The sequence below is a fragment of the Ammospiza nelsoni genome, chromosome 15 (assembly GCF_027579445.1).
Source record: "Ammospiza nelsoni isolate bAmmNel1 chromosome 15, bAmmNel1.pri, whole genome shotgun sequence".
NCBI lineage: Eukaryota > Metazoa > Chordata > Aves > Passeriformes > Passerellidae > Ammospiza > Ammospiza nelsoni.
The window spans coordinates 7,857,029-8,890,882 of NC_080647.1; the positions used below are offsets into that span (position 1 = coordinate 7,857,029).

The window sequence follows — 1,033,854 nt, forward strand, 5'->3', positions numbered from 1 at the left end:
ATAATTATATCTATATAAATATATAATATAAAATATATATATCTATAATATATATTATAGATAAAATAATATATAATATAGATAATTCTGTACTCTATATACTCTATCTCTATATAAAATATATATAATATATATTTTTATATATCTATAATATATATTATATATAAAAATAATATATAATACATATAATATATATAATTCTGTACTCTATATACTCTATATACTCTATATATATATACACTCTATATATATATAAAATACAGAATATTTTTCCAAAAACCAGGTGATGCCTTCATTGTTCTAAGTGCATAAAACTAAAGAGAGAGTACATCAAGATAGAGATGTCAGTGTTGCTTTTGATTATAATCTGTTCATCTTGAAAGCAGCAAGGATGAGCAGGTCCTGCCATGGCAAGATGTTCTACAGTCTGGCACTGTAGAAATGCCCATGGCTACCTGGGGACACACATGCTTGGAGATGCCCCAGAACCTGGGCACTGATCCCTGCTGCAGCCACTTTGTCCCACAGAAATCCTGCTGGTGCCATCCTCATGCACCCTCTGGTAATCTCTGGGGAGGAAAGCTGATTTATCACAAGTGATTTCAGCCTGACTGACATACAGAGGTCTCAGGCTGGCAGTGCTGAAATGCCCTGAAAATATTTGATAATTATAGATGGCAATCTCCTAACTCAAAAAGCAATGGATTTGGCACAGGAGAAATCTGTATTTGACCTTCTCCTGATAGGGACAGATATGTTTCTAAGAACTGAAAATGAGTTATTTTCCTGGGTATAATTAATTCTGGCTGTACTACAAGACCATCTACATTTGTCTTTGTAATGGAGGGCAGCTTGGTGGCAGCCAGTGCTGCAGGGCAGTAGATGAAATAAAATAAAATTTGGTGGAAACTGAAGCTACTCCACACTGAAAAAGTAGTTCTTTTTCTGGGGAAAAGGAAATTAACTCTGGGACCAATTTGCAGAGCAGTCATGGTCAAGTCATTATAACTGGAAATTTTCCCAAAGATAGCCAGATTTGTCTCTCTGAAATCTGTGCTCTGGATCCCACAGCTACAGGACTTGTGGCAGAACCTTCTTTAGACAAAAATTATGTTAAAGGAGAAGCAAGAGCTGTAACAAAGTGGGGAGTGTTTTTCTGATGCTCTTTGGCAGTCTAGCAGTCCCTGAGAGGAGATCCTTTCTTGGTCCTGGGTTTATTAGGAGTGACAGGTTTTCATTACAGCTTTGTCCTTATGGATGTTGGGGACCTCAGAGCCCTGCCTTGTGATGGTTGGGTGTAATGTGGCAGTGCCCAGAGGCCAAGCTGACCCATGCCCCCTCTTTTTGGGCCCTCAGAGCCAAGGGAAATCCGTTTAGGCTCCAGGTTTGGCAGCTGGGATTGCAGTGTGTGCCTGGAGCAGGCACAGCACCTGGGACAGACAGTCTGGCTTCAGGACTTCATTTCTAAAGTAACTTCTCAGAGTTATTTTACAGAGCTCAGGGGGAAAGTGCAGCTTTTCCAGCCCTTTTCTTAGGGACAGTCTGTGGAGTGAGATTTCAGCTTTATGTGTTTGAGGACACTGGGGGTCAGAGCAGCTAATCAATGTTTAATTAGATCCAAATGTTCCAGTTTCAGTGGCATCTCATTTAGTTGCAGCAGCAGAATTTTGACCCCTAATTTAGAGGCAAATGGGAGAATTTTTGTATTCAAGATTACTTGGCAAATACACCAGAATCAGACAGTGAGGCATATTGTTATGTATTTGCTTGTGCTTTAATTATTGCTATTCATTACCCTGCACACCATTTAACAGTAGCACTCTCCAGTTCATCCCTGCTGTCTTGGAGAAGCAGCACCAGTTAGTGCTTTACTGGTCACTGCTGCCCCAAAAAGGAACTCTTTGGGGTACCCAGACTTGATCTTTTCAGTGTGTTCAGCAGGAAACTGTGCCACAGAAAATGCAAGGAGAAAAAGCCATGGAGCCAGGGATTGGGCTCTGGTGGAAGTAGATATGGGAAATGGGTTTTCAAATGGTTCTCAGGCTGCTCCATGCCCTTAGAGGAGTTAGCAGGGGATGGTGGCACACACACTGTGCTGGTAGGGAGGGATGGAGAGAACATTACTTTGCTCTGGAAACCCATTGTCAGGTAAATCAGTGAGGTGATGCTCCCAGAATGGCAGGATGGAGAGAGAGCTCCTCCACCAAGGAGAAACAGCAGGATCCTGGCTTGCCCCAGCTGAGTGAGGTAAGTCACCCTGTGAAAGGTGTCAGGCTGTGCCTTACTCAGGTCCAGGAAAAGCACCAACAGCTCTTCTGAAGCCAGAGGCAGCAAAACCACAGAATTATCACACACTTGGTCACAGCCACAGTCCTGCTGCACACTGAGCCATCTGCAAGAACACTGCCTGGCCAGTCTGCATGGAGAGAAGGAGGGCTGTAGATGTGCCTCCCTCCATGCAAATAGTCACCAGCAAACACTGGGGTTTTTTCAAGAATGGATTGCAGTCTATTCACATTCTGCTGCATTAAATTAACATGACAGATTAGCTCACAGCTATGGCTCATTGTGGGGGAAGATGTCTGGAATATCTCACTGGGAGCAAAGTTCTCTGAAAGTCCTGCCAAAGGCCATCTTTGACTGGTTTTTAGTGCGGTCCTCTTTGTCCATGACATTTTAGCCTAAAAACATCACCCATTGTCAAATCTCCTCCTCCATGCTCCATTCTGGAAGTCTCATGGTGACAGAAGAGATGCAAATCAACTCCCACCTTCCCTGCAATGCATCACATGCTTATCCCTCTTCCTGCTAAGCCCTGAGTAGTCTGGAAATGCTGTTTGTGAAGGAAGGGACACTTCTGAGATGTGGCTGTGCTGGTTTCAGGGCAGGGCTGTGCACAGAGATGATTCCCAGTGATGCAGCAGCCATGGAGAATTATCTGCAAGGCAGTAGATTTAGCACCTGATGGAAGCTGTGATTAAGAACAGCACCTGCATGTAGAGGCTGCTGGGAAAGACTCCTGAAAATACCTTCCAGCAAAGGTTTTTCCACCAATGAGGCAGGAATTGTCTCCTGTACTTCCCTTTAGACTGAGGCTGGCTCTGAGCTGAGGTGAGCACAGAGGGACTGAGGGAGCAGAGGGCCCAGCACTGGTGACTTCACACCCTCTTTGCATGGGGCAGTGCTGGGATTCATCCTCCTGGTGTCTTTTTTTCTGTTCTGTCTTAACAGCTGCAGCAAGTGAGGAGCTCTGCCTCCATCCCAGTGGAAAAGAGGAGGGTGGAGAGCACTGCTGTGATTGCAGCCCTGTCCACTTCTCCAGACCTCTGGAAATGGATCTTTATTAACACTATTGTCAGCTATAATGGATTCCTTCTCATCCCCATCACTAAAACAATTCTGGTGCCTGATCAGTCACATTATTGCCACTTATATTTAGAGCTAATTGATTCCCTGTGTTTATTTTCTCAGGCACAGAAAGAGCATCACTCATTGCTGAGCAGCAGCTGCCTCCACCCTCAGCCCTGCTCTTTCTCCACCTGGATGTGGTCTCTCCTCTCTTTTCCTCATCACTCGGGCAGATGAAGACATCCACCTCAAGAGTGATTAAACCCTGTCCTCTGCACACCCCTGAGGGGCTGGAAGAAGAGACATGGGGAGGTGACATTCTTTCTGTTCTGACACCAGGGTCCTCCAAGGGCTGTCAGTAGCAGCTCAAAGAACACAGGAGGAGCAGAAATCCACCCTGGTTTGTGAGCAAGCATTAATTAGCCCATAGCAGATGCACTGACACTTTCTGTCCCTTGCTTCAAAAGTCATCATTTCCAAATGCAGGAGGAAACTGAAGACAGGTCAGAGAGGTTGCCCCCAGGCAGCCAACCTTGCAAACAGTGGGTTTTTTTAGCAGGGAAAAGAAGGAAGAATGGATTTTACTCTTGGATGTCTCTGTTTAAGAAGAGGATTTGATTTCCTTATATCTCTCCCTTATGTGTCTGGATTTTAAAAACACTTAAAAAAGAATAGATATCTAGAATAATAACAAAAAAAGTGCCTTTCCTATAAAAACAGGATTAGGATTCAGTGTCTTCTTTCAGCTGAAAGAGTCAAAAAGCCAGTGCCATGCCACAGCCTCAGAGGGAAAAATGCTGGAATCATATCCAAGTGTTTAATATTTATCAGATGATGGTTTCTTTTCTCCTTTGTTTCAAAGAATAGGACACAAATAAAAGGAAAGGCACATTTCTTTTAAAATTTAAAGGACAAGATGTTGAATTTTACATTTCTGTAGTAACATATGCATTGGTAATGTGCACACATGGAGCTTCAAAACAATTATAGCATTCCAATATTAGAGATCAGAAATAAAACAAAGTAGGGGATTCAAGCATGTAATTTGTTCATTGTTCATTTATCAGCTTTAACATGAATATTTTTGTATCTGAGACCTAGACTTGGGGCTGAGTTACACCATGCAGTCATGGAGCCTTCCTTTGAAAAGGGCTGTTTACATTTAAAAAACAAACAATAACAACAGCAGCATTCCTCTAACTGATCACAGCTGAAGCAAAGCAGTTTTATTTCCAGCTAAAGAAATTTGTTAAGAGAATTAGTGGCTGGCTGAGGCATCAAGCTGTGTGTGATAATGAGATGAGTTATAAATAGTGTCATTAATTCACATGTCCTTCTAACACATGCCACTCCAGTTAGTGTTCAAATCCCAAATCCCTCAATGCAAGATGCACTGACCTCCTCATTAAAGCATCTGATGGAGAAGCCTGGTTTGCATGAGCTGCTGCCTGGTGCTCTGCATCAGGAATAATTACAGGGCAGTGTTTTGCTTCTCAGCTAACAGGCAGAAGTATTTCTGTCACCAGAAAATAAGGCTTTCCTCATGTCTCCTGCTGCCTTTTCCAAGTGTTGGGATGTTTTATGGGGCAGCACATCTCCCTGGGCCCTGCAAGGAGAGGCTGCCCGTACATCAGTGCTGGGATGCTCCTGCATCCTCTGAAACCTCTGCTTGTCTTGCAGCATCCCTTGAAATCTTGCTGTGAGGGCCCTAGAGTTAAATACACCTTCTTTAATGCTCTGCTTACACTAGCAGCAACTTTTTTGTCCAGGGAAGAGTCTGTGCTGATGGCAGCTGGCAGCTGAGGTCCTGCAGAACAGGGGCGCTGCAGACAGTTCCTGCACACCGGCCCCTGCCCTTGCAGGCAGCCTCTGAGGTTTGTCTCTTGTTGGAAAAGAAACTCTTTATGTGGAGCAGAGATGGGCTGCTTGCTGTTCCTGGGGCTCTACATTATAAATCTTGCTAAGTCTGCACCATTATCAGTGAACAGCCTTATACTAGCAGGACAGGCAAAACAGACCAGCTCAGTACCAGCTCAAGAACACGGGAATGTTTTGTTCCTTTTTCACCATTTTTCTAACATTGTTTTTTCCTTTTTCACCATTTTTCTAATGGGCCTCTGAAGAATGAACATCCTTCTGGAAAGTGTCTGGAGAGAGCAGTTATCTTCAACAGGTGTGGAGCTTCCAGTGAATCCATTCTGCTTCACCTCTGGGACACTCTGGGATGTCAATGCCATGTACAGCTGCCAAGGGAAACTGCTGTGGCAACCCACAAACTGCACTTTTGTTCTCTGCCAGCATCACATGCAGCCTGAGTAATATTTGTGCTGTTTCCATTTTGAGATTGAATGTGTTGGGTGTTTCCAGCAGGCGGGCAAACCACGTCTCTGCAGTGTCATGGCTTTTGTTGGTGACAGTTTCCATGGTGTTGGTGTTCCCTCAGCCTCAGAGTTAGCACAGTTTCATTATCTCCAAAGATGGTGTTTAAATTGCCCATCTCATTAATAAATTAGACCTTGGTAATTATGGGCTTTTCTGAATAATCTAATAAGGATTCTTCTGCTTTGATGAGGAAAGTTCAACTGTGAAAGAAAGATTTATAATGTGCTCACAGGAACTGGGATCAACAGGGATGCCTTGTCTGGAGACTGAAGGTTCTCTCTGCCCTGTGCAGTTAAAGCCCAACTTCTAGATGGGCAAAGGAGCTACTGCTTTAAATGCATTAAAGCCACCAGGTCTCTGAAACACATCAGCATTTGTTTGTGCAGAGACAGAAGGATCAAACCTGTGCTGGAAGAGCTCCCTCCCAAGGTTTGTAGGGGATAATTCTGCTCTGAGTCTGCTTGCCAAGCCAAAATGCAGTGATGGTATCGTGATATTGACTTACAAATAATGAGCTATGTAGAAAGTAATACAACCAGTGGTTTGTTTGGGTTTTGGGTTTTATTTTTTTTTCCTTTTAGGATTTAAGTGTTCAAAGTGCACGTGCTTAGGCTTTATTCTGAGCCTTTTGGAGAAGCAAAGGAGATGCTGAGATTCTCTCTGTAATCACCTGCCTCTGGGATCTGCAGCTCCATAAATGAGGTATCCAGGTATCAGCAGAGCTTTGAAACCACAGAGGTTCTGAGCTGGCTTATCCCTGTGCAGCAGGCAAAGTGTTCCATGTGGTGACAGGGAAATGCTACTGGTGATGGGCAAGGATATTCTGGGTAATTCCCAGTGCCTGTATTCAAAAAAAGAAGCCATAAATCCATGACAGGAATGTGGAGAGAAGGGATCCAAGTGACCTCCAGGACTAGGAAGGACTCAGGGCAAATGGAGTGAAGAAGGAACTGGGCTGTGATTTTTTGGGTATTGGAGCCAAAAGTCAACTCAAGGCTCCAAAACCAGCTTTAAATTGCAAATAATCAATGTATGAAACATCTACAGATGCCCCATTGTGTGAAATTATGCTCTCCCTAATCTATGGAAAAACAGCCTGGTTCTGCAACAAGATTCTGCTGGCTGGCCAGGGCTGGCTTCAGTATCTGTGATGGGTTCTGGCTGGGTTTCTGCAGGGCTGGGACTAAGATGCCTCTGTGTGTTGATGATTTTATTTCTGGTCTGACCTCAGAAGTTCTTCCATAGATTAGGTCAGACGTTTATCTTCCAAGTGTTTATACCCTTGATGCCTTAAGTCTTAGCTTTCATATTTTCCAAATTTTGTACTGCATTACTCTATAACTCTGAGCTTAATATAAAGTGTTAGAAAGTTTTCTTCACAGTTTAGTTAGACAAAATCATCCTTCTCCAGCCTGAGAACCAAGAACAGCACTGCAGATCCAGGCCCAAAAAGTGTAAACAGCAAATTGAAGAGAGCAATCTGGGAGGGTGGGACTTCATAACCTGGAGCTGTAATTGGACAATTAACACCAATATGTAAATGGACCAAAACCTATAAAAGTGTGAACATTTGTGGCCAGCTGTCCATCTTGAGTCCATCTTGGGTAGAGCCATGGCCAGTCTCTTGTACTGCCCAAGGTTTATCCTTTAAAGACCTTTCAATAAATCCCTACTTCATTCCTCTAACACTGTCTGGCCTCTGTTCCAGGTGGCCTCCCAAGGCATCACCCTGGTCCTCAGGATAGTGCACCTTGCCTTGATGAGAGCCTCAGGCCCCCTTCACCCTTCACATTGCTGTGAGAGTCCTGGAAGGGGCATAAAACATGTACAGCTATTTCTGGAAGAAATTAAAACTGGCTGTTTTATATTAGTAGATGTCACACACCGACCGGCTTAGAAATATAATATTAATGCCTTAAAAAAGTGATTATCACCTTTATACTTGCTTAATAGCATAGTTTTAAAGGGAATTACCAATATCATATATTACATTCTTCCCCTACAGTAAATAGTCTGTCCCTGGTGTATTTTATTATTTACTGTAAATTCATTCAAGCAGTATATTTTGCTTTCAGTAAGGTACCCTCAGTTACTTTTTCTGTCCAGGATAAATTGAGATAAATTTTGTCTGAGCCTGGATTTTGCTCCTGGCATCCATCTTTGCCCATGAAAAGTTGCAGTTGGAGTTGAACAGGAGTTGAGAAATGATAATATTGTGCTGCAGAAAGTCACAGCTCACCAGTCTGCAGCCAAGCTGCATACAGAGGCCACACTGAAGCAGCCAGGAGTTTAATAGGAATTGAGGAACACAAAGGAATGTGATGTATTCTCTAATGTTTATTCTGATAAAACAATAAGAACATTACAAGAAAATGACAGTAGTTATTTACCATGACATGGTGAGATTACTCAGTAGCAGATCATCACCCCAGGCACCATGGCTTGTCACTATTTTCCATGTTTGCCCTTGGAGGGTTAAGAATTTATTGCCAGAGTTATTAAAAATGTTGCTAGAGTCGTAGAAATGTTACTAGAGTTATAGAATACTTTTTGGAGGGGGTGGAAGAGAAGGTTTCAAATAAAAGATATCTCCATCCCTTTGTTGACAATTCCATGTTCCCAAAGCTTAGCAAATCTCATAGCTATGACCACTGTGTTGTCAAATTGGATAAAAGCCTCCAGGCTGGCATGGATTGCCTTCCTGCAGAAGTTGTGGAGTCCCTGTGAAAACTGCATGATTGAAAGCTCTGGTTCCACAGCCCTCACAGAGGGAATAAGTCATGGCCTTGAGGTTGGTTGTGCTTTGCAGTGGCTCTGGGGAGAGCTGCCTGGGCTAATAAAAACTCCTTATTTCCATGCCTTTTGAGAAATCCTGCTAGCTGCCCCCCAAGTGCAACATTTTTATGGATCCATCTGGACTCTGGTTTGCACTCCCAGCTCTGGAAACCCCAGGATCAGCCCATGGCACAGCCCAGTGTCTCTGTTGGGGTGGATTTTGGCAGATACCCCATCGTGCAATGTCTTTTGTGGCAAATAAGAACCATAGCTCAAACATAAAATACATATAGGTGGAAAAATGATATCAATTTTTTGTGTCCCCCAGGTTATGGGGCTGCCTGTGGTCATGGAATGGGTCATCAGCACTCAACATCCCAGACACTTTTCCTGCAGCAGTGGAAGCAGGAACAGAACTGTTCTCTCCTGCTCCCCTCTGAAGAGTCATCATCTGCTCCTCACTGACATCAAGTGTTTTATTTAAAAGTGTTTAAATATGCAAAACTCATTTCAGATTTGTATTATTAGAATTTTTAAGTGGACAAGGATGCAATATTCTCATTACAAGGGAGAAATGTCACATTTTAGCTCAAAGAGTGTTGTCAATGCCGGGTTGCAAAACACAGGTAATGAAATATGCAGACTATAAAAAAGGGCAGTGAAAGGAAGCCCTGCAGTGCTGCATGATTCAGAGAAGCAAACCTCTTTGTCAGCTCAAATGCACGTGGCAAGGGAAAGGAAACCTCTGGGATGAGCTTTGGCTCATCCTGTGGCAGAGAGGTTTAAAACACATCTTTGGGGATACCTCTGGGCATTGCTGGAAATCCCATTCAAAGCTGACCCTTTGAAGCCAAGCAATGTGTTAAAACCTACTGAGTTTCCAATTCCCCCTGTTAGACCTTTCAATATGTTTTGCTCTGTAAATTTCCCTGATTTTCTTATGCTGCTGATGAAAGGGCAGGTGTGTGCCAGAGGGGATGGAGCACTTGTGGAGGTGTCTGGACTCTGCTGAGCTCTCTCCCTTGGCTCACCCTTGTAAAGCTGATTCTGAAGCTGATTCTGCCTGCATATGTTGCTGAGAAGAGAGGAGCAATTCCTCTCAAGATTTTAGCATTCTGTAAGTAAAATAGAATGATTTTTGCATCATGAGGCTGAGACTTGAAAGCCAGTTGGGATGGATTTTGTTTAACTTCCCTATTTAAATAGCTCAGCTGTTTGAATACTTATACTTGTCTTTATTATTATCCCACCCATGTTAGTGGTATGCCTATATTTTGTGTCTTTGACATAAAATAAGAAGGGGGCATGTAGGGATGCAAATAGGAATTAATCCATGTCTGATGTAGAGAGGGTTGATGTTACAGCCTGCTAGCCCAAGTAGGGCATAAAATCTCAGGTGCCACTGGGGCACTTTTCCATTCTTGCTGCCCTTCCCATTCTGATTTTTCCTGTGTTTAAATATGCAAAACTCATTTCAGATTTGTGTTATTGGAGTTTTTAAGTGGACAAGGATGCACACATACAGGTTGTGGTTGGTGTTTTTTGGGCTGTCAAGAGCACTGAGCTCACCACTGCACTGTTGTTACCTTGCAATAACCCTGCACACACTGTAAGAGCTGTGAAGGGCAACGCCACCTCTGATACACACAAAGCCAATTAGGGCTTACAGAGCACTAAACTCAAATTTCTTCAAGCCATTTAATTTTATTGATCAAACACATTTTTATTTCCAGATTGCTTGCTCTTGGGACCCATCCAGGTTTCTCAGTGTGAAGGACTGTGTAAAATGTAAGGATTCAGCACTCCCAGTGCGCCTGTCTGTGGATTTTGTTAACCTTTAAGCTACATTTAGGATGCAAGGCAGGACTTGAAGAGCGCCATCATATATCTGATGCTCATCTGAAAGAGTTCTCCAATTTTCCCTCATATCTTCCTTAAATGAAAAGACATCTCTCACCTCTCTGTGTTGAATCCTAGGGTTTTCCTGGAAGGGAGATTCCCAGCATGTGAAAGAGTCCAGCAATTCAGCCTGTGCATGGAATGATACTTAACCAACTCTTCTGCCAAAAATTTCTGTCCAGGATGGTGAGTTTGCCCTAGTGGCTAATGAGTCTCAGAACTGACAGGCAACACTTCAGGTGAGAGACTGGAACTCACCCTCACTTCAGAAATGCTACACAGCTAAATACTCTTACTGCTTCTTCAGCAGGGTTGGGAGTGCTGGCTCCAGGCACACACAGATCATTCTTGGAGTCTCTAGCACACAAATTTAGTGCCAATTTAATGCCCTTTTGCACAGGAAAAATGTATTATTTTTGCCTCAACTGAATGAGAGATTTAAAGTCCCAAGAAAGGAAATACAGTCATTCTAGATCAAGAGAGAGACATATACAGTAAACATTTTAGTATGTTGTGCAATAAAAAGAGCCCTATATCTTATAAATACAGACACCTAACTTATCATGTACTTGAATCATAAGTACATACACACAGTTCTTCATTATCCACACGCTGTTGAAGGGCACAGAGTTGAGCTGGCCTGTAGCACTGAAACTGTGTTTTTATGTGTTTCTCTTTTTGGTGATATAAATTGGACTCAGCTGTGGAAAGAGCCCTTGCCATTGGCCTGGAGCAGGGCATACTGGGGGATGAGGGCAGAGAAACCAGTGCTGGTCCTGTGCAGGTCTGGCTTATGTTTAAAACCAGGAGCAGCCACTCTCATCACTCTGAGCAAATCAGAAATCTCTTACTCTGCTGATGACGCACAGGTTGCCAGGATATGTGGAATAGCAACAAAGATCTGTGACTGCAGAGTGACAGTTGGAGCATCTTCATGTGAGGGATCTCCAGAAATATCTGCAGAGCTGAGCTGGTTTGTTATCCCAAGCAAGCCAGCTGTGCCTTGGGGGCCAGGCAGTCCCAGAGCTCCATGGAATTCAGCTGATGGAAATCCCTGCTGCCACTCTGCATTAGAGGATGGCCATGGACAGGCATGGGGAGAAGTTAGGCTGGGTGTGAATGCCTCATTTCCTTGGGAAATCAGACAGAAATGTCCCCAGCACACTCAGGCTGGGTGTGAGCAGCTCTGGGTGTGTGGGAGGAGAACAGAGCCTGCTGAGCCCAACGGGAGCAGAACTGAGAGCTGCTGGGATCCAGAGCCTCTCCTTCCTCAGCAGCAGCCCAGCCTGAGTCCTGGGGATTTCCAGGGATTTCCTTTTAATTCTTCAGTCGTCATCTCCTCCTTTGAGGCAGTTATGGCTGCTCAGCTCCCTGTGCCCAGCCCATGTGGGTTCATCCCAGAGAAGCACTAAGGCAGGAGGCTGCACAGGTGCTCCCAGGGCTGCCAGAGGCCATCTGCAGGGCCATGGGCCACCTCTCCTCTAGAAAATGTGCCACCAGTGCCTTGAAATTGATGTGAGATTTCTGTATATCACAGGAACTGGATATTTAATTGTGTGGCAAACTTCATAGGACCACACTTGCCAAGTATTATTCTCCTTGGCTTATAGTCCAAACTGAATCCAAACAGATTTCTCCCTTCACTCACCTAAGGCTCTCATTCCTCTTTTCAAATGTCTTTCAAGAAACAATGCCTCTAAATAAGGAAGTAGAGAATATATAATGACATATAGGAATATTTCTGTGGAGTCCATCATAATCTCATGTTCCCAATTCACCTCTTTACCTCAGATTCCCTTTGTTCCCCCTCCATCCTCCCACCAGCCTCCCTGTTTGTTCTTTTTCCTTTTGACTGCCCACTTTCATATTCATTTTAGCTTTCCTTCAGTCTTTTAATGCAGTATCTATTCCTTGAATTTACTACAGTTTGACATGCTGTTTCATGAGTCACTGCTGCAGATAGAGTTTGAAGCAGATTAAATCACACAAACTAGTTCTAACAGCTCCATAAATATAATTTGATTTTATGCTCTTTTTTGATAAATCTTTGTAGATTCTTTCATCCACACACTCCCCCTGAAAAATAATGAAGTAAATACATGTATTTTTTGAACACACATGGTGATGACTGTGTGCTGGGGATGGAGGGGACCCACAACTTCCTCCCTGTTCTCTGTGACAGCTGCTGAGATAACCCACCACAGAAAACCTGAATCATGTCTTCTTCCTCAGAACTCTTCTCTAACCCTTTTCTCCTCCAATTAATTTAACTTTATGACCCAAGGGGAGGAAATTCAGAGGTAAAAAATTGAGTCTGCATCCCTATTTGCATCTTTTTACTAGAGAAATATTCTTGGCAGCAACATTGATTCCCCAGCATTTTGGTGGCCAAAAATCACTTTTCCCCAGCTTTTTCTCCATTATGCTTTATTGGACTTGTTTGCTTTAATACAGTGGGAATCATGCTAGTGCTTAGAAGAATCCATTGTCTCCAAGCAAGAACTAAATTTTCCATACAGTTCCACTTTGCTTTGGTGTTTAATCATCTTCAGAAATTGTTCCTAAACTTGTATGTGCTACTAAGGACATTAGTCTTTAAATAACGTTGTGCTGTGGTGGTATGAGATGATTAGATTGGCAAGGATTTCTGTTGTGGTGTCATCATAATTTTCATTAGTATAGTGAATTATAACAGCTTGTTCTCTGCTCAAATTGATGTGATTACTACTCTGAAACCCTGGCACATTTCACTAACACCTGACATCTGGAAGAGAAAGGTGGGAGGCAAGGCAAGCTCTCAGAGCTGCTGTGTGATGCACACTGAAGGTCTCTTCATTTGTTCCAGCAGCTTCTGCAGCCAAGGGTAATGGCCTTTGTTGGTCAGCAGAGTTAATGCAATTCTTGTGATGATAAACCAAATAGCTCTTGTGATTAGTGATGGAAAATACCACCCAGCAATATGTTGTGCTGAATAGGCAGCAACAGCAAAGAGCAGCACATCCTTATTTGAACAAAGGTAAGGTGTCAGAAGCAGGTGGATGAGTTGGAAAATTATTTTTAAAATAAGAGAAAGCATGCATGGAGTGTACAAGTGTACATCAAACTGAAGGCCCGTATCAAAACAGAAATTATTGTTACAGCTTGTTAAATAGAAGATTGTTCTACCAGCAAAACTGTAAAAAAAAAGCATTTCTAGCTCATCTAACAAGGGATGGCCTTCCTTGATGGTGATCCCTGGCTGTCTGGTACTGGACTGGTGACATTGATTCTGCAGGAGCTGCACAGATCACACACCTGGTTTATGCCCAGCTGAAAAGGGGGGCACAGATGTACCTGCTCTTCTCTGGTGGGTGTGATCTGAATGGGAACAGCCACCACTTCACCCTGTTCTCCCTTTAGTGGAGGCCAGTGACATTGTCAGATCAGTTTTCTCTGCATCACCAGAGAAATTCCTTTCCTGCAGCATTAGGCCTCTCACCAGCAGCTCAAAATGCAGACCCTTGGCAGTGAGTTTTGGTGCAGACATATATATTCCAGCACTCAAAAGTGGTGATGATTCTCTGCACAGTGATCTCGCTCCCTGCAAAGTCAGCAAGTCCCACGCGCTGCCAGCTCTATGAGTGTCCAACAGGAAAATCTGATTTGTACTTCCACCATTAAGATTCTATTTCCAGCCCAGGAAATTATGCTGGGTGACAAGAGGCAGCCCAGCTCTGTAAAACAGTGTAGACAAGAGTGCCACATTGCTGCCCTGGCAGAATAATCTGCTCTGACACTGAGGAAATCTCTGCACGGGCACAGCCCAGCCCTGACCCAGCTGGGGACATGCAGGGCTGTGAAACACCAGAGCTGCCACCACAACAGCCCTGGGTGTGCCACAGGTGCCATCATGGCTGGGGATTGCCCAGCACCAGGAATCTCCAGCCAAAGTGCCTTCACTGACATCTGTCAGGCTCTGGTACAGACCCAGCAGGGCTGCAAAGGGCCCTGGCACTGCTTCTGCTACCAGCAAAATCCACAGGAACAGCAGTAGCTCTGCATCCAACTTTTCTTACAACAGAGTGAGGACTTGTGGCTGCCATTATCACAGATATTTTCTCTACAGCTGCATATTAAACTTTTAAGAAAATATAACCAAAAGCCATTAATCACCAGCATATTTCTCACTACTGTGGTGGCCAAGGATTACTTCAATACTTATTTTAATGGATTTCTCAGCTATGAACGATTTTAAGGTTAAAGGTCTTGCAAGACTCTTTTTATAAGCTTTCTTAAATCTAATCCATCACTAATTTCCATATGTCTTGCACAGCACTAGGATAATGTAATGCATCACCACTTAAATCCCTCTCTGATAAAATTATCCCAGGTATTACAAAAATTCAAAGCATTGTTCTTAGCTATGTGAGCCTTTTTCACATGTCTCACTAGTTAAGACATAAACCTAACATGTTCAATTTTTTTTCCTTTGGGACAGTTGGAATAGGAGGTTTCAGATGATACCTTGGCAGCTTAGATTTTCCACATCAGCAAATGTCACAGGCACAACTTGCTTTTTTAATGACAGCTCTTAATAGAGAACAGCTAACTTCCTAATCTTGTGTCTTATTTTTTGGCCCCAGTTCCAGTGTCTTTAATCCCACAAACCAACACTTTTCCGCTCATGTCATATAAAACACTGATGTGATTCTTTTGCTCTTTCACCATTGATTTCCTCAAATAATTTTGGTATTCCCTGCTATACAAGAAGCACAACCATCAGTCTAAGCATCAACAGCACTCTGCTTCTGACAGTGGTCTTGTTGGTTATCCAGCCATGATTTTCACAGGGAGACAGAGGTGGAATTATCCAATAATCAACTGCACACTCAGCTAAGACCAGACAGCTCTTTGCCTTCTCTACCCTGTTAAGAAATCTGTGGTAAATGGTGAGAGAAGGTTAACACAAAAACCAAGCCAGGTCTACCACAGTATATGTTACAGGGAAAGTTTATGTTCACAGTCTAGGAGAAGCAGGCAAAAATGTGAGTTTTCCAAGAAGTCTAAGAAAAACTTGAAAATACAAGCCTGTTAACACATCACAAAGTCAATATAACACCTGAAAAAGCACAGAACAGGAGATAAACTGGAAAGGAGGCATTGCTAGTGCATTGGGAAAAACGTGGTAATGGAAGTCTTATATGTGAAGTCAAATGTAATAGCTGTGGCAAGAGAAACCATTCCATCAAAGCCTGCAGAGAAAAAAAAAGGACAGGAAAAATAGCACAGGAAGTGAGCAGTGATGCAGACAAGGTGACTGTACAAGGTCTTGACAATATCTCAGCAACAGCAGGAATAAATTGTGTACATTCAGCTGTCCTCTGATGCAAGAACCTGCCCATGCAGCCCCTGGGGAGGAGCTGCAGGAGGTCACCCAGGGAGGTGAGTACCTGAGGGTGAGTTTATTTATTGGGTGCTCTGTAATGCAGCTGTGCCACATCTGGGCTGTGCCAAGGCTGATTGTCAAGCCAAGCTGAGCCAGCAGCTCAGAATTAGTGGCAGCTGCTGAAAGCAAAGGCAGACATGAAATTACAGAGAAACCAAAGTTTCTGAAGCTGTCTCTGAGGAGATTTGTTGTTTTAACCTAATGTACCTGACACCTTAAAGCCCTTGAATGCCATCACCAGTACAGCTGCACTGTACATGAAAGGAATGAAAAATTCACCCTTGGCTGGGTATGTATCACCTGTCCAAGGCTGCTCTGTGCTTCTAGGTGCTAAAGAATTGCAAGTATTTCTGAAACTATGAGATGTTCAGGTAGTTCAGCAGCAGCAGAGCTGGTTACTTGCTGAAAACAAGCTTTGTTGGGGCTTGCAATAGGGAGGACTCAGTCCACTGGGTTATTCAGTGCAAGTTCCTTAAGAGCCTTCACATTGCAAGCTTCTAGGCAGCTTTCTGAAACCAATATGTTTCCAATAAGTGCTTGCTTTATTTTCAGGTTGCCATTAAAGTGAAGATTTGCATCACATTATTAAAATAACGTTGCTGAGAATGATGTGACCTCTATTCATGCCTCATGGCCATAAATGATTTATGCTGAGCCCACCTCAATCCTTCCCCCTGTACTGCCTCATCTGTGCTGACATTTCCTTGTGAATATTTAAGGTGATGTCTGCTCTCATCTCTTGTTCAGAATCAAAAACAAGGGGAAGTGGATATGCAGCACACAGGTGGTGAAGGGACACAGAACTGGGCAGTCTGTAAAAAGGCAATACTGAAAATGCTGCTTTGGGCTGTGGCTTGAATTGGACTCTAATTAATAATCCTTTGGAACTTGCCTAAAATGTGATGCAAATATTGTAGTCCTATTCAGCCTCTCCTTACTTCAGTGCAGGAATGTTGGCTGGGGCAGGAGCTAAGTGTGGTGATGGCACCAAGTATGAGGGGCAGGGGGATGGCTCAGCCTCTGGTGGGAGATTCACCACCCCACAGCAACAGCTGGACCTTGCAGAGACCTTCCCTCAGTGCCAGGGAGGGCAGCTCTGCAGCTGGGACAGTGGCACAGCCGTGTCTGTCTGTCTATCTGTCTGTCTGTCTGCATGTTAGCCAAGTCAGAGCTGGTTCCTTCCCCTGTGCACTCACCTGGTGTGACAGCACTGGTAGCAAAAGACATTTCAAGGCACTTCTGAATGGGGACACCATCCAGGTAATTTGTTTGTTTGCTGAAATGACACCACACTGCCTGCAGAGCCATGTGTTAAACCTTCTCAAGCGATATATATATTAAAAGATAGAGAGTGTATATGTATATTATTTATTTGTTTGTTTGTTTGTTTGTTTGTTTGTTTGTTTGTACATAAAGCAAATTTGATGCTTCATTTATGTATTCTTCTCATTACAACCTCTTGGACATACTCCTGGCCTATGATCCCACTGTCAAAGAAACAAAACACAGTAATCTGCCCCTAGTGCCTGTGGGGATTGTGCTGCAGAGATGCTGGAATATGCAGCTGATGCAGGGAGGACAGGGACACTGGGGTTATCAGTAGCACCTTTGCCACGTGGCTGAGCACTGCCATGCAAAAGCAATCCCTGCCTAATTCTGCACACCCTGGATGAGGTGCTGAAAATAATTCAGGCTGCAAAGTAAGGACAGGGTGGAGGGAATGGGACTGTCACATTTGCAGGGCACTGTGTCCTGCCACATCCTCCCTCCACCCACTCCACCTGTGGGACTGCCCTGGGCTGGGCATGGCTCTGCTCCCTCCTTGGTCTGGGGACTCTGCCATGAGAATGTCACTGCCCCAGGGTGCTGCCAAGAGCAGCAAGAAGGATGCTGAACACCCTCCAGCTCCCCTCTGAAGGTCACATCTGCTTTGTCCCCCTTCTCCATCCTGCAGACTCCTCCTGGCTCTGGGCTGAGCTTTCAGCTCCCCTTCCCTGCATTGGATGTGAAAGCCAAAGGTTTCTCCCATCTTCCCAAGGCCCTTGCACCTTTCAGTTACTACAGGGAAATACCAGGACTTAGCCAAAGCCCTCAGCAGGTGAATTTTCCCATCTACATTTTCTCACAATACTCTCAAAGTCAGGTGGGAGTTCCTCTCCTTTCTCCTGGCTTGCTTTTTGCTCCCTGGGAGCAGAAACTGGGGTGTCACAGGGCCATTTGTGACAGATGATCCTCTCCATCTCCCTGTGCTTCCTTGGGTCTTTTGTTGCAGTGGCTCTTGCCTGGGGAATGTTCTCTGTGTTTGAAAAGCTCTCCATGCTTACAACCTCTGGAAATCACACTGTGAGTAGCTTTGCCTGTTACAAAAATTTCACCAAAACATTGCAATATTTGGAGGTTTTTGTCACCTCTGGCAACATCATGACAGCCTCATGTGTGGGAAAAATAACCCAGGGCCACCTTTGGCCATGTTGGGATGGATTTGAGTCATGCAGATGACAACCATGCAGAGACTGGGGACATCTTTTGGTTCACTGCTACCAGAGGCTTCATTTACAACATTACTGTCTGTTCAAAACACCCCCTAAGCAAAATCCTGGGTATTGTTCATAATTTTTACATCTGGGTACTCTTCTGGGAAGCCTCTCACTATGCTTTTGGAATTAAAGTATTACTGTAAGTGCTTTTAAGATTACTCATAATACAAACATTTCAGTTGTGCAAACCCATGAATATTCATTCACATGAAGTTGAGCTTTTGGTAGATTTAGCTCCTGATTAAGGTGTTAGACAAAAGATATTCTTTAGGATACTTTGCATGTGTACTCAGGGGCTAAACAATTACTTGCGTTGTTGCTGTAGTTGCAAATATTAATTTCAATGCATATGGGAAATTGTTTTCTTCAAAAGAAAACCAGAAGTGATTAGGATTTTGTGGTTATATGTTTGTAATATGCTGGTAGAAAGAGCTGGAAAATGTTTTGGTGGTTGATCATTTCCTGTGTCCCTTTAAGGGGAAACAGTGGAGAACATGTAGTCCAGTCTGAACCTGCAGAGCATCTAATGGGATTATGGTGCTGTACAGCAGAGTGTGTTCTGTTTAACTTAATAAAAATGCTCCTTGCAAGCAGAGATATTGTGAACCTACCAGACAAGAAGGAGACTCCTTTACCCAGGTGTTGCTCAGGCATTAGAACAGGCAACATCTTCAGCTTCAACATGCATTACTCCCAGCCCAGCCTGCACATCCTCTGTGCTGGCCTGAAAAGCACCCAGCCATGAAGAGCTCTGGGGGATCCTGAGGGGAGTTTGAGCTTTTGGGGCCTCTCCCACTGCTCCCCAGTGCCTGGGCAGCAGCAAACTGGGCACTGCAGCCTGGCTCTGCTCCAGCTCTGCCCTGGAGTGCCACACAGGAGGGAGGGCTGGCTCCAAAGTGAATGATTGGCGCAATTTGCTGGCAGGGATCACAGCAGAGGTGTGGAAAAACATCCCTCTCCTTGTGCACCAGGGTGCTGACAACAAAGAAGGGAATTTAGGGGAGCATCCCAAGGGAAATAAGGGCAGGCTAAGTGTTATTTTTATTACAGACACATTAGAGTGATTAGAAAAGGTGGTCACAGTGCAAGAGGCATTTTCTGTCTTCTCTCAATTCTCTATTACTAAGGGCATTAATCCAAAACCAAAACAACCCCTCCTTACCAAAGTCTTACTTATGTTGTTCATTCTCCTTCCCTGCTGCAGTCTGTGATCCTTCAGCTGGCTGGCATGCTTCAGTTGATATTTAAAACATCATCAGATGGTAGCTGGGGATAGTTAATACCCACAGATGTATTTTTAAAGCATCATCATCAGATGGTATTCACAGAGAGTTAACACCCATGGATATATTTTCTGTGCATAGGTTTCCCAGCCCAGGGACTGCCTTCCTTATTACACATCACCTAAATACAGAAATCTTCACCTGTAAAAGGATCCCATGGTATTGTGAAGTCAGAGCTTCTGAGCACTCTCCTGTGCAGTCATGCACCATGTTTAACATCCCTAAAATTTCTGGGAAATAGGCAGAGGGTCCCCCCCATTCAAAAAAGGGATAAAAATCCTTTTAATGCTGAAAAACAGAAAGATAAGCAGTGGGCAAGGACAAATGGTGCCCAGGGAAATAATCACCCAAACTCAGGAAGCAAGAAGCTTGAAGGAAACAGAAAATTGAGCTTGGACAATTTTCCAACTCATTAACTGTTGAAATGGAGCAAATTCTACATCTGGACCTGCCTTCATTAAATTGCAGGGTTGAGTCACATTGACATCTTACTGCCTAAGCCCATGGCTGTCTAACCAGAACAGGAAGCCAGTCCCTCAGCAGGCAGTGTCCAGCAGAGCTGTCCCATCCACACAGACCCCTCAAACAGCTTCAGGTTTCCCATCCAAGATTTGTCACCCTCTCTGCTGCTCAAAGGCACAGCAGCCCACGTTACCTCCTTCCCTGAAATCCTGGAGGTAACACAAACCTCTAAGAGACCCTGGAATTGCTGCTGCTCCTGCTCTTTGATCCCACCAAGATGCCCTGGAAATGCTGCACTGTGGCAGTGCAGGGCGATGAGGAGCATCTCCCACAGGACAGCTTGAGCACTGAGCAGCACATTCTGTGATTCTGACAGCTCAAAAACTTTGTGGCCCGGAGGGCCCAACAAAAAACATTGAAAAATAGATAACACACATTTAGTCCCCCTCAGTACATTTTTAGGCTCCTGCTTTCCAGCTGGGACAGACAGGATTTGAGCTGCAAGGAGCTGAGATCAAGCTTAGCAGGATGCCCACACATTTCAGCATCCCACACACTTAATACCCATGATTGTTACAACAGAGCAACTAGTCTGTAATTAGAACAGACATTGCCAGAACTCCTTTGTATTACTTATGAGTCATGCTGCTAAAATATTCTTTATTCATTATCCAAGACCTTTTCATTTCAGTGCCAGCCATTACCATGTTTCAGGCTGCACAAGACTCTGCCAGACTTGTCAAAGCCAAGTGCATTCTGATAGGGATCTTCATATTTAATCTGACAAAGAGGTACTTTACAAAAGAGAGAGATCAAAAAGGTTCAAGTCTGCCCAAAAAAACAAACAAACAAAACAAAACCAAACCAAAACAATCCAAAACAACAACAACCAAAAAAAATCAGAGAAAAAGAAACAAAACAACCAACCTAACAACATCAACAACAACAAAAAAACCAACAAAAAACCCCAAAAAACCATCTCTCAAAGTAAGGGATTTTCTCCTTTTTGCTTCTCCAGGCACACATCACAGCTAGAAGAACCATTTTAAAACTTGTCTTAAATTGTTCTGTCAGTTAATTACATATTTGTATTTTAATGTCTTTCTAGTCAACCAGAGAGGAAAAAGGCTCATGAAGAACTCAAACTGAATAGAAAACCTTTTTTTCTTCTTTAATATAGTGTATGGAACAGAAAGGGACAAATAGAGCTGAAATGTATTAAGACAAGGAAATAAAAATAATATCAGAAAATTCCTTTGGGCAGATTCTGTTCCAGTATTTACCAAGATTCATTTTTTTATTCCCTGTGTTATTAAATCACTGGGTTGGAAAGTCCTTGAGTCATTTTAAACCACTGTCTCATTGATTTCTTATTCCTAGAGCATCCTTAATACAGGAGCATCATTAGAGCTGATGACAACCATCCCTCCATTTCCCTCAGCAGTGGGATAATTGTCTAAATGTTCTTTCTGCTGAAGAAGAACACTGGCAGATTAATTCAGGCCCCAAGAACAGGTTTGTAAATAAATGGTTAGGTTAAAAAAAAATATTAATTTGACAACAAAAAAGTTTCTATAAAAAAGCCACAGCAGGAAATTAGTCCCTCATCTTCTCTCCTTTCATGCAGCCACACAGATGCAGGTAGCAAGCAGGGATGCAGCATGGCAGGAGAACATCCCACTGCACAGCTGGGGCCTTGGGTGTTCAACTGCTGCTGCTTTAGAAATCCTATTTTTGGTATTTTAGATTGCACCTGTTATCCTTCCTGCTGGGACACAGGCTGCAGACAGAGGTGCCTCCCCTGAGTCTCAAGGGAATGATGTTTCTCTATTCAATTAATATCACAATGCCCTGTTCTGCATTTCTAAAATATTTTAAAGTTTTCTTGAATTCTTTTCAGATTTATCTCTTTAGTTTAAAGACTTAGTATTATCAAGAAGTGGAATTCATTGCTTTATATTTTGGAAAGCACACTCTCAAATGTTCCTCCTTCTTAAGTGGAAAGAGTGGCTTCAATCTGAAGTTCCCTGAATTGTATTTCAATGAGCATTCAACCTTTGCCCTGCACAGAAAATCAGAAATCTCTGCACCTCCCTGCTTGGTATTTCTTGGCTAATGTACTTTAACATTTTTCTTCTGCTTCTGTTTTCTATTCCTAATTTACTTAGTATTTCTCTTTAGCCATTGGAAAACTGCTGTATCTACATTTCAAAGAGCAGCTTCTTTCCCTCCCAGGTCTGCACATGAGCTGGAGCATTTTGCCTGAGCCATGCAAGCATCAGGAAAAGGGGAAGGAAAAGGAAAAGGAAAAGGAAAAGGAAAAGGAAAAGGAAAAGGGGAAGGAAAAGGAAAAGGAAAAGGAAAAGGAAAAGGAAAAGGAAAAGGAAAAGGAAAAGGAAAAGGAAAAGGAAAAGGAAAAGGAAAAGGAACAGGAAAAGGAAAAGGCCAGCCCTGGTATCTGGTGCTGCAATGCTGAGATGTGTAACAGGTGACTGATCCTAGTGGTGCCTGAGACAGACCTGTCAGGTGTTTTGTGTCACAGGAAATCAAACTGGAGTCAAACATTTTTATTGAACTATTCAGTTTAGCCATCTAATTATTTCCCAGTTAGGAAGGACATGACAGAAGTAAAGTAGATAATGTTATCAAGAAGGTATCAAGAAAGAAAACTTCCAAATCATTAAACTAGAAATAAAACAAAAATTGTATTTTTAGGCTGAAGCAATTTTTTTTCCCCCTGTGACATCCATATCCTTCCTTTCAATAAAATCCCTGGGTACACCCATTTCTGAAAGCACAGAGAATGTATTTACTGCCTTCCAGGAGGAACCATGGAGGAGCCATGTTCCAGGAGAAACCATGTTCCAGGAGGAGCTTTGTGGCAGCATTTCCTGCAAGAATTACAGGCCTGGAAAAACACACCCACATCTCTGTGGGGAATGGCACCAGCTCCTTCTCCCAGCCCAAACCCAGCAGCATTTCTCACCTGATGCCATGCTGGGAGCACACAGAGGGGGATTCTTCACTTTTGGGAATGTGGTGCATTGGCACAGCAGGGAGGGACAGGACCAAAACACCTGGGATGAACCCCCAGACAGGCAGAACAAGATATGCTGGCTTTACTCAGCCTTTTTTCCTCTCCCTTGTCCTAATATTTTTGGTAGGACTAAAAGCACATGGCTGAAGACCCAGTGGTCAGTTTAGGGCTTGAGCAAATAAAGGTAGGTAACTAAAAAGTAAATCTATAGGAATGAGCACTGCTGCTGTTTCCAAGTCATGGCTGAAGGAGTTTAAAATAATGGAAACTAACACAAACCTGCGTCTGAGAGTCAGTATAAGCACTAACAGGCACTAAATTGTAAATTTCTTCATTAACTCATCTTTCTACTGAAGAAATGAGGTTTCAGAGGGAATTCAGGAATCATTTCTTCCACATGAAAAATTTGTGCACTTAATTTGTTGCAGTAAACTGCTGCTCTGAATGCTGAGGAAGTCTGTGTTAGGCAGATGATGAAACAACATCTGCCTTAACTGTTTTTTTCCCCCATTTAACTAGTAAAATATTTCCATTTCAGTCATGAGATAAAAAGCACAGTGGAGAAAATCACAGGAGAAAAAAAATTCCCAGTTTTCTAAGCAGGGCTTTAGAGGGAAATAGCTGATATCACCAGACTCAGCACAAAAGAAAATAATGGAGTATTCTTTTACAAAAGGTTTACAATGAACAAAGAGAGTTAAAGCATTTTGGAGGGGCCTGCAGCACACAAGTGGGACTTGTAGATAGAGAGATACATCTCTTTCATTATCAGAACTCTTAGACTTTGATCTAAAAACAAACAATGACAATGGAAGGATTTACAGAGTCTGAAATCTGAGTCTGGTTTCCATAGATTTCCAGTTACTCAGGAGAAGGTAATTGGAATCTACAGCCCCATAGCTGAGCCTGACACTGGCTCTGTGTCATCTGTAGATTATCTGTGTCATCTGTAGATTATCTGTATATCTGTGTCATCTGTAGATGACCTGTACATCTGTACCATCTGTAGATGTTCTGTATATCTGTACCACCCTTAGATGGTAACATCTACCCCACTGACACTCCCTCCAGGGACACACCAGCAAGAAGCAGCACAGATGTGACAGCGTCACTGCAGGACAGTGGGAGCTCACTCATTTCACTGCTGGTTCAGCTCTGGAAGTGTTAAAGACCTTGACCTTTTCTTCTTTAAACAGTATCCTGGATACTGGGTTTTAACGCAGCTTACTTCATGTAAAATATGCCCTTTTAAAAAAACAAATTCTGACTAAAATATTATTAAAAGCTTTTTCCAAATGCTTGTTCTTTTTCACTCCCTCCAAGCATTCAGTTCTCATATATTACAGCCAACACCTTACTGCATATAAAATTCCATCATTGAATTTGAAGTGAAATCAGAAGAGCATAAATTGCTCAGAGCCTTCAGAGGCCCCAGCCCCATCTAGAGCAGAAATGCATTCAAAGATTCAGCCTCTGGATTAATCCCACAGCTCAGCAGAAGGATCTAAGCTTCAAACTGAAGAGGTTTGTAATAGCCAGGTCAGTGAGCCCAGAAATCCTTGTGGTCAGCAGTGGGATCTCCTCACAGGGTTTTTGCTGCAGGGTTTTTGCTGCAGTCCCCTTCCCTGCAGTAGGTGCAGTGTCCAGTGTGTAGCTGTCCCACTGCAGACCAAAATTACCAGAATGACTGAATTACTGGGCCAACACTTTTAGAGCTGAGAAAATGGATGACTGCAAATCTGATTTCTTTTCTTGCAGTATTTTGGCAGAGCTCTTAGCACAGAAAAAGCATCATTCCCAAAAGTGATCAGAAGGAGCAATTGCTATCCATCACTTGTCCTTCATGGTTAGCACAATATTTTTGGGCTTCATCACAGAGTGGCAACCTCTCTTGACTCTGCAGATGTTGTTTAGATCTTCTCCCTGGTGCCTGTAACACATGGAACTGGAGAACCAGCACTTCCAAATGTTCACATATTAGAGATGTAATACAGAGGAACAGCAAATGTTAATGTGAGGGAGCCCTGAGTGGGTCTCCTGTTCTTTTGGGGAGTTTCCAGAGCCTTTCTCTACCCTTCAGTGTTTTTCCTTGCTGGGTGATGATGTCTCAGCTTTGTGCTGTTCTCTAGAAGAAGGAAGGAGACATTGACATCAGACAAAGCAGGGGACAGGTTTGTAGCTTCATCTGCTTTAGCAGCTCCAAATATCACCAGGAGGAAACACGAAGGGAGAAGTCTGTAAGCCTATAAATGGTCAAACAAAGCAGGGAGCTGCCATTTGTAAGAATTTTTTGCTGCAAGTAGAAAAATGCTGTTAATAACTGAACACACCCATCTGATCACTATTTATAATTTCAAGACACCATCCTGGTTATACCCTGCACAATCTGCTCAGCAGACATCTCAAAGCAGCCAGGAGAAATTGGAACTTGCCAATTCATTTACCAGGCGACTACAACCTTTGCTGTGTCCAAATTGAATCCACCCATCAGAGTTGCTGGAGTTACAGGAAGCACAAGATAGTGTCAGGGAAGAAATTATATCCCTAGGAAAAAGTTACAGGAGTGATCTTGCTGGAAACAGCTGAGCAGCATGGATAATAAGAGTTCTAGCCCATGAAATGTCAGCAGGTTTAGCAGGGACTCTTGGACCAATGCTGGGACACCTCAGCCCCCTCTTGCCATTTAAATATTATCACAATAATTCCTGGAAGTTTCTAAATTGAAAAAAAATAATTAGCAGTGCATAGACATTAATCATAGGCTTGTACTGGGAAAGCAGCTAGCCAAAATAAAAAGGACCTTTAAGGTTTCACATTTTTGAGACAGTACTGACTAGTAGGAAGTATTTATGTTTGTCTGCTCTGCCCCCAGCCTAATCAGACTAACACCACTTATAAAGCATATTTATCCTGGCTTTGAGCTGGAAAATGTGTGTGCAGCTCAAGTCAGAGCACAAAGAAGAAAACAACAGCCCTCACTCTGATCTTCACAGGTTTCGGGACAGGGATGGTACCAAGTTTTAGGAAATCTCCAATCCTGTGCTGAGGATTCCAATAACAGAGCTGAGCAAGGCAGCAGCTGTGCCACTGCCCCAGCTGAGGTTTGGATCTGTGTCTCCTGAGTCCTTTAATCCTCATATTCCTGCCCCTGTGAGCTCTGAGTTCAGCCTGTCACCAGGCTGGGTTACCCAGAACAACCTCAGCTTCCCCACCAAGGACCGAGGAGGGTGAAGAACAGAGAGGTTCCTGCCATGCTCCAACAGTGAAAATATTCCTGGTTTCCTGTTGGCAGCCCTGAGACAGTTACCTTTTGCTCTGTGTTGGGCTGGAAGCCAGTTTATATGACTACAAGGACCAGCTTACTGCAGAAAAACAGGTATTGTGATGATTTTATTTAAGTGTTCCTAAGTGGCATTTCATACAAAATATAAATTACCTTGCCCACTGCTTCCCTGACAAATACCTTTTCTAGCTCTTTTATTGAACAGCATAAACATATCACTTGGTATTGTATGTGTTAAGTGTGCCTAGAGATATTTCTTCCAGCAGTATTTCATCTTGCAAAAAGCAGAGTATTGACAAAATATGTAGTCTTTGAGGTAAAATGTGATGGCCAGCTGGGTTGAACCCATCATTTATAGGAGCAGCAGTCCCATAGAAATGTGGGTGTTTCAGAATGATCATGCTGCCTTGGCTCAGTTTTCAAGAATACCTGGCTGCCCATGGTGTTTATTGAGCCTGAGGTTTGCAGTGTGATGGACACCAAGGTTATTTATAGATTGTTTTATGGCAGAGTGTCATGGTGCAACCCCCATGGCCTCTGGCTCACTGCCTTCCCTGGAATGGGGAGAGAATGGGAAGGGTAAAACTCAGAAAGCTTGTGGGTTGAGATACAGACAATTTAAATGGTAAAGCAAAAGTTGCACATGCAGCAAAAGGAAAGCAGGGAATTCATCTTTCCCCAGGGCAGGCTGGTGGGTGTGCAGCCATCCCCAGGACAGCAGGGCTCTGGCACATGTAGCAGTGATTTGGGCAGGCAAACACCATCCTCTGGACATCCCCATTTCCTCCTTCTTCCCCAGCTCCATGCCAGGAACTTGATTCCACATAGTCTGGGAATCCCTCAGGTCAGCTCTGTGCTCTCCCAGCTCCTTGTGCACCCCCTTGCAGCCTTGGGGCTGCTGAGGAGCAGAGCAGGCCTTGATTCACCCAGCAGTACCAAAACTATCCCTGAATTATAAACACTGTTTCCAGCATGAGTCCAAACCCCAGCTCTGTACCAGCTACTGTGGAGAAAATTAACTCTACACCAGCCAAAACCAGCGCACAGTGACAAAAATGAAACACAATAAATACTGTGCTGGTGAGCTCTGGCATGTAGACTCATTGGAGTCAAATCTGTAAAAGGATCTCAGCAGGTCACACCACGTCTTTGGAGTCTGGCCTAGTGAGGATTTCTGCCCCAAGAGCTTTGGAGTTTGGCCTAGTGAGGATTTCTGCCCCAAGAGCTTTGGAGTTTGGCCTAGTGAGGATTTCTGCTCCAAGAGCTTTGGAGTCTGGCCTAGTGAGGATTTCTGCCCCAAGAGCTTTGGAGGTTGGCCTAGTGAGGATTTCTGCCCCAAGAGCTTTGGAGTTTGGCCTAGTGAGGATTTCTGCCCCAAGAGCTGCCCCCTGCACCCTCCCTGACAGGGCCACCTTCCCTCATTTCTCAGCAGCCACACAGTGCCCCTAAACACCTGGAAAGGATTTTCTCACAGACAAACTCAAACACAGAACCTCCAATTGAAGCTGTGCTCAGAGGAGTCCCCGGATGCAGGACACTTGCTGTGATCAAAGCACCAGCAGGATACAAACTCCATTTCCCTTCAGATTTGGCTACTGCTCTGTCACTTGGGATCTCCCAAACACAGCTCTGGGATGTGGTTCCTGTGCATGTCCCACCTCTTCATACACTTGCTGGCCTGGAAAAGCCAGATTTAAAATACAGATTCATTGATCTAAACCACCAGACACCAACCTCAGCAGACTCCTGAATACAGGGGGGAATCACAAAGGACATGAGGGGATTTCGTGTCCTTCGTCACCACTTCTGAAGATGAAGCTAAGTTACCTTTTTAGATGAATAATATTATGGGGTGGCACACAGTGTATAACCCATGGTAGCCACCCCCTAAAAATGTCACATTCATGAAGTCAAAGATTATTTTGCCTTTTGTGTTATCTTACACTCGTGCTAAGCCCAGGAAGAAGAAGAATGCCTGTTTTGCACATCACTCCCTGTTAGGCTGTGTCTGCTTACATCCCATCAGCTGACATAATGTTACCCAATGCAAGCAGATCAGATGTGACACAAATGTCATGTTGAATCAGATTTTAATGGAGTTGGCAGCTTTTACATCATGGATGAAAAATACCAAGTTAACCACCATACCTGTAGGTACTCAGGATAAAGCAATGCTAGTCACTAACTCCAAGCCACATTTTCATATTCTAACTTATAAAATGGCCATTTTTACTCTCTGTTATGTTCCTATTCCTTCCCAAAAGTCATAAAAAACATGATGAGGACTAACCAGGACAAAGCATGCATCAGCAGGGAATTCATCTACTGAAAAATTGATAGAACTTGGAGTCTGTCTCAAAAAACCCATCAAAATCAATAACAACCTTTCTATTGATTCAAACAGGAAATGGATCAAGTGTCCATGCCTCAATAAATACTTTTACTGTACAACTAATTTCCCATGAGAAGGAAATTACAGGGTTTTTCTGTAGGCCAGGGGGAAAAAAGCAGAGCAAATTTTATGTAACAGAGCAGGATTACAAAGGGCAAGCAGCACCTAGGTGATTTATCAAGTGATAATAACATGTTGGATTTTTCAATGTTTTTTCATTTTCTACTCATACAGAAATTTTACACTGAGGAAGGAGCAAGGCTGATGTTTGCGCCATGACTTGTGTCCATGCTCCTCCAAGCTACAGGTGGCAGAGAAAAACATGGCATTGGGATATCAGAGAGCCCACTAGGCCCTTGCTCCTCCTTACCCAGCTTCTGGAGCAGAAAACAGCCCCAGGACCTTTGGAGCTCCTGTACCTATGGCTTCTAAACCAGTCTTGCAAGGGCCACATTGTGCAGGAGATGCAGGGAATCCTGGCAGTCCTCTGCAGGGATCCTCCTTAGCCACAGCTGCAGCTCATATCAATTACTTTCAGCATCCTGAGGGTGTTTATCATGCAGTGCCTCAGTGGGATTCTGCCTTTACAGCAGATTATTGTCAGGAGACTGGAAACTCTTGTGCCACACTAATAAGGTAATGCTCTGATAACACAGTTGGTTAATAACTTCTATTGCAAAGAGGAGACAAGTCAAAACTACAGAATTGCAGCCTGAAGGGAAGAAAAGAGAAAATGTCCAGCATCATGACTGCCTGCAGCTCTCACACATCACCTGCTCAGCAGCACACTGCCTGCACACTGCAGCAATCATCTGCAGCAGCATGGGGAGGGCATCAGCTGGCACAGGGATTCTGCTCCCCAAAATACACCACCTAGATAGTTTTCTCACATGCTGATTTTCCTTCTCTCACCATATCATTTACCCATCAGAAAAAATTCTGCATGTCTTCCAGTGAAAGGAAAAGGACAGATATCCCTGCAGGGACTGGGATGCTGAGCAGTGAGCTGAAAGTGTCTGTCAGGGGTAGCAGGAATTAAAAGGACACTGTCCAGACCATGGATATAAACTTTCATAACTTCCTCCTTGGTTTTGTATCCATCACACATCCATGTGTTAGAAGAGGAATTGTGTTTAGCACCCTTTGCATACCAGATCCTGCTGTGCTCTGCTGCTCCTTTTGCTGTGAATCTTCTCTTTCTATTGGATGAGAGCAGAGGTTCCTCTCCTGCTTATTTTTTTTTTCTAAAAGCTCTAATAGCTCCACTCCTCAGCCCAGTTCTGGGGGAAGAGAGCACACACAGAGACATGCTGGGGGCAGATGTGCCAGCTGTTAATTGTTGAAGTAATGCTCCACCAAGGTTTTCAGTGTATTACACAAGGTACCTGTGCTCTTCTCCAGGCTTCCCACAGTAGCTGCTGTCAAGGCCAGGTGCCACTGAACAGAGACCCTCTTGTGTAGGCCAGAACTGCCCACTGAGGGTTTGCCTTTCATATATGGGAACTCTGATAAAGAGCACTTGAACAAATCAGACATTTTCTCTGAAGTGAAAACATTTCCAGCTTACCCTCTTGATCCTTCAGATTGCTATTCATTGCATACACTAGAGGAGTACCAAGCAAACTATTAATTCAGTGATGAATCCTGCAGTTTACCAGTAGTCTAAGACTCAAATTGCAAAACAATTCATCTTCAGCCTCGTTCATAAGTGAGGAACAGGTATCTGGAGGCTGGTAACCTTTTAGAAACACCACGGTGACAGATTCTGCCTGACAGCTCTGATATGAATTTTGCCTGCTGCATAAATATTGATGGCCTTAATGCTCAGCATAGCAGACTTAATCTTCTTAGCAGGTATGTTTCCAGATTTGGAGCTGTGCTGGCTGCAGGGTCCCCTCCTTCCCCAGCACGGCAGCGATGAGCTCAAGGTGCTATTTAGAGTCATTAGCCCTTGAAAGGGAAAGTTAATTGACAAGCTTTCAGGAAGGAATGGTGTGTACTTGACCATCTCAGAGGAATGGCTCTCAACCAAGTGGATTCGAGATCCTGAAGAGCCTCTGACACATCCGAGAAGGGATGGGGAAGGCACACAAGGGAACAGGGAGAACAAGGAGTCTGTGATGGAAATGCTCTTGTCTTGTGGTGGGGGAAACAAGCCAGCCTAGCACTGCCACTTCATTTCCACATTTCCTGCAGGAAGATTTCCCACAGGAAATCTCTGTGATTGAGATGAGAAGGAAGCAAAGATAAACAGGATTTCAATGTGAGTGTTTGTTTTTAGACCTTGATCTTCCAACCAGGTCTCAGAGTCCATGGGGGCTCAGAACCCATCCACCAGCCAGATGTGTAATTTATAACTCCCTTTCTTCAATGTCAAAGCCAACGACATAAAGGACATACAATATTGAGAAAGACCTAACTTACTGACACTATGAAATATTAAGGAAGCAAGATAGAAAAAGAATATTAAAAAAACATACATCAGTTTGCTAGGTTTTGTCTTCTGCACACCTCCCATTTGTTTATTCCAACTGTATATCTCAGTCTAACTTTAAGTAACTTGGCTGCTTTTATTCTCACTTTATTCTCACTTTTAAAATAAAGAAAGTTTTAATCTAATTGTTTAAATTAATGAGCTGCTCTGCAAATTTTCTATTTTCAACAGAGCCACTCTCAGTCGGCCCTGCCAAACCAAATTCTTTGACCCAATTTCTAAGAATAAATTTCCTCCTGAAAGCTGAAAACAGCCACACCAATCTGTATTGTCCAGCCTGCTGAAACCGGGACTTTATAATGGAAATATGCAGAGCCCTCAGCAACAGTGATGCAAATTACTGTGGTTTTTATTTTTTTGCAAAGGCTATTCTGAGATTCTGAGGTCAGTACTTACATGGCTTGATGACAAGGGAATTAACTGCACAAAGATCAGGTGATATTAGAATTTAAAAAAAACCTCCCTGGGAAAAAATAGAAACTATTCAATATTGTATGAAGCCTAGATGTGCCATTGGTTAAAGAGTAGGAATTATATATTTTTTACTTTTACACTGACAAATGGATAAAAAGGAAAGGAAAGGATTTCGTGCTATTAACCAATATTCTTTTCAAAAAATCATAATCCGATCTCTGTGACGAAACCTTTAAATATGTATTCTATAGAGCGAAGTCTGGGTATCATAAATTAACTGCCAGTTACCTGCAACCATGCAGATCCTTTCCCCTTGCCTCTCCTTGCTCTTTAGGCTGCACACCCATGCCAGGGATTGTATCTCACTGTCACCTCTTGCCTGCACCATAAATCAGAGGCAGTTTTGCTGCTGAGCTGCTGTGCTTAAATCAAGCCCTGTGTGTATTAATAAATATAAATTGCATAGCAGCTGAGTGCTGTAATCCTGATGGGGGTCTGAGGAGGCTGCCATCAGTAACCTGGCAGCAATTGTACCCTGGCACCCAGGATTTGTATTTCTGCTCTTGCACTGGCGAGAGCACAACTTCTGTTTGCTGCAGCTAATGCAGATTGTGCCCCTTTGATCTCTCCTGGTGGTGTTATCAGACACTGATTTCCGGGGGGTGTCATGATGGAGGGAGAATACACAGCCAGGGGTTCTACAAGGGATTAATCTGCAAACTCCTCACTCAGTGAGGCCCTGGGGCACAGCAAGCCCTGGCTGCACCAAGGCAGCAGGAGCATCTCAGGGAGGAGCTGTTTGGGGCCACATCCCCAAATCTCTGTGAGCAGGATGGGAGGTGGCAGCAGCACCAGCCCAGGCTGCCAAAGAGCAGCAATCTCTGCTCTCCCAGCCCAGCATTTGCTTCAGACACAGCAATAAATGCAGGGCCCAGGTCTGCAAGGATGCTGGACTAATGAGGAATTTAACACCAGGGGATTTGACCCACAGAGAGAGGAATGGCAGCAGCACCTCAAATACTTGTTGCAGACTCCAGGTTTTCCTGAGAGCCATTTGCCTCTTTCTGAAGTGGTAAAAACACAAAGCAAATTTTGTTAATGTGAACATCTCATGAGCACAGACAAAGCACCCTCTGCAGCACATCTTCCCACCCACACATGCTGGGATGTGGCAGGATGAGGTGCAGGCAGTGCTCCAGCTACCCTGAGAGCTGCCAAGGAGCCCAGCACAGTCACCCAAAAATACCACCCAGAATAATTTACAGTGTACTTGTGTTCTGCCTTGTTTCTCAGAGGTGTTTTATTCTTCTGGAAGCATACAAATTTATTTCGTAAAAGTGATGTATCTTAAGACTAGAAATTCTGCCACTCCATCATTTCTGTTTGTTCCAGAGAGAGGACCTGTCTCTGATTCAGGGCAAAGCAGGGATTTTATTCCCTTTGATTCAGAAACAGAGATCTGTACATTTCAAAGAGAAATATTTAACCATAGTCAGATAGGCTAAAACAGTGCTAGAAGGTCTTGTTTAGATTTAGCATTATTAGCAAAAATAGTTAAAAGCTCTTCCTTAGTAAAGCCAACAAAGTAAGACAAATTTGAAGAAAAAATAGAACCATGATTCTATACAGACAGCAGCAAGGATATACTCATCATTTGAAAGAAAGAGAATACCTAATCTATTTGCAGTCTTTCTTTTAAGGGAGAAAAACGTTTTTGCCTCCAGCTGTAGAGAACTATTTCCAGTCCCTCAAAGAGAGAAACACAGTACAGACCTCACCAGCCATGCCATCAATAGCAGCACCAGTGCTCGATGGAGGACCTCAGCAGCAGTCCTGAGGATCTGCTTTTCCCTCAATCACCATTTCCCAGGCAGGATAAAGCTCTCCTGGGCACGTGGGACTGGCATGATGCTACAGCTGAAGCACTGCAGGTGCAGCAGAAGGTCCTGCCAAATCAATATTTTGCTTTCATACAAAGTCTGAGGACACAGTCTGACCCCTGCCATCTCCATGGCTTCTCCTTTCTCTTTTGGGAAGAGCAGCACTGGTACACAGCCCTGTGTCATCTCAACCTTGGGAAATACAAATGTGTTTGTGCAGAATGGGCTTATTAGCTAAACCTCTGCTGCAGGGCACAGCTCAGGTGATCCATTGAATTTTATCTGCATCCTCTCAAAAGCCTCTGGGAAGCCTCAGGAAGCTTAAATAATGTAAGGGCACCAAGCACTGAACCCAGTCCCTTGATGCTTGGAGTTCAACCACTTTGCTTTTAGCTTCATCACCAGTGAAGAGGAGGGAAGTGGGGCTGGCAAAGTTTGCCTTGCAGAGAGGCAGGGGAGGGGTGCAGGGGAACCTCCAATGCCTGAACTCTCCTCAGCAACATCCCTGTTGTTCTTCTGGCTCCTCAGGAGCCCTGCCAGGTCTGCCAGTGAGGTAAGATTTGTACAGAACCCTGCAGAGAGCAAGAGCTCTGTCAGGGCAAACCCCAGGAGAGAGCCATGAGAGGAGAGGATTTGGGGCACCCGGGGGATCTGGGATGTGGCTTTGCTTCCCTACCCTTGCTAGAGTAAAGATACAGTAAACTGTGAGTATCAGTGGAGAAGAAAACCATGGCAACAGAAACTTAGCTCCTGTGTTAATTTATTGCCATCGAGATATTTGCCAAGTGCCAGCTCCCTGGGAAAAATGCATTTTTCATCAGTACTGCACAGAAATTAGCATCAGAAGAATTAATGCACTTAATAACTGACAAAGAGCACTGGGAAATGTGCATGAGATATGAAGACAACTGTATTTATGTGTCCCTTCAACCTATAGCAAACACCAGCTAACTGGATAAATGTCACTGCAAGTTTGAATCATGACTTGGTGTCATTTTAAATTCAAGTGAAGCAACGATTTTCTTTATTTAGCTAACACTGGAAGTGACATAATGAATAAAGGGCACAAGCTCCTTGTTTGTGTTGCAAATCTTTCAGCCTTTAACCTAGAAAAAGGTGAAGGCATTTCCAAAACAGGTCAGGCCATAGGCTAATGTGCTGGTTTGTACCCAGAGGAGGTGTGCAGTAGACATGGGACCTCTCAGACCTTTGAGGCCATGGGGGCTTAGGCCATCTCCTCCTCCTCCTCCTCCTCACTTTTCCTGCCCCATCTAAGCCAGGAGAGTCTGCAGCCCCTGGCCTTGCTGTGCCAGAGCCCCTGGAGCACATTCAGCCAGATCCCTGCTGTTCCACAGAGCAGCAGCACAGAAAATCTGTGCCTGCCTCCAGGAAATCCAGGGGTTTGTGTGCTGGGCTGAGTGTTCCAAGCCCACCCCATCACTCTGATCCTTGGCTTGTCTCCAAGGTTATCTCCTGCTACCCACACTCCCAACAGCACACCTTCTCCACCAGGCTTTGGTACTTCCCCTCCTTCCATGTCACAGCCTGCTGATCTGAATGCCAGGCAACAAGCAGCCAGCTTGCCAGAGCATCTCTGGGTTTGCATCAAGACAGTCCACTTCTTGGCTTTGGCCCACAGAAAAAGAACCTTTTTCCCCAGCACTAATTCATTAAATACACAACACACAGGCTACAATTACGATGACTGCAAATAGCATCATTACATTTCTATGAATATTTTTGAAGTAGTATCAATCTCCGCATTGTTTTGTTGTTTTTCTTTTTAATATACTCCACCAACAGACAGGACTGTGTACTGTCAGATATGCACTGCAGCACTAAATCCTGGGCTTGCTTTCAGGACCTACAGAGACTTTAGGAAACTTGGGTGGTGATGGGCTTGGTTTTCTATCTGAAGCAACTGCTCATTCACGTGTTTCTAGAAGATGATTTTTGCAGACCTGCCCCCAGACTTTCCCTTCCAAATGATGAAGCACTGTTTGTTCGCACTGAAGGCAGTGTAGCTGCTGTGCATTCTGTCTCTCAGCCTGTAACCTTGTAACAAACTGACCACTTTATTCAGCCTCTCGATTTTAACAGGGAACATTATTTCGTACCACACACAAATTGGCATCTTAACTGTGAGAAAAATAGAGACTGATTCATTGTTCAGCTGATGGGAGGAATTACCTCCATCACTGTGTGATTCATCTTGATTCATCCCACACCAGGAATCACGAAGGAATAATTTAAAGCCAACTCAATATATTGTAAGCTCTAAGTGGGAAAGCCTGTGCTTAGCACACATTGCTGATGGACAAAAGCAAACTGTGGGGCTATCCTGTTGCAGGGCAGAAATTCTGCAAAGATGGAAGCACAGTTACAGAAATAGATTATTTTTCCCCCACCCTTGGTTCACTGTGGAAAGCTGACTCTCACAGGACAAGGTGGAAAAAGAAACAAGATAGAGAAAAGGCATAAAAAATTTATTGTAGGCAAAGTAAGATCTGTGCAGGGAAAGAGTGACAAAAATTGAACTGCTACATGTTCTGATGAGACAAATAGGACAGGACATGGAAGAGCATCCTAAACCAGTGCAAAGCCTGGTGCTTGCCTGCTTGCACATGAGACAAACAGAGAACACGTGAAAAAAAGGGAAAGTACACAAACTGGAAGAAAATGTGGGGGAAGAGGAGTTAGAAAAGCAGCAACACAAAGCAGGGACTCCAGGACTCAGAACACTAAAAGATAGGGATAATGAGAAACACAGCCAGGAAAATAACCCAAAAACCAGAAGGATTCAGGTTCCCTGATGGGGTGGGGTAGTAGGGGTGACCTTGTAGACAAATTGCAGAGTATTTACCTGCCACAAAACACTGTTTCTTTCAGGATCCTGCTATGGCCTAGACAAAGGGCTGCATGGGACAAAAAGACAGTGGATATTGTTCCCATGGCACAGCTTTAGCATGTCCAGAAGCAGGATGGTTTGTAACCCTGAGCTGGCACAGAGTAGAAAGCCCTGCTGTGGTTAGGGGAGCACAGGCAGGGCAGCCCTGAAGAGCAGGACCAGGTTATGGATTTGCTAAGTGAACACTCTGAAACACTGTAATTGCCATCTGGGCTCCATTATTGCAATATGGGGGTTTTAATGGAGAATTAAGAGCAGTGCTGACCTTTAAATACCCTAAGTATTTTAAAACTGTACTAGAAGATTTTACACCAATTATTTATTAGCATTATAAGTAAATGAGTTATTATCATTCATGGATTCTGTAACAGTCAATTTGTTTCTCTGCCCAGAGCCTTGAAGTGCCTATTTCACAATTTCTTAGAGATGTAACCATAGGAACTAAGTGGTTGCCAACATAAACCCTCACAATTAATGACAATAAGCTTTCACCCTATTGAGTGATAGTGAAATGTATACAGAGCTGATGAAATGAACCTCAAGGGCCATGGGACCCTGAAGGCAGAGGCACATCCACAGCCTCAGTGAGTGTATTGGCTCAGCTGTGCCTTTTTGAAACTCTCACACACATAATCCTGCTGTGAAATGGGAGACCAAGAAGGCAGATTTTCTGCCCTGGAAAGCAGAGATCCCTCTGAGCTGTAGTAGAGAGCAAGGAGAGTGCCCTTGACCCACTCCCTGAGCATCACAGAGGGATGGGGAATGGCAATGGAGAGGAGCCACAGCTCCCCAGGACAGCAGGAGAGCTGCAGCACAACTCTGCTCCTGCAGTTTGAGCAGCCCCCAGAGCTCCCTGCACTGCAGCACCCACCTGGCATCAGGGGTTCAGCTGTGGTGCCTCCTGCACTTAAACCTCTTCTGTGAGATCCTCCCTGTCCCTTTCACATTGGGATGAGCATTTTGCCTGTGTTCCCCTCTGAAGAGGTGGGTTTGTTTTGTTCCCTAAGCATCTACTGCTGGAGGACAGACAGCTCCACTGCAGATGATCATCCTGCTGTGGGTGTGTGATTTCCAAGCAATAACATGGCTTTTCCCAAGAAAGGTTCACAAATACTCCATCTCTGGAGCTGATCATTTTATATGCTTAAATACCAGCCCAAGGACGAATTCTTTGCTCTTGCTTGCCTGTGACCAGGAAGGCACAAGACCTTCTTGCAAGGGAAAATGTTCAGTAACACCTGAAAGCAAACTGCTTTCTTGTCAGGGAGGGGAAATTCATCAGGAGTTTGTGACATTTATGGTAACAGGCTCAGAGGACATCTTGAAAGACATCTCCATTTACTGCTTCAAGAGAAATATCCAGATGACTCTTCCCACAGCATGTTATGGCAGAAATTAGAATATGGAAATTAGAGGCATCCTTGCTAATGGTTTGGGGCTTCATGAGGTGGCTCTATCAGAAAGACTTTCCTGATTCTGAGCTTCTTCCCAAAGTGATGCTGAAGAGGAAGACTGAGTGGGCTTCAGCTCCAGAGAGGGAAACAGTTCTTTGCCCACAAGGTGGTGGAGAACACCAGAACATCACCTGGGGCCTGAGCAGAAGGGAACAGAGCCTTTTGGCTGCCAGGGGGATGTTTGAGGAGAGGGGAAATGTGAGCAGCACATGGGGGGCTGCAGGCACATCTCCAGTCTGCAGCATACAGGGACTGAGGGGCTGCCAGAGCCCCTGGGATCAACCCTGCAAAGGATCAGAACTCAGTTTGTCACTGAAAACTTCATGAATGAAAACACTGAAAAGGGGCACAGCAACAGCTCCTTTTTCCCTTGGGCAGCACTGCTAGAGAAAAGTGAAGTGCTTCAAGAGGGGTAGCACAGGCAGGGCGAAGTTCTGCACACACACATCCAGTTCTGTCTGAGCTCTCTGCACACAAATCCTTGCATTAAGTGATGCTGTACTGATTTTTGCCTTTTTTTCCTTTTATATATTCTCTGTATTCTTTACACAAATATTTGTAGCTCTGTAGCCTATTATTGCAGTCAGAGCTACTTTTCCCAGTACTTTTCCCTGCCCTGAGGGGCAGAAAGACAAAGCATATTCCAAAGCCCCTATCCTGGCTCTCCCTAGGACTCAAGACCAAAAAACAGCTCTTAGAGACACATTTTCATCAACAGGTTCAGTTTCCATCTGAGGGGGGAGGATTTAGCAGGGGCTTGAACTGGAGGGGAATTGCAACACCATCTGTGCTCCCAGTTGGTGATTTTTGTCAATTATGCTAATTCAATAAACTTATAAAACTGTATGCACCCCCATGGGGGGTGGGCTTTTGTGGACATTTTCTATATTTGCCCCTGGAGGCCTCAAATAAAGATCAGGCTTTATATTACCAACTATACTAGTATTATCTTGAAAGTGTGTATTGTTTCATTTCTAGGTTTCTTAAGGCATCATAAGAAGCCCCATTTGGCTTCTGCGGTGCAATAATCCTACCAATAAAGAAGCCCATTTGAATATTTGATGCCATTAAGGAAACTGTACTGAACCCTTAGACAGGTTTTTGGTTATCTCAGCCATCAGAAACACTCAGAATTCTGTGTTTAAATGTATCTGTCTTCAGCTGGGTACAGATACACAGTTCCTGGCAGATAACACTGTCACACCAGATAATAAGCTCCTGCTGCTAGATAAAGCACTTGGAGGAAGATGCACATTTGAATTTCTATTCCCTTGGCTTTAATGAGATGCCATCAGCTCAAGTTTGGCCCCATATTTAAATGTCATTAAGAGAAGTTCTGTGCAATCATAACAAGAAAAAAATTTTAGCACGATTTCTACTGGAAATGGGATTTTCTTGCAAACCCCCATTTCTTTGCAGTCTTCATGCAGAATTGTGTTGGCAGATAAGAAATCCCACCCAGTGAGGATGGGACTGAGAGCTCTCACAGGGTGACCCAGGAGGGTCCCCAGGTGTCCCCCCAGGCAGGGATGTGACACCTGGCAGCTTGTGGCACATGTCCCCACCCAAAGCCCTGCTGCCACCATGGCACAACACATGCAGTTTAATTTGACACTGACACTGGTGTGGCCACAGCCACCCAGGCAGAGGAGTTTGGAGACTGAGGCTCCATTTCCAGAGGTTTGAGCTCCTCCATGCCCAGCACACAGCCACCACCCATTGCCCCCAACAGCATCTTCTCCCACAGAGGCAAAAGGCCCAGACCCATCAGATTTGGAGTTTTTCCCTCTCTTTCTCTGCTTCATTTGCTGCTGACTTCCGGTGTGCCACATCCTAATCTTGATGAAAATCTTGGTGACCTCTGAGGGTTTTAAGATCTCAAAAACTCATTTTCTCCTTCATATTCCAGCAGGAATAGCTTGGAAAATAATCATTTGGCTATATATATATATATATATATATATATATATATATTTATTTCCCATCATATTATATTCCAAACAACTGCCTTGGGGTAGGAGAAAGCACATTAAAATGCATGCAAACCGAGTTAACAAATGTCAGCCAGAGGTCCCAAATAGAAAGTGTGCTTCTCAGACCCCAGGCTAAAAGTCTGAATAAACAGATGTTCTTTGCTCTGTGCCCTGAAGGTTAAACTTAACCTTTGTTAGACAAACAAGGGACACTGATACTCTTTGTTAAATAAGAAAGGTCGATGGCATGTATAATCAATAATATTAGACCATTTGACATATTTTAGGTTAGGCGTTTTAGCAGAGGAAGAGAAGTTTTAATATTTCTAGGAGAGGAGAAGCAAACAGACTGTGCACAATAAATCGAAATATTAAGAGTTCAGAGGCACCCACAGAGAGGCAGCAGCTCTCCCCTTGTTTCCACACCTGCTTTATTTGCAGCTTGGGCTCCACCCCAGATGGAGGGATGGTCTCCATGCCACCCCAAGGAATGGCTCCTCTCTGACACCCTGGTCTGGCAGGTTTTCAGCTGCACTCACAACAACACCCAGGTTTTACTCCTTCTTACCAGTGAGTTAGGAATTGAGATCTGGATGTGAGTAATTCCACCAGAGATAAATTTTGTCAGAAGCACTCTTATCCATAACTCCATATCCATGCTCACAAAGAGACTTAAGCAAAAAGTCCAGAAAAACCTGTAAGAAAAACTGTGAAACAAATTCCCGTGATCATAAAAACAGAAGAGAAAGTTAGGGAAAATCCTGGTCACTGTGTTGTTTTTTGCCTGGAAACAGAAAAACTAAATACACCAAAAAACCCTTTGCTTCCTCATGGGTTGGTCAGCAGGGTTTTTACTTTTTCTTGTGCTCCTTTTGGGCTTTGCAGTATGAAATCAAGGCACGTGCTCCTCTTTGCTTTTTTTTGCAATCTCCATTGATTTATATTCCTCTAGGCTGTGCTGCTTTTTCCTGCCTGTGCTTCTATTCTGCTCTAACCTACCCTGTGTGCCTTAATCTGTGGAATTTTTCATGATCTCCTAACTCATGTAGATATCCATCTTTCTAGCTCAGCAAAAACTAACCAGAATATGAATGGTCTGTATTCCACTCTATGCTGTGTGTGGCAGGAGCTGCCTCCCACATCTGATTGTTTTAATTTATCCATCTGATTTCTCTTCACATAACCAAGTGAATCCTTTCTCTACCCAGGCCATGCTTGCTGACCATGGAGATTATTTTTAATGTGGCTCCCATCCCACAGGAGCAAGGACTGCCAGGGTAATGTTCCTTCCTGCTCTGCTGAGTTGCACATCACTAACTAATCCAGAATGACTCTCAAAGACCACTGTTACTCAACAGAGCACAATCAACAGAATTGCTTCATGTTTTGTCATGTTGTTTCAGGAATAATGGGTTCAGATGAGGTGACAATGCCTTATAAACTGTCTGCAATGAGATATGTTTTATTAGGAAAGTACAGAACTACAACTGCTGATCATCTAATTAAATTTCAGGCTAAGTTTGCTGCAATTTGATTTACTCATGTGCTCTGAGTGAGTCACAAACATTTTGAAATACGGGGCTGGTATGACAACTGTGCACAATGATATAGAAAATAAAGGCCTTTTCCATGCCAATTGGAAATAAACCCACATTTATTTAAATAAAGATATGAATTATTTATGCCACTTCTGTAATACAAAGATGCTGATGCAGATACTATCATAACAGAGGATATAAAAGCAGAAACTAAACATGTGTCTTACCTGCCAATAATCCTGCAAGACATCTAAAGAAATAGAACCTTGTTTACTGCAGTGGGCTGTTCCTCCCAACACACAGTGGATGTGAGTTTTCCCATATTTCATCTCAAAGACAACTAGAATACCTTATACACTCATGCTAAATACTTTCACTCCAAAGCTGATCTTTATTATTGTTATTTTACAGAGAAAATATATTTTGATTACATCCAGACAGATATGCCCATCTCCATCATAAGCTTTACAACAGTTTCATTGCCTCTCACTGAAAAGTCAGCATTTTGCAAGATTTGAAGGAAAAAAAAAAGATAAAAAAGAAGTTGAAAACAATTAAACAACACAAGTTTCATAGCCATTTTCCATGGGAACAAAATCTTCTATAGTCAGGGCAATTATTCCTTTTAAAGTATAGATTCCAATGCTCTGTTGTGAGTTGCATTTAAATAGGGAATGAACTCATCATCTGATAGTTTAACCATCTGTAAATAGCCTAAACACAGGACATTAGATCTGGATAAGAAATCTCTGCAAAAATGTTCATGGGTATTTAGTGCAAATTAGAGCAAACTCCATTTTGTAGAGGACACCAGAACTCTTTGTCCCTCACGAATTATCTGCAAGAGTTGATATTTCTGGTGGCATGGTGCCAAATGGTGGCATTTTGGCTGCCTTGAGTGAAAGTTGAGGGAGCATGGGTGAGGAAGAGAGTACTTAAAATCTGGCTAAATCAGCATCTAGGCCATGGTAGATTGAAACCAGAATCCATGGGAAAGGCTGTGAACCTCCCAGCCCTGCCTCAGACCCACTGCTAGGGTTGTATCATCTCAATTATAACCTGCCTAGCAGCCATGAATAAAATAAATAAAATTATATCCTAGAGATGTGGCACTTGCCGCATTTATAGCATTAATGATGATTTCATCCCATCTTATCCCATCTGTAGCAGGGCATAATTTCACTAATCCCCTTTTAAAACACAACTAGACTCTATTTCAAGGGAGGGAATCAGCCCACTGGTGCCCACACGAAGGCAGAGCTGTGGTTCAGGAGCACAGCAGCCAAACACCATTTCCAGAGGAGCCTGTAATTTACTGCATTTGTGAAAGATGCATCAAAATGTCCCAAAATGAGCACATTGTCACTTTTATAATTTGCTGACAGTTTGCCCCCAGGTAAACCTCCAGCACACTAATAGTTTTTCTTGGCCAGCACAACTAATATAGACTTAATATCTCTCTTTGCTAAATAAGAGGAACATTTACAATAGCTGCTGGGTAGAAAATTAACCAAGTGAACTCTTCAATTTGTCTGTCCCTGTCTGTCTCTCTCATTAATTTTTTATGGAAATCAAAGACTAATTCTGTCTCTCTGCTTGTAATCACATTCAAAACATGCTCATGACTCAGTAATCTGCTTATGAACGTTGCTGTTCTCTGCAGTAACTCTGCAGACACCCACATTTGGGGCGGTCTGAATGTTCACACAGCTTGCAGTTGCCAACACAATTTCTATTCCTTGCTGTTTTTGTCATTTTAGAATCTCCCTTCCATTTTGAAAGCTATCAGGGTGAACAGGAAACTCATCAAGCCAAAGTCAGAAGTCACAAGAAGCTATTCACCACACTGCAAACCCCTGGTAAGCAATTTCTGATGGCTTTAAAAAAAAAAAAAAAAGGAAAAATAATTTACTGATGATGCTTTTTTAAAAACAAGTCCATCCTGAAAGACCAGATGTGAAATCCCACACTTATTATCCCAATACAAGGGAAGTCTGATCCAAATTTGTTATTTTGGCTTGAGCCAACACTATTTGCTCAGCTCCTCTGCATACAGAACATAATGGGAGCGAGGTTTTATTTCAAATTTCAACTAGTTGCCAAGATGTTAACTTTCCTAGCTGTGTACAGCATCATAATTACCTGCTTCTACCAGTAATTGGTTGCCTTCATACAGCAGCAACAATCCAGTTATTATTCCTCATTCTGCTCCAGTCAAAAAGGCCCTGGGGAGGAGCAGTGAGCAGGTATCCATGTCACCTGCCCAGCAGCTGCTGGAATGAAAAGTGGCCAAGGAGAATTTCCATGGAATGGCAATACCATAATTGATGTGCTCCTGGATGAGGAGAGACAAAAGGCAGTGATGAGGGCAGGAGCAGGAGCAGCTCTGTGGGAGCACGAGGGGCACAGCTGGGCTCATCATTGTTTTCCTCTCAGCTGCATTTTGATGGCTTAGCAACACAGCTAATTTTACCTAAGAGGGAAATGGTGAAGCAAAGTGATAATACTTCTTTATTAAGCAAATGCACTCTTATTTATAGCCAGATTTTGGATCGCAAAAATAAAAGAGATGAACACAGAGCTTCCTTACTATTTTGTGTGTGTGTATGCATAATTAGTACAAATGTTTTTTCCACATTCAAATCATGCACCAAAATCAACTATCTTCCAGCATGTAAATGTTTTTCTGACTGTATGGGCAACACAAATACAATGTCAGGAGAGTTTGTAACAAAATGGTTTGAACACTTCTACTTAAAACCCTGTACTATAAAAAAAAAAAAAAAAAACACATGTATGTATTGCAGAGATCTGGTGATGTATTCAAATGTTCTCTCATGTTTCCTGTGATCAGTCCCCAGAGCATAATATTTTGGAAGAAGCTAATTTGTTACATAATCTAAAGAAAACAATCACAGGCTTCCCAGCTCTGCTCACACAACAAATATAAAACCAAAAAGGATTTCTTTATTCTTAAAGAATGAGCCATGAGTTGCCTAAAAATAAGCTTTCATAAGCACATAAAAATAAACACCATAAATATGAGTGAGAGAGAATTCTAAATGAGACATTTATTAGACTTGGGATGGCAAAAGAATAATGAAGTAATGTGTGAAAACTAATTCTCTTTGATTTGACATGTTGATTTTTGTGTGTTTACAGCTAGGCAGGGATTTGCTGAAGAGAGGTGTCGATGAGGACATGCATGTGGGTCAGAATGACAAGTTTCTTCAAGCTGAATTGCACCATTTTTTAAAAATTACCTTCTGGAGAAAGTCTAAGGACAAAAACACACCTCTGCTAGCTAAGTAAAACTCTCCTAAAAGTTCTTGTGCAGAATAAACTCTACATCTGATTATTTACCATTTATTTGTTTTATTTTGCCAACCACAGTATTTCCATATCAATCTAGAGCATGCTCATTTTAGGCCTTAAAACTGGGTCATCACACCCTGGAAATTCACACCAAAATGCAGTTCCTGAGCACAGATAGGCAGAGTTGTCAAAATATTCTCATCACTGAGTAAATTTGTGCTTAGAGCAAAACCAACAGCCTGGAAAACACAAGTGCCCTGCAAGCTATCAATTAAGCCTTACATCAGGATAAACTTGTGTCAAGAGGAAATTATTTCCATTTTACCTGGAGAGATCCAGCTCTGCTCTGACATACAGACAAGGACAGCTCAGGGAAGAGTCCACTTGCCTAAAGAAAGGGCAAATCCTTGCTGTGCTGTTTGATAAGGTGCTACAGGGAGCTCCTGTACCCTCAGTGGGGTATGATTTAACCTGAGCATTTTCTGAGATTTCAAAGCATTCCCATTCCTCATCAAAATGAAAAAAAATGCTTTCAGGACGTGCTTTAGCAAAAGCCACAAAGAATCCCCAGAGGAACCCAGCACTTCATGACTGGGGCAGGAATTTGGTGGCTGGACTCTGCACACAAAGCCCTGGTGTCAGTGGGGAGATGAAGCAGCTCCCTACAAAATTCACCTCCTTTCAAATCCTCTGGGGAGCCCCCTTTTCCCCCAGCTGGTCTCTCCTTGCTTGCAGCTTTCTGGGCCCATGAACCCTTTAACTCAGAATAACAAGATGAACCAAAAATACTGAAATAGAAGTAAAACTGCAGGAAGAATGCAACATATTTTAAATTTTTGAAGTTTCTTTCATTTGCTGTGGCTCAAATTGGACCCTGTGTATTTTTAAAGCTTCTCTTACTGCCTCTAATTAAAGAATTCATTTTGTTTGACTAATAGCTGTAGAAACATATTTCATCAAATAGTACCTGAACCACAGTTTTTCATTGACTTTATCAAAATTAACATCTGGTAGTTTTTTTCTGACCTTCTGAACAGATTTAAGACAAGAAAACCTTTAGAGCCCTCTTATCCCAGGTCATGCTTACCAACCACTCTTCCTAGCTCCATTTCAAACACAGAGGCAGGTGGGAAAATCAGGTGGGTTTTCTCTCCCTGTGGATATTCACACAGGCCTGAATGGGTGGGAATTATATCTGCTTGGAGGATTCTGAGAGTGGGTGGTTCAGAGGCCAAGATTAAACCTTTGAGCTAAAGGGAAGGTAGAAACATATTAAAGACTATTTCACCCCCTCTGGTTCTGGGAGTTGTGTTACTACTCACTGCAAGTTGTGCTCAGATGGAGAAAAGCATCTTGCTCAAGATTTAAAACATGGCGCCACCAGCTAAAAGGTGGAAGTGTTGGCTCCATAGAATCCAACAAAAAATTCCCATAAACTTGGGAGATGCCAGATCTTCCTCCTGAAACATTGGCCACATCTCTGCCTTCCTGCACTGGCGTTTTCCTGCTCTTGTATCACTTTCGTCTGCTTTTACATGCCATCCTCCTAACTTCATCCTTCCTCCATTTAAGATGTGTTTTATGAGGTTGATTTTCAAGGCACCACATTGCTCCACCTTTATCTGCTGCCCTTTCCTTTCACTTCCCCTTTTGCATCTTTTTCAAAGAAACTGAAGAAAATGTAACCTTTACTGTGCAGCATCTTGCCAGCCAAATGAGCAGGAGAAATCAAGATCTACCTACTTTTTCCCATGCAAGTACCTCGTGCATGTTTTGGTCCTAAGAGGAGTCTGAACTAACAGACATGAAATTTGCTCAAATGTATTTTTCCCAGACTGGTCCTAATTCAATGTTACATGGCCTCCACTCCCCAAACAGCCCTGCTACACATTTCTGGTTGAAACTCACACTGCTCTGTCTTAGACTCCAGGGGAATTTAATGAACAGGGAAATATCCCTTTAGAAACACCCCATGGCTCTCAGGCTACTGAATGGGGTAAATGTAAATTGAACCTGAAGATTATATGATTTTTAAAAAAACACAATAGATGAACCTAATTTCCAACCAGATTTTCTAATAGGACACACCTTTCCCTTCCTGTTCTGGTACTGCCAATATTGTGCAGTATGGCAGCACACAGAGTGGATGGGTCACAAGAGTTCAGTCTTGAATTTGTAGGAAAAATTATGCTGTACATATTTTGCAGCTCTTGTCTGTGCTAAACTCTCCATCTTGAGATATGCAACATTTACCAGCTTACACATTTTACATTTCCCTCTTTGAATGCCCATTCACCTTCTGCTTTGAACTGTTTCAGGGTCTGTTAACAAGGGAAGATAGAGCTGCTCAGAAAAATAAATTACTTTTTAAAAAATATCTCAGTAGTGCAGGAATGTTTCTGAGTAACTGGGTTGACAACTGCAAATCATGTACTTAAAAGTACCTGGACAAATTGACTTTGCATTACAAATTTGGCCTGTGCTATTCAAAGGCATCAATTTGTATTGTGTTAGTAGTCAATTCAACTAGTAGTTAATAATATTCCATTACAGTTAGTAATTAATTCAATAACAAAATTAAACAAATATTAAATATTGTACATAAATATTATTTTAAATTATTATTATTTAACACAAATATTAAATAACCAAATTCAATAATAGTTAATGGTTCATTCAAATCACCTATTTAATGTCTGAAGGACCTATGTAAAGAGAACTTACTTTCAAGGCTGCAGTATCAATGAGCTATTGTAGCATCATTTTTTAGCTGCCCAAAGAGTGATTTCAAAAGTTAAAACTAAATTTCTGACCTTACACTGTTACCCAGAGGCAACCTTCTGTTGCCCACTAATCTGATTTCCAGGAAACATTCAGCTTTAATTCCTCTTGTCATCAGCACAGGAAATGCGCTGGCCCCTGCTCTGCCTTTACAGCTGTTAGTGATGAGGCTGGCAGGATAATTCACGCTGAGTCCTCTGTCCCCAAACCCCAGAGCAGCCTGGTGTGTCTGTGCTCCAGAATCCCTGCCCTAACCTGCAGGGCTGTCTCAGGTCATGGGTGACCCTTCCCCACCTCCTCTCCAAATTCCTGTCAAGTGAAACCCACCTTTCTCCTTGCCCCAAGTGCTCACCAGGCTCCTGTCTCTTGTACATGGCTCTGCAGCAAACAAACAGAGAGACAGAAGCTGCCTCCTGCCAAAGGGAAAAATTGCAAGAAGGAGGAGATTAATGTAGAACAGCTGTGCTGTGGATTTTTTGAATAATTTGCTGAAAATAAACTTTAATGGCAATTAAGAACAGAGATTAGCTCTGCAGTTCTGTGTTCTCAGAGGGCAACTTGCTTGCACAAAAGCAAAGCCAGAGCTTGGCACCAGGAGCAGCTCAGCTGGCAGTGCCTGCCCAGAGCCAGGCAGGGATGGGAGGGATGGGAACTGCTCCCCAAAACCTGCCCAGCCCTGGGCTGCTCCTCTCACCCTGCCCAGCCCTGGGCTGCTCCCCAAAACCTGCCCAGCCCTGGGCTGCTCCTCACACCCTGCCCAGTCCTGGGCTGCTCCTGCTTTTGGGAGCTCCAATTTTTAGCTCACTCAGGAGGAAGAGGAGGTGATGGCCCAGCGGATCAGCCTGGCTGCTGCTGTCCCCTGTGCCTGGCTCTGAGAGGTGACACCAGAGGTTCTGGGCAGGGTTGAACACCATTGTCCATGGCAGGGAAGTCACAGCCTCTGCCAGCTCAGGCTTCTCTCTCCTGGCTGTGTCTGTTTGTCAGCAGTTCAGAGGCCCAGATGAACCAAACCCAGACCTTTCAGGACTCTCCACAAGTGCTGGTTCCCACCACAGGAGCTGACAACAAGCAGGCAGCCTGCACCCCCCTGGCCTATTTGAATGTGCTTTCGGAGCTCACCAAGAACTCAAGTCCTTCAGTTTGCATCTCCCAAATTCTCACTCTCCACTCCTAGGGCAGCCCTCACCCCCTCTCCCAGCAGCAGCAAGGGCAGCTCAGAGGTGTGACAGCCCCTTCCAAGCAGTGATGGGACACAAGGCAAGGCACACTCTGGAATGTCTGCTGCCTCCAGCAGGGTCTATTTCTAGGACCATACCTGGTTCAGCTTGCCCAAAACCACCTTCCTTGTGGAGTCCCCAGTCCTGAGCACAGATCTGTCAATGCAGAGTGTGCGAGCTCCCCTCCTGCTCCCCCTGAGTGCTGGAGTGGTGCCTGCTTGGGTTCCTGGCTGGGAGGCACAGGGAGGCTCCTCCTGAGGGAGATGGGAGGGACCTTTCCCTGCTGCATCCTCTGATCTGTGAATTAAACACCCTGGCTCCATCATCAGTTTCTCCTGTAATGACTGGGCACTGACAGAGAGGGATGAAAACACCAAGTCATTCCTCCTGCTCTGAAAGGATAAAGGCCAATAAAAGATGGATGTTGGCAGGCTGGCATGAATTACCACGCAGGCTGATGCTCTGAAAAGTCCCAGCTCTGCCAGCATGCCTGACTGCTCCATGGACATTGAGTTACATGACCCCAAACATGACAGAAACTACTTGTGTCTGCAGAAGTGATGTCAATTCATTTTGAAGTTAATTCATCCAGCTCTGATCACAGCTTTTGCTGCAGCTGAGAAAAGACATTAATCTGTTTAATTTCTCCCTCTGTGTTTCAGATCAGACAATCCATTTACTGAATGTGATTGATAAATGAATTAACTGTGCAACATTCATTCCTTTCACTAGTTCAGAACACACAAACTGAAAATAAGTCACTACAAACCTCTATATATGAAAGATAAACTACAGATCTTTCAGGATATTGTAGAGTTCAGTACCAGAGGAGGATTGAAAGATTGCTTAACCTTGTCCAGTCCAATTCTTCCTCACCTTGCACCCTCAGCAGTCATAAAAGATCACCAGCATTGCATGGTCAAGCACAAAGGTCTGTTTGGATGCATATATTGCATCTGGCAGGAGAATTTTCCCTGCATGCATTTCTGATTTGTTCTCTAACTGCAACAAGCACAATTCAATTTTTTAAAATATTTTTGACACAACCATATCCTACCAGAATGTAAAATAAAGCATTTTTGGTACTAAATCTTTTTCAGTTTCAGTGTTTGCTTGCTTGCTGAAAGAGAAAATGTGGAGAATTGCACATGTGCAATTGTGAGAGAAGAGACTATGACTTGAAGGGGGCAGTGGTGGAAGGCTCCCAGCAGCAGACCCAGGCTCACAAAAAGTGGCTCTTGCTCCTTTTCCTACCCACACAGACATGTGGGGCAGGTTGCAGCTGAGATACACCCTGATTAATGGAAAATTGTTTCTTAACACTGATGAACCACTCATCAGGAAACACAAAGCACATCCAGTTCCTTCCAAACGTGAAGACATTTACTATCTGCTCTATGAGCTTTATTACAGTATTTCCTACAAGTTTTATGCATGCAATCAAAGCATCTACATCAAGTTCTGCACATTTTAAACACCTCCATAAAGCAGAGTAATGACCTTCCCCCCCCCTAAAAAAAAGTTAATAAACCAATAATATTCAAGTTTTACATCAGTGAAGCACAAATATTAAGTACATGCAAATTGCACTGATAAATCTGGAATGAGCATGTAGCATCCAGCACTTTGCATAGTCACTGGAGGTTCTGGGACAACAGACAGCATCAGGAGAGACTGATGGCCAGTCCTGCCAGACAAGACCTCTTGAGTGAGGAAACCAATGCAAACATGTTCATAGTCTTGGAAATGAAAGGGGTAAAGCAGTAATTCAAATGCCACCTAATCTTTGCTAGTTCAACAGCAAAACAAAAGTCTTTTTCCAGGGCTGGTTAAAACCCCTCTAATATCACATCATTGGGAGAGGCACTTAATCAGTGCCAGCCCTGCCTGCCTGGGGCTGGCTGGCACCTCTGTGCAGGTCCCTGCCAGCTGGAAGCCGCGAGAGCCAGGGGATACAGAAGGGAAACCAGGGAGAGGAGAGGAGAGCCTGGCACATCCAGCAGGGCTGCCTCTGGCAGCCCCTTGCAGGTCCCTGCCAGCTGAGAGCCACGAACAGCCAGGGGATACAGAAGGGACACAATGGAGAGGAGGGCATGGCACATCCAGCAGAGCTGCCTCTGGCTCTCTGCACGCTCCCACTGCCAGCCCAAGCCATCTGCCAAGGGTGGGAAAGCCACCAAAGTGCTCCTTTTGTAACTGAGTGATCATATAAAGATGTACAGGTAATCCCACAGCTCCCTGCCAACAGAAAGGTTTGATATGTGACTGTATTTGCTGTCTGCCTGCCACTACCCAGCAAAGGGCCTGATGCTCCTGTCTCCATGGGTTTAATGCACTGTGCATCTCACAGCAAATGCTGGCTGCTTTTCTTTGCATTGCACTGCAAGCTCATCAACAGAGCAACAAGGTCAGCTTCTTTGTAAGTACAGAGAGAGCAAAATGGAGAAAACAGTCATTGCATTATTATCCCCTTGTTCATCCCTGCTCCTGCTCCCTTCTCCAAGGACACACAACCTCAGGGGTTACCCATGCTGCCAGTCTGGCCCAATAATTACATTTCAAAATAAAGTTACCTGTCAAGATGAAGTCTGCTTTCCTGATGATGCTGATCTTCTCTTCTTTTTGTACTGCAAAATAATACAAATAGAATGAGAGCATGTTTGGTGGGGGTTTTTTTCCCATTTTTTTTCTCTTTTAGCCTGTATAATTTTAACCTCCAAACTAGGCCAGCTCAGAGAAGGAGCATTTAATCTGTTACAGTGACTAACAAAACTGTTATATTGTTAAAGATTACATGTGAAGTGTTTACCAAAATGCCATCCACTTTGTGCAAATGCTTCCTAGATGGTGCTAAGGAAATGCAGAATGCAGAGAAAGACCAAAGAAAAGAGCCTGACTGAAACCCACCAGTCTGGAGCTCTGACATTTTGGGCAGCCCCACTTCCTGGGATATGAAATTATGTTACCCATCCTTTAAGAAAGTCAGCACATTCCACAGCACACATGGATCTGTGATGAGTCAAGGGTGAGGAAAGCCTTGCAGACTCCAAGATTAAACACAGCAAGTCTCATACCTTCTGTTGCTAACTCATATCTTTTCAAAATTAATCAGGAAATGGAGCATACAGCCCTTTAGCATAAATAAAATGGGGAGCAAAGGTCTCTTCTCCCTCCATCTCCTCCTGGCATTTGTGCTGCCAGAAGACACAACCCTCATGGTGAGTTTTGGGGGTGTTTGTGAACAAGTCCTGGCACCTTTAGTTTTCCTATAGCCTCAAGCCTTCTCCACTGGTTGGAGGCATTTAAGCAGGCTTGGGGTCCTGGTTTCTCACCAGGAGAGTCCCACCCATCACTGTAATTTCCCTTTGGTATCCCTTCATTTTCATTTGACAGCTCTGTGGGCTTTCATACCTTTTTTTAAAAATTTTTAAGGACACTCCCTGTCCCAGCTGTGTTTCTGAAGGGGCAGGCACAGCCCCAGACATTGGCTGTGAGCCCTTCCTGCAATTCTGCCCCACCCAGACTCTGCAGCCCAGGGAGCTGCCCTGGACCAGGGCACACAGCTGTGGGCTGCCTCCTTGATGGAGCTATTGTGGTGGGGAAACATTTAATTATTGGTTTATCACCTTTGTTAGGAGGCTCAGCAAGGGAGGTGAACACTCCTATGAAAACCCTGCTGTTGTGTCCAAATCAGGCAAACACTTGGTTCAGTAGAACCCCACCAGCCCAAGCAGCAGTGTTTGCTGCCTTGTCTCATTTGCTCTTCTGGCTCTCCTCTTTGCTTCAGCACAGCTGATATGCTGGAATAAAAAATAAAAGCATGCTGGGGAAAGCCTGGACCTCAGCCTGGCTTCCTGTGAAACACACAATGCCACGGGAGAAGGAGCTGACCTTTCAATCTTGTGTTGCATTGGGCTTGGAATAACTCAGAGCTCTTTCTGTATGAAGATTTTCAAGAACATTGGTAATATACAACAATTCATGGAGGCTCTGTGTTAGTTCACTGCTTTCTTATTTCCCCAACCCCCAGCAAATGACCTCTGCCACATCTGGTGGTGTCTGGAGTGCAGGTGCTCTTCAGGTGCTGTGCTCATGTCTTGCCAGGGACTGGGGGATACTTTACACCTTTCATTGAGGGACTTTGTTACCTTCGTAGAGATGTTCTGCAAAAGCTTCAGCTCCTTTTAGGACTAAAATTAAGCCTCTCTCACTGTGTGTTTAATTAACTTTTATTTGCTTGACATTTCATTTTTTATTATTTTTAAGCAGCCCGAGGTTCTTGGCATTAACATCACATGTAAACTAATTCAACTGATAGATTGTCTTCGCAAAAGACATTTTTTTTTCTACCATCACACCACTAGGAATATTTTTCTGAGGAAAGAAAGTGGCTGCAAAAATTCCCCTTGATTACCTGAGTACAATGGATGCTTTGCAAGGCAATAACAAGGGGAGAAAGTATCTGCTGAGAACATGTTAACACTAAATCAGGCACTTTATGCTTCTGGTTGAGCTCCTCCGGGTACCAGTAAAGGGGAGGAGGGGCTGCAGAATATTTATTTTATTGGGAAAAAATGCATTTATTTCCTCAGTGGTTTAAAGCCTTATTTTAACCAGACTGAAGAAGAAAATAATCCCTGCACTCCTCCACCTGTTACTGCCAGGCTTCTCCTCCCTTCCCTTCTATTTTGGGCATATTTTGGAAAGGCTCTGGTGTCTCTGAGATGTGAAGAATCTTCTGCCTGAGTGGCCATCAGAGGCCACAGAGGACCAGGGACAGGAGCAATGTAATCAACATGAGGAGTGAAACCAAAGGGAGCACAAAATCCTCTGCTTTGGATAATAATTTTATGTATACACAGACACACAAACATACCTAAAAGCAGATGAAGATTTTAGGAGAAATGTGCCTATCCCTCCCCCACCAAAAATGGAATCAATTAATATACTGAGCATTACCAAGACACCAGCTTGATGAAGTGCCCTCAGGAGAGGCAAGAAAAAAATTCTATTTTTGCATTTACAGAACATCTCAACCCACAATGTTCCACCTATCCTTTTCAAAGCACTCATAATTCACCAAAGAGAAAACCTGGCACTTACTGCATATGAGATATGTTTACAGTGGCACAGTTGGTATATTGATTACATTACTTCCTTTTAAATATTTTAACACAGTCCTTGGCTAATGGAGTATTTAATTAAAGAGAAATAAACATTAGTTTTCAATTTATGGGAAAGGAATGCCCTTACAGTATGGGCTGCAGGATATGATCCTCCCTGTCTTTGCAGATTTATCTTTTTCTCCAGACACGGAGGATATAAATAACATCAGCCTTAGACTGGTGGTTCTCAGTAACTCTTCAACACTTCATAATATTCTGCTGAAAAATCAGTGTTCTCTGAAATTCTAGTCCTGAATTGCCAGCAATGTCTTCTCAGCAGCAATCAAAAATTGTTGGGAGATATGAAATGGGGGTACAGTAGTCAATACTAGGCTTACAGACACTATAATCTGTTTGGCTGATAATAAAGTCAACATGCTGGTTTTGAGAATAGAAAATAATGTTAAATAAGCATCATGTTTGCAAACACCCATTCTATTCCTTTTTAAAATTAAATTTTTGTTTCCATTTCCTACAATCTGATGGATTCAAAGTAAAAAAAAATAATTTTGCTAATTTTACCCCATTACTGAAAAAATGGTATTTCAATCTGCGTGGATGTGGAAAAGAACAATTCAAAGAGTTTCCTGCAGAAAATTGGGCTCTCTGGAGGTTTTTTAGCCAACATCTCCCTAATTTGTTCCTAATATCTGATCTAAACCTATCATCCTTGAGCTTGAAGCCATTGGCCCCTGTCCTGTCACTACATGCCCTGGTGGCAGTCCCTGTGGTCATTCACCAAATGGCAGCAGCACATTTATCCCCCCCAAGGCCCCCTTAAACTTTGGGCCTCCTCTTTAGCCGTGCCACAGTAACATTTTGAAGGCTGTCACCTGTCCCATGATTTGCAATGTGACATTTCTGCTTCTGCATTTTGTGACATGGCTTTTACCCAGCCTGCAAATACCCTGGAGCTCTGTGCTCACTGTTCTCCTCCTTGAGCAGCACCTTGCAATGGTCACCACTGATTTTCAAAGCTTCCAGGGCAGCATTAACCAGGAGCTGCTCTTTCTAAGGGTTTTCTGCTGGCTGTTTTTCTCCTCCTTCCCTTTATTTTTCTCCCCTCAGACAAGTCTTTGGGAAAGAGTGCCTCAGCACAGAATTACTTTGTTTGGGTGCCAAATCCTCCTCGCAGTGGGGTGTAGTCAGGAGGCTTGCATCCCTCTGCCAGAAAAACTCTGCTTTTCAGTGGCTCTCAACCTCCAGCATCCCTCTGGCAGCCAAGGCAGAAAAGAACAACCTTATTCCCAACCCAAAGCATTTATTTTTTTCTCCCTCCCCTGCAGGCTTCATTTCCACTAGCCACAGCCGCGCTCTGGTCCACGTCTCTCCCCACACTGTCCTCACACAACTGGCCTCCAATTTGCTGCCCTGGATCCAAATGGAGCTTTTAAAATCAAAAGGAAAGCCAAGCATGGAGGGGGAAGGAGCAAGCCAGCTCTCAATAAGAGCTAGCCCAGCCAGCCTGCCCAGTGCTGGGCTCCAAACCCACAGACAGGGCTCCCCCACCCTGCTGGCTCACAGCCTGCTTCAGAGCAGAGCAGGAGTCCAGAAACAGGAGAGACTTTTTATTTGCTGCTTCTCTGGAGACCTCTTGAGCTGCTCTCTGAGCAGCTCTCATTTAAGAGCTGGCATGGCAGCCCATTTGATTTCTTTTTAAGCACTTGGTGGTGGAAGAATTTTAGAAAAGGAGTATAATTCTTGTAAGAGCAACTTCTGCCTGGGCAAATGCTGCTGTCAGCAGTGGCACAAATGAAAATGGGAAAAGAAAATTCTGCCTCTTGGTGGGATGGGAAGAGCAAAGGCTGCTCCAGGGCTTTGATGTCCCAGGGACCACAGCCCTGCTGTCAGGGCCAGTGAGCTCCCCTGGGCCATGGAGGTGGCATCTCACCCCACAAACCCCACTGAATGCCCCACAAGTCTTTCCTATCTCATAAAGCAAATTATTTGCCTTTCTTTTCAGCCTTCCTTTCTTGACATTTCTTCCCTGATTCTGTTCCTTCCTCAGATTCATCCCTATCCCATCACCACTTGACAGCCTCTAGTTATTTCTCATTTCAGCAGGTAGAAAGGGGACAGACATCTCCCTCCTCAGTCCAAGAGCCTGACTTTTAAAAACATGTGCAATGAGATGAATAAACCTCAACACATCACATACCTGATCTGGGCTGTGGTGGAAGAAACTTCTGCCCAATGCACTTAAGAGACTTTTGTAATGGTGCATTTTCAGGAAAAATCTATCAAGCCCCAGGAAAGAACTAAAACTGCCTAAGTGGCTGAATCTCAAACACCCACATTTACAAGGTCAATAGCTGTGAGGAACAGAGCATGCTGCACCACAGAGCTGAAAGAAATTCCCCACTCATGAAGCCCAACAAGGAAAACCAGTATGCAATTTCCCTTTTCCAAAGGGATTTGGACATCACACTCTGCAGAAAGATAGGGAAAAAAAAAATTAAGAGCCTTTCTTTCCCCTTGAAATGTATGGCTCTGGGAATCTGATGGCACCTGGGCCCATCCAGCAACAGCAGCAATGTGAACCCAAAGAGACACAGGCAGTGATGGGCTCTGGACTCTCTTTTGGCATGTTTTGCTTGTGGAGATCTTCCCCCCATCCCCAGGCCCCTGAATTTAGCAGATATACTCCTAAAACCACACTGGAGAATTGGAGTTTGCATTATATTTCCTCTCCCAGATGCCTCTGGGGACAAGGAGTCCTTTGGGAGAGGTTTTGCCTCTGCTTAGTGCCCACATTCAGCTTATCAGGGAGCCCAGGAAAGATTTGGTGTTTGCTCCAATCCCTCCCTCCATGCCTGGAGCCATGGGGTTGGCAACTTGCGCCAGGCTCTGCCAAGCTCTACTCGTGGTGGAATTTAAAAAAAAAAATACACTTGCTTCTATCTGCCACATTTCTCTACTGGCAAAATACAATAGCAGAGATACACAGTGCCAGCATGAATTCCATTTGCTAACTGAGCCTATTCTGCTCACTGAAACAGCTTTGGAACTGTGTTTGTGTTGTGCTGCAGTGGCCAAATTTCTCAGCACAGACAAAGCTGAATTCCCAGCACTGCCAGGAATGGGCTCTGCCCCTGGAGCAGCCTGGGAGCCTCTCCCTCTCCCTGTCCTGTCTCTGGCACGGTTCCTTTGTTCCCTGGCTTTCCAGAGGGGAGAACTGACCTCAGATGGGTCAATTCAAGAGAGGACTTTTCACACCAAAGACTTCATCTTGCACTTTGTATCAGCTAAGTGCTGCCTTTCTTGCAATTTTGCAATTTAAAATATTACCCAGCAAAACCCAAACATGACTCTCTGTTTAGTACAACCTGGATGCATTATCTTTTTAAGGAAGGCTGCAAAGTGAAGGTGTATTTTAGTTAGAGCAGCAAGGACAGGTTTAATCAATGTTGAACAGCTGAGTTTCTCCCCTAGCCCTTGATTAATGAGCATGAAAAACAATCTACCTTATAACTACTCCCAAACACTCAAGTTTGTTAAACAGACTTTTGATTCTCTCCAGCTTCTTGAGTGTGTGTGAAGATGCAGCTGAATCCAATTTGTACCATCAGCTACAGGAGTCATTCTTTATTCTGCATTTGTCACAGGCCCTACATTTGGCATTACACTTCTCCAGCCACAATGAGGTGGCACTGAGTGATAGAACTCTTTTTATTGTGTTAACACTGTGATCATCCAGGTGTTTGGAATCTGTAGGGACCTTGAGCTACATGTCTGCCAGGACAAAAAGGTAAGAGTATTTCCAAGGAATTTTGACTGGGCAAATTGAATCACAATTGAAGCCAGAAGTGGCTCTCCTGCATCTCCCCTGCAGTGTGTCCTTTGAGGGACTTGTTAAAACATCTCAATTAAATCTCATTTATCAGTGGGAGCAAGACAGGAAAGCAGCTTTTGTCCAGAGGCACCCAGGCCTAGCAGAGCCATGCACTCTGAGGGTGGCTGAACACACTTTCCTGTCAAACTGAGGATCCTGGGGCTTCCTGAAGCTGTGGGGTGAACCTTGCTAAACCCCACAGAGGGATGCCCTGACCAAAACAGCAGCTGCAGGACAGAGGCAGAATGAAACACTGAACAGAGATGAACATCTGCATGAAAATCTGCATGAACCACCAGCACAGCACGTGATGCCTATCAAAGGTGGAAGGGACAATTTTTAAAATTTCTGCCACAAAGGGAATCTGTGCTGTCCTCCTGCTGAGAGGAGAATATTCATGATAAAGCCTGATCTGAAAGAACTACTAAATATTTTAACCTGCTCAGTCCTCCTATGGAAAAGAAGTAATTTTCCCCTCTCAGGGCTGCATGGATGGGTGCACACTTGCTGCCTGATGGAGCAGTGATCATTTATTTAGGCTGCTTTAGCTTAACAGCTAAAATTCAGCTCTTTGACTTTCTGTGCTTAGGAAAGAAATTGATATACATTTTTTAAACCTTGAAATAGACAGAAGCCAGTAAAAGCCAAAAAGAGGGGAGGAAAAAGGGAGCATTCAGAACAAATCAGCCTAGAGTAACCAGAACAAGTTTAAGCATGTTTTCCCTCACATTGCCTATTTCCTTCTGGACAGTTTTTACTGTCTTTTTGAGCACCTTTCACCCTGTGGAATTTTTATATCTCCAGTATTCCCCTGCCTACAGGGTCAAATACCAACCTCTTCCACAGTCCTTAACTCACAGCAACTCAGGGAATGCTGCTCCTTGCCACACCAGGTATTTTCCCCTATAAATAAAAACACTGGAGCTGCTTCTCTGGTTTTTACAACTCTTATTCAGCTTTCTATAATCTGTGCATGTATTTTCTAATAATTACCATGTGCACACAGTGTCAGCTCCCCTTTAAAAGCTTTAATCTTTCTGCTAATCTAACTTGAGGTTTTTGGTTCTCATCTGCCTTTCTATTCCCCATCCATTGCCAAGCAGGAACCTGCCACCCATTAATTAATCTGGACAGCAGAGCACCTGAAAACAGTCAGTCCAAATGCAAACTACAGGACACATCATTTTCATCATCTTTCAGGATTGATTCTTAATGGTAAATCTTTAATATTAAATCTATAAAACTAGCTCAGCAATAAATGAATGAGGGAAAGCAGAGGTAAGAGGGGGAGAGATATAATCTCAGATGGTAAACATAAAAAGACAGAAAATATTCCCAACTTTGGGCTGCTTTCAGAGGTTACGTGTATGGTGAAGCCATTTCAGCCCAGCTACTGCCCTGCTGCCCCACTAACTCCAGTGACACCCAACAATATTACAATAATATAGCTGGCACCAGTATTCCCCAGTTCAAGGCTCTGATTTACTGGCTGTTCACCAGTGGGAACACGGAAAATTAGCTGTTTATTTCAGGAGAGGGCTCCCTTTCATCCCAAAGACCCACATCAGACTTTGCATTGTACTTGGGAGATCCCTGTGCTGGCTCTGGGGGGTTCCATGGGGCCCAGGTTGGCTCAGGGTCCCTGTGCTGGCTCTGAGGGTTCAGGCAGCAGTCCATGAGGGGCTGCTCAGTCCGTGGGGCTGAGCACACTGAGCAAAAAGCTCAAGGGCTGTGTCTGTAACTGGAGGTTTCCCTGGCAACATGGAGAACTTGGTACATCTCATGATTTGCAGCGTGCACAGCCTTCCTCACCAGAGCTGCAGCCCAGGGAGAGCAGGGCTGGAAGCAGGAAAGCCTCCAGCTGCCCAAACATCCAAATCCTCCATCCCAGCCCAGGGAGTGCAGGGCTGGAAGCAGGAAAGGCTCCAGCTGCCCAAACATCCAAATCCTCCAGCCCAGCCCAGCCCAAGGCTCATTGCTGTGCACTGAGCAGCTTTTGGGGGACACAGCCTCCTCTGATGGGTTGTGTCCCAGAGAATGGCCACACAAAACCCATTGGACTTGTAATGCCCTTCATCCCAGCACACAGCAATGCCATAAAATGAAGAAAACCTAGCTTGAAGCATTGCTTAAATTCATTTCTTCTTTAAAAAATTGTACATAGCTTTACTTCAAGGATTTTGAAACCACCTAGCAACTTGTAAGTTACTAGAGCAAAGCCTGTGAGAAACACAGATCCCAAATCCTAAAACTATATAAATAGAAAACTCAGGCATATTATCACTAGCAAATTAGTCCCAATTCCCATAGCACAACGGGAAGTGAAACAACAACTCCTGATCAAGGCAAATTACACAGAGGCCTTGACCTCTGATAATGAGTCCTGGCTCCCCAAGCTATCGTGTCAGGCAGTGGTGGTAAATGTGTGTTTGGAGTCAGTGTTTGTAGAGGAAAATTCACATCATGCAACCCAAGTAATCAGAAAATACAGGAACTGACACCATGATAGGCAAGAAATGAACAAGAAGGAATCCAAGCTCATCTCCTTTGCTGCTTCCCACTGAAGGTGTTTTAGCATATTGTTCTCCAATACAATTCAAACTATCAGCTGATAGAACAATTATCTAACTAAAAGATTTAACCATGATTAAAGTCTAAACAAGCTGCTGAACAAACACCTACTCAGCCTCTCTTGAGCTTCATTTCAATTCCCTGCACATTGAGTGCTTCAGCTGCTGATTTTTCATTTACTGATGATCGGGCTGGCAGGGTTCAGGGTTCAGGCTGGTTTTCATTTACTGATGATCAGGCTGGCAGGGCTCTAGGCAGCATCTCTTACCTGCTCACCCACCATTTATAGCCCAACCCCGCTACCAAGGCAGGGTCACCTGGAGGGGTGACACAGAAATATTTCCAGGTGGGTTTGGAAGGTTTCCATGGAGGGAGACTGCATGACCTTCCTGTTCCAGGGCTCTGACACCTTCAATATAAAGTTCTTTGTTGTGTTGAGGTAAAATTTCTTATGTTTTAGTTTATGGGCATTGCTCCTTGTCCAGTCACTGGACATCACTGTAAAGAGTCTGTCACCAACCTCTGGTACCCACCTTTGAGACATTTATGTGCATTAATGAGATCCTCAATCAATCTTCTCTTCTCCAGATTAAATCCTGTGCTAAGGGGCTGTCAGAATGGTATTTCCAGCAGTCTGAGGGAAATCTGGAACCCATCTCAAAGCTCCCATTGTAATCCACACACCTGAGCCAGATCCAGGTAGTCAGTGGTACCTGGGCACCAGCAGGTCCCACAGAGCCCCTGTGCAGGTGTCCCCATGTGCCATTTCCAGCCCAGTGTCTGACCTTAGACACCACATTCCTATTTTCAGTTTGAAATCTCTGGAATTATAAAGCAGAACAGGACACCAGCACAGGTAAGTGCAGGGACACCCAGGCATTTCCAGTTGCAGCTGGGAAGAAACCCTGCCTTCAGGTGGGTGCTGTGAAACAAGTCTTTCTTCAAATGCCTTTCCACAATATCAAATGAAGAGTTTTACAGCAGGGAAATGGCAAAATGCCAGCGGGCACTGGTGGGTTTCTGTGTCACCAGAGACCATCTCCACATCCAGGAAATGTCCCTGTCCTGTGGCATGAGCCACAGGGGTTATTTAGGGACCACAGCCACTCTCATCATTACCTGACACCACGCACGGCTCAGCCAGGAAACACCAGCAAGGAGCAGGAGCATCCACTCCTGAGGGCAGCAAGAAACACAAACACAGCCTGGGCTTACAACACCTCCTGGGCTAACTCTGGAGCATTTGGGAAAATGCTCAAGTGCTCATATCAACACAGTATGGTGCCATGGGTGCATCAGCTGAGAACAGAGGAGATTAAACTGACAGTCTGTATCCTGATTTATGACATAAAAATGGCAGGATCTTTACTCATTGGGCTTGAAAAATAGTTATGCTGCTTGGCTTTTTAATTAAATTGTGAAGACTATTTATTATATGACCACAAATTGTTTGTATAAATACTTATGGTTTTGAGGGATCTCAGTGCAAAGGACAAATATAATAAAAGCTAATAAAAATGTATTTTTTACCATTAAATCAATAGTAATTTAGGCATGCCAAGGGTCACAATTCTATTTGAGAAAGATTGATCATCCCACAGGAAGAATTTTTTAACTATTTGGCTGGTTCCTTGCACTTTCCTTGAATCAGCTTCTCTTGGGAAACCAACAGCAAAATGTTAAAACCCGTTGATTTTAGATGGCTGAGATTTTAAAAATCACCCACATTTGCACTTCTCAGGCAAGTGGTGAATAATAGATATCTAAACAAAACTGCCCACAAGCTTGCTGAGAAGAGTGGAACACACCACAGTGGCAATAAAAGTAATCTGTAATACCTATTTCCGCATATCTGAATTCCTTAACGGGTATTAAAAATGAATGCATCATAGAAGAGGATCTACAGGCACAATTACAGATCTGAATTCATACCACTGGTATTAAAAAAAAATCTGTTAACTTAAAATAATGTTAAGGTACTTTCAATACCATTTGGATGACAGAAAACTGTAAGGAAAAACTACAGCTGAAAGAAGCTAATTATGGAAAATCCTGTACAAAATATTGCTGAACACAGAAGTGAGTACAGCTTCCACTCTTTTCTGCATTGCAGATGTACAGATTGGTTTAGGTAAATATCCCTGAACAGTAAAGAGAAATTTGAGCATAAAAATAATAAATTTTGGTAGAGAGAATAAGAAGCAGCAAGTTAACATTGGTTGGGAATTCCTCCCTTTCCTTCAGTGCATTTTCACACACACACAGAGGGATCCTCCCCACAAGGACCATGTCTTGGCAGATACTACAGGTTCAATATAATTCCTTATTTATGGGCACAAGTAAATAGAAAGGGCTGGAGAAAACTCCACCTTTTACAAAATATTAGATATGCAAGTCTAGGGAGTGGAGCTTGCAGGGTGTCAGCTCATTTAGTCCCTAGCAGGAACACAGGAATCATTACCCACATCATGCCCTGGAAGCTGTTATTTATGGGCTCTGTGTTTGAAAGCAAACCAGCCCAGGGCACTCACCTTTCCCTGGAACCCATTTCTGGGGTTTGTCTAATACTTCCTATTAGAAATTATGCCTGTCACCTATTTTTGAGAAGGTCTCACCCCTCTGCCACTTGCTGCCAGACTCTGAAATTTAGTGGGGAGAGGAGCCCCCAGCTAAACAAGCTCTTTTTCTTCAGCTCATTCTGTTTGGGGCTGCTCATGTTCCTTCTGCTCCTGGTGCCAGCAGCAATATGTTTTTGCAGCCTGTCAAAACAGTGATTAAATCCAGGACTGCAATCTCAAGCAGCCCCAGCAGCCCCAGAGAGCTGCAGCAGAGGCAGATCCTGCTGTGCCAAAGGTTCCACTGGCACCTTGCATGGGAGGGATGAGGGGATGGAGACCAGGGGCACATCCCAGCCTTGGGTGGATCATCCTGCAGCAGTAACAAATCCACCTGAGGGTCTCACTTCTGCATAAACACTGAGCCAGCAACCTTTGCACCTCAGCCTCACTCTGCTGCACCTCTGCATGGATTCCTGCCTGATCCAAATGCAGCAGGGGAGCCCCAGCCATGCTCAGGCAGAGATTTCCCAGCCATGCACAGGCAGAGATTCCCCAGCCATGCACAGGCAGAGATTTCCAACCATGCACAGGCAGAGATTTCCCAGCCATGCGCAGGCAGATATTTCCCAGCCATGCACAGGCAGAGATTCCCAACCATGCACAGGCAGAGATTCCCCAGCCATGCACAGGCAGAGATTTCCAACCATGCACAGGCAGAGATTCCCCAGCCATGCACAGGCAGAGATTTCCAACCATGCACAGGCAGAGATTTCCCAGCCATGCGCAGGCAGAGATTTCCCAGCTATGCACAGGCAGAGATTTCCCAGCCATGCACAGGCAGATTTCCCAGCTCACCCTCTGCAGGAAGGTGTCTGAGATGTGAAGAGGGGTGGCTGCAAATGCAGCATCCCCAAGGGAATGAGGGAAGGAATACATCTGCCAGATAAAACTTTTTCAGACAGAGAAGATGATGCTAGCTTGGGGGGCCTGCACAACAAGACGGCACAGGGGGAGAAGTTCTCAGAGAAAAGCTGATTTACCAGGAGGCAAAACCTGCTACTACAGAGCGTTGATTACCTCTGTATGAACAGGAGGATCTGGAGCTTGTAAATCCTAGAGCACACCTCAGCAGCCTCTCAGGACATGCCATTCATGGCAGATTATTTGCCAAGAGTCCCAGTGCCTGTTGCAGCCCATCCCTGGGTGCTGAGCACCCCCTGAACCCTTTGGGCTTGTGCATGAGCTGTGCACTGATGCTCTTGGGCCAAGATCCATTTGAAAACAAATCACCTGAAGCAGGTCCCTTTCTAGGCTGCAACACTCAAACACCCAGGTGCACTCACTATCTCTCCAAGGTGCCATCTCATTTAAAAAATTAAGCATTAGTATAGAAAATATTACTGTAGATACAATTATGTTAATACAAACAGAAAGATAATATATATTAAAATACATTAAAACATCATAAATGGATTTCTGCAAAGTTGAAAAGCATAAAAGGATGCTGTGACTTCCTGAACTTTGCTAATGCTTGTAATTCCTCTTGCAGTACCTGGTGAGAAAGCAAAGATTTTGCATTATGCAAGTCACATTCTTTCACTAATATTTCTATTCAGAGGCAAATTGATGCACTTCTAAATATCATGAAGCTATCTCTATATTCATACTTGTTTTATGGTGTATATTTCTCCTCCTTAAAAAACTTAATAATGGCAATTAAATTTAAAAAGCTGTGTAGGCTGGGTTGGTGAGGCTTAAAAATGTTTTGGCTGATTAAGTTTGGAAAGATGCCTTGATTTGAAAACATCTTCTTTGTCCCTGTGCCTAGAGCCAAAGGTGACTCCACTTTGCAGCATATTCCAGCTGAACTCCAGAGAATGGCCGACAGCACAACAGGAGCTCCTGGAGAACGCACACATCCAGCCATCCTTTATCTCCCCTCCCTTCCAGCCCCCACTTTGCATTCCTTACACTGCCTAAGTCATATTTGTCTATGCACAAAGGCCCACGGGGGAAATGTTCAGCACCAGGTTTACAGAATTTGCCCTTCACCACCTCCTACAGATATCTAAAAGGATACATGCAAGCCAGGGCTCCAAGGGAAGTGGGTGTAGAAACCCAGGGCTCTCAGCATCATGACAACTGGAATAGCAATAAGGAAGTCACATGTCTTGGCCAAAGTTCTGTGAAACCTTTCATTTTCAATGAATTGCTATTTTTCAAAGGGGGAAATGCATCATTGCAGTATTTCTCTTCAGAACTCATACAAAGATACACCACAATAATTTCCTTTGCAACAAATCCCTCCATAAAAAGTGCTGAGCTTGCAGAGCTGTCTGCCTGAGAGGTTATATGGAAGATTTGTAGGAGCACAATCAAAGATGAAATGACATGTTAACTTCTGGATTATAACTAATCCCCCTGGAAATAATAATTTATCCAATCAACAAAATAAAATCAGTTCCATTAACCTTGAAAGATCTACTAACAGCTACTCTCCAAGCTTCACATACACAGATTATGATGTTTAGCACTGACAGTCCCCACTATCTGATTTTTCACTCTATTTTTGTCATAAAACAGTGAAAGATATCCTCAGGCCTTTTTACTGTTGTACTCACAGAGAATGAAATTATATGGAAGGTATTTTTCTTCTCACATGCCCCAGCCTCTCTAACTGGGCCAGCAGCATTTCCATCTCCAGAGCCATCAGAGATTGGCTCTGTTGGACATTGTGGAATCTTCCAACAGCTCCTCACAGAAACCACCTCTGTGGCTTCCCCCCCACTACCAAAACCAGGCTGTGCCAAACCAGTCCAGCCTGTCATGCATGATTTCATTGCACCATCCATCCAGCCTGGTGTATTTTAGTCTCAAAACCAGCTCTGGCTGGAGAAACTTCCCATGGCAAATGTCCCTCTGTGGTGTCCTCTGATTCCTGGTGTGTTGCTGCTCAGTGCAGGTGATGCTGAGCCTTCCACACTGCACCAAACACCTGCAGAATGAGAGGATTTACAGCAATCCCCAGCTCAGCATGGCCATTCCGGAGTGCAGCCATCCCCAGCACTGCAGCACTCCACAGGCCTGAAGGGATGAGCTCTGAGACCTTGGATCCAGCCCAGCTTCACAGGAGCTGCACACACAGCTCTGGGAGCCAGGCAGAGCAAAAGGCAGGAGCATCCCCCAGGCATCTCCTGATTCTGGATTTTTTTATTTCTCAGAAGGGAAATTCAGAACAAATGAAACAGAAAAGGTGATTCAGATGCACTGGCAGGCAAACAAACTACAGGAAAACCTCAGCTTCTTGCAAAGTCAGGTCTGTCACTGCTAGAGCTTCAGGAGTCCTCCAGAGGAACAGACTGAACAGAAGGTGCTGAGGAAAGGATGGTTCTGGAAGAATCAACAGCTGAAAGGAGGCGCGAGGGTGGGTGTGCTGCAGTCAGCCTTGGGCCACACTCACAAACTGCAGCACTGCTCAGTTTGCACTGCTCAGCACTGCTGAAAAGCTGTGCCATTCAGAGGCCCCAGGATGGCAATTTTCTGGAATTACCTGGGGAATGGTCACCAAAGCCCAGAGCCACAGCAGGATTTGGGTGCAGACTGCAGTACAAGCTGACACCTGGGCAGAGCAGGTGGCCACAGGATGGTTTCTACAGCAGCTGAGTGGTTACACACAGGGGCTGCCTGCAAGAACCTGAAAGAAAAGCTGACATCTCCTGTTAGCCAAGACTTGGCCACAGCATTCACACGTCCAGGTGGAAACTGTAAATATTGAAAAATGTTGAATCTCCAGCCCCTGGAGACAGGCAGCAGCCTGAGCAGGGGCTGGATGTCAGCACTGAATCCCAAGCCCAAAGGCTCAGTCCTGGATGCTCAATCCTGCTCTGACTGAAGCCAAAAGGAAATCTGCAATGCACTAAAAAAAGCCAAGTTTACTGGTGTTTATGTTTATAAATATATAATTAATGTTTGTGAAAAATTCATTCTGGGAGCCATGGAGAGCGGCAACATCAGAGGAAAGCAGGCTTGAAAAGAGAAGGGAGAGGTTGAGTCAACAACAGAGCATCTTTATGATCCATATATTTAACAACTGCACCTTTCTGTGCTGTTTTTAAAAATCACCCTCATTTGTTATCTGTGCACCCTCATTTGTGCAACACCTTTACCCTGCAATCCCCCAGGAAAATTATTAAATTTAATAGAATCCACCCACGTTTTAAAGCTGAGATGGAAAGTACTCATATTTAATAAAAAGTACATTTTCTAAATGGTTATGGTATTTAATTTGTATTCTCTTTGCCATTTTAACTGCAGCTTTATTGTTGGCTGCAGTGTTTATTTTTCACCACCATTGTCATGATAAGAAAAACATGGAAAGCAGATGAAAAACAGGGAAAAAATAATAAAAACACAGCATGAGCAGAGTGAGCTGAAATGTGTGTTTTGGGGAAAAAAATCTCAGATCTCTGCAAAGCTCAAATCCCCAATCACCATCCCTGCGAGCTTCCAGGAAGAGAAAAGAAGATGTAGGATGTTGCTGGCTTATTTCCATACCAATTAAACTTCCTTTTGCTTTGGCAGAGAGGCACAGAGTCAGCAGGTGAAAACTCAGCCCTGCAGCCAGCTGTGCCCATTGGCACTGGTGAGGAGACCTCTCCCAGCCTCTGATTCCTCTGATGGTGGGCACAGAGCTCCCTTTCCTTCTGCTGTCTCCCTCTCAGGACACACTGAGCTCTGTGGGGAGGGTCTGGTGCCAGATGTCTGTGTGTGCCCAGGTCAAATCCCCAAGCAGGAGATTAGACACGTCTGCACTGAGAGGATCATCCCCAGCCTCTGGTAATGAAATCACAGAGATCAGGAGGAGAGGCTGTGATGCTGGCCCTGGAGAGATGGGACATGAACTGGCAGCAAGGAAAACAGGGAATGGGGTGGGTGACACAGAAAATGGGGTGGGTGACACAGGGAATGGGGTGGGTGACACAGAAAATGGGGTGGGTGACACAGGGAATGGGATGGGTGAGGCAGCTCTGTGTGGGTGCCCAAAGCCCTCCTGTGTGTTGGTGTTCACAGGGGTCCCAGGATGAGGGAAGAGATGAGAATCTTGAGTCCACGTTTCAGAAGGCTGTTTTATTATTTTATTATATATATTAAAAGAAAATTATATACTAAAACTAAAAGAATAGAAGAAAGGATTTCATCGCAAGGCTAGCAAGGAATGGAAAGGAATGATAATAAAATCTTGTGGCTGCTCACAGCCTCGACACAGGTGGCTGTCATTGGTCATCAAGTAAAAACAATTTCACATGCTGGGTAAACAATTCTCCAAATCACATTCCAAAGCAGCAAAACATGGAGAAGATGAAGCTTCTCAGCTTCTCAGGAGAAAAGATCCTGGCAAAAGGATTTTTCATAAAATGTCTGAGGCACTCCTGAATCCACAGCCCTGCTCCAGCCCCTCCAGCCTCAGCCACAGGGATCATCAGGAGTCAGAGGGCAATTGCAGATGGAGAAAGGTGAGTAGAAACAGCAGTTTGATCACAGCCCCAGTAATCACTTTCTGAGCTGGAATCAAGAGGATTTTCACCACTGGGGAGGTAAATAATCATGTGGCTGAAAATGATGCAGTGGAACAGGGCTGCAGGCTCAGCATCCACGTTCCCCACTGTCCCAGCTCAGTACCACCCCACAGACCCCATTTAGAGAGCCCCGCCTGCTCCCAGCCTGTTTTCCTCCCCAGTTGCAGATGCAGCTGTGCCTGCTCCTGCAGCACAGCCCCAGCCCTGTGCAATGCCTGTGGAGCTGCCAGGGAAGCAACAGGGATCAATCACCTTCCCAGAAACCAGCACAACTCAGGCCTGAGTTGTAACCGATTTTATTTTGTTGTTTGAATAAATGATTATTTCCAGAGGGATTAGTTATAATCCAGAAGTTAACATGTTATTTCACCTTTGATTGTACTCCTCCTGATGGATTTCAGGAAGGGCCATCACTGCTCAGCATCCTCCCAGCCTGAACCAGGCAGAGAGCAAGGAATGAGCTCAAAGAGGGGAGATGGAGAGGGTCCAGAAGAGCACAGCACAAGGCACTGGGAGCACTGAGCCAGAGCCCCCCAATGGCACTGGCAGCTCAGTCATGCAGGACCATCCATGGGCAGGCAACCAAAAATGGTCCCTGTCCCAAACCCCAGCAAAAGAGTCTAGTTAAAAAAGCAGGGAGACAAGAGGAAGCATTCTGGAATTATCAAATCTTTCAATCTGAAGGAAATGTGATGCTCCACAATGAAAAAAACTCATATAAGAGACTATATCTCTGCTAATTCTGAAAAATCATACATTAAATTCTCCTTTGACTTTGTCCATGATAGGGATTTGCTTGGATTCATCACTTTTGTTGCTTGGTGGATGGAACAAGGAGCAGCAACTCACCTTTCTATAGATGTCACTGAGTTTATGGCACCATGTGCTAAGAAGGCAAGGCACACAAAGGAAGTGTTATACCTTCATTTGTTAAGAAATCAGATTCACACTACAATGTAGTAAAAGTATTATGATTTGTTTACTGGTTCCTTTTTTAATAGAAAAAAAGAAGTTACTTTAGTGAACTATTTAAGCTAGCTTTGATGTATAACAGAGTTTTTGGGAGAATAGTGTGTGCACTGATTGGATTTTGAGATAAAGGACATGGGTTTTTATGTTAACTGGCCCTTTGCTCACTGCTGTCATGAGTTTTGGCAGATCCCCACCAAAAATCAAACTTTGATCTAAAGTAACACTTACCAAACATGCAGCAGAGCCAAGAATGCCTGCAATTACAGGGCAGTACTATTCATCTGTCCTGGGGTTCCTGTGCTGCAATACACACAAAACACTTCAGATGGAGTAATTCAGATAATATTTCAGATAGAATAGCTAATAACAATTGTTTTAATTAGCCCATCACAAAACAAAGCCCTGTAACACCAAGACTGGTGCAGATGTTTTAAGATTTGCTCAAACAGGTTCAATCAACAGCTTTGTCCTGGCAGGAAATTCAAAGAGGAGAGGATAACTAGAACATTTATGCAGAGACATGTGAGCTTGCAGCTATTAAACACAAACCTACCAAAGAACTTACTCAAAGGGGCACCACAGATTCATACCAGAACTATTGTCAACTAAAAACAGCTCCTCAATGGTTTCTCTGTGCCTACTGAATGTCTGTCTTCAGCCCTTCTCTAAATATATTCCATGTCATCCTGGGAGAAATACTAGAAAGGCAAAAAGATCTTCAGTACTTGTTCTCTTTCTTGTGAAAGGGCTGCTACCACCTCCAGCCTCCCTTTTAGATCTGCTACACAAAGTGGCCCTGCTGAGGGGGTTTGCATGGCAAAACTTCTTTAGATGATGATGCCAGAGCATGAGTGCAGTGGGCTCACCCCTGGCCTTTGCTTGGCAGCAAGAGAAAACAAGGTGCCTTCAGCTTTTGAAGTCTCCTTTTAAGCAGGTTGGTTCATCTGATCAGAGGCAGGCTGGCTACTCAGGAGTAGATTTTACAGGCAATTAAAATGGCAGAGAAATAAAATGTGAGTACCACATTTAAGTTTAATTAATTGATTTGCAATTATGCAGGGTGTTTCATGCACAGGATGGCACAGAGGGTGCCTTGGCAAACCAGGGACAGACTTGTGTGACCTCAGGAGTGCCCACACCAACCCAGTCAGCCCCAGAGACTCAGCTGGGACCCAGTCCTGAGGAACACAAATCTCAAAATGCAGAAGGCTTCAAATCCTCATTGTGGCTCCTTCCCATTTCAGTTTTGACCACAGGCTGCTCACCAGGGCTGTGCTGGGCAGGTTGGGTCCTGCAGTCAGCTCTGGCTTCAAGCAATGCACAAAATCCCTGCCCTGGCACTGATGGCTGGGTCAGCTCAGGGGTGAAGGAGATGCCTGGAAGGGACCTTGGATCCACCAGAGGTGCTGCAGTGCAAAAAGACCCCAATGGGTGCAAAAAGACCCCATTCCATTGCACACCATTGCACCTGTGAAGGTGGTGCCTGGAAGGCACCTTGGATCCACCAGACCCCATTCCATTGCACACCACTGCCCCAGTCCTGGGGACCATGGCTGCACCCACCTGGCTCCTCTGTCCTTTCCCTTTGTGCTCCCTTCAAGGTGAGCTCTCCCTTCAGGTCTAATTGGATGTGTCGGTGTGTTTCTGTGCTCATGTTAAAGTGGAGCTAATTTTACATGGCAATATGCCAGTTCAGGAAACCAATACGCAAATTCATAATTATTCATGCATAATTCAGGGATTATTTGCATACAGTAAACAGGCCATCATCCTGATGAAGTGTCAAATGATATAAAGTGCTAATGAAAGAAAAGAGAATAGACAAGAAGAGATCATGAGATCAAGAGAAAGTGGGAGTGGAATATATCCTCTAATGAACTTTCAGAAGTTTCCCTAAAGTGTTGTGCATGACAAGAGGCACTAAAACACCTTTAAGCACAGCCCCATGAGCCTTTTTCTCTCCCACGTTTCAGTCCAAAATCTTCCATCAAGCAAAGACACATTTTCAGTCTGGCCCAGGGTTTATCTGGGTGTAAATCAGATCATTCCAATCAAACCAGGAATCAGTTCTCCCAAGACCCAGTAATGCAAAAAGCCCATCATTGTCAGAGGCGCAATGTTTCATTATTAAAGGGCTCCTTGGCTGTCCCTGGAGGGTACCTATACTTTCATTATGTATTATGTATGGTGAGATTATTTTAATAATTTCAACACAAGAACAAACATTTCCCAGCCTCATTCAAGTCTCTCTCTCATTCTTATCCTGGGGTCTGTGAGGGAGACAGAGTCCTCACCTCCAGCCACTGCAAAACCACTCCACATTACTAAGAATACTCTACATTACTGAGAATGGTTGTCAGCAACAGGATATTCCCTGAGGAAGAAAGGGAGAAATGGATTCACATGCTGATACTCCAACACTGGATTCATTCCATCATTTTACAGTGAGGGTCGCATCCACTGGAGAGACACAACTCTTACTGAAAGCATCCTCTTTGCAAGGAAAAACAATCAAAGGTGTTTGCTGAGAGAAAATTCTTTCTTTTTAAATATGCAGGCTTCATTACTATTACCTTGAGCTTTAAAATGTAAATATTTCAGAAAAGGGTTTCTAACTTTCATGATTCACAACAAATGTGGTTTTAATGTGTTATATGTAAATAATATTTCTACCAAACCACAGGTGTTAGTAGTTGCTATATACGTATTAAAAAACCTCTGAGAAAAATTACAAAAACTGTTGTAAAAATATGCTTTTAAAAGTTTTTTCAACATTTGATTTTAAAAACTTGACTTAACTGCTAATGAAAAATTTGAGCATGGAATAGTGCAAACACAAATGAGAAAGCATACTTCCCATCCTGATTTACAGTGTATTAACCTGTTGCTTTGCGCACACAACAATTGGCATAAAATGAAATAAAGTGATGATGGTACACTCCTGATAGTAACTCCTGCTAGACTGAAGCCCAGCCAGGCTGGTCTAGGCTCCTGGGGGCTATTGGAGCTTCTGGTCCTTTTTGCACACATGTTTTTGTGTGGTTTGCCATTGATTAGGTCATAAAAGCCCTGACTTTGATACCTGCATCCACTGAAGGGGAAATCAGTGGGATCTCCCCAGTCTTGCTATGGATTTATCATACTTTCACTGAACTGCAACCACACCTACTGTTCATGGAGGGGCAGTCACATTCTCACTAAATACAAGCACCAAAACATTCATTATTTTGATTATTCTGTGGTTTTCTCATTTCTGCCGTCACACCAAGAGCAGCAAGGTGGCTCTCAGAGGACAAAGGGAGACACAGGCTTTCTTTGTGTGCATTCCTGTTTGTTTGCTTGCTTCTTAAGCAGATAATATTGCCTCTCCACAAAATCTATTTATAATCAAGGCCTCAGTCTTGCTTTCCTCTTGGGTTTTTTTGGGAGGTGGGGGTTGCTGGGTTTTTTCCCCATGAATGGACTGCCATGGGGAGCTGAGCCTGGCAGATAAATATATCAGCTGCAGGAACTCTTGAGCAGAGCTGAGGCTTGGCACAGTGCTCTCTTTCACGCTGCTGTATGCATGATAAAAAGGTTTTGTTTTTTTTTTTTTTTCTGGTGAAGATGCTTTGAGAGAAAATGTTCTAAGCATGGTGCAGAGTGGAGAGAAAGAGAGGGAGACAAAGTCTGGGAGAGAAGGCAGGAGCACTTTGCGCCGTAAGAAAAGATTTAAGCTTGTCAGAATGAAAGACAAGCATTTTCAAAGCGCATAATATCCTGAGAATTACATGGGATGTGGGTGGCTTCAAGGCTACAGCTCCTGCTCTGCCACATATAGGTTTCAAGGTCAGAGTCTAATTTTATCCTGTGATATAACAGCCTGTGCTGAAGCTGCCAAGACGAGTCTGAGCCCCAAGCGATTCGTGCTCGCTTTCCTTGTTCCTCTGAAGCTGAGGATGGTGAGAATGGGGCAATTTGGGATCACTCCATGACTTCCACATCCACAAGTGACACAGGGGCAGCCACAAACACTGCTCCCAGCCACTGCACAGCTTCCACTGCCAGCTTTTAAGGTGAGCTGAAGGTGCTGGAGGGGAGGAATGAAAGCAGAAACTCCTGCAGTGGGCACCAGCTGTGGAAGATGCTGGTTTCTTTCTCCAGTTATCCCACAGAAGCCTCAGCTTGAAAATTAAAGACTTCAGGGCAGGAACCAGAGGTGCAAGGCAAGGAGGGAACATGGCAAGGCAAGGCAAGGCAGCAGTGGTTCTGTGCTTGTGAATTCAAGAGTTCATCTCAGATGAGCTTGGCAGGAGCCCTAGAGAAGCTCTGGGATGAAATCTGACTTCAAGCAAACAACCAAAAAAAGGAAAGGGTCGAAAATGGAAATTAAAAGTCAGTGAGACAGACCTTGAGAAACCTGATAAGGATTAACACTTCTGATACCTGTTCCTCATAGAGGAAAGGAGAGTTTGGCAGCATCACAGGGCTAGATAGTTGTGACCTCTGGGAATTGGTCCATCAGAGCTCCTGGGATGGGCTGCTGAGATGAGGGCAGACAGAAATCTACGCCTAAGTGGTTCCTGCCTTGGAGCCAGCACAGGGCAAAATGACTTTGTGCATTATCTGCCAGTGCTGCTATTCAATCATTTCACAAATTCTCCCTAATGCATCTATTGGCATCTGCAATGCATCCCAAAGAGGGAGGGAGGGAGGGAGGGAAGGAAAGCAGCAAGGAAGGAAGGAAGGCTTCTTCCTTTGTTACTTTTCCTATAAACAACAGAGCCACCTGCCAAAAATGAATACAATTTTTGTGGGTTTGGGGTTTTCCCCCCACAAATCACAGAAAATGTTGGAGAGCCAAACACATCTCTACAGCCAAGGGCCACTGCTCTGCCATTATCACACAGAAAATGTCAGCTTTTGCTGTCACCACAATGTTCCAGGGCTGGCTCAGATAAATCATGGATGAAGACAAAGGCAAATTCTGGGCAGTGGCCATTTAATGAAGACAAAGGGAAATTCTGGCCATTGGTCCCTTCCCAGTGAGGTGCAGCCCCTCAGAGAGATCTGCACTGAGCCCCCACAGCTGCTGCTCAGTCTCCTGCTTGCAGCCCCAAATTCACACAGGGATTTTCATGCAGTGAAAATCTCTCCTGTGAGAATTTCTCTCCTGTGAGCTCACCTGTAGCTCTGTTTAAGCTGCCTCCTAATGACAGCCTCAGAGACAGATTTTTCCTTGCCTAAGCAAGAGCTCTGCCAATTCCACCCATTAGAAATATTGACTGCCACAGGGTGATGTGTGGAGCAGTGAGAACACAGAGCTGCAAATTGTAAACGACAAATCAAGTCCCCACTGACAGTTCTGAGCACCACCACGAAGAGAGCTGTTCCTGCCAGCAGAAGGATTTTTAGGACTTTGCTAGATAGAAAACAAAAACAACACATGGTGACAGTGACCTTTGGGCTGAGGAAGAGCCAAGGATGAAGTTCTTGCATCTGTAAGGGCCAGAGGAGGTGCAGGATGGTGCTGGGGGAGCACCAGGAGCTGTTCAGCCACCTCTCACTTCTGCAGCACAGATGACAGAGAACAGTTCAGTTTTTTGGCTCTCACTGAGCAGACACCGGACCCCAAGTCAGACACCCAGGGCCATTGCAAACACTAAAGCATCTGGTAACTGTAAATCATAAATTTTCCTCTGAAGCATTCTATTAAAGCAACAAATTCCCTATCTTCCCACACAGCCTACATTTATTTTGCCTTGTACCTTGCCTTGTATTTAGCTGCATTAAAATCAGCTTATTCTACACCAGTCCAGTGCTGACTACAAAGTATACTGCTGGTGATTATAAATTCTTCATGATGTTATTTTCAAAGTAGGAAGGACCTGCAAGGCTGGGAGAGACTCTCCTTCAATCCTTTTACCTTAATCAATCACGTTTGCTATAAACCTGTTATAAACTTGTTATGAAGTAAACAATCAGAAAACCAGCATCAAATTTGTCTGACAAGGTCATCTTGCCCTCCTTTAATACTTTATCTGTTATGAGGTAGGATTTAAAATAATGATGCCCTCAAGGTGCCTTCACCCCTGGCAGATGGCAGAAGTCACAAGGCAAGAGCTATAATTAGGAAATCAGTGGTGGTCTCATCATCTACATCAGTGCTGGAGAGAAAAAGAGGGGGGTCTGTTTGTTGGTGCTGAGGGTACCCATTTTCCATTTTCCATTTCCCATTTTCCAGTCTGATGCTCTTGTCCCTGGCCTCCAGAGGATGTTAACATCCCACTTGAGTTGTTTTGGAAGTCTCCAAAGTGCTCAGTTGTTTCCAGGACCAAGGAAAGGGGAAATGTGTCACTTTGCCTGCTAAGAACTCCTCAGTTGCTTTTCTTTAGTGCCTTTGGAGCTAATTCCTGCAGATTGGCAGGGAAGGGGCACTAAGAGTGGGATTGTGCCTTTTGCAGATCCCTGATGAGTTACCAGCCCAGAATTTCCCCAACACCAAGAGGAGTGTATGCAGGGACCCTGCACTCCAGCAAATGCTCTGTGTGCATATGGGTCACACCAATTTTAATTACACAATATTTTTTTTCTCTCAGGTTCCCACACTTATGCAGGACATGCTGCAGAGCTGGCTCATGACTTACACACTTAGAAGGAGCTCTAGTCATAAATCATCAGGTTTATGCTCCAGGCCTGCTTCCTAGAGTACCCAATCTTTAGCAGCAACACAGAAAGCCCAGGAATGAGCAGCACCTTGCCAAGCTTTTCAGCCAGGGCTGAGAGCAGCTGGCCTGGCTCACAAAGGGTGCAGAAGTACCAGAGCAGCAGCTGCCCCCAGCCACAGGCTCAGCATCTCCAGTTTTTGCAGCTGTGGCAGGACCTCAGTGCCCTGAGTGCTGCAGGGGTGAGAAACCAGCCCAGAAAAGGGGCACCAGTAGCAAAGGGAGCATCCTGTATGTAACAGGGCAAATAGTGCAGGGGTACAGGCAGCATTCATCCAGGAGCAACTCTGGAAACATCCCACAGAGCAGATAATGCCAGGGAAAAGCATTTTCCTTTAATGGCCCCTTCATTTCTCTTTTATTGCATCTGAAGTATGCAGTAAAAGGAAAAACATTTGAAGCCATAAACAGCCACAAAGGAACAGCCTGGCATCTCCTGAAACACACTGCAGGACTGAACACAGGCAGTTTTAGGAGGGAGCAGGGTGGTGGCACAGGGGAAGAGCATTGATGATCTCATGCTGGGGGAAATCTCATCCTCCTGAGGGGTGTCAGAATGAAACACCCTCACTGCACTCCCCAACGCTTGTTCTGCTCTGGGAAACTTTCCTGCTGGCTCCATCAGGCCCCAGGGATCCTGGTGTCCCTGGGGGAGACAGGGGTGGTGGCAGACACAGGGACAGTCCTGCAGCAGCACCTCGTGTTGCAGGTCCCAGAGATGTGCTGAGGAGATGAGCCAAGACTGGGCTTGTGCCACTGCACTGCAGCACGAGGGATCCAACCAGCAGAATTCCACCCCATGGACAGCAACAATGCAGAAATATCAGAGTATCTCCAACTGAGCTGCTCCTCACTGCCAAAATGTTGGCCCTATATATGAAATACCAAGGAAAATTAACTTTTTTGAGGAACTAATAAGGTACCAAAGCCCCACAGAGTGCAGGATGATACAGAGCCTATCTAGTGAGCAGATCTCACTCATGGTAGAAGACAGAACCCCATGGTGGTGAAGAAGAAAGAAACTGGAACACAGTGGTGGTGGCAGTGAATTCCCTCACAGCCTGTCTCCCATCCCCTCAATAATGAGAGAGATAAGAACTGAACCCAGCCCCTTCCCCAGCCAATTATTGAGGTATCTCTGCCCCACCAAGAGAAACCCCTCAGTGAGAGCAGCCAGGTGCACCCTTCCCTGAACCACTGCACCTTCTTGGGTCTCTCTCAAGCCCCAGTCATTATGGTCTCTTAGCAAAAGATGCGAGAAAATTCCCTGAGAGAAAGGAGGAAAGGAGCAATCCTGACCTCCAGGACAGCAAACAATGCTGCTTTCCTATAAAGTTTGTAGAAATTTATTAAAGTTTGTAGAATTTGTTAAATAACACCGAATGCTGATTTTAATTTAGCTGGATGCTGTAAAATAACACCAAAATAGGAAAAAAAAACCCCACAAAATCCCAAACAATCCAAAGTACCTATTTCCAATGCCCAAGAGTCAGTAAGCAAGGACATGAAACAGGTTAATTACAACATTCAGTGTAGATATGCATTACATCCCTGGTTGTCCAGCCAGCAACTCCTAATTGAACACAAATTATTCACTCTGCATATCTAATTACAAGGCACAGTCTCAAGGCTGTGATGCAATCAGTCACTCTGCATTAGGCTTTGATGTGAGACACAGCTGAGGACACTCACTTGTGCAGGGCATGGAGGAAATGCCAGTGCTGGACCCTCAGCTCTGATTTGCAGCAGATATTACTGTTTATGATGGCCTTGATCTTTTTTGTTGTATATTTACAGACCCTACTGCTGTGCACAGACATCCCACACTAAATCTATCAGAAAACATTACCCACTACAGCTCTTGGCAGCACCAACTCTGCTGTGTCAACCAGCCAAAACAGGGCTCTAAATGAGGAGAACAACTCAGATCATATGTTTTGCTAATTATGCAGAAGAAGAAGATGTAAACAAGCTCCATTAAGATTATTATGCATGTGTTCCTGTTTTTGCACAATTCACAAATTACCTATAACTGCTTTTCTCAGATAAATAAGGTTGGAACGACTCAGCTGACATTTTTTGCCAAAGTCTATGACTTCACTGCAGCTTTCAGAGAAATTACTCTGAGATTTACAGTCTTATTAACCCATGACCCTGATATTGTCTGATGAGACTTGATCATCATCCCAGTCTGGTGGCTGAAAGAGTCCTTTTCTAGATCCAGAAGAGTCAGAGCAGAAGCAATGTGCCTCTGAACTGAATCTGAGCCTGAAAGAAGCTGTCCCAGCTGTGTGTGAGCAGGGATAGCCCTGCTCTGCCTAGGAGGAAAGCTGGGTCAATAGGAGGAACACGTAGGATGTCTTTATTTTCTGATTCAAGTCAGTCAGTTACTGGAAGGCATTGACACATAATTCCCTGATCACACAAGTTCATGATGCTCCTGCAGGGAGATGCATGGAGAGTTTGAGGGATCAGGACAAAAAAATTGGGTTTCCTGCAGGCATCAGGATCTCCACGTCCTGAACAAACACAGCTCCCAATGCATGAAGCCATGGCCTCTCCCTGGGTCTCAGATCACAATGAACATATTGCTTGGCAATACCATTCCCTGCTTAATGCTCTCCATTCCCCAGCACTTCTGGCTTCCCTCCTAACTCATACCCACTTGGGATTTCCCGTTGAAAAATGCTGGGAATCAACTGCACTCGATTTCTCAGTCCCTTTTTACTGTTTAACATAATAATCAGATCAGGGCAGACTTGTGACTTTTTAAATTAACCATATTATTGTGATGATACTATTTTCTTCTGGATCATTAGACAACAGGAATGCCTTTCTAGCCCCATGTTACTCTGCTAATTGTACTGCTAATTGTTACTCTGCTTCAGTTGTACCTGCTGAGCACTGTCCAACACTGGAAAGAACAGATGGGTTATGAAGAGATTGTCTCTTTTTCCATAGTATCTCCTGGCAGAGATAGAATGAAAACACCTCCCTGAGATGAGAGGAAGGTGGGACAAGCCCATGGTTTCAGCCAGTGCTGCAGACAGCTCTGCTGGAGGAAAGCAGGGATCAGCCTCTCCCCGTGACCAGGCTGTACACAAGCAGGAAGCCTTACCTAACATTTCTGAGATTTATAAATCCCTGAATGACCTTCATGGATCTCTTTAAAATAGTTTTGAAGCACTGCCAGGTTTACTAACCTTGCAGCATTTCCAAAAGGATGCTGAGAGCCTTTGCTTAAACTGGCAGTGGGGTAAGAGCACCTTGTCCCTTCACACCTGGAGGGCTTAAAAAAGGTAATTTAAGGATTTCTGCAGAAATCTCATCTCATCCATCTTCCAAAAGTGGCTGCTATGAAGGACACAATTCCTGTAACACTGAGAGCCCAGGGGACTGCAGGGCAGAGCAAAAGCCTAGAGGAACCCAACAAGACCTGGTTTTAACCCAAAATTAACCCACATGTCCATGAGCTGCTGCTACCATTGAGTCAGAACAGACATGTGCTTTCCTGGGGATGTGTTCAGGCATTCAGCTTCCAAATCCAGCTTGCTCAGGGGCTCCTGCTTGTGCAAAACTGTGCCCAGACCACAAATTAAGGTTTGCCAGCGGCACTGTGTTCTCCTTGACTGACATTCATAGCTTTAACTACAGGTATTTAGAATTATATTAATGTCTCCTATATTATGTAAGGAAGATTAGAGTTCTGTTCCATTTAATCTTGCTCATCCATCATTTATTTAACTTTGCATATTGTCATTCAAGGCAAGTATTTTGAAATCAAAGCTCCATTAAACCTATTCAATTATCTGTTGTTCTGGGTAACTGTTATCACTGGGTGCAATAGCTTTTATTAACTGAAATAGAACATTAAGAAAATGAAAAATATGTGATTGTTAACCTTGGAGCATCCCCAGGTCCTCATTTTAAAGCAGCTCAGGCATTAATCCTACAACTTATAAATAAATGATTATTAAAAACAGACTAGGAAAAGTTGTAGAAACAGACAACTAAGCAATGTCTTCCATCACTGATTCTGCTTTTTTAAGCAGGTAGATCTTTCTTTCCATGCAGCAACAGAAAGGCTTTGATGTTTTATGTAATGCTGTTGCTCACTGAAAGGCAACTTGAAGTTCAGTATAAAATTCAGACTGCACAAAAAGCCCAACCCCACAGCTCTTGCTCTCCTATTTGTGAAATGCTTTATATTTAAGAGTATTTATAGTGCTTCAAAACCACGTTCAGAAAAGACATATTGTGGTGAGTCTGTCTTAATCACTTTGTAATTAGATGTACATTTAGTAACTTCAAAGTAAGAGGAAATATTGGTCTATTTCTGTACTATTCTTACTCTATGTCATGCTTGTAAAAACTTCAAAGTGTCTAAAGAGCCAGTCTGATTTCATGCATAATTAGGTGTGGAACTGATACTTCCAAACAGCAGCCCAAGACAATGGCAGCCCACATTCCAGCCCTTGGCAAGAAACAAATTGAGACAGAGGCAACAGCAAGAAGGGCTGATACCTGAAATCACCTCCCTGCTTTCTGGAGTGAGAAAAGCTTGGGATCAGACAAGCCATGTGGTCTGTGGATCATCAAACTTCTCACTTGTGCCAGGAAGTTATCTAGGAAATCTTACAGACTGAAATGCATGAATTGGTCAGAGAGGAGTGGCTAGATCCAGAAACATGCTTGAAACAGGGAGCTGCAGAAAAGTAACAGGCACTAAGGGAAGGTGCCCAAAGATTCCTGACACAGGATCACATAAAGCAGCCAGTCACAAAGCAAAATGGCACTGTGAAATTCCCCTATGCTCAGGTACAGCTGTTAGCTTTGTCCTGGGGGAAGTTTAATCCAGGTTTCCTTGTAACCTTTTCCTGTTGCTGACCAACACCACCTCCCCAAACAGCCCAAACCACTCCTCGTGGGCAGCAGTGCCTGCACAGCACAGCCTGCCATCCCCCCAGCAGTTCTCTGGTGCAGGAATCAATGCAAACTCCTATCAAGACATAACTTTTTCTGTTGTTCCTCTGCCACGGTGCAGAGAACCAAAAAAATACCTTGCAGAGATGCACATATGAGATGAGATGACTTACAGCCAGCATGAACAGCAGATGTATGTGGGTATTGACTACCTTTCTTGCTGCAAGTAATTACTGCAGGCTGCAGTGATGAAGCTGCAATCTCCCAAACACCTTCAGTCACATCTCATTGGTCTCCAGCCAGATCATCCCACAAGAATCTTTTCAATCACACAATCCTATAAAAACCAATTTGGTTTCATGACGGTGATGAATCTGTCCCCTGACTAACCTTATTATTTGCTTGCTTGCTTTGCGAAGAGCCAGATCAGACAGCTTCAGATAGATCCATACATTTTCAGTGTTTTGTTAATCACCCTATTGCTTTATTGATGTTCCCATATTGGACAATCCCCTTCATTTGAAGAACACTTGCTAATTGTCAATACTGGGGAGGCTGGACATTTGTGATAAGTCTGGTTAGCAGAACAGCATTTTTGCTGTTCTGTCAGAATGTAATGATCAGCTGTAAAACAATAAGATAAAAACAAGTGGGAAACAAAATAAAATGCTATTTGTTTTCATCCATGGGAAATCATGCCTGACCAATAGCACATAATTCCTTATAAGAGAGCTTCATTTTTGGAGTGGGGAAACACACTTGTGCTCACCTGTCCAGAGAGTGGCACTCACTGAAATCCCCTTAAGTGAGTTATTGCTTGAAGATGGAGCAGCTGGGAATTAAGAGCAGGAACCAGCTCCATTGGGATTACCAGCAGGCTGTGCTGAAATGAGGCATCTCAGAGCAAGGGCATTATCAGTGCTGACAATCCAGCCCATGGTTACCATCAGGGATCCTGGCCCATGAAGCAGCTCAAGGAACATGCCAGGCTCATGTTCGAGGCAGGAGCTGCCTTACAGAGGGAGACAGAACATCACACTCTGTAAAACTGCCCTGTATTACCAGGCTTTTCTTCTCCTAAAACCTTGAAATGGTCAGAGGCTGAGAGTCAGAGAAAAGGTGACATCAGAGGGACTGGTACAGATGAAACAGAGAATGCCTTGCAAAGAGGCACAGCTTGACTCAGCTCTGCTCTACACCGAGCAGGTGATCACTGACACAGGTCCATGGGAAGGAAGAATAAAAAAATGTACTTCAGTTCCTGAAGGCTCAAGATCTGGGGAAAAAGAAAAGCAATCAACAGCGCAATTTGTTTCTAATTCCCAAACATTTGAAGTCTGCTGCAGCGAAATAGTTCATAATGAAGCAATTTCTGCCACCATGCTGAAAAGGAGAGATGGATGGGCCAGGAACAAATCAAAAGCCACTCTACCAGAACCATCACTCTTGAAGAGCCATCAGAATTGCTGCTGAAGCATCTCAGTGCATGTGGCAGCATTCAATCCCTGCCCAGGCTGATGTGGGTCTGTAACCAGCTCTGTACAGGTCAGTGTTGCTGCTGTTGGAGCCCAGGTGACTTTTGAGCTTCCCTGTGCAGGACAAGGAGTATGAGACACTCTCATTTGCCTCCCAGAAGCACTTCACCTCTAAATTATCAAGCAGTGGAGGAAAAGGGGGTTTTATAATGCCAGATGCTGCAGCTTGTGTCTTCAAGGCTGTCTCTCACAGGGTGCACCAAAAAGGCTCAGATGGTACAAAGGGTTTGATCCACACAGGGTTGACAAGCCAGGATGTCCTGCAGGGACCTGCCTGTGGTCACCAAACCCTTGGAAGTTTGCAGGATCTCCTCAGCTCAGCTGGGACAGGGTGAGCAGGAGCAGCAGCACAGCCGGGACAGGCAGCTGGGACTGAGGCAGCTCCTGAGGGAGCTCAGTCAGGGCAGCTTCTGGACCAGAGCACCACAGTCAGACAAGCTCAGCACTCACCCCAAAGAGCTACAGGAACAAACCCTGTTAATTTTAATGCTGTCCCATTTATGCTGGAGTCACTGTGCTCCCACACCCCCTTCCCCTGGCAGTGCCCACTGGGACAAGGAGCAGCTCATTCCTGAAGCAGCAGCACCTCTGTACCCTGAGCCTGGGCTGGGGACCAAAGCTCAGACATGAGCTCCCAGATGCAGTGTGGGGCATGCAGACACCCTGCTCACTGCCACTGCAGGACTGCCCCAGAGCAGGATTAGTGCCTGGTTGAGGGGAGGTTTTGCCTCCAAAACCATCCCAATCCCTCTGCAACTCCGAGGTGAGCTGAGAGACTTCAGCAGGATCCCAAACTGCAGCAATCCAGGACACAGAGACTCCTGAGCTCAAAAAAATTACAAGACAGGGCATAAACAGAAATTAATGTAAGTATTTCCACAGGATTTTTTAAGCATGAAAACCTTTTTATAAGTATCTATGGAAAGATTACTGCTATTTTGGATCAGTTGTGGAGTCAGCATCAAGCGACAGATTTTGCTGAGCATCCGCTCCTCTGGAAACATTTCCCAGGATAGGAACCAAAACACCCAGAACTTCTCAGCACACTCAATTTGCTAATTTTGTCCAAGGAAATCTGCCCTCCAAACTGATCCCTTCATTAGACAGAGCAGTCCCAAGGAAGAGCAGCAGCACTGCAGACATTTTGGTCACCATCAGCCCTTTGTACAACACACTGCACACACAACCCAGAGCCTTTCCCTTGCCAAATACACATTTTTATCCATTTTAATGCTGATCCTCCCTGCAGTAATGAGTGGCGGAAACCCAGGCAGGGAGACAGCAACAAAGCCACTCTTACGGTGTTGGGGAGGACTGAACCTCCCTGAGGGCACTGGTGGGACTGAAATCCTCCCTGGAACAAGAGTGGAGACAAATTCAGGGAACTTTTCCTGCTGCCCAGGTGCGCTCAGCATAGCAGGCAGCTGTGCTGAACTGGGGATTGCCTGAAAGAAAATCCATCAGACAGCGTGGAGAACACTGGAGAGAGGGTGGAAGAAAATATATAGCCATGGATGCTGACTAATGAACACAGATTCATTATCTTACTAATGTCCAACAGTGTTAAAGCACAGAGTGATACTCTGGTATCACTTAAAAACTCAACTGATTAAGGCTTATACAAGCATCTTTTTATTTTTTGTATTTTTGCCAAAATTAACTCTATAAACTGTCAATGCTACACCAAAGCTCTGTAAATCAGGGTATTTGTAAGGCTGTTTTAAAGATTTTAAAAACTGGGAAAGTGAGTTTAAAAAGAGAGCTTCAGATGAAAATTTGAAAGCCAGTTTGCCAGCTAAATAGTACAAGGAGAAAAAGAAAAATTAAAAATAAAGTTATCAGTCTTCTAATAATACATTTACCAGACAAGCTAAATATAGCAGCGTTAGACTAAAGAATAGTCTTTTGCAGGCTTAAGTTTCAACAATTCCTTTGCTGATTAGCATCAACATGAATCACTCAGCACCTTGATTTTTGGAAAAAAAAAGACAAATAGTGAATTTTTACCTGTTTAAAGAAACCCAAATCAGAGTGGGCTAAACATAGCAAAGGAGAGCGATAACGGAGAATGATGTAAAACCTAATTAAAGACCTCTGGCTGCCGCAGAATTGAAAACCAATTAAAAACCTCTTTTTGCCCAGGAAGGTCCCAGAAGAAATTCCTAAATCTTAATTTGCTGCTGTCCTTATCTGCTCTGTGTCAGGTCTCTGAGGGCTCCCAGGCAGACAAAGGACAGAGCAGAGGCACCGGGGCTCTGCCTCCCCCTCCCCAGCACAGCCATTGGGACTGAGATCTGTAATTACAGAGCACATCGGGGGCTCCTGTACAGAAAGGGCTTTAAAAGCCCCGTTTGGAACTTTACAGCCAGCCTCAATACCTCACAGCCCTGGAGGAGGGTGGAGGATGATGCTCAGCCCAGGCCATGCTGTGAGAACCCAGGAAATTCCTCTGGCTGCCCTGGAGGGCTCCAGCCCCTGCCCAGGGGGCTCAGAGACCTTGGCACAGAGCCCAGGACCCCTGGGCCTTTGATTTGGCCCTTGGAATAAACAATTACCAACCTTGTATGAAGAATTACAAGCCACGGAAGTTTAAGTAGAATGATAGGGAATTTATCACAGGGTAAAAAATAGATGTTTTGGGGGTTTTTAGCATGGGGGTTCAGGGGGCAAGATGAAGGAATCTGGGCATGTCCAGCCTTTCTCCTTCTTCTTCTTGGCCTCAATCTTCTGCTGTGATGTTGGCACTTTTAGACTGGTTTAGAGTAGAAGCTCACTGTCTGACATAGGTGATAGGTATTGGAAAGTAATTGTAAATATTGTACATGTAGGTTTTAGTATAAAAAGATAACACTGCCTCTGAGGCGGGCAGAGTGCTTCTGTCCAACCTGCTGAACAGACCACAACAGGTCAGGAGAAAGAATTTTATAGATAAAATACAATAAACAACCTTGAGATTGGGAATTGAAGAGTTCTGACTTTTTCTCTGACCACTGGGAAAAGAGACTTTCTGATGTATCTCGGGGTCACTGTGACCAGCAGAGACCCCCAGACCATTCCTTGAGCCCTCCCACTCCTGCCAGCCCTCCCAGTGCTCCCAGCTTGGGCTGTCTCCTGTCCTGCTGCATGGGGACAGTGCCTTGACACTTTGGCAGACACTTGATACCCTTTTGTTTAATTGCTGTAGGGAATTATCAATGACAGAAGCTGGGAACACTCAGAAAGACTTTTTACCGATTTATAGTTAATTTAAAAATCTAATTTAAATCCCTAGTAGCCTTTCCTTTTTATAAAATTAACACTTAATTCCTTCCTTGCTGCTTTAATGAATTCACATCTGTGGTCAGCCAGAGCAGATGAAATTGGCAATTGCAATTCTGGGGTGTCATACTGCATATGAGTAATTAGAACCATGGGTTTTGACATTGATTTATTTTCTTTACTACCACTTTCTGTTGCCTGTGTCAATATTCCTGTGACCTGGGGTTTGAGGTTCACACCCATGGCAAGTGCAGAGACCAGAGGGAAGCAGAGGGAGCCAGAGGGAAGCAGAGGGATCAGCTCTGCTCCCAGTCCCAGCACTGGGAAGGTGCAGTCTGCCCACTGAGTGCCCACAGTGAATATCCTCCCTAGAGGAGAACACAACACAGATCAGCAATCCCGGACACTGAGGCTCAGCACGGCATGATTTGGGAGCTGGTCCATGCCTCAGGGCATGCTGCCTGGTGCGTCCATCACCTGAGACATTCTTGGAAAGATATCAAAGAACCTTCTCTCCTGCACATATTTCCCTTTTGTTGGATGCTCCCTTTATCCTGTTACTGCTCTCCTTTTCCCTTCACTTATTTAGATTTCTAACATATTTTTTCCTTCCCCCCAAGGCAGACTCAGTCTTGCCTCCCCCTGCAGGGCTGGGGGTGACCCTGCTCACACCATCCCTCTCACAAGCTCTGCTCTTCTCACCTGAAGGAGGAGAATTAGAATTATCATAGCAAAACCCTGCACAGTGATGGATGACTGATCATGGCTTTTTCCCCCCAGAGCTCCCACAGGCATTGCTTGAGCTGGCAGCTTGCTGGGGTTTTTGTGATTTAATGTTTACCCATGAGCTACCTGAAGAGCAGCTTGGGCAGTGCAGGCCCTTTCATCATTTTTCCTGCTGATCTCCCAGGCTCCATCCAAGCCATCATCTGCAGAGGAGCAGCCTATGCCTGTGCAGACACAAAAAATATCACAGTACTGATATTTACCAATTAATTAGCAATGACAAGTGCATCCACCTTAAACAAAAGGACCACTGAGCCCCAGAGCAATCACATAAAGGAAACTCTCACCTTGAGAACATGTTGACATTATTTGAAACTCATGCTCCCAGTGAGTTTGCTCCCTTTGTTTGTGTCCCTCTTGATGGCAGCAGTGGTGGATTGCTGCCTTGAGGGCTGCCATGCCTGTGATCCTCACATTCCACTGTCTGGCCAGGGCTGGGGCTTGCTCTCCATGGACAGGATGGGTGCTTTAATTGCAGCCTCTGCCCCCAGGACTGCTGGGATCCTGAGGCCTCACCCTCTGGAATGCCAGGCCATGGAGCCCCAGGGCTCTGTGGTCCTGCTGCTGCAGGCTGATGCTCTCACCACTGCTGAGCACTTGCAGCCAGCCCCCAAGGATCATTCCCATGACCGAGGGCCATTGATCACCAGATCAGCTTGCTCACCACACCAGCCAGTTCTGCTGCTGCAGTCCCTGCATGAAAAAAGGCAGCTTTAATTTGGGGGAGGCAGCTTTAATCCTGTTGGAGGAGAAAAGCCAAGGGAAGTTCATTGGGGGCAGTTTGGTGGGAGCTCTGTGTGTTTCCTCTCACGCCATCAGACACTGAGTGAAAAGCAACTCCAATTGGGAATTAACCCATTTTGCAGTCACTGCTAAACCTCTGGGTTTAATTATTTTTAAGAAAGTATTTTAATCCCCATTCCTAGGGTTTTTCCCCAGAGATCTCTATACCTTAAAGCAGGTTCATTTGTACAATGGCAGCTTCAGAACCTTGTCTGAGACAGGCTGGATCCTGGCTCAGGGGGCTCCAGGCCATCAGACACATCCAGGTATTCCAAAACCATCAGCTCAAGGGCTCTTCTACACACAAAAATAGCCTTTAAATCTGCCCCTCCCTCCTGCACTGGTACAGCTAAATTTTATTTTCCTTTATGCCAAGCCTTTATCCTGCACAACAGACTGCCCAGAGGAGGATCAAGAGGAGCTGTCCAGAGGTTTGTGCATTGTAAGGTCACAGCAGGCCTTTCCTGACGTCAGCCACTAATAGCATGGCTAGACACACTAAATGGCATAAGAATCAAGAGTGGACAATTAAATATAATTTCAAAGTGATAGTTATCCTACTTGGGAAGGCCACTGGATTTACAATGTCTAATCCTTTGCAAAATGTCTGTATATTAAATGGAAATAGTTAATTCAACCATGTATCCTCTCTGTGACCTCATTAGTCTATCCTCTTGCTAAAAATACTCTTGGTTTGTCCCTGGGAATACAGTGATTCTCATTAGCAAATCATGGTTTCTCTTACTCAGTACAACAGCACAGACTGCTATACATGAAAAATACATCAAAGAAACTAAACAATGTCTTTCTGCCTTTCTGAGGGGTAAAACCAGTCAGAACAATCAGTTATTTTCTTGTGAGAATACAAAAGAACCACCAGACCACTGCATGCAGAACCCAGCAATAACCTTGTGCAGGTATACATCAGCCCCTACCCCTCCCTGTGCTCAGGCCATGCATTGTACCCACAGCTCCACTCTTTTATTCCCTTTGTGGCACATCCTGGAGTCCTTGGCAGGAGCTGCCCTGGCCTGTCAGGGCTGTGCCACCTGCACACCTGCCACCTGTGCCAGCTCAGCTCTTGTGCAAGTCACAGCTTCCCAAAAGATGCTGGCCCTGAGTTACAGGCAGTGCCTTGTTGAATTTTTCCATGCTGTCACATCACTCCTGCCTGTGAGATGCAGCACGAGCCCTGCATTGCCCTTGCAGACAGAAGTTAAATTTGCTAAAAAAATGTTTACAGAAGTGTTAAAGCAAACGACTGGAAATTCTTAAGACTGTACAAGCATTTCCTGTGAGCATGCTGGTCTCAGAGCTGGTCAGGATCTCCCTTTCTCCCTCTGTATCCATCACCCAACCCAAAAGCAGAGCCCGGTGAGATAACACCAGAGGCAACCCCAAAGTGGTGAATCCAGCCCTGCCACAGCTGGAAGCAGAGCCTACAGGTGAAGATGCTCCCCTGCCTGGAGGCAGCTGTGCCCAGAGGGGGATGCAGCTCTCAGGTACCAGAGCTTTGCCAAAGGGCATTTAAAGACCTGAGAGCTTCCCTGGCCTTCACCATCCTTAAGCAGCAAACCCTAAGATACTTCCAAACAGTATTTTTCCTAATACTTCTTCAAAAATCACTGTGGCTTTCATAGAACTCATTTTACCTGTAATTTTATCAAATTGTTTTGGTGAAAATTGTTCACTCCCTACTTGGTGATGGCCACAACCAAAACTTGTTCACATGCCTATAGTAATACTGGGAACATGCTCCAGATTTGCTTTCTAAGCCTAAAATTATTTGAAATAACTTTACATCAAGACCTATAAATCAGATCTGTGACCCATACACAAAACATTTCACTCAGTTCCACATCATTCACTGGACCTTAACTGAACATAAACCATAGCATCAGAGTATTTACCACTGCATCTTCAAAACAGCTCCTCTGTTACATCCTTCCTGTTCATCACTTTTTTTCAGCTGAGAACACACAATGATTGGTAATATAAATTCTAAGAAGTAAATAAAATTAGTTCTAATTAGTAACCAAAGTACTTTTACTGAATAAACAAACTGTAAATATTTCCTCTATGCCTACAGGACATATTCTCTCTTAAATTATCTGAGATCATATTACCAGAGTCCTGCTACTGGGCAAACCTGGTGAATGAAGCACAGAAGTATCAGACATTCTGCAAGGTGTGAGCAGGGCAAATGCTGCTGCTGGTGGTTGGTGGGGTTGTACTCTTTGCAAGAAAAAGTTGCTGCAAAACTGCTGCAGCCATTTCCAGTGTCTTAATGGTGGAAAAATGGTAAAGCACCTGCTACAGGCCATGAGAGGGAGAAGGGATGAAACTGCTTTAGATTTGCCACTGTGGTGCACATCTTTACAACCAAATGTTCATGTATAAACCATCATCCATTAGCTATGACAAAACATGCACTAAAAATGATTTTAAAAGGAACATTCAGCAGCTATTTACCCATTATTTTTTTGCTATTCAAGATGGTTTGAGTTTTTTGTCCCTTTTTGAAAACAATTCATCCCACTCCACCTTGACATCTTGTTTACAATTTGTTTCTAGGCACAGAGAGCTGACAGATGTGATGTGATTAGCAAGACAAGACAGCCTAAATACAGAGCAGACAGCAGAGCAGACAACACGCGAGGGGCCTGCAGCTCCTCTGCCGCTCCATCATCCCCACCAGCCCTGGGAGCTTCCATCTCACACTGGGATGGGCATTAACCCCTGCAGGTCCACACAAGGCTGCACTTAGGAGCAAACACAGTTTCTGTTGAATTATAGAGAAAAAAGTGTCTTTCTGCAGCCCAGCCCTTTCAGACAGGAACATTTCCAGCTCAGTTCCACTGTCACTAGCAGAGTTACTAAAGTTATTTCTGAAGATCAGCTTGTGTGCTGTGACCTTGTCCTTGGAGCCACCTCAGCAGTGCTGAGGGAGCAGGAGCAGAGCCCCACAGCTGCTCTGGGCTGTAGGAAAAGAACTGCTCATGGGGAACCTTCCCCTCAGTATTCAATGCTGTCACACACGGAGTCATCTGGGTGTTTTCCAAAAGCGGTCAGGGCAAAGAGAAACTGAGGAAGTGTCTGACAAACCCAAATGAGCATTTCTGGTGTTGGCAGATTCAAATACTTGGAGTCTTTCTTGCCAGGGTCTTTACATTACAATGCTTTGGCTTCTCAAACTCCCCCCCAGCTCAAGCAACAGGTAACACATCCAGAGAAGAAGCTTTGATAGGGGCTTTCCAAAATATCACTGCCCTGTTTTGAAAGGCACCTGAGGCCATCCAATACCACCCCTCAGTACCACACATCTGGGAATGTGCTGCCCAGGATCTGCAGACCATGGGGTCACAAGCCTCAGCACATGGCTTTACTTACTGCTCTGCTGAAGTTTTCATTGCAGGCTGTCAAACCACGTGGATAAGGTCCACAGTAAGAGAGTAGAAATGAGAAGCTGAACAAGGGGCATGGCATCCCACCTTCAGCAAGAACTTCACACATTGGTTCAGGGGCTGATGGTTCCCATCCCAGCAGCCATGCACAGCATTTTGCAGAGGCATTAACCAAGAGTTCTCTCTGTATTAGATACTTGATCAGCAGACTTTCACTCACTTACTCAGTTACTTGTGGCAATTCGAGAGCTGTTTTCATAAAGTAACCAGTGGTCATGAGGTTCTCCTGCGCCTTCTGTGGGTGGCCAATACAGATATGTGACAGCACAGCCTTTGCTGTTGACATCAAAAATGTCCCCTGACCCCCCCCACCCCATCCTCCTTCAGGTAGATCACACAATGTTACAGTTTTTGAGAAAAAACAAAAAGTAACACGAATAAACAGTTGGAGAAAACAAGTCTTTCAAAGCTTAGCTGATAACCAGCTTCAGAAGAGTGTAATAAATTATTTGTTCCTATTTTATGAGTAAGGGAATACTGGCTTCCCAGATGGCTTAGAAAAGAACCAAGAAAGAGCAAGGTCTTCCTCCATCAAATGGAACTAGGAAAATAAGGACGGATCACACCCTCTGACCAAGACCCAGCCCCAGGGCAGGCCAGGCCAGGCCAAGGGTTTCCCTCTCAGATCCAGGCCCTGCTCTGCCCTCATCCCCATCCAGAGCCTGGACAAATAGCAGTGCTGGGAAGTTACTGGAAGTTCCTGGGAAGCAGAGGAGCCACCCTGCTGGACATGAGCTCTCCCTGGAGGTTCATGGCACTCCTCTCCCAGGGCTCTGGTTTTGCCCACCACCTCCAGGCCTTCCTCAGCAGGGCCCTCCCTCCACTCCAGCACTGAGCCCATGAGATTTGGCAACACAGATGTTTCACTTGCCTCTTAGCCTTCACATTTGCATCACACACACTGAGATTCTTCTGCTTAATCCTGCCCCATTTCCAGTGGCCAAGCAGTGGCAATGAGCACAGGGTGCAATGGTTTGATGCTGCACAGTCAGCTCCATATGGGGTGTAGGGAGAGGGCTCAGAGCAGAGGCTTCTGTAAAAAGAAACTCCAGTAATTTTTAGTTTGTTTGCTAATTAACAAGCTGATTTTAGACTGCATGAAAGACTAATTGCTATTCCTTTCAGCCAGTGAACTGTTAATGAAGCTGGAATTTGTCCTAAAGACCATATGGCACATGTCATCTCTATCAAGTTATCTAAATTCCAGAAAGTCCACATTTATAAGCATATAAATATGGAAGAGGAAAATTAAATGTGATTCTGTAAGAAGCATAGTTTCTGCTGTAACCCTGAGTTCCAAGCTGCAGCTGTTTATTGAATGGCATTGGTCCCTCATGCCACATGATGTCAAGACAAAAAAAATCATCTTAATTTCTAAAATACAGCAAAAATGAAGAGTGAGATGAAGAATGTGAGGCATTTTTTAAAATCCCCAATCTGATGTTTGGTCTGATGAAAATGCTGGTTTACAATGGGGATGGGCTCTCTTTGGGGAGCAAGTAAGGACAGGGAGAACAAACAAGGTCACAGCTTTTTTCCTATCAGCATCCCTAAGTACAGGACACATGCTTGGTGACATGAAGAGGTTTCAGTCATGTCCCTAATACTTAAACCTCTGCATGGCCCAGCCTGCCTGGAATTAGACCTGCAAAATGTCTGAGAAATATTTAGGGCTTTGGCAGAAAACTGGGCATGGGAGAAATCCCCACTCTATTTCCAAAATCAGTGGCTGATGAGTGTAAAAACCAGATGAGATCATTCAGACATGCTCTTAGTGACCTCCATGTGCAATGATTGCAGCTCAGATTTGTCCTGTGCTTTGGAGAGCCAAGATTCAAAGCATTCTGATGAACAATCAAAGATAAAATCCTTCCTCCATGCATGGATGAAGGTATTTTCCTGGCTCTGCTGCCCACAGCAGAGCCCTGCTAGTCCCTGCTCAGAGGCCACAGCAGCCCCTGCCTTCCCAAAGCCTCTCTCCATCCCTTCAGCCTCCAGGGCCATGGGATGGAGCCCAGCTGGGGCAGGGGCTGCCACTGATGTCCCCTGGCTCTGGCACAGCAGGGACTGTGTGATCCCAGCCCTGACAGGAGCAGGGATGGGATCTGGGGCTGCAGTGCCTCGGTGCAGGTGAGTTCCCATTGTTACTCCATGGGGTAAGACACAAGGCACAGAGCAGGGAATAATGCAAAGATGTTTGGTTTTTCATTTCCCAGCACTGCAGGCCAAATGGAAACTTCCTGGGTTGTTACACAAGATAAATTTGACAGAACTGTAAATCATAAAATTGTCCCAAATGGCAGAGCTGCTGACAGCAGACACTCTCATTCAGTTGCACCTTATGTTTCCTTTTCTTTGTCTCTTCTTGCCATTCCCTCCTTAGAACTATAAAGTGAAAAGGAGAAGCAGAATCTCCAAAAAGACCTGAATTAACCAAAACCTGACATTTCATATTTCCTGGGTTTGAATAAATGCAGTAACGCTGAAATAATGAGATACATTAAATCTCTTTTTAAAAGGCTTAGGAAATAAAACCAGAAAAGTGTATCCTCTAATATTCTATGTAATTTTAAAACATTATTCAGAATTGACTAGATAGAAAACACTGTGACTAATGGGAACTAGGGCATCACTTATGTGATATGAGCACTTGAGACATCCCATATACACACAAAGTCAAATATTAATAGTGTGGTATATCAACAGAAGCAATCTCTCTGTTTTGGGGACAGATGTAGGGATTTATTTTATTGTCTTCATTTACAGCAACAATCCTTTCATTGCTAATATCCTCAACTCCTGACAACACATGCCTAAGGGACAGCAGCTTGCTCTCCCCTTTGTGGAAACTTGGGCTGTGCTTTAACTGCAATTAGGAAACATTCTATAGACAGTGCCCTGTAAGCACCCAATGCAATTACTCAAAGAGACAAATATTCAAAACTAAAGTTAACAAGCACAGGCCGAAACAATCTGCATTTAAACAGGGCAGGCCTGTTCTTCAAAGCAATTTTTTCCCCAGAAGTGATTAAGAAAAGAGATGACCCCTCTTTATCCCAATTAACAATGCAGCACCCATCAACAGGAATTTTATGGCTCTGTGATGGTATTTACTGACAGCTGTCACACATTTGGGTAAAAATGTGGAAAGATAAACTGGCACTGAGTAAGAAACATGGGGAGGGGACTCAGGTGATCAGTGGTGTGTTTATTTTGGTGCATAAAACATGTAAGGAAAATTATTTTCACATTTCTAAGAAAAGGTTACAAGCAATGAAAAACAAATGGAAAAGAAACCAAGCAATTTTTTACAGTAACATTGAACAAGGGAGGTAAAGGCAAAGTTGTTAATTCAACAGAAGCCAAGTATTTTGGAACAATCCTGGTTATGAGGAACACAGGTTAAAACAGACTAATTTTTCCTTTATTAATGAATACTGTTCTGTGAAACAATGTTTAAAATCTGAAATGTTCCTACAGTGTTCCTGCAGTGTTGTGCAGACAGAGGAGAATAAACAAACTTGCTCTCTCCTGAGAGCTGGAAGTGTGACCAACCCTGACCTGCCCTCCCATCCCATCATCTCCACCTGAGCACAGAAGAAAGAGCAGAATCCAAGGCCAATAAAAAGTTTGGTTACCCAAGGAGCTCCTGTGCCTGCCCCTCCCAGAGCCCTCAGCAGCTCAAGTGCAAACTCTCCTTGCAGAGGGGACAAGGACGCTCTGGTGCTCTTTAGGCACCCAGGTTACTGAAATTTTCAGCCTGAGAGATTTGCCTTGTGCACACAGATTTTAGCTGGGTTTGAGACCTTGCAAAGCAGTGAGGGGCTGGTGGGGAATTAAATGTCAAAGCCATGGTCCTCAATCCACAGCTCCACATGGTCTTTAGCTCCACAGGTGCTTTGGATGTAAGAACCCAAGCTCAGATTGATTTTGGAACTCAATCAAAGGCAGCAGGGAGGACAGGAGGTGCTCTTACACAGGGAAACAGATGCCAGACAGCACAGAATGCTGAGGGAGAATACAGCAACAGGGCAGCCAGGAGTGCAAACAGGTACAAATAACTGAGTTTGACTCACTTAAACCAACTATAAGTTATTAAAAAAAAAAAATATATATATATATATATATATATCTATATCACTCCCCATTCAGTCTGTGAGAGCTGAAAGTCCAAACTAACCTCTAAACCATGACAAAAAAAATCTAAAATAATATGCATTTACGTTCCAGTCCCAAACATGTTTTCATCTGAGATCTTTTCACATTGCAAAATGATTTCTCCTAAACACTTAAGAAGCAGAGCTCCAAATAGGAAAGGTTTAATAACCATGTGGACAGACTGACAGCATGCAGCTCTGAAAGAGCCACCTGAACCTTTTGCTCCCACTGCAGACTCACAGAGGCATTACTCATTTCATGAATAAAAAGTTAAAAACTCAAACAGCAGCAATAAATACTCCCAAAGATGGGGAAAAAACCAGCACTCGAGCCAAAGTAATACTTATAGTAGGAGAGCATCCCCTCAGGAATGTCAGCCACTTGTGGCTCCTGCTGTAGCACCACTCCCAGGTTCCCTGGGCTGCATTTCTACACAAATTACCGGGTCATTAAAGAGCAAACACATCCAGGTCCAACAGAGCTGGACACCAAATTTGGAACCTTCTGACAGAGAAAAACTTCACTTAATGACCTGTGAAAGACTGGCAACGAGAACCAGGTGTGACCTGGTGAAAGGCAGGAAAGCCCTCGGGATTTCCCAGCTGCCTCTCAAACTGCAATCACCCTCTCACAGCTGAACGGGTCCAGCAATACTCAGGGGACTAAAATCTTTATTAATTAAGCAAAGTATAACTCTGCCCTTTAAGACTTTTTTTTTCTGACCACACTTGCACACAAAGAATCATTATTCACATTTAAAATATAAAAGAAATAATACTTGATAAGCTACATATGGTGTGCAAGGAAAGAACACTTTCACAGAGCATGGAGAGCATAAAGTGCCACATGAGAGCTTGAGTCCCTCCAGATCTCTGGGTCACCACTCCACACCACAAAGGGTGCAAGCCAGGAGGAAAGGGGCACACGTTACTCCTGCACCATGCACATACCTTTCACTAGCTTAAACCTGCTTTTATATTTCCAAGATGCACAAGCTGAATTACAAATTCATTTATCAACGGTGGGCTATTTTCTCTCTTGATGTAAGTGCCACTAAAAAAGCTTCTGCTTGATCTGTTCTGATCAGCAGCAGAGGAAGTAAACAGAGATGTCAGCTACGAAACCAAGGATTATAAAAACAGTGACCAGCAGAGTCAGACACCAGTGTAAAGGTGAGGCAATCACCAGCTGGAGGGCAAATTAACAAGGAACAACAATTCTGGTAGGCAGAATGAACTTTGCAAAGAAAAGTGCTGTGATCTTTTCTGATCAGATCATCCTCAACTTCATCCTCAACTCTTTGGTTAGAAACTTCTCCAGATATTTGTACTGCACTTGCTGCTGTGGTATGAAATTATTTTTTGATGTCCAACCAGCCCATCAGATTAAGAGTGTAAGCCTTTAGGTAGAACTTTATCTGCATGCAAACTGCTCTAAATCCATGATTGCCATTATTCCACTAAAGGACCAGACTACTGGTTTGAGCTTCTGTCACTAAAACGCCGCTCCTTAGAGATCCCACAGAAACAGAATGGGCAATTTAAAAATAGCATTGTTTATAAGAAAGCAGCTCACTTTTGTCCTGAGAGCAGGTAAAGTGATTCTTCCACCCAAGGGGCCTGTAGAGCCACAGCCAGGCTGTCAGCCACGCTCATCCCTTCAGCACAACTCCTTTATCCCAAGAAGCCACAAGACTGGCTGGATCCTTGCAGGAATTGCTTTCCCTGGACAAGGTTCTTGGACTTTACAACTTTCTAAGGGGAGGGGAATCACAGAAAAATGGGTACCTGCAGATGATGAACTCTCTGATGTTAACAAGGCAAAGAAATTTTACATAACCTGGATTTTCCCAGGTCATCTTCCCCATTGTTCTTGTCCTATCTCAACACAGAACAAGGGAAATGCTATCTCAGATGTCTGGAGTCAGAGTGCTGGGGTCAGCAGGGACATCAGATGGGCCTTTGGGCAGACTCTGTATGGAAGTGAGCCCTTTTGGCATTTGCTGCTAATTGGGCACCACAAAGCCAAGTCTGAATGAATTTTGCAGAGTGTGTCTGCAGCACTGGGAGAGGGCAGACAGCTCCTGTGGCTCTTCCAGCTGGCACACCATGCCACCTTAATTTCATTCAAATCAAATAGCTATAATTGCTTTTTATCCAAATGCTTTTCTGATTCAGGTACTACAACTGCAACATGAGAGAAGTCAAGATTGATGAAGAGGCAGCCTGACTGGAAATGGAAATTTGGTGTATCCATGTGTGTTCCTACAGCTGTGGGTTCAGAGATGGAAAGGGGCTCTTATGCTATGGTTAAGAAAGACTCAATGAGCATCAAATCATTCTATACTACATTACAGAAGAAAAGAGTTTGCAGTTTTGGGCAAGTCTTTGATGTTTGCTTTTCAATCCTAGTGAGTAAATGTTAACTAATGTAATTATAAACACTTTAATCCAGAGGGAGATTTTAAAAAAGCAAACAAACAAAAAACCCCAAAGATTAATTTGATTGAAGCACTACATTTAATCCACTGATGACAAAACGTTCAAAAAATAATTCTTCCATTTTACGTATAACAAATAATGAATCAAAAAAGATCAAAACAAAAAATAAAACAAAAACAAAACAAAATAAACCCCACAAACAAAAAAAATCTCAACATTGTGGCCATATACCAGCTCCTGGCTATACAAGGCTCAGACACAAAACTGACATCCTGGCTTTAAACCACCTCAGAATGATCAGAACCCATGTTAAGCTTCTTCCAACAGAGAACACCAGTGAAGATACCCACTTTTAAACACTGTGTCCCTCATCCCCAGCATACAAAGAGCAGGACATATTTACATTATCCTAAAGGAATTGCAACTCCTTCAAGTACTTTTCAGTTTAATTAATAAAAGAGCCACTGAATATGGATTTCAGGGGATTTAAACTCAAGCAGGATCTAAAATCTGGTCTTTGAGCTGGAAAAAAAAAATTAGTAGCATGTGACACTTAAATGATTGAAAAATCCTTAAACAACAGAGCAACATCTTTCTATCCAGTGCTTTGCACAGCATAAGAAGAGTATTCTTAGGGTGATGAATCAATTTTTCTTCAGTGGCCAGTTTCCAGGAATATCCACTGGTGCCACTACTCCACCTGCAACAACCTTACACAGCCACATGGAATTGAGACTTCAGTGTTTTTAAAGAGGAAGAATTGATTTTGACCAAAACAATTATGAAACCTAAAGCTTACATGTAGATTTTGGTAGTGACCATTACTAGTAAACTGCACAAAGAATAAATATCAGTACTTCCAAATCTGACACCACAGTAATACTGCTGCTTGATTGCATCAAGCAGGGACAAAACACAAATAGCAAAATCCCAACAAAAGTCGATTAAGCTTTACTTGGTTATTATTGATAGGTAACACAATAAGCTGGTTTAAACAGTTTTCCCCAGAGGATGCCCCTGTGACTGTGTTCATTAGCAAAATGACTTGTAACATGACGGGAAGTTCAGAACAATCACAATGGCATAATCAGAGCTGCAGTTTGTCAGCAGGGCACTGCATTTTGGAGCAGGTAAAGATTCCTGTGAATTTGCAGGGCTACACACATAAGCAGCTCTCCAAGGAAAAGAACATTAAGACTGGTTTTTCATCAGTCCCTAACAATAAAATGAACACATCAGACCAAAATAGTTTCTTAAAAGTAGGTCAAAAAATACCCATTCATGATCACTTGTGCATTGGTTTCCTGCAGGTTCACCTACCCACGTGGTTATACGTCACACGTATCCTGGAGACAGTGAGGCAGAGGAAAAAACCAAATCCATTAATGAGGTAGCTTAGACTGGGTAACTGCAGTTAAAAGTTTTATTGAACAAAAGAAGGTAAAATGTGGTAGTCCAGGTTCACTGAGCAAAAGCAGCTCTCTCACTGAAGCTGCACTTTGTGCTAAATAACCTTATTAACTGAGACTATACAGAGGACACATTATGCAAGTTATCTCAACAGCAAAGGAGAAAAGGTAGATTAAATTTGATCTGATGGAACCATTTGGTCAAATTCAGTGGCTTAAGTTACTGATTCTAGCCCTTAACTACCCATATTCAGTACAGCCATAGCAAAGGATACACAACTGCACTGAATTCCCATTTGTTAATAGTGTGTGCTCCCATGCAAGAGGAAGCCAATTCCTGAAAAAAAAACAAATTAAAAAACACAAATATATTTAGGATATTTTGTTTGAAGCATCATTCAACTGACTCAGGAAAAACACTCGATATATGTTATAAAAAACTCCCGGCCTCTACAAGGTCCGCTCCTGTACAGTGCTAATATTTTAAAATTATTTTATTTCTTCCCTCTGCCTAAGAAACTTCATATGCTCTGAAAGCACCCACAAAGTCAGGTGGGTAAACAGATATGTCAAAAATACTCTGTGTAAAGAGGGAGGTAGCTCAGGCCCCTTGGCAACCTTCAGAGAGTTCACATTGATGTGGTCTACCTACCCTTGTGATCTGCAGTCAAAAATGAAAGGAAAAAGGATTTCAACATGAAATTCAGTGACATGTTCAATACAAATATGACTCACTGGGCTCCCAAATGTAAGCTACAAGGTACCTCACACCCAACATACAACATTAATAACGTACCTAGTTCATACATTTTATAGACAATACCCTCTCATCTGTTAAACATTTGGCTCGGGCGAGTACATCTTTTTTCGTCAACCACTTCAGAGACATTCTAGGCCAAACAAACAGCACAAATAATGTCAAAGTCCTTTTTTTTTTTTCCAGTAATTGTATGAAATGCTGTAGGCTAGGCCTAACAGAAACTACTGAAGAAAAATGACAGACCCATGATGCAGTGCAGAGGTGTTACTACAATGGCGAGCCAAGGGATGGGTCTAAGGTGCTGACAGAGGAGACTCCCTGGACGGTGACCCCGTGTTGTCCTCCGGAGGGAAAACTGTCAGAGTGCAGGCTCGAATGCCACCAAGGGATTCTGGAAGGTCAAACACTTTATGCCACTCATCTTTTTCTGGATCATACTTCTGAACTATTTCCACCATGCACCGGTTATTCCAAGAATATCCTCCAACAACATAGATTTTATTTTCAAAGACAGCAACCCCGACATCGCTTTGCCCACGTAACATGGCAGCAATTGGAGTCCACTGGTCTAGAGTTGGTGAGTAATATTCACAGCTTAGAACATCATCATAATCACTTGTTCCTCTAAAGTGATTGCCACCAATAACATACAGCTTGTCTCCTACAGTACACATGCAATGCAGACCTCTGACTGTCGTCATGGGAGCTTTCTGAGTCCATTTGTCTGTGTCAGGGTCAAAGCACATGAGTTCCTTTTGGAAAGTATCGTGGGTGATTCCCCCTAAAGAAACAAGACACATGTTAGAGGAGTGCTCACCCTAATAAGCATTGAATAACAAAAAATACATTTAACTGAAAGAATTCCATCTTCCTTAAAAGTTCTTCACTCTAGCTTAGATTCCTATCACAGAAGTACTCAATTTCAAATGAAATTTGTTCCTTTAAATGGGAATATGGACAGAAGCCATGTCTCACACTGTGCCTCATTACACAATTGATACTGGCAGATTAAAAGAACAAAAAATTGTTACCTATGCTTCTACTCTGCAAATTTATTTCTTTGCTTGTGTTCATTCAGTTTGCTGGTCATGTTTCTCACCATCAAGAATCCATTTCCCTTTCAAATTTTGATACTATGCCACTGTGTTTTAAGTATCACATAGTAGAATTTTCATCAAAACGTTTTTTTCATCAACTTCAAGTGAATAGAGAGAGGACACACATTTCAAATATTCTTCAGTTAATAGTTACCTAGGGTTCCTCTACATTTACCTTCTCCATAGCTCCCTGCAAAAGCATTTGGAGAGGCTCCAGGACAAAAGGAAAAGAAAAATCTGTGGGATCTACATGAAAAAACCACAGCAGACAGCATATGTATGTGCCACCTGCAGCAAAACAAGCAAAACGGGCAAAACACAACTGACAGGAGCGCAGCAATTAGGAGCTCAATGGACTTGCTCACATCAAAATAAGCACCTGTACCTCACAGTAAATTCTAAAGCAAATTCCTCCTAGCTTACTGGCACAAGAGCCCCTAAATTAAGCTGCTCCAGCACATCCTTCACCAGTTCTTGTCAGATAAGCAACTTTGTCCCACCTCCTGCCCTGAATTTCAGCTTAGTTCTCAAGAGGACATCTTTTAAAATTTCAGCATGAGGATACAGGGCTGTGATCCCTGTAATGACCACTGACAGACAGATTGAATCTTCTTAAAAAATTAAGCTAATAGCAGATTTTCAGACAACCCATTTGGAAAAAAAAAATGTAATGAAACTACAACTTCAGTGACACACAGAACAAGCATATTTCAAATAAAAAACAGTGAAAGTACAGCTATCACTTATATGCTATGATTAACATGAGGACTTAGCCCTTTCCATTACCTCAATGAAGGCAAACGTTGTTCAAAGTTATAAAATTTCCAATGCAGTCCAAAGTTTACAGGGAGGCTGTGTTTAATTGCTATATTATATCACAATACATGTTATAATTATTTAATACTGTTATACACAATTATAATTATATATTATAACAATATTTTGTTTAATTATATTGCTATATATAATATATAAATTATATATTATAATTTTTATATGTGGCTACAGAAAACTTTATTCTGATTAGACTGCTTTGGAATTCAGAGCTATTCAATTACTGAGCACAATATTATCTACAATAATTTTGTCAGAGCCAGAAGTGCATGTGCTGTTTGACTGGCTTCAAAGGAAACTGCATCATTACTGATACCATGGCAATCCTACTGCAACCACAGCCTAATCTGTACTGTCTGCTGCTGAAACAGAGAAAGTTAGAGAAGGAATTGTTTCACAGAGATGATGTCACAGGCATGATTTATTTACCTGAAATGTACATTAACCCCCCATAGACGGTTCCAGCATGACCATAGTGGGGCTCATTCATTTTTGCCACGTAGCTCCACTCGTTCATTCTGGGGTTGTAACATTCCACAGTGGCTGTGGGAGACAAAGAGAGCACAGAAGTGGTGAAAGCAGCAGGGCAGTTTGGTGCTGCTGAAACACCCACAGAGGAAGTGCCAACAAGTAACACTGTTCAGCTGAGGGAGTCTCAAGGGAATTATTGAAATTATTATCACAGAAACACAGAGCAGATGGGGTTGGAAAGGCCTCTGGAAATCATCTACTCCACCTCATCCAACTCTTCTGCTAAAGCAGGGTCACCAAGAACAGGCTGCATAGGATTGTGTCCATGTGGGTTGTACCATCAGCAAACTTGCTCAGAGAACGTTCTGTGTTCTTATTTTCTGTGTGCTAATTTTCTATTGTATTGCAGTGTTTTATCAAGGATTTGCACAGCAACATACAGCACAGCATATGCAAGTCACTACATCAATTTACAGAAGCCAAGCTTGAAAGAAAAAAGATGAAACATCCCTGAATTTGACAAGGAGATACGCAGTGCCTGTGTTGATGCACAACTCCGTTTGTGCAGGTTTCTCTGAGTTGGAATGTTGGAATGATCAAGGGTTTTATCAATCAGAAATCACAGAGGACAGCACCCAGCAGCACCCAGGAGTGCAGAATGGATTCCTGAGAGGATCCTGGATCCTCTCTCCAGTGTAAGATGGGAGAGAGGCAGGCTGCAGGAAAAGGGCTGCAACAAGCACAGGGAATACACATAGAAGGCAAATTCAATAATGGAGCAAGTTCTAGGTCTGGCACCTTGATACTACAGGAGATCAGAGGGGCACAAGGACTCAAAACCCCCATAATATAGTGACTTTATGATGCACAGAGAAATTGTCAATAATTAAGTTATCTTAAAGACAAATTAAATCTCATTTTGAGTAATTCAAGGCTGCTTAATCTTTGTTGGATGTTTATGAACGATACAAAGAAAAATTGAATCTGTCTTTAAAAGTGACATTTTACCTGCTCTAGAACAAGGTTTTTATTGAATCAAGAGTAGAAAATCTGAGTCGGCTCTATGGAATCAGTGATGGTGACTTAACAGTGCAGGGTTACACATCAACCAAGAGAGAAAATACCCTTAGAATCTGAGAAACTTGTTATTATAAGGCAGAATTCAGTTTTAGTTTAAGCCTAATTACAGAATTACAAAGCAGGCCAGTAAAGAACATCAGACAGTAACACATAGTGAATATAAAGCACCTCATCCCAACTCCAAAGCTGTTTTAAAAAAATCCTCGGGATCATTATAAAAGAGTTTAGCTATGGTCTCAGACTACAAAAAAAAAAAACCCTAGTCATGAAAAAATTAGTATAGAGCACATTAGAGTGACCTTCTGAATTCTCTTTTAGTTGCTGCCTAACCTCTTTATTGTTGCAAAACGGGATGATCATACATAATTCCATGCAATTAGTGTCTCAAGTACATGCATTGAAAATAGAAGCCTCTAGTTCCAATGTCAGAAATACTGTTTGACAGCCAGTTCAGCATCATCTAAGGCTAGAAGTGAAAAATAAAAAATCCATATTGCACATAAGAATTGTTAAATTGTTACAGCACACAGGATTTGCTTCAGCTTTTCCCCACCCAGGAGCTGAACTTTAAATTTATGAAATGCAGAAAAGTGCCAGTCCAGAACATCAAGTTCATGATACAAGGCAAACACACTAAATTTCTGCTTTTTTTCTAAACAAATTATATATGTTGATTTGCATATATAAAATTATTAATTTCATATTCTTGAAAATGTTTCAAAATAGTAATGAAATCTTGAAATGCATCTGGTTCTGTGCGAGTGGCTTGCACAAGGACTCCCAGTTCTGCCAGCTCAGGGATGTGTAAGATGGATAAAAAAATAACAAACCAATACAAAGGAACTGAAGTCAGGTGTGCCTGCAGTACTGCTGATGTACCAAATTTTTGATTTAAAAAATGTGCCCAATATATGGGCAAGTTCCCAAATTTCATCTAAGAGATCTGCCTTAGTTGTTTGGGTTTTCTTAATAAAGACAGAGATCTCCTTTTTAAAAAAAAATTGTATTATTTTCCACTTGATATGCTGCAGGCCTTCTGTATCCCGTCACAGACTTAGCCACAAATCCAAGGAATGCTGGAGACACTCTCTTGCCCAAAGAAAGGTACAGGCACAAAGAACTGATTCCACAAATGACACCTAAAATTAAATCTGTGAGGTGTGTTTCTCTGCAGTGCCACCTTAACATCACCTGCAGTTTTTGCCCAATCCCCAAATAAACCCAACGCTCTTGTAAACATATTCATCCATTCAATTATTCTTTTTTTAAAAGGAAAGCTCCTTTCCACTCTGCTCTATTTAGCAATCAGAAGCAAAGATGTGCAGAAATTTCAAAACCAGAGGGAAACAGATTTGATGTGCAAGTAATTACAGCTGCCCCAGTTCCACCCCCAGGGCAGCCCCTTCCAACCCTTGTTTGTGCTCCTCTGTGCTGAAACATCTTCCTGCTGCTTCCAAACTGCATCCCTCCCCAAAGTGCTCCCACTCTGCACCAAGGTGAGGAACTCATGTTTCTAACACACTCCAAGGACAGGGAGAGCAGAGGATGTGCAAAGCAAGAGCAGAGGATGTGAAAAGGAGGAGCAGAGGATGTGCAAAGGAGGAGCAGAGGATGTGCAAAGGAGGAGCAGAGGAGCAGCACACAGATGAATGTGACAGTTCTAGCTCACTCTGCACTACAAATTGCATTTAAGAGAGAAGCATAGCCAAAATATCCCTTTAGCTAGAGAAGACAAAACATGCAGAATTGGTACTCATTACCACCATGTTGTAAAGACATTATTTATCTGAGAAAGGATGCTGCTGAGTCCAAGGCCCATCACTTTCTGATGCGGCTTCAAAATTGTCTCTAACATTCCTAGCACAGCCAAAATACTGTCTGACACTATTTCAGACAAACTATTCCTACCCAAATCTCACATCCACTGTGCTCCAAAACAAAGTTAATCCCTTCCCAGATGAAAACCCTACTCTTCTGTTTGATCTGTGTAATTGTTTCCCTGTTACATTGCAAGGTCATTCAACTTCTCTCTTTTAGCAAGATATTTCTCTGCACTGAAAAGAAAAAAATATTCAAAATTCCAGCTATTAAAGGCGCCCATAAATTAAGAGAGACAAATTCTTCTTTAGAAAACCTCCAGACAGAGCAGAGTTCACAAAACACTCTAAAACTGCTACTTTAATGCACCTAAGTGAGAGTGATGGATTCATTCTTCCAACACCATGAATGATTCAGACCAGGCTTTATTTATGTTTAACAGTAGAACTTCTGATGTGTTCATTACCATAATCCAGGGAAGACAGGCCTCATTTTAAGAGAATTAAGCAATCTCAAAAAGACAAAGTTTTGGCAGTCCCAAGGGATGTTCAGCCTGCACTCATTTTATAGTGCCATCTGTGATGCTATTTGAGGAGGATACAGATATTTAACACTTCTCTGTCAGTAGCTTCTAAAGTGTCTTGAGGTCTGTTACAGCAGCACTTAGCAACTCTGTGATGTCCCAAAACCCAGGCTCTTAATTTTGTTATACTATTTCTGTAATACAGCTTATTAATGTACAATTCTAAACTGACTTGATTAAACAGTCCTGACTAATTTTGTCCTAGCATAGCAAGGAGCCACTCCAAAATAAGCCTCTGCATAAGAGGTCCTCTAGTTCACACTCTGGTCTGATATTCACAATACTACTCTGACAGTGAAGAGCCCAGCTGGGTACTAGTGCATATCAATCAATAACATTTAAAATATATTAGCTGTATCTTGACATACATATATATGTACACAGAAACACACACAGGGGAAGTTTGTACATAAACAAGGAGTGTTCAACATCATAGAGGGCATTTGGAAAATAAATATCTTCCAACTTGATGGGCAGAGGGTCAAAAGAACAGGTAACTGGCCTGGCAGTTTTCTCTTTCTGTCTTTACTGCAGCGTGATGAATGAATCTGTAGTTTAGTCACAACCCAACTTCCCACAAAGTGTGAGGAAAAGCCCATATATAAAATCTCAAAACTCTACTCAAGGCTTTCAACAGCAGAGTCTGAAGTATCTGGGCAATACCTAATGCATAAGTTTTCTAGAACTTACACACACAGCTTCTGCCATCATCCAGCACAACTGAACTCTTACAATGAGCTACAAAAATCTTCTTGTCAGAAGAGAAAACAGTCTCCAGTGTTCAGCTGGAATCTGCCAGTGTACTGTTCTTCACAAGTATCTTTGTGGGCCACACCTGCTTTTCCCTTTGTCTCTTTTTATGAAAACTCTTTTTTTGCCCACCTGCCCTCTCCAGGCTGGGCTCCTCCATGCCCAAGGGCTGCTCTCCTGCCTTCTGGGAATACCTCTGGCAGGTGCCTGCCTTGACATTTAAAGGGAACTAACCAGAATTATCTACAATCCTTCCAGGTGTGGTGCTTAATTCTGCACAGCCCTAAGCTGTCACAGGGTTGAAAAAAATCTCAATTTTAATGTCATAATTCAGGACATTTAAAGGATACATTCACCACATTCCAACACGTGTACCATATACATGGAAATTCACTCATTCTGTCCAGTGAACATAACTTTTTCAGTAGCATGCACTGGTAAAACAGCAGCTGATTATTCCACTAAAGCAAGTATTACAAATGTAGAAAGTGGCATTTACAAAGTTCTCAGAAGAAGAAACATCTGAAAACTGTTTTCAGAATGTTTGATAGAAAGCCTAAAAGAGTATAATTTTTATTCCCATGAATGTCAGGGGAAAAAAAAAATTAGTAACTTTAATCCTTTGGCCCTTTTCCATAAGAGCCCATTTTCCAGAAAGCTCAATTCAGGTTTTGGGAATTTTTCCTCTCTAACAACAGACTGAAATTAGTTTGAACCCAAGGGCAACTTCTTTAATATCTGTCCAACACAGATTTGACCTTCTCTCTTTGAAAAGCCTTAGAGCTTTTCTCTTCTGAACAGAATGGGAAGTTTAAGCTGGATTGCATCTTCCAGTTGTCAAGGTTTATGAAAGAAATATGCAAATGAAAAGTGACTCACCTCACAATTAACAAGGAAAGAACCTGAAGCTCCAAATCAAAGCATCAGACAGCTACAATATTTAGCATTTAGAGTGCTCTTCCCACAGAATGACCCGGTGGCATTTTTCAGGTCTATGTGGAAATTGCTACACCATTTTAATGATATCTTTACAAAAGAATTTTAGATAGGTGATAAATTTTGTATTTTAATTAAAGAAAGCAGAAGAGTTGAGGTCAGCAGAATGATACCACTGGTTTAATTTAAGGTAACTCCTTCACACACAGGTTGCAGTGGCTTCGTGGCAATATTATTTCACATTGATTTTGTCAGACTTGCAACTTTTTCACTGACATTTTTATAACCCTCCTCCGTTCAGATTGTACAGTGCACAAGGTCAGCAATCTAATTATCTGCTATTAATTCATACTGTTAAAAATAGCTCACTGAAGCTATATATCAGTTTTCTGATGCTTAAAGATCAATACATGTTCTTTTGTACATTTAGTCTTCCAGAGGATATTGAGATTGTTTAGGATGTATTTTCAGGTAAATAGTGACAATAGTAAAAAATTCTGAAATCCTCAGGATCTGCATCAGAAAATGGCTGTCTAGGGAAAATAGGTTATTGCTAAGCAGTTTCCCATCTTTTTGGAACAGGAGGCATTTTTGCACGTCCCATTTCATCAAACACTGGAATGGAATTAAAATTTCTAGCAAAGCCAGGCCACTTTTTTCTGGTGGAAGCTGTGTACTGTATGTTTCCTATGAAAATTTGCAATGTGACAATGAGTTAAACCTGTGTATGTGAATAACCAAGATGCAATAATTTTAAGAAGCCACAGATCCTGCAGTAGAAATCAAGTTTTGCATGGTTTCAATTAAATATGTTTCTCACTGCACTTACAGATATCTGTGCATTTCTGAAAAGTAAATCTTGGTACCAAGAGGTAGAAGCCACAAAGGGACATGGGACAGTTGAGTGTTGGGCTGAAAGCAGAAAACTAAATAATGAGATGTTAGATCTGGTTTAGATATAATATTATGCTAAACTTCCAAGCTGAATCTCTCTAACATTTCAATTTTAAAGCACAGACAAATTTACAGTTGTCTCCTATCCCAGACTTGACTAAATGTTAACCACTATGGCTTTGCACAATGCAGTGGATTAATAGGGTCATCCTCTGCATATTTTTGTTAAATTTAAACTTACATGTATTTATTATTTGTTTCTATCTTGTTCTCTGGAAACTGATATGGGCTTTTTCCTTCTGTTTTTGTTTGCTTCCTTCTTTATTGGAGTTTTTATTTTTGTTTTGTGTGTTTGGGTTGGGGTTGTTTGTGGGTTTTTTTGGTCAAACCAAATTAAATATCATTTGCAAGGGGGGAAAAGAAGAGAGACCAGGATCAAGTCATTCAGTCATTTGTACAGATAAGATCATAGGTGAAATATAACATTTTTAACAATTAAAAAGTCCAGAACATCAGAATACCTGAATCTCACTAATCTGTGAGTGAAACAAATCAGTCCTAAGACTAAAACAAAAAAAACCCCCAAACAAACAAAAAAACCCACCAAAAAAAAAAAGAAAAAGAAAAAATCAAAAAAACCCTTGGCATTTCAAATACTATTCCAGAAAAGTTTTTGTCTTTTAAAACATAATGTTCATTCAAGAGTGAGTTTCAGCTAGAGCCATGTATCCTTTAGGAATGGATTTTGTTTCTCAGCTGAAGAAATGATGAATTTTTTCTTTTTAAAACTGCATTTATATTCCCTACACTTACACAGGCAGACACAGATGCTCACTTCATGTTTCCTGGTAAAGGCCAAGACACTGGATAATACACATCAGTACACATGACATTGGAATGGTTTTCTATTGTTTGGTATTGTTTTGTGGGATTCCTTCTAAAATTAACTTCTAAGAGTATCCAGAAAAAATTCTGCATTTGCAGTACTCCCAGAAAGCAGCAGCTCTCCAACGACCTCAGCTTGTTTCTCTCCACCCACTCCCTGGGCAGAGGGCATTTCCATGCCCAGCACAAGGCAAGGCTCCAGCAGGACTCACCTAACTCGCCCGCTGCGTTCCGACCTCCGACTGCATACAAATGTCCTTTGAGGGCACTTAGGTGGAAGAAGGTCCGTTTCTCGTTTAGAGATGCCACTTGCATCCACTTGTTGTAGCGCGGATCAAACCTGAAGACCGTGTCCACCGCCGTCTTGCCCTTGGTGTCGTAGTTGCTCTGGCCGCCCACCACGTAGAGGAAGTTGCCGATGACGGCGATGCCGTGCTGGTAACGCGGCGCGTCCATGGGTGCCAGGGACTTCCACTCGTGGGCCTTCTCGTCGTACATGCGCAGCTCCTTGCTGACCACCAGCTGCTGCCTCAGCACCCCGCCCAGCGTCACCAGGTGCGTGCTGTCCGAGCGGATCGCCGTCCGCTCCGACTGCATCACCGGCTGCATGTACGGCATCATCTGGTAGTTGCTGGCCTCCAGCAGCAAGTTGACGCAGGTGTTGTCAGTCCTCATGAAGTCCACTGTCTGAACGTAGTTGATAAGATCCTGGGGTGTCATCAGGGGAAACCTGATGTTCTTCATGAGCTTGGCGGCGTACTCCATGCGAGGCTCCTCGTAGCGCAGCCAGCGACACGCCGCCTTGAAGAGCTCCAGTTCAGTGCAGTGCTTAAGGCTATTACTTGAAAGCACGAAGGCAAGACGTTCAAAGGGGAGTTTCACAAATTCACCAGTACTTAATAACGCAGGGAAGTTCTTCAGGATGAAATTATTAACATATTTATCCACTTCTGTGAGGTTGTATGTGTTGGCAATTCGCCCAACCTCAACACAGTTTTCCAATGAAACCTATTAAGTAAACAGAAAAAGGGATCAAAATGCTTTCTTAATTTGGTGTCTAAATGATAACATAAAATTTATGAATAATGTAGAATCAGAAATATTTCAGCATTTTGCAGCGCTCAAGGTGATTTACACATGAGCAAATATTCAATGCAGTGTATATATTCCTGACTGCAAAGGGAGACCCAATTTATTCCTTCTTTTGAAGAAAGAACTGAGACAAGTAACAAGCAGATGGCATATATTATGTCAAACACCTTATACAATGATGAGGCATAGCAGTTATATAGCACTTCATCTTTGAAAAGCTCTGAAAACATCTTTGTAAGAAAGACATGTGGAAAATAAAGTGAAGGGACAGGTGATCAGCCCAAGGTTATAGAGAGCAAAACAAAAGTCTCACCATTAGACATTTTCTGACACTATTAAAATTGTATTGGCATAATAAAACCACAGAGAACGGCACAGCTAACCCCTGCATGCCACATATTTTGGCATATTTACAGTGTTCAATCTCATGAATACATTCTTTCTAAACAAAAATGGATCTTTAATAAATCAAGGCAGTGTTCTTACCGACTCTGTTCAAAACTAAATATATGTGTCTTAAAAATAAGACAAAGGTGGTGATTTTAGATCAAACATACTTTTTTAAAAAGAATGAACCTAGAAGGATTTCCCATAAAAATACCCAGCTCATTAAATGCTTTAGCAGTATGGATCACACCCTAATTTAACTCAGTACTTGAGCGACTTGGTAATCATCTGTTTTACATTGTAGCTGCATCTATCTTTCTATATCTTTGGCTGCTGAATTTCTAAGGTCCCTTGGAATCCAAGGCACAGGAAGGAAGAAACATGCCAGGAACGGGGCAAACTTGTAGTGGGTTTTCAGTGAACCCAGCCAGTTCCTTTCAGGAAGCTCTCTGGTACATGTGCCCAGCAAGTCAATCAAATGCTTCTTGCTAAGAATTGCAGCTTTTTTGCATTCAAACCTTATTCCAGACCAAGCTTCATTTACACATGTTCTAGTCTCTGTGCATGTCAGTCCTACTCAGTGTCAACCATTTCCACAAGTTTGTGATTCTCATTACATTCCTAATGCCAGAAGAATTTAAGCTTACAAATCTCACAGTTATTTAAAAAAAAAGATTATAAAGATTGAGGACTGGACCTGACTGGAGCCTAAGAATTCAAAAACCTTCAAATGACTTCTGGTCATGACAGAGATTAGAAGATTTTAATGCTGTATAACTCAATCTGATCATTGTCCTTTAATACCAGACAATTCAAATGTCTAAGAGTACAGGAATAGGAGATTTTCTTAATTCACTAGAAACTGATCTAACTTGCCCTAGAGTTAAGATCTACAGTCATCCAAAGTCTTCATTCACGCATCTTGAAACATCTACTAATCCTCTAATCAGGTCCTATCTATAAAATGAATGTGCAGGAGACTGTCAGGAGTTCTAGTACGAAAATATTTGTACTTTATATACATGGAAATAATTTTTGTATTACATGACAGACCACATAGATTATATAAAAATATAATCACACCAACTAGCAACAGCCTGTAAAATATTCTCTGACTGGTTCTGAGGATCAGCATTGATTGCCCAGAGAAGCTGTGGCTGCTCCATTGCTGAAGTGTCCAAGGCCAGGCTGGATGGAGTTCTGAGCGGCCTGGTCTGGTGGAATTTCTCCCAAAATTTCTTCCAAGTTGTATTACAAAATAAAGCAATGAAAAAATCACCCCTTAACAAACAGCTGACTTGCAGCATGCCACAAAATCTTAACTCTTGCTATATAGTTACTCTATTTTAAAATCGCTTTGGAATACATTGTCTGGCACCAAACTAGAGAGATGCAGCACTTCCTTCACATCAAAGTAGGCAGGCAGAAATTATTGCATACAGGAAAGGCTCACTTGAACTTAAAAGATCAACGCAAAACCTGCACAGGTTCTGTACCACTGGCACATGCCCAGGATGCAATGAAGAATTTGGAGCTATTGCTGGCTGCCACTTATCCAGTGCCCAGAGTGCATTGAGTTCTGTATTACCATAATTATGTTACACTCCAGGCAGCTGAGCATATTCCTGGACTTCTTACATTTGGAAAATTTATTGACACATTACACACTGTTAAGGACTGATGAACATGACATCAGCAGCTTCCAGTCAAGCCCTGATTCTCGGAAAATTTACTTTATACTGCCTTTATTAATCCACTGGGACTGTACTGCACTCAGGGTTGTTTTTTTCATATATGATTGTAAGTACTTCCCATTATGCTTTTGAAATTGTGCACTATGTTTGACTCACCAAAATTACTGTTACCCTCTTTTCTGTACTCTGACAATCAATGTACCAGCGTAAATTATATTGCAAAGACTTAAAAGTCATAAAAATATATATTCTAGGTTCTTAAATCCTGAGCCAAAAAATAATCCTTCAACAGAAAGAAATGCTATAGCTACTTCTACTTGAATATTCAAAACAGGACGGAGTTCAGCACAATAATGTTATTTAAATAAATATAAAACATTGGGGGTTTCTGTTTTTTTTAGAAGTTTGACTTATGCTATGGTTCTGTGTGGAAATCAGTCAACCAGGAACTCTTCAATGAAGAGAAGGAATGCCTACTCTGGAAATCCCACTGAAGTGAACAGGAGGAATGGAAATATCAGGTGAAAATACATACACTGTACAGTCTATCCAATAACAAGTAAAAATACAAGGAAAGAGTTAAAAGCCATAGACATTCAAACAGCTAAGCAGCTCCACAAGGAGTTGAGAATTCCAGTTAAATAAATCCTATTTTATATGGACTTTGACTACTGAGCAGAGCTGCTCACTCACATTACTCATTGTAATTGCTCATTACAAAACAGAAGTTGTAGGAAATACTAAAAAGCTTTTCAAAAAAGAAAGGTCAAGCACAGCACCATGTTACAAAAGCCAAAGTACTTTCTTGAGAAAGCAGTTCACTTAATTCTTTGAAATTTTGGTAGCAACCACTTCCCAAGCTCTCATAAAAACCTAACTGACTATAAAATACTACAAAACTGGACACAGCCAAATGATTGCAAGTATGAGAACCTTGGAGAACAGCTCAGGAAAAGCAGCATGCACAAAAAAATCCAGCCCTCAAACCCAGCAGCACAAAACAATCAGGTGTCTGACTTTGTTTTGTGTCAGTGGCTGTCAGACACTGAAGCACTTAATGCAGTGCTTCAAAGGGTCAAAGTTTAAAAGAGCAAACAAACCCCTGAAACCCTCAATTTTCCTATGAGCTCCCATTGACAGAAGCCCAGAAAAAACAGCACAGAAATTTGACCAGCTCAGAAAACAGAATCCATTTTACCCCTACAGTACAAAGTCAAATTTCTGGTGGCTGTCAGAGCTGGTCCCAGGGTTAAATCCCACACTCCCACAAAACAGATTAGCTTGCTCCATCCTCAGATAACAAATTTTTTTTTGACAAAACACAACTTCCAAGTATTAAGCCTTCAATATTTGATTTTTTCCTAGTAGTTACAAAAGTGTAAAGCACCAAATTATAGATAGAATAAATTTTTTTTGCAGGTACATCCAAGACATTAATTTTCAATGTTTGGGAATGTTTTCTTTAATTACAGTGTAACAACCCTTTCCCCATTACCCTGTAATTTTCCTAAGTGCTGTAATTCACTTAGGCAAGTTTCTCATCTTCCTCCATTTTGTACATTGCTGCTACTTTTGCAAAATCAGTGTTGTGTCTAGAACTCAGTATCCTGAAAACATTTCCACAGCATTTTAATGAATTTTATTTACATTACAGCTCAGTTAGATGTCAATGTGAGAGTAGTCGTCTATTGCACAGCTATAATTATTGAAAACCAATAGTAACAGTAAAACTGAAAACATCCTGGGAAGTATTCCACTGTTTTCTCTGAGAGTTTGTCTGGTTGCAGAGCAAAGATAATCAGCGCAATGGGATACTTGACAGGAGGGGTGTAAATTCAGAGCAAATAAAAAAAAAAACCACTTTCAAGTCAGCTACAACAGATATTGTTCTTTGAAGGTCTCATTATTTTTGTTACGTAAATTAAGCTCTTACCTTAAGCTTTGGTTTTTCTTTGTAAATATTTCCAATACCCTCTTACAAAGTACACAATTACATTATGCCTTACATAAACTGACTTCTATAATCTCTCTAATAATGGACTCCCCTGATAATTGAAAGACAATTAGGCATTTGTCTGGGAATGGTTACCTCAGCTGTCAAGCCAGCTAACTTCAGTAGAAATAAGCTCAATACTTGCTCAGAATATTCATTTAAATTACAGAAATGCTCCTTCAAAAAGAAGCTCATTTGCTCAACAACTCTTGTTTCCATAATTTTAGAAGTAAGGTCATTCAAAAATTCTTTACATAAAGATGCTAAGAACATAACTAGGCTAACAGAACAACCTCAGTTTTGTACTTCCTCTACAGCTATACCATGAATGAGATTATGTTCCCTCAGACATCAGTCTAAATGAAAGTATTCCCCAAAAAAATCCCAATAAAATTAAGAGAATTAACAAAGTCTTCCTCATTCTTTGGAAATGAAATGCAGTATCAAACAAGATATTTCTTATTTGAACAAAAACAGTGACTGAGTCAACATCACAAGTGAACATACTTTCAGAGAATGAGCATTTTAAACAATAACATGATTCAATATGAAAAAAGTTCTTTCCTTCACACAGCAAAATAAACAAGGAGCTGCTCTACCCAGAAAGGGGAAAGGCCACCACAGTGTCCCCAGGGCTCAGCTCCCATCAGAAGGAGCCCTTTTCAAATACCTGATTCAAAACACCACCAAGACCTTTTCCCAAGCTGGTATTTATAGTAATGTCAAACCTGGAGAGGCATCATTTTGGAGGTAAAAAAACCACTGAGCAAGATATAATAGATGGGGTAGGATTGAAGAGTATTAAGCATAATGGAATATTATCACAACATTTTCAGACAGGTCACTTATAAAATGTCTCCAAATTAAAAGCGAAATGGCATTATCAAGCCTGAATATCTCTAACACATCATAGGAAACAAATTGCTGTTATTACTAGCTTAGAATCCTCTGGTTTGCATAAATCCTGGTACATATTTTCAGTTAGGGAGGCCACATTTCTGAGCCTGTACTCTGCAGAGCAACAGGAATACCTGCTTCTTTATTTCTCATTACAGAATCAAAAAGCTGATTTCCAAATAATTCTGTAATTTGTGCGGAATACACCTGTTAAAGTCAGAGTTCTAGTGAGATATATAAGCATTTAACATCAACACTAGAAAACCTCCAGTGAGCATTAAAAATAACAGCAGAATGTCTCTCCAGGCAGAAATGCTCTTGCAGCACTGCTGTTCTACAGCCCCACAGAGCAGGAGCTCCTCACTGCTGGCAGGGCAGGGGAGGTACTGAGGGATCCTCTCTGGATATTGCTTTCATTCTTGTTAGAGTCAGAAAACAGCTAACTGCACCCCATGGAGATGGAGGGGCTGTAAATACAGGAATAAAGTGACAGTAACTGAAGCACACCTAATGAATGCAGCAAGCAGATAATATCAGAGTGACTGCAGTCATGCAGGGAGACCCTGAAACATCTCAAATCAGACATGTAAGGGAAGAATTTCAATGTGGTAAAACATTTGTATCAAACTCATGCTGAATGCAATACTCAGAAGAAAACCAAGTTTTTCAAGGAAACTATAAAGCAAATTTCTTCTCTGTGAATAATGGCAAGTTTTAGACATAACTTTGATTTTTACATAAGTCAGTGGCATTAGAGAAGAAAAAACAAAACTACATATCAAGGCCTTAAAGACTGTAAATGGGAAACAAATAGTCTTACCCCAGAGATAAGAAATACTTTACAGAAGTCCAAAACAGGTAAAATCTGCAAAAAACTGGCAGCTTCCAGTGTGTCCTGAAGGTTGTCCATATTAAGGGAAAGTTTTGCAGTATAGATGAAATCAATGATCTTCTTTAGGCCTATTTTGTTCACACCATGAAGCTTAATGCACATTAAATCTTGTTCCTTCATTCCTCCTGAAACAGACATGCAGGTAAATGTTAATGACCATTTTGATGGGGTTGAAACTATTTCATAAATTTAGAGATAACTAAAATATAATTTTAAAATTTAATTTAAAACCTCATATGCAATAGTAGAGAGAGATGTTTAGTCCACAGTGTTGTTTGCAGTCCTGGACTGATTCACAAAAAAATCAGTGAACTCAACACTGAACTTGTGTCTGAGTGTCTGAATTAGAGCAATTTGGAGCAGCAAATTGGAGACAGACATGGCTTTAATAAAAACACCACCTGTGAACATGGCCTTGAAGTAATCACTTGCAGAAGCCATCATTGCTCTGTGCACAGGGAACACCTCATCACCATCTCCAGGAACGAGCGTCACGTCACAGAGCAAACCTTCCACCCGCAGCTGGTCAAAGCCCTGCAGGAAAAGCACAATGCAAAGCATCCCTTGGATTTGGGAGGACAGCAGGAATCCCTTATTTCCCTTATGTAAATATTTATTTAATTTCATGTACATGTGAGGTATAGGTCCAAAAAAGTGACAAAGAAATAATTTGTCATCTTAAAACCATTATCTGTAATATGTTCAATGATTTGTATTCATTGAAGACAAGCAGAATCATCATTTTCCAGATACAGCTGATGAATGCCAAGTACACCAGGCCCTGGAAAGTAGTTTTATTCAAATAATTAAGTTATTTTCAGGAAGGAGTTTATTTTGTAAGCTTTCACTATAGCAGTTGTTTCACGGAGGGACTGCTACCTGTTTTGGACCTACCCCTTCTGGTCACATATGCATTCTAGATATAATTCTGTTCCACAGCAATTTAAGGGGTTTATTGTCTCTATGGATGTTCTACCACACAGTAGTGCCATAGTCAGACCCAGCACAGGGCATTACACCAAACCTGGCAGGGCTCTGCCTCTTAGCGACATGCTTAATGTAATTAAATAATGATATTTAAGTGAGCTTGTTTCATACAGCTGTCACATCAGAGTTTAAATGTTGTTACCTCTAAGAACTTGAGAGTGGACTGGGATATGACCCCAGGAGGAGGCCAGGTTTGTTTTGCAAGCTGCTGCTGAAAGTTGAGCCTCTATCTCACAGGAAAGCAAGTCCCAAGCCATGTTTGCTTGTGGGCATTGACAGCCCAAGAACATGAGAGTTTTTGAGGCTCTACAGGAATTACTAGACTAATGAAATCTATTGAGTGGACACATTGTTTAGAGCAGCCAAAAATCTCAGTACAGCTCAATACAGGATGAGAATATTTCATTACCTGTAACACCACAGAACTGTGAGTATTGCTGGTGAAAAACCTGGTGGTTCCTGTCTTCGAAGACTGCAGGTGGGCAGAGACGCCCATATCGCTGCTGCCAAGAGACACTTTCATATGAGGATCCTCCTCTTCCACCAGGGATCTAGGGGAATTGGAACAGAGAAACCTCAACACCAAAGCCAGTTTCATTCAGTGATCTTCTGTTTTAAACCCACAGGCTTCTGGAATGAAATGTAACAGCACGGGGGCTACAGGAAAAAAAATCAGCAGGCAACAGTCCTTAGTGGTTCCCTTCAGCTAATTCAAGAAAGTGAAGGGTTAACAGTCTCTAACAGTCCCTAAAAAGGCATAACTGCTTTTTTGATTGTAAGTTTTTCCTTTTCCTTCCATCCCCAGCTCCCTGATTTAGACACTTGAACACTGCTATTTCTACAATCCAGTGTTGTAGGATGTTTATAGAGGTTTCATCTGGTTTCCAAAATTAAGCATCTTCGCTTTTCCTTGCCAAACTGGTGAAACATTGAAACTCTAAGTATAATATTAAAAAAAAGTATTTTCATTCTTGCAGCTTGCATTACCTCATCCATGCATGACTATTCATAAAAGAAAATATACATCATGGAGTTTTTAACCTGCTTTTAGAAACACACAATTAGAACTCCTTCCGGATATGATATCCAGTATTCTGCTACTGTCCAGGCAAACATGTCATAATTTTAATTTAAGATGTGATTCCAAGCAATTACTGTCCAAATCTAGACAGGACAAGCTAATTTTAGGTAGAATTGTTAAAGAATTACTGCAGTGTTATTAGCCTACTATTTTAGTCTTCAGATATAAATTAGATTACATCTGAGAGCCTAACTAGGCTAACCTGTAATTATTATACAATGTTAATAAAATTCTTCTACAGAAATATTAACAACTAGTTTCTGTAATTTCTGTGATTTAATGTTCTACCTATGAGCCTGTATAGAGGTCTAATGAATATGTACACAATTTTAATTAGCAAACAAAAGCTATAAATCTACAGAAGAGGGCATTTCCATTTTTAATCAAGTATTTCCATATCTCAAAAAAGATTTATAGCTCTTTGACATAATTACTGCAAATTTCAGATACAGAAAGTATTCCAAATTTTAAACATGCAGGTTAAAACATTGGCCTTCAAACCAGTTTCAGAAATTACTTTAAGTAACTAGAATGTGCTTAAATCCCCCTCCTTGTCCCCAGTTTGGTTATGATCACATAGTCAAAAGGAAAAATCTGGAATTTGTGGAAGAAAAATAATTTTCATAATTTCCTTTTTTTAAAAAAACATTTACCCCCACCTTCTTTGGGTACAAAGACCACGTAGAGCACTTTCTGAAACTCACATATTACTCTCATAGCATTGAAGCGCCTTGTTCAAAGCCATGAGTACAAAAGGTCAGCTACAAAAACATATTCAAAACAAATTCACCATTCAACAGAGTACATGGGTTTGAAACAGTGAGATTTTATGCACACAGACATAACATTGTAGGAACAAGGGTACATCAGAGCAGCTGTGACTTCTAATGTACTCAGCTGAATAAACTAATGTGGATGAACTGCAGCATGCAAGATTTGTGCTATTTTTGAAACACAATTATCTCTATTTTATAAAACAAATCCAGAGTCATTTAATAAAGTTTACAGGGTATACCTTCAAAAGAGCTCTCCAAACTATCTCTGCATCCAACAAACACAACTATGCAACAGAGCAGCAAGCAGTTGCTGGCTCACAACCCAAAATATTTTTGTTCACTCAGTTCTAGGGTGTTTTGGGTTTGCTGATTTCTGTTTATTTCAGTTTTCATACAATCGCATGGAGGCAAGAGTCTCACATAATTTCAAAGGACATCCACTCTCTAAATTTGTACTTGTCTTCCTGGGAAGAAATACAAAATAATGTGGGGAGACTTGCAAGCATGGGCATGAAGAACAACAGATTCAACAAGCATGAATCTGATTCTTTGCTCTTGAAGCATCTTCCCAAAATGTCAGATCAGATAAAAGTTACATGAAGGAGTATTTAAAATACTTTCTCTGAACTCAGAAGAAAATAGAAAGTGAACACATCGTTTAAAATCATTATGAAAAGAAACAGACAAGTAAACCAACCTCCTTGGCTGTTTGGAGTGGGCTTTTTACCATGTTTGCCACATCACTGCTTGACTTCCTGACAGACAGCATAATTCATAAGTTTTACAAATGAAGGCAAAACCTTGAGCATGATTCATTTATTCCAAGGACAGCTGGAATAAGGGAAGCATTTTTCTGAACATGACACACAACTTCCCATAGCTCGGTTCTCTACAGGTTATCCTCCATAGAACACAATGCCTTGTTAAAACTGCACAGTCAACACAGAGGATAAAATAAATATTAAAATACTTGCAATACCTAAAAGTAGACATTTGACATGCCTTGTGTGGCCATAAGCAGTTCTCTACCTGATTTTCAATATATAATGAGCAGTTCTCTCTCACACACAAGCTCAGCAGTTCACCACCTGAAGCTCTTCTGCAGAAAAGATTTTCACTATTTCTCTTCTACATTTGCTGTTATGTATGGACAGAAACTTGCACACATGAATGAAGCATTAAAAACTGCAAATTCCACCCTGTGAAAATTCACCAGAGTATAACTTTTATAATTCTAGTCCTAAAAATTAACTTGGCTGATTCCGTGTGAATAAAGACAAGTAGATTATATTAATCCTAATAGAGTTTGGCTTGTATCTAAACAACTATGACAAAAAAAAAAAAAAAATTGTGAGGTGGGGTTTTTGCTTCTTTGTGGGACTTTGAGGATTTTTGTTTGATTTGTTGTTGTTAAATACACCACTACAGCTTAACAGTTCTGGAGGGCTGAGCACCCTCTCCTTTCTGCAGAAAGTGACATTCAGGAGCTGGGTTTGGCAGAAGTTCCAAAGCAAGTCAGCAATAACACCTGGCAATAAGGCACTGATGCCCTGAATTCCAGCCCTGTGACATTCACCAAGAGGGAAAGATCACTCCCAGAGCAACCACAAATTCTGACTTTGTCACTGGCTTGGTAGCAGCTCACCATTTATCTCCATGCACCACCAAGAACTTGGCTTTGTTAGACAAAGTGAAACTACAACAGTGCTTTAGCTCTGTGTAAACTGCAATACACAAAAAGCAAAACCCAAGCATTGCATCACATACCCTGCAACAAAATCTTGAAGTATTCAGAATGTAGCTTCTGTTGCAGGGGCTGTAACATTAAGATTCAGAAATAACTCTGCCATTCACACCCAGAACAGATGGGAAGTGAGCTGAATGTCCAACTGACTTCCCAACAAAACCACAGTAAGTACATCTGTCTTGTTTGGACACTTACCAAAGGCATTATTTACATTTATCAACATAGGTCTACTAAGCACTATCATTAACTCAATAGTAATGAAGATAAACATATTGATTTTTTTTTACTTTAAGTACAGTATATCACAATTAAGCATACTACCAAAGGAGAAAGTTAATTCACTTTCTAATTAATTCTATTGTTTTGATCAATAGAAATCATTAAACAAGTACAGCAGTACTATTTTTAACCAGAGTTTTAAAGAGTTAGGAAACAAAAGTTAAAAGAAGTTAAAACTACAGTCGCATGTAGTGAGAATTCACCACAAGCTGCTCTAAATGTAGATGTTAAAATCACCTTCAACACACTTGGTCTGGAGAGGGTTGAACATTACAATAGTTAGCCAAGAGAATGTTGGAGTTGAATGTGAAATGAATATTGACACTGCAAGAGGAAGGCACAGGAGCTGCCTGACTCTCTGCAACCTCTGGGAAGCAGCGGCTTGCAGCTCAGAGAGAGGTGTCAGAGGTTAATTAGTTGCTATCACAAGCTAGGTTGAATCAGAATTTTCTTTCTAAGCGCATGTTGATTCTTTCAAGTACAGCACAGTTTTTTCCTAGAGGCTACAACCAAATGTGCTTTTCTCATGACTCCAAGTTAATACTCCAAGTACTTCCAACAGATATTTTTGGAGTGATGAAATACAGAGTGTTCATTATATGGATATTAACATGCTTTAACTTTCCAGCAAATACTGACAGATTTCACTGGCTGGAGTTACAATATGATTCACAGAGGCAAATTGCTTTCTAAACCACTTAGCAAGTATTAACCTGTTAAAATAGTTCAGAGGCATCCAGGTGATGATAAGCAAAGATCCTTGAAAATTACGATAGATTTTATTCTCAAACAGAATATTCAAATCATGCAGTTCCATTTTGTAGAGCTTAGTGGGACAAATGAAATAAACCAATATTCTGACATTTTCTTCAGAAGTAGTTGAGTTTATTCTGATGCAACAGGAACAAGGCAACTAAGAATATTATTGGGATTTTTTCATTTCCATCAGTAATCCATTCATCTATTTCTCAGACTATTGTAGAAACTCTTTGAAAACAAAGTAAGGAGATCAGCCTACAGCTACAGATATTTTAGAGTGCATGTTCTCCAATTTATTTAAAACCCAGTCTTTACATAACTCAGTAAAAGCTTTGCCAAAGCCAGATCGGCCAGAGAGTGAGTTCTTAATTTGGTGAAGCTCAATAGCTCATTTTTGAAAGGACTACAACCTTATTTTCTCTGTCAAATTACTGTTCAATGAACCATGACCACAAGTGTTCTGGTCACTGGTAAAATGGCTTCTGCTGCAATCACCCCTGGCATGTGCCAGGACTCTGGTATTTATCAGGAAACAAGGACAGAGATTTCAATTTCATATTAGGTTATTCTTATTGCAGGCCAAATCTTTATGATTTTATGACCTATCAAAACAAAACAAAAAAACAAAAAAAAAAAAAAAAAAAAAAAAAAACAAAAAATAAAACCCTGGTACATCCCAGGGCTATCCTACACATGCACATATGCATGTAATTCATTAATGAGCCTATTAATTAAAAGGCCAGAAAAATACAAGTAATTTTTTACTTTGTATGCATAATCTGCTAAAGAGTATTTAAGTAAGCTTAGTCTCCAAAAAACCCAAAAATTATTGTCTATATTGCTGTCTTCTCATTATGAACAGGTGTTCCAACTTCCTGAGTAATGAATTTAGGAATTCCTTAACAAAGTACCTGGCCACTTTGGAGCTCAGTAAGCAGAACTGATAGGGAAGCATTGTATTAAAGAAAATCTCATAATATTTTTTAAGAAATTCAAATATTAGCATAATGTAGATGAAAAAATTATGCAATCATGGTATTTCACATTTCCATTCCATATCTTCTACTCATACAATTTCAAAAAACCCTTTATTCAGGCAAAGAAGTTACTTTTATACTTGTCCTCACCTAAAATAACATCATTTCCTTTTATTACTACTTTTTATCAAGAATTTCTAATTTAATTCTTTTATGGTATCAGGAACCCAGTAAAACTAACCAGCTTTTATCAACTGCTAATGGTTTCTTATTACAAAAAAGTTTCTATAGGAAATGCAAGTTCACATTTTAAAACAGATACACGACTCCAGCTAGGAGAGAAAAGGAAGAGAAAAGGTCATTTTCGTGCCAGTGAGTTGACATAGCAAGTTAACTCCTGTCCACAGACCAAGGAGCAGGTTCAGACTCCAGCTCTGGCTTTGGGGCACACAGGAGCTGCCACTGCTGCTGCTCAAGAGCCAAATGGAGCATGAACACAAGAACAACACTGGAAGGCAGGACCTAAATTGCTCTGCATGGATCACCTCTGTGACACACACACTGCATTAGGAGTGGGAATCATGCCTTTCTTTCCTTTATCACTTTCACCAGTTGTCCTACACTACTGGATTCAGATGTCACTGTTTTTACTGGACAGTTTAAAGACCAAATTTTTATTAGATGAACTTGAGGCTGCTGCTGAAACTAAAAACACCTTGTATTTGTCAGGCTACTGACTTTCTTTGAAATGCTATTTAATTAGGTTCACTTGAAAGGAGCCACCACAATCAGAAGTTTACAGATCTTTTGCCTCAAGTGAATTATCATTGCACTGTAACTGCTGCGAATGCAATCTCCTAAAACAGTAAATTGCAGCTAGTGCCAAATACTGTTCACTTTGGACAATGCTCTGATGTTTATATTTTAATATTCCACTTTTTACACCTCATCTTTTTCATACATTAGATGGGCAGCAGTAACAGCTGAACATTTAAAAATATTTGCTTAGTAACTTCATACTGAGCTCTTTTAAATCTCCACTCCAGGAGAAAGCCACAAAGTAAAACATACTATTTCTTAAATTAAAAAGCAAATAGATGTCCCATTTTCCACCTTTCCTCTAAAGTGAGGGTGCTCTGTAAAAGAGAACATAAAAACAGGCTCTATACAATAGACCAAAGCAGTGAGAAGTGGGGTTTTTACTTTGACAAGGCTCTGGCTAAGGGAAGCAGGAGATGAGGATACAGCTCTTGCAAACCCCCCAAATCCAGCAGAAAGGAAGAAGGTCATTTGTGGGCACACAGTGATGGGCAGAGGCAGGCAGGGCTCCAGCCTCACCTGCTGCTCTGACACTCACAGCACAGGATGCTCACTGCAGTGACCAGCTGAAGAAGGTGAAGGCAAAGTCAGCACAGGAGCAGCAGAGCCTGAGCAGCTCTGCCAGCACCATCAGCAGAGGCAGCAAGGCTACACAGGGAACAACAACCACAACCTCACCTGAGGGACAGGGACAATGACATGTGCTTAACACAGTCAGGCGCCAGGTGAAGCTATTTCTAGAAGCAAAGTTTTGGAGATTAGTACTTAAATGTCAAGGCTTAACCTTTCCTTCCTTTTTTTTTCTTTTTTTTTTTTTTTTTTTTTTTTTTAGTACAGTCAAGTCTCTTAGGACTTCAACATAAAATCACCATATTGTGTCCAAGCCCACAAGCCCACATCAACAGAAATTATGAGAGCTACCACAAACACTCAGGTGATTGAAGACAGGCTCATTGTTTCCAGCACCAGTGGATCTCAATGGCAAGTAGGAGAACACAGAAACAAAGAAACTCCCAACATCACTTAAACCTTTTTGTATCATTTTCCAGTAAGACCACACTGTGACCACGGCCAGCAGAAAATCAGCTGCCACAAAGCCAGCAGAAGAGGACTGAGCAACATCAACTGTTTAGGTATGATTGCCCAAGAATTTGCACACAGAAAATATTCTCTTCAAAACTCCTTCTTAAACAACCAAACAATCGCAGGTCTCAAGCTGTTTGCAGCATAATTACAGCCCGCTGGTTAATTCAAATTTGTTTTCCACAGAAACAAAGCAATATTTGGCTCAGTCACTGCTATAAAGCTTTTGTTCCTAACAGCATTTAATCACTCTGGGAGCCTTAGCATCACATCCACATTTATCTGTTTGACAAAGGGTTTGCATTCATTGAGCCATTCGTAGCTTAAATCTGCAGACTTGCATTGTTTAATGATGCTAAATTAGAAACAGTTCACTAATGACTTTTTGCCAAAGTTGGAGTTTGTCTGTTGATTCCTGCTATTAGAAACAGAAAAAGCAAGGAAATACACATTTTGTGGCTTTTCTACATAGGGAGAACTATTTTATTCCCTTAATGTTAAAAAAGGTAAAATAGAAGAGTCAGAGGTTTCCCAGTTCAGGCTGGACTAACACTGCATGTATTATCTGCTCTTTATGTTTGGTCTTAAGTACACAACAGTTAAATAAGAAGTTTGACCAGGCAGCTTAATATATCCTGTGTATTACAAAACACAAAACCCATTCTGCATGCACCAGCAGATTACAGTTGTACCTCGTGTGTCCTTATTTTCCACACACAGAAATTAGTAAATTAACACAATGGCTCCTTAGAGACAAATTTAAGGCTAAGGAGGCACCTGCACATTCAATATTTGGTCAAAGACCACATATGCCACTGTATTCCTGTAACCAAATTAGGAACTACTCCTCTCAAGAGTGTTAGAGGTTTTTTCCCTATATACTGGTCAGAATAATTCTGAAACCTTAAAAGTCAGTAAGATTCTGATTTAGGGTTTGGGTCCTTATCTATCATTCCTCTTGCTCTGTCACTTCTCACAGATGTTTCAGCATTCCTTTATTGCAGTCTGTCTGTAGAGGGGCATTAATTACTTTCAATTGTCAAATATTTTTCCCCTATGTGATAAAGCATTTAGATCTATGCATGCCAGACAAGAGGGGCATGTGACTTGTTCATCCCATGAAAAACCACAATTGCAATTTAGACATTGATACAATCTTTGTCACCACTGGACAACAGCAATATAGATGCACACTTCCACTTTAGTGTGATAGCTACACATTATTACACTACAATTCCCATTATTACCATTTAGAACAAGCAACTACTATTTTAAAACCCAAATATTCACCAATCGTTTTTTTTTAAATCCACAGGTAGCCCCATCCAAATGTCAACAGAAAATACCACTTAACACTAGAAAACTCAATGAGTAGAATGTGACTGGACAACAAGATTTTTTGCCTTGACAAAGAAATAATGGCAAAAATAACAAAACTGGAAGAACTGACATGCTGGCAGAACAGGCTAAGTAACATATTCTAGATAATTCAATAAAAATGCTTTACCATGTCACAACACAATGTCAATATTGCAACATCCTGCTGTATAAGGAGAAGTGTGTAATTTTGGGGACCTGTAGGCCACATCATCCCCTATAAAGTCTCCCCAGAAAAAACAGTAGCCCCGGGAGACTTCATGATAAACAAGTTGGAGGTTTTTTCTCATTTTTCTCAGTTTATTACAGCAATGAAATTTCACATTTCAAACTTAGAATAATCTATTGAAATACCTATTATATAAAGAGCAGAAGAAATACCCACAGGCACAAAGGAGAACTCCACACACAAAATTTCTGGGATTAAAAGCAGTCTCCTACTAGCATGATGCAAGACCCTTCTACTCCCTACTCATCCAATTCATCTTTTTGCATGTATTGTCAGATCAGTTTAAAACATATCTGAGGTGAGCTGCATATTGACTTCCAACATGTTGAAATTTGAAATGTCTAGGAAGCAATGTCATAAAATGGAAATGTTGCCAAAGACAGGAGCATGTGAATATTGTGTAGCCTGTCAAATGCTCAGGAGCCCAGCAAAAGGGTTCATTTCCTAAAAATGACCACTGAAGGCAGAAGACATATATAAGGTGGTCCCACCAAAGAGAACTAATACAAGTGGTCGATGAATTACACACACACACCTTTTCCCATTTAAGTATATATCACTGTATAGGATAAATTCAAAGAGCTCATTGTAGAGCAAAGCAGATTGGTGCAAGAAGACACAAAAGCATTAACCTGTATAACCAATATAAGCAGCTAACACTAATGCTGCATACGCCAGAGTATTAAGAATTTATTCTACCTTTCTGCAAAGCAACTGATTTCCATTAGAGCAAAGCATTTCCTATTAGACAAATTTCATAACCACATGACTCAGGATTGACCGTGTAGCAAACCCTTTGATAACAATACATTTGGAATACCACATCTGTTTATTTCTAATATTAGTCAGTAATTTATGAAAACACATGCAAAGGGTAGTCTCCATTTAATACTATTCCATGTGAAAGGATAGAAGGCACTAAGATTACAAGTGGATTATTCTGAAATAAGAATGCTTTTATTTTACTTATCTTTAAAACTGGCATGCAGGTGACTAAAATCACTTAATTGAACATTTAAATTTCTAAAAACCAGCTAAGAATATTCTTGCATGACATAACCTTAGCAGAACAATCCTCTGTAAAATATTTTTGCATTATTGAATTCTTTATAGATGTTCATCATAGCACTTTAATCTCCTGAGTTTCCAAAAACATCTCTTCCATTTGTATTAATGGAAGATGTGCACAATTTAAAAAAAAAATACATTAGCGGCGTGAATAAGAAAGAATTCTCTTAGTTCTTAATGCATGAGATACCGGGCACCATGAACAAGAAGTGGGACCCATGTTCCTTCATGCCTCAAAGCTGTTAAATATAATTCAGGACTACTCCTCACCTCACTGTAGTAGTGCTTTAATTCTTAACCTCTGCTTATGTCAGGCACTGTTGCTTTTTGTTTTTAAACATTTGGCAGTCATGTTAAATAACAGCCATGATGCCATGGGACATCACTTTTTCAAGTGTTATTCACTCTCTGTGCTATTAACTTTGTCCTTTCCTCTTATTCCTTTGCTGAAACTGTCCACCTAATATATGAAGTCACGTAGGTCTCTCTCCACACAGTCAACACAACCACAAATATGAATATGATTTGACTAGTGGTGCATAAACTTGCTGTAACAGCTTTCACAATGTTTGACAAACAGCATCTATATTCTAAACCCCAGCAAAATAAGTGCCACAAAAGAAAATGCAGCCTGACAAAGGCGTGTGCACGTACCCACAGCTGCATTCCTAACTCATGCACTCAGCCAGCTGCACTACACCTACAGATATTGGCACATGCCAGTCTTCCAAGTCTAATAGTGCTTGATTTTCCCTAAGCAATGTCACTGGATCTCTCCAGCCTGGGGAAAGTTCAAGCTACTCTGAATCAGTTTCAGCAGCAGTAAGGGAAGGTATGCCTTCCTTATCCCTTCACCCTCTGTATAATGTGAAGAGTTACCTCTTTGCAGTCAGGATGTCCTGAAAATATCCCTAATAAATAACTGGTGGTATAGAAATCCCCCAGCCAAGAGGCAGCAAGCCCCTGCTGCTCCTCCCCATTGCCAGCTCCTGCAAACCAGCTCCTGCAAACCAAGCAGAATTCCCAGTGACAGAAGTACATCCTCATCTACAAACTGATCCCACCTCAGCTTCTGCAGGTCCTTCATGTCAGCTTCTACCCAGCCACAAGTTCCCCAAAGCACAGAACTCTGTGAGACAATCTCTTCACACTCATCTTCCCCCATCAGCAGCTACCACCAACTTCCCAAGCAGACACTGATTAGCACAGCTGCAGGACAGCCAACACTTTGCAGTGGCACTTTGTACACTGGTGCTTCAGCCAAGAAGCCAAACCTGCTCACAACCACCAGTCTCAGCATTTTGAGACAGGGAAACTGAGGCAGACTTCAGCTATCGGGCACACAGACCAAAAAAACTCTAATAAAATCTATACATCCTGATCATCAGTTTAATCTCTAGATATGTCGCCTGTAAATCATAAGCAGGATGAAGTTTTTAAAGCTAAGGTCAACTTCATTAGAAGAACCTGAAAAACTGGAATTTCATTTTAAATACAAGAGAAAAAAAGCCAAACAAAACACTTTTAAGACCTTCCTACTTTGCATTCCAACCTACACTAAACCCCTTATTTTGTAAGATTTAGATGTCAAGTATCAAAGGGATTAAAAGCTCAACCATACCTTTGTATACCCTAGATCCAAAATATGAACAAAGTGTTCATCTGTGAATTATAGAGCTTTATGGCCATTTATTTTACATCAATACATGTTCCATTTCACACACCACTTATTCCTCAACCCTTTACTCAAAACATAAGCTCTTTGCCAGTGTGCAGAGTACTATTTACAACAGAAGTTATAAATATGAATATGAAAAGCATCAGATTATATAAAACAGTATCAAATTTACTGTTATCTCTACAATGAAAGTAATTAATCTGATCACCTACTTTACTGGCCAACCCAAGATTTTTTAATTAGTTGATTATATTGCCTAATAAAGTAAGTGCCATTTTGTAATGTTTCTCATTCTTTATAATAAAATATATGAATAATTTTAGTGTTAAATACACAAATCCTCCTAATACCAGGTCTGTGTGCCAATAAAGAAATGTCTCCATAAACATTGAGATACATTGACTCATTATCAAGAGATGATTAAGGCTGCTGATCACATATTTCTCATGCTCCACATAAGCTCAGCATCATATAGTTTAAACATGATCACTAAACCTGCTCCTACTTTCAACACACTGAGATAATCAGCCACACGATCCCCATCACAAAGGCTGGAGCATTCTCAGAGCTAAGATTAGCACTTTAAAGGCAACGCACAAAAGAAATGCTCCCTCTCAGCAGCAGAGACATCAGACTGGGCTAGTTCTGATTTTTCTTGCATTTAAGACCACTACAGTTTAAAAACAACAGCATAAGATAAAACACTGATGACACTGTATCCCTGAAATAGGTTCAAATGTCTCACAACTCTTATCATCTTGATACTTTCCTTATATTTAAATCATATTTTTTAACAACTCAGAATAGGTAGCAATTTATAGGAAACAGCTTCCCTTTTGGTAGCCTTAAGTATATTTGATGCTTCCCATAAAAACCCTGGAGCACATCCACACCTTGCCATAGATGAATTAATCTCAAAAGCAGAGGTTTTGTACAGGCAGGTTTGTTCCCTACCTTTCTGTTCCTGAGAACAATAGTGACCCTGCACATGGCGCTGCATCCTTTCAGCCCCACCATAACAATGCCACGCTCAGCAACAATTAAAAATACATTTAGAGGACCTGTGCACCTCTCTCTTAGAGCTTGTACCTACTGTAGCTGTAGCAAAAGCCTATCTGTAAGCAGACAATACAAGCTTAAAAGTACTAATATCATAGGTATTAGGCTGGAATTCTATTGGAAAGTAGTAGCCTTTACAGCAATTTCCAGATAGAAAAGTCACCTACACTGCTACCTGGGCATTTTAAAGCAACTCTTCCTCCTTTTGGAAGAGCTGCTTCCTTAAATAAAGGCAGAAGGAATTCAGTACCCTGAGCTTAGTTTCATTTCAGAGAAAGAAAAAAAGCCACCTGTATATGCTAACACAGAACTCACAGCAACAAAAGGTGAACAAAAGCTGCATCAGGATTTGGCAAGACAAAGGCACATTGTGAAGCTACTTTATACTGACAACCTGTATAACTACATAAGTATTCAGATATGAATTATTCAAATTTATTTTATAAGCTTTTATTGTAACTTTTTATGAAGACATTCAATTTGTATTAAGGCTAAGACTTTAAAGAATAAAACAAGACCAAAGCAGGATGATTTCACCTCTACAAGAACTCACACGAACAAAAGTGCAATACAATACAGCAGGTGATTTCAAGCTCAATTTCCAAATGAAATAGTCAGGAGAAGAAAATGTTCACATATACACTATATAGAAAGCCTGCCAGCCTCAAAGCTTGTAATTTCAAGATCAGCTCTACAAATTAACACCACCACAAACTTTTCAAATGAACATACACAGTATCATTATGAATAGAGCTTAATCTGCACAATTTCTCTACGTTTCAACAAAAAGGGAAAGACTTGACACGACATCCATCATGAAACATCCAGGATAAAATCGGGAGGGGGGGTCTACATAGCAAACAAGATAAAATTCTGAGTGCCAATGTCATTTAATATGTATCAGGGTATTTTGCCACAGGGTAGTCTCACAAAAAGAATTCCCACCTTATTATCCTCATTTCTCTCACTTACATGTATGCTGGAGAAAGTGGCGATGACCTGGATGTTTTAAGCACAGGAACTGGGAATTTCCAGATAGCAGGAGAGCTCGTTTTCCATTTCAATGGCATGTTGTCACCACGGTACTACAATAACAGTAAACAGCGTTTCCATAACAGACTACCAACTAGGACTTCCATTCCACACACTACTGACACAGCAGTAGCTGCTGCTAAGAACAAGGAAATGATTCTGCCAATGCCCTTAAACCGATGCTTCCAATCTGTAAAACAGGGCTGTAAGGCATCTCCTTTTAAATCCTGCTGTCCCCTAAAGCAATATGATGATTCTATCCTTCTAACTCAACAATAGTGCCACCTCGTTAGGGAAGCACTGACTGCAGTATACGTTAAGAAAAAAAAGAAAAGACTGCACTCTGCACACCAGCATAATGCAGCTTTATTTAATAAAAGCAGCTAATTTTTAAAGTACTGTTTCTGATGCTATTGTTCTACTTAACAGGGACACTGCAGCACTGTGCTATATTCTCTTCCTATTAACCTCATTTCTGACCAATGGAAGCAGAAAAAAAAAATGGGTTTCATATGAAAATGAAACAACATACCTACTCAGAATACACTTGTCATCCTCTGAACATTCTTCTTTTGAGCTGCAACAATACAAATGGGATATAAATCTCAGCATAGCCTTAGGCCACGGCTAATAGAGATCAGTGACTAAATTCAGCAGCCTGTTTTCCTCCTGTGCAATCTCTGACCAAACAATACAAGAATGCCATTGTGGAAAAAGCCCATTGCAAAAATCAGTCCTTCTAATCCATAGCTAGGAAGACAAAATAAAGCAGAAATCGCTGCAGGTTTCTGCATGCTCTTCTAATAGCTTCTGCTTCAGGATGCTCTCATTTTCCTATTCTCATTTCCAAGGAGGAAGAGCAAAATCTCATGCATTTTACAACATGATATGGGAACACAAATATCACTCTGTCTTCTGCAGTAGAGAAGCAGAGACTAGCAGGCTGTTAATAGCAGTCTTTGTAGGAACGCTATCAACAATCTAATTCTCAACGCCCCCCAGCAGCTCCCAAATTGCCTCCAGAGCTGACGAAGCAGATGGGGCCACGCCGGTCCCCAGCAGGGACAGCTCCGCAGCCCAGGGCTCTGCCTGGTGACCTCCCGGGGCTGACGACAGCAGGCAGCAGGGAAGGAAAGCTATTAAAAAGGGACTGGGGAATTTAACAGCATCTTATGCAGAAGCAGAGCATGTTTCTAGGGAAGAGAAGGCAGAGATTCTGCTATACTGATTACCTTACAGGGAAAAAAATACATCACCTCGAATGTAATCGCCCAAGCAGACCAAATCAACATTAAGATATTTAGTCTGCAGATTTCAGAATAGTCTCTGTGCAGCATGACAATTTTTCTATTCATCAGGACAGCTTAATCCTCTCATTAAAAAGCCAACACCCTGTCACGCTACTTAGCAATAAAGAATTGAACCAGGAGCTATTTCTATAAATGTCTATAAATTTATTCATTCTAGTGACATTTAACAACACTCTGATAGGGTTCTGTAATGGTGAAACATTTTAAGTTTCACTGTTACAAAGTGTTTTTCACAATGTAAATTCAATTTGGGGATGAAATCACCAGGGAATAATTGCTGCTCCTGATCATCATTATTGAAAATAGTTTTGGGCAAGCTGTTACCAAATCCAAAGGCAAGGAATTAAAACAACACAGGACAACCTCACTTAAAACCAGATGCACCCTTTGGACAAACAATTGAGGGCCTCTTACCCACTTCTCTGAAGTTCTAAATTATAAATGAGCAGCATTAACCCAGGCAACTAATTTCACAGGAACTGGGATCCTGAAGAGACACCACTGGGTATGACAATAGTGTTTATATGGTGTGACTATTAAGAAACAAAGCCCTGCAAAAACATCAATGCAGTTTTATCACAGTCATACTTTTAGCAAAAGAATTCAAGTATTTACATGCCAACAGGCAGGCCTGGCTATACACTTGGTCAATACTGTGTCCAGTCTCACAAACACACACAACACCAGACAACTACATCGTGCCAGCTCTGCACTCAAAGTCTAGAAATCAGGTTGAAAGATGTTAGATAGCAGCTTTTATAATCACAAAGTAAAATAAAAATCGTTAATTTCCATTCACACACTCAGCTTTGCTTTTGCATTCACCATTATACAGAAAGTGTTTTAAAATACAGAAAGCAAACACAGTTACTCCCTTCCTCCCACTGAGTGCAGCCAACTGGTAACTGCTTGTAAAGCCTCTGCCTCCACTGCTCCACCACCCTCAAGGAGATCTTCACATGTTTTATTTATTAAGAGCAGCATGACTAATTTAAAAAAAAGAATGAGGTTAAAGACAATCAATGGACCCCTTTTTCAGAAGTAACTCCTGAAATACTCTTTTGATCAGTAAAATAAAATCCAACTCAAGCCATAAAGTCATTCCCAAGCATTGACTGACATTGAAGTCAATCCAGACAGGCACAGAAATCAGAGTTACTTGTCACTTTTGACCCCAACAAGATCATTCACCCTAGAGGGCAACATGAGTCCTCAAATAACTGCTCTCCTTTGCATCCCACTTACTTTTCCACTTACTCTACAAACAACATAAATAAAATCTTAGCAGAAAAAACAAATAAACAATTATTTTAAAGTACAGGAAATCCAAGCACTACCAACCAAATCCCCTCCCAAAGTCCAGCATAAACTACACCATCTAAGAGCCCATGTACAAAATCCAGAATTTAAGAAAGCAGCAGTTGCAGGTACTCTAAAAATAGGGAAATACTTGTCACTTGCTTAAGAACAACCATGTGAGAAATGAATCACCTATCCACACATAAGGGGGAAAAAAATAAATCAAATCCCATTTTATTCCTGACAGTCACAGATTGGTTGCATATTCACAAGGAAAATACTATTATTATGTATTTTATGCTTTGCATCAACTATTCCTAAGTCAACAGAACATCTCAGTATATAATTCTGATATTTTAATTAAGACTTCAAAATAACATTTTAGCTGCACATTTAAATATATGGGAAAAGTAATCTGATCTCCTGGAGTGTGTTATACCACTGAATACACATTTTTCTGTTCTCATATTACATAAATTTGCCACTCATCCTCAAATGAAGGATTCTGAGGGCCAAAAGCAGCATTACACCTCTGTGCAGAATACTCCTTGCTGAGAAAATATTTCCCAGTGAAGTGCTCTGAAAACATATCAACTTGGCACACAAATTGAAGATGTGCTTTAAATTTAAAACTCCTAAGAGCTGAAAATCCCATGATAACTGCACAGATTAAATGTAATTTTGGGACCATTCGAAGGGCCTTTCTGTAATTTTCCACAAGCATGTTCACATTCAAAATTAAAAGCATCTACTTGAATATAACTTGCTTGAAGTTACATTCTACTTATTATCCAAGTCTGCCACACATCCTTAATTCTCTGTACAAAAAATGAGAAAGTGTTTGGGGTTTAAGCAACTATTTCCATTTTCATTTTTCCAAAGCTGCACTGAGCACAGACAAGTAACTGAGAGAGTATCATGAATTTCTGCACAAAACTCAGCCATAAAGGAAAGGAACAGGTGGCATAAGAAGAATAAAAGTAAATAATGGCACCAAAGGCAAGATCCCAAGGTGACACTTTACAGAGCTGAGACATTAGGAGAGGCCAGAAGCTCCTGGCTGGGGCTGAACAGCAGTGCAGCTCTGATCCCACAGGGAGAAGACTGAAAAGTGCTTGAGATTAGAGAGGAAAGCATTTCCTCACCCTCTCCCTCCATCCCTGCACCTACATCCTGCTTCACTATTGACCAACAAGCAAAACTGGGCCCCAAATGAGAAGAGCAGGCACAGAGCATCACTCAGCAAGCACATGACCAAATCACACACAGAGTTCCCCTGCCAGGGCACTGATCACAGCATCTTTTCTTCTGAAAGCTCTCCCTGGTTTTCAGAGCAGGAACACAGCTAAAAACCACATCCCTTGTGACTCTCCTCCTTTTCTGGGGATATCCTCTTCCTTCCTTTGAATGCTAAGCTGCTGCCTCGTTGTGTCACACACAGCAACTGTCAACACATTGTCCTCTTACAGCCCACTGTGTTCACAGTTTTGGGGCATCTGTGCATCCAACAAAACTTTAAAACCATCTCTGCATTTCCCATAAGACTTCCCTTCACAGTTGTTCAAAAAGAAGAAAAAAGCACAGGCAGAAATCTGTAGCAGAGCCCAGGCAATAGAAAACCGTCCTAGTCTGAAAGTATTTATTCTGAGCCTTTGAATGCCACCTGAATTTTTGTATGAAAACCAAGCAGAATAAAAGTCAAATTCTAGAGATGTTGCTGGATTTTCATAAGTTTACACAAATAATGAGTTTAGCCTTTTTTCCTCAGTTCTCTAACTGTTAAAAACAAAACTGAAAAAAATACTTGCTCAGTCAAGTGATTTGCTGTGGTTAAAAAATTGCTGTTCCACTTTAACAGGCTATTTACCTGTCTCCTTTTATTCATCTCTTAGGTGTCAGAGGAGCTGAAAGCACTAGGTGAAAAGTAGGGTTATGCTACATCACAACTTTCTCAAGTCTTCCAAACCCTTCCTAGCATGACCTGAAAAGTCTTCTCACTTCCAGAACCTCAGGCTTCCTAAGCTTTCCAGAAAGAAAACCAGCCAAAGCTACAGTGACAGTGTGATGTACATCTCCCATTTTCAGCTAGAAATGTAGACAACAGAAAAGTCTTAATATTTGTGTCATAAACTATTTCCTACTGATAGAGTGTTTATGTAAGAGAAGATGCCACACTCAGCAACAAGAAAAATACTTTAAAATGGTACTGGTTAGACCAGTAAACATATTCCAACTTCTGAGATTCTTTTCCCCCACACCTGTGTTCTAAAAATTCATCAATACAAAAGCATGTTTCCATTTTAAAATGCATATTTGTTATGTGATAAAATCCCTGGTTTATAATATTAGCAGCAGCAGAGCTCACTCCAAACTGAAGGCAGAAAATCAGTTTCACATAGGGAAAAATTGTTCTCATTTTTTCTATATCTTCAGACCACCAGCCTGCTGAGCTGATGCATCCTACACCACACAAGAGTATTTTGATGCAGAAAAAAACAAAGCAGAATCCCCAAAATCCAGCAAAATATTCCCAAAGGCATGGAGCTCAAATGCAGTAATCATTTCAATATCCAAATCATTTCAGCAATATAAATATGGCTGCAAAGGCACGATCTAGAAACTGAAGAAGAACAAATAAGGATTTGTAACATTTCTCTACAGGTTCCCAAAAATCTGTGTGATAATTTAATGGGCTTCCTTACTCAGCTCTTTCCACTTCACATGGGTGCTTCTCATGCCTCTACCTCTGGCTTTTCAGTCTATTAAACTGCAGCTGTTCCAATTACTGGAAGAGAATAATTAAAAGATGGTGTTGACAGTACTGCCCTATACATGAGTCAGTTAATTAATACAATTTCTTTCACCATATATCTCAAAACATTCATACCAAAATTGATAGGAAGGGAAAACAAATCTTTGCCTAAGGAGGAATCCAAAGGAAACCACTGCAGTCACATCTGCAGTCCTCTCACAGCAGCACTGAAACATCCCCCAAATAATGAAGTACAGAAGAAGATTGGCAATATGCACCTGGCAATGCGTTTACTGACATGGCAACATTTCTAGAAACATCAAAAGTCTTACAAAGAAATCTTACTAAACCTTACAAAGAAACAGTCTTTGAATTAATTTTTTTTAAATTTCATTTAAAAATTAGCTTTAAAACTGCTAAAGAAAGTTCTGACAATAACGCCTGTACTTTGACTTGCTACCTGCTATACTGTCTCAATTTTTTTTTCCCACAATTGGGATAAAAAGGCCCTCAGACATCAGATATAAATTACAGCAGCTTTCAGAAGCAGTTGTACTGTAGACATCAAGGTGCATGTGATGGATAATAAATGGATCCATCCATAATCTCATCTCATAAATGGATCAGAGATGCTTACAAAGTAGTTACTACCAAATAAATTTAATTCTTTTAAACTGGGATGACTGCTCATGGAACAAGGAGCAATCATAAAGAAGTGAGATAAACTGGGTTTGCAGCCAACCCCTCCTGCTGTCAAAATGCTGTAAGTAGTGCAGGTTCCTGTCTCTATGGCAATATGTGGGGCCCTTTCTCAAATAGGAAAAAAAAATCCCCAAATCTTTAAATATTAAGTTAAGCAGTCAGGGCATCTCCTATGTGTTTAACAAGAAGTCCTGCAGTTTTCTATCCCCTCACTCAGCATTTTTTCCTGTATAAATGAAGAAATTGCTGCAGTAATATTTTAGGATGCATCAATTCAGTGAAAATTATTATACATAAATATACATATGCATACTATATATATGGGATTGTTTATATAGCATGTGTGTGCATATATATATATATATATATATATATACATACACAGACACAATATATAGACATATATTATTTATATACATATTTGACAAATACACATTAGCCTGCATCTGACACAGCCACTTCCCCTTCCCTTCCACACACCTCAGATAGGAGAGATTCAAATTCTCATTTTTTTTTCAGACTATCAAAGTTCTTCAGCAAACCCAAGATGCTGAGAAGGAATCATGTTGAGAAATTAGTTTCTCCATTTCACACATTCTTCAAATGTCCATAACCCCGGTCTTTGCATCATTCATAAATGAAAAAAAAAAATCTTATAGTCCAAGTTCGAAATGTCTGAAATTATTCAGCAACAGCAAACATTCAAAAAAACTCATGCCATTTCCTATAAGGTCACAATCCACTATTTTTAAAACTATTTAAGTAAAATAATTTTGCTCAAATCTTAAGTCAGGTTCCCAAAAACTTGCAGGAAAAGGAAGACAAGAAATGCAGAAATTCAGTCCCTGTAATTCACATTTTAAATATTTGGAAGCATTCAGTTATTAAAATATTAAAGCCTATCTCAGGTATATTTGGTAACTATACAAAGTTTCAGAAATATTTCTAATATTCTGAAATGTGCGTTTCTTACAATGAAAGTGGGTTTTATTTTATGCCACTTATAGATGTCTTGCATTTTCTTGTGTGTATTCTTGAAGAGAGATTTTTCTAAATTGAGGTAAGATTTGTCAAGATGCACTGTTAACTTAATTACAAGACACAGGTTATAATATTTAAAAAAAAACATCTTTACTTGGGTAAACTACTGTTATGTAAAATTTATTAGGTAAAATAAGGTCTTGAAACACTTAGTAGGAGGTAAAACCAAAGTGAGCTAATGAAGGTTTCCAATTTTTGATCTAAGTCCTTGTACTCTACTGACAGCACACCACTAAGAAGAAATGCTCTTGAATTAGCACCAATTTATTCAGAGAAGTTGGCTCATCTTCCCCAGGTGATTATATTTGATAAACCAACAGAGAAAACTGAATGCACAGTCACAGCACCAGACTGACCCTGCTGAAGATAATTGTCTGAAGCAACAATTATTTCTATTAGGTCAAACTGTGAACTACAAAGAATTTATTTCTAAACAACTTCTCCACAGCTGTTATAGTCTGCTGGCTGCTCAATTTATTTCAGTAAAGTATGCCTAAACACATTTACACATCAGACTCAAATGCTGCAAATATATTAAACAATTTAGTAATGGAACAGAAGCCAGGACTGAGCACCAGCCATGAACAACTTCAGTATTTCCTGCACCACAGACAGCGAACTGCAAACTGCAGGTGGCATGTGTTGGGTAATGTTTTTTGGAAATATTCTTAGAGTGGAAGTTTGTGGGTTTTTTCTTTCATTCTTGCATTATTTATGTATTTATGTGGAATCTGTTAGTCCTCTTGCATTCTCTAAATCCTACCCTCTTTATCCACTGGAGTGTGTTTTTGTGGTCCTGCACACCCACAGAAAGTATCCCTGAGGAAAAGAGAAGAACAGGTGTGGGTAGGCAAGAACAGAGCCTTGATCACTGCTCTTTGTGTGCTTCTGTAAGGATTCAGTTTCATTAAAAGCCAAAAATTCAAACTTTTCCTGAAAAGAGGAATTCCCACTGCACTGTCACCTCTGATGTCCCCACTGTGGACACTCCTGACACCACCAAGGACAGAATCGCTCAGGAAGACTGACAGAGAATTGAAGAGGTTTCAAGAAAGATGCTGATGCTTCAAGTGCAGGTTGTCAGAAATCACCGTGCACAGCCTGGGAGCCATAAAAACTGCAGCATGCATCTTCCAGGATGCCATGGCCACTGCACTGCAGCTGGCTGGATCCCTTCAAGAAGCCACAAAAGGTGCAATCAATTCAATTACCTGCCTTCAGATACTCTGAAGAACATTAGATACAAATTTTTACTGAATAGCAGTTTGGTCTTAAAGTTCAGCTTGCCTTCACACAGGAACATGTGAAAGTCTTAGCAGCAAAAAGTTCAATTTCAAATTTGTCACCAATGTTAATTGTTTATGGCTAGTGTTAATTTCTCACATTCAGTGAGAGAAAAAATAGTGTAACTTCTCTACACTAGAAAAGGAGTTTCAGAACCACAGATAATTTCAAATAAATGCCATGTGAACAGGTGAAATTAGTACCAAAACCAGAACAGCTCACAGGCAGTGTGGGAAAAAGAGAGTTTTGTACTAAATTTTCATTGTACAATCAATGAGTGTATTTATGACACAAAATTAGCCCCATCCTAGGGGTCATCAACATTTAAAAAACACTTGCAACTTTCAAAATGCATACCTTGCTTACATTTAGATTTTTCCAGAAGACAAAAAAACATGATCACAAAAACAATTCTTCATATGAACTTGTTCCATTTCTCTGAAATGCACCACTATGTTCTACTTCTAAATCACTAAATGTCAAAACTCCTGTGTAATAAATTATAGACAGAAAATTACAAACTGCTTTCATCTTTAGCAGCTCTGAGAACATACATTTAAGGAAAATTCCATCTTTCCTAGTCAAAGTTTTGAAAAATGCCAGTTACTTGTTTCAAATATATTATGGTGGGCAAACACACAAGCCATTAATTCATTTCCAAAAACAGATTTAAAGTTTTAAAATATTCATTTAGCAGACTGGAAGAACTCTGCAATTGCAATACCCCTATTTAGTGGCAATCTGGATAATTTAGGATCAAATGAGGACACGCTGCTTTGCATAAAATAATTGTACATAGCAAGAAAAGTACAAGCTGATTTTAGAAAGGCCCATGGAAGAATGGCAATCTTACTTGTATTTTTAAAAGCTATGAACTATTTAAATTAAATACTTCAAAGTCTTATGATTATAAACCTTTTTTTTCATAAAACTTCAGACATCTGACTCCTATTCAAAAGTGCAGTGCAGTGCTTTCACCGATGTCCATGTAGCAGTTTCCACAGGTCATTTTACCAGCACTTCACACATTCCTGACAGTTTCCTACATCTTTATTGAGAAATGTGACCACATCCCTGTATTTAGCAAAGCCTCCTTCAGAAACACAGAACAGAAAATAAATCAGTGAAGCTCAGAGGAGGAGAAGACTGCAGAGAGGTGGGTGGGAGGCTCAGCCCAGTGAAAGCCACCACCAGCACAGCTGCACCACTTCATCCCACCCACATCATATGGTCAGGAAAAAAAGGGTCTAAATTCTGCAAATAACTCCAGGCTCCTATGCAAAACAGTCACATCCTTCTCATCTGTGCTGCTCTAGTGAATCACAGCAGGCTCAGGAGAGATCACATTGGAGGGAAAAAAAAAAAAATCAATAGAAGTGCATGGTGTAGAGGTCCTTGGGGTGAAATAGCATTGCACAGCTGTGATGCATGAAGACAGTGCAAGAGTCAGCTAAACCAAGAAATGTCTGTATTTCAGCACCTTCTGCAGCTGCAGTAGTGTACTTTTCTACAGCTGAAGATATCTTTTTGAAGCATACATAGAGAACACCAAGCAACCACGATAACTTTGAGCTGGGACAAGCCCTTCACTGAAATAGTTTTAAGTAAGGCAGTTGTAATTCGGGCCTTTGTCTGCCAGAGGGAGCTGCAGGAAAGTGAAAAATCCCATGCATCTCATTCCTTCAAAAATTCAGGGTTGTCCTAGATTAAGGGTTGTTCTACAATTAAGGATTCTGACAAAAAGGGGGCTTATTGTAAAATTCACCCCAGCTGTGTCTGCACAGGGCACCCCTGCACTGACCCCACTACCAAAACCCTGCCCAGCGCCCTCACTCTGGGAGTGAGTCTCTCTACAACTCTGAATGGAAACAATATCTCCATTTAAAGTTTATTTAATTACTTTTTAATTAACACCATAGTGGAGATGACTGCTCCAGAGACAGACAAACAAGGAAAGCATCAAATGAGATGGTATCTAACACCATCTTACACCAGCTTGTCAATAAATGCAGGGCAGCACTGCACAAAGACCAAGCTTCCAGTTAGAACAAGACACATTATCTTAAAATAGATTATCATTAAAAGGCTCATTGTTTTGGGGTTTTTTTGCACTCTTCACATACTGCTTCTAACACCTAATGGTGGTACACCTAAAAATCTGCCTGTGGTTAGAGGTGCTACCACACAAAACTATCATTTATATGTTACCATACCAATAACTTTTTTTTATAGCACTTGCTTAAAAGCTTAAAATAAACAGGAATTGGTCTCATTTCACAAATTGATAAAGCAAGCTATTCAAACAATGTGCTCATGGAAACTGGGATTCTGTAAAACAGTTCAGGGAAGAATTTCACTACACACATACTGGATAGCACCTTTCTTCCCCCCTGCATTTTCAGGTAAACTACTTCCACCTTCAAAAACTTGACCAATAAAAACCTGTACACAAGGGTTTCCCAATTTGAAAAATAAAATAAAAAAAAAAAAAAGCAGATGGGTATACCTTTAAATAAATCTTTTAAATGCTAAGGTCTAAGCTGATGCAGCTATCCTTAGACCAAAATTTCACCAACTTTAAAATCAGTGCAATAGCACTGTGTGCTTTTCTTGCAATCAGAATGCTTTTAGGAAAACCAGTCGTGCCACCTTCTGGAATTCATAAGAACTACACACCAAATATTTTAATACATTCCCATTTTAAATGGGAAAAAAAACCCAGTACAAACAGAAAACTCACTTTATCTACGAAAACAATGAAAAATACTACTTTTTTTATGCTTTAGTTGAGCTGTGCAACATCATAGCTAGGACTAGCTAGATTGGACTAGTTTGTACCCAGCCTTGAAGTCCTAAGGCTGTGAGATGGATTTGATGGTCCTTAGGGGTCACTTCCAAATGAGGACATTCGGTGACACCTGCTGACAAACACAGCACCCTTCCCACATTTCACCTGGTCTGAGACATGAGTTATTCTGCTCTTTGTCCCATCTTACCAGCTGCAGCAAAGAACTGGGAAAGGCAGAGAGTAAAAAGGATGAGAAAACCTGTGGAATGCCTTCTGTACAAGACTTAGCATGGAAAATAGAGAGGAAAGAAGAAATACATTCAGAGTATATAGTGTCACAAAAAGCATGGGAAATGTGGGGTCCTGATTCACCTGCTCTCCAACACAATAAAGAAAAAGCTTTACATGAAACTAGCAGATGTTTGGTATGGAAAGAAAATGAAACAGAGGAAATGTCTTCAAGAAACATACTGCAGCTATCCCACCAGCAGCAGCTCTTCAATAACTGTTTATTACAACACAGATTCACTGAGGCAAAGTGAGAAAAACAGTTCAAAACAGAAGTGGTTGTACCTAGTGCCCCATAGGTGACTCCAGCACTCACATACAAGGCCAGCTATCAAACTTCTCCACCTTACCTCCCACTACCAAAGCATCCCTAATTCTGCAGGGGAACACACACATGATTATGTAAAAACAACTGTAAATCCCCTTCCTCCTATATTACACCTGGATCTATGCAATTAACTCTGTACTGGTAAAAAACACAAGGGAAGATGAGTTTAAGCTATGACTTCAAGATATTTTTGATCATTTCCAATCTATGCCTTCAATGCAAAACTGTTTCTAGATGTCAAATTCCCACCAACAGGTTCTGGAGCAGAAAAGGCTTCAGTGAAGAAAGAATGAAGGCACAGAATTAGGTATGAAATAACATTAACAAATTAAGCGAACAACTGACTCCAAAGTGTGTCAACTGCTACCTCACAACCCCTCCAAGACAAACATTTAGTGATTTTCCCATCTTAGACAATCTCTGACACAGCAAGTAGGTATTTCTGACTGCAATTTTCTGCTGTAACTGGGAACTACAAAATTTACCTATATGAATTTAAAATAGAATTTGGAAGTTTGGTGTAGGAACCAAACCCAAGACCATGCTAAGTCACTGTACCAACAGCAGAAACAAGGTAAGACAGCTGAAACACAAGGACATCTATTTGCATGCTGACAAACTTCTGTAAACCTCTGCATATTCTTTCAGCCATGTTTACTCAGCTCTCTGCAGTATGTGTCCCATGGTATAATCATTTTCTGCATCTCTAAACAAAGCAAAACTTATATTAATCAAAGCTTTGCTTTGACATGTTCTTCCTAGTGCAGGATATTTTACTCCTTCTGAAGTTTGGCATTTTCATTTTCTGGAGATGCTGAAATTACAATTTTGCCCACACAAGACAGAATGATAATACACAGGAGGGTATACAACACCATGAGAAATACAAAACATGATTTTCATCATAAGCACCACCATAAATCATGCTGCAAATAATATTTTACTTGCCTGAAAGATTTTACAAGAACCTCTGAGATAACTAATATAAGAGCAGAGTTGCCCAATACTTCAGGAGAATCATGAGAGACACTCAGACCAGGCAGGATGTGACTGCAACCCCCTGAACAAAGTCTTGCTGCATATTGCACAAAGTGTTGCCAGGAAAATGCAATGCCATAATCCCACATAACTAACTGTTAAAATACTTTTTTTTAAAAAAACCATGCACTAACCTCAGCCATGTATGAGCTTCTCCTGCCTCTCTGTGTATCTACAGATATTTAGAACTGGAACTGAGTAGATTCCTGCAATTTACTAAAGCACTTCTTCACTCACTTGGAACAATGATTCTAAATTTCAAACCCTGAATATACTGAATATTGAAAGCAGCATTGGTGTCTAGAGATCCAAAGGCAATCTCAAAGGAGCTCAGTACTTTCATAACAGTAAAATCCTTGAGAGCTGAAGCTTTGAAGGCCTTTGAACAGCCCATACTGAAAACATGAAAAGAAGGGAAGATTAATTCTGGGGACACGTGGGAAATCTCTGCTGAGACAAACATACATTACTGCAAAAGCACAGGATACAGTGGTCAGATTAGGAAGGGAGGAAGGCAGGAAGGGAGAGTAGTAAACCAGATATTTATTCAGTAGGGTCAGTACTGAATTCAAAGCAAAATGCAGTTGGTAGCTTAAGATAAGATGAACATTTGCCACAAGAGTTTCTGTAAACACTGAAATCAAAACTGTTCAGTGAATAATAAACCTCTGCAGGGAAACCAAGAGTTACAGCAACTATGAACCCGGGAGTTTTACATAAACACTGCTACAGAAGACTGTTCTTTCTTTAGTGCTTCTCATCAGATTTCTGTGAACTTGTGTTCTGGCTCATATCCTGAATCAAGCAACAACATGCACAAACATACCTTCTTCTGTTTGAGTCTTTCACTAAAGTAGAAACATAAGCAAACTACTGACACCTTGCTGTCCAAAAAGCAGCTGCTGGGGAGAAGTTTCTAAAACATGACAAAGTTTTTCTGGATCTTGAAATAAATGTCCATTCAAGGACATTTTTTTTTGCTGTGGGAAAGGGGATGTGCAGATGGCACTAATCAAAGACCGATTTATTTAAAAGAAAAGGCCTATTTGAAGACTACCAAGTATTTTAAATAATTACATTCAATAAATAGTTAAGAAGATTTTCAGTCATTCTATCAGGCACCTGTGTGTAAATAACTAAATACAGGATTTGTAGATAAGCAGCCTATTTAAAATTGTCTTTTATCAACACCCTAGAACAACTCACAAGGCCCAGTGTGACTAAGCTTTTACTTCAGGGCTCTAATCTGATGAAAGTCTACAAAATCCAAAGGGCAAACTAAAATTAACTAAAATTATTGAGCCTTAGCCTTCTGCTGTTGAATGTACAAATTCTTTTTCACAGCAAATTCCAGCAATGTGATTCAGTTCATTTACCCTGCTCCCGAGTTCTGCATCAGTGTCTAACCCAGTTCACTGGCTGGAGAACAAGGCCATTGCTGTTCTCCAGAGCTGCTCATTACTCCTGCAGCATGAGCAGCAGAGGGATGGCTGCTCCCACTGCACAGTCAGCCAGCAGCATCACATAATTACTCCTCATAGCCCAAGCCTCTGCCACACCCCAGTGCAGAGCAGCAATGAAAAGGATTTCCTGCTGCCAATGACAGACCAGGGATGTCCTGGCCAGGGCCCTGAGCAAAGCCCAACACAGACAACTTGTACTTTGCTGGATGGGCCAAGCTCTAATTATCTGAAAACAGAACTGAGCAGAGTCACATTGGTGCTCTAATTACCGGGAGACAGAACAAGAGAGGAGAAAACCTGGCTGTGGGAGCACAGAGGAACCCAGACAAAGGCAAAGATGCTGCTCCAGCCAGGAGAGAGCAGCTTGACAAAGCCTGCAAACTCCTCTGCTGCAGCTCTGGTGTTCTGCTGCACTCCCACATTGCTCTGACTCACTCCAGGCACAACAATTTCAGCAACAGCAAACAGGGCTTTGCTCCTTGTCCAGCTGGGCTTCCAGGGACTTGCTGACTTGTTGATACATGACCTCTGTGCTCTTTGGGACAACAGAAGCAAAATGAGATTTAACACATTCTCCTTAAATTAAGTTCCCTCCTGGATCCTTTGTTGATCCACCTCCACCTACCTGGCTGTCAGCTTAGATTCAGCCACCCTGTAACAGGTGAGCTGGAGCAGAAGAATGAAAGCAGAATTCAGGAATTTGGAACAGGGTGGCTGCATGCTGGAAATGTTTGGAATCCAGCATGATGGAGCTGGATGTGAAAACATAGCTTGGGAAAATGGAAGGAGATTAGCAAGATGCTCAAGTTTCAGCAATGCCATAGGAAGGTCAGGCATAAATAGATACAGAATATTGTGACAAGGCAGAAGAGCAGTAGTTATAGCTGGAGGTTTTCTGAGACAGACATGGACATTTAAACAGTGCACTGTTATGTTCCATTGTTAAATTTGCCATTATCTGCAGGAATCATACTGATGTCTGGATTTCAGAGTGTTTATTTATGGGATGGAAGTCACCAGGCTGTAGAACACACTGTTTTAAAAACTGAGCTGTTTCCCTGAACAGCCTTCACTGGTCCTGCAGGATACCTGTATAATACCTCTGAAGATAAAAAAACTTAGTAGTTGCTTCAACTTTCATTCTCCAGGACTGAACATTAATGCAAATATAACCCAACACTTCTCATTATTACAAGATGTCCTTAACAACATTAGCAAGCTTAAGGTGCAGCTCATTAAAACAGATCAGTTTCAGATGCAAAACTGATCTCCCCATACAACGAGCACAAGCAAGACTGTTTTTCCAGCAGAGTCTCCACCACTGTGTGATTATTTTCCAAGATATGACTGATTTTGCATCCAAGTGAACTGCAACCTGAATCAGAGACATCCCAGATGTCCAATGGCAATGGAATAATGGGAAATGTATTACCAAGCTGCACACAGGAATATACACGGGCAGAACATCTCTAGCATAAAAAAAGAGTAGAAAGACTAATTTTTGAAACAACAGGAGTAATTTTTGAACGTTTTGTACATTATCAATTTCAGAACTATGCCAGTCTGTACCCAAAAGTGATACACACAGTTTAAATATAAGGTCACAATCAATAAATTACATGCAAACAAACAAATATCATAGTCTCTCTCAAAGGGACAATGCCATACACACTATGGGAGTAGATTATTTTAGATTTAGGACTTTAAAGCACCTTATCATAAGCACAAAGTTGCTTTGGCTAAAGCCCTTCTTTTTAACTTGATGCATTCAAATAAACAGCAAACAGAGCAGGGAAACAATTACTCATAACTTACAACCACCACTCATCAGGAGAACAACTAAAACCAGCAGACACCCACCCACCCAAGAGACTGAAGACAGAGAGAGGAAACAAAAGGGAAAGTGACATTCAGCATGAGATTACACCACACTGCTAACAGGTGCCATCAGATGGAGAACTTTCCAAAGTCAGCTTTCCAGAAAAAACCTGCTTACAGTATGCTGAACATCCTACAAGCCAGCCAGACCTTCCAAGCAGTCAGGGCAGCTTGCAAGCTCACCTGTCCCAGGAAAAGCAGCAGCTGACCTCCTTTGAATGAAATATGAACTATTTTAGATCCACACCTCTCTGCCTCCCACATGAAGTTCAAGTTGCAAACAGTTCCTGTGCAAAAGGCACTGGCTCACAAACCACACACTAAAGCTGCCTTTGGACAGATGGCAGGACCCACAGAATGTCTGGAGGAAACTGAACTGCATTTAACCCAGAAACATACCCAAACCAAAACCCAGCTTCTAAATATGAAAGAGAAGGTTTCTGCTTTGAACCACTGTTCTTTCTTCATGAAAAAAAGAAAAAAACAGGAATACACTTGTGTCATGTTTCAATAAATTCATTAAGCCTGGATGTTAATTTCTAGTCACAGAAGAGGAACTTGGGCGTTTTTATCAAATATTCCATCACAAAGAAAACATTACTTTTACCTAGCCAATCTTGAAAACGATTACAGATACTTTCTTTTAATGCAAGTTAACACTAAAGCTGCAAGTATTCACCCTACCAATTCCTAGGTCATTTTAGTGGTTGGTTGAAAATAAAGATTATTTGGAGAGCTAAAAGCATTTACAGGAGAAAAACTTTTTACTGAAGGGGTTGATTCTTCCACTGAGATTAAGAAACCTTTACCCCTTAACAAGCATAAACACTGTCACACACACCATAGTGAGACCAGATGTAACAAATCCAGTGTTACCAATAAATATGGTAAGAAGTTTGTCATTCCCTTAAAAAATCCACTGAATTTTTTTCTAGTTCTTTATCTTCTAATTTTAATTCTTACACAAATATATTAAAAAAGGCTTCACATCACAATGCCAACATTCACATTTTGAATGGCAATGGACTTCTAAAGTATTCAAGTGCATATGCCTGGGAACAAAGGACAAAATCATGAACCTAGTGAGGACTGAAAGCACTTAAAACATCACTGCTATGAACACAGAGATGTGTTCATCTGCTAAATAAAATGAAGTACAAAAGAGTAACTTGAAGGAAATAGGACTGAGTAGGTACTGGTTGGGATTACTAGACTGGAAGTTTGCAGAGATGGAGAGAACACATACATAAGAACTCTGGTCTAAGGAAAGCTTTTATAACTTTTTTTCTTCAGAGTTTCACAGAATTATTCATTAAAGAGCCATTTTCCACACTAAGCAGAAACGTGACTGACCAAAACACTGCTAAGGGGTTGTGTGCACTCAGAGTGCAAGTCTGAAAAGTGAAACTTGAGACTGAATATGCTCAAATCACCATAAATGCATCCAGCAGACAAAAGGCACTTGTGTGCCTCTTTTGGGGGAGAAAAAAAAAGCCAGAAAATATATTGGTTCTAATCCAAGATCAAACCTATAAGGAAAATCCCCCCGGAAGCAGCGAGCAGCATACCAATGAGTTTGGTCATTCTTCAAGGCTGATTCAGCTGCTGCCAAAACATAACTTTAGTAATTTCAACTCTTGTCCTATGAATTATCTATTTAGACTGAGACAAAAGTACACTAAATCAGTCAATGAAACTACAGAATCTATTAAGATTTCTTCACTCCAAACTTGCTAAAAGAAGGTTGCCTAATGTCAATGCATGCCTTGGAACAGAAATAATTGAGCATTTATTCTTAAGATGAATGCTCAAAACAGTTTTATTAATCTAGTTAAATGAAAGGTTTAAAATGCCATTAGCAATCCAAAGGAAAAAAGTGGAAGTCTTAAATGGCATTAACAGAAAATCCCAGTCATGAATGATGCCTCTTGCTGCAGCAATAGTTTCAATCACCTTTAATGGAAAATAAATCCCACCAACACACTGAAACACTCAAAGCCAGGCTGTTACATTTCATACAGTGGTGAGGAAAGGCACATGATGGATCCCTGTCACTTTCTCAGATAAACACTAAATCAAAAGTATCATTCCTGACAGGATGTCAGGATGTAAAGATCCTTTACAAAGTAGTGTCAGAAACTGTTGTGCCAGCAGCACATTTCATCATAAACTTATGACCCCTAATCTTACCTTTTCCATGTAAGTATGATGTTCCTATTCAATTGCAAAATGCATGAAAACTAATAAAGTTGTTTATATTTGAGCATGCAGCTCAAAAATTGCATACAAAAACATACTTCACTACAAAAATATTTATTTGTCTTGTTTCTTTGAAAGATTGAACCCAGTTATCCCAGCATAAATTAACCACATCAGTCAAACTACCATTATGGGTGTGCAAAGTACAGCACAAGATAATAGAAACAATGCTATAGCTTCTATGTTCATATTATAAAGGAACAATTATGTTTTAAGTGAAGATTTCATTTCTAGAAAGAACACTGAAATAAGGTTGCTGGAATTTCTGTTGGGTTAAGGCAATCAATTCTGCGTTAAATGACTGCTGAAGATCTGTGGAGTCCAGCTCCTGTTTACGATAAGAAATTAGGACTTGTGGTTTCAAAAAAGCATCAAAGAAAGCCACAAAACAGAGGAGACATTCTAAACATAGAATCACAGCAAATCACAACTTTCCAATACCTAAAATGTAAAGATGGGAACTGTTCCCTTCACAAGGATACACTTGTCTAATTTTTCCATCAAAAATCTCTCTTGAAAACATGTTAAGAACCAAATTATTATCCAATTAAAATCAATATTAATTCATTTTTGTCACCACAAAGCATTCCAGACATTGAAAATATTCTGTATTACAAAAAAGGGGAAAAAACCTACTGAACTTTACTCATTTTTCTCTTTGCCAACAAAGCATCAACAATTGAAATTCAAAAGCTGAACCAGGTTTTCAGACATTTTAATATTATAAAGCCTTGGGTGGAAGTGACAGTGTTTATATCAAAATAATCTTCTCATTTCTTCTCTTCTGCCCACATGCTACCTCGAGTTTTGGGCAGACCTTTATTTATGCCTTTTATCTTGCCTGCAGCAGTACATCACTGGGGACGTGCAGTTTTGCCTGACTGGTAATTTGTGTGCTGGGAGCACTAAAGAAAGAGGGTTTTGTTTGCAGGATCCTGTCCCTTGGCATGAAAGTGAAGACATAGGAAATATGAAGGGTGCTGTTTCTCATTCAGAACAGCAAGGGCCTTAAATAAATGCAGTTATATTGCAAAATTATTTTTACCAATTTATATCATCAATTAGGAGAAGACATCTTCTAGAAGTGTATGCTGCAGGTATAAAGAGTTACTGGCAAATAGACAACCATTTTTGAAAACTTCTTCTACAATATCTTCAAGATGCAGCCTTTTCTGCCTTGTTATCTAGTCAGGTAAAATCCATCTTTCACAAAATTAAATTGTTCTGGCTTCTGACAAGCCCCACATTTCCTAATCCTTGAAACTACTCAAGTGTCTTCCTGCCTTGTCTCTTCAGCCACATTAATTTACTACAGCACATCCATCCACAACTTCTGCTTCTCTCACTACATCCAGCATGAAAAACTGCTTTTTGATGCCCTACAGGGCTCAGCTTTGCTGGTTTTGCAGCAATTTTTCCTCTCAATTAGATCAACCTTTGGCAATGCAGCCAACAAACACTTCTGTGCTCTCTTCCATGGGACCCCTAACACACAAAAGCACCAGAAAAGAAGAAGCAACAATAATTTCTCCTTCAAAACACCAAGCTGGCAATGGCACTCAGCAGTCAGAGTGATGATATATGGCAGCTATCACTTCTTAGATGTAGATTTTGCACAGATCCCAGACAATCCACAAGCTCTTACAGCAAGAATTGGGAGCTCCAGTTTGGCACAGCACAGGCACAGCTTTACAAGTGCAATTAAGCAGCAATTGTTAAGGTAACATTTTGCATCTTGCAATCCCAAAAACTTGGTAATTTCTGATCAAAATCCACCAAAACTAACCATGAAGAGGGGTGCAAGCTGACTGCAGAGCACTCTGCTAGCACAGCAACAGCAGAGATTCAGCCTTCCCATCAGAGGATATTCTGATGCAGCTGCAAACACCCACATGCAACATCTGTTGAGTCAGCTGCTTTAGGAGCAAGGGTTAAAGAGGGCATCAGACAACATTTCAAAAAATACTCCCCATGGATTTTTCTCTTTAACTGAAAATACTATGACATTGTTCTTTATTAGAAGAAGAAGAAAAAATATCAACAACTATTCAGATTGGCTCCTTGAAGCAAAAGCAATTTTTAGTAAGTTGTGCAAAACTGTCCAAAGACTAAATTTTAAGGAAGCTTTGTTAACAAAAAAAACCCAACACACTTTGTATTGCACTGAAGAGTTCATCAAAATTCAGCTGTAGGCAAAGTCAGCATGTGTTGGATCAGTTCAGACTTCCTGAAATGCCATTTACAAGCAGTGAATTTCAGGTAAGCCACATACACTAAAAAGGAAGTGAGACTAATGGAACAGGATTCACTACAATGAACTCCATAATACAAAACCATATTTAAAATCACTGCAAGTAATTCTTGTTTTATGTAAACCATTCTACTGCAAAATTAGCTTGTACAGCACACAGAACACTGCTAAAGCAGCATAAACACCTGGCTTGTGAAAAATACACCCTGGCAAGCAGGAGGCAACTCAGCAAAGGACACATCACCAATGTGCAGAGAGTAAAGCTCCAAAAGATCTGTTGCTTTGCCTACACCATCCTAAAACACTTGCCAAAACAGCTCAGGACACCTGTACCAAATCAGAATACAAACTGCTTTACTGCACAGCCAGTGCAACCTTTAATAAGACATTGTACAGCAGCAAAATAAACCTCTTGTGCTGTTACTCTGAGAAAGGAAAACCCTTCTACAGCCTTAATTAAATCTAATCTATAATCTCAAAACCATTGAGCAATTTCAATCCCCGCATAACATTTGCAGGAACACAACTGTGCTTCTGTGCTCCCAAGCTGCACAGGATTATTTCACTGCCTAAGTACACTGGCATCTTGGCTCTCAAGTCAATCCCTGTCTTGGCAGATAGGGGCTAATTCCTACATTGAGCTCCAAGAGGGAGAAATCTGACAACACCAGAGTCATTGTAAAATTTCAGCACAAACAGGGTTGCATTTTACAGAGATTTAGGACAAAGCATAGCTGGAACATATTTTACAGAAATTTTGATCCACTATCTCATGTCTGCCACAAGTCATCTGAGACCCCTCCTCTCTTTGTACATCACTTCTAAAGATTATCTGCTCCAAATGAGCTTTTCTGTCCACTTCCATGGCCTAGAAGATGACACTGCTTCCACCCTCTGCCCTGTATCTAAAGGAACGGCTCAGCCTGCTGCAGCCTCAGAGCAGGGTCAGAAACTCTTCCCACCAACACCTACCCTCAAATAGGGCAGGCACAGAAACCCCCATTCCTACAGGCAGCACATGAGCTCAGTCAGGGCTCCCTGCAAGGACAGCCCTAAACCACTGCACTGAACAGAAAGCAGCAGAAAACAGAATTTTTACAATGCTGAGGTATGTATATTAAAATAGTGTTTTAAATGAAAAATTCTTCTGAATTTAAAGTCTGATGATCAACTTTTTCATGCCTGGATTTGCAAAATGAACCAAATTTAAACTCACATATCTATGTCGTAATTAATCAAATTATTATTAGTTGGCCCAAAAGCATCTAATTAATTTATAAGTGCTCTTAAAATGTGAACTTGGAGATTTCCCATCTCTTCAGTATTTCAGATGAAAGGACTTTCATCTGCACTTTCCAACCCTCATAAAGCATTTCCCTGATATAAGTCACCTGTGGCTACAACTTATTAAAGCTCATTCATCATCACCTACACTTAATAAACCCACAGTGATGAAATAAACTCTGCTGACAAAAGGTTGATTAGATAAGCATTGCATGTAAGAAAAAAACTGTACAGAAGAAATCCAGCAAAGTGGATTTGGTTGTGAATTCTCTCTACAAAGACAACAGGACCATGACATTTGGATCCCACTTTTCCTCACTACCAAGTGAAAAAAATCCTGCTATGAAACCAGCTGCTGACTGTCAATTATTTTAAGAGCATAAAGCTTTATGTGGTTACAGAGAGGAAAGGCCAACAGAACACATTAGTCAAACCATTCATGAGGAAACTGAATAGTTTGGATACAGCATGTCCCTTCAGTGCCCAGCTTGTCACATACAGTCCCTGCTCTACTCACTACCAAGGGCACAGCTCAGGCACCTTCTACTATTACCCAAACTACACTCACTCAGACATAGGCAGGAGTCGAGCAGAACAAGGCACCCTCATTCAGCCTGTCCAGAAATAATCAGCATTGGGAATCCTGTGCATCTCTGCATTTTGGTTGAACTCCATGTTAAATATGATCCACTTAAGAATTCCCACTCAAAATTTGATATTTCTGAAGTTTATTAATTTAAAAATCAATATTACATAGAAAATGAAAAAGCTTTTATTGGACATTTGTTCTTCATTAGCTAAGTTACATTTTAACTTAATGGACTAAGTTGCAGTGTATATTTCAAGTCCTTTAAAACCTTTGAGCATTCAAAAGGTGAAATGTTCTTCAATTTTTCACCAGAAATTCCTTATATCAAGTACACAGTAATAACCACAAAAAGAACAATGGCAACAGGAAAAAAACAATTTCCGCTATATAGTCCACAATACTTCTCAAGATATTACAGCATAAAGGTTAAAGCTAAGGTTATGATCATGCAGAACTGGCAAAGGAACCAGTTCCTTCAGCTCCCTCCTGCACCAAAAATTAAATTAAATTCTCAACTTATCCCATTATATTTTACACAGATTCACCCTTGCAATAGTGCCATAAGACCTAACGGAACTGTCCACAAAGATATTACCTGTTACTGCAGCTACTAATGCTGACACAGAGGAATATTAATGCAGGGAAATCCCAAAACACTCTTCATGGTGGTGCCATTGGCTGTGAGCCTCATCCACTCAAGCATCAGAGCACAGCCTGACCCAGCCCAGTGCTGAAGACCATGAAAAGCTGACTGCTGTGCAACTGAAAGGTCCTTAAAAGCAACCACCTGTACAAATTAAATGCTAGCCCCACAAAATAACTGCTGCCTATTTCACAGAAACTCTTTTCTGAAAATATAGTCAATATCTGTAAATAAGCCCCAGGAAAAATTTATGTATTATCAAATTACTGTAGCATCACCATAAGAATACTTCAAGGTATAAAGACTGATACTTGAAACAGTTCCAATTTTATTAAACATATAATATTAAAGAGACCATTATTTTTAAAAATAATGAAGTAATGAAGAATATTGCATATTATCATTGCTACTCAGCCAACTGCAGCTAAAACTTCACAGACTTTGTCCACAAGAGATCTCAACAGAGTAAATCAAATCAACACTATCTCCTGGGCAAGTCAGCTGGATCAGGACAAGGATTTCTCCTGCTGCTTCATAAAGAATCCAGCATCTGGCCAGGAGATTGTTACAAAAAAATCCTCACACAGCCTTCCTGAACCAGCAAGCAGAGCCTGGAAGAAGCCAAGGGAAAGATGAGTACAAGCCAACTTTATCTTTAAGCTGATTTTCTCTTGAGTGAAAGCAAGACAGGCTTTGAAATCAGGCACTATTTGCAGATGCCAAACCAGAATGAGGACATTAAGCAATAGTGACTTTTTTTAATTAGTTACTTAACAAATCACAAAACCATATCTAAGAAAATATCCAAAAGTCTCCAGGAAGAGGGAAGTCTAAAAATCATTTAACCTTTCTCTTAGATCCAGGTAACAAGAAAGGCAAGTCATGTGTAGGAACCCAAACTGGTTCCTACCTAGGAGTTCAAGTAATTACAAGTCTGTTGTAATAAAAGGATTTTTCTTCAAGAAAAGAACAAAGAAAAAAATTCACTGTGTAGCTTTAATGATATAAACATAGGAAAACTTAGAAATCAAGGAGCCTGAGGTAAGAGCAGTTCTTCTAACTTGAGCTCTTCCTTGCCAAGAAAAGCATTGAAGTTGTCCACAAAGGCACTATTCTCCTAGATAATTATCATTATAACGAAGCAGCAGCTCCAGACTATCAAAGTTTATGGTTTAAAAGAAAGCACTCAAGAACACATTACTCATATTATACTTACACACAAAAAAAAGAAGCACAAAGACTATCACGGAAAATCCTAAAATAACGTGCTGCTTTAATTCACAACTGTTACTGGAAATCTGGCAAAAAAAAGGAAACACTGGGACTAATTACTCCAAAGGAATGCTGGCTGACGAGCCTATAGCACTAAAAGCACAGCATTTTTATGGAATTCATCTGAAAAATAAGACATTGCATCACCTAATTGTGCTCTCTAAAAACGACCTTGTCTCCACAAAAGCAAATCCTTTAAGTACTTATTTAGGTACAGTTATACTCCATCACGGAGGTTCTTTCTTTCCTGTAATACTTTAGCAGTGTGGTTTAGCTGCTTGATCCCAGAATATTGTTGTTTATTCCAGCAGAAAAGAACTGAAAACTTTCAGGAAAGCTTCTAGTGACTGCTATTATTCCCATCATCTTTACAGCAGATATAGCAGACATACAACCCAAAACTGGACAAGAACAATAAAATGTCAAGAACCTGACATGCAGAATAAACTTCATTAAGAAACAAGGTAAACCTGCTATAGGTTCCCCATGCCCACCATGTCAGGGGTTTTACTGCAGCCTAGAACACTTTCAGCAGCCAACAGTAAAAGCCTTTGGTAGACTGATCCCTGCAGACAAGTGAAGCATTGTGGTTAATCCCTTATGAAACCATACATGGCTCTGTCTTCCAGCTCCTTCCTTCAACAATGAGCTTTGCCTGTGGCTCCCTTGAAGGGTTCTCACTCACAGCTTCCCAGACCCAAAGGAAACTTTTAGACAAATGGCACAGTTATTCTAAGTTAGAGAATTAAAGAAAAGTAAAAATAATTCCCACATTAGCATTTTGGGCTTTTTAGAAAACACACATCAGTTACTCACAAAGAGTCTCTCCACATCATCTCTGACAAGCGGAAATATCTCCTCTGCTCTTCATGCACCTGTAGTCAAACAGAAAAGAACTGAAGCAGAGTCACACACAGACATCCCCAAATAGCACCTGGCTCTCTGATCCCGTGGATTTTCACAAAATTAACCAAGATTGGTTCCAAACATTCATGCACAATCTGTTTCCCCATTTCACTTACTTTCTCTGGTAAAATTACAGAGATGAAGGAGCACAAAAGCAAGAAAAGTGCTTCCTGTTTGCATGCATTAGGCTGCTCTTTGCTGTGGAAACAAGGATGAATTATGAAAAGTAATCAAGTGAACAGAGAGCACATGCCCTAGATTTTTCAAATAATCTCTTGGTTTAACCCAGTTGTTCCTGAGCCTGCCTATCCCATGAACAATTTACTAAAATGGAAGCTGTGACTCATTAAAGCCACCTTTTAAGGGAGAGAGAAACAGCTCAAATTATTTATAAGCAAGACGTAATCACATTAATTTGTACAGAAGAGGCCAAAATCTTAATGACTTCCATTTCTAAGATCTAATACAGCTGATAAACAAACTCCTAGTTCTTTTTTTTTTAATGTCTCAGGAGTATGGTATCTTGCAGCCTTTAACCAAAATGAAAGACTACAGAATATATTGTGGCTTGTGAAATCATACCTCCACTTGAAGGGACAGTGAAAAAGTTGTGACATTTCTATTTGTTGACATTTATTTATTAGCAAACATTGCAAAATATAAACTAGGCATACCCCTGAAAAGAGCCACACTTCAGATTTTCAGTCTTTTACGTATTTTACATTTATAAACATAACTGAATGATAAAAACTTAGTAGCTGTATGCACTGGGTATTTCTTTAAAGCAATTTGCTATTAATTCATAGCCCAAAGAATAAATTTCTTTTTCGTAGTCAATACTTGAAAAATACAGAAGCAGATTTTTAGATAAGGTCACAGTGGCAGCTAATATATAACAGAAAATAAAAGCTTCTGCAAATCATCCTCTCCCCTTCAAGTGCTCTGCACCATGACAAATAAAATTTTGACTTCAGAGAGCAGACACAAGCTCTCCTAATTTAAGAGCCTGTCTAAAATCTTATTTTGCTAAAGCAGACTGAGACATTTAGTGGAAGGAAATAGTACACAGTATTTGTAAGCATGAATTATAAATTCAGTGTATGCTTTGCAATACTTTAAACATGCTACAACTGAGACAGCATCAAACAGAATTGTTTAATAGCAGCTAAGTTGCCCACTCCCTCCCACTGACACTACAGCAGCTGGCAGAATAAACTGGTTCTTAACTCTTGATGTTGTTACACCTCAGGACATCCTCTTGTTTCAAACAAACTTTAGCTTCTTCTCTTTTAAAGAAGTCTGCTGAGTGAATGGGATGGATTTTATCCATCCTCCATCACAAAACTAGCACTCAGAAAGTGCCACATCACCTGAGCTGCTCTGCTACCATCATGACTCCATTATTTGTGAAGTCCTGTGTGATGTGTAGTGTGGTTGCTGCAATTGGGATAGGTGCTTAAGTCTCAGTCCTTGTTTTACCAACCTGTGGACACTACACAGGCTTCTCTAATGAGACCAATACATTACACAACAGTCTGAAGGGATCAAAAAAATTCCATTTTGAAATAGAATTTTTCATAGTCAGAAAAATTTCAGTTAACTTTCATCTTTAGCAATAGATCTTCTATCATCCTCAGTGTTGATTCTACATTCCCAGCATATAAATATCAGAAATTCACACCTCTGCTTATACCTCTGTCACAGAAAGGACAAATCTGATCACCAGCCCAAACTTGCATGCCCCTGCCAGGAGCTGAATTTCTCACTAGTGTGCAAGGTCCTGAGGTCTCTGATTCCTAGGGTTTGCACTTGTAGCTGCTGTTATATTTTGCCATCATTCTTTCAGAAACGCCAAAAGAAGAACTGAATAAGGATTAATTTCCTATATAAACCATTACATTTGTTCTAACCATTTTCAGCCTAAATACAGGAATACAAGAATACAATTTAAAAGAGGTGTGGTTGAGACCCATGTAAAATTGTTGAGCATTCCTGAGAAGTTAAACTACTTCTACTTCCAACTCCATAAAACAAACACACTACATGCATTGTCATATGCCACTGAATGCAACTCAGGTGGTGGGTACCCTGTGAAACTTTTTTTTTTTTCTGTAATTCATCTGTCAGGAAGCTCTAGATTATTAATGGTTGATAGTGCACACTGCTTATGTAGGTTACTTGTATCAGTTACAGCCAGCTCTCCAGAAACAACAGATGAGTGACACAAGGCATGCCAAGGAGTGACAAAGTGTGCAGGGCACAGCCTAGGAAGCCACTGAATGCACAAGCCCACACATCCTCAGGGGCAAATGTGAGCATCCAGGGAATGTGAGAAACACCTGTCAGGTCAGAGGCCAGACCTCAGCAAACATCACTCCTACAGCAGACAAGTTGGCTTTCAATGAGTCTCAAAAATCACACAGCAGATGCTGGGACTGAGCCTGACCCACAGTGGTAACACAGCAGACAACCTGAATCAAAGCTAACAAAACACAGAATCAAAGCTAACAAAACACTCTGAAAAGCAGAGTGCTGGTGAAATGCACGGGAGCAAGAGGTTGAATTCTCCCTTGGGAGCTCCACTGAGGGCCACAGCCCCATGGTGCTTGGTTTCACCCAACCAGCCCTTGCCTACCTTGTGACCCAGCTGCACAAGCCCCCAGCAAACAGCTGTGAGGGACAAGCAGAGCCAGCCCAGCCAGTGCTGTCCCAGCAGAGGGACAGGGAGATGATGCTCTCCAGGGCAGCCACAAATCCCTAGCCCCCACTGGGCAAAGAGAGAAGGAAGCAGCACTGTCCCTTCCAGCAGCAACTGACTAAATCTGACACTGAACTGTGCTCCTTAAATAATGGCTTTAATCTCTATATAAGTAATAATAAGAGAATCTCTCTCTAAATACAGAGAATATATGCCTAAAAAAGCATTATCATCTTAGAAGTCAGATGCAGACTATCCTGATGTAGGCAGTTTCCAGCATGGACTTCGTACACGTTTCTGGAGAACAGCACAGCCTCCCAGTTTTTATAACAGGCATCAGAGTAGCATTACTCAAGAGCAGCATTACCCTATATCAACTATCACCTGATAATCATTACCAAGTAGAATAATTTACTGACTTCCACCCATAAACCAGAAGTATATAAGTACTTAAACATTTTCTATAAAAATCCAGTCCAGACACAAAAGTAACCCCATACTATAGACTGTAGAAAATATAACTGAAGCTACCAATTAGCTTCAGTCAGACAAAATGCTGCATTTTGAAAAACCCAGTGTCATAAAGGAAGCCAACAGTCAAAATACAACTGTAGGTAGCAGAACAGATCTTATCCTAATGGAAATTCTGCAATTTTGAAGGAGTCTTACCGACCAAAAGCACTGCTACCATGCTTGTCAACTGCAGTTACAGAATGGCCTTCATTAATGTACTTTAAAAATATGCTTGATAAAAAATTTATTCAACATATTCTAGAAACACAAAATAAAACAAGTTTCAGCATGCTCACACAAGCTTAGAAGTCTTCAGTAGTTCTTAAAGTATTAAAAACCCCAAGCTTCTTGGTATAGTATTTCACTCACACAGAAAGAGAAAACAGTTCCCTGAAGCAGATCCAGTCATTAATATACCACATATAAATCACACCTAAGTTAAACACCTGCAGTTTAAAATGGCACCAAAGGCAAGAAGAAAACACTGTGTTGTATTGAATAGCTGTGCTAAGCCTGACAGACCTAGGTTGGATGCCCTTATATTATACTCTCAACACTGGGAGCTTCAGCAATTACAGCACAGCCTAATCCAGTCCTAGGGAATGAATGGACTTCTCTCCATTCCCTTGAGCCCTAAGTAGATCATCTTCCCACACAGCAATCCCAGCCTGGGAGAGGGGGACAAGGAACAGGCTGCAGATGACACACTGCAGTGACAGTGAGTCTAAGACAAGGATGCAGCAGGGACCCCAAAACACAAGAAAGCAAGAGTGAGACAAGCCAGCTCCTGCAAGAGCCACAATGACCTGACAGGTTAGTGACTCACCCGGGCTCAGCTCTGCTCCTGGACAGCAGCACTGCTCTGTCTCTTCTGCCCTCAAACATCTGCACCCTCTTGTCATCCCCAGCTGCAGGTCCAAGCATTGTTCAGAGCTGTGCACAGCACCCAGATGGTCTGTCAGTGGCAGCTGCCCAAAATGCTGATGTCCTCCCACTGCTGCTCCTACAGCCACAACACAGAGCAGATCCCTACCAGTGGCAATGCCCACAACTCCTGCTGTTTGTCCAGACAACAAAGCAGCTTCCATGCCAGCCCTCTCCTAAAGGTAATGTGAGCTTCTGCCTCCATGCTTATGACTGGAGGTAGGTTTTCAACCATTATCTCCCCAAAGTGCTGACAGTACAAAGTTAGGAGTCTTACCCTGCATGGATTGCTTCCATTCTCCAGGAGCTCCATTCTGGACAGTCTGTGTCACAGATTTAGAGGCACCAACTACTCTGGAAGCATTAATGAAAAGGCCAGTTCACGTCAGATTGGAAACAAGTGATAAAAGCAGGAAGTAAAAGCCTGTGAAGTTTCCTGGTAAAACAATGCACACACACTTCAGCAGACTGAAATCTTCCAGCCTTCACAATTGACTCCCAGATAGCCAGTATACATTACCTGGCAATAAAAGCAAAAAAAGCTCAGAATATTAAAGCCCATTTTCCCATTTTCTGCTGTAAACTTTTTGGCACCCTCTCCTACATCACATACCAGAGTGTCAGAACCACCTGCATCACTGAGAAATTGAATCCTTGTTATTTCTTTATTGCTACCATTCCAGTATCCTTATGGCAAGGCACCTTGGAATCACTTCCCACTGAACTCCAAGCCTTCCCTCCTGCTGTCACTTCCATCAACAATGTCCTTTACCTGGAGCCTTCTCCTAATCTACATATGTAAATAAAGGCCTCAGAAAAACACTCCTAGATGAAGTTAGTCAGTATGATGTCCAACAGCAATACTGTCAGCAAGCTTCCTAATTGTGCAGTGCTGTTATGGGCAAAGGTGGAAGCTGATAACTGAGAGGCATCAGTGCTCCTTTATTGTCTTTGTAAAACTGTTTTGAGCAGAGCTTGAAATGGCACAAACACTGAACTGACTCATGCACATCTGCTCACACTCTTGCACACTACTCACACTCGCTCACACCTTTGCACACTACTCACACTCACTCCCTTGCACACCTGCTCACACTCCTGCACACTCACTGCCGTATCCCAAGCCTCACAAATGACATGAGAGCTGAGTAAGCTGCACTTCACATGTTGGTCATTCAGCTTCAGTTAGTGGCACATGGATGTTTTCTAACACAATAGCTTTAAAAGCAAAATGAGATTTGGATTTCTGATGATACTTGTGCCAGAAGTGGACATTAAGAACTTCCCAAACACAAGGATCTTAAACACCAGTACAACAACAGTCCAGCTTTTTTGGCTCAAATAACCACCTTGAAGGAAAGACCAGAAGAGAAGCCACACAACCTTTAGATAACTGATTAGCAGGTAACAAAAAACCCCAGGATCATTCTAGATATCCCAACCTCTCAAACAGTAAATTTGCTAAATATGACAGTTCAAAATGAAGCCATGCTTTACCTCTGTGCAGCACAGCTTAAATTGTTTGCTCAGTCAATCTACAATCAGCAAAAGTAAACTGAAGCTTTAGCTGCATTCTGGAAAAATTTCAAAGCTATTTAATATTCTACAAATATATACATTTATCCTTTTCAGGTAAGCTGAACAAACTTCTCAGAAAGCCAAAAGTAATCAGTCTTAGCAGAATCTGCTTGGAGTGACATACCCTACTTTGTATAAAGCACTAAGCTTCCTGTGTCTTTATCAGCTCTACTAATAAAGAACATAAAGGCTCTGTAATTTGATCTACAAGAATTTAACAATTATAGTTTGTTTATCAAATGAGTCCTGATATTTTCAAGACATTCACAGTACCTAACATCTCAAGGATATAACCCAGCTTTTGAAAACCCTTGGAAAAAACTGCTCCCATGGAAGAATTAAACATGACATGGTCAGAGTCCTACAAAAGAAAATAAAATATTTTTTCATTTTAACATTTGCATGCTAAGTATTTACAGTACTATGAAGAGTTTAGATTACAGGAGTTTTCAAGACAGGTACATTTTCAATGGACTAGATCCAAATTATTATATGTAACAATACAATAGCCTTCTAATTTCTGTCCCAGTGAAGGCTGACAAATAGTGTAGGTTTTCTGCAGACACTGTTGATACTTTACAAATATATTACTCACCCACACAGTCTCTCAAGTAATCTATTTTGTACCAAGAAAATTAATTAGAATAATTTTCAATTAGTTAATTTAAGGATGTCTACTGCAACATCTGGAAAAGGCTATGTAAAGAATACAGAGCATGTACATACATGAATATTTACACATCCTTCAAGCTAGGAAGTCTCAGGATACCAACAACACAAAAATATCTGAATATTTTGATCAACACTCAAGAATATCTTCAAAGCTAACTTGCTTTCTTGGCTACATGAACTGTTTAATCAACCTCTGTTACACACTAAGTTTCATATAAGAAAAGCACCACACAAAAGTGGGACAGGAAAGCTCAGACTGGAGACCTAATCAGCCAGGCTACCTGTCCACCAGCAGTCAGTTCAGGAGCAGTGGCAGTGAAAGGACGCTTCTCTCTGTCAGGGTTTTAGGGACTTCCTCCCACAAACTGCAGCTGGAATTCAGCCTTGAGCGCTTCAAAACTCACTTTTTTTCCTTCCACTAATTAATCTAATCACATTTCAATCTAATTTGCACTCAAGGTATCCCATTACAATGGAGTCTTGATATAATTATACACTGGGTAACAATGGAGTCTCACAATGTAATTACACATTAGTGGAAAGCATCCTTCATCTAATTCCTCAATAATTTCTTAATGCACCACCCCTAGCAGCTTCCCACCTCCAATGCCATACTGACTGCAGAGATTTCCCCACTTGATGATACTTTTTTAGGCATATATTCTCTGTATTTACAGTAATAATGCACAGCTTCCCAAAGAATGCTCCCCTGCTGGTCCACCCCTCTGACACTCTCTGCTGCCTCTTTACTGCCTGGAAAGCTGGGAGCACTCCACACCAGCTGCACAGTGTGTGCCTGGTTGTGTTAACTGAACAGGAATGGTTTCACTGGGGTTTAGTCACTAAAAGAAAATTATTTGCATACACAAAGTATCTCAGCTTTCTTACTGTTCATGGCAGGATCCCAGGGCTATGTTTCGCCATTCCCAAGCAGTCCAGGTTAATTTTGACATCTAGAACAAGGTTTGGGAAGAGAAAAAAATTGTCACACACGTTTGCACACTATTATCCACTGTAGATGTTATTTTAAAGAACTGCAGGGTAGAGCATCTCCAACAGAGTTAACTATTGGCTTCTGCAGCCCTTTGAGCTCGGTCTCTAGTGTGAGTGGAAAATTGGATAACCCTGCTTCTTGCCTGAAGGGAAAGTTCACATAACTCACTAAAAATCTGTGGCATCCTGCTCTTTTCCATGTGTATGGAATATTTCATACAGAATCCCACAAGATCACAGCTCAACATAAAAATCTATTTCAACAGTAGCACAGAAGAAAAAAAAGTCAGATCTAATTTTTGCTTTGAAGCTCCTCAGACAGACACTGTTTCAGAATCACAGCCACCACTTCATGTCAATCACAAAGTGCACACAAGCCACAGGAAGTAAAGAAATCCTAACAGAAGTAATACCTTGCACCATGATCCCAAGCCAAGCCCCTTCTCACAAATTCCCCCCAGCAGCTGCTACCACAGCAGGAAGCTGTGCTGGGCTTGCACAGAGAGCACCAGTCACAGCAGAGCTGAAATAGCACAAAGTTACAGTGAAAAGTCATCTTACAGCCATGAACAATGGGATACAGGGATTTAGGAGGAGACACTGCACTTCTTTTAATGCTGAAAATACAGCCCAACCAACTTGAAAAGAAAACAGTAGGCAGTTAATCCAAAACACAAGGAGCAATCAGCAGTGCTGTTACTTGCACTGGCATTAATTATTTTTTTTTAATTAATTCTAACGAAAAGGAGAGTGAAGAATTGTTGGCAATAATGCTGCTGGGTTTCATTTCCTCTCAGAAAAGAAAAAAACAAAAACATTGCACTTGGCAACCCATATTCTCACACCCTTAGCACCAGAAAGTGAGGGTCACTTCTGTAATTCAATGAATGAACAGTATTTTTTTTTCAATTACAAGCCCTTGCCAATCAAATTATTTACCCAGTTAAAACAATAAAGCAATGCTAACAACAACATCACAAGGAAAGTGCAAGTTAACCAATAATAATGGATCAGAAGCACTATGGGACATTTAAACCTCTTAACCAAAACAAAGGGTTTACCTGAAGATAAGGGGCTGTGGCAGTCTTATTTTATGAAGCTCTTGATACTCCTCCTTCAAATGTGTCAAATTATATTGCTTTCATATATGCACAGCTATGGATGGCAGCAATCAGAATGACTCAAGTTCCAGAACTAAAATACCATTGTGTCAGAAATGGCACTCACAATTCACCAGGAAGCCTCTCACACAGTTTGTTTTGGTGAAGAAGGCCAGAAAGACACGAAGTTACAAAGTAGTTTTTGGTGGTTTCTTACTCCCTTTAAAACCAGGAGTAAGATGCAGCTCCTCCCATGCCCTATGAGCACATTTTGCCCAACCTGCAGGGTGGCAGAGCCGTGTCAGGCTGCCCCAGAGACACACACAGGCATTACACTGCAGGGCCTTGTGAAAGGCTCTTAGTAATGAAAAACTCAGACAATGTCAGACTTGTTAGACACATCTGGGATGGCACTGAAACAATAAAGTCAATACAAAGACAGCATTTTCTCCTCTGACCCATTCATTTTTTCCTCCTCCCATTTGTTTTTCTGCCATTATTTATTCCTGACTCCTTGTTTAGGACCGTGAACTGTTGTCATGCAACCTCCTACCTTGCACATTCATGTTTTCCAGCCCACGTCCCTCCTACCATTAATTTTACTAATGAATAAACAATCTGGACTAGTAGTGGGAGCTGCTTACAACCAAAACATGGATCTTCTGTACACAGGTGGGGAAGGCAAGGCTCTGCTGCACAGCAGCCCCACACCACATGCCCTGGCACCAGGCAGCACCACCACAAGGGTGCCAGCACTGCCATGCCCTGCTCCCACATGAAATATGCCTAAATTTAATCACTTTTTTCACTCCACACCAGCAGATCATTACAGCCTAACCAGAAAACACAGACATTCCCCATGAGGATGATGAAGTGGAATTTTCTCATTTCAGCTGTAATCACAGGGTTATTTGCAGGGACAAACCACATTTCTGCCTCCAAGCAGCCCTTCAGCTTGTGAACCTCTGCCCTAGGTTTGGATCTCCCCCTCTAGGAACAGCTGTGCCAAGGAAGAGCTCAGCACCCTTGGCTGCCTGTCCCTGCTCTCTGCCATAAGGCTCCAGCTGAGCTGCTCTTAAGTACTTTCTAACCTATTTACTCAGGATCAACCAATACAAAGAGTGATTATTTAGGCTGTTAAAACCACTCCAGCTTATTTTGGTTGACATTCTGCAGAAGAGCTCACATAAATGTCTAAGCAGCTAGAGTTAAGATTTACAACCCCCTTACTGAAATATTTTCTGCTCCTACAAACCAGGAATGATGTCCAACAGCAAGAGAAAGCCAGCAGCAGACAAGAAATCCCTCTGTCATTCCAAAAGAAGCCAGGGCATTTGGCACACTCATCATTACTGAAGAAATCAATTTTAAGAGCAGGACAAGTCCAGTGTACCTCTGCTCAGCCCTTTCTCTCAGAAAAGACATAACTTGGAGCTCCATGAGCCAGGAGAGCCATGCAGGCACCTACAGTAACAACAATTAACACAAACCCTTAGAAGAAGGCAAAAGGGCTGGTACAAGTCCAACACATCACCTTAAGGCTACAAGAAAGAGAAAACTGTTACCACCACAGGCTGGACTACTTGCTTATCAAGATGTTACCAACAGTTGTAACAGTTCCTTTATACAGTCATCCCCAACCCCACCCAGTGCCACCAAACACCAGAAGAATAATCAGTGGAAGAAAGACTACATCAGCATAGCAAGATTTGGGAAGGAACAGAAACTGCCTTTTTGTTCTGCACATGGGAGGTGCTATCATAACAAGGTCTTGGTGCATCACTTATTTATTATCAGGCTCTTAATTATCATCAGGTAGTGACACCAGCTAGAACACCATGAAAAAAAAAAATAAGGAATTGCAGTAGGAACAAAATCTCAGAGTCCCTACCTTCTTGCTAAAGGGAAGTGCTAGGGGAGTTGTACCATGGTTCATTTAGAGCCTCACAGCAAACTCCTCCACATACCAAATTTTACATTAAGACAAGGTACTAAACCATTCCTGAAAAAGTTTTGCAAAAGTACAGGACAGGCTATCTTGTAGCAAGTGGTATCACCAATATCACTGAGATAAAAGATGAGTTAACAACACTTCTACCAACCCCAAGACAGGTGATAACATGATCATCTCATTACTCTTATCCTTTAAATAACAGAACTCTGAACATTAAGGACAAAATTCTCAGACTCAGGTAAAATATGGTACCAAGCCTCACTTGGATCACAAAACTCCCCAAAACAGTCCTTTTATCATTAAAGAAGTCAGTGTTTAGTACTAATAAGGAACAGAGACAGTGAATGTTGGCACATTTACTTCCCCATGACAAAGGTGAGCAACCACAAGAGACTGGTCAGATTTTCACAGCCACCAAGGGAGCAGTGTAAGGCAGCTCAAGCAACCTGGTAAATTCAACATGGCTGACTTATCTAGATTTATCCTCCAATTCCTTTGTAGTTCAAGTGTTTAATTCCTAATTTCCAGCTTCAATGTGTAAGCTTGCAATCTTTTGCTTGTATGTCTCATAGGACATACACTCTGGTGGAAATACCTCAATTCCACTGTATAAAAACAAGCTTTCCTTAGAACAGCAAACACAAGAGCCCAGAATAAATTTCTGACCATAAAATCATTGCTATATTATAAGTTTAACATTGAAGAGAGCAAAACTCATAACACTGTTCCTGTTAAAATCTTCCAACATAAAAAAGCAATAAAATATAATAATTAATAAGTGTCAGCAATACAACCTCACGTGTATTTTGTAACTTGTAGTTGCTACTATTTAAAAAGTTACTAACAGTGAGATGAAAGATGTTGGGGAGGTGGTAGGCATAAAATATTAACATAAGTCTTCTACAATTCTGGCACCATGGTGGATAATCAGCTTCTAAAAAAAATAAATATACATATACAGAACACATGCCCACGTCTGTAGGATTCCAGTGCTGCTTGCAGCTTTCTTTAAATAACAGATGTGCTACTCACTTCCTCAATTCTATTCACAAACTGTGGGCAGCCATAAACTTGCCCAGAACCACGTGTTTTGTAACACTGAAACTGGTTGAGTGTCAGGCACTGAGAAGCCAAGAAAAAATTTCCCCCTTCCTTAATGTAGTGTAGAATTCCTGCTTTGATATAAATATTTACCTGAACCCATGAATTTAAGTGTTATATGGATCATTCAGCTTCCTCACAGATGGAAAGCTAATTGGAGAACAGCAATCCCAGGAAGGGTTCTTTAATGGCATCTGGAAACATGACAAGTTTGAAGTGGGAGCAGTGCCCTGGTCCTGCTGAGCTGAGTTTGATGCTCCATCCCCAGCAGCTGCTGGGAGAAGCTGTGCTGCCTTCCCTCCACTCACCTCCTGACACGATTCCTGCCTCCACCTGCAGGGTGTAGCCACAGCGTGAGTTAGCAAACTGATAAAACATTACTGAGTGGGGAAGTTTCCCATGAGCTAAGCAGCATGAAAGAAATCATCCTGCAACCACTGAAGCATGAGCTCTGCCAATAGAGCTGCCCCAGGAGATCAGGGCACAAGGCAGGACCACCCAGAGGCACATTTGATGAATTACCTGCAGCACCAAACTGTCTCCAGCGTCAGATTTTGCTGTCTGAGTATGAATCTTCTCCTTAATTTTCAATCCTAACAAGTCTATGAAGAAGTTTGAAATCTGAAATATTTTGCATTGTTTTCTTACAGAATTATTTTAAAATATAAAAAACATACTGTAATCATCTAAGACAGAAGCAGAGCTTCAACTTCAGAAATCCAATGCAGTAAAAATGTGCTGGGTATTTCAGATCATCATCTTAACATTCTGCTGGATACCTCCATTAGCATTATCTGATAAAGTCAGTTATTCAAAGGAATCAAAGTTCTCACAATACTGAATTAAAGGCATGTGGAACACCTACTTAAACTAGAACACACCACTCACATGGAGATCCCAAAAAACATCCAGGAAAAAGGAATTGGGTTGAAATTCACATTTATCCTTGCTTTTTTCAGCCTATAAGATTCTCTCTAATATTTAATCATAATCATTCACAGTCATTCTGCTGAATTTTTTCATCACATGATACCTCACCTTCCTCATAACAATTTGCACTTGACCAGATGGTTATGGTGTGAATTAAGCTCATTTCCCATGCACCATGGTTTTCACTTGTCATGATGCTAAATCCTGGTCTGTGATTTCTGAATAACAGACTGATAAAATGAGCTTATTTTCACCACCAAGAAAAAAGGAACAAAGTTCTTCCCCCGCTGTCCTGCAAAGATGGAAATTAACATTCATAACAGGACTCACATGATGAGTAGCTGAGCACTGCAGTATTTGTTAGAACTCATACTTTTAAGTCCTCTGAGCAAGGACAGGCACTCAAACCACCCCATCCTTAGTTTTAACCATGAGATCCATGCACCACATTCCCATAAGCTTTGTGCCAACTGTTTCTCTTCTTGCAAGGTGGAACAGCTTAGACAGGACCTCTGTCCTAAAGCAGCTTACACCTCCCACTTCAGGCAAATAAAGAGACTTCTGAGAGGCAGGACAAACTAGTCCATGTGCCAGGAGGCAGGAGCCAAAGCAAGTGTCTGACATCACAGGTAAATAGCCCGGCTGCTTTGCCTACTGACAAGCAGCTCTGCTCTGGTGCCATCCACACCAGCACAGAGAGCAGCAGCGGTTTTGCTCTTCGGTTGCCTTCCATGGGCATCACTGTCTGGGCACCCTCCAGAGAAGGAGGTCTTGAAAAGGGAAAGCAAAATGTGCAATGTGACAATTCAAGCAGGCATGGGGCACCTGGTAAGATAGATGCCCTTTAACAGGGAAATACAGAAAGGTCTGAAGATTTCCCCAAAATTTAAGCAGCTATAAGTCAGGGCAAAAGCTCTAAGAGCTTACTTAAAAGCAAAACTTCTGTTCACAAACCATTTTCATTTGTACTTTCTCCTATACGTAAGTTTGTTCATATTTGAAATATTTCACATTAAAGAAACCAAGCAGAATAGCTGGCATTGCCAAACAAATCTCACAACTACAAAACACACCATCAAGCAGCTGCATCAGTCACAAAGAGGTAAAACAAAAGCCCCAAGGAATCATATGACCATTGTCATTAGTATTAACAAAGCACTGTTTCCATAAAAAGAAATTGAATTACGTATTTCCTACAGCAAGTTTAAAGCAAAAACCTCAATAATACAAATCAGTAGCTGGGGCATTCTTCAAAAAGTAGTACAGCCAACTCACTTGAAACCAGCTTCTCGGAAAGGACATCGAAGACCTCAAATTCATTACAGGACACTGAACATGGAAAATCACCCAAATTTTCTTAATCTTCTGAAATACACAAGTCAATTAAAGGAGTCAAATTTAATTTTGTCACAGGTTGCAAGCTCCTCCTGGGTTCAAACAGGTCCCTTTCTACCTCAAAATCCAAGAGATATCTTCAGGAAATCCACTTCTGACACGCTTCTGTCAGCAGTACCAAGTCACACACTCCAGCTCCCTGTATCTCCACCCCAATGCACTCACAGCCTGGTCAGAACCTCCTGCACAGGATATTGGGATATTGGCTGCCTGCACTGCATGGCACAGGCACACCTTCACCCCAAAACACCTCCTACTCTGTCAAGTCCTGGGAGACAAAGCTTTATGAAAATAATTCATAATATTTCATAATCATAAATAATTTCATAATCATAATTCAGATAAAGCTGCAAAAATTTTCATTTCTGCTGAGTGCCCACGGACAGCGTGCCTGTGCATCACAGGCTACAATTTAACATTGGTTAATTACTTTGTAGCTTTTCAAAGACACAGCTTAAGGAGAGCCAATACGCTGACAAAAGTTTCTTCCACAGCAGTGTTTCTAATTTATCCACAAAGCTCTAATCTCAGAATTTTAATAAACCTGTTGCATCACAAATAGTTAAAAAGAAAACCATAAAAATGCTTCCAGTCAGTACTCTGACAATGCAATACAGCTGTGAGAATGAAAAAGACCTGAAAGCAGAGAACCTTGAAAGGAAAGCAGAACATATGTTGCCCCATCTATTTAAGCTTTTACCTCCCACTCACACTGACACCCATAAACACTATGCCAGATCTGTGATAAAAGCACCCATCCCTGAGAACCCAGCCCCAGGCTGTCAAAATCAACTCTGATAAGCTATTAAGAGTCATTAGAAAAGTTTTCCACTATTGGTACAGTGAAACAGCCAAACACTGAAATGTTCTGAGGCTGCTTTGCTTAAAACACTCCATAATTGTTCAATTTGTGCCATAGTGCTGTTTTACAGAAAGTTTTGCCAGCACAGATATATCATCTAAAATAGCAAAGGGAAAAAAAAAGAAAAGCCATATACTAGGAATCACAACTATTTCAGCAACCTAACAACCATGAAAAGCACGAGCATTTCTGACAGCTTTGCTCGTGGTGTTTGTGGAGGTGATGGAGTAGTGCTAGCAGAAACACTCCCAGCAGAACACACTGCTGATTCCTTTGGAATTGCTACCAACACTTTCTTTGTAGTGTTGATTAATGATCCCTTTCTAACAGCTAGACCCACCAAGAACAGAGAGTCCTGGAGGCAACTTCAATGATGCCTTTAGATCCAGACAACCTGGGCTCGATCACCATTGTCAAAGAAACCACAGAAGTACTGAATTACACTGAGATATATTCAGCATTAGACAGCTTGTTGATTTTTTTGTTCAAGTACTCCAGCATTTTTCTCAGCCTGCTGGAAAACAAAACAAAGGGGGAAATCACACTGGTGACTAGAATTCATAGAACAATTTGGGTTGGTAGAGACCTCAAGGATCACCTTGAGGGGTTGGTAGTTCGAACATCCCTGCCATGGGCAGGGACATCTCCCACTGCACCAGGTTTCTCAATGCCCCATCCAACCCGGCCTGGAATTCAGGGGGAAAAGGCAAGGCCTTCCTTTGTATGCCCAACCCCACCGTGCCTCTAGACAGGTCATGTGCCAGCAGAACCCTTCCTGCAGAGCTACATCTCACTTCCCCTCTGAGCCTCCCTTACTTGTGAAAGTGCTCCCTTCCCTGCTTGTCCCCGCAGCTGCCTGAGACATCCCAGTGCTCAGCACTGCTCCATGGAAATGCCCTGCTGGAATCTGGGGGTCTCCACTGCAAACCAGACCAGGCAATCTGGGCCCTTCTCTTCTGGCTGGGTACATTTGCTGATCTGCTTCACACATCACCAGAAGTTGTGCCAATGATACCACGAATTGCAGAAATCTCCAAGCCACAGTCACTGCTACAGATCAGGAATGGCTAAACTACAGCCTCAGATGGCATTCAGCTCTGTGAATCTTTTACAGAAGAGCAGAAGAAATTATTTAAAGAAATGATAATAAAAAAAGCTGGCTGGGGCAAAGTCACTTTAATTCATTTTTGACACCTAGAGTCACTGGCTCACTAGAAGCAGTCTTGCTTCTTTGAAGCAGAGCAGCATGCTAATTTGTGCTGGCACCTCACTACAATTTTTTGAACTTTAGAAGTGAAGGAAAATGTTTAGAAGCACAATTTTGAAAATCACAGAATCAAAGAGATCACAAGCAGTGCATTCAGGATAGCATTTAATCCAAGTTACTACACCGATTTTTTTTTACTATCAACACTCTGCATCATATTCTAGTATTAAACAGGACTGCAGAACAAGCTCTACCATGAAATCAGAGAAGTGGGAAGAGTGCCCTGAAGGTTATTCATTAGCATTATCTCTATGTGTAGCTCACTGGGGAAAGAATAAGGAAAACTCCTCTGTGGCATTCTATTCAAATGTATGAGGCATATTTAAATGAGCGAGGGAAGTATTTCTGATGCAGATTTCACAGCAGGTCTAAGACAGCATCAGTTTCATTAACACTCAGAACATCCAAGCCGAAGCGCCCTTTGCCATACAAAACTGACAAAGATGTGCACCTTGCGTCTCCTGAATCACACAAAGGAGCCGAGCCAAGACTCCTAGAGTTCTTAAGTTAACATCGCACTTTTCATACGGAGGCGAAAAGTCCTGAACAGAACCTACTAAAAACAGAGCTTGGCCTAAATTTTATGAGAACAGGGAAAAGATGAAACTGACAAGTTAATTACAACCTACAGCTACGTCCCCATTTTAATGGCTGCATCCCAGAACTAATCCCCAAAACTCCTTCCTGCACCCAGACCTGCTCCAGCCCATTTAAGGACCAGGGAACAATAAACACTGACGAGCAGAACGGGCCGGGGGAAGGAAGAGAGCGATTACAATGGCTGCACAACAAAGCCCGCACAAGGAGAGTTAAAGACACATTCTGCGAGCGGCACCCGCTCCGCAGCCCGCTCCGCACACGCCGCCAGCCGCGACCCCGGCCGGGACGCTCCCGCTGTGTCCCCAGCAGTGACCCCCGTGCTGCCGGACCCCGTCCCTGCCCCGCCGGGCACGGCGCGCCCCGGCTGTGCCCCGCACCGAGCAGCCCTCGCTGGGTCCCGATGGAACGGGGGGACCCGGGGGTACCGCACTGCCCCGCACCGTCCCCGGCACGGGGCTGACCGCCCGCCGCCCCCCAGAGCGCAGCCGGGACAGCCCGGTGCCGTCCCGCCCGCAGGGAGCCCCCGCCGCCAGCAGCGCTGCCCCGCGGCCTCCGAGCGGCCCCGGCGAGCGGAGACCCCCGGGCAGCCCCTCCGGTGCGGGGCAGCCCCTCCGGAGCGGGACAGCCCCCCCGCGCCGCCCACCGAGCGCGGCCCCGCTCCCCCCGCGGCCGCAGAGGCCCCGCAGGACGCGGCGGCCCCCGAGCCCGCCGGGCCCACGAGCGGGACAGGACTGAGCCGGGTGCCCGCGCCTCGCCCTCACCTGCGGCTGCGGCCGCCCGGCCCGGCCGCGGTCCCGCTCCGGAGCGGCCCCGAAGTGCCGAGCGCGGCCCCGCTCCCCGCGCGCGCCCGGCCCGTCCCGCCCTGCCCCGCGTCACCGCCGGGCCGCGCGCACTGCGCCTGCGCAGGGCGGGGCAACAGGGGAGGGGGCGGGGACATGGGGAAGGGGCGGGGCCTCCGTGAGGGGAGGGACGGACGGACGGACGGCGAGACAGACAGAGGGAAGGATTGAAAGAGAGAGGGAGGGGTGGAGAGAAGGAGGGAGGAAAAGAGGGTAGAGGCCACGGTGCACAGCGGTCGCAGGTCTGCCAGCACGGCTTGTCTCCAACAGCTTGGTGCATCCGGAGAGCTGCGGGAACAGCAGGGAGGACAGCAAGAGGCAGCAACACTCATAAAGTCACAGAATGGTTTGGGTTGGAAGGGACCTCAAAGACCATCCTGTTCTAACCCCCTTGCCATGGGCAGGGACACCTTCCACTAGACCAGGTTGCTCCAAGCCCCATCCAGCCTGGCCTTGGAAATTTCCGGGAATAGGGCATCCACAGCATCTCTGTGGCAGTGCCTCAATCAAACCTCAAAGTAGATAATTTCTTTCGAATATCTAATGTAAACCTACTCTCTTGCAATTTGAAGCCATTTCTCCCTGTCCTGTCACTACACTTCCCTATGAAGTGCCCCTTTCCATTTTCCTTGTCGCCCCCTCTACATTTTCCTTGTAGTCTCCTCTCAGGCACTCACCAAGTCCTTGGTGGCCTAGGGAATGCGAGTGACAGATACACAAAAACATCTCCTTGTGTTCTCCAGGGGATTCATTGGGGGTCAGCAACATTACCAGGTGAAAGGCAAGCCACAAGCTGCTCTCCCAACCAGAGTGTTGGCTCCTGGAAAGCTCAGAATTGCTTCACCTGCTCCCAAAACACTGGAGGATGCCAACCCTGAATTTTCCTCACACTCCTCTCCTCTTTTTCATGTGGCCACATCTTTGATTTGGGAGCTGCTGTTCTTCTGCTGTTCTGCCTGTATTGTTTCCTGTAAACACACCTTTAATTACTGAACCCCCAACATTCAGCAAATTTTTGACTGCAGGTAATATTAGGCCAAATAATGCCTTCGTTAAACCCAGCCAACCCTAATGAAGTTATAGGAATTTTAGCAATGCAATTGAGGGCAGAACTTGAAGCAAAACTAATTATGAAACCATAGGTAACCTTCCAGCCAAGACTACAACCAACTCCTCATTCTTTTAACCCTGGAGGAAAAGCTGAACAGCCTATGAGACCACAACACACCATTTCAGAGTTGTGTATGTCTGACAGCTCTTGCTTTTGAAGCTGTTTTTTATCCAAACATTTTTTGCATTGGCTAATCAAAGCCAGCGCAGCATCAATCTCAGAGTAAAAGCTATCCTGGTTGAGTAACTCTCTAACAGATTTTGCTGTGGGCTGTTTCAGTGAGAGCAACTGAAGCAAATTCAGGCACAAGGAACCAATTCACCTCTGCTCTGAAGCTGACAAGAAAATCAGTATCTCAGCTGCAGAAAAAAGCATTTTTTGTGTATATATTTTGTGTATATTTTTCTAACTCCTGTCCTTGAAAATGACCTCTTGCATGAGCCAGCACTCTCTTTGTAAAGATAAGTTTCGGCTTATCTTTACAAACCTTTAGGAAGAATTCACCTCTGCTGAGAAGAGGCATGGACAGAGTGACACACTGGATATCACACAAATGTTCCCAAATAGAATAACTCTGGTATAGGAATGTGCTCAGTCATGATATTTTACAAAAGGAGGTTGCAACAGTGAGTTCTTCACCTTTTTGCTTCGTTCTTTCCATTAGAGAAGAAAAGGAAATTTGCCATTCAGATGGACACTAGCTATAAAACACATCCCACTCCAGATATTGCTTTTTTCCCCTACTGCTCTTTTTTATCCCAAGGTAAGGTAATGTCTCCAATGCACATGAAACACAGGCTCTTGCCCAAGTTCAAGCCCACACTTCCAACAGCACAGAAACTTTCTGATTTTCTGATCCTCTTTGCTCATTTACCTGGCAAAAGGTGGTTTTTTACACCCCAGGTTCCAACTCATTCCAACTCATTTCACAATTGAATATTCCTTTTTTTCCTCTCTTTTTTTTTTTTTTTTTTTTTTTTTTTTTTTTTTTTTTTTTTTTAACTAAGGACTTGGCAAATTAATCGAGTGCTCATACTGCTCCAGTGCTCTTCCAACAGTTCCACCTTGAAAACCAAGTGAGTTTTCCTGGTCTTTACCTGGGACCTCTCAGCACCAAATTCCAGCATGCCTCTGGAAGCCCCCAGGAGCCCAGCTGGGCAGGGGTGGGCTGCAAAGCTCTGTTCAGCAGACCTAGGCCTTGTCACTAAGGAGTTCTTCTTGAAAATACATGTACTAGGGTTGCTTAGATATTATATTGTCATTAAAAATCTTGTTCTAAGTGTCCTTTTCTACAAAGTTTTGATGCCTGTAATGTATTTCTCTGCAAGAAATCCACCTGAAATTTGCTGTAGACTCTCTGTCAGGCATCTCAAAGTATAAACACAAGACAAATACACAAAATTACTAATACAAAGCAATTTACATAATAAGTTTTATACGTGATTATAATATATATTACATATTATATTGCAGCAAAACTGTATTCACAAACATTTCCTGTGTTAAGTCTGCTTTACCGAATAGTTCTTTTCAATACAGCATTCTCAGTATTTATGCTGACAAATCTGATACAATTTGATAATTATACTGATCATAATTTGGTGTGATAATACATGCTTTCAGCATCTAAGAACAGTATAAAAATGAACAGCTACCAGTTCAGGCAGAGCAGGTTATATCTACCTCACAATCACTTTTCATTGATATTACAGATTAGAGAGAGCAATATCCGTTAAGCAAGAGCATTTCCTGTTCAGAAATTATACAGCTCGATTTTATCTCAAAAGAAACACGTACCCAGCACCACCCGAGCTCGAAACAATTCTGAGCTTTTGCCATAAATTGTAACAGAGTCTGTTACAAAGCAGAACACGGAACTTGGGGAGAGGAGAAATATGCTCTATTAAGTTTCAATTGCTTGTGGCAACATTGATTCACTGTTTGCAGTTCTGCAGGTAGTTACTGTCAGACTGGATCTGGGCATGTGAGGAGCTGCAGCTCACATGTAGTGAGTACCCACACGTGTTTAAGGCAGCATTTCTGCAGGTCTTTCAGGCAGCATTGTCTGCCAAAGTGAACTGTAGCACCCCTGACCCCTTCTCCAAGGGCAGGGCTGCAGTGGAGATACATCTATGTGCTTCCAGCTGTGAAGTGAGCTCCTGTGCTGCAGGAATGCTTTTTAGTTCCTCTTACTTTCTTTATTCTGCTATTTAGAAAAGTTACTTTCAGGATTTATACCTTTCCTATAATGAAAATGTTCTGTGTAGGACAGATCTGCATATTCATGCCACAATAACAGCCTCACAAAATTAAAATCATTCTAAAACGAGCGGTGAGGTGCATATTTGTCAAGCAGTAAACACTGGAAATGTTTTGTGGTAAAAAATCATTCATTTTAAGTGTTTTTAAAGCTGGCTTTCCCCCCAAGACAGCTTGATTCCAGCCACGCACGTTGCATTTCCAAAGTTCACTGACAGCTCTGGCTCCTGCTAATGCACAAGAAATCCTGCAGAGCTGGAGCAGAAAGGAACATCTGCTGAGTGCAGGCAGTGCTGAGATTCCAGCTGTTCCTGCAGGCTGCCATCCCATTCCTCTCCATCCCATCCCATCCCATCCCAAAGGGATGCACAGACCAATGGAAAGGGTTCTGTGAGCACAGCCTCCATCAGAAAGAGAGATCTCAGCAGCAATCCCCCACCTTTGCTGAGGCTGGTGAAGCCTCATAAAAAGTCTTCATTCAGACTGGAGTGTAGCTACACCCTGTCCTTGGTGTTTCACCAAGGTGTGAGCTGGGAATTTCTCCCAGAAGGTTATAAAAATGAAAACCCTGGAGGGCAGAGCAGTGCTCTACAACTCTTTGTCCTACTCCATCTCCACTTCCATCAGCACCCAGGAGACACCAGCCACTTTCCAGGAACACCAGCAAGGAAAGCCTCCTTTCTTTTCTAACTATTTCTCAGATATTTCCTGTAAGAAAGACAGCCTGGCAGCCTCTCTCCCTGTCCTGAGATGCAAACATGAGATACTTTTGGTGCCCAGCATGAGAAATGGAAATTTCACCTTCCAGCCTCATGCTTTAGGGCACAGAAATGGGTATCAGCTTCCTCACCACCCAAGCACTGGTCAGATCAGAGCCAGCTGAGGTGCACAGAGACACAGCCATGCCTCCCCAGACAGCTGCAGGCAGCCCTCAAAAGCTAATAACATTAAAATATATATTAAAGCTTTATCAAAAAGATATTTGAAATGTCTCTCCTTGCACAGTCAGTGCCTTTACATTACAAAAGTACCAGATATTAGAGTAGTTCCCACTGCTTGGAAGAGGAAATAGCTGCCTGGTATGTGCTGGCACACAAAAGCATTCTAAATTAAATTATAATACCGATAAATCCTGCATACTCAAGCCTGATTTTCAAGCTCTTTTTACCATCCACAGCAATTTTCACAAATCTAAAAATGGGGGCTAAACAAAAACCTAAAGATTAATTTTTTCTGGTATCACTTTGAATGCCTCATCTCTCTTTGCCCTCACTGTTTTGTCTCTCTTTGCCCTCCACACCGTCAGCCACCACTGAAATGGCAATTACTGGGGCAGCAGAGAATCACAGGCAGCTTGGACAGCCTGCCCTTCTCTGCCAGGCAACAGGGAAGAAATCAGCATAAACAGTATTGCTACTCTCAGAGAAACATTTCCAATGTAAATGGAGCATCTCACTGGAGAGGCATATTTAAAATATTAAAATATGTAGGAAGGGGGAGTTACTTTGGCCACCGAGCATTAAAATTCATCATGTGGAAGAAAAAGAAGACAGAAAACATTTAGGTTAAAATTGATCCAAATCTGAGGAGTTTTGGAAGGCAAAGGAAATGTGGAGGGAGTGGAAGGCAGGATGGGGAAATCAGAGAAGATGACTGCAGGGAGAACAGTCTGTGACTGGCATTCAGGCAGAAAAGAGGCCATCCCGGGCAGACAGGGATTTCAATGCCTCAAGGATTCAGAGCAGCTCTAAAATTTAACCCAACAACTACAAAGAGAGAATCTGACCTAAATACACCACTGACATCCTTACATTGTCCACTGCAGCAATAACCTCTGTAGTTTGAGGCCATGAAGGACTGATATAAAAGCAATACTGACATTTTAATGCTATTTTTAAAGCATGCTAAGGTTGCTGATTGACTTATACTTTTCAAGACATACCAGTAGATTTTACATTCCATATCACACCAGCTTTGCATAAAAGGGTGAAGTGGGCATCAGACAGTCAGAGATCCATTGGCCAGGGTATGGCTTCTTGTGGCAGATACACAAAATGTTTTACCCACTTTGTCGTGCAGGGTGTGATTGCAACATTTCCATTTGTAGCAAGGACTGCCTCATATTCAGTTGACTAAATTGTTTTGGAAGCCTTCCTTGGGAACATAAGCACTGACAAATAACAATCTTTACCAGCTGCAGTCTGCCAGTCCCAGCCCCAAGTCTTCCCTTACCTCCAAGGATTTCACTCCAAAAATAAAGAGCAGTGGAAGTTGTCATGTCATTTTCTCCAGAGTAATTTTGGAGTTTATCATGTTTTTCCTCCAGCAAAAATCAGCAAAGCAGAATTTCAGATTTAGAGGAATAGCTATTTTTGAAATAGATTTCTTCATGCTATAATATATTATAGTAAAATATCACTATCAAAAGATCAGGGAGTGCTTTTCCTTAGCTGAGGTAGAGAGCCATTTGGGAGCCAGGGCAGGCTGCAGGTTGTGCCTGAACTTGGTGAAGAACTCAGTCAAGACATTTCTTTGGTAATTCAGGTATTCCTCCACAACAGCTTTCATTTTTAATACAGGAATTTTCCTGTAAAATCTTTCCTTGCTTGCTGTCTTTGAGATTCAAATTTATAAAGAAGAGTGAAGCAACTCAATATTTTAGTTGTATTATTTCTCTATATTGCTTTTATCTTGATTTCCTGTACACATTTTGAGGCAGCCCAGAGAGGGGTAGAAATCTGAAGTTTGAGTTATAGATTATCAGAAAGTCCAAAGTCTCAATTGTCTGGGTTTTTGTAATGTCAGATTTGTGTCTTCATTGTGTCTTTTCTAAAGTTTAGCTTGTTTTATAGCTTTTAAAGTCATGGGGAAAAAATAGCCAGATGTAATTCTTTCTCACTCTAAGGCAAAAAGTGAAGTAGTGCAAGTCAGGAAGTGCTTCCAACAAATGTCTGAGGAAAAAAAGCAAAATACAATACCTTCTTTCAACCCTATACATTTCCAAAATGCACTACAATAAGGTGTTTGTTATCATTCCCATCAATCTCTCTTTTTTTTTTTTTAATGTCTGTGCAGCAGCATTGAGCTTTGAAGTGCCAGCATGGGGATATTTTATGATTCATGAAATAATTATGTTTGCATTCAGCTTCTACAAGTTCCAACAGCCAACAGAAGTGCTGGGTTAATCAATGTCTTCTGCAAATTCTCACTGCTCTTCTGGCTTAGGCAGCAACTGGAACAACACTTTTTGCACAGAATTACAAATCACCACAGACAGCTACTTCCAGCCCTGCAGACTGTGTATTCTCCAAGCTAAACAATTTGTCATTGCACCCTTATGCTTTTGTTCCCTGCTGGCAAATGTTTCTAACTCCTTTCATATGACTGCAGGGCAGCTTTCAGAACATGACAGGAATTTTAAAACACTAATAATAATTCTCAATTTGAGTAAAATCAGCTTATTTTTAACTCATAAAACTGGTGTTACAGGTCTTTCTTATCACCAAGAGGAAATGGGAGTTCAACACTGCCAGGAATGCAGATAAATAACATCACTTTCATCTTCCTTTCCTTTCCCACAGGTGGGGATGAACAGGAACAAGTGCCAGCAGAGGAAACTGCTTCAGCCAACACAGTTCAGCCAGGATGCAGGAGAAGTGGCCTGTGCCAGATGGAGGGATCATATTTATAATTTCCCCTGGAGCAACAGGGAGAGCAGTGGCTCCTGATGAAGCAGTGGAGCCTTGCAGTGCAGCACTGCACTCCTCTGCTCTCTGCACATGCCATAATCCATGCACTGGTTGTTTGATACCTGGGAATTTCTTCCCATGTGAAGAAAGCAATGCACCTTATTTTCTTTATAATTAGCAGTAAGGATAGAAAATGTGGAATTCTAGAAACCCCTGTATAAGTTATCATTTATCACTGCAATATCAAAACAAGATATGAACTTCTGTTGTGTGTTATTTTTCCTGTCACAAAAAGAAAGGTAATAAAGGCTGTATTTTGCTTGCCTCTTGCAAACACTCGTGCTGATCTCTAGAGCCTTGCTCATTTGAAAGTTGTAGGATCTGATCAAAGTTGGGTGTGACACAACCTGACCATGTGCTGGCAGAAGAGCTGCCTCTGATCACCCCTTAACATCACAAAAGCAATGAAAACAAGTGTGTGCTCTCATTCTCCACAAAGTGAGCTGCTAAATGGGCTTTCTGCAGCAGTCAATAGTTCTTATATCAAAGCAATCTGTCTTTAGGGTTCGCTCCCAATTAGAGATCATAATGAATATAAATTAAATTATTGATTGCTGTCAGGAAATACATTAACAAATCCATCTCCAAGCAAGAGCAGCTCAATGGTTCTAAGTGGAGCAAATTTAGTGACTGGCAGTAGTGTGGAATGACTCCATTCATCAGCTGATACTAAAGCATCTCAGTAAACGTTCTGAGCCATGCCAAAATATGGACAGGAGAACAACAAACAACACAGGACTACCCAGTGGCCATTTCCCAAAACAATGCTTAAAAAAAAGTTTCACATTGCCACAGGATAAAACATAGTGCCTCATCATGATACTCCCAAAGGCAAGGGAACCTGCCCTGAGGCAGATTCAGGCACCTCTAGAAAGGCTGATCAGCACTGCAGCAACAGCAGTGAAGGGTTTATTTCTACAGAGATAAACAAATTGTGCTTGCACCACTGAGATGCTGCAGCGTGCACAGCATCAGCAGAACCCAGCGACACCAGCTAGCTCATTACAGGGTATTTTATGCAGTAGTTGCATGGATATAAATCCTAAGTTTTGAGCCATGACTGCAGTGCAAGTCTGTGTCTTTATTTTTCTGTGCAGCACAAGGATAATCACTGCAGAGAGAAAACAAAGATGTTCAGTCCAATACTTTATCTACAGGGGAACATTTCAGCTACTGCATCCTGAATAGGAAACACCAAGATCTGTTACAGCAAGAGGGCAGAGACAACTGATCCTGAATTCCTATGCCTAAAGGAAACTGGTCCTGAGTTCCTATGCCTTTCCTTATGGCATAAGGAAAGTAAAATTCAGAAACAAAAATGCAACACAACATGTATTGGAAAAGAAACAGGCTGAGCTCCTTGACAGGTTCACAGCCTAGCTCCTGAACAGGCTGTGCAAGGTCTGCCCAGGAATGTCTGCACTGACCACAGAGATTTACTCTCTGCAGGAGCTTTCTAAGGTGAACTTCGTTTAGAGAGGGATATTTAATCAGAAACAACAACAATCTGAGTGTAGGATCATGGCTTCAGTACTTCTAGTCCATACTCTTTACAGCATAATGCCAGGAAGAAGCTCATGAATCTGCCTGCATATGTGTGTTCTGTATCACTCGAAAGGTTACTCAAAATTTTGTGTATGAGAGAGAGCAAAGAGTATCAGTACTGACAGAAACCTGGATCACCATCAGCTCTCCTGGCTGTGCCTCAACACTAATAAAACTCTGCTGGTTGTTGTGGGGGCAGTAGGGACATACTATTTTAATATCAAACTTGACTCTCTGTGCTATGGCAGAAGTTCTCAGCCATGTGTCTCCCTTCAGGGAGACCAAATGAATTAGCATAAAGTGGGGGCTGTAAATAACAGGTCAGCAGTATTGGCAGGGAAATTATAGGTGTTTGGCAGCAGGATAAACAGTGGAGGTGAGCCCAGCCAATTGCTTTTGGAACTCCTTATTTACTGCTGGTCCCAGCTGCAGGCTCTGGTGGCTGTAAACATTGCTCTTGAAGAATGGGATGGAGATCCCACAGAGCATCTGTCTATAGGGTGTAGTAGCAAAACCTTACACCAAGCAATAACATATGGAAACACAATATCAAGACCAATACAATAAAGTGGGGTGTCTGTGCCAGTGAAGTTGTGCTTCATTTGGCTCAACACATCATTGAAAACTATTTCCATGAAACTATATAGAAAGTGTTTTCAAAATATCCTTGAAAGGCTCCTGGAAATAGTTGTGAATGTCTGACAAGCAAGCACAGTCAGTCCTCCTCTTTGTGCCAGTAAAACCAGAGGCACAGGAGCGAGTCCTGAGTGTTTTTCTCGGGGGTTTTGTTGTCTGGGCTCTGTGACAGTGGTTTTATGTGATGACTGGAGCTTGCACAGGTAGGAATTTGTGGAGCTTTATGAGGCTGGTACTCCATTTTTTTTCAAGTGCCCCAGATATTGGCTCTCTAGCAATCCCTTCAGTGCCAGGGAGAGAAATCCTTAGGGAAGCTCTAATCCAGATGGTCGGGCAGAAAGGGGAAAGAAAACTGGTTCTTCATTCTTCATTTCCCTTCAGGAGCAGAGGTTGCAGTGCACACAATCCACAGGCTGTGCCTTGCAGGCTGTCCTGTCTAGTCCATGGTTAAGGATGGAGTTTATGGTCTTTTCCACATCTAAGAAGGATCACTTGATCCCTCAGGAAGGTCCTTCCTGAGGATGTTGGACACTGTTGTGTCTGGGTGTGTGGTATCACACCCATTTAACACACTCTGCCTCCCTTCCCTGCCTTGGCACATTTGCCACTGTCTGGCACAGGGGCTCTTGCTGTTTCTTTCCACTCACATGTCCTGGACACACCAGCTACAGTCAGTTTTCCTCATGTGGGCAGATGTGAAGCTGGGGGAAACAGCCACTGCAGTGCAGCTTCCATCCTGCTGGGGTGCTCAGAGCTGTCCTGGGCATGCAGGGATGCCCAATAAATTTGGGGGTTGGTTTGGTTTTGCTGGTTTCTTTTTTTTTTTTTTTAATTCAGGGAGGAATTTAGTGCATATCTCAAAATTATTTTTAGTATACATGTAATATTTTTAATATTCAACTTCATTTCCTGGCCAGTCCATGTGTCCCAGTGGGGGTTTGTGCCTTCTCTGTGACTCCTCCTGGCAGAGAGCCAGTTTATTAAAAAATGGAATGAGAATTCTCATTAAATGAGAAAAATCATATCCACCCTCAGAGCCTCTCTGTCTCAAAGCAGAGCTGCTTAACCCTTTCTTTAGTCTCCTTGCAGGAACTCTTTGTGTGTGATATCCTAGAAGGAATTCCCAAATACCATGGGCTCTTCGGGAGAAAAAAGACATTGAGGTACTTCCCATGGCTATTTTTTTCATCAGCAGACTTAGCATTAAAAATGCACATTTCGGACAGCAGCAATTTGTACTGTTCCTACCACATTATTGCCCAGGATGTCTGAAATAAAAAATTACTGCTTCTGCCTCACCACATCTTTCCTAGCTGCTTGTGGTGCTGCTGATGCCTGGGAATGCAGCAGGTATGCTGGATGCTGCCTGCTTTTCACTATGCAGGTCCTGAGGGGTAGTGAGGAATTGCACTTCAATACAGTGCATCTGAATTTTAATTGAATTGTAGCCTACAGCAAAGTGGAAAGACATGAAAATGAAATTTCAGTGTTTCACTCTAAAGTTGATGTTCTACCATATCTCTGCAATAACTGATCAGCTCTCTCCCTGTCTCTGTCCTCACCCATGGCTCTGGGAGACCCTGCCAGGATCTGCTACAGCTTCCCAGGCACATCACAGAGATGTGGACCTTGTCCCAGGACAGTGTTCAAAGCATTACCTGATGCTGGCAGTGCTGGCCATGTCCATTTCCTACATTTTTATGAGGATAACCTAAGGACAGGTTTTCCAGGTGAGCCCTGAGTCTAACAAAGGATTCTGGCAGTGTAACCCGAATCTACAACAAAGTCTGAGTTTGGCAATGCCACTCCATGCTGGTGCTGCCAAATACAACATAAATGTCAGAAACAAATGGGTAATTGATTCATCCATCCTTTTGCCTTTGGGGTTTTGGGGCATGCACACCCCAGAGAAAAGAGCAGCGAGGATGCCTTGTGGTGCCTCCTGACATCTTGCTGATAAGTGAGAGGTTCTGGTGACTGTGGGAGCCAGTGGAGGACCTGGTCCCCTCAAACAGCAATTTAGTGCAAACTTCTGCTACAGCAACTGCATCCACTGCTCCAGCAGTGATTTAGCTCCCACCATGAGCACTGTTGTTCTCAGTTACTCTGTGTAACACAAACATGGAAAATGTGTAGAGGAGGGTTGTAAAAGTTGCTGTTTTAGCTGGAACAACATAAGAATGGAAGAAAACACAATCAGAAACATGAAGCAGCTATAAATAAATGGGCACACCCTTGCAAGAGTGGAGATTCAATAAATATTTGAATATATTGACCCTTGAAATAAAAATGTTAAAAATAGTCTCTTGCTTTTGTTTTTCACAAAGGAGAGTATCCCAATGCCAGAAGATTCCTGTGGTATTTGAGAGGAGAGGTCACTGTCACACCTACCAGCTGATGTGAACCTGCTGCTCACAAGGGGCAACAGGGGATATTTGGGCTTTGCAGAAGCTGCTTCCACAAAGTGTAATTTCAGTCTCCACATCTGTCCCTGCTCCATCCCTGTCCCCTCAACCTGCAGCAGGAGGAGAGGGTCCCTCTCCTGCACCCCCAGACAAGTGTGACAGCAGGTGAGGAGGAGGAGGAGGAGGAGGAAGGGCTCTGGTAGCTGTGCCATGAGGAACAGTCACATTTCCCTGTGGAAAAAGTAAAGGGTTTTCCCAAAGCTCTGAGACCATCTGCAGAGCAAGGATGTGGCCCTCTGACCAGGCTTTGTTTGCATTCCTTGTCCATGTGAAATTGTGAGTGTAGGTGCCACACAGCTGCCCTGTCACATCCCCTGCCACACAGGGCTGCTGCTCTGTGGGGTCTGACCTCTCTTTTTCCAGACAGTTCCACTGCCCAGCACCATCAGCTGGCCCAGCACAGTTCTCCTCCATTTGCATTTGAAAACTATATCTGCTATTTTAGACTTGAAGTGTGGGTTATCTGTGCAAAGTGTGTTGGTTCTTCCAGCTCTATCAATGTCACAGAAGAAGCTGTGTCTTCCTGAAACTTGTCCCACTTTCATTCTCAAAACACCACAGGTCCAGCAGTGCTACTGCTAAACATTTTCTAGCCATTTTTATGTTTTTCCTGGATTTTCCTGTTTTCCAATTTCCTGGTTTAAAGAAGATCAGAACAGTATAAAAATAAACTTTATAATAAAGAGCAAAACTTGCTCAGTATGTCTTGCTTCACTGTTGGAACAGGAACCATTTTTCCAGGTGCTGGCTAATCATCAAGAAAGTTCACAGACTATGCTGAGGCCTTCACCAGGGACATTGCTAATTCTTGCTACTGCTTCTTCAAAGCCTCAGCCTGTAGTATGACATTTAAAAAATTGTTTCTACAAAACTTTTAGTTTCTATGCCACAGCTTCAGCTTTTGGGGCTATGCTCTCAAATAGGAATTCCTTGCAGTTTTTAAAAGAAAATGGAGTTAAAAGTGCACAGTCCAACATTAAGGACAGATGTAGCCAGCAGAAGTAGGGAGAGGGCTTGGAGGAAAATGCAGGATGTAAGAAACAGGATGTTGTGGGTCAGCCTTGAGATTCTGACATGGAATATGCTGTGATCTCTGCTCTCTCTGTCCTGTTAATGTCAGGCATGGCCAAGTCAATGGCCACAGGCACCAACATGCTCCTGCCCTGCAGCCATCCACCAGCACTGACCTCCATCCACACTGGAGGGTTGTAATAATTTGAAATGTTTCGAGTTGCTCTCATATTTCCACATCTCTGTTCCAAGCATTTGCCTCACTTTGAGGAGAATGGAGCATTCCAGTGGATGGGCTCTGCTGCTTTGGGCATCTGCACAGGGCTCACAGGGACTTCAGGGAAGATTGGTCCCTTCTCATCCTCATCCTCATCCTCATCAGCTTTAGACTGAGATTCATTTGAAAGTAGAGGAACCATCACAGAATGTAATTGTGTTTACAGGCATGAACAAAACTCATCAGTTTTGATTATTATTTCAAGTGGTTTGGTTTTTGCTTACTGAATGTTCCATAACTATGGTCTCTGCCACTGAAGAGACAAAGGTGTTGCTCTGCTCTCAGCCACAGCTATTTATATCCTGTAATAACACTCCTCAGGATACAAGAAACCAACAGTGTAAAATTAGGACAAAGACACAACGTTTGAGGCCTTTCTGCTCAAAAGCTGTCACTAACATTATCACTTCACCTTTGTTTTCTCTGCTGGATTGCTCCCCTGCAATCCCTCAGCCAGATGGTCTTTAATTCTGTTTATTTGAGCTTAATTCAAAGCAAAAGGAGTCCATGTCTTTGGGGACACCCGTCCCACTTTCAGCACTTGACGTGCTGACACCTCTGAGAGCCCAGTGATAACAAAACCCTTTAAGAGCCTTTAAACGTGGGGGAAGCAGAGCCAGCAGTGGTCAGGTCTCACCCAGCTCTGCCTTTTTTGCAGCTCTCCCTGTGTGTGGCCACCGTGGGTTGGACATTTCCCAGCCTCCTGCTGGGTGTGAACCCCTTCCCTGCGGAGGGAGCCCCAAGGGAGCAAAGGGAGAGGAGGCTGGTGGAAATCCAGACACATCTGAGTGCTTGGCAGGTACTCACTGTGCCTTTTGAAATGTTCCTTCTAACTCTGAAATCGCAGCTTGTCTTTTCAGGAGTTTGTTGAGATACTGTTTTGCTGCCCCTTGCATGTTTTTCCCCTTAACGATTCCCTAGGGAGAATTGGCTAACAAAAATAAGTACTTAGTAATTCTTTGGAAATCAGATGTAGATGCAATTCCCTTAAATCTCCACTGCCAAAATACATGCATTTGTAACATATATAGAGCTTCTTGTACCCACTTGTATTCAGATGATTTTCTAATTGTTTTCTTTGCTATCAGCCTGTCTGCAAAGGATTCACAAACATTAAAGGTCCCACTCCTTCAAAACAAAGTCTGTCCTAAAAGTGACTCGTAACCAGATGTGCCACAGTATATTACACACATACTGTGCTATTTTTATCCCTCCCTGTTTTCATCAGTGACTAAAGTTTTTATGATGTAACCCAGCACTTTGAAAGGGCTTCTGCTGCTTCACACCGCAGCTCAGTGCTCCATCCCACGGTAATCTCTCCCTGATTGCAGGGAGATGCTGCTCCAGACACTTTGTTTTGAGACGTGTCTCCTCTGGATAGGAGTGAGCTGTCTGAGGTGGTCTTCAGGGTCTGTCTGGGCCCGAAGAAAGACAGTTCAGGCCAGGAGACACAGGGGGATGTTCCCAGCCTGCCCTTGCCAGTTGTGCCCCAACTTCACTTACTGGCCAAAGAGCTCTGCAGATGCTGGGAGAGTGAACCTCAAATCTGCCCCTTCCTCTTTTTCCTACTTTACTCCCTTCAGAATATACGCAAAGGTTGATTGAAATTGTACATGGTTTAAAAAAATAATTACATTACCTGATAAATTTATCAGAAAAACGTGAATTTAAACTCCCACAGTACTGTGTAGGATTTTTAGAAAAACACATTTAAAAGAACCCAAACCAGCTGTCCATATTTCAATCCCCAGTGCCTGCGACCAGGATCAGGGAGCTGAGCTGTGTCTGTGTGTCCTGGTGGCCACAAGCAGTGCCCCGGAGCTGGCGAGCCACTCCTGGACACACCTGCACCTCTCCAGCCCTCCTGGACACACCTGAGCCCCCCTGGCCCTCCTGGACACACCTGCACCTCCCCGGCCCTCCTGGACACACCTGAGCCTCCCTGGCCCTCCTGGACACACCTGCACCTCCTTGGCTCTCTTGGACACACCTGCACCTCCCTGGCCCTCCTGGACACACCTGAGCCCCCCTGGCCCTCCTGGACACACCTGAACCCCCCTGGCTTCTCCCTGGCCCGGAGCTGCTGCCTCAGCACCTGCAGCAGGAGGGAGCACACCGGTTCTAGATAATGAATACGCCTCGTTCGACAAACATTTGGCGAGAAATGCAGACAGAGTAATCAAGATACTCATCTGCTTCAGAAAAGGCTTCTGAGAGTTGTTACGCCCTTGCTACGTCATATAACCAATTATAATTCAGCTGCCTCCCCCTGGGAATTAGTATAGAAGCTCATCACTATGTAAACTGCAGAATGTGTGGGAAATTGTCTTTTATCAGCTCTGGTGCTACCCCTGGGAATGGGAGGGGTCAGGCAGCAGTGTGCTCCCTGCAGCAATTCCGTCTGCTGCTCCTGGATGCTGCTGGTGTTTGGGGCTTTTCCATGTCCCAAGCCCCGTGGGTGGACACCAAATTCCCCTGACATGGCTGTGGTCTAAGGCCAGCTCTGCTCCTCGCTGTGGGTGGGGAAAAAATGATGCCAGAGCTGGTGGTACCTTGCAGAGAGTGACACAGGGATGTACAAGGAACCAAACTGGGAGGAAAGCTCCAGCCAGCAGAGCTGACCTGCTCCTGCAGGTGCACTTTGGGGCACACACACACACGCATGCGCACACACACACACACACACACACACCCCACCTCCCACCCAGAAGGGCAGATCAATTCCACCTGAGCGTCACCCCGTGATCCACGCCAACAGCCAGGGCAAGCTGTTGCTCTGCAAATAAAGACAAATCATTTCCCTCCAGAGCAGCAGCTTCCGAGCTACCAGACAGGTTTAATTTTGTTTTAGCATGTTGAGTTTTTTACTTGCTTTTAAAAGGTGCAATTGCAAGAGTACAAAACAAATCTACATGTATGTGAGAAGATGGTGCAACTTCGTTTTCAGCAAGCCCTGGGAAGTCACTATTTCTGTCCCAGAGCAGTGCTGAAAATCTTTGCCATTTCCCAGTTTACTCTTCCTTTCTCTTTAATTTGACATTTAACTAAGGCACAACACATGCCCAAAGACCTGTGCCCATCACTGCTGAGCAAAGAGCTGCCCAAGCTTCATGCCCTGAGAGAGCTCACCGCTCCCATGAGGCTGTTTAGGCTGAACCTACAAACTGAGGTTTGAGCTTTGCTGGTGGACAGTGAGGCCCAGAGTATGGTGGCATTGGGGATGGATGGGTGTCAGCACACCTGGATATTTGGAAGGACATTTGGAAGAGGGCATGGGTGCCTTTGCCACATTACAGAAAATGTAATGTCATATTCCATGATTCCTGTAGTCACCCTGCAGAGCTGCCTTTGTCTTTCTACAGCCAGGTATAATTTGTGGGTTCTTGTTGCTAGTATTGTCCCATAGCAAACAAGCACCAAAAGCCCCATTGGCATTTTCCCACAAGAGCCTCCTTGGAGCCAGGACTGTGGTGTTATCTGTATTGGGGCAGCAGATAACACCACAGTCCCTGAGCCAGAGCCCTGGTGCTCCCCTTGTCAGGGCCATGGTGCTGTACCATGGTTCTGCCCAGCACTGCTCACCTTGGGCTGAGCAGCCAGCACAGCTCCATCCAGAGCACCTCACATTAGGGCTCAAAGCAAACATTGCCATCATTTCACATTCCTGACTGACTTTGTGTCAGAGCACATCAGCATAAAGAAGTGGATGAGCCCTCAGGTTGAAGCAAGGTGGTTGTTATTTAGATCTAATGAACTGCAATAGGCAGAAATACATAAATCATTCCTGGCCGAGGAGTAAATCAAATGCAAGTGGCTGAGATGACAGTGGAGCCTGAATTTCAATCTGCTGAGGGCCAGATGCATCCAACAAGAGTATGAATTCTGTGTTTCCTGCTTTTCCCAGCACCTGAAATAAATGCTTTAAAACACTGACTGACCTACCCTTTCTGTTGAGACCACAGCTCTGGTACAGCTACCTCCTGTAGAAATCTCTGACTTGGCCATCACCTATACAGAGATGAGCAATCGTTTCTGTAATGTGGACAGTTTTCCATGCTCTGCAAGGTTTTGCATGGGCTTTCAGCCTCACTGAGCTTCCTTTGTTCAGTTTTAACTAATGGGGAGTAATTTGAACACGGGTGTAACCCCTGGATTCAGCAGAACTGCTGACACAGACAGGGCTGGATCTGGCCTGACCCTCATTAGCAGGAAAAAGGGACACATTGTCACAATTGCCATCAGAAGTCCCCACCTGGCCTTGCCCCTGCACCCCAAAGGTTTCCATTAGAGATAAATAATAAATGCAAAAGCCAGCCTCTCATCTTCCCCTTGAAGACTGGACAAAGCTGTGTTCAAACTAATTAAATCTGCTTGCTCTCTTTTGGTGATGAACTCGAGGCTGATGAAAGTGACCTATTTTTAGTGCTAGCTGGAGGCACAAGTGAATGGCTGGCAAAGCATGGAGTGCACTTCCCTGCCCTGCCAGTGCATCCAGCCAGGACTGCACCACCCAGGCACAAAGCATGCCAGGAGCCTTGATGCCATGCTCCACCTTGCCCCCTTAGATTCAGAGTGTGCTCTGCAATTCCTGTGTCACAAGGAGAGGCTCCTTCCAGCTCAGACCCCCCTAGGTAGGTGAGGGTGAGTGCCTGCCTTCCTCAGGCAGTGTCAGGGGATGCATTGCTGTGTCCAGCATGGGGGCCTGCCTTGGTTCTGCTCCTGAGGGAACCCTGCTTCTCTGCCAGGAGCAGCTCAGTGGGAAATGCCCAGGTGCAGCTGTGAGAAAACACTGGGACAGCACTGCCATGGGCTGGAGAAGGGGGAGGAATCTTCTACCTTTGGTTCAGGGCTGCCAATAGTAGCACAAACATCTAAATTGGCTTCTGCTGCATGTCCTGCACCTTGCACCAGGGCGAGGAGGGGATGAGCTTCTATTTCCTCCAAGTGCTCTGAGGGCTGCTGCTGATTTCAGATTTGCTTACTGTAATGTGTCCTTTGCTGTGGTAATTTGTCTTGTTCTTTTAAGGCTATGGTCTGACATTTGTTCTTTACTGGATTTCACATTGCAGGTGAGCATAAAGGTCCTGTCTGCTTAAATAAAGTTTTACCCAAGGTGCTATTTACGAGTTTCTCCAAAATGACAATATTTGCTTTCCTGTAAGCTAGCAAGGTGCATCACACTTCCTGCTGGACAGCACTGCAAACTGCAGGTGCTCAGTGTCCAGACAGTGTTTCTGAGCCTCAGAGAGTCTTTCTGGGGGCTGATGTCCTGGGCAGCTGCCCCCTGCACATCCAGCTGTGGCTCCTCCTATAAGGATCTGGCTGCTTTTTTTCAAAGTTTATACTAGCAGTTAATCATTGGGCTTTTTATACACAGATATCTCTTAAAATGTTTTCTTCTGTTCCTTGTCATATTTGTTTGTGCTGCATGCATGGAGTTTTTCAGTCTGGGATGCATACTTGAAGCAGAACAGGCAAGTCTTCCTTTATGGCCTTGGTAGAGTCAGCCGCTCATTTGGCTGTTGTAAAAACAAATGAGGAGTTTAAATCTGCAAGACAGGAAGATCCTGTCTGTGTTTGCAAGCAGTGAGTGAGCAGGACCCTGCTGGAGGTGGTGTCCCAAATGGCCAGAGGGAGCTGTGAGTGTGACACAGGGTCCCTGCCTGCAGCAGCTGCAGATCCAGCACAGGCAGGTTTATCTGCCCAGCAGGACAGCTGAACACTGCTCCATGGGCTGCAGCAGTGCCCAGGCTCTGGTGCCAGCATTGCCCTGCAAGCACTGTGCCAGGGAGGGACAGGTCTCCATGGCTTTGCAAACTGCCTTCCAAACCAGGTATTCAGAGAAAGCTCCAGCAGCCTGTGTGCCAAATGCTCGGGGGCCTTGTGCCGCTTTGGCTGAGGAGGCAGAAGGACTGCAGGGCTTCAGCTGCAGCCATCCCCCTGCTGGCAGAGGGACCCCTGCATTCTCACATGCTCTGTCCCCTGCAGCAGTGCCATGTGCCGTGGAGACCCCCAAACTCCATCTGTGGAGACACCCACAGATGAGCTGTGGGTGCCATCCTCAGCACAGCGCCCAGCACCAGACATCTCCTGCCCTGCTGCCCAGGCTCTGCTCTGCCCCAGCCCCAAGGAAGGGGATCTGTTTCCATTGCACCTATTTCCCCACAGCATTATGCTCATCCAAAGCATTCCCCCAGAAGCAAAAGTGCTTTTCTGTTCTATCAGACTGCCCTTCCACTGCTGCCTGAGCAAGGGGGCAGTGAAATGTTGTTTGCTTTGCTTCAAGGCACAGTGAGGGGAGATAAGCACCAGGCAGCAACCTAAGCAACACAGAAAGCTCTTTCCAAGAGACACTGGCCTGCACTAATCTCTGCTTTGCGTGATGAATGAGTGTCCTTCCAGAGATATAAAACAAGATTTCCTTAATTCCATGGTATTCAGGATACAGAGCTAAACTTGCAGGACTTAATCTATTTAAATTGTCCTGTGATATATATTCAGGAAAACAGAGGTACACTCATAAGAGTTAATCCATTTAAAATTGATTTCGCCTCTCAGCCTTTGTGAAATATCTGTACAGGAGAGCCTGGGGGCTTTCTGCATTTTTCAATTAGGAAAGAGACCAGCCAAGTCAACCAGGCACAGGGCAGATCTCAGCTTGCTTTACTGCAGACATGCTATATCCAGTCTTTCAACTAGTACCCAAAAACCAAACTGTTGGAAAGGAGCTGGGGAAAGCCACCAGTCATTTATTGCAGAGATGATCAAAACAACCCCTGAGAACTGCTGCAAAGATAAGCAAGTGGAAAGGTCCCAAGGGAGTGAGCATGATTAAGCTCAGCTCCCATGCAGAGGCAAATAAATGGCTTTAAATTGATTCCTTTGCCAATCCCTGAGCAGAGACAAAATCACAGAATGCTTCGAGTTGGAAGGGACCTTAAGGACCATCGAGTTCCAGTCTGCCTGCCATGGGCACCTCCCACAAGACCAGCTTGCTCAAAGGCCCGTCCAAAGTGGCCTAGAACACTTCCAGGGATGGGGTGTGATTCATTTTCCCCTAAGGACGGCTATGGCTGTTGGATACAGCGGCAAGACACGGTGCCCTTGCCCTCGGAGTGTCAGACCCGTGCCCACGCAGGGGCAGCAGCGGCCCCAAAGCCTCCAGCGGGGTTTGGTACCGGGGCTTCACCGTGCGGCTCAGTCCAGGGGAGCCGGGCTCTGTGGAGCCCCCGCAGCCGCCGCGCTTCCCTGAAGGGCTCTGCGGGCACCCGGGGCAGCGCTCACAGCGCTGAGCCCCCGGTGACACCGCCCGGAGCCCATCGCTGCCCGGTGACACCGGCCCGGAGCCCATCGCTGCCCGGTGACACCGGCCCCGAGACCCTCACTGCTCAGTGACACCGGCCCGGAGCCCATCGCTGCCCGGTGACACCGGAGCCCATCGCTGCCCGGTGACACCGGTCCGGAGCCCATTGCTATCCGGTGACACCGGAGCCCATCGCTGCCCGGTGACACCGGCCCGGAGCCCATCCATGCCCCGTGGCACCGGAGCCTGTCGCTGCTCGGTGACACTGCCCCGGAGCCCATCCATGCCCCGTGGCACCGGAGCCTGTCGCTGCTCGGTGACACTGCCCCGGAGCCCATCCATGCCCCGTGGCACCGGAGCCTGTCGCTGCTCGGTGACACTGCCCCGGAGCCCATCCATGCCCCGCGGCACCGGAGCCGGTCGCTGCCGCTGCGCTCGGCGGGGCCCCAGCGCCACCCTCCGGGGACGCGGCCGCAGCCGCGCGGTCCCGGCTGCACTCCCAGCCCCGCTCCCCTCCCCTTCGCTCCCCTCCCCTTCGCTCCCCTCCCCTTCGCTCCCCTCCCCTTCGCTCCCCTCCCCTTCGCTCCCCTCCCCTTCGCTCCCCTCCTCGCCCCTTCAGCGCTGTTTCGGGGTTCAGCCCGGGGGGAGCATCAGGAGCTGGGATGGGGCTCGGTGCGGGACGGGGCTGCGGCTTCCCGGCAGCGCTGGGGATTGAGCCACTGCGCCTTGGCGCTGCATTTTCAGCTGTGGAAAGAGCATATTTATAGGTAATTTCAGAGCCAGCTGTTGCAAAAAGGTGAATTTAAAAGATTCTCAAATCTCCCTCTCTCGGTTGAGAATCTCAACCTTTGGTTTGTTCTTTTCACATAAAATGAGTTTGTTTGGAGGGTTTTTTTCTGTTCATTTCTTGATCAGCTCCATCAGCTCAGGACAATCACCTCCAGTAGGAAGAACGGGAGGACACCGCTGCAGAGGAAACCTTAAAGTTCGAAAAGTGAGACACTGTAGCACAGGCCTGTCCAAGTGCTGCTCACACCAATAGATATTCTAAAAACAAATTACTGTAAGTTTAGTAACAGGTTGCGGATGTGAGTACTTCATATCTGCTTATAAAAGACTCCTCTTGTAATTTATTGTCCCTTTCAGGATTAGCTGAGGAAGGAAATGGGAAATTGTACTCGCTGGCATGTCATGGAGCTGGCTGAGGGGCTGAGGAGGAAATGAAGCAGGAGCCAGCTGAGAGCAGCACCTTGCCATTGAACACTGCAGGGTGGTTTTGGCCCATGTGAGGAGCAAGGCAGCTGTGACTGAGCATTCCTCAGGTGAAAGTTTAAAATCAAATCAGTACAGAAGTGAGCATTGTTGCTGCTTCCTCCCATAACCACCAACTCCTGCCCAGTCACAAGCTTGGATGGAGGATCCCACTGCAGAGCTGAAGATGGCAAAAGGCTCCCGGTTGCCCCAGACCAACAGTGACAAATGTGCCAAGTTCTCCCCAAAATTCAGCAGTGATGTGTTTCTCCCCACTCTCATGAAGGTCACTGGTGTTCTGCATGCTGGAACACACAGAAAGGAAGGTCAAACATGCTGCCTTCCTGCAGAAGAGGGCATTTCCCTCCTGTACTAAAAATAGAAGCAGATATAAGTAGCCCTCTTGTTTTTCCTGGGGTCATCTGAGGCACAGAAAATTCTGGAGGAGGCTGTTCTTTAGCCTCCACTCCTGACTGTTTCCCTGCCACTGTTGGCAGAGCCAGAGCTGGCAGAATGGGGAGGGCTGGCCTTGAACACCCACTGCTCCCACAGAACACCCACCTGAGTGGGTGCCCAGCCTCCGGGCAGCCTCTGTGAGGAGCACTTGATGCACAGTCACAAACAGGTTTTTGTGGGGGGTTTCTTTCCCCAACCAAATGAACATTTGCCAGAACTCTGGCCCTCCAGGGCAGTATAACCATTGTCAGGGCAGTGATTGTTGTGGGTATGAGCTCCTAAATCTCAGCAAGAAAGAGGTGATTGCACAGCTTTTGCTGCTTTGCTGCAAGCCTTGGCCAGTCCCACCAAATCAAGCACTGTGGGATAGCTGGGATGAAAATATCAGATCCACACAGGGTCCAGGCATTATCGCTGGGCTGCACCCCCAGCCCTGAGCCATCAGAGCCCAGGGATTCAGCAAGAGTTGCTTCCTTCCAGGAGAACAGTGGATCTAAAATAAGTTACATTTCCTTCATTGTTTCTTGGCTTGAGCTTCTAAAATTCAAACTGTTTCTGTCTTCCTGGTGTTAGTCATGCACACAGATTGGGAGCTTAACCTGTAATTCTGGCTTTGCTGCTACTATAAAACATTCACACTGAGTTCTTCTAAACCAGGAGCAGAAACCTTTAATTTCATTCCACTAGAGGAGTTTAATCTAGGACTACGACATTTCAATTAGTTTGTAATACATATTTAACACCCCCAAAATTAACCAAGAGAAGGAAAAATGTTGTATATAAGCAACTACAAGGATTTTATTTACAGCCAGTAAAAGCTCTAAATTTAGAACAAAGATCTAAACAAAGACCTTGCAGTAACTCCTTCTGCCTGTTAAGCTGCATAATTTAGGAACTTAGGTTCAAAACATAATGTCTGAGTTTTTAATTTCTCCTTGGTTTGAATTTTCAGCTGATAAGGGGCAGAAAAGCCTAAAATATTGACAACTTCTCCTAGATGGGAAAACCATTTCTGGAGGATGTTGGTCCTACTCTGGAGCACACAGATGTTCCTCATCCACAGGGGTTCAGTGCAGCTCCCTCTTTATGTCCTGGTAGCTACAGGTCCTCTCTTCACCTTCACTGGGGCTGAGAACACTCTATGTGCCCCAGGCTGCTGCAGGTGCTGGTCCTGCATGGTGCTGGCCTAGAGCCTGGCAGTGCTGTCCTGCAGCATCTGAAGTGCTCCATGGCTGGGCTCTCTTGAAAAACTGTGTTACTAAGAAATACACTCAATTTTATATTCTTTAACATCACTGCTTTCTGTGCCTCCATAGATGGCTGTTTATTACCCACAGCCAGAGGTGGTTTTGCTCCTCAGACCAATAAATCAGGCTCTTTTTAGCACAGCTTGAAGAATTCCCTGAGTGGTTTCAGCTCCCCCAGAACCACAGTGTGACTCAACACACTGAACAGAAAACCAGACTTTCCCAGTAAACTCCTGTTTCTCCACAGAAGTTATTGCTGGATATGAGTTGGTTTCTTTTTCTTGGTGGTTGTACTGGGGCTCTTCAGCCTCTGGATTAACCTTGGAGCAGGGCATTGCAGGGGATTCAGGAGGCAGTCCTGCCTCACAGAATGGGTGCCACGTGGCTGAAGTGGTCAGTGAGCAGGAGAGAAGGGATGAACAGCCAAGGGATAAAGGAAGAAATCCTGCCAGGCTGCAGGGATTTGGGAGCAGCCTTGTGGAGCTGTTCAGGGGGTGAGGAGCTTCCTGGCTTGGGCTTACACACACACAGACTGGCCACCATGTGCGGGATGCAGCCGGCTTTCTGCAATTCCTAAATAGTTCTGGGATTATTATTATTACTTTTTAATCAATGCAGGAAATAAATAGAGGTGAGAATGGAAGTGCAGGGGTCAGCAAAGGAGCTGCTTTGTTATTTCTAGCACAGCACAGCAGGGACCTGGAGCTGTTGACTAAACCACAACAATATCAACAATACCCTTGGAGCTTCTCTTTTTATAAATGACTACTGATGTCTTTATTAGCTTCCACAGCAGTTAGCAACACCTGTAGCAGGAAAGAGATTTATACCCACTAATAATGAATTCTGTGTTAGCAACAGAGACTAACTCAAATATCATTAGCTGTGCCTAACAATAAATCATAGAGGTCACATAGTGCCCTTTGAAAGCTCTGATGTGACTGTTGTGCTAAACTCACCACACTGCTCTCCTGCCTGCCAGAGCACACAGCAATGTTAATGTGGTCCTTGGCAGTCTTCAGAGGAAAAGTAAATGCTGAACTTCATTAAATATAATAGCACATAATAAGCTGATATTAGTTTACTTAATGCTCATGCTATGAATAGCAGATATTGACCCAAATGTGAGAATAGCCTTATCCAGTGCTCTGTCACCTAACATTAATCTTTATCAGCTTTGTGGTCATGTTCAGGGATCTCCCCTGGGTATGTTTCCCGGCCACTGTTAAACAAATAAATTGCTTCTGCTGCCTATAATTAAATACATATATTCAGCAGCAAAGAGGCACAAATGGAAGTGTACAGCAGGAAATTGCTACACCCTGAGTGATCCTTCACGTAAACCACAATGGCAGAATAGGACACACTCACTGTTGGCAAGGAAAAAGCAGAAAAGAGAACGAGATTAAACTCTGACAAGCTGCAGTGCAGTCTCTGGGGTGCCCTAGAGTTACCACATAAAATATTTTGATATATCAGCAAATACTCCTGATCTGGGAGAGATCATGCTCATTTGACTCCATCACCACTGTTATTCCAGCTTTTACTGCCACCCTGCCTTGACACCTCTCTGCTACCACGACCACCACACCTCCACCTCTCTCCCCATCTCTGTACTCTGTCAACACCACTTCTTGCACCAGGGAGTAAAGCTCATCCCCAGGAATGGGGCAGGTGGTTCAATCAGTGGAGGTTTTTGGTAGATTCTTTCCATAAAAACTCAGAATCCCCATTTCAGAATTTTCTCCCCATCTGTCCACCCAGGTTCACAGATATTCACCATGTATTCTTTCTGGGCACTGGAAAGAGCAACAAGGAACATTTTAGTTTCCTCTGGGACCCAGAGTCTATGAAGAGAAAAAGCAGAAGAATGAATCACTAAAAGTAAATAGTAATTATCATCAAAAACACATAATCTAGATAGATAGATAGATAGATAGATAGATAGATAGATAGATAGATAGATAGATAGATAAATGATAGATACAAACAAACTTGGGTTAAACTAATCCTAAGGTTTAGGCAGAAAACCATGAAAGCAGGAGAACTCAAAGCTGGGGCTGCCATGGTAACCCTGACTCATGCCATGGTGGTTGGGCACTGCAGCACCTCCTTGGCCCTCCCAGCAGTGCTGATGTGTGTTCTGCATTTTGTGGGCATTCTGTGGACAGGTAAAGGAGCTGGAGAAAGCAGCTGGTGTGTTTGTGGAAGAGGATGCAAGTTTTGAGGGAAGAATTGGAAATGTAGATCTGGAGAGTACCAATACAGGCACAGGTCAATCTGGGCTCACAAGTGAGGTTGCACATGAACTCCTGAACTCACAGCCCCAGCAAGCCATGGGACCATGAGAATATGGTCAGGAAGACAAAAGTTTAGCAGGGAAGCTTGGAATACTGAAATCCCACCTGTGAACATTAAATCAGTGCCAGCTCTAGCATGGGTACTGCCCACAGGGCTACAACTTCCAGGTCCTGCTCTGGCCAGCAGGTACCTCTGTGCAACAGAACAGCTTCATTTCCCTGCAAGGAAAATTTCTTACAGTCATGGAAATTCCTTCATGCAACTGCATCCCATTTGCAGTTATTCTGTGGAGGAACTGAGTCTAAACCAGAGACCAAGGGCTGATAAAATCTCAGTTAAAAACAGTTTGACCTGCTGGCTGTAGGCCAGGAGAGTCTGGGTGCTCCTGCCACATCAGAGAGGCAGTGCCCAGGAGAGCAGCCACAGGTTATTAAATAGAGATGTAATGACCAGGAGCTGGAGAAGATGTTTTCTTAGCACCAACTGGCTTCATGTTAATTGTATATATAAAGTTGTAACTTCCAAACTCCTCAGTGTCTTTAGAAATTAGACTGATTCTTGTGAGCATTTTTAGAATGCAGCCATTTCAGAATGAATTTTGTCCAACACAGAAAACGTATGCAACATCATTCCTCCACTGTAATGTTATTATCTTTTTTATTTCTCTTTCCCTTTCAATATAAGTGTTCTGTAAAATTTTGTCAGTAAAAGATATGTATCTGTTTCTCTTTCAACGCTTACATTAATTCTGGATAATCTTCACAAGTAACAAATTACCTTTTAAAATATGACAAAATTCACTTCAAAGCCAGCTGCTCTCATTGTTCCTTACAAAAACAGCCAATGCTCTCTTTTTCATTGTGCATGCCAGCATTCATTGCTTTGATCATGATTTTTGGTGAGCTGCAATGAAGAACAAAAGTAGATGTTCAGAGAAGAGCACAACTCCCAGCTCTGCTATACATTGATACGCCAAGCCTGATTCATAAAATAGCAGTGTGCTTTAGAGACAGAATGTAGAGAAAACAAAAATGTAACAATTGTATATGTATCCACTGAGCATCTTCAGACAAAAATAAAACATGGAAATTTGGAGGACAGAGCATTTGCATTGGCAAAGCTAAGACACAACTCATCTGCACATGCAGGAACTGTCAGCGTGCCAGGACGAGCGATTAAACAGCACGTCTGTGTAGTTAAATTGGTTTGTTTGTGAGAGCAGATGATATAGTGCAAGCCAGAGCAGCAGGAAAATCCTTTGAATAGAAAGCCATGCACAGTCTGAGTTTTGGGAGGCCACCTCAAAAGACAGATGGGGCTTTCTCAGCCATTTCTTAACCCATTCAGCAGGCACTGAGTCTTCACCTCACCTTTGATTTAGTAGCTGCACTTTATCCTGCTTCACACTTTGGGTAACTGACCATAAAATAACAAGGTTATTTCTACTTCCAACAGAAAAGTTTGATGCTCTGCTTCTGGAAGCAGGGAAACCCCCCAGGCACTGCCAGTTTTGCTCAGCCTGTCCTGGCTCCTCCTTGCCAGGGACCAGTCTCTGCTGTTCAACTCCAGGTACTGTGTCCCTACACCTGTGGGATGAAGGCAGGATCCAGACTGGGCATACCCTGTATTTGGAGCAAAAGGGCATCAACCTCCCAGTGGACATTAAACCTCTTCTTACCATCTTTTGAGCCATGGGAAGGAGCCATACTGCTGGATTTTCCAGGGTGGATCTGGCCTTTGGAGAGAAAAAACAAGCCAACCCCTTCAGTTGCATAAAGCACACCCTGCTGGGCACTGCCAGGCATGGGTGTGCATCTCCATAAGGAGGAGAGCAGGGGCACTTCTCACTAGTTTGCTCAATGTCCCATCCAAACTGGCCTTGACACTGCCAGGGATGAGACATCCATAACTTCTCTGGGCAACCTGTTCCAGTGCCTCACCACCCTCACAGTAAAGAATTTCTTCTGCATATCTAAACTAAATCTCTCCTCTTTCAGTTTGAACCCATTTCTCATTTTCCTATCACTACCGCTCCTGATGACCTTCAGAAAAATAAGTCAGAGGACCTTTCCCTCTTAATCACAACAGGAAAAAGACTGCCCAGTCCATTCAGGGCAAATATTTTCCAGATCTGCTTTTCAGTTATGTGATATTTTCTTTCCTACAGCATGCCTTGTGCTGAGCACTTCCCATGCTCCCAGAAAGGAAAGGCATGTGTTCTAGCACCATTCCCTATCAGTCTCATAACCTGCATGAAAACAAATCTGTTTCATAGCTGCTGGTGTAAATAGCCCAGGCACAGGGCTTGCAATGTGACTCAGTCATCAGCAGCTGGCAAATGCCACTGTCTGTTTCCACACCTGACACACACAGCCACAGACAACCTTGCCATATCTCTCTCCCCTGCCACGCCTTCTTCAGGAAACATTTTGCTTGATACATTTTTGACAAGTGTGATTTCTGTGCTCTGATTTGCTGTTTATGGGGTTTTCATCACTGTTGTTACCTGAGTGCCCAGGGAAGACTGTGTGGGAGCTGAGTTCAGAGCATTTCCCATTTCCCAGTGAAGCTTTCCCATTCCCCTGTGCCTGGAGGTGGGTGTTGGACCACATTCTACTGTTATCTTTGTGTTTGCATTTCTTAGTGCATTTCTTCACCCCCTGCAGGAAGATTTGAGTTCCCTCATAGCATTTTGCTAGCTGGGATCCTCCCCCCCTCCTCCAGTTTCCCCTGGTTCCTCTCTTTGCCAATACTTGCCAAAGTTTCTCACCCCTTCTCATCTGCCTACAACCCTCCTGGCATTTCTGCACCATTTTGGGGGCACTCTGTCCTGTGTAACCACCCTTCACACAAAGCTGCTTGTGCAAGACAGTTGTCAACACACCAAAGCTCCCAGCACACTCCCCCTGGGACAGCACAGGGACCAAGGTGACACTGTGTGATGGCTGTGGTGGCAGGTGCCAAGGGAAGGTGCCCATGCATAAACAGTGCTTTTCAGCACTGGGCAGGAGCAGTTCTCACAGAGAACCAGAAATCATGATTTGCATCAATGGCTTGTCAAACAAGTTGGCAAAGACAGATGCTCCTACATGGTGCTCAAGGTATGCAGCTTTTCCTGTTTCCCTGCCTCTCTCAGACCAGCACAGGCTGGGTGCCCAGGAATCAAAGGCACTTGCCCTGTTTTATCTGACCACTGATGCCATTCACAGTTCCACATAGGTCTCTTCTACTCTCACCAAACTCTGTATCCCCGGGGAGCAAGGTCATACAGAGAAGCATGTCCAAGGATGCCATGCAGGAAATCTTGGTGTAATTCTTGGTTCAGACAGATGTTTTGGGTTTCACTTTGACTGTCTTCATCCTATGGTAGACTGGGACCAGCAGTTCTTCCAGCACTTTTGCCCCTTGCTTCTCCCTGTGCCCAGAGGGCACTCAGGAGATCACTCACTGTCTATGCAGCAGGATTGAATCAGCTCCCAGTTAACCCTAAAAATAGTTTTTGCCCTTATTTTTTTAATGCAATGACAAAAAATAGATTTGCTTTAAAACCTTATGTCCCTAGGAGACCAGATGAACCTGGAGATGGGTGATATTTTGCAGAGGCTGCAAATCCACCCTGTATCTGTCTGCAGTGAGTATACAAAGATTTAGTGGGGCCAAAACCTATCTGCCAATATCAGCAGTGCTAGCAAATGAGCCAGCAAGAAACAGAAAGGGACTCCTGTGCTTTCTGAGCCTCTGAACTATGAAAGCAGCAGCAAAATCACTCAAAAAAACACAAGGCTTTATGTTTGTAGTCATCCTGGCCATGGCAGAAGATCAGGAAAATTCCACACAGTGGTGATTTTGGTAAGATGGTCCTGCTGACACCAAAGTGCTTGGGACAAGCTGATACATGAGCTTGATTCATGGGAGGCCCTGGGGGAAGTCCATGTCCAAACGGAAGACAAAAATTCTCATTACGTGGTCAAGATCAGAGAGAGCATGGAGGACTTTCAGCTGCTGGGCACAGGGCTCAGCCATGGTGTACTGGGAAAAGACTGGGACCAGTTTGTGCTGTGTGGTGTGAAATGCATCGATGAATGGTTGAGCAGGACATGGAAGTCAGAAAACAATTCAATTCAACTGTGTATGATTTCATGTTAGCAAATCTTAGCACATGTACGATCTGCTACGTCAAGGAGTCTGCCATCCATAAGGATTTTAACCTATGATCTCATCTTCTTCCTCATGTGGATTTGGTTCTGAGAAAATTGGGACAATATCAGATGTAAGTCTGAAGGTTTAAGAGCTCCTTGCAGAGCTGGGCATTGCAGTCCCTCCACACACACCCCACTCCTATGGCAAGGTGAGATGAGCCCTCACTGCCGTCCTGGTGCTCATCCCTGGTACCTCATTCCCTGGTGCTCATCCTGCACCTGGGGTAGAGCTGTGCCAGTTCTGGGGAGAAAGCAGCCAGGTCACTTGCAAACACTAATTACGATCTTTATCTTCTATCTCGGGAAACTTTGTCCCTGTTACACTAATTGTCCTCTTGCTGATCTTTAGGAGCAGCAGAGATAATAGCAGCCAGGCAGCCTGAAAACACTGCACATCCCCAGCAACACCCTGCAGAGGCAGCAGCCAGCATTACCCCACCAGGAACAAATCCTTGTTCTGGCTCTGTCTCGGCCAGGGGATTTCCTGGTGCTTAGACAACACCTTGGTAGCCACTATTACATTTGTCTCCATGGGCAAATCAGGCATGGCTATGTCACTGTGGTCCTGTGGTTATAATCCCCCTGATCTAGGGGCTCTATCAACCTCTGAGAAGCCCCTCTGATGCAAAAAAAAAAGTATGTTTGGAGTGGAAAGGTCAAGAGCACTGTGGTAAAGCTGAATTTTAATAATTGTGTAAGACCTGACTAAATACCAAAACTGGGCTTTTATTTGAATGTTCTTTAATTCTGCAATGACATAATTTCCTCTGCCTAATAAAACATGAAGTCATGCAGCTGCCATGAGTGACACACTGATAAACAACTCAAGACGCTTTTCAATAGCATTTTTCTCCAGTTTCCAGAGCCATCTGCCTTCCCCAGCTAAGGTTACATCATTACAGACTTTAATTATTTAGAGGCCCTCCTACTTTAATGCAATTGTTGTGTTTAGCTGTCAGTTAGAGCAGAAACAGTGTGCAATGAATAAAGTCAGCAATTTTCTGTACTAATTAGCTAATTATTTATTCAAATTCTCCAATATTGAGAGCTTGAGGTGTAGGCTAGGCTCATTCTTCCTTATTTTTAAAAAGAATCAGAACTGCTCATGCATTTCCAGTGTGTTTTCTTCCTGTCATCCCAGCACTTCTGGTTTGGCTGAGAAGCATAATGATTTTTTAAGGGAAATTTTGAGGAGGATGTGGCCTGATGTCACCTGCATGTGCAGGACAGGTGTGTGTGTGTGAACACCTCTGTGTTGACCATTTGACAACAATATCTGTCTCAATACGTTAAGCCTTTCATTATTTTACAAAAATAAGAGAAAAGACAGAGAACTCCAGTTTGTGTCAGTGCTTTGGGAAACTGTGTCTGCTACAAGTCAGAAAAAGAGCTGTAGCTGAGCTAGGGAGCCAAAGAGTGAGGGAGGCAGGAGGTCAGAGCAGAGAACGTGGAGGGAAGCCTAAATTTATGCTCAACCTGCTCACATGTATTGATTAAGTGTTTTGGATCAGGAACAGGCATATATTACTGAGCAAATATTAAAAGCTATGCAGGTTTCAAGGGGAAGCCTCTTTCCTCTGGGAGTTGCTGTTGATTACTCATAATTAGTTGAGAGGTCAAAGCCGACCAGAAGATCAGATGAAAATTTATGGAAGGAAAATATGAGGAAAAACAAATAAGGAACCATATTATTCGATTCCTGCTGCCGGCTACAAGCATTCATTATAGAAATTAATGTGAAAAAACCATTTGAAACGTTCTTGTCATTTTATCTAGTAGACCATCTTAATTCTCTATCACCTGATTCTATCACAGAATCCTTTGGCTGGAAAAGACCCAGGTGGGGGTCGGGGCTCTTCTCACAGGGAACCAGCAACAGGACAAGGGGACAAAGCCTTAAGTTGCGCCAGGGGAGGTTTAGGTCGGACGTTAGGAAGAATTTCTCCACCAAAGGGTGATCAGACATTGGAAGGCGCTGCCCAGGGAGGTGATGGAGTCACGGTCTCGGAGGTGTTTAAGGAAAGACTGAGCGCGGCACTCGGTGCCCTGCTCTGGTTTACAGGGTGGTGTTGGGCCATGGGCTGGGCTCGGTGACCCCGAGGTGAGTTCCATCCCGCTCGGTTCCGTGATTTTGCGATCCGGGGGCTCCGCACGGGCCGGGCAGCGGCGGCTCCCCCTCATCCCCTCACGGCGGCCGCCAGGGGGCGCTGCGCGGCGCGGGGGGAGCCCCTCCCTGCCGGCCCTCTGTGGCTCCGCGGGGCGGGGGCGGGGCCGGGCCGCTCTCGCGATACCCGCGCGGCGCCGCCCGGCCCGCGGTGCCCGGAGGTGGCGGCCCGGCCCGGCCATGGCGTCCGACAGCGACACCGAGGAGTTCTACGATGCGCCCGAGGACGTGCACCCCGCGGGCTCCCCCGCGCCGTGAGTTCGCCCTGCCCTCCCTCCCCTCTGCGCGGCCCCGACGCCTCTGGGCAGCTCCCGGGGGTGCGGGGGGGAAGCGGGGTCAGAGCGGGGCCGCGGCCCCCGCTGGAGCTCGGGGTGCGCTCGGAGCGCGGAGGGTGCGGGCACCGAGCGGGGCTCGCCCGGCGCTGTGCGGACGGCGGCGGCCGTGAGAGGGAGGATGAGCTCATACCTGCCTTCCTGAGGCGGGAGCGGGTGTAGGGCTGGGAGGAGACGGGCGGAGATGGCATCGGCATCGACAGAATAGTCCCTGAAATGCGATAAAAGTAACAGATTTTCTGAGGAAGGAGAAGAGAGCGAGCTTCGTCAGCAACAGGCAGCTGTTGCTGCGTGAAGAGCAACTTCTGGTGTGCTCTGTTTTTAGTGGTGCCTTTAATACTTTTACTGTTTTTAATGGAGACTGGACTAGATTATTTCCAGCGGTCCCTTCCAACCCTAACAAATCTGTGATTCGGCATCACTTTGATGCTCCTTGCCCTAAGCCAGTTGGTCCCTAGTGAAGGTTTCCCAGCGTTTTGTGGGGTTTGTCCCAGTGCTGCTGCCTCAGAACGGACCCTGACACTGTTGTTGGTGTCAGCCAAATGTGCCCCTGTTGTTGGAAATCTCTTTCTGGCTGTGTGCTGGACAGGTTATGCCCTGTATCAGTTCTGGTTTTCCTGTAGCCTGGACCAAACCTCTTCAATATTTTACGTGGTAGGATGAGGTTTCACATGGTCTGTTTATAGAGTAATAGATATGGATTGTGGGATCCATTTGAACCTTTAATATTGGACCAAGGAGCTTGTTTTAAGCTGTGACTCAGTGGTCACTGGATGCCTACAAGAAAGGAAAGACTAGATCTTTTCTCCTCGCCTTCAGATCCTGTATTAAAGTTTTTCTGAGCTCAGCTATTTAGCTGTAGTCTGGTGAAAAGCACATCTTAGCATGCAGTTCTGCAAGATGTGATAAGCCAGATTCACAGTGCTTGTACTGAAATGAGGTTTTTCTCCAACAGCTTACCTCCTGCTAGGAGTACTGATGAAACTCTTCTCTGAGTTGCATTAACTCAAAGTAAACAGCTGAACACTAGAAACAGCAAAAACTGTTCAATAAGTTAAAGCGGCTGAAACCTGTCAAGGTTGGGACAGAGAGGGTGAAGGTGAGGGATTAGTGTGACTAGAGACCACAGACAGGAAAGGGGAAGCAGGCTTTGGTAGAAGTGAGCTGTTAAATCTGCACATCCACCTTTTGTCTGATACAGATCATGGCCTGGCTTTGCAGGTTTCCACCACCAGTATCTAAGCAGAACTTGATAATATGAAGTCACTCACTAGAAATTAAAGTGAAAGGTGCTTTTAATTACTCTAGTGCTCTTCCATAACCTGTGTCAATGCATCATTGACTCAAGTCAATAGAATTCTGTGAGCCTGAGTCAAGTAAGGAGGTGATGTCTGTGAGTTTGCAATACAGCTGCTGGTCTGTAATTCAGTCTGTTGTTGAATCTAACAATATGGACAGTATTTTCTCAAAATAAGCTTTTTGAGGTTTCATGAGAGCTATTTTCACACATGCACTGGGCACTTCTAGGAAGCAGGCTGGTATATTATTTTGCATGTGTAATGATGTTGAGTGGGACCAGAAAAAAAAAATCAAAAGCTTCGTGTTGCAGGGAAGGCAACTGAAAACAAGTACGTGTTGCCCTCTGCAGTTTCAGATATTTCCTCCTGCATTCAGTGTTCTGATGATCAGTAAAATCAGCTGGGAGTCCTTTTTGGCAGCACTAGTGTACAACAAAGCAGTGTAGATACATTTGCCCTCATTAAAAATGTGAGGTTTGTAGCTTCCTCCCTCCCTAGCCTTTGTTCTATGTGGGGAAGTTTAATAGCTGCTGATAGAGAAACTCTGAAAGTGGTGCCAAGTGTTCACGTCAGCTCGCTGACTTCTTTGCTGTTTACTTGCTTTATTAATTGTCTGGTCTGTAAGAGTGGAGTTTTAAAGTTGGTTGTAGGCTCCCAATTCCCACTGTTAAGTCATTAAATTACTGATGCTTGAATCCCTCTCAGGGAAAGCACCATATTCTCATCCTTGACTACATCTGTAGCTGGTGCTTTTTAAGAACTAATCAGCAGAAATTACAGAAACCAGAGTGTTTCTTTCAGATTAGAATGGTCTGAGGTGGTGTTCCTGGGGTAGTACTTCTGGGGTGATGACTTCTCTAAGGTGAGGTGTGTTTGGAGATGTTCTGAGATTACTGTATGCCCTCTGGCAAGGCCTGTGTACTTCCCTTCTGCTCCAGATCTTGCCTTTTATTTCTAATCCTACTTTTGATATATGGAGGGTGTCCACTTGTTGGATAACTAAGTCCAGGGTAAAAAGAGACAGGTAGTGTAACAGAAGATGCCCCTATTTAACCTCTGTCACTCACTTTAGAAGCACTCAAACCATGGAAGAATTTAGGAAAATATGCTGAAATGTAGAGGCCTGAACAGTCCCATGCAGGAGGACATCAGTTTTGAGAGAAGGAAAATATGAAGTAAGGCACACTTGGTTAGATGCAGGCACGTGACAGACCCTCTATATTTTATTTATAGGAAAAGTGATCCACCCACTCTGAAATCAAGAACTGTTAAACCTAATTATTTGGACTTCATGTGCCTAACAGTGAGGGGGCAAGTTTGTTCCTAGTATGCTTGTATCCTAAAAATTGTTATGAGAAACCAAATGAAAGAGATGGTGTAGGTAATGAGAAATGTCCTGTTTTGTTTAAATTCTTGACTTGTAACTTCAGTAGTCCTTACTTTAGAAGGTGCCTTGATGCTTTTCCTGAAGAATTTAGTTTCCTCTGTGTAGAAGACAGGTAAGGGTAAGTTGTGCCCCATTGACATGTGGGAGATTTTTAGCACAGCTTTTGTGTGTGTGAGTGTTTTAGCCAATGTGCAAAGCTGAAAGTGGCAGTGAACAGATGGAGTGGGAAGTGTTGGCTGTGTTCAGTGCTGCAGATGCATTTCTGCACTCAGAGTTTGCTGAGCTCCCCCAGGGCAGCCCTGACGTGCATTGCAGCAGTGAATCCCTGTAGCTTTGGAGGTGTGAATGCCATGGAGAGCTGCAGCAGGAGCAATTACATCTTCCCAGGCTGGAGGGAACACGGTGTGCAGGACAGGGCTGAGGGCAGTTCTGGGCTGGCTGCTGTGTGTTCTGCACAGGGCACAGCTGCTCTGCACTGCAAACACCTTCCCATCTGCTGGCTGGCACACCTGTTGGAGAGCAATGTACATCCTCCAGGAAGGCAGGCACGGTTGCTTTGGGATTTGCCCAAGGCCAGTACTCACATTGTTTTTTGTTTGAAGGGCTGAATGTTTTGTTTTCTGTCACAAAACAACAACGTGTGCTGAAAATGTTAAGCCCTCTTCAAACAGGTGCTAGGCGGGAGCTCCCTGATAGTAAGAATGGGAACTTTCCCGTGGTCTGCTCACTGTCAGGATGAATTTGATAGTGGGATAAACAATTTTTAAAAGAAGTTTCTTTGTGAGTTTGTTTGACTTTCAGACTAATCAGACATCTATTTGTGCAAGTGAAATGGGATATTTCTTTGAATTGTGTTTAATCTTTATAGATAACCTTGAAGCCTTTCTTTGTTAAACTGGTGTAAAAATGGTGTAATGTAAGATAATTTAGAACTTAGGTGAAATGCAGTCTAGAAGATGTATTGCTATCAGTTTATAAATCCCACTTTTTAGTAAATGTTCACACCAGATTAGTTTTTGCCTTATGTTTTCTGTGGCATATGTCAGTTTTCATGTGCTGCCTGGCCTTTCAAAGCCAAATCAATATTTGATCTTTGGGTTGATCTTATGTAAATATTTTCAGACACTTTTTTCCACTGTATATATGTTTTTTAAAAATGCAAAGGTTTATACACTACATCCAGAAAACTAATGGGCTTATAGTACAGGGGCATGGAGAAGGCTGTAAGTTCAGGTGGCTGGGAAGAACAAGACCATTCCAGAGTTGTGTTGAACTGCAAAATATTTCAGTTACTGAGCTGGCTGACCTTGTGTAAATGTAGTAGCACATAAACAGTAGCTGCTCATGACTCTGGGAGCGATGCTGCTGACAGACACACAGCTCAAATCCTCTCAGGCAAGACTCTGAACTTACCTGCCTGTATTACAAACTGATCTGAAAGTGGGGGCTTTGCCAAACAGCTGTGGAAGCTCTCCACTATTTTAAAAGCATGTAAATTCATGCTAAAGCTTCTCCTTAATTGTGCGTGTGGGTTATGTCAAGCTAACAGCACCATGTTATGTTCTACACCTGCTAGTTTGTAACCTTTATCACTCAAGCGCCTTTTTCCAAGGTAGCTGAGTAGCCTGAGCATGGAAAGTAACATCTGGTTTTGTTTGAGTGCAGATTTTCTGCAGAACTAATCAGCTGAAGAAGTCTGAAACAATAACAGTGTCTTTTGAACCTCCTATTTTGTGTAACCAGTGTAGGAATGAGTTGCCTGTACCAGAAGTGAGGGGCCAATTAGTGGGAAGTGTCACAGTATAAAATCAAAATATCTATTTGCAGTTGAGGGATTTGTGTTATTTAGGTTGTTAAGCAGTGTCTTGTAAAATAGGAGCCTGGCTGAAGCCTAGGCATTAATGGTGTAATTATAAATATGTTTCATTGTTAAAGTCATCTCATGGACTTAATGAACTGTGACACATTTCTGCTGCTCCTAAGAAAATTCAAGAGTTGATAGTGGAACTGAAAATGTTTCAGTAACCAGAAATCTCACACAGGCTGAGGCCTTTGCCAGCAATGTATTTTGTGATACAAAAAATGTTCTTGTTTTCCTGGCCAAAATATTAATTTTTCTCCTTTTTTTTGCACATTGGGGTTAGAGCTTTCTAGGAGGATTGTACCTCAAAACAGTGTCACAGGTATTGTGCACCTGAAGTTAATTCTTGGACAGAAGCACCTTAGTGTAGCATGTTAAATTAGTTGCAATGATAGAGTGTTTATATAACAATCCACTGTACTTTCTTGTTTACTTAGCTCTGCTGTATAAATGGAATCTTTGCTTTTTTTGTGATTAAATGCTTCCAGATGGTAAAGAGAAGAGCTGAAATTCTTAAAAAACAATTGGAAATAGTTGTGGTTTTTTTCAGGAAGTATTGTTATTTAAAACGATTTTGGAGGCAGGAGGGGCGAATGAGGCTGAGATCTCAATATTTGTGTGTATTGCTTGGTGCCAGGTGATACTTGGGGTTCAAACTGTCACTCATCTTGGTGGTCAGCTGGGATCTGTGTGCAATCCAGGCAGTTCTTTTGGTAGTAAACTTTTAAGGAATTAATCTGCAACTTTGTCTCTGCTTGTGATTGACAAACTGATAAAATCATAGAACAATTCAGGGTGGAAGCAGCCCAGAAAAATCATCTGGTCCAACCTTTCCTTTATGTATCAGCAAGATTCTGTAGTCAGAGTAAGCAGTGTGATTCAATATTTAAATATCTTCCAGAATTCTGAAAGTCTTGTAGAAGATGTAAGTTCAGGAGATAATAAGAGCTGACCATCCACTAATTGAATTGACTTGACAAGAAGTAATTATTTGATACCATTCCCTTAAGATAGCTTGTTCTTTCATGTAATTAGTGTAACCAGAGGTGGAGTGTGAGTGGTTGCTAATGCTAAGTCACTGTTTCACTGGGAGTATTTTGGAAAGTAGTGCACACCAGTTCCTTCCTGTTAAAGTGTATTTTGTCTCTATTTATACCAAATGTCCTGATTAGAAACAAGATCTTAGGTTTGCTACAGAGTCTGAGGGGCAGACTGGCTGTGATAGTGGTAACTCTATGGATCAGGATTCAGGCACTTGATTTGCAGAGTACTGGAGTGTTTGTGCTTCTGCTCTCTGAGAGTTTTGTTTCTTCATTGTCTACCCAATGCTTGGCACACACATGTTAATTTTGAATTCTCTGCAGTGCAAAATGGTTTTAGTTTTGTACTTGGAATAACATCTTTTTATTAGAAAAGGGTGATAGGTGATTCCTAAAAGATTCTGCTAGCAAACTCTCAGGATTTTGTAGAAGCTGTGGATCTGTGTGTGGTATAGAGGAGGGAACTTGTGTACAAGTGATGTGAAAAACATTCACTTTGTTGCTCATCCAAATTATCAAGTATACAGTTCCTGCAAAGGAAGGCTGTGTTGTAGACTGTTTAAAACAAAGCTTATTGTCTATGAACTCTACCTAAGTCTGTCTTCTCTTTCTGACAGGTCACCAACAAAAGTTGGAACCAATGTAGTAAAGGTGAGTTTCTTAAAATCAGTCGAGTGCTTGTTGATGAACACAGGGTGGAGTATTTCCACCTAATGAGCTACAGTACCCCTGACATCTGCACACAGAGGAAATTACAGATTTTCCTTGTTATATGTAGCAATTGTGCTTGTCTTGAAATTCCAGCTTTCCTTTTATTTAGGGTATGTTACAGTGTCTCAAAGCTCATTTTATTCTGAAATGTGTATGTGCAATTTAATTAAGCCGTATGTGATTACTGAACTGTGCTCTTTCAACTGATTTGTGAGTAGTAAACAAGGCTCTGCAGCCACCTGGCTTTTGGTCCTGATTTATATGAAATTGTTGATTGTGCTCTCTTCTGTCTCCAAAATAAGAAAGATCTTAATGTTTGTACTTCAGAAGCCTCCCCCCTAGGTTATGTGAAGATAAACCACTATATTTAGCTTAATGAGACAGCGTTGCCACTTCCCACGCAGGTAATTGGTATTCTGTGCGTAGTGACAGCGAGCCTGAATCCAGCACACAGTGAATAGGTGAGGAGCTGGAACCTTGTGCAAATAACACTCATTTCCTGCTCTCACAAGGGCCAAAGGTGCTGCTGTACAACACTTCTTGTAGGTTTGTCTGCAAAGAGTTGGGAAATCCTGGTGAAGCCAGTGTTTCAGAGCTGTCAGCAGTGCTCTGCTCTGAATCAATAGTATTTTAACAGTGATACCATATCTTGCTATACCTCTTAGGGAACAGGGCCTTACCCCCAGTTTTGTGTTCTGTTTAATGTCCCTTTAATAATTAAGTATTACATGTGTAAGCCTTTCAAGCAATGTTGTTTTATCATTCTCACTAAACTGTGTGCAATCAATGAACTTCAAAACTAACTTTAATGTCTTCATGAATTATTAGCTATGACGTTCTCTAGGTTGCTGTTTGATTATTGAATTTTTTGAAGTATCTTCCTTAAGTACTTGTTCAAAGCTAAATTTCTGAAGGTGGAAAAAGTAGTAGTTTCTGTGCTTGGTATCATATCAGTTCAGTGAATGTGTGACTAATGGTATCATTTGTCTTGGAATGGGTAAGAAATATTTCTTAAGTCCGAAGTCTAATAGGTGTGTGAGTTTAATGTCAACAGAATTGGAAATTAATATAATGGGCTTCCGTAGGCACTGATTACATTTAAGTATTTATGTCATCATACACTTGAAGATAAACTTTAATAATAAAGCAAAGTAGAGCTTGCATTTAGATTAGAAATGCTTTGTGGCAGGAGGGAGTGGAGAGGGAGGAAAGATTTTTCTGTAATTGCAGCTGTCTTTGCAAGAATGTAAGATTCCATGTTAGAACCTCAGAAGCATATTTGTGACCACTTGATAGAGCTGCCTGCCTTAATTTGGAAATTTCTAAATGGTTTCTACTATATGTGGCTGTTATATAGTTCTTGCATCCTTTCCTAAAAGCTGATAAATAAAAGAGAAAATATTTTAATATGAAATTTCCTTGCTGCAAATTATTACATGTGTCTATTTCTCTGAACTCATGCTGCCTTCAGTTTGATTTTAATTGAGGTTGCAGCCTCTTATATATGACTGCCTGTTTTGTTGCATAGGGTGCATGACTCTGAAATACTTCTCATGTCAACTGAGCATTACCGTTTAAACATCTGACAGCAGTAATGTGTGAAGATGTGTCAGATTTCTTGTCCTTTATGCTATTTAATTTGTTGGAGCTGTATTTTTGTTAGATCATCTTACTGAAGAAGTTAGTACCATCGTCTTACGACTTTTTCTTTTGTAGGATATGGACAATAAACTACACAAAGCTGGAAATGAAACATTTGTACGAGAAATGAAACAAGATGATTCAAAAGAGGTTAGTGAAATATTGCTTTGAGCTTCCAGCATCACACAAAAAAATACTAAATCATTTAATGATCAGTATTCATCCTGAAACTACCATAGGTTAGAATTAGTTGTTAATGCTAGTAAAAATGTTTATCGAAAGGGTAAAAATCAAACTAAGTGTTCCAAAAACATATTTAGGATTCACCAGTTTTGAATTATTTGTGCAATTTACAAAATCATATTTAGCAGTACATGAGAACTCTGAAGAATGAGCAGCTTTTGTTTCCTAACAAAAAGTACTTTTGTTTTCTCTCCAAATATATTGAAGAAGACTGGAAATTAGTTACCTTGTTTTATCTTTTGAATATGCTCATTTCTGCACCAAGGTTCTGTTCTTCTTTTTAACCAAACTGCATTTTGTATATAAAACAACTCTTCAGTGGAAGAGCTATTGTGGGTATTGTGCAGGCTGACTGGATTTTTTTACCCAGGAAGTGCCTGCTGATAACTGGTATAATGATTTTGTTTTGTTTCTCTAGATTATTGACAGTATTATAGAAGAAAGCCAGAAGGCCCAACAACTAGAAGATGATGCTTTAGCTTCTAGAGGAAATGAATTGACTGATCCAAATTCAGATGCAAATGCTTGGATTTCTGGAGCAGGTATCATTAGTGATGTCCCAGAAGTACCAGCTGCTAAAATAGCATTACCAGAAGACACTAGAGAACCAGAGCATCAGAGTGTGTGCAAGGACACTGAATTGGAGTCTGGGAAGCTTTTGTTTAGTTCTGACCAACAGGAATCTCATAAACCAACAAAAGTAACAAATGCAACTGACCATAAAACGGATGAAACTGAAGCACAAGGAGAAACATCAAAAAAAGAGGACATAACAGACAAGAAAGAGACAAATACTTTAGAGAAAGCGGCTTCAGATTTATCTACCAAAGACCCTTCTACAACAGAAGAAATGCCCCCAGCCAAGCCCCCGAGGCAGCTGACTGTAGAGCCTGACATAGTTGCCAGCACAAAGAAACCTGTCCCAGCCCGGCCCCCCCCTCCCACCAATGTCCCTCCCCCGAGGCCACCCCCCCCTGCACGGCCAGCTCCACCTCCCCGCAAGAAGAAGAGTGAACTGGAGTTTGAGGTGCAAAAACCTGTTCTAGAAGGCAAGTGTTCTATTTTAGATGGGTTTATTTATCTGCAGGCTTATTATTTTTGTGTGTTTTGAGTGAAGAATCATTCAGTCCTGTGATTTTTAGTTTAGTTGATAGGTAAAAAATTATGCAACAATCTTAGCTTATTGCAATGAAGTAATACCCTTCTGCTTTACAAGTGTTCCTCATTCACAGACTTTCTTAAATAGCTGCAGCTATAGCAAGGAGAAGTTGACTCATCAATACATAAGCTAGAAAGCAGTTACTTCAAATGAAATGTGTGTGTGGTCTGTATTTGCATAGAAATGCAAGTCAAGGTGTGGACTGAGTTCTTATGAAAATGAGTAGTCGTGGGTTATTGGGAAATGACTATTAAAAAGAATTTAATAAAGTTTAAGAGGCCTAGGTGTGAAGTCATGCCTGAACCTCCAACTGTATATGAAATACTTAATTGTAAGTTAGATATGGTGGCAGTTGATCATTAAAAAATACTAAACTGGTCAGAAAGGTGTTCAGCCTGTAAGTGATGTTAGGATTTGATCTCTATAGCAAGTGTTATGCTCTTCTTTTTAATAAATCTCTTTTCAGTTTCTCGAGACAGCTTCACAGCTGGTGGTCTTTTAACTTCAAGTTCAGTGACAGAAGGTGTGCCCAAAGATTCTCAGCCTTCCTTGGATTTGGCCAGTGCAACTAGTGGAGATAAAATTGTCACTGCCCAGGTATTGGGAAATGGTTGTGAGTTTGATGAGTGGAACAGTTTCTATTGCTTCAGTGATACAGTAGAGATAATGTAATCTGTGTCTGCACCGTTTCAGGAGAATGGGAAAGCAGCTGATGGCCAAACAACAAATGAAGTACTTGGACCACAAAGACCCAGGTCTAACTCTGGCAGAGAGCTCACAGATGAGGTATCTATGGCTGTGGTCTGTACATGGAACACCTTTGTTCTTGCTTTCCCTGTCTGATAAATGAGTTGTTGTAGTCAGGTCACTCCTTGTTCTCTGAACCACTCCATGCTGTCACCAGCAATGCAAATAGGAGTGATGGTGCAGCTGGCTTTGTCCACCTAAGAACTTTGTGTCCCTGAGTCATGTGTGCCTTTAGCCTTTGGAAGTGTGAGCTGTAACAGACTGAAATGCCATCAAGTTTGTGTTGGTAGCTATGCAAACACCTCATAGGATTTTTCATGGGAGGGAAGAGCAGCAAACCTGGCATTTTGTCATGTGTCTAAAAGGGGAAGGAGTCAGCAATAGCAAAATGATCTTCCTCATACTAAAAAATAGTTTCTTCTGTAAATAATTCTGCTAATCCCAATGATATTTGGCTTTTGTAAGTTTTCATTTGTGTCTATCACTGTACAGCTTTTTTTAAGTGTTGCTGAACTTTTGTAAGCATTCATGAGATACCCCAAATAAACCTTCTCCTTTGTGGTGCTAGTCAGTTCTCAATTCCTTTTCTCCCTGTATGTTAAATTTGCCTTTGGCTAAACCTAAGATATAGCAGCTGGAGTAGGAAAGAGGAAGACTGTAATGTCTTTTAATTACATAATATATTTCATATTAGCATGAAGGGTATCAGGCAGTGGTTGATGTCTCTATAGCTGCATTTTGATTTATGAAATTGAAGCTTGTGGTATGTAACTGTTCATCTTTGTCTAGTGATTGATAACGTTTGCACTAACATGCTAATTTAAAGTTTGTCTTTGTAAAATAAATATTTAGTGAGCTACAGAATTTCCCATTAAGATAAGTAATTTGTAAGTTTTGATGATTTCTGTTTTGCTCTAGGTTTTCAAGTCTAATCAAGTTCTCTTCATTTCACATCTTATTTTTTCGATAGGAAATTCTAGCAAGTGTAATGATAAAAAACCTTGATACAGGTGAAGAAATACCTCTGAGTTTGGCAGAAGAAAAGTTGCCAACAGGCATTAATCCCCTGACTTTGCATATCATGAGGAGAACTAAAGAATATGTCAGGTATGAATCATGAGAGCTTTCAAGATGCTGTTGCTCTCACGGGTTTTGCATAAATGGAAGCTGCTGTTACGCAGGTGAAAAGAGCCCAGATCCATCTGTCTGACTAATCTGAGCTGATTCCCAGTTCTCAATGAACCAGCCTCATTATTGATTTCTCTCAAGTTAACTAAAACTTGATGATCTTGCTGGAACTTGACAAGCAAGTACATCTGAAAATCCACTGATCTCTAGTTAGCCTTTGATATACTAAATGTCATTTCTGTGCTGAATTAAACACATTTTGTGTTCAAGTACTGGATGTTGTTCATGCCACCACCTCCTGTAGTTTTTTTCAGTGTTTCATAGGAGATTGTTTCTCTGAAGATCTGTTGTCATTAGTGCAGCTGACTGCTTTGAGGTTTGCCTGTTCTTAATAGAGTTTTAGATCCTTCTAATGTGTAAAATGGAAGCTTTTTGCAATCTTGGATAGAAAATGACACGTGCTTAATGATCATAATATCATGTCAGTCTAGATGTTCTTTTCAAAGGCCCATATGAATTTATACATCAGACAACTTCTAGGTTTTTTGCATTGTTGTATTATTGAGAAGCTCACTTTTCTAGAACTCTTCTGTGAAAAAACTTCTATTTCAGGATTAACAACTATTAATTTAAGTGGCATGTTACCAGTTCCTAGTAATTTAATGAATTTTTTCTGCTCTTAGCTTTCAAAGCATCACTATAAGCTTAAGTTGGAAATTTGTGGCAGGGAATAATATATCTGACACCTGCAGCTTTAGTATCAAGATGCTTAATAATTGAAAGACCTGTTTATTATGTGATTAAAATAATGTCCATGCTTTTCCAACGTGTTACATAGAGGAATAAAGATGGATCCTAAAATGCATGGCCTACTTTACTAATGTTTCACTCAATTTAGATTCATTATGATATCCCATTAAACAGTCACTTCTGTATTTCCTAGTAATGATGCAGCACAGTCTGATGATGAAGACAAAATGCAGCCACAGCAAACTGACACTGATGGAGGGAGGTTAAAACAGAAAACGTAAGATGCTGTTTTATGTTTTTTCCTTTCCCTAGGAAGAAAAAACAGAATTTATTTTTCTAAGCTGAAACTTCCCTTCTGATTACTGAACAAGTTACCTCTCAAGTAATCATTTTACTGGTGATACCTGATTTTACATAAGCTGTAGCTCTGTGCTTGAACTGAAGGTTGCATGACTGCTGTCAAATTTACTGCTTATTTTAAGAAGCAGTAATAAAAAAAGAAAAGGTTGCATTATAAATCAAAATTACTGATTATAGTAGCAAAAAAAAGACAATTTTCCATTATTATGTGTTGAAAATGTACCCTTGTTTTTAAGGACTCAACTGAAAAAGTTCCTTGGCAAATCTGTGAAGAAAGCAAAGCACCTTGCTGAAGAATATGGTGAACGTGCTGTTAATAAGGTTAAGAGCGTTCGAGATGAAGGTAAATGACAATCCTTTTTTTTTTTAATAGAGTAGTTGGTTTATCCTTGTGCTTTTAGGAATCAAAGCTGGCAGAGGAACATACACTGCTGCATTCTACCACTGTTCTACAGTTGGTGATATGATTTTTTTAGAGTTGAACCTTGTAGCTTAGTAGGCATTTTGAGATAAACATGTTACAAGGATAAATTCTTGTAAAGTAATAGTTGAGAGACCTTTTCAACTAAACCAGCTTAATGCTCTGATTTTTTGTTGTGCTGTTAGAAAGAGGTTTTGATATCAAAACATACACATTTTTGGAAAGTTACTCCAGCAAAGGTAGAAGTGGGGATTATCTTCATTACTTTAGTAAATCAGATTGTTTTCTGGCAACCAGTACTACAACTGGAGCTCTCATATAGCATGAGCTCCTGTTAGATTTTCCAACTGCAATTGAATTCTCCCCTTTTTGTTTCATCAGTGTATCTTTCAGACAGACTTCTAGTGCTGCAGCAAGCTGGTGTAACCACAGCCTGAGATAAGTGCCATGGAAATGCTGCACTTCAGTGTCTTGTGTTGCCAGTGGCTGTTGGCCACAGCTCTTTTGCAATTCTTGTACTTCATGGGCAAATCACCAGGCCATTGCAGTGTGCTCAGAGAGAAGAAGCCAATAGATTCATTTTCAGATACATCATACTGACAGAAATCACTTAGTGCAGGATCTCCTGAATGCAAGACAGGTGCCAAGAAAGGGGCAGAACAAAAATTGATAGCACTTCTTATTTTCAGTGTTCAGTGTTTGGATTTGCTGTAGCCTAAAATGAATGGAGATGTATTTTTAGACCTTAATGCAATACTGTTCTTATTTTGCTTTAAAATCTTTAAATTGCCTATAGAAATTGTCTAATTCAAGACAAATCCACTACCAAAAAGCTTACTAACATATTAAATAGGTGCTGCAATATCAAGTGCTGAATTTGTGTTTCTCTAGTCTTTCACACAGATCAAGATGATCCCTCTTCCAGTGATGATGAAGGGATGCCCTATACAAGACCAGTTAAGTTCAAAGCAGCACATGGCTTCAAGGGACCTTATGATTTTGAACAAATTAAAGTTGTTCAGGATCTCAGTGGAGAGCATATGGTAGGTCTCAAGTTCCATCTGTGATTTTGCTCAATCTGTTCAGCCAGATTCAACTTCTCATTTTCATCTACTTGCTGACCTCCAAAAATGACTCTCAGGTTTATTCTCTGCGGAAAAATCTTCATTCTACAAAATAATAGTCTGGCAAAAAAAAAAAAAAAAAAAAAGAAGAAAATTTGGCTGGTTTGCCCAGATCTTCAGGGAATAAAAAGCATGTAGATTCCTAGGCATCAGGGATTCTCCAGAGCTCTCCTTTGAAGAATTATGGTATCAAGTGGTATTTTTTTTTTTCAGTTCCTGCAGTTAAAACTTTAGGCTGAAATAGGCTATTTTCCTCTATCAGAACTGAGCACAGAGCAGCAAGTTTGACCTGTTCAGCAGTAAATAAATGAGTCTATTAGACAGATGAACACAAATATTGAACATAAATACTTACTAGGTTTTGGAGGCAGAAGTTGGGAGAGGTTAATGGAGTATGTGGTTCAGAATGATAAGGTGGGGAGAAACCAGGATAGGATATTGCAGAGATGCCTGTGGAGAACCAGGCAGAAAAGCTACTTATTTGTCAGTGTTTGAAGGGAGCATGCTTCCCTATGAGTCTGGAATACATTCTAGTATTCCTGATTTCCCAAACTTCTGCTGTCTGACACTGGAACCAATCTTTCATCTCGAAGTGTTGGGCTGAGGGTGATGACCCACAGCAGTCAGTGACCAGAGATTCCAAGTTGTCATCCACAAGTGAACTTTCCATTCCTGCTGGTAATCCCTGTTAGTTTCCATCATGCCAATATTTGACTTCTTAAACCCAGGAAATTCCTCCAGATTGGTGGAGCATGGTGGAGTCAAATGCCTGGTAGCTCTTTATTCAGTAGCAGGAGGAAATGGGATACTGCTTGTGTGGTTATGTTTTATTGACTAGTAACTCTTTGGACTTGGCAATGGAGAAAGAATTATCATCAGAGGCTTTGCCAAGCCCTCATGCCAATGATGAATATAACAAATATATGTAGTATCCATTTTGGTTGTAACCAATCACGGTTTCCACTTTAAAAAAATGCATGCAAACCTCAAGTGCAGCTACGAGTACTTGTCAGTTCCACAAAACAAACAGGAGGTTCTGAGCCCCTCAGATAAGTGTACAAGTCTTATGTGGAATTCTGTGGTAGTGCTGACGTCCTGTAACTCCTGTCTTGCAGTCATCTGCCCTGTGGGCCTTTTTCTTTCTGCCCTATGCCCTTTTTCTTTCAAACTGTTTTTGCACATATGTTACACAATCCACCAGTCTTAACAATTACTTATCAGCATTTTGATCTACAGTTTATTTTACTTGTGGTATCTTGAGTATGTCTAAAATCTTGTCAGTTGATGTTGTAGAAAGTCTTTTTGGTATGCAGAAAAGCACTTTTTGTGATTTAATCATCTCTTTATTTTGCCAGGGTGCTGTTTGGACAATGAAATTTTCTCACTGTGGTCGATTACTGGCATCTGCAGGGCAGGACAATGTAGTGAGGATATGGGTTTTGAAGAATGCCTTTGACTATTTCAACAACATGCGCATGAAGTACAACACAGAAGGTATCTGTGCATGGCTGGAGCTCTGAGACAAATTCTGGCTGTTTGGGAACCTGGTGCTGACCATGGTGTTTCTGTCTGTGTTCCAGGCCGTGTCTCCCCTTCTCCCTCTCAGGAGAGCCTGAATTCTTCCAAGTCTGATACTGATGCAGGGGTAGGTACACAAGGGAGGGGAAGAGATGGTCTGGTTTGTAATGCCACATCTTCATTGCTGCTTTATCCAAACACACATTAAGGAGTTCTTGGCTTGTGTCTTTTTGTCGAACTGTTATATCAATAGATGTCTTCAATCAAATATATTAATTCCATGTACAAGGGGTGCAAGCAAGGAAGCCCATCACTGAATTTAAAGCATTACAAAATCTGCATAGCTGTGCTGTGGCCTCCTGCCAGACGAGATCGCTGAGTGAATTGCTAAGGGGAGAAACTCTACATCATTGAATTTCCTGTCTTAGTGTTTTATCTCTGACCATTACTTGTGGTTAACGTCTGACTTGATGTTTTTTCTGAGGAAGGCCAAAGTGAGCTATGGGATTCTCAGAAGCATAATGATACCTGACAGATTTAAATTTTTCACATCTGTGTAGAAAAAAATGGAACATGACTGAAGAAAAGTATTCAGACACTCTTACTTGTAGTTTCCAGATACTGTAGTAAACCTTGCCATTAAAATAAATGTATGTAAGGTGTTTTATTTCTATTTTTGGCTTCCAGTAGTATAAGAAACAGATGACAAAATCAGGGTTTAAGTGAAGATCTTGGCAGTAGCATTATTTAGTGTGTGTTGTCTTGGCAGAGGGGGAAGCAGGGCGGCCAGCAATTGTTGTTAAACTCATGTAAATGAGTGGGCTTGCTAAGCCACACACACCAGAGATGCTGTTTTGAGTGACTGGGTTTTGTTGGGTTTGGGTTAGTTTTTTTTCCTGGAGAGGTTTTGTATAGGAATTTCTAGGGCTTTTTTAAGTTATTACTTTACATCTGTTAAATCTGAACCGGTCTCTTACTAGGAGGTTGTCATTCACGATATGCACTAGAAACTTGGAAACCTGAACTCACAGTTTATATTCTGAAGTGGAACACAATTTTTAAGGTTGAGATACTTCGTTCCAAAAGCTTATCTTCAGGTGTTTGCTTAAATTGCTGTCAAACTGATCCCACTGAATAAGAGAAAAATGAAAATGAAATGAAAAATGGAAAATTTAGAACTTGTTAATTTTGCACTTCCAGGATGATGCTTCACAGCCCATGGTACTTGACATTTACTTTGGTTTTGTATTAGTGCAGTATTGTTTGTTCAAATTGTTACTGTCCTTATATTTTTTTTAAGCAGTTAAGTGCCTCATGGTAAATTTTTCCAGCTAATGTTTGGTAATATTTCTGTGCATTTGTCTGATAGATTTGCAGTGCAGTTGATGAAGACCCAGATGATAAAAATGCTCCGTTTCGGCAACGACCATTTTGCAAATACAAAGGCCACACAGCAGATCTTCTTGATCTTTCCTGGTCTAAAGTAAGGCACCTTAACACAGGCTGCACAGCTCTGTGTTTTCTTTGTTTGCTGTTGTCATTTGTCACTGGAACCATACATTTGAACAATATGAAATGATCCTTGAAGTTAAGAGAAGTTTTGTACAGGCAACATTTATTCTAGCTGAAATAGTTGGAATAAAGTGAGCAACCTTCTTGTGCTTGTGTAATTAAGAGTGGTCTTAAAAAAAACCAAACAAGCCAGTAACAATTACAGTTGTGTATTCAATAATGAAAGTAAATTATTTACAGTGGGGGGATTTTCTGTTGAGCTGTGTGGTTTCTGTTCTGTGGTGTTACTGCTTTTCCTGTCTTCAGTGTGCTTCACTTTTTGTGCAAAGTGTACGTGTTCTGAAGTTGCTGAACACATACATCTATTTTAAAATTAAAGACTTACCTTGCTTCACATTAGACTTATTCAGATAATTCTCCACATGGGAATGCAGTTGTACTTTTAAGAACATAGTCTGGTTGAAGCATCTCAGGCATCTCTGAGGTCTGTCATGCCATTTCTTGGAATACTTTAATTACATTTCAAGTATTCGTTTTCACTGAGGGTGTTCCAGAAAATTTTCTGTTACCAAGGATCAGTGTACAGCTCTTAAGGAAAACACTGATAAGTAATGGTAATTTGGATAAACCTTTTTGTCTGAAAATATAAAATTTCATGGTAGCGCAGCCTTGGTAAGGCTCTACCAATCAAATTGCTTCTGTATTTCCTGTTACTTTTATGTCTGTTAATAACTGTGGAATTCTCTTGTTTCACAGAATTACTTTTTGCTTTCTTCTTCTATGGATAAAACTGTCAGATTATGGCACATATCAAGAAGAGAATGTCTTTGCTGTTTCCAGCATATAGACTTTGTCACTGCTATAGCTTTCCATCCAAGGGTAAGTGTAACTGCCCTCTTACTTCTAGAGAGGTAGAATTTAAAATTACAGCGTTCCATTCCCTTTTTTTTTTAATTAAAAAAATAAAATTATTGAATAATAGAGTTTGTGCAGTTCAAAAATATGCTTCATGGATAAAATTCCAGGACTTTGTGTTCATCTTCACTGAACTTCACCAGGACTGTCCATGGGGTTTAACCATGTGTACATGTGAAGGGGAAAGTGAATTGTCTGTTGGCTGTACCATCACAGCTAGTAAAGTATAGAGTAACTGTGAAAAGTTAAATTTCCAGTGAGGGATATTGTGATTAAATATTTGTGGGGAAAAAATCATAATGAGATTGAACAGATTGTCCAGAGACCACAGAATCCTTCAATTCTTAAAACTTGACAGGATATAGCCACTACAGCCTGATCAAACTTTTGTAACTGTAACTGTCCTTGCTACAAGCAGGGGAGGTGGATCAGAGACCTCAAGGGATTAATTTCAACTTACTTTTTATAAATTTTTGAAAATACTATAATCAGGCTTCCTAATATTAATAAAACTCAAGTGGAAGAACAATGTTGTCAGTGTTCCCTAAACAGAACTAGTAGATGTATGGGAAGCCATGAAAGGAGCATTCAGCTCCTGGCAAGGTGAGTGTTGGGAGGGTAGAAACTACCTGTGCTAACAGTGAGCAATTTTCTAACCTGAGATATAACTGCATGTGTGTAATCTGGTCAAAAACCTGTAAGAATTTGAATTCCATTTGCCACAAATTTCTTAAACATTATAATTAATTATTCTGAAGGTTCTTATTGGGAAATTCTGTAGAAGAGCTGTTTGGAAATGGGGTGGGAAGGTTTTAAGGAAGGCAGAAACTTACTCATAGCACAAGTGGAGATTAAACCTTGTGTGTGTTCTCAGGATGACAGGTACTTCCTCAGTGGTTCACTGGATGGAAAACTCCGACTCTGGAACATTCCTGACAAAAAAGTGGCATTATGGAATGAAGTAGATGGGCAGACAAAATTGATTACAGCTGCCAACTTCTGTCAGAATGGCAAATATGCAGTGATAGGCACCTATGATGGAAGATGCATCTTTTATGACACAGAGGTAAACAAACTTTGAGGCTGTGGATTTTTTTATGTTAAATAACAAACGGATTTAGAAGTCATGGTTATTTGAATACCAAGAAACAAACCTGTTAGAGCTTGAAGCAAGCTAATGTTTTTACACAGTTGTTTCAGTTTGGGACACATTTTGTTATCTTTCAGCACTTGAAGTATCACACACAAATACACGTGCGTTCTACCAGAGGTCGAAATAGAGTTGGAAGAAAAATTACTGGCATTGAACCTTTGCCTGGAGAAAATAAGGTACTGTCTTTGAGTGCAGCTTTGGACCAGTACTGAATTCTGATATTTATATCTCATGTTTAGTAATTTTGTGCCAAATCTTGTAACACTAGTGAAATGAGCCTTGCTGTTTGCTGATTTAGGCTAATACAATACTAAGTAGTGGTAAAATACAATATATATTCTTTTAAGGATGTTATGCTCTGATTAATGTGCAGGTGAAAAAATGGTTGCAGGTGTGGTTAATTGTTCCCACTCCTAAATTTATTTATTTATTTTCTAGATACTAGTGACATCAAACGATTCCAGAATCAGATTGTATGACCTAAGAGATCTGTCTTTATCTATGAAGTACAAAGGTTATGTCAACAGCAGCAGCCAAATCAAAGCCAGCTTTAGGTAAGACAGTTTTCTAACAATGGAGTTAGAGATTTGGGAAATGCTGTGGCTGAAGTATGGAGGGTTTTGTTTAAATAATCTACATTGGCATGAAACTGAGCTTCTGAAATGTCACTTGGCTTGGAATGGAAAGGTAAAAAAAGACTCTGGTGAAGAGTGATGAGCTGGGAGCTCCTGTGGGTGAGTGAATGCATTTGCATCCTGTGGACAGTGAGCTGTGTGTCCATTACTGTTGCTGTGAGGGCAGAACTGTGCTACAGCTGAGGTTGGGAAGGACCTTGGGAGATCATCTTGCTCAGCCCCCCTGCTCCAGATAAATTTCCCAGATTAAATCATCTCTACTTCCTGGGCTGTAGCCCAGTTAGTGTCAGAGTTTAGAGATGCAGAGCTGCTGTGATGCATGCCTGAACAGCTAAGAAAAGTAATGTTTTTCCTTCTTTGAATCTTTAGCCATGATTTTACCTACATTGTAAGTGGTTCAGAAGATAAATATGTCTACATTTGGAGTACATACCATGACCTGAGCAAGTTTACATCTGTAAGAAGAGATCGAAATGACTTCTGGGAAGGCATTAAAGGTAAAAACCAGCTTTTGATCTTTGCTTTATCAAAGCTCATATGATTTGAAAATTGAAATATTTTATTCGCTATGCATTTAGTGTGAACAAATTCTTACCAGGATACATGGTAATTGGTGACCTATCTGGAATCCTTGTTCACAGGACACTCTCTTTGGGATGGCAAGAGACAAAGTAGTTTAGAGTTTGTCCAGTTTTAGTAAGAGATTTTGAATTAATGTAATCTTTTGCTGGTTAATTTTAGAAATCAAAATAATTATCAACCCATAATCCTTTATGGAAAAGTGACTTCGAAAACAAATGGAAGCTTTCTCTTGCACAGCAGACTAAAACCAAAAATGGGTGGGGAAAAAAGCAGCTCTTTTATCTGCTCCACATCCACAGTGTTTTTGGAAAATGTGGGCCATGTTTATATCAAATATGTTTTGGACCTCTTGCCAGTTAGTTTTGGGCACTTAGAGCATCTTCTGAAATCCCTAAGATAATAGAACAATGACAGTTGTTCCTTGAATTCTGAGTTTACCTGATGGCCATTAGCACTGAGATTTTTGTATATTTATTAGAAGTTCTGCCTGCTGTTCTTGTAAAATGAACAAATTCTCGAAGCAAGGTAATCGAAAAATCAAAATTGGATTGTCTTTCTGCAGCGCACAATGCAGTCGTCACCTCTGCAATCTTTGCTCCAAATCCTGGTCTGATGGTGTCGCTGGAACCTTCTGAAAAGCAAGAAGCTGAAAGTAAGGGAGAAGATTGTGAGATATCAGACACCATCCCCTCTGGTAGGTGTTTAAGGTGAACTCTGCTTGGTACCATGGCAGGAGCAGGAAAATATTATGAATACTTCTGATCTGTGTGGGGGTTTCTTGAGAAGAAAAATACTTGCAGTGGCATGGGTACATATTCCAACTTAGCATTCCACCTTGAACATTTGGGCAGCTGTTGCATTCTTAAAAGTTGAGGGAGGATGTGAGATGAGGGGTACAGTTGCTATCCTAAGTACTTTAGGATTGTTCCTTTTACATTGGAGCTGTTAGGAGATAGAGCTGCACCAATCATTAATGAAAAGGTTTCTTTCCTAGAAATGCAGATGTTTCTTGAAATATTGGCTATAAATCAGAAATTATAAAGGAAGAAGGGTGATGTCATATATTTTAATGAGAGTGTGATTTTTATATATATTTTTTTTTTCTTTTGATGAACTAACAATTTATTCTCATTCTTGTTAAGGAGCTCTGAAGACAGATCACACAGAAGTGCTTTTATCAGCTGACTTTACTGGAGCAATTAAAGTCTTCATTAACAAAAAGAAAAATGTATCTTAGTTGGTTTGCAACTGACAGCATAAAGCTATGGTACTGTGGGATTGAAATTCCATAAATAATGCAGGCAAAAGCAAAGTATCTAATATAATAATGTTACAGGCTGATTTATTTTTAAATCTTTATTTTAAGGCTACTCAAATATTGGATCCTTGGAAAGCCGTGTGCCTATTAACACCTGGGCTTGTAGGATAGAGAGGAATGTGTAAGAATAATCCTGCCAAACATTAGACTCTAAACTTTCTGCAAACAGTTGTTTTGCCATGTCATTGTGAACCTGCACAGGTTTCTGCACAAAATTGTGTCTGCACATGTGTGTGCCTTTGGGATACGTGCACGAATTGGAACCTGTATCTAAAGGGTTTTAGTGGTGCTTCTGGCCACTAGATGTCAGGAGCTGGGGTGGGAAAGGAAGGCTGGAAAAATGCTGAATAATATAGTCTGATCTTTGCACAAAATTCCATTGGAGAAAGATCTTGAATTTGTAGTAGCTAATATTCAGAGTTTTAAGTTATGCAAGTTTTTGATGGGTCAGCAACCATGTGTAAATGTTTTTATAAATTTCTCAACTTCAGGACGTGAAAATTTTTTTGTTGTCTTTTAATTGTTGTGGACTTTAGATTCCTTTCTTATATATAATTTTTTGCACACTGGAGCACAATACTTGTGTAAAGAATTCTCTCATTCCGTGTTCACGGGCACCAGGATATATTCACCTTCCAGATAAAATTAAGCTGCATTAGAAAGTTCTTATATTTTACAACTATGTAAAATAAACTGTTTACATTTTTTAAGCATTGTAGCTTAAAGTTTTAAGTTCTTCTTGTTTGTTTAGTGCCACTGAATTTTGAAAGTCTTTGTAAATATTCATATAAAAAACCTATGAAGTAACATTCTGGGCATCACTACCCATGAAATGTTATTGATGGTCAAATGTTCAGAGAACAAATGTATCATTAAACTTGGTCACACACTTGGAAATTGTTGCTGCTTTTCTGTTTTGATTTGTTAATTTGCCTTTTGTCTAAAGTGGTTTTGACCAGTTTCTGAGATCATTGATCCTGCGAGCACTTGTTACCTTCTGAGTTCTACTTTTCCTGATCTTGTCACACCTTTATTTCTGAAAGAATGGGGAATGAAGTACTGCAACTGGATATAAAGTAGAATTAAGAGTAATTATATGATAGTTTCACATAGGGAAAACTTCAGAAGTGTGCACAGAATCCTCTCCTTCCCATTAGTGGAAGAATGAAGACATGGAAAGGCAGAAGGTGAGTCTTGCTCACCATTTAATTCTTTTCTTCTCAGGTGAATTTGGCTATGACTTTGTATAGAATTGTCTTGGACAAGAAAGGCAGTTCCAAGGGGTTTATTATCAGTAAAAATAGATACAAAAATGGTACACACATTATATAAAATTATCTTCAGTTAACACAGTTGGGTGAATTTGACTCAGGGTTGAAAATACCTCCATGAAACAAGCTAAACTATCTCAGGGTTCTTTTGTTACTTTGAACTCCACTGAATTGACAGACTTGAGGAGGTGGCACAAGAAGACATTTGGTTTGTGCCTCCAAAAATCAGTTTCTATAATATATGCAGTATCTGTGTAAAGACTGTAACTGAGATTTCTGTGAGCTGTTCCCAGACACTTCTAGGGTTTGTTATAGATGTTCTACATATTTATTGACTCATACAAGTTAAGAAGCTGCTTTATGCAGTACAATGCCATCACTTTGCTTACAGTCCTGGCATATTGTAGCTTGCATTTCTCTGGAACTAAAAGTCCAGACTGGAGGAGAAGGCATATGGACTTAGCATTGGGGGTTTGGGGTATGCTGTTTTTGTGTGTGTGTGCTGCTCTTTCACTCCTGCTTTTTCCATATTATAGTTAAAATAGTAAATGCCAAAATGTGGTATGAGTAATAGGAGAAGGGAGCTCTTATTAGCTGCTAAGAAATATACAGAAGAGGATGGGTCCAAGCCAGCTTTGAGTGACTGAAGAGCTGGCTGCTGTCAACGTGCAGTGTTGGAGGTACATGTGGGGCTGAGGGACATTGGGAGGGGTTCCTGCAGCATGAGTGGCCTGCACTTGGGCAGTTTTTACATTTTCTATGCAAAGTCTCCTCTCTAACGTCTTCATCATCTGAATTGTTTTGGGTTTTTTTTCAACATGACTACTTTGGAGATATACAAGTTGAACTGTTAGTTTTGCATATTAGCTGCCAGAACTTCTATTAAGATGTTTGTGTTCAGACCTGTTGAGTACTCAGGTGCTCCTTAAAAAAGGGTTATTGTTTTCATTATTCAGGCAGAAAAACAAAGCTGATCTTGAGGACGATTGACTTCCATTTATCTTGATATTTAGCTTTTCAGCACTCACAGTTCTGGTGTTCCTCTGCATTGATCTAGTATTCTCAATGCTTTTTCCCCAGCTGAACTGTTCTGCTCAGTTTTGATGGTTCAGAAATCAGTGCCTCTTTCCCTCTCCTTCCAAAATTGTGTTGGTTGAGTGCTGTTCCAGTCTGAGTGGTGCTGTGTCCTGTCTGATCTCAGCCATTGCTGGGTCTGGAGACTTCTCTGGTACCTGATGTGCTGCCTTCTGCTGCTGTCACAGCCTCCAAGTTCTCCCTGCAGGTAAATGTTGGTTTCCCTGCTGGGCCTGTCAGGTTCAGTCATGTGCCTTCACTGTCTGTAGGTCAGGGAGTGCCCTTGCACTGCAGTGATGTTCCTGGCTGGAGCACAGGCACAGCACGGATGGAGATCTATTGAAATAAAACATTTCTCTTTGTGCAGGAGGATTCTTCTCTCTGGAGTGGTTTTTTCCAGGGGCCTCCTTAACAACCTCTGTTAAGGAACAAAAGGTTGACATTCATGTCATCAAAATTCTGCTTACAGAAAGTGAGAATTCCCAGGAGGCAAAGTGAGGAGCTGCCATTGCAGAGGAACCTTGGTGCAGGAAATGTGAATTAACCCAGTCGCTTCCCAAGAATCAATAAAATGAGCTGATTGGAGTGAGTGTCACAGATCTTCAGCACCTCATTTCTGCTGTAGCTGGGTCCTGGCAGCTGCTTCTGGCAGAGAGTGGCTGTGGGTGGGAACAAAGCTGTGCCTCTGTACCTTTGTCTCTTTCAGAGCTGGGCGCCGAGCCCAGTGCACGTACAGAGGGACAAAAACAACAGATCGAGGAGCTGAATCATGCTAAAATTTGATTTCTAGATGCTGCACAAGTCCTTTCTTCTGACATTAAAAAGGGGAGGGGGATGTCTTTGTTTCTTTTGGTTGGTGAGATTCTTTTGGGTTTTGTTTTTTCACTGAAAGCAATGCTGAACTCTGCAGTTGGCATGATTCTAACAGTGTTAAATATATGAGCATTAGCCATAGGCATGGCAGAATTGATTAATCAGTCATGGAAGGCCACTGTGCTCTTTTTGCCTGTCATTAGCAATTTCCTGAACACATATTGGAAAATGGCCACTCCTTAAATGAGCCAAAGTGAACCTAAAAGTGTAAGGAATGCTAAGCTGTTAACCTTTTGAGGCAAATGTACCTGCTGCTTCTGGCTGGAATATCAGCAAGGCAAAATTTTTTATGTTTTATGTGTGTCTGTTTTCTAGGTGTTTTCCCTAGTTTCATATATGATACCTTGTTTGTTTGAGAGCTGCTTATAAGCACATTGCTTCATTTTGTGAAAGTGGGAACAAACTGGAAGGCTGTAGGGAACTGTTGACTGGTTCTGAGGATGTGCTGCTGGAGTCATGAATCCATGTTCTATATGCTGATGTCTACAGCTGCAACTTTTGCTTTCCTAGTATTTTGATGATATTATTGGTCTCCTGCTAAGATGCAGTGGAGGCTTTTCAGTTCACATGGTTAGAAACTGATATGTGCTTTAGTGATGGTGCTTCAGGCTTTGGTGTGGAATTCTGCTCACACTATATTGCTCAGTAAATGGAGCACAAAAAATGAGTGAAGCCAAGTGCTATGTACAGAGCAGCGCACAAAAGGCCATTCAGAAAGGAACACGACTACTTGTTTAAGCCTGTGGGTAAATTTGTCTTTAACTGCAGTAAGTGATGAGCACATGTTTACAGCTGTGCCAGAAAGTTTGTTTTTCCACTAACCATAACTCCTTTGATTTTTGTAGGGTTCATGCATAAATTTAAATCTATCCTTTAGTACCCTCCTGAATAAAGGCTGGTATTATATTATGGTGATTAACAGAACAGCTTGTTACAGAATCACACATTATTCAAGATCCAGGGAGTCCTCTGGAACTCTAGTCCAATCCCCTCTGCTCACCCAGGTCAGAGCAAGTTGCTCAGGCCTTTTAGTATCTCCAGGGATGGGCACTACATTTTTTGTAGGTAACCTGTCACAGTATGTAACCAGCATCACAGAAAGTGTTTCCTTGTTATCTTCCATTCTGCTTCCACTTACTTCCTCTGTTTGCATATCTAAATTTCCCAATGCCATTTTTGTCTTTTTAGACCTGCTGGACTTTGCTTAGTTCAATTTGTGCCTAAGATTTTCAACAGACTCTGTTTTTATGGAAGTAACTGCTCCTTCCTTTTGCTGTCTGAAAACAAATAATGAAGACCAGTAACAAAGTAAAAAAATTTGAAAGGGTGAGAGATTAATTTATTGACCTGTGCAGTACTTGACTCTGCAGAGCATATTGTGAAATAGATTTATTTGAGCATTGTTGAACCCCCCTCTACAGTGTTCCAGTTGGCCTCACTAGCTATACAAGGAAGCAAACATCAGGGAGTTTTTTCTTCTGCCTTTTCAGAGTTGTCATGAAAAATACTGGGCTGGGACCAGGCAGCAATGGCATTTTGACCTAAGGGGGGATGTCCAGTAGCTGTGTGCATCCACATCTTAATTGCTGTATTCTTTGTCCAAGCTAGAGAGCTGCTCATGGGAGTTGTGTGAGATAACAATCCTCTTGTGTGTGGCATTTATTGTAAATGATCTTTAAAGCTTTCAAGCAGAGGAAGATAAATAGGGGAGTGCTGATAAGCTGGATGTTGCTGTATTACAGTAGAGCTCTGTGCTTAGTCTGGACCCTGTGCTTTCCTTCCATCTCTCCTATCTGATCAGTTGTGCTCCAGGATGCAGGAGAGAGGGGCAACAGCTCAGGGGATCATCACTGCACTGCTGGGCTTCCCAGTACTCAGAGAGGCAGGGATTTGCTGGAGAGAGTCCAACAGAGGGCTAGTCAGGGTATGGAGAGCTTGAGAGAGCTGGGTCTGCCCACCCTGGAGAGGAGCCATCTCAGGGGGATTTGCCCATGTGTAAAAGTTCCTGACTGGGTAAATGTTGGCGACTTCACGGTGGTATCCAGTGGAAGGACAAGTGACTATGGGCACAAATGAGATAGAGGAAATTCCTATGTTTAAATAAACATTTTAAAAGTGTTGGGTTGGGTTATTTTTTCCTGTCAGAATAGTAAAACACTAGAACAGATTCAAACATCAGCCTTTTGAGGTGTTCCCAATTTACCAGAAATTGTTCTTGCCCTTTCTCCCTGGGGTTAGGGATGGAGCCTGCAGGGCAGTGCTGTCACTGCTGTGTGACCATGGCTGTGATGTGCTGGGGCAGGCAGCGAGGCAGCCAGGGCACTGCCGTCCCTGTGTTGTGTGACCATGTCTGTGATGGGCTGGGGCAGCCAGGGCAGTGCTGTCCCTGTGTGTCCCTGTGCTGTGTGACCACGGCTGTGATAACCATGTTTGTGGTGCAGGCAGCAGCTCTGCAGTTGCTGTCAGGGCTCTCCACCCGCACAGTGAGACCAGTGCTGGCCCTCACCAACAACCACGCCTTGACCTCTCTCCCTTCCAGTGTCTGGGTGTGCAGAATACCTGGACTGAGGATGTTTTGTCTCTGCTCAGTTCTCTGTGGGAGAAGTTCTCTGTGTGCTCCTGCAGAGCTGAGTGCTCACCCGAGGGTGCCCTCCTGGGCAGGGCAGTGCTCTGGCACTCCTCCCATCCCCCGGGCTGTGCCCGTGCATCGGGGATCAGTCAGCAGAGGGCAGCCCTTTAACACCAGGGCTCTGCAGCCCAGGGACCAGCTCCGTGCTGCCCGGCTGGAGCAGCCTCCCTTCACCGCCTGGAGAAGCCAACAAGTGGCTGCTTAATGACAGTGCCACTGCCACCTCTAGCCATGGGGGACATGGCATGTGGCTCCCGGGCTTAATGACAGTGCCACTGCCACCTCTAGCCATGGGGGACACGGCATGTGGCTCCCGGGGAGGAACAGCCCTAGCTGAGGTGTCTGACCAGCTGCTCCTGCCATACCCAGCCTTGCACAGTGTTTGTATCTCCTGAGACTTCCTAGATTTCCCCTAAACACCTCAGCAGTGCTGGCTGGCTGCATGTGCAGCCCAGGAGTGATGGCTGATCAAGATAGCCAAGCACTTGATTTGCCCCTTGCTTTGGCAGAAGGCGCAAGATGCACAAAATTGGACCTGTGGCAGTCTGTGCCTTGGCTTTGCTGTCAGGAGGGGTCAGTGTGCAGACACCATCCTAAGGACACTTTCTGGATTGTTTGTTTGGGGTTTTTTTTTTTTAAATTTTGAAGTACTTGAAATACAGCTATGATGTTTGAATGTATCTCACAGGAATTTTGAAGCTGGGAAATGGAAGATGTAATGGCATCTTCACAATCCTTCTTCTGCCCAGCAAAAAAAAGCACATCTGGATCTGGGTAACTGAGTCTGGCAGGTTCTCTGCAGGAATGCAGGACCCTCCACAATGCAGTGAAACTCTTGGTTAATCACCTGCTTCAATTAACCACATTGGTAAGTGTTTTTGTGGGATAGGCTCATGTGCAGGTGCTAGTAAGGCCCACAGATAACCACTGGAAGCAGTGAAAAATTGGATTATTGGCTGATAATATTAAGTGCTTTTTATCTTGGATGGCTTGAGAAATTAAATCCTGAGCCTGCCACTAAGCCTTCAGTACCTTTGGGAGGTTTGTGGAGCTGGGTCAGGGTCCCCAGTGTATGGTTCCAGACTTCATGTCAGCATCAGCTGCACTGACAGATATTTGTCCAAAAAAAAAAAAAAAAAAAAGAGATTCTTCTTTAGTGCATCTTCTGTGCTATAGTGCTACTGCTCAGTGGGAAGGATACCACTGATACCAGTCTAATATGATGTCTTCTGGAAATTTTCTCTTCCTGTAGTCTGTGCTGTGCAGCAGAGCTGTTTTGCCCAGGTTGCCTGTACCTTCCAGTACGTATCCTCACTGGGAAGTACAAGCTGCTGCTGCTGCTCACCCTCTGATCACTCAGGCAGGTGTGGGATCAAAATGACATTGGGGACTTCAAGGCTGTAGTCTCAACAAAACGACAAAGAGATGAAAATATCAGCACATTTGAATCTGTGAGCTCCCCATGTAAACTGAGTTGGAGAAAGTTTGGTTATCTGAGGCAGTGCCACTCCTCAGCACTTCTAAATGCTCCTGTGTGTCCTTGGATGCCTTTCTTGTGCTGATAAACAATTACTGGCCTTTTTTCCTTGTGAAAAAGGAGATGAAAACTACAGTCCTTGCAGGCCTGGGTTGGTCTGTAACAGCAGTGCTGTGGCTGCTGTCTTGCCTTAACACTTTTTGTGCTTGAGACTTCCTCTGATGTTTAGTCTGCCCAATATGGAATCACAGCTTTCTGCAGGTTGTTTTCATGTGATGTGTCCTTCCCTTTGCTTTTATTTTCCCTTTCATGCTTTGCTTCAAGAAGCAGCCTCACTGTTCCCTGGCCCTCCCTGGCTGCTGAGCTCAGGTCAGTGGGATGCTGCTGATGGGCAGCTCAGCTCTTTGGATGCTGGCACCCAGCCAGGCTCACAATCTTAGTGGGAGCCTTTTGCTTCTGTCTAGCTAAGAAATTGAGTGTGTGCTTTAGAGAGGGCTTTATTTCTTGTCAAGTGACCATCCCAGCACTCTCCTCCCCAGACAAACACTCAGGTTCTCAGAGCTGTTCCTAATGTAGCAAATGGAAGGCAGGGATGCCTCTGGCACAGCTGTTGGCCCCAGTCTCTGGTGGGGCTCTCCTGCAGTGCCCAAACCCCTCTGAGGAGCCACAGGGGCCAGGGGCTGTCCCCAGCAGCCAGCAGGAACAGCGCTGCCCTCACTCTGTGACCAGCATCGCTGTGTCACCTGTCCTTTTGTGGCCAGGTGAAGGAGACCTAATAATTTTATTTGCCAGTTCACTGCAGGGGAGTTGATGTGAGGATTTGAAGTGGCTGATAAAAATCTCCACAAGAACATTCATGGGTGTGGGAATAAGGAAGTGAACCTCACAGTGCTGCCACTGGAATTGTGCATCACAGTGCTTTTAATCTAATTTAGGTTCAGAAAACCTTCATATTTGTGAAAATGCAAGTTCCTTAACTTGTCAACTTTTTCTATCCCGCATCTAATAGATACTTGATAATTAACAATAAAATTTCAGATTTGTTTTGCCTCTGATGTAAAAGCTCAGAGCAATGTTTCATATGAAATGGTGACTGCTGCCCCTTCAGTGAACTCCTAAAAAGCAGAACAATAACTGGCTTGCATGCTTTGGGAGTCACGAATAACATTTTAAATGGTTTGGATCATAATGGCTGTATTCATTGCCCCCTACAGATTGGCTCTCATAATCAAAACTACTTCTCTATAAGTTGTGTGATTTATGGGATGCCTATAATTCCAGTGAGATCCTTGTAGATAGTATTTAATCAGTCATATGGCACAATGTGTGTAAATTCCTATGAATATATGGCAACTCTATTCAATTCAGTATCTTGCTCTGAAGACACAACACACAAAATAAGTTTAAAAAAATTAAAAGGTTTTAATAAACAAAACAAAGGCTCTCTATTGTAATTTCAAAATCACCATCCTTCAAAGAAGTGCACAATGACAAAGTAATGAGGAGTAGGAATTGAGTCCTAAGGAATCTTCTTTTCATATCCTTATTTCTTGGTTTTGCAGCTGAGCAAGCAAATGGAATATGATCATGTCCTCTGTAACCAAAGCAGTTTCCTATAGCAAACTCTATAAGTTGGATATTTTCTCATTTCACCCCAGCTCACAAATCAGCTGCACACAGCTGTTCCATCCCTTCCCCCAGTGGGATGTGGGGAGAGAATCAGGCGGGTATAAGTGAGGAAACTAAATACAGTTCAATAAGTAAAGCAAAAGTTACATAGGCAAAGCAAAACAAGGAATTCATTCACAATTTCTCAGGGCAGACAGGCGTTCAGGCATCCCCGAGCCAGCAGAGCTCCCTCATGAGTGATGGTGACTTGGGAAGACACTGAATGTCCCCACTCCCTTCTTCTGACCCTGATTTATACCATCACCTGATGCCTCAGGGTGTGGGGTGTCCCTTGGGTCACTCGGGGTGAGCTATCCTGGCCGTGTCCCCTCCCAGCTCATTGCTGCAATTTTGGGCTGGGGTGAGGAGCAGAAAAGTTCTTGCCTTGACTCTGTGTCGGCGCTGCTCAGCCGTAAGGAGAACATCCCTAATTATCAACACAGTTTCCAGCACAAATCCAAACCACAGCCCGCTGCCCTGGTAAATTTCACCAGCACAGAGATGCTCAGTAGAAACCTCTTATCCTGGATCCAGCTTAGCCTTGCAGGAACGCCTGGGAGAGCCGGGAGATCATTCTACCAAGCTGCCCGGTGCTCCATCCCGCGAGTGCCGTTGTTCTGAAGCTCCAGCCCGGTGCTCTCGGCTGAGCCCCGGCACGCCGAGCCCTCGCTGGCCGGGTCGCTGCTGTATCCTCGCTGTGCCGGCGCTCCGGGGCTGTCCCCGTGCCGGAGCGGGCCACGGGCCACCTGCGTTGGGGACAAAGCGGGCCCGGGCGGGGCGGGACAAAGCGGGGACCCTCCCGGGCCCGCCCCGCGGCTCCGCCCGCCCCGGCCCGGCCGCGCCCGCCCGGCGGCAGCGAGGGAGCGCGGAGAGAGCGCGAAGGGAGCCCGGAGCTCGGTTCGGCTCGGCGCGGATCGGATCATGTCGCCATGTCGGAAGTGAGGAAGTTCACGAAGCGGCTCAGCAAGCCGGGCACGGCGGCCGAGCTGCGGCAGAGCGTGTCGGAGGCGGTGCGCAGCTCCTTCGTGCTGGTGAGCGCGGGCAGCGCCCGGCAGGGGCCGCGCCCCGGCCCCGCTCGGCGCTGGGCGGCAGCGGGAGGAGCCCGGCAGCGCTGGGAGCGGGCAGAGCCGGGCAGGGGAGGCGGGGAGGGGAAGAGGAAGAGGGCCTGGAGCGAGGGCAGAGCTGGGTCGGGGCTTGGCAGAGCGGGGGATGCGCAGGGCGCGGCGGGGCAGGCTTTGGGATGAGGGCGCGGCTGGGCAAGGCAGGGGATGCGGATCTGTCTTTAGGGTCCCCTCCGTGTGTGCCGTGCCCTGCCCTGCCGTGCCGTGCCATCCCACCTGCGCCGCTCCGGGCCGGGAGCATCCCAGGGCAGCGCCGCTCGGTCCTGGCGTGGGGCGGCGGCAGGAACTAACGGGAACCGGAGTGCGGCGCACCGAGCGAACAGGTGGCGGAGTAACGGGGTGCGGACAGTGTGAACCCGGCACATGGACAGGGCAGCACTGAAGGGCACGGCCGGGCAAGGCGGGAGGCACAGGCGCTGTGAGCCGGGAGCCCGACAGATCCCGATAGAGCCCGACAGATGCCGGGAATGGCGCTCAGGGGTCGGGGCTGAAAGTCACACGCGTGGTCAGAGGCGTTTGTTTGATCCCGGCATGTGGGATGCTGCAGCAGGTTGTCTTTGTTGTGCTCACAGCTGTGCAAACGGCAGCGCTGCGCCTTGGGAGGATGCCGGGGTCAGCTCCCAGCTTCCCAGGCTTTGTTGGATGTGTTTCACTGGTGCTCATTGAATTACTCTAGCGTGTGATCAACTTTGACCTTGACTTTGATGGAAGAAAGGTTAGTCAATGGGATATGCAGAAAGTGCAGTACAAGTTCAGGAAATAATTCCTATTCGTTCTCTACTATTAGATTGAATGACATGTGCTGTTAAATAAATTGAGAGGTTTGAACATTTAAAAAAACTGAGTTTTCTTGTAAATTTACAGATTTCTAAGCCTGAAAAAAAAAAAAAAAGCTATGGTAATAACCTAGTCTGATTTCCTCGTGCTAGTTTTTGCTGATTATGTGCAGTTGTTGGGGATTCTTATGAGCTTCCATGTGATTTGCTTTCTCTCTTTCAGCAACACACAGGGACAAAGGCTTTGTACAAGCTAATGGAACTTCTCATTAAAAATAAAATTACATATACAAGACAAGAAGAGCTTTGGTATCCTACATGCAAATGGTTGTGTGGCACCCGTGTCAGGTTCTTTTTCTCAGAAGGGGAAGGGATGGGTGGGACTGCAGATGAAGATAAATAAAACATTGACAGGAACCCAGAGAAGCGTCAGAGTCTGTCAGGCAGCCACTCTTTTTCTGAGCCCCTCTAGGGTTTCATTGCCCACGCTGTCCCTGCCAATTCTCTCTCTCTCTGGCAGGCAGATCCCCAGAGCTGCTGTGCTGCCTCGTGTGTTTGCAGCCGGGCACCAGAGCAGGGTGAGGGCAGGTGCTCCTGATCCAGGTCCTGGCAGAGGCTCCTGCTTTTGACAGTTCAGCAGCAGCGGATAAATCCCAGCACTTCTGCATCACTGGGAAGGGCCACAAGGCGCTGCAGTGATCAGGGAGGGAGGAAGGAGATGGCACAAGCTCATAGGATGTCTCACATGGCATTTTGACCTTCCTTAGTGATTAAGGATGAGGTTTGCTCCAGCAAAAAGCTGGCTCCTCTCTATCTTCTGGTTTGTCATCTTTGTGGGGAAGGGATGTCTGTGGTTGTTGGGAGGGTACAGAGAGGATCCTGAGAAATGCTGGTGGGGAGTGGTGGAGTGAGGGCGGGACTGAGAAGTCTCAGTTTCTGATCCTGTTCCCGAGGTGGGTCTCAGTTTTGGTGCTGATGGTGCTGGGCAGCTGCAGAGCTGTGTGAGCACCTCCCCATCCCATCTGCCCTCTGCTTGCCACAGCCAGTGTGGGGCAGGTGGAAGGGGCCAGCATCAGGACTGGGATCCCTCGCCCTGAGGCAGAGCTGAGCTCAGGGAAGCCGAGGGTGGCCAGGGGGTACAGGGAGAGTAGGAGTTGGTGTTTGATAACAGGGTGGAGCAGACTGGCAGCAAGTGACACTCTGTGTCCCTGGATGTCAGGAACTGGGATTTTCTGAAGCAGACTGGAGTTGCACTGGAGCCTTTGCCTGACAGGATCCCATCATCTTCCTGCATACTGAACAGAGCAAGTGAAATTGAGTTAATAAAAACTATGTGAATAGTTTAATATTCCCTTGGTCATCTTGTCAAGTGCCTTGGCTGTCTGCCTGCCTTGGGGCAATCACAGCTGAAAGCACAGGAATGGTAGCATGAAGGGAATGAAGGGTGGTGGGCAGAGCTAATGCTGCAGAGCCCACACCTCCATCCCTAGCAGGAGTGGGCACCGTGGGGCTCTCTCAGTGTGTTGGGTGAGCTCAGCACTCTGGGCATTCAGGGCATGCCTCGAGACAAGGAACTGTCTGGAGTATGAAGCTGTTTGTAGTCAGTGAATGAAATGCCCATAAAAGAAAACATCTCTGAGGAAAGCTTTTAATGCCATGGAAGTGGTCAGCTTGTCCAGAGCCACAATTTGTGTGTTTAAGGAGGTGTCTCTCTGGCCAGAAGTGTCCAGCCCAAGGATGTCTGGTACAGTGTGGTTACAAAGCTGCTGTCTTGCAGGAGCAGTGAGGCCCATGCCATCTTATTTCTGTTCCTCGTTTTTGATTTATGCCTGTCTAGTGCAAGGACAATATTTAGGTTGTTGATTTTGGCAGGGCTTTGCTCCTTTGTGCCTGTGGAAGGGAAGCATTGGATATGGTGGCAGTGAGGGGAGCCTGTCCCTTTCCAAGGTGTCCTGGAGTCCCTGTGTCCACACTGTGCCCTTTGGACCAGCTGCTAGGATGCAGTCACAGCTGCTCCTGTCAGGGTAGGCAGAGTGGAAGTCAGCACAGGCTGTGGAGGGGAGCTCAGGGACACTTTGGTCCCTTGTGAAGCACAGGGAAGGATGAAGTGCCTTCGCCTGGGGCTCCTGTTCCCTCTCACTGTGCTGCTGTTCCCAGCACCCTGGCCATCACTCTGGCCCTGCATCTCATTCACAGACAGGCTGTGCAGGCACAGTTCAGCAGGAATCCCTTGAAAGCAGGCACAGCCCTGCTGGGAGTGCTGGGTGCCGCAGGCAGCGCTCTGTGGGAACCCTGCTTCTCTCTGTGCTCTTCTCTGCAAGAGGCTGCAGGGCAGATTGTATCAATTTCAGCTTTGAATGCTCCCTGATGTGTGCTACTGATTACAACTAGGGATGCAGTTTGGGCTGGTTAATTGACAAATAATGTCACTGTTTAAATAAACAGACAAATTCAGTGGAAATGTTTGTTGGCAGGTGGGATAAATGACACGCTTGAAAGGTAAAGGCAGATTTTAAGATTAAGTTAAAGAAAGGAGCAGTCAAAGCCCAAGTGTGATGACTTAAACCATTCTTAACTGAAAGATGACCTGTTGGGGCACCAACAGTAAAATGCTGTGTTAGAAGGGAAGCTTCAGAGCCAAAGTGCTGATGGTACCTGGGAGAGGCATCTGGGCTAGAGCTGAAAGAGCAGCCAGGGACCTTTGGCAGTGCATGGAGATGGGTGATTTTGGCTCAGACCTTCAGTGCAATCTCCCTCCTCCCATCCTCTGAGGTTGCTGAGTAATAGTGGGAAAGTCGAGCAGCAAGGAGGAGAGCCCTGCTGGGGGCACTGCTGATGGGGAGCTGGGCAGGTCAGACTCTGGCCAGCAGGATGCACTGAGTGCTCAGGTGGGCAGGCCTTGCTCTGATGGCACTGCCTGTGCCCCTCTCCTGCACCCCAGCTGCAGCCCATGGAGGCTGTGGGGCATTGCAGAGCTGAGCAGTTTGAGCTCACGTGTGTGAGTGAGATCCTGGCTCTTGTGACAGCAGCAAGGGCTCTTCCTTCTGCCTGAGGACCAAATCAGCTGCACTTGTTTGGGTGGATGTGAGGCCAAAGCTGAGACCCCTGTGCCTGCCCTGGCTCTCTGGGTTTGCTCAGCAGCTCTGGGGCCCTGCAGGGACAGGGGGCTGTGTCTCAGCCCTGTGCAGGTTTTCCAGAAGTGTCGTTCTCTGTGTCGTGACAGGGAAATTAAAAGTGTGGGAGGCACAAGATCAGAGCAGCAAGCACTTGACAAAACACAGCTGATGCATTTTCCCACAGCGCTGCCAAGCCCAGTCATCTGGTGGCAATTCTAAGTCTAGCACAATTGCTCTGATTTTCTTTAGATCATTTCTATACAGTTTGACTGAAGATGCATTTACTGCTTTGCCATGAGGATTTTGGAAAGGGTGCAGAGCCAGACTATATCTGAGAAGGAGCAGCTGCAAAAGATCAGCCCAGGCTGGGTCAGCCAGGCCAGGGGAGCATCTCTGGGTACCCCCAGGGCACAGCTTGGTGCCACTCACAGGTCTGGGCCAGAAATGGCAGTGGGAGAGCCTCTGCTTACAAACAACTGTGTGCATCCTTGGCACCCAGAGGTATTCAGGGCAAGTGTCTGCTCTCTGTGGTGTGCTCCCTGTGAGAGGGTGGGCAGCGTGCCAGGAGGAGATGGGTTTTGTTTGATCCTGGCTGGGCTGGGCTCCTATGGGTGGCTCAGTTTCAGTCAGACACAAAAAGGAGATATAAAGCTCCTTAATGGTGATAGTAAGGAGGTTTTGACTGGAGGCAAAAAGGCATTTTGTTCTTTCTGTGAGCTTTTTTTTTCAGCTTAAACTATATTATTAGTGTCTTGATTTATGCTCATGCAGAGGAAATCAGCTTTCTGCATAGAATCCTCTTTTAATAAGCTAAATTCACTTTGATCAATGTGAAGCCTGTTTATATGCAGCGTTTGTAGTGATCTTGGCACCCAAGAGAGACAGAATATATGCCTGTTCCCCTGGGGGCAGTCAGCATGCTGTGTTTGCACAATTTACATAGAAAAACAGACATATATGAGGCACGGGAGGAAACTCTGCCCCTGTCAGTGGGCGGGAGCTTTGCTGTTGGTGTAACCAGGGTAGGGTTTGCCTGCTGTGCCACTGCTGACTCCTGTGCAAGTGTCTGTGGAGAGAATCTTGTTCACAGGGGCTTATTCGAGAAAACACTTAAAAGCATTGTTAAAATTATTCACATGCTTTCCTGAACCAGGGCTGCTGTGCCCTGAGGGGCTGGGTTTAGCCCAGGGCTGGCCAGGTGTGCCAGGGACGTGGCTGGGTTTGCCCCTGCCTGAGCACACACCAGTGGTGGGGTGGATGAAGGGCTTGGCTTGGTGGAGAGGAGCAAGGCTCCAAGTACAGTCTGCAGCTCTGTGGGGACAATCTCTGGCATACCTGCTGCTGATACCCATCCTTAAGAGATGGTGCAGTTCCTTGCTCTTCTGAGTGCTGAGGTCTGACTGGTACAGGATGAGCTGCAGTCCATGTGTCCAGTTCTGGAGGTTTTTGGAGGCAACGACAAGCTTTTGATGGGTGCAAAACCTTATCCTTCCCAAGGCATCATTCAAATGTTTGCGTCCTCCTGCCTGTTACAGGAAAGCTCTGGGAAGACAATGAAGCACCACATGTGTTTATTTCTTTCCACATTTTGCTAGCTGGGGCTTTAGCACTCACTGGGCAAGCTGAAAGTGCTGAGGACAATGCCATGGAAATGCAGGTGTCCCTGCACTGGCAGCATCTGCACCAGCCCACCCCTGGCAGTGCAGTGAAATGGCTGGAGCAGATGGTTGGTGGTGCTGCCTGCAGCCACTGCCAGCACTGCAGCTGGGATTTGTGCTCTTAGAATCCAGAGAGGGGATGGCTCCTGGGCTTTGCTTCAGCCTGTCCTGGTATCTGGAGGTATTTGGAGGTATCTCCCCCAGCACTAGGAGCATTTGAACCAGCACAACCTGCTGTAGTGTGTAGCGTAGCCTTGTTTTCTGTATGCAGCTGGGTGGCTCTTTCATCATTTCACTTAGCCCTGTGCATGCTGATTTATTATCTCTAATGGTGCAAAACTGCACAAAGCTTTTGGGATGCAAGTCAGGGTCACACACAGCAGCTGAGCAGCAGCCAGGCCTGGGGTACCACGTGTGCTTCAGCATCCCTGGTTAATTGGCCTCCTCACTCCTGCTGTGCAAGGAAGAACACAGTAGTTTCTTAAACCTTTGTAGCCATTGCTGTCATCTTAAAAAATGCTGGAATATGTTTCCCTGTCACCAACTCTTCCATCTCTTTCATTCTTTAAAAAGTACAAATCAAAGCTCTCCCTTGATGGCTCCTCTTTCCTTCAACACAGCCCTGACTTATCTGTACAGCCTTTCCCTGCCTCCTGCTGCTTCTCTAATGGGGTCAGGGCTGCTTGTTCCTGACCCCTTTCTCACCCCTCTCTCTCACTGAAAAGCAGTTTCTTCTCTCCCCTATTAATATCTCCTGTCACAGGACTGTTCCTGGGGAGTGCTTGCATCTGGAAGGAGACTCTGCTGCTCCACAGAGAGCATTCCCCACTCCTCATCTGCCCCTGCCTCCATGCTGGGTGACATCCCCACTGCAGCCTGGCCTCTCTGTCCCCTGAACAAGGGAGAAATGGCATCTCTCCTGTGCAGTGGTGGGAGCTGGTGGTGTCAGGGTGCTGCACATTGCCCTGGAGAGCCATCCCAGCCATGTGGGACTGTGTTTTGGCAGTGCCAGGAGCTGGGTGTGGGCTGGGCTGCAGTGTCAGTGTGGAGCAGTGTCCTGCAGCTCTGGAGGGCCCACAAGGGCAGCTGGCTGCCTGTGTGCCAGGTTTTCCTTTCCCTCTCTTGCTCCCTAAACTCTCCCTTGTCCTGTTGGATGGTGTTGCAATTGTAGGGATGTTTTTATTTGGGGAAGCTTTAGGGTGCTTCTTTGACAGCAGCACTTTGTGGTTGGGTTGAAGCCTTGAAGGGTCCATCCCCTGCAGAGCCCATCCACAGCCTCCTCTGTTTGCTGGGGGAACAGAGTTAAACTTTACAGCCCCTTTGCACCTGTATCCAGTGCCTGCAGCCTGAAAATGGAGCAAAATGAGGCTGAGACAACTTCCTGAGCTGCTGAAACCACCCCTGACACAACTGGGTGCTGAGGCACCCAAAACTGCCCTGGGACTTCCTGCTCTGCTCTTCCTCTCTGTGTTCTGTGGGCCTGCACTGTCACACACATATTTTTTCTGACAAATCCTTTTGCCAGGATTTTTTCTCCTGAGAGGCCTCAGAAAGGAAATGTAAACAATGATTATCTGCTGCTGTGGAATGTGGCAGGTGCATCTTTGATTGGTCTCATGTGGATTGTTTCTGCTTGATGACCAAACATAGGTCCAGCTGTGTTGGGACTCTGGTCAACATTTTATTATCATTCTTTTCTAGCCTTCTGATTAAATCTTTCCTCTTTCTTTAGTATAGCTTTAATGTATCATTTGCTTTTAATATAATGTATATCATAAAATAATAAATCAGCCTTCTGAAACGTGGAGAGCCAAGATTCTCATCTCTTCCCTCATACTGGGACCCCTGTGACCATGACCACACTGGACAAGTGTCCTGCCCTGCTCCTGGCTGTGTCCCTGGCCAGAGGGGTGGGATGGGGTGGGAGTGCTCCCCTGCTCACTGGGGCAGAGTCTGTGCTCTGGCTCAGCCCTTGGCTCAGCCCTGCGTGCGAGCAGCTGCCCAAGAGAAAAACAAGAGTTTGAGACAGACAGGAAAGGGAGGGGTTCTGCTTATGTGCCATTAATTGCTTTAAGATGTTCTGGCTATTCTGGATTTGGATGCTAAATATAAAACTGATACTACATAAATAAATGATGGAATACAAGTGACATCTGAAAAGCACTTTGGGATGTTCCAGCTAAGAACCTAAATAAATAACATGTATTATTGTCGTTGTAATTACTATTTTCCTTTTTTAGCATGCCTGTATTACAGAATGCTTTGAGAAGTCATATCTGGCAGAAATTCAGTTATCCCATAGAAACCAGTACCCTTTTGCCAATTTCTATCAGCTGTATTATTTCCGAAGGAGGAAACCAAAGCTGTGACGTGTTTGCACCTCTCTCGAGCTCTGCAGCAGATGCTCAGCTGGATGCAGGTGCAGTTTGGCTGACACAGAGCTGCCCTGGTCCCTCCCTGTGCTCCTGGAGGAGAAGGGCTGGGTTTGAGCCAGGCTGTGCCTGTTCAGAGCCAGGCTGTGCCTGTGCAGGCAGGGACTCACAGGACCCCAGGGGCTGGCACTGCAGACCCCATGGCAGAGGGTGCTGAGCTGTCACTGTCACACAGCAGCCCTTGGTGATCCTGAGGAGGGTCAGGCACAGGGACAGGGGTACTGAAAGCAAAATGCTGCTCCTGATGCGCTGCCCTGTGCAGGAGCAGTGCTGGATCACCTCAGGTGTGGCTCTGCACTTGTTCATGGTTTTCAGAGGTGGTGTGTGGAGGTGAAGTGCAGCTGGGCTGGAGTGGCAGCACTGCCTTCACAGCCACTCACACTCGGGCTCTGAACTCTCACTGCTCCATTGCAATGCAGCTGTTTTCTGGGGCCTGTTTGCTTAAGTGATTATGCAAGAATCTCAAGCTTTCAGAAAAAAAAAAAAAAAAAAAAAAGAAAACCAAAACAGTGTTCCTGCCCCTCGTGGCTGCAGAACTCTGCTTCAGAATAGGATCTGCTAAAGGCTGTGAACTGTGGAGTCCATTTTTGAGTAAGTGGAAGGAAAATGAAGAGTCATGTGCTGATTATTCTGGTTTCCTGTATTTCTAAACCAACTTGTAGACACTTCAAGGCCTGAGTTCATTTTATTTTACAGGCCTAATAATGACAGCTAAATGTTTGCATGTCTACAGTGACATGAACTTTTTTGACTGTTTCTTCAAGCCTTCTCCAGGCTGGTGTCTCACACCAATACTGTGTTGCTCTCAGGGACAGCAGTGTGACTGCAGGCACTTGTTTTTTCACTGGGATGTGGGCATTGCATTGAAAAAGGAGACTTCCACCTTACAAAATACCCAGAACCCGGGTTCTGGTGCCCCCAGGGCCGTGGATGCAGGAGGGGAGGGCTGTGGTCGGTGAAATGCTTTTGCACAGAACTTGGGCGGGGTGGAGGGAAGCACAGGGGAGGGGGCTGGCTTCTGATTCGAGCTTTGGGATGGAAAGAGTGAGTCATTTCCACTGCTGATGTTTTCCTGCAGGGTGCCAGGGCTGTGCACTCATCCTCCCCTTCCCCACGAAGGCTTTTCATTTCTCTGAGAGCTCCTGGGAGGTGCAGCCGTCTCCGTGCAGTGCAGGGACGATGTGGGGCACAGCAGCCTGGTGCTGGCTCTGCACTCAGAGCTGGGCAGGGCACACACTGGCACAGAGTGCGGTGGAGAGGGGATGTGTGCACTCTGAGCCAGACCCCTGTCTCATGAGAGCCCTGGCAATGATGTGCTGCTGTTCAGGAGGCTGCTGTGCTGCTGCCCGTGGAGGGCTGTGCAGAGCCTTGCTCTGAGCTCTGTGTGTGTTGGTGTGTGTTTATGTGTTTGTGTGTGTTTGTGTTTGTATGTTTGTGTTTGATCTGATCACTCCCTGGCAGGCCCCTTCTCCTCACCAATTCCTTCTTCCCTTCCCAGTTGCCCTGGGGCTCCTCTCCTGCCTGCAGTGCCCACCTTCTCTGCCAGCCCTTCCTGGCCTCCCTGGCCCCATCTTCTGCCTCTCACAGCTACACAGCCCATCTTGGCACAATTCTTGCTTCCCATGATGTGGCCCCTGCACAGATGGGTAAAGCCTCCATCCTCCATTCTGCCCTCTCCTGCACCACCTTGGGCCAGCTTCTGAGCCCTTTCCCTCTCCATTCTTCCCCTGCTTCTCCTCTTTCTGGTGAGGTTTTCCTCCCTTGCCTTTTCACAGGATGCTCTGTGTGTTTGCATGCCCACCTTACAGCCCACCCCTCTCACCTGTCCCAGGTGCAGCCCTGGTGTCTCAATGTTTTGGTGTCTTCAGCAGAGCCAGAATTCCTGTCTGGATATTTTTCTTGTGTTTTTAAATTTCCTTCTTTCTGGCCAGTGTAAAAATAGTTTTGGTCTGCTCATACCCAGCTTTATGGACTGTTTTTCACCCTTGAGCTTTTACCATTGTGCATCTGCTGCATCCAGCTGAGTGCTGGCTTTGCAGCAGGCTCGTGGACACCAGCTCCCCATCACCTGCTGGGAGCTGCCTCATTGCCTCCCTGCTGCTTTGTTCCCAAAATGTGGCTTTGCTGAGAAGCCCAAACCTCCTGGCACCAGCAGGGCAGCCCTGTGTTGTGGCTGCTGCCATGTGTGCTGACTCACACTGTCTCCCTGCTTGCCCTTCCTCCCTGAGCTCTGCTCCCGCCCCTTCCCTTCCCTTCCCTTCCCTTCCCTTCCCTTCCCTTCCCTTCCCTTCCCTTCCCTTCCCTTCCCTTCCCTTCCCTTCCCTTCCCTTCCCTTCCCTTCCCTTCCCTTCCCTTCCCTTCCCTTCCCTTCCCTTCCCTTCCCTTCCCTTCCCTTCCCTTCCCTTCCCTTCCCTTCCCTTCCCTTCCCTTCCCTTCCCTTCCCTTCCCTTCCCCTGGAGTTTGGAATGCAGAGTCCTTGGGGCTCAGGCTTTATTCTGGCTTTGCAGAGGTTTATGGCACTTCCATGAACATTGAGTGGCCAAGCCCGGAGTTTCTGGGTTTTGATGATTCTTTCTCATGCCCAGCAGTCAGCAGTGATGACTTCTCTGAAGTGAATCCGAGCTTTTGTAAATTGAGCTCTGTAGCCTTTCTGCAAGCTGGAGTGAGAGTGTGTAATGGGATCAGATGGCAGTGCAGGAGCTGGGGGTGGAAAAAGTCACAAATGTGATACTAAAAGGAAAAAGCTCCTAAGGCCACACAATGTGAGTTTTCCCTGACCTGATCTTTGAATCCCTGGCTGTGGAAAAGCTTTTTTGTGGATAGAAATTGCTCATTTCCACATGCCCATATGGTTTGCCAAGTGAGTTTGCTCAGTTTCCAGGCATCATTTGAATTCTCTCATGTACAGTCAGGTTTCTTGAGCAAAATAAAAAAATGGGGGCTTCTCTCTGCTGTTTTTGATTGTGCACTGCAGTGGGGAGTGGTGTCTCTGCCCTGGAGTGTTGCCAGTCTCAGAAGTGATGTGATTTTAGCTGTGACAGGTGTGTCCCAAGGGTAGTTGTACACCTCCATTTCACCCTATTTTAGCTTTTCCTCTCATTTTCTGTGCATTTCACTTACTTGGCCCTTTGGTGTTTAGTTTAAAATTTGGGCTTTTGCTTGGCTTTCATGTAAGTGCATTGCAGGGTTGCAACAGGTGAGGCAGCAAGCAGATAGGTGTAAAATGGGGGCTGAGTTTTGGGGAGCAGTTTTACAATCTGAGATAATGCAGTTACACACATCCACGTGACCTGTCCTCTTCCTCCTCCTCTCTTCAGCTGCTCTGAGCAGCAGCACTTTAACAACTCATCCGTTTGTGTCTCTGGCTGCTCTGGGGTGTGCAGCACACGCTGGGCAGGGCTGCACTGCTGAGGGTGTGGGGACAGGCCCGAGCTGGGGCTGCTGAGTGTGCAGGGCTGGCAGGGGGAGGAACAGAGGAAAGGATGCAGAGCCGAGGAGGGGGGGGGGGGGAAGTGTGTGAGTGAGCATGCATGAGTGTGAATAGTGTGCAAAAGTGAGTGTGAGTAGCGTGCAAGAGTGTGAGTAGCATGTAAGAGTGAGTGTGAGTAGCATGCAAGAGTGTGAGTGTGAGGAGTAGTGTGCAAGAGTGAGTGTGAGTAGTGTGCGAGGGTGTGCATGACTGTGCATAAGTGTGCAAGAATGGGAGCAAGTGTGAGTAGTGTGCAAGAGTGTAAGTATTGTGCAAGGGTATGAGTGGGTGTGCGCAGCTGTGCGTGTGAGCGAGTGTTCGTGTGTTTGCTCTCTCTGGTGGTTTCTGCCCGGGCAGGGTTTGTGCTCAGCCTGGCCGGGGCAGTGTCACCAGCACAGGGACAGTGTCACCAGCACAGGGATAGTGGCACCAGCACAGGGACAGTGGCACCAGCACAGGAGCCCTGGGCCCAGCCAGGCACTGAGCACAGGCCCCTGTTTGGGTTTCCCTCACTCTGGGCCCTCTGTGCTTGTGCCTGGCCAGAGGCAGAGCCGTGTGTTGGTGTTTGGGGTCAATTCCTGTTGTTCAGAGGCAGAGCCATGTGTTGGTGTCCTAGGCCTGTTCCTGCTGTTCAGAGGCAGAGCTGTGTGTTGGTGTTTGGGGCCTGTTCCTGTTGTTCAGAGGCAGAGCCGTGTGTTGGTGTTTGGGGTCTGTTCCTGTTGTTCAGAGGCAGAGCCGTGTGTTGGTGTCCTGGGCCTGTTCCTGTTGCAGGAATCCCTCTGAGTTTCCTGTTCAGTGCCATCAGCTCGCTCATGGTGGGTGCTCCATACTCCAATGGAGGCTCCTGCTGTGCCTGTGCTGCTGCCCCAGTGCAGCCCCGTGTCCCTGCTGGATGGGCTCAGCACACAGCCCTGTCCACACTCTGTGCTGGCAGAGGACAGAAGGAGCCATGTGTGTTTGGGAACAGGCTGGTGTGGGGGGCTTCAGCCTGAGGGATGAGTGGGCTTATCTGGGAGGGTGCCCTGCTCTCATGTCGTCTTTGTTTAAAGTCATGCTTGTTTTTCCCTGAGGTATTTCACTTGTTTTTATCCAGCACAGTGAGCTGCAGTGCTTTGGGCTGGGTGCTGCTGCTGGCTGTGCTCAGGTGCTGCATCCACAGGAGCCACAGGAGCCACAGGAGAGGGCAGCTGAGCCCAGGATGTCCCTGCTGTGTTCTCAGGAGCATCGCCATGCAGTGTCTGCTGCCCTGGATGAGGAGCTGCTGTGTGTGCCACAGAGCAGGGTGCCTTTGGCAGCACTGCACGTTTTTTCCTGCAGAAATGGATTGATTTTGTTGCTGGACTGGCAAGATTTCTTCGTGCTTGGGTATTAGCTTCCCCTGTGGAGGAGTTTGTGGTTTCTAAGACTCTAATTACTTTAGTGTAATAGTTTTTCCTCTGCTTTTGTAATGACTTTGGTGGGTGCCATCTGCTGTTGTGACACTGCTGGCCAGTGTGAGCCTGGGGTACACTTCAACCTTCAGGGAAACTAAGACTTTGAAATCCCATTTTCAGCTTTATCTGCAGCCTTTCTGGACTGATGGGACTGTGTGGACTCAAAGGGTCAAAAGGGCAGCAGATATTTGGGATGGCTCCCTCCTTACCCCAGGGTCTGTTTGCAGGACCCAGCCTGCCTGGCCCCGCTGGGAGCCTGCACAGTTGAGGGTGGAGGGAGGGGTTTGTTTCCTCGATGGCAGGCAGGAGCCACATCCTTCCTTCAGCAGCTGCTTGCTGACAAACAGCTTGACCTACATCCTCTGGCTTTGCCTCAGACACAGCAGACAGGGGGTGGTGTGCTGGGTGTGAGCATGGTCAGTGCTGGGCTGCAGGGGATGGACACAGGGCTGCTGTCTGCTGAGACAGGGAACTGGCACAGCCTGGGGCAGGGGAGCCCTAGGACTGGATTTCTGACAGCCCCAGAGGAGAAATGTCTCTCTGGGTGCTGCAGAACCCTTCTGGGTGCCAGTGCACATCCCTCCACCCCTTCATGTCACAGGGCCTGGCACTGCTTTGTCAGATATAGATCACAGCCTGCACCACACGTTTTTTCCAATATCATTACATCCATCAGACTAGAAGGGCTTTATAATCCATAACCCTTTATGGATTTTTTTTTTTTGTATTTGTTGTAGGCAGTGCTCTATGAGTTTCCAAACATTTTGTGTGAGGATCAGGGATGCTTTGCAGACCTTACCCTTCAGCTGCCATTGAATCCCACCAGGATGACTGCCAGGACTTTGTCTTGCTGGTCATCAGAGGTATCAGATCTAGAAAAGAAATGTCATCAAAGCCCCAACTTTTTAAAAGGAACAGCTTTAGAAACACAGCCCTACCTTCAGGACCATGTTGCAAAACAATAAAAGGACTGAAAATAATACAGTGTGATTGGAAGGTCTGCATTGCCAAAGAGATGTGGAAGGCTCACAGAGGGACTCTAATTTACTGTCACAGCTGCTGCAGGGTGAGGTGAGGGGGGCTGGTGTGAGTTCTTGGGGTCATGGCACTGCTTTAACCCACCAGGGCTGCTGAGCTTTGCCAGGATTGCTGCAGTGAATCAGGGGCTGGCAGAGCTGAGTGCCTGCTCTATGGGGCCTGCCTGCTGTCGTGGGCCTGTTAATTCACATTAATTTGCAAAGCTCAGCAGACTTTGAGAAGTGCACAGTGCTGTCCTGAAATAAGACTGGTGTTTCAGGTGATTAACCAAATTCAATTAAGCAATTAATGAGCATGAGACTGACTTGAGAGTAAATGAGCTCCTTTTCTCTGTCTACCTGTTGGGTATTTCAAATTCCTGTTTTTCAGATGGACTCTTTCTTTTCTTTATAAATCCCTTACAGCCCAGGTCTTGGATGTAGAATCAAGAAGTTCTGTGTGCAGTGAGACTGGCAGCGTTTGTCACCCCATTCCCAAATCCCTTGTGGCTGAGGGAGCTCCCTGGATGCCCTGGCAGCCAGCCTGGGCTCTCTGCTGCCTGACCTTTATCTTTCTCACTGGTTATCTGAGGAGTGTGAGGGTCCTTTCAGGACTGTGCAAGCAGTAAAGCAACGTTTTCAGGGAGTGATTAAGAAGGGAGCTTTTTTCACATAACTGAGCTAATTAATGCTGGATTTCTGCAGCATGGAAAGGAAACATTTAAATGCAAAACTGTCTGAGGCAGGAGTTGTTTCATTAGTGCATCCCAGGAGCCAAAGGCACAGAACAGGCACAGGACCTTTGGCTAGGATTGGTTATGGAAGAGCAATGTTGACTTCCTTACTTATCTCACGTCACAGAAAATATTGGGTTGTGTGGACTCCCAAACAAGCTGGTGTGGCTGTTTATCCAGTGGTGTTATACAATGCTGAGCTTTCAGTCCTCATTTGAGACTCTTTTTTAAGCTGCTGGTTGTGCTGTGTTCAGCAAGAGACCTTGTACTGGTCTCCTCTTTACTCCAGTCATGGTGAGCAGTTCATCCCAGAAAAAACATTTGACTGGAGGGTAATGTTTGCTGCCCATGGGGAAGCATCTGATGTTCCTCTTCTGAGAGGGGAGAGCCCAAGCTCTCCATGTTGTCCTTCAAGGATGTCCTGTCCAGAGGCCCATGGCACCACGTGCTGCTGCAGGGCCTTCATGAACACTGTGGCACGGCCAAGCTTCAGGATTTTGTTTGAGGTTCAAAACAAGACAAAGGTGATGGGTCAGAATTTGGTTCCTGTTTTATTGTGACCACTCCTATACAGAGTCATTGGTTGGCTTTTGGTGTGTGAAGTTTGATTTTCACAATGCAGTGCTGAGAGCCTGACTCTTGCTGATGAAACCTGAAGTCAGGCTGGGCAGCTGAGATGGCATTTGCCTGCTTCAGAAGTTGTTTTTCTCATTTTACTAAGTTCTGTGTTCTGGACTTGTTACACAGACAAAATTGGTACAATAAGGAATGTAATGAAACTCTCCTAATAGTTTTTGCTTGTGACTCCAGGGATTTTTGGAGAAGTTCCTCTTGCTTCCCTGAAATGTGAGTGAGAATAAAACTGGGCTCTGGCCTTTGGCTGTGTCTGGGCTGTGATTTATGGAGAGGGCTTTCCTGTCTTTCCAGAGGGATGCTGTTCTTCCTTCCAGGGGCTGAGATTCCTGCTTTGGCAGTGGTAGCTGCAGCCTTGCTCTCCTCATTCCTAGGAGAGCACAACTCTCATTGCTCCTCAAGCAAAGCCAGCCCTGAGCTGAGCAGAGCCAGTGCAGGAGCCTTCCTGTGCTTCTGCCAAGCTGCACAGATGAGCTGCTCAAACATAAAGATGCTGGATCTTGCAGCTGTTAAAGAGAGCTATGGCCTGTCCAGGAGGCTTTCTTGCTCCATTAGGAAATTAGAGACTGTGCTGAGACAGAGCAGCACAGTGCTTTGTTATTCCCATAGTTTATTGCTTCAAACTTAACCCTTCATTTCCCTCTCTGCAAAACATGCTCATCAGTGCTGACCTGCAGCAGAGGAGCATCAGAGTGCTGAGTAATGGGCAGTCCAGTGTCACACAGTTTGAAATTAAGACAAGAGGTTAGTTACTGGTTATTTTAGATGCTACACATGTGTAATATTTTTCATAATCTGATTTTCCTGCAGGAAAAAACGAAAGTGGTGGAACCCCTGGACTATGAGAACGTGATCCTGCAGCGCAGAGTTCAGATCTACAGCGATCCCCTCAGGGACCTCCTGATATTTCCAATTGAGGATGTGTCTGTGAGTTTGCTCTGGCTCTCTCCCATGTTTGAGGCTCGCTCCTCTCCCATCTTGCTTACCTTGGAAAATTTCCACCATTAACCACATGTTAATTCTGGCTGCATTACTGACACATAAAACCAAAATGATCCACTGGTGGCTTAGGCCCACCACATTTATTTAAAGTGAGTGTCAAGCCCTGAAGATGCAGTTTGTGCTGAAAAAGTTCTCCTTTTCCTGCAGATCTCAGTCATCGGCCGACAGAGAAGGACTGTCCAGTCAACAGTGCCAGAAGATGCTCTAAAGAAAGCTCAGAGTCTCTTTGTCAAAGAGGTAGGGACAAAGCCCATGTGACACCTGCCTTCAGCCCTTGATGGCCCTTGGACAGGATGCTCAGCTGTAGCTCCTGATCTGCAGCATTGCAGCTCCCTTGGCTTCTCCTTTGTGGGCATCCCTGCCTGACCTGCTCAGGAGAGTTCTCACAGGTATCTCACGTGCAGTGTCCTTGCAGTGGGTTTTGGACACAGCCAAGGTGTGTGGCTTTGCATCACCTGCCTGACAAGGGGATCCACAACCTCCCTGGAGCATCTGGAGTGCTGTGGGTTTGTTGTGAAGTGCTGCTCTCCAGGACCATTCCCTTCAAGTGCAGCAGAGCAAAAAGCAGTGGCTGTGTTGAGTTAGATGCACTGTTTTTCTGAGGACAGAAAACTTTTGCCTTCTGGAAAACCATCTCCTCCCATATCCCTACTCCTTTTTTAGAGCCTTGGAGTGATGTAAATCCAAAATCTGTAGCTGTGTGGCAGGCCGGATGCTGTGTGATTTTTGTCTCTGTGCTGAAAAGGTTCCTTACGGAATTCTGCATTGCTGCATGAAGCAAGTGAAGCAGCCTTGCCCACGCCCTTCCCGCTCCTGCTTACCTCACCCTGCAGTGTGTAACCTCTCAGATGGTGCTGGGCTTTGTTGTGCTTGCTGTAGCTTTCTGAGAGCTGCATTGTTTTCCTTTCAGTGCATTAAAACCTACAGCTCTGACTGGTTCGTGGTGAACTACAAATACGAGGAATACTCAGGAGACTTTCGGATGTTGCCATGGTAAGTGTCGTGCTCCCTTGGAATGCTGATGTGTGATCACAGCCTGAGCAGGAGCAGTCTGCCCTTTCCCTGGTGCCTGTCCCACAAGCAAGGTTAGAGCCAGAGGTTTGTGTTGTCCTGCCATTGTCCCCCAGCTGTGCCAGGGAGGTGCCCACAATGTTGTGTGGGTCAGTGCTTCACATCCCACCCTCCAGTGTGTGCCCACACCCTCTGTTTGGGATGAGGACAGACTGCAGCCCAGAGTCATGGCAGGGTAAATAGTGTTGGCAGTGCCTGCCCAGGAGCCTCATTGCCCCACTGGGCTGATGTTCCCTCTGTGCCTCACACAGGCCAGGCAGATTCTCCTTGTGCCCCAGCACAGGGAGGGTGATGTGATGTTGCTGCTGGTGCTGCCAGTGTTGGGGAGTTGTGCTTGGAAACGCTGGGCTGTGCCAGTGCTGTGCCAGTGCTCCCAGCTCCAGAGCTAATTGGGTTTTTCAGACGGGCACATCCATCTCAGATTTCTCTGGATTGTTATTTCCTGTGTGGTGGCACCTGCTCTGCTCACTGCCCACACTCTGGGCATGTCTGGACCCCTGTCCAGGCTGCTCACGTGCTGGAAGCTTGTTAAATGCTTTTCTTCTTAATTGGATGTAGTGGGTGTGTTCTGAGGGTCTCGAGGGGATGTGAAGCAGCAATGGAGTCATAATACTGATCAAATAATGTTAAAATTTTTGAATAATCTTGTAGTCTGATCTTGCTTCTTTTTTTGTAAAGATGGAAGATAAACCAGAGTGCTCTCTCTTTGTTCCATAAAAGCAAGTCAGCAAAAACTCTGCAGAATCAAGAGCTAACAAGAGAAAGCTAATTACAGGCTTTTTGTGCCTAATTTCCATGAAATGCGCTCAGAACTTAGCTTTCCCCAGCTGCAGGGAGCTGAAGGTCTCTTGCAATTTATCTTCTGTGCTCTGTAGCCTGCATTTTGGCTGCTGCTTCTGGATCCAGCATCAGCTGCTGGCTCACACAACCCTCGTGTTCCATTCATTAAACATGAAAATGTGTTGTGATTTCAGCAAATCCTTTAGGCCAGACAAGATTCCAAGCCATGTGTTTGAAATTGATGAAGACTTTGAAAAGGATGAGGTAAGGAGAAGGTTGGTTTTTGGGGTTTTTTTTTAATGTATTCCTGTTAAAAAGAAGAAATACATTGAGAAGTTAATTTGTGTTTAATTAATTCAGTTCATAGGAACAGTTTTCTGGTGAGTTGCTTTCTACTGTGAAATTGGGATCAAAAGTGAGGCAGTGATTTATTTCAAAGTATGACATGATAATCTCTTGGAGCCAAGGGTCTCCTAAGTTATCTGCAATATTAGTTATGTTTCTCATGGTTTTTTCCCTTGAAACAGAGCATCATAAGAAGAGGAAAAAAAGGAAGCCAAGTAGTCACTAAGGAAAACTCTTCATGTCCAGAACTAAAACTGGGCAGTCTGTTTTTCAACTACACTGTGGTTCTGGGGCTCTCCTCTTGGAAAGTTTGTAGTTTACCACATAATCAGCAATTTTTCACCAGTCACTTTGACCCACCCTGCTGACAGTGTGTCAGTCAGTCCTGCTCTGCCCATCCTCTGCCAGTGCTGGGAGGTGTTTGCACCTCTGGAAGGGGCATCTTTGTGCTCAGCTGGCATCAGGGAGCACTGGCAGCCCTGGAGCTCCTCTGTGGGGTGGGCTGGGAGCTCTGCCAGCAGGGACATCTCAGAGCTGATGGTTATTTTGGATGGTGCAGATGCCATGTTTCCTGCCCATGAGTATCACATGTGCTGCAGAAGGGACAGGCAGTGTTTTTCTGTTTCAAGTACCACGTGGAGATAAATCCATGCACATGATATTAGGAAGTTTTTGTTTACAGAGGGAAGCCTGGTTTAGCCCAGCTGTTTAAAATTCCCATGGCACCAATATGTTGCTGCTGAGAAATTACAGAGCAAAAGGGAACTTTGCTGCAGAGCTGAAGATTTGGAGGGGTTGTTTCTTGCACATTTCTCAAATTACTGGGGTATGTCCCAGCACACCTCAGATCTGGACTGCATTGGCTTCTTTGTAAATGGAAATGTTTTGTCAAGTTTGGCCTTAATCTTTTTTTTAGCTGTGTTGTTAATTTGCATTACATCAGTAACTTGAGGTGGTGCCTCTTAAAAACTATCAGCTCTGGGCTGGAGACATTGCTATGCACTGTTATCAGCATGGTTCCAGAAAAGCAAAAGGACAAAAATACTCTATCAAAATGTGAAGACCTTTCTTCTTCTGGCCAGTGTCCCAAATCCTCAAACAAGAGAAGTTACTGAGGTTTGTTGTGGAAGAGTATTGCAAGTGCTTTCACAGATGTTTTGAGGTTTGTATCTTTTGGCATGGCTGTATCTAAAGGATTCTGTTACAGTTTCCCGACAAAGCATTTGCATTAGAATTGTGTAATGGAAATTCAAGTAAAAGAAATCTCTTGATTAAAAAAGGTGAACCACTATAAAGGAGAGATCATGGGTTGTTTTACCCAGGGAAATAAAGCATCAGAAAATATACTCTGGAAGTTGGACGTGAAAAGAGTGAAGCTCTCCCTTTGGATGCAGCAGGCTCTGTAAAGCAGCTCCTTCATGGCTCAGCAGGGCAGGCTGGGGCTGCCTCTGCTGCTGAGTCACTTGGAACCCCAGGGTGAGATTTTTTCATCACTTTGGGCTCTCATTTACCTCCCTTCCCAGTGGAGGTCATGGTTAAGTATGAGTGGAGAGCCATTCTCTCTTTTTGGGACCATGGGACAGGAGCAGGTGGAACCCATCTGGTGTGCCAAGAGCAGCCTGGTTGGGTCACTTGCAACTTTGTGGTTTGGTAAATGTGAAATCAGCCAGTTACATTTCAGTTATTTTACTGGGGTTTGGTGGTTTTTGCTGAAATTTAAAATATGAGGATGACAAAAGGATATGACAGGAAAAGTTCAGAGTTCTGCATTTTGCAACTTCCTAAACAGACTATCTTGAAAATTTCCATCTTCCCTGTTTTGAAATCCTGCATAAGAACCTGAGCCTCATTGCAAAATCACTGTGCAGCTTTATCAGAATAGATGTAATCTTTCTTTTTTAAAAGGTGACTCAATCTAGCCCGGTTTACCTCTTTATTGGAAAGGAATATCCCTGATATTTTATTTTATTTTATTTTATTTTATTTTATTTTATTTTATTTTATTTTATTTTATTTTATTTTATTTTATTTTATTTTATTTTATTTTATTTTATTTTATTTTATTTTTTGTGGTAGCACTGTATGCCTAGCTGTACCTGTTGCACATACATTCTACATGTCAGTGTATTGCTGTAGTTAAATGGTATTGCTCTCCAGGGTGGACAAATCCCTTTGTCCAAGAGGAATTTCCTGTGGGAAACAGTTTACCTGACCTCTTTTTATGGTTGTTTGCTGTCTTTCAGGACTCCTCTTCCCTGTGCTCCCAGAAGGGGGGTGTGATAAAGCAGGGCTGGCTGCACAAAGCAAATGTCAACAGCACCATCACTGTTACCATGAAGGTGAGTTTGGTGCAGTTACTGATGAATGAGGTGAAGCCCAGGCCACATCTCCAAAACTCCCAGGAGCACAAACAGGGTTTGGGTTGGGATGGGATCTGCCCCTCTTGTATCCATGGTGGGCTGGAAAACCCAGCCTGGCAGCAATTTCTGACCCTCCCCTCCCCAGCATGTAAGGCTGATGCACGTTAGACCATGACAGGCAAGCTGACCAAAAGGTGCAGCATGTTCTGGTAAAGCAAGATTGTTTTGTGGATGAGCAGCTGAGGCCCAGGAGAGGAAACAGCTGCCCTGCAAAGACAGCTTTCTGAATTTACAGTTTCCTTGCTGGTTGGAAACATGTAGAGAGCTTTAAAATAAAATGATAAATCTTTGCTTTTAAGGCAGGGGTGATATTAGTGCAGAGATGTAGCATTACTGACCTAAAAGCAGCAGCTGCCTTGTCTCCTGTTCTCTGCTCTTTATAATCCAGTGTGACATTGCTCAGATTGTGCAGAGATTTTGAGTAGTTCCTCCAAAGGTTTTTGCTATGGCAGTGAGCAATCTGCAGTCCCACCATGCAGCTGCCTTGTCACAGCACAGATTGTTGGGGAGTTTGTAAGGATATGTTGAAATAATCTCCAAAAGCCTAACTGTTCCAAGGCTTAATTCAATGAGTTATGCTTCCAGGGGAAGTGGAACAGGACTGCTCATAGGGCTAATTTTAATTTGAGTTTTAAAATGGGCTTGGAGGTGATAGACAGAAAAGGATTTTCTGATCCTCTGCTTTTCCAAGCAAGCTTAAAGCAACATTTTCCCCTGAAATTTCTGGAGGTGGTGTCATTTGTGCTCAGCATAGTCAGTTTGGTCTGTTCTAGCCTGAGCCTCTGCTGGTGCTGGTCTCAGTGCCCTGCACCTCAGACCTGCCTTTCAGAGAAGTTACCTGAACTGCACTGGCTTCATTTCAGTTTATAAGATCCAGGGTCTCCAGTGAAGCTCTGATATCGAAGTACTGAGGATCAGGAGCTGTTCTCTGAGCTGTGTCTTGGAGCCAAGGGTCTCCTAAGTTATCTGGAAGATTAGTCATATTTCTCATGGCTTTTTCCCTAGAAACAGAGCATCATAGGAAGAGGAAAAGAGGAAGCCAAGTAGTCACTAAGGAAAACTCTTCATGTCCAGAACTAAAACTGGGCAGTCTGTTTTTCAACTACTCTGTGATTCTGGGGTTCTCCTCTTAGAAAGTTTTGTGGTTTACCACATAATCAGCAACACCTCTAAGGCACGTGTGAGGAAGCTGAGGACTTTGGCTGAAGACTTTGGCCACCTTCAGCCTTGCCACCACGTGGAGAGGCTGCTGTGGTGTGTCCATCTCGTCAGTGCTGGTTCTCTGCTGGGCTCTTGGTGTCTCACACTGTGCTAAGTGTGTGCAGAGTGTGTTCTGTGGAGAGCTGAGCCACAAGCAAACTCTCATTGGGCTGCAGCTGCCACCCTTTATTTCAGAGCACCCTTTCCTGTGCAGAGAACTGCCCTGGTTTGGCTCAGCTCTCCCTCTCTGGTTTGCATTGTTGGTGGCCTGTGCTATAACCACAGCACCAGGACTATCCTTCTGTCCTTCTCTGCCCAAATGCACTTCCCCAGCTCTCTAGCCCTCCCTCTGCCATCTCAGTGCTCACCAGCAGCACCTGTAGCCTGATCAGAGGGGATGTTCCCTCTGCTCATAGGTTTAGAGTATTAATTTCATCTTCTGACAGTGATTTCTGACAGCAGTGCTTGCACAGGGGGAAGATCACAGGAAAAGTGTTTGCTGTTTGATTCTGCATTTGCTTTTGAACAGAGTTCAGCAAATGCAAACTGTTTAGCATGAAATCCCATAACCACAACAGATATCAACCCTGTAATATCTAGAGAGAGATCTGTCATGGGTTTCTGTAGCATCCACTGCAAAAATTCCTGAGATTGCTTCAGTGAAGTGCTAAATCAGTGTTTAGGCTGGATTAATGCTTCACATCCTTGGCTTTCCATGTGTCTTTATGCTCTGTTGAGCTAAAGGTTTAGTTAAATCTGATAAAACTTAAAGCTTAGCAGCCCGTGGAGCATCTCTACAGCTAATTATCATCCAAATGAGGCAAGAGGTTACTCTCAGAAGGGATGGGTTATGCTTCAGGGCACGAGGCTCCCTCCCAGTTCTCTGCAAGCCAGGGGGTTTGCTGAACATGTGCTGGTGTCAGTAATGATAGAAACAGGAAATTACTTGTAATCTCCCATGTGGGATGAAAAATGCTGTGTTTATTCATAGATCTTCCAGGTAGACAGAACAGTGGAAATCCTTGCAGTGTGCTGCTTGGCCTAGCTTCCTTCATGATTCTCCTCACACAGATACCCAGCAACAGTGAAATGCACCCTGCTCCTTACAGCATATGGTGCTACCACAATTGCTGCCAAAATGGTCTCCTGAATTATAGTCCAGTAGCTTTAGGCTGACAAGCATGAAGAAAGGTGTTCAGAGATACTGGAGAGTTTTTTTTTTTTCTTCATGAAAATCAGAAGTACAAATACAGGGACAATTCTCCTGAAATTACTTCTTTTTGATGTAAGAATTCGACACTAAGCCAAAGCCACTTCATGAAAATAGGTTTGTATAAAAAAACCCAAACCCAAAGCCACAAAAAACCCAAGCAGTTGAATGGATTGCATTGTCCCTTGGCTTGCATTTGAGTGCTAGGACTTTCCACATGTCTGTTCCTAAGTTTTCCAGACAATTGCTTTGTAAGTCTGTATGAAAAAGGCTCTTGAAATACCTGCTTTAGGGTGGGATGGATCTTCAAGTAATGTGCTGATCTGAATTTACTGTGCAGCATTGCTTTGTAAAGATAAATGAGGCTGGAGCCAGCTGAGAGATGAGCTGGAAGCCCTGGGGCATTGCTTTAGATGGCAAACTTACAATAACAACAAGGGCATTAAAATTAAAGAAGATGATGGAAATCTCTCTTTGTAAAAGCAAGCCATATTCAAATGGGTGAATCTGAGCACTCCAGGGTCAGCAGTGTTTTGTGTTACGGCCTTTTCTCAAGAGCAGGGAGGGCAGATGTGGAAACCATGGTTTGTGATGCACAGCAGAGTGAATACTTGCCTGAGCAAGAATTTGTGTTTTTACAGGTATTCAAGAGGAGGTATTTTTACTTGTCACAGCTCACAGATGGCTCCTATATTCTGAATTCCTACAAAGATGAGAAGATTTCAAAAGAATCCAAAGGCTGCATTTTCTTGGATGCTTGCAATGATGTGGTTCAGGTAGGTGTCCTTTCCTTCATGGATTTATGGATTGCTGGCTCTGAGACAGGCCTGCTCTCTCGAGAGGTCTGAAGGCATGGAATTGCAGATTAACCCAAAGCTGGCCAGCTAAACTGATCAATAGGCCAGTGAGTAAATGATATTGCTTTATCTGGGGCACCTTCCTCCTCTAATTGCTGCTTGCTCCAGCTTTTTCTTTCTTAAACTGTGTCTTGGTAAGTCCGTGCAAGCAGGTAATCCTTTGGAATTCAGGACCTACTCAGGGGCCATAAGGTTTTAGGAGCAGGTATTTGTACAGGACTAATCCTGGATTGCTTGGTTGTGCTAGAGTGAGGTGCAACAGTGGATTGCTGTTCTGCCTTCTGCCCTTGCTGTCTCTGCAGAAGCTGCAAGCATTGAGTGTGATGCAGGGTGGCTTAATTTACCCCAGTGGTTTGCTTCAGCATGGATGAGTCAGAGCTGTGAGTTCCCATTTATCTTTCTGAGCACAGTAAAAGCAATAATGCACACACCTCAGTGATCTATGGGAGGTACTTCCCAAGTTGCATCAGATTTGCCTTGGTTTCTGGTTGGAAAATGCTCTTTAAAGGCCAGCACAGCTGCAAAAAGCTGCAATGTACCATTTGCTTTTTAAAGATAGATGCCTCTAAGTGTCCTGGAGTGCAGCATTACTTACCATGTCAGACAAATCCAGTTCCTGACTTCTCTGGGCAAATATTACAGGTCTGGTGACATCAGAAGGAGCTTGTTCCTGCTCCTTAGTGCAATGTCTGTGCTCCAGTCTGGCTTTCATTCACTCAGAGCAGCTGGCCATGGACCTGTGCACTGCTCTAGCCACAAAGCCCTCTGTGATTGCAGCCAGATTGCTGTGTCAGGGAGGGTGCCTGCCTTGTATTTTGTGGTGTTTCAGCTCAGGATGCTTTCCCAGAGAGGAGCTGTGTGGCAGGTACTATATTGTTGAGGAAAATGCAATATAAATCTGTTTTTGTTGCTCAGTGTCCCAAGATGCGCCGCTACGCGTTTGAGCTGAAGACAATAGACAAGTACAGCCACTACCTGGCAGCTGAAACTGAGCAGGAGATGGAGGAATGGCTGGTAACTCTGAGGAAGATCATTCAGAGCAATACTGAGAGTTTGGTGCAAGAGAAGAAAGATGCTGTGGAGTCTGTGCAAGGTCAGTTTGTAAACAAACACCTCCCTTCTGCACAGGATACAGGCAGGGTGCCTGGAGAAGTGTATGATGTACTGAATTTAAAGCAAGAATTGTGGCTGACACACAGTATCATGCAAAGGGGCTTAGTGTAACACAGATGATAGTCTGAGGAATAAAAGTGGAGGGAAATGTGACCCTTCTTCTGGAAGGGAAATCCATTGCAAAGTTTCAAGGCTGCTGGAAAATTGGCTCTGTGAAGTTCTGCTCTGGACAGACCTAGCAGACTGTAATAGTACACTTTGATACTGGTAATGCATGGAAAAATCTTACTCCCAAGGAATGGAAAAGTCTCAGTAAACTGTTTTCTGTGCTATTGTTAGCAAATACTGCAGGATGCTTTCTGGCAGAGTGCTGCTCCTGCAGTTGTTTTGAACATCTGTTTCTGGTGTCCTTGCAGATGATGAATCGAGCACGCAGGGAAAGTCAGAGAACATCCTGGAGAGCCTGGAGAGAAGCATGCATCCAGAGCTGATGAAGGTATATTGTGTTTGCAGGACCACTCTCCCCACCCACAGCTACTTCTGTCCAGCTTTTCTGGGAGAGGGATTTTCCGCTTGCTGTGTCTCCAGCTCTGGGCAGACACCAGGTCCTGGTGGGTTCTCTGTTATCCCACCTGTCTGTCTCACCCATGGTTTGAGACTGTGTGTTCCTCAGCTCCAGGTGTGGTTGCCTGCTTCTGCCTGTTTTTTCCTTCAGCACAGCCACATCTCTGCACTGTCCTTGCACCATGGCAGTGCTTTGTATCACAAAGGCAACCTGAAAAATAATTGTTTTGTTTTGATTCAGTTCTTTCCCAATAGCAAGTGTTTGCCTCTGTGTGGCCAGGCACTAATGTCAATGCCTTCCTTTGTCATAGTATGGAAGAGAAACAGATCAACTAAACAAACTGAGCAGGAATGATGGAAGACAAAACATCTTTTCTTTTGACCCAGAAGTCCAGGTAAACACTCCCACATTTCCGAGTGAGAGGTTTTGTTCACTGTGTCACCTCCCTTGTCCCCTTGCATGGCCACAGGGTTTGCCTGCAGGAGCAGCATGTTTTCCAGTGCAGAGCAGAAGTGCAGCCCATACTCCTGTCAGTGAGAGCAGAATGAGGTGCCAATGCTCAGGAATTATAGCTCTAATACAGGGAAGAGTTGCAGCAGCCCCACACATGGCCTCCCTCCAGCTTTGCTGGCATTTGTGTGATCCATCTTGGTGTTGCTGGATTTCAAACCAGGTTTCTTCTGGGGCTCTGAGAAGTTCTCATGCTTGCAAGAAGAAGCAGCAAAAGAGGTGTTGAATGGATGGCTGCAGTGCTGCATGGGCTCAGCACATCTGGTGCAGGGGGCAGAGGTGGCAAAGACCATGGCAGGGGTTTGCAGGGAGTTTACTCCCTCAGTCTTCAGGGAGTTTTCACATGTAGGGACAGACAAACTGGAAAAAGCCCTGTGCTGGTCTGGTGCACTGGAGGAGGGGTCATTGCCTATTGGCCTGTTTTCTTCTTGGCTTTGAACTTGAATTCTCTGCCAGGGTCCAGGTGTGGGATTTCAGTGGAATGAGCTGCAATTGCTAACAGAGTTTTAGAGAACTGTTCCAGGATCTGTCATGGTTTCTGGTTCTCCTTCTGGTTTGGCGTGTTCACACCTGTAAAGTAGAACATTCTGGTTTAACAAGGAAATGCAATTAGTCTTTAAAAGGTTTAGCTGTACAAAATGAGCTTTTCTCTTGGCAATTCTTTAGAGTCTTTAACAGAAGGAAGATAAGCATCCAGGAGGCTTTTTGGTTTATTTTTTTTTTAGGAGATGCTCTGAGAAGCTTCCTGTATTTTAGTCAGATAATAAAAATGGAAATATTGCTCAGTGTGGAGCATCTAAGATAACTTCTTTTACCTGATCAAATGGTTAGGCTGAATTCACTGCCCTCTTTCTATACCCAGAGTGCTTCATTCTAGTGTGGGTCAGTTGGATCTGCTGTAACACCAGACATTCAGAGTCTTTGCTCCAGTCAGTGCTGGTACACGCACACTTGTGTGCCTGGTGCTAAGGAAACTGGGAGCAGGAATGTATACCTGCAATGTACTTTCTTCATTAAAAGAAAATAAGGGAAGCAGAAATACCTGCTGGTATTTAGGGATGCTCTGTCCCCAGTGCCCAGCACAATGGGTGTGTGAGAGGCTGAGGGTCTTTGGTTGCTGTGTTTGGCTGCTCTTTGAGGAGGGTGAGTGTGGAGGCACAGGCCAGGGTGTGCTGGGCTGGGGAGGAAGTGATGATCATTGAGCCTGTTTGGATTTCCCAGCCAGACACTCTCTGCTGTTTCTAACCATACCAGTTACTGCTGTGCAGCTGGGCCTGCCTTCCACTCTGAAATGTTGTTTACAGTCCCATGTGTGCCTTGTCTGTATTTCAGGCACAGGGGCCATCTCTAGCTGGCCACACCTTCATGGTGGAAAGCACTTTTCTGGTTGTTGTCTCGTGTTCCGCTTTCTTGCCCGAGCTCTAAGTGGTGTTTGGGAAGATCCCCTGGGTTACAAATAAGCAGGAAGGAACTGAAATCATTCTGAGGTTTAGTTTGCTGTGCTCTACAAAACAGGTTGCTAAAAATTGATACATACCCATGAATCCATGTCCTGAATACCTCTGTGTAACACCATCAAATCACACTCATTTGTGAATGTCTTGTACCTTTCAACTTTAAAAAATTGATAAAGATAGTATTGGCAGTAATGTGATCACTCAACATTATTCAGGGGGTTGTTTTCTTTTTTAATGAGACCAGATGTGTTTGTTTGCTGTCTAGAGACTCGATTTCTCAGGGATTGAGCCAGATGTGAAGCCTTTTGAGGAAAAGTGCAGCCGGCGCTTCGTGGTGTGCTGCCAGGACTTCTCCCTCAACCTCCTTGCTCAGCTGAGTGACAGGGCAGAAGAAGGACCCACCAACGTAAGGGGAGCTCCAGCATGTCCTGCTTTGTCTTTTTTCCTCTCACCAGCAAGAAAATACCTTGGCAAATTAACCTGTGGGGTTAAAACAATCCCATTTTGCCATGAGCACCAGTGGGACCTGGACAGGCAGTGACTGCTGGCCCAGAGTCCAAAAAGGTGCTTGGGCACATCAGCAAACACCAAAAATTTGTTTGCTGATGTGCCTCAGCCCACTGGGAAACCTGTGCTTCAGGGCTACAGGAAATGGGGACTGTGTGTCTGCCAAATTCTCCATCCCTGTGAGAGTCCTGTTGGTAAATGATTAGGCTCCATCTCCAGGCCACTCACGGCTGTGTTTTATTTTGTTTCCCCTAATGGCAAGGGATTTCCCTGTTCTGGAACCTTCCTCTGACTCCCAGCCTAACTCTATTCACAGTCACTTTACTATATGCATTTGTTATTGTGCCAAAGTTGTGCCCCAGCCTAAAAACCCTTGTATTTTCTGAGCCTCTGATGTCTGTAGGCAGCTATCACATCTCACCCCAGCCTTTGTTCTGCTGGGCTGAACAGACCAGTCTCCTCCAGTCTTTCCTTCCCAAACAAATCCCTGCTGTCACGTCCTGTGCTTGCTCTGGCTGGAGTCAGCCCTGCCTGCAGGGGTGCAGGGCAGGCAGAGGCACCAGCACTGCCCCATCTCTGCTGCTGCTGCCCTGGCTGATGCCTGGGAGAATCACAAAGGCTTTTTTGTGATGGTTTCATATTGGCAGCTCACAGCTCTGAGGCACAACACCAGGCTCAGTGACTCCCAGCAGATGGATGCATTGCTAATAGCAAAGATTCTTGTTATCCATCCTTAATCAGGGCCAGAGTGAGACCTAATCAGCACATTTTCAGCATTGATGTAATGCCTCCAAGTCATGCTGGAATGTCTTGGGCATGCTGCAGTTTTATCTTCAGGCCTGCATTTTTATATTTCCATGGATGCATGCCTACTAGGATGTTTGAATTAGAAATACATGAATTATTGCCACTTGCCTGGTGCTGTCAAGATCAGTAGCTACAAAGCAGTTGGCAGATTTTGCACATGCATTTCCTCAGCAGTGTCAGCCTTGTATTTGAGCTCTCCTGGCTGTGAGAGCTGACTTTCCTCCTGGGATAGCATCTGAGGAACATTTTCAGTGTCACAGTTGAGCCATCCAGAGCTGCTGGACTTTGGGAAATAAATATGGTGATCTTTAGTATGTGATCATAAACACTCTTAAGCTGATTTCTTATTGCAAAATGATAAACAGATCTAATGAATATGGCTCACCTTTTCTTCCTGACTTTATAGTTTACCACTTAGGTAAAAAACATATGGATTTCATCCTTTATATTTCATATAACTTTATTCAAACTGACTAGATTAAAATGTGAGGAGGTGCAGGAAAAAAAGCATCTGTATATTTATAAAGCAAATAAACATGGATTGTGTGTTACTATAGTGGATATTTTTTGCCCCCAACGAGGGAGAAATGATGAGGAGGACTCCATCTTATCAGAAGGCAAATTAATTACTTTATTATACTATGTTATTCTATATTATATTACATCTATTACATTACATCTAAACTGAAGCTGCCAAGCACTCAACTGCACAGAATCTTGTCACTGTAAGCCCACAGTCCTGACACACACACACACCTGGCCCTGATAGGCCAAGGAAACAAAACACCATCACTCTGGGTAAACAATCTCCATGTTGCATTTTACTTTGGCACAACACAGGCACAGCAAATGAGATAAGAATTGTTTTTCCTTTCTCTGAGGTTCAGAGAATGTGAATCTCAGAAATATTCTTAGGAAGTTGTGCCTTGCTTTCCTCTGTGAAGAAAAATGTGGCTACATGTAGCAGTTCTGTAAAATGCTGGTGTACCAAAGTAAAGGAACAAAGAGGAGGAGAAAGTTCCCAGTTTTCTTGTCAGGAAAGCAGTGCTGTTGACACTCTTGAGCCCGTGCCGTGCATTTTTTATGACACACATATTCAATCCAATTTCCAGGTTGAGCCCTTTTTCCTAAGCTTGGCGTTATTTGACCTGAAGAGTAACTGCAAGATTTCAGCTGACTTGCACGTGGACCTGAACCCGCCGTGTGTGCGGGACATGCTGCAGGAGGGCTGCGAGCCCCGGGCAGAGGGAGCCCCGGGGCAGGGCCCTGGGCAGGGCCTGGTGCACGGCGTCCCCGAGTCCTGCCTGCGCTACATAAAACGGGTCAGTGCCTCCCCTGCTCCCCTTCTGGGTCACTGCTGGGGCTTTCAATGGCTTCGGAGTGTGCTGTTATGCTCTGTGTGGTAACCAGAAGCCAGCTTTTCTCTTGAGCTTTGGTCAGTGTTGAAGTTGCCGTGCAGGGCTTGCTGGCGGTGACGGGCAAAGCGCAGGGAGAGTTTGCCAAGACTTGGCCATGCTCAGGCCTGGTGAGCCCCTGTGGCCCATCCCCAGGGCAGGGTGTGTGTGGGGTGTGGGAAGGGGCAGTGGGATGTCAGGCCAGACCCTGTGGTGCACACTGGGGTCCTGCAGTGACAACTGCTGCCTCTCTGTTGCAGGGGGTGTTCTCCGTGACCAACCCGCACACAGAGATCTTCCTGGTGGCCCGAGTGGAGAAGGTGCTGCAGGGCAGCATTGCCCACTGTGCAGAGCCCTACATGAAGAACTCAGACCCTGGGAAGGTACTGCCTGGGGCCATGGGTGCATCAACTGAGTGATGCTGTCTGCTGCTGCTGCAGGGTGTAGAGGGGATGAAACATGGATTGTTCTGCAGCTCTTCAGTTTCTTTCTTGCTGGCAAAAATAGGTTTTGTTCATTCTGTTTGCACTGTTCCCAGGCTGGCTTCAGTTGGACTGTCCTGGGAGACTTGGTTTCTTCCCCTGGAAAGAGGCAGATGATGAGAAAGAGCCAAGCATTTGAGGCCAGACCTTTCTCCGTTACACTTCAGCAAGCCAAAGCCTGGGCTGGGCTGACAGGAAAAAGCGGGATGCTTCATCCCCAGAATGAAGTGTCTGCATAGAATCATGGAATCCTTTATCTTGGAAAAATCCTATAACATCATTGAGTCCAACCATTAACCCAGCCCTGTCAACTCCACCACTAAATTGTGTCCCTAAGCACCACATCCACATGTGTTTTAAACACATCCACCACTTCCTTGGGCAGCCTTTCCAATGCTTGACAACCTTTTGGGTAAAGAAATTTTTCCTGACATCCAAGGGAGAGGCCCTACTGTTTGACACCAGCTTCAGTTTCTGCATCCTTTTGAAGCTGATGCTGTCTTGTTGCAGCCAGTCAAGAATAGTTCCTGAAAAGTCAATTATGGAATACCTGGTAATGATGGCATTCCCTTGGCACACTTTGTGAGTCTGTATAGGATAAGCCAAGTGCAGTCAGTTTTGGAAAATACACTAACACCTTTTGGCAAATAGAGCACTAATAAATACCCTGGCAGTTCAATCCTGAGGAGGTTTAACACGACTGCCCACAAAGTTTGTGCTGCTGCTTTGCAGACTGACAGCTGTGGGTGCTGTGAAGGGACACACAGGGGTGTCTGTCAGCTGCACTGGTTCCTGGAGCAGACAGAGATGCTCCTCCTTGGAGACTGCAGCATCCTTCACTGCTGTTCTGGGGCAGCATCAAGCCCTGGCAGCTCTGACCTGCCTCTCTGTGTTTTGCAGACTGCCCAGAAGGTCCATAAGGTGGCCAAGCAGGTGTGCAGCCGTCTGGGGCAGTACCGGATGCCCTTCGGCTGGGCTGCCAGGTCAGTGCCTCACCTTGGGCTGGGCTCTGCCCACACTGGGAGCTGCTGCTGCTGCTGCTGCTCAGAGTGACCTGGGACATGGTTGGGAAAGGGGCCCAGTGACTGAAGTCAGTGAGGTTGCAGCTGAGGGCAGAGTGTGGCTCCAACTCTCAAGAAGGAATTGGGATTGGCCTGAAGTGCTCTATCTAGAATTAGAAACAAATATTAAAAAGTAAACAGTGCTAGAGCTGGGAAGGCAGTAACCTTCCCACTGACCTGCAACTACTGCTGTTAGGGCAGAACGTTCCTGGGGACAAAATACACTGTCCCATGCTACCAAGAAAATCACTGCAGAAATTCCCTCCTGGCACCAGCCACTGCCAGGGACAGGATTAGAGCAGAGGCCTTCCCAGCCTGGCAGTGGCAATCAGATGGGTTTGTTTTCTATCTTAAACTCTGCTTTAATTAATGTTCTTGGGAATGGCTGGAGGTAGTGATCCCATTCCCTTGCTGTTGTTTTACTGGAACTGAGAAGTATGTCAGTGCTAACTTTCTTAAAGCTCAGTCAGAGGAAGGCAAGCTCATCTGCTGCCTCCTAGTGCTAAATTGCATATTGGTGCTGGGAATGACATGGGAGCACAGAAAGCTGTCACAGTGGGCTGCAGTTTTAGGGATGTACTGCTTGCAATGTGTATTCTTGAACTAGGTGTTCCTGTGGTGCTGGCTGCTCGTTTTTGAGGTGATGGTTTTGGGATGCAGCTGGATCCTGGCAGCCAGCACTCAGCCCTCTGCCAAGGGGACCCTCCCCTAATGGTGGGCTCTGGGTGGGCATTGGCTTGGACTGGCTCCAGGTTTGTTCTTGATGGGTAAAGAGCTGCCTTTGGACACCAAGGAGTTGAGTGGGCTGGTGCAGGGAGCTCTGCATCCCTGGAACATTTCACCTGTGGGTCTCAGAGGAAAGTGCTTGCACAGAGGTGGAGTGCAGATGCTTTAATGTTCTTATTACACACAAAAACCTATTAATTTCAAGGGCAGAAATGCTGTTATTCATCCAGGGCAGAGTCCAGTCTCCTGCTCTGACTCGAGGAGGAAGCTGATGCATGTCCCCAAGCTGGTTTTTATTGTGCACTCCTTTCCTAGGGGGATTTCTGTGCTCCCATGTGCAAGTGGGAAGGTACTTTACCACTAGGTGTTAGTGGGAGGGGATGGAAGGGTGTTTGTGCTGTGGACCAGGCTTGGAAATGGGCTGAATGTGTCCTGAGCTGGCTGGAGAGAATAATCAGGTCTGTGGTACTGGGAGCAGTCACAGGCCAGTGAGCCCCTTGCCTGATGAACTGAGCCCCTTGCCTTTCAGATGTGTCAGAGACCTCAGTGTCTGTATGTTTACCAACATTTAGAAAATACACCTCTTCCTTTCTGCAGGCCAGTTTTCAAAGACTCCCAGGGCACTCTTGATGCTGATGGAAAATTCTCACCCCTGTACAAGCAAGACAGTGGCAAACTCTCGAATGAAGATATGCTGAAGCTTTTAGCTGAGTATAAGAAGTAAGTCCAAGAGACTGGTGCAGGGGCTGGGCAGGCATTTAAACATACATTTTTAAACAGTTTAGTGTAAGCATGAGATGGCAATTTCTAATATTTGGAGGGTAGCAAAATGTGCTGATGATGTGCTCAACACCTGAGCTTTCAAGGTTCACACTCTTGTTCCTCTCTCCCTCACACAGACCAGAGAAGACAAAACTTCAAGTCATTCCAGCCCAGTTAAATATCATCATCAAAGACATCCCACTGGACTTCACAAGTAAGGATCTTGGATCTTATCAGAAGTGCTGATGGCTCGAGCCTCAGGAGTTAATGCTTCTAGGGGGGGGGTTTTGCTGTTGCATTAACAAGAGTATCTCAGGGCTGCCATCAGAAATGAGTAATTCAGCACAACCACTGACTTTAAGTGTTTCTGATGCATTCTGTGGAGGAGATGTGGTCCAAGTGCAGAGATTTACCTGAGGGATAGATCCTCTTTACATTTTGGCCATCACACCCTAAATCTGAAGGAAGCCAGCTGCCTGCTTTTGCATCGATCTCATATCACATTTTTGATCCATAACTTTGTAGAGCTTTACAAACGTGGTCAATGTGATTCTTTACCTTGCATTTAAAGAAACTGAAGCAAAGAAAGGACTTGTGATGTGTTGAGTGTAATTCCATAGGCTTTTGGCAACTCCTGTCACAGGTTATGTAGGCTAATCTCCTGTCCAAAAGGCTTTTCTAGTGGATCTAATTTTTTCAGTTCTTATTCTCTTACAGATTGTTTCACAGCTTCTTACATTCCTATAAAACCTTTTGAGAAGGGCTGTGAGGACATTGCAGTTGAAGTGGAGGAGCTTGTCCCAGAAGTTGCAAAATACTGTTACCCCTTCACTGTCTACAAAAACCACCTCTATGTCTACCCCTTGCACCTGAAGTATGAGAACCAGAAGGTGTTTGCAAAGGTGAGTGACCCTAGGAGTGACCCAGGGACAGACCTGGGCAGTGAGCTGGGCAGTGACCTGCAGCCAGGCTTGGTGTGGGCCAGGGTGATTGCTGCTCATGCTCCTGTTCTCCCTTATTTCAGGCAAGGAATATTGCTGTGTGTGTGGAGTTCAGGGATTCAGATGAAGCTGATGCCAGGCCATTAAAGGTGAGTTAATGTTACCTTTTAACAGGGCTGCCATTTTGGGTGCTCTGTACCTGCCAGGCTGAGCAGGGCAGGAGAAAAGCACTGAGTTTCCATGGTCACTGGTTTAATTTGTCCAGCTGATTTAGGGTGGCAGGACCCTGAGTTCAGCTGTTCATTTGTGTTTGCAGTGCATATATGGAAAGCCTGGGAGCCCTCTGCTGACCACACACGCCTACGCTGCCGTGCTGCACCACAACCAGAGCCCCGAGTTCTATGATGAGGTAAAAGCAACCTGGGAAACAGCAGATTTTCCTGGATGCTACAATGCCAAGGGGCTTTTCAGGACACCTCTTTTTCCAGGGCTGGGTGAAATATGGGTAAAGATAATCACCAGCCCTTTGCCTCAGCAGAAGGGCTCAGCACAGCCAGAGCCTTTGTCAGTTTTTAATGTCAGTTTGTTTTCTGCTGTCTTTACTGTCACGCTTTGTGCACTCCAATCACACACCCTCATTAATAAGTAATGTTGCAAATGTGATGGAAATGTTAGGAGTTGTTAAAGGTGGGTAAGAATGTGTCTTGTGTAACTGCATACAACATAACATTTGTGAAATGAAGTAGAACTAAAATATTACTCCACAACTAAAAATACAGTCTGATCTATCATGATATCATTTTAGATTAAAATTGAGCTTCCAATTCACCTCCATCAAAAGCATCATTTGCTTTTCACCTTCTATCATGTCAGCTGTGAAATTAATACAAAGGCAACATCGAAAAAACAAGACACCGTTGAAACTCAAGGTATGTTCAATGCTTCAATTACTTCTGTTGGAGTGTAAAAGGCCAAGATAAAACAAATGTAGGGACATGGAAAAAAAAGTTATTAACAAACCAGCCTATATGAATTTTCTTTTTAAAAAGCAATGTAATATGATATTGTAGGTCAAAAATGGAATAAATTCCATGTTTTTAGTTTATATTAAATCTTGAATTTTTGCTGCAGTCTGACAGCTCTTTCTGTATGTTCCTGACTTGCACAAATGTGCTATTGTCAGGCAAGTCACTAATGAAAACTTGCTGTGAGATCAGGGTCTCAAGGGCTGATCTAGCAACTCTAGGCATGTGCACACCTGGGTCCCACTGGCTGGGAAGCCTCTCCCTTCATGGGGCCCTCAAAGAACCCTCACCATAGTGCACAGCCATGGCTCATGCACTGTTCCTGCCCCTCACACCCACACCTGCTCTGTGCTGTGTTCGAATTTGGTTCACCAGGTAAAATGTGCTTTAGGGACGCTGCTGTGGTTGATCCCTTGGGCTTCCTGGGGTGAGCCAGAGCTGTTTTTGAGCTGGGCATGTTGCAGTGTGTGTGCTGACCCTGTGCTGGTTGCCTCTGCAGTGGGGTTCTCCTGGGTGCCGCTGCTGAAGGACGGGCGCGTCGTGCCCCTGGAGCGGCAGCTGCCCGTGTCCTGCAGCCTCCCCCCCGGCTACCTGGGCCTTCCAGACTCTGACTCACGCAAGGTGGGTGCCTTCTGAAATTCTGAAATGGGCTGCGGTGTCTTTGTCATATTTGCTGAAAAATCCCTTCACCGGGATTTCTTCTCCTGAGAAGCCTCAGAGAAGAACGAAAACAATAATTATCTGATGGCTTCTCCCTGTTTTGCTGCTTTGGAATGTGGCTTGGACATTGTTTATCCAACAGGTGGTTGATTGGTTTCATGTGAATTGTTTTGAGTTAATGACCAATCACCATCCAGCTGTGTCGGGACTCTGGAAGCAGTCATGAGTTTTCATCATTCATTCTTTGTAACCTTTTGTCTGTATCCTTGCTCTATTCTTTAGTATAGTATTAGAATAGAATAGAATAGAATAGAATAGAATAGAATAGAATAGAATAGAATAGAATAGAATAGAATATCCTAATATTATCCCAGTATTAGCCTTCTAAGAACATGGAGTCAGATTCTCAATTTCTCCTTCATCCTGGGGACCCAGAAAATACACAGAGGAGGGAAGCTGAGCTTTTGTTACCACTGTAAATTATGGATTTCTGTTAGTGCTTTGCTCAGCTGAAAGGATCTCTACTTTCTGTGGGGCACCCCCAAAGCTTAAAGTTCTTAGGGGTGTGGGAGGCAGGACTCCTTTAATTCCACTTTCTCTGGGTATGCCAGATGCAGAGGGTATTTGTGGCAGGCTGGGCTGTTGCAGATGGCACAGAGCAGGAGAATGCTCGGTGTGCCTGTTTTCATGGGGAAGGTGGTGTTTGTGCTGGGGGTAGACCCTTTTTCCACCCCAGGCTGTACCTTCTGGGCAGGTGTCTGCACAGAGCCGTCTGCTCACCACAGTCTGAAACCAATACTTGGATGTTGTCTGTTCACAGCAGTCCAGCATGGATGCAAAGTGGGTGGATGGAGCAAAGCCACTGTTTAAAATCAGAATCCATTTGGACTCTACCATTTACACCCAGGTAAGTCAAACACTTTAAAAATTTCCAGCACAAATGCAAAAGAAGAGACTGCTGTGTCTCTACTACAGCTAAGCTGTACCTGGTGTGGGAAGGAGGGCCCTGGTACCTGGTTTGCAAAGCAGCCCTGAGATATTCCTGAAGCAGCATGGCTGGCATCTGCTCCGTGGTTGGATGGGGTGAGATAATTGTGTGACTGAATGAGCCTGGGGAGAGGCTGAGGTTCCCTTGGCCAGTTGCACTGTAACTGGCAGGGCCAAGGAAACATTTGAGCAAATGACCTGCTTCAGTGAGGCAAAAGAGAGACCTGGTGGATGTGAGAGGTTTCCCCAAATTGTAGAATCATTAGTGTTGAAAAGACCTCTAAGATCGTTGAGTCCAAACTAGTATTAGACTTCTTATTAAGTTTTTTTAAAAAAACATTCTCTGACAGCAGCAGGCACAAGAAAACAGTCCTGGTTTCCCTTTGAAAGCAGTTCAGGCTGTTTTACCAAGCCCTGCTGTGTTCTGTAGTCTTATGGTAGTGATGGACTTTCCTAAGTTTCACATGATGTGCAGCAAAGGTCCCCAGCACATTCTCTAGGGCTGGGCTGTCAGCCCTGCTCCTGGGGGAATGCCCTTGGCTGGATGCCATCAGCTACATTTACATTCAGAAAAAATGGCTTTCAGCATCTAATTCTGTTTTTGGAGATTTACTGACTCTGTATAGCACTGAGAGCAGCATAGTAGTTATGCTTCCTCCCAAATTACATTTCCAGATGCTTTTCAGATTTAAATAACCCAGTAATTAAATCTAACCTTGGAGGAGGAGGGAGAGTAATGGGAAGGAAAGTCTGCCCCAGATGGGCAGTAGGAGGCTGGTGAGGCAGTTTCTGTGAGTTGCAGCTGTTGGGAGGGTTTCTGTTTCTCCAGGCCAGTGCTGTTTGGGGACTGGGGCTCAGGCTAGTACAACCACAGCAGAATTTTAACACTGCTGGAAGTTTTGTGCTTAATATTGAGGTTAGTTGGGACATGGGGTTTGCTGGGGACATGGCCCACTGCTGCAGGAAAGGCACCAGATTTCCAAGTGCAAGCAACAAAGTAAGGGCTGACAGATGCTGAGGCTGCTGAACTGACCTTGTTTGTCTTTTCCAGGACATGCACTTGCACAAATTCTTCCACTACTGCCAGCTGGTTCAGGCAGGAGCCAAGGAAGTGCCAGGAGAGCTCGTTAAATACCTAAAGGTGAACAGTGCCTGTCACTGGGCTTCATTTGTGTTCTTACAGACTGTCAGCAAACACCCTGCCCTGTGGGAGCACACCCCTGCTGGGGCCACTGCATTGTGCAGTACCCTTACTTTTGCTTTATCCTATCAGATGGGCTAGGATTTAAATTAAATGTTTTTTCATGTCCCTACATTCATTTTATCTTGTCAGACGATTTTCTGTGTGCTGCTTCCCTCTGCCTTCCACAAGGGATAAAACAAGCAGTCAGCATTGCTCTGCCATGCTCAGGGCAAAGCTCTCTCCTGGTGCACTCACACTCTCCTCCCTTGCTGCTCTAGCTTTGATTCAGCCCTTTAAACTCTAGCACAATTCCTTGTTTTCTGGAAGCCCATTCAAAATGCAAGGTTTTTTCCAGGCTGAAAAAGATCAGTGAGATTATCAGCCAGTTAAATTTGAGCAGAGGTGACCTATGACCTAGACCAAGCTTTTTGGAAATCACTGCAGCATGAGTAAGGGCTTTGGAGCAGGTCCAGCAAGGGCTTCTGCAGGGAATATTATTCTTGGCTGTTTACTGTCCTTGTTTCCTTCCATAACTGCCTGTTTTTGAGAGTGGTGCTGTAGCAACAGCTCCACTTGCAGTGGTGGGGATGTATCACCACAGGGTTACTTAATATGTGTCAGATAAGGTATAAATATTTTAAGAAATAGAAATAATAGCAGGTTTTGAAGCCAAGCACTAAAATTACAGTAGCTTTGTTGTGAGCATTTTGCCAGGTCCCAGCCCTGCCAAGCCCCAGCACTCTCACTGCAGCCTTCGGACAGGGAGATAGGTGAGATAGGTATGTGCTAACCACAAGTGAGGGAATCTTAACCACCACCACCTCAATAATTTCAGTAATTTAAGTAGCTAGATAAAGATTTAAAAACCTTTTGTTAGATTTGCAGGTTTGAAATCTGAAAATGAAACATGCTGTGTTTCCTAGACTCATATCACGAGCTTCAGGCACAAGAGCTCTGTGAGTCTGGTGGAGAGCCTGTGCATGAGACCATCCTGACCTTCACCAAGTGCCTTAAAATCCATTTTCAATAGCAAGCTATGCTCTTTGAAAAGAAAAGTCTCTCTGAAAGTCATTGGGCAGCAGTTTTTCATGCTCCAAAGGCATTTGTGGAAATGGGACTTCAAAAAACTGGCACAAGTGATGGGAAGACTTAAGAGCAAAACTTAAATTCTTGGCTTTTCAAATCAGATTAGTAGCATGTGACCTCTAATGAAGTCATATCTGCCTGGACACATCTGAGAGGAGGATTTATACCTGCCATGAGTGATTTATGTTTCTCCCTGAGGGTTTTCAGCTGGGATGTGTCAGCAGGTCCTGCTATGGGTCCCAGTTTTCCTGTCCTCCAGTGTGCTGAAGCATTTGCACACCCTGAATCGTTTGCTGTCCCATTGCCACAGAAATGTCTGAGGACTGTAAATGTTTAACATCTGCAACACGTTGAACTAAAAGTGTCTGTGTTCTGAACATTTGTTTTAGTGTTTGCACGCCATGGAGATCCAAGTAATGATTCAGTTTCTACCTGTAATTCTTATGCAACTATTTAGAGTCCTCACAAACGTGACGCAGGAGGATGAAGTAGCTGTCAACTGCACCATGTGAGTGCTGGCTGAACCTTCCAGTGACAAATGCAAGGCCATGAATGGCAAAAGCAGGGTCTGGTTTCCCAGGACAGGGTGCTAAGTGACAGCACTGGCTGTCCCCTGCTGCTGTCTTCCCCTGGATCGTGTGGGTGGCATGGGGGCATTGTGGAGCTCTTCTCCTGGGGGCGGTGTGAGGAAAAACGTGGTACTTTAAAGATACTCCTGGTTTGTTTCTCAAAAGAGAAAGTTTGGTGGCTCTGGGAGCTGAGTTGTCTTATCAAACGGCTGCAGAGTGCCCAGGTGTGTCCCAGCTGCAGATGTGGGGAGCAGTGTCCTGGTCTCATCCCGGCACACCAGTCCCTGGTGCCAGGACTGCTCCCGGTGCCCTGGGGCTGCTGCAGCTCCAGCTGTGCAGGCTCTGATCTCCAGCAGCCCCGAGAGGGCAGCAGTGACCCAGGCAGCACTGCTGGAGCTGCAGCCAGAGCACCTTCCCTGCAGGGAGAGCAGCCAGGGCACCTTCCCTGCTCCAGCCAGGGCATGTTCCCTGCAGGGAGTGCAGCCACAGCACCTTCCCTGCCTGGCACCAGCAGTGACCCCTGGATCCCAGAGATGCACTAAAACATGCAAAACGTGCACCTTCCTCATGATGCTGCCTCAGAGCAGTGCTGCCTGCACAGGGGGTGCTGGATGTCACCCTCCCCTGGTCCCTCCATGTGCCAGGAGCATCCTGCTCCCATGGAACTGGAGGCTGAGCCCCAGTCCCCAGGGATGTGGTGCCTGTTGCAGTCACAGCCCTGCCCCATGTGGTGTGGGTCATGAGAACTTTTCCTCTGTGGAGCACTGTAATTCCACTCTGTTTGAAGAGGGTGAGGACAGGGCAACAGGTGACCCCAGGTGCCTGTTGGGTGACCAGCTCCCACCTTCATTTCCAGAGATTTTTATCAAAGCTTGGCCTGATGCTTTCCAGTTTGTCAGTATCTTTCTGTTTAATAACATCTCTTTTCTCATCAGATTTTCATGGTGGAATTTAAAACCCACTTTATCTGATAAATGGCTTGTAAGCTCCTCCTTGTGGTTTGGCCTGTGGGGTCTGTGACAGCATGCAATGGCTCGTTGTTCCCTCTTGCTGGGAGTGGAATGTAAATCCCCAGTAGTGGCTGGGGAAACCAGGTCTTGATCAGCTGCCTGGGAGTGAGTCCAGAGGGCTGGCATGTTCTCCAGCATCTGCTTGACCTTCCCACACTGCAAGGCAACAGCCCTAAATAATCCACTGCATGTAACAAGGAGCACATGATGTAAATAAATGATAAAAAAAGAAGTTTCCAGAATTAATAAATCCTGGGGATGCAAGGAAGTATCAGAGTATAACAAGGATGGAAAATGTTCTGTCTCACCTCTTTGTGCAAGGAGTGCTAAAAGTCAGCCTGTCTGGGCAATTCCTGGGCCAGCACAGAAGTGGAGAAGACCTTTGGGCAGCTCATCTGAGTGCTTTGTGCAAGGGTGGTGCAGGAGCTGTGTGTGGGGGTGCTGGCAGCAGAGCTGTCACTGTGCAAATCAGGCCGTGCCAGTGGCCTCTTGAGGCTTTTGTGGTAGGGCAGGTGGGACACGTGTGGGTGTCTGCTTTTGTGAGCTAGAGGAACTTGCCCTTGTGTGGCTGCTGAACACAAACCACGTTTCTCCCCAGGGTTCTTCTGCACATCGTGTCCAAGTGCCATGAGGAAGGGCTGGACCACTACCTGCGCTCCTTCCTGAAGGTCAGTGCTGACACACTGCCCCTGTGGGGACAGCTCACCTCACCCTGCTCTTTTACCCCAGTCAGGGGTGACATGCTGTCCCTGTGGGGACAGCTCACCCTGACCCTGCTCTTTTGCCCCAGTACGTGTTCCGAGCCGAGAAACCCAGTGCCAAGCAGGCCAAGATGACCCACGAGATCTTGGTGCTTTCCATGGCCACCATCTTGAAGCAGTCAGCAGATTTTCTGGCCATCAATAAGCTCCTCAAGGTGAAGTATTGGCAGTACTTGGCTGCCAAGGGCAGAGGGGAAGGAAAGGGGATCTGGTGTAAAGCCCAACACTCACCCCCATCTAAACCCTCTGCAGGGCAAACCTTGCATGCAAACCAACTCCGTGCACCACATCCTTGAGGTTCTCCCATTAAAACAGAGATGAATTCTTGCAGAGAACCTCTGTTTAGGCCCATGGCAGGAGGCAGCAAAAGGCTGTTCATTTGGCCAGTTTTACCTATTTTCCCCAAGCCACACCTGAAGGGTGACTCATGGGAGGCAAGCTGAGTTTCTGCCCCTCTGGGCCTTTGCAGGGCTCGCACCGCAAACCCTGCTGGTTCTAGGAATGGTGCATTTGGGATCCATAGGGGCTAAATCTATTCCCAGCCTAAGACTGGCAGGACATCTCTGGGTAGCAAAGGCATTTGTTCCAAGCCAGCTGTGCAAGCACAGCTGTGCTCACAAAAAGCCACTTGGATGTGAGCTTTCCCTCCCACACAGGTGCTTCCCCCTATAGTTGGGAGTATCAGTCATGTTCAATCCTGCTGAGAAAAGTAATAGTATTCTTTGTTCATTCTAGTACTCGTGGTTTTTCTTTGAAGCACTGGCAAAGTCCATGGCAATGTACTTACTGGAAGAAAACAAAATCAAGGTAAATATAAATTTGGTCAACGTTGCATTACAGAACTGTCACAAACTCCTCCAAAAGCTTTTCTGAAAAGCTATGTGACTATTTAAAAACAAAAAGCTGCCAAGCTGAACAGCTTCACTTTCTTTTTCACTTCACTTTTTCCCTTTTCCACCCTTTCACTCTTAGTTGTAATTTAGAAATTCCAGCAGTCCTTATGGCTTGTGCAGCCTCTTTTCTGTCACTACCTGCTGCAGCTGCAGCCAATACTCTCTTTAATCACTGTTTCATTAGGAAGCAGGAAAAACAAACACTCAAGAGCTCGTGCCTGAGTTCAGTTGTCCCAGCTGAGCTGCAGCACTGAGTTGGGCTCTGCTTTCAGCTGCCCAGAGGGCAGAGGTTCCCTGAGTCCTACCAGCACGCCCTGCACTCGCTGCTGCTGGCCATCATCCCCCACGTCACCATCCGCTACAACGAGATCCCCGAAGAGTCCAGGAATGTCAACTTCAGCCTGGCTAACTTCCTGAAGGTCAGCATTTCTTCCCTTCTCCCAAGATTTGATAGATTGATAATGAGAAATACAGAGCAAGCAAACAAATGTGGTTTTGATTTATCTTGCCTTTGGTTTTTTCAGTTGTAAAAACTCTTGAGGGGATAAGCTGTCCTAGGAAAGAAACCTTTCCCTTTCCAAAGAGACAGTAACTGTATGTTACTGAGGGTTTTCAGGCATTCCTAGCAACTGTTTGGAACCTGAAATATATCTACTCTCATTTAAAATATTTCTATTGTCCACTGGAGACTTAAGTAAAGTAATCCAAATTATTTCACAGAAACAGGATCATGTATTGGAAAGTTAGCAGCAAGCCAGAAGATGAAATCTGGCTGCTGGCAGGACAATAGTATGGAGGGGATTTAGGATAATTGCTTTTATTTTTAATGGTTGGTCACATGTTGCTATTTTCTCCCCAGCGTTGTTTGACCTTTATGGACAGAGGATTTGTTTTTAACTTGATAAATGATTACATTTCTGGATTCAGCCCAAAAGACCCTAAGGTAAGCAGTAGGTTTCTTGAAAAGTGGTTTGCAGCTGTACATGTCTACATCAGTCAAAGCTTTGTAGTGATTATTTTATACTACTCTTGGAGGTCTTTTAGACTCTGTTCCTGCAGAGTCTTTTAGAGGCAGAGACCTTTTTGTCTGGGCTAAGAGCCTGTAGCCAGATGTTCTTTAAAGTAATGTAAAAGTCAGGATGACAGGAAAGAGTGGTCAATAGCCTGGATGAAAAAGACAAAGGAGTCCCAAGTGATATCTGTATGCATTGACACTTAGGTAGAACAACACAAGAATTTGCCAATTATTTGTGAGTTTCACCAGATGCTGTTTATTAGAAAGCATAGATACATTTATTAGATTCTTCAACCCTTGTGTAACAAGTGCATTGAACTGGAAGAAAATGGGCCAAACTAAAAACATTGTTTGTGTTTGTCTTTTTTTATCTCAGCTGCTGGTTGAATACAAGTTTGAATTTCTTCAAACTATTTGCAATCATGAGCACTACATTCCTCTGAACTTACCAATGACATTTTCCAAACCCAAGCTGCAAAGAGTTCAAGGTATGTTCTTTCTTAAGAGGTTGTCTAAAGAATTATAATTTATTAGTCCTCATGACTTCTGACTGGCTGAACTTTGGTTTGGTGTCAAGGAAATGTATGTCCTGGTTAGGACATTAACCTCAGGACAAGATGTTTTCTGTCAGATTTATATAATTTTGTTCCAGAATGATATGCAGTCAGTCTTTTTGGTATTTCCTATATTTAAGTTTACATGGGACTAGCAATATCTGGAAGACAACTGCCTGTGTTTCAGTAAGTAGGAAAATTTACTGCAATTTAGGCAAATTTATTGCAATGCAATCCTTTGTTCTCAGGAGTTTCAGCCTGCCCTGAGAAGTGGGGGGTCCTGTAGGGAATGGGGGTGCAGGAGAAGAGATGGAACTCACTGCCCTGCTGCCAGCTCTCCCTGTGGCCCCCAGAAGGGGATCAGGTCACCTTCTGCTCTGACACTGAACCAGGCACAGAGGGCGCAGTGTGCTGGAGCTTGTTCTACACCTGAGGGCAGCCAGCAGAGCTGGAGCCTGTCCTTGGTGCTCCCCAAGGGTGTTTGTGCTATGGCACCCCCACACATCACTCTCGTGTCACTGTCACACCCTGTTCTCTCTGCCCGAAGCTGCTCAGCAGGGCTGGAAGGGGCCCACAGGGGCTGGGCTGAGGCTGTGTGCAGGTGCTGTGGCTGCAGCTCTGGCACTGCTGGCAGCCCCAGGAGTGCTGCAGACAGAGCCCCAATCCCTCTCATGGCTCATCTGTGCTACACAGCTGCAGTAAGGATTGCCAGGTTTGGGTGCCACCAGCCTGGCCAGTGTAAGTACTGGAGAGGAGGGTGAGGATTGGGATCTCCCATGTAAAAGCCCTGTGGATTTATGGTTGTGTGATGTGTTCTGGTGGAGGAAGTTGGCTGTGCCTCACAGTGAAGCCATACAAGTCCCAAAGTGGTTCCACACACATACAGCTGGTAAAAGCAGAAGTAAATGAAATATCCCTTACTTTGGTAAATATCTCACACATGAGAGCTTTCTGGAGCAGCTGCTAATCTCTTACTTCAGTTTGGCTACTTGCCTGGCATTGTTTAACAAAGAGTATTGCTAGAAACAGCCAAGAAAAACACATCCACAGCCTCCCTGGTGCTTGTTACAGGCGTGGTAACATAAAGATGCTCTTTCTTGGTTAACATTCACCTTTGCCTTTGAGATGGTTGAATTGAAGAGCTGTAAGGGCAGCTTCTCTTTTCTGCTGTGTTTTATTGTGACTGGACCTACCTGCTGAGGTTCACATAGAGCCCTTGGCAGCAGAGCAGCCCATGCTGAGGTAGCAGAGGTGCCTTTGCAGTGGTGCCATGACAGAGCCATGTGGGGATGCACCTTCACTGCAGACCTGGCTCCTTTATGGACACACCTGTGGTACAGGGCTCAGGAGAGACCCTGCTGGTGTGTCTGACCTCTTCACCAGCCTGTGTGGCTGCGTGGAGGGATGCCCAAACCCCTGCTGCTCTGTCTCTAGGAGGAGAAGGAATAGCCCTCAGGGAGGTGGACAGAGAGAGCTTCTGCAGCTTCAGCCACTGCAGATGGGCACCCTGGCAGAGCACAGCCCTGCAGCCACATCCTGTTGGGTTGGAGTGTTGCATCTTGGAACAGCGGCTTTGAAACCTCCCAGCCAGTGCAGGGCTGGTTGTTGGTCTGTCCCTGCTGCCTCACGTGGGGACAGCAGCCAGAGCAAGCCCCAAGCTCGGCCTCGTGGCCAGCAGCACACAGTTAGTTTTGCAATGTTGTGATGGGAAAGAATCCAAGGGATTGACAGAAGCTGGAAGTTAAGCAAAGACCTCACAAATAATATTAAAACATGACATACTGTCCTGTTTCTCCAAGATTTAGAGCATTACTAGTTCCTCTTTATTTTTGCTGTCTTTTTATTTGACTCTTTTATTTTTACACATAATTAGAATTTTTTTCATTTGCTGTGGAATGGTTCACTTCAGTGGGTAGGTCCAGCTGGAATGGTGAACTCCTCTAATGTTGAATTAAGTATGCACTTTCCAATCAGTTAGCTTGCATCCAACTAATATAATAACCATGATGTGAGACAATGAGGCATTTGCTAACATGACTAACAGTGAAAGCTAGGTAATGTTCCAGATTGATTTTTCTTTCCTCTGAATCAAAGTTTCACAATCCAGTAAATGCTACTTTTGAATCAATGAGTTTAAAAATATCTTCTGCAGCCACAGAGCTGTTGGAACCCTTTGACTGGGATTTTCAAAGCTGAATGCACCCTGCCTTACCACAGAAGAACTTTCATACCTGTGGGGTTTTGGGGGAAAAAAAGTCTGAGCTGAGCAAATGGCATTTGTACTTTTGGGGGAAGAACAGAGAGCTTTGGGGTTATCCCTGTGGTGGTTCTAATTTGGTGAATGGCCTGGCAGAGGTGATGGTGTAATGACTGTTATGTCTTGCTCTGAACAGACTCTTGGAACATTTCCCTTAACCATTGCCTTGTTGTTTCTTTCAGATACAAATCTTGAGTACAGTTTAACTGATGAGTATTGCAGGCATCACTTCCTTGTGGGAATGCTCCTTAGAGAAGCCTCTGTTGCCTTGCAGGACAATTATGATATCAGATACACAGCCATCTCAGTCTTAAAAAACCTCCTCATCAAGCATGCCTTTGACAACAGATACCAGCACAAGGTCAGGCCTGTTTTGTTGGCTTTTTAAACTTAATGTTGTTGCATTTTATGGAAAAAAACCCCACATACCAGAGTTTTAGATATTGCAGGATGCACCAAAAGTATTCCAATTGTTTTTTAGGGAACTGTTGTAAATAACTGACAGTTATGGAACAACAGTAATAGCTCAGAAACCATCTAGGAAATGCAGCCCTCTTACTCATGCTGAGTATGTAGGTAATTATCCCTAAACCATTAAGGAACTTGAGAGAGTCATTAGCCAAGAGTTGTTCGACAAAATGAGGACATTAGTGATGTTCTGGTCTTGGGCCTAAATTCATGTCCTGTATTAATATGCTATAATCAGGAAACAGAGCTGATCTCTGTTACAAGTCAGCTGCATGTTTTACTGATTAGTGACTCAGAGGAGAAGATCTTGATTCTCATGAGGTGCTGGATTTCCTCTGGGTGGGTCTCAGTTTTCTTTGGTCAGTCTCAGCACGCGATGATGCTGAAAGAGGCTGGAAATGGGTTTGTTTTACCTTGGTGCTGCTCCCTGCTGACCCACATGCCCTCCAAAGTGCCCAGCTATCTGTGCAGACACTGCCTGCCCTTGCTCTAGCCTGAAAACATCCCTCTGTGTAAGTTTGGTCCTCACATTGCTCCTAGTGTGCTGCATTCTTGGTGTTATCCAGGAACATGGATGGCTGCCTGGCATCGAGGGTGGGAGAGTGCCCCAAATGTGCCAGGGGCTCTCATGGGCCCAGAGCCAGCTCCTCTTCCCTCCCCTCTCTTGCCCCTTTAAGGCCTGAGCTGGAGCTGGGCTGGCTTTGCTCTGCAGTGAGGATCCATGAGTAACTCAGGAGCTGTTTGCTCCCTCGGTGTGCAGCACTGCCCTGACTGCTCAGAAGCTCCCCTGTCTTACTGCTGTCCCACAGGATATTGGTGTATGTGTTGTAGATGTGAATTTCTTTATTATTTAAAAGGTTCTACTCAATTTGCAAGCCTTATTTTTTCTTTTTAATCTTTCAGCCCAATTTAAAATAATATATGTCTAACAAAAAAGAATTGGATGTAAAAGAGTCCTCCATTTAGAAAATGTCAACCCAATCATTTTGATCTGTACCAGTTAATCCAAATTAATCTGTTCCTACAAACTGTTTTCACTAGAAGCATTTGCTATAGAGAATTTCTGACTGGAAGCAGAAGCCAGCACCAGGCATGGAGCAAATATTCCTGTTATATTACTCTTGGGTGTTGCACTTAAAAACCAAACTATGCAAGTCAAGTGCCAGTTAAAGTGTTAGGAAATCCAGGACTTAGTTTTTCACACATCCTGTGGGACTGGGAATGTTACTTAGCCTCCAAAACCCCTGACTGCCCCAAGCTTGTTGCTAGAAGCGTAATACCTCTCTGGCAGCTCTGGAAGTGGGGATGAGAAGCCAAACCAGCTCACATTCTTGAACACCACATACAGTGTCTAAATACAGATATATGTCTGTATGTGTTTTGGCTTAAGAGTGTCACATTCACATTCTCTGAAAAAATCCCTTTGCCCAGGAATTTTCTCCTGGGAAGCTGAGGAGCCTGAGAGAAAAAGGGAAACGATTTTTATCTCATTTACTTCTCCTCTGTTTTGCTCATGTGGAATGTGTTTGGAGATTGTTTACCCACAGGTGATTGTTTCATTGGATTCTGGTGTGAATTGTTTTGTCTCACTGGCCAATCAGTGCCAAGCTGTGTTGGGACTCTGGAAAGAGTCACGAGTTTTCATTATTATCTTTTTAGCATTGTGTAAGTATCTTTTCTGTATCCTTTAGTATGGTATAGTTTAATATCCTTTAATATAATATCTTAAAATAATAAATTAGCCTTCTGAGAGCATGGAGTCAGATGCATCATTCCTTCCTGCCACGGGAACTCCAGCAAATACAACACAAGAGTTTATCTTTTTTCACTCCATTGGGAATCTTACTGAGATTTTTCTCTGTGCCTGCTTGCAGAACCAGCAGGCAAAAATTGCCCAGCTGTACCTGCCGCTGTTCGGGGTGCTCCTGGAGAACCTGCAGCGCGTGGCCGGCCCCGAGGCCCTGAGCTCCTGCCCTGCCTCCAGCCCTGTGAGTAAAGCTGGGGTTCCTCTACATCTGACATGTCTCTGGACAGGTTGTGCAGTGCTTGGGGGGAGCTGAGTCCCTCTGAGAGCAACGAGCTTGAGCAGGGCTTGGCCTGGGGCTCCAGCAGCTGTTCTGGGGAGTTGCTGCTTGGTCTTCCCAATAATTGTGTGTGTGGCTCCCAAATGGCCTTGGCCTTGCAGACTAGGCTCTCCTCCTTGCTGGGCTAAAAGAATAACAAATAGGATATCTGAGAAAAACAATTCAGAATTTCAACTCAAATGGTGAAAAGGAAAAAGGAAAACACTACCATGACTTATTCTATATGTTCTGCTATTTTTTGTACTCCTTCCCAACTCCTTTGTTTCCTTGTTATACAAGCAAGGAAATTTTTGTTTTCATCTGTGTTGTTTTTAAAACCTGCTCTAATCTGGCATTTTGTATTGCACTGTTCCCTTCTATAAGAGAATAGGTGTTTTCTTTGATTGGTCACAAAACCTTATATTGCTTTGCAGGCATCCAGGGATGAATTCATATGCAGTTTTCCATCCCCCTCAAGCAGATCCAGCCTGATTGCAGACAAAGATCCAGGTAAATTAATTTTTCTAAATTCTAAATTTTCCTATTTATTTTAACACAACTGTTACCAGCTTGAAGCACCCAAAACCCATTACCCAAAACCTGAAACAATCATGTCCTAAAAGACCTCACAGACTGTGCATGGTTTTCCCCAGATGTGGTGTTACCCTAACTGTCCTTTCCAGATTTTTCCTTTTCCAGCTTTTGACACAGGGCTTTGGCAAGCCCCATCTGTGCTGTGCTGACAAGTGCAAAGTGTTTAACTGTGGGGTCTGGGGGTTTCTTTCAGCCTGTGGAGCAGCCCTTCCAAATGGCCATTCAATAAAGAGAGAGGACTCAAAAGGATCCCTGAACTCAGAGGGAGCAACGAGTTCCCCGGATCAGAGTGAAAATGTAATGTACCAGGGGCTGGGCAGAGCAGCACAGCCTGCAGGCTGTGTGAAACAAGGGGGAGGGAAAAGGAGTTTCCCGTGGTAAGACTCTCCGAAGTCAGCTTCTAGATGTCTCTGGAAACAAACAGATTGATGTTTAGCAAAGGTCAGAGTCACAAGTCTGGTATGCTTTCCTTCTTCAGACATCACTGAGCCAAAAATAGAATGGCTGACAAATTGCTTGTTGAAGATGAAAGGCAAAATCTGTGTGGAAAATCTCTGCTCCTGTGGTGCATCTGTCCATCCTCAGATGTGCTCCCTGTGTGTGGGTGGCTCTGAGCCTGGCTGCACCTCAGTACCTGGTGCTGGGAATTGGTTTCCAGATATCTGAGAAGCAAAGCACCATGGTGTGAGGTTGCCAGTGACCACTGACTAAAGATAAAGTGATTGCAGAAAAACCAGCCCAGGCAAGTAACCACAGGCCCAAACTTGCAGAAGGTGACTGTGGTCATGCCACAAAGACCTCTGACCCCACTGTTCAGATAGGGAGAGGTATTCAGTACTCTTCTTCTTGGCAGATTGCACACATGAAAATCAGATATTTGTGCAAACCAGCCCCTGGTTTTCCTCAAGGCACTTTGCAGATATCTTGAGTTGGCGTGAATCATTGATACATCTTCAAAAACTTTGGCCCTTGTAACAAGCAAGGCAAAGATTATCTGGGCTTATGGCTGTGTCCTGACGTGCTTAGAAGAGATAAGGCCTTGCCAGCTCTCCTCCATAAATCACAGAGCTCCAGGGCTGAGTACAGCCGAGCACTTCACTGTCCAGCAAAGCCCTGAGCTCCAGCCCTGCTGATGGGCTTTGCAGGAGGTGCTGTGGCTTCCAGCTCAGCTCTTCCTTCATGGCCAGACATCGTCCTCTTGAATGTTCTTGAATGTTTTTCAGAGTTATTGAAAGCCATCTTTCTTGATTGAAACCAGTGTGCACAGAACCATGTGAAAGCAGTGCCCCATGGAGGAGCACAGCTTCAGCAGCACTCTCAGAGGCAGACTCTGCTCATTGCCCCACTCCCCTGGAGTGAATTGTGTGCTAACTTTGTAGTTTGGCATGGTCAGTAGCAAATCTCTGGCCATAGCACCCTGTCTCCAACTCTAACATGATTGTTTATATCTGCTTTATTATGACTCACATCCACAGCTTATCCCGGAATAAACAGCAAATAAGTTCTGTGGATCCCTCTCCAAACATGAGAGGCAGAGCTTTAGGAGAAGCCTAGGGCTTTATTGTATCCATTTATTGAAGGATACAGCTCAGGCCAGCACAGAGAATGCAAAATAAAATTGCTGTAACTTTAGAAGTCATGCTTCCCGCCACACAATGCCCAAGCCTTCCCCACATAAATTGACTCATCAGCAGGATTTCGTGTATTTTGCCTGAGTCACTTAGTAGGAGGAAAATTGAAACACTTCCAAAAATCAAGGGGAGGAGAAAGTTCTTAAGATGAAACATCCTCCTTTTTTAATAATTGATATTATGTTTTGAAGTGTATGTCTTTAACAGAAAGTCAGACTTTTGCTTTAAATGGTGGCAGCCAGTGAATTTTTGTTTACGGGAACTGGCTTTAAAAATGTCCAGGAGCTTAGCTGCTGCAGAGAGCAGGGGAAATGAAAGCAGGCTGCTGTGTATTTTGCTGGATAACCTGTCATTCTCTGCCCAGACATCTTTTCTCTGAGCAGAGAAGTGTTTGGGTGTTTGGTGATGTGCCCAGGATTCCCAGGCTGCTCATCACTGGCTGAGCTGTTTCCAAGGCACGGTGCTGTGGGGTGCCCATGTGGGGGCAGGAGGGATGCCAGCACCCCTGGTGTGTGCCAGGTTTGCTGTGCCCATGCTGCACAGCCCTGTGCAGAGCCAGGAGCCCTCGGTGTCACAGCTGTGTCCCAGCAGATCCGCAGGAGCTCCATGAGGAGCAGCGTGTCCCACTGCAGCCGGCTGGACCAGTTCGAGATCCGGACACTTCTCATGTGCTACCTTTACATTGTGAAGATGATCTCTGAAGGTTGGTGCCTCCTGCCCACTGGGGCAGCCAGAAAGACAAGGGACCAGTTTTGGCCTGTAAGGTCCCCTCTTTGAGGTTTTTAAAGTCTCAGTGCACTGTTCTTCATTTTCTTTCAGATACTCTTTTAGCTTACTGGAACAAATTCTCTCCCCAGGAGCTGATCAATGTCCTCATGCTTCTGGAGTGAGTATCACAAGGCTGCTTTTCAAACCCTGCTCCTTAGTGTGGGCAGAATGGCTAAGGAGGAGAGCACACACTGTCCTGTGCAGCACTGGGGGTGTCTGGCCAGGTTGGAATGACATGCTCTTCCTCCCTCTGAGGAGAAGCAGGTGTAAATTGAGGAAGCTTGGTTTAGTGGCAGTGCCCCGTGCTCTGACTGGGGGGTGTCCTACCACCTGTGGGCTCAGCTTCCCCTTCACTGTCACAGACTCCACTTTGCAGCAAATTTGGGAGAAGACATGGGTGAGAAGACAGAAATGTGCCATAGAATTTTGAAACCAAGAGTGTGAGGTCAAGTGACTTGTAAATACAGATGCAAGCCCTTGTACAGAGAGAAGTGTGGCTGCAGGCCACAGGGTGGGTTTTAAATGTTCTGGATTGTTCCTGATCTGTAGGATCTTTAACAGATACGTTTTTCATTTTCTTCCTAGGGTGTGTTTATTTCACTTCAGATATGTGGGGAAGAGAAATATTGCCAGGTACTGCATCCTTCCATCTGGTGCTGGGCTGTGGGGGTCATGCCCGTGCTCCCTGCCCCAGCAGAGGTGGGGAGGGCTGGTGCACACCCATTCTGGGCAAACCCCAGTGGGTCTGGGGCTCTGCTCGGTGCCATGCCCTGAGCAGGGGCCCCTCACCTCAGCTCCCTGCCCCTTCCCTCCCCTCCAGCTCCTGCATGAGATCCCCAGGCTCAGGCGAGCGCAGGTTGGCAGTGTCCCCCCCAGCCAGCTGCAGGTGAGACAAGAGCCCCAGCTGCATCCCTGCTTCCTGAGCAGCATCCCTGCTTCCTGAGCAGCATCCCTGCTTCCTGAGCAGCATCCCTGCTCTCATGTTAGCCCTAGGGCCTCCTGCAGCAGCAAGGCTGGCACAGCGCGGGCAGGCCCACTGGGACTGCCCCAGACTGGTGTGTTGGAGGAACAGGCCTCCATCCTGGTGCCTTGTGTGATGTGCAGTGGTGTGTTTGCTGCTGGTGCCCCAGGGCTGTCTGTGCTCCCCTTGCAGGGTGCAGGATGCCTGGCTGGCCAAGCACACGGCGGCCGAGAGGAAGTCGCAGACGATGCCGGCGCTGCGCAGCCGGGCCGGGGCGCGCCTGCAGCACCTGGGCAGCCTGGAGAGCTCCTTCACCCTTAACCACAGTACGTGTGCCAGCAGGGCAGGCACTCCAGCCTGGGAAGAACTGCATGGAGCCGTTTTACACTTGCTTTCCACAGGTTACTCAGATTCTGCAGAATTGCCCTGGTCACCAGGCCTCCCTGCAGCATTCCTGGATGGGTGAGGGTGGCATCCAAGCCAGCCCCTTAAAAATCACCCCTGGGATTTCGGACTTGTGTGGCTTTCTGCTCTTGCCTGTCTTGGCTCAGCTCCTTGGCTGAGTGTGTGGGCAGGTGGATAGAGAGCAGGACAAGCAGGAGAAGTGCACTGCCCAGACACCTATGCTGGGATCTGCTCTAAGCCTCTTCATGTGGGTGCACTTTGTCCCATTAAAGGACTTTGCCATCTTCCCTCCCTGGAGACAGCTGGGACACCTCATGCTCTGTCTGGCTTTAAAGACAGTGATATAAAGGGGCAATGCAAATACTGTTTTCCTGGTGTGGCATCAGGCTGAGGCAGCTTCTCTGAGTGGAGTTGGCAAATTCAGCATCTTGCTATTCTGGCATCATCTCCCAAATGCAGTGAAAGTGCAAGGGAGAACCTTATCTATATCAGCACTTAGATTTTTTGGGAGCTGGAGTGTTGAACACTGTTTCCTCCTAATTTTCTCTCTGTCCACAGATGCAGGCACCTCAGAAGCAGATATTGTGCACCAGGCATTACTGGAGGGCAATATTGCCACCGAAGTGTGCCTGACAGTCCTGGACACCATCTCTTTTTTCACTCAGAGTTTCAAGGTCAGCACTGAAATCAAAAATGTTGTAGAAAAGTTTTATATATATTTGGATTTTGGTGACCTGTTCTCCTAGAGTGGAAGAATTTGGAAGGCTTTACAAAAGCAAATAATTTTCAGTTTGGTTATTTTCCAAAACAGTGTTTCACAGAGTAATTATACCCATACACAATTTTTCCAGTTCTTCAAAGCTGCAAGGCCAGAGAAAATCCCATGTATGTTATAGCAGGTTTTACAAAAATAGAATAAGAGGAAATGTATATCATGTAGAAAGGACGGACTAGAGAAAAGGGAAATGAATGTCCAACATTTTTAGAAGTCGCTCTTTTGTACCCTAAATTACCTGGAAGCAAGGCCCATTTTTCTTTGAATTGCTGTACATTAATATCTCTGGGGCTGAGGCTCTCCAGCTGTGGTTACCAGTGCAGGACCAGAACCATGGGTAGAAGTCTTCTCTTCCATGTTGGGATTCATGCTTTTGGCAGCCATTGCCATCTACACAAACCAAGGCCTCTGTGGTGAAGAGATCCCCAGGATGGCAGCAAAATACTGTCCCAGAAATTCCCTTCCTGAAGTGTAGTCAGAGGAATCCTGCATGTAGCAACGTGTCTGGTGTGGTGTCACAAGAACAGCTCTGGATTTCAGAGCAAGCACGATGAACATTTCCTTTTTACATGGAGATGAAGAGAAAGCTGTTCAAAGCCTCTGCTTCCACTGCAGAGCCAAAAAGCCATCCTGGTGCAGATGTTAAATTACTCCTTGGAAATTTGGTAACAGCAAAAGGATTTAGATGCAACATTTAAAACTTGCTTGACTTTCTCAGCTGCCTCTTTGGTAATATTGCTGAACTAAAAAACGATGTGATTTTCAAACCACAGGACAGACTGGATTCCCTTCCCCTTTAGTGGGCTTTGGCTTCACTTTTATGGCCACACCAGACACGAGTGGGTCCTGTGCTGCAGCAGCTGGGCTGGTGCTGTTCCACTGCCACAGGAAATGAGCTCAGTGTAAAACTCTGGATCCTGAACTTACCACAAGGTCTGTGCAAGCTGGCAAAATCTGAGCCAGCCCAAGGACTGTGAGGACTGGCAGTGTGATGGGGGCTGTTGATTTCCTGTCAATACAGGATATCCACATCCTTGTGTCATGCCCAAATCTCCTGCACAGCCCCGTAGGGATGGCGGTGGGCAAAGTCCACCTGGTCTGACACCAAACTGTATCAATAACCCCCAAGTAATTCCATTTTGCTAAATCTACAAGATGCAAACTGGCAAAACTCTTCAGGAAACAAGGGAAGTGAAATTACTAACTACAGCTACTGATCTATCCAGTGAGAAAATGGGTCTTTTTTTTTTTCTTCCCCCCTCTCTTTTGGGCTACAAACAAAACAATTTTCTAGAAAAATAAAAAGAAATGGAAAAAATCCCCCCAGAGTGATACTTACATTGGTAACATGTTTTGTTTAAAATAACTAGGCAACCAGTCACAGTTGCACAGAATATTGACTTACTCTTTGGAATTAGTGATTCAGAAGTGATATTTTCGTTTTTTTTCTCTGCTGCAAAAATAGCCTCTGCTAGCTACTATAAGTTTTTATTGATTGTCACATTTTATTGGTTATATTTTTACTGAAGGCCCTGTTGCTTATCTGGCTCAAGAATTAATATGATTAATTATGCAAAATTATCTCTGTCACTTCCAGCTTCAGGCACAACATTCCTGCTAAGCAAATTCTCCTGTTGCTTTCCAGACCCAGCTTTTAAGCAACGATGGCCACAATCCACTTATGAAGAAGGTTTTTGATATTCATCTGGCTTTTCTCAAAAATGGGCAGTCAGAAGCAGCCCTTAAGCACGTGTTTGCCTCTCTGAGAGCTTTCATTAGCAAGGTAGGTACAATGACAAAGGTGTGGGAGAACTTGTAAGTATGGCAGAGAGGCCAGTATGATTAAACTCCTGTTAACCTGATATTTTGGAGATGTGTTTTAGCTACACTGATTTAAAACACAGCCCAGGTTAAGTTCTCTAGTTATTTATTATTTGTTGGACATCAGTAAGCAAAGGAGAAATCATGAGGAATTCCCACACTTGCCTTGGTCACAAGGATTAGTGTCTGTTTGACCAAGAGCTGGTGCTTGAATCTTTGCCCCAAAGTGCCAGTGCTGCTGACAGTGCTGTTGCTTGAATAATGCATGCACTGACAGGCAGCTCCTGAGCCACTGCTGGGAGAAGTGATAGCTCTGCTGAACCTTGTTCTGTGCTCTCTGAGCCCTGACAGGTAGTGAGGCTGTTTAATGTCCCGAGCTCAAGCAGAGACAAAGCCACAGCTGACCACAGAGGAGCAGTGATTGATGCTGACATTGCCCTCTGTTCTTGTCAAAACCTGCCACTGCTCAAAAGGACGTTTTTCCAGATCTGATGTACATTATAACACCATTCCTCCCAGATGTGCAGTTATCATAAATACAAAATTAATTAAAACACCTCAAAGCCCTTGAGCGCAACACTTCATTCATGATGAAAATCCATGTGGCAGATTGCAGCCAGACAGGGATGGTGTCTGAGTGGTAAGCAAAGAGTAACTTTCAAAGGAGCTTTTGCACTAGCTGCTGAGCAAAATCTGATTAAAATGAGACTGCTAAACTGCTTTTTAATGGTGGAAAAAGTCTGTACTTTTTACATTTTGCTGTAACCCCACAGCAAAGCTGAGAGTTAGTGTAAGTCTAGGGCTGGATTTTGGTGCTAAGCAAACACATGAGAAGCAGAAATGCAGAGTTCTTGCTGGCTCCCTGTCTGCTCCAGGCAGTGTGGTCTCCTACAAGGTGTTTTTCCACGGGGCTTCTTAGAGCCTGCTAGATTGGCAGCTGGCAGGGGCAGGAATCACTCAGTTTTTCTGCAGGGTTCAGTGCCTGTTTATTACTCTGCCTTTCTTTTGACTTTTCTGCTTGCTTGTGATCTGCTTAGCCTTGAGATCCATCCTGCTGCAGATCTGCGCACACCCTGCTCTCCCACTTGCTAGCCAAAAGTTTGTTTAGCCAGAAATATTTGTTTTGTGCCTATAGCAAATATTAGGCATTCCTTGCCTTCCTGACATATTTTCATTTGAATATGAAGCCAGACCTGCGCACCTGCTCAATTTGATCTCACTGTCAGCCTTCAAAGCCTGGAGCCCTTCAGGGCTTCCACACTTGCTTTCCAAAACATCAGTGGCAGCAGGGAGGCTGCATGCTTGGCTGCTGCAAGGATGGGGGATTGTTTTCTTGGATTTATGCCAGTCTACATCCATGCTGAATTTCACCTCATGGGTCTTTAAAGACACAAATTATTGATTTCAGCTTTCTTGCATTTCCCCTATAGCAGGGCATATATGGCTTCTGTAAAAGCAAGATATGAGTCCAGCAGATGGTATCTAGAAGGAGGAAGTGTTTTCTTTGCCAACTCCATAACCACACGAGTCCCAAACTTCCTTTTAAGTCCTTTCAAGTGTTCTTCTGAGGCCTGAAGTGGCTATGGTGGCCAAGGCAGGTGGTCACTGCATTGTATGACAAGTCAAGGATGAAATGTTTTCCTCCAAGTTTGTTTTCAAATCCTAGCTCTGCTCTACTTTGTAACTTCCAGAAAAGCAAAAGGGAGTTATACCTTTGTCACAGTTAGAATGGAAAATTTTTCATTTTTAGGACCTCCTATAGCTAAAATTACAATGAAATGAATCCCCCTCTTATTTGTGGTCACAGCAAATGGTTGCTGGAGGGAAAAAACTCCTGAGATGTATTCTGCTACCTATAATTTGTCTTCTACATTAAACCCAGTTATTTGATAGGCAAAAGACTTTAAAAAAATGTTGCAAGAGAGCAAATAAAAATCTTCTATAATTATTTGCATCTTTGGTTTTGGTTGCACGTGTGTGTTCTGGGAATTTGGCAAGAAAGCTTCCTCTGTTTTACTGGCTGGTAAGAACCAACCAAAGCTAGATTGCTCTTGTTTCACACTCTAGGTTTTCTTAAGAACTGAATCTGTCTATTTACAGATAAATACATATATAAATACCTCTATGCATGCTTAGGAATGATCTTTAATTTAAAAGTTATAAAGGAAAATGTGCATAGAGGAGGAGTGTGCATTACAGACTGGCTCAAACGTCCTTCTGCCTGTCCCCATGGCTGTGCTGCCCTCACATCCCTTTGAGCCTCGCTGGGAGCTGGCTGCTGGGTTGAGCCCTGCTCTGGTCCATGGCATGGGGCTGGGTCAGTGCAGAGGGCACAGTGAGCACCTCAGGGGCTGTTCCATGCTCTCCCCAGTGCTCTGGCCCAGCTGGGGAGCCACAGGCAGCACCAGGCCTGGCTGGGCCTGCAGCAGCCCTTCATGCCTGGATCTGCTTCCCCGGGCCTGGCACCAGGAGCCATTGCCTCTGCTTGGCCTCCAGGAAGGGACGCAGTTCCCTGAGAAAGGGGCACAGGTTTTCCTCCAGAGCTGGTGTGGAGGGGGGTGCACAGGGCAGCAGATTCCCAGGCAGGGGCTGTGTCCCTGGCAGTGCATTGGAGTGTCTGAAAGCCTCTGCTGGCTGGCAGTGTCCCTGCTGGGAGAGGTGCCAGCCATGACTGTGCTGTGTGTGCCTGCCCTGTCCCACAGCTCAGCCCAGGGCTGCCTATGATCCTGTTTGGCTCTGGGGAAGGGCAACACTGCACTGGGCAGCAGCTCTTGCAGCTCCTTTCCCAGGTGCACACACGATCTGTGTGCACCTTATGATGTTTATTTGCCTCTTTCCTTCTTTCTCTTGTTTTGTTTTTTGATGATAATTTTTGGCCAGAGGCAGTGAACAAAAAGTGGTTTGTGCCCTAATTCTATTTTCTTGGTGCAATCCCAGTATCTTGCTAGCCACAGGTCCCAGATCCCTGTTTTAAGACTGTCACCAGCACACCATGGTGGTACCTACAAGTTTTCCTGGATCATCCATACTTAATGCAAGGAGTGGAGGGCCACAGTAACAGTTTCAGCCTCTGGCTGATTCTATTTACTGTCACCTCCCATGGGCAGAAGGTAGTGGGGCAGATGAAAGTGGCTAATGGGGCAGATGAAAGTGGCTAATGGAACATGCCCCATGAGGACCATGGGGTCTCAAACAATCTGAATAGGTAAAATGGTGGTTGCCTCCGTTGCCTGTTTTTAGCAGGAGATTCTCTGGGCCTGGGCGCCAGCCGCAGCAGCAGGAGCAGAGTGCTGCTGGGCCATCCCCAGCAGCCTCCACCCCTCGGGAGGTGCTTTATCTCCCCTCCCCAGCAGGTCCCTGCGTGCCAGCACAAAACCCTTCCTTGTTCTGCTTCCCTGTGCTCAGCCTCTGTGCCGAGGTGGAGGGAAGCCAAGGGTGGTGTCACCTCCCTGCCAGCCACCTCCTGTGACCCACAGCCACAGGGACAGACACACCCTGGCATCCCCAGGAGGCTGCTGCCCACTGGGACAGGTGTCCCCCCTGTCTGCTGCAGGTGTCCCTTCCCAGGCAGGGCTGAGCTTGCCCTGACAGCTGTGCTCAGGGGTTTGCTGAGGGGACAGCCAGGCCACCAGGGTGTTCCCCTTGTCCCTGCTGCAGGTCCCTGAGCCCTGCTGTGACTGAGGGAGCTTGCACTGTGGCTTGGCTTGGTCCTGCTGCTCCCTGGGTGGCCCTGGCTGGGGAGGCAGGGCAGGTTACTGAATTTGATGCTCTAAGTGACAAGCATGTTTGCATTCCTGAGGGCATGCAGGCATGATTTGAGCTGTTTTGGGGGGATCATGTAGAAGTAGATGTGTGAGCATTGCAGGTCACATTTCCCAATGAGGTTGGATTCCTAGTTGGGCTCTGATGGATTTTCTGATCTTCCAGATAGCACCTTGTGGTGGGAATGCCTGTGGGACCTCTCCTCTTTGCCCCACTGCTTGGGATTATGGCTTTTGGAAGAATGTAATTCTATCAGTCCAGTTTGGTGAGAATTTGCCAAAAATCCCAGATGTTATCAGGGGAGGGGTTAGATGGACACAAGCAGTCACATCCCCAAGAAGCGTGACAGCAAAGTTCCCATCGGTCTAGGAAATGAGGTTAAAAATAGACCCCAAATTCATTCCCACAAATACTCTCAGGCTCAGAATTCTGGCAGAATTTCTGCTGAGGCTGTCCAGGCTGGAGCTTAGTTTGTTGCCCTGCCCATCTGATCCCTATGCCATTTCGTGGTGTATCTTCTAATATTTGCTTTTCTCTTGCGAAGTTTCCCTCAGCATTTTTCAAAGGAAGGGTGAACATGTGTGCTGCCCTCTGCTATGAGATCCTGAAGTGTTGCACTTCCAAGGTGTCCTCCACGAGGAATGAAGCCTCTGCTCTTCTGTACCTCCTGATGAGAAATAATTTTGAGTTCACGAAAAGGAAAACGTTTCTGAGAACACATCTTCAGGTCAGTGGCTGGAGAAAAGCTAGAGACAGGACACCTCAGATTGAATGAACAGTTACAGCAACAGAGCTCTGTGACCTCATACCTGCAGAGGATCCTGCCATTGCCATATGGACCAAAATCCTCCTGCTTTCCAGGCTTTGCTTAATTCCAGTGACTGGTCCAAGCACCTTTAAGTAAAATAATTGCCATCAAGTACTCCAAGCTGTTGAGTTTTAGTGTATCAGACACATCTCTGTGCCAGAGACTGGCTGGGATGGGGTGGAAGGGACAGCTGCCCTTAAGGCAGGAGAAGGGATTTCCTAGGAGCTGCTTTTTTGGCATTGGTAGTTTTTGAAGCAAATGTAGATACCATGGGGGACAGATGAATACTCTCTGGGTTGTAAAGAATCACAGAAGAAGGTAGCTAATGTCTAAACAGGGATTCATATTAGAATAGTTGGATTGTTGGTTCTGCAAAGCAGTTTGGTCCTCTGGGGAGTGTCTGTCCTTGAGGGATGTGAGAGCTGAACCACAGCACCAACCACTGCTTACGTGGTGGAAAAGATGTGATGCTTTCCTGTCAGCATTTTATTAACTGTGACCTTAATAAAAGCCTTTTATTAGGGCTTGTTTAAATAAAGCTTCTACCTTGTCCTACAGATAATAATTGCAGTGAGCCAGTTAATTGCAGATGTGGCCCTCAGTGGTGGGACCAGATTTCAGGACTCCTTGCTCATCATTAACAACTTTGCAAACAGCGACAGGCCCATGAAGGTGAGTTGGAGATGTCACATCCCTCATGTGCTGTCAGCCATTGATGCAAGCCTGGGGACAGACTCCAGGAAACTCTGTTTAAGGGTTGGGCTAATGACTGGAACTGTGATTTATAGGCTTGTAGTAGGCTGCATTTGCTCAGTAAACAAGTGTTGTGCCAGCAGCAATTGGACCAGCTGCTCAGGCAGGTCGTGCTCCAAACTTGAGGCCTCACACCAAGGGGAGGGAGCTCAGCAGCTCAGATTGTGCTTTGCCATGTTCTGCTTGCCAGATTGTCCGAAGAGCTTTCCAGGAACTCCCAGTTTTGAAGGAAATGACAAGGGAGGGTCTGGTATTTCTGTTGCCTGAAGGTAATAATTAGCAGGATTTTGTTTTATTCAACTAAGTGTCAGTAATGTTAAGAAAGAGCTCTTTTGTGGAGATTAATGGTTGTATTTCTTTGGAAAATAATTGCCTATCTTTGTGCTAGAATTAGTGGCTTGTACCCCATCCATTGAGCAATTGCAACGTGCTCCATTTCACACAGAGCAGCTGCCAAGGCAGGATAGGGGAAATGGAAAGTGTTTTTACAGTTCCACGGTTATCCTGTGACCTAAAGGCTTAATGGGAGCTTCCATTAGGTGTTTAGTTGTGATCTAACAAATTTATAGATAGGATATGCCTGGCGAAAACCTCAGTTCTTTTCTGCACACAGATGTTGGTAAAGATTTTACTGAGCCATACTTGTAATTTACATCATGAGATGATCATGATATCAAGTTTTTGTGTTTGTGTAAGTGCAAGAGTACAGGAGAGGTTTCAACACACTGGAGAGAATGCCATGCACAGCCACAGCAGCAGCTGGGCTGCAGGAATCTGAGGAGAGGGAGCATAAATCAGGCTCATCATGGAGGGGAGAGAGCTGAGGGGGAGCCTACCTGCTTCTTTCCACAGCAGACAGTTTATAGAGGCATATTTAGACTCTTTTCAGAGGTGTGGAGTGCAGGACAAGAGGCAGTGTATGCAAGTTGCAGCAAGGGCAATTCCAGTTTTGCTTAAGAAAAAGTTATTTCCCAAGAGCACTGTGCAGCCCTGGGGCAGGGCCTAGAAAGGAGGTGGATTTTCTGTTTTAGGAGATTACAAAACTTGGCTGGACAAGCCTTGGTCTAACTCAATGTTGGCCTAGTTCTGAGCAGGGGATCAGATCAGAGCACATGCTTCTCTACTACATTCTTGTGGTGGGAAGCTCTACAAATGCCTTCAGTGCTTTAGGAATTGAAGACAGACCACATCAGAGCCTAACAAGCCAGATGTTGAATGACATGAAAAAATACTGCAGCCGTGGTTCGTGGTCTCATCCAGAGATCTTTGCATGCATGGAGCACTTGTGTGTTGCTCTCAGAGCAGCTCCTCAGGATGTCAGAGTGGCAGCCTCACTGCAGCACAGGAACAGCCAGCCTGGCACCCTGGGCACAGCCTGGAGAGATTGGCCCTGTGCATGGCATGACTGAAGTGCCTCTGAATGCAGCTGGAACGCTGCACTCTGTGTGCAGTGTGAGTTCAGTAAGAAGAGTTAATTAGCCTTATCTGCTGTGTTCTCAGTGTTCTCAGATAAGTGAAGTTGGCTGAAAGGGTAATTTTTGGCAAACTGTATTTTCTGTATCAGCTTCTAATTCAGTTTGTTTCATCTCAGGCAACAGCTTTTCCTTCCGAAGTGAAAGATTTGACGAAGAGAATCCGCACAGTGCTCATGGCCACTGCTCAGATGAAGGAACACGAGAAGGACCCAGAAATGTTGGTGGATCTCCAGTACAGCTTGGCCAAGTCTTACGCAAGCACCCCCGAGCTCCGGAAGACGTGGCTGGACAGCATGGCCAAGATACACGTGAAGAACGGGGACTTCTCAGAGGTAATTTGTGCAACTCAAAACTGGTGCACAGCAGGACACATGTACAGATGGCATTTTGATAATGTCCCTTTGTGCTTTGCAGGCAGCCATGTGCTATGTTCACGTAGCAGCCCTCGTTGCAGAGTTCCTGCACAGGAAGAGTAAGTGTCTGCTGCTTGGGAGACACGAGGAGGATGATGGTGGGGTTTGGGGGTGTCAGAATCTTTTTAAAGAAAAGGCTTTCTCAATTTGGTAAATTGTTATTTTATAAACAAGCTGAAAAGGAAAAAGAAATCATTGCATTGTATAAAGCTAGAAGATGATGAGTAGTTTCTAAGAAATGACAGTTGTTCATACCTGTTCACTTAGACAGCCACGCTAGCGTGGTGCTAAGTGAAATAAGAGCTGACACATCATGTCTTGGTTTAAATGTTCACTTGTATTTTACATTAGGAAATGCACTCACTGGGGAAGGCCATGTTAAAAACTGACTCAATATGATCATCAGAATTATTACTATAGGCAGTACAGAAAACTGTAGAATAAAACAGTCAAAATTCAGTCAAGAAATGAGACTGTAGCCTAACCATACACATATGTAAAGAACAATCAGAAAAAAAGGAGAGTTTTGTGGCTTAGTGCAAAACAGGAAGGAAGGACAGAGCTGTGTGTTCTCAAGTTACACCACATTGCAGGTTTTCTTTTAAATACCTGTTCTGCAGTTGATATATTGACCCCATTTCTCATTTCCATTTAAGGGAGTAATTGTTGAAGTGGACCCTTAACATTTCAGAAAGCTAAGGCTGCATGAAAGCTGATTGCCTTGGCTGGAAAGTCCTTCAGTGCCCTGCTCAGGGGGATTGGAGTCCCTCCAGATTCTGTACTTTGTCTTGGCAGAGTGGGAAAAATCAGGACTTGTTCTTGTAATATATATGCACGTTTCACATGGCTGCAGAGAGCGGGGTACTGAAAGTTTGCAATGTTTTATTTGTACACAAAGGCTGCTTACCACAAGTAGTGATAAAGGAGAACTCCTAAAAGGGAAGAGGAACAAGTTCCAAAATAATATTAAATTAGGTTTGAACATTGAGTTATTTCTGTTACTGGCACTCTTTGCATATACAGAGGCTGGAATGATTCAGTAAAGGCTGAACTACCCAAAGCTTTGGTGTACCTTACTGTGCTTCCTTGCTAGGAGTGTACAGCTCTGTGTGCTTACCCCCCAGCTCTCCAGCAATAGCTGGGTAGGGATAGAGTTACTTTTCTTGCTTGGTAGCTGGTGCTCTGTTTTGGGTTCAGTGTGAGAGTAATGTTGACAGCACATGGCTGCTTTGGTTGTTTCTCAGTAGCATTTACTCCAAGCCAGGGACTTCTTCAGTGTCTCGTGCTGTGCCAGTGAGGAGCTGCACAAAAACCTGGGAAGGAGAATAGCTGGGGCAGCTGACCTGAGCTGGCCAAAGGGATATTTCACATCTCTGAATGTCGTGCCCAATGCATTTGCAGGGGGTGTTACCTGGAAAGGAGGCCAGTGTGGGAATGGTTTTGGCATTGGTCAGTAGGTGATGAGCAACTGTGTTGTGCATCACTTGATTTTCTCAAGGTTTATATGTCTCTGTTATTATTATTTCCTTAGTTTACTTTGTTTCAATTATTAAACTGTTCTTATCTCAACCCATGGGTTTTACTTCTTTTCCCTGATTTTCCTCCTCATCCCACCAGGGCTGAGTGGGGTAGTGAGAGTGTTGTTGAGTGGTATTGATTTGCCAGCTCAGGTCAAAGTACAGCAGCATGACACATTTGAGATAATTCCACTAATCCATTTGCTTTTGTCTGCTGCAGAACTGTTTCCCAGTGGATGTGCTGCCTTCAGGAAGATCACTCCCAACATTGATGAAGAAGGTGCAATGAAAGAAGATGGTGGCATGATGGATGTACATTACAGTGAGGTGAGGTCCTGTGCTGTAGATAGGAGGATGGGAGGATATTTGATATCTGGTTAGGATTTAGTTTTAGACTTCATTCATATGAGCTCTAACAAATTGCAGTTGTGCACTGCTATGTGTAAACAAGACTGTTCCACTCCACTTTCCCAAGGGAAATCTGCTCTGGAGAATTTTCTGTGTGTGATTCAGACAGGTAAAACTGATGTAAGTTCTTGGTTCTGTGAAGGGCTTTTCTAGCACTGAGGCTGAAAAAGCAGCACCCCAACCTCTGCCTGCTGTGTTATGCAAACGCTGATGTTGCCAGCTCAGGGCAGCACAGCCAGGTGTGGTGTTTCCAAGAAGGGGCAATACAAAGTCAAGCTCTGCAAGGGAGAGGTCATCTTAGGGTGCCCCTGGAGTTAGGGCTGTTCTGCAGCACACCATGATAGCAGAACAATCCAGAAACCCTGGCAAGGCCTTGGGGAAGTGGGTAGCTCCTCCCATGAGTCATGAAGCCTCACAAGAACTTCTGCACCATCCCTGTGCAGCTGCCTTGCTTTGGCCATGTGGCTGAGCAAGGTGGCCCTGCAGCCCAGCTGCCCTTTCATCAAGGCTTGAGGATCCTTGGCATCACAGCCAATACTTGTTCCTTGGGTGTGTTTCTTAGTCACACACCTCTGATCTCCAGTGCTGTCCAGTTCATACTCTCCCACAGTTTTTGCAGTTTCCCAGGAGAGTAACTAAACATACTTGCTGGCTATTATGCTAATGGCTTATGAAGAATTAATGAACTTATAAAAAATAACTTGTCCTTTTTCTTCTTCTTCCCCTTACCCCTCCCCAAAATTTAGAATGCCTTTAGAAAGGCCGAGAATACACAGTGTTTAAACTTATGTAACTGCAATTACTTATTCTGGGATCTGATAGAAGTGTCCGAAGTTAAAATGGTTTTATTTTCTAATCTGGAGTGTTAGTAACACCACCCATTTGGCGGCTGTCACAGGAGGTCCTGGTGGAGCTGCTGGAGCAGTGCATAGATGGCCTGTGGAAGGCAGAGCGTTATGAAACAATTTCTGAGGTTTCCAAACTGATCATTCCCATTTATGAAAAGCGGCGTGAATTCGAGGTGGGTATTTTCAACTCGTTTGCATAGAGCAGGTAATTTTCTAGACTGCTGAGAAATAAAAAACAGGGGACTTTTTTATTTTTGAAGTTATGAGTTACTGAATTAGTGTCAGTAAAGCACACACTGTTCCTCATTGGTGGTTATTAAAGAAATTACTGAAAGCAGTGATCTGAAAGGTATTTATCAGAGCTAATGGGTGACTCATGACTATTTAGTGAATAATTGCCACCTTCCTTCCTGTAAAAAAAACCCTTTTGTCATTCCATATGCTCATTGAAGCTCTATTCTTTTTGAGACCTGAGGTTTTTAAGGGTTAAAACCAGAATGAAAGGACAAGATCTTGGGTACTTCAGTGGCAAGTGGAGAGGAAGGAGGGAGGCTGTTCCCAGCCTTGCTCCTTTTCCCATGTGCTGTGACCTGTGCTTCAGCTTAGTGCTGGTCCTCTTTCCCTCCCTCTGTATGACCTCTTCCCCTCCCATCCAGCCATAAAACTGAACCTGGGAGGAGGGGGAAAGCCTTACCTCGACCTATTTTTTCATTGCTAAAGCTGTTTTTAATCAAAAAAAAACTTCCTGGGTAAAATATTGCCAGCTACTCTGTGTGTGAAAGCTCAGTCAGGAAACACCCTGAGACACCCAGTGCACTGAGCCTTCTCTCCAGGGGCAGTGCTGTTCCTGCAATCTGTGGTGCCTTACAGAACCTGAAGCATCTACTTAAAACCAAGTTTTTCAAACAAGACTGCATGAGTTCAACCTCTTTAGAAGTTAAGGTTTCAATCCTCCAGAGGATTGTGTTCAGGTATCTCTGAAGCTTCTGGTGTTAGCTAGAATGTGCTGCTTGGAAAATCCTGCTTTCCTCATAATGTTAAAATCTGATTTCCAGAAACTCACCCAGCTGTACAGAACACTCCACGGAGCCTATGCTAAGATATTGGAAGTAATGCACTCAAGGAAGAGGCTCCTTGGAACCTTTTTCAGAGTGGCCTTTTATGGACAAGTGAGTATACACACTGGCTTGCCAGCTGCCCCTCACCAGGCATCCTGGCCCAAGAGCTGCTGCTCTGTCAGACCTGGAGTTGAAAAGCTCCTCTGGTGCAGCCACCAGTGTCTACATGAGTGTTTTGGTATTGCACACTGGGGATGAGGGTTTGTATCTGTTTCTAGGAGCACTTGATTTATTATAAAGTTTATGATTCTGCCTGTAGGCTTTTCTTAAAACAACTCAGCAGTTAGGAAATGCCTTAGTGGGCTCAGAAAATGCTGAGGATTTTTTGTAATTATAGTTATTGTAGTTACATAGACACAATCTAGTGTGGATAGTCTATAAATAGTAACAGTATATAACTATAACCATAGTATATAAACAGTAGTAGTAACAGACTTTTTTTTTTCTACAAAAAAATGCTGCTTCCTTCTGGGTACTAGCAGAGTAAAAGGTTATGAGAGAAGCTGGAGGCAAAATATCTGTCAATGTTGATTACACACATGTAGAGATAGGTAGTGCTAGTGTTACCTGAGGTAGCTGAAAAACTGAGTAAGATCTGGGGCTCAGAGTCCCAGGAAGTGGCATGATCTTATCACAGCTCACTGAAGTCTTCTGAGCTTAGAAGCAGTTGTGGTTTTATTTTTTTCTCCACCTATAGCAGTTAATAAAGTGTGATACCCTCATGTCCTTTCTGTCTCTGAACAACCTGCTTCTGCTTGAGGACTCAACCAAGGGGAGCTGCAGGACCCCTCTTTAGAAAACGCCATATACATTTTATTGGCCTTGCCTTTCCTTATTCCTTCTTTTCGAGGAGATGATGAATACCCCTGAAACCCTCATGGGTTTGTACCTTTGAATGTCACTGTCACAACATACCACAGCAGTGACTTTTGCTGCAGCAGACATGCATTCTATATTTACCCTCATCTTCCCTGTAACTTTGGATATGTAAAAAGTAAATAAGGTTAGCAACAGATAAAAGGAAACAACTGCTGGCTTATTTTTCTGGAAGTTGGAAATAACTGGATCAGCCCTTAAAATTGAGCTGTGTAGCATCCCAACAACCAGTACTTGATCCAGTTTTGCACTTTGAAGCTTTTCTGGCTTTATATTCCAGCTACACACAGATAGCTTAACGCTGTGTCACGAGTTCTAGCTGGAGCAGTTCACCAAAGCATGAAGTTCCCATGCTGTTTCCATTATGGGTAAGACTGGTGATGCAAACACAGCCTTTGATGTGTTTTGGTCTCCATTTACAGTAAACACACCAAATCCCACTTCCCTGCATACAAGAGGAATTAAAGCACAGGAAACCCATTTCTTTTTTTTATTGCTTAAACTCTCTTGCAGCTTACACAAATTCTTGAATTTTTGACTGTTCCTGTGGCTCTGCTGTCAGGGCTTCCTCATCTCACGTATCTCTCTGCTCCTTCTCTGTACCTTGTTTTTGTGGTTTTTTTCTCCTGCCTATCTCTTTCTAACCTTCCAAAAGGTCAAATGCAGGCCAAACCATCTTCCACATAGTTTAGATTTCTCACTGGTTCTACTCAAGTAGTGATGCATTGTGTTTGTGTTGGTTGAAGAATTTTATTTTTTTAGACCATTTTTGAAGGAAGCTATTAAACAGGCAAAGTTCAGTGAGACTTTATGAGCCATAGCCTTCCAAAACTTTTTGGCTTCCTGAAATGTTAGTAGAAGCTTGCTTTACAAACATCAAATCCAACATAAAAGTTTTCTAAATTAAGAAAGACAGCTATTCCTCACTGGTTTTTTTGTTGTTTTTTTTTTTTTTTTTTTTGTGGTTAATGCCAGACATTCTTTGAGGAAGAAGATGGGAAGGAATACGTCTATAAGGAGCCCAAACTGACAGGCCTCTCAGAGATCTCCTTCAGACTTCTTAAACTTTATGGAGAAAAATTTGGGTCAGAGACTGTAAAGATTATCCAGGATTCTAATAAGGTAGAGTTAAACTGTGGAGGTGCCGGAGGATGGCAGAGCATCCCTTCCTTCTGCCAGTGGGAGGGGGAGAATGAGCCCTCTCCTCCACCCTCTTACCCTATTGCCCCTGGCATCCTCCTGCTCCTCTGTGTGGAAATGTTGCACAGCTTGACCAGTGCTGGTGCTGCTGTGGCTCCCAGGTGTGAATTCTGACTGGAAATTGCAATCCCCACTGCACTGCCTTGCTGAAGGCATTAGAAGCCAGCACAGAACATCAGTCACTGGAAGCAGAGTTACTTCTTGTTGCTTTGATGCTGCAAGTCTGAAAGAAAACCTCTTGGGGCCTTGCAGCCTTCTATGGAATACTTATTTATGCTCCCTGCAAGAGCTGTGCACACCCTTGGGCTGCAGTGGGATTTATCTGGGCAGTGCTGGTGATCCCAAAGCTGGTTTAGTGCAGGCCTGCAGGTTTGGCTGGCCCAGCACTGCATGAGCACTGGCTCATGGTCTGGACACTTTGTGGCCACATTAAAAGGACTGAATGGCTCAGAACTGTGCTGCCTTGATGGATCAGGGGACGTGGCTGCCTGCTGCAGGAACAGCTTGTTTGGCACCATGTCATGTATTTCTTGTGCCAGACCTCCTTGTCTTATCTGCTGGTGCATGGTCTAGACATACCAGCTGAAGGCAAAAGGAGCATTTGGCATGTCATTGGCCTTCCTGCAGTGAGGGCAGATCAGCGGGCATTTATTTTAAATCAAATCCCAGTGAATAGATTAGTCAATTATAACTTCTTAACCTTTGCTCCCCCTGTGAGTAACCCTCTTATTTCATAGGTCAACATTAAAGACCTTGATCCCAAGTATGCCCATATTCAAGTGACTTATGTGAAGCCCTACTTTGAAGACAAAGAAATGTCTGAAAGAAAAACTGAATTTGAAAGAAATCATAATATCAATAGATTTGTGTTTGAAACTCCTTACACTTTATCTGGAAAAAAGCATGGCAGTGTGGAAGAGCAATGCAAAAAAAGGACCATTCTAACTAGTAAGTACAAATGCCTGAACATGAAACAATATCAGTAACTATTAGGAGACCTTTTCGAGCTCATGAAAATATTCAAGAAGTGTGACAAATTCTCTCAGCTCAATCAGAATTATGAGACAATATTCTGGTTGGGAGGGGGAATTTACCTTGTGTTTTTTATGTGCACATTTTTACAGATTAAAAAACCATCCTGGTAAATTATAGCTTTGTTTGGGATTTCACATCCCCAGGGGCAAGAATCTGCCTGTATATGTTCTATGAAGAGTACTCCTAAGTGCTGCATGACTTCTCAATCTGTACATTTCTTTTGCTGTTTCTGCTAGCTTTGAACTCCTTTCCATATGTTAAGAAGAGAATTCCAGTCAATTATGAACATCAAGTTAATTTAAAGCCAATTGATGTCGCTACTGATGAAATAAAGGACAAGACAGCAGAGCTGCAGCAACTCTGCAGCTCTGCTGGTGATGTTGACATGATCCAGCTGCAGCTCAAACTGCAGGGCTGTGTCTCTGTGCAGGTCAGTCTGTTTGATGTCTGCTCACAATTGCATTTACATGCACAGCTCGGGGTGAGGCATGGTCACAGCACATTTACTTTCCAGAAATCATTAACTACCCAGGCTTCAGGGCTGCCCTGCTCCAGCACAGCCTCCCTGTCACCTTCAGTGCTACACACACAGCTGGCTCATGGGAATAAACATTTCCTCCAGTGCTGTTTACAGTGTCAAGTCCAAGTGTAATTGCACATTAATTAGCCATAAGTAACTGCTGAAACATACTCAAGGTTATACTGTAAGGATCAGGCACAAAGAGCTTTTTGTGAGTCTGCCTTCTCAAGCTGGATGAGTGACCTTAGGACTCAGACCACGCTGCTTTTCCACACAGAAATAAGAGGAAAATATGAGGAGACAATCTTAATATCTCTTTTTATCTCAGCAGGAATTCTAGCATAAATGATTTCTTCTTTCATTCTAGGTTAATGCTGGTCCTTTGGCCTATGCCAGAGCTTTCCTAAGTGACAGCCAGTCCAGTAAATATCCTGCTAAGAAGGTGAATGAGTTAAAAGAAATGTTCAGGTAGGATTTCTAATGTAATAAAAACCAGCAGCTGGCTGGAAGATGGTACCTGCTCTGATTATGTTTTTGTCTGTCTCCAAACTCAGCAGATGCTGTATACTTAAATATGTCTTATAAAGATCCAAGTCTCGTGGGGTTGTGGGTGCTCACACATTTGAAAAAAGCCAATGAAATTATATATATCAAGATATATGTTCCCAAGTCCAGGGCTGGGCTCTCCATGAGGAGATTTGCCTGAACACTTGCTTCAACAGTTTCTGTGAGTTTTTGAGATTATCACATAAAGTATGTTTGAAAACCAAAGATCTGACAGTCCAGGGGCTCAAGGGTCTTTGATATTTTGTATTGTTTGCCAGTTTTTCCAAGGGGATTTTTTGCTAGCTAATGATGAACTTAAAATACTTTAAAGAAAATCCTTTCTCAGTTTATGGAAGAGCACTGATCTTGTTTCTGTTGCTAATTTTTGAAACTGTATGACTTGCGCAGGTGTTTTTCCAATTTCCGGACCTCTCAGGTGCAACCAGCTATCCACCAGCCCCTTCTGTGCTGGTGGCTCCCATTTCACCCATTTCTCCATTCTCATTGTATGAAGAAAGCAGCATTTGGGCCAATCCCATTCTCCTTCCGTGTACTGAGTGACCTGGCAGTCAGGGAGCAATCCCTGAGAACATGCCATGCATGGTTTTACTTTCCAGCCTTGCAGTGCAAACACTGTCTCCATTTCAATTGTGAATGTATCTTTATTGAGCTTTATAAAAAAGGAAAATATGTGTGTTAAATGAAGCAAAGGAACAATAACAGATCTCAGAAAGAGCATTACAGTTCCCCATGGTGTGAATTTCCTTCTGGAGGGTGCCTGACCTCTGACAGCCCTGCTGTGTCACGCACACCCAGCCCTGCAGGACTGGCTGTCCCACCTCCTGGGGATCCAGGCTCACAGGAGCTCCAACAAAAAGCCCAATGCCTGTGTTGCAGTCCCTCTTCATTCCCTGATTCCCTGGGCCAGGGATACCCCTGGAATATGTCTTGCCCCAAACACAGCAGAAGAGGGGGTGGGAAATACTGAGGTTTGCCTGTCTGTTCAGTTGCTTGCTTTGGTAGAAGACTGGGTTGTTGTAAAGTTCTTTCCTTTCCTCCCCAGGAAGTTTATCCAAGCCTGTGGAATTGCTCTGGAGCTCAACGAGCGTCTCATTAAGGAGGATCAAGTGGAGTACCACGAGGGGTTAAAGTCAAACTTCCAGGATATGGTGAAAGAGCTTTCTGACATCATCCATGAACAGGCATGTACTGCACATGGGGAGCCCACAGAGGTGGCTCTCTGTGCTGGAAAACTGACTAAGCTGAGAACTGGCTGGGAACTGAAAATGTGATCACTCCTTGTGTTCTGTAGCTAAATATGAACGGGCGAGTAAGCGAATGTGAAATTAGGCTGTAGAGTTGGTGGGTTCCTAAAACTGCTTGCTGTTGACTGGACATCTCAGCCTGATGTTGGTATTCAGAGTGCTGCAGGGTGGAGTCTTCAGGACACACCACTGCCTGCCATGGCCATCAGAAATCCTGTGCCATGTTCTGCATTGTATTTGAAAATTATAAGGAGGTCATAGGTCAAAGTTCTCTGGCAGAATTTCCATTTCCTCGGTTATAGCCAGCTTATGGGTTTTTTTAAATTTTATATTTCCTTATATATGTTTTCTTACAATTTTGGCAAATGCCAACATGCCATTTCTATGCGCTGTTAAAATTCATGCTAGTTTATCTGATCTATGATTTTATGTTTTCTTGGATCTTTCTAGGAAAATACTTTTTAATAGTAGCATCAGAGAGGTGAGAGATTCAAAGAGCAGTTGTACTTCTATCTAGTGTTATGCTGTGAAATTAGATGAGAATTATATTTCTGAAGTAATTTCCATGCCTCTGCTCTTTAATGTTGCCTTCATTATGACGAAAGAAAGCTTGTAGAGTTATAGCATCAAGGATATGAAATCAACAATACAGACTGCATTGTGGTTCATACAACTTGAAATTTCAAAAGAATGCTTTCAGGATCTCCCAGTTAGTCAATATGCAGTCTATGTGTGACTATGAATTAAAGATGCAACATCTTAACTCACTAAAAATGAGTTGAGTAGTTAGTTGAGTAGTTGTTCACACTTAAGTGAAAAATCTACAAATGGCAAAATAATACAACTGCACCAGGCTGCTGTTTCTAAATGAGGTTGATTTACAATGAAATAATGCTTATGGGAATCAGAGTCTTGTTATGGAATAGTACAATATCATTTCAGGGCAGCAGTCTCATGATGGGGATGAATTTTGTTGTAGGAATGTAAGGGTGGATCCATTCAGAGTGACTGCTGCATTTCTGTTGCTTTTGTTAGATTCCCCTTCTATTCTGCTCGTGGCCACCATTGTTTTAGGGGGCAAACTATTGATTTTGCACATTTGCCACATTGGTTTTTTCATTGCCACTACCTGCAGAGAGGCTTGTTCACAAGAGCTGCCACCTGCTTACTCTGTTTGCCAGTGCCAAGACTTCTAATTTGCATGCAGCTGCTGAAACTTTTGTGGCTTTTGAATTTTGCAATAGTCAAATCAAAAACAAATCACTCAGTCCTGCACTGTCAAAGTACAATAGCTAAGATTATTTTAGCACAAAGAAGCATTGTTAAAACACACCCCCTGCTACCTCAATAGATTAATCCCCTGCTGTGTTGTCTTTGCTTAACGGGCAAAGTATGACTGAAATGTCCAAGTGAAGGTCTCCCTTGGAAGGATATACTTTTCACTTTCTTCTTGTAATAGCTCAAAAGGCAGCTTAAAATACTGTGTTTATGAACACTGTTCTTTATAGTTCCACAACATGGAACTATAAAGACTATAAACTATGTACAACAGCTGACTTGAACTTTTCATTGCCATCAAATGACCTAATATCTAACAAATTCATCCTAATGCAATAAGTTTTTTTTTCTTATTTTGCAACATTACTCAGTTAAATGTGAAAAGTATAGTGCATTAACTTAGGGTTCTCGCTGCAAATAGCATATGCTTTTCTAAGTATTGTCAGTGTCCTAAAGCAGCACAGGCATTGCCCTTTGTTTGAGATGCAAGAGCAGATGGTAATCACTGGGTCAGCCTGTGACCTATTTACAGATCTTTTAAGCTACAATGTAAACACAAAAAATTTATAAACTGCAGCTGAACAAGTCCAGGAAATTCCAGAGACTGGCAGAAAGCTGGATTTCCAGAGGCTGTTTATGATGGCCAGTGATCTCAGTTTCACTACTGCAATTTCAAAGTAAACTAACTTGACTGGTGAACCACATGGTGAAAATAAATGCACAGTCAGCTCTGCCATTCCAGCTGGATCCTGTGCTGTCAGGGTGTCCTTCAGGCTGCAGAATACAAAATGTGGACACAGAGGGAGTGAGTGTCTTTGGGATTTAGCTGCATGTACTCCCCATGCTCACAAAAAACCTATTAGAATTCTGTTACTGCTGAGACATAATAAAAAATTGTTATACAGAGAACTGTTTCTTTTCCACAGTGCATAGTTGTAACTAAAAGTGATCCAGTAATACACAGAATGGTGTTTAAATTAATGCTACAGAAATCACTAAACTATTCTTCTTTCTCATTTCTTTGTTACGCTGCCTTTGTGAAACAGCTTTGAAGACAAGGTTGGATATCTCTTTTGCATACCTTTTAAACAGCTTGATTATCATAATGAAGTGAAACCTGTACTGAATTTGTGATTGTTTTGCTTTGTTTAGATCTATCATGAAGACACAATGCATTCACCGTGGATGCAAGACTCCCTTCACGTCTTCTGTGCCATCAGTGGAACCTCTGGTGATGGAAGTTACTGCTCGCTCAGACCCACTGCTGACATATAAACATATCAGTCATATCTTACAGAGCCTCCTCAGGAATTCTTGGAACTGTACAAAGGATGTTTAAAACCATACATGATGAGCAAAGATTGAATTGCAAGGGGGTTTGATTTGTTTTGCTTCAGGTTTTTTTTTTCCCCACAAAAAAAGTTGCCATGCTTTCAAACAGGGTGCTTGCTTATTTTGCTGAGCAACATTGAAAGTGCCTGGACATTGCACCACTGTGCTTGTTTTCTACTATTTTTTTTAAGCTAAATGAACAGCAGGATGTGGAAAGGCAATTATCTAAATACATGTTGAATTGCTGAACTATGAATCAAAATAATGACGTACTGTGTAAAGTTGTACAATGGAATATAATAAAATGTAAAACTACTTTGTAAATAGAAGGACTGTAGAGTATATAGAAATTAGCATTTTATCATATTTGCTGCTAAAAGCTTTGTTGGACAGGGGATGTGAAGGAGAAATTGTATTTACTGGTAAGAGACCTTTCTCTTTTAAAAAGTGACTTGGGGTCCACATACCCCTATTGCACTTAGTGAGAGTAAACTTGCCCTAGTCTGGAATAATAAAACCTAAGTCAGAAATTATAATTTTCATACATCCTCAGAGCAGATATTTCTAAAGTAATCTCCATGAAAGTTGAGCTTACTGTAGCTGATTCCAATTTTGGATAAATTTTCACAGCTGCAGGAGAGGATGGATTGTACTCACTGAGAGCAAACCTGAGAGATGTGTCATTTGATAAGAGTTTTCTCCTGCTTGCCACTCATGGTCTCACACAGATAGGAACTCTGAGAACAGCTTAAATTGAATTGGAAATTATAAGGTGCTTTAATAACTTTCGGAAAAATTATAATAATCAGAGAGATGTGGTTTAAAAACTTGCAGCACATCAAAATAACTTATACAAAATTGAGGGATTTGTTAGCACCACAAGTCATGCATGTTCCCTCCTGTTAAGCCGATTTGTTCTCTGTAAGCTCTCTGTTTTTGTCTGATAGGTGGTTGGAGAAAATGTATTTTCCAGAATTCTTTTATTCCTTCTTCCCCTTCCCAAAGCTTTCATACATTCTCTGCCTCTTTGTTAATATCACGCTTTAGATTCAGGAAGAAGAACACAGTTCAGTAATTATTTTATCCAGCAACATTTTTAACATCCATGTTTTTCAAAATCCTATCAATTGTAAATATGGTTCCAGCAGTTCATATGGGAAGGGTGGGAGTTTTAAGGATATGTAAAAAAATGTCATAATAAAAGGACTTCAGCTGGGTATTTAGCTTGGCTGTAGTGTCTATAAAATGTTAAGCTTCTACGTTTTTGTGACAAAAATGATCTTCAAATAGTAACTGGACCACATTTCAAAATGTTTATTATGCATGATTCTAAATACCTACAATTATTTGTATTCTGAGAAAATAATGTTGTGATCCATGAATTTACCCATTAGCTGTTTCAAGCAAAATACAGATGTGCCTATAACAAACCAGCCACATTTCTGCTTCTATGTGCTTTTGTGCCAGACAGGCTCTAAATTAAGCACAAACTTTAAGTAAGAGGAAGAGAGATTAGTGTGTGTAAATATGGTTAGCACCTTCCTCATTGTTATCTTTCAACAAATAATATGTAAAAGCATGTAGTGAGAGTTTTCCAAATTACTTTACTAAGAGGTGTGAAGTTCATTGTTAGTCAATCCAATACAAGATACCTTTGGAGCTAATTGACCTCTAAATATCAGTAGTAAAAGAATATCTTGACTAGAGTCAGCAGATGTATGAGATGCAGACATCCAAAAGCTCTTGCTTGCACTATAGCTCTTTCAGATACTACAGAAAACCTCCTTTTCCTGGATTTGCAGGGAGATCCTTATGCATGTTTTTGGACGTTTTTAATGTTCTGAGATAATATTGTTGGCTGAATTTTCAATTTCTATTCCTTATCTTTACTGGAATTCCAGTGGATATCTTACTTGTATCTTCAGATATCTTTTAATGGTCCAAGATGAAGTTTTGTCTGAACTTCTGAAGCTGTTGATATTGGAGTTGTTCTGCCATTTCACTGTCGTATACTGGGAAGCTGTCACAGTAACTGGGGCCAAAAAAGAAGTGCTTAATATCAGTCCAATTAGGATATATACAGTCACTGCATTTCAGAAGATACACTTATTTGTGGTTTTAATGAATTACATAAATTATATGCCCTAAGGATTAGCTTTCTGTCCTGCTAAATAATTTTTCTGGATTTTCTACAGAAAAATCTCTTTTTTGGATAGATTATAAGAAGACTGATAACAAACTAGCTTGTTTTTCCTTTGTGTATTCAATCCATCTAGAAAGGATGAGGAGTGGCCATTATTACAGCTGGTTTTGGACAATGATGCCAAGAAGATGATCCCATTTTCTCCATCTATCCTTTTCTTACTTAATTGTCCCAGTTTAGGGAAATCTGCCAGATCTTTTCTTATTTATGGCTAAAAGAGCTTAACTCACAGATATATCTGGAGATTGTACTGTATATGTGCCTGTTTTAAGTAGCTGATACTCACATTGGGTACATCATATTTGCTACCTGTTTAAGAAGAATAGAAATGTCTATTATCATTAACATTTTTTATTTTCTTATATTGCCTAAGGGATGGCAGGATTTTTTAGTCTTGAAAAATTAGTGGAACATATTTCAAATGACATCCTGGCACACACTCTTTCTGTACCTCAGTTTGCCTACATTACATATTTTATTTGTGTGCCTCTAATTATTTTTGCTGTAAAACTGCTGTGTAATACATCAAGTCTTCAGAATGGATACCTTGGTAATTTTGCATAAAAGGAAAAGAAATGGGATGCAGTGTCTGTGAGGATTAAGAGGAGTTGGCTATTCAAAGTATCAGGATTGGTTTGGATAATGGGATGTGTCAGAGCCAGATGGTTTACAAATAGGACATACAAAGCAACAAAGGGTCTGCCAGAATTTTATGTACAATAATTTCCTTTTAGAGATTTACCAAGTAGGCAAAGTATAAACATTTTCTCTCTTGGACCTACTGCTTTTTTTTCTCTGCAGAAGGATTAGAAAGTATCAGTTTAAGAAAAATAACCTCAGAACTCCATTTCCTCTCACAAAAAAGTCTGGAATGAAGAGCTTACTTCAGAAAATGATGTATTTTTACGTATTATTTGATGTTCTGATCTTCTTCTGATATCAGGACTTCTCATGAGATAGGCCAGCAAATGAAAAATCATGGATGAGAGAATACCTGTAGTGTGTAATGTTTGGTTTTGTTCCAGAAGACCTTTGAACACTCACAACGTGGTATTGTGATATCAAATAAGACTTTACATAAACATAATACCTTTGTCTTAAAGTAGGTAAAATATGTTTGTTTTCCCTTTTTAAAGATACCAAATTCCAGGGATTCCCCATTATGATTTGAGTAACTTGGCCCAAAAGAACTGGAGAAGAACCTAAGTGGAAATTATGGGCTCAAAAACTTCATAGAAATGAAATTACATCTTACCCAATTTACCCACTTGAGGAGAGTAGCACATGTTGATCTAATATTCACAGAGATGAGTTCTCTAACTGAAAAGGGGGTTCTTACTCTGTTGAGGAGCACTGTGTACAGCTAATTCTTATACTGCCAGACTGTCGTACTTCAAATAATAGGCTTATGCCAAGCAGTGGCAAACCAGTTGTGATACAGGGATAATATTTCAGCTGGATGTAATTTACTCTGTTCTCATGTAAATCTAACACCTGTGCTCCATAATCATAACAGGAGTGCTTTTATCCTGCATGTTTACCTTTGAGTGTTGTACCAGCCCTGTTTAAATTTCTGTGTGTGAAAGAACAACACCTCCCGTTTGCCTTGGTTCTTAACTGCTGTACTGAACAGAGCTGCTCCAGAGCTTCCTGAGACTAGCCATCCTATGCTGTTCTTTTTACTTCCTTTTTCTTGAATAATGAGTAATTTTGACAGGAACCCAGGGAAAAAAAAGTCACATTGCAGTCAAGTTCAGAGTTTATTCCAGGTCAAAATAAAAGACTAGAAAATCAGGAAAAATAAGTGTTTCAATAATCATGTTTTGCCTAGAGGTTTTTTTGTGTGTGTTTGTTTGTTTGTTTGTTTGTTTTCCTCATTTCACAGAACAGGGTGAGTGATCAGAAGCTAATAGCAGTGCAAGATTCATGGGACTAAACCCTAGTGCACTGAGCTATCACATATGCACCCCCTAAAAAAGGTTACCAAAATAAATCTTCAAATACAGAAGTGCCCCAAATGAAATGGTGAATACTAAACTATTCAGCAATAAATAGAAGATGCTGACTGAAAAATCCTAAAGGAGCATGAGCACCACAACATCCAGCTCAGGGAAATCCCACAAACATGATTCATCGGGAAAACAGAGACGGTCATACACACAAATTTATCAATAGAAACAAGATCTGAATCACAAGTAATTAAATATCCCAGCAGATGACCCTACTTTCCTAAAAAAAATCTGGTAAGTTTGTGGTTGTGTTTTTGCTCTGTTCTGAAGTTACAAATTTCAGACTTTTGCTCTTTGAGGATGTATTTATTATTGCTCTTCTTCAACTGGCTCAACCTACAAGGTGGTTACAATAATGTACATGCCCAGGCAGCTGAACTAGCTCTTACATTATGTAATGTAAGTCAGGTATAATTGTTATTTACCTCAGCAGAGGATAAAGGAAAAACTGCTTTTTTTACTTCTATCTTCTGGGGCTTCTGTATGGAGCTTTTGCAAGCCTTGGCCAAACAGCTGTAAAACCAGGTTTGTGCCCTGTCTCCCTTAGTGAGTAAAGGCCAGATAAGGCCCTTGCCAAATAAGTAGGTAAATCAAATAGATCTTCATACTTAGGGAATAGTGAGTAGAAAAGTTGATGCATGGGCTTGTGATAGAATTTATCAGAGGGGGAGATACAACATTGGCACAAACATGCTGGGTTCCATGCCCACCCAAAAGGGCTCTTCAAAGGAGGTGGGTTTTATTCCACAAAGTTTCTCTTTTCCAGCAGGGCTTGGGCAGCAGTTCAGAGTTTGCAGAGTTAGTGTCTGTTGTGAACGTGAATCACAAAGTTCTAGATGTCCCCAAAGAGCACAGAACAAAGAGCACAACAAAGGTCAGAATGTGAGGAGCCATGTGAGTCAGACTGGGTTTTTTTCAACACAGTTTTGGATTTTTGTGCCTCAGATCCAGCTGCATTTGAGTTCTTTTTTGAACTGACTCCAGTGGTCTTCTGAAGAGCCTGTAATTATTTTGGCTGAGACCTAAAGTATTGACAGAAGCTGCTGCAAAATCGGAAAGGAGGAATCTCAACATTGATGTGGAATAACTTCTGGTCCCAAAAGGGACAATTCCCCATGACTCTGCTGCTAATAATTGCTGCCTCTTGCTGGAATTGGTAATTGTGCAGGCACACCAGGCATTGGCACAATTTCTTAATTTGATTTAGGCAACATGCACCGGAAAAATTGGATTTTTCTTTTCTTGCATCTGCAAACTCACTGCATGTCCCCACCATCACTGGCTTTGTTTGTGTGGATGGAAAAGGCAGGAGCACACAGCCAAGGGCAGGTCAGTAAGATGATTGTAAATCAGTTGATACCAAACCTGAAGCCATACCCCAGGTACTTGTTCAAGAGATCATTGGAAAGGTTCCTCAGGTGTGTCTGTGCGAGTTCCAGTCAGCACAGCGCAGGTGCATTGACTCACAAGAACATAAGTGAGGATGAGATTTGCAACAGAAAGCTGCAGGACAGGACTCAGTGAGATTGAGAAATGGGAAGTCTCTGGTATGTGGCAGGGATCAAAGGCTCTGGCAGCAATTGTGATTGCCGGGAATCGGGACGGGAATGTAACAACGAGCTGAGCTTTCAGGGAGAAGGAAGAGAGAGGGGGAAAAGTGTCTGACAACGCTGAAGGGCAGGCAGCCAAAAGCAGGGAACGATTGCATGTGTGCTTGGCATTGGCTCTCCTGGGAGAAGGAGTGGACAAAACAGAAAGAAGGAAGGAAAGAAAATAGCAAGGAAAATGAAAGCAAGAGAGGATCAGCTTGGATCAGCTCTACTCTGCAAATGTTCTCACTGGCAGGCATAGCCCGTGCTTGCTCTAATTGCACAATCCAATCTCCATCACACAGCTTAAATGTTCCACCACGTTTATCTGTTTATAATTGCAACGTCCTTGGGCACTTTTAAAGAGCAACTAGAAGTCCTCTTATTTCACAGGGGAACAAAAAGGCAGAAAAGCAAAAAAAGCCCAGCATTAACACAGGATATTCCCCACCCTATCATAAAAAGCTCCACTTCCCTTTTTCTAGAATGAGTGTCTAAAAAGCAGATGCACTCTTGCAAAACTCTTTGAAGAGCTGAGTAAATACTGAAACATTCTGTTGGGTTAGGAATAAGTTAGTTTTACTAACAAATTTTGGTTTGCCTTGAAACTCAGCCAAGTTTCCTCCCTGCTGGATCTATACTATTTTTAGAATACCTGTATTTGGGTGGTAACTAGGACCATGCTTGCTAGCTACCATAAAATTCTGGTTCTGAAGGGAAATTTTTGTCCCAAATATTTTATTCTCCTGAAATTAATCAAAATAGCACTTATGTCTTATTCCCAGTTCTGAGAAAATTTTGGAAAACTTGCTGCATCTCACCCATAAAAAAATGTGAGAGCAAAATTCCAAGTGACTATGTTGTATTTGGAAAGGGCTGAAGGAGAGGGAGTTTGGGGAAGTTTGTGGAAGGCAGATCTGAAAAAAAAAAAAGAACAATATGCATTTTTAGCACATACGAGAACTGTAGAAATTAGCTGAATTTTCAGGAGGGATTTTGAAAAGCGGCATTGTGCCAGGCTCCGACATCAAGAGAACTGCTCGGGGATGTGCTAACGTAGCTGCTTTCCTGGTAGAGGACATGAACCATACCCGTCTGGGGCACGGTTCAATAGCTGTAGCAGACAAACAAGTGCGAACCCAGTCGTAAAATGAAAACGACTTTGACTTGCAGAACGAGACCTTCGTGAGCCTGCGGCCGCGCTGCAGCGCCCTGTCGGAAGCACGGGGGGCACGGGACAGCGGAGCGGGTGTGATCCCTCAGGGGCTGTGCGGACACCGCCCGCGCCCCGCGGCGTCCCTGCGCTTCCGCGACTGCAGCGCGGCCAAGCCCGGGCTCGGGGAGGCACCGGCGGCTCCAGCGGAGGGGAACTCAGTGATCTCACAGTCTCTTCCAATCGAATCGATTCCGTGAATCTCTGTGCTGGCCATGCGGGAGGCAGCGGAGGGTAGCGCATGGGGCACAGAGGGGTGACAGCAGAGGGAGGGCAGTGCGGGCCGGGGGATGCTCCTGTCGCTGCACAGCCCTGAGCCCGGGGCGGTGCTGCCCAGGTGGCGGGGCCGGGCCGCCCCTCCCGCCCGGCTCGGATTACCTGGGCGGGCCGGCCCGGCCCGTCCCGTCACGCCGCCCTTCCCGGCTGGTCCGGCCCCCTGACGGGAAGTGGGAGCGAGGGGCCGCGCTGGGGCGGCCGAGCCATGGCTGTGCCCGCGGCAGCTCCGCTGCCCTGCCCGCTCCTCCTCGCTGTGTGCTGGGTGGTGGCCGCGGCGGCGGCGGCAGGTAGGAGCGGGCAGGGCGGCGGGGCGCGGGCGGCGGGGCGCGGGCGGCGGGGCCCGGGAGCGGCTGCGGGCTGCGCTCCGGGGCGCGGTGCCGGCGCTGGAGCGGCCGCGCCGGGCTCCTCTCCTCGTGCGTGGGGCGGGCGGCTCGGCCGTGGCTCCGCGCACACGCGGGCATGGATGTAAGGGAAATCCTTTCATTTTGTGGTAGAAATAGCCCGAAGCTCGTCAGCCGTGTGCGAGGCAGCTCCGGCTGCGCGCCCTGCGCTGTCGCTTACCGGGAACGGGGATGCTGAAAATCTGCTCTCCCCTTTCATTAAGGCAGGGTCGGTAGAAATGTTTTAAGCTCCATCTTCGTTTCCCAGGACAGTTTCTGCCTTAAAACCCCGAGCAGAGCCCCCTGCCCTGCTCCCGGTGCCCGCGTCCTGCGGCGGTGCGGGAGCGGCTCCGCCGGTGCGGGCACGCAGAGCCCCCCTCGCCCCGCGCCTCCGCTCTTCCTTCGGGATTCCCGAGTTTGGAAGTACGAGTGTTTAGTTTTGGGAGACATGCGTGCGCGTCTGTGAGGGCTTCATAAGGACGCGGGCTTGAAGGTTTATTATCTGCTCACGTTATCCAAAACCCCAGCTATAGACATTAACGAAATGTTATTTTTCAACTGTCTGCAGTTCGGTTTATCACTGTGAAATCAACTTTATCGCTATGAAATCAACTTTCAGAAAACGCAGGAGAACAAAATAAAAATGTGATGAGTTTCATACTACTTTACAACACTCTCACGTGATACTTGAAGCAAAGGATTTGCTGATGTTTCCTCGTTAGGGCTTTTAGAAATAACATGTTTTCTATGCCTCACGTAATCTCTGCTGGCTATTGCTGTTCTTCTTTTCTTAGAAGCACCGCTGTGGTTTTGCATTTTAAGAGTGAAATAACGGCTTGCCCACATTTTGTAGTTGGTCATTGAGTTGTTCTGCAAAATTGCTACAGAAATTTTAATAACGAGAACATGAGATGGTGAGCATGAGCATATTTTACACAGATAAAAGTATGAGATTGGCTTAATCTATGAATAAAAGATGAATTAAAAACATTAAAACACGAGCTTCAGAACTCTGTAGATTATTCAAAAACCTTCTATATTTAAACTTTTATGCTAATATGATTTACTGATTAATTTATAAGCTGGGAATATTAACACCTCTTTGTGTGGATAGTAATCCAGAAACCTTAAGTGCAATGGCTTCTAATCAAATCTTTTAGAAGAAAGTGTTTGGAACTTACGAGTAGAAATCAGGGATGGCATTTTTTAATGGTTTGTGACTATTGTAGATAAAAGTTCAGTCATGACAAGATGGAATGCTTGGAGCTGTGTAATCTTGTTGAAAATGTTTTGTTTTGTTTTTTTTAATATGATCAGAAAGATGCAGTATTTTCAAACTTAATGTCCCAAGGCTGTTCCTAAAGCCTGTCCTATGTTTTTGTTAGTGGAAGAGGTAATAGGCAAAGATGTTCTTGCTACGTTCAGTTTTCTCACTGGAGTATTTTTGCAAGAATAAAAATTTCTCTGCTCAAACAAAAATCACAAAAATTTTAAGTATTCAAACAAACTAAGCGTATTCAAACTAAATCAGTGCATCTTTGTAATTATTCTCATTATCTGTGCAAGCACATGGATTATAATGGTGCTTGATCTTTACCATTGCCTGTTCCTGTACTATGCAAAGGTCTGAGAGAGCTCCAGAAGTTTGATGAATTCCTTTCAAGATTTAGCTGCTCTGGCTTTTAGGAAATGTAAAATAATGGTGTCATGGATGCTTTGGGCAGAACTGTTGCTCAAGGAAGCTCTTTTCCTTCTGTATCTTCCCTCTTCCTTGTGCTAGCAGAAGGAAACGGGGCTGCGCTGTGACCTGGATGGGAAAACTGATCTTGATGGAATTATTCTGCCCTTTTCCTATGAGCTCACTTGAATATTGAGATGGGTTGAGCTTGGCTCCCTGGGACAGGAGGACCTGCAGCACGAGCTGATATCTGTTTGAAGTGTTTGTGAAACTATTGAGTAACGAGGGTACACTCTGCCCACAGACTTACACGTGGTGGTGGCTCAGTGATGATACCTGGGGGTACCCTGACAAACAGAAATTGGGCTTGTGGTTCAACATCTTCTCATAGTACATATTAGAGTAGCCCTTTAAAAAAAACAAAGTTCACTCTTATTTTTTTATGGAATTCCCAGTTGGTAATGTTTTCTAGAATTGATGTCTGACGCGTACTTTACTTTTTCCTGGAAGTTTGCCATTTCTTGTCGTATTTCCCTTCTTTGTTTTCTAATATGATCTTCAGGGTTTGTGATGGGTCTCGAGTAGGCATTGACTCAGTGCACACGATAAGGAAGGGTCAAAGCACAGATGGATTTATCGCTGTGACCATCTCTGAGTCATGGCCCTGCTCTGCTTCTCGTTGGCTTTTGGGGAGGTAAAAAATGTATCCCTGAAGTGTGGCAGCAGTAAATTACTACTTGTCCCACACTGGTTTTGCTCACTGTGCCAGAACACAGCATTATATTTTTAATAGGTAATTGAAAAAACGATGTGGTTTCCTTGTAGTTTTTTAACATTCTTGCATTTGCAATCTTTGCTTTGCTTTCAATCTTTGCTTAAATTTTGCTTCTAAGATACAGCTGTTACTAGCAAGATGTAATCACTTGTCTTTTTAAGGATTTCTCTTTAAAACAATGCTGATGGATAACTTTTGGGGAGAACACAGTATTAATTGCTCCACAAAATGTATATGCTGTTTTTACTAAAGTTTCAGCGTGTGATTCATCTTCCTGCAATGCGCAAAAGCTCAAGTACCACAACCGCTGCCTTGTTGCAGGCTGCAATTTCTTAAAAATTACTTTTCAGGTAATTTGTGCATACTTAAAATATTTATGGGTTGAGGTAACAAGAATAATAGAAACGCTTTAGTGGGCAGTACCTTATCTGATAGAAAATGTGAGTTGACAAAGCCGACAAGTTATTTGTGTTCTTTTCTGTCAGAGAGTTAAAAATCTGCCAGTATTACTAATGGTAAAGTGTGGATTGTTACACTGGTAACTCCTTTCTTCCAGGAGCAAAAGTTCTTCCATCTCCATCCAACTTGAACTATTCACTGACCCATATCTGTACTCTGACCTGGACATGGAACCCCCCAGAGAACATCAGCAGTAGCTGCAACCTGGAGTATTCCAGTGACATCGTCATTAATGGGGTTCCTGAGGACAGAAGAGTAAGTGCATCACCTTTTGAGCTCTGTGTTCCAGTATATGTCTTATTGTTATGAAACTCCCTGTGGGAGACCATATACACGTATATAGCATTTCATTCTTATCATGGGATCAAAACCTCAAAAATGAATCATACCAGCATATGGGATCTTCAGATCATAAAAATCTGTCTGTTGCTCTCTGATAACTGAGTGCTGGTGGTAACACAAAAGTACTGTAATTATAGTGGGAGAAGTCTCCTTTCAGTCTTTGCTTATGCAGTTTTCTAGATACAGGGCAGTCTACATACTGGAGAGTTAAATGGGAATTTGCAAAGGCTTTTCTCCTTTGCTTTGGACTCAGTTTAAAGAGACATGCAGATTTAGTTGTAGTTTGACAGTATTGCATCTTTTGGAGATAATGCCAAGAATTAACATTCCCCATTTACCCTCTCCCTGCAATTACAATTATTTGTGGGAGGGTTGTGTTTTGAAGACAATATGGTGCATGTTTGTTGCCTGGAATTGAAGACATATAACTCATTTGTTTTGGGCTTTCTTTTTCTGTGTTAGATGGTTTGCCCAGATGTGCTCCTTGCTGTGGATTAGCTGCTGTTTGACAGGGCATTGCTGTGCTGTCCATTGCTATGGGCTGTAGGACAAGTATTTTTACAATTTATTGCCAGTAAGAGGATAAATCCGTTATTCCAAACTCTGGGAATTTGAAGCCTTTGGTAGATGCCAGCTGTGGGGGAGAGAGTGCTGCTATTTCAGATATGGTTACAATTGATATGATGCCTCTTGAAGCAGTCCATTGTTGTTGAGCCCTGTTAACAGACTTACAGCCTGATGCTTACATTGCCCTTTTCATGCTAACCACTGTATTTTTTCCCGCAGCTCCAGGATATCCTGGACATGAGTAGGGATGTGGTTTGGCCAGTTTGGATGGAGCATTGAACAACCTGTTCTAGCGGAATGCTGGAACTCACAGCGAGGGGGTTGGAACTGGATGATCTTTGAGCTCCCTTCCAGCCCAAAGCATTTTATAATTCTGTGACTCTGGTTTTGCAAACAGCTGAGCCGATTTAATGTCACTGCTAAAAGGGTGATGTTTCATTTTGACACTAATGATCTCTAAAAATCTTCGCGTGAGCTTTAGATAAGCCAGTTGAACCCATTAACACAGCAGAAACCTATTTACCTATTTTGATTGATTCATTAACAAACCAACAAGTAGAAAGTCTCCATGGTTAAAGAGCTAAGTTTCTGGAAGAGTCTAATAGATATTAAGGTCATCGGCAATGAATGAACTGAGGGTCAGCAGTTTCACAGGACAGGATGAAACAGACTGTACATCTTGCTGAATCTTTTTGCTCACAGAATCTGTTGGAGGTTAGGATTTTTTCTTTATTTTTTTTTTTTTAAGGAAATTTTCTCCCACTTGTTGTTAGAGATGATAACGACTGGTGCTTAAGAGAGACAAAAGAAGTGGCCACGGTGGGGTGAAGGGGTGCAGCCGGCTGCAGCCCCTTAGCTGGGGGGTTTTCTTTTGGGAAGGGCAGAGATACTTTGGCATTTTGGCTCAGGGGTGAGGGGCTGGGCTCAGCTCTGAGCTCTCTCTCATTCCTGGGGTCTCAGGCTGCACTGTGGGAAGAATTCCTCACCACTGGGGAGTCCCATCTCCCACTGTTTTCTCCTACCACGAATGAGGCTCATAAGGGTGGCCATTGAACTGGGGCCTTATTAACACCCAGTCTGGGACCCTCATCATCTGCTCGGAGGCCTCAGGGAAAACCCAGGACCCCGAGCCCCTTCCCCCTCGAGGGAGCCTCTCCTGGTCGTGTTCAGGAGCCGGGCTGCCGCTGCCCAGCCCCGCCATTCCTGTGCCACCGCCCCGGGTGTTTCACTGCACTGTAACCCCACACCCTGCCTGACAGGACACCCCGCGGCTCCTGCTACGGCTGAAGAGTTTCTGATTAATTTCATTTATTACTGTGGGATTGTACTCACCTCTGCCATTCCAGCTTGCTGCTTCTGAGGTTCCTGCTGCAGCTCCTTTTGCTATCCAGAGGGGCACTGACACCGGCTGCCCCTGGGGTTTGCAGGGGAAGCCGCTTTGCTCTCTCTCCCGCCGTCCCACCCGCCATTAGTGCGTGAGGGAGACGCGGCCGAGCTCGGCCACAGCGCCCCCTGCCCGGCCGGGAGCCAGCAGCGCCCCTGCTGGCCGTGCCCGGAACTGCGGCGAGGGAGGCTGGGCTGGGTTTGTGCTCTGCTGTTTGCGGTGTTACACACACGGACATTCCAGTCGAGAACTGGTGATCCTTTCCTCGTGTCTTTGCCTGAAAGGGTTGTTATCTTATTGCAGGGGTTCCATACTGTTGTCTCCTTATCGCAAAAGTTTCATATCTTCTTGATGTTTCTCGAGGGCACCTCCTCAGAGCACTGACTCTTTCTTCATCACAAAGCAGCCAACTGACTCCAGTTCCCTTTTCACCCAGCCACCCCACTCTTTTATAGCATCTTCTTCTCATTGCTTATAGCTGTGGCCTGTCAAGTCAGGCCTGTTCCTAATCTTTGATAATTGGCCCAGCTGCAACTCCTTAGGGGTAAGATTACTTTTTACACTATCTTTATTTTCTTATATTCTATCCCCCTACATGAAAACCCTGTTATTTTGGAGTTATAATAATTTTGTGGGAAGGGGGCCCACATTTTCTATTCCGCCTTCCTTGCCAGACACCTGTCTTTTAAACCCAGACAAACCTAATCTGTCCATTTGTTTGATTTCTTTACCCTCTCATTAGCACCAATACTTATTATTTTTATATATGAGTGGTTACAGCAATCTTTGGCCATAACAAAATTGTTTGTTTCGTACCCAGTTTCCAGTTAACTAAAAGGCATCCTCCTAGGCCAACAGAAGATGCTCAAGAAAGTGTGTGATAAAAGGGTGAGCCTTTTTCTCATGCAAACATAGTCGAAATGGTAAGATCATGAGATACTTGGGCTTGATGTGGTGTCACTGCTTTTAATAGCCATTTATGGGTTTGTTTTGGTAGGTTTTTCTTCTGCTCCTTAAATCATCCAAACTCATCTCACTGCTTTTTGGTTGTGTCTTCAAATGTGCTTCATTCTGTTGGTCGTGCCCTCGTGTGCACACACAGAAAGGTGAAGGTCAGATCTGTAAGTGCCTGTTTATACCACTGTAGTATAAACATGCTTATTTTGTAGTATCCATGAAGACTTTTTCTAGGATCATTTCCCCCTTATTGTACTTACTTCTTGATCTCTGTGTAGCTTTTGCTTATGTCTGTAGGTCACAGGGGTAGGAGTAGCTCTTCTTTGTGAGTTCTGACTGCGCCTGAGAAAGAAAAAAGCAAAGCCAAGAGATGCTCAGGCTTCCCACCTAGCCAGACAGTGGTTTCCTTTGGCTTTGAGCTGTAGTCTTTCTGAAGGGCTGTAATGTATCCTGACACTGGCAGGAATTCCCATGTGTCTGAGATGGTATGACAGATGTTTTGGTTTTCTTCCCCCCATGTAAACCCAGGAATGGAGTAAGAGCCGATTCCGTGTGACGGACGCGCACTTGAGTGAGGAAATGCGCCTCAGAGTGAGAAGTGAGTGCAAGAATGACAACACCAGTGAGCCCAGCCCCTGGGTGGAGACCTCCCTCCTGCCAAAAGGTAATGCCAGCAGTGGCCAGACCCCTCTTGGCCTGAGAAGACATGGCTTTTTCTCTTCTCTTTCAACAAGAAATCATAAAATGCATCATAGAGAAATACCTGACACAAGGGCTGGTTTTATTGATAGAGCTTAAACAGAATGATTATACCACCTTTAAATGCAACTGGGGTCTTCTGATCCTAAAGTCTTCTGGGCAAGCTTGTAAAATAGAAGCGCTCTTCCAAAACAGCAGTGTAGTTCCTGTTACTTGTCTTCTGCCTCCTTTGAGCCCTTCTTTCTGAAGGGCTGTAATATATCTTTACACTGGCAGGAATTCCCTGGTGTCTGAGATGGTATGACAAATGTTTTGGTTTTCTTCCCCCCATCTAAACCCAGGAATGGTGTATGAGCTGCTTTGGTTTAGGTGGTTGTGGCACAGGAGATGGCTCTGACTCCATTAAGCCTACTGCCTTCATGACTAACATCTGTCAGTTTATTTTGCATGATTTTTCTTTATAAACAGAAACCCATAAAATACAATTGTCTATGTAGGAGGGAGGAATGTAGTAAATTTAATAACTTGTTGAATAAATTACTTAAATAATTGTAATAGGGTTCTGTCTTTTTCAAGAAATGAGTGAGGTCTGCAAAGCATAGCAAAATGAATAGAGAAAAAGTATTTTTTGTTTCTTGGCATGCAGAAGTATGGGGTCCACAGCAAAACTGTTTGGAAGCAGACTTTGAGGAGTAAGCTATTTTGCTGAGTTCTTGAAGTTAGGATGTACAGCAAGAAAATGAGCCTCTTGCCTAAAATTCTGTCTTAACCCAGGAGCATGACTTGATGTGGATGAAAACCACATGTGATTGGGAGAATCAGAGACCTTATCGAGCTTGTGTGGGTGTCTGCCAGAAGGGTTCTGGAAAATCAGGGAAGGAGATCATTAGGACAGCATGTACTAAACAGGCTGGGGATTTTAAAAGTGTGTGTGCAGATGAAATATTTTTATATATTTCTTGGAATAGGAAAACCTGTTTCATTTCCCTATACTCTTAGTTGCTGCTTCAGGGAGAATGCAAGCTCTGACTTTCAATGTAGACCTGCATTTAATATGCATTTAGTTTTTAGTTCGTGGAGATGTTGCTGCTTGTTACAAGGAAAAGGTGTCCAATACAATGTAATATGGTAATAGAGTGTAAAGAACTCATACAGAAATGCAAGATTGAATATGAAAGACTTTATTCCATAATTGCTCTGCCTGGGTGATCCATTGACCTATTCACAATTGCTAAGTACTCATTTGTATTGATGTGACTTGAGTTTCCAAATGTTAGATTTTAATGTCTAAAGGTATATGGGTCTCAATTAAAAAGTCAGCTTACCTGGTGTTACTCTTGTCAATATTTAAGACTCAGAGGTATTTCCATATTATAAATATCAAGCAACTAATACTATATCTGGAGAAGCTAAAAATAGTCAGCCTTTCATTATGGTTGACATTGATGGCTGTAAAAACATTTAGCTTTGTTATAGTTTTCCCTGCAATTACCAGCTACTTTGACTTATTTTTAAATACCGGTAGATTAATAGAAATAAATATTTTCCTGACTCAATACCTTGACCTTAGCATCTGGTAACTCTAAGTTGCAATTCAGCCACGGTGAACCCTGGGATGTGCTGTTGTGATTGGCTTGCCTCTCAAAGTTATTCTGCTGAGCTTTCAGCCATTGCAAGCTCTAAACAGCTGGAATTCATCATTTGTTGTGCTGAACAGGCAGTGTAGAGTGAGAGGTAACCAACACATTTCTGTCTTCCAGTTTCAGTTATGAAATGTTTTACTTCTGGAATCAGCAGAGACAACTTGGACAAAATAAATCTTAGAGAACATTTCCAACTTGCCTTGCAGGTATTCCAGGTACTGCTGCTGTTGACTTGGGCTGTGTCTGGCACAATCTGGAGTACATGGCTTGTACCTGGCATCGTGGGGAGAACGCAAGCAGTGACACCAACTACACTTTGTTTTACTGGTTCGTGGCAGATTTGTCTACCCAGCTCTAAAGTGCTCTAGGACTAATCTTTAGTTTTACATGACACATTCCACTTGTCTGCTTCCTGTTGCTTTTAAAGTTCCCAGGGCATTGTGTCCAAGTTACTGCTCAGTCCCATCCAACAGAAAACTTCACCACTGAAGGGGTCAGGAGCTGCTATGGCCAAGACTTTTTGGGAAGTTGATATAACTGTTTTGTGTCTGCTACTGTAGCCCAGATTAACACAGCTGCTGTTGCTTTCTATATTTTTCTATTTTGGCACTTGATTCAAAGAGGGAATAATTAAGAACTAAGCTAGACCAATGTATTAGTTGCTTTCTTTGCAGTCCAAGAAAACAGGATGTTTAAGTGAGGATCACTCACAATGTATGTGTCAGCTCATAAAGCACTGGGAAATGGCATGAAAGCATTAATAACTCTTAGCAGTACTTCTGTTTGCATCTTCAATGTTGTAAATAACTGATTCACCTTTAAAGCTATGAAGAACATCTTTTTATCATCATCCTCCCCGCTGGCCGGCAGACAGCCATAAATGGTGTCTTGTTCCCAGGGAACAGACTTGTGTGAGCCAGCTCTTGGCATTGATAGCTGTACATGCTGATCTATGCATACTTCTGCACCTTGATGGGGCTTGTGAAATCCCAGATTGCATTAGCTTCTGTAGAAATAGTGGAGTTTCCTTTTCGAAAGCCCCATGTTGTAGTTTTAAATCAGCTTTCTGTCTTATTTGAGCTAACTACATGAACTTTTTGCTCGTCTTCTCCAGTGGCAGTCTCACAGGCCAGCTGTTCAGTTCAGGGCATTTGGGCAGCAAACAGCACAAATCTTGCTGCCTACATTAAATGTGGGGGGACTATTTGTTCCCTGTCTAAACTGCTGCTCAAACTTATTCTTTGTTATAAGATCAGGACTAATGCAGGGTTGATGATCTGAATTTCTGGGTAGAGCAATACTTATTGGAATAATGCTAATGGATTTGAGCTATAAATTTTCAACCTGCCCTTAAATTTAATGGAAGATGTAACTGCAGGGATTTCAAAGTGGCTTAATTCATGCTTCTTTGAAAGAATAATAATTTTTAGATTTTTAAAGCCAAAAACTAAGAAAACACTTCAATTTTAGACTGAAAGATAGATTTTACACAATGCCAGTGAGGTGGGGTTTTTGGTTCTGTTTTTCCTGGGAGGAAAGGCTACTGGTGTATTTTCGTTGAGACTCGGGCCACAAAGAGAAGCAAGGAAGAAGTTTGTCTTCCTAACTTCTCTATTATTGGAAGGGAATACTGACATTTTGAAAATCAAATCAGGTAAATAGGTAAAACTCAGCTGTCTCAAGAGCTGTGCTACTTGAGGCAGAGCTAAAGGTTGATCAGCTCATTCTATCACAGATGAAATTCTGCTGACAAGAAATGGTCCAAATTAGTATGTTTTCTAAATATTCTTTACTCCTTGGAATTGTTCTCCCATGTGGAAAATGTGAACCAAAGCTGACAGCAGTTGTTCTTTTTGATATAAAGCAAGCCTGCCTCTCTTTCTGCTCCTTGGCACTCCTCACAAAAACAAGACTCTTTCTGAAGCTTGAGATAAATTAGAGGCTGCTTACTTTGCTTAGCTTTACTTTTTTATATGCTATAGCATAGCTTTAATGCAATATCAGTCTTTAGAATTTGTAACACACGTTTATAAGCAAGCCTTCCCCTTGCTGTCCTTCTCTTCTGAAGTTTACAAGAATAATTTATTCCTCTAGGTTTGATGGCTTGGAAAACCCTAGGAGCTGTAGCAACTCTTCTGTAGACCAAGGAATCTTTGAATGCATTTTCAATCTTACCTTCCCAAAAGACAGGAGAACTTATCCTGATATAAGTATTTTGATTAGAGGTGATTCTGAAGAAGTCAGGCCTGTATGTGCAAGTAAAAATCCTACCACCCTCGGTAAGTTAACCATCACATCATAACAATATAATTAAAATAAGAAATTTCTAGTACATTGTTGTGTTTGAGAAACTTCACCTCATAAAGTATGGATGAGACAATGAGACTTGATGCTCCCTTTTACTGACCTTTGATTTGAAATTATATAGACAAGAGTTTGTTTTCTGTGGGATGGGTATCTAGGAAGAAGGATGACAGGTAATTTTCTATTAACTTCTGCTCTTATTCTTTAGTTGGATTTACTCATTTTTTGACTTACTGGTGCTAACTTCTTCCTCTTTCTCTTCTTAATCTGGTGTAAGTGTAGCATTCTGCAGTACAGGACTGAACCATATTTGTAAGCAGTGAAATAGACTTTTGAACTAATTATTCCATTTTGCATTTCAGTAAAACCTGCCACACCAAGACAATTGACATTGTCAAAGACTAATGATAGAATTGATGTAAAGTGGAGTGAATCAGAAACTTTTCCAAAAAGTTGTTTGCAGTATGAAGTTAAGTTTAGCAATGGTGATTTGGACACTGGTCAGATCATTGCAGTAAGTTTTCATTGCTGTTCTTTTTTTTCTGTGAATCTTTTGAAATATTTGCAGTTGATAATGAGCAGTTGCATGTGACTGGGTTGGGTGCCAGAGCTGGAAGTGCTATGTGAATGTAGGATTTTTCTCTTATACTGTAGGTTTATGTTAGTAAAAGCTGTACATCAAAATTCATTAAAGTCTTATGAATCCTTCCCATCATTTTTAGTGTAATTTGTTAGTGTGTGAGAACAGTCTGATAAAGGGGGATTTACTAAACTCTCAGGAAATGGTGCCTGTCTGCTTCTCAGGCATATGGGCTTTGGTGTTCTGGTGTTGGGTTTTCCTGCTGTTGGTCTCTGTGGTCGTGTGGCAGCTTTGGATTTAAATGCTGTGACCTGATTGCCCTAAAGAATAATCAGCTGTTGGTGCAGACAAGATCAGAGAATCTCTCAGATTCTCTGAGAGAAAAGCAAAGGGATAAAGACTGAGGATGGAGGGGAAGAAAGAGGGGTGCACCCTCAGATACACTGATTTTAGTGTGTACATAAAAAGCATTGAGTTCAGTGTCTGGATGGACTTGTGCTGTATGTCCATAGCCAAACTGAATGTTCTGTTTGATCAGAATGGTAAAAACAGCATGATAAATTTCAAAGTGAGTGGCAGTCTTCTCCTGTGGAGCATGTTTAGTTGTTTATTCTACCCCAAACTCAAATGCTAGCAACATTCCCCAGGAAGCTGGTATTTTGGATAAAAAACAAGTGCAGTTAGATCCTATCTAGTGTGTGCTCTTTGTAGAGGCATCACAGAACACTTTGGTATGGTTGGTCATGCTGCCCTGACAAGAAGGGAAGGTAAATCACAGATGTTTCTCAGAAAAAGGAAAAAAAAAATTAAAAAGGCACTGTTCCAAACACTAAGTCTTAGTTTAATCTTGATGCCAAATGCTACATGATAGATGTAGCAGTGAATGAGATGAAATCTTAGCTTTGGAATGTGCATTAAGGCCTTCTGTGCTTGTTAAATTCCACTATGTCCTATTTTTAATGAGGTTTCATAGTCATAAAAAGGTCTTCCATCAAAACATTCAAAATCCATTAGCTTCACAATGTAAATAGTCATGGAAGTGGCTGAGAATACCTTGGTAATTGAACAAAGCAAATTGCCTTCTCTTTTTTGCCTTAGTCTGAGAGTTCTGTGTCAATTGCTGGCATTGATGCTCACAGCAAGTACAGCTTCAGAGTGAGAGCAAAGCCAAAGCGGGAGTGCTACAACAGCCACCTCCAAAGTGACTGGAGCGAGGAAAGGAGCATCGGTGAGAGACTTGGCCCTGCACCGTACTTTACTCTTCATCTCCAAGGCATTTAATACCTTTCTGTCTGCTAAATAAATGCGAGTCAAGGATCATCTCCTTATGTACTTACTTAATTTTGAGTGAAAAAAGGACAGAAGAGCTCTAGTCCTTCAGCAGCACCACCAGTCCCTGCCTGTGCTGCTGTTGATGGTGGAGCCATTTGTGGAGCTATGCAAAGTCCAGTGTAGCCAATTTTTCAGCCCTGAGTCTTGCTCATTTGCACTTCCCTGCCAAACACATCAACATTATAATCCCAGCTTTGGAAAACAAGACTGTCCTTGCCTACAAAAGTGCTAGTGAACTTGAAAAAGCACTGAGTCTATGAACAAATTGGAGAATTAACTATTTTGTTGTCATTATTTCTAAAAAGCCTGTCAAAATATCCCTAAGTTTCAGCAATTTCTGTTTTCCAGGTGAGAAGAGGGACTCTACAATCTATTTAGTTCTAATAATTACCATTCCATTAATAGTTGCAGTATCTACAATAATTCTACTGATTTATCTAAAAAGGTAAATATTGATCTCCCTACATTTGCTGCTGTCTTTGTCAAGACGAAAGTTATTTAGAATCTGCCTGTGTCAATGTTCCCTTTCTGTTTTGGGGAGTAAAAATAAGAAATGGGTAGAGTTGCACAGAGAATGAACCACAAAGTTGACTCCACAAATTTTCTTGACTGTACCCAAACATGATTTTGACATTTTTAAATGATTCTGTGGGTTTTAAATTATTTTTAATTAATATATATTTCATCTAAATATTTTCTTTTTAACTTTATGAAGGCTGAAGATATTAATTCTTCCACCAATTCCGGACCCAAGAGAAATTCTCAAGCGCATGTTTGGAGAGCAGAACGAGGATTCCCAGGTTAGTAAGAAGCTGTTGGGTCAACAAATCTATTGAACTGGTATCTCTAGGCTTGCAGTTTTGTTTCTCCTATGCCTGTCTTTTAACTAACTGTGTATAAGCAAGTATTTACTATGAAGATTAAGTATTTTACAATACTAGGAGTTGTTCAGAAACAATTACCCAAAACTTAGATTTCCTTCCCCACCCCCACAACTGTGTATACTTTTCTAGTTAGATTAATAGAATTACATTATTCTGTTACTCCAGACTACTATAGTCCCTTAAATTTGTTTCAGGTTGGGTTTTTTTGGGTGGCATTTTTCTCATTGTCAGGCTTCTTTTGCTGTGTGGGTTTTGGTTTGAGGATTTTTGGTTTTGTTTTTGCAACTCCATTAAATTATTTTTACTGAGCATTCATGTCTTTCTGCTACTTAATCATATTTATGATGCTGAATTAAGCTATTTGTGTTTGACTTCCAGAAACTAACATTTTTAGCACTCTCACATTTATCACAGTCTGTTAGCTAGGAAGTAAATCAGCAAAAGAACAAAAGCAGCTATAGTTTCAGTCACTGGTTGATGAAAGGCTTGCAGTGGTGCATTATTATTTCGGGGAAAATAAACGTAATACCATTAAGGAAACTGATTTCTAAATAAATGTCTCTCAGTAGCCCTTTATACAAGTCCAAAGAGAAGCACACTGACAAGCCCTTGTTCAAACCTTGACATGAATGTTGTTCTCCCAGATGGGACTCTTGGCCACGAGGGCTGTAACTGTGGTAGCAGTTACACTTTGTTGTGCTTTCACAAGTGTTTTGTTACTGCCCCAAGTAATTTTTTCTGTGTGAAAACTCTACAAAGAGTGTACATGCTCAGTTCTCCATCCTCCTGCCTGAGCTTCGCCCGTTGGCTGTAGTTGGAAGCACCAACCTTCAGTTCCTCATTTCCAGAGGACATCTCTTCTGTCAGCCAGGCCTAAGCCATGGCTCTGAAAAGCACATTTTGTTGCCCAGCCGCCTTGGCTTTCACCATAATACAGGGTATATGTTGTGGAACAGGGGTATGTCTTATGGGGTGAAAAAGCAACACTTGCCATGAGGAAATACTGTTAAAAATATTGTTCCTCTCTTTCAGAGCTCTGCAAAGGATGACCCCATGAATGCTTTTGACAGGTTAATTATAGAAGAAGAAATTCATTCTTTAATTTTAACAGAAACTTCAGAGAGCACTAATCCTGAAAAAGAAAACAGGTAGACTCTGCTTTATCAAAGAAAGAGGAGGAAGCTGATTCCTGCTCCTGTACCTCAGGTGACTGTAGATGTGAAGAGGCCTGTGAGGCACTGGGCAGCTCTTCCTTCTGCATCACTAACAGTGGCTGTTCCTCCAACTCTGCCAGAAACACCCATCTGAGCTCAGGATGAGCCTGCGTGAAATCCCCTGGGAATGCACTGTGGGTTCCCTGCTCTGGCTTCAGCCAGCTCTGCCCTGCAATTGTTACTGCCACTCGCACTTGTGTTTGTGCCTCACACCACACTGTCAGGGTTGTTTGTTTTTGGTTTTTTTGTTCTGGAGCAAGCACTGTGACTTCTCTGAAGTATTTGGCTCTGTTTGCAGTGGGTGGGATGGATCATTCGTGCTACCACGTGGGGTGGCAGAGCATGGACTGTTTGTGGATAACCCTTTGTGTGCCTGGGCTGGGCACTCTCTGGAGGGCACTTATGGACTGAGCTTCTTGTGCTTCTGCCCATCAGCTGGGGCTTGGTCAAATCCCACCAAAGAGGGTATTTTTTTAATTTGAAAATATGTATGAAAAGCCTCTGCTTTCCAGCTGGTGTTCAGAATATTCATAAAAAAGGCTTAGTTTTGTTAGCCTGTCAGTTGTCTGTCCTCAGATGGCTTGCCTTCATGGACTTCTTGGGTTAATTATACTTTGTGTAAAAAGAGAAATATAATTTTTTTTACTTGTTCTGTGCAGTAGCAGATAACTGTATTGAGTCTCACCAGACTGTGATTCTACTTTGGCCATATTGGCCTGAAGACATCTGATTTTTAGCAGCTAAGTTGTCCTGAGCCTGTTCAGCAAAAACATCAGGATGGAGCATGAGTCTAAGGAGAGGTGGTCAAAAGGATTAGCAAATATTAAACCACTGAAACCCAACTAATGCAAAGGCTTCAAGACCCATCCTTACTGCCAAACTGATGGATCTGGGGAAGAGGGGGTGACAACCTTGACCTGTTTTCTAAGAAATAAGTTTTATTCTTTTTATAGTGATGAGACTCTGATTTGAGCTTCCCCTCTAGGACTTAGTAATGTAAAAGAAGGTGCTGATTTGACTTTTTAAAAAATATTTCTTCTATATTTTACAGGTGTAAAATATTTCTTCTGTATTTTGACAGGTGTTTTATGTTGTTGTTTTGTTCATTCTTTGATGGTTTTGTTTTGAGGGTTCTTTACCCAGCAAAGCTCAGCAGGTGTTTTGTGGACAACTGTGACATTTTTCTGTCTGCATTCTCAGCATTAGTTTCTGCCCTGTGCTGCAGGGGTGGTTACAGTGGTACCTTGATTGTGCTGGAGGAAGAAGATAATGGAATGGAGAGAAAAGGATCCATGGAAGCCCTTCATGGTTAGTGCTCAGGGATTTCTTGCTCCTTCCAGATAAGTGTAGACATGTGAGTTGTGGATGTGGGCAGGCTTAGCAGACGGGAAAGAGATCTCCTGATAGGCTTTCTAGGAGCAGACCATAGCTACTAACCTTTTAAAGTTCATCCTTGTCTTCAAACTCCATTCAGTCAAAAAAATGAAACTAAATGCTATATTTTTAGAACATATTGTTCTGCAAGAAGTAGAATGAGTACCACAGGCTTTTTAGCTACAAATGTGCATCTTTTATGCACTTATGTATTCCCTCCTTATTAATACATCCAGTTCTCTCCCCATTGTTCACTGAGCCTCTCAAATACAGTTTTTTCCATGTCTCTTATCCTCCTTTTGTTAGTGGTAGAAAGGAGAGGAGAAATGTAGCAGAACTAGCAGACCCCCGAGTAACACAAGCCTTTTACCTCCAATCAGGCTAAAAAAGCCCCAACATTATAAAAATTATTAAATGAGACAAAATAAAAATAAAGCCTCAGGGATTTCAGTGAGAAAAAACTCAGGTTTTACAAAGTCAGCTAGTAGCACTCTCTGAAATTCCAGAGATTAAGGAATAGCATGAGGAGAAGAGTAATTACATTCCTTGCTGAATTCATTCCCTCTGCAACACTGATGTTCTTATAATGATAAATATTCCTTCAATCTACCTCATCTGGAATGTTGCTCAACATAGACCACTAGGCAGAAATGTATAGTTTCAAGATAAGTAAACATAACTGTAATATAAAGTTTTGTAGCTTTCAGCATAACAATCTAGGAAAATCAGTACTTACCCCTAAATTCTTTTGACTTTTATGGTGGTGTCTATAACAAAACCAAAACTTACTAGCTTTAAAAAAAAAACCCAAACCAACAAAAAACCCCAAACAAATTTGTAAAGCCATAGAATGAAAAAAAAAAAATGATGGAAGGTGTTAGGCCAAAAGGAAGATTTAAATGCTAATGATGGTTTAAGTCACTATATAGAAAGGTTTTGAATAACACTAGTTGACACTTCCTCATGGATTCATTTATTGAGCCTGTGTTTCAGCATGTAAAGCAAGTATCTGAATATACTTTCACCTTTAACATGTTTTTTTTTTAAGGTAAGAGGTTTTTTAGCTTGAAATTATCCAGATTTTGCTATGATTTTTTTTCTTCATTGCAGTTACTTGATCTGTAAATTTGTTCAGAGTGAATAAATGTGATTGAATGCTTTTCAGTGTAATGGCATGGCATTTTGTTCTTAGGTTGAGGAGATTAAACTGAGGCCAAAGAGGTGAATTTTTAATGAGGAACCATGTCTGAAGCATGCAGAACTCAGAGAAGAAAAGCTGAGTTGCTTTGCCCTCTTCCCTTTTAAGAGTGAATTGTTTTAAGAGTCCATTGTGGATGGATTGCATGGTCATGGTTTTGGCCGGGATAGTGGAACAGAGGTGGAGCTGAGCCCAAGGTTTGGGCTCTCACCCTCTCTACTCAAGGCCATTCTACTTTCTGACATTGGCACATTATTTCAATGCCATAGAGACTTAATAAACCATCAAACTGGAATTTGACTGAAATTGCTGCAGCTTTCCCCAATGTATCTTCAGTATTTTACATCTTTGTTAGCTGCTGAGTTTATTGAAAATGCCAGGTTGCTAAATTGCTGGAAGCCATCAACTTGTCACTTAGACCCAAATATATTCAAGTGCCAAATAAACACATTAGTAATGACTTCTTGGAAAGACTGAGAGAGAATTCTTAGTTCCCTTTAGTGAGCTGATCATTCAAAATTAAGATATAAACCATGACATCAAACCCAAGACTCGTGTTTCTCTTTCACAATGCTACAGCTTTGGCGGTAATAATGACTAACAATGATTTTAATCACTCCCTGTAAGTGACCTTTTCCTATTTTAATATATTCTGTTAAATAATCTCAGCTTTCTGTATTTGGCATCATTGAGAAATTGAACAATGCTTTTTTTTTTTTTTGGTTAAGGGGTGACATGACATAGTTGAAAAAGTTCAGAGGAAAACACTTCAGTGTAAGTCACAGTGTTTCAGTGCTTACTGGGTAGAACTGTTCACAGGTTGGGTATTTCCATTCACTGGAAAGTATTCAATAAACTTATTTCTGAGCTGGGACTTCAAATACTCAGAATTTCCTTTTTATTTTTTTTTCATTATTAAAAAAAAGAACAGAATGAATTTTCTGTTTTGGAGGGTTTTCCACTCACTCAAGCAAGAACAGGATGTAGGTGAGTAGGGGGTGGAAGTCCAGATATGGTCAGGATGTTGTAGAAACCTCTCTCCCTCCTTCTCACCCAAGAGCTGTGGTTGGGCAGCAGCTGAGAGCTACAGGAACAGGCAAGGTGGGACTGCGAGGAGCAGTTCTGCTGGGTTACTGAAGGTTCATCAAGATAATCCCCAAATACTTCTGTTTTAAACAATATTTGCAAAATATGTTTTAGGGGAGCATCACCAGCTGTAGAAATGTAGCTTCTAGATAATACTGAGAATCCAAATGCAAAACCAGATTAAAATCTCTCTATTTGGATGAACTTTCTGCAAGCTGTTGAACCAAGGTGATAGCAGGAGGCTCAGATCACATGATGTAACAAAATCCACACTGTTACCACAGCAAAGCAATGTGGGTTTGGGTGGGTGGCACAGGGAAGAGAAACTTTCTCTCGGGTCCGGAAACTCTGTCTCAGGTTTCTAACATGTAAGGGCCTGAGGGCTTGTTGATGACTTATGGGGGTTTTTTGGGGTTGGTTTTTTCAATCTGTTTTTCCAATATGCTGGTTAGGTAAATGAAATCCTTTCTCTTTGTTTGTAAACCTTGTGGTGTTTATCACTGAAGGACCCCTTCTATGGCCATTCTCTGGTTATTTCTTGGTTTTCTGAAGATAGTAATTCAGTGGGGAAAGACAATTGGTGCTGTCTCCACAGAGCTAAAACCAGCCAGTGTACTCTAGTAATATTCTCTGCTTCTTGTTTGGCTTTTGCTAAAATACTGCAATTATTTTCATGACTCTTGCACGAAGCAGCTACAAAAAGATAACTTTCCAGTTAACCAGGACTTCCAGTAATCATGTTCTTAGTTTGTTATATCAGTTTTCCTCTTTCATTTGGCTCAAACAGCTAAATAAAATAGCAGTATCTTTTGGCTAACTGTATGATGGGATTAAAAGCTTTAGTGAGAAAGATGTTTGGTTAAGCTCAGGCCCCGTCACTTTTTGGAATCTCGGGCAAAATTTGCAAAGCTAGATGGAATGTTAGGGGCAGCTTGAACCAGGAGTTAAGCTAATGCTTTAAAAGTAGAGCTGCCCCTACATCTTCTGTGTTGAAAGAAAAAATAACAAACCCAACGAAATATGTGCTCCCTTATGGGAAAAAACTAAGTTGTGCAATGGGCATGCTGTCATAATTTCTGCCTCAAAGTCCTCTGTTCTGAAACACCACATCTGAGCTGTATTTAAAGACACTTAGCCATGTCATTGCCACTTTACCTGTTTAGCTGCAGCAACAGAACAGATTTTTTTTGTTTTTTAGTGGCAGACAGCACCAAAATTAGCCTGTTCTGCCTGTTGGAACCTTTCTCCCCTCTGTACTTCAAAGCCTTTTAGCCTCTCACTAGTTTCCTTTTGTCACACAAAATGTCAGTGTGGAAACTTCTAAAATGCCAGCAAGGTACTCCTAAAAGATGTGAAACTGCCTGGTCCTCCAAATGTCAAAATCAGCTACAGGGAAAGCTACTCAAGCTATGGCTATTTAGTTTTAATATCACACCCTGTCATGTTGTAGAATATTCAGCTGTAGACAACTTTGCCTACATGGATAGCTAATAAGGCTGAGCAATTCGTTGACATTTTTCCACAGCTGACTTCAACACACTTGTCTTGCATACAACACCTTGTGACTTTTTTAGCTAGGAGGTATAAAAGGTAGAAATGCTAGCAACACACCAGGCAGAGAGAGAATGGCATTTGCCTTTCTGTATGTGGGATTTCAAGGACTGTGTTTGAGCTTGGTTTGGAATAAAAATCCTGTTTCTAAATCCTTGGGATCACTGGGACATTTTATTAGGTGTGTAACAGTAATTTTGTTTATGGCCTATATGAAAAAATTATATTGATAATCTATTTAATTAAGACTGGGTAGGGCTGGAAGAGTTGTCAGGGCATCCCCTGCCATGTTTTCTTCTTCTGAGTGATGCCAAGACAGAGTGCTCTTGGTGATCTGTCAAACTTGTAAAAAAACTCTACTAGAGAGCCTCACTGCTGTTTTCTCCTTAATTCAAAAACTCCTCCACCAACTGACCAAGTAAAGTCACCTTTTTTTCTGTCCTCCTCTCACCAGAATCTTGTTTGCACTCTGATCATATCTACTTCTCCTTTAAAGTTTCTTGAAAAGAGTAAACATGACTGTGGAGAAGATTCTGGGAAAATCAAAACAACTTACAAGAAGTAAAAAGGAAAGAAATGGAAAGAAAAAAAATCCAAGATGTTTACATATATAAATTTGTTTATTTATATTCTCTTCTTTTCAATGTTGCACAACTTCTATATCACATTAATTCAAAATTAGTATTATTTTCATGATTTATGACTTAGGAACTTTTATACATTCAAAAGTACCACTACCTACATATGCTCTACCTTCCTCCCTTCTTTGACATTAACGCTGAAACACAAGAAACATGCACATGTAAGGTTTTAGAGTAAAGTTCTTTGGTTGGGTTCACCTTCCACAGTAAAGAAACATGTTCTGATCTTATTTTACCCCTAGCAGTAGCAATACACAGCAGCAATAAAGGTGATCCCTTTGCCATTTTGCAGGAGTAATGACTCTGTATCTTTGCTTAACATGGCAAAACTGTCATTTTGACAGACTCAACACCAAAAATCAATTTGTTTTTACACTTGTGTTAATAAACACTGAAAGAAGTAAAACAGCAAGTGGTTTCTTTGCAGAGAACCCTTGCTCCAGTCTGACAGTGCTGGATTGGCACTGTCAGAGGAGGAGGGAGACAGGCAGAGTGGCAGAATCACAATAACACAGCAGCACTTCAGCCACTGAACTCCACATGTTAAGTCCAGTGTTATTTAGTAGGATGGTGACTCTACAGAATGATCCAAAGTAGTAAAATTCCAAGTCTACTACAGGCATTGGATATTCACCAGCTGCACACAAATCCTGTGCTTTCAACACTGGCCCCCCAATCTGTGAGAGTAAGTACCTCTCCTTTGCCATGAAAAATTTCAAACACTTAAGTAAAATCACATCCTTTAATGTTTAAAAACATTATCTATATTCCAAACAATTCAGATATTTCCTTTAGAGTTAGGAAATCCCAACATATAGAATGAAATATTAATGCTTTATGTTTAAAGGGTGCTAAGCAGTGCAATGCCACAAACAGCCTTTGGCTCCATTTCTGTGGCATGGGGTGAAGGAAGGTGGCTGGACCATCTCACTGATGTGGCTCTGTGACAATTCAGCCACATTTGTGATGACAAACACAATTCCTTTAAAATTGCCTTAATAAAGAAGAGTTTCATTAAAATTAGACTTCCATCTGAAGTATATGTAAATAAAAAACATTGGCTGGCACAGTCAGCATGGCTCAGTTTGGAACATGAAGCACTGTGTCACTCAGTCCAGAGCAATGGCCTCTCACCTTCACATACCCATAAGCAGCACAATGACACAAATAATACTGCAAGCAACACCCTGCTCTTCTTGGGTTGGTTCCTTTTCATTTTGCCTTCTGTGGGTACTCTGAAAGGCATGACTTGACAAACATTGCTCCAGAACTAATACTTCTGATTCATATTAAATAGACAGATACAATACAGTCACATTTCATTTTCTTTTAGTTACAGTGCAATTTAAGTTAAACTATTCTTCTTAATATATTTTTAAACTGTAAACTACACTAGAAAGACACAATAGTTTTATTAATTTAATGATTTTTTATCTGAAGTTGTCTGTGAACTTGTATGTAACAAAATGAATTACAGTTCTCTGTCAAATTACCATTAACTGAAGATAGGGTACAGACTTTAAGTACTGGGGGACAAAGTCCACTGCCCCCAGGGCAGACAAGTGACAACTACTACTTGAAAGAGGTAATCTCCAATTACCAACAGGCTGCTAAAATGTACCTAAGAATTTATCTGTTCCTATAAATTAACTCTGTGGGCTTTGGTCAATAATGATACAATTTACCTGGCAAGTCTCCGTAATTCTTTCTTCTCAAAGAATTGAATTGAAAGCAGCATTTCAAATGGACAAGTAGTCAAATTGCAAAGAGCTCCTGCTTGAAAATAAGTTTGTAAGAATCCACTTCCTCAAGTGATTTGAGGCTGTTTAACACAGGTAAAAATGTGCTACTTGATTCTGGACCAGCAGGAGCCAGTTGCTCCTCAGGCAAAAAGTTGGCAGAATTTTCCAGTCCTTTGCTTTTGTGGAAGTAGCAGCTTCTCATATTGGCAGAACTTAATGTTCTCAGAACACACTTAGAAATGATGTGGCAAACTGTATATCCTGCCATAATTAGCACTTCTTAAAGGCAGCTTTCTCTTGCAAAGCTCAAAGCAAGTTCCAATAAAAAATTTCTTTAAAAATATTTCGATACTCATATTAATGAATAAAATATGTCAAAAAAGTTTGGATGCTATACTCACTACCTAATACTCTGTGTACAAAAGCAGACATATAAAAAGAGCACCTGACCTTGCTCAGGTGAAAAGAACTGAAAGTGGTTTCCTGGATCATGGTACTAAAGGCACCATGGTATTTAGTCTCTTTCACAGAAAGCTTCAAGCCTAAAGAGCAGTTAGGCTGCCTCTGGTAGCTTTCACTAAAAAACATCACAGAACATCAAAATTCTAATCCTCAAAATTATTCTAATTTCCAGCCAAAATTCTTATCACAGCCTGTTAATTCTTTTGCAAACACTGCCTTAAATATTAGGAAAGCTTGCCTCTCTTCTCAGTTCTCACCCAGATATGTACATTTCCTTGGTATGTTTGTGCACAGGCCAAGAAAGACAGCTGACAATCACTTTGAGTCCTTGGTATCCTGCCAAATGATCAGCTCACTGTACTGCCTAGTCATTCTTCTTGAACATCAGCAAGCAAGACATTGTCTAATCCATTTCAAGACTGAAAAATAAAGGCAACGATTGTCATCCCCAGTTACATGGATGACCATTACAACTGCCCTAAGAATCATGATTTTATATTTGTGTCTACTAGTTCTAGAAAAGTGCAATGTATAGAGGGTGCATTCAAGTTACAGCAATTTTATTTCCCTCCTTTTGAACAACATACATTTGACAATTAAGTTATTAAATTATACTGGGTCCAGCACACCTGGTTCCACTGTCTTGTAGATTTGGTTCAGAAACACTTCCACCTTGTCATCACCCAAGTGACACATGTCCAAGATGCAGATAACATGTTTGCCATCCAGCTCCTTCGCTGCTTTTACAATTTCATCTAGAAGTTAAGAAAGGTGGTTTTAAAAGGTATTTGCTGTATACTCTGTCCAAAATAAAAAAGATGTACAGAATTGAAAGTGTTCTCCATACAGTAATGTTCAACCTTCTTTCAGTGAAAAATTTTATTCATAAATTCCATCACTAAAAATGACAGAATCAGAATTAAATATGAGTTTGTAGTTTGGATATTAAAATACTGTTTTCAGAGGATGAGAACAGCTCCAGCAAAAACTGCCTTGAAAGTTCAGTATTACAGCAATTTACTAAAGGTGGTGAAATAGAATTCACATCTCTTTCACTGAAGAGGTGAACAGTGTCTGATCTACACCAGAGATTTCTACAGAGGATTAACTCTTGCACTGTCAGATAAACCAAGAAATGATAAATGAGTAACATCAGTGAAAGGCAGCCTCACCTGAAAGAGGAAACGTGTCACCAAGCCTCCCACTGCTGGTGGCCTTCTGCTGGCATGCAGAGATACAACTCATACAAGACAATAATGTACCATTCTGAATGTCTTCCAGTTGAAACAAGTGGGGATTGTCAGGGCAAAACAGTGGAAGAAAAGCAACATCTATTGCTATATCATGGTTTATACCTATTGAAGAAAAATATTTTATGTCAGCAGAAAACTTCATATTCAGCCCATCAGCAACTCTGTGCACCACTTCTCTTTTTTTTTAAACAAACCACTGAACTGATTTTTAGTTACATCTTTTGTCCATTAGTTAATAATGTCTAAAAATATGTCTCTACATAGGATTATGCACAAGCACATTCAAATTGATAGGATGTTATGAAATACTGTGGTTTAAGGCTAACAATGCTGATAGTTCAGAAAACATTAAACCTTGGAAGCCATTTCATCCTCCTTTTAACTTTATCTGCAAATGCAGAGAAATTAACTTTATAAAGTGTGCAATACAGTGTTACTTTCATCTTCAATATTGTATAGTCAGTCTCAGGATTCCAATGACTTCAAATATTCTCTGCAAATGTCCCTTAGCAAATAATGAAAATCTTTAAATTATGGGAACTTAACATGAGCACTGTTAATCAAGGCAATTTCTGTCCCTTTTTAAAGGGAAAACAAAATCAAACTTAATAACCCCCAATAAAGCTAGCAAACAGATACACATCAACTTGCATATTTATATTTTGATAAATAAAAAACAATCAACTGGCACTTCATGTTAACCAGAAGCAGCATGGAGCAGTTAATGAGTATGGCTAAAATTTTCTGCCATGGAAAGAAGGCACTGAAAAAATCAACTCAATGAGAATAATGTTGAAAAGAAGCATTTATAGTTGTCTTTAAGAACACTGACTTGTTTCTCATAAACACCTCTCCAGCAGAAAGTCAGCTGGCAAGTGCAATTTATTAATTTGCCTGATTACATCAGGACCTATTCCTAACTGAAATAATCAATAGTTTAAGGACTAAACACATTCTTCAAATAACACTCGTAAGACTATGCCAAAAACTGAAATTATACAAAAAGCGTTCCTACAAATAAGATATTCAGGCATTTCATTGAAAAGTATGTTTAATGAGAATAAAATTTACCCTAAATGGGGACTCTAACAAAAATCTAAAATGTCAATAATTTTTCAAACCTCAGGAAATACTCAGAATCAATTGATTCCCTTAGAGAAATCCATTCAATTTCTGATGAACTTACATTGCTCTTGCTTAACCTTTTTTACACTGCAAGCTACTTACCCAGAACTGTCACTTCATAATATCCAAGGCCAATAGCACTTTTAAATTCATTGATGTTTTTATCTATTCTGGCTTCTATTGGCTGGTGCACTGCTGCATGAAGGTTGTACTGTTGCATAAGTAAGTCTTTGTGCACATAATCAAATTTACGTGGGATACTTTCTGGGAAAATTTTGCTGTGATGAAAATAATTCATTAACTTGTCTTTCACTTGTGCCCACAGGTCACTCTGCCAGGAACCACAAGTTCTCCCAGGCTCTTCAGTTTCAGCTATATTATTGACTCCTTCTTGATCTATTATAAGCACAGAAAACTTTTAGTTGCTTATATAATTGTATCACTCCTCTGTTAAATAAGAAACAATTTTCATTAGAACATTTCAATTACGAACACATGGCAGAAATGAAAAGAGCTATGAGAAAATGTGAGGTCTTATGCTATAAAGTGCTTCTGAGATACTAACCTAACTTAAAACTTCTATAAAGATATACTGAGAATTTATTGCCCATAATGGGAAACAATCCAATGCTGTCCTTTCAGCCATCCCTTAGAAGGCAGCAGGGAACATTGAGTAAAATGACATTCATAATATATTGCTACAGTGGTTCCCCAGAGGCTGATGCAAACCAGATGTACAGAGGAACTATCTTAACAAAGGTTATAAGGATATCTTTGTTGCCTGGTTTGGACTTGAAGAAAAGTAGTCTTAAGCCTCCTAAGGTTAATATATAATAAAAGCCTCCTAAGGTTAATAACTATTAGCAACATACCTGTGCAATACTGCAAACTGTCTGACACAGCCTGTCCATTTTTATCTTGCACAGAATGTCCATGCTGATATTCATCTAAGCTATAAAAAGAAAATTATAGTGTGTATATGTATACATATATTCATTGTGACAGTTGTACACAGCAGCTGGACACAACAAGTAAACACAATTTACTTGTGCTCAGTAAATCAGCTCAGCAGAGCTCAGGACTGGCTGATTCCTGGCTTTGGGAAACAGACGGGAAGGGTTCGACACTGGCAGCGGTGTCTGCTGCCCTCTACCGGCACCGGGCGGAAACACCACGTGTGACACGGCCAAACACAGGTGACCGACAGGTGACCGACAGTGACTCGATGGCAAACCCCGTGCTCAGCATGCGGCTGCCCTGCCCTGCCATCCCCTCCAGCACCCAGAAACAGCACGAACGGAGCCATGCCCCCACTCCGGAATCCAAAACGACAGAAATGCCAAATCTCTATTTTCCTGTGGACATACTGTCCAGTTGTAATGATCAGTTCAATGAAGCAAACTAAGTATTTGTTAGAGCTTTTTTTAATCATAAAGTTTTGAATTAATGGTAAGAAACTATTCTTTATCAATAAATTACCTAGGATATTATGCAGGAGAAAAACATAAGAGGCACTCTGCAAGCAAACATGGTAAAATAAGCTCTTAGGCCCATGTAGTCCTTTCTTCTTTCTCCTCTTATTAGAATAAAACCCACTGAAAAATGTCTGAAAAAACTTAGGGAAAGGACTATCTTGATTATCTTGCATCACAAACAACTGAAACAGGTAAGACTGTTAAGGCACCATTAAAATTCCTGATCATCAAGTAGTTAATAATAATGGCAAGATACAGACAGTAAAAAAGGAATCAAAGATGAACATGCTATTTACAGCATATTTTATTGATATTAAATTTCATAAGGATTTGCAGGTTTTAAAAATATTTTTTCTATTTCATACTAGGGTGCATCTTGAAATTTTCATGGTAACATTTCCTAACAAAGGGAAAATACCTAAAATAGTATCTAGTGAAAAGATAAAAGGAAATGCACTATGGGTTTTGAGTATGAAAGTATATTTTAAGAAATACACTCCCATCATGGATTTATCACCTCTGAAGTGACCTCCTTGTAATGTCCAAATCTAGGCACAAAACAATCCTCACTTAAGCAGTACAAGCTGTGAAATTACTGCCCACAAAATTAATTTTCACTTTTGAGATTTGGACCTGTCAAACATAAAATGAAACCCCAGCACAGTGTTAAGAAAGGCTTGCTCAGAAACCAACATGTCAAGTTAGATACACAACAACTTCTCTCCTCATTAAAGCTGAGGATTAAACCAAGTCCTACTGCTGGCAAGTAGATATTGTGGAAAGTGGATATCATGGGTTCTTTCCTTTTAAAATTGTCCAGATTTGGAAGTGAATAGGCTCTGATTTAAAGCAAGCAGATCCTCAGGAAAATACAAAGAAAACTTGTCATGATTATTCCCCACTTCTTTCACAGATCTGCAGCTGGGATAATTCCTACCTGCCCAACACATAATTCCTCCAGGCCTGCTTTGTGCTGGATGTGTGGACAGCCTGACCTGAGCTAGGCTTGTAAGGGAAACTACTTGTCTTTAATTCATCCAGGTGCTTCTTTGTGAGTGAACCACCACGTCTGCAATGCACCTGAGGCCACCAAATCCTTCCACTTACTGCAATGTGCTCCTGCTGTTGTACACCAAAACATCCACAGCCTATTTTACCCATGCCAGCTTTAGGAGAACTTGTGCCCTGCCAGATTTGCTGTTTCCAGCCTGCACTCTGCACATCCTCCTTTTCACAGATGTCCACTTGAAAAAAATCCTTTCTTCACTATTTTCAGATACATTGATACTCAATTTGTCAGTCTTTTTATTTTAAAGCATTGTCATCAAAAATAACATCAATCAAAATATATGGCAGGTCAGTATTTTCAGAAACCATTGGGAAAATAAGCACATCCCATGCTTCACACCTATTTCCCAAGCACTGGGACTAAATGTGATAAATGGAATTCAGAAAAAAAAACAACTTATGACTCACAGCTATGCCCAAACAATGCAAGGAAGTAAAGTGCCTCAAAGCAATACAAGAAAACATCTCACTCACTGATAAAACTGGTAAAACTTTTTTATAGACTGGCTTGAAATGAACTGTTTTGACACCATTGTGATAAACACATCTACCACAGCAAGTAACAGAGAGACCAAAAAGCCTTCTATGAGAACTGACAAGTCACACAAATTGATTTTTAGTATCTACTAATTTCTCCCTGACAAGTTCTGATTTATGTGAAAAAGGGTTGTGAAGGAAACATCACACGCTGTGAAACTTTCCATCATACAAACCTCAAGATGAATTTCCCTAAATTACAGAGTCCCCATTCCCTTGTTGTCACATCCACAGGAAGGAAAAAATATAAAAGGGTCTACGTGACAAAAAAATACAGAAGTGAAACTACAAGGACAGAAGCATGCAAACAAGTTCATTTCATGCAGTATGGAGATGGGGCATGTAGTGCAGCAATTCTATGGTAACACACTAAATTTACAAAGATTAAAATTCTAAGAAAACTACTGAGCTTTTTTCACTTCCACATAAAAATAATCCTGTCTGAAATTCCTGATCTTTCCTCATTCACCATCACTTCATTCTCTATAAATTAAATTACTTTGGAGTACATTAAATTCTTAGAAGTACCATTATGTGGAAGATCTTTACTAGCAAGGATATAAATATCAACAATAATACTACATTACCCATTTGCTTTGTTTCTGAAACCCTTAAAAATCAGGTAAGTTACCTCAGAAATGCAGGAACTGTAGCTGTCAATAAAAAAACTCCAAATAAGCTCTTACTGCTTAAAAACCCAAAAATGAAACTGCATGCTGAAAATAACATACAAAAAACTTGATGCAGAATAGTTTAAGTTAGAATATGTACTTAAATATCTATGATTGGATTCAATGATCCTTGTGGGCCCCTTCCAACTCAGAATTTTCTCTGAAATATGTAAAGTTTGTTAAAACTACTATTGTTATTTCATCAATATATTAAAGTATTTCAGTGAGAGCTGACATTCTGCTACATCTAAGGAACAGAAATCAATGCAATTTTAAAGTATGTCAGCTAACTTTTTCTTTGGCAATTTGGAGAATTCAGCACAATTCTATAGGTAGTTACAGAAATACATGAGTTACCTTTTAATTATATAGAGTGAAACAGCTTTCCATAATCCAACACAGCCTTTCTCCTCCTTTAGCTGGGGTTCTAGCACTAATGGCATAGAGTGGACACACAGGTAGCGAGGAAAGTAGCAGATTGAGAAAAGCAGAGAACAAAGTAAACATGCCTTAACTTCTGGCTTCACCTATAAGAAATGGGGAGAAGACATTCTTCCCATCCTCCCCCCACCCTGCAAAAAGAGGAACATTTCTCAGCAAGCAAAAGAAAACAAGATTCCTTACAGTCAAGGAAGATCTCCTGATTTTTGGATGGATTTGTATCACAAGTCCCTGCAAAGTCCTGCACCACCTGCAGAACCTAAAGCCAGGTGATGTTTTTAATGAACCAGCTGCAAAGCTAGGTAATAACTTCTCCTAGAAAATGCAGTTTCTACCAAAAGGACAAGGAAACAACACATGGGTTCAAAAGAGCCTCATTTATCCCACAGAAAAAGCTGTTGCAAATTAGCTTCAAGAAAACAGGCATGCTGGTAGGGGAGCAACACTGCAGAATGGTCAAAAACTTTGTTGCCCTATTCCTAGCACTGTAATTCTTGGGTTTAGGAAAGGAAGAAAGGGAAAAGGAAGAGATGCTAAAAGTAAACCAAAAAGGCAATAAGCCATATATGTAGTCATGACATAAATCCAGATCACTGCCAAAATACACAAACATCCTAAATTACTGACACCAAGGAGTTCCAACATTCAAGTTGCTCATGTTCTGTCTGGAACAAGTGACAAGAATTTATGGCCCTTAAAATGCTCATAGGAAAGCAGCTTCTAGCCCCTGGTTAACAAATAAAAGCACTCACTCAGTTTTCTTAATAATTTCACTTTTGTAATTATTTCAGTAGGTTCCAGACTTGACAGGGCTCTGGGTTTGAAACTCCTATGTGGACTTCAGAAAAAGCCCACCTTCTCTGGATCCAAGCTGAGTTGTGTAACACCTGAATGCTGGGGAGTGAAAGGAGCAGGGGAGTGGCTTCCCAAGGACAACTATACTTACACCTCTGTAGCATCAAGAAAAATGTACAGCTCAGCCACCACCATAAAGTCCATTAATTACCATGATGAAGCTCTGTTATTATATATTCCCTTAGTAGAAGTAGTAGCAATAGAAGATCTTTAATAATATGCCCAAAATTATTTTTCAGATATATTTAGAGTGAGTGCAGATGAGTGAATAGAAAACATGAAACTCTACTCTGATCTGTTCTTTCATTTTGCTTCCTTAGAGATTCCTGATCTGTAAAACTTTTACTTGGAGTATTTTTGTTTGATTATTGCAATTATTCAACACAATTAATTTCACATGACTTACCCAAGTTTTCTTCTTACAGTCCGTGTAAAATAGGGGTGAGATGATACAGGAGTAACAGAAGTACCTCCCCTTAAAGTAGGAAATTCACCATTACTTTTCAGTATCTATTTAAATGGAAATTCACAAAGCAAAGAACTTTGATTTTTTTCTTTCAGGCAGAACTAAACTAAGACACTCAAACGCTGGAAGTTTTCATATGGAAAAGAATCCACTAAATTTGCTATAACACTGCCAAGACAGAACTTCTGTTTACCAAGGTTTTCATAATACTAAATGTTCATTCAATGCTAATTATATTTTATTTCATTTCCCCTCAAAATATACTAAATATCCACTCTCTTCACACATTATGACTTATGAATGTGAAAAGTAAAGAAGAAAAATATACCCTTTATAGTATGAGAAATCCACTGCAAAAAAACCAGATGTGACTGGCCTGACTTTTGAAACTTTCCATCTGTCAATGTGTACACCAGGCTCCCAAAAATGAGTATGGCTGTACTAGATTTTACACAAGTGTTGCAACAAAGAGCAGTCTTATACAAGCAGTTACTTTACTCCAGAATTTAACACAGCTGTATCAAACAAATTAAAAGTTATTTTGAGCCCTTAGATTAGCACATGACCACCATCTACTTTTCTTTCTGACAGCAAGTTACAGCTACATGCACTACCCCATTGCCCAGAAATCAAAAATAAGGTGTGTTTGAAATTAAGGAACAGGTATACCTGATTCTGCATTTTCAGCCAAGATGTCTGACTTCCTCACATCACTGTAACTGTTGTTTGTTCCACAGCTATGTCACTAAACTACATTTGGTTCAAGTATTAACTACTTATATCTCAAATCTGTGAGCTTAATAAGAAAACAGTATAAATATTAATCAGAAGAGAGCACCACAAACCTACTTTAATTAATCCTTCATTAGCATGAACAGTGTAACTGTCATCACCTGATGCCAGGAAAAGTTCATAATTACATTTCAAAGATTAAATTATTTTTGCTTTTAAAGCGCTCTTATTATTTTCTACAGCCTGGCCTCTGGCTTAATTTCTGAAAGCAGTTTTTAGAAGATTCACCACATATTAATGAAGAGAGCTTACTGTTCTGCTTCTCTTCTGAATCTGCGTGGTGTCCTTCTCTTGACTGAACTCCTTTTTGACAGTGGAACTTGGTGCTGATGTTCTCCAGGAGTGCAGGGTGGCCCCAGAAAAGACTGAATTTCTTTGTGTTTTCCCTTGTCAACACAGTCTTCTTTGGACACAGAAGAACTTCCAAGAGACTGAGAGGTATCTTTCTGCAACAACAGTTAATTGTTTAAGAATTTCAATGCACTCAAAGCTACCTCTTCCAACTCAAAAACTTGCAAATTTCTGACAGTCAGCTTACATCTAGCAGAAATGATATTCTAATCACATTAATAAGGTAAATTCTGTCTAGAAGGTGACAAATGAGCATGTTGCAGCAGTTGCCTCTCCCACACTCCAATTTACACGAGGTGATCAGTCAAACTAGTAACTTTGAAACAGTTACAAGTTTTACAGAGGACTGCCAAAACACATTCAGAGAAGCACTGAATCATCACTTTTTAAAATTTTGCTCTCAAAAATCAGATTAAGAGACAATGTAATGAGATTCTGAACTCATATGCAAAATTCTCCATTCTAATGACAATCACAGCTGCTTTGGCATTATCTGTCACACACCATACCTGGACCAGGTCCCCTCCTGGGGTTTCCTCAGCTGCATTGCTACAGCTGATGTATCTTATGGCACTGATTATGCCCTGAACAGCAATTCGCTTGTGTTCTCTGTAGTGCAGGTCTTCAATCTCTTTCCCTATTTCACCTATGGGTTTCAAAACTGATTCAACTGCAAAAAATAAATTTCCACAATCAAGTTCTAGAGTCATATAATACCAAAATCTCTGAACACAAGACTAAAGAGAAGATTTACTAAATATTAAATTGATTCAAACTTACGCTTTTAAAGAATTCTAAACTTTTTTGTTATCCACATCACATGGAAAAAAATTAAAACAATAAATCTTTTTTGTGCATTTCTGTTTCAGGAGAAATTGCCAGTTCAATGTAGCCTTCAGAATAACTATTCTTAATTTTGATGTGGCAGAATATTCAGAGTAAAACTTCTGGGTATATGTGTAGCTCCCCTCAGCTTCTACAATTCTCCTGCAGCTAGTGGTGCAATATTTTCTGCGAGGTGAGGATTTAGCCTATGAAACATTTAGTCACAAAAGGAAGTTTTCTTTGAGTAAGACTGACTGGAAAGGCCACAAATCTAAAGATATTTAATACGTGATACCTTCATTGTTTTTACAATATTTCAAAAAGCTATCAGGAGGTCGTGGAAAAGGGTAATAGCCACCGATGACAGTTTTCTTTATTTGATCAGCTTCACTTTGAGATTCCATCCACTGAATGAAGTTTTTCACTTTGGCATCCTTGGTGTATGGCTGGCCCTTGTGCCACCCTTTTAAGACAAAAATAATCAGATATCAAAACCAAAGCAGGCAGCTGACATTTGTTCTCATTTTGAAACTCCCCTGAACACTACCTAGAAAAAGCAAATTAAGAAAATCTTGAGAATACAAAAGATGTCTTTTGTCAAGAGTGTTTCATAAAATGAGTACCTTGAATTCCTTGACTACACTTGCATTTGACACTGAATGTCAAACGTTAAATAACAGAAAAAACCAAAACAACTAGCAAAAAAATCCTAGAATAGGAAAGCTGCAAGTGTTTTTTAATATTTTAAGTAAGTGGTAACCACAATTGCTACCCTATCAAAATATTAACAGCCTGAAAGAATTAGTAAACATGTCTTAACCTAGAAATACTTTTTAGAGATAAATCCATTTTAATGCCTTACAAGAATGCCATTTGCCTTCTTGTCTTCTGCAGTGATGTTTCCTTATTACCTCATAGTCTGTACTGATTTATTGTGCTGTAAAATGAAAATACCCTTTCCAAAGAAACAACATGAGAACTACATCAAACTAGAAGCAGTTAAATTACCTTTAATGAATATTTGACTTTCATTTGAAGTTGTAAGATAAACTGTCCTGGAAGGATTCTCAGTCATCACTCTCATCTGTGTGCACACCAAGTATGTCACTGGAGAAAAAAAAAACTTCATTTTTTTTCCTGACAGTTCATTGATTTTAGAATAGCAAGATTGGCACACACTGGATTAATTTTATTAAGTCCTCTAAACAAGGCAATTTAGTTCTTGACCCTACAAATGTTTCACAAAGGTTTTGAGTCTCCATTATAAATTACCATATGGACATGTAATTAAATCTGGAATTTAATTTCAGCATAGATATTACAACTGAAACATGAGATACTTCATCAGGTAGGATATCATTGAAACAAATATCACAAATATTGGTATTAGATAGCTGTGTTTCTTAAGGATAAAAAGTATAAAATAATGAGAAATTATGGCATGCCACTGCAAAATTTCTAAACAGAGCTCAAACTTACTCTTTGGTTAGTATCTCAGTTAAACACTGGAATGTCATTTCTTCCCACTTCCCCAGAACACTCAAGATGAATGCAGCCATAATCTAAGCAGGATTGTGCAGCTGGTGCTGCATCAAATGATAAAAAAATGCATATCAACACCAACCAGTGTTCAAAAAAGAATGAGTGCTTGGAGGAGAAGAGAAAGAAGGAAAGAAGAAATATTTAAAGCTCTTCTAAAATCCTTCATTAAGGATTCCCTAGTTTAAAATTTATTAGTCTTAGCTCACTGATCCACTATCTTCTGCTTGAGGAGATGAGATAAATTGTGACATTTTTTTATTCAGTGGCAACTAATCTCAGAATTAGAAATTCACAATGAACTAGAAAAACATTAAGAATAATTATTAGTATTATAGAGAGATGAATACTTGGATGAATATGCTCAAACACATCTGGCTGAGAAGTTGCAAACAATTCCAGTATGAACGGTTGTTCTGAGGTCCCATCAATGGCATGTGCCCAACGATACAGCCAGAAGTCTTCACTGTGTTCTAGACAAACAAACATTAAGAAAAATGTATAAGCATTTACTTAGAAATTTAGAAACTATTTGATAAGTTCTGAAAGTCATATTTATAGAAAAACCTCTTTTTCTGGTTCGCTCAGCTCTTCCTACAAATGTCACAAGACCAATAACATCACAGGAATGATTGTGCGGCAAGTCATCCAGCTCTGACCTAAAAGCAAAATAGAAGAAAGCTGGGTAAGCTTTCTCAGAACCTCTGCAAAAAGCATTTCCAATTAACATTCACTGTAAGGTAGTGTAATTTAAATTCCAGCTTGATAACCAATAAAATTCTATTTACCTTGTGATAAACCTATATTTAACTTCAGGTAATCCCCACTCTGGCTTAACCATTTCTTCTGGAATAATACTTATTTCAGTAGGAGGATCCCGAACATTGAGGCAAATTTCTGACAAAGAAAGAAAAGTAACATTTATGGCATGAATACAAATTATCATCATCAACACTGTTATAATAATAATAATATAACAAAAGTATCAAAACCCATAAAGAAACTGGGGTAAAGTTTCTTAAATATTCTGACTTTGTGAAATCATTCATCAATTTCTCTGAGTTCAGGTTTTCATCAAAATAAAAAAAGAATTCAGGTACAACAAAGCAATTTTATCATGTGAGTAATGTTAAACTCTCTAACTGCCTACGAGAGCCAACTGGTAGAATCCAGGCAGTATTTTAACAGGAACTAATCCAACCACTCTGATTAGACACAAAGTACTTTTTACACTAGCTGTGTTGTCAAATGCCAGTGAGGTCTGAAACTGATGTGCAGACAATGAAGTAAAATAACTGGTGCATGAGAATTTCCATATTTGATGCCAGTTCAATAGGATAGAAATACACACCATGGCCATGGAGGAAAACAAAAGGTCTTCCCATGCCTATTCTATAGCACCTGAACATTTTAATTTATTTCTCAGACTGTTTTGATGCTAAATTACAAACATGGTGGAGCACTGGGGCAAGCAAGGTGTTCTTCAACCAGATTAAAAAATACAGGAATAGTGGCTTCAGCTTCTAGAATACACAAGGCAGTACTCATAACAGGACAAATCTTGCTGGTATATAAAAGACAGATTCTGATTAGGTTTCTTGGGTTTGAGTAAGGGATTATTCAAAAAATGCACCCAGGGAAGAAATTAAGTAGATATAAATAACACATACAACTGTTTATGTAATTATATCTAGTGCCTCACCCTGGCAGTGCAACATTTGGAAGGTGTTCTACTTCAAGTCAGAGCCTCTACTTAGGGATGCTCTCTAGGCTTCTGCTTTCTAGAAATGCATTCAGAGAACTATGGTGGTTTTGCATATGGATGTTTAGGACAGCATTGCCACGAAAATTCCTGAAACAAAACTTTCCCATGCATCAAAACTATTTCTCAATTGTTTCATTATTTTGAGATTAAATGAAAGTCATACACTCAGGTCAGGATTACACAAAGGCTGTCATCAGTGCCACACAAATCCACTGCTGTGTGAATCTGAAATATGCACACTGCCTGGCAGGGGAACTCAAGGCATTGGTACTAAGTTCCAAAGGTTTGAGGCTGTGAAATGGCACCTCTCAGCAAGTCCCACAATGCTGCAGCTACAAACAGGGGCCAGCAATGCAGAGCTGCCTGCACAGCAGTCGAGGGATGTGCCTGAAGCACAGCACCTTGCAGAACTCTCCATTTGGAAACCTTTTAATACTTTGATAAGTATTAAATAAGGGAATTGATAACTCTCCAGATACACTGTACAATATTTGCAGTTGAGTGGTTCTAAGGACAGACTGGAAAGTTGGGATTTGATGGCATTACAAATTTAAAATAAATGAAGGAAAAAGTAATTGTTACTTTTGTGATTTAGTGTAATTGAAACCTGAAATATTGGCCCACATGGGCATACACAGAGATACTTAGCAAAGTAATAATTTCACTTCATCTGAACAAAAAAAAAAAAAAAAACAAACAAAAAAAACCTCATGCAATGGAAGTTGCAAAAAATCCATCTTACATATGCTCTAGAATTTTTTTCTGGATATTCTGTTTTCTTGTGACTCTGTTCTTATATGACATTTGGTCATACCCTCCATCCATGCATCATGGGATTATGTGAATTCATATTAAGAAAAAATTCTCAGCTTTGTGCAAAGAACTGAGATCCTGTACATACTTTTCTATGAACCAAAGATTTACAGTTTCTGCAGTTTATCTGTGCACCATGGTGCTCTCCAATGGAGTGACTTCTGTTTCTTCCATTACAGAGCAATTACCCTTTACAGCCCAGTGGCTGTGTTGGCCATTTTGATCTCTTTGTTACCATTCCTACCCCAATAATTCTTGTAAGAAATCAGAAGTGCAGAAGTGCATGAAAATGCAGAGATATTTGCACATAGAGAAAGTCACCTCACATGGCATATTCTACTCTTCTTTGCATAGAAAGGCTTTGTGGCAATTATAATTGTTTTCAGGGTTGGCTTGTAGTTGTCATCACCTTCCCTCACAAACTTCCATTCCCAGCTGAACATTTCTATCTCCTGCCAAGCCATCACAAATACTTCAGACATTGAGATCTGGTTTAAATGCAAATATTTATCAGTCAGGGAAGATACTGCTTCTGGCAGTGAAAACATTGCTTCTTTTTGTGCACTGTAGCTAACTTTTTGTAGCTTCTTTTTGTGCACTGTTTCCTGACTCCATTAGGAAACTGTCATTGTCAATAAGTGATACATACATCACCCTTCACCAACGTGCATATTGTTACAAGAAGTTATTTGAATTTTCTGAATGTTGGCTGTCATTTTGTTCTGAGTATAAAAGCACAAAATGGGAAAGAAGAAAGAGTGAAGGAAGGGAGAAAACAACCCCAAAGTTGATCAAATCCAGTTTGAAAAGGCCATTACCGTTATATTGCAGGACTTGTATTTTTGTAGCATAGCTCCTGTGAGTATCTGCCACACTAAACAACTGGCAAGTAAGACAATGCTTTTTTTATAGCCAAGGAATATTCTTCATGCACACTCCCACAGTGATGCTCTTTCAGCACACAGAAGTCATCAGTGCAACTTTTTATTCTGTGGAGCTGTGCAGATACTCTGGGCCTTGACAGTATAAAATCTAAAGTCAGATGAGGTGATAATGTCCTTCAATGACCTGGAAAAATATGTGTGCAGTGTACAAGTGATATGTGTGTTAAGCAGGAAGTAGAATCAGATAAAAATCATTACTAGAGGCCTATCCTTATAATCTCTGTTCCTGATATCAGATTCTTTTTTATTTTTTAAGTAAAGGGTTTAACTAATTGTGGCAGCAAACTGTGTAGACATGATTCAATATAAACAAGGAAGAGCAAGAACCTGAAAGCTCAGACACCTTTCAGAAGTACTAATTAAGGATTTATACCTTATCAATTAATCTCAGCAATGGATCACTTTCTATTTTATTTCTATGGAGGGCTACTTTGCACAACTGTATTTTATAGACTCAAAATGGGTTTCTGCAATACTTAACCAATTGTAGCAAATCTCTTCATCTGTGAATCCCCTGGGGTGGGGTGTGTTTTAAACGGGTAACTGGATTTGATGGCATACTTGGCAAGGAGCAGCACTGTGCCAACCTTCATGCTGTGATACCATTCAGGACACAGAGAGTTCCACAAAACCATTGACATCATGCCTGAGCCATCAGCAACTTCAAAGTAAGCCTGAAGAAAAAAAGAGACAATCTACAGTCATCATATTTATTATCATTCTGCTAGGTATTTATTTTGGATAATGCACCAGTACTTGACTCATAAATGATTTCTCTTGTTACAAATGGATACAGAAGATGTTCCAGAACTTGTACTGAATACTGGAGTGGAAAAAATTCCCAATTTCTAACCTGGTCAAATGCTGAATCTGAAACTGAGCAGATAACTAAGCAGTTAAAAAAGATTTTTAAATTAACCCACCAAACCTCCAGTCTCCTTTTCCAAGAAGTTCAACACAAAAATATCACAAGTTAAATGTATTAGAAAAATCATTAAGAATTTTACAATAAAATAATCTATCTGAAAATCAACAGATGACAGAATCAGGGCCTAGAAATAATTTAAATATAGTGCTTTTTTTTTTTTTGACAGGATATACTAAGTGCAACTTTCAAAGCATAGAGACCAGAAATGTTTAGGCTGTTAAACTACTAACACCTCAAAGTATCCTTTCCTTCACAAAAAGTTCAAATGAACTATAGTAACTGAAATTCATCCACTAAAGTTTGTAAATATATGATCATAAAACTCAGCATTTGAAAACTCAGCTCTAGAGAGCTCAATATTTTTGTAAAGGCAGCATTTTCCATATAAAATAGCTATAAAATAACTTTATGTGCTTACTATACAGGAAAAATTATTTTCAAATATCCTACAGAAATCTGAGTGTTAACCTATGCATTTATCCCTCTTTACCTGATAAGGCATATCCATTTTTTTCTCTGGTTTTCCATAGTACTTTAGTCTAGATTTGTGCAGGATTCTCACAAGAAGTGGATGGAAATGCACTCTGCTTCTCCATGTCATTTCCAGATGACCAAGATTAGTCAGTTTGGAGACTAAGGTTAAGGGGAGGGGAAAAGAAAAAACCAAGAAAGAGCATTCATGATCGAACATCTAAGTTTTCAGGAGTAAAGTGGCAGGAGGTTACATGTATTTTATTAATGTTTCTAACATTTAACAAGGCTCACCTGCTGATATCATTCACCAATAAAATTCTGTTATGAATTATCTGCACACAGCATAGTTTTGCTCTTCTTTTTAATTGAGACACATTTTAAATGACACAGAAGAACTGTCAGATGAGCAGAAGGGCTATTTAAAAACCACAGGTGTCAGCCTGCAAGGGCATCACACTCATGCAGAAGTGCTGTTATACCTCTCTCCTCACCAGGCTTCATGGAATGGCCTGAGCCCCCCAACACTGACCACATTTTGGGTGGCAGTTTCTAAGTGTGAGCATCCTGCCCCACAGACCAGACACAAGACTACCACTGCACCCAGTGTTTTTGACACCTCAGGAGACTGGGCACAAACACCACAGCTACATACTTTCAGTCAATATTTGTAGAGTTTAAAAAACTCTCTCAAAGCAACAAAGAATCACAGAAGGGGTTGGGTTCAAAGGTTCTCGTTCCCTCTGCCGTGGGAGGGACACGCAGCACCACACCAGGTTGCTCAGAGCCCCATTCAAGCTGGTCCTAAACACTTCCAAGGGTGAAGTATCCACAAGCTGACAACTCTGGGATACCTGTGCCTCACCATCTTCCCAGGGAAGAGGTTTTTCCCACAGGAGCAGGTGAACTGTGACACAGGTGGCACATTCCTAGTGAGGCCAAACACAGCTGGAGGATATCAGGAAGCTCAGCCCAGCTGCACAAGCAATCACAGAATCAATCAGCTTGGGAAACACCCCTAAAATCATCGAGTCCAACCTATGACCAAACACCACCCTGTCAGCCAGGCCATGGCAACAAGTGCCACATCCAGTCTTGCCTTCAACACCTCTAGGGACGGTAACTCCATCACCTCCCCGGGCAGACTGTTCCAATGTTTAATCACCCTTTCTGCGAACAACTCTTCCTTATGTGCAAGCTAAGCTTTCGCTTAAGACTATGTGCCCTTGCACTGCCGCTGGTTGCCTGGGAAAAGAGCCCGAGCCCAGCTGGCTACACCCTGCTGTCAGGAGACTGCAGAGAGCGAAAAGGCCGCCTCAGCTCCCTCACGGGACCTGTGCTCCCGACCCTTCCCCAGCCCCGCCGCCCCCCACACACGGCACCGCCCCCTCCCTCAGGGCGTCCCTGCCGCACCCCTACAGCCGCCTCCTCCGCGCTTACCGTCCACATCCACCTGCACCGGGGGCCTGTCCCGTACCCACACGTCTCCATAGGGATCCTCGTTGTTCCAGAGCGGCAGGTAGTGCCTATTGTCTCCGCGGAGGGGCTGGTGCGGGCGGTGCCCGTCGGGCGGGGTGCCCGCGGCGGCGGTGGCGGTGCCCCCGTCCCGCTCCAGCCCCTCCAGGCAGACGAAGCCGCGGTTCAGGCGCCTCTCGTCGTAGCGGAACGAGCAGCGCGTCAGGCGGAGGCGCGTGCCCGGCCGCAGGCGCGCGCGCTGCACCAGCCCGTTGAGGCGCGGCGCGAGGTGGCAGCGGTACCAGCCCGCGCCGTCCGCCAGCGTCAGGTCGTACCAGTACTGGCGGGGGGCGGCGGGCGGCGCCTGCGCCAGGTACCGCTCCACCGCCACCACCGTCACGTCCAGCGGCTCCGAGAGCACCGCGCTCAGCTGCGAGGAGCGCTGCACCATGTCGAACACCCTCTGCAGGCAGAAGGCCTCGCTGCCCTCCGCCGAGGCCGCCGCCCGGCTCTCCTCGGCGCATTCCGGGGTAGGGTCCTGCATGACAGCGCCCTGGCCGCCCCTCGCGGGCGAGAGCCGCGCTCCGGGGCGCTGCCGGGGCCGGCCGCGGCTTCCCGCTGTCATGGCTGAGCGCAGGGCGCCGCCCCCGTGGTGCGCGCGCGCGGGGCGGGGCGGGCGGGCGCGCGCCTTTCAAACCTCCAACGGCCGGGGGCGGGGCGGGGACAGTGATAGAGACACGGCGGCCGGGGCGGGGACGTGGGGACAGCGCCGGGGACAGCGCCGGCCGGGGAGGGGACAGAGACGGGGACTCGGGCCCGGGAGCGCGGACGGAGCTGAGGCCCGGGGAAGCGGTGGGAGAGGCGGCCGCCGGTGTTCCTCCGCCAGGCCGGGGCCGCGGCTGTTCCCGTGCTCGCTCGCCGGTGGCTGTGGCGGTGACCGGGCGCAGGTGCTCCCAGCACACCGTCGGAGGGACAGAGGCCCTGATCGGCGAGCATCGCCTCGGTCCCTGCCTCCCTGCCGCACCTGTTCCTGGTTCCACAGCGCTCGTCATGGCTTCTTCCTTGCCATCAGTGTGTTCCCAGCCGCGAGAGGCTTGTGCCTGCTCCTAATACTGTATTTGTCTTTTACACAGTTGCAGTGTGAGGGTAATCGTAATCATTTTGCCATTGAAACAGTCTACTGGGTCTTGTTCTTGCTCCTATCTTCAGAAGAAATTCTTGCTAGTGGTTCCTAAGTGTGTGAGATTTATATTATTATTGATTCTTGTCCCACTGCAACTACCCACTTCTTTATCACACCATAGAATCAAAGAATGGTTTGGGTTGGAAGGGGCCTTAAAGACCATCTGGTTCCAAATCCCCTGCCATTGGGACACTTTCATTGATCTCATAAGTAGTCCTGTGAAAGCTTACCGAGATCAAGAACTTTGATATTTTATCAGTGCCTGTATTTTTTTTTCTAGTGGAGGAAGCACCTCTTATGAGGAAAGGTGGAGGGAGTTGAGCATGTTGAAACCAGAGAATTACAAGATTGAGAGGGGATTTAATCAATGCCCACAAATATCAGAAAAACAGGTTTCAAGAGAATGGGAACAAGTGGTGCCCAGTGACAGGATAAGGGGCAACAGGCACAAACTAAGACACAAAGAGTTCCTTCTGAATAGGAGGAAAATTTTCTTTTGAGGGCAGAAGCAGCTGCAGTGTGCTTGGACCTCATGGCTTTCTGCTTTAAAAACACTAACCCTAGGCAGGTAAATCAGCTGGAACTGGAACAGGCTGCCCAGAGAGGTTGTGGAGTCTCCTCTGGAGATATTCAGAAGCTGTCTGGATGAGATCCTGCTCTGCATGGCCCTGCCTTGATGTTCTCCAGAGATCCCTGCCCACCCCAGCCATTCCAGCAGGACAGAGTGAGGAGAGGGGTGGAAAAAAAGGCCAGGAAGAGTTGCAACTTCCAGTCTTTAATACTGTCACTGGTCCAGATAGTCTGGAAATCCAGAAGTGTGGCTGCAGCTTAGGCAGAGCTGGCTCAGGTGCTGGGCCAGAGCAGTTCCTCCAGCCTGAGCACAGCTGTATCCTTGGTCTACTGCCTTTGTTACTGTGGAGCATTTGCCGTGGGGAAATTGGAAAACCTGTCACCTGAATCATTTAAAATAGACTGAAAAAACTAGACAAAGGGGTATAAAGCACAAGCTTTTGCTGGCCTTTAAAATTCCCTAGGAATGATATGACACTATGGATTTTATGATAATCACAGTGCATTCCTCAGTGAGAAAGTTTAAAACAAATCAGTCATTTGTGTTATGTTGAAGCTAAGTATTGGGTAAAACTTCCACAGTGTGTCTTTCTTCCCCAGTAAACACATGACTTGTGTGAACTGATAAAATGGCATTTACAGATTACAAAAATGAACAAATGATCTTGCACAGGATGTGATTTCACATCACACACAATGGATATCTATGGTGTACATTTTTTTTTAGTTATTAAATAACATGTGGGTATAATGATGAAATCTCTGGAATGCCCCCAGCTTATCTCCACTTTTGTCTGTGCTCATGATGGGAATTGCAGAAGAAACTTATTCTTACACAGGTTATTGTTACACGTGCATTTGTTGCCATTTTTTATTGTGGGTCACTGGAGTTTTATTCATTGAAGCTGAAGCTTTTGTGGAGTGGTAATGGACTGATAGCAGAGTTAATACTTTATACTGGATAAATCTGTATGCATTGCAGGTTCAGATATAAGATTGCTCCTTCTCTTAGGAACTTGCTCCTGCTGCCTTCTTTCTCACCAGCAGAGGTCCAGCTAACACACCAATTTCAAAACTGGAACAAGGCTAAATCTCTTGCTGTCAGTGTGTCAACAAGTTTTAAAGACTGGTTATGCTGTGAGTTCATCTAGATGTAATTTCCCTAGCATAACAGAACAGTGGGACTGATATGACTGGATTAGAAACTGGAAGTTGAGAAACACTCAGAGAATGAATCAGTAATGCCTGGAGAGGAGCCATCAGCAGATGGCTGTACCACATCACAAGAACTGAGGGCTTTGTGTTGTGCTGAGCCTGCTTCATCAGGGTGTGTAAGCAGCTCATTGAAGACAATATGATTTTTATATGCCTACAACCAAGTGTGCTAAACAGTACTTGTGTTCACCCCATGTCAATCAATAGTCTCAAATTCTCAGAGACATTTAGCAGTCAAATATCTTGGGTTTTATATACAACACACCTTAAGAGTAGTTAGCCTTTACAGCAGTGACAGTGAGGAATGAGCTATGCTGAACAGGAGGATGCTATTACATTCTGTTAAATATTTTAATTTAATATTTTATTTAATTAAAATACATTGGAGAAATGAAAGGCACAAAAGAATAAAAGGTGATGCTCTAGATTAAAAAAAAAAAGCTGGTGTGCAAGATCATAAAGCTTACTGTAAAAGTTGTTCACCACAAAGTGTTTTGACGACAAAAAAAGAAAAGTTTTTCTGATGCATTTCACCATTATTTCCTAGGTGCTTTTGTTAAATCTTCTTAGGAAATAACAGAAGTGGTTAAGTAATGCTAAAAGAACATTTTGGGTGATTACCCAGCTGACATACCCTTGCCGTTTAATCAGCTGTCTGCACTTTGAAAGGCAGTTTAAGAAAGTTGTGAGTTATCAGCAGGAAAATTTCTTACACTTTTGATGTGTGGAACTTTGACTTACTGCACAGGTTTTAAAATCTACAGAAGTCTTTCCTACAGACTGCAGGTTTGCTTATGCTTCATTTAACTTAAATACAGCAGTTTAACCCTGGAACTGAACTTGTAACCCAGCTTTTATGGTGGCCTTTGGAGAAACAATGCCAGTGGCAATAAAGACTGTGTGAGCTTACCTGAGAAGAAGTGACTTGGGCTAACCTGGCACTCAGGCTGATGTGCACAAAAGCCACTTCTTGTAGCATCAATGGCTGCAAGCTGTCACTTTGCTGTAGTTCCCGTGCCCTGAGCCACAGGGTGTGTGTGTGAAGAGAAGAGCAGACACACAAAAGTGCAGAGAAGCTCATTAGCAGCACACTCAGCACAGCACTGGCTGTCACCCTCAGGTGCACTCTGTCCACTCTGAACTCTCACACTGTCACTTGGACATCTTTATCCAGACAAGGATATATATTTGTTTTGTCCCTACAGGCAGAAATGGATGTTTCCCTAAGGATGGTGACTGGATTTGGAAAACAATAACAAAGGTTTCTACAATTTTTACAACAGCTGATGTCAATATAACAGAATCATTACAAGTGTGATACTAGTTTTGATTTTTCAGAGTATTTTTATTGCTGTTTCAATTGTACAATTTCCACATTAGAGAACAATACATAGTGTACAGTACATAACTTGCATGGTTCCCAGGTTTTAGAGTCATGTGCCAAGCTTCAGGCTGCAAAAGAGAGTTCACCATGCCTAGAATGAAAGCAGGCACATACACACAGTTCTACATTGCTGCAGCATCAGCACAATCTTGTGTGGCAAATGCAACATTATGAGCACCACCTGTCATTAGGAGACTGCCTGTACCAAAGGGTTGATGACATGGATCCTTAACATTCTGCCCCTGTAGCATTTTTTCATGTCAAAGTGACATCACTAAGAAAACACATTAAGCAGTTTAGTCCTTGGTTTTAAAAGTTAGTGAAAGGGTACAGCTAGTGAAACACCTCATAAATGAAATTACAAATTTGATATACATTTTGCATAGTTAGAATTATGTCTGGGTAATCTTGGTTACTGGATTTTTACATTTTTTTCTTCTGGCCTTTGTCCTTTTGCTTTGAGCTGAACAGTTATTCAAAATACTCCCTCATTCAGTGCCCCCCAGTCACTTCAGACACCTTTCCATTTCTTTGGCTACTTTCTTTTCCTTAACATCTTTTAACCTTTTGTATTCCTCCTACAGCAATATGCTGTGCCAGACATCCACTCCCTTACCTTTGGCTACTTGTGTTTCTTTTCTTCAGCTTTTCCCTCCTCTTCAGTCACTTCCTCTTTCTTCTGTTACTCTTCTCAACATCTCTGAGCTCTTTCTCATCTTCAGCCTTTCTGACTATCTCTTGATAGAGGGACAATGCCACAGGTTTCTCTTTGTGGCATTCACCTCTAAGTGCCTCCTGCTTTCCATAATTACACATAGAAAGTTTATGTTTTTTTTACAGTGAACAGAAGATGAAAATCCAACTCACTGCCTTGAACTGGAGCTGGAAAGAAGAAAGCTAACAGAGGGAAACAGAATGAATTATGATCCCAATGAAATGGTGCATATTCCCTCTCTTGAACTTGTGGTTGTTTGGGTTTTTTCCCTTTTAACACAAACTTTTTCACAGTGTGTCAATGTATTGTTGTTGTAATTTTCTGCTACAGTAAACTTAAGCTTGATCACATTTACTTCTTTAATCTGTTCATATGACTTGTTATAAATTCCCACTGTTCTTTGCTAAATTCTTTTTAACTAGTCCCTAGCATCAGGAAAATATCAGCCTCCTACCTGTTGACACCAGAACAGGGGAGACACAAATCCCATGCATCCTCTGTAGTGCAGAGGCTGCTGAGATAAACACATTTTCAAAATACTACAGGGCAGCCTGGATCACTGATTGCTTACAGCACGAGCAGCTCTGCAAGTTCTGCACACCTATTGTGTGCAAAATGAAAGCTGCTCTTCCTTCATTCTCTTAGACTTGAAAGTCAAAAGTAAGTAAGTTGCTTATAAATTGATTGTCTCCAACTTACTTTTGCCAGTAATTGTAACTTTCATCTCTGATTCTGTTATAGATTTGGACTTGTTTGGTTTTGTTGGTGGCTTTTTTCCCCCCATGTTGTTTGTTTACTCTATAAGTCCAATGCAACCAGCCCAAATGTTCAGCAGCACGGGAAGCCAAGCCAGGCTTTGCTCATGTGCCCCAGCCCTGGCCCTGGCAACAGGCAGGAACATTACTACAACAGAGCTCCTGTTGTCACACAGCTCTGCTCAAGCAGTTTCCATTCAGGTTTCAAGTCTGCACAAGCTAATCACTCACATACATTAAGAACCATTTTGAGTATTTAAATGTATTTTTTTAGTATGGCTTCAGGCTTATTTTTCTGTTAGTTAAACATTTAAAAGGAAAATTCTTCATTAAAAAGCACTGTAGGTTTTGAGATAAGCTAGTGCCTGTGAAAAGTGCTAGGTTAGTAACTTTGGAAAGTGCAATCCTCCACATAGCCAAAAACATAAGAACAACAGTGCAGGCACCTCTGACCTGCCTGCAGCAGGGAGGTGCCAGCCCAGGGAACAGGGGGAAGGGTGAACAGCCCCTGGTTTGAATCCCTGCTGGGACAGCACAGGGACACAGTTCTGAGCACCTGTCAGTCACTGCCAGCACCCAGACTGACACACTGGACAGCACAGCTGCCAGCTCCAACAACTCTTTCTGCCTCTTATCAACACAGAACCATCATCCTTGAGGTAGACAAACAGATATTCCAACACGCTTTTCCTGCACCCTTCAGTATCAAATATTTCAAGTAAAAACACCTATTTTCAAGCACTGGAACTAGTGATTTCACTTTTGCCCACAGCATTAGCCCTGCTGTATCATGTCTGGAATGAGCTCTTTTTGATGCTCATTTGATGCTCTACATTTTCAAAGCACATCCAAAAATCAGCTACATAAAGATTACATTAAACCCTAAAATTGAATCATAGTATATGATTGTATATAGTGTGTACATATATATATATATGTATATATTATATCTCTATAGTTTTATGGCCAATTTATAAGCCCCTGAGAACAGAGTTTATGCAGAAACACTGGCACCAATAACACTAGAAGATGCAGCTTTATTTAGGTATAATTAGCATAGAAAGCACCTGGAATTATTTATATTTTCTATTTATAATAGATTAACTCTTTGGATATTTTCATAGCTATATTAAGAATACATTTGTTAATCTTAATATCTGTTGTGGAAAGATTATATTTACATACAAATACACAAAGACTTCATGTGAAAGAGCAAGAAGGAAGAAAAGAAAGTGCCTGCTCTTGTGCCCTTCTTTATATGCATGGGTAGTGCCTTTAAATCAATTCATATAAGTGTGGGTCCCAGCTGTGAATGAAAGTTACAGGTTCTGTTTCATAATGCTTTATGCATCTATGATTTTGACTGAGTATTTAAACAGTTTTTACAAATACATCCTACAGTAACTGTGTCTATGGGCTCAGGCATCCAGCCCTGAGAGAAACACAAAGTCTGTCCCTCCCTGCATTGGTAGAAATCTCCCAGCTGGGGCACATGTTCAGAATTAACTATTTTTACAACTCTTTACTGAAACACATCTGTCCACCCAGCACAGGGGATGATCCCTCAAGGTCCAAGGAGGATCCCTCAAGCCTTCTGGTCTGGCTGGGACCCACCACAAACCCTTTTACTCCTTCCCTGTTGTAAGGCTTGGACAAGTCATTCAAGTTCATCTTGGTGACAGTAACAGCTTGCTTAAACTGCAAAAGGAGTCCAAACCCAATTCAGAATAGATTCCAACTGTGCTTTTGTATCTACCTACAGCTGTCACTGTCCATAAAAAGTGACTTCAGTTCAAGATACCAACATTACATCACCTGTGAAAGTGTAACTGTCCATTTTTCAGAGTACAGGAGCTTCTTACATTGGCTACATTCTTCACTAAAGTCTCCTAATACAATCTTTGTTTGCAACATACTTTGAAAGACAAACTAAACATGTTTGCAATACTTCAACAGGAAAATGGAATTCTTTCCAGACTGAAAGAATATGAATTTTAATAAGTCAATAATGACAACATTTTTGTAGGTAAGAAGTGCAAATTTGTGTATATTACCTCTGAGAATTTTACACTGCTACCTACAAGGAATTTTTCATTGTCTTCATTTTGATGTGCTTTACCAGTTGAATAGTACATTTTGACCAAGAGTCATGAAGTATATTTGACTGCTGCCTCCTGACTGTACAGATGCAAAGAACACCTTGAAAGGGAAAAAAAAGGAAGAAAACAAAAGATGCTACTGTCAGTTTATATTTATGAAAATATTTTTACTCATATAAGAAAGGTGATAGAATGCCACAGTCCCAAATACAAGGATACACATATATCACAATTGAATTTTAATCCCACGAGAAACTTTTTACAGTGAAACTGTACATGTAGTACAACTGCATTTTTTAAAATGTATTTCTTTCCCTATTTGAAAATATATAGGAGAAAATTTAAAAATAATTAATCTAAGGTTTTAGGATTTCAATTTTCTAAATATGACAGTGGGACTAAACAGATTTCAGAGAGCATTTACCAAAATTGCTATATGCAAGAAGTCATACCTGATTATCCATACCCTGGTGTCTGCAATGAGGAGTGTTGGGGTTTTTTCCCATGATGACTGCTCTAACTCCTGTAATTTCAGTAGTTCAGGAGAGGCTGTCCTGTAGCTGGGAATTTTCGGGGCTCCCTCACTAACCCTCCCCACTACACCTGTGGTGCTGTGCAGTTCACAATGCCTGCATTTGTCTGCACTGATAGCAGTGAAGGCTGGGTGGAATAGGGAGTTCTAACAGCTGGGGGTGGGAATGTGTGCAGCATCCCTAATGAATATCCATAATGGGTGCTTTGTGGGACCACTGACTACACTGGCTTTGAAGAGGGAACTTATACCAAGGTAGCAAATAACCAGTAACAAAGTTACCAGAATTAACTGGTGTGTCATAGTAAGCTATTACTCATTTTTGCTAAGTCGCCACACTGTAGTCATCTCTGTACCTTATCATTTCTTTCACATAGAAATTTTAGCTTCTGTGCTTTCTTGTGCATAAATACTCCTTCCAGATTTCCTGTTTCCACAGAGCGTAGTTCAATCGCTTTTTCTCCCCAGCCCATGACCTGATTGGACTGAAGGAGGTAAGCTATAGGACAAAAACAAAAAAAAAAAAAACAAAAAAAAAAAAAAAAAAAAAAAGTACTGTTTAACAGCTGAAAGACTGTTTCTTGCCTCATTTATGTTAATTATGGAACTGATTAAGTTTGCACAAAAAAAGCCTTAGGAATAGTAACTAAATTTCATTTTGTCTCTCAGACTTATTTTGAACTCTAGACATAAACCTTAACTACTACTGTATATCTTAGACTTACAAAAGCTTGGAGGAAAACTCTGAAGGGCATCTTGTTAACCACTGCCCCCCTCACCCCAAAGTGGGGCCAAAATAGACAAGGTTACTCAGGACCTTGTACAGATATGGTTTGATGGATATTTCACAACCTTTCCAAGACCCTGCTGCAATGCATCACTACTTTCAAGGCTGAACATTTCTTCCTAATATCTTGGTACAACTTGTGCCCATCTTTGCCTCTCATCCTTTAACTGTTCATATTCAAGAAAAGTCTTGACTGTCTTCTCTGTACCCACTGTACTCTGTTCCTATTAGGAAGCAGGGTTTGTATTTACTGTGGAGTTCAGCTTAGTCTGAAACCTGAATACTTCAGAATCTGAGACCATGGCATTATTAATTTGGTGTCTTCCCATGCCTGGTTATATGCAATATTTACAAAACCAAAACAATATATTCTAGCACTGTGGAAGCTTAGTACAACATTCCCATTAAATCTGGCAATAAGAAAGTAGAATAGTGATGAAGGAGTTAAGACCACAGATTTCAAATTAGGCACAGTTTCAGTGAAAGCCCTCTGACTGGTACTTGTATGGGTTTCCAAGGTAAAATCACATTAGTTATGCTCTATTGGTAGTCAATACTCAGAAATTGTTCTTGCTCAACTATCAAGTGTTACTGCATTAGTCTGAGAATTCTGTTGCTCTAAAATGATGTAGAAGGAATGTGTGCACTGGACTGGCTTTTAGCTTCATTGGACAGTGTATATCTGCCCTACATTATTAGTGTGAGCAAGGTCTGCTTCCTAAAACCTTCCATGTTGATTTAGGTTTTTGTTTAAAAATTGAACTTTCAGTACAGACTGATCCTGGAAACAACAGCCTGCAATCCTGCTTGAGAAGGACAGCAGAAAATAAAGGCAATATGCACACATGACTTTATATACTTCTAGCAGGGTTGATTTAACATTAACTTGGAATCCTTGCTTCATAATTGTTGTTAGAACAAATGTATGAAAATCATACCTCCTTGGAAACACATATGGTTTGGTTACAGTGTTGTGATTTTAGCTTCCTCAGAGTCTATATAAATTTCCCCTAAATCTGTTCAGAAGACTTTCAGTTATTCTTTGTGCACACTGAAGGCTTCCCTGCCACTAGTGCTGAGAGCAAGATAATTCTTTCCCAGTATTCCAGTCATGAGTAAAGAAGAATAAATGAACTGTTTTAAAAGCAAAGCAACAGTGAGTAACCAAGGGTGAGGGGCAAAAGAGGAGTAGTATTTTCTAAAACTCAAAGCCATGAAATGAATATATTTTACAATCTTTTCTTCATGCTTCAGGCTGTACAACAGGGCACCATTGCTGTAGGCTGTGAAGAAAGTATCATTAACATTTGTGAACAGTGCAGCAGCAGCAGCATGAGCCCAGGGCAGCACCCATGCAGTCTACAGGATCTGAAAAGTAAGCCCAGACCACACATAAAGAACATCAAAATGATACAAGACTCAAACTTTTGTTATTTTTTGTGCCAACTGATATCACATTAACCTTTTCAAAGTTTGCTTTTGAACACAATAGACACAGAGACAGCCTGTGGTTCTGGGGGTGGGAAGCAAGGCAGGTGCATGTGTATAAACAGCATGAAACTGTTCTGTGGTTACTCTGTTTAGTATGGGTCATATAGGTCTAGCAACAAAGAACTAATAAGTCTCCTGATCTTTTCCACTAGATGAAATCTACACTTCAGCTGCCACTGTGCTGTGTCTGTATCAGTGCCTTTGGCAGATTTCAATTTGATAGCTTCCTTGCAGCTCCCAGGAACCACTTCATTAGTCTCTGCTGCAACCTCTAGGTCATCTGCTGGGCCACTTCTGCTGTGTTCTGAAGAGATCTGACCTCCAGGCAGTATTCAAAAAGGAACTGAATAAACCAGATACACCAAGTTCAGCCCTGATGCTCTGCTGTCTGGCCAATATACCCAGAACTTGGCAACTGACAATGGCAGGTTTAAGTACAAGTAGCAAAAAAATTCAGTTTTGTAGCAGAATCAAAAAATTATTTCCCAAATTTCTTCTGTGAAAGAAGAAAATGGCCTCATTACACTCATTACACCATTTGCACAGTTGTCCAATAATAATGACTTATTTATACATGGAGATAATTGTGAAGGATAGCAGGCTATCAATTCAGAGGTCAGTACTGAGTCATGATAATCCTCCCATGTGGGAGCTATTAGAGGTGTTTCATGTGAGATGAACTGAGAGCAGATCCTCAGAGTTGTCTTATTTTGGAACAATAGCTCCTATACCACGAGCACCTTGGGAATAGTTACTCTGAGTCCACTTTCCACTGCAGCTTTAGATAAAAATATCCTGTGCTTCCAGCTGGCATGCTGTAGAGCATTGAGGCAGTAATTTAACCACCTTTTGGTTACACTCCCTGTTTCTCTACAGAATAAGCTTCTAAAATGTACAGAGAAAAGGAAATAAAGACTTTTACTAGTTCCTCTGGGAATATCCAGATTTGTGTCAACCCTTCATGGCTACATACTATAAATAATTCATTACTCACACGAACAGGCAAGAGTGCTCCCAAATCTTATTAACCTGATGTTTCTTAATGCCTTTTTAAAACCTGTTTCATAGAAAATATTACAGCTATATTTATATTTAGCCCTACATATGTGTACATCTTTCAGATTAAACATAGAATACTTCTACAGTTTTTTAATTTCCCATGGGATTTGAGCTTCCTCACTCTGATTTCTTATTAACAGATTGGTCACAGAGGTCCCAGTTTAAGACTATGAGTAAGATATATTTAGATTCTCTGCCCTAAATCCATCGATTATAATACAAACTTTTAAATTTTTTCTATCAAAATACTCTACCAACTACAAACATTTCTTTCAAAATGCTTGTTTAAAGAAATCAAGAAATGATCAAAGGATGACTAGAGAGCACCCTGAAGGTAACACAAGACCCCTCTGTCTCTGCAACAAAGAATGAAAATTGAGATATACTCATACAGACTTCAGGAGGTTTGAAATGGGCATAGAAATTCCAGGAAAACAGGATCTTTTAAGAAACTGTTAAGTTGCCCCTAAGCTGGGCCATTCAAATAACGGTTATTCACACTTCTCTTATAATGTTTTTATCTGCAGCCAAGGATATCAAAGGATTAATAAAATTTATAGGAGTTTGGGGTAAAATTATGAAAATAACAGTTAACAGAGACCTTATCTGAAGTTTGAGTAGTGTATTTAGAGGTTAGGTTAATTTTTAGTGGAAATATAATTTCAATCAGAAGTCAGATTTGGTTTGTACCACATCCCAAAGATGGGTTTTCCCTAAAACTACTCAGGTAGAAGTGAAAGGAAAAAGGTGAACATCCTTAATTTTTCACTGTGCTATCCAGTTTTCTCCAAGCTAATAACAGGCTTCTGTGCGTCTAATTGTCTTGGGCTTGTTTTGTTGGAATGTTTGTTTTAAAATAAAGAACAGGAATGAGACAGAAATTAGCAAGTAATAAACTCAAAAATCTGCCTGTGTTGTGCTTCATTTTCCCCACTGTTAGCCTGAAGCCCTATGGGAAAGGTGAAACAAACAGCTGTCCTGGCTGCAGTACAAGCAGAATCTCCTCCTACACAGCCAACTGCAAGCATGGGGAGATTAAGAATTTATCACAAATACCCTGGGCTGGCAGCCCTGTGAATTTAAAGTGCTAAAATGAAGGGGCCATTTGACAGCAGTTACAGATCTCTTCAGTAACTGACCCCTCAGTAGCTGTGAATTTCTACATAAAACGCTGTGAGCTATGAACAACCAAGACACTTCTTCCCCTCTGTAATTCACATCATTCTCCCTGTGGAAACTGGTGGTAAGCTGCATCCTCAGTGAAGTCTGTCTGTATAGTCAATGTGTGATGCAATAAACAGTGTGACAAGAATACAGACTGTGTCCAAATGGGAAGCCCCTATTGCAATCATTGGCTGTGTTAACACAAACACCCATAAATCTGTTTACTCTTTTACACATCTGCTTTGCTCAGAAGCTGCTTTATGTGCCATACAACCATTTTCACAGAGATACAAACCTCATAAAGAAGTCAGGCTTTGTGCAGCAGCATCTTATATTTAATAGAGAGCAATTTTTCATACATACCTACAGATGCTGGCATTTCTCCCCACTGTAGAACAGTCTCCTTTGTGAAATGTCCATATATATCAATGTAGATGCCTTCATCTTCGTAGGTGAGCAGGAGCTCCATGCCACTGGTGTTTGGGAGGATGATAATGGCATGGGGGCGGATCGTCCCCTGGATCTGGAATCGTATTTTACTGAGATTTATATCAGAACACAGACTGCAATTTCAGTGATGACATTGATCTAACTAGCTTGGCAGAGCAATAAAAAGAACTAGCTCATGGCTCATGGAAAGTGAAAGAAATGCCTGTTCTCAGAGGCTGTATAGTTTGCTAGTAAGCCTCTGAAACAGACTTTCTCTCCTTCTCCCCCCTTTGAATATGACAGCAGGTTTGCAAATAAATCAGTGTTCAATAGTTCACACTAAATTTACCAGCGTTAATTGGTTTCAAGAAGCCATGGAGCCATTGAGACACAATAATATTTACTTAGTCCCTCACAAAATACTTGTTTTATATAAATAGGAGAAAGGTGAAATAAATTTGAATTCACAACTTTTTCAGAAGATGAAGGACAGAAACTTCCACATTCCAGGAGATCAGTGCTTTCACTTTCCATGATATTTCCCTTTCCCCACTCACAAGTTAAAAACCTGCAAATTTAATTGTATTTATCTTGCTGTAAAAAGTTCCCTGGACCTTTTCACTCTGTCTTTCCCTTCCCAGATCTTTCACTACAAATAGCTGCCCATTTGACAGCTGTTGGGCACACCTCTGCATGCCACAGGAACAGTGCATTTCACTCACACGAATCTCTCCCAGAAGCCAACATATCCCAAGCAAAAAAAAAAACCAAAACCAAAGGTGAAGTATACAACCATGAAGGTGGGGTTTCATGAAAGCATTTTTGAAAGAAAAAGAGGACAGCCAAGCACTTCCTTGTTTAAAGCGCTACTCAAAACAGGATGTTACATAGTAAATCAAACCACCACAATTAATATTTTTATAGGAAGCATATGACTGGAGCTTTACATCATTCTCACAGGCCAGCCACACACAGGTATTTTATTTTTTCCCCTCAAGCACAGACATTTATGCACACTGTAAGGGCACAACGAACAGTAAAAGAAGCACTGAAGCTGTACTTGCCCAACTGAATACACTCAGGCCACCCACTTGACTCCGTGCCTCGGCAAGAACTATCCGTAACACTAGAACGGGGATCCAGAGCCGCAGAGCAATTTTAATGCGCCGCCTCGGGACCCGCATGAGCGACCGCAGCAGGTAAGAGATGCAGAAAGAGCTGGGCAACCAGGAAAAGAGGCTACCAGAAAGCAAGAGTATCTCAAGTCAGCCTGTTACAGTCTGGGCTAGTGCCACCACAAAGCTCCTGGAGGTAAGTATCCGGTTCTAGCTCTTTGGAAATAATAGAGTATCAAAAAAGATAGAGCTGCTGTAGCAGCTGATTTATTTCAGGTCTAAGACTCTGAAAGGAAAATATATTTTTAGTCCATGCTAACTTGGGGCTGAAGAGCTCACACAAATGCAGTCAGTCTCAGGTGCCCCACATATTCAGGGCAGTCACCTGGGAAATCTCTCTCATCAGGTACCTAATTGTATTTGCAGCCCATTGAAAAAGTAAAGCCTCTAAGAAAGTTCACTTTTTTCTTTGCCTTTCTTCTCTTGGGCAATTATGCTAATGATCCTTTTGACAAGTCACTGCTCACCTTGCTCAGCAACCCACTTCCAGAAAGGCACGTGGGTACCACGCTTCAATTTACAAACTGATGGGAATTCAACACAGCTGACTAGCTAACAAAGGTACTGTCAGATTAAATAAATCCTCTAACAAGACAAATACTAAGTACCTTAAAAAACCAACACAGAAATAAACAGTACAAGCCTTTAGCAGGTGATTCAACAGTTAGAACAGCTAGAAGTCATTTTTCAATTAAGAGCAGCCTATAAATCTAACAGCCAATGTTACACACTGTGTCCATCAGGAACACAGCTCTGACAGAACTTGGAGGCTGTGGCTTGCAGGGGCAGCAGAGTGATCAAGTGGCTTAGACAGCAGGAGTGGGGGTTTTCATTTGGGTTGAAAATGAGGGGCTGAGAGTGGAGAAAAGTTAAAAATAGATGGATTCACAGCACAGGCTGCAACATGCAGATCTAGGATGAGATTTCTTCAGACCTGCCAAGCATAACTTTGGGACACATGGTCTGGGGATGCAAGGAGGCCATCGCACCCCCAGCCCCTGTGGAGCACTGTTGACTTCAGGGAGGGTTCAAGTGTGCACAGAAGTTTCTCTGCCAGGGGCCTCCCATCAGATTGGAGCCAGTCTGGAACCTGCCAGTTTGCTGAACCTAAGCCCCCAAGATTCTCTGGCTTTTGGGACTCACAGCTTTGAAAAGAATAGCTAAAAAATAGACAAACAAACAAAAGTCCAAAAATATTAACACCATAGCATAGACTTCATATTGGACAGCCCCATGCCAGCCATTTACTTCTGCAGGGCAATTTGCTGTAATTTGACCTGAAGCAGCATTTAGTGCTCTCCATCACCTCAAACAGAAACACAATGCAAAATGTACACATACCCCTGAAATCAACATCTTCATGCTAACTTACTGACAATCTAATAAGAAAGTCCCAAGGAAAATGTAAAAACTTCTTCTGAATTTACAGAGTGGTTTCATGAGCAACTGAATGGCAAGAAGATCAGCAAATTTATTTAGTCTGAAGTTGGTTTCTGATGTCTGCACAGTGGCAGATTGTAAAAGTCACCTAAATTCATGTAGATATTATTGTGTCTTTGACTGTTTAAGTCCTAAATTTCCAGGATAAATCAATTCAAAATAGTACTGTCCATACAATAGGCTTTCTGACATTAAACCACTAAAATTGATATTCTAAACGTGATAAAAGCATTTAAACTGGACTTCAGTGTTATAAAACTATATGAAAAGTGGTTTGCATTACCTGCCACTAATCATTCTTTTGAAAAATAGTACAACTCTTAACCTGATCATCATCAATACACAACCCAAAGAACAAAGGCATTAATGTAGGTTTTTGGATTCTCTTACGTGTGTTGGAAGGTACAAGTCATACACAGATCCAGAGTCCACATCAATAGCATGAAATCCCACCACTGAGCCATATATGACTTTTAGTCTTTGCCCATTTTCAACAGTCAGGTCAACTGACAGTGGTTTGTGATGAAGTGAGGTAAAGGACTGGAAAAAAGAAAAATGTAGTATGTAGCACAATAAAACTGTTGGTTTGCAGAACTACATTTAGGATCCTAAAAATTCTCAAAACTCAAAAGTTAGCTATTTTGGTAAAATAGTAGGTTACATTTAAGGAGCTAAGTATCCATCATCCACTGAGTTGCATGGACAGTTGGATAATTCATTTGTGGTTTGTAAAAGGAATCAAGATTCTAGAAATGGACTAGGCAAAAAGTAGGCTGACTACCACTGTGTTTAATTTCATCCCCTTTTGAGGGAAATCAACATCAACTTTGTCAATTCAAATGCACATTTTGGCACAGCACCTGCTGAGTTTGGCTGGGGTAGAGAGAAACAAGTTATTCACATCTAACACTCATGACTGTGACAGTTTCATGTTTGCCATCTCCAGAGTACATCAAAGGCACTACATTTTCTTTAAAAGAATACTCAGTTTATCTTTAGCTAGAATAAATGTTAGACACAACAACAAAAACAAAAGCAGAGCACAGATGAGAGGCAGTGAGAGACAGTGACACATCTGAACCAAAGTGATGTTTCACTTACCTTAAAAGCCATGAATTTGTGATAAGGCTTTGGAGCCCAAGCATAAACCTCCACTGAGTTTTTCAAAGCAATTACAAGGAATTTGATTCTCTCATATCTTACTGTAATACAAGAAGAAAAATTCCTTAGGTACCAGGCAGATGCTTAAATCAAAGACCATCTCATCACATGAAATTATTTCAATGGATGACTTGTAGGGGTAGACATTATCCAGCATGGGAGACTAATGCATTCTGGACATCAATGTTTAATATCACCAGTGACAATACCTTGACTGGAAACCTACAATTCATTTATTTTCAGTAAAGTCAAATGACTGTTACCAACATTTATATATTCCTTGTCATATGGTGATGAAAAAACCCCTCACTATTCAGAGTAAAAGGTCTTGACCCTACAGCTAAACCAACCTCTTGATTTTTTAAGTATGAACACACTCCACTACTACTGGTTATGAATAAGCTACTGTTGGAGGACTGGTGGTTGTTGGCTAAACAATTTTGTCAGACTTGGCAGGATGAATTTTCATGTCACTGCTCATCTGTGGGTTAAATCCCCAGGTGCTGTGTGGATGAAGGACTCCCATCTTTCTAAGATGAGTAAGCATTTAAGAGATGAGCAATTTCTCCAAGACAATTAAGGTCATGCTGGGCCTATTGAGAATAAATGAAGAATCATGCATTGAAAATTAAGATTTCTTTGTGCATTGTGTTTTCACAATGGAAAACAGGATTCTATCTCACATAGGCAGAGAACAAGAAACCTCAGCAAACTCCACCAAAATGCAGAACAGTACTTTGTTTTCTTTTCTACCTGGAAAAATAGCTGCACAACCAAAGGTCAAGATACATGAAGATTCTCCAAGAGAAAAACAGCAGCAGCTGTGCTGTCAAAAACGCAGGAGTGGCTTGTCATATGTAAACACAGAAGCTCCTACCAAAATGTTTGCCTAATTTTAGGATAAGTATTTTGTTGTTGTGTTTTTTAAAAATGCACCAAACCCAAGGATGAGCAACTGAAGAGGAATATGTGGGTGCTTAGCTGTAATCACAGCTAAAGTAACGACATACACCTGTTTCATATTCTGCCTTGAGTTTAACCCCTGCCACTTCTAAAGCCAAAAAGCAAAACCTTCAAGCAAAGTATTAATGAGAAGCAGCCACCTCACATTTCCTGCACTCCTCTGTATCATAGCTTTGACTTCGGAGGAAGTGCCACTTTCACACCATCCTTCACCAAAGCAAAACGTGCCATATATCCACCCCCACAGTTAAATGACAGAAATTATCACAATCCTCACATTAACCTTGAAAAAAGCTGCCTGAGAGCCCAAGAAAAGTAAGATGGTACCATTTCCAGGGTGTTTAAACAAAGGTATATTTGGGTCTTTCATGAGAGAAAGGGATGAGCTGATTTACATAAGGTCATCCTACAAATATGATTCACTAGTACTTGAACTAGGTCCAACTTCTTAGCAGTTACCCAGGGCCAAGTGGGAAGATGAGGAGGGGGAAAACATCAGTTCAATTAAAATCCTAAGTAACTACAGAAAAACAGAACCACTGACTGAGCACAGACCATGGCTGGCACTCCCTCCTTCCAGCCATTACAGGGAACAGCCATAACATCATCTGGTAACTGCTGCAAGAAGAGATGCTGCTGAAATGACAGGGAGCAAGGCACCTGCCATGTACAAGAGGGAGTCTTGAAAGAACTCATGAGATATTCACCCAATACAGTCCTGAAACAAAGCTGAAGAACGCTGCTGTCACAAGATGCAAAAGAAGGATGATTAAGCATCTCTAAGGAAAACCAGGAAATCCTTACCGACTTTGTAGTGCACACAGCCTTCCAGGTCACCCACAGACACCCAGCCTTGCCGCTTCTCCACCTCGGGATCGTTGCGCAAAATTTTGTTTCTCAACCATGACAAGTAATAGACCCTCAACTTATTCTTCTTCCCTGGGATTTGCAAGAAGAGACAGAACACTTTAACTCCCTGAAGTAGAAACTCTCCCCCACTTACAAAAAGCTAGAGTTTTGTGACCTTGAGTACAGTGGGTCCTTGTGCCTTGCCAAGGTGAGAGAACATAGCAAGGGCATGAAAGGAATGATGGGGACACACAGGGGGAACTGGCACAGGACCAATTCTGTGGCACTGGGCACATGTGCACTTCCCTTGTGACTCAAACTTCATGCAAGATTTTCACACCTGACTAAAATTCCTCCCTCAGGCCAAAGAACAGTTTTCTACAGACACAAGTGTTATCAGAAACCATCACACTAACTGTTTATCCTGGAACACAGGCATGTCCTGCAATGGCCACTTTGAATAAGCTATTGATGTAGTTCCAATTAACTGTCCATCTTCATTCAAAGTAGCTATTTCACATCTGGATGCCTTTACACTTGAGAATTATTTTGTCATCCTTCATCTCAATCACTCTTTTTGCTGTATTAGTTCACAAGCAGCCTATGGTCAACAGCACCCTGGGACCACAGATTACTCTGAAGAGAAGGACTATGTCATGTCCCAGCAACAACAGGACCAGGCAGTATGGGACAATCAGCTGTTGGCACTGCCCACCATGATGAGTCTGGATTGGAGACAAGCTGCTACTCCCTATTGGACCCACACCTCTGACCTTGGTATGTATTGTGCATCCTTTGAGGCCACTCAGCCATGGGGAATAAGGCCAGAGTCCAAACTGTTTCCCAGCAGAAGTTGAAAACCTCCACTTAATGTTATTGATGCTTACACAATACAGATCCCTCTCATGTTACTGCTCATACCTCTTGTTGAACACAGGATGAGGTTATATCATGATAAAGTTAATAGAACTGCACTTAGATGGATGCTCACCCATCACAGAAACCAGAAAAGTGACAAACTACAGCTTGCAGAGAATCAGCCCATTTAAGGAATATGAAACACTCTGTACTTCCCACAAACCATTTTACACATTAACCAGGCAATGAATTGTCCCAAAGCCTCTCTGGAATGGGAGTATAAATGTTAAAAATTCAGCAGAGTTTTCCTATTAACAAGAATAACTGTCCTGTGATTTTCTGAAAGAGGAAATTCCCCAACCTAGTTTATAACCTAATTCTTCTTTTTAATTGCCTCTAACCCCAACGTGGGTCAGATACTTTTAGCCACTGAACCAACCTGATATAGTAATTAGCACATTGAGTCCTTCCAGAACATCCATTTGCTGGAACCGTCTCCTCGTAATCAGCGTATAAACTCTTCCTTGCCCACTTCTGTCCAGCAGCCACAATCCATTCTCTGTTCCCACCAATAAATTTACCCCTGTCGATATGTGAAAAAAAAATACTGCATAAGTCACCTAATGATTCAGAGGTCACTGAGTATTCATTGTTTTGAGAACCAATTTTTATTTAATCTCACTTAATGGAACCTGATAATTTCCCTGTTGCTCTGTGGATGACTTCCCAGAAGAAAAAGGATCTCACTATTAGAATTTTTACTCAGCAGAACAGCTGTATACCTATGGAACTTGAAGGATTAGTAGCTCTGCTGAAGTCAATGTTGATTTAAACAAAAAGGAAAATATTCTGTGAATGTGAACTTCTCAAGTGACCTTGGAAAGTACCTGTGACCAATGAAAAAATCCCAGTTCAGCACCATTACACTAGTGACACAGGAGACCCAACTAAGGGTTCCAAGGGTCCCTATTGACGACAACAAAAATAAAAATAAAAATAACCAAAAAATTCCCCCCAAACTCTCTTTTTCCAAATACAACATTCAAATAATGGGGACACCAAACTTGTGGGAAGAAGCACTGTGTTACAAGGACATGCAGGGTCTATTTGAAAACAGTCTCTGGTTTGTAAAATGCTTTCAAATGCCAAATTAAGGAGTGAATCCATCTGAAATCCAACTGCTGCTAAGGAAGACAAGGCTCTATTGGGTTAGTGACATCAGAGAATGTCAGAAATTGTGTTTAGCTGGAAAGACATCTATGTTTCTAATCAGCAGATTCTAAAGACACAACATAAGGTATCCTGCTGTAACAAGCATCCTCCTCCACTCTGACAAGTACCTGGTACTCTTCAGCCTCAATGCACATTTAATTACACACCTTACCACACAGCTCTATTCTTAATTTAAAATTTTGGATTCCTACAAACCCACATTATGCAAAATCTGTGAAGCTATAAACTGGAAATCTACATTTGCTTTGGATAAGATTCCATCTACTTCATTCACTTGCCATTCCAGGCTCAGAAAGCGAGGAGAAAAAGGCTGGGTGGGTCCCATAGAATACATCTGTTCTTTTGAAGCAGAAAGATAGTTTAAACAACTCAAGAGTTTGGGTAATGCATGACTGGGACAAGGTCAACAGCTGCTGAGAGTGACCTGATCCTGTATCTTGGTTTTACACCATGTGAAGCTGACCCTGTAAAAAGCATGTAAGTTTAAACAATGGTTCAGTGATGTTCCATAATAATAGAATAAGCAGTGACAGCAGGAACTAAGCAAGACAAGCCTTTGGTAAGACCTGACCTCCTTTGGATCCTTGGAATACCTAACACACGTGAAAGCAAAAGGCTTCATGTTTGGATTATTTCCCCTGGGTCAAGGCTCTGTGATCAGCTGTACCCATGTGCAGCTCAAATGAGTCTCATGAGCCACAAAAACTGCTGAAGCATTTGCAACTTTTGGCTCTCCCAAGAGCATGGTTTCCTGGGAGAAACTTGGTGCTTGATCAAAACATTTTCTCATTCTGATGCACAAAATCCTTTGCAGCTGTATTTCATGTGTTTGGCACCTCACCCCTGGGAAGGCAGGACCATGTAAGTGACACAGCTATCAGCTCAGGGATCCACTCCAGCACTCTCTGCCAGGAGAGCAGCAGTGCAACTGTGAAATCTGCCCAGCAGACACTGCCAGCCACTCCTGCTGTGCCTTCCCTCCACACATCTGCCCAAGGACTCCAGCTTACCCCACAGAGCAGCACACAGGACCTCGGAGTTGAATTTCTTCTTGTATTTACGGATTTCTGGGCTGTCACTTTGTGGGCGGATATTGGTGGGATTGACATTGACAACGGAGCCTTTCCTTGCATTTTCCCTCCTGACAGGCTCAGGTTTGGCACTAGATGCTGGAATGAAAGACACACAATTGTGGAAAATGTGAGTGTTTGGTTACAGCTCATATCTGAGCCACCTTGTTCATGGTAGAACAAAAGAAACTCCAGAGGGCTGAGAGAACACCCTGAGAGCTTTGTATAGCAAAAAAAAAAAAAAAAAATCTGGAAAATTCTTCAGGCATTCCTGAGAAAGCATGGTGGTAACACAGCAGCAGAGCACAGCAAACCACATCTGAAAGAAGGGCTGAAGCAGTACAATGAAAATTCACAGTAATGTGAAGTTCCAGTTTCAGAAGACTACTCAGAGTTTTTATTTCTAAGCAATAAGCCCTTGCCAAAAAAAAAAAAAAATCAAACCCCAAAAAACAAACAAAAAAACCAACAAAAAAAACCCCCAAAAAGCCAGGAGGAACATTTTACATTTTAATGCAAAGGCAAAGCATACTCACGAGAACTACAGGAAGGTCCTACAGGACTGGTGGGAGGGGTGATTGGCAGCAGTCTCGGATCTATGAATGATGTGAAGGATGTTGTGGAGGATGTGCTGCTCTTGGCAGGTGGGCTTTCAGCACATGGGCTCTGCAATGAGAAACAGGAGCTGCCTCAGGTGGGCAGTGCTCAGGGCACACACTCTGTGCTGCTCTGACAGAGCTGTTACCTGCCTCAAGTGACCCCTCTCCCCACAGGCCCATGCTCACAGCAGTGTCAGAGCCCTCTGGGGCTGCCTGTGCTCCCTCACATGATGCTTGGGTGGGAGAAAGCCAGGGACAATGAGCAGAGGCACACCAGAATGCTGCCACAGCAAGGAGCAGAAGGTGTGAGTCCTCTAGCTTGTGCAAAAGGGGAGAAAAATCAAAGCAAGGAAAGAAAGAGAGCAGAGAATGAGATGGGGGAAAATAAGTGGAACAATGAAATCTGTAAGGCAGCTCAAGATTTCTTATCTTCCTCCCAGATAAAACTTTTAAAAGAAAGAAGGGATGTACTGAAAAAACTCATTGTAAAAAGAGACAGGATAGAGGAACTTAAAAAGGCTGGAGCTCAATCCAGGCAATCTGTAATTTATCTCTTACCTTAGTCAGAGGTTTGTTCTGAGGTTCCTGGCAAGTCAGTGGCACTTGTGGCGGGTTCACAGAGGAGTCTGTAATTTGGCTTTGCTGGAGGAGATCTGGCAGGAGATAGTTCTGGTTGTTTATGCTCCAAAGGCCTTCTTGAGTGTTTGGAATTTGTTTCCCTAAAATCTGATCCTGCATGAGAACATACAGATAAACACCACATTTAGTTTATTTCCAATGCACTCTGCAACTCCAGTTAATTGGGATGATAAATAATGAGAACATGGAGAGGAGTGCTCTCCCTTGATGCATCATTTAAAGACAAAACCTATGGCAAGATGAAAACCAAAAATTAAACACCAAAGTGTATGGCAAACATCCAAGATGACAAATCTGGGGTTTACTCCTGAAGAACTCCACAAATATTCTTCATCTACAATACCTCAAGCACAGAAAAAGAAGGAACTTCAGCCTCAGAGATACCAAGTCAAATGATTTGCTAATGAGTTTCAGAGTTGACCTTGGCATACTGCAGACAGAAGAAGGCACTGTGCTCTGGACTGCATTTAGTTTGAAGCCCTGCACCATTAATTTCATTGCCACTTTCCATTTACTGAATTAGGAAACCTTACTCCAGAAAGAGGACATTTAGTAGGACCCAGCATTAGCATTTGCAGTACAGTGACATTTGGTTCTGCAGACTGCCTTACAGCATGCCATGGAAATACTTGTGAACTTTGTGAGCTACCACACAAACTCTTTCCCTGACAGCACTGTCTATGGAGTCAGAGGTGGGTTTCTGGGAATACATTTTATGCTTTAATTTAGATGTAAAAACTGAAACCAAAATATGCAAGTCAGTACTTGAGATTGAGGAACCAAGCCAGTATGGGGTTTTTAGTTCCGTTTTCAGTCACATTCAACTGAACAAAACCAAACCAAATCCCCATCTGAAACACTGGGGCAGTTTGGTACACCCTAACCACTTCAAAGCTGCTCAGGCTGATGGGACAAGGAAAGCAATGCTGGAGACGATGTGGAGACTCATGGTGGCTGTAGCTGGTGGGTGAAAAAGAGCTCAGAGGAAGGGATGGGAGGCTCCATGAGAAGGGGGGAAAAGACTAGAAGGCAGCAGAGAAATTTATGAGGTGTCAGCCATCTGCCTGTTCTCCCTGTTCTCCCTCCCACACTCTTTCCTCCAAATCCACTAAAACACATAACCTCAACTCTTTATCATCTTCCCTCATCCTCAGGGTGGGCCTCAAAGACCCCAACGTTCTCCCCTCCCTCAAGCAGCCTGGGTATCAGGAGAAAGTGGAAACACTGGGCTGGCTTTGTCACAAGAGAAATATTGATTTATGCCAAATTTATACTTCTCTCTCCAAAGCAGAGTCCTTTCTCCTTGAAGATGGTGGGACAAAGGCCAAGTGGAACTCCCTCCCCAGGCAGGAGGGTCACCACTCTGGTCTGAAGTTTAGAGACACCAGAGGTAAAGAAAACTCCTTTTTCTTTCTACCCTGCCACAGGTCTGGAGAAATCACCAGTTTCACAGTGATTTATTTTCCCTATCTGTGAAGCAAGAATACACTCAGTAATATCTAAAAAGAACCTTGACACCAAGTACAAGTCTTATTACTGTAATTTTTTTCTTGTTTTCAACCACAAAGAACATTGTTCTGCTTTGTCTCTCTTCATCTTTTCTGCGCTGATATTTATCACAGGGGAAAATCCACATGACTGGAAGCCTCTACTAGAAACTACAGCTGGAAGGAACCACAACATGACATATGAGAACACAAGAATTTTTGCTAAGCCAGTTGGGAGAGATAAAGTGGTTTTCCCCTGCTCTGGTAACATTTTAAGCAGTAGGAGGTAGTTCACTTTAAACTGGAATAAAAAGAAGTCAAGATTTTTTAAAAGTAGCAACAATGCACACCAATAATAATAACAGTGCTTTTTGCCCAGTGCCTTCACAAAATACCTTGACATCAGAAACTACTACAGGTCAATAAGAAGGACAAATGAAGAACTGCAATTCTGTACCTAAATGTAAGCATTTCTACAGGAAGCACAAAACCTGAAACTACATTTTTTTTTTCAAGGCTTATAGCTATAATTTGCAATGACTGAGCAGGACTTCAGAGTGAGAATGCTCCCAAGAAGTAATGGATATGGCATTTATCATGCACATTAATGACCTGACTCCCCCTCACTGTACCCACCCCCTTACAAATGGCCAAATTACCTTCTGTTCTGCCACGGTGCTTTGGGGTTTCAGTTCAATTCCATCTGGTATCCTCGTCCTTGAGAAATCTGCAATTCTGCCGCTTAGCAGTTGCCTGGTAACAAACTCCAATTAATGAACAGAACTACTTCAGGGGGGGAAAAAAGGAAAAAAAAAAAGGAAAAAAAAACTACACCTAACCATATTCAAAAGTGAACATAATTAACATTCAATAGTTACACTCAAAGGTTCTTGTACAAAAGCAAGCTGATTAGTCCGTGGATCTGCCTGAATGGGCTTGTGCCTGAGGACCACTCACACACAGCAGGAAGCTTTCCCCACCTTGACAGAGAGCATCCCTTCATCTCCCTGCACTTCATTCATCATCTTTCAGACACTGCATAGCTCAGGCAAGTCCCTCAAGCTGTCATTTGGGAAGTGCCTACTTCAAAACTTCTGTCTCCTGTCACACATTCCCCTGTGGGGTGTAATTATGAGCCACCCTGCTCTCCACAGAGAGCAGCAGCTGCTCTGCCATGTGCTACTGTCAGGGACCTCTCTGCCAGTGCCTGCTGGGACAGGCTACACTGGAATTTCATCCTGTGAATCAGTCCCTGAAACATGGACCTCCTCACCTTAAAAGGAAACGCAGAAAGTGCTGCCCAGTGCACAGAGAGACAGAAAAAAGCAAGAGCTGCTGGACTGGCTGGGGCCAAGAGTCCCCCTAGCCCAGCATCCTGTCCTCAACAGTGATCAAAAGCTGATAGCAAAAGCAAGAGTGAGAACAAGGCAAGTGTCTGTTGTGAATTCCCAGTACATCACTGCTTCCTGCACTGCCTGAGGTATCTTTGCATTTTAAACTTTTTCACACAAGTGGAACTGCTTCAAACATGTCTTGGCCCCATTTCTGCACACTTCCACCTCAAATGATTTATTTATCCCATTTATTTATTTATACTCATATCTTTTTTACTGCAATCCATTTAAGCCTATTACATTTTTGCCTCCTTTCCAGTAATTATAAAACTGTCTGGATTCAGCCAGTGTGAAGGGTTCTGCAGTACTGTGTGCCAACTGGACTGAATGTATTTTTTTTCTTTTAAATCATGCCCCATGTGATAACAAAGAAGGCTTGGTGAGAAATCTACTGATTTAAGATGGGTGTGTAGGAGTAGAAGTTTTTGTGGGATTTTTTGTTGTTTATTTTTTTATTTTGGATTCTCTCCCCATTCTATGTGAGTGGGTAAATATTTGCATACTAAACTTAGAAGGAATGACAAGATGTGGATTAGGATCAATGGTGAATGCCAGGACCTGTTCTTATTAGGGAAGCAAACAGCAGCTGATCTTACATAATGTCAACCTCCAACTTAGGAGAGGGAGACAGTAATTCCTAGGAAGCACACACCTGCATCCACATTGTCCAAATGCTGGTAGGAAACAGCAATCAAAGAGCAAAGAGAGGAAACTGAACTATACAAATGAGTCCCAGGATACTCAGTGTTTTAGGGGCATACTGCAGGCACTGGAGGAGGAAGCACTCCATAAAGTAGGAGAAATTAATATCAGTGGAATAGATGTGCTAAACAAGGAGGTAAGACACTGGATCCTATAAACTGACACTCTTTCCTCAAAACCAAAAAACTGGAGTGTGTGAGGAAGAATTCTGGCTCATCTACCTATAAAGAAAAACAAGACCAGAAGTTGCTTTACTGGTGAAACACAGCAGCCCTTAGTCCAGCATGCTCAGAAAGGAGCCTTCTCAGGGTGGTTACCAGGATTCATCCAAGAACATAGGAAACTCCTTCTCTTGCAGATGGCCCAGGTGTAGTCCTACTGGGCACCTCCAGGAAAGCTGGAGTGTGGACATCAGGTGCTGTGCCTCAGCCCAGGCAAGAACAGGAAATCACAGGTTGGTTTCAGCAGCCCACTAAAACTTGGCCCAAGGTGCTTCAGCCAGAGCCCCCACAGAAACAGTCCAGAGTGCAAGGGGCTTCAGATCCTACATGCTTTAGAGAGAAAAATACCCCCAAACCCTTCAGTTCAGCCAGAATATGCAGTTTCAACACTGGCTGCCCTTTCAATCAGATCACTATCCTATTTGCTATTTACTTGGCAGCAATCAGGATATACTTCCTGAAGAATCTTTTAATACAAATGATGTTCAGCCAAGGTGAAGGGACTTTGTTAATATCAAGATTACACCTATGGTTTTACAGGGGCTCTTGCAGTGGCTGTGTGCACAGGAAGGTAAATGTGACAAGGAGCATCCTAACTGCACCTCTTCAGAGGATAGGTGGATCTCAGACACAGAGGAGATGCAAATAACAAATGCAGAGTTCCAAAGGCAGTGATATCACTCCTTCAAATCATACAGCATGCAAGGATCACAGCAATCTGACACTTACACAGCAAAGTCATTGCTACAGGGCAAATCCATATTTTTATGTAGAGTCTTTCTGAGGTCTAGGATGAATTCTACGACCTAGAGTGAATAAAACTTTTTACAGATCAGAATAAGGTGGTTTAGAAGAGGATCAGTAGGAAAACAAAGGCATTACAGTGAAAGTCAGCTCTTTCAGGTGCACTGAATAAGCTACAAGATTTTTAACTATCTTTTTCCTCATCTCAGCCTTGAAAATGAACTTCAGAAATGCAAATGAGCAGCATATGCAGGCACAAAAATTCTACCTCTTCAGAACAGCAGAGGGGAAATGAGTGGTACCAGCCCAACACAATAACCTGCCAACAATGCTCCAAATCTGGGCATCTCTGCCTGACACCTGACAAAACTGCATCTGTAATTCTGTCAGAAGAGCAAGAGCCCCATCCCAGAGAGCTCTGTGGCCCTGGGATACACTTCAAAGTAAATCCTAAAAGCTGAATTTAACTGAGTCCCTTTGCAAGAAAATCAGAAGTTTCATTCACCAATGCTAAAAAATGTTTGTGTTTGCTGTTCCTGACCCCCTGACTCCCTTCTCTTGGAGTAGCAAGCTATTCCTGCTCCACTATTTGTCAGTAGAATACACATTTTACATGGCAGGTAGAACAACACAAGATGTCAGTCACAAAACCAGCAAGATAAACTGGAAAGCTACAGAGACACAGTTCAGGTGCGATCAGCTGTAGGACAAGCCACAGCATCAGCTGAAAAGCACAGCAGATGCAGAATGTCAGTATTAAAAATACAGCACATTTTACAAAACCATCTCTCCTTTTCATGAACAGCCCTGGTGAAGAAATCAACTTTCCAGTGGCAATTATTTCTCCCAGAGTGAAGAGACTGTGTGATCTCAAGGGTCATGTTTGCCTTGTTTTCTCCAGTATAACCTGTATTTGTCATGAAGGCATACAGTTTTTACAGTTTTGTTTCCCTTTCCTTTTTTCTTTCAAAAATTCCATCAAAATGTAGATCAATGTGAACTAATCCCTATAAAAGCACTACCCAGTATATCCAGTTAAAACAAGACATTTCCTCATTGTCCCAGGGCAGTAAGTCATCAAGTATATTATTACCCTGTACACATCTGATGGAGCAAACATTTACCCCCAGGAGTTCATTAAAATGCAAATAAATTGCTTAATTACAACTGACACAAACGAGTGATAGCAACTTCAAAGGAGAGAGAGTATTTAGGCATGCCAGCTTTTCCTAGGTATTTAGAATTGTATAACGAGAATAACATTATTAATAATAATAATAATAATAACAATCAAGCCAACCTTGTGTGATTTGTGTCATCTTCCTCACTGCTGCTGCTGCTGCTGCCTTCATCACTTGAGGAGGAATAGTCTGCTGCTTTTAACAAGGAGTTGGCACTGTCCTTCACCTTGGCAAAGGAGCCTGGACTCTGAGCAAAGAAAACTCAGCTGAAGAACCCACTGTTAAACAGCACCTGCTGTATTTTACTGTCCCAGCATACACAGTTATTCACTTCCACCCCAAAAAAAGCTTTACTAGGAAGCTGATCTGGTTCTGTTGGTCCATACAGGTGGGCACTCACACAGGAAAGTGACTTGAGCCAAAACTGGACACTCTGCTGAGGACCTGAGCTGGACAAAAGTCAGACCTGGACTGAGAGCACTGAGCCTGAGCCAGCCTCACACACCCCTCAGGCTGACTCATGAGTGACAACAAATTCACGCACCAAAACAGAGCTGTCTGCACAGACAGACCTCTCAGTGAAAACGATGGACAAATCAAAAGTATCAGTGGATTTAAAAGAACCTACTGCAATCTGGCCTGGATGAGAAACTTTTTCAGGCTTCTGATGCAGCTGCATGTGGTTCTGGGACAAAACATTCTCTGCCTTGGCCAGTCCTGGATTCCCTGGGGGTAAAAAACCACAAAAGTTTCTTTTTTTAAGTGTACATACAGGAGGTGAGAGAGCAAGACAAGCACACATAGCTAGGACCCAAAGAAGATACCAGTCTCTGCTGATAAACTTCTCTTTTCTCTTTGTTGCAAAGGAAAATCTCATTGCTTGTTTCCCAGTGGTTCTAGAAGCTGCAATATTACATACATAAATTGATACCGGTGCACTTTCATGCAGCAAGAGTAAGACAAGCAAACCAAACCCTTGGTAACACACTCCCATTGCACATCAGCAAGAGCTCCATGGAAAGGGAGCAAGGGAAAAGGTGAGGGCATCCTAATACCTTCCTTCAAGCCTTCAAGGGATGCTCTGCATACAAGCCACTGTCCCCTCATCCTGCCCTGGGACACACTGGCCAGCTCAACACTTGCCATTTTCAGCAGCTTCTCCCATGACTACCCCACTGTTACCAACAGGACTCCCTGTGAGTTAAGGGGGGAGAATTCAAGCTCACACAAATTAGGATTCCCATTTGGTAATTTAGTTTTGTCACAATGGTTTCATGTCTTCATCCATTTTGCAAAGCTTTCAAAACTCACAATTCCTTACTGGTCAATAAGCAACTAAGCAACTCAGCAGAACTATTAGCTTTAAAGTATTTATAGCCCTTTCCTCCAATTCATTATCCCTGTGGGTTTGGGAAAGCAACAAACTCCATCTGAAATGCCATATGCCAGAACAAGCTGTAATTTAATGACACTTAAGAACTCAAGGAGACAGTTTAAACCACAAGGGAGGTTCTCTATTCTTTCCATTTCTGGTGAGATTTTTGTTTCTCCATGCCAAAATAGCATAGGAGTTACACATCACATGGACTCTGCAAAGTTGAGCTGGGCTGTTGCATGTTGTTCAACTCTGTTATTCAAACACAAAATGACATAAGAGCAAAAAGAAACAAAACCCAAGCAATTTAAAATGTGATTTGGATTTCTCTTGAAGAAAAGCTTCCTGTTCTGTGTAGCTGGTAAAAGCAAAGCTGGCTTGATTGTGTAAGAGTAATAAATAAGCAATTTGTTCTCCGTTATCAAGGGCTTTTAAATTAACAATGTAAACCTCAATATAAAAATAAATGACCTCATAAGATTACTAGGGTGGTTTCAGAACATTTTTTGCATCCACCCTGCTTTGACGTGGATTCCCCATGTTCCCAGTCTTTAGTGGCCAACCTGGATGCATGGCCTTGTGACACACCAGAGCTCTGTGAGGGGCTGCACAAGAACTGCCCTGCAGCTGACCCACAGCAAACATCCATGGGAGTAGCAAGAGAGAAAAAAAGCTGTCCATTTCTCCACATCCCCATCTGCCAGAACCTCAGCAACCAGAATCTGTACTGCAAAACACTCCACAACCATGAGCAAGCTGCTGCATTCCTACACCACTTCCCGACAGCAAAGGAGATTACTAAGCTGTACTTTGCCTAAATCAGATGGTTTTATCTTCCTTTTAACTTCTAATGCCCTTTTTTTTTCAATTCCACTATCTTTCTGCACATAAAAGAATACTGGAGAAATATTTCATAATGTGCTGTAGAGAGAGATTTATGCTTTATGTTCCTTTTGCCAGTATATTATTAGAGTGCAGAAATATTAGTGTACATCAACTGCTTAAGTGTATCATCTTATCAGTGGGCAGTGCAAAGAGCAGAATTTGCCAATGAGTGAGTATCAGTATTGAATTACATCTGTATTTCTGGAATGTTGGCTCTGCTGAGTTTCAATTGTGTCACTAACTGCAACAGAAATTATTTTTTCCAATTCTTAATTGAGGCAATTCAAATTTTCCATATGAAAATATATTCACAGTCACTTTTCTAACTCAAAAGAGGAAGTAAATATATTTTAGGGACATGGGACCATAAAATCCAGAGGGCTTTCAAAAGCCTCTCACCAGAGGATGTGATTAAAAGGACATATCCCATTTGCAATGCAGAACTTGACACCCTGCAGACGACCATTTCATGTGACAGGAGTTTAGCACATTCTAACTGATGGATTTTTGACTTAGGAATCACCTGAGGTTGACCAGCTGCTCTGATGAGATCCCATCTCCCACTGCTTGGTGCCAGGAGTGCTGCTGCTACTGTTCAGCTTCAGAGCATGTCCCCCAGGGGATGACTGATGAGTGTTACTGAGCAGAAAGACAAAAAGCAGATGAGACTCTCGTGTGCTAGAACAGAGACTGGAACAGAGCTCCTGCTGTTACAGTACAAGGTCATATTCTGGATAACTAAACTTCATTGCTGCTCCAAGCAGGGCCACCCAGGAGTGAGAGGAGATGATGGAGGGGACAGTTTCCTCTGGGCACTCATCCTGGGAGACTAGAGATTTCCAAGTCATTACTAAATATCCTACATTACATCTCCCTTGGAATCTTCAGAGTCAAATGTCAGTCCTGATTCCAAAATCTCATGGCTTGACAACTCAAGAGAATTGCTCTACTACCTTCCTAGAATATACATCAGCAGTCACTTATCAGTGGAGAAAGAAATGCATTGGACAGTAAAATAAACTGCCAGGCCAGTGGCTCAACCAGAAAACCAGTCCCAGAAGTCACTCATTTGTAACACTGACAATTATTTATAAATTTCTTTTCTGCTTTGCCTCCTGTAATTCCCAAGTGGGGAACATTTAGGGCTTGATTTCACTTCAAAGTTATTTCAGAAGATGTTTCTGACTCTGACTCATCAGAAATGCTGCACATCACTTTGTTATTTCAGCTAAATCTACTTCACTTTCCAGTCTCTCCAACCCATTCTGTTCCCTGATTAGACATCCAGTGGGGGCTGCCCTTTACTGCTGAGCTCTAGACATCCTTGGTCTTTTCTCCTGGGATATGAAAAAAGTACACCAGCCTTAAGGGCAGACTGCCAAAAATGTCACAATACATCTACAAGCTCCCTGTTCAAGCTGCTATCAGGCAAAACAAGCTGCACAAGCTGTAATTAAAAGTGCCTGTACAAGGAGTTGGGGTCAGACCCCCCTCACCAAAGCATCCAGACACCTGACTGTCCTTTGAAACCAATGCCACTGAGGTAGATCATCTGCCAGATACTTCAGTTTTCCTACTGACAATAAAGCAGTATTAAAAAATTACTTTAGGCATCGAACACAGTATAAGCACAGTGCATGTCTATAAAATATACAGTGTAAATTTAGTTTAGAATAAGCACAAAACACTTTAGAGCTTACCTTGAAAGGCATCTCTGATGGCCAGGCTGATCCCTGCTGTAAAATTTTGAGGTTGTCCTTTCTGGAACCTTAAGGATTTAATCAAACATTTCAAGGTTGCTATTGATATTTTAATAAATAAACCAAGTCAATAAACCTTGATAATGCTTATCCTGTATCAATGAAAAAATAAACAGAAATGAACAATAGTTCAGTGGAACCTGTGGGGAGGTATTCCATGATATCAGCACTGGACGCCGCAAGTCAGCAGCAGGTGCTTCCAGTTTACTCTCAGCCAGTGCAGTCTATCAGGGGTGCAGACAGAAAGAGGTTTGCACCTTTCCTCAGAGTCAGTATCATTCCTGGTCAATATTTAAAGCAGACAGTGAAAGGCACCTGCAGTCACTGAATGCAGCTTTCCCCAGCTGGTGGATTACCTCATGTTGTTACCACAGGCTGGGGAATGAGACACCCACACACGCCCCAACTGCAAAGTAATAAAATAAATACACACATGGGCATATGACTTCCTGCTCAAATAGTCTTGGACTTGTTCTTAGAAATTCTGTTAGAAAGAGAAACACACCATCACCTCAATTACACAAACTAACAAGCTTTTCCACAACAAGCCAGACCTTTTCACCAAACAGGCTGCTACAAATACCTGGTCTAACAAAAGAGGTGTGTCTGCAATCACAGATCCTGCAGATATTATATGTGTGCAGATATCATACACTGTGTTGATTTGGCATGGCCTGGTTTTTGGTAGCAGGGGGAACACAGAAGTGGCTTCCATGAGGAGCTGCTGGAAGCTTCCACCGCGTCTGACAGAGATGATCCTGATGGCTCTGGAGATGGACATGCTGCTGGCCCAATTAGAGATGTCAGTAACCCCTCTGTGATGCCATATTTAAGAAGAAAATCCAAACAGCACTGGCAGTTTTTCCCCAGAGCTGGTGAGGTGCCCCTCCCAGGGCCGTCCCAGCACAGCCCCGGTGCTGTGTGATCTGTGCCGCCCCAGCCGCCGCCATCTCGGTGCGGCCTGCAGCGAGCCCGGCCTGCATGGCCGCCCCAGCCAGCCCCGCTGAGGGCAGGAGGGCAGGGCCGGCAGCGGCTTCTCCTGCCCGGGGCCCTCACCAAGAGAGGCCTCAAACAACGCCAGGGCCGCCATTGCCCACACAATGGCAGCAGGGCTGCCTGGCCAGCTGTGAAAACATGGCGGGTGAACCTAAACCTAAACCTGACACTGAACCTGAACAAGATCAACCTCTCAGCTGCGGCATCCTGTGGGAATCTTTGAGTTGATGGAACTTGTTGGCAATGGTACTTACACCAGTTTTACTTCTAGTCAGAGAAGAGGAGCAAGTGAGAACATGTGAGGGAAACAACATGGCGGCGCCAAGGTCAATGGAAAAAGAGGGGGAGGAGGTGCTCCAAGCACCGCACACGAGATCTCTCTGCAGGCCATGGTGAGGAGCATGGTGAAACAAACTGTTCCCCTGTAATGCATGAAGTCCACAGGGGATGCAGAGATCCACTCACAGCCCATGGGAAAAGTGCTCACACCACAGTGGGTGGGTGCCAGAGAAAGCTGTGATCCAGTGAGAGATCTGAATGGAGAGAGAGGGCCCCTGCTTCTAGAGACAGAGACAGGGCCCTTGCTTCCAAACTAGAGCATCCTATCCTTAGAGGATGGCACCCTGTGAAGGGGTAAGCCATGCCACATCCCTCCCATGTTTACCTGTGGGAGGGACCCCACAGCACAGCAGAGGAAAGACTCTTCTCCCTGAGCAAACAGAGGATCTCAAGGGATGAACTGACCAAATCCCCACACCCTGTCTCCCTGCACTGTTGATGGGAAGGAGGGAGGGGCTGAGGGGAAATAAGGTGTTTTAAAGGCTTATTTTACTTCTCATTATCCTCCTCTGACTCTGTTAATAATAAATTTACTTTATACCTTTAAATTTGAACCTGTTTTGCCCTTAGAGTGTCTTCTCCCAGTCCTCAGCTCATGAGCCCTTTGTTAATTCTTTTCCCTCTCCTCTGCTCAGCTGAGAGCAAAAGAAGGTGAGTGAATGGCTTTCGTGGGTGCCTGGCATTTGGCCAGTGTCAAACCACGACATACACATACACATAAACCCACACCACCAACCTCCTTGTAAATTTGCATCTTTCTTTCTAGATTAGTGTGACCCAGTTTATACACAAGGAACGAGATTTTCAGAGTTTCACAAAGTGTAGAGTGCGGATACTACACAGTGCAGTGCAATCAACCCCCAGTACAAACACCCCGAGTTTTACCCACCTTTGGGGGCTGCTCTTTGCTGTGGCTCATGCTCCAGAACACCTCATCCTGCCCAGGGCTGAGTGGAGCTGTCACCATGTCTGACAGGGAGCTGCTGTGGTACACGTCCTTACTAGCCCGGAAATTCTCACACTTGAAATAAACAAAACACGTGGTGGTGAATTGCACTTCCCTGCCTACCTAACAGGCTGCAGTCTCAACAGAGATCAATGGTTCTGCCTTGGAGATTAAACATTTACTAAGTAGCAGGAATATTGTGTCTGGATAGAGCCCTACTCACCTTGCTCACTGTGCAGTGAGCTATTCATTTCCAGCATGTTAGCACAAATATCCCAAGGTGAAAGGTACAACAAAAAGAAATAGTAAAAACATCTATTCTCTGTGTGTATATATATATATATATATATATATATATATATATATATATATATATATATATATACACACACACACCTTTCTTAAATCTGTGGAGAAGCAACTAGGTCACTGGCAATGCACAGGCAACTAACTACCTGGATGATGCAAAAAATGCTGTGGAATCACTAAGTTTCATTCAAACCTGGACAATGCTTCCACTGCAGGATTTCCATAGTCTAATCACCATTGGAACTCACCTCCCCTAACTTAGATATTGACTTCCAAGCTATTCATTGCATGGCCACCACCAACTCACAGTCAGTGGAGGCAAATTGCCTGCTGCAAAGACTTTTTAAGTGCTCCAGTGATTATGAGGGGACCCTGGTCCTCCTCTGAAACAAATTTTTCAATTACTTGAAAAAAAGAAAGATCAAACTTGAGAATGCAGCAAGAAAGAATGTAATTATGTTCAGATTACACCCTCATGGGTGGTCAAGTCCAGGTGATCCCATTGCAGCCACCTGTGTTTAAAACATCTGTAAAGGCATCCACTTAGAGCACTAGGATAGCAAAAACCCCAATCACAGCAGAGGAAGGGGAAGGAATCAAGTTACTTCCTTACAAAGTCTTCACTTAAGGGGACCAAGAAGTAAGTGGTGCAAAACTCAAGCTAAAATATTCAATATTTGGTTCTCTGATTTTTTCTGCATGTAAAAGAAGAAACTCAGAGTTAAATGTGTCAGCTGAGAGTACTGCCTCCCTGAAATGAGAAATCCTCTTGGACACAAGACCAAGACAGAGCACACAGAAACTCTGTCTGAGCTGGGCCTGTCTGCAGGGCAGATTCTGCTATGCTGGAATCAGTTTGATACTACAGAAACAGAAGAAGTATTAGAGGAATGCCTGAAGCTGTACCACTCTCTGCTTCACCTTGTCTGATCTCCTATGCAATGCTGGGCCAGGGCTCTCTGGGAGGTGCCTCTTCCTCAAACACACAACAAGATCAGCACCTCCAACACTTGGAGGCCTAAGAATGAAGTTTGCAATTTTTTAATGAGTCAGAGTTCAAACTCCTGTGTCCCAACTGAGTTACTGCACTTTAGAGGCACTTGCAGTACATTTTCCCCAAAGAATTATTCAGATGAGTATTTTATTGATTTATCAGGTAAGTCCATACAATTCTCCAGTTTATCCATCCTAAAAAGTAAATCACTGTAACTAGAACTTCACACAGCTTTCAAGAAGATAATAGGATTATGAACCCTCTGTAACTGTACAAGACTGAATTCCATGGGAACAATGTTCAATGTCAACTAAATACTGATAGACAGTAATTCCAAAACTAGATAAAAGATGTCAAAGACACCTCATTGCAACCTCCCAGACCTGTATGGCAAAGTCAACTGCTAAAATCAATCCTCAGAAGTTCACTTGGTTATTCAGGTGCTTTTCCTGTCTTTTTGGGACAATATGTTCTGTTGACTCTCTTTAGAGAAAACAGCTTTTTCAGCAGTTGTAACATATGTCCTTTCAAAATACCTTTTTGTCCAACAAGATTGTTTCTAATAACAGTTTTTAGTTAACCAGAATTATTTGAGCAGCAAAGTGCTCACCTGAAGAGATTCATTGTGGGTACAGAAACAGATTTTGTAGCAGGTGTATTATTATCAGAATATAGGAGGATTTTCTTTTCCTTGCCATTTTTTCAATAAGATACATATATTTCTTTTTAAATTCCAGCCTTTGAGTCCTGCTGATTACCAGAAAACTATTTGTGTTTAAAAGCATGGATAAGCTTTGCTGAGTCATTATATAAGTGAATCCAAACTCTGCCCAGTACACCAGCTCTATGCAAAGCCAGGAACAGATACCTGCTTCCACAAGCAAGCCAAAACCATCTCAGATAACCCCCATAATCAGTGTTTGATATTCTCCTTAGGTTTGTATAGGAAAAATAATTTAAACCCCTCCACCTAACAATGATTCTAAACAACTGAGATTTGAACTTTAAATTGTTTTTCTTGTAAGTAATATCTAAAGAACAGCAGCTCTCCTCAAGCACAGAAAGCATTGGTAGAGAAAGTGTTACCTACTGTGCGTCCTCAAACCATAAAGGGACATGTAGCTGAGCTAAGAGAAAGAACACTTTGATTCACAAGATAACATAAGGTGATACAGCACAAAAGACTCATTACTAGAGTTAGTTTAAAACCATTTAGAAGCAAGAAGTTTTGAAAAGAGGCTGTGCTGCTTTTTGGAGGATGCCCAAGTTACTAATTTGAACTGAATCTACCTAGAGGAGATAGATTAAGTGCAAGTGCTGTTAGGAGACAGCATAAGGAAAAGGAATTTCTTAAACTTCTGAGCAGGTATTCTGGGATACTAGGGCACTCCATGGCTTTACACACAGCTAGCTCTTGTAATATTGTTACACTTCTTGTTCAGATTCAGTCACATCACCCCACACAACAGAGAATATCTACCTAGCAAATCCTATAGGAAAACTACAAGAGTTAATTAAAAATGGAGCTAATTTCAGATGTGAGCTAAATTTTTCCACAAGTCAGGCAGCAGGAGATGCTGGGCAGAAGATCAGACTCAGTGACTTTGTTCAAGAAGCCTCTGTGGAATTCTGCAAGCAGTCCAAACCAGCTCATCCCACACCAGCACAACCAGAGAGCCAGATCTGCTGTGTACTGCAGCAAACACAAACCTGGAACAAAGCAGGTGGAATTGTACACTCTGACTCTCACATTTGCCACAGCAGACAGAAAGGATGTAAGGCATTGAGAAATCACGCTCCTTTCACCTCAGGAGCTGTGTAAAGTTTTTCAGTGAAATAATTCTGAGAGAGATATGGGCATCCAGGACATGCCACAAGATCTCACAGAATATGACTGTTGAAAATAAGCAATTTTTGTCTGAGCAGAGCAGTGATGGCAAACTCTCTGACAAACCTGGCTGGAAGTTCTTCAGTGCAGGATCTCTGATGAATTCAGCTTGCATTTTAACTCCACAGTTGACTTTTATTTTAAATCAACTAGGCACCCACATACTGAATTTCACAAGTGTATTTTTGTGGTTTTTAATCTCCAGGTTTTTAATCTCCAGGTGACTACCTGACCCATCACTTGTATTGCCTAAACACCTCATGCAGTCAATGCAGGCAGCGTGTCCAAACATGCTGCCATTAGCAGCAACAGCTGCTCCCAACCAGCAAAGGGAAAAATAACCCTTCAGGGGATTGATAAATTACCCATTGAAGCTCATGTGGACTCCATGTGAACACAGCAGGCAGCAGCACAGATTGGCTTCTCCCTGTCCACACACACTGTCAGCTGGAGCTCTGCCTTGTGAGGGGGTACCAGGGCACCTCCCAGCAGATACTGAAATCACAGCAACCACTGTGCATCACTTGCTGCTGTTATCCTTAAGTAACACCATCACTCTGAACAGCATACATTTTCTGTAGTGTAATCTCCATCAAGAAATGTGAAAGAAGTTGGTAAATACTGCTTCATTCCTCACCACTCCCCTCAGTAACTTGGAGAGGTGCTACAAAACAGGAAAGCACTGACAGGGTGCAGAGGAATGACCTTGTCCCAGGTGCAGCCTCTCATCCCAGGAGCGGCTCCCAAGAAGGACAAGACTATCCTCTGTACAGCCACTGTACTCCTGCAGAATCCCAAATGCCCTGCAATAAACCATGGATGCTCCCACTGCTATCACAGGGCTGAAATATTTGCCTCAGGGAAGCTGCCAGCCTCTGCCCAAGGCTAAGCTACAAATGTCCTTCTTGTAGACCTTGCAATAGCTCTCCAGTGATTTGATGCTGCAAGCCAGGCCATCAACTCAGCCCACTAAAAATACTCATGACTTGAAACAATAAACAGGCCCTGGAAAAAAAGGATGTGAGAAGACAAACATAAATATTTTTCCAGGTAAAAGCTATCAGGTGAAATGAGGCCTTTCTGCTCACAACATCTGTTTCTGGTGATTTTTCCATCATCACCAAAGAGCAAAGCAAGCTGAAGAGGAAAGGCACAGAGAGGCTTTGACTCAGAGACATTAAGAGCCAGCTATCATCCACCTCCCAGACTCCGAGACTCGCTCCAGGGCACGAGCCAAAGCAGGATAAGGGAGAGCTGCTTCCCCAAATCCTCCTGCTGGGGAATTTCAGCTACTCTGATATCTGCTGGGAAAGCAGCATGGTGAGCTGAAGGCAATCCAGCAAACCCTGGAATGCACAGAGGGTAACTTTTCCAGCCAGGTGATAGGCAGCCCTGCCAGGGGGGATGCTGGTTCTGAGGGTCACCAGCGCAGGGGAGCTAATCAGTGAATTCAAGGCTGGAGCAGCTGGGGCTGCAGTGATCACACACTGGTGGAGTTCATAGTCCATAGTCATAAGGACATGGCTCGGGCAAAGGGTGAAGTCAGAACCCTGAATTTTAGGAAAGTAAGGAAAAAAATTTTTATGATGAGGGTGGTGCAACACTGGAGAAGGTTGCCCAGAGAGGCTGCACATGCCCCATCTCTGGAGACATTCAAAACCAGGCTGGACAGGGCTCTGTGCAACCTGATCTAGTTGAAATGTGCCTGCTTGTGGCAGGGAGGCTTGGCTAAGTGACTTTTAAAGGTCCCTTCTGACCCAAACCATCCTATAACTCTGTGACCTTTCATGCAGGATGTTCACCTGAAGCTCATGACAAGCCAAAACAACAATGAGTTTACGAAACATTTAGGATAATACAGTCTGATCTCATAGTAATAACCCATAATTACAGCTATGCTCAGAGAAGCATACAGGCTCATGCTGCTGCCTGGTGAGACAGTGTGACATGCACTGAAAGCAGCTGAGCTGCCACCAATAACCCACCCTCCTCTGCAGCCTGTGGTGCCTAGAGCCACCCCTGTCCCTCCCCAGGCAGTGCAGTACCTGCACGAGCAGGGCTCTCTGTGGGGCAGGCGTGCAGGGGCTGGAGCTGCTCCCGGATCCCATCCTGGGCTGCGCGGGGGCCTCGTGTCCCAGCGCCGCCGGCCACAGCGGGGGCTGCACGCTGTCACTCTGCTTGGCTCGCTCCTCGGCCTGGGAAGGACAAAAGCAGCAGCACATTGCACAGAGAGCCCCAGTTCATGGGCTGGATGCTGTTTCATGGCAGCACAGAACACATCACCTCCAATGGACCTTCCCACTGAGGAGGACAGCCCTGGCACAGCACAAACCACCATCTCCTCTCTATTTGCCGCCCTTCCTCCTCCATCAAGTTTCCAAACAGAGCAAGGAGAAGGGCTTGAGTTTCCATCTGCTGTATTCTACGCCACTCCTTTGGCTGCAGGCTGAGATTTTAGCTGGGAGGAATCATCTGTCTATACTTACTTATCTTTGACAACATGCAGCCTCTGTTTTGCTGTGCATTAATTACCCCCTTCCACAGCATTGACATTACTGCACTTTGCTTTTTACCTTAAAACACTTTCAACACTCTGTCTTTTGGTATGTTACTTGTGTGAAAGACTGAGGAACATGATCTAGAAGGAATAAATTTCCTGAGGGCATTGCTCATTACAAAAGTCTTTATCCTGTGGTTTTGACTCCACTATGCTTTTCAATTCTGTTCAACATGACTAATTCCCATTCTCTAATGTAAATCTTCAGCATATCCTCTGATTCAACAGCCTGGAAACAGCTCTACACAGTAAACTAGAGATTAATGCCATAAAAATACCCTGTATCTGTGTTAGGGTGGGCATTCTTAACAGTATCTCCCACTATATCTGGATGTTTGTGCTTGTATCAGAAAGGTAAGCATATTCTTAGCACAGCCTAGAAACTGCTGAGGACATGGAAAATTATTCCACTTTGTCTCACTGTGGAAAAAAAGAAGACCAAAACCTAAAAAAAAACCCCCAGTTACTAAAACAAGCAACCACAGCCAAACCACGAAATTCTAACTCCAGTGAACACACTCTTGAGGCCACATTTTCATTACCTACAACTTGTAATAATGAAAGGCAAATTTTACTATAAGCAAGGAAGAAAATGTAAAAGCCAGAGATGATAATTCACCCCTCAGCTCTGGGCCCAAGGAACTCCCAAGAGAGGGTTCTGCACCCCCAAACATTAAACTTGAGGCTTTGGAGGGCTTTAGGGTTTTTAGTTTGTTTTTAATGTCTCAATGAAACTATAATTCTTGTGCTCTTCTGTGTATTGATGACTGGTCCTAGAAATGGGAGCCCTAAAAAGTACAAACAAACTCACTGTTGAGTAGGCTACCACTGTCCCCATACAGGTACCTCTCAACAGAGGAGCTAACATCTCTGTTGCTAATGAACTGGAAAAGTTCAGCATCAACAGGAGCAAAATCTCTGACTTATCCCTGTTAAAAACAGTTACAACTTTAAAGCATTTTCAGATCACTGCAAATAGTTAAGACTGCTGACAAAGAAGTCTCAACCAAAAAAGGCTGTACCACCAATTATGAATTTAGTGGAAGGATCTATGACTTCCAAGAAGTTCTGAGATTAAGTAAATAATATTGTACAATATCCTTAAAACTCGAACATATTGTTGCAGCCATGACGACAAAAGCCTCATGCTGTGAACTTAAAAAGCAACTAATCTGCAACTAATTACACTAAATTAAAAGTTAACAGTGACTGTACACTAAATTCTTCATTTTGCTATCAAGGAGTAATTTACAAAACACATACCAAAACAAGAGATGAGTATCTAAGACAGTATTTTATTGGTTTTTTTGTCTTCTAACTACAGTAAAGTAGAAAATAAATTAATCATCAGAGTTGCATTTTCACCCATTAAAGGCCTAGAAAAGGCAAAGCTTTTCTATTGACTTTGATGTTGTGTATTTAGAAAAAGCAGCTTACTTCTCTGTCCACACTCAATTTGCTCCTCAGCTGGAATAAAACCCAGCCCTCCATCATCAAACAAATACTGGTTTCAAGAGCAGTTCATTCAAATTTCAGTAACGATTTGCTTAATCAGTCAGTACAATAAAGCCTTTAGAACCAGGGCATTTGTGGTTTTGACAGTTAGGTTGTACTTCAAACAGAATTACTCTCGTTTTCACAAACTGCTGCTCTAACAAGGAGCGTAATATCTTTTGTTTTCCTAACTTCATGCTGCTGCTTAGCTGATTGCAGACTCTATTCAGTTACTCAAATTCATCATTTCACCAATTCTAGCAGTTACATTTAAGTATTTATCAGTGCAGGACATTTCAGCTCAGGGAATAGTTGCAGCACACACACACGAATATGACAAAGATGGCAGCAGCAAGGTGTTAAGAAGCTGCACTGCATTTCTCCTATTTACATGTGCATGAGCTGCCCTCATGCCTCTTTGGGCATTTTGGGAAGATGACTGCATTTTGCCATGACTGCACTGAACATCAGATCCATTCTTCTACTGAGGAGGCACCTGTGAGCTGCTGAGATTTTGACCCAGACTTTAGTGACACAACAAATCACACACCAGCTGTAGAACTGGGTTGACCAGTTGGGATTATATCAAAAAAGCATGCCAGGAATGAGGAGACGGAAATTGACCCAGAGCTTTTCATGGCATGGTGACAGTGACCAGAATGAGTTGGTGGGTAGAAATACTGTCAGAGTTAGCAAAGGAGGAAAATGGATTGCAGTACGGGCTGACTGTATGTGGCTATCCCTGATCCATCAAACCTTATCCTGGGACATAAAAACCAAGAAAAGGCATCACAGGCTGCTTGCTGGGGCACAGAGGTCTGTGCTCAGGGGGCAGGATGCTGTTCTATGCCTGGCTCAGTTCTGTGAACCCTAGCATCAGGCAAAGACCTCTATTAAAGCTCAGGTGGTATTACCTTATTTCATGCCTCTCTGAAAGACAAGGGAATGACACCTATTGACCAGAAGAACCTCATTTGTCCACTCACCAATCAAACACTTCCCTCAACTCAAAAAGAAGTGACAGAACAATACTTCCTTTCCCTTATCCTCTGAATATTAATGGAAACTGAAGACTGCAGCATAAGTGTGTAGAAAAACAGGTCAAGCTCCAGATGTAGGTTTAAAAATCAGTCTGCTCTCTGCTTCAGCATTCCTACAGCATCATAAACTACAAAGCACCAAAATGCTGCCCTGGCCAAGACAGTACCTCTTTGCTTGTGCTGCTTGATGGAGGATGCACTCCCACATTTGAATTCTTGGAAGGCTCCTTCTTCTGCTTGTGGTCATGCTGGAGTGACAGCAGCTGAGTCTGGTCTTTGGGGAGGGTTCTGTGCATCTTCCTGTTGTGCTGCACATCTTCCATCTTCTGAAAGCACAGAGTGATGGACCTCAGAGACAATGATGCCTTGGAGGGCAACCAAGTTGCCTGCTGGAAATTGTGGCTTTTCAAAGAACACAGTGACCACAATTCCAGCAGGGCTGACAGAAGAGTCAGAACCCTGAGTAACAGGAAGAATAAAGTGGCACCAAACACTGTTTGGCTTTTTAGACAGCAGGTCAGAAAAACATATTTGTTCTTTTTACTTTTACTAAAACCAGAGGTCTTTAATCAAACGCTGCATGCTTCTGTTTGATTACAAATCAATTTGCAGCTGAAACATTAGAAAAAACATTGTGGTCAAGGTGACAGACTTGATAATGACAGTTCAGCGTTAAAATTAACCTCTGCTCCACTGTTTTTGTGAAAAAGAAATGGTCCTGGTTACAACATGAATGCAAAATGGGGACTGGAGATGTAAGCTTAGGTTTAGCTGATGCTGGAAGCTTTCAGGGTAAAGGAATTTCAATCAGACCAATTCAGCACAGAGGAACACCAGGGACAAAAGTGGGAGAGGCAGTGTCCCTGCTGTAGATATGGAGGGTGACTCAGTAACATCTAAGTCAACTCAAAGGAAGGCTGAATCTGAGAAGAAGAGGCAGTAAATGCATTAGTGAAGTTCCTCCTTGGTCCATGACTCAGAGGATGGGAACACCCTCAGGGAACTGAGAGAGACATCAGATACAGAACAGGGAGCTGCAAACTGCTGTCAGCAAACACCCTCTTCATACCTGCTTCTTTTCCAATTTCCTCTGTCCATCTACTATGAAGTATTCATCTTCCACAGCCCTTTTGTCTTCTTTGCCTCTTTCCTCTTTCCTCTGACTGACTTTCACCTCTGGCCACCTCTGCTCACACTCCTGCTGCCCCCGTAGCTCCTGCTCTCGCCTCTGGTGCTGGAAGAAAGCCAGGGAACAACATTTTACTTTACTTTAGTACCCACCAGTTACTCATGCCAGGGCTCATAAATCACAAGGCCCATTTCCTGCTCTGCAGTCACTAAAGGGGGGGACACCTGGCACACCACAGAGCAAAAGTGGGCAGGGACAAGCTGCCAACCTCTGCCCTTTTGGCAGCCCAGGGCAGATCTGTTATTTATGAGGCATGTGAGATCTCCCTGACAGCTGACAACTAATCTAATGACAAATGTCTTCCCAACATTTCAAGAAGGGAGGGGTTTTTTTCCCAGTGTTCCCATTTTGCTGGAGCAGCACTGTGCTTCACAGGTGTCAGCTCTGAAGTGTTCACACAATGCTCAAGTTATGTCAGATACAAGAGAGAAGAGACACGTTGGTGATTTTTGTGTTGTGCCACTGCAAAAGCGAAACTGAGGGGCTGGAGTGTGTCCAGAGAGGGGCAGCAGAGCTGTGGAAGAGTCTGGAGCACAGGTTTGATGAGGAGCAGCTGAGGGAGCTGAGGGTGTTCAGGAAAGGAGGCTCAGGGGGGACCTTACTGCTGTGCACAACTCCCTGACAAGAGGTTTTAGCCTGGTGGGGGTCAGGCTCTTCTCCCAGGTAACAAACAAGTGGTGCCATGGCAGGTTTGGATTGGATATTAGGAAAAATTTGTTTACTGAAAGGCTGGTCAAGCATTGGAACAGACTGCCCAGGGAAGAGATGGAACCACTTCTCCTGCAAGTGTTGAAAAAGGTATGTGGATGTGGCACTTAGCACCAAGATATAGTGGTGGACATTCAGTGTTGGGTTAATGGTTGGATCCTAGAGGTCTTTTCCAGCCTTAATGGTTCTGTGATTTTATGATTTAGCTCTGCCTCTAAGACAACAGTGTGTCAGGCACCTGAAAGGGCAATCAGCTGCCTTTTAATACCTCAAACAAAAGCAGGGCCAAGACTCAGGACCAGACCAACAGACTGCAAACTGGGGAATACACATGAGGAAGAAATGGGGATCTCTCACCCCATCTACCAGGGCTACCACCACCAAACCTACTCAAGCAAAATGCCCTTCCCCTTCTGCTCACAGAGCAGGGCAGGTTACCAGCAGCAAAAGGACAGAGCCCATCTAAAACCAGCCCATCTAAAAAGTGTTCAAAAGTGACACAGATCTCCCAAGGTGCCAGACTTGATCCAGGTTGAGCTGACAATTTAACACAGCCTTCTTGCCCTGCAAAGCCTACAGGCACATTTTCCATTTGTGATGAGACATGGAATAACAGCACAAGCCAGGCCCCTACATCCTCCAGCCTCCTCCTCTGCTCCTTCTGCTGCTCGATGCGCTTCTGCCGCTCTGCCAGCAGCTGCTTCTTGTACTTCTCCTGGTCCTTCGGCTGCTGCTGCTGCCGGTGAGGGTCTGAGCGGTTCTTGTTCTCCTGCTGCAGCCGCAGGAACTCGCGGCGCAGAGTTGACTCCCCCGGGAGATTAACGATGGAGCTGAAACAAAGAGCAGGTTTCTACATGACAAAACACAGCATTAAAGAGAGAACAGAGGTACTTTGAGAATGTTTGCTGTCCTGTGTTAGCAAATCATGATGTATTTCTAGCAGGTGACTCTACAGCAACACTTGGTGTGCTACAAACCAGCCTGAAGCTGATTATTGGGTCCTTCATTTGAGAGTTTCCCCCCTATTGCAAGGAAAGTAAAGCAGCAGCCTATTACAGGCATTTCATACTCAGCAGTTATGTTTGACAGCTACAAAACAGTTAAAGCTACTAAAGGGGACCTAGGGGACTAGGGATTCAGAGCAAGTTAAAAAAGCTGTTCTGGCTGAGGAGAGCTGCCTTCAATGAGAACAGCTTGGGCAGTCAAATTTTCTATTTCAGTAATAAAATTAACCTTGGTTCTCCTTCATCTTCATTCAGCTCATCATCTTCCTCCTCACTTCCACTGTAATCATAGTCTGTTTCTTCTGAAAAAGAGAATAAACAAACACCAGAGGAGGATGCTGTTATTTGAGACATGATCTTGAACTTTATCTCTGAGCAATCAGCCTGAACTACAGGCTAAGGAGGAACTGGAATTTAAAAGTCACATGTTGTAGAGGGAGGCTGAGGGAAGGCAAAATATCCATGTACATAATTCAAAATCTAGTTCAGTTAATGATTCAGGGCAGCCCCTTTACAGACACCCACCTTTTCCCATGACTGACTGTATTGGTTTTGCAAAACTAACCTACTTCCATAATCTGAAGCAAATTAGGCTAAACCCACAGAGAAACCCAACCCCCACAGCACCACCAGCAGAGGGGTTCTCAAAAACACATTTAGGTAGGACATAAAATCTTACACTGCCCTGCTCTGCTGTCATGGCTATGCTGAGGCCACCAGTAAATCCAGGTTTTCCTTTTGTATCAAAGGGAATAATTAGGTAAGCAAAAAAAGAAAACATAAACTAATACTAGTTTTATCACAATGTTTTAAAGGCTGACCGATAGTTTTAAAGTTCTCTTCAAGACTGACATGAAGGCAGTTTTTATGGGATAATTTCAAACTGGTCCTACCCTGCATTGTTGGCTGTAGTACATGCTAAATTGTCACTTCATTTTTCTTTTGAAATTACTATTTTGAAGTGTGTAGTCTGGCAATTCCATACTATTCTCCTCCTCAGAGGGGTTTTGATTAAAAATAGTATTTTCAGGTCAAAATATAACTATTTATGAAGAAGTGGCATCTTTGCACTCCTCCACACCTCTCAAGAGCATTTGTGAGAAATTCCAACTCACTGTCTTTCCATTTCAGTGTGCTTTGAGATTCACAGCTGAAAGAGGTGGCAGAATTTGCAGCTACTACTGGAGTCAGTAAATCTACTTTGCAACAGCAATTTAATTTTAGATGCAAATATTCCTGTTTATAAGAAACCTTCCAACACCACAGTGCTTTTCCAGTTTGCTCTCACAGTCCCTGATCTTCACATCATTTCTGGCAGTATAAAACACGCTGAAGGGGAAAAGGGGAGAGAGGGCAGAGCCATTGGTCTACAGGCCACTTGTCTCTGTCCCCTTTGCACAGCCCTTAGTCTGCCATGCACAGGCATTTTCACAAGTATCACCCCAATTCCTGCACTGCTTCTTCCAGCTTTTGCTCTGAAGGGTAAGGCTGGCATTTGGAACAAATTTTCTTCATACATGCTGTGAAGGAAATGATTCATTATAACATCTGCATTTTACTGGAGCTTGGAGGTCTTTTGTGCACTCTATTTCAAAACACTTAAAGAGCCCTGCTGCCCCCAAAGAACTCACAAGACAAAATTACATGGAGATCCAACAGGCAAATCAATTGGATCTGGGACAGAAATACGAGAGAGAGAGACCAGGAAACACTTGTGGCTCAAGAAAGCAGAGACCCAGATTTCACTAGGAATCCTTGGTCCCTGCTAGCACCAGGGCTGCTCTCAATAACTCAAGCTTCCAAGGACTTTAGCACTAAAACACCATTAAGGACCCAGGCTTCAACAAAGGGATCTTCAAAATGGCCCCACTATTGAGGACAACGCTTTCTCAATTTTCCTGGTTTTAGTATTTCAGCTGCATTTGCCTTGTGCTCTGCTGCCAAAATCTGAAGAGGACATGCTCTCTGAAGTGTGCTTTATTTTGGTTCTGCCATGTTACCCTTCTCTCCTTTTTTCTTCCTTGTCCTGTCCAGGTGGTCCTTGAGCATGATGCGCACTTGCCGCTCGTTCTGCATGTCGCGGATGAAGGAATGCTTCAGCAGGGTCTCCGTGGATGGACGGTGCAAATAATGCTTCACAAGGCAGCTCTCAACAAAATTTAGGAACTTCTTTGACCTAAAAAAGACACAACAGTGGAGAAAGAGTGATAATCCTTTTCAACTTGTGGCCCAAGCACTACCTGAGTGGTGGAAAGCACTAACTTTGCAAGGTTTCCTTCTACACATGATCTGAAACAATTTGAGTTCTGCCACCAGTGAGACTCCTGTGACCAGCACAGTGCTGAAGGTGAACTCCACCTCACCATCCTCTCAGAGGAGTTGTTACCTTGAATTTACATCCTGACCAACAAAACCACAATCTGGCCAACACAAGCCTTTCAAAAAGGCCCTTGACCTTTTGATAAGGTGAAGATTTTCTTTATACACTTAATTTAAAACATAAAGTAATTCTCTGTAGGGCAGGTGACTGCCATTAGCCCCACAACGTCCAAGCAATCTGATAAAGCCCTGACCCCAAGCAGCACATCTAAGCCTTCCTTGCTTACTCTGCAATTTCGGCCACAGACACCAAAATGAAACAACTGCCACAGTTCAGGCAGAGTTCAAAAAGAGAGGTGTTGTTTCCCAAAGGTCAACTATATCTGCCCTCTGGCTCAATCCAGCTCATAGAAACAGCTTAGGAATCACCTCATAGATAACTACATGATTTAACAAAATCATTGTTTCTGAACAAGAGAGCTAAAAGCCCTCCTAAGCCCACTGCAGCAAAAATACAGGTTTTTTTACACATCTCTTTACCATTTTCTGGATTTCAGCTTTGGGGGTGGGTTCCTTGGGATGAGGAAGAGTGCTCTCATGGGATGCATGTCACACAGGGCTGCAAAGGAAACCACAAATTATGGAAGGATGCATGTACCCCCTGTGACCTCACTTCCCACTTCCAACATCACAGCATCTGCCCCAGAACCCCACCAGGAGGCAACCAAATTCACACTACAGCCAAGAAATCAAGTTTCTGAGTACACAGAGATTTTCAGGTAAAAGAGATTCAAAAGAAAGGTTGCAAAGCAAGAACAAGTACAACTTTCTAAATATTTTATATAAATACAGCTTTGGAAGGACATAAAAAAGCTCATTTTTCCCATACACAAAAGCATGTTTGCACATACACAGAAATTAAACCTGAGATTGAAATATTTATCTAGTTTTTATGTCTGGCTTCTGGTTTCAGATAAATTATAAGCTCCATTTTAACCAAACTCTTTGCCACATTTTTCATGGCATATGAGAAAACTCAGGAAGAAGAAAAGCTGACCCAAAGCACAGAGCTCACAACCTGCCCTGTGGCACAGAGCAGAATGACAGAGCACACATTTCATCCATCCTGTGCTCTGGGAATGGGAGCACCATTCCCAGGTCACAGATTCCACCCCTGCATTCAGAAGCCACCTTCTCTCCAGCCCACTGTACTTCTCTTCAGGGCTACTGTTGTGGAAAGCTGAAGTTATGAGGAACTCAGGAGAAAGCAAATACCATCCCCAGGCACTTTGTATGGAATTTTGAGTGTGTTCCATCTAGCAGGGAGAAATGTTGAGGGTAAAAGGTTTTCCTTCACCAGAGCTACTGAATGACAGCTGATAGGAACTACAGGAAGGCTGATTTCTTATAATATTTAGGTGTTCAGCAGTGATGCTCTTAGCAGAAATGAACTTAAAGCATCACAGAACCAGTAGAAGTGAGAAGCTCTGGTAAAGCTTTCCCTACTTTCTATTAATTTCTCAGTCTGCCTCCACCTGCCATTCTCACATTTGGTTCTGGCTTTGACATTTTCCTTGGTATGTTCAATAGAACATGATGCAGTGGCAAGGAGGGGCAGAAGTCTGGTTTCTAGCTCTGGGTTCCAGACACTGTTGTACTACAGTAAACAAAACACAAGGCAACACAATATCATCCACAGTAATTCCCTGTCAAAACTAGGGAAAACATCAAATACATGAGGAACTGGCATGCAAAACTACAAAGTGTCTCCCAGAGAAAACTCCCCATGGACTCATGTCTCAGGACTAAGCTTCAGTCAGGCTAAAGCGCTCCTGAACTCCAGCTGCTACAAACCAAGGCTGATGGGAGAGCAGCCAAGTGGGTTGTTTAAAAACAGCCTACGTGCTCTCAGGCTCAGGCCAGAGTTTGATGGGTTTCATCTCCCTTACTCTCAGCAGTGACCAGATACTCCACACATCCCATCTGCCCTGCAGGAGCTGGGCAAAGCCACCAGCCCCCCATGCCAACAAAAATGCACCCACAGGTCTCTGCCTGACCTGCAGGAGGCTCTCTGGGGGAGTGAGGGGGCAGCAGGCTGGGAAACTGTGGCAATCTGCTCTCAGGCTGAGAGTGGTCATGGATCAAAGCCATTGCATGTGAGTAAATGCCACATTAGTCCCAAAATCTGTCAGAAACAAGTCAGTTTCAGAGTAAAAAAATAACCTTTAGGCCTACCTTCTTCCACTGCCACAATTTTTTTAGTGACCTAAACCCAAAAGGCAATATTTTCTGCTAACATATCAATCACTTCTGCTTAGTTGTATCCACAGGCAGCAATCAACAAACTGATGCTAACAAGAGCTTTAAGAAAAGAAATTTTGTTTTCCCAGGAAATAAAGGCAAGGAACCAAAATACAGACTGAAAGAGTGTAAAAGGAAGAAGAAAGCAAATGAGTCCAAATGAGAAAAAATCACAGAGTGTTTTTAAAGATACAGATAGAACCAGAATTCTGCGCATTAGCCAAGCATGAGTTATTTTAGCAGAGAACAGCCCCACCTTTATACCAAATCACTTACGAGGAGCTCCTTCAGCCATTTCAATAGCAGTGATTCCCAGGGACCACAGGTCACTCTGCAGGAAAAGAAACAATACTCATTGCAGCTTGCAGCATTCAAGCTCAGTTGTTTTACTTGTTTGTTTTCTTCTTGGGTTTGGGTTTTTTTGTTTTTTTTTACAGTTTCCCTAGATCTCTCCTGGATCATGTTGTTTTACTTGGAGTGAAAAATATTCTGCTCCCTTCCCAGTCCCTACTGAGCTTTTAGGAAACGTGCTAATAGCCAGAAGCTTGCTATTCCCCATGCAACTCTGATCCATCATTTAAACAGCCAGCCCCAAAATGAGACCTTCTGCATTCAAAAAACAAGAGCCAGACAGAATATAGCAGGCACTGTTTAAATATATGTCCTAAATCTGTTTTCATGAGGCAGCAAGACACAGCAGTGCCTCACCCTTCTCCTCCTGGCCAAAAACTACTCTTGGTTTTAATGCTTGTTTCAGAGCAGTCATTGCTGAGTTTCTACACTGATGGAACAAGAATTGTAGTCAGGCCTTGGGGTCTGATTTTTTTCTGTACCAAGTATCTGGTCACACATTTTTGGGCACATGAGAGAAGAGTACATTGTGCAGTCAGATTTGTGCCACAATGTATGTTCAGCTCAGTTAACAGAGTGGAGTTCTCTTTATCAGCTGATCTGGATGCCAAGGGCCAGGTTTTGATCATGGAAAGTAAATTGCAGCCACCATCAGTGTCAGTAAAAACTTCACACGTTGCCACTTGATTAATCATGTGCATTATTTCACTATTCTTTGTATCTAAATGTAGCCAAATGAGAGGCACATGGCCAAACCAACTTGCAGAGCTTCTCTAAAACTTATCTTTTAAAAAAACAGTGACAGAAAACCTTCAGAGGTTAGAAGGAATAAACCTTTACATGAATAGCAGCTCATGCCCAGCCCAGCACTCTAAATGCAATTTTATCAACACAGCCCTCCCAGTCCAGCTGCTCTGAACTCTTCACACAAGCTGAAAGCCAGTTCACATCAAAGTTTGTGGAGGGATTCAGCAACAAAACTGGCGGGGATTTCACAGATCCACAATCCTGACTTGTAATTAAGTAAATGACTGAAAATAAAGAGTCTTCAAGGGGTAGTACTGCAGGTTTTGAGGACAGTGAGATAAACATCCAGGCTATAAGGAATTTTGGTTTGGAGTTCCAAAGCATGAGAGGCAGACAGGTGTAAGGGAGGATGACAGTGTTTGTAAAGCTCAGTGTGCATACAAACACATTTATGTGGATATATTTGTACTAGTTTTGTCTTGTTTGTTTGTTCTGTTTTTTTTTGAAGAGCAAGAAGTTCCAGAGCAGCTTCCTGCTACTTAGCCCTTCCTACCAGGTGTAAGTCACTGTGGAAAGAGAAGCTCCGTGCCACCTTCTGAGCCACAGCACTGTTTGCAAAAGTGCTTCCAAAACCCTCTGCTGATCAGTTTTAAACTACCATCTGCACTATCTGTTTGGGAGCAGACAAACTAGTATTATTACTGAAGGCAAAGAAAGCTCAAGAATTAGAGCTGCATTCTTTATGATTTTATTTTCTGGTAAGTACACATTCAGAGAAGGAAATAACGGGACAGGGAATGAAGACAAGAGATTAATTTCTTGAGGTTTCAGTAGAAGATTTGTATGATATGGAAAAATTAAAATTCTTTAGTCATGACTGACACACACAACATGACCTCACTGGGCCAGAAAGTCTCAGCAAGGGAGAATCAGAATCTCTGAATCACCAGGAAATGGAAGCAGTAACAGGATCTTCTCATAAATATTGCTGAAGCCACAGCTGGAAGGAGAGGTACAAAGTGGCAATGGAGAGAGCACCTGAATTAAAAGAGTGACTGTAGGATCACCCAGAGGATTCCTGCTCAGAAAACCATCCCTGGAAAACATGCTGCATGGCAATGCCCACAACTGAAATACAGGAAATTCTGTGCCTCAGCCACCCTGCCACTGACCAGAAACCATTCCAGGATGGGAAACCACTTCCAGTCACATGCTTATGAATGAGCAAAGGGATACTAATTACTGCCAATTAACTCAGGATTCACAGCTGAGTACAGAGCAAAAAGCTCTACCACAGTGTGCAGTAATTTGCCCTATTAATATTACACTACTTCAAGTATTCCTTTGGAACTCCTCTCTTCCTTTCTTTTCTACCCAGACCTGCAAACTCTTAGTACTTTTTTTTATTGTAGAGAAGTTCATGAAAGCGTATTTCATGTACTAAAAATTCAGAAAAAATACTCACAGTGAAACTTCACTCTTAGAGAGAGCTGCCACCCACATATCACAAATATTTCTGTTTATACAGCTCTAGTATTATTGTGGTTATAAGGCAGGAAGCTTGAACTTTTCAGATGAGCAGGATTTCAGCAATAACCCACACGTTTTCTTACCTTATGGAATGTTTCACACTTACTCTGTAATCATATGTAGAGTCTGGGTTCTCCTCACAAGCAATGACCTCGGGTGCCATCCAATACGGGGTGCCAATAAATGTGTTTCTTCTCCCAATTGTCCTGTCCAGCTGAGCACTTACACCAAAATCCACTGAAAAGCCAAGAAGAGATAAAGAAATTAGCAAAAAGTTGTATCCACATGGCAGAGCATGTGCTTGGTCACTTTCATACTATTTAGAACATCAAAAATTTGCCCTACTATATATATACATATATATATATATATATATATATATATATATATATATATATATATATAAAATATATGAAATCTGAGCTCCTCCACCATATCTTATCCAATAGTTGAGATTTAACTACCTCTTTTTTTCCCTTCTTTTTGACAGAAGAATTAAATAATGCTGAATTATTATTTAAATTATTTATAAATTATTTAGCATGCTAAATCTGCCTGGTGGGTTAGAGGAATTGCTCTACAAGATATTATGGAATAATTTATGCTTAATTTAAATGCTACACTGAGTAGGACTCAAGGTCTTCAACTAGACTGAAAGAAAAAATAGGATCTACACACAAGGCAAATTTGGATGTGTCTAATATAGCCACTGTGAAAGCTGGAAAGAACCACTTCATTCTGAGGTGTATGGAATAAATTCTTCCCTACGTTCATACATTATCTCAGAACAAACTGGAGAATCTACTACTTTATTCTCCTCTTAGATCATTATGATGAGTGAATCCTGTGGTTCTCTTTGTGCTGAAAAGGGTGGTACTTTCATAAGGACTGCACAGCAATATGGCTTTGTTCACATAGGAAAAGGGTCCATACAACCAATAATTATGTGATTGTATTTCTCTTTGAACAAAACCCCAAAATACAGTAATTGCATCCACTGGGATAGCACTGGAGGGATATTCACAGAGGAGACAAAGGAGGGGGAAAGAGAAGGACTGAAAGGACACAGCCCCGTGGTTACCATCAAGGAGCACATTTTCTCATTGATGTCTCATTGCAGATTATCTGCAAGCCAAAATCATTTGCAGTGCTATAATTCCATGTGTCTGCTTAGCAAGAAGGTGCCTCCAAGAAGAAGGTGGAGCTGACCTTTGGGATCATTCTGTGCTTCTGATGGGAAGTGCACACTCACATTGAGGTGGAACAGAATTGGACTGAGAACCTCTTGGCTTTTGAGCTTCTTTTCCTTAAGACACATGAGCTAAATCTCTCTGGAAACATCTTTCTTTCTTCTTTTTTAAAATCATTATACATAGTAAATGTATTTCATTTTTACCCAGAGTTAGAAAGGTTTAACTGTTTTGTCAGCCATGTGATGAAAGGTTGAAGTAGTAATTACACAAGACCATAAAAACACACAACACCCCCATCTTACCTGTTCTAAGAGGGAACAGCTGACAATTAGTACATATGATTTAGAGACTACAAGCAAAATCCTGCCTTCATTGAATTTGACAGCAAAACTCCATTTGACTTCAGTGAAGCCAGGTTTTTGCCACAAGGTTTAACCATAATGAGATTTTTTACTTGCTGCAACCAAGCATGCGACCCCACATTCACAAGCCATGTTTATTACTTGCTCTTTTCCAACTCTACAGTGAATTGTTTTAGTTAAAGAGAGAGGGACTGGAAAGATCATCACAAATAAGAAGTGTTCCCCTTGAGATTTCTCCTTTAAAACACTTGCCTGTGATGTCTTTCCAAAACATGAAAGACATCTCAAGAGAGATACGTACTTGAGTTTAGTTTTAGGAAGTCAGAAGTTGTCAACACTGACATGTCACAGTAATAAAAGGAAATGAGTAAACCCTCCAACTTTTCTGAGAGATGACTGTTATTCAGTGATAGCCCTTACTCATGAGTAATTCCACTTATTGTCAGGTTTATGCAAATCTCTAAGACTGCTTCCTTTAGAAAAATGGATAAGCAAAATTCGCTCCCCCAACTTTTTTACTCTGGAAGTCTTTTGCATGGCAGGATCCTCTGCGAAGGCCTGATGGTGCTGTGAGCTCCTGGGCTGGCTCTGACTGCCTGCACTGCCCTCAGGCTGTGAGGGACACCCTCGCAGAACAGTTTACATTTCCCTTTGCAGAACACTTTACATTTTCAACTCTTTCCACACTACACACACCTTGTAAGCACAAGTATTAATGACACTTGGCACACATCCTGCACTTAGGTTACTGAAAGTTCTCTCTGAGTCAAGATGGAAATCTTAAATTTTAACAAATAGGTTTCCAGCACACATTTAAGGAAACTTACCCAATTTTACTTCTGCATTTTCTGTGAGAAGAACATTCTGCCCTTTAATATCTCGATGGATGACATGGTGAGCATGAAGATGTGCCAATCCCTAAAAGAAAACCGGATTTATTCTTTTTTCCTAACATTACCCTGACTATGGCACTGTTGACTTTTTACACTTTTGCCCTTTTCAGTCTTTATTCATAAGGAAAGTCCTTTAGATGTTATTAGCAACATTTTCAGGGAGGAGAGAGGACAGCAACCATAAATTTGACTCTCTTCTTCACCACAGGCCTGACAGTGGTGGAGCATCTCATGTGAAGAGATGTGTAGCAATATTTTAAATTATTGTAGCAGTATTTAAATTAAAGTGTGAAGAGAACAAGGTAGCAATATTTTAAACTTCTGTTTCAGAATCTAGGGATGCTCCTTACACTCTATGCTAAATGCAAACAAAAGGGAAAAAGAGCAAAGCAGAATGCTCTGTATGAGGACCAGAGACTGCAGCTGGCTGGTTGTAGTGGCCTAAATTTTGCATTCAATAAAATGAGAAATTCAGTGGTAAATGGACTAGAAAAAGTTAAAAATACCATGTCAGGCCTCTTTTTGAATGCAGCAAATATTGTTTTCAATCAGCTGATATTTGTTGTCTTCTCCTGCATTTCAAAATTGCCCATGGTTGAACTATCATAGACATAAAGGAACACACTGAAATAATTCATTATAGCAATCCAGGGATTCTTCACTCACAGCATTTAGCCTCTCTAATATTAATGGCTTCAAACAGAGCTTCCACCCAGCTTGTAAATTTTCCAGAAGGAAGCACTGTCAATCCATGTGCAACTGGGCCATTTTGTCTTGAAACAAGCATGATTAAATCCAATCCCTTGTTTCACCAACATGCTGTTACAGTTCTCAGTTGCATGAGCATAAACCAAACGTTTTAGCATCAATTGTTTTAACAGAGACATTATAGCCACACTAATGAGGAACAACCTGACCACACCACTAAGGTTTTTTCTTTTGAAGAACTCCCCACACTCTTCAGATACAATGATAATCCTCAGGTAGTGCTAAATCCCTGCAAGAAGGCCAATACTCTCAGCTGAGCACATTTCTCAATTGCTATGCCCCAGAAAAAAAGTTTTACCCCTATTCAAGCATTACCTCAGCATGCCAAGTAAATTCCAACTCCCAGAATACGCATTTATCTTACATTATTTAGAAAAGATGTAAAACTCTATTATAGGGAAGACAGATCAGTAACTCTGTAATGGGTTTTGAATTCAGAATGACTGGCTCCAACATCACATTTTTTTCCAGGCTAGTTCATTAGATTACACTTGGGAATTGTTTTATCCTCTGCGCTTTCCAGGAAAAAAAAAAGAAAAAAGAAAGAAAGCAGCCCTAAGCCTGCATGGAATGAAATATAGCCACAAGATTTTCTTGGGGAATACTGTCCCAGCAGGGCCACCTTGAAGATTTTGGAATGCTGTTTAGTCAGCATTGCCTCTAACAGTGTGGAAAAGAGACCCCTGAGTGTGTGCAGGTAAAGGAATTAGGGACAGAAAGATCTTACAACCATGAACAGCTGAAGCACTGAGCAGCAAGGTCTCCTGATGTGGAGGGCAGACATACTGAAAACAGAAAATTTATTTCTTATTCTAGGTGCCCAGTGTCTGGAATTTCAGAAGATGGCTATTTGCCACAGGAAAGAGGAATTTTCTGTTCTTCATACAGAAAATGGGATTAGCTACAACAATATGGGATGTCAAGCAGCCATCATGCTGGCTCTCAGGGCTCCTCTGAACTCAAGGACCACAGCCCACGAGCCCCATGGATCACAACCTTTAAACAATAATGCTCATTAGTGACCTATTTTAGCAACCAAAGGCTTGGAAAGGCCTTTTTGTTGCAAATGAGCAGCGAAGCTCTGCTGGCAGGACTCACCCTGAGAACCTCTCTGCAGATGTAAGCAATCCAGTCTTCCTTGAAACAGTTCCCTTTTGTCTTCTTCACCAAGTCGGTGACAGAGCCTGCCCCGCAGTACTCCATCACCAGCTGCAGGGACACAAACACACACAGGGCACCTTTACCCAGCCCTGCCAGGCCAGGGGGACAGCACCTGCAAACACCCACTCCCACCACAGTCCTGCAGGGCAAACTGCAGGTGGCCTTCCTGGATGCCAAGTGACTTAAAACCTCATTTTCTGAATCACACACACTGCTAAATAAATAAAAAACCTCACTAGTGCTCCTCTCCTGTTGCAGATTTTAGGTAGATTTTTTTGTTTGTTTGGGGTTTTTTTTTTTTTTTTTTGTATATACAAAATTGGAAAAGCAAGAGTTAACAGCACTGAAAAACACGGGAATTTTTCAAAAATTTAAAATTTCTCATTTTGCCGCAATGCTTTAAAAATCTCGCAGCCAAAATTTGGAGGATTCATTATTCTGCTTTTCCTTACTGCCAATTCCTCTGCTTCCTTTCTTTTTCATTTGAAAAAAGGAGAGGAAAGCAACAAGAAGGAGAGAAGGCGAAAAGGACAAGCTCTTTCACTTCAGTAAAAAAAATTAGAGAAGAATTTAATTTGGAAAAAAAAGGGTTCAAGCAACAAATCAGAATGACAGCAGCAGTCACATGAATCATAACATACTTTATGCCCATCCTCAAAGGAAATCATAGGGATGGAAGATGTCTAGGGAGCAGTGATTTTTCTCTTTTATATTTTATTCTTCAGAACAATGACTTCAGAGCTTCACTGAGACAGAGTCCAAGCCAAGCATGCTGGAACTCTAAAGAAGGGGCTGTAAATCTGATGAGCAGAAATGACACTGAACACTTACCCAGAGCTGATCATCTTGGCCTGCAGGACTTTTCTTTACAAAAGCCCCATAATATGTAGCAATATTCCGGTGATGGGAGTACTTCTTCAGCATGTTTATCTCCAGCTTGATTTCCTCCTCTTCATTCTGTAACAAAAAAAAAGAGAGCAGGAGGCTCCTTAGGGGACTAGAGATCATGGAGCCCAGAGCTGCAAAGCAACCTCTGTCTTTGGCCACTGTGAGCAACCTGGTCTGAATCCATGGCTGACCCTGAGCAGGGACCAGAGTTACTCTGGGATTATGAAAGTGCAGCTGAGAGATCTGCTCTTAAACTGACAACTCAATCACCCTGATCCATGGGGCTAAACCAATGAATTGCTAGGGTTTGACCTAAAGAATCAAAAATGTCCCCACTCAGGCATAAAAATTGCACATTGTCTCCTCAGGGAGCTCAGACAGTTCCTGTTACTCCCCCATTTATGGCTTCTGCATGCAGTAATTGAGTCTCGGAGAATAACCAGATTCAAACAAAAATAAAATTGTTCCTAACACTCCATTACTTAAATACTTGGAAAAGCACTGAGTGCACACATCAGACAATCTGTCTTCCCAGTCCTGTGGAGGGTCCTGCTGGGAGGAAACCAAAGCCAAGCAAGAGGTGACTTGCCACAAATCAAACCCCAGCCTAAGCCAGGGTTACGATCTGCTCCTTCCTTACAGCTGTGAGCCTGCCCTGTCCGTACCAAGGCTTCTCCCCTTCTAACACCAAGCCATCCATGAAGCTCCTGGCATGCTGGGGGCTAGCACACCCCAAACATCATCTTCCAGGCACCAGCTGCCTGTTTTCTCTCGGTTTCAGTCTTGCCAGGGCAGACATCCTCTTCTGCCCATACAACATTGTGCACAATAAGACAACTAGTGGAAGTGCAAGTTTTAATAATTATGTTAGAAGGAAATGCCCTTTTTCAGGGAGAACTGCTTGATTTGGAAAGGCCCCCTCAGAGCTGGCTGGCTATGGTACACAACACCCAGTGAAACACACCCAGGTTTTGCCATCTCACTCACTTTAATAGGAAGTGAGTGTATAAGGTATCCTTGTATCAGTTAAAAGGAGTACCAAAAACTTGAAAATTCATTTACCTTGTTGTAAAACATCCCAGTCAGCACTTACTAGTCAAAGGGAAAAAAAAAAGAAGAGGCAGCAAGAACAACTCAGCCCCAAAGGACATTTTTCTGTGCTTTTCCTCTATTTTCCAGTAGTTTTGCCATTGAAGCATTCTTTTAACCACCATAATGGCCTGCTTACAAAGCCAGACACATTGACCTTTTTACCTGGAGCAACCCATTAAAGCTAAATGACAGGCTAAAGCCAAACTCTCTCAAGAACGGGCATATGATGTGTCTAATTAAACTTGACCACACAAAAATCATTCCCAACAGAAAGGACCAGTAAGTTTTTCCCAGTAACATCAACACCCAGGAGACACATTACCAGACCAAAGGCTAAGCCTTCAGAGATGTAAAATAACTCTAGTTGAAGCTAAATAGGCTATTTCAGGTTCCCTAATAATCTTTGTTGAACATAGGCTCTCAAGCTGCACACATTATAATAAATAGTTAATTTATCTTTTGTTTGCAGTTAGGGAGAAAGAAGGACCCTTAATCCTGATGCAGCCCCGGATGTTGCATGACTGAATTAGTAAGGCTGAAGAGGAGCCCAGTGCAACACCTGGAGTGTCCAGCAGAAATGAGAGCTGGCTGCAGACAGCAGGCAGGAAATCCTCAGGATTCTCTGCACATGGGAAGGGCACAATCAGAGAGAGGTGAGAGCCTGAGGGGTACAAGGCTCTGCTCCCTTTGGAGCTCCAGACAGTGCACGAGAAAGGGCGGACACAAGCAGGTAAGGAGGAGGCAGAGAATCAGGACATGAGAACTGTCATCCTGGACCTGACCACAAGGGTTCTGCCATCTACACAAGCTTCAGGATCTTTAGGGAAGAAGGGCAGAAAGAGGAACAAACAGGGAGGATTCCTTTCTTCCTCTGCTGTCCCTCCTGCATTCTGCCCGCTCCTGCAAATGTGTGGAGGCAGAACACTCATCTTTGGTAAAAGCCTTCTGTAAATTACTTAAAATATTTACAGATGTGAAGGGTTTGGGGTTTTTTAACTCTGCCCATCAGCATGAAATTTGCCCAGGTGGAGCCCAGCTCCCTGCAGTGCCCTCAGCACCAGCCTGTAGATTTCACAAAGTTCCCCTTGGGGAGCTGGCAAATCCCAGCCACTTCCTCATAGCTGCTGCCTCTTTTTCAGCTCTTCATCCTTTACGCAATTAATTTCCTGGATGTTAGAACCATGCTGGCAAAGCTCTTATTCAAGTACTTTCTATTCCTCTGCAATCTGATCTCCATGTTTTTAAAAGAAAACCAAGCCTGTGTCTGTCCATGAACACAACCTGGGTACCCCACAGGCTCTTCCACACCCACTGGCAAGAGCCAGAGGAGCTCACAGGGGTAATGTGTATCTAGGACCAGCAAAATTCAATTCCTGCTTTCTCTTGTGTCTTTATTTACCCTGAAGGCAGAACCTGATCCCTCCCTGCACCTGTTTGTCCTTCCCTTGCCCATCCTGTCCTGCAGGGCCCACGTACCACTGCCCAGCACAGCTGAATGCCTTGGGGAGACATCAGGGAGACATCACTTGGAGCAGGCAGCAGGCTGAGCTTCAGGGGCTGGGCAAAGGGCTACAAAGGACAGCAGCTGGGCATTTCACAGACCAATGCACTCTGGCTTCCCAGTGCCTCGGTGAGTTTGGATAAAAATGCTCTGTGCCATAGAAAGCCAAGGCAGAAGGGTAAAGGTGAGTGATTGTGCCCCATGGGCCATGTCATGAGGAGCTGAACCCAGACCTGCTGAGCCTCAGTGCCATGTACACCCTTCAAGCACAGTGACCATGGACAAAAGCACCCTCAGCTTCTCAGTGCACACTCAGAATTTCCACTTGCTACCAGCCTTCTTGCCAGCATCACCAGCAGCCCATGTCCCAGGGGTCTGCTCATAAATAAAGCTGCTGAAGGAAAGGAAGCAGCTCACAGATGTGCAGGTGCACAAAGCTGTTTGCTTCACAAACCAACACTCCTGGCACAGATGGCTGCGTGCACAGAGATGACAGGTTCATGATCAAAGGCTGTTTTTGAAGATGTGGGCCTATCTGCAGTGGCATTAGAGCTAGAAACACACTCCTCAGACCACAACTGGAAACGAGATCATCGGCCGATAAATACCGCACCAAGGGACCCCTTAGTACTGGGGCAGGTCGAACAACAAGTTTCACATTTAAATGTTATTTTGCTCTCTAGAAAGAATGAAATCAAAGACAGATGGAGGATGATGTGTTGGAGAAGAGCTCTTTGATCACCTGCTCCGCTGGCTGAAGAGACAAGCAGCAAGAATCCAGTCTCCCTGCAAGCACTCTGCTTGTCTGGCTCTGTCAGAAAACAGGAAGCAGAGCCTGCCTGGAGAGGCACATGAGCACACGTTGCCATCAGCTCCCCTTTAACCATTTCACAGGGCTCCCCCCACCCCCGTGCAACTCAACACAGCAGCACTTCCTGACAGATGTCCAGGGATCCCACAATGACCACAGCATCCTGCTGCTGCTCTTAAGAAACCAGCCTGGGGCTGCAGCTCATGACAGCAAAGGGCAGATTTGCTGAGCTCTTGGAGTGCCCCAGATCTGAACAACCACAGCTGGAGCTGGGCAGGCAATTTCTGATGAAATGACTTCTTACTGGAAAAAGGAACCCTGAAGATTTGGTGAAAGAATCAGAATCTTTTGGTGAACAAAAGTGGCAGAAGTAGCAGAAGTGACTGCATCCAGACATGCCAGTGCCCTAGCAGCAGGAATACAGCCAACTCTGCACTAGGAAAGTGGAAATAGGAGCAGAAAGCCCTGCACTCACCCTGTGCCAAGCCCAGAAAGCAGGAACAATTGAGCACAGTTGAGCTGGAATTGTTCAGGGTTCAGTGGGGGAAGAGCAGCAGGGCAAATCCCTTTGGGCAGTTGCAGTAACATGCTCCTCACCTTCCCATGAAGGGTCTCAATTGATAACAGCACACCCTGCCATCACTGCCCTCAATCAGGACAGGCTCCCCAGCAGGCTCTGTCACCTGCAGACAACTTTGTTTTGTTCTCAGAATCCTGCAAGCCCACTAAGGTAATTCCTAACACAGGACCATTTCAATTTTATTTCCAAGTAAGTAGGCATTGCTGGATGCTGCCAAACCAGACTTCTAGGAAACTCAAGAGGAAGAAGCAGGGACTCTCCTCAGCCTTCCTGGGGCTCAGGCTAATGTGGTCTCAAGGAGGCAAACTGCTCCACTACTGGCTGTGCTCTTAAAAGGAGACACAAAAGCCAATATTGAGGAACTTGCTCAACACCCTGTTTCAGCACCGACACCCATTTATAAATGTGAGTAACACAGTGCCAATTAAACTGTCTGCTTCCCTCATCTGTCAAATCACAATAAAAAAGCACTACATTTGCATTTCTAACATGATCCTGCTTGCTGGCTGTCAGGGCACTACTCTGAGCAACAGCTGGCATGTGAGGGGATAGGATGTGATGAAACACAGCAGAGGCAGTGCAGAGATACAGGAAATCTTTTAATTGCTATCTCTGAAAGTAGATAATCAACTAGAAATAAGCAGGAAGAGACTTCTTGTCTTTGATATTATTGAACACCAAAATATATGGCAATGTACTCCCTTATTGCTTTGTCACCATTAGTCAGCCACACTTAAAAAATATGGTTATGTTAACACCACTCAGTACTTTATAATACACAAACTGGTGCTCAGGAACCATGATTTACATCAGTGGATCTTCTTTCATGAGCTGTCCACCTTCTCATGATCTGATTATTTATTTTTCCTTGCTGCTTAACAATGACCTTATTATTTCTGGTTTTGCACTCACCTCAGTAACATTCATCACTTTGATTGCTGCCAGCTGCCCAGTTTTAACATGGCGACCCTGTTAAAACAACAGAAGACACTGTGTGAAACATGTAGGCAAACTGAATACATCAACAAATTAGGCCTCTAACAATCAGGTTTGACTAATTGCTTTCAATCATGTTCAAGGCAATGTTCTAGTTGGAGGTGTCCTTGCTGCAAGGGGGTTGGACCAGGTGACCTTTACGAGATCCCTTCCAACCCAGACTATTCTATAATTCTACCTACCAAACAACCTTTCAGTGACACAAAACCACCAAGGTGAAGTTTGGTGATGTGTTACCAGAGCCACACCCTTAGTGTACTCTGAATTTAACAGAGTTATCTCTTCCTTTCAGCACAAAGGAAGCAGCAGTGCTGGGACAGCTCTGTTCTCACAGCACAACACGGCCCAAGCTCACAGGCCTCCACCTAACTTCTGTTCCACACGTGATGCCAGCCCTCAAGCTCCTCTTCCAGGAAATCTCAGCACAGCCTCAGAATGTCTGAACAAGCCACGTTCCTGTCCTGCCATCCATGGCGGAGTGTGCTGGGAAGCTGGAAGGCATTGGGGAGGTGGCTCTGTCCCCACCTTGACCCCTGACATGTCCTGGCAAAACTCTGGGTTCCAGTACATCAATCTGGTAACCTCTATGTGGCTGCCAAGAAACTAAAGTTTTATGCATGTGTTTGGTTTTTATTCAATTATTTTTTAATGCTTTTTACTTCAAAATGCTTAGTTTTTATAATTCTTACTTCAGCTGAGTTAACTACATCTCAGTTAGTATCTCAGCTACTTCCCCAAAATCATGCAAGAGCTTTGAATTTAAAAATGTCATTTTCTGTGATGGTGGGGAAGAACTAACCCAGGACTTTGACTGTGTGAGTGCCTACATATGTCCACAGTTCATTATGGAATGCCCACACCCCAAAGTCACTTTTAAACAACAGACAGCTGGTAACTCCACTCAAGTAATAGGCTTGGTTTTGAAAACACAGCTGGGTAAAGGAAGGTAATAGGAAATAAAGCTATTAAAAGAGCAAACTTGCTACTGGGAGTGACAAAATGTGATTCACAAGAAACCCACATGCGAATTTTGCTGTCAGCTGCAGTTTCTTGCTTTGGTGAGGTCAAGCTGCTCAAAGATACCACAGATGAAGCCTTTCACCACGATAACCAGCACTGACCTCACACTGGAAGATAGTATCAACAGATTTGAATAGGCAGTGGGTTTGCTGTACATCCCAGCTTATCACTTCCATCAGATGTTCAGAAATGGGTTTGAAGCTTTGAGACCGCAATTTTATTCCCAAAATAGAGGTGCCTGCAAAGCTGTATATCAAAATAACTAACTGACAGCAGTTAAGGAAGCCACTGGAAATCAGGAAATCAAATATGAAATGCTGCAGTTTGCAGACAAAATGATTTGCAGGTGCAATTTACACCCACAAAATTAAAAGCTGGGTTGATGTAATTTAAAAACCCAGGTTCTATCTGCACAAAAGTGCACACAAATGTTATTTCTAAGATGAAGCAATTTTGCATCAAAGAAAAATGATTCCTCATTCTCAGGCAATATGTCACAGTCATGTTTTCTTTTACAAAAAACTAAATCCTGCTGAGTTTTTTGTGTATTTAAAGGTGTCCTCTTTCCATGGAAACACTCCTGGGATTGCAAAGCCTTTTGTCATGAAGTAGAATGATAGGATTTACCCATCAGCAGAGAGCTCAGGAGGAAGACAAACAGGGCACCCTCTCCCCAGGCCACACAGACCTTGGTGGGTGAGTGTGGATGGGCTGTGACCATGCCAGCCCAAAGGATGCTGGTGTTGGGTCAGCATCCATCCCAACGCTGGTCAGCAAGTTCAAAAATAATCAGTGAGTACTAGGCTAACACTGCACTTGAATATTCATCAGAGTAAGGGACAGGGAAAGGCTGGGCATTCAGTCCTGGTGTCAAAGCATAACTCCTGGTCAAGTTGTCCCTCTGTGTAACAGATATTGGTCATTTTGCTGCCACAGTAATTTCCACTGGATGCAAAACCTGCTGCTCTCACTTATCACTATAAATGTGAATAGTAACCACCCCCCCCCCCCCCAAGTTTGGAAAATCTTATTTATGTGGAAAAAAAATAGCAAGTCCTTTTATTTTATGAGTTGTGATTCACCTTTCTTAAAAAATATATATGTCCCTGTTAACTAAGATGCACAACTCAATCCTGCTCCTGCATTAAGGCACAGACTGTGACTGTGCTGGCAGTTCAGAACAAAAATTACAGATTTCTCAGTATTGGTCTTTTAAACTGTTTGGAGTCAATGTTCCTTAACATGTCTAGAATCAGTAAACATCCTGAACCCAGCCCTGGGCTTCTTGCTGAGAGACAGAGAGTAATGCCTTAGCAAGGGAAGATTTCAGTGCTGTCCCTTATTTTTTTCATTTATCAATGAATCTCAGAGGTTAGCCAGAGTTCATGGGAAATCTCACATTGCTGCTTCTGCTGAAGCTACTAAGTTGAGCACGTGTGAATTGTTTTGAGAAAAGTGGTGTTTTGATTTTTGTTTAAAGCTTCCAGGAGCAAACTGGCTGTTTTAACTTTTTCCCAACCGAATGAGATGAGCTGATTCATTCACTTCCAGTGACATGACAGGCTGAAGTTCATCCTTACTGATTTAATCTGAGAAGAACAAGAGGCACTGCCCTCCCAGCCCTCTGCTCACTCTGCCTCTGCCCATCCTCTCCAGATCATTGCAGTTCAGCCTGCTGTGATTCCAGATCCTCCACTGCACATTTCCCCAGAAACTGGGCAAGGGCTGGAATGGTCTGTGGGCTGGTTTCCCTAATAAAAGGTTTAATCTTTCACCCAAATGCTCAGTATAAGAGCTCTGGAGAATGTAGTGAAAACATCCAACAGCCATTTGCAACACCCATATTCCTACCCAGGAGTACAGCATCAAATTCTATCACAGAGCTTAGACACGAACAATTCTGAGGCTCAATGCCTTTCTAAAATTGAAGTTCCACCCTTCATTTTGATGAGGTATCCAAGCTGGAAAAAATTCTCCCATTAGCTTTGAGTCCAGCTAAATTCCTGGTCTCCTCCAGAAAATATTTCTGCATAGTCTGCTGCAGTTGCCAGTTACTCACTACAGCAACACTCAGCAAACCTGAAGCCAGCACACACATTTTTCAAATCTACACACTGCTCATTGCAGCCAGACTTGTGGGAGATGCTTGATGCCAAAGATCTGGTTCTGATGAGCTCCAACCCTGCATTATCACTGCAGGGAGAGGTACATGGAACAGGGCAGATTGCTCAGTGTTATTTCTGTTGGATGTGTATTTATCTTTTCACCTTAGATAAAGGAACTGCTTATCTACGCCCCTCACTAAGGGTCAAGGCACATATTTTTCTATTTGCATCCAACAAGAGTGTCAACATTAGCAGCCAGCTGATAAAGGGGCTTTACATGAATTAAGTATATTTACAAAATGATGCATTCAGTCACGTACAACACCTTTTCCTCTTATGTTCCAAAAAAAATTTTGGACAGTCCCTGGCTTGGGCCATGATTACAAGAAGAGACCCAAGGTCCCAGTGAGTTTATAGGGCTGCAAGTCACAGGCAGAGAGGTTGGTTTGACAGCTTCCCTCCCAGATCCTGCACGTATCTCTCTTCCTGGGGGTGGGAAACAGCTCCCATCAGCTTCCCTCCCCACCTGGGATCCGACAGATTGGAGTGGACAATTGCAAGCCCAGACAGCAGAAGGCAGCTGTCCACTGGAGTGCTGCACACCGTGCCAAGGCAGCCACGGCAGCCCCAGCACAGGCTTCCTTTCTGGCTCTCATCAATGCTCACGTGTTTCTGGGCCTGTCTGGTGGAGCTGTCCCCACGTAACCGCAGCAGGGAAAAGCGCCTGAGAAAGGCAGGGACTGCCTGCTGCAGGACACCAAGGCAGCGCAGAGCTGGGGCATTTCACACACCAGAAGTCCTTGTTCTTGTCCCTGTCCTTGCCTTCTTGTCTGCAACCAGAAGCAGCACAGAGTCAGGTGCCTGTGTGCAGGGACACCTCTAGAAAACCAGAAGACTTGGACACTTCAAGTTTGCACCTTTGTGCCCTCATGAAGGGCCATTTCATACCAAACACACTCTGCTATCAGGCACGGACCCCAGAACTACCACAAGAATAGGGGACTCCTGGCTGACCCATCACTGCCTGCCTATGTAATCCTGAAAGCTGGTAAATACCACAGCTTTAACTCTTGGGACCTTCTCTGGATGTTCAAGACTTGCACTGTAAAGCGAGATGTGGCTGTTGGAGGTGTGGGACTTTGGCAGACAAGGTCCTTCTCCAGCAGACAATCCTTATGGGATAACAGATGCAGCTTGTGGCCATCCGCCCTTGGGGAGCGAGGTGAAAGCACAGCTGTGTGCTGCAAGCTCTCACCGAAAGTGAACTCGAGCAATCAGATTTCCTGTTCCAAATGCACTGATGAACTTTGAAGTGTGAGCCCATCTGTGTGGCCCTGCAGGGCGGGCAGCCTGCCAGCTCAGCCCTGTGGGACCGGTCCCCACCCTTTCGCCCCTCTCCATCCTGCAAATACAAGAAAAGCCTTTAAGAGATAATGCAGGCAGTGAACAATGCTCTGTGCAGGGATCCAGGAAACCCTCTGTCCTATTCCACGTGACCTTAATGAAGTCATGATCCTTCTGTTTCCTTTCCACCCGCATAGGACTCTTCTAGTCAGACCCAGTTCTTCAGAAGGGATGAGGGATGTTTGCTAAGCCCAGCCCCAGAGCAGTGGGAACAGGAGCTCTGCCTGTTCACACTGCAGGCAGGCAGGAGCAGCCTCCCATGGGGCTGCACTGTGCTCCCCAGTGGGTCAGCACGGCAGGGAGAGGAGAACCCCAAAAATATAAAACCTGCAGACAGGTTGCCCCTATGCAGCAGCTTGGACACAGCCACTGTTGTGCAGTAAAAGGCTCCTCGTACAAGCATCCTGCTGTCCCTCAGGGTCTTCATGACGTTAACAAGTGGTCAGGGCTTGCACACCTGGGCTGAGTCACCTGAGAAGACAGTTTTTAGGTGAGCTCTATCAGCAGGAGCAGTCCATACCTCACACAGTCATGGTAGGAGCTCTCCAGCTAAAAATACAGCAGTAATGCAAAACCTGAAAGGACCTTCCAGGAATATATTCCAAGGAAGAAGTAATTAAGAGCTTATAGCTTGTTTTTGTTAGTTAATGGCCCAAGGTAAAGTTCAGAGTAAGTCATGCACTGAATACTAGCTCTGGATTTCAGGAATGATTCCTTTCATCAGAGGCTATGACATGTAATCCACGTCAACTCTGATAGTTTAAAACCCCTCCAAAAACACAAACACAGAAAAATGCACAGACCCCCTCAAACCACAAATGCCTTGGACAGATGGACACCAGTTTCACAAAGTCTTTTTTTTTTTTTAAACGCCCCACAAAGACCTCAGGACACCAGCCAGGTGGGAGCACAGCTATCATTTTGGTTACAGCTTCATCCTTTTAATCACAAACTCAGGCTGCAGAAAGCCTCCTGTGATTGACATTATAAAGTTTTGGTGCTTGCTGCCAGGGAAAGCAAAGCACATCACCCAAACACTGCAAAACACCACCCTTGTCCTCTGCTGGCCAGTGCTGAACATCAGAATTAGTAACACACTGCAGATAACCAAGACAGGCTCCTCAAGGTTCATGTGGTACTGGTCTTTTTTCCTCCTATATGCTAAACTCCACTCTGTGATTTTTCTAAGAAGTCAGCTAAAATTTATCACTTTAGGCATAGACCATACCAATAAGTCAAATGTTATTTTACATATCCCAGAACTTGGGTTGCAAAATATCATCAGCACTAAACCCTAAAATGCCTGCATGTAGATATATAAAGAATGGAAGTTAATTAGTAACATCCCGCGTTCTTTAAGACAAAGGCTGCTACTGTTATGAAGAAATATTAGGGATATATATGATTTATAGAGGGATTTAAAATTATTTTTAAAACCCTAAAATGTTACACTGAATTCCAAATGAAAAAAAATATAATTCTGTAAAGCTTATCACATTTACATAGTAAAAATGTATTGAATATTCAGTGAAAAACAAATTCTTTTCCTCACAAACACCACCACCCTATTTATGTGCAGAACATGTCATTTTATCCCTCCCACTGCTTTTCTCTCCTCCCCTCATATCAGGAGTGGGAATGTATTTGTGCTCACTCAAAGTGAAAATATTAGTTTTATGAATTTTTCCAAATGAAGTTTTAGATGTTTCAGGGGTAAGATGTAAAAAAAAGAAAATCAGGAAATTCACTAAGAGCCCCTACTTGTGTCACATGTTTAAAGAAACAAAAAAAAAATTATCACTGTAAATCATAATGCCACTGAAGATAACCAAGTTGGCAGTGGTATAGGAGAACTTCCTCTATACTAAAATAGCTCACATTAGCCCAGAGAAGAGATTAGAAAATACAACCTCCACCAGTCACTTAAAATTCTACCCACATGCACATTGTCTACAAGGGAGGGATGGATAAAGGTCATTTCAAAAGGACCAGATCAAATCACCTTGATCTCTGGAGGAAAACAAGAGTTTTTAATCCCCACTGTAAATGTCTGTACCACAACCCTCCTGAACTGTAAAACCCAAGAGGCACCAGAAGCAGTTTTTCTGCTCAGGTTTTTTTTTATCCTTTCAGTTCCTATTTCCTCCCATTGTATGAGTGGAAACACAGATTGTTTGCTTTGCCTAATGTTTGTCTGTGTCTGACTGCAGACCAGTGGGAAAAGAAAACGAAACAAAGGAACAAATTCAAGCTCTTTCACGAACACATATTTGAATATTGACATTTTTTGCAATATCAGTATGTTCACTTGCTCAGATTACCATCCTCATCCAAAACATGAACCACTCAAGGCTATTGCATGCTTGTATGAGAAAGGACTAGGGACTGATGCTTTGGGATACTGAAACCTGCTCCCAAATGGGTCATTCTCACTGTGATCAGCAAGATCAAGCAAAGCACCAAGCTCTTTTGAAAATATCATTCTAGCCATAACACAGAGAGGTTTGTCCTCTACTGATTTGACATGGGTGGTGTCTGCAGAAGAACAGCCCATGTAATCTTCTGCAGCTCCATGCTCATTTGGAGGGAAGTTCCCATTCCTGTGGCTTCTCCTTGCTCAGCTCACATGCAGACATGATGCTTTAGACCTCCAACTGCTACTTAAAGTTTCTGAACAATGTGAGCAATGTGCAAGACAGAGAGCAGGAACACTTCTCCTGGGGCAGGTAAAACCAGGGAGGCCTGTCCTGGGAGAGCTGCAGCCCACAGAGCACCTTGGAGGAACAACCTTCCCTTGCCACATTTGGGGTCAGCTCTGGAGGCAGAGCTGCTCCTGGTGAAGGACCAGACTCCCACTGACTTTGATCAGGTCCAGTTTCCATCTGGTGGTGCTTCAGTAGCATCTGAGGGGATGGCAAACACCAAAGCTCCAGCTCCCCTCTGTTCAGAGGTCATCCAGGTGTTGAGTTTAGAGGGAACTGCTGCCAACACAGAAAGAAAAGCAACATTTTGGGGCCATATGTGGGTCGAGTAACTCAGACAGCAGCACAGTGAGTAGGAGAAGAGCTCTGAGAAGCAGCTTGTGCAGCTATCCCATCTTCCTCACACTACATATACTGGGACATAAAAACTGATTTTGTTGAGCGTAAATATCACTATTTGCACAAGTAACAGCCTTGCTATTCATCCTGGGCTTTGCCATTTGTCACATCCCTTCACATCTGTTGATACAGTCTCAGATTTCCAGCCTCAGACCCTACCAGGGCCTGCCACCCCTGTCAGGGCACGGAGGCTCTGCAGACATGGGATTCTTTCCTCTTTCCATGGGAGTTCTGGCCTGGGGACGCTGGGCTGGTGGGGTGTTCAGGACAGCACAGGACAGGGGGGATATGGGGTATTTGAAGTCCCAGGGCTCCTCTTGTTGTGAACAGGAAGAGCCCTGGCACAGAGCCAGTCCCACAGAGCACTTGGGAGCCCAGTGGTGACTTACGACAGCAAAGGCCTGCTGCACCAGAAGTCTATTCATCCAGAAAAATAAACAATTTTGGAATAGCCTCAGCCTTTGGAAGGCTCCCACTCTGCAGAACAGGGGTTGCTGAGAAGCTCAGGCTGGGGTGAGGTGCAAATCCCCCCAGCCCGGTGGATTTTTGCTGCCTGACTCACTCACATCCGTTTACAGAAATGCAGGGCGCTACAGAAACCTGCTCACAGCACATCTCTCTCTGCTGGATAAGGTCACAGGCAGCCAAGGGTGTGCTGCCAGCCCCATCCTGCTGAAAGGAAGTCAGGGCTGGGCTGCAGGAGATCAGCTGATGGGTGGCCAGGATTTTGGAGCAAGGATCCCTCAAAGGAAGGTTTTTTGGCTCGCCACTGCTACAAAGCTACAAAGGTTAAGCTGCACACAGCAATTACAAACCTCATGTTAGGAGAGTCATCTTTTAGCTTTTACAGTAATGTAGCTTTATTAGCCCTCTATCCCACATAAACACAACCTTGTGTGCACATTAAGCTCTTAGCATTTATATCACTGAACTTTTAAAGATCTTTCAGCATTCTTGTAAACAGCAACTGTAACATAGTTGAGTTTTCTCTTGCATGTAATACAGAACATGGACACGGCTCTGCCCAGGTTAAAACTGTGTTGTTGGGGTTTTTTTTTTTAAAAGGCTTTGAGGCAAGCAGGGTACACAGCTGCAAGTTCCAGCCTAAATGATGAACAGCTACAGCAACCTTAAGGGTGATTTACTTTCCCACTGCAGTTCTGGGGGTGTTTTTCTCACACGGATTGCAGCACCATGCAGGTGGCTGTGTCCAGCTCACATACCATGGACAGCCCAGCACTAACAGCTGGCATTTCAAGGGTTTCTCTTACAACCCCTGAGTCCTTTCATGGCCAACACCCTCCCTATGACTCTGTTCACCTGAGGTGAATCCTGAACTCAAAACTCTGCTGACTAATACTGTCAAGTTCAGAAGATCTGAGGTTTGCCTAAGGAAAGGTCATATTCTTTACACACATACCAAACTCCTCACAAAGCATTTAACTGAGGGGGGAAAAAAAAGAGGATTTAATTATGCCTTTTCATTTGGCTCTACCCGGTGAATCCTCTCCAAAAATTAAAAGGGAGTTAATGAACACAATTAGTCTGTGAAAAAACACACAAGCCTCCAGATTTCTGAATTATTTCTGTAAGAGATGATCTACATGGCACTGATCTCACAGCAGCAGTCAATTCCCATTTCCTTCCAAAATCCTATTGGCCAGATGGTCCAGAAAACTCAAGGGAAAATTACTTAAATGTTTGGAAAGCCTTTCAGTGTTAAGTTAGTCTCCAAAATGAAACCAGACTACCCTTTTAATTAGTCCTACAAGTGAAGTATAGCTCGCTTTTCTAATGAATTTAAAAGAGAGGAGATTCCAAGTTCAAAACCAAAAAAAATCTGAATTCACGAGGAGCACTGGCATTATTTTTTTCTAAACTGATCTAATCAGCTTTGTACAGCAGAAGCCTGGCTGGCAAAGGTTCCCCTCTCAAACAAACTACAGGTCAGATGCACAGGAACAGTTCCTGAACAGCTACAAGCAGTTACTGCTCAATGCTTCATCTTCTCAATTTCTGTATTACTTGTAGGGATTGAAGTCAATCACAGCAGGGTAGAAATGAACAGTGAGGTCTTGAGAGGAAGAAAGAAATAACTACCCCTGCAGAATAATTTCAAGAAAATGGCTAAACACATTACAGCTGAAGAACCGCAGAGCCTTGAGCAATGCAGCTCAGCGTAATTACAAGCACACACGAAGCAAAAGCAGCAGTGAATCATTGGAAGAACTGGTCACAAGAGGTACCAATAATTTCCTGAAATTAACTACTTAACAGCCCTAACTGGATTTTTGAAACTCTCATCTCTTTGTCTCGCCCTGTTTAAACAAGCCAAATTAACTCTGTGCAGGGCAAGATGAAGCAGTGAACTGCACAGAGAGCTGTGTGTGGGTGAAACAGCCCCAGAGCCCCAGCACAGGCTGGGGGCCCTGCCCTCCTCCCATGCACTGCTGCCTACCCCTAACAAGGGTTCCCTGCAGCCCTTCCCACCACCAGCTGCCCCAACCATGGCTTGTCCAAGCACTGAGGTCCTCACACCCACTTCTGCCCCACTGAAGGCAACCAGACAACCTTAACGATTCCGTGTCCTAAGGAATTTCTGCTGAGTTTATTATTATCTCATAAAGGGTCACATTTCTAAAACAAAGATCACCTTAAATGAGAAAAGAGTGTATTTTCAATGGTTTCCCTGTTGGAAAAGGTGTGATTGCGCAGATTCTCTCACAGGTTTGAGCCAGAGCTTGTGACACAAGAAATAAACCTCAGCCACAGCTGCAGTGTGTGCACTTGTGTAAAAGGACCTCTGACAAGGCACTGCAGGGCTGCCACCCAAAGTTCACAGCCCATGGGAGATGAGGCTCTGCACAAACCCACAGATGGAAACAGGGAGCTCTCACTGCCCTGACCCTCAACACTCACTCATGTTCCAGGTGTGGGATGGAGGGCATTGCCCTCACTCAGGTTTGCCAGCTGCTGTGCCACAGGGAGATTCCTCAGACAGCACTGGGAAACTCCATGCGCTTCTTCCACACCAAATACAACAGGGCCCAGGTACTACAGACAAAAGGGCATGCACAGAAACACACAGAGAAATACTCAAAACTGAAACACTGAAATCCTCTGGCCTAGCCTAGGGTACCTCAGATGTCAGTGAAGCTGCCCCAGAACCCTTCCCATCGTTGAGTCTCAAAGCCACTTCTCATTTTCCAAGCTCTGAGCCCTATGTGCTTCCTTTACCTTCTAACAGCAATAGCCTGTCCAAGCAGCTGCATCACATCCAAAGCAGCTGTCAAGAAAGACAGAAACAAAACAGCAAAACAACCTCAACATTCCACAAGGCATCCAGCTAATGCCAGCAACTTGCTGGCTTACGTGTAGAATATAAATTTTAAAAGCTAGCATTTCAGCTTTAACATCTAGCTGTGCTCACTTAAAAAAAAACACTTAAAAAGTGTAACTATCCACAAGTTTCCAAAAAATCTTCCTTTTGCAGCTCCTTTGCATATTCCATCATCTACATCCAGATGCCAAAATACACCACCAAGAGCTCACTGCTGCTTTGGATAAATATGAAATTATGTGCCAGAGGAAAATTTTGCAGGATAAACTAAAACTCTACAGCATTGCCAATGCACATATTTAAATAACAGAAATTTAAATTATTAGGTCTCTATTTACAACAAAAGGGTCATTAACAAAAAACATATCAAAGTGCATATGAAAACCCCACACCAGAAAAGCCATCTCCCAGCTGCTTTGAATTGCCTTCTACCTTCTGAACCTTCAGGTTTAGGGGAGCACATGAACTTGCACAATCAAAGACAGAAGCTCAGCCAGTTTGTTTTTGTTTAAGAAAACAGAATGTATGGAATTGCACTGCTCTTGCATCCAATCATGTTTGAACCAGTCAGCCCATTCCAACCAAATGTGAAGTCTCCAAGATGACTCAATTCCTGCATACTTTGTGCAAAACAGAGGAGACAAACTCCTTTCCTCCCTGCACCACTGAGGCTTACAGAAAATACCTATTTTTGACATGTTTGCACAAGAAAATAACCTGACACATTCAGTAACTGAGGAGTTACAGAAAAACAAATACCTAACAAGAAGGGGTTCTGAAATTAGTCACTGAGTCATCTTTGGGGACTGGCTCCCCTGCACTGATCCTGATTTGCCATTTGCTCCGTAACCAACGGAGTGCAAGGTGAGCACAAAGCACCATCACACACTGTGAGCACTTAACTTCCCCTCTGAATAGGTCAAACAAATGACATCATGTGCAAAGGACTGGAAAAAAACAAGGTTTCGTATAATTATTTTTAAAGACCTGGTTTGCATACATGGTTTGACCCAGTTTAATTAGAAATGTTATTTCCAGCTCAATTTTGTTAAGTGTGGACATGCTCAGTGGCCTGAATCAGGTTTGTTTGTCATTTTCCTTTCACTGATCCAGCCACACCAGTCATCAAAATGCTCGTTTTTTGCATATCTCCATTTCTGTCCAATTTCACAGTGGCTTTAATAGAAGGAGATTACTACTTAGATCTTTGAAAATGTCTGTTTACTTCTGTTACCAGCTCTTCTTTTAAAAAGAGAATTTGTTTTAGAAAAGTCATCAATTAACTGGAGTAATTTAATATTCATATATCTCATGATCCAATGAGGGAGAACATGAGTTTTATCACTAACTGGTACAGTAAATGCTGCCCACAGCCAGGGGTGGGTCCAGCTGTGGTTTTGTACTGATATGTGAGAACAGAATTTTGCAGCAAAGCATCACCTCCTACCTGCTGAGGCTTCCTCTTGTTTTCACCAAGGAAAACAAAAAACTATTTTCTGCCAAACCTCAAGAGAGCTGTTGCTGTGCCTCAGCAGCAGGGCCAGGCCCACGCCCTGTTCCAGCAGCCACAGACCCACCTGAGGCACCACAAACCCAGCAGCACATCTGCAAAAGGCACTGCTGCACTCAGGCAAGCACAGCTTGGGTGGGAATCACAGAAAACCAAAGTGCAAAGCCCTCTGTGTCACCTCCTGTACTGCAGACACTCTTTGCTCATCAAGGGTCCTTCACAAACGTGGGTGTCCTCCCTGGCAGGCAGGACAGATGTGGGTTATGCTACCACAGCCAGCTCCTGAACACTCCCAGAGAGCTGCACAGTCACCAGCCTGCCCAGGGTGGGGGAATGCAGGGCAGCAGCTTCCCCATTTCTCTCTCTGATCATGCTCCCAAGCCTATAAGGAGAAATCCAAATGCATCCTGCAATCTCTGGGGACGTTTCACATCACACAATGGCAGCTCAGACAGCAGGGCTCTGTATGATGGCACTCATGCTGCCTGCCTGGCAATAAGGGAAGCAGAAAGGAAAGAAAACCCACTGATAGCATATGCCCACCTAATCTGAAGGCACAACCTTTCCACAAGATCAGGCAGCATTTACACACCAGAGGACTCAACCAGACAGGCTCCCCATTAAGATCCACAGTTTACAGACCCCAGAGTCATCTCCAGCCCAAAATCCAGTGGCACCTACAATCCCTGTCCAGCCCTGGTGTGCCTCAGCATTGCCTCCATCCTAGCACAGGTACCTGAAGCCTCCCTGCCACCTCTGACAGAGCTGGGCTGCAAGAATATCTCCACATGATAAAGAATTGCTCTATTTTAATATTAATACCTTCCAAAGGGAGAGGTCTGCCAGAACAATGCAAAAAATGCAAGATACAGTAACCACTAAAGCTTAGCCAGCCAGATATTTCATACACTCCCTCTGACAACCAAATCCCATCTGTGTGACAGACAGGGCAAGTGCCATGCAGGCTCCAGCCATCACCCAGCCCTGGTAAGGACATTTCCCTTCATTCCTGGTCACAGAACCATGACTTTGGCAGATGTAGGAAGCCAAATGACATCAAAAGGCCTGACCAGGAGTGTGCTGTGACTCTCTGAGCAGCCTCAGGAATGCAGGAGGTGCTTTGCAAACATGGGCAGGAACCTGAGCACTCACACAGGGTCTGCACAGGCTGATCCCCTCACCAGCATGGAAATACTGCAACTCCATCATGCAAGCCAGGGACGCAGGCCATGCAAAGCCTGCCAACAGGTGGGTACCTAGAAACTAACATAGTGTAAAGAAAGGAAGAGGGGAACAGAGCAAAGGATGAGTCCAAAATCCTCTCTGTTCTTTATTCTCCAATGTGTGCTATCAGAGACCTGAGTTTTCAGCCTTTGTTTTTTATCTTCCTCTACTCAAAAGAGTTCTGGCTGATTTTTCAAAGTGTCCAAAAGAAAGTTAGTGCATCTCTCTATTCCTTCATCCTTTTCCAGGCACATTTTTGGAGAGCAGGCTGCCATACATGGACCCTCTCCCTGTTCAAGCCCTTTGCTGCCAGGGAAGCTGCCCCAGTTGGGCACCCAGCAATCTGCACCCCAAACACAGCACAAGCCCAGCCAGGAGCTCCAGTGCCTTTGGGAAACGTCAGGCCTGCTTAGGCTGATCTGCACAGGCACAAAAAGCCCAGTGTGCCCTCATTCACCCCATTGACAGCTCAAACCCCATCCTGAGCCATGCCAGGCTCCGCTGGGTCCATGGGGCACCCCTGCCCCTCCAGCCTGCCAAACTTGGCTGCCTTCCCTGGGAGGGCAGCAAAGCACAGCCCAGGGCCTCTGGAAACAAACCCCCCTTCATCCCAAAGGCATCCCAAAGCAGCAATGCTCATGCACTGCTGCTGCCTGCGCTCCTCTGCAGGGATAAACACAGGAAAGCTGCCAGACCCCACCACAGCAATTTGATTTTCAAAGCACGGGAGATAATGCTGGCCCCCAACCCCTAACTTTGCCCTCTGATCATAATAAAAGGCAATCAGATATCCACTGACACGATTTGGCTTCTGGGGGCAGAATGTTTGCAAGAAGCCTGTTACAATAAATATTTCATGCTAGACTGCAAAAAACAAATATTATTTTTTTCTGACTCTTTCCTTTTTCCATATAACAAGACAACATAATGAAAAATCTGTGTAAATAATACATTTGACAATCCATTTTCTAAGTCATATGCATATTTATTTCATGATGGTTTTGTTGCATATTTTAGTATAATTGTTCACAGGTTTAAAGCCAAGAGTAAAACAGAAGTAGACAAATCTACTGCAACAGAAATAATTAGTAAACTGGTTACTCTTTTGTTGTTTTTAAATACTGGGGAAATGCCTTGCCAAATTCAGCATACTAAATAAGAAAGATATCTACATTTTACTGAACGTGAGGAATTTTCTTTTCAGAAGGCCATCACACATTTCTCTTATGACCTTTTCCTCTAAATGTTTCCATTTTTAACAATAGAGATACAAGGAAAAATTGCATTAAAAAGCTCATATCAGATGTAGCAACCACAGAGTCAGAAAACAGAATTTAGTAAATTCCAGTCTTCAGTAAACACCAACAAAATGTCAATATTTTGCCAACCGGTCTCGCTTTTGGTAGCAAACACTCCTTTCAGAATATAAAACCAGAATAATTCACATTAATACTCACATTTCATTTTTTCATGCCAGATTATTTCAGTATGACTGTACCTTTTTTCCCCCAATCTATTAAACATCCTGCTGAATTTAAATGTATGTTCAAATGTAATGTTTTGACATTTCTGATGCAAAATTTGGAAACGAAAGCCAACTCATTCCTTGAAATTTTCCCACTCTGGTTTCTCTTTCCCCCACGTTTGGATTGAAGTGAAGCTGTTTTCAAACAGCACGCTGCTCAGGAAGTGGCTGCTAACCAATTTTCCCAGATGACCTCCATGAGCACACTGGTTCCTCCCAACCACAGTCCCAAAGTGCTGCACAAGACCAAGGGCTGCCTCCATTTTCACAGCTACACTCACACAAACAGCTCCATTTCCAGCAAATTCATAGTTTTTAGTGAAGGTGGGAAGCAGAGGCAAGAAGAGAAGCAAGATCCCCGGAGCCACAGCTGTCCACACCAGCCCCTCTCTTGTCTTTATCAAAAAGTGCATTTTTCACTCTGGGAGCTCCCAAAGGCGCTGCCCAGACCCCACCCAGCTACTGCACAGGAGCTGATAACATCATTTATGCAGGACACTGAAAAGGGCACAGCTTGCTACAAAGTGTGTCTCCTGGACTGCTCACTTGTAAGATCTCAAAAGTTACTGAAATTCAGTGTTTTCAAGGGTAGGAAGTAGGGGATGGGGAATAAATGGCCTTTGAGAAGGTGCTTCTAAAGCAAACCTTGCAACCTTTCAGGAATTCCACCAAGGTTCAGAAGGCTACAAGGGCAGAGTTAAAATACACAAGGACTTTGAAAAATAAAAAGTATACTACAAACAGCTGAAAAATAGTTCCTTGGTTTGTTTTAGGAAACCAACGGATTTGTTGTTCCTTCTATTATACTTTATTAGCTATTGCCCAGAGGCACCAAAGAAGGACTTTCAAAGAAACACACATGCACTCTTCAGGACATTAAAGCAGGCCTGGAAAGTACAATTCGTAAGGAGCTCTAAGAAATAAGAGATAACAGAGATAAGGTGACATGTCTTCACTAGGCTCTAAAATCCTGCAGTTCACTGTGAAATGTAGTTACTAGAGCTAACCTGCCATGGGAATCAGCTCAAACATCTGCTAACAGCACACTAGATTTTCTGCTGTTTAAAATTAAGTAATGTCATGCCATTCACTCATTAACTGTCAGAACCATGGCCTTCTGTAGCGCAAATAGACAATTACAATTTTTCCCCCAAGTTCCCCAAATTCATATATCATATGCAATGTAAATAGTTGTGATAGGTCAGATTCTGCAGAGCTCAGGCCCATGGAGCGCTGGCCATGCTAAAGCATCTGCACATTGGTGTGAACCTGGATGCCACTGAGCAGTCAGGATTGCTGAAATCAATGTCACTGCTGAGGTGCTCAAAGCACAGCAAAGTGCTTGAGCAGGGAATTAAGAGCTTGAACTACTTCCCACCATGCTCACATTACCAGCAGTGCATTTTTAACACGTTCTCTTACCTTCAAAATAGCACGACCCAGTGACAAAACCTGAAGTGTTATGCAACATGAGCTCAAAACGCCAACAGTTTAGGATGAAAATGCACTGTACTCTCCCACATGGACTTTTAGGTCCAAAACATGGAGGAGCTGAAAGCAGGAGGCCTGAAAACAAATTATTTGCAAGGATTTTACTACTCTCTAATGGCACATCTAATTATTGTACATTGCTCTGTTCAGCCACAGCCTTTATTGTATAGAGGCACTCCACAGCTGAGAGGTTTTTTTCACATCCTTGCTCTTCTATTTTTGATAAACTAGTTTGGCTCCTAAGAATCTTAATCGAGTTCCTCTGAAATATTCACTAACTAGAACCAGGACTTCACAATTTGCTAATTAATTTCTCATGTTTGATCCATTATTTTAAAATCCAGTGCTGAATATAGTTTGGCCCTGTCATGCAAATAGGCAGGGAAGGCAAGATTAAAAAAAGAAACCAAACAGCACCAAACCTCTAAAAACCCCAGCACAAAAATGCTCCTGACAACTGAATACACACCATAAACTACCTATTATATATATATATATATATGTATTTCATATAGAAGAGGGGGTTTTGTATCCTCCAAGTTAGTAATTCACACCCTAATAGGCTGGGTTGATAGTGGATATGTCTTGAACTCAAAACTGAGATTGGAAAAGACCTCTGGGAACACAAGGTCCCACTTTCTGCTAAAAGTTAATTTACATTAACCAAGACAGTTTCATGTGGACAAGACAATCAGCTCTTCTGCTGCTGCCATGATGGGTTTTGCCTTTTCTTTTTCTACACCTTTTATGTATTCTCATACCCTTAGCATGCATAATCTGAATTCTTTAAGCCTGGTATTCTCTTCTAGGCCAGGAGACCAAACATCCCAAGGTCCCACAGCTGGAGAGCCCCACACCATCCTGAGAAACCAAGGCTGCCTCTAGAACACATCCTGCAAAGTAGGATTAGACTGTCTGGGGGAGAATACTTTGACATGTCACACTATTAATTCAAGCCTCTCATTGGGACAGCTTCATTAGATATGCTAATTTGCAATTATAAATTTTAAATTTTAATTATAAAATTGTAAACATTATCTACCATGTGTAATTTTAATTTTAGGACCAAGAAAAAGGCATCACAACCAAAACCCAAAATAAACAGATAGACAAACAAGTACTTTTATCAACTGCTAGTGAAACAGAGAGTAGCACTTTGTCATTTCTATAGAGTACAACTGATTTCCTTTCTTCACTTGTCAAAATCTCAGTGCCTTGAAGACTAAGATTACCTTGAAAACTGTGACTCACCACAAATTACAACGAAACAACCTGAGATTATGTGTCATTTTTAACATCTCTGCAGCACTCTGGAGACTCTGAAATTGCATTTCAGCCCCAAGACACAATCTCTGGAAAGTGGCTACTGCTGACCCACTCACAGAAGGGATGGTTTAAAAGTTTTCAGCTTATACACATTTACTATCTGGATTATACTGAACATAATTACAATGTTTCTTACATTTAGCCCGTCCATGTGCTACCATTAATTATGGTTTACAATACAGCCCACAGATTTTAACACTCCATAACAGCATGGTCTGGTGATTCCACACACTGTCCAGTCTCAAAAGCCCCCATGTTCCTTCCCCCACCACTCCCAACTCAATTACAGCAGCCAGTTATTCAGCGACATGGAATACCAAGAACTTAACAGACTTTCAAATTAAGATAAACTGAAACATTGTATTTGTGTTTTGCTGCCCTCCTGCCACTCTACATCAGCAGCAAAGCTGCTCTTAACTCATGTCAGTAATTGAAACACAATTCAATGCCAAGAAGCAACTGTGTTAAAAAAACCAAAAAAACCAAAACCCCATACACTTCCTTACTCAGACCTGCTTCCTTTTTGTATCCTGAGTCTTATGTGACCACAGAAAAACAAAAATGTTGGCTCTGCAGAGTCCCTGCAGGAAGGCAGGGCTGCTTCCAGCCTGCTCAGCCTCAGCAGCAGCGCTGCTGCTCCTCCATCAGCTGCATTGCTGGGAATCCACTTCTTCCCTCCTGACTCCCAGCCCCAAACCACAGCACCTCTCTCAAGCTCCCTGGGCCCTCAGACTCCACTACAGATAAAACCATTTTGCACACACAGCAGCTGCAAATCTGTCAGGGTTTGTGACCAGCCTCCAACTCATGTGCCAAAAAACATCAGCCCCTGGAACTATCCTAAGACAATGGCCTCTCTTTGCCTAGGCCATTGAAAACTGGCAAGTCCAGGAGAAGGCTAACCCACATCACCAAAAATAAGGAAGACAAAAGCCCCAGTCAGGTACCTCTTGGCATCAGAAAACCATTGCTGACCTCATTTGGCCCACAAAAGCTTCAGAAGGATGAGGACTCTCAGAGCATGGCTGAATGAGAAGGATTAGGAACAATTCCTCTTCATCCTGACAACTGTCAGAGTCTCACAGCCTCCTCCAGAGCTCAGGAAGAATTGTGTGACCCAAACACTTCAAAAATGGCAACCCCTTCAGCTGCCCCCATGTCGCAGACATTTCTCCACAGAAATCCTTCCTTTCAGATTTCTGTGTCTTCGGGAGCCAGAGGCCCCCGAAGAGAAGGTAAACAATTATTATCAGCTGCTGTGGAATGCAATAGGATTCACCTTGATTGGCTCATTTTCTATGTTTATAATTAAGAGCCAATCACCAGTTCAAGCCAGGGGACTGAGTCCTTGGCCACAACTTTGTTGTGGGTTCTTTTCTATCTCTTCTCAGCTTAGCTAGCTGCTCTGCAAACCTCTCTCTATATTCTTTTTAGTATAATTATAATGTATTATATCATATATTAATAAATTCAGCCTTTTGATCAAGATACAAGATTCACCGTCTCTCTCTCACCAACTGCGACCCACACAGGTCGCGGTAATACCCCCATATCTCCCTTTCCCCGTTTACTCAACAGAAAAATGACCCTCCATCAAGAATTGGAACATAGACAATGCATTAAGAGGCTTCTATGGAAGAAAAACTTCCCATCAAAGATTACAAAACTAACAGCAGAAGTTTTTGGAAAAAATATTTCACTTCCCCCAAACTTAGAGTTTAGTTCTTGCTGAGCAGACAGGCACAGACAGCACAGAGCTGCTGAGCATCAGGGGTGAGGGACCAGCCCCAGCCAGCACCCCAGAGCCCACACAGGAAAATCCTGCAGGGAATGGGAGCAGGCCCAGAACTCACAGAGTGCCATGGCCCAGCACATCCCAGGGACACCTTCAGCCTCCTCACTTCCCCCCAGATGACACTGGCAGTTACATGATACAAAACACTGCTCCGCTCTCTGAAGGTCCTTAATGATCAGCAGCTCTGGAAACCCTCAGAAATGCTGGCCCTCATATTTGGAGAGCAACTGCTGATGCCCTGAGCACCCATTTTCATCCCTGGCCCCAAGAGCACATGCAGGAGGATGGACAGATCTTGCCAGAATAGTGCATGGGATCTTCAGAAACTTCTCTTTCCCAAATGCATTCGGTGGAGATGGTGCAGAGACTGGACACAGCCTGACCTTCAACTCCTCAGCACTGAGGAGACAAAGGCAGGGAAAAGTCAATACTCCCAATTCCCAACCATCAAAAAATGCAGTTTCCAACTACTTTCAGTTCTCCCTTCTGTCAGGGAGGACTGTGCTACCACCTGCCATGGCATTATTCTGAATCACCTCTTACATGGGATTGTTCTTCAGATACCAGCACATGGAAACAAAGAATTACCCGAAAAACTCACCTGTAATTTCAAGAGATAATGAAGCCTAAGCCTCATGAAATTCTGGTAATCAGATTTTTTTTTTCACATCTAATTCACACTTTGCAGAGGTTGAAGTTGCCAGTACTGGCGTATTTATGTCCTACTACTTCATAAGTTGTCAAAGAAAATCTGCTGGCATTTAGTCAGCTATTCTACACAAATTTTCATAACATTTCTACTCAGCTCTAGCATTGTTATGTGTGCAATTCATACCTTTCCATTTCATTTTAAAAGACCTTGAACTGGAATAATTCAGTATGAATAATATTCTCCTTCAATAAATCTGTTAAACATGGTTTTCTAATCTAATGATGAATCCTCAAAATTTTATTTTCATTTTTATAGAGTTGCATATATTAAAATATGAATCATCTTCATGGTCAACAAAGCAATTTAGTAATCCTGAATATAATTTATTTAGCCTGAAATAAGCTTTTCTTTGATTATGCGCAAATTATTATGTGTGGTTTCTGAATGTATGGAAGAATCTAACACCTCAGGAGAATAAAAACATGCTGTAATGATATGAGTAAAGTATATGGATAACAGAGAGTACTTTATAACTTAAATATTTATAATCATAAGCTTATACTTCACAAACTGCAAAATTATTCCAGAATTCCATTTGTTCACTCTATCAGTTGTAGCATTTTATAGATCAGAGGACAGACTATACAAAAGTTAAAAAGTGAGTATGAGCCTCACTTCCTATGGCCAGAGCTGCAGAAGCAGTGCTCCATTGCAGCTGCCCTCCTCCTGAGAAAACTCCTTTGCTGTGGGTGCAAGGCCAGCACCAGGGAGATGCCACCAGGCACAAAACACCTGAGGGTCTGCAGGAGGATTCCAAACCCACTGAGCCTTTGGGCTGGGTGAAAATCCTCCACAGCAGTGACAGAGCTGCCTGCTGAGTGTGCAATGTGCATTCTGCATCTGGCCCGCCTGGCTGTCACCACCAGCTCCTACAAGAGCAGCTGCCACCACCATGAACCCACCAAGAGCTGCCCCATCCCCAGCACAACTCCCACTGCCCACACTGCTGTGTGACCAAAGTTTAACCGTTGGTTTCACCTCAGCTGGGGTCCCACGCAGCCCCTCACCCCTCCAGGGCAGGATTCACGTGCACAAAGCTCCCCCAGCCCTCTGAGACCCCTTCTCCCAGTGCCTCCTCATATGTTCCAGCCAGCCCTAGTGCAGAATGAGCAGAAACTGAAACCACCCCATCCCCAGAGCTGTCAGAGCCTGCTCTCTGGCATGCCTGGTGAAAAGCAGCCTTTGGATGCAATTTTAAATTGCCACTGTCAACATTTCTTGCACAGTTTGGCAACTAACATTCTAATGAGCTACATGATGGCTCAAAACATTTTCTTTTGCAGCAGAGAAGCAAACTATGTTGCTCCTTCCTGCCTCTGCCATGATTAAGCAGCTGATTCATGCTCAACATTCATAAAAGATGACTAGATGGAAGTTTTTCTTTCCCAATATAAAATTAATCCAGACACAAAAAGAAAATCAACTATTTCACAGAACATTCAGGATGTTTGGGATCTTTTTACAGGTAAAAAACAAAAGCACCCCTAAATCTCTCTTGGCTTCTAATCTGTCCATGTGAACCCCTGAGCATGTATTTTTGATTCAGTAGCATTAAAAGCAGTATATCTGGATGACAATCTCAGAAACAACAAAGACTTCACCACCACAAAGAGCTACATAAGATCCTGCTTCTGGTATAAAAATAATAATAATTTTAAAAATGGTAGCATGGAAATGAGAGACTCCCCATGATTGCACCTGTAAAGCTTCTTCTAGAACCTACAGCTTCAAAGGGAAAGTAAAATATGATCACAGCAGATCATACCCACACCAGAGGATGGACACCAAAGTGCAGCATGCATTCAGTGCCCTGGGGAAAGAAGAACAGCTCTGCATTGCTGCTCCAGGACCCTGGTGCCCTTTTCCACAGAGGGAAAAATGCACAAAGAGCCTGCACACACACAGGACTTGTCAAGCAGGGCCAGCAGTGGGACCTGGGGGAGAAGCAGCACCAGGCAGATTTATTCCAGCACCAGACAGATTTATCCCAGCACCTCTGCTCTTCTGAGGCACCTCCAAGGGCTCAGCATGGCCCACTCCTTCCTCTGCCTTCCTTCTCTAAATGGGAACCTGGTTCTCTAATTAATCACAGCTATTTCCTCTTCTTAAATCACTTTTAGGGAAGGCTTCACAGTGAAAGAACACTTTCCTAGGCTTGTTGTTGTAACTAAAATAAGCTGTGCATGGTGCACAGAGTGCTGTGGCAATGTTAACTGCTGCAGTTTGTGTTCGGTGGCTCTGCTTTGACACCACAGGGACAAAGCAATGTGACAGTAATGACAGAAATCAAAGACTTCATTGCCTCCTACACAGCAGGGCTCATTGACACCTTGCTGGCTGAGTTTTGAACTTCACCAGTCCAGGCCAAATTTAACCATCATTGGTGTAAATTTCTGCCAGACACCTTTTCAATAATTGTGAAAAAGAGAAAATAAGAACAGAGCAGAGGGAAGTTAGTACAAAAGATGTTTATATGACCTCTGGCAGCCAAGAGACATGACAACAGGACAGAGGGAAAGGCCATGGAATTTCACAGCTAGTACATTTTGGATTATGCAGAAAAGAGAGCAAGACAAACCAGGCTATTACTGGAATTGTCCACTTTCTTAAATGGTGCTCACTTCTGCTTTAGGTAATAGAGCTTTATCAAGAGCAGCATCCTAAATTAAAGAGGGATCCAAACCTTGTAGACTTGTCCATATGTGCCATTTCCAACAACCTGCACCAGCTCAAATATTCCCGCAGGGTCCTGCAAAAAGCAGAAGAAATAACATTATTTGGATTAGAGCAACCACTTCATAGCAGAAACTAATTGTACACCACCAAAATGAAATATCCAAGGCACATCTCCTAATATGTTACACAGTAAAAGGGAAATTGCCAAATCATGGGGTAAGAAATGCATTAATATTTATGTTTTTAGTCAAGTTTCACAAAACTCTGTATACAAAACAACTTGGTGAAGATTGGCAGGATGGTTCCACAGCAAATACAACAAATAAATGAAGGTGTGTGAAAAATACTAGAATTCAGCTGCAGACTCAGCTTACAGTAACTCCAGGTTCCTGAGCCTTACCACACTGAGCTAACCTGGAGGCTGAGCTGCTGTGAAACACTTGGTATGAGCAATGCAACAAAGGAAAAACCTAAAGAGCAGAATTGAAAAAATTACACTATAAAGGACCTGAGCCCAGTTACCTTAGTGAAGGGAAATGTACCAAACCAGGCAACCTTAACTCACAGGCAGGCTGAGAACACTCAACTCTCCTGCTCTGCAAACACAACAAAGCGAATTTGACTGAGGTATTGAACTCTTGGCTTTGAACCCAAACTAGATGGCTGTTAATTTACATAAGAGATTAATGAGTCAGGTGATCAGTCCACCATTCCACATGAACCATCTTCCACAGCTGCTGTGACACCAACACTGCAGCAGGGCTGCAACCCCTCAGGCACGGGGAACCCTCTTGTTGCAAGGCATGGGCAGTGCTCATTCCTGAACCACTGAGTACATAAAAAAAATCTGGTGCTCAGTTAAAATTCACTTGAGGGATTTATTTAAAACCATTAAGAACTCAAGAGATCATTTCTTGGTTTCTGGCTAAGCCATTTATCACTCAGCTCATTTCTTGCCATGGTATCACTGAGAGTGATATATGCTATATAAAATATTATTAACTCCATGTGTCAGTTTTACCACATCTGTTTCAGCAATCCATCATGTCAGTTACTGCCTGTTGGTACTGCTGAGGGATGTGATACAGAAAAACATTATCTCAGAAGTACAATTGCTATGCCCCTGGTTGCAAAACATCCTTTTATTTAGAGGTATCAAACTATTCTCCACTCCACTTATATGTTAATCTTTTAACACAAGCAATTCTTTCTTCATATTGGATACAGAAATGTTTACCTTGGCAAAATCCCAGTGGAAACACACAGGCTTTATTTCTGAGCAGATTCCACCTTTATTGGCACAAGTGTCATGGTAAATGCCAAGAGCTTTCAGAGCAACACAGCCCAGACTCCCATAACTGAAAGCACTAATGAGTTCATTTCGTTTTAAGTTAAATGCATTTTAATCTTAAGCTTCTTGGACTGTCAATCTTACAAGACTTTTTCTTTTCTTAAAAAAAGCAATGCACAAATCAGATCAAGATGACTTCTGACCCATGCAGGTCAGTCTGTGTCTTTTTATTACCTGTCACTTATTTTAAAACAAGGCAGTAAGCCCTCTAGACTTAAACCCCAATTCCAAAAGCCCTCACTGAAAAGGAAATCAATGGGAACACTCACACATGGATTTAAGGACAGTCATAAGAATGCCTACAAGACTGGATTTCACTGCAGTTTTCTTTGCTTTCTTCTCATTTCCTCATTTTATGTTTTGACTAGTCTGGATATAAAGAAATGCTTTATTCAGTGGGGCTGAAGGCAGCAAATAAACCATTGCTACTGCTAAAGCAACTGGTGGGTGGCACAAAACCCCTGCACAGAGCTGTGCTGTGGGCATGGTCCAGGCAGTGAAACTCACAGCAGCTCTCTCAGGAACTCGCCCAGTAAGGGCTTCCATGCACAAAATCTACGGCACTCCATGGGAGCAAGGGCACGGAGCAAGGGCACCCTAATTCACACCTGTCCTGCAGAAAGCAGCTTTGCTGAATTAACAAGTGCCCACAGTGCAGAGAAACCCAGGGGAACCCAAAATGCATTTTCAACTTGGACTTTCCAACTGCCTCTCTCACTTAACTGTGTGCTGTCTTCACTCTTTAAGCTTATTGATTATGCAACTATAGTAATTTAAGTGCCTCAAAATTAGCTTCTCTTTCTTCTTTCAATAAATTTAGTTCTGATTCAGCATCCTAATAGTTTGCTTCTACAGGATTCTGACACTCCAGGAAAGACCCTAACAATTACCTAAATAAACATTAGCATTAGAGTTAATACAGTGCGAATCCCATCCTGCCCTTGCTAGCAAATTGAGCATTAGCACCTCAAGCCCTCACAGGTCTGAGTGCAGCCAAATACTTGGCCATCTCTCTTCTTTAATCAGGACACCACAGTGAACCAAGCCTTGTGAAGAGTCATAAAGGATATTAATCTGGGCTCTGCTCCTTGGATTGCCTTTGTTTGCTTGGATATCAGCACTGCATTGTTTGCTGGCATTGCTCACAACAGGCCACCTTCCTAATTGTCTTGGAGCCACATATCATTGTTGATGTAGTGCTTCCTCCCAGCTACCACCTAAGCCAAGGGTCCAGCTAACCCTTCCCCAGCCCAGCTGCTGGATTCCCTTTGAAAGATGCCAAAATTCTGGCCTGAACATTCATCACTCTGAGGTTAATTGCCATCACACATTGTACATATGGTGACCACCTTGATTCCCCCCCAGTCCTCTGCAGCACACTCAGAAAGCAAAGCAAGGCTGCTGGCCAGGGGCACCCAGGCCACATCCAGCTCCTCTGCAAGGCAGAATGAAGAGCAGCAAGAACACGACCAAAATGCACTTTCCACATCCCTGCAGCTGAAGAAGATCCAGGTGTCTGAAGCACAAGTTCTTCCACAGGGCCTCTGGAGCTCAGCACAGAGTTCAGGGATGTTTAGCCTCTGACTGCCCAGGTGAACCCAGCAGTGTTAGGAATCCACAGGCTCTTTTCTTTCAGGGAAAGGGGAGAGCCCTGGCGACCACCCATTTGGAGGGGAGCAGGGCAATCTCAGATTGAAAATGACCCCACTCACACTGTGGGAGGCTGGAGCACAGCACCAGGCAGCTTCCACTGGCCCCAGGAACACCTCAGACACAGCAAAGACAAGGCACCTGTCTTTAAATAATTTCCACAGCTCAGCCTCACCTGCCTCCCATTTCCTACTTAGCACAAACCCCAAACTAAGGCTGCTGCTGTGCTCCAAGGGGTTTCTCCCAAAATGAGACATTTATCCCTTCCCCTGTGGAGGCTGAAACTCACAGTGCTCTCAGCTTTGGAGGCTGTGAATCAGATGGTTCTGTCACAAAGCCTGCTGTCTGCTTTGCAGAATCACTCCTTTTCAAACTCACAGTATTTCCTTATTTATTTAAGGAGATGAGATTCATCTGCTAAAGCCCTAAAGAAGAACTTCCATTATTTTGCCTTGCACCTCATAGCAGAGCCAGACTAAACTTCTGCTTGCTTAGCCAGAAGCCTTTTGCCATCCTTCCTAACTTTACTGTCCCTGCTGCTTTTCCTCTTTCTGCCTCCAGTCTGGAACACCCTCCTCGCCATGTGAGCATCGCACAGGCTGCTCCCAGCCCTGTTTCTTTTTTCCCTGATATTTTTAGCAAGTGGCTTGCTTTGGTTTCACTGTCTGGGGATGACTGCTTCTTGCCACAACTGAACTCTTCCCTCCTCTTCTGTCGAGAGAACTCCACAGCAGCCCTGCCTGGGTCGGACGGGCGCTCAGTGCTCAGCTCCTGTGTGAAAAGGGCAAGTGGAACTCGGGGCATCACACACAGCCCTGCCGCTGCTCTGTGGATATGAAACACGGACAGCGCTGCTTTTAACGTGGCCAAAGTTTGGCTTGCATTAAAAAGATAAGAGGATAACAATAAAAATTCACAAAACTAGGTAAATGCTGACTTTTTTAGCTTGGAGAAAGGAGGGGGGCATAAAACATCTCAAACTTCAATAACAACAAAAAGGCCACAAAAGCCAAGCCGCCACGCTTCCAGAAGCTCCTCGTTTCCCATTTGTTTTGTATTCACAGCACTCACAACATCTTTAGGGATGTCGGTAGGAATTATTCCCTATCCTGGCAGGGAAGGAGCTCCGCGGTGCAGCGCTCCGAGCCGGGCAGCGCAGCGGGACCCCCGCTCCGGCCAGGGCAGCGAAACCGGGAGAGCCCCGGGACAGCGGCACCGGGAGAGCCTGGGGCTGTCCCCCGAGCCCCCGGGCATCTCGGTGCGTGTGCGGGCACGGCAGCACCGCCCGCCGTCCCCGCTATCGCCGCCGCGGATGAGCCGCGGTCCCTGCAGCCGCCGCGCCGGGCTCGGCACACGGAGCCGCTCCGGGCAGCGCATAACGGGGCTGAGGCTCGCACACGCCGCGGAGCGGGGAGCGAGGAGCGGGACCGGCAGCCCCGAGCCCGGGGCAGGCTCCCCCGGCGCAGTCCTTACCCGCAGCGCCGCCAGGTCGATGCCGTCCAGGCTGCGGGCCATGGCTCCGTTAGCGCTGCCGCGGGCGGCCCGCGCAGCGAGCCGGGCATGCCCGGCCGGCCCAGCGCCCTCCCGGCCCGGGCGCCGCCGCCGCCGCCGGCAACTTTAGCGGAGGGAGCAGCTCGGGGAAAAGTTTGCGAGGAAGTGACGTGCGAGCCGGGGGGTCGGGGCCACCTGCGCCGGCGGGCGGGGGCGGCCGCGCTCGGCACCCCGGGCGCGCTCCCCGCGGGCGGGAGCCGGGATCGCCCCGGCGAGCTGGGACCGGACCGGGGAGTTCCCCGCACGCACCGCCCCGGGAAGGGCCGGGCCGGCAGCGGGGACCCCGCCGGCGCCGCGCTCCCGGCGCACGGGGCGATGCACCAGCCGCTAACCAAACCCAAAAGCCCCAAAACTGCAGTGACAGCGTCCAAAGATGAGGATTTATACACACGCGACTGAGCCACTGCCAACCCCTTCCCCTCGGCTGACGGGCGCTGCGAACACGAGCCCAGGGAGGTGACGGCAGCGATGCTCCAGGGATGCTCCCAGCGATGTTCCCAGGGATGCTCCCAGGGACGCTCCCGGGCTCGGCTCATCCCGCGGCCCCACGCGGTGCGGATCCCGCAGCAGCCGCTCGGGCAGCCCGGCCCGCAGGCACATCGCATCCCCCGCAGCCCCTCGGAGCCGCCTCTCCCCGGGAGCTGGGACCGCAGGGAGAACACGCAGTAGTGTAGCAGGCTGGAAGGACTTGCGGGTATTCTTGGGCCAAGTATCAGTGGAAACGCACATTTCTGAGATAAAGTCCTTAAACACTCTCAAGGGATGTTCCGGGCGCTGTCCCCTCGCAGAGAGCAAGCAAAGGGGCAGAAATTCTCAATTTCCACAGTTGCAGACATAAAATCAAGACAAAGTGGTTGGAGTGCCTTTGGTGCCTATTAGCACACCGGGAGGGCTGCAATGCCAGCAGCGAGGGGCAGTGTTGTAATAAAGGCGTTTGGCAATTTCCTTGAAAGAAGTGCTGATGCTTCACTCAGCTTCAGAGTATTCTTGTACAACAGCCCGCGTTGGGTACATTATGGCTAATGTGACCCTGAGTTCGAGCTCTCTGCCTGCCTTCGGGCCAGCATTTGGAGGCTCTGCTAAAGAGTTGGGGCCAATCACTGCATTAAAGTGTAAGTTTGTAAGAACTAAACGTGCAATGCAGCAGAAATCCACACACAGCAAAAGCCCAGCCCCCTGCTCTCCCCTGGGCAGCATTTAGAAAATCCTGGCCCTCCTGTCACCTTTGTCAAAGTTAAGCCAGAGCTTTGCTCCCCATTTGAGCCTTCCTGCCTTACATAAATGTATCATTAGCCTTTTTGCTTGTGTTATTTCTCACAATCCCTATTTATCTCTTCTCTCTAACCTTCAGGCTGTCCTTTGTCTCTTGCCACTTTCCACTTCCTTCCTGCCTCCCAGTGAGAATGGGTGTGAAACTCCTGACTGCTCTCTACCCAATGCCCTCCCTCCCTCTCCATCTCAGATTCTTGGCTGAAATTATTCCTGCCTGCCTTGCCCACCTCTGATGAGTGCTCAACTTGAGGATTAGTTTCCACTTGACAACACTCTACCCCAAAATGAGAAGTATTAAAGTGTTTAGAAGTATCACATGGCTTGTAGTATTTTACAGGCAGGTCTCACTGTCCCTGCTTTGTGCTTTTAGCAGCACTGCCTTCCCCTGCACCCTGCTGGGAGTTCCTGTGGGTGCTCCAGCCCCACTCACACCCTGCAGGCTGAGCAGCTGTTCCCTTGCTGCTGAGGAAGGCAGAGCATCATTCCCCATCAAGGCCTTGCAGGTCCAGCAGAAGCCACAGCTGCTTCTGTCACTGACACTCACAGCAGATCTGTCGAGGCTGCAAATGCCACCAGGACAAGGGTACTTTACACGGTAGAACCAGATTTACAAGGCCTGATTTCCTCACCAGCCTGCTGACAGGTTCTACAGACACAGAAATGTGCTCCAGGTGTCCCCCCCGGCCTCGTGCCCTGCTCCTGGCACAGCCTCCCCACAGCCCTGACCAAACCAAGGGGATTTGTGCTGCTGTGACCTGTGAGCAGCCTCCCCACCTTGTCCTTCTGCAGGAAGCTCTGTGGCAGAGAAACTCCCAGGAATCAGAAATTCCATGCATTAGTGCAATTGTTAATAAACCCACATTCACCTTCCCAATAATAAAAAATGAACAGGTTCCCTTAACAATAAAATCAATTTTAAAAATTGAACAACCAAAGCATAGCAAACATAAGAGACAATTAAATGCTATCTGTACAACTTTCCTCTCCAACAGCCATATTCAAAACCCTGAAGCCACATTCAGCAACCAGAGACCCAAACACAAAATCCTTTTAAATGTCTCTGTGCCTGCAAAGGATGTTTTGTATTAAAAGGGAAGTGCAAGAATGAAGGGGAAAGAACTTCCTTTGTTTCAGCAAAGGAAATGCCATTGTACCCCAGAAGTGCTGGGCTAATTCTGAGCTCTTCTGTCATCATCCTAACACAGATTTGGGTCCACAATAATCCTACCAAGAGTAATTGCCCCTGCCAGATGTGACACTCACTAAAGGAAGAGAGTGTTTAAAGCTGAGGCTCAAATTGACGTGCTGGCTTGTTTCCTCCAGCTTTGTTTACATTGGGTCTTAGCTACAGGTGTGAAACTGGCAGAGAAATAAACAAGATATCTCATAAGATAATAAGATTTCTGGTCTACAGGAAATAAACAGCTTCTTAAACTGGGGGCTTGGCCTGAGAAAGACAAACTGACTCTTTACAGCATTTCTCTGTACTGTAAATTCAGAAAAATTGTCATTCAGAAAAACTCCAACACACATGAAAATGTTATTGAAATACTCAACCAGATGGTGCTCAGGGAATGGACATCCCTGCCTCTCCCTTTGCTGTGGGGACAGCCAGGCTCTGCAGCTCATGCCACATCTGAGACTCCAGAACCAGCCTCTGCATGCATTTCCCAGCATTTTCAGGATACAAATCCAACATGAAGCTCAGAAATCCCAAAGCTCAAGTCAGGCTCCCTGCTATAGGCACAGGAGACAAATCCCTCCTCAAGCCTCTGGGTTCCCCTGCTCCCAGCTCCTGGTGCAGAGCCATGCCCGTGTGCCAGCCTTGCCCAGGGCTGCAGCAGCTCCCAGCACGTGCCCCAGGGTCAGACAGGATCTGCAGCATCTCCAGCCTTCCCTGGCACTGGAACACTCCCCGGGAAATGATTTTGTGGAAGGTTTTTACCTTCTGTAAGGAGCCTGTGTTATGCCCATGCCCGAGGCACTGATCAGATTGATGCTGACTCCAATGCCAGCACTTTTCTCCCAGAATAAAAATACTTCACAAGATTCTCCATTACTTTTGGCTTTTATATAAACTAGAGATTTTAGACATCTCCTTAGTGCCTCTTTAGGGGACAACCCCTGTCTGGCTAAGGTTGCACATTAAAACTCTTCAAAGCCCTGTGTGCAGCCTGGATGTGTCTGGGTGCTAGCTTGGCAGCAGCCACACCAGGAGCACAATTTCATGGCCACAGAAAAGCAGAGAACACTTTTATCAGGCCACACCTTGGAGAATAACAGGATAACTTAGTGCAGCTGCTGCAAAATGTTTTTGGACTGCGAAGGGAAGGTTTGAGTTTCAGGCCATGGACATCCACTTACATTCCAATTTAGTTAAAAGAGGCAAAAAATATGAACTACTAACACAATCCAATTCATATCTCCAGCATTCCTGGGACCCATCCCTACAGTGCCTGGAAATCACAGTAAAGTGTCATTGTTTTCAATGCATTGTTGGATTGTGCTCTGAATATTTCTCGTGCTTTCTCCTATTTGAACTAAAGAAAATTCCCACTTCATTCCAAACACAGTAAGGCTGGGCCAGAAAATAATATTTAAACCTGGATCTGCCTTCAGATTTCCACTTTGCAGAGACTGCTGCATTAGGATCAAGAGACGGGGTTGCTATCCTGAGTAAACTGGAAATGCCAGAGCTCCAGACAAACAAACCAAAGCAGTAATTTCCCGTACAGTACTCAGAAGCACATACAGTAGTTTTCAGCTCTTTAAAAATTAAATAACTTTTTTCTGTTCCTGGCAAACATGCTAGTTCAGTTGCACAGGATATCCAAAATGAGACCAAGCAGTTTCCTTCCCAAAGGATTCCTGAGTGGACAGGCAAGCTGGAAAAAGTGCCTCTGACTGCTGTAACCCCAGCCAGGATGTCCGCCTCATTTCCCAGGGCTAAAACTTAATGTATGGGTGTCCCACAAAACATACACTGCTCCATATGCCACTCACTGGGGCTTTTTCAGGAGTTTATTTTCTTTCAGCGGTGCCCAGAGCAGGGACCTGTGCCAGGCTGCACACACACGCAGCTGGGGGAGCTCCCTCCTCTCCCTGCACACCGATAACCCTGACCCAGCACTTCACAGCATCGTTTCAGCTCAGCCCTTCGGGCTTTCTCAAGGAAACAAAAGCTGCCCTGGGGGTTTCCAGCTTCCCTGCAGCCCAGCACACAGCCCTGCTGTCCCTGGAATCAGCTCTGCAAGGATGGAGCTTTGCGCTCCTGCCTTTGCACTCTGTTCCAGCACCAGCTGAATCCCCAGCAGTGATTTTGGCCATAATAAATTAATTAAATAGATAACTGCTTCCCGGTGTGAAAGCTGTTTCTATTATTTTGTCTCCCCATTAGAATTTTTCCTACTCTGATTTTCTTTCCTTTCCTGTGTCACTGAGTGTTTCACTGTGGCTGTGCCTTGTATCAGAATACCAAGTCAGTATCTGCCTGCTGCAATGATACCAGTGCACAAAGGCTGGCTGGCAATTTTGCAAAATAAAGATAATTTATTGAAATAAATTGAACTCTCACGTTTTGTATAACTATTGTATCTTGCTGCTGTGCAGCCATCTGCCTTGGTAGAGGTTTTTCCCTTCCCTCCCATCTTCTGCAGATTTATTTCTTCATTCAAAATAAGAACACTTTGAAACACTTTGCAAGGAACAGTAGCTATATGTTACTAGGTCATCAGATCCCAATGGAGTTTATGAATACCATAATGAATTTCAGCCCAACATCTGTCTGCTCTCTGAAACAGATGCAATTATGGAAAAAAATGGCTGCTGCCTCTTCCCAGGCAGATCTCTCAGTTAAAAAACAACAACAACAACAACAACAACAAAACAAAACAAAACAAAACAAAACAAAACAAAACAAAAAAAAAACCAACAAAAAACAAAAAAAAAAAAAAAAACCAACCAAAAACCCCCAAAAACAAAACACAAAGAAAACTGCCAATGCACAGTTTAATCACTACCACATTAAATTTATCAGTCAAAATATCACATGGCAGACAGTCTTTTTTTGAAAGCAAGACAAGCTGTGGTACTTCTGGCAGACAAGCAGGGCTTTTTGACTTCAGAAAATCCTGCAGGCATGGCTTTGCCAACCAAACACTAACTCTGGATGACTCAGACCACGGTTCCCTTTTATCCAAACCACTGTAGTTTGGTGGTTGGCTAAAAAGGAACTGGTATCTGAATCACCCTTAGCTGGGAGGAATTGTCAGATTAAAGTCTTGGGCATGGGGTTTTGGGGGCAGGGTGTTGGTTTGGTTTCTGTTCCCTTCTTTCCCAAAGGAAAATAAATCAAAGATCAACAACTTTAAATGTGGGGACACCTTTCTTACTCAAAAAATTATTTTAAAAAATTAACTTTATCCTATCTTTTAAACCATCTCAATGTCATGTCTCAATTTGGGCACATTCTCAGTAAATTAAACAGATTTTTTCACCCCTGTTGCAAGCCTAACCTGTGCCTCAAAAAATTACACAATTTTAACCTTGCCTTAGCTACAAAAAAAGCCCAACTCATTGCTCAAGTCCCTCTTACACATCTGCATTTCCCAGGCCCTCTGCTTCTCCTTTTCTTAGAGGAGGGGAAAAAAAAGCAAAAGAGGAACTGCAATTTATAAACCTCTATCCAGCCTCTGGAACAAAACCTGCCCTCTGTGACCTATTAAACATCTTTGGGGAAGTCTCCTCTATTCTCGCTCCAACTTCCAAGCTGCTTTTCATCTCGGTATTTTGCCAGCTCTGACCATTTCAAACACACTTGGGTGCCCCAGTGCAGGGCCTGAGTGCTTCAAATTCTCCTCTTTTCCTCGAGGGAAATGTATCCTGTGTTTGGGAGGCTGCCTAATTTGTGTGTGTGTGTCTTCTGGATGGGAAAGGCAAAGGGAAGCTCATTTAGGCACTGAGCAGCAGCGTCCCCTTCCAGCAGTAACTAATGAATAAGTCTGTGACTTTTCCTGCAGATCTGTGCCAGTCCTATCTAAACATTCTCTATCTTTGTATATTAATAACCTGCATGTAACTTCCAGCCAAGTTTCATTGTGCCTGTAGCACCATGCTCAGCTCTGTGGGGCTCTGGCAGCCTCTCTGCATTTTGGGCAGAGCCCTGAGTAGGTGCCCTCGCCTTGGTGCTGCTGCTGCTCAGTGCAGCTGCCAGCTGAGACTGCAAACATTTAAAAATTAAATCAGACAAGTTGTTCAGCGGTTTGGGAAGAATGGGAAGGCTCAGTGCATCTGCCAGTCATTCACTGATATTTAGCCATGGAAGTTCTGTGGGAAGGAAGTGTGTTTGCACAGGTCTGAGATGGGGTGCATTCACTGTTTTGATTGATAAGTTGGAAACAGCTGCTAAATTAAACAATAAAAAACATTGAAACAATATTCACCTCGCGCCAGGCTCGGTGCAAGCCCAGCCTGCACACAGTGGGTGAAAGCTGGGGCACAGACCCTCCTCCCTCTGCCTGGATAGCGCCCAGAGACACAAACTGTGCCAGATCTGAGGGAACACCTCAGTGCAACACTGTGGGACAGGGGCTGGTGGGATCAGCTCCATAAACAAGGAAAGACAAGGAAGGGACTTTCCCTCCAACACTGCTTTGTGAGGCTGCAGCTCCAGCCTCTTTCTAGTAATGCACAGAGCAGAAATGGAGACTTGGATTCAGTTAAAGGAAGGGACACAAAAGTTAATACTGAGGCCAAAATGCTTTAATGTGTCCACTTGGAATAGCTAAAGCTCTAACCTTATTAAAAAGAGAGGAGACTTTTTTATTTTCTCCTAAGGAGAAAATAGTGGCATTGTAATCACATGAGATATAATGAGAGCCAGTAGCTGAAGCAGAAACCAAACAATAAAAACAATAACTCCCTCCCAAAACTAAAAAAAAACTTCAACAAAGTAGAAACAAAGGCACCACGTGCTCCCAGACCTCCCGGTTTCCATTTCTCATGGGTCTCATGGCTCCCTTTCTGGTTTTTAGGGTGTGAAAGAGTGCTCAGACCTCCCCAAATCAGAGCTGCATTCAGCAGCCTCTCAGACAGCTCCACCAGTCCAAAGGCACTGGGGAGCCAGGTGTCCTGGCCACAGCAGCTCCTGTGCCAGCCAGGAACTGGCAGGAAACTCTCCTGTCCCCTCTGGAGAGCTGCAGCAGCCACGGCACAGCCAGGCCCTCAAATGCCACCCTACTGCACGCTTGGGCTTCACTTTCCAGCAGGGAGATTTGGGGATTTAAACCAGCTTCCCTTTTCACAGCAGCTTAAGCTCTTTAAGGAGTTTAGCTCCATAAGCCAATTAAATATCTTTAAGTCCTTGAGCTCTCCTACCTTCCCCGAGCAGTTTGCATGCTTACATGGCTTTGCAGGCTGAAAGCTGATTTCTCCCAGCCAGGACCTGAGCATCTTACGGGGTCACAGGCCAAGCAATCCCAGCAGAGTCAGCAAGTCTGGAATCCCCTGCAGAGCTCAGAGTGCTGCATCCTGTGGCCTCCATCCTGAGAGAAAATTCTTGCCCGTTTGGAAAGGCCAACTCCACCTTTATTCCTTTGCTTTCCAGAAGTCCCAGCTCTAGGAATGGATGGCCCATGGGCTCATAAACTTTACACACTGGGAGTGGGAGCAGAGCAGTTATTATCCTCATTACACATCCCCTGTGGAAGTGCAGGCAGACAGAACTGCTGTCATCCCCTCAGGTCCCATCCCAGTGCCTCATCTCCCCTTCCTGCCTTTTTCCTTTGGATAGTTAACACTACAAGTAGGAGAACAGTAGTACAGTCATTTGATATTTGAATATGAAAGCTTAGAACCAAGTCTCTGAAGTACTGGTCTAGGCTTTTTTTCTTAGGGTTTCATTCTATTTGTTTTTAAATGGACAAATCAGCAGCATCTCGAAAGCCAGAAAACCACAACATAAAATTTTATGAGAAGCTATCACCAGCCCCCTTTATTTCCTGTAATACATCCTGCATAGCTAGATATATTTTTATATATTTGTTTCCTGTAAGACATATCATGCATGGCTAGATATATTTATATATAAAATATATGGATTTACATTATATATACATTTAAAAAATCATTGTATATCTCCTAAATGCTCTTTTTAAGTCAGTTAATAACCATATGTCATTATGTTGTCAGAATACAGTTTTAACTCCTTCAAAGGAAAACCAACATGCTGCAATAACAATATGATTCTGTAAAGAGTTGTGGATTAACATTCAGTGACCACTGAATCTTCTCTGTGATTAAAAATCCCCACCAGCTGCCCAATCTGCTTTTGTCAGTGAACTTGCTGTCATTTTACAGCAATAAATAAACAGTTTGCCCACGTACTTGAGGTCAGTCGTGCTTATGCCTGAAAAGGAACATTTCCATGAGTGTTGTGTGAAGGGCAAACCCAGAGCTCTGGAGCTGCTCAAGGTCACCATTCTGTTTCTTCTAAAGCAGTGACAAAAGACCCCAGAAGGATGTGACACCGAGGTGCAGCCCTGGACCCTAAGCAGACGTGGGGGTGCTGGAATGGGGTATCCCAGATGAATCCTGTCCCATAAAGCACTTTGTGCTGTTCATTACTGAGCCCAGCTCACCAAAGCCTTTGTGCAACTTGGCCACTGCAGCTGTCACATGCAGATTGAACACGCCAACACAGCTGTGCTGCAGAGGCAGGAGCGGTGCCCCCACCATGGTCCATCACACTTCCTCCAGAGCGCCCCACGCCCAGTTTTGGGGCACCTCAGCTGTGACTCGGTGGATTTTGGGTGGTTTCTGGGTGGTTTTGGCCAGCCCAGCACTGCTGCCCTTGCCCTTGGCTGTGCTGTGTCCCAGCCTGGCTGTCCTGTGGGCTCCCCCATGTGCTCAGCACCTTCTCTGCTTTAGCCTGCTCAGTGAGAGCAGGGTGCTCAGGCTGGCTGAGAGCAGCCATGCACACGCTGGGGGTGCTCACACTCCTCTCTGAGCCTCGTGCTTTGTGCCATCTCCTGCTTTGAAGCAGCTGTACCACTTCCATTCTTTTCCCCAGTATTTTTCCCTAGTATTTTTCCCTGATCAATATAAAAAAAAAATTAAAAACCAATAGAAAAAAAAAAAAAACACCAGAAAACTTTCAGTTTAACTCTGCAGTGCTTGAACCCTTTTGTTCTTTTTGCTGGATTTATGTCATCCCACAGAGATCAATTGTTTTCTTTCTTGTCCAGGCATGTCCTCCTGCTCAGGCTGATAATTTGTTCTACTTGTGTGTGGCTGCATGGGTCTGGGTTTTCCCTTGACATTTCTGTGAACAGTGTAGCAAAGATTGGTAGTGTTTATCCTCATTCCCTTTCTCCTTTTTCCTTATTTTGATTACTCTCCCATACCAGTGCTGGCTGTTTCTCCAGTCATGTTAATCCTCTTTGTGGCCACCTCCAATTTTCCAATGCATATGCTGGCATTAAATTGCCTGTTATCCCATCCTAATTTCCATGTTACAACTGCTCAGAGGATAATAAAAATTTATCTATTATTTTTCTCTTTTCCTTCGCATTGTTTATTGTTCATCTGTACTGGGAGAGCCTATGAGTCCTTTCATGACTGTTATTTTTTCCACATGTCCAAGCTCAAACTGAGAATAAGAAAGCTTCCAGGGCTGATCCCTCCTTGGCCAGAATTTCTATTGCATTTTTATTTTTAACCTTTTGAGAGCATTTTCTGCAGTTTTGCCTTTCCAGCTCTGGGATAGGAACCTGAGGGTGGCAGGGAGGGCTCACAGGGGCCATTTCTGGGGTGACTCTGCAGTCAGATGTGCTGAGGCTCTTTGTAGAGCTCAGGCCAAGAGAAAGGTAAGTGAGGCTTGCTTGCCCTTAGGGTCAGGAGGGACAATTCTGGCCTCTGTGATTTTTGTGGTCTTTTAGAGCACAGCTGATTTCTTCAGGGAAGATTTGGTTGGTTTGTGTGGGAAGATCACTTCTTAAAATTTGGTGCAGTCCTTGATGTCGTCCCCATGTAAAACTGGGGAAGGGGATGACTGTGGTTTTGTACTGCAGCTGGCAATCTGAAAATACCTCTGGTAACTTCCCTCCATGCTAGAGGGAATCACAAGTTCTGCCAAGCCACATCACATTAACTAATCCAGTTACAAAAACACAGACCCTGGAACTCACAGGTCCTTTTTGTCCTCGATAGAGACCATTGGACCAGCTGAAGCCCAGTGCTCAGAGTTATTACAGTCTTCCCTTTAAGCCACCCAGATTGATGGAACAAATTCTCATTCAGAGAAATCAGGTACAGATCCCCAGTGACTACACTGATTTGACTCTGGCTTTTGAGCAGTATAAATTACAGCAGAATATCATTATTAATTTCAGCTGTCCCCTGTCCTGGCAAATTATCATTCATCTCCCCAAATGGGTATCTCAGCTGGAGACCTTTATTTTATCATTTTAGTGGAAAAAATCTGCACTGTTTCCTCCCTCCAAATTAGCAGTCTGTGATTTCCCTGGAGAAGTCTTTCTTAAACGTAGTGCTGATTAGTGCTTGACTAACAGGCACCAGCACATTTTTTACCTTCCAACACATACCTGAAATCTCTCACCAGCTCCATGGCTGCCTGCTCAGGAGTTAGTCACTTCCTCCATGGCCTGTAGGGAGGACAGCAAAGTTAAAGAAATGCTCAGTTCTAACAAAGAACTGAGCATTTCTGACACCAACTTATTGTTGGTGTGTCACTGCTCACATGTACACTGAACTAATTTCATTCCATAAGGAAAATACCCAGGCTGAGGCCAGGGCTGATCATTAGAGACTGATTTCTTGATGGTACCTGGTAAGCTTCTGAATCAACCAAGCACCATGAAATGGAATTTCCAAGTGGCACAGTCAGCCTCACTGCCCAAGTGCTGCATTTCAAGGTGCCCACGAGGAACTTTTCCCTTCCCAGAGCCAGGGAATTGCTCATGTGGCTCAGTGCAAGGTACTGGTTAAACATGACAATGTTTTGTCAAGGAAATGGTGCAGGGTGTTTGTGGGGATCAGCTGGGATAGCCCAGCCCATGGTAAACCTGGGAAAAAGCACAGAGGGCTGGGGAGGTCAGCCCAGGGGAAAGTCCCATTCCCAGTGGTGCCAAAGCCATGAGGACACTGAGGCTGATGATTATGTGAGGTTGTTCTGCTCCAGCTGCTTTGGAGAACACTGCTTCCACACCACAGTTTTTAAGTACTATTAAAGAAGCTAAAACTGGCTGCAAGTGAAGCTGGCCCTGGCTGGGAGACCTGCTCACCTTCAGCCACGCTGACATTGCAGCTTCGCCTCCAGTGCTATTCCTGTGGCTTTTTGCTGGCTTAAGGGGAGTGAGTATTAGAAATCAGACCCGCTGTGATTTAAAAGAGCTTTATTGAAATGCATCTTGGCCTGTGGAAGGGACAGTGACAGCTCCTGAAACTCTGTGCCCTGGATGCTGCCCCAGATGGGCATCCCTGTGCCATCCCTCCCACTGTGCCCTTCTGCCTCTCCCACCTCAACTTCTGCCACCCCTGCACAAACCTCTGCACTTTCCCTGGCTCTCTTGGAGAGAATTGGTGCTTTACAGTCTTACTGTAAAATAACAAGAATCAGGCTTTTAAAATCAGGAAGAAGAGACTTCTGTGCTTTTGCTATAATCGCTCCATATGCTCCTCTGACAATTTCCATGACCTTATTTCTCAAAAAAAAAAAAAGAAGAAAAAGACAACTCCCATCATCCCTCAAGTCTCAGAAGAGCCCTCCATACAGTAAAGGAGAAGCAGATGCTGCCAGCTCTCTATCTGGATCTCTTCTTACACATGTTTAACCCTCAGGGTACAATGGATGCTGAGAATTACTCTTTCGTAACATTTGTTTGGCTGCCAGAAAGGAAAAATGATTAGCAGCTCAAAGGTTACAGTGCTGTATTTTGCAAGAGAAGCCCTTGTCATGGGCTGCCTGTGTTTTGCTGGCTGTGGATGTGAGCTGTGATGCCCCTGGGGCTCTCTGCCCACTGGGCTGTGCTGCCCCAGCTTTCTGCCCATCCCAGTGCCCTGCACTGCTGCCCTGCAGGGCTGTTTGTCCTCTCTCCCCCCATGGGCAGCAGCACCCAGACATCACAAGGGGTGCCCAGACCTTGGAGGGGTAACCCAGACCTAATGTCTCATCTCCCACTTAATCTGAATGACCATGCCCAGCTTTATTGGCACATAAAACACTTCCTGCTCTGTGCAGTGCTATTCCCACACCCTCTCCCTAGACTTCAATATGTTAAAAACAAGTAAGATTATAAGTTTTTAAGATATAGTTAATGGTTTAAGAAAGGGATTTAAAGTAAATTGTCCAATTAATGACTATTGTTATTGTTTCCTTTATTAGCCCCTTATTAGCCTGTTTCCTGAGGGCAGAGCTGTTTGGATAGGATTTGCCTCTCTTTGGACCCGGAGGAGCTGAGAAATTTGGTATAAATAGCTTTAGAAACCTTTCTGTGGTTTTTAGAGTAGGTTGCAATGATCACAAGGTGCTGCTGCCATCGTGTCTGAGCAGAGCCCCTGCCCTGCACATCCCAGCAGCGCCAGCATGGGCAGTGGTGCTGGGCAGTGGTGCTGGGCAGTGCTGGTGGGTAATGGTGCTGGGCAGTGCTGGTGGGCAGTGATGGTGGGTAATGGTGCTGGGCAGTGCTGGTGGGCAGTGATGGTGGGTAATGGTGCTGGGCAGTGCTGGTGGGCAGTGATGGTGGGTAATGGTGCTGGGCAGTGGTGCTGGGCAGTGCTGGTGGGCGATGCTGGTGGCTCCTTCCCCTCCTGTGTCAGCTCCTGCCCCTCTCTGCCCCTCTGTGCTGTTCTGTGGCATCCCCTGGACACACTCACCCAGCCTGGCTGCTTCTGCCCCCTCACTCTTCCCACAGAGCCCTTGTGCTTGTGTTTCACACCTGGGGCTCTGCCAAGGACAAGCCAGGTGAGCAAGTTCATCAACATCCTCCTTTGGTTTGTTGTCCCAGGCTGCTCACTCTTGTTCCACAATAAAGGGGCTGCTCTGAAATATCTCTGCACTAACTGTACCCACACCTGCATTGGTCTGGGCAGTTTGTACAGAGGGTAACTGAAATTTCTGGCCCTGGGTTGAAGCCTTCCTTGCAGATTGTCACTGTCATATCACAGATGCTTCTTCTGTTCATTTTGTTGATGGGTGGAAGCAATGAAGTTTGAACTTTGTTCAAATTTTCCCTGAGCTTGGCAGCATAAGAGCTCTAATAGGGGTTCAGGCTGCCTGTTAGGTACAAATTATGTGTCAGTTCAGTGCTTTCCCTCCTGTCTTCTCTTGCCAATAATTTGCTCCAGCACACAGAATTCCTGTCATCCCATCAGCCTGCCTCCTTCCAAAGTCACTTCAGTGCCCATGATCAGCTTCTGTCTTTTCCCCTCTCTGCAGTGAGCTGCTGATCCCACACAGAAGCAGCACACTTCTCCCTGGGAGAGCTCAGCTGAACCCCAAACAGCCCCACTGTGACCCCTTGGGCACACCCAGAGGTTGCTCACACAGGCTGGAACACGACGTGGCCACAGAGCCAGGATGAGGCAATTTGCCCTGGAGTTACCAGCCCAGTCCAGGGAATATTATCTACTGCTCAGAACTCCAGACTGAGAGACTGTGAGCGCAGCCCAAATTCTGCCTTTGGTTTTTTTGTAACATCTTGGGTAAAATGGTTCTAAACCCTATTTTTCATTTGCTAAAGGGTGGATGAAAATACTTCCCCAGAGGAGTTAGGTGTTAGATTGATTGTTTCATGATCACAAAGCCTTTGATATCCTTTAATCAAAGAGTTGTTAAGGGTTTTAAAGGTTGTTATAATCTGTGGAAGAGATGTTAATTCTCTGTGTGCAGCCTATGCAGAACATGGAGTCTCTAATGTTATTTGGGGACTAAATATTAAGTGCTCCCTTCAAGATGCTGACAGAAGTTACCTTTCAGCCTCACACATGAGCTGATTAGAGTACAGTGTGCTTTGAAAGCTTCTTCACTTCTCATTAGACCTTCTCTTCTTGAGTCACCTCATAAGAGGCTAATTTGCATCAAGTCTGGGCCACATTAGGGTCTGGATTTCTCATGGAAATACATCTTGGTAGCAAAAGCAAAACCCCTTCTGCCCTCTGCATAAGAATCACTAATTCTCTCCTCCACATCATAAATCCCAAGGCATGCTCTGAATCCCAAATAAGTTTGATTCAGAAAGAAATTAGGTGCATGTTCTTCCTTTGACAGTTTTTATCCCCGCCTTGGCTTGACTGTATTTCTCCATTAAAAGAGGGCACCAGAGATCTGCAAATCCCTCTGTGCAGTGTGAGCACACTCTGAACTGGTGCTCTGTTCTCCAGCCAAATTCTTGAGCCCACCTTGCCTTGCTGAGCATGGTGGGTGCCCCACTGCCCTCAAATTTAGCTCTGCTGCTCCATCAGCAGGTCCAGCAGCAGCTGTTGGTGCTCTGAATATCCTCAGTGGATACTCACAGCCAGGAAAACATTTCCCACCCACTGCTGTGTACAAAGGAATTACTCTGCAGTCCTAGAAATTGCAAAACTCATCTAATATAAAATACATTGTTCTGTTGTTGTGTTTGTCCTGAAGAGAAGAAAACCCTTAAATCTTTGTAAAGCCAATTACACTCTATCAAAATGAATTAGAGGAGTTTATAGAATACCTACCGTGAGAATCTGGCTCAGCTTGACAAACTGTATTTTTATTATTGTTATTTATTTGCTTTACTGCTTAGTCTGTAGCTATACAATAATATTGCAAAGAAGAGAAAATGCTGACAGGTCATGTTCTGCTTCTATTGGCAGTACTGATGTTTTATATTTATATGACAAATATCCTGGTAAAGCTTGGTAACTTTTACTTTGTTTCCTTTTTTTTAGACATTGTTTTATACCTCTTTGGAGCAGCCTTATTAACCTCTGAATTTCTCCAGTGGCACTGAAATGATCAAAAAGATTCTTGTGGTGAGCACTGCAAAGCTGCCCTTCCCTCAGCACCACAAACGTTGCAGGTCCTTTCTTCAGGGAAGCAAAAAATATTGCAGAACACTGTTCTTTGTGTTTGCAAGAATGTGACATGTCATTACTTTCAATTTTCAAATTCTCCTTGCTTCCTATAACAAACTATTCCAAAATGTCATATTTTTAACATTTGCTGGGCTGACTACTTCTAAATTGGACCTGTTTCAATCAATGTCATTTATGAAATTTCAAAACCTTAAATACTTCCAAGACAGTAGAGGAAAGTACATTTGTTTACTTTTCATTATTTTATAAACAAATAGAACAATATTGATTATATTAAATCAATATTATTGCACTGTTCACATACCCATTTTCCTTTGGGCCTGAGCAAGGAAATACTTCTGGCATTACATGCAAGTTGAAAACCTGTGGGACTGAAGAAAGTGTGAGGTTTTATTTTGTGGGGAATTTTCCCACACATAAAGAAGCAGATTTTTTTTTTTTTTCCCCTGTGGATGAAACCAAGAAATTCCCATCCAAACAAAAAATGAAATGCTAATTTTAAAATTACCAAGACAAGGGTTCTGAAGCAAGTGGGCTGGCAAGAAATGATATCTTTTTGGGGAACTTCACACAGCATCCATTGAAGAGTGGACAAACATGATGCATTCATACAAGAGCTCCCATTCCCCTTTTTCTCTCTATGTTTCTGCCTGGAAAAACCCTTGGACTCTGACTGCTCTCTTCTTCCTCTCCCTTCTTCACATTCTCCACTTTTTTTTTTTTAAAGTCCCAGAAACTGCAGCCCCAGCAGGAGCCTCAGAGGGTGCCCAGGAGAGGAGGCAGCAGCTGCTGCAGGGATGTGGAGCTATCCTGCAGGCAGAATTTCTGACCAAGCCATCCCATGGATGAGCTCCCAGCTGCCCACCTGGGACCCAGTGCAAACCCCCAGTTCTCCCCCAGGCATGAGGAGTTCCCCTGTGCTGGCACTGCCAGGCTAAGGGGCACTGAGGCTTTCCCTGCTGTGGGGCCTGGCAGATCCTCTCTCCTCTGCTCAGACAGACATTGGGAAATGCTCAGAGACCCCAGAAGGGCTCAGCTCTAAAGGCTGCTCAATGCTCTGATTCCTGCCCCTCCAGACCCTGCTCAGCAAACCATTTCTCACTGAATTAAGGGGAATTTAAGTATGTGCTTATGCATTTCGATGAACAGAGAGAGCCTGCTGAATCAAAGGAACTACTGAGAGCAGAGGCCCTTATGAGCAATGATTTTTTTTCCCCTGTAAAAGTATCTGTTATTTATTCCCAAGTTCTTATCTTGTTTATAACAAAGAATGAACAAAATTCCTTTCCCAAGGCTGGATGGTCCTGGAGCATATCCACACCAAACAGGGACAAAAATAAGCTTCATTTTAGACAGAATAAATAAGCAAATGCTTCTTAGTCTCTTGCCTTCTATCTCTCTCTCTTTTTTTTTTGTATTCCTCTGTACACAGCAAGCATAAGATGTTATGGTCTTCTCCAAAATCTGCTGGACTTCATGGAATTCTTTCTGTTGGCTTGAATGGGTTTTGGAGCAGACCTGGTGCGAGAGTATGGCAATATCTTTATAGAGACTTCTCATCTACTGCCTTGAAAAAGGAATATTATTAAAAGACCATTCCAACACACAGCCCCCAAGAACTGTCAATATTCACTGTGTTACCTAATTTACAATTACCCTGTTTTCTTGCTGAACATTCTTCAGAAGCATCAAATCTGTAGCACTGGATAGGCTTCCAAATTCTGGCTCAATTTATGGACAATCTTTAATCCACAACTGCCTCTGAAGTACATCACACACAAAGGTAAAAACAGTACCTCTCAGACATTGTCATAAACCATCTTTAAGAGGAATGTGCCCCAAACCAGAAGTCCCCATGGTTGCAGTAAGGATGTTTGCTGCTGGTGGCTTTTGTCACTGGGCAAGGCACAGCCTGACAAGCTGGGGTGGTGGGGCTGAGTCAGGGTGGTGTCCTGGCCTCCCCCCTGATAAATCCAGCTGATAAAGCCACCATGGCTTTGGTGAGGCAGGGGAACACAAAATGCCCTTATGCCCTTCTATTTCAGCTGATGAATTTCCTATGATTGAGCTGGGACATTTTTGCCACCGAGGCCTGACCCAGCTGTCACTGCTGCCCCACTGGAGAGCTGCTATGGAGGTGATTGATTCCCACAGTGGGACAAGCTCATGGCTCCTGTGCCACCCACGTCCCACAGAGGGACACATTTCACTGACAGTGATTTTCTAGACCCTTAAGTGCTCCCTATGGAAACACTTGGACTCTTGCATGTCAGAGAGGGGCTGGAGCATGTCCAGAGCAGGACACAGAGCTGTGGAAAGGTCTGGAGCATAAATCTGAGGAGGAGCAGCTGAGGGAGCTGGGGGGCTTAGCTTGGTGAAAAGGAGGCTCAGAGGGGGTCTTAAACCTCCTGTCTACAACTCCATGAAAGGAAGGTGTAGCTCAGGTGTGGCTCAGTCTCTTCCCCCAAGTAACAAACAACAGGACACAAAGAAATGGCCTTGAACTGTGCCATGGGAGGTTTAGATTGGATTAGGGAAAAAACATTCACTGAAAGGGCTGTCAAGCACTGGCACAGGCTGCCCAGGTAAGTGGTGGAGACACCATCCCTGGAGGTGTATAAAAACTGTGGCACTTGGGGACTTGGGCCAGTGGTGGGCTTGGCAGAGCTGGGTTAACAGCTGATCATTTTAGAGATCTTCCCCAACCTAAACAATTCCACGATTCTGTACTGGTGTCACACAAACTGAGTCAACAAGAGGCCCCCGAGCTCAGTCCCATCCCCACACTAAAAGCACAGGGGTACAGGCAGGTCTGATTGATGAATATATTGTTGTAGTACTCAACATACACTCAGAAATCTTAAAGCAGATTGTGACTTGGCATCTATAACTAAAGATATTGATACACAGACACTCAGTGTGCTTTTGCAAAAGGACTGAAAACCTGTTCTTTTCATGTTTCCTCAATACAAACATGATTGCATTTTGCTTTAGGATAACTACTGCTCTGAGACATATTATCATTGGGTAAATGAATTTGCTACCAATATTAAATTCTCGTAAATAAAAGAAGCAGACCAACCTGCATATGTTTTTTTCTTTTCTTTCTTTTTTTTTTTTTTTGAGTTTGCATGCTTAATACAGAACTAGCAGGTTTAAAATCTCACTGAACATTCTATGTGAATTAATCAGATTCTAGAGTAATGTGGGAAGGAAAATAATGAAAAGTACAGCTTTTCATTTAAACATATGCAGCTCTTTTCATGCAGGGTTTTCATTTAGGATTTTTTTCCATTTTTTAAAATTACACTTTGCATTAAAGAACATAGCCAGTGTAAACACAGTCTGTAACACTTATAAAACAGTGCAAATTTTGTAAATTTTTGGGAGGAAGTTGAAATACATATATTTATAATGGAGGTAAAATCGCTTTCTTTCTCAGTAGAAAAATACATCTATTAAACACCTATGTTTGGAACTTAACTTCACAAAAGAGCAAGTTATAGTTCTATACTGTGTAATAAATTAATATCTTTTCTAGATTTCCACTTTCGGTGTTAGTGTCAAATGCATAATAATATTAGAAAAAATGAGAGAAACATGTATTATTTGAACCTAATTAAAAGTCTTACAGACAATGACTAGTGAAGGAGGGCACAGAATAAAGAACTGGGGAAAGAAGCAATGGAAAAATACTGACCTCTATGAATTATTGCACATTTGAGATAATTTTCACGGCCCTTGGGCCAATTCTGGATACTTTTAAGTCTTAGGTCAGTGTTTGTTTCCATTTGACTGGAGGGTACAATTTAGGAACCACTGCAAAATGTCAAGGATTTACTGAATTTGTTTGCTGATGAAACCACAGGCAGCTGAGTGCAGAGTGCTAACTTTTTTCATGCAATCAAAGAGAAAAATGCTAAAGATATACTGAAGCACAGGCAAGGTTGCCTGCCTTAAAAATATTTTTGGGAACTTGCTCCAGCAGATGTTATTGAGACAAAGCTCTCATGTCTGCTGTGTTTTCATTAGAGCCATGCCAAAACCTGCAAAACTGGCTTTTGCCTTCATTATTTTAGAGCTTTTTCTTTTAATACAATTGTCTCCATAGGTTGACTCTGCAACCCTTACCCAGCTGAGTGTGGAAATCTCCATGAAACACCCTGGTACTCACAGAGCAGCAATCCCTGATGCTGAGCGCCTGTGGAACAATTCTCATCCACCAGCAGCAGGAAGGCTAAATGACAGGATCCTATTTGACTGATGGGATCACTCACACAAGTGTGAAATGCAAGACCTTGCCAGTTGCTGAAAAATATTACTTTTCACCAGTTACACAGAGAGTAGAAATATTCCTGCTTCTGCCATATTTAAAAGGTAAATAAATTGGCAGGTAGATAAAGAAGAGAGAAAACTGTTTCAGGTGATTATCACTGCAACAGAAGTCAGACTTACTAGTAAACCTGAATAATTCAGCACTTAATCTCTGAATATTGCTGTAGTTTTCTATTGCTGATGTTCTCACAAAAAAAGGTTAATTTCAAATTGTAACTAGTGGTTTTGGAAAAAATATCCTACATAAAATTACTTTACTACAAATCTTAGCTCTTAAGAAATTTCAGATTAATGAATTGGCCAATCGACAGCTAAGTTTATACTTAAACTGTTTGGAAAAAGTCATTAAAAATCTGCAAAAAATTGTGAAACGATCTATAGTTTAGAGAAAAATTGTTTAAAATCCTCTTAAACATCTTCCAGTATTCTAGTAAGTTGTTTAATAAAACCACATTGCTAACCATTGACTAGGAATAGAACATACCTCAATAATAAAATGAAGAGATGCTGATGGGAGCAGGTGATTTATTTTGTAACTGTTACTATGCACTTTATTGATAAAGCTTTGTCTGCACTGTTTCAGCTGGGCATCTTCTTAGAAGTATTTGCAAGACAATGTTATCAGGAAGGTTTCCTTCTCCTTCCTTTTCAAGATGATTCACCCCTTGTGGTCTGTGCAGGAGAAACTAATTTTTGTAGCATGATTAGAATTTCAAACTGTACTGTAGTCTGTATGAAAAACCCAACAACTTCTGTGTATTCCAAATACTGTTACCTAAATATGTATGGATGTTGGAGATCATACACAGTGACCTTTTCTCCGTCCCAGATTGTAAACCTACTCTGAAGTGATGGGATGCGTTTTTCTCTCCCTCCTCCTTTTTAAGAAGCAATAAAACTGTACACTAAAAGACAGGAAGGACATTACTGAGTTACAAAAGAATGCCCCCTTTGTCAATAATTTGTAAATGTAAACAAGACAGTTCAAGTAGAAAAGCAAACAAGTGTGCTGCTGCTTTGAATAGGTTTTCTCACCCCGTGCGGGTAGGGCAAAGTTCTTTACGGGCGTCTCTTCATGGTGGCCATGAAGCATCTCCAAAGAGCCCTGACGTTCTACCAGATATCACTGGTGAAGCTGAGCTCCTTGGCCGACAAAGGTAGCAAGGGGCTGTTCCTGTGGAACTCCTGGGGGTCCTTGACGGCGTTGTTGAGAGGTAGCTGTCCGTTGAGGAGCGCCAGGGGGATGTTACAGTACGTGTGGTGGTTGCTGATGGAGGCCAGGGGCAGCGTGGCCGCCGACACGTCGCACTCGTAGCCGCGGCAGAAGTGCCGGCTGTGCGCGGAGTCTGCCTGCTGGAAACCGCCCAGGCCCGCCCGCGACTCCACCAGCGTGGCAGAGGTGCCCGTGACGGCGAGGGAGGGCACAGTCTGCAGGTCTCCAAAGAGGCCCTGCTCTGCAGAATCCAGCACCTGATGCCGAGACACCACCTCCTTTTTCTTCCCTGGCATTTCAAAGACTAGGCGCTTCCAAAACTTAGAGTTCAGTTTGCTGCTTTTTGGTCCTTTCCACTTGACCACTGAGAGAAGTTTGATGGTGTGCTTTAATGATTCCACTTCGTGATAATTCACCTTCCCTTTTAATTCAGTACACTCAATCAAAATAACTTTGATTTCTCCACTGACTAGCATGTTATGGAGTCTGTTTTCCATCTCAAAAATACTCCATCCTCTCCTGAGAACATAGTCTGGAGTTAACACGATAATGAGTCTTCTGCTTTGCTCAACACATCTTGTGAGATCTTCAATGTAGGCTACAAATTATAGAAAAAGAGAAAGAGTAAAGAATAAAGAAGTCTATTGTATTAAAACATCAGGCTTGCAATCAAGTATAACAAAATCCTGCATTTAACTGATCCACACCATATAAAATAATGGGCATTTCAATATACTCCAACAAAAATAGGATTGTGTATCACAAAATATTTCTATTTATGGAGTACACATAGGAAACTCCTTAATAACACCCTCCATCCTTTACTGTTTTTCCCTGTTCATTGCAGCAGGATGACATTTACATAACACTCTTGCTATGTAGGTGCATTAGTGAATAAAAACACACAGTTCACTTAGTGAAAAAAATATAGGTCGAAATCAATGCAATGTTTGTGTAAATTCTAACATTAACATTGGTTATGATTAACACTGTGCTGAGGGAAGCAGGCTCTGGGGACTGGTTCCCGTGTTCCAGATGCAAAGACATGAGGGTGCTGCAGGGTGTATGAACCATAACTTGCAAAAGCTCAAAAGAAATGAACCCTCATCACATGCAGAACTTGTGCTATTGCATAGAAGCATCATGGGAGCTTTTTCTTCTTTAGGTATTGACCACAATAGCATAAGAACATTCTTTGTGGCTCAGTGGTCTGTGTTAGTATCACAAACCTGTGCTTCTATGTACCCCAAGGTATTAACAGAGACTTCACAAGTGACAGGAACAAATGGAAAATTTAAACATATTGGAAGTATTTATTTGTTGAGACATCAGTGACAAAGAAAATAGTAGAATTCTTTTATTCATGCATGCCAAGTAGTTGCAAATGATCAGTGTAAGCAGAAATTCCAGTCCCATCAGCAGCTCCATGATGCCAGTTTACTGAACTTCAAAATGTTTGTGAAATTGGACTTTGATCCCTGAGTTTCACTTATCCCAGGGATGGTAGGGAAGAGAAGCCAAATACACTGGTCTGCCATGGAACAGGATGGGAAAGAGATCTACTTACAGACCTGATCAAAAACCCATTAAAATGAACAGACTTCATTCAACAAACTTCAATGGGTTTTAGGTCAAGACCAGAAAAATTAAATCCCTTGAACAAAACCGCTAAGGGCAGAAAATGTTCATTGGTTGCACAGCATTACAACTGCAAGCTTTGAGACAGGATATCTTTGTGTTTTTAAACTACATGAACCTCTTGACCATGCTGCTGGGAATGTGCTGCCTGACCACAAAGGAGAAGCACGTGTTAGAAATGAAGACTTGGACACAAGAGCTGCACAGAACAGATCTTTACTCAGCACAGGGCAGGACCTCTCTTACACATCTGCCCTCTAGCAAGAACAATAATTACAAATAACATCATTAATCAACATCTGTTACTGCAAGACTCATTTTATAGTCCCAGGCACCATACCACAGCATGCTTATTCACACCACTTCCAGTAAAGTAAATTGCTACAAAATAGGCCAACAGGAACATTCTAAAATAGCTTATTTTCATGAGACTGAAGGCATAGTTAGCATCAAATCTGCCTTTACCAATGTTTTATTTCACCACTTAGCAGCAAGAAGAATTTCTTTCACAAATGGAAAAAAGAGGCAATTGCAAACATCCCACAGACACACAAAAATTTAAAGACATACACATACATTACAAATGTCTATGCAACAATCCTGACTTTTAGTTAATGGTTTATGACTTTTTAATCATGCAGCATTTACAGTTGGTTTTGTTTTTTGTTTCTTGAAATACTTTATGAGGACCCCCCCCCCATTGTTCTGTGTAAAATAGTTACTCATTAATGAAAAAAATTTCAACATTAAAATCCATGGGAGAGGCAGTGGAGCGGGGAGAGAATCAGCAACAATGAGAAAATGATAAGCAGAACTGGTGAAACAAAACTTAAGGAAAGGTAGAAATGTTCAATACAATGGAAAGATATTATCCCAATGTATCAACAGCTCAGACTCTTCATTTTCTTCCTTTCTTTCTGCTCCCAAAAAGAAAGAATTTAGGTGGGAAGCTTCATCATTAGAGGTTGAATCTGCAAGATACAGTAAAACAACAAACTATCATGCATCTTTCCTGAGACATATTCATCCCTCCTCCAAACACTCAGAACACTGCTATGCACAAGACAATTCCCTGCAGGACACAATACTGGGCAGTACCATATGTCCAGGGTAGTGCTGAGCATGGCCATGCATATCCAAATGCATCCAATTGAGAAAAAACATAAACCAACAAAACAAACCAAAAAATCACTCCACTTTCATCTCTTCAAATATCCAGCACCAATCATTTCAGTAGTGACACCCCAGCAATAATCCATCACACCATAGCAATCAAAGAGTTGTCAGCCTTTGCCTTGGGCAAACAGGGTGGAAAGAAGATGGGAGAAATTCCCTATTTTCTTGGGTGGACATTTCTCTCCCCTGTGCTTCTCACATCTCTTTTGGATGCCCACCTTCCTTACTGGGTATTGCTACGTCAGCGCTCTGTCCTCAGCCCAGTAATGAATGCCTTCACAAAGAGTCTTGAGGCGATCCCTCAAATTCCACGTTGGGAACTGGTCACTGGTGGACATGGCCAATGAACAGGGGACTGGTTGGTGCACTGAGGGTAAAGTACACTGAGCTACAAGAAACTGGAACCCTGAATTTCCAGCCATCTGGTCCAGAAGTACTTAGTACTCCCACTAACTCCAGCTTGGGACTACTACTGAAGGCAGGTGACAATCTTCCTGGAGCCTGTGGCTCCTCTGGGTGCACTCTACAATATGTCAAATTTGCACCACTTGAACATTTCTGTGAAGAAAAGCATGGGGAGACAGATTCCTGTCCCTGGAACTTCCAGCTTTATTTTTCCCAGTGGTACCACTCTGATTGCATAAACCTCTGAGTTGCTAAATCATCTGCTCTCCTTTTACTTTAGAATTGGAGACTTCCCAAAATCCTGTAGGTTCAGTTGTCTGTCTCAAGTGTTCACTCCATTAGAAAGTACTAAATCCACGGAATCTATATTGCAATGTGGGATGGAGAAAGTGTTGCTTTCACCTTTCCAGCAAGCTAAGAAATTATTGTCAGGAATGGCTCAGTTTCATTTGCAAGAAAAAACTGAATAGGGACTTCAGGAATACTGTCACCAACCAGTATCAACTGTAAAGCTCCAGAGCAACATATTTCCATCAGATAAATATAATTTCACTGTAACTTCACTTTTGTTGCAGGAGGTGTCAACTTCAATGATATTTCATTGAAAGAGGAGAAAAAAACCATTGTCTTGGTGAAGCCAGTATGGAATTATTCACTTTTAAGTCCCAGGGATTGTATTTTATCATAAATTAGAATGTAAAACTAAGATGTCACTGTTAGATCAGACCCACTTGTTTTTACTGAAAAAACCACATTTTAAATTTTGATCATTTTTTCCCCTCCTTGAAACACCGTTTTGCAGTATGGTACAAAACTCTTTCCAAAATGTTAGCAATTCCTATAGTTAAAAAATATTAAATAAAATTTACATTGTGAGTGGCTTTATCAGTAACTTACTTGCATCAAGTTCAATGCAATGCCCAAGGAGGAATGGACAGCAAGAAGTGTTATACCCAAACATTGTTTTAGTCTTTCCAGAAAATGGCAAGCAAAATTGTCTTGACAGCAAGTATGTGCTCACCAAACACTGTCTACATGCAACAATGCTGAACTGGAGTTTGAAGCACTAAAGAAGAGATTTTTGAGAAATGCATCCCATTTGCAATTAAATAATGTGGAACTGCCTATGGAATCCTTAATGAGCTACATTAACCACAGGCTGGAAGGAAATCTAATATGCTAATATGCAAGCAGACTAGGAGCGAGGAAATTAATGAACACTATGGGCACAGAGTTGCTTACACAAAGAAATGACTGACTAACCAGATTCAGATGATTTTCAGGAGTTGAGGGAGAAAATCATATGGATATTTTTGGGCAGCACTATGAGAATCAAAGAGTATCTACCATCAAACCCATGTGGTTGGTTCCTGGCACTCTGAAAATAACCAGCCTTTCTGTGTTTGGCAGTGTGACCATCACTTGAGAAAGTTATTTATAGAAGAGTAATTCAATCCTGGTTTCCTAGTTGAATAGTTCCCAAACCCTGAGTCTGATTACTTTATTATAACACCAATGATTTTTTGTCTTGCTTTTCCTGTTTATTAAATATATTTTGCTTCTCTTAGCTTGGACCAGAACAACTGAAACACAAAGCAGAGTAATGGCCCCTTCCCAGACAGAGCCCAATCCCAGGATAAGCTGAGGGACAGCTGATGAGTTTAACATAAAGAAACAAATAATGCAGATTAGCGCACTATAGGACAGGCAGCCCTTCTGCCTTTTGTTCGTATTTATTCCTCTTTCAGCTGACATCTGTGTGTATCCCTGCTACCCTTACCCATGCCTGACATTAAAAGCAAGATTCATACAGAGCAGACAACCAGGCACTCCTGAAAGGAGTTTGTGGAGCTGGATACCAAAGAAATGGTATCCTATAGGTAACAAAGGCTCCTTGAAAAATCCAGACACATGATCCAACCAGGTTTTCTTCAGGCAGGAGCCCAGGAAGCTGGAATTCCCCAGGCAAAACCCACACAGATGGGCAGACAAAACTACAAAGTTCCAGAACTACAATATTGACTGTCGCGTGCTTTTCATCACATGACGTTAAAACTCTCCCCTTGTGCTGAGAACTTCTCATTTTTCAGGTAAACAAATATTTTTATTCCATCACCATTTTTTTCACTGCCTAATCATCATACCCTGATGAGTTGGAGTGAATTGTTGGTGTTTTTTCAATCCTGTCAAGACCAAATGCACATATGCTTAGAGAACACCTAGATGATGCTCTAATAGATATGTATTGCTGGTATTAAAAGTCTAACTTGACAATTTTTACCTCTTCATTTTCAGGTTTTAAAATAATTTGCAGAAAACCATGGAAAGAAGTACCTTCCTCTGATGTAGTCCTGATTTTAGAAGAGTGACATGCAAACAGATATTTTTCACTGCAGACATCATCCTTGGCAAGACAAAAAATGGCTCAAGTGAAAACATAACTTGTGCTGTTAACCCCCACCAACTACTCAATCTCCTCAGGTCTCCTAACCCTGAATTAAAAATCTTACAGAGTTTGAATGTTTGTTGTGGGAAAAGGTTTGTAAAAAGAGCCCTGAAAATGAATAGAGTGAAAATAATGAGAACTACTCAGGAATTCAGTAAGAAGTGCATGTGCATCTCAGGGATCCCAGTCTCCTTATGCAGGGTAACTTGTCCAATTACACCTAAGTTACCTGGCAGGGAGGTGTGTGTGCTGTCAGCTTTGACAGAATGAAGAACACTCATTCTGCTAAGAACAAAGAGTATTCTTTAAGAAAGAATAGCTGCTACAGTACTTCCCATAACATGCAACTCAGTTACTGGGTTACAAACTTGGTCTCCATTGCCATGTCTCCCTGCTGGGTCACCAGTCTTGCCTCCCACAGCTCTGTGGGATTCTCTTCCATCTTGCCAGCTCAGGGATCCATCCACGCTGCTCTCAGGCAGCACCAGAGCATCACAAAGGTCCCTGCTGGCCATGTGTGACAGGCATTGCTGAGGCCATTGGCATCCTTCATGGGACATCCTTCATGGTGCTTCTCCTTCCCACTGGCACAAAATGCTCTACTGGGATCAAATTTGTCTCCCAGCAGGGCTCAGAACCAACACCTACTGCAAAACATGACCCATCTGACCTGAACCCCGGGATCTGCTTCCCCATGGTGAAGAGGTGGCCTCAGTCCCCACAGCCAGCACCTCTGTCCTCCTGGGGACAGCAGCAGTCCATGGACATCCCTGACCCAGACGCAGAGCTGAAAGCAGAGCTTGGACATGTCCCAACTACAGCACATCTGGCTGTAATCTCTCTGTAATCTCTCCCTGTGCTGCACAGGGACATGCAGAGCCCATCACAGCTTTCCTCCAGAGGTTAGCAATGAGCCAGCTGGACAAAAACACAATCAAACTCGTCCCTGAATTTTCCCCAAGTCAGCTTTTTAGGCTGTTTGCAGAACTGCGCAAGAAAATTAATGAAATAGTATTTGACAAATCTATTTTTTGCCTGCTCTCAAACGCAGGGAGCAGCTGTAGGAGCTGCTGCATGCCAAGAAGGAAGCGAATGGTGCACACCCTCCCGTGGCAGCTCCTCACAACTGCAGGGATTGCAGCAGGCACCAGCCGTACACAGCTCCTGGCTGCACTGAGGGGGACACGCCAAGGTACACAGGATACAGAGGGACACACATTAGAGCAGAGAGTGGGAAACGATTACATTGATGAAAGTAATTTACCCTGAAAGATGAGGAGGTGAAACATGTGAGAAGAGATATTTCTTAAAATAAAACAATAGCTGTGATCAACTCCCCATTTTTCTACAGAAATCTACCCTGGACAGTAATATATTTTGTCACATCTGCCACTTTTTGAGACAGTCACTCTAAACCATGCTATGTTTTCCTCTGAAGTTTCCAGCAGGCCCATTCCACATCACACTGTCCTCACTAAGCACTGCAACTCCTGGTGAGAGTGGTGAGGATTCAGCAGAACACAGGCACATTCCACTACTCCCGGGCACAGAGAGAGCTCACAAATGCAGGAGGCCGAGTCTTCCCTCCTTCCCCATCCCCTCACCCTCCCTCTAGCCCCTCTTGAAATAAGTGCTTTCCCCCATATCTTTTTCAAAGCCAAAGCATGCAAATCACACTCATTTCAGCTCCACATTATATTCTGCCTCGTCATTATGTCTGATTAGGCGTTCTTGAAGCTCCATGTGTTAGAATCAGGCCTTTTCATAACACTGAAGAAGTGAGTTTGAGAGGAAAGAAGAAGGATTAAATCTGTGAATGTTCATAAATGAGAACTGACATTTTCAGGTACCCTACATTTTCAGGAGAGGTTTAATGAATACCCAAAGTGATGGCAAGTGTTTGCTGAGTGCCTTGCTGACAAAAATAGACAAAAATAAAATACCATGCTGGCTGGAACAACAATTGGAAAAAAGAATTTCATTTCAGATTAATGTGTGTTTCAGCATAGTTATTATTGAAGAGTTAACTTTAAACTTCTTAGTTCACTTGCAGAATTGCTATGTGTAACTCTGCTATATTGTTGGATATGAAACAACTAGTTACAACAACTAGTTTTTTACCACAGAAAGATGTATTTCCCCTTAATAATATCTAAAAATTTGGTATAATTTGCTTGTACTGTAAGAAATAAGAAAGCTATAAGCCAAGTCTTCTTTCTGTAATTTCTCACTATGGGAGAAGAACTTACACCTTGCAGGGGCAAAAAGAAAAAGTGAATCAGCTCTAAACTAAGAGCTGAAAATGCACGTGATAAATTCAAGCCCCTGCACAGGTTTTTCATGATCTCTGGTGAGGCTCTGAGTCCTCTTTCCCAGTGCTAAAGGGTTCAGAGCTCTGTTTCCAGTGCTCTCCAAGGTCAGAGAAGAAGCAGGCTCTGACTCCTGGGTCAGGCACTTGGCACAGTGAGGCAGCAGTTCCAAGTCTTTTGGCAGGCAGGTTGTAATGCAGCTATGCTCGAGCCATTCCATGTTTGGAAACATCTGCTCCACTACAGCCATTGCTTTGTTGTCTTGTTCACATTTCCTACACAGTAGCACATACAGAGAGAAGTTCATGTTCTCTTCTATTGTTTTTATGAAAGTGATTTGGAGATGGAATTTGTGAAAAAAAATAAGGCTGATTTTTCACAAGGGTAGCACTTCAAATAAATGTAGTATTAAAGCAAACATACTGTGCATTCAAAATTCATCAGCACACTGGATATGATTTGTGGTCTTTTTGATTTGCTGAAAAATGAGTCTGGTAGAAGAAATGCCATAACTACCACTAGGAAAGCACTGACCTTTGCTAGAGACATCCAAAGGTGCTGCTTATGAGACTCCCAAGTTAAGGAAAACCCCAAAAGACAATAGAAAAGACGACTTTTACTAGTAAAGCTGCTGCAGAGAAAACAACTACTCACTGAAAAAAACAAATAATCCCATTTTCAATCATGTAACAGAGATGGTAAAATCTTTTAGAAAGTTTTCTGCTTAGTTACCTGTGTTTCATGTAGACATTTTGGACTTGGTAGTGCTTGCAGTGCTGCAGCCTTCCCTGTAGGAAGGTTGGCAAATTGATTGCCAATCAATGATTTGCCAATCAATGGCAAATTGATTTCAATGGAAATTCCCTCTGATTTCAGTGGTGCAGGAACAAGCTCTAACAGAGAATTCAGATTTGCAGTGCTGAGGAAACTTTTCCAATCTTTGCAAACATTCCCAAGGTTTTCCATATCTAGTACTTATCACACAGTCCAGGCCTTTGTGACACATCAGACAGAAATTAAACTGAAAGGTCAGAAATACTTACTTCCACTAGGGATCAGGTCCCTATCAGGAATGAAGAGTTTATATCCATAGTGCTTTTCTAGAACATCTGGCAGAATTTCAAGTGCAAACTGCTCTTCTTCATTATTATCACGATCTAACGCATCAGGATCCACTTTGGTGTAGGAAAGATAAGCATCATATTCTTTGTTGTCTGTAAGAAAATAAATCATGTTCAGCCTGCTGTTTGCAAGAACACTATAAGGAACACAGGAGAGTACTGGGAAATTGTATTATTCCTTGAAACCACCAAGCATTTCCCAAAAAATGGGGACTTTTCACAGGAACATATAATCTGGCTTCCAGGCAGAAATCACATGGATCCTTTCAGTTTTCTTTTGCATGCTGAGCAGTAACTCTGCTCCATGTGGTCAGACATGTGCCACAGCTGAAAACATCATGGGCAAAATTTTCATACAAATACTAAAGTGGAAACTTTTACTTTAAGCCTTTACATATTTGTAATGCAATTTTTTCAACCTCTATTCCTCAAGAGTTCTAGGAGTATGTTAAAGTTTTCAGCTTGGAAAAGTTTTGAGCCTGGAAAGTTTTGAGCAAGGAAAATTTCCTTCCATAAGTAATTGTGAGAAAAGACATGATTAATTCAAATAAATACTGACTATTCAGAAAACAATGCCAAATACAAACAGTTCAAAGCATTTTTTTTCCAGAAAATCCCATCATTTTAAAATTAAATATCATAATTTTGGATCACAATCCACTTGATCCACAAGATTTGAAAAACTTGGGGATCACATTATAAGAGAGACAAATAACTCCCATTAAGGGCAACATTCCTTCTCCTCCCCTCCTTCCTCCTCCTCCTGCCCAGCACTGGGGCTTGTCTCCAGCTCTGCTTCTGAAACATGGAGCTAAGGGCTCATGAGTGTGCCAGGAACAGAAGTGGTGCCACCACAGAGCTGGGGACCCATGCTGGGATCAGACTGTCTTAGTGACATTTCTCTTTGTATTCCTCTGCAGTAATGGAAAACAGTATATTGAAAAAGTCAACCTTCAGCAATTCAGCCTCTAGGGAAGAGCCCAGCTGCCATTATTTACAGAAAACGAAAACTCAAATAGTTAATGTTGTGAGAAGAAAACTGCATGAATGGAGGGTTTCTGAGTACCAATTATCTGTAAAGAATAGTGCACATGAAAGATAATTAAAGCAGTTAAAATTCCTCAATATATTCTGATAAAAAGAACAAATACCTAATCATAATAAAATATATCTCTTTATGACCTTGAACTGATGGTTAGTTATAATTCCTGACACATAGCCAGACCCATGAGGGCCAGAGCTGTAGTCAAAGCATGTGAATAATTACATATTTGTAAAAGGCAATTTGCCTAGTGCCACCATGGCTGTAGGGGACAATGGAAGATGTCCACCTGGCTTGCTGACATTCCTCTGAAGTCAACAGGCCAGCCAGCTTTGGAGGCCTATCCAAAACCTGCCTCCCTGTCCATAAGGAATCCTGCCAAAACCTTTTAAGAGATGCCAGTGATTGTGGAGGCAGCATCCCTGCACAGTGTGGGAGCTGCAGAGCCCCGACATCCCCGGGTGCAGAGCACCAGGGTCCCTGAGCCCCTGGCCACAGGGCCAGCCAGCAGGATGCTGACAGGAGCAGCTCCCTCGGGCTGCTGGCAGCTCGGGCAGTGGTGGTGCAGCTCCTCAGCCCCGGCTGGCTGCCCACAAGCTCTGTGTTCCAGGGCAGAGAAGGAGCAGCTGCCCACACTCACCCACTGCTGCCTCTGGGGGCTCTGGGAGCAGTACTGTTTGCAGCCGTTTCCTAAATGCATCCTTTAATCCTCCGGGTCATTTTCTCTAAAAGCAATGCTACACACAACACAGGAAGTGAGTGTGTCCAGCATTGCTTACGTGGGGTATTTTTAGAAATAGGAATAAAGCAGATCTGTTGAGTTCCAAATCTTCTTTTTTAAAGAAATACACATACAAGTGGAAAATGACCCTGTGATTGCATCCATACAGCTGAGTGCTCATGGCAGCTCTGTATCCTCCCCCTACATGAGAAGAAACAAACATCCCCATATATGCTTTGACTTCTGTAACATTCTGCCTCCATCTTTCATCCTGCAGGATCAGAACAAGACACAAGGCTGTGAAAAGTCTACAATTATGTACTGGAAAAAGAAAAGGTCATTTTCAAAATTTATAGGCACACAAAAGCCCCTACATACTCATGAGGCTTCCTCTAAAGAACCAGAAAATAATATTGTTTCATAAATTAAAAAATGATTGAACCAAGTATTTTTTCATATGAGTAAAAATGCAGCAGTTTCATGCTGAAAACACAGGATAAACAAACTGAAGTGATAGTGGAACCCTGGAAAAAATTAAAGATAGAATCTAAAATGTTAGGCTTTGTGCTTTCCCAGATCAACTGCACCTGCGTAAGCAGTATGATAAATTATATAATTGTTAGATGTGATGATTGTTTAGTAATTAAATGTAATTATTATATAACCATAAGAAGAATAGTGAGAAACTATGCTGGAAATTCAGAGAGGGGCTAAATTCATGTATACAATAGAACAATATAAGTTTAATTATTAAACATGAAAGTTATGTAACGATTGAGTATAAAACATGATCATTTCGGATGTATGGTCGGAGTCAGATTTGGGTTGAATATACCCCGATTCCCAGAGCTCTTAATAAAAAGCACCACATATAATCCCCTGTGATTATGTGTTTCTGAACGCTAACAGAAGCAGGCTGGAGGAAGTTACCACTTTTGGTTGGTGTGAAGCAGGGATATTATGTTGGCATAATCCCAGGGTGTTTCAGGTAAAGTACTTCTCAAACCACATAATCTCACCCTTCCCTTTGTCCTAGGTACCATTATAAATATTGTGCAGTATTGTAGAGTATGGAAAGCATAAATTTTTTTTTTTCCCAGTCATACATGAGGATTGAGAAAGAGCAAGTTTCCTGATCTCTATTCCTGCTATTTATCACGGAATCACAAAGTATTCTGAGCTGGAAGGGACCCACGAGAATGATCCCTCCTCTTTCTAAAATTCCTTAGATGTCATTCCATCCATTCTCCAGGACTCCTATGGATTTCATCATAGTGGAACCTTTTCACACCATATCTACCCTTTGTGAAACAGAAACATTTATCACTGTGATAACAGAAATGCCAATTGCAGGAGGTAACATGTCTATGCAACTGCACATTGTTTTGGCACTATGGAAAATGTGTCCCCTGCTCTCTTTTCAAATACATTTGAGTTTCTGGATGTACCATTCCAGAGCCTGTGTGACTGCTAAGTGCTGCAGTGGGTTGTGGCAAACACCTGGACTTGAATACTGCACTTTCTCTCTTTAGCAGATACTACTTAGATGAATATTAATAGCATATGAATTATAAAATAAGTGTTAAGAACATAGTAAGAGGATTTAAAGATTGGAATTTAGTTTAATGGGCTTACTCCAGCTTCATAGAAGAAGGAATGTTCTATATTCAGAATTAAAACTTCAATTTAAAAATACAAGTTTAGTTTTAGGCACCAATAGAATATATGCTAGTGAGAGGGAAGGTGGGGGAAGAAAAATGGAAAATAGTCTATTTTATTCCTAAAGATACACCCCAGGCAAGCTGCACATTCCCACCAGGTTGTTTACAGTCTCCCAATGAGCTGAGGTAACCAGTCAGCCTTAGAACAATCACCTCTCACTGGTCAGAGGAGGTCACTGGAAGCCTGGTGGCAATTCAATGAAAATGCTTCATGAAGGACACCTGGTGAAAGGCTGCTCAGGTTTACAACATGCATCTCAGGAGAGGGGACCCTGGGCACATGTGGCACTGGACACATGAAGGTGAAGAGTTCACAAATGACATGTGAGCCTCTGTAGCAGACTCATGAACAATTCTCCTGGCTCCCTTTGGCTCGTGGCAGAGCCCAGTGACATTCCTGTGGAAAGACTCATTGATCTTAGGGGGCTTTGGGAGCAAGTCTTAGGGCTTTACACTGTTGGGTGCTTAGTAGTTTAAACTAGCAGCAGGTGTCTTTTAGGATTCATTTCAATCTCACCACTTTGGGTCTCTGAAATATTTCCATTGCATATATTGAGTTTACTGTGCAACTGCTTACCATCAGCTGCTTCATCTCCTCCAAAGTTCTGTCTGTAGAACAGCATTAACTCTATGTTGTAGCACTTATAGATGGTCACGAGCAAAATAAGCAGAAGAAGGATGGCTCCCAGTCCTCCAGCAAGTTCTATTTTGTAGATCAAATCTAAAATTAGCAAGGAAAGGCAAAAAGGTTATGATCTTTCCAAGCTGTATTTTCTCTAATCCACTGTACAATTCCACAAAAAATTTTGCAGCTTCCAATTACAACCACCATAACATTAAAAATTCCTAATAATTTTGCCCATTGCCTATTATTTAATTTTACTCATTTACTCCATCTACTGCTCATCTGAAATAACCATCTGAAATCCAGAATGCATTTGAGGCTACACATGTAAACCTCCTACAGAAGAACTATGTAGTGATTTTACACAGAGGAGTAACCAACTTTTAATGAGCTGGTAGAGTTTGAAACTTCTGCACTGCCAGAGTGCATCAAATGCTGTATGCAGCATGTGAGGACAGATTGGGCAGGATCTGGTGCCTTCCCCTCCAAATTAGGCAGCTTTGGTTTTCTATTTGTGAAGCCTGTGGACAAGCTGATGTGAGCTGCCAAGCTAGGAAAATGAGTTGGGCTTGCAGGAAACCCAAGGCAACACAAGAAGCCAGGAGCACACATCAGGCTGCAAAGAGCCAATTTGTTTGGCACGGCTGCTAATGGGGTTCTCACATATTTGTAGAGCTCACATTATAATTTAATGGGACCTAGTGTTAGCTAAAATTTCCTACTCAGATGCTTTTGTTAGGAAACAGCACAAGAAGTCAAAGAACTTCACAAATGTATCCAGACACAATGATCCATCTTTTACAGTTGGGGAAACCGGCTAGCAAAGAGAAGCAGCACGTTCAAGGTCATTCAGCAAACCAATGACAAAATGGGATAAAACCCTTGGATACCAGTCCAGAGCTCCATCTGATGCAAGGGACTAACTTGAACAGCATTGCTTTTTATCCTGAAATGTCCTCAGAAAGTAATATTGCTCCTAACACCACCTGGCATATTACTTAGCCATAAAAGACAGAGGATGACAATTTGATTCTCACAGCCTGTATTGGTTCAGATAAGACGTCATGAAGATATTTGCTGCTGTGACAAACACAGTGAGAAGTTGCCAGACTCACACAGCTGGGACAAAGTTCTTGTGATATTTATTGTTCTAAAACTTAGGTCAGAAAAAAATTACTCATATGTCATTTGTGTCACTTTCAAGATAAAAAGCAAATTAGCTGCATATCTTTGGGGGTTATTTTTGCCTCACCATGCCTTCTATTTCAATAATTAACATCAGATGTCAAGCTATTCCCAGTTTACAGTATCTCTGATGTCTGTCTGGCAAGAAGTCATGGACTAATAGATGGAAAAAGTCTATTATAATAGCTATTTAATCTCTCTGAGAACACAGGGAATTCATGGGACTTTTACTACACTGCATGATAAAGCCTGCATCCTCTGGGGGATAAATCTAGGCAAATGGAGAACAGACTTGGTTAAAATCCCTTTTGAGGGGATTTTATTTTTTTAAATTGTACTGAATCTTTTTTGCTAGGAAATGGAGATGATGGCAAAACTGCCAGCTTGGAAGGAAAGAAAATGCTGAGCCTTGCAGCCCACACAGGAGCACAGAGTTGTGCTCACTTTGGTGGGGGGAATAGCAGGGTATTAAGCTAACCCACAAAACCCAGATTGAAAGGCAAAACTGATCAGCTTTTGCATGTCCATTATTTGTCTTGCTGCCCCATGAATTCTCCTAGAGTACAGACATAAGGACTCTAGGAGATTCCTTATGGAAAAAGAGGCTTTCCTTATGGGAAAAGCTGGGGCTTTTGAGGTCTCCTTATTTCCACTCCAAAGTGGAGACAAGGAGGAAAACCCAGGATGTTAATTTTTCTTGCTCTACTCTACTTAGCCTTGGCATCTGATTAATTCCTTCCTCAAGTGGTCCTCATGAGATAAATAGGGAAGCAGCATATCCAACACTAGAAAAGAAGTTGAATCTGGTCTCTGTGCTATAAGAGTGACTGAAAAATAGCAAATAATAATATTTATAGTTTCTAATGTAAAATAATGTAGAAGGACCTTGCCACAACATATTGCACATATTTCAGAGGAAAATGGCCTCTAAAATAGCAAAAGTCTCATAAATACCCAATGAGAGACAGCTACATTTTAGAAGTTTCTCATAATTAAGTGATGTATCAGTATCAAACCCATCCCCCCCTAAAATTAGTTTCTTGCATGTCTTAATTAAAGGCAGCCTCCTTTAAAAAAATCATGAGGAAAAGTCATCATAATATTTACTTTTATCTCAATTCACTACTTCTTGCCACCAAAAGCATGGTCTGACTTTATTCTGTGGTTTCTGACAAGTTATTTATCTTTCAGAACAGTTATATTATAGACTGTGTAGACTTCAGACACTAAATACTGGACTATTTTCAAGTCCTTTTGAAGGGAATCCTGAACTATTCCCACAACTAAGGGACAACTGGCTGTATATGGTATTTCCATGTTATTTGAGTACCAAACATGCTAGGACAGCATGGAGAAAAAAAAAAGGCAAACCAAACCCAGGATTGTTCAGAACTTATTTCTGAACTGCTTGAGAGCAACTAACAATGTGGTCTTGAATTAAGTCAGTGAAGAAGAATGTGACAGCAGACAGTTATGTTCAGGTCTTAGGAGCACCTCTGACTCTGCCTTTGCATTGGTGGCTTTGGGTTTGAAACTTGATTTGGTTCTTTTTCAGGTGAAAACCCCAAACAATAAAAATAATCCTAAATGATGGCACATGCTATGAGGCTACACTGGAGCTGTGCAAAAAGCCACTCCTGTATTCTTCTGAAGGTTAGAGGGGACTTTACTACTAATACAGCAAAGTAATTTAATATATTTTCCCTGAAACATCTGAACAGCTAATTTTTTTTTTTCAAAGCAAATTATGTGCTAAAAATAACAATCTGATGTCAAAACAAGAACTCTAGAAAATCTTACACAACATCTACAACTTAGATTTTGGGTTTTTCCTGTTTTTCATCCAAGCCAGGAAAAAACCCTGAACAGAGGGCAGGTCTGAAGACAAAACCGAGCTACAAGTGCCTCTTGTCAAACATGGATAATGCAGCTCTTAACAGGTAAGTCTTTGGAGGGAAGAGGATTTCTCTGACTGAGAGATCTGTGCTGCAGCACATTGTAATAGAAATCCCTTCTTTGACATGCACAAAGGATGCTGGTCAACAGCTTTCTGCAAGTCCTGCCCTAAATCTTATCCCAGCTCAGTAAATACAGTAGTATTTCCTGACTCATGAGTATCTACAGTAAAATCTAAGCTGGAGAAAGTTAGTATAAGAAGCAATTAAATCAAATTGCAGAAAGGAAAAGTTTGGTCAAGTATTTGTGAGAACTTAATAAATAACAAACAGGACAATAGGACAGGCAGTCAAAGGACACAGTAAAATACAGTGGTTATTTTAAATGACACTTTAATAGCCTGAAAATCAACTACTGAGAGTGCCTGAGGGGAATATAAGTTTTCTACAGCCACAGTGCAGAGAGAAATGAAATAGTAGCTGCAAAGTGATCTTTTCCACCTCCAAATTCTGTATTCAGCAGTGCCTCTTCCATAATTCCAGCAGAGCTCTGAAATATCTGCATTTTTTTGTTATAAATAAACCGAGCTTGTTATTCTACTATATGCACACAGCAGAACATTCACCAGTGCCAACAGAGATATACATACTATCAGTTGTATATTTATGAGATTCAGCGGAAGGAAAGGTAGAACACTTTTTGCACTAGACACTAATCCTTCATCATGATGACCAGATTCCTTAATTAAAGCTGTGACAACCTGTCAGTTTAGATCACAGAATTGTAGAATTGTTTTGGTTGGAAAACACCTCCCAGATGATGGAGTCCAGCCATTAACCCAGCACTGCTGAGCCCACCGCTAAACCATGCCCATGAGGGCCACATGTGCACGGCTTTCAAATCCCATCAGGGATGCTGACTCCAGCATCCCCAGATCCTTTGCCTCCTGGCAGCTTTCCAGCCCCTCTGCCCCAGCCTGGAGCCTGTTGTGACCCAAGAGCAGGACCAAGCACTTGGCCTTGTGGAACCTCACACAACTGGTCTCAGCCCATGGACCCAGCCAGTCCAGATCCTCTGCAGAGCCCTCCTGTAGGGAAGTTTGTAGTAGATAGTAGAATGATCTGCTAGATCAACATTCCTTTATTCCAACTTTGCCACAGTGAAAGCACACAAAGGACTGGAGCTACCCTTTCAGGTTTGCCTCATGAAAATAATTCTTCATCTCCTGTTTTGGCAAAATAATTTACATCCAGGAGTGATGGCAGAGGTCTGGATAATGTATCAACTCCTTAGTCAATCTCCTGTGCTGATGTTCTGTGGTTTCACACAACAGCTTTGCCCCAAGAGTGGAGTCTTCCTTTGCTTTCCCAACAATTACTATTCTTACAGCTTTTATGTTTCCTAATACACTGTATCTCAGAGAGATCAACATCCAATCTAAATGTCAGCCCACTTATGAATAGGAGAGCTGATTGAACAAACAACAGAAGAACTGCCATGAGATACTGTTACACTCTCTTGATAGTGACTTTTTCAAACGCAGAGCACAGCAGCACTTTTAAATTTGGCACATTCAAATCCCAACAGTTCCCCTTGTGCTGTAGGTAATTTGTCAGTAGTGCTGTTCTCCATTCAGAACAGTATCAAGCAAGACAACCATGATGGGGTAACTCTCTATGTATTTGTGGCTCCCATTCCATGTTTTCATTCCTGATGCAGTCAGAAATCAAAATGCATGGAGACAGCTTAAAGTTTTCAATTTAAAACACAAAGCCAGGAAGTGGAGAAACATGAGAATATCTGACCTCAGTGCCAGGGCACTTACATTCTAAGAAATGTAAGTTTTAACTGGCCTAGTTAGTCAGTTCTGGGTCAAATTCTTAGGTTGTTCAGTTCAAAATACTTCCCCTGATTACTGGTGCCTTATGGGTGACTGTATTCCAGGCAAGTGCATCACCTGCAAGGCCAATTTTCTAGACACCGAAGAACAATCCATGATTTTTTTCCCACAAATGGTAAACTGAAGCTGTACATAAGCAGACTTCAGCTCCAAGCAGGCACACAGGAGTCCAGCCTGACTGAGAGAGGTCAGCAGGACCTCTGATTGATGAGTTGCTGCTGAGGCAGGTGAGGTCACAGATAACTAAAAAGGGAGAATTACCTTTTTTGCGCAGAAGAACGCTGGCGTGTCTCCGTCCATTTCTGTTCTCCACATGACATGTGTAGTTAGCCAGGTCTGCCTCCTCTACAGCATCAAAGATCAATGTCAACTCAACTTCTTTTTCTCCAAGATGTTCTCTGAGGAGTCTGGAAGGAAGGATACAGCCTTTGTTTTAACTGAATTAATATGGATGGAAGATTCCCCAAAGCACTATGATTTCTCAGAACAGGACAATGTTCCTTGGCCTCCTTCACTCCTGGAGATTGACTTGAAAGGAGACTCATGTTGCCTGAAAGAAACTTCACAGAGACATTCTCCATGACTCCCAGAAGGCTTTTTCTCCTGCCTTGTCTAGTGAGGAGCTGAACCAAGGGCAGGAAGAGTGGCCATGAGCACAGTGGTTATGTGTGGCTACTTTCTTGGCTCCATCAGAATTAAATGCTAAAAACAATGCTTCTTTTAAAAGAAGTGACAAATATCAATTTTCCAGAAGGAGGATGTGCCACTAAGCCATCAGTGAACAAATTACAGGGCAATTTAAAGGCTGGGTACTGTGATACATTTTAATTCAGTGTGGAAAACCAACAAAAGGAGCTGTGCTACTCTTTGGAATTTTCCTCTGTTTTCTGGGGCTAGATTCTGACTTTTAAAAGAAACAGTGTCAAGAACAAGAGCTCTCTCCTTCTTTGACAGGAAAGTGGAGATGTGCAAAATCCCCACAAATGGAATAAAAGTTCTAGCAGACTTTCAGGCCAGAGGTACAGCCTTTTCATGTCATTGTTCTCATGTGAACATTAAAAAGAATGCAAAGTAAATGCACGTTTTCTGCTGCTGACATTAAGTCTAAAAATACAATACCCTATTCTCTCAAAAGGCTTATCACTTGCTCAAGAAATGTTGCTGCTCCTTTGAACAGAGAAATGTAATTTCAAGTAAAACCCACCAGATTAATTTGATCCTGTTTGTGTAATGCTGCACAAGAAGGTAAACAGAAAATGTGGGGTGCCCTCAGAGTCCCCTGTGAACTCACCATTGCATGTGGCACTTCAGTGAGTCTGTTCTCTGAAAAGACTGCACAGCACTGTGATGTAAAGGTAGAAATAAAACCCAGGGTCACCAAAAAATAAATATTTTCTCCCAAGACTGAAAGAAGGAAAGTGGATGGGAAGTAATGAATCAGAGCGCTGCCTGCTCTGGATGGAAACTGCTGCTGGAGACATTTACATTTGTCAGTAATGGCAAACCCCAAACTTCACTTTTATAAACCAAAGATATTGTGTGTGCACACATTTCCTTATGTAAGTGATTTCACATGACAACAATGGAACTCCAAACACACTGAAAACAAATCAAAGGAGAAGTATGAGGGCATTGCAGTAGGCAATCACAAACGCAAGCCTGACTGCTACAAACACATCTCTGCAGTAACTCAGAAGAGGCACAGGAGTATCAACAACAATTCAGCCTCTTTCACTGTGGCAGCATAACTTGCAAAAAAGCAAGTGGAAAAACATTAGTTTAAAACCAGAGTGTGTGTGTGTTTGAGAGTGTGTGTGTTGAATTTGGAAACTTGGATTGCATCTTCCCTTCCCCCCCCCCCCATATTAATTCTCATTGATTATTCCTCTTTTTTCTTTTCTATTCTTTTTTTTTTTTTTTTTTTTTAAATTCTGGTCCAGAGTCCAAGTGATGAAATAATGGAAGAAAGGTTGAATTTGCACAATTTCTGGCCAGAAAAAAAACCTCCTCAGAAAGCCTGGTCTGTTTCCATACTCAGCCTAATCACTGGGAGTGAGGTAAATCAATTCTCATTTACCTATTATTCTGCTATATCTATATAAAGACTCAGGAAAGCCATTCTGCTGGTAAACAGTATGCCCAACAACTTTTGGTCTACCAATCATGCTGCAAGGAACAATATAATCATTAACAGAGAAGATATCTGGGAAACTAATCTGGAGCATTCTGCAAATGTTCAGATTTTCTTGTTTACTGTAATCAAGATATTTTACACAGAAGAAAAATGGAGACACATTACAGTTAAGATAAAAGAAACTGTTATTTTTATCTAGATCTAAACTACACGTATGTCAGATAAAATAACTGACCCTTAAACTAAATTTAAATAATACATAATCAGCTAAAGAGGAACTTTCATAAAAAAAGAATATCCAATCTATTTGGGCTGACAATTTTTTTAACATATCTTCTAACAGCAATTTTTAGCAAGGGAAATCTATAAAGTGGGACCTGTAAGGAAAATGCTGACAAACATTTAAGCATTGTGCTAGCAGCAAAGTAGAGAAAGCTCTTAGTTAAACCTTTCATTCCTGCTTTTTAATTTTTCTTCTTTTTTCTTTTAACATCACTCTACACTTACTTTATTGCCACAGAAATGCACAGCTGGTCACCTGTATTTTTTTAATACACATGCAGCCCTTAATTAATTGCATTGATTAATTAATTGCTGTTGTTCGTTCAGAGAACATGGAGCACAATACAATATCAACAAGTAAGACCTTAAAGGTGCAACAGCATTTGGAGCACACCCAGAAGATGAAGCTCTGTCCTGATCTGAGGTGGGAGAAGCTTCACCAGCATCACTGTCAACACATGCCAGCTCCCACAAGTTGAGAAAAAATAACTCACTCTTTCTGGGTTGCTGAACAAACTGTAAGAGTAATTACAACATTTAATGCACAGCTAAATCAATGGTACTTGACAACTCACAACAAACAGGATGGAAAGAGAGAAATAAAAGGTGAGTGATGTAAAAACAACACTTAGTGCGTTCTTTTCCTTCAGGCTGAAGCATTTTATTTGATCTGAAACAAAACATTTTGTCTAGTGAATAATTTTCAGGTAAGAGTATGAATTTTAAAAAGGAAGTGTCATTACAGAATAGAGATGCTTTCTTTGAAAATTATGCAATGACTTGGATTTTTCAAATCCTTGGTCATATTTTCCCAGTGCTTGTATGCACTAAGTTGAATCTGAATTTAAAACACTTATTTGAGACCATATTTTCCCAATATTTTCAGTCTTTGTATGACCACAGGTACAAGGCCAGAAGAAAGCTTCACTTGGGTCTCTGCATGACAGAGGCTTGAATTGCAAACCTTTACTAACTTGCATGAGAGTTGGGATTAGCAAAAATGAAACTTTCATTCTTTATAAAGCTGAGGATCTTGACTGTGAACAGGGTTATGAATCTACCCCCCTCCTTCTGTTCCTTAACAAGAGGCTGCAGATAAAGGAAAGTTCTGTGCGTACACAAGCACCTCTCCAAAGCAAAGTCATTCAGCGGGCAGCACAACAGTGACCTTCCCTCCTGCTTTCCTGCATTGTGTTTCTTGTTCTCTGCCCTGAATTTGTCTACTTGAGGAGTGTAAGCTTTTCAGGAGACAGCTGTTGCTTCCATACCTCTCTGCCAAGCACCCAGCACATCAGCTATGGGAGTTGTGCCTCCTGCCCCCAGCACCCTCTCCTAACAGAAAACAACATCCTCATCTTGTCTGAGCATTTCATAACCATCTGTTGGCTTCTGCGGGTGATAAATCAATCAGAAGAAATAAGGCTGCCATTCAAAATGTTTCCAGTCACTTATTTTCATCCCTCTAGGATAAGTTAAACTATTTCTACTTTAAAAATGGACAAGAGGGACAAAACAAGGACAAACAGTTTACAAGATGAGCATTATGACTATTTTGCAGTGTTACCTGTTGAAGAACAACAAAAAACAAAAAAGTAACTCATGGGTGTCTGAGAGAGCAACATTTATGTCTGAAAATACTTTGTCATGGCAGAGAGCTGGTGTTGAAATTTGCTGTGGGCTGCTTGGATAATTAGGTACAACTGAAAACTCTGCAGACATGCTTAAAGACTCTGATTCCTTCTTTAGTAATTCTGGTTCAATTTACATGACATTTTTCATTACTGCTGTAAAAAATCCACCTAGAAAGCAAAGTCTCTTCCACACATGTCTGACACCTGGGGATTTTAATTCAAGGGAAGACAAGGGGGCAGCTCAGACAGGGTGGCATTGCCTCCAAGTCCTGCAATACTTTGAGTTACTTTTTATCATGAAGCTTTGTAAAAAGGTCTAATAAATACAGAGAAGTCCAGAGTGACACAAATGTTACTCTTGGTGATGTGTGCTTACCAAAACCCAGTTCCATGGACTGGGTTTGAACAGGAATGCTCAGGTTACATGCATCCTTATTTTAGTGCTTTCATGAGAGCACAGTGAGTGTTAACCCTGCACACTGGGGATGGGTGGTTTGTGCTCCCACATATCTTTTGCAGACCTGAGCTCTCATCATACACAGAAAATCCAGCAACACAATGGATGGGCACAGCCCAGGGTAAGGACAGCACCACCAATTCAGAGTGCTACTAAATTTGTGAACTAATTCAAGACAGGGGATGCAGAGCTGAAATGCACCAAAGGAACAGCCCATGGAGCATCTTGTTCTGGTTGTATGGATTCTGTACTACTCTTAGCTTCTCAAAATGAAATGTCCTGGTAACACATAGAGAAGCAAAGTGATTAAGAAGACATCTAACCAGCAAGTTCACTGTGGCTCATCAAATTTAAAACATGACAATTTTTAAATACATCAATAAATATATCTGGGTGGAAGATGTGGGCTGCCTCAGGGTACTGACAGAATAATTAGTGCTGCTTAGTTCCCCTGAAGCAGCATACCTGTAATGGAACACAAAAACAAGAGCTGTTACGGGCAAAAAATCATTTGCAAAAAGTTGCCACTTCAGTTGCCATAGCTACTTCTAAATAAAAAAGGGATGGACTGGGGCACTGCTGGTAATGATGCAGCGTGTTTTGGAAAATGTTGTTTCAAATGCTGGCAGTGATCACAGGAGATTAGGGAGGTGATAAGTAGCTTTGCTGAAGAGAAGATTCAATGAATTGTGCAGGGTCTGTAAACTGAGTCAAAGCACTTTAGTGGAATGAGAAAAGAGACTTGTCACAAATTAGTTTGAAACATGAATGTGCAATGAGATGGCACAACAAAGGACAAGTAACAGCCTTTTCAAATTCAGTTTCACTAATAAATGTACATAAAGGGAAAGTTCTGAACTGTGCTAAAGCTAGAGCACTCTTTAAATACAACCCTCAAATTGTCTTGATGCAGGGGAAGAACATGACCAAAATCACGCTGTTCATATATATACACACCAGAGAGAGCACAATGCCATTAAGTGCTGACTACTTACAATAGCAGAAGTTTCCAATAATTGCTTTTTGTGGTCAGAAGCACAAAAGAGGATTGTACAATGGCAATATAAGATAAATTTAATCTCTGTGCAATTAAGTATATCTTAACAACTCATGGCTAAGTGGCTGAACTTCACATTATTGATCAAGTAATAAAGCAAAGGGATCTCTCTCCTCTTGCTCTCCAAAATCACCTTTACAAGAAACAAAAACTCAGACAGAAGATTAAAAAATGTGCACTGGAAAGTGAAAAGACCTTGGTTCTCTTTATAATCCATATTCATTGTACCATAATCAATATTCATTGCATCTATAGGAGCTGGGACCAACTTGCCCACAGTATAACAATAACTTAGTCTTTGCTCAAAAACAATAATAAGGTAACTATTAAGGAGGAGAGTAAGGTGCAAATTCCATGGAAGTTCATGAGGATACAAGTGTGTTTTCTTTACAACTTACACCAAGTGATAACCAGCACCTGGGAAAAAGCCCAGAACAAGCTGGATATTGGACACAGCCACTTCTTTCTCTCCCTTATGTGTTAAACCTGGAGGGACAAACACTGATTCTTGAAGGCTCAGGTTAAAGCACACTGAGAGCTGAACCACACACACATTTAGGAGAAGAGAAAATGTGTGGTGGCTTTGACAGTAGACCATTTGTCTTCAAGATTAACAGTGGTGCTGGAATGGACATCATCTTGCCAAGGCAGGTCCCATGGCATGCCTGCAGTGGACAGCACCAATCCCACACAGGGCTAAAATCAAACCCCAGAACACTCAGGAGATGCTTCAGCTTCCAACCATCAGGGGAATTTGGGAACAGATTTTCAGGCACAAGTTACTCTGTCTTTAGGGAGCAACTCACACAGCCCTGGCTCCAAGTCATCCATCACTCTTTGGACAGAAAATGATTTCCACTTTCAATTAAAAACTTGTCAACCCAACAGGCTTGTGGGACATACAGTATTTTTAATAGTAAATAATTCAAAAAGTACCTGACTTCGCCTTCTCTAATGTGACCTTCCAATTCTTCTATGAATTTTTCCCCTTTCATCCAGTAGATCATGGGGCCTGATTCTCCACTGAATCCAAAGAAAGCTTTGCAGGCCACAGTCAGTGGATTTCCTGAGGACAAAAGGAAGAGAGAAGATTAGAAGCTTTGTCATAGCTACTAGTGAGAAAATTATTTAAGAAATATCAACACCTCAGATAAACGTCCTTACAAAAACTGGAGGAGGAAAAAAAAAAGAATAGCTATAAACCACGTGAAAAAGAGTGATGTTGATTTGAATCTACAGGAAATGGGTGTAAAATGAAACTCTGAGGTTATCCATCCAATTTTTTTTCTGAGAAAAATAGTACATGAACAATGAGAAGGTATGGAAATGGTGGCAACATAAGGTGACACCAGACTGGTTGTTAAAAAGAAAGAGGTGACTTCCCTGTCAGACTCCTTGGATCTCTACCAGGTTTAGAGATTTGTCCCTAAAAGGCAGGTAAATCACTGAATGACTGCTCCTTACCTATGCATAAAAAGACAGAGGAATAATTCCTTCCTTGGTGAGCTTCTCAGAGAGCTTTTAAAGATTCCCAAGAAATACATGATGCCAGTCAGCCCCACACTGATGTTATTGTCAACAGGCTTTTGGCTAAGGACCAAACTTCAAAGCATTATTCAAGCAATACAGTAAAGAATTCTTCCTTTCACCTCTGCAAAGATACTCCCCCCCCCCCAAAAAAAAAAAAAAAAGGAAAGAAAGACTGTAAATTGTTCAAATTTCTTTTCTCTTAAAAAAAAAAAAAAAAAAAAAAAAAATCAGCATTTAACTGGCTTTATGTCTAGCTACAGATTTAACTGTTCTAGGTAGCCCAGAACTGTGCTTACACTGCCAGAACAGATGACTGTCTTCCTGCAGAAGACAACAAAAAAGAAAAACAAAAGAAAAAAGAAAACAAAACCACAAAAACAAACAAACAAACAAACTCAGAAAAACCTCCAAGAACTCAGGAAATTTGGAAGAACCATTCTCTTTGTATGCACATACAGCTGCTGCACCCACTTTTCTTTGCCTATTTTACTTCACATAGGTGCTCCAGGTTATGGAGCAGGTGTAGAATCAGCAGCTTAGTGGGACAACAGACTTCATTTAATGTCAGTGGAGACTGCTGCTGAATCTTTCAAGGCTTTGAGCAAGCATGGAAAGCCTAAATAACGAATTTTACTGTATTTGAAAGAAGTATTTTGCTATGTCAGGTATTCTCTGTGTTAGCAGGAGACTCTCCTGACTGAAATAGAACAGGCCTCCACTTTTCCAGGAGAGGCTGATCATTTGGAGCACACCACTTGGTTGAGCATTGGATAATGGTTTCCCATGATTGACTTACTGTGCCTTAATCATTCACCTCTTGTCTGCCCAGGAGTGATAAGTGGCTGTGTGCACACTCAGAGCATATCAGAGCTGTGTGTTAAAGTGCCTTTGCCTAAACCCCCACAGAGCTGAGTCAACTACTTGCACTTGTCTATCCATTATTTCAGTGCCCAATTTAAGACATGTCTAAAGAGTCTGATTAGTCAGGAAGCACAGCACTCCCAGCCACGGAAAATCAGCTGCCTTTAAATTGTTTCCAAGTCAAGATCCAAAATTACAACTCCTTTGAAACATTAGGATACAGCAAGAAAAGATTTAAAGGCTGCACTTGAGTCTCTGTTTCTCAAATAGCAAAAGACAAAAATGGAAAATGTTTATCCTGAAAATGTTTTCCAGACTCTTTCATTATCTCCATATTCATGATGAACTCTGGGACACAGCTGGCCCCTGAACAGTGGAGATGCTGGCAGATTACAAAACTAGACCAGGCATACAAGAGAACGGGTGGATATTCAGTTATCTGCACATCCCACAACACTGACAACCATCAGAGAAAGTTCCAACTTCAGTAACTAATGAGGAGTCAGAAACACTCCTAGGCAGACATTTAATGCCACTACAAGCTCACCCAACCCTGTGAGGTGCTGTGTGTCCTCCATGGGTAGAGGGGACAACTGGAGCCTCTGGTTGTATCCACCTCACCTTTTCCCAAGATGCTGAATGCCTGCACGGTGTGAGCTCTTTTTGTCCTGCTTGCCTTGGAGTCACAATACACATCTTTTTAAATACCACTTGGTGATTCCTAGCATGTGGTGCTCAGTCCTTGCTTGATATTAATGGAAAAAGACATTGTAGCAATGTGAAAAAGAAAAGGGATAGACAAGGCCTATCAGCATTGACAGATATTTGCCCTTTTCCTGGCACATCATGCTGGACATTAAGTGTTACAGGCAAAATATCTTACAGAATGTACTTTTCCTCAAACCAGCAGATGTTTACCTAAAAAACAAGCCCTGAGAAATGAAAATATTCCAAAGAGAGTCTAAGATTTCTATACATGCAGAGTAAATACCCTGAGGTAATAATGTCTGGTTTGAAGAAATATGAAGTTTTCTACACAGATAGGAAAACTTAAAAAACCCAGCTGTTGGTAGACAGCTTCTGTAATAAACAAACTCAATATAAAGCATCAGGAACCTTTACCATGACAACCTGCATGCTCTGAATGTGCCTGGGCAGATCTATTTCCTAGCTTTGCCACCAGGGAAACTAGCAAAATAAACTAATACCATGAACAGGAAAATCTGGAATGAGTTCATATTCCCAGCTCAAAGTTTGGTACCAGCAACACCTGAAAAACCCCATAGTTCATCTCATCTGCAAACCCATCACTGATCAGGGGGTGGCATAAACAACTTTTTTCTCATGGAACAACTAATTTTTATCTCAGCAGCAGAATGATGCAGGTCTGGGTTGACCTGATCTGTCTTGGAGTGGAAAGAACTCGATGATACTTCAAGGGCCCATCCAAACTCAAACTCTCACTTGCAGTTCTGATACTCCTCAAGCTGGTAAGGACCTCTCACTCCTCTACAGCTTCTGAAATAACTTCTGGTTTATAACTCTCATCACTTCTTTTGCCTCTGGAAGGGGGACACCATCAGAAAGGTAAGACTGACTTCCCTGCAGAACCACTTCATCTCCCAAAATAAGCCTCCATGTGGAAAAGTAAGGGAGATTTCTCCTCTCCTGCTCTATCACCACACAGCTACAGCAGCAACCTGTCACTACAGGTTTTCAGGGAACTGCAGCCATTCCCATCCAGAAAGGAATATGGCATGTGTTACTACATTCTCCCCCAAATACTGCAATACTAAAAATGAGGCTGAAGTCTGTGGTCCCTAAATGTATCCCCCAATATATGGAGAAATAGGCACTGAGCATGGACAGTGCCCCTTTGCAGGTCCTGGTTTAGGGCTGGCTGCAAGCCATGCAATATTACACTGAGCCACAGTTCCAGGCAGAAGGAACTGGCAGGCAATTTGTAACTCCACAAATTTATCTTGTGTAAGGCCCAACCTTTTGCACATCATTACTGCTATTCTGCATGACCTTCAATAGTCCCACTACTAATTGGTCTTATTAAGAAATATTACCCTTGCATCATTTAATTAACAACATCAAAATTCCTGGAATGAATAGTATCCTAAAAGTTTTCCATTTACAGATGGATTCTGTTTAGATCAGATAGACATTTCAGATGCCTTTTACTTAATAAAATAATTAGCTGAAGAACAGAGAAAGTTATTTGTGAATTTCTAATGAATCAACAGTTAAGAGAGTGTTTGAAGAAACAAGGAAAGAAAGTAAAAAGGCTTGTTTGCAGACATCACTGTCTTCTGCTTTGCTGGGGTCACCTTGATACAGTAAAGGACCAGGTTCAGCAGAAGTCTCTGTTTAGCTCTTCTCCCTGCCTTGTCAATCAAGCAGGCTTGTTGCAGACTCCCAGCTGATAAGACACAACCACTGGCAGTAAAAAAAATTATTGCTAAATCTTATTGTCCAATTTTCACCTGTCCATTTTCACAGTCAATCTGTGTGAACTCTACCATGCATTCAAGCAACTTCTTTTCTGGCAAAGAGAATTCCAGAGAAATGCAATTATTCAAGCAGAAGAGCTGCCTGGTGGTGGTAGGAGCACTGGCTAATGATGGGAAAAGGGTCTGCAAAAGAATTTAGCCAGGAATGGTTTGGAATGTGCTTAATGCAGGGCCAGCATGCTTTGACAGAGAATCATAAATTCTGCAGCACAATTTCTCTTGAATGAGACATGCCTCAAGTATAAAGTAAATTAAGCTTAAAATACCTAAAAGTTGTTCTGTCTTTTAAAAACTTCAATGTCAAGGCTGGATGACTGACCTGCATGGATGCAAAGGCTCTACACATCTGGCTTATGCTGGCATGGAAAGCAAAGGCTCTTCACACCTGGCTTAGGCCATGGCATTTTTCTGGATTTGTTTTTTTTTTTTTAATGCAGATGGATAGTTTGTTCTTTTTCACTTGTTTTGCGCAGGTAGGTGTATTTTGTAGCTTTGAAGCCCACATCAGAGAATTTGCTTCCAGCAAATCAGACCTTGACTTGCAGAGCACACCATCTCAGAGCAACCTCAGCAAGCTCCCAAAGTCTCTGTGAATCCCTGGGTGCTGTTTTTTCCTATGTTTTGAAACATGAATTAGTTTTCCTTTTCTCTTGCATTTTTGTGCCACATAAAATACTGCTCTCAACAAGCCTGAGCTGAAGCAGATGAGCCTCCCCAACTAGTGGCAGAACTGACTGAAAATGCCAAAGGTTATTATTAATGCAAATCCCTTTGTGCTAAGCAACACCATAAGTCAGACCCGCCCACGTTGCTAGCTGGATTTACATCTTCCACTCCAACAGGGTGCTAATCCACTGCTTTCATCCACTGCAGAGCCCTGCCACTTCTGGGAGGGCAGATGAGAGTGCAGTGCTGCCACCAGAGGGTCATTCCAACACTCCAAGTCCCTCTCATTGATGCATTTGCATATTAGAGCTCCTCTCTGATAATGGTGCTTGTGTCTGTCCCTGTTAGATTGGAGAGAGCTCTGAGTGCCGCCAAAGGAGCAGCTTCCCACTCCACACATGCAGATGTTTTACAGGCACTTCATGGGCTTTGTTTCTTTCTTTTGCTGAGACAGGGAACAGGAAAGGCAGGTTACTTATCACTTCTCACTAAGTGCATTCTGCAGGCTGTCTGGAAGCTGACTTTCCAGGCTGTGAGGTTTGCAAGGCAAATCACCATGTCACTGACAAGAACATTATTGTTCTAATATGCTTTACAAGTGCTAGAAAGTGGTCAAAGAGCAGCAGAGTGATTTAAATTCCCCTGGCAAAGCAAGGCTGGGTTGTATACAACCCTGAAGTAAAGAACACATTTCCTTTTCTTTCAGAAGGACATCCTGGATAAGAAGATATGGGAGACAGAGCTTATGCCTGCAATTTATCCACAAAACAAATACCAGGGGCAACACAGACCTTGACTCATGAAAAACAATCTCTCTGTGTGGTAGTTGTGTGCAGTTAGCAGAGAGTGCCAATTGTCTCCAAGTGCTCTGCAATGACATCCTCTGAGCTGCTCTCCTGTGCTGGGAGTGACAGCAGAGCCAGCAGCAGATGGAGGGGCTGCAGCCTGTAGCATTTGCAGGGAACCCCAAGACATGGAGGATTCCATCTTATCAGAAGGCTAATTAATTACTTTATTATCCTATATTATTTTACACTATGTTACATTACATCTAAACTGAATCTGCCAAGCACTGAACTGCTCACACTGCACAGAATCTCATGGCTGTCAGTGACAGTCCCAACACACACACCTGGCCCTGACAGGCCAAGGAAACAAAACACCATCACTTTGGCTAAACAGTCTCCATGTTGCATTCTACTTTTGCACAAACACAGGCACAGCTAGTAAGAATTGTTTTTCCTTTCTCTGAGGTTCAGAGAATGTGAATTACAGAAATAATATTGGGAAGAATATTGCCTTGCTTTTCTCTGTGAAGAGAAACGTGGTGACACCAGCCCAGCCCAAACCATGGCCCTGGCCTGGCTGGCTGCTGCTGGACACCAGGCTGAGCTGCTGATGGGCACGTGAGGGTGCCCACACAAGGTTCCTCCTGCTGCTGAGCACAAAACCTCTGTCCAGGGCTCACCACTGTCCCAGAGCAGTCAGGAGTACTGGCAGGGGCAGCTGAGGCTGTGCTTGGCTTTGCTTGTGTCACCCAGCACAGCTGATCCCATTTCTCATCCCCATCCCAGTACAGACCTGCAGTACCACTCACACATCAGGGGCTTCAGCCTCTGGAAAACCACAGATACATGATCCCTTATTTTCCCCGGGTCATATCCCAGCACCACTTGCTCAGAGGTTCCATGCTGTGATTTTTTCAACAAGATCAATAACGACAGTGATAATTACTGTACCTGGGCTTCTCTTCCCTCCTATTTTACCTGGATATTCTACAGAATACAGGACTAGCTGTGTGCTAAATCATGTTATCCCATTTAGATAAAAGTCTCATGAAATTCTGTGACTAGTTAGAGAATTACTGGATCCAGTGAAAATAAGACATACTAAAACCAAATTATTTTCCCTCATGAAAAAAAATATAATTACAGGAAATTCTATAATATTTCAGAATTCTATTCCAGCAGCCAGCAGATTCATGACTGGATATGAGCCTTCCAAACATTTGCATAATTAAAGCTCAGCCAGGAATTAATGAACTGAAAGCATTTTAAAGAAAATTAAGAAACCTGCTTTGCACAGTGATAATAATTTTCTTAATAAGATAAATTTATATTGAAATCAAATCTAACTAGCCTCCAGACATTCATTTCATAACAGTTTAAGAGCATTTGAAAGCACACCCATATAATATATATTTTATTAAATTTAGTCTCCTGGTTTTCAGAAGAAGCCTAAAAGAAGACTAAAGGAGGTGCTCTTCCCCTGTGCCATGAGCTGCACATGCATCCACTACAGTAATATTCTGGCAGCTGTAATGATGTGCTGGAAAAATAAATGGCTGCAGCACATAACTTAGAGTTAGCTGGCTCTTCACTCATATGAGAACTTTTTGACAAAGGCAAGTCTTTGGCAATAAAATAGGAGACTGGCAAAAACTTGATGAGAAAAATGCAAGAGATCTTTAGGTCTTTTTTTGTTCTCTGTAGTTTACGATCTTAATTTTAACTTTCTTTCTCGCTCTGCTCTTATTTCTTATGCCCTGAGACATCAGAAAACACATAGCCATGAGACATTTGTGCTTTTCTGTCTCACTCAAGTGAGCAAATAGCACATATAAAAAGTAGGATAAAAATAACACTAACAGCAAGCAGAACTCCAAACATGAGACAAAGCAACTAAGCCTCCAGACAGTTTGTTACCAAGAACACAAGTCAATGCATTTGCTGTCATTCCATACAGCCCCAACTGTTGCCAATTTAAATCACACAATCACAACCCACTGCAAGGACTGCTTGTAGGCTTGGCTATTGACTGTAACTCCCACAGAGAGTGAAAAACAAAACTAAAAAACACACACAAAGCTGGAATGTTGCTGATAAAAATTTATCAGATGTTCCAAAAATCAATCAATCAAATCAAGATCACCTAGAGTAGTTTTCTTCAAAAAAATAACATACAGAAAAACATCCCAACTACTACCTCTCCCTCCTCACCCCTGTAAAAATTTAACCTTACCTAAATCCTGTAAAATCCTTTATCCCATTTTCAGAACTGCCTTGGGGGCAGAATTTAAAATCTTAGTTATTGAGAGGTCAGGTGTAACTGAAAGTCAAGGATTTTATCTTTTCAGTTATGCACCTGCAATGAAGACAGATGCTTAGTGGGATTTCCAGAAGCAGCTTGAAAGCTGCCTTGTGCTGGCTTTAACCTGTGCTCAATGCTGAGATCCTTCTGCAAATCTCATTTCTGTGCATTTTGAGGCACAGAAACATCATTTATGAGAAAAGCCCTGCAGGTACTTGGAAAATGTCCCCTTGGTGCTGGGGTTCCAAGGGCTGGGGCAGCCCCACGGCAGCAGAGCAGTGACATCCAGAATAAGGTGAACAAAGGTACTTGCTCAGGAAACTGAAACGTAACACAAGAACAACCATAGAAAATTCAATTCAGGGGCAAGCTGGAGAGCTGGAAACTCCTCAAGCTTGCAAGAAGCAGCAATGTGAGGGGTAGGATCCCCTCTAGCCACAGCAGATTGATGTGAGGAGACAGGAGCATCTCTTTGTGGTCCATCTCTTTGTAGCTCAAAGATAGAGTTGGCTGTTCCTGCTCTTCACCGTGGGACAGCAATCTAAGGAAGCAAATGTTCTCTGAATAATTCCTGCTCTTCTCTCAGAGCAGTGGGAGAAATGATGGCTGTGATGGCACGAGGCCATGCCTGGGCCAGAGAGACATGATTTGTTCCCTTACTCTGGAGAAAGTAGCTTTGATTTTATAGAGTCCTAGAGCCTCAGAATGTCTCTCCACCTCCCCCCATCTTGCCCACAGTGGTGTTTGGATATAAGGCACTATCTTAGGAGCTCAGAGCAAGATCTTAAAAAAGCCATCCTGAGAGAAAAGCTTTGCTCTTCTGTATTGCTTATCTCTTTTCTTAGCCGTGCTAGAGCCAAGAAGGAAATTAAGCTGCTCTCTGCAAGGTCTAATGTGAAACCTTGGCCACTTCAGCATCAAGATTGTTATTTGAGCTTTTGTTCTAGTGCCAGAAACCTTTACATGGCCTTCACCTCTGCATTAACTAGAGAAGGTTACAGGCTTCATCTTCTCTCCCCTGGCAAAGCTCCTGCTAGCACTCAAAAGGACCCAGGTAATTGTGATTGTCTGCAAGTGTGATGGTCTAATTGCACAGTGATGGGCAGGAGCCAGAGCAAAGGACTGGCCTTCAGAGATGTGCATCTGCCACCCCCAGAGCACTGAATAAAGCTGTGCCTGCAGCTGGCAACAGGCTGAGGCAAGCCCTGTCCCCAACACCCTGACAATGTTCCTTTTAAGGATTTTTAAAGGGATGCTGCATGTGCTCTCAAAAGTTCCTGCAGCAATACCAAATAGAGACAAATACAACTGAAGGAATCTGCTGTAGTCCAGAATGTATTTTCAAATGCAGGAAAGACACTATTTCTCCAGCACAGGGTGACATGAACATGGCAGCACTTTGCTGTTATTTCCCACTGCAGCACCCAGGGGAATCCTGGTAGAGGGCTCCCAGAACAGGGAGATACCCGGGAAGAGTTGATAGCTGCCCCGAGGGGGCTGTTGCTCTTTGAAGTCAGAGAGGTTTTTCTCCAGGTCTTCTGCTGACTCTGCTGAGTTTTAAAGACAGAAAAGGCTGAGTAAAATTTTCCCTCTGTTTGGATCATTGTCTTCTGTGCTGCCTTGTTGAGAACAAATATGTCTGAGCTAATTTCTTTTATTTCTCTGTCAAAACCATACCTCCTTCCTTAGCTGATTCATTCTTCTTTGGGCTAGGGCTCAGAACAATACAATAACTTACATTTGTCAGGAATTATCTTGACTGAGTGCCCCTCCCCTCAGCCCTTAACGACAGAGTCAGCCCTCCTACAGCCTGAATCTGTGTTGACTCAGGAATGGACAGAAAGCTCCTTCTCTTGGGTGTGGTTTGTGTACTTTGGCATTTCACTGAAGACCTCTCAATATTTTGCCTTATACACTTTTGCTGCTCCATTTCAGTCCAGTATTTCTCAGAAAGCATTCCCTCCTCTGAATTGTGCAGGTACCAAGCAAGAAGCTGAAAGCAGCACTCCTTTGGGAAGGTTAGGACAGATTTGTGCTCTGTGCTATCTATACTTGTGTCATTTCCCATTTCCCACAAAGGACAAGCTCACAGCTGAGCCCAGAGAACGAGCACAGACCCCTGCAGAACACTGTACTTTGAAAACCAGGATCCCTGGGGGAGTTATCAGCTAAACAGACCCAATAACCCTCACTATTCCCAAGTGCCAAACAAATGAGCTACACAGACACTCCCACTCCGCTTCAGTCCCTCTAATTAAACCCTCTTTAAAAGTCAGCTCCACACAGAAACACAGCTCTGTTTGCAAACAAGTTGAGGTTTTCCTTTTTTTTTCCAGTGAGTTGCTGATTTTTTCTTATTTTCCCAATAGACAGAAAATACATGAATTACTTGCTATATTGACTCCTGTAGTACTATTTTTTCAGCCCTATTAGATTTCCTGACCCCTACCAATTTTCTGCTCGAGATGTTGACCTTCTCAGAAAGCTCTTGTCCCCAGCCACAGGAAGGCAGAGCTCAGCTGCCTTTCTTACCCCTGAGCAATGATTAGTGAAACACCCAACTGTGAGAATAAAAGGGACACGTTGTGGCCTTCCTAAATCCCAGGAGGGCTGCTTGAAAAGTCCCACTATGCCTGCCCTGCCTGAAAGCAGCATTGCCATCCCAAGGCTGCCACAGTGGAGATCCTTGCCTGTGCTTCACCAAAATAGTCTCAAGCTCAGTTTCAACAGTGCAAAGGGCAGTGCTAATGAGGGCCACACTTCTCCAGAGAGGCTGGCAGGGGATGGTTGCTCTTCAGCTGCTGTCATCCTTGACAAGGAAGAAGAATCTGCCCCAGATGCCAGTGGAACAGCAAACCCATGGCTGGCAGTGAATTTGCTCTGGGCTGGGCTTGCAGGGGAAGACACAGGCAGGGAACCCCATCATTGCTGCCTGGCAGGATTAGCCATGCCATGACAGCAGCCTGCTTGTCCCTGCTGTCACAGGCTTGGAGCACAGCATGGGGTGGCCCTTGGTGGTTCAGCCACCATCCCCTGCCTCTCCTCTTCACAGCCCATGGGCCACCTGTGCTGTCACCATGCTGGGCAGGCACATGAGCTAACACATCTTTTATAATGGGTTAAAAAAAAAATCAGCCTTTCAGTGCACAACCCCTGCTGAAGTGGGCCTGCCCCAGCAGGAGAGGGGCCTCAAGCAGCCTTGCCCCCTGACACTGCCTGCCCTACTTTGGTGGTTGGCTTTAAATGCTCAAGAGAGGAGATGTGACAGGCAGTTTATGGGAGATCCTGATTGCTGGCACCCTGCACTTTGCTTTTGTCATGTCAAGTCATCTGCAAGCTGCTCAGAGCCTCTGTGATGGTGCTCTTTGCTTGCTCACATGGAAATGAAGTGCAAGCCAGGCTGACATGCACGACTGTGCAGAGAGGCAAACACACAGAGCCTGAGCAGCACTTCCACCAGATCTGAGCCCCTGAGCCTCACCAGTGCCTGGTAGAGTCTGCTCCACAGAAAGAAATTTCGCTTTGGACAACATGAAGACAAGGTTCAACCTCAAACCCCAAAGCAATCAGAATTGTGGGAATTGTCCAATAGAAAGCTGATGCCTGCCCTGCTTCTGTCTGTGCTTTTCCTTCCTCTGTTCCTGGCCACCCTGAAGCCCTTCACAGGTAACAAGTCACACCCTGAAGGTCACTTGCCTTTAGTGTGAGCAGCTTGGTTCACAGGGCAGGGAAACCTGAGTGTCTGGCAGGGTGTGAGCAGGACTTACTTAGCTGCTGGGCCAGCAGCTTTGCCAGGGGCTGGTGGGCTGTGTCAGGGACTGCAGACACCTGGTGGTGTGCATCCATCCATCCATCCATCCATCCATCCATCCATCCATCCATCCATCCATCCATCCATCCATCCATCCATCCATCCATCCCCCAGACTCTCTCTCCTCATCTACCCCTCTATAAAGGGAAGGTAACTTTTTTGCACAGTTGTTCCAATACATCCCTCAACCTATGAAATATGAGCTGGGGTAACTGAGAGAAACACCAGAAGTACAAGAATACTATAAATCATTCCAGAACATGATGTGACCCATTTCAGCTCAATCAGAAGTATCTTAACTTCCCCACAATATTTTCATTTTCAATACGCTGGATCTCTAGAAAAGTCTAGTTTTTCAGAGATGACAAAGCATTCTCTCAATAAAATAAAAAAATATCTTTACTCCCAAGCAGAAAAATACACTGTTTGCACTTTGGGACCAGAGTTGAACAGAAAGGAAGAGAAGCCTTATGAAGACAAGTTCACACAATAAAGCCTTCGGTTGCAAACAGACTTTGGATGGTAAGATCCCAAAAACATGATCCCTCTTTCAGTGACTTCAATTTCACATAAAACCTGAGTAGTGAGACCTGCTGTGTCCCAGGTGACAGATGGAACCACTGTGAGTCAGATTAGCAGCTTACTTCCCATGCACAGACACAGAGGTGTAGTCAGCAGCTGATATCGGGTCCCTCCCAAATGAAAAAGTGCTCAGATGTCTCCCTTGAAAAAGAGGATAATAAAAATCTCCCAAAGACTCATTTAAAATAGAAGTTATTCAATTTTCTTTTGTTTTACACCAGATGTGCTCCAGACATGCAAACTCAGCCTCTAAAGATTCTCCTGCCTACTACAGTCTCCTAACTACTCATCAAAGCACAGCAGGTAAAAATTTCCCTCCTCTACATCACTAGTCACCAATACAACCTTGTCATTTCAATTTCTCACACCTCTTCTTTCCCCCTGCCCTGTATCTCTGCAAAGTCTCATCTCTACAGCTTATTGCCATTGGCTACTAATGTTGAACAAAGTGTTCCCAATTTCAAACACAATGAAAAGAAAAATCAGTAGCAAAAGAAAGAGAAAATTAACCATGGAAACTACTCTCCCAGGGCTGGCCAGGTTCTTTAGGTTCGACATCTGAATCTGCTGCTTTATAGAATCATGGACTCACCTGCTGCTGCTATTCCTCATTTCCTCCAGAGTTTGTTACACTGAACAATCTGTTTCCAAATAGAGGAAAAGCACTGGGGCAGGTGCCAACCTGAGCCCTCCCACCCTCCTGAACAGCACAGAAGTGTGGCTCTGCTCCCATGATCAGGCTCACCTATAGGCACATCTCCATGCCTGCCAGGAGCCCAGCTCGTGTTTTACAATAAGCAATGATGAGGAGACATGAATCATCCCTCAATCCTCTGTCACAGGCACACAAGAGGCACCTCTCTCCCCTGCTCCTGCTGGAACTCCAGCAAGCTGTTCTCATAGCAGGTTTTCACTTTAGAAAGCAATTTGTCAGTACAAGCGATGCTTAAATTTTAAAAGGTAGTGACTAGTGCTGGGATTCAGAATCTCAGTCCTGACTCAGGCAGACCAAATCAGGCCACTGCCTCTTTGGAGTGAGGGTTGGTAGCCAAAACTCCATTTTGCTCTGATTGCTGGTATTTAAAATTTTAGTGTGTTAAAAATGGCATCTCAGGCTGTCAGTCTACAGACATGAGGGCACTTCTGAGAGCACCAAAGCACACCAGGCCTGGTTCCTGCCTACAGCCATTTGGCTATGGGACAGAGAAGGAAGACAAAAGCAAGCAGGTTTTCTTTTGGGACAGTCTCTACTTTACCTGATGGTTTTTACAGCAAGAAGGCTGCTCCTTACCCCTCATCCATGCAGGAAAGCATAGAAGGGGAAAGCTATGGGCTTTGCTTCAAAGACAGCAGCAATTGTCTGGTTCCATTGTACCACAGACTGCTTCTAGCATCTGCTTTAGGAGGCAGTGAGGAAAAGCAAGCTTGGCTGCATTGTGGGATCATCTACCCTCCTCTTCTGTGGGCTGGTTGATAGCCTTGTGCACCCCTTGGCACCACAGCAGAGACCAGCCCCTCATTTTCAGAAACTTGCAAGTAACATGTCTGTACCAGCCTCCCCGGGAATTGTAGATTTTTTTAGTCCTGGTTATTTGTAAATTGAATTTTTTAAAGAAGGAAAGAGAACACAGATTAATAGGGTGAGCAAATGGAAACCTTCTACCTTATTTTATATGCTCCTGGAGAAAATACTTATGTGACAAAGTATTTTTAAAGTAGCAGTTAGGAAGGTATAAGCTACCTGCAGTCCCTATAGTATATCTAATATATCTACTACATCTACTATATATACTATATAGTATCTATAGTGTATATTGGGACTATATATAGTATATATACATTACTATATATAGTAAATGTGTTTTCGAAGGTAAGTACAGCTATATACTCAGACATCTAATATCAAATGACCCTGTCCAGTTCTCAGGAGAGATTTGTAAATCTGGCAAATCTCAGCAGAGCTGGAAGGCCCTGATCAAGAGAAAACATCATGGTGACAGGAAGGCTTCTGTCAGGATCAATTTACTTTGGCAAAATGTATTTAAGAAGCATTGTAGAAAATATTGTCCTGTTATATAGATAACTCTGGCTATGCCAGAGAGCCTTTTGCATATACTTCCCCCAAGGCAGGAAGGGTTTATGACTGCTTTGTCCTCAGTAAAATAAAATTTCAGTCAACATCCTTCTTTCCTTTAGCATCCTCCCCATTCTGCACACTGCCCCTAAACCACCTTAAAATAAAACTTTGGCAGAGTCATCTATCACTATGAATATAAGAGCAGATATTTCATGAAACTTAAAAAAAGTAATATCCATATTCTTTGCCCAAACATAAAGCATGATAGATATGGATTGGTTGCCATTTTTTATGAATCTGCTTAGAGCCCCAGTGGATATAAATTATGGTAAAGGACAAACTACAAGTTCTACATGACTTGGCTTGTAGTAATGAGAAACTAACCCTGCACAGTGTGTCAGCAGATGACATACTGCTCCTCGTAGTTATTGTCAGTATCCATCAGCTTCCTGGTGGGGAATTCTCCCTGTCCTTATCCTGCTTGTCAGAGCCTTGGTAACAATCCAAGCAGTTGCTCCTGTTCAGTCACATCCACAGCCAGTGACCAGCTGTAAGGATCCTTGTTTTCAGGAAAACTTATTTGGTTTTAGGGAAGGAAGGAAGAAAAGGATCTTACTGCTTTTGCAGTATGTCTGGTTTCTGTCAGTCTAGCTTCTCACAGGGGTAGTGATCACCTTCTGTTCAAGTGCCTTCTCTGCCTGCAAGTCCAAGGAAATGAGCTTTGTCTTTTTGATGCATCCATTTTGCTACGTGTGGCAGCAATGCTTCTGTCATTACGAGGAGTCAGAATGCTGAGCTCCAATCCAGGTACTGATGTGCAGAAACCTAACGGAGACTTACCTCAAACTTTAAAGGGCAAGCTGAAAAAATATTCTCATTCAGAGAGAGCATGGCCTATTTGCCAACTACCACTGCTTTGAGAGATCCTCTTTGCACAGGACTGAGGAGAACAAGCTATTGCAATGTTTGACCCCTTTAGTGTTACCTTCCTATCACAAGCAAAGGGCTGTTATTTCAGCTCTTCAGACAGCTGAGCAGAGAGCCAGAGCATTGCTGCCACTATCTTCCTAGCTGGTTCAAAACTTTCACAGAGATTTTTATCATAAGGAACTTCCATCTGGTGGTGGTGGGGTCATTTGCATCTAGAGATTAAAATAACATCCATATTCCAGGATTCATTCTGGACACAAATGCCCACAGCGCTGGCCCAAGAGGACAAGTGAAAATGTTACACTGAGGTAAACTTGATGTGATTCAGTCTGTTGGCTTCAGCAAGGGTATCCAAATGACAGAAGGGATTAAGAGATAGCAGCAGGCAGGCAGGGGTAGTGCAGGCTGTTGCTAAGGTGGCTTTGTGACCTCAGGGAGCAGGAGCTGCTCAGCACACAACTGCCTATTGCTTATCTTAATGATATCAGCCAGAACCACACTGGCTTTCATGTTTACTGCAAGAAGGACCACAAGGCAGTAGAACTTCAAAGGAGACTAAAAAGTTCAAGTGGAGACCAAGAGCCATGATCCTGTCCTCAGTGCACTCCAAAGCTTCCCTCTCAAACCAGAACAACTTCATGCTACAGTGACAGCATCTGATTGGGTTTACAATACAGTTTACCAAGCACACAGAACAGGCTGGGGTAATTTTTTCCATGTGCAAATCTTACTGAACTTCTCAAGCTGAATGGTTGAAAAACAAACCATTGTGTCCAAAGCAGGGAACAAGGGGAAGAGGCGGTTTGGGACAGCACCATGCTCAGATCCTCCCTTGATGCTCTTGGGTATCAGACATGCCCTTCATTCTTCACCCACTTTACCAACCCAGCCAGAGAGGGGGACAGGCTCAAGCTGAAAGGCAGAAACAATTTTGCTTTAAATAATATGCTTTGCTGAGCAGCTGATGATGCTGAAGCTTCAGAAGAAGGTAAAGTGACAATGCCTGCTCTTGGGATGGCATTGTGGGACCCCACTGCATGTTTTGCATAGATGGTTGCTCTAATGCTTGGCCTCTGTGTAGCACAGATCTAGAGGAGAATTCATGGCTTTATCCTGTTGGTTATAGAGAAAACTGAAGTTCAGTGATCTAATTCAAGTATTATGAAGTGTCCAACAAAGCCTGAAGACTGTTCTGGCATTTAGATATATATTAAAACTCTCTCATGCATTTTTGGAGCCTGAGTTCTGTTTTAACTCTTTGGGTTGTCAGTGGTGTAAAAGAATAACACACATTTGAGTTCCCTTCAAGGAAGTTCAGTCAGCAGGGAATCAGATCAGGTGCTCTCAGCAAGATGTAGGGCAATGAACCTCAGGAAGGAATCATGATTGATCTCTCTCTCTTCCTTGCCAGGCTGGGTGGCTGAGAAGTCCTAGAAGGACTCATGCACAGGCAGTACTGGTTGGAAAAATTATGACAAACCACCTCCACTGAAGTGTGATGGAATTTACTGTTTAATCCAAACTGGAATTTTTGGACATTATTAGAATGCCCACCGAGCTGTTTTCCAAAAAAGACTCAGTTCTGAAACACAGGTGTAGTATTTCTTCCAGGCCCAGGGAAAAAGCAAAACTACAGGGACCAGATGGGCATGTGAGGGTCAGGGAAGGAAAACTGGGCCCCTCTTCCTGTGCTCTCAAAACAGCTCCTGCAGTGCATACTGCTTCTATGAGACACATATCTGCTTCCAAGAAGTATCACTAAAGCTCTATTTGGGATTATATTGATCAGTGGACATTTACAACATTGTCAGTCCCACACAAGATGACCCAAGATCAATTACTATCTTGGCTACTACTTACAAATGTCAGAGATATTACTTAGGAAATTGATCTTGACTTTATGAAATTTGAAGATCAATAGCAAGCAGCAAAAATTACCAGGCTATTAGTAAGGCACTGATGCTCCTATAGACAGTTCTCTGGAATTTATGTACTCACAGGCACACATACTGTGTTTACATACCTGACACCTATGGGCTACCTATACCCTCACCAGATGCTCAATGCTCTCACTGAATTGCACAGCTGCTCCAGAGTCTCATCCCTTTTGGGATTTTGACCCATCATTTCTATCATTATCTCAGTGCCATCATAATCTTGCACACATTCTCCTTGGGATACACAGGCATGCACCAGCAGCACTCAGCATCTTCCTTTCTTAACAAGTGCTCCTGGAGACAACTTATTAAGAAAACTGAGCTAGTCAGTCACTAGGGGACAAAAGAAAAAGAGAAGTCTGCATTGTTGTTATTCTAAAAGACAAAATAATATTAAATATGTTTGTGTTAGTGTCCTGAACTAATTATTCCGGAGTACAAAGAAGTCTAGGAAAGCACAGCATTTCTCATTCAATTGTGTTTGTGCCTTCAGAACTGAGCTTTGTAATCAGCACCCTATCACCACCCACAGGAAAGAAAATGGTTGTTTTGTCACATCATTTACAAATGTCATTTTAAACTTCTGTTGCTTCCCTGGTAGGAAGGGTTTGAGTAAGCACAAAGCCATCCATGAAATTATCTGTATTTCTTTCTGGCTACCTGCTACATAGTAACTGCTTTTCTCTGTCAAAACTGCCACTACTTTGAAAAGAAGGATTTAAGAACTCCGAAAATGCAGCTTGATTTCTCTTTCTTCTCCTCAAAAAAGAGATTCATGAGCTAGCTAAGCTGCCAGGGTTTTGAAAGCAGATAATGACTGTCTAGCTGCAGGTGAACAGAAACCTGGTACACAAAACTCTCAGCTATATTTGGCGCCCCCTGCATTCATTTTGGTTGTTAAAACTCCACAGGTCCTAAGAGTGAAGAGAAAGATGAAAGGTGTCCTATGATTAATTACAGTTGTGTCACAGCTGCTCAGTCCCCTCATTTCCTCTTCCCCCTACCATGTAGGTACTTCAGTTTTAATCTGATCAGTCTGGAGGAGGTTTGCAGGAGAATGAATGCCTGTGGACATTGAAGGTCATCAGAAATTCTGCCTGGGTTTAATTGCAAGTGCTCTGCATTGCTTGTTTGAGAGGGGCTTGAGGTGACAGAGATAAGAGGGGATTTAGAAAATTTTCTTTATTGCCTTTCAGATCCAAAGCAGAATCAAAGAAAAGAACCTCCTCCATTAGGCCCATTCTCACTTTCAGGATGATGCTTTAGAAGTATCAAAGAAAGCAAGCAGAAATACAGGTGGGAATCTCTGATTGGAGTTAAAAGAGGCTAAGGGGAGGAGAGGGGATGCTTTTTTCAGACAGATTCTCTGAAAAAGAAATGTCAAATCAAGTGACTGAAGCAAAAATACCACTGCTGCCTTACAGGCTACAGTGTCTTCCCATTTCCTTGCTGATTTGTCAGAAAATCATTAATGTTGAAGAACAGAAGATCAACTAATGTACATGACCTGAATATACAAAGTCATTCTGGGGGTCATCAGATGGAGAAAACCTTCCTGGAGCAGAACAGAGAGATGACAATTCAAAACTCAACAAGAACTTTGACTTTTTCTCTTCCAACTTATTTTTATAAAGCAACACACAGTTATTATTTTTCCTTGTCATTGACATTGTAACTGTCAACTGAATAAATAGTGATGTTTCAAAGGAACATCACACACTGGGAAGAGGACATCAAGGAAATTAGAACACTGAGCAGGAGCCTGACTGTCACAGGAGGCATGACAAGAAATGACTTTGTAACTCTGCCTGTGAGTGTAGCTGGGCAGTCAGTAAATACTGGCACGCCCTTTCCATTGCATTTTATTCCTCCTGGCACAGCTGCCAAAGGAAAAGCTTCTCATTTAACAGATTCCTGCCAAGTGTAGTAAGGGGAATAGCCTCATTTGTGGTGTCTGAGGATTTTGTTACATGGCACCATGTTTTAAAGCCCCCAAAGATCTGTCTAATAATGAAGCCTACACGCTCAGATGTTGGTATTGGCAAGTTCTTTGATTTAAGTGTACTTGTCCCTTTGTCAAGCAATAGTAAACAAGCTGTGCTTTTGCATTTTTGATGTGCGTGTAAAAGCAATGTGGAATGACATCAAAGCAGCTCCCACAGCACTGCCCACAATTTCTTTAGCACAAGGAGCAGAAGGCATTAGCAGCACCTGGGAATAAATAAGAAAGAATCCTGCTGATGTGATCTACCCTGTGCCGAACAAGTTAACTTTCCTAGAGATTGAGCAGTCAATGATGTGACTCAGTGATTACATTTTAGCAAGTTGTGTGCAGTTTCTTTGTATGCCAAATGCAGACTGGCTGACTGCAGCACATTCAGCTGAACCACTTGGCAGCATCCAGTGCTGAACCACACTTCTCCTAATGCTACACCCATGCAGAGGTGACACCAGCTGAGAAAGGCAGGCAGGCAGAACACCTTAAGAGGGCCAGGGAGAGGACAGAGGAAGAATTCAAGGACTTGTATGTTCAGGTTGTTGGTAAGAGAATTGGAAGGTGCCTACAGTACAGTGTACAAGGATTTCACTGGGAAGAAAGGCAAGAAAGTGGAAGATTTAGCACAGCAGGAGAGGCATTTAAAGAGCTGAAAGGGGTACCCAGAAAAGTTTTAATTGCAAACAAAATACCAGTTTGAAACAGTGAATCTAAACAGCAATTTGAAGAGATGACCCTGAGAAATAGTGAATTCTCCAGCTCTCTACACCTTGAGATCAAGGCACGTTGTCTCCCTGAACTACATAATCTTTTAAAACACGCTGTACTGGGCTCAGTACAAACAGTGACTGAAAATTTCATTGCCCATAATGCACATAAGATGAAACCAGGTGAACTAACAAACTGTCTCTTGAAACTCTGAGAGTTACAGACTAATGCTGATGGAATTACTTGCATGAAAAATTCCCAAATTAAGCAGAGCTTGCATGACTAGTGAAAATTTCTCCCAACCATCTATTTGACATACTCCACCACAATAAAGCAAGATGACCTATCTCCTAATTTAGAGGAAACAACAAAACCAAAGGGACTTATGAAGACTTTTAGAAAAAAACTTTGTGGTGTTTTTTTTTCTCCCAAAGAGTTTCTTGGTTGCTCAGGCTTGTTTTGTTTTCTGCAGACTTGACTACTGAAGTGCAGTTGTCCAAATCTAATCTTAGCACATTTTTCATCATCTTCAGAATTTCCCACATCTAATGAAATCTTCTTTCTCATGATTCTGCACACATTGGGGTTTTTTTTCCTGTTTTAGAGGTAGAAACAAAACATATTACCCTTAAATGTAGGGTCACTAAACAGAATTTAGGGAAAGGCCATTTTAGCCGTCTATCTGCAGAAGAAAAGTTATTCAAAATACTAAACATGAAATTCCTTAAATTAGTTTTAGGTTAAGAGGAGAAGCAAACAAATAGAAAAATGATCCTCAGGCTTGACTGAAAACCTCCTTATCTGTAAATTGGCCTTTTTCTCTGAGTTCTCTTGGCAGCTTTGGCCTGAAGGAAGGTCTAGATGATGTGACTGCTTTCTTAGTAGAGCAATAAGATTAATGGGACAGATCCTCATTCAGTGTATATAGACAATTCTCTGGGACTTACTCTCTGAGGGTCTAGCCCAATATAATTTCACAATGATGAAGCAATTCTTAATGGGGTGGGTTACATTTCAAAAGGCTGTGAAATCATTAAAGCGTCATTTTTGCCAGTAATGCTAAAAATTTCCCCATCCTCCTAGGAGCAGAAGGTAGTGGACACACTGTGAATAATTTCTAATTCTGCAGTTCATCTCAGTCTGTGGCACTGAGAATGTCAGCCCAACTTACTCTGGCAATTATTCTGAACCAAGAGGACATCTTTAACGAGCCAGGACTCTATTGCTGCTCCTGTTTCCAACTCATTAATGCTTTTATAAGTCTTTGCCATCTTTCACTTCCACATCAACTTCCTCACAGATGTACTTACCAGTACACCTGGCACTTTGCTAACAAATGATGTGGCACACAGCTCTCAGCCGGGAGAGATCTTACTCCAAAAATTAAAGCCACACTTTGAAAATGCATTTGGAGTGACAGTGAACTCCATCAAGTCTCAACTGCTTATTAAATCAGCAACACTCAGTCAAAACCTGTGCAGTTGCCTGAGTCCAATACCATTTTTCACTGATGTCATACCATTCTAAAGACTTTCTTCTTGGCTCTTGAATAATTAAACAATATCCTTGTAACATAAAAACAGCCATACAGGATCAGGCCAGAAGTTCATCTAGCCTCCTATCTTTGGCAGTGACTGGGATGAATGCCAAAGGAAAACAACCACCCTTCCCCTGAAACACACTTCATCCTTTCAGCAATCAGCATTGTAAGGACTTCCTGAGCTGCAGGTTGAGTCACATTTCACAGCCTCTGCCCCAAGCCCTCCTGCCATGCTGAGCCTGTCCATGAGAATGTCTAGAGGCACAGTGGTCACAGCCTCAGATGATAAAATTAATCAATTGCACAGAAACACCAATCTGCCAGCACAAAAATGAAACTAGCTTTGATGATGACCATTCTCCCTCTTTACATAATAGATGCATAATAATGACCAAGATATTTCTGGTCTTATCATGCACAAAAGTCAGTTTGTGACAAGACAGAAATAAACTTCTCCTTGTGGTTTAAAGTTTATTTACATATTAATTTCCCTTGTTATTATCTGTTTAATTGTGCTAAAATTTATTAGACTGTAATTCTTTGGACAGAGACTAAGAGCCATACTTTCTCCAGAGCTTAAATCCAGGTATCTTTGATATCAGTTTTGCTGCCTGAAAGAATATTATATTTTGTTTCATATTTTTCCTGTATTTTGTAAAGTGGATACCTGAAGCTTTCTGCAGGACAGACACCCCTGGAATTGTGTGCTATTACACAGTTAATCTCTCCTGGACTCAGTAAATGGGATAAGCCAGTGGCATTGTTAGCCTGATGGGGCTGCTGAATTCCCACAGTGCTGAGCCCGAGCAGCCTGAGCTCTGGCTCAGTGTGAACCCAGGGCTGGGTAAAAACTGCTCAGGCCTCATCCTCTGTAAATGCAGCTTTAAAGCTAAGGGCTGTGACCTGCCTGAACAGACAGCAGTGCTCTAGAAAAACCCATCTCTCTGAAGGAATAGTTGGGATGGACACAGTGTCCCTTGGTGGGATCTCTGCCACACCAAGTGCCTGCCCTGTCCTTCTGGAGGAGAACCCAAGGAGCCATGGACAAGGAGAGGGAGGGCTGCTCCCCACGCTTCTCCTCCTGCTTCCTGCTCTAAGCAGGGCCAGGGGCACAAGGGACACGTGTGAGTGATGGGGGAGAAGAGGAGGAGCTGCTCTTCCCTATGGCCTGAACACATTGTGGGCAATCAGGCTGCTAAAGCTGTCACAAAGCAAATATGCTGCATTGGTTAAAAACTAACTGAACAGTTACCTACAAATGCAATAACAATAACTCACCAAGTAGGTGGGTGCAGCTGAAGGTGGAAACCATGCCAGCACCAAAGCCTGCCTGTCCCTCAGAGATTTTACTGCCTGGATTTGGGACTATTCCTAACACTGACACAGCTGATACCCTAGAATAGAAACGTGCTTTGTGAGAAGATAAATGACATATTTATCCAAGAAGTGTCCTGGTAGCTGTCAGTGCGAGTCTCTCATCCATCATACTGTCCCCTGTCCTAAGGGGAAGTTCATCTATCCCAATGTATGTTCTGATAACCTGGTGATGCTTTAAGAGCACACTCTACCTGCTGGAAATCACCAGTGACAGACAGGTTTGCTGCCTCTCTGCTCCAGCAGCAGCACTGCTCCTGTTAGAGTAATCTGAACGTTGTTTGCAGCAGCAGAGCCAGAGCAGCCAGGACAGAGCAACTCCCACAAAACCCCCTGCTCTCTGCAGGCTGCCAGTGCTGGGACCCAGCCCACAGCCCTGACACAGGACACTGCTGCACTCAGGGGGCACCTGTGGAGAGCCTGTGCTGGCCCAGGTGCTGCTCCCCATTTTCTTCCTTGGAATGCAGGCAATTTATTATGTCTACTCTAAGGAGTAAAATTCTTAAATGATGCAGTGTCCTAAAACAAAGCCTTCCCACCATCAGGCAGCAATGATGGCACTCACTTTGCACAAAGTCAGAGTGGTCAGAGTGCTATTCAGTCTAAAAGCTCAAATATTCTTCTGCAGGGCCAAAAACACTCCTAGGGCCAAAACCAATAAAAACCCAAAAAGAAATGCCTTGAAAGTTGCAAATGCTTTAGCTTAAACATTCTCTCTCCCTCAGGGTTTCACATTATTTTTGTTCCATACTAGAACAGCTTCTCCTCAAGTCCCTGCTTACCAGAGTGCTTGAAAATGTGTAAATTTAAGTGTCAACATCAATGAAGTACTTGCATGCTTAAAAGTCCTGCTAAGCAGAGGCCTTGGGCTATGTCTCACTGCAAAAAGGTCTCACCACATGGGGCCTCCTGTGCCAGACACTGGGTGACACGGCACAGCAATACCTGCACTACTGCAGTGGTCACATTATTTCTGCACAGGGGCTACACTGCAACTGTCTGGACTGAGGTAAAGTACAACATCAGCTCTTGAGGGTGTTTGTATAGACACTCTGCCAATAGCACAGCCTCAAGCTGCAGCAGTATCATTATTTCTTCTTGTGGTGAGAAAGCTCCTCACTGGAGAAAGCAAACTGAGCAGCTAAAAGTGTCTGTAACTGCTTTAACAAGGGAAGGAATGTGCCACCATCACAAGTCTGTCAAAAAGCTTCTCTTCCAGAAATAAAAAATGAGAAATTACATCAATAGGGAATTTTACAGTTTTCCCCTGTATTACAATGGGATAACAGACAGATATAAAGCAAAACAACAGTGAGAAGGAAAGAAACCAGGGTAAGAAAGATGAGAGCTTCTCCCTTACAGCCAGAAAGAAAATTTTTCCTTGAACTGCAGGTAAAGGTGGATGAATTTTCCCCAAAGGAAAAATAAAGCTGAAGCTACTCATAAAACCCACCTGAGTGTACCAGTTAGTCATCACTTGAAATCTAAATAAAACAAACTTCATTTTTATGTGAATTCTGTAGAAGAAAGTATTTTTTAACAAAAAGCAGAGAATGCACCTGAGTAGGAACAACATCATTCACCCTGCAAATCAATGTGGGAGTGAGCCATGGATGCTCCCAGGGGTCTCTGTTGCCTTTATGGACACAGGATCCTGGAGCTACACTCATCCATTCTGGCTGCCTCACCAAGGAAGTCGTGCCTGCACCCCCACATTCTCCCCAGAGCCACTTCTGTGACAGTCTTGTTTGCTGACTGCCTTCCTTCCTTCCCTGTGTACACACATCTTAGTGACCAAAATGAGACCTGTCATTTAGGCTTTAACATGGCTGTCTGTGGAACAAAGCTTTCTAAGGGTTTCCTTTCCTCTTCACCACACACCTCCAAAAAATGCAGTCACTGAATCTGAGATGAAATTAGCTCCCTTTATCTTTTGCTTTGACTACTAACCTTGAAAAAGAATTATTTGGTCAATTCTTGTTTTGGTCAGCATCTTCTTATGTTGTCACAAGACAACATCTCTTGTGATTGACTCTTGTTACATTATAGACATTTGTGGTGGTTCCTACAACACATCCTAAACACAGTCACAGAAAGCACCACAACAACAAAAGGTGTGATGCCAAGTGCTTGAGAGCTGGAATTACCTGCAGCCTTACTGCAGCCTCCTTGTGCCTCTGCAGCACCAGCAGCCCAGAGACACAAACACAAGGGGTTTGTTCCTGACAGCCACTCCCTCATACACTGCACAGGCAGAATGCTGCCCATGTAAAGAAGAACCATTCAGTATTTCACCTTTGTTCACTGCATGGTCCCAGGCTTTATTTACTTCACATCACTCAAACACTACACTGATGACAGTTTGTAATTTCCTCTTCTTTTCTATTGGGTTAATCCCTCCCGTTTCAAATGGCTTGACAAACAATAAAAAAAGTCTAATTTTCACAGCAAGTCTGAGAGGCAAAGTGTGTGTGCTGAATCTGGACCACACAGAATTCCCACACCTTCTGCAGAAGATCACATCATGCTGGATTGAAAACTGCCTTGGGCAGTGACTTTGCCTTTTCCACAGCAAAGTGCCATGTGTATGAATAAATCCAAACAGCAGCTGCAACTTTACAGGCTGTATTTCTGAACATTACTGAACCTGTCTTAATGCCATGTAAAAGACATTTTCTAGAAATGGAGAAACTAATTCTCCAGTTAATTACATGGGTGCAGAAAATTCAAAAGAGAGACATTAGGTAACACTGTGCAGCCAAGAAGGGCCAGGGCCAGATCCCAATTTCACTGAAGTGCAAGAAATTTGACTCTCTGGGGGACTGACTAATCAGGCCCTAAAAGCTGATAGTACAGCTTTTGTTGAAAACAGGCAAACTTTTTTTCAAATGTGTGTTTTCCACCAGTGGAGAGATCCAGAGGCTTCTTCATGCTGGGTGGCCTGGTGTTTGCTCTCTGTTTTCAGATATTTTTTGCAAACCACGTAGAAATAATGCTATTGATTGCCAGGGATTTATAAATATCAGTGGTGTCAGCACAGTTTTAATCACAGCATAAATGTGGTGCACAATAGGATTTCTAGGTAACAATCTCTATTCTAGATGAATGTTACAGACAAACTTCTCAGCAGAGAGATTTTGTAACCTCTTTGCAGAAACCATTAACATTGATATATTTATATATGGTACCTCAGAGAACATTTTGTAGTGTCATAGTAGAAAATCTGTTGCAGAGGGCTTCAGATTCTGGTCAAACCTTGTTAATGAGTCAGGCTGTCATCTTGTCAGATGAATTATACAGATTTGCAGGTCATTAACAAGAAATCACTACTGCTAATTATTACAAGGCCATGAAAGCAATATAATTCCAAATGTATGAAGGAATTAAAAATAATAAGGGAAGTGTCTTTTAATCTGAACACAGTTTAAATGAGTATTAACTGTCTTTTCTCAGTATAAAGTAGTTTGTTCTGGTAGTTGAAGTTATAGTTAGGTATTTTTTTTACTGGAAGAGGAGATTAAATTAGAGACATCCCAATAATTTAACTGCATTCATTATCTGATCATGCATATTTATTCACAACAAGTACTACTCAGCCCTTACTGGTTTTTCTCTTAATATTTTCCATGCCAAGACATTTGCAATTACAGAATTTTGCCTTCCATATTTGCTAGTAAATGGATTTAACTGTCACAAAACACCATGTTTGTAATAAATTACTCTCCTCTGCAATTTAGTTTAGCCTAAGGTAATGACAAATGGAACTTCTTTGGAACAAACAATTTACACTTTGCACATAGGCAAATATTTGTATATTTAAATGCTTCTGGAAGTTTCTGGTTGCCACATTGAATCCCACAGGAAATCAGCTATTGATTTCAGAAGGGCACAAAGTTACCACTGCAGAAACATATTTAATATCTTGCTGTGGCCAAGTCCCTGCAGTTTAGGAGGGTATATTCCCTAATGTTTGCCTGGCCACCAGGCAGATGCTGCTACCCTGGTAGGAGAGAGGCAGAGCAGGGGGCAAGCCTGTGGTTTTCCAGCACATTTTCCAGCCTGGGATACAAGTTCCACTTGGCAGCAGCTCCTCTTTGACAATAAAGGCTGTGAGCTGCATGGGCTCTTCTGTCCCACCTTGGCTTTACCTCCAGCATGGAGAGCCTCAGTGGCCCAGCACCAACCCCAAACCTCTCCCTGTGACCAACAGAGCTCTAATTCTCACTCATGAGCCAAGGAAGTTGTGTCCTGATCCATTGGCAGATCCTGTTGGCAAATTAGAGAGACTGATATAAACTATAGAAAACTTCGGTCCCCAAAACACCAGGGTTTTTTCCTCGCAGACCTAGCTATGGGCAATGGCTTCTCCTGCTGGCTAGTATGGCAGAGAGGCAGTTGATAAAACATTTGTAAGTGCAATTTGTAATAATGTCTCAGTGGTGAATTCCAGTAGAATTAGCATCAAAAAAAGCTGTTATGTGTATTTTCACTACTGAATGTAATACAATCTGAAGCAGAAAATTGCAACTTGCATTTTGAGGAAATTTCACTGCAATCTCCTGTATCTGAGGGTCTTCTAATATACTGTCAAAACCCAAAGTCAACACATTCCCTCTATAAAATGTAAACACAAAGTACTTCAAAATCTGGCCTGAAGCTTCAATTTGTAGTATCCCTGCAGAACACAGAATTGTTCCCTGCCAAAGAATTCTGCAGAGCAGCTAAACAAAAGAATAGATTATTTTGTGTAAAAAACTGTAGTATTTTCTGAAAATGGAACTCTACTGGGTATATTTCCACGAGGATTGAAATGTCTATTTGGAACATACAAGCCTCTGTAAAATATTTTCCACAGTAGTTAGATAATTGTTCATTTCTGTTGCTTTGGTGGGAAGCATTCCTGTTGAATTGAGTCTTGAATCACAGAAAAAAGATGGCTCAGAAGCACAATAGAAAAGCAGTGTGGACTTCAAAAACAAATCCAAACCTCATGTTACCTCTTGGGAAAAACTTTGCAGCAATGTGCTTAGTACAAGTTGTGAAGAAGCACAATGATGCCAGCATTAGCAGCCAAGAAATCCTCATTCGTTTTAGATGAAAAGGCAGAGCCAATTTCAAATTACACTTGCTGCCATATAACATATGCAACAAATAAAGAAAAAGCAAGGGATTGAAGTCATCCCTGAACACCACACATGGTACACATTTTCAAAGTGGTTTTGTGTCTAAAACAAAACGTTCTCTCAATCCAGCACATTTCAGTGGCCCAAAGGGCTACCCAGCTTTGTAAGCCACTAAAAGGGACAAGCAGCTCTGCCACAAAGATGATCTCCAGTGCATCTGAGTCCCCAAATCAAATTGGGAAATTTTTGTTCCTCCTGGTTATGCATCACACTTCTTAAAGAAATTCAGTGGTTTACTTGGAAAACGCTCTGGTATATTTAAAGATTTGTTCTCTGGGTAACTTTCCCCATCACTATTACCAAAACAAGTTGCTTAACCTGAAGCAATATCAATAAAATGAAAATCATACTTTCCCTCTGCACCACAAACGTACCAGAGGGCACATTTTGTGAAGCTGCACAAAATCCACATCTTTATCACTTATTCTGCTTCTGGATCTATCTGCATTAGATCAGACCACCACTACTGGGGTCTAAATGTTCTCCAAGGCCAACCTATCTTTTTTTGTAAATATCTTAAAGTTGAGGAACTCAGCTTAAAGGAATGAACTGTCTGGATTTCACCCCGAACTGCTGAGTGCTGGAATCCTGCCTTGGGCAAAACAGTGTGTGTTTTATGTTGTGCAATCAACGGCCCAAAGGTAGAAAACAGATAAGAAAAAAATTTCTTTCAACAAATTTGAAGTTTTTCCATGGAGCACCAGCTTCTTGAGAGCTTTGCCCCTTCTGCCAGCCACCAGTCCACAAGTGTCCTCCTGCATCCCCTGCCCCTGCCTGGGGAGGATTGTGCCTTTTGCCTGTAAAAGCAGAGCTCTGTTCCCAGCCAGAATCCCAACAAAAAGAGACTTAAAGGACAGAGGATTTCTGTATTGAAAGTCAGATTAGGACAATACTCTGTGTTTTTTATTTAGTCAGTTTTACAGTATAAATAGTAATATGTTCATTTTTATTTTTTTATCACAATCTGTCAAACTACCCTGTACCTACTAAAAACTCCTGTAGCACTATGAAGTGGAATGAGTAGAAATCTAGGTTTGTTCCTGACATGAGGATTTTGTTTACACTTAAAGACTCAGTCTCAATTTCCTACACAGTCTGAAGCCTGAAGCCATCACACATGTGACAATTATTTTTTGGGAAGGAAAGCAAGTATAAAAACCAGAGATTGAAGGCGACCTTTGTAGAAAACATGGTGAGTTCCTAGGGATTTCTATTTGCTCTGGAATTTTTCATCTCAGCAGGACTATAAGCACCAAAAGTTTTAATGAACATTAAAAGACTATAATTCATGTCTCTATTTCAGCTGCACAGCCCTACTTTGCATGAGATTTGGCAGCCAAGTCCCAGGCTTGGCACAGATCTCCTGTGTGCTCCCTGCTCTCCATCTGTGCAGGCACTGCCCAGAAAAGCTCCCGTCACAGTCCTGGGGTGCCTGAGTTATTCATGCTGGAAGGGTGAGCACAGGCCAGCACTGACCTGAACCAAACACTTGGCTGATCCATCTTGCACATTTCCTGCATGAGTGGGAAGCACCAAACCACTGCTGTGTTATTGCTGGGAAGCCATGACATTTTAATTAATGGCTGATTACCAAATACATGAAATGGAATGAAAGGAGGACCTGGGTACCCCAAAATGGAAACTGGACATGCAACTTTCAATGAAATGATAATGAATATTCCCACAACCATCTTGCCAATTAGAAGAAATCCTTCATTAACCATTTATTTCACTGCATTTACTTTCCTGGAAAATGCAGCTGCAGTAAAGGGTTGATGTTTCATTTAATTTATAACTTTTTTTGTACAGACACTACATTGTGCTGAGGTACCTGCATAAACAGAAGTACAATAGATTATGTGGGTACACACAGATACTCAGTGTGCAGAGGAAGGGAAACACAACCATGAGAGTTACAATTGCCAAAAGGACCACCAGTGTAGCATTGTGGATTAAATTAGTGGTAAACGATTTATCTCAAATGGCTCTGCCTGTGAAAGGTAATAAGTAATATAAATATCTAAATATACGTGTGTATGTTTTATCTGGGAAAGTCACAATGCACCAATACTAGCAATTCCAGTTTTCCACTGAGCAAAGGACACAAGTAAAGCCCAGAAAGATGATCAATGCATCTCATGGCCTAATGGATAAAAGCAAGACGGAGTGATGGAAGCTCTTCTGAAGCCTGGATAGCTGTGGAACAGAATCATTTACAGCCAGATGGGCTTATGAGCTCTAATTCTACATCAACCTTCCCAAAATCTGCCCTGCCTCCAGCAGAAGCACTCACTGTGTCCACCCTGGCCTTCCCCAGGCCCTTCACTCAGGGGCTGTGCTCTGCCAGAGCCCCAGGCTGGCTGAGCAGATGCCTCAGCTCTGTGCTGCTCCAAAGCAGGGAGCCTGCCCAGGCAAAGGCTCAGCTCCCCTGCCACACAGACAAATGGCACTGAATGTGGCGTTATTTACCTCCCCCTGCATCAGAGAGAAGATGCAGAGGTTTGAATTATTCCACTGGAGGAAGGAACGTTTTTTCAGTGTCTCAGAACCCGAGTGCTGCACACTTTCTGTCACAGCCTTGTGACATCCATGGCAGTGGGCCCATTGAAATCCATAAAGCACACGAGACCTGGCCTGGTGCTGCTCAGCTGGAGGCAAAGGGAATGGAAACTTCCAGGACTGCGCTCACTGACTACAACAAATTAGTCTCCAGTGAGCCTTTGGACATTTGGGTATTTTGCTTTACTGATGGCTTTAGAAGTTGTTAAACACCTGGATCTTGCTGTCTAAAAAGATTTAAAACAGAATATTTATGGTGAAAAATAAATGACCATATGGATGAGCAGGGGTGAGTGTGCTAAGTGTGAGCACTTACAGAACACAGCTACAAAGTTCCTACTAACTTCAGGGACTAAAATCTGCAGGGACACAGCACAGAAACACAGCACAGTCTTATCAGCAATGTTTTCAATCTCTGAATTTCTTCTTGTCTGCATAGTTCTCTTGACCAAATTTTCAGCTCATATTTTTCATGTGCAGAATTACCATTCCATTTAAATCCTTAAGGAATACCCCTAACAAAAAGGAATACCAACAAAAAAAAAAAAAAAGGAAATTTAAAAGAGGATGCTAATATTTTTTTCATTACTCAATTGACTTCTAACTGAATTTTCTGTGATTTATACTTAGGGGGACTCTCAGAACACATATAAGGTAACCAACCCTTCCTTAAAGATCACCATGATTTAGCATCACTTATTTTAGATGTCTTGAAAGTCACATTTAATTCTTCATTTTAAATATTCAATAGGATGTGTCTAGGAGCATTTTTCACTTGGTTATATTAACATGCTCTGACAAGTGAATATAATAATGAGATTAACAGCCCAGCTGAGAAACAAAACTCTTAAATTTGTAACTTTTTCTAGGCAAGCAGTCATGTTATGGCAGGTTTGGTGAGCTGCTTTGACTCACCTGTCACCCACTCATTCTCCTGCAACAGGAATATAAGAGATCTTCAAAAACCACGAGACAGGTCTGTCTACTCATGTCACTGTGAAGAACCTCTGCCCCTAGATACGAGGCTCTGAAGATCTGGACTTCCACTATTTCCTCTGTTTCAGTAAAATGCAAAAGCCAAGAGCAAAGCTTGGCTATGAAAGAGCTCTCTAATGATTTACAACATGTAGACAGAGCTGTACAAATCCCAGGGAAGAGATGCCAGCTATGGGCATGAAAGCTGTCAGCCAGGACTGAGCCTGAGGTGAGGGTGCTCCATAGGAGGGCTTGCAAAAAGCAACATTTAAGCTGCTGTTTTCATCAATGACCTGCAAGCAAAGACAAGATCATGTACTGACACATTTGCAGGTGACAAGTTGTGGTTGAATTACCCGTCAGAAGGAGGCAAGCCATTTAAAATGATGGGGATTATTGGGAAGCTATGCCCAGTTAAATTAATTAAATTTTAATTAGCCAAGTGCAAGGAGTTTAGAAATAAGAGATGCAAACCTATTTGCAGGAAGAAGAATGCCTCTGTGATACCAGAAAGGATCTACATTACATCACACTGATATCTACACATACCTAGCAGCTCCCAGTATTATCACAACTGTAGAAAATGGAAACTTATTCCTTAAATTTGAATACCAGAGGGCAACGAGAAGCAGGGAAGTGTAGACAGCACTTGTGAGACCTTGGGTTAGAACACAGTGTGTTCATGCCTTGCCTTGGAAAAAAAAAAAAAAGGAAAAATACAGAAAGCAGCCCCAAAACATTGACTACATGGTCAATATGAACAATTCCATATAGTGAGACTACAGAAATCTCAAGACATTTAGTTTATAAACCAGAAGATTGACAAGTGACTGGTTTATACAGTGTAAGCACTTTCCTGTGGAGAAAACAAACACTGGGTACTTAGAGTCTCTCTCGTCCAGCAGAGAGAAATTACAAAAGAACTGATGGCTGGGAACAGAAGCCAGACCAATTCATTTGGGAAACAAGGCACTGCCTTTGAATGCTGAGCCAAGCAGTACATTGAGTTCTGCATTTCTTTACTTTTCAGCTGGGGGATGCCTTTGGAGAGCAAGTATTGCACAGGCACAAGTTCTCAGGTGCAGTCTGAGAGAGCCAGGATAAGCTTTAATATGCAATTATCTTCCTTTTTTTTTTGTTACCCTAAAGTAAATAAACTTCTCCACATACACGGACCTTTTGCAAGTGTCAAACAGATGTAATGGTTTCCTTTAATTATCAAACACTGCAGTGCAGCAAAGGGGGCCCATTATTTCTAGTGACAAATATGCTGCTAACAGTGCAGCAATACCTAGACATGAAAATGTCTGCCATCACTGCTGCTGAGGGGATAGGTTATATTAGTAAACTTTTAATATTATGCTGTGAAGAATAGCTCATTTAGTATTGTTAGCTCCTCCCTGGTGATATTTCCCATAATTTCTCATTGGAAATTTCACACTCTTCTCTGGAGTGGATCTAGCTCCTCTTAGGAGCACTTTAGGGGCTTCCCAAAGCTGCTCAGTTCACTTTTAGCTGGCCAGATGAGTTGCAGTATTACTCTAGATTGGCTCCATTGTCAATCAGCAACAGACACGTTACTGCCAATTGTGGGCAAAATCCACAGCATGTCACTGCAGAACAGAAGGAAATCCTAAAAGCTCAATGAATTCTATTGGGAACACCTGCTTCAGCTCTTCAGGATACATGAGTAGCCGGCCTGGGGCAAACACAATAAAATACCCAAAACCAAAACTTGTGTCTGTGTATGCATTATGTAGCACCTCACTGCATTGGGAACCCTTTAAACTCAAATCCATTTTGCTTTTGTAAATGGGTAGGGATGTCCTTAAATTACCTCTCTTGAACAATTTTAATTTCTCCAATGAAACCCTTATGGACTTAGAGATGATTTTACATAAGAGAAAAAAAAATCAGGAAAATTTGGAACAGGCTTTGAAACAGAAAACATCCACTCCTTTTAAAAGAGGCACTGCAAAAGGAGAAAAAAACTTAAATGAAACAGCATTGTCTTTGCAACATAAAACATGTTCTAATGTTCTAGCCCTGGTCATGTATCCAAAGGGGTTAGTTTATTTCACTTGAATTAGCTCCATGTGGAAAACACCCAAACAAATAAACAAAAAAACCCCACCCCACTAAACCAACCTAAGTCCAACCAGAATTGTAAAATAAGCTGAAAAAAAATTGCTTACTCATTTTGCCATATTGTTATGTATAAAAGCTGCTCAGACATGCCTTAGACCTTTCTCTGCCTACTATGCCCACAATAGCTGCTGGCAAGCAGAGTTCTTGCAGTAACAGGGTGTGGGGTGCTTCCCCATCCCAGGATTTCTGCAGCCTGTGCTCTGCCATGAAATCACTGACAAGGGCTTTTATTCCCCTGGGTGAAGAGCCTGAACAAAGCTTAGCACCTCTCATGCCAGCCCCCAGCTGGATTTCAGTGATGCACAGGCTCTGGCAGAACAACAGCAGGGGCCAGATGGAAATGCCTCACACCTTATGTGCATAGCAAGGCTGCCACTGAGGACACCAGCACAGGACCTGACAGGGCTTGGTGTCTCACAACACTGAGAGTGACAGTGATGAATTCCTCTATTCCAGGCTGCTCCCTGCTCCTGATCCATAAACCCTTGTGGTCTTGGTCCTCACTGACTTCTGGGACAACTGAATCAGATGACCAGACAGAGATCAATGGTGCTTTGCACTGATTTAAGATGTCTTCCATATCTTTCTCTCTCCGTCAAGCAGAGCAGAATTAGCCTTTTGTTACAGAAGCCAAAGCTATCATTTACTTAAATAAAATGAAGAGCACTCTACATCAAACATGAGCCCTCTAAATGGAGAGGGTCTCCTTCAATACAAGGTACTGCAGGCACCAGCAGATTATCTCTGTCAAACAAACCCTTGGCATATGAGATTTTGAAAAGCAGGAGGCTATTTAAAAACACAGGCTTCTAGTGAAATTGTAAAACTTATAATGAAAATATCCAAATTTGCTTATTTTCACACAAATGGATTTACAAAGAAGAGGTTTTCCAGCATAAAATGGTGTCTCAAAGCCCTGGCTGAAAAGGGAGGTGTTTTTATTTTTGAGCCTCCAAATGAGCTCTCCAGCTCCATTTGCAAAAGCACAAAACTCAGAAGACTCAGATTTGTTGCCTACCAGGGGATATAAGCATAGGCTCAAGCATTTATCAATTGGCTTCAGCACAACCTTTGCCAAACTGAGCCCTAAAATTTCAAGTTTTACTGACTCTGTCATTTACAGATTGCCCAATGTGTCACACACACCACCAGCACTCAGCTCCTCATCCCTCCTTAGCCCTTGTCTGTGCTCCCTCTAAACTCACACAAAGATACGATTTCCAGGTAACTTGAGTGTGAAGGAAAAAAAGAAAGGATTTGTTTGACAATTGGTGATAATCAAAACTAGCATTCCAAGCTGGTTTTACCAGAACAGAACAAGAAGATTTGACCTGTGCTTTTGCTGGCACTAACTCACAGACTGAGTGATGCAACAACAGATGTCCCCACAGAGCTACAAAATGATCAGTGTTTCCACCACCCCGAGCAATGATGGGTATTTATTTTTCCTCTGGAGGAAATAGTGTGGCAAACCAGCATCCAGATGGTTAAAAAGAAGCTGGACTAAAGAAAGTAAGTTTCAGAAATTCCTGGAGTAGGCAGATAAATTTAGCAACTATAATTCAAACAGCCATTGATTTCAGCAGGATGAATTCCCTGGTTGCTGCCATCACATTTTCCTCATAATTTTTGCTGCCCTTGAAAAGCTTAATTTTGCCATGTGTGCAATGGTCAGGGCAACAGTGAAAAGTGGTTTGGTGCTGTGACCTCAGATGGTGCGTTTTGGCAGTGGCAGGAAGAACAGATATTTCTCTGAATTATTTTTGAACATGTTCCTAAAGCAGTATGACTTCTTTGGCTTCAGAGGTAGCAAAGGAAAACTATTTATTAATTTGACTGCTGCTATTTCATCTATTTAATGTTGCTGGTATAATGTCTCTACCCATTTTGTGACTTGAGTTTTTATTTATGCTTGTAAATCTGTGCTTAACATTTTGCATTATTATAGAAATAAGCTTCTTTTAAATGTTCTGCTATTTTTTATTTATTTTTATTTGAACATGAAAATCCTCTCTGGCTTATTTTCTGAGTGAACACATCAACTCCCAACCTCTTTTTGCTTTTGAAGTAAGGGTTTTATTGTCTGTGGCATTTTGCAAGATGTTTTTCTCTTACTTATAGCCTGGTTTTTGGTGGGATAGTTGTAATGCACCAGCTCAAACTGCCTTACTGGTCAACTGGGAGGATGAATTCAGCAATTATGGGATTTATCATTAGTGTCCTGAGGCGCTTCTGAGCACCTCTCTAATTATATACCAGTGTCACTGGGGCTCTGTCCTCTGCTAAGGCACCAGGTTCATGCAGAAAATCCCACACAGCACCTGAACTCCTGTGAGTGCTGGAGCACTGCCCAGCCTGACTGCCCCTCCCCAGCCCTGCTCACACAGCCCTGGCATGCCCTGCTTGGAACACACCTGGAGCCATCAGAACAGCACAGCCTGGCCCAACAGAATAACTGGGTTAAACTGGTTTGGAGTTCTTCTCCACCCAAGGAAAGCAAATGCAGAATGACTTGACTGCTCTGGCTTTGAGACATGGTCCTGCTCTAGGTAAAACCAAGGAAAGGGTTTATTTAAATGCCCTTAGGATCAGATCAAGCCCATCACAATCTATCAGGAAGGGGTCAGTGCCTTATTCCCAAGAAAGCAGGATGTTAACATATGAGTTCTTAAAAAAACCCAACATCCAAAGCTGTTCTTTTTCTTCTTCTCAGCAACTTCTGAATCAAACATGAGCTTTTTCAGTTTTCCCTTAAACTCTAGCAACACACTATATCCTGCAGACTCTCTCTCTGAGGAAATAATTTTTCTATAGCCTTAGCTCTCTTCTCCCTCCAGCTCTTTGAATAGCAAACCACAGTTAGTGTCTATATAAGATATACTTTTTCTAGCTGTTGAAGGCTGCAGCTCACTGTTTCTCTTTCTTAGGACTACTTATTTAGCAGCTCTCTTCCACCTACAGATTTCTTCTTTAAGATTATTCATATTTTTCTCTAGGGGGAATGATTTTAGAGGAGCTGTTTTTTGACAGGAGAACAAATGTTTAAGACCTGAACTCATTACTTTTACATTTCTGGCAAGAATAAGAATTCATAATCATCTTTTGAAAAGTAAAAATTAAATCTGACTTCCAAAAAGTAGAAAAGATGTTAGAAAATAAGAAAAAGCCAGGAAGGATGCTTCTCTCCTTATTCATTTAACTACAGTGAATTTCAATGTTTTTGAGGTAAATTTTGGCAGCAGCAAAACTCAATATCCCAGAATCCCTAATTTGCAAAGCAGTGACACACTATGTGGACAAATTGGAATTGTGAAGTGCCATCAGTCACCATGGTAAGAATTCATTTATGTTATACTGACATGAGTTTAAATTAAGCAACCCCTGATTGTGCACACAATGTTAATGCAGTACTATTAATATCACTCAAAAGATTTGGGCCAGCCTAATTCTAAGATCATCATAGCAAACCAGAGCATATTGAACAACCCCAGGGTACATTTGTTAAAGAACCCGAGTGCATTAATACTTGGTGTTCCATTGATTTTTCCCACAGATGTCTGAATCAGTAATGTTTATTGCCAAACACCATGTGGCTGACACACCCCAGCACTGACTAAAATACCAGTTACTCCTTTCAATTCAAGCAACTTAGTCTGCCCAGTTTTAAATCACTTTGAGGAGAGAAGCTAAATAAATACAAACAACCTTTGCTGAGCAGGGAAGCACTTTCCCGTCAGGGAGTCCCTCTGGAGATGTTACAATGAACACATAAAAGTGCTCAGCAGTGGAAGTACCCAATATTTTCACATTAGAACAGTAAGCTCTTCCACAACAGTATTCATCACATTTTCAGAACAACCAGACCTAGTTCAAGGCTTCCACTAGTACAAAAACATACTGCAATGTAGCAACCAACCAGTCACCTCTTCCTCCACCAACATCTTTTAAGCTGTAAAAACTTTTAGAACTTGCCTGACTTACTCTGAGAAGCTTTTTTACTCACTAGAAATCTGCTACAAGATGTCCTGGACTCAGTACTTCTTCATTTTATTACAGCAGTGGTGAGAGAGCCATTGAAAGCCTCTTCATATCAGCAGCTGTGTCAGTCTGTGTAGTTTTTATCTCCCCAGACAACTGCCACCAGTAGAAAAAGAGGCTCAGGAAAGATGACATTCATTCTTTAAAGCTGACAGATGTAAAACAAGGTTCTTAGGACTGCAAAGACACCTCAAAGATTACACCAGTAATCAAGTCAGTTGAGTGTTTCTTTTTAATTCTCAGCTGTCTAGGGGCTTTTTCCTTTCCCAGCACTGCATCTCACAGCTGCCTGCTAGAGATTAGGTGCCACTCACAATTAAAACTGCAGGAAAACTATAAAGATCATGGTTCTTTTGACACCTCTCTCTCGCTCTCTGAGCTTGTAATTGAAAGCCCATTTAGTAAGTTACAAGTACCTAGACAGTGATTTCAGCTTATCAAAAACTCCACATCACTGGAGTTCAGGGTAAGATGAAAGTCTGGAAGTGAGAAGGATCCTTCTCTATTGTACTTTACAGAATGTTCCCTCTGCAAGGGTATGGAAAGGGTACAGCTCTGAGCTTGCTCTTGTTACTGAGACACATTTATGACTGTGCCATTTGTGCCATTTCTCTTCTTCCCCAGATTTTAAGTGCCATCCAATCTCTCCCAAATCTCCACTTCAGCGAGCTCATGGGAAAGTACAATCTTCATGTGAAAGTGAAAAGACTCTGTGAGGCTCAGATGCTCAAAATGCTACTGCAGAGCTGGAGGCAGCCCCAAGGAGGGAGAGAAAAGAAGCAAGGAGAAAGCAGAGACCTGCCTGGACCTGTGCAAGCCAAGGGGAACTTTTTCTATCAACTTCCTGAAGAGCAGGCTCTGGCAGGAAAGATGAAGGACACAGAGTTGTGAAACTGGCTTGAAAATTTCCTACTTACACTATTTTCCTAATTGCACTGTTTTCAACTAGATTTTATTAGTCACCCTTGGATGACACATCTGTGTCTATTTTGTTTTGTGATTCTCTTGGGATGACCTAATCGTGTAAAAAATAGGGAGGCTGTTCATGTCTAATCAGATGGCTGTGTGATTAACTCATTTACAAGCATTTTAAAGGCAATTTTATAAATGCATGTAAAGGCCTTTGTCTCCAAACTTGAAAAAGTCTATTTCAGTGTGTATACAGTCAGGCTGAGTCACTCCCTTTCTGCTAGTCAGCGAAAAGACATCCTATTATAGGACACTGAACTCTTATCTATTTGCTGGTTACATTTATAGTTCAGAAAGACCCTGATTTTTTTTTTTTTTTTTTGCCTGCTGCACAGATTTAACGCCTGGGGACAAATGAACTAGGTGACACCAGTGTCAGGCCTGTCCAGAAAATATTTTTAAAAACAAGGCTTTTAAACTCAACTTCCTCCAGTGTAGAAGAGGCAGCATCACACAGTAATACCAAGAACTGGGGAGGCCTTGTTCCAAAGCATAGGAGCTCAAGATGAACAGATGTAGAGCTCAGTTGTGCTTTATATCAAAAAATTCTGTGTCTCTCCAAGAAAATGGAGAGGGCAGCAGCTCCTCTGCCTGTGTCCCCATGTGTGTGCTGTCCCCTGCACGTGGCATCCCAGCCCTGTGAGAGGTTCTCAGGACACTGCAAGCACTGGAACAGCTATTTTGCACCAAGGCAGTTCTCACAGATCCCAACTCATTGTGGGACTGCTAAATATTGAGAATATCAGTTTAACACAGAGATGCCCTCTTTAAAAAGAGTAGTAATATAATTCTGCCTCAGAAGGAAAACGTAATATTAAACAGCTTTACACAAGGTTTCCCCCTGAGCTTTACAATGTGGCTGAGACAGTGGGTGAAGAGCAGCACACAGACTCCAACAGGACGGCTTAAGAATCTCAGTAAAAAATATATTTGCTTTTTGAGCAGAACAAAAGCACTTCCTCAGTCAATAGGTCTGAGCAGAGTTAAAAAAATTCAGGGTATAATTCTGCACCAGGTTATAATTAACTTTTTCGTGAGAATAAGACAAAACCTATAGTCAGTAAGTAGTTCTATAACAAAACTTGACACTTAGCAGATTTAATTAAAGTACAGATTTCCCAAATCCATTTCCTGTGATTATTGTTGTTATTCTTTAGAAGCTGATTAGGCAATAGCAGATGTCACCACTGTGCAAATCTACATACACATGCACAAATACCATAATTGGGAGATTACTTAGTTCTCACTAAAAGTTGCTTATAAAGAAGCAAAAACTAAATCTTGCTCCAAATATTTTTCAACATTTCAATACAAACCAAATGAACTTAATAGCATAATTAATCTGTAGTTCTCTACCACTGAGTTTATCTATAGCAAAAACATTCAGAAAGGCCTTGACTTGGAAGCTTTTTGGGTGCAGGGGGAAGGTTCCCGCAGTGCCCTGAGGTGTGTGAACACTGATCACCACCAGCACTGCTCTCTCTGCTCCTGCTCCTTTCTGCATTCAGTGACTGCTCAGAGCTATCACAGAGCTCAGCAGCTCTGCCTGGTGACACAGTGACAGTGTTGGGCTCACTCCTGCTTGGTGAAATATAACATTGAGGCCCTGCAGCCCCAGAGCCCATTTCAGCTGGGTGGGGAGATGTGGGACCTGACCTCTCACCCTGTTGAGTTGCTCTGCTTTATGACATTGTCATACATTATTAAATTGCAATAAATAAAAAATAGTTTGCAGGGGAGGTGCTATTGTGTTCCATGCAAACACCTTATAAAAGGATTTTTAAAAAACACCTGTGCAAATCTGAAGACTCTCTGGTTTCCACTGACAAATCAGGGATATCCATACTCCTACAACAACTGTATTTGCATTGAATATCTCATCCCTCTCAGTCTGTTTCTCCTGTAACAATCTGTAATTCTTTTGCCCATTTGAAAAGTCTTGTGTTTCCTTTTATTACCATTAGCTAAAACCATTTCCTGCTGAGCAGTGTAGTAGTGTTAGCTTCTGATACATGAGCTGAATCAGCTTCTGGATGTCTACAGCTATTTTCTTTTTTAATTCAATTTCTCATTTTGCTTCATGCTGTTATTGTTATTCCCTTGAACAATGGAGGCAGGATTCTCAGTAACAATGCACAATAGGTATGGTGTAATAATAAACAGTCCTTTCTACACATCCCAGCTTCATTCAAATGAAAAGCACTCACTTAAGAAAAGACAAAACACAAAAGTGATTATTACCTGACTTGAAATCAGAAAAACAAGATGAGAGAAAAAAAAATTGCTCACATGGGATTCAACTAATATTTCAAAGGTAAGAATGCAGGAAAGACTGATGCCATATAAAATTCTACTGCTTCTAAATGAAGTCTTAGACATTTAAATTAAATGATGCATTTGCACACAGGAAATAGCTAAGATTAATAATATGATGAAGACATCAGCTCTTACCATAGCAATGGAAAAAGGTTTTGAAATACAAACCACTGAATTGATATTTAACTATTTTGAAACCTATTTCAGTTTAAAAAGCTGGAGGAAGTAAAACTGCATAGCAAATACCAGACTGGAGTTTACAGGCAGCTCCAACGCAGGGTAACGATCAGCATTTCCCAGGAAGGGAGGAGGGACCATCCCATCCCATCCCATCCCATCCCATCCCATCCCATCCCATCCCATCCCATCCCATCCCATCCCATCCCATCCCATCCCATCCCATCCCAGCTGCTGCCTGGGCTCCCTCCTGCCCCGGGGGTGTTTGTGGGGCAGCAGAGGTGATGCCAGTGCTGGAGCAGGGCCAGGCTCAGGATGCAGCTGTGAGCAGCAGCCACAGGAGGAGTGCTTTTGAAAAACCAGATAATCCAGCTCAGGATTAACAACTACTATGTAGCTGTGGAATTTGTTCAACTATATAAATACAAGGCTGTCTGCCCTCAATACAATTTTAAACATTTTTTGGCTTTTGGCCCTTTTCCACTTCAAGGCTATTTTTAAGCTGATTTAACTTCCTTTTAACAAAGACAAGCCCCACTTCCTCATCACAAAAAAATTCTTTACATGGCCACCAGGAATGCTCCATTTAGTCAGCACTCCAGAAACATCCCAGACACTTGTGGGATTTGGTGAATTCACACTGGCAAAGCTACCAACATCCCCAAGTTTGCCCTTGTCTGGGACCCCCAAGTCTTTAAAGGAGTGATCTCTATCTGGCTCCAGACAGCAGGCCCATGGTGAGAGCAATGTCAGCTCACACAGGCTGTTCTCTATCCTCTCCATAGGTCAGATGATGGAATGAAAGCTTTTCTATAGACAGCAAGAAAGCAAAGGTTTAAACCTGTTTTCTGTCCAGTCCCTACATGACCTGGAAGAAACAGAGCTGCCTGTGCCCCAGAGCACAGTCTGCCTCTGCCTGGCCCGCTGGATCCAAGTGTGTGTCCATGGAGGAAAGCCCCAAATAATGACAACAAACAACACCTGTGAGAGGCTGGATATTCACCTGCACTATGAAAGTTTGGCATTTGGTCAAATTACACAGGTATTTTCAGCAATTCCAAAGAACACATTCCTGAAATCTGTGTTAACCTTCCTCTCCAAGCTATCAAGATTTTGTTTAAAAAGTCCTAGTTAAACAAAATGTTTAATTTTTGCATTGGTCCTAGATACATGTGAGTTGATTGAATTTTAATTAATTGTTGAAGGCATATTCCCCCAGAATGGGAAATTTGAGTTCAAAGGTTGTATTTTACCCAAATTCAAATTAAACCAAAGTTTTATAGTGGAGGATACACAACCACCATGATAAAGCAACAGTATGAGCTCTGCTTATAAAACAAAGTGTACTATCACATTCTAGCACCATGTGGTGAAAGTGAAGACCTACAAACCCGCTACATCTGGAAAGATACAGTAACAAAAGTACAAGATTTCATGTTCAGTCACACATGGAAAAAACCAGTCCAGGACTCATTCCAGCCCTGTTGTGGGGGAATGGGAGCCTATTAATCACTGACAGGTCATGCTAGACAGTCCTTGTCCTGTCAAATGAGCCAGGATATACTTTTGCTCCCAAGGCTGAGAGCTGAGGAAATGAGCCATGTTCTGTAAAAATGGTTCTTTTGCCCTCACAGGCCATAAACAAGTTTAACAAATGTAAAGTAATGAATTTGTCCTGGTTTGAAAATACCACAAGTGGACTTCAACTTGGACAGCTATGAATGTATGTGTCATCTTCACTATCAGTGCAGATGTGTTGATGGCATTGATTTTACACCAACAACCTGCACCACATTTGTGGAGACCAGAAAAAAAACTCAAGAAACCCAAACTACAGAACATGAGAGGAAATTATGAAGAGATTGTCATTTCCATTAACAAAATGTGAATCTGGGCTGCAGGAGTCACAGAGTTCTGGGCTTCAGCAGACACAAAGAAATAGTTCTGAGTTGGGTAGGTCACACTTTGAACTGTTACCTGACAGCACAAGCAATATTCCATTTGCAGTTTTGAGATAAGGCAGATAATAAGTGATGTAACTTTTTATTCATGTGAATGTGAACTGAGCTGGTGCTCTGTGGGTAGAAATAGGGCTCTAGATCAGGCAGCCACAGTATTTCTGAACAGTGTCTTTGTCTTAAACTTTCAAGGACTGAAGGTATTCTCCAGCTACAGTGTTCCCAGTGATGCTGCAATATATGGAAATAATCCATCTCTGTGGCTTGGAGGGGTTTCAAAATGAAATTTCTAAACACTTCTATGCTTTCAAAGTTCTGTCTGAATAAATCACATCAATGTGCTCTGCAACAGTCCTGCCACCACTCACAAAGATGCACAAGAGTAACTTCTGCTCTCTGTGAAAGCAGAAATGCTGATTACAGTGGACTCTAATTTAGATCAGCTTTCCAAAAAATCTACCCAAGACGTTCAATTTATCTACAGGACTCAGTCCTCAGGCATGTTTTCCAACATCTACCACACATAGCCCTGGGGTTTTTTGATTGAGAGTAAACTCATAAACTTTCTGGTTAGATAATTACTGGTTCATCTATAAGTAGTGATTAGATTTGTAAATATAACTTGCAGCATCTAAACCTACCAATTTACAATGGGCAAATGATTTGAAAAACAAGCAGACTATCAGTGCCACAAACCACTGAGCTGATTGGCACATCCTGAAAGCATTTTGCATAATGCTAATTCTTTGAAAGCAGTCCTCCCTACAAGAAGCTACCACTTGGCATAATGCTAAACCCTTCTGCTTTGCCTTGGGCTGTTAGCTGACTAAATGATCATTAATTCTTTGGAAATAACAAATACCTCCGAGATTAGCACTTTAAAGTTGAAGGGAATCTATTTTGGTGCAAGGAATACAGAGAAATATGATGCCAGTTTTCTGCAGTGCATTAATATTTCTAATTATCTTTAACACAAAAACTCAGTAATATCTATTCAGTCTAAAATATACTTACTCAAGCATCTGCTGTGGCTAAGGCAGTCTCCAAACTCAGGTTGTTTTCACAATCTGCCACAGATCTGCTTGCCCTGTCTTGGGTTACAATGTGAGATGTAAGCAAAAGCATGGATTCTATTACCATCTTCATAAGCTGTTAAATCATGTGGGGGAGGGTTCTTTATCTTCTCCATATTCAGCCCTGATAACTCCCTCCAGGGGGCCATGGTCACTGATGGAGCACCAGGGTCTCTCAGCACGACTCACAGAATTACAGTGTCCCATTTCAGATGGTCTGCCCTGAGGAGAGGAACCAAGTATTCCTGCCTGTGAATAATGTGAGTTTTGCCTGTGAATAATGTGAGTTTTGGAACACCATGGGCAGCACCTACCACTGGATTCCCAGAGGACAAGGGCTTAAGAATCACCACTGAAGAAGGATCAGATCTACAGGATCACCACTCTGACAGAACCACATCCATCACTTCAACAGGACTGCAGCCACCATTAAATCAGACTGCTGCCACCACCCTGACCAACAGGGTGTCAGGTTGTACTCTGACTCTGTCAGTTTAAGCCAGTGTATCATTGCCTTTATTTTAATTTTCCTATTAAATTGTAGTTCTGACTTGGAATCTTCTCCTGGCTTGCTTTCAAACTAGTACACCCTAAAAATCTCCACTAATGAGTTTGTACATTGGGATGTTGGAACGCAGGTCTTTGGTGTGCCAGTTATAACGACTACCAGAAAACCAAAATCAAGACCTATCCACTCCACAAAGCCATGAGAAGAACAGAAGTAGGAGAAGGCAGAGGTTTTACACAAGAGGATAGCTCAAGAGTCTATCTCAAGAGGTTGGATTTATGATGCACAAATTTTTTTTCTGAATCAAGTCAGACACCTCTTGATTTCTCAACTAATGGTACAGATGACTTCCATAAATTTCACATTAATATAAGTACCTACAAGCATTATGGTGGGTCCAATCTGCAAGGATTTTGTACCTTATTGAAATAAGATCAAAGTGACACATCAGTAGTTTGCTTTTGTCTTTTCTCATTATAGCCAAAACTGATTGCTGCTTGGCACATCACCTAGCTGGAACATCAGTGGTGTCAGTAGCTAGTGATTGATATAGTTGATTCCTTGAAAGTCATTCAGCATTCATCAGTCTCGTTTGATCCTTCAGGCTAATAAAGCATAGCAGCCAAGTCACAGGCATAATTATCCTTTGAGCTGGCTGCACTTCTACATTCACATGGTCTTTCTGTGCCTTTTCCAAGAAGCCATTGTTAGAAATTTCAGATGGCTCAAAGACAGTCTCAGAAATCTATTCCCTTTTCCAAGGAATTCCATTGTCTGTGGATCCAGCTGTACCAGGTCAGAGATGAGAGCCAGGTCCTCAGCAGGAATCTCAACTCTACCATACCACCCTTGGCAGCAAGGGCATGACTGCAGTGTAGCAGTTATGTCCTAGTTCCATTAAAATGCTCTGTTTTGATTTTCTTCTTAAATATGTCATCACAGAGAGGTTACCAACCTCTCTAATTGGGCCAGCAGCATGTCCATCTCCAGAGCCATCAGAGATCAGCTCTGTCAGACACGGTGGAAGTTTCCAGCAGCTTCTGACAGAAGCCACTTCCATGGCCCAAAAACCAAAAACCAGGCTGTGCCAAATCAACACACACCAACTGTATTATCTACCACTTTCATGTGAAACACTGGAAAACAGATGCCAGAGAAGGGAACAGGAGCTATGTAATTAGCAGTCACTGTGAAGTAAATGGGAGAAGAAGTTAAATGAGGGATGGCAGCTGGGTATACTCAAAGCTCCCACTTAGTTTTGAAATAAAGGGTGAGACTTTTATTTGTAGTACAAAATTCTATCTCGTGTTGTCATAACCTGAGGGCTGACCTGAGCCCCACTGTTATCAAAGGGACTGTTCTTCAGCCAGGGCATGAAAGTGGAGAGGTGCTCAGTGAGAAACATGTCATGTCTGAGCAGGCAATGCCCTCAAAATCACTAACAGCTAGTAGTTTCTTCCACAGAGCTATATATTCACCCCAAACCCATTTGAGTTTTTTGGTATGTGCATGATCTTTTTAAGCATAATACTGTGGGATTCTGCCAGAGTAACAGTGGCAGGATCTGATTTACTACATGGCAAAGCACGGAACTACACTGTTTAAAACAGAATGGTGCAAGCTAGGGTATCACCAAGCAACTACCCAAGATCCCCCTCATGAATCTGTGTTACCAAACCCACTAAACAGAAGCACATAAACACTGCATATGTTCAACACCACCTTCCCATCACTGTCCGGAAAAATAACTTAGAACTGCAGTTTGAATGACAACATACAAAAGATATCTCTCTTTCATGATCTGCTTGAGTGTAATATACATGGCAAATGATATTATGTCTGTTTGTAAATGGCTTAGAAAAGAGTTAGGGGCTAAGATTATGCTGAGGAATTCTAACTTCTGCTTTTATGGAGCTTAATAGGCTTAGGCACCACGCCATCTCAGCCAGTCAAAACCATGACAGCAACACAGTGTACAAGATGACATCAAACCAAAAGATTTTCAGAGAGAATCAAACTAAAACAAAAGAAAAAAATCAGCAAACACCTGCAGAAAAGCTGCCTAACAGTGTTCTAAAGCACATGAAACAGATGTGATGAGATTCAATTTTTAAAGTATTCACAGGAACGACATCTACATTTAAAAACATGAAATGAAAGTCTTTCATGCAGCAGCCCATAATAATTCTCTTAGGCATGGAGGAGACTATTTGCTGTAAGTATGAGTATTCACTAGTCCAGAAGAAGAACATATCTATTTTCCAAACATTACCTGTAGCAAAGCCTTATTTTTATGACAATGATTATTTTTGTGCTGCTGAAGTATTGAACTCAGTGACGCCAAGTTATGTAATGGGAGACTGAAAAAATCTGAAGCTTGTATTTAGAAATTCAGATAATCTTAGTATACATAATTTAAGGAGTAATAGTCTTATTCTCTAAACCATGTTTCTCAAGCCTTTCAAGACTATCAATAAATCCAATATCACTTTCTTCCACCAGGAGCTGTTCCAAGCCTCCTTGAAGGGAAAGGGAGAGCACTGAGAGCAGAGCCCAATGATGTTTGCAAACTTCTCTCCTTTTCTTGGTATGCTGATGTGCTGTGGCACAAATCCCATGCTAATAGTTTTCCAAAGGTTCCTTTATAGCCAGACATTTACTTTTAAAGCCCCCTTTGCAGCTGAGAGTTGTGTCCTGGCCCAGCACTGCCTCCGATGAGGGGATGGGGAAGTCGGCAGCTGATTTTGGCACAAGCTGCCCCTGAGGTGTGTGGATGGATGTCACCTATAGGGTGACAATCAAACAACGGCCTCTGATTAAAACCAAGTCTGGGTTAGGAAGCATGAACAGTAAAGGTCAAAAACAAACAGGCCAGATTTCCAAAGCTGCTCTCCTTCCCCTTACACTGTCCTCTGGATTCTCAGCTGCTCTGGAATTATGCCTCTCCCAGAAAAAAACTTGCTCACACAGCAAAAGCCAACCAAATACACTCTCCCTTTCCTCAAGCCCTTTGAAATCTCACAGCTCAAAGCAAACTGGAAGCCACACATTCCCAAAGGGCCTCTTTTCCCACACCACCACGATTACAATAGAAATCAGAATCCTTTTCTAGAAAAGCTCATGCAGCACGGCCCACTTCCAGCTGCGTTACTGCAGAACTGAAATGGGGTGAAGCACCTCCAGAATTCTTCATTTCATTGAACATGAATATTGTTTGAGAATAACCATGCACTCCTACTACTGTGATCCCTGTCTCTTATCTGAGCTGAAGTTAAGCAGAAGCATTTGCACTTTCCACTTCTAAAGATCATGCAAGCTGACTGAGGGGAACTTTCCCATTACTTCTGAGTGGGGATTATATAGATGAGGCCATAAATAATATCAGAGCTATTGAAATGACCTGACAGGACAGAAAGATTTATTTCATAGTTTATCTGAACACTTTTGTGAGACGATGGAATGAAGCTTGAGTGTTCAATTTAATCCCTTCCTTGCTTTTTTATTGAGTCAGGAGATGTTTAAAGAAATTTATGTAGCTGTTTGAAAGTCAGAATTTTTAATAAGTGACACAGAAAAAGAGATTACAGTAAGGAAAAGACGCAGATAACACAATACTGTACATAAGAAAAAAAGGCTTTGCAGTGACTTTCCCTATCAAGGCAGAGGGACAGAAGATATTTTTTTATGATTTATCCACACAGTTTCCTTAATCACTGCACTTAAGAAAATGGGGGGGGGGGGAAAGGACAGTTTTAACTTTATTGCAGAGCTACAATATATGAATGCAGAACTTCCCAAGGTACAGCACATAGAGATGAATATATGCATGTGAGACAGGGATGAGGCCTTGTATGCTGACCTACTCTGCCCAAAACCAGAATTCTGTGGCTCAGTTGTCCATATGGATACACAGACAGTGAAATAAAATGTTTATTCCATTAGTACCAGCTTTATATTTCCCTTCTACAGAACCAATATTTCAGCTTCATCACTGAAATCTCAGTCTAAATAAAGGTGAGGAGAACACCTGAAGTCATTCACAAATTGTTTATAGGGTTGTGGGGACATCTACTTTGAAGGGCATTTCTCTGAATCTCGACTTTTTTCTCCACTTAAGATATGATTTTGAAATGGTTACAAAGCTAACTTCATAATATCTCCCTCAGTCACTTCAGATTTACTGTTGTTAGCTAATTAAAAACTCATCACAGATTTAAAAAAATGCAGAATAATTTAGATTTAAATCTCATGTAACTGTGGCTTTAAAGACTTACTTGCAAGCAAAATATGATATATATGCAGAAATCTCTTTCCAAGCGTCTGCATGAAGCATAAACAGCAGTAATTCATCTCTAAAGGACAGCTAAAATATGCACTGCTTTGAATTCTTTCAATATTGTACACAAGGGATTAGTGAGGAGAATCAAGTGCCTTATGCTGCCTGGTTGTATGTATCAGATGGGTAACAATAAAAGAGAAAACAAAACCATTTAGAACTCTTTTAAGCCCATATGCTCAACTTCACTGGCAATAATTAATGGTAACTCCAATACTGCATGATTCAGGGTGAAGAACTGGAGACAGAATCTGTGCTCCTTTGGAAGAGTTACATAATCCATCACACACACTTGCTGCTCTGCTTTTGGCACAGTTGTGTAGTCCTGAAGATCCATGTGGATGTACAGATTTATCCCTTCACACACAGCCAGGACAGATTAACTGAAAGTCACACACACTTAACCATAAACATGCAACAAAAGTAGAGTCAGGGTCTGTCAGTATCCAAGCAATCCTGCCAGGGTTCAGGGAGTGGAAAGCATAGAAGCCAGTGTTTGAATAGAATGTTAGGAAATTATTCAGACTTCAATAAAACATACATCTGAGTTGCCAGGAGAAGTGATGTATCCTATTAACATACCTCAATTTTAGAACAGCTCTCCTGAGGCTGGATGCTAGGTAGAGACACTTAAGTCTCACACTTTTTCTTGTCTTTTTTCCTTTTAAAAAGATTCTTTCTTCTCTACCAGAATCTTTTCATGTTGCTTTTCTTCTTGCTGATAGGTGGTAACTTTCTCTAGCTTTCTGTTTCTCTCCTCCTGTCTTTCTGACATTTCTTTTTTCTTCCCACCCTTCAATCTCTGCTCTGCTTTTTATTGTATTTCATCCTCATCACTAACTGGTTCTTCCTTAGAATTCCATTGAATCATACAATTCATGGTGAATACAGCAATGGTGTAGGATGTTCTGGGTCTACATAATGCATAATTGCTCTAATTTATTCTTAATAACAACAACTTGGTGATAATGAATTAGCCCTTTTGTCTGAATGTCCAGTGACAGCACATTGCAGGCAAAGGGACAAGATGTTTGATTAAGGCAATGGCTCCGCTACATTTCCATCATTTTCTGACACAGATGGGACCATTGGGAAGCAGGAGAGGACTAGCTGGAAAAGCATAACTTGCCTTGAGGAAAGTTCACTTGAAGCCAATAAATTGGGTCATTAGCAGCCCTGGATAAAATACCATGTCCACATTTATAATTTCCCTGGTAATTTGCAATACCTTTGAAAATTTCGCTCCTTACCTCTGAGAAGTTGGGGAAAAGCACATTGCCTCCAGACACATGGAATACATATACACTACACTATGTTAAAAAAAGCCACAGCCTAAAATGCAACAATTAAAATTCAGGGAACTAAACAGGGAAAGAACAGATAAAAAACCTATGAGCATCTGTTTTCATTTTATCAGGGTATCTTAGTGTCTGAAGTTGCAGATGATGGTAAAACCATCAGGTACAATGAACATGTCCATTCCTGGTACAGCTATTTATGAGCTCATCTTTCAGGTAGTGCAGAACAAACTTGAGATTTACTCAACAGAATAAGGCTTTGCAGGCTCCTAGGCAAACCACAAGCTTTATATATTACTTTTCTCTGGTAAGAGGCAGAATCAGACTATGCACCTCCATTTCCTTGGGAATAGCTAAATAAAACTTTGGGTTTAGACTTATTACTTCATAAAATAGAGAATGGATGAAAAAAGCAGGCTCTTCTGAACACCAGAAACAGCTAACTTTCACAGTCTATTTTACTCTCCTACTTTAACATGATTCCAAATGCAATTTTCTAGCAGAAAAATCAGAGCTAACTGCATTACAACAACAGCTTCTGGAATCAAATCCCTCTTTTCAGACATTTAGACATATGTAACTAGAGCTTAGCTCTTTATTTATAGAGAAATAAAACCAGAAGGAGAGCTGGTGCATAAAAAGTAAGCATAATCTGATATTTGTTTTGTGTAAGCTCAGAATATCAAAGGGGTTTATTAAAACTATCTGTTACCTCAGAATCTGCATGTACAGGCACAGACATTCAATACTTAGAACAAGAAAGTATTTTGAAGCATAAGATACCATTATATTAGCATAACTATACAGCAGGGAGTGTGCTGGCGTAACTATTTTAATTTTTTAAAATCATGAAAGTTATTAAATCATACCTTGCCCATGTAGGTGTATCTCCCAGATTCTCCGCTACTACAAGTTATCCTGCAGCAAACAAAACTGGAGGTTCAGGAGAGATTTTGGGGTGGGAGCCCTAGGTATAGGACCTCTGTTTTGTTCTGGAGCAAGACAATCTCCAGGACTCTGGGGTCTGCATCTTGAACGCATTCTGCCTTGGCCAGTTATTAGAAATAACACATTTTAGCCTGAACTAGGCTATTTTCTCTCATGTACTGGTTCTCTACAGAGTGTACTTGTACATAAAAGCACATTCACACATAACTGACAATTACAAACTAGAAATTTCACTCTGGCTATGTACCAAGGCTCATATCCTGCTGACTTTGAAAGGGTTTTAAAATTAAGTCATTTATATAACTCCAGGTTCAAGAGTTTAACACTGGACATCCGGTGTTTTGGAGGGACAGAGGCAGAAGGGCCCTCTGATCTCCCACTCCGAGCTCTCTTTCCACAGGCCACAGGAGGAGGTCAGACAGCCGCACATCTTGAACTGGGCAAAGTCTGAAGAACTGACACTGATGGAGAGCCACAAGCTGATAAGCTGCTGCCTTTCTGTATCACCTCCCCTGGAAAAAGGCTGTGCTGTTAGTCTGGGATACACTCACAGCTTCAACACAACATAATCACTTCTTGTTACACACTTCAGCCTAATAGACACAAGAGCTCTCCATCACCAATTCCAGCTCCCTCTACATGTAACTCACAGACTAAGCTATGTGGAACACAGCAGAGATTCTGGTCTTTTCCTCTTTGCTTCTCAGGATGAAGCTGACATATAAATCCTCTGCTAAGGATAGAGTGCTTCAGGGGGAAGTTTTATTGCTGATAAAGCCTGATTTCCAGCTTGCCACAATGAGGATGAAACACAACACATGGAACAGCTCTCCCAGCCCTCAACTAACAGTGAAAAACCTCACAATGGGTCACCTTCTTCCTCTCTGCAAACCCATGGTCTGCAGAGACACCATTCCATTCACCTTCCTGCTCTTTCATGGCTACACTGACGGATACACATCCATCAGAAACTGCTTCCAGGTTCTCTCAGAAGCTGCAAACCTGCTGACAGATGGCTCCTCCTTCCTTCATCTGCTCTTAAATAGGTGATAAACATGGATTTTATCACTTCCATCAGGCAAATCATTCCCACCAGATTTCCCTTCTACAGACCAGGTTGAATTTAAGCCCGTAAAGCTCCCAGGCTGTGGAGCTCAAATCCCTCAACACAACCAAATCCTACCAGAGACAAGGAATACCAATGCCAAAAGACACAAAACTGGGCAGGAGGGGTGGTATCCATACTGGGGAATATACATGGACCACATCATGAAGGAATATTTGTAACTCAGGCCTGAGTCTCTGGGGATTTGACAATGTTTTATTAATGTGCTGGCTCTCTATTGTCATTCAAAACACAACTGGAAAACAAAAATGCATGAAGCTTTACACATCACACCAAAGGGTTTTATTTTCCCAAGGTTAAATGTACCAAGGTTGGCTGATACACAGAACAAGAGTGAACAAACCTCAAGGAAAAAAAAAGTAAAAAGAAAAATCACTGATTTATTGATGGTGCTATTATGTTTTCTCTTTGTGAACATCTGAGAGAATCATTCATTCATATTCTGAATGGGAAAAGGCAACTGAAACAGGTGGTCTATTACTAGATCCATTAAACAAGAGATTTATGCATTACATATCCATCTTGAGACAATTAGGCTGATCTTTTTTTTTCTCTTTTATGGCTTCATTGAAAATTTTTGGCAATAAAGCAATTAAAAAGTAACTATCAAAGCATTTATCTATGATATCAAAGACAACCAGCCTTTATCAGAGAAAGGCTGCTTCACTTTTCATATTTAGAAAATACAAATTTAGAGGCAACATTCACACTTAAGACAGTGACATAATGCTGCCATTGTTCCAAGCCTGAATGGTGAATGATGGGGTATGGACTATCTAAATCATTGTTTGCTTTCTCTTTTGGAAAATGATTCTTTTAAGTTTGACTTTAATCTCACGTGGCATCCAGAGAAATGAAATTGCTGTAAAATAAATCTTGAAGTAACCTTGCTGCACGTGCTTTGGGTTTGTACAGATACTGTCCTAATAGGGGAGCACAAAATCCACATGGAAGAATGATTTTCAAAGCTCAGGTTGATGTGACAGTTGGAGCCAGCCAGACACTAAAGCATAAAACGATTTCTGCTGCAATCCGCTGCAAGTGCTACAAAGATTTTTTTAAAGATACTTCACATCAGTGGTAGAAACCAGTCTGTGACATGGATCCCAAAGAAGAGGCAACAGAAAGAGGATATGCAGAATGTAGTCCTCATAGTTCCTCTCCCCACCGCCCCAAAAATATCTCAATTTGTAGATTCTTTCTTCAACCACCAAAGCAGCCAAAGCTCTGTCAGTAACCTAAACAATCCAGGCACTGGGCACACACTGACTGAGTGCAAACTACAGGGACTGATGCAATTGCTCCAGGTGTAGGAATCTGCTGTGGCTGCCAGACTGTGCCTGAGCATGGCCTCATCCCTGGAAATACTCATGGTCAGGCTGGACGGGGCTTGGAGTGACCTGCTCTATTTGAAGACATGCCTCCTCCTTATAGAGGTGATGGACTAGATGACATTTAAAGGTCCCTGCCAACTCAAACTACTCTACAGTTCCATAATTTTGGGCACTACAGATGATTCCACCTCTCCAACCACACACATTGATACATTTCAACAGCAAAGATCAGAAATGTATTAAGGAAGCTGACAAATGGAATCTATTTTAATAATTTGATTATGGAATTGAAATTAACTGCAATGAAGCAGTGAACAGAAGAGGTACACTGCCAAATTCATCAACATCTTGGGATTTTACCAAGAGCCTCAATCTTTTTAAAACCTCCAGCTTCTTAAATCATAACACAGTGGACGCTGAACCAGGAAGGGTCTTGCTTCTCTGTTGTGTGGACAGTCAGATGTGGGATGACCTGGGAAAGCCATAAATCCATTAACATAAGCTCTATGGGATACAGTGTGGGAAATAGAGAAGCTGGATAGCAGTTCCTAAAGTGCAGCTCTAATGATGTACTTACAGGTAGAGTGCAATCTACCTTTATAGGAAACAAAAGGCAAAAAGCCCCTCGAGTCTGATATGTAAGTCAGTCCTGTGATTTATAAATAACCAATTCTTGATTTCTGAAAGCCAATAATTCCATATATCCTAAAAAGTAGAATGCACAGCCACACAATATTCTATAGGATTAAACCCATAAATTACATTCAGTTTAGATTGGAGCACACATTGCAGATGGAGCTCTTGGTCTTACTCCACCCTATGTTAGATAAGTTCAGTAGTTCTGGAAGTAGTGCAGCACATTGTGAATGATGGATGAAATGAGAAATCTCTGCTCAGTGCACAGCAAGTAGCCAACTCCCTTCTGTGCTGCATCGTTTGCTTTCAGGTACTTAATATGCAACTTCAGTGAGAGACATTCAGAAAGTCCCAGTGAGTCCATTTGTCTCAAAAATAAAAATGGACTGTTGCAGTTTTGTCCCTGGGCTTCAGTTGTTTTTATTCAATTTTGATTTTACTTCTGCCTACCTCCATCCAGTGAGCTCCCTTGTCAGGGTGCATTATGGACTCAAAACATAAACATGCACCACTGCTGGTTGCTCAGTTACAGGAGAGGTTTAAGAGATTGGTTGCTTCATCTCTCACTAATCAGACAACTTATACTGCACGAATACTTCTTTTTGAAAATGTCTCGTAAGTGAATAATCCATCACTTTTTTAAATCAGGAGCCACAGAAGCACATTGTTTTCTGCTGCACTTGATTTCTATAAAATATAATTCAAGCCACAAGCAGTTTGGATTGGCTTTCACTGAGCTGATTTTCCATTAAATAAAATTTGCTGCACAGAATTACCATGGAGGATGAAAGATTTAGTCTTTTGCTAACAAGGAGCACAAGTTGGCTTACAAAAATTTATGTCAAGGTTTAAGTCATGGCTTCCCTTTTGCTGGGTCAGAGAGTTAATACACTCTGGCTATATTACTGTACTGCTTCAGGTTGTTGTATTGGGTTCATGGTCAGCTGCTATGCTGCTCCTGAAAGGTTAAAACTGCCAAAACCTGGCTGTGTTGTTGCTTTGTCTCTCTGGTCTCTCACTTCTGCATGATCGTTTGTATCAATTTACTACTTGCAATAACTGCAGACAATATATTATCTCCTACATGCATGGGCAGAGGTCAGAAGTTCCTTCATTCCTGTCTAAATGCAATGGTGTCTGTTGTAATCCCATTAGGAATGTTTAAATAAGAAAAGCAATAAAACAGTTTAATACCTGAATGCACTTCTGCTGCATCTCTCTAGTTAGTAATGGGGCATGGCAGGAAGAGAAAAGAATTAGCCCTGTCACCACAATTCCTCCCACGAGGTTGGCTCCTTCAAAGGAGAAGACAGGAAATTATTTAGAGATTTTATAGAGTTATAGTTTTATTTACTCCTTTATTGGCACTGTAAGGCTGTACACACAGCCTTTATATAGAGAATTTATCACTAGATACAGAATTTCAGTCTAAAGATACAAAATTTGCCTGAGGAAGAACAGTAAGTCTTTCCTGTGCCCTTATGCCAGGCTCCCTTTGAAGTCCATGGGCCAAGAGTGTGAGGCTCATATTTAGCACAGGGGAAGTGTGGGATGCCAGGTTTGCTGGATCAGCTGTCCGGGCCCCTTTCAGCTGACAGCATGGTGCTGGCTTCCAGGGGTCAGGAAGGTGTTTATGTTTCTTTCTCAGCAGCATCCAACCTCACTATAAATGTCTGGAAATTTGTTTTAAGCCATCATTAAAGCAACATCCACTGTGGGAATGCCCTGGGTGCTCCACTGGTCCATCACTAATTATCGTTCAGCCAATGTGGTATTTTAATAACACCCAGCTCTAAAAATGCATTTATTTTTATGTACATATCAAAGTCCTGACAGCTTTATTTGCTTGGAAGGGAGGGTGGAACTGTTCCAGCAGACTTTCTATTTTCCAACAATTCCCTCAAGGATATTAAGGGCAGAGAGCAGAGTGGGTAATTCCCATCTCTGGGTAGAAAATGAGTCAGACTAGTTATGCAACAGAGGCTTTCACTGATTAAGAAGATGCTAAATTCAGGTAGACAACTGGCCAGAAACAGATGCTATTTGTGGGCATAACTGAGAATTAGCAAATTCGCTGTTTATTAAAACAGGTGTTTATGGGGACTCACGTGTCTGACACTGCAGACGTGACATCCTGCTAGAGAACATTGGTTCCCTTCCCAGTTACACTCACGCTTCAACTGAGTTGATGCAGGAGCTAAATTAGATTCAACAGAGTCAGCATCGGCTTTGAAAACTGGTGATTTCAATCAGAGATATAGCAAAAAAAAAAAAAACAAGTTTTTACTCATGCCAGCTGTTCTGCTGCCCATTTTTGATCTCATAATCATTCATTATTGTATGGCCAAAAATCCCCCAAAATCTGCTTAAAAATGTTTCTCTGGTTTCCATTAGAAGAACAACAACAAAACCCAGCAAGCAACATCCTCACACATATTTCAAAAATTCCCAAGTTCTAGACAAAATACATCCTATTCATACCACAAGGAACAGGAACACAAGGAGAGCAATGTCTCCTCAGATGGAAATTAGGCTCATGTCAGAGCAGGAACACTACACTGTCACTGAAAGGCCACTCCTTTCCTACAGGAGACATCATTCCCATTGATCCTTGAGTTCTAGGTGTGTCTGAAGTGTCATCACTCGGATGCCATGGGCAGCAGGCTTCATTTTGGGAGTTCACATCATTTCTTTAAAAGGCATGCCAGGGTAGCAGTAACATATAACACCATACCAAACGCATCAGGTCGTTTTTTTTGACACAACAAAAGACAACAATTATTCTACATTTGTAACACATTAATGATGGGTGCTTCTTATTGTGACTGAACATAACCTTGCTAGACAGAAGTTCCTTTGGCTTGTACTGTAACAGAACACAGTGAACTAGGCTGGGCCTGGGTGTATCAATGCTGTTTTAGCAGCTCTGTTCATAATTTAGACCCTCAACTTACTCTCATTTGTTACCTAATTTTTGCTGTGCCAAAAGTTGACATAAACCAAACTTCTGATACCATCTCTCTAAATGCTTAAAGTGCTGTTTCTGATCATGATGTACTTTTTACATGGTTATGTAGGATAACAGAATCACAACTCAAAAATACTATTTGCAGCAGAAATTTGCCAAAGCTCTCTCAATCAAAAGATATTTGTAATTTTAACTAATGTGGCCTTAGAAACCAATTAATGGAAACTCTGGCAGGGATTTCACTGCTTGAGACTGTAAGGTAAATAACTACAAGAGGGGAAAGAAAACAAGGATGCAGATACACCAATATTTACAATTTAGTTACAGAAGAGTCTCATATCACAGAAGAAAATGAATCTGCATGGTCAGTTTTGGTGAAGTGTTAGTAGAACACATCACTACACAGCTGGCAGAGAATATTGCACAAGACAGGTGGGAACCAATGTTCTAATACAAAATCAGCACAGAAAACAAGATGCTTGCAAATTTCCAGGGAGGATTTACTGATATCTCCTTAAAAAGCTAACCTAAGGCAGCCACACCGGTTGTTACACACTACAGTGCTGTGATTCACTTGTGGATTTCCTGGTGTTTTTTACAGGCAAAACTATGACTGATAACCCCCAAGTGCTGCTAAAAAATTCATCTGTTTGGAATCACAAGTTTGTTTAAGAGTCTTCTGACTGAGGAGGCATTTCACACAAGGGAGGTTAGGCTGTGAAGGTACCAGCTGAATGGGTTTAAAATCCTGACACGGAGAGAAGCAGCATGCTTGCCTGCCTCAGAATCACTGCTCAAATGCAACAGATCCCCTCTCAGAGGCACTGTGCCCACAGGGTGACAAACAGCTGCATAACTACACACCACTCACTATGCCAGGTGATATTTAGAAAAGTTAAACCACAGTCCTAAATAAAAGCACTTGGCCAATGATCCTCAGTAAAGCAGATTCTTTACTGCACACAGTGCAATCTCTTCAACTCAGTTTGCAAAGTGAGTTAAGCAGGAAAGGCAGGTGAATTCCAGTAAAACTACACCACAAGTACCCACTGCACTTACAAATGAAATTCTCTGCCTACTCTGTATGCATTCACTTCATTGGGGCAGTGCTCAAATGTTACAGCAAAGCAGTTTTCTGCCTGCAATGTTTTTTAATATCAACAATTTGAATGACAGGCTGCAGAATATTATCTATAAAATGGATTTCAAATTTATCAAAACAGATGAGGAAATCATTAAAAAGAGCCTACAGTAATGTGATTGGGAAACAGAAATCCTGATTTGATCAGCCTGCCCAATCATAGTAGTTTCACTTTTCAAACTCTGCATATTCAGGACCTGACAATAGGCTATTCAAAATAGCATGTCATGTCCATAAGCATTTAGAGGATGTATCCAAGGAAACATCCACATCTTTTCCTTCATAAAGAAAGACAAAATTCAGAGAATAGAGTGTTTGCTAACATTTAATCATCTCACTATTAATGAAAAAGCACACTTAACACACCAGTTGTTTTCCTTTTTAAAATTAAAATTACTGCATCCTAAGTATTTAAATTCTCAAGTCAATCCACTGAGTTTGATCAGAGAAATGTGAAAAACACTTTGAGTTTGCAAATGGTTACATCACATTTGGCCAGGAAAGCACATAGCACCATTTACGAACTCCATCACTGACATTAAAGCAGTGGCATATTAGCTCACTTAAATTTGCAACTCTGCTGGATATAAAATGAAATTTTCTTAGGCCTTTTAATTAATGCACTGTACAAGACCATCAGTGAAATTTGTATTAGAGTATATATAAAACATTGCTCAGGAAAGAGTTTAGGCTCCTGTGATCTGAAGTAACTGCACACCTGACTGTGCATCAATGAGATCTCTGTGGATGTTTTCATGACTAATTATATTCACTTATTCATGGGACTAGAGCCAAGAATGTTAAAATTAGTAAGCTTCTCATATAGTATAAGCAGATAATAAAAACCCACTCAGTAGCAGAAAGTTCCAGTCATCATTCACCACATGGCTTGTTTTAAACTAAAAAAGTATGGCAGAAATCAGAGTGCCTCTGCCGCCTTTCCTCAGATTACTGCTTCCTCTATTTTTTACTTTCCATCTGATTAGGGGTTCTGGGAAGTCACGTAACATGTGTCTTCAGTAGGTAATAAAAATATCTCTTAATTTCAAGAGAAGCCTTGCTTTGACTGTCTTTCATTTGGTCTTCATTGGATTGCAATATCTAACACGAAAACTGTAGCTCAATCTCGTTCTAATGGTCGAAGTTCAATTACCTAATACAAACTATTTGTTTCTGCAGGATGGAGACAAGCACAAGGGTATTGAGGATGAAGGTAAGAGCAACATTTATCAAACATGGATTAAATGAAGCAAAGATTTGGTGAGTAGAATTCCATTTCACTTCTTTTGAAGGACTATGACAGCTTTGATTTTCACAGCCTCTAAGATCATGACATTACGGTATTGAAATTTTAAGAAATAAAAATTATACCATCAGTCTTCATTTTCTGCATTGCTGCCTTTGGAACAGATTACAAAATACAGTTTTCTATTATTTTTCAGTGAAGGAGGAAAAAATCATGAGAACACTTAGTCTAGATTTTAATCTTCCCTGCCCACTGAACAGCAGTGCTGTGATGCATGACCCTGACCTTTCCCAGCCCCGTATATTTTGACTGTTTGCCCACTCAGCTCCATCCCTACGTTTTAGTGAGGCCGTAAACAAAAGATGTGGAATGGCATGCCCAGCAAATCACAGAATGCTGAAAAGGTCAAAATAGTAGTGCTGAATGTTTCTACTCTGTAATTTACAGAATATATGAGGCATTCACAGCTTAATAACTCATTCACATGACAAACACTGTAGAGGGAATGTAAAATGGCAGCCCATGAATTTCTTCCAGTGACAGTGCTTCCAACAAGCATGGAAAATGGTGCAAACTTTGCCCTGTGGTTCTCTTTTCTGGAACATTAATATTGTCTGACTTTCAATGCACAATAGCATATGTCTGTGGATGGTGAAGTTAAATGTCTCTGTGTTTGCAGTCAGGCTCAGAGCCCAAAAAGGCAAGGTCCCTGAGGCAAAAAATCCAGGCCAAAGCTTTTTCTATCTGCACTCCTTCTTTGCCCTTCCCGGAGCACTTTCCCAACATCAGGTGATTTTATTGTCACCACGTTCCTGAAAACTAGAGAAGCAATATCCTCACCTTAAATGGGGACAGAGCCCTGGTCAAGGTCAAGAGAGTTATAGCAGAAAAAAAGCCCCACAACTCTTACCAACAGCCCTAATCCCCTGCTCTCCACCAAGACCATCTTTTCTATTTCTTGTCATTCGGCTGAACTTCATTTTTGCAGAAACAAATTTGTGCCCATTTCCCAGACACCAGTCAAATGAAGTAAATTGAGAAACCAAACAAGAGATCCTTTAGCCAAGCTCCGCACAGCTGCATGTCTGTGGCAGCTGAAATGATGGTTGCACTGGTTGATGGCAGTTTAATCCTAATGAAATGCTACAGATCCATGTCCTGGGCACCCCCACACTACAGTCACCACTTTCAGAGGAAGATTTACTGGAGCAAGATGATTTGAGGCATTCCTCAATCATCATAAGTTAGCTAATGCCCTTGGATGAGTGCCTTGGGACAGCTGTAAGTCAGGATATACTGAAGTGTTTCCTCTAAATCACTTTCTTGGAACAACAGATTAATGTATAGTATTGCTGTTTCAAAACTAACTGAAAGGGTGTCTGTCTGACACCAATTAATCAGTTTTTCTATGCAGGCAGACTCATGTTCCCCTAAGAGCATATACTGACCTAACATCCACTGAACCTAACATAAGCAATACATAGTTTATAGAAGTACAGAAAAAAAACTGGAAAGTGCTAAATCTTAATTTCTGACATATCTGTGCCAATCCCATGGATCCAAATGAGTGTAAAAACCACAGATGAGCAGTCAGAATTTGGCTGGTCTTTCCAAGTCCGTTAAGACAAAAGAAAGAAGTGTGCCAATGAACTGTACCGTTCCACAGGTGAAAACCTGGATTAACCATACAAAAGGCAAAACAACGGTGGATTTACACCAGCTGAACCACAGATCCCAGCCCAGGTCTCTGAAGTACAGCATTTCACCATTATCCCTGAGAGAAGAAGGAATATTAACAACAGACCAAATTAGCATCAAAGCATTAGCAGTAATACACTTTGGGTATTTAGGGAACTACTTCAAAACCTAAATGTCAGACAATTTGTCTCTAATATTCCCTGCAGATTAGTACAGAATGATTGCAATAGATGTAAATCCTGCCTCCTTTCTTACAGGCACGTTCAGCTGAAATAGCTGTGGAGCTGTATCCTTTGTGCTGCAAAGGAAGACAGGTCCTAAAGACCATCTCCTCAGTTTCTCTTCATTTCTAGAAAATTGCTCCTTTATGTACTTCTATGTACTTCTATGTACTTCTATGAAGAGCCATGGAGTTTTGGTACGTGAGTCTGCAATGCTGGGAGACGATTTTCCAGCACTAAATCTGGGGTGATTCACATAGCAAGTCCTGTGTGAATCCTGGTAAAGGGAGGGGAACAACATGTGAGGTTGGGTCCACCCATGGGAAGAACAGGGATCTCCCAGTTTATCTGTGGGAGGAGGTGGATGCAGTGAAGAGCCATGGATGACTGGAAGAACGTGTGGAGGAGACAGCAGTGAAGGTACCAGCTTGCTCCTCCAGACAGCAAAAGTACAGGGAGACAGGGCTGTGGGGTGAAAATGCAGTGTGGGGAGAACTGGGGATGGAGGAAACCAAATTATTGCTGGTGTTGGGATGGAGGGGACACTACCCACAGGTCTTCTCTGCCTTTAGTCCCACCTTCCCTCTGCTCTGTCATTCAGATCACTCAGACCTTAATTTGTGAGGTGATGTGGGTCACTCCACACACAGAATAAGGCAGTGGGACATGATTTGGGGCAAGACTGTCACTTATCACCACTCAGGCCTTGCACTAGGAAAGAACAATGAGTCTCTATGGGTAACTTTCAGACAGCCTCTTTGCTGACTCAGGGCCCACATCAGGTCACCTCTGATTCCTCAACATCTGTCTCTTCTGTGCTGTCCCAGACGAGCTGGGAGGTGCAAAGCTCTGGGTTTGACCCAGCTCACAGAAACACAGATCTCCCTCTGAGAGCCCCTGCCCAGCCCTAGGCTGGGGAATGCCTGGGAGGAGCTGAGGGAGGAAAGAAAGGCAGCATGGATTAACCAACATCCAGGATCCCTGTTTTGTGTAGGCACCACTACATTCCTGAGCAGTTGTCTCACATGACCCTTTAATCAAACCCCAAATCAAAAGGCTCGTCCACTAAACTCAAGAGGTCTCACCATGGACAAGTATCAGTGCTCTTTCCACACTGCAAGCATACTAAATGAGAATTTCTTACCAATTTCCCTTTCAAATCACTTGCTCTATTTGAAGCATTTTACAGTTCAAATTTTCTGCATTGCTTTCTGTCCAAGATCACCACTCTTTTCAACTGCTTTTCAAATACCTGTATCTTTAAATATGAAAGAATGCAAGATTTAATGAGCAAATCTGTAATGAGACAGTGCTGGATTGTCTTGAATAAACAGGCTTGGTATGAAATGAATGCCTCAAACATTTTGCACAGCTTTCTTTGTTAAAAAATATTATTTAAGAAGAGAAGTGGCATCTCAGTGAAAATTAGGGCTGTGAAAAGTGAAGTGGTATATTTAAAATGTCAGTAAATGCATGAGTTTTCACTCCTCAAATAATTCCTTCCAGCCACTACTGCAAACTAAAAGGGTTTTTTTATTCCTGACTATTTTTAGTCTATTCCTATACCTGTCAGCAGATGTAACTTTGTACATTCCCTTGCACTTGTTTTACAGTAGCTGTATTGATCTCTATTGATCTGCCTAATAATGAGTCCCAGGGAATTGTGCTGTTAAATCTTTTAGAAACAAAATCTTTCTGAACAGTTCAGCTATTAGGAATAATGACAATCCTCATAAACTATGTGTTTTCTTTCCTCAGCATCTTTAGAAACAGAGAAACTACCATGGCAAAAAGTGAGTTAAACCCTTTGACATCCTTTCTGTTCAGTAAATGAATTGACACAGAGGATTCTTGCTTTGTTTTATAAGACTCCTGCTACATTTCTTAAGTAAACACCTGAAAGCAAAACTAGAACATAGCTGAAAAGCAAATGATATGTAAATTATATATTCAATTAATATAGACCCAAACATGCAAAATTTATTCCACTCAAGTAACTCATTCATAAGAAGACTAACTTAACACTGCACTGCACTCACTGTAAAATGATACAGAATTAACAGATTTAGCATCTATTTTGATATTGTATTTTTAGCTTTTTTGCTACTCCGTGAAACACACAAATGAAAAATAGCAGCCACGGTGCAAGCTAAAGAACTCTGGCAGCTGCTTATACATAGACTGGCTGGATATAGATCTTACAGATCTGTGTCCAGCCAAAAATCAGCAGAGCACAACTTTGCTTCCTTTCTCCCACAAATGCCTCTCTCCCACTGCTTCTACACCAGCTCAGAGCTGGCAGCACAACAGCTTCAGGGATCAGTGGGATTTTGGCTTCTTGGTGCCACTAAAATTGTGCGAATGAAGAGAAGAAACCTACTCTGTAATCATATAATCAAAACACAAAAGAGTGGTTTTCCTCTTTCCGTGTTGTCAAAGCACAAAGAGGGAACAAAGTTAGCTGGAAAAGAATGAAACAAATGAATTAAGAAATCAGCAGAGCAACTGCCAACATGTCATCTTTAGACCTACAGCACAGCATGCTCCACTTGCTGTCAGGCAGCTGTATGTGAAAGCAGATAACAGATCTTTAAAACTTACTCTCACAGCCCCCAGACACCTGACTGAGGTCTCAATCTTTACTCTTCTAAATCACATAAGGAATTATCTAAACTCAGGGATTTGGCACAAACAATCCATAAACACACTTAGGTTTGTATGGTCAAAGTAACAGCAAGCTGCTGCTCCAAAAAAGGGCCTTTGAACAACTCAACTATGAATCACACCAGCACACACTTCAATAAATTCCCAGTCAGAGCTTCACATGGGAGATGGTGTTCAAAGCCTTCTGCCAAAGCCACCCCATCTCCTGGGCATGAGAGCTGTGTATTTTGGCCTGTACTATCAAATTTGATTTTATTATCATGAAGATAATTTAAGATATTTTTTTTTGAGGAAGAACATTTTATTATCAGAGTAATGCCATATATTTGCAAAACATATAGTAATAAAAAACATTATTTGTTAATACCAAGGTAGAGAAAGACTAAACGTATCACATACCACACAATCAAGAACTATTTCTATACTGACCTCAATGGAAAAAAACTAAAACACAAATTTTTTTTCTAATTTTGTTTTTTCAAAAAGAAAGCAATAAATGGACAATAGAAAAAAAAAAATCTGTCATTATTTTCTAGGTCTATCCAGAGATGAAATGATTATCTGACTTGGTAAAGCAAATGAGTGAAACTGTTTTGGACTATTTCTCCTCAGGGATGATCTTTTGTCCTCCTGTCAACCCTCCCCCATCTCTAGCTCTGTTTCCCCACCACAAGCAAATACAAAAACCAAAAAAGAAGCAAATTCCAGTTTCTGCTTCTCTCTAATCTTGACAGGATTGGTTTTAGATCTCTGTCACATTCCAAAGAAAATCAGAAAACACAAAGTACATTCCTGCTTCTTAAGAAGAACAAGGCAGGCTCTGGACCACGTTTGAAGCCTGAAGGAGCTCTTTTATCCACTGTCAATAAGAATGATGCATACCTGTTTTCACTAAAACTTCCTGTAAGATCTGAAAGCTAAAAGGTGAATATTGAAGTTTGCAGTAAGGGCAAATAAGCTGTTAAATAGTTAGGCCACTGCCTAGAGGCCCAGGGAGATTTTTCATTGCATTGTGCTAATCATTAAAGATAAAGACAGTAAATAATTATTAATCTCCTCTATTTAGAGAGGAAAGACAGCTATTTCTTTAAAGATTAGCTTTCCAATAGAAAACTAAAATAATCTCTGCAGAACAAGTAGATGGATTAAACTAATTTCTTTTGTAGCTTAGTGACATATTCATACTTGCATAACTACTGAAAAATCAGGCATATTGGGTGATTTGACTCCATTGGCATGTAAAACACAGAAATTTCCTTTTAATGTCTAATAAAATATCGATTAATGTCAATTTTCTAAAACTCCTAGGAGCTTAACAAGATTTCAATGAAGTGACCGTATAGGTCCTAACACAAAACTTCTCCCCACCTTGCATTGTGCAAGCAAATAATTCCCAGTCCCTCAAGGCTGTGGCACATTTCAGAGGCCAGCACAGCCTTCCTGCCCCAAGCTGCTGGTGGCCTCCACGAGTTGAAGGTGTTCCCTGAGAATCTTACAGCTTTATCTATTTGACAAGTTAAATCAAGAGGGAAATCAATAAACTTCACTGCAAAAGAAGTTAAGGTTCAGTCATATGAATATGGTTTAGTGGCAATAACCAAACCCATTAACATATCAGAAAAAAAAGCCCCATATGTAAATTCCCTGATCTTAAGGGACAACTAATGGATTACATTCCAGCATATAAAGATGCAAGATTTGTATTTCCCTCTGGAGATATTCCAAAATCCTATTACTGAGCCACATCTCCATGGAGAGGAGTGGGTTTGTTTTCATTTTTTTAATCAAACCTCCTTTTAATCAGCCAGAACAAAATGTTTTCATGCAAACAACAACAACAACAAAGAATTCAGTGCAAAACCAACAGAGTCCTGCTGGAACAGGGGAACTTGGAAGAGAAAATGAAGCTGAAATGAAAATGCAGGAAACAAAGATGTGTACTCTGAGTGCATTTATTACACAAATGTATATAGGGACAGCATGCTCCCAAAGGAAATCATTAGAAAGTTGACTTTTAAGAAGTTAGACCAGGAGACTGAATTCAGTCTTTTGGCTTATCCAAACTTCAGTGATTGAGTTTTGCTGGTAACTCAAGTAGGGTTTTAACTATGGCTCCAGATCCATTTAATATCCTCTTTTAGGGGCAATTTCTGTTCAGCTGCAGATATTCAAGGCCTGTGGAGGGGAACCTAAATATGCAGATATGCACCTGTCTGCAGAATTCATCTGGCACTGGCTGCTGCCCATATCCACTGCTGTCTTCCCTGTGCAAGCCCTTACAGACTCCCTGAGTCAATTCAGGTGTATGAGAGAAAGCTAATCTTTAACATTCACTAAGGTCACAAATAATTTCTATTCTCACATTCAAGAATTCAAGCCCTATTTTTAAATATTTCATAGCATCTACAGTGTTTCTCTGACACTGTTTGGCACCTGGCTTACGAGCAAGGACGTGTCTTTGTACTCATCTCAAGTAGAGCTCTGTATGCAAAATTTCACAAATACAAACAGCTTCACCACAATGTCACCAGCCCTTTTCAGATGTTTCACACTGACTCTGCTTGCCATTAAACATCATTCCACCTCTAAATTCTAGACGGCTTTGGTATAAAGGAGGAAGAGAGTCAAGCTCAAGAAGGAAAGTGCCACAGTTTCAGCACTGAGTGAATAATCCCCATATGCAATACATCTCTTGTAATTTACGCTCATGGCACCACAATCCTTAACAGCAACTCCAATTCTGCTTCTTAAAATTAGAAATCTATTTTCAAGTCACTGAAAAAAAAACCCTGGAACCTCAATGCTGAACAGTTCTTTCAGTATCACAATGCCCTACAGCTCTCCAAAGTTAGCAGAACTCTCTAACATTATTTTCTAACATGACAGAAAATAGAGGCTGCTATGTGAGATTCAGAGATGTGCATTCACAGAAGAATATATAACAGGAGTGAGAAAAGCATGCAAGCATTTTAGTCAAAAACCCTTTCTGGTACACACTCAGAACAACCTGGAAATGCAATGCTTTACACTAACTTTTAAAAGAATCAGCACTTCTTTTATGAGAACATTTGTCTTAGGCTGAACATCAACTGACCAATACAGCACCAACATAGACATATTTTACTCTACCAATCATATATTAAGAAAAGCATCAGTGTTTTATATTTAATACCCATTGCAACCGATTAGTACTGCCATTCCCTGAAGTTCACTCCCTTAAATTGCCGTGGCAGTAAATTCTACGGTTATAAATGAGAAGCTGCAAATTGATTTGCATGTAATAACTACCACTAAACCATTCTTACCACTTTCAATTTATCCCATCTGCGACCAGAGTGGAAGTTTAGGATCTATTATTCCCAGAAGGGGACTTACCCAGCTGGACATCTATAACAGTTGGCTGGTTCTCCATGGGGAACAATGGCTTTGGAGGTTTGTCTGTGACTAAAGCTAGAAAAGAAAATGAGAACATGTAATGGAAAAATTGAGACCAACGACTGCAAAAGAAAAGCTCTGTCATGTAAGCAATCAAATGTTTGTATACTTGATGGCATGTAAACATTTATTACATAGTACAGCTGTTACACAGCCCATGTGTCACCACCTACCTTGTGGCTGTGATTCAACAGAAATGACCAGTTTCAAGAATTACATTTTAGCACAAAGCAGCAAAACAAACTCTACTTCTCACTTTAGCTTACGTGTAATAAGTAGAACAAGCAGTTTAGACCCTCACATTCCAAAGTTAACACAATGAATTTGAAGTGCCAGACAAATCTATCTCAGTGTGACCAGCCCCGACATGTCTTTATGCCTGTCCAAAACAACACATAGAAAAATTGCACATAATTGTGCTTGAAGGACCCCAGCAGCTCCACAGTAGCTCAGACTCCCACCCCAGCAGGTGGGGTACCCAGGCCCTCTCCTCAAAGCCTTGCTGGGGACCCTGCCTCCTGCTGCGCAGAAATATCTCCATCTGAGAACACCCCAGCCTCTCCTGCCAGGGGACTGCTCCAGCAAGCAGATTACACAACTATTAAAAAGCATAGCTGCAGGCACAGGCTTCACACCCCTGTTGGAAAACTTAGGGCCAGACTGTGCAAATAGGTTTTGTAAATTTGGCTTAGCTTGAAATAAACGACTGTGTATTCCCAAAAATGGGGAGAAATGCTTTTAATACAGTACAGCATCTTACACCACATGAAATTAAACATTTAAAAATTACCTTCAAAGTTTTCCTGTTAAAACCCATCACCTGAAATTATTTGAACAGAGATTGTAAAATAAACGATTGTCAGCCCACAAACCAATTTTACATCCACAACAGCCTCAGAGTTTCAGTTTCTGGTATAGTTATTTATTTTCTTCAATTTTTCAGGCTTTTCTTGCTACGTTTATGCTTTTCTTATATTATTATTTTTATTTTCTGGTATTAAATAGTACTCTGTTCATTGCAGAATATGCAGAAAAGTTGATGGAGCACCTTCATCCATGCTGTGCCACTGTGCTCAGGCTTTCCTTACTTCATATTCTTTTCATATCCCAGTCCCACCTACACCCTTTCTAACCCAATCTGACCAGGGCTTCCCCCTGTTTCCATCAGCTTTACTTGCAACATTTGGAAGTTTTCTAGATGTGCTCCTGCATGTCATATTTTAAATGGTTATGGTCTGCCATGTTCTTCTTGGAGAGTAATCACCATAATGAACTGGCAGCCTGTCAGAGCTCTTTCCATAGGAACTGAAATGGCCCAAAGGGATTTTGAGATGAGAAGGCAACAAACTGCTGGCTCTTCAATGTCAGATGTGCTTACTGAAAACAAAGGCTAATCTTATTTTAGAGGGCAGACATCAGATGACTTATTCACCTTATGAAATTCACTTTTGGTCCTTCTTAAACATAAAAGCAATACAAGATATTTTCAGCTACAAGGGGCTCTAGACTTATATGATCTCTGTACTTGACAGAAGTCCAAAACCAACATTTATTCAAATTCCCATTCCTCTACAAGAAGTTTCTTTAATTCTAGGAACAGTTTATAGACATGGGGCACTGATTTGCAGCATTGCTCAAGGAAAAGAAGAACAAAAAGTTACTGCTGTTACTGTATCAACATGTATTTAATAAAAGTAATAGTATAAACTGTTATTTGACCTCTCACAAAGCTACATGAAATTAAAACAATTAAATGTATTGTTCCTATTATCAAAGGGCAGTAATTCTTCCTATTATCAAAGGGGCAGTAATTCTGCTATGAAACTGAATCCACCTCATGAACTGTCAAGGGAAGAGCTGTGATACAGCTGTCTACACTCTTATTTTTCCCTTCCAAATGCCATGGAATGTGGCATGTCCCCAGGCTGCTCTGAGCAGCAGCACTTACATGGTGAAGGCACTTGAATAAGGATGACATCAGCTTCCCAAGACAGCAATTCCTGTGGCCACCTAGACAGACCCACCTTGGGAAGGTACTGGCCTGACAATGCAGCAGCCTCAGGGGCTGCTTTGCCTTTCCTCATCATTCTAGGGTCTCATCCAGTGACCAGGCTGGGACTGCCTGGGCTGGATTTGTTTGTGGAAGATACAGAACTGAGACTGAGGGGAGGCTTCTGTACCTTGTCCCAGGAGAACAGCACTCACTACCTGGGGCATGGCTGGACGTCACAGGTGTTGGATGACAAGCTGGAAAGGCATTTCTTTACCCAGAGGCACCTGGCAATGCATGTGCCTCCCAAAAGAGACTGGTGAACATGGCCAGAGGCTGTTTAGCAGCCAGACTGCTCAGGAACTGTCTGAAGTGCTGTTGCCTCCTGTGCTCATATTCACCTCATTCAAAAGTAACACAAACTTTAGGACAATAATCACATTGCTGTGATTTCAACAACACTTGTCACTCCATTTGTCCATGAGAGTTTTAAAGAGACAGTGTTGTACAGATCAATACTCTGATGTGATCCTCTGCAGCTGGTCATACAGGTGCATTTTCCTTCCCAGCATACATGATATTTTTATTGTCTCTTTGTCATAGTCTCAAGGAGTATGCTGTCACACCAGAAATGCTGCAGAAAAGCAGAGAAGAGACCTGTATAAGATTTGGTCTCTCCAGTTAGTTATACAGTGATCTCTGTCAGATAAAGCAAAGCATGATGTGCTGCACAGGTCAATGTTTAGCTACTCACAGGACCAACTAAAGAAGAAGACTGCCTGAAAGGAGTGGGTCCTGCTTTTAAGTGCCAGTAAAGCCTCAGAGTCTGAAGGCTCATTTTTTTCCCCCACCACAGCCCTACTGCTTCAAAAATCTTTCATTCCATATTCAGACACACTAATGAGTTCTCTTGAAAAAGTAGAAAGCAGTTGAAAACAAACAGCCTTAGGATATCTTTACATAGGGAAAAGCAGTGATAACCAGCTAGAAAAACCATCAGGCTTCTCAGTAAGCCCCAGTTCCTTCACAGTTTGTCATTTGACACAGCTCTATTTCCCCACACTATTTCCTACCTTCCCTCTGCAGCAGCTTCACAGCCCCCACCCCACTCCAGTCAGACTTTTACAGCATCCACAGTGACAGACAGGGAGCCCAAACTGTTGCTACGATGAACTCAAGTCTCTTACTGTGTATTCTGAGTGGCTCACCTAAACACAACTTCTGAGTTGAATGCAGATTCCCTTCTCCTGTGCCATGCAAAAGGGCACGCCCCAAGCCAACAGGCATCACCTGTGCCCCCGGCCCTGAACTGCTCCAGTCAGCACCAGGGTCATCACTGAAATCCAGCTGCTTATGATTTGAAGGGCCTCTTTCTTGTGTGCAGGCCACTCAGCACAGCTGGAGTGTTTTCCAGACCAGATAACTCTTAGAAGGGAGATAAAATGTTAACTCCCATGTGGCTAGGAACTGTCAAATCCTGGGGAACAGCTTTCTTCTTCCTAGTGGTGGATAATGACTTCCCTCTTCTTGAGATAAGCACCCAAAGTACATTTGCTGCTCTATAATTTTGCTATTGATGCACCTCCTGGACATTTGCTCATGTAATTTGCAATGATGAAACGAAAAATTATCTAAACACGAAACAAAATGCAGAGAATCTAACAAAATTGTTTCAAAGCTTCTATGAGACAATTGTATGCCAACCTACTTCCTTCAATCAAAAGATCTGGCATTTTCCCACCATTAATTAACACAGTGCCTCTAGTATCATTCAATCAAGAATCTGGCTAACCTTTTGACAGCAGAACAGATCTGTTTGAATAGCATCCTCTGGGGCAAATAACTGCATGCCAAATCCTTAATCTGAATCTAGCTCATACCCAAAGTTAAGCTTTTGTTCACTCCCAGTTCAAATACATATGCTTCCAGACATGGCTTAGATCTACTTTGGCAAAGACAAACCTTGGCAGTGATACTGCAACTTGCACACCACAGATTACAACAGAACTAACTGCATACAAAGCTCTCAATCAATATATTAACCAGAGGGCATATGTTGCTATGAGAAGCTCAGCATTTTACCTTTTAAAAAGATATGTATCTAACTCCTTTTGTCTCACCTGAAATCCCAGCTTGTGCCAAGAGGTTTCTCAGAGGCTGGCAGTCAAATGCTTCAGGCCTGACCTGCTACTGCTTTGTCTTTCATGTCTCTGCTTACAACAAAGCAAATGTGAGAGCCAATTGTGCAGACATAAATGGAAATGTGACAACTGTAGTTTGGCTGACAAGGAATGAACTCTTCACTTGAAGGGTTAAAAGCTTGTTTAAAAAGCCAAGGGTTCTCACTTGGACTTTGTGGACTGAACCTCTAACACACTATCACCAGCAAGTCCTGCTACCAGATAAGAATCATTGCTTTTCATTTTCTTGGCACAGTAGAAAATTACCACACAAGGTGAAAAGTAGTAGGAAATCACATGAAGCAACTCATTCATAAAAAATGCAATTTTGTGACGCTCTGTTTATACAAGGACCCTCTTTCTTGATTAGCTCTATTGTAGTGTGCTCCACCAGTCAGTCAAAACACACTTCTCCATCAGTTGCCTATTGTGTTATTTCCTTCCTCTCAGTTTAAGCTGACAAAATGATTGCACCTCCATTTGTTATTTGCTCAAACAGAAATAAAGCCACTGCAATGAGATGTTGTCTAAGGATAAATATCTCCATCTTTGAAAACAAATAATGAACACTTATTCTCAAACAACTCCAACTTAGTAAATGCAGAAATTGTGTGGAAGTCAGGAGTCATTAGCCAGGGACAAAGAGTTTTTTCTATTTATTACCATTCAAGCAGGAAATGCTTCTTTTGGGAAAATGCTATGGAATGATTCAGCAGCTGGATGCCTCCCCCTCGGCCACCACCACCATTAACACCACTTTTTGAAAACCATACCTAGGATCAAGAGTGCCTTAATGCACTGTTAGGACTGACTCTGGGGGACATTTTCTGCAAAAAGGGGTTTAGCATTTTTATATCAGAGGTAATTAATTGGAATTCTTTTTATGACATTGAGAGAAGGAGAACAAAATCACAGCTTTCAGCAAGATGCTGTGTCCATGCTGAAATGCAGCTCACAGGGGAAATGAATTTTGAGGCACTGCAATGATCTTGGTTCATTACTGGTGGTTTTGATTTTAACCCACTAAGTCCTCAATGACTCAGAACAGACCTGTGTTTCACAGGTCATGCTGCTGGCACCAAGGGGAAGCTGGCCATGACTGCAGCTCCCTTGACTCTGAGAGCAGTGAAAATCCTGCACAACTGGCTGTGCCTGTCCTGTTCTTACTCAGCTGCTCCAGCAGTTTCTGCTGCAGGCATGACCTTGTAACCCATGGTGACTATTTAGAACTACTAGGAGCAGCTAATCATTCCATGGGCAAGATCACTTCTAAATAAAGAGTCTTGCTGCCAGTCTCCTCACCTGTCTCCATCTATTGCACATGGGATGCTATCAGAGTGCACAGAGAGAGCCAAATGGCTCTAGAGAGAAGGCGCCAGATGAACTCTGCTGAATTCATGAACATGTTAAGAGAAGTAGAGATTAACTAGATTTTTGGTTTGGGATCTTTTGTGCTGGACCTTCTTCCGTCTTCTCACAAGGCAATTAAGTAACATAGGGCTGTAGAAAAGAAACTGGAGAGATTGGTGGAACTTATGCAATAGAGTACGGCTCAGGACTCTGGAGAAGTGGAGTAGAAACAATAGCACAGATTGCATATTACTGAAGCACAGATGGCAAAATCCCACAAGGTGCCTATCACAAAGTAATTACAACAGAGCTGAACACTTAACACGACTGCAATATACGTGTTAAATGCCCATGGCATTGACTGTTAGCATTTCCTGATGTGAAACATTCAGTGGCACTGATGGCAGGGGTTACCATTGGTGCTGTCACTAGAGTCATTGCAAAGTGGGTGTTGGAAAGCAGAAGAATTCTGTGCTAGCAGGGCTTTCACTGTGTGATGTTATCAAGCTTCCTCACTCCTACACTTGCCAACACACCTTTCCTTTCACTGCATTTCTAAATTTCACAGATTGTGTTAGATTATGCAAAGTTCTTTCCCAGCCAAAATGATTCCTGTGATCATTTTATTCCTTTCCTAAACGTGGATCATGCAGCTTGCTTTTAAGAATGAAGCATGAGTTTCCTCTGAAGTAGGAAAAAAGTGTAATAAGTTCTTACTAAATGTAAATTACATTTTCCTTCAATGTAATTCATGAAAAATCTCAAATGGACCGTGCTTTATTTAATGAACAGAGTGTATTTAGCACAAAGGACACAATTTCATCTGCACTCAAAATGTTTCTCTTGGACTCTGGGCAGAAATAAGATGCTTGAAATTACCCTCTATTTCAAGGAGATCTGCAAAGAACATTTTATGACATTTTATGGTTTGGCTTTTTTAATTCTTTTTTCTTTCTGTCTTATAAGAAAGTAAAGAAGTGGTGACAGATGAAGCCAGGTCCCTTCATCCATCTTAAAGGAACAGCTGGACTCTGCATGCAAATGAAAGCTATCATTCTTGTCAACCTGAAGCCAGGCTACCAAAAGCCTGCAGTCCACAAGCCATTAATATTCCATGATCAATTTGACCACTTGTGCACAGTGAGGTACTGCACCACAGCACAACCCCAGACACATGAATTACCACAAAGAGCATTTTATGCACTGTTTTAACAAAACTCAAAGCAATCCATTATTCTCCAGAGCTAAAAAACTTGTATTAGCTGCAGATAGTGTATCAGTAGAGAAATATTGTGGACAATGAATATAAAATGAACTAAGTTTTAAGTACCTATAGTACCATATGTTGGCAAAACAATGAGTGCTCTTTTTGAGGAAAAGCCATCTCCAAGCTCAACAGCAGCTTCCAGCAGTGCTCACCACAAACTGCTGAAGGAAGAGCCAGTGCCATTTTGTCACCTCTTTGCTGTTTCAGCCAACCTCATGGCTCACCTGTGCCCTGAGACAGCCCAGATCAAACCCTCGCTGCAGATCAAACAACCCTGGGCAGCTTTTCAAAGAAAAGGACAGAACTACGGAAGAATGACATTAAAAATGCATTTCACTTAAGTCTCAAAGGCAGTAGCAACCATTTAAAACTTGTATTTTTGGACAATTTTAGATGTTGCACAGTGTGACAGCTCAAACAGCTTTGATGTTCAGCAGGGTCATTATGATTGCAAAGCTGCCATACCAAAAAATAAAATTAGATGGAATTTTAACTATAGGTCTTTTAGATTAATTATATTCACAAGTAAGAAACATGAAACTTCAGTTACGTCACCTCTTGCCAATTGATTTTGCTCTGTTGGGGACTAATGAGAAGGTTTCACCTGCCCTATCTATTAATTCTGATGCATTCTTTGGATTAGCACCCTGGCTTCCTAAGCTTGTTACAGTGATGAAAAATGTTACTTTACTTGACAAGGAAAACCTTTTCAAAAAATATTTATGCAATATTTATGTAGGTTCTTTGTCTCTAATTTGCCTTCAAAAGCTGCAAAATATACTCTACCAGGTTTGTCTGTTATATTTTCAGTTTTTCCATGGAAGAAGTTTTGAATTGTATACTCACTAAGCACATTGAGCATCATTAAGAAAAAAATTGGGGTGAATCATGTCATTATTGGTTGGATGAGGAGGAAAATGAATAAAAGCAGGCATAATATAAGGAACTCATAGATACACTTGCTATTGTTTATCCTGCCTCATGACCAAAGATCAAGAAAACATAAATTTTCTAATGAAAGACAATGCTTTAAGAAATGAAGGAGGTAGTTATCCCAGGAAATTTGTCTTCTTATTTGAGGAAAAGGATTTAAAAGAATGAACTAAAAAAGTAGCATCCATAGAAATCTCTGGCGGGACGACCCATTTTCAGAGTCAGCTCTGCTGCCTTTTACCACTTACATCAGAGTTTCCAGCAGCTGATGGGAAGCAGAATAACCCCTGGTGATCAGCCTGGGACCTGAACCTTTCAGTATCAACTACTATCAAACAAAGGAACATGTCTCTGATCCAAGAATGCAATTTCTTTTTCACAAAAATACACCAAACATGTGCAAAGCACTGCATCAGGTTTGCATAGGGCAAGTATTCAACAGTAAATGTGATATTTTAAGACTACCATATTACTTGAAAATGTTTACTGATCAGTGGGGATGCAAAGAATTGCAGGCAAACCTCCAAGAGGAACGTGACTAAAGGCTGCAGAGGGATCCATTAATGAAAATGTCTGAGGATTTGCATTCCAGTGCCCACTGGGGCATCTCTGGACAGCCCCATTAACCAGCCCAGTGAGTGACACCCAGCACAGCTGAGAGGAACAAATGAACTGCCCAGTGAAACTGTTCAAAGGCTTCAAGGCAATTCTAAAAGCAATGGAAAACAGTGAAGTCATAGCCAAAAACAGGTCATTGGGACTTTACTTGTTTTGAATCAATGTGACCACTGTGAAGCAGGTTGTCAACACACCAGACATTTTTATCAGAGGAGTACAAAATAAACTTGTCAGAGAGTGAGCCATGGATTGCACCTGTCCCACAGGTCAATTTGAGCACATTTATACTGTATGCAGCAGAAACTGCAGAGGCCTAGCTTCCAAATCCTCTGAAATGTGAGATTAAACAGTCCCACAGGCACTTCAAATGGCTGCAGATAAGGGCTTAATCCTTCAGTATATTTCCTCCATCCTTTATTAAAAGATGAAGATAATCTTTAAATCAAGAGAAAAATAGAAAAAAAATTGAAAGAACCAAAAATCATCAAGTGGAAAAAGAGGAGAGCAACCAATTCTATTTTTATTAACAAATCCTCTCAGCCAAGGCTCATACACCCAAAGCTGCAGGACGGGGAAGCTGCTCCCCCAGCCTCAGTGGAAAAGGCAGCACAAGCTCCCTGTGAGGGGGCATGGGCACGACACTAAAGGGCTGCCCCAATACCCAGGTCCCCCACCTGCCTCTGCCTGAACCACTTGCACACAAACACTCTCCTGAGAGGGGTTTTCTATCCTCCTGTCATGGCCACCAAGCTCCAGGACAGACACCAGCACTGCTCCTGTCCCTCAGCCCCCTGGGCAGTGTTGGTGAAGCAGCCCAAAACAGAGACCCCTTTCCTCAACTTCTACATTGCTCTGCTGCTCTCAGAGGAACAGTCCTTACCCATCTTTTAGCTTTTCTGCTGCTTTTTTCCCCGGCAGACAGATAAGAGTTTTGCACCAGGGATGCAATTTCTGAGAAATTTCTCACAAAATTGTGTCAGCTTCTTGTAAGGAACCTGCTTGACTCTTCATTCTCCTGTTCAAAGTGTCTTCTGTTTGTCATGTGTTGAAGCAATTTAAGATTTTGCTTTGACATTTTCAACAGGAGAACAAGACTATTCAATCTGCTCTGGGTAGTAACTGCCATTACATTTAAAATACATCATTCAATTGAAACTCAACATAGTATTTTGACTGCCATTTTATATCTTCTGTGTGATTATGCAGTGTTACTGCCCCAGCTCATGGAACAATTTTAAAGCAATAAAGACATTTAAAGAAGACCCCCTCCAATTTTCCAGTCAGGCCACTGTGAAACTTCTATTTCTTTCTGAAACAGCATTCTCACTCAGCATTTGTCAGACATGCCTCTGTGACAGGAATTTTGTGAATTTTGGATTTTGTTGCAATGTAAAATAAAAGAAAAATCTGATGACTAAAAAACCCAAAAAAGCCACAAAATTCCTTCCAAATAAAACCTATAAATTTCTTACCATACTTCAGTCCTAAAGGATGGGAAGGCTGGTGGATGGAGAGGCTGGCTGAGCACAAATTCAGCAGTGGCAGGGCAGGAAACAGTAAAGGCTGCATTACTTATCATGTTCTTCATACAGTGAGTGTCATAACCTGCCCAGGCACGTGTAATTGTTTTACCTACCACCCAGCCCCATTTGAATTTTTTTTTCCACATTGGAGTCTGCTCTGAGATACATTATCCACCAATTCAGTTCTCTCTAATCAACACATACTTGCCCATCAACTCCTTCTGATACACAACAGCTATCAAACACCTTTTTATTTATTACAGGTAATAAAGATTGCCTTGTTCAGCAAGTGTTTTATTTCAATTCTAAGGTCTGTTTTCTAATGATGTAAGGCAAGGGCTTAAACTGAAAGACGTGAGATGCATAGCTAAAGAGGATGACAGTTTTTCAGGAAGTGAACAATATCTGGATTAATAATTACAGAACAAACTATTTTAAGAGGGCATTATAGAGATAATCTAAATACAGGATTAGAGATGGGAAATATTAGCACTTTGTCTCACAGATTTCAATTAGTAAATAAAGAAAATCTTTGTGTGTCAGCTCACTTTTAATATGGCACTAAATAAGGATCTATCACTTATCTGCAAACTACAAGATATCAATGCTCTTTAGAGAACCAGAGGTTTAAATACAGAAAGGAAGAGCTGGTGGTTGTTTGTTTAGCTGTTGTGTTGGGTTTTTTTAATTAGTAAAAGCATTGTGTCATCATAAAAGGGCTGGATGACAGGAGCAAAAGCACAGTGCAGCAACACTGTAAGACACTCTTTCAGGGCACAATGTCTGTCCTAATCTGTTATTACTCTCAGATTGTGTCTAAAGACTATCTTTTGTACCATGCCTTTGTTGTGTGTTGCCCATCCTGCAATGGGTCCCCATGCATGCATTTCTGATATCACAACCACAGGGAACATTCAAATGCAACTGCAGGACTGGGCTGCACTTCAGCAAATACACCACAGCAAGCCAGAGACCTCTCCCAGCCCTTGGTATTATTCTGCAATGATGTGCTTCCTTACCAAGGTGCTGTAAAGGGATCTAATATACTGTACTGTGCCATAAATTGGCAATGTTGGCTGAACACATTGCAACACTATTTTTCAACTGCTGCAGAGCTGACATTTAGGGAATTCTGAGTTGTTGCTGGAATGCTGCTTTTCTACATACTCCCAAGTTAGTGTATCTCTTTCTATGGCAAATAAGCACCTTTCTGTTCTTTTAGTCTCAACTGGAGCTGCTTAAAATAGTTGAAGTATCATTAACACCATATACTGATAGTAAAAGAAGCAGAAAACTGCAGCACACTTTCATATCAAAGCAATGGACCCTTAAGCTTTCCTATCTATGAATGATGAGCAACATTACTTCAAATGACATCTTTTGTCAGAGTTGCTTGAGCTAAATACAGAGTGAATCCATTTGTATAAATTGTGGCTTTGCTGCTGAAAGATTGCAAAAATATATGTTGCTATCCTTAAGTCTCAAACCATTAATATTGCTAAAATATGCCATCTTTTCCCAGGAAGAACTAGCAAGTCCTTAAAAACTATCATCAATCATGACTAATTCACTAAATACACAATTCCAACAGCAACAGAAGAACAGACAGTATAGGGTGTCATCTGTCACTGCATCAACATCAAACACCTCTGTCTTTCAATGGAAAATGGAAATCAAGATTTCCCAGGTCTGTGATATAGGTGGTTGGTAACTGAATTCCTGTTCCTCTTGGATTAGTCCTTTGCTTGTTTTCCATTTGATAGATCCAAAGTTGCTATTTTGCTTTGAAAAAGAAAACTAACATTAATTCCAGGCCTCAAGAAAATATCTGGATTCTATAGTTTAGTGTCGTAGTTTAACCCCAGCTGGCAACTCACACCCACACTGTCACTTGCTTACTCCTCCCATGTTGGGACTGGGGAGAGGATCAGAAGAGTAAAAGTAAGGAAACTCACGGTTGAGATAAAGACAATTTCATACAATAAGCAAGAACAAGAAAATTAAACAAGAAAACAAGAAAATCAAAACAAGGAACTCATTCCATGGGCAGGCAGGTTCAAACCTGAACCTAAATTCCCTGATTTATTAGAATTACAGAGATTTTATACTGGGAGAACGTCCACAATCATTACAAGGTGGAGGCCAGGAGTCCAGTGTACTGTACAAGAAGCTCCTGCCCATGGGCACTATCTTGTTTGACTCAGATCATTGCCTTATCAGTTGTATTCTCAAGCTGTTAGGTCATGGTTTGGAGCAATAAGCATTTCACTATGCAGGACTGAAGGTCACACTAAGGAAAAGGAACGCTAATGGGGTGAAAATGAGTATCATGAGCACAATAAATCATACTTGGAATCCTATTTAATTGATCATTTTGTAGCTGACCTTGCTTCCACAGAAGTCAATGGCAAAGCTTCCGTTTCTGTGGATATGAACAGGATTGGGTCCTTTAAAGTACAGTGTGTTTTATGAATGTTGAAGGTAGCATATTTTACACTAGAATTTTCTTTATTACTTCTCAATACAAAACTTCACCAAGAAAACTAAATTGCTATATAAAAGCATCCCATAATACAGTACATTAATTTAACACATGATAAATTTTCCTGCTAGTAGTATTAGGTATTGTCACTTTCAATACACAGATATCTAATGGAGTATTTCCTCCCCCCATCTTCCTCACCAGTATTTTCCTCTCATATTTTACAAACATGCCTATTCTAAAACACCATCTCTCCACCTTTGGCAGTCTGATATTTCCTTTAATAATAAGTGAACTCCTCTGAGGCAATGGGAGCTTTACCTGAGAGCCCAGTTCCTAGCAGCACAACACCCACAGCTCTGTGAGGACTTACGAAGAGTATTTATGCTTACTTGGAATGGAAATTAACAACAAAGATTCTGCAACCATGTCTTTTAGGGTAAAGAACCTGATTTAACCTAGTCTGATGTGAGCCATGAGAGAAGCAGCAGCATCTCTGGCTCAGCAGTCTCTGTGCTCACCTTGACACTGCGGCTGTGGCTCTTCTCTGTGACTGAGCTGAGCTGGCCAGGGTGGCAAACTCGCTTGGAAAGAGCTTTGGCTGCATCTGAGGAAACTTGTTTATTCTCTTTTCTTTCATTCTAATCTTAACTCAAGAGATGCCTCTTTTGTACACTGATTGCTGTTAGTCACAACAAACAGGCTTTGATGAAGAGTTTTCACAGAAGCGCAGGTCTCTCCTGGTGCTCACCTCTGCTTTCTCAACATATTTGAAAGATCTGGATCAGAACAAGCATCCACCAGGAAATGCTCAAAAATCTGCAGATTTGCACTATGGTGAGAGGAAACAGAACCACAGAGTGTGCTTCTTCCATCCTTCTAATGGCACAAACCCTGTTTCCCCTCCCTTCCATTTCCCTGTGTCTCTCAGGACAATGATTTACCAACATCACAGACTGAAATGTCTGCTTTGGGAAACAAGCATGAGGGATCCTAACTGGGAAGAGGAGAGGCAGTACAGTGCTAGTAAAAGCCACGAGCATATGGATGTGGGGATGGAGCCCTTCCTTGAGGGACTTTGTACAGGAACAGAGCCATGAGATGTGGGCTGTGACGAGGTGCCCTGGTGGGAACAATCTCTCTACCCCAAGTGAAGCAGTGCTTTACTCAGACCTCCCTTAAAGGCCTGGTCTCATCTTAACTGATGTCTTTTGGACTGCTGAAGGGGAAGAGTGGCCTTTGAAAGTAGGCATAATCCCTCAGACTGGGGAACTTTCCAATCTGAGTCCCTCTGGTGAAGTAAATTTCAACTGGAGATGTTTCCTTGGAGAGATGATGCTGCAGTCTCACGTGAGCACATTCAGGGCAAGCAGATCTGGGCTGATTATTGTCATGCTGCTATTTATCAAGATCCTTTATGGTTTTTGTCTCCTGACTTTCTGTGGTCTAAGTGCTGGCACAGCAGCCTGTCACTGAGGAGAGTAAATTTGGCACCTGAGTTCCAAGTTCCTAAATTTTGGGAGCAATAGTTTGGCAGTAAGGTATCTGATTCTTTGTGTTATTTTTTGCTGGTACTCTTGGTAAGTACATTTTTTAATTAATAACTTTTCTTATAAGTTTGGAAATATTACATCTTTTCCCAAATGTCACACATCTCAGGTAATAATTCATTCGTTTTCACTTCTACTTATTGTTTATTCTTTTTTAAATATAACAGTGAGAAGAAGGAGACTAGGAGACTCCAATTATATTTTCACACAGTTTGAACACTGAGAACTTCTCAAATATTCAAGATAGGAGCCCCATTAATTTTTTCAGACAAATAGTTTATGAAGGAAAATAAGTGTGTTCTTGGTTGCCTGAAACTGTTTGCACATTAATATCAAATTCAGTTTTGTGTAACAAAATAAACAAAAACAAGAGAACAAACAAACAAACAAAAAAATAAAACTCAACAAAAAGGAAGAGAAATATCTCCACAAACGGAAACCCCTTTGTCTCACATTTTTACTATATAAAACATACTTATGTATTTTTCTTCAGAAAATTAAGACAATGTCTTTGAAGGTTATTTAACTTCCTCCAAGCTAAAACAAATATACTGCAGAAGTTTCATTAAAAAAGGCAAAACCCAAAATATTACTTTTTTCCTCCAAAATATTGTATTTAACTACTATACTGAGAAAATTGCCATACGGCACTGAGCAATGTCTTGTCTTCCCTTTCCAAGGCTTTAAAATCTGTGCAGCTGACTTTCTTCATAATCTCCCAAATGTGTCCTTTTATACCTTGCCATTAATTTGATTAATCTGCATGTAGGATTTCAGGATATTGAATTTCCCCTGGTTTTGCATAATTTCATATGATGCTTTCGTTATTTCATTAAGCAACTAAATTGACTGCAATGACTCTTACATTTTCAAGTTTCAGATTCAAGCACATAAAACTTCCTAATTTAAACACATTTAAAGTTCTGAGAGCTTCTTTTAGCAGCTAGAGCCTTATCTATTGCCTTTTTCTTTTTTAATAAACCTGTTCACTCACCCACATGTACAACCTGCTTTATACCAATACTTAAGGTAAAGGGGTGACCTTCTGCTCTACTCTTTGTTAAATCTCTGGCCAGGAAAGCAGGAGTAAGGACAACAAGAAGTGTTTTGAAAATAAAATGAAGAGAAGCACTTCCTGTTTCTGCTTAGTTCTGCTCCTGAGCACCATGAATGAAACTACAGCTACAAATCAGGTTTTCTCTCTGTTCTAACCCCATTCAAACCCTAAGCTTATTCTGTGGTTGAGCCTTAGCTCTAAGACCTGCAGCCACTGGAAATGTTTGATGTTCAGCAGGGGCATAAATCAGTTCTCTGTTCTGAAAAGACCTTGCAGGGCTGGACATGCACTTCTGTTAATCCCAAACTGAGTTAATCTGAGACTGCACTTCATTCTCAGGCTCCTCAGTACACACTGCTCACTTAGCAGGATCTCACCCAAGGCTGAGCCCACCTCTCCAAGCCTCTATAGCATCATTAATTAAGTGCTACTACACAACTGAAAATTAGCACACTTTCTAGCTATTCAAAAGCCAGTGAAATCAACACATCACTAACTGCTAGGGAAGACTTGCTAAAAGGTTTCCCCAGTGCCAATTATTGCTGCCTCAATGATCACTGATTCTTTGAAAAAATCATTACATATACACAAAGTCAACAGTCTGCAAGCAGAGCAGAGTCACAGCAGCAGCTGGCAAACACCAGTTACTTTGCACTGGCATACTCACAACATTCCTCTTGCATACATGATCCACAATTAAATTGTGCTTCATGCCCCTAATTTTGCTTCCTGAATGCAGACAAATCAAACAAGTATAATTTAGGATACAACTGACAGCTTTGCTGTCAAAATTTTGACCCCAAGTATGATGAACCTGGGTGGAATTGAGTGGTTTAAATGGCACTTTTGAGCTATTTTAAATGAAAATGACAGTTTTTTATGTAAGAATTTGGCATACCTGCCTTTGGTTACAGTCCTTGAACAGAACATATTTAAACTCTGCTTCTTGAAATGAGTAATTTTAAGTACTGGACAAAATGCACACAAATTAGGTAAAGATATCACCATTTTGGAAATTATTTTCATTAATATTTAATATGAAATAAAATGTAATAATAGTGATTATTGTAATAATTATTATTATTATTATTAAACTCAAACCATTTAACTGCAGCAAGAATGACCTCAAGACTTAATGCATGGTCTTTGTGGTTTTCTTCTCCTCACGATTTTTTGCTGAAAAGGATGGAAAAGCAATTTGGAAAATCTACACTCTCTCTGTCCAAACAAAATAGTTTATCCAAACCAGAAATTATATTAAATTAACAGCTACTTTCTCCTCTGGCAGAGTGGATAATCTCAGGTACAGTCACCCAGCCTCACAGAAATCTTTTATATTAATGTAAGGCAACATCACCAACCCACACCACTCCAAAGCAGCAGGAACAGGAAGGGTGAGTGCCTGACTCCTCTTATAACTAAATTTAATTTACTGTTTATCCTCTTATAACTAAATTTAATTTACTGATCCAATGTTCACCTTTTGGTTAGAAATCCTCCTGTATTCGAATTTCTGATTCCTCAGGACAGCAGCTTTGTAGACCTTGCTCTCAATGAAAGAATATAAATAACTCTTGGCACAGCTAAGTCAAGCCCTGATGAGCTGCTGCTCTGACACTTACACTGAAGTGCTCTTGTACAGCAGATGGAGGTTTCTAACACAGCCTCATCAGATACCTGGTGCTAGATCCAACATTCTCCCCAAACACACCATTATTCCACCAATTTACAAGAAAAATGCAGCTTTCTATCAACTGGTCTTCCAGCCAGCACAGCAAAAAGCCAACCCTGCTCCTACTGTCCCCATCTAAATGCACACTGCAGATGCCACTCCCTGCCAGAGCTCAGGGCTGGCACGTGCTGATTTTTGTCCTCCCTGTCCAGCCAGGAGAGGCCAGGGGACAGAGACAGCACCATCCCCACCACATGGGCACTGTGTCTGTGTGCACCTGGCTTCATTGGTACCTTGCTGCTTGTGTTTTCTCTTGTTGAGTGGCAGTCAGCAAGCCCTTCAGTGTGAAAGCACCACACACTCTGCCAGAAAAGCACCTTCCCAGCACTTCTACCAGACAGAGATTATATTTTTCTATATTAAGCCCGTTCAACAGGCTGTCACCAACAGCCTCATCCTGCCAAAGGGTGCCCTGGCCACGCACCAAGGAACTACTGCGGCTCCACTGGCAGAGCACCATCATGTGCTCTCACCCTTGCAGCCCTCAAGGTGCTCCAGGTTTTTGGGGTACACTTTGTAGCTGTGCCTGGCTTTCCCTCTTGCTGGACACATCACTTTGTGTCTGCTACTGTTAAAACATCATCTGGTTTAATATATCCAGCTTGACCACTGATCTGGATAATGCTCTGAATTTTTGATAAAGCAAGGCCTGTTTTGATCAATAGGTGTTTCCTTAGAAAACAGGATCATAAATAAAACAATTTTAAGTTTTAATAATAGAATTAATATGTAATGGAAATCCTAGCAAGGCAGGAACTAAGCTATTATTATAACCACTACTTTATAATATTTATTGTCTTGGGGACTTTTAATAAATAATTCTTGCCTGTACAACACATCTGTTGCTTGTCCTTCGATTTTCACATGGCTTAACCTCCTCTACTTTGGGAGGGTGTTAGAACGACCCTGCAGTACCTCTGGAAAACTGACAGTACATTCAATATTATTTACTTAGGCACACGGTGTCCTGACCCATTTTCAGATTCCCATACAGTGTCACACAATGGGGACATTTGTAAGGAAGGACTGTGGCAATGGAACCCTATTTGGAAAGTCATATTCACTTTAAAGAACAATATTTCAGCTAAAAAACATTACATGGCATTGAAACAAATGGTTATAATTGACCATGAATTTATTTAAGATATGAAGAGGTATTTTAATGACCAGTAAAGAGAGCATTTAGAATAGGCTTAGAAAGCATGAGCAAAATCCCCTCAATTTAATTTAAAACAGGACTGACTAGCTTATAAAGTCGAGTATTTGATGTTGTTAAAAAGAGAATGACTGTTACAGAGGACCTGGGATGTCCCTGCCAAATGCTGTTCTTATTTATATCAATAAAGGGAAAAGAGCCTTGCAGCAGGAAAAGAAAGAATTTGCAAACAATGGAAAACAGCATTTCATACCTTTACCACGTTGCTATTTGAAAGCAGACAAAATGTCTTGCTAAGTGCTAGAATCTCCTTTTCCATTAAAATGCTAATAGGAAGGTTAACTTCAGCTTAAACCATTGTAAAAAATAGCAACATAAGCAAAAGAGTTTAGCTTGAGGTTATACTTTGAGAAAAACCCCACAAGTTTAAGCTAAATGGGATTTCCACTGAGAAAGAACATTCACACAAACAGCAGGGAAAAAAAACCTCCCACAGCAATATGGGGAACAATTCTAACACCTGCATTTGTTTATGTGAGACAGTCATGGACTGATGTTTTGCTTTAAGAAACAAAAATTCTGTGGCAAAAAATAATGTCTCCTGAGTGGAAGTGCATCACATGGGAGCCTTGCCTATTTATTGTAAAATTAAATAAAAATTGTCACTTCCCTCTCCCCATGCTGTAAAGTGAGCACTGCACAGTCCCTGTGCTGATTTACACAGTCCCTGCAGAAGAGTCACTAACAACCAAACAGGACTCAGAGCACAATGGTTGAGGAAGCTTTTGTGCACATCCTGAAGTATCTCAGGGATAAGGATCAAATTCTGTAATTATACACTTATGTGGGGATACATGCAAATCTGCCTTCACTCCTTCATCTGAGAATTGGAGCTTTTCTTTTGTGCTTGATTATGCTGATGTTTGTTTACTGGCATATGGGGAACATGCAGAAGGGAACATTTTGACTTAACCAAAATTCTGTTGTGACTCTCAAATGGCCTTCCCTGGTGCAGAGACAGACTTGGAAGATCCTTCCATGCAGACAGCTTCATCTGTATTAAGCATGTAGCCCTTCTTGCCCTTTTGACAAAGGACAGTGTATGCAGAATGATGAGCGTCAGGCCGTGGAGTTCGGAATTCATAATTACACAGTGCGCATCAGCGATATTCCAAATTTAATGGGAGTTTCAGAATTGAATATCATCAAGAGATAGAAGAAGGTAAAAGTGAAAGGAGAAAACATCATGGCCCAAACAATTCCCACTGTGCAGCCCTGGATTGTGCATCCACACTGGTCAGCAAACAGTGCGTCCCAATTTCAATTCAGGAAAACTTGTTTGTTAAGCATCCAGCCAGCAACTTCCAACATTCTTAGATTTACACAAAATCTAAAAGCTGCTTCTAATACAGCCTAAGTTCATTTGCACTGATGTCTGCTTTAGAAGGTAACTTTTATTCTGAGACTAACAAAATGAGAGGAGAAAGGATTTCTTCTGAGGACTGCACTCAGTATTTTCACTGTTTTCCAGGAATAGAGGAAACTGCATTCACTGATGTTACTCCTAGTCTGAGAAAGACAAATGGTAAAAGTTTTCTCAAACTGGAGGATAAGATGCAGTGATCTTCACTGGAACTGTATAAGCCTGAACCAAGTCTTCATGTCAAGGATCCATCACAAAAGTGAGTGAGAGAATAATGACACATCCAAATCGGAAAAAACAACTGCACCAGCTCTGAGTAAATGTTTTCTATAGCACAAGGAGTGTTCCTGTAAATATGAACACATCTCCTTGAGTCAAAGTAGTGCACATGCAGTAGAGAGGAAAATCAGCATTGTTCATATTGTCCATATGAAGGATACAACTGAAAAACCAAAGTGCATGTCCTGTTTCTTCTCATTTCTGTTTAACTGCTAAGTGAAAGGCTGTCTGTTTATCTTGGCTCCTCACAGCTCCTCCCTGCCATCCTGAGAAGGCACAAACAGAAGCACAAGGAGGGAGGAATTCTCTGAAGCACTTAAAAGGCAAAGTTCAGTGCAGGTTGCAGCACAAGGGCTCATGGCCCTGCAGAACAATGGGGAATGCAGCTACAAAAGGCAGAGTAAAGCTACCCCTGAGAACAGATTTTGAGAAGTAGAGCTCACCTTGCTGAACTGAGGAAACTCACGTTGTTCAAATGTATGTATTTTATTTAACTCAAAGTATAAGACAAAAGTGAATTCCCTCATTGGCATTGTTTTAGAATGATGGAATAGGGAAGACTGGAAAAGTGTAATAACCAGCAACAGCTCTCCCATTAGTTGTGAGTGTGAAACTTTATGCCAATTGACCTCTCCAATGGTTTGTGTGAATACCATACTGCAGAACAACATAAGACTAAAAATATTCAGAAGGCATCATTCTCCTCACTCTAACCAACTCTCACAGACACAGGACAAAACTCAGAATGAAAACTACAATTTCAGAGGTGCCCTCCATAAATGCTGCCTTTCCTAGTGAAACTGCAAACAAATAAATAAATCCCATTTAAAATACATTTGACTTAAATTCTAAGAGACTATCCCACATCTACTGTTAAACAATGACTTCCAAAAGATGACTGAGGTGCTATCTAGCCAAACTTGGACTAACAATCTGTTTGCTTTTGTTTTGGAGGTTCACACGGAGCCTATTTCCATAGACTTTTTAATATATCATGGTTTTCTGCGAGAGAACTGCAGCTGTAAATTTCATAAAATAGTTTCACAGAGTCTGGAATCAAGGCATTAATGTAACAGACAATGCTTTTGATTTCCTGTAATATTTTGGGTGCCGGGTTTTTCATACATTTTAAAGGCCAATCTTTCAAAATGTCATTTGCTTGCCTGAGGACACCATGGAGAATGACATTATTGATTCTCAAACAAACTCTGCATTTGAATGTTGTTCTTGTTAGTAAGATTCTTACAATAAGAAAGTACATTAATCTGCAACTTTTTCAAAGGAACCCACTGTAAACAATGAACAGGATGTTCACATTTCTGAGAACAAGGTACATTAAAATCAACAGTGCAGCTGTTGGTCACACTCAAAATGCCAGATAACCAGGCAACTCAGTACACCAAGTATTGGGAAGGATTAAGTGAGACTGATGTGATCACAGATTGCACACACACTGACAAATGTTATATACACTTATATATACTTAAATATACTATGGACGTCTCCTCCTGCTTCAGGGACCTGTAGTGCTTGAAAGTGTCTCAGGTGGAGAACTAATGACAGACAGAAGAATAAAAGCAACTAGACAGATTATCATTGCTACATTTTACTAAGGCCTGACAAAAAATGGCAAGGTACCTATAGAGACCATTTCTACCATTCTCTCACCCCAAGGGAGGATCAGCTCCTCTTTCAAGAATCCTCTACAACCACTGCTTTCCTGACAAGTGTTGATCAAACCACTTCTTCAATGTTACAGTAAGATATTTAAGGTGACATGGAGTCACTGTCTGAAACAGTGACTTGATACTCCTTGATACTTGATTTGTTTTATACTTGATATGTTTTATATTTGTTTGATACTTTATTTGTTTTATATTTGTTTTATACTTGATTTGTTTTATTATTTATTTGTTTTATCAGGATTTTCGCCCAAACTAAAGTACTCCAAGTAAGCTGATGCAAGTAAACACACTCAGAATCAGACAGTGCACATGCTGTTAATCAAAACCAAGAGCTCAGTAGGTCAGCAGCAATTTTCCAATACCAAGAACAAACTAAGAATGGGCATGCATTGCCTTCTTCCCTTATCTTCTTACTTTACCCCTCAAAACACACCTCAGTGTGTTTTTTGCCTTATTTACAATCAAACACACTGTTGTCTCATTTTCAACTTGGCATCCACTATAACCCCCAAGCCCTTTCCAGCAGCCCTGAGTGCAGGAGTAAATTGCAATCTCAGAGATTGTTCACACAAGGCTAAGCACTTTCAGCTCCCACTGGCACAAAACCACCTACGTTTGTAGTGAGATCAGGGTATCGGATTCCTGTAGGTTTGGGTTCACTGCATGTCAAGTGTTCCCTACTTTCCCTCAGGCACCTCACTAAAACATCTCAATACTTTGAAATTTGTTTTCTTCTTCACATGCCACTATAGAAAAACTGAGAACGGGAAGTTCCCAATTAAGTTCCTTTCTTCTCTAAAATTCTCAAGGAAGGGTTTTTACACTATTCTTCTTTAGCACTAATGGGAAATAGCTGAAACTTTTCTAATTATTGAACTTCTAATGGGTTACCTAAAGGATGGAACTTGTAGCTACCTTATATTCAGTGATTAACTACAATAGCTGGGTCAAATTACAATGGCAAAAGAGAAAGTTGGCTCGAGGCTTTCAAATCTTTGTCCTGTGATATTATGCCCAAGGCATACCTTTCAGGTCTTATTAAAAGAAATTCCCTGAAGTATTTCCCTGAGAGCTTCATCCTTATCTTATTCATGACAGTCTTCAGTTCAAGATTCATCATTTTTTAAACAACAGGCACAAGTGAATTATTTTATAATCTTCCTTTTATTATTATTTTACAAGACTGTGACTTTGTCCTGCCTTGTGATTTCTTAGTTTTGCTGTAAAAACATTCCTAAGTCATCAGATAGGGAATCATTAAAATGAAGCATCTTCCTTCAACAGGATTCATCTCACGGTGACACTTTTCCCTCAAACCTTAGATTAAAATGTACATTTTAGGCACACACTTGCACATCCAGAACAGAAAAGAGACTCAGAAGGGAAAATGCAGGCCAGCTGTTTGCCTACTTTGCTTGTTCACCTACAAATTAGCAGTTATTCTGGGGTTAATAGGATCTTTTGGTGACATTTGTGTTCCACTCATGCAGCAAGAACCAGCTTTTTTTTTTTTTTAATGATTCTGTGCTTCAGCAGCAACACAACTCACTAGAGCACACACAATTGGAATATTCAGCACTGGAAACAGTTAGAATGACCACAGCGGGTTGTATCTTCATTCAATTAGGGACTCTCAACTTTTATCACAGAAATCATCTTTGAGAAATTGCCACAAATTGTCCCATTAATATAGAAATTAATGTCATGAGATTCCTGACTTATTTTTCTCTGACAGGAGTCAGCTGGAACTAAGCAACTTATGTCACTAGATTGTAATGCAAGCTACAGTGATTTTCACCATTATGGTTTGGGATAATGAAATAAACACAACTGTTCATTTGAAAATGGGAAGAGTACAGACATCTGCATACACACAAGCATTTGTGAGCAAGGTATCTTGCAACTCTGATTTATGACTTTTTCACTAATGGGAATAAACACATTGTTCTGACTACTGAGGATAAAACTCATAATTCACAAACATTCAGTGTATGTCTTAAAAAATATTTCATTGTCAAAATATCTTATGCACTATTTAAATCTGCATCACTCTACATACAGCTTCTCAAGCACCAAAAATAGTTTTGATATGTACTGTGATACTTTAGCAATTCAAATATTGAAACTATTTGAGACTTTCATACATATCCTTGAGAAATAACCAAGCATTATTTTGCAGATGAACTCCAACCACCACACAGTAAAATGGAATGCCCAGAGGTTAGCCTGTTTATAAGCATTTGATGCCTTATATTATTATTTTTTAAATTTGTTTGTTGTGAAATTACATTGCTTGGAAGAAATGGTAACATTTACAAACTGTGATATAAAACTCCATGACCATGGTTCACACAGTATATTAGAGAGACTAGAGATTAGAAATGGAAGCTGAAAGACTGACAAATTGGTACAAATCAGGTTAGGTACTGTGCAGCAGAGGAACATAATTTTATGATTAAAGTTAGGATGGATTTTGTATCACAAACCTCTACAGATTTGTACACATGATCAACATCAGTTGCAGGTACAGTGGCTTCTTTTAAAAATGATCTGCCATATGAACTAACAGCAAAGCTGCAGCCCAGCCCACAGTGCTGCTGATGCTGGGGATGGAATGGGTGACAGCACCTGAGTGCTCTGTGCCCCCCCTGATGTGAGCAGGCACTGGATGAACAACTGGAGTCCAGCATGGCCTGGGAATATTGCAGCCTCTGTGCAGAGGAGACAAGCCCACTCCATGGACACCAAGCATGCTTCACACATGCCCATCTTTGGATTACAGTATTTACTTGTATAAATCCTATCATTTAGAGAACAAGTAGATAAGTGTCAATGTGCAAAACTGAAGCTGTAGTTTCTTGAAAAAAGAATTCCCATAGGATTTGAGCAGGAGAGAGATGTGACCTTTCCTGTAATGGAAGTAATGTGCTCCAGAATGCCCCCCTACCATGCCAAAGCAATATGCAAAATAAACATGGTTCTGGAGAGGGTCACAATAATAATATTTCTATGTGTGTTACTTTAACAGAAGAAATTTTCTGGTAGTCTTGGGAATTGCAGCTGGAAGAACCAAGTACTGTAGTAAACACATACAAACCCACATAAAACATTAAAGTACCATCAGTTATACTGACATGATTTCACGCTAAGGATTCCTTGGCAGCCAATTATTTATCATCAGAAATGCAGCTCACTTATTGTGCTACAAATCTCAACTGACTCTAATAAGGAACTAATTAACAAAGATTAGCACCCTTTTTGTATAATGAGCCACAAAGCCAATCAAGACAAGATGATAACAAGATGCAATCAAGAGGTATTAAAGACAACAAAATAGTGCCTAAGACTAGAGAGAAATATGCTGCAAGAAAAGAAATATCCATCCAAAGAGGAATCTTCTTCCTAGGGAAGTGGTTGCTTCACATCTTTAAGTATTTATTCAAAATGTTGAAGACAGTGCAAGATTTGTCTAATAATTGGGCATTTTTCTGAGTTACAGAGATTTCTGGGCTCTCTGATCTGTTGTCTTCCAGCACCAGAAGGGAGTTGCTAATTCCTTTGCCAGGGGATGTGAAACACCTGCCCTGCATGCCTGTGTACAGAAGTTTCAGACCCAAGGGATACCTCTGGTGTATCCCTTCCCAGGGCTACACTGGAATTCCCAGCAGAAGGCATTTGTCCCCTCCACATGTCTCTGAGCTGTCAGGAGCACTCAGCTCAGCTGTGCCCAGCACTCAGAGATGCACCCAGCCCAAAAGATGGCACAAAGCAATTCCCCTTCCACAGCTGAGAGCAGATAATAAAACTCTGCCATGGGAAAACACTTGTGATGTTTGTCACCTGTGACACCAGCATTAAATGGGATCATTCTCAGATGTGGAAATAATTTAGGCTGTGACACCCAGGGATACCCTAAGGGCTGATGTGTGTACAGTGTGAAAGACAAGATTGAAAGTTTGGGTTAAACATATTTCCTGTCCATTTCCCACTCTTTACAATTGCACTGATTTGGGGATAATCAGAACACAGAAATTAAATCTGGCAGGAAAGCCAGAGGAGACCTATTTTTCCACTATTGCTTTTAAGCTATAAGCAAATCCTGATCCTTCTATTCCAAAACACTGAATAAACATCAGAATAGGAGACAACAGAATAGAAGGAGCAGTGGTCTTGCAGAAAGGGCAAACAGTTAATTTGGGCAGAGAATTTCAGTCTCCACAAGGTGATTGCAGGGACATCAGCCTCCTGGCTGTTTCTATAATGCCCTCACTTTTCCCAATACCCTTGAATTTCCACCAATATTCATGCATTTCCATGAGCAGGTCCATATTGATGAGACAGCATTTCCCAAACCAAAAATGAAATTTGTATTTGAAAGGTTTTGCCAATTAAAAATGTCTTTTATTTATATTAATTATGTATTTTAATCATGTTATTGCATAAGGCGGGGTTAAAATATAGTTGCTGAAGTTAAAAAATGTAGAATTAAACCAAGCCTGACTTCTTCAGTAACACCTAAAGCTTCTATAAAAAGCAACATTTCAATTTTATTATAAATTTCTGCTAAAATACAGAAAAAATGAGAAATGGGATACTTTCACACCTTGTCTGTCTGAAGATCTAAATCACCACAAAATAATACCCATTTTAATCTGAAAGTCATTTAATTACTTCTAAATGGAAATAAGATACAAGTTAAAAGGTATTGTATTCACTTTAAGGCCTGTGATCAGATCTGCTCTCAATAGGATGTCTCAATCTGTCAAGTATTTGCTCTGTAATAGAATTAACATTCAGCTCATAGGACATATTTTATCAGCTTCCTTTGTTTCACTGAGAACATGTTTCACTTTTCCATTCCCCTATCAGAAGCTGAAGGCATTGACAAAGCTTCTGTAAGGAATTCTACTTGCTAAGCCTGCAATAAGACTCAAGTGTGGGAAGGTGTATCAGATCTGAGATAAAACACACTGCAGGGTGCAGGTGTGGCAGGACTGAGGGGTGCAGGTGTGGCAGGACTGAGGGGTGCAGGTGTGGAAGGACTGAGGGTGCAGGTGTGGCAGGATTCAGGGGTGCAGGTGTGGCAGGGCTGAGGGGTGCAGGTGTGGCAGGATTGAGGGGTGCAGGTGTGGCAGGATTCAGGGGTGCAGGTGTGGAAGGACTGAGGGTGCAGGTGTGGCAGGGCTGAGGGGTGCAGGTGTGGCAGGATTCAGGGGTGCAGGTGTGGCAGGACTGAGGGGTGCAGGTGTGGAAGGACTGAGGGTGCAGGTGTGGCAGGATTCAGGGGTGCAGGTGTGGTAAGACTGAGGGGTGCAGGTGTGGCAGGACTGAGGGGTGCAGGTGTGGCAGGACTGAGGGGTGCAGGTGTGGCAGGGCTGCACCTGGCCAGACCTGGCCACACACCTGCACAGAACTGCCCCCACCTCTGTGTGCCCACAACCCACCCCTGCCAACCTCCTGACCTGCCTTCTTGCTGGGCAAACACAGCCCCTTACCTGCTTTGTGGAACCTCCCACTAAACCTTGAAAGTAAAAAATATAAAAGGATTTTCTAGAGAAAGAAGCAGCTGTGAATTTTATCATAGGCCTGTCTCAAAATGAATAAATTACACACCATAATATCATAATTATGCCTACATCAAATCACATAATGAGAGATCAGTAGCTCTGTAACTACAGAGATAGCCAATGGACAGTGCAAGGCAATTAAAATAAACTCAGGATCAAAAGCACCTGAAGGGGACCTTAGAGCAAATGGGAACATGGAGCCACTCCCAGACAAACACCTGTAGCCAAGGGTGAGAGCACAGCAGCCTTTCCTGACATGCCACTGCACACAAGAGCTCATTTGGAAAGTCTCAAACCTGGGTTCAAACCCCTTATAGCAAATAATAAAGTACTCAGTCTGAGTACAAGTAAGCAGGTCTGAGTACAGGTAAGCTGGCAGCTCGAGTCTGTGGAAGCAATTCCACTGTGGCTGCCCATTTCTGAACCTACAGAATTCACCATCACGCTTTTACACACTTGTGTCTATTCTCCTTGCAGACACTTTACTGCAGAGAACATCTGGGGAAATGAAAAAGGCAAAACAAAATCCAGAATGATGAAAACAATCAGGAAAAAGAAAACATGGGTAGGCAATGTTGTCTAAAGACAACAAAGAAAATATGCCCTCCTCTTTCTCTTTGCTTTGCCTCCTCATATCTGGGGCTGTGTGAAGTCTCCCTGCCTGAGATTTTCTCATGATTTTCACTTCAAAACTAGGAGCACACTTACTGGGATTTGCAAGCAAGCTTTCTCCTGCTACTGCCAAAACCTGCTGTCACTTCTAATTCCATATTTCTCTTGTTCCTCAGCACAGGAAAACTTCAAAACAGCTCTAGGCAGACCAAGCTGCTGCCACAAGAAGACAGGATCATCTGAGGGTAAGAAGATTCCTGACACTATCAATGAGGAGTAGCTCTGGTGAGCTGCTCCAGCCAGCAACACTCACACCTCCAGGCCTGCTCTGTTAGAATAGTCCAGCCTGTCCACAAAGGAAGAAAAGGCTTCCATGTCTTATTTCCAAGAAATTCAGGCATAGGGTTTAGTCCTGCACAACCTCTGATACCATGCTTTGAAACAGACAGAAGACATTACCTCTGTGCACACCATCAGCAGACAGACTCACCTCAAAACACAGCACATGGCACCGGGAAGAACAACTTGTTGCATTTCATGGACAGGCTGTTAGGACTGGCTGGGAGTCTCTGCTTGAGCTACATGGTGAGGAACAAAAAAAACCTCACAGCAGTAACAGAAGTGCTGACAGAAAGTAAGGCTGTGAGACAGCAGGACCAGACTGCTGCCATGTCCAGCACTAAGGAGAGAACAGCAGGAAAAAGATTTTTCTTCACTATAGACTGAAAAATAGCTTAATATAAAATCTAAAGAGCCAGAGGCAAATTTCATACTTCTTGCAGGTTGGAGAGATAAGTACACTCTGCCCAGATGATAGCAAATAACACTGAGTAAACAGCAGATATTACTTGGGAACGTCTCACCAAATGCAACACCATTTTCATCAGGTGCAGAGGAAAAAACTGGACTTCATCGAGTGCTTTGTGTGTCTAGGAGATCTGGCCTCTTAATTGCACCAAAGCAAAGAGAAACCTTTCATTTTAGTGAACACCTCTGAGAAACTATTCCTAATTCCTGAAAATGAAATTGTTACCAGAGTAACCCTAAGCACACTCTGCTGAAATTTGGGATGGTTGTCTTTCACCTTGTGCAGTCAAGACTGACATCAGATGCTCCCAAAACGAAAATAAGGAGATGCCAGCTATAATACCTGTCCCCAAGCTCTCTAATGAATTCCTTTTACACAGTCCAATTTCCTTGCATTTTCTTATTAATGCCATTTTTCAAAACTGTTTTAAAAGAACTCTTAATCTACAATCTGAAGCAAGCAGGTGCAAATGGGGCTTTGACAGTGTCTCTTCCATTAAAAAGTCTCCAGACATCTAAAAACCTTCTAATATAAAAGTAATCCTTCAAAAGGGGAAATTTCTCCCAGCTGCTGCATTCCTGATATCTTTTCCATTAGTTTGAACCAGACTTCTTGAAGTTAACAAGAAATAATCACAAAAACAGATAAAGGGCAAACCAATGCACTCCTCTCCTGTAGACTGCTGACCAGGGGGGTTTAGTAGCTGGACTATATGTAATCTCTGATTCATTTAGAGGAGTGGCAAGCTCTACATCAACTAAAAACTGAGATGAACAGAAGCCCAGTAGTCTTCATGGTTTTCAGTGTTTCTAGCAATTGCAAGAACAAAATAATTCTCCCACCTTCTCCTCCACCCCTCAAAGTAGCACTCTCTATGTACCTACTGAGTAATGGCTACATGAGCAGCAGGCAGGAGGGTACACACAGAATTAACCACCCTGGACAAGCTGATTGCTCTTTGGCAGAACTGTAACAGTAAAGGCAGGCAGCAGCACAGGTCAGAAATTCACATGTTAGCAAAGTACCCAATAGCGCACCTTATAAATTTATTACAAAAATGTGTATAGACACCCCAGGAAATGAGTATCCACAGGTAAGCTGAAATCTGGCTGCTAAGTTGGATATAAAAGGGGAGTTACAAACTGTCCCCTGTCAGATGAAGCAAAGCTCTGAGAGAGACGATGGGTGGAGAAAGACATACAACACCAGGGAAACCGAGCTTGTTGCTGTATTAGTTTTGTACTTTCTATGTCTCTAAGTAATTCTAGAAACATCTCAGTTTGTCAGAGAATTGCCTCCAACCCAGTTGCCCAGGGAGGCCTTTCAGGAGTAAGCAAAGCAGGCAGGATTGTGCAGTGATGCCCATCCATCCCCACTGCACCATTCAGGGGAGGTGAACGAGCCTCCACCAGGCAAAGGTTTGTCCACTGAAACCACCAGAATAATGAGCTCCCTGAACTAATCCCAACAACACAGCATGGCTATGTGCTTAACAAAACATACTCCTTGCTCAGGAAGTTACTATGCTTTAAAAGTGAGATTGTGAACACACAAATGATTTTGATTGGATTTGTAAATTCTTACCAGGTGAGGTAAGCTCTAAAGCTTTCAAAAATGAGAAACCTGAGCCTTGTAAAATCTCCTCAAAAGACCTTTTTAAAGTATTTCCTATAAATTAATATTTTAACTCAGGAACTGCTTATGTGAGAATTATTTCTTATCTCTAGGCCCTTCAGCATGTCCAAATGGACAAATCTCTTTTGTTAGCTGTGCTCCATTACTCTCTTCTGAATGAATGCCTCTGGGATGGCTATAATAGATATAATTTTTAACATCATATCTAGTCTGCTAATAAAATGATGCCACTTTTCAGAGAGATATAACACCAGTAGGTCTCTCCAGCAAATTTTTGCTCCTGCTGTGGGGACTAACTTCTGAATATATGGTGCAATCATATGGTTCTCATCCAGATATTTTTATTCTCTATGAAAAAAAAATAGCTAAAATGGTACTACATTATTAGAGATATTTTACAAGAGTATCACAGACACCATGATGAATTGACTCCTTGCTGTTATTTATCCCTGTGTAGAGTCCTGGGTTTTGCGTTACCACCTGAGAACCTGGGGCAGCCTGGGATCAGGTGCTTTGCAACTAAGGATCATTCAGTTCTGAACCCAAAGGGACATGCCAGAACTGGAAATTCTGCACCAATCCTCCTCACAGCCTGGATGACTGATTTAACATTTCTGAATCCATAAACATTTCTCTGATTGTAAGACAGACCTGAATTTTGTATGATTAGTCTTAAAATGTTTGGATTCAGGACAAACACTGTAACACTGTACAGCAGTACACAGCTGCTGTTCTTCCCCAGCTTCCATTTTTTAGTACTGGCATGAATCTAAGCTACTGGAATGCTGTCCTGCTGGCATATTACCAATGATATAAGAATTATTTGCTGGGGCATGGACTTTTTTACAACCAGCTCTACATTCCCAGCTAAAACACCCTCTGAGATTACATGATGGCTTATTCAAATGTGAAAATTTTTAGCCAAAGCCAAGTGCAGGAAGAATTCAGAGTTCCTGCCCCAGTAGATAACAGCTATTGTTTTGAGTTCTGTCCTTCTACCTACAGAATACTGGAAGCATGGATTCACTTAGTATCCCACATTCTGTGTATGGTATGCTATGTAGGAGGTACGCTTGAGATTTTGCTGGGAGGGGAAAGGACACACTTTGAATTTGATAACTTGTTCAAAGCCATGAGTTGAATACAGTGAGCAGCAGAGCTGAAACCCTGAAGGTTTAATTTTTGGCAGCTTCAGATCTCCATGCAGCCAGACAGCAGCCATGCTAAGTAGTGATGCTACTTTCAACCAGTTGTATTTTTATCATGCTGGGTCAACCACTGGTAGGGAGCAATGACTCTTTCTGTGCCAGTTTGGCTTCCACCTGTTCTAATCCACTGACCAGAAGCACCTCAGTAACTCACAAAGAGTTAAGTCCTCTAAAACCAGAGGCACTTGCACCCTAAGGGAATGCTCACATTCTTTTTTTCCCCCTTAAGTTATTGAAAGAAAATCCAGGCAGGTGCAGTGCAAGATCCTTTACTAAACTGGGATCCTACCTTCCCTTCTGCTTCTTGCACAGAAATTATTAGGGTTTAGGCTCTGCTTTCCAGCACCAAGTCTGTAAAACCTTCACAGCTTTCAGAAGAGTTTAGAACGTAGACTTCTAGCTGAGAAAAGTGTAGTAAAATACACAACTGCTCGTATTTCTATCTGAAAAAGCAAAGCTGAAAAATATGAACACTAATTATAGGCTAAAAAGCTATATGATTCTCTTCAGATCAACTAGAATCTTACATAATTATTTTGAACAGATGATTATGTGTCTGCAGTTACAGGAACTCAGCAAAAGACACAATTATTTAGCAGTCAGCAGATTCACAGAAAGCCTGTGGTCTAAGAATACAACCAACATGGCACCAGAGCAGTGACAGACATTATGTACTGATTTATATTACAATTCTTTCTGCACTCATGCCAGAATTCTGAGTGCTTTGAATTACAATGATCAATAGAAGAGTTTGATATTTTATTAAGCTGTTTTGTATTTCATAAAAATATCAATCCTTAATTAAAGACCATTGTTTTTCAAGGACAACAGAACTAAAAATTTTCTTCCTCCTTCATCTGAATGTGACTTGACTTATAGCAGCCAGAAAAATTCTTGTTTGAAAAGAATTCTTGTTCTGCTTGGATTATAATGGAAGTAACTCTCAAATCATACAAGCAATTGTACAATTTTAATGGGAGTGAACAAAATATTTTCCTTGTGTTCCTTCCTATGCAAGAAGGCACTGTGATTTTTCAGGCTCAGTTCTCCAGTACTGGTTCACATCAATATGTAATGGTTTCTAGGTGACCTGTACCATTGCCTCTTCCTCCTCTGAGTGCATTCTTTGGATAGAACTGGTGGTGGGCTTTGGAGATAAACCCACCTCCTCCTCTGAGCTCTCACAGGTACTCCTGAAAATTACTTTTACTTTCCTAGTGAGCAAGTGTGGAACTGCCTCATCCTTAAACTGAGATCTTCTTGTGGAAAACATTAAAAATCTGTGGATCTGATGTGGTTTACTCATGATAACCAACTCTTCCCTCCTTCACCTCACACCAAATGATGAAGCATGAAACAGTGCTGAAGAAGATATCAGTATTAAGGGAACTGTCTCAGGTGAGGAATCCAAAGATCCAAACCTTACTTTGCACTATTAAAAATATTATTTGTCGCCAGAAAATTATCTCCTTGCATCCTTTAACCTTGAAATTATTGTTAGCCAGCCAATTTCATGCACTTAGGCTACTCACAGATCTTGTACCTTATCCTTCCCAGACATTTCCAATACTTGCAATGTGGTGTTGAGTTTTACTTCCAATGCAGAGAAACAGAATAATCCCACTGACTTTGATTTCTACAGCTGTTTTCTGAGCAATTTGCTCTATATCTTGTACTTAATTATTGCTTCCCTATTTTTCAAAACCAACAAATAAACCTCACTTTTTAACAGAAGACTATTGATGGCAGAAAACAAGCAAAAAGCTGCAGGAAGATGCACAGGAGTGTGGGTTACACTAAGGCATGCCCCATATCTAATACAACATTACATTTGCTTCCAAATTGTCAGAGGATACTGCTGCACTGAAGTGCCCCTTCCATGCTGTTTAATGGCAAGCAGCTTTGCAGCAGCTGTTTAAAAAAAAAAAAAAAAAGGAAAAACCAGAGAGAATAGAGTAACTCTAAAGGCCTGTCTGTGCCAGGAAAATGAAAGAGAAGTGCATGGAGTCAGATTCCCAATCAGTCACACTTTAAAAACTTGAACTTTTGGAGGAGACAACAGGTGTTGTAAATCAGAAGTTACACCAGAACTGAGCAAGGATTTAATCATGTACTGTTTTGTTAAGATACCATCTCCTCCTTCAGATCCAAGATCACATGCTTTACAATGACAGGAAACTTTTCCAAAATCTTTGGCTATTTATGCTCCCAGTGAATAAAGTGTATGTCATGGACAGTTGTGGTGCTTATTTTTCTCTTGTTTTCAGCCTTGCTGAATTAATTTCTGACAAACTGAAGCCAGACTGTGTCCACATTACTAAGTGACACTTCGTTCAAGCTGTAGAGATCTATTTATCAGGTGTACAAATCAGACACACCAAGTTAAAGGACCCAGTACAGAACTGACTTTTATTGTTCTGTTCCTGCTTTTCTCTTGAATCAATAGAGAAGTTCTGACATAAGCATGTTGTAGAAGTGATGGATGCCATCACTGCTAATTATTCCACCCATTACAAGACACAGAATAAATCACTTTTTGTCTGGTGACTGTCGCATCAAATTTGTAGAGCACAAAAGACACTGCAGATCTGTGATACGCCTCTGTTCTTCTCATTACATAAGAGATAAAGATATGCATACTTAATAAATACATTTATTTTAACAAGATGAAGACAGGCCTAATTCAAGTAGTAGCACTTTCTGAACAGCTTTTTTATTACCACTATTACACGAGCACAAGACAAGTTTTATTTTCAAAATGGTCTTCACAACAGAGCATGGGGTTTTGCCATTTATGTTTCTAGTAACTGCAGCTAAAAATGCCATTTAGAGATGAAGCTGCTGCACAAGTACACTTTGTTCAATAGAAGAGCCAAACACTCATTTCTGTCAAGAGCTCTGTAAGAAAAGCTTCCTTATTCATTAGGTATTGATTCAGCTTAAGTTTCCTGTACACTTTCAAGTGTTTGGGATTAGAGGGCATTAGGGAAAAGGACTGGATGTTTTACAACAACAGTTGGAGCTGTGGTGCTGTGACAGCTGGAAAAGCTGTGCTCTGACATGTACTGCTGGAGGTGACCACAGGCAGCCCTGTGAGACAGAAGAACCCTGCACAGGTTTGCACATCTACCCTCCTCTGAAACTCCATTTTTCTTCTGCCCAAGACTTGAGATTGCCCTTAAGCATTGTGCTTAAACCTTCTCCACTTCCAGCAGAATAAAACATATGCTTGTTTTGCTGAATGCAGCAGACAATTGGTCAGGGATGGGCAGTAAGTTCATGCTTTACCATGTTCCCACAAAAATCAGTTAAAGCCCATGAGTACCTCCTGACATTCTTGAATAAGGAACTGCAGAGTCAGAGCTGACACTGGAAGGCTCAAGCAGATCCAAAGCATTTGTCTACACAAGCAGAGAATGAAGAGCTCTGAGTAAGCTCATGTATGTGGTACCATTTTAACAATGCACAGCAAGATGGGTGTGCACACCTGCTCCTGGTATAAATGCATTCCTACATCTACTTTTATTTTAGTGTCTTCACATCTTTCTTCAGAGAAGATAATACATAACCTAAGTGAACAGAGTGCTTTGTAGTTAAGACTCAACTGTTTCATCCCTATTCTTTGTTATCTTTTGAATGAACTGCTTAACATAATTTTTTTTTTCATTTTTCTGCTAAATTCTCCAGGGGCATTTATTTTTAAATGGTTGGGGATTTCAGAACAGACTTCAATTTCAAAACTCAAAACTTGATTTGAATTTAGCCCTGGATGAAGGCCTTTGCTGTGATATGCTTCCAAAATTATAACTACAAAATGAAGTAGCAAAGTCATTTGAGACTTGTTTACTGCATGATAATTTCCACAGCTGGAACTGCATATGTTTCTCTTTAGCTGAGGACAAAGAATGGCTTGAAAAGCTTGCTCTCCATGGCAAAGGGAATTTAACACCCACCAAAAATCAACTCTGTTCCATGAAAATGGAAGGTTTTTCTTGCCAGCTCACCTCAACTCATACTTTTCTAACCCATTAGCCGATGCATGTGAACAGCTTTTCTCCAGCACTGGCACCTATGCCTGCCACAGACCAAATACTCACCTGCCCTCTGGTGGAACCCTACTGAGGGCACCACAGGTTCCTCTGATTAACATCAACAGAACCAGACTGTTCTTTTCAGATGTTTGCCCCTTCAGTGGCACATCCACCTAACTGATACAGCTCAAAGAGACTGCCCTAGATGAAACCAGATTAATGCATTTGCTTTTGTATCCTGGATTATCCTCCTGGTGTTGGCTGTCTAGAGCACAGTCACCTTCCCCTCAGGAAGCTGGCAAATACCACCCTAATTTCAGTTTCATGCTGCAATGAATTTCTTGTAAGTCTTATCCTATTTCCTCACCCAGTTACTTTTCTGCCACTTACACTTCTCACATTATGTTTTGTCACTCTGAGGTTTTCTTGGCACACGTTAGCCCTTGTTACAGTAGTCACAGCTGCACTTACACATACACTACAAGGTTGCCCCTTTCATGCCAAGTCAGTGACTTAAAAATCTTTCCCTTTCAGGCCAAAATTTCCCAGGTGTGAACAGAGACCAGAGTTGATTTTGCTGTTGCCATTTTTGTTGCACGGAAAATATCTGTTTAGATGGTCTTTTATGAAGGTCAGAAATGCAAAACCAAAGCCTTTGGAACAAGGGAACTGTGCCAGCCAGCCCAGCAGACTGTGCTGCAAGGATGCAGCGCCATGACAGTGTGGTGGCATCTATCTTGTCCCTTGGGATAGTCATCACACCGTCTGACAGAGATGGAACAGAGCTACATTCCTCCACTGCTTTATATTACACATGCACCTTGCCTGCAGGAGTGATGTACAGCACCCATGACAACAACCCCACCATGGCAGCACCACATTTGTTACTCTGATAAATGAGCTTCACACACGGAACTGCAGCCACACGCTTCCCAGTGACTCCATCTCCCCCCTCCTTGCTATGGATAAAAGGAAAATAGCATTTAATACTTCAAAATTGCTCCTGCTATTAAAGGGTTTATGATAAACCCTTTAAATTATGATTTAAAATATTTATTGGTGCACCAGGGTTTCAGATGAGAGAAGGACAACTGCTCTTGTTACTTTTGCTATCTTGCAATGCCCTCTCCGGTGGCAAGGTCCTTGGCACACATGAAAAGCGCAGGCTGAATCTAAATCAACAGGAGTAACTTCTTAAACTCACCTCCATAATAACCAGCTGAGAATTAAACATAAAGGTCAGTACAAAGCAGCACTGTATCTTTCACTTCTACTGCTGGTTTGAGCTAGTTGACACTCTGGATTCTTTTAGGCACCTGTTTTAGCTGCCTCCCTCTGTATCTCTATCAGGTTTTTGAACTGCTTTGGACTATTGGTGCTGGGTCACAGATCGCACCCGTTCTCTGGACACTCTCTTTTTATCTTCATGATGACACAGCACAGCCTGGTTATAATTTCTCAGCCAGACAGTCAAGCATGCATTAGAATGACAGAGAACTTCAAAGATGGAAACAATCTCTGGGTTTAACTTCCCTTTGTTCTGGGTTAACAGCCATGGTATGCCATGGATTTGGGAATTTAAACTGCCACTTTCCACACTTGCAGCTGTTTCTCACGTCAGCCTCTGGGATTTGACTACGTCCTTATATTTAGTAAACACAAGAACAACAGAAAGATTTCCTCTAATTTAGGCATCTTTACTTGAAGATAAGGATCTGCAGTTTCATTTCCTATTCTTATTTTCATAATGTAAACCCAGCAAGCTGTTACTCACCAAGAATGTCACCAACAGGGAAAGCAGAGAAATGCAAATGTCTGTGAATTAAGGCAGAATCAGAGCAGTAAAAGCATACTAAGCCAAAATCAATCCTATTTAAAAGATAGAAACATGCCATGAGGCATCCAAATATAATTGATAATATTCTTGAAGTGTAGTGTTTTTACCAAAATGAGCACTTATCTATTTTCCTTCATCACGCAGAAAATTTAAACAAAACAACAGCCTGTAATGTTCAGATGAAAATATATGCATTGCCCAGTAACTTGTTTTTTAACCTAGACTTTATTATCAATTTTTTAAAATGTCATGTCTTAGCAATACTTTTCTATCCCGCAGCTCAGCTCTTTTCACCCTGGATACTTGAAAAGAAAACCTAACAAGAGAGGTTGGTCTTTTTGCAGTGTTAGGGATAAAAAAAATAAAATCACTCTTTGTCATACTGAAAACATGAGAATGATTCAGAATCAAAGGAAGAGGATTTCATCAAAGGTCCAGAGAGAAGATGAATAGCTTCAGGAAGGAAATGGGCTTTTTAAACGCAGTTTAACATTGAGAATGAATGTAAATATCTAGCCTGGCTGTGCAGAGATGGAGGGTTTGGGGGGAAGGAGAATAGGGAGAGATATAATGTACACAGGAGGGTATCTAGCAGACACTACAGACTGGGACCTGATGTTCCAAGTTTTTCTTGACCTTTGACTAAACAGCCCCAGTAAACAGCTGGATTGACACATACAGAACTCAAGGCTAGGGAGAAGAATATTTCAATAAGCAGCTAAGTTACTGTAGGCATGAGGACATCAAGTTTTAGTCTCAATTCCTCCTCCTTCTGACATTTTGAAATGTCAAGCTCCTGTCCACATTGCTGCCTTGTTTCCCACCTCATCTACAACTAAGCAAAGGAAAGTTACCTATTCACTGCATAGAAAGGACCACAGGATTACTGGTGATGTTCAAATGAGAAATATGCAACCACAAAGTCAGTGTAATAGTGCAACTATAGGTCAGGAACTGCGGTGTGGTCAATTTTATGTTCATTTTTGAAAGACATCCATTTCCAAACACCACAGTCCTGGGGAGAATCAGTGAGGGCTCCATGCTGGATGGGGTCTGTCTGCAGCACCTCCATCCATGGCTGCATTGTGGTGTCAGGCACCACAGGGAGCTTCCCCTGACTACCAGGGCAAGTGACAAGTTCCTGTCACCTTCAGCTGACACCCCCTGTTGTCAGCAGCTGTGTCAGTGAGAAGCACCCAAACTTAACAACAAAGCTCTTCTGTCACACCAAAGAAAAGCTGGTGAACAACACAATATTTAAACTCTGCAAAGTCCTTATTAAATGTGACAGCAACAGCTGTAGCAGCTTGAGCACTGACAGAATGAGGGAAAGAATTAAAGCCCTATTGAGGGTTAGAAAAAGAAAGTAAGTACCATTTTAAATATTAAAATGAGGTCTGGGCTGAACAGCGAATATAGATCTGGTGGCAGATAGCCAGAGAATTTGGAGGTGCTCAAAGATGTTTCTGTGACCCTCCCACAACTTAATGGAAAGGAACCAACTTTCTTTCCAGTCCATATCTTCTACATTAAACTAATATATATAATTCACTCTCCTTATCTTCAGAGTATGATGTGTCCCATTAACCTCTCCCCCACATCATGAGCTCCAGCCAAAATAAATCTCAGTATTTGCTTATGAAATGCACAATTCCCATTGCAGTGCCAGAACAGTGGATAGTGGGGAATAGAATTATTAATTTTTGGAAGGTGGAAAAAAAAAGCAGACATTAAAAATAAAACCCAAAAGAGAGGCATTTTCCCCCACAAATAGAATGATTCAATATGTACATTATAGGTAGGCTCAGTTTCCTTGACTCTGCTTTTCTGGAATGAAGGCAATGATAACTTTCCTTGAGGGAGTTGTTGGAAGTATTTCTGTGCTTTAGCCTACTGGTTCAGTTATGAGGCCATGATCTACAGGAACTTGAACAGTTCTGTATAGGAAGCCACTAACGTGGAAGAGAACTTTCTCATGGATAAGTTTAAGACAAACAGTCCCAAGTGAATTAACTTCAGTATATGAGTGAACAATGAAACATTTCTTTGTGTGAGATGTATGAATTTTGTTAAAGGTGAGAACTTAACAGGCTTTGCCACTGCTAGGAGGTGTAGGAGCCACAGTTCTAACCCCTGAGGACTCCACATTTCCAGACTGACCTCTTCACCATCTTCTCTTCTTTCAGCAGCAGTCTGTGATCACAGTATTTCCTCTGAGTGCTGCACTGCCCAAAGCTTTAGGGCAATTTCTTTGTCAAGTGATAGAAAAAGTACTCAAGCTAGAAAAGCAGTGAATTCTCTCCCTCTGGAGAACAACACAGAAAAGCTGCAGTTTCTCCCAGAATGGAATTCTTACTATGAAGGGGAAAAAGAATTTCATAAGGGGGCAGATGCTAACATTCCTCTCTGACAAAACTCATGTTTTTTCTGAAAAGTCACATTTCTTCATCAGCCTGATATTCTGGTTAGGTCTTTCACCAGTTTCAAACAGACTTTTATATCCGAAAACCAAGTAACAAAGGTCTTCCTCTGTCTCCCTCCAATCCTTCTCACTCTAATTCTGAGATCCATCCCTCTCACACTGGCATGCACACCATGCTGAAAGACCCACTGTGTACCACTCTTATTTCATTTACAAATTAAGTAGCCTGTACTTCTGCAACATGTCCACATCCCAAGAGAAGCACAAATGGCATCTCCTAGTCAGACTGCTTTACTGCACAGTCACATGTACCAATATATAGATAATACTCCCCTTAAAAACATCTGCCTAAATACAATTGCTACGGCCACTTAGAGGTTACAGAGCTGTCATAGCCTTGGCAGGGTCTTGTTCCAGGTGCATTTCATCTCACATTAAGGAAGAAAAAGCAGCATGGCAGTGTATTCAGAGAAGCTCTAAGGGCATACACAGCTTATGGCAAATTGGTTGCTTCCCTGCCAGAAGCTGTAACCACTCGTGGCCCAGGATAGGAGGCTCAGCTCTCTACAACTGGATTGCTGATGCGACAAGCACTGCATAAAGATGAAAAACCATTCGGTGCTTGGATCTAGCTTCCTTCCATATAACCAAAGCCCCTTTATCATCTTAATCGATTATGAAATTATCTCAGACCAGTTCCTGGCAGACAGGTACCCACACAGGAGAACCAGCTCCAGCCAACATAAAATAAAATCAGAGACTGCACAGACCAGACTGCCCTTTCTGAGGAGAAACAGGCCTTTAGGTCCATTGCTGGGCTATGCCAGAAAAAACCAGTATAAGAACAGATAAGAACCCATAGCTGCCTTAGAAATTTATGACTATATTGTTTATTAATTTTACTGTGGAATCATTTTGGTTTGCAATTTGCACTTTATATTTCCTGCACTTTCTCAGAGTACTTCAGCCTACAGGGCTTGTCATAAAAAAAACCTTGGAGAGCTTTTCATTTCAAGCCGAAGAAAAAGATGAAAAGTTAAATCACTTACTGTTGCATTCCCATTGGCTGCAAATTAATTTTACTTACTGAAACATGCTTGCATTGCAAAAACTACTCAATACACACAGTAAATAAGTCAGTACATGTAAGTCTAATGTAACAGAGTAGTTACCCAGCCCTTTGAAATAGACTGGAGTAATAAACACGTAAATACAAATTCAGTTGAATGCTTATTTTTCTCTTGCTTAGAAAAGGTCAATCGATGATATCAAAGACAAAAAATAGCTTGGTCGGTGCTGATGAAAATTAACAACATATTTTCCATGCTGCCCCATGATATCAAAGACAAACAAGGTACTTAACACACCCAGCATATTCTTGTATGTCCTTTCAACTTAAAAATTGCAAGGCACAGAGCAAACATTGGTAAGTTATTAGCTCCAGTCTTCTGGTGAACTTCATAAGAGCAACATCAGAGCCTGAAGCAATACTACTACTGTCAGATCTCATAAGCTAAACAGGGTCAGGCCAAACAGGCACTTGAATAAGGCACCTTTGAGGATCACATCACTGCAGCAAGAAATAATGCTGACAATTCAGTAGTGAGCACTATTCCTTCCATGGCAGAACTTTTCATCTCAGATACACAGCTACAAGTGCCAGGCAGGACAAACCAGTTTTGAAAGGCATTAACGTTGTGCTGTGGAAATATTATCCTGATCTCCAGCTCAAGTTATAGCAGAGCTTTTCACCTATTAAAATTTCTCCAGTCATTTCAAAGGAACGAGACAGTCACTGCTTCTGGTTCTCAAGCTTTTCTTATGAGACAATATATTAAGCAAAATTTGCAGTTTCTCTGGGTGGGAAAGCTGCATTTTTAGTGGACAAGGCAATCTGCTCACTCATGTGTATCTATTTTACCATTAGCAAACTGGTTTCAGGGGCAGTGCTATTTTGTGCCTGTGCATCTATCTGACTATCTATTATTAATAAAGAAGAAAGAGCATCCAGCCTACATTTTCATGATGAAGGAAACTTACTCTAACACAGAAAATGAAAACATACAAGTTTCTTTCAGTGTGTGCGCTTTTACCTCACTGTTCGCAAAATCTCCACAATCCTATCATTTATACTAAGTCACCTCCACTACTGAAAGCACAATACACTTAGAGAATGTGGCTCAGCAGCTCCTGGACTGAGCAGCAGTTTTTAAAGTGGGAGCTCATATCTGACATTTACAGTATATAGCCAGTGATTCAGTGAGCTACAGTTGCTGTGCACAAAGACAGGTCATTGGAGAAATGAGCAACCCATAACATGCGTGGAAGCCTAGGCTGCCCACATCAATAAATTAGACAATACCAAATAATCAATGTTATAAACTGCAAACTGCAGGTTTAAGGTGGAAGGAAAAAAACATGATGTTCAAGAACATGACAGAGAACTAGGGGGCAACATAGGTCAATAAAAACTAATGCTATTTGCCATTCTAATTACTCTGCATGTTCATGAGTCAGGAAGGCAGGCTGTGGAGCTGTAAGTAAAGCGCCAAGAGTACTGACACTATATATAATTCATAGACTGCAGCATATTGCTACATTTCTCACTGCCCTTAGAACTTGCAGTTTTCTCCAGGAGATGTGGAGGTAATACTTAATGTTTATCTTCCAAACTATATTTCATGAGCCCTGTATTAACAGGTCACTCTAGTGAATGGAAAAGTCATCAATCTGGATCACTTGAGGGACTGCAAATGAAGGAGCTTTAATCCTTGTGGATGTATTTTGTTGTCACTTTAACACAGTGACACAGTTCACACGGTGACCACCAATGGGCACAGGCATCCCTCAGACACTGTCTAGATCCTCAGCTTACAGACTCTGATGAGGTGCTCCTGAAAGCAGAAGAGTTGGTCCAATTTATCAGGACCTTGCTGGGTGTCAGGTGAAAAAAAGATGTTAAAAGACAGAACAGGACTGGCACTTCTTCCAGGTGAATGGGCACCCTCACTGTACTGATACCATGGTCTGGACAGAATTTTCCTGTGGACTCTTTGAAGACACAGAAGTTGCTGCAGATTAATAACAGGGTTTTTGCATGGTTGAACAAGAAATACTCTGAAAAAGGCAGAGAAATTGCTCCATTTCCCAAATGGGGTCAAAAGCAAATGAACACATTTCTCTTGATGGATCATACTAGGCTTTGCCTGAGGTAGTTGGAAAAACTAAAGTCACTACAGAAATCAGTGGCAATTAAGTCTGCTTTGACCACAGAAACATGCTATCTAGAGGAGTTAATAGGATGCCAGACATGCAACAAATCAGAACTGAAATTAAAGTTTTAAGATAAATACATTACTGTATTACAGAAAGCTAATATTTACAAAACAAAGACCTTGGTAAAAATTAATACAAATCACATAAAACATATCAAAAGAAAACTCTAATTGTTAGTACTTCCTATATGTAGCTTTAAATAGATAGTTATTTTGGCAATGGTTTGAGAACCCAGCTGTGAAATTCATTTCCTGGTCTTTAAGTACTGTATTTGTCAGCACTTAACCCATTTCTGCCTTGCTGTCTCTCATAGAAAGGAAGGTTTCCTTTAGAAAATAAAAATAATAAAAGATGCAATGCATCATTTATAAGAATGTGCAGCAGAGGAAATGCTAAGAACAGTATCTCCTACCACAGATCTTTTAAACCTTGGGACTCTCAATAAAACCTTAATTTGGGCAGGTTTTTGCTGTCCCTTGCATTTAATGAAAAAGTGATTCCCTGATTGTGTCAAGATATTGCAAAGAGATGAAGTCTTGCTATGGAAAGGTGTAATTTATATGAGCAAGTAAATGTCACTTGAGATATGATGTGTCAATATTAGAAGTGAACAGGAAGGATTTTCTGTTCCCAAACCATCTGCCATCTCCCTCCCAGAAGTAAAAAACTTATGCAGATTTAAATTGTTCATTTTAAGATTTCATTTCCAAATTAGCAAGTATCTAATTTTCACAGTTGTTAGAACTGCAGTCACAAGCAAGCTGCTTTTCTCTTTGTCCATTGTTTTGTAAATATCTTCCCCTAAATAATTGGTTTCTCCAGATTCTTTTAATTTATTCTCTTCTGGGCCCAAATATTGGTAAAAGTTCTATTATGAAAAAAATGTTTTCTTAGAGGCAGGAAGGCCTTTCTGCATCTACCACTATAAATGCAGTTCATTAGTTAATAGAAAGCACTAACACCATGAACTAAAAAAGAAACTGAAAATCTCACTAGTTTTTATCCTTCTTTGCTGCTTATGTTTCATTTGAGGAAAATATGAAAATGCAAACTTTATTTTGAGCTCAGCAGCCTTGGCTGGTTAATCATTGTATCTGTCTTTGTGACACTATTTGGGTAGTGATACCCAAAGCCACCATGGCACACAGGCAGGTGCCAGGAGAGCCACAGTGAGAGCCCCATTATCCCAAGCCAAGCTGGGAGATCCAACCTTGTATCAGCCAAGGAAACAGGGTGCAAGCATCCATCACCCCCTTGCTCCAGGAGCTTTCTGCACAGGGATTTGCTCTCTGTATTACAAAGTATAGGAGGGAGTTCCGACTTACGGATTAAATTGCCTGTTAAGAACAAAAATAGTTCTAAAGTAGGAAGTGCCAATATTCCAGTGTTCCCTGCCTGTACTCCAGCAGCTCCCCAAGAAGTTACAGGGAGCAGGAATTGGGCTTTCAGCTGAAAACAGCACATTTCCTGCCAAAGGGGTGCTCTGGTTGGAACACTTGCATGGGATGCAACAAGGGACAGGCATCCCAGGCCGTACGTCAGAAGTGACGAGGACTGCCAAGCACTGGGAGTGAGCTGAACATTGTTCACAGCAGGCAAAGAAAGGCCAAAGCTGCCAAGCCAGGAGAGGAGGGAAAGAATAAAAAGCATGTCCCTACAGCTGCTGACAGCTTCAATATCGCTTTAGAATTCTGGTGAACACTAAACAGGGGAAATTTTTCTTTTGGAGATGTGGAGCTAAACAAATAGAGCTCTCAAGAAGGAGCATCTGCTTCCAGAAAAAGGGAGACAGCTCCAAGTACAGCAAACACTTCCCATGCCCACCAGCAGTGGTGATGCAAGGGAGTGAGAAGCAGCAAACCCTGAAGGCCAGAGCAGCCACCACCACCTGCACGTCACCATGTTTTACCTTGGAGTGCTTTTCAGGCTGCTTCATCAGGAAAATTCACAGGCTGCTTTAGGCTTTCCTTGAAATGTTTTCTGCTTTATTTGAGACAACAGACTCTCTGACCCATGCTTGAAAATACAAACAAATAAGAGAGAGGGGAGCTAACAGCCCTCATTAGAGCTGCTGGCCAAAATCAACAATAAAGCACAACTGCACTTCAAGCAACTCCCAGATCTACAGGATTAGCTGAGATATTGAGTGCTGACAGGAACCAGAGCTTGCATTTGGGGAAAATTTTGAAATTTCACAAGAAATATCCTGCAAAACTTCAATTAAAATAACCATAGCTTCCTCCACAGCTTTCTCCTTGGAACCAGCCTTAGCCCAAGGCTGCTTTTGCTGCCTAGGGTTAGGGTTCCAAAAACCACAAAGCCCAGAGCTCCAGGCACACTGCAGCTGCAAAAGGCATCCCAAGGAAAATACAAAACTGCCACAACATGGCTTCCTCCATGGCTTTCTCCGCGGAACCAACCATCAATTACTTTTGCCAATAAAGGGGTTCCAAACCCACAAACAAATTCTAGCAACAGAAGCAGGTGCAATTTGAAAAGTGAGAGATGTAATGAGACTTGAAATAATTTAATTGAAAAACTATGACCAAAGAGTGAATTCGGGCAGAATCATTTAACTCAAGTAGCCATGTGGAATAATTTGTCATTTACGATGGTCAAAACAGATATTGCTGCGCAAATGACTTTTAGGAACAGCCAGGCATTTTAGCAGCCTGTGAAGAATATGCCAGAGTAGAGGATGAAGGAAACTTGGAGGACAGAGCTCCTGGACAGAGTGGTCCAGTAACTCCTGCATGTCACTCCAATCCATCACCAGCAGTTTATGAAGTTGGTCAGATGGCCACTTTCTGCTGTCATACTTGAAAATAATTCACCAGTACAAGCTCACAAATCACCTCTTTCCACAGGCAGCAGAAAGAACAAGGCAATTTCTTCCTCTAGCACAGCTGTCCCTGAAGAAACACATCCCTGCAAACAGCCTCATCTGCCAGGGGCACCTGGGCCACGCTGTGAGAGCAGGTCTTGATCTCTTCTCAGAGGCATCACCCTTTCCCAAAGCTCCAAGATATGTCTCCTTGCGTTTTCTTCTCAGCCTGTGCCTTTACAGACCAGTGTTCCAAAGCAAAAAGAGTGCTGAAGGAGCAGATAAACACAGCAGGTGTTTTTCACAATGGCACCTTTTCACTCTCAAAGCTATTGAAATATTGCTGTGCATCAAGACAGAGTAAACTTGTTGTTAGGGCTGGGGAAAACAGGAAGATGCAGAAATTGTCTTTCAAAACCAACACTGCATTCTAAGTCTGGGGTTTTTTTTCTTTTAATCTGAATATAACTGTTTAATGAATGTTGGCATTTACAATGCTCATTAAAATGCTTTTGATTGTTGATATTCCTGAATAACTGTAATTTTAATAAATTCTAATAATGTAGATTACCTGTAACTTTATATTAGTGCATTCAGGTTTCTTCTAAATGGGTGCACTCTAACTTATTATCTAATTAAAAACTTAGTTTCTGTTACATTTTTACACTTTAGAACCCTAGATCACAGTTTCTAATCTCACTTGTTTGTAACTCTAAAACTACCAAGAAGCAAAGTGAAATGGTATCAATATATTTTTTTTACATAGACTGAAGGGTTATATGTTATTTGCTAAGAGATAACACTGTTGTCATGTTTCTTCAGTAAAAAAGGCTGACAAGACTTGTTTCACATCTGTCTGCATAATATAACAAACCCATGAAGAACTAGTGATGAAAAAGCTGGTTTGTTGACAATCTATTATTGTTAAATGCACCCAAACACCAAGATTTAGGCACTGCTCATTAGTGCTATATTGTAGCTCAGGATTTTTTCCCTATAAATACTTTCTGTCAAAATATTTTTCAAATTTATTCTAGGCTGCAAGCCTTTCCCTCAGAACCCTGAAGAGCTACAGCCTCTGAAGTCCTTTATCAACTGAATCCCACCCAGCTGTTCATTACCCACTGCAGCCAGAAAATGACACTGCCATGCCTGCGTCCAGCTGCCCCTTCCTGCAAATGCCATCTGACCTGTTGGCTTTCTGCTCTGCTCACCTCCCAATCCACTCAGGTCTCTCTGTGTGCCTTCCCCTGGCCAGGCATCACACACTGAGAGCTTTCAGTTTCCATCTAAGACTGCTGAGATTTTTTGTTACAAATTATTTCACACTTGCTCATATCGTGACTTAGTAACAGAAGAAAGGGAGGAGGAACTCTCCTCCTGCCTCTAACTGGCCCACTGAGATCTTCCAGTTGGGCCTGGAAAGGCCAGAAGGCAAGACAGGATCCAAGGAAAGCACACTGTCCTTGCAGCTCCCTGCCACAGGCACAGCCACTAAGACAACTGTGCTGAGACTTTGTCACAGGAAATTAAGGGAACACCTTCTAATAGCTCTAATGACATCACTGGACTTCGCTGGAGAAATAATAAGAGCAGGGTTGTGTCCCAATTGAAAGCCTCTACTTCAAATAAATCCTTAGGCAACACTGATATAAATATCAAACAGGCAGACATCCTTCCCTCGGCCCACAGCTGCTCTCTTGTCTGCTGTGAACTTGATCAGCCTGGCTTGTGGGATCACATCTTCAGCAGAACTTCTGCATTCAGCTGGGATCTCATTAACTACTCTGATTAGTTTTACCAACAGCAAGTTAAAATGGTGCTGCTGGCTCCTGCACCTTGAAATTTTCCTAAAGCTTTTGATGTAGCTTCTGTTATGACAGCACTGCATTTATTCTGATTTCAAGTTTCACTGTTTAGATGCCCGTTCTGCATTTAGCTACAAACAGCAAATATTTCATATTGCTACTTACATAAGTACCACAACCTTCACAAAGGATTAAAAACCTCACGTACCATATTTGATGTGACTTCAAAGAAGAAAAGATCCTTGTCTTACAACCAAGAGATAAATAACTTCATCCACCTAACTGGTGCACTTTGTACTGTGTACTTCAGCAAATGCCTGAAAAACTACAGGGAATATAAGTCAGCTTCCCCTCTCTCCATGGCAGTGCACCTCTCCTTGCTCAAGGGACACATGGAGTTACCCATTTCACTTTCAGAATAACTCTTCAATAACAATTTCAGGTTACCATCGCTGCTAGCAGTGCCCAACAGAGTCTTTCTGTTCAAAATCTTTGTTAGAGGAATTCAGACACTTGCCAATAAATGCCAATTCAGACATGGTAATAAGTATCAGTAACAGAAACAGCATCACAAAGCTCCGTCAGAAGAAAACAGCAGGCATGATCCTTTTCTCCACATCTGTGCTGCAGGCTAGCAGAGACAATTCTACCCCAGCCTTCAGCAGTATTTGCTAACAGTGATTTTAAAGACCAGCAGGTTCAGAAGTCAGAGCTCTGGTTCTCCCTCTAGCTTCCCCTGGTGTAATATTTTGATGAGAATCCATTTTCAGACAGATGAAAAATGGGGCCCAGTGCAACACCAATTCCAATTCAAGAAAGACCTGGACAAACTGAGATGAGTCCTGAAGGACCACAACATTTATTCAGCCAAGTCCCTGAGGATGTCATGTACCTGCTCCCAGCCTGTGATCTGACCTCAGGACCCCTCCCCTGGTTTGGACAGCCACACAGCACAAGCAATCCTTTGCTGTTTGTTGTACAAGTTTTCTTTGACCTCTCCCCCACAAAGATCTAAACCTACAGTAACATGTAAAATTCACCAACTGAAACAAAACAAAAAAAACAGGAGTAACCAACTGGCTCATTCAAGCTGTCATTTGTAGCTGTGATCCACATTTTTAGGTTTTTATTTACATAAACTTACTAGCCTCTTTCAGATATCTAGAGAGATTCAATAAGCAAACACATAACATCAGATACGTCTCCCAAACATTTCCATCTGGAAAAGGTGTTTACAAACATATGTGCTTTTATAAACTAAACAAAATTTAATGCAATGTGAATTCACACCAAATTAAAAGAGGAAAAATCTTCTCCTTCTCAAGCATTTTGAAAATGGAGAACACTGACATATTTCATACTTACATTTTAAATAATACAGATAATGAACTTTTTAGTAAGAGAAATAACTGTAAGAAAGTCTATATTTAGTTTAGGACAAATTCCTTAAATTGTGAAGTATAAATACACCATAGTGTTTAAATAATGAAGGGAACACATGACTTCTACCAAGGTCATGATGAGAGGGAGAGCATAAAATACCCATCATGAGGAATTGAGTTAAATGCATCTCATTTTCACTTTGTCAAACTTAGTTCACATTCTGGTTGAAGACCAGCATGCTACTTAGGGTAGCAACCACCCACAAAGCAGGTATTATATCTTCATGCATTATATCTTCTTTCATATCTCAGGTCTAGAATCAGGCAGGTCAAATCAGTATTTTAGAGCTCTGTCCATGACCAAAAATGGACAATAAAGGGTCACATGACATAGGGCACACAGGGAAAAGAACTCACTGAAAATGAAAAATAATGACAAGAATAAAAAATCAGATTCCACTCAAAGGGAAGACTTTTTTTCAAGAACGTATTAGAAACATCATATGGAACAGTTCTGTTTGATATAAGAGGAATTCTACCAGGTACCGCTTTGAGTAGGGGCCTGTTTTAATCAGTATGTGGGGAAGATACCTAACCATTTGTTTATATGGTTTTGTGTGAAAGGCTGAAGAAAACCTCAACTGTTTTCAGGTACTTGCAAAGTTCCACAGACACAGAAGGCAAAGTAATAATTATAGATGTCATACTGTACAATGAGATGAAAAGGGAACAAGAATATATCAGTAGACAATACTTATTTTAGCTGTTCATTTTTGATACCTGGCAAAAATAGACAGAAAAATACTGTTGTCTGGTAAATACTCCATGGAGTCAGAACCATAGAGTGTATGACCTCCTGACAAGCAGGTTACTTTGTTTTGACAGCCCAATATTGCCAACTTCCTTCTTGGAATAGGTTGTGCCATCCTCTTCACTAAAGACAACTCTTAGACTAGAACAGTTGATCATCATAAATTAAAGAAAAATTTAAAAATATGGAGCATTTCCAGGTTTTGAGCAAAGCAAAAGGTAAAAGTACTCTCCTGTGGAATTTTAGAAGATCTTGATATAAATTTTCCTGAGTCTGGGACTGCTCAGATACTGGACTTGCTTTGGACTTATTTCTGTCAAACAGATTCACTGACAGATTTCACCGACATATGAGTATCATTTTTTCTTATTATTTCAAAGCTTTAATTTTTTTTCCTATTGGCATAGAAAAAAGATTCTTACCAGTAACCTTCAATTCAACCGTCCTTCGTATAAGCTTGCCTTCAAACTTTAGTTCACAGGTATAATTTCCTCCATCTTCTTCCTGGACCTCTTGAATTAAGAGAGTATTTCCCTTCTGAATTACAACACTTCTCCACATTTTCGGCTCACATTCCTGCAAAAAAAAAAATCCAGTGACAAAATTACCTGGCTTGTACAACATAAGACATTGTTGTGCGATCGTATTTTCAGTATTATACGTAAGGAAACAACCACCTAGATATATTTTGCAATTAAAATTCAAATATAATTTCATAAAGCAGAGTGATCTGAAACTGGAATTAATTTGAAGACTGAAATTAAACAGAAATGTTTTTAAGGTTCAGTTATTCCTACTGTATCACATGGGCTGCGTTTAATACATGGTGCCCTCAAGCAATGGTTAAGTATCTTCTTTTTCTTCATAACAACTGCCAAAACCTCTCCTTTGGAATGGACCACTAAAATATATCTCTATTTGAAGGGAGTAAGGGCAACATCTGTTAAGAGTTAGCCTGAAGGCAAATTTTATACATAGTCCCAGGCCAGAACCATTTACCAGTAGAAAAAACCAGGAAGAACAGCAGTTTTTTGAGAGAATTCAGAAATAAGGCTGGTTTCCTTACAGCCTTATTTCTCATCACCAGCTTCTCCAGCACCTGAAGAGCTTTGATTCAGTATTTTCTCATCACCAGGCACTTTGTAACATCACCCCCCGTGCACCCTGTGATGCAGGACATGGCACTGATAGCCTGCAACTCTCACAGACTTCACCCACCCAGTCCTTAGCTGTTGTTTGGCAGATTTAGGTTCATTGCTACAAACTGTGGTCCTGCTGGAAGCATGTTTCAGTCCTTCTGGACAGGGTGTGATACAGTGCAAGAAGAGGTTATCTCTTTCCCATCATACTGGATCCTTGCAGGCAGATCAGTCACTTTCCATGTGAACAGCACTCATGATTGAACCATTCTTGGAATGCTCTGAACTAAAAGCACCGTTCAAATCTAACCATTGTCTCTTGAAAATGGCACCTTAAGATAATGTATTTATTGCCTCTAAATACCTTTAACATCAAGCCTATTCTCCCTGCAACAAAATCACACTTTTTGAGTTCTCTAAAGCACTCAGTAGTCCCAGCAGTTTGAGAGGCTCTGGCTAATCCTGCACCCAGGAAACACAAAGCAACATAGGCCCTGAGTACCTTCAATGCCTCTCTACTCCCTCTCTCAAGGTGGCAGCTTGGAATAAGCTCTCAGACTGCTGCAGTCTCACATCAGCTACATCAGGCTCAGCAGCTTCAGAGACTGGTGACATGCCCACACCTATGCCCCATTTTCTGCTCGTCTGCAACAGCAGTGTCAGAAACACAGAAAACAAAATAGAACAAAGCTTTCTCTTAAGAAAACAACCAAACAAGAAAATACGTCAACATGCAAATATATTGTACCACAGTAAGAGATCAGCGTGACACAAACAATAAATTTTTCATGGACTCCATACACATTCCAAATCCACGTCAGATTCTAAATTCAAGGAGCACGACAAAGAAATAAAAAGACAGGACTGAGAGTTTCTGGCCTCGCACTTGAAAAGGGAGCACTAAAGAGTTCTCCCTGTCCCTAGGAGGCCAAATTCAGTCACAATATAATCAGATTTCAGATCCAGAAGCTGTGCAACACTGCGGCAGGTACCAGAGTGATCAGCACATCCCTCTGTTTCCAAAGAACAGCTGTAAGGGAAGCATCATCTTGTCTTGCAAGTGAACTTCAGTTAACACTGGTGATAGAGAAGGACCAGAACCCAGATCCCATCTACTGTGCTGAGACTCACTCAGGACACAGATCTGAGCAAGGAAATCCCATTAAATCATTTCTGATTTGAACTTGAAATTTTGGATTTATTGAAAGGTACATCAACCACCTACTCAGTGTAACTAAATCTGAACACTGGGCAAAGAATACAATCCAGTCCTATTTAATCCTAATTTAGAAGGAATACAATTCCCAGAACACACAAAGTAAGCATATTTCAGCTATGCACCCTTTAGTGCAGCATTGAAATAACGTGTGCTACCAGTTTTATATTTGCTACTTTATTTTTAAAAGCATAGGAACAAAGAGATGGAAGATACATTTTTATATGCTTTATATTTTTATATAAAGCATATAAAATTTGCAATAAGAAGGATGACACTACAGGAGTAGAGGAAGGATTTACTACTACAAAGAGTAATAATTTAGTAAAAGCAATGTTTGTGCTATTGTGGTTTTACATAGAGGAGTTGTCTTGGTGGAATTGTACCACTAATTTCCTTATTATTTCTTTTTGTATGTTCTTGAAGTGCTTCCTATTAACGATTATTTATAAGCCTTTCTTTCCCAAATTTTAGCTAATTATTTTTTATTCTGCTGACTATGCCGGCTTTACAAAATTATGTTGAAAATGCTTGTTTATATATTTAATACACAAAACTAAAAGCAAAAAAGGGGAGAAGCTGGAAAATGCCTGAGAAACAAAATTCTTATGAGTTTTTATATTCTGAAAACAATCTAAATTTTACTGTCGGAGGTCTGCTAATTTCCCTAAAAGAGTAAGTGCTGAATTGTATGACTCATTGCGTGGAATCACAGAATAGTTTGGGTTGGAAGGGACCTTACAGATCATCTCTTTCCAACTCCCCTGCATGAGCAGGGATAGCTTCCAGTAAGCCTGGTTGCTACAAGCCCCATCCAACTGGTGTTGAAATCTTCCAGGGATGGGGAGTCCACAGTTTCTCTGGGCAACCTGTGCCAGTGCCTCACCACTCCCACAGGAAAAAAATTAACATCTAATCTAATTCTACCCTCCTTCAGTGCAAGGCCATTCCCTCCTGTCCTGTCTCTACATGTCCTTGTGGAAAGTCCCTCTTCAATCATCTTCTAAGCCCCCTCCAGGTACTGGAAGGTGTTCTAAGTTCCCCCCAAAGGCTTTAACCAATTAATTGCTCTTTTCTGCTTTTGCAATATGTTTACCTGCTAGAAGAATCTGCAAGTTTCTTTATCTAGACTATTTACTTTCCTTAGACATCTGAAATGTTTGGGGTTTTTTTCCCCCCAGTAATTAAGGTGTGCACTATTATGCATCTTTTTTCCTTCCTTGAAATCTAAGTGGCAGTACCTCAAAAGTCTATTTTTCTGGTAGTTAACAACAACCTGTCCTTCACCTGACATTTTGATTGTTCTCTTAGCCCTCCTTTCAACCTAGTAGTAGAAAAGACATGATGGAAATGGATTAAGACTGCACACTCAAGATGTAATATACCTTTTCCCTCTGCCAGCTGATTTTTCATGAAACTGCTCTTACTCTTAAATCCCATTCATTCAATCATGCCTTGACACACACATTTACTTTGAAAAAAATCCCACACATCTTGTCAAAACAGTTCTAATAAGCATAACTGAGCTGAGCATATATCAATGGCATTAATTGGGGAAATCTTTAAAAATAAATATTTAATGCAGTGTAATTCTAGCCAGAAGTGAAGCTCATACTACTGTTAAAACAAATCCTCACAGCAAATGCTATATTATGTACACGTGGAATTCTATTCAGGCGTAATTAAGACCATGTTTAAATTACAGTTAACTCCCAGTAAATTGATGCAATTACTAGCTCAGATTCATTAATCCCTCAACACAGAGAAGCCTTTTGGAAGGCAGAGCAGGTTCTGCACACAATGAGCAGGCATCATCACTGTCTTGTCTGATGGTATTTCATAGGTCAAGTCCAAATTCCCTGACTACCAGTGAATTGGCAGGTTCTCACGAACACAAGGATTTCTCTTTTCAGCAGAAGAAATAAAGAAGGAAATTTCAAAGACTTCCTCATATTTATTTATCTATCTAGTGTTCTGTTTCAATTTATGCTCCCTGCCTGGGTGAAAATCTCTAAATATTCCAGCATAATGGAAAAGAATATCCCCTCCCACTGGCTTCCACCAGTGCTTCTGGAGTAGATTTACTCAAAAAGTAAATCTGTACACAGATTTTATGTACAGTGAAAGTTTTGAAGAGTTTCAGCCCAACAGCAATAAGACAGCAATAGTTACCTTGTACCACACCACATCTGGCTCTTGATTGGCTGTTTTGTAATCCTCAATATCAGGACAGGAGATTGTCTTTCTTTTAGTGACTTCTGATTTTTCCAGATATCTGATCTTGCTGTTGTAGCAAAGCCCAGATTCATTCTCAGCTACCGTCAAGGACATGGAGACCTTCATGCAATACGTTGAGTTTCTGCAGGGACAGAAAGATGGTTTTGTTTATCCTGCCTTCTTTTCACCATGTCTGTTTTGGCACAGAAAGTTTCTTTGTCAAGCCCTCATTTTCACAAACACTTGAGTGACACATTCAAATAGTGACAGCCATGCTGTGCATTTCCAGCCCAGAAGAATTACTAGGAAACATAAAGGCTCACTTCTGACTGTGAAGACTATGAAGAACCTTGAAGAAATATTGTTGACAAGTGATCCAACCCAGCACAGCAGGTCTTTCAAGCTTGCAAGTCTATGAACACAAGAACCTGTTGGCATCTCAAATGTTGGTCAGGAGACACAGTCCCATTTCCTCTGTATCCCCCCACACTTATCCTCACCCTTGTTCTCTCCCACAGTCAGATTTCACTCCAGTGTGCAGTGCTATACATTTGAGAAGAAGGGTCATGTGCTAGATGTTAGATCACATCACACAGGAAGGATTTCTCCCTGAGAAAGAACCCCTGTACAAAATTCTACAGCACATGATACTGTAGTGGGTTGACCTGAACCAGCTGCCAGCCTCCCACCAGCTGCACCCTTCACTCCCCTCAACAGGATGGGGAGGAGAAAATAAAATGAAAAAGCTAATGCATCAAGAAGAAGACAGGGAGACCATTCACCCATTACTGTCACAGACAAAATAGATTTCACTTGGAAAATAAATGTTTTGATATATTTTGAAATATTCTTCTGACACTAAAGATGCTGACTTCTCACTCCCACCAACTAAACCCAGGACAGTGGTTTTTATTTAAAAAAAAGCCAAAAATGCTCAATAACAAATCTTTTACATTTCCTTCTGTCAAGGGAGCCTGTAGATAGGAAGAAAATAAAAAGGTCTACAGGGACAGTTCACCAGAGCTCAAAGCTTCATGCTAAACAAGTGCTGGCAAACACTACAAATGGGTTCTTGTCAAAGGTGTGGCATATACAGGCATTGGCAGACAGAGCCATTTGCAAGGCAAATCAGGAGGCAATCTTCAGAAACATCCCATTTTCAGCATCATTAGTGTTATGCATTCAGCAAAACCACAGACTTTATCCTTCCTTCTCACTTCCCCTCAAAATGCCACCTGTACATCTGTGTAATAAAATTGGTGGATATTTTGTCCATTCCCTCGCCTCTGAGTGAAAAGGTTCACTTTGCACACTGATGTGATGTGTTTTAGTTGAGAGTCTATAATAAAGTTCTCATTCTCACAAACTGCACAAAACATATTATTTTACCTGAAAGAAAATTTCTCTGGACTGAAAACAATCCATCATTTGGGGTGGGCTTATATAATTTAGGGAAAATAAGTCAACTTTCTCCTAAATTACCTTTTGAAAAGGGTTGCCCTTCTTGTAGGAAGAAAACAAAACATATTTGAGATTTTTTTACTGCACTGAAAATCCAAAAAATATGGATATAACCACTCAGTGTAATCATTACGATTAATGATTATTTAGCTTTCCTGAATGACTATAAGTATTACGGAGTGCAAGTAAGGTCACATGTGCTCAGTAATAATGATCCAGGCTAATAAAAAATAATGCCTTTGAATAGTTGTCCATTACTTGGTGTTATTTAATAGTGCTGTATTTTCTCCTAACAATCTTGCATTATTTAGACTGCATTTTGAACAGTGCTGGAGGCTACTTCTATTTAAAATGCTTCCTGGAACCACAACCTAAAAATGCAGTATGCTTTTCATTAGTTACAATTAGAATTGAGTAGAATTGAGGAAACTAAGTGCCTGGGGAGTACTATCACTTTTGTTCACACTCCATGACCAAGACAATAAATCTATTCAGGCTCATGGTGAAGAAAGCCCTCACTAAGCCAAAAGCAATAGACTTGAAAGCTTCATGGATGGTTCTTCACCAGCCACTCACATTACTGCTGCTGCTGGTAATCCAGAAAAGGGCAATTTCTGCAGGAATGTCAGTGACTAAAGCAGGAGTCTTCCTTTAATCTAGTCAGCTCTAGAAAACAGTAATATTTCAAGGCATGTGCAAAAGGAATCAGTATTTTGATCAGCCTTGCTGTTTTCCTCAGTTTTGAGGAGAAGTCTGGAGCTGAAGTCTGCTAAGTTGTGAGCCATTCCTTGCTGTGCTGGGCAAACTGTTCCCCAAGGCTGGGCCATTAGATTTCCTCTCTCAGTTCTCTGAGCAGCTGATGCATCTGTGCTGATTTTTTCTTGGTGTCTTCCCTGCGTTATGGGTTCTGGAGGCGCAAAGGGGCTCTCTAAAATTGACAGCTTGAGGGAGAACTCAGGAGGGGGATCACAAAGAGGTACAACTTTGTTTATACCACCTGGCAAGCAGACAGAAACAGGGTGGGCCTGGCCACACAGGGCACTGATGGGAGCCCACCTAAAGAGTTCTCTCAGGAAGGCCATAGAGCTGCTGCATTGGGAAGGCATCCAGTTATTTCTTTCCAATTTTTTTCAGGACCCCTGTGTCCACAAGTGCTCTCCTTCATGACCTGCATTTAAATTGTTAAAGGTAAGAGTCTTTTTCCTTTTTTTTTTTTTTTTTTTTTTTTTGTTGGTAGAGGTATGTAGATAAACTAGCACAAACCCCAGGTTTTTGATTTTCTTCTTTCAGAATCTAAAGCTAAACAGATGGCCTTTGAATTATTAAAGGGAGGATCCACTTTTGTTTTCGTACATGGTCATGGAGCTTGATGGGGGAGGTCAGTGCTCCCAGCAGTCCGTGGCTGGCAGGAAAGGTTATATGGCCATTTCTAATGAGGAAAGGCAGATACAAGAAGAACAAAAGATAACAAGAGCAAAACTACAGGTAACCTGGGCTTTGCTGTCAGAAACAGTAGCCAAGAGGAATGAAAAGCAAGCAGCTTCAAGGTGGGTGAGGAAGATGCTGGAGGGCCTCCAGTGGTGATCTTGGTATTGTGAGGCCAGGTAAGAAGAGTTGTATCTAAGTAGCAAATGTTGGAATCCACAAGAAAATGTCAGAATGTACATTTTCCATATACATGTAAAGGAAATACAGACCCATGGGTCTGGAAGTGGGTCTTTCAACAATTTCTCTTTTCTGAAATGTTTACAAACCATTCATTTTCCATAGGAGTTGATTTCTAGTGGGTTCTAATTCTACAAGAAGTAGTAGTGGTCATGTGGGGAACACGAAGAGGGAAGAAAAGAAAGAACCACTCCACAGTGCAAAGAAGAAAAATTGTCTTGAATTTTCACACTGAAATGAAGACCTGTAATTCTCTATTCCAAGGGAATAGTTACACACTGGGCCCACTCTCTCGACTGGAAATAGGAAGAAGAGCTTAGCTTTGCCAAAGTTCACAAAGCAGTTTCCTTTGTTCTGGTGGCAAGGCATCTGTAATCCCCAGGCCACCTGGAGCTGGCTCTGAACCACAAACTGAAGCCAGCTCTGAACCAAATAGAAAAGCAGAGGGAGAACCAAGGGAGTTTAACAGGTCTAAAAACAAAAGCAAGCAAGACTGTGTTTGGCTTGATTTTGAAGCAAGGACAAAAGGGAAACAGGGAGGATATAAAGAAATTGATAAGGACATTCGAAATTGGAGTTTCAGCCTCTAAATTATTTTTCATCTTGTTTTGGATTCAAGACAATTAATCAGCCCCAAGGCTGAATTCAAATTAAAGTAAATATTCACAACTTTTGAAAAAAAAAAAAAACCTTTTTTTCATTTGTGTTTCTGCTAAGTGAGGGTCGTTTGTTAAAAGAGTAAAGTAGAAAACTTTTTTCTCTAATATGCTCAGAATCACCCCCAGCCACCCCTATTTATTTTCTTATAAAGAGGAAAGACGGCAGAAATGTGGTTGTATATTTTATATCTACTAGATTTAAAAACTCCACCTAATTTTGAACTGCATATTTATACAAGAGGATTCACACTAGGTTTTTTTCCCCTTATAGATTCATTTTTCATAGTACTGGCTTTTTTATTACATTCTAAGACTTCAGTGATAGATCCAAAAGCTGAGAAGTGTATTTATCAAAGCAGTGCTCAGGGAACAGCACACCTCACGCTTAGAACTCTCACCATGTCCCTGAACACTCTGGCTGTGACATTTTTATTGGCTCACTGACTACAGGACTGAATAGATCAACCTCTACATTCATCTTAGCTCATTTTGAGTTTGAGCAACAACAGCAACGTCTTGATTCGAAGGACAGATGTCTGCCAAAGAAGGCAAGAACCTCCCCTGGAATAGAAAATGCGACCTACTTCCCTCCAAATTACTATAACTTTGAAATTACGGGGCTTTCAGGCGAAGATACAGGATAACGTAAATTTAAAATGCTGCCAACAGCAGAGCACAAACCCAGCCCAGCCTCCCTCGGCGCAGCTCCGGGCACGGCCAGCAGGGGCGCTGCTGGCTCCCGGCCGGGCAGGGGGCGCTGGTTCCCCCGGGCCTGCAGGGGGCGCTGTGGCCGAGCTCGGCCGCGACTCCCTCGCACGCTAATGGCGGGCGGGCCGGATGGTGACATTGGTGCTGCCCGAACCTTGGAGTGGAGCTGGGGCAGCAGAGATGGGCACAATCCAGGGTGGCAAACAAACTGCAGCAGAAACTCCTCAGCTGCAGCCACGGGGTGTCCTGCTGGGCAAGGGATGCTGAGTTTAAAGTGTAAAAAAAAAAGCCCAAGGAGGCAGTGTAGAAAACACCGGGGCTGGGCAGCTGCAGCCGGGTTTCTGTGAGCAGGTACCGCACGCAGCTGGGAGACCCGGCCTCTGGGAAGGGGGAGGTCAGGGTTCCGGGATTTTCCCCTGAAGCACCTGAGTGGATGGTGAGGGTCCTTTCAAGTGTGATCAGGTTTTAATAAGGTCCCAGTTCAGTGGCTCCTCTTAGGAGCAAAGGCTCACCTGCAGCAGGAGAAGCAGTACAGGGCTGGATTTCACACAGCAGAGAATTCTCCCCATAGTGGCAGTAACCTGACCATTCCCCTCTGATCTGAGAGTGAGATCAGGCAAAGGCCAGCCCCTCACCCCCAACCAAAATCTCATGGCATCTCAGCCCTTCCAAGGAGAAAACTCCTCAGGTAAGAGAGTAACCAGCAGAACCCTTTCCCCCACCTTGACCACTTCTTTTGTCTCTTAAGTACCATTTGTTATCGTCTCTTAGGTAACAAATGGGACAAAATTCCCATTTTTTTCATTCCCAAATGAAAGAAGGAAAAAAAGAGAAAAATCCTAACCTCCAACAAGCAGTAACTACACCACCAACCATCTTTATGCATCTGAAGCATTAATGCACAACCAGACTGGCTGTTGTGCTATATAAATGTGCTGGTTTATCAGCTCTTAGACTTAATTGAGCATTTGACTGCTTTCCTCTCACTTCATAGGAGTTTAATAAATTTATTCCTGTCCAAATTTTACAGTTCACACAATGGTTACCAAGGTCATGGTTTGATGATCTGCTTAAAGAAAAATAAGTTGTTTATCATCATTGTTCTTTTTCAGATCGCACAAATGTATCATCTCAAAAAACAACTTACTCTTCCAAGGTTTCACTCGAGTGTTAACTTATTTCTCAGTGACTCCCACTCACTCCTACATATTTGGGGTCATTGTCTGGAAAAGATCAAATTCCCACACATGGTGTAAGTGACAGCCAGAGGTTACAAATCACAGACCCCTGATTTTTTTTTTGATTTTTAATTCTTATTGATTTGTCAAGTGAGAGGGCAACGGGCTGACAGTGCTGTAGTTGCTCCCTGAACCAAAGGCCAAGAGGTGCAGTGATTCTGTGGCTTGTGTGGGGTACCTAGCCTTGGTCCTGCTCCAAAAACTCTTGTCCTATATTTTGCTTTCTTGTTGCTTTTATCTAATACCAACTCCTATGCCTGAAAGGGAGAAATCCTAATTCCATGTTACCATTCCTTTAGCATCTGACACATTTTCAAGATACCCCGGTAAAAGAAAATAACACCATAGAAAGCATGAGCTCAGAAATTAAGTGCTAAATCAGCACAATGTTACAAATCCAGTGCTCTTATATTATCTCTACTTCCTCCAACAGAGGAAGAGATGGTGAATCCTGACAGAGGTACCATTCAAGGCCCCATTCCCTTCAAGCAGAAAAAGTATCTGTGTGGAACTAACCCACCACTCCCCAAGAATTTTTATTCTTTATGCACTTCTTTTCTCCTAAGATCCAATCTCTAGAAACAGGACAATTTGACCTTGACTAAGACATACAGCATGTCCCAGAGGGTCATGTTTTACAGTGAAGAAAGGCCATATCCTTTCTATTCAAAAGAAAAGGACTTCTGAGCAAAGTCACTGAAAGGTAATTTTAAAAGGCTCACATTAATAACAGCTTGAAAAATAGGTATGCAGGAATGTCTCCTCAAGTCACCTGTCAACAACCTAGTTCTCACCAGAGGCACTTAAAAGCAAGACCTGTACTTCTCACTATGAGCTTACCCATCTTTAGAGAACTTTTGTACTTCTAGATCCTGGGACAAAAAATGAAAGATGTTTGGATATGGCAGTTGGGTAGAGCATATCACAGTTGGGTCTCTCTCACCAAAGCTTAGCTCCAAGTTTAAATTTAACTTGGACATCATCTTAAGAGGGAAATGTGACATAAAAATGTCAGGATGTGTACAGTCAGCAATACAGCCAGTAACAGAAAGGCCATGATTTGAAAATTTGTGGCTTTCAAATTTGTGAATTTGAAAATTCATGGGTAATCCCTAGTATTAGGTTTCTTAAGTGTGTCTTAAGAAAGAAGAAGAATAAATAACAACCATCTGATTCATACATAGTGAGGGTCAGGAGGAGCTATTTATTTTCTGGGTGCCTTCACACACACATGCCATGGTCCCAATGACCTCTGTATTTTGACAGATGCAATTGAAAAGGAAATCACCAGTCAGTCATTCCAACAGGGACTACCCAGACACAAAGAGAAAATCTCCCAACACTGAAGCTGAATCACACAGGCCAAAAGTGTTCCTTGGGTTTGAGGGTTTTTTTATACTTGTCATTGATTGTAGTCATTAAATGTTATAATTGAATATATGGAAATACAATACAGAACACAGAAGAAATGCAGAAGCCAAAAGAACACCAAGTTATTGCAGCATATCACACCTCAGTTCATGAACTAGGTGGTCTCTGTCAGGTTTAGACACTCTGTTCCAGCAAAAGAAATCCTGTAATTGGCTGGGTTTGCTCTGGGGGAAGATTCCTTCTTTGTCCTTAAGAATTACAAGGCAGCAAATTGCTTTAAAGTTTGCTACTACAAATGACTAAGCCCTTTTCATTTATTTCCTAATACTTTTCTATTAGAACTTGGATATTAATGTTAAATCACATTGTCTTACTGAAAAGCCCCATTACAAACGATATAAATCTGAGGCACAGGAACAACTGCTCCCAGGACAGTATTAAGAAATTCCCTTCCAACAATTTTGCAATTGCCATACCCTGTTTCTGAGACAACTGAACGCTTTCTCCTTTATTTCTTCCAAAACACGAACTGTGTGGATTAGCATATTTACTCCTCTATGCTTTTTTTTTTTTTTTTTAATTAGGCACCTAGCACACAAAAAAGCTGCATTCAAGACACCCATCAGACTTGTCTGCATTGCTAAACCTCAACGATTTTATTGCCTGGAGGAATAAAACCTGTGCAGCACAGCCTTCGTTCTGCACATAAGTCCTATTTTGCAGATGCAATGTTGAAAGGCAGGTCCTGCTCTGTTTGTACACGGGCAATTGAGCAGGAAAACCAGTGGATCAGTTATTGTCTCACAGGGTATACAAGGAATGAAAGAATCATGAAATGAATGTCCTTACAATGAGAACTGTTTGAGTCCTACAGCTGAGTCCTCCTGGCTGTGCCTTCCCTTAAAGTGGTGGCCAGAAAATAAGAGATTTTCCTCCAGTATCACTTACCAAATATCAGTTTAACTCCCTGTAGTTCTGTCATCTTGTACTTTGGGCATAATGGATTTCCCCAGGAAACCTTCCATTTGTCTGTCCACTCATGGGACACAGACAACATTTCCTACTAGTCTGCTGTAGTTACAGCTGGCTTCATGGGGATTCCAACAGCAATGATACCTGGGTGAGCATATTGTCACTGTTATTTGGAGAAAAGAAAGGAAATAAAAACTCCCTGACCTGTTGGAGAAGAGACGGCTGGGGAGGGCTGAAACATCTCAGCAGCAGCTCTCCTGCAGGCAAAGTCTGACTGCATGAGGAACCAGTCTTCCATTCTGCATCCTTTCTCTGCTCTAGGCAAGGTTTGAACCCCACCAGGGAAGGCACTTCAGGAGCAACCAGTGAGCTGAAACATTACTGAGGCATTGCAGCACAGGGAGCTTTGTTATGACAACCTGTAGAGGCTACGAAGTCAGGTCAGTCATTTTAAAAGAATCTAAACCTGGGACTTCACTATTAGGAAAACTGAGGGATTCGCAATGTTCTCATTTCTTGTCCATGCCACTGCAACAGGGAAGCCACTGGATGCCCTCCAACCACAAAGCAACATGGATATTTCCGCTTGAAGCCCTGACTGTTCTTGCAGCTTCTCATCGACAGTAAACATTGTTTTTCAGAGCAACAGAGGATGAATAATTTCTCTTTTAAAGCTTTAGAGGAGGAGGGTGAGGGAGCAGAAATACACATATCACCAGGGAAGAGAAACAAATCTTTGTTTTTCTGCAAAGAATAGATAGAACGGATTTCTCTCAATAAAGACAATGTCATCAAAATGATTTGTAGGAGCACCATCACTTTTTACACAACTTTAGAAACAAATGTAGAAGCATTCTGATTCCACTTTCCCCTGCATTTTGATAACGCGAAAACATTACATCTCAGTGATAGAACCTCAAAAAAATTTATTTTATCATGAATCATACTGACTTTATATTGTATCTGCTGTAGCACTGAATTCAAGTATTGAATACTATATCTCGCAGGGATTTTGTTTATACAGAATGAGTCAATTTTATTGTGGGAAATGTCACCCACTTTTAATGTGTGAAATTTAATGTTAGTGCCATAGGCTGGAAAGCCTGTGCCATGCTGAATCCACTTGCTCCAAATGTGAGATGTTGCTGCTTCTACAGACACACCTGGGACTGTACAGGAAAGCTGATCATATACCAACATGCAAAGCTGAGAGATAACTATGAGATTTATAATCCATCAGCTACTTAGATGTGCTCCTCTTGGATATCCAATAATTAAAGACACTAGCCCACAAGAAAGTATCGTCTTTAAATCTTTCCAGAGTAAATCTATGAGGGAAAAAAGCACTTGCCAGTAACAGCTATGGAAGACAATATTCTATGGCTGAACTGGAATTACAACACTGCATCCAAAAGGGTTTGAGATACAAAATCACCTTTTTCACGAGCAGTTGAATGCTGAGCAAAGCCAAACATTCTGTATTGCCATCAACAAAATGAGGAACTGCATTAAAACACATATTGTAAGAACCACAAGAGATGGCTGCAGAGAAAGCAACCTTACACATGTTCACCTTATGACTTAGTTCAACATTTCTGTTTGGATCCAAAACCACACTTTTTTCATGCTGCTCAGAAGCCAGACTTTCAGCACTAAGAGAAGGTGTGCAGCTTTTCTTGGGCTGATGGGTGCATTCTGCACTCCAGACAGGCACTTACAACAAGCCCCTAAGCCCTGCCTAACATCCTATGAAGTGAGAGCACACAGGTTGAGCTGCAGATTTTACTGCCAGGCCCTCCAGGCTGTCTAAATCTGATTTTGATTTGCTGGTCATGCTCTCCACAGATATTCAGAAGACAGAACGCTTAAAATCTACTATTGCTCTATTTTATTACTGCTCAGAAAGTGGTATCTCAATAACTCACCAATGGCTCAGCAAAGGCTCAATTCCTCTGTGCATGTCCATAGCAATGCTGCTCTCCATTAAGAACTGTGCACGCAGGGATACAGCAAGGGAAGAAGGACACACAGATTTTCTAACTTGATTTGTCAGCAGTTCTCTGGCATCAAATGCTGGTATTAAAGATCTGCAAGCTTATTCCCCATAGGCATTCAAGACCCTCACTCCCTCGTTATTGTGCATCCTATACAAAAATCAAGGCTTAGCTTCATTAGTCAGTTTGATGACCACAAATTTTCACCTCCTGCTCCCCTGCACCCTCTTGAGGCTCAGATTTTCTACCCTTCTTATTCTCATTATGGGAATCAAGATTATTTCACCAACAGTTAATTAACAGCAAATATGTACTTATGTTTTTTACCCTTACTGGTTTTATTCTTTAAATCCTGACTACAGTTTGGTTTGGAGTTGAGCCTAGTTAGAAGAAGGTTTCCATGAGCAGTCCCTGGACGAGGGCAAATTTAGGCTAAATTTTGCTGAGGTTTCCTCCTCAGCTCATCTTCTTTTCTTTCACCAGGTTAAGATGATCTAAGTTGGCCCAGTTCTTGTTCTGTCTTTAAAAACCAGGCTTTTTACCCAGAAAAACAGATGTATTTGTTCAGAGAGCAAAAGCAGACCATGATCTGGCAAAAGACTGTCCTACATATTCAGAACTTTAGGGCCACCCTATGCTTTTAGGTTGAGTGTAATTTCCATGTTTTGAGTTGATGCTTCATGATTTTGAAGCTCATCTCTGAATTCTTCAGTGAAGAATCTGCAATCCAGAGTGCTGATGTGAGAATCCCAGAACATCAAACCTCCATAATAGAAATGCCAACAGCTTTATCTGAAAGTAGCATTGGGGGGTGCTGGAAGATGGATGGCATATCCAGGATATGTACTGGAAGGAGACCTCCAGAACACAGCATTTCCACACTGGCCTGTAAAGTCATGATACAAGCATCACAGCATTTACTTGGGAACTGCAATGAAATACACAGCTATCTATTTCTTAGGATGCCTCTTGGATGTAACAGCAATATCCCTGATTTGACACAGAAAAGGCATCCAAGAACAAAGAAGACCCTTGGAATTCACATAGCTTAACTAACACACCTGGAACTCTGCACTCTTAAAAGTCCTTGCAGAATCTGGACCTTTTCATATGCTTAACACTGGAGAAAAATATAACACTTCAGTTTGCCTCTGAGTATGAGCTCAATGTCAAAAGAAGTAGGTTTTAATGCACCAATAAGTTCCTCCTATTATACACACACCCCCATACCTGTCTATGGAATAATGTTTAATTGGTTAATAAAGGAGAGGCAACATTTAAATTATGATATCAAATCCCTTCAATCCAGAGAAGCAACCTCATTTATAAAGGCTGATCTAATACTCCTTAATTTTATGCAGTATTACAGGCTTTTTACAAAACAGTCATTATGATTATTGAAATGACAGTTCTGTATAAGAAAGAATTCACTGACACATTTAATTTTTACCTATCTTCAAATCACTGTCACAGCAGCCTATCCTTCACCTTCTCATACCTGCCCTTTTCAAGCAGGTTCTGAAAAATTCCTTCACATTGCTTCACTGATAGTCATGCCTTGATCCTATGAGCACATGTGAGAAACCAGAAAATGCAGCTTCCTGAAAAAGAGTTTTGCCTTTGTTTTTTTTAAGAATCAAGAAGAAACATTTCAACGAATAAGAAATTCAGTGAAAAGTTCAGTTGACATTTTTCCCATACAGTTTTCTTATCTGTCATATTGTGTTGACTGGGAAAAAAGTAACAATTTGGGAGAGTGTAAATTAAAGCTCTCACTATTGCCTTTCCAGATCAAGACTGAGTCCATCATTTCAGCCCATGAACTTCTGGGACCAGGACCCCTCATCAAACTTGGCCCTAGCACCACATCTAAGCATCTCACTCCCTTGCACCCTTCTGCAAAGACAAGCACAAATAACAGAACACTTCCAAGGTTGGAAGTGGTGACTTGAAGTGGTGGAAATGGCCACTGGGACATGCAAATGTGGGATTTCATGCTTTGGACAGCACAGGGAGATGTACCAGAGCTTCACATGTCCGTGGTGAGTGGCTAGAAAGACATCAATTTAAAACTGAATTGCTTCTGATTTTCTCTTTAAGAACCTGAATGAAAAATTCTCTGCTGAGAAAAAGTTTTAAATTTATCTTGAATCAAGAGCATTTTCCTCCTCAGTTTTTTTTTTCTTTCAGCTATCAAACCAAAAAGCTCAGCTATGCATGTAACCCTAAAGCCAGTGTTGCACACTGATGGAGACAGTCACCTCTTCATTTCCACTGCATCAAGTTATATCTACCAGTCTCTGCTAATTCAGTCTACAAAAGATGGCATTTGTAACAGAGATTGTTAATGCTTCTAGAAAATAAAATCATATTCTAAAATTACTGCTCTCATTTGTGACCTCTTAACGCTCATAAAGCAGGTGAATCTGGTTAATGACTAAAACACAAACATCTGCTTATCCCCCTCAAAAAAAAATGGATTAATAAAGCTGAAATTACACAGTTAATGGTGTGGATAGTCTCCCACAGAAATGTAATCACATTTCAGAACATTACATCTAGCTCAATTTTAATGAAATTAAAACCAATTACTATTGCTACATCCTCTGCTATTTTAAGCCTCCTATGGTTTCATAAACAATAACAGCAAGGATACAGTGCCACACTTTTGGAAGAAAAAAATAATTCAGTAAAGGAAGAAATTGAGTCTTTTATCTGTAACCACTACACATATTATTCTGCACTCTGACATAAATCTGAAAAAGGCAAAAATATCTGTAATTATGTAAAAAAGTTCTAGTCAAAGCAAGGAAACTGCATAACTGACAAGGAAGATCTTGTTGCTGTGTAATGCCTTCCAATAAGCATGTCATATAGTTTTTAGCTGAAAATTAGAAGAAGCCATGAATTATTCAAGAACTTGCCCATTTGTTACCAAAATTACTTTGTCATGTAAATGAGCAGAGTTTTGAAATTTCCCAGTAAAAAAGTATGCCCCAGAATTTGATCCAAGATCAATTCTTTATTTTTCACAAAGGATTTGCATGAGAATGTTTCAGAGTATTAAACTAGTAACTTGATTATCACAACAATGACTTCTTATGAAAAAAGCGCAGCTCCCTTAAAACATACAAATCACCATCTTCCCGTAACATTTCAAAATCAGGGCCTTCACATCACACCCCACCTCTGACCGAGGAGCTGATAAAACTCCAGCTCCAAAGGCTGCAACTCAATCCAACTGCTGCATTAGGTAGATACATCCAATATTTAAACTGGACATTGGTGCTCAGTACAACCACCACAATCCAGGGCACAGTCTTTGATTTAAGCAGCATTCCTCAGGATCACAATGGTCTGAGGCAGCTGAGGCAGCAAGACTCAGCAGAGATGGACAGAGAGTAAATTCTGGGTTCTGAACAGTGCTGTTATTTGCTGCAATACTTGTTATTTAATTCATGAAACATGTCTAATTTCAGTATGGAACAGCACACAAGGATGAAGAAAACTTATTTTCTGAAACTGAATAGTTTAAAACCAAATCATACAAAGCATCTGTAAACTCCTTTTCATTCAAAACTGGATAATTTAAGGAATATTTATTCATTCTTTCTTTAAAAGCACTCCTTTTTTTTTTATCTTCTAATTCTAGGCATAGTGATGACACCAACGTCTACATGATGGAAATCACGAGCTCTAGCACGTTTAATTTAAGCCTCATCCAACAGTTTCAAGACACTTCTGAGAAAGGCATTTTGGTGTCTTACCAAATGAGGTCTGCTTAAATTTATGATAAATCATAATTGTATATTAAAATAAGCATTTCTTCAAAACCAGACAGAACTGTAACTCCCCATGGCCTGATCCCATCAGAATAATTCAAACTGTAACTCTGTAACAACTCAGAGGATTTGAAACAGAACAGTACTTACGTAAAATACTTCATGATTTAAGAAGTATCAGGTTCTGAAGGTTTACAGAACATTGAGAATTTGCAAATATTGTACTTAAAAAAAAGAAGTAATTAAGTGAAAGCACATTAATTATAGCTACTTGACTAGGTAACTATAATTACTTGGGAAACTAATTTTGAGACAAAGCATTATGTGACATATATAATTATGAGAATAAAAAAATAATATGCATTAAGTGGATGTATATCTAAATTCTAATGGCTAAAATTAATTTTTTAACCAATATCTAATACTCCATACATTATTAACCAATAATCCCCACATTCTTATTTAGACTTTAATACTCACCTCAGAACACATGTGTAGAAACCACTGTCTTGCAGCTCAACCGAGTGAAACCATATGGAATCTTCATCCTTGCTCATTCTAACTTCAGAAAATATAATGGGTTCTTCTAAATCTCCTTTGTTTTTGTACCACATAAGCCTAAGACCTGTGCTTTGGGCCATGCTATAATTAGTTCTGATATAGCTGTAGAAAAGGGCACATTTCACTCGGACTGGTTCACCTGCCAAAGCCATGTATGTCTTGAGATCCACTGACCAGTCAATGCAACCATCAACTGAAAGCAAAACAATAATAAAGAAATATTAGACACAGATATATTTTCCAATATAGTGAAAGGCAGCTTGAGAAATGCAATACAGTGCATTAAAAGAAATGGCTTTTGGCGTGTGCTGAATTGTTTCAGGGTAATATGAAAAACCTAAAGCAGTTATTGGCAACTGAGAGGTTTCAAACACCTTTTTTAATTACATCTAACTTCTAGCTTGGAATGTGCAGACAGTAAATAGAGCACACTGAGCTTGCTCAGTTCCACTTCTTTAGAATATCATTACTGTCATCCCCAAAACACTAATTCTTTATTAAATAAGCCAAATGTTTTGCACCTTAACTACTTGCTTCTGTAAACCAGTTTTGAATTCTCCAATTCCTTGTGGAAAGAAAATGTACATTGGCATCTGATGCCAGTCTTATCCCTTAAAACTTTTCCATCCACCTCTGTTAGTTATGTTATGCAAAAATATCCCCAAATAACAGATGTGACATTTATAATTTTTCTTTCAAGGCAATTCCACATAGTGGGTTTTTTACCTACAGCCTACTCAAACTGTAGAGGTCTGTATTATACACAACAGGATACAATTACAACATGCTGCCTATGCAATCAAACTTAATACAGGAGTCATTCAAATAAAAAAGGACTGCTTTTGATGTTCTGTTCAGCAAAAACTTTTGAAACAGTTTTCTTAATACTTCACTTTAAAATTAACATACATCATACAGTTTAATAGAAGTTTAGTCTCCCTACAATTTTTTCTCCCATTGTTATTATCTTAGTACAATACAGCCCTAGCCCACACATATCAACATATCACATATCAGAGACCTTTTAATTCAATCTTCTTCATTGCTAGAAAAAGTATCAGTGTGAAAATCAGAAATATAAAAATATTTCAAGGGCAGATCATCCAAAGGCAAACACAATACCTAAAATAATTAGAATTCATTAAATATGTAGGGTTTAGAATTTATTGATCGTATTAAGCAACAAGTAAACGGAACAATTTTACCCTTACTGCAGCACTTCAAATTCAACCAGATAACTCTTAAGTTGCGTCTTCTGCATTTACAGTATCAATTATCAAACTATAATTGTTGGATATCCTCATACACTCTTCCTTTCATTCACATTATCAATTGCATTCTTTCATCAAGTGATTTTTTATCTTACTTCCTAAACAAAGGTAATCAGCAAAAATTTCTGTACATGGAATATCAGGTCTGATCCTACTTTTAGTAACTTTTATAGCCTCTAAATTATGTTTACCAAGTTTTCATGTTTCTCTTTAATCATTCAGAAGTAACTGTGACAAACAGAAGGTTTTAATTTTCCCATCACAGTAAATCAGCTTTAAGTGTACTGTGATCACATACAGCATGTGTTAAACTTGTTGACACTGATCACTTTAATACTTTTCTGGTATATAAACTTCCATATAACATCTTGCTGCAAAACAAACCTGTAAAAAGAAAAACTAACATAAACTCAGGAGGGAAGGAAAGCCCATTACTCAAAACATTACTCCTGACAGTTTTGACAGGTGAAGGGATATCATGGAGCACCTTTCCCCCAGGGTGTTTCCTGTTCCTGCCCCTCACCCCACAGGCAGGTGCAAAAGCAGCAGCTGTTTGTACCAGCCAACGTCTTTCTTCATCAAAAAAGCCCCCAAATCAACCCTTCACCTGAACTTATGTACACACTGTTCCAGTTAACTTTAATTTTGATCTTCATTCTCATTTTGCTGACAACATCCTACTGATTTAAATTAAAATTCGTTGCTTTTAATGGCTGCTGTTAATGACATCAGCTGAAAGGCCAGCAGCAATTTACTGATGTTCCTCTTCCTCACTGCTTCCGCTGTGTTCTTCCACTAACAGTGCCACACACAACAGGACAAGTTTGGATAATCCTTATTTGAAAATCCTGTACTGCAGCATTTGTTCTAAGTGCATCTCCTCCAGGTTATTACCATCCTTCACCATGACCAAAGCTGCATACTGTAACTTGAACATGCCCTTGCCAGGGCCCCAAGAAACATCACACTGACCTCTCTCTATGCTGCTGCTGCTGCACAGACATGGGCAACATGCAGCAGAGCTGGAGAAAGAGCCTGGTTCTCCCAGTCCTACAACCCCATCCAATCCACTTTTATATTAAATCCCTGGTTCTGACACCATGAATTATTTTATATAGGTGACAGGACTTTTACATGAGTGGGTATCATTGTATTCCCCTCAGAGCTTCCTCTGAAATCCTCTGTGCTTTTTTTAAGTCCTGCTCTTTAGGCTGCTGTGATTTACAATTGAAGAACAGTGCAGAGCTCACAGCTGCCTTCTCTCAGCAAGGGATGTGCAAGGCAATGCTGAGCTCTCCAGATGGCTCATCCCTTGTTCTCCAGGACACATATTCTCAAAGGCACCCTTCTCTCTTGTGATGTAGCAAAGTCACAGAAGTCTAAGTAGAGCCATAAGTTTGAATGAATATGGGTGTCCAGAACTGGAATTTAGATCCAAACTAATCCAGCTGATCTAATTAATTCAGCTGATCTAATTAATTCTGTCACTCTTGTGTCAATCAAATCCTGTCACATCATCTAATGCTTTCAAATCTGTGCTGGTTCAACAAAGTTAAACCACAACAAAGAATAACTAACAATGAGACACACATGGAAAGGTTGTGGATCAAAGACCCGAGTGTCAGGTTTTCATTTATTTCACAGAGCACAGTCACAATTAGTAAGAGTTCTGTAGTTAAGAGCAGACCCAATATGGAAATCCAAATTTGGAAGCTGAAAATACCCTACTTTCAATTAAATTTCTCCCATATCCACACCAAACAACTTGTCAAACCACAGCTCAAATGAACACTAAGCAATCCTCCATTCAATCTTTGTCATTCAATCTGCTTCATCCTCCACTTTCATTTGAAAATTTCTTTTCCCTTCTCGTGTGCATTTCTCTACTACTCTAATTTCAGAATTTGAGCTGCAGAAGTATAGGAAGCACAGTGGAATAGATAAAAGGCATTTGAACAGTAATTTATCAGGGTGACCAGAGTGGCTAAAAACCCTCCCCAGCTGCCCCCAGGGGACAACACAATGGTGGGGCCAGTGCTGTGTTGGCCATTGCCAGCACTCCAGTGGAGCCGCCAGACACGGCAACCTGAGCCCAGCATAGCACCTGCATCCCAAGGAACAAAAGAAAGGAGGGGAAATTCACACTAGAGACTTTTTTTCCCTATTAACAGTACCTGAAAGAAAGAATTTGAACAGCCCACAGGAAGCTGACCCCACCAGGGAGTGGGGTGGAGGGGGAAGGTTCAGGCAGGCTGCTGCCCATGGCCCTGTCTGCCCCAGCTGCTCCCCTGTGACAGCTCTCCCTGCAGCAGGCCAGGAGGGGGTAATTACAGAGAGAAGAGCACACAGGGAACAGAGCAACCAGTCATTATAGTGTTGATGACATCTGCAGAGGGGAGAAGTCTCACAGAATAAGCTAAGTCTTAATTATTGAAGAAAGACTAATCAAACAGGAGATGACTTTTTCCCCTTGCTCTTTTTTTCTTGTTAAATACACAGGTAAGAATGTTTCCTCTTCTGAAGCTATAGAGGCTAAAATCTAGGTCAGGCTCCCTGCACTCACATGGAAACTGGAATTTTTCCTTTTGCCGTGCTGTCAGTCACTGGAGCGTGAGCATTGTTAGATTCGTTTGGAGTATTCTCCAAGCTGTCATCACAAATGACTGGAGCTGCTTAGGTGGAGTTCAGCACTCTATTATCCAGAACAAAGTTTGCTGTCATTTTTGTTGGGCTAGCTCTCAATATGTAATATAATCAGGTTGGTGTGAAAAATATTAGCATTAGAGAGGCACTGATATAATAAATGTATATACACTATTTCTCTGCTACTGTGTAATCACCTGGTAAGTGCCTGACTGAAAGCTCATTCAAATTAAATCCTGTCTATTGTGGATGTACTTTACACGCTTCCAAAAATTTTTTTTTTTTTTAATTTGGAACACCAAGAAAATATGGGAAACACTGCCCCATTTTCATCCCAGGTTCCTAAGGAAAAGTGGTTTGCCCACCTATCTGTCAATCTTCCCCATCCCCTTAGCATACCTTCTACCCCAACTGACTAAATTCAATCCTACTGCATAGCACATGGAAGTGCTCAGGAGTGCTGTCTCCTGCAAGGTTGCAGAACAGCCTCCCATTGTGCCCTCCACAAGCTGGGAAACACAGCAGCAGTGAATCACAGTGCAGCCCCACTGGGCCCATCCCAGTTACCTACCCAGGCTACTGCAACCTCAGCACAGAGTGAATTGAAAATGAAGGCTACAAAACTATTAAGGAAAATATAGATTGAGTTGGCTGACAATAAGTTACTGTACTTTTATGTTAGCAATCACCCAAAGCATGTACTGCATCTTCTTCCTCAACATTTCCTGGCAATTTCCCATTACTCTTATTTTAAATAAATCTAGTTGTCTAGGGAGTCTAGATGCTTTTTAACATGAACCATAATAATTTATAAGCAATTATAGAGGAGCATGTACATCGTCTCTAAGTAATTTGTCTTTCTGATTGCTGTCACATGAATAATTTTTTGCATTGCGCATCTGCCTGTTATAATTTTTATAGGGATCTGTCAGCTACAGCAATTTATATTGTGGCATTGTTAAAGATGTTTGCCTACCTTGTTACCTGAAAATCTCATTTTAAATTGAAATTGTCTACAAATAAATCATTAAAAAAATAATTCACTAGCTAATGTATTAAATTTATTGCTCTGCAAAGCAGGCAATGCTCGTGACTGTAGGTACATAGTCAGAAATAAAAGCACCATTCGTCTAATACAAGAGTTATATTTTTATGTATATGTGAGCTGTAGGACAGCAGAGTCCAGGAACTGATATCCATCATGCTCAGGGTTTGCAGACACGTAGCAATGATAGATGCGCTCCATTAAGAATGTCCAAAGAGAGATGCAAATTTTTTAGAGTCTTAAAAGGGAGAAATCAGTTACAGCCTATGAATTTTTGGCAACTTGGTATTTTCAGATCTTGATTCTGGAGGAAAGGGAACATGCCCTGCATTTGAGCACACACAGTAAAGCCTTCAGCAGCTTTGGCTGGTTGTGGTTGTCTCGAGGGTCAGGGTGTTGGATCAGCCTCACCAAATGTAATTGGTTTCACTTCCCTGAATTTTTGACTGCACTGTGCTAATGCTGCTGCAGTGTTTGCAGACCTCTGCCAGCTTCTCATCACAGCCTGGCACTGCCATGTGAGACCTGAACATCAGCAGAGCCCAGTGTGAGTCCCCTGCCTCCTCCCAGAGCCCTTCCCTGCTCCTCCCACCATGAGCTGCTGGGGGCCTGAGTTGCCTAAAAACTGCCAGCAACCACCACACCCTTCTGAGAATTCTTCAAATACTCCAGTGCTCAGACCCACATTTGCTGGTCAGAGAACACATTGCAAGTAACTCTCTCTTTGTGCACTGTTCAAAATCATGGATGTTTCCTCCAAAGCGTGGTGAGATCTCTGTGAGTGGAGCTGCCTCATCTTAGCTGACTGACCAAACTGGATGATGAAAGAACATTCTCATAACTGTTAATAAAAATTCTCTCCACTGACAGACATCTGAGCCAGTATCTCTGCCATGAAGAGCAAGTCACCTGGCTTTACAGGGGAGAAGGAGAAGCCCATGCTGGCAATACTCCAGAGGGGAGTGGAAGGTGGCCTTGTCCAGGAGCAGAGAGCATTTCCAAGAGCAGACCAGGAGGATAAAAGGGGGAAATTCAGGAAAAATGTCTGTCACACCTCTTTTCTGTGAGTTTTACCCTTCTTTGAACTGAGTAGACTCTAGGTTTTGACTCTCTTTTCACATATTGAACTGCATTTTAGAAAAAATTCAAATATTTTTCCCCTGAGGGACACAAAACCAAAAAAATGTATCTGTCGGAGATAAGATCACTTAGAATACAACAAATCCTGAGCAAAAACAAGTTTGTGGTTCAAGATGGGTGAATGTTGTCATGCTTCTCCTACAACCCCGTCAGTAACTCTTACTAATTCTTCTATGACAGTAACACTTTGTTTCAGCTATAAAGCAAGATTTTTTTTTTTTTTTGCTGTAGAAATACAGCATCTAATAATAGGCTCACTCACAGACTTTGTAGTTTCTCTACTCTGATCTCATTTTCTGAATATTTTCCAGCAAGAATTAGACTATTCAAACTTATTGGTGAAAATGTTTGGGACTTTCAAGGCATATAAAAGTGCAAATATTCCAAAATTCCTAAGCCAAGTAATGATGAGTGCAAGAAATCTTCACTAAATTTAGCAACATGCTAATGTCTCTCCAAATCTGGGCCAAAAATAAGGAAAAAAGCATTTAAACATCCACATACACTACCTAATTTTTTTCCCTAATTTTGATCAAAGCTTCAAATTTCTGTAGGATGAACTAAAAGATTTTTTCAGACTTGTGTATGTTTCATTTTCTTTTTTTACCAGCTTTTCTTATGATTCACAGCTAAACAACCCAAGTCAAATGTCAAATATTCCAGCCGAACACTCATCATTTCCTTTGAGGTCAAACTCACTGTAAATATATACTGCCAGAGGTTCAAATAACCACAGATTGCTCTGCCCTGAATTACATAAGCATGGGGAGCCAGGAGCATTTTAGCCTTATATTGAAAATGCAAAAGAAAGAACATACTGGTAGATCACCAAAATTCTCATGGGAGAGAAAAACCCCTGAACAAAGTCTCAGCTTCCAGGGGCGATGGCATATTAATGAGGTCAAGGCTTAGAAATTATACTTGAAGACTGAAAATGCTGGAGCAGCATCAGTAGAAGTGACTGGACAGGGGCATTTCATCCTGTAGCACTTGTCAGAGCCAGCTTTTCAGGTGGCACCTTATCACAGGGGCTTTCTGGAACGCTTGCTGATGGAGAGGAGAGCAAATCACAGCTGGCAGGTTAAGATTTTGCTGGAGACAGGGAGGTCTGAGACACATTCTGTGATGGAAAGGAAATCTCTGTTCTCATCACATTCTTTGCTATCTCTTCCAAGTCAGATGTTCCCAGAGACAGATGGAACCTGAAGTGCCCTTCCAAAGCTGTGCTCTTTGTGTTCAGCTGATCGCTCTGCTGAGCACAGAGAAAGAGAGGGGGAGGGCACTAAAGCATCTCTTTAAAATGCAGCATATTCACCCTAAAAATGAGTATTTGGTGACCTTGATCTCCTAATCACTTCAATATCTGGCAGGTTTTTAAAGAGCCTGTGTTGAAGTAAACAGTACAGAAATTGGAACTTATAAAAGTGGTTTGGTTTAAAATATTCAGTGTAATGCCTTGATTCTCTGCAGCTGTCACCATGTTAGAAAACAATGTAAAAGGCACCTTGAAAATCAACAGCAGTAGAGCCAGGACATGAACAATAAAAAAACATAAGAAATCATATTTCATGGCTTCATTCTTTCATGTATTTTGTAAAGTCCCAGCCATGGGTTCAAGGCATGTGCCCCAGCCTGTCTGCCTTCTCAGCACCCCCAGCACTGCCTGGCCCCCACCCTTCCCACTCCAGTTCCCCTCCTGCCATGGGGCAGCAGGTTTGGAAGAGCTGTAGGAAAGGTCATTGACAAATCTCCGGCCTCTGCCCAGCCTCCCTCTTTGCTCCAAGGCAGTAAACCCAAGCAGGTGATCTGCAGCAAACAAGATATCCAAAATACTAAACTTCTGTGAGGATCTATTAATACCTATGTCTTCAAAGTCAGCCAGGAAATAACATGATTAATTTAGCACCAAAAACCTGGGAACATTATCTTAAGCAAGGAAAGACTGTTGCTCTAGATTGAAGTGGCCAGATCAGATACTTGAAGTTACATCTGCTTCTTGGACTGAACAAGTAACAAAACTTTCCTGTTTAAATTCTAAAATTTAAATTCCATAGATGAACAACTCAGATGACCAAAAAATCACTGCAAACTCTGGTATGAATTCAAAAGGCTCTAAACTAGTGTTCATCCAGAGCTGAAACCCATCTGAAGATGTTTTTTTTCTTTTCTTGTCCACAAAATCTAGTAAACAAAAATACTACCCTTTTCCAAGCTTCAAAATAGGGGAAAAAAGTCTTTTTTTTTTTACTAGCATGTTGCACAGTGCATGTTGGCATTTTTGTTAGCTCTTTGGAATCCTGAGGGAAATAATAAATGACAGAAAAGCTCAAGGAGAGATTTCCCAGCATCTCTGAGACTTCTTTGGTGCACATAACTAAATCCAGGCAAAGGAGATGGAAAGAAAGAAGAATCACTATCTAAGGGAGAACCGTAACTGACACCAGTAACAAGTATAGTAACAGACTGGAAATATCTCTTTGCATTTATAATATAAGTTTAATCCTAACACAATTTTGGGTAAGGAGCAACACACTGAAGACACACTTTATACATGAAAGTATGTGCATTTAATATTTTAAGTGTTGTTGACTACACATGAGCTCTTTAAGGACACTCTCCAAGACACTTTCGATATTCTCCAGTCAACTACATTAATAACCATGTGAAATTTCACACAGTTCTGTTTTCATGTCTTTAGCCCCATGCAAACTTTGGGAACAAAGCTGAATTCATTTCAATAATTGATGAGTCTCTTTTCATTAGTTTCTTTGAATAAAGTTACTGAAGGTAAAGTAAATGAAAACTAGCTCCCAGATCAGGCAGCTGCAGTCTCAAGTAATCACACAATTAGAAAACTATATCCACTGCTTGAAATTCCCAGAAGGGAGTACTAGGAAAGAATTGTGAGTAAAGGAATTTAAAATGAAAGAGAATGAACCTCTATTAACTTGGTAGCCCCAGTGGGGTAGAATAACCAGTGTACATACACAAGATTATTTTATCTGGCATCTGTTTTTCAAGTATGTGGACAGTTTGAATTGGATTATCTGCTCTGAGGGCACAGTCCTCTTGAGATTGGATTCGGTTAGGAAGATGGGTTGGGCTCCCTGTTGAATACACAGGGCTAAATTATTTTTTCTGCTGTCTGTAGAGGAGAATCCTTGAGAGAAACAGGTCTGCTGTAAGAGCTCCTACCACACCTCCCCTGTGGCAGAGGCAGAGTGCTCAACAGGAAAAGAGAGAAAGGAGATATGAAAAGAGTCCACCACCAGAGGAAGGCAGGACTGCGTTATTCCTGGGGATGATCTCTGTGGTGTCTGTGCAAGGTTAAGCAATCATTCACTGGACACCTCAGCAGGGACATTTCTGGTGACTCAAATTCTCCATTTACCATGAGCAACTTGTGCCTCACCAATGCTCCTGCCCAGCTGTGCCATCATCCCAGGCCTTGGGGCAGAGCCAGATTCCAGATCTCCAGGGGTCCCTTCCAACCCACCTGACCCTATGGTTTGTCCTACAACCAACACAGCCCTTCACAATCCACAGACACATAGAGGGAGCCTTTCTCACAAATATCTAGATCTGGGTGCACACCAGCACTATTCTAGTAGTTAGTAGTTTATTTTCTAGCTTACGAAGATGCAATCAATCCATCAGAAGATTACCAAATGTTTTAAAAAACTGGTTTCCCGTCATAAACACACCGGGTAGAATGAGTGTTTTGAGGCTTGGATATCTGTAAAGTACTGGATGAACACATAGCAATGTTAAAAAAAAAAAAAGAGAGAGTGAGAATGCCCAATTTTCCATGAGGACATGCACATAAATAGAAGGGAACAAGTCAAGTTCATCTAATTTATTTGCAACAAATAACTAGCTTTGGTCATTTGCTTCGACTCTACACATTTACCTTTGGGTATCTAGACACACTTGCCATTCTACAATTGCTGTGCCATTCTTCCTGTTATCTGGCATGGATAATTTCAGCTGCAGTGAGCCAATTACCATTTCCACTTGCATGACAGGAGGGCCTCTGTTTGAAAAGGTTGTGACCCACACTCTAACCTAGGTTGTAATTCCTCCTCTCATTTTAATTCATTATCTGCACGTATGCAGCAGAATTTAAATAGGAAGCTGTCCTGACTGCAGAACACACCAGATTCCATTTCAGTAAAATGAACATTCACAAATCAAAAGAGTATTTGCTTTTACAGGATAGTCATGAATGGAAGTGTTAGTGGGTTATTTGATTAAAATTTCTGTAAGTGATGAATGATGAAATGATTTCAAAATTAGATGTTTTTAAACAGTAAACATTGTTCTTAAGACTTGTTTCTATTTAGAAGAAACAAACAGGTTTATTCCAATTGCAAGCCATTATAATTACATGTATGAAAGAAAAATGAAGGATGATTGAAAAATGAGCCATTACAAGAGCTACCTGTGCAAGAGACAAATCTCTCTAGGTAAAGTGGCAATACAGTGCTGTGCTCTGGAACACAGAATTGCACATTTGCTTAGGAACATCTTTACATTTACATATCCATTTTCTAAAAGCTGCCAGTAGCAACATCTTACAGCACTGCATCCACTGGCAGCCCCTCACCTTCAATGAGAACAAGGGTCATGTTGGTGGGATCACGTCCACCCCCTTTTCTGAAAAAAGGCCTTCGGGGAGGACTGGCATCCCAGCCTCCCCTGTGGCCTGCAGGTTCCCCAAATCCCCACCCACTTCCAGATGAGTTGTGAGCCCTGACTGAGCAGGACTGGTCACCAGTACCACCACTCCTCTCAGTCCCCTCTCAAGCTCCCATTCCTGAGACCTTGCTCCTTTCTTGCCCCAGCCCCAGTGATCATCCCCTATTGGGGTAGAGGGGCCATTTTGTCATCAGTGGGACTGCAGCTCCCAATATGGTCCCATTCCTAAGCACTTCATCCTATTTCAAATAATTTTTCAAAGTGTTTACTCAGGAGATTCAGAGCAGAGGCGACACTGACTGAAATCCCACTAAAACTGGCCCTGCTTCAAACTGACACAAAGCAGTGGCTGTCTTTAAATGAGAACCTCCATAAAGCAGACAGAGCCCAAACCAGCCCAGTTTTTTTTCTTCCTTCTCCTCACACTTCCCTGTAACTTCACGAGCCAGAAAAAAAAACTGGGAACAAGAAGATTTCATTTATTAGTAAGCAAAAGTAACAAACCGCAAATACTTCATTACTAATACATCATTTGCTCAGAATGGCACAAAACAAACAACTCTGTGTTTTATTCATGGGCCTCCTGTCATCCTCAATGGCCTCGACTCACTGCAAAACACAAAACATGCAGCTGCTGCCTGTTCCTCTGAAAGGGGATGGAAGATGGAGATGTTTGAGCTCCAGGGCTGAGGCTGAGCAAAGGTGGGAGCTGAGAATACAGGAAGGGAGCTGGAGAGCTCTTGGCACCTCAGGCCTTTCTTTGGATGTCAACATGTCCTCCAGGTGGGACACTGCCTTGCAGCCCCCTAATCCATCAGCACATCATTATTAAATCATCACAGCACAACTGTAGCATTCTGAAACTCATCCTAAAAATCTCCACCTGAGCTACTGATAAACCAGAAAAATCACACAATTGGAGCAACATGTTTAATTAATGTCTCTCCACTGGTTACCCAATACTCAGTGAGCAATGTGGAGACCACTCATTTGCTCACTCACTCCCAGCTTCTTATCCTAACTTGCATTCCATCTTTTCCTGTCCCAGCCTTGGGAATTGACTGCCATGACAGCTTGAAGACAACTGTTTGATGAATATTTTAAAATTCTTAATAAGGCAAAGCACAGAGATGACTACACCTGGATTGGCCACTGTAAGGATCACCCCAAAGAAAACCACTATGTTTTCCACTTAAGAAACCCTCCTTTGAAATATGGAAAATCAGTACTTCAATTCTTAAACAGAAAAAAAACTCACAGTGATTAGGGAAGACAGGACAGAAATGCAAAGCTGGATCCCTTCTTTTTCCCCTCCATCTTCTTCATAGAGAGGGGGCTCATTTCCAAGCCTGGCTGAAGCTACCTCAGTGAGTTTGAAGCTGCAAATGCTCAGTGCCTGGGGGACTCCCATCCCTGCTCAGGACAGGCTGTCCCCACTCCTCTCAGAGGGCTCCTGCCTCTCCGGTCTGCTGATCCTGATCAGGTCCCTGATCCTTCCCTCACTGCCCCTGCTTAACACAAGCAGAATTCAGCAAATAGTGGGGAAGTTTCCCAGTGGGGAAGCTGGAGATGGGAGGGAGGATTAATTATGACACACAGTGTTTTGAGTGGATGCATTCCCAATTAAAAATGCTCTATTTAATTCAACCCAATTTTATTATTGTTTTGACTGTATTGTTTTTTTCAGCTCACAGTGACAGATTTTTTAGTTGGGATGACAGAACTGTCATCTGTCCAGCTCTACATCTGAAGGAAGAGGAAAATGACTGTTCCCAGCTGGAGAGGAAAAAGCACACAGGAGGCATGTAACCTCAGGGTAAGGATTTTGGGTACAGACAGGGAAGTGAAGTGAAAGGTGTCTGACAGACTAACACATGTTACTCGGGCACAAAAAAAGAAAAAAAAAAACAGTTTGAATGTGCTCTAATCAAGGTTAAAGCAGAATTTAATGGCAACAAATCATTCTTGTTTTCACAAGATACAGGGTCCAGCCTCAGAGGTGTGGATGGCATCCAGCTCCCACGGAGATCAGTGCACCCCACACAACCTCTGCATCCTGCAGCGCTGGGGGATGAGCACGTCCCCACAGCAAACCCTCTTTGTGAGAGGGGAAGAAGAATAAAACAGAGAGAGGCTCTGTTAGACGCAGGGATCTGAATCAGAAATAGAGATGCAGGCATCATGCAAACTGTGTTAAGGGAACTGCTGATAAAGGGGACTTCTTCAAAGATAAAGACTGTCGTATTTCTGTTAAAAATAAGACTATCACAAATGCAATCATTTTTCATGTGTCACTTGTGAAATAAATGATATTTCACTGGGAGGTTGACACTGTAAGAAACGCAATTAGAATGATTTACATATTAAAGACATTATTATGTCTTCATTGTAAATATTTCCATCATGATGACTTTGAACAGAATCTTTGCAAACAGAAATATAAATATCCTCATGCCAGATTTCACATAATCTGAAATCATGCTGTGTCAAATTGTCAATTTTAAGAATTCTCCTAAGCCATTACAAATCCCATTTTAATCTCTCCAAAGACTTGTCTGCTTTTACATAATTGAAAGTAACCACTGCTTGTAATGTGTTAATTTTGATGTGCAGTGAATAACATGGCACCAGAACCCTTCTAGCCAACCACTATTTTGAAAAACTGTACTAAGCTTTCCATCTCCAGACTGCCTAGGGCTGCATAAACCTTTACAATGCAATTTTTTTTGTTATTGTTTAATGCTAAATATTCCCAAGTATGTCATCAAAATCATGAGAGTTGGATTTTTTTCCCCTCTTCCCTGGGACTGATTAGTGTGTCTTCAGTAAGAAAGATAAGCAAATACAACCTCATTAATGAGCTAGGAACTTTAGATAACAAAAAGCACCACTAACAGCCCAATTGCTATTGAACAACTTCTCTGTTAGAAGAGACAAATCCACTCTGCAGGAATCACAGACCCTGCATTTCTTTGCTTCTCTTTGCATATATTTAAAACAGTCTTGGCACTCCAGAGAGCAAAGCTAAGATGAGGGATGTGAAGGATGACAGCAGTGCTCCACCAGACATGCAAACACAGCCATGGACAGAGGGGGCTGGGGTTACAAGAATATAGTGCAAGAAAAGTGACTTTCAACCTGGTTTTGCAAACTCTAAATTAATTAGGAGAGCATATTCAAACTTTGTGCTGGGAAAAATATTTACTGCTAAATGACAAGTGTAGACTGAACACTAAATATTATGAATTTTTGGTACTCTGAATAACTGTTAACCCAACATTATTCCTGTCTACCTTTGGTTTTTAAATGGAATTACATATAGCCTGCAGCTCCAAATCTAAATGAAAAATAGAGCTCCAATTTAACTTTAGGGGAAAAAAAAGGCAAAAGTTAATGAGATTTAAATTAGTAACAGCCTAAGCTTTCCCTTAAAGAAAACATTATTGATTTTAAAGAGCTACCTAATGAAAAAGAATGGCACTCATTTAAGACTTTGCATGAGCTGCATTAGAGTTTCATTTGTAATAATAAATAAGGATGTGCTTTACAGTCCAATTAATCAGCAGAATTTATGTACATATTTTTATGAGGTAACTACACATTCCCTAAGCCCTTAATCACAGTTTTGGGTGAACTGTTTATGGTAGTAAAGAAATTACAATTTCTAAGGCCCAGACTGTAAAGATAATTAAGTACCAGTTCCCTATAAGAGTTAAACACCTGCATGGTTTCTGGATTTATAATCTATTCTTCATTTGAAAAATTGAAATGCATAGTGTTTCACTTTATTCTTCATTAAAAAATGTTTATATTTTCAGTTTAAGTAACTGATTATTGGAAAAATTCTCCTCCTCTGAATGCTCTGCAGCTTTTATATAATATGAACAAAAAATATTACTCCCAGAAAAGGCAATACATGGACTCTTTGTAAATTCCCTGAATAGGTAGGAAATTTGAGCTGATGGTTTTCATATTTTTTCATTCAAACATAATTTCATACAATCACAAGATACTTCATCCTATCAGGAATTCAGGAATATAATGCTGTGATCCTATGACACTTAAATATGGTGACCATGCAGAGTTTCTTCTCTGAGAACTGCTGAGAATACAGATGAAGTGCAAGGTCCTCCAAGCAAGTTTCAAATGACATTCAAACCCAACTACTTCTACAAAAAGTAAGCATTCCTGGACCCAATCCAAATAGAATTTCACCTCATAATTAATTAAAGCTCCAGACAAAACCCATAAGAACAACAGGAACATTCAGTTCATTTACTGAGATACCGGAAAGTGCTTAAACTTTAAATTGCTGAATTCCCTACAGATGCTGAAACCAAGCTCACCTGGGGGAACCCCAAGCCCCTGCCTGGTTCCTCAGCTCCCACCCTGGGAGGTACCTGCTCAGATTGCCAGTTTATGCATAGAGCTGCTCAGCAGCAGCTCCCAGGGCTGTCAGTGTGTCACCTGCTCACACACAGACTGCCCTCCATCTGCTGTTGATGACCAGTGATGTTTAACATCAGGAGTGATGTTTAACTCCTCACCAGCTCTAAAGAGGACATTTCTCCCCAACAGCAAACCAGCAACAAAGGTAATTGCAGTTTCTCTATGAAGCAAGCAACAAATGGTTCACATTAGGCTTGTGCATGCCAAGATGACAAAGAACATGTAAAGGTGCCCCATATGGTACAACAAATACCAAAATCCCAGCACAGCACTTCTCTTTCAATCCAATTCACTGGGACAGCACTTCCCAGGGGAGATAATACTTGTCCAAACACGTCTGAATGGTTGGGCTTCATCTTTGCTTTGTTAAAGCAAAAGATAGATTTACAAAGAGATGCATTTATTTTTAATAAAGAACATTCATACACATTAATTTCACCTGCCACAAGACTCTGCCTTGTGAGAAGAGATTCTTTAAAGTAACTGAATTAAACTTAATCCATCTGTTTCACAGAACTAAGAATTATATCTGCCTCTTTGAGAGCTGATTTACAGATCCCTGGCAGATCTCCTGCCCTACCTTCAATGTCCTGCTCTGACCACTTTCCCATGACTGTGGTCACCTTATTCACATTGCCATCACAAATCAGAACTGTAGTGCAGCTTGGAATCAAATCCTACCATGACCATCCCTTACATTTCCCAGTCCAATCCATAAAGTGGATTGCCTCCCAGAGGCAAGCCAGCTCTCAAACACAATCTTTGGGTGGAATTTTGGAAATTGCAACTCAGGTACACTAGGTTATTTTTGTACTTTGTTCTTCCCATTCTTTAATTATGAAGTAAATTAATAAACATGAGCATTATATTTGTGGTATTGCCTAAGGCATGACAAAAACAACTGAAACTGCAGGAGCTGCATCCCTGAATGGATCTTAAGGGAAATAATTAATAGACTCTAACCTATCATTGCTGGTTCCTCTAAACTATGTATTTTAGTAATGTTAACAAACCTCTTTGGAGAACAGAAGGCAGTCCTTCCTTCCCCACACAAATGTGACTGGAGTACATTGCACATTTTTTGTGAGATGCACCACAGGACCCCTGTGAAGGCTCAGGACAGCAGTGGAGATGGACACAGTGACTCCTGTAACCCCAGCTGGGGTTTAGATCTAAGCCAAAGGGACTAAGAATTACTTGTGGACTGAGGGCATCAGCTGGCAGTTGGAACAGTCCCAAAATGAAAAACCTGGGCTAGGTCTGAGGGAAGCAATAAACAGCTGCTACTTACCCTGCTGCCATACTCATTTTCACATCCATGTAAGCCTAACATCTAAAATGTTTCTCTCACTTTTATTTGACTCCACTTTATACCACACTGTTTCTCTTCTGTTGTTTTACAGCTGATGCAGGGGTTACTTTCTGATGTGTATGGACCACAGCTCAAGAACTCCCATTTTAAATCCTATTTCCCAGAAAACCAGTTTGTACAGAGCAGCTCAGGCTGCTGTGACAGTAGGCAATCTTGTACTTCTTAACATCCTCCTGCTTTTAATTACCATTGCCCACATTTAATGAAGAAAGTTTACCACATCCCTTCTGACTTTTGAAACTTTCACAAGTAACAGGCTTCCATAAGATTTTTTCTTTTTTTTCCCCTCCCTTGTGTCTCCTACAGATTACCTTTTTTTGCACTGTTTCAACCCACAGAGTTTAACCAGGTTCACATGCTGTCTGTACAATAGTAGAAACTTCAAGACCTGGAATTTGAAGTTTGATTTCCTCCCCAAGAGCCCTTAGATGAGTGTTTGCTCTGTTTTATACATTCTTGTGGGAATTCCTACAAGTACCTTGACCTTTCCTCTCTGCCAGCAGGAGGACTGCTGCTTTTATTGCAGGGAGACAACAACAAAAAATATCCTGGCTATACAGACCCAAGGTTCCCTGGTGGAGCACGTACAAGAGAGATGGGAATTCTTTGGGGATGGAAAGACAGTGTTCACAAAGAGGTGGCTGAATCATTCAAGCATTTTTTATGCCTGTAACTTTATGGAGTCTCTTTTGAGCTTTGACAAAAGTTTCACAGTCAGATGAGACCAAGTGCTGGGCTCTTTAAGCATCAGCTGCAAATGAAAGAAGTCCTCCTACAAAAAGCATCTGAAAATCATTTCTTTCAGCTTTGCCAAGGCCAGGCATTCCCTGGTCTTGTGTCCACCCAGATGGTGAAGGCTATCTTAGGACAGCCTTCTCAAGGAGACAAAGTCTGCCCACCAGTCAGATTAATATGCTAACACAATTCACTGGCCATTAAAGATGCTTTAATCAACTCTGATTTCTTTTGTAAGAAAAATTATGTATTACAGACTTTGTCAAAAGAGCTTTGTTAACACTAACACTTGAAAAACAACTATGCTAATATGACATTTCCCATCCACTTGTTCTGTACTTTTATGCCACTTAGCAATGAACTACAGCATTTCCCTTCCAACCTCTAATATTTAGCCATGGGAATATGTGGGAGGGCACTTTTTAAATTATTTTTACTGTGCTAATATATTGTCATTTTTGACTTATTTAAAATACACTTGCACTTTAAAACTGACTAAATGTGCCATGTGACAATATTATTGGTCTACTAAATCGGTTATCACTAAAAATGGGTTATGACTAAAAATGGTTATTATAGTGGTAGACTAATACCCTGGAAAAACCATTTGGTCTTTGGCAAGACCATTCCTACATGTGCCATTTCTCCATGCTTTCACACAAAATATGCCCTGGCAGTCCCTAGAGCGCACAGAACAGCTGTTAAGTCTCAGCTCAGAAACCTAAATGAAGCTGCAAAGAGAAGTCTTAGGGAACTCTGGCACTTAAAAAATAACATCTTGCTGTGACACTGGAACTACATTTACAAAGGAGACAAAATGGCCATCCTTCCCTAACCAGCATTTTTTAAATGCACAAGAGTTTTCAAAAAGCATTAATTCTGCAATTCAAGCGTGCAAACTGGTACTTGCACAGCCAATGAGGTTCAGCACACAACACTTGGTCATCTCCTCTGTGTGATTGTAACGAACATTCCCCACTTAGTGTGATGAACAAAAATCCCAGGCCATGCCAAGATGCGTATCCAGCTTGGACCTGGTGCCTCACAGCTGAGCACTGTGCACGGCTGGCGGTGCGGGGCAGCGCTGACCCCTGAGCAGGCAGTGGTTACACAGCTCCTGCTCACAGCAGCAGAGAAAAGCCCACAGGGACTGTGCTCACTCACCTCCCATGGCCAACATGGTCCTTCTGCATGCTCTGATCAATATTTAAATGATGGTGACAGCATTAAGAGGCCTTTCCCCATGCACTGATATGGTGCCTCCAGCCATCCCATCTAACCAAAGTCTGAAGGAAAAAGAAAAGATGAGCCTTGCTCTGTATCTTGAAGGTCAGTAGGTTCAGGCATGTTTGAAAGTTTATCTAAGGCTTTCTGGCAGGTCATCTCCCTATTTCCTGACGTGGAAACAATTTTATTTAATACTTCATTGAAATAACAAACCATTGCATAATACCCCTGACAACAGTCTTCAGTGCAAACCTGCCACCTCAAACAGGTAAAGCTTCAGTGCAGCACAATTAACAGAATGTGAGTTAACAGCTCTGTAACATCCACCTGAAGCTGAGACACCAGTCCTTTCCCTTTCCACATCAATGCTAAAGCAAAGAAGCTGGACACTGCATGGAGGTGCTGGCTGCTTCCTGGCTGTGACCAGCCTGTGGCCACTCAAACCTGTGACATCCCCCAGAAAGCCTCAGCAGGTCACTCCAGACATGCTTTGGCTCACTCCCACTCACGCTGCTTCAGCCCTTGTTACTTAAAAGGTGCAGCTCATTACTGATGACACTGCTGATGCAGTTTCCACTGTGAGGCTCAATTTGGCTTTTCCAGGAGCAGAGCTGGGAAATTGTGCTCTCAGAAAACATTACCCCAGCTGCTCTGAGACACTGCTGCTCTGAGGCTTCCCCAGTGACTGCAGTGGGTGTAAAGTGCCTTTCCCCTCTCAACACACAGCAAAAGGCAGCAGCAAACACACACTGCTCTGCCCATCCTGCAACTGCAGCAGGAGGGCCACAACTGCATCCCTTCAGCCTGTGACAGCTTGCAGGCAAAGGAAAAGGAATATCCCAATCTGGTATTGAAAACATGAACATATCAGGATATTCCTCACTCCTAACTCTGATTTTCTTGCTGGTCCTTAATTACCGTCCTCTAAGACACTTCAGGATACAGCGGGTGATGTTGTTCATTCTTTTAAAAGAAGGGGCAGGAAAAGGAGACAGAACAGAAGAGGAAAATATTTCCCAAAGTTTTGTCCATAAAATCAAACTGTAAACTCAAAAAAAAAAAAAAAAAAAAAAAGGAAATAAAAAAAGAGCATGCTTCATTCAAATTTCCTTGCCTGAATTTCACCTTGAACAAAGCCCTTGGTGAAAGCCCACTGTGTGTGGTGACTTGGAGCATTCAATGCCAAGCTGCTGAAGACTTCAGAAAATTCCTCTCTGAGATGCCAAGAGGAGCAGCAGGTAGAGAACAGTGTGAGTCACTGCAGCTGTCCCAGGACACCAGCCCCGAGCCAGCTGCACTTCTCCCCTGCAAAATCATTGGCACTGGGCTACAAATAAATGGCAAAGGCAAAGAATTGCTAAAAGCAGCGGGGAGGAGACCTCAGAAAAGCTCAAAGACAACTTCTGTTTTAAAGATTACTTTGAATTATGGCAGATGCTAAAATTTGTGGATGACTCTAAGTTTTTCTCTCTGAGAATGGTGACTCTGCCCTTCAGATACCAAGGCAGAGCCCACCAGACAGGCAAAACACCATTAACTGAGGGTACTCTCTACCACATTTACATTTTAACTCTATCAAATAGAAATGGAAACTAGATTTTTCCATCAAAATATTCAGACTACTTTTCTTATTCCAGGCCAGCAGAACAAACGTATGAGGATGTGATTTAGGTTTGTATATCCTATGACCTTCCAGATACTGCACTGATTCCAGCAGTAATATTGTCCACACTTCCCTGTCACAACAAAAAACCCTACCTGCATTATCTGAATGCAGACACTCACGGGAGCGAGCATTAGGCAGATTTTCACAAGGTAACACAGATTCAAACAGATGGACAGCCCCTGGTTTTTAAGCTGTACCATTCCACAGGGTTTCCTTTAGCCAATTCGATCACCTCAGAGGAAAGGAAGCTTTACACCAGATGTATCTGTGCTGAAAGACCCCCTGCCTTCAAAACGACTTTTCTGAGTGTTATTGGAAACAACAACATTAAGATAATGACAAGACTGGCAGTGAGAAATTCACAGGGGATGCAAAATAAATGAAATCAATTAGTATTATAAATACAGGCTGAGCTTCATGTGTCTTACATGTCGATTACTCATATGAACTTCTGAGACTTTATTATTAACAGATTTGTTTTGTCAAAAGCTATAAAAACGAACAGAAAAACCCAACAGTGCTATTTTAAACTTGTACGACCTCACTGCAGTTTACATAGCTGCAAATAAAATGGAAGAATGTTTTTATGAGCCATAAAATGGCTCCGCTAGTACCAAGAGGCATTTACTGAAATAAAAATTTTGAACAAGCCTGCATCAGGCAAGCCTTATTTTGATTTTCCCAATTAAACAAAGGACAATTAGCACCAGTATAAGAACGTGGATGAGCTCTGTTCAAGTATCAGCTCTGGTGGATCATACATTAAAACTGAACTTGTCAGTTTTGAGGTCAGCTGTCATTCTTCCCAAATTGCTCCCTGAGCAGATCACAGAGCAGATGGAAAAGGCCAATCTGACATGACTCTTTGGCTTAATTATAGCATTACTAAGACAGCACATGGGGTTGGTATGTACTGTAGAATTTTATCCAATAACTTTGTTTCTCACAAATTCAGTGATCTGGTTCATTTGCCTTGACTTGATCTCCAGTACATACATTCACTAGAATTGAATTATTCTTACCTGTGCATTACTAGACCAAACTTTCTTATCAAGTCCAAGAGCTTCATATCCACACTAATGTTCAAAGAATGACAGAATAGAAATTCTGTATCAAATACAAGATCTTTTCCAAAACATTAGTATTTAAACTGATTCACTGTTTCCAGCAGTAATTATGTCAGACCCCTCAAGTTAACCTGGGAGAGATGAGAGATGCCAGACTGGTCTAGTGACAAAAAGGTTTTGTATTACATAGACTAGCACACCCCAAAGAATCATCCCATGGCATATGCCTGTCCATATGCACAATGCAGACACTGTGCTAGCAAATATAGCAAAAATAAGTCCACTAGGAAAAGCAGATCACACAAAATCCCTAACACTACCTGGAAGCATAGAGGGTTTATCACCTTATCATAGCACTGCTCCATTTGAAACCCTCAGCTTACAGAAATCACTGCAGTGTTCACTCTTGCAAAGTAACTACCTACCAACAAGAGATTTAAATTCTTGGCACTTATCATCTGCTGCAAATTCTTTAGGAAAGGTGAACACCAAAAGAAATTGGAAGTTGTAGTTCAGGTTCTCCAAATTCTGCAGTGACCTGTGTCAACCATTCCATTTGCAAAGCTGATATGCTTTTTAATGTTCAGATGGGGTATCGGGATATGTTGGAGGTGCTGACACAAACTACAGAACCATTTGCCATCATGGCAAGGCAAACTTTAAGTGGCCTGGAACCATCAGTAGAATTGCTCCATAGTCTGTTATTGCCCAGAGGGTGTTTTGACAGAATCTCAAATCACGGCCAAATGTATCAAAAAACAAGAAGCCAGAAAACCCAGCTTCTACTTGATTATTTAATAATCTTTCCCCGTAAGAGTTATTTAATTACTCTATTCCTATTTTCCTAAAAGGAGGAAATGAAAAAAGGACAGAGCTGTCAAATTGTGAGACAAAGTGGTTCACTCCACTGCCTTCTTTCTAAGCAGTTCATCTTTTTTCTGCTGAGAGGAATGGGACAGGGCAGCAGTTTGAAATTAGGGAAAGAGGGAAAAATTACCACCACCAATAAGGAAAGTGTTGGGTTCCTATGATTTATAAATGGAAATTTCAGGGGAAAACTTCATTTTGAAATTTCATCATAAAGTGAAATAGAAAAGAAAAATTTTCTTGTAGAAATGTCACCTCTGAAAAACTGAGTTTTGAACCAGATTATGTAATTTTTAATCACCTCTCAGCTCTTTCCTGAAATACAAAGGAGTTTGAATGCAGGCACTTGACCTGAAAAGGAGACTGTCAAATCTCCCATTGAGAACTTCTTTCTACTTAGGACCCCCATAACATCTTCAACACCTTTTGTTTTTCACTTTACCTTCCTTAATGAAAAATCCGACTCAAATTAAAAAATAAGCCTAGAAAAACCAAAATAACACAGGATCAAAAATGTAACAGTTCTGAAAAATTCTCACTGCCTAAAGCATTAAAGTGTCTGATTTAAGAGGCTGGTATCTCACACTGCCACATTAACAAATGATCACATCAGCCTGCAGTTTAACTACTTGAATTTATAATCCTAGTGCAAATAGATGGATGGTGTGTAATGGCTCTTCATTTGTTTCCTGGGCAAGAATCAGACCCCAATTCACCAACAGACAAGCAGGGACAACTCAGAGGTGCCACGGAGGCTGCCAGTGGGTGCTCCCAACTCCTCAGTGTTTTCCTCACCTCTGTGACCCACAGACCAGAGTATGGACAGTGATGGGATTGGAATCCACAGCCAGCCCTGCTGCAAAGAACAACTAGGATCAAATATCTCTGACAAAAGAACATCAAACAAGGAAAGAAAATGAGGAATACCTGGGGACATGGTTCAGTGGTGGCCGTGGCAGTGCTGGGTTAATGGCTGGACTCGACGATTCTAAGGGTCTTTTTCAACCTAAATGATTTTGTGATTCTAGGATAAAAAGAGTACTGGTCTGCAAAATTATGCATTTTCTATCAATTTTATTTACTGAAATTTTCTTTTTATTTATTGTTGCCTCTAATCAAGTGTGCAAAGTTTTCATAAAACACAGGACAGCCAAATAAAACTGTCAGTATGTTTAACTGGAGGAATTCACTCACTTGTATGGATTTTCAGCATTAATATTAGATTAACGTTAATTGCATAATTATCATGAAAGAATCACAAGAAAAACAATTCTGAAGCAAAACTTGAAATAGCTCGTGTTAATAGGAAGACTGAGATAATACTCACATTTCAGAGTCTTGATGCAGCCAGTAATGTTTACAGGCTGGGGAGGGGGATGGGGGGTGGGATAATCAGTGCTTCCTGTAAAATTTGTTGCTTAATCCCTCAGAAGATCTAATGATGCTACTTAGGTCTTGCAATTTGAGTTTTTGGACTCAAACACTTATAAAGTCTTTCTAATATATTTCACTTTTCAGATGTATGGCTCAAGTTCATTGCCTGGTGAGGATGAAGGGTGACCTGCACCTCCCACTTATTACACATCTATCACCAGTCTGACCAGGAACCTTGCTCTCCCAGAGTCTTTGCACACTTTTTCACCATCAAAACCCTACTCAGTGGCTTTTTTGTAAACATAGATTTTGCTCAAGTTTTGGAAGCACTCACTCAAAACAAAAGCAGAACTTCACATTGGTGGTGTGAGTTGATATAGTGGTGACGAGTAAAGGCAAGATGTGAAGGGTCAGGAGTAAATTTCAGGAGGAAAATTGTGCCTGAAAAGGTTGTAAAGCCAAGATGGAAGGGAGAGTCTGAGGACTGCAGTCAGAGTGTCGCCATTTCAGTTCAAAATCAGCCATGTCTGAACTACTGAGTTCTGAGAATTCCAGCTTCATTTTCACAAGTAACTACCATGATTTAAAGTGAATAATTTGATCCTGGAGATATTCTGAAGTTAAGAAGCCACCCAACATCCATTACTGTTGCTACCGTGTTGGGAACACGATGCCTGAAGCTAAAATAATTTTTCTCCACAGCAGTCAGAGATCAGGGCAGGGAGGCTCATTACAGATGTGCACTTCCATCACTCTGGACTACTTCCAATTTTCAGCTCCTGCTTAGATCCCTTCATTCACCCTGAATTATTGGCAACTGCAGGATAATTAGTCCATCATCGCTTGGGAAAACTAGAAGGTTTTCAATATTTTTTTCCAATCACTTAAGCTGGCACACAGTAGTACCATGTACCATTATTTTGCACTTTACTCTTATTAAGGTCTTTCACCCTCTGTTTCTTAACATTGAGATACTGAGCAATTCCTTGGCTTCATTCTAAAATAAAAGTTACATCACATTTGAGCTGATGCCTTCCAGCCAACCGATGCCAAATATAATTTGCTTAGAAACCTAAACTTCTCTAGCTGAGGTTGGATAAGAAACTTGTGGCAAGTGCTGCTTTATAAATAAGACTTGTACTCTTGTACTTGGGGGAAAACAAAGGAATCTAACACAGGAACTTGAGAAAACCTAGAAAACCTGACTCCACATAACCAGAGGAGACTTCCACCTGTATCAATCCAGTCAGCCAAGAGGTTCTGCTAATTAAAACCAAATGACTCCTTACAAATGGAGCAGCAGTTTAGTTGGGTTTGAGTAGGCAGCATGTGACTCTCTGCTTTCAGTTCCTGAAAAAGTGACAGACATAACAGACAGACGTTGAGTAAGAAGCTGCTGCCTCCACAATGTGCCAAGGGCCAAACTTCAGCTTCCCTGTAATGCCTCTGATTCTGAAACAGCATGAATGGGCTGGAGGCTTGTCTCCCTGAACATATTTATAGCCATGTTAGAATTATTCTGATGGCCACCAGCTGTGGTCTGCTGATGGAGGAAACCCTCCACTGGGTTCTTCCCAAATTTGTGTTTCAATCGACCCAAAGAAAATCTGCCAATTTTAAACTTGGTGCTATAGAGCTACCTTAGCATGGCCAGGAAGTGCTGGATGTGTGAAGAAGTCTTTCAGAATATTTACTGTATGCATGAGATGTTCTTTTTGATGCTATGCATTACAAAGAAAAATAAGATCTCCCTTCATCACATGTTAATCATACTTCTGAAACCACATTTGGTCCATTTAAAGCAGAGGTGGTTAAAATACCACAAGGATGGCAATCAGATGAAATAGTACAGATAAACTGAGAGCAGGAGTAATAGTAACATCAGCTACATGCTAGGGTTAGGTTGTCACAAAATCCTGTAAAAATATCATTAACTTCTTATACATCAAGCAAACTGTTTCAGACCAAAACTGTTCTCTTGTAATTACTCTACACTGATGACCATCCCTAGCACAAATTTTAGGTAATCAGTGTCTCTCAATATGTAACCCTTAATAAAGATGGTGTGCCCTGAAAGCTATATTGAAAATATTTTTATAGTGACACAAATAGGAAATAAATTCTATATTCTCCAAGGTTTCTAAAAGCAAAAAGGAAAATATGTTTAAGAGAAGGCAAACTGAAAAATCCTTGAAAATTTGGGAATTGGGAAGAAGAAAAATAAAACTGCTTTTTGAAGTAGGTTTTGAGAAATTTGCAGAGTAATTTAATTTTATATTAATTCTTTCAGACACCATAGGAAGTGGTTGTCAAACCCCCCCCCCCACAAAAAAACCCAAATAAAATCCCCCACCATTCTATTGCAAATGATAATTTCTAAAGCTCCACATGATCATCACCAGTTTAATTCCTATCCTTTCTGAACACTCAGAGTACCAGATGTAGAGTGCCTTTGCTCTGTCTACTATCCAGTAAAAAGCAGAGTTATTTGTTATCAATTGAGACCCAGCAGAGATGCTTTGAGAGACTTTATTCTGTTGATAGAAACCAATTTGTTGTGAAGAAGGAAAATCTGGGCTCTTGAAGTTCACTGAGAAAGTTAAATAGGCATCTATCTCACTACCTGGTGTATTCACAAAATGAGTTCATTAATCTCATATAATTAGTCTTTCTTGTGACCACAGAAAGGAAACAAGATAGCAAGGCCTAGAATTTATACTTGAAGCTTGTTAATAAGCTTGTAGTAGCTTTGCCTTCCCAGGAGTCTCTGAAAAGCTCAGAATACCAGCCCTCCTCCTTAAGAAGGCAGTAAAAACCCTGGGACTGACCCTAAGGTATAATTCCCATGCTAAATCTAGTTGAGAGCAGGCCAAACTTGTGTGTTTTGGGATGGCAGTGGGTGAATTTCCAGGAGTACATGGGCTGGAGAGACTCCATTTCCCAGGAATGGCATCGGAGTCCCAGGGAAATCTGAAGAGATCAGAGCCTGCAGACTGGAGCAGGTGTCAGATCCCTGAACAAAAACCCTGCTCCTGGGGGCTCAAACCCTCAGGCTCAGGCCAGCTTTGACAGCCTACAGTACATCTCCTCCTCAACAGGTGAGGTGCTGAGCTCAATATTGTCTCCTTCCCACAACAAGCAAGTTTGCACAGTGCGAGTTTCTCTCTGCCAGTCCTTCATTCTGAGCACATCAAATAAAAAAAGGCAAAAAGCCATACCAAGAACAAAGACCAAGCTATAATTGAAAAACTGACAACTTCCCAAATCAGATGTGACTGTGACCCAAATCAGGAGGGGAAGAAACAGTAATTCATCCTGGCATGCTAATTAATTATCACACAGATTGCTTATTGATTTTCTTGTGTTCACTGATACCTTATGAAGTACATTCATTTCATCCAAACTTCTCATAGAATGGCAGATGCTGACAGGTCAAAAGCAGACACAAATTCACAAGTAGGTGAGGTGTCCCCTCCTAGAGATGGGCAAGGCCCGGGCAAATCCATTCATCCACAGCACCAAATCTCAGCATCAAGAGGCTCATCTCCAGTCCCACTCATAAAAGCTAAATTCTTCAGTAATGATCCCCCAGTGAAGCAAACCAGCCCTTGCCAATAAAAGTAGTCAGATTGCCAAGGTCATAACCAAACCAGCTTCTTGAAGGTTTCCTGCACTGGACAATAGCCTGAGTTCCCAGAGAAATTATCTAATAGGACATTTTCTAATTATAGAATTAATTACTGCCACAGAATAAACAGCAGAGGCACATCAGGCTGAAAATAATTATTTGTACAATTAGCTCTTTCACATCAAATAAACATTTACAGCTATTCTTGAACTGGGAATTTGTAAGATTAGGAGAGGTCCCACTCTCATCACCCCTGGAATATCCTGCCACTACAACAAGCAAGTGAAAGCAGTTTATATGTTCTGTCTAAAAGAGTATGAACATATTCCATTTAAGTTGTGGATTTTCTTTGGAACTTTCTGGGTACTAAGCATGCATCCTCACTACAAAGGTTTTAGTCTCCTTTGTTGTGTTTTGATAGGGTAAAAAAACCTGTTTGCAAGGCATGATCACAGGCAAACTGACTGTTCTCCTGATGTGCCTACAGCAGATGTGTCACAGAGATCAAGGAGAATTCATGTGGACAGCAACTTGTTTGCTTGTGCACAGGGAAATAGCAATGGTCTCATTTCCAGCTCTGCACAGGCAGTACAATCATCATCATTACAATGATAAAAGCAGCCTCTGAAGATGTTTCTGTCTAGTAAAAGACCTGTTGAAGAGGGAGTGTGAACAGCCTCAGAGAAGGGCTAGCATACGAAAGGGCCTAATTTTGTGATTTGAAAATAAACACGAGTCAGCTAGCTAAAGCATCAACAAAGTTGAATAGCTTTGAGCATGGATCTGTTTACTGGACTCAGCAACAATTCAACAAAACATTAACAGAACCCAAAATCAGGATTGGCCCCTGGTCTGTCATCATACCTTCAAAACTGCCCGCAACCCATGCCATGCATTTCCCTCCAGATTTCCCTGTCAGTTCTGTCCCAAGTCACAGGCAGGTACTTGGGAAGAGTGGGCTGGTGCATTGAATGATGGATATCAGTAGGTCTACTTGTGAAAAGTAATGGAAATTAGAGTGTGCTTTCCCTAGTCTAGAAGAAAACACAAGTAATCTACTTAAATGAAAATCAATTTTGGATGTTCCTTTATTACACTTCATGGTCTGTGAAGATCCTTTCCTTTCATGCTGTCATGTGAATGGTATGCAATTCCCACACTAGCCATAGATATTCCTTTAGAAAAGTAGTGAGGTTCTTAACTTTTTAATACAAATTATTCCTCAGGAATCCTTAGCTGCTATTCAAGCAGTTTAATTCAAAGAGTTATATCTCTTATTCAGGAAACTTTAACTGACACTAATCAGACCCAGCTATTTTTATTATTAATATACAACAATAGTAATCTGGTGTGACTAGCATCTTTAGCCAGAGTATTAAGGCCTTCCACTCCCTAAAGTGCTATTTAGTAATAAAAAAATTAACAGTTTTGCATAATCTACTTATGTGTGCTGCAACTACTAAAGATTAGCTGCAGCGTTTTCTTCTCTTTTCTGAGCCTCATCACAGACATACAGACCAAAAAATTAACTGATGCATGTTTGTGAGCTGATAGGAATGTTTCACTGTGTTGGCCACGGATGCAGCAGGGACACATGGAAACACATAGTCCTCATGATAACTTACACACAAGCCTCAGAGCTACAGAGGGATAAAAAAATCAGGCAATTTTCATCGCATTTTATATTTTGAAAGATCTAACAAGGCCTGCACATGGCAACTCTGGTTCTTTTAAACCCTACTGGTTCCACATCCCCTACCACAGGTCAGGCTGCACAAAGAAAGGACCTGGCCTCAGTCCATACAGGTTTAAGCAGAGGGGGCAGCCAGCCAGCCCAGAGGTTTACACGGAATGTTGGTGTATCAATACACTGAATTAACATAGGTTCATATTTTAGCAGTGATCAAAGCATTACAAGCAGTGAACTTTAAAAGGACACACAATGCAAACTGCAGTCCCAGCACAGTCAAGAGTCCAACCACACAAACTCATGGAAATAGATTATGGAATACATTTCTTCATCTTAACTGGACATTGCTGCTGAAGCATAACCAGACTCCTATGGCATCACCCTCTCTCATCAGAAATAGGGCACAGAAAACCAAGCCCCTTCACTGTTTAACTTTGACTAGTAAAAGGCAGGACACAGGGAACAGCTCCCTTGATGTCTACAGGAATTAGGCTTTTTAATGTAAGTAGTTCTCCCCTTACAAGATGCACTGATGTGTCTCCCTGTTTCTGATCTGTTTCCAGCAGAGCTCGGAGCTGCTCACTGCGAGAGCAGCGCAGCCGCCCGGCCCCTCAGAGCCCCAGCACAGGGCAGGACCTGCAGCTCCTGGGAGCCAGCAAAGGCTGGCAAAGGCACAAAGGGGAAAGGCTCCACAGACTGACAAAAGCTCCACAGACTGACCGAGGCACCACGGATCAGACATCAACCTCTCACATACGGCCTCACCTCAAATGAACAGCATCCCCACCTGTACTAACAAGTTATTTAGAAAGCTCCTGGAAACTGTTTTTCAAGTCTCTTTCCACATCCTCACTTCAGTCAAGTGCATCCCCTCATGCCTGAGATTTAAGAGGAGCCTCCTTCATTCCCATAGTCCTGTCCACAGCTCACTGTAGGCAACACATCACCATTGATGGGGGGGTTAGGTTGGTGCAGAGCTCTCCTCACAGGGGCATTCCAAAAAATTCCCCAATTTGCAAAATCACCCTTTCCTCCAGAAAAAAAAGCAAAACAAACCAGAAAACCCTTGTGCTAACAGCCTTCCTGTAACAGCAGAGACAGCTGGAACAGAAGCAGGGCCAGCCAGAGTCTCATGCAGCAGCTGAGGGAAGTTGGGAGTTACTGGTTCCCCAGAGGGAGAAATTAAGATCCCAGTTTCAGCAATCAGCTCATAGGAGCTTTCATGCAGCAGATAAAGCAGCTCACAAATTCTTTTCCACTTTGCCTGGAACCAATTTTTGCCCAGAAATCTTTCTGTCTTATGTTTTATGGGCTTCCCCCCTCCCACAATTAATTTCAGTTTTTTCTTTTAAGCTTTTTGTCCAGCTTTGAAATGAGTTTCACTAATACAAAGTGTCTCAGACAAAAGAGCTTCTGAGCTAAAACTGAACAAGATTTCAGGTCACTGCATTAATATTGATAGCTTTTAAACAATGATGTGCATCAGAAGCAGGATAGGATATTTTTCTGTGCAGTCTAATACAGCTAAATACTATATCATTCCTACAAAATCTATTTCAAGTTTATAGGAAAAAACTAATTTCATCCAAAGAGGAAAGAGATTTCTATGTCAAAAGCACACAGGAACAGTGACTCACATTGTCAAGTGCCAGGCAGCTGCTACAGCCCAAAGCCAGCACCTCTTGGAACTGGCAGCTCCAGCCAGGTGTTAGCAACTCCGTGGAAAGTTGTGCCTTCCCTTCTACAAGCAGGGCATGCTGCTTAGCTCTTAGAAACTGGGGTGTAAAGCCAGGCATGCTACATAACCCCAACACTTTTCTCATTGTAATGCAGCTCTGGCTTCTATTTCCCCCGGATGGAGGAAGGGTTTTGCTAATCCCAGTTGTCCCTCCTGGTTCTCATGTGATAACTGCTGAACTCTGCAAACTACAGTCTGCTACAGGATGAAGAAAACTGATGCTGCCCTACATTAACAAGTCAGGCTGTAAAGTGACATGTCAGGAACTGGAAATGATAACTACATTCCTACCTTGCACCTTATAAAGATAAGGTCAACAGCAGTCCAAACCCTGACCGGGCTCCGGAGCCTCCTGTCACCTGAGCTCCTCTGGTGAAGTCCTCTGTGCAGAGCATTAGCATCCTGTGTAAATGGAGCATGGCATTTCATCTCCCATCAACAGGAGGGACTGAGGAGAAAACACTGGCTTTATGAGCAGAAAGCTTCCTGTGCTAATGAGATACAGCACTAGCACTCTTTTAAATCATATTCTTTCCGTATTAATTTTGGCTAATTCAGTGTGACAGTCCCTAATATGATCTGGCTCTCATACCCTACTGGTGACGACTAACACTAATCCAGTCTGATTCTTATGTGACAGGATAGGTGGAAAACTGATAATGTGGCAGAAGAGCAAAGTGCTTTCTAGTAGACTTTTCAAGGACCAGATTCACATCTACTAGTAGTTTTTAAATAATCAGATAATATCTCCATGAATAAATTAATACATATCCTGATATATCTTTATGTGTAAACACCTCTATTTTTTTGTTTTTTCTTTTTCTTGTGCTACATAAATACACAAAAATCCTTTAATAACCCTTTATAAGGCAGCTTTATTAAGTAGAAATTATTTTCCTAATTCTTCCCAGCTCTTGTCAAGCACCAGAACGTGATATATTGCACTAACTGCTAGTAAAGTATACAACAAAAACAACTGCCTCTCTCTCCCCTCTTGGTTTTTCAGTGCTTACATATTGTTGCTATTCCTCTTAACCACAAATTTATACCTTGGGTGCATGTTCAATAGGTTCTCCAATGTGAGCTCACATGTTCAGAGCTGCTGCTCTCCAGGCACAGCTCTTTACCCATATAAGCACAAGCTACATTCTTAATCTTAGATGTATCTTCAAAGTTGTTCAAAATAAATTAATGTTACCCTGTTGACAGAGCTTGCATCAATCATTATTTACCCCTTTGCCAACATCTAATCCTTCTACCAACTTAATCAGAAGAATTTTTTACTTTTCTTCACTGAAGAACAAGTGTGGCAGGACCAGCATAGTTTTTTGCAGAACATCCCAGCTGCTTGCTATTCCCAATTAACTTTGGGTCCTTTGAGAAAAGCACAACATTAGTACTTTTTTGATCTCTAACCATTTCACATAGCTTGGGATCTGAGACATAATCCTCCATTACTCTAAAGACTACAGTTGTAAGAACTTTTAATTTGAACTTTGCAAATTAACCACAGCAAAGAATCATTCACACAGGATATCCCATCAGCAAAGATGTCACATTAAATTAGTGACTATCCAGATCAATGGGTTTTTATTGAGCAGGATCCCTTATGAAGGTATTGATGTAATATTGTCAATCCTGGGAGCACACAGAGCACCAGATTCATAAGCACAGGTATACATTGATGCCTATTTCTAACTCTATCAAAACAATTATCTGGCATGCAAATTACTTATGGAGACAAAAAGCATAATCATAATAGTAATATCCTCCTACTCCTTTTTGGTTTATATTATAGCAAAGAGATAGAAAAAAATCTAGCACTGGTTATTCCCTAACTTCTTCACAGCCTGGGAAGACAGCAAACACTAATTAGAAATGCAACTAACGTTACTAAATTAGAAGAACCCTCCACTTCTGCAGATTACACAATGCTATTTGATTTTTTTCCTTGAATACAGCCCTTGCTACATGAACAGAATCATTGTTTAGAAACGAACTGGACAAAACTTACATTGACCATAATGAGCTTTGGCTCAAATCCTGTGTTGATTTGCTTTAACCCGCAATAAAATTGAGAAACACAAAGAACTCTTGTAGCTGCTCATGTAACACTGAAGTCAGATTCAAAGCCTGAAGTTCAACTGCTTAAACCAATCTATGCCTGAGTGCTGCAGACAGATCTTGTTGGGGCAAACACTGACAAGCTCTTTTTGAAAAGACAAAAGTGATTTCTGCCATAGGCAAAAATGAACAATGCCCAGATAATGCACATTTAGGAATGCTGGGAATCACAGCCACATTTGCATCACTCTTAAGGAAACAAAATTATGCATCAATTGTGTTTAATTATGAAATATATAGATCTCTGGCTGACAGCACAAAAAAGAAATATTTTCTCTTGCTTGCCAGACACCCAAATGCATGGCCAGGGCTGTATCTGTTAATATTTGTGACAATTAGTCAGGAATACTGTTAACATGGTTCTCTGCTTTTATCTATGTAACTGTAATTCTATTCTAAAATCTGACAGGCCATCACTCACCATGGTCAGCCTTACACTGAAACTTACTTCCACACATCAATGCCATCATTTGAATTGATTTAATTCCACATTATTCTTTCCCCCCAATGGACAGACTTTCCATTTGTCCCCACGCCTTAGTCTTACAGGGCTGTGTATGCCTTTAAACATTTTTCTCTGAATTTAACTAATTGTGAGTCATGAGAGAAGAGGAGTTCCACATAAGTGATCAGGCAGGGGATGTCAGAGCAAAAAGCTCTCCTGGCTTTCCTATGAGAGCACACAGAATCACAGGCTGGTTTGGTGTGGAAGGCACTTTTAGAGGTCATCCAGACTGACTGCCCTGCAGTGGGCAGGGAGGTCTTCAATGAGATCAGATTGTCAGAGCCCTGTCCAAGCTGACCCTGAAGTGCCACACAGAGGCTACACAGCTGGGAAACAATGCATAGCCATGCTCATCTAGCAGGATGAGGCTGAAACTTATTATAAAGAGCATCAGAATATGCACCTGTGAGGATGGGGGGAAGAAAAAGTAGTGGAGAAAATGAAGCAACACAGGAAGCAGCACATACAGCTGATCTCAAGGATCAAACATGTCTCCAGGTCCCTTGCTATGAAATAAAGGAAATCTCACAGAAATATTAAATGCTGAAATTTCCTAAATCAGCCACCAGAAGCCAAGTTACACACTTTTCAGGAGATCCTTTCCATAACACACCTGGGAACCAAGCAGTTCCGTGCTCAAGTCTTCTGAAACTCTACTCCCTCCTGCAAAGTTAATTGTGGGACTGAATTGGTTTTCAAGGTAGAAGCCTTTCATCCACACATGCACAGCATAGGAGGCCAGGTCAGAAACCTCATCCAGCATGACTACCCATGATGGCCCAAGGAAGTAAAAGAAATGGTATAAACCTGTAGGGAAAAAAATGCCTTTAAACAGGCACTAGGCATAAAAGGCTACATAAGAAATGAGCCGAGACTGCACATGTTCTTTCATCATAAAATAATGCTAAAATATTGAATGTTCTGAAAAGCAACAAGAAGTTTTATCTCTTGAGTTGAAAGTAATGACACATTAGTCTCTTAGACTCCTGCTCTGAGAAATAGTTTTATCACCCTCTCAACAAAAGCATTCACAGAAAGACCCAGTTTTTTGGATTTGTGCAGTTTCGCTTTATTGTAATTTTCATTTGTCAACCCTAATTAGTGGGCTCACTGAGTATCTCTTGATATTCTCCAACTTTTAGTCTCTTTTCAAAGAAAGTTCCAGCAGCATCCTGGGATGAAGATGTCCCTTTAATGGGCAGCTACAGAGAATCATGCCTAGCTTCAGAAGAAGGATGTTTTTTCACACTTCAGTGGGGAACTTCAGACACAATTAAAAGAGGACAGAGTACCATGGTATCCTGGATATGGGTTACAGCAGGTTAAGCAGATTGAAACAGGCACAGGTTGAAATATGAAAGATTTCAGAACAGACTTTTGAATCCTCAAACAAACACAACACCGCCAGAACCTCTGGATGGCAGAAAGCTGCTCCTGGAGCACAAAGTAAATCCCCTGGATACATAAAGACATGTTTTGTGACAGTAGAGATAAAGGCTCCAACACAGATCCAAAAGCAGTAACAGTTTTCACATTTTGGGGTAATGTCTTCTTGCTGTCTATTTTTACTAATGGCTCCACTGAAGCCAAGCTGAAGGTAGTGAGCAAAGCCCATTTCTTCAGATTACCATGAACTGAAGAAGTAAGATGTGGAACTAAGGATCTAATTTCCTGAGTCTTATGAGCCTAGAAAAATGAAATACTCCATAAAAATAGGTAGATTTGCCTTTCATGGCATTTCTGGAAGGCTGATAATTTGCTTAACAAGAAGATCATGTCTCTAGTAAGACCTGTTGAAAGAAGCTGGGAGATAAGCAATTGAAAGTAAGTCAGCATGTGAATTCCTGACAACTCAGAAATCTTATCCAGAGCTCAGCTGGTTGTGCCCTTTAGTACCCCACAGGCAGCCAAGGTCAAACTGCACAGGCCTTGGGCCACCTCAGGCTGATGGCTCCTGACAGAGCAGGTTTCAAGCATTCTGCAGGTGGCTCTGAGGGACACAGCAGTCCCTAATTCTCACTCTTTGGAATTATTTCTGTGTGCATGAGCACTCAACTGCATATTAAGGCCCTGGTGCTCAGCTCTCTCTTACAAAGATGCATTTCAAAGCTGTCCCAGCCACTTGGCACATTCCTGCTAGGGCAAAAGGGCTCTGGATGAGGTTCCATTGGACAGGGGATATCCCTGCACACAAACAGAGCAGGGTGCTGCTGGAGCTGGAGCCAGGAAGCCTCATGGGTGAAGAACTATTTTGTATTTGAGAATTGACTTTAAAGTCTCCTGGCAATGCCACCTGGCAGCTAATGCCATAGAGCAACCTGAAAAAAGCCCACTGACATCTCCCAGAGTCTGTCAGGCCTCAGGCATTTACAGCAGGTGGTCTTCAGAGTTCACAGAATAGAATATAATAGATTTCCTAATACATATTTACAGCTAGTGGTTTCACTGTTCTAAAAACAGCATTTTCAGTCATCACCACCAAGATCACAATCCCTTTAAAGATCAATAAAATATTTATTTCCTTGAGTTAATATATGTTCTGTGCAAATTGCCACTGCTTCATTTCCAAGAGCTCTGTGTGAATATTCATACCTGAACTATACAGACATAACTTTATTTACTGTAGAAAAGTATATTACTACTGATTTATTTAAACACTTTACCAAAGTGGCAGTTTAGTTTAATCAAATACTGAAATAATTGGATTATGTTTGATTTTAAACTTTGAACACCCAGCTCTAAGATTTATCAAGGGCTGAATTTAGCAATGTTCTCATCATTAAAAATTGATATTATAAAATGGGGCTACACTGGCTCCCCTGGCACATTGCCAGGGAACAGACCTTTTAAAAGACTAATTGTTCATGCCTGCATGATTCCCCAAGTGCTCTGCACAGGGGTCACCAGCTCCCAAACACCAAGTAGTGCCAAACACACCAGGAGGGAAATGCAGAGTGAGGGAAAGGGACTGCTCTCACATGGTACAAACCTGCCTCCACCAAAGGATGAGCACTCTGCCCTCCCTGCTCCTTCCATCCTAGCCCCAAAGGTGAGTTCCTTCCTGGTGGGAGAAGAAAAGGGGCAGCCAAATTCCTGCAGTGAAACGGCTGCAGAGAGCTGTGGGGAACCCCCTTGGCTCTGAGCAGCTTTCCCAGTGCCTGTGCTTGGAGCAGCCCTGGCTCCTCTGCATTTGGCAAGGTGAGGGATGCTCCTGCTGCCTCCCTCAGGAAAACCTGCAGAAGTCAATTATTGCACTACTCCAAACGTCCAAGCCTCACTGGAACAGGGTAAGCAACACTTCTCAACTAACAATACTGCTACTGAAATTGATGTATTTTTTGCCATTTGATCTCTGTTTTCCAAATCAGAGAATGCTGAGGAATTGAACTCAAGGCTATGCCCTGGCTTTACTGCTGTAGGTTCTCTTCCCTGTTGCCTTACAGCTCCACACCCATGGAGACAGACCTCCATCAGAGGCATTTCCAGCCTGAATCCATTATATTTATCAGGGCTCTGGGAGACATCCCTATGGTCTTGCTGATGGACACCAAGTCAGGATCTATCCCTACTCCTCCAAAGCAGCTGAGGAGGGTAGTTTGCACTCATCTGACAATCCCATACATGGCACCTGAGGCTTGACTTTGTGGTCTGTCTCTGTCAGCCCTCTTCTTTGCCTCTCCAAAACACACTCCAAGGGTGAAGACTGAATAATATTCCTCCAGTCTGTGACCCGTGGGGAACACTGTGGTGCAGAGTCTGCAGTACAAACACAAGAAGCTGACAAATTTAAATAAACAAAAGCCCTTGCAAGGAAGGGCTGATACAGATACACTCACACCTAATTATTTTTAAAATCTTTTCTCAGGAATGAAAGAACAAGAAAGCAGTGACAGCTGGAGGAAAACCACTACATCTAACTAAACATTTAAAATTATCTTCTGGAAAGAAATCTGCCCCATTTAACGGAATTTTGTTCATGTTAAAAAAATCTTCTGGCAGAAGCAACCAAAATAGAAGACATCTAAAAAATCTGAAATTCTTGTGACAGCTTGTCAAAGTATTCTTCATCAACAAATTATCAGAATATTTGTGTTTGTACAGAGAGGTAAGTTCCTACACCTAAATAAGCTAATTATTGCAGAACACACATTTAAATTGTTACACTGTCCAAACACCATTTTCCCCAGAATTTCACCATTTTCCATAAGTGAAACCTTTGAAAAGCATTAGTAGGGACATATGGAATTTAAAAAACACATGCTGTCACAGCTGAAGCTGAACACATCAGTTCTCAAGAGCAATTCAAACCAAAACACTCCCAACCATGCCCTCACCGCCAGCCCCCAGCTAACAGCTCTGGGGGAAACCACCCAGGCTGCAGCTGCACAGGAGCCCTGAGCAGCCCTGAGCTGTGCAGGCTCAGCCCATGCACAGGAGCCTTCAGCAGCCCTGCCCTGAGGGCTCAGCCCATGCACAGGAGCCTTCAGCAGCCCTGAGCTGTGCAGGCTCAGCCCATGCACAGGAGCCTTCAGCAGCCCTGAGCTGTGCAGGCTCAGCCCCATGCACAGGAGCCTTCAGCAGCCCTGCCCTGAGCTGTGCAGGCTCAGCCCATGCACAGGAGCCTTCAGCAGCCCTGAGCTGTGCAGGCTCAGCCCATGCACAGGAGCCTTCAGCAGCCCTGCCCTGAGCTGTGCAGGCTCAGCCCATGCACAGGAGCCTTCAGCAGCCCTGCCCTGAGGGCTCAGCCCATGCACAGGGACGCTCTGCCCACTGTGGGTGCCCTGGCTCAGGTCTCTGCCAGGGCTGCAAGGGAGGGGCACAGACTGGCACAGCCTCCTCGCTGCCAGAAATGCAAGCCCTGGGACTTCCCAAAGCAGGAGCTGGACTCAGAGCACCATGTTTAACAGATTTTGACATATCTATCCGCCATTAACTCAGCCAATGAACTTCTAACCCCTCCATATATTTAATCTTCATAACACGCAGTGGCAATGAGCACCACAATTTAACCTCATTCTCATCTAAAACATACTGCTTTTACTCATTTTAAATCTGCTGTCTCAGTCATCACCAAGTGCCTTCTGGGTTTTTTATAATGAGGAACAATAAATATTTGCTCTCTAGTCACCTTCTCAAATCAGTTATTTCTACTGTCAAAGTTACTAGATCTCGGACAAAAATTTAAAGCAAATAATATTTACACTTTTTAGCTTATGAACTACAGTCTGCATGCTCATGACAGTGAAGCTAATGAGAATTTTGCTTGAGGAACTATGGATGAGACTACCAGATTTCTTTGCAGAATCAGTTTTGCTTTACTGAAACTTCATTTTAATGAAAAAGCCACATAAGCCTTGGGGACATTGTTAGGTTGTGACCTGAAGTCCATTCTTTTTGCCTACCTTTAATTAATAGTAATTAGCTTGCCTCTTGCAATATTGGTTCCACACCCTACCTTCTTAAAAGCTGTCAGTGCTGTCTCAGGGTACTACAGCTTTTATTAATCAATGCTACCACAAAACAAGATTCCAGCTATTCATTTGCAAATGATGATAATAACAAACATGCAAAATATTTGCCTAAAAATGTGTTCGAGTCAATCTGCCAAATACCTGATGCCAAAAGCTGAAGATTATTGAAGTGGTTCTTAAACTCCATATTAAAGTTGTAATGGATTTTTAAATAGTAGATAGTTTATTTCCAGTAATTTTCCTACAGTTTAGGTAACCCACTTCTCAGAGGGCTACTTGTACCAGCAAGCTAAATGAGCCACCTTCAGCTAATAAGGAAAAAAATACTTATAATTCTATGTATAAAAGGCTGATTTCTTTTTGCACAAAGTTTTAGTAAATGAACCTAAACTTACATAAATTTCTCTCTTTATTCTATGAAACCCAGCCCAAAGGTGTGATACCTCTTCGATATCCCATTTGTGGAGATCTTCATTATTTCTTTTAGCAACACTACCTTGTAATTTACCCAAATGTATCAGTCTGACTAACCTGGCAGTGGTCCCTCCCCAGTCCATTCCAGGAATTTTGTGCTGGATTATCCTAAAGAAATTGGAGTTTTTGCACTGAACTGCCCTAATGTGAGGGCTTTGCACACACCCTCTGGGTCAAGGTGAATTTCAGCACAGGTGATTTTCCTGACAGTTCACATTAAAGACATTATTGACCTCAGCAATACTCATCTCTCTGCAGGAACCGTGCCTATTAACTCAGGAACTAAAATGAAGAAGAGGAGAAAAAAAGACTTTTGAAATTCATGTCTCATCTTGTAAACATGAATGGATTTCAGGAGCTTTTAAAGAGTGCAACTATTAAAGATCAGTTCTAACAGCTTCAAACAATCCACCATAATGTGTTTCACAAAAGCCTTTCAAGACCTTTTTGAAGCTCCTCCTCTTGCATTGTTACAGCCTCTGTTACATTGTTGCTCTGGGAGCACTTTCGGATGCTCGGTAGGTGGATTTTTGACAGAAGGTCAAAAACTCTTTATGACCAACTATAGAGATGGTTCAAAAGCAAGTAAAATAACCTTCTTTGAAGGTAGTTACCAAAGGTGCTCTGCCCAGACAGACAGGATGTACTCAGTGTGCTCTGCAAGAGCCAATTTTATTTCCCAATTCATTCTCACACACAACTGCCCCTGATAAAACAAAACAAAATAAAGATCAAACAGAGAAATGAGGATGGTAAGTTCTCCAAAATGTCTCTGCACAGCAGAGGATGGTCCTGCCCCACAGCCATGAGGACTTGAGCTGTGTGTGCATCTGGCATCTCCATGCTCTCTCTTCCAGTCCACGGTGACCAGTCCCCTCTCCTACCACCCCTGCAGTGTCAGCAGCCACATTTTGGCTTCAAGCACCAGGACACTGGCAGCTGTGGATGAAGCAGAGGAGGAGGAAGGGATGGACCAAGCCCAGGGCTCACAGCTGAATGCACAGCTCAGAGACAAAACACCACACGTGGGTCCATGGCCTGATTACACACCAGAAGCTCTCTCAATCCACTGTGCATCTTTGGACAAATGACTTTGCATCTCCACATTTATTTCCCAACATTTTCCCTCTCCATGAGACACCGAGCACTGATAGCTGACTATGGAACACTGCAATGCATTAACTTTGAGTATGAATAGGAAAGTGCATCCTTGCAAATCACTCCTTTTCTTTTGGAAGCATGAAATTACAGGAACAAGAAATCTTTTCCTGAAATATCTCTGCACTCTGTTTGCTTTAATGATCCAATCTTTTGACCACCTTATGGTCTTCAAAATAAAATAAAAATTAATGACCTCAAACAAAGTGCTGTGGTTTGTGCTAGATTCAAAATTATTTCAGCTGTTAGAAAGAAGGAAATCCCTCCTTAGAAGGGGGGATGATAAAAATATGCTGACAGCACATCAAAGGTACTAACAGAAATAACCATGTTCAAATTGACAACTCATGAGGATTATGGACATACACCATAATGTAAATATGTAATGGATACAGTTATCATTAGCTCCTTCTCATTTTATCGACCATTTCCTACTCAAGCAGATTCTGAAATGCTATCATACCTCCAAGATGGGTTCTTAACAGCATTGTAAGGCAAAGATAGCACCAGAAAATGAGCAGGCACAGACATGTCATCTGGTTCTGGTACTAAAACAGCAAGAACACTTACTGCATTCATTCTTCAAAGGTTCTTTATTTGGGGGCAATCTTGAACTCTTAGCTCTGCTGGAACACACACTAACACTACTGTCTCAATTTTGAGGCAAATTTCAGAGAAGACATTCTACAACGAGTAGTCTCCTCTAAAGGGTTTCAACAATCCCCCTCCACCAATAGAAAATGAACACTAATAGAGGAAAGTGAAACAAAACCCCAATCCAATGTTTTATTAACAACAGAGTGGGGAAAATGTTGAAGAAATACCCCTTCCTGACATGTGGTGCAAGATGGGGCTGGCTTTCACTCTGAAGAAGTGGAGCCTCCATAAAGGAGTTCCAGCAGGACACAAAAACCTGGTGGCTCTCTGGTGCCAACCTCCTCACCACGGCAGACAGAGCAGCTGGGCTGGAGCCTCTCTGTGTGTTTCCTCTCCCTGGTTTGGCTTTTCAAGGCTGGGACTGGAACAGACCACCAGCTCTTGAGTTCACCTCCAGGCAGCTGAAAGATTGCTACTGCAGCCTCTTCAAGCCAGGGAAAGGAAAAGCTTTTTGCTTGGGCCAACAAAACCAAGCTGGCCAAGCAGAACCCAAGTGAAGTGCATTACAGAGTGCTTGAGCAGTGAGGCTTCAAAAACTCCTGTCAAAAAGTCCAAAGCTCCTCCCTCTCCCTGGCCCCACATACACCTGGGCTCAGGTTTTGATACACTTTTGGGCATAAAGCAGAGGATCATGGAATAGACATATTCATAAATCACTCCAAGACAACTACTCACATTCAACATGCACAAAACCCACTAAATCAGGTGCAGGCATCTCAAAAACATTTACCATTTTTAGAACCAGTCTGCAATGACACCAGGCCCTCAATACTGGCCATTCACTTCAAAAGCCCAAGGAGTTGGAGGGTTGAGCACTGCTGAAACCTTCCTCCTTCCTCTCCTAGGCTGAAAATTTTGTACCACTCTACAAGCCTCAGCTTTACCTTCAGAGACTATTTTCAACAAGCAAACAACACAGCAAGTCCATAAAAATAAACTCAGCCATAAAGAGATTGTTTACAAGTAAACAAAACTTGCTGCAAATTCTCACACTTGTGTGTGAGAATCTCCCAACACTTTACAAACAGTTTTGTAGACTCTAACTCCTGAACCCTTTGTTTTGCTTTTTTTTTTTCCTTAGGCATCTATCACCAGGATATTTAAGTATCCAACAGTTACAGAAAAGACTCAACAAGTTACCTTTTTAGTTCTGAGCTCCTAGTACTTTCCAAGCAAAGAGTTTGACACATGAGATATATGAAAATGTATAATCTTTCACAGATCCTTTCCAAAGCTGCCTGTGAGACTACCAGACTGTGCTGGTAACAACAGACCAGACCAGTGCTGGCTGTACCTGGAAACCCTGGTACTGAACTGTGAGACCCCATGACTCAGAGCAGGCAGCAGGACTGCCTGGTGACTGGCTGCTGGGGCAGGGCAGATGGCAGCTGAGAGCTGTGTGCTCCCCACGGGTGGCTGTGACTCACACAGCCCCACAGGTGTCTCCTCCAGAGCCAGATGTGCCCCCACTGCGACATCGGGGCAGCGGCTCCCAGACACATCCTGGCACGGAATGGATAAGTCAGACCATGAGGCTGCTCTGTGATAACCCCCAAGCAAAAAATCCTGAGCAGATGGTGGAGCTGCATGGACCCAGCAGTTCAGCTGTCCATGGAAAACGTGTGGCAGGGCTCGGCTGACACCTCTCAGCAGCACTGCCACAGCCAGAGACTGCTGTGTGCTGCCCTCCTCCCTCTGCTCCCCACTTGCAGAGACATTCAGCTGCTGCTCCTAAATCAAATGGGGAAGAAGGGGAGAGTGATGGTGGCTCAAAAGAGGAAAGTGCAATTAAAACATTCAGAAAATAAATAGCTATTAAAAGTATCTAGGAAATTATTCATTTTTATTGACTACTTTGAATATTCAGACTTTGGTCAGTCTTGTGAATATGCACTTGATTTTAACACTGCTATCCGTAGTCTTTTAAACCCTTAATTGCTAAGAAAAAATGAAAAACTTGGAATGAAAAGCTTGTAAATTAAACATACAGCCATCTAAACCCCCCAGCAAATGTATATAATTTAATATAATAGCCCTGAAATAGCATTTCCTCTGCTCAAGTTGGTACTTACAAATCTAGATGGGTGTAAAGGTTTCATTATCTAAATGATATGCTAACAGTTTTTTGAATTTCACAAATTATATGTTGGCAGTAACTTCTATTGTACTGCAACTCATTTCAGTATGAATCCACCTTGTACAAAAACCAGCACTGGGATTTAAATTATTTCTGAGAAACATTAGGAATTTCCTAAAGTATGATTAAGTTTAATTTGATGCATTAAAAATAATCAATATTTAATTTTTACCTGGAATGTCACAAGTTGTCTTCCTGGGGGTTTCCCAAAGAATTTTCATTAGCTAACAAGGCAATTCTACCACAAGAACACTATTCATTAGAGCAATTTAAGTACTAAAGAAGCATCTAAATACATACTGATCTTAAGAGTTATTTCTGTTGAACAGCTGGACTATTGTTCATGTCTCCCTTTTTCTGACTTCTTAATTGCTAATGTACATGCTAGTACTAGTTGTACAGTACTAGTAACCTCTGTACAGTAATAAGGAGTTCAAAGTTGCTTTCAGACCTTAAGAGTTTTGGTTGTTAGGGTTGCAGCTTAATGAATCATCTACAGCACAGATTTATACCACACAACAGCTACAGCAAGCAGAGAAGCAATTTCTTTGTCCCAACATTCCAAAAGCAGCAGCACTCAGCTCTGCAAGAGGAGAGGTTTGTGCTTCTCTGATCTTTGACTGGGGCTCTGGGCAGGCAGTGGAGGTGATCAGTAAGCCATTTCAGCTGAAATTGGGGTTTTCAGGTCCTACATTTTGTTCCTTTGTTCCTCCATGCTGGCAGAGAGGGTTTGTGGGCATACATGTCTTCTGCTGTGTGTTACAGGGGCTGACTGGCCATCACTGTATCATCTCATGACACAGAAAGAAAACTAGGATTTTGTTTGGAAGGAATCATAGTGGAAAGCATTGCTGACTTTACTTTAAACATTAAAAAATTGTAAACCCAGCCTCTGAAGAAAAAGCAGTTGAAAATCCTCCCTGAGAAGACCAGGGAGTGAGTAGAAGCAGCAAGAGAAATAGAGGCTAAGAGCAACATGTCTCTGAGGTACCCCAGCACACAGGCACTTAACCAGAGATGCCCTTTGCAGGGAATTCTCCTACCTGAGCCACACTGCCTGCAGAGCTCTGCAGCTGCACTGTCAACCCCCTGCACTGGGCTGCTGGCAGCACCACTCAGTGCAGGCATTGATTGCACCATGCCAGAGCAGCAGTGCTAGGTTTAAAATGTGAGGTAACTTTCAGGGACACACACATTTGCAATTCATGACTTCTTTTCACAGGCCTGGCTGCTTTTCAAAGAGGTTTAAAACCAGATGTGGAAAATAAGATCGCTAAAATCATTTGGCAACTTAATAAAGGGGTTCTGCATGTTCCCAGGGTAGATTTTCAACAACAGAGCACAACAAACACATGAGAAAATGCTTTCAGGGCAAGGGGGAAAGGCTTTGAAAATTTAGTACTGTAGGAGATTGAAATATGTTTTCTTTATATGATTTGGTTTTTGCATTAAGCATTTTGTCTATCTCCATGTAAACAATTTTGAGAGGTTAAAATTCCTATTTTCTGAGAGGAAAGGATCAATCTCAATTGCATGTGATTTCAGTTTGAGTCTTGGTTATGCTGTCTTGTCTCACTTCTAGGAGATCAGGCAGCACAACGTACAGTTTCTATGCTTCAACTAAGAACAACATAAACCCCACAATTATTATCAATATGAAATTAATTTGTAAACTGGGAGTATAATAGGGACAACAATGCAAAACTCAAGAACAGCATTTGCTGTCAACATAGTCCTACTTGGTCAGGCCAATGGGTCCATAGTGGTTCAGATACCATGGGATCCACCCTTGATTCCATCAACTCCACTTTTCTGGACAAGCCATTGCACTTCTACTTGCCATCTCAATATTTTGTCTTCTTTTTCTTTGTCTAGATGTTTTTTTCCTGAAACATCAAGCTCAACATGGAAATGCATTCTACAATGTAAACCAAAGAATGGGGCCAGCTGAGCACCCTTGGTGGGCACAGATGTTCTCCGGTGCTATAAAACCAGAAATTATTACAGGTGGCATTTGGGACAAAGAAGAAAATTGGCTAGAAAAAACAAAGACAAACCAAGCAGAAAGCCAAACCCAAGTTGTTGCTCACAGCCAAGCTAAAAAGGCCTCTCTGGCTGAGTGCAGTAGAGATCCTGTTCTTTGTATTATGCATAACAGCAAAGTCACACCTGAAAATCCAGTGTAAGAAATAACCTGCTCACCAAAATAAAGTGGGGGCATTTACACCAGTTGGTATAATTTGGCACAATGTCACTGCCCCAGCTATTCACACAGAAATGAAGACAGAAAATCACAAAAGCAAGCACAGACACACAGAAACGTGCAGGGAGAGACACAATCCTGTCCCATGGGAGCAGGGCTGGGGTGATCCCATCAGGGCTGGCTGCCCTTGAACTCCATGGGCAGGGGATAAACACTTGGCATTTAGAGAACAGCCTGAAATGTAATGCTCTCTAGAGGCATTCTGCGTGCCAAATAAATATTCTAAGTTTATATCAAGATTATTGTCACCTATTTAATGGCTCATTGATTTTAGAAGCCGTACCAATTCTCTCTTTCCTTTCTGTTGAGGTAGTTACAGCAATAACTAACCATAAAAATTAGATAAGATGCTGAAGTGTGATTTTAAAACATCTGTGCATTTGATATCCCTACTTTTAAATGAGAAGTGAGTTAATGTCTGCCTGCCTTACCCACATCACCACCTTTGCCCTATATGAATCCAAAGACAGACAAGACAAATTGGATTAAACTGAGCATGATTTTGAAAATAAAAAAATAAATATAAAATCCTCAAAACTCTACTATTTCTTCTATGGTCCTTTGAAGCACATATGAATACAAAATCAAAGAGCTGGTTCCCAGGGAAAGGCTCCAGCCTCAGATGCCTCAGAAACATGCATGCTCCATACCCCTCCTTCAGAACAGGTCAAACATAACTCCACTGTAGCATTTCCCATCAGATGAACAAATGCACATCTGATTTTCGCAGCATCAGATCCACTTTCACATTCTTATTTAGAAAAAAATTGAAACTATCTGTAAAATGCAAACAAAGCACCTCTCCTCTACACTTATCAAGCAACAGGTTTCAATTTTTCATTTCAAGTAGACATTATTCAATCCACTAAACTTCTAAGTAAAATATTTTAAGAAGAATGAGAGAAATAAAATCTAAAGAACACACTGAGAGTTTATTCAAATATTCCAACAGAGAAAAATAAGAGAGATTTTATTTAGCAAAGAACATTCTTGGTGGGTTTTAATCTTATGCAGGGTCGAAAGAAAGTTTAAAACCTTAAAAAACTTATTTACCCATAATAGAAAAAATGTCTTTTCAAAACAGGCCAGCAAATTTCAACCCCTTGATTCGCATTTTTCCTTGATCTTGCTATTGCATCGTACTTAATGCCAAATATAATCCTTTTTTCCACATAGTTTATTCAACAATAATTTGGGAGGTGTGGGCCATGCAGAGGCATTTAGCCCCTGTTTCTTTACAGCATTATCTACCCTCTCCCTGGGCCAGGAGGATTGCAGAGGTTCATGTTTGCAGTGAATGCTCGCTTCATGCTTTCAGCTAAAACTCTAGCCAGTGTAGAAAACTTCCCAAAATTGCTTTTCAGCTGACCAGATGGGAGGTCATCCAATTTCTGAGGCACTGAAACCAGAAGGCCACTTTGTCCCTGGTAGAAGACATTTTTTTCTCCTGAAATATGGCATCATTTTCTCTGAGAACAACCACAAAGAGCTGTAGGTTACATCTCACCCAGCAAACAGATCCAGTCCCCAGTGGATACTGCAAACACAATACCAGTAACACACCAGCACTTCACTGGCCACCTTTCTGCACACACTTATCTCCCATTACTGTTTTAGCCTGCAATAAACCCAATGTTTATGCTATGAAAATAAGGATCTTTTTTTCCTTGGCTACTTTGCATATCCTTGTTCAGATACACTACCTGTTTTCCTTACTCCTGGTACTTTTATTGCTAGGTAATGTGGGTGACATTTGCGCATCTGTTCAAACATCTTTAAACACTTTCTCAACTCCCATGGTGTCCTTTGTGGCACTCTCTCAATTGATTTCATGGAATTATTTTCACAAATTCGTCAGTCCCACAAAAATTTATTTGCAAAATTTCATTTTAGCAGCAATTAGCAGATCTAAATGGTTATTCAAAAATGTTCACTGGGTCTCTGCTTTGTTCTGTTGTATCTCCTCCCAGCACCCTAGGGATGCAAAGAACCTGGATACAACCCGTCTGACACAAACTATGGGTACTTCTGCAGATCATCATTCAGAGCTCTGCCCATCTTATACCCAGCTCTGACTGGAATGCATCAGACACTGACAACACAAACACCTCCCAACCTACACATGACCCATCACAGACTCACACAAATTCCATTTTTAAATGAGCTACAGGCCAAAAACTGCTCATTTAAATAATTTTCCAAATGTTCTTGAATGAAACTTAGAAGAACACAGCTTTGTGCTGTCAGGCATTTCACATGCCCCCAGCCAGAGCCGTTTGATAATGACTAATTATACTGAACTTCATTAAAGTTCAATCTTGATTGTGATTATTACTGATTAAGTGCTACTCAAACTCCACACTTCAGTACAATAGCCGAGATTCAGAAAATGAGTGGAGTGCCCATTGCCCTTGGCAGCATTAACACACACTCCAGCCACAAACACAGGTTCTAACATGACACGTACAGGTTTCCAAACAACTGGGATTCTTTACTTTCACAGAGTTCAGTGATACTCACAATTTCAAAATTAATTTTGACCCTTTCTTAGTCACTCTTGATCTCTGCCCCTTCTACAGCAGTGAACCAGTACCTTTAGGTATTTACACATGCTGATACTTCCTAAGCCTCTCCTTGTCCAGGCTCCCTCAGCTGTTTCAGTCCCTTTAACTGTGGCCCCTTGTTGGTCTCTTTCCAGTATGTTCATTTCTTTCTTGCACTTGGGAGCCCAGAATTGAGCACAGCACTCCAGGTGCAGCCTGACAAGCGCTGAATAGAGGGAAAGGATGACCTCCTGCACCCTGCTGGTAATGCTTCCAATACAGCCCAAGATACCACTGAACTTCCTGACAAGTGCACATTTATCGGCTCATGGTCAACTTGGTGCCCACCAGGACCACCAGGTCCTTTTCTGCAAAGCTGCTCTCCAGCTGGGCACTGTGACGTGATGGATGACAAAGGCTGAGCTCAAGGCCTTCACACATGAAAGGTTATATTCTCCACACATTGCAAAGGAGTGTTCAGTTCAAAACCAAGTATTTCATTTTGCTCACAGCCCCTGACCCAGATGGTCTGGGCAAGCATGGTCCCAGTTTACTGACTCACTCACAACTTTGGTAAGGTTTCTAGCAAGCTCTTTATCAGCCACTGCTTGCCTGCCTTTAAAACTTATATGCAGCCAAAATGCTTGTTCATGTTGATGAGTCAATTCTAGTATGCTATTTGTACCAGATGTATTGAATATTAGTCTTTCATTACCTGTAGTACATCATGTAGATAGAATTACATCCTATGTGAACAAATTTCTTTGCAAATATAAAATCAAAGCAAAGAACATTAATTTGAAACACAACTGATAGTGCAACATTAATTTCATTGCAAGGAAGAGGTTCTATTCGTGCTATTTGATTTCCTCTGAATAATAGTACCTATTTACTAGACCAAGGAGTTATTAATTTTTACAGTTCTCTACTGGTAAAACATGGTAGCACATAATAGCATGACTTTGCTGTATTATTAAAAAGGGTCAGTATTTCAGTAACACTCTTGTTATTAATAAAGTTACTCAGCATAAGCTGAACATCCTGTGATTCTGAAATGTTAAAACATATAATTCTAATCATTTTTCCACTCCTTGCTAAGTACTGCTGCAACTCAAATTGCAATGTCAGCTGCCTAGATAAGGATTATGTAAGCCAAGGAAAAAAATAGTGTGAATATCTAACTGCAAGTCAGCATGAAAATAAATGTCTCAAACACAGAATAATTCAGATTTTGAGACTGGCACTGCAAGTCACATCTGAGTCCATTTCTGTGCAAACAAAACAATGGCCTATTACAAAAATTTAAAAAACGCCAAAAACTACTGGAATTAGCTTCTGCAAAAACCAGATACATTTCATTGAAATATTCAGCTCCCAGACTATGGTATCATACAAAATGGGAATAGTAGGAATATTATCTACAGAGAACAGAGCTCTCATAGCACATAATAAAATTACAGTGGTTTACAGTTTATTTAAAAAAAATTAAAATCTGTGTAGATATTAAAACAATCAAGACTGCCAAACATAAAAAATTAAGAATTGAAAATCTTGCAGTATTATTTTTTTAAAAAATAGATAATATTGTTCTGAGAAGAAATTGTTTCAAAATAACATGACACACTCAAGCCACAATATAGAAAAGACAACAAACATGGCTGTTTCCTATGTCATAAAATACTAAGTATTTTGAAATGCTTAAATAAAAAGTTTGAATGAAATAGGATGCTGCTTAAAAAGTCCCAAATCAAAGATCATGGGCTCCACAGAGCAATTAAGTGTCACTGTCATGAGTGATTTCAACATTCAGTCTTTGACCCATCAAAACACAGCTGAATTTTGCTTCCTCATTAAATAAATCACTTTTGAGAAGGGAGGGCAGAATTTATTAAAATCTTACCAGTGGTCCCAATCTTGTTACCACTTCAGCACTCAAGGCTTCCTTCTCAAGGAACCTATGCCATTAAGCAAGAAACTTGTCAGTCAAGGCACTACCACTGGTATTTATGTGTTCAGAACTGGAGGTTCCCAAGAACAGCTGCACCTATAAAAACCCTGAGCCAGGCAGGAATCACTGCTCAACATTCCCAGCAGCAATGACACATTCCAAAGCAACAAATTGGCTGGCAATGGAAATATGCAGGAAGGCTGAAAGAGGGCAAGAAATGCACCTCAAAACCTTTTTGCCAGAAGCAGACTGAAGAAAAAAATGGGACAAGGAAGATGAGATCAAGGCACTGGAATTAAACAGAGTTGCAGATGGATGGAGAGACTGAGAAGTGCCACCTTTATGCAGCAATATTTTTTAAGACAAATACAAAAAAATGTTCACAGAAAGTCTAATGGCTGTACTTAGTATTTGGATTAACCTTGTCCCCTGGTTTGACACTATCATTCTCCAACCCCAGTAAGTCTGACTAAGTAGCTATGTGGGGCTATAAGCCAGATGGGGAAACAGGGCAGGAGAACAAAATGGAAAGTGGAGACCTGAGGTGGACCCTGAGGGACCAGAGGTGCCCAGATAAAAGAGTTTGAGGAAGGCATTCAAGTAATCAGCTTTGTTATGAGCTAATGAAAATTTAATGTTGGTTAGGGTTAGGTTAGGGGCCATGTCTGGCCACTGTCACAGTGGGAGACCAGGCAAGTGTGACCTGTGATCTGGCATGGAACAGTCTTCCTTATGTCTCCTGGTCTGTGATCCATTGTGCTGGACCTGTATGTGCTGGATTTGTATTCACTCACAGCTGGGGGTCAGCTCCACTTTCCAGCATGAAAATTTTTAAAAGTGAAAATAACGGGAATTAGCACAGAAGGGAAAACATCGCTGTTCTCATGTTGAAAAAACATCAAGATTTCTAAGATAGAGTAGCCTGGCATCTGAAACAGTTTTCCCTCTGAAGCTGTTGACCTACTTTGTTAGCTATACAATTTCTTACAAATTTACTATATTATAACAGCTGTGTTCATGCTGTTCTAGTGTCAGCACTTCTATTCTAAACCCCATTTTTTACACACTTCCGTAATAACTCAATTATCAAACTTGGGTAAAACGTGGCTCTCCACAAGCATTTTCTTCTCCAAAGTACATTTGACCATCCACAAAAATGCACCATTGCAAAATGCCAAATTGCCCACTTGGGTGTGATTTGTCTCCCAGAGCATGCCGGGACTCTGACTGAGGGTGGCTGGGGAAGGTTTCTGAGCCCATCCGTGCTGTCTGGAAACAAAGACTGCTCTTGCCACTGCCAGGCTGACTGCAGACATTGGTGTGTGGCCCTACAGGGTTTTCTGTGCTGCCTGGGTGGGTTTACACAGACCCCCCAGCACCCTACAGAGGTGCTCTACAGTCAGGCACCTCAAGTGGGATGGCAATTTCATGGGGGACAGTCTGGGAAGTAAAGGGGAGGCTTGAGCTGGGAGAAACCAGTACAGGGAGGGAAAGAACAGAAGAAAGGGCAGTTTGTTTTCCTATGACACTGTCAGCAGTGTCCTTACAGAGCAGCAGATAGGAATAAGGGAGGGGAACCCAACAGCTATACAGACTGGCAGGTAGATGGCAGCTATACAAAATGGCAGGTAGAAATCTATCTCCCCAGCTCAATTACAGCCCAGCTTTGTCTTTCCTAATTCCCTCTCTGCTTGCCTAGGACCTCTCTTTGCACCTCTTGGATCCCTGTCCCAAACTGCCTCGTAACCCTCCCCCTCGTTTTTCCTACTCTATCCTACTCTTTCTGCTAAAAAGGCACCAAAACTACATGAAATATTCAAAGTGCTGGAGCAACACAGATATGGTGGCACAACAGTGTTTCTCCATTTTGTTCTCTATTTCTCGCCTAAAAACCCACAACATTTTGTTTGCTTTTCTGCCTGCCTCTGAGTCTAGCCCCCAGGCTGTCACAAAGCTGACTGATGTAGATTCGGTCTCACTCCTGTACAGGATCTCTCTGCTCAGACACATCAGGCCAGGCAGCACATACTCCCTGATGCTACATCCATACATCCACCACCGTGCTGTCCTTGGCACTGGCTGCACACAGCCTGAGCAGGACACAATCACCAGGCAAGGACTTCAGACAGAAGACTTCCTCTAGCAATGCCTCCACCTGACAGCACCAAACCCCAAAGGTGCTAAGCTCCAAAAAATCACCAAGGCTGAAATAAAATCAACCTTCTGTACATCCATTCCCATCCAGCTTCTTTCCTCACTGAAGTGTAATACATAAGGTAGTCTCCACACTGGAGACTCTCTTCTAAATAGAGGATTGTTGTCATTCTTACAGACATTACTTTTCAGCTCATGCTGTTTTTCTCAGACTGGACTTACTTCTGGAAGTCTCCAAACAGCCACTGGGCTCCAAACACCAGCAGCTTGTTTACAGTAAAATCATCAGAAAATCTTAATTCAGGAAATGAGAAAATTTTAAGCAATTACAATTTGTCATATAAAATACATCTTGAAAACTCTTTATATAAAATGACCAATCATTTTATGTGTAAATGATGTCCTACTGAAATAAATGAAATTCTGTGCCTACAAAATTAGGCATGACCATGTCCGGTCAATTGTGCATTATGAGTGATTCTCTTTGACTTGTTACAGCAAGAAATGCTGCTGTATACTAATTTTGATAAGTTACAGAAATTTGATTAAATTCTACAGTTCATTTTAAAATGTCACAGAAAACCTTTTATCTGTTCCTCCTTTCTTCAGTTGTCATAACCAAATGAAATAATTCAGATACAGTCCATAAATGGATCTTCCCAATCGCTACCTAAGCACATATGTGACAGCTGTCAATTTGGAAATAGTTTACCACAACAGAAAGATGACAGGAAAACACTACTGATAGAGCAGCAATGGCAAAACCATAGAAATAATGGAAATCCTGTAGGAAATCTCTGTACTATAAGAGATGTTCAGTAGTTAGAGAAAATCATTAAAGCCTGAATTGAGGAAATGGGTTAAATTTTTCACAGCAAAGGGTAACAGATAAAAGTAAGCAAACATCACCAACCTTCCAGGGAGAGCCATCCCTTGTGCACAGTGCAGATACCTATCAACAGCGCAGGGAGGGCATTGGATTTCACAGGCACACTGCTATACTGGATAATGACTTTATAATCATCATATCATTTCCATACACCATGCAGACAATACAGTCATGCAAGTGTCATGATTGCATAATTGCACAATTATTAGATTAATCCACACAGGCAGCAATTACACTCACTCTGCCACAGCTGCCACAGCCCACCCTTGCTGCCAGCACGCTGGCTCTGGATCTGCCAACGTGGAGCCCGGGAAAGCAATGGGTGTGGGAAGCATGGGAATCCCCTCCTCTAATGCTTCTTCGGGGCCTGCAGGAATACTGCACTTCCAGGTGTTTTGGAATACACCAGTCAGCTGGGATGGCATGTGGCCCTTTTGAAGATAGAGACTTTCCTCTACATTTGAGAATTTTCTTCTTCTCAAGAGAGATATTAGCAACATATACAAATACTATATTTATATATATACAAAACATCAGCAAAGGCTGACTCTTGAACTGAACCCCTCAAAGTTCATATCCTTCCAGACCAGCCCTTTATCCAGAAGCACCAGATCTGCGTTTTTGTATGACTAAAATATATTCCAGCACTGGGCAAAGACTATGAAGATTTCCTAAGAAAACTAGGACAACTTCCTTAAAACTAGGAGAAATTCAAGGTGTATGAGCATTGTAACACATCTGGGATGCATTCCAAATGACAAGGGCTAAGATAGGGGATTGGGGAATTTTATAAAGCTAAAACTTCACAAAGCTTCCTTTTGGGACCCATTTAAATGTGAAACTCAGGGACCACAAACCTGTGGGAGCCAGGGAAGAGATGCCTAATTCATTCCCACTTTTAAAGGCCTTTAAAAAAAAATCCCTGGGGAATGCAGTGCAATACTTGTCTGAGTGAGAGCACCTCAAGAGCTGCGTGTCTGAGCGCTGCTCAAGGCTGACAAGCCTGTGCCTTACTTGCACAGTCCAGGGGATGTGCTTATGATGGTAAATGCTGTCAGACTGTGTGTATTAAAACTGCTGAGTTTAAGCAGTAATCAGAAGAGAGAAGTAGGAGCAGATCTCCTCACCCTGGGGTGTACACAGCCATGCAGTGGACATCGTGATGGCACTGAAAATTCTCTGAATTTGATTTTTAAGTCCTTTTGACCACTGATAAAAAATAAGGAAACTTTTCTGCTGCTGAAATACAGTTCCTATTCCTTTTCCCAAAACACAACTTCTATTTTAAGACTGATCTTTAAAAAGCATAAAAGCTGTTTCTTCAGCCGCACCACACATTCCTGTGAAGTGTGTATCATAAGCAACAGCAACTAAATTAACTTCATAACAATGTGGTGGGATTTCAAGGGAAAGAAAAACAAACAAACAACATTGTAATGTGAAGAGACACACTTTTTCATAAGATCTCTGCCCACTGGATGAGAACAACCATGCTTCCAGCACACTGTTCTTGCTCATTTAATAACAGGATACAATCTTGGATTGTGTATATGTTGACAGAAAGCAGAAGTGACAGAAAGCTTGGAAGGCTTTGATTTTACTATATGCTTGTTGGAATGGAAACACTTGAAGAGAACCTCCAGGCTGCTAAAATCTGTCACTTGAACATCAAATAAATATAAATAAAATCAGTTTTATCTGCCAATAGAAATCTCCCATCTATTTCCATTGTGAATTGCAATAATATCTGGTTTAGGCCTTTTCTGTTTCAGCCACTTCATAAGCTTCTTTGTGCTTTGGGGATGCAAATATTCTGCACCTGCCAAGGAATATAGCAGCAATACCTCAAAGTTGTCTCAAACTCCCTGCACAGCTGGAATTTGAAGTCTAGAATCTGAAAACAAGGCATCAAGAAGATTCAATGCTAAGGGGCATGAAAACCCCAGCTGAAGACTAGCCCATAAAGACAAAGACCACAGTGGGCTCTCCTGACTATGGACAAAATTCAGTAACTGGGAGAGAGCTCTGCTGTTCCTTCAAAATCAGCATCAATCCTTAAAGCAACAGGAAGTTCCATCTTTCTGAAAGATGTTTTTTTCAAAACCTCCAATCATAATAGGTAATTCTGACAAACACAGGCTATTTAAATGCTTAACTTTGGACATCTTGACTTTCTAAACTTAATTCCATAAACACACAAATGCACATGTACCATCTAGACAGAGGCAGTAATTACAGCTGGCAGCTGTGAGGGCATTTTACATGTTTCAGTAATAAACCTATCTATCCCTATTAAATATTAATGTACAATCTCCCCCTATTACCTATTATGCCATCAGTCACATCACTTTAAGGAGGAAGGTCAGCAAAAACAACATAACAAGGTTTTTGTCCTTTTTTTAAATACAGCCCAAGCAGTTTATAGATATTAATAAAACCCCTGACAAGAGAAGCATTATTTATTAAAAGGATTGATATACAAGCAGGAAAAAAAGAATGTTTTCCTGCTTTAAAATTGCTGGTCTATTGTATAAATAACAGAGGCTAGGAAGGATAGGGAAAGGAAGGTGAAATGAAAATACACCCTGGTCAGTCTCTGTGCTGTGATGTCCCAGCCCCTCCTGGGGGACTCGGAGAAGCCTCCACTGGAAGTTGGTGCCACTCCACAAGGACACCTGAGCCAGGCAGAGCTGTGTGGGTAGGAGAGTGCCCAGATAAGGGTTCAGATGCACCTCACCATGGCCCCAACTCCCCCATCTGTATTTGAGAAGGCACGCAGAGGCTGCCTTCCAGATCTGCCATTAACCTGAGTATCTTCAGCTGTCACATTTCTCTTAATCTCACCATTTATTTCCATGTCTTCCTAAACAAGGACGGCTCTGGCAAGTGAAAGCGCATACAATACCCACAGACATTGTGAATCACTTGAAATTATTATTTTCATTTTCTCACTTATTAATACAGCCTGGCACACAGTTTATAAGCTGACTCACTTGACACTTAGACTTCTCTACTTAAAAAAAAATGCCAGTTTGATATAAATTGAGATGTTTCACTAACTGTATTTCCCACAAGCCACCTCCAGTTAAACTGAAATGTGTCCTTTTATGTTTGACATTTCTGGACTAAGTCTACAAATTTCAAGAAAACTCATACTATTAAGAACACTTTAGTTTCCTTTTCACCAGTTGTTTTTGCCCAAATAACTCCCATACCATTCTTTTGAAATTGCTATTTTTCCCCTCCTGTAATAACTCCTACAAAACACCAAAAAAAAAATCCTTTAAATCATAAAACATAGGAGAAAATTCCTGTTTTGAGAAGGTAACTACATTTGAATACACACACATGCACACATATATATATATATATATACAGTCCACACCACTTTCTTCTTTTTTTTTTTCCTCTTTAGTAATTCAAAACCAGTTTTGACAACAAATTTTGAGTCAGCTTCAGTGCTTATTACTGGCTTCAATTTTCTTTTACTAGGGGATATTGCTCCATTAAATCAGTGTCTGCAAGATTGGAGTCCAGGAAAATTCTATCCTATTTCATGCTTCATTATGAAAGATTCATACAGCCTTATTCATCATGTTTCTACAGTCATCTACATCAACTTTAGCATACTCAAACGCGGCACGGTACCGAGTGACACGTTGGAATGATCAATCAAGTTCAGCAGCTTAAATGCTCTGACAGTGATACGCAATCTTCCTTTGGTTAGGGATAAAGACTCATCCTAATCAGCACACAAGGGCCATCTTTATAGTGGTAATTAGCATTCACCAAATTGCAATGCTAAGTACAAAATGTTGAAAAGTGCCCTGGAGGCAGAAGTATAGGAGAGAGATTGCCCACAGGCCAGGAGCACTGGAAGATGCCTTTGTGCTGGAAGAAGTCCTGCAGTGATGAGAGCACCACACGCCTGAGCCTGTTTTCTGTGGGAAAGGGTGGTAATAGGATTAGTTTTCTACATGACATTTTATTAAATTGCCTCTCAGATACATACCTCAATAAAAACCCAAACAAACAAACAACCACAAGTCACTCCTGTGTGAGATAGACTGAATCACTTCAGTTGGTATATTGTTTCACCTTATTTTTCCATTGCACATAAAATACCTTCGAAGAAACATAGAACAGGGCTGGAACTAGAAGACAACCCAGGTACTGGCCTGTCTGTCAAACCAGAGTTGGGACATTGAATTGTTATCTTCATTTAACATTGTACACCTCAAAAATCTGTCTGTATATGGGTGGACATGCACAGCAAAGGTTTATATTGGACATTAGGAGAAACTTCTTCACTGAAAAGTTTGTTCAACACTGGAACAGGCTGCCCAAGGGAGTGATTAAGTCACCACCCCTGGAGATGTTTAAAGACATGTTGATGTGGCACCTGGGGGACGTGTTTAGTGGTGGCCTTGGCAGTGCTGGGTTAATGGTTGGACCATCATCTTCAGGGTCTTTTCCAACCTAAATGAAACATAATACCTAACAAATGTTCAAGCATTTGAGGGACAGCTCCATACTAGGCTGATACTGCTGGAGAAAACAGATTGTTTTCCCTACCACAACTACTATTTTTATCATTGATAGTATTTCCTGTTTCTGGTCTTGCTACCTTCTAATGATCTACATTTCAATGTATACATTTGTATCATTATTTTACTAAGAGAAAAACTTCAAGAGACTTTACCGGGGGCTTCATTTGCATTTGATGATTCCATTTAATAGCCCTGTGGGCTAAAACGAACCAATAAAATTTTTTAATTCATGATGACAGAGGAGGATGTTAACCCCATTAGCATCAAAAAGAAATGACCAAGTGTCAAGACAGTTTTCACAGTTCCATTCCTGTCCTTTCAGACCAGTTAAAGCTCCCAGAATTAGGTTAGTCAGTGGTGCAGACTAGTTCTTCAGTTAACATGTCCAGTGGTTCTGTTGGACACGATGCATCAATCATGCTCCTGGATCCAGTTACTGGAAATTCAAAACAAGCAAACCAAAGGATGCACAATGAATCAATGAATTCTTCGCACTTGAAAGCTATTCGTGGGGAGAAAAAAATTAAAAAAAAAAAAAATTCTCTTTTTCCATTTGAAAATAAGTTCACATGGTTAAAATGGATGAGATGGGAAGGACAGGTATTTTATGCACTATACCATTTGTCCTTCTCACTATCATGACACAGGAAAATTAAAGGATCTTTGTACCATTCTTAAACTTGACTAGATAAATCACAGGGTAAGCACAGGCTTTTATAATACTCCTCAGATATCAGTCCCATAAGTTTGGCTGAGTCCTCATCTCCTCCTTGGTCTCATTTCAACAAAGCCTCCCTGCTGAACAAGGAGTCATTCCAGGCTGGCAAAAGCAGTGTTGCTTGTGTTAGGAAAACTTCACTTCAACCTTTTTAGTTCTAAATATCTACTTTTCTTCATTTTTCTCTTTTAACTTCAATGATTAGATAAATCCCCACAGCCAGCCATCCATCATCCAAAAAAGGTAAACTGAGGCCTTCCACAGAACATGCTTCAACATGAAGAGTAAGCAAATAACTTGAAACACAGCAAAATTGGGCACATTTTGCAAGACTGATCTTGCAAGGCATTGACTCTCTGGTTCTACAAGGTTTTGCAGTCTTCAGAGGACTCAGTCTTTTAACTCAAGTAGGAGTGTTTCTTGCTTTGGAAAAAGCAAAAGCCATATCAGTGGCAATGATAGCCAGTTCCAAAACACAAAGGAATAAGAGAATTTTTACTCTTATTCTTTTGTTCATTAAGAAGCTACAGAAGTATTTTTACCAGTCATCTTGTATGCACTTGCTGTGGCCAGTAAGGACATTTAGGCTCTGAAGATAAATATAGAAATTACAAACAGTCCTCCTTCATTCCCCAATTAACTGAGATCCATTTCCAAAACAACAACAGAATCCTCAAAAATGTGGGTCAAAGAAAATGCATTAAAAAGTTTCACTTAACAACAGCATTTTTCCTTCCAACCAAATTCCCAACTTTTGTCTTAGGCAATCTTAGACTCTTCACTCTATTAATAGTTTAATGCATGATAAATAATACATTATTCAAAAGGAACTTGTACTTCCACATTGGGTACAATACTTGCAAGCTACTGGCACTGTCTTCCACTTGATTTCAAGTGACATGCCCAAAGTCTTTGCAAAGAAAAATCTCCCATTCAAAAGAGTTACTGTCTCTGCCTTGCTGAATGCATCTTTTTCTTGCAACTGAAGGAAGAAGAAAGAAGAAAAAGAAATACTCATGTTCAAAATGTACTTCAAAGGGGAGGAGAGCACATAAAAAAGAATGAGGTGTTCTATTTAATTTGGGTCACACCACTTCCAAAAGGACGAAGCAGGATTACAAAAGTCCCAAAGATAGGCAACCACATTGATTAAAGTCATGCTGATTCTTCTGTATCAGCAGAGACTGAAGATGTTGGGACTTCTTAGATCAGAGAAGCAAAAGCAAAGGTAGAGATGACATGAAAATAAAGAAGACAATATGATAAAAGGTACAGCAAAGATAAATCAAGGTCTACCATTCAGTCTCTTTCATAAAGTAAGATCAAGGGTACATTCAAGACTATTATAAGACTGCAAAATAGACAGAATGCATTATCCACCTGTGGAACTTAAAGAGTATGTGATATTATTAATGTCCAGGATTCAGGTCAAGTAGAAGTCCCATGCACATTATCCAGGCACAGGTTGCAACAGGATTTTAAAATTTTATTAATTAGTGTTCTGATCTGTCCAAATAAAATACTTTTCTTAGTTTTTCAGAACAGAATTTCCACAGCCTCTAATTGCGACAGTATCAAGAATACCTAATTTTCAGTTTATCAGGCGGCCAAAATGCTTCACTTTTTACACAGCCATAAATGAAAATACAACAGAAAGTGAAATAAAACATTCTGATTTTACTAGTGTCCATAATTCCATTACAAAATATCTGTATCACATATTTAATTTCTAAATGTCTTGGTGGTTTACAGTGGAGGAAAATAAATTTATAAATACTGGAATTTCAGAAATGAAGCTTCCTATTTCAGCTAGCACCTTTCCATAAACATTGTAAATATCAATACTTTCAATGTGTCTTTAGTAGGAAAAAAAAGTCAACATTGCCAAGAACAGAAACTGAAATGGTATCAAGCGTGAATTAACTGCAAACACAAACAAGAAAACAAAGAGGTGCATACAAACAGCACCTGTTTTGGCAATGCATCCCTGTTACAAAGCTAACAACATTTCCTTGAGATCATCAGATATCTCACACTGGAAGACATCCATAAGGAACAGGATACTGAGCATTCAAAAAACACACCTCAAGAGGAAAGCCAATTTTAAACAAGGCACAGGATTAAACTTTCCCTGTCATACACTACTGCCTGTTTACTGAGGGGTTCAGCCCAGTTGTCACCAGGAAAAGAAGGCTCCTCATGCCCGTGGTGTCAGAGGAAGACTCAGCCTCAGCCTCCTCACAGGCTGCACTGGCTGAGCTCCTCTCCTGCCTGCACAGAAGGGCAGGGTCAGCCCAGAAGGATTTGGACACACTTCAAAGCAGCGGCACACAGAGACACCTGAGCACCTTGCAGCAGCTCTGAGCTGGAGAGCCTTTGCACAGGACAGAAAATACTCAACTGCAGCAGAGAGCAAGAGAAAGTCTACCCAAAGGACAAGATAAGAGGAATGTCACCAATATATCACTTTACATCTGTGTTACTATTTTCCTGTTGCTATGGGAATACTAAAGTAGTTATCATTGTGTATTCAAAGGCCCATGTAAAGTCTAGGTGTGAACAGTATCATTTGTTTGCAGCCTATAATTTTCTCATCCAAGCAGTGTTAAATAGTTTTGTCTGGGGGGGAGGGTATGAATAATATTCCCTTCTCTATTCACATGTTAAAATTAGCTAACCTTCTACCTGCTCTGGAGAACATCCAAAAAAATCTATAGCAATGGCAAGCACCAACTTATCAGGGTAAAACAGATTTTTTTTCCATATAATTAAAATTAACACACTAACTGGAATACTCTTCATAGAGCTGATGTTATCATGCATTCTATGATGAGGCCATCTACAAAATTAATTCCATCATATTTAACTTGAGTGTTGAGAACTAGGCTTCAAAGCACTTTAGAGGAAATGGCTTTGAAAATTTTAGTAATGATTACAGGGGCAGTCTAGAAGTCCTTCCTTATCCTAATTAAACAACATTGCCTGCCTCCTCTGAGACAGGATCGGTGACAGAAGTCAACAGAGGTATGTACTGAATGTTTTATTTCAGTTGTATCAGGACAGAAAAGGAGAACAAAATACCCAGGATACACTGTCTTGTGTTTGTGTACTCATGTGACAAGTCCTCAATTCAACCTGAAGGAAAATAACACTCCTTACATGTTTACTCAATTATTGGCAGGAATAAGCAGGTCCTAAAGAACAAGATGAGCACCATGAAAACGCTACCAACACTTTGTGTGTTTCAATTAAGTGCTTAATATTCTGACTGAAGACTTAAATTGTGTAGGAGTAAGTGTGCATACCTAGTGAGTGATTGCATTGCTGCTCACTCATCTTCAAAAATTAAGCTCTCCTTCAGTATTTTCAAAGCTAAATCCTGTGAGGTTCAGGAGTGCAGTCAGTCCCTGTTCTGAGAGTGTTTTCTACGCAGTTTATGTACTACAACAACAACAAAACAGATAAACTAACACACAAAATGAAGAAAACGCCAATATTTAGTCTCTAGGCTGTTTTCACTGAACAATGAATAAGAGTTTGCAACCCAAGCTAAGTATCAACTGGAGACAGTTTCATGGCATCAGGGAAGGGCTGCACAGAAAGGTTCAAAGCAGCAGGTTTCCCAGAGTAATGACTTAGTTACAAATTCTGAATTATTCCTCCCAAGCTGCAAGGACCATTACAGTAATTTCTCCTAGAAAACTTGACAGGATTCAACCATAATCAAAGAGATTCAGCATTCACACCGACAGCAGTGTGGACAGGGAGTTACTTAGTGTGCTTCCACTACTATCAATCTTACACAAGGCTCACAAAGATCAACTAAAAGAGTTGACCTGACCTCAAAAATTTCTGAATCAGCCCCCTTTGTGCCTGTTAACAATACTCCAATGATGCAGCTCAGTCGTTGATTACTCAAAAGTAAATATAAGAAGCTGTAAGTAGGCATATAAAGACATTGAAGTGATAGTAATGAGAAAGGCTGTTTCCCCAGGAAGCCAGAGAAAGAACTCTTAACAAAATTCCACTTCAAAATCAAAAATACTTTAGCTCAGCACGATATTCTCTTAGCAGAGGTCATCAAGTATTTCGATGAGTGAAACAAAGAGGGTAAAACATGTCCCAGATTTAGATGAAGACTTGATCCACTTATTATAGAAGGAGCTAGAGGTATTTGCTGCAACACCAAAATCTGTAGCAGCAGTTAGAAAGGGCTGACTAAAATTCAGATACTATAACCAGAGTGTGTGAAATGTAGAGCTACATAATTCATAAGCAGATTGCCACATTAAATAGCATTAAAGATCCTGTTTATGTAAAAGCAAAGATACACAGAACGGGTGCTCTCCTGCTCAGGGCATGTACCAAGCCCTGTTCCCCTTGTAGGCACAGAGAGACATTTGAACATGGCAAACATTACTCAACTGCTCCAGCATGAGGAGACAAGGAGCTCCACCAAAGCCTGGAGGACAAGGAATCATCAGCTGAGGGGTACCAGTAATAATTAAACATTGTGGGTTCTTGAGGGTTCCCAGCAGACTCCTCTCTGCAGAGATGGCACCGCTGCTGAGGGCACATGCTCTCAGAGCACCAGGGTCAGCTGGGCACCACGACAGCTGGTGGCGTACACACTCTGACTTGGCAAGTCATCCACTGCCATATAATGGCTACTGCCAGGCATTTAATTTGGGATTAACGGGATAAAAAATGGATAGTAAATGAGAGCCAATACTGTATTATAAAGAAATCACAGGCCAAGTTCTCCATTGCAGGGATTCACCTTCCCTGAGGTCAATCAAACAACACCGGCAGGAAATATTGTCCCATTACAAGGATTTAAGGAAATAATTCATACCGAAACATTTATCTAATTAATCTCAAGTTTTCAGCATGAATGCTAGCATGCTTCCTCTTATTTTTATTTGTAGTTATTCACTGAATAATCCCTACCCATGACACTACTGCAAGGCATCCACAGAAGGAGGGGAGAACTTCTGACATGTCCTCAAGGTTACAGAGCATGTCTGTCCACCAGGAATACATGATTTGAAAAGCAAAATTGTTTTCCACCATTATTCTGAGCCATTTGCTGAAAGGTCAATGCTATTGTTTAAAAAATTTTGCCAGTGAACTGACTCAGTAATGCACTCAAAATAAATGAACACTACAAATGCTGTGAAAGAACAAAGATCACTTATCACTGTTTCTCTTTTGCTTATAATAAAAAACAACTAAGAGAAATAATCCTTTTTGGTTTTTTTTCTCTTAGAATAAATGCAGGGGGTTTGTATGGATATGAATAATTGAATAACCCAGTGATTTATAGCCATTATATATTTATATGTTCCCTCTCTCTCACTGTTTTTCTTTTTTTTTTTTAATCAAAACAGTTTGCAGAGTTGAACTATTCAATGGATCTCCCTCCCATGCTCCAAGGCTCATTTTTTGCTGAACATTTCATGCATGCATGTTTATTTGTCACAGTCATTGTTTTAAGGATGCCCTTTCTGTGCTCCCTTGTTAAAACCCTTGAGAACAGGTTCTCTTCATTTCTCCACACATCTATTTTTGTTCAATCCCTTATGTTAGTACACATTAGTACTTAAAACTTTATGGACTTAAAGCTTAGAGGCCAAACTAGGGCTGACACCATTCTGCCAGACACTAGACTGTAGTGCTCAGAGTAGAAATCCCTTGTCCCAACCATGGTCAACACACAGAAAAGTCACAGCAAACAACACACAACACAGCCAAGAATGGTGCAAGCCACAATTGAACCAGGATGGGAACAAGCCTTAGCCTTGCAGGAGCCTTTTACCACACTGCACATTTATCAAAGTAATGCTCAAAAGGCTTTTTCTGGAGTAACCAGAGTGACTGCACCTTCCTCCTGCACAGCCATGAACTTGGGAAAGTGCTTTCATCCTTTCACAGCAAAATACAATGTCATCAAGGAGGGCTGAATCAAGAGATGAAAAACATCTTGCCACTTTTTCTGACTGCCAGTTGTCCAAAAAAGCAATTCAGGAGTTGTAGTTAAATGCTCCTCAAAACATTAATGTCACTACCAAAAATTGCTAGGAGTCACACACACAGTCACAAGTGTGCATTATCTGTCATTTCCTCATTTTCAAACCTTCATATTTACACTCTGCAATACTTGAAGCACTTCTGCTGTGTCATAACTATCCCTCCCAGTGAATCATTCTGCATTCACAAGGGGCAAGGCAGGAGGGCCTGAAGGATTTCTTCACAAACCTTTTACATTCTGAAAAAGCACAGTCTTTCTCCCTCTTTCATTTAACAGCAATTTGTTGACTGGAAAAAACAAAAGGATTAAAAGCTCTCATGCTTCCAATTAAATGCTTTGGCCTTCTCTACCTTGCTTTTTAATCAGTGGCTCAGGGGCCCACTCCTTTTATACACTAGCGAATTTAATATTAGCTCTTAATGAGCCATTTGCTGACAGCCAACAATGAAAGCTGCAGAGAACAGAGGAAATTACTATAGAACATAATTTGCCTTTCAAATTATATGTAAAAATATGACAATGGCATGTCAATTTTTTTAATTTATGTATGTTTTACCTATTTTCACTGATTATTACATAAGCTACTACAATGTATTAGAAGGCCTGCTGTTTCTAAAGTAGAAAGATCACTCTGCTAGGGTCAAGTATCTTATTTTTACTTATTGAAGTTACTGCATTTAGCTCCAGAAGCCCTGTTTTTCACCTCCTGTTTACTGACCCAAAAGGTCATCAACCATAAATGCTGTGTTCAGTGTTGAAAAAAATCTCACCAGATGTGTCAAGTACACCCAGAGACAACATGTGAATTTTTCTTTCAGCATTAAGAAGCCAATCCCTGTGAGGATTTATCCCTTCATCACTTTCTGGGGCTTTGAAGGCTATCATCAGGACTGACATAGAAACTCCAGTGTTCCACATTGCCTACAACTTTGCTTAACACAACAGTCAGACTCATAAACCCCACACCCTTTTGAACAGGAAGAATTATTGAGGGCTAGGGAACAGAACTATCCCAAAGTAACCTTCAACAGCAGCCATGGAATTTGAATCCCTTTGTACACTTATTAAACAAAGAAGTGTGGTAGGAAGTCAAAAACATCAAGAAAAAACTTGTTAACTTACTCTTTTTTTTCCCCCCTCCCTTTATTCAGACAGTGAGGGATTTTACCAGAACTACATCAGACCTATCACACAACAGTTTCCTAATTGGCATTAACCAGTATTTCAGGAGGTAACAATTCACTAATTAAAAGAAAATCAGATCCAACTTATTATAGTCAGTTTGCAGTAATAGTACCCTTCAGATTTTGGCAGTAATGAAGATAAAGCAGTAATGCACTCAAATAATTGTTCCCCCCGATTTTTAATCCCTTGGACAGCTATTAGCCTAAAGCACAATCATGGCTCATTAGGACTCTCTAAATAATAACTTAGAAGAAAAAGGGAAGGACTCTTCACCCACAAACTCATAGAGTTTGTCCATATGACTGAAGTACCTGACTGAGATTAGAGTTGCGGCAAACTTCACAGGTTTAAATGTGTTAGGCAGAAAAAGAAACTTTTGGAATCTGTTTGTGCTGTGTCCTGCTACATCTCCCCTCTCTCATCTACAACCTTTCCTTTACCCCCAATCTCTGTTCCCAGATTGCTTTTTATTTCTCCAACACTCCCATTATTCTTTCAGTGTGCTCTCAGAGGAAAAGCAACAGAGGAAGATTGACATGAAACAAATCCTAAGCAGCTCCAGACCAAAGGATGAAGGCAGCAGGTGAGGGAGGGATGAGCAAGGAGCACAAGGGCTGTACAAGGTAAGAAAGTCTCACATTGTTACTCCCCTTCCAAGAGCAGCACAACTAAGGAAGCAGACAGGTGCCTTCTTGCAGGCAGAGCAGCAAAGTTGGTGTTGCTAGTGGAACAAAACATTCAAACATGCTGGAGAAGCCCAAATGCAAGAGCAGGATCATTAGCCTGATTATTCCCAGTGGCCAGTACTGAAGGACACAACAAATGTTGGAAGCAGATTACAAGGCTAAAGTCAGTCTCCACTTCATCAGACTCCCAGTCATTAATGCCCAGGACCTAACAGAAATCATACCAATGGTATCTTTATAAACCTGCGAGAAACAGAGAATATTTTTTCCAGTAGATCAGCAGTAAATCCAGCAGACAGAGCCTCAGACTGCTTAATTCCTTCCACTGAGGATGTGAAAAATTAGAGATATTTGTTGTCTCTGAAGGACTGAATATAAAAGAAACTCTGAATGGAGTAAAAAGATCAAGTCATGAAATGTGCCCTTAAAAGCAAATCTGGCTGGCCTGTGCCAACTCCTCATCCACACATATTTTTCAGTCGGCTTTAACAGAAACAAAGATAGGAAAGTTTGGGCTTACTGAAGCAGAAAAGCTTATAGTGGAGAACACCAGAACAGTTTAAAAAATTTAACAGACCCTTTCATAACCAAAATCAGAATGATGTCTTGTGGGAGAGTGAGCTGGTTTCTGAGATCAGGACGGCTGAGCAATGAACAAAAGAAATACTTTGAGCCTAAAGTCAGAAACCTCCATGCCACTCCCAGCTCAGATAGTCTCCCTATGTCATCAAGGGCAAAACCAGCTGCACCTCTCTGGATCTCCGGGTCTTGGTTGCTCTTTTTCTACTTGCCCTGCATACAGCAGCAGAGGTTCTCTCAGTCTGCCCAGCACTCGGCCAAGCTTATGACACCAGTCAGGGTATTTGCCATGGAATGCAATGAAAACAATTAACAAGTGACTGACTATTGCCAGAATTTTAATAAATTGTTCCATCAGCATATAAATAAATGAAATCTCCTTTTCAGAAAACACAGGGCTGTTCAGCCACCAAGAAAGATAATTCATGTGAAGGGGGTCACACAGACTATTCCAGAACAAATACTGTGATGAAGAGTCTACCAGTCTGGTCTTGGCAAAAATTGATAAAAATGACAGATACACATGTCAAAATAGATGAAGAACTGCTGCACAAAAATTCACACCAGTTAATGTGCCAGAGCAAACAAAACTACCTGGGGTCATATCAGATAAAGACATAGATAAAACACTGTCAACAATAAAAACAGTAATACAAAATGTTTGGCTGGTGAACAAAAAACATACTTGGACTGAGAAAACATTAGCAGTCAAAACTGACTGATACAGACACTGGCTCTTCTTGGGATATCCAACTTGTCCCCCATCACCTCTCAAAGAAGGGCTGCAGGAAATCATTGTCAGTGATTCTGCACTGACACTTTGGTCACAACACTAGACTACTAATCTATAGGCTGGTTCTCAGCCTCAAGAAAATTACCCAAGCTTGATCTAGACAAGAAGCTGCTGCACCCTGCATTTCTCTCTTTGGTATCATTTCCCCATGCACTGAAAAAATTAACACTCCAACAAAATTTGTTTCTTTGCAAGAATTAATAACCTCCCAGAATTATATTTTTAACATTGCATTCCCTTATCCTATAACCTAATTGGATGAACTATTTCAAAACAAAAACCCCAGAATTTTAGCTAAAAATTAAAATAATAAGCAAGTGCAGTTCTGTGTATGACAACAAAAGCTTTACAGACTTTTTTTAATGGTTATTTTAGGAAAGAGTCTCTCCATCAAGTCACACAGTGAAGCAGTTGTGTACATACAAGGAAAACAAACTTTAAAGAAACTCGCAAGAAAAAAGGCAGGGTGGGAGAGAAAAGAACTATTTTACAGCTACTTCTGTCACTAAGAAGAAAGTTGATTATCACTCTTTGATAAAGAAGAAGAAAGCTGTCTAATGCTTCTAAAGTTGAGCTGGGACATAACTTCCCTTTAAGTTCTTTGACTTTCCCCTGTGAGCCTTTCTTGTGCAAGGTTACATGCGTCAGCAGCGAGCAGTTGGGTTTGTGGCTCTTTTCAAAGCACATCCTGGGATGTCTGAACTCCTGCGAGTGTCCTAAAGCAGGCACCGCGTGAGAAACACTCTCAGAACAACAGCCTAACGTGGGCAGCACACAGCTCTAACAGAGAGGAATCACCTCCCAGAGATCTTCAAATCCCTCACATGTAGGCTAACATGACCTCCCTCCATTTCAGCAGGACATTTACATCATTCCCAGGGAGATTCACACAGGTGTTCTCACAAGAATGGGGATTCACACATGTCAAGCCTGAAAATGCTGCCCAGTGCCAGGATCTGATCTTTGAAACTCAACTCTCCATAGTCCAGATGGTTTTGTGAGTAATCTTTCCCATAACACACCAAAGCACTGATAAGTTTTTTGCCACAGCTCACACTTTGCTGTTTTTCCAGGAACTTCATGCCAGGTTATTACTGTAGCACAATCACCAATTACCAGTGAGCCTTCCACTCCCAAGCCCTTTACTTCTGCAATTACAATAGATTAATATTATTTTCAGCATAAAAAAAATCTCATGTGCTGTCCTTGCTCTGCTGTTGGACAATGGAAAGCTGCACCCAGAGCAGAACATGTGAAACCAGGTTCTTGTACAGCCCTGAAAGCGACAAGTCTCAGCAGGCAGCAAGGAAGCAATATGGAGACAGTGTGTGCCTATCCCCCTTGTCCAAAATTCCCCAAAACAGGCTGCTCTCAACTTGCAGCAGGGCATGAGTGGGAGGACGTGCACTGTGGCTGGGTGAAACACAAAGGCAATGCCTCACACCAGCTGGAGTCAGGAGCATGAAGAGAGTTTTAATCATTAATCCTACAAGAAGCAAAGATTAAAGAACTATTAAGAACAGAACAAGCTATTAGTAGACTACTGAAGGTACATTTTTCACACTCAAACAGCCTGATTATGAGAAAGCACAAGACCTCTCTCCTTAAATGATAAAGAAAGCACAAGCAAGTACTTTCCAAGATCTACATGACTTCATATGACCTGTTTTACAATCAGCCAAGAGATAACAGCAAATACAACCAACCATTTCACCTAATTTAGTGTTCAAGCAGGCTTTGCTGGACACAGACAGGAAGACATTGCCATCCTCAGAATCCAGTCTGCCAACTGCAAGTTTCTTCAGTCACCTCCACAGAGGTCCCATAATAGTGGGACAAAGAAATACTGCAGCTCTCGCATCTGACCCCATCAGATTCCTGCAACTGGATCCTGAGCTTTTCCCATTTCCCAGATGTTTTATTAACTGTCTGAGGCTCTTGAGGTGCTCTGCATACCTAGAATTGCAGTCTCCTACTTCTGAATAGAGACAAAGCATTATTCTCTTCCCTGCAATACTTTTATATTTCTGATAATACAATATTATTTTGCTTTCATAAAAGATCATTAGATCTACAAACCAATACGGTCCTTTCCAAACATCAATTACAATTAGAAAAGATGGCTATGGGTACCATGGAAAGCCATTCTAGTAGTGGGTGCTACTTTGAAGGCAGCTTGTCACATTCTCAAGCACACAAATAATGCTGGGTTTGCTCATCTTGTTAGGAGGTGCCATTCCCACAGAGAGAAAACACAAACCAATGCACTGCTACACAAAGAGGTAACAGGTAAAACCCTGAAAGCAAGTAGTGCTTGTGAGAGAAATGTGGCATAGAGTGCATGGAAGAGGGTTTAAACTGAATTAAAAGGATTGGTAAGTCTATCAAAGTCAGTCTGCTTCTTCCTGTAGACCAGTAGGAGTATCAATAGATGGTGCATTGATCTGCAGTAGGGAGATGAGTTAAATCTTTCATCATAATCCATGTTTCCCACATCTCCCATGGCCCTCTATGGAGAGGTTGTATAAAAGAATTGAAATACAAACAACAATTTGGAATCTTTTTAAAGCCGGAAAAAAGACCCACCTGTGTTTTGGAAGCACTAAGCAATGTGTCTGGAAAGCTTATGTTTTAGCTGGAAGCAAAAATTAAATTGGGTAAGAGTTAAGAAATTTTTCATTCTCCTTATTAGAAAAGAAATTGCAAATAAGACACCTTAAATAAATTTGACTATGGTAAAGCAGGTGGGATTAAGGGAGATTCTACCTGTGCCCAAGCAATCAAGATGCTTCAAGCACATGCAATGTGTTTTCACCATGAAATGATACCCTTCTGTGTGATGTTTGCATTTTCAGAGCACTTAACATGAGCAGTGCTCTACAGGTCCTATATCCAAGGTATAAATCTAAAACATTTTTAAAAGAAGACATGTCAGTCTGGAGATTCTGGCCATCAGAGCATTGCTGCTCTTGTCACACTGTTTTAGTTGTGATCTGCCCCACTGCCCTCCTCCAGAGAAATTTTAGCACACTTGAAGCAGCCGACATCAGACAACATTGTAGGATGTAGAGTATCTGGAGTTAGAGCTTATTTTAAGGATGGTTACCAAACAGGAACTAATTCTGAGAAAAAAAAAAAAAAAAAAAAAAAAAAAAAAAAAAAAAAAGTAAGTCAATTGCAAAACTGCTTTTTATGAGGGAAAAAAAAGAAAGAGGAAGCATTCACACTTCTTTCTTCACTGCTTGTTTTGTCCTTGATTGAATATAAACCCCTTCCTTGGATATGAGAACTCACTTCCATTGTGTCTTGTTCAACTTTTACGACTCCATTAAGGTCACAACACTCCCTACTTCACTCACAGAATGATCTCTTTTCTCCTGCCCTTGGCTAAAATGTCACTCCACTGGGGCTGACCTTCAAAGCTTTCAGCTTTAAAATAAACTCACTCAAAGTGGCAGCTTCATTTCCCATTTACTGAGTAAAAGAAGTATCTGGGTTCTTGTCTTGAGGATGGTTTATTATCCCATCTCACTTTGGGGGGGTTTTGACCTGTTTTGTTTAGTTTGGTGCCCAGGGGTGTTGCCTGCCCTATCCCCACACTCCCTGGCTCCGGGGCTGCCGCGATGAACGGGAGCCAGGCCGGGGTTTCCAGGGGGAATTGGGGAGGGATGAGAGGCAGCCCCTCTCTTTTGGGGGGCAGTTTGACTGGACACACGGCCGGTATCTCCTACCAGGGATCCTGCTGGTTCTGTGGGCTTTGCCTGCTTCTTTTTGCTTTTTTTCTTTTGCTTGGGCATGGTGACTGAGCTTGCCAGCTGGGCTCCTCTTGCCGCTGTTGGGAAGCCCAGAGTCAGCGCATGCCCCACCAGGGCCTGGGACTGCCCTCATTTCCCACCAGGGAGCTGCTTCCACCCTCCACACAGCCCAGACCCAGGGATCAGCCAGAGAGAAAGTGCCCAAGAGCCTTTTTCTGTCCTGCATTGAGGAGCCAGGCTGCGACGGCCCAGCGCCCACCATACCTCCACCATTGCCCCGGCTTTGTGTCTCATTGTAGCTTTCCACCCTCTGCCTACCAGGAGGCCCTGCCATTCCACCTTGCTTCTCCTGAGGTTTCTGCTACAGCTCCTTTCGCCATGCAGAGGGGGCACCGGGATCTGCTGCCACTGGGGGTTTGTAATGGAGGCCCCTTCCCCATCCTGTTCCCTCGGCTGCACCGCCATTGACCGTGAGGGGGAAGATGGCCGAGCTCGCGCCACAGCGCCCCCTGCAGGCACGGGGCAATCACCCTTGCCCGGCCGGGAGCCAGCAGCGCCCCTGCTGGCCGCGCCCGGAACTGCACCGAGGGGAAAGCAGGAAGAGACTTTCGGGTTTCTGCTCTTTGTCTGTTGTTGTTACCTCGTTACTCACACACACACGGGTAAAGAAGTGTTACTCCTTTTCTCATATCTTTGCCTGAAAGCCCACTTAATTTCAAAATTATAATAATTCGGAGGCTAGGGGGTCAAATCTTCCATTACAAGGGAGGCTCCTGCCTTCCTTAGCAGAGACCTGTCTTTCAAACCAAGAGAATTCTTCAATTCGCTTCCTCCCCTCATAAAAATGGAACTCCAAAGATCAAAGCCTGGTGGTCTGTTACAGTCACACACAGCGACCCCACCATACCATATATATTTTTTTCTTCCCCCACTCCCACAAGGAGCTCAGGAATACCTTCAGGCAGCCCCACACAGCTAAAGAAGTGAAGAGCCCCAGCAGTAATGCACAGCACCGTAAGTTGGGAGACTTTTAAAAACTCTGTTCATTATATGAGCAACCTTTTTGCCAGACTTTACACTTGACCTGGAAATGAAGATGGCTCACCCCAACACAGACAGGTGATATTTTGGATTCAGTGACAGTGCTGGCTCCTCCTGCAGGCACCAAACCCTGCCTGTTTTTGAGGCAAGAGCCATGGGACAGTTTGGCTCTGGCACTGGAGCTACACAGATCCAAATGCATCCACAGCTCCAGCAGACCTCAACTTTAAGGCCATGTCTCTCAGTCTGCAAAACTCCCAGACAGATGCCAGGACTCTTATGTAATTTTCATAGTTATAAGAGAGACAGCATTCAGCAATAAACATTACTAGATCATTACTAGATCTAATTAGCTTTAAGATACGGAGAATTTAATAGTTTTCTCCTCCAATATAAATGTCAAAGGGGGAAAAAAAGCTTTTTGTAATCCCTCACCTAGTTTCAATGCAAGAAAATTTTGTAAATAGCCAGGATTTGAGAGAAAGGAAGGCCTCTGAGATCAGAAGACAGATAAAGCTCTGTTAATTTGTAAACTCTTCTTCCAATAGTTTATATTAGCCAAGATTTCTTTTTGAACAAAAAGAGCCTTATGACAGGCTTCAGCATCCATCAGAGCACTTCTCATAAGCTCACAATTACCCTTCCCCTAACAAAAGAGGTGGTGCCAAATGCTTCAAAAATAACTCATGCATATTCCTTCCTGATACTTTGGGGTTTCACAGTTTATAGTTGATTTTGTGCCAGTTTTCTTTTACTGTTCAAGGGTGTGAAAACGCACAGCAAAGACACGATGGAGCTTGTGTATAAGTTTATGTGGAGTACAGAGGTTTCTCCTACCAGCACTGCTCATGCCATGACTCAACTGAAACTACCAGGCAAGGTAGGCAGACAATTTCCACTTTTTTTCCATTTAGAAAGTCTCATTACATTCTTCCTTCTCAAGTACTTTGCTGATTTGAAGAAAAAACAATTATACGCTATGTAAGGAAAAAAACCCACACAGGGAGAGATTACAGCACTGATGAGATTGTAATTCTCAGAATGAATATTACAAGCTATGCTCTCTTTAAAAAGCTACTTACTTTCATGCTTAGGTTCTAGGCCACAAACAATGTATGTGTGCAAATAGTGGGATTATGTCACCCATGTTTTCCTGGAAAAATGGAAAATGAAGTTTTTCTAGTAGATCTACATAAAGTGAATACTCACTAACCACTATTTTTATACCCATGTTCCTTTTAAAAATTATTTTGATATTCCTTCAGGGAAAATAGAATGGAGTCAGACACCTTCCAATGTGTGAAGAAGACAGATTTTCAGTGTTACTTCATATAAATGTTTATGTTTGCTGTCAACATATGAACACATGCAAAAGCTGTAGTCTGCTAAATTTCAAATATTAAACCCATGAAATTATAAAAAGCTAGATTTCCAGACCACAACTATAAAAAGTAACTTGACTCATTCAAGAGCAAATTGAGTTTCAGATCTTGTTTGGTTCACTGACACTGAACTTTTTCCTTTGAATAAATCTAGGCTTAGCACCTACAAAATGAAGCATCTTCTCCTGAAATCAATAGCACATTGTCCCAAAACACATAGTTCCCAGGACTCTAAACTGGCCTGAGACAAAACTTCCATTTGTCACTAATATCTTCTTTATTTCACATTGTCTTGAGACTTGTGAAAAACCGCTGGCTCAAAATATTCTCTAGTCTCAAGCATGGCAGACTACAATATACCCACAAATAATCAAGGCAGAGCTGATGAGGTTTTCCAAGTTTCACATTATTGATAACCTCTTTTCATAATGAAGACTTCACATATAAATATCACAAAAAAAAGCTCCCTAGCCAGGAGCAGCTCTGAGCACACTGCGGGTGCTCAGGGAGATGCTCGATTTGGCAACAGCTTCAGCAAACAAAGTCCTGAACAGAGTAGAGTGCTTTGCAGACTGGTCCCAGATTGCAGAATTCCAGTTTGACATCACCTCATTTTTGGAAGTGCTGAGCACACATTCAACCCAGTAAAGTCAGAAGCAGCTCCCAAAGTCAGAACCAGAGCATTTCTCTGAGCTTCTCTTGGCCCTTCCTCTCTAGTTACACTCCGTAACAGGACTTTGCTCTTCTTTAAGGGCACACAGAACTCTTTGCAAAGTCTCCAGTAAAATCACCTTTATCCATACAAAGCCTATTTTGGGCAACTCACACTCTGTTCATCACTCTTCCCCTCTTTTTCTCACTGCTTTTCTTGATAAAGAGTAAGAATAAAGTTCACTCAAGCAGAGATGCAGCAGAGACGGCTGCTAGCCCGAGGCCAGTTTCCACTCCTGAGATTTACAAGGCAGCCACTTGGAGCTGATTATACACTTTCAACCACACATTTCTGACTTGACATTGGGTCACATACGAGTTCTAAATTTAAATCCCACTCCATTAAAGCACAAGAAATGTCTTGCAGGGACCCACTGCCCCTTCCTTGCCTACAGCCGCTGCTGGCTTTCCCACACCTTCCCAAGCATTCTCCCAGCCATGCCACTCTGTCCCTCATCCTCAGAGCCATGCAGGTGTCTCCAAAATCTGTTCCATGTGTGTAATGCACTATAATTAAAACTCATCTTCCAGAAGCAAAGCATGCTGTGAGTATAAATACTATGTATTAATACATACTCTTACCTTTTTCTCCCAGCAGGCCATACTATTTTTAAACTCTCCATAGCTCTGATTATAGTTCAGCTAACAATAAATATTCCATGCTCAGCAGTTCCATAGCAGACATATATAGGTTCCTCTTACTAATGCCCAAGTCCATTAGAAAGTCAACCTCTGTTGAGATGTCCAAGAGCTACCACACTACAAGCACTCCAGTCTTTCCATAAGGTATTTCTTCCCATTTATACAGACAGCCCAAACATTAATCCCCCCATTTCTAACACTCAGAGCAAAATCCAGTCTTTAATAGCGACCTCCTTCCTCAGTGACAGTGATGGCCCCAGCGTGCCCATTTCCCAGTCCAAAGCCCAGGAAGCCCCAGATTGACACCAAGCCCTGGTTTGAGCCCTGGGGCAGAGCAGCACCATGAGGCCAATACAGCAGGAAGGCAGGACCACCTGCTATGTACCCTATTGCAGCTCCACCTCCTCTGGCTACTGCTGCAGGGTGCAGTGACACCTGCCACAGACTTAATCAATATTCATTATTTTCTATTAAATGGAGTGCAATCGTCTGGCCAAGTTCATTCCTGTTCCAGACACAGCTTCAGTGAATTCAATTCCAGTTACATTTGTCAACTGAAATTTGCTTAGCATGTCTGATCCTGTTTTACCTCACATCAGACTTCTCTGTTTTAAAAAGATCTGCCAGAAATAATGTTGAATGTTTACTTTCTATCTGTGTTTTTCAGCCCTTTGGGTGTTGTGATTTTTTAAACCATGCATATAGAGGAGAAAATTCTGGGGAAATTGTGGAATCCTAACTCAAACAAATTATGGAAAACCACTCTTTATTTTGTTTCCATCATGGCAGCTGACTGGTCATTTGGTAATATGGGTTCTGTTGTACAAATGAATTGGTTCTTGATGGAAGTTAAGCATCAAATTCAATAGTAGCTTTAAAAGATGTGTGTCTTCTCAAAATTAACAGTCTGAAATGCAGTAGAAAAGTAAGGGGTTTATTGTGCTCATTAAATTGTGTTAAACCTGAAAATAAACTGTTCCTGCTGTACCTGTGGAGTCAAAGTATGAATGCATTCAGGCCACACAAGAGATTAAAAACTGCATAAACACTTGTGCCCAGTCACCTTACAGGTTTTTGGAACTGAGGTCTCAATGTCAAGCCTGAGTTAAACTGACCTCAAACAGCAGCATGACCATAATCACTCTAAGGACTTGAGTTTGTTCATAATCAATTTAAATTGTTTAATTGTCTGTTTATCCTGCAAATATTAACTATATATGATCTCCAATTTATTTGCATATTGAGCTCTAAGAAATAGAACTCATTTTAAATTACCTAGGTTACCAAAGCCACCTAAGAGTTACCATATACTTTACTTAATAGAATATGTCTCATCAGAAGTAATTACATTTTTATCATTACTTTGGGAGCTCCATTAAACATGGTGGCATTTTAACTTTTAAGTCTGCAGTACTGCAGGCTGCCAGCCTGTTGTTTTCATGTTAAATTTTTTAACATCCTGGTAACACAGATTTACTGCAGTCAAAGATTTTTGCAAATTTAAGATCACTTCTACCTTCCCCCCCCAATCACTACAAATCTGCTACCTTGAAATGTCTATTTAGCAATGTTTGTGTTGAACATATGAAGCTTCCAGCTGAAACACAGGGAGGCTGCCCAGGAGCCCAAAGGTGCTCCAGCAGCCACAGACTATATTCTGTGCTTGACCCCTCTGCAGCTAGAGCTGACCAGGGCAGGTTAAAATCCAAACAAGAACAGATCTCACTTTATGACACATCAAGGTTGCTTGTGGCAACACATAAGGTACAGAAAACAAACCGTGCTTCAGCCTCCTCAGGATTTTGGCTCTCCACAGCCTGCTCAGACAGAGAATTCATGCCCATCAGAAAGAGCCTCCCCTCTCCAAGCCCTCATGCCTGAGCCCAGGACTGCACAGAAAGCCAAAGTTCAGGTCCAGCTTGCTGCTGAGGGCTCACCCTGTGGGGCAGGGAGGCAGATCATGGTGGAAGGGGTGAAGAACGAGCAGCACAAATGATGGAACAAGGCACTGGGTAACTACCTGGGCACACACTGAGATTGAATAGCTGTAATAGTGAATCAGAATTTACTAAGTACCTTCTTTCCAGCCAAAAAGCCAGTAGGAACAATCAGAAGAAAAGAAAGCAGTTCAGGCAAAGAAAAACATCAAAGAATGAAGAGTTTAGGATGGAAAATCAGCACAAAATTTATCTCAGTGATGTGAAATGAATTAGTACCCACCCCAAGGAACAACTCACCCAGTCAGTTCCAAAGGGAAGGGAATAATATTTAGACATCTCTTTTTGACAGGAAATACAGGAACCTGTATTTTGTAGCCACAAGTTGGACTAAACTACCCAGTGCTAAGGCTCCCTGGGATATGCCCCAAATTGCAGCAGGCAAAAAACAGGCACCTCAAAATTCCTGCACAACCAAATCCAGCACATACTTGAAAACCTAATGATTACCAAGCCAGGCTAGGTTTTAACAACCTTAAAGCCAGCATTGTGGCTTTGCAGTGGAAGATGGATGTTCTGCAAAGTGAACTATCAGGGGTTAACTCCACCAAAATCCTGACACAGACAGCACCTGTGTCACACAGGTCAGTGAACATTGTTTTGGCATGATCCCTGCTCCCCAGAGCAAGGGGAATTTCACTGTAAAATCCACTCATCTTTTTCATCAGGCATGAGAAGACAGTTTTTCACTGCAATACTTTGAGCTCTGTACTTAAGAGAAGTGCATGATTAATGCCCATGTGAGAAATACCAAGGTGAAAAACTGAAGAACATTTTGGAAACGTGTGTTTGTTTTTAAGTTGTGATTACAGGAAATATATTAAAGATGAGTTTTCTGAAGGGACTGCAGCCCGCTCCCAAGCTAGGCTATTTCCATTTTGGTAAACAGACAGAAATCTCCTCTGGAGTTAATGCCCCAAAGGCCAACTCTGCAAACACTAAAACAAACAGAGAGCATGGCTGAGTGGGCTGGACTGAGACTCACTGTGGTGAACACAACCCAAGCAAACCAGAGCTAAGGGCTTTACACCAGCTCTCTGTTGAGCTCTCCAGCCTCTGAATCCCTGTGCATAAACTGAGGCACAAGATGTGTCCTGCTGCCCCAACATCCCCCACAACACCCCCTTGGCAGGGGCAGTTCTCCCATCCTGCCTGCAATCTCCAGCTGCAGAAAACCTCTACTAAAATGCTGAGAGAAGGGACAGGAGCAGCAGTGCTCTCCTGCTAATGAACATGAGAGTCTACCCTAAAGCCATAGACAAACTAACTCTTGTGAGTTTAGACAAACACAGCCAAGCATAAAGTAACTCTGGTCACAGGTGCCAGCAAAGAAAAATGAGTTGCAACTTCTTACTGCATTAGTGCTTCATTTGCTTTATTTAAATTGAGAATTTAATATTTAACTTTTTCTCGTGAAACTGAATTTAGCTTGAATGTCAACCAGGTGAAGCATGGCTTCACTTTTATTTGCAATCATTGCAAAGAAGATCTGAAGAGAAATGCATGAAATGGACTGTAAAAACCCAGCAGAATCTCAGGTCAAATCCAGTTTCTGCAGATGATGAGGTTGGAGCCGGGTGCTCCTTAGGAGCTGGGTCCCCAAACAGCCACCTGAGTGTCCCAGGTGCTTGCATGAGCCCCCATCCCTGGCAGAGCTCAGCCTCCTGAGCTAGAACAAGCTGTGGGTTCAGCAGGTTTCCAAGCTGAAGGGCCTGAAGCAGTGATGGGCCTCTCAGTCAAATATAATGTCTCTGTAAAGGTGCTGGCACAGCTTTACAGGGAGAACACGCGTGAGGCACTGACACCCCCAAGGCAAGAGCAGGGCAATCCAATCTGCCCATGCTGCTGACTCAGGGGACCTGGCAGCCCAGACGTGTAGAAGTGACTCAAGCCTGAGCTCCCAACCTCAATTCTCCAAAGCCAAGGACCAGGGATCTGCTGCATTGGGCAGTTTGGGTCTGGGATGGCTCCAAAGGGCTCAGTACAGGGCTGGAGAAATCTAAACCAGTTTGCATTTTGGGCCCTGGGCTGGCTGACTACCCTCAATGTCAAGTGGGGAGCTGAAGGGGCCCACTCAGGCAATAACAATTTACATTTTCTTCACATAAGTGCACTGCTGCCTTGCACATGAGTCAGGCTCGTGAAGGATGCTTCAGACTGGTCTAACAAACAAGCCACTGTGCAGAGGGTATCATAACTGGGAGCAACCTTCTGAGTGTTTTGACACTTTTGACAGCAAGCCATAAGAATAATATTCAGTAGCAATAAACTGCATGTTAAATAAATACCAGCAAAGCTTATAACAGAATTACAAACAAGCAATTCAGCTTCTCTCAAGAGTCTTGCGTACTCCAAGGAAAACCTCTCTCAATTATAAAAAAAAAAAAGCTATCTCAGATTTGCATAGTTCATCTATAATATGCTGATTGAGAATGTAAAACCTATGGCTCAGGTATTTTGTATAATCAGCTGTAACCTTATCCTCAAGTGTAATAACAAGCAACTGGAACAGCAAGACTAATACTTTAGCTATTTAAATTCAGATTGCTCGCTGTTTATACTAGTATTCCCAGCAGAGAAAGGAAACAAAATATTTGAAACAAACAAGTATCTTCTCTGTAATATTAATCTTCTCTCATAACAGAGCCCTAGTGGAAAAACAGATTAATCAACAACAGAACAGAAACAGACAGTGAAGCAATTCAACTACATCACGCCTTCAAGAATAAGCAAAAGGCCAATGTGTGGAAATCAAATATTTCACATCTCTGGGTAAATCAGTGACCCTCATTAAAGGGTCACTACAGACCCAAGGAAATAAGGATTTAGTCCACAGGCAAATGCAATGGTTCAGGAGGAAATTGTGGGCAAAAGAAAATCACCCATTGGAAAGGCCCAAAGCAGAACCCTGTTGGGCAGCCCTGGAACCAGGGGACCAAGTCCTTGCTTGCACAAATCTGACAGGTCCAGAACAGACCATGGGATGCACAGAATCATAGATTGGTTGGGGCTACTGTGCCTTTCTAACAGAACTGCCCCTCTGCACCGGGAGAGAAAGGTACCAGACATGGAGCTTGCAGATCAAAAAGCATCTGGGGATAGGAAGAGAACTGCCAGTTGCAGAATCAGCTGCTTTTCAGCACTGATTGTAAACACCCAAATGGCCTCCAGACACCAAAGCCTACTCTTGTAAAAGTAGGCACTTTTATTCACAGAGATGATTTGGCTGCTTAATAGAGTAGAAAATCTGTCAGAAGATTGCTGCATTCCCTAATAACCATGTCTGTGAAAAGATCTGGTTGAAATCAGCCTCTTAGCAAACCATCAACCACTCTCTTGACAAGGAGGTTGTACAAGTGCAAATGACCATTATGAAACAATAACACTCAAAAAGAGAGTACCAGCAAACAAGTGACTGTTTAAACACAAACAGTCCTCAGAAGCCTCAGGAACAATTTTGGGAACAATTCCTTATTCACACACCACAGCTTTGCAGAAAACCAAGGGTATTGCTCTGTCTCAGCTCCCTGCTATCTGACATCTGTAAAACAGTAAAGAGCCAAAAGACATGCAAGGCTGCAAGCAGGTATAGAGTAAAAGTGAAAATGTGTCAATGCAAATTAAACATCCATGTCAGGAGGCTTTACAGTTCAGCAGGCCCCCAGATGTTCTGTCTGCACACAGCTGTCTTCACTAATGTTAAAAAGCAAATAATGTTGAAAAGCACACAAACAGAGATGTTAAGGAGACTCATTCCCAATCCCAGTGACACCCTGTGGCAGAATGAATGCAATAATAGCAACACAAAGCAAAAAAAAGGTAAAGAAAAGAGACAAAAACTTTGACAAGGAGACACTGAGTGTATTTTTGTAACCAGTGCAGATGCAGTGATCTAGGCTGTGGATCTGGCTCCTCAGCTTCAATGCATCAGAGGGGCTAAACTCTAGAGCAGAGCTGGGGCAAGGCAGTTTACAGGGTCAGGACTCAAACTCCAAAAACTCAAGCACTTTAGGAGAAGAAAAACATAGTTTAAAGGGAGAGGATATCAGATACCTCTTTGATTATTAATTTCATTGCTTGGATGCTTTAATTTCTTGCTAGGAAGTAATATCTTGTTTGATTTTCTGCATGATTCCAAGTACTTGTGCACTGGGTAAAATATCTTCCTGGTTTTCCACCTATCATTTCTGTCCCTTTGAATTGTACTACTTCTCATACACACACAGTACCAGCCTGTATTCTGAACTCTGGAAAATATAACAATTTGGCTTCTTGAGTAATCAGAAGCATTTTTCCTAAGAAGTAACCATATTTCATCCTGTTCAAAAGTGCAATGTCTCAGCACCATGGTACTTTCAAATGACAAAAAAAGCAGCATTCAAACACTGCCAAAAACTGATATTTTATGCCAACATAATCAGAAAGAAACTTACTGTTTTTCAAAGAGAAATTTTAGTGAGGAAAAAAAAAAAGTTGGACATTATTTGCACTTGTGCAATACTTTGTTCCATCCTGTGCTTCTCTAAATATGAAAGTCAAGGAAAAGGAAAGAAAAACTACATCATTTTTTTCATGGAGAGAAGAGTTTTCCCCGAGAGCTGAAGCTTCTTTGTGTTTTGTCAGCTGGCGTGGGAGGCATATTATCCAGGAGTTAAGCACAAATTTCCAAAAGGAAGAGAAAACAGACAGGGTAGACAGTCCATCTACAAAAGGCAATATTGAAAGTTTCCAGTGTATGAAACACATCAGATAGAAAAATCACTTTTCTTTAGTCTAACTCACTTTTCTCTCCCTGTCCCCCCCAAGCAGCCCCATTTTCTTTTTATTTCTTTTTGAGAGAACAATTGCCTCAGAAATCTATGGGAGCAATTCCAGTCCTAAAGTTAAGCCTGTGCTTAGCTACCTCCCTGCACCCAGCCCTTTGTTGATGAGGGGGGTGAGAGAGCTCCTCATGCTTGGCACAGAACTGTGGGGCATAAGGAAAAGGAAAGGAAAACCCAAAGTATTTTGCCACTGAGATTTCTGACAGTGTTATTTGTCCTTCACATTCCAATTGAGCTCAGAGCCATCAACCCCATCTGTGCCCAGCACAGATATTCCCATCAGAGACTTGCAGGATCTGGGGATGAGCACAAGGCAGAAACACCCAAGCACTGACACTCACCACACTGAAACCACCTCTGGATATGCAGCTTCTGTGCAACCTGGGGTCTAATGACATTAAATACCTGCAATAAACTGTCAGCCTCATCCTTACACACCACTGCATTAATAAAACAAAAATTCAACACTGTACCAAAGTGCAGAAAGGCAAATAAGAACTATGGAAAATATTTCTTTGTTCCCTATGCAAGAGCATCGGCTTGATAATTCTTTAGAAATGGAACATAGCTGGAATAATCAAATAAATTATTAGAAGGCATATAAATCATTACCACCTAATATGACTGCAACAAGATTCAATGCAATTTACAGATAAGTATGAGGAATGACTATTGCATTTTACAGAATTAAAACTGGCAAAAGTTCTAAGAAGACGAATGATAGAAGATGACCCTACATTCATTTGCAAACTAAAAAGGCAGAAGGAAAGCAGCAGACTGATAAGTCTTACTTTTTCAACTATTCTGCAACTTGCCCTGAAAAGAAGGATTAATCATAAAGTGGAAATTCTTACATTTAATTAGACATTGAGTGGGTAGGAATCTGGAGACAGTCTAAAGCTGTATGGAAATTCTTAATGCTTTTGGAAATGAGGTGTCCTGGACTGAGACAGTGATGCAGACTTTCAGAAAGTCCAAGTCCAGGCTGCTTTCTGGATTGTGTCTGCTGGCCCTCATCATATATTTACACCCAAAAGGACATTTCCTAATAGGACATATCCCTGCTCCCGCACTTGGTCTAGATACCAAAGAGTTGTCTGCCTTCACTTCCTTCAGGGGCTGGAAGAAAACACAAACAAAACCTGGTGCTAAAGCAGGGATTGGGACTGGCAAATAAGGAGTGCACCCATTTGCACCAGCTGAGCATGGCCTGGGAGAATTGCCTTCTAGGTTTTTCTTTGCCCCTGGGTTTTTTTATGACACTATGTCAGATCCTTAAGCCATGAATTTCACAGACTCCCCCTCACCTCCTGGGTGTCCCCACAGCACAAGGTCTGTCTGCAGGCACAGGGTCCTGTCTGCCATCTCCAATGAGCCCACCAACACCTGCTGTAGGAACATAACAGCCTTGGGGCTCAACTTCCCCAGCCTCTGCTTTGCCCATGAGGATGGGAAGGGGGGAATTGCAATAGAGCTTTCCCAGGCTGCCAAAGTGTTACAAGAAGTTAATTGGCACTTACACAGGATTACTCAGTTACTGAGATTAACACCTTGGAAAATCTTTGGGAAAATTGTTCATTCTGCCTAAGAGTGCACACCCAACAACATGCACAGTCCCACACCAATAAGAATCCTTAACACCCATAATCTGCTTGCTACATCCAGATTAGTGCACTCTGCACCTATGGGATCTCTCTTTCTCTGTCTCTGAAATGCCCTTTGTTGTAGTTTAGATCTTGGATGACCTGCAGTACTAAGCAGGGATTCAAAAATCAATGCAAATCTCAGTGCTCTCCTGCAAGTCTCTGGCCATTATTTCCTGCTCATCTCACCAAAACATCAGTCTTTTGCACTGAAAATCTGAACAGCCTTCAGCACTTCTCTTTTTGCTCCATAGTCAAAAAGAGCAGAGGATGAGCAAGGTAAGAGTCTTCAGTTTCTAAAATCCCAGTCTCTTCTTTGGGGTTTATTATTGCTCTCTAATTTATTTTGACACTGTCAAAAAGCAATCTCAGTTTCTAATCCAGGTTCAACATGGACTACTCACATACTTAAAAGCAGACAGGGGACAGCAGGGCAGGGGACAGCACTTCTCATCAGCTGATCTGATTAATTAATTCCCCCAGGAACTGTGACCTCACCATAAACCCTTACACTTCAAAAGGTCTCTTGGATAGAGCATCCTTAAATAACAGGTACACCTGCTGCCACACCACAACAGAGCAGCAAAACTGACCAAAACACTGCTCCAACCCTACTCCAGAAGGAACTGAGGGAAAACGGACTTAATATTGAACAAGTGGTGGCTACAGGGCTTGCTACAGAAACAAAGGCACTCCTACATCCTGGCAATGTGCCATCTATAAAAACTGGCCGGGACAAGCAAGCCAACCCTTGTCTTAGAGGCAATGAAGGGCATGCACCCCACCTATGCATGGGAGTGACATGTATACACACACATATAAACACATTAAATATGTTGTACAAAAATAAAGAGGACATGTACTTTTCTCTTAATTGTGAAAATAAGCACTAACCCATCAGCATGCTTTGCTGCCTACACGGTGTGGACTACACACTGTCATGATACACATCTCTCTTACTGGAGCCCTGCCATTCCCCTCTCAGAGTCCTCCAGCCCTGTTTATATTCAAAGGTCAAAAGTTTTATGTAATTTTGCTTGATCTAATCAGCAGTTTGCAAACATTCCCAAAAATTTGGCAGTTGCTATCACCAGTTTTAGCTGGAAAGCCATTTTCTGGCTCCATTGTCTCAGTTTTACAAGGTCATTTCCAGTTCTGTGACCTTATGCCTTACCTGCCATCCCCAATTAAAATATGGGGGAAGATTACCAAGAGACAAGTGCATAATTTCAGAGAAAATTTAAAGCCAGAAGCTGACAGAGGCTGGAAGAAGCAAAGAGAGGAGATAGCTGTTTCTTTTCTCCAGGGTTGCAACCTCAGTTTCAAAAGCCCCACAGTTTCAAAAGCCCCTTGGTTTCAAAGCAGGATCTTTCAAGTGCCTGTGCTGCTGCACTGCCTGTCTCTGTTTGTGACATGTGCAGTCACAGGATTTTAATGGAGCCCAAAGCCCAGTTTTTAATGCAGACACTTGTGCTGGGGTCTGGATTTCTGCAGCTGACATGACTCTAGGGAGCAGCTTTCATTGCAAATAAAAGCCAGAAAAATGTTTCTTCCCTGACAAAGATTTTAAGCAAATAGAATCCACTGTAGCACAGTACGTGCAAACAACACAGACACAGCTATGAACAAGAAATCATTCCAGGTTGATTACAAATTAAAGTGATGTACAGGCACATGCTGTAGGCTCATTCTCCTGCTATTACTTCACACATTACAACAAACATTTATTGGTAGTGGAATTAACTTCACCTTGACATCTCTCTGGGGAGAAAGGGGTTTACATACATCTGTAACGTGGGCCCCTAAATAACCAAGCTCCAGAGTGTGCTGCTTGCTGCTACTCCACATCACTGCATCACTAAAGCCCTGAACTAAGCATTTCAGAAAGCAGGATCCAAATCACTGTCAATCCCCTACCATTCCACAAGAACAAAGTCGACAGGCAGGGCAGCAGCAATTTAAGATGTCTTGCATGAAAACTTTAGGAACTGGTACAAACATCTGGGGGCACAGCACATCCAAGCCCTCCCTAGGTCATGATCCTTGTGCAGCAGCAGAGTTTGTATCCACACTCACCCTGAACAAGCCCCAAAATCAGCAGATAAATAAATGGGTCCAACTCCATCTGCCTCTGCTGAGGCCAGGGGAGGATCAACCAGCTACACATTACTCGTCTGTATTTTTATAGCACTTGCTATGTGCTTCTTAAACAGTGAGTAAAACTGAAAAGTCTTTTCAGTTTATATGTACCTTCCTCCTTACCATTTGCTCACTCAATCCTCAGCCTCCATCTGTGTGGAGCCAACATTCCCACCATGCCTTATGCCCACCTTGCTGCTCAGTCACACGCTCTGATGGCGAATTCCCCAGGGAGGTTAGTGCAGCCAGCCCCACTGCACCAGCCAAATCAGCAGTAGAAGGGTGGATTCTCATCTCAAAGGATAAAAAAAGATTTTTAAAAAAGGAAAAAAAAGAAAGAGTCTGGCTAACTCATGCTAGCTAGCCATGGAGAACTTCCAGATAAACATTTTGACATGATGAGCTACAGCAGCATGGAAAATCAGTGTTAGCAAAAGCAGAAGCTTCTGGCAAAGTGTGTGCTTTATAACTTCTAGATCCATTGGAATGCCTTAGCTTCTTCAAGTCCCACAGAAACAGCAGCCAGTAGGTTGCCTTAGTATCTATGCAGCAAAACAACACATCTGAGTTGCAAGTCCTGAAGACTTAATTGAGAAACCAGGTGTTCAGTGACATTGTGCCTCATCCTCCCCCTCCCACATTGCCCAGGGAGACAGAGACCCCCAACTAGGGGAGGGCAGGAGATGACACTGAAGAACCACAAGCTAGAAACAGCTCAGATCCAATTGGTTAAGAAATTCAATGTAAGTTATCTGCAGAGACACCTTGAAAACATTCACCCCAAACTCATACTTCCCAAAACCTGTGGTATTCCACAGGGGACCAAAACGAGTAATTCAGACCTGACTCTGTGTTACAAATACTCCCAGCAAAATTTGCCTGGTTTCACTATGGGAATTCAACACAAATCTCAACTAATTCCCAAACATAATGTTTTTAGCACGTGGGTGATCTAAGGCATGTGGAATCTTCCGAGAACTTCACAACATCCATATGTCAGATTTTTATATATAGGTGCTCCATACGGCATATGGATTGCATCACTTCACAGCTGCTGATAATAGTTTAAGAAAAAAAAGGTACAAAAGCCTGGCTTTCCTACAGCTGAAGTTCCAAAGCCATTTTTAAAATGTTCATCTAGAAACCACAGACCAGTGTCACATAGAAATGACCCTCTAAGGAGCCCAGCTCACACCACGCCTGAGGCACTTCAGCCTGTTGGGTGCATTTCTAATTTTTCTCCCATGTCTCCAAGACAAAACCCAAGACTACAGCATGGGACAGGGATTCTTATTGCCCCATTGAGCAGGGAGAGGAAGCAATCCAGAAGTTATCACCAATCACAGTCTCTCATCTTCATCCTCTTCCATGCTAGGTGCACGTCAGGCACACCCTGTCTCCCTGCACTGTCAGTGGGAAGGAGGGAGAGACTGGGAGAAAAAAAGGTGTTTTAAAGGCTTATTTTATTTCTCATTATCATCCTCTGATTCTGTTAGTAATAAATTCAATTTGCACCTCTAAGCTGAGCCTGTTTTGCCCCTGGAGTGTTTTCTCCTGGTCCTTATCTCAACTCATGAACCCTTCATTAATTTTTTTCTCTCCTCTTCCCAGCTGTGGCAGGGAACTGTGAGTGAGCAACTTTTGTGGGTGCCTGGAGTTTGGCCAGTGTCAAAGCACAACATCTCCAAACTACAGTGAAGACTTTGGCCTTGCCCACATGGCTGGGCACATTTTCTAGCACTGTCACCTTCACATATCTCCTGATAAATCACTACCCTGGTACCAGCATCCCTGGCTCACCCTCTTGCTGTTTTGAGCTGAGAACTATTTAATCAACAGGAATTGAACATACATAGAGTTCTATGCCTTGAGAGAATTTTATTTTTGTTATACATCAAAAAGGCATGTTTCTGGTTAGTCAGGCAAGTTTCATTTACACAGGCTTGCAGCACTTGCACACAGCTCATTTTATTCTCAGCTTGCCTCCAGAGTGACTGTAGGAGTGCATCCATATGGCCAGGGCTTTAGAGCTAAACTGGAAGTACCAAAACAGAGATGCAACTTGGATGCAATTATATGCACTGCTTCAGTTTCCACATTGGGAAGCACACAGCAGCTCCCTCCCACCATATCCGCAGAGGGGCACGTGGTGCCAGAGGGGGCTGTGGCAGAGCCAGGAGCTGCTGCTGCTCTGCTGCTCACACCATGCCAGCCTCAGGGGGCTCCTGAACCACTGCTTCACAGGGCTCCATCAGCCACCACACCTATGGCTGCCAGAGAAACACTGCACCACCTTTCTGCAGCCTAAGGGTCACAGGGAAAAGCTAAAGGTGGAGCACCTATGGCTTTCTGTCTCTTGACCCTCAGTAAGTGAGCACTGAAACTCTGCTGAATGTTTCTCTCCAGTGATGCCCAAAGACAGCTTGGGTCACTCATCAGGCTCCACAGCACCCAGCTGTGAGACCCTCACAGCCCAGGACCAACAGGACTCTCCTGCAGGCAGCACACAGAGCCAGGCACAAATGACACTGGAAGTTTCCTGAGCTGAAATGACAGCGATGCATTGGTCTGCCTCCAACCTCTGCACTGAATTCTACCAGCAGAGCATAATTCCTCCAAATGCTCTGAAAGCAATAAAAGCTTTCCTATTTTTTAATAAGCTTGCATTTTAAACCACTTCATACATATATAGGTATATGTTTGTCTGTGTGTATATATATCTCAAAACATAAAACAAATTGAATTTCTCAGTGAAGAGTGAAAAATGGAAATACCTAAGACTATTACTCACAAGCCAATTCATCTCCTCAGAACCTGGAGTTCAAAAATCCCCAGTAAGGAGTTTGATAAGCAAATTTAATGACTTTGAGACGTATCAACCTCCTTTAATATTGCCTGTGATCAGATGACAGACATTCCTTGCTAGATTTTTTAGGTACTTGCTCATTTGCATGCACTCCAGAATAACCCATTAAAGGCTGCCTTTTCTTGACAAACTTTTGCCTCTGATAAATGGCCAACTCTGCTGGCCTGACTTCATGACAGTCCTTGGTCCTGACAGCTCAACTTAATTAACCCATTTAATTTATTGATCAAGCCCATGGCAAAGGAGTATTCCCCATTAAATAGGAATTTTTATCACCCTTAGTTATATGACTAAAGGCCTTCCTAAAAATTGAAATTTAGTTAGCAGCTTCCATGCTGCCCATCCAAAAAGCTACTTAGGAAAAGAGACTAAAAATGACTCAGTGATTTTAGATAATGACCAGGTTGGGCTGTAAGTTGAAGTAATTTTTCCGTTTCACAAAAAAATGCATTGCAAAGCAATAAGGAATCCTTGAAAAGCTGTTCTGAAGACTGTCTCTTCCATTGGACTGTGCTCTGTTATAGTTGTGTCACTTGGAGCAAACCAGACTGTTTTATTTGTGCAAACTCTGGCAATTATTTCACTTGAAAATGCAGATTATTTAGTGCTACAATATTTCCTGGATGACTTATTAATACGCATATAAAACCTTGCAGTTAAAAATAAAACATACAAGGCAGCAAACCATAGGCTGAAGCAGATAAATGAAAGACCAGCATAGTCTTTAAATCTAAAATTAACAAATCACACTCAGATGAAAGACATTTGGGTAAATCAATTCCCCTGCTACCTAAGCCCCAAAGTGCCTTTCCCTTTGCAATCAAACAACCAGAGGCTGTTATAAACTGGCAGGAAATTATCAGCCTAACCAGCCAGATCAGAAAGCTGACACACCACACACCCTACACATTAGCCTTGCTGCCTGCAATAGCACAGCTCTCTACAGCCACATCTGTTTGCAGAAAGATGTAAATGAGGTTTAACTCTTGCAATAGTCTAGCCACGGGAGGATAATCAGAATAAATACTGTTTCTCTGCTAATCACATTTTGTGTTTTTGCTATAAAAGCAATTTGTTCAGGGAAGCTTGACTAAACAGATAAGGACAGGTAGACTGGACAAAGGTTAAATGGTCTTGTCATAATGGCATACAGTTTAATTTCTAGATAAGAAACAGAAATCCTTTTTTTATAGGATTCTGGTCATATCATTTTAGCATTAATATGCCAGATACTTTACAACTGCCACTTCATTTTCTTTCTAGAATGTTTTTAAACCAGTGGCAAGCAGGACGAAAACATTTTCTCTAAATCTATCCAGCATCTGAAATCACCTGAGTTTTGTGAGCAGCAAGCTGGGGGAGAGGCACCATTTGGTCAGTTTGTGTGTTTCTGTTTTCCATCAGCCTGTTTGGCTGCACATCTCATTTTCTGCAGGAAGGTGGCTGTGCTCCGCAGGAGCCCCAGCGCTGCTCTCGCCTCCCTGCGGGCCGGGAGCATCGCTGTGCACAGCCCCCAGAGACACACGGGCTGCAGGCAAACTGAGCAGCCTCATCCAGATGGAAAAATCAGATGACAATCTTTTTTTATCCCAGCCTCGAGTCTGTCTAACTCTGGCAGGTAGCAGTCTAGGCTAACGCATTATTATGCTTAATTCCTCTCACAGAGCAGAAACCAACTGTTACTATTTCCCCTTGCTGTGCAAGTTCTAGGATGGACAGGTCCAGAGCCATAAGACATTGCCTCTCCTCTCCCAGGAGCTGCACACCCTCCAACACTTGGGCTGCAGGACACCCACCAGCCCTGCACAGGGAGAGCTCTGCACTTCCCACCAGAAGGGGCCACAGTCCTCAGCTCTGCAATTCTCATTACAGACCCCAGTGGTGAAGCTGCCTGCTCCAGCTCCATCTCTGCCAACAAAGGACAGCCTTGTCCTGGTCCCCAGCATCAGCAGAGATGCAGGGGAATCCTTCAGTGGGAGAATCCTGCACCCTTGGCCACCCCTAAGCTGAGCCCTCAGTGCCAGCAGCTCCACCAAGCCCCAGTCCCACAGACAGAGCCAGAGCTGGAGCTCCTGCTCCCCAAGGGTGTGCTCATGAGTACCTGTCAGAAAAAGAGGCACGTGCATCTTGCAAGCAGGTCTCTTGTCAATTTTTCATCCCTGAACAGCTTTAACTGTATCTCCTAATTAAAACACACACTGCTTTTAGTCTACAGATGCAGATAAAGAGAGCATGGAGGCTGGAAGCTGTCTGTTTACACACCACAAATCAAATCACAAATATCCAAAAGTGCATTTGACTATCTAGGGGATGGGGTTTTCAGCCCTTTGAGGCTACCAAATTACTTCTGACAACAAAGAACATTCTGAAATTAACTTTGAAAGAAGTCTCTGTTTTATTAAGATGGGGGAAACAAAAGTGATAGTTCATGCTTCTTGGCAGCATTTCTGTCCTTGATACAGGGAGGATGGATTCCTGTAGGATTTTTGCATGGCTCTGACATGGTGCAAGAGCCTGGAATTGGAGAGTGCCTCATTTACAGTAATTACATTTAAAAGTGGGTAGCAGGGCTTTATCTGTAACAAATGCACAAGGAGAAAAACTGCATGTGATGACAGCAGAATCGACAGGATGCTGCTTTCCCGAAAGGCCAAAATCAATTGCTCCTTTCCACCCCTCCCCATTTCCCCCAGCCTTTGCTGAAGCAGCTCTGCATGTTCACAAGCTATAGAGCAGTAAGTGCGTCTGTATTCACACGCAGCAAATCACATCAGCCATCAAATGCTGCCCTGCAGGATTCCAGTGGAACCACAAAGCACATGCAGGGACAGACCCTGGCCCACACACACATCAGAAAGAGCTGCCCTGCTCCTCCTCTCAGCACACTGGGACATTCCCAGGCCTGCTCCCCTTGGACACTCCTGCACAGCAGGGAGAGATGGGCATTGATGCAGGGGGACTTTATCTACAGGCTCCCTCCTCAGGGTCAGGAGAAAGTTTCTTTGCCTTGCGCCCATTCAGCAAAGTGGGAAAACAACATCTCTGTTATTACAGCACACACAAAGCACAAGTCATTAATTGGCTCTAATCACATTGCTGTAAACATTGACAACAACCCAGAATTCAAAGGCCTCCCTGTTTTATGCAACTCAAAGGGATTTGCAAGACCTAAAGCTGGGCCACAGCCAAGGTTCAGCTTTGACCACAGCCTGCAAATGGCTCCTGTAGCAGAAGCATTTTCTGGTACCTGCTGAAACACAGACACAGGTTCACACCTGTGAGGAGGGGGTTGGATGAATTTTCCATTGAAAGTTTCTCCTACAGCATATAAAACTCTGCACTGCACACTTATGCACGAGAGAACAAAAACTAACCCAAACCTAGGAACTGGGGAGACAAGCCACTTCTTTGATGTTAATAAATGGGATATAAAATAATAAGCTATAAACAGCTGTAGCCCTGATTCCACCTCACTGTATCAAGAGCAAATGTGGAGCAAAGACTACAACACATCACCTGCATCATATAAAAACACGGGAAATCTCTCTTGTATGAAAACTTCTAACCCAAGGAAGAGGATGGAGGTGCCATCCTTAGATCATTATTTCAAAATCTGTTCAAGTCAAAGCTGCCCAGTGTAGGTGTTTCTGTTAAGCAGCCCAAAGTTTGGTCCACCCTCAGTTCCCACAGTGGAGTCTGCTTTCTGCTCACAGGCAGCATAAACAATACCTTTGAAGCCCAGTGTATTTAAAAGCTACCTAGACCCCTCTATAACTTAGGCATGTAAGTAACTCAGGTGGTACTCAGCTATCAGAAACTCCCCCAGTATTTCAGCTACTCAAGGATATTTTCACAAGAGTATCAGGAGCTGTTAAAACTTTTGGGATCCTGAATTCACAGCACTGCAGTGTACACAAAATTATTAATTTTAATTAAAATGATAAAATATTCTAAAGCAATAGAAACATCCAATTTTTGTAATTAAAGTAATGCAGAAAAAAATTGCTTAAATGGTTCCAGAACTAAATTTCACAATGGTTATGCCATTTTAAAGTTACATGGTTTAGAAACTAGGTTGCACTTTTAAGAGACTCTTTAATAATTCAAGACCTTTCAAGGTCAGAGAGAAAGCAGTGATACAGTGATTTTTCTTCTTGAAATTTGAGAGCTCTGTTTATTCCTCTTATATGCATGCATACATATTCCAAGAGTTACCATGGGATCTCCCCAGTCAGGGTCAGCGTGTCAAGTCAGTGGATACAGCCTACCACTGTGTACCTGCAGCTTCACTTCAAAGCAGAACTTTTCTAAAATATTCAGCTTGGTGCACCCTTGATAACAGGGCCAGGTAAGTTCTTTCCCTTAAATTCAAGGCAATGCATTATCCAGAAGTAGTTGGAATAACCAATAATTTTCTCCCTGGCTCCTCTGAAATAGTTATTCAGTATTTATTTTCAGGATTGCTTTTTCATGGTAAAAACATAACTTACCTCTAAAGCTTCTGGAACAGGAACCCTTTTTTCAATATGTTTAAATGTTGTTTAGTGTAGAAGGGAGCCAATCTCTGAATCTTTTAAATGCTCCTCCAAGGAAAACAGTGATAGTACCTATTGCCTGCAGAAAAACATAAATAACTCCCAATTAACTGTCACTGAAGCACAGCTTCAGTTTGAGATTTAGTGGATTGAGTACTTTCATGGGAGTGTTCAACTCCCAAGCAATCAATCACACCATTGTAAAAGCCATCCAGAGCAAGCAAGAAAACTTTGGAGAATTACAGAGCAAAAAACTGCACATGTAAGTGCCAGGAGAAGGACTCTGATACTTCATGGAGAGCTGCAGAACAAAGTGAAACTCCTTATGATAGTGGTCAAAAATACAATGCACAGGTAGGCTACACAAAATAATATTTTGACACTTTCATACAAGCATTGGGCAAAGAAGTGTGTGAGGGAGAGCCTTCCTTATCTTGCCCCACATTGCAAGGTCTGCTTTGACAAAGGAGTGTTGAGGAAACCTTTCTTCCTTCTGTGCTAAAACACCTTGGCTGGCCCCTGTTAGAAAAAGATCATATTAAAAGCAGCTTCTTAAAGAGTCCAAACATTCATCCAATTAAAAGCCAATCCTCCAACTGTGTGTGGAGAGAGAGAAGAAAAAGTGCTGCCATGCAAAAGCAAATTCAGAGACATACTGACAGCAAATTACTGACACAACACCTTGCTCTATGAGGGAGATCACTCCCCATTTCAAGCAGTTCCCTGCTAGCTGGATTCTCTGTTCTGCCTCCAAAGAGCCAAAACACAATTTCCCTCCCTCTACCTGATGTTAGGAAAAGCCCATTCCCTTTTAGGGGACAGCAACTAGAAAACAGCAGGAGCAGGCACAAAAAATCAGTGCAAATGTAGGAGGCACAATCCCAGCAGCTCCCTCTGTCCTGTCTTTTATCACAGAATTCAGAATAGTGTTGGCAAGCTCTCTGTAAAGTTTATTTGGTGTCTTTATACATTTTTAAATGTAATTTCAGTAAGGTTTGTTTTTGCATGGATCTGTCAGTGTGTTATGTATAAAATGACAATTCAAGTCTCAAGCTATCAGCCTCTTTCTGCCAAGTGACAAATAACGGATGCTTAAAAAAGTCTCGTGGCATTCCAGAGAGCTAAAGAATAATGAGTCACAATCTCAAAACTTAAAATTACTTTTCCTTTCCCCCCTTCCCTTTCTTCTTCTCCCACCTTCCCCCAGTTGCTCAGAGAAGGGAGGGTTAGGTCATGGGGCTCAAGAAAAGAGAATTTTCATTTTGGACTTTTAGCATAGGGTTTCAAGTACCAGCAAAATCTCATTTTCACTTGCACATTACGTGGGGCTTTGTCATTAATTTGCACAAGGTGTCAAAAGAGTAGAAGATAAGCTGCAACACCCTCCCCCAAGCTACACTCTGCTGTTAGATTGAAAAGGCCAGGGTAACAAACGTGTCAATAAAATGTATGCAGTGTTTCCCTCCTCTGGAAAAACCTTGCCAGTGCTTAAGGAAAATAACTAAGTTTGTACAAGAATTATATTAAATGTATTTATTAAGCTTTATTCCTTATTTTTATTTGCTTTTTTCCTACGTTCATTTTTTTAATATCTTTTCCAGTTTAGGAATCCCGTCCAATGCTAGGAGTAATATCCAGGAAGAAACCATAATAAAACTTACTATAATGTCAGAAAATAAGTATGATGTTGCACATCCATGTAGTCTCTAGAAGAGCAGAAAGAGAAAGCAACATCAGGCAGTTGTTGGTCACATCTCCAAGGCACAGATTTCTCAAGTACTGAGATGATACAGTTTCATATTGAAACCAGAACAAACAAGCAAAACAAAACCAGCAAAGAAAACTCCTTTATGTTAGTAAAAATAAATAAATCCTCTTAGTCATTCTCTCCTGGCCCCTATTTTTACAGCTGTGCTCGTCACCTGTGCACTCAAATTGAACCGAAAGTAAGGCAGCATCCTCCATGAAATTTCACCATAGAGCATTTTCAATCCCCAGGCTTTCCTGTGCCTCACCAAATTTCCTGTGCTTCACAACAGCAGCACCTTCAACCCCCTGAGTGCTCCAGCTCCATCTTCTCTGGCACTTACTGACCCCAGCTCTGCCTCTCCTGCTCAGTCCACCTGGGGACAGGCAGGAGGGCTCATCAGAGAGCCTCAAATCCAACATTCCCTACACACTGAGGCCTCTTAAGTCATGAATGTGACTTATAACACAAAGGTTTTGATCCAGATCTGTGTTTTCATCTTTTTGACTTTGCCAGAATAAATAAATAAATAAATAAATAAATAAATAATCCAAATACTGAGATGGGACATCTTTGTCTTTTGAAGTCTTCATGGAATTACATCCAGGTCTTCGAGCCTAATTTGGGGGGGGGGGGAAACAAAAACTTTGGACTCAATATAAACACCAACTTTTCATTCAAATGCTGTCCTAAGAAAGAGTACATGAAATCAAATGTTTATGTGATTCTTTTGTCAGTCTTACAAGACCAAAAGGCATGTGATGAAGAATGATGACAAAAAAGCCATGGAAGTGTCCCAAATACGTAGGACACTGTCTCACTAATAAAATGAGCTCAGTCAATCATTATCCAGCACCCCCAATGGTTCAGCCCTGGCTGGAGAAGCAGTCTTGAGAGGAGCTGTTCACAAGCCTCATTTCAGCAATGAAAATCCTGACAGACATGAGAAGGTAAATGTCACACAGCCAGCCAGGCTGCTAAAGGCCTCTTCCCCTGATGCTTTGAATAAATACATCCACGTTGCTATTTCTGTTTCATAGGAAGGGTATAAAGTTGTGAGGCAGGGAGAGCCTGCACTGCTAGGACACGTTAGCAGGCTGTGTGCCAGGCTGGCAGCTCAGCACAGACACAGCCAGGAGATCAGGGCCCAGCAGCTGGGAGAATTTCAAAGCAGACATCATCTACTGGGATGGGTGGTTTCCAGCAGCTCCTCTCATTCAGCACAGAGCCAACTGCTGGGCCAGCTCAGGCTCTGCTTTCCAAAGAACCCACTGACCCACTAAGGGAACAGCAGGAGAAGGGCTGAAACTACCACAGGAAGGACAGGAACAACTTCCATTTTTGTTTAAATCACAAATTTCATCAGTGACAAAAGTGTCCCAGGCTGCATGGAGCATATTTAGGTGGCAGCCCCTGCAAGCCCAAGCACAATGAGAGAGGAAGGAGCAGCAAGGGAAGTGCCAGGCTCTGTGTGCTGGGAGGGCTGTGGGGCAAGAAGGTTCCTGGGCCCTCACCCATGAAACAGGGAACAACACAACCATGGGGACATCTCAGCCAGAGCCACATGAGAGCACTTCTATAGGAAAAACAAAGCCTGACACACAGAAAACAGGTTTTTGTCACACAGCTGTTGCTTGCAAACATGTTGGTAATTCATCACAATAGTCTAGCTCCAGATGGACTTAGACTGTGATAGGAAAGCTTATCTTTCCTTCAGCATTTGTGTACCACAGCATCATCCCCCATCCCACTGTGCTTCTCTAACACTGCCTGAGCTTTTCTTGATGTTGCTGAGCCTCCTGATGTCAGTGAAAGAATCTGTGTATTGATTAAAGCTGCCTCAGGAGAGCCAGGGTCCTTATGGCACACATTTGAGTTACAGAACTTACAGGTGAGGACAACAACCCCTTGGCATTTCACAGCTAGCCAAGCATCTCACAAGTGGTCAGCACAGCTCCTCTGTCACTCAGCCAGCACTCCTGACAGCCTTGCTTTAAAGCCCTTCACTGGAAGGGGTTTGGCAGCACATAAAAGTGGCATGGCAGTATGTGCTTCCCTCCAGGCTCTGGTCAGATCACACAGTGCCTGGTTTTAGAGAAAAACAGGTGTTGCACAACAAAACCTCTGAGGCAGCAAATAATTCAGATGTGATTGATGCCTCTCCAGGCACCATGATCAAAAAAGTGTCTACACCCATGCAGCAGCAGCAAGGGGACATTGTCTTCTACTCACAGCAGCATCTGCACTGCTCCAGGGGAGCCCAACTGCTCCCACTGTTCCCAGATGGAGCCCACCAGGTCCCTCTTCCCTGTGGAAGGGGCTGCTACTGCAACAGCAGGTTTTGCCACATCCTCTGAAGATCTTGCATGGAACACAGAATTTTACAAACTCCCTGCTGAAAGGCAGAAATTCTACAGAAATCACCTTTGCTACAATAACAGCAGAAATTCTCCTTCACCTCCTACTGAGGATTCTGATGGGAAACATGAGCCCAAACCTTCCATCCCTCCAGCAAAGCTCCTCTGCAGATTTTGTCAGTCACCTTTGAGGAGAGTGGGAAAACCTGATCTGAAGGGGCTGCCAATGTAAAACAGAGATCTGTGTAAGCTGAGAAGTGTTTTCTATTTTAAATGTAATAATTCATATAGTCACAGGACATTGGTTCCAGACTGCACCTGAGCCATCACAAACAATCACAGCAGGTCAGCAGAGAGCCAGCAGCAGCCCTGTCTCCACAATCACAGCTCACCAGGACTTCAGGAGGGAATTCCCAGCGCACCAGGATGAGCCACAGCTGCCCAGAGCCCACAGGGGCTCCCACTGTTATCTCCAAGTCAGTGTTTGGGTCTCTTCTACATCCACCTCAGAAAGCAAAAACGTAATTAAAGTGAGGTGACAGAGAGCCTGGGAAGAAAAGTGCTGAGGAAATTCAACAGGAAAAACAAATTAGATCAAGGGGAGAGGAGGGGGAAACAGAAAACAGGCAATTGATGGCAATTTCATTAGTAGAGGTCAAAAATGTTTCCTTTACCATTTCCAAAAATATCAAATTCTCTTGTGCTTAACCTTATAATGAATTAAATATCAGCAGTCAGCAACAGATGAATCTCTTTGGAATGGAAGCATAACCTGAGCATACTTACAGCAATAAACTGCTGCAGTGGGTTCAAATTTTCTTTGAATTGTTTCCATGAATTTGTATTTAAATGAATACACTGTATGCCCATACATTCAGCAGAAAGTGAAACCCTACTCTTCTGAAAACTGGAGTTTCTAAATGGAAATTGTTTTTACTACTTAGACAGAAACAAAGAAGAGAGACAATGAAAAATTCGAGGGAGTCAGTCAAATTAACCTTTTTTGATCAATGACTCGTTTGTAGGGACAGACACATTTCTAAGTTGTGAAATTTCTGATGTATGCAAGCCACCAAGGTTGGAATCAATAAAAAGTGAAAATAAAGTGGATTTGTGTAGACTGATTTTTAAAGCAAAACTATGCATTATTCATACAGAAATCTGCCTATAATGACTGGAAAGCAGATTGAAAAGTCTAAAGGTTTAGACCTGGGAGAAAATTTAAGACAAATCACATTATTAAAATGAGCTTTGATTAGATCTGCAGAATACACAAATCCAGTCTTGCTCGTCTATAAACTAATTTCTCATGTGTGTATTTCTAGGTTGCAGCACATGTACAAGTAAGAAGACGCTCTTAAAAGCAAGACACATCAAAGTTCCAGAAAAGGAAAAAAAACTGGACTCTGCAGGAAACAGAACAAATTAACTACACAAGTAATTAATATGTTAAAGATTTAGAGCACACATTTTGTTGCACAAGGTACCTTTTTAAACATTTGGAACAGCTGCTTTGAATAGCCAGATTCCCACTAACCAAAGCATGTAGGATCTGCAAGTGGTGAGAAGGCTGCTCTCAACAGGGATGGGATTTCCAGCAGACCCTGAAACACCGGCTTTGTCTTTAACCCAGTGGTAAAGAGCAGCCCATAGCTCCAGTGGAACAAACACTGTCAGTGAGCAGTGCAGTGTGACAGGGCAGGGCTGGGCAGTGGAGCAGGGGGTGCTGAGCACCAGACCCCCAAATCTGAGCCCCTCTGGCCCTTCCCAGTCAGAGCAGCACTGATCTGGTCCCTCACACTGTGAACCAGGCAAACAATGGGAACCCCTATCTACATCTGTGCTCACTGGGAAGGAGCTCAGCCCCTGCACTGAGTCCATCCTACAGAGCACACCAGGACTGTGGGGACATGCAAGGTTCATGTAAAAATACATTCCTGAACCAAACTGAAAGTGATGGCAGAAAGAATGTGTTTCTATTAAACACCAGTGTTTAAAGATAACTTCACTGTAACAACAGACCATGTCCAGTGTTTCCCAGCAGTTTAAATATAAAGCATTTTTCACTCTTTCATCTTGAACTGTACTTTGCCAGAAGATCAGCTGATGCAGCTCCACACAACAAAGTCAACTCGCTTCACTCCAACATAATTTGGTTGTCAAGTAATATTCTCACATTTTCTCAAATCTCTATTTAAGGAGCAAAACAAAAAAAGCAACCCAGATTAGAAAAAGAAGTCTTCAAAACCTGCAGATAATACAAGATTTTATAGGGAAGAGGAAAATAGCAAGAGGAAGCTGGAATATAAAAAAAATGTCAAGAAGAGAGCTTGTACAATTTCAACAACATCCAGCTGCAATTCAACCCCTGCTTCAGCTGTAATCTCTAAATCAATCCAGATCTGCCTAGAAATGTTTGATTATCTATATGGGCCTATAGTTATATACAACAAGTACAGAAAAAAGCAGTTTCTATCTCTTTACCATTACTGTGATTAACTTCAAAACTTATTTACCTTGAAAATACTCAAGGGATTGCAGTATTAATTATTTTTAAAGGACACTCAATGCAATTGGCAGCTCAGCATTGATGAGTATATCAAAAAAAAAAAAGGAGAATTAATTGGGGACCTTGGGACCTTATTAAAATTTGCTCTTGACTGTAAGTTCTATGACCTTCTATGGCTGAACTTCTCCTGATGAGGCAACTGCATTTATACTTTAAGAATACCATTTGGTAGAGAAAAATAACCAAACTTTAAAGAGGTATACAAACACATTTGCAATACAAATCAGTAGTTTTCCAAGGAAAAAGATTAGAAAAACTAAAAGCTTTTGCACTGAACACTGAAACAGGATCTGGTTCTTGTGTCTTAAATGCAAACCTCTCAAAGCATCACACTTAGCAAACCTCAGGAGGCAAAAAGCGCATTCCCAAGGCTGTGTTCTGGACAGAAGCATCAAATTGGGCAGGATAATGGAACCCTGAACCCTTGCAGGTAACTAGACAGTATATTACTCATCTCTCAGATGTGCAGAAAAGGAGGAAAACCTCTCTAGTTCAAACAGCCAGGATCAAACTTCCTTGTCCCAACAGAGCTGTTTCCAGGCTGGAGATGAGCTACACAGACCTTTGGCATGGCACCAAAGATCAGTTTCTCCTCCTGTAATGAGCAGAGGTGGACACAGACACCCCAAACGTGGACTGCAGACACAATGGACAGGACATTCACACACAGAGATGCAGAGTTCATGGAGGCCCAGGGCTGTTCACACTGGTGATGTCTTTGCACTGCCCACCTCAAATCTGAGCAACTGTCTTAAAAACCTGCACCAATCCTATATTTTCAACTAGCAAAACCCAGCTGGCAAAATAAATGGGTAAATATTCAACAGCATTGGGGAAAACAGCTTTAAATGCAAATACTAACAAGATCTCTCTTTTTATCTCATCACCAGCCAACTTTGACAGCTCTATGGACAGAGAGCCCCAGGTGCCCTCTCAGTTTTTTGACATTTAAACCCCTGCTCATATTTCATTCAATTATTAGTTTTATTGGGTTTTTTCCCTCCCCGCTGGCCCCACGCAATGAACTTCAAAAGTAGCAGAGCACAGAAAAACATCTCTCAAAACTACCCCTTACATGCTCTGTGGTGTTTCCAAACCTCTGTCTTTGACTACACCAAATCACTTCGATCCTTTGTAGAAATCTGAATTATGCTATACATCCCACGTGAATTAAGCAGAAGATCAAAGAACTGGGAAGCACAGCCCTTGCCAGGAGGAGGGAAGGCTTTATCTGTGGCACCACAAGCTTTTTGATACTTTTTTTTTGCTTCTTTGAACAAACCTCTGTGTTTTTATGAGTGAGAGAAAACACTTCCTTTTCTCAGCTAAACTAATCTCACCAGTCTTATCAGTTTTATTTTAAAAATCTGGCCATTTTGCTTGCTTTGACTACTGGAAATCTGCTTTATAGCAGCTAAAGCAGTGGCTCTTTTACAGTAAAAATCTCAAATTAAATCAAAAGTCTAGAGTCCTGTTGCTGGGGAACTCCTCAGACCCACATCAGAGGTCAGGGCTTCCATCTTTAGCAACACTTGCACAGCTTTGTTTATTGCAGGGGCTTTCTGAGCATCACCATCCAGGACCTCTCTATTCCCCTGAAGAAACACTTCACACATTCCCCAAGATTTCTGCCTCATGATGGTTTTTTTTATATTCATTTCACTCATTTCAGTATCAGCAGTGTGTCAATTCTGACCCCATGTCAGCAGCCACCTGTTTGTCCATCCTCTCCTCCATCCTCTGTGCAACTGCAGGACGTGGCATCAGACTCTTGAGGCCTTGCACATCCTGGTGCCTAGGCTGGCAGGAACACAGGAAACTTCAATTTCCTCAGGGCACTCATCTGCTCCTGCCATTCCCCAGTAACAGCTGAGTAGACTTTGTAGGCTTCATTTAAAACCCTCGTACACTCCCCAGCAATTTGTCCCTTTTGCTTGCCATGCAGATGACTCCCAGAACACTTCTCTTAAGTGAACAATCACATCTTTGCTGTCTCCTCCTTTAAACTTCACTTCCAAATACAGGCAACTTTTGCTGCCATTTCACACAGTGATGAGAAAATCTCCTTTAATATTTACAGAGATAATACAGTTTCAGAAGTCTCTACATTTTTCCTATCTATCACTAGAAAGAGAAGCAAAAGGAGTAGTTCCATGTCAGTGGGTCTGTAAGAGGGGAAAGGATCTTTTTTCCTTTCACTGTATTAGTAATGGGAATAAACCACTTGTAAAGTACCTGAAAGAATATACATTTATAAGCAAAATATTTCTGTTCTAGATTAATACTTGAAGGTAATGGGAGAAGATGAATAACAAAAAAATATTCTTTCTAACAAAAGATTTAACTGAATTCTTTTTCCTGTTCAATCTTCAAATCTGTTTCAAGTTCTCTCCCACTCCAACAGTTGGGGGGTTTCTTTCTTTTAAAGGAGACTCAAACAGAAAGCAAATTACATAATTCATGAGGAGACACATTGAAAAAACTTTTTTTAATACTGATACATAAGGCAGGGCTGTGTGGATGGAGAACCCACAACTCTGGGTCACATTTTAAACACAAATTTCTAATCCAGACAACAGCTGGGAGCCATTGCCCACAGGAGACTGAGCTGATGCCTCACAAAGTTGCCTTTCTTGAATACTTCAAATAAACCCTTCCCTTGCAGCTGCTTCCAAGAAGCCTTTCCTTTCTCCTGCTCCTTGTATTCTGCCAGGGAGAAAAGGCTATATAGCAAGGCAGGAGTTGCTCTTCCTCCAAATTTTTCCTGGCTTTTTAACAGAAGAACAAAGTTATTGAGATAGCTAGGGGTAAAACAGGTTGGTTGAAAAAAAAATACTTCCACTTTGACCAAAACCTGAAGTTTAAGTTTTGTCTTGATTCTAAATGGGAGACACACCAAAACCCCCATCCTTTTCTAACAGCACTAGCAGAGTCTACCAGAGCTGAATAGCTTTAATAAACACACATATGGTTAGAGCAAGATCATCTTCCAGCAGGCTCCTTCCCCTGAGACCAGCTGGAGTTATATTTCAAACTGAAGGAAGCAAGCAGAGAGTATCCTCCAAAACCCCTGCTAAGGGAAAGGAGGGCAAAAGGAGATCAATCAGGATGAAGGTAAAAAAGGAAATAAGAAACTGAGTTGCCCTTTGGGAAACATGTAATTACATCTCTGAGTTCCTCTTCTAAGCACAGGCCTGAGGCAGAGAGTTCAGGTCTAAGCATTTGCAGCTTCCACACAAGTTGGGCAGATAATCCCAAACTTTTCAGATTTATCATTATTATCAGCAGAGCTCCCCTCAGGTTCTCCATGCAGCCAAAGGTTTCAGCAGCATTTATGGGAGAGCTCAGGGAATGATCCCTCAGAGCACACACCAGCAACAGAGGAAGGATGGGATGGATTAGAACGGACATTGAGCCAGGACTCAGCCTGGATGATGACCAGGAACAGCACGAGAACCTGCTCAAAGAGAGGACAAATCTTCCTGGGCTTAGAGGTGCAGGAAGTGCTAAAATTGCTTCAGAGAAGCTACACCTGAGATGAAGGGACAGAAATACAGCTGAAGCATCCACCCTGCAGCCAGCAAAGGCAGCAGCCCTTCAGAGCCCAGGTCCTTTCCAGCCTGGCACGAGGCTTCACCTCAGGCTGTGCTCAGCCCTCAGCTCTCACAGCAAAGGGAGCAGACCTGCGACCACACCAACCATGTGCCACTGAAGGTCTGGTTGGCAAGCCCCACACAAATTTGTAACCCAGTTTCACAGCTTGTGCATGTCACCACAGGCTCTTTACCCATCCCAGGTGAGAGGCAGCCCTGGCTTGGATGCGATTCTCAGGCAATAGGACACAGCCCAGCATCTCAGACTGGCTTCACCAGCTCCCATCACAACAGCACAAGACAAAATAAAAGCAAAATGCCCCAGGAGATAAGTCCTCCAGAAGAGAACACAACCACCAAAATGGCATGGCAGGACCAACAGGGATCTGGAGGAATGGCAGGACCACAGAGGCTGGAGGAATTTGTACAGCTGTGCCCCAGGCAGCTCCATTCACCAACATCTAGCAGCCCCTGGACTGCTGAGAATATCACAGTAGTAAGTAAAACAAGAGCAAGCAAAGGAGTTCGTCTTGATTTAACTTCAGATCCTCGTTTTAACTTGAGAAAATTCAATTAGTTTCTACCCAGAAGCAGTTTAGCTGCCATTGTTGGCAATCAATGGTCCCTAAATGCTGAGAAACTGGCAACTGTTCAATGTGCTGGCAGAGAGGCTTTCCTAATTAAAGATGTCACTTTTCCAGCTAATTTAAGTCTGCCATCTCTTGAAAGTACCAATTGCCACAAAAAAATATGAATAGGAAATTGACTTTCTGCGCATCTGTTTTTGCAAAATACTTCCTCAGAGTCATATGTTTCAGCTTAAATGGTTTAGGTCACTTGCTGGGAGGCAACAGCAGAGCTTTGTTCTGCCTCCCGAATAAAATAAAGAAAAATAAAGAAAAATATTCTTAAATAAAGAAAAATAAGCAGGGGTTCTGTCATCTACAGGAATGAAAAAGGTATTTGTTGACTTTCACAGCATCAGTGAGTTGTTCTGTACTCCATCTGATACTGATTTTGTTAGTGTAAAGGAAATCCACACTGAGCAAGTCTGCTTATCTAAACAGCTTCCATCACACTACATTCTTATCCACACAACTTCCCTGGGGACAGGGAAGTGCTGTTATTCCTGCTGGAAGGAAATGTAGAAGCACACAGCTGAGACACAAAGGTTTTTAGATGTCTAACTTCCACTGAAGTCAAATTTCTGACTCATCCTATTATCTCCTTTCCATAATAGCTAAATAACATCCCTTTATTTCCTGAATCCAGCTATCCCAACGTTTCAGCCAAACCATGCATTTTTAAGACTATTTGCACTCTGGCAACAAAAGGAAAGCAATGCCTGTGCACTTGGGAAGGGAACTCCTAAGTTCAGTAATAGAGCAGCATCCTGACTTCAGCACCTCCTGCATGCCCAGCTGTGCTCACTCCACTCCTTCCTGCTGAGGTCCCAAAATCAGCCCTGTTCTGGGTCAGCCAAGGGAGGGAGCACAAATCCCAGCAGAGCTGTCTTCATCAAAAGGACTTCTGACTCCTCTCACTCCTTCTAATTTCTTCTTTTTTAATGCTCTATTTGTGAATCTTTTTTACAGCTTATTGTGAATCAGACAGAGCATTAAACTAGCTTTCTTTACTCCACAAGCATCTGACAAACAAAGCAGTTAGAAGCAGGACTTGAAATCTTCTCCTTTTCTCCTGTCCAAACATCAAAATGCCACTGAATTTTGGTTTTGTGGAATTCTAGATAAGAGCCATCCTTTGTTGAGTGCCACAAGAAATAAACCCCTGATCTTTGACTGGACTTAAGGCCTCATTGTTGTACACAACAGTTAAATTTAACATGGATGAGATGCATTGAACCACCAGGGTGGCTGCTCACATGAACATTACTGATATGAGGCTGTGTTTCGTAAGCTTGGAAATGCTGCCTGGCTAGGTAGACTTGAAGCAAGTCATACATTATTTATAATTTATTAAAATTTATTTTAAACAATTCCTCTCCCACACCATCATTTGATCAGCTCTGTTTACAGTCTACAACTGTGGAGCAGAGGCGTGCAGCATTAATTACACCACTGGGCTCTCCCACCCCCAGGTATGACAGAGCAGACCCACACTTCCTTCCTGAAATGGAAACCTCCTAACATAGGTAGGAAAGGAGGAACATTTTATACTTGTTTTTCCCCTGCCAATGCAAGTTCACCTATTCCCACTGCAGTATGCCCCTTTGCCCCTTTCTGGAGCCCAGGTTGGCTTCTGGCAGCAACAAAGTCTCTGGGAGCTGAACTAAGGGACTGCACACTTCACTAGGGAAAGAGCACGGATACAGCTTTTCCTCACATCTAGCTCTCTAGAACAGCAATTCCTAGGACTATACCTCCCTCCTCTTCAAAATGTGTTGGTTGAATTCCCTAATCCCAGGAGGGAATCACAGAATGGTTTGGGTTAGAAGGGACCTTTAAAGATCACCTGGTTCCAATCCCCCTGCTGAGGGCAGGGACACCTTTCACTAAACCAGCTTGTCCAAAGGTCAATCCAACCTGGTCTTGAACATTTCCAGACTGCACGTGCAAACCCTAAATCATTTGCAAATAATTCCTCTAGGCTGTGAGGATGGTAAGATTTTCCAAGCCCAGTTCAGCAATGCCACCATTGTGCCCTGCTCTGGTCCCGAGGCTGGCTCTGACCTCTGCATCCCCCAACCAAGGTCAATGAGGCTTTCTTTTTTTACATTAAGCCACAGAGCACTGGAATGAATGCTATGCAGAACTAATTTGTCAACCCAGCCACAGTGTCTTTATGTCTGCATATTTGTTGGCAAATTCCCTCCCTCCCCTGGTCCATGTGCTCCCCTCCTGAGGGGGCCCATCATGGCTGAGGTCAATACACAGACTGTCTGCCCCTGCTCTGCCCCCTCCAACACCATAGGGCAGTTTGCACTTTGAGCTCTCCCTCCAGAAACATTTCATTATTCCACTAGTCCCTGTGCAACAGCAAAGTGATGCCAGAAGAGGAGCAGAGGCAGCACTGCTCGGGGGCACCTCCAGCTCTTGCCCAATTCCTGCAGCTGCTGATCAGACCAGCATCCCCTGGGACCTTTCCAGAGGCTCAATGTGGGACACACAGCAGCTCCAATGGCACCTCCTGATCCTCCAGGAGGCTGCAGGATGGATAAATCAGAGGGTGGCCCGTGGCTCCTGCAGCCTCTGCCTTCCCCAGCACACACATGACAGCAACCACAGCCCACTCACCCATCAGGACAGGATATTCCCATCTGCAGGCATCAAAACTCACTAACAAAACCATCCCATGAGCAGCTTATAACAGGACAACATCCAAAGGCAAAGCCTTTCCCTAGCTCTCCAAGAAGGCTGCTGTGCAGAGCAGGAGCCCCCTCCGCCCACTGTGGCAGGGCAGAGCACCCACGTCCTCAGGTGTGAGGCAGAAGTAGTGCTGGAAATCAGGAATAAAGCTATAAAACACAAAAAAGCCAGGAATCTCAGCTCCTTATCAGACCTCCTAATTACTCAGTCTAGCAACACAAATGCAATATGGAAACATTCATCACCAAGAAAATAAAAAAAAATCTTCACAACTTATATACATACACACATATGTGCACATACAGTTTACTCTACAAAAATAAAATATTTAACTATATATTTTCCATCAGCACATTTCATCTTAACTCAGGGATATATCACACATATTCCAAGTTATTTTATGTACACAGCAGCTGTGTACCAACACCTCCATGAGGAAACCTGCAGGGCACTGCTGCCTTCATCTACCCAAGTGCTAATGGAAAAATAACCTGCACAAATACATCTGTCAACACACAGGGGAAAATTGTATCCCTTGAAGCAATAATCACATTGCATTTGGCTTTCCATGAACAAATACAACTCCTTTCCACTAGGGGAGACTCTCTGTGGGTCAGCACTTGAGACAGTGACAATCCAAACCCACACACCCAGATCTGCTCCCTGCTGCACTGACAGAGCAACACTCACTGCCTCCCATTTCTTTCCATGCAACAGCACAGGTCTTGCCAGAGCAAATTTGCCTCCTAATTCCCATTGGGGGGAACCTTGAGCTGTCTTTTTGATGCTGTCCTATGACAGCCCAAAGCCTTGTGCATGACACAACAATATTTGGAGAAGGAGGGAGTCTGTCCAGCTTCTGAAAAGATTCATCTCCAGGCCATTACACTTAGCACAGATTCTATGAACTATGACAACAATAAAAATCAGCAGGAACCACGTCCACAATTCCACACACAACCCCAAGGAAGGGACCTGATGTGCCACTGCTCAGGGCAGAGCTGCTCCCTGTTCTCTGGGAAAATGGAAAAACCAGACCTTCCCTCCTGTAAGACAGCAGCCCTTGGCTCTGCTGCCATCACACTGCATGCCTAGAGTGCACACACACAGACAGACCCCAGGAAGGAGTGGGAGGGATCCAATTATTTCTGTTTCAATTACTCCCAGTTTAAAACCGTGGTTTGAAAGAAAAGAAAAGAAAAGAAAAGGAGAAAATACCAACACAAAATCCCCGCATAGCTGCTGAGGGTGGCTTGTTCTCCACCCATCTGTGCTCCTGGCGGGAGCCATTCTGCTCCTACACATCCTGCAACACCTTCTGCTCCCTGAAGTGTTACACAACTGTACAGTGAAGGAAAACCAACAGAATTAACAAGTGGCCAAGCACAGAATTACCACTGAGGTTGAGCACGTTGGTATCCCATCACCTCTGTCTAGTACAAACTCAAGGAGATGAGTTGATCTCAGCTCTAGCCTGTGGCTACTGTTCCAAGAAATAATTACTAATCACTTAGGAGAGCAGTGAAGAACAGCATAAAATTAAGAGACACCGTTTCCCCTGCCTCCCTCTCATTTGTGCAGCTCATTGATGTCCCTGGCTGCACAGAGCCCTGCCCTGACACCAGTGACTGGCACTTCAGCCATGCTCAGTTCTTGTGCATCAGCTTCCCTGCATTGCTGCTTTTGGGCTTTTCTGCCATGCAAAGTTCATTGTAAGCCCAAATCTGAACCCATACTTTCCATATGTTCTGCCATTTGGATCCAGAATCTAAAATTACCTTGGTTGCCACAAAAATAGGAGCTTGCAATTCCCCTTTGCCTTGCAATTAGCTCTCTAAATCTTAATTGTGGGAGCCAGATTTTCTAGCAGAGTTCATTCATAAGCAGAGTGAGTCAGCTGCAAAATATTTATCACAGTCTAAATTCTCTGAAATTTCCAGCACTTGGATTACAGAATTCTGTTCTGATCCAGGTCTAGGAGTAATGACAGAAAAATTATAGGAGGCGAGAAAAATCAGAAATTGTTTTCACCAGAAAGCACATTTCTCCTTCAGGAAATGTTACACCTTGCCAATTCTTGCACTAAAACTGCCATCTACTCCTTTAAGCTTCTTTGCTGTTCTGCGAAATGCAAGACAATCTTAAGGATGCTGAACAATTATTCTAACAATTAATTATAATTGTATATTATATGAATTATAATTGTATACTATATTCTATATATAATATAGATATTATATATTATACCTATATTTATATACTATTATCTACCATATAACATATTTATTTCTATACATATTTTTTATTTATTATATTTTTTGCTAGCTGAAATTTTTATTAGCATGAAATTTATCAGTCTGAGGATTTAAGCACCTTCTTTAAAAACCAAAAATTAAGAGCATCTTCAGCGTAAAATATAAAATTATATCTGTTTTATCACAGATAGAACAAAACACGTGCACAGCTGCTAAGTAGAAAAGCCTCAGAATACTGTAGAGCAAGGAATATCTGATGCTAATAACTCCCCCTCCCCCAATATTCACCAATCTCAATAGAAATTTCAGTAATTAAAATTACAAGCCAACAGAGTATACCAGGAGATGGTACCTCCTGACAGGTGCTCAACATTGACTGAAATAAGCAGTTCTGTAATCACACTAAGTGCTTACATTGTCAACAGCACTCTTTTAATAAATGGTTGCATTTGTTATGCTTTCTTAAATAATTATTTGCTGGAAGATCATAATCATCTAATAAAGATGTGTTTGGTTTTGAACCAGACCTAATTATAGGTTTTAAAAGCTGGTGACAACATATGCACTGGAATCCATTAGCAAGTTCTGCATAGAAAAGGTGACAAAAAATCAAAAATTTCTTTGGTGAATTGAGACCATGATCTATAGGAAATCAATGGGATTTAAGTGTTTGAAATCCAACTCTCTTTTCAAAATGAAATTCATGCAATTATTGTGGGTTTTAATTATTGGGATAGCACAAAAAACACTGCAATCATCCCAACAAAACCCTCTTGCACTTGTGCCAAAGACTTTTATTTCCTCTATCCATAGGAAGAGGAAACAAGTTAATAACCTGAAACAGTCCAGATTTCAGCTACTGCAAATAGTACAGCAAATTTCTGGGCAGGTGCAGAAATCAAACCATGCACTCTGAACTGCAGGGCTGAGACAGTGAAATGTTCACTTGCTGGTCACAATCTCTTAGGGTACCTGGAGGATTTTTAGGATCAACTTCTAAACAAGAGTACCAGCTTCTCTTTCATCAATGTGTGTCAGAGCTTTAACAGCTTTTAAACACCATTTCTTTGTATTTATGACTGAATTACAGTTCAGTAAGGCACCCCACTGAATCATCACACTTGCTCAGGATAAAGATTCTGTATGTGAACAGCATCTCCCTCCCCAGCTGTCCTTCAGGCAGCAATGAAAAATGACAGAGACTGCAGTGTGCTTATCATGGTGACATGAGTTACCTCTCTGAATATTTCTCAGTGCAAAGCCAGACAAGGGGCACAAGAATCTTACGGGGAAAAAAAGAGGAAAACAAGGAGAAATATCAATTTACATTAAGCGCACAGTAAAGACTTGCTTTGTCAAAGGAATCGTGTGAACTTCTAAGTATCAATGTCCATAACAATAAAAAAAAATCTTCAGAAGAAAAGGGAAACCTTGATTCTCAATAAAAGTATTTGGAGGCTTTCAAAGACTTTGTGTATAACAGAAAATTTGCTTTAAATTAATAATTTTTCTTCAACAGCACAGCAGAACAGCTTCTGGCTGCAGGACACAGCTTCCTAAAATGCAGGTTATTGAAATAATGGTTCAAGAAATGAATATGCTAGCTGGTATTGGAAACCACAGGAGCATTATTTACTTCTATTAAATGCTGATCTAGATGCTTAGGAAATGGAATGCAGATTAATTAAGTGCTTTTATCTAAGGAACTTTGATTTTATAATAATTAGTTTAAATGTCAGCTAGTATTTTCTTACTTCAAGCCCTTCCATCAACAATAGAATGGGTGTTACTGCCGCAGCAATTTCTCATGCCAGTGGAAAGGACTTTTAATATAAATTCAGAAAGACACCATTGTATGGACCCAATTCTAATCAGGAAAGCAAGCCATGCATCTGAAATTGGTGCTCATGAAGCACAACCTGCTTTCCCAGTGTGGATAGTGCTCCTGCTCCTGTCTCCCACAGGCACCCAGCAGCGCTGCCTGCAGGCTGGCCTCAGAGCCAGCAGCACAAAGTGCAGGGGTGCAGCTCAACCACTGGCATTTGTTCCATTAAGAGGTGGATGCATTTACTCATTTATGTGCTTTGCTACACCCAAGTCCACCTCTCAATCACCTTTTCTGGGAGTCACATTAAAGAAGAATGGAGGGCTACAGGAGTAAATGTTCCAGGCTGCCAAGCAGCTCTGGCAGGGTCAGTGTCAGCACCCCCAGGGCACAATTTCCAGATTTTGGTATGTGACTGACCAATGGAGCATGGATAGGGCTGCAACTTAATTCAGAACAGGAACTGCACACCTTGGACCCACACTTGGAACGTGTGCTGAGTGAATTCCTCAGGAAGCACTGAGCCAAAGGTAGAGGCTGGTATATCCTCTATCCACTCCACAGCTGATGGAGGAAACACAGACTGTTCCAAACACAGGGGAGCTGGAGGAGGAACATTTGTATTCAGAGTTCTCGCCTGGAGATGGCCAGCAAGGGAGGGACTCTGGCCAGCAGCATTCCCTCAGTCTCTGCTGAGGCACCACAAACAGCTCCTCCTGACAGAGACCCGAGCAGTGGTGCCCTCAGGACCCCCAGGCCTCGCTGGGGCTCTGTGCTTTGCAGAAAAGGTTTCTGCAGGTGGGAGGCAGCAGTGGGTTGTGTAGGTGTTGGGTGCTGTACTTTGAGATGTTTTCCGTTGCCTTCTGCACATGACTCACTGAGCAGCTCTGCACAGCTATTTTCAAATCATGAATCTGCAAGGCAGACCCCCTCTGGCTAACAACCCAGATAACAGGGGAGAAAAAACAATGCACCTGTCTCATCCTGAGTGCTGAAGTAGCAAATGCTTTCTGAGCTTTATTTGCAGAAATGAGACAGTCATGGCCGTTCTTCTAGTTTTAGAACAAAATTTCCATCTAAAAATAGCATGGCAAATCACCACTGTAGGATCTCTGCTTTCTTAGGCACAGAGCCACCCCAGAGCACCTGTCCAGAGAGCTGCCCCAGCACATCCCAGAGTCTGCAAATGGCAATTATTCTGCATGTTGAATACATACATCCCATCTGCCTGTGTGTCTTGGCACATGTATATTTCCATTCTGGTACATCTGTATAATACATCTTTTCTACATGAATTAAGCCAAACAGTGATCACAACATGTTATTTAAATATCACTAAGGATTAGAAGATTCAGAAAGACTCCAAACCCCATAAAGTGATGCTAAGCAGGATTACTTCCTGGCAGCATGTGGATACATGTGTAAGCTGATTATTTATTTTCATGACCTACATTGGCACATAAGGAAGAGCCACAGTCCTCTCCCTCCTCAGACAGAATGAAACCAAACTGAAGACCTCCCAGTGATGCATTCAAACTCACCTTCTTTTCTTTCTCTTTAATGAACAAAAAGCAGAAAAAGATGAGAGATAGACTTCAGCAGCTGAAACAAGGTGGAACTGCTGAGCTATAGGAATAACCACAGTGTTGAGCCAATGGCATTCAAAGAACTAACAGTAGGGATAAATTGGAAAAAAAATAGTAAGGAGCACGAATCTCAAGGTAGATACAAGGTCAAAGCAGCTTTTGGAAGAAAGCTAAAAGATAGAAGGGTGAGAATTAAAAGAAAAAACCCACCAGGGACTATTCACATTCATAACATTCCCTGGATATTTGATATGCTCCTGGTTACTTACTGCTAATTCAGATTATGCTGCTTACAGCAAGAACAGAAACATTGCTAATTACAACACGGTGCTACATACACACAGCAATGCCATTGCTATTCCTTACAGGTCAAGGGCAGCATCCTGTGTTATCCTGCTCAAAAGAGGCTAAATAATGCAGGAACTGTCTGCAAAGTCATACAAGCAAAACAAATGTCATTTTTCATGCACAGAGTAGTTACATTTCTTCACGCATGTAATCTTCAATTACTAAAGAAACTGTGATGTCAAAAATAAAGCTGCCAAAACAATAGGGGCTGAACACAGCTTCTATTTTCAGTCTCACAACTCTCTTGTTTTATATGGGGATTGTAACACAGGAATGCAGCGCAAGAGCAGAAAACATCTTTAAGTGGCCTGTGTGCTACACCCAGGTTACACAGACAAAGAACTTTAATTAATGCCAGTGCTGGTTTTTATTCAGATGCTTGGGAGTGACAGAAACCTCCAGCACTTACAGGATTTTGAGGATTTTTAATGTTAAAGACTGAGGTGGTAGAGGACTATTTGTAATACAATGTCCAACCCTGCCAAAGAGGGCTCTAACACTAAAGGCGAGGGATAAAACGTGCTGGTTGCAGCATGTTTTCCTCTGCCCAGATTAAGAGCTGTTCAATAGAAGTATAATAGAATCTGTAAATCTACTCTGGCTCAAGAACAGTGTGCCTGACATTGAAGATACAGAGCTGTCATCGTGGAGATAACCTGCACAGTGAACAGCAGGCCTCCAGGTATGGATAATGCATCATCTGACAGCATTATAGTTTAAAAAATAAATAAATTAAACCAATGTAAAATAAAAACTGGTCATATCACAGCCTACTTTAAGCTTTAAAATAAATAAGCACTGGCATGTTCTATCTGTTTCTTCTTTAAAAGTATGCTATAATCAATTTGTCTGAAAATTCCAATGTGCAATGAACAGGCTGAGCACGGCCCTGCTCGGGCACACACTGCCCTGGCAGTGGCACTGGCATGTTCAGAGAGGCTCCAGCTGCTGGCACACCAGGGAAAGCCACACAGAGGGGCAGGCAGGCACTGCCCTGCACCCCTGATCTGCCTCATGCTGCAGCTCCTACTGAAACAGGAACTGCTGCAATCCTACTTTTTTCAGGTTTTTCTTTTCCTTCAGTAAGACTGCAAAAAACATCCCAGGAGCAGGATTTGAGCCTTTACCTCTTCTCTCTAGAAAAGCTTCTAAGACTGTGCTGTACATCCCCTCTTCTTTACCACACTTAACCCTGATACTTTCCACTGAACTGTAGTCCCTCACTCTCTGGAGTCCCTGCTCCTGTATCTCATCATGGCCTCTTCACCCTGTTTCCTCTGCCAAAAAAGCTGGCCCTTACCCAAAGCTGAACCCTCCAAGAAGAAACACACCCCTGTGTTTGAGCAGCTGCTGTGATTTCCACATGAAAAGTTTTCCCTTCCTCTAGGACCTTTTCCCACCACTGCAGCTGAACAGCCCAGACGATCAGGAACAGACCCTGCAACCTTCCATGCAGGAAAGACTCCTGTTACTCTCACACTGCTAAGGACCCCCATGGTGATTTTAATTGCAGCAATGCAGATGGGCTCCAAAACCTTTCCATTAGGTACCTGCTTATGCTACTGAAGATTTCCAAACCAGAGAAATCAGTGGAACAGAGATGAACAGAGTAATTCCAGCACAAAGAATGGTAGAACAGAACCAGGCCCAGTCCTGCAGCTCCTTCCAAGTTCAGGCAAAGGATAACCAGCACGGACACATGTAAGTATCAACAAAAGAAGCCAGACAGAAAATGCAACATGTCTGCACAGGAAGAGGCTAAAATTTCAGAGCACCAGTTGTCACAGGCCTGAAAAACCTTCCACATGCAAAAATCTACAGCCAGGTTTCATCATTAAATATGATGGGCTACATGTAATTACTACCTGGAGCTTTATAGCTCCTCCAGCAGTCCCATCCTGTTCTGCATTAGCTACAACAAGCTCATGTCACTGATCTAATTTCTGTGGTACTTGCAGAAGGAAGAGGCAGAGATTTGAGCTGATTAAGACAGCATTTAACCCAGTAACTCTAGTGTGGAAAAGGACTGGAGTTTTGATCAACTGAATTAACAACTTCACTTTTGATCTAGCTGAGAGAAATCCACAAACATCAAAAGCAGGTTTTACTTAGCCCCCTTAATATCTGCAACTTGCCCTAAGATGTCAGCTCTTCTCAGGGATATTGGACATGAATCACAAATCCTGTGATTACACCTGCCAAGAACCCTCTGAAGAGGCGTAGGATTTTCTCCCCCCCACACCCCTTCACCAGGAAAAGCTGGCTCCTGCTGAACACACACATATCAGAACAAATCAGCAAGACATTGACCTGTTTGGGTGTCAAGTCATTAGTACAAACACAAAACTTCAGAAACACTGGAGAAAATAAGGAAAAAAAGATGCTTTGCAATAAAGGCAAGAATGGACTGCATCTTTAAGGGTCATGCTCCTGTCACTACAAGGAAATTTATGGAATGTGTATAAGTGGCAGAATCTTCAGAGGCATCTCAAGAATAAACAGGGGGAGATGTTTTCAAAGAACATTTCAAGTGCCAGGAGAGAAGGCTGAGGGTCTCAGCAAGAAGGGATTGGCCAGGGAGGACAGGGGCTGGTGCAGAGGCAGAAGCCACCTCAGTGCCAGGACAGGGCTCGGTACCAGCTGAAAAGCCACCAAAGCCAGAGGTGCCCACAGTGCCAGCAGCCCCATGCCAGCCCCACAGCTGGGGCAGGACAGAGGGAGCTCACTGGAAACCAAACCTCACTTACCTGAGTTAGAGGACAGGCAGGTGTGCTCTGACAAACACATTAACACACACACTCTCCACAGATCTCAGGATGAGCATGCAAACACTAGCTTTTCCCAGGATTTCTACTATTTCAGCTCTATAAAATTACTGCTTTAAGTTAGTTTACAGCCTTCCATCCAGTTGGCTGCATTTCAGAGCTATTCCAGCCCACACAGCTAGAGATTTTTTAAGGCACAAAAAAGGTCTGGGGGAAGGAAAAAAGTCTGAACAATGTCATAATCTTGATGGAAGATAAATAATCCCAATCCTTTTCTATTAGGAAAGAACTGGTATACTAAATCCCACCATTCTGACAAATTTTGAAGGAAGATTATACAATGCCTTTATCTACCTCTCCCTTATCCTGTTTTATACAACTGGAGCACTGCTAGACAGGCACAAGCAGTCACCATTCTTCTTTTCATCCAAAAACTGGGTTCTCCAAACCACCTTTCCCTCTCCAGCTCTTCACCTACATTCTAACTCTCTGCCACCTGAACTGAAGGTCAAACCACTTTTTGTAGTTGAGGTACAGGAAGAAGCCACTGCAACAACCACTCTGCAAGGTGAGGAAGCACAGTTCACAACAACAGCACTGATGTTACACACAGCAGAAGGCAATTCATCTCCTGTGCATGACCCATGGTTCAGCAAGCCTCCAAGACAAGAAGAGATTATTCAAAAGCACCAACACTTGAGTGCAGCCATCAAACACCAAGCACCTGCAATGCACCCTGCACACGCTGGTATCTGACAATGTCACTGCTCCCAGGTAACAAAATACCCAGGGCAAGAGAGATATCCTCTTACAAATGGCCCAGCACTGATGTACACATTCTTCCTTGCAGGTGAAAAATGACCAAGCTGCATCTACAGCCCCAGACTAGGCTGAATGTGGCCAAGCTGACAAACCTGACCAGCAGGGTGCCCAGCAGGATGGGGCACCCTGCTGGTCATAATCTACCTTCTTCTGACATAATCTACCCTACCTTACCCATCTCTTGCATTTAATAACATTTCTCTTGCTAAAGAGAGGAAATCGGTAGAACAGAACCAGATTCCTTCCTGTCTCAACATCTTCCAGGACAGAGAAGATTCTCCCAGCCACCCTCTCAGACCCAATACTTGCTGCTCCCCAACATGCACCTTGGCTTGACACCTGATGGGATCGATCCTCTCCTCTCCTGGTCAAGGCAATCCCAGATTCTGCATGGCTAGCACCCCACACCTCAGTAGCACAATTTGATGCTCAGTGCCTGCCTTGTTTAAAACCTTGTTTCCAAGCCAAACTAACTGAAAATAGAAGCAGCAGAGATGGTGTCCAAACAGGCCTGTACAGAGCATCACCATCACCCTACTCCTGGGCCCAACTATGTTATTTAACTGGGATCAGCTCACTGAGACCTGTGCAATGCAGAGCCCTGTCATCCCTTGGAGTCAATCCACAGTTCCCTGAGCCCACTTAGGCCCAGCTCAGTTAACTCCTGGCAGATTTGAACCCTCATGTGCACCTAGAGATGAACCACCTCCAGCTGAGACTGACTCCTGTCTATTGTTCATTGCCAAGCATCAGGCAAAGGCTCCCCTTTGGTTCCTCATTCCTTCCCACCCTTCTCAGTAACACATCTGATACCCCAAGCACCGGCTGGCTCTCGTTAGCCTGGGCAGGAGCTGTGCCCAGGACCCTGCCAGAGCCCAGCTCCCACCTCATCCCTCTCCCTGGCACTGCAGGGCAGGCTCGCTGTGGGGCTCAGTGAGCAAACTCTGAGCGCCTCTTCCTCTCCACAGAGCACCAAGGCTCTATCAAAGGGGCTTCAGATAAGGTCTTCAAAATTGCATCTTTGTTCCTGCAATGACATGCAGGCTCTTACTCATCTCTCTTTTTATTAGATAAAAATCCTTTCAAAGTTGGTAAATTAATGGCTATATGCCAGGCTTAGGGCTCTACAGAGAGGACTAGAAGTCCTAATAGGGTTTGTTCCAAATTTGCTTTGCTAGTAATAACTCTAAAGAAACAGCTAAATGAGCACAAACACCATATTTTATTTCTACTTTTCGCTTTCTTATTTTATTGTGGTATATGTAGTTTCTAATGAAATACTAAATTCACTGACGGAGAAGATTTTTAAAACATATAGCAGTAATACATCTTCAACTCACTTCTTATGGAGTATTTTTAGGAACCCCTCCAAAACAGATCTCCAGCTCCCATGGTTGCCATGAAATGTCAGCATTTGACAGTTTCCATACAGTTCTCTCTCAGACAACAGTTTCTGTCTGTAATTAGAACAGTAACTGTAGCAAATCTGAAGTGGCTGTTGCTAAATGGTGTCATTTTAAAGGCAGGTTAGGGAAGTTACCAAGGTCTGAAAGAACAAGGTTTGGGGGTATCCTCCCAAATCTGGGATGTATGAGAAATGTTCATACAGCCTTTGATCTCAACAGCTTCCCTCCAGCACCCCAGGAAAGCCCCCAGGCGCCTCTAGTAAGGAAAACTGTCTCACATACTCCCAGAGCCCTGTATATAGCTGTCTGCAAACCTGAATCCATACATCCCTTGTGTTTTGTTCTTTTCTGCTCAGATGCAGCCTGCAGATGGACAGATTGCAGTGTAGGCTGGCTGTGTTGTTGTTTAGAAGAGGCAAGGTGCTAGAAATCAGATGTTGGTAAACAACACACGTTGTTTTCCATACACTGTGTAACCCTACCTGATGTTTGACGTGTAAATATTCCCCATCATCCACCCACAAGCTCCTCAAGCCTTTCCTGAAAATCGAATTGAGGGCTGGCACCTATCCTTTGATGCAAGTCCCAAAGAGCTTTGGTGTAGGTCTCAAGAGCTTTGCAGAGCACCTTTAATGTTTTTGGTGCACTTCAATAAGATTTTGTACTTGCACTTGTGACTCCACAACTGAATTCAAACACACCAAGAGAGCAGTTGCTAGGGCAAGCAACTTCTTCTGATGCTCAGAAAGCAAAGGTACTTTCAATGTAAGAATCAATTCCCAATTTAAAGACTTCTCGTTGTTCCTAAAAAGAATTGCAATTTTGAGAATGCATGAAAGAAAATATGCTGGACATGCTAATTGCATCTTCTGTCCTCAAAGACCAAAAGGGAAAGCAATTATCACATACACTCAACAGGCTGCAGCACCAAAATACCCATCAGCATTAGGCAGCAGCTCCAGCAGCACATCAGCTTATGTCTGTTGTCTTTGTGCAATCAGCAGCTGTAAAAGTTTGCTTGAAGAGATGGCACAGGAGGGAAAACACAAGTGAATACAGCTGGCATTTCAACCAGAGTTCATCACACTCTGCAGCTGAGGACAGGAAATTGTTGTTGTTGTTGTTTTGTTATGCTTTTCTAAGAAATACACAAGAGGAAAAAGAAAATTGTCTCTTCCTGAGCTGATCCCTGTCCCTGCAGACCACAAACCCATTCAAGGACTCTGAGTCACAGCCTGAATGTGCACTTTCCCAGAGCAAAGGCACCCAAAACAACCCCATAAAGTGCAGCCAAAAGAGAGAACAAGCTTTTTCACATGCTTCAATGGCTCACAGCACTTTTATTTCCATTTGGCCACCCAGTATTCAGCCCAATTCCTCATCTGGAAGTGTCTAGAAAAATTAAACTGGAGGAACAGCACACTTTAGCAAGAGAGTGAGGACAGTGGCTGTAGTTTTGTACACATTCTAGCAAGGTCCCTTTTGAATGAGGTTGTGCTACACAAGATGCAGCCAATAAACATTCGTGGAGCACCTCCTTCTCCGGCTCACACCAGGGTGGGCAGCAGCTGCCACATCAGCCCTGCTAAAGGTCTCCAGTGGTGCAGGCAAAATTGAATTTTGCTGCCCATGGATCCAGCCTGGGTTGTTCCAGCTTGTGGGAGACACGTGAGGAGTCAGACTGGCTGTTCCTGCTCTGGGGATGCGATAGCAGAGACAGTCAGCAACAGCTGGCGCTGGGCCCCAGCCATCTCCTGCTCTCACAGATGTCCTGTCCTGTCCCACGGAGCCAGCCTGGCTCTCCAGGGCTCTGGCACTGCCCAGGGCACAGCAGAGCAGCAGCTGCTGGGGCTGCCCCTGCCTCAGCATCCTTCTGCCTTGCCTAGAGCTGCCTTGTTTTCACACCTCCGCCTGGAAAAACTGCAAAAACCAGCACAGCTCAGGAGAGAGGGAAACACCCCTCCACAGCAGAACAGAAAACAAGAGGATATCTCTTATGAGATTAAAAATATTCTCAAAGCAGTATTTTAACAGCCTTCCTAAAAAAAATGAGAAATAATTGCTGTGAACATAGTGTGAGCAAAGCAGGCAGACGCTGGATTTATTACAAGTAGGAACTTAAATATTATAACCTCTTTAGGTCAAGAGATACAGTTAATTTTGATGAGAAAAATGAAGCATCCCACTTGGTTTTGGGCAAATCCTGTTTTATGAGAAGTATTTCAGTTCACATGCTTTTAATTTATTCCAGTGACTTGAAAACCCAGCTGTATTTTTTCAATAATAAAGAAACACAAGATTTTGCCAGCAATGAACAAATACAAAAGAAAATCTATGAGAGCTAGCAAAGGGAGGAAAATCTAGAAACACTCGTGTGAAGAGGCAAGCACAACAGACATTAATCTCTGTGCAAGCCAGCAGCCACAGCTTCAGAAAATACACCCAGAGGAGGAAGGCAAGGGATGTAAAGCTGCCCTGGCCTGACAGGACATGCAGCCCTTGGGCACTCAGCTCCTGCATTCAGTGACAGGCACAGGCCTTGGAGCCAACCCAGCTCCAGCACAGGCACCTCCGAGTTCACACAAGTTAACAGGAGGGCAGACCTGGTCCTGCTGACATTAATGTCAATGTTTTTCTCAAGCCCAGGTTTGCAGCTTGCTCTGCTCGCACCCCCTAATGGATGTGACAGCCCAGTCAAGGCACCAGCACTGCTGCACTTCGTTCACAGGGGCCAGGGCTCAACATATTCCACATGCTCACAGAATGCTCCAAAGGCAAAGCTCCTTTTTTCAAATCTGTCATCACAGAGGGACACTTGCAGAGCAGATGAGCTTAGAAAGCATCAGCACACAAAGCAATTTTTCACTACTACTGTGTCACTTTTGGACAGCGCAGTGAATTCTGTAACTTCCACATCAAGTTGGGTTTTGTTCTTTCAGCAATTTAATCTACCTGCTCTTTCCAACCAGCCTTAATCTAAGTTGCTTGAGACTGCTAACTGGGTAAAAATTGCATTTTATAGAAACCAGCAGACCCAAATATCCCTTATCTTTACCCTTAAATCAGGTTTAAAAGGTTATAGCATCTTATAACAAGCACTTAAAAGGTTATAACATCTCCAGAGCACTCAAAAACATGAGAGGCACCCACTGGCCATAGTGAAAAGGCTCATTCCAATGAGTTTTGTATCAGCCAGCCACTGAAGTCCTGAGCCTGGCTTGAAGGCACTGACCCTGCCACACAAGGAGCTCACCCGGGCAGGACACACTGGCTCATCCTCAGCACAGCTCCCCTGCCAGCACTGAGATCTGCTCTTGACATTTCACCCCCAAGTCACCCACCTCTTGTACAGCCCAGACTTCTCTCACACTTTCGCGGAGGTGAACAATTCAGAATCTGGCTGGAGACTGTTGTAAAACCTGCAGTTCCTGAAGCTCCATTACATTAAACAAAAACATTTGCTATAAAATGAGCACTACAAGCACAAGCATAAGCCAGATCTTTTTCTGCCAGGATGGATCCCATGTCTTATGACCAGAGATAACTGCAATGGCTTTCTCTCTAATGATGAGCACCTTCTGGGTTCCTGGCAGTGCTGCAACCACCTGGAATGAGAGGCACACCAAAACGCATCTGCTGCCCTCTGTTAGCTCAGACACATCCACATTGGGAACACTTTTCAGAATACGTTCTAAGCAACACAAAAACAAGACAGAGTCTTCTCCACTGAGTCCAGCAGGCTCTGACAAAGACCACATTTGCAATGAGGTATCACTTCTCAGTATATGCATCTTTATTTACTTCCTGGTGCAAGAAATTTCAGCTAAATTAATAGGTTTCTCTTAAGAACTTGGTAAAAGGAGCCTCACATTAGAGAAAGAGCCCTGGCTAGGACACTTGCACAAAGGTTCACACTTTCCTTTCTGGCAGCCAGATTTGGGGGATTATTACCTTTTACCTCAAGGGTAATTTTTCACAATAAGGCTACCTCTTTTATTTTTTTTACTCACAGCAGAGATGTTAAATTGTCACAGATGGTCATTTGTTTTCATTTTGTGTGTTTTACACAGCACGTTTTATGGATTATAATAGCTAATTAAATGTAACAAATAAAATTAATTTCAAATTTAAATGTTGAGCCTGCCTAATCTTCACAACACACCATTACTGTTGAGGTAACAGAGTTTAAACATAACAGGGGTAACAGGGTCCTTTGGCAGTCCCATCACAGCCCAGCTGCTGACTATCAAGTCACTTTACTGTTTAAAATTCAGAGGGGCTGACTGCCACTGATATACAGGGTGCTCAACACCACATAATATCAGGCCCCCCCTTTCTTTACAGTAAAACCTATTTATTTTACAAGGGCTTTTACAGAACAGTTCATATTCATATTTTGTTCTTTTCCACCTAAACTGTATTTGTAGATTCTGTTATTCAAATACACTTCCATGACAGTGAAAGATAACAAATAGAGCCAGGCATGTGCTACTTCACAGCACAGATATACAATTCCCTTCACTATAAGAGGACTGCAATAGCATTCAGAAATGCCTGCTTTGGAGAGTCAGCAAAAATGTAGTTCTAAAGAAAACTTCTAAACTAAGTATTTAACTCACTCCTCCTACAAGATTTTTACTTGACAGAAATAATGGAAATAAATGGAAAATAAAAATGCTGCCCAAAATTTATTACATTGTGTTTCACCTGCTGCTATCCATATTCACATCTCTGATCTTTGTTGAGCTCAGAACTCAGTAATATTGCCAAGTACTATTCCAACAAATAAATTGGTTTTTAGACCTGCCACAATGCTTTTTGTAGAGACTGTGGTGGTGTGGAATAAAGAACATTAAAATTAGTGGGAAGAGCAGGGGGAAACACAACTGTGGCATCTTTTGTTCCTGGCCAGATGCACAAGTCCAGGCTGCTTAGGCAATCCTGCAGCACTCAAGACTGCAACAGCTCAGAATCCCTTTTCATTTCATTTTTCCAGGTGGGAAAAGACAAACAAACATACAAGGATGCTTTAAAAAACAGACCAACCAAGCCAACAAACAAAAGGCCAACAACTTGCCTTGAGTGGTTTGTCAATAACACATGACAGACACTAACGTACCTGTCTGTCTCCCACTGTGATCAAATAAATTTCAAGGTGAACGTGCATTAAGTAGGAAAGAAATGCCAAAGGTTCCACCCCTCTGTCAGCTGGAACTAATCTTGCCTTTTGCATTTTCCCAGAAATTAATGAGGACTGATGGAAGGTGATAAGGAACACCACATCTTCAGTAATGCACAGAGATTTCTCTACCAGGCTAAAATGAAATACTTTAACATCCAAGATTTCACACCCATCTTTGCTCATTTCCTGCTAACATGCCCTTTTCCTCTTAATACAATCATTACTGGTGTGACCTTTCAAGATGCCCATACAATCTGTTAATTTTTCTGAGCACTTAATCTCTTAAATTACCTGTTTTCACATGTCCTACAGTTAAATTTTTTGTAAAGAAAAAAAAAAAAAAGCTGCTTTGTCTATACATTAAAATAAAACTCTGTACCTTTCATGAGTGTTATTGCTCTATACATGAGCTGTTGGGAAGGTTTATAAAACACAGTGGTTCCTCTTGGAGAAGACTAGAGGGAGGTTGGATATTGATGGATTGCTGGCATTTGGAAGCTGGTATTGGAAAAAATAGTTTGGTTTGATTGGTAAGGGACAGTCTGTGCTTGTTTGGGTTTGTTGTTTAATTTTTCCATCACACTAAAAACTCAACAGCCCAAAGGTTTTAGGGTACTATTCTGTTTTCAAAAGGACTAGAGCAAACAATAAGAGAAGAGCTTTATGAAGCCAGACCTACCCATTCCAATACTTCAACAGCAGCACCTGAAATAGAAATATCTTGATAGAAACCAACTTTTAGAAAAAAAGAGACCTTCCCTTAGCAAATAACTTCTTTTAGAGCGCTTCAGCACAGCAGTTTTGCCCTCCCAGAAGAGCCCCATTGCCACAGTGGGTGAAGCAGTCCCTGACACCTCAGCACTTGAGCAGATGAACAAGAAGACCCTGACCAGGTTTGTAGAGAAGAGGGGAGCACCACCAAGACAAGATTCAGTCTGGATCATAATTCTGTGGTAATTCTGGAGCCGAAAAGCAGTGAGCACTTGAACAACATCACTACAACATTCTGTGGAGGCAGCATGACCATTTCTTCAATTTTTCTGTTTCTTCACAGAAAAAGATGCATATTTGCAGAAAGCCAACCTTCTTAAAACAGTATTATGTGCAATTAGGTGCATTCATCACACCTCATTCATGCATCCTTGACATTCAGCTGGATTTTCCAAAGAACCTGTTGTGAATTTGATTTTCCACTGAATACTTACATATCTGATAAGTATTTTTCCTTATTTATTCATTGTGATGAACTCATGAAATTCTCTAATATATTCGTTATTAATATTACTCAAAAATTTTGTTGGCAAATAATCCTTGGTTTATAGGTCACTCAAATTGCAAATTGTAACTATTAGAGTCATTTTTTAACATAAGTAATTTATTAACTTAAGTAATGCATACAGCCAATTTAATCAATGTGCAGTGAATTTCAATTTGTGCATTTGGCTTTAATAGTCTTAGATACATAAATCATGCACTCAGGAAACTGAAGATAATAATATGGAACTTAAATGAATAATTGGAACCACATGAACTAGTTCCACAGAAAACATGAAAATAGCCACATATACAAGCCAATCTAAATTCACTGTCCAAATCTCATGAACATTTGCAACCCTGTTTTCCCTTTCTAATTCACTCTGATACAGCTAATTTGTAACAAAACCATGCCAGCAGCTTCAGCAGACACCACCAGATTGCTTTCCACTTCCTCCTCTGCATCCTTATTTAGGATATTAAATAACCCTGGTCGCTATTAACTTTGCTGTGTGCACTGTCTCAAAAAGAGATTTGACCACCACATATAGCAAGATCTTCAACTTCCACAGCATTTGGGAGGCAAACTGCAATTAGTGGTTACTTGAATCGATCCTAAATAGCCTAGGACAGCTCCAGTTGCTTAATGCTTTTGATTTTATTATAAGACCAGAGATAAAACTATAATGAGGTTTGGTGATAGTAGGAAGTTGGTCCTCTGGGACTTAAAATTGAAGTAGGCAGGCAAAAATTAAATGTTTATCTAGCAGATTCCTGTTTGTTCGTGCTTTAATGTATTCCCACCTCAGGTTCTGCTGCAACTAGGGAACAACCCTGTGTCATCATAATCCTTCAAGAAGGAGAGAATAAAAGATAAGGAAGGAAGAACTAAAGAAAGAAACACACGAAGCTGACAGCTGACACCTATTTACCAGCATGACTTTTCCTAGTGAAAAGACCTTACTTGGAATGGGCAACAGACCAAAACTGCACAACCTCCACAGCCTTGAGACTTCTTTCTTTAACTGGATCCAAGGCAGTAAAACACAGCATAACAGTGCTCAAGCAACCTGGAGTAAGCTCATATGTGCTCACCTCTATCAATACACTGTATAGTTCAGAAATGAGCAGGTGATCTGGAAGAGCGAAGATATGGTGTCTTACATCACTGAAGTCAGGTTCTAACAAAAAACACAGCCTGTGCCCTCTGTAGACAAGCCTAGAACAGAGTTTCTGACACACAAAAGTGCTGTGAGATTCCAAGAGCTGGGTTCATGAGGAGAAAAGAATCAGTCACAGAAAGCCTAGACGAGAAAACTTGCATTCCCTCCCCTCTTCTGCAGCTGTGGAGCTGCTCAGACATGCAAGGTTTTGCTCCAGGCTTCTCTCCAGTTATCAGAGGCTTCATGTCTCACAGATAAGGCATCATGTCCCAGACACACCAAGTAAAAAACTGTAACCACCACTGAAGTGTTGAACCAGCATTTGAATGGGCAGAACTGTGGTTATACATATTATTCAATACTTGGGTGGGGAGATGAAACAAAAGCACCTTCTGCAGATCTGACCTTGTGCAGATTCATACAGATGATTTTGCATCCCATGATAACACCAAATAGTAAAAATGTAAGAATCTCATACTGGTGTAGAACATGCAAATGGTCAGTTCCAGATGCAACATCCATTAGAAAGATTGATCCTCATGGACAAGTTCTGATGGCCAGAAGAGAAAACTGACTTTGGGAATTGCCCAGACATTGGGATTTTGAGTCTGAGCAGGAAGGCAGAGCTGAATGGCCCTTCCAAGAAATCACAGAGGCAGTCAAGCCTGAGGAGGGTTAGATGGGAAATGGAGTGATGTAAGCACTCTGCTCATTTGGGTGATGAACTAGAGACCTTCAAAGGGTTCATGGCTGCTACATCAGGGTAGATTTACCCAAACAGTAACTCAGACATTGCTACAGCATGAATGAGTTAGGTACGGCACTGCACAGCACGAACTCCACTGCAAGGGGATACAGAACTCACTAAACTCATTCCTAGATTTCAACACCCTAAATTTTTGCCCCTTTCCCAGGTGGCAGCATCAATCTGCAGGTGGGTGAACGGAAGCAGAGAAAACCAGCGTGCACCTATCAAAACCCACCTACAGCACCCTGTTTACAAAGTGGGGGAGGAAGCACACAAGTTTTTGAGTCGTTTGCACAACAGATTTCCCATGAGAGCTCAGAAAAGCTTCAGCACATGCCATTTCATGCAGCAATGGCCTGTCACACACTGGCAAAAGGAAATTTTTCCCACCACCAAATTCTCTATTACTGCACATTTTCAGGGCAGGCAGGTGGCTCAGAGACAGCACAAGTGGAACCATCCTGTGGAACTGGACTTCAAACTGCAGTCCATGAAGGCCCCTTAAAGGGTGCTGCTAGCACACACCGCTGCACAAAAATGTTCACTGCAACATCTTTCTTCCTTTTCCACTTGAATCTTTCACCTCATTCTACGTTACAAAATCTGAAATCCTTACTAAGTGCCGTGACACACTGAATTGTTATTAACAAGCTCATTAGAGCTGTGAAACAGGATTTCCATTACATAAATCTCTCACTTTCCCCACAGTACAACAGGATACCATTCTAAGTATCTTACAATGCCCAGTGACCTACCTATTGCCTTGTAACAGAAGCAATCAACTCTGATTTGGCCTTCACAAATTCTCCAGCTGTCGTGATTCATTAACATACTGTAAAGTGTTCCTTGTCTAGCAGTGAAAATGTCCTGCTCTTCCCTCTCATAAGTAGCCTCTCTCCATTCAGCTCCTTGGTTAATCAATGCTAATTACATAGCCCTGTGATCATCTCCTGAAATTAGCACAAATGGTAACGTGTTCTTTGATTGCCAATGTTTTCGTAAATGTTACATTAAAAGACAGCACTAAAATAACAGCATAGACAAAATTTGTATTAGAACCATGCATGCCATTTCAAAATTCACAGCAAGGATGACATGCAGAGTGGGAGCCCACTGCCATTCATTGGAACTGATTTACCAAGGCACCCACTTCCAGTTTTGACAATACTGGGGAGGAAAAATACAATCTACAGTGAGTATTAGCAATAAGAGAACATGATATTACAGCTGCAAATTCTCAATGAGTCATTTTTAAGATAAAAAAAAAAAAAGATTTAGTTATAACAGAGATAATTTAGCAATATTTTGGAATGGGGAAGGAAAAAAAAACAATGCAAACAAATTTCAGAATGTTGTTCAGTGGTTGCCTAAAACCAAGGCATCTGATGAAGATTTCTAACTGTGCAGCATCATGTAGCACCAGTCCAGCACAACACAAAAGCCATTACCAAACAGTTCCTGTGAGAACTTACAAAATAAATTGGAACATGGCTGTTTAATACTGAAAGCCAAACCTCTACAAACTCCCATTATCCACCAGGAGCTAAATAACTAAAAAATATAGGACAGGTCATTTTGATATTCATTGAGATGGGAAATAAATGACCATCCAGGAATCTCAGAAAAATGATGAGGAATGAACGTGTAACTGGATCAAGCCATTATTTCTGAAAAGAACCAGGAAGCTGGTGGATAATTTAGTGTGATTGTCCAAGACAAGAAGCAGCTTCTTGGAGAAAGTTTTTATGAACGTGGAGCCTTAAATATTTTATTGTGAAAGAGCTGGTCATCTTCCAGGAATTTATTTTATTCTATTAAAGACAGGGCCACTGGCTTGAGTAATTAACACACCTGAAACAAAGGCCCTATGGGATCCTATGGTGATCAGTTTTAAAAACCAAAACAAAAGCAACACAGGGTGAAATTCCAAGTCAGACACAAAATCTCAATGGCCTTTTCATAGCCCAGACCTCACCAACTGTCCTGTGCATGTTTCCAGCTGCTTCAGCAACTTTTGGTTGCAGCAAAGACCTTTTGAAAGCTTTGAGCTCTTCATCTGTTCTCCAAGAACATCCCAGAGCTTCCAGATGGAGAGACAGCCCCACAGAGCAGTGCCAACAGCACTCACAAAGCAATTGTCAAGCAGAAATGACCTCCAAGGGCTCCTTGAGTTCTCTACTCTTCCAAAACAAGATAGACAAAGCATCATTTAACCACAGACACTGCCAGTGAGCAAGAGGTTTTTGTTGTGGAAGAACTGCCATGGGGATTTTAAGCAGATGTAATGGTTAATTACTGCTTAATATTCCCTCACAGCATTGGACATGTGAAGTAATAACAATTCTGACCTCTTGTAAAGGACAATTCATTTCATTTACAAGGTACTCAAATAAAAACCACCTCAAAGCTTCTGCCAGAAAGAAATGTACCCTTGGCCCCTGGACACGTCTACTCCAGACTTCATGCATTTATGGGACATGACAAGCTCATGGGGGAAACTGCACAGTTCCAGCCACCCTGGACTGAGAAATTTACATTGGTAGAAGTGCTGAGAAGGATGAACTAGAAGACCAGGCAAACTGAGATTCAAATTTGCAAGATGATAGTAGTGAAACATTGCTCCAAGTAACTGTGGAAACCTTTGGGGCGTGAGAAGGTGTCCAGCCAGTGGAGCCCAGTGGTTCTGTGGGAGCAGCAGTACTGGGAGCCCGGATCCCACTGCTTATGAATGGGATATCTTGATAAAATTGAAGGGAGTATGTGACCTATTTGCCCACTACAGCAGAAGACTTGATCCAAAAGCACCTCCATCCCTCCACACGCCTACGCAAATCTAATATCTGAAACTTCCAATTTCAATTAATTGGATGCACTCCACGATTTCTGAAAAGTATCATCCTTTAAAACCTCAGGAAGTATCTACAGAAACAATTCTGTCATACACATTAATGTTTCTATGGTGACTTCCTAGCACTTCGTTGGATTCCCTTTTGTAAACGCTCAGGGTACTCCCACACCACCCTGCAAACCCAAACCCTAGGTAAACCAAAATGGAAAACTCAGTTTTTCCCTACCCAAATGTAAAGTCAAGCTCTAAATACACATTCACTGTTCTGCCCACATCACACCTCCATGGCCTGAGCGTGTTCTAGAGCACTGCCGGATGGTGCCACGTCACCCAGGCAGTGCCAGTGACACAGCCAAAGCTCCATCCTGCTATATATACACCATGATCTCACTTGAGCCAGGAATATCAGAGTATTTTGTCTTGAAACACATGAGCATTTTCCTGGAGCATTTATACTCACGGACTGTTTGCAGATACTAGAGCAGAGTCCACCTAAATACAGAAAAACTACAGGAACAGCAGCCCTTCCTCACTGCCTCCTTTTCTTGTCAGCATATTTTCTCCCCCTTTTCCATTAAGAAATTCCTGCATTCTCCTTTAGGGCTCATTAACCTCTCTAAAATCCCATTCTGACACTATCAAATGTCTTCTGAAAGGACCAGTGCTGTCAGAGGGACCTGAGGCCCAACAAATACTCCCTGAACATTGACCTCAGAGCCTACTCACACTCACCTACAGCACTTGCACATCCTCATCTCTCTGCTTTCAAGTCATTTTGCCTTTTGTTGATAAGCAATTACCAGATCTTCCAATTTATTCCTGTCTTCAGTTCACTATTAACTATGAAACCTTGCAGATGGTAGTGCAGAATAAAACCCTTTCCCATCTGCCTGATCAAACAGTTGATGACCAAGATGTGGCAGGGCTTGGTAATGCCAGCACTGTGCTTGGCAGTGGGTAAATGGATTAGGTGGCTCCCTCACTGTGTTATTTTCTTAAGGGCCTAGAACATAAAGATATTTCTTGGAAACCCTTGGAAACAGCCCCAAGACTCACAGGTGCTTGCAAGCATTGCCAGATCATGCCATTCTTTCTTCTTACAGCCCCCCTTTTTGCACGTTAAAGATTAATAATTTATTTGGTACAGAACTCAACTATTCTGTCTCACTCTGCTCTGGCACCAATGCAGCTTCCTGCTGAGTTGAACACACCACTACAGATACTTCATTTTCTGTTTTGAATATTTTCTGGCAAAGGTAACATTAACAAAATGAAGGTTCTTGCAAGCAGCAGCTGTTGTGAGTAGCATATATCCTGGGTAACTGCTTAAAGGAAGTAATAGAGGCTGTTTCCTCTGGGAAATATGTATAAATGGAGAAGTCTCAGATGAATAACTCTAAGAGAAATCCAAACCTATGGCTCCCCATACAGTCATTTGGGGATATTCTTATTAAACAAGGATAGATTTGCATAGCAAGGCTCCAGTCACAAACCCTCTCTCATCACACAAACAGCACAGCAGTCTCTCCAGCAAACAGCCTGAGCCACTCTCCCACACAGTGCTCCACTGGGACCCTGCTGGCCAAGACACCTTTTCACAGCCTTGTTCATTTGTGTACAAAACCACTGCTCTGTATAAAACAGCAACACGGTCACGGGCCAGCCTCACAGTGCCACAGCCACTCAGAGGAAATCCTGGCACTCCATAACTAACCCATGCCATGGTGCTGTTTGCTCCTGTACCCACTAATGCACAGGACAGAGTGTCAACTTACATTCTGAAATCCTGTGATGCTGTCACTTTGTGTCACAGTGTTAAGTGGTTTTGATTATTTGATGTCAGCTCAGTTTACTTAAAGCATTCCCACCACTTACATTTGGTCTCCATCAAAATGTGTCAGAAATCTCTTAGCAAGAGCTGTTCTTAACCCAAAGGGCTCAGCAGGGCTCAGCTGCAGCTGCTGGTGCTCACAACGTGCAATGTTTACTGGGGAGGTTCTGCTGAGAATGGCTCTCCTCATCACAGCATCTCTCTCATTGAAATGAGCCTGATCCCCAAGAAACCCACTCAGGAAAAGCTTTTACATGAAAGTAATTATTAGAAATAAATAAGTATTAGACAGTAATAGTACTTTCTAATGACCAGGGTGCCCACACCCTGCCCCAGCCGTGCTCCTGGCTGCCCAGGCCTCCTCAGCCAGGCAAGGGGTCACTGAGGTTCTGTGCAGTGTCCCAGCACTGCACCCTGTACCAGCTCCAGGGACTGACAAAACCTGGCTCAAGCAGTGCCAGATTTTCAGTGCAGCAATGGTACCAGCCCCAATGCTTTCCATTCACCTATTACAGAAATTACAAGGGTTCTGGTTTTGAAGATGGGTACCACAAGTGCTGGAGTCTCCCCTCAGATATGTGCCCAAAGAACGAGAAGCTGGTAAGGATAACTGACTTTCAGCTTTTCTTCTCATAACTCATTCACTTTTACAGCCTGAATTCACTCTGCTCTGCCTAACCATGGAACATTAACAGCCTTCTCAGAGCATCCTGGAAGAAAGAAGCATCAGCTGAAATGTACTTCCACCGACATCCAACCTCCCTGGACCACGGAGACCTTCACAGGCAGGTGATGTGCTCTAATACTGGATTTGAACACAAGCTGCAGTGCTAGATGAACCAATCACTGAACATCACCCAAATTATTATGAAAATGAGTAATAACATGTTCTTTAAAGCTCTCCTGACTTTAAGTCCTGACCTCCCTATGCACTGTTAGCACTCATAACGTTCCTTTATGTCAAGGAAACTACGACCATTGTCAGCTGATTTACACACGATCAGAATCAATCGTCTGTGTTCTCAAGTGATCCTGGACATGAACTGAATGCCATTAGAACAATGGCATTCAGTTGAAAATTCTGAAGAAAACAAGACTGTATTTTTTTAATAAAGTCATTGTAAATTAAAGAATAAGTGTTCTTAAATTACTGAAAGATTTAATTTACTCCGGAAACACCTGAATCATCATTAACACTATAAGGATCTCTTTGCATTAATTCATACCCAAATTCAAGGCTGTACATTTTGTTAGGTTTCTCTCTTCCTGTTCACATTTGTACCCAATTAAACTTCAGTACAGGTGCATACGGGTTAGTAATCACATTTTATATTTTGCATGCAGATTAGTCGTATTTGAATCTGCATAAATTTGTTATGCATCACTGCAAAAGTGAATGCTCAAGCAACTTTTATTTTTATCTAATCAAATCACTACCTAATGAAAAATGAGCAACTGTGCACAAAGGTGCACTCAGGCAGACTCACAGATCCCTGGGAACAGGAGCCACTCAGGAGGGTTCCCAGGTGTGAGCCTCTCCCTCCTCGTCAGGGAGGTCAAAATCTCATCAGCCACACCCAAAATGCCACTGTGTCTTCTGCGCAAAGGTTAAACCAACATGCCAGCAGAGGATGGACCCAGAAGGGAATTCTACAGAACTTCTTTCCTAAACCTTAGCAGAGCCAATGCTCCTTATAGACTATGATCAAAATCCCCCTTCAGAATGGAAATGGTTAAATCTCTTGGCTTCCCTGTGCCTGAATTTTCTGGCTGTGCAGTGAGCACCACATAGAATCACAGAGGCACAGAACAGTGAGGATTGAAAGCAGCCCTAAAGAACACCCAATTCTAAACCCCCTGCCATGGGGGGACACCTTCTACTAGAGCAGGTTGCCCAAAGTGGACCCTTCCAGAGATGGGGCATCCACAGCTTCTCTGGGAAACATCTTCCAGTGGCTCACAACCTCACAGTAAAGAATTTCTTACTAATATCTAGCCCAAACCTACAGTCGTTCAATTTGAAGACATGCCGCTTGTCCTGTCAGTACACACCCTTGCAAAAAGTTCCTCTCCAGCTCTCTTGTGGCTTTTTGTTCTAAGTTGAGGAGCTGAAACAAGAGGAGGTGAACCTCAGGCAGAAAACAGTTCATTTAACTAAACTTCCAGCAGTCACACCACACAGTGGTAGGTAATATTCAACAGTTTACTCTGGAAGTAACAAGACAAAGCACACATCTTCCACTCCTGAAATTGTATTGAACCATTTTAAAAGAGATTCTGTGATTAAACAATGCTGCACAAACTGGCATCACTTCTTAGCACAAATGGGTGGGCCCAGTCCAGAAACAAGTTTGCTGGTGGAGACAAAGAGGGCTTTGTTAAAGCAAAACAACTACTTGAAAATGTCATCCTGAAACAGGCAACAGTGTTGCACTACGGCTTATGGTGAGAATGTAATAATGGAGACAAGCAGTTAAAAATTTGTGCCAAGTGATTTCAGACTTGAACAGAAAGCTTGATGAACACTGCAGCTCAGCCCTCTACACAGCAAAGGGCAGAGGCTGAGGAAGGAGACAGATGCAGAACTCCTGAGGAGTTCTGGGGGGAACAAGGCACTCCACTCACCCATCCCACTCCCAGATATCATGCTGCATTCAGCCAGGCAAATTATTTTCTTATCCCAGGAGCTAAAGGAACACAGGTACCAGGATCTGGAAAATCTGTGTAATTTACCATGGGGCTGGAATACAGGAGTTGTAGTTCATCCACCTGAACAGCTGCAGCAGAAGCAGCAAAGGCCTGAATGGATACAGGTACTGAATCACAAACAGATCATTTGAACATCTGCCTCACCGTGTGACAGAACATCATGCACTGATCTCATCTTCACACTCACAACCCTTTTTAGGAGCGTGCTGCCATCTTGGAAACATGCTCTGCTCATCTCCTCTCATGCAGTACAAAGAGATAGTGGTTGCACCTATTTCAAGTCCCAATCAACACAAGTGAAGCTTTAGTAAAACAACTACAGCAAAATTAACATGCAGCTCCCACTTTCCATTCAGCTCCATGACTGGTCTCAACATGACAGAAAGGAAAGACGTTCCATGAAGATCCACGGAAGGAGCAGCACTGGGTTCACAGGGCATCCCAGATGGGCAAAGCCCCATGGACATCCCTGCTGACAGGGCTCCCTTCCTCCCCACAGACAAGCACCCACTTCTGCAGTACCTGAACTGCCACTGCCCCTTGATTCACATGAGGCTGCTTAAGGGATCTTTGAAAAGAGACATTTGAAAGGAATTAAATGAAGGCTTAGGAGCAAGAAGCAGCTGGCAGTAAACAAATTCCTTGAAGTGTGAGAGGCTTTGTCCTGTGCACTCCCAGCACATTCCAAGGTCAATTGAGCTCCCTCAAGAGCCCTCAGCCAGAGCCAGGCTGCAGGAGCTGCAGGGGCTGGAGAGCAGCACAGACAGCTCTCAACCACGCTGTGCCAGCCACAGCTCCTAACTCCTTCCTCCCCAGCAAGGAGGGTCTGCACCTGGGACAGAAGCTAAAACACTGCACCTCATTGTCTTGAATTGCCACCCCAATTCAGCCAGCAGATCCCTCAGAAATCCTTTCATCCTTTCATTTTTATTTTTAAGTTACATTTCTATTTGCATTTCCTTTAAAAAGCATATCCTAACCTTCTTCTGACTTTCCCATCTGCCACCCCCCTCCTACCCACATCCTCTCAAAAAACACAAACATCACCAACTTTCCTAAAAAATCCATACATTGAGGTAATCGGAAACCAAATACTTCATATTAAAGTATTTATGAAACTTGATCAGGAACAAAAAATAAAAAAGTATTTCTGATACTTTTTTTTCACCGATCTCTTTTCAGAGAATGCATGCACATTTCCAACCCATTTTTTCATAGACTTGAACAGACACATTGGTAACCCAAATTGGTCATTTGTTCAACTTCTTACAGTGAATTTCTTACCAACTACTTGCATAAATAAATTAATCTACTTCAGAAATCAAATCCATGTGACTGATTATTTAAGAAAAATAAAGAAATTTATGTGGAAAATGCTCTCCATTACCACCACCTAATAATACAAATAAATGTATTTCTTTTTCTGTGGTTCTGACACTTCGTCCTGCCCAGGTGGGACAGGGACAGGCTGGGGAAACACAACTCCCAAGCAGCTGCACCTGCCCGCCCAGGGTTTCTTCCCCCAAACCCTTACCACCTCACCAAGATTTATTTTATGTTTATGGGGCACCAAAACCAGAGGACTTTTATCAGAAATCCCAGCATTTAGTTAAATATTAATCCATATTTAATCCACTAAATGAATGTATCTTACAACAGTTTTCTTGCTGTGTCATTTAAAAGGACTAATGTGTGCAAGAATCAGTTTTAGACCAAGATTTTACCTGAATCATTTACCAAGATTTTACTATTCAATGGCAAAACTATTGCCTGTGCTTAAAGGCATTCTGCTTTAGGGAAAACAGACCAGTATTAACACAAATGCATTATGTCTAATTGTCATTATTATGGCTGAATACAACTCCAAAAATGTATATAAAATATTTAACAGCTCTAGTAAGCAATATTTGCCTTTTAAAAAGATAATCATTAAAAGCACATTAACCACAAAATGAAATTAGCTTTTCCTTTTCTTAAAATAAACGTATCTGCTTAAGTCAATGGATTGTCTTCATCTGCAATTTACACAGCACCAAATGAAGAGTGCCCAGTCTCAGAACACTAGAAACACATTTAAATTTTGTGATTAGCTCCATTGTCTTCAGCTTCTGCAAGACAGTAGATTACTTGGAGCCACCTCTTCCTCCTCATTGACAAACATTCACATACAATATTTCAATAGAAAAAAGCAAAATTAACCAGAACAGCCCAAAGGCTGCCCTGAAGGATGTGCTGTGAGGGAGCCAGCCCTGGTGAAGGGGCAGGGTAAGTGAGCCCCAGCACTCCCACCCTGCATCACTGAGCCCGGGAAGAGCCTGGCTGCTGACTCAGTCGAGGACGGCATTTCAACCTACAGCACTTTCTCCTGTAATTTGGGGGATGCTCTGATTAACTACAAATAATTAGCTCATTTTAAAATGGCATAATCTTCTTTGTGCACGCAGCACACTCTAAAAATGGATTAGCATGGAGTCTAATGCTGGAGCATGTCTGGCATTAGAGGATTCCAGGACACCAATGTGAGCCCGTGGCTCGTTGGGATGGCTGTGTCCCCTCAGCCAAATCCTCTTGTTCTGCCTTTGTGTGCAGCAGGACCTGCAGGGGGGCACAGGCCTGCCCACCACAGCTGCAGATTGCAGGGCTTTTGCTGCAGTGGAGGCTTTCTGCAGCACTGAGTTTTGGAAAGCCAGGCACAAGGGCATTTGACTGGGCATCACTGTTTAATAACCCCAGAGTCACAACTGCAGATGTCTACATTAACACGAGGTCAGGGAGGGGAGCAGATGGTTAGGAAGCTCTTACTGTGAAGGCCCTGATGATTTCCAAAGGTAAAACAGCAAGTAGCTTTTATGTATAAATGATGCTTGCCATATGGCGGGCATGATTGAAATTTTAAACAAAAAAATGAAATTATTACAGTTAGACTGAACAGAACCAAAAGCAATTAAAAGAAAAGCTGAGTTTTACGTTGAAGATCGAAAGCAGTTTTACATCAACAACATTAGTGATCCCAAAAATGGGAGCAGGGTACACTGAAGAGTGATGTTTCTAAGAGCTAGGCACAAATTTCATTAAAACTCAGCTTGCTTCTCTGAAGAAAAACCCCACAACGAGGCTGTCACTTCCAGGCACCAAAATCAATAAACATACAATCAATAGAAAAATCATATTTCATTGGCATTAATTTATTAATTAATCTATTAATTTATTGATTGTGATTACAGGCCATGATTAAAGCCTGATTACAGGCTGTGAATAGGTACTTTCTAAAATACATAAGCATTCTGCAAATATAAATAACCAATGACGTGCATTTCTCCAGAGCACCTATACATGCATAAAAAGGCACAAAATTACCAGGTGTTCCTAAAAATATAAAAATAATATCTGCTGGTTTTCACTAAGTTTTCCTGGGAAGATCATAATTTTTTTGCTAAAACTGAGATGTCCTGGTCACAGAAATAGAGATCCCTGGAAGGCTGAGGCTGCCCCATCCTGGCAGGCACCCTCGAGCTGGGAGGGCTCTGCCAGCCCCCTCTGTCCCTCTTGAGCACGGGGACAAACACTGCTCAGCGGGGTGGAGTCAAGCACATCTTTAACTTCACGCAGTCAAATCAAAATAGCCACCTGTGGATCATTAGATTATCTGCTGCCTCTTAACATAATAAGCAGTTAGATTACATGGCATCCCTCAGTTCATTAAATTAAGCTCACTCAGCAGTGTGCAGTCTGTCTCTCAGAAATCTGGGGGTTTATTGAATCCAGTCAGCCATTCTTCACTTTGCCACAGGTCTGTGATGAAAAAAAAACACCTCAAATCCTGATTTACCAAAGTCATTCTCAAATTTGCATAGACTTTAAGGTGGCTGGAAGTTACATGAGACAGTCATGGCAAAAACCAAGATCTAAACACAATTGGGCAGATGATTGCCAACAAATCAGCAGGTCCAGGCTGAGGTGTAAGTGAACCTTGTGCCTATGGTACAGAGTTTTTGCAGAAAAAAACTCAGGTTTGAGCTTTCAGGTTCTACAGAAAGGGAAAAGAACCTCAACAGATGCATATTAAGTCCAGAGGGAAGTATGTTTGCATGCAGGAACACATGCAGAACGCAGCCTTGCTTCTCCTTCTTGTTTTATCCCTATGTCAACTTTCCAAAAACCAAACCCTGGCTCAGGTGGAGACACTGCCCCATGGTAATGCAGGATTTTGAGAAAAACTCTACACGGTTCCATTGGGCTGTTCATTGTACTGTGAAAGATGGTCCCACTCCATGAAACACCAGCCCAGAGAAGCCCTTTGCTATGGTTCCAGGTCCCTTCCCAGAACACAATTCCACTACTCCCATGCTCTGGAATGGGGTTTCCAGGCAGGGTTGGAGACATCGGTACAGGTAGGCAACCCAGTCCTGACAGGCAATGTGCTTTTCTCTCCCAGTACCAGAGCACATCACCCACTCACTGCCCCTGTTCTGCCATGCCTGGGACAGTCTGGCCAGGTGAGATCAATGCCAAAAGTACTGAGGGAGGCTCCAGTACCTGTGTCTGACTCTGGCAGCAGGGGAGCTTCACCTGCCTCCAAAATACCTCCTCCCTCAGGTCTGCAGGGCACAGGAACTGAATTTGTTGTCTTGCTATGTGGAGTGGGAATGGAGGAGCCAAAATATGTTTTATTAATTCTTTCATTTTTTGAATGTAAGTGGATAAGTGGTTTCAGCCTCCAGACATTTCTTAGACACTGTTGACTTTCACGTACTCTTTCAGGGATCATAAAGTTAATTGTTTCCTTCTTTCCCCATGATGCATGGGGATAATGAGAGACCAGGAGCACTCAGAGGGCAAGCATCTAGCAACAAAGCACAGCCAGGCCCAGGGATGCTTGAAGAAAATTTTGTTGCTTTCATTTTAGCCCATGCTCCATTCATAGGAGAGGCTATTCCCACAAAAATACAGGCAATTGGGAAAACCACTTTGCAGCAGCTTAGGGCTGAAGCAGAACATTAGGAAGACAAGTGTGTACATCTCTGGGGTGTGACAGATGGGGCACACTCAGTGTTACTAAACCCCATTCCTTTCCTTTCCAGCAGCCTGCAGTGAGTCACTGCTGCACCACGCCTTCCCCATCCCTGTTAAAAGCCTCCCTGTAGTAACTCTGGCTGCCAGTCACATCCTTCCCTCCCTGCAAGCACTGCATGGCAGGCAAACTGTAAACCTGCTTTCCTTCCAGGTAAAAAGCCACTGTCCCTTGCTGCAAAGCCACTCTGGTAACCCAGAATGACACCTGAAATTCTGGGAACTTGCCTGGGACAAATCAGCACCACTTGAGTTGCTGATAATGCTCCTGAAGAGTTTCGGTTCTCTCTCTTGAATTATCTCATCTAAAAGACTTAATAGATTAATTCTCCATCAGCCCAGTTAGAAAGGCCCCCAGCCATTCCATGTTCCCAAATTGTTAATTACTAGTCCACACTTTTGTGAAGACCATGGTTTCCCCACAAGCAGGTTGACACATGGTGGTGAAGGCATAGGAAGCCCCCTGGAACAGGCTCAGCTCTCTGCATGGGATTGACCAACCTGAGCCTCCACACCTGCTAATTAACTGCTCCCCCACCACTGAGGGAAGAGATCCACATCAGAGCTCAGCTCCAAGGTGCTGCTGCTCTTATTCCTCCATACTGATTTATAAACAGCAGAGATGAGCTCTGAAGAAAACATGCCATGAGGATCTTACACTTTTAATTATTTTATCACAGCCTTCATGTACCCTTTTTTGGATATTATTACCCTGGAGAGTGTGCTAACAACCTTAAGTTGCTGACTAATTAAGTTTTGGTATACTCCAAAGCTGGGTTTTGCACACTAATTAAATTTACAGGCAGTTAGATTTGACGGGTACTATGGTATCTGCCAACGTGCCTTCAGAATCAGTTAAATTATTAATTCTGAGGCAGCAGCCCATTCCCAGGTGTGCTGGGAAGCTCTGTGGCAGTGGAGTTGCCCCAGGAGAGCAGCAGGCAGTGCCCCTGGGCTGCAGGAGTGAGGGATGCATGGGTGAGCATCCCTAGGAGAAGGCAGAGCTGCAGAGGGGGCACCCCTGGCCCCACACTGCTGGGGAGACACCAGAATTCCCACCCAGCTCCTGAGGGGCAGCTGCGCAGCCACGGGTGCTCTGCTTGCTCCTCCTGCAGTCCCAACAGCAGCAAACATCCCCAGAGGCACAACTGCCCTGGCTGCAGCAGCATCCCTCACCTGGCTCTGCACACCTGTACTCAGGGTCATTTCAACAGGCTGGGGCTCCATCACACTCCTGTCCCCAAATCCCCCTCCAGACCACAGTTTGAGGCCCAGCCCACACTGTTGGAGCCTCCACTGCCATGTTGGCAATCCCAACAGGCAGGAAAATCCCCCAAACCCACTGGGTGCTATCACACCTCGGGCCCTCCACAGACACAACACTCATTTAGCAATCTATTTGATCCATGGTGTCAAATGCCTCTCTGATAATTCCCTCGGGCCAGCTGCTCTTGCTATCTCATCTGTTAAATATCTCCAGAACCCAAAAGTCCTCAGGGAGAAAAGCAGTTATTTTGACTAACTGCTCCTCCTCCTCAGCTAGTTACTGTGTGAGCTTCCTCCCACTCAAACACCAGGAGCTGATTAAGACATATGGATTACCTCAACACTACCAGGATTTTCAGTTTAGAAAGTGAAATATTGACATTCTTAATATCACGTTTCACTTTCTCTTGGGAGCCCTTCCTCACACTGACACTGATCCCTGCTGAAACACAGCCTCATTGCACAGACTGCAATTCAAAAGCCAGGCAGATGGTTTTTCTGCATGCATTTTGGTTAAAGTTGCTGATGGAGTCAACCCTTTACAGTTTCTTAATTCTACTTAGAGAACTACTTGCAAGTGGCTCTTACTTATGGAAATCTTTAGGTCCTAAAAAGAATTATTCAGTTGCACGTTAAATTTAGAATTTTGCATTTTGGTCTTCCTCCTTGTTTAAAAAATTATTCTGTAGTGTGCTGGTCCTCTTTTCAAAATAACATAAAAACAACACACATGTAGAAAAGCCATAGAGGAAAATTCTTCACTTGAAAATGTCACATTTGGAAATCCTTTAGTAATACAAGTCTTTAAAGTAAAACCATATTTCCCATTTGTAAAACCTTTGAAAGATTTATGTCATTCTAACTAGAGGAAAGGTGGGGTTTTGTTTTGAACTGGAAATTAAACGAAATGTAATGTGAAGCTTCCTATTAAACAAAAGTCCTGAGTTTGGCCCCGCTGGGGTCCCACAAGCTCCCATAAAGCAGAACCACCAGCATCTCCCAACCATTCATCTTATTTCCTGAGTTTCTGTTTATGATTGATGGCCTTAAGCTGCAGTAATGTATTTAACCAAGTCAAGAAGAAAATCAGAGTGAACCTCACTGACTTTACATCTAAAAGTACTGGGCAGATGTATTTAAGTTAACCAAGTGTGAACTCACGTGAAATACCTTAAAAAAAAAACCATAAACTCTCTGACTCCGATTTTTCTTTTTAATCAAACCTGTGTGAAGAAACCTCTATTTGTTTTATAAAAATACACAAGGAATAAAAAAAATAGGAAGAAAAGGAATAAAAAACCTCAAGGAATAAGCACCTCTGTTCAATAAACTAGAGTGATAGCAAAAGGATCAGATCCAGGAGACAACCTTATTTCAATATAGCAGCAGCCAGTGCCACAATCCCCTGCACCCAGGACAGACAACTAATCCCACTGCCAAAGCCTTTTTACAACTCTACCCCTACAAGGAGATCTGTAACCCCCAGAACTGCTCGTAGCTGACATTTCTAGTGCTCTGAGCCACCATTTCTGAGGCAGTCACACATGAAAGAGGCAAAAGTGATTGCAAGGCTTTATGTTTTGATGCCAGCCATTGGTTTGGAGTCAGTGAACCAAGAAAAATTCACATTGAAATGTACTGAAACAAACAAACTAGAAACAAGCCTGAGGCAAAGAAAAGAGGCTTTTATATATTAATTATACTTTGGTTTTGGTTTCTGCCTCGAATAGCAGCTATAGAGTGAAATCCAGCAAGCACTCAGGTATTGCAGAAATGTGCAAGTCAGTCCAATGACCTTCCAGCATCAGGCTCAAACCCTTCAAACACGGGGAAAGCTTGCTTGAGGCAAGGAACCAGCGCTCATCTTGGCTTTGCTGATGCAAATCCCCTTTACCTTGAGAGCAGTCCCTGATCTCGGGCAGAGCTGGCCCTGAGAGGACGTGAGGAGCCCTTTGCTCTCAGGTTCTGTGTACCCTGGCCAGGCTGTCCCCACCCTGGGACAGTGATCAGACACTGCTGGCAGCACTGTGACCCTCTGAAGGGCAGGGCACCTGCACCAGAGCTGTCAGCCCCAACTTCAGGAGCTCAGCCTGGCTGTGAGCAAGTTGAAAATGACAGAGAGCAAAGCCCAGCAAAGCTGCACTCCAGCAGGGCTGGGCTCTTCCCCTCAGCTCATCTCACAGAGATGCAAGCGGCACCAGGCTGACAGCAGCACAACCCAGAGAGCCTCTTTAGCTACATTACAATGACCCCGTGCATTTTTAATTGGGATCTGCCCTTTATTTGTGTTCTCTGACAGCCCGAGGGGGGCATACAACGATGCTCATGAGGACAGGTGGGGATTCCAGAGCATCTCCAGCTCCGCAGGCACTACAGCGCCTTTCAGCTGGAGGAATTGTGCCCTGATGCCCCCTGCAGCCAACAAGCACTGCAGAAAGGCTTTGCCTTGAACACACTGAGCCAAGACCCTGCTTCTGCAGAGAAAAAAAAAAAAAAAAATTAAAAATGGTCTGAATGGAAGCTGTAAAGTCAGGCAAAAATCAGTTGCTTTCCCAGCCCCATTTTATATTTAGACAAAAGATTACTATTCTCAACTGCTTTACATTTTCCCTTCTAATCTCCTCAGTATCTCTTTGCTGTTCATTGAGTAGGTCCCCTCCCTGGTCCTGCATTAGAAGCAGGGCTCACTTTCCATCCATTCCATCACAGGACTGGGGAGAGGCCACATTTGGGTTCAGGGTTTCCAGGAGAGCCTGTGGTGTCCGTTCTCACAGGAGAGCCTCAGCTCCAGAAGCACAGAAACTAACAGAAACTTCTCTTCATTTATTTTAAGAATTTTAAGTAAAGCTCCCTGAACTCCCCAAGGCAGATTGTTTCCATCAAAGGAAGCCAGCGAGCATGACTGATAAGTTTGATTTTCAGTGGTGCTTAGGTTCTGCAGCTCTCATCAATTGCAGAGCAAGTCACAGGAACTCAAGGCCACATTTTTTAAAGGGTCAGTATTTCAAAATGTATTGCAGTCAACAAAAATTGGGAGTTGTAGTTCTTTGAAAGGTAGGCTGGCCTTCAGCACTTCTCAGAAGTCACACTGTGAATTTTTTTCCTCCTGTTCTCCCTAATGTTTTGCCTTCTGGTTCAGAAAAGACGACAGGAACTCTGGAGCCCCTCATTTCATTACAGAAATTGAAAAGAGAAGATACAACCAAGCATGTCCTTGGAGAGAAACACAAGTAGTGCAGAGAGCATCCAAAAATGCACAAAACACAGGAAGAACACACAGCCTCTCTGCAGTGTCTTTGCTTCTCTTTCCCACAGGTCAGGGGAACTCACACCACCATTTTGAAACCCAAATTTATTCCCTCTTCCAAGAGTCAGTTTAGTTAGCAATAATATCTGTATTAGTACTGCAAGAGGGATCTGACAAGAAAGTCCTCTTTCTGTTACTACTGCAGAAATTAAATAGCAAAACTGCATTATCCACTGAGAGGGTTTTTGTGCATTTGTTTACAAAATGAGAATTATTTTACATTTCTAATTAGGTAGCTCTTAACTAATATACAAAGAAATCACAGCAGCAAATAAAGCTTTGTTATCAGTACAATCTTATTAAAGGAGAGCTTAAGATTTAAAAAATAATAAATTAATCATGATAATGTGGTTTTATATCATCAAATGAGGGAGCTTCTAAAAAGTTCTTTGAATCAACATATTTTCTCTGATGATGTCAGTGTCTTAACACAGGTTCAGTAAAAGAAAAGCTTCTTCAAATGCTTCTGGCATTATTCTATACATGAAAATCTATGATGTACAAAATTAAATTATGCATAGTCATTCTCTCACTGTTACACAGGGAAATAACTGCTCTGGTATTCAGAAGCTTTCAGAAAGTCTTTAACCCTTTCTGAGCTGGCACAGCTGAGTAAATGCTTGCTGAGGTGTAACAGGTCAGAGATTCCACCAAGTCCAAGGAGACCTCAAGTTTTTTATCATCATTCCGTGATCTCCTGCAGAAGACATTTCCTCATACAGTTTTCCAATGCAGTGCACCACCACAGAATTCAACTCAGACATTATTAAATCAGCTGAATTAAACATAGGCATGGTCTTTTGACCTTTTTTTCTGGTTTAGAGATGCAGTTCGAAGGACTGTTGTCATGGAGGGACAAAAAAGTCAAGAGACCAAGGGACAGCATCAGTGATGCTTTAGCAACAGCACTTGGGAGCAGCAAGATGTGAGTGTGCCATCAAAGACTGTGGAAGAAAGCAGCCATAATCTACAGTCTCACCCAGAGACTTCATTAATCCTTCTTGACTTAGGGATCCTTTAATGTCTGTAGGAGGCTGCCACATTTTACTTTGCCAGCTAGCAATGCAAGCTACATGGACTTGAAGTCAAACTGTGAAAGCTGAAACCAAAGGCAGACTAGATGACTAAATACAGGACAAAAACTTATAACAGAAATTAAGATAAAATTATTTTTCTGTGGTTGCTGAACGCATGAACCTGATTTCTCATATCTTATTAAAAATCCCTTGCTCCCACATTGATTTCATTCTATTTAGTTCACATAAAATTGCTTGAAGAAGGTACTACAACCTGGCTTCTAGATGTCTGTTTTGCAGCCTTGGTCTCCAAGAGTTTTTTGAGGAATATATCTGGCAAAAAGCTGTTACTGGCCTTCCCTGGTTCTCCACAGCCACAGTGATGACAGCAGACTATGGATATTTCCAGTCTTATTCCTCCTAACAACGCAGACTTAACAGCATTTTTGGTAGAGACATCATTCACACACTCATGTTTGAGCAGAGTGAATTTGTTTGAAACAAAACCAATTTTTTTCCTAGCTATTTATGAGTATTCCCCCATTTGCCTTATACAGCCAGATGTACACACTGCTGCCATTTTAGCAACATCCAACCACAGTGCTCCAAAAACTAAAACACAAACACTCAGTACACAGCACTGGGTTCTTGCATCCCAACAAACTTCTTGTCCAAGAGGTGTCTCTAAATACACCTATTACAGACATATATATATATATATATATATATATATATATATATTTGCTGCTGCAAACTGAACAAGCCAGAACTGACATGGCCACTAAGACATGCCCAGGCAATCCCATGTATTTTCCTGCAGAATTAAGTTAATTTTGCATTCAGTCAGGCAAGGACTGTCTAATTCACAGTGGAAGAATTACCAAGCAATCTTGACCCATAGTGTAGCTCTTAGCCACTCAAATCACCACAAGTCCATTAAAAGTTAATCACAAATAATATCAGTAATATAGTTTTGCTTCTGAATTTTTTTTAAATAGCCCTTCCAGGAATTGCAGTATTTCTGCTCTTCTGTACAAAGTGATCCCAATGTCTGTAAGTAATCTTAATTAATGTTCTGAGACATTAATATTTTATCATTATCACTATGTTCAAAGACCACTTTAGGACAGGCTATAGCCCTCCAATTAGCATTACTAAAGTATTGCTCGTCCTTCATACAGCTGAAGCACTCAAGAGCTCCAGTCAAATACAGAAGAGAGATGATGCCAATTCATGGGAATTTAGTTTAAATGAGTCAACAATTCCAGCCTGAGAGATTATTTTATCCCCATATGTACTTGACAAAAGATAGCTGCCTACTGATACAGTCAAGTTCTGTTTTACAATTTCATTTAGCTTTCAAGTTGCAAAGGCAGTTTCACAGGCAATGCTCAGCTGGAGACCACCACAGCTTTGTTTCTTCATATCATATCTAATTGGAAGGCTTCCAAGGATAATTGTTATTGAGAAATGTATTGATTTGCTGCTGAGAATCTTAAAGATGTTAGAGGAATTGCAATCTCCCCAAAGGATTTGTCTTTGACACAACAGCAGTTATGTATTACTTTTCTCTTGCAAACCACAAAACTGCAATTAAAATTCAGATTTTGTATTTGGAAACAATACTGTGGTATCCAAATGGATTAGCATTAGAGGGCTTTTGAAGTGGATGCACTGAAGGAATCTGCACAGCACATCTGAATTCAGCCTGCACTAAACAATTTGTTGTGTGTTTAGCCAAACTACAGCCAAGGTGTCATTTTGGGGGAATTCCTGCTGCTACACTTCTTGACATGCTACCATATTGTCATGCTTGACTTGTATTTTAATGAAGAGCCAGCTCCCTGCAGAATGCAATGCAGCATAATTTTCATCATGGCACTGCCTAGAAGAGGCAAAGATTCTTCCTGGGGATTCACTCTGACACATCTGTATTTTTCTCTCCACTTTACCCACTGCAATGCCTGAGGTGGAAGCAGGAGAGGGACCTGTCAGAGTCTTCCACTGATACCTTGCTTTCCTCCAGCTTGTGCTCTCACCTCAGCAACTTGTGGCACACATCAAATTACACCAACAGGAAAAAAATCAGCTTAAAAAGGGTTCACAATTACAGAATAAGCACACCCATCAGGTGCTCACTGCCTAAATGGCAGCTGCTGTCCAGAGGGGACCTTTCTGCTGACACCTCACCAGGACAGAGGGGGGGGGGGTTCCCTGCAGCAAGTGCCAGCACAACTGGGCACCACAATGAGAATTGTTGTTATAGGCTAAATAAGCAGCTCTGCTGCTTGATCCTGTGGGCTATGAGGTAATTAGCTGCTAAATAACCAAAATCAATGGATGTTTTTGCAGAATCACACTAAATAAGCAGAAGCTTGGCACACAGAAGGGAGAAACAATCACATTGCTTTGCAGTGGAGTTTTCTAATTTCTAGTTTAATTCCACCAAAGTCAATAGCTTTATGGCAGGGGAAAAAACCCACAGCCTAGGGTTACTTGTAAACCCTATCAAATTACCTTGAAATTTGAAAGCTAAAATGAATACTGCTCTTCCTTTTTCAACATAATCAGTTAAAAGCCCTTCTTGCTTTCAGAACTGCATACACTGCCACTTTGAACAGTTTATGGAATTCCACTGCAACCAAACTCCTGAAATTTCCCTGGAAATGGTGTCACTCAGTGGTTTCCTGTCCTTGTAAACCCCACTTCTCCATTCAAGCCAAATCTATAACCCAGTAAATATTTTCAGATTTCTCTTCCAAAGCCTGACTCTTTTACACACATCCTTGCAAAAATCCTTCCTGTATCACATCTATCCCATGCTCCCATCTCTCCATACACCTCTAAGTTGCATTCCTACTCACAGCCTTTAAACGACCTTGGAAACACTGAATCCCATTGGCCCAATAAGTATATTCCATTGTTTCTTCAAAGTTTTCAGGTTCAAATATTTGAGTTCCATAAAACAATCTGTTTCATTACAGTCTGCTCCCTTCAGTGCAGGCTGTGGAAACCATGCATGCTACAAAGGATCTAACCTAAGCCTAAAGCAGGATTTAAAATGAATAGCACTATATCTCAGGGAGGAACAGCATCATTCACAACAGTTGCATGCAACTATTAAATTATTCTTTACAAATTACATGTGTTCCTGGGTTACCTGGTCCAGCCAGTATTGCTAAAATATACTCCAAAAATACAAAAATGAACCCCAAAAGATCTACCAAAGTGGCTCTGTACCTTACACACACAGAGCAATGCAGACTAATCAAGCTGAGGTTGAACAACACCAGCACATGCTCTAATAACAGACATCCAATCTATGAGAAATGAGAAACAGAGCAAAGAAGCAACATAAATTACATTGGCTGAAAATGCAACAAAGTGCTTGCAGAGCATCAACAAGGGAAACATTAAATTATTTCATCAGAAAGAATTTGTCATAGTTCATGACAATGACATGCAAGCACTGATAGAAAAATCACCTTTGAACAAAATGTAACTACACAGGAAACCAAGCTCAGACTGTTTGGGAAAGAATGGTTATCCAAGGAAGTCCATTGCTCCCCCAGCCCAGTCTTAATGGTCAAAGCCTCAAACACAAGTCAATATGCTTCGGAATTTGCAGAAGGGGTGAGGAAAGTGTCTCGCTGCTCATAGTCAACTGCACTAATTTTAAGATGGGCTCCGACCCTGCTCTGGCAAAAGGAGACTGCCCAGAGTAGGGATGGAAGAGTTCTCAATTCAAGGGGCACATGGGATGAGGAGCAGAGGGAAAGCCCAGCATTTGGAAATGAAGCCATGCTTATTATCACCCCTGAGTCAGCCCCACAGCAGGGCTGTCCCCTCTCCAGGGCTGTGCAGCCCCAGTGGCACAGGCAATGTGTTTGGGAGGACACCACAGAGCCCCTGCCCACCCCAGCAGTGTCAGAGCCTCTCCAGGTCCTGCATTTACCACCTTCCCAGATGGGTAGCTCCTTACTTGTTATCCATTAACATTTGTAGAAAGGACTCAACTTAAGAAAAAGTCTTACTTTGAATTAACTGTTAACAACCTGCATAGCAAAAGAACAGAGAGCAAAAAGAATCTATATATATTCCAAATAAAAATTGGGCTCTGGAAACATCTCCCCCTCTAGGCAATTATATGGGTAAATCAGCTACTGAAGAAATGAAGCAGTTATGCTAAGTCTATTATTGCAATAGAATTTTTCCAGAAACCATAAATTACTCTGAGTATTTATCATAATCTGTTATCTGCAGGAAAAAAACCCCTGAAAACTAAATAAATTTATGGAAATGCATTTGCCTAATAATATTTACCAAATGACACCATTCCCTCTGCTGCTTGTAGCAAACTCAGTCACAGAGGCTAAGGACAGGTTTGCCTTATTAACACAGCTCTCTGCCTGTGTATTTTAAGTACCTCAGAGCACAGTGCCATCTGTGTGTATTCTACTAATGAGCTACTTCTTAGACTGTGGAAGGCTGGCCAGCCAGCCAACACCAATTACTCAGATGGAAACTGCCTAATTTTTAGGCAATTAATGAGCTCCTCTCTCACTTTACATAGATGCTTCCTCTGGTTAATTCTCCTGGCATATTACAGCATATCCTACTCTAAAGTTTCTCAAAGAAGAAAATAAAAGAGAGGAACATGGAACATGACCCAACCCAGTCCAGCTCCCTAGAGCAGAGCCCAAACCCAATGTCCAAATGTGTGGGACAGAACTGTGGAAGAACCTGCTGAGACCACCCCAGAAGGGGCTGCACCCCAGTGCAGCTGAGCCAGGGAACAGGACCTTGAGAAGAGACAGTTCAGCCACCTCCCTTCCCATAAAGTGTTTGGGCCACAAAAATACCTTTCATGGCATCTCAAAGGACAGAGTGGAAGAGCCAGTCCCATGCTTACACAGCACCAGTGATGGTTTTACCCCCTCTCACCTCCCATCCAGCTGGAAACACCAGACCCTGAGTGTCACCAAATGCTGCACAGCTGTGGAGCTCCCACAAAGAGTGGAGACCTGACCACTCTGACTGCTCCCATCCCTTCCCTAATGTTTGATGTGATTTTGAAAGGTGGGTCTTAAGGGGCTTTTAGATTATGCAGAAATAGAATTCCCTCTTCTGCCATTAAGAAAATATTTCTTAATAATCTATACAAAGTTTAAGGAGATCAAAATTACCTTTTACAGCTCCCTGTTGGAAAGCACCATAATAAAGCATGGAAGAAGCATTAAATTATCCAAGTAACTACACTGATGAAAGCTGTGCATTATCTGCAGAATAAAACTATTAAAGCAGATCTGATTTTTATAAGTATATTACACATTATCATTCTGAAGGGGCAACCCTATGTGCAGGAAAGGATGCACTTGTCTTGCATAAACATGAAAAACATGCCAATTGCAGCTGTGAAAATATTCTAGAGGTCATCTTTACCCAGCAGCCACCAGCAAAACCAAACCACTTCCCTTTCTTGAGGATGACCATATCTACCCACCAGTAAGAGACTTCATGGAACATTTCATCTGTGTGTGACAGTACCAAGCCATTCTACAATCACATTGTGGAATTTGTATTATCTAAGTTCTCATGACCAAGTTACCCAGCATTTCACTTCTGGGGAAAAAAAAAAACCAAACGGATATTTTTCCAAAAGACAACTAATTACTACAGCTCATCAGGAGTCTCCCTTACTACAACATGAAGCAAGTTGGTGACACATTCTGCAAGTGACTTCACACAACAGAATTCTGAATCTGTTCACATGGGATCTGTATCCTTCAGAGAAAACCATCAATTGCAGCTCTTCATGAAGGACAGCAAATGGAACAGTTCATTTGTAGACACTTGTAAAATGGGATGTAATAATGAATCTTTCCTCCTCAATAAAGCTGTCTCCCTGTGTAAAGTCCACAGCAGTTGCAGCCAGACATCCCAGGTCATTGGATTTAGGTTTTATCTCTCATGCAGTAAGTCAGAAGTTATGTTGTACAGTTGGAACAAAACCCTTTGCAATAAACACTGAGTGGTAAAGAGCAAATTTAATCATCCAATACAGATGAAAAAAATCATAATGCTGTAAATAATATGATGTAAAGTCACAGCAAATAGGAATTATGTTGACCTATATCAGAAGTCAGCCAAAAAGCTTCAGCTTTCAATCTGCTCCAATAAAGCTGAAACACTCTACTCCTAAGTGCATTTCCACTGTAGTTCCCCATTTCCCTAAAATTACAGATGTCATTTTGAATGGAAATACTATATCCAATGTGTCATCAGTGATGCACATCCTAATTTCCTTCCTTATGTCTAAGCCCACACCATTATTCACACCTCTCTGCCTTTATATAATAGGGCAAGATTTTCAAGGTCACAACAAAAACAAATAATACATTCAATAGCTCCAATTTTTAATAATTCCTTTCTTGGCTTAAGTTTCAAACTTTCTTTTCTAAACCACAATTACCAGAACAAGCAGGTGTTTTAGAAACACCTGAAAGGTAGTTGATTTTCTCAGCAAAACATGCTCTGCAACAGGAGCCTGCAACAACAGAGGAAGAGGCAGGTGCTGAAGGAGGCTCTTTAGCAGGGAGGACTTGCAGAGAGCAGAGCTGATGGCCACAGATCCACCCCAGCATGAAGCCAAGGAAGCTGCAGGATCACCTGGCTCCACTAAAGGGCTCTCACTGTTTTCATTCCTCCTCTGCACTAAACCTGAGGAATTTGACACAGGAAAATGCTTCAGGGAATCCCACAAAGAGTGGAGGAGGTCTGACCACTCTGTGTTCCTCTTCCAGCTTCTGCTGACACCCACCTGAGAGATGGCAACGTGCTGCTGTCAGCTCCAGGGCTACAGAGCCTGGGAGTAACCCTGCCTTTGATTCACATTCCAGCACTTTTCCATTGATTATCAAATGTAACAGTCTCAGGGAATTTATTGTTCAAAATGAAATTGTGTCACCGGAAAAGAAATTCTGATGAGCTCCATTCTGTAGAATGTGATTATATTTCTGCATTTTACCAATAACTCAAGGACATCAATGATTGTGTCTCACATTACACCTCTCCTTCCAAGCCACCCAATACATATATTTTTCTGAACATGTAAGACAGCATAAAGGTGCATGAAGTGACTCTGCACATTGATCCAAATAAGGATCACAGCGTGCATCAAGAGTGCCACTGAAACAAAACCATAATGCTTAAATTCAAGAACAAACAACACTTGCTGTCTTGTGAAAAATCTGATCTGCTATATTAACATCAGTCTTCACAAATAATGAGTCAATTCTATCTTCAACATACCAGAAAAGTAAATCTCAAATATTAAAAAATAAATAAAATCTCAAAAAATCTGTGAAACAACTTTGCCCTCAAATTTTATGTGTATTTGTACAGAGTGATGAAAGTACCTTCATTTCTTTAAATAAACATGAACATCTGGTTAGACTATACACTGAGGTGTCCTTGGACAAAGGTGTTTTAGGCTACTCACTCATCTGAGGACAGAGCTGCAGGTTCCTGGTAGTGCTGAGAATCTAAGGGCAGCACAGAGGGAGCCCAGAGTGGCTGAGCCTGCAGAGCCCCAGCAGCTCAGGAGCAGCAAATGCTCTTTAGGTCAGAGCAGCAGACACACTCAGAGGCCGCTATAAACTTGGTAACCCAGGAGATGTGACTGGCACCTCCTGGGCTTGAGGCTCCTCAGGTACTCCATGTGTCATTTCACAGTGTTAAGTGGTTCTTCCTCTTCTTGTGCCCCACTCCTCACTGGAAGGACAGCCAATACACGACAGACTTGTAATGTTCAAAGGCAAAATTTCTAAGCCTAAAACTAGTGCACAAAACCTGGTATAACCAAGTATCTCTCCTTCTTTTCCTCTTCCATTTCTAGCTGACACATTTTTTCTATTTTCTACTGAAAAATAACAGAAATTAAAGAAGCTTTTCTCTATCCCATGTATCCAAGGACATAGAAGCACATTTTATGCACATGCCTATTTAGCCTCAAATTTTTTTCAGAAGACAAGACTGCTTTCCTTGTCCTTGCCTAAGGCATTAGTAACACAACAAAACAGAGGGAAACATTTAATTTATGTGTTATTCTCTGCATCACTTTGAGTGTGCTGGGCAACCTTAATACAGTTTTCTCTCTTGCTGATTTTATGCCATCTGTAAAGTGGGAATAACTATGAAGTAATCATTAGAGACAAAAAGCACTCATATGAAATACCATGATAGCAGATGTTTACTGAAAACATCAACAGTCCCATGAAACTTTAAAAAATGCTGCTCAGGTAAAAAAGTACCACTAGAACATGGGAAGTCAAAAAAATAATAGTACTATCATGTTTCAAGCCCTAACAAACATTTGAACTGTGCACACGGTTACTGGAGGTCTAAACACCAGCACATCCCCCAGACACATGCAAGAGTAACATCCAAAATACTGCACTTTAAAACATAAAAAAGGTATTTGGGAACTTCAGACTTTCCCTTTGTGATTACTTGGCTTGAAACAATTTAACTGTTCATTTATTTTATTCAAATACAAAAGGTTTCCCTTTTGGGAAGGAATCTTGCTTTAATATTTAAGTAACAGCTCCATATTTTAATTGCTTAAATTATATATGAACTCATTTTAAATGTGTGCAATAGCTAAAAATTTGAATGCTTAACTAAGTTCAAAATTTAAACCTTGTCAAGTTGAGGTAACTAAAAAAACCCCAAACTTCTAGCAGATTGTTTATTTCCCTTCTTGCTCCTCTGGTACATGTCCCTTCCTCCCCGCCTGCACACAGGCTGTATAAATGCTGCCAGCTGTCCTCCAGACAGCTCAGTCCAGCTGCAATGCCATTTTCTGTCTAGAGGAGAAGAAATTAAGGCTGAGACCCCTGTAATGGGGTGCAACCAGAGTTTCAGAGCTGACTTTCTGGCAGCCCCCCGAGACCTGACCGAGCACAGGAGCCCAGCTCCTTCTTCCCACTGATCCAAACAGAACAGATGGAGAGCAGCCATGAACCCGTGAGCAGACACAGCTGATGCAGGAGAGGCTGCACTTTCCTGCACTAATGACAGCTTAGAACAGCAGTGATTCTGACTTTGTTTGCTGGAGCTGTGAATAACTTAACATCTTCTGGGAAAAGCAGGAGATCAGCATGCACTGATGAGCGCTGCCAAGCTCCCGTCTCCTCTGCCTGCACAGCATTTGCAGGCAGCAAAAGTCAAAAGCCTCTTTTGCATCGCTCGTATCTCAGACACAGGAGGGCTCATGGCCATGAATTTTACATCAGGGTCAGAAGTCAGCTCTTCAGGCAGATGCAACTGCAAACTAAAGCAAATGGCAAGTGTGAGCACACATCCAGCAGCTCCTCTGGCCCACTCCCACAGGAACAATGGACTTCAGAGTTATGCTCATGCAGAATATCCCACTCCAGGCACAAATCCATGAGTTATCTCTGCAGTACCAACACCTCCACTTCTGTGTATGCCACAGTTTCTGTGGCCAAAGTGGTCAGGCAACACAGGAAGACTGATCTTCACAGAAGGGAACAGACAGAAATCGTAGGCACAGGCAGTGACAGTCACAGGAAAGTGAAGGTCTCTGAAACATCTATAGCAGACCAGAGTAAGTCAGCTGCATGACATTTAAAAGGCACTGCAATATCAAGCCAGTAGGTTTTAAACTAATGTGTTAAAAGGCACTGCAATATCAGTGAGAATTTAAGACAATTTGGCTATGTCCATACACAGCAAGACCCAGCGCCAAGTCAAGCCTTCTCTCTCATAAGCCAACAGTGATAAAGTCAGATGCAGGTAGAGGGTGATAAAGTGGGTGGAGGATCAGAGATACACTTGCTCCTATGGCATGAAGGCCTTTTGGATGGTCCCAAGGTAAACAGGAGGTGAAGGAAGGATGGAATCCCACAGCAAATCCATCTGACAGAGGAGAGAAGAAGACATGACTGTAGCTGGAGGACATACCCATGCTGTGGGACATAAGAAATCCTATTGAATTCAGTTCAGCCTTGCTCACCACAAGCACTCTGGGGAAGGCTCAGCTAACAGTGAGGTGCAGGGTGGGTTCTATAACAGAGGACAGGCTGCACAGCTGGGCTGTGCTCACCCTGTGCGTGGGGCAGTGGCTGCTGAGACGCGCGGACACCGTGGGGTGAGAAAGCTGCTTGGGCAGAGGGACCCGTGAGCAGGGACACCGTGGGGGCAGGCAGCCAGGCCTGCTTGGTTTGGTTCAGTTTAGAACATAAAAAGGCCTGGTTTATTGCAATAAACTATTTTCTTCAGAGCGAGCAAGAAGGAGGTCCGTGTGTCTTTGCTCCCCATTGATGCACCATGCCAAACCTGAGCCAGCTAAGCTCAGGTGTTAACCTGCAGAAAGGCTTCTAAATGCCCTGCAGCCACACAGAAACCCTGGGCATGTCTGCCCCTGCTCCTCCACATAAGGCTGGCATGCCCTCCAGAGCTCTAGCATGCTCAGACAGGGATTTCAGCTCAGCAAATAATATAGCAAAAATAAATGTCATCAATTATTCACTAATGGAATTATGTCTAGTAAGTCAAACAGAATCTATAATCTGAAAAATCTTTTGCTTTAAAAAATGCCATGATTTTAAATTGGTATTATATTCCCTGCTGTGATTATTCAAAGCATTGTATAAACAAAGGCTTTGGGAAAAGTCACTTAATCCGATTAAAAGGAAATCACCTATCAGCTGGGAACCTAGCAACTCCCACATCTTCAATTCATTTGTATAACCTACACCTGTAAAATACCCTTCCTAGACTATTACTAAAGCTGCAGTCCCCACATTTGCTGTTTGCTTAGTTTTACTTCTTAAAGCAGGCAAAAAAGGATGACCTGCAGTTTTCAAAAATGCTTCTTAATATTAAGAAATGCCTGTGAAACTTAAATCAACATTACACTCACACAGATGCTTGAGGCAAACTATTCTGTTCCCACCACAAACAGCAATCTTTACTCTGTAGACATGACAGATTTCTTCTGGAACATTGGGAAGTTGCTGCCTCCAAAGAAGAATTTGATGAGCATAATTAAATTAGCTCACCCATTTAAATTATTTTGGCTCCACATCTCAAGTGAGAAGCAGCCAAATTTGTCTTGCTACAAGTTTCTCTGTCATTTTTGCGGCGTTGCAGGGTACTCTAAATCTATTTGCAGTCTTCATGAGCATCCCTGCTTCTCTTTTCCAAATAGGAAATATGGACTCCTAAATCTGTAACAAAGGGCAAGTAAAGTACACAAGAAAAATCTTTCAGTTCTGTTTTTCTATTCCCTTCCATGAGGATTGTTTCTGCAGCAAACTACAGTTCTATGCTTGCAGCTGGAGCACCATTTCATCACCTTCTGTTTAACATCTTAGACCTTCCACTCCTGACCCCTCTTTGATGACTCTTGCCTGTCCAGCCCCTGTTACTCCCTGCACTTGCTGTCTGGAGCTCTCATCCTCAATTTTCTCCCCTTGGGTTCCCATTCCTTAACTTTGAAGGAGAATTTCTGCACCAGCGTCTGAAGAGGTTTCCTAGCCAAACCTTTCCTCTCTTTAAGACAGCTCCAGTTTCACCTTTAAAGCAGTTGAGTGATGCCTTTGTATTACCTGACAACACCACCTCACCTTCTCCTTGCTCCTCTTTAGAGCCTCCCTACCCCTTAAACAAGATACATTCCATTATGTGATATTACACACATGCCAGTCAACTCCATAATTGCTCTTGTACTTGACACTAATCACAATTCTGGTCATTCATGCAATAATTCTATGCATTGCTTAGAACAAATGCCAGTCTACATAAGTCAGCAAAGGCACCAATTTTGCTGGTTTATTGTTCTAGTAGCCCAAATCTGTCTTTCTCATCAGTGTCAGCACCTTCCATGCACTGCTTCACACTGCTCCACACAACTGTCTGCACAATTTCCCTTCCCCTTTTGAGGATGCTCACCAGGAACAGACATCCCCACACCAACAGCCAGCAAGACCCAAGACTACAATGCCCATCCAGACTCTGCTGCAGAGATCCTGTCCCCAGAGCATCCTTTGGGCCCCTCATTCTCTCCCCCAGCTCAGCTCTAATCTACAGCTAAAAAAAAACCCTATTCCTGTTTCCAGTTTACACTGCAGTGCAGCTGCCCACAAATAACCATCACATTCATTTCCCCTTTCCACTCTCCTCCATCAAGACATCAGTGAAAAAAAAAACAAAAAAAAAACAAAAAAAAAACAAAACAAAAAAAAAAAAAACAACCCACAAACAAACCACCAACTCTGAATCCCAGCACCAGCCTATTAGAGCTACTGTCACCCTATGGAAAATAAAATATGCTGACATTGTTTCTTTGTGCATTTGCCTGTCTGCATCCACCCACTGTCTCTGATCTTCCACTAAAACTATACCCTATACCAACAGTTAACGTTCAGAACTTGCTGGAACATCTCTTCTTCACAACATATAACATTTAGTGAAGCCCCAAGCAATCAAATAGCAATCCTTCAAATGTAAAGGCCTTTCAGAAAAGGAGTCAAATTATTAGTTTTACTCCAAGTGCTGATATCAAAGGAACAGAAAATTATTTCACACACAATGTAGTGGGGAAAAAAAATAAAAAAAAATAAATAGTTTGGTGCATGCAGCAACCAGAATGAGTGCTGAAGGTGAAAGCCAACTACATGATTATGGACTTGCAAATAAACTATAATTTTACTTTATGTGCAATTTTTCCTCTTCATCTTATTCTCAACACATACTGCCACAATCAAATGAAATGAAAAAGAACCACCTATTCACTAGTGGGTTATATTTAGCAAGAGGCAGTCTAACATATTAAAGCATTTTTCCCACCAGTACTGAACCTAAATTGACACTGTCAACAGCTGCTGTAACCACAAGAGTTGAAGTTCTGCAGAGTCAAAGAAAGCAGATTTTAAAAATGTAAATCTAATTAAAGGTAAACTACCAGCTGAACAAATGCTACAGCCACCAGCATGCCACTTCCACAGTTGTGTGCTCCTGGCAAAGAATTGCACAGACCCGTGCTTGCAGCCAGGTGCTGCTGCCTGGCATCAGTGAACAGAGGCTGCTCAGGCACTGGTCGTGCATCTCACAGGGGGTTTCCATCCAGGCCACTGACAGCAGCTTTGGAGAACGGGAACACCATCACCCTTAGCAGAGCTTAGACCAGGATTGCACTGTAACCAAACCCCAATATTCCCGACTGCTCTCACAGCACAAACTGGGCTCTGGGCACAATAACCACAACCAAAGGCTGGTTCAGTTTAGCAACCTCCATTTACACTTTCCATACCAACAGAAGAACTCAGCCCAGCACCTGGCAGCTCCCAGAGTAACACTTCCCAGCCTAGAATGTGACATGCAATTCTTTTTAATGGACAGCCCAAAACTTTTCTCCTCTGTTCTCAAGAAGTGCAGAAATTAAACTTAACACAAGCCACACCAACTGAAGCCAGTAATTTCTGTTTGTACCTGCAATGCTGAAAATACTGAATACTTGGAGGACAGCAGGATCAGTGGAAGCCCTCACACATTTAAGCATAGCACACAGTGTGGGAAAACAACGTGCCATCAAAAGTTTCAAAGTGCAGCATTGACCCTTACACACAGCCCTGTGTAGCACAACACTACTTCTTTGCCCAATGCCTCCTAAACTCACAACTTACTTTGTTGTCATCTTATTGCAAAGCTCCCATACCTTCTCAGTGATTTGTCATGGGCATCTCCTTGCAGCTCTGACTCCTTCCTCACAGCACAGCCAACAAACTGCAACTGCCTCCTCACCCACTCTTTTATAGCCATCATCCTTACTGGACACAGCTGTGGCCTGTTAAGGGCAGGCCTGTTGCTAATCTTTGGTGATTAGTACAGCTGCAACTCCTCAGAGGTGAGATTACCTTCTGCACTATCTTTATTTTCCTACATTCTATCCCCCCACATTACTTGGGAAATACAAACAGTCTCATGAAGTCACTTCTTTGAGAGGGCAAAGCTGCATGCAGCAGACATCACTTCAGGCTCAAGTACAGATAACCATTATCCAGAGGAGCTGTCTACCCTGGAAGGAGAGATTCTAATGCCTCTTTGAAGGGTTTTGTTACTGCTAGAAGGTTTCAAAAGCAGATGTAAACATGAACCAACTTCTACTCTCTTTCACTGACAGAATAATCAGAGATTATCTACTCAGGAGAGTTCTTCCCAGTTAACCCTATATATGATCACATGTCAGACCAGCATAACATTTTCAAAGATGACCTTTCAACATACAAAAAATCATCCAGACCTAAAACTTACCACAGACCAAATCCACAGGTAAGAAAATTCCTCAGCATGAGTAAAACATTGGATGTTAGAACAATGCCACAATGCCAAAGTCATTATCATCTTTGTAATACCTCTGGTTGAAGTTTCAATCTAATCAACATTTTCTTTTTATTTTTTTAACAAAAGAAAACAGAAGGACATATTCAAACAGCTTTCATTTACTAAGCAAACCATACCAGTTATGACTTTCTGCTTTTTCTGGCAGAACAGAACAAGTAGTACATATGCAAAACAAAATGCAGCCATCTAAAATGCTTGATTGCATAAGCATGAGGTCCAGATCCAAAAGTAAAAATAATTTTCTGTGACTTACCAGAATTTCTCTTTGACACTAGCTTCAAATTCATGCTGACTACAGTACAGATCACAAGAACCAAGAAAACAAGAGGCTTCATCTTTCACTTTCTGTGGCAGCTGAAATGCAAACATAGAACAAAGTCTGAATCACAGCTTTTCACTACAACAAAGCAGCAGCTACAGTTAAACACTTCTCAAAGAACCACAACAGGACAATGGCTTAATGTAACAACTTCTCAGTTTATGTTTAGGCAGGAGTAGGAAAACACAACAGCTCAAAGTAACCATGTATGAACGATTTACCTCTTACTATCACACAAAAGGGTTGGGTTTTTTTAAATGACACCTCAAAATATCATTTTGCTCTCAAAGAAAAAAATCACAAGATGCAACAGTTTATTTGAAGTAGTATGAGTCCAATCTAGCAGATTTTTGTGTGTTACTTATTTATTTTCTATGTTATGGGAAAACCCTGATGGCCATAACTAGCTTTGTCTCATACAAACAGGCCACACACTTAAAAAAAAAAAATCATATTATTCAGGAAAAGAATAGTTCATACAATCTCTCTTAGCAACCTTACTTTCCCACTGGTGGCACTGTAAAAACTCCTACAATGCCTACAATTAATGCTGTTCCAGAAATTTCTCCTATACAATGAGGTAAAGAAAGGTGAACAAAATTCAGAAATCAATGAATGTAGGTTTCAAGAGTCTCACCTGTTAAGTTTACTATTTACTTTATGTTATGTACATTAAAAAAGAAAAGGGGAAAATCTACTTTAGAATTTTATTTTTAATTTTATATAATTACTGGAATTAATTCTGTTTCCATTTACAAGTACCAGGCCATTAGAGAAAAGATAGCAAAAGCAAACTGAGGTTCCTTCTCTGCACTTAAAAACAGGTAGAACAAATCTGAATTCAAAGCCCATCTCTCTCAAAGAAAGATGCTTAATTATAAGCTAGAGTCCTCAAGTCTATGCTTAGCTTGAAGTCATGGGCCTTCAAGTGGCCTGATACATTTAAGCTCCAGGAATTCATCTCCATATAAGACACAGACTTTAGATCAGGACCCTTATTATCAGATAAACCTGGCAGCCATCTAAATCACTGTGAAGATATCATTTACACCAAAAGATTCAGCACACATTTTACAGCAGTTTCAATTAAACAGAAATGCACAAAACTATCAGCAATAGCAGTCAAAGCTGAGGCCAGTGAACAGAATCCTCCCATAAATGCTGTAAGACCTCTGCCCACCCAGCTCACTCAGAGGTCTCAAATCCCCAAATCCAGAAAGAGCCCAGACCCCTCCAGCTCTGAGCATTTACAAAGCAGCAAGAGGTTGCAATGTCCTGCTGTTCACTGACGCTTGTTCAGTTTAATTTGAGTTTATTACATCAAATATTCTTTCCTTGTAATTTTATTACTGGCCTATCATTTTGTGAAGAAAATGTAAGTAAGCCCGTGTAATCTTTTACACTACAGGAATTGTGCTGCTATTCAATTATTTCAAAATTACCACTTTAAACTGAAGTTCTCTTCCTCTCACCTTACTGTACTACAACCTATAAACAGGCAGCGGATTTTTTTCCCCTCTCTGAATTCTATGGCACTTTATGCCTATTGATTCCTCACAGTAACAATGCTAAGGTATTTTCAAGAAAAAATACACACTGAAGGCTGTCTGACAGTGGTTAATGACAGAATTAGCATTCACTCTTCCTTGACCTCTCCTTGGAGTAACACAATCCTGAAACCAGTAAGGCCATCTTGACAAGAGAGCTTAAAAAGAAGTAATTGAACTAAATCTTTTGACAGATAATTGTAATGATGATGTTATGCTAGAATGATTTTCAAGTATAGCTTTACAAATTAGTTTCTCCATTTTTCCCCCTCAGTAATTACAGCTGAAATATGGAATTCCTAGGTCCTTCTTCATGTGGGTCTGTACATCTCCACCCCAAACAAGCTAGGCTGCATTAAATACATTTAAAAATTCAAAGCAAGTTCTGCCAACCAATATTAATGCTAGGCAGAGCAGAAAATTCTTGGTTCTGTCAGCACTGATAGGAGTTGTACTTTTTGAAGCCCTATCCTCACCAAGGCAGTCAGTCTCTGTACCTCCACAAATCAGGAAAATAGAGCAGCAAAAGGGCAAGAAACCACAGCACCACCCAGTCATTCATAATAAAGCCCAAAGCCTCAGCCTGTCACGTGTGACACAGCTCCGCTGAGGCTGGCATGAAAACACACATCAGAGTCTGAGTGTCACTCCACCATGGCAGGGATTCCAGCAGGCAGTGGGATCTGTCACAGTGACAGTGGGTCAGCTCTGTCTGTCCTGGGACAGCAGCCAGCCACAGACACCCAGGCTGCTCAAACTGCCCTATCTGAGATGGCTGCTTTTAAACATTAAGGTTAACAAAGGGCACAAGATACAAAATAAGCTGTGTTTCCCCAAGAAGAATGTCCAGCAGCCAGAAGAAGGAAGGTTGTATTCGTTGAAGACTAAGTTTCTAAATTTGTTCAGATTTCTGGAGCCGCGTGTGCCAAGACTCACCCAACGGGACTGGTCTCAACTCCCTCCTCAGAGCCACTCACCCACCTGTCAGGCCGTGGGATGGACCCCAGACCCCAGCCAGCCCTGGGCCAGGCTCCTGGGAATCAATGTGGAGTGGATGGCCATGGTCTGATGAAGAACGTGAACAAAACACAAGATAGAATAAACCAGCCAGAGTCCAATGCCACTTCCCTGCAAGCAAGGGCTGATTTTGCCATTTGACAGAACTTTCCCCTCACAGGCACTGAGCAGCATTTCCCTGAGGAACCACTTACTCTGATGCTGCAAACTCCAAGCAGGTGTGAGATGGGGCTCACAGCTGTAACAAGAATGTCACAGCTTTACTGGATATGCCTCAGAACAGGGGAACCAAGTTCATGCCATTCCCAGAAGACTGAAGACATCTCACTCAATAAGGACATAGAAATACCAATTACACCCAACTTGCCCAAAATCATTGAGAGGAGGGAAGAGAGACACAGAATGAAGTGCTTGTTGACAGAGAAGGAAAAGTCAGTAGTGCAAGCCCTGTTGTGACCAGCCAGGTTGTATTTGAATCCAGGTAAGCAAAGGGAGGTTGCTGCTATCAGAGGGAGAAGTGTAGGAGCAGCAAGGTGTGACAACTGAATTCTTCACCACTGCACTGCCAATAAGGTCTCTCCTTCCCTCTTCACCCATTTGTGCCACAGACCTGACGTCAGGCAACTGTCACAGTGTCCTGTAGGCACCCAAAAATACAAGGGGTCCAGGCTGCAAGGCAGCACAAATTTTGTTCTTCTAACAAAAACCACCCTGACTCCCATATCCTGCCTAACACACTTCATCTCTTTTTTGAACAATTTATTTCTTCCACCCAAATCCTCAGGAAACAGAGCTTGGGAAATTGCTGTATTCCCATTTCCTTCATGTACTGCCTGCTGTCTTTCCAGCACCCCTTCAGCTCATGTGTCTTCTGGGACTCAAAGGAACTTCAAGGGACAAGGTTAGAAGGAGGCTTTTAGAAACAGGAAGAAAATCAGAGCATTCATATTTTGCACAAATTCCAGCACTGAGATTCCCAAGTTCACGCTTTAAATATAATTTAGCTTTGCTCTAATTTGTACCACAAGCTTTGTTCATGCAGTGCTCCTTTCTGAAAGAAAACAAGAAAGGAGAAGCAGTGCCTGTGCACTCAGGCACACGTCTGTGCTCAGGCTGAGATTTGCTGACACACCACGAGGCTCTGTAGGTTCTGGTTTCTCCACAGAAGCTGTGATGCAGAAGGCACTCATTAAAAACAGCGACCCACCTCTTTAGTGATTTCCAATTGTCAGGTTTTGTTGCTCAGATATCTCACAAAAATAAATTACCGTTTTCACCCCACACACAAAGGATGAAATGGCAACAGTAATTCTTTCATTGTTTTTACAGTAGGCTAGATGGTGAGTCCTGTTCATTTCTTTTCAAACCATTTCCCCAGCGCACTGTTTTCACCCCACACACAAAGGATGAAATGGCAACAGTAATTCTTTCATTGTTTTTACAGTAGGCTAGATGGTGAGTCCTGTTCATTTCTTTTCAAACCATTTCCCCAGCCCACTTTTTAAGGCTTTAAATTTTAATATGAACTCACTCTCAGGTCTTCTCTTTTGCCAACATACCACATTGAGCTGTTCATTACTAAAAGATTTTCAGCCTATATAATATTTTGGTTGGAAGCAATCCACAATGGGCACCAGTTCCCTTTTGTTGATACCTCAAACGTAAAGAAAAAATGCTCAAGATCAGAGATAAAATACTCAAGATCAGAGATGCATGCTAGCTCAAATAATGTCTCTTCAGCTCTACTTGATATGGGTCATGCAGTGTTCTTCGCTCTGCTGCTCAATGAGCATCAAAGAATATTTCATTTTGCCTAATTCATTGTGCATCTTCACCACCATAACCAGCCACTTAAGTTGTCTAAATACACAAGGAGCATTAATTCTACAAGGCAGTGTGCATTCACCATTTGTCTTGCAGGACTGAATTCTCCACTGGACCTCTCAGGTCCTTAACTAAACTCACATCTGCCTAATTCTCCTTGTTCAGGTGAAACGTAAAGATAAATTTTAAAATGAGGAGTCTGAGGGTGATTTTATGCCAGAAGTTTTTTTCCTTTCCCTTACTCCAACCTGGAGGCTGTACCGGGAATCCTTTTGGCGACTTTTCAATTTTGGCTGGGTTTTTCCCTTGAACTGTTTGGGGTTTGTTTTTGTTTTCAGCCCATCAGGGATCCAGTGGGACCACCCGGAACCTGAGTCCTCAGAGGAGCTGAACCAACACAAGAAAGGACAAAAATCCACCAACTTTGGCTGCTGTGAGGAGGAGACCCATGGCAGAAATCCAAGCGGTTCCCAGCTGCTGTGAACCCTTTTCTCCTCCCTTCCCAGAGACAAAGAAGGGCAGCCTCCATCTTTGCCTCTCAGCCATGTGGAGAGGTGGGGCTGAGATGGGAGGTCCCATTTTTTTTCCTGTGCTTTGCAGATATCTTGCTTTGCAAATAAACAGTTTTAGTTTTTTTCATTTTCATCTCATGGTATCCATTTCTCTCACTGGCAGAAGAAAGGGCTTCAATAACTCTCCTTTCTCTTTAGAGGAGATGCTCATTCCAGAGCGCTTCCTCCTAAAATTTGTCTCTAACACTGAGACATGAGGGAAACATGCTCAACACAGTGTTTGTGTTACACAAACTGGAAATAAACAGCAACAAAAAGACAACATCTAAACTGTCTGGGATTATTACTGGCTCAGCAGTGTATCACCCACATGACAGTAATACAACAAGGAAAAAGCAAGGTCTTGTCCTGACAAAGCAAATGGAACCCACAGCCAAATACTGACAAGGTTATAATACTTATCTGTAATGACTTCTCTAAAGGCTGGATGTCTGGGTTAAAGGAATAAAAACCTAAAACTCACAGGTCTTCTGTGATGTGAAAGGAATAAACTCAGAATCTTACTAGTTATTTCAGAAGAAACATCCTTTGGTGTTAATACACAGGGTTTTTTTGAAAATATTTTAATGCCTCCACTAAAAGGTTAAATATCTTCCAAATGGAACTGTAGAAGACAACAAGTGCAGAATCTTAAAGTTTCAAAAATAATCTCACAGTGTAACACAGAAACAAAAAAAATGGGCTTCAGTGCCAAGCACAAAAGAAAATTACTGTGGATTGCAAACACCCCATTAACTTCCCTTATTAATATGTCTGGCTGCAGAGTTGTAGAAGTGATTCTAGCTATGGTAAAGTGCCAGTCAGACTCAACACCGAATAAACTGCTGGCTTGCCCTGTAGAGAAAACCCTGCATGCATTAACACAAGAACATTTTCTTACAAGAATTTTCTGATCCAATAGCTGCCTAAAATAGTGCTCATTTATGAAAAAAAAAAAGGGGTAGGAAATGGGAAAATCCCCTGAAATATTCTGAATATAGATAAAGATTACAATATTTGTAGCATCAAACACCACAGAGAGTGATGAGTATACAATGTACACACACATCTAAATTGCTGCCAATTCAATAAAAACCCAAGCAGCCCATCTTAACAGGTTTGTAAACCAGAACTAGGACTAACAGCACTGATTAGCAGATGGAGTTCTATCAGCTCACACCACACACTGACCTCGATTCCCTGAGCAACTCACACAGAATTGCAGTTCATTATATCTTCGAATCAGATTTTAAATCCCTGAATCGTACTCACCCCTCATTGCAACACCTCTTGCACTTGGAAACACAGAAAGCAACTGTAAGGAGGAACGAGATTGGCATAGGAGTGGGAAAGTTAGCTACTGTTTAAGCCTCATACCCAGCTGCACCATCAGTGATGTACTGATGCAGCACTACCCTGGATTCTAGTGAGAACTATTGTTCAGCCTTAACATTGCAATATTCTAACTACATATCCTAAGACAGATAGATAGATAAGACAGATAGACAGATGTGTCCAGTATCACAGCTTTTAAGTTTGACTAGCCCAGACCTTCTACAGACATTCAAAGTGAAATACATGTTGTGGGAGGAGGATTACAGCTGTACTGCAAGCCCTCATGGTTTATGAGGTCAACATAATGGATCAATTAATTTACAGCCTTTTTTTCCCCCTAGAGTAGAAGCTATTAATATTCTACATATATTTACTCCTGCAGATTGTGGTTTAATCAATACAGTACTTCAGGCAACATGAAGTACTGTAGGAAATGTAAAGACTCAGAGGAAAAGTTTACAGAGTGGGTCTTAGCCTCTCACCACCTTGCAGAAGTGCTTAAAAGCTTACAGAAAAACCCACTGGGGGAGAGAAGAAAATGGGAAGACAATCTACACTTGGAAAGCTAAACATGTACACTAGCACTGAGGAAAGGGGAGAGATTTTAAGAATCGCCTTGAATCAGCCTAAGCGCTGGAATTGATGCAGGTACAGCAGGAGGTTCCCAGTGCAGAGCGAGGTGCAGCAGTCACCACAGCCATTGAGGGCAGAGAGGAGCCCCAGCCAAGGGTGACCACGTATGCTTCTCAAAGCTGACAAGGTTGCTGGGCACCATGCCAGGATGGCAAATTTCTTCTGGGCTGAGACAGGCTCAGGGACTACTCAGACCCAGCCCAGCCAGGCTGCCCTGGGCTGTGGAGAAGCCCTGCACAGGAAAAAAAGGACTCTGACTCTTGCTATTCAGAGCTCTTGAGTGAAATAAACCAAGTTGCTGGTAGGTTTCAGATACACTGATAAACCCTGTAAATTCCAGAAAAACCATGGCAGCACTTGACTCCAGCTGCTCAGTTGCTGACACCCAGAACAAACAGCACTGCTCAGGTCAGGGCTGTTTTCTCCTGGCTGCTTTAGACAGCCCTGCCAGCGATCACAGGTCCTCTCTGTAGAGCCTCAACTACAAAAGCAGAAGACATTTCAGATTAAAAGAGATGAGAAGGGACCATTCTCACCCACACCTATTTCACTCACTGCTCTCTGCTCTTATATCAATAAGGAAGTCTGTCCACTTTGCAGCTGCCTACACCAGGGCATTATTAAGCCAAAAGATTAGATGCTTTGCTTCTTTCATACCCATTCTAACCCTGCTCCCCAAGCAGCTTTTGCAGAAAAGCTATTAAAAATGGAGAGAGACAGTTCAAAGGGAGGTCTGAATCCTGAAAGATAGCATATCCCTCCTCTTTCCCCCCCCCCACACCACTTCTCTTGCTCCCCTTGTGCTCCTCAAGGCTCCTTACAGAGTTGCTCAGTACAAACAGAACTAGATTTTAGACTGGGCTGCCATCTGCATGCTGAAATGTTCCCTGCTTTTACAGAGCCTTTAAAACAGGCCTCTTTCCATGGCCACACAGCAGAGACTACAGCTGTAACTGTCAGCAGTATTGACATTATCCCTGCTCTTACACACGCTCATAGCTCTGCAATATTAACAGAATAACAGTATTTGCACTATTCATGGCAAGTCTGGTCCAAGCTCACTCCTGCACCTTAATGAAACAGGCTCTGTGAGAACACAGCTCTGCCTGTGATGTGCTTAGAAATACATTCCTTGATCTCATCCACGGCCACACGCTTTCCTAACTAATTCATGATGCTCAAAGAAGACAGAATTAACAGGAAAAGATGACATACCAGCTGTCAGGCTCCTTATAAAACACTCATCTACAGTTTTCCACTTAGGAAACAGTCCCAGAGAAGCCAGACATGGCACTTGGCTGTCAGCAGAGGCAAGTTGCTTTCACTGAACTCAGCATCATCGCTGCTCCTTAAAGTGATAAACAGATTCTTGATGGGGATTTTTTTTCTCCTTACATAACCAGAGACTGGACTTCACACATATTTGTCTGAGTGAAAATAAAAATATAATTAAGTAAGCAAGGAAACAACATCCCCCAGAATTTGAGAACCATGAGAAACTGCTTATAGAATGCTATTTTGACACATTTTATGGAAATCTTGAAAACAATCGAGTTTTGTTCTGATGCAGCCAAAATAAGAGTAAAATACATATTTTATGTGCCCTGAAATTGCTTTGCCAAAGAGACATCCTTGTTAATTAACTGTTACATAAACAAAGAAAAGAGGGGTGGAAGGAACTCTCTGTAGTGCTTTTAAGGTGGAAAGGATTAGCCAAAATCCCTACAGAAGTTTCTAACACACAGTCTCTCTGTCTCACCAGCTTTGTTACTGAATATAACACATCCCTCAGCTCTCCACCAGTTCCAAGAGGGTTTACCTGGATCTAGTACCAGATGCCAGAGGAAACCCTCACCAAAGCCAGCAAAAAGATTTTTCCTTATTCTCAGCAAGGGCAAGGTCTTTTCTCTCTGTTTTCTTTTCAAGGCTGTTTAAAGAAAGATTTATTTTTAGTTGGACATCCTGAAAAGCAAATTGCCTCTTAAAGTGCCTCTTTATTTTGTGATACACTTTAAATGCTCACTTTCCCTTCCAGCACTAAAAAAGCTCCTGATAAATAGCTCAGACTCTCATTGTTTGAGGAAGGCTTAGAAATGAAGAGCAGACACAGTTTCCCATACAGCTCTTTAAGGCTGTTTAACAATTGCTCACAATTTAGCATCCCTTGATATTTTCAGCTTGAGGAGCAAGAATGTTTCAAAGAGCAGGAAAAGTCCATACACTATAAATGCTTTATTTGCACTCCTCACAGGGAGTACAACTTCTCAGCCTTTTCCCCCAGACACCCAGGTCAAGGCACCTGCCCCAGCCATCCCTAGCAACTTCCCACTTCAGCCAGCAGGATCACAAGCTGCACATCCTCCTTGGAACTTCTCCTCCACCTCTGGTCCCACAAGAGCATCACAACCCTGAGCACAGCAAGTTTTGAGCAGCCTCCCCCTTCCAAATGCCACATAGGAGACACTGTTCTCCATAGCTTGAAGTGATTACTGTAACACGTATTCTTCTCTCCTCAGGAAACAGCTGAGAACAGTCACAGAAAAAAATTACCCTACATATGCAAACCAACCAAATTCCGTTGCAGGAACACCCCATCCAGACAGCCTGGATGCTCCTGCCCTCCTGAGGCAGGCAGAGCATCCCAAGAGGTACAAGTCTCACATGCTGTCCCCATTCCCTCCTCCTGGCTCTCCAGCAGCCTCTCAGCCTCTCTGCTGGGCTCCTCACACACACACTGCCCCCAGCAGCTGCCTGACCCCTCCAGACAAACCCACTCCTAAACCCTCCATGGCTCAGGCTTACCCCACAGTGGCACAGCTCAACACCCAGAGATCCCTAGAGCAGCAAGGGTGCTCCTACTGTCTCCACTTCCACACTCCTCTGCAGCCCCAGCCAGGCTTAAGGCTGCCAAGTCCAGGTTCTCCTGAGGCCCAAGCCTCCAGCCTCCATCAAACCAGGAATTTTCCTCCTCCTTCTCCTACACCACCAATTCCTGCCTGGTTAGAAGTGATCTGTGCCACAAGAACTGCCTTTCTGCGGAACTCACCTTCACCACACCAGCCTATGAATCCCTCCTGACCCTTTCAGGCTCCTTTTTGATCTGACTTCTGTTTGGAGAGTGGTCAGTCCCACCCCTGCTAGTTTCCAACAGCTTCAGCTACTGCACTGCTTCAAAGTGCAGCCACCAGACTGGCAGCTCTGAAAATGAAAAGGCTTTCCAGTGCTCTGTGAGATACAGAGCAGTTCAGACAGCACTGGCTGATGCCATTCGTGCACTGAGGCTGCAGCAGTTGTGTGGCATCCACTAAAATTGACTCATGCTGGCTCAGTGCATTAATGTGGCACACCTGGCCTTCCTTCCCCCCTTCTCCCTCCCCCTCCCCTTTAACTGCTAAAGCATCAATCACCACACAAGTTGAAGACAAACCTCCAATGAGCTTCCCGGTACTGGGAAAGAAAAAAGGTGCTCTGCAGAGAACTCTTTAAGCCTTACAAATTGAACATCCAAAGATTCATCTTTATCTCTCTCCTGGGCTCGCCTGCAGCCCAAGTAGGTGGGTGAGTATAAAGTGTTGCTGTCAGCTAACAACCCTGAACCCCCCCCAGCTGAACCCCTTGCCAATAGCCAGGAGCAAGCAAGAAGTGCATGCACACCCACAGGATCTGGACTTTCCAGCCTGGTCAGCAGCTAGAAAGCTTTGGTTCAGGAGGGGCAGGTCTCCCCTCGCAGGCTCGGATCTGGAGCACGCTGGAGGTGCAAGCTGCTGCCTAGCAACACCGGCACTCGGCAGGGAGGTCGGCCCAAGCCCCGTCCTCCCACTGCAAGGGTCTCCTGTGCCCAGAGACACATCCTCAGAAGGATGCGATCCTCAGTAATTTCTCAGGCAGCCGCCCTGCACATCGCCAGTCACAGCCCCTGATAGATCACAGGCTCAGCCCCAAAGGCCACTGCCAGTGCCTCGGTGACCTGCCCCAACTCTCACCTCTCCTGCGCACTGCACATGCATTGCACCCCGCTGGCTGAGGGAGCCCAAACCCCAAATCCCTGCATGCCCCCTCTGCAGTCACTCTACTGCAAAGCCATGTCTCACTCAGCTCCCACCCCACACTCACCTCCCGCCTCGGCTCTGGCACGGGCAGGGCTTTCCAGGCACCTTTCCATGTCCCCACCGGGGCTGGCCTCTCCTGCCTCCGGAGGGAACCTCCTCCCCGTGCGCTGCTCAGGGGCAGGGCAGGATCCACCTGCTCCTACGGACACACAGACAGGCACGCAGCTGCAGAGCTTTAACCCTGATGAGGATCAACGTCCCCTTTCCGGCACGGACGGGAGCGTTTAGGGCGAATGAGAGCCAGTCTCAGGTGTGAATGCAACAGCCACGGACTCACACAGCACCTGGGCACACTGCCCTTCCCCCAGCCCACCGCAGCTCACCCCGCCTGCCCCCGCCGCTAAAAACCCCTGGAAAACCTCAAAGCCACCTGCACTCTGGTAGTGATATTGTAGCATCCACAAACCTTACACAGACGCTAAAAGTCTGTTATTGTTTTTTAAATAATCAGGGTAAAAACTCAGGGAGTATAAATTAGAGACTATAAACACTGCCGAGGAGCGCTACAAACGGCTGGCTCCTGCCACGATAGGTTTCCCCTCGCGGTACAAACCCAAGTTTGAGCGTTAACACAACAGGCACGGAAATCGCCAAAAGTACACAAACCTTGCTACAACTCTGAGAAACCGCAGCTTACAGCATTTTCCACCAGAAACTTTTGATTCTTTGAATCCTAGCAGAGACAGCAGTCCAGGCACAGGCTCTCTGAAAACAGCGGCTGCATCCAAGCCACTTCAGAAGTGTTTAGTGCCCTTCAGCGGATTTCCATCGGACTCCAAAGGAAACCAGAGCAGCTTTATTGTCACGGAACTTTCACAGGCAGAGGTTTCAAGTCCAACACCCACCACAGTAACTCAGAGCAGCCAAGCCTCCAAAGCACCGGCACCGCTTCAGCAGACTCCGCCGCGCCGCATCATCCCGCAAGGAAAATGCTCCAGTGCTTTTAATTTAAATCCCCAGCAGTAACACTTTTCCCGGGAAGCCCCCGACGAGTTCGCGAGGCTGAGAAACCCTCGGTACCAACCGGGATTCCCCCCTTCGTGACAGAAATCATTCCCGGCGCTTCCAACAGCAGCAGGGCTCAGTCCGGGGAGCGCTGGAGCGGCCGCGCCGCTACGGAGGGATCCAGCCCCGAGCATCCGCTCCGAGCCAGCGGCACCGGGACAGCGGCACCGGGACCAGAGCCGGAGCTGCGGCGGTCCCTGCCCGGAGCCCCTCGGGAGCGCCGCGGCGCCAGCGGCACCGCGGGGTCCCTCCGCCCGCCCGGAGCCCCGGGAGCGATGAGGCAGCAGCCGCAGCTCTGGCCCGTCCCGCGCGCGGCGGCCCGAGAAGGGACGAACTTTTCTTTTTCTCCGGGTTTTTGTTTTTTTTTTTTCTTTTTCTTTATTAATAAAAAGGGGAACTGGCGCGAGAAGCGCGGCGCGCAGGACTCACCTCCACGGCAGCTCCCCCTAGGGCTGCATGCCGGCGGGCTGTGGGTGTCCCCGGAGCGGCGGCGGGCGGGCCGGTCCCGCTCCCGCTCCGTGTCCGTGGAGCGGGCCGGGACCCGCGGCCCCGCGCGCCAGGTGCGCCCGCCCCGCGCCGCGCGAGCAGCAGCGCCCCCTGGCGGCCGCGCCTCCGCCCTGCAGCCCCGGCCCGGCAGCGCCCCGCGGCACCGCCCGCACCGCGAAACACCCACAGAGACCCGAGAGCAACCCGGGAGCGCCCCGCGGAGGGACAAACACCCACAGAGACCCCACAGCAACCCGGGAGCGCCCCGCGGAGGGACAAACACCCACAGAGACCCGACAGGAGCCCCCGGGGACCCGAATGGCAAGGGACATCTACGGCCGCGCACGTGGCTCCGGTCTCTGCAGAAGGTGTAGCGAACAGATGGATAGATGGAGCGGTAGCAAAACGTTGAGAAGGGGTCGGTGCCTTACCGGGGGACATGGCGCAGAGCAGAACGGGTGTAACCCTAACACTAGGGAGAGCAGTAAAAGCAGCCTACAGCTAAGGCTGGTTCAAAGGAGAAGGCTGTGGAGGAAGCCAAGTATTGGCAGTTTTGTGTTCTCCTTGGGATGTGTTTTGCAGCTGCAGTGTGCCTGGAGCTCTGAGCTTTGTGGTTTTCAAATCCCTGACCCTAGGTGTAACTTTAACTCTAAGCAGTAAAAGCAGTCTTGGGCTAAGGCTGGTTCCAAGGAAAAAGCTGTGGAGGAAGCCACGTTTTTGCCGTTTTGTGATCCCCTTGGCACACCTTTTGCAGCAGCAGGGTGCAGGTGCAACTCTCACCCTAACCCTAGGCAGGGCACAAAAGGCAGAACTGTCGCTCCTGCAGGCAGTGCCCAGTACCAGCACACACTGGAGTGAGAGCTGCAGCTCTCTGAGGTTCACAGGCAAACATTGACACTCAGAGAATCACCAGGGGCCCTTTCCCCTGCCCCAGCAGTGCCACCCTGTCCTAAGGCTGCCCACAGAACCCACAGAAGTTTCAGTGCAACAGAGGGACAGCTCGCCCCGGGGGTTTCAGCATCTTTCAAACCCACTTTGCTTTTTCACACCATCATTAGCATGCATTTTACCAGACTGCCTTTAACTGGACCAGACTACATTTCTCCTCCCTAACTCTGCTTCTGTCATGGCACATTCATGCTTTCCAAAGAATGGTAGTGTTATTTTTAGTTTCCCTGTGCTGATTTTTATTCACTTTTAAATATCTTGGAATAGCTCCATGTAGACTGCAATCTACAGCATTTTACTCAGATTCAGAGGAGAACACAGTATGGTCAAGTAATGAGATAAAGGCAGAAAAATCATGGGACAAATTTCTGTAAGTGGCACCTCAGGACTTTACAGTGCCACTGCTTGGCTTGACTGGTGCTGTGTCACAGGGCATGCAATGTGCCCAGGACCACTGCAAACACTGAGCAACGCAGCAGTGAGAAGCTTAAAACCTAAACACGAGCCAGCCATAGAAAAGCATCTTCCTCAGGAGACCCTCACCAGTGAAATGAGCATCCCCTCATCACCCTGCCCTCAAGCCAGAAGAGATGAGAAAAGCCAGATCCTGCTCAATTGCACGCTGCTCACCTCAGCTATGCATCAGCATCTTCGCAATTATTGTCAAAGTCAAGAAAATACTTGGCTCTGCTTTTGGGTCATTGTCACATATGCAGAGCTGACAATTAGAAACATTACCTTGTTACCTACAGGCAAAGCAAATCTGAACTAGATACCAAACAGGGATAACAAAAGTAGCAACATTCTCAGGCATTTCTCTGAGTGTAACCACCTTTAAAGCCTCTATAGGCTCAAGGAGACAATGTTCAGCCACATTGACCTGCAAGGCCAAGAACAACCAAGCACAGTGACTTTTCCCAGTCCCAGATGTGGGGAGGACTCAGGCACACTCAAGGTATTCTTACATACAGTAAATGAACAAAATTATTGTAGAGCAGGAATGTGACAAAGATCCATAAACATTTGTATAATTATTTTAAATAATTTGAAAGACACAAAATATTGCCAGGAGACCTCGCTTGTCCAGGGGACACTGACTTGACCAAGACACTGATACCTTTACTGCAATTCATAACCTCTGACACTTCGCTACTTTTCACTTCTCCTGGCATGATTACAGTGGAAGAGTGCTATTTTTTCATTATATATCAAGTCGCTTACTAAAGTCACTTTTTAGTTGAATTAAAAGATTTAAAGCTTAGAAATAAAACATCCCATGAACTTTGAAACATACAGTTAGGTGAAGCTGCATTTATCAATATTTTGGAATTATACTTAAAGTGGTATCACTAGACATTCTTCAGCATTTTATACCAAGTCAAAAAACATAAATTATTATGCTCACTATATGAGTGTATGTATTATTCATTTAAAAGTAGGGGAACATATAACTGACTGATAATTTATTTTTTAAAGTAACTTTGTTTCCCTTATTCTGATGTTTTCTCAACCTATTGTGCAAAGTAATGTAGGAAGGCAAAGAGGAATATGGTATTCATGGAGTTGAGTACAGACCAGAAGAGACCAGAGCTGTAGGAGCAGCCTGCCATGCACCAAGCCCTACACTTGTTTCTGATGGACCACTAAAGAGTAAAGAGACCTGCTTTGGCCTTTGTTTCTGACCTCTGTTGTTGTTTTTTCATGTCTGGTAGAGCAGGTCAGGGACCCCAGCCAAGACCTCCCAGGTGCACTGTGCTGTAGACACACTGAAAGCAGAGAGAGTTGACCTCAATAAAAATGGGAGAGAGAAGAATTATTCTCACTGTCATATCTGTCCATACTAGGAAGGGATGACAAAAAACACCAGTGAATTTGAGCAATGCCAAGCAGTAAATCTGTGAAGAGCCAGGAATCAAATGCATCATTTCAAATTTAGTTCTCCAATCCTTGATTTACTAAATTTCTTCTTTTTTTCTGCCAACCAAATCATTTCATGAGGTAGAATTCCAGGGCTTTAACTCAACATCAGAGAATTCAGGGAAAAGGACTGTTTTCCACTGACTTCAGTTAGCTTTGAGAGAGTCAGGTAGACTTTCTTAATTTAAATCAATGTATGTGTGGACTCACCCACATCCATTACAATTAGATTGTAGCCAAACATCCTCACCAGACAGCCACCAGCTGAGGCTGCTCTCCCAGCTGCTCTTTTTTCACCCACCAAGGACTGATGGATCTGCTGCTTTCCTGTGTTGCATTCTGCTCCTCTTCAGTCAAATAGGAAAGGTTTGGTTTGACTTCACACAGCAGAAATTAAAGAGCTTCCACCTGAGCAGCTTGCTGGGGTACAGAGAGCAGCCTCCAGCAGGAGGAAGGTCATTCAGCGGATGTGAGTTGCCCTTATGAGCTTTACCACCAACAGCTCCTTCCAGAAGGAGCCATCCTCTATGCCATGATCAGGAGAGCCCCAGCCTTGCCACGAACCTCTGAGTCTACACAATTCTCTCACATCTTTCTTGCCTGAATGGGAAGATGACAGGATGAGAGGATTTACAGTTGTGCAGTCACATTTATTGACTTTATGTCTAGTCTTTCGTTTATAGCAGCGCAGATTCAGGTCTGATCTTTGGGAAATATGGCCACACATGAAAATTATGCATGTGTGTGTGTTTGTGTATGTGCTCCTGCTCACAAGACACCCCGTGAAAGCTAAGTCCATCTCTGGAAACACCATCAACTCTTCCCAGCCATGAATTTTAGCAGTGATGCAAAGCCAATAGATAAGCCCATTGCAGCCTGCCTCAGGCCAGGTGAAAGGATATCCCCCAGGATATCCCCCAGGCTGCCTCCACCATCTCCAGCCCCTGTGTGTCCTGCTGCCCTGTGCTCTGCCAGCAGCACCCACGTCCCTGGAGCAGGGAGAGGTGGAAGCACTGAGCAAGGGAAATGCTGATGCTGCAGCAGCTCATCACAGTGGGACTGGGCAGGGCTGCATTTACACGGGACAAAAGCCAAAACAAAGAGTGCCTGTTGTGAAGGGAGGAGGACATCAACAGCTGGACAATGCTGGATGAGGGATTAGCTACAGGAAGGAATAAGCTGACAAGGAAAGAATCCTGCCTGGCTGGTAGCAGCCATGATTCTGATCACCACTTTTCAGGAGTAGTAACACATTTCCCATTCAGCTCTGCAAAGAGGGATTGTTATTGGAGTGCCAATTCCTTCAGTTGGAGGGACTCACACAATAATGTCACTGCGCTTGACTGAAGTTGCACACATAGAGTATAAAGCAGCAGTAAATGCCAAGATTTCAAAATTCATTTTGCATCTGACATTCTCCTGGGATATTTCAAGTGAAAGATAAATGCAGTATCTTCCAAGGAGTAATCTTATTTGATACCAACAACATACACAAGTAGTTCAGTTTGGAATAGGGTAACTTTCTCACTTTTATGTTTGAAAGCTGAAGATAAAATTATTAAGCATTTTGCGTGTAGAGAGTGTAAGAAGAGTAACTGTTCTGCATAGGTATATGGATAGGAAAATAAGAATTTCCTTCCCCAAAGAAAAACACGACAGCTTTACAGCACAGGTAACTTCTTCCTGCAGTAGTCATTATATTTCTGTAGAACAGCAAAAGGAGATAACATATTGACTATTTACCTGTTTCTCTTGAGTGGTCAACAGCAGAAAGGGAATCCCTGTTTGGGATTAATTAAAATCAGACACAAATCCTAATTTTGCCTTAATCCAGCAAACAGCTTGCTAGGGAAACTGCTCAAATAAGGAGCCTTTTTTCATGTGCAGAATAGTTTGTGGAGCAGAGATGTAAAATCCACTGATAGATAGTGGAACTAATCTTCTGTTTGCCGTTGGGAATTTCTCAGGCACAACTAAGACAAATGCTGCCTTTGCCTGTTTATTTCACATTTTGGTGGGAGAACCAATAACCAACTAAAATAAACATGGGGAGGAGTAAAAGCACACACAAACTCTTGTACTGGTGATTTCTGTCCTCTGCATGGGATGCAGCTATACAATGAATTCAGCAGCTCTGAGAATTCTGGTGAGCACCAACAACATCCTAAAGCACATCAGCACCCAGTAATATAAAAGTTCTCCATCAGCTCCTTGCTTCTCCTCCCTTCATCCCCTTTTCATGGTGCTGATCTGCCAGCACAACTGTGGTTGGCAGTGGCAGAGCTACAGAGACACAATGCAAGTTGTGCTTCTCCTAACCTCTTGTGGGATTGAGCGAAACTAATCGATGTTGCATTCAGTGATATTCCAGGCATCATTTTTGTTTGTATCTAATCATAATTGCAGAAATCCCACTGCAATACAGAGTTTGGCCAACACATCTTGGAACAGCGCATTTGGTGCAAACTTAGAATATATTTTAACTTCAGTTATGAGAAATTACTGAGACAATGACAAGCATGGTTGGTTTTACATGCCACAAACTGAGGAAAAAGAGGTAAGTTACCTAAAATGATCTCATCACATTTTGTTCTCATAAAATGCAAATTTCTGCATGTGAATGGATTGAAAATCCTAGCTTAAAAACCAAAAGAAAATAAAACCTAGAAATCGACAAATACTGATGTTGATTTACGTTTTTCTGTTACAGAATTCTTTTCCCCTCTTCATTTTGCTTCTAGAAAAGAGGAAATTAGTACAGCACTTCTTTTTTTTTTACTTTTTTGTGTTTGTAGCACAAAACAGAAGTTTTAAATCTGGTTGTAAAAATTATCCTATTTTGCATTTCTGTTCTGCCCAGATTATCATATTTCAGGCTGCAGAACACAGCAAATCATAAGTATGAAAGGAAAAGTACCAGAAATGGTCAAACTCTGGACTGATGGCACAAAAGCCTAAATTACTTTTCTGGACAGAAGTTACACATATTTGGAATAGATTATATTTGGTTGAATAATGGATTTTCCAGGTCATGTGACAAAAGGAGAAGAAAAATGTTGTTTCAGATGAAAATGAAATGGAGTTTCAGGGCAGGGGAGGTATGTGGAAAAAATAATAATGATCAGCTTTAAGTGTTGTTTTACATCCCTGTTCACAGACAGATAAATTGTGTATTAAACCTGCATACCCCAATCCCATATTGAACAGGTGTCTCTTTCTGAAGCTGACCAGCTCCATTACTAAAATGTAAAGCTCAAGGTTAAATTCTGCAGTCTGATTCTTTCACTTCCCAAGAAGACAACTGGGTTTGGACTCAAGCAGAAGCACCAGGCTGGCCTGTCACGTAGAAAAGGAGAATTTCCTGTTGCCATTATGCCTCACAAGGGTCCTCCCTGGCCCTGCACACCCACAGGGGCTGCCAGGGGTGCCAGGCAGGTGAAATGAGCCCTGCTGGGCCCTGGCACAGCTCCTGCCAAGCTCCAGGTGTGCAGGGCTGGGGCCAGAACTGCAGGAGCCTGGATGGCTCCTCTGAGGCCATGGCAAAGGGGCTCATGTGCCAAGACCCCTCCTCAAGCCCTCACTTCACCATGAGGGTGAAGATCCTTGAGCTTTTATGCAGCAGAGTGTTTGGCAGAAGGGGCATTGCTTTATTTTTCTAGGGGTGCACACGAGAATTATGTTTGGCAGGACCAAGGCGCTCTGCACTTGCACACCTGCACATCCACCCACTCACCTGGCAGGCTGCTCCAGCATCTCCTGTTCAAGTGGTCCTCCAGTTCAGCCCATCAGTAATTCAGTTCTGGTGTCAGTGTTTCCATGTCTCTTTAAGCACCAGTGAGCATGTCCTATAAACAGGATTTTTTTAAAAGTAAAAAAAGAAGTCCAATATACTGGTAGGAGTCAAATACATATTTGGCAGCTAAAATATATTTTTTTTACAGCCTTACCTGTTTTAATGCCTGATAATAAACTCCTTTCAGGACATTTGTTTCAGGCTTTGTCATCATCAGCTGTCCATACATTTCAAGGCACTGAATTACCCTCTCCCAGTACATCTGTGAAGAGAAACATTTCTGGAAATAAAGGGATATGATTTAATTTCAGACTCAAAGACTAAACAGTGGTGTTGTGGTTTTTCTCACTATGCCTGAGCCAGTCCTGCTCTCCAAACTGTCAGTGAGTTCATTTCCTCAAAAACAACATGTTATCAAAGAGAAAAAACTAAAACAAGTGAATGAAACTGGAGCTAATGGCTTTAAAAACACCTTTGATTGCCAATGCTTTTGGCTTGAGATAACATGGTAATATTCCAAAATTGGCTTGAGTTTCTGCAAGAAGCTGTCAAGTGTATTTCAGACTTGAATATTTCTTACCTATGTAAAAATGCCAGTACTTGGAAATACAGAGCACATTACAGCTGTACCCTGTCTTAAAGGAAACAAAACATACTTGCTGAAACTACTTGCTTAATTTCTGTTTGGAGTATTAATATTCCCTGTCAAAAACAGGTGGAAGAGAAGTACACAGGCATCTCCTCTCCACGCAGGCACACTGCTCGTGCTCTCCAGCCTTCATCTCCATCAAACCTCCTGAACTGCCCAGGGCCAGGGCACCTCTTGTACTTCCAGGTGAAGAGGGAATACAATTCTTAAGCAATCCTGAATTTACAGAGGTGACTTTTCCACTTCTGCTCTGACAGAGTTTAACATTGCTTCTTCTGCCATATTTTCTCCACAAAGCTGGTGCAGCTAAGGCAGTCAAGTAATCCACTAAGGGTCAGGAATGCAGTATATGATGCCTTCAAAACGTTCTTAAATCAAGGTTTCTGAAAAATAAAAGTTATAGAGCAAGAATCAGCGTTCAAGGGCAGTCAATCAGGCGTCTGAATTATGTCCTGCCTTTAAAATATACAGCAGATAACAGTTTTTAAATAGTCACTGTAAAAGCTTCTATGTGTACTGTACCTTGACATTTAGTCCTCACTGAAGTACTTACCTTCAGGATTCTCCCCATTTATTGGTCTTTTTTTCTGCTTTAAAATAATCAGAGCAGCTGCTCCAGAATGTAAAAAGAAAAAAAAAACTCAAAAGCAGACAAATGATTTACTGCCAGACTCCAAGTGAGGAAAAGGGCACACACCCATCACTGCAGGCAAGCAACAAGCAAAGAAAAATGACTGAGCAAAAGAGGGGAGGCAAGAGGGAAAAGGTGTGGGCTGGGCAGGGAGTTACTACCTGATAAGTCATTAATGTGTGTACAAGGCCAGTCTGACATCAGGGAGGCTCTTAGAGGATTGTGCTGGAATTATGGCATGGATATACAGGCAAAAGAGGCCATTAGCTTCAAAGAAGCACTTATTCATCCTTTTGAGTACAAACCAGCAAACCCTGAGCTCACAAAGCACATAGGAAAATGTTGTCAATCCATAACAAAGTGTCAGAAGAACCTCAAAAATCAGCAATAAGTTGCTTTTAGCTCCAAAGATTTTCCCTGATGATTGCCTCTGGATTTACATTAGAGCTTTGTTTTTACTGACCCATTCCTCTGTGGAATTCTCCATGGACCTGCCATTCTGCACACCCAGAACTGAGGCTACTCCCTCTCCTCTTAATGGTCATTTGTGGGCAGGCTGAAAATAGTTTGCCATTGCCTGTTACATGAAGATCAATTTCTTCCCAAGAACTTCACTCTTGCCAAATTCTCCAGTTCTGGGCTAAACCTGACAGCTGATCAGTAGCCTGTTATGAATATGTGAGCACTGCAGAGCTGGGCCATTTCTAAACAAAATTTTATGAGAACCACTGAGATGCCCCAACAAATAGCAGCAGCTTTAGGTCTTAGCTGTGCTGCCATGGGTCAGGCTATGGGGTGAACCTTGGTTATTTATAAAAGTGAAGTTTTGAGCCGCTGGGTCAGCAGTGGGAAAAAGGAAATTTGGGTACAGGAAAGTATCCAGGAGCCACATGAGCACTGCTGTGAGCCCAGGTCAGGCAGGAGGTGAAATTCCTGGGGCACCAATTCACTGTGCCCAGGGCCGAGGCTGCAGCTCCCCCGGTCCTTGGACGTGAACACCTGTCCTGCAGCAAACCCATGGTCCAGGGAGGCTCAGCCTCATCCCCAGGGAGGGCAGAGGCCTCTCACATCCCACCCAGAGCCACCTGCTCCCCCTCCACTCCCTGTCCAGCCCAGACTGCCAACACTGCTGTGTCCTGCTCTGGAATCTGCTCCAACTGCACCAGCAGTGCCGCCTGGTGAGGAAACGCAGACTTGGTCCCTTAGCCTGTCACCTCTGGTTTTGCAGGAGGAAATTTAGATTCCACATATCTAATTAATGGAAAACATAGATAAACAAAAACAGATTGGTTACTTCAATTATGCGCACAGTGCCTGCAGGGCTACAATTAAAAAATGCAAAGAAAGAGAACAGTCAAATTGGGTAAAAATATGCAGCAGAAATACAATCTGCAGCTTACCTTAATGACAATTAAAAACACCTCTCCACCAGCTGTGAAATGAGGGAGGTTATTCTTGGCAAATGAGTGTAATACAAAGTTTTTTAGCCATCTGTAAATAACATTTACCTGGTGCAGCTTTACATAATTAACTAACTTCCTTGTGAGTATTGCACAGACCCATCTTCACAGAGAGGGAATAAAATAAAGACAGAGAAGGAAGGAGAGCAGAAGCTCCCTATTAATTTATTTAAATTTCTCCCAGAGGCAATTTCTCCAAATTTCATGAAGTCAAGCATCTGTTTTGCTTGCAGCTTAACTTACTGAAAGAAGCATTACCTGCACAAATAATCTTCTCTCTAAGCAGCTTAACAAGTTTGTGCAAATGTTTGAGCTGCTATAAAGAGGCAAGAAAGTAATTTCATATCCTATTCAGAAAGGTAAACAATTTTCTTGTTATTTTGAGTCCTTCCACTATTTGCACTACCAGATGGATTAGATGAATACTCTGTGATGGCTTTTCTGGGTGACATGACTCGTGTGTAGCAAAAGGTTCACAACTGTGAGTGAAAACTGGTATCTAATTCAGTGTCTTTAATAATTAGGTGCAAACCCAAGTCCTTTGAATGACTTAATTTGTATTTAGTAAGAATGTTAGTGAGGCCAATTATCAAAATTCAGTGTTCAGCTGCATTTGAAAATTTGAAAATGGCCAGAAATGCCAGCACATTGAACTCCTTGGCTCCTCCCCTGTGTAAACTAGCTGTTTGTAAAACAAACACCAGAGTTATTCCTTTTGTATTGAATAGATCCCCATGTTTGGTACTGAAAAGGATTGGTTGAGGTATCTGACATTTTACCTTCCTCCTCTTGATCTGGTCCTTTTCTTCTCCTAAACACCTATGGCACTATTTCCCCCTTTAAAAAAAGAAAGTAAAAAGCTTAAAAAAAAAAAAAAAGCTTTCTATTCACAGGTTTCTCTGAGACTGAAGATATTTCATTGAGAAAAATTTCTCTCTATAATAGTTTTAGAAGTAGGCACTCCACTAGTATTGCATTTAGACTCTTCACTCAAAATAAGCCAGAGGACACATTCTTTACTGGTTTAAACATGGATTTCTGTAACTGCATCAGAAATCTCCAGAGACAGAAAAGATTCTGTTTTATTGCATCCATCCAAAACCTGTCTGAGAAGACAAACTTTTTGCCTTATCAAGTGCCCAATTCAGGGATCATCACCTCAGATTTAATTGTATTATGGGATGAAATTAGATAAACTGCTAGATTACAGTGAGTATCACTGGATCATTATTTGCATTTTGTCAGCCACAAAGACATTGTGTGACTGGAAATAATTTTGTACCAAACACTCCAGAAAAAAAATTCACCAGGTGTGTTAATGGTTTTGACCCCCAGAATAAAGACTTAGGAACAAGGTTTAGTTAGGCACAACCTCCTCTGATAAAATGAGTTAAAATGTTGCTATACCATAACAAAACAGGGAGCTTGCTTTCTCAAGCTGATTCCACAGAAAGTACAAAAAAATCAATTGTGAATTCAGTATTTCTAAGCTTGCAGAGTCACTTCAGAAAACATGGTTCAACAGGGCTCACCCTCCTTTACCCTACCTAGCACCTCTTAGCAGAAATAAGGGTAAGATATGTAGTTCTGAACATTAAATGTTGTTCTTGATACAGTCTTCAGTTCACGTTTTATAAGACTTTTTGAAGCAAATTGCTTGCTCCTGAAACAGCCACCTCTGATTTCTAGCTAAAAGATGAAGATCAATTCCTTTTAAATGAACTGAATAGCTCTAATAAGAGTGGTGGGTAAAAAACTCACCCGTTCTGTATTTAAGGGTATCTCATAACAACACAATATCTTGTGGAATTGAAATTTACAGATGAAGTTTTGCACTGCATAAAAATAACTCATTTATCTGTTTCAAGCCTGTCACCTTTAAGTTTCCGTGGGCTTTCCTTTCATACACTGCCAACACACAGTGAGGAATAGCCCTGCTGACCTTCTCTGTGCCATTCAATATTATACATCCTTCCCTCATACTTTTGTTTATTAGCCTGAGAATTAGTTTATTATTACTTTCGTTCATAACTCTGAGAATTAAATGGGTTTTATCTTGCCTAATATTGTCTCAAATCAAAGCCCCCTTATGCCTGTAATTATTTCAGTTGCCCTTTTTGGCCCCCTTGCACTTTCAGCTCAGCCTTATTTATAAGATGATTTTGCATCCATTTCTCCAGCCATAGATGATCAGTAAGAAGGCTGGAAACAGGAATATAGTAAGCAGGGAGGCTGTCTTGTTATTAATATTTATTTCATATTTATATCTAGAGGCATCAGCTGAGAGTCCTATTGTGATAAGCTACAGAGCCTTGTAGTACAAGACAGTCCTTGCCCAAAGGATTGCATCGTGGGGGATGCAGGATCTTAGAGAGGGAGAATTCCTACTGCAAGTTTACTTGTCTAATGCAAACCCACCACCTTTTGATGTCCCAGCAGATGCAGCCTGCACTCAGTGAGAGCATGGTGTGTGTTTGATAACAAGAGCACTTTCATTTCATCCTCTGCAAAGGGAGATGGTCCCTGCTGTCACAGATCCCTGTAAAACATTTGCCACAAAGCTACAAACAAACCCTTCACAGCATCTGCATGTGGTCAAAAATTAGGCCATCATATAGCAGAGAGCTGCACTGCTGGCAGTAGGAGGGGTAGAAAATCTCAGTACTCCAAGGACCAGCCATGGAGAACACAAGCACAGACCCCCTGTCACATGTAGCCATCATTTTAAAGCATGAAGCATTTCACTGACCAAAATCACTCCAATCCAGGCCCTGGGGAGAAGGTATTGGCTATAAAATGGCCTGTTTCCAGAAAATTTAAGTGCTTATATCAGCAATGTCATCAAGGAGAGAACATTTCAAAAGCATCAAGCAGATAAATAAAAGATCTGAATCTCAATTATAATGTAAAAATTGAAACACCTCATTGACTTGGACACCAAACCTGATGCTCACAACCTCTGCTGCTTTCTGCTGTCCCCAGCTGTGGCTGCCAGCACAAGCCATGTCAGTGCCTGAGCTCATCCCTCTCCTCCCTGGCAGAGGTTCCTGCTTTGCATCTTCCCACCCTGCTCCTCCTGAACCAGCCCTTTTGCCCTGTGCCTCCTGCTCACCCCCCTGCTCTGCGCTGGACACCCTGCAAGAGCCCCTGGAAAGGACAGGCACGTTTGTTTGCACGTTTGTTTGCCTGCATTTTCCTGCCAGGGAGTGTGTGAAATGGCCCTGCTGCCACAGGAACAGGCAGGATGTTGTTAAACAGCCATGAAGGTGGCTCTACAACAGCTCTGCTCATTGTGTGTATGTTCTTTTTAGCAGGGAAAACAGGAAAATGTCAAAAAGGAGCATGTAAAAGTGGACAAACATCTTCAACAATACACAAGCACCAGTCCCACAAGCACTCTTGCCCTTGGAGTACACTTAGGGACAAGAGCAGGCAGAGGAAAAGAGCAGAAACACAGCTGGGAGAGCTCCTTGAGGCATTAAAGGGATCTTGTAGTGAACCAAGGTAGTCAGACCTTGATTATTTGTCTTTGGTTAAAGGCATAATGTTAACTAGTCACTTACCCAAGGTGCAGGCAAGAATGAGGAATTTTTACCAGTTCCAACAAGCTCACACGTTACACCAAATTTTCTTTGATGATTAAGGAAAAGGTTTTACTTTGCTTCCTAAATAGGTCAGCATCCACAATTATTTAAATTATGACGGTGCCCAGGTTATTCAAGGATGTTTCTCTTACCCCATGCCCAGCCCTAACTGCTTTTCTGATTTTGGGCATGTCAGTCTCCTTCACCCGCCTGTTTTATACCACAGGCATATTTTTAATTATGAAATAGCAGGTGGGTTTGAACACACAGTGTGAAATGAAACACAGGTGACTGCAAAACTACAGGTAACAATAATTCCTGCAGTGTTTCAAGATGAACAGGGCTTAATATGGTTTTAACACAATTACCCCATCACAAATTTGTCAGATTCTTCGTCTTGTACTTGCATTTCCCACAACACAACTAAGTCTACCATACACATCATCAAAAGCAGGAGTAAGGGATATATTTATCAGTCATTCCAAAATGGATGATAAGCTTTAAAAATCCCAGCTTCCTGTAGACTTTGGGAGATAGAAAAGATAGAGAAACAGCTAAACAGAAGCAGTGTTTGAGCTGTGAAAAAGACATGGCACTGCAGTTAATTCTGGTTTAGAACAAATGCATTAAAATTTATTTCACCAAATGTTAGTTTAAAACAGTCATTAAAATCAGTTTTCTCTCTGTCCACTGGAGATCAAGTTGATGAAGCTTCCCTAATTTCAACATTATTCCATGCTCACATAACAGATGTCATTATATTTTAGCTTCATATAATAATGTTGCTCAATCCATTTCTCACACTTTCTGTCTCTTGTTGCAAACCTTTATACTGATCACAAACATTTAATTTTAAAGTGAGTCTCCTAATGACCCTTTTCTGGAAAAAAATGTACAGCCTGCACAAAGAGAAAAACTCAGTTTAGAGCAATATGCACAGATTGATTATTTCTGAGCCAAAGCATCTCTGCTCTTTTCATTTTCTTCAGACTTTAACTAGTCAATTCATCACAGCATTTTTGCACTTCATTATTTCCAAGCTTTTCACTTCCCCTCCCCGACGAGGGTGAGGATGTGGGCCCGCATTTTCCCATATCTCTTTTATCCCCAAAGAATAACCCCAGGGATGGCTGAGGCTGATCCAGGGGGCCAGGTTGGTTGGTGCCCTGCTGCCTCTCCAGCACAGACATCCTGGGAGACACTGTCTGCCACTGCCAGCACTGCACTGCCTGCAGGACAGCAGGGATGATAGCTTAGTTACTATCTGCTGAAAAGGGCAACTGAAGGCTTTACCTTTTGAAATATAGTAATTTACATTAACCAGCACACAGATCTTATCAGATTAGGACTAAGAAAATTGCTGCCATCTGCTGCTGGAAAGAAATATGTGAAAACTGCAAGTGTCTTCCAAAAATAAGTTAGGACCTGCCAATACCTTAAAGAAGTTCATTTCAAGTGGCAGATTAGCTCTGAAAAGGGGGGTTGTCACACACAGGCAAGGGAAATGTGACCCTGTGGTTTGGTGGCCAGGGAGTCAGGCTGTTTTGACACACAGACATTTCCCATCAATAGAATAAAGGCTTAAACCCTGGGAAGATACTTTATTTTGGATTCGCCATTTGCTTGAAATTTAGTAGATATATTTTTCCCTCCTCCAAGTTCAATTTTATTCATTTACAACTACCCAAATGTGATGGAGTTCATATATGCCACTGCTGGCTGGGGGAGGACAATCAAGTAAAGATGTCAGAGATTCATAGGCAAACTTTATACTGTCTGCAGGGAGGTATTTCTAGTGAGAAAGTCAGAGAGAGGGGCCAGCTCTTAGAAGGGGGAGAACTTCAGAGTCTGGAAGAAGTTTATACTCATTCTAAGTTTTGGGGATAGAGCAAGAGTTGACAAATAGGAATTCCAATGTCCTTTTCCCAGTCCCTCTGCCCATCAGGCGTCCTTGTGCTACCTCTTTACCTCATGGTCACTCTGAAAACCAAACTAATGTTTTGCACCAACAGTGTATTTTCCCTCAAAAGCATTTGCTTCAACAGCCTCAGCCCCTGCAGCACCAGTGCCTCTGGGGGTTTTATTTTGTGGTAATCTCAGGAAAGCAACATGAGTCCATCAACCTTCCTCACTCTCCCTAGTGTGCTGCTTCTTTAAAGGCTAATTTTTCCACTTAATTTTCAGGTGTATAAATTGTCTTCACTGCATGTGCTCAGCAGCTCAGGAATCCTGCTGGCTCTGCTCAGCCAAATGCCCTCTGATTGTGCATGCTCCATCTCTGCTCGTGGTTCAGCCCAAAGATCACCATTCCAGCACTTCCTCCTCCTCTCTGAATCAACTAACAAAAAATTGTTTGAGAGCACAGAGAAATCTGTTCCTTACATGAGGGCCCAATTCTGTTAAACAAGCAGCTTTGTCTGCTTTTCCAGGAAACTGCCCAGCTAGTGGGGGTGTTACCTTTGCCCTAGGCGAGCTCCAGGGGCTTCAGCGTTTGCCCAATTCCATCACACTGAAGAGAGCAAGCAGCAAGTTCTACCCTTCCTCTGGGACAGCCACAGCTCTGCTGAGCACCAGGATCAGACTGCAGCACCTTTGACTGCAGCTTTCACAAAGTCACACCCAAGATTTTGTAGAGATCGATGTCAAGTTTGGTGAGTCCAGCTGTGCAGCCATCTCCCAGAGCAGCCCCTGCTGTTCAGCTCTGCTGGGAGCACAGAGATGCCACCCCCATCTGCAGGAGGGGACAGACTGACAGAAAGGGATGAGGCTGAATTAGACCTATTGAGCTACAAATCATTTTCCATTTCCTCTTAATTCTCAGAATCATATTACTCTGTCTTGGACATAAAGCAGCTGAGAAACAGCACTTAGACATCAGCCTAGACCTCAGAGCAGCAGTAATTAAGAGGGTGAAAAGCAATAATTTTCCAGAGTGTGTCATTCTCTGACTCCTGTACACACATCATGCACCACACATTGATTCATGCCAGCAGTGAAGGTCTACTCTATTCTCAAACATTTCCCTCAATAGCTGATAGTCAAAAGTATCTGAAATGCTAGAAACGTTCCCCAGAATCACTGGCAATAAATGGAAGAATCAAAAAAGCAAAAAAAACCACCCTCACTCCTTCTAAAATATATTTCTATAAATTTAGACAAAACCAGGCCTTGAGACAAGTGTCAGAGACAGCAGCCACCATGCACAGGCACACTGCCCTGGACCAACACACTTTTCTGGGCCCCCCTTTGGCTGACTGCCGTGGGTACCTCAAGTATCCTTCATGTTTAGTGTTCTTTCACTGGCTGTACTCAATGATCTTTAAGGTCTTTCCCAGCCTAAACAGCTCTGTGATTCTATGTTTCAGTCAGATAACTTGCCTTGATTCAATGCAAGACAGCTGTTTCCAGGATAAAGTCCATCCAGCCAAGCCAGCTGGAAGTGCTGCCAGTGTCAGAGAGTAAATCATTCCTTTCAACTTCACTCCTAAGCTTGTACTTGCAGCACTTAAGGACCTGGTTAGGTGAGCAATCCTTGATGAGCAGGCAAGAATCTGTCCCTGTAAATACAGATTTAATCATGTATTTAACAGCTTTTCTGATCCAAGATTCTGATGCATTTAAAAGAAAAAAAAAAAACAGGGGTGGTTTTTATTTGTATTTTCCTGACAGAACCAGGGAAAATGTTTTCCCAGTAGGAAGAAACCATAGAAAGCTCTTTTTCCTCCTAGGAAAAGAGTCAACAGTCTTTCAGTGACACAGAAATCGGCCTAACAGAAGCATTTATGTCAGGTAATCCTACAAGGAGCTTTTCAGCTGTATTATCCAGAGAAAAACATTTGTGCAGTATTTGCCTGCCAGGAAAAAAGTCTCTATTGCATTTTCCCAAAAGAAAAATTTTATAACCTTTTGCTGACAAGGAAGTAATAATTATCCACACAGGAGCATACCATTAGAGCTCCCTTGACAATGACTGATTGGTTTACTTATAAATATTTGCCATGGAAGGGGAAAAAAAGTGATGAACAAAAGGCTGGTATGTTTCTTTTGCTAGCAGAGCTACAGGGAAAGGGAAAAAAAACCCCAAACCACAAGTTTCAGTGCTATTAAAGCACCTGAAAGAACAAATACACAGCAAAGCAAAGAGCCACAGGAGCACAGAGGTGCTGCCAGGGACTGGGCACAAGGACATGCCCAACTGCAGCTCTGGGGTGAGCACCTCACCCCACCCAGGCTGGCATTGCCTCAAGTTTAACAATTCATGTTTAACACAATGCTGTGCCTGCTCTGCCAGCCAGGGCTCTTGGGGGAGTGTGAGAAGGCTGAAGGAGAGAGGAAACAAGAAAGACTTCCAAAGTTATTTTCTAGTCACTGCCATGGCATCCTTCCCACTGATCTCCCTTTCAAGTGATCCTAAAGAGCTGACATGGTGCCCAGAAATTGTATACAAAACACCGTTTTACATACTCATTACTCTGAGAACAAGAGAATGCCACAGCTAATCACAAGGCTACCACAAGGCTGTTGTGAGATGAAAACACTGATTTTCTTTAGATGCTGAGGGGTTTTTGTGTTTCTTGTCTAGTTATTGTCATACAAGTCCTGTTATGTGAATCCAGACCTCTAGTTCTGTAGCTCTTTTATAAAAAGACAGTGTTGCAGTTTTATAGGTTCCTCTAGGATGAATATCACTCTTCATTTTTTCATTTTCCCAATGGATGTCCATTTCTCCCAGCTTTTGTCAGTTCGGTTTAGATGTGCTCAATAACCAGGGGTTGTCTGGATGGGAGAATAATTTACATTACTCTGCTGTCTTTATGGGCTTCACACAAAATTTTGGAAACCAGCAATTTCCAAAACCCCAGGTAGAGAAGCAACAAGAGGAACTCCTCTCCATGTACACAAATAGTGTCTTCCTGCCTTTGCAGTGTTCTGTGCTTTCATTGTCAGTGCCCAGCAGGATAACTCACTAATTTTGTTGGTGCAGTGACAGTGATTGATATCCCTCTGGTAATGGAGTGGGGAATGAGCCATGGCAGATAACTCCACTGCTGCTGCCCCAACAGGCAACAAAGCAAACCCAGGGTATGTCAGAGTCCCCCCCATGATTTATCCAAGGCCACGGATAACCCATTGGCATTTGTGCTGATCTTGGTGCCTAGCTCCTTTTCAGAAACTCTTTTCAGAGAAAGTAATCCTCACCACAATCACGAGTCTTTGTAGGACCCCTTGGTTTGGGGTCTCCTTCAGGTACTCAGCTGGAAGAAGCAAGAGATGGTTTCAGTCTGTGTTTCAAGAACCATTCAGATATTGCTCACAAAATAGTCAACAATGCAAAAGCCTTGGGCCAGGGCACACAACTGCCCTGTCCTGGGGCACCAAGCTTTGGGACAATAATCTCTTCCTCTTGGACTCAGTGAGTGCTGAATTCTTCTGCACAGAACTGCAGCTTGGGGCTGTGCCAGCCCCTCCTGAGGGCTGGAGACCACAGGAGCTTTTGCTAATGACACAGGAGGTGTCTGTTCATTGCTGCAAAGGAAGGAAGGGAGATGGAAGCTGAGTCCCTTCTCGCATCCCTGCCCATGAGCCAGGTGTAAGCTGACATTTCCCAGCCTGTGAGGCAGCCAAGCACTGCAAAGTGCAAATGCAGGTGCCCACATATACTACAATTAATTCACTGAAGCAAAACAAACTCCAAGAACAGGATAAAAGAGATCTGTGTCCAGATCTTGGAGATAACAGGAAAGGACATCTGACTGCTGAGACTTTAATCCTGTGGGGAAGGCCAGGCTATGGAGGTCCTTGCTGTTGTACTGTCCTGAGTCCTGATCCTGGCACCTTCACTGAGCACTACCCTATTCACAACAGCAGCACCTGATGGGAGCACTGCTTAAATAAGTATGGTAGAATCAGCCCTGAAATTTCCATGAGAATATGATCACAATATTCAGCAGAATAATGTCTCATAGCTCCACTAGATTATTTATATCTTTGATTTCTGCTAACAGTCTTGTCAAATAGGGAGAGAGATTTATTATTTTAATTATCTCAAGCTTGTAGAGATTTAAACATCAGTTATAGGTGTTCAATAAGTATTAGAACAGCAATCAATTTTTTTCTTAAACAGGGGAGTGATTCATGGTGTTCTGTGAATAGATAAACTCTCCATGGTCAGTATCAGACAGATATACTGTAAGAAAGCAGAAGGCTTTTTAAATTAGCTTCTAGTTAACTCTATTTAAGTTGTCTAGATGGAACATAACATTTAGGAACACTAAGAATCATTTAATTACAGGATTTGGTATGTTCTTCTCAGATCTTTCATGGCCAAAGCAGCAGTGCTTTCTGTTCTGTTTCCCAGCAGGACAGTGTTTATGGATTATCTGTACAAATTTCATTGAACATCCTCTGTCCCACAGGGCTTTCCTGCTTATGTAACAGATTCATCATTTAGCAGTGATAGCCCATCGGAAGAATTCAGCCCAGAGCTTTTCTTGATGTGATTTACATCCCCCTTGGGCATGACTTAACATCAATAAAGATCAGAAAGGTGGAGACTGCCAGGCTTGACTTGGCACAAAGGGCTCAGTTAAAACAGCACATCTTAGAGAGCACAGACAGACCTTGGAGTCTGAGCCTTTGTGTCCAGCATCTGTTCTGAGGGGAAAGTTCAGTCCTAGAGTAACATCTTCCTGTGCAAAGCCATGGAACTCTGAGCGACTGTGCCACAGGCCCCAGGAGGATGAGAGGATGGCAAATCCCTGCCTCTGCTCCTCTCCTCCTAGGTAACCTTACTTCCATCATCTCCTGCAGCATCTCAGGCCAGCCCAGGTGTTTGCACCTCCACAGTGCCTTTTAATGCATCCCCCATTCCCAATTCTCCCACACAGTAACATTCCCGTCCTTGGACCTTCTCTGTTGAGGATCTAGTCCAAAATAAAAGAAAAAAAGGAAATTAAAGGCAGAGCTAAGACAAAGATTGCTATTACTTTCTTAATGTCTTTCTTAGGGCAGTCCTAAAATAATTTTCATGTGAGATTTAAGGTAAGAAGGAGTAGAATTGGAAGATAAGGATGTGTCCCATGAATAGGAGACAGCAGGAAAATGAGACATGGGGCTGTTTATGACAGAAATGGATGAATGGAGTACTGAAACTCATCAAGTTAATGGGACAAAGACAGATGTCTAAACAGAGAAGACTTTAAACAGGATATCTGAAAGATGCAGTGAGCAAAAATAACTACCATAAATCTGATTGCTGCCCCCCAACAGAACGCAGAAAACTTTTAGCACAAATTATCCCCCAAAGCAATGATAGGAATATCATTTTCTCCTCTATAACAGATTTTTTCAATTGCCAACTTTTAAAGTCAATCTTTTCTGCAATCAACAGACAAAGCCAATATTTTTAGGAATTAGAATACAGGTGCAAAAACAAAGGCCAGCTACAAATCTTAATAAATTCACCATCAGTTCCAAGAAAGCCTTTGACTATGTTCTGAATAGATAAAAATTAATACACTGGGTTTGTCAATCAGTAGAAATTTAATTCTGATGTAAACTTGCTCATTGCTCAGAGTTACTGATGCAGTGCAGGTGCTGGTTCCACACTCCCTATCAGTGACATTCTGTGGGCTCCAGGGACCTTGGATGAAACTAGACCTACTGCAGCACTTTAGAAAGAATGAGGAAAAAGCTCCTGAGATTCACTCCACAGCTTTCACCAGTGCTCAGTGTGTTTCTAATTTTTCCTAATTACATATGATGTTTTGCAGGAGCACAGGTCCTTCATTACTTTAAAAGTCAGACTGACTTTACAGTATTAGCAGTTTTGAAAAATATTACAAGACTGAGCAAATATGACAGTTTATTTAAGAAAAAAAGAATAATTTTGTTATTGTATTTTTTTTTTCAAGAACTGCATACAATTAGGTTTGGGGTGGGGGTTTTGGGTTGTTGTTTGGTTTTTTGTTCAACTGAATCTAATTCTTCTAATTCAGAGTCATAAACTCTAGTGGGGAAAAATATTTTTAAATTACCAAATGCAAGACACAAACTTTATATTTAGCTGTATTGGTTATAGCAATTTTCATAGTAATTATCTTATGCACATTATCTAACAACTTGTCTAGAGTAAATTCTCTACTTCATTTTAGTACAAACCTAGGAACATGTATTTAAGATGTTATAAGAAGAAAACAATTGCCTTGGGGAGTCACTTGCCATGTGCTCTAACTTTTAAAACAATACTTCTAAGAGAGTAGATGTTACTTTATGAGCAACATTATTAATTGAGAATAGGAAACAAAACATGAAATTTTTTACTGGTCTCATCTCTTAGGCAGAGGCAGGCACTCTTTGCGACAATGTGGAGCCTGACAACATTCTGCTTTCCCAACTCCTTCCACTGCAACAGGGATGGCACCAACTGCTATGCTGTGACCCTATGGAATATTACAAAGATTGACTCATCCCCAAATCAAAGTGACACAAGGGTGGCACTTCTTCAGCATCAGATGCCATTACTGAACTTCAGGAATCTTATATGAGGAAGCAAATCCCCACTGTGTCATGTGAGGGGGCAGCATCTGTAGGGGGAAGTCAGCAGTCTGAGCAGAAGAAGCAGCCAAGGTTCTGAGCAGAAAGCACAGCACGAGGGTGAGCAATGTCCTCAGGGCTGCAGGAGAGAGGCTGGGTGCAGAACCAGGTGTCCTGGCTCCCAGCTCTGCTTACAGCACCACATCCCTGTGCCAGACACACAGATGCTGCAGTCTGAAGCCTATCAGTCTTCATGTCAGGTGTTACCTCAATTTATATGAGGTAAAAGTGTCATTGTAATTCCTCCCGGATTTCTGTAATTTTTTTTGACCTTGCCAGTTGTGTTAGAAAGCAGTTCACAAACACTACTCATTGGGATCTTTCCATTTGTGCCTTTTCTCAGAACTTTTGCATTGTTTTGTTTTCCTGCATGTAAATAAACACCAACCACTTACAAGTGAATAGAAAACCATAGACACATAACAGTTTTGGGTAGTGTTATATCTCTTCTATAACTCACAGCACCGGACTATCCATCAAGGATCATGCTAGATTGTTTCACACTCAGATAATCTAATTTAGTTCAAAACAGTCCTCACAGCAAAATATGACTTTGAAAAATCAGTCAGCAGACTGTTGTCAGGAAGCTTATCCCAGCTAACTTCTACTTCCAAGCTGATTCCAAAGAGTCCCTTGTCTCTGACAGCTGGCTGTGCAAAAGAGGAAAGCAGCATGCAGACAACGTGGCTAAAATCAGAGAGGAAGGCTTAGAGGAAAATCAGCAGGGAAAAAAAAAAAATCACAGTCTAACATCCTAGTCTTCAAAGGCTCTGCTGAGTTACAGGAGGTCTATAAATGCTCTTAGATGCTCTGAGAGAATAGGTCGCTGAGAGGTTAGGGAGAGGAAGAAAACCTGATGAAAGATCAGCAAAACGAAGGAGGGCTGTAATTTCACCTAAAAGGACAGCTCTGAATTTGATGGAGCTGCTGGAGCAGACACTACCACCCAGTAGAACTTCTCCTCTTCCCTGTGGAGAATAAGCAGATTTGTGAAAACTCCACAATCTTCAAAGATTGTCTCATAATAAGGCACAACGATACCTGTAGCACAGCTAGAAAGCCAGAGGTAAGATTGCCACAATATCCTCCTTCTGAAATGTTATGGCAGGGGTTTTTCGCAGGAGCTTGAAACAGGAAAGGGACCAAATCACACAGATAAAAAGCAGCAGGAACTGAGTGTCTCCCAGCTTTCTTTGAGGGAGGAATGCATGGTATTAGTCTATGAAGAGTCCCAACAAATTATGTCTTGGCCTAAATCCTGCAGGGACTCTGCTGATGGTGGGTGCTCTGAAAACCCACAGGCATTTTTCTGCTGCCCCAGAGTTCACAAGTCATAGTGAAAAGCAAAAGCACAGTCCCTACAGTATGGACACAGCCCAAACTCTCAAGTGAGGTATGCCATAGGGCCACAACTGAAGGAATCCTATAATTCTTCAGTACTTTAGGTTTCTAGAAAGACTATGATTATTTTATGACAATGCTCAGTCTTATTCCTCTTTCCTGACTGCAATATGGTTGACCCTTCAGGCAGGATCCTAATGAACTACAGAAACCAATTCCATCCCTCTTTCTCTAGAAATTCACTGTACAATAAGTGGAAATTGATTTTAATTAAACTCTTCTTCCCTCTCCACTATTTCTTCTCTTTTCTCTCTCACTTTTTCAGAAGGTGAAAATGCAATGCAGACCCCTATATGCTCCATATACTCCCAGGCTGAAACCTTCAGAGCACAAACTCTCTCCCCACTGAACTTCTGTGGATGATGTGCCACACATGAGTTCTCCTTACCAGAGGAGATTTCTGACTGGCCAAATTAAGCCTAATGCCTGATGTCCACAGAAGTGCAAACAGCCAAAGACTTAACCTTGCACATAATTTTTCATATTTATCCCTTAGTCTGGGTATCAATCTGCATGCAGAAACTCAGACAAGAGGTAAAGGGTTTATTTCATGTGGATTCAGTGGTCTGTGAAAACCTTGTTCCTTACTGCCCCATGGGCCCCCAGGAGCTCCCACCATCACACAACACTTTGCAACAGGCAAGAGGAAGGAAAAACTCCGGGAAATGTGGAAACAACATGCAAGATCAGGACTGAAGCAGCGACAATAGAAGCTAAATGAGATGAACGTGGCAGTGCAAAGAATGTTTGCTTTAATCCAAGGCCACAGTTCAGAACCACAGCGCTGCCTTAAGCTATTGTAGCCAGTGTTAAAGAGAATCCAAATACAAATTTTTTCTGTTGAAATACGATTACCACACTACTAAAAAAAGATCCAACAGTACATCCCCCAACCTCTCCATGACTCAAGGGGTCACAGTACAGATGAGGGTTTATGATGAAGTCCCACATATCTACATAGGCACCATAGTTTGAAGAGGCAATTGTCTGTTCTAATAGTCCAACAAATGTTCTTCCTCTAAAGTGCAGGAAAGACACATGGTAAGAAACTTGTGTAGAACATATGGTGCTGAAATAGCAAGCTGATAGGTCTTTAACAGCTTTTGACAGTGGTAAAAGATCAATTATTGCACTATAAATGTTAAAAAGTTCCTCCAGCCATTTGCTGGAATGAATGTATATTTTAAAATCAGTGTTTCCCTTTAATGGCAGCCAAGTTGCCTCTGAATCACAAAGTTATGCAGCCCCACAAAGTTAAATTAAATTATCGATTGCTGTGTGTTTACATCTCCAGCTGCTGAAGAACCAGCCCAGTGACTGAAGCACAAACTCCTGAAGGCACTGAAGGTGCAGGCACTCTGGAAATGGCCCTTGATCTTTTGTTGAAACTGAATGTAAAATAGAATTGCCATTCCCTTCCTTACCCTTCCCTGCAATTTCATGAGTTTGCAACAGAAATAACCAAATATGGTTCTGAAAAGTATTGGGGAAGACAGGCTGATTTCCCAGCTTGACTGCTGCACCAGCTGACATGAATACAATTTTCTATGCATTTCTTGACCCATGAGATTTCTGCCTTGGACCAATATCCATGTGTATATAAATGTGTGTGTGCATACACAGACTCACACTACTACAAGCATTTGTTTGAATCATGAAGAAAGCTGACAGCTCTGTTTCAACAGTTCTCTGTGCAAAGTCCCCAAGTTACCAGAATGACATAGGTGTGCTACTCAGATCAATGCTATATGTGACATTGTTTGTGGAGATCTTATGCCAGAACCACATATAATGACCCCGGGCTCAAGTTCAAAGCACAGATACAGAGCTAAAATGTTGTATTGTGGTTCTGAAATAATTCATATGGATCCACTTCTATTCCTCAAGGGCAGCCTACTCCAGAAGCATATCAACTTCTTGCTCCAAAAAGCTTCCCATCCAAGGGAAGGTATCTTCTCATGTTTTGAGTTTTAAAAAGTGCCTGTCTTTGCTGACTACTGTAGGTAGGGCTGTTATAAACCATATACATTATTCATACCAGTGGGATCACACAGTGAAGGTCATGGCTTTGTTGTACATCAATGAACACTCCCTTGCCATGTGAACAGACAAAACAGGGAGACAGGCAGAATGACAAAGTGTAATGAACTCCTGAGCTCCAGCACAGCACTGATGAAAAGCAGAGGGGAGTTTCCTTGCTTCCAGGCCAGTGCATCACCTGCCAGGCCAAATCACTGCCCAAATTTGACCCTCTGTGATCCAGATTCCCAACGTGCCCTGAGGGTATGGCTAGCCTTACATACAGCAAAATATCCCATCAACAGATATTGTTTCAGGATGTTTTCTGGCTCCTCCTATTGGTTTGGGGTTTGATTTTGGTTTGGATTTTTCTTTTCTTTTTTGATAGCTGGGCAAGCATGTTCAGGAAAGTAAGGCAGTAATCTCTCTGCCTTGAGCCAATGGAAGTGAAGTGCAGCACCTGCCTGTCAGATATTTTAGTCTCAGTTGCAGGGCTACAGTTCCCAACTTTCTTCCCTTTAGCACCAGCTGCAATGGGCCAGACTGCACAATACAAATGGGCATAAATGGAGATTATAAAGCCATGGAAATCAGATTCTGCAGGTCACGAGCATGGTCAAGACAATCATGTACCTACATTAATGAAAACAACCAAGTGTTCCACAACCCTTCTACTCTTGAGAGAGCCTAAAATGTCAGTGGAAATGTGTGAATGAATAATAGAAGATGAGGCTGAGAGGAGATGGGATTTCAAGGAACAAGGTCCATGGGAAAGAAAGTTTCCCAAAAGTAGGGTAGGTTTGAAAGCAATACTGATCAAATACAACTCCTAGAAATGGCACACCATGTAGACAGAAACATTCTGTAGGAAAAAAATTCACCTAAAATACTCTCCATCAATGAAAATATACCTTTTGCAAATCAGGCTTGATTGACTTCAAACAATCTCAAGAAAAGGTCCAGTGGTGAAACCTAGGCTGCGATGAAGTGCAAAGGTACTTGCTCAGTGCGGACTGGCCAGAGACACCAAGGACCATTGCAAGTCAAGGTGACACTGAGGGTGCATGCAGAGGATGGGCCTACAGTCAGCAACCCAGGAGCCCTTACCTCAAAAAAGGGCCCTGAATGGCAAACAGGCAAAGACCAGAGCCAGCAAAAGCAGCAAAGTGAGGAAACAAGGGAAGCTCAGGAGATGGAGCAGGCTCAGCCAGCAGTGGCACTGCCTTGGCACCTGCCCAGCTGATAGCCAGGAGCCTGCCATGGCCCACAGCACATTCTGTGGAACAAACGCTGCATCATCAGCCCCCCAGCTGCTCCTGCCTGTTTCACAGCTTGTGTCAGCAGGGCCAATGCTGAGAAAGAGAAACACATTTTGCCCAAAAGGAGTGCGGGCCAAGGGGAGTAAATTTACAATGACGTCTTGCAGCATTTACAGAATGATATCCAGTTCATAGGAAGTGTCAAAATATTTATTAGCAGTCTGATTCAAACTGACACAAAATAAAATTTAAAAAAAGTTGTAAAACAACATGGGAAGTCTGCCTTTTGGCCAGCTCCAACTGATAGCCCCGTGTCAACACAAAGAACTTGGCACATGTTTCTTCCTTCTCTATTTCCTTGTTGCACTACACAACTGTAAGAACAAGGAGGTAACTGGCCTGTTACAATTCATAGGCTGATGTGGATCTGATCCCATTTTCAATCAGCAGAATTAGCAGTCAATTAGTCAAGTTATTTTCTAACATCACTGCAGGACATTCAAATGGTTGGCTTTTTTTTTACAGCAGCTAGGCTACTTTTAGAGATTTATGTCTTGCTTTCATGCCTTACAGCACTCCTTGAAACATTAGTAATATCATCTAGGCAGGAGCAATAAAATGCCAGAACCCCTAACCACATGCAACACTGCCTGGCACCAAATCAAGTTTCTCAAGTGAAATATAGATTGAAGAAAGAAGAGGTATAAGGAGCAGAATTAAATTCATCTCAGTTATGCTCATGTCACTGATGTCAATATATCCTTACCATGCTAAACCAAGAGTTTCTTCTGAAAGATTTTGAACTGGAAACAAAACTGACACCGGGGTCTGTGTCTATTTTTAACATTACATAGTGTTATACTTTGTAACTCTGAATTACTCTTTTTTACTACAAAAAATTCTATTCTTTCTGCTCAAAGCCATCTAAAAGATTTAATAAGGCTGTAGGAAATAGAGAGAGGAGGAGTAACAGACTGATTTTAATCTTGCTATTAGTCAATGAAAAGATTGTAGATGAAAGGCTGCAGATTAGTCTTTTCAGTCTCTGTCTCCGATTCCCCGGATCTGGTGGGAGAATTAAATGTGAATTACAGCCACAGTTGAATGATCACACTAGATATTTATTTTCCAGACACTGTTGAAAAGAAACATTTATTTCAGCAGACTTTATTTCTGTGGAATCCTGAACACCAAATTGGTCCCAAGAAAAGACCTTCTCCTGACTCAACTTAAGATATTTCATGTTATTCTGACAGTACTAGGAGCACTTAATATGATCATGCCTTGTAGCCTCTGACATGCTGTCAAAGAAGGGGAAAATACTTTAGTGCAATTGAGAATTGAATTCAGAGTACATTAAAACAAACAAGAATGAAATCAAAATGCCATCAAAAGAATGACTTGTGTGGAATCCACCCAGGGGTTCTGAGGGAGCTGGCAGCTGAGCTGTCCTAGCCACTTCCCTTCAATTAAAGAGGCCACCTGGAACAGAGGCCAGACAGTGTTAGAGGAATGAAACAGGGATTTAATAAAAGGCCTTTAAAGGATACACCTTGGGCAGTGCAAGAGACTGGCCATGGCTCTACCCAGGACAGACCCAAGACGGGCAACCAGTCACAAGTTTTCACTCTTTTATAAATTGGTGGTTTTATAACCACCAATTATAACACTTTCATAAGTTGGTCCATTTACATACTGGGGTTAATTGTCCAATTACAGCTCCAGGTTATGAAGTCCCACTCTTCCAGATTACTCTCATCAATTCTCTGTTTGCACTTCTTGGGCCTGAAGCTGCAATGATGTTCTTGGTTTTCAGGCTGGAAAAGGATTGTTTTGTCTAACTAAACTGTGAAGAGAACTTGCTAACACTTTATATAAGAGTCACACGCTAAGGCAGTACAGAATCTGAAATATATAAAAGCTCAAACTTAAGGCATCACAATTACCAGCAATCCTGGCTAACCAAGGAGGCCCCAGCTGAGTAGAGGCTGGCAAATGTTATATCCATTTCCAAGAAGGGCTGGAAAGAGGATCTGGTGAACAAAGGACCAGGCTGGCGACCATCCCAAGTGCTGGGCACTGGGGAGGCCCCACCTCAGATCCTGTGTTCAACATTGGGCTCTTCACTACAAGAAAGACACTGAAGGGCTGGAGCTGTCCAGAGAAGGCCAACAGAGCTGGGGAAGAGGCTGGAGCACAGATTTTACAAGGAGAGACTGAAAGAGCTGGGAGTGTTCTGCCTGGCAAAAGGAGACCCAGGGGGACTTTATTTCTCTCTAAAACTCCCTGACAAAAGGGCACAGACAGGTGGGACTCAGTCTCTCTTCCCAGGTAACAAGAAATAAGACAACACAAGCCAAGTAGCAAAAAGAGGAGGTTTAGATTGGATATTAGGAAAAAATCCAGCACTGAAACAGGTGGCCCAAAGCAGTGATTGAGTCACCATCCCTGGAAGTATTGAAGGGATGTGTAGATGTGGCACCTGCAGACGTGGTTTGGTGGTGGGCTTGGCAGTGCTGTGCTTTTCCTACTTAAAAAAAAAAAAAATCAATACTCCTCTGATTTCATAAAATGTCTAAGGGACAGAACTCAAACATTACTCACAGTGTTTGAATGCCATTACATAAATGCCAATTTCCATCCTTCAGGACAGGCCAGCAGCCAGATATTCATTTATTGTCCCTCTTGAAGATTTCTGCTTGTTCCTAAGCAGAATTTTAAGGCTTTTGCCTGTCATGCTGCCCTTGTCAGCTGTCAAATAGGATCTAATTCATGCCAATAAGGCTGTCAAAAAAGACACACTGGTCAAAGCATTTTGTCCTTAGCTCACACTGCCATTTACTGCTTAGTGCTGCCCAGTTACTTGCTCTTGTAAACCCTTCTTCATACTCAAATTTAAATTGCTTCTTCCTCATAACATGCAGAAGTCCAGGGAGACCAGACCTCAGTATGCCTCCAAAGAAAAACACTTATTAAGACATTCATTAACACACAGGTTGAAAATTACTGGTTGCTTATAGCCAAAAATCTCACAGAAATGAAGCCCTGGCCTTCCAGGAATGGTGCCCTCCAATAATGATATAGTGACTTTACAAAGCAGAATGAGGTCTGAAGCACAAAACCTCCTGCCTGTGAGGGGCTGTGCTGCAGGGCTGATGAACAGACCCACGGTGCGCGTGAGGCCAGCCCCGAGTGCCTGACTCCAGGGGTTGTATTTCAGTTTTCAGCAGGGCTCACAACTGCACCTTCTCCCCCAGGCCAGAACACACAACCAAGAGCCTCTCTCGTGTCCCACTGATCAGTGACAATGCCATCAGTGCTCGGCCATCACTGGGGCACGCTGCAGGTGGGCTGTGGTGTGCCCATCCCTGCACGGGCAGCATCCCCACACTGCAGCATTCGCAGGGAGCTGTGCAGGAGCACCAACCCCTCTGTGTGATTCCCACCACAGCACAGCTCCCCCTGATCCCACTGGCTGCCTTAGCGCCCAGCCCTTCTGCAGGCTGAGAAATTTCCCAAAACTGAGCAGATTGGTGCCTTTGGTCTAAGGCTGACCATACAGACTGCTCCCAGGCAGCTTCACTTTGAACCCACACATATCCAGAACTTATCTTTTGCCTGGCTCTGTCTGCAGAGAGCATTGAAAGAGCACAGTGAGCATGCATTGCTTTTTAGAGATCATGACTGACAATGATTTATGCTTAATTAGCAAATTCCCTATGATTACTTGATAGTGCAGATTAAACCCTAAAAAATGTGTTTCCTGCAGGTTTAAGTGACTAACTCTATGATCTATTAGACTTGTCTCAATTTTTCTTGGTAACTGGAAATTTCAAAAGAACTGGCAGCATCTGTGCCTGGAGTATAAAAGAAATCTATTTTTATTTGATGAATTAATTCCAATCCTGTATATAAAATGCTAAGCTTTGTATTATCTCTGCATATTTATTAGAAAAATTCAGAACAAATCTCTACAATCAGTAAAAAAATTAAACTGTTAGATATTCCTCAAACATTATAACGAATCTTCTCAAGCTGCAGTTTCATATTTCATTTCCTAGTTGTTTTATCTCTCTCAGTTACACATTTACAGCACATAATATATTCATAATATATTCTGTGTTATTCCTCCCCATTCCTAGCACTTTTATGTGTTGATCACTATGGGGAAGTTTTAACATGCAGCTTCTTTTGGTTAACATCTGTCAGAAACCCAAGAAATTAATGTCTGGTGCTGAGCAGCAGGTCCAAACTTCACAAACCTCCATTAGTATTTTGATCACTCTGGAGGAAAGGGGTATTTAAGAATCTCTCTGAATGCTAGAGGGAGGGAAATAATCACTTTGAATGAAAAATCCAAATTCACACAACTGGTAATGAAATTGCATGGAATATTGATTCAGGGTTCTAATGAGCTAACAATTTCAAAGCAAGCACTGGAAGGCAAACATTCCTTCCTCTTCCTTTAGAGAAGTCTTCATTTGTACCACAAAGTAAGATTTCACTTTGTTCTAAATATACAAGATTATAAGAGTTCTGAAAGCAGTCCTGCAATAACACTCCCTGCCCTCCCCTTTCTCTATCTCCCTCATTTGTACACCAAAAATTTTAACATCAACTAAATTCCAAGCCAGAGAAAGCAATTTAAAGTGATTTACAGCTAAATTAATAGTTTTCTGTCTCCCTTTGGTTTTCAGAAATTATAGAATTGCCTTTTTTTTTTAACTAAACTAGACTACTCTGAAATTAATGTTCAGCTAAAGCTCATCCTTCATTCCTCCCAGCTATGCCAGAGACACTAATGACAATGTTAGGAGTTAGTTTTGCAGAGGATTCCAGTCACCACAGCACAGAAGGAGAGTTGCAAACAGTAGAAAGGGAGCTCTTCAATTTATTTTTTTTTTTACATCAGTTACCAACTTTTCTTTTCCCAGCAGATGGTGGGACAGGCTGCACAAAGAAAGGGAAGGAAGAAAGGGTATTTTTGAGAGTTTGTCTGATTAAGGATTTGCACATATGACACTCATCAGAGGAGGGTTTCCAGGGGTTGGCCTTCCAGGCTGTAACTCACAAAGGATGAGAGGCCAAGGGCTCTATGTTAATGCTGAAGAGTTCCTGGCAGCAGCAGGAGCCTGCCCTCACCTGCTCAGGAAGCTGAGGATTGCTGTGGGCAGCCTGGCATTCCAGAGAGTCCCAGGGAGGATTGGCTGCCCCCAGAACTGAGCTGGCCACTGCTTAGCAGTGCTGCCAGTGGGGCAGGCAGCAATCCTGACTGTGCTGATGACCAAGCAAAGCCCCTTCCTGTTCAATGCTTTCATCCTCTACCTGCAAAGCAGGAATGAAATCCACCACAAAGCATTATGGAAGCACTGGGCACACTGTCATGCTCCCTGGGGCTCTGTACCATTCTCAGAATGGACCAGCTATGATGAGAGTGAGTGTCACCTTCCCTGATCATACACACTGTTTGTCTCAGAATGAGACCCCAGAAATGCCTTCTCAAAATATGCTAGGTCATTTAGAGGACAGTTTAAGCTTTTGCTCCCATACTGTTCTTACTCTGATGTAAGATTTCTATGTGCTATCATTTTCCCATTATTCTCTGGATAAAGAGGGCTGTCTCTTCCTTTCCACCAACTTTTTCTATAAGAACTTAACAGATTCCAGCACTCAAAAGTCCATCAATAGCAAAGTCTCTGCTATTTGCTTCTAAGAGCTGGCACTTTTGACAAACATCTGTTTGCACTCTGCCTAGCTGTAGCAGGACTGTGAGGTTTCATGGTCACTAAGCAGTGTTGTGTGTCTGGTAGGCACTTTGGCTAATAAACTGTGTGCTTCAAAAAAGTATTGAACTTGGAATAAAATCCAACTATTTCTTACTAGACCACAATCAGCACAAAGATCATCAAGACATTGCTAAGGATGCTCTGTCCCAAATAGAACTGGGGATTTTGCTTTGCCAATATTTGTGACTCTGGGCTGGAGAGAGGAAAGCACTTTGTCTCCATGGCATCCTTACTGTCTGAGAAGCCCTAGAGCTGACATGCACGTCCCACTCCTGCTACCTTCTGTCCCCTCCTGGTAAGTCACCATGTTTCACACTGAGCCTTCAAAGAGCCTCTGGTGAAGCAATGCAGTCACACCTTTACATTCAGGAAGTGTCAGGCTTGGCTCTAGCTGCCAGCATCTCCCTCTCTGCACAGCATGACACAGCTTGCACACCAGCACACAGCCCCCATATGTCTGTTGTTATAAATCACAGCCCCTTGTGCATCAAGGATGTCATGGGATAGGGCAGGTGAGGAGAATAAACTGCTTAATTACCACTTACATCATGCACTGAAAGGATATTAATTATAGTAAAGACACTGGAGTATAGGATTAAAAGGGACAGTTGGATTATGGTGACCCATTCCCTGCTGTTATCAGTACCTTATCAGATCTCTCTTTGTCTGAACAAGCTCTATTTGAAGATAAACAGACCCTGGGAGGGCCGAGATATTTTTGGGGTTCATTGGCCCAAATACACCAATACTGCACAGCAAACTGACAACTATGGATGAGCCTTGTGCCTGGTAAACAGCAAGGCACCCAGCATGCTGCCAACTGCATTTGCTATCTCCATACAGATCAATATAGTCATTGGGAAAAAATACCTGCCAGATCCCTGGATGCAACATGAATGTCAGGGTGAAAATGAAAGGGAAGCACAAGCCACACAAACCATCCAGAAACATCCCCCAACATGTCTGCTAATAGAGGAGAAAAGATCTCTTACTGCAAGGCCTAGCATAAGTTAAACCTTGGACTGTATTTTCAAGAGTTAGGTATTATATGGATAAACACAGAGCTGGCTTTGTAATGTCTCTTCACTCTCACAGTCTAGCTAGCTTCAGGATGCAGCCTCAGGCTTCAACTTCACAATTAGCAACTTCCACTCTGAGTATTCTAGTAAACATTATGGTACATGGAGCTGAGAGAAGAAAGAGGCATATGTGATCAGAACACAGAAACCAAACAATCCTGAAAAAACCTCAGCTTCTGTTACTTCTCAGATTTTCTTTCACTATGTTTATCTGTTATATAAAATGAGGGGTGGAGGAATAAATTTATACAAAGCTCAGGGTATGGGATAACTGGTATTGATGATCAGCAACATCTGGTTTTTGAAGTACAGTAGCTCTACCTTATCAGTTTGCAAAGGCCTGATGGAAAGAACACTATGTGAAACAAAACCTAAGGCATGGTGTAACAGTTGGGCACAGGAGGCAGAGCTGTGTATCTTTGCCATAGCAGGGGTTTAATTTTAACTTCTTGAACATTTCATTCTTTGTTACTCCCTTGCTTGAGAAAACCACTTTCCTCAGTGTTTGTCCATCTGCAATTCTGCAGAGAAAGAAAAGCTATAGACAGCTTTTCTTTCATCACCTACTTGCATGAAACTTACTTCTCTGAATTCTCATAGCACATAAAATGTCCCTGCTGCTGCAGGATAAAATGTGTCACTGCTCCATCTGCTACTCATTTGCTGATGATTCTGTGTGGCAACATGCTGCTGAGCAGAATATTCCAAAAAAGAAGAAACTGCGCAGCCCAACAGATCTGGTTTTGACAGAGGTAAGGCTTGGTCTCATTAATCGTTTCCCTGTGCTCCCCAAAGTACCTGGTGGAGTATTAAGACTGCCTCCCCAATTCAATATTTCATGGTACCATCACACACTTCTTGGAGAACTCTTCTTTTGGGACAGGAACGTCAAAAGAGAGGCAGCAGGAAATTCTCAGTGCTAAACAATTTCTTATTTTCGTGTGGCTCTGAAATTCGCAGGCACAAACCTTTGTTTGGGGGCAAGAAATGATGGCAATCCAGGTACAGAATGTACTCAGCTTCCTCTGTAATGTGCTAAAGCTTAGACACACATTAGTGAGGCATTGCCAGGTACCATGGATCCCTGCCCACTAAGCAGAAATTTTACCTCTGTTTTGGATAAACAAATTGCCCCTCAGCATCTGCCAGTGGGCAAAATTCAGAGGAGCACAGCAAGTGCAACTTTTGGCCACTCTCAGGGAGGCTGCTCACCATCAGCACAGATTGTACAGGAGACTGAGGAAACCCTTTTTAGAGGACAGGTTGGAGAAGAAATATAAATAAAGTTTCCATTCCAGTCACTCAATGGTTCCACTGTACATAGAGTTGCTGCAGGAAAAACAAAGGAATCTCCATTTTTATCCAGAATCAGGATCACAAGCCTGTTGTGCAGGGCCATAGATGGGAGTTTAGCTCTACCCTCCAGTGCATACTAATGCCATAAAGTCAGTCTCCTTGTCCTAGATCTTGTGACAGCCTCACCACACTGCTTCCAACTCTTCTTCAGTAAAACTGTGATTTAACAGGCTTCTTCAAACACTCCAAGGCAGCAAAACTCTTGCAGCAACTACCTGAACACTTCAAGACTCCATAAGAAGGCACAAGATGAGGTTAACTCTGATACAGCGCACAAATCAGCACAAACAAAAAAAGCTGCCATGAAAGTCTTTATTGCTCATTACCAAGATGCAAAGGAGAGGACATTTGGATGGCTGTAAGCAGAAATCTCCCGTTAATATTCTTTCAAGCCATCACCCTCAGCCTTCCACATGGTCAGCAGTTACCACACCAGCCTCACTCCCCTAGGCACTCATATACCAACCATACTTCTTTAAAACTGTAAATGCTGAAAATTTTGTTGGCATGCCACTTGGCGGTTTTTTACAACAAAGGTGTAGTTTGTAAAAGGAAGTCTTTCAAAAGTATGAGAAATGAAGGGTATTTATAAAAATAACCAGAATCCTTCCCCGAGGCATTCTGAATAAGACATTCCTAACTGCCTAAAGGTCCAATGTCAGCAATGTGAGGCTTGATGAAGCATTGAAAAGGCACATCTCTTTCCATAATTAAAGGGTAACTTCATTTCTGATGGCTTCAGTGGAGTGACAGTGAGTACGTGATTAACTCAATATCCAGAGAGCTAAACACACTTGCATCCCCCCAGAAGAATTCAGCATTGACAAGGTGGAATAAATGCCCTGCTTTAGTTAACAGATTTTTTAAAAAACCACGTGCAAAATACAGTAACGTCAGCACACATCTGAGGCCAACTGCCTAGGTTACTTTTTGTATCAGGACTGCTTCACTGATTTTATCAGGAGCCAGGCAAAAATTTAGGAGACGTCTCTAAAAGGTTACCAGTGAAGGTTACCAGTTACTGTTGTTTTCACGCTGAAATTTAGTCATGACCTTTATTTATACTCAACTGATGAGCAGTCCCACCCAAGAACTTCCCCTAGAAAATGTAACTTTCATAGTAAAAGTTTCATTCTCTCTGATCTTAAGAGCCCAAAACTGAGAATTCATGTCCATGGAGCCTAAGAATACACCTTGCCTGAGAGTGCTTAGGATCATATTTACTTGCCTGCAAAAAGGGCACATCAATATCCCAACCAGACATGGGCTCAGGAAAATCATTTCATGGAAAATGGACCCAACCAGCTCTATGACCATGTCCTTTCAGGCCCTCCTACTTTAGAGGTTAAAAAAAATCTGTCTCCTACAGGCAGTAATACACCCACAAAAACCTTGTCTTTCCCCCAAGTCTTTCAAAAAGTTCAAATTCTCACCTAGTCATCAATCAGTGCTGTAAAGGCTTTAACAACCCAAGAGAGAAACTTTTGCTGCTACACCTAATAAGTTGGCTTCCATACCTCACAACCTCACTCACAAGTCTATTTGTTCCTCATCCTCCCAAGCTGGGATACATTGATCTGCAATTCTTTCACCTTGCAGCAGCCAAGGTTAAAGCCATGTACTTTCCCCCCATTTATCATGTTTTCTTTGCTTAGGCCACAGCTTAAACTTGCTTTCTTGTTTCCTTCCTCCCCTGCCCCTTGGGTCCTTGACCCATCCTACAGGGATTAGCGTAATAAATTTATTAGCTTGGGTCTTTGACCCATCGTACAGGGATTAGCTTAATAAATTTAGAGCAAAAGAATTCTCTTCTGGCATGTTTTGCTGTGTCTCCCTTGTTTCACAAAGACCTTCCCGAAAACCTGTACTCAGTGGAAATTCCAGTCATGAGATTAAGCTTCAGCTAAAATCAACAACAGCCACTTGAATTCATAACACACTCTCATCCAGAACATCACACACCTTTTCAACAGGAATAGTTATAGCTTATGTCTGGATTTCAGCTCCTCAAAGACCTCCACCCCACCCCTCAGACATCTACATGTCCCTCCAAAAGACCCTGGGCCATGTGCTAAGCTGGGCATAGCACACTGAAGCCCTGCCTTTAGGGAAGCCTCCACTCACCCTCAAGGTGACCAAATGTCTGAACATCCACTGACAGCTCAAACACCTCTGTGCCTGCCCCACATTAAATGTCTAATTACTCTGTTCTCACATGTCACTAAGTCTGTCAGGCCTCAAATTTTGCCCTCTGTGCCCGCAGAGGATCTCTGTTAAAGAGAAGCCCTTCCTCCTGGGGCTAAGTGACAAGGCCACGTGTGCTGCAGCACAGACCATGGGCTCTGGGATCTGCTCAGGATGGGCTGGTACCCATCAGGAGCCTGGAGCAGAGGAGCGGGCAGGGGGGCTCACAGGCTGCTCCCCTCTCTCCCTGCCCAGGGAACGGCATCAGCAGCCCCCTTCCAGGTCTGGTCTCCTTCCTCCTTCCCCACACGCTTGTGAAGAAGTAAAATCTCAGCTGTCAGGGGCTGGCGAGAGGAGCAGGGTTTCTAGGTGAGAAGAACAGGCCAAATGCTCTCTTTCTATCACTCTCCAATGTGCCAGCTTCAAAAACCTGCTGACAGTCCTTGAGAGCTGATGACATTTTTTCAAAACACTGACAAAAATAGAGAAGCACTTTCCCCCACCATTGAAAAAACTACCTCCTCAAAGTCCTTCTGCTCTCCACTCTCTTTGACCACCTTTACAGACAGCTCTTATCTATCAAAGCATTTACAAAGACTCACCCTGTTCCAGAGAAAAATGTCCAGTCTTCTAGGGAGAGCTGACACCCCAGTCCCCTAAGACATTCTCAAATTTTAACAGCACTACCATACATTGTAAATTCTGTTTCTTTCCCCTTTAACAGAGGGAAGCAACTCCACAAAACAGATTTGCTTGAGGGAGACTTTAATGTAATGATTTCTCAAAATGTAAATGAACTCTGACTAACCTCTAACTAAAGCTGGGGAAAACAGTTAATGCTCATTGATCTCATAACTTCAAATTAAAAATTTATTTCTGTAACCTGAGTACATACCTTGTTATATAATACACAGTGTCCTTAGACATTATGCACTAAATTGACCTAAGTGTTTTAAAGACATATTTATACCTGTACCTTTTGTACTGATCTTTTAAAATTTGTAATTAAGCCTCTGTTGCAAAGGAAATGTACTAAGATAAATATTCTAAAGGGTCAATACAAATACTTTACAAAACAGGGATTAATAGGCCCATTAAATCACATGGAAATAACAGTAAAATGGGAAGCATTTCAGCTCATATTGTACTTAATACTTATATTTTGCATATGCCTGCATCCCTGTAGAAAAAGGAAGTTGTTTTTCACCAGATTAGGGGCACAAAGAACCAAACTCTCACAAGAAAACTATGCTGTTATGACAAGTACTGTGATATGTGTGAATAATCAGGTATCACATGCAGAGTAAAACCACACAGTTCTACTAGAGATGAAAAGCCAAAGCAATTGCGATTGAAATCTTACAGAGACCAGATCTATTTATGAAATACAGATGTTTTCTTTGAGCTCATTAGAAGTTAGTTTTGCTGTGTGTCGCTCTGATTTAGAAGAATTTCTCCAGTTTCTTGTGCCATTCCATATCAAAGGAACTCTTAAGCACTGCCCAGCCTTCTCCAACAAGTCTAAGAACATGCCTAAATTACTGGCAGCTCTATTTGTCTTTAAAATTAAAGGTCACAAATAAAAGCTGTTTGTGTTGCAAGCTCACAAATCTGAATGCAACATTTCACAAATCTGAAGACAACATCTTCGTTACAGTATGAAAGCTAGTAATCTCCAACCTTTCTTTTTTCATTTCTTATTTTTAACCATAACTTTCTGTAAGAGAGTCAGTGAAAAATCCTCCAAAAGCCACAGCAGGTATTACTCATTACATACTTAGAAGTTTTTAATTATCAAAATTCTATATTCAAAAACATCTCCAGCCTTATAGCTTAACCACAGTACAGATGTTATTGACTCCCCAAAGGCAGCTTAATGTTTATATACAAATTCTGACTTTTCAATAAAATATCCTTCTTCCTCAGAACTAACTCACAAAACACCAGATCTCTCCTATGTAAATCAAACATATTTTCAAGTTTTGTCTTAAGTGACATCAAATAATGACTTATTTGCTGGCATAACACTAAGCTGTATCCTGATTCTACACATTCCAAGCTCCAATATTTCTATCCTTATGCTTGCTAGAAAATTTTCTCTCTGGCTGAATAACTTAACAAGTTCCTATTATGTACATAACCTAGGTAATAAAGAGATGACAAACTCCATATGCACATTGAGGTAGTCACATATCCCATAAGCTTTTTTTGGCAATGATCAATGAAGCATTATTGTCAAGCAGAAAAAGATGCTGTAGCAAGTAATTTAGCTCAATTCCCATCATTGCTTATATTTATTGAGGAAAGATGAAGATCCATGGAGCACAAATTATCCATAATTAAGTTGCTTACATGAGGTTAGAAAGCCCACATTAACACAAAGCAAGCCACATAATCAGAAGAAAAACTATCAGCATGTCTGTTCTTGCACTGCAATGTTTTCAAAAGCAATGAAATTTATCATTGAAATCTCAACTCATCCAAAAAAAAGCTCTAACTCACCCCATCATGAAATATTTTTTGCAACTGTTCGAGCAAGATGTTACAATAGGGCCAGTCAATAAAAGCTGCTGGGAAAACAAATGCCTGAACCTGTTCAGAAAGTTTCAGCAGCTCTTTAGACATTTTCATCAATTTTGTTTCATTACTAAATATGTCACTTTTCCCCTACTGACAAACATGGCCTGTTCATGCTGCCAATCTGCACTGGGCAATGTTGTCATTATACTGCAAAGATTCCATATTGTTGTTTGCTTATTGCAAGAGCTCCATACCTCCTTGGCGTTTCTCATAAGCAGCTCCTCCAAGCACTGACTCTTCCTTCTTCTCACAGCAGCCAACTGATTCCAGTTCCCCCTCACCCAGCCACCCCACTCTTTTATAGCATCTTCTTCTCATTTGCTACAGCTGTGGCCTGTTAAAGTCAGGCCTCCTCCTACTCTTAAATAATTAGCCCAGCTGCAACTCTTTAGGGGTAAGATTACTTTCTACACTATCTTTATTTTCTTACATTCTATCCCCCTACAGGGCAAGACACTCCCACCTCCACACAAATGTGGGGCAAAGGAAGCTGGAGTAAACACTCATAGAACCAGCAGTAATTTACAGGGGTCAGCCTGGCACAGAGGCATGAGTGGTTGTGCACCCAGTTTTCTCATAGCCCCTGTTTTTCTGCTCTACTTTGCCTCACATAACTATGCATTAAACACAGTCCTTGAATAAACACTTCTCATGTAGGCCAAGTGGTCTGACTTTGTATACTAGGTTTTTGTATTATTTTCCTCATTATTCCTCATTTCAGTATGACTTTTGTCTTTTTCTTACTGCTCTTGGATCTGTACAGTCCCTGTGTGATGCTACAGCAGCCAGGAATTATCTGTTTGGCCACCCTCAAACTCTTAACTTTGAGAAAGTCAGATCCATGTGCTGCATGGGCCAAACACTGTATTTATGAAATCTACATTTAAAAATGTATGGAAATCCCATTACATTGGATAGATCAGAGTACTGCAACATATTCTGTGCCAAATGCTCATAGAACAAAGAACAAGCACATATTGGCCTAAATCTTGTCTTGCTGAAAGCCAAGATCTCCACATCCATCCTGAGCATATGACAGTCTGGATCTGCCTAGTGAGGAACAGCTCAGAAATGAGTCTATGAATTCAAGTCTTTTGTCCTGTCACAGTCAGGCATATTCAGGCATTGTATTTCACTCTGCACAAACAAGCTCTTCCTTTTTCATACAGAAGGTTGAAAGGGACCTTTCCTATGCTGGGTATCTCAGTCTATCTGACTAAAGCAGAATCTCAGGGTTCAGATAAGCAGGAATCTTCTGTATTGGCTCTTTCTTTCCAGTTCCTTCTTGATTTATGATGTGAATAACACAGAGTTTTCATTGTTCACACTATTTTTTTCCTTCAAAATTGCAAGTATCAATGAAAGCTGCAACAAAAGAAAGGAAGTTTCCACTGAATTCTGAATCCAATTTTTAGCCCATTCTATATCCTACCGAAACATATTGTAAGAAAATAACTGGAAAATGTTATGTGCTCTCTGCTGAGAAAATCTCAGAAAATTCTTCCATAACAGCAAATCTTTGTGTAGCAGATAGATTTATCTTGCCTTGCCTGTGAGTGTGCAAGCACCATAACTTCTCCCAGCCCATTAAGAGACAAGGTAGGAAATCAGAGAGAGGCAGGAGAGAGCTCTAATGAGTGGCTACCTTCTTCATACCACTTGTCAAAGTCTTCAAACACTGTGTTACACCACAGACAAACTGTTTGTTGAAGGCTGCTAATAGAGGCTCTAATGCATGGCCTTGGGCAGTTGCGTTAAGAGCTAAGGATGTATCCAGAGCACTAGTGCACATTAAAACTGCAAGACCTGAATTCTCACTAGAATTTACCTTGGGCTAACAGTGTTAACCTTGAGTTTCCCTCAGAACAGCAAAGCTGTGAGGACTAGTACCCTCATAAAGGTTGTTCACAATGATGTTTCAGGGAAGGAAGTACTTAGAAAGGGAGAATTAGAAAGCAGCTGCTCCTTTAAATGTAAGACATGGAATCAAGACCACTGTAACCATGGCTGAGGAAGCAATACTGGAGGGGGGAGTGATCCCAGCTCCTGTGGGTACCTCCCAGCCAAGAACCCTATTACTATGCTAGGCTGGTGGGCCAGAGCACCCTGTGCTCTTCACAGCTCTTTGATGCTCACTGCCTGGGGACAGAACAGCCTCTGCTCCTCCTGGAAACAGAGCCTAAAATCCTCTGAGCATATCTGGGACAGGGAGAGCTCACTTGTTTTCTGCAGGCAAGGAGGAGAACCAGGCTGGTGCTGGCCCTACTCTCATCAGCTACCTTACAATATAAATAGTCACATCCCAGAAAGATGCCCATAGTTGCTGAATCTGGATAGCAGCTAATTTAAGTCCATAGCAGAGCTTTTAAAACAGAAATTCTTTGTCAGCACAGCCCTTTCTTGCTGGAGGGTAACATCTCTTTCACCTGAAACAAAGACTTACATAATTCTGTCTCTCTGGTGACACTAATGAGTCGCTGCTCTGGGGAAAGCTCACTCAGATCCCTCTAAGTGATTTCCTTTAAGCTGTCCTAGCTGCTGGCTGCACCACAGTTCCATACTGTGGAAATAAGGCCTCCAGGGTAGCACATTTGCTGTTTGCTTTGTTTCTTTCATCTGTTTCCCCTCTCCTAAGACCTTACCTTTATTCTCTAAACTTAGACCCACCACAGGTCAGGGCATGAAGCGTCAGAATGAGCCTTAAATGTGAATTCATTCTCTTCCTCCCACATGAACCTCACCTGCCATCACCTCCCCCAGTATAGTTACCTTTCACTCTGCCTTCTCAATCCTTTACTCACACTTTGGTCTTTTACAGGTTTAGGGTTCTACTTTGAAATGTGACGTGAAACCTTGCACTGGATTCTATGCTCATTGTTTTTGAGTGACTCCAGATTGGACATGTTCAGTTCAGAAGAGGAGTGGGGGCAAGAGAACCAAATGCAGCAAAGTTTCCAACAGCTAAGGAGTTTGGCTGCCATTCTCCCTTCCTCAAAATGTTCTGCAGGATGAAGAGAGCATTTTGAACAGAAAGGTACCACTGTTCTCAACCTTGTTCACAGGAACAGCAGGGCCAAAATCCAATCCAAAATGAGGGCATCACTAAAGCCCTCAGACCTGGTTCCATAGGCACAGGGAACAGATGCAAATAGCAGTAATACATTCACAAAAGCCATCATGCTGTAAATTCACTGAATCTAAACCTTCTGTTTCACCTGGTGATTCTCTAATCCTAAAACTCATCCTAACCACATCTGTCTTCTTCCTTTTCAGAGATGTTACCAAACCCAGTGGTGCTGTTAGAAGCTCTATAGACAAACTGCTCTCTGGCTTCCATATCTGATACCTACCAGGACCTCAGCCTCCTTCCTCTCCTCTTCCTTATCTCTTGCATGTCATCTTCCATCAGTGGAGGCCACTGTTTTCACAGTACTGCCCACCCCACTGTCTTCCAAGTCATTAAATAAAGCTGTGGGAAAGCAGAAAATCTACAAAGTTTTCGTGGATCTTCATGGGAAAATTTTGCTCTTTTTCCTTTTGAGGAATTTCAAAACTTGGACCAGGCATTTTTGCAATGCTAAGGGGTCGGTGGGATATTCTAAACAAGAGATCATGATTTCCTGGGACTCCATATCTTCATATTGCTAAGATGAGAAGACTTCCAAGCCACAGAGCACTGAACAAATTGCATGGAAATAAGACTCTCAGGGCAGGAGAGAAAAGTGACTTGCAGGCTCTGTGGTGTGCAAGGACTGTTTTGGGCTCAATATTAAGGACAGGATTCACTGTGATCTGTCCTTGGGCATATTGGGAAAGACAATATAGACTGATACAAAGCTATAAAAAGTTCTAGAGGCATATGGACACTAAAACATCAGATGCTGTTGACTAGCAAGTTTAAAGCCTATCAGATGCAAACAAATGAGAGGAAAAGCAAAGGGGTAAAATAAATGAAAGATAATGTAAGATAGTCAGACAAATAAAGAAAAAAAATCAAGTCCAGAAGGCACATGGGGTGCTAGTAGTGAAGCAGCCAGAATGGCTCGGAGGGACACAGCAGCCAGGGAAATTCATCGAGATGGCAAAATGACGTTCTCTAAAACAAGATAAATTAATTATTTGCCTCAGCGCCCCAGAAGGAGAAAAGAAGCTGACAGAAAATGACATGTCATATAATTCTCAAGGTGACAAGGAGGGGAACTAACAGAGATGCAAGGGTTGAGGCACATATATCCCTGCGGTGCTTCTTGGCTGCCCAGGGCAAAGCCTTCAGTGGGTGAATGCAGAGAACATACCATGGCAGGCCAGCTGTGCTCTGTGATAGGGAAAGGCTCTGTCTGATCATTTTCATAAAGCTGAAGATTTCTAGGTCTGACTCTCCTTTGCCGCAGCCCTTATATCTTCATTTCTGCCTGCATAAAATAACTGTGAAATTCTTCCAAAGAAGAATTCTCCTTTTTCCTCAGTGGTAGCTCAACACTCCCAGTTCACAGGTATAAATGTTTAGACAAGGTGCCAAGAAAAAAATCAGATATTAACACTGCTATTTACAAAAAAAAAAAAAAAAACAGGTCAAAAGCCTTTTCCAAAGTCATGTGAAATTAACAGTGGAGAGTTTTGACCTTTCACAAGTAAGGTGCAGCCCCCTGTGCTCTTGTTTTTCTGCAAAGTGAAGGCATTGCTGACTTCCTGATCCTGAATGGACCTCAGTAAGTCCTCTGAGGAGGACTTACATAATTATAACCAGTTTACAAGAGCTAAAATTGGGGTGAAAACTCATTTTGATTAATAGAGAGGGACATGTTAACTTATGAAAAGCAGAATGCAAAATTCTTTGTCACACTTTTCGAGATTTTAAGAACTACAAGAGTGATCAGAACTTGAGATTAAGACCATTAAAACAAGACCTGATATACATTTGGCATTATTGTTGATTAACTTCCCATAACCATAGAAAGTCTTTTAGCTACTATGACACATAGGTATAAAAAGATTGCATGGTGTAATATTATTTAGGATCATTAAAGGTGGCCTTACAGGCAAGCCTTATCAACTGCTGTTTAACCACACAGGGAGATAAATTTTGAAGAAGAGATAACACACTTGCAGTAAACTAGGAAAATTGCAGTAAACGTGGAAACTAACCTGTTAAATTTTATGTAGACTTCACCTCTAGATTCTACCAAACCATTTATTTTTGACTTTTTCCTCCTTTAACTTTCTGTAGAAACTGTACAGCATAGTTTTCATAAAGACTGAGCAACAAGAAGTTTATTTAAGGAAGGACACAGCAGCTCCCTTCTTGCCCTGTGTCCATTTGCTTTTAGTTTTTTTCTTAATTATTACACTATTTGATGCCCACAACAAGATCATTTCAGCTGCTTTCCTGGAACGCTGCAGCAAAGTTTTCTGACACAATTAAAACAAAGATTTTGTGATCCTGCGATCACAGCAGCAGCGATGGAGTTTTTAAAGCTGCCAGAACATGAACGCACAGGGGGAGCACCGAGAGCTGGGGAGCCCCGGGGGCTCGATGGGAGCCGGGCTGGGCAGCAGCGGCCGGCGGCGACACCGCGCGGTGCCCAGAGCCAGCGACAGTGCCGGGACAGCGCGGCCACCGCCGGGACACGGACACAGGGACACCGCGACAGGGACACCGCGACAGGGACACAGGGACAGGGCACAGGGACAGGGACACAGCGACAGGGACACCGCGACAGGGACACCGCGACAGGGACACAGGGACAGGGCACAGGGACAGGGACACAGCGACAGGGACAGCGCGGCCACCGCCGGGACACAGGGACAGGGACAGCGCGACAGGGACACCGCGACAGGGACACAGGGACACAGGGACAGCGCGACAGGGACACCGCGACAGGGACACCGCGACAGGGACACCGTGACAGGGACATAGCAACAGGGACACCGCGACAGGGACACCGTGACAGGGACACCGAGACAGGGACACCGCGGCCACTGGCCGGGACACCGAGACAGGGACACCGCGGCTGGGACACTGCAACAGGGACACCGTGACCGGGATACTGCAGCCACCGCCGGGACACCGAGACAGGGACACCGCAGCCGGAACCCTGCAACAGGGACACCGTGGCCGGGACAGTGCAGCCACCAGCCCCTCAAAGGCAGCGGGCAGCGCTCGGGCTCTCCTAGCTCTCCATCGCCAGCGAACAGCACAGGGACAGGTCGCACAACGGGACTCAATCACAGAATGGTTGGGGTTCAAGGGATCTCAGAGATGGGCAGGGACTCCTTGCACAAGGGGAGAAGAGAGAAGGCAAACGAAGCTGGAGTGCAGGCTCTGTGTGAATGAGCTGGCTGCTCAAATGCTGTGGCTGTGTTAAGGAAAAACTGCACTGAAAAGTCAAGTCCATCCTGAAAATAAAAGAAGAGAGCTGCTGGAGTATAAGTCCAATTGCTGAACTTCAAAGCAAGGGGATTTTCATCTTGTTTTAAGTGAAAAGTTCAATAGACCAAATCCATTCACTTCCATAAACCAACCATGATTAAACCATCTCAGTGCTGGATAAAGCTGGCTTCTAATGGATTGCTGCCCACACATCCACTGTCTCCCACCTTTGAACCCACTCTAAACACCCAATGCCGCACTGAAGCCCACACCAATGAATCTCAGACAGTAAACCAAAATGAGACCATTTAAACACATCTATTTTTATCAGCCAGAAGTTCACCAAAATTTCTTCAGTGACATTTAGAAATCTTCATCATCCCATCAGGGGCTGCAAAAAAGTGCTGACACCAGCCTCTGTGTGCTCATCTTGCAGCCCAGGTGGGTGGAGTGGATCTGCTGCCTGGCTGCCTCTATTGAGCCTTGTTCCTCCAATTCCTCCACTCCAGATGCTTGACAGAGACTCATAGCTGTCTGCCATCCTTTGCCAGCTGAGAGACCACTGAGATTTATGTGGCATAAACTAAACCACCTCCAAGTAAAAATACTTCCTGACAGCCAGCCCTGCCCTGGATATATAGCAGAGGAGACTGAAACTCCTTCCTCCAAGGAGAGGTCACTGAAAACAGTGTGTTTTCCTTGTTCCCTGATGCTTCCTCAGTACATATGCACAGGGCAGCAGCCAGGCCAGGATAGAGCTGGTCCTTGCCTTGCAGAAATAGTGTAGGAACCCCAAGAAGAGCTAAATGTTCCCTGTTTGAGTGCTGGCACATGCCTCAGTGTCCAGGGAATTATATGCTATTGCACTTTTTGATGCACATTTGATGGATGTTGCCAAAACAGTCAGCCTTTTCACAATAAAGGTTGCTTCTAGAAATAGGTAAATATCCTTCACCCAAGAGCTGGGATCCCAGCTTCACCAGAATAAAGAGACCTTTCCTGCACCTACTAACAGCTGAAGCATTTCCTGGGCACAACAGACTCCATCAGTGCCAAAGAAAAAAGGTCACTGAAGAAAGAGAATGTCAGAACAGTAATGGGTACTACCAGCAGCCAGCTTTACTACAGGGGTAAAATGACACCTTCTTGAGAGAATCCCTCTAATTCCACCAAGTCTGGGATGAGTTTTAATTCAGAATTAGGGAACAATGCTTGTTAAACCATCACAGCATTGAAATTAAAATAGTTATTCCTACATTCAGATTTTTAGAACCAGAACAGTAAACAGTGTCTTATTTAGAGAGAATTTCAAAAGAGGCAGGTAATTTTATTTTGTTGTTTGTCCCTCTGTTGTTATCTGGCCCTCATATCTCAGCACTACTTTTGCATTCATCAGCAAGGCCAGTTAAATATTGCCTGAACTGCCATTTGACCAAGTGCTTATCTGCACAACTGCACAACCCATACCATCAGTTAGGAAAAACAATTTTCCCTGGCTACTCGAGACAGCCTAATTACCCAATCTGACAGGTTATTAATGGTCCAAGTCAACAAAAAGTATAATGGATGCTGATAAGCACGAGCTGCCTGAACATTTGGCACGTACAACCCAGCCAGAAATCTTTGCTGTGAAAAGCTGCCACTGGCCACAGGACTGAACTGTCTGACTACTCAGGGTTTCATTTAACAGGTCTATCAACATGATAAAGAGACAAACTAGCAAGTTTAATCCATTAATGAGGACTGTGAATCAGCCGAACAGTATAAAAGATATTTATGTAGCAGGTTAATGTAAAAATAAATCTCCACTTCGTTTTTCAATAATTGTAACACCCTCGCCTCCATCCTAGGAAGGAGGGCAGCACATGTCCGTGTTCACCAGGAAATGGGCAGCATGAATTATAACAGAGCCCTTGTTTAAAGCACTGTCAGCTCTCCCATAACTCACCACAAGTGCTGCACTATTTCATGGGTCTGTTTTAAAGATCCAATTACGAGACTCACATGATCCCATCAGAAGCTCAGGTTTTCATTTTAAAGAGGAAAAAAAAAGATATATTACTTGCAGGTACTGGGGGCACTGGACAAAGGTGTTTCCTGAACAGCTCAAAGACAGAAAGTATTGAAACAGGAGCTCATGACACCAGTTATTTTTTTTAACCTCAGGGTTCTACAGGCCACTCATTTAATCATTTGGCTCCTTCTCAATGAGGTATAAATGCCTGGGGATGGCATCAGTGAGGCATTTAGGGATGAAAAGAAAGAAACAGATTTGACTGGTGGCATGGAGCAGGAAGAGGAAGGCCAGATATTTCTCCTTAAGCATTTTCTGATTGTGTCTTCCTCAAAAGTTAACCAGTCCATGATTCCTCTGGCTTCATGTTTTTATTTAATGTCAGTTGTGAAGTTTTCAAGAGTAAAATCTAAGAGAGCATTTTCTAGCTTTCCTAGCAGAACACATTTCAAAATGTGACTGTGCAAAAAAATTAGGCTTTACACCAGAGAAAAAAGACATGTTCTCCACTTAAAAAAAATTAATTTATCAAATTTACTATTATAAAATTATCAGTTTTTAATGGGCAGGTAATGTAACAAGACGGATTGTGTAAAGATGATTGATGTGAGGCTGTCTGTCTGTCTGTCTGTGTGAGTCCTTTCTGTGGTATCTGGAGTTTTGGAAGTCAGAGACACAAATCATGCAGATGCTCACAGTCTGGCAGTGGCACTCTGCCTGCAGGGCCAATTGTCACCCAGCCCTCCAAAGCAATCAGGGATGTGCTCTGCAATTAGGCCCCCGGTGTAGCTGACAGTAATGAGCACTGGCTCTGTTCCTGGAGCACTGTGAGTGTAAAATAATAGGTAAGTTCCTCATGATGAGTAAATTGATGCTGTGGGCAGCAATGAAGGATTGTAGCCCCTCCATGAAATCCATTCTGTCCAGTCTGGTGCCTTCTAGATCTACATTTATTTACATCTGTGGCAAGGACACAGATTTCTTCCTTCTAGAAATTTAAGGGCCAAACTAGCAAGACATTTAAATATGTCTGAAATAAATGAGATGTAGCATAGCATAGGAATCCTTTAGATATATTTTGTGGCAATGCTAGGTGATAATTTATAGTGTGTCCTGAAGAACCTTCCATAGGGTAATTCCCTTCCACAGCCCTGCTCAGTGAATCAGGCACAGCAGCCACCTGAAATCCCAGCAAAACAGCTTCAGTCAAGCACTGAGCACAAGCTCTGTGAGCTTTTCAAGGCAAACCCTTCAGTCTTGGTACTGTCCAACCCACACTCAGCTAACAGAACCCTCTAGCCTCTTGTTTTCTGGGAGTTAATGGCTTTCAGTATGACTGCTAATTAGCAGGTCACAGCATTGCTAATAGAGTTTCCACTGGTTTCCATGCCACGACTTTGGCTTTCACGTGTGAAGGTTTCTGTCTCAAGTCAGCAGTGGTGAGCCCTGGGTGGTTTGAAATCCTGTGGTGAGTGGCCTGGTATCAATGAGCACTGTGTGGTGATACCCACATGTGCATAAACTGGGCTGCAAGCATGGCTGAGGCTGAATGGTTTGTTCAGTGAAGAAGAAAAAAGGAGAGAAGTCTGAAGAGCCCTAGAGATTCTCCTTTGCCTAGCTATGGTGCTGCAGCACCTGCTTTGGTTTCCAAGATTCCCACCTCAAGGTGTTTTAGCCTGGATCAAAGCTGGTGGCTGTCACAGGAGCCCTTTGAAACTTGTTCTGCTACAGGAAATGAAGAAGAAAGGAGCAGGCAGTGCCTTGGCAGGGCTGAGCACGAGGTGCTGGCTTTCCACCAGCAATACTGGTTCTGCTTCTTAGTGTGACAACAACCTGCTCAGCCTAGCAGGGCTGGAGCCTTGTCCTCTCTCAGGCAATTCCTGGGGGCAGGATTTTCAGCCAACCTGCACCCCAGTGCTCAGTGGGGGTATCGAGGCTGTGTAACTTGTGTGAAAAGAGGCTGTGACAAGTCCTGTCATGGCATTACTTCAGCTGCACAAATGTGGCTGCTGAGTGCGTGGGGAGTGGATGGAGGTGGGGGGCTTCCATCTGAAGTTTCATTTAAATACTGACATTTGCCAGTTATTACTGTACTGTGGCATCTGAGCAAACTCGAATATTTTGCCTTTCCACACTTGAAAAAATAACTGCTGTAGTTCAGACCTCAGGGTACTAAGTGTTGTCTGCTACTTATTTTTCAGTGGTAGTTCCTTATCTGCTTAAAAGGGCTGCCATGAACCTCAATTAGTCAGTGCTTATACAGTGCTTTGAAATGATAAGACACTATCTACCTTTTAAGTATCATAATGTTTCTACAACATATTCTAACAAGTACATGCTTCAGTGCACAGCTGCACACTCAGTGGTAGGCCAGAAATGCCTCCTAAGGGAAATCATCCAGGAGTTTCTGTCCCCATGGCACAAGGAAATCTTCATCAGTTTTAAATTTATAATGAGTGTACCTTCAAAGCATGGAAAAGCAGACTAGGAATAGCTGCCAAAAAACCCCAATATTTGGTGTAGTGCAAAACCTCTGCACAATCTGATCACAGAGTAGAGCAGGGCTGGAGGCAGATGGAGCAGGTATAGCACCATTGATTTCCAGTTATTTCCTCCAATATCCAGCCCAGGAGCTGCTGGTTGCTAAGAGTGTGCTGTGCACACTACAGATGTTCTTTTATTTTGATGCATTGAAGACAAGGATAAATCTGACTTCCTCATTTTGCTCTTCAGCCAGTGCTGCCAGTGGTGAATTAATTGCCTTGCTAAATTAATAAGTCATCATGCTTTTGTGCTGGGGCCAGGGAGCTGTCAGTGTGTGCTCTACACGTGAGCATGGCAGACAGGTTATCCTGGGGATACAGTGACAGCTCCAAGGGCTGCAGTGAAATCAAATCTGGATGGGACATGGGGCAGCCAGCCAGGCCATCTGTGGGAAGGGGCACCCAAAAAGGTGACTGGCTCAAAAACTCAAAGCACCCAGCCTGATTGTATGTGGCAGCTTCCATCTGGCAAATTTGAGAGTTGTGAGTGTGGCACTGAAGTTTTACAGTGATCTCAAGTTGTTAGGAATACAGATATTTAGTATTTTAATATCCATTATTGCATAACAATATCTAATAATTTTATTAAATATTAGTAATGTTTAATAATATTAACTATTATTAATATTAAGTATTAATATTTAATTAAATAGTAAACATTAAAATTAATATTTAAATGTAATAATAAAATAAAATTTTTAAAAGGGCTGGGACAGGGGTCTGGTCAGTGACACCCCTGCCAGGCTCTTGCCTTGCTTCAGCTGCAATCCCACACTCACTCGTGCCACCGGCCCCTGTCCAGACTTCACCCTGGCTGGGCTATCCATGGCTCTCACCTCAGCTCCCAGCACCATCCCAGGGACAGCGAGGATGGATGGGGAACCCCTCCCTGGAGCACGGGGTCACAGAGCTGCAGAGAGGCCATGTGCAGCCACAGAGGGTCTGCACAGCAGCAGAACATCTTTTAGGAGTTCAAAATAGCTTTAAAAGAACAAACATGTCTCAGAACTAAATGCTGGGTGCCACCTGCAGAAATAAAAGGAGAACTACTCATGCCTGCTTGCTGCTTTTCTGACAAACAGCTCCAGAGAGAAGTGGTACAAGCACAGAGCTGTCCTCTACATTCAGATTTCATCCTGCTTTCATGGGACTATTTTCCTTAAAAGCCTCTCATTCAGTACAGCCCCTCAGAAATCATCCACTTGAACACACTGCAGAGTTGACCACTAGAAATGAACTAAGATGCAGCTTGGCATTTGCAGGGGCAAAATAATTCTCTGTCTGTCCTGTATTTATTAAAGCAGCTGTTATATTCCAGCTGTTATACTCCAGCCTCCCCCTCCTCGTTGCACGGTTTGTGTGCGCGGATGTGGCTGTGCGGACGAATCGTGACACAAAGTAGTCCCACTCTGTGCTAGGAGTGTGGAAGGCGAATATGTGGAGGCACACCAGGTGTCGGTTCTGTATAATTGATTCAGATCTGTTTCTGTTTTTCTGTAACTGTGTAACACCAGTTACATCTTTAACAGCTACATGACTACTCTCCTCTCTGATACTCCTCACTTGCCTCTCAGTAACTTCAAGATCGGACTTTGCACCAGTTCACAGCTGCAGGGTACCTGGAGCTCTGGGCACACCCAAGTGTGTCTGCAGTAACACTGCAGCCCATGGCAAAGATATAAAGCTAAATACTGAAGTCTCCTTCAAACCAGGGTCCTCATCCTGCAGATGACTTTCCACAATGCTTCACTATAAAGTTTTAAAAAATTCTTCCCTGAGGGCATCAATATTTCCAGAAAAACACATTACCACAAGTGGCATTATGGACTCCAAGAAAATGCAGCATCTTTACAGAGTTAGAGCAACCTGCAGTAATCTGGGGTGTAGTACTCTCTGTTGCTATTCCTCTTCTCATCTCTAGAGTGCACATAATTTCCACATTTGCACATCTAATGTAAATGCTGTGTAAAATCTAGGGCCAAGCAGGCTAATGGATCACAAAATGAATGAATTTCTGCTGTTGGATCACAAACCTGAGGAAGAAGTAAGGGAAAGGGGAAAATACACCAAATACACCAAAGAAGTAGTAGAAAGGGGAAGTTACACCAAATGGCACAAAGATTTGCAGGAAGTGGCATAAAAAATTAACTACGGTAAGGTAAATATTCCTAAGATGTTCCTTCATGTGTATATGTAAAAATCAATCCACAGAGCGTATACCTAACTGTATTTCACAATTCTGCATTCCTTGACTATTGGAAAGCTGTGATAAAATCCAGCATTTAGCCTTGCTTTAGAAAGTTATTTGCTTCAGGTCTGTCTTTTGACCTAAGAAAACCTTTTATTTCACACCACTTCGGGTAACATCAGAAATCTGACTTTATTCTGTCACAAGATGCTAAGTAAAACGAACATATTCAGCTTCCCTCACTGTCACGGGCAGTTTCCCCCCAAACTTTCTTCACATTTCTACATGTGCCACAAGAGGGAGCGCAGAGTTCACCTTCCTGAAGCTCTGCCGAAGAAGAGATGAACTGTTCAATGTAGTCGCAAAGTGTGACCCAAGTCAGGCGTTGAGAGTGGTTTTGTACAGCACATTTTACAATTGTAAATGGATAAACATCAACTGTGTTTATTCTAAATATTATTCTAAACAGACCCAGCTTTCCCAGAGATAATTTAGTAGCAAAGAGTGTGTGACCATTCCAATTTCACATATGAATAAATGATGCATGTAGAAGTGGTGATTTGTTGTCAAGGACCAGCAAAGGAAGACGGAATGTGGTCCTCCAAGTCTAGTCCAACATTGATAGTCAGCCTCTAAAAAAAGTAATTTGAAAAAAAAGTAATTTTGACTCTAGGAATATGCAAACATGATAGAGGACTGACACCGCTAGGAAATAGTAAAGTATGAACCCTTAAACAGAGATAAAAAATGGGGGTTTAGTCTATTATCTAGCACTTTCTGAGAAAAAAAAATTAATATTGCATCCTTTTTGCTTATTCTTGGTCTTCTGGGGCCCTAGGTGTTACCAGTTTTTGCTCCATAAATGCAGAGTCTAGAAACTTTGAGATGTTAAAACATACTTTTTTTTTTTTAACCTTTTAGAAGAGATGAGAGCCTCATTTAATTGTGACCCCAAAGGAGTGTTTTTGGCAGATCCAGTAAATATTAATTTATTATAACAGCATTGCTAGAGATACCTGTGCACCAAGGAGCTCTTCACTTTTTACCTGAAGGGTTTGAGAAATAACTACAGCAACTGCTGGGAGAACACCCAGTTCAGTATGTTTAGGTCATTCCAGGTATCTTGCAACACTTTCATGTCACTTCAACAGGAACCTCTTACATACCAGCCTTTCAAGAACTATCTATCTATCTATCTATCTATCTATCTATCTATCTATCTATCTATCTATCTATCTATCTGTCTCCTTCAAGAACAACTGCACAAAGGGAAGACTGAGGCTCTCCACTTGTCTGCATAAAATCAAAGGTCTGCAGAGGGGGAAGGAAGAGATCTGGAAGTGAGACTGCCAAAAGATTAGGATGAGGACACAAGAGAGGGGCATCTGCTCCAGGTGGGTTGGTCAGAATAAGCACAGTGACAGCAGCAGCTGCCATCTCAACACAATGCCTTCTCCACAGTCAGCAACATTCCAATTCTTATCTTATTCTTCTTTCAACTAATATTTTATTGTGCTTTTGAATATGCAGCACAGAAAGGGAAGCTGAATTGCCATGTACTGCACACACATTCTTTTCCAAGCAGTCACGTATGCCTCATCAGCAAAAAGCACTTACATTATTTTCACAAGTTATTAACTGAAATGGGAAACCAGCTTACTGTGATTCCATTACAAAAGAGTTACTGCACTCTGGTGCAGTTGGTATACTAAGTATCAATTGGCTTGAGAGAAACCAAGTAAGGCTGTACCACAATATTCAGTCTTGCATTTCCCCAGTATTTACAGGATTGCCACACACAACCTAGATCTAATCCCATAAAATGAAGGAGAGGTGCTGATCTCCAATTCATGCAGATCTTCAGGCCTCTGTGTAAAACAGAAATAGAATGAGAAACAAGTTGAGTTAATAAGAATATGAACAATCCAAAGATGTATACAGGCATTAAAGGTTTTCAGCACTTTTCATCTGCTTCCTTGGACATCAAGCACAGTCAATGCAGAGCTCTCATCAGAATCATTTCTGCTTTATCCAAGTCTTGCACTTAATTCTCAAGTTGGTAGCTATTTTCCTGCTTCAAGCCAATAAAGATCCATGCTGAGCTATCAAACCAACTCCTTGGACACACTCAAGAAATTTTTCCTGTTAACTTCATCATTTATTTAATCTCAGAACTTTTTTTAAATGTAGATATGGACAGGATTGTTTTCTAAACCTAAATATTAAACTTCATTAACATACATTTATATATTTAGGGCAGTATAAAGAATGCTGAAATACATTACCAACATGCCAAGAGACATTTCAAGCACAGCAAACACCGGTGCCCCTCATGCAGCTGGAGCTCTGCTGTCATCCACAAACACATGCATATTCTTCCCTTCATCTTTCCAACACTCCATGGACAAGGTGAGCTTTATGATTCATCTCTCACATTTTACTTTGCATGGGAGCCACAGAAAACCAAGAAAGCAGTAGCAACAAGGTTGGTTGAACACAAAGCAATGAAAATGTATTTAAATCACATTCTTTTAGGGCATTTTTCAATGCCATTATGCAGCAACTATAACATAGGTGGCTCAGCTCATGACAAGACACAATACAAATCCAAAATAACAACTCAAACATCAGTCAGCAGTGTAAATGTGGCCTGCCTGAGGACATCTGAAAAATACAAATGTATTGTGGGTTGGCTTTGGCTAAACACAAGTTGCCTACCAAGCTGCTGTCTCCCCTCTTTATCAAAGAGGGGAGAAAATGGGATAAAAATAATAATGGGCTAAAATAAACACAGTTTAATAATGCAAAAGCAGAGGCCAGACACAGAAGCAAAGGAAGAAAAAAGATATATTCTCTATTTCCCATCAGCAGACCATGTCCAGCCACTTTTGGGGAAGTAGGATTTCAGCCCATGCAGCAGCTGTTCTAGAAGACAAACTTCATATTAATAAGTGCCCTACACCCTTTTCCTTTAGCCTTTATTGCTGAGCAGACATCAAATGCTCTGGGATACCCCTTTGATCAGGAGGGGACAGCTGTCCTGGCTCCTCTCCAGTATGGGTCTCTTCCTCCACAGGCTGCAGTCCTTCAGGAACAGACTGTTCCTGAGTAGGTCCCCCATGGAGTCACAGCTTGTGCCAGCAAACCAACTCCTGCACTGGCCCCCACAGGATCATGAACTCCTTTGGGTACATCCACCTGCTCCAGGTTGGGGTTCTTCCTGGGCTGCAGGTGGATCTCTGCTCCACCATGGACCCCCACAGGCTCCAGGGCACACCTGCCTCACCTCAGCTTTGCACCACAGGCTGCAGGGGGATCTCTGCTCTGGCACCTGGAGAACCTCCTGCCATTCTTCTTCACTGACCTGGGTGTCTGCTGAGCTGTTCTTCTCATATTCTCACTCCTCCCTCTGGTTGCAGTTGCTGTTGTGCAGGTTTTTTCCTCTTCTTAATCCTGCTGTCCCAGAGGTGCTACCAGCATTGCTGATGAACTCAGCTTTGGCTAGCAGTGAGTCCATCCTGGAGCCAGCTGGCATTGGCTTGTGAATGTGCAGGAAGCTTCTCACAGAAGCCACCCCCAGCTCCTCACAGAAGCTTTATCTGCTGTTGTTCATGGATTTGGTTTGTATGGAAGACAGAAGTAACAAAAATTAGTCACTTCTAGCTCTTGGAAGATCCCATTGGAATTCCTGGGCATGCTCTCCAAGATGCAGGGGCTTCTCTTTGACCATAGACACATGTGCAACTGTAATGCATTTGTAACTATAAAACAAACATATCACTGGCTACTTCATATCCAGGATATTCCTTATGAAGTTCTGACAGTTTCTTTAGTCAGAGGAAATTAGATGGCTCAAATCTTGTTTCCTGGAGTTGACAGCATTTGGTCCATAGGATGCATAGAATCATTGTTTTTCCCAACACAAATGAGTCCCTAGGCCTTTGAACACAATTAAGGGTGAATGTGGCAGTCTGAGATGTAGAACTTAGGATCAGGATATGAATAGGACAATAAACTAGGCAATATCAAGAAAACACTATGTCAAAAGAAACCCACTTTCTGTAGATGTTACCAGAGTCATCTTTCATACAAGCACCTTACTTTTTCAAGAGTTAGCATCACAGAGTGCTGTCCCAAACCTTCTCATAGAGAATGCCACACGAATAGGTTCACAAGGTATTGCCCCAGGCCAAACCAAATGGTAGTGAAAGGAATTAAGTCAGGGTCTGAGTCAAAGAAGAGCCCTGCAGCAGAACAGAGAGACAGCAAGAAGTTCTGTCAGTACAAAGATAGAAGCACTAAAGCAGTCACACAGCCCCAGTGAGGTGAGAGGAGAGAAGGAAAAAAACTGAAAAAAAAATTGCCTGTGGGCTGCAATGCCAGGAGTAACCAAAAGATTTTTGACAGGACACAGAGTCAGGAAGCATTTCTGCACTGACAGCCTCTATGTCTTCAGCTAGAATGTAAACTAATCCAGACTTGATATGAAGACAGAGAAAACAGAACTCCACCATTCTTGTTTCAAAATTTAGATATAAACACACAGATTTTAAAATCTTTGTCTTATTTCTAATCTAAATTTTTCTGGCTTCAGCTTTCAGCCATTATTTCTGGGGTTTCGGTGTTCTTAGCCCTTTTGTGCTGTACTCTCTGTAAGACTCTCTAGAAAGTAGTATCTCATTCTCATCCCCCAAAATCAAGATCTCATTTTGTCATTTTGTCATCTCATTTATGACAGTCTCTATCAGTACACTACAGTAAGATCACCAAACTGCTGGAAGTCTCCCTGTGCAGGAAATCGTTTCCAGGCCTCCTGTTGAGGAACCATTGCTGTAACAGCGCCGACAGCATCATTACAGCAGGAGTGGAATTAGAGATCTCCAGGAAAAAGGACTCGGACTTGGACAGATTTGTGCATTTTCCCTTCACCTGCTGGCACACGGTACTTTGCAAGGTCAGCCTTAAAAAGCTGAATTCAACAAGTGTTAGGTCATGAGGAGCAACAAAGGTGAACACTAGTGGTGACTCTTCTCCCTCACTGCTGGGTCTGAGCCGGCTCGCTCAGCCCTCACTGCGGACCCATCGTCACCTCTTGAGGAGCACTAAAGGTGAACACTGGTGACTCTTTTCCTTCACTCCTGGGTCTCAGCCGGGTCCTCCAGCCCTCACTGCGGACCCATCCTCACCTCTCGAGGAGCCGGGCACGGCTCTCCTGCACCGCGGCGGGCACCGGCACAACTTCACCGCGGCCGCTCCGCGGCCCCGAACGAGGCTTCAGAAAGTTACGGCCGGCCTGCGGGAGCGGAGGGAGCGGGCGGTAGGGCCCCAGGGCAGTGAACGGCTCTGCGCCCGCCCGGGGGAGGCGGCCCGGCTCCTGCGCGGCGAGCGGGGCACGGCGCGTCCCACCCCCGGCCTTGACGCCACGCGTTAATGAAATGCTAATGCCGGGGCGCGGAGCCGGGCGCTGCCCGCGCCCATAAAACGCGGCGCGGCGCGGGGGCCCTGCCCGCAGCCATGCAGAGCGCGGCCCCCGCCGCCCCGCCGGCCCTGCACCTCCTCACCTCCTACTTCATCGACAGCATCCTGGGCCGGGGCCCCGCCGCGGGCCGGCACGGTGAGGGGCGGCGGGGAGGGCGGCACGGTCAGAGGTGGCCCGGCGAGGGGCGGCGGGGTCGCTGCACGCCCGCCCGCCCCGGTAACTCCGCGGTTGTGTCCCTCAGGCGCGGAACGCGCGGAGACGCCGCGGCCCGGCCGAGCGCGCAGCCCCGCGGAGGAGCCGCAGGCGGAGGAGCGCGAGGAGCGCCCGCCCGGCTCCGAGGCGCCGGGCCCGGTGAAGAGGAAGCAGCGGCGGTACCGCACCACGTTCAGCACTTTCCAGCTGGAGGAGCTGGAGCGCGCCTTCTGCAAGTCCCACTACCCCGACGTGTTCACCAGGTAGCGGCGGGAGGGGCGGGCGCGGCCGGGCCGGGGCGGCGGGCGAGCTCCGGCTCTAACTGAGTGCTCTTCCCGCAGAGAGGAGCTGGCCCTGCGCCTTGACCTGACGGAAGCCCGGGTGCAGGTGAGTGCCGGAGGGGACGAGGGGCAGGAGAGGGTTGAACACAGCGCGTTTTCCCTCTGGTTCCGCCGGGCGAGAGCGGAGCAGCGGCGGCGCCGGGAACGCGTCCTGTCCGCGGCGAGTGGTGCTGAAGGGACGGAGGACGGAGCGCGGCACAGCCCGGGCGGGGAAGCGGCGGCTCAGGGACATTCCCCGGCTGCGCTTCACTCCCGCTTGTGCTGCCGCCCTCATGGGTCGAAAAGCAGGAATAAAAAAGCATAAATTAGGCTGTTCACAGAAAATGAGGGTCCTGTGGGGCATTCAAAGTTATTTACTGAGACTTCAGAATTAACATCCTTCGCTTGGTCTCACTTAGCTCAATAAAACTAAAAACGCTTCTAAATGACCGGTTAAAACAAATGAAAGATGAATTTGACATTCATATATGACAGTCAGGTCCTGTCCAGGAGAATTTTATGCCCAGCTGGGCTGTGATTGCAGCAATGCCTGTAGAACTTCAGCCTGCTTAGACAGACACTAATCCCTTGTAGGCTGCAGTTTGCTTAAACCACAAACTACTCTTAGTAACTTTTCCTGACTCTATGCACTCCTGCTTAACAATATCCCTTAAAAACCCTTTTCTTTAGATTCATCTCTTCATAACCTAGAAATCCCCTTTTTATACAGAAATTATAGCCTAAAAAAAAATTGTTCCAAAAGGTATGACGACTTTCAAGTATTTATAAGCTGCAAATGACAATTGTACTAAATTTGGCTTGTGCTGTAGATTAGATATTGACTGTTCCAGCACAATTCTGGGTGTGTGCCTACTTGTGAAAGACTGAGAATTGGTGCAGCTGCTCAGTGTGACAGTCCTGCTTACTACTGAAAAGCTTTGATACTGTTAATGCCAGATCCTAGTTTGTATACTTTGTCATTACTCCAGTCACTGGATCTGCAATGGTTCACACCACAGTTACAGTCTGTAAAACTGTAACTTTTTTAGTTTTATATGCACCATCTAATATGTACCATCTTCAAAAAAGGCATTAGACGTATGAATGATACTTTATAATTGACTCAAAGAATACTTAGATGAGTTTTCAGCTCTCTTTTGTGGACTTGGGGGAAATTATGTATCCTTCACTCTTTCTAACACCAACAATGACTAAAACCTCCAGTCACTGACATGCCCCAATCTCTGACAATTGCACATGGCATCTAACAGTGACAAAGACATGGGTGAAAAGTTGTTACTTTAAATGTTACTGTCAAATTCACTTTGTGGGGTACATATTCTGTAGACCCTGTGAAGGAATGATGCAATGGCACATGGCAAAGAGGAACTCATCTCCTAATGACTAATCTAGACACAAACAAACAAACAAAGAAAACATTTGTGTTTGATGTAGCCAAAAAGGAATTTACAAGAAAATTAACAAGAGTTGATGCATCCCCAGGGGATGGAAGGAGCAGCAAAGAGCTGTTCCTGGTAAGTCTTTGACTCCTTAATCTGTTAGGTCTTAACACAAGTGTCCTGAGCATGGAGCACAGAGTCAGCACAGTTGTTTAGTGTGAGTTTGCAGTGCACAGGGCCAAGCCCCAGTTCCTGTCCTGTGGGAAACTGGGCTCAGCCTGGAGGGAAGGGGATGTGTAGGAATAACAATGAGGTACTGTACTTCAACTACCATAATTACCAAATACTTGCCCATGCTCATTGTTGCTCTGTAAGGCATTCTGTGGGAAATGAAGACTTGCAACCCTCTCCCATGGTACCTGGCTAAATCAGCTGATATGGAAAGTGGCATCTCTTTACTTAGTCAAGTGTAAGCTCAAGAAATTAATCTTACCCAATGCAGTCAGACCATTTCTTGACCTCAATGTGTTTTACAAATGGAAGTTTGCTTCTCTGGGGAAAAACCAGCTGAAATGGGTACCAGCCACTGCATTGCTCCTCCTTTTGAGTCTTACATGAAAATGAACAAATAAGAAAAAAAATGGCATGAATAAATATTCATTCCATCATCATTTCAAAGAGATCTCCCTCATCCAACACCCCCCTTACTTACTTTTATAGAATAAGGGAGAATTCCTTCCCAATAAGATTCCTCACCTTGGGAAAGATGCAGTCAGAGAGTCTGCAAAACCTTTTCATAACCTGGAGCCACTTTGGGATTGTTCTTCAATAGCATTTGCATCTGTTGTTGCCACTCATGCTTCTCATTATTCATACTGTTAGGATGGCAAGAAAATAAGAAAAAGTTAAAGGAATCTTTTGTCTTGTTCAACGTGAGGGGTAAAAGGTTTCAGGGTTATTTCACTGCCATAAACTGCATCAGTTTTAAAACACTGACTTACAGATATAACTGATCAAGAAATCCTTGTCATATTTTCTCATTACAGTCCTCTTATTCACTTACAGCAGAAACATGATACAGTTATGCACATCTATGTATCTTTCTAGCATCATTAGGTATTACATCAATTAAATAGGATACATTTTTACAGAAAATTACAGCAAGAAAGCAATCAAATTTTACCTGCTCACATTTTCCTTTGTAAAAGATCTGAATCTCTTGTCAGATATGCATGATGCTACTAATTGCAAGTATAACCTGGGTAATATTTAGCATGCAATTCAAAACTTAATGGTTTAAAAATCATTATTGAGTATTAAGTAATACTTTTTCTAGAGTATTTTGCCATTGATATTACAGTCATAAAAATCTTAAGACTGGTATAGCAGTTTCTGTTATGGTTAGTTTGTCACCTCAGAAGTGTCTGAAAATAGAATAAAAGCAAGTTAAGGCTTTTACTGGAAGCAAAGAAAAACTGCTTAACAAATGGTTCAAGATGACTTATCTGAACGTTAATGACTATAATATGTGCAGTAAATTTTGTCAAAAAGCTGTTTGTCGTGTCAGTCTAAGGTAAGAGGCATTGATCTGCTCCTGTTACCACTTGAACTGATGGGTTTGTACCAATAAGGAATGGAAAGCCAGCTTTTTTCTAACAGTATTTATTAGATATATATGCTGGTATTTCCTTCCAGTTTGAGAAATACAAAATCTGAGAGACAATTACATTTTGGAGTTAAGCCCAAAATCTGAACAATAAAAAAAAATACTTTGTAGTCAAAGTGCATGTCTGAGTGATCAAATGGATTTGCTTTAGTATGGAGAAAGCAGAAAAGCAGACATTTACTTTTGTGTTAGGCTTCTTTATGAAGAACAGATTGAAGAACAGTGCTACCATTTAGTAAGGACATGAACACCTTTACAGCCTTTATCCTTTTCAGGAAAGGCTGTATCTGCATATCTCAGTGTGAGACAGTTATTGCCTTTTCAACTGGATATTTTTCATAGAAAACACTAAAACCTTTGAGTTGGTGGTCTTCTCCTGTGAGATCTTAGGCAAGCTCCACTTACAAATATTTGGGATTACTGGTTAACAGGGATTTAAATTAATCTGTTCCCAGTAATTTAGTTTTCCTTACCAGACCCCTGTCTTGGACTGATACTGATGAAGTATCTAGGCATAGCTGCCTGGCATTTCACAGGTTCAGACATCCCTTTGTAAGACATCTGACTATTGAAAGCTGATGGTTGCTGGAGGAAAAACCAAAGAATGAGTCTTGCCACTCAAGAATCTCAAGTACAACTTCAAAATTTTGATGTTCCGATTTTCTGCTGAGTGCACTTCCCTCTGCTGACTGCCTGTGAGTGAGACACTTCTGGGTTACACACTCAGTCTGAGGGGTGCAAATCCCTGTGCCAGGAGAACAGCAGCTTTCCAGTGTAAATATTCTGCATGCAATGGAAGGACTGGCACAGTATTTCTTCAGCTGGATCCTGAGAACCCAGAGCAAGTGCTTTGAAAGAGTCAATTGTGTCTCTGTCAATTGACAGAGAGAAACAACATCAGGCTCAGGACAGCAAGACTGGGCGTGCTGCAGCCTTGTTTGGGGATCAGCGCCCTGGTGTGTGCAGGGCTTTTCTCCCAAACACAGTTCATGACATTCAAGCACCTGAAGGTAAGTTACACTGCTGGAAATGGTCATAGGGCACGGCTGAGGTAAAGGAAGCTGGTTTTTAACCTCAGAAACCTGGTTTTTAAATACTGTAGGTGCTATTTAAAACTTTTGGAAAACAATTTTTGTACTGTATTATAATTGCCATCTCTTGAATGGCCTTGTTGAAATTTAACTTTCAATAAATAGGTTATGAAAGGAAGAATGATCATTTTTAATAATTGCTCTTGCATTTCAGTTTAACTTATGACAATGGCTTTAAAACCTTCATGACTCTTCAGTCAAAGAGTAGTCAAATTTACAGTATTGAAAAGTGATTTATTTTGTAATAAACCCACTAAGGACTTTATGAAAAGATCTTTTATATTAAAGAAGTGGGGTTTGGTTTAACAGTAATTATTTTGCCATATCAATACGTGCTGTAGTATCTGGTAAGACAAACTGCAGAGTAAGTTCAGCTAATGCCTTTATAATTTCTTGTTGAAGGTCTGGTTCCAAAACAGAAGGGCAAAGTGGAGGAAACGTGAAAAAAATGAAATTCTGGGGACTGTTCCAGGAATCTCCTTAACGCACCCACTTGGTCTGTTTTTGGATGTTCCACTGAGCCACTCTCCCCTCCTGGATCACACATGGAGGTCAATGCCTCTTTCCACATTAGCTGTGCCATCCATGTCCCCAGCTTTTAATCCTTCAACCTTAGGGCCATTTGGCCTCAGCAGTCTCACCTGGACTTCTCTCTTCAGAAATCCTATATTAAATCCACATTTTGGAAGGTATAGAATAATTTTCTTTTTTTCTAAATCTCAAAACTGTTAAAAATGCTGCTTTTATATTATTTTGCTACTCGCATGTTCTCAATAAACTTACTAAAATGTAAGTAAATGTTCCTGTGTAGGATCACTTGATTAGGAACAGCTAGATTTGGGTTTAAGTCATGCTAATAGCATCTTAATATGTAATTGCTTCTTGAAGACAAATAGTTCATACTTACTGCAGTTTTGGTCTCACTGAACTCTAGTCTTCATACAGACTGCTGTGACCTGTGTGGCTGCAGCTCCATCCTTCTCTCTTACTCTCTCTCAAGCATAAATGCATTATATATAAAATACATAAATACATTATATATTATATGTAAGTGTATATATACATACATAAAAATATAAGACAGCACCCTTGCTGAAATTAGAGCTTGTATCTTAGTACTACATTAACAGACAAACAAATGCTTTTCACATGAAACCAATTGATCTGAACAAATTGTCTGCATAAACAGCTATATAAATTGGCCTTTTTATGAGGTGGTTTATTGCTTTCACAGAACAGGCTGATCTACAGCATCCAAGGTTTGTTTAGAAAGGATTTAGCATGAGGGGTTCAGCAAATGGTTGCTGGTTTAGATATCTGCATGCCATGTCTGATCATCTCTTGCTAATTTTATTTAAAAGTGGTTCGGATTTTTATTTAGGGTGGGATTTTCTGCTTTTTTTTTTTTTTTAAGGGCAAGACACTATACTGCAAAATAAAGCTAAAAAATGTACATTTGGAAAAAATTGGAAATTTTGGAACTTTTTTCCCTAATGCTTTGTTGGGGGGAAGCTGCAATTCAGTATTTGTTCTCCAAAACAATTCTTAATTTGGGTAATATTGACTTCTTTCAAATACAGGTTTCTCAATGCTTTAAATCCTCTCGTGACAACAGCTTCAGTACTAATGAAAGCTCCTGGACCCCCGTCAGACCCTGTTCTCACTGCCTTCACTGATCCAGCAGCAGTTGAAAGGAAAACGTCAAGCATTGCAGCACTAAGACTCAAAGCGAAAGAACATTCAGCACAAATCCCTCAATTAAACCTCATCTCCAGTCTTACAAACACTAACAAAGAACTTTGTTAGGAGCTCTCCCACAGACTACAGCCACGGAGGGGAAAGTGAATGCCTTCTCCAATAAGTAGCTCTCATTAGAGAAACACATTTAAAAAAAGAAAACACACACACACACAGAGCTGTATTTCCTGCAGCTTCAGTAACAGACTGAAAGGAAATAAACCTGCTAAATATTGTTTTCCTTCATTACAACATGAAATCAGGTAGTAAATTGGCTTGTATAATTTCTTGCACTGCAGAAACAGAAGCAGGAACTATCTCATCTGTGTAAATCAGGCTAACATGTATCTGAAGCTTTGAAATCAGCGAACTCACCAGAAGCTACTCCAAAGGTTCAAAATTCTTTGTAGGAATAACCACTTTTCTAAGCAATTCTTAACTTCTCAGGAGGAACTCTTATATGCAGTACTTAAGAATCAGTACACAGTTATTAACTTGGAGACCATGCTTCATGTTGAAGTGCAAATGCCAGTGAAATATTGCATTCTAGACAGACTTAGCAGGGACGAGATGGGGACTATTTTCAGTATGGGCTTTTGATTCAGAATTAGGTTTGTGTAAAGAGTACCTTGTTTCAAATTTTAAAAACGTTTGCTTTATGTTCAGGGTGTCAATGTCTTAACTAAGAAAGTTTAACCTCTGTACATGAACTGTATTCTGTGAAAGTAGGCTAGCAGTGTGCAGTAAACTGTCTGTAGGTCTCTGTGTATGTATATACATGTCAATCAGTAGCTTATAGCTGTAAATATGAGGTTGCTGAATACTTTTAGCAAGATTTCTGGCACACCTTACCAGACCAGTAAGTTAACAGATTACTTGTATATTTTGAGACATTTCATGCCTTGAGTAGTTTCAGAATGTAAATGAGTACTCAATGTGTTCAATTCTTCCTTGGACCAATGTTGAAATGAGTGAACAGAGGCCTTACTGAGCGGGAGTCTGCAGTTCATCACAATCCCGGACTCCATGACATTTTAAAGTCTTTGCTGAACTTCCTCATCCAGGACATGGGACTGAGAACAACTTTCCACAGGTCTGATGCTTTAGTGTAAAGTGAGGATATGTACTATCCTCCTGGTGCTGTAGTGAAAAGCAAGGACAGGTCATCCTATGCTCCTTTGGCAGCTCACTCGCCTACCTCACAGGGCTGTTGTGAGGGCTCATTAAACAAACACGCTGTGCAAATGGCAGAGTGATATAAGTGCTAATTTTTGCTTCACAGCAACAAAAGAAAGGCCAATAGTTGGCTGCACATGGAGATCACCTTTCCTACACCTGTAGCAGAGGTCCAAGCAAAATCTGTTCCTGTGGTTGATGGGACAGCATGGAACTGCTCCACTGATGCTGCCTGTTTTCTCAAAACTGTCCTCAAACACATTTACACTGAAAAGATTTTGTGTATTTCAGAACTTCTTTCTCATGGCAGCTCTAGGCCTACCCTTAAGACTGCACAGTTGAGTTCTCAGCTAGAGTTTGAGGTGTAGAGCTCCAGCTACATCACTGCTGCCTCTGGAGACTGCACCAAGCTTGTACTTAGCTCCAGGACACAGAAGGAAGTTTGCTGGGTCAAAGACAAATACTCATCACTTTCCACTAGAGTGGAAGTATTTCTGTTGGGTTCATAGACCTCACGGGGAGCACAGGCAGGAGGAGATGGTGGTATCTCAGCTGCTGGGAAAAGCCAGCTCCCTGCTGGAGTTAGAGCAGGGCTGCACTGTGTGTCAAGCAGCAGGAGGCTGCGGAAGTGAAGCGAGCAGGACCTCTCACACAAAGTTTGAGTGTGTTTCTCCCACAAGAGCTATTTGCTTCCACCAGTCCACTCTCATGGCCCAGGCTGCCAACTGGCAGCACAACACTCAAGTGTTGAGTTGGTTCCAAATAAGCCTTTTAAGTAGGTTAAAGGCTTGAAAACTGTCATTACACAACTCCTGTTCTGTACAAGCTTCTGTGGTATCGTTCCTTGCCACAAGTGTCTCTCTCTTGCAATGCAGAGGTTCTGCAGGAAAGGAGACTCACTGTTTCAATTAAAGTAGCAGAAACTGTCCTGCCTTTGCCATAAGTCAATAAGAAAAGAACTCTGTAATAAAAATAAAACCTGGGTATTTTTGCCCAACTTATATTCGTTGACAAGTTCAGCAGAAGCAGCATGTGATAAGTAAGAGCTGAAGGCTGATGTAATACATTGCATAAAATACTAGGTCCTATGTTATCAACAAAATCTTCATCACTGACCAGAGGGCCTATCTCACTCAGGTATGGGGGAATCAAATTCACAAGCTAAATTTCAGCAGTTACATCAGAGATAACATTTATCTATCAAAAAAGCTTTTCCAATAGTTATGGTTAGAAATAATTTCATGGACAGCAATGAAACACACAGAGGCAAGTAACTCCACTCATGTGCATGACAGTCCTGCCAGAGCTGGGAGCTGCTCCCTCCACCCAGCACATTGAGCTACTTCAGCACCAGCATGGGAACTGCAGGGTTGGACAGCAGGGCTGGCTCCCAGGCCTTGCCAGTTTGGGTGCTGCTCTGTCCTCATCCTCCTTACAAGAGGGCACGCTTCTCCAAGCCATCCTCCTCTCCTGCTGAGAGCACAGCCTGCTGGGCACCACTCCCTGCCAGCTGTGAACTCATCCCAGTGCCACGCTGAGGCCAGGACTGTCTCCTTTGGTGCACACTCCTGCATGGCTCTGCAGCTTCCAGCTGCTGTGCCCAGTTTGACCATGGCAGAACAGCAAAGGTAAGTGCATTGCCTGTTTTGTTCCTGGTTAAGGAGAAGCTGTCAGCCCTGTGCCATCTGGGCAGAAGCCACTGTCTGCAATCATCAGCAGTTCCCAATGGGTACAGCTAGAGAAAACAGCTTTGTGATATTTCATCTGGGTTTACTTTGAAATTAAGAGTTTTTGTTTAAGGTAATTTCATTTTTTCTGCTTTAACGAGTCCTTCCAAGAAATGTACATTCTTCCATATGACTTGAAATCCAGCTGTGAGAACTAATGGTATTATGAAAATAAACATGCAGAGCAACACTTGAAATCAGCTTAGGAACCACAGAGTGCTCATAACCAAAACTCAGAAAGTTTTATGTGTTAATTATTACTACCTTAAAATGAAATATCACACCAAGGAAAGAAGGGTTATTTATTCAATTTGTTTAAATTTTAAATAAAGAGGCTTAATTACGAGCTTTTATGGATATAGTACTAAAATTGCATTTCAAAAAATTTTGGAGAGCTATTAGTTGAAAAACCTTCAGCCTGGTTTCATAGCTGCACATGGGGTCAACTATTTGCTATTAATCCAGCAGGAACATTTGCTCTCCTAGTCTTTCTCGAGGCAATGGGGTCTGCAGCCTCCCACATCCTGAACAAGCCATTTTACAGAGTGTGTCTCACACTAAACATTGAAATTATTTCCTGACACTTTATCTTGCCTCGTGCAATAAATTATTTAGTCCTAATTTAGGCAAAGCCTGCACTGACCTGGATTGAGACTGCAGGATATGTCCCTATGCCTCTCTTCTGAATAAAGAAAGGTTGCAGCCTAAATCTTCTCTGGGTGACATCAAGATTGTTTCCTGGCACAGATTTCAACTGAGGCAGGCCTGAAGCCCTGGTTGTTTTATTTGGTTTATCTGATTTTCCTGAAAGCAAAAATATTTGGGAGGATTTCCAAAGCCACAGAGAAATTTGAATACAATCCCACCCCAGCCATCTTCTACAACTACTGAGGAAAAAACGTTTCTCTTCAAATTAAACCTCTTAACTTTCCTCTCCACATCACATTTTGAAGTGCTTTGCTGGAAAATCCTGCAAGCATATTAGTATCTCTTCAGAAAACACTGATAAATATTTCTATTGGAGGACTCACATTTGGCTAAATAGTCAATTTTTTTCAGTTTGTTCTTTGGTTCAAGTTCAGTTCTGCTGCCATAGGATGTTGGATAAATTTCCGTATTTCCAGTGACATTATATCATCAGAACCTTGCCTACAAAGAGTGAATGATTTTGTTGGGGCAAAAATAAAAGGAGAATAATGGGCCAGGTGTTTGAAGAAAAGACAAAGAAACAAGCACAGTAGGGTGTTCTGACTCACAAATCTGTATTGAGAAGGAAGTATTCATGAAGAAAATTAATTTAAGAAGTATGTAGTTCAGGTTTTGAGCCCATAAGTTCCTTTCAAAAACAGATTAGTGATTAAAAACTTTTTTAGTCTAGCAATCTCTTAAACAATTAGCACAGTAATTGGAAAGGGACTACAAATTCAAATCTAGATGGACATAAAAGACTTTCCCCATAGAGCTTTGCCTTGGTTTTGTGGGTAACTGGCATGCACCTGCCTTTACCATCAGTGGGACTGAAATACTGAAGAAGTGCTCTGAATAGGGATACAAATGCCCCAAACAGTAATGCCATACAAATTACTTAATTCATGTAAAGTAGAAGTAATTGTATTGATTATGAATGTGTGAGTGACTCCTTTATTTCAGGTTATATGAGATGTAAGCCACCAGCTTTCAATGGAGTCCTTGCTGCAAATTTGTCAACTATAGAGTGAGATGTTACTTTTTTCCTTAGCTTGAGCAGTAAGTACAATGCACTGCCATTTGGAAACAGACAGCTGCTGAATTTAAGCTAAACCAGGTAAATTAGGATTTCTCTCCTCCAGCCAGGTAGTAGTTTTGCTCTGCTTGTTCATTCTGTGAAAGATGCCTGAAATCAAAGGAAAGGGAACATAAGGGAGAAACATCCCCAAACTTCAGATGTTTTTCCTCAAAGCAGAACCTTTTTTTCCCATTTTTGATATTATTGTCATAAAACACCAGAGATCACCAGATAAAACCTACACTGCCAAAAGATAAGAAAAAGCAGGGAGGGAGGAAGAGATTGTGCACAGTGTGTCCCTAGCAATATAATTACTTAACAGCAAATGTATGACCTATGGCTTCCCAGGAAGCTGTATGAGAGCACGTCTGGGAAATGCCTGTGATAATACACACACACCTGTACTTCACTTACTGCAGCTGCACTGCCACCCAAAAGACACAAAAGGCAGCTAAGGACAGGGCCCTTCTGTGCACCTTACAGTCAAGCAGTTCTACACATGGACTCTTCAGAAACTGAGCTAGTGGGCTGTGTCACAGCCTGCCCTGATTTTGGATATCCCTCATGCCCCATCCAGACCTGAGAACAGGGCTGTCCTTGCTGCAGGTGGAGGAGCCACAAGGCAGCTCAGGCAAGACTTCACAGCAGCTGCTTGTCTTCTCCTCAGCCTCTGGTCACACTGCCCTTACCAATTAACTACTGAGTTTACCAAAATGGGAGGAAAACCTGGAAAGAACATCATATTCTCTATTAACTTCATTTGTTGGCTTCAGCAATGTTTCCTATACTTCAGCTGGAGAATTGCTCTGTGCTGGCTGGTGAGAAGCCACTGGAAGATTGGGATGATCTTGCAAAGTCACACTGGTTGAGTAACAAAACTTTTACATTAAAAATATAACTGAATGGAGATTGTTGGTTTGGCTTGGTTGGGTTGTTGGTTGGGTTTCTTTATTTTATAAAAACTATCTCATCAGAAATGACCTGCAGAAGAACTAGGACAAAATATCTGATGTTACAGATAAAAACTTCAGCCTTTGGTGTGAGCAGCATAGTGACATTATTGTGAACTAAAGCAGAAGCAAACAAGACAGCCTGAATTACAGTTTCATCTGGTTCAAAAGGGTTGCTAGTGAAATGTATTTAAGGGATCTGCTAAAGAAAAGAATACATTGCATTTTGTAAGCACCCAGTCACAGCTAGAGATTTTGACAAAAGTTGACTTTCACACGCAATTAAACACAATAATTTCAGTTTTCTAGTTTCATAGAAGCTGATCCACAGACTGCCCTATCTCCAGGGTTATTTTGTACTGATAAAAAATCACGGGATTAATGTTTGTGAAAGAAGACAAGAAAGGACAGCATTATTACAGCCTTATTTTCTATATATCCCAAAGTGAATATAGGAAGAGAAGTGAAGCAGGCTGAAATGTTAATGTATGAGAATAGCCTGGAGACACTCTCATCAGTAAGTTATCAGAACATCTCAGTCTTACCTCTGTTTGTGCTCTCTCAAACTGAACTAGTAGAGAAGTTGCTGACAGCAGCAATAAAGTTTTCAGGTGATGTTTAGCAATGTGTACATTCAGCTTCTTTGTACAGAGCTGAGCAAAGAGAAAGCAAAGCAGTGAGGGGGCTATGTTTGGAGAACACAGGAGCAAATGGGAGAGATTCTTACTTGCTTCCCAGCTCAACAGCAGGGTTTCTGCTTTGGGACTGTGGTGAGCTCTAATCTCAGCCCTGGCTGTAAAACAAATAACCTTCCCCAAGCAGGGTGGATGGCAAGTACTAAGGACTGCCAAGACACAGCCTTGAAGACAAAAAAAAGCAGCACCAAGCATTAGCAGAGCATTCACAAAATTCTCAGTTTAAAAAGAACCCAATCTGCATTTCAATTTCTCATCCTGAGTCTAAGAGAAGGCAGCAGAGAACCTCATTTATTATTTCCAGCACAGGCATGGCCATTACTATTGACTCTTACAGAATTCTACCTTATGAAGGTGCCATTTCAAATATTTTCAAAACTAACTGTTCCCAAGACAAAAATGCATGGCTATGCTGCAGTCAAATATTTGAAATTATCTACAGCCTTAACACTGAAGTGTTCAGCAATTTTGCTTGTGGAAGGGCACTTTGTTCAGAGAAATAAAATGCAGGGAAGGCCATTCAAAAACCCCAGTTAGTTTCTTAGACATGCATATCTAGGGAAAACATACCTGGCAGTGAAAGAAATTTTGATTATTGTAGCGAACCTAAAAGCACTTTCAAAATTCCCACTGTTACTACTTAAAAACTACTCATGAACACCCTGTTTTTGACTAGGTGGTCTCTGTTCACTGTTATATCCTCCTGGCATCCACTCCAGTGTTTCTTACAGAATCTTCCTCTACATTAGGAATGGCTTAAAAAAAAAGATCTACTTCTACACTGAAAAACAAACAAATGAACAAGAAGAACAAGAAAACACCTAATTCCATGCATACAGGGCAACAAAGGCCTCATCAGCCAGTGGAATGAGAGCCAAACACCACCTGAATTAGAGCTAAACCTGCTCAATGAGAACATCCAACAATGCTGAACTGAGACTTTCTGGTCCCACTGATGTGTACTGTGAACAGCACAGGGTTTAGGGATGTTAAAAATTTCTGTCATACTTTTAGTAGCCAGAAAGTTGGGGTTTTAAGTGACATTTTCCACAAAATTTAGAAATTACTTTTTGCTTTAAATATCTTTTTCCCCCAGAACTGACCTTGTGCCAGGAAGCTAAGCCATGTTAAACACCCCAGAATATTACCCACCGCTTCCAGAGCTTGCCAGTGTAATTTTGAGGGTCTACTTTTTTCAGTTTTGTGTAAGTCCATTATTAATCAGTTAATATGCCTTGAAAAACACATTTTTAAAAGTTATTTTCATAAACACAACTCAACTGAAATCATGGCTGCACAATAACAATAAAACAAACCTACAAAATAACAGTCTTAGATAATTCCTGCCTTATCTACAGGGAAGAACAATGGGGATTGTAATGTCAGGACATTGTTGTTTGTCTCCCTTTAAAATTTAGAAGGTGTTACATACAGACTTTGCAGTTTGGCAGCTATACAGCAAAACAGATAGAAAATATTCTGTTCTCTGCTACTATTTCAATATGGAAAGGTCTCATACACAATGCAACGGATTCACAGCAGGTCTTTAGAAAATATTGTACCTTTAGTACCTTTGAGTAAACAGGCGACATTGGAAGGAGAGAAATGAATACAACAAGCAATCCAAACAAATTTTGAAATAATTTCACGAATGGTTTCCCTTTCAGAAGGATAAAAAACTCTGTCTACTCTCTAAAACACTCAACTGATAGCTTACTTATTAGACAAAAATTAGTGTCCATTCAACCATGAAAAAGACAAGCCATTATATGCTATAAGGGAGATCAAACTGACATCAGCTACTGTACATCTTGACACTTACTACATAATCAAAGTAAACTTTGCTATATGTGTCTGATCTAATGTACCTGTCACTTATCACTGTCTCTGCTCAGATGAGTTTGTGTGTCACCTATATATGTGGGACAAAACAAATAAATAAATTGCAGTGTTATCTCTTCAAGCTGCTCACACAGTAAGGGGAAAGTACTTAGTATTCCGTAATGGAGTTAGGAGTAATTTACTGAGAGATAATTTCTTTTGGACCTAAAATCTCCTACCTCCTGTAGAGCAGACAAATAGAACAATCTTACAGGAAATGGGGCATGATAATACTGCTCTTTAAATAGAACTAACAAAATGGAAATACAATAGGCATTACAAAATATATAGCTAACAGTTACCAAAACCTTTGATGTTTTTATAGCTATTTACTACAAGAGATTCTATTAGCTGCTCCAGCCCATTTTAATATGAGGAAAATTTATCATGTGTTTTTTAAAACACTTTTAAAAAAAAGTTAAGCCTATAAAGTAGTACTCTCAGGTATGTGGAGAAAGTGAGCAGAAGGAGGGAAAGCCACTTGGTTGATGAAACAACAAAGATTTGGCAATCAGCTCCTGTAGTGGATAAGAAAAATCTTATGGAATAAGGGCCTTATAGGCTTCTGATCACTTCTGCTCCTTTCTGTCACTTATGCTCATCAAGAAGAACTCTGGGAAAGGTTTGTCCTTTTGCTAACAGGATAGTAGAAAACAAGTTACATACCCTAGAAAACAAGTTGTTGTGTTGATTTAACACAGCCTGGTTTTTTGGCAGGGGCAGTGGAAGCCACAGAGGCAGCTTCTTAGAGAAGCTGCTCAAAGCCAATCCCTGATGGCTCTGATGATGGACATGCTGCTGGCCCAGCTAGAGAAGCTGGTCACACCTCCGTAAGGACAAATTTAAGAGAGGAAAACAACCACACACAGCTCTTCCAAGGGGTGGGGAGGGGCCAGGGCCATCCCTCAGCATGGTGAGCGAATCCCCAGTACGGAGCCCAGACGAAATCAACCTTTCAGTGCTGCAAAACCCTGTAAGAACTTTCCAATTGATAGAATTTGAGAGCAAAAGAACCTATGGACAACAATTTTCTTCTGAGTCAGAGGAAAGGAAAAGGTGAGGACACATGAGGAGAACATGGTGGCACTAAGATTGGTGAAAGGAAGGAGGGGAGGAGGTGCCCTAAGCGCTGGAGCTGAGATTCTTCTGCAAGCTGTGGTGAGGATATAACACAACAAACTGTCCCTGTAATCCATGAAGTCCATGGGGGGATGCAGAGAGCCACTGACAACCCCTGCTTCCAGAGAAAGAGAGCTCTTGATTCCAAACTAGAGCAGCTTATCCTTGAAGGACTACACCCATGAACTAAAATGACCCACGCCATGGCAGTTTTGGGAGGACTGTTTACCCATGGGAGAGACTCATGGTTCTCACCTCTCTTGGCTTTTCTCGTTTGCCTTGGATACCTCTCTAAAATGAAAAGATAAATTATCCAGGAATAATTTTTTCCTGTAACAGAAAGTTAAATGACTGCAGCTACCCAAACCCAGCTTTGCTCTGCATCCTAGGGTCAAGTTGAATCTCCAGCCACCAAGAATGCTGCTTTATAACAAATTTTTCAGGGCATTCTGTGCTGAGCTTTATTCTAGAGCATCTCTTTTGTTCGTTTGGCTGGTGTCACTTCCCTCTCAGGGAACTTTGTCAGTACAACAAAATATTTATCAATGCTGAATGCTCTGTGAAGTAGAAGTGGGAAGATTCTCTTCAGTGGGAGATATTTAAAATATTTCACTTTCCAAGTAGCTCTGTGAATACAGGGAAGAAATGCATAACTTAAACACAAGGAGTTACTGACCCAGAAGTGATTAGCATTAGTGTAAAGCTTTCAGACCCTTTTTCATCTTATTGATTCTAAGCAGAATAAATCCGTAAATGATAATAGGGCTCAATTTAAATTACCTACAGCAAGTGCTGCTTTTCAGCTCTCATCAGACAATCATACTGTTCAATCAGCTCCATTCTGTATGTACAAAGCAAATTAATGTGTATAAAACAGTCGTAACTCAGGCCAGTTCTCAACAAAAGAATCTTTTATGTAGCACACAACTGCCTTTTATCGACATGCTTTTAATTGAACTTCTAATGCTATATCCATATTCCACCTAATTATAGCAGAAAATTAATATATATTTTAAAATACTGACCATACCTTTTCCTTTGTAAGGTTCCCAGATACAGTTAAGCTCAGATTTGTTTAGAAACACTGAAAGGCTGCACGAAGGCAATTCTGAGCCTATGGCAGCCAAGCAATGTCTCAAGGACAATTACACTGGTGCACTGAATCAGCAAGGCCAGCTCCTCACTCCTTGAATCCAGCCTGTAAATGTGCCTCCAAAAACCAGGCAGAGAGCATTGCACAAGAGGCATTGATAGAGAAGTCTCCAGTCTGCAAGAATTCTTTCTTAAGCAATTTGTTTCTGTTTCAAAAGGCATCTTTTGTGTGTCTCACTTTCTTTACTTGTGTTGCTGAGTTTACCAGGGAACAGGCAGACAGGATACCACTTCTTTAAAGGGAGAATTCCTGGGACAACAGAAGCGGCAATGGAAGGAAACAGAGAATTAAAGATGGACTCTAGAAAATGCTTCTGGGTCAATCCAAGACGTTTGGCCTGTGGAATTATATTTGAGAGGGCAGCAGCGCCAGTAATGGGAGAGATAACTTGAATTTGTCCCTGCCATTTCAAGCAGGATGGCTTAGAGAGAGTTAGTGAGGGATTCTACAGAGGTGAAAGAGGATAGAGCACAGGCCTTTTATTTCCATTTCAACATCACCAAGTCCAGACCTTGCTGTGGGTAGGAAAAATCCTGTTGTCAACTTCCACTGCCTTTGCAATAAAGCCTCAAGCTAAGACAACAGCACGTATTCTTCTTTAAGACCCATGCATGCCATACCATGGTTACCAGCAGCAAAGAGCAAATAAACCCAAGGCTAAAATCAACTAAACTGTTGACATTGATTTTAACATGGGTAGAACTCCACCTCAAGGATGTACATTGCAATTACTCAATTTTATTGCCAAGCTCTTCTGACAGGTCTGATCTGCGTTGACACGACACATGGGACTCCCATTTAATATTTTGCTTTAAACATTTTTCTATTAACCAGTCATCTCAAATACAGATTAAGGTGGAGAACATGAGTGCAGCCACCCTTAGGTGCACACAGATGCAGCAAGCAGCTAGGAACACCACAGAAAAAGGCAAGTTCTTCAGAACCTATTGATCCTCCTGATCAATAGGTACAAAAGAAACTTGTAGTGTAAATAATTCAGCTACACTTGCCTGGCATTCAGATGAGCAGGGGGAGCATGGCAGCCAGTGCTCCCACACAGGGCAGCAGCTCTCCACAGCAGTGACCTTCTCTTCCTCATTCTTCACTTCTCCTTTCTTGAGGAGTTTGTCAAGCACTGCAATTAAAAGTCTGTGAGCACTTGTGGAGTTAAAGTAAATAGATGTTTAATCTCTCTGGGGAAATATTTAAGAAATGTACCCAGATGTATTTACTGAAGATTTCACTAATTCAAATAAATCAAGTTAAAATTACAGACTAGACTGGCTATTGTCAGTTTTCTGAAAACCTTACAATTCAAAAAAGCAAATGGAAATGGTAAGTTCATTTGTCCTTAGCTTTTTGACTGGGAGTAGAGCTGACATTGATGTGGTGAAAGACATTAGTATTTAACTACTTGAAGAAATTCACATTACCACAGTGTCCTTTTAAATTGCTGTACTTATGTTCGCCACATAAGTTGCTATTAGCAACTCTAAAAAAAAACAAAAAAAAACCAACCCTTATATTACAGTCCTGAACATATCAAAGGTTTATTGTACTATGTTCTTTGGAGCTTTCTTCACTCAATATTTGAAATAGAATTAAAATGCTATCCCTGGAAAAGAACTATTTCTTCTAAAGTGTATATATCATTCACTGTAAAAACAGACATTATAAACTAATGTAGCTGACAAGTAATCTCCAAGTTTTATATCAGAAAGTAAAACAAGTCCTTGTGAGAACATTGACTTGCTCCTTAAGCTTGACTTTCCAGATTTTAAGCTAAACAAAAGCACATTGCTAAAATCCTTATATTGAAGGGACTTTGATTTCTCTAAAGCATGTGATAATTCCTGTTTGCCCTTCAACACTTTTTTTATTTGCATATCACTTTTCCAAATTTATAGTACCATAAGGTTCTAGAGGAGTAGAGTTTAGATGTTATATATTTAAAGTTGAAGCAAACATTTTATCTAGGACATATCAAACCCTTTGAGAGAATCTGCCTTAAATATTTAAGTAATGATTTTCTAGGAATAAGGCAGGGCATCTGATGTTAAAAACAAAATAATTACTTTAATGTCTGCTTTACTAAATAAAATATGTGTCTAACATTCAGATTTGAGGGGCTGAGTTTTCACTCAGGTAAACAACATTCTATTGAAATAGCAAACAAAATTCTTGTTTCTGAAAACACAGCATTAACAAAACAGAGTAACAACATGTCTCAAATTAAAAAAAAAAAAACAACATGCCTGTAGATTCTCATTTACCATACTTTTACACAAAAAGGAGGATCAAGAGGATCAAATTAAAACTCAAATGAAGAAAAAAGGTCCAATCTGGAAGCAGTGTAGTATTAAAGAAGGAGTAAAATCATTAAAGGAGCAAAATTATTAAGTCAGGAAGATTGTTGGAAGGTCCTGCTTCCCTTTCAACATGTGTCAGAATCCAGGATGGCTCAGAGCATTGTGTTTTCCTCTCTAAGAACTGGGCAGTAACACATCTTGGACTTACAGGAATGAACACAGGATCAATTTGCTTTGGTACAGAAACAGCTTTGCTGCTCTATGCATACTTAGATACAAGCATCTAACCTGTTTAAATAACACAAGATAAACAAAAGCTTCAGAGAATGGAATTCTTTCACTGATACTATGAAATGTCTCTCACTGCCAATTTATATCTAAAAATATAACTAGTCTCAGAATGTCCCTCTATGAAGTTTGGAGCTTAGTGCCTTGCAGCAGCACAGAGTCTCATGTTCCATTAGGCTCCATTATCAATAATATTCTTCATGGTATTTTAGTCAGGGGCACACAGCTCATTAACTAACCAGGAGGAAGGAACAAGACAAGAGTGACAAGAAGAGGAACCACAATGGCAGAAAATTGTTCACATCACGTGCACCCAGCATGAGAGTTTATCAGTTTGGAAGATACACTTTCCCTGTCAGTGCCAAACTTCTTCACCAAAGAAATGTAGTTAAATATGCCTTCAGGAATGGGCTAAAATACTGCTGAAGTGGCACTTTCAGGTCTTACTTTAAAGTAAGATTTTAAATTCTATTCTGTGGAGTTAAAGAGGGACCAAAGCTCCTTTTCCTCTTACACAAATACTCTTACCTAGACCACCTCCAAAATTACTTTTTAAAAAATTATAGCTGGGCTCAGATTCTTCTCAATTCTTACTTTTTTCTGGCATTACTGCTCAAGTTATTTTTGCTTGTCTCAGCAGAACAGATCCTAGATTTCCATGCATTTCTAGTTGCAAAAAATGCCGCTTTCTTCTGGAACAGAGGATCTAGATTTAGTTCAGTCACTACATTAATTTTTCTAATGCATTCCAAGTCTCTGGAGACAGGTGGTTCAGGATGGAGAGATAAATATAGCTGTTTCTCCATGGAGCATTCTGTTGCCTCAGGTTTCCAAATCCAAATTAAGTAGTTAATGATTTATGTATACACTGAGCATTAGCATCTTTGTGCCACGTTAGTCATCAGATCACAAGTGGCTCTAAAGAGGCTTTAGTCAAACAAATGAATATTGGGTTGAATGATTCAGATCACTCCAAGCAAACAGTTCCAGCATGTTCACATCGATCACCACTGAACAGCACAGAGGCAGCAGGCTCTGTTGTAAAGGTGAGGGAAAAAACCAACACTCTCATGGGAGCAGCACCAAGCCCCTGGCTCCTCTTTAAATTCAGATTTTGTCACACAGCTATGCCCTTCTCCAGATGTATTTTCCAAGCTTGCAAGCATTCACTGTAGGCAGTGGTTTTTTAAAGCTTCACCGATGCCATTATGAAATTGCAGGATTGTGTCTCTTCCTGTAAAGATAACTTTCGGCTTCCATGGTCACAAGAAACCCTGAAGGTGTAAAATGCATAACCAGAGATCAGCTATATTTATGCATACATGCAAGTGTTAAATAAAATAATAAAAAATAAAACCTAATTCCTAGTGCAGAGATTTAACTTGGACTTTTTAGACACTGAGTAGGCAATACAGGGCAGGTGTGAATTCTTCATTCTCACCAAAGCTTCTGCTGGTACATTCTCCTCTTTAAACCAAAGTTTCCTCTCAGGGTGTTGGGTTTTGATACTCACAGTGAATCATTTAATCACCTTTGCATTGTCTTCACTGACCAGACCAACCCCCAGGAATCTCTGACTCAGGAAACCAGGGTGGAGGAATGTTGGAAGGAAGACTTTCCCTTGCTCAAGAAAGACTGGGTTGGAGAACACCTATGCAATCCTGACATCCACAAATCCACAGCCCTGAGCATTCTAGTAATGAGCAGGGTTTACTCTGCAACAAGGAAAGCAAAGTTGTCTCAAAAACAGAGATAACTTGCAGGGATGGCCTTAAAAAGAAAAATTCAGTTCTCAAGGTTAAATTAGTTTTGTTTTACAGATTCAAGATAATTACTGCTAATGGTTTGGCCTGACCAAGTAGAATAATTACATTTCAAGGAAAGAAGCAGTTGTAAAATTTTTGTTTGTTTGTTTATACTCTACTTTAGATAAAGTGACATCAAAAGTCCTTTAACAAAAGCACTCCTCAGCTGTATTCCCAGTCCCACATTGACAACAAGGCAATTCTCTGAATGTAGAGAAGATAAATTGTGCTAATGCCACTAAGCAAACATGACATTTTTGTTGTACTGTGATCATAGATGAGTCACCAAGTAAAATGATTAATCACAAATCCATGTTACTAGGCTCATTTAGAGATGATTCTCCCTTCACAAAGCAGGTAGAAGCTCTAAATTTATAGGCTAATGCGTTTATTCTAGCTGTAGCAGTCTCATTATTGGTCTTAAGCATCAGAGTCTGCAGGAAATTTGTGTGCAATTAAGCTAAAGTGATGACCTCCTTATACACATTTTGGCACTTTTTTATCTGACAGTCTGTTGTGCAAATATATAAATGAATTGAAGCATTACATAGAAATTACAGCTAATGCAATACTAAGAAAAATAGACATATCCCCAAACTTTAATACATATGCCAGTAAGGTATCTGGACCATAAATTACACTCATTTTATCAGTCTACAAATGGGTTTATCAGTCCACAAATGGGTTTGTGCTAAGATTTCAGACTGCTTCATTTTTGCTTGGCTAACATTTGTAACTTCTACAAACAGTTTTACGACCTAAATTGTTTCAGGAGGAAGTGCATGCTTTTGTGGAACAACATGGTTATAAGTCAAACACATATTGTGAATACTTTCTATTTGGTAAATAAACTCACCTTATTTAAAAATTAAGCAGAAAAAAAAATTCTTTCCAACTTCATAAAGGCTTGCTAGCACCTTGAGTTTAATAAAATTAAACACTCACATAAACTCATGTATTTTTCTATCTGCCTACCAAATTAGTCAATACAAATTGTCACTGAAGTGATCATTTCCATGCACCAAGAGCAAAAGGTTGTACCAGTCCTAGACATGATAGGCCCTGGTCCTCTGAACTACCCTAGAGAGGGACTATTCCAAAGCAGAGCTGGCTGAATATCATTAAAAAACATGAAATAAATACATGACTATCTGATGAACTTTAATGTTCAATTATACTTGCAGCAGGGAGTCATTAATTGAATATAATAAAAATACTTCTGAATCTGTAATGAAAGTCACTCAGCACCATAATCTCGAGTTTGTAGACCTTCCACAATGATTTTGCTTTGTTCAGTAACAAAGAGATGGGATACAGAGGTGCTCTGTGTTCTAGAAGAGCAGAGAGGAGTTGCCCAGTGGAATCACTCAGGAGTTGTGAGATCCTAAGCAAGAAGAACGTGCAGTAACTGCTAAGCAGCTGACACTGCTCTTGCCAGAAAGTACCAGCCAGGTACTGAACACACCATTGTGCCTGGCTTTGGAACAAGATCCAGAACAAAATCTCTGGACATGCACAAACCTGCCCTGCATGAGGAGCATTTATTGCTCAAAGCATAAGCCCATCATCAAAGTTCTTATAGTCCTCCAGTGCTCCTCAAGATCACAACTGCTGCACTGCATCATTAAATACATCTGCAGCACAGGAGACATGAAACCTACAAAATTATCTAAACTATGTTTAGGTGCTGTCCATACCTGAAAATTGACCAGCTATTAAAGTGAACGAATGTCTACCTTTGCTCCTATTAGGCACAATGGAAAGTAAAACAAAACCCTGTGACTAATTATTTATTTCTACACTGAACAAAGAAAGCAAGAACTAAATCAACTTCTAAATGACTAAGAAAGGAAATAAATACCATGAAATGAGAATTACCTAAATAACAAGGATGGTCTGTAATTAATTAAAACTATTTCAGCAATTCTTGCAATAAACTGCCATGTTGTACTCACAGCTTACTGCTCTCAGGTGTAGACAGGAACTAGGTGTCAAGAAAACAAAGCTAAGTAAATATAAACAACTATCTGCCACATTTTAAATCTCTTTACTCTGTGATTATGATTTAAAACTTTATTCCCTCCTTTCAAGATTATTTGAGAACACATCTTCACTAAGGAAAATATCCTACAGTTGAAGACTTTAGAATCTGCTACTGTTTTATGACAGCTAATGACACAACAGAGGATGGCTGTGCAATCACACAGAAGTGCTCAAAGCCCTCCTAGTTCTGCACAGAACCATTAAAAGCTTGACTTCCAAGAATGAACCCAAGATACCAGGGAGAACTCCTCACATGTTCTCTGCAGTTACATGTGTTAGTAAGCTTTTTGAAAGGTAGCAATAACTGTCAGATGAGCAAAGAGAGAAAAAGAAACACTGCAGAACAGCTCCCTTTGAAGCAGTACTTTCTTTTGCTCCAAAGGAAGCCCAATTCAGAGGTTATTTTAAAAAAATAAAGCTAGTCAAGGTACATCTTTTCTGCAGTGCCTCCCAGGGACTGACAGCTATGTACTTTATGAGACTCAGCACATCATAAGCTGGCTGCTTGTTTTCTATCATCACCTAATATTTTCAGCGGCAAAATGCTCAGCCCCCAGTGAGGAAGTCTGAACTCAGAACAGAAATCAGGGAATTTAAACAGCAAAGCAGTGCATACATAACACTAAACAGGAGTGTACTTCCACCTTTCAGTTGCAATAAGCAAGATCAAACAAGAATTAGCAATCATCCTGAATAGAAAAAGCTAACTTTTCCCTTAGTCACTGGAAATGTTGTTGTTGTAAAACTGACCCTTAAGAGACAGATCCCTACTCCAAAAACAGCATAAGAGGAAAAGCAAACATCTTTCACCAGGATGTAACAGAAAATAAAGGAAAGCATTTGTTGCAAAGCAACATTGGCATCTGCAGTTTAAAATCCAGTAAATGACCACGGTGCTCCCCCTGGTGACAACAAACAGGCTGAGGTACCTGTGGTGAGAATCAGCCACTGTAATAAATCCTCCTGCTTCGAAAAACTTAGCAGCAATACTACTCCCACTGAAGTAGGATCAGAAAGACTCTCATGAATTACCATGCTTTAGCTTCAGGAATTTGTTCTACATTATCAGAAAAAAATTCTAACACCAGTGATGCTGCCAGGTGTAAGTCACTGCAGCATGAAGGAAAGAGCATGAAATGAGATTTCAGAACAGAAATGTGGATTTGGATTTATATTTATATTTGATTTCAACACTAGAGAAACGATTTGCAATGGATGAATGTTCCAGAAGGAGGTGAAAAAAGGAAGTTTTCTACCCAGTAGGGCACGGGATCTTTAGGAACACATACAAAGGACCTCAGGAAACCAAAGTGTAACTAGTTTTGCACAGGAAAATGTTTGGGTGAAGTGTACTGTTCAGGCCAGTGTAGTAAGAATGGGTTAAGGATGGCAAGCCCATAGCCAATACCCCTGTCAATGAGGTAAAGCAAACTTTTCAATTGGTTTTGCCAGTGTAGAAATCTTCATTCAGCTTGTGCCTTGCTTGGCCATCAAATGAGACTTTCTCAATGCAGTGAAACTGGCTACACTTGAGAGAGAAATGAAGAAATGCTTAAGGATGGCTGATAAGAGATTCCTAACACCATTGGCTGTGCCCATGTAACCCTGGTGACAGGCAGGGCTTGCCAGGAGATCAGACCCAGCTGGTACCTGATAATGACCTGCTGCAAGAGGCCAGACTGGGAAGGTTCTGGGAGTCAGAGTGAGCATCAGCTTCCCTGCAGCTCCTGGGTGCTGTCCAAGGAAACATCAGCCCTCACAACAAGCCAACATCCTAGTAGGTCAAGGTCCTTGGAAACATTTAAATTTGGTTTTTGTTGCAAAACATTCCACACTGTCACTCACCTTTGGGTGAAAGCAGAAAAAGCACACAAGCAGGCTGCTCAGGTGGAGGCAGAGCAACACAAGAGCAAGAGCTTCCACAGTTCTGTTCACAACAAGTAAAGATCTCTCACAGTTTGACAAGACTTGCTGTGATATGCAGCATTTTCACCCTGTCCTTCTCCATCCCCTGACATCTACAGAAACTGGGATAGCAACACTTGGTCAGTTTTAACTTCTGTCAGTGTTTGATGAGAATCAACTCCCAAAAGTGTCTGATGAGCCATAGCCAGGACAAAGAAGGCAGTTTTAGATCCCTGAGCTGCTGCAGGAAACTTTCTGCAGGCTGAAGAATACATCCCTATGCCAGCTATCCTCTTCTCAGGTTTTCAGGATTTTTTTACTGGACTCCAAAGGGAAAAAGGAGATTTTGCAATATTACACTTCAAACTTCAGTATTGCAGAAGGCGATTTTGTTCAGGGACAAACTTCTACAAGCTGGCAAGTGTCCTCATTCTTGCCTGTTCAAAGACTGCCATGTTCTTGCTGGTGCTGAGCATAGATATAAAAAATACCTCTGGCACAGGAATCAAAACAAAGGACAGACAGCTTTAAGTACATGACCTTGGGTTATACAATTCACAACAATTAATTGCTTCCCTATGAAACCATTCTTGTCAGATTTTGCAGTTAACAAACCCCTTTAGCTAAGGGGGGACCAGTTTGCTTTCTGCCATCAAGAACAATTAAGATGTGCCACTTTATTTTTATTTTCTGCCTGGGCAGTGACAGAAAATTTGTATTTTCTGCCTGAAGAGTGACTTCACAGGTCCTGTATAAGAATCCCCCTTCTCTGAAGAAGACACCACATCATTTCATAAGAATATCTTTGCTATATCATTAATTTTAATTCCAACCTGTACTTCAATATGCACATAACTATTTTCAAATACAATGAAAACTTAAATTCAACAGCATCAGAGCTTTCAGTAAATCCTTCACAACTTCAGAAAAATCTCTATAAACATTGTGTAAAGTAGATACAGAATGTACAGAGAATGGTTTTCTATACAAAAGTGCATTTTAGCAATACAATTAGCAGAGAACCTGGGAAAAAAACCCCTCAATTTAAGCAATACCATATACTCTAATCTATACCCTCCTCTCTCCCCCCCGCAAAAAGAAAGAAAAAAAAAATCAACCCCCCCACCTTCCCCTTGCTTTGGTTATTAACTATATTCAAGGCTTTCATATTACAAATTTTTTTTTTTTACACTGGACTATTTATTTATAATTTGGAAATGTTTTAAAGTTAGCCAGATGAGAGAGAATGCAAATATGATTCATCAGAGTTAACAGTCAAAATAGACAAACTTTGAATATTACATAGATTTGCTCTTGATAGATTAATAAACTAATCTTTGCAATCCTTAAATGGACAACCGTTGACTTTTCTGTGCCCAAGAATTGCAAGATCAGTACACTTAAGAAAATTAAACCAATAAATCTAACAACATTTGCCATGAAAATCTGGCTTATATGAATGAACTTTAAAAGCTCCCAAAACAGTCAGGTTTATTAATATTTATAGACCAATGCATCAACTGATTTCAAAGTTGAAGGAGTGTTAGAAGAAAAGCAATGGCTTCAGGCCATTCAGCATAGATAAACAGGAGATATTGCCATTTTTATTTTTCTGTGTTGTATATGCACTCTGATGTAAATGCATGTAAGTAAGTTCAAGCAGGTTGATTGGTTGGTTTGTTTTCTCCCCAGAGAATGATCTTCACAGGTTTCAAACCACAATATGAGAACTAAAATTTGAGGCCAGGAAAGTATTGTAAAGACTTTTCCTGCTCTTCCAAGTAAGCACCCCATACTGAGCACATTGCAACCATCTTTTTATGAGCTTCCCAGATTAAAAAAAAAATAGGCATTTTAACAAAAGATGACGTTAGATATATAGAAATCAGCCAATTTTGTCAGGCAGCTTTCTTCCTCATATTTAAAATCATATTAGAAAATAATGTTCTCTCTTGTTTACAGTCCTATTGCAATCAGACTTTCAGTGGTCCTTCTAAGCCTTTTTAGAGAAAAAGTTACCATGGAAGCAAACTGTTATCATTACAGAGTGTAAAATGTTTATATCCACACTGCAGTGGGTACAAAGTTCCTACAGACAGTTTCAGTACCATGAAGCCAAGTAACCATGAGCTTTTTCCTGTGTGTTTCTGTATTGCTTTTAAACTTCACATTTTTTCTCTATTAATAAAAAGCAGAGTTTTGATTTATTTTTTTAAGAAAAAAACTCAATAAGGATGCATTATTTTAGCAGTTTGTAACTATTCTTCATCAGAACCCAGCAGTTACACCTATGGCCACAAAGGCCATAACTTGTATCAGCAAGATCAGATTTCACTGACATTGCAACTGTTTGACTACTACCACAGGTATTTCACAGAAATTAACAGATTTAGATTGGAAAAGTCCTTTTAGGATCATCAACCCTAAATCTAACACTGCCAAGCCCACCACTAAACCATGTCTAGGTGCCACATTTACATGTCTTTTAAAACCACCATGGACAGTGTCTTCCTGAGTAAATGTTGAGCATGCTGCAGGGAAAACCATGAATCTGACAAAAAACCTTCCCCCACCACAAAATGAGTGTGTCACTGCAAGTACAGAGGGTGAGAAAGCAAAAGGAAAAAAAAACCCAAATGTGTAGAAGGATATGAGAATATGAGAACTCCTGAATGCCACAGTGACTTCAGGCCTGATTCTCTGAGATCAGGGAGAGACAACATTGTATCTCTGAGTACTCGGCAAAGAACATTCAAGGTAAGCAAGATGTTACTCTGCATTCTTACCAGAACATTCAGAGTTTTGTATTCTTTGTATTCTTATGAGCATCCTGGATCTATGAGATCACAGAGCTATAAATTATTAGCATGGAATCCCAGGAAATCCACTCTCTTCTATCATTTTAACTGTCACTCACATGACTGAAGTACCTGCTGGAGACAACACAGCACAATCAGCTATTCTGGCACCCAGGACCTTTTTGTCCATGTAACACATGAGCAACTGGACCCATCTAATCACTTAGAATAATTTATACTCACATGCTCACACTATGATTGAAATACTATCCTCTCTCACTTCAGGATCTCTGGAAGCTAGGAGACAGGTGGCCAGAGTGAACTGTACCTCATCAAAATGATGGGGTCTTCTCTCAACAAAACCCTGAGGCATTTTAAACTCTGAATAACTGCTGAAACAGAATAAAGTGAACACACTTTCATGCTCCACCACACTGAGATATTGCACCTTCCTTACAATTCACTTCAGAGTTTCAATTCTCTACAGTACAAAGTGTGCATTTTTCTTCAGAAAAAAAATTCAATCACATTTCAAAGTCACTGCAAAAAATAAAGGTTGTACTGAAATGTGACAGTGTACATATGGTGAAGTATTTCATGATGAATTCGTCCATTACCATGGAAGAGTTTAACAACCACACCCTGAAATTACCCAAACTGATAGCAATTGAATCTTATCTTCCATACAAGATATTTAAATGAAGCTCCAGATTTAAGTCAATCTAAATTCTCAGTAAAGTGTATACTGTTAAGAAGTTTTCAGTATTGATTATACAGGAGGGAGGCATCAATCAGCAATAGCACAGTACAAGCAAATACTGACAGGTCACAGACACTTGTGGTTATTGGACAGAGAACTGGCCACATGGGACAGCTAACTGGAGCTCAAAATGACATTACCTGGCTTTTAGGCAGTCAGTGGCCAAGCCTGGGGACCTGTTGTAGAGCAGCACTAAATTCAAACATATTAGTTTGACTCTGGACCCCATTTAATTCTTATCAAAACCCTTTCAGAGGCCAGTGTTCAGATAATTTACTGGTCAGTTTATTTTGAGGCTAAAAGGAATGCCACTTCTGAAAGAAAAATATTTCAGCTGTCAGGGCTAATAAGTCTGTGCAGGACATGGAACATTAATGTCAGTAGTCCTAAAGCTGACCATGCATTCTGCAGGACTGGGCTACATCCTACAATTACAGACACCTGTGGCCACACTAAACTGTCAAACTCCTTAATTCAAGAGCAAAATTAAGGTAATGAAGCATCAACATAATAAAAAAATTATTTCCTGAACTCAGAACTCAAAAACACTTTTATACACTATTAAATTTCACATTAAAATTTAGAACTATCATTTTTATCTCAGCCATGGGGGAAGGAGTTCTATAAAAGTAGTTCCAAGATAAAAACTAAAATCAGCTTAAAGATTGTCAGAGTTAAGAAAAAGGTTGAAACTACTACTACTTCCCTACCTGAAAGCCACAATTTTACCTAATTTTCTTATCATGAGAAATTTCAAAAGCTGATAGACAACAAAAGGAGAATTCTGATACATGTCATGGTGCAACGACCCACACAGAAGACAACCTCAGCTAAATATACAATTTAAAAAGTACAGCTGCATTAATTAAGTTCTCCTGTCAACAATATGAATTAAATATATTTAGATATGCTTCTGGGGAAGAAAACCACTGAAGTTGTGTGCCACTTGTTTGCACTTCTGTTTCCAGTAGTGTTTTTAACTATTTTAAGTAGTGTCCTTGACAACTTAATTGCAGGTTAGTGTATTTTCAATTCATAAATGTGTTTTTATTGGAATCTTTTCACAGAAATACTAGGGATGTATTGGTGAACCATTAGTAACAATCCTAAGATACTGAGCAACAAAATAACCTTCTGAAGACTAAGTCTGCAATTACTATGAGGGGTTTTTTTAATTTTTAGTTGGTTCCTAAGAACTACATTATTTAGGCAGTATTTGTATTACAGATTCTCTGCATTATATGTCCTGCTTCTTGTTTTCTGTGTAGTTTAATTTAAATCAAAACTTTTAGAAAAGTATCAACAGTACTTGGATTTTGTACAAACCAAGAGCAAGGCCGAAGAAAGCCCCAGAGAGCAAAAGATTTTTCCTCATGCTAAACAATCTCCCTAATAATGGGAAAGGAGGGCAGAAAAAGTCAAGTGTAATACTAACTCAAAGCTGAAAAAAACCTAAAAAAGCTGAAGCATAGTAATGCATGCTTTGTGTCATCCAAAAGTACCCCTAGACTTACGTGCAAGTAAGTTAGCATGTTAGCCAAGTTCAAATTTCTTTAAAATCACATCTATTCAGCAGCTTTTCAGAAGACAGGTAAGTTTCTGAATTCTTTGTTGCAAAATTAGTCTCAAAAAGCTGAAGTTACTCAATACTTAAGACCGTCTTAGCAAAATTACACTTGAGAAAAGATCTGGTTTGTATTGTTAATACTAATCAAAATTTGGTCAAGAAACATATGTAAACAATAAGGATAATACATTTAAGGCTTAGAAAGAACACTGATAAATTCACCCCTGTCACATTAGAACATCCACATCTCCTTCATGGTCCTCCTCAGTCACTTTTAAAGACAGCACTTCTTCATTAAGAAATAATCCACTCAGTCTTTCCTTACGAGCCTGTCTTTGCTCTTTCAGCTGTCTCTTCCTTAAGGCCTTTTGCTGGAGTTTCCGTTGCTTGGAACGTTTCTGTCAAAATACAGAAGAGACAAAACATAAGATTTTGTTCTGTAACTTAGAAAAAAACACCTCTAAAGCTGGCAAATATAAATTAACCTCTAAAATAACATCTGCTCTGAAAGATAACAAATACGAATTCTCAGCGGTGGTGTAAACATTCATCCAAAATTATACCTAATATTAAAATATCAAGACCATTTACCAGAACTGAATTCTGAGGCACAACATTAACCTGTGATGTTGCATAGTCAAGTCTTTGATTGGAGGAATCTTTATTGCTGGAGAAATGTTACAGTCTTACATTAACAAACCCAAGATGTTGAAGAACAAGAAAAAACTGCTCCTCTCCTACACACTTGAAATTTAAAATATGGGGACACAAGGAGTGCCACAGTTCTACTTTAAATGAGACATGCTTCAGAGAGTCCCTTCTCAGCAAGGAATCTCATGAGACATGCTCAAAAAATAAAGAACATTAAAAAAGCCTGATGAAACTTCTAGTTGAGAAAAAAACCAAAAACCATCACAGGTGTCTCTGCTGTCCAGAAATTATGCCTTAATTAGGGTGATCATTCTTAAACAATTTTTTTCTTAAGTTAGATGCATAAGCCCTTATTCGAGCCCACTCAACTTATCCTAAACAAAAGGAATTAGAATATCTACTACTACAAACACCAGGCTTCTGGTTAGAAGTGATGGGAAGAGCACGAGTTTAAACTCCTTATGATCATTGGCTTAGACAGACAACTCAGTTACTCTGCTCCTTCAGGACAAACATCCCAGGTAAGATCCCATGAGCAGGCTTCAGGAGTTAAGACAGCTTAATCAACACAGATACCCATAACTAGAAACTTTACTTTGGAATCCCGGATTCTCTCTGCAGCACTTGTGGACAAATTGCTGTCGCTGTGCGCTCGACTCATGTTGGCACTGGAGTTGGAGGCGGAGTTGGCAACGCTGGAGCCGCTGCTGCTGGCTGAGCTGACCATGCTGGCACTGCTGCTGCTGCCACTGGCACCACTCACACCACTGGTGCTTGCACAGCTGTAGCTGCTCCTTTTCCAGCTCTCCCTTGCAGACCGCTGCCGAGGTCCGTGTTCCTTGATATAGTTTCTTACCTTTAGAACAGAGGCAGCAAAATTACTGCAGTTTGATAAATGCTGCACTGAGATACTCCTTTTCATGGAAAAAACACAATCTAATAATGATGAAGTTATTGGGTCAGCTCAGGCTTTTAAAACATTTTCTTGTGGCTGCTTAAATCACAAGCAATCTGGAGCGACCCAGAGAACTTAACTATGTTAACATTTGTGACATTTCACTATGGAAGGAAGAAAAATATGTAGCGAGGGCTGGAGGGTTCTTTTCTCTTCTGCCTGTCACGTTTGTGACTATGTAACAATATGTTATTATTTTAACAACAAACAGGAACATCAGTCAAGTTCAACTGAATTAAGTTGTTTACTTACAGAATCAAACCCCTTTATTTTGCTAGGTATACTCAAACAAAAGTATGTGTAAATAAAGAAGCTCTTTTCTACTTTAAGATGACACTTACAAAATGTTGGAAATATGAAACAGATCAAGCCCATAAAAGCAGTGAATGTTTTCCATTTTCAACTTAATCTTCATCATTATCAGTGCAACATTGAGGAGCTCGGCTTCTACGGACACTGCATCTCTTCCCAACAACACATCTCACTAATTCAATGGCTGAGAAGACAGTAGGATGTATCTACTCTATCAGCCAGGCACCCTTCTTGGTTATAATTTGCATCTTGTAACATCTTTAAAATGCATTATTCTCTATCCCTTTCTACATGAAATTTATGGTCTTCCCCAATAAATTCCATTTTTTTTAAGTTTTAAATGCTAGTTTACATACAATGAGCAAATGCAGACTCTCAGCTAGCTGATGGCCATGAAGTGGAGTACAGTGCCATAAGCAGCACCAGGTCCACAACATAACCCATTACACACTCACCAGCTCTGGCTTAACACACAATGAGAATATACAACCAGTCTTATGTCAAGGTTTAATACACATAAATATGCTTTTGAACTCTATTTTCTGTCACTGACAGTATTGTGCTGTAGAGTCTCTCTCAACATCTAATGGTTATGCATAAAAATTGATCACAAGTTCTTAAGATTTTGCAAGATATAATCCGATGCTGAAACTCTGAAGTCAAATGTACAAACTTTAACTCACCTGTTTCAGTTTTTCATCTGTGAGACAGTTCAATTCAATAATGAATTCACTATCTGTAGGTGAGATCTGAGCAGTAGGATCAATAATTTTAATAATATCAAGTTGCTCTCGAAGGCCCATCTCTGTACTGACTTTGCGACTCAAATATTCAATATATTCAACCTAGGACCCAAAGAAAGGCAGGTCATTTTGAAGTATTACTGATTCTAAATGAGAGACAGAAGAAATAAAGAATTGACAGAATAAAACATGCTCAAATATCATGGTTCTAGCCTTGGGCATCCTTAAAAACTTAGGGTGAAAACTTGAGTAAGCATTAAACTGGCTCCTATAGATCCAAAGGACAAGGTTTAGTTTTAAGAATCAAATAGTTCTGCACAGGTCTGCCTTTACTACAGCAAACAGCATGGCCTTTGTGTCTTTTAATTGGAAGTTCTTCTGTTCTCACATAGGAAAAAAGTCACCTGTTCATCATTTGTCATTGCACTCCATGGAAGCTCATCAAGATTCCTGTGCTTGTTTTTCTTTTTGGGAAGCAGACAGGGAGAGCTTGGAATACTCGGTATAACATCAGAGAGCACATCACTCCCACTTGCAATGTCGCTGCCAGGCAACTTGTAACATGCAAAAGGAAGAACAAAGCTTTAGAATAGAGTAGGCAGACTGTAAATTATTCTAACACTATTAACAATTCAAAACATCCCATCAAATTAGCAAAGCATTGATTATCTCTGCACTTTAACAAACTCTTTCTAATTACTCATAAACCTGCAATACTCCCTTGAATCTTCCTGTAAACACCAAGTGCAGCAAACTCAATTCACACTGTTCTGTACTCATCAATCCTCTTTAAAAATCTGTGTTTAAGAAAACACAGACTGAAGTTGCATTTCAACTGTTTCCCTTCTCCATCAGTGGAAACTGTCCATTACAATCCAAACCTAAATCTAAACCTCCCATTTTGGAGCATAAGTCTAGTTTAAGGAAGATAATTTAAAAGTAGGTCTGTAATTCCTACCAAACTCCATAATTACACAAGAAAATTAAATTAAAATCACTGCCATTTGCCTGGAAGCAACTGAGAACTTCAGCTAGCTTCATTTATACAACTGATATGTGATTTCTGGATGCACTGGATTACTTGTGCTCAGATTCTGCCACATAACACCATAAAGAACTACAAAAAAAGTCTTTCCAAAATCCTACAAATCCAACCAAGTAAGTCTCTTGAGAAAAGCTTGTTTTAAAAAACAAAGAGTAATAAAAAATCTGGTTACCAATCAAACATACTGTCAGCTAGCTAAGGCATAGGAAATGGCATCTTTTCAAAACAATTGCCATATTTATCAGGCAATTGAAATCTCACAACTCAATAAAGCTCTGAATCTTTGGGATCCAACCTGAGCTGTTCCTACAGACTGCATTATACACACACACTTGTAACTGCAGTGATATAACATAGATTGTTGAGACCAGCAGCTGGATTAAACCAGTCAGAAATTCAAACCTGATCTCAGTACATGTCTCCAGTTCACTTGCATCTTCTGGAACAGGATTTGAGCTTTCTTGAAATCAATTTTCAGTTCCTGTACTGTCCTTACAAGACTCTCTACATGCTCTGACTGAGCTTTATGACAAAATTTTCAAGTATTCCCCAATAAATTCTGAAGCTCTATGTTACCTATTTCAAAGTCATGTATACATTCATAGCTGACTTAAATCTTTAATATAAAAAGTCATTTTAGGTCTATAATGCACTAAAAATGCATATAATGTTTGAAAAAATGCTGAACAGGGAAGACTATCACAAACTAGAAATACCCAACAAGGACTGCATCCAGCAGAGACTTGGGAAAAGGATATGATTCACCTTCCCATTCTGGTGAGACAAAAGGAGCTCTGTACTCTTACTGGGGTAGAAAAAATACTATAGGAATAAACTATGGCAAGAGTTTGTACACTTTACCTAGAAAGTATCAGTAGGATCAGATATCTATAACCAGATTTCATTAGCAGGGCAGATCCTCAGTACACAGAGTCTAAGCTCATGGCTACAAGAACACACACTGGTCCCTAAAACCAAACAACCATAAGCGACCTTCTTTGGAGAGCTGACCTTCAGTCTCCCCTCCTGATTAAGCAGGTTGGAATAAAGTGAAACAAAACATTTTTTCTATCATTCAAGATTCAGATATGTGCTCCTAGTTACAAAGAAACAAGTGCTGAGATCACTTGGTTTGTTCAGAAGAAGAGGAGACTTGAGGGGAGACTTCATAGCTGTCTACAGCTTCCTCAAGAGATGAAGAGGAGTGGGAGGCAGCAGTCTGTCCTCTCTGGTGACCAGTGACAGGACACAAGGGAACAGCAGGATGCCAGGTCAGGGGAAGTTAAAGTTAAGTATCAGGAAAAGGTTCTTCCCCCAGAGGCTGCTGGGGAAGTGGAACAGGCTCCCCAGGGCAGTGATCACAGCACCAAGCCTGACAGAGTTCAAGGAGTGTTTGGGCAACACTCTCAGACACAGTGTATAACTCCTGGGCTTGTGCTGTGCAGGACCAGGAGCTGGACTTCAGTGATCCTTGTGGGTCCCTTCCAGCTCAGGACATTCTATTCTATTACTTTTTAACTACAGCTAAATCCAGCATGCAATAGTCTATACAAAATTTTACATTTCCAGGGGAACCAGTTTACCTGCCACTCAAACTCACTGTCTGACCAATCCCAGTAAGTGCTGATAGAGGAGGAGACATCACTGCAGACACTGCCCTCGGGGAACAGATCAAAAGAGGTGAATTCCTGGTCATCCAGCAGAGAGTAGCAATCATCCTGGTCCCCCACAGACACGGATGAGAAGAGCTCCTCGCTGCACTCTGAGCTGGCCACACTCGTCCCACAAGATGTCAAGTTCCACCTGCAAAACAGGACAACACAATTAGAGAGCAACAAACCTTGGCATCATGTGTGCTAAGAAATTCCTTTAAGCCTTGTAAAACTATCTCAAATTTGCTAGTCAGTGATACTATACATTGATTTTATTGAAATAAGTTATAATTGTGTAAATTGAAGTATTCTGGTTTTAGGTATTTTTAAAAGTACATCAACAACATCAAAGCGAACACAGTGTAACATATATCGAGGCAAAATTTCATATACAGTTAGTATAATTACACCTTTATTGTCAATTTCTACCCCAGAACTATGGCTCCTGTAATATGGAAATTGACCCTTTTTTGCTGCTGGTTGGGTTTTTAAAACACACTGATCTAAAAATAAAATTTTCCATGTGTTGGAATATTTTAACTTCCATATAAACCAGAAAAAACGGAAGTAAGTAATTAATCAATTTGACTTCAAGACAAATAGAAGTCAAGAAGAAATTCCAGATTGACAATCCCCCACAAAGTTAAGGCTTAATAAGGAAACATATTATGGATCTATTATTCACAACTCTGAATGTCAAAACCATTGGACATGGCACAGGGTAGGGTGGGGAGGTGACCTGTGTGAAAATGATACCATGCCAAAACTAAACACTTTTTTGCCTCATTACAAAGCTAGCTGAAGTTGTTGCTAAAGAAAAGCTATTGAGAACTCAATTTTCACAGAACAGATTTTTTACTCTAATGAGAGTAAGCCAGAATGTAACAAGCTCATGAAATCAGTCTCCATATCTGGAACTTATTTTACATATTGGAGAAAAGTAGGTCGAGACAAATATGAGTCAGCACAGCACTGCAATATGGCCAAAACAATTTGAAAAGGGCTTCTAAAATGCATCACACAAACCCACACAATCAACTCCTGTTCCATCAGCCTGGCTAACTAGAAAACACTCTTCTATCCCACTGAGCAATCCTATCACCAGAAAGGCTGGTCCTCAATCTCATTAAACCACATACCAGGCTGGCTAAATATGATTGTGATGGATTCACTCCCACACCCACTTGGCCAGATGTGAATTTATCCAATGTTAAAGACTTTTCCAAAACTTTCCTCATAGCAGATTCAGGAGCTCTTGCCCTGCCTCCCTTCCTGCATCCCCTACAGATGTGCAAAGCCTTGCTGGTACAGACTCTTGTGGGCAAGGCAATCCACTGGCAATGAGCAAAACAAAACCGTGGTGACACAGCACAGTACTCAACATGAATACACCTTCAGAATCCATGAAATAATAATGAAATGAGAGATAGAGTGGACAAAGTTCCCAGACATATCAAAACAAAGGATGAGGTCCAGGGGCTCTAGCACCAACAAACTACACAGATACTCCAGGTGCAGGCAGCCAGCCTCACCTTCTCATGGCTGGGGGGCTGCTGTGCTCCCTGGGGTGAACTGGATTAACAACAAAGGGGAACTGCATTAAAATTACTCCTAACTTCAAAAAATAGAAAGCCTTATGTGAACACTACAGATTGAGCTGCACATCTGCAATGGCTTAATCAGTGCAAGACAGGGCATGTCCTTTTCCAGAGAAGTCAAACAACCCCTTGAGAAGCCTGGGTTACAAACCTGGGCTTGTAAACAGAGCAAACCTGAGCAACACACTTGGGAAGGCAACACAGAGAAATGTACAAAATTAATTAAATGCAAATTTGGTGACTATCACACATTTATTTACAGATATTCTAAGAATATATCTTACTGCTCGTGTCTTATGACTCAAGAACTATACTATGAGAGTGTATCGTGTTTGATCAAGGCTCTTGATGCTGAATCATTTAGAAATGTATAATTAAAAGTTTGCCCTTGTGAATGACACTTTTAAAGTGCAATTTTCAAGACTTGATACAAACACACTCTTCATAATTATGAAACAGAAATACTAATAACCCATAAAAGAATCTTGCAAAACTGAAACAGGAATGTTGGAGACATGTATGTTGGAGACTGAAATCTCATAGAGTATTCTCAAAGAAAGCTATTGCTATATTCAAGCTTAATACTACATATTAGCAGAACTAGGTTTTTAGGAAAGCAAGACTGTGATTTTGATTTTATGAACACAACTGGAATTTCTTTGCATAGCTGTATTAGCACTTCTACAAATTACAGGCAGAATAATTTGCCCTTAATTAGCAGCATGGGGTGGAAATGTTTCTGCAGGAGTCAGTGGAGTCACCACGCTGCCTAACTCATTCTGAATCTCTAAAGGTCTGCCTGGTGACCATGCAAGGCCTGCCTTTAAGTCTTATAAACACACCATTCTGTAGCTGCCTACAGCCCTCAAAAATTCAAAATCTCATAAATTAAGAAACTCAGACTGAGGGTAGGAGCATCCTGATTCAAGTGGATGGTGTCCCAGCCAGGGTAGGGGAGTTGGAACTAGAAGACCTTTAGGGTCCCTTCCAACCATTCTGTGATTCTATGAAAAAGCACTTCTTAAAAAACCCACCCAGCTCACACCGTCAACCGTAACGTGATGAGCCGAAGCCAGACCCAGCTAAGGGGAAGGGTAACCCGGCAGGGCGTGGGGCGGACACGGGGGGCACCTGCAGCTCGGCCGTGCTCGGCCCGCCCCGGGCAGGAGCCGGGGAAGGATGCGCGGCCCTGCCAGGGGCGGCCCCGACCCCGCCGCGACCCCCGCACCCCGGCCCGGCCCTCAGCATCACCCGGCCCGGCCGCCCCGAGCGCCGAGCGGACCTGTTGGAGTGGAAGCGGTGCAGAGGGTCGGTGCGGTGGCAGGAGGACAGCTGGCAGCCGAAATCGCTGACGTCCAGGCAGCCCTCCTCGCTCAGGCTCAAGCTGCCGCCCCGCGGCGGGTGCTGGTGCGAGAGCAGCGGGCACGGCTCCTCGGGGGTCAGGAACTTCTCGTACGGCTCCTCGGTCATGGCGGCGGGCGCGGGCGCGGCGGGAGCGCCTCAGGCGGCGGCGGGAGCGCCTCGGGCACACGGCGTCGGCGGCGCCGCCATCAGCGGCCGGTCCCGGGACGCGCCGCGCTGTCGCTGCCGCTCCTTCCGGCGCTGCGCCCCCACAGCGCCCCCTGCCGCGGGGAGGGCGCGCGGCCGGCGGGGGGAGGCGCGGCCATGGCGGCCGGCGCGGCGCAGGGGCTCGGCGAGGGCGGCGGCGGCCGCGGGTTCCTGGGCCCGCGAGTGCCGGCCGAGGTGGAGGCCATGGCCAGGGGCGTGCAGGACGTGGGCAAGGAGACATTCCGGCGGCTCCTCAAAGGTAGGGCCCGTGCGGGGCCCGTGGGGCGCCGCCCCGACGCGGAGGGGCCGCGCTGCCCCCGCACAGGGACGCGCGGGGTTCCAGGCGGAGCCCGTGGGCAGCAGTCGCGTTCCCCGAGGAAGCCGTGGGTCCTCTCGGGAAGGCAAGGACAGCTCTTAGAGAGCTTCCAAAGGACACCCAAGCGTGTGGTGAAAGGCCATAGCGGGGAAACCGCCCGGACTGAGGTCACCTGGTCCGTTCGGTCTAGAGGGGACTGAAGAGACACCGCAAAGCCGGCTCCAGCCTCCTCTCGGGAGGCTGCGGACAGACGGACACTGATGCCCGCTCTGGCGACCAGTGACAGGACTCGAGGGAACAGCGTAATGCTGTGTCAGGGCCCTTCAGCTTAGCTATGAGGAAAAGGTTCTTTCCCTGGCAGGTGCTGGGCACTGGAACGGGCTCCCCAGGAAAGTGATCACAGCCTGACAGACCTCAGGGGGTGTTGGGACAATTCTCTCAGGCACATGATGGGATTCTTGCGGTATCCTGTGCAGGGCTGAGCTGGACTCAATGATCCTTCTGGGTCCATTAGAACTCAGAACATTCTGTGATTATGTGACAGCTGGAGGGCTGCAGCTGCAAGGCTGCAGCTTCCTGGAGCACTTCCCTTTGCTTTTCCCAACAGGAAGCTAGAGCTGAGCTTTAAATAAAATGAGGGGCTTGATTCATTGTATTCTACAATTCTGTGAAATAATGAGGAACGGAGTTCTGCAGCTGCGGATGGGCCTCAAAATCAGCTGAGTGCTGTAAAGTCATTGCAGCAGCTCAGTCCCTGTCAGGCTGTGTGTGGCAGTCAGAGACCCCTGGGCATCTACAGAATGTCCAGGAGACAATACAGCAACCCCAAGGTGCAGGTGTCCTGTTGAGGTTGAGGCTGTAAGATTTGCAATGACTGATTTCATTTTTGTCTGTGAGGTTTCTCCCTCTAGTGAGGATTTCTCAAGGCACCTTTGACCATCAAAATCAAGACTTACACAGTTGAGTAAATTATGGTATGTAAAACAATCATGGAATAATGGAAGAGTTGATTAGTGGAGTGAAAGCACAGCTTGCTGGAGGGTAGCTGCTGCCCAGCGTGGTGTGACCCTGGCATGTTCTCTCAGCTAACATCTTGTCAGGGATTTCCTTTTTGATTTGAAGGACTCAAAACATCTGGTAGCTGGTTTGTCTCTAAAAGTGTTGCTGCACAGTAGCAGAAATGATCAATGTATTCAGGGGTTCCTTGTAATTCTTGAAATAGTAAAGCTGTGTATAGGCAGAGGCATTTGAGACAGAAGTAAGTACACATGTTGAACTATATTTGCTGTCTGCTGCAGGAACACAGAGACTGAAAAGCCTTTTCAGTGCCAGGAAGCCTGACGGTATGGGTTTGATTTTGGAGTAAGCTATCACCTGCTTTCAGGAGTGCAATAAATGCTGCCTACCATAGCAGGGGCGGACAGTCCTCCCAAACCAAGTGCCTGGAGCCAGGGCAGTGACCCCAGTGCAGATTCCCCTGCAGTGGGTGGGCACAGCTTCCCTCCGCTTATGCAGAGCTGGCACAAATCCCCCATCACTGTCTGCTCCTGCTGGCCTGTGACTCACTGTTTGCAGGGCTGCAGTTTTTCCTCTGAAGGTTTTGTAATCTTTGAAGATGTGATGGATTTCAACACTGTTTATCTACATCGCTCTTGCACTTGCCCCAGGTTTGTTTTTTGAGGCTGTTGCTGTTACTCTATTGCTAAACAAAGACTAATGTAAAAAATGAGATGCAGTTTCATGTACCTGGTCAGTTCACATGTAAAAACTGCATGTAACAGTATCTGAAGGTTATACAGCCAGTGGTGTTGCAGGCTCTGCTACACTGTCTCAATGATTGATTTAATTTTTGTCTGTGAGGCTTCTCCCTGTGATGAAAGGTTCCTCAATGCACCTTTGATCATCAAAGTCAAGAGCTACACCGTTGATTAAATCAAGGATCTTGCTTTGCTTTCTTATTCACAGTCACTGTTAATGCATTGGAAGGAAAAGACTGCAGGGAATCTGTCAGGCTGATTGCAGAAAGTGCTAACCTCTCAGAAGAGCAACTTGCTTTCCTCATTTCTGGCATGTACACCCTCCTCCGAGAAGCATTGAGACTCCCCTTATCAACTTTCAAACAAGAAGTAAGTTCTGGGAGTACTTGGAGCCTTGATAAGGTAAAAGCTGCATCAGACACAAGTCACCATCTAAATCTCATTTGCCTGGGTGGGAAAATGCACATAAAAATTGTTCTCCAAGTTTAGGCTGTTGAAAGAAACTGTTAAAAATCTGGAACTCATTATTTTACTTTTTGGGTAGATTTAGAGTGAGCTTTTTGAAAAAATATTTAAGGTTCAGGAAAAAGATTCCTATATCTATTTCTACTTCAGTACCTTGTTCACTGTGCATGTTTGTTTTCACTCATAAATTAAAACGGCCAAAGAAATCATAGCAAAATGTTATTTCACAGGCATCAACACTCACTCTTACTGGGTGTTCACACATACCACTCATTTTTGCCCATGCTTTCAATTTCTCATATTTGTTTGCCTCCTTTGTTCACATTTCTTCCATAGAGGAAGGAAGATATTAAAGCCAGAACAATATAGTGGAATTTGGAAGAAAGTGCAGTTTCCATTTATGCTGTGGATGTTTGGTGTGAATATGCACACACCCACCATGTTCCCAACCCCTATCCCTTCTTCATGGCTATTTTCTTAATTTTTCATGTTCCCTTACCTTATAATTTTCTTTTCTCATTTTTATGTGAGTGAGCCACTTCAGGGTTTCCAGTTTACCAGTTGTTTAAGATACAGCTTCATACTTACCCAGGCATACTGGGAAAGCTCCCATATTGCAGGAAACATAGTGGAAGTATGCTTTTAATATTCAGACCTTATCTTCTGCCATTTCTTTTCTTGTCATAGTTTAAACAAGTTACTGCAAAATGTATTTGAGAATAAGGGCATATAAGTCAATATAAAAGAAAAATGTTTCTGAATATCTACATAAAAGAAGTGGCAGAAATGTTGTTTTGAAAAATAAAGGCTTCCAAGATATTTAGGTCTTTAAATCACAACTTAATTGAACACTTCTGAAAATTCTTTTCAATATATTACCAGTCACTTCAAAACTACTGGCACTCAAGTCTAAAATTTTTGGGGAGAGATATCAAATAAGTAACCACTATTGTGTCAGTAGGTAAGAAATTATAATTTGAGGTTATATCATGTAAAATTTCATCTTCCTTGTCTTTACAGGTTTTTAAAGAAGACTTGAAGGAGCTCAGGTATGCCTGTATACACCAGTTCATTTAATGTTTGTTTTTTTCATGGCTTTTATGTAACTACTTCCCCAAATTACCTTTTTTACACTAAAAAGTTGATATAAAAATTACGTGTAAATACCTCTTAATGCATCTGTTGCCAAACATCATGTAAAGGCAGAGGGAAAAAACAGGTGTTGTGTAAGACTTGATTTAGCACTGAGCATGAGCAGTTTTATTTCACCTGCTGGGGAAAATGGTCTGATTTATTCTGTAATGTAGGTTATGCAAATATGAGTGACCTTCTCTCTGCCATCCCCATCTTGCCCTGCAATATTTTTTTAAGTGTTTGGTAAGACAGTGGTAGCATTTCAGAAGCTAAGAACTGCCCTACTTCTTTCCTTCTTTGAAAGGTCAATGATATAACGTTCATGAAACCCGACTACCATGTTCAGCTATGATTTCTCGTGCCCATTACCCAAGAAATCATGACCTTTGTTACAGCCTTTGACAAAATCTATATCAGTCTTCCATGAGTATATCTGAAGGGATCATATCCTAAAAGCTAGAGGTCAGATGCTAGTAATATTTATAGGTTTTCCCTTATTTCTATATTCAGTACCAATGGGAGAATAACAGCAGTTGATGTTTTCCTCTGTAGTGAAACATCTGCACCAAGGCTTAATTATTTTAAAACACTATTTTTGCACATTTCTTTAACATTCTGATTGCTACCTAGGAGAAATAGATGTTTCTAATTCTGTCTTTTTTCATCCTTATTTGTCCATTAACCTGTACAATAATGGCTTTCTCCTCATAAGCAGTTAAATCATAAGCACAATTTACTTTATAAGCAACTTCAGGCAAGCTAAAACTGCAGATGTAATTGGGGTGTAATCAATGAAAGGTGGCATTTGGGCCATAGTGAAAGGTGCCTTCCAAGTTGATACAGTTTTGTCTGTGGCTCAGTGCTGGAGTTTGGCCTGCCTTTTGTCTTGAGAGCTCAAATGCAAGCTGCTGCCTCTGCCACATCATGGAGTTCACACCCAGGTTAAAGTAGGTCAGCAAGAAACTGATTAATTGCTTTTGGCCCAGTGGGAGCTGGTGTCTTTTGAGGTGCACACAGAATGTGCCAATGGAATATGGAATAATGAAGAATACTAAAGTTCTATGCCAAATTCTCTGGGGCTGGGTGAATATTCCTCTTCTGAGCAGTGGAGAAAGTTGGTATAGGAGTGTCAGAAGTCACTGTCTGGGCTGGCTATGTCAGAAATGCAGACTCCCAGGTCCCTGTCCTTGCCATTTGACCACACTTCAATGACTTACATTTTTGTAGTTGTGTTTGGGAGGTTTTTTCTCATTTAATGATTTATTCATACATTTTACTCAGATACTTTTCAGTCTTTATGACTTTTTTTATATCTTTTATATCTTGGTAGATCTTTTTATGTTATTGTTCTGGTTAATAGGGCTTATCTAGCAGCAATAGTTAGGTAACTGCATTTGTGCTGCTTGCAGACTTGAGTGTTTTATGGGCTGCTAGTTGCTGCTATGCTCCCATTATTCTCACAGTATTGGGACTCTTCCTAACTTCTACCTCTGACACATAATTCTGCCCATACAATATCCTGTAATTCTCAATTTTCTGGTGAGGTACCTGATCTTGGCCTCTAGTTTTGATGAAGAGAGAGGCTGGAATACATGCCCAATTCTGATTAACTACATCAATATTACTAGTTTAAAAAAGTTGCAATTCCCTATTTCTTAGCCTGAGTGGTTGAGCCAGTGGGAATAAATTCACACTTAATTGTGGGTGCTTTTTTTTCCCTCCCCTCACAGATTATTTAATAACTTCATGACTCAGGCAAATAACATGGGATTGAGACATCTTCACACATTTCTTGCCCTTTGAGTCCCTTCCTCAGAATGTTCCAATGACAAGTGATAGCTATCTGTAGTTCAGACTGAACTGTGCCATGTTCTATCTTATCTGTGTCATGTCTGACTGGCCTCAAGTGTGCTGAGGAGCCAGGAACAGAATTTCCAGTGAGATCATTGCACAGCAAAAATAATGCAAACTCAAAGGTGGTGTTAATGCTTCTGTTTTAGTAATGCTCTTGAGTCAATCAAGTGTTGTGGTAGGTGTCATCATAATCATATTACAGCCCTGTCTCCAGCTATTCCACTGCATAGTCAGGGTATCTAGTCAGTGTCAGGATGGGCTAAATGATACACTTGCACAAAAGTGTGAGTAATGTTTGCAGAAATAGTCTTGTCTCTTCTGAAAGTCAGACTCTTGCAGCCAAAAAACACTGTTCTAGTGCTTGCTAAAATGAATTTCTTTTTATCCGAGCACTATTTTAAAATGTGGTTTAACCCCACTTCTCCCCTTCTGAATTGAAGCTGTAGTAACTGCTGTTTCATCATCCCACTGTGTGAGTTGATGAGTTGTTTTTTCTCTGGTCATTAGACACTGTAAGCTCTTTAGGACATATAACTTCCTTGTTTGCTTTGATTTTCCTTTGATACACTGCTGTGTGTCTCAAGCCACTGGTGAGTAATGTCTCTGGGCACTGATTCATGGTGAGTGCTGGATTTAACTGTGGCAGCAGCTGTAGTGGCTTCTCCCACTTGTCCAACCTGCCTCTCTGTAGGAGGTTACTGTCCCTGTGGCACAGGCAGCTCAATGGATGGTGTCTGCTCTGTGGTCTTTGCAATTCACAGCCTGATCTATTGAACTGAAAATCAACAGTGGCTTGTTTGTAAGGCAACAGCAGTGTCAAAGGAATGGTGAAGGAGTGGAAAGGTGGGGGTAGATGGAGTGTGTTAGTCTCTTCAACCAGTCTCCACATATGCTCCTTTGTAAGTAGGGCCTCTGAATGTTGAGAGGCAATTCCTTCTGTGTTCATTACACTGGAGGTGAAAGTGAAATGAAACATGTCTTTTGGGATTTTTGAAAGCATGCATTGCTGGCCTGCCTTCTGCACTTGTCAGAGCCATCAGTAAAATTTTTCTTGACTTTACTGAGAGAAGTTAAGCCAATACTGGGTTCTTTTGAAATACATCATTGCCATACAAGGTAGGATGGGCAGATGCAGCAGTTTTTAGGGTTCTTGATATATAAACACAGATTGTCCTTTTGAGAGTCCTGACTGAATCAATACCGAAGTGCTTACATAAGAGCTGGCAATTTTAAGCAATGGAAGATGGAAAATGTTGACACATCTTTTGTGTTCTGTAAGAGATTGAGGGTTTTTTCAGGTAAGGCCGTATAACTATGGTTACAAAAAATCCCTAACTGTTTTTTCTTGCTCTTCTTTTTCAGAATACCAGATGATTTCATTGTGGACTTTTCCAGTGTAGTCTTTGGTAACAGGTTAGTGTCTTCATTGTGCAGACAGCAGGGCTGCACAGAGCTCTGCTGACACAAATCCTTGGTGTATTGAAGGAACAGCAATATTTTCCAAGTTAATGAGAACAAGACTTGTCCCATTATCTTGATTCAGCACAGTGTGATGTCCATCATGCATGGCAATACATGCATTAAGTAGCTTTCTTGCCAATTCTCAGTTTTTCTGTGTTCATCAGTTTTTCTAATGTTGTATAGACTGTGAGGTTGATCAGTACCTACAGATGAAAAATGCAGTGCAGAATTACTCATTTTTACCATCATTATCATTGCTAGGCAGGCTTCATAAGCCCCCTACCTGCTCTGGTTCATGGCAGCTCTCTCAGAGAGCATTTCTCAAGTCTTAATGTACAGTTCAGTTGGGAATTCACACCGAGTGACTTGATGACAGCACATATGAGATATCAAGTGCTCTGCCTGCTCTAATTCACTTCTTAAGCAACATTCCTCAGTTACTCTAGAGTAAGTTCTAAACTGAGAGCTTTTTGAACAGCCTGTCTCTTTTGTCACTTCTTGGGATTCCCTTTTTCTAGAAGTTTCTCTGCTCAACCATGTTTAGCCTATTCTACATCTAGAAATTAAAAATCCTGAATATTTTGAATATGCAAACTTGTACAGGGCGAGGAGTTGGACTCAGATGATCATTGTGGGCCAACTCTCCTTCTTGAAGCTTGAGGTCACTCAGTACATGACATCACCAACCCAATGCTGCTTCAGATGCTCTGCCTGGAATCCCAATAATCATAGCTGTGGTTTTTCAGTTACCCTCAAGGGTCTGAGTGCTGCTACCAAATCTAAAAATATTCCTAATTTCTTTGATTAAGATCTTGGCTTACAGATAAAGGTTCTTGGAGTAAAAATAAATTCAGTCATCTCATCTTTTCTTTGCTCTTCTGTTTGAATTATAGGTGTTAAGAATGCAAAATTTATGGTTGCAAAATGGAAATACTGCTTGCAGTAGGGAAGGAAGATAAATTTAGATGTAATTTGAAGCATGCATGATTGTCTGTTTTCTACTGTGAAATCACGATGCTGGAAAATTTAGCTTTTTCTCATTTTGAAAGCTGTGATTATCCAGTGTAATCTTCCTCTGTGTTTTGAGACCAGAGATGAACACCTCAGGTTTGATTTTTAGACAGATATGCTTCTACAATCTTAAATGTAACACTGAATCATACATATGCTTATTGAGTTGTAAATATATATATTTGTGATGGTAAGAGGTGCATTAGCATGAGATCAAAAATTCAGTAATTCAGTATGAGCTAGATAACCCAGAAAAATCCATTTTTAATACTTTTCATGGCATCTTATCTTATTTTTGGAGTTCTTTTCACTAAACAACAACTCTGAAGTATTTGGCATTTGTATTTGTGTCCCCACAGTTCCACCAAGCTATGTAGACTGAAAGAAAAACTTGCCACAGCAAATAACTACATGAAATTGAAACTGTCTTTTAAGGGAAAGGGTAACACTAACTTCACCCTCTCTGAATGTTTATAATAAATGCACTGGGTTTTTTTTTTCCTAATGGTGTACCTTTAGTTTCTACCAGGAGGGTGCATTCTGTGTGCCATTTGTCAGCATTTCACACATACAAGTTTGCTCAGTCTTCCAACTCAGTGGCCTGCTAGGCATGTCTTGTTATGTGCATAGGGAACCCTCCAGAACTTGTCTTTAGTTTTGGTACTGGTCAGTCAGCTGCTGCTCCAAGTTCTCTAATCTTTCATTTTCGAGTTGCATTCTTTAGCAGGTGATGTTCTTGTCACCAGGTGTATCATCCTTTCCAGCACAGCTTGTGGTCTCTAGGATGGTCTCTACCTGATCCATGGTCTTTTGCTTGTTCTGACTTCTGCACAATGTGCTGACAGTATATTGCAGTTGCTGGCACAGAGTGTTTACAAAATGTAATTATAGGCTATAGGTTTTAGATGTAAGATTCATTGAGTCTTTTCTGCTCCATTTTGCTATTCCTCTCAGAAATCAATGGCTTGATTAGCAGCCTGTGTAATTTCTGTATGCATGTTGGCCACTATGCACATTCTGTCATCTTTGCAGGATTCTTGCAGTTCCCATTGTGGTCTTGTCCAAGCTGGGAAGGTCCTGACAGAAGCTTAAACTAAGCTATAGAAGCTGTGACTCTTCCTAGGAGAATGGCACAGAAGTGCAGTCCTGACCAGAAATAAAGCTTTGTGTTTGACCACAGAAATGCCATCTCTCAACAGTATTCAAAGCTTCCCCTCTGTTTTGGAGGTCACCATTTCCTGATCTTTCCCACCACTGCTAAGTAGAATATCTTTCTGTTTTTAAAACTCCTTTCTTCCCCCAGGGTGCTGGTGCTGCACTGAATGGACTGACTTCCATTGATGGGAGTTAACATGTCTTAAGGAAACAGTAGCAGTGTGGCTATTTTTAGGGAGTCTCCAACTTAAGCAATACTCTGGCAGCAGCTCTCCAGTGAGGGAAAGGCCTATTCTTACTGTTTAATCCTGCTAATGACTGTTCTGGACTCCAGCTCCTCATGGCTGCACCCAGCTGTGCTGACCTACTTCCTATCCAGGAGCTGACAATGAGTAAATGAGTAAGAACCAGCTGATCTACTTTTTTTGCTCATTTCTTTACCATGCTATTAGGAATGTGTCTCACTTCTGACATCACCCAGCCTCCCCTCACCAAAGACATAAATTCTTTCTTATATCACCTTTGCAAAATGCAGGACACTTGGAGGATCTCAGCTTGTGAGTCCCTGTACCTTATCAGATCATTAATCTTTCTGGGCAGTTTCTAAAGGCCCAGGTAACTTGCTCACAAGAATCTCAGTAGTGATGTGAGACTGCTATTCCTACAGTGCTTGGTTTGCTCAGAGAGGATTCCTTTCTGATGCAAAGTCTGTAATTAGATTATGTCTAGCACCATGGATAAAGGATGTAATGTTTCTTATCCTGCCCTTAGTGGAAGTACTGGAGTAGCCTTGAAATATACTGCAAATAAATTCCAGGGACATGGGATGCTTAGAGAGAAAAAAAAGAGTAACTCAAAGTCCAAAATCTACCTCCTGAATGGACCAGCACAGTGACCTCATTCTGAAATTATTTCTGCATGTATATCTAATGGTTATTATGTATTTGTATCAGATTTGCTGTTTAGTTATCCAGAACTTAGCATGTCGTTAAAATTTTGAAAGTTGTCAACCATCTGAAGTTTAATTGCTCCTAATTCCCACACAGAAATAAACTAGGGTTTGGTCAGCCTGATTCTTCCTGCAATATGAGTAACAAATGAAATGCTTGGCTTCTTACACATTTAGACTAGACAAAAATCTTGAAGGCTGAGCTGGGGCTGGCAGTGAATATTATGTAAGAAACTTAAAGTTTGTAAATTATGTTGGATCAACAAGAACCACTGTAGTTTTTTTTAAGTATGCTTCAAAATACACTCAATACACTAATATTATATTTTAAAACATTGCTGTTTGCTAATAGTAGATGGTTTTTGCTGAGGAAGAACAGTGACCTTATGCAACTGTTTTGCCTAAGTCATCTGTCTTGTCTCTGCTTGCTTGTTCCTGTTGGATTTGCATGAAGGTAAGGGTATGTTTGCAGATCCCTTTCTATGCCTCACAGTTGCATATAATTGAAATAATAGGTATGCCAGCCACCACAATGACTCTTACTAATCTTTGTAGTGACATCAGTTTACTAGAATTATACAGTCACTTGGTCTCTTTTTTCAACATGGACCATAGTTAAGCATCAAAAATGGGATAATCTGAGCACAACTATCTTAAATCCACAAAAACTCTGCTTATTCAGGACTTTTTAAGTGAGGACAGATGTAGGAGAGAAACAAATTCCAGACAGGTTTGTACTGAGGAATCCTATTTTCTCTTTAGATTGTTGCTTCTTTTATGGATTTACATTTCAGTCTCCTATTTCTGATCCACTCTCCAGGCGCCCCCCTTCTGAAGGCACAGCTCTGGTACAAAGAAGTCGGCTGCCAAGTATCCAGGACTTCAAGTGGAGAGTGGATGTAGCTATATCCACAAGGTACAACAGAGAATCATGCACATCCCTGGAATTACCTAAGATCAAACTGATTTCTTGTGCTGCTTAAACATTTTAATGGGGTTAAAACGTGCCTTGCTATTAGGGATTGGCAGGTAACCCTAAACAGTAAGATACAGGTGGAATTTTCTGAACAGTGTAGAAGTTGGTGTATGTAGACTTTAATGCTGGTAACATTTCAAAGTTTAAGTCTCTTATTTTAAAACTTAACAGAGCTGGTACAAATTCACAGATCCTGGTGATAATGGCATAAATTAGTCAGATTGAGCCTCAAGCAGCTAGGCAAGCTCTTAGTTTTACTGGAACAGGGGAGGGTATTCATCTATTCAACTTCTCAAGCAGATCATAATTTTTTGCACATGTTAAATGAATTTCCATCTCTTGTACTCTGCTTCTACAGAGAGAAGTTTCAGGCCAGCACCTTTACACTGCCATAGTTATGTAACTGGTCATTGAACTACCTCCTAGTTTCTTTCACAGCAGGAGTAAAAGCCTTTGAGATCATCCTGCCTGTGCCTGCAGTGAACAGCTTCTTACCATCTGCCACAACAGAGGCATGTGGGGGATGGATCTTTGGCTAGACCCAGAAGGAAACAGAAACCTGTTGTCTGTGCTGTTTGCTCTCTGGCTAGTCCTAACCAGGACAGACCAAGCTGAAAGAAATTAGATGATCCAGTCTTTGTTAGTGGTGTAATTTGTTAGCATGAGTGACTCCATGTTGTGTGTCTGAATACCTGCATCTGGGAGAGAGTGCTGTCTCTTTGGTGCCAGGGAGGCCCATGGCTGATCAGGATTGTCTTCCTGAAATCAAGAAATAAAACTCCTAAGAGAAAATTGGAATGGCCACAAGCTGCTAGTTCAGGTGACTTTCTGATGAGCAGTGCTGTAAGCACCACACAGGTATCACTCTGTAGAAAAAGAGTCTATACTGATAGGAGAGCAAAATGTCCAGGTAAACATCCTCAGGCACAGTGCTTGCAAGCTGAAAGCAAATCCTATGATTTGTTTTCGAAACTACACAGGAGGAGCAATACATTACCGGTTTTTGTTTTCCTTCCTTTTAATTTTGTTTTCAGTTAATCTTCCCCCTGGGATTTCTTGTTTATCATCCAGCAACAGCCTCTGCAGGGAGGTATGGCAGCTTTGGGCTGTAGTGCCTGTCTGTACCTGAGCAGGCTTTGGCAGTGTCAGTTGATGGAAGCTGCACAAGAATGACTCACTTCCCTTCTTTGGGTCATCAAATAAAATAACACACAAATTTAGGATGAAGCCTGGAAGAGGCTGATTCCCCGAATGAGGTGGCAGTTGAACGTATGAAGAGATGGAAATGATTAATGCAGCATGGTAAACTGCATGAGAAAACTGTGCATTATTATTAGCAGGACTTGGTCAGCTCTTATCCCTATCAGAGTTCCACTAAACCAATTATGTAAAAATGAAAATGCTCCTAAACTTGCAGTTACTAAACTATTAACTAAATGTTAAGTCTCAATACTGAGGTAAATTGGACAGAGCTGTTGTGTTCATGAGTTTCCAGCCAGACTCTGTGACTGAAATTACTCATGTTCTGTGTAAAGCCTACATGAACATCTAAAATTGTTAATGTGCAATGCTGTACTCATCACAGTGCTGATATGTACTGCTGTAATCCTAATGATGTAAATAATTTCAGTTCACTGGCCCGTGCACTCCAGCCATCCATTCTGATGATGATGAAGCTTTCAGATGGGACAGCTCATCGCTTTGAAGTAAGTCTGATTGCCATAATAAAACTTCTAGTTTTATTTAGAAAGTTGAATTATTATTTAAAATACTAAAGCTTTTGTAAATGGTGTATTACCATTGGTTGGTTTGCTTTGGAATCCTTCATGTTCAGTGTAGCCACATGAAATATTTAATGAAATACCAATCAAAATCATTTCATACCTTGTTCCTGCACATGTTCTGCTGACCTGCAATTTATTAGAAGAATATTAATTACTGGAAAGCACTATTACATAATGTCTGGTTTGATTAAAAGTTATGAGGTTGTTATGAACTGTAACCTTCAGACCTGATGTTGTCTCTTGAGGGCAGAAAAATTACTGGGATAGTTTATATAATGTATGAGACACTTGTAAATCTTCTGCATTTGGCAGAGAATGGTAACATTCTTTTCTGTGGCAGAGGTAATTTTATTCTTTTTCTTCAGAACTGTTCTGGCTGCTAGAAAGTAAAAAAAGCCCTCTTTGCTTGTTACAGGATTAGTCAGTGGCAGTATTTATGACACTGTACCTAAAGGCTTGCCAGAAGATGGCATAAACTCTTCCATAATTTTAACCTTTGGAAAGGAATGCTATTTGTTCTATAAATAGCATGGTGGTGCGTACAGGAATTCAACGCACAGCAGGCATTGTTACACTTGAACTCTGTACAGATTTTGGCTTCAGTTCTTTCATTAGTAGTAGTCTGGAAGAAGCACCAAAGCCCTGTGGGTTGAAAGAGGTGGACTGATTTTGCTGTTGAATTGTTTTGCAAGAAAGCATCTGTAGAGAAGGGCATAAATTCTGTGCTACATTGCAAACTGTTGGGGGTGTCACTTCACAGGAGATCAAATTTACCCCTCTGGACTGTCCAGCTCAGAGCATCCCATACACTGTGTTTGAGGGCTTCCATGGAACTTAAATGATGCCATGGACTCCAGGTTAACCCTTTACAAAAGGGTAAGTTTCACTTGTGAGGATAAAATCTAGTTTATTCCCACTTTAGTTCCTGGCATATCATGTTCAGTGTTGGTCTTGGTGCCATTGCTTCTGACTGTTTTGTTTTGATTTTAGGGTTTATTTTTTGTAGGTTTTTTTCCTCAATGTGAGTCTGTGGAAGACCTTTAGTTATTCTGCAGTGAAGATGTGTTTGTCCAGCACATGCAGATATCTGATAACAAACAGTGTGCTTCTCTTAGAATCAGCTCTTTGCTGTTGCTGCTGCTTGGATCTGAATGCCAAGGGTGTGACTTCAGACAGGATTTCTAGATCTGATGAGAGGTCTTCCCACAGTTAGCTCTTTGGAATAAACTTGTGTTCTGGTTTGAGTAAGCAAGTTTATGCAAGTAAACATAGTCCTCAGATGTTCAGATTTCCTTTATTTGAACACATTCAGTATGTTGTGCTAACTAACAGGGCTTACGTAAGATGGTAAGTCCAGAAAATAATTCTGTTGTGAACAGTTTTAAAATGTGTATAGCACAGGGAAAAGTTACATTCTTTGGTCTCCATTTGGTATTTTAATCACAGTGTGGCTTCTGACTGAAGTTGTTTTTTTTAAGCAGTGGGAATTGCAGCATTTTGAGTCTTGTTGTATATATGTCAAAAGTGAAAAGGACATGGTGCCTTTTTATGCATGTCTGATATATGTGGAAAATGCAAATCAGGTGTTGGATTGCTCTCATATAACTGGTATCTGTGCCAGAGTGGGCAGGAGGATGACAAGGGGCTCTGCCAAAAGAACTGCTGTCTTCAGTGCAGTCTGAGGAGTAAATTAGGCAGTGCTGTGCAGACTGTGTGGGACCAGCCAGACTGCACTGGGCACTCGTGTGAGTGTGTGTTTGTGCACTGCACTGGTGTCACCAGGCTGTGTCACAGGCTGTGCCTGCACCCAGCTGGGGGTCTCTGTCTCATAGATAAAATTTCCATCTGCTGGGTTTCTCAGGCTTGAAATGGTGAGGCCATGAGTCTCCTGCACAGTTGGAAATGCTTTTTGTGTTTAACCCTAAATCTTTTGCCTTCCACACATAGTGGAAGTGCCATTTGCTCTTGAGGTTGCTGCCAAGTGTCTGGCCTCAAGTCTCAATTTCTTTGTCTTGCAAGTTTGGACAAGCAGAATATCTTGAATTTGTTGCTTGAGATTTCTGTAGTCTCCACGACCTTCCAGATGACTTTCCTTCCAGTCCGTGACTTTTATATCACCCAAGCAGCTCTCAGTTTACATCCTTGAGTATTTCTTTTCTCTCATCAGGCAGAAAATGTACAATCTAGGTGTTATTTCTGCTTTTTTCCCACTCTTCTTTTCCATGGGGATTTAGTTGAATTACCTGAATTTTATTAACCTTAAATCCTTTGTCTTAAGACTGGAAAAATTAAGTATTTTAAGAGAAATTTGCCTTACAATGCAGAATGTTCCATATCCATAGGCATGCCCTAGTCAAGTTCCTGAGATGTCTTGTGTTTTCTAACCAGAGCATTCTGTTTCAGGTGCCAGTTGCAAAGTTTCAAGAACTGAGATACAATGTTGCCCTTATACTGAAGGAAATGAATGATTTGGAGAAGAGGAGCATACTGAAGATCCAAGACTGAACACTTTTAAATTGGGAGTTTATGGAAGAGATCTGAAACCCTCAGCATGTTTGGTCAATGCAAAACAGGGGACCATCACCACTTTGCCTCTATGAACTTAAATGTGGCATTTATGATGTCTGCTGTAAATATTTTTTTTTCAATTCAAGTGTTTAAAGCACAAGCTCTTTTTGTAAGACCTAGGAAAAACAAAACATTTATCTATGAAAAAAAGTATAATGCTTTTGTGAACATTTTTGCATGATTCATCAAAACATTTTTTAAATAACCATCTTAATAGATGTTAGAGTCATTTATCTCTGATTATGATTCATAATTCTAATTTTTTTGATAGTGTGCTACCGGAAGCCCTATCAATGTGTATGTATCATAAGAAAGCTCTGCAATATTTCAAATAAAAAATAAAATAACAAACTCATTCCTGCCTTCTAGTATGACAAATGTGATCTTGAGTTTTGCATAAAATTGTTGCCTCAGTTCTTACTAAGTGACTACGATTTAGCTATTGATAGTTAATTTGGAAGAAAATTGGAAGACTGTGGATCAAGAAAGAAGTATCATCTGGGCTTCCAGGACTAATTCCATGGAATTATAGCAGTGGAAAGGTGAAATTTATTTCTTTATCTCATTGATCAGAATGGGCTAAATAGCTGTAATCTCCTAGTTTTGTGACTGGAGATGCCTGCCTCTTGTTTCATGTGCTGCCTGTGTGTTTGATTCCATGGAATCAGCTGCCATGACTGGGCAGAAACCCCTGGCCCTGGTGGGGAGCAGCAGGAGGCAGTGATCTTGTAACCCACCCCAGCTCATCAGTCCTGCAGGCCAGACCCCAGGGTGAAGGGGCTGCCTACAGCTGGGGTGGAAGTCACAGGTAGGAGCATATCCAGGCCCCCAGGCTGAGAATGCAGTTCAGCACAGGCTGAAGTGTCCTGAGCTGCTCAGGCAGTTGGACTGGATGGTCATTGTAGGTCCCTCTCTTTGCGCTGGAATAGTCTGTTCTGAGTTATTCCTTTGGTGAATTTACCTTGGAAGGACTCCCTTAATGTGAAACATGTTTCAAGTCTCATTTAAATACCATAGGACCACATGTATGTCCCTAAGAGCTTTGCCAAAAAACTGATGAGTTCCTCACTTCTTGGCTGAATGAATTTTCCCCAGCAGCAAAGACAGGGAGGCTGTGAGCAATTGCCCAAAGACAGCAGGCTGTGGCTCTAGAACTTAGTTTGTCAGAAGTCAGATGTATTTTAGAAAGCACATGCCACTGCTGCTGTTAAGCATTGGTTCCAGCTAATTGCAGGGTTTCTATCACAGAAATACCACCCATATTTGTCTCTTTCATGTTTTATGGTTGTAGAACTTGCCTTTATCTTCCTCACCCCCTGCAGAAAATTACTGAAATTAAAATTGTGGGTTAAGGAGGCCTTTTACACTCCCACAGATGTTTGTGTAGGAAAGGATGACTTGCCTTTTGGATTTAAAAAATCACAACAAGCATAGTAAGACTTATTTGTCATACTTCTGAAGAGGAGACTTCTTTGACAGCAGTCCATACCAATCTAAAGATAGCTGAATAGCTGTGGTCCAGAAAGCTTTTAAAACCTATGCAAGAATGTGTCCTGTAGTTTCAAATAAACCACCAGCAGGATTTCAAATTGTTCAGAAGCTTCCTGTTCCATTTGCTTTGTAGTGGACTCATCAATAACTTCCAGCTTTGATCCATACTCTGCCTCTTAGTCTTTTAACTTCCAAGTGGACTGCAGACTGCATTAATTCCTCTATAAAGCTTGTTCATCTTCCTTGTATCTTACCACAGGCTGTGAAACAAAACACACATCCTTGTGTTCCTGTTACATTTCCCTTCTGGCTGCTTAGACTTGCATTGTTTCAAACTGAAAATGTATCCCAGCTAAGCCTAGGTAAAGTCATTTCAGACAAAGGGAATTCTGCTGCATGGAGGTAAAATGACCTGTTGCTAAAGGCATTTGCAAAGTCATTTCTTACTGGTCAGAGCAGAGGAATCCATGAATAACTTCTAGAATATATTCATTTTGTTCATGTTCTTCAGAACTGGAAAGACTTCTTGACTGGATTTGTCATATTCTTTGGACCACTTAGCCTTGAATTTGTCTTGCCACACATTAAGCAGCAGTTTACTGTAATTGGAGGGTTACCATGTATGCTGATGGGTGCTTAAAAACTTGGGGTGTTCACTCCTCTGTACTTAAGCATTAATTTGGCCTTTCCTCCTGAGAGATTAGTAAAGCAGAAGTTGTTACCAAAATGGTTAGTGGGAGTGCATAGCAGATAGTTCCTCAGTTTTGCTAAAATGAGAGTCTTCAAAACATTGTTAGGTTTTTCAGAATTCAATAATGAATATTTGTTCAATGCTGAAATATCTTCTTTCTTCACAACTGAAACACCCTGGAATTTGAATTTCACTGAATTTCTGTCTGTAGCCCTTTCATTCCAATGCAGAACAAAAGTAACCTTCTAAGAATCTGGGTATGTCTGAACAGAAATTATTTTATCCCAGTCACTCCAGGTTTGGTTATGCTTCAAGGGCACATTGTGAATCCCCCTTTCAGTGGCACACAGTGAGACACAGCCTGAGTGGGATGCTTGCTTTGTCAGTCCTGAGGTCTTGTCAAGCTGATCACCAGCCAGTCATCAATTAGGCAGGCAGGGGTTTGTGTGGGAAGGGCACTGAGGATTTTTCTTATTCCACAGTTCATGGACCAGTAGGCAACAAGAACCTTTTGCAGGGTCTGTTGGTATTTTTCCTTGAGTAACAACACCCTGAGATAGCATTGCTCTCTCTATTGGTGCCTTGCATTTATTTAAACTGGATCATGTATTTGTATCTTAATTGTAGTGATTTTCTAACTATGGCATATGAACATAAACTTCTCTCTTAAGCCTTTTCTTTCATTTCCTTTATAGAGGACAGAACATTATGCCTTTTCTTTCAAGATTAATTAATTTAAACAGATTTAAAGTAAAACTTGGACTTGATAGTTTCTCAATGTAAATCATGTGTGTATGATAGCAAGGATGTCCAGTACATGAAGGAGGAGTCAGAATAGGCAGAATGCAAAATAATAGGTAAAGATAGTTGCCAAAAGTCATTCAGAGGTTCAGTGGCAAAATAACACAGAAGAACACACACATCTTCTCCTCTTGTTCCCTGTGCATATGTTAGTGCAGCTTCCTGACATAATGGTCAGGCTTCCTGCTTGGTGCTTTTTGGAAATTGCCTCAACTGCAAGGGCCATCAGTCAAAATCTGTTCTTGCTATGGGTTATTACAGCACATGCAGAGCACATGGAAATGAAAAGCCATCTGTATTTGTGATGGGACTTTTCACATCCCTTCTTCCACTGGAGAAGGAGCTCAGTCAGTGTGACTGGTTTGGAATTTCACACTTGAGTTAGTTGTGCTTGAGAGGGGAGCAATGCAGGTTTATTGGTGGCTTTTGTGGACGCAAAGCCTGATGCAGTTTATGGATTCAGAAGAAGGCTGAAGAATGTAGTCATGCTCTCATGCTGCTTGTTATGCCAGCCATTAACTGCTGGAAGAAGATCAGTATTGTGCTCATTGTCATTAAAAGGAAGGAATTAAACCTCCCTTTGCAGAGAAATCATACAAGGGAGATGTGCTTTTGCAGAATGAGTCACCTCCTCACTTTAACTTTTTCTGTTTAAGTAAAGGATAAATCCGTTCTTGATCTCATGAACAATGCAGGTAGGCAGGAGGGTGCTTTTTTGCCTCTTTCTTTTTTTTCTTTTGCCTTCTAATCAAGTACACCTCATGACCTACTGCTGCTCCAAGTCCATGAATATATGCATGAATGTATGAAAACTCTATGCTTTCAGGATGTGTTATATAAAAACACCCCAGCATATCTAGATTATGTATGATCAACTCACCCAGCTGTTTTTGCTAAAAAAGTCTCTGCAGAGCCAGGCCTGGTATCAGAATCAAATATTTTGTAGTTGTTTGACTTCTAGTGAACAGTAAATTAGTATCTTGGCTTTAAAGTATTTTGCAGTTAGTGACTGTACGGCTCACTCTGTACCTGTCACACCCCACCAAGTACCAACATTTACCAAACACCACACATACCAGGAGCTAGGAGAGGCACAGCCAGCTGCTTTTTCCCCTGAAAAAAGGGTCACAGAGTTGTTGCCTATGGGGGCCATCTGTCATAAGCTCTTAACTATTTGCAGGCTCAGGATAAAGCTCTGTGTTCTGAACCCTCCTCAGCACACAGCTCCCACCACGGGGAGTAGCTCATAAGCACAGCTGCTCTTTTCCCTTGAAATGTTTCAGCCATGTCCTGCTGGTAGAAGAGAATTCCCAGAAAAGCATTTCCCAGTGCCTTTCTGAGACTCTTTCAGTCCAGAGTGCTCAGACTGCGAGCCAGCTCTGCAGCTGCTTTCATGCATGGAGAATAGGAACTGTGCAAGTTCCTTGCAGAGCACAAATGCTGATTGCATTTCCTATGATAAATCTATTCCCCTTCCCAGCTTGAATTCATGTTCTGCTAGAAACCCTCCTTTTATACCATGACTTATCTCTTTAAGTGTCTGCTATGTAACTATGTAAATACTGGTGGCGTTTCTCTGATAGAGATTGTCACTGCATTGCTACTGGTAACCAGTGGTTATGTCACTTTCCCTCGCTTGAATAGGCTTTGACTCATAGTGGTTTTCAGGACAATGGTTATAAAATAACACACTGAGGGGTTGCCGAGACTATAGTTTTGCAATAGAGACAACTGCTGACCTCAAGGCTACAAGAAAGCATTTTTCTTCTTTTTCTTAAGGGTTTTGTTCTTTAATAGCATGAGATTTTCTTGCATGGAAGTTTGGAAAACAAGAAGTCTATGTTAGCAGGCTGGAGCCTGAAGGGAAAACCCCACACTCCTGAGCACAAATGCTCATTCTTTCTAACTCTTCTGAAGCACTGCTTAACTGAAATTTTAAGTGCTTCACATGTCCCATCTTTCTTTGGTTTACTTGCTGGCAGCCTGTGCCATACTTTGGATTATTGTCTGATTTAAATGATGGCAGAAAGAAGTACTGAAACCAGTGCTTATTAAATTCTTTTTTTAATTAAAGGACTTGCTTGAGAACAGCAGTTAGATGTTAAACTTTTTCTTTCTTTTTTTTTAAAGATTCAAGAACCCGAGAGACAAGGGCCAAATTTTTGGCAGATGCAAATTGTCCTCATATCACAAGAATCAAAAGACAATTGAAGGGTCTGATGGCTGGCTTCTGTTCCCAGGTACAGATCTGATTTTCTGTATGAGCATAATGTTGCCTACACATGGACACAATCTTCACAGAATTAGTGTGTATAATTAAAAGTTAAAATCCAGATTTTAAGCAGCTTTAAACTATTTTTTTTTTTTTAATCTGAGGTAATCTGAATTTTCTCAAGTATCCTCCCTAAGCAAGGTCTTGCAAAACTCAGGTTGCCTCTCCTTACTTTCATCTTTTCTCCTGTCCATCCAAGCTCCACAGGCAGGGCTTGTCCCTTAATACCTGCTTAGCTCATGCAGTCTAAACTGGGGAGTCCAAACATTTCTGCAAGTAAGAAAATGGAAATTAATTCCTTCAACCCCTCTCTTGAGCTTCATGAGGAGGCTGACTATATCAGTAATAGGACATCATCAGAAATTTCAAATTCTGCAGTGGATTTTAAGACAGTGTGAAAAGTGCTCTATATTTTTAGAGCGTAAGTGTATGTATACATAACATGGGCATTTCTGGTAACTGTAAATATGCATAAAGCTGCAAACAAAAAGCATTACACAACTTCTTTTAGAACAGCTTCTTTTCTGTAGTAGCACAGGTGATTTTCTCCCTAGACTACATTTAGCACAGACAGTTACACAACTAGTGCAACTGTCTCATCTAACAAGAATTGGTGGGAACATGCAGATTGAAACGGTCAACAGAGCTGCTCTTAAATAAAACAAAGATACATCACAAGGCATGTGCTTCTTCTTCGAGAATCTGGCACGGATAGGTAGAGCTGTGCAACATGCCACACTGCAAAACTAAATAAACACAACAATGTTTTCTTTAGTTGTTCTAAAACCAGGAGTATCTGACATTAAAATAGCTTCACTACTCCGTAGATTCCCTTAAAGAGAATGATTAACTGTGCAGCTACAAAGCTTCGCGATTCCTGCTCTAGCAGGAAACGGCATTCTCGCTTTTCAAAATCACTCCGAGCCGATGTTTCTTTCGCATTACCGGAGGTACCAAAACACCGGACCCTGGAGAGAATTCCGCGTCTCACCGGGGCGCCGGTGCAGCCCAGCGGGTCAAACCCAACTCCGCGCCCGGTGTGCCGGGTGGGCAGCGCTGCCCAGCCCGGCGCGCCAGGCTCTCCGTACGCTCAGACCCCGCCGGGACGGGTGTCCGAGGGCGCGGAGAGGGGCAGCGAGCCCCGGGCCGGGTTCGGGGCGGCCCCTCCCGGTGCGGACCGGGCCCGGCGCGTTACAAAACCGCCTGGTTTTGTAACAACCTGCGGGCGCGGCCAATGAGCGCCGCCGCCGCCGTCACGTGCCCGGGTTTATATAAGCGGCGGCGGCGGCGCGGGGCGCTCCCGGCGCGGGGCGGCAGCAGCAGCGCCATGGCCCGGCGGGGCCGCGCCGCGCCCGCGCCTCACGGCGTCCCGCGCCGCCCGCCGCGCTAGAGGAGCCGCCGCCGCCATGGGCTCGCACCTGCCGCCGCGCCCCGAGCCCCAGCTGGTGCTGCAGCTGGCGGCCGGCGCTCTGCAGGCGCAGAACTTGGAGGCGGCCGGCGGCGGCCTGGGGCCCGAGTGGCAGGTGCTGCTCGGGCGGGCGGACGCGCTGGCCTTCGGCGGGCGGCTGCACGAGGCGCTGCCGCTGTACCAGCTGGCGTCCCGCCACCAGCAGCTGCGCGCAGAGCAGCTGGAGAAGCTGGTGGAGTGCCTGGCGCAGAGCGTCCGGATCAAAGAGGGACTGCCCGCCGCCGGGCAGCCCGCGGCACCCCGCGAGTGGGACGTCTTCAGGTGCCGCAAATGCCAGGGCTTCCTCTTCGAGCCCGTTTCCTTGCCTTGCGGACACACGTTCTGCAAAAAGTGCCTGGAGAGGGACCGGGCGCCCGAGCCCCGCTGCGTCCTGTGCAAGGAGGCGGGCGGCGCGGCGGCCGGGCAGCTCCTGCGGGTCAATGTCATCCTCAGCAACCTGCTGACCAAGTGGTTCCCCTGCCAAGTGAAGGCTTCGCAGCTCCGGCACGAAGGGAACCTCCTCTACAAGGAGAAGAAGCTCCAAGCCGCCCTGCAGAAGTACAACGAAGCGGTCAGCCTAGGTAAGGGCTCCCTCTCCCCGCTGCTGGTCCGCGGCTCCGCGCCGGGGCAGGGATAACTTTCCACCGGCCGGGGCTCGCTGGCGGCCTCTCGTCCCACCGAGCCCCGGGCTCGGCCGGGGATACCCAGGTGTCCGGGAGCGTGCCGCCGGCTCCCCTGGCCGGGTCCTGGGGCCGGTGTCCGGAGGGGAGCCCCAGGGAGGGGTCTCGGCTCTTTGGCCCGCGGTGAAACTGGGTCAGGAGAGCAGCGGTTGCGTAAGCCCGAGCCTGCGGTCCGGCTGGGCTCCCCCCGGCCGGCGCCGTTGTGTAACCGGCGGAGCCGGGGGGAGCGGAGCGCCGCGCCCTGGGCATCCCGCCGCGCCCCGGGAAGGGCTCCGGGCGCGGGGTCCCCGCCGAGCAGCCGCTCGCAGCCGGGGATGCGTGTCCGGGCCGCGGGCGGGTCCCGCACCCCCGGCCCGCCCGGCCCCGCGCTCCCGCCCCAGCGCCGGGGAGCGCCTGCGGGGCTGCGCAGGGAGAACTTTTGATGCGGTCCTTTTCATGCAGTTCTTCCTGAGAAAAAGTGACTCGCGCTGCCAGTACAAAGTAGAAGTTAAAGGCAAGGTATTACAGGGAAGCGTTTCACTGAAATGAAAATGCTCCCAAGAAACTGCTCAGCCTGTGTCCCGATGCTGCAGTGGGTGTAACTCAATGATCATTGTAACCCTACCTGATTCTTCTTTTCCTGTGTTTTGAGCTCTGGCATGAAAAGACCCTAATTTATCACTTAAAAACTTTGATGCTACCAATTTTGAAACTCCTCCCTACAGTACGACAGCATCCTTCCTGCTGTCTTAAATGTCTCCTGTGTGTCTGTACCAACGATCTGATCTTCAGTCAGTGCTGGTAATTTATTGTGTGAGTGTCTCAGCATTTATTTATGCAATGTTCTCTGCAGTTATATAAGACATAGCTGGCATTTTGTCTGGAGTTGCCCAAAGAGGTTTCCAGATTTAATTTAGTGCATGGATGTTTTGTGGGTTTGTGCAACTTGGAAGCACCAACATGTGTTTAAAAGAAATTAAAAACTAAGGAATAAAGCTTATGTAACTAATTTCTTTTTACCTAATTGACCACTTTTTCTATTTCCTACAGCTCCAAATGACCACTTACTATATAGCAACCGGTCCCAGATTAACTCCACTTTGAAAGCTTGTGAAGATGCATTGCATGATGCAGAAACAGCGTGCAGGCTCCAGCCATACTGGTTGAAAGTAAGTTGTGACACTGGTTGAAAGTAAGTTGTGACTCCAGTTGTACTTTCTTTAAGCCTTGATCGTGCCCTGATAGAAAACAGTTGCAATGGTCAGACAGTGGAATCTGAGGGAGGCTTTAAGTCCTGTAACTTCTTGGACTCCTGCAATTTACAGACATTTAACCATTATTGAGCTTCCTGGGGTGAAGAAAGACAGTGCTAGTCCTGGAGAATGAGCCATGGCTATTTTCCTTGACTTGGATGAATAGCAATTTTGTGAACTCTCTAAAAATTGAATGCTAAGGACAAAATTGCTGTTTTAGAAGATGGATGTAGGGGAGGTAGATGTTTCCAATATCAGTTGAGCTCAGGTGCTGTGAAAATCATATTTGCATGAGTGGGAGAATGTCCTGTTTATGCTTGCAGTTTTTAGGACTGTTGTGTTTAGAATCCCAGGCACTGGTGGTGTCTAGGTGTAAGACACACTTATAGTGATTTTTCCTGGCTAACTTTTCTTTCTTCAGAAAGATCTTTTGTACTTTCACTGTGGTTTTACTGTATATTTTCTGGACAAAAGCTGCAGCTGTGGATGTGTTTCCTTGCAGGGTCACCTAAGGAAAGGACAAGCATTAGCTAATCTGGGGAAAACAGAAGAAGCTTTAAGGGAGTTTCTATTCTGCCTTGCTCTAGATACTGGGAACAAGACAGCCAAGTCTGAGGCACAAAAGGTGAGTTCCCTAAATCATCTGGATCTGCACAATTGTTTTCAGGAGCCTCTCATAAAGGAGGATACAATTTTTTTTCTTTTCCCCTCTTTCATTACTGCAGAGAGCTGGATGGAGATAAAAATCCAGACTGTTGTTCACATTTGAGTCGTGTATTGCTGATCTGAAGATAGGAAGGTAGCAAGAAAATATAATCAGCAGCCATTCAGTTACAGTGCTAGCATCAAAAAATTTGAAGGAAAACTGAATTGTTAATAATTGCCACCCACAGACTATTGTGATTCTCAAATTTCTAATTGATTCCTAGCCTGGCAATCTATTCCCAATGCTGGAGTGCAGAAGAGGGGGAGTTGCTATTGAATGATGGATCAGGCCAGTGACTGGCAGAGCACAACACGCAGCACTCATCAAACTCCACTTGGGAGCAGCAGCTTTCTTGCTACTGCCAGTCATGCTGCCCCATGTCAGTATGTGCAGGAAGTGTGGAAGAGGAAGCAGTCAACAAAGGAAGAGCAGTTTTAAAATAGTTTTTTAGGGCTAATAATTAATGCTAAATAAGCAAGAAAATTAATTGATCTGCACTGAGGCTTTTTTTCAGATGCAATTTACAATGTGTGTGAATTCTCATATGGCTTTTTGGAATACTGCTGTTTTGCCCACCCCTCAAATCTCTGATATCCTGTAAATCAGTATTTTGACATTTAATAATTTTTGTTGTTGTTGTCATAGTTAAAAGGCTCAGTGTTGCAGTGATTACTTATGACAATAAAAATATAATAGTTTTATTTTCCTTCATGACAGTGTATTTATGCCATTCTCAATCCCTGGTGGGATGGGAACATTAGGGTTTTTATGTTCTGTAGCACAATAGGCTTTCTAAGCACAGTAGAATTCTTACAGTAAAACTCTATTCACAAAGGTAACAGAGTATAACCTGAATGGTTGTAGTGAAATCAAATTTCTATCTCATTTTATATATGGTTGAGATTTCAGCCTCTGAGGGTTTTTTTGTCACTGATGTTTGAGGGTTTTGTTTGCTTTTTTCCCCAGTGGTTTCCATGCAGTCTTTCATTGCCATTATGTCATGATTTGTGCTCACAGTCATGCTGGAAGACTTTCTGTGCACTAGAGCAAAAAGACCAGAAACAAACAGATATGTTTCTAAATTCTGACTCCAAATAGCCATTTCCAAGACATTTAATTTCTGAGCAGTGGGACTCTGAGAAAAAGTAGGCTTCTTATGACTGAAAGAATTACTTGTGCACTCATCAGACACAGAGTTCATCCATGATGCAATATTTTACTAGGTCATTTCCAAGGTTGGTCACATAACAGTGACATACTACATTTTACCAAATTCTTTGGGTGCAGTTGTGATGTTCTGCCTGCATTAACTGTCTGCCTGTGTTAGTTTGGACATAGTGTGATCCTGTGAAATCCTTTTTGGCTTTAAATAGAAATCTCAGCTGTCATGTGGCTTCCTCAGGCATCAGCAGGATCACCTCAGTAGTATGTTGAAATTAGTTTTTGAAGTGTGAATCTTCTATTGATGTCTGTTTCTTTCCTTAAATATTCATCTGATAATCTATGCCATACAAGAGGCTTCAAGCTGCTACTTGAAATAGATTCACTTATTTTCTTATAGAAAATGAAAAAATGGCATCTTTCTACTGCCTACCTTTTTTGTATTCTCACATAAGTGAATTAAAAATAGCTACAGTTTACAATATCGGACACATTTACCCAACTGATCTTGGATTAAGCCTGTGAGATGAGTGCTTTCTGTGCTAGTAAACTCCACTGAAAGATGATGTGCAGCAAAAAAAAAAAACCAAAACAACGACCCAAAAACATTCAAGAAAGATGTTAGCAATTTCTGGTGAACCCTGAACTGCAGGACAAAGAGGACAAAGGCATGTGTGTGTCACATCACAGAGAATGGTTAATGACTCTGTGGGCTTGTTTAACTCTGAAAATGTTTCTTGCTGTCTGTTTGGCCTGTACTGCATTAGCTCTTGCACTTTTTGTTCCTACCCTCATTTAAAGGGCTCTTTAAATGGTTTTAACAAAATCCTGGATGCTTCTTTCAGCTGTTCCCTTACTTGCTTTTTCATTTAGAGGTTGCAAGGAAGGAACTAAGCAGTGAAGTGTTCTGTTTTATATCACAGCTTCTACTTAGTTTGTTTTCACTGATCCCGGGAAATGCTCAGGAACACTTACCCGATATCCTGCAGCTGTTGTCACATCACTCTAGATTAAAGGGGAATCTCCTAAATTCAGTGGGATCTGGAGGCACCAGCCATAATCTACAAAGGTTGCTCAAGGTAAAGATCAAGTCTGATGTGTGGTTCTTAATTTGTTGTGTGTTTTGTGTTCACATTGGGAAGCCTTCTCTCCTTTTTGCCTCTGGGAGATAGGAGGATACATTTTCTCAAATTTTTACTGAATTTCAGAACCTACAAAACAGTGTTAACTAAGGAGACTGAAGTCTCCTTATTTGACTTTTTTTCTTTAATGTAAGTCCTCTGTTCTGATAAATTTTATATCAGAATTGAGTGGGTTCTACTCCTGTAATTGTCTTTAGGTCTTCCAAGTAGTTGGCAGTGGAAAGGGCCTCTGTAGATTGGATTTAGATACCCTCAAATGCTGTGAAATGCTAAAATCTAGAGCTTCAACTTGAAATGCTAAAATCTAGAGCTTCAACTTGAGCTATAGCTGGTGTGCAAGTAATGAAGTCATTCTATACTCTGTACAATACTTACAGGTTATTGTAGAGCTACATAAGATATGTGAGCTACTTCATAACTTTGGTTTTGCAGCTGTAGTTTTGTAAAGGGCTGCAGAAGTTTACATTCATAGGTTTGTAAGGATCACTTCTGCTTCACTGAGACCTGAACTTTGGGATGGGTTTTGCATATATTGTATATTTAGGAGAAAACTTGGCTAGTCCTTACAGACAGAGGTGGAGGTTTTAGCTGCCTTGTTGAGACTGATAAGAAACAATCAGTGACACTGCCCCATGGAAAGGCTGTTAGGATATTCTGCCAGGAAACCCTTTTGCATGACTCTCACAAAGCCATTCAGGGGACAGTTCACTCATCTTCCTGCATGTCACACATCACAATCCAGTGTCTGGTTTGGGTCCATCCAGGGAGGTGATGTTACAGAGCTGACAGGTGATGTCAGTGCAGGGGCTGCTCACAGGAAGTCCTGTGGCCATGGCAGATAAACCCTGAATGGTTTATCCTCTGAGAAAGGAATCTGCCTTGCAAGGGGAAGCTCTGGGCATTTTCTCTCTTATAAATTTTGTGTGTTTTTACTGCTTCCTTAAAATGAACTGAATTGTTTTGGTTTTTCTGTTGGTTGATACCATCACCATGATGTAAACAATATGCATTTTCCCATAGGTTCAGTGATAACAATATATTTAACATGAGATTTAGCCACCTTTCTGACTGAATCCAGTTTCACAACCTTTGAGCTTTAAAGCCACACAAAAGGGCTGAAAACCCTCAATGGTGGGGAGGGGAAATCAAGTTTGTTGGTTGCTTGCTTTTTGGAGTTTAATTTTTTTAAATTAGTATTAGCGATTCTCAAACTCTTGCTTCTTGACCCACAAAGTCCTTCCTGGTGATCTATAATATTAAAGATTGTTGACAGGTTGAGTTTTCTCCCTACCAAGTTGTTGGAAAATTGGTCTAATGTCAGTCCTCTCTTCACACAGGTCAATGTGGAACAGAAAAAGGGTTTTTCCATTCAAGAGGAACCAAATGTAACTACTTCTGGTAGTTTGAGGAAACCAATACAAATTACAGAGAGCAAAAAGGACTGCTCAGAGGAGGAGAACAAATTCACCTCCATGCCAGAGTCTACTTTTCTCCTCTCTGAGAAATGCAGCCTCCTGAAAAGGAAGTGCTGCTCAGAGGAGATGAGAAATGCTGAGGTGCCCTGCAAGCTGATGAAGAAAGGTATGTTTAATTACAGGACAGGTTCCATGGCAGGCCACCCATGGAAACTTTTCTTCTGTAAGATTCAGACAAAGAGGGACCAAATTCCACTTTGCCTTTTATATTTTCTCTTTTGTCTAATCAAGGGATGCATGTTGTGGAAGCTTTACTGTGTGCAGAGAGAAAAAAATGTAAATAGGGGCAAAGAAGGTCATGTGCTTTTCTCAGCAGAGCTCTGAATCTTTTAAAGAACATCAGTGTTGCACATGGTCTCAGCCTTTTCTATAATAATTTTAAAAGTTTAAAAGTACAACCTCTATTTGTTCTCGGTATCTGGCCTTGTTTTCATGCTGTGCAATGTATTTACAATGGTATAGGAGAAGAACTTGTCTCACTTTAGACTTTCAGCACTAACAAAGTGTTTGGACTTGGCCAATGCAAGGCCAGATTGATCCCTCTGTTAGTGGCTATAATGTGACCAAAATCAAGGGGAGATGTGCTGATTTGTGCCAAGGCTTTTGAATTTGAAGCTTTGATTAGAAATTACTGTGATGATGCTTCATGGTTCAATAAGTTGCAAATATCACATGCTGGTGTAAATACATGAGATGGCATTGTGCTTGCATGGTTCTGTTCAACTGCTTTTTTTTTTTTTTCTTATTGATAGACATAGTTGATATTAGGGAAAATAGTACTGGACAACATATTCCATTTGAAGTTGTGGATCCATCAGATTTGGACTGCTCCCTGTGTATGAGGTGTGTTCTTTTCTCACAGATATCTATAGCCTTCTAGCTGTATCTTCCTCCCTTTTATGACCTAGAGATTTTCTAGCTTGCTTGGTACTTTTTTTTGCCTGTGACATGAAATTAGCTTTGGCTGTGATTTTCACTCCAGTGATGCATTTCTAGACCTTTGGTTCTGAGCACTGTTGATGAATGGGCACTCTTTGATCTTCTCTGGGCTGGTGATTGCTTTGGAAAGGGCACACAGTCACGTGGGGGTTCAGCATGTTAGAGAAGGTGTCTGAAAGATTTGCTCTCACTACTGACACAGTGCACAAACCCACAGTTGTCACCTGGGAATTTGTGGAGCTGTTTGTCAGAAAAGCATAAAATACCTAAAGAGACCACATCCAGTGAATATTCTGAGTTTGCATGTGAAGTACTGTGTTGTTGCCATAGGAGGATCTTGTGGGTAAGCGAGAGTGTGCTTTAACTCTTGCTTTAGAGATGTGTTCCTCGCTTTACTGAGGCAGACACTCCATTTGCTTGAAGATTTCTTCTTCCAGTAAAGAAAATTGTTGTTAATAGAACAGCAGTTATTCTTGGGAACAGCAATGGCTTAGTAAATCAAGTAGGAGTTGTCAACTGCACCTATTTTACTACTTGTTTTGTACAAAACATTTTCACTTTGGCAAACACATTATGTGGGGGGGGTTTAGTGCCTTAGAAATATTGGGAAGGTGTTTCACTTGCTGCAGTGAGTGTTGCTTAGGTTGTTTGGTTTTTTTAATTACCCACCTTTATGTATAATTCATGCTGGGGTTGGTTTTGCACAATATTTTAAAATTCTTAAATAGCAAATAGCCTCTTTAGGGATTTACTTCTGAAGGCATGTGTTTTGAGAAATTTGGATTTTGTTGTTTGTATGCAGAGGAGGAGGCTTCAATTTGTTTCAGACAAACTGAAAGCTTTGAGGGCCAACTGCTGTATTGTCTGATTTGCTTCTGCTTGGAATAAATCAGATCTGCCCCCTCTCCCTCTGCCTGTCTACAGCTGAAATATGTTCCAAAAGTTTGTGCAGCTGTCAAAACACTCAATAGTGCAAAGAGCAAAGCTTTCCTCTAACAGGAAGCCACACAATTAGGCTTAGATGGTTTGGTGATTCTGCTTGTTTATCATCGTGTCCACAAACCATTTTTCAGATGTTTTAAATAAAATTAATTAATCCTACTTTCTCATCCTCTATGTTAAATCAGAAACAGCCAGACTAAAATGCATTTGTAAAAGAATTAACCCAGGGATTTCTGTTTCCCTTATAGAACAGAGGATGTATAGGTGCTGTGCCTGGAATCATAGTGCCAAATGCAGACTTTGCCTTCAGAAGGATGTTGGCTTTGTAACATCACTGCACAAGGAGGGCTTGTGCTCAGGAAAGCTCTCCTCAGATCTTCCTGGTTATTTATGCAGACCCATTGTAATTACTTCCTGCCATGTTCTTCAGAAGCCTTTTGGGGTTTTGGTTCCTGAGTGCTTTGGTCTAATTACCCAGTAACCTACTGACCTGCTCACAATTAACTGCAGGAGCTGTTATTAACCTGTTTGTCTGATGGAGTGGCAAAAATGTTATTGATCTACCTTTGCTCCAGCAGCAAGCAGAAAATACAAAGTACTCAAAGCAAGGAACTAATGAGAAAAGGAGTGTTATTCCACAGCATCTTAGTTTCTGTGTTGCAGTAGCTCAAAATAATGTCATGGCAAGTCTTGGTGTGGGTGTGTAGTGTTTCTTTCTGCAAATCATGGAGCTTGTCCAGGTCCTCTTAGAGTTGTTAGGAAAAGCTGGCTTTTGTTGGAGCTAGGGCAGGCTCAGGAATCTTAAGAGGAGCATTTTGTCTTTATGCTGTGTTTCAGATGAAGTCAGTCCCTACCAAATAATTACATGCAATGCAGTTCTTTCTGGAACATGGGGTAGAATTCAGTGTTTCACATGGTTTACGTGAGGTTTCTGCTCATGAAACAGTTAACAAGTGTTTTCAATTACGCCATCAAGTTGCAATAAGATAGGTGTGGCATTTTAGGTACTATTTCATATGTTCCATTGCTTAAATGTCAATGTTAGTAACTAATGACATTTAATGAGCTCTCTATAGCAGTCTTGTTAAAAGCCAATTGCATTCTTAAATACACTCATCTTGTCAAAGATGCTAATAACTGTGGGTTTACTTATTTTAATTTCCACATGTTTAACAGAACATAGTGTACTGTTTTGATAAACTAATACTTTTAAGAAAAATTATGAATTCACTTAAATTATAATGAGACTAGTATTTAAGACCTTCAAATGTTCAGTATGTTATAAGATACAGTATATTCCAGACAATTTAGTTGCTAGATTTGTATTGCTTCTATTTTTAAAAAAACTTCTATCTAATTTACATCCCCGTAAGGTCTTTATTGACAAGGAAATATGACTTTGCAATGTTGCATAATCATAATAAGGAAAAAAATCTTTACATGAAATTAAGTGTCATAGAGGTGCTTGAAATTGGTAAAGAATAGGTACCATGATACTTTGAATACCTGGCCTTATATATTTTTCTAAATATAAAATATGAATGTCCTGTCACTAATTTTCCAGAAGAGCAGTCCCTTGAAGGTTAAAAACTCTATTAAAAAAATATACCCATTAGAGCTGGCAATAATAGAATCATGCCAAGTCCCAGTTTATTGTAATTACTCTTGTGGGCTATTACTGTAAATAGGTATTTTGTGCTTAACTCCACACATACAAGTAATCACAAAATTTCAGTAATAGTTGTGGAAGTATTGCTCAATTTCATTAGTGAAGTCAGATGGTCCAACTTCTGGGTCTGTTTATTGCTCACACGGAGGAAAATTAAAAGCTGGCGTGTTGGAAGTTCATGATAATATTGTCCCTCACATTCACTGAAGTCAGAGTTCATGGGCTGCCTTTCATGTTGGGTGGCAATAACAAAGTCTGTAGGCTGAATAAATACAAAAGTTGGTTGAAGAAATTAAAAGCAAGAAGAGACTTTGTCCCCGTAGTAGTCAGTAGTTAAGTTAGTGAATAAATTCAGCTTTTTTGGTAGCAACTTTTTTCTTTTACTTTAGTACACGATATTGTTGTCTTTTTGCTCTTGGATTTTCCAATCCAGGCTCTTCTATGAACCTGTCACTACACCTTGTGGACACACCTTCTGTCTCAAATGTCTGGAGAGATGCCTGGATCATAACCCAAAATGTCCCCTGTGCAAGGAAGGGCTCTCAGAGGTAACACTTGGATTTTTTCAGCATAAGTTCAAGTGATAGGAACCACTTCACCTTCAGACAGCCTTGATATTTCCCAACACAAAAGAAAGCTTACATAACTCAGGAAGAATGTGAATTTTAAAATGCTCTTGTGAGTTGCCATGCATGGCTAGTCTCTGTTCAAACCTTAGGACCAGGCCTGTACTTGGAAAATCTGTAGGTGATTTTTGCTTTCCAGATTTCCTAAGTGAATGTCTGTAACACAGGGAATAGTTAAAAAAAACCAACTCTTCAGTGGCAAGTTTGACAGATGATAGACTCACAGACATCAGAAAATGGGGGTGTAATGGGTGATGTCCTTTGCACAGGCACCAAACACTGTGAAGTGCTGGGTGTTCTAACTGCTTGTGTGTGTTCTTACTGCAGTGCTTGGCTATGAGGAAATATTGTAAAACAGTGCTAATGGAGGAGCTAATAGCCAGATATCTTCCAGAAGAACTCACTGAAAGGAGAAAGATTTATGAAGAGGAAATAGCAGAGCTTTCCAAGTACGTAATCCATTTATGTAAAATCCCATCTCTAATTCTGCTGCTGTTGGCTGGGAGTGGCTCTGGCTGCTGTGGAACATGAGCTGAGATGCTGATGGAGCTTCTTTCTCTGTACCATGTGATTTCAGAGAACAGGGTCCAGGGGAAACTGTGCTTGAGTGAGCATAAAAACTAGACACTGTCCTAAAGAATAAATAGAAGTAAAAGAAAGAGAATAAAGAGAAGTAGAAGTCTCTTTATAAACAAAGTACAAAGCAATGTGTCTGCTTTCAGTGAACCTCTATAAAAGGCACAGAGTGAGAAGCAGTCTCACAGGATGGGGTTTGGAATATACTGGATAGGGAAGAAATGGGATTAAGGGAAATAAAGTAAATAAAAGCAATACTAGAGATCCAATAATGCTTTCACAAGCAAGTCCAGAAAGCTTAATGAAAAAAATATCTGTTATTAAGTGATATATAGTTTTCTAGAGTATTTAGTCAGTTAAAGGGAAAATAATTTTAGCTTTTACCATTCCATTAAGAATGAAATTAAGCTTTTACCAATAATTTTCTTTGTTTATTCCATTAAGAATTCTATTCTAAAGATGCTGTAATTTCTATTTAAATATGTCATAATCTTAAAGAATGTGAGCCTTATGTGTCAGTAGTTGGGTAAAACGTCATATCTGATTTTTCCTTTCCTTCTTACAGCCTAAATAAGAATGTTCCCATATTTGTGTGCACCATGGCCTATCCCACAGTGCCCTGTCCTTTGCACATCTTCGAGCCCTGCTACCGGCTGATGATCCGCAGGTGCATGGAGACGGGCACCAGGCAGTTTGGGATGTGCATCAGCGACCCTGTCAAGGGGTGAGTGAACAGCCTGGACCATCTGAGGCACCCTCTTAGTCTGGAGCCAGTGGAGAGGTGCAGAAAGGTCCATGGCTGTAATATCTGGGGTAGCTCTCCAGTAGAGAAATTTTCTTCCTAATCATGCAGGTTAAAGTTTCCTCCTAATCATGCAGGTTGAGGAGACAGAAGTTTTTCTCTTGAGGACTTGGATTCTGACTAATATAATAGTCTGTTTTCTCAGAACTGAATGTGTGTCATTATGTGACTGAGCTGCAGACCTCCTGTAGTACATGAAAAAATGTGTATTTTTCTCCTGCTTTTAAATCTGCTGTTTTGGCACAAGAAATCAAAATGGTAGTAAGGTGTGTTCTTGGGCTAAATTTCCTTAAATTATAGGATATGTTTATATCTTTTATATATTTATAGTAGTGGCTGCAGAGGTATAACAGGACCTTCATAAGGACTGGCTGAGCATTTACATTGAGCCATTTACAGTCAGTCTTAGGTAATTTGACTTCAATGTTTAACTCTATTTAGCTTTTCTTCCTTCTTTTTATGCTATAAACTTACTGGGTATGTATACTCTGTGGAAAGTATGATTTACAGAAAATACCCACCTGCAAAGTAAAATATGCTGAAATAGTGCAAACACTTTTTTCTTCATAGATTTCCTAGTCCTTCCATAATGGTAATATTCTGAATTGCACTTGTCCTTCTGTACAAACTGACTGAACATGTTAGGATTATGGACAAAGTATGCTTCTGATCTGTGTATCTTTCTGTTTCATAAGATGTTTCCTGTATTCCAAAACATCCAGTTAGCATTAATCAGATTAGACAGTCTGAATCTTCCTGATAGTTTTGCAAACAATTGTGGAATAATTTGAACTAGAGCAGGTCAGTGCTATGAACAATAGAAATGAGCTGACATTGGTAAATACCTTTGTGGCAGGGACTGGCTGCATGGCAGCTCTGTGGAACTCAGGGTGGAGAGAATAAGATTTGTTTACTTGCTTTTGTTCTGATTTCAATAGGTTTGCAGATTATGGCTGCATTCTGGAGATAAGAAATGTTGAATTCTTTGCTGATGGTCGCTCTGTTGTAGACAGCATTGGCAAGAGGAGATTTAAGGTGATCCAGCACAGCCAGCGTGATGGATATAATACAGCAGATATTGAGTACATTGAGGATCAAAAGGTAAGTTCAGAAATATTTCATTTAAACTGTATAACATGTGAAATTCTAAGCATGTATGGTTTTAGTGGGTTTTATTTTTGTAGATGTATCTAATACAACAAATTTGTGGTATTTAATAGCTGCTCATGGTTAAGGTGGGACACATACTAGTCAGCACAAGCATGCACACACACTGCCCAAGTACTGAAGAGTGTTTCCTGGAGGTATTTATCAGAGGACCAGAATAAGTGTATCCAGGATGAGATCTTACTGCTCTTCTAGACAGAAAAACTGCAGTTTATAAGAGGGTGGAAGGGTGAACCTTACACTATTTGTATGGAAGCCAATTTTAAAATCCCTATTCAGGTAAGAAGCAGCAGGATTGAGTGCACCATAACTTTCAAAATTGCTTGCATTAATTCTTAAGAGCTTTTGGTATGTAATGGGAAGGTAAAATGTCTACTCTGAGGTTCTACTGATTTTTTTTTTTTAAAGCTTTGCACAATCTTTTTTTCCTGTTTTTGTGCGCTATTCGTGTAAAGGTTTTTTCATATGAAAATCGAGAAACTGCAAATTCTACAAATAGATATTTTTGGTTTAGAATACAGGCAAAGTGAAGAATTTGGTTAGTGGAGGATCATCAGAAGAGGAAACACCAAATGAGCTCTCACTATTTATTCCAGAACTTTTTTGGCATGTTTTTTTTCTTTTCCTTTCCCTTACCCAATCCTGAAAATCCTGAAAATCCTATGCCTTCCCCAGCATGCAGCCTGAACTAACAATAACCTTCCCCCTCTCATTTCTCATTCCAGGTGCAAGGACAGGAGTATGCTGCATTACTTGTTCTCCATGACTCTGTCTATGATCAGGCCTCTACATGGTTTAACTCCCTCAAGCAAGCACTCAAAAGTCGAATTCTCAGTCATTTTGGTCCAATGCCAGCTAAGGATCCTGACCCACAGGTATCCACAATCAGTGGCTTATGTAACTTTTTGAGACATAAATAGCAGGGATATCCGATAAGCTGGCAGGCATTGTGTTTTAAGATGAAAATATGAATACTCTGCATTTACCCCACATAAGCTGAGCCTCTAAATTCTATTGCCACACACCAGTGGTAGCACAGTTGCAAAGAAAAAGTTTGTATTTAATGTTGATAACTTTTTGAGACTATTTATCTCACTGCATTAATCCCAGGAGACTGAACTGCCTTTTTTGCCTGCTCTACTTCCCCAGTTAAATGACTGAGAGTAAATAGGCAACTGGAAACTTTTACTTTTGATAAAGGACTGCAAACAGTGGGGAACTGCAAATGGTGGGGTCCTAAAATATAACAAGAATATAACAAGAGCTAATATGAGGTAGTGTCATAAAGTATGGAGAAGGAATCCTAAAGATCTGGGTCAGTAATAATATGAGAAGAAAACAAATTTTTAAAAATCCAGAAGGCCTAGCTTATAAATTGTTGCTAGTAATAGAAAATGCATCCTTTTTCAACATTCTATTTTTAGGAAAGCTGCCACTTGTTTGTAATGTGTTTCAGGCCAACCGGTAATCACAAGCCATTAGTCAGGCAATGAAATAATCCACTTGTTACATTGCTATCATAAACAGAATTTTCAGAGTTAAATCTTCAAAACCAGCCCCTTACCAGCTGTCTGAATGCTGACTTTTAATTTATAATTTTGCCCCCCTGACTGCAGGCAAACCCCAATGGGCCAGCCTGTTGCTAGTGGGTCCTGGCTGTGCTTCCCCTGGAGAACAGAGCCCAGCCGCCCTTCCTGGCCATGCAGTCACTCAGGGGAAAAAAAATAATTAAAAAAAAAATGGATTTAAAAATAGGTCCACCTCATAAATTGTTGCTAGTAATAGAAACACATTCTATTTTTTCATACTGTTTTTAGGAAAGGTGCCACTGGTTTGTAACCCGTTTCAGGCCAAGCCATTAGGCTGGCAGTGAAATAACTCACTTGCTGCATTGCTATTGACAACTGCGTTTCAGAGTTAAACCCTCAAAGTCAGCACCTGACTTCTAATTTCTATTTTTCCCCCTGACTGCAGGTAAACCCCAACGGGCCAGCCTAGTGCTGGTGGGTCCTGGCTGTGTTGCCCCTGGAGAGCAGAGCCCAGCTGCCCTTCCCGGCCATGCAGTCGCCCAGGGAAAAAAAAAAAAAATTAAAAAAATTAATTTTAAAAAATCCAGAAGGTCCACCCCATAAATTGTCGCTAGTAATAGAAACACATTCTGTTTTTTCATACTGTTTTTAGGAAAGGTGCCACTGATTTGTAACCTGTTCCAGGCCAAGCCATTAGGCTGGCAATGCAATAACTCACTTGCTGCATTGTTATCGACAACCGTGTTTCAGAGTTAAACCCTCAAAGTCAGCACCTGACTTCTAATTTCTATTTTTCCCCCTGCCTGCAGGCAAACCCCAACGGGCCAGCCTGGTGCTGGTGGGTCCTGGCTGTGCTGCCCCTGGAGAACAGAGCCCAGCTGCCCTTCCTGGCCATGCAGTCGCTGCGGGAGCGCCTGAGTGGCATCCGCCGCGTGCTGACCTTCATGGCGCGCGCCCGGGCGCGGTGACAGCCAGCACCAGAGCTGGGCAGCTCCCACTGGCCCCTGTCACTCCAGCTAACTGCAATAATGTCTTACAGATCTGAGTGTGTCAGGATGCTTCAAGCCCTGAGTTTCAAAGAGAATGACTTATAAAGAGCAGGGGATGTTTATGGATACTTCAATAGTTTCCTTTCGGAACTGAGACGAGTATTCAATCGCTGCACTGCTAAATTCATAACAAATGTGATAGAACAAAAAGTGATCTTGTTTGCCATAAACCTTTTAAAAATCTTAAGGGTTTTTTTAATTTATTTTATTTTTATTTTTTAGTGGATAAAGGATAAACTGTGCAGTTTAATGTGAAGCAGAAATAATAAGGTTGATGCATTATTTCAGTGAACTGCAAAGTCTTTTATTCAAATGGTTCAGGTTTTATATAGCATTGTGTAAAATAATGTTCACAACTTCTGTTTGATAATTTATTTTTGCACTATGATTTTTTTGTTTCAAAATGTATATTATTTATGTGTTCATTCACTAAAGGAAAGTGAGCTGCTCTATTTATAGTGTTTTTACCCTGTATTTATGACTGGGGACAAAAATGATGATTCTTGCAGTGCACAAGCAACTGCTTTGATAATTTTTCAGTTGTGTTCAAATACTTTGAATGTTTTTCTACTCATCCCCAGTTCTGCTGTAGCTTAAGAATGCCCCCAGAACATTCTGCCTTGAAGTCTTTGATTACACAGATTGTCTGAGTTAATTGAAGCACAGCTGTTGAAGGTTCATCCTATGCTTGTGGAGAGGTTCCTGATACAACCAAACAGTCAAGCACCTGCTTAAGCATGTGTTTATGTGCTTGGGTAAATTCAAGTACTGATGGTTGATGTCAGTGGGAATTGACCATAGTGGTGACAGAAGGATCTAACCCCTAATATTTCACAGAACAGAATAACTTGAAGTTGAATTTATATCTGAACTCTTTCTTGCAAAAATGGACAATGGCTACGAACAACTGCGAAGAAAGAGCTGCAATATTTGGAAAGTGGCTTATTCTAGAGAAAACTGGAAGTACTGGTGTCATTTCATTGTAGGTTAATACATAGATTTATTTTTTTTCATCAATTCCTGTTGCTGTTAAGATGAGTTTTATTTCTTTTAACTGTTTGGTGGGGTTTGGCTTTGGAGTGTGTGTATGGGAGGGGGAGGGGGGAGTTATTTTGAACTGTAGGACTCAGAGGGTAGCTTGTGTCACATAAGAAGGATTATGTTGTAATAAATGCTATTTATTTCACCCCAATCTTCAGGTTTCTGTTAGCTTCAAATCTCTACCCAGCCATTGCTTTTCTCTTAAGAGATTGGGTAGTGTTGCTAATAATAGTTATCTCCCAAGGAAGGCAAGTGAATTTTAGCATGATTACTTCTAGCTATAAAGCAGGTAAAAATAGGGCAGAAATGAGAACAGGAAGTATCTTGGTTTAGATTTTTTTTTTTTAATCAACAGTTCATATACTTGTTTTGCTGCTTGTATTGCTTTCAGCGTACCACTTTCTGAGACTGCTCTTACCTCCATCTGATTTTGACTTTGACTAATTTCAATGTGAGCAAAACTGGGCCTTTATTCTAATCTACTGTTTTCCCTTTCAGTGGCAAAAACTAGAATGAAGTGAGAATGTTATGGAATGCTATAAATTTCTTTGGGTTTTTTTATGCAGGATAGCACTGCCATTTCATGCCTTTATGAAAAAAATGCAGTAGGATTTAATGTAACTTTTCTGCATGTTTTTCCATTATCTCATCAGTAATATTTGTTAGTTAAAAGTAGTTTTCATAAAGCTACCTTTGTTCCCCTTTTGTTAAATTCTGTAAAACTTTTTTATAAGGGTACCAAAGAAACAAATGGAAGACAAACATGTTTCACCCTTGTGGTGCACATGGAATCTGTGTCCTGTTTGCATTGAGCTACTTTGGAAATGCTGTAACTTCCTTCCATACTGCTGGATTGCTGCACTCCCTCTGTGAGTGGTATTTGGCATGCTGAAAAAATGTATAAAAGCATCTACATCTTCTGAACAGTACCAAGTGATGGTGGCTGACACCTGCTATGGCATTTTGTGTTCTTAAGTCAGCAAAGTGATTTATATTTTTTTGGAAGTGAAGCTGCATTAACTGCAATTCTTCCACAAACCATTACATTTGCAGAACATAAGTGTCTCATATTGCTCCCACAGGAAAAAAGCTTCCACTTTTGTTACTCTTATCTGTGAGAAAATTAGCTTAAATACCTAATTTAAACTGTTTTCTCACTGATGTAATTATTTTTTATCCTGCACGCTGTGTCTTCTACATACTCATTCTGCCTATTTTGTTGTTTTAGAAAAGATGTCATGGAAAGAATCTTTGATTTTAAAGATGAATATTGTCTTTTCTGTTAGTCTTGAGTAAAGCAGCCAGAATTTCCAAGCAGAGACTTGTGTCCATGCCCTGCATCGTGAGCACCCAGTGCATTTGTTGCAGCCTGGAAACACTGGACCTACTGCATGTAATGCAAACAGGTGATCTGCATGCACAACAAATCAAAATTCCATCTGTACAGGTACAGTAGCATTCTTGCTGGGGCTGCTCTATGGCCACACATCCTAGGTTAATGGCTTAAGTCTGAAAATTCCATCAGAAATGAAAACCAATACTGAGAAAGATTTATGCTAATGAACACAAACCTGTCCAGGAAAAACTGGACAAGGAGTACCCTTAGCCTTCATTATGTTGAGATGGTAAAGTTTCAGTAATGATGCTTAAAATAAAAAAAAATCTAGGTTTGCCACACTACCACTGTTTTTTTCAGTTGCATAAATAAGTATAAGCATGTAAATGCAACATTTATCACAGGCATGAGTAAACAGCTGAACAGATTTAAAAATACCTTCAGTTTAATTATAGAAATAGCATTGATCAGATAAAATACTAATTAGGGGAATCTTTTATTTAAGCTGCTCACATTTTTCTAGACACCAAACCCAGTTTTATAACCAGTCTTGCTCATCTGCTAAAAACAAAAAACTCAACAAACCAAATCATGATTCAAATTTCATTTCCTGTGTGGTGTGAGGTATTGATTAGTCGTTGTGTGGGCATAGGTAATGCATAGGATGCTTAGACAGTAGTTCAGTACTTTTAATAATAAATGATAAAATGGTGTGATAGGCCTTCATGCTAAGTCTTGAATGACATTCTGGTGTTAGCTGTAGAAGTTCCTCTTGCTTTTTTTCTGTCATTACTTTAAGTGCTGCTATCTTCCATGACAATGTAGCAATAAGAGATACCAGCTGTCAGATGTGGCTCACCGTCCTTCTGTCCTGCACCACTGCTCACTGACAGAACACCTCAACCATGGATTTATTAATCCAAAGATTGTTTTAATCTAAAAAAAAGTGGATTTGGATGTAGCAGGTCTGTGTTAATCTGTGCTGTGGAGAAAGAGCTTCATAGAGTTGAGTTCTGGTTTAGATGGTCTTTTCACAGAATCAGAATCCCAGATTGGAAGGGACCTCAAGGATCAGCTGGTCCAACTTTTCTTGGCAAAAGCATGGTCTAGACAAGATGGTCCAGCAGGCAATCCAGCCAAATCTTACAGGTGTCCAGTGTTGGGAAATCCAACACATCCCTGGGAAGATTACTCCAATGGCTGATTGTTCTCATTGTGAAAATTTTTCTCTTTAATGATTTCTACTTGGTGCTGAAGTTTTACTGGTGTTTAAATCAATGACAGGAGTTGTATTTAAATTCAGTGTTTAGGAATGGAGAACATGTTCACAAACACTTATTTAAAAAAGAAAGTGAAAATTATCTATAGGGGTTTTGTGCATAAAAACCCTATGGACCTATATGCACTTAGGGTAGTGCTCCCCATTTCCCCCAAGTCCTTCATCAGATGAACACAATCCCTCTTTTCAGCCCCTGCTTAGTTCTCATTTAATTCACAACTGAAACTGTAACTAGTGCAGCATGTAGCTTAGGAGCTGGGCTTTATTTCCAAAGCCCAGCAAATCAATGGAAGTCTTGTGGCAATAGCAAAATGGTGGTTTGAGCAAAGTCACTCTCTTGAAACACTTTGCTAAATAAATATTGTCTGAAAGAAGAAAGAAATCTGCTTAGACAGGATTAAAATGGTGGATAATAAAAACCTGAACTATTACATAGACTTACTCATCCAGGTATCATGTGAAGTGCTTACTGATGTTGGATTTTCATAAGGTCTAAAGTAACCCTCACATAGAAGTGCCTGTATTCTGTTATTGCCATTCTTGAGCTTTTTAATAGTCATAGCCATATATTTTATAAATATAAAACATATGCAGCTTTTAATCTTTACATTCAGTTTGCAGAACAAAGGTTTACAGAGCAGAAGTGTAGCAAAAACAATGTTATAGCTTCTATAATTCCCTGATAAGGAACAGGTGAAGTACAAAAATGAGGAGCAAAAGACTATCTGTGTAAGATGTCTTAATTTGGAACCATATACTTGTCCAATTTAATTCCATCAAGCTATGTGGTTACAAGAGTGCCAGAAATATATCTATCAAGCCATTTTAAATAAAATGTTTTGTGGACTTGTATATTCCATTTGTTTGTAAAACATCCTTTTGTGCACTGTAATGAACTTGAAATGAAACTTAAGTTATACTCTCATATCACTGGACAGAATACTGTTCAGCTACCTCTACATAAGTTTGAAGTAATTTGTTTTTTTCCAGACTTGTTTGCATTGTCATATAAAATATATTTTAAAAAATCATAGTCCAAAGAACCTGTATGTGTTTGTAGATGTACTTATAACTCTGTTGTACCAACAAAGTCTGTGTGGAGAGTTGTTTCCTAATTAAAATTTTTGTCTTCTTTACTCTTTGGCTTGCATAACAACTACAGAGGCAAACAAATATTATAGGAGAGCTGCTTTTTGCAGGTCTTTTAGGTAAAGGAGCAAAGAACAACTCCTATATCCTGCAGTCACACAACAACACTTGAAGTCAAGAAGCCAAACCATAGAAATTAAGTTGTTCAAACCTCAAATATTATAAAAGATGACAGCAGGTGCTGCTGGTGTTTTGGGGGGTTTTAGGCTGATTTTATTGCCTTTCCTCTCTTCCTTTGTTGCTGTGGTAAAGTAAAAAGGATGGGAGCTGAAGAAGGCCTGGCTTACTGCATTACCCTGCACTTCTGTGGGCTTTGGTTCCTCTGCTGCATTACTGTTTGCTTTACAGCTTGCTGTTATTTAAACCTGTGACCAGGATACCCTTTCATGTACTGTGTGAGGCAGGAGTGCATCCCAGCCACATTTAAGCTGTGTCTTTGTGGTGATAAAAGGACTATTTCCAGTGATGACCACTTCAAAAGTTCCATCAAACTCCACAGAGAAAGCTAAAGAACACCTTTATTCATAAACCTAATACTAAGAGTTTGTTCTACAAAAAATATGAAGATTTAAAATTTTTTTACAAGTTAGATATGTATGTGCTGCTTCCTTTGCCTTGTCATTTAATCTAGTTGTAGCATGCTTGTGACTTGCTGCCTAAGGCCCAGCCACTGCTGGGGTCAGAGGTTGCCTTGCTGGCCTCTTATGTAAGCTTGTTCAGGCTCTGCATCTGCTTTAGAATCCAGGGCACAGGCTAAGGCCTGTGGTGAGCCTACAACTCAGTATGTCAAGGTCTCTATCATCTATAACAAAATATATTTGTGTCTGATAAGAGGAAGTTTTGGTTGAAGTGCATTTTCATCAGGAAATAGTAAATAGTCAAAACTGGACCTTTTCTTGGGAACATGTTGATTTAAACTATTGTTTTTAAGTCATAACTTTAATTTTGAAAGCTTTAAGAATGGTTATAAAAAAGAGGGGTTTAGATGCAATATGAAACAGAATTTAACCCAAATATAGGATAGCAAAATATTTCCCAACTACTTTCTCACTATGTCGTCGTTTTATAACTGTACCTACACAGATTGATTCAAATGGTATTTGAAATATGCTAAAGTCATCCACACTTACATAATGCTTCATATTAAAATGATCATTAGCAATTTTGGATCATTTCTATCCTGTGAAGCAGTTAAAGGAAAGCCACTGTCTCCAGTCAGCCTTTGCTCCCCAGTTCCCTGGCACTGGACCCTGTGCTGACTTTGCTGTGCATGGGATCAGGACCCTGTGCCATGCTGGGCAAAGGGACATGGGACAGCTCCTGGCTGTCACCTGCCCCAGCTTCAAAATGCTGTCAGTAACACGTTTTTACTCTAAAAGATGCCACAAAATCCTGGAACTTCTCTTAATGTGCCATGGTTCTCTGTGTGACTGGGTGAAAGGTATAATGGCAACAGTTTTATCTTTAAAAAACATGCTGACTTCTTAAAATCAACAATTCTTTAGCCTCTACTGTAGGAGCCATAGATTGCCTGGTCTTTGCTCCATACTACTCACAACCAAGGATAAGGTAAGGAATGCCATCTCTCAGCCTCTTGGCCATATGCACAGATGAAAGAAGACTAGAAACTGCTTTACTAAACTACTGTAGGGCTAGGATGGGTTTTTAAAGGTTTTCCTGAGTTTCAAACAGGTTTTTATCATCAGTCACTAATATCAAGCTTCTAAAATCTACACAACAGAAGAACTGGTTACATCATGCTTACTAGACAAGTAATGTTATATTTTAACTACACAGATAAATTGTATATTGATACCAAAAATTAATATGCAGAGGCTACTAGAAAACTGATGGAAAGGACAAGCTTTGCTGTGGAGACCAGCCTTCAGCTGACATGTACTAAATACTTTACTTCTCAGGACAAGATGATTTTCAAGTTGCTAAAGCCCAAAAATCACTGGCTGGAAGAATCTATATAATGAAAGTATGCACATGCTGTCAATACCTGTTTTATGCTGGTGTAACATCCTTTGTTTCAGTAGATCTCTTGATTTATAATTCCATATAAATGAAAGTAGAATTAAGCTATTTATGTAAGGGACTTTATATAACTGACTTATGCTGTATTATGTGATGGCAAAAAAACCAAGCACATGTCTCTTTTGTGTTTTCTATGAGCTACAGAAAGATTTTTGTGAAAGTAATGCTAGCAATAAACAGTTTTCTCTATGAGACATTAGAAATTCATTCTCATCCACAGGGAGGTTTTATCATGAGTAGAATACAGGGTGATAGATGATACGATAATGTGGAAGGATTTTAGCAAGTCTGCAGACAGTCTAGAAAATGTGAAAGCTGCACATCACAATTTAGACTGCAAATCAGTTCAACAAAGCAATTGTTATTCAGGCTCTTCCTTGGATGAGTCAATGATTTGTACTGTGACTATTAGTACTGAATGTACCATCTAAAATTCATTTTGAAAGATTACTGAAGCATTAATGATTTTTAAATTGGTTCTACAAGTATTTTTTTTATCAATGAGAAGTCCAAACACTATCAAGGCTAAAGAGCATAACACAGGGATTTTCAACATAGCAGAATTAAGGTTTTTTTCACGTGCTTTTACATTGTTTTTACTCCTTAGTGAACAATGACTATATAATATTTAGGAAATCAGGGTCAGTAGAGTAAATGCTTCTGTAGCAATGTGGCAGACACACCTTTCATAACTCATAAAGTCACTACTGGAAAGGCACAACTGGGTCACAGAAGTGCATGGTGGGATGCTGCTTTCCAGTTATGCAACCAGGGTAACTAAAGGTTAGAGCAAGTACTTGAATAACGAGATTTTTGCCAGAAAGAGTGGAACAGAAAAACAGTGTTTTTAAATGCTGGCTTCTGAGCAGCAGCCGCCTAACGTGTCTCGTTAGGAGTCATCACACCGAAATAGAACCGGATGCGTCAGAACTTTGAAGAATGGCAGCTCAACATCCCAAAAGAAAAATACATCTGCTTGTGTTCCAAAAGCAGATTCTACCGGTTCTCTCTTTCCCACAGATGATACTAGAGACATTTGCAGCATGCTGCTCCACTTTTTCTCCTGGCTCACTGTCACTGGCTTTATCACTCATCCTTTTACTTTCTCCATCATCCAGCAACATTTCCTACTTTAAGGAATTCCGCAGTTTGCCCAGTTCTCTTTCCTCCTTCTATGCATATGTTGCTGGATTACTTCTAATAAACATAATTAGTGCAGAATTCTTACCTAACTTCTGACAGAGGAAAAAAGAGAGGAAGGAAATTGTGTTTCCACACTACGATTTTCTGAGGTTTGGAAAGCTAGGACCACAGCCCTAAGGCACAAATTATGACATAACCAGCAGCTAACTCCCATCAGGTTCAGGGATATTAGTTACAAAACCAAAGGCCATTGCAAAGAGACTAAAGAAAACGGTGGTCTTTTAATCACAATTACATGTCCTGTTCCAGCTGCACACCAGATAAATACATTAATCAAAATGACCTCATTTTAGGCATGCGTAGCAGTGTGTTATATAACCGTGTTAAGTATGCTATTTTATTTTCCTCCCGCCAAGGAGAAATGGTATTTGTCTCACAAGAGTTCCAAATAAGTCTGGTTATAAAGTGATGGAGAAAAGAACAGGAGGGAGAGACAAAAGTGAGAGCATTAATAAGCAAAGTGACTCATTTCCCAAGTGCAGAGGTGATGTTACACTCTGCTTCTATCTCACGACTCTGTAGGAAACTAATGTTGTCATCAGCAGTCTCAGCATTCCTAGCATGCCCAGTATTTCTCAGGATGGGAAAAACAGATGTGTGACAAGGATGGACGCTATATCTTTTGGGACCTCATTGCTGATTTGTTTTCAAAGCTGTTTTTGAAGGCTGCCTCCATAAACAAGGATTTTGCAGAATCCCCATCACTCTTTTTGTTGCTCACTTCTTTAGTGAAAAGTGACATTCAATTAATTCTTTTCTACTGCTGCTAATGATGCTTTAAACGAGCTCAGAAGCACCCTTAAAAGTAGAATACATCCCCCCACACACACAAGGCTGAGGCTGGTCTAGATTCATACTGCACTACAGAAAAAAGGACCAAGAGGCGTACATTTTTGCAATATAAGATCACTCAGCCAGAGAACTCTGATAAGTGCTGAAAATGTGAAAAACAAATGGCAGGGTATGCATTTCCCATTTGCTCAATACACACACATAAAAGAAACACTGTGTAGGCTTCACTGCAGCATACCAGTGCGTCCAAAACTCAAAGGTTAGTTACATAAATGATAAGGCGTGGGCTTAAATGCTTCATTCAGCTTGTTAATTACTTGCTTTGTGGCCTGAGCCAATGTTCTGAAGCAGGTTCATCCAATATTGTGCTGTTTCCTCTGAATTTTCATTTACTGTGTTAAGCTGAAGTGCTGGGAACAATTTGTTGCAATACCTAGGAAGAGTCTGTTTTCTTTTCAAGCAATTCACAGAACAAACTTATTCAGACTAATCCACAGATGCTCTTTAAATGTCCTTGCTATTTCAGAAAATTATGAAATTTAATTCTTTGAGTATTCTTCTTAAACAAGGGAACTGCTGGCTGCATTAATATGCATGTGCTATTGGCGTATGTTCGAGGGCTCCTTTTTTGTGTTCTTTTCAATCTACAGATCCAATGCGGGGAAATGAATAGCAATGTGTTAGAAAACTCTCAAAATGCTTATTATGTCTCTGGCAGAATATGAGAAGTTACATTTTAATAGCAGAGGGTAATATTTCCACCTTCAGCTAACTGGGACACCTTGTTGGTAGGGCTCTTCAATGCCATGGCTATGAACAAGACCTCATTACTGAGCAGAACATCCCCAGCCAGACAAACCATCAATCTATTTCCTGAGATGTGCAGGCAGAAACTGGAGTTTAGAATTCCTTACCTCCGTGGAAATAAATCGCACTGTGTTGGGAGAAAACTGTAGTTTTACCTCAAGATGTCTCCTGAAGATTGCACCTGGGAAACCCGAGATTTACATCTAACAACAGAATTTGTTTTAAAATTAAAACTTCCTAACGTGCTTTGATTTCAGCAGTGTATACTTGCAGACAGTTTGATTTGCAACTCAGACATGGGCTAAGAAGCCTATAGAGACCTTGAATTTAACAGCTACAATAATGTGCAAGCAAATTGAACACAAACATCTCAGAAGTTCTTGACTACCTACATTTTAAAAATTTAAAAACATCCTTCAAACATCACCTTTCTATTTCTACATGAAGGCTCCATCTTTTCTTTCTTTGGTAAGGATGTCACTTAGAGATTTCTGAGTCACAAATGCAGATTAGAATTTGGATTTGAATTACATGTCAAAAAAGGAGGCTGAGTGAAACAGAAACCACATCCAGTCCATGATATGGACCAACTGCAAAACACAGATCACAGCTGCAGATCTGGGCTGAAGCTCTCTGGCTGTGTTGACTGCTGAGGGAAAGGTGATGACATTATCATGTTGCCACCCTATGTAAAACCTTCTTTCTGTATCATTCTCCAGACTTTTCATGAGTATTGCTTCTGAAGTTGCTCATTCCTTTTGTTTCTTCATTTCATATTATTTTCCCTACTTCTACTAGCTTGCTGTACTTTGCACAATTCCTGATTTCCTGCCCGTGGGTCATATCACATAATTTCATCAATATTTTACCAGAATTACTTCCTACTGGAATCAGTACAGATTTCTGCTTAAAAATTGATGGTGCAATATGGCCCCATACTTCTCTCCTTATGCACCTGTTCCCCTTGAGGTACAATCCCCCCATGTCTTAATACCTTAATTCTTCATATTGTTCAGAATAGCAGAATAGTCTTAACTCTATTTAAGCTATCAAATGCATAACATTTTTAAGTTAGAACATGTATAAAAATGCCTTTTCCATTAGCAAGTGAGACTCAGCCACACCATTTAGCTGATTTCACTACACCGATCACTTTTGTCTTCAGGCTAAACATTGTTTCTTCAAACTGAAGATGAAAACTACAATTAAATATAGGCCACAGATGTTCAGAATGCAGAGGACAAAAATATAGGTTTCATAACTCAGCAGTTATGCAACCAGTTGCTTTTCACATATCAAAAGGAGCATTTAATTTTATCATCTTATTTACCCTTAATCTAAACACAAATAAACCTGTAAGGAGTCCTTGAAATGGTGAGACTTAAAGGAAGATATTTCTGATCTATTTTAATCTTTGATAATAATTTCCTCAAGATGTTCATTATTTTCTGATTTTACTTCAGGTCCCTAAATATTCAGACATCCAGTTCTCCATTGCATTAATGAGACACCTAAATAACTTTGAGGATTTCAGTCTTAATTTTGTCACTTCTCTGCCAAAGGCTAGACTGTTTGAAAATGTTGTCTATTATATATAGATGCTATTTAGCTCACCTTCTGCATTTTACTTCAAGTATCTACCCTGATATTAAAGTCCTCCCTGGGACTGGCTGCGTGACACCCTGCAGCAGTGAAACCTTCATCTAGTAGAGCACAGTCACACATGCAAGAGACAAACTTTTTATAGCAGCTGAATCTAGACTATGGAATTTAATCCTTTAGCAGATAAAAATGATCAGGGGAATAAGCACTTTCTGTACTTACATAAAAATCCCTTTTTCCAACTTAGCTTCCCTCTAGTAAATCACACATATTAATTCTCTCACACAGAAATAAAGCAGCAAACAAAACATGCTTGGTAAGCGGAGACAATGTAAAAATGAGAGAATGTTCTTCTTACAAATATTTATACTTTTAGCCTGCCTTTATGCAGAACTTCACCTACACTATGGTCCTGCATGTTCATTGTCTCTGAGAAGTTTTGAACAAGACTTTTAAGCAATTTTTAAAAAAATATTTCTATCACCTCTTTCCAAAATTCAGCCTGCCGTCCAATCCCCCAACATGCAGGTGCACACAGAGAGAATGTGGTGAACTTCCAGGTGGCTCTGGACTGTCTGCAAGGTGGATGGAGAATACAAGGGACAGGGAACAATGTGGTGGAAATATAGAAGAGAAGATACACAACTCTGTATGAGAGAAAACTTCTTCAGTGTCACTATTTACAGAATTAACTTCTTAATTATTCAGAAGACACTTGAATATTTTAGCAGTATAAGTACAGTTCCCAGAATAAGAAATGCAAACTGAGCCTTGCCAGGTATTTCACAAGTTTTTAAACTAAGGCCACAAAGCACTGTCTTAATGATAATACCAACCAAAAGCAGAACAGGGAGACAAAAGGTTTGCCCAGGCAAACCTGGGCACTCATTCCCACAACAAGTCATGTTTTGTAATCAACGAGATAGGCTTTGTACATATGTCAATCTGTATTTTTCACTAGTGTGCATATGCAGAACTAGTAAGCTTTTATTTTTAAGCCAAAGAAGTTCAGTTCAGACACAACCCAGAGCCTCACAATGCCATTTTTGCAGCATAATTGCACTCTGAAGAATGCAAATCAGACAAACTAAGAGTCTAAGATTTCTTAGAATAAAATCCATGTAAACATCTAGAAGAGCTCTTGACCCTTTTGCAATGTCTGAAGAACTGGAAAGCTACACAAACAAAACACTCAATAAATCTGAATTACAGCTGCTGGTAAAAAACCCTAATATGTGTGTCTGCTCATTCTGGGTCCCCAGAGCCCTGCAGAGGCAGAATCAGCTGTTCCCAAGCCCTGAAGAAAACCTTCATGAATCTTTTCTAGGAATCTGACACGGGTCGGTTGGGTCTGTCAGGTTCAGCCAAGCTGCCTGAGTCAAGAACAGAGATTTACTGGTAACTTGGAGAGAGACAGACAGAGAGATGGTTGTTTTAAAGACCCTATAATAGCCAGTCAGAATCTGGCAGGCCAGTTCCTCTCCACAGCACAAAGCAAGCTTCTCACAGTTTCTAAATGAAGCACAAAGTCCTTAATGCAGTTACTAAATGAGAAGTGGCATCTCAGTGGGCTGCCTCAGTGGATTAATTTTAAATGCATAATTCAATATAGACCCACATAAACCTTTATGAATAGAAATAGAGGTTATATAAGCATGTTCTTACAGCATATATTGCAAATTTAAAGGCCAGTTTGAGTATAAATCAACTCTATCTTTTATTAATATTTTCACCTTCCCATTGGTTCATTTCTCTAGCAAATGTGCTAATCAGATTACTTCCTCACTCATACATTGAGATGCCTAAAATAAAAACAGCATTTCATTGCCAGAGACCAACTTTTCCCCTCAATCCTTTAAGAAAAGTTTACACTGGATTTATTCTGTGGAGGCAGTTCGCATCAGTGGAAGGTGAAACCACCATTTCACATTGGTCAAAGCCAACCACCCACAAGTCCTGCAGGTCTCTCAAAGCCCTGTCTCACCAGAACATAAAAGATGTTGGACAAGTTTCCATAGCAAACCAGTGCTAGAAGGCAAATTTGCAGAATGTATTCAATGAAATGGGTGTCAGGCAAGAGTGAAGTGGGATATCCTGCAGAAAAGAGGCAAAAGCTCCACGTCTGCTCCCTGCCTCCTTTGGAGCCAAAATACACACGCTCTTCTGGGAAACCAGAATGGAAACCTGCTTCCTATTTTCAGCCCTTCCTAGCTAGAGAAAATTTGCCTCCAAACATAGGCCTGCGTTAGACACAGGCACTTCACTGCTTCTGTGACAATAAATGGTCACAGGTCATTCAGGTTAGCTCTCATTTCTGTGCTTTAAGCACACAGCTGTTAACTCATCAAAGACTTCAGAGAGCAAAAATAAACTGAGACCCACCACAAAACCATTTTTCATGCTGTAGACAGACTGTTTCCCATAAACTGATTTCTTTCAATGCACATCACTGCTCTACAAAGAATAAAGGGGTAAAAAAAGGTTGGTTTGATGATTCCAAAAATACAAAGACAGTCATCTTTTTAGCCAGGGATTAATACTGCCTTCAAGCAAGGTAAATCCCTAGCCCAAAGAATGCCATTTTAGCAAAACTGATTAGCAGCCTCACCAGTTAAAAAATATGTCCAAAGCATTAATATAATTTATTATTAAGCATAATCAGATTAATTAGAATCACGACGTCAGGCTTGGGCTATTAGTAGAAGTATTTATGATTATGTGTTGATAGTAGCAGCTATTTTGCTATTAGGCTGTATATTAATAGAGTGACTCCAAAATTAACATTGTTTATAAGAAAAAGAAAATTCTATGGGTTTAAAAATAAAAACAATCCTCCAAGTACCTCCACACTTTGAGAGTTCAGATCTGAACTCAGACCAGAGCAGCAGCTCTGCATTACCGTTCCACAACACGCAGAACCAAAACCTCAACTCAGCTGTGGTCAGGCTGTGAAATAATCTCCCACCTTGGGCAGTGATAGACAACTTAAACAAATGACATTCACCCAATTCCTGTCAATTCCAGTGACTTTGGTGAAGTTGCAAAGGAGGCTGTTGCTGCGTGTAAATTTGAGGAAGCCAAAGAAGCCAACAAAACAGTATTTCCAGTAAGAGACTAGAACTGGTAATTACAAGTCAAGTTCTGAAAGGGCTACCTAGGAAACACAAATATGTATTCAACCATTTTTATGCTGTAGGCTATCAGGCAGTCTTAATTTGGGGCAATTTCCCCCAGTTTCAACATAGTTCTGGCATAGCTAAGAGCAGACTTGACCTCAAGTTTTTTACTGGGATTTATTTTTGAGCAATGCAGAAACAGAAAGGCCCAATTATAATCTTATTTAGACCAAACTAATTCCATTTGCTTTAGCAGATTTGTTCCTGTCTGACAGAGTTGTTCCTCAGATTTGAAAGAAAGCCCCAAGTGCCACTTAACACTGGAATCCTTGTTGTTATTTTACATTTCTTTGGAAAATTGCATAACGAGTGTTGCTGTTTAGGTCACTCCCTAAAATAAAAAACCTTAACTGCAGTACTGTGGTTACAGGCCCACAATGTTAATAAAAACAAATGCAAAAGTCTAGGAAAAGTATGAGTTCTGTCTGGAAAATTGTCATTTTTTTCCTGCTCAGACAATACAAAAGTGTGTGCACGCACTTCTGAAACTCCCATTACTAAACGGGGTGGCAAGGCTGACAAGCAGCCGGTCCGAGCAGGGGAATCAGCTGTTGCAGCAGCTCCGGCTGCGCTGCTCTCACACGGCAAAAGCCAAGAGAAAGTAACTTTGAGGGCTGGGTTATTATGCAATAATAACCGGCCCCGGTTACATCAGCACGGCGAGGGAAACGCTGCGGGAGAGTCAATAAAATAAACGCGGGGATGGGAGCCTGAGAGCCGCGACTGCCTGCGGAGAGCGGGGCAGAACGGGACAGAACGGGGGAAAACGGGACAGAGCGGGGCAGAGAGGGGAAAAACGGGACAGAACGGGACAGAGAGGGGCAGAACGGGGCAAAAGGGGCAGAGAGGGACAGAACTGGGCAGAGAGGGGCAGAAAGGGGCAGAACGGAGAGAGCGGGGCAAAACGGGACAGAACAGGGCAGAACGGGGCAAAGAGGGACAGAAGGGGGCAAAGAGGGGCAGAGAGGGGCAGAACAGCCCGGCTGAGGCTGCCAGCCCCAGAGGGATCCGACCCGACGCTCCCGCCTCTGCTCTGCCCCGCTGCTCCCCAGTGTGAGAACAGCTCATCCCTAACCCCAGTGTGAGAAACAGCTCATTTCCAACACCAGTGTGAGAACAGCTCATCTCCAACACCAGCCGGGGCTCAGGCTGCTCACCCGGGCACGGAGGGTGGAACAGGGAAGGGAATAGGCTCTGCCACACCGTGAGTCTCCACAGAGGGGTCCGGGCATCCCACCGTGCCACCCCGGCTCCCTCTGCTGTGTCATCAGCTTGCAGAGACACGAACTGCCCTTCTAAAGGAGTGGCGTGCTCTAAAAATCAGTTAGTCAGAGCAGTGTGTCTGTGTACTCTCACTTTTGAGCTGCTGCCTTCAAAGGTGAAATCCATAAGAAAAAGATTGAATAAGATAAAAAAACCCAACATAAACAAATTACATTCACTCAATTCCTGTCACTTCCAGTGACTTTGGTGAAGTTGCTGCATGTGAACTGAGCACACCAGGCCAAACCATAAAAGCCAGCTGTACTGCAGGAAACCCACTGAGGCAGGTTAATCAAACACACCATGAAACACACCTCACTGGCCACAGCTGTCTCCAGAGAGCCCTAAACTGAAGCTGCACCAACACCTCTGCTGCTGTGTGGCCGGAGGGAGCTGCTGTCAATGCAAAGCCAAACACGCATGGCCCTCTGGGCACAGGGGCAAACTCACTGCACAGAGCAGCTGCTGCTCATGGGGATTAAAGGACTCTCAGGGCTGAGAATGTGGCTTTAGAGAAGATTGCTTGGAACTTCAGTGCACTTCAGATCCCATTTTGGGGTGCATTACCTAGGAAAAAGTGAAGACCTTCACACCCAGCAAGTCTGAGACAAGCGCACATCCCAGAGGCGTTAGACTGAGCACAGCCCAGAGCACCACCAGCCTAGTTACCAGGCTTGGATTCCCAGGAGTAAGTGCTAAAACTCAACTTTTCTCCCATCCAAGTATGCTTGGACTCAAGACTGAAACATTACACTTTGTCACATCAGCCCGTGCCATATCAACCCCTGAGTTATATTGTTTGAATTTGCATGATGTGGTTTGCTATTAAAAAAATAACACACTTTCCTGAAAGCTTTTGTTCCCCTTTGCTTAAACATCTCCAAAAAGGGGCCTAATCCAATTTTTCCAGGGAAGAGCAGGATCTGAACCACAATCTGCCTTTGGACAGGCCCCATGGGGTCAGTCTAAGCCTCAGCCCACACTGAACCATGATGGAGCATCTTGCAGAATTGGGCTTTAGTAGAAAGTAATGCTCTGAACTTATTGAATAAATAGCAAATAAGAACTGATATTGATTTTTCTAGCATTTTACAATGCAATTATTTTGTGATTATTCTACCACAGTATGAAGTATATCTCACAGCCAAAGCTCTTATTTTATAAACAATGCAAAGTAAGGAGACAATTTTTTATAGGGATCATAACAATAAGGATGCTTATATAATAAATTATTCTCTCAAAGTGGAAGAAAAACCCCCACAAAATGAGGCTCTGCTCTGATTTCTCTTCATGCAGTTACAGATGAGGTCACACATCTTTGGGCAGAACTCCCTTTACAAATTGAATGCTGTACTAAAACATATATTTATTCCTCCTCTTTGAAATATGCATGACTCAGGATCCAAACTGAGTCCAAAATGCCTCTTATGTTTAAAACACAGCTCTAGTTTAATGTAGATATATCCTAATTTGTACATCTAGCCGTGACAGAAATGTCACTTTATTTACTCCTGTATGAATAAAACATGTTCCTACAGCTCACAAAGTCCAGGGAAGTTATTTCACCCACAGGCAGAGCTGGTAAATTTGCACCTGTGGGGTGCAGTCACCCCTGCACAGCTGCTCAGGGACTGTCACTTTACCCCCTGCCCACGTCACGGGTGGGACAAGGACATTGAGCAGAGCCCGAGTGCCGCCCTGGAGGAGCCAGCAGCAGCATCCCCTCTGCCCTGTCAGCTCCCAGCACTGCCAGGGACACATCGGGGGAGGCTGCTCGTGGAATTTCAGCTCTATGGAAACACAACACAGCCCCAGGACTTCGACCTTTTCCCATCCATTGCTGCAGTGGCTGCAGGGAACTCGTTGTGTAACTTGGGGGAAGTTACCTCAGTGCCACAGAAACATATTCCTAAGTAATGTGGAAAGGCTCCAATTTTAAGGCAGTTAATCCCACCCTTCTGTGTTGGAAAAATACCTGTAAATCAGAGCTAATTTGGAGTCAGAATGGTATAATAGAGAAAATGCAAGGAAGTATTGGTTTAAGCACACAGATTAGGGTGAACTTTGAACAAGAGTTGACAGTGTTGATAGGTGATCCTGCATTTGTCAGCTTTTCATCCAAATTCCATAAAATAAAATTTCATAAAATAAAATTCCATAAACTGACTACAAAACAGGTTAAGTAAAAATTGGACTGACTACAAAAGAGGTTAAAATTGATCCCCCGAATGAAAAGTAAGAATGCTTAGAGAGGGAAGAAATATATTCTGAGGCAGAGAGAAGAAAGGCTGGAATGAGGCTTCCAGGTACCAAACAACCTTTTCCATGTAGGTTATTACACCAATCAATCTCTTCCTCTGTCTTCCTATTTCTACATCATACAAAATTATATAAATTAAATACACCATGCTTCACCCATTTCCATACCTGTTTGTTGTTTAGTGACTAACTCGGCTTACAGATCAGTCCAAGACTTGACAGTTAATAATCCTGTTTAGATAATCTGCCTCTAGATTCTTCTTCTTTGAACTGCCTCTAAAAAATAAACAGCTATTAAAATAGCTTCTTTTTAAATCAATCCTAGCACAATGAGAATAAAAATAGCATCTCACATTTTCCATAGTCAATAATCTGCCCCTAAAGTCAGAGGAAGCTGCTAATGTTTGGCTTAGCTCACTCCTGAGAAGTTGCATTTCTAATGCACAGATCATACAGCAATTCCCTTTAAAGTGCTGCTCTGTGTGGACTTGATCAGCAGCTCACAACAGGTTTTGATTTGCAGTGCAGTCATGGTGCTCACCTGCTCAACGTGGTTCAAAGCAATGAACTCTGGTATCCCTTACATGCAGGGGGAAATGCAGGAAAAATCACTATTTAAAGATTCCTTTCAGTGCCCTTCCTTGGCCTGAGATCAATCCCACAATGGAAGGGTGATTTCAACTGCAGCTTCCCATTCTCAGCCTTTCATTTCTCCAGCTGAACTTTCACTCCCCATCGAGCCATGGCCCTTCAACCACCCAGCTGGAAATACCTGAGTAACCTTTGTGTTCTGGGCAAATGAATGGGTTTGTGCTCCTAAACAAGAATTACAGTTTATTTAATCTGCCTACCTCCATAAAAGACATAAAAAGCTGCTTCCAATGACAAACAGAGGTTTCAGTGAACTTCTGCACCAAGAACCATCCCAGGCTGTAGCCTGCAACAAATATTGATACTTTGGGTGCAATATTTCCTGACAGCATAGAGGAGACAGAATTCTATAGTATAGCAAGCAAATCAAGGTCAGAATCTTAAACAGATGCTCAGATTCCCCAAGAGGTTCCACCTCATCATTACTAATATTTTGGTGATGACTGATGTGACAAATTTGTCAAATCTTATAACTAGGATAAATCTCTAAGAAAATTGTAGGTAAACTATCAAACATTGGAGGAAAAGACAAAGAGAAAGGTTTGCCTTTTTTATTAGGCTGCTAATCCCAGCTCTCATTACCTGTACCCTTCAGATGTATCCTCTTCCAGGAACAGCTCTAAAGGACAAGGCACCCTCACAGATATTAGCCTGGCTAAAATCCTTCCTGTATTGATCTGGAAAGCACTTAGGAGAGCAGGTGGCACCACTCAGGAACTGCAGCTTTTCTGAGCTGAGAGTTTCACTGTAATACTTCAAAATAAATTACATCTTTTATTTTAGACAAGAGCCCTTAAGAAGACATAACATAATACATATGGGGGCTCTATCCAAATTCCTACATGAGAAAGCTGGTGTTTGTGCTTTCCTCTCATTGTGAGAGTGCAAACATCCCCTGAAATCCCCCTGCGCTGCTCAGGGATGGCACCAGCACCCTCTGCTGTCACACAGAGCCGGGCTGCAGGCACAGGGGATGCAGAGACAGCTTCCTGCACCCTGCACTACAGACTCTGAGGCACAGAACCTCACAGCGACATTCTGCAACCCTGCACTTCAACACAGCTTATTTTCAAACACAGTGACTGTGTCCAGAAAAAAATCACCCCAAAATGAGCTTATTATATTACTTATTTTTACTCACTGAACCCCTAAAAACTGCACTAGAACAAGAAATCAAAACCATGCTAATAGAGTTGTCAACTTCTGCAAATGCAACAATAAATCACTGATCTTTCAACATTTATCTAATATTCCCATTTTCTAACCTGCTGTGATTACATGAGACTCAGTTTTGATGCTTTCTCTACATGCTTTTTGTTCTCTTAGTTGCAGAGATATTTGAAAACATTAACTGCAGAAATGCAGAATGCAAGTGAATTTCAGATATACATCACACGATTCTCTAGTGTTTTCCTTCTTCGTTAAAGCACTCCAAAAATCTCCTAGAGCAGCTTCTTTGAACACACACAAACAAGTATTTTCAAGGCTTCCTATGCCCAACCCTCAAACCAGCCTTTCACAAAGGAGCAGTAACTCCAGGGCAACAGGAGAGCCATCAGCACTCTCATGATGTTGTGAACTTAGATTTAGAAAAGTTCTTTAGTCTGACCAGCTGTGCTGATAAGTCTTAAGTCACACAAAATGACCCCAAAACAAAATCTATGCAGTTTATCATGTACAGAGTCAATATTGACCAAAGACCTGGTTTTATTTCTTCCTGAATGAACGAGGGCCATCCATCCCTCTTCCCAGAAATGATATCATCATCACTGGCAACAGCATTTAATAGTAAACCGAATAGGGGGATGGAATAAAAAAGGGGTTCCTTCAAGGATTACAAAAACATATATACATACCAAACATAAAAGACAGGAACAATATTAAGATCAAAAGGAAACACAGGGAAAGAGAGATTATAGAATCCATTGCAGTGCTTTGGGTGAAGAATCACAATCCACATTAACAGAATGAGAAGAGAGTTCCCTAAATATAGAAAGGCCTGTGTTTTACACAGGGTCAGTAACTTGTGGTGGGATGACAACTGTACAGAACTCCAGGAATCATAGCTGAGTAAATTATTTTACATTACACTCAAAAGTTTCAGAGCAATACAAAAGTTTCAGTTCTTTGTAAGGAAATATTTGCTTCCTAAAGCAGAGAGAAAGAAGTTACAAAATAGGCATTAATTACCAAGCACTCCTTGTTTCCTTATCAAGTGAAACTCCTATTCTTTCTGGTGTTAGTCCAGAATAAATAGTATCTATGGATTCTGAGCCTTCCTGGGGAAGTAAGTTTTCACCTTTATAAAAAAAAAATCACAGTCTAGCTCCTAGTTAATACTGTTTTCAAATTGCAAAAACTACATGTTAAATTCAGGCCCAAAATGGAAGATTAAAGTCTTGCTTGAGCTGATCTGAAACCAATTTTCTTTGGTTTGCAGTTAATCCTATCATAGATCATATTTTCCTTTAAAAATTCTGACCAACTTTCCAGCTAAAAACAGTCAATCAGCTTTCAAAGTTTGCACTGACTGTAAACAAAAACTACATAAACGTGCAATTCTGCAAGAACTGGAAGCACCAGTAAGTGCCACTGTCTCTTATGCCACCAACATCATTTCACAGAGCTTATTTTTCAAATGTCTGCATCCTTCAAAGTCAATAGCAAAACTTTTGTGAGTTTGAGTGACTGCAAGGCCAGGCCCTGAGAGGATAATCTGTTCCAGCTGCACGTTCTCAGACTGATGTTGAGTTAATGGTAAAGGCTGATGAGACAAGAAGGAAAGCAGATGCCCCTTTTATGACTAACATCACATACAATTGACTAAATATACATCCTTATGAACATGGAGGGGGGCATTTCTTGAAAAGAAGATGCCACTTTCTAAGGAGCAAATTCTCCCCCTACCACACTCTTTAAGAGAGAAAATTGGCTGAGGAATCTCACAAAAAAATCACTATTTGCCATAATTAAAGAAAGGAAGAAATTCTTTTTAGTAGAATGTTTAATTTGCCCAGATTTCTAAAGGTACAACTAAAAGCAGACACATGCTACAGTGTGGTGGTTTTCCAGTGCATGGCAGAGAATGGAGTGTGCAGCTCTGGGCCATTCCAGGGGGTATCTGTGAGCAAGCACAGGACCAACAGCACTGAGACTTCAAATCACACAAAAGCCAGAACCACTCCAGCTCAGATGTGTTTAGACCTCACAGCTATCACAAAAGAGATCATTAAGAACCTGAAGCAGAGTCAGGCTGCCCAGCATAGAGCCCCAGAGAAGGAGCTGTGATGACATCAGTGTCCATGACTCACAGTGCGTCAGTGCCCAGCACTGGGAATATTTTAAAGCATACCTTAATTTCTTAGCTCAAAGCCAAACCCTACAAAACACTGTACAGTCTTTTTAAAAGAACAAGTTTCTTTAAAAGAAACTTTAAAAACATATTGTGCTAGAGAAATGTTCCAAAAGCCTGAAGCGTGTCTTTTCAGAACATCACCATCAGATGTGGAAGCATATAAAAATGAATCAAATTTTCCTAGTGTCTGGTAGTAGGAAATGCTCAGCTTCCTAATACATCAGATTAAGCCCACAGTGGCATTTCTTCATTATGTCTTTGTATACAACAGTCTGATCAAAAGTTTTAAGGCTCTTATTTCTCAAAAGAAAAAAAAATGGTCACAGTAGAGAAGGGATTAAGTGGAGTTAACACAGCTATTGGCAATGCAAAGGATGGTCCTGTCATTTGCTATTGTACAATCTGGGGCATTTCACTCCATGCTTTGGCTTTCTTCTTGGCCAGGGACAGCCAGGGAGGTTCAGCAGGACTGCAGGGTGTCATTGGCAGGTTAGGGGAGTGCCTGGCTTCCTTTCCAACAGCAGGAACCACAGAAGCTTCCTGAGACATTGGTCCAAATTTACCTGCCCATGAGAAGACACACATCACTCATCAGAAATCTTGAGAGTTAAAAAATCAATTTCTGCCAATAATATTTTCTTCTCTCAAAACTGTTTTACAGCCCAAAATGCTTGTGACTCACCAAGAAGGCAAAGGAATTATTAATTGGCTGTTGCTGGCACTCTCTGGTCCAGCTACAGCAATGGTGAGGACCAGCTCTTGCAACAGGAAAATTGATACTAAACAGTGAGCAATGTGCCCATAAAAAAATCATCTCCTCAGTCCAAACAGCAAGTGTCTAAACCCAGATAAATGAAGGACATTTTTCAAAATTGTTCAAGCATGTGAAGACTATAACCCCAGTTATTTGTCTAACTCAGATTCTTGGTTAATTAATCTCCTAACTTTTCAAACCCTTGATTTCTAATAAAGTGCACAGCAAGGAGTTTCACAGGCTAATTATGCTCTGTGAGAGCAGGAAAATCTAGGAATAAGAGTTCTGAGTATGCAGGAAAACAGAAACAAAATAGCTGCAGGATAAGAATTACCCCAGGCTTGCTGTGGAGTTAAAAGTTTATGTTTTCCAATACTGAGAAGACTTCTTAAAGATTTCTTTTAATGTTCACTGCCAACACAAATATTGCTCCAGCAATATTATTGAATACCAGGTAGGAATCAAACCATTGCTTTATGTACTTCCACTTGTAAGCCATGATAGTAGGATTTGGATGGTACTAGGTGTTCCTCTTGATGCAGCCTAACAGAAGCCTGTCATCCTCACAAAGGATGAAGGAACACAGATAATGCTCCTTTGATGGCTTTGAGTTCCTATCTAGCTCTGCTCCATTCATTTTGTTTGAAATTTTTCAAAATTAATGTCAAAGCCATGCTAAGTAAAAGAAGCTTGATCTTGCTTGCACTGAAATCAATGGAAAATATCCATCAGCTCCATTAGTCACACTCCATGAGTAGAGCCAAAGTAGTTCCCATTTTCACTCAGGAGGTCTCTGGTTTTTAAAAGTTCTGGCTGGTTGATAGTTCTTGCAGGAGGTAAACTATACTTAATACTGGAGGTCCATTAAACAGGCTGCAGCTCTACATACACAAGACATTTTCAGATTGATCTAAGATGAGGTAGGAATTCAACTGTTACTGGAATTTTGATTTTGAAAATAATTTCCCCATTTTGGGAGAAAACCTTTGTTGTAATAAACACAACAATCCAAATAAATAACTCCTCTAGATATTAACTCTACATCATTTCCACCACCAGCACTTTCAAACTCCTGGTTGGGCTAATGGGAACCAAATCAGAGAATTTTTAATTCTGCTGTAAGCACAACAAAGACTGCAAGTTCTAGTAAACAAGTAGCAGAGAAATTTGTGAAGTTCTGAATTTTCACCAAAGGCTGCTGGGCTTCCAAGGTTAGGATGATGCAATATACAGAAATCCAGTCAGCCTTTCAAAGGAAGACCTCATCTGAGCAGAAATCAGCCTGTTTATGTTCCCTCATTTTGCACCTAAAACCATAAGACAAGCAGAACCCTTTTTAGAAGGTGTGGTATTTTAATCACACATACACACTCACAAAATTAGCTGCAACCAACATCAGAGCTTCTGTGTTGGTGCAAACACCCTGAGCCAGTCACCTGCTGCGGTAAGGGAGAAAGCTAATTTTGTAGAGCCTGCAGGTTCAGAAATGGCTAACAGCTCTAGCAATAACTACTACAGGTAGTAGCACAGAGGTACTGCCAAATATCTCCAGTACAACAACCCTGGGTCCTGCTGGATCACACAGGGAAGGAAAGGGGGCAGTGCATGGGCTCTTTCCACACAGCATCTCTCACTGTGTCAGCTGCAATCTGATGATGAAATCTGCAATGGGAAAGCCACAGGTCTGGCACGGGGTGCATTTATTCCCTACTCAGGGAGTATCTGCAATCAATAGCTCTCAGCTAGCACAACGTGCTTTTAGAGCTGAAGGACTGGCTTCTCTGTGTCTAGCTGGAGCGTGCTGCTGAGGCTTGGCACCGCCCTGGTGAGCAGGGAGGGAGAAGCTGCAGCCCAGCAGAGCCTTGGAAGAGGCAATGTGAGTCACCAAGTGAGTCACACTCTCCCCCTGCATCTTTAATGCAGAGAAACAGAGCTAAGTGCTCAAGAGAGGGGCCCTCCAGCCTCTGTGCTCACCTGAGGGTGAAGCTCACTCTACATAAATTATCCTTGATACATGTTTATCAAATTATTCTTGATACATGTTTATCTATCCTGCACATCCTGCCTTGGAAACTGCACACTCTCCATATGCAAGCCACGCTCTTCTGCACCTCACAGCTCTTATTGTTAGAAAGAATTTCCTAACATCTAAGCTAAACATCCCCTGGTGCATTTTAAGTTCATGCTGTCCATAAAAACCAGTCTTGTCCTCTGCAGAAAATTTAGTTGTCTTTTCTAGACTAAACAACTCCACTCCTATCAGCATTTCCTGGCTGACTGGAGATCTAGAAGACCTGACCTTTTTTGCTGCTCTCTTCTGGACACTCTCCAACTTCAGCTTCTATTCTTTAGTACTGATCTTGGCCAGTAATAAATCACCAGACTGTTTATGTGCCATTTCATGAACTGGCAGTTGAGATAAGAGTTCCTCACTTGCTCTCTCTGCTGAGCAAACAAGCCATTATGTTGACTTACACAAAAACCATGGTCTGAATAGGTCTTACATAAAGTGTGCTGATTATAAAAATGGTGTCTCTCTTCCCCCATCCCTGCCACCCACACCACTCACTGGTAGTGAGTGGTGAGCAACCTGTAGCCCTACATAAAGAAAGAAAATACCTGCTGCTGCAGACACACCAGTCTTTCTTTGTGTTTTCTTGTCCTGAGAGCTGGGAGGCATCCTCTTCTTCAGAGTGTTCGCACCAGCACAGAGCCCTGGCTGCAGAGTGAGGAGAGAAGAAAAGAAAAGAAAGAAATGCAGCTGACTGCCAGCCATGGGCACTCCTAAAGCTCACCCTGGCAACTCTCAAACCTGCCTGTGGAAATGCAGCAAAGGCCAGGCAAGGATGGCTGGGAACATCCTGGAGGAGGGAGGGAGAAGGCAGTGAGGAAGTAAATGCAACTCAGAGCAGCCACATAAACATGCTCTGGGCAATCAGAAAGCTCTGAAATGTTCAGGTTTGAGCAGTGGAAAGGAACATATAGGAAAAGAACATATAGGAAAATCCAGCTGTGAAATGAATCCCTGTGACAGTGCTGTCCCAGGCATTTCCTCCCTTGCGTCACTTTTCTGTCTCAGGGTTTTAGAGGCCAGGCCTGCAAAGCTTTCTTTGGATAATGCTCACAACACACCTCCCATGGAGACAATACTGAACAGTTTGCAGAAGTACCCAGGTGGCCTGGGGCAGGATTCACACCCATGCAGCATTACTTGGTACCCTACCTCCCCTTGATCCACTTTGGCCAAAGTTTTGTCTTTATGTTCTTTGGCAAGAGGGTGGTCCTGGAAACCCTTTCGTTTCAGCTTTGCCATGGAGACCCAAGCTGGTTCAGAGGAAGCAGTTTCCAAATATGGAGAGACTTTTTCTACAAAAGAAGCATTTTTGAAGTAAATAAGAGATTTAGGTCAAGTCAGTCTAAAGTTAGTGCTTCACATTTTAAATCCTTCAGCATCTGTAACACCCTTTGCACATGATGGAGATAAAATTACCTTCCCTGATGATTTTGTCCTTGGCAATAACTGTTATTTCTGTTTATTCTCCAGTGTTGGACTCAACAGTGCTTCTGTCTAAGTCTATGGCAGATGTCCCACTGAGATCACTGTGAACTGGAGTTTGCCTTTGAAACTACATCCTTCCATTGCAGATTAAATGAGTACTACAGTAATGATTTTTTCATGTAGGCAGTAAAATACAGGCTTCCTTGTCACTTTTTACATATTTTAAATTAAATTATTGTTTAAAAAATAATCTCACCTAATGCAACTCCTAGTTAAGGTTTGAGCAGCTGCAGTCTGAATTTTTAACTAAAACTGCAGCAAGTTTTAAAAATCTGTGTTGAAACTCCAACTATATGTACAAATACCTCATACCAGAAATGTTTCAGAGGCATTTAAGCCATTATTCTGTTGTTCTTCTTGCTGGAACACACCCTTCATTAAGATAAGCCAAGAATTCTCTTGACTGGCCAAATCATCAAGCCAATTAAATTATAGTGGTGATGAACTCAAGGCTGAATTTGGTTCTTAGCCAAGAAGATTTTTAATTTTTTTTTTTTGTGCTGCTCTGCCAAGGCTCTTTATATGACCACTGTTTTCCACAATGTTTGGATACAAAGACAGCATAAATACCTGAAGGTTTATAACCATTTTGCTTCTTTGCCACTTCTTCTGATCTTGCCTTGGCAGGATTTTTGTCTTCTAGGAGATCTGGTTTTTTAACAACTGATTTTGTATGGACAGGAAGGCTTGGAGGAGGCTTCCCAGTGCCCATCAGTTTCTGATCCTCCTTGACTGAAGCAGAAGCAGCAGCTGGAGCAGCTGGAGGGAGCAGCTTCAGGGGCTTGACACGGCTTTCGTTCTGGTATTTCAGTAAAGATGATGTTCTTCTTAGTCTGACCCCAAATGGGCTCTCAAAGTTCTGTGTTTCGTGGTCAGCCCACTCCATGAAAGAATTCAAGTGCAGATCTCTGTCCTTACAATCTCGATCAAATCTCTCTGAGTTGGTTTTTGCTGATTCCTGCAGAGCTGCATCAAAACATGAGGGCTCTTTTGTCATTCCTTCAAAGAACTCTGGTCTTATAGGGGATGTTGGAGAACTTCTGGAATAAGAATCTTCCTTTGAGTTTGAACCCCCTGAGAGAGACCTTTGCCATGCTGGTGCAATGGTGAATCTGACTGGTCTAGCAGAAGCAGTCTTCAGTGGAGTTTTTACATTTTCATCTGATGATTGGCTGCGTTCTGCTGCTTTTCTGTGAGAAGCTGCAGTGCTTACCTGGTGCTCCTTACTCTCAGCATCAGAAGATATATTACTCTTCAAGCCAGCCAAACTTGAAGAGGCAAGACACCCAATGGAAAGTTTTCCAGAAATGCAAGATGTGTTGCCCTGTTGACTGCCTTGGTTACCCTTTGAAGCAGGAACCATTTCTGCTTTAGAACATACTTCCAATTTACTGCAAGGTACCACACAAACTGCTTCTGAGACAGATGCAGCAGGGTCTATTTTTTTTTCTACACTGTCCTTGGATAACTGAAATTCCATAATTTCACAAGTTTCTTTGTCATTTTTTGCTACTGAACTCTTTTCAGACCTCAAATCAGCCCCTTTCTTGATGTCAGAACAAGACTCCGTGTCAGCTACTGCAGCTTGTGGAGCATCTGAGACAGCATGGCTGGAATGATTCCCAGCAGTACCAAAGCAGAATTCTTCTTTGCCACTGAACAGGGGATCCCCCTTTTCCTGGGCATTAATGTTTGAATCCAGAGAATTTACTGAGGAACTTGGTGCAACACCTGGCAATACACCCATGCCAGATGTTTCCACACCAAGGCTGAACGAGTCAGCTGTGGGTATGTCTGGAGACACAGCAGCTTCTCCTTCAAGCTGCTGCAGCTCTGGAAGTGCAGGGGCTTCAGCACTGGTACTTTGAGGATGTGTTTTTGATTCATGAGCAGACCCATCTGCAGAGCACATCACTCCTGCACCATGGTGTCCTTGTAGGTTCACAGGAGAAGGCTCAGGCCTCAGGAGGAGTGTGGCTCCTTTGCAGGGATGGCGCACACCAGTAAGGCTCCCATGCTCCTGCAGCAAAGCACAGGGGTCTTCTGCCACAGGTGTGGGATCACAGGAGTCAGGGGCAGCATCAGTGGGGGATTTCACACCTGGTGTCTCCTTAAAACCACCTCCCTTTGCACAGGGTCCCACCTGGGCTGGTAATCCTGCATTAAACAGAGGAAAAGGTGACAATCCAGACACCATCTGTATGCATTGCAGATAGTGCAGTCCTTTAACAGGAATGCCCCATGTCTGGGCACTGCTGACTGATAAACAAACTGGTTCAGAGCCTGTTCAGAAATGGGCTCTCCAAGTGAGGGATTAATAAAGTTTCAGTTTGAACACACCTAATCCAGGGAGTGACTGAAAGTTGCTGTCCGTTTCAGGTGTACACATTAGTTGCTGTTTAGCTGTTTCCTGTGCATACCCTTAGCTGTAAGACTACCAGCCAGATTTCTCTAGACATTTCTGCATGTGTGTGCCTAGAAAAGCCACCTACAATGACTGGGAGAATTCTCTCTGGGTGAGTGGCAAAGGAAGATCCAGTAAACAGAAGCCAATCAAAGTCACCTGACACACACAACATATAATGCTGTGGTTAAGGTTTTTCTGAGTGTCAAGGAACTCAGTTTCACACACTGAGGTCCAGCCAGCTGTGTAGGACATGTGCTTTTGGACATGATGCTTTCAGCTCTTTTTTTAATGCTGCCCTCAAAGTTCACCACTTCAGCATCACTTTGTTGAGTGTACTTGACTTTTTCCATCACAACAATTCAGCAGCCAGGATTGGTTTTATGTTATAGAACCAAAAGATGCCTAGTTTGGAAGGACTAACAATTCAAACAGGTCCTGTCAGTGCTATACAGAAGAGTTCAAGCACCCAAAGCAGCAATACCTGTGTCTTCATTACCTTCCCCATCACTTTTATGTTTGCCACTCTCAAGTAATTCTGTTGAATTTCCCTTCCTTCCTGGTGTTGCAAGAAGACAAGTTTCATTTTCCAGCTGTTTCACCTAAAGAAGTGAAGATGCTGTAATTAAAGAATTATGCACAAAAATGGCAGTTTATACACATGCATTTCTATGAATACTCAAATCACAGAAACAAAGCCTCCCTCCTGTAATTTACCAACACTGTGGGTAATGAACTATTCTACTTAAGAACTAGATTTGTAAAACTAGACTTAGGCCCCTATAAAACTGACATTCAGCTTTTCAAACACCAGAAGTCTTTTTACAAATGAAGCTTAGCCCACAATTTTTGGCTAAATAATGAAAACCAAAAACTGTGGTTTTTTTCAGTTTTCATAATATTTAAATTTTCAGAGTCTTTTTTGGTTGGTTGATTGGTTGGTTGGTTGGTTGGTGCAAAAGAGGTGTTTTCATTTCTTCCAATGGAAAAGTAAAGGAACGTGGATAGGAAAGAAAAAGAAATTAAAATATTTAAAATAATAATTAAAAACTCACACTAATTTCCTTCTGCCCAGTGATTCTTTGGCAGCAAACACCCACCTGGAGGGGCAGCAGGTGCTTGCTGGTGAAGCCCCTCTGCCTGCGCGGGTTGATGGCAATCCTGTGCCTGGCTGCAGACGTGTCCAGGCAGCCCAGGGGACTGGCAGGGCTGGTGAAATCCACAGGGAGGGAGCTGCTGCCTCCTGACACGGAGATGCCCTGGGTGCCAGAGGATGAAGGACTGATGGGCCTGGAGGAAGCCCCAGAAGGGATCTGTAACACAGAAATACAATGCTGTTGCCACATTTCCCTTCACAGAGAAAAGCAAGGCGCAATTCTTCCCAAGGATTTCTGAGATTCACCTTCTCGGAACCTCAAAGAAAGAAAAGACAATTCTTATTTCATTTGCTGTGCCTGTGTTTGTGCCAAAGTAGAATGCAACCTGGAGATTGTTCATCCACAGTGATGGTGTTTGGTATCAGGTATCAGGGCCAGGTGTGTGTGTGTGTGTGTGTGTTGGGAATGTCACTGACAGCCACGAGATTCTGTGCAGTGTGTGCAGGGCTGAGTCCTTGGCAGAATCAGTTTTAGATGTATAGAATAATATAGTATAATAAAGTAATTAATTAGCCTTCTGATATCTTTGGAGTCCTCCTCATCATTCTCTCCCCTTTGTCAGAGTCACCTTTGATTTGCAATACAATGCTCTGTATATTTTGCTTTACTTCCCACATCTCTGGAACATTTCCTTTGTTAGCTCATTCCATTTCAGAAGCTTGAAATGGCCATAGTTTCGGGCATAAATCCTCGTTTTAAAATGCATGCCTAAAGTCATCTGTGCAGAGAGATCACTGGGTTCTGTGAGTTCAGCTGAACACACAGCACAGAAGGAAAATCGCTGTCTCTGCCACAGGGAGAGCCCCAGCCCGTCCCCACCCCAGGTCCCATCTGCAAAAACCTTTGCAGTTTGTGCACACACCAGCAGGAGACACTGCTGCCGTTTGTACAGCTGCCTCTTCATGCCAGTAACGCGACCCGCCGCACAAATCCATTATTTAAAAGCCACAGAAATAGCACGGATGCCTGCTCCTCATTGTCTCTAAGAAAGCTGCCATAGCCACTTTTGTCTTTCAATACCAACTTTCAGGAAAATCAAATGCTTTTCAGAATATCAGAACCATCCTCCAGACAGTGCTGTGGATCTCATCCTCACAGCAATGCTGCTCTGGGGAACTGAACAGCAATAAGCTTAGATTGTGCAATCAAAATAAAGGGTTTACAGAAATGTTTGTACTAAAGCCCCCTAAACGTGAAGTTTCAGTGGTTTTGCTGCTGTTTTGAAAGACCAAACTTTCTGGAACACTTGTAAAATGCCAAAGAAGATTCATTCACAAAGCTGGGTGACACTCAGCCATTGCACTGTGCCTGGCATTTGTAGTTTAGATTTGTTTAAGCTTAGGATGTAACACAGCATTTCAAACACATGTGCTGATGGAGTTTTAAAGATCATGAAAACATCTTCACATCTCATCGACAAAAACTGTCAAGGTACATCAAAAAATATATGACCTCTGCAAATTTTTCCAATCTGGTCAAGGACTGTGTTGTTCTGAGAGCAGAACCTGCTGCTTCTCATGGTCATTTATCATCCAAAGAAAATTTCAAATTAAAACCCACCCTTTCCTGTGGAATACCTGCCATCAGGAAAGGCTGGTCCTGCAATCATTTCCCATGATAAGAGAGATGGAGGGCATTGCTCACAGCCACTGCTGATGGGAAGATGTGATTATTTGATATGGGGGCCCTGGGATACGGGAGCAGAATTGAAGAGCTTTGCCTGGTCCAATGTTTTGTGTAACTTTATAGATTTGTACTGTCACAGAGCTGCCTCTGTGCTGTTCACACAACCCACTTACCAATAGATTTCTGCCTGTCTTTATTTCTTATTGAAAACCCTGAGAGGTACATTTTAAATATAATTTCCCTCGCTCTGGACTCTTAAAGAAATGTTTCCTAGGGTACACTGTACCCAGAATAAATTTGAAAAATAAAATTACTGTACTGGCTCCATACAGACTCCACATATGCCATCTCAGGGAAGTTTATGATCAGGAAAAGGAGCTATTTACCTGTTCATCTTCACTGTCTGTCCCTCCTAAACTCAAAGAGCTATGACGCTGAACAGGGTTGGAGGACTGTGGGATAAAAGGAGGAAGAGGGTAAGTCAGGGGAAGTGTCACACTGAATTATCTTGAGCTGGATATCCAGTGCTAATTATGAGAAAACACAAGAGGAAAAATAAAGGAAGGGTCACTGGGTCCCTGCCTTACACAGTGGGTTTAATTTCTTCATTGGCATCAAACATAAAGCAGGGGAGATTTCCCGCATTGAGATACACCAGGAAGGCTGACCACAGGAGGCAGTACATTTTATAAAGTTGTTGTTTTAAAATCATCAGATTTACAAATTCTCACAAGTTCACTGAAATCTGAAATCACACATTTGCTAATGATAGAGGTCAGAGTTCTGGTCTACATAAAAGCATGGAAAATTGTGCACAGAAAAGGTATTTGTGGATCAATTTCTAGGTACACCTCAGAGTGAAAAGCCCACAATCCATGTGGTTGTTTCTTCTGGTTCTAACTGATCTGTACCATCATGTACAAACAAACAAAATGGTTTTCCCCTTCTCTAGGCAGATTCTCTCTTTTCTGTATGGATGGTCAATTGTACCTTGTTTGGCGAATCTGTCAGGACTCCATGAAGGGTTGAAATTTCAGGAGGGCTCCTAGGTAAACCATCATCTTCAGAAACAGCACCTGCATCTTCCAGTTTTTTCCCAGTTATAACAAGAGGAGGTGATCCAAGTTTGACATTCTGCTGAAGCTGAAGCTGTGGTTGAAATACAGAATATAAACTTTAAATGATGTAATTTAAAGATGTTCTGGACATTGTAAGCCAGATGCATAACTAAAAGATATGCAGAATCCTTTAGTTAACAGAAAAACTTGAAGAAACAGACCATTTATAGAAAAGAGCCATTAATAACATTTTATCCAGCTACATTCATCAAGGACCCATCATTAAAACTGGTGTTGGCATAAAATTAAAAGTAAAATCAGTTTTATTTAGTAATTTAGCAAAAGGAGACAGGGATTTCACCATTCCAGAAAATTTACTACAGATTAACTCCATTTAAATTAAAAACTTTCAAATTCCGGATTTAATTATTTAGTCACATTAATCTAGGTATTTATGTGACTAAGTATAACAAAGTATTGCCAGTCAACATTCCCAATCCCAGGTTTATGTAGTCACCTTTCCCTCACAAAGCCCTTCCAAATCTGAGAGCTTGTTACAACCTTCTCCCACACAAGTAGCTGAGTCACAATTTTTATACAATATCAAATTAATTTCATTTCTGGTCCACCCTAATAAATTACTTGTTAATTTCCCCCACCACCACATCCTGGTCTACAGCAGGAATGGTAACAGCAGCCAGGAACAACTTTGTTTGTAAAGGAGAGTGGGGATTCTTTTCCAGGATTCACAAAAGAATGCTCTGGCCAGCCCTGACCCTAGAAAAATACAACAAAGTCTGCAAACTCAGGAGCAGGCAGATGTTCCCTCAAACTGAAAATAATCAGATCTCAGGAAACACCATCACTAAAATTCTTGGCCTAAGTCTGTCAGCTGTGACAAAGCTGGAATAAAAACAAGGTCTGAACACAAACTTTTTTCCTTCAACTGAAAACATCTCAGCAGAATATTCCCAAGATAAACATGCAGACTCATTTTTTCTGTTTCTTTGCTTATTAAACCATATTGGGTAATTGTAAGCCTAGTTTTGTGTTTTCCTGCAATCTATGCAGTCATTTAAACCTCTTTAAAATAGACCTAAAAAGCTGCAACTCTTATTCAGCAAGGTTCATTTACAATGCAATTCCTATAGATCTAGCTGCCACACAGGGTAGCGCAATATCTAGAACACCAATCCCCCTTTCAAACAGTTTCCTTTTGCAATTTATGAGCAATATATTGCAATACTGTGATATATGGGCAACATAAGGCATACAACATAAGTGTGCACTTAATGGGAAGGAAAAAACAGAAAGTCAATTTTGCTTTGGTCTCTTTTCACAACTTCCTGTCTTAGATTTATTAAATTTATTACACGCAGACAGCAAAGTGTAGGGGGGAAACTGAATTTGCATTCTGTCTTCTAGTGGTAGAAGTTAATTTACATTGCTAAGAAAGTATCTGCTTCTATTAGTGCTTGGCTTTTATTCTGACAAGAGTCAAGCTCACAGAAAAAGCCTGTCTGTCAGAGCTACCAAAATAATGCTGGCAGTGTTACATTACTGTGCAGTGTGATGGATGGGGAGAGGGCACAGTGGACTGCAAACAGCAAGAGAAGAGCTTTTTTGCCCCCTAACAATGTTCTGCAATATAGAAACATGTTTTCTTGTGCTACTCTTTCAGTTATACAAAAAATAGCCTTGCCTGTTTTGCAGCCTTAGAGAGGAACAAGTCCCACTGTGCATCTTCTATTACTTAACATGTGACTCAATTGTCTTTTGCAACATGAAGCTCACACTGAGCAAAGGAGGAATTTCAATGACCTTTGGCTCCTTTATCAAGCATTTGTATTCAGTCTCTGGAAAAAACTTAAACTTTTATCTGAGTTTTCCAAGCTGGGCAGTTAGTGAAATGCAATTAATATAATCAACAGTTCATAAGGGAGCTGTCAAGGAGGGTTCAGTGTTGCCTTGGAAGAAGGAAATGACCCAGCAGAATACGGTATCTTTTGCTAGCAGAGACCAAGAGAACAAATACATAAATAAAGCTGTCAGAGCATCCTGACATATCCATCATCCCACACACTCACACAGCCATTGGCACTACCATGAATAGTGAAAACATCTGAGCCAGAATTGCCAAAAAGAGTAACACAAATAATATTTAAAGAATAACAGTGTAAGGGACACACTACCATATAAATAAATGGCCTTAACCCAAAGGCAGTAGCTATGAAGTAAAGAACATAAATCCCATTGGAAGAGGACACACTTAATAAAGAAAGTTTCCAAGAGTTCCTGAACTGGATTCACATCACACACTATGAGACTTGGGCGAGGCTGGAAGCACCAGGACTGCTCAAAAATTCAGCTTCCAAGAGGCAGAGTAGATCCAAAAGTAGCAAATTTGGCTTTAGACACTTCAGTCAGCAAAATCCTAAGGCACACAGCAAAAGGAATCAAGCAACAGACTTTCCTGGGAGACAGCTGACAAACAGCAGCACTGCTGACAAGGGGGTGATGTTCTCACCTGCAAAGTTCTCACTCTCCCAGCTCTGTTTTCCTGAGACAAGACATCACCTGTCGCATTTCCTGGTGCAGACTCCAAAATGAAGACACTGTCGTGGGACAAGGCTTTGTTCCCCATGCTACCCTTGGGCCTGGAAAGGAAGGAATGAGTGGTCATGCACTGGGCACATCCCCACACCACCAGGGCAGAGGGAGGATAGAGAGGCCAGAGTGGGATGCATCATGCTTCACTTCAGATTTGTGCATGTTTAGGACAGTCACTGTTTGCTTCTTTTATATCGGAAGGGAGGAGGAACACCTTTGATCAAATGCAGATGTCCCTTTGCAATGCACTCAGCATCAGCATTGAGCACACAGCTCAGTTTTCTGACTAGAGAGGGAGTCCAGTGTGATTAGGTCCTGTGCTAGGAGTGAGGTGGACGCAAAGCACCCCAGGAAAGGTGCAGAAAGGACAACAGGAGTTCCCTGCCCTCCTTTGGTGGCAGTGTGGCTAACATCAGACATTCAGGACACAGCTTTTGCAGCCTGGAGTGTGTCATACCTGCCAGAGATGGTGGATTGGTTCTTTTCCTTCTTGTAAATGTGGGCAGAAAATTTAACTTTGATATATTAACAAACTTGACTCGAATCCTCTCATGTCCAGCAATAAAACCAGCTGCATTCACCTATATCCTAAATATTATTTAAGTGTATTAAAAAATGTAGATGGGACAATGTCCATGGCTACAGTTACAGACCCATCAATGGCCAGGTTGAAGTGTAGGGTAAGACATTCCTGCTCTGTTTCTGTGCTCATTGGCTGTTCAGCCCAGTGAAGCAATGATGAGTTCCCACAGGAGCTGTTAACTGAGTTGTAATTAACTGAGATTGATTGGGCTTGGGCTATTAAGTTATGTAGAGCAAATTTTTTTTGCACTTGAGTGGCACAACAAGGAAAGCTCCAAATAATTTATTAACCAAGTTCCACCAGCATAGGCAGGTACAGTTTGTACATTACTTTGTCCAAAAGACAACAAGGATAGCCTCTACCAGGATTTCATCCCAGTCTTGAACTGGAAAGCATCATAGAATATTTTCTCATTGTTGGCCATGAGACTATTAACAAACACAAATTACAAGGATTCCTTGGCTCAGATGCTGCACAGGCAATGCTTTGCCTCTGAAAGTTTGACTCTGGGGAACAGAGCATGATTAGGAACACAATTCTGATGTGAGAAGATCAGTATGTCAAAGTTCTTCTGCAAGGAAATCAAATAGGCTCTTTGCCTAACCATAGATTCTCTCTTTATTTAGAAGCTGAGAAAGACTGTGAACATTCATTAAGCAAATGCACTATATAAAAAACCCCCAAAAATGCCTCTTTTTCCTCCTGCATCCCCCTTCTTCACATCTCCAGAGACACCTCCCCTAGCTGCTGGACTAAACCTTCTGCTGCCCCAAAGGTGTAGTCAGTCAGTCTGCAGTTATACACAGCCTCACAGCAGGACAAAATAAATTTGCTGCAAGTTTCTGTTGTGTTGAAGGCAATCAGAGCTGTTTCTCTCACAGCACAGGTCAGAGTTTGTGCTTCCTCCCACCATGGTTAATGTCTGTAAGTCTGCAGGACAGCAGCTCTGCATACAAGCAAGGCACTTGCCTTATTTCATCATTAATGAAGCCATCCCATTCTTTTGTGTCTGATTTTATAGTCCTTTTCAGCATGAGAGGTACTCCATATGGGCAAGGCATAATTTTACTGCATTAAGAAAAACAGTCATGTAGCTTTTATTTACTGCAATGTATGTTCACTATTAGCTGGCATATTTTATTTATTGCAAAGAATGCATGTACATTAGGATGTATTTGCCTTTCCATCTGGGAAATTCTTTACCCATAAGGGCTGAGGTCTCCTTGTTCTTGAGACTGTCAGTAAAGGATCTCTGTATTTTCCTCTCTCTCTGCATATATATCAGATGTGATGGCAAGAGAATTACTGTATTTTCTTCTGGCAGTCACCAGCATTAAAAAAAAAAACCAAAGGATTAAATATAGAATTAACTGCAGCTTTAGTACACTCTTATGTGCAAATCCACATTCCTCTGTAATTCCAGGCTGTACATGTATATGTATAGGTATATTTCTGCTGAAGCTAAAGATGCACTAACTAAAGCCCAGATGTTTCAGCCATTGCCTGGCCACACTGATTTCCCTCTACAAATGCTCAATTCATTCCTGTGTATCAACATTCAAGCTTCCCACCAAGCCAGAGGAAATGATGGGACTCTAGGCTTGCAAACCTCCTTACATGCTGCAGGGGTGACTGACACAAAACCAGGGCCCTTCAGTTGTTATTTGTGCCTGAAGGGGTAGGTAAGAAAGTTAAAGAGGAAACCACACACTGATAATAGACCAGAAATACTTTTCTCTTTGCTGCAGCCGTGACAGAGAGCATCACTGATGCTGAAAATCACCCACACAGCTCCACACATCTCCTCTGTACTGGCAGTACTCCTTCACCATCCCCTTCTTGTAAAGGTGCTGCTGGTCAGACCCTCCCGGACAGATTTCAAACACCAAAAACAATCAAAGCAATCTGGGCTATCTGCACCCTTGGGCTGAGAGGTTGGATCACCCTACCCCTGCCCTTCCCCTCCTTTCCAGGCTGACTCCTCGAGCTCTAGCAAAGAAAGAGGAAATTCCTGGGATTCCTTCATCAGCATTAGGGCTTGTTTTGCACAAATTTGGACAGAGGCTGCTCCTAAGGGGCCAACTCATGCTTTCATCCGACTGCTGTGAGAGGTCCTCTTTTATTTATTTTCCTTCCCTGGCAGCTTACCCAGCCTCCCCCGGTGAATGAAGTGCAGCAGTGTTGAGCACAGCGATGCTGACATCGCTGATGGACTGGCAAGGTTTTAAATTACTCTCTCCCCTGGGAGCTGGAGGTTCTTTCCTTTTCTTCTTGGCAAAAAAGTTCTTGAACGTCTGAAATTTGGATTTTTTCTTTCCTGCAACATGAAAAAAAAGATAATTTAGGAAAGTTGGCGGTATTGCTTAACTTGGGTAATGTTATCTCTTAAACCCTGGAGGAAGCCTCAAAGCCAGAGCAGCCCATTCAGTGTCAGCTCCTCTGTAAATAATTCAGTGCTGGAGTCCAGTGAAAGGTGAAGCTTCAATTCTTACATTTGGTTCCTCTAGAGCAACACTGGCATTAAGCTGACAATAGTGGTGCCTACCAGGGTTCCAGTCTATGCAAAAATATACTTTATATAGAGAGTGTATCTATCTACAACAGAACAGTGATCATGCCTGGTGTATTTTCAATAAAAATTGCTGTCAATGTCTTTAAATATTAATGTTCTTTACTTAGTTTGGTTTAGTTCTGCTTACTCTTTATTCAGTGCTCTAAGGAGACAGCACCTAAAGGACATTCAACATTGGCAAAAAGATTGAAACTGGAAAAAGAATTTATAAACTCCAAAACCAAAATATCTGTTTCCACATTAAATAAACACATTAAACACCTGTCCCAAAATAAAATCAACAACTCCTCCAGGGACAAAGAAGCAAACTTAAATTAAGACATTGTCTTGCAGGACATGAGAGCCCCAAACAGAGCAGCCCTAAGAACACAATTGGAAAAGTGTTAATTCGGTTTCAGATTTTCCATAGTCCAAATGAAAATACAAAAAGAATTTAAAAACCCCACCATGAAACATCACTGATCTTTCATTATTAATAGGATCGAAGATAATTCAACATTTTCTTTCAGCACACAAGTCCTGCATTTTGTCCCTGATCCTTACACTGAGGGGTCACTTTGAGTGGTTTGGGCCAAACTATTGTACTGAGACCCCTGTGATTGACTTAAATACATACTCAGAGCAATAACATCATTGCTTATCTGAGCCAGCTTCATTGTTCAAATAATACTTCACAGCAGTTGGCATAACACATGCCCACAGCTGGAGGATTCCTTCATAAGCAGGGCATTATTTCAAGACAATTATTTTCTCTCCCAGCAGTGATTTAGTTGGTGATGCTCTGTCTCAACGTGTGCCCTGTACGTGCAGGGATCTGTGCCAATGGGCCTTATCTGGGCTGAAAGTGCCACCACACAGCTGCAGCAGACAGTGGCCACTTTGAGAGACAAACAATGATACTGAGATCCACTCCCCCTGTCTCCTCCCTGCTCCTCAGCCCAGTGCCAGCACCATGTGTCAGGACACACGAGGACATTGCCACAGTGTCCCCATGCCTGGTGACACTGCCAGCCCTGTGCAGAGCCCCCAGAGACCTGCAGCTGCTGCCCAAGTGACCTGGGCTGCTCCTGAGGCCAAAGCAGCTTTCAAACCATGGAAAGGGAGCTCTCACTGCAGTCCCTCAATAACAATGGGATGTGGCTGCTCTTGGGGAGGGTTTATCAGTGGAAGGCCTTGTTATCTTCCACTGCTGCTTATCAGGCAATAAATTAATGAGACAGCCACAGAAAACACACAGGTTGTATTTATTGCTGTGCCCAGAGCTGATCCCAAGGGTTTGGGGTTTGTTAAAACTCCCAGAGGGCTCAATGAGCCTCATGCTGCAGATGGAGCAAGGACTGGCAGGAGAGGAGAGGTCAGCAAGCACACTGAGCCTCTCCAGTAAAACAAGCATTGTCAGTGTGCCTCAGAGCCTTTGGAAACACATCCTGACCATTCCTGTCTTCCCTATCCACAACTAGACAATGTGTGTGGTATTCTTCCAGGAAACTTGTCAAAGCTGATCTGGTTTATCTTAGGTAGGCAAAACAAAAGTTTAACGAGTTTAATGAAAGCAGTTCCCCAAAATTATCAATTCTGCAATGTCTGCTAACACAGTCAATGACTCCAAGAATGAAATGGCAAACTTTGAGACAGGCAAAGAGCTCTGCAGCTCAAAAGCTCTCATCTAAATGAGAAACAAGGACATATACATTGGTCATGTACACTGGTGAACTGCCAGCTGTAGAGACAGAAAGCAAGCTGAATTCTAGTGCAGGCATTATTGATGAGCTTCATTAGATGCTGGCATTTCCAGAGAACCAGGAAAGCATTAAAAAAAACCAAACCACATCAAAAGCCCACACCAAAAACCCACGACACAGCAGCAAGTGATCCTAAGGATGTTTGAGAGAAACAGACATGAGTCTTGTCACTAAAGCAAACATTGCCAAGGTACTGCTCCAAATACCTGTCTAATCAGAAGTGGTGCTGACTGTAGAATGGAGGCTGCAGAAAGGATTTCCAAACACTGCCAGAGAGCAATCCCCAGCCGGCATGGGACAGCTCTTGTACCACTGTGCAACAGAGAGGATCTGATGCAGACACATCAGGCACTTCTGTGCCTCCTCTAGACTCTAATTTGTTACTGGTGTGTGGGGTACATCCCCTCCAGCAATAACTCCTCTTCAACCATGCTCTGCTCAGCTGCAAACATTCAGCTGCCTCAGATGAATGAGAAGACAGCAAGTTTCCCTGCAGTTCCAGAGACTGGCACTGGCCATATTGTTATGTAAAAAAAGATCAAATAACTGCTGGGCACTTAGTGCTGGGTGCAGATGGAAGCTGTGGGACTGTTCTGTGAGAGAGCACTCAGCAAAAAGGACATGGGCACAGAAAGACAATGCTCTTGTTTGCTCCCTGCTGGGAACAGCTGTGCTCTGGTTTTGCACACCAATAAAAGGATGCCACCTTTAAACTAAAGGTGCCGACACCTCAGTGCACTGTGAAACAGCCCAACATAACAATAAATTGGTAGAATGCTCAGTGATACTTGGACTAATAAAATACAAGAGGACCTTAATACTTAAATGGGAGAAAAACCATTGCACAACAAAAACCCAAGCTCAGAAAACCATGCCTATTTTCCCTTCATCCACTGGTGGTTTTTGATATCTTATGGTTGCTTATCTTCAGTTTTACGGCATTAAAATTAGAATACTACCTTTCTAGGTTACTGCCCTAAAAAGGAAAAGCCTTCCCAAAAATTAGTTGCTTATGCTATGTTTTAGCCAACTGTAACAGAAAAGAAGTAGGAATAAGCATTTTCTTTTATCTGTAAAGTCTGTGAATTCTGTATTTTTTACTGTATGTGTATTGCCTATATCATTGTGCCTCCTGAGCACAGAGAAAATTAACTCAGGAGTTTCTGCTCTTTGAGTAGTCTTTCCTTATAATAAGATAGAAAATAAAAGGTTGCTTCTTCCAGTGCAAAAATTGAAACTGCAGAAAGCATAGGAAACATCTGATTTGGGAGGTCAGTGATCATATTCAAATTAAACCATTCATTTGGGGATCTCCTATGGTCTCTGACTTCCTAGGGTGCAGTCAGGAAGTATTTTCTATCTTTTTTTTAACCCTCAAATCCAAGGACTAGATAGTTTCAACATTAAGAACACCTGGAAAAAAATCCCAACCCATAGACAAGATTCTCAGAAAGTGTCATGATTCTTCATACAAATACCAGATATTGGCAGACAGGCAATGAAATCATAGAATTCAGTACCACCAACATTGAGTGCTGGCAGGTTTTGGTTCCTGCCACAGAGAAGGAGCAGCATGCACTGGGAGCCCTGCACTACAGACAAGGCAAACCTCAATAAATCAGTCTAATTGACTGGACTGTGAAGGTGGGGATTTCACACTCCCAGAGCCTTTACATCAAGAGCTGATTATGGAGAGGGAGAGGTGAGGCAATCCTTCATCACCTTTGGAAGCAAACAGAAGATCTAAACTGCTTTGTCCAGGTCCAGCCAAGTGTCTCCTGAACTCCTTGGCAACAGCACAGCAGCCTTTAACTACTTAAAATGTTCATTTAGGGTCAGAAATACTCCTGGAGGATTTAGAGGCAACACTTCAGATCATGAGCCATGTCCTGCTTTTCCCATCATCTGGGAAGAGAATTTGATCTCTTTTCTGAATCTTCTGGTAAACCTGAACACAAAATTTTCATGCATGGGCTCCATACAAGCTTACCAGATCGCTGGGATAGCACCAGACTGTGTGACAAACTAGATTGTAAATCTAAAAACCAGAGAGTGCTGAGCATCCATCATTACACTTTCTTCACCTCTATCCATCTGCCAAGCAGAGTTCAACTAACAGTCTCTCTGCCATTTGCTTATCTCTTCTGACAATATTTTGATAGTGGTGAATATATTTCTAAAGGATAAAGCAAGATGACCTTTAAAACACAAACATTTAAGATTATTGCAAAACATTAGCCAAAGAAAAGAGAGAAAAATCAAATGGTGTGACAGCCACTTCTCCAGAGATGCTTCAGACATGATGCTATCCCTCATATTCAAACTGGCAAAGGGAGTAAGATATTTTACTTTCTTGCCTGTTATTCCATCCCCTCACATTGTTTGCATCAGACCATGCCACAGATTAAAGAATAAGTAACAAATGTCTGCCTGTGGCCAGAGGCAGAGATAGAGAGAGGCTGCTGGGGGTCTGACACAGCTCCCACAGACAGAGGATTTGTAACAGGCTCAGCTCCCACCTCTGCAGGATCCATCAGTGCAGGCACAACAATCAGCCCTTCAGGCTCTGACATCCTGCTTTTAAAATCCAGGTCAGAATCAAAAGGAATATCCTCCAACAGGATATGTCACTCCAGTATTGCACATTAAATCATCTTTTCCATAATACTGACAGCTGACAGAGACACACAGAATTTTCTTTACACTACAAAAGAAGCCCCCAGAAAATAACACTGTAAAACAGGTCACTACAGACCTGAGTAATTGAAGAAAACAAATCTTCCACATCAGGTGTACATTCAGAGAACAGCTGCTTACCTGTGCACTCTTCCACTGAGTCTCCAGGTGACTGTGTGACATCTGTGGGCCTCATGGCCATTATATAGTCACTGAAACAGAGATTAAAGCATCAGTTTAATTTTAGTCCATCTCCCCAGCAGAACATGGTCCCACCCAGAATGAAGAAAAAATACAGCAGAATCTTTTCTAAAACTACATGCCCAGATGGCTATCACAACCATGCCTTGCACACTTTTGTGCACTTTGGCCACAGAACTTTTCATTTTTCAGTGACACTTACTTCTCCAGCCACAACTAACAATCCAGTCTAATCATTGCCAGCACCTCTGTCTTGCTAAGAGACCAGAATCAGAGTTGCTCTCAGGAAAGATGTCATTAGACTTGCACAGCAAGCACTGTAATGCTTCCCAGTTTTAGAATAATGAACCTTTGCTAGGGAGTGACAGCTCCACACCACTGTTAAAAACAGAAGTTAGTGAGTGCTCAGCTGCCCAGGGTTCATGCATCACAGTGTGCTCACAGCAGGCACCAGTCTAGTCTGTCATTATTAAAACCAGTTAAGCATCAGCACTGAAACATCATTCCAGGCTATGCTACATTTGTGGAAACCAATAGATCAAATTTATTTTGGATACAGTGCAATCAGCTTTTAAGCACAAGCTCTGAAACCTTATCGCCAGCAGGGCTATTGATCAACCAAATTAGCAGATGGCATCATCTTCCTCCCTGATGAAAACAGAAGTCCAGCCTAGTTTTAACATCATTCAGTGGTAACTGGCTCCACTTTGTATTTTCCAGAGGGGTGTCTGTCACAGACAAAGGAATGAAGCAGCACACCACAGGAGGTACAAATGTCAGGCAACAATGGGAATGTGACAGTTTAGCAGGGCAGCTCACAAACACTGTCCTTTGCCATGGAAGGTACCTCAGTGGTGCTTTTATATAAGTAGAGGCTCCCATATGCTGTCAGGACTCCAAGAATCTTTATAATCAAATCCTGCTCTCTTTTCTGCATAGAGCACATATAACAGTTTGCCACAATTAAGTGCTGTAACAGTACAGCCAAGTCAAGAATCTCCACAGCAAACAAGACTGTGATTCTGTACCAGTTTGGCCAGTCACTAAACTCTTCCATTTCTTCTGCATCACCCACATACTCTAAAATCTGCCATGCCCAAAAGCACTGGGACCTTTCTATGAGCCCACATCCTCAGACAGCCTTGAAAGATAAAGTGCACAAACTCAGAGGCACAGGTGTGTGTCAGAGAAAAGAAAGGAGCAGCTCATGGAGGTAAAACAGGAGGGCTTCTGTGACAAAAGAGGCCATGGAGTAAAGCATTCCCTGCACTCACCACACAGACATGGAAAATGTAAAGCTGCTGAACCCTGGGGAGGAATTGGGGAGGTACAGAAGAGAAGCAAAGTGCAGTCAAACAGATCCCCTGGGAGCACTGGGCACAGGAGAGCATCAGCACAATCTAGTTACAAATAATCTCACTTCAACTTGTTAAAAACCAATGAAAATATTGCAACAACCAGGACTGATTACACCTTTCCTAACTGAGTTGCACTGAGGTTGTTCTTGAAACAATTCTCAGAAAATATTGACAAGCAATAAAAAATAAAATTTCCAAGTTTCCTTCAGGATGATCATAACCATTCATCCTTTTTCCCCTTGTCTCATCAATTATCTATGAAAATGTTTGCATTTCCTGCATACTTTCTTTAAAGCAGTCATCAGTAGACTTTCTTATAGGCTCTTTCTTTATATTAAAAAGAAATTTGGTTCCAATTTTTCCTCTCAACTTTATACACCATGCACACTGAATTAGATTTTTCTGAGGTAAAGGGAAATGCATTTGAAATAAAATATTGAGAAAGCATATCAACAAATTTACAAGGACAAACTGTTTTTCCAGCTTTGGGATTGGGGTTTTCTCGCAGAAAGTCTCCAGATGGTCTATTTTTATAGAATGTGAGGTGGACTGGAATTTGGCTCATCTAGACCTCTAACTTCTGCTTCTCCACCTTTTGTTAAACCAAAGCAAGATAAAATTGATGCTTTCAGATCCAGATTTGTCTGCATCAGTTCAACATTTATTTAACTCAATCATCTCAGCTGCTCACTCAGAATCCTTCCAGCCCTTGAAGATATTTTGACTGCAGTGTTTATTGTAACTGCAAGCACATATTTCCAACTGGTCTATCTTTTATACAAGTAGAGCTTCAATGCAAAGCAGTTCAGCTCTGAGGCAGCTTCTTCACAGTCAAATCAGCTCCAGCATTAACTCAATTTTATAGTTGAGTTCTCTGGGGCACATGGAGCTCAAATGTCAACTACAAGGGTGCTCCATTTAGGACCTCATCATCTTTTTCCAGTGAACTGAACATCACAGATTTTCACAAGCTTCGAGTCAGCTGAATTACAAGGAAAAAGCCCATACAATATATGGTGTATACATTCCACCAGCAAAGTGGAGGTTCCATCATTGAAAATCTGATGACATACCTGGAGGAGAGTTAGCAATTAGGTGACATTTAGACTTCAAATTCTGGTGGCAGAGAGTTGTACTTTACAGAGAACAGTTAGCAAATGTTCTGAGCCACAAGCCCTAGCCTGGAGGTCAGTGTAATGGAGAAAAAAAGGACAAAACCCCATCAATACAAATACACATGAGTGCACAGGCATTAACCAGTCAAACCTCCAGACATTCACCACTGCAGACAGACACAGGGTCAGGATGTATCAATACCCTGCACATTCAGTGCAGTCAGCTGTACTGACCCCCTGTGAGCTCCCCCAGAGCATTACACCATTAGAGACAAAGTTTTCAACAAATTCTGTCTGTGTATTGATTTTCAGTGATAAAAATATTAGGTTAAATAAATGGCCTTTAGAGCATATTTCTGATACTCCTGAGTGCCACAGGACAGCTGGGAAGAGATGCTTGCACAGGGATGCAGGAGACTTCTCCTCAGTGTGGAACAGTGGGTGCATTTCCCCAGTCTACACCTTTCTAATGTTCTTAATCCTCTCTCTAACAGGATTTTCAATCCTGCATGTGCAGCCCTCCTGCTGCAGAGGTACAGGGCACACAACATGTTGAATCTGCCACATCCCTCAAAATCCAGACTCAGCCATGGCCAGAAAATCCACTGCATCAATCCCTATGCAGGGCCATGGGAAATACTGAAAGTTTACCAAAAGCAGTGTTTGCCTCTCCCTGCACAGCATGATGGGCTGGATTACCAGAAATTGGAATTATTTAATTACTTGCAAAGAGTGGCTCCTATGTAGCCTCAATCACACAAATAATACTGACATTATTAGACCTCTTACACATTGCTAGGGTTGCCTTAAAGCAATTAAACTCCTTCAAAGTTGCAGAGTTTGCTTTCCCTTTAAAACAGAGAATGGAACTTAGCAGTCACCATTACCCCCATTTGGTTTGATGTTTAGATCCAGGTTATCCCTGCTATCCCACATAACATTCCCATTGATAACCCCACTGTGCTGCATTCACTCAGAGCCCTTCGACTCATTACAGGAACTCATGAGTCTGAAAAGCAATAAGAAATCTCCAGGAACAGGAGAAATGTCCTTGTCTCCCCTTTGCAAACTGAACCAACTGGACAAATATTTGGAGTTCTCTATGGGAGGGCAGTGATGGAAAAAAGAAATAAAGCTCCAGGATGGTGCTCTGGCCATTAGCTTTGCAGAGCTGAGCACATGACTTAATCCGTACATGGGGGGTAAGGGGTGAGAGAATCTCACCAAATGAATAAAAGACAATTCCCTTTCAGTGCTTGGTTTGTGTATTTAAGGACTCCTGGGAGGTTAGCTTTGTACAGCACTCAAGTTTCCTGCAAACAACAGAAGTTCAAGGGAAATGCTCTCTGCTCAGCCTCAGAAAAGGACACAGCCTCAGAAAGGGACACAGGCTCCTTGCTGGCTCTCCAGTGGAGCAGAAGACTTGGAAACTGCACAGCAGGCCAGCTCCCAGCCCACCTTCAGAGCTTCCTCAGCTTCAGTCATGGTTCTGCATCAGCATCCCACAAGGCCTAATGACAGAGAGATCAAAGGAGATGCTGAACCCTGAACAGCTTCTTTCTTATCAAATAAATGCTTGAGGAAATAAAGCCTCCAAAATGCAAGGCACTGCATTCAGCTAGCATCCTCATGGCCTTTAGAAGACATACAGTGGCAAGCAGCCAAGAGAAAGAGGTGAAATTTTTGCCTGGGGCTTTCAAAGACCAATTTCCTCCATGCTACAAAAATTGTTTGAAATCAAGCTTATGCTCCAGATTTCAGGGCACACACTTTTCACAGCAAGAGGCATCAGCACAGGAAAATGGAGCCTGTGGACCCCATCTGGTCCTCCAGGTCACCACCCTGCAGCCAATCTTCCCCAGAACACACTTCCAGCCACTGCAGGAGCTCAGAGAAAGCTCCTCTACTTCTCCTGAAAACCAAGGTTCAAAAAAACACAGAATGCAGGATGGTTTCATATTCAGATTACATCCTGCAGCAAAAGGTGAATGAGAGGTTAAATTTTCTTCTCTCTTATTAAAGCACATTAGAGGACTCTGTTCTGACAAAATGTGGTTGATGGCTTTTCTCTCTGGGAGCCCAACAAGCTATCAATGATCTCATTAATGCAATAACAGCTAAAGAAGTAAAGTTTACCCTCTGCAACTTCACTGAACAGGATCTCAGAGTCAATCATAGCAATAGCAAAGCCAGCCAGATTTCTATTCAATTTTCACATCCTTTGAGCATATCAGAAACTCAGCAACCAAAGCTCCCTTTGCTCTACATGAGATGAGTGCCCTGCACTCAAGGCCCACAGCACAGAAAATGCTGAACAGTGTGGGATTCAACAAAACAGCTTTGTTGAAACAGGGTGCAATCCAACAGGAGAGGGGGAACCAGGATCTGACCTTGTACAGCTGATCCCACTGTGCTCTTCTACAATGGAGTGTCCCTAGGAAGGAATTCCCAGGGTTTCTGCCAGCCCCTGGCTGGTGTCTCCCATGGGGTCCCTCCCATGACTGTTTAATGTAGGTACAAAAGAATAGCACAAACAGCAGTTTACACCAGGATTCTTGCTACTCTCTCCACTCGTAATGGGGAGGGGAAGAGTTTATAAAGTTGTAGAATATTGATCTTGTAATTTTCACTGAAGGAGGGATAGTTTAAGAAGGTTTAAGGTCCTTGTCCAAGGATCACAACTAATAAATACAGCAGCAGTACCCACCAGGAAGTCTGGATAAGCTTCTAGATAATATTTAATATCAATAAAATATCCTCCCAGAATCAAGCAGCGGGTCATAATTCCCCATAGCAACAGACGACATTCAGCTCCTAACCTTGAGAAAATATCCAGAGCAGCAACCATGCCCATGGAGAGATCTGTTCCCAGCTCCCACACCTTGCACTCAGACACTGCCCCCGACCCCCTGTGTCCCCACACCTTGGCTCCTCTGTGAAGACTCTCCAGCAGACAGGTCCCAATGTGCTGAACTCCTGTTTGCTACAATCTGCCTTGGGAAGCCTCTGCCTGACAGCAGCTCTGAAGGATTTCTGCTGTTCACCAGTGCCTGAAGCATTATGTCCTGCCCTCCTAGTGAGTGTGTGTGCAACACTAATGGAAAGCAGCTGGTGGGCTGAAGCAGACTTTCAAAAAAAAAGTAAGAGGAGGAAATGCCTTTCATACAGTCACACAGACTCATTCTGTAATTGTGTGAGAAGCCAAGAGGATAAGAAGGGGGAAGGGTAAATGGGAAAAATTCATAAGCACTCTGTTACCAGTCCAGAAACTGAGAGAGTCAAATCCTCTGTTCCCTGCTGCCCCATCTCCCCAGAGTCCCTGCACTCCTGCCCTTTGTTGGTTTAGGGAATTGTGTCCCTGCATGTGGGGACTGACTGTAGCACAGCCCTGGTGCCTTACACCTGAGCAGGTACCAGCAGCAGGGTTTGTACTCAGCTCAGGAGGCCAAAGGGAAGTCCCAGGGCTTTGCAACACTTGGCACCAATGCCAGACAGATTAACTTGCTTTGGTGCCACCTCAAGCTCTCCTCATGCCCCTAATTACTCTGCTGTGCTTATTAGCATGGTCTTGGGTAGCCGCTGTCTGTGCAAGGCCTCTGCTGCAAGTCTGCATCAGCTCAGACAATACAGCAAATGTTTACCAAAAGCCAAGGAAAATGGTTCTTGATAGCCCACCCCTAATAATAATTTATCACAGATTTTACAGTGCATTGGCAGAGAAATGTGACAGAAATTTGCCCAAATCAAGACTGGCTCTAACATAATCATGATCCAAGCCACAGCAAGATTTTGGCCCCAGACTGTCTCCATTTTAAAGGAATGGCCAATAAATGACCCAGTTAAATTCCACCACTTGACAATGGCATAGGAGTAAGATTTTCCCATGTAGTAATTCTTATCTTCACACCAACACACTGGGGAAACTTCGGGAAACAGCTGGAATGAGGATCTTCCCCCACTCTTCCTGAAAAGAAGAAAAGGAATAGCAAAGCCTTCCAGCAACCACACTAAAGGAACCATTTGCCAGCAGCAGGAGACACCCTCAGATCCAGTTGACAGGGGTAGATTTGAAGTAGCTGTGGAGGAGGAGGAAGAACATGCATTTAGAAATCATCAGGGATGTAACCAAGGCTGCCTTTGCCAGCTGGGAGCTGCCCACAGAGAGCATCACTGCCTCTGGAAATGGTCTCAAGGCAAAGCAGCAGGAAATGTCAACCACTATCACTGAGCAGCAGACAAGCAGGGTCAAGATGTCAGAGAGTCAAGTATGGGAGTAAAAGTCAAGCTCACTTCTCTGCCTCTCCTGTAGCAAATTCCACAAGTGTAATCTTCCATCCCAGATTTGGAGGTGAGCATATTTAGGCACTGTTTTCTAGCTTGTGCATGTGCTTTTTACCCCCTCTCCAAATTCCTAATTAATTTAGTTTCCCCTGGAGCCTTCAAGCATCAATTTAGATGACTGGGGTCTGATCTGGGGTGTGCAGAGCCCTGGGAGATCATGGGCTGCTTTGTAGGGGTCAGCAGAAGGTGGCAAAGGAAAGAGGTTTGCCATCAGCTGGCTTCAACATGCTCTACAGGGGCTGGAAGTCTGTGAGCCTGAGAAAACTTCATGGAAATGGCCAATATCTGCAAATTCTGAAGGTGACAAGTATTAGACAGCAAAATATATGAGACTGAGCTTGTCTTTTAAACATATTCTAGCAGATGGAGACTATTGGGCTGGGATTTGGGTAAATTCACTGGTTTTCCTGGCTCAATCAGGAAATTGCTGGATTTCTAACAAGAACCAGGTTATATATCACTCAGCCATGAGCTTCTTTACCAGTGGAATCACCATGGTCACACTGAACTCCTGCAAAGCTTCATGAGCCCTGTGGGAGAGTTAAATATCACCTCTGCTGCAGGAGAGCAGCATGCTGGGACTGTATGGACTGACTCAAGTGCTCGAAAGACATAGAAGGTAAATCACAAAAAAACCCATAAAATTTCACAGGAGCAATCTGCATATCTGCCTTGCCCCCATATTTGAGTCACAGTGATTTCCAGTCTCAGAAACTGGGAAGGATCATTACACCCTGAGCCTGAAAGAAAAGAGTCTGGAGGCATTTTCACCAAATTTAGCTGTCTGACTATTGCAGGAAAAATGAGACTGAAACAATAGAGAACTGAACACCAGAACTGAAACATGGAACTTCAGGCTATATCTAAAGCTTTCTCCTCTTTTAAGGTTTTTCCAAAACAGTCACTTATCCCTCAACTTTTAGTTAAAGATGGAGAGGGAAAAAATCTTCAGATACAATGAAACTTCTCAGGACAAGAGATAAAACATTTAATGGCCTAGAATTCAAAGTGCGCTTAAAAAAAAAAATTTAAAAAGGGAGGGACAGAAAATGCTGGGAGAAACTGTTACAATTTTTCTCTGAAGATCAAAATGCCATAAAACCAGCCAGCCATCTTTTGGCTATAAAGAAGCTAATAAAACACAGGCTTTGTGGTCTCAGAAGCTGCCTTTGGCAGGAAGCTCAGGAAATCTCTCTTCATGTGAAGTCCCAAAATCTATTTGTCAGTATCTGCTGCCTGTACACACAACAAATAAAAACAAGGCCAGCTCCTCTCCAGTTGGAACACAGAGTGTGGCTGGCTCAGCCCGAGTTCCCACTGCCCTGGGCATTTCTGCATTTCAGAGCCCAGCCTGGCTCCTGACCAGGGAAGGGCAGAGGCAGCCTCTGTGCTTGCAGAGGGAGCTCTGTGGGAAGTTTGATGGTTTGATTCCCCTCCCTTCTTCTATCCTAAAGAAAACCTCCTGCTGTCCCTGCTCTGCTCTCTCTAGAGCCCCAAGTTAGGCAGTTCCTGAAGTACAATGGCCTTGAAGCACATGGAGAAAGAACTCTTGGAGGTCATCCATGTGCTCAGGGCAGTTCCTGAGCCATTTCTGTCCCAAGGGCAGCTCCTGACCTTTTGCTCTAGCATGAGCAACTACTAAAAAGGGATCCTACTTCTCTGGGATTCCAGACACAAATACCGCTCTAAAACAGGATCATCTAAAATAAGATTATCTGAGCTAATACTGTTTTGCACCAATGGAGTATCAGGCAGAATTCCCATTGCATTTTAAGGCAGTGGTACAGCAGCATCAGGGGGCAGAGATGGCACATGACAGCAGAAACTGGCACCAAAGACAACAAGAACTGCAAGATGGAGCAGTGACAAGCAGGCACATGGGGGAGAGAATCAGATGGGGACAGATTCTGTAAGATCTTCATAGGCCAAGGCTGCAAGAAAGGAAACAATGAGACTCTTGGCATCTTTGTAATTTAAGCTTTTGAAACATTCTTTTCACTGAACTGAAATGATGGAAAGCAGTTTGGCTGCCGCAGTGAACCAGCAAACAATTCCTCCACACCTCTGTCAGGTCTGTATTTTCTCATGTGCAGAGATAGTTTGATGGTTACCTTGTGTCTCCATTCTAATTCTGAGCTAGCCCACTCAAATTAAAAATTTGCATCAGAGCTACTGTGTGGATCACAAGTGCCTTGTTAGATGAGTGATACCTGGAAGCCCCAGCAGAAGTGCACAGCTACATGTTCCTGAGAATGTATAAGCATAAACTAATTCATCATGAATACAAGCCAAACATTTATTTAACTCATTAATTAACACCAGATCCTTGAATCTCAGCGGCCAAAAGGAACAACCACCACAAAATTTTGAAGTTGGAATGCCACCCTGGCTGTGGATGGATGGTTAGAAAGCAAGATCAGGCAGCTTTGTCTGCACAGCCAAGTTTCCCTGCTCTGACCAAGTGCCACAATTCACTCTAAGAGCATCCTTAGGGCTGGGACAGAGTTAATTTTCACCCTAGCAGCTGGTATAGACCTGTGGTTGGGATTTGTACTTGAAACAGTGCTGATAACTCAGACATGCTTCCTTTAGCACTAAGCAGGTCTTACCCAGAGCCTTCCCTGCTCCTCACCCACCCAGCAGCGAGAGGCTGGAGCTGCACAAGGAGCTGGGAGGGGACACAGCCAGGACAGCTGAGCCCAACTGAGCCCAGGGATGTCCCAGACCATATGAAAACTGGGGAAGGAGGAAAGGGGGGCATTTGGAGTGATGGTGTTTGTCCTCTTGTCACCATTACATGTGACAGAGCCCTGCTGTTCTGGGGATGCTGAACACCTGCCTGCCCTTGGGAATAAATTCCTTGTTTTGCTTTGCTTGTGTGCATGACATTGCTTTACCTATTAAATTGTCTTGATCTCAACCCACGAGTTTTCTCACATTTACCCTCTCCAATTAATTAATAATTCTCTCTCCAGGCCCAGCAGGGGAGAGGGAGGGAGTAGCTGTGGTGGGGCTGAATTGCTGGGGTTGAAGCACAGCAGTCACAAAGACACCAACATGCTGTAGCATGGAGACAGGACACAACAGAGCACAGAATGTCCAGGCACCTGGACACCTCTCCAAATGCAGCGGCACACACAGGTGTAACAGCTAAAGAAATGAATAATGGTGTGTGTGGCCTTTTTCACACACACTGTGTTGGAAACATTGGGCTGTTGGCACAACCTTGACTTTTGGCACAGTGATGAGCAGTGACAACTCAGCATCTGCAAGCAAAATCAGACAGGATATCAACTATCAACAAAGAATCAAACTGATTCTTTGTTTATACAGTGACTCCCCCAATGGAGTGGGAGGTCACCTGTGAACTTGAAAAAAAAATTATTAATAAAATAATAAGATAAACAAAATAAAATATGAGAGTTTGCATTTAGTATATGCTGTATTCAAAATAATATTTAAAACTACTTAATCCATAATGGTTTTACCAACCCTGAGACTATAACACATGTAATGCAGAGCTATAAGCTTGAATCACATTCGTGTAGAACACCTTGTGCTCAGCTGTTTTCTTACAGCAGGAGAAATATGGGGGGTGGAAGGGAATCAACCTTGGAATTACCTTGGGCTTTTTCCTGTTTCCCCATGGACAGACTTATCTCAGATTTTCTCAAATCTGGCTGGTAATCAGCTCCAGCTGCCCTACACCAGCCCAGGTAGGTTATCTGCTGGAAGCACAGCTTGAACCCACTGCATTTTTTGTCCCATATATCATCAGATTTCAGCTTTTATATCCAATTCTAGGCCTTCACATCACAGCAGATATGAAAGCCTAAAACTCTGTAGAACTCTGCACAAGGAGGAAATGACAAATTAATCTCTCCAGTTGGCTCTAGGCATACAAAGCCAGACACTTGGAGCAGCAGAAGTTTCTGTCTAAGAGAACACAAGGGAAAATTATGACAAGATGCTTTCATGGCTCAGTCTGGCAAAATCATGAAGACAAAAAACCTGATAGTCAAAGGATGCAGAAGAGTGAAAATCACATTTAGCAGATTGTCCCAGCCCAAGCTTCTGCTCCTCTGCAAGGGATGCAGGACAAGCAGCAGTGGAGGTCAGTCTGACAGCATATCAGCCAAATACTCAGAACCCTGGTGATAGCAAAAGGGCTGTTCTACTGAAACCAAACAAACAGGACTGCTTGGAATTCCTCTGCCTACAGCCAGCAAACACACTGTACCACTGTGGCTGCAAAAACAAACACATCCAGAGAGAAGCACGAGCAGAATGAGGAGATGGGAGTGACTCACTGGTGGATTAGAGCAGAATTGAATTTCTTGCACAAAGATGAGTCAAACAGAGTGAATCACAAAGAGAAGTAGTTGATTTTTTGGTTAATAATACAGCACCATTGTACTGACAGTGCCCAACTGCCTGCAGTGCCATGGCTCTGACACCTCCTAACTACCCCTGTTCACCCTCTCTGCTGTTTTTGAATAAGAAAACAGGACTTAAATCTCTATACACTTAATGCCAGACAGAGCACTGAATGACCCCTGTGGGCTGAAGACAAAATGCTCACAAGTATCCAAACACTGTACAATTGCCTAATACAGGAACATGCTCATAGACAGTGCATGGAAGGATTCCTCCAAGAGACTCACAACCCCTGAGGAGTCTTTGTACCTCAGCTCACACTCCCTGATTTGGCTTAGGGGGAAGAGCTCTCCACCTTCCATAAAACCTGTTTCTTGAAACTCATCCAAGGATTGTCTCTGCACAGGTGAACTTGCTTTGCTGGGCAGAAACCACCTATCATACTCAGATAGTTTCATCTCAAAATCCCCCAACACTGAAAAGCTGTTAATGAGGGATTCTTGCTCTTATTTTGAAATAATGTGCTAAAGTGATGTAGAATAAAAAGACATGTAAACAGACATATTTAGGAATACCAAAGTGTTTATGGGAAGCATTTCACCTCTCCTGAATTCACCAGCCACACAGACAGATAGATCCCAGATCACCACAGGGGCAGTGGAAGCCTGCACTGATTCCAGAGCTGCCAGCTGAGCCCATGGACCACGGCTGAGCCGAGATGATGCTGGGGGATGCCACAGGCAGGGATGGCCAGGGAACTCAGTGTCTCACTTTAAACAGCCCTGGAGTCTTGGAGAGATGCTTCATGTCTAAAACAGCGCCAAAGAGCAAAGCATCCCTCCCTGCAGCCAGCAGCAGCAGTGCATCCCTCCCTGCAGCCAGCAGTGCCTCTCCTCAGCCCTGCAGCAATGCAGCCTCCAGCAGGAGGGAGGCAGGGGAGGCTGAGGAGCTGCTGACAGAGAGGAGCCAGCAGGCTCAGCCTGGCCCAAGCTGCTCCTGCAGTAGCAGTTGGAGGAGCTTTAAAGCACTTCCCATCCACTCATCACTGTCCCAGCTAAAGCAGCAGCTGCTGGCTGTGCAAGGCTCAAAGGACCACACAAACATGTCAAAGTTGTAAAAAGTGCAACTGGCCGTAAGGACAAAGGGATTTTGGGGATTTCCACCATCCCCTATGAGCCTCTTCAACAAGAAGGCTGGGTGAAGGTGCAGGGCAGTGAACAGACAGCCTGCCCAGTGGACAGCTCTGTGCCATCTTCAGAACAAACCCAGCAATCACCACAATCTCCTCCTGACACTTTTCTGAACAGGCAACAACACAAAATACAGCAGCAGCACCTAACCCAGAGAACATATTTTACTCAACTTCATGGTCATAACATCATTTTAGATGGACAATTGCTTTCATCTCAAACAATCTAGAAATATATTCAAAATTCTACTGATGCATTCCTTGATCAACTTGCTTTACCCAAATGCTGAACTTCTTTGCAGGATAAAAGTGCACTTCAGCATTTTTTCACAATTATGGAATATAAGAAAAGAACTCAATACCCCACTGGAAGTGCAAAGCTTGGCAAAGCAGAAGACACTCAAGCTAAAATGTCCATAATTTGGGATTGTTTGTGAAAGGCAGCATGAAATCCTGAGTGACCACATTAAATACCGTTAAATACATTTTCTTATAGTCTCCTATAGAAACCAGACTGAGTTGGCACATAAAACCTTCAGCCAAATATTTTATATAGCTTCTAACACACTATATTTATCTTTGGAAATTGGCAGTTTGCACTGACCATCAGTGAACCTTGCTATTCAAGCAACCACATTTTCAGCTCATAACAACATACTTGGCTAGTCCCAAAAACTGAGGAGCACATGAAAAGATTCCTCCACAGGCTTTAGGAAGCTTTATCATATTTGTTCAGGTTTAATATTTTTTTCTGGCACCATGCTTGGAGCAAGAAAGAAATGGAACTCTGCAACAAGGGTGATGATAAACTCAGCAGAACAATTCAAGATTACTCAGGTTGCCTATGCTGGTTAAAGAGAAATATGAAATCAATTTAGAAGTTTTATTTCAGTGAAGTAGCAGCCAAGATTGGGACTATGATGAAGAATTACCTGGATTAGGCTTTGGGTTTTCTTTTATTTTCATTTCACAAGAGGACATTAACAAAGCACAGGGACAAGACTCTGTGTACAAAATCAGATCCAGCCTCACATTATTACAGTGCGCCAAGGCACTGTCAGAGCCAAGAGCCTTGGCTCCTCCTGTAAGATGTGGGGCAGTGGGGTCAATGTGCCAGCAGCACAGGAGAGCACTCCCTAAAGCAGCTTTTGAAACACCCCAGGTGCTGTAGCTGGACCCAGCCCTGGGGAACCCTTCCCCAAAGCCCATGGCAGCTTTCCTGGCAGGCACTGAGCTCCAGGTCACTTCCGCCAAATTCCTGCTGGTATCCAAACCAATTGCTTAAAGCATAAAAGTAATTTCATTCCAAAAGAGCTTTCATTCAGAAAGCAAATTAACTTCTACGGGTCAAATGACCACGTGACAATTTGGGGAAGTTGTTCCAAGGACACTTTTGTCCAGAAAGACAAATACTTCATGTTAAACTGCAAACAAATTTCATTGAAAATTAATCTCAGGGTAAAAACATCACTATTTCTGCAACTGGTGTCTTGAACTCATTTTAAGTGCCTAAAACCACAGCCAAATCAGCGCATAAAATCTGTGAAGACTGCAAGGGGTTGGTAGTTGCATTAATTCACCTGGGAACACATCACAGGGCTGAAATAAGAGGCTGAGAATAGAACCTGTGCACATATATCAAGTGTAGAGACCTAACTGAAGAATACAAAAAAAGAAGAATCTGTTGAATTAAAAAAAAAAACAACAACTGTTCCTCATAAGTCAGGTGGAGATTGACCAGAAAAGATGGTTTAAAAAATGTAAAAAAAGCTTCATCCGTCTAGCCTTTATACAGCCTCTCTCTGAATTACAAATTTGTTTTAAGTGCATTAAATTCTGAAGGACTTGGGGGGAAAATCAAACAATGTAAATTTACTTCTTTTTGTCAATTCAAGTGCCAATCCACCTACCTTCACCAGGACTCACTGACAGCCCTTTTGCTAGTTCTGATGGCACACTCTCCCTTTACCCAAATCAAACTTCTCTGCCAAATATTAATTCCCTGTCACAAATTCCAGAGGAGGAAAGGAGTCAATATGGGATGGAAAAGCCAACAGAAATGCAGTAGGAGTTGTGTGCCTTTGAAAATGCACATTTCCACCAGAGTAAAGTGAGACAAACTGCTGGTGTGAGGGATAAACCTTTGGGAGAAGGAAAAGGAGTTGCCAGCTCCACTTTTGAGCTATTTTCCTCCCTCTGCTATCCAGGGCTTACCCACACATTTAACTATCAGTATTCACATCTTAAGCCTCAAGATACAATTTCATTTGCCCTCCACTGTGCATGTTCCCTGTCTGTAATCTTTCACTGGGTGCAAGAATAGAGCCCTCTGCAGTCTGCTGGTGCAAAACAAGACCAAACCACTGCTCAGGTTTGGCAGCAGGAAATTTTGTTCTATTCCTCAGCAGGGAGAATGTCAAAGGAAAAACAGAATGCATCTTCACGGTGGTTTAAAGCACAAACATGATTCTCTCATTCTATTTTCCCTTGATAGCTTACTCCAACAGAACATGCCAGCACAGCAATAAAAAATATTTTTTTTAAATACAACCAAATCTCTCAACAGGGAGCAATTACAGAAACAAACGTCAGATTGCTTATAGAAAAACTGAGCTCATCAAGTTCTTAAAGAGCATTTACTGCCAGACTTCTAGCTGAACATTCTTTAAAAGCCACTGTGAATTTCTGTATTTCTCCTTTTTATGTGTTAATATAGAAACAATACAGCTAATCACTGGGGAAGAGGAAATTTTCCCTCTTGTTATAATTAAACAGGAAAAGGTTCTTAATGCCCTTTCCAATATTTCATATTTATACCTCTGAAGGAGAAAAACCACGACCAATTTTCACTAAATGAATATTTTAGCCAGGACTTTTTTTTTGCACTTTCGTGCTCAGGCTGGCACTTCAGACCCAAGGCAAACCCACTTTGTTCACGTCTGCAGCTGCAACACAACAAAGACGGAATTTCAAAGCACCCACCAGACCCAGCTCCCTTTGGGAAGGTGCAGGGGAGGGCTCAGCTTGGCACTTACTTGTCACTTTTCAGGCACCCGTAGAAGCCAGCCATGGTGCTCCCAGGGAGGAGTGTGTGCATTTAATTCATTCCAGGGCGGGATTGCCAGCCCAGGGACTCTGTGCAGAGCTCCCCAGAGCCCCGGCGTGCTGCAGCAGCCCTGGCCAGATAAAGTTCCTGATCTGAGGCGCTCAGACTCTGCTCAACTGGCTCCAAGGAGGGCTGTGCCTGCTCCATAAATGGATATGAATTGTTAACTCCCCCTTTTCCTGCCTCCTTCCAGCTCTTGGTACGCACAGCATCCCAAGTGTAAAATACCATATGGCATTGGATTCCGTCCCCCTGTGGGACTAATGAGGGGCTTGCTTATAATTACAATGTGAAGAAGCCCCGAGGAGATTAATTGTTATTGTTACTTTTTAGACAGAGGAAAGCTACAGAGAATACTTGCAACATCTTTGAAATAACGACTAAAAGCTGTAGTTGTTCTCCAGCACAAAAGGGGTGCACAGGATCTTTCAAAACAGGCATTAGCCCAGTTCCCTGTAAATCACAATCTACTCTAACCAGCCATTCTGCACATTAACAGGAAAAAAACCCAAACAACTGCATCCCTGCAATATTGCAAGGTCAGGCAAAACACTTAAGGGTTTAAATTAGCCAGCACACCCATGTGGCAGAGTTACTGCCTGGTGATGACCTCTGCCAATTTACCAGCAGTTGTCACTCACTGGGTGTAGGAGCAGGTAAATGCTGGGGAACACAAACCTCAAGAGCCTCATTCACAGGGGTGACCCAAATCCTGGGGACAATACAGCTGTACTACACATTTCTGGCATTACACTGCATTAAATGCATATGGAAATGAATTTGCATCATGGCTATCCATGGCCTCTGCTGAGGTAAAAGCAGAGAGGAGGCAAAACATTGCTGGTGCTGCCTGCACACAGGGAGGGAGCTCAATGCCACTGCTCCTGCAGTCACACGGGCTGCTAAGAATATCAGCTCCTCATTAAAAATTGCATGGCTATTTCAAAGTAGGAGGTTCATAACTCTCATAATAGCAAAGCAAAGATTTACAGTCATTCCTAGAAGATCAGAAGAAAACCACATTTGTGTTTTTCAGCTGGTACAGAGTGTTCAAATACTTGGGTCTTTCAATCCAGTAGAAGGGAGTATTATTAAGTATTTTTATATGAGTTTCTTAAAGACATTTAGTAGGAATACCAGATCTACAGTTAAGAAGTCCCTTTTGAACACTTGGAAAAAATCCTTTAATGCCTTTCTGATGAGAGACACATGTAGTGTGAGAAATGGACCTCGGGTGAGGAGTCCATCCCATCAGTGGCTCAGCTACAGCAGTTTTCTCACAGTGCACAAGTTTGACATCTGTGAATGGACAACCCCATTTCTCAATTTTCTATAAAGGCCCCTAGACAAAGGAAAGCTGTCACACAAATATCAGAGGACAACAAGTGTAAGGGCCATCACAAACAGAAAACAAATCATATTCTACTCTAGTTTCCCACTTAGCTGGAAAGCAAAAGCCTCCACAAGCAGCCAGCTTCAGTGCCATCATCAGAGTGCATTTGCATCTGCAGATCAAAGCTGACCTCAAGCAGATATAGCACATTTTCTGTCTCTTGGGAAAACACAAAGCAATAAAAATACAGCAGCACTAGAGGAAGTTTGACTGGAATGAGTTTCACTGTTGGGAATTACTGCACTTGTCACGATGACTTCACACTGAACCCTTAATCCCAGCAGAAAAAGGATCACTAGAGAGCATTAATCTCCATCCATCAGACAAAGCCCACAGAAAAAAAAAAAAAAAAGGAAAATCAAGGCTTCAGTTATTGGGCAACCACCACCAGGAAGGAATTCCTGGAGATTACTGGAGAAACATTCTGACTGGCTTAAAGCACAAAACCTTGGACATAGGACTGCATCTGAAATCTGCCTGGCATTTTGTTCAGAAAAATGCTGCCAACAGAAACATTTGTACTACAGTAAGAAATGAAGGCGACCTCGTGAGAAATTCACATTTATTTTTAAAATCAGGAAAGATCAAATGGCTTTCCAGTGGGAAGGCGCAGTTCCTAAAGCTCATGGAAGGGTGTAATCCTGGTGACTTTGGAAGAATTTCATCACTTTAACTGGCATAGAACACAGCCTGGAAGCTTAAAAATCAGCATTTTGCTAACATAAAGCAGATTTCCTGCCTCCAAACCTCCTCAGATGGCTTGTCGTTACTTCCTTTCAATATTGTCTTTTCTTTCATGAATTTTTGTCTTGAAGTTACTTACCTGAACATGCAAAACTTCATCTGTTGGCTTCCATTTAGGTCAAACATAGTCCTGTTCTCAGCAACCAGCACCTAGCAATACACATTGCACCATCTCAAAACCCCCTTACTTTCTAAGAAGCACAGACTAGTAAACAGTCATTAAAAATAATTATCCCACCTCAGGATTTAATACTTTTTGATTCTCTATCTTCATATCACCCTCCAAGGCACATCATGCTAGATTTATTATTCACTCCTCTGCCTCTTTATCACCAGCACAGCTTCAAATGGCTCCACACTGAGATTTTTGGTACAGCCCTGAAATCTTAGATGTTGATAAACATCACAGCTCTGTGTCCACAGGCAAATCAGTGCAAGCAAGCAGGTATGAGCTGTACCTGCCCTGAGAGCCAGACACCCCTGCACTGACATTGGCTCCCCACTTGTCAAGGGCTGAAGTGAATGGGCTGCTCTGCTGCCAGTTAATTATTTGAAGCTGTTTTCAGCTGGGGGGCAGAGGAACACCAAATAACCACAGACTTCGGCAGAGTAAAGATGGTTCTTCAAAGATAGGAAGGAGAGCAAGTTTAAACACTTGAAATTTCAATCAGATCTGGATTTCCTCTAAAGTCTGTGGCTTGGCTTGATTGAAATAGCCCAGTCTAGGCCTACTTTCATTTGAAAATCACGGCTTTCTTCAAATTCACTGTCATGGCTTTCCCTTAACAGCCCAGCATTGCATCAGGCCCCTGCACATCCAAATCACTGCATGTCCAAATCACTGCATGTCCAAATCACGGCAGATCCAAATCATTCCCCATCCAAATCACTGCCCCATCCCAATCACTGCAGATCCAAACCACTGCCCATCCCAATCACTGCAGTTCCAAATCATTCCCTATCCAAATCACTGCATGTCCAAATCATTCCCCATCCAAATCACTGCAGATCCACATCACTGCCTATCCAAATCTGCCTCACTTCCCCTGCAGGGAGAACAAGCAGTCCCAGGGCCAACCTGCCCTCCCACAGTGGTACCAGCAGCAAGCTCCCAGAGCCTGGTAAACTTCCCAACAAGTTTCTTAATTTCTCCAAAGGGAACAAGGGAGGCAAGACTGAGCAAGGTCCAGCCAGCCAACCATTGAGAAATCCCTGCACCAAAATACAGCTCCTAAAATCATCAAGCTCTTTTTTTCATGTGCACTTGAGTCATTGCAAAAAGGCCTCTTCAACTGAAGTAACCAACAGCAATCACTAATCCAGTGGAGAAAACTCAAATACACAAATATTACAAATAGCCAGGGTACATGCCAACAGCCTGAGAGCTGAGGTGTAAGGAGCTACACACACAACCAGCAATCCTGAATATATTTCATGTCCAACAGAGCTACTGTGGTTCTTGCAGCCTCTTGCCACTGGATCTCTAAGGGCAAACCCCTCCCCAGCTCCCTGACTGCAAACACTCCACGTTTGCAAAGTGCTCATCCAAAGCTTGCATGGCAGCAGGACACACAGCAGCAGCAAGGGACCAGAGGCCACACAGTAAGGAAATCACAGCTTTCACAAACTGTGTTTAAACAGGGGTGTTTGGTTTACATTTTTTTAAATTTATTTTCAGAAAGGGACAAAAGTTTCCTTTGAGAATTTCATGACGCAGATTTAGAGGTAGGAGTAAAAATCCTACACCAAAGTGATGACCATAGCATTTCAGATTTCCAGTACATTTTGATGTCTCTGAACTGACTTCTTAGCAAGGTAAATGTCACATTGTGATAGGGTGAGCCATCATACACTGATCCTTGAGCCACTTGTGGTTTATGGCATGAAGACTCTGTGTGTTCCTTACAAGCATGTTGCATTTGTACTCCTAGCAACACTTTGCAGCAATGTGCCAACACAAATGTGGCTCTCAAGAAACACTTTGCTGAAAAAGAAAGGGATTCAGCTTTCCTAGAAGTGAAATTTACAGACTGGCAAATTGGCCAGGCTTGGAAATTTTCTGTGAAAATTCTCCAATTCTAAAGAAACAACTAAAGAGCATCACTGTTAAAAGCTGCACTATCAGAGCTTTAGACAAACAGGGTTGGGAACAACACAGTAGTCTGCAAACAACAAAGAAATGGAGATAAGAGGATTCTGCCTTGCAGAGTTTGTACATCCATCTGTGATTAATATTATGAGGAAAATGAGGGTCAAAGCCTATCTGTGAAACTGACAGTCGAGAGTGCAGTCAGAGGCATCCAAATATGCACTATTTCAGCTTTTCATTCATGTATTTATTCATATATGTACAAATAAATTCTTCATGCCAGAAGAATCTGCCATGATACTTACTCTGGAGTCTAATTACTCTCTGTTGCTCTAATTATGTGTGTTTTCACACTTTGCATATAACATATGGGATTTGGGAGATTTTTGTTGTTGTCATTCCCTCTTAGAGGAATTTCCTGCAATCTCCTTCAATAATAAGAATATTTCAAAGACTGCAGCAATAACATAATCTCTTTGATTCCAGCATTTGGCAATTTTGAGTCTTCATTGTTTCTTGCAGTTTGTCACAAACACACTGTCTTCTCTTCTGAGAAAGAAGTGAAGAAAAACTTTGTTATGGTCTATCCAGTGCATTACTGGATTCTAAAATATGGCCAGAAAAATACTGGCACTCTAAACCTATCCTTTGTGTCCCCCCAGCCAAATGTGAGCTCTTCCTGGATTAACTGGAGATGAAGGTCAGGCCATGTGTCATTCAAAAGGTAATTTCCCCTGGATTTGCAACAGGATCACAGATGTAACCTCAGACTTCAGTGACAGAAAATATCAATTGCCTAACAAATAATACAGATGCAGAAATAGAATTGTTTGTTTGATATTTTACAATCTACAAGGATTTATTTGCATATAAATATGCAATTTATTTTTAGATAAGTAATAGCATCCCTGTATACACAGACCAGACCTCTCACATCTCTGCTTTTTTTATCCACAACCATAAATCTAAAATCTAAGATTTTAAATAATCTGAATGAAAAACAGATTATTTTTGACACAGTGGAAGAGATGGTATTTCCTGTGAAAATAACTAGCATGGTCAATATTTTATATACTGGGAAACTGTGGTTCTTTTGTCCTGGTGGGGTTGGTGCAGAAGTTGAACAAAGGAGCTCTATTTCTGCACATTCTGACTTTAAAAAATACCGTGTTAGAGAATATTAAGTTCCAACAACACAACTTTTCCTTCTCAGTGTCCAGGCAGGCACCAACACGAGACCATCTGGAAAGAAATGTGAGAACAGTGTGTAGCTACAGGCACATGGAGTAGAGTCTGCTCTGAGTGTCAAACATCAGAGGTAACAGTTACTGAGTCTAAACAAATATCCTGAGATGATGTGAATAATGAATTGAGTTTTCTACACACCATTCTTCCCAAATTCCCCTCTAGGGATAGATCCAGTTAATGTCCTCCAAACACTCTTGCCAAGCTGCCTTGGAGACAGATCAGACCAAGGCTGCCACTAATGCCTGTGCTGTGAGCAGAAATCAAGCTTAATGACTTCCCATGTATATTAGTTTAACACTAATGTAGGCCCACCTCCCCAGCACACTGACTTCTGATTTGTTTGTACAGGTACAAGCAAGAGGAGAACCAGGGATTCACACATCTGGAATAATATTCCTAAAACCATCAACATCCTGGATTCCAGCTGCAGCTGAAATCAAACTTTGAAAGTGGAGGTCATCCCTGATACCATCTCAGCAATAATACAGGAAAGCACGGAAGCACAGCTCTGGGGAAAAGGCTGGCTGGCTCCAGGGCCTGAAAACACAAGGCTAAAGATAAGGTGACCATTAACCTTCAGAGAAAGGCAGGGAAGTCCCACAATGTCCTGCCTGCAGGCTTTATTTCTCCAAGGGGAAATAAACAGAAAAATAAAACTCAGAACTGCAAACTCCTGACATTTAACTCAAATGAGGATGCAATGGTAACAGGGTGTTTTCTCTGTTACCTTTCCTCTGTATAAAGGCATGAATACAGTACCTAGTTCATCCCTCAATCAGCAAAATAAGTGAAAATATTGAGTAACAAAAAATTTATTCCTACCACTTGATATCTGTGAGATATCAGACCTGTGCCCCCCTGCACAGAATGCATTATTCCATACTGCAGGTACAGTGGGGAGAGCTGAGGACAAATAATTCAGTGACTGCTCCAGAATCCATAAGCTCCAACTGAACTCAAAAGTTCTGGTGACTGAATCTGTATTTTAGAGCCTTTCCCCATGAGTCCTTGCTCAATAAGGACAGCCAGAAAGACCCTACAAGAATACCCACCCTATAAATATCCAAGATAACTTTGAGTTCACTAGCCAGCCTTCAGCCATGGGAACTCATACAGGAATACTGGCACCAAAATGCTGAGTTCAATTAGAAATCAGTGACTGCACAACATGATTTGGCCCTGCATGTTGAGAGTTTTAAAATCATCACATAATAAAAAATACCTCATACTGAGCCAATTTCACCAGAGTAGACACACAGCACATCAGAGTTCTTACACGGTAGCCTAACATATTGCTCAGACAAGTTCTGGCAATCTTTAAATACCCCATTGTGCTCCCAATTGTCTCTTAAATATGCTGGCACTGTCCTCACAGTAGTGGGAAGGGAAAATATCTAATATATACCCAGAGGCAGGAAATAAGCTAATTGCAGAAGAATTTTACCTTAAAGTGTTGAATAAACCACGGTTCTGTGTCACTAAGTCACATCATCACATGTTTAAGCTGAATCTTTGCTTGGTCTTTCCCAGCCACAGAGCCTGGCACACACTTGAGCTATTTGCTGGGCTGATGGGTGTGTCTGATGTGTGATCATCCCAGCATCAGTGGTAGCCAAAACACCTGCAGCTAAGAGACATGGCAAAGTTAAGTTCACTGTTGTGGTATCTCTCTGCTTTACCATGGTGTTTAGGGAATACCTGCAGATTTCCTAGGATAAACGGCACTCTCAGCCTCACCACTCCAGCCCCTATAGCTAATCTTTAAACAGAACATACATGAGATCCACTGGTATTGGCATCAGGTGTTAAATCATGCTGGCTACTGAGTGAATCTTTCCAGCGAGGTATTCATACAGGGAAATGCCAGCCAGCACTGCAGGTCCAAACAGAAAGGGGAGCAGCTGTCACCATGCTGAAAGTCTTCTACCCCTTCTGCAGATTTTATCAGCACCCACCCAGGAACACAAACTCAGCTCCTCTCATGAAACAGCTGCTTTGGACACAACACAGAGGCCAATAGAACTAATCCTTCCTGGCATGGTTCTGACTGAGTCCTCAAGGGATTGTATATTGCCTGGAGATGAACGCTGCCTGCTCCTAACAGGTTTTTGGGAAGTTATACTATGGGTCTAGAGTTTAAATATATAGAGAGATTCTTGGATCATTTCTCAAATGTCAAGCAAACCACACAGCCTACCTCTACTGTTTCATTTCACTTGTCCTTTCACTTCCTCCTCCTGAGACAATGAAATCATTATCATATAAAAAAAACCAGGTAAATTCAGCAGAGCTCAGAAATCCTGACACTCTTGGAGAGACAACAGGACCAGAGAATGCATCCTCTCCAAATGCATCCCCTCCTGTCATTACCAGTGCTTAGGAAAATACAAATAGCTTCTTGAACAATGGGATAAAATTTACCCTGACATTGTGAGGAAGAGCCTTAGATCTCTGTTACCTGGCTGCAGCCACGTGCAGTGAGTGACAGAACTGGGAAAAAAGGTCAGTTTGGGAGACGCAAATGTCCCCATATTGCCTGGTAAGGGCTGCAGCTCAACTCTACCAAGCTACACATCTTTTAAAAAGAAAAAAAAAAGTCACAAAAAAAAGTCTTGGCACTCAAAAGAGCAAAGTCTGGCAATGGACCAACCAAATCCAGCAGCATTAACCCTATGGGTGCTGGCAAATACCCTTCCCACTTAACCTAGTGGTATACAAAAATGGTCTCATGAAGCATTAACTGGGAGAAAAGAAAGGACACATTTAACCACAAAGCACTATAATGTGATTTGCTGCAAATTGTACCAATAATATTTAACAGACTCCTATGAATGATGGCAGCCTTTTTTATGGGCAAATATCAGTAAATTCTAAGAAATGCCTGTTCAGCAGAAAGAAAAATGAGTGGAATGGCAGATGAAAAGAGTGGCAGTGAAATGACAGGATGGGGTGTGATTCCTTGACATGCCATTTTGCTGAGGTTAACCCTACAGAGGGTGTCAAAGTTGTAAGCAAAATGAGTGTGCACACTAAACTCCATTTCCCCTCACAGGTTTTTAAGCAGCAATTTCAAGAAGTAAGATCCTCATTACTTCCTACAGTTTTAAGAGCTTAGAATAGTGCAGCCACCCCAAATTCAGCATTCCTGAAGCAGCTAAATTATGAGACAGCTTAAACAAGTAGGTATATTGGAAATAATATTTGGTGCTCTCTTAATTTTGAGTTTCTGAATCATTAAAGATCCTGCTTTCAAGCTTTGTGACTGTGTATTTTGGCAGTTTTGCTGCAGTTCTGGTTACTCAGAATAATGTTCAGAGCCTTGCATGATCACTTGGCTGTGTGAGCTATGACCTGATGAGGTCTTAGGAGAGTTTGGGGGAGAACTGCAATAGTCAGCAGGAGTCAGGGATGAGCAGCAGTTGAAACAATCCTTGTTAATAACATCAGTGAGTGTCTGCTGCTCACCAAAGAGGTGGTTTCAAGTTCTAACCTGTAGCACTCCTTCCCATTGCACACAGAAGCTGTCAGCTGAAGACACGGAGATAAACCTCTCCAAATGGAGAGAAATCTGTTTATGTTTAAACTACACAATAGATTGAACTTAGAGGAACTGGCATAGAAACTCATCTGAGGGAATGATGAGAACTGCCATTTCCACTAAACCCAGTGTCAAGTACCAAAATCTCATGCAATGTGTTTGAATTCATTTGGAAGAAAATGATGGAATGCCAATGGCATCTGTGCTTGTGGCATTGGCACTCCTTTTAAACGTTAAGAGGATGTCTGTGTACCTGTGCACACATGACTCAACATGATGCTGGTGCCACTCCAATAAAACCAAACCACTGGGCCATATCCAGACTCATTAAAACCAGTGATACCCTTTACACTAAATTCAGCTCCTCAGATCTCAGCAGTCAGCTTGCAGACTGATGTACCAGAGGCTGCAGCCACACTGCTTTGTCCCCTGTTTGACTTACAGCACAGCCTGATGTTTATGTTACATAACTAAAGATATTGAGACCAACCACCCCACTCACACTGTCCACAGCACAAACATAAGGATTACTGAAAATCCTCAGCAGAAAAAAAAAATCAGCTCCCCAGTTTAATATATACCATGTGTACTTCCTTTTCATTTATATGTAGAGAAACTTCATACAAATCAATAAATACCTATGAATGAATGCCTAACACACTTCAACAGTATCAGATACAGGAAAGATCCCAGTCAGAGTTGTAGAGGATTTTAGCTGATATTAAGCAGGAACAACCAAAGATGTGTTTGTTTGTATTAAATGTATCATATTCACACACACAAATTATTGCTCCCTGAGTACCCATTTTCACAGCTGTTCAAAACTGAGTAACATCTTAGCCCTTTTCTTAATGCTTATGCAAGATTCCAGTATTTGCACTTGCAGCTACTGCTTTCTTGTGAAATATTCTAAGTACTCACTGATGTCTAAATAAATGTGTTTAGAATTTAAATAAATGGGCCTGTATTGAGCAAGTCTTTGGACTAAGTACAACTTCTTGTTTCTTCTCTGCCATACATCATCTTCTGGAGAAAGAGAACAGAGCTGTGCATCTGTCTGAAGGAAATTCCCTGACCTACAAATTAAGAACCATTACAAGTGGAAAAAATATTCACTTGGAAACAGAAACCAGTGCCAGTAAAATTTCTTAAGTGATAAAATTTAACTTTTGATAGTTGTCTGCACTTAATTGCTCCCAGAAAAACTAAAAAGAAGTCTAAAAGGGGATCTACTTCCCAAATGTCTGAATACAGTCAAAACCCCCGTACTGTGGGTTCCAAAGGACAAAGAGTTTTGAATCATCAAATCTGCATTAGGAATGCCTCCATCTCTGTGGTCACAGGAATCTGACATCTCATTTTCTGAAAACTTCCATTAAATCTTTGACAGAATCATAAGCAAACATCTTATGTGGGAAAGGCTTCCTACTCACAGTGATCTGGAAAAAATAGAGGGATTTATTTTTTGTTCATATAACATCCAAGTAATTTGGGTTTGCACATTAGAAAAAGCATTTATATACATAAATAAATCCCCTAAATATCTAAATAAATTCTGAACTTGAGTCAAGTCAGGTCAAGTCCAAGGTAAGAAGTGCTTTGCATTTTTTTATACTACAGTGAGAACCAAGTCAACTTTTAATTTTTGACCAAAATTCTACATTGGACTGGACAGTTCTGGAATCCTTGCAAGCCTCACACTGCCTGTGTCATAGGGCTGTGTTTCCTTGTGGCTAAATAGGAGCTCAGTCTGGAGAAGTGTAGCTTCTTTTATGTAGAGTGCTCATCTTGATAAGTTATCTACTTATCATAAGTCATCTACTGACATCCTTTGGAAACAGATGAGCAATTTCACTAAGTAAGCATAATTTTTCTGGTACAATATTCTTCAGGAATTTGCCTGAGGCATTAGCAATATACTGGTCCATGTATTATAGAACTAGAGGTCCAAACTATAAACCAATTGAGCAAGCAGTGGAAAAATTTATGCCATGCTGGATTAAGTTTTCGTTATATTTGTTGTATAGCAGCAGGATATATATATATATATATATATATATATATATATATATATATATATATGTATATATATATATATATATTTGCATTTCCTGTCTAAAAATGGATCTCCAAAGGTATTGGAGTCCTAATTATAATATATTATATTGTGTGAGAGAAAAAAAAGAAATAGAAAACTCACATTCATGAAGCTGTTAATAAAAGATAAGGCCACCAAGCTTGCCTTTCTGTTTTAAAAGTTTCAAAAAGTACATTTCCAGTTACCTGTAACTGCTTTCAGTTTCTGTCAAATATCAGAAAGACAGCATGAAGTGTAAAAGATCCACAGGGTCTGTAATCCCAAGTGAATCAGAGTGTCTGTGTACTAGGCTAACTCTAAATTTCTCCAGTCTGCTACACTAGCTCTGAAATGAGCAAGACCCCATCCAAACATGCATCAGACGAGCTCTGCTCAGTGCACAGCCCTAGGCAGAGAAATCCACTCAGCTCTCCACAGGATGTGGTGTAAGGACAGCACAAGGGCTGGAAGGGAAAAGGGTCCCTTTGAATGGCATTTCCAAAAGAGGAGCTGAACTAGAAAGTGGAAAAGACTGCAGGTGGTTTGCTGAGGGTTTTGGATATTTTGCGCTCGTAGCCTGTCTGCAGCTCATCACCTGGGTGAAAGCACCTGCTCTTACCTCAGCCACTCTGACTTGTACAAGGGCAGTTATCACAGAAAATTCATCAAAGTTGTTATGCGATTAAGGCTTTATTCCTGCCCTTTGTTAAGATCAAGCCATTAAGTGTATCAGCAAAATAATCATGAAAGAAACGACACAATGTCTTTTCATTCTACAACACTTTATGGATCTGACCCTTTACAAGACCCTGCTGTTTCTCTCCATTCACTCCTCACAGAAGCTCTGAGATCACAGGGATTCTCCCAGTCCCCCACACCAGTGCTAAGGGCTCACACCTGGGAAACAGCCACCAATTCCAGCAATTCTACCAACGACATAAGAGACAAATAAACTCCAGCTTATATTAACAACCAGCCACCTAACTCCAGCTACCTAACATAGGGTAAAAACCTGATTTGGAGCATAAAACGTCAGGTCCGACACTGGAAGACTGCAAGCCTGCAAGTTCGGGATGAGGATGCCCATGCAGCCGCCAGCCTCTGCGTTCGCAGCCGTAGGGAGCCGAGACTACAGCGCTGGAACCGAGCGTCCCGCGGGAAGCTCCGCCGGGAGCGCTCACCGGCGTTATCCCAGCGCCGCCGCCGGCCCCGAGAGCGGCCCCGGCACGGCGGCTGCCCGGGGGCCGGCACGGAGCCTTTCCCGTGCCGGGACCGGGCCCGTGCCCGTCCCGGTGCCCGCCCCGCCGGGCCCGGCCCCGGCCGCGCCGCCACTCACCGGCCGCCGCCCGCGCCCGCCGCCCCGGGCACCGGCACCACCTCCCGCCGCCGCCCGCGGGCACCGGGCACCGAGCACCGGCCGCGCCTCCCGCCGCCGCCCAGCGGGCACCGGGCACCGACCCTGCCCACCGGGCGCCGGGCACCGGGCACCGGCCGCGCCTCCCGCCGCCGCCCGCGGGCACCGGGCACCGACCCTGCCCAGCGGGCACCGGGCACCGGCCGCGCCTCCCGCCGCCGCCCAGCGGGCACCGGGCACGGGGCACTGACCCCGCCCACCGGGCACCGGGCACCCGCCCCACCTCCCGCGGGAGCACACCCACCCCGGGCCGGTCCGAGCACACCCACTCAGGCCGCTGCCTCCGCCCGAAGGCTGCGCTGACCTGCAGAGCGCCTTACACAAAATGCCGCCTGTGACACTGAAGGAATTTTGGCTCCTTCTCAAGCCGTTGTGCCCTGGGAAGTCCCTGCTGCCTCCAAGGTTTCCTACTGGTTTGTTGCTGTCCATGGAATCGTACAGGCTGCAGCCTGAGACACCTGCAACAACCCAGCTGTGAAGGCACAACCATGGCGTGACCACGGAATCACAGAATGTGCTGAGTTGGAAGGGACCCATCAAGATCATCGGGTCCAACTCCTGACCCTGCACAAGACACCCCAAGAATCACAACATGTGCCTGAGAGCACTGTCCAAACACTCCCTGAGCTCAGAGAGGCTTGGTCCTGTAACCACTTCCTTGGAGAGCCTGTTCTAGTGCCCAGCCACTCTCTGGCTGGAAAACCTTTTCCTGGTATCTAACCTAAACCTTCCCTGACTCAGCTGCATGTGATGGCAGTGACAGTTTTTGGGGCTCAGCTCCTGAGACACAACGTCTCAGGAAAACATTCAGTCTGACCTAAGTCAGCACTCAGCTCATTGCCTGGAGGGCGAGAGGCACAGTGAGAGGCATCCTCTCAGCAACATGGTTCAGGTAACATTGTTCAGGCAGTGGGATGGCTTTGAGGGTCTGAAAATTTTTCCCACTGAGAGCATTGTATAACTAGAAATGCATCAGGCTGGGAAATCAATGAAGTGCTTCCCTAGCCTGTTGAAAACTGGATTCTACTGGATCACTATGTAGTGTCTCAGTTTGTATCAAATCAAGTTCAGTGACTGAACCAATCTCAGATAAATAAACTGGAATGAGAATCCATCCATCTTGTTGCATTTCTGCAACTGAAATGCTGCAAGGTTACACCTGGGAAAATGCAGAGTTTATTGATAACTCTCACCTTCCAACCTTTGAATCTATTAATGCTGAAGTTGGTTACCAATTCCCATTGAAACAGACCGACCTGCTCTGTTGCAGAAGTGGCACAGAAGTAACAAGCCCTCCTTCAGGGATGCAGTGACAGAGTGACGACAGCTCATGTGCTCCAAAATGCAAAGTGAATGTCTCCAGTGTAAATAAAAATAGGTGTTTGTGAACAACATGTGTACATGCCATGAACAGCATTTCCATATCCAACACTAATGGAGCAGAGACAACATTTCCTAATCCCTCTAACAGTGCTACTGGTTTGACTTGATCTGGGCATGCACCAATTTTCCTTCACATCATCCAATTACTTCTGATATATGAAATCCTTCTGGCTCATTAGACCTGGAAGGAAATCCAAGCTGTTGTTTTCAGGAAGTCAGGGATTTAATTTACTCTTTCAGGGTCTATGAGTGTGCTTCCTAGGCATACTAAGACTCTTACATTGCAAGAATCACATGTGGATTTATGTTTTCTTTTTTCTTCACATCTTCCAGAAGTATCTGCAGCTTGTGCAGATTGGTTTTGACATCTGCTGCCTTTTAGAAAAAGGAGCCAATACAGAGAATTCACACTTGGATTTTCATCTGTAGTTAAAATACAACTCCAAAATTCCTAGTGTGGTTGCTGCACATACTGATCAATCAAGCTTTCTTGTCACAGTGACTGTAAGTCCTGTTTGACATGATTGAACTGAAAGCTACAGTCCTGGAAGGGGGGAAGATGAAGGCAGTGAGGGAAAGATTTTAGCTGCAAGTTCACAGCAGGGTATTTCTGAGGAAAGCAATTCCCCAGCACAAACAGTCTGTCTTTCCAATACCCCTCTCTGACACATTTTCTGAAACTTGGTAGAAAGTCCCATCTGGAGCTATTTTATGCTGCAGGTGTTTACACATTTATCTCCAGGAATGACAGGATCTTGATAGCCTTCAGCAGTGTCTTCTTCACATTCCACAGCCCTTCCTCCTTGCACATTACTGGATGGAGAGCATAGCTAGAAACTCAGAAGATACAACTGAAAAAAGAAACAGAAATGTGATGGAGATGGAAACAAAAACTAATAAATAAAGCAAGTCCAGCAACAAGATGGTCTGTGCTTTTGATGTGAGGACTAGGTGTAATTCAGGGCATTGTTGGGTCAGGTGCCTGTTCCACACCTGGAACAGACCCATCCCACGTAAGGAGGCCATTGGACCACAAGGCAAAAATCTGCTCTCTTTGGCTACCTGGTATCTCAAAGTGTTTGTAATGCAGTCCTACAGCATGTTCCTGAAGTCTCAAATTCTCAGATAGGAGTTACAAATCAGACTTCAGTCTGGGCAGCAAAGATCTAACTTGCCAGTGGTTTTATTCATAACCAGTTCTCAGTAATTTAAAAGACTGAGATACCTTCTCTCTGCTTTGGAAACCCTGGGTCCTTGCAGGTCAAATAAAAGCAGCAATAGCTCCAGGTGACCAGCACTTCTGGGAATCACAAGTAATAAAAATAAGGCATTAGAATCTATGCAAACTTGCAGCCTCAGTTTAAATTAAAATGATCAATCAGGTAAGTCAGAGAAAGGAATTCCTGTGAAGGGCTTCCACTGGAACAATGAGAGGAGGTGAGGCCCAAAACCAGCTTGGCAACTATAGAATCATGAGGAACCCAGGTAAAGCACACTTTGTTTAGAATAATTAAATTTGCTCTAAAAGATGCATTAAATCTACCAGACAAGATACAAAGTGGAAATAGCACAGTAGGAAGAATAATGAGGTGTAGCAGAGCTAATTTCTCTTCATCTCTAATAGATCAACGCTACTTCTTAAAGAAGTATTTTTAAACTGTTTGAACTATCCTGACTTGCAAGGATATGAAACCTGTCTGAGTTCCAGTGTTTTCTTCAATTAATAAGAAGAGAGCATTATGCTAGAACATTGCTGGAGGCTATCAACCCATCTCAGAGATGTAAGCAGAATAGTTTCAAGGAGAAAGCTATTGTTGTTTATAGAATGGAGAGGGAAACCTGTGTGGGAGCACAATTAATGCCAGTGGTGTTTAACTAGAGCTGGGGCAAACTCCTCTCGGGCTGGAACCTCAGTTCTGCTTAAAGGAATTGCCAAGTAGGCTTGCTAGAGGGAAATGCATAACAAAAGGTTCATGAATTTAGGTATTTCCAACCAATGTATTACCATTTATTCATACCCTTTTATCTCTAAATATCTGTTCTTATTTTTTGCTTAAGATTCTTAAGCATTCTAAGGCATATGAGTTTTTTTATAAAGAGCTGAAAAGTTGGGCCGCTTCCAGTACCAGCACTCGCATGGCAAATAACTTGAGATTCTATCAATCTTGGCAATGTTTCCTGGCCCTTCTTAATCTAAGAATGAACTGTTCTTGAATCGTTTCTCTTGGATATTAGGCATAAACAAAGCTTCTTTTCCCAGATTAGTGTCCAGTTCAAGGTCAGATTCAGGGTTGTCATTGTTTTGGAGTCTTGGGGTTTTTCCTCGCTGTTGAAAAAAAATGTAAAATATCCCTCCAAATTTCTTCCTTTTTTCTACATCTATTCCTCTACAACATAATAGCAGTCTTCCTTTTTTCTACATCTATTCCTCTACAACATAATAGCAGCACAATGAAGTGTAACAGTGTCAGGTCTACACTGAGCAGAATTAACTAGGTAATACAGCTTCAGAATTTGAATAATTCTGAAGTTTCAGAGATTTCTCTAGTATCTGAAATAGAGTCAAAATGCAGAGCTACTTTATTAACAAGTACAAATCTCAGCTGTCAGATCAATGAAACAAGGAGTTGTTCAAGTTACACAGCAGATGGAAGCAAAAGTCAGTGCATACCACGACAGGGCAGATCTAAGTTCAGGAGCTGATCTATAAAACAAGGAGCTTCCCAAAGGAGACAGCAGGTGGAACCAAACACCAAGAGCCAACGCGTCTAAACATCTTAGTAGACAAGTCCTTGTGTGTATCACAAAATATTATCCATATCTGCGGTGACCCACAGAGTTTAAAATATTCCTGAGAATAATATCATTATTATTGTTATTGTTATTGTTACAGTTATTGAGAATTATTATTATTAAAAATATTCCTTCTGAGAATTAGAAAGTAAACTAAATGCACTTCTTTCAGTTTGCTGTGACTACGTTTCCCAGGGCCAGGTTCAGTGAAAGCTGCCTGCTTCCCCTGAAGCAGGGATATGAACCATCTGCCAAGCTATAATGGGAGATCAGGTTGGCACTTGGTGATCTCTTTCCAACCTTAATGACTCTGTGATCAAGGCTGGTACACTGCATTTCTTCTCTAGGTGTACCCTGAGGTACTGACTCGTGTAGAGAATGACGATACACTGGCAGGGCATTGGTTTGTGATCTTTTTGAAGGATGCGTTTTGTAGAGGTGACTACTCAGACCCAAAGCATCACTTTGTGCTTTCTCACACTTGATACCGAGGAGCAGATGTCACCAGTCATATTGTACCTGTATTTGGGGCTCCATTTGCTCCACCATATGAACATCATACCAAGTAGATACATCCAAGTTAGCATTTCCTTCAGCTTAAGTTTTAATTCACCAAAACCTCCACTGAGAAGAAACATTAATACAGAACTCTGTGACAGGATAATTTTATTTTTCATGCTATATTAGTACATCATGGTTGCTGCTTCTGTAGTTTTGTGAGGCCTGGAGGTAATATCTGAATGAGAAAAACCCAGAAGTTTGGTTACTTCTTCCTTTTTCTTCTATGTTAAGTTTGACATTTCTGGAGTATTCAGAAAAGTCACTGCCTTGCCAAGAAAGCGAAGATGTGCACAGGTGGAGCGAGTGTAGGGAGTGACAGAACGGGTCAGGCTGGAAGGGAGCACAGCGGGTCCAGCCTCCCTGCTCAGGCAGGGTCAGCCCGGGGGCACAGGATTGCATCCAGACCGTTCTTGAATTTCTACAATGAGAGACACTCCACGAACTCTCAAGACAATCAGTTCCATTGTGCAATCACTGCACAGTAAAGAAGTTTGCCTGGTATTCAGGTGGAACTTCCAAGGCATCAGTTTCTGCCTGCTGTCCCCTGTCTCACTCTGGCAGCGCGGAGCTGAGCCGGGCTCCATCCTCCATCCAGCAGCGCGGTTCGCACAGCGCATCGCGGCAGCCCCGACACGGCTCTAACGCCACTCCGAGGTTATTTTTTACGGAATTTCTGTGGAACCGAGTGCCGCCACAGCGGCCTGGCCTGACCCAATCTGGGGAGCCGCGGCCACGGCCGATCCCGCACCACCACCTAGCGCCGGCGGCGGGCGCGGAGCCGCGGAGCCGAGCCCGCCCGGCCCGCCCAGCAGAGCCCGCCCGGCCCGGCCTGGAGGCGGCCCCGCGCCCGCGCCTCAGCCCCGCCGCGCCCACCGCCCGCCCCTGGGTCCGCCTCGCCGGGCCGGGTGAGCTCCGTGCTCTGTGCTCCGTGCGGCGCTGCGCGCTCCGAGCCCGCGGAGCCGCCGCACAGAGCAGCGCCATGGCCCGCGAGGAGGTGGCGGTGGCCGGCGAGGAGGCGGCGGGCGAGAGCGGCGGGCTGCTGCTGGAGATCGTGGGCTCCCCGCTCAACCTGAGCCTGCTGGGCCTCTGCCTCTTCCTGCTCTACCAGATCCTGCGGGGCGAGCGGCCCGCGGCGCCCGCGGGCGAGGCGGACCCGCCGCCGCTGCCCAAGATGAAGCGCCGCGACTTCACCCTGGAGCAGCTGCGGCCCTTCGACGGCGTGAGCGACCCGCGCATCCTCATGGCCGTCAACGGCAAAGTCTTCGACGTGACCCGCGCCAGGAAGTTCTACGGGCCCGGTGAGGGCGGGGGCTGCGGGGCGGGCCCGGCCCGGGCGCTCCGCACGCTCCGGGGAAGCGCAGGCGGGTCGGGGCCGGTGCTGGCCGGGAGCGCCTTCCCTCGGCGGGGATCGGCGCTGAGCCCATCCCGGTCCCCATGCGGAGCTTTGGGAGGGCTCGGCCGGTGCTTGGCGCCGGGAAGGCTGCGGGACGGTCACTGCTGCCGTCCGGGTCCAGTCGGGCCCCGGCGTTGGAGAAACTCCGGCTTTGCCACTTTACGTAGTTTCATTATTCTCGGTGTTCTCCCATGGCAATCTACACGTACCATGAGAGGTTGGGCGGCTTTGTGGGCCTGGGTTGCCTTTGCCTGATGGCGGGCAGCAGAAGCGAAGTATTCTCTCAGTGTTGACATTCCATTCCCAACTTTTAGTGTGTATCGCTCTATTGCATAATATTTATACTAAATAGTTGGCAATTTAGATTAAACCAGCTTTCTACCAGGAGCATAGTTCAAACGTGCAAAGATTGAATAACCTATGCTCGTAGAGCAGCCAGTGATGAGGTGGGTGGGACTACGTGCACCCAGATGAAGGAGTTTTATCACCTCCACGAGGCCATGGGGTTTTATTTTTATCAGAGGCTGCCTGTTAAAACTGCTCACTGAGGCTTGCTGATTTGTACCAGGTTCTGCCTGGCATAACCACTCTCGAGCTGTCCAGACAGCCTGGTAGCTGCAGTAGTGAGCTGCCAGTGCTGCTTAAGAGACAAGGAAAAAAATGCAGGAGACACCACGTTTTTGGAAGTGTTATCAGTTACAGCTTTTGGGCCAAACATAGACGAGACTGCCACTGAATGATGCCAGGCTGTAGCTTTGCATTCTGCAGCAGTCAGAATGATATGCACAGTGAGTTAGATGTGCAGTTCTGTGTTTGTGCAACCTAAAAATCCAGTTGACATAAGGTCCAAGCTTTAGATGCTGCCTTATTTGATGACAGTAAAAGCTGTCTTTGCATCTGATTTGGTAATTGCTGAATGGCTCACCACAATGTCTGGCTAGTTTGATTTTCATTTTAATGGAAAAGTAAGATTCTTTTGATTAATTTAGGAAAAAGCACACTGGAAGTTGGCATGTGCTCTACAATAACCAGACTTCATATCTAACATCTTTGAGCTTCTTTTAGAAGAACTTTGAATGTCTAGTTGAACATGCAGTATCTCAATTTTTGGCTTGTCATGCAAGCAAGTCAATCATTAATGAAGTTTAGCAAGAGTTTATCTTGATGTCTCTTATCTCTTGTGAGTTAAATGTTTTGGTCATTTGAGTTCATCTTGCATTTTGTTTTAATAGATGTTTCCTCCAACTTGGTAATTTCTCATAGCTCCACTATATTTTCTGTCAAGCCATCCTTTCATCTCCAGTCAGGAGTATCCATCAGAAAACTTTGATTTCACCCCATAGACATCCTTCCTCTGTTCCTTATTCTAAGGATGTGTGTCCCAGTCTGTATGCTTGTCCTTACCCTGTTTATATGTGCTGTGCACCATTGTGTGGTTCATTGTCCTGATGTTTCAGCAAACCTCAGTAGTATCCTTCTCCATTATTTTGTTTCTTGTCCTCTTCCTCCGTTTTCTCTTATTACCAATTAGAATAAAACTTTAAAGCATTTCAGAATCTTGAGGCACCTGATGCATGGCTCAGGGTAGAAACTCACCATCTGTTTTAGTTTGGGGACTCTGATCCATGAAGGTAACATAGCTTCCATTGCCTCTGCAATAATGCTGCTTATGTTTTTATTTCAAAGAGGGCCCATATGGGATTTTTGCTGGAAGAGATGCATCCCGAGGCCTTGCCACCTTCTGCCTGGACAAGGAGGCACTGAGGGACACCTATGATGACCTCTCTGACCTCAATGCTACACAGCAAGAGACCTTGAGGGACTGGGAGTCACAATTCACTTGTAAGCAATTTTAAACCTATTTACAAAGAAGTAGTTAACTGGTAGTAGGGGAAGCAATAGTTAAAAGGCTGTAACCAGCTGGAAGCATTATATATATATATATGTGTGTGTGTATGTGTGTATATATGCATATATATATAATATATATATGTGTATGTATGTATATATATATATATATGATGGAAATTGCATACATCAGTCCACCAGTTACCAGTATAGTGTAAATAAAATGTGTTTTCCTTTTAAATCTAGTGTTGAAAGGTTTACTATAACCAGCTGCAATGGAGTTTTCTCCACATGATGTCATTAGAAATCTCCATCCTGACCTGATGTGCCCCTACTATTTTGGCCTTCTTCCTGTTTTAATTAAGACTGTTAATCACGCCACAGTGAATGGCTGGTTTATTATGCTAACAAGCTTGTTGCAGAAACCAGAACTGTGCTATCAAATATATGACTTGAGCTAGTGTTAAAATCTACCTTTACAAGTGTTGAGCATCAGGACTGACAGTGAAGTCCTCTCTTTTTATTACTGTGTTCCTATTAAATATGACAAATAGTTGTTTTAAGTATTTATAACAACATTGCTAGTCTGAAATACCTGAAATCAGGGAGTTCTGATTTGAAGTTGACAGATAGGCAACATAATATAGCTCTCAGTCTTTACATGTCTTGGCATTTTTACATGCTCAAAAGGAGATATAAAATAAATCAGAGGCTTAATCACATAATCGGATAACAGACCCATCTCTATCTTTGGGAGAAATTATCTCCCTTCTGTCCTATTGAATATTTGTAATACACATTACAAAAAATAAAACCCCTTCCAGGTTGTGTATATGTGTGCACATACGTATGTGCATGTTTAATAATGTAAATATTCTAACAATGCCTTTGGTTTTAACATTGGCAAGAGAAATAATCTAATCCAGGATTCTGTTTCCTTGGCTGGGTGAGTACCTCAGTTTGTGTTTATTCATCTTTTGGTTTAGGCAATAAAATGAGAGTTACATTCACTTCACCTGATTCTTATGACAGCAGTAATAGTAGTTCAGGTAGTAGTTGATTTTAGCTTTTCTCCTTTCCCCCAGTGTTTGGAACAAGTTGGTCAGAGCTGTTTTATTGAAATATAGTCATCCTGTTCATTCAGGAAACAGTTGGAGGAGTTTATAAACGTGTCTCTTCAGGGCAGAAAATTACGTGGATTTTTTTTTTCCCCAGTTAAGTACCATCATGTTGGTAAGCTGCTGAAGGAAGGGGAGGAACCCACCGTGTACTCTGATGAAGACGAGAAAGATGCCCAGGATGCAAAGAAAGAGTAGATACTGCAGTGTGGAACAATCTGTTTTTGAACCACAATGGATCATTTGTAACATTCCACTTCTGTTTCACAAGGTGCAGCAGCAGCAAGGTTTACAAAAGGTCCAGAGGTACAGTGAATGGTTTCTTTTCAAAGATTTCCTTTTCAAATTCAGTGGGAAGCTTCTGAAGGTCTATGATCTGTCTTGCTTTAAACCCACATAATAAGTATGCATGACAAATGTCTGTGCAAAAGTAAACTGCAATTTTGGCAATAAAAGACTGTTTTCCTGCTATCACCATTTAGTGCAAAGTAGGTTGGAATCAAGTTTTTCATTACCAACCTATCACTGTGGAGACAAGCACATGACTCACTTCACATATGCAACACAAACACCACTAAATCTTCTTTTGTATTAGCTTCTGCAGGATCTGGCAGATCTTACCTGGGTTGTAATTCCTTTAGAAAAGGGACTATATTTTGTTCACAAAGCATCATACTCATTTGTTGTGCAGTGTAATTCATTATTATGTGAGATAATTTGGCTTTTGAGTCATTGCATTAGTGACTTACAGATGAAACACTAACTGCTTTTAAAAAAGATTAAGAATTTTTGTGAGGTTAAATCACTTTTAAGTATTTAATAAAGACTGATGAATGCTTGATGTATTCAACATGCATAATTCTGCATAGACTAATATTGTCTGTTCACTTTTAAAGCACATCTATAGTGTTACAAAAGTTTAGATAATGAGTGGAACTAGGCATCCCTACAGGTACACCATGGAGTGTGACTTGACTATTGTTCATTTGATTTTCTTCTCAGCAAAAAGTGCTCCTATGAATGTTAATGGAATTATATTAAACATGAAAGATCAGCTGCTCTTGATTCCTAGGCCTAAAAAAGAAGAAGTTGCTGGTATGGCATGATTAGCAAGTGCTCTTGTACATGCACCTCTACCTAGCAGAAAAACATTACTGGTCAATGTAACTTACATAAGTTTCCTGTACAAAATAAAACAGTGCAAGCTGTTTCTGCATTGAGGCCTTTGTTGGTTTGGAATGTTGCCATTCAAAGAAATGACACAATCTCATGCATAACCAGCACCTGACCTTTGAGTTGCTTTCTACTTATTTGCTCTTGGCTTAATTACTAGGTTTTTTCTAAGTGACCTCCCTCCTACCAGAGAGGGCTGGATAAATGGATATGACCAAGGAAAAATGTAAATGTTCATCATCCAAAATACTTCCATAAAACTTATAAATTCCAAGATAACTAATGATTTTCTGATCACATGTGAACTTTCTTGTCCAGGTGATTCTGCTAGTGCAGAATCTCCAGGGTGCCTGTCTGGTGTAGTTCCCTCTGTTTCATTTCTCTGACTCGACTGTCTGGTTGTTTCAGTTTGGCAACATGCCCAAAATGAGGAACTGAGTCCTGGGTGGGAAGGTGCAAACTAGGCAGAAGTGTTCAAAAGTAGAGTGTGTTGCACAACAGCAGCTTTCATAAACGAGTTGACACAACATATTAAAGTGCCTGAGACTATCTGTGGTGAGAACAACTGACTCTCCCTCAGTCCCAACACCGTCCTGGGATTTTCTTTTGGTTGCACTGGGCCTTCCAATGAAGAGCAAGGTTGTTTGAGCCAGAGTTGTGTAAAGTGGTACTGTATGAACTAGCTGACAAAGGTCTGGAGACACACATAGGCCTTGTCATGACCTTTGTGTTGCTGTTTTATTTTTAGAGACATTTATACTCTTTGCAAACTACTACTAATGGTTTACCTCAAATTGGAAATGTGCTTTTATTTGTTTAAGGCAGAAAATAAAATACTCTTGCATAATGGTGGAGTTTGTTTTTATTTACTGCAACCAAATGTTATATTTTATTATTATATTTAATAGTCCCCTAACGTTTCAAGTTTTATATTATCTTTCTCTGATCTGTCAGGTTATCCAATCCATAGATTGCGTAAAATATGTTCTAATGGAATGCTTGTAAATGCAGTTTGCTAGTAAAATTTTGACAGAATATTAAATAGCGAACACGCTCTATTGCAGAAAAAAACCCCAAGTAATTGTTAATACTGAGCAAAAGCTGGAGCTTTGGAAGGCTGTAACCTACCCTTAAGTGGACCCAACCACCTGACTCTAAAGTTACTCTGTAACATCTTCTGAGGAACTAAAAACTATTTTAAGGATTAATCTGTACATCAGAACGTTATGCATCACAAAGAGAAATAGCAACATAAACGATGCAGAAAACATGCAGTAACACAAGAAAAGCTCATTGTTAATACTTCTTGGGGAGGAGGCATGACACTTTGGTAAGATTGTTACTTTTTCAAGGAAAGCAGAGAATTCCTTGTGAAAGGAGAAGTGTGTCACAAAAGCTGCTCATAAAGCAGCAGGCACAGGTTTTACTTCTTTCCAAAGTGCTGAAGAAAATGGATGGGTTTTAACTTCTTTTTTAGTCTGTTCATTACAATTTGAACCCTTCCTTCAACAGTGACTGGCAGCAATGACTATGCAAAAAGAGCCATGCCAGGCAGCTCATCAGGCTGTACATTAACCAGGCAGGACAGGATGACCAATTCAAGGCAGACAATGTCACTAATCTCCCTCCTCTGACGTGTCCAACACCTGTCACAAAGATCTTTGCCAGGACAAATCAAAACAATTGAGTCATATCTTATTTTCAACCATACTCTTAACTGCTTTGTAAAATTCAGATATTCTCTCATCAGGGCTTCACCTGCCTGTATTCACCTTTATTAGCTCTTACTTCCTGCTGTTTCAGTTAAACAAAAAAAAGTTCAGTATTGAATGCTTCTGTTGAAAATTACGTAAGGGGCTTTATGAAAAGTGAGGCATTTCTATGCATTGCCTGGAATCCCTGGATTAAGAAGAAAAGGCTTTTTATCATAATTGCTGTATTGTATTTCAAGCAGATGGACTGATTTAATAATGGGCCTTGTGTAATTCTGCTTTCAAACCAGCCTGTAGGATTTTGGCTTCAGCATTTAGCACAAGGTACAACCCACAGGTCACAAACTTTCAGTAACAAAGCATTGTTCAGCCCACTTCTCTCCATAGCAGCTCTATGAGGAGGCATTTTCACTAGTTCTGTACAGAAAATTAGATTTGATAGCAAGAGCTGCAGTCTCAGGGCCAACTTCATACATGTCAGAGTAAACAGTGTTTCCATAAAAAGCACCCAGCCTCTTGAAACAGCAGCTGGGCACAACAGCGCACATCAGGTTCAAACTGAAAGGTGTGAAAGTATACCAGAAATGTTCTATATTTCCATTGCTGAACTATATAAATGCTGCTTTTAATGCATATTTTCATCTAATAAATGTTTTAATTGCCAAAACATTCTGTAACTGTCATATGTGGGATGTGACATTTATAACAACTAAAATCCAATCTACAAAGCCATGCATTTTAAAAGTTTTAAAGCAAGCTGTTACATATATCTTTAAAGATTAGCCTTCAGGATAATAAAATCATATTAAGCAGGCCAGTGTATGAAAAAGTGGGGCTCATATTAAATGTGCTGACAGGAAAAAGAAAATCTTCCCTGTGAGTGTGGTGAGGCTGTGGCAGAGGCTGCCAGAAGAAACTGGGTGCCCCAGCCCTGGAAGTGTTCAAGACCAGGCTGGACCCTGCTTGGAGCAGGTGGAAGGTGCCCGTGCCCTTGGCATGGGGGTTGGAACAAGATGGTTTTTAAGGTCCTGATCCAAACCATTCTATGATTTTGTGAAAAGTGAAATTATTATTTAAACACCTGAAATCAGGTTCTAAAAAATGTCAAATAAGAAACACAGAAGTTCTCTTTGGGTATGAAGATTACAATGATGTCTCACATTTTAAAGTGCATGCATATTTTATTAACTAACAATGCTTTACATGGAATGAGGACTTGGGAGAGAAAGCAAATCCTCTGCCAATTTCAGTCAATACAGGTTTGCCTGAAGCAATTACAGGAATTGAGTATTTATTTGTTATTGGTTATTGTGACAGCATGTTAATAAAACACTAGAAATTTACACTGAAGGAAATCTTTAGTTCCTTCTCCCCTAGATTAACAAAAAGAAATACTTCCTCACCTGTCACCAAAAGCCTGTCTTATGGGAAATGGGTACTCATGGACACAAAACTGTCTATAGATTGACAGAGGGGAAGTTTTGTTATCTTTAATCTGCAAATATTGCATAGAGAAAAAACACCCTTGGTATGTCACATCAGTGCAACTGAAAACATTTTACATGGTCACATGTAACATGTTACAATAGTCCCTCTTCATAATAACTGTATAAAATACTAAAGGGGGACTTAAGAGGGGCATAAAAGTTCTCCAAAATAGTCAGAAAATATTTCTGTCAAGAAAATAACATTCTTTTAGATAAAAGGAATAGATCAACAGTACTTTGAGTAGCAACCATTTGTCATTCATGACCCTGAAAAGGCACTCAACATCTGAACATATGAACAGAAAGACTGATAAAACGTGGCTTAGAAGCCTGTAGGAATCACCAGTATTGAAGACTGGGGGAAAACCTATCTACCACAAACAATTACAGTTATTCATTTTTATTACTATTTATTAGAGCAGAATTTACAAACATTAACGTAAGATCTTACGTAATGAAGGCAACATTTTCACATGAACTTCATCTACTGACATGTAATAAATAAAGCATAATAAAATGAAAGCTGTAATAATCAGTGTATTGAACTTCAAACTCTGTACCTTGCTAAGGGACTTTGTCCAAAAGCAATTGTGGCTGTCTTCTAGATATAGCCAGATGAATAAATATGGATATAATTCAAGCTCCTAGACTGCATTTTCCCATTTTTATCTACATGCAGCACAACTCTGACAACATTTCACAATTCCCCTGGAAAGCATTTGTAGGCAAACTCATACTAAACAGCTACCTCACTATATGTGCCTTCAAAATCTTGTGAACTGTCAACTGCATTTACATGGGGACTGTCAGCAAGCTGAGATGCACTGCCATTTCATTATCTAACACCCAGAGCTTTGCTTAGACAGCCATTCAGATTCCTGGGAGCACTACACAGCATAAGTTCAGTGAAATCCTCCAAAAAGGCAGCAAGTTTTCAGAAACACCTTTAGAATTGTGAATTGAAAACAAGGATTCTTCTACTGTGGGTTTTAGAGAAGATGGGACCTTTTTCACATTTGGAAATCTATTACTTCTTAAAATTGAATATAAATGTCCCCCACACCTTCCAGTCCCACCAATATAACAATCTGATAGAGGAGGCACTTCATATGCTTGCTCTAGGATTGACAATTAGGTTTTTTCCCAATGACTCATTATTAATAAATGCTGTAATTTACATGATTCTCTGCATTCCATCAAAGTGTAATGCTCCAAGATCTCAGTCTGTGTCCTTTCAAGTTCTTTAGCCACTAGTCCATGAAAGTTTGTTCTGGCTCTGGGGAAAGTTTTGGTCCAGAAGTTATCCAAAAGGCAAACACAAATTCTGCTTCTGTGGCTCACTTCACCAGTTAGATATTCTAACCAAAGGAATGATGTAAGAAAAAAAAAATCAAAAACCAACCCAGTAGTTCATATTTTGTTTAATGATCAAAGGGCTTTCTTCTCCCACTTGTTTATAAAAACTTCAGAGCTATAATACAGTAGCTGTTCAACATCCTCTTCTGGGCTCTCCTCCACAGAAAGTATCTGAGAAGGGGTTTGTCTGAATTATCTCAAGAGGAAATAGAGGGCATCCTCTGACATCTGCATCCATCTCTCTTCTCAACATTAATTTCCTCTCATCTCCTGTAGATAAGAAAAAGTTGAAATGAGTTTATCAGGTTGTAAGGGTATCCACCAACCAACTGGAAGCACAGCAAATTGTAAAAAAGGCTGTAAGAACAGCCAATAGCAATCCTGTATGAAAATCAGATGTATTTTAGCTGTGTAAAAATTTACTCACCTGAGACAGTACTTCCTACACTGCTGTGCCACACATTGAATTGTCTATCAGTGTTTTAGTTGTCTAAAGCATGTTGTTACCAGAACAACCACTACCTGCTAATGCCCAGGACAGATACTGTGCTAAATTAATTAGACAAATATTACTCTTGAGCTGCAGCTGTGTCTTTCAGAGCTAAACGGAACAAACCCTTAATTGCAGGGAAGTTGCACTGGTTTTTTTATGCCATGCTTATACCTTTTAAAACCAAAAACCCTTCATCACTGTAAGAACTGTGGCAACCTCACCTGCCACAGAGCTGTCAAATTGAGTCCCCTTAGCTGTGGTGTCCCCCTCTCTCACCTCTCCTCTGGAGGGTTTCCTGAAGGGGTGAGCCATCATGAGGGGAAACATCTGGTGCAGCCATAGAGGTGTGATGTGTCTTGAATTTCACTTTTTTGTGCAACATTTTCTTACATTTTCTCTGTATCTTTCTGAGCGACTCCAGCTGCATGCAACTGTCCGTCTCTGAAAAGCCACATTCATCAGATAAAAGATTAGAAGAAAGGTTTTTTCGCTTTTTCTTCATTTTATGAGCATTTTTCTCCTTTTCCCTGGATTGTCTCTCACTTTTCTTTCCTTCATATCTTAATTTACTACTAGACCTCTTGCATGATTTTTTAAGTTTACGTTCACACTGCCTTGCCAAGCCCTCATGGACAGAATTAGAACAGGAGTTACATTGGCTGATTTCCTTCTCTTGACCTTCCAGAGCTACATTTTTATGGCAAACCAGTAATTCTCTTTCCCCAGCTCTTGCAGACAAGCACCCTTTATTACAACTGCTGTAAATTTCTTCATACCTTCTTTCTGCTCTCTTCACTGAGCCGCCACATGCCTCTCTAAAGCACTCAGAATCACTGATCTCTTCCAGCAAATCCTTTAATCTGCAAGCAGATCTACGTGTTCCATATGGTACAGTGCCTTCATCTTTACCATCTTCTTGTTTGAATTCCTCATTATGAGTAACAGTAGTGCACTCCAAAGAATGATTCAGTCCAGCATGTGGTACAGTATCAACAGTGAGTGAGTCATTCCTCTGCACCTGCAGCTTTTTTGCAAGCTTGCCCTCACGGACCTTGCTTTCTAACACTTTGTCTGTTGACTCAAATTCTCCAAGAGTGATCACCAGCCTGTAATTACTATCACTGCTACAATTTCTCTTGTGGAGGTTTTGTACAGGACTCAATTCTCTGAAGTGCTGACCATGTTTGTTACTCAAGCTGCTGTCAAACCCACCACCATCATCAGACACCACTCGCTTCCACCGGGATTTGTTCACAGTGGTTTTTGGCTCTAAGCAAACACGTGCATAGTGTGGTGTCTGATAGTAGTTCAGTAAATAATGGATGAATTCATCAGTCTCATAAACCTTTTGCTTTCTGCAATCATCTTGCTCAGACACTGTGTGGGTGTGACCTACGTCCAGCGCAGGGTGGTGCCTTGCAGGGAGAGGCTGGATGACCCTGCCGTGCTGGGTGACCGTGATCAGCAAGGAGTTGCACACATCTCTGCCAGGCAGTCCATCAGAGCTCGGGGCTGCAGAGGCATCATTTAAAATTGTCCTCACTATGTGACAAGCAGGTGCATGGAAGGTACTCACATCTCCTTCCTCACAGCATATAGCACTACCTTTTTGGGTTAATGGGCACTTAAACTCCTTATGTTTCAGCTCTTTGTGCGTACGATAAAGGGAGTGAATCAGCTCCTGCTGTATGTCTTTAAATGCTGTTTCAGAAAATGAATTGCCCTTCTTTACACCCAGTGAAGGATCCACTTTTTGACTTGCCAACTGTGAAACCAAGAAAATAGAAATTTATTTAACACATCACATTCGTAATTAAGAAGGCCAATGTCAGATGTAATGGGGCCCTAAAATTCACACACAGAATGGCAAGGGTAGCCTCTGACTTCAACTCATAGTAAATTACAGTCCTTTAGAAATCTTTTATATTACACACTTGTTAAAAGCTGCAATTTTTTCTTTGCAAATAGTGGAGACAAAGCCATATTAGAAATTAAAACCCCTGTTTTCATTTGAAACCTTTTCTACCCAAAGCACTAAATTAAATTTGCAAACATTAATCTGTGTGCAAAACACTCAAATTTTTATCACTTCACTGCTGACTTTCTCAAGACATTATCTGAATCAAATAAGCCTGGTAATGAGTGCTAGCCAAGAAAAAAAGAAGAAGCTATTAGAAATCCAAAGGGTATAATCTGTGCCAATTTAGTTCAGTCACTTGTAGACCTGGGACCAAAACAAGCAAAGAGAGTATCACTTATGTCTCCACTCCAAAATTCCTTGCTTGCAACACTGGATCAAGTCTAATAGAGCCAAAACAGCTTTTCCAGCCCCATTTTTTACTCTGTAAAGACAAGGTCTTAAAAAAGCACCAAAGGGAAAGTTTCTGGGTGAAAATGCACTATGTTTGCTCTCAGGGCAAGACTGAGAGCAGACTGTCACAAGACATGGACCTCAGGCCTTCTCAGTGTCCAGTCAGCCCCAAAGCAGACTCCTGAACAGCATCAAGATATCAAATGTCTAGTGAATTATTCAAGCTCTAATAGATAACCTTAAAAGTTTAAAATACGTTTTAAAATAGTCTTACTTTCACACGATTTAACAGCACTGTAAGCAGTCTGACAGACTCCACTCTTCTCTGAGCTAGCAGGGATTTCCTTTCTTCCCATTCAGGCATATTCTCTGGCCAGTGCTGTTCTTCAGCTGGTTCCTTCTGCTGCTTTGGGGGGTGTTCCTCATCTCCATCTATCTGCCTCTCTTCTCTCCTCTTGTGCTTAGCTTTCCTTTTTCTCTCTTGAACTTCTTTTCATCACCACGTCTTTTTCTAGGTAATTATCAATATGGGACAATTTAGATGACACTTGTTTTACATTGTGCATCCTGGGTAATTGGATGTAAGTTTTTGAAGTGCTAATAATAAGCAAACAGTCATCAAGAATCACATGTGGCTAACAGGGAACGTCCTTTGCTTAAATAACATGTTTTAAAAAACCATAAATTACACACACCCAACTGATCCCCACAGTTAGAAAGTTGTCTCTTCAAATGGTATGTACTCTTGGGTTTTCTTTATAAGCACTGCCAAGACAACAGCATCACATGATTGTTTGTCCCCAAGGACACAACTAGAGACTAATCATTTGGATCTAATTCTTAATTTAACAAATCTCCCCTACAGATTAGCAGGAGGGTCCCATTTAAGAGGTATTACAGCAGTAATTCAGGGGTTACCACTGAGCAAGGCTTACCCAGAGCCAAGGCCTTTTGTGAGGAGGCTGAGGGTCAGCAAGGAAATGGGAGGAGACCCAGCCAGGACAGCTGATCCCAACTGACCTTTTTCTAGCCAGTAATCACCAGGCAGCCGCTACACCTACTTTATTTAACAATAAGAAACTAAGTATCTTTCAGACTCTCATCAGCTCCTGAGGTAATCTCCCAGTTCCAGCACCAACTACAGTGGAAATATTGACAACCTTTAGCTTACCAGAGAAAATTTTCAGGAAATCTAAACAGTATAATGCTGGGTTTTGATTAAAGGAGTTAAGTTCAGATACCTGAGCTCCATATATCAGTATACCTACAACTAGTACAAACAGAATAGTCACACTATTTTTTTTTGCCCCTCGCATGGTTAATTGTACAAAAAGTTTACAGAGAGGCTTCCACTGGTTATCAAGGACTTTTCAGGCCTAAATTCAAGGAAAAAGAAACAGAAGTTGGCAAACCACCATCTGTGCCAGTTTCTTCCACAAAGGTTCAGCACCTAGTTACAAGCAAAGCTTAGTGTATTTCATTGCTGTCCATATGCTGTATTTTTCTTTATTTTGTAGACACTATTTTAACATAAATATAGACTAAATCAAATGGAGAAAAAAAAGATACATATACAAAGACAACTGCAAGAGTGCCACATAAAAGCTTCCACTGAAGAAACACAACAAAAAAATTTGTAAGATGGTTTTCACAGGTTATAAACTATACTGTTATTACTTGAAAAATGCCTGTTTGCTTTCAGCATGGGAATGTACAAGGGAAGACAAGCACAGAAACTGTTTGATAAAAGAGAGTGACTACACTTTATTGAGAATGACAAAGAAAAAACACACACATGTACTGGAGAAAAAGCAAGTGCAATTAAAATTAACATAAAATAACCAGGAATCTCTGGCAGCAGCAGATACAGCACAGACTGAGCACAGAATCACTCCTCTTAGGGAACTGCAGCCAAATGCACTCAGAATTAACTGTAAGTTAACTGTAAGTTTGTCAGGCAAGGCTGAATCTCTCAGGATTAATCTCTGCACACAGCTGTGTATGTACACAGACACACCTCCAGTGTCTCATATAAGCAAAGCAGATACACAAAGCACTTTCTACAAAACTGAAGCAGTGAGTGATCTCTAAAGTCCCTTCTGCCCACTGTGCACTAAGATAAAAAGCTTTCCACCAAGTTAGTGCCAACCAAACTTCTGCCACCCCACTAAGATTTGTGGTGCAGCAGGCTAAAATCTCCAGGACTCTGTTGTTACAACCTGCAGATATGAATGTCAAGCCTGCAGACCACTTGGAGTACACAAAATCTTGTTCTGTTTTGCAAGCAGATCTTCTATTAAAGCAATATATTATCCTGATATATTATTCTGCCCTTGCAAGTCTTCTTTCACTTATATCCTTACACCATCACAGTGCAACCATACTGCAATAAATCACCTAAAAGCCCTAAACTCTCTTCATAGAGCTGAGTAAGCTACAGTGGTTTGCTAGTGCACACCATTACCCCTGCTCTTCCCCACTTGTGCTCATAGCCAGGAGCTCTTCAAGCATCAGAAATTTCTCTCTACATAACTGTGAACAAGGCATAGAATTATGTACTGGCTGATCCACTGAATTGCTGCTCAGCAGAATGGCCTTTTGGAATCAACCCTGACATATCAATAAGCCACTACCTAAACTGCTGCAACTGATAAATCACAAGGATTTTGACTTTCAACTCCTTTATCAGATTATTATTTCCCTTTGGCCACTCTGCCATGGTAAAAACTTTTGGAACACATCTGCCCTTGCACTAGGATTTACTACAACAACTGAAGGTTGAACTGTCCTTATCTTACAACACCGTAAATTGTGTAATCTAAGTTCATACTTTAAAACAAACTTACACTTCTGGGAGAAATTAGCAACCTGGCAACATCTAACCTGAAACACTCACATAGTCCATATGAGCAATATGCAAGTAGTGGGAATAATTGTTCCAAAGGCACCCCCCACATTTGCTCACTGTACTGCTAGCTCAAACAGCTCTTACCATCCCCAGTTTCCCAGCTGGTCACTCATGCCAGGCCCTGGGCCACCACAACAGAGACCATACCATCAACCAGGTCAGGATAAAGGGTTATCTTAAAGAGAAAAAAAAGTCATACTTTCCTAGGTTACTTTTCATGCTCTCATGGACAGTGTAGGCCCTGAGCAGTCTCACCAGCAGAGGTAATATTTTAATTCTGCAGAGGTGAGTATGTAGGAGCACTATAAGCTAATGCAATGTAGCATGTGTATGTATTGATCCCCAGCAGCAGAGTTCATCATGCAGGGAAAAAAAGCTGGAGTTGTTTAGCCTGGAGAAAAAGAGGCTCGGGGGGACCTTATGGCTCTGTACAACCACCTGAAAGGAGGCTGGATCCAGTTGGGGATCGGTCACCTCTCTCAAGTAATGTGAGAGGAAATGGCCTCACATTTCAACAGAGGAGGTTTAGATTGGATATTAGGAAAAACTTTTCCACTGAAATGGTGATCAGGCACTGGAAGAGGCTGAAAACACCATGCCTGGAAGCTCACAAATGGTTTGTGGCCATGGCACTTGGGGGGTGTCCTTTAGCAGTAAACACAGTAAGTGTTACTGGTTAGACTCTGTGATCTTAGAGGGCTTTTCCAACCCAAGTGATTCTATGACAAGCACTTACCAGACACTCACTTGGAGAAGTCTAAAGAGCTTGAAACTGATTTTTAACAAATTAGTTTATCCAGCCCGCTCTATGCAAAATTAAGTGAAAAGGAGCGATGATCAGAAGTGCCGCTGCTCTCACGAACATTGCAATAAAGGAGCGTTTTGAAGCGAACCCTCCCAGCACCGCTGAGGCGAGGATAACACAAACCCCCAGCCCAATGCATGGAGCCACTGAAGGCCGCGGTCCCCGAGCTCCGGCAGCGCCGGCCGAGGGCACCCGGCGGGCAGGGCCCAGCCCTCAGCGGCTTCAGCGGGAGCTGCGGCCCGGGGGCCCCGCTGCCCCGCCTCGGCTGCAAGACCCGCCAGGTGCGGAGCCAGCTCGGGCTGCCCGAGAGCCGCAGCAGCCGAGCCGGGCCGTGCCGTGCAGCCCCCGCCCCAGGAACCCCCGGGCCCAGGCCCGCCGCGCCCTCCGCACGGGCCGGGCTCCCCCGGCCCAGCCCGCCCCCCCAGCACCGTAGCGGGGCGAGGCTCGGCCCGCCCGTCCCAGCAGGCCCGCGGGCTCCGGGCAGCCCCAGCGGAGCCGCCGGGAACCGCCCCGGCAGCCTCGACAACTTTCCCTGGCGGAGCGAGCCCCGCGGCCCGGCTCGCCCCACCCGGGCCCGGAGCGCCCTCCGCCGGCAGCGCCCCGCTCCCGCTCCCCGGGCCGGCCGCCCTTACCCTCCGGCCGCCGCGGCACCGCCAGCCCTGCGGCCGCCACCCGGGGCGGAGCGCGGCTCGCCCACGGGCCCGCCCCGGGGCGCGGCTCCTCCGCTCCGCTCCGCCCGCTCCGCAGCGCGGCCCCTGCCCGCCCGCCGGGCGCTCCGTGCGGTTTCAGGGCGATCTTCACGAAGCGAGGCCCAGGAGGTGCCAGTGGCTGCTCTTCCTGCACAGCCTCGGCTGCAGCCGTCTGCTGCCGGCGTCTTCGGCCAGTGGGCATCGTGTGTGTGCATTGTATTCAAAATAAGCCAAACAGAAGTTACTCCTCGGAGCTGCCTCGCTCAGGCAGAGCAAAGGCTTGGTGGTGCAATGCCGTGTTTTCCTTTGTCCCGGAGCAAAGGTAGTTCACCCACCACTGCTCACCAATAGTAGATCTGTGAGGGTTTATGCCGCCTTTCCCTGGTTTACACTGGCTTGTTGGTGTTTTCCCGGTGGGAAAGCGCTGTCCTGTCTCTGCATGGTGCGGCTATGGCTCCCAATGGTGCAGCGCTCGCCCATGTGCTGCTGATGGCACCGTCCCCACTTCCTTGGTCATTCTGGACGCCGGGCATGTGTGGACCCAGCCCCGGCTA

The 1,033,854-nt window shown here is 42.4% G+C and overlaps 14 protein-coding genes and 1 long non-coding RNA gene across 28 annotated transcripts; 7 read left to right on the forward strand and 8 right to left on the reverse strand.

Annotated features, from left to right (window-relative positions):
* Nucleotides 1–94,112: 94,112 nt before the first annotated feature.
* On the reverse strand, nt 94,113–173,764 carry KLHL13 (kelch like family member 13). 5 transcript variants are annotated; one of them, XM_059482853.1, is made up of 9 exons: nt 173,670–173,736; nt 163,595–163,659; nt 156,232–156,290; nt 117,392–117,533; nt 116,397–116,529; nt 115,924–116,120; nt 109,253–110,048; nt 102,053–102,166; nt 94,113–100,473 (listed from the first exon to the last, which is right to left on the reverse strand). In XM_059482853.1, exons 3-9 carry the CDS (start codon nt 156,249–156,251, stop codon nt 99,986–99,988), a joined length of 1,890 nt encoding a protein of 629 aa, XP_059338836.1. In that variant the 5' UTR covers nt 156,252–156,290; nt 163,595–163,659; nt 173,670–173,736; the 3' UTR covers nt 94,113–99,985. The 5 variants fall into 5 exon arrangements, with proteins under 5 accessions (XP_059338836.1, XP_059338835.1, XP_059338834.1 ...); XM_059482852.1 differs by lacking the exon at nt 163,595–163,659 and having other exon boundaries at nt 173,670–173,764; XM_059482851.1 differs by lacking the exons at nt 156,232–156,290; nt 163,595–163,659; nt 173,670–173,736 and adding exons at nt 130,887–130,999; nt 131,479–131,588.
* A 32,098-nt stretch (nt 173,765–205,862) lies between these two features.
* WDR44 (WD repeat domain 44) lies at nt 205,863–228,453 on the forward strand. 2 transcript variants are annotated; one of them, XM_059483128.1, is made up of 20 exons: nt 205,863–205,975; nt 212,257–212,290; nt 214,067–214,141; nt 214,653–215,283; nt 215,860–215,990; nt 216,087–216,179; nt 217,111–217,247; nt 218,212–218,295; nt 218,615–218,721; nt 219,691–219,842; nt 221,279–221,417; nt 221,504–221,568; nt 222,811–222,924; nt 223,710–223,832; nt 224,743–224,934; nt 225,096–225,197; nt 225,460–225,575; nt 226,026–226,153; nt 226,801–226,932; nt 227,381–228,453. In XM_059483128.1, exons 1-20 carry the CDS (start codon nt 205,902–205,904, stop codon nt 227,473–227,475), a joined length of 2,724 nt encoding a protein of 907 aa, XP_059339111.1. In that variant the 5' UTR covers nt 205,863–205,901; the 3' UTR covers nt 227,476–228,453. The 2 variants fall into 2 exon arrangements, with proteins under 2 accessions (XP_059339111.1, XP_059339112.1); XM_059483129.1 differs by lacking the exon at nt 205,863–205,975 and adding an exon at nt 206,241–206,361.
* An 8,877-nt stretch (nt 228,454–237,330) lies between these two features.
* DOCK11 (dedicator of cytokinesis 11) lies at nt 237,331–314,216 on the forward strand. 3 transcript variants are annotated; one of them, XM_059483264.1, is made up of 54 exons: nt 237,331–237,579; nt 253,747–253,863; nt 254,086–254,175; nt 254,849–254,931; nt 255,984–256,053; nt 258,378–258,473; nt 261,606–261,740; nt 262,737–262,914; nt 263,351–263,430; nt 263,810–263,893; nt 265,732–265,872; nt 267,893–268,102; nt 268,435–268,557; nt 269,557–269,639; nt 271,041–271,163; nt 271,343–271,419; nt 271,923–272,107; nt 272,230–272,295; nt 272,463–272,555; nt 272,952–273,075; nt 273,671–273,792; nt 274,652–274,738; nt 275,870–275,959; nt 277,477–277,595; nt 279,265–279,334; nt 279,457–279,582; nt 280,163–280,234; nt 280,593–280,739; nt 281,180–281,263; nt 281,712–281,823; nt 284,329–284,507; nt 286,489–286,602; nt 287,112–287,187; nt 287,465–287,568; nt 289,494–289,605; nt 289,722–289,788; nt 290,256–290,303; nt 290,491–290,556; nt 290,824–290,957; nt 291,595–291,710; nt 293,457–293,594; nt 297,939–298,121; nt 298,761–298,874; nt 300,547–300,762; nt 300,845–300,902; nt 302,581–302,687; nt 303,667–303,789; nt 304,672–304,785; nt 306,586–306,732; nt 307,548–307,758; nt 308,082–308,275; nt 308,733–308,833; nt 309,975–310,113; nt 312,607–314,216. In XM_059483264.1, the coding sequence occupies exons 1-54, from the start codon at nt 237,478–237,480 to the stop codon at nt 312,727–312,729; spliced, it is 6,273 nt and encodes a 2,090-aa protein (XP_059339247.1). In that variant the 5' UTR covers nt 237,331–237,477; the 3' UTR covers nt 312,730–314,216. The 3 variants fall into 3 exon arrangements, with proteins under 3 accessions (XP_059339247.1, XP_059339248.1, XP_059339249.1); XM_059483265.1 differs by having other exon boundaries at nt 274,655–274,738; XM_059483266.1 differs by lacking the exon at nt 290,491–290,556.
* A 6,025-nt stretch (nt 314,217–320,241) lies between these two features.
* Nucleotides 320,242–337,808, forward strand: IL13RA1 (interleukin 13 receptor subunit alpha 1). The gene is made up of 10 exons (XM_059483051.1): nt 320,242–320,363; nt 323,466–323,623; nt 327,147–327,282; nt 329,167–329,287; nt 331,055–331,239; nt 331,627–331,778; nt 332,943–333,072; nt 333,525–333,621; nt 333,892–333,976; nt 335,093–337,808. Exons 1-10 carry the CDS (start codon nt 320,282–320,284, stop codon nt 335,210–335,212), a joined length of 1,266 nt encoding a protein of 421 aa, XP_059339034.1. The 5' UTR covers nt 320,242–320,281; the 3' UTR covers nt 335,213–337,808.
* A 3,314-nt stretch (nt 337,809–341,122) lies between these two features.
* RADX (RPA1 related single stranded DNA binding protein, X-linked) lies at nt 341,123–361,727 on the reverse strand. Its single transcript, XM_059483261.1, has 15 exons — nt 361,088–361,727; nt 359,667–359,809; nt 358,730–358,922; nt 355,515–355,623; nt 355,294–355,385; nt 355,077–355,199; nt 354,196–354,294; nt 353,483–353,650; nt 352,872–353,032; nt 352,264–352,457; nt 351,160–351,228; nt 346,579–346,658; nt 345,809–346,102; nt 344,501–344,683; nt 341,123–344,083 (listed from the first exon to the last, which is right to left on the reverse strand). The coding sequence occupies exons 1-15, from the start codon at nt 361,725–361,727 to the stop codon at nt 343,938–343,940; spliced, it is 2,694 nt and encodes an 897-aa protein (XP_059339244.1). The 3' UTR covers nt 341,123–343,937.
* A 3,667-nt stretch (nt 361,728–365,394) lies between these two features.
* On the reverse strand, nt 365,395–453,053 carry NRK (Nik related kinase). Its single transcript, XM_059482659.1, has 31 exons — nt 452,882–453,053; nt 448,415–448,480; nt 425,095–425,151; nt 420,142–420,267; nt 419,248–419,358; nt 417,316–417,406; nt 415,040–415,170; nt 412,582–412,636; nt 410,545–410,623; nt 409,686–409,861; nt 407,915–407,987; nt 407,316–407,511; nt 405,854–406,018; nt 404,952–405,110; nt 401,739–401,888; nt 396,446–396,577; nt 394,162–394,229; nt 392,985–393,100; nt 390,830–390,927; nt 390,321–390,448; nt 386,619–386,712; nt 384,392–384,565; nt 383,771–383,900; nt 383,175–383,333; nt 381,371–381,514; nt 380,029–380,163; nt 378,202–378,302; nt 377,491–377,640; nt 374,420–374,579; nt 369,912–370,054; nt 365,395–369,123 (listed from the first exon to the last, which is right to left on the reverse strand). Exons 1-31 carry the CDS (start codon nt 452,921–452,923, stop codon nt 369,040–369,042), a joined length of 3,693 nt encoding a protein of 1,230 aa, XP_059338642.1. The 5' UTR covers nt 452,924–453,053; the 3' UTR covers nt 365,395–369,039.
* Nucleotides 453,054–472,277: 19,224 nt separating this feature from the next.
* IL1RAPL2 (interleukin 1 receptor accessory protein like 2) lies at nt 472,278–805,955 on the reverse strand. 4 transcript variants are annotated; one of them, XM_059482908.1, is made up of 11 exons: nt 805,817–805,935; nt 793,301–793,401; nt 634,535–634,808; nt 620,160–620,346; nt 616,055–616,208; nt 566,127–566,201; nt 498,547–498,676; nt 492,311–492,456; nt 487,021–487,164; nt 482,882–483,052; nt 472,278–474,462 (listed from the first exon to the last, which is right to left on the reverse strand). In XM_059482908.1, exons 2-11 carry the CDS (start codon nt 793,380–793,382, stop codon nt 473,765–473,767), a joined length of 2,061 nt encoding a protein of 686 aa, XP_059338891.1. In that variant the 5' UTR covers nt 793,383–793,401; nt 805,817–805,935; the 3' UTR covers nt 472,278–473,764. The 4 variants fall into 4 exon arrangements, with proteins under 4 accessions (XP_059338891.1, XP_059338890.1, XP_059338893.1 ...); XM_059482907.1 differs by lacking the exon at nt 805,817–805,935 and adding an exon at nt 804,989–805,161; XM_059482910.1 differs by lacking the exon at nt 634,535–634,808 and having other exon boundaries at nt 805,817–805,955.
* A 4,688-nt stretch (nt 805,956–810,643) lies between these two features.
* On the reverse strand, nt 810,644–845,363 carry LOC132080139 (uncharacterized). Its single transcript, XR_009419502.1, has 5 exons — nt 845,309–845,363; nt 813,112–813,563; nt 812,686–812,793; nt 812,472–812,583; nt 810,644–812,074 (listed from the first exon to the last, which is right to left on the reverse strand). It is a non-coding gene; the product is annotated as an uncharacterized LOC132080139 (long non-coding RNA).
* Nucleotides 845,364–863,644: 18,281 nt separating this feature from the next.
* On the forward strand, nt 863,645–871,205 carry LOC132080115 (homeobox protein ARX-like). Its single transcript, XM_059483120.1, has 5 exons — nt 863,645–863,843; nt 863,950–864,163; nt 864,242–864,287; nt 868,780–869,066; nt 869,958–871,205. Exons 1-5 carry the CDS (start codon nt 863,744–863,746, stop codon nt 870,181–870,183), a joined length of 873 nt encoding a protein of 290 aa, XP_059339103.1. The 5' UTR covers nt 863,645–863,743; the 3' UTR covers nt 870,184–871,205.
* Nucleotides 871,206–889,732: 18,527 nt separating this feature from the next.
* FAM199X (family with sequence similarity 199, X-linked) lies at nt 889,733–902,505 on the reverse strand. The gene is made up of 6 exons (XM_059482993.1): nt 902,294–902,505; nt 899,345–899,564; nt 897,121–897,270; nt 896,657–896,818; nt 895,302–895,562; nt 889,733–894,453 (listed from the first exon to the last, which is right to left on the reverse strand). Exons 1-6 carry the CDS (start codon nt 902,479–902,481, stop codon nt 894,283–894,285), a joined length of 1,152 nt encoding a protein of 383 aa, XP_059338976.1. The 5' UTR covers nt 902,482–902,505; the 3' UTR covers nt 889,733–894,282.
* A 161-nt stretch (nt 902,506–902,666) lies between these two features.
* Nucleotides 902,667–918,344, forward strand: COMMD5 (COMM domain containing 5). Its single transcript, XM_059482974.1, has 7 exons — nt 902,667–902,818; nt 904,841–905,001; nt 906,118–906,146; nt 909,448–909,498; nt 913,482–913,577; nt 915,268–915,343; nt 917,825–918,344. Exons 1-7 carry the CDS (start codon nt 902,677–902,679, stop codon nt 917,924–917,926), a joined length of 657 nt encoding a protein of 218 aa, XP_059338957.1. The 5' UTR covers nt 902,667–902,676; the 3' UTR covers nt 917,927–918,344.
* Nucleotides 918,345–924,650: 6,306 nt separating this feature from the next.
* On the forward strand, nt 924,651–945,178 carry LONRF3 (LON peptidase N-terminal domain and ring finger 3). The gene is made up of 12 exons (XM_059482846.1): nt 924,651–925,272; nt 926,401–926,519; nt 927,106–927,228; nt 929,394–929,549; nt 930,950–931,193; nt 931,840–931,930; nt 935,071–935,185; nt 935,591–935,712; nt 936,405–936,563; nt 937,580–937,742; nt 938,534–938,683; nt 940,147–945,178. The coding sequence occupies exons 1-12, from the start codon at nt 924,651–924,653 to the stop codon at nt 940,303–940,305; spliced, it is 2,223 nt and encodes a 740-aa protein (XP_059338829.1). The 3' UTR covers nt 940,306–945,178.
* A 15,473-nt stretch (nt 945,179–960,651) lies between these two features.
* On the reverse strand, nt 960,652–998,870 carry KIAA1210 (KIAA1210 ortholog). Of its 2 annotated transcripts, none has more exons than XM_059483235.1 (12): nt 998,697–998,870; nt 983,222–983,292; nt 978,239–978,407; nt 975,425–975,554; nt 972,830–972,988; nt 972,226–972,291; nt 970,157–970,369; nt 969,556–969,658; nt 967,223–968,809; nt 966,317–966,459; nt 965,713–965,812; nt 960,652–962,902 (listed from the first exon to the last, which is right to left on the reverse strand). In XM_059483235.1, exons 1-12 carry the CDS (start codon nt 998,756–998,758, stop codon nt 962,730–962,732), a joined length of 2,976 nt encoding a protein of 991 aa, XP_059339218.1. In that variant the 5' UTR covers nt 998,759–998,870; the 3' UTR covers nt 960,652–962,729. The 2 variants fall into 2 exon arrangements, with proteins under 2 accessions (XP_059339218.1, XP_059339217.1); XM_059483234.1 differs by having other exon boundaries at nt 969,541–969,658.
* An 18,032-nt stretch (nt 998,871–1,016,902) lies between these two features.
* PGRMC1 (progesterone receptor membrane component 1) lies at nt 1,016,903–1,022,386 on the forward strand. Its single transcript, XM_059483172.1, has 3 exons — nt 1,016,903–1,017,305; nt 1,019,087–1,019,242; nt 1,020,464–1,022,386. The coding sequence occupies exons 1-3, from the start codon at nt 1,016,987–1,016,989 to the stop codon at nt 1,020,562–1,020,564; spliced, it is 576 nt and encodes a 191-aa protein (XP_059339155.1). The 5' UTR covers nt 1,016,903–1,016,986; the 3' UTR covers nt 1,020,565–1,022,386.
* Nucleotides 1,022,387–1,026,143: 3,757 nt separating this feature from the next.
* LOC132080152 (A-kinase anchor protein 17B-like) lies at nt 1,026,144–1,033,308 on the reverse strand. 3 transcript variants are annotated; one of them, XM_059483171.1, is made up of 5 exons: nt 1,033,244–1,033,308; nt 1,029,173–1,029,409; nt 1,027,364–1,028,352; nt 1,026,864–1,027,028; nt 1,026,144–1,026,364 (listed from the first exon to the last, which is right to left on the reverse strand). In XM_059483171.1, the coding sequence occupies exons 2-4, from the start codon at nt 1,029,260–1,029,262 to the stop codon at nt 1,026,974–1,026,976; spliced, it is 1,134 nt and encodes a 377-aa protein (XP_059339154.1). In that variant the 5' UTR covers nt 1,029,263–1,029,409; nt 1,033,244–1,033,308; the 3' UTR covers nt 1,026,144–1,026,364; nt 1,026,864–1,026,973. The 3 variants fall into 3 exon arrangements, with proteins under 3 accessions (XP_059339154.1, XP_059339152.1, XP_059339153.1); XM_059483169.1 differs by having other exon boundaries at nt 1,026,864–1,028,352; XM_059483170.1 differs by lacking the exon at nt 1,033,244–1,033,308 and adding an exon at nt 1,032,543–1,032,728 and having other exon boundaries at nt 1,026,864–1,028,352.
* Nucleotides 1,033,309–1,033,854: the final 546 nt, after the last annotated feature.

Coding starts and splice junctions, on each gene's coding strand:
- KLHL13 (XM_059482851.1), bottom strand. CDS start 130,984: ATGCCATTGAAATGGAAAACGAGCTCTCCTGCTATCTGGAAATTCCCA. Junction 116,530..117,391: donor ACAGTTCTGTGGTGTTACAG/GTAATGAAATAT, acceptor CTTTTCCTGCAG/GGCTTTGACCAGCTGCGGGT. Junction 102,167..109,252: donor GAACGCAGCGGGCGAGTTAG/GTGAGTCCTGCT, acceptor TGTCTCCCACAG/CCACTGTGGAATGTTACAAC.
- WDR44 (XM_059483128.1), top strand. CDS start 205,902: ATGGCGTCCGACAGCGACACCGAGGAGTTCTACGATGCGCCCGAGGAC. Junction 221,569..222,810: donor AGTCTGATACTGATGCAGGG/GTAGGTACACAA, acceptor TTTGTCTGATAG/ATTTGCAGTGCAGTTGATGA. Junction 223,833..224,742: donor CTATAGCTTTCCATCCAAGG/GTAAGTGTAACT, acceptor GTGTGTTCTCAG/GATGACAGGTACTTCCTCAG.
- DOCK11 (XM_059483264.1), top strand. CDS start 237,478: ATGTCGGAAGTGAGGAAGTTCACGAAGCGGCTCAGCAAGCCGGGCACG. Junction 271,164..271,342: donor CTTTTAGCTGAGTATAAGAA/GTAAGTCCAAGA, acceptor TCCCTCACACAG/ACCAGAGAAGACAAAACTTC. Junction 281,824..284,328: donor CAAGCTGCAAAGAGTTCAAG/GTATGTTCTTTC, acceptor TGTTTCTTTCAG/ATACAAATCTTGAGTACAGT.
- IL13RA1 (XM_059483051.1), top strand. CDS start 320,282: ATGGCTGTGCCCGCGGCAGCTCCGCTGCCCTGCCCGCTCCTCCTCGCT. Junction 323,624..327,146: donor GGGTTCCTGAGGACAGAAGA/GTAAGTGCATCA, acceptor ATGTAAACCCAG/GAATGGAGTAAGAGCCGATT. Junction 333,622..333,891: donor CTACTGATTTATCTAAAAAG/GTAAATATTGAT, acceptor AACTTTATGAAG/GCTGAAGATATTAATTCTTC.
- RADX (XM_059483261.1), bottom strand. CDS start 361,727: ATGACAGCGGGAAGCCGCGGCCGGCCCCGGCAGCGCCCCGGAGCGCGG. Junction 354,295..355,076: donor GTTTGAGCATATTCATCCAA/GTATTCATCTCT, acceptor TTTTTTCTCCAG/TGACATACTTGGTGTGCACA. Junction 353,033..353,482: donor ATATTGTAAAAACAATGAAG/GTATCACGTATT, acceptor TATTTTTTGCAG/TTGAATCAGTTTTGAAACCC.
- NRK (XM_059482659.1), bottom strand. CDS start 452,923: ATGGCCCGCAGCCTGGACGGCATCGACCTGGCGGCGCTGCGG. Junction 407,512..407,914: donor GAAGATGAAGGAGAACCAAG/GTTAATTTTATT, acceptor TCTTTGTTTCAG/CTCCATCGTTAATCTCCCGG. Junction 383,901..384,391: donor AGAACAAACCTCTGACTAAG/GTAAGAGATAAA, acceptor TTCTCATTGCAG/AGCCCATGTGCTGAAAGCCC.
- IL1RAPL2 (XM_059482908.1), bottom strand. CDS start 793,382: ATGAAGCCTCTTGTTTTCTTGGTTCTTGTGATCTGTACTGTAGTCAGC. Junction 498,677..566,126: donor TGTTATAGATGTCCAGCTGG/GTAAGTCCCCTT, acceptor TTTTGTCCTCAG/GAAATCCACTGACTGTGGCC. Junction 483,053..487,020: donor AGGAGATGAAGCAGCTGATG/GTAAGCAGTTGC, acceptor ATTTTCTTACAG/ACAACAAAGAATATGATGCT.
- LOC132080115 (XM_059483120.1), top strand. CDS start 863,744: ATGCAGAGCGCGGCCCCCGCCGCCCCGCCGGCCCTGCACCTCCTCACC. Junction 863,844..863,949: donor CCCCGCCGCGGGCCGGCACG/GTGAGGGGCGGC, acceptor TGTGTCCCTCAG/GCGCGGAACGCGCGGAGACG. Junction 864,164..864,241: donor TACCCCGACGTGTTCACCAG/GTAGCGGCGGGA, acceptor CTCTTCCCGCAG/AGAGGAGCTGGCCCTGCGCC.
- FAM199X (XM_059482993.1), bottom strand. CDS start 902,481: ATGACCGAGGAGCCGTACGAGAAGTTCCTGACCCCCGAGGAGCCGTGC. Junction 896,819..897,120: donor CAATGACAAATGATGAACAG/GTGACTTTTTTC, acceptor TTTGGGTCCTAG/GTTGAATATATTGAATATTT. Junction 895,563..896,656: donor CAGATGAAAAACTGAAACAG/GTGAGTTAAAGT, acceptor TCTGTTCTAAAG/GTAAGAAACTATATCAAGGA.
- COMMD5 (XM_059482974.1), top strand. CDS start 902,677: ATGGCGGCCGGCGCGGCGCAGGGGCTCGGCGAGGGCGGCGGCGGCCGC. Junction 902,819..904,840: donor ATTCCGGCGGCTCCTCAAAG/GTAGGGCCCGTG, acceptor TCTTATTCACAG/TCACTGTTAATGCATTGGAA. Junction 906,147..909,447: donor GAAGACTTGAAGGAGCTCAG/GTATGCCTGTAT, acceptor CTTCTTTTTCAG/AATACCAGATGATTTCATTG.
- LONRF3 (XM_059482846.1), top strand. CDS start 924,651: ATGGGCTCGCACCTGCCGCCGCGCCCCGAGCCCCAGCTGGTGCTGCAG. Junction 931,194..931,839: donor CTGCAAGCTGATGAAGAAAG/GTATGTTTAATT, acceptor TCTTATTGATAG/ACATAGTTGATATTAGGGAA. Junction 936,564..937,579: donor ATCAGCGACCCTGTCAAGGG/GTGAGTGAACAG, acceptor TGATTTCAATAG/GTTTGCAGATTATGGCTGCA.
- KIAA1210 (XM_059483234.1), bottom strand. CDS start 998,758: ATGCACACACTCCTCCCTGGGAGCACCATGGCTGGCTTCTACGGGTGC. Junction 983,293..998,696: donor GGGTGCCTGAAAAGTGACAA/GTAAGTGCCAAG, acceptor TCTCTGTTTCAG/TGACTATATAATGGCCATGA. Junction 978,408..983,221: donor CTCAGTGGAAGAGTGCACAG/GTAAGCAGCTGT, acceptor TTCATGTTGCAG/GAAAGAAAAAATCCAAATTT.
- PGRMC1 (XM_059483172.1), top strand. CDS start 1,016,987: ATGGCCCGCGAGGAGGTGGCGGTGGCCGGCGAGGAGGCGGCGGGCGAG. Junction 1,017,306..1,019,086: donor CAGGAAGTTCTACGGGCCCG/GTGAGGGCGGGG, acceptor TTTATTTCAAAG/AGGGCCCATATGGGATTTTT. Junction 1,019,243..1,020,463: donor CTGGGAGTCACAATTCACTT/GTAAGCAATTTT, acceptor TTTTTTCCCCAG/TTAAGTACCATCATGTTGGT.
- LOC132080152 (XM_059483169.1), bottom strand. CDS start 1,029,262: ATGCCTGAATGGGAAGAAAGGAAATCCCTGCTAGCTCAGAGAAGAGTG. Junction 1,028,353..1,029,172: donor TGCTGTTAAATCGTGTGAAA/GTAAGACTATTT, acceptor TTGGTTTCACAG/TTGGCAAGTCAAAAAGTGGA. Junction 1,026,365..1,026,863: donor GGAAACCCTCCAGAGGAGAG/GTGAGAGAGGGG, acceptor TCTTATCTACAG/GAGATGAGAGGAAATTAATG.